The 1,082,260-nt window shown below is 37.4% G+C and overlaps 83 protein-coding genes, 7 long non-coding RNA genes, 16 other non-coding genes and 2 pseudogenes across 162 annotated transcripts; 61 read left to right on the top strand and 47 right to left on the bottom strand.

The window, feature by feature from the left end:
- The first annotated feature begins 3,238 nt into the window (after positions 1 to 3,238).
- LOC132785752 (essential MCU regulator, mitochondrial) lies at positions 3,239 to 4,000 on the top strand. 3 transcript variants are annotated; one of them, XM_060792035.1, is made up of 2 exons: positions 3,239 to 3,717; positions 3,778 to 4,000. In XM_060792035.1, exon 1 carries the CDS (start codon positions 3,350 to 3,352, stop codon positions 3,599 to 3,601), a length of 252 nt encoding a protein of 83 aa, XP_060648018.1. In that variant the 5' UTR covers positions 3,239 to 3,349; the 3' UTR covers positions 3,602 to 3,717; positions 3,778 to 4,000. The 3 variants fall into 3 exon arrangements, with proteins under 3 accessions (XP_060648018.1, XP_060648010.1, XP_060648003.1); XM_060792027.1 differs by having other exon boundaries at positions 3,782 to 3,998; XM_060792020.1 differs by having other exon boundaries at positions 3,240 to 3,717; positions 3,769 to 3,995.
- A 2,026-nt stretch (positions 4,001 to 6,026) lies between these two features.
- On the top strand, positions 6,027 to 7,555 carry LOC132795624 (skin secretory protein xP2). The gene is made up of 2 exons (XM_060806466.1): positions 6,027 to 6,121; positions 6,423 to 7,555. Exons 1-2 carry the CDS (start codon positions 6,119 to 6,121, stop codon positions 7,449 to 7,451), a joined length of 1,032 nt encoding a protein of 343 aa, XP_060662449.1. The 5' UTR covers positions 6,027 to 6,118; the 3' UTR covers positions 7,452 to 7,555.
- A 1,294-nt stretch (positions 7,556 to 8,849) lies between these two features.
- LOC132795535 (uncharacterized) lies at positions 8,850 to 19,275 on the bottom strand. The gene is made up of 7 exons (XM_060806351.1): positions 18,818 to 19,275; positions 18,405 to 18,586; positions 17,869 to 18,342; positions 13,992 to 17,813; positions 10,376 to 13,506; positions 10,180 to 10,280; positions 8,850 to 10,118 (listed from the first exon to the last, which is right to left on the bottom strand). The coding sequence occupies exons 1-7, from the start codon at positions 19,020 to 19,022 to the stop codon at positions 9,568 to 9,570; spliced, it is 8,466 nt and encodes a 2,821-aa protein (XP_060662334.1). The 5' UTR covers positions 19,023 to 19,275; the 3' UTR covers positions 8,850 to 9,567.
- Positions 19,276 to 19,653: 378 nt separating this feature from the next.
- Positions 19,654 to 27,778, top strand: LOC132783768 (WD repeat domain phosphoinositide-interacting protein 2). The gene is made up of 4 exons (XM_060789132.1): positions 19,654 to 19,978; positions 26,019 to 26,752; positions 26,847 to 27,422; positions 27,481 to 27,778. Exons 1-4 carry the CDS (start codon positions 19,941 to 19,943, stop codon positions 27,579 to 27,581), a joined length of 1,449 nt encoding a protein of 482 aa, XP_060645115.1. The 5' UTR covers positions 19,654 to 19,940; the 3' UTR covers positions 27,582 to 27,778.
- On the top strand, positions 20,001 to 24,772 carry LOC132783760 (uncharacterized). The gene has a single exon (XM_060789120.1). It carries the CDS (start codon positions 22,618 to 22,620, stop codon positions 24,658 to 24,660), a length of 2,043 nt encoding a protein of 680 aa, XP_060645103.1. The 5' UTR covers positions 20,001 to 22,617; the 3' UTR covers positions 24,661 to 24,772.
- On the top strand, positions 25,553 to 25,692 carry LOC132783783 (U4 spliceosomal RNA). Its single transcript, XR_009632198.1, has one exon. It is a non-coding gene; the product is annotated as a U4 spliceosomal RNA (small nuclear RNA).
- A 468-nt stretch (positions 27,779 to 28,246) lies between the features above and the next one.
- On the bottom strand, positions 28,247 to 33,090 carry LOC132783749 (glutamate receptor ionotropic, kainate 2). Its single transcript, XM_060789109.1, has 12 exons — positions 32,817 to 33,090; positions 32,596 to 32,742; positions 32,471 to 32,533; positions 32,209 to 32,406; positions 31,943 to 32,154; positions 31,542 to 31,883; positions 31,048 to 31,479; positions 30,409 to 30,767; positions 30,052 to 30,352; positions 29,722 to 29,851; positions 29,396 to 29,664; positions 28,247 to 29,266 (listed from the first exon to the last, which is right to left on the bottom strand). The coding sequence occupies exons 1-12, from the start codon at positions 32,902 to 32,904 to the stop codon at positions 28,775 to 28,777; spliced, it is 3,033 nt and encodes a 1,010-aa protein (XP_060645092.1). The 5' UTR covers positions 32,905 to 33,090; the 3' UTR covers positions 28,247 to 28,774.
- An 83-nt stretch (positions 33,091 to 33,173) lies between these two features.
- LOC132783779 (cilia- and flagella-associated protein 299) lies at positions 33,174 to 34,334 on the bottom strand. Its single transcript, XM_060789134.1, has 3 exons — positions 34,177 to 34,334; positions 33,768 to 34,121; positions 33,174 to 33,695 (listed from the first exon to the last, which is right to left on the bottom strand). The coding sequence occupies exons 2-3, from the start codon at positions 34,086 to 34,088 to the stop codon at positions 33,300 to 33,302; spliced, it is 717 nt and encodes a 238-aa protein (XP_060645117.1). The 5' UTR covers positions 34,089 to 34,121; positions 34,177 to 34,334; the 3' UTR covers positions 33,174 to 33,299.
- A 570-nt stretch (positions 34,335 to 34,904) lies between these two features.
- LOC132798707 (glutamate receptor ionotropic, kainate 2) lies at positions 34,905 to 39,220 on the top strand. The gene is made up of 12 exons (XM_060810663.1): positions 34,905 to 35,550; positions 35,620 to 35,769; positions 35,830 to 35,892; positions 35,960 to 36,166; positions 36,230 to 36,447; positions 36,507 to 36,656; positions 36,721 to 37,163; positions 37,222 to 37,399; positions 37,458 to 37,681; positions 37,735 to 37,872; positions 37,929 to 38,359; positions 38,730 to 39,220. Exons 1-12 carry the CDS (start codon positions 35,478 to 35,480, stop codon positions 39,170 to 39,172), a joined length of 2,718 nt encoding a protein of 905 aa, XP_060666646.1. The 5' UTR covers positions 34,905 to 35,477; the 3' UTR covers positions 39,173 to 39,220.
- Positions 39,221 to 39,644: 424 nt separating this feature from the next.
- On the top strand, positions 39,645 to 45,052 carry LOC132798807 (glutamate receptor ionotropic, kainate 2). Its single transcript, XM_060810793.1, has 13 exons — positions 39,645 to 39,954; positions 40,012 to 40,158; positions 40,209 to 40,271; positions 40,817 to 41,026; positions 41,421 to 41,632; positions 41,695 to 41,853; positions 41,915 to 42,073; positions 42,141 to 42,421; positions 42,491 to 42,680; positions 42,760 to 43,121; positions 43,990 to 44,420; positions 44,479 to 44,738; positions 44,792 to 45,052. Exons 1-13 carry the CDS (start codon positions 39,861 to 39,863, stop codon positions 44,975 to 44,977), a joined length of 2,754 nt encoding a protein of 917 aa, XP_060666776.1. The 5' UTR covers positions 39,645 to 39,860; the 3' UTR covers positions 44,978 to 45,052.
- Positions 45,053 to 45,532: 480 nt separating this feature from the next.
- On the bottom strand, positions 45,533 to 45,672 carry LOC132783781 (U4 spliceosomal RNA). The gene has a single exon (XR_009632196.1). It is a non-coding gene; the product is annotated as a U4 spliceosomal RNA (small nuclear RNA).
- Positions 45,673 to 59,682: 14,010 nt separating this feature from the next.
- On the bottom strand, positions 59,683 to 60,586 carry LOC132799013 (uncharacterized). The gene is made up of 3 exons (XR_009634007.1): positions 60,370 to 60,586; positions 60,154 to 60,267; positions 59,683 to 59,897 (listed from the first exon to the last, which is right to left on the bottom strand). It is a non-coding gene; the product is annotated as an uncharacterized LOC132799013 (long non-coding RNA).
- A 2,346-nt stretch (positions 60,587 to 62,932) lies between these two features.
- Positions 62,933 to 66,287, top strand: LOC132798476 (uncharacterized). The gene is made up of 3 exons (XR_009633947.1): positions 62,933 to 63,060; positions 63,619 to 63,736; positions 66,020 to 66,287. It is a non-coding gene; the product is annotated as an uncharacterized LOC132798476 (long non-coding RNA).
- A 279-nt stretch (positions 66,288 to 66,566) lies between these two features.
- LOC132798475 (coiled-coil domain-containing protein 34) lies at positions 66,567 to 69,250 on the bottom strand. 3 transcript variants are annotated; one of them, XM_060810342.1, is made up of 3 exons: positions 69,091 to 69,250; positions 67,887 to 69,034; positions 66,567 to 66,747 (listed from the first exon to the last, which is right to left on the bottom strand). In XM_060810342.1, the coding sequence occupies exon 2, from the start codon at positions 69,022 to 69,024 to the stop codon at positions 67,894 to 67,896; it is 1,131 nt and encodes a 376-aa protein (XP_060666325.1). In that variant the 5' UTR covers positions 69,025 to 69,034; positions 69,091 to 69,250; the 3' UTR covers positions 66,567 to 66,747; positions 67,887 to 67,893. The 3 variants fall into 3 exon arrangements, with proteins under 3 accessions (XP_060666325.1, XP_060666326.1, XP_060666324.1); XM_060810343.1 differs by lacking the exon at positions 66,567 to 66,747 and adding an exon at positions 67,685 to 67,806; XM_060810341.1 differs by lacking the exon at positions 66,567 to 66,747 and having other exon boundaries at positions 67,685 to 69,034; positions 69,091 to 69,249.
- Positions 69,251 to 77,985: 8,735 nt separating this feature from the next.
- On the bottom strand, positions 77,986 to 82,044 carry LOC132798782 (coiled-coil domain-containing protein 34). Of its 2 annotated transcripts, none has more exons than XM_060810756.1 (2): positions 81,878 to 82,044; positions 77,986 to 79,131 (listed from the first exon to the last, which is right to left on the bottom strand). In XM_060810756.1, the coding sequence occupies exon 2, from the start codon at positions 79,099 to 79,101 to the stop codon at positions 78,106 to 78,108; it is 996 nt and encodes a 331-aa protein (XP_060666739.1). In that variant the 5' UTR covers positions 79,102 to 79,131; positions 81,878 to 82,044; the 3' UTR covers positions 77,986 to 78,105. The 2 variants fall into 2 exon arrangements, with proteins under 2 accessions (XP_060666739.1, XP_060666740.1); XM_060810757.1 differs by lacking the exon at positions 81,878 to 82,044 and adding an exon at positions 79,224 to 79,298.
- Positions 82,045 to 87,730: 5,686 nt separating this feature from the next.
- On the top strand, positions 87,731 to 92,409 carry LOC132798417 (uncharacterized). Its single transcript, XM_060810272.1, has 2 exons — positions 87,731 to 87,876; positions 90,539 to 92,409. Exon 2 carries the CDS (start codon positions 90,562 to 90,564, stop codon positions 92,131 to 92,133), a length of 1,572 nt encoding a protein of 523 aa, XP_060666255.1. The 5' UTR covers positions 87,731 to 87,876; positions 90,539 to 90,561; the 3' UTR covers positions 92,134 to 92,409.
- A 4,606-nt stretch (positions 92,410 to 97,015) lies between these two features.
- Positions 97,016 to 118,951, bottom strand: LOC132798671 (limbic system-associated membrane protein). Of its 2 annotated transcripts, XM_060810618.1 has the most exons (12): positions 118,841 to 118,951; positions 111,792 to 112,012; positions 109,987 to 110,084; positions 107,938 to 108,083; positions 107,809 to 107,870; positions 104,696 to 104,854; positions 101,676 to 101,804; positions 101,367 to 101,504; positions 100,402 to 100,554; positions 100,293 to 100,346; positions 99,730 to 99,822; positions 97,016 to 98,779 (listed from the first exon to the last, which is right to left on the bottom strand). In XM_060810618.1, exons 2-12 carry the CDS (start codon positions 111,919 to 111,921, stop codon positions 98,526 to 98,528), a joined length of 1,416 nt encoding a protein of 471 aa, XP_060666601.1. In that variant the 5' UTR covers positions 111,922 to 112,012; positions 118,841 to 118,951; the 3' UTR covers positions 97,016 to 98,525. The 2 variants fall into 2 exon arrangements, with proteins under 2 accessions (XP_060666601.1, XP_060666602.1); XM_060810619.1 differs by lacking the exons at positions 99,730 to 99,822; positions 118,841 to 118,951.
- A 4,476-nt stretch (positions 118,952 to 123,427) lies between these two features.
- LOC132798404 (probable cytochrome P450 6a14) lies at positions 123,428 to 126,599 on the bottom strand (annotated as a pseudogene).
- Positions 126,600 to 127,054: 455 nt separating this feature from the next.
- LOC132791940 (probable cytochrome P450 6a14) lies at positions 127,055 to 128,916 on the bottom strand. Its single transcript, XM_060801079.1, has 2 exons — positions 127,838 to 128,916; positions 127,055 to 127,537 (listed from the first exon to the last, which is right to left on the bottom strand). The coding sequence occupies exons 1-2, from the start codon at positions 128,904 to 128,906 to the stop codon at positions 127,104 to 127,106; spliced, it is 1,503 nt and encodes a 500-aa protein (XP_060657062.1). The 5' UTR covers positions 128,907 to 128,916; the 3' UTR covers positions 127,055 to 127,103.
- Positions 128,917 to 130,666: 1,750 nt separating this feature from the next.
- On the bottom strand, positions 130,667 to 133,179 carry LOC132798719 (probable cytochrome P450 6a14). Its single transcript, XM_060810676.1, has 2 exons — positions 132,086 to 133,179; positions 130,667 to 131,359 (listed from the first exon to the last, which is right to left on the bottom strand). Exons 1-2 carry the CDS (start codon positions 133,152 to 133,154, stop codon positions 130,926 to 130,928), a joined length of 1,503 nt encoding a protein of 500 aa, XP_060666659.1. The 5' UTR covers positions 133,155 to 133,179; the 3' UTR covers positions 130,667 to 130,925.
- A 666-nt stretch (positions 133,180 to 133,845) lies between these two features.
- LOC132792042 (probable cytochrome P450 6a14) lies at positions 133,846 to 136,296 on the bottom strand. The gene is made up of 2 exons (XM_060801248.1): positions 135,228 to 136,296; positions 133,846 to 134,298 (listed from the first exon to the last, which is right to left on the bottom strand). Exons 1-2 carry the CDS (start codon positions 136,294 to 136,296, stop codon positions 133,871 to 133,873), a joined length of 1,497 nt encoding a protein of 498 aa, XP_060657231.1. The 3' UTR covers positions 133,846 to 133,870.
- Positions 136,297 to 139,213: 2,917 nt separating this feature from the next.
- On the bottom strand, positions 139,214 to 184,653 carry LOC132798300 (cell adhesion molecule 2). Of its 2 annotated transcripts, XM_060810111.1 has the most exons (13): positions 184,376 to 184,653; positions 174,970 to 175,626; positions 165,125 to 165,199; positions 160,339 to 160,436; positions 158,866 to 159,011; positions 158,280 to 158,341; positions 153,303 to 153,461; positions 151,361 to 151,489; positions 150,170 to 150,304; positions 147,943 to 148,092; positions 147,303 to 147,389; positions 146,990 to 147,238; positions 139,214 to 140,068 (listed from the first exon to the last, which is right to left on the bottom strand). In XM_060810111.1, the coding sequence occupies exons 2-13, from the start codon at positions 175,262 to 175,264 to the stop codon at positions 139,872 to 139,874; spliced, it is 1,782 nt and encodes a 593-aa protein (XP_060666094.1). In that variant the 5' UTR covers positions 175,265 to 175,626; positions 184,376 to 184,653; the 3' UTR covers positions 139,214 to 139,871. The 2 variants fall into 2 exon arrangements, with proteins under 2 accessions (XP_060666094.1, XP_060666095.1); XM_060810112.1 differs by lacking the exon at positions 150,170 to 150,304.
- Positions 149,996 to 164,499, top strand: LOC132798301 (uncharacterized). Its single transcript, XR_009633927.1, has 3 exons — positions 149,996 to 150,017; positions 150,202 to 150,440; positions 164,083 to 164,499. It is a non-coding gene; the product is annotated as an uncharacterized LOC132798301 (long non-coding RNA).
- Positions 184,654 to 201,493: 16,840 nt separating the features above from the next.
- Positions 201,494 to 203,675, top strand: LOC132796288 (60 kDa heat shock protein homolog 2, mitochondrial). The gene is made up of 2 exons (XM_060807403.1): positions 201,494 to 201,604; positions 201,673 to 203,675. The coding sequence occupies exon 2, from the start codon at positions 201,681 to 201,683 to the stop codon at positions 203,427 to 203,429; it is 1,749 nt and encodes a 582-aa protein (XP_060663386.1). The 5' UTR covers positions 201,494 to 201,604; positions 201,673 to 201,680; the 3' UTR covers positions 203,430 to 203,675.
- A 10,879-nt stretch (positions 203,676 to 214,554) lies between these two features.
- LOC132796727 (FUN14 domain-containing protein 1) lies at positions 214,555 to 215,205 on the top strand. Its single transcript, XM_060807991.1, has 2 exons — positions 214,555 to 214,662; positions 214,727 to 215,205. The coding sequence occupies exons 1-2, from the start codon at positions 214,581 to 214,583 to the stop codon at positions 215,098 to 215,100; spliced, it is 456 nt and encodes a 151-aa protein (XP_060663974.1). The 5' UTR covers positions 214,555 to 214,580; the 3' UTR covers positions 215,101 to 215,205.
- A 7,820-nt stretch (positions 215,206 to 223,025) lies between these two features.
- On the top strand, positions 223,026 to 228,093 carry LOC132785402 (uncharacterized; annotated as a pseudogene).
- Positions 228,094 to 229,615: 1,522 nt separating this feature from the next.
- On the top strand, positions 229,616 to 231,702 carry LOC132796001 (probable cytochrome P450 28a5). The gene is made up of 6 exons (XM_060807009.1): positions 229,616 to 229,860; positions 229,925 to 230,171; positions 230,231 to 230,335; positions 230,400 to 230,949; positions 231,008 to 231,274; positions 231,346 to 231,702. The coding sequence occupies exons 1-6, from the start codon at positions 229,673 to 229,675 to the stop codon at positions 231,510 to 231,512; spliced, it is 1,524 nt and encodes a 507-aa protein (XP_060662992.1). The 5' UTR covers positions 229,616 to 229,672; the 3' UTR covers positions 231,513 to 231,702.
- Positions 231,703 to 237,255: 5,553 nt separating this feature from the next.
- Positions 237,256 to 239,733, top strand: LOC132785394 (uncharacterized). Its single transcript, XM_060791482.1, has 3 exons — positions 237,256 to 237,795; positions 237,860 to 238,784; positions 238,841 to 239,733. The coding sequence occupies exons 1-3, from the start codon at positions 237,256 to 237,258 to the stop codon at positions 239,731 to 239,733; spliced, it is 2,358 nt and encodes a 785-aa protein (XP_060647465.1).
- Positions 239,734 to 243,103: 3,370 nt separating this feature from the next.
- Positions 243,104 to 248,256, top strand: LOC132785383 (uncharacterized). The gene is made up of 6 exons (XM_060791471.1): positions 243,104 to 243,576; positions 243,983 to 244,057; positions 244,487 to 244,681; positions 244,755 to 246,304; positions 246,472 to 247,308; positions 247,364 to 248,256. The coding sequence occupies exons 1-6, from the start codon at positions 243,104 to 243,106 to the stop codon at positions 248,254 to 248,256; spliced, it is 4,023 nt and encodes a 1,340-aa protein (XP_060647454.1).
- Positions 248,257 to 269,051: 20,795 nt separating this feature from the next.
- Positions 269,052 to 270,833, top strand: LOC132791079 (beta-1,4-glucuronyltransferase 1-like). 2 transcript variants are annotated; one of them, XM_060799880.1, is made up of 4 exons: positions 269,052 to 269,652; positions 269,713 to 269,844; positions 269,897 to 270,200; positions 270,263 to 270,833. In XM_060799880.1, exons 1-4 carry the CDS (start codon positions 269,138 to 269,140, stop codon positions 270,434 to 270,436), a joined length of 1,125 nt encoding a protein of 374 aa, XP_060655863.1. In that variant the 5' UTR covers positions 269,052 to 269,137; the 3' UTR covers positions 270,437 to 270,833. The 2 variants fall into 2 exon arrangements, with proteins under 2 accessions (XP_060655863.1, XP_060655855.1); XM_060799872.1 differs by having other exon boundaries at positions 269,053 to 269,844; positions 270,263 to 270,830.
- A 16,303-nt stretch (positions 270,834 to 287,136) lies between these two features.
- LOC132793061 (cyclin-dependent kinase-like 1) lies at positions 287,137 to 298,469 on the top strand. Of its 7 annotated transcripts, XM_060802695.1 has the most exons (6): positions 294,908 to 295,034; positions 295,140 to 295,180; positions 296,090 to 296,410; positions 296,527 to 296,713; positions 297,220 to 298,092; positions 298,158 to 298,468. In XM_060802695.1, exons 3-6 carry the CDS (start codon positions 296,310 to 296,312, stop codon positions 298,293 to 298,295), a joined length of 1,299 nt encoding a protein of 432 aa, XP_060658678.1. In that variant the 5' UTR covers positions 294,908 to 295,034; positions 295,140 to 295,180; positions 296,090 to 296,309; the 3' UTR covers positions 298,296 to 298,468. The 7 variants fall into 7 exon arrangements, with proteins under 7 accessions (XP_060658700.1, XP_060658730.1, XP_060658689.1 ...); XM_060802706.1 differs by lacking the exons at positions 294,908 to 295,034; positions 295,140 to 295,180 and adding an exon at positions 293,185 to 293,425; XM_060802724.1 differs by lacking the exon at positions 296,090 to 296,410 and having other exon boundaries at positions 298,158 to 298,469.
- Positions 298,470 to 302,375: 3,906 nt separating this feature from the next.
- On the bottom strand, positions 302,376 to 305,270 carry LOC132798863 (uncharacterized). 3 transcript variants are annotated; one of them, XM_060810858.1, is made up of 7 exons: positions 305,179 to 305,270; positions 304,575 to 305,072; positions 304,360 to 304,498; positions 304,210 to 304,295; positions 303,056 to 303,209; positions 302,530 to 302,994; positions 302,376 to 302,454 (listed from the first exon to the last, which is right to left on the bottom strand). In XM_060810858.1, the coding sequence occupies exons 2-6, from the start codon at positions 304,647 to 304,649 to the stop codon at positions 302,546 to 302,548; spliced, it is 903 nt and encodes a 300-aa protein (XP_060666841.1). In that variant the 5' UTR covers positions 304,650 to 305,072; positions 305,179 to 305,270; the 3' UTR covers positions 302,376 to 302,454; positions 302,530 to 302,545. The 3 variants fall into 3 exon arrangements, with proteins under 3 accessions (XP_060666841.1, XP_060666840.1, XP_060666842.1); XM_060810857.1 differs by lacking the exon at positions 302,376 to 302,454 and having other exon boundaries at positions 302,477 to 302,994; XM_060810859.1 differs by lacking the exons at positions 302,376 to 302,454; positions 304,210 to 304,295 and having other exon boundaries at positions 302,478 to 302,994.
- Positions 305,271 to 305,317: 47 nt separating this feature from the next.
- Positions 305,318 to 306,406, top strand: LOC132798864 (uncharacterized). The gene is made up of 5 exons (XM_060810860.1): positions 305,318 to 305,373; positions 305,485 to 305,626; positions 305,691 to 305,776; positions 305,830 to 305,983; positions 306,042 to 306,406. Exons 2-5 carry the CDS (start codon positions 305,497 to 305,499, stop codon positions 306,386 to 306,388), a joined length of 717 nt encoding a protein of 238 aa, XP_060666843.1. The 5' UTR covers positions 305,318 to 305,373; positions 305,485 to 305,496; the 3' UTR covers positions 306,389 to 306,406.
- A 695-nt stretch (positions 306,407 to 307,101) lies between these two features.
- LOC132798783 (beta-1,4-glucuronyltransferase 1-like) lies at positions 307,102 to 308,514 on the top strand. The gene is made up of 4 exons (XM_060810758.1): positions 307,102 to 307,420; positions 307,481 to 307,897; positions 307,955 to 308,246; positions 308,295 to 308,514. Exons 1-4 carry the CDS (start codon positions 307,143 to 307,145, stop codon positions 308,484 to 308,486), a joined length of 1,179 nt encoding a protein of 392 aa, XP_060666741.1. The 5' UTR covers positions 307,102 to 307,142; the 3' UTR covers positions 308,487 to 308,514.
- Positions 308,515 to 309,187: 673 nt separating this feature from the next.
- Positions 309,188 to 309,866, bottom strand: LOC132798784 (uncharacterized). The gene is made up of 2 exons (XM_060810759.1): positions 309,760 to 309,866; positions 309,188 to 309,708 (listed from the first exon to the last, which is right to left on the bottom strand). Exons 1-2 carry the CDS (start codon positions 309,781 to 309,783, stop codon positions 309,280 to 309,282), a joined length of 453 nt encoding a protein of 150 aa, XP_060666742.1. The 5' UTR covers positions 309,784 to 309,866; the 3' UTR covers positions 309,188 to 309,279.
- An 874-nt stretch (positions 309,867 to 310,740) lies between these two features.
- Positions 310,741 to 314,073, bottom strand: LOC132798611 (beta-1,4-glucuronyltransferase 1). Its single transcript, XM_060810538.1, has 3 exons — positions 313,346 to 314,073; positions 311,313 to 312,084; positions 310,741 to 311,258 (listed from the first exon to the last, which is right to left on the bottom strand). The coding sequence occupies exons 1-3, from the start codon at positions 313,780 to 313,782 to the stop codon at positions 311,061 to 311,063; spliced, it is 1,407 nt and encodes a 468-aa protein (XP_060666521.1). The 5' UTR covers positions 313,783 to 314,073; the 3' UTR covers positions 310,741 to 311,060.
- Positions 314,074 to 315,310: 1,237 nt separating this feature from the next.
- LOC132797452 (septin-interacting protein 1) lies at positions 315,311 to 318,917 on the bottom strand. Its single transcript, XM_060809234.1, has 3 exons — positions 318,722 to 318,917; positions 316,365 to 318,667; positions 315,311 to 315,551 (listed from the first exon to the last, which is right to left on the bottom strand). The coding sequence occupies exons 1-3, from the start codon at positions 318,828 to 318,830 to the stop codon at positions 315,420 to 315,422; spliced, it is 2,544 nt and encodes an 847-aa protein (XP_060665217.1). The 5' UTR covers positions 318,831 to 318,917; the 3' UTR covers positions 315,311 to 315,419.
- Positions 318,918 to 319,400: 483 nt separating this feature from the next.
- LOC132789579 (neuroguidin) lies at positions 319,401 to 382,277 on the top strand. Its single transcript, XM_060797681.1, has 4 exons — positions 319,401 to 320,007; positions 378,741 to 379,402; positions 379,467 to 379,654; positions 379,713 to 382,277. Exons 1-4 carry the CDS (start codon positions 319,999 to 320,001, stop codon positions 379,850 to 379,852), a joined length of 999 nt encoding a protein of 332 aa, XP_060653664.1. The 5' UTR covers positions 319,401 to 319,998; the 3' UTR covers positions 379,853 to 382,277.
- On the bottom strand, positions 323,278 to 324,993 carry LOC132798740 (nuclear envelope integral membrane protein 1). Its single transcript, XM_060810705.1, has one exon. The coding sequence runs from the start codon at positions 324,919 to 324,921 to the stop codon at positions 323,605 to 323,607; it is 1,317 nt and encodes a 438-aa protein (XP_060666688.1). The 5' UTR covers positions 324,922 to 324,993; the 3' UTR covers positions 323,278 to 323,604.
- LOC132797755 (ABC transporter G family member 23) lies at positions 331,900 to 342,239 on the bottom strand. 2 transcript variants are annotated; one of them, XM_060809545.1, is made up of 10 exons: positions 342,176 to 342,239; positions 335,652 to 335,850; positions 335,165 to 335,587; positions 335,008 to 335,101; positions 334,127 to 334,473; positions 333,651 to 334,060; positions 333,401 to 333,587; positions 333,072 to 333,337; positions 332,920 to 333,006; positions 331,900 to 332,856 (listed from the first exon to the last, which is right to left on the bottom strand). In XM_060809545.1, exons 2-10 carry the CDS (start codon positions 335,753 to 335,755, stop codon positions 332,645 to 332,647), a joined length of 2,130 nt encoding a protein of 709 aa, XP_060665528.1. In that variant the 5' UTR covers positions 335,756 to 335,850; positions 342,176 to 342,239; the 3' UTR covers positions 331,900 to 332,644. The 2 variants fall into 2 exon arrangements, with proteins under 2 accessions (XP_060665528.1, XP_060665522.1); XM_060809539.1 differs by having other exon boundaries at positions 331,906 to 332,856; positions 341,998 to 342,215.
- Positions 347,141 to 348,701, top strand: LOC132798339 (phospholipase B1, membrane-associated-like). The gene has a single exon (XM_060810160.1). The coding sequence runs from the start codon at positions 347,297 to 347,299 to the stop codon at positions 348,602 to 348,604; it is 1,308 nt and encodes a 435-aa protein (XP_060666143.1). The 5' UTR covers positions 347,141 to 347,296; the 3' UTR covers positions 348,605 to 348,701.
- Positions 350,513 to 352,300, top strand: LOC132791272 (phospholipase B1, membrane-associated-like). Its single transcript, XM_060800127.1, has one exon. It carries the CDS (start codon positions 350,659 to 350,661, stop codon positions 351,997 to 351,999), a length of 1,341 nt encoding a protein of 446 aa, XP_060656110.1. The 5' UTR covers positions 350,513 to 350,658; the 3' UTR covers positions 352,000 to 352,300.
- LOC132798700 (phosphatidylinositol 4-phosphate 5-kinase-like) lies at positions 362,432 to 365,281 on the bottom strand. Its single transcript, XM_060810653.1, has 2 exons — positions 363,077 to 365,281; positions 362,432 to 363,023 (listed from the first exon to the last, which is right to left on the bottom strand). Exons 1-2 carry the CDS (start codon positions 365,195 to 365,197, stop codon positions 362,991 to 362,993), a joined length of 2,154 nt encoding a protein of 717 aa, XP_060666636.1. The 5' UTR covers positions 365,198 to 365,281; the 3' UTR covers positions 362,432 to 362,990.
- On the bottom strand, positions 365,406 to 367,939 carry LOC132797565 (uncharacterized). 2 transcript variants are annotated; one of them, XR_009633716.1, is made up of 3 exons: positions 367,446 to 367,937; positions 367,079 to 367,380; positions 365,406 to 365,694 (listed from the first exon to the last, which is right to left on the bottom strand). It is a non-coding gene; the product is annotated as an uncharacterized LOC132797565 (long non-coding RNA). The 2 variants fall into 2 exon arrangements; XR_009633719.1 differs by lacking the exon at positions 365,406 to 365,694 and adding an exon at positions 366,125 to 366,434 and having other exon boundaries at positions 367,446 to 367,939.
- A 783-nt stretch (positions 382,278 to 383,060) lies between the features above and the next one.
- LOC132789588 (protein obstructor-E) lies at positions 383,061 to 388,544 on the bottom strand. 3 transcript variants are annotated; one of them, XM_060797706.1, is made up of 3 exons: positions 384,004 to 384,183; positions 383,804 to 383,917; positions 383,061 to 383,741 (listed from the first exon to the last, which is right to left on the bottom strand). In XM_060797706.1, the coding sequence occupies exons 1-3, from the start codon at positions 384,020 to 384,022 to the stop codon at positions 383,161 to 383,163; spliced, it is 714 nt and encodes a 237-aa protein (XP_060653689.1). In that variant the 5' UTR covers positions 384,023 to 384,183; the 3' UTR covers positions 383,061 to 383,160. The 3 variants fall into 3 exon arrangements, with proteins under 3 accessions (XP_060653689.1, XP_060653682.1, XP_060653676.1); XM_060797699.1 differs by lacking the exon at positions 384,004 to 384,183 and adding an exon at positions 388,259 to 388,544 and having other exon boundaries at positions 383,062 to 383,741; XM_060797693.1 differs by lacking the exons at positions 383,061 to 383,741; positions 383,804 to 383,917 and adding an exon at positions 388,259 to 388,484 and having other exon boundaries at positions 384,011 to 384,888.
- LOC132789611 (arylalkylamine N-acetyltransferase-like 2) lies at positions 385,389 to 386,127 on the top strand. Its single transcript, XM_060797718.1, has one exon. The coding sequence runs from the start codon at positions 385,445 to 385,447 to the stop codon at positions 386,096 to 386,098; it is 654 nt and encodes a 217-aa protein (XP_060653701.1). The 5' UTR covers positions 385,389 to 385,444; the 3' UTR covers positions 386,099 to 386,127.
- Positions 388,545 to 390,031: 1,487 nt separating the features above from the next.
- Positions 390,032 to 457,674, bottom strand: LOC132788345 (beta-1,4-glucuronyltransferase 1-like). 3 transcript variants are annotated; one of them, XM_060795696.1, is made up of 8 exons: positions 457,529 to 457,674; positions 446,329 to 446,381; positions 423,207 to 423,226; positions 395,264 to 395,522; positions 394,763 to 395,196; positions 394,280 to 394,708; positions 392,979 to 393,288; positions 390,032 to 392,918 (listed from the first exon to the last, which is right to left on the bottom strand). In XM_060795696.1, the coding sequence occupies exons 4-8, from the start codon at positions 395,513 to 395,515 to the stop codon at positions 392,721 to 392,723; spliced, it is 1,623 nt and encodes a 540-aa protein (XP_060651679.1). In that variant the 5' UTR covers positions 395,516 to 395,522; positions 423,207 to 423,226; positions 446,329 to 446,381; positions 457,529 to 457,674; the 3' UTR covers positions 390,032 to 392,720. The 3 variants fall into 3 exon arrangements, with proteins under 3 accessions (XP_060651679.1, XP_060651689.1, XP_060651671.1); XM_060795706.1 differs by lacking the exon at positions 423,207 to 423,226; XM_060795688.1 differs by lacking the exons at positions 423,207 to 423,226; positions 446,329 to 446,381; positions 457,529 to 457,674 and adding an exon at positions 398,325 to 398,404.
- Positions 395,764 to 397,346, top strand: LOC132788355 (DNA polymerase delta subunit 3). The gene has a single exon (XM_060795721.1). It carries the CDS (start codon positions 395,897 to 395,899, stop codon positions 397,208 to 397,210), a length of 1,314 nt encoding a protein of 437 aa, XP_060651704.1. The 5' UTR covers positions 395,764 to 395,896; the 3' UTR covers positions 397,211 to 397,346.
- On the top strand, positions 402,852 to 404,384 carry LOC132791463 (uncharacterized). The gene is made up of 4 exons (XM_060800396.1): positions 402,852 to 403,092; positions 403,151 to 403,549; positions 403,689 to 403,981; positions 404,039 to 404,384. The coding sequence occupies exons 1-4, from the start codon at positions 402,950 to 402,952 to the stop codon at positions 404,284 to 404,286; spliced, it is 1,083 nt and encodes a 360-aa protein (XP_060656379.1). The 5' UTR covers positions 402,852 to 402,949; the 3' UTR covers positions 404,287 to 404,384.
- A 2,050-nt stretch (positions 457,675 to 459,724) lies between the features above and the next one.
- On the top strand, positions 459,725 to 462,639 carry LOC132798272 (uncharacterized). Of its 2 annotated transcripts, XM_060810066.1 has the most exons (5): positions 459,728 to 460,288; positions 460,341 to 460,429; positions 460,662 to 461,976; positions 462,034 to 462,386; positions 462,448 to 462,639. In XM_060810066.1, the coding sequence occupies exons 1-5, from the start codon at positions 459,882 to 459,884 to the stop codon at positions 462,456 to 462,458; spliced, it is 2,175 nt and encodes a 724-aa protein (XP_060666049.1). In that variant the 5' UTR covers positions 459,728 to 459,881; the 3' UTR covers positions 462,459 to 462,639. The 2 variants fall into 2 exon arrangements, with proteins under 2 accessions (XP_060666050.1, XP_060666049.1); XM_060810067.1 differs by lacking the exon at positions 462,448 to 462,639 and having other exon boundaries at positions 459,725 to 460,288; positions 462,052 to 462,193.
- Positions 462,640 to 463,787: 1,148 nt separating this feature from the next.
- On the bottom strand, positions 463,788 to 495,793 carry LOC132790463 (nuclear hormone receptor FTZ-F1 beta). Its single transcript, XM_060798997.1, is given in 9 exon segments — positions 463,788 to 465,937; positions 466,574 to 466,728; positions 466,798 to 466,900; positions 467,266 to 467,415; positions 467,486 to 467,791; positions 468,765 to 470,288; positions 470,291 to 470,825; positions 494,243 to 494,597; positions 495,497 to 495,793. Coding segments are annotated over 7 exon segments (2,685 nt in total). The 5' UTR covers positions 470,654 to 470,825; positions 494,243 to 494,597; positions 495,497 to 495,793; the 3' UTR covers positions 463,788 to 465,853.
- Positions 495,794 to 496,142: 349 nt separating this feature from the next.
- LOC132796912 (ectonucleoside triphosphate diphosphohydrolase 5) lies at positions 496,143 to 501,093 on the top strand. Of its 3 annotated transcripts, none has more exons than XM_060808385.1 (4): positions 496,145 to 496,367; positions 498,549 to 498,693; positions 498,871 to 500,000; positions 500,308 to 501,090. In XM_060808385.1, the coding sequence occupies exons 1-4, from the start codon at positions 496,338 to 496,340 to the stop codon at positions 500,398 to 500,400; spliced, it is 1,398 nt and encodes a 465-aa protein (XP_060664368.1). In that variant the 5' UTR covers positions 496,145 to 496,337; the 3' UTR covers positions 500,401 to 501,090. The 3 variants fall into 3 exon arrangements, with proteins under 3 accessions (XP_060664286.1, XP_060664368.1, XP_060664451.1); XM_060808468.1 differs by lacking the exon at positions 496,145 to 496,367 and adding an exon at positions 498,241 to 498,452 and having other exon boundaries at positions 500,308 to 501,091; XM_060808303.1 differs by having other exon boundaries at positions 496,143 to 496,367; positions 498,549 to 500,000; positions 500,308 to 501,093.
- A 31-nt stretch (positions 501,094 to 501,124) lies between these two features.
- On the bottom strand, positions 501,125 to 502,922 carry LOC132797075 (geranylgeranyl transferase type-2 subunit beta). The gene is made up of 2 exons (XM_060808603.1): positions 502,188 to 502,922; positions 501,125 to 501,854 (listed from the first exon to the last, which is right to left on the bottom strand). Exons 1-2 carry the CDS (start codon positions 502,795 to 502,797, stop codon positions 501,427 to 501,429), a joined length of 1,038 nt encoding a protein of 345 aa, XP_060664586.1. The 5' UTR covers positions 502,798 to 502,922; the 3' UTR covers positions 501,125 to 501,426.
- A 422-nt stretch (positions 502,923 to 503,344) lies between these two features.
- Positions 503,345 to 504,083, bottom strand: LOC132797421 (N-alpha-acetyltransferase 38-B, NatC auxiliary subunit). The gene is made up of 2 exons (XM_060809231.1): positions 503,485 to 504,083; positions 503,345 to 503,412 (listed from the first exon to the last, which is right to left on the bottom strand). The coding sequence occupies exon 1, from the start codon at positions 503,977 to 503,979 to the stop codon at positions 503,593 to 503,595; it is 387 nt and encodes a 128-aa protein (XP_060665214.1). The 5' UTR covers positions 503,980 to 504,083; the 3' UTR covers positions 503,345 to 503,412; positions 503,485 to 503,592.
- Positions 504,084 to 504,164: 81 nt separating this feature from the next.
- On the top strand, positions 504,165 to 506,457 carry LOC132797346 (1-Cys peroxiredoxin). Its single transcript, XM_060809105.1, has 3 exons — positions 504,165 to 504,500; positions 504,562 to 504,754; positions 505,814 to 506,457. The coding sequence occupies exons 1-3, from the start codon at positions 504,227 to 504,229 to the stop codon at positions 506,019 to 506,021; spliced, it is 675 nt and encodes a 224-aa protein (XP_060665088.1). The 5' UTR covers positions 504,165 to 504,226; the 3' UTR covers positions 506,022 to 506,457.
- Positions 506,055 to 508,169, bottom strand: LOC132797153 (acyl-CoA-binding domain-containing protein 5). Of its 4 annotated transcripts, XM_060808895.1 has the most exons (4): positions 507,854 to 508,089; positions 507,741 to 507,784; positions 506,550 to 507,549; positions 506,055 to 506,483 (listed from the first exon to the last, which is right to left on the bottom strand). In XM_060808895.1, exon 3 carries the CDS (start codon positions 507,543 to 507,545, stop codon positions 506,613 to 506,615), a length of 933 nt encoding a protein of 310 aa, XP_060664878.1. In that variant the 5' UTR covers positions 507,546 to 507,549; positions 507,741 to 507,784; positions 507,854 to 508,089; the 3' UTR covers positions 506,055 to 506,483; positions 506,550 to 506,612. The 4 variants fall into 4 exon arrangements, with proteins under 4 accessions (XP_060664878.1, XP_060664962.1, XP_060664706.1 ...); XM_060808979.1 differs by lacking the exons at positions 507,741 to 507,784; positions 507,854 to 508,089 and adding an exon at positions 508,101 to 508,169; XM_060808723.1 differs by having other exon boundaries at positions 507,741 to 508,089.
- Positions 508,170 to 508,305: 136 nt separating this feature from the next.
- Positions 508,306 to 510,340, top strand: LOC132796070 (intraflagellar transport protein 52 homolog). The gene is made up of 4 exons (XM_060807103.1): positions 508,306 to 508,385; positions 508,546 to 508,856; positions 508,916 to 509,561; positions 509,618 to 510,340. The coding sequence occupies exons 2-4, from the start codon at positions 508,744 to 508,746 to the stop codon at positions 510,161 to 510,163; spliced, it is 1,305 nt and encodes a 434-aa protein (XP_060663086.1). The 5' UTR covers positions 508,306 to 508,385; positions 508,546 to 508,743; the 3' UTR covers positions 510,164 to 510,340.
- A 13,250-nt stretch (positions 510,341 to 523,590) lies between these two features.
- LOC132795072 (developmental protein eyes absent) lies at positions 523,591 to 551,139 on the top strand. 2 transcript variants are annotated; one of them, XM_060805518.1, is made up of 5 exons: positions 523,591 to 524,195; positions 545,428 to 545,474; positions 548,565 to 550,400; positions 550,475 to 550,719; positions 550,785 to 551,139. In XM_060805518.1, the coding sequence occupies exons 1-5, from the start codon at positions 524,142 to 524,144 to the stop codon at positions 550,964 to 550,966; spliced, it is 2,364 nt and encodes a 787-aa protein (XP_060661501.1). In that variant the 5' UTR covers positions 523,591 to 524,141; the 3' UTR covers positions 550,967 to 551,139. The 2 variants fall into 2 exon arrangements, with proteins under 2 accessions (XP_060661501.1, XP_060661492.1); XM_060805509.1 differs by lacking the exon at positions 523,591 to 524,195 and adding an exon at positions 541,285 to 541,568.
- A 7,846-nt stretch (positions 551,140 to 558,985) lies between these two features.
- On the top strand, positions 558,986 to 561,860 carry LOC132798199 (uncharacterized). Its single transcript, XM_060809966.1, has 3 exons — positions 558,986 to 559,739; positions 559,791 to 561,518; positions 561,581 to 561,860. Exons 1-2 carry the CDS (start codon positions 559,084 to 559,086, stop codon positions 561,487 to 561,489), a joined length of 2,355 nt encoding a protein of 784 aa, XP_060665949.1. The 5' UTR covers positions 558,986 to 559,083; the 3' UTR covers positions 561,490 to 561,518; positions 561,581 to 561,860.
- Positions 561,861 to 563,909: 2,049 nt separating this feature from the next.
- On the top strand, positions 563,910 to 630,801 carry LOC132791479 (uncharacterized). Its single transcript, XM_060800417.1, has 5 exons — positions 563,910 to 564,451; positions 584,669 to 584,700; positions 608,413 to 608,470; positions 627,975 to 628,584; positions 629,268 to 630,801. Exons 4-5 carry the CDS (start codon positions 628,147 to 628,149, stop codon positions 630,261 to 630,263), a joined length of 1,434 nt encoding a protein of 477 aa, XP_060656400.1. The 5' UTR covers positions 563,910 to 564,451; positions 584,669 to 584,700; positions 608,413 to 608,470; positions 627,975 to 628,146; the 3' UTR covers positions 630,264 to 630,801.
- On the bottom strand, positions 567,303 to 577,309 carry LOC132791472 (uncharacterized). The gene is made up of 3 exons (XM_060800407.1): positions 576,925 to 577,309; positions 569,076 to 569,709; positions 567,303 to 569,021 (listed from the first exon to the last, which is right to left on the bottom strand). The coding sequence occupies exons 1-3, from the start codon at positions 576,959 to 576,961 to the stop codon at positions 567,368 to 567,370; spliced, it is 2,325 nt and encodes a 774-aa protein (XP_060656390.1). The 5' UTR covers positions 576,962 to 577,309; the 3' UTR covers positions 567,303 to 567,367.
- A 2,412-nt stretch (positions 630,802 to 633,213) lies between the features above and the next one.
- On the top strand, positions 633,214 to 634,031 carry LOC132787557 (uncharacterized). Its single transcript, XM_060794668.1, has 2 exons — positions 633,214 to 633,319; positions 633,376 to 634,031. The coding sequence occupies exons 1-2, from the start codon at positions 633,257 to 633,259 to the stop codon at positions 633,916 to 633,918; spliced, it is 606 nt and encodes a 201-aa protein (XP_060650651.1). The 5' UTR covers positions 633,214 to 633,256; the 3' UTR covers positions 633,919 to 634,031.
- A 953-nt stretch (positions 634,032 to 634,984) lies between these two features.
- Positions 634,985 to 635,662, top strand: LOC132787559 (uncharacterized). Its single transcript, XM_060794683.1, has 2 exons — positions 634,985 to 635,047; positions 635,103 to 635,662. The coding sequence occupies exons 1-2, from the start codon at positions 635,006 to 635,008 to the stop codon at positions 635,619 to 635,621; spliced, it is 561 nt and encodes a 186-aa protein (XP_060650666.1). The 5' UTR covers positions 634,985 to 635,005; the 3' UTR covers positions 635,622 to 635,662.
- On the bottom strand, positions 635,643 to 637,090 carry LOC132787538 (uncharacterized). The gene is made up of 6 exons (XM_060794645.1): positions 636,974 to 637,090; positions 636,735 to 636,761; positions 636,546 to 636,671; positions 636,338 to 636,490; positions 636,110 to 636,274; positions 635,643 to 636,043 (listed from the first exon to the last, which is right to left on the bottom strand). The coding sequence occupies exons 1-6, from the start codon at positions 637,022 to 637,024 to the stop codon at positions 635,867 to 635,869; spliced, it is 699 nt and encodes a 232-aa protein (XP_060650628.1). The 5' UTR covers positions 637,025 to 637,090; the 3' UTR covers positions 635,643 to 635,866.
- Positions 637,091 to 637,268: 178 nt separating this feature from the next.
- LOC132787527 (uncharacterized) lies at positions 637,269 to 638,550 on the bottom strand. Its single transcript, XM_060794634.1, has 2 exons — positions 638,429 to 638,550; positions 637,269 to 638,369 (listed from the first exon to the last, which is right to left on the bottom strand). The coding sequence occupies exons 1-2, from the start codon at positions 638,456 to 638,458 to the stop codon at positions 637,347 to 637,349; spliced, it is 1,053 nt and encodes a 350-aa protein (XP_060650617.1). The 5' UTR covers positions 638,459 to 638,550; the 3' UTR covers positions 637,269 to 637,346.
- Positions 638,551 to 638,797: 247 nt separating this feature from the next.
- On the top strand, positions 638,798 to 639,637 carry LOC132787547 (clumping factor B). The gene is made up of 2 exons (XM_060794656.1): positions 638,798 to 638,885; positions 639,011 to 639,637. Exons 1-2 carry the CDS (start codon positions 638,868 to 638,870, stop codon positions 639,611 to 639,613), a joined length of 621 nt encoding a protein of 206 aa, XP_060650639.1. The 5' UTR covers positions 638,798 to 638,867; the 3' UTR covers positions 639,614 to 639,637.
- A 5-nt stretch (positions 639,638 to 639,642) lies between these two features.
- LOC132787570 (uncharacterized) lies at positions 639,643 to 640,199 on the top strand. The gene is made up of 2 exons (XM_060794709.1): positions 639,643 to 639,782; positions 639,859 to 640,199. The coding sequence occupies exons 1-2, from the start codon at positions 639,759 to 639,761 to the stop codon at positions 640,060 to 640,062; spliced, it is 228 nt and encodes a 75-aa protein (XP_060650692.1). The 5' UTR covers positions 639,643 to 639,758; the 3' UTR covers positions 640,063 to 640,199.
- A 774-nt stretch (positions 640,200 to 640,973) lies between these two features.
- LOC132787579 (uncharacterized) lies at positions 640,974 to 641,404 on the top strand. The gene is made up of 2 exons (XR_009632558.1): positions 640,974 to 641,064; positions 641,268 to 641,404. It is a non-coding gene; the product is annotated as an uncharacterized LOC132787579 (long non-coding RNA).
- LOC132787567 (cytochrome c oxidase subunit 4 isoform 1, mitochondrial) lies at positions 641,304 to 642,614 on the bottom strand. The gene is made up of 3 exons (XM_060794696.1): positions 642,508 to 642,614; positions 641,644 to 642,062; positions 641,304 to 641,585 (listed from the first exon to the last, which is right to left on the bottom strand). Exons 2-3 carry the CDS (start codon positions 642,050 to 642,052, stop codon positions 641,449 to 641,451), a joined length of 546 nt encoding a protein of 181 aa, XP_060650679.1. The 5' UTR covers positions 642,053 to 642,062; positions 642,508 to 642,614; the 3' UTR covers positions 641,304 to 641,448.
- Positions 642,615 to 643,132: 518 nt separating this feature from the next.
- Positions 643,133 to 643,915, bottom strand: LOC132798448 (uncharacterized). Its single transcript, XM_060810307.1, has 2 exons — positions 643,843 to 643,915; positions 643,133 to 643,778 (listed from the first exon to the last, which is right to left on the bottom strand). The coding sequence occupies exons 1-2, from the start codon at positions 643,876 to 643,878 to the stop codon at positions 643,236 to 643,238; spliced, it is 579 nt and encodes a 192-aa protein (XP_060666290.1). The 5' UTR covers positions 643,879 to 643,915; the 3' UTR covers positions 643,133 to 643,235.
- A 504-nt stretch (positions 643,916 to 644,419) lies between these two features.
- Positions 644,420 to 857,662, bottom strand: LOC132783620 (protein sickie). 13 transcript variants are annotated; one of them, XM_060788899.1, is made up of 16 exons: positions 819,802 to 821,507; positions 780,255 to 780,425; positions 736,176 to 736,591; positions 708,895 to 709,025; positions 707,294 to 707,402; positions 705,613 to 707,223; positions 688,394 to 688,998; positions 687,551 to 687,695; positions 687,184 to 687,486; positions 687,027 to 687,053; positions 683,356 to 683,744; positions 683,143 to 683,294; positions 647,166 to 649,084; positions 646,336 to 646,591; positions 645,796 to 646,275; positions 644,420 to 645,732 (listed from the first exon to the last, which is right to left on the bottom strand). In XM_060788899.1, the coding sequence occupies exons 1-16, from the start codon at positions 821,443 to 821,445 to the stop codon at positions 645,613 to 645,615; spliced, it is 8,478 nt and encodes a 2,825-aa protein (XP_060644882.1). In that variant the 5' UTR covers positions 821,446 to 821,507; the 3' UTR covers positions 644,420 to 645,612. The 13 variants fall into 13 exon arrangements, with proteins under 13 accessions (XP_060644882.1, XP_060644883.1, XP_060644886.1 ...); XM_060788903.1 differs by lacking the exon at positions 819,802 to 821,507 and adding an exon at positions 857,578 to 857,658 and having other exon boundaries at positions 644,423 to 645,732; XM_060788902.1 differs by lacking the exon at positions 819,802 to 821,507 and adding an exon at positions 782,446 to 782,657 and having other exon boundaries at positions 644,423 to 645,732.
- LOC132798463 (solute carrier family 53 member 1-like) lies at positions 728,050 to 730,618 on the top strand. Its single transcript, XM_060810326.1, has 5 exons — positions 728,050 to 728,217; positions 728,275 to 728,893; positions 729,273 to 729,980; positions 730,043 to 730,209; positions 730,265 to 730,618. Exons 1-5 carry the CDS (start codon positions 728,071 to 728,073, stop codon positions 730,532 to 730,534), a joined length of 1,911 nt encoding a protein of 636 aa, XP_060666309.1. The 5' UTR covers positions 728,050 to 728,070; the 3' UTR covers positions 730,535 to 730,618.
- On the top strand, positions 730,558 to 733,346 carry LOC132798464 (solute carrier family 53 member 1-like). 3 transcript variants are annotated; one of them, XM_060810327.1, is made up of 5 exons: positions 730,558 to 730,730; positions 730,785 to 731,430; positions 731,947 to 732,651; positions 732,714 to 732,880; positions 732,930 to 733,342. In XM_060810327.1, exons 1-5 carry the CDS (start codon positions 730,662 to 730,664, stop codon positions 733,248 to 733,250), a joined length of 1,908 nt encoding a protein of 635 aa, XP_060666310.1. In that variant the 5' UTR covers positions 730,558 to 730,661; the 3' UTR covers positions 733,251 to 733,342. The 3 variants fall into 3 exon arrangements, with proteins under 3 accessions (XP_060666310.1, XP_060666311.1, XP_060666313.1); XM_060810328.1 differs by having other exon boundaries at positions 730,559 to 730,730; positions 732,352 to 732,651; XM_060810330.1 differs by lacking the exon at positions 730,558 to 730,730 and having other exon boundaries at positions 730,919 to 731,006; positions 731,096 to 731,430; positions 732,930 to 733,346.
- On the bottom strand, positions 833,391 to 833,585 carry LOC132783778 (U2 spliceosomal RNA). The gene has a single exon (XR_009632194.1). It is a non-coding gene; the product is annotated as a U2 spliceosomal RNA (small nuclear RNA).
- LOC132783788 (U5 spliceosomal RNA) lies at positions 838,637 to 838,749 on the top strand. Its single transcript, XR_009632203.1, has one exon. It is a non-coding gene; the product is annotated as a U5 spliceosomal RNA (small nuclear RNA).
- Positions 842,228 to 842,422, bottom strand: LOC132783802 (U2 spliceosomal RNA). Its single transcript, XR_009632217.1, has one exon. It is a non-coding gene; the product is annotated as a U2 spliceosomal RNA (small nuclear RNA).
- Positions 843,668 to 843,786, top strand: LOC132783784 (U5 spliceosomal RNA). Its single transcript, XR_009632199.1, has one exon. It is a non-coding gene; the product is annotated as a U5 spliceosomal RNA (small nuclear RNA).
- Positions 846,043 to 846,927, bottom strand: LOC132798391 (uncharacterized). The gene is made up of 2 exons (XM_060810238.1): positions 846,650 to 846,927; positions 846,043 to 846,582 (listed from the first exon to the last, which is right to left on the bottom strand). The coding sequence occupies exons 1-2, from the start codon at positions 846,683 to 846,685 to the stop codon at positions 846,088 to 846,090; spliced, it is 531 nt and encodes a 176-aa protein (XP_060666221.1). The 5' UTR covers positions 846,686 to 846,927; the 3' UTR covers positions 846,043 to 846,087.
- Positions 847,881 to 848,706, bottom strand: LOC132798209 (uncharacterized). 2 transcript variants are annotated; one of them, XM_060809984.1, is made up of 3 exons: positions 848,514 to 848,706; positions 848,142 to 848,444; positions 847,881 to 848,076 (listed from the first exon to the last, which is right to left on the bottom strand). In XM_060809984.1, the coding sequence occupies exons 1-3, from the start codon at positions 848,547 to 848,549 to the stop codon at positions 848,065 to 848,067; spliced, it is 351 nt and encodes a 116-aa protein (XP_060665967.1). In that variant the 5' UTR covers positions 848,550 to 848,706; the 3' UTR covers positions 847,881 to 848,064. The 2 variants fall into 2 exon arrangements, with proteins under 2 accessions (XP_060665967.1, XP_060665966.1); XM_060809983.1 differs by having other exon boundaries at positions 847,881 to 848,444; positions 848,514 to 848,703.
- On the bottom strand, positions 848,848 to 849,739 carry LOC132798515 (uncharacterized). Its single transcript, XM_060810396.1, has 2 exons — positions 849,454 to 849,739; positions 848,848 to 849,392 (listed from the first exon to the last, which is right to left on the bottom strand). Exons 1-2 carry the CDS (start codon positions 849,487 to 849,489, stop codon positions 848,961 to 848,963), a joined length of 468 nt encoding a protein of 155 aa, XP_060666379.1. The 5' UTR covers positions 849,490 to 849,739; the 3' UTR covers positions 848,848 to 848,960.
- On the bottom strand, positions 853,480 to 853,619 carry LOC132783782 (U4 spliceosomal RNA). The gene has a single exon (XR_009632197.1). It is a non-coding gene; the product is annotated as a U4 spliceosomal RNA (small nuclear RNA).
- Positions 857,663 to 860,866: 3,204 nt separating the features above from the next.
- LOC132798210 (uncharacterized) lies at positions 860,867 to 861,611 on the top strand. The gene is made up of 2 exons (XR_009633913.1): positions 860,867 to 861,112; positions 861,175 to 861,611. It is a non-coding gene; the product is annotated as an uncharacterized LOC132798210 (long non-coding RNA).
- Positions 861,612 to 862,449: 838 nt separating this feature from the next.
- On the top strand, positions 862,450 to 863,268 carry LOC132798412 (uncharacterized). The gene is made up of 2 exons (XM_060810265.1): positions 862,450 to 862,491; positions 862,550 to 863,268. The coding sequence occupies exons 1-2, from the start codon at positions 862,459 to 862,461 to the stop codon at positions 863,060 to 863,062; spliced, it is 546 nt and encodes a 181-aa protein (XP_060666248.1). The 5' UTR covers positions 862,450 to 862,458; the 3' UTR covers positions 863,063 to 863,268.
- A 1,531-nt stretch (positions 863,269 to 864,799) lies between these two features.
- On the top strand, positions 864,800 to 865,461 carry LOC132798760 (uncharacterized). Its single transcript, XM_060810728.1, has 2 exons — positions 864,800 to 864,840; positions 864,902 to 865,461. Exons 1-2 carry the CDS (start codon positions 864,808 to 864,810, stop codon positions 865,409 to 865,411), a joined length of 543 nt encoding a protein of 180 aa, XP_060666711.1. The 5' UTR covers positions 864,800 to 864,807; the 3' UTR covers positions 865,412 to 865,461.
- Positions 865,462 to 866,205: 744 nt separating this feature from the next.
- LOC132783785 (U5 spliceosomal RNA) lies at positions 866,206 to 866,329 on the bottom strand. The gene has a single exon (XR_009632200.1). It is a non-coding gene; the product is annotated as a U5 spliceosomal RNA (small nuclear RNA).
- A 201-nt stretch (positions 866,330 to 866,530) lies between these two features.
- On the top strand, positions 866,531 to 866,725 carry LOC132783798 (U2 spliceosomal RNA). Its single transcript, XR_009632213.1, has one exon. It is a non-coding gene; the product is annotated as a U2 spliceosomal RNA (small nuclear RNA).
- Positions 866,726 to 870,810: 4,085 nt separating this feature from the next.
- Positions 870,811 to 871,468, top strand: LOC132798431 (uncharacterized). Its single transcript, XM_060810285.1, has 2 exons — positions 870,811 to 870,880; positions 870,936 to 871,468. The coding sequence occupies exons 1-2, from the start codon at positions 870,845 to 870,847 to the stop codon at positions 871,422 to 871,424; spliced, it is 525 nt and encodes a 174-aa protein (XP_060666268.1). The 5' UTR covers positions 870,811 to 870,844; the 3' UTR covers positions 871,425 to 871,468.
- A 571-nt stretch (positions 871,469 to 872,039) lies between these two features.
- Positions 872,040 to 872,830, top strand: LOC132798341 (uncharacterized). The gene is made up of 2 exons (XM_060810161.1): positions 872,040 to 872,093; positions 872,149 to 872,830. The coding sequence occupies exons 1-2, from the start codon at positions 872,058 to 872,060 to the stop codon at positions 872,635 to 872,637; spliced, it is 525 nt and encodes a 174-aa protein (XP_060666144.1). The 5' UTR covers positions 872,040 to 872,057; the 3' UTR covers positions 872,638 to 872,830.
- A 12,606-nt stretch (positions 872,831 to 885,436) lies between these two features.
- On the top strand, positions 885,437 to 888,338 carry LOC132796413 (probable RNA polymerase II nuclear localization protein SLC7A6OS). 2 transcript variants are annotated; one of them, XM_060807578.1, is made up of 4 exons: positions 885,437 to 885,748; positions 885,828 to 886,261; positions 887,043 to 887,218; positions 888,055 to 888,338. In XM_060807578.1, the coding sequence occupies exons 1-4, from the start codon at positions 885,545 to 885,547 to the stop codon at positions 888,336 to 888,338; spliced, it is 1,098 nt and encodes a 365-aa protein (XP_060663561.1). In that variant the 5' UTR covers positions 885,437 to 885,544. The 2 variants fall into 2 exon arrangements, with proteins under 2 accessions (XP_060663561.1, XP_060663569.1); XM_060807586.1 differs by lacking the exons at positions 887,043 to 887,218; positions 888,055 to 888,338 and adding an exon at positions 886,580 to 887,006 and having other exon boundaries at positions 885,439 to 885,748.
- Positions 888,054 to 889,013, bottom strand: LOC132796426 (RNA-binding motif protein, X-linked 2). Its single transcript, XM_060807598.1, has one exon. The coding sequence runs from the start codon at positions 888,940 to 888,942 to the stop codon at positions 888,418 to 888,420; it is 525 nt and encodes a 174-aa protein (XP_060663581.1). The 5' UTR covers positions 888,943 to 889,013; the 3' UTR covers positions 888,054 to 888,417.
- Positions 889,014 to 889,515: 502 nt separating this feature from the next.
- LOC132784215 (GTPase-activating protein CdGAPr) lies at positions 889,516 to 910,372 on the top strand. 2 transcript variants are annotated; one of them, XM_060789664.1, is made up of 7 exons: positions 889,516 to 889,686; positions 902,522 to 902,923; positions 902,982 to 904,267; positions 905,380 to 907,035; positions 907,093 to 907,438; positions 907,501 to 909,443; positions 909,555 to 910,372. In XM_060789664.1, the coding sequence occupies exons 2-7, from the start codon at positions 902,555 to 902,557 to the stop codon at positions 909,631 to 909,633; spliced, it is 5,679 nt and encodes a 1,892-aa protein (XP_060645647.1). In that variant the 5' UTR covers positions 889,516 to 889,686; positions 902,522 to 902,554; the 3' UTR covers positions 909,634 to 910,372. The 2 variants fall into 2 exon arrangements, with proteins under 2 accessions (XP_060645647.1, XP_060645657.1); XM_060789674.1 differs by lacking the exon at positions 889,516 to 889,686 and adding an exon at positions 890,269 to 890,393.
- A 5,041-nt stretch (positions 910,373 to 915,413) lies between these two features.
- On the top strand, positions 915,414 to 915,564 carry LOC132783780 (U2 spliceosomal RNA). The gene has a single exon (XR_009632195.1). It is a non-coding gene; the product is annotated as a U2 spliceosomal RNA (small nuclear RNA).
- A 1,897-nt stretch (positions 915,565 to 917,461) lies between these two features.
- On the top strand, positions 917,462 to 917,587 carry LOC132783790 (U5 spliceosomal RNA). The gene has a single exon (XR_009632205.1). It is a non-coding gene; the product is annotated as a U5 spliceosomal RNA (small nuclear RNA).
- Positions 917,588 to 917,852: 265 nt separating this feature from the next.
- Positions 917,853 to 918,047, top strand: LOC132783777 (U2 spliceosomal RNA). The gene has a single exon (XR_009632193.1). It is a non-coding gene; the product is annotated as a U2 spliceosomal RNA (small nuclear RNA).
- A 2,224-nt stretch (positions 918,048 to 920,271) lies between these two features.
- LOC132783776 (U2 spliceosomal RNA) lies at positions 920,272 to 920,466 on the top strand. The gene has a single exon (XR_009632192.1). It is a non-coding gene; the product is annotated as a U2 spliceosomal RNA (small nuclear RNA).
- A 2,488-nt stretch (positions 920,467 to 922,954) lies between these two features.
- On the bottom strand, positions 922,955 to 923,077 carry LOC132783786 (U5 spliceosomal RNA). Its single transcript, XR_009632201.1, has one exon. It is a non-coding gene; the product is annotated as a U5 spliceosomal RNA (small nuclear RNA).
- A 1,285-nt stretch (positions 923,078 to 924,362) lies between these two features.
- LOC132783787 (U2 spliceosomal RNA) lies at positions 924,363 to 924,557 on the bottom strand. The gene has a single exon (XR_009632202.1). It is a non-coding gene; the product is annotated as a U2 spliceosomal RNA (small nuclear RNA).
- A 4,801-nt stretch (positions 924,558 to 929,358) lies between these two features.
- Positions 929,359 to 932,447, top strand: LOC132794407 (brain-specific homeobox protein). 2 transcript variants are annotated; one of them, XM_060804850.1, is made up of 4 exons: positions 929,359 to 929,952; positions 931,092 to 931,363; positions 931,499 to 931,801; positions 932,012 to 932,447. In XM_060804850.1, exons 1-4 carry the CDS (start codon positions 929,429 to 929,431, stop codon positions 932,281 to 932,283), a joined length of 1,371 nt encoding a protein of 456 aa, XP_060660833.1. In that variant the 5' UTR covers positions 929,359 to 929,428; the 3' UTR covers positions 932,284 to 932,447. The 2 variants fall into 2 exon arrangements, with proteins under 2 accessions (XP_060660833.1, XP_060660842.1); XM_060804859.1 differs by lacking the exon at positions 929,359 to 929,952 and adding an exon at positions 930,982 to 930,999 and having other exon boundaries at positions 932,012 to 932,443.
- Positions 932,448 to 935,150: 2,703 nt separating this feature from the next.
- On the top strand, positions 935,151 to 938,069 carry LOC132798112 (fructose-1,6-bisphosphatase 1). 3 transcript variants are annotated; one of them, XM_060809832.1, is made up of 4 exons: positions 935,203 to 935,304; positions 935,873 to 935,953; positions 936,955 to 937,298; positions 937,369 to 938,069. In XM_060809832.1, exons 2-4 carry the CDS (start codon positions 935,932 to 935,934, stop codon positions 938,032 to 938,034), a joined length of 1,032 nt encoding a protein of 343 aa, XP_060665815.1. In that variant the 5' UTR covers positions 935,203 to 935,304; positions 935,873 to 935,931; the 3' UTR covers positions 938,035 to 938,069. The 3 variants fall into 3 exon arrangements, with proteins under 3 accessions (XP_060665817.1, XP_060665815.1, XP_060665816.1); XM_060809833.1 differs by having other exon boundaries at positions 935,212 to 935,304; positions 935,877 to 935,953; XM_060809834.1 differs by lacking the exon at positions 935,873 to 935,953 and having other exon boundaries at positions 935,151 to 935,304.
- Positions 938,070 to 938,371: 302 nt separating this feature from the next.
- Positions 938,372 to 940,841, bottom strand: LOC132798110 (tRNA-dihydrouridine(47) synthase [NAD(P)(+)]-like). Its single transcript, XM_060809829.1, has 4 exons — positions 940,739 to 940,841; positions 940,529 to 940,679; positions 940,171 to 940,471; positions 938,372 to 940,114 (listed from the first exon to the last, which is right to left on the bottom strand). The coding sequence occupies exons 1-4, from the start codon at positions 940,768 to 940,770 to the stop codon at positions 938,775 to 938,777; spliced, it is 1,824 nt and encodes a 607-aa protein (XP_060665812.1). The 5' UTR covers positions 940,771 to 940,841; the 3' UTR covers positions 938,372 to 938,774.
- A 125-nt stretch (positions 940,842 to 940,966) lies between these two features.
- On the top strand, positions 940,967 to 942,541 carry LOC132798111 (GTP-binding protein 10 homolog). The gene is made up of 4 exons (XM_060809830.1): positions 940,967 to 940,985; positions 941,066 to 941,170; positions 941,224 to 941,746; positions 941,934 to 942,541. Exons 2-4 carry the CDS (start codon positions 941,129 to 941,131, stop codon positions 942,518 to 942,520), a joined length of 1,152 nt encoding a protein of 383 aa, XP_060665813.1. The 5' UTR covers positions 940,967 to 940,985; positions 941,066 to 941,128; the 3' UTR covers positions 942,521 to 942,541.
- A 378-nt stretch (positions 942,542 to 942,919) lies between these two features.
- Positions 942,920 to 958,697, top strand: LOC132798091 (uncharacterized). The gene is made up of 9 exons (XM_060809817.1): positions 942,920 to 944,092; positions 945,693 to 945,850; positions 945,914 to 946,243; positions 946,306 to 946,585; positions 947,223 to 948,338; positions 948,760 to 951,278; positions 951,334 to 954,111; positions 954,568 to 957,934; positions 957,996 to 958,697. The coding sequence occupies exons 1-9, from the start codon at positions 943,390 to 943,392 to the stop codon at positions 958,418 to 958,420; spliced, it is 11,676 nt and encodes a 3,891-aa protein (XP_060665800.1). The 5' UTR covers positions 942,920 to 943,389; the 3' UTR covers positions 958,421 to 958,697.
- A 445-nt stretch (positions 958,698 to 959,142) lies between these two features.
- On the bottom strand, positions 959,143 to 959,891 carry LOC132798113 (nuclear transcription factor Y subunit beta). Its single transcript, XM_060809835.1, has 3 exons — positions 959,696 to 959,891; positions 959,318 to 959,628; positions 959,143 to 959,257 (listed from the first exon to the last, which is right to left on the bottom strand). The coding sequence occupies exons 1-3, from the start codon at positions 959,766 to 959,768 to the stop codon at positions 959,186 to 959,188; spliced, it is 456 nt and encodes a 151-aa protein (XP_060665818.1). The 5' UTR covers positions 959,769 to 959,891; the 3' UTR covers positions 959,143 to 959,185.
- A 540-nt stretch (positions 959,892 to 960,431) lies between these two features.
- LOC132798100 (zinc finger protein 236) lies at positions 960,432 to 963,546 on the top strand. Of its 3 annotated transcripts, none has more exons than XM_060809826.1 (7): positions 960,432 to 960,614; positions 960,786 to 960,910; positions 961,001 to 961,240; positions 961,326 to 961,803; positions 961,859 to 962,536; positions 962,628 to 963,022; positions 963,107 to 963,546. In XM_060809826.1, the coding sequence occupies exons 1-7, from the start codon at positions 960,509 to 960,511 to the stop codon at positions 963,440 to 963,442; spliced, it is 2,358 nt and encodes a 785-aa protein (XP_060665809.1). In that variant the 5' UTR covers positions 960,432 to 960,508; the 3' UTR covers positions 963,443 to 963,546. The 3 variants fall into 3 exon arrangements, with proteins under 3 accessions (XP_060665809.1, XP_060665805.1, XP_060665811.1); XM_060809822.1 differs by having other exon boundaries at positions 962,616 to 963,022; XM_060809828.1 differs by lacking the exon at positions 961,001 to 961,240 and having other exon boundaries at positions 962,616 to 963,022.
- A 384-nt stretch (positions 963,547 to 963,930) lies between these two features.
- LOC132783485 (tyrosine-protein phosphatase Lar) lies at positions 963,931 to 1,081,996 on the bottom strand. Of its 6 annotated transcripts, XM_060788683.1 has the most exons (19): positions 1,081,879 to 1,081,969; positions 1,041,838 to 1,041,879; positions 1,040,577 to 1,040,708; positions 1,040,333 to 1,040,494; positions 1,005,063 to 1,005,242; positions 990,392 to 990,628; positions 990,185 to 990,331; positions 989,840 to 990,115; positions 989,542 to 989,565; positions 984,973 to 985,073; positions 983,271 to 983,463; positions 981,073 to 981,223; positions 980,849 to 980,985; positions 978,065 to 978,361; positions 971,286 to 971,425; positions 967,697 to 971,035; positions 967,515 to 967,625; positions 966,476 to 966,781; positions 963,931 to 966,410 (listed from the first exon to the last, which is right to left on the bottom strand). In XM_060788683.1, the coding sequence occupies exons 1-19, from the start codon at positions 1,081,964 to 1,081,966 to the stop codon at positions 966,342 to 966,344; spliced, it is 6,132 nt and encodes a 2,043-aa protein (XP_060644666.1). In that variant the 5' UTR covers positions 1,081,967 to 1,081,969; the 3' UTR covers positions 963,931 to 966,341. The 6 variants fall into 6 exon arrangements, with proteins under 6 accessions (XP_060644666.1, XP_060644668.1, XP_060644667.1 ...); XM_060788685.1 differs by lacking the exon at positions 1,041,838 to 1,041,879 and having other exon boundaries at positions 1,081,879 to 1,081,996; XM_060788684.1 differs by lacking the exon at positions 989,542 to 989,565 and having other exon boundaries at positions 989,831 to 990,115.
- LOC132783489 (uncharacterized) lies at positions 971,385 to 971,775 on the top strand. The gene is made up of 2 exons (XR_009632156.1): positions 971,385 to 971,475; positions 971,548 to 971,775. It is a non-coding gene; the product is annotated as an uncharacterized LOC132783489 (long non-coding RNA).
- On the top strand, positions 991,190 to 994,121 carry LOC132798512 (protein screw). The gene has a single exon (XM_060810391.1). It carries the CDS (start codon positions 991,278 to 991,280, stop codon positions 992,541 to 992,543), a length of 1,266 nt encoding a protein of 421 aa, XP_060666374.1. The 5' UTR covers positions 991,190 to 991,277; the 3' UTR covers positions 992,544 to 994,121.
- Positions 1,007,833 to 1,007,997, bottom strand: LOC132783775 (U1 spliceosomal RNA). The gene has a single exon (XR_009632191.1). It is a non-coding gene; the product is annotated as a U1 spliceosomal RNA (small nuclear RNA).
- Positions 1,081,997 to 1,082,260: the final 264 nt, after the last annotated feature.

Raw genomic sequence — 1,082,260 nt, 5'->3', positions numbered from 1 at the left:
TGCGTTCTTCATGAGATTTAGTTTTTTCGTCTTCAGTTCATTATACAAAACAAAAGACTTAAGCCACAAACTTGCTGCGAGCATTCTATTTGGCAACTGCAGAGCTGCAATAACTTGCAGCGAATTTTGCAATGTTTTAAAGTATTTTTTATTTATACTTTACACTTGCTACTGTTTTATATTTTCTCTCTCTCACTCTCTTGCTGTTGGTGTCTATTTTTTTGTTGCCTCAATTTCTTTGGTCATTGCGCAAAACACTTGATGTTGTGCCTGTTTCCCCTGTTTCCCGTATGGAGTATGTGGTGTGGTGTGTACTGTGTGTAATTTCTACCTGGTTAATGGGAGCGTAAATGCGCAGCTGGCATGCGAAGTTAGTATGAATGTATAAGTTGTGCTCGCACAGACTGAGACGTATTCTAATGTCAGTTAACGTAAAGTGCAAAAGCCAGAGACAAGTTAATGGAGTGGTACAAAGAGAACAACAGAACTCACGGCCTAGCAGCAGTTAGCTGTGTGGCTAAGGTTCAGCTAACTTGCTTGAATAAGCTTGGACAAAACCTAAGATCAATGGCGATGAACAGCTAGATTCATGTAACGATCTCTACAGAGCGGTATCCAATGAACAAACGAAGAAATTGCTAATGTATTTCCTTAAGATCGTGGCGTTTTAATCGTTTATCCAAGCTTTTGCTACGCCATAACTTTTTTTTTTAATAATGTTTTCCTTCTGTAAAATTGTTTTAGATTTTACTATGATTATTTTAAAAAAGAAAATTTAATTTTATATCCATTTAAATATTATCGTTTTTAAGTTATAGTCCAGTTCTTTGCTTGACTTTGGTGCTCCTTGAATATATCCAAATTACTGCACATTTTTTTCTTTTTGTTGCAAGTTTTTCTTTGGCGAATTGTGCGCGTCTTGATTGGCGAAAAAACTTAATACACAAATCCTTTTGGCAAACACAAACACAACGACACGTAAGTAGTGCACAAACAATTGTAAAGAAATCCAGTTTGAGCCGCTTATAGACACAGGCACACACACACACACACACACTGTTACACTCTGTATTGTCAATTATTATTTTAGGGTCTGATCGAAGATTCGGCGACGGAATCAATGCGTATACTGTACCATGCCAGACGAAGGCCAAACTCTGACTAAAACTTGTTCAAGAAATTCAAAGCGACTGCACCTGAAGTTTCAGTCCACACCGCAAGCCACTCACACACACACTCAGCTACTGAGATATACACATACACACACACACACGCACACGCACACATGCAGAAACAGAGACCACAAGACACGCCAGCAGAAAAGGCAAAACGCAGGCCGAAAGAAGGTAGAGAGCCGCAGAGCAGCCAATACATAGTTAGATAGGTAGAAAAGTACGACAAAAGAGATGAAAATAAAATAGCGCGACGTGCCCGTTTTACAGATTTTATTTCATTTTAGTTTTTTTTCCTTTTCTTTCAGTCTTGTCTCTTGGCCAGCTCGCTCGCTCACTTATTCGTTCGTTCGTTCGATTGTTCGTTTGTTGGCTTACTCAGTGCCAGACTTCTTAACGGCTTTCACGCACACATACATGCACACACACTTGCATACTCTCAATGCATACACTACCTACACCTATTTCGCTCTCGTGGCAGCCTCAACGTCCGTAACGCGCCACAGTCGAAAACATACTGAAAGCTTTGCGGGTTTATCAGTTGCCGGCAAGACGTTTGGGCGCAACGCCGTCAACTCGCTGCTTTTAATAGCGGCTTCGTGAGTCTGACTAAAAAGTTTGCGGCGAATTCATCGATCGTTACCTGATCGACTGACCACTGCTACAAACACTGTTAGGGCGCTGCACACTGCGTGAGCTTGTCTATGGCAGCAAAGATTAAATGATAGTTCCTTGGAAAATCTCACTAATTACTGCATTGCACCCTAAACATGTGCCTTTTGTGCTTGGAATTTTCCGGCGGCTGTTTTCAAATATTTACTACCCTTGGGCTAGTCTTGATCCTGAGTCATAAAAATGTGCGAGAATCATGTACGTGCGAAATGGCAAACGGAAGCGGAATCTACTTATGCCCAACTCTTGTTGTGGCAATTGCACACAACGAAAGACTTAGGCAACAAACTTACCATGGCTGAAAGTGCTAACAAACAGAGCCCTGAACATAAAAAGGCTTGGAAAATTGGGCCATGGTGGTTGTTCAAATAAAATAATAGGGTTCATACACGAGAACCGCCTAACATACCTAAGCGAGGAAGTAGATTTAATTGCCAAGGATCCCTTGGTTGAAATTGTCTGACGTTAATGGAACTGAATCACCAGCGAGACAAGATAATGACGCAACAGGCAGCCATTGAAAAAAAAAAACATTTTTTATGATCTACAATTATTTATGTAATGATATTGAAGCTGACATTTAGAACATACTTTTTGAAGACACACAAATTTAATTAGTGGAGTGTTTTAAATATGAAGTTACGAGGTAATACAGGCAAACACTTGGTAATCTATTTAAAAATATACATATTTGATTCTTATAACTAAATAGTGATTGAAAAAACATTTCATATGACAATACTATACATAAAGATTCAATTATTTAAAAGATTCCTAAACAAAAAAGTTTTTATATCATTTATTACATTACTTTTAAATTTGAATATATTGAATTTACCGATGGCATTTTCAGTCAATAACTAAAATATCATGGAATGCTACGATATTTTTATTTATTATATAATATTATATGATAATTTTATCATACTACATAAACAAATGCTATTCTTAGTCTTAACATTTTTGATTATGCGTATGATTTCAACTAATCAAAAAAATCTAAGGTTTGACAATTTAGATAGACTTTAATTGTTGGTAATTAGTGAACCCAGATTGAAGTTGGGTTGCAAGTGACGGACCGTTAAACAGACACAGAAGCAGTCGGCACAAATTGTGGCAAGTTCAGGTCAAGTAGATATTATGGATACGGACCACAAGTACCAGAAATGCAGACAAAATGCATTAGACTCAAGCATAGGGGAAGAAGCAGTCAAGCACTTGAACAATTGGCCCATTGAAGTCTCACCAGACGACAGCCAGCAAATATTTGAGTACAGAACGGAAGTGCCATATATGTATGTAAAGCTGGTTCGACGCTCGGAACCGTTAGGTAGAGAGACATGCGCAATGAGTTCTTGAATTGAGTGCGTGTTGCTTAAACAACATTTGGGTATGGAGAAAGTTTTGCTATTTACGTCAGTAACTTTTTTTCAATTAAACTATAAACAATACAAAATCATGGTAAAAAATCAACAAAAAGATGAAACTATTGACTAATATTATAAATGAGAAGAATCCTAGCTGGTCATTGTGCTCAGACTTGGTCCATAAGACGGTGGTATAACGGTTCAAAAAGAGAAAGGCATGAGGGATTGGGTCCTCAACCATTTACAGATAAGCACACTATAATGGGCCTAGCTATAACTATAATACCTGGGATATCTCTTGGGATATACCTCGGCAAGCATTTAGCACAATTTCTGGAACTATCTGAAATTTTCGCTCCTGGAGACGACAGTCGTGAGGACGATGATTGAAAATTCCAATTCATTCATTCTTTTCTCTGGATTCAAATTGTAAATTGGTACTGGTTTTTAAAATATGCATTTAAAATATTTAAATGTACTAAAATTCGTATCAATTGAACAATTGGGTAAATTAATTCCCATAGTAATTTCATTGATTTACATCTCTTTTTATTTAGGTAATTAAGGCAGATTTCAAGCTCCGCGCCTTTGAGATAGGCAATACTTGTCTTTTTTTGCTGGTGGTCAAGAATAGTAGTAAAGGCCCAAAATTCTGGTGAACATGATAGTACTATAGTAATTTGATTTGTACAGCGAGTAAAAAGAAATGTATATGATTTTCTCAGAGTGTATCTCTCCTAAAAGTTATAAACGATTAAAATTGAATAAATTCATGTACAACTATAAAACAATAAAAAAATTTTACAAAATATATTAAAAACTAATACAAACATTTACACTAAAAAAGAACTTAAATTTAACTACACATTTATTAAAACTAATAAGTCAGTCGACGTGTTCACAATACGCTCGAAACTTACAGCAGTTTAAATAAACCATTAAAACTCCCTCCGTAAGCTACTTCGAAACAGTTAAATTAAAGAAAGCCCCGCTTACAAAAGTGTTGCCGGACTAGAGAAAAAAAGTCCAAGAAAAGTGTTGCCACACTGTTTAATATTTTAAAGATGAACAACTGAGCGCGCAGCTTTCGCAGTTTGAAAATCAGAGAGCTTTTATTGTTAGCTCTTTATGCAAGATTAAACGACGATGAAGCTTTTTACATTGACTCAAAGAAACATAATAGCTGTTTAGCTTTGAAATCTACACTAATTAGTATCGGTAAAATCAATTAATTCGCTTTAATGTTGCCGCATCTCGTGCTCCAAATATTTATTGGGCAAGCTTATAGTTTAACTATGGGAATTTTGTAGCGTCTGTTTTTAGATATATTTATTAGATAATTCTGAGCGTAGTGAATGGACAGATTCGAAACAGTCAATCATATGAAACCAGTTATATTTATTAACTGTAGATCGTTAACACGACAGAGACGAAACCTACCTCAAAGTTGCCAGAGTTTTTCGACTTATGTTATGTATGCATTTATTTATAGCAGTAGTATTTCCCTTATGACTTATGTATAATTGGTTAATTACAGAGTAGCCGAGCCAGACGAGCGTTTTGCGAATATTTTTTTTGGTGAATGCCCCTCTGGCAGTGTCTTTGAATGTGACGTATTGACGGACATAATTAAAACGGATTTACAATAGAGCCGCCCCATGCGTGGCCAGGTCAGCAAGGCATTAAGACAAGGGGCACTAAACTAGGCTAAGCAAATGCGTGTTTTGTTGTATGTTCGAATTGAATTTGGTTTAAGACTTATGTCTTAAGGTTTTTAAGTGAAACATGCCATCCAAATTGCATGTATTAAACATTAACCAATATGCATTGATTGGCATCGCCTTAAATACAAGCAAATTAATCAGGTTTTGTCGGCCGTCTGAAGGTCGCCTCCACAGCAACAATACTACGACGACAAGTATGTAGTATAATGCTCCCCAAAAACCAGACTGAACCAAAAAGAAAAGAAAAAGGTGTTCGAACCAATAAATAAGACGAGGGGAAAAAAACGGAAAGAAAGACAAAAATTAATGCCAACTAATGCAACGATTGGGTAAAAGTCGCAAAAAAAAATCCCAAAAATATAAAAGAAATATAAAGAAAAATGAAACTTGTAAATAAGTCAAATAACAATTAAAATAAAGATCAACATGATGTCTACATAACAGCCAGAAAATTAAATTAATGATGGCACGGCCCGACCGGGTCTGAATCTGAATTTGACATGGCAGACGCACACATAAAACATTGGTTATCCTTGAGTTGGTCAAGCAGCGTTTTGGCCATTAGCATTGTGTGGCTAAGACAACAAATTGCTAGGCCAATAAACGTTTTAGCCATAGATGAATATGCATGAGCAGTGTGGGCTAACAAACTTTGACATTTGCCCTTACTCTCTAGGCCCTTAAATTGCTTTTTGATTTATGTAGGTGTAAGATGAGATGTCTAGATGTGTGTGAATGTTAGTGTGTGCATATGCTAATGTGTTGGCGTGTCGCTGGCTACCGGAATAGTTATGTTATTGCTCGCTGCGTCTGCTGAAGACGCTGCGCGCCCTATTGACATTGCAAAACCTTCAACTGGCGGCGCTGTTGATAAGCATTAGAGCGAGAGAGCGTGTCTGCAGCGGGCGAGCAAGAGCGAAAGAGAAAGGAACATATGAGAGATGAGAGGAAGAGATCTCAATCTCCATGCGCAACCGCAACATCGAGAGCAGCAAACGCAGGCCATCAGCCGGCCAGGTTAGCATATGTGAAACCTTAGCGAGTCGATGCGGCGTCACGCTTTGCTGGGGAGCTATATAAACGCTGTCGCATCTGCTTGTTGTCATCATTCAGCGTCAGGCACTTGGTCAATCCAAATCCAACGAATCTTTACTAAACTCATCCACAACAAATATCAACAACAATGGTAAGCAACAATATCAACAACATTATCGACAAAGAAGAAACAAGTACGAGCACAACTGCAACACTCGACACAATAAAACACACTCAAAATTCGGCATTCGCACTTCTGTTCGAGCTTGTATCATCACATCCATCAAGCCACTAAATACATATGTTCGAGTACTGACGAGATGACCTTACAGTTGTTTACCTTTGGCATTGGCCTGCCAATTAACTACTCGCTAATCTCACACGGATCATCAGCTCCACGGATTTTTTTAATCACCACTCCTCATTGCTCTTTTTTCTGTTTCTGTTTGCAGAAATTCTTCGTTTTGGCTGTTTGCGCAATTGCCGCTGTTTCGGCTGATGTCTCGCATCTGAATCTGGGAGGTGGCAACGGCTACAACTACGACAAGCCAACCCCATCGTTCGACATTGACATTCGCTCAGCAGCTGGACCATCCTACTCTGCCCCTGCTCCAGCTCCCGCTCCAATCTACTCGGCTCCCGCACCAGCTCCCATCTACTCAGCTCCTGCTGCCGCTCCTCAGCCCGAGTACCTTCCCCCTGTGCAGGACATTCCCGCTCCAGCTCCAGTCTACTCTGCTCCAGCTCCAGCTCCAGTTTACTCTGCTCCTGCTCCCGCACCAGCTCCAGTCTACTCTGCTCCTGCTCCAGCTCCAGTTTACTCTGCTCCTGCTCCAGCTCCTGAGTACAGCGCACCTGCTCCAGCTCCCGAGTACCTGCCACCTGTGCAAGACATCCCTGCTCCTGCACCAGCTCCAGTCTACTCTGCTCCAGCTCCAGCTCCAGCGCCAGTCTACTCTGCCCCTGCCCCCGCTTCAGTCTTCTCTGCCCCCGCTCCTGCTCCTGAGTACAGCGCACCTGCCCCAGCTCCAGAGTACCTGCCACCTGTGCAAGACATCCCTGCTCCTGCTCCAGTCTACTCTGCCCCAGCTCCTGCTCCCGTCTACTCGGCTCCTGCTCCCGCACCAGCTCCAGTCTACTCGGCCCCTGCCCCCGCTCCCGTCTTCTCAGCTCCCGCTCCTGCTCCTGAGTACAGCGCACCTGCTCCAGCTCCAGAGTACCTGCCACCTGTGCAAGACATCCCTGCTCCTGCTCCAGTCTACTCTGCCCCAGCTCCTGCTCCCGTCTACTCGGCTCCTGCTCCTGCACCAGCTCCAGTCTACTCTGCTCCAGCTCCCGCTCCCGCTCCCATCTACTCAGTTCCAGCACCTGCGCCAGCTGCTCCTATCTTCTCGGCACCTTCCGGTCACAGCTACTCTGCTCCAGCTGTTGAGTCCAGCGGATACGAGTACAACGTGCCAGCCAAGCGTTTCCGTTTCTAAGTGGCCATCACTCCATCCACTCATCGGGGACAACGCCGTTTGTTAAATTAATAAACGGCCTTTGTCCCTTTGTTGTTGATTATTTGTTGATATTATGCAAAGTTTCTGTTGAGATTTTTAGCTAATAAATTTATATAAAAATAAAAAAATTAAATTAGTAAATACACAAAAGTCTCTTAATTACAAAACTAAAAAAACATCGTTAATAATGCACATTGCGTGATACCAACGGCCATATGTATACATATATGAAAATATATATGTATATATATATTTAAATGTGGGGAATGGCAATATTGAAATACTATAAAAATCGAGTGCCATATATATGGCCATAAAATTATGTAAATCCCTGGCTGCTTTTACCAATTCGCAAATGGGGATTATCAAAAGAAATATAATAACAATGAAACTTGGTTAAAGCAATGCTGCAAATTAATGACACTGTGATCAGCTGCTCAGCAGAGAAGACAACAAAGATCAATTTGCAATTTTACTACGAATCTATTAATTTTAATACATTTTCTGATGAAAGATGTCGCATATTTAGCTTCTTAATAAAGCTAAGGATAACTTTTTAGTTTTTATAGTTTTTTAAACAAAAGTTTAGTAAGTAATTTTGTCGTACATTTACGCTTCCATTAGTCGTAAATTTCGATTAAAATTAATGTCTTGATCTTCGAGCTTTAAAATAGTTTCATTCAAACATTTTATAGTATTCAGAGCTTTATAAGTTGCATTAAATTTAAAAATAATCTTTCAATTAAAACGAATTAATGCAATAATTTGTAGACGAAGTAAATAGAAAATACTAAAAATAATTTTAAACTTAAATAAATAACGGATTGATAATTATAGATATTGGGTACAAGTGAAAAAATTATTATCAGCGGAAAGGAATAAGATGTTGAAAGCATCTATTTGATAACAATTCGATTGTGGCGCAAAGTTTCACTGATTTGTGACCAGATAAAATGATTTCGCATATCTTAACCTGTGCATTCAATAGATCAAAAGGCAATTTTATTTGCACGCACATACATACATATATATTCGGGCCAAGTTGAAAGCTGCTTGGCCAAAAGTCATTGTAGCTTATGCAAATATCAAAATGTTGCATACAGTTAGTTATTTAGTTAACACACGCTCGCCACATTAATGTTTGCTTATCAATTTTCGAACACATTATGCATATGCAAGAGATTTGCAGCGAAAGCCGATGAGAAACACCCAAAGGTCGAATTTCGTGCAGATGACACTCTGGCAGCAAATAAAAATTTATGCGATTTAATTATTAATTAATCCATTGATTATAGAGACGTTGTCAATTCAAGTTGCATTGACTTAACAGAATTGATTGTTTGAAATGAAAACTCGAATTTGTATTTGTTTTGTTTTTTATTCAACTAATATTAAATAGTTTTGATGATTTGATTCTCTTTTAATTTCAATTTGTATTTAGTATACGTCATTAATTCCATATCATGTTATATTTATAGTTGCAATAACTCGTTATAATATGCATTGTCAATTAATTATCTTAATTTTTGTATAGTTTACGTTAGTTTTCTATGTATATTTTATAGGGTAGTGTGAGTGTGTGATTGTGTATAAATTATTATCATTATTGTAGCAATGCTTCCTAATTGATATCGCGCGCTCGATAGTTTTGATATGCGAGCATATCGAGGGAAGATTGAAACTTTACACTTAACATACAATTAAACTAAAATACTTAAATTGTTGCAGTTGCTGTAGAAGCGACTCTAGGAGCACATAGAGAATACATTCACGAAAATAAAAGCCTAAACTTAAAATAAATTAAATATATTCATTTAGAACATTTAAATTAGGTTTGACATCATTGCCTAGACCCACATAAAGGGATCTGTTCTATATGCACTTTTCCATTGCAATCATGATTGTGGTGTGTTGGGTTGTGTGTGTGTGTGTGTGGTTGTGGACTGTAATTTGCAATAAGTGGCCTGAAGCGAGGGGATAGCCAGGACCCCTCGTCGTCAAAAGACAAGATTCGGTTTACTCTACACATATACAGTACATTCCTATATATAGTCAACTACATTATATACAAGCTGGCGGCTCTCGGCGGCGTTTGTTATGTGTCATAATCATCCTGCTGCGAGCTAAAGTAGCTCACCAAGCCGCTGAACTCACCGACGCCCCCTCCCACACTGTTCCCTGCAGTCGCATTGCTGCTGTTGCCATGCGCCGAACTGGAATCCTCTTCGGCAATGGCCGCTGGCGAATCTGCTGTTGAATCACCCACAACAGCTAGCGGCGATTTCGTATTGGAGTATGCTTCCAACGTTATTAATTTTTTACTCGTTATCACGGATGATTTGGGCAATGCCGTTGGCGGCAACGGCACTGCTGGAGGAGCTGCTGGTGTTGCTGTTGGCGGTGGTGCTGCTGATGGCACCACGTTGACCACAGGTGCTGCTGATGCAACCGACGCTGGAGCAGAAACAGGCGCGGGCGGGGCTGGCGATTTGCCGCGTGTTAATACGGATACAGAATGATTTGTAGGCGCCACTGAAGATGATGTTGGCGGCGGCGGTGCACTGACAATCACTGAGCTTGGCGCCGATGCATGCGCTGGAGGTGTGGTCAGTGGAGGTGGATAGTAGCCATATGGTGGATAACCGCCTAAATTAAGAGAACAAGAGTTAAAGCAAGTTGATATGGCTGATACCAAGTGACTACTTACGTGCTCCCGCTGCATAGTCCACGGCTCCAGGTCGCATATTAGGAGCACCTGGGGGTCCAACACGCGGCGGATAGTTGGGATTGCCATAAATGGGAGGCGCTCTGTATATAAATAAAATAAACATTAAGTTAGTTTGTTACTACATAATGCAAGGTAAAATACAAAAGCAAATGGATATATAAACGGTTCCACTCACCTGTAGGGATTTAGATGCGATGAGGCATGACGAGCTGGTGGCGGTCCAGCGCCATAGACGCCAGCCAAGGCGCCGGGCGGTGGCGGTCCACCGTGATGCTCGGGGCCATGCAGATAGGGCGGCGCTCGTGAATTAGGCGCACTTCCACCAGGTGCTCCCCCCGCCGTCGAAGTGGGAGGTGCACCACGCAGTGGAGGCGGTGCTCCATAGGTGGGTCTCAGTGCTGAGCTCGGCGGCAACGGCTGGCCATAGAAACGCGCCAGTTCCGCACTGCTCGGGTACATGCCACCGCCAGGTGGCTGTGGCGGACCACGAGCATGTGCGGGCGGCAATAGCGAGGGCATCGGCATGCGAGTAATGACAGAGGGCTGGGAGACGACAACTGGTGCATCCTCGTGAGGCTTAAAGAGCTGAGCAGGCGGTGTCTTGCCTGGCGTCGTGGGCTTGTCGCTGCTCACACTGGAGGTAGCTGCGGTAACGGCAGCAGCAGTCTGTTGCTTTTGCAGCTGATCCCGCAGTGGTGTGACCTTTTTTCGACGTCCACGCGGCTTTGTATCGGCTTGCGGTGGTGGCGGTCGCACTGCCGCAGCTGCAGCGGCTGCCTGCATGAGATGAGCTGCTGCCACTGGCATCGCCATGCCCAAAGGCATGCGCTGCATAGCCGGGAGCGGCTGTTGCTGAGGTGGTGGCGCCGCATAGTTGGCACGGCTCAATGGCTGACCAAGAGGGGCAGAGAGCGCGTTCTGCAGTAGCTGCATTGCCGGAGGAGGCGGCGCCAGGTGACGCTGCAGCATGGGATGCATGCTTGGCGGTGGACCATGTTGTTGTTGGCCCGGCGGCGGAGGTAACAGCGAAGCTGGCAGTGCTCCGGCTGGACCATGGCCGGGGAACTGATGGCGCAACAGTGGCGGATGCATTGTGGGCATAGGCAGACGTTTGCGCATCGGTTCCTGCAGACCCGACGCACTAGGCAACTGCTCCGGCGCCGCGGGCAGCTGTTTGGGTGGCTTGGATTTGACAGGCGTTGTACGCAACACTTCATCCGGAGCGGGCAGCTCACGAGCCGCCGCTGCCGCTGTGAATTGCTCCTCTTCCTCGACCATGCGGGCAATGGCATCCTCCATGTCCTCGGGTAAATCGTCGGGCAATTCGTCCAGCTCCGATTCATCTACATCGTCGAGATCATCGATAGCCTCGCCCTTGCGCTGCAAATAATCAATATCCAGCACTTTGGCTTGACGTATCACGGACAAAGGAACCGTTGACAACGAATCTCCTCCACCTGCTGCCCCTGTCTTGCTGGGCGTGCGTTTTTCCGCTCCTGCTCCAGCTGCACCCGGTGCCCCCTTGATGGGCGTGAGACGTGGTGTCGCCGCCAACTTCGCGCCCTCGGCATTCTTCTCTGCCAGCATGCGCTTAATCTCCTCTTGCTTTTGGATGAACTTCTGACGCTCTTCGGGCGGCGTATCTGGACGATGTACGCCTGGCTTAATGCCACCATCGGAGCTGTCGTCGTCAAAGTCCTCGATGTAAGCGTAGCGCCGGCCACGTGTTCTCGTCCGCTCATCAGAGCCGCCGCCACCGCCAGCACCACCATCATCAGAGGAGGCAGGCTTCTTCTTCTTCTTGGTGCCCCCGCCAGAGCTCGACTTGCCTTTGCCCTTGCCCTTGCCAGACGACTGCGCCTGCGCCGACGATGTCGTTGTAGTCGTCTTCTTCAGTGGCTGTGAGCGCGGCTGTTTGCCGGATCCTTTGCCGGATATGGGCACTCCATTGGCACCAATTTGCTCATCTTCGTCGTCCTCCTCATCTTCCTCCTCGCTCTCGCTGATATCGTCGTCCGAATACTCCAGTTGCTTGGGCTTCTTGGTCACCGGCTTCTTCAGCTTGGGGGATTTGCGTGCGATAGCCGCCGATGCCTTTTTAGCGGCCGCCTTCTTGCGCTTTGATGGCTGCCAAGCGCCATCCTCACTCTCACTGGTCGTGTCATCGCACAGATCGGCGCTGTCCATGTTCTCGCTTAGCTCAGAGCCGTTGTCGTCGTCATCGGTCTCGGTTTCCGTGTAGTCGGAATCCTCCTTCTTCTTCTTTTTCGACTTGCTTGCCTTGGAGCGTTGCTGCTGCTCCTCCTCACTCTCATCGCTCTCCTCCACCACAAACTTGCGATCCTTGCGACGCTCACGTGCCGCACGCCTCGCTGCTTTGCGCTGTTTTTTGCCACGTCCGGGACGACGATAGACTTCTAGACTGGAATCAGAGTCATCTGAGGCAGATTGCGAGCTGTCATCGTCGGAGAAACTGGATGTCTTGAAGTCCTCATCACTGCCGTGATCCTCCTCAGAGCTGACGTCAAGTGTGGTCAATTTGCGTGCCTTCTTTTTGGCCGGCGGCGCCGCTTTGATCTTTGATTTCTTTGCTGCTTTAAGAGGCTGCTCATCTTCATCGTCATCGCTGTCGTCGTCATCATTGCTGGACTTCTCGTCTGAATCTCGCGGCAATTTTGCAGCCTTACTCTTTTTCTGCACTTCAGACTTATCATTCTCCTCCTCGTCAGGCGGATCACCTTCATCGCGACGCGTCTTCTCCTTGTCAGCTTCAATGATTGTACTAATGTCCTTGCCTCTACCCAGATTTCCAGCTCCTGCCACCTCATCCATTTCCTTCTTGAGCGCGGAATTGATCAGATCATCGTACTCATTCAGACGATAGCTCACGTTGATCTGTCTTCGTTTGCGCAGCTTGTAGATGGGTTCATCGTCCGAATCCGAGTAGCTGCTGCTGCTTGTGCCACTGCTGCTAGAGCTGCCAGATCGTGCGCCAGCTCCGCCCGACTGCTTACCACTTTTTGTACCACTGCTGCCACTATCCGACTCATCATCCTTGCCGCCCCGTCGACGTCTCGTGCCTCGTTTCGCTGCTTTTCTGTTGCTACGTCCATCGCCTCGTCTTCGTTTGGTTTTGTCTGCTTTGCTGCGCTTATTCCCCTTGCTGGAAGCATCGTCATCGTCATCGTCGTCATCATCATCCTCATCATCATCTTCATCATCGTCATTCTTTTTGCGGGCATGCTGATTCGATCGTTCTTCCAGCTCGCTAGCGGTTCGCGCTGCTGCGGCTGCAACTGCCTCGCGCTGCAAAGGAAATAAAAAGTATTTTGGTACAGGAATTCATATGTAACATATTTACTAACCACATATAATTTAAGTATAGATATTATTGCATTTCTCTTTTAAAAACTGATATGATTAATAAGAGAAATTTTTAAAAAATTATGTTTTTGATTTAGCTAGCAATAAAAAAAGGTAATTTCTTTTTTTGAGATCTGTTTTAGAATAACATTATGTTTCACAAGTTTCTCAAAATCCTTTTTAAATTATAAATCTATAATTTGGTAGCGATTTTGTTTTTGAATTAAGTTTTGTTTTAGAATTTCCATAAAATGACAAAAAATAATTTATCTTGAATGAACCCATCAAGAAAATATTGCAACAGATTTTAACAAAACGTCTTTAAAGAGAATCAAGATAATCAGTTTATTATCTCGTAATCGGTAATCAATTTAAAAGCAGAAACACTTTATCCAACAGAAAATATAAAATAAATGCTGTTTGCTAACCTCGGCTTCCTCGGCTAAGCGTTTCTCCTGCTGCTTGCGTGCAAAGAGATCATCGAACTGTTGCAGCTTCTGCTCCAGAGCGGCAATCAGTTGCTCCTGCTGACACGGCGGACAATGCCAGTCGCCCTCGGGTATGTAGAAGAGCACAGGACTTAGGCAGGAGCAGTGATAACCTTTGTTGCAGTTCGGCGTATCGCAGAGCAATATCCACTCGGGGTGATCGGATTTGCCACACTTCTGGCACGATTCATCGGCTTCCGCTGCAGCAGCGAAATCCTCTGCATCGTCGGCATTCTCTTTACGCAATGTGCGAGCACGTTTCATGGGCACCACCTGCGAGTCGTCCTCCAGCTCCGATTCGGGTGAGAATTCGTGATCGGATTTGAAGAGCGGTGAGCCAGGATCTGTTTCATAATGCGGTGGCTCTTCCTCCTCCTCCTCACTCTCGACTTGCTCCTCGGAATCTGATGACCAACCACCATCCTTGCCAGGACACTTCTTTTTAATCTTTTTCTTTGTCTCCTCCGCTTCGCTGGCCGATTCAGCGGACTCCGATTCACCTGAAGGCTCTAGCACTGTGGGATCTGACTCCTTTTCGGCTTTCTTCTTATTCTTGAGCTGCTGTTTCATTGTGCGCAGTGCCACCTCCTCCAACTTGCGTCGCTCCGCCTCCTCTTTGATCTTTTGTTGTGCAATGCGTCGCGATTGTCGCACAGGTGTCTCCGAGTCGTTGGTATCAATGATATTGGTGGTGTCCACTTCGCGCTTCTTTCGCGGACCCCGACCACGCCCAACTCCAGGCGTTGTGGCTGCTGGAGTCGTTGGCTTTGCCTTTGTCGGCTCATCCTTGGCTTCTAAAGTCTTTGGTTGTTCGACTGGATCCTGTTTTGCTTCCTCTTTGACTGGTATCTTGGCTTTAGCTGCAGGCTTGGCTGCTTTAAGCGGTTGCTCCTCCTCTTCTTCCTCCTGCTCATCATCCTCTGACTGCTCCTCGATTTTCAGCGGATCTTCCTTAATATCTGGCTTGCTCTCCGCGCTGACTTTTTCTTTTGGGCCACCTCTGGTACGCTTCGGTTGCGGCAACTCTGTGTGAACTACAGCAGCACCTCCACGACGACCAGAGCGTCGTCCCTGACCCTCAGCAGGCGGCGGAGTTTCCTCCTTAGCTGGTGGTGGCGTCTGCTCTTTGACTGGCTTTGATTCCTCCAATTTAACTGGCGGCGGCGTCGCTGACTTGGCGCGTTCTGTTGCCTCTTTTTTGGCTGGCAGCGTATCCTGCTTGACTGGTGAAGATTCCTTTTTGATTGGCGGCGTTTCCTGCTCAATTGGAGCAACTTCCTTCTCCAGCTGCTGCTCCTCAAACTGCTGCTCATTATTGCGCTTCAATTTCTCGCTGACTGCAGGCGGCTCCTCACTGGCGCTTGGTTCCTTGGACTCCTTGGCTTCCTCGCTGCTGCGACGCTTTCGTTGTTGTGAAACCTCAAGCGGTTGAGGAGCGGGCAACGATGCCACAACTGTTTCACTATTTGTGCGCTTACGAGGTGTTGCCTCTTCGTCACTCTCCTCCTGACGTATTTGGGTGAGCAGATTTTTCTTGAGGGGCTTTGTAACGGGTGACTTCTTCGGCGGTGTAAAGGGCACAGCTTCAATCTTTTCTGATGCAGCTGCAGCTAGTGGCGGAGGTGTGGCTTCATTGGCTTGTTGCGGTATCGTTGACGCAGGCAATGGGTCTGTTGTCTTCTCAGGCGTCTTTTTCAGCTTCTTCTCAATTATTTCTGCCAGCGTTGGCTTCGTCTTCACCGGATTGGACTTCTCCAAATGCCGTTTGGGCGCAATAATTTTGCGACGACTGCGTGCATCTTCTTCACCGCTTGAAGAAGTCGTCTCCTCGATCTGCGTTTTCTGTGCTTCAACCTTGCGACGCGCCTCCACGTTGGTAATCTTTGGTCGCATCTTAATCCGCTTTCCACCCACGTCCAAGTCGTCGTCATCGTCCTCCACTAGCTGTTGGCCAGCCGCCTGTTCTTCCTCCGGCAGGGGTTCGGCATACACATCGATTTCGCTTTCAGAGGTGGAATGTCGCGGATTTGGTGTTGCGAAATCGGTTAGACGGCGTTTACGATTTGCTTTTTGTGTATCACTTTCAGGTGTTTGGTGTGATTTGGAAACGACGCTTGACACTAAAGTCTCGGGCTTGACTTCATCCGATTGTTTTGATTCATTTATGGTTTCAGTTTGTTTTTCGTTGGGAGTCTCCGATTTGCGTCTTGGGGCTGTGTTTTTTGAGGTGCTCGGCAAGTCGTCTTGTACTGGATCGGTTAACTTTGCTATACTCGTTTCAACTGATTCAGCGATGTTTGTAGGTATTGCCTCAACGGTTTTAATCGTTTCTTCTTTGTGAACCACAGAGCTTTCAATTTGCTTAAATTTTTCAATGTCATTCGCAACTGATTCGCCTTTTGCCATCGATTTGATAGTTGGAAGACTTGTGTTTTTAATATCAACTGCTTGAACAACGTTTTCAACTGTTTTCTCAGCAGTAATCAACGGTTGAATATCGGGTTTTGAGCTTAATTCAGTTGTTGCCATCGTTGCGCTGCTTTCCCCTGATTCCTCAACGGATTTCTCTAACTCTTCTTTGCTTATTGCTTGTACTACTTGATTTTTGCTTTCATTCAGGACTTTTTCCTCTTTGTCCAAAATTGCTTCAACCGGTTTAGATGTTTCTGTGTCTTCTGTTTTCTCATTTCGTTCGGATTCATCGCTGTTTTGAACGCTTTTTTCACTTGTTTCTATCACCTTCACTTTGTATATTTCCGGTGCGCCGTCCTTCTCTATGGCTTCGCTGTTTTCCTGCTTTTCTTTTTGTTCATTTGAGATTTCTTTTGTTTGACAGTTGTATTCCTTGCTTGGTTCATCTGTTTTATCAATCTCCTTTGATTCTGGAGCTTTTTCTTCAAGTGCAGTCGCAGTTTCCTCATTTTTAACACATACTGTCGAGTTGTTGGCTGTCGTCTCTGCTACTTCGTTCCCATTTGCAAATGGCGTCTCCTTTTCCTCCTCCTTTGTCTCTGCAGCTGCTTCATTTGGCTTTAGACTCTCGCCATTGGTTTTTTCAGGCTCCGCACCAGATTCGTCAATACTGTCGAAGATGCTGCGTTTCGTTTCCGGCTTTGGTGTCTGTTTAATAGGACTGAGCTTAAGGCAGCCTGGCTCACCGAAAAAGAACGTTGCCTTTGGCTCTGGCTTCGATGTGGCTTGCTCACCATCCGTTTCGTTCTTGCCATTGCCAACAAGGCAATCGAAGCCGTTGCCTTCACCAAATACAAGAAGTAAAGGCTCCTCGACCGCTTCGCTTACTGCAGCATCTCCATCTTCCTCATCTCCATATCCAACGAGAAATTCTTCATGCTCTGGAGCTGCTTTGTTGTCTCGACCCGCACCCTGACCACGTACAATGAGCGTAGGTTCTTCAATAGCTTCGCCCACTTCGTCATCATCGTCGTCATCCTCGTCGTTTTGCTCGTTCTCATCTTCGTCAGCCGCCGCACTGTCAAGGGACTCCTCCTCGCCGTCAAGTGATTCCTCCTCCTCCTCGCCTTCATCTAACTCTGAATCTTCCGAGTCCGCCTCATTATCATCCTCTGACTTGGTGCTCTCATACCGACTGGGTTTCTTGATGCGCTTCGTGTCCAGCAATGTGGGACGCTGTTTCTTTTGCTCCTCCTCCTCCGCTGTGGAACTACTGTCCACATCCTCCAGCGGTCGCTTTTTGGCAGGCGCTGGCGATCCTCCGAGTTTGGCTTGTGTAATGAGAAGTGGCTGCAAAACAGATTTACTAAAGCAAATGCATAATACTAAAATGCAATATACTCACCTTAACCTTCTTTTGCTTGGCTTCCGGCTCCTCTTGTTGCTGTTCAGGCGTTCGCAGCTTGATTTTTAGGTTGGGCACCTTAGCTTCATGCGAATTGTCATCTTCAACCTGCTGCTGCTGCACCTTCTGCTCCTCATTTGGCGGTGGCTGGGCCGCATTACTACTGCCGCTACTGCTACTTGTAGTATCCTCATCTGCCTCGCCAATGTCCTTAGATGGCAGCACAACTTCATTACCACGCAGGCGGGCAATTAGATTGACGAATTCATCGCGATTTGTGGCCACCACCTGCCAGATTTCCTCATCCAAGTGCTCCTGATAAATACGCAAATTGCAATCGCCATCCTGAGTCAACCAATAGGAATGTCCCAAACGATCGCGACCAATTGGCTGCGCACGTAATGAAGCCGCATTGACGGTGAGAATATGAGCGCGAAATTTCGCATTACGTTCAAACTGGCTCTCGAGCAACTCCTAAACGATGGCCAAAAAAGTTAATAGGTTTGATTGCACTAACATTGATTTATGTTACTCACCCGTAGAACGCGAAGCTTGACTTTTAAGCTAGAGTTGCGATAACCAAAGCGTTCAATTTCCCAGGCATCCTGCAGAGAATATCCGAAACAGAATTTGCTTACCGCAGATTCCCAGCTTTTCTCATGAACTGTTTTGCGTGTCTTGCGCAACAGTTTAATGTGCAGGTCTCTAAGTTCGGGCACTGTAAAAAAAATGAATTGTATGTTATCGAAATGTTGTGTTGTGTTTTGTTTTTCTTTCAACATTTTTTTACGGTCTCCGCTTTACTCCATACCAAACAATAATACAAACAAACAAGCGAACGCTCTTTTCGTTTCGCTTGCTCTCTCGCTCTCTCTTGGTCAAAGTTGCATAGATTTGTATGCACGCACATATACACATACACAAGCTACTCACACACACACGCACGTACCTTCGTCGTTGTTTGTCAACCACTCCTGCAATTGCTTAAAATTTGGCAATGCCAAGCCCAAATCTTTAGCGAATTTTTGCATAAACGCACATATTACTGCAAAATCTGGATCATTAGCACATGTGTGCAGCGTTGTAGTTAATGCATCGTCATCTTTATCTTTACATTCTTCTTTACATTCAGCCGAGGCTGAAGACGCCGCCATTTTTCATGCGTCTGCTGTGTTGAAAAAAATATGTGTAGCTCTCTCTTTAAAACTTATTGTACACCACAAACTTGCAAAAAGAGCAATTCAAATCACTAAGCACGCACGACATTTGTTTGCACTTTATGCACGCCTAATGCACAACATTTTTGTTGCACAAATTAGGCATTGTTTAAATCACTTTATGTAGCACTCGTTTACTTTATTTTTCAACGCATGAGAACCGATAGGCGACCGATTAATGGTGGTGGTCCAACCAATACCATAACATTTGTAATGAACTGCAGTGTGACCAGCTGTTAAATATACAAATATATTGTCATGTTGCACAAAAGTACTCTGCCTGGTAGCACTGTTTTACTACTGAGCAAGAAAATTCAAAAATATGTATGAAAACGGCTAAGCGAATTAAAATTATTTTTATTTTCAATATCTGTGTTTTTATTGTGCAGTTTTTATTAAAAAAAAAAGCTAGCAGACGTTCATTACCGTTAAATATGTATACCGAAAGTGTACTGTTATCGATTGATGCACACATAGGCGCTGTATGGCGATGAACTGTGAGCAACACTCACTTAACGAAACCATCGTCTGCTCAGCTCAATTGAGCATTGCTGTTAACATTTGTTTGAAAACGTAACAGAAGCTAACAAGAAGAGCGTAGAAAAACAACAAAGACGGACAAAAACAACGACGAATATTGAAATTATATCTTATAATTTTGTGAAAAGCCAAACACAGTGCCATCTCATTGTGAATTGTTGTATTTTTGCTGTGGAAAAGTGCAATAAATTATAACACAAACAACACATATCATATCAAATAAGAAAAAACGCCAAAAAGAGAAAAAAAACGCAGTCAGTGAAAGTGTGTGTATTAAATAAATAGATACAAGCAGCTGAAGCAGATTGCTGAAAAATGGCAGCATATCAAATGAATTTCAACCAGGACTTTACGTAAGTTACAACAAATTAACCCCTTTCCTCTTGTTTCCTTCTCCAACTCAATTGCAAAAGCCTTGCTTCCATATAAAGAAGGTCATTGTGGCAGAAAAAAAATAGCAAAAAAAATCAGATACAACGACAAATAAGACAAGTAAACAAGCGAAACAGCTGCTGAACGAGGGTGGGCAGCGGGGAACAATGGCTGCTAATAGCTGAACTGTAACAGTGCCTATCATCAGTATATGTGACTGTGTGTGTGAGCGTGTATTGGCGTCGTTTGCTTATTAGAACATGCAAACAACCAGTTCTAATAAGAGTGACATGCATACATCTATTATGAAATATAGTTTATGTACAAAAGGGGGAAGTGGTGGCAAATACTACATTACACTAGTTAACATAGACATTATCAATGAATGTGAGAATGCACACACTCACCTATGCACAAAACCCTTTTAACATGCTGTTAATAGACTATAGCTGACATCATCATAACAGTGGAGAGGAAATAGCTCATCAAATTAACATTTTTAACATTTTTAAACTTGATGTGCAGTGTAAAGTAGCTCTATCTCTGTTTACCAACACAGATGCGTGCATTGACACACTAAACACACGCATATGCCTGTGAGTGTGTGAATGCGCAACAGCTGATGCTGTCTTTGTGACTTGCAAACGTTTTCAACTTGTTTTAGAATTATTTCAAGCTTTTTAAACATTGTTTATTTTTGCTCAGCTGATGTCATATTGAGGTTAGCTTAATATATAATTACTTGCCAATCAAGCTCACTGTCGCTATCTCGTTCTTTCTAATTGCCTCACCCCACTCCTCTCTTGGGGATTTTCTGAGCAAAGTGCATGTGACGCACTAGCCTAAACAACAACTAAAACAAAATAAAAACAAAACAATCAATATTTCTGCTTATGGCGAAAATATGAAAAAGAAAAACACTTAAAAAATACTATCACAAGTAATTGTGTTAGTGTGTGTGTGTGAGACAATAACAAAAGCCACAACAACAGCACTAACGAAGCTGATAGACGCGCGTCATAAAGCGAGAACAAAGAGAAACTGAGCAACAAGAGAGAGCGAGAGAAACGCTTTCTAATCAGAACAAATCAATTAGCAGGTGAATGCACCGACCGACAAAAAAAGCAATTAGAAATTCTCCTTTTGCATTTAATTGAATGGCAAGTTCAAGGGCACAGGTTGCTGTATCGATGGTGGAAGGGAAATGTATTTATTGTGATAACTCAGTGTCAAGCACGTGTTGGAAACCTGCTTGAATAGTGCACCAAACCGATTCAACATTTTTTTGTTATTGTTATTGTTATTGTTATTGTTTACGCCAGCTGTTTACACCACACAAGTTGGCCATCGTTATTGCGTGCTGCTTTCCTTCTCTTATTCGCGAAGCGATACTCTTTTGTCAATATGAGTCTGTGACACGTTTTAATGCCCTTTGGCTCAAAAGTCCATGTTTAATACTGATAACACTCACGAAATTGATAATTGAAAAGAAATAAATTATAGAAAATATTTATATTAAGAAACAACTTGATGATTTAAACATTTGTATACCATATAGAGTGTGTAATCTGCGGCTTTTTATTTTACGAATGCGAATGAACCTCACTGCACCTGGAACATATTTAATTTATTACCCGCTTGTTTACACTTTGTTCGCTTATAGCTAAGATTTGTATGCGTCATTTTTAAATAAACTGCCAAAGTCACAACAACGCACAAAAATAAAAAAATAATTTAATCATGTGTTTGCTAGTTAGTTAGTAAACATCAACAACCGAATAGAAATAGAAACAAAACCGCAAACAAGGCCGCCGTGCTATCGATTTTCAGGGGGGTTCAAGTCCCACATAAGCTGAGAAAAGACCTTGAGCCTCATTTTTTTGCGACGACGCCTTCTTTGTTAGCAACTAGTTTTGATTTCATAAACACTGTAAACAAAAACAAATAGATAAACAAATCGCCCGAGCGCAAGACACGTGTTGCGCTCAGCATAAGATTTGTTGCTCTTTCGATTTTAGTTTTGGGGGATACCGCGAAACGTGCTTGGCATAAAATGTAGCGCAAATTATCGCAAGCTCAAAAGTTTTCCATGGCCCACAAAAATGGGTTTGTATAATTTCAAGTACGTATGAAAGCTCAAAGCTGCTGTTTGCTAATTTTCAAAGTACGCGCACTTGCTTACGTTGTGCAGCACTGCAAATTCCAACTTGCGCTTGCAGACCAACACATCTTTACTTCTGAAACTAACAAATATTAAACTCACGAAATAGACAATACGAAGGAGATAAGACTAAATTAGCAATTATACTCTAAAAATTTGTTAGCCGTTTGATTTTGCCGCAGAAATGAAATGCTTATTAATTAATTTAAACGAACAATGGAAATTTCAAAAAAATGCGCGCCTGCTGCTCATTTGTTATACAACACTGACCAGTCACACAGAGACCACAACGATATGGCAACGCCCGTCATTCCAAAATACTTGAAAAAATACCATAGGCACAGTCAAAACATAAACAACAACAAAGCGCCCTGCACATTGTGACATTGAAAATGGCGGAAATTGGAACACAAATTGATTGCCATAAAGTTAAAGTGTGAAAAATCAATCAATCCCCAAATGGAGCAGCGTGCTAATTTCCTCGCATTAACGCTGCTTGACGCGCTCGAGGATGAAAACGAATCCGATATATTCTCAATGCTCGAACGCAACACAATCGACTGCAGCATTGTTCCCTGTGATCGAGGATTGGCTCCATTGCATTATGTGTGTGGCATGAAGAACGTGCCACTTGCACGACGCACCCTCGAACGCTTTCTCGGCAGTGATCAGCAGCTGGATGTGAATGTGCGCTGTGATGGAAACATGACAGCTTTGCATATTGCAGCGATGTATGGCAGAGTTGAGTTGGTGCCGCTGTTACTGCAACATGGGGCACGATTGGATCTGCTGGACGATGAGAACAAGTTGGCTATGCACTATGCCATCGAGGAGTGCCATTTCGAAGTGCTGCAGCAGCTCAGCGAGCACATTCTGCAGGAGAAAAAGATGCAGCAGATAAAGACGCCCAAATCGAATTTGAAGTATAATCATGATGTGACTTCGCCTTACTACATTAATATCACACACAGACGCAACAAGCCGCAACCCAGCTACCCAGACAGAGAGGAGCGCGACCAGGAGGAGCGGGTGAATCTCTTTACTTTGACGCGTGATCATTTGGAGGAGTTGTCGAACAAACAGGAGGATCAACAAGCAACTGGAGGCAAACGCACTTTGATCGAGAGCTGGCGGGATAAAGTGGAGCGTTCGCGTGCTCGCAAATCACTGCTGCAGGTGGAGCATGTGGAGACGTTGGTGGATCAAGCGCTAAGCCAAGATGACTTCGATTATGAGCAGCAGTTGCACCAAGCACTAAGAGAGGAGCAAGAGCAGGAGCAGCAGCTGGAGACGGTTGCAGAGCCAGCTAGCGAGGCAGGCAGAGCTGCCTTTGGCCAGTTGGTGGAGCAAGTGGCGCAGGCTGCAGTGCTCGAGCAGAGTTATCACACGGCCCAGGGCGAAGAAGTGCCCCCCTTGGTCAAGAAGGATGAGGAGTACTATCTGCAGATGACGGAGGCGTATGTGCACACAGATGACGAGAACGGATTCGTCTTCTACGAGACCAAGTTGTTGCAGCAGCCCGCTAAAAAGGCGCAAGCGAAGCCTCGCCCTCCTCCAACTACACAACTCGATAGCAGCGTGAGCACAAATTTAACGCTGCCCCTAGACTACGAAACGGATGCGTTGCGTGCCGAATTGACCCAGCTGGGCGCCACAGTTGGACCCATCACACACACCACAAAGCGTCTCTACATCAAGAGGCTGATCAAATATAGAAGGAATACGGATGCGTTGCTTACAGCGCAGCATCATGCGAAGGCGGCACAGATAAAATATTCGGTGGAATTGCACCATACGTTGCGTTCGCAGTTGGATTATGAACACATCGAGGACTATATGCAGCATGAAGTGGACTCCGCAGCACACTTTGCCACAGCAGCAGCGGGAACGGGCCGTGGTCAACTCAGAGAAGGTCATCTGAAGCAGAGTTTCATCTATATGCTAATTGATCCACGCATCTCGCGAAATTTGCCAGGCGAACGCAATTATCTGGAGCCATTGTTGATTTGGTCGCGCTTCTTGGACTCTATATTTTATGTGGGTAAAGGCAAGTGTTCGCGTCCCTATGCGCATCTCTATGATGCAATGCGACAGCATACACGAGCGCACCAGCAATCAGTAGGAGCTGGGAAACGCGGCAAGTCAACGCGCTCTCAGTTAATGCCAGAGCTGTTTAAATCACCGCCGCCGCCAGGACTAACAGCCACGAGTAGCAGAAAGCTGCAGCGCATACTGGACATCTGGCAGAGTGGCAGTGGCGTTGTCTGTCTGCATGTCTTCCACAACATTCTGCCTACGGATGCTTATACGAGAGAGGCGTCAATTATTGATGCACTTGGCATGCAGCATTTGACGAATCTGAAGCGTGGCGATTACTACGGGCCGGCGCAGATCTGGGCAATGAAGCGGAAAAAGCAACTAGGCATTGCACTGCTCCACAAGGCGATGCAGATTTATTTGGCTGAAGGGGAATCTCAATTGTCGCCTAGTGATTTGATTTAGTTCAGCAATAAGTACCAAGTACAAAGTGTAGTGCAAGCCAAAATATTTCTTAGCCGGATCTCAAAATGTAGCATAATTAAGCAAATTCAATAAATAAATTCAAATATTACAATATTGTTTATCGTTATGTTTTCGATTTGAAGTTGCGTTCAAATGAAGCGTGACCTTTGCTTATATTTCCAAATGTACTAATTTTGCTTTGCTGACTTTTAGTATATTCTCTCAGTCATCGAGTACATTCTTGTTGTCTCACTCTTGCGCATGCAACACAGCGCTAAGCTACTGTTTGTAACATGTTGCAGCAGCTGATACAATTCATTACATTTATTTAAAAATTAAATTTTATTGCAATATATAAAGCAAATATTGAATTATACATTGATTAATATTTAATTGATTATATATATGATTAAAATAATTAATATTACTAGTCGTTTTTGATTATTTGATTAAGGAAATATCAAACGTTTGGTAGCGGGTATAATCTACATACATACATATATATTAAATTGGTTCTTTATCAATTTTTTAATTTATTCTTTTGTTCTATTTATAAATGCAAGATTTACGCAACTGTAGTTCATTTCAGAATTGTCTTTAATAGCTGCAGTATAAGCAGCTGACTTTGCCATTAACAACCCCTGCAACAGAATCACACTTTTCTCCCTCTAATGTTAGGCAATTGCTTAATGCAGGCTGCAATGCATGCAGGGGATGCAATTGCCCAAATGCCCAAAAACACATCCTCATGCAATAACAACAACTGCATCCCAAAAGTATGCAGCAACAAAAAGTTTAACTGTTGAACAATTTTACTTTTATATAGCTTGCAATTCGCAAGTGGTTCTAGTTGTACGTGCATGACGTAAGTGTTGTTTGGCATCGAAAGGTTATCTTTGCGCAGAGGCGATATCGTAACCAATGAAGTTCTACTGAGGTGCGATTATTGCTAGTTGAAAACTTTAACCAATACCCCGCCATGGGGACGTGAAATACCGTCCACTACGGCAATTTTTGGAAGCCCGAGAGGGCTCAATAAATAATCAATCATACATATTTGTAAGCTAGGAAATGACGAGGACGATGAATGCGCATCGCGCCTGTTAGTTCTTTTAGAAAGAAAATTTTGTATGTTCAATTAAATATAAAACGATACTATGAGAAGGAATTATTTGAAGTTTTCTCGAGAATATGGCTTCTCAAAATGACAAATTCGTTAACGGAAAATAAAAAACTTAATTTTTTGAAAATTTATAGCAATTGTTTTGAGATAGGGTGGAATTGTTTCTTAGATCTCTGTCTCAATATTATTCATTGAATGTGCCAGGATATTATTTATAATTGTTCCTTTGTTGTAGTTCCCTGTCTGTGCTGAGCGGCGCCGGGTTGCGTCTGTATTCAATTGCGGGGCAGGATAAAGTCGAGGAGATCTTTGCCAAGGACAATGCGGAACAAATCAAGATTGTGGAACGTCTTTTCAACAGTTCACTGGTGGTGCTGGTCACCGCCCAGAAGCCCAACTGCCTGAAGATGTTGCATTTCAAGAAGAAACAGGACATCTGCAATTGCTTCTACCCTTCGGAGATTCTCTGCGTGCGCATGAATCGCCAGCGACTGATTGTCTGTCTGGCGGAGAGCATACACATACATGACATACGTGACATGAAGATCCTGCACTCCATCGAGAATATTGCGCCCAATGAGTTGGGTCTCTGTGCGCTTTCCCTCAATTCGCATCTGGCGTTTCCCATTTGCCAGTCCAGCGGCGAGCTTCGCATCTTCAATGCCAATAAACTGCGAACGGGCATGACAATCAAGGCTCACGACACGCCCCTTTCGGCGCTTAGCTTCTCGCCCAGCGGCGCCCTGCTGGCCACCGCCTCTGAGCGTGGAACTGTGATACGTGTGTTCTGTGTGAAAAATGGCCAGCGAGTGCAGGAGTTCCGACGTGGCGTCAAGCGTTGTGTGCGCATTGCATCGCTGGTCTTTGCGGCGGGCGGTGACTTTCTGTGCGCCTCCTCGAACACGGAGACAGTGCATGTCTTTAAGATTGATGCACGCGCTGTGGAGGTGGCGGAATTGAAGGCCATAGGTGAGAGAACTGCCAAAAAGTTGATCAAAACGAAAACATCGTTTATGATGTTAGAAAATTAACAATTAATAATATTTCGCATTTTCGCTTGCAGCTGAAGTGGCGGCCAAATCTGACAGCCAGTCAAAGGATGCAACGACGGCAAAGACAGCGACAAGCACATCAACAGAGAGTTCTGAGGAAGTGCCAGAGGCTACGCCTGTGGCCAGCTGGGGAGGCATGTTCACCAAAGCGGTTTCCTCGCTGCTGCTGCCTGCTCAAGTGAGCGATGTGCTTGCCCAGGATCGCGCCTTTGCCACGGTGGCGCTGCCGCAGTCGGGACTAAAGAACATTTGTGCGCTGACCCGGGTGCAGAAGGAATTGCGTTTGCTGATTGCATGCGAGGATGGCTTTCTATACATGCACGACTTTAATGTGGAGAAAGGAGGCACCTGCAAATTGCTTGCTGTCCATGATTTGCGTGGCGCTCTCGAGGACGTGATTGAGTTGCAGTTGAGCGAGAGCGTGCTTCGTACACAGTCGAAGCCGCTGCCGGCGACGACGCTGCCACAACAATCGCTGACCATGTTGAAGAGCTGTGCGGCCAGTGTGCTCATCGAGAATCCAGAGCCGATGCCGGACAATAGCTATGCCGGCATCTTGCGTGGCGAGCAGACGGATGCAATGTCAGGTAAATGGCAATAAAGATAGTCAAGTTGTTCACTTACTCATCAAATGTTCTACTCTAGATTCCGCCAAGTTTCGCAAGCTGTGCGATGCCATTGACACGCCCACAAAGCTGTACGATGAGCGTCAGTTTCCTCCCGTAGCAATTGCGGCAAAAGATTGACCACGACGCCACGGGCACAAGGATCTGGTGATTGTGGAAAAGTCGCAGTGTGGTTAACAACGCTCTCTGCATTTTGCAAAAGCCCAAAATGTGTTGAAAATCCCATACACAACAAAATTCTTATCAAATTAGGAAATTATTTAAAGGAATTTATTTTAGTTTAATTAAACTACAAACAAAAAAAAAACAAACAAAAATTTAGAAAACCAAAAAAAATCAACAAATACTCGACAGAGAAAAATCGCAAAAAAAAAGTATTTTAGTTAATACGAGAAACAATGTAATTAATTTCTATGCTAAGCAATAATTAATTAATAATCGACATTTACTATATGTTCTTGTATATAACTGTATAACTATAACCGCATACATACTGTATAATATGTACGTATGGTGTATAGTTTAGGTCCAAACTCTCGGCTTTCTCATTCCGTTAGTTATTCTCTCTACTTTGTAAAGTATATACTTGTATTTAATCATAGGAGAAAACTACGTTAATCTAATGTATAGAAAATGTATTCGAAAGAAGCTCAAAAATCCAAAAAAAAAGGAGGAGAAGTAGAATGATAATCAACTAAAATGTACCTTAAACGACGAGCAGCAACAAACGTATTCAATTAGCTTTGCAGAGTAAATGATTACATTTAAAAACTTAACATAAATATTGCAAATAACTAAGTATTAAAAACCAGATTTACAAAACTGAGATTCTCCTCAAATAATTTCAATAACTTTAACATAACTGTGACAAAATTTGAAAAAATATCAAGTCAATATGCCCAAATTATTGAAAAAGAATTTAAAAATTACAAAACAAAAAAAAAACGAATAAAAACCACAAAAACCCATATATATATAAAGTTCTTAATAATAGTCTTCAATCGACACCAAGGGAGTTCTTAGCCCATTGATGCCTCACTTGTTTATGCATTTTTTAATTTTGACTGATTCCGCCTTGAATAGAGTCTTTAGGGAATATTTCCTGAAGTGAACTTCCGGGTTTGGAAAATTTGAGAAAATTCGTAATCAATTTTTTTCTAATCTGTGTAATAAATTTCAAATTTCAAAAATCTTTCTTAATAGATTGGTAAATGCAGTTGATAATTTCCAAACTTTTTGTTAAAAATCTCGTTCTATCTGAGGGCATTAGTGGGTTAAGCACTCTTTTAAGTCAATTAAATCTAAACTCAGTTTCAAACTCCATTGCTTAGTTTGCTGTCGCGGTTATCCATGGATTGCTGCTGTGGTTCATGATGGTGATGATGATGATGGTGATGGTGATGATGATGACGACGCTGCAGTATCTCAGCTGGTGGCTCTTCCAATTGCTGCACTTCTTCCTCACGATGCGGTTCCGCCTCAGGTTCGATGCTCATTTGGGTGGATTTATCTCTTTTCCAGCCAATTTCAATTGGAGGCGTTGCACTTCTACGTGATTTGAGAGAGAACATCGACCCAATCTTTTTTAGTTTGCTGTGCACTGAGGATTCCACGTCGCCGGAGCTCTTCAGGCTCTTGCTGGATATGCCCAAGGACTTGGAGCCCTTCGATTTTGATGATTTGGATGAGCCTGATGATGAAGAGGAAGAACTGCTCGAGCCAACGCTAGTACGCACGGGTTTTGTGGTGATCCAAATACATAAAGCAAACATTATCTCTGCCTTGAATGCGTCCTTGAGGGAAATCTATAAAATTGTATGTTATGAACAATTAAAATAGAAAATAGAAAACAAGGAAAATTAGCTATCAAATGTTATGATCTTCTTATATATAGTAAATATAAATGAATAAATTATTAATTAAGTCACCCTTACCTTCTCTTCAATAGCAACAGTTTTGACATTCCACAGGAACTCGGTGCAGCCCAAAACCATCGCAGCCATCAGTCCCAAGCCCAAGACAAGAAAGACGCCACCCACATTCTCCAGTCCCAGTTCAGGAGTGTCGGCATCTCCTTCATCATCACCCCCACAGCCCCCGCCGCCATGCATTTCCTTCCACCATTTGCGCTTCAGCTCCGCGAGAACTCCCAATTCGCCCAGCTTCAAAACAGCACCACTAATCTGCTTGCGATATGGTGAATCTGCCGAATAAAGATCATTAAGTGGGCTTATCTCTGAGGATCACATGGATAACATACTAAAGGGCATGGCTATGCCGTAACTTTTGTAATCCAGCCATCCGCCAATTTGCATTAGATCGCACTTACGCTCCACATTGTACTCCAATGTGGTGGACTCCATTAGGAAAGCATACAGATTTTTGCCTTTCTGTGGAGCAAAGAATAATATAAGTAGGATTATCAAATTATAAAAAATAATGAGAACTAAGTATTAAGAGTCTCAAAAAATTCATATTTCAATTCATGGTGAAAGTGCATAAATAAGCCTTATTTTTGTTTGGATATACATACATAATTATATATGAAAGTGTATATTTACCAAAGATTTCTGTACAATTGTCTACAAACCTGAACACGCTCTACGCCCTCGTCGTTAGTTTTGGTAAAGACTGAAGGCGATGCACTCTCCATTGCTGTCCACATTTTTTGATAAGTGCTAAAATTGGAATCCCTAAAAAAGCCCAACGTCGAACCGCCAAGTAGAGCTCCATATTTAATCTTGGTCTGTGCCGCTAAGTCCTCGGCATTTTTTATGGCACTCGCCTGCCGCGAATTGGTCAAAAAAGCAGCCAAATTAGCGGTGTAGGAGTTTAACATCATGAGTGCAAAGAACCACCACATGCCAGTCACCAAACGTGTCGAAGCAGCTCTATAGAAATTTTTGAATTTTGTATACTTTCATAGATATTTATTAAGCGTACTCACTTTGGCAATATGTCACACCCCTGTCCCATAAGCGAACCAATGGACAGCCACATTGTGTTGTGCAGAAACCAGATATTCTCCACCTCCTCGGGCTCCTTGCAAGGATGCGGATTCTCCCAGTCGTCGGGCGCCATGCGAGCCAAGGCAAAGAGTAATAAAGATATGAATAGATATGCCGAACCCATATAGATCCAGACATCCAGCGAGAAGGGCGACAAGAATGAGAACAAATCTGTCGGTGGTATTGGCGGCTTTGAGAACAGGATACTTATGCCCAGATTCATAAAGGGTGGCGTAAAGTCGACGGCTTGACGTCTGGATGAGGTCATTGTTAAGTCACAAATACCTAAGTCAGCGTTCTGGAATTATTATAATTAACAATTTTTTAATTAATAAATATAAAGCAAATAAAAATAAAAATCACCTATTTTAATAAATATTTGAAACCAAAATAACAGCGATAATAGGAAATATTATTTAATGTCAAAACGATGAAGCTTGAAATATTCTTCCAATAACTTTCAAGTTTTTTAATTAGGATCGGAAGGTTCTCAAAATCAATATCTTTATTCTACTCTTATGCACTTTTGTTTCTTTTGAGAAATCTGTACTTCTGTAGCTTATTTATTTCGTACTTACCCCATCAATTAATTGCCTGACAATGCCATCCCAGGTTTGAGTTACCTTGTTGAGGCTGCCATATTTTCCATCGGGGGACATGCGGAATTCATATTTGAAATTCAACATGCGCGCAATATTGTCAATGAGATCCATGGAGTAACCCTCGTAGCGGTCATTGCCCTGCAGTACTACGCCCTCCTCAGCTTCCTTGAGGGTCAAGAAGGGTGCGCCAATGCGGGAGGAGATGATGAAGGTCTTATTCGACAACTTTTGGCTCACTCGTTTTTCAGTTTCCTCGTCGTCGTTGAGCACATCTAAACCGTTCACTGGATCCCAAATGGCTCGATCTAAAAATCCGCTAGCTTCGATTTGCATAAAGCGTAAACTAAAGAAACTCCTTTGGCCATTTTCGTTAAAGTCTACTCGACCCGTGGAAACTTCCTCGGAACGCTAACAAATAGAAAGAAAAATAGTATATAATTGATTTTCAATTCCAATTGTATTCTTCTTACGGCTTTCATGAACTCTATGATTCGTTTGCCCTGTGGCCAGGGTTTCTTTCGTTTGCATTCAATATCTGGCGCCTGTAGCTCTTCGATAATTCCCAGTTCGGTAAGTCCCTTAGAGAATAGCCAGACGGCATCGTTTAGTAATATCATCTGAGTTTTAACCTGTGTGGGCAGCACTTTATAATAACGTCCCTCTCGCTTCTCACGCTCCTCCCAATCATGCACCACATTCTTGATGTGAAAATCCGTGGGATCCATCAGACGAACTGTTGTAATGTTGGCATCTCCACCTAGAAACTCGCCTAGCTCCAAGGTATGTGTATCAAGCAAGGGTATAAACACACTCTACAAAATGTTTACAAAATACATACAGAATTTTTCTTAAAAATTTTAAAGTTTTTTACTTGATACTCTCCCAGCATTTTGAGTTCGTTGGCTTGTTGCAATACGTTCATTACATTGTCAGGCGAACAGTGCAAGATGAGACAGTTATCGGTTGATAGTTTAATCTCCTTTAAGAAGGGTCTGTGATCATCATCAGCACCCAGCTGTCTGACCGTTGTGGGATTACTAGTGGGATTGCCAATCTGAAGTACATCCTGCAGCTGTTGTAGCTCTAAAAGAGAGAATATTAAACATATAAATTGTCGTTTTAACATTCAAAGTTTACCCTTTTCTCCTTCATAAATAATTGTAAAACTGCGCCAACCAAAACTTTGAACAATTTCTGCAAAACCCTGTGCCAAAAGCAAATTATCGGGATGCACATTGAGTGTCATAGAAGAGTGTTCATATTGTCGATTGTCTGGCTGCCAATCGTAGACAATATGTGGTATATCCAAGGTGTGACATATAGAAGCAACAATGTCTAAAAAAAAATTAAAATAACTTTAGTATGAAACTTTATCAAATTTGCTTTATACGATACTTGCCTGAACTGCTGCCAGTGCTGGGTCCAAAGATGGCAATAACTCCTTGTGAAATCAGATTGCAAACTTCAAGAGAAGAAGCATTAAAATGTATATGACTAGTAATGAAAGTATACATGAAGTGGCACCTGTTTTCTCCATTATGAAACTATCTTCGGTGTTGGCATAAACCACGACTGGAACGAGTTCGATATTTCTTTCCAAAATATTGGCACGGTCGATTGCCGTGCGAAACGCTATTTCCGCCTCATCCTTGTCCGATGTAAAAATGCTGCCTAGAGTGAAATAGTGAAAAAGTGCAAATATAGAATGTTGCAAATGCAGCTGACCCAGTTTTCCGAGTACTTACCCACTGAAAACTGCTGCCTGTCTGCGACAGATTGCTTTACGAGACATAGCACTAACACTAACGGATAATATAAATATTTAAACCACATTTTACTGGTATGCCATTAGTATTTTAATAGCTCTATTAAAGTTTTTTAAGTGCGTTTTTTCTGATGATGTAAAAGTTGCTAAGAAATTTTGCAACTATCACGCTGAGAGGTCCACAATACAATGAGCTATGTCGCCCATATATAAAAACACAACTGAACTATGCTAATTTTAAAAGCTAGATCTGAGTATATCGCGAGAGAATAAGATATAGCGAGAGGCGCCCTCTGTTGTTTGTTTTGCTAAACATATTCTAAACAACAAGAGCGAGAAAAATAGAAAGCATTTTTATTATTGGCCCCAAGCCAGCGGCTTGAGTGAGTACTTTGTACATAATTTCATAGACTGTTCGAAAATGCTGATTTTTTTGCATTTCGATTAATTTGATATGCCAAAATTATACCTTCTTGCGCACATGGTGATCGTAGAATATATAGGTACCAAATTTGGGCGAATGCACCATCGAGCGTTGCACATTTTTCGAGAATGGAGTCGATTTTCCACTCACCGGAATCAGTTTGTGATCACCTCTATGCATAAACATCATGCCATAGCGATGGTCGTGCACCACTTTAAAATTGTCGCTATCGTTATATAGTACCAAATTGTATCGCAGATTTCTGAAGCTCAAATGCTGCGGTTTGGGTTTTAACTTGGTATTACCCTCATAGATGGCTCTCCAGTTGGTGTGTTTAAACGTTCGACGCATTGCATTCTGCCAACTATTTTCCAAATCTATATAGCCGGACATCTCTGAGCCATCTCCATGAATGCACGTGGTAAAAACAATTGTCTGCAGAAGTTACGGGTGGTATACGTAATGAACTATTCTGACGTTATCAACGTAATGTATGGCAATACTTACTGACAACTTCTTGCTAAATATGGGTACTTCACGGTGCTTAAACTGCAGTAAGACGGGATCGGTGCAATCGGATCGCATGAAATTACTGAAGGGCTCAATACCCATTATTTTCGGTTGCAACTGTTGCATTGCCAAATCGTGTCGCTGTTGAAACTCCTTCTCAGTGTAAGGCACTTTCGTTGAGCGATATCCCAATTTGGCAATGCGACGCGCAACTTGTGCATCAGCTAAGTAACAGGCATCTTCGATGGTCGTAAATGAGTCGAGATAAGCATCGTAAGTTTGGAAATTTATTACACTAAAATCCACATCCTTGTTCATAGTTTTTTAAATATGTTGTTTTTTTCTTTTTTGCTAACCCATCGTTACGTTATTAAACAACAATTGCATTCATTATTTGCCAACTCACCTTCCTATTAAATTAATATGAATCTAAGTATTATTTATTTATTTTTTTTTTATGCTTAAAGAACGTTTAATGTAACTGGTTTTAAGGCAACTGCCGAGCAAAAAGTCTCGGGTTTGTTGTAACAACATTTTGAAATATTTTCTTGAAAGCAAAGAGCAATTGATCGATTTCTAATTATTTTTGTGGAGTTTTAAACAATATTTTGATTTTTTTAAAATAAGCTTAATTTCATTAAATTTTTCTTAATTATCATTTGTATTAATAAAGGGACGGAGAGTCTTGCAGTCAAGTACTTGATGTGTTCTTAGTTCGTTTATTATTTTTATGCAATACTTTCAAATTTTATTTATCAATAATTAAGTATACAGAATAAATAATAATTTAATGAAAATTTAACATTTGAATAATGTAAATTACTTAAAACATAAACTTTATCATGGGTCTCAGCATTGTCTTAAAAATTGTTTTAAAGTTTTATGTTTACTAAAAAACATTTGTTATAATAAAGATTGATTGATTCTACCTTGACTTGTGACTTTGGTTTTAATTATATTATAATCTGTTTACAAGCTCATTGCTGTTTCTGTCCCATATTTAGTGCAAACATTAAGTGCTTTCGACAAGATCAAAAACTTAATCGACCACTTTGGTGATCAAAACATCTGGCGAGAGCAAACAAAAGCAAGAACATCACATTATTTGGCACACTTTTGTCTGACAAGTCCCTGACAAACATAATACAAGTACGAAGAAAAAAAGAAAGAGGAAAGCAAAATCAAAATCAGAATGAGAATGAGAATTGAGAATGAAAACGTAGAGGAAAAGCAGGGCATGGCACGGTAGACTGGATGCCGCCTACGTCATCGACAAGCGCCATAAATAATGCCATGCTCCGACAAACGACACATGGCCAAAGAGATTGATGGGCAGTGCAAAGAGAGCATGGAAGAGAACATCCATGTGGTAAAGTACATATAGAAAAAGACTTGTGCTGAGTTATCGCCGTGTAGTCGGCTAGTTTGGTGAGCAGCAAATAGTTAGACCGGGCGGTCAGTGTGCGTGCTAAGCGCTCCAAGACTGGATGCTGCGGTCGCGTGGAGCAACAGCTGAAAATAAAATATAAAATCAGAATTATATACATTTTTGTCGAATTTTACGTAATTTTATAGTGTTAGTGCGTGTGTGTCTCGGTGCCTGTGTTTGTATAGCTAAAAAAAAGAAGAAAATTCAACAACGAAATGGCCGCTGCATTTAGAAAATTCAATTAGTTTGAGTGCTAGCATTATATTTTTTTTGGAAAAATGCATTTGTATCCAGTTTACATTTACGTGCTGTTATTTTTAAAGCATGCCCTCGCTACGCAAATCACAGTCGGTACGTTTTTTCGAGCTAATACAACAATATTTTTTTTTAACAATTTAGTAATGTATTTCATTTTAAAAGGTGCCATTTTCTATGAAAATGAAAAGGAAATCGAATTAAGTTTCGACCAAGCTCTGCGAGAGGTGAACAATTTGAAATTCTTTGGTCTACAGTTCATATCCATCAAGCGCTATATGCCAACCAATGATAGTTTTCTCCTCCAACAAATTAGTAAGTATTTTATTTTCGCCACACAATTAATCACAAAATTTACCCATTTCTTCCGTATAGCTTGCGAACTGCTTTCCAATGCCGTTGCGGCTATTTTCGGACCAAGTTCAAAGGCATCTAGTGGTATGTTTTCTCGGGCCATATGTTGCGATCATTATTTTGTAATTTTCGTGTTTTTGTTTTGCTATAGATATTGTGGCGCAATTAGCCAACATGACGGGCATTCCACACATTGAATTTGATTGGAAATTGGAGGCTGAGCGTCAGGATCATTTAAACCATCAGATGACCGTCAATGTGGCGCCCTCATTGTCAGTGTTATCGCGTGCCTATCATGAAATTATTAAAACAAACTATGAGTGGCGAACATTTACTATGATCTACGAAACTCCAGATGGTAAGTTGTATTGAATATTTCTGATATTTCTGATTCTAATGTTATTACTTAAAAACTCTACAGGACTTGCTCGCTTGCAGGATCTCATGAATATCTACGCTCTAAATAGCCAATTTGTTAAGCTGCGCAATTTAGCAGACTACGCTGGGGATTATCGCATTCTTTGGAAGGATGCCGACGAAACCTTTCACGAACATCACATAATTATGGACTGCGATCCAAAGTCATTAAAGGAATTGCTAAAGGTCTCTGTAGACTTTAAAATGCAAGGACCATTTCGAGTAATTTTCTTGAGTATCTTCTCTTTGAATATACTTCTATTATATGTATACAATTTTAGAACTGGTTTCTTACCCATCTGGATACACACAGTTCGGGCTTGAAGGACATATACAATGAGGACTTTAAGGCAAACATAACATCAGTACGTCTGAAAATTGTGGATTCCAATCCATATGAACGCAAGAAGACGCGATTTAGTCAAGTGGATGTGAGTGTGCTCTAAGATTGTTATTAAAGTTGTGTGTTTTTAATTATTAACCTTATAATTTTAGCAAATTCTGGGCAGTCAAATGATGCTGCCCATACTGATTTACGATGCAGTTGTGCTGTTTACCAACTCTATACGCAATGTGATTAATTCGGCACAACAGTTTTATCCCCCTGTCAGCGATTGTTCAGCACGCTTTAGCAACGCCTGGATAATGGGTAGCTCCATAATGGCTGAAATGAAATCCATATCGGAAGATGATGTGGAGCCAAGTTTCAAGACGGAGAATATGAAACTGAATGAGTTTGGGCAACGCACAAGCTTCAATCTGGAAATCTACAAACCGACAGTAAATGAACCTCTTATGATTTGGACACCAGATAATGGCATCAAGGTGCGAAAAGTAAATCCCGAATTGGAAACATCAGCCACAGCAACCGATTTCTCAGTGCAGCGTAAAGTTTACACAGTTGTGACACATTTTGAAGAGCCATACTTTATGATGAAGTCAGTAAGGAGCAACAGATTTGTAATTAAATGTTTCTAATTGAGTTGATACTTTCAGAGAAGATCACGAGAATTTCAGGGGCCAAGAAAAATATGAGGGATATGCTGTGGATCTGATTGGCAAACTATCTGAGCTCATGGATTTTGATTATGAATTTATGATTGTGAATGGCAATGGTAAATACAATCCAGAAACTAGGGAATGGGATGGCATCATACGCAAGCTGATTGATCACGTAGGAAATATTAGATATCTCAAATTAAGCCTGAAGTAATCAAGTAATTCTCTTGCAGCACGCTCAGATTGGAGTCTGTGACTTGACGATAACTCAGCTGCGAAGATCGTTTGTGGATTTCACAGTGCCTTTTATGCAGCTCGGTATTAGCATACTGCACTATAAAAAACCGCCCGAAGAAAAGAATAAGTTTGCATTCTTGGAACCCTTCGCCTCTGAGGTCTGGATCTATATGATATTCGCACAGTTGATAATGACGTTGGCCTTTGTTTTAATTGCCAGGTGAGTGTTGGCGTCGTCTTTCCCATCATCTTAACTCACCTAATCCCAACTAGACTCTCCTATCGCGAGTGGATGCCACCGAATCCTGCAATTGTAGATCCCGATGAGTTGGAGAACATCTGGAATGTGAACAACAGTTGCTGGCTAATGGTTGGTTCCATTATGCAACAGGGTTGCGATATATTGCCCAGGTTTGAATTGTTGCCACAAAGTCGGAAAAGATCTTATGTTCCTTTTTTAATTGCAGAGGTCCACATATGCGCATTCTCACCGGCATGTGGTGGTTCTTTGCCCTAATGATGCTCAGTACTTACACTGCCAATTTGGCCGCCTTCTTGACCAGCAATAAATATCAGAGCACCATCAATAGTTTGGGCGATCTAATCGAGCAGGATGAAGTAAGTTTTGGCAGCATGAGCGGAGGCAGCACCTCGTTGTTTTTCTCAGAATCGAATGACACCGATTATCAACGTGCCTGGAATCAAATGAAGGGCTTCAATCCTTCGGCTTTTACGAGCAATAATAAGGAGGGCGTGAAGCGCGTGCTCAATGAGAAGGGAGATTATGCTTTCCTTATGGAAACCACTAGCTTGACTTATAACATTGAAAGGAACTGTGAGCTGCGACAGATTGGCGGACAAATTGGAGAAAAGCATTATGGACTGGCTGTGCCCTTAGGTAAGGTTTATATTTCTGGAGTTTTTGTCTACAAGAATTTTATGGAAGAAAGACAACTAATATCTACATATGTTACATATGTAGAACTTGAACTTATCCATACGGTACGAACTTTAAGATTTTTGAATTAAAAAATCAGTTATTTTGGAGATGAACGTATTGTATTCAGTATTTTTGAGATCATGTGTTTAATTTTTAGTTTTCTTGAGCAAAGAAGTGTTACCTTTTTCAAAGATTTCGAAAGAATTAACAATGCAAGTGTAATTATTTATTGGATCTAAAATGGTTTGACACTAATTTGATTATATAATATAAATATTTATATATTTCTGAATTATATTTATATTTATAAATGCATTTGTATTTTCAGGTGCTGACTATCGCACAAATTTGAGTGTTTCGATCCTACAGCTGAGTGAAAAGGGAGAGCTTTATAAGCTGAAGAACAAGTGGTGGAAGAATCATAATGTAACCTGTCAAACACCCCACGAAGTCGATGGCGACGAGTTGTCCATCATAGAGTTGGGTGGTGTGTTTTTGGTACTTGCCGGTGGAGTGGTGTTTGGAGTCATCTTGGGCATCTTTGAGTTTCTGTGGAACGTTCAGAATGTGGCTGTTGAGGAGCGTGTTACACCCTGGCAGGCGCTAAAAGCAGAGTTGTTGTTTGCCATAATGTTTTGGGTTAGAAAGAAACCCATGCGCATATCGAGCAACAGCAGCAGCAGCGGCGGTGATAAATCCTCTAGAAGATCCTCGGCATCGAGTCGGCATCGCAGTTCAAAGGAGAAATCGCGTAGCAAAACAGCCAGTTAGAAAATATGTAATTTAGGCAACGAATTGGTTAATAATTTAATAAATATTTGGAGGAAAAAAGATTACGTATGTATGTATATTTTCGTATTTGTGTACATATAGAATATGGTTTTCAGCTGTTTTGGCTGGCCACCATTTTTTATGCGATTCAATATACCCTACATTTAATTTTGTCGCTTGGGCTATTCGAAACACACCCAATTTCAGGCCACATTTACTTTCAATTTATTTGGCTCATTTCCAGCTGCAGCCCATGTCGCAGTCCACATAGCCGAGCATTCGCAGCAGCAGTAGTAGCAGTGCTTTTGTTTTTGTGACCATTGTCTTGTCCATAAAACAAATGGCTCTTGGGCGCCGCTCCCCACCTACAACATTTGTGCTATAATAAGCAGCACTCTCTACAGTCTCTGCGATCTCATTGCCACACTACGTATACGTTATCCATAGAATCAACTCTGAAAGCAGCTCAGTGCCTCGCGAGCATCGCTCCGGCTAGGTTCAAGTTGGCTTCTCCATACAACATTTTGTGTTTGCAGCGTCGAGTGGAATATTTTTTACGCTCGATTGGGATATTTTTTATTCGATACGTATATATCGAAATAAAGTGAATTGTGTGCGTGTGCTAGTTATTTGTGCATCGAACATCATGCATATGTTCATTTGAGATTTAAAATGACAAAAAGAAGATATGTTTAAAGACATGATTACTCTAAAGTTCCTAGTTTTAATAGCATTAGTTGTAAGCGCCGGAGCCAATAATGATGGACTGGTTATTAAGATTGGTAAGTTAAGTTCTTTACTAATATGTAATATTTAAACTTAACGATATTCTTTTTTAGGCGCAATTTTCTTCGACTCTGAAATGAATCTGGCCGAGGCCTTTGATGCGGTGATCGAAGAGGTGAATGCGGTTGATTCAGCGCTACAATTGAAACCAATAAAGCGCTATGTAACACTCGATGACAGCATTTTATTGCAGGACTTAAGTGAGTAAGACATAAATCAATTAAAATTGATACTAAATTATGTTATTTAGCATGTGACTTGATTGGAAATGGTGCAGCTGCTATTTTGGGACCAAGTTCAAAGACAGGCAGTGGTAAGTTGACTTTCGATCGACGATAAGTTAAATTATTTTTAAACAACAAAATTAGCGTCATAAAATTTTATACCAGACATGTGTATTGTTGTCTACGAGTCTAGACAGAGAGCTAACAGAAAACCAAAGAGCGAAAGAGCGCGATTTTATGTCATGTTTTTTAGCCAGAGATCATGAGAGAATCATTCATACTATAAACACTTGTACAAATTAGAGAATATATATCTTCTCGCGATATGCCACTAACCTCGTTAATGATTCTTCTTGTTTCGCATAAAATTGGCAAAGGAAAACATTAGTTCCACATATTTTTTTGCAGTAAATAAACATACAAATTCTCAGAGCCCCCAACTAGATGGGACACTTGCGAGTGGTTTTTTGGATCGTTGCCAGGGGAATTCGTTTAGATCTTACAATTTAGTTGCGCTGCGTTGTTTTGCTCGGCACTTTCATTGTGTGTTTTGTTAGTTCACCGAATCATTCTAAACAAAAATATTTATGGGCATTAAAACTTGTGTAATGATCTATCATCGTTTTATTTCTAGACATTGTCGAGGTGCTCTGCAATATGACGGGCATTCCGCATCTGCAATTCGACTGGCATCCGCAGCAACCGCTACGAGATCGTATTAACCATCAGATGACCGTCAATGTAGCTCCCTCGGAACTTATTCTATCCTCTGCCCTTTCGGATATACTGCGCAGCAAGGCCTTTGACTGGAAATCATTTACCATTGCTTATGAACGGGATGCTCGTAAGTAAAAGTGGCGTTGCTAATTAGTTTTAAAAATGAAATTAATGAGATTTATAATAATTCTGATTTAACTTGTTCTGAGACTATTTCTATTGCTGTCTTTAGTAACACTTCTACTTGTTGTTTTTTATTACCATTGCGATTACTTCCACTAATTATTTTGTTGCTACTAATATCACTTTATCATATACGCACATAAACTATTAAATTTTACTTTGACTGCAAATCTCAACAAATCTAAATTCATTCTAAATATAATACTACAGTTCTAACTTATACATTTACAGTTGTTTCATTTCAATATTCAAAAACTATTTTAATTCACAATCATTTACCGTATTTCTTAGCCACTGCCCTTTCCCTTATCCCAACTCACTCTTTTGCCTTTTCTTAGATTTTGCCAGATTGCAACACATATTGGCCAATAATCAGATTCATAAGACTGGCATTAAACTGCAGGAATTTCAGCGTGGCGACGACTATCGCATACTCTGGAAAAGAATTAGTAATTCACGTGAGAAGTTTGTGCTTCTTGATTGTTCCTCTGATATCATCGCAGACGTAGTCAATGCGTCGATTGTTTATAACATGACTGGTGCATTTAATGTAAGTTGATTTTTTTTTCTTAATTTAATTTCATCACTTTCTCTACTTCTCTTTTATTTTAGAATTTATTTATTACCAATTTGGACACACATCTCAGTGGCATCGATCGTTTCTATTCCAGAGAGTTTCGAGTCGCTGTTGCCGCCATGAGGATTCGTGCTTATATTCCTCCGCCTGTGCATGATGAAGTGGATGTTTTTGAGGATGAGGAAGATAAACGGGTAAGATAGGGAAGTTTGTCTTATATTCTGATTTATACTAAAAAATGTTGCCTTACTACAGTTTGCCTCGCTCTCCACGCAATTGATTTATGATGCAGTTGTGCTTTACTACAATGCCATGTTGCAATTGAGTCAACGCTCTGGCTTCTATACGCCTCAGTTTGGTTGTGGGCGTGGCTTTTGGCAGCCTGGACCGCATCTGGTGCAGCAGATGAAAGACGTAAGAGTTGTAGAATAAATAGTTTGATAAGATATTTATTAACTATTTATTCCATATATGTTTTTAGCTCCCTTCAAAACAAGTAAAGCCACCGTATAAAACTCAGCGTCTGCACATAACTGCAGATGGTCAACGAGAAGACTTCAATCTCGAGGTTTACAATCCGATTATTGATCGTGTTACACACATCTGGAACAAAGAGCGCAAGCTGGTGCTCTACGAAAAGATCCGAGAGAACTCTACGCAAGCTGTGAAACAGCGACGTCTTGAGACTAAAGAGGATTTCTCGCAGAGACCAGTTAAATATACGGTTGCCACTCGAGTGGGCAAACCTTACTTCAGCTGGCGGTGAGTATGATTAACGCAAGCCAAAAGTAGATGGTTTAACTTGAGTCTCATAAACAATTTCATTGCTAGTCCGGAGCCGGAAGGCGTGCATTTTGAGGGGAATGAACGCTTCGAGGGCTACGCTGTGGACCTGCTCTATCAACTGGCTGAGGAATGCAAATTTGATTTCCATTTTGAGCCAGTCAGGGATAACAAATATGGTAGCTATGATCCGACCACTGATGAATGGGACGGTATAATTAGGCAGCTAATGGACAATGTAAGTGACCGGAATAATAAATTCCTCAAAATACCATAGCCATAATCACTGTCTCCTCTCCATTCCACCTTGAAATTAGAATGCACAGATTGGCATTTGTGATTTGACCATTACTCAGGCGCGTCGTACAGTTGTTGACTTCACGGTGCCATTCATGCAACTAGGAATTAGCATTTTGGCGTACAAGGAACCGCCACCTGAAGCCAATATCTATGGCTTTCTCAATCCCTACAATATGGAAGTGTGGCTGTATCTTATGGTTGCTATGCTAATCTCGGCGATGGCTTTAATTTTGGTCGGTCGCATGGACTCCTACGAATGGGAACCGCCAGTGATCAACGAAGACAACGAGGAGGAGCATGAAAACACCTGGCATCTGCATAATACCATGTGGCTGGTGCTGGGATCCATTCTAAATCAAGGCTGCGATCTGTTGCCGAGGTATTTATACCTTTTCTGTTGTTAATTGCCGTGAATTATTATCAACAACTGATTGTAATATTCTTTTATTTCTAACATTCTAACAATATTCCAACATTCATATAACACTGTCTATAAAAATGGGCTTATATATAGTTATTTCAATTATTAAATAACTAATTAATACAATTCATATGTATACTTTCTTAAATTAACAAAACACAAGTATGATAGCTACAGTGAAGTGTGCTCGACTGTGAAATACCCGCTAGCCTTTTTAATAACAACAACTGTACGGTATTACTTCTATTAAATTTCGAATAAATATATCGCAAAAATACTAAAAAATACCAGAGTATATTGATATATTGATAAAATTCAAATTATACAATATACTACAAAATATATCAGATTGTCAGTCATAGTAACTAAATAACTTAAAAATCGCATACATTTTTTTAATACCAACCAATTATTTTTAATGTATGCGTGTGTACAAATTTGTTGATAATCTGCTTAACCTGATACTTTTAAGTATATTTTGAATGTAGTATGTTATATTGATGCATCCAATGTAATTTGGCATATTTTCAGAATAATGTCGCACTGTTTTGTTTTTTTATTAAAAGCGGATAGTAGACAATCGAGCACACTTGACTTTCTACAATTTTATTTCATATAAGTTGAAAAATTACTTGTATTTTATATATTTATTCTCTTTAATTAATTAAATATTTTTATTTAATTTAATTAAATATTTTTATTTAATTTATTAAAGGATCGATACTAATTTACTATTTTGTAGATATAATCACACTTGAAATTTAATTAATTATATATAATGAATTTTTAAAATTAATTAAATATTTATAACTTCCTCTTGTAATAGGGGCGTGCCTATGCGTTTGCTTACCGCCTTCTGGTGGATCTTTGCACTGCTCGTTTCGCAGACTTATATTGCTAAACTGGCTGCTTTTATTACGTCCTCGAAGATGACTGGCAACATTGCCTCATTGCACGATCTGATTGACCAGAACAAAGTGCAATTCGGCACCATTCGAGGCGGTGCCACCTCGGTTTACTTCTCGGAGTCGAACGATACTGAAAATCGAATGGCCTGGAATAAAATGGTGTCGTTTAAGCCGGATGCGTTTACTAAAAACAATGAAGAGGGTGTCGATCGCGTCAAGGTGAGCAAGGGAAGATATGCCTTTCTGATGGAGACCACAAATCTGCTATATCAAACACAGCGTGATTGTCAGCTAACTCAGATTGGGGAAAGTTTTGGAGAGAAGCATTACGGAATTGCGGTGCCATTGAGTAAGGTTACTGATATTAGTTAATGATGAATGCTTATTTGAATTTTATCACCTTTTAGATGCCCAATTTCGATCGAATCTTAGTGTCGGGATACTGCGACTCAGCGAGAAGGGCGTGCTCTATAAGATTCGAAATAAATGGTTTAATACAAATGAAACCCACTGTGATCGCCTAGGACCTACTAATGATGACGGACAGTTTGATATGGATGCAGTTGGAGGACTCTTTGTGGTACTCATTGTTGGTATAGTCCTTTCCTTTATCATAGGCGTGATTGAGTTTCTTTGGCATGTGCATAAGATTGCACTGAAAGAAAGGGTAAGTTGACTCAGCTATTTTAAAGAGTTCAAATTAGTTTATATCTTTACCAGATCAAGCCTATGGTGGCATTCAAAGGTGAGGTTCATTTCCTAATACGCGTCTGGCTGAGACGAAAACCTTTGCGAACTTATCGCGAAAGTCGAGATTCTACCTCCACGGGATATTCTTCGCTTGGGAATTCAACCAGTATCACCAGTGGCAAGAAGAGAAAAAAAACTAAAAACCAATCAGAGTAGGAATCATGGAAGGCTTTTAACATTCACTCAAGATAGCATTTGTAATACATAATAATAAATAAATACATATTTTTAGAAAACCTTAAAACAAACTATTTTTATTGTATATAAACTTAAACTCTGCATTAACTTAATTCGAACATTGTTGCATCTGTTTCCTTTATTAAATTATCCTTAGAGATTTAATAGTTATTATACCCACTACTCATAGACTAGAAGCTTATTATAACAGGAAATATTATATATGTAACATGCATCTCCGACCCTATAAAGTACATATATTTTTGATTAGCGTCAATATGCGAGACAATAAAACCATATGCGTCTGTTTTATTATTTTTGCGGATTACTAATTTCTTTTATTTTAAAAGTAGTACCGTACTGTTTTGCTTTTTGGTTTTGTTTATTGTTTTGGTATCTCACAGTCGGATACACTCGACTGCAGATTTCTTACTTGTTTATGTGTGAAATGTGTGATAAAATATAATCTTGAATTACAACTTTATTTTAAATTGTTTCTAGATTTTAATAAATTTTACATTTATTTTCAAGTCAGCTCTTGCGAGCCTAAAAAAATTGCCTCAACGTGAGCAGAAAGCTCACAAAGGGCGAGTTATTGGTTAAAGTTTTCAACTAGCAATAATCGCAACTCGGTTAAGACCTCATTGTTTGCGATAATGCCACTGCACAAGGTTGTGATTTGGTCAGCCAAACACTCAACACATTTCCTCAGCATGAGCTTTAACAAATTGCGAATTATTACGAGAAGTCCTTGAAGAGTTAAGCAGAAGCTCAACTGCCCAAGAAACCTCCCCTGTGGTAATAGTCATAGTCATAAAAGTGCGAACCAGTTTAACGGACAATTTCCGAGAACCAGTTTGAATACAGTTGCATTAGCAATCGCAGACAATGTCACTGCACCCTGCTTTTAAAGCTGTCTTATTTTAAGGGGTTTGGATTCGAATTGAAACCCCAGAGCTATTGAATTTTTATGACCTAACAAGCAATTCTTCTTCTGCTTTTTTTTTGTGTGTAAAGCAAACCCACTTGATGATGACCACTGTCCGAATAAGACACGCATTCGCATTCAACTTTGATGGCGCTTGGCTGCGAATAGGAGGCAACCAAAGAAAAAAAAACATGAAAAAGGGTCAAGAGTCTGCAGTGCGTTTGGGGCCAGATATTTGGATTATGCAAGTTAAGCGGCTTGCCTAGAGTGCGGCCAAATTGTAAGCAGCTTTAAGGCCACAATGAACAATTTGCCTTAAAGCCAATGCTTACCACTCTTTCACCTTTTACCAATTGGCCGCCTTTTTTATGGGCCCCACTTGAAGTCATCAACAAATTGCTGTTCACTTACCAAATGGCCAAACTCTCATTGTACTTTGTACGCAGTGCCTTGTAATTTAAATGGCCTTTTTATGGTGCGGGTCATAAAGTGTGCAAATAAGGGTTAATTATGTCTCACAGTTGACGTTCCAAAGTTCAAACATAAGATGCGCAAATTTGTAACTGGCAATTGCCCTATGGGAATGTTAATGAGCATCTTTTAATTTCTTACCGCTCCAGTGGCTATTATCGTTAGATAATGCTTATTAAAAATTTTGTTAGCTTAGCTCAAGGAATCTGAGTGTTATGTTATTGATATGAGGTTGACTCTTGACAATGAAATATTAATAAAATGTTAAGTGTTAATCCAACACAACTCACACCGTGTTTAACTTATCCCAACTAAACCCATTTAATGAGCAATCTGACAAAGCTGTGACTATTTCTCATCTTGCTTGAAATGACAGGCCGAAACAAGCTTATTAGCCCATGTCAAAACGCCCTCAGAGTTGAGAGAGACGCATGGCAAAAACTTTTGCCCCGAAACGGATGTTGCCAATATCAACACCATAAAATAACAACAACGAGAAGAAACTCAAACACAAACCCCAATCCCAAGCCCAATCCCAACTCAAACCCATAAAATCAGACGCAGTCGATTGCCTCATCGTCGAAGCGGAAACAATTGACTCGTTTACACAACCAACACAAAAAAGGAAAAAATCGAAAAAAAGAGAAAGCACAACCTGACAACATAAACATGAGGCGCCAATAAAAAAGAGCAAAAAAGCGAGCTTCGAAAAAAAGGAAAGGCCACATTGTAACCAGTGCAAGTGCAAAACGCTTTCCGGCTTGTTTTAGTTTGGGGTCTGCCTCAGATTCTATTTGATGTATTTTTTTGGGTGAGTATTTTGCTCTCGTTTTGATTTGAATGTCTATGACATTTATATAATTTTTTGAGTGCGTGTTGTGTTGTTGTTTTTTTTATGTCTATTTGATTTTATTATTTAATTGTTTATTTTATTTATATTTATTTGGTAGTTTTGAGTGTTTAACCACATTGTGTATGTTTTGTGTGTTTTATTTACGTTTGCATTTTTCGATTTTCTCTCAAACAGTATGTGGATAAACCGCAAATTGTTTTATTGTGTTTTTGTGTTTTGCGCTTGTGGATAAAATTTTAATTGTTATTTATAGTGTGACATGCAAAATGTATGGGCCATTTTACGTTCATGCTGTGTTAATTGGCTGTGAGCAAGCCGAAACGAGTTCCAGATGTTTATATTGTGATGCAAATGCATTTATTAGCAAAACTATAATATAGTACACTTCAAATAAATTAAAAGTTTGCCAAAGTGAATGTGCTGAGAATTTTCAAAAACTAGAGTTTATCCTAATAGGATTCATTTATTTGGTACTTGAAAAATCTATTATTATAGAGTATATATTTTTGTTGTCAACTTGTTTTAACTAAATTATTATGTATATTCAGTTTAAAAAAAACTGTTTGTTTTATCTAAATACAAATACAAAGAAAGCTACAAGCGCTCGACTGTTAGATACCCGTTATCTATTTTTAATAAAAGCAAAACAGTGCGGTATTACTCTAAAGATATACTAAATTAAAACACCAAAAATATTAAAATATATGGAAAGCTTTATTTGGTATATGGAATATATCCTGACAACAGCTGCACTTTTGCCTTTTAAAATAAGTTCTTAAATATCATTTATAATTTGTTTCTGATCGCTACAACACTTTTAGAAATGAATGCATATAACAAAAACTTATTAAGAATATATATAACAATTTTCTACCTATAGGTAAACGGTTTATATAACAGCTTGGGAACAGTCAATTTAAATGAAAACAATATATATCATTTAATATTAAAAACAAAGGTTCACTAAAATTATATTTTAAAAATATATATTTACACGTATTTTAAATTTAAATTATTGTTGACTATTTTGGGCAGTGTTTTATTTGGGCATTAAACCACTTGCTGCGTCCATGAGATATTTTGTTGAGAAGCTGATATCGTTTGGCTAGATGTTGACCGAGAATCGCATTGAAGCGTTGGATGGCACACAAATCTAAATCTATGCTTGGCATAAGGCCGCAATGCATTTTAAACAACAAATAGGAGGGGTGCGGTGCAGTGTCCCCTGGCATGAATAAACAACAACAGCAACAACAACAATAACAAGAGGGGCAGAAGCGACTAGACCAACAATAACTGAAGAGCCGGTCTCTATATATGTATATGTATGTATGTTTGCTTGTATTTTCGTTAGCAACACGCGCGGCAACGAGCCTCGTTGACGTTCCAGTTGCAAAATCAGGCAGCTAACCAGCAGAAAACAAGCAGGCAAATAAAAACAAAGCCAGCACCGCACCGGCTGAGAGGAGCCTTCAGGCTCAGAGAGCAGTCACTAGGCACTAGGCACCATGCATCGGGGATCGGGCATCGGGCATCAGAAATCAGGCTCAAATTCAATATGGTGCAACAGAGGAAGTGCTACAGACGCAACCAGTGAGTCTGCATGTGTGTGTGTGTGTGGGCGTGTGTGTGAGTGCGTGAATGTGCGGTGTATGTTCTCATTGAACCAACAGCTTGTGGCGTCAATTTGTGGACATTATTGTTTCATGACTGCAACCGGGAACGGGCACGGGAAAGAGAACGGGAATAGAACTGAGGTCGGGATGAGAACGAGGCCTAAGCAAAGCTCGACAACTCGCCGCAATCATTGGCAACCATTATGGGGCAAAGGCGTGGTACGTGTGTGTGTGAGTGAGTAGAAGAGCAGGGGCGTGGGCGTGGCATGGGCGTTGTCGATACCGTGCTGCGCCACAGTATACCAGCTGTTGTGATCTAATTTTTGATTATTTACGCGATTTGCGCGTTAAATTTGCACGCAAAAATTAATTGCTGCCGCAGTTTGTTGGCTTTTAGTGGCTCCGTTAGTTTCGGGTGGCCAGTTCTCTAATTTTGGTTAGCCAAACAGGGGCAGAGAAAGTGAAAGAGAGTCAGATAATGCGATATAGCCAGCATATTCTCGTGGGAGCTGAAATTAATTACGCTGAAATAAGTGCAGTGCGTGGTATAACGAGAAATCAATTAGATATTTGCTTTTTTGTTATCGTGTGGCAGTTGCAAATTGAGCACGATCTATTTTAATGTGAAATGCTCAAATTTAATCATTTTTAATCCAATATTCAATTTAGTAATTCAATATACAGTCAATATAAATGTATTCCAAAGTTTTGGCTTAAAGCTTAAATCTATCCTTTAATTTGCGTATATGAAATTTATGATATCTGAAGAAACTGCACCTATTAAATCAATACAATTTTTATTAAATTCTCGTGTCCATCAATTTGTTTTCCTCAAATGCAAATTCAATGGCAACAGACGAAAAGTGACAGAATTAAGCACATTTTCCAAAAGCTAATTGGAATGACTTTTGTAAACTCACCGTCGGCAGCATAAATCAACATCGTATTCTCAGTTTCGAGTTTGAAATTGAATATGGATTTTTCTTTTTTATTTTGTATTTTGCTTTTGGCCAACAGTTGACAAGGCTGGAGGAATTGAAGTGCCATCGGTCTGCTACTATTTCATAACAGCAGTGCCGATGGGCCAAACAGTTGAGAGCTGGTGTATATGCACATTCCGATGACATTTACAAACGTATTAATTGAATTCAATTTACGGCATTACTTCAACAACTCTCTGTCGACAGCCAGCTGCCGACAGTCGGGTCGGCTCTGAGGTCTAGGTCTCAACTCTCTCTGCAATTGAAAAATTGATTTGATTTTCAAGTCAATGTCATTGTGGTGCAGTTTTAAGTTCATTTCAACTCTAACGAAAGTTTCGCCAGTGAGCGATAGAGACAGACAACGAACCGCAACTCGTCAGTGGAGAGAGCTGCAAAGCTTTTTGATTCCAGCTGCCCCCACTGACCCCATTTCTCTACAGCCTCAATCTGACAGTTTTGCTGCAATATGAGATTTAATGAATATTTCTTGCTAATTTCTTGAATTTTCCAAAATGCAATTGTTGTTGTTTTGATTATTACATATCATACGTTGTCATTTGCAACATAAGCTTAAATTTGATTTGCTAATTTTAGGACTATTTTGTATCTGCAATTCCTATCAATTTGTTAACCCATTGTCACAATTTTGTTTTATAATGACGGCCCTAAAAATACTCTCTGTTATCAATTAAATATTGACAACTATTTAAAATACACTAGAGTTCTTTATTATCAACTTTACTTTTAACTATTGTAGCAATCATTTTCCGTATATTCATAGAAGATATCTGATACCCAGATTCCATTCGTATATTTGATTTTCAATAGAATTTAAGCTGTTCATAAATAGCCTCAAGTTTTCACAAATTTTACATATACATATGTGAGGCTTAATGCAATATTTTCATAAAGCCTTAAAATGCTAATCCCCATCTATGTATGTAAATTGTAGCTTTAAATGGATTTCAGTATTTTGATAACAAATTATTAAATGACATATTATTTTGTCAGCGTTTGATGCATAATTTAGTGCATGGAAATTCACAAAATATCTAAATTGGTTTGCTTAATTAATCTGAACTTTAGCGAACTGTTGCTAGCTTGGTTCGATGTACAATCCATGGATGGTGTTACGTTACTAAAATGTTTTGATTTACGCTGCCTCTAACTTCAAGCGTTCAGTTGAAAGGGACATTTAGCAGTTGGAAGGGAAATTTTCTAGTGGTGAATTAACTGCTGCTTGTAGCTGCTATTAGTGAAGAAGTATCGAAATTATAATATATCAAATGTTTAAAAAAATAATAAGAAATAATATGTAGTATTGATATAGTAAATATTGATTTGATTTTGCGTGCCGTGTTTCTGATTTTCTAAAGAGAAAACATCAAATTTGATTCATTAAATTTAAAATGAGATTTTATAATTTTATGAGTCACTGGATATACTCGCATGTAGTAAAATCAAGCCGCGACCCTGCGTTAATAAGCCAATTATTTAGGCAAATGTTTGACAATACAAATACGTGGCGTATACGTAATTTGACTTGAGCTAAAAACTGCAAATCGAATGCGTGACACAGCTGCGACTTTTCTCAAAGCAAGGCAAATTAACAATTTCATAAAATAAGAAGGGAAATATGTTTATACGAAATAAGCGAGTATTCACGCACACAAACACATACATATGACACCACAGATACAGATACGAAGAAATGCCGAAGCTCCAAATGGGCCGCCAATGCGAAGACATTGAAAATGGGAAAATGAACGCCTCCCAGGACATGCGATAGGCTGTTGCTGCTAAATAATAAATAAATACGACGTTCACACATACACACTGAGGAGGACAGACAGACAGACAGTTTCTATGTAATGCGCAGAGAGGCGCCGCTAAGTATGCTATAGAAAACGTGGCATCGAAAATTTCACCGTTAAATGTTTGACGTGACGTTATGCTCTTGTGAATGACAAGTGAATCGAGTAACTTCTTGTCACAATTTTATTTAATGTTTATTACCAGCTACCTCATAGGCCAATATCCAATTTCCAATCGTAATTTTATGGGCTGGTGTATTTGCTTTAAATATACATATCGGCATGTATACAAGAAGTTGAGGTAGCCTCCGCTTACATACGCGTATTTTCCTACTTGGCGACTGCGCATATTTCCTTGCTTTTCTTTTACTCCCAACAGTTTTTCGTTTCTTTTATTTTGTTTTATTTTTTCCCTCCTTCGCTGTCGCTTTCTTATGCTCATTCTTATGTTTTGCCACCTGGTCTGAAGGGTCGTTATCTTTCAATTGGGGCGTGTGTTGAATTTGCGGAAAACTCACCACACTTTTTTTGTTGAACAGCCTAATTACGAGGTTAGCCACAATAAATAGCACTTCTCTCTGACGCTCGTTTATTGGTCCCAAAGCATTCGGTAATTGTTAAGAAAAATGTCAATTTTTGTTTTCAGAGTTTACGCTTTTAATTGTTGTTTATTTTTCGATTGTTTGCTTGACGTTTTTTTTAGAGCGGTGGAAGCTTAAGACTTTTCCCTAAATGTTAGGGGTGCTCAATAAAAATATTACATTATTATTAAATATATCTTTTGGTAGGAAAAAAAATTGAAAACAAAATCTCAATCTCAATCAATTTGTTGAAGATATATAATTAGCTCAAATGCTAATTGTGCTGACATACAATTTGAAGATTGTAGTTGAATGGTCGTGATTCATTTGGAGTGCTCTCATTCAAATTAGAATGCTGTCAAAGGCATTTGGTAATTATTGAATTCACGCACATTTATTTAACAGATTGAAGCACCCTATACTATATGTTAGGATAATTATATGACTTCCCTTTTGCCGCAGTTATTGTGTGGACTCGACTCGCACTGTATTTTACATGCTCGTCATGCACGTACATTGCGTTCTTAGTTACCATTATGCTGGCATCTATGATTAACATGGCTATAATAGTCACTAAGTGCATGCTTTTGACTTTGCTGTATACGTTTCAAAGTCATTAGACGTCACATATACATACTATACATATAGACATGCATACTTCGATGATGGGATTGCAGCCTTTGCTGCGGTCATTATGCGGTTGGTTATTTGCAACATTTTCGTGGCTCAAGTGCTTATTTGTTTGGCATGAAGCGAGAGCGCCTTTAACTATGCAGTTACAGTAGTCACTGTTTTTCACTCTTCAAGTTGACCGCTTTTTTTTTCATTAGAAGCACTTAAAAATCGACACGGTACACAGTTATTTGTTATTTACCTTTTGCCAAATTGCTTACTTCAAGCCTCATTCTGCATTGCAGTTTTCAATCAGCCTAATGACAGAGACAGACAGCGAGTTAGTCAGAGCGAGAGAGAGAGAGAGAGAGAGAGTGAATTGGAGTGCAATTTGCTTTTTAATTAAAAGAAAATAAGTAGCCGAAAAGTAGACACTCGAAAAACTACTTGCAATACACTTGAACAAACAAAAAAGATAAACAGACCATAATAACAATAATAAACAAGTTGCCATTTCATTTCAAATGGTCCAACGACGCCCTGATAACTACTTACTGCCAATATGAAAATCCTCCACAAAACGCAATGCCAACTCTTGTCCAAAAGATAAACAGCAGCAACAGCAAAGAGTATAAGAAAGCAAAGATAGACGGTAATCAGTATTTATGGCAGACTTTTTGCTTTGGTCAGTTACCAAAATAACATTGTGAGAGCATTTTGGTGTACTGTAAGCAATCGACAACAAATTATCATTAACAATAAATATAATAGTTTTAATGATAAGAAATTAAGTTTAAGTGGAAATATTAATTTTATAATATACAAATATAATTCTAGAGTCAGTAAGTCATTGTGGAAAAAAGACATGCTGGTTTTTCATTGGAATTTTCTTTTGAAGCAAATAATCTATTTATAAAATGCAATGCGTTTTTAAAGTGTATTGCCAAGTCACTGTGGTAAAAAGGCATTCTTGTTTTTCGTTGGAATTTTCTTTTTTAAGCAAATAATTTCATATTTTTATGCTTAAGCGTTTATTTGCTTAGCGGCTGGATGCGATGTAATCTGGCAAATGTACTCGCTGTATTGCAACAGTCTCTGCGACTAGCTCTAGAATCAGCCGAAGCAGCAACTTCTCCACTCGAGCTAATGACACTTTATGTGGCCAGGCTGAAGTGGCTCATCGGGTTCGAATGGAGTTGCAGGACCATTCTGGTTTTGGGTGTTTGTGGAATATGCTTCACGCTCCTTCTGTCTTCTGTCTGTGTGTGTGTGTTTGGGGCAAGTTTTAGAGCGAAAGGCGTAACCTGCAATGGCGCCAAGCATTCGTGGTAAGAGGCTGAAATTTAGTTGAGGGGTTTTTCCTTTGGTTTATGCATATACTAGAAGTATGCTTTAGAGTGTGCCTGTGTGAGTGTGTAGTACCTACTTGGTCAAGTGATTTAGCTTGTGATTATATTGAGTGCAGCAGCTTGAGCTGACTGTTCGTCGAGGCTTCAATTGCCATGTCCTGTGCGGTTACTTTGCGGTTTTTCGGTAAATGCCTTAAGCACATCTTGTCCTTTACAAATCTCTACAAGGACCGCAGAGATGATATTATTGATTAACTGCAATATTTTAATCAATTTCATCAAATTAAATTAGGGTACAAAGTGCAGCCACAGATATTGAACTATTTACCTAAATATTTAGGTATAAATTTAAGTCAGCCTTTTATTTTTTTTTTATTTTAGGTTTATTTCTTGAACTTCCGAAAATATTTACTTTTTTTATATTGTTTGCTATTAATAATCAAAAAGTGTCCATATAAAAGCTTAGATTTTAAAGATGTTAAGAGATAGAGTTTTAATTTGTTTCATTTTTTTTTTACTATACTGTAACTTCCGTCCCCTCAAATCGAAAAAATCGAAAATTAAGCATAATTTTGATGCTAGAATAACGATTTTATTTACACATAATCATAACTACAGACTTTTTGATTTAAAGTTTCTATCATATGTACATTTTTAAAGATATTTAAGAAATAATTTTTTAATGAAAAGCTGCCTTGGTTGATAATCTGATATATTTTGTACTTTGTGATATATTTTAAATGTAAAAGTATATGGAGTTACCAAATATAGCATTTGGTACATTTTAGTATTTTTTAAGTATATTAATTATTTATTATTTATTTATTTAAAAATGTCTTAATAATCATTAATAAGCATTTTAAGTGACTTAAGTCCGTCCAACAATTTTATTTTAATCTACTTTAAATATTTATAAATATTATTTTTGTATTATTTAATCATTTTTTACTATCTGTATATTTCAACATAAATTAAATATATTAAAACTTTATTACATATTGACAAACTCATTTGAATTTTGTTTGCCACTATTTAATAATTTTCTAACATTTAAAGAAATTTAACCTTATCTTAAGTTTTCAAATAATCTGCAGGTTGTAAACAAATTTAAAGTGCAATTAATTACATGTGAAGTGCCTTTAAGTGGGCGGGGCGCGGCTGCTTTTACGATTTTAAACGCTTCCGTCGAACAATGCAGCTGGGAAATAAATTAAAAAATTTAGTAAGCCATTTGTCGTTGCTGCTGTTGTTGTTGTTGTCTGTGGCTGTCTGTTGCCCGCACATAAAACTTACTCGTACTGTTGCCTGTCTGTCCGTTGTCTGTCTCGCTGAAGGTAATAACAAAAAAATTTACGCGTTGCTAACATGCAACTTGTGGCGCTTGCAACTTGACTCAAGGTTTTCTTCAAGCGATTGCACATCGTTCGGCTGCTTATAGAATCAGCGGTGGTATATTGTGGGGGAGTGGAGAGAAGTCGAAAGAACTAATGCAATTTGCGGTGCGCATAAAACTTGCAGCTGGCATTTCTATAGAGGTTATGCCCAGCAATTCCATGTTATTGTTTCTCTCGAGCAACTTTGTAATTGAAATCAAAGTGTGCAAACTGAGAGTAAAATCAAAACCTAATGTGCCACACATGAACACTTTCCCTCAGTCTCCCCTCGTGTACATTTGATGCTGCTTCTAACCCATTTGCAATATATGTTGTACTCGTATATTTGAACATAGTATATTTTGATTAAACCTCGAACACAATTAAACAATCTGTAACTGGAAACTGTAAGCGAATTGCTTGAATGTGTGTGGCAAGTGTTTGATTTTGATTTGGCTTACATTTCACTTGATTGCATTCCGCTCTAAGTGAACATGTGTAAGTGTGTGAGTTTGTGTGTAAGTGCGTGTGAATGGCCAAAGTTTGAGAAAAAGTTTTTCAAAGTACTTCCCCCAGCAAGACAATGAAAGGTAATATTTAATGGATAGTCCATAAAGTGGAGCCATAAATTAAAGTTTAGTTGTTCTTTTACGAGACCTAAGTAAATAAATAATAATAATAATCATCTTAAATGCGGTAAATTCGGGAGTAATTAAAAGTCACTGTGGAATGGGTGAAAATTCAAAATAATAGTCCCGAAGTTAGTTAAACTATATTTAAAAGAAATCTAAAATGTATCTTTGAACTTTCTTTTATACTATGGGAATGCAATTTAATTTAATTCCCTTCTTTTTTTAATAAATTAGGTGTAATTTATTTGCAATTAAGTTGGTGCAACTGTCATATTTATTACCTGCATCTAGATCATTATTGCTTAACCATACTTACCACTAGTAAATCTTTATGTTAAATGAACTTTGTGCCACACATCGCAAATGGAGCGGTAAACAGCTTTTCAGCTTCGATTTGCCTGCTAATTTACCACAATAGGCTTATGGATCTAGCACTAAGAATCAGCCACAATAGGCTTATTGCTCTAGAGCTACATAAGTCTCTTGGTTTGCATAAGCTACTTCAACTACTTCATTGTGTGAATGTGTGTGCGGGTGGCAGAAACTGATGATGCATCATGATGCAACAAAATCAACGCTTTCAAAGGCATCAGCATTAAATATTGATTGAACAATATCGTCTTTGGCCATGATGAATGAGTGCCCACTCAGACAGACTCAGGGTCCGTTGAGATTCTTAAGCATTGATTCTGAAGTGCATTTTGTCATAATATTTGTGCTTGCGCCTGCAAGTATGCAATCATGTTGTTGCATACCAGTCGAGAATATAAATTGATAAATTACAAAATTATTAATTAAAGCTGGAAGGAGACAAGCTCATCCCTGACCTCTTCACTGCAAATTATGCCACAATATTAAGATATTCATAATTTCCACATACCGCACACAATAAATCTTTTGTGTGGGTGAGTGAGTGTGTGTGTATATGTGTTAGTCTTGGGCAGTAGCAGCAGCAGCAGCCGCTTAAGTTCATGTCATTTGTCATATTTGAATTTTACACTTCCTTCCGGTGCGTCTCTTGGAATTGCAATTTGCTGCACAGCCGCCGGCTACAATTGCCCTGTCTGCCATGCTTCCACTACTCTACCCCTTCCCTTACCTAACCACCTCTTCTAATCACTCCGCCTACTTGAGCAGCAGCCGTTATAATTAACCAAAGTTGTGCCGTGGCCTCAGCTATGCATCGTCCCAGCCTCATACCGAATTTGCAGTCTGACTAAACCAAAACTCTTCGCATGACAAATGTCTTCAATTGCAGTTCCTGTGTATCTGCGGGTTGCATCTCAACGGCATACACTTCGCTTAAGATACACAGATACAAAATGGCACACCAAGCTTATGTAAATGCCGTTCACATCGTCGTCGTCGTCGTCGTCGTCCTCATTGTTGACGTTGTAGATGGCCTCAATGACCTCCTGATTCTCGCTCTCTCTGAGGCTATTTTAGATAAATTCCTGTGATTATATTTTGCTCAATTGCACGTGCATGCACACGCATGTATGGATATCTAAATGTATCTATCTATCTACGCATATGTTTGAATATGTGTGTCTGTGTGTGCGATTGAATGCAAATGTGTGTGTGCGTGTGCGGTATTTTGGCAAATTGATTTGAGATTTACCATTAAGATGATTTCCATGCATTTTGAATTTTGTTACGCAAATTATTTTCATATAAATTATACATATTCTAATGAATATAAAATTAATTAATGCCGCACACAGAGAGCCATATGGAGTTACTATATTTCGAAATCGATGAGGCGTATATTCGGCAACTATAATTTGATTTGTGATTGACATTTGGATACGCTACAGTCTAAAATTATTGACTACACTTTAAAGCAGGACAAGTTAAGAAATCAAAGGTGAAGCAATTGTATGGCATAAATTACTATTCTGAAAAGTATTTGTAGCTAAATTGTTCATAATTGAATTTAAGAGAGTATCTTCTTTCTATACATTTTACATAAAACACTCAAATTAATTTACATGTGAAAATTTCATTAATAACCATAAGAATAGTTGCACTAATGAAATTTAGTGTAAAATGTCATTTTAAATTAAATTGATGTGCAGCAGATTAGGAATTATATATCAAATTTACGTTTTTATTTCGGTGATTTATGGGATTATTTTAAATTCAAAAATATGTTGATTTGCAATAATAATTTAATAAATTATATGCATTAATATTATTTTAGAATTTTAAAAATTAATATTTTAATTGTTTAACCCAGCTAGGTGACTTTTTCTAAAAACAATTTAATTGAATTAACCAATTTAAGTAGATTTTAAATTTTATTGATTGTGCACTGTTGAATCTGATTGCTGAATCTGAGCTTTAAGTGATCTCAAAGCGACCGCAAGCCTTTAATTGAGTTGCCCATCAATTGAGCACCTCAGCTTTGGCTTTGCCCTCGAACACAATCGAAATGAGCACGTTTCGAGTTGCCTGTTGGTTGCTTTGAACACATTGCGGTTACACACACACGCACTTACACATACATGGGTCAGTCAGTAGAAGTAGCATTGAAATGAATAGTAATCCCTGGCGCGCCTAAAAGCAGGCTACAGAGCAGAGACAAAAACAAACACAAACGCAGATTACAAAGCAAACTCGCAACACGATAACAATAAAAAACAAAAAAAAAGACGTGGGATGGCAAAAAAACAATCGGAATGCAAAGAAAACGAAAAAGAAAACTAAAGTCGGAACAGCTCTAAAAACAATTTGACATTTGGCCAACAAGCAGGAGGCAAAACAGAAAAAAAAAGAAGAGAAACGAAACTCATAGCGACGACCTCGTGACGGTGACCATAAAAAATTAGTGGGTCTGCCAGGCGAGCAGCTCACGTTATCAGCAACGCCATCAATTGACGACCCGACGACCTGACGACCTGGCCAGTTGACAATCTGACGGACGCTGTCAACGCCCAGCACACAAAAACCAAAAACAAAACGAAAGCAACAAACAATGTGGCCAAAGCACAAAGCGTTGGAGTCAAATGCACAACGCCTATAAGTTGGCAACGAAATCAAATGAATGCCCTGGCTGGCAACTGGACAAGCTTCGTGTTGGGTAATGCAAAACGATAATAATACGTGACCAGTCTGGACACAGTATTCAGACTCAGTTGTCAGTACTCAGCATTCATTTGGTACTCACTACTAAATGGGGTATTCGTCTGCTTAAAGCCAAAGTCCAGTTTAAACCAAAACTGAGAGAGAACTACGCTTTAGTTGAAAATAGACAAAAATGCTTTATGTAGCTGTATCTCTGAGAAATAAAAAATTTTTTCCTGTGCTCTTACAAATTGATGTGAATTTCTTCACATGTTGCAGCAGCAACTATGCCACACACACACACACCCCCATATACACCCTCACACACGCAACCTAACCAAAACGCCATTCATCATCATCGGCAACTGAATATTTTATTTGGTTTTTTTTTTTTTTTTGGGTTGCCTTGTGGAGATATTAGATACGAGTATCCACACTTTTGCCTAGCATGGTAAGCGGCGAACAGGATAAAAGATACACTCCTCTTGGTGCGAGCTTGTGTGTGGGAAAATAAGTTTTCAAGTTACAGCCTAAGGCTAGCTGGATCAACTTTTGGCCAAGCTAGCTTGCAAAACGGAAGCACTGTGGTTTAAAATCGTTTAAACTCTTAAATATAATTGCCTGAAACAAATAAAATAGGAAATTATTGACGAAGACTTACTTGATTGAAAAATATTTTATAGGTCTTCAATTAAGAACTTTTCGATTATAAAAAAATCTTGAAACAAGATTTCTAGTTTGATGAGTTCTTAAATCAAGATTTCGTTCTACGGTCATCGTTTTGTGATGAAAATATCTTTTAGATAGAAAAGCCTTCAAATTCGAGAATGTTGTTCTTGTTTCCTAAATCAAGACTTTAGACTTTAATTCAATCTACCTTAAAACAGAAGCTATATTCTGGTCTTGCTGCTGTTAACTCTATAGCGGAGATGCCATGAATCATTGTGCGAGTAGTCGTTGTTCCTTAGTTCAAACTCTAGATGGTTCGTATCTACATGGTGAATGTTATAAAATTGTTAATTATTACACAACTAATTTTTGTTTTATTTTGACAACCTAAATTTAAGAATTTAGGAATCTTGATTTGACTTACTGGTTCAATTTTTATAATTTTCCATTTTTGATTGCAGATTATTCTTGAATTTCATGATGGTAAATATATATTTTTGTCTTCGTTTAAGAATTTACCCTCCGCGTCGAGTTTTGACATCATATAAACATGATTCAAGAGAATATGCTTTTTTTTTGTGTGTATAGTAAAATTAAATTTTTTTTTTACATATTTTCGGTAATTTGAATAATCTTTACAAATTGTTTTTGTGACAGTGTGCCACAGCAGGTTAGCCAACTAAGACTTATGGCGATTGTAATTCGAAGAGTACAACAGTTTTTGTGTAAAAATATTGCCTAAGTGAAAAAGTTTTCACATATGATTTATTTATTTGATTTGTAGTCATGCCAAGCCATACACAAGGCATCAGCCACCTTTTCATTCGTCTCTTCCCTAGAAGTTTTTCTGTGCTGACCAAGTTGTTCAGTAGCTTATCGGTTACAGTGTTGGTCAAGTTTATTAGTGATTAGTTATAGAGTTTCAGTTCACTCTATTGATAGACTGATTGATTGATTGATAAGGCGCTTACCTGTGCGACCTGCGTGTGTCTCACAAAATTCAATTAGAGAATGAATTAGTATGATAGCATATGTGAGTTCTTTTTTGGCGGTGTGGTATTATGATATAAATCAGAATCTCAGTGGAGCACTCCCTGAAGCGTGCCACAATTCATAATATTTGCGACTTATTTAAAGTCATGACACTCGCAAAAAAGCTGACAAATTTTATTTCCGCTCGAGTCACGCACCGGGGAACAAGTCACTGAGCTGGCGACCCACTTGCTTACATTGCCAAGAATGGGGATGGCGATGGGGATGGAGATGGGGATAGAAAAGGTTTTCTGGTATGACTACCAACAACATTTATGCGAATTGTCTTTTGTGCGCTTCATTTCGCATAAACAAATCTCGGGCGTTGTATATTTATACCGGAAACGTGCAAATAACGCCCTAGGGACTAGGCAAAGTAGAGTTCTCAACGTTCTCCACATGCTCCACGCCGGTCTGGCCTGGTGTCGCCATTGTTGTGGCCACCGCCACCTGCGTCGCTCTCACTTCTTTTTGCCCTCCACTTTTTGTTTTCTTCATTTTTTTCATCAACTAACTACGTTGCAAAAAAAATTTACTTGACGTTTCCGTTGCAGTAAAAACACATGGCCGAAATACAAACAAACAAAAGCAGCCACAACGCAATTGTATCTTATGACACACCGAAGCAGTGATGCACTTCCCTAGACGGTAAAAGGAAAGTATAAATTCAATAAAAAATTATTAATACATAGCAAGAACAATTTTTTTAATTGTATTAAATGATAATATTCAAATTTTTTTTTTTGAATGAAACAAATTTTTAACATCTATTTAATTAAATTAAAATAAAATAAAATTTAAATAAAACTTTGCTTAACAACAAAAAATATTTAGAACATGAAAAGTTTGCTTTTATTTATCATAATCTGTGTTATTTTACTTATTTTTAATTTGTTGTTTTTTTTTTGTCTTAGATTTATTGAATAATTTAACGAGTAATGGCAATATAGTACCATAAGAACACATTATAAAGAAACTCATTCAGGGCCAACCTATTATATCTTGAAAGGGTATGTTGGTTTAACTAAGATACAATGACTTGTATTTTGTCTTATTTTAGAATCCAATTAATTTCTTTTATTAAGTAACAAAAAAACATTTAGACGTAGCAAATCATCCACAAAAATATTGATAGTCGCCGTAAGTGTAAAAAAAACAGTTTCTGTATTTCTATAGTCTACTTTTGGGCTCGCCTGGCCATGTGCAACTGTATGAGTGGCAGCTCAGTGCGGCTGGTTGGTTTGGCTTTTGTGTGCGCCTATTGTCAAATTGAATTGTAATAGACACGTTTTGCCACAACGAATATAAATGTGTGTATGCTTGTGTGCTTCTCACTGCTTGACACTTTATATTTACAGCTGCGCTCGGCACGCTCGACCAGCCCCAAAGTTCCCTGTCCCTGTCCCCGTCCCCGCCTCAATCGTAGCTCTAGTTGGTGTCCCTGGTTTCATAGTCAGTCCGTAGTCTCTGTAGTCGGCTTAATTTTATGCATACGAAACGTATGCGGCGTCTTTCGCGCGCATAAAAAAATTTTATTGCATACATTTAGGCAGCTGCAGAGCTACTGTCTGTCGGCTGCCGTCTGTTGTCTGTTGTCTGTCGTCGTCGACTGACTCTGTGTGGCCCTGAGCACACAGCTCCTGGGTTGCCTTCATATTTGCATTTTCTTATTTAAATGTCGACTTTTAAATGACGACAAATTGTTTTGACGTTGTGTCGCTTTTTGATTTAAAAAACAAAACGAAACGAAAAAAAATAAGAGAAATGCAAAGGCGAAGCAGTTGAAAGGCCCAACGGTATCTAAGTGTGAGTGCGAGTGGGTGTATTCATGTGTATCACTCATCATATGTGTCTGTATGTGTTGTGTGACAAGTGGAAAATGGTTTTGTTTCGCTTAAAGGCTTAAAAGCTTGCTGCTTTGTGTGGACCACAAGCATGTGTGAATACCATGGAATTGCATGGCAAATTGTTTTAGTCTAAAACACAATATTTCAGAAATTGTAAGTACAAAATAATCAAAAAGATGGCACCGAATGCGAACGACATGTAAAAGCCGAAGGACATAGAAAATATGTTCTTGAAAGTAATGAAAAGTAATTATACAATTTAGTTTTGGCTCTGCATTCTTTTTCATATATAAAAGTAGTTAAATTACCCAATTTAGGATATTTATCGTTTACTTTAAAAATTGTAGGTCTACAAATGGTTCAATGTTTTCATTTGCACAATCGAAAGCGTAATTCAAATATATTTGGCAAACTCATTGATTTTCAAACAAACTGTCCAAAACTCGACTGTAAATTGCAATCCCCTTTATGCCAATTAAATCGAAACGAAAATTCCAAAACCGTAAAAACAGTAAACAACATTGTCACTTAATTTAATCACATTTATAAAAACCACTAATTGACTTTTGAACGTTAATGCTCGAGAACCATTGAAAATGCTACCAGACACAAACACACACACACACAGCAGACAGTGCCATAAACACACAAACATGCATTAACACTCAAATTATTGTACATGGCTAGAATTCAGGACAACAAAATGTTGCCATAATTGGTATTTCTGATATGCATAAAATTTTGGCCTGGTCATAAGCTGCCATTCCTCTATTTCTCTCTCTCTCTCTTTTTAGCTATATATCGTTCCTGCGCATTTATGTGTGTGTCTGCTGGTGTTTATGTGAGGCTAATTAAATTATTATTTACCACAAAATAGCGTTTCATGGCAGAGCAGCAATACCTAAAAGATACGTGAGTCAAAATATTGCGCTACATTGTTTGCATATGCATGAAACAATTTTTGTCAATTTCTAAATTTCTGACAAATTTGTCATATTTCACAGTGGTCTGCTCTGGCAGCATATTTCATTAATTAACTCAAATTTGTGATCATTTGCGGAACACCCGGAAGCTATAGAAGGGAAAAAAAGGCCAACGAATTTATTTTGACTAAATTTTCGATTAAGCATTTAAATTGTAGCCTTTGGCTAGCTAACATAATTAATTTGCTTTCGTTGTGCGCTACTAATAGAGTATCTTTTAGTTGAACACATTCCATTATTAGTGCTGAGAATTTGCTGAAGTGTGAAGCATTAAATAACTTGCTAATTAGAAGATGCAAATTGGCTTCGTAAGGCGTTCAACAGGAAATTGTTGACTGACATTTTTATTTCACTTCAATAATTGCACAAATCCTTTGCACACACGCACGGATGCAAATCCTTTGCAGAATTCACGAATATTCCGATAGATTTTATAAATATTTTGTTATAGGCTGTTGCTGTTGTTGTTGTTGTTGGCGCAATACTTGACTTTTGCTATACTTAGACCTTAGACAACCCGAATATTTGCCAATTTATTTTAATTAATGCTGAATCGAATAGCTTTACATGTGCGAGGGCAGCTTGATTACTTTATTATCCCACCATTCGTTTAAGAATTAATCCTTGCATGTTCAATTCAGGAGTTACCCTCGTTGTGATTCGCAAAGGCTGTATTTCCATTGATGTCAGTGCTAATTGCCACTACAAAATTGCATAGCTGGCACTTTTTTGCGAAGGATTTGAACAGATGACATATTTTGTGAAGTGCTAGCATAGAAATGAAAGTAATTGAGTCGATTCACCTGCAGTGCGTTTAGGTTAGCATGGCTTTAATTTAACTACGAATAGCAATACAGAAATATAATAGTATAATACAAGTATTTAATAAGGCATTTTTAGAGAAACACAATCATAACCTAACTAAAATTATCACCGCGATTCTTCAACAAATAAATTACTTATTTATATCCAAAAATATTACGCAATTAAATTTTATATTAAGTGAACTCATATTACTATCAATAAAATCACCTATATCGTATGAGTGTAAGAAACTGATAAGCCGGGTAAATGCCGCATAGGAGATTGCTGACTGATGGCACTTTTGAATAAGAGCATCTTTACAAACATCAGAGCTCAATCATTGATACTTCATGTTTTGTTTTCAGATTGCGCATTTCGTTTATTTTTCACACGCTATCAGTTTTCAATGAATTTTCAGATTTTCACTTCAGTACTCGTGCACTCGAAAGTGTGCGTCGGTTTTTCATCACGACTTTGCAGTGTAAACATGACTGACTCGCGCTCTATGCATATATGTTTGTGTGCGAGTGTATGTGAGTGCGAGTGGCTGTGTAAATGTATGCATATAGTATGTCCTGCTATCCATTCACTTCCTTTTGCCTCCATTCACCATTCCTCCTGCCAGGAGTTGCCAATCAATGTTTGTGCAAAAATATTTGCTTCTCTTATTTTCCACACTCTTAGGCCGCTGCGTGTTTATTTTGTGTGTGCGTGTGAGTGTGTGGGTGTCTGTGTGTATGTTTTGTTTTTATTTTCAATAAATCGGTCCAAGCACGCCGTACTGCTCGATTGCAGTGGATTAAATTATTAAAAAAATTGCTCGAGTGCACAAACAACAACGAAATGCGAGTGGCATACGCCATGTTTCGCAGTTAAAAAGCGCGTAGATACTTTAATTTGATTAACATTTAAATTGATTGTGCGGCTACGCAAATTGTGTTATTGGCCTCTGTTCAAAAGTTGCATACACTTGGTTCATTTAAGATCACTTGGAATTTACATAGAGCTATCCGTAAAAAATATTCAGAGCTTTGCACAGGATTTCGTAATAATTCAAAAAGTTTTTCTATAAATTATGTTACTTGATCATTAAAAAACCAATGAAAAATTTTGTAGGACTAATTAATTTATGAAAACATTTAATTTAAATAATTTATCCTTAATGAACACAAATTTTTTGGTCATTAAAAACTAATTAATTACAAAATTTTGTAAAAATAAGCTATCGCTAAAAAACAAATTTTAGTTTTCAATAAAAATAAATATTTGTATTTTATTGTATTTTTATTATATTTTATTTAAACTGCATTTGCTTTTATATTTATGCTATTTTATTTTATTTTATTTTATTTTATTTTATTTAAAATGTATTTGCTTCGTCTATGTCAAATAAATATACCCAAATGAGTGTATAAGAGTGTTATCAAGATTCTGCGCTAATTCGATGAGAATTTCCCTAGACGATATGCTGAATGGTCAAACTAAAAGGCTACAATATGCCCGTCCTACTGTGAGCACAGTCCGTCAATTTCTATATGAAATCACATTTAATTTCCATGTTCTGTGGAGCAAGAAATGTAGCCAAAAATAAATAGCTTAGGGATGGCTGGCAGCCAGGTTAACCAAAGCTCAAATAAAATTTCAGCTGCACGCCATTTTCATATTAAATAACTTTGTATATATTTCCGGTGCTCTTGCGACGAGTTGTTCCCACAGTTTCTGTTTTCTTTCTTTCTTTTTTCTCTGTGTTGGTTGTGTGTTTGTGTTTTGTTTCTACTGAGCGTCGACAGGTGAACAAATTCACAGGATTCAGTTCAGCTTTAAGAGAACCACATAATAAACTTGGTTCCCAACAAACATTTCACTGTTCAAGATTACTTTTAATATTAAACATGTAATAAATCAAGTTTTGGTAAAAGAAATCAATTAGTTCGCTTTGTATTCATACATTTTATAGCTTAAAGATCAATGCTTGGTTCGTTCTTCTAGTTTTCGTTTTGGTCCTGAATCAAAAGCCATATCAAAGGGGAATTGCCATGCAGGGCGCTTCAAAGCAGGCCAGGTTGAAATGTGAAGACTGGCAAACAGACATCCAATGTAAACGGCCCGAAGGGTGTTAGGCTGTGAAAAGGATGCCTGCAAATGTTTTGATAGTAAGTGTTACTCTTGTTTACGGGGATTACATGAATGTGGGGCGTACCCTTAATGTGTGGCTTGTTTGAGAGCGTGCGTGTGTTTGAGTGTGTGTAATTGATTTCTCTGACAGACGCAACTGATTTAATGAGGACTGTTTAATTTTAGATCCTTATTACATTTAAAATTTACCTTGCAATTTAATAAACTATTCAGAAAATTGAGACATAAGAATTAAGCAAGAATATTTTATTTATTATATCAAATGGAAAAAAGCTATGATAATATTATTAATAGAATAGTGGCATAAAAAAGTTAGTCAAGATTTAATCGTAACTAATTTAAAGTACTAACATTTTATATTATTAATTTTAGTACTCAAAATTAGTTACCATTAAATCTTGATTAACTTTTTCATGCCACTATTCTACTAATAATATTAACATAGCTTTTCCAATTAATATAATTAGTTACCATTAAATTAATGAGCTTATTGTTTATTTGTAATCTGTATTAAAATATTTTATTAAATACTATATACTACAAATTACTAAGAAATAATTTATGAAATCTTTGGTCTTAAATATGTAAAAGTACAAATAATACATATACTCACGCAAAGAATAATTAAACAAAAAAGCTGCTGTCGAGTGGGCTTCACTGTAAGATACCCGCTACCCATTTTTAGTTTTATTCTAAAAATATACAAAAAATACTAAAATACACCTATTCAGTTCTACATTCAAAATATACCAAAGAGTACAAAATATACCAGATTTTCAGTTAAGTTAACTAAGACCCGATTACGTTAGGTGTTTTTAGCCATACAAAAGTATTTCTTAAATAGTTTCGACAATTTGTATTCGATCGATATTTAAATTCAAAATGATCTTGCCAATGTATGAATGAAACCCCATTGAAAAATGAAAGAAAATTCAAATTATGCATAAAACAAGTAATAAGAATGTTTAATTCAAAGCCTTATTACATTGCTAATATACTTTGTAATTTGCTGAATAATTTATGCGATCAGTGGCCGGAAATAGTTTAAGTAAGAGCATTCTAATTGTAACATAGAATGTAAGCAAAGAAAGTTATTTCATGAAAAAATCGTCAGCGTTGTTTATCGACTTATTGCTTACTATTTATTTAGGTCCTTGGATTAGCATTAACGTGCACCCATTGATTCGGATTAATATAGATATCTGAGACAGTGCCACGTAGCGTGTTAAAGCCTTGATTAAGTGGCACGGGTTTCGGCCGTTGAGCCGCACTCTTCATCCAATGCTGCCACGCAAGATTCGCCTGCTTTTTTCGCTCCTGTTGATGCAGTTCTTTCTCATATGCCACTCGCTGTTGAAGCTGACGACGTTCCTCCTCCTCACGGATTTTTCTCAACTCCCACGCTTGTCGACGCAGTCGTGTATGTTCCTCCAGCTTGGACTCTGATTTGTAATTGTGTGCGCTCCGTTTGACTGCCGCAATTTGTTGCACCTGTTGCGCTTTTTTTTTGCACCATTCCTGTACTCTCTGTTCGCTGAGTTGTCGACGTTTCATATCTTTTTCTAGCTGCTGTTGCCGCTGCTGTCGAGCTGCTTGTTGCCTGTATTGACATTGTCGCTTCTTCCCCGACAGCCAATTGTCGTACGCCTCGTTCGAGTGCCGCAGTACCTTGAGTGGTGCCAATTGCTCTTGCTGATCGCCATAAATGGATATCGTTTCGGAACCCAGTTCAAGAAAGGGTATGCCGCAGCTATGAGAATCCTGTTCGGCGTCTGGCGTCTCTTCGTACACAGACATCGGCTCCTCTGGCTCCCAGCTGCACATGGAAGTAGTGGAGCCCCTTTCTAGTTGCCGTTTCTGTAGCTCTTCCTCATCGATGCTCATTCTTGGCTGGACATTTGACGTAGGATCAGTGTACTCATTACTCTCCGACATGGAGCTATTTTCGCTGCTATTCTCCACGCGGGATTGACACAACGTTTCAGTTTCCAGCTCCAGAGATCTGGGCGAGGTATAGCGCAGTGTGGACATCTCCGTGTCGGCCATCGAGTTGATCTCGCAGGACGATGCGGAGCCGGCCACAAAGCGTATTGTGCTTGGAATAGAGATCAATTCATGGCGCTCCATGCCATAAGACTTTATGTATGTTCGCGATTGTGATTGCTCCGGTTCGTCCTCGCCAATGCTTGGCATATTCATTATCTTGGATCGACCTCCTTTATATAATTCACAATCAGCAAACTTGCCACGGCAGCTCATGCGACCAACAAATGCCATTTCGATGGATCTAACAAATGAGTTCACTTTATGTTAATTGCTGCACAAATTAAACCGTCTTCTTACCAGCAAATCTATTAGTCCAAATGGGGGAGAATACGTCGTCTTCGTTTGACGATTCTGCACGCTTAGCAAATTCGAATAAAAGGAGAGAAATTGTAAAGCAAATAAAACTGTGTATAAGTGTGTTCAACAACAATCAGAATGAATTGCTGAAATGCTTATAATGAAACTAGTTTCCACATTTTTGACAACCAATTCAATGAAATCCATATTTGTTCAAAGAAACTAAAATCGTATAAGATTCTCTAATTCTGTCTTACTTGTCTTACTTAAAAAAAATTAATTTATAATCGATATTAACGAACAACAATGAAAACAATAATCTTTAAACAGCCCTCTAGTATGCTTGACAGTGAGATACTCGCTATCCATTTTAAACAAAAACAAGACAGTGGGTTAATAATTAAAAAATCTCTCGAATTAATATACTATACAAATATTAAAAATATTTGGTATTTGGTAGCCCTTATTTAGTTTATTGATATAGTAGTAGAGTGCAAAGTATGCCAGATTAGCAGTTAAAGTAACTAAGAAAAGCTTAGTTCATCAAATGTAAAGTTTCCTTTATAAAGCTTTAATATTTCTATGCAATTTAGAAATTATATTGGTTACGTCTAAATATCATCAATATTTTTCGTGATCCAACAAAAGTTTTTGTTTAATTTCATGTGCTGCAAAACTTTGAGAAAAAATACTTAATTTACTTAAATAGTTAATACTAGATTTCATTCAAATAAACTGCATTTCCCCATTAGCGAATTCTTTTCTGACAAGTTCATTACAATAATTTGGAGCGTAACAATTTCAGAGGACTGCATATAAAATAACATTCTTGATTTCATTTTCTATTAATATACAATTTACCTATTTTTTGCTATTACCCAAAGCAAAGGTTTTAGTGTTAGTATGTGTGAGTTTGAGTTTTGAGTATAAGTCTGTGGCATTTGTGCCACACCCGCTCAGAATTTGATTGCCGTTGCAGTTTGCGGCTGCCGCTTTTACATTCTAATCGAAATTTTTTATTGTTGAAAGTCACGAAATGTGAGCGACGCGACGCTGCGACGAGGTAATGTCAGTTATTTGACAGTTCTCCCCCCTTTCCCTTTGGAAAGTGAAACTGTCGAGTGCACTGGCCGGGAGATGGGGACGGAGACGTTGACGATATCCATACCAAAATACGTCCCCGCTACAATTCGTCAGTTCCGCCTTGCGAGCCGCCGCACTAACCACAGGCTCGGCCATTTCGGTGCCGCCGCCGTCTGAAAGCTAAGCCCAAAATGTGCCACTTAGCCGTGTGGGCATAAAAATTGTAGTTGCAGTCGCAGTCGCAGTCGTTGTCCCTTCACAGCCTGCTTCCTCGGGTTGTGTCGTTGCAAGTAAAAACAGAAGCCAGACCACGTTGGCATTGCAACCAACATTATTTTATAATTTACAAGCAAGTCGCACGACGCCATCGTCTACTACACGATTTGTCTTTATCGACAACACACGAAAAATTTCCCTCAAAGCCGGCATTTTGAACGGGGGTTCATGTTAAGCATGAAATTCCATTAGTGCTGTGTGCTTAAAAACTGGAATGGGGCATGGATGGGGAAGCAAAGTTGTTTTCGATTTTAGACATATTACGGAATTTCATTGATAGAAATCGAAATTATTGTTTGGAATGCACGACGGCATTGCTTTAGTGCATAATTTTACGGTATACTATTAGACGGCAAGCGACTGTTTAAGATGCTATCTTAACCGCAGATCTTATCCATTTGGCATTTCAACTCAAGCAAAGTGGATTGAACTGGAATTGACTCAAGACCAAACCTACTATCGCAATGGGGGGAAAAGTATTTTTGTTGTTATGAGTTATTATATTTTTAATATATTAATTATGAAAATGCCTGATAATTGAATATGAACAGTATAAAAAATTGAAAAATTGAAATATATATATTTAATAACTTCACATTTTTTTTAAACGAGTTGTAAATAATTGATGTTAAATGAAGGAGGAAAAGTATTTGGGATTGTTCTTAAATATATTTTGTTCATCTAACATTGTAATTATTTTCATGTTTTCAATTTGTAATAACATTAACAAATTTTTGTGAATTGATTATTTTTTTTTTTTAAATACTGACAGCACTGCGTATACTGCATATAACACATAAGCTAAGTATACTTTATATAATATTGTGTATACTTAAATTTCTAAAAATAAAAAGTGTATACTAATATACTTTACATATACAACTGTGGTATTTGTTGCAGTATTTATACTTTACATATTGCGACTACTGCGTATACTTCATCTTTAGGCAATTCGTCTCATATTTTTTCACTTTTTTTAATAACAAATTTAATTAAACCGTCTTGTTCGAATACAAATTTTATGCATTTTATGCTTGTAATAATGAACTAAGAAAAGAAAAGTTAGAGACAAGAAACTATTATTTTTGAATTGTATATCTAAAACTGTTTTATGAACGTATACTTTCGACATTAATTTAATGACAACTATCAAATCATTAGAATACTAATATAACGACTAGCCACCAATGAAAAGGAAAATCTGAGTATTATATACGCAGTGCAATCTTGTTAACTCGACCTACATATACATTTAATAGACAGCCTTGTCGGATATTATCTGCATTGACCGGATTACTTAAATACGTATTGCTCATTTCGGGTGAAATATCTGATCATTAGCCCAACTGTAATTAGGCACTCGAAGTATGCGCCACGCCTGCAATTGTACTCGTAATGTCAATTATGAAGCCGGAAAAAAGGCAGATAAATGGACAGGTTTAGGTGCATGTTTAACAAGCTCCATTGGCACGCAAAGAATTTAAAACAACAATTAATTAGACGCAAATTGAAATTCATGACTCGCGCTAATCAGAGCTTCATTTACATGTGAAACCAATATCAGCGGGAATACATAACTGGAGCAGGCACTGGGGCAGGTCAGGTCGCTATTACAGAGAGAGAGAGAGCGGGAGAGAGAGAGAGCGACTGAGTGAGAGAAACTATTAAAGCGCAAAATTATGTCAGCAATTAGGCAGGCGAACTATGATACTTGAAGCAGACGCACATGGAAATGAGAGTAGGAGGAGCAGCTTGGCAAAGGCATCTGGAATCGTAGACATGGTCAGTAGAGCGGACGAACAGCTGGTGAGCGGGAATTGGAACTCAGGCAATGGTGTGGCGGGGTGGGCATCATTAAAAAGTCATTTACATGCAGGCTGGGCCATGTCGCAGCACATTTAGCCGGATAGCAGCGACATGGCGATTGACAAACTGACTGAATGACTGACTGGCTGACTAAATGCTTGTCTGCTTGTGCTGCCTGCGTCTTCAGTTTGTTAATTTTAGATTTGAAACACGTTTTCGACTCAATTTTATCGCATGTTACGCCTTGTTGCCTTTCGCTTTTATGCCAAACGACCAAACAGGCTGAGAGAGTATTGCTTGCCCTCCTTCCCCTTTGAGTACCTAGAAGATATTGCTTTGAATTTTGATTTGAAGTGTCGTCGACGTCATTTCTATGCAAGCATTGCTCCAATTAGAGGCCAAGCGTAATTTATGCGCCCCAAGAAACTTACTACAAATTGGCCATTGTTGCATTTTGCTATTGATAGGCCGACTTTCCATCCCCCGTCGTCCCTTCCCACACTCACCGTTTCTCTGTTTGACCCACATGCGTTGAGCTCATACGAAAAGTTGAACAAAAGCATCACTCAAAAAGTTTTAATATAATTTTGCATAATAATTTCTCAGGCCACAAAAAAGTTTTGCCTAGAGCCTTAGACACCTGGATGACCGCACTCATGGGAATTCGGACAGGTGTCGTACCTAAAACTCATAAAGCTAATTAAGAAATGTGCCAAAGTTGCTCTCTACCCATCGCTCTGACTCTTTTCAAAATTCATTTAAAGCCGAAAAGTGGCACTGAGCTATGCATATTTATGCGCAATAAAGTGGGAAACACTTCTTGAGCTTAAATTGAATTAAGTTTGCATCTGAATAATTGGGCATAAGCCATGCTTAGTTAGCTGCATAAAAATATTAACACTTTCAGCTGTTCACAAAAACAATTTCTACATGAAATTCAAGCTGTATGACCTCTGAGATTTATAGCGAATTTGATGCTAAAACTTTTTCGAAACTGTCTTGTGAGCTGTAAATAAATGCAACATAAAGACACTTTGTGCCTTTGCGCTCTAGTGTCAACACTTTTTGATAACATTTCTGCATATTTGCTCTTGCAAAAGATAGCGTTGCCCATTGACCAAGTTTTTTGCCAGAGCAAAATCTTTATTTAATCAGACATAGTTCGTAGCTTTCAAAGTTTTGGGCTACAAACTTTGTCTTGGCAATTGTTTCTGGCATTGTCTTTGGCAAATGTCGTTTGAGATTTTGTTTTGCATACTTTTCTGGCAGCCCAAATATGATGCGATCAAATAAAAACTTTACACAATTACACAGACGCCAGCTTATGGTCCCAGTAGGGCAGTTTCATTCTTTTTAGGCTAGAGAAAAATCTAATAACTGTTAAATCACCTGCAAAATGCTCATTTCACAGCGCAATAAACACGCAGCGAGTTCTCTTTCTCTTTTTCTATGTAGTCGATGGCACGTTGTCCTTGTAATGCCGACGTACTGCCTTGTCGACTTAAACACTTACAAGGACTTAACCACCTCTTGTTATTTTTGCGTAGCCTGTCTGTCACTTTAATCTGCGCCTTGCACGCAGCAAAGAAATCATGTGAAGGACACCAGCTCACAAACACACACACTCAAATCAGGTAGCTTCCTTTTCTCATGGCAAACTCGCATGCCTCGGCTAAAAAGTTATTAACACGCGCCTTTGACTTGAGTAAGTCATAGACGTCTCTTAACTTGACTGACGCCAGTTGTGTATGTGTTATAAGTGTGTGTATGTGTGTCTGTGTGTGCTGTGTTGTGGCTGGGCGCGAGAGCGTGTGTATTAATTGCACAAGTGCGCTGAAAGTGAAAGCTTTTCACATAAATTAATGCACCGTTAAAGTTCGAGCATTTGCAAATGGCAGCTCAGCTGAAATCGTATTTAGATTAAGGCGTTCTTCTGACGGCATGTATTTTAAGTACACTGTTGAATGTTTAAGAATGCATTTTCTTTAAGAACCTCTTTGCCTTACAATAGAATACACAATAATGCAATACTTTACTATGAAATTTAGTAATTTCGTTATTGGGTTCTCTCGAATATTCTTATACTTATCATTTTTGGATTGTTATTATTAACGGTCACGCAAATCATCCCCAAACCGCAAAAATGCCTAAAATATTAAGTTAATTTCTAGGCAAACATAAATCAACAGAAAGAAGAAATGAAGAGAGATCCACGCGCACATATTTTGAGAGGTAAGGAAAGAAAATTGTTTTTGACTTTAAGGTTCCATTAACTCGTATTCCTTCACTTTGCAAGGAGTATCCTCTGAAAGAATCACAGCTCTCTCAGTTGCTCTCTCTCTCTCTCTCTCTCTCACTACACACTACTAGAAAGAAAGCCGCTGCCGAGTGTGCTCTATAAAAATTACTAATATTAATAAATAGTATGTTGATGAACCTTTTCTTCTTACTTTTTCTGTAGCAATTGCTCAATACTTCAAACATCACTCATCATCATCTTTCGATTTCTATGTGTAGATGTTGTGCTCGACAAAGCACTGTGTCTGCTACCTCGTTATTTGCTATTCCGTTTCCCTTTTGGGCTTCAGTTCTTTTCCTTTGGGTTATTGATCACTCATCATCACAGTGATATATTTGAGACCATTGTCTGGGCATAAAACCTTGTCTGCACTCGACTGCTCACCTGACCGCCATTCAGTTATGCATTGTCTTCTGCTCAATTGTTGGGACTTTTGCTCCTTTTGGTCCCTTTTGCTCAACTGCTGCCATTGCATTATTTATGTACCCAGCACGCCGCAACCGTGTGGACAGGTCGTTTTCATTGTTTTTACCACTAAACACGAGGCGATTTATCTTTTTTTCCTCAATTGTCTTTTATATGTGAGAGCTTTTGTCTTTCTTTTTTGTTTTTCGTCTTATGTTCTTATGCAAAATGTTCACACTCGTGTCGGATTGAGATTGAGAGCAGGCCATTTAAGTAAACGCTGCCTGGAGAGCTTAGTAAGTGATTTATTTTTAATCAGTTAATGTTTTTTTTACTAAATTATTAAGTTGAGCAACTGTCCTTATATAAACAAAACAATCCCGACATAAAATGCTTAAAAAAATCAAACATTTTCAGCTGGATTGAAAACCATATTTTCAGCATTCGCATATATAAAATAATAGAGTTGGTCTGCAAAATACCATATGCTATTAAAATACAAAACCAAATTTTAAGCTATTCGGAATTAAGAATTTTCGTACTTGAATTAATTAAAATCGGGATTATCCAGATATTGACAACACTTTGGACTTAATTCTGTATATTTATCCGGGATTTTTTTGTATAGATCGGATTTCATTGAATTTTAAAGATAATTATTAAATTTGATTCCTTTTTAAAGACGGTAGCTAGCTGAATGGTATTTTGCTAGTATTAAAAATTAGATTAATTTGTTGAGTATTAGTAAGATAATAATTGAATTTAACTATTTCAGATGAACAACAAAAACGATTGATCTTTTGACTAAACAATGGTTATTTTACGAAACTTAATCTGCCCTTTTGCAAAGCTCATTCGGCAGCTATGTTATGTGGGTTTTAAAGTCAATCCCTGCTTAAAGTAAAGTGCACACACAAGTAACAAAGTGTAATGGGAAGTGATGAATAAGGGAGGAAGAAAGCAGGGATAGACTGCATGTGTGTGTGGCTATCGAGTCGAAATGCACACTACAATAATATCAAAGCGAAAGTGCGTAAACAATGCAAACAACATGAAAACGGCTCGAACTGCACAAGATATCAGTCAGCCAGAGCTCTGGCTGCAAGCTGCAAGCTAGAAGCTTGTTGCAGTTGCAACAGTGGCGAAATCACAACAACAAGGAGGAAAACAAACAGCAACAGCGGCAACAACAACTAGTTAGTGCAAACTACATTGATGACGAATAACATGCTTCAATACCTACCAAATTTAATCCTGCCAATGCTCACACACACAAACGCATCCACATGCACACGCACATAATCAAGGCATTCTATCACACACACACACATACAGATGAAAAAGTAAACATTGGCTTGACCAATGCGTTAACGTCTGTGTGTGTGTGTATGTGTGCGCTCTTGTAGCAGGAAACCAAACTAGCGTTGACCTCATCAAAAGGATTTACCAGCGTCTTTTTGGTCTTTTTGTTTGCCAAGCTTTGTACGGCCTTTGACTTTGTTCAGTTGCAGCGTTCCAAGAGCGGGGACAAGGTGAAGGGTAAGAGGAAGGGGAGGGGGAGGGAGGGTAAGCAAAAGCGGTTTGGAAATTGTGCAAATGAACTTTAGGCCTTTGGCTTATTTTGTTTGCATTTCGGTTTTGCTTTGCAACTAGCTCTACATATGTCTCAATCCTGCCTACCAATCTCTTTTTCTGTCCTTTTCTCTTTTTTGCTCTATCTAACGAATTGCGTCTCTTTCGGTCTGTTGTGTGTTTGCGCCTAAAAACATGCTTTATTTTATTTTTGACAATATAATTTTGTGACTTTACAGCCAAAGCAGCAGTGTTGAAATTCTAATGAAAATAGGCGTTCTCCTCCTTCCCCGCTCTACAAATCTGCTGCTGCTTCATCGAGCTAACATACAAAGTTATACACGCACATACACACACACACACACACACACACACACACACACACATAGAGAGACATGAGCACACGAGCTGAGACTGACAACAATTGAAATCCTATTGAGTGTCCTGTGCGGTTCTCTGCACTCTCAGCTTCGCATTTTGTTTGCTTTTGTATTTTCGTTGTTATTGCAAATTGTTTTTTGTTTTCATCTGTCACAGTTTTACAATTTCCCTCGCTCCCCCTTGAAGTCTTCTCGTATCATTCCTTGCGTTTCCTGCCTCATCCCTCGTCCAACCATTCACATTTATCGTATTGGTTTACGAAATTGGTTAAACTCTGTTGACACAATTGTTTAAATTGACTTTTGAAATCCTAGACGATAATGTTTGCCAGGCCAAAGATAACAACAAATAACCGAAAGAGTGAGACAGAGAGTTGAACATATTCCAATCGAGTCAAGGGGTCAGCAATAGAAATATAATAAAAATAAGTTGTCAGCATTCTTAAATGGAAATATGCTTGAGGGAATGCAACGAATTTATGCCATCAGGTGTTATTAATTACGGCAGACATAAACGATTTAAATAGTGAACAACATAATCAACAGAAAATTCGAATGGAAATGAAATTGAAATTTTCAGTATGTGGAAAAGACATAGAAATATCATAGAATATTTAAATTAATTAAGCTATTGTTTAACAAATCAGAAATATTATTAAGAAGCTAAGACTACTGTTAATTAGAAAATTTTAAATCAATGTAATCAATGTGCAATGAAGATTACAATTAAAAGTGTTACAAGGCTGAAATTCTTTTTTAGTAGTTTTAGTCAACTAAGAATCTTTTAATTAATTTAACAATTATTCTGCCATACATTACGTATGCTAAAACAAATGTAAGTTTGAAAAAAAAAAAATTAGTAAGAAATCTATTCTCTACCTTTTTACCATATTCTTAAAATATACCAAATTAATATACCACAAAAAAATACAGCATATCGAAGAATACATTTGGTATATTCATATCATTTGAAATATTCCATACCAGATTATAATACAAGGCAGCTAGGATTCAAATGCATACTACACATTCTGCACAAGCAGCAAATTTAATCAATAGGAACACAAATTGTACTTAGTGTTTGTATTTAATTTATTTGATGAGACTACTCTTCTAGTAGCAAATGAACTGCACTTGAATACGATACTAATTACATAAATTCAATTCCGACTTTTTACATTTATAAAATTAATCTCAAAAAGTTATTGCTCCTCCGATGGTTTCTGGAGATGCTTCCAGGGGGTTAGGATTAATGTAGATTTCAGAGACCGTGCCCCGGAGTGAATCGATACCCTGATTCATGGGTACAGGTTTGGGCTTATCGAACACATTGCTCATCCATTTCTCCCAGGCCATTGCCGCCAGTTGCTTACGATGCTGATTCTTTTGTTCTTTTAACTGCATACGTCGTTGTACCTCCAATCGCTGACGTTGCTGTTGTTCCTGTTTCTTGTGCCACCAACTCTGAACTTCTTGCCTGATCTCTGACTGTGACACTTTGCGAATTAAACTGCTACTCGAACTGCTTCTTGACTGCTGTAGTTGCATGCGTCGTTTCTGATTTGCCTGTCTGGCTTTATCGTTCAGCCACTTCTCGTAGCACAATTTCGCCAGATATTTGCGCTGATCCTTACGCTCCTTTTCCTGTTCTAGCTTTAATCTCTGCTGCTGCAACTTCTGCTGGCGTATTCTCTCCTTTGACGCTATCCAATTCTCGTATGCCACCTTCGGTTCACGATGCAGCTTCAGGCCATCCAGCTCACGCAGATAGTCGAGCGTGCTCGTCTTCGACTGCAGCTCCAGCGATGGCACCACATTGCTCTGGGCCTCATTCGGCTTAACCGACCCGTATACCTCTGACCAGCTGTAAAGTGAATCAGCAGTTTGCCTCCTCTCGAAGATGTAGTTGCTGTCCGTTGCCGGCGGCAGGGATAATGGCGTTGACGATGATGAGGACGATTCTGCCTGATCTTCGCATATAACGCCATTAATTCCCTGCAGACTGCAACGATTACATTCTTGTGGGCTATCAAAGTTCTGTAAATCTACACTAAGGGGTCGCGATTTATCCGATTGTTCCATTGTGTTTGATTGATCGGAGGATTGTGATATGATGCGAGTACTGCCCGAAAATGTTTCATCCCTCCAAACGATCTTGCCATCAGGATCTATGTGTCCACAGAAAGCCATTTTGATCGTGGTGTGGAAGTATTTGTGTAACTGCAAGTCACAGACAAAATAATTATCATTAAAATTTGCAAATACCTTTAAGATAATACTCTGATTATTTAAGAGTATTGTATGTTTATTACCTGTATGATATGTATATATTATGTTTTATTATTTTCTGACAAGATATCAACAGCTACATTATTTTCATTGTATTTATTATGAATTAAGAAAGGAATTGATTTCCAACTAGCGAATAATAAATTGTTTTTTTTTTCGTTATATATTTCTCGTACATACAACCATAACAAAAGTCTTTATGAGTCGTGAAAATGCGGTTAGGATTCAATATAATTTGTGGATCTTATTTAAGGTATCTTTACAAATGGAGAAAAAACGCTGCTAGTAATAAAGTGTTTTTGTAAATATTCCTTATAGTTGGAGTAATAATTGCATATTCATAACTTTCGCAGCTTAATTTAACAATCGATACATTCGAATTGTCAATGCACTAACTACTCATATTACCCGCCTAGTTTTTGTCCCCATTCTTGATGGATAGTAGAAGTAAGTAATTTCTAACTAGAGAATAATAAAGTATTTATTTTAAATATAATTGGATACTGTGTATACTTGTGTACTTCTTTATACTAATTTATAATTTCTAGTTTTTTTTTATAGGTTATGAAAAAAGTTGGTTGGTGTTTATTGTGTATAAACCGCCTAATTCCCCTTATACCTTATTGATTATGATGTTATTCATAAAGTGTTTATTGTAAATATTCTTCATAGATAAAGTTACAATTGCATATCCATAATTTAATTCAGATTATTTTGTTTTTAATTGAACCCCTTCACAATGCTGTCAATGCATCAAGGTCTCATATTAACCGCCTATCAATGCAGTACCATAAAATATTTGTCATTCTGCGCTTCACACACACGCACACACACACACACACTGAGTGTCAGACACTCATTCGAACACACGCAATTAAAGCAGCACTGCTGCCAATCGGTTTTGCATATGCAACGAAAAATGTTTAATTACAGTACAGAAAACAACAACAATTACAACGGTGACAACAATAACAAGAGATTGAAAAACGGGGTAGAGCATAACACTGACGCAGATAGAAGCAGAGAGCGTGCGGGAAAAAGTGTGTACGGATGCTACCTTGTTGCTGCTGTTGCCCGTGTAAACCTCAGCCGCCGACACATCAGCAAATGGCGGCGGCTCATTGACATTTCCGCTGATTACTTTATGGCCGCATACACATGCACTCCATTTCCCCCAGCCTGCACTCATACACACACACACACACGTATCTAGAGGAGTCCCTGGCATAACGCATTGACGCCTGTCGCAACATGACATGACATTTCAACGCCCAACTCAAAAGGCCAGCCCACTTGCCAAGCGGCAACTGAGTGAGACACTAGATAAACTCACACCTACTTGCGAGTACTCTTTACTCTGTGAGGAATAGAAAAATTATATTTTTGATTTCATATATACATAAATTATTTATTACTTTTTATAGTGATGGAATATATAGTAAATAAATATGACTATTAGTTTTTAATTTCACGGTTCAAATTCAATTGTAAAGAAAACATTAATATTTGAAATAAAGCTATTGATTTGAAATAGTTTTAAGAGTTAAAGGTTTATATGAAAACAAATTTTATTTTTTAAGTCTTAATTGGCATTAAAATACATTAATTATAAAAAGAATAAATTATTAATTAAATCAAAAATAAATATTTTTTAATTTTATTCATATAAAATTGGAGAATGTTCAATAAGTTGTTAATATTTAATTTTTAAGAAAAAATGTACTCAAAGTAGACGGATGATAAGCATAACATACACATGGAAACTAATATATGTTGTTTTTTTATTTAAGTATTCATTATAATTATATGTGGAACATTACATATTATTGCCGTATTATAATATAAATATATTACTTGAAATTTACAAGTTTTACTGAAAATTCAAAAAAAAAAAATTCAAAAAAGGCAATTTAAGCCTTTCATTCGATCTATTTTCATGCATCATAGTCATTATCTAAAATGATAGCATGCACGTTAAATGTAGGGCATTTATAGAGGTTATACTTTGCACTATACTATATCCCCGCAAACAAAATTTTTTGGGGTGTCACACATGCCGAAAATCTCAAAATTTAATGACAGCCTAATTATGCGTGCAAATGGTTTATAAATATTTTACGATGCCAGTGCCCGACCATAACTTGGAGCTGAACTGAAAAGCTGTGGCCACAATGCCGCATCCTTTCGCCCAACTTTATCTCTGTTCGCCCTTCTCGAAATATACATTTTGGCTTTTCAACTGACCGTGCGGTGTGTGTCTATGCATCTGCTTGTATCTATATGTGTGCGTGTGTAAGTTTGTGTGTTTTGCGCATCGCTGATTGCATTGCGGTTTTACGACTTCATTATTGTTAATTATACGCCATGTTGCCTGCCAAAGAACGCCCTTTTTCATACGAAAGGCAACACCGTCCGTTGTGTTATTGCACATGCAAAAACATGACTAATTCATAAAGAGTGGAACCACTGAACCACCGAAACACTGTCAAACGTCAGCAGGTTATTACATTTCTGTAAGCGGTTTGCTGGGTGCCAAACCAAATCGTTATACGATTTGTCAATTTGCCTTGAGCACAAAGTTTACTACTGGGAGTCAAAAGCGCCACTATTCAACAAGTTTTAAGCCACAATTCTCTTAAAAACAGCAAAGGAGATTGATCTATGCTTTCATACTTACATTTGAAATAAATTATACTTATAACTGGTTAATTTCAAAAGTTAATTCTATCACTTAATAACACTTCACGCGATTATCTGAATATCACACAAAAATAAATTTCAACTCTTTATCAATTTTTTATTATTTTTATGCTCAACAGAGAAATTGTGTAAATATTTTTTTCTACAAAAAAAAAAAAAATTTTTTTCTCGGGGCCTACTTATTCACACAATTTGACAAACTAGGTAATATTTCCTGCTTTTTATTGTTAACATTTTGAATTATTTATACAAATAAAACCCCAAAACACTTCCCAAAGTTCTCTGACAATTCGATAATGATCAAATCGTAGATTGTCTGCATTATTCCTAAAGCCAAAATTATTATGTAGATATGTTAACAAATTTTACAGCATGCTACGCACAGTTAACTTTCCCCTCTGCAGTCTCTTAGCCAGCATATAGAACAACGTCGAGCCGAGCATTAAATTCATTTCACATGCATAGCAAAACGGCAGACAATGATGCTGCTGCTGCTGTTGCTGCTTGCCCCGCCTGTTGGAGCAGTTAGCCCCCCTTCAGTCTATAGTCAAGATATTTTGATGTGGAATTTGTAAATATGGTCACGTATGTTATTATACCAAATATGTATCTCTCTCTGTCTCAATCCCCTTCCCTGTCATGGTTATGTTTATGTGCAGCTCTCAGCGTCTTACAGCAAATTGACTTTTGTATTCTCTCATTTGAAATTGTGGCACATGCAATTCACGCATATATATCTGCAAGTGATTGTATGTGTGTGTGTGTTGTGTGCTTATGATTGGTAAAATTTGAATTTATATCGAATTTTTGCATTACGTTTGCGGTTTTAATTAAATCATTTTATGGCAATTGCTTTGGCAAACGAGAAAGCCTATTTGCTTCTTGTAGCATTAGATTAAAGAACTGTCATCTCTCTAGGCTATTTAAAATTAACTAAAAGTTTTTAAGGAGCCAGGCTTATTGAGAATTTAATGTAAGCTATAACCTTGATTAAATTGAATTTCATTTTCATACACACATTCATTTCCAGTGTCAATCATTTCATAAATATGACAGCAATCTTATTATTTCATATGGAATTGCGTATTCAAAATAGTTATACTTATGTTATCATTAATAAAGTTGAATTAAGGAAAGATCTTCTAGATTAAATTATTGGTCTGATAACTAAACACTATTTTAAAAATACATTAATAGCTTTAGTATGTTGGGTTAATTGCTAACTTTTGTTGTTTTATATATTTCAATAGATATTTTTTTTTAAATATGTGATTTGGACTTAAAAACTAAAGTATTTTTATGGTATCTTTATTTATTTAAATTATCTAACTATTACATTTATTTGGAGTACAAGATAAGATAAGCCTTAACACACGCCAACAAATGTGAACATTTTTGAACCTATGCAAATTTATCCATAAGTGTACATCAAGAACATTTTGTCAGAAACATTTTTAAGTCAAGAAAGTATGTGAAAGTAAACGACCACAAAGCACACACCTTGGGCCGAATCAAAGAGAAAAAAACAAGAAAAATGTAGAGAGGAAGGAAAATGCCTATCATTGCGTCAGGGCAATGTTGTTGAAATGTATCTTTCACGCTCAATTTATTTGTAATGATGTCGACAGCATGTCAGATACAGATCTGGGGGTAGCATAAGCTTACAAGCCTCTAAAGTATGTGTGTAGTGGGAGCCTAAGTAAGACCTCCTGGTTGGGTAGTTACTAGGCAAAATATATGAACGTATATAAAAAGAGAAAACGTAGGGAAGGCAATGGCACATTAGTGCCCCAAATCCCAATCATAAAGAGCGACAACAGCAACTTTTCGCGAACGCATTTTTCATGTCGAAATCGTGGCAATCGGCGTGGCAAATGATGTCCAGGGGGAGTACCCAAAAAAGAAGGAAACAGTCAAAAAAACACAAACCAAATAGAAAAACGAGAAGCATGAAAACTCTCGAAATGGCCGCGTGTGTAGCGCTAATGAAATAAACATGTTTATTAGATACAAATGCTGCCCCAGAAGACCTTTGCCCCCGCAACACATATCCGTTGCTTTGCTTTTTATTTTTGTTTGGTGGTTCACACTGCGTATGATTAATATTTAGTATTAGCTACCTTTGCACCTGTCGTCTTTGTAATTAATTGAATTATGTTTCTCAGGACGTGCCAGCAAGCAAGAGTTCACAATTGAAGGTATTATAAATGCAAAAGGCATCAAAAATAGCGGAAATGCAATTTAATTGTGCAAGGATCAGACTCTTTACTCCACAGCCCGAAGTGTTGGTCTGCGAAAAAGGCTAAGCGCAAATTACCAACAGCTACTTACAGTTGGCTGGCCAAAAAGAAATTCCACTGCATTCCATCCTCTGCAGGACCTAGAGCCCTATTATGCTTAATTAAGTTTTTCAGCCACTTGCCAGTTAGTCTTGCTTCAAGAGATGGACTCGAGGCGCAAAGTGCACTGGATAAATGAAGGCACTGTAGAGTGAAGAGTGTAAAGATGCAAACTTGTTAGCCAGCTACTGTTATGAATTGTAGAGTGATAATCAGGTATAATATGGAAAGGAAATTAGAAGGAGAGCTGTAAGCCTGGAAAGAATATTGGATTATAATTTTAAGACTTTCAATTGAATCATGTTGTATTTAAATAGTAGTACAAAAAATGTTTAAAAATCTTGTATCACTAATCCTTTAATTTAATTTTCTACAATTGTTAAGTTCAAATTTACTGGTCAATTTTTATAAGTAACTGCTTAAGGGCTCATCAAATTAATGGTTCAACTTCGCTGCAGAGTCTTTTTCTGTTTCCAACTCAATTGAGAATAAATAAATCGCTGCAGCTATAAAATATAATCCATTAGATTAAAAAGAGCAGCTTCAACTGCCTTAAATATATTTATATGAAATGTTTGTATGAGCAAATACATTGAAGGCATCATTCAGAATGGCAAGTTAATGAGGTTAATGCTTGCATTGAACCAAACGATGGCCAAGCTTTTACCTTGTTCATCACGAGGGCTACGTTGAACTTTCGAAATGTGTATAAAAAACGTAAAAAAGCCTCGCAAACAAACCGACTATCAGACAAACAGTCTGACTGAGTGACTGCGCGGACTTGAAGAGACCAGCTAATCAAGGTAATGAAATCAGTTTTATTACAGTTTTTTTTGCACAGTTCCAGAATTGTTGATGGGATGCAGATACATTTGAGGGCATGCAAAATGAAGAGATACGAGTGTGCTTGTCAGCAGCTTGTTCAAAGTGTTTACTGACTAAGGGCATTTGGGATTGTGTGTGTCTGTGTTTGTAACCACAGGAGACTCGTCAGTCTGCTTACTTGCGGCTCTAATGAATAGCTGTTATGGCGTTTTTTTATATTAGAAATTAAAAGTATTAAAAAAAGTACGAGTGTGAGTAGAGTTTAGAACCGGAACAAACAGATTTGGATAGCGAGAAAAGCAAATCAAAACGTATTATTTGCATAAAATATTATTTAAGAAAATTAAAGGTAATTCTTAAATAAGTTTATAGAAATTATTTGGTATCTTGAAGTGTCGGTAAATTTGCCTAATTGAATTAGTTTGGCCCAAAGTCACCAGCTCAGACTGTCATATTTAATTAAGAAACTTTTCAAGCAAATTCTCATGAAAGATTGCCTCCGTCATCGTCGCCGTTGCCGTCGCGTTGACGCCTTATCAATGATGGATACGCAATAAAGTATCGTAGCAAAAGTCAAACAAGAGCCAAAAACTAATACGCTAACAGCCGAGGAGCACTCAAATACACTCGCACTCACACACACGTAGACAGACACGTATGTATGTGCACACGTTTTGTTCGTTTTCATTGCCGCCTTTTGGGCGCAACGCATAAATTTCATTTGACATAGTTTTTGAGCAACGCTAAAACCGAAAATAGGTTTAGATGCAGACGAAGATGCAGACACGGTAAGCTAACCACACTTACACACATGCACACACGCACACACTCTCTCGAAGTCTCAGATACTGAGCCAAGGGGCGAGACGGTTGCATTTACAGTTGCCCCTCAAGCCATAATTGGTTGCGTCAGTGCATAAGTCACGAGTTCGTTCCAGTCCTTCGAGTCCTGCTCGAGTCGTTGTCATGACGACAAGCACACATTCTATAGCACTCTAAGTGCCACTGTGTGTGTGTGTGTGTGTGTCTGTGAATGTGTGTGAAAGTATGCAGCATTTAAATAGGATAAATGCAAGTCGCCCACTAATTGAATTGCCGACAAGACCTGATGCCTCACCTACCTCCTCTCCCGATGTAGTTGCTTCTGGTCGGGTTCAGGCAATGAAATTTTGGTAATTAATATTTTCACGTAAGCGGAAATGTGCAACAAACATGTGACTGACATTGCCCCAACATAAGTTTATTTAACTAGCTAACAAACTGGTTGTTGTCGTTGACGTTGTCTAGTTGTTAGCTTTGCTTCTGAATTGAGACAGTCGCTGGCTGGAAACTGAAACTCTATGCATGCCTTAAAGTTTTAGTGGCTGCAAGTTGTTAAACCATTAAAAGTTCATAACGCTTTCGACAATAATATTCTACTTGTGAGCTTGCTAAATTATACACCAAACAAAATCATAATTACCAAATGTGTGGACACGTTGCATTGCATAATAATTGGATGTTGTTTTGTTTAAAGCAACAAAATATTCTTCTATCTAATTACAAAATACATGTTGATTATAAATTAATTGGAAAATAAAACTAGAGTGGAAAAAAAGTTTAATTAACCTTAAGGAATTTTATTTATATATAACATATAAATATTTTGAGGACAGAGTCGATTTTATATAAAAACTATAATAATTACAGTTTTAATGATTTGTATGACAGAAAAACTGATGCTGCTGTAGGTTATTAGTTGCTTGGGCTTAAAATCTGGTATATTTTGTACTCTTTTTTATATTTTGAATTTAGTACTATATCAATACATTAAATATATCTTTGTATATTTATATAAGTTTTTATTTGGTATATTTTTAGAAAGTGGTATTATTAAAAATAAGTAGCGAATGTCTTACAGTTAAGTACTTTCCACTGTTTTCGGTATATTAAACTGATATATTTTTGGAATATGGTACTAATGAAAATGAGAAGCTGTAACTGTAGCTTGTTTACTTAGTAATACTGTAGAAACTAAATGTTAATACATAATATTTTTTTTATTACTGACTCTTTAATAAGTATTTTATATATACATTAATTCCAATGTTAGGTACATTTCTTACAATTGTACTGTTTATACCTCATCATTGCTATCTTCAATCTTAGCTCATCGTATCGAAAGTCTGCAACTGCTTCAGCAAATTAAAATCATCCACTTGAGAAGCAGCCAAGTAACAAGATTCAACTGTCAAACTTTCTGCTTGGCCATAAGTCAATTAGGTAAATTGACTTACCTTCCATTCTGGCAAAGCTTGTCGCGTCTTTCGTTTTATTTTGTCCCCCATTTTTTTTGTATTTCGTTAATGGGAATGGGAGGTCACTTAACTGATTTGTTTGTGGTCTGACTGAAGTTGTGTTGAGTCTTCTTGAGGTGCCAATGTGGAACGATATTTTTTGTTGGCTGGCAACCAAGATGTGGAATGCTGATTGGAGGACTTTAAAAGTTTGTTCGTGTGCGAGTATTCTTGAAATCTTTGCATTTAATTAACTGTATGATATTTAATGAATATTCGTAAAACTAAAGTTAAAGTTCATGAAAGTGTTAGCAAATAGAAATATGATGGTGTATTTAAAATGCAATTTGAATTTTACTTCAAATGGATATTTACTAAGCTAAAATCATGCTTCAGTTCTGAAACTTCATACACTTATTGATGCAAACATAATAATTACATTCTCAAGAAGTATATAAACGTATGCTTTCCACACATCCTTCGAGTTATTGTACGACAAGAATTTCCACTGTTCAATAAGCAGTTTCACTTCTTTTGGTAAGTGTAAGTTAATATACTTTTCGATAATTAAATGTATATGTATATTCATTTGAAATGTAAACGCAATAATTTTTACATCTGATCTTTGATATTTTATATCTAACATCTGCTGCAATTTGTGACATATTGCAACAGAGATATCGAACTGTTCATAATTGTAAAAAATGCATTGCGCATAACGCCGACAGTTTTGACAATTTCACATCGTTTTGCAAAGCTGCAACCCAATGTAAAGTGCGTGAATCCCCAAGCTTGAATTTATTGTGTTAATTAAATTTGTGGACAGCGAAAGTGAAATGTAATGGACACGAGTTGCGCATATTGTGAACAGGTTTTAAATAATTTAAACAAAATGGATATGACCGCAGACTCGTTCAGAGCTACCGTACATGTGGCGTATGCGTGATGAAATATGCCTCGCATTGGCCACAGGTAAAATTGTCACGTTTTTAATTAAACGTGCGCCCAGCCAAACAACAACCAATGCCAATAATAATCAATGGCCAATACTCTCGTAACAATAACAACAAACAGTAAAAAGAGAAATGAAATAATAATTAAAAAAATGAAAAGTGATTTGAGTACGTGTGTGAAATTAATAATTGCGACAAAAATAACAACCTGTAGCGTTGCATGAGTTGTTATATTTTAAGCAGCGTCAAGACATTTCGCTACATAGCTAAATTTGTATTTTGCAGGTTTCTTTAAACTGCAGTGCTTTGAATGTCCCTATTCGGTATTCCGGCTACGACATTGTCTTGTAGCCTAAATAATTAATTTATTTCGCACTCTTTGCCTGCATTTCAGTTCCTGTTCCTGTTTTTTGCTTTTCAATTTACAACTCACTTTCAATTGCGGTCATTCTCTCTACAGTTTGTCAGGCAACTGCCACCTGACCACAGCTGTGGCACTTCACAGACTTGCTTTAAATGTTACTTAAAGTAACTTCTAACAAAGATTTTTAATTTTGGATAAATGAAAGTAGCTTTATACTCGAACATTTTTTTTATTCAGTATTTCAACTCAAAGTTCGATTTGTTTTGCTTTATTTCTGTGCCTCGTAAATCCCAAACTATTTATAGTAGGCTTGCCACATTTTAAAGCCCAACCCATCAGCAATCACAATCCCAATCACATACACGCACTCAATATATAATCCCCGCCAAGGCTAAAATGCGTAAACTACAAAAACAAAATATAAAAAAGGTTGGGTAACCCATCCTTAATCCGAAAGCGGCTGTCGTTCATTTGACAAGTCATTTGCAGGTCGTAGAGAAGGAGGTAGTGAAGGGCAGTTAATTGTTTTTGTTTTAATAAGGCCGATGTCGGCACAAGATACAACAATTAAGCACATAAAAAATCATTTAATTATGTCTATCAAACGTCGCACACGGGCGCCTAAAAGCAAGCAGCGATAAGTTTTTTATTACACCTCAGCTCGTGTGTGCATCTGATATGGCCATTTGTATGTGTGTGTGTTGGAGGTTGCGTGTGTCTGTATCTGTGTAGGCGAGTGTGTGTGTGATGTGTGGGTGAGTCTCATTAAAAATGAAAGCGCTACTCATTAACTGTGCCAGGTAACAGACAACCAACAAACAAGGCAACAACAAACGATTTTTGAGTCGGCAACTTTACGCTTAAACACCCACACATACATATATACAAGCCAACACACGCATACATATATATTTACCCAGACTCACACGCACTCACACCTTCACATATATGTGGCGTAGTGTAGTTTTAATTACCTTTTGCTGCTTTTGCTTTCGACATCGTCGTTGTCGTTGTCGTCGTCGTGTGCGTCGCTCGTTCGACTCGTTGTTTAAGTAATTGTTTGTCATTAGTTAAAATGTTTTCATTTTGTATCACCAAGCCAATTGGGCCGCGTTTTATGTAGCATAGTGTTAGCCAATACACTGAGCAAAAAAATTAAATTTAAATTAAATTTTAATGACACTAGCAATTGAATTTTAATTAATTTCTTTATTCTCCATACTTTCCAGTTATATAGTATTGCTATTAAGTACAAGTCCGAACCAAAAAAATAAATAAGATTTTATTAACTTTGTTTAATATATTCATATCAGTCATTCATTATGTTCAACTTTTCAGACGAAATAAAAAAAAAATTGTATTTTATAACTCATTATGTTTCTTTCTTCGAGTAAATTAATAGAAATGAACATTTTTTTTTTGATTTTGACCTTTAAGGTTTTTGTTGATCTGTTTATCAATAGTCTTATTGTTTAGTTCTTTAATTTATACCTTATTTTAAGAAATACATTTAAATTTTAAAATCAATAAATCTAAAATATTACGAATTATTATAATTTGGATTTTTTGAAATTATATTATTGATTGCTCATCTATTCATTCATTAATAATTGCTTCTGAACATAAAAATGTTTTGTTTTAAATTAGTTCTACCCTATTTACAATTATATTTTCGAATGAGAAACTCTTGTATTAAATCGCATCTTATACTCTCAGTAGGCATTGTCTCTGTCAAAATATACATATATCTGTCATTTCACGCTTGTCAGTCACAGTCCACATATAGTAACACAGATGACTGCAAACAATTAAATATATTAACATTTACATAAAGCTCTTCTTATTAACTTCTCATCAGTTTACTGTCTCTACTCATCCACAGATAACTCTGCTGATCATTTCATCATGGCATTTGTGGCACGACGCAGCATTGAGGGCAAGTTGGTTGATTGTCAGGTGATTTCGGGGCTAAGAGGGAAAAGCTCGATGTCTGTGTCCGATGTGAGTGACGACGATACTGACTCCGGCACTGTGCATGGCTACAGTTCTCGCTCCTATGTGTCGCCCACTGTGCGCTATGTGGCCAAGGACGAAGAAGACAATATCAGCAATAGCTACACTCAGGGACGTGGCATGCAACGAGATCTTGACTCCGTTTCACGCTATGCTGATGAGTATGAGAGCGGTGAGGAGGAGAGTGGCAATGAGCTGCAGCAGATAGATGATCAGGGAGCAGGTGGCGACTATCTGTACAGAGATGAGGCTGCCAAGTCGATCATATTGGAGAAGGATGTTGATGAGAAGACTGTTCTCATGCCACATCGCAAAGTTGCAGGTGGCGGCGATGCTGATCGAGAGCTGCACGATAGCTTGAGTCTGGCCTCGATTGATGAGGACACAGTTTGCAGTCCAATGCTGCACGGCGATAGCGATGCTGATTGCCTGAGCATTGTCTCGAATGATGTTTCTACAGTTTGTCATTCTGATGCCAAGACTGACGACGTCAGCATGGTCTCTTTTGATGTGGCCACTGTTTGCCAACCGAGTGCGGCAGACAAGTTGCAGCCGGATGACACAATAAGTCTCGACTCCATGAATTGTGCTTCTGTTTACCGTGCGGTGAAGCCGAGCGAAGACGCTGTGAGCACCAATACATTTGATTGCCAGAGTCAATTGACAAGCCGCACCTATAATGTGAAGTCAACCACAGTGCGACGTGACGATTGTTCTTCGGCATCCACATGTAGCTGGACCGATATGTATGGCGGTGCCCTGAAGCAGTCGGAGAGCCGCAGCAACATTGTACCATCCCTTAGTCTCAATCTGTCGACCGCATCGTCGTCAGGCTCGTCTACATACTTTCGAACGTTCGACGACAAGAAGCAGCAACACGGCCAGGCGGCCTATCAGGATTGGGTGAAGCGTAAGGAGCGCCAGAAGCAGCAGAAGAAACAGGCCGCCAAGATGGAGCGCGAGAAACGCGATGCGGAGAATGCGATGCGTCAGCGTCTTGCCAAAGAACGCTATCAGGAGTGGTGCAGGCAAAAGGAGTTGCAGCAGAAGAAGCCGGCAACAAGTAGTCTTAAGAGTGCCGGCAGCTCTACCGGCTATAGCAGCCAATCGAGCACGGCGAGCTCGGGTGGCTTGAGTCCCAATCGCACAAAGTTGCAGCGCAAAGAGACCAAGGAGGCAATTCAGAAGCGTCTAGCCGACTGGGAGCGTGTGAAGAAGCAGCAACAGCTGCGGGAGCGTGAGCGCCAGCAGCAGCAGCAGCATAGCAAGGAGCAGCTGGAGCTGCAGCGTAAGCAGAGGAATGAGGGCGCCTGGCAGAACTGGATGAAGTCGGTTAACAAGCGGGCCAAACCGGTTCCATTGAATCAGGGTTTCGACACGCTGCGTGGCACCATCTCTAACATCTATGTGAATCCAAATCAATGGGTTTCGAATATTGATCCCAACGATTCGCGAGCCAATTAAAGAGAAAGATGGCCAAGGCTCTAGTTTTACGTTGATAGTCTTGTTTTCATTGGCATTTCAAGAAATCCAAAAAAAAAGAATAGTTGCTATGAAATGGATCTATTTGTAACCGACGGTGATAATGGAATCCACAAAAAAACGATAAAACACCCACAAACACTCATACATTGTATATTCCTATTTGTTTACTGGCATATTGGTTGGCTCACTACAATTTGAGCACCGATATTTCAATAAACTAATTAGTTACATAGACAAAAAAAAGCAAAAAAACAACTGTGAAGTTCTTTGGATATGAGAGCTAGCTTTATTCATTTTATTTCTATCTAGAGGTTATCTGATTAAAAGTAGTGATATGGTTTTAAAGACATCTATTTGCTTTTTGAATTTTGTATTCAATTTATGTAATCACGGTAAAATATACAAACAGTTGCCTGATTTTTGGAATTGGATATTTTAAGTGGCAGTTTGAATATTTCATGAATATTTTCCTATAAGCACCCAGCACCTATATACATATGTTATCTGTCTAGACTATAAGAGATCGAGATATACTGTTTCTCAAATGTTATGTTTGCAAGCAGATCAACTTGGCTTGAAACTTTTGAAACTTACTCTTAGTTGCTTTGGGTGACAATCTGTACTGTACTGCATAAATATACGTTAAATAGCCTTCGGTATATTTTTGGTATTTTTTGGTATATTAATTCTGTATATTTATTCAAAATTCGAAGCGCGAATTTTACACTCGACTGTAGCTTTCTTGTTTTCTATTATAATTATATACTAATAAAGTATTAAAGCATTTTGATTTTCACTTTATTGTTTTGAGTAAAAAGTACGAGTTATTGGAAATACGAGAACTTTTCGCACAGTGTATTTTTCACATATCCCAGCAATAGCAATTATAATCGGTTTAATTACAGACCACGGACATTTCATATAAGTGGATATTTCCGACTCCACCTTCCATCTCCAACCTTGTTCACTGCCTCTATCCTTTGGCAGCGGAGATTATTAATAAAAGCCTGCCTTGTCGACCCTCAGCAGAGACCTCAAACTCAAGCTGAACACACTGGGCTTTTCGATAACCTTTGGCCTTGTCTTTGTAATGGCTTTTTCCAAACAACATTTCGAACTTAAATATAGTATAGTATGAATGACCGTTCCAACGACTAAATTTCCTTGTTTACCAGTTTGTGTGCTTGTCTATTGTAAACTTTTTCTATCAGGATATGGGCATGTATTGCTGCGTTTTGTGTGTCAATTTGTGCTCTTATTATTTATTTGTCAGGCCCAGTGGGGGAGTTTGAGATTGCGACTGGACATCGGAGGCTTAATTAAGCTCCTTACTCCGCTAGGACTTTTATTTATGCAATTAACCAAAGCTGCGTGTAATAAAGTCCAGCGAGGCGAAATCTTTGATTAATTGTAGTTTTGTTTACACGATGGGAGAAACGGAGAGAGAGAGAGAGAGTAGATAGTAATAAGTAGATTTGTTTTGCGTCTTTTCTACCTTTTAGGTGATTAGTCTATCGTCCTAAGTTGTTGTGTCTGCTATTGTCTACTAAGTTGGGGCAATTTGTTTACCTCTAGCATGTGATGTTAATCGCTTTTAGGCATCATCAGTATCATTATAGTTCTTCTTGGTAATGCTAGGCTATTGAGTACTCCGACTTATAAACTAAGCAATTTTACGTCAAAGAAATTTCGCTTTAATTCGCTTTATTTTTTTTCGGCTTTGCGATTTATTTACATTTTAGCATTTTGTTGTGCCATTTTTCTTTTCTTTTCTTGCGTTATAAACTTTAATGCGGTATCATAAAAACTGAGCACGACCAAGCACAGAAACAACTAATGGCCCATTGTAGACCCAGTAAACGGAGAAGAGGATGTGGAACTCATATGATGCCATAATCACAGCAATGACAATGATAAAATGTTAATGTGCGGCATAGGTTGACTTTTATGACCAACTATAAATTAAAAAACAATTTCCGGAAGGCTTCTTGGCGTCTGCAAAAATTAAGTTACCATTTGAAAAAAATACTTGTATAGCAGCATTTAAATAACAATTAAGGACTTACTGAAGGGAGAAGTCGAAAAAATACAAATATGGCATAATGCAAACATTGGCAAACAAAAAAGAAATTTATGCAGATTAACGCAAATTTGCGCATTTTAAATGCAAATCAAAAGCAGTCAACGGCAAAGGTAACAGTAACAGGAACAGCAACAACAATTACTGGGCGACCAACAATTATAATAAATAACCACGAAAAAACAGAAAATTCAAAATGATTTGCTTGCGGTGCTGTTTGCTGTCGCCGCACAAAGAAAATTAATAATAAATCTCAAAATGCTCATTAACTTAATTACTGTGTTTATTTTCATTGCCCTTCCGCTGACGTTGTTGTCGACGCCGTTTTCCGATTTCTCTCTTTCAGTTTTGGCAGCTTTCGCTTTGTATTTGTATTCCATATACCCTGTAGATTTAAGAGTGCACGAAAAGGCTTAACGTTTGTCAGGTTAATCAGCTTTATAAAAATTGGCGGACAATTAGCGAAAGAAAAACAGAGTAGTAAAATTACCCCAGAGCTTATGTTAGTTATTAAAAAATATAATTATTATTAATCTTAAATTACTATATTCATATAAATTATTAAAAAAAATTATATATGTAATTTTGTAGTCTAAAAATATTAAATTGATATAAATACAAAATGTATACATAAAATCTTATTACTATCAATATTTGAATATCAAATTTATATGAATAAAGAACAAATAATACTGCTGATAATGAAATATGATATCTGTATAAATCTATATAAAAAAATAAATATATGAAGAGAAATAAAGATTCAAAAAATATTACTAATGTTTTGGAAATATAAAATATATACATATGACTAAATAAAGAATTTTTGAAACTTATTTTTTGTTTACCTAACCTTACCAATTAGCTTAACAAAATGTATTATTTTTCATTTTAGCTAAATAAAATAAATACTTTTCTTTACCAGGATATTTTGTAGTTCATCACTGTCAACTGTGTCAATGTTACTCTCTTTTTTGCTTTTTGTTCAAATGTTTTCTTTCGCTGCGTCACGCAATTTTTATAGCTCCCCTCCGCGAGCTGGGCAGCCCCAGAAAGTTCTGATAAACAACTCGGCGATGGAAAAATAGCCCCAAAACATGAAAAAATTGAGCGTCTTTAACCTTAATGTGTATTTAAGTAATGTTAATTGTGTGTAGAGCCGCCAGCTGACGCCAGGTGCTTCCATTTCGCAATCTCCCCTTTCCATTCCAGTTTATTCTCCTGTTCACTGTGTCCTCGTTGTTCTTCCTTTTTGGCACATTTTTTTGTTGTAATTATGTTAATTTTGTGTGTAGTTGGAAGCGTATCTAAAAGTTGAGTTACATAATTGCTGGCCAGTTGTTAATTGAATTTCAAGTGAGACGCGCTCAGGTAGCAATTAGCACGGTGCTACAGGTTCAAATAAATAAATGTCTTAGAAATTGCAGGTTGTTCACGGTTTTATACTTTTCCTAATTGAATTTGAGTAGCTTTGAGTATGCCATTCTTTTCCAATATTCGCGTAATTAGTCATCTTGTTGATTTCTTTTGTTTTATTCGAATCAACTATTTTTTAGTAGCGTGCCTCGATAATTCGCAGATTACTTTCATTCAATTGAAATACACAACTGATAACAAGCTATCGGTTACCGTGGTCATGAGTAAAGACTCTTATTATTATTGTTGCTGCTCTGGTTATTTTGATGGATTTTCAGGAAGCATTCATATTTAATATCAGAATTAATATGCGCTTTTCTTTAATAATAAATGAAATTCTGCTAAAAAAAAGATTTGTTGAAAATAAAAAATGAAAGTGACTTATATGTAAATATAATAACATTGAAATCACGATATTTCAACGAACGTTTTTTCGAGCAAAAATTGATCTCTTTGGGCACTTTTGCCGCTCACTTTTTTGTGCTTCGCATTTTGCAATCAGGATGCAAAGGATTAATACCCCATAGCAGTTTGATATGATTAAAATTCGCATTATACGGGTAAGTGAGTCAATATACTCTTACGTACTACATATATACATATATGCAAGTCTGAGCGTCCGTATATGTGTGAGAGCGTGTAGTCAGTGTTGCAAAAGGGCTTTAGTAAGCCATGCATGCATCTATGATGCATATTTACTACATTTTAACCTTGAGATTTATACGTAATATATGCAAAAACGACTGACAGACATTTGCTCCCTACACTCTGGACATTGAAGCAGTCCAAGGGTAAGGGGTGGGCTCAGAGTACACTGTACACATGCCAGCCAAATAAAAAATAAGGAAGAAGAAAAACAGTGAAAAACGCGTTGGATATGAAGTGCGATTGTCGATGGGAGGAGAGATGGTTGCCGCTGTGGTTGCAGCTGTTTTGCCATGTTTGAAAATTCCTGGAAACAAATGTAATAAAAAACTACTCGTAATACACTCACACGCACACACAGCCAAAGTGCTTGGCTTTTTATTAGCTGCGGGTTTGAGGAGTGTTGTTGTGTTTTTGTGTGTTTGGTTCAGTTTCAGTTTCCATTGCTGTTTCAGGTATTTTTGCGTGCTGGCCTGCACTTAAAGGAGTCTTAATGAAAGAATTTTGGATTTATTTGGAATAAGTTGGCTTGTTTTAATTTCATTTTTTTAGTGTTCACTTGAATATATTTCAAATTTATGCGCATTCCTGGCATTTTGATGGTCTGTTGAGCCTAAATCAACTTAGCTGCCATTCGTTTTGTTTTGTAAGCAGTTTAACTCACTCATAAAACCCATTCAACTAACACAAGAAGAACAATAACAACAACTCAACTGAACGTTCTTTCACTTAACGCATTAACGTTTATTTATTTTATAAATATTCCTGTCGATTTTTCCCATTTACATGTGTTGCTTCTTACACTTAAATACTACAATAAGTTGCTATTTAGACGTACACACACACATATTTCCAATTGTCGTACACATCGATGGAATTCCACAAAAATAGCATACAAAACCACAGAGTAAGTAGATGCCGGAATTTCATTGACATTTATTTCCATTTTAGGAAAATGTGGCAGGGAAACAGGTCTGCGTACATTCAACTCATGCTATGCCTTTGTATAACGATTTTTCAATTTAATATACACGTTTTTTTTTTGTTTTTGCTATAAATAAATATGCAATATATAATATGTTTTATATTGTAATGAATTGATTAAATAGTTTTTGCAGTAAATTAAATACGTTTAAGCTGTGTTTCATTAATATTTGTTAGTGCCTTTAATATAATAAGTATACGTTTATATAATTTACACTATAAACTTGTAAATTTGTAATTGCTTGTCAAACAAATAACTCGATATATATATTTGATATATATTTTTTCATTTCGTTTCGTTTTCAATAATGTTGGCTATATTAAATACATAAGTTAAGTAAATGATATGCATATTTTTTCATTGAATTAAAATTGCTTGGAACGGTTGACAGAGAAGAAATTAAAAAAAAATCCGGTTCTTTTAGATATTTATATTTTGCAATGCATATGGTTAAGTTCTGCATTTAATGTATTTCATTATTTTTCAACACATACACAGCCAGCTGCTGAGCATGTTTTTCATTCTAGTTTTTTTTTTCTATTTTGGATACAATGTCATTTTTTACAATTTAAAATTATTTATTACATTTTGTGAAGCATATTGAATTCAGCCCGCTCCAAGTTTTGTGGCTCGCGAAATGCCTTAAAAAACTATTCAATTTCAATTGAATTTGCTTGCAATTAAATATTACTTTGCACACATACAGTCTCACATGGTTTATACAAATTTACAATAGACGTCGCTAGCGCCACGCTCTCTCTTAAAGAAATAAAATATCTTTTGCTGTTCGTTTATGTACATGTGCCATAAAGTCTCATGCAACTTGCAAAATTATTGATTATATTGAATTATTGCTAAATTGCTAAATGTACTAAATGTATATGTGTTATATTACAATATTGCTGACATTAAGCTGCACTTATCGATACATAGAATTCAACAGCTTGAACATGCACGCGTAGGGATTAGGAAGCCTGTTTGCCTTAATCATTAGTTGCTACAATATGTTCTGTGACTTGACCATCGTATCAACGTATGCTATATATATGATATATGCACGAATATATCGTTCAACTTTAACTAAGCTAGTTGCAATAAATCAGCTTGGCATTTTGGCATTGACAAACCCAATCAAGCCAAGCGCCATCATCGCATTGCCAGCCTGGCCAGCATCATCTCCATATCGAACTCATCCTCATCCGGACTCTTCATCAGCTTAATCTCAGTTAGCGCTTCGCGTCTATGTCAAACATGTGTCAGTGTTTGTGGCAACAATGTCAGCTGAATTTTTCGCAGTTGCCTCGTCAATGTCGTCAACAACGACGACGATGACGACGAAGGCGATGATGTCGTCATCCTCATCAGTAGCAACATCACCACAAGTGGCAGCATTGGGATCAGGCAACTCAGCGTCTGCCTGGGACGTCTGGGATGCTGCGACGCAGCTGAGGATGTTCCGTACATGCTGTCAATGCTCTCCGCACTGAGACTCAAATCAGCTAAGGGTGCAAGCGTTGAGAAAACGAGTTGTGGAAAAGTGATGGAAAATGTTAATGGACTTGGTGGTTTAACAGCGGAAATTGGTTAAGCTTTCGTGTGATGCTCGGGTGACGCATTGAGCAGTTGTTGTGCTTAGCTAGGTAGTGATTTCGTTAGCTGGTAGATTGACCTAAGACTAACGATATTTACTGTATGTTTGCTACTAAAAGATTATTGAATTTCTGACAATAAATATTTATTATTCACTTTTCTTTAACAATCGTTCAATTTAAAGTAAAGTTATTTCCATAAAATGTCTCATTCATCTTGAAAACAACTTGAAAACTTAGAAAATCGAACTTGCATTTGGGCACACTTCTCAATTACAGATACACAACTCAATTAAGCAATCAAAATAAAAACGAAAAAAAAAATTCTTCAAGCACTTAAACTGAGTTTTATTGCCCATTCTTCAAATGCGGTTTGCCACATCTCTCTGCTGGAATTTCGGCCACAAACGATTTTATTTGATTGTATCCAAAGTATTTACAAATCATTAAATTGCCATAAAGCCAAACCGACCGTGTTTATTGATATACAATTATGCGGGCTCCGCAAAACGAAGAAAAACTTTTACCTGCCCCAAAAAGTATGCTACGATTTTTTCAGCTTGTTTGCACAACCTTTTCTTATATTGTGGATTTTTATTGGTCTTGTGGATGGCAAATTAGTGTGAAAATCTGTTAAACAAGCGGTGAAAACCGCTCAACTCACAATGTCCCTACCTAGGTTACGTTTCTCTGGTTTTTTATGGCATTTGTCGTGTCTCAAGTGGCCTGTTAAGCTGTAGGTTGAGGGCTAAGGGTGTGCTGTGGGTGTTGGGTCGTCCATAAATGCTTGAAATATGGCCCGTAACCCTAATCGGTGCGACGCACACCCAACTGGGGATGAGCACATCGACTTGGCTTACCTTTTCGCTTGCCAGGATTCTCGGAGTCCTCGCCGCTGTGCTCCTGCGCCCTGGATGAATGATACATTTCGGAGCTTTTCGTACGCTTTTTGCCTGTGTTTGTGTGTTTGAGGGAAATTATTGAATTTGCGGTTTAGTTTTGCGGCTTTCACCAAGCAAAGGAAAAAAATGAAAATTGAGAGCATCTCCGAGCAAACTTCTACTAAAATACTATTTTATTCTTAATGCATATTCAGTTTTTGTTGATTTTCCATTTTCCATTTTCAGTCCCCTTCTTTGTGGCCTGACTGTCTGTTCACCTGACGATTTCGAAACGGATTTGCATGCCAAATGAATTATTTATGTCTTTTCTCCCAGTTCACGTTTTTTTTCTTGTTGTTGTTTTCAGCGGGGCAAAGTGAAATATTTGCCGCTCATCTGAAATTTATGCCGAGTGGCTATTAAATCTCGCTTAATTCTCGCGCCTTCCTTTTGAATTCGTTTATAAGTGTTTTGACTTTCTGCGCAAGTGAACCCTATATCTGTACTTCTTTAAAAAGGTTTCTCTTTCTGTTTTCACTTACCTTTGTGCCGCGCATCGAAATTCTCCACATAGTTGACAGCATTGGGTGGTATTCCTGTGGGATCTTTGTTTTAGTTTTAAACTATTAACTGTTAGTAAAATATGCTTACTGTAAAGCTTAATGGTGCCATCGGTATCGCCTAGTGAATTCTTGGCAACACAACGATAAGCTCCAAATTCGGCTAGTGATAGAGGATTTATGTGCAGCTTCATTGAGCTGCGATATCCGGCAATCTCTGTAACATTTGCTGAATACTTGCCGCCTGTAAAGATATAGTTCGATGATGTTGCATTATTCATTAAAATATTAAACTAATTAATTCTTAATTGAATTTTTGCATTATTAAATCATTTAAGCCACGTCATGTGCATTGCCTCCAAAAAAATATATGCAAAGTTTGAACAATGTCGCTGACAGTCAGACTGGCAGGCAGGCATGAAATTTATGCACGAACTCATATCACACTCCGCATTGAGTTCAAAGACAGCAGCGGACAGAGGAAGCTGAAATTGTGCTGCTGTTTTGAGCTGCCAATTAAAAAGTGTCCGAAACAAAATGTAAATGAAATTTATTTGCATTTATCACAAATTTAAAATGAAACGAAATGGATTTGGATGGAGCTGAAGTCAACCTAAAAACACGCATGCCGCAGACAGTGTAAAAACCACAGCAGTGTGGCAGACAGCCATGATTAGGTTAGGTTCGGGATCGGGTTGGGAGAAGGTCATTCACACTCATATTACTAAATAAGCTAATTAAAAACCTTTTTTATTCGCACTCTACGGTCATCAGTTTTAGTTTGTTGCTGGTTCTATACGGGGCCATTCATTTTGGAGTGTTGCCGGGTAAATACTGACTTTGTGAGGGCCAATGCGGGATCTGGCCAGCTAATGTGTTTGTAATGGATTATGAAATGTTAATGATAATTTTCGTGAACATACGCAACAAAAAAAAACAACTGACAAACAAAACATTTGCTTAAAATTTGAAAATACTATTAAATGCATATAACCTGAGAGACATTTTTCAAACGAATTAAAATGTTCCTTTTACATTTGAAAATTAATAATTTACCTGGCGGCACGATTTCGCCTCGCTCACGTGTCCAGTAGTTAATGGATTTAGGATAAGCTTCTGATTGGCATTCGAGGGTAACTCCCTTGCCTTCGACGGCGCCAATCAGTTGATTCTGCACAGTGATCATTGGTGGAACTGTCAAAAAATAGTGCGAAAAATATATTTTATAACTTTTAAGATGTCAAACAAAAAAACGATTTTATTATTTTATTAATTTTTTTTTATATTTATTATACTATATTACTTCAAATTAAAGTAATGAAAGTATATTGGAACATTTTTTATTCAAATATTACGTATACTCACAGTGTACAACTAGTGTTATTCTCTTGCTCACTGATGGCGGTACTCCATTTGAAGCAATGCATAAATATGCGCCCATGTGCTGGCGCTTAACTCTAGGAATTATGAGATCGGTGCCCTCGATGCTGGGGACTGCAAATAAAAAGAATATTGTTTTATAATACAAATAATTTAAATATTGTTAATAACCCACAAATACATATCAATTAGAATTTTACAGACTACGAAACAATATTCTTTTTCTTACACAATTTTTAACACAATTAAAGTATCTAGAATTAAAATTTTATATAGCATTTTGAATTATTAAATATTTTGATTAAAAGTAAAATTTAAAATTTGTAGAAGCCATTCATGAAGTAAACGCGCTCGCAAAAGTTAACGGTCAGATAAAAACTCAGCAAGCAACAGCCACCTATGAAATTTCGAAAGAGCCATAACTACAAATGTATCTACAAAATGTTTAGCCATGTAATGATAGTTATTACATTCGCCTAAGCTCTTTCATATTGCACTACACCCACCAACAGGGGCAACAAAAAGTTGCATACAAAACGCCAAACTTTCAGCGACTTTTATGATGCTGTGCAGCCGTTAGTTGCTGGAATGGGATAAATGGGGCACAGCAAAGGTCCACGCAAACATCCTGTTTTGATAGTCGAACTCGGGTTTTATTATATAAATTGCATAGTTGTTGGTTAAGCCGGCAGTTGCACAGACTTGCAGCACGCTGCCCAATGATGATGATGATGATACGAATATTCTCTATCTCTTTCGAATGTGTGTTTCCAGATGTGTGTGTGTGTTTGTTTGGGTGAACCGGAAACGGAAGTACTGGCTAGTTTGCGCTTGATATTGTTACGTATGAAAAGGTTAGCGGGCGTATAGTATATGTAGACGAGTAATAAGCTGATTTTTCGTTTATTGATTTGCCCAGGTCGGGTCGTAGGCCGGTGTCGTTGTTGGTTTCTGTGGCTTTAATGCGGACTCTGAATATGGCCACATTGCTTATTAGCCACACTCTTTTTGTGCGGCCATTAAACGTAATAGCCACAAAAAACGTGTAATTTGCTTGAAATCAACAGCAAAGTCGCGCCACGCTAAAATAGCATAAAAACTTTACTCTCTGGCGCCAGAATTTCATTTGAAGCAAAACGAATACCCACAACGAATAATCAAATTTCAAATAAAAAACTTTTGCCCCACAAAACAGTTGCGCAATTTTAAAACAAAAAAAAGGATAGGTACTCTAACAATGGGATATTTTTATGAAATAATTTATTCGAACCAATTTAATAAAATTAAGATGTTTCAAATTTTAATGAACTTTAGATGACCATCAATATGAAACTGATATTATATAAATAATTCTCTGAAAAATATCGTTATATTGTAATTTGTGGGTTCGGATTAAAAAGTTAAAAAATCTTATGTTTTTAAAGCATTTCAGTTAAGAACTTACTGTCTAGAATTCAACTTTTTTGTATCCCTAATTAGTTAATTTCTCAATTATGTCACAAACACAACGATATAGTGATTATGCTTGGCCCTCGAATATCATACTTAATAGGAGCACACATACAAACACACATCGTGTATTAAAAAGCATTGCAGGTACTTCAATGGCTCCTGAACAAGCCTTTGCTTGGGGTGGCAGACATTTTAAGCCATACTGAAAAGGTCATTCTACCAACTTTTGTTCTACTATTTATGCTGATTTTTGTTTTATGTGTTTTTGCTTCTCTTTTTTTTTGACCGCTTTGGCTGTTTTCGTGTTCACGGGTTTGCATTTTTTGCAATGTGCTCCTTTTTTTATTCGGGCAACCTTTGATTTTGGCCTTTCGTGTGGACTTTGATGGTACTCGACTTGTTTATGTGGTATAGTTCATGCAATGATCTACACTGTCGCAAATAACTGTCTTACTTAGATTGTTAATTACATTATTAAAGTAAGTTCTTGTCCGTATATCAAAACTTGCATAATTGGGAGTATTCAGAAATGCATTGACATTATTTTTATATAATATTACTTAAGTGTATTCGTATAAGTTATTTTGTGAATATTTAATAGTGTAATCGTAAATATTTTCATTAGCTTATTCATGAATGCATATGTGAGGGTATTCATGAGTATACTCACAAGCGCATTCAAAAAGGTATTCATGATTATAAATGAATACACTCATGAATGAACTAATGATCACCCTCAATAATACACTTAAAAATATAATAAGTGCAATTATGAGTTTAATTTTGAGTTTACAAGCACTTTCAAAGATGCATTCACAAGTGTTCTTTATAGTTTAACAGATTCCACAAATTAAATTTGAAGAAACAGTTTACTACAAAATTGCCCTAAATCAAGCTTTGATTTACAAGGTTTCAGTTTGTTAACCCCGCTCGCAGACCCTTCAAGGCCAATTAGGACTGCAGCAGCAACTTGGCCACACGCTGACTAACCACGCGCTAATTCTGCCAGTGCAGTCATCAAACACAAGACTGAGCCCAGCAGGATGAGAAGGAGAATGGAAGAGGACGTGAGGAACACAGCAACACATCGACACTCGCACAAAAAGAGTATGCAGGTTGAAACAGGTGCTCGTGTGATGGCCACGTACCCGCTGCTCTGCTGTGGTGCACTTGTCTGCGGGGCCATAACCCAGTGGCTGGCCAGTTACCCAGTTGGTGGGCTGACTGGTTGCCAGGTGGGTGGTGCCAGGAGTACTGACGCTGTACGCTTGCCTTTTTGTGTAAAAGTACTCCAAAATGTTGGCTGGCAAACCTCATACAGCAGGCGGCAACAACAGCAAAAAGTACTTACCACTTGCACACATTAAGCGCGAAAGAGAAAGAGAGAGCGAAGTAGAGAGTTGGAGAGATGGAGAGAAAGAGATCGAGTGAGCCATTGCATGCATATGGCCATAGTGATATGTAGTGCAAAAACCCAAAAACTGAATCCCAAAGCCATTGGCAATGCTGCTGACTGCAGACTGCTGGCTGCCGACTGTCGACTGCTGACTTACCCTCCTCGCCGTTGGCCAACTCGATGGCCACTCCACTTTCACGTCGCCATGTAATTGTCGGCTCTGGTGAACCGGTAGCAGCGCATTTGAGCGTCACGTTGCTGCCCTCGCGTACGACCATGTCCGTGCTTGTAGGATAATCTAGGATATCCGGCGGTACTGTAGCAGCAGCAATCGAGGGCGCCACCAGACGTTTGCCGTTGTAGTTGTTGTTGTCAGATAATGTTTATAGCAAATAATTTTTGTTGTTGTTTATTTTTGCGCAAAAATTTCATGAAAAGAGAAAGAGAGAAAACACAATATTGAGTAGAGTGAGATGGAAAGTTGAGCAGCATTGTTAAATAATTATTTAAAATTTGTAATATTTAAATAATTTGCATTCATTTTTCACTCAGCAAGCTGAGCATATTCATATTCATATTCGTATTCGTTCGTTCACGGTGTCCCAAAAGATATCCCTGCCAAACGAAATGAGTCCTTGTCGGCGCCTTTGTTCGTAAGGACAAACTTTTCATAAAAACAAAATTATATATATTATATGGCATATGACCAGGGACACGCCGTTGAATGTGGGCGACCTCAGCGGAAAACCTATGAACCAGAACCAGAGAATGTAATAATGACGTTCAAGTATCAGGGGGAATGAACAATGCGAACAGAGGGTGGGACATAGGCCAAATAGGTGCCTGTTGGATGTATGTGTGTGTGTTTGTACTATATGCATATAATACGCCGCAATTATGTGGTCAGTAAATGACCAAAAAATGTGCTGGTGTTGACAAAGAGCTTGTTATGCCAAGGGAAGGTGCCGTCGCCACAAACCGAGGCAACCAGCTGTGCTCTGCGCTGCTCCGCTCTGCTGTGCTATACACATTTGTAGTCGTATGCTGAACTCGGCTGACCACTGAACGGTCATTAAGTGGCCAAGGTTAGAACAAAGGCGAGGGGACAACAAACGGACAAGGGATGAACTGGACATTTACCATAGGTAAAGAGTGGCTAAAATGCCAACAATAAAGATAACAATTTCTGATTTGATTAGATAGATAATATTACATTAAGTTTTTTTTGCTTAAATTAAAAAACTACACATGTTTTTCTAAAATGTAATTTCCGGACAACCAGACAATAATAATTCTATAAAAACTTGAATATCAGTATTAAATATGAATTTTAAAATATCAAACTATCGGATGTGATTAATTTTCAGAAATGATTATTTATATTTCCATAAATTATTAAGGCGAAAAATACTAAATTGTAGATAAGTACGATTATTCTTATACCTCCAGAATATTCCTCTCATATATAATATACAAGTTTTACTACACGTATACTTAATTTGTATACCCGCTACCGGTAGGGTAGAAGATTATTATATATTTGTGCTGTGTTATTTTCAATATAATACGCTAATAATAAATAAACTTAAGATTTTTTAATTTTTTTGTGTATATTTTAAGAACAATGCCGCACGGTTCTTATTAAAAGTGGTTAACGATCAACTTTACACTAAGCGTATACTTAATTTTCCATAAGGGGCATTATGTTATAATACATTCAATTTTTTTTTTAAATTAGCTCCATAATTTTTTACTACTACTCATAAATCAGTTGTTTATATCACATTAAAAGAATTATATGAAAATCGTATACTTTATTTTTCATGCGCGATAATTTACTGTGCTTTTTGTTGTCTGAATTACTGTTCATATTTGTCTATCCGTAATTATATATATTCCTTTAAGACATTAATTTCAATTAAACTTGTATTGTGCAACTCAAGTGATTCTAATGATTGCAAATTTGTGTCTCGCACTTCAGTAAAAATTATTGAGTGCTAAAATCTCAATTGGCAACTCGCATTGTCGCTACAAAAGAGTTTCATCAGCTTAAATGTCGAACCAGAGTATCTCTTGTATGGGTGCGCAACACAATTTGTGAGTGTATTCACACATGCATATGCATGTATTGAAATATGTATGTATATACCATATTTATGTCGAAGTATTTATGCATATATGTATGTATGTATGTGTATGAGTGTGTGGGAAATGGCATTCGGACGGACGGAGCTGCCAACTGAACGGCCGCTGCCGTTTGTCGTCGGCTGTTTAACTGCACTTGGTCACGAAAATCATCTGCACGAGTCGCACACCTTTCCCCATCTCTCCCATTTCACTCGTCGAGTGCTTGCTGTGTGTTGCTGTGGTGCGCTGATTATCCACTGCAAATACACACAGTTGATTATACTTTTTCGTGTTTGCCAGCGACTCCGAGCTCCGGGCTGCAATGGTGGCTAAAATATTTAGCGCGTTGATTTAGATTTGCCAGCGAAAGGTATTTAGGCAACTAACAGAGAGCCACTAAGAGAGAAAGAGAGAGAGGGTAAGGAGGTCAGCTGGAAGACCACAAATGGACAACTGGCTAACAGGCCAGAGCCTAGGCCGGACGCATTTCTTACGTCTGCTTTCGCTGCACCGTTTTAATTCAAAATCAACAATTTTCGCGGTTCACTGGACGGTTAAACATGTTTAAGCAGTCACAATTGGTGGTGGGGAGCGAAAAGGGGAAAGGAGAAGCGTTTGGAGTGGTCTATCAGGGTCGGTCACTCGATGCTTCCACGGTTCGTTGTGTGCATTAGCCACTGAAATTTCATAAACCACGAAGCGAACTCAATTCCGTTCTCTTGTTGCTGCGATGCGGAAACGTTTTGTTGGCAACGTGGCAGATTTATTTATATACCCCGCAATTCCTAGAGTCAAAGGATATATTGAAGTGTTATATGCAAGAAAGCAACTGACTAATAAGTGCACAATTTTTTAAAAAATTAAGTTCAAAAATATCAAAAATACTCTTATCCCATTCAAAAATTGTGTGAGAATTACAGAGTATCTTTTCGTCTAGCATTCGCGCTCGTTTAATGTTATTCTCTTAATTCTCATTCTCGACGTTTATTCGTGAGAACCAAATGCGAATGCCGCTTCGAACAATGCCTTTGCACCCTGGCAACGAGGCGTATGATTGTTTGACAAACCAAATGGAAAAGGAAAAGTTTGTATTTTTTTATTGCTGCCTTCCGGACTCTTTATTCCTGTCTTCTGGTTACTTACCAACAACATCCAGATATCCCATTTGACTTTTCATTGGGTCCGTATTTATTTGGCACATGTACCTGGCAAATAAAATTACAATAAGTGAGTAAAAAAATAATTATTATCGTGATCAGTTATATCTCTCACCATCCTTTATCCGACTCCTTGATATCCCTGATCCGCATTGTCCAGGTCTTGTGCTCCGAGTTGGCAATGCCAATCCTTTGATTTTTGGTTATCACATGATTCTGTATGGTCAGAATCGTCTGTGTGTCGACTCGCAGCCACGCAACCTGTAATAATTTGATATCAATAAAGCCATTTATTTAAAAGGAAAATGTATTGGAAATGGGAATTAACAGCTGACACGAGCTAACAATATTTCGGTCTATTAAAAATGAATTTCAACTGTGCTCTTTTATTTAAAGCCTAGCTATTGACTCACCACAACTGTACAACTAATATTCGATCAAATATTAACATAATTAAGTATTTTTATTTGCTATGCATCAATGACAAATGCCAATAAAAGGAATTTTAGTCACTTTTGGGTCAATATACAACATTTTTTTTTGTGTGTTTTAATACAAATTTATAGAGCATATACTTTTATAGCTAATATTAAAATTTAGTTGTTTAATTACTAGTATAAATATATTCAAAATCAAATACAAAATAGGCAACATATTCAAATTCAAATATAACCTTGACACATTTTAATGTTCTTCACACGGAAAGTTGTTCAGAATAGAAAAAGCTGTTGCATTGAAAATAAACTGAGCTTTAGTTTAATATTCTTTCAAAGAAAATTTATAATTAATAATAATACAAAAAAAACTAAGAAATTTTCTTTAATAGTGAAATTCATCTTGGCTATTTTAATATCAATAATGTGTATAGTACTGTTATTCTATACACTTGAGCATTAATAATGACTGTGATTTCATGAAAATATCAACGGTCTACAAATTCTGAAATTGCATGGTTATAACAGTTCAGATGTAGCAATTAAATATGAGTAAGCATGCAGGGTTTCATAATTACCAAAAACAAAAAATGGAAAAATACAAATCAGAATCTATTCTGAGAACAATTTTAAAAGTGTTCTCTTATTCTCATAACTAGCTTTTGGCTGCATGTCACGCACACAGTCAGCTGCAAATATATATTTATGTATAGTATATAGTAGGCAGAGTAATTGTACAATTACACTGGTAAATTATTATGCGATAAAGCACGCAGTGTGCAAGCTGAGCCAGACATACTATATATATTTGGTACATAACATATATATGCGGTATAATAATAACCAATCCCCCAACACACTCACACGATACGATAGTAAGTAGTAGATTCCTTAACCCCTTTGCGGCACTTTGCATGTGTAAATGTGGCAGACTTGGGGAAGCAATTTGGGTGCTCAGCCGTTCTGACATGTTAACACGTCAAGCTATTTAAGTAATTTCAATTTATAAATATACAAATCTAATCTATAAGTGTAATGGAGAGGGAGTGTGGAGTGAGTTCCATGCATTATTCACGCAGTGAATGGAATTTAACTTTTGGTACCGCTGTCAGCATTAAATAAGTAATTACACCCAAGTGCCTGCTCAATTATCTCTCAGCAAAACATCGCCTAATTGGGCAGTGAGCATGAGAAGTGAGAGGTGACAGAACAAAGCTTTGCTTTTGTGCTTCAATAGCTCCCCCTGTTGTTTCCCACACTCCCTCAGAAACTCCCAGACAGTTGCAGAATATGATGATGAAGTATATTGAGCCTGCCCGACGAGTCGCTTAACACATTCTCATTCTCTCTGCTGCTGCTACTCACTCATATTTCAATTACTTTTTATGTGATTTTCGCTTTTGTTATTGCTAAGCTCTGCATATTCCTATTTATGTTTTTATTTTCACTTTCATTTCCATTCAATGCTCCTCTTGCGATTGTTGTTGCCATTGTGTGCTTCACTCTGATTGTTGTCGTTGTTTTTTGGGGTGTCGAGATTTGGTCTTTGAGATTACGAATGCGCCCCCGTCTGGTGGCAGGTAAAATGCTAATGAATATTAATGCGACTGGCTTGGCTCGTTGGTTCGCTCTTGTGCGGCTGCTTATTGAGTGTGTAATTGAGCCAGAGGGGCGAACGGTGTATCTGCGATTTGTTTTTCGTGAAAGAAGGATGTGGATGTTACGCCTACCTTATACGGTCCCAAGTCCTGCACCACACATGTGAGGAAGGCGTCACGTCCCACTGGCGCTGTCACATTTGCGATTGGATAGCTAAACTTTGGATCAACTGTAATAGAGCAGAGTGGGCATATTATCATATTAATAATATCCTTGAATCAAAGTTAATTGGCATTTAATCGAAAAAAAGATAATAATACCAGCTGCAAGCTTATTGTGAGTGTGTTTATATTATTGTTATGATTTCAGTTTTTGTTTCTATAATATTATTGTCCCTTTATACTTTAATGTGGCTTATCACTTATTTAAATGCGTATTATTCATCTTCTTTTATTGAGAGATTACGATTACAGTAATGAGATTTTTATAAACTTTGGTTAATTTTAATAAATATCACAAGCTGCTTATATTTTTCACAATACTCTAGCTTTGCACTGCTTAAACTGCTGCATATATTAAAATAATTTTAACTTAAGTGAAATTTTGTATATAAATAATATAATATTAATTCACATTATTCTTGAACTCTAGAAAAAGTATTATTATATTTATACGATTTGAACTTAGTATATATATTTTAAATTATGCTTCAATAGTTACAGAAATAAGAAATTTATTATTATTATTTATTGTGGAAATTTTTTTCAAGAATTACTTTATAAACATTAATTTTATTTTTTTACGACGTACAACATTTATATTTAATATTAATTTCTGATGTATATTTATTATTTATTGTGTAAAAAATTTTTAGTTTTAGTGTAATCATTGAATAATTATGTACATTAAAACCAACAATTTTTTGTAACAAGAGATATAACATTTATATTAAGTTTTATATATAATATTAATTTCTTGTGAATTCAATTGTTGTTAAGAAGGGTTCAAAGTAATCAAAAATTGTATATGTGATTTAGATATGCAAAAGAGATAACACATTTTCTCTATTCTGCTATTTGGTGTTATAATCACTTAATTTATAATATAATATTTAAAACTTTAAGTAAATGTTAATTAAAAATTCGAAATAATTTTATTTAGTTTATGTCTGGCAAAATATCTATATACATAATTATTAAATAAAGATTATATTATTATGTTATAATTTTTATAACCGCTACCCATAGGGTAGAAGGGTATTATAACTTTGTGCCGACAAGAAATGTATGTAACAGGTAGAAGGAGGCATCTCCGACCATATAAAGTATATATATTCTTGATCAGCGTCAACAGCCGAGACAATCTAGCCATGTCCGTCTGTCTGTCTGTCCGTCTGCCCGTCTGTCCGTATGAACACCTAGATCTCAGAGACTATAAGAGATAGAGCTATAATATTGTTCGACAGCATTTGTCATGTTTGCACTCAAATAAAGTTTGTTTCAAATTTTTGCCACGCCCCCTTTCGCCCCCGCAAACCAAAAAAATCGAATAACAAGCGTAATTTTAAAGCTAATAATTGCGAATTTTGGTATATATAATAGTAACTGTAGTAGTTATGATTCCTGAGAATTTGGGTGCGATCAGATAACAATTTTGGAAGTTATTAAAGAAATACTTTTGTATGGGCAAAAACGCCTACTTACTAGGGGTCTGAGTTGCTTTGGCTGACAATCTGGTATATTGTGACGTCTGAGGTATATGCGGTACTACACCGATATACCACATATACCAGTTGATATATTTTTAGTATTTTTGCAGTATATTTGGTATATTTTGAGAATAATACCGAAAAATATTTTGCTTTTATTTAAAATGGGTAGCGGGTATCTCACAGTCAAGTACACTCGACTGTAGCTTTCTTACTTGTTAAACTTACCGATGACTTCAGCTGGCGTCTCGATCCTTTGTGTACTGCATTTCTGGCACATTAATAAAATTAGCACTAAAATATTTGTTAAATACGAAGCGTTATTCGTTGAAAGTCTTTGATAGTATTTTGCCGACATTTTCAATCACTTGCGTTTCGGATTTTGTATTTCATATATTTTTTTTACTGATGTATTAGAATTCACATTTTTTGCAATTGTCAGTTGGCAACTGTAGGAGCAGGAAATTCTGGTATTATGATTTATCGCAAACTTGAACTTAAATGGAATGCAAATATATGCAAAGGAAAATGCTCAGTGAGCAATGAACCCAATACCAGGTCTACTCAGGTCTAGATCCCGTTTGGGTTCAGTTACAGTGCCCGATTGTTGATTGTTCCTGCTTCTGGTAATTGGCAGTCATTAGCGCGCCTCTATTGCCGCAAAGTTATCCTCTGGGTTGTTGTTGTTGTTGTTATTTGTGCGTGTAAACAGTGGAAAGTTCAACAAAAGTACTTGAAAACAGAATCGAAACTGCAAGCACAATAGCAGGCCCAGCAGGGCAAACAATAATCATGCCGTCGAAAATACGTTAAATTAAAAAGTTTCAAGTTTAAAGCGCCCATTGGGCCCCGGCATTTTTCCCCGACAATCGCCGTCCCCCACCTCGTGTCTCTTTGCCATAGCCGCGAGGCGTACTCGGCATTTTTGCGAAGAGTTTTGCGTGTTCAGACTGTGTAAATTGTATTGGGAAGCAGCTGCTAGAAATTAACTAGAACCTGCAACTATCTGGCGAAGGTGTTGCATGTTGCCTTGGGCACTTGCCGCTTGTCCCCCTCGCCTACTGTTTCTGCCGCCTGTTGTATGTTGCTGTCTCTCTGCTCATTTCATTTTGCTTTTGCTGTGGCATTTAAACGTTGCCCCGGGGCCAAAACTGTTTATGGAACGGAAATGAAATGTTTCGTTTGTGCCTGCCGCATCGTCTACGTGTGAGTCAGTGTATGCATGTGTGAGTGTGTGTGTGTGTGTGGGCTCGTAAATAAAGCATAAAATCGTGCAGCCAGCACCGATGTTTGAAGTCGGATGGATATGTCTGCTCAGTCTGAAATAGTTGCAGTCGCCATTTCTATTGCCTACCATTAGGCGAAGTGCATGTGACATGTAAGCTGATAGCGTGGCTCTGACGCAATGCAGTAGTAATTGCGTTCCTGCTGCCCAGGATCAACTTGCAACTCATTTTATTAAGTCTAAAATTGGATCAATTGTCAAAAGATATAAATGTTCTAAGAAAGTTTATTGCAATCGATTGAATTGTGGAAGAGCTCTGAGAGATGTAAATTTATAAAGTATGTACTAGCAGTTGTTAACAACATTTGTATAGATAATATAATTATTTAATTTTTAATAATTTAAATATGAATAGAGTTAAAGATGTTGTTAGAAAAAAGTGTAATTTGTCATTGTGCTACTATTTGTATACTCCAATCTACAGGTAGAATGGTGATATATATTTTTTTTGATATTTATGATAAACTTTAACAGCAGACAAGATAGTCTGTCTGTCCGTCCGTCCGTATAAACACCTAGATCTCAGAGACTATAAGATGTACAGCTACAATGGCTATATTACAGTCAGATTTTAGTTGCTTCAGTTACCATTCTGGTATATTTTGCACTCAATGGTATGTTTTAAATGTCGTATATTCACCTATTTGGTATATTTTTTTTTAAAAAAATATCAAGTTTAATGTAGTTGAATTAAACACACATTTTGTGACGAACAATTTATAATAAAGATTGCTTTCAATTTGAAATTTTAATATTTTGTATGATTTTATTTTAGGGTAAAAGTGGATTTAGGTAATATGGGCATTTCTCAAAGTCGCGAACGTACGTTCGTACGAGATAAATTAGAAAAATAAAATCGAAAACAAACGTTTCCTGAAACTTTTTTTTTACTCTTCGATAGCATTTGTTTAGCTCTTTGGTTAGTGTAAATTATGGGGCTTATCGATTTTTAATTTTCAAAATATTGTCAAAAAACATGCGGTCGCGAACGTACGCAAAATGGAAGTCGACTTTGGCTTAATACAGTAAAATGCAAAACTCTGCGAATTGAGACGGAATATTTTAAAGAAATAACTTTACTTTTAAAGTAGAATCATGTAGCTTTCTATTAAGTCTACTCCCAAGAAAATATCTCCATTTATTTATTTTTAATTTAATTAAGTTCCGGTCGCGAACGTACGGTCGCGAACGTACGATTTTTCCATGTTGTTTTATTAATAAAATTTTTATTTTACCACAACTTTTTTATTAATAACTTCATATTTCATAAAAACAAAACAAACAAACAAAACAAACTCAATTTAATGTGTCTAATAACATTTAAAAGCAAAAAAATAAATTTTTATTAAATATGAAATTTGTACTGAAATTTATTAATAGCAAGAAAAATATGTAATAAATAATAAGTAATAACTAACAAGTAATAAGTAACTGCAAACGACATAGTTTTCAAAAACAAAAAAAAAAAAAATTTTTTTTTAAATCCATGCGACGCTAGTAAAATCGACATATGCTTATAGGTAAGGTCGCGAACGTACGCTACTTTGACAATCAATAAAAAAGATTGGTTTGAGTAACCCCAACGATTTTTATATTTTTAATATATATACCAAAATCACTTAACACGAGAAGTTTCATTCACCTGCTTGCACTTATTGCGGAGCAATTACAATAAAATGATGTTTTTGGTCGCGAACGTACGATTTGAACATAGATAAGAAGCAAAATAAAAATAAACAGTTGATTGAACATATTTTCGCTCACTTTGCATTTTTTATCTTATTATTGGATTGCTATTAAGAGATTTGGTAGAAAAAGAGCAAACATATCATATGTTTTCTTTGTGAAATAATAAAACATAAAAATGCATACAAAAGGAGCTAAAAGAGAAAAAATTACATTTTTTCAGTTTGCAGGCAAATTTTTTATAAAAACAACCGAGATATGCTACGGATCCATTGTATTATGAAAATTTGGATATTTCTTTATGACATTATACAAAAAAATACGATGAATGTGAAGATTTTTTTTTTCGGTCGTGGTTTACCTTTCTTTGAGAATTGCCCATATTTAACAAAATATTATTATTAAATTAAAAGTATACACCATGAGTATATTTATTTATAGAGAGAAAAAATTTTCTTTTAACTGAAATATATGTTAATTTCAAAGATGTTTTACTTGTTATAAATGAAAGTCTTTTCTATAAATAGTTTTACCAATTACCAAACTGACTCAACTAATTTTAAAGCAAAACATTTGACAAAAATTAATTGTGAAATAAGCTTATTTTCCTCCCTCCTAATATGTGCCAATTAGTTATACAAATAGCACTATCATAGTTAACACCAACACTAAAATACTCACACATATACAACTAACTAGAGCCTTGCTAGGGCTTCGGTGAACAAATAAGATTTACATACGCCTACGGATAGTCTATAGTTCTTGGTAGAAGCCAGAGAGCCAAGGCAAGTGACGTCTAAAACGACATGAGCCCGCATGGTCTAAATTATTAATAATATTGGTATGCCTATTTGGTACACATTTCAGTGTTGTCTTTTAGCTACGTTACAGAGTTCATACTACAGAGCGAAGGACACAGGTAAAGTAGACCTTTTGAAATGCACTAAACAATGTAAAAAATCAATAAAAGCCACAAGTAAAGTGAAAGCAACAAAAATGTAAAGAATTTTAATGAAATGTCATTTTAAAATTGTTTCTGTCAGTTGCGGTCGCCAGAAAGTGGACTTTAATTCGCATTGAGAGTTATTTGAGTTTTATTTTTGTGCCAAGCCGATTCACATGCAACGAATGAAAAACGAATGCAAAAACATTCCAGCAACATAAAACTCGAAAAAGAAGGTAATTTGACACCAATTTTTTTTGGGCAAGACAAGGACTGCTTTACTTTTATCCACTCTCAGCTGTTGGCAACTTCAATTTATGGCTCATAATAAGCGCTACTCAGGGAACTTTGTTTATCGCATCAGTGAGAACTCATTGTCGTATATTATGTTTATAGTTTCGGACATGCAAAGTCGACCTCAGCTCACTTTCTCTTTCTCTTTCCTTCTCTGTCTGGGTTGCCCCGAAAAACAAGTGCGGTCCACACTTTGTATAATCAGCTGTTAAATGATGTGCAAATTGTGCGAGTGCCACAGAAATGGTCTTAAAAACTTGCTCGCAGCTCACTCGAATGCGGTTGTCATGTGAAAAACCACGCACACATAGACACACCTACACACACACACAAGGTCAAGCGTTGTTTATGTTTACGCTGCGTGTTCGCCTGAGGTTATGCAGCATAAAATTGCAAACAAAACTGCTAAACTTCTGCTGCAGATGCTGAGCAAATAATGCTCAATATAAACACACAAACTCGACCAGGTTTATTCTCCAAAGTTGCGGTTGCAGTAGCACAAATTTTCAATTTTCAACATAAACATTAATTAGCACGTGATATATTTCGCATTTATCGCGATGCAACTTCGACATTATTCAGTATTATATTTTCGCATTGCTTTATACGTTTGAGCTATGCCGGGGTCACTGCATAAAATTAGCATATATCAAAAAGTATGGCAAAATAATTTCCAGTTCTTGGCGGTACCTTCAAGTATGCAAAGTTTTGCTCTAGAGTCTGCCCTCGCTGTGCACTCTGCCCTCCTATCACATTCCATCCACTTCTCCTTTCGCATAAGCGCCTTCAGCACGGAAGTTGATTATTATCGCTTGTTATTAACAACAGCAACAACAACAACCACAACAACTACAACAACAGCGACAGCAACAAGAGCAGTTGGGCAAGGCATAATAAGCCTTAGGGGCCTTGTGAGTGGCTTGCACTTTTCCTTCTCATGTCAAAAGCAAACGAATGAGGCACTGAACTAAAGAGAGTGGCTGGGAGGAGGGGTCTGGAGACTATTATGTCAAAATATAGGGGCGGTGAATATTCTGATTTTTGCTGAGCTTCATCTATGTATATCTTGGCATTAAACTAGTCACTCAGGGTGTTGTGACGTAGTACAGTTGAAATTGAGCTTTGGTAATTTGCAATTGATATGCGAATGTGTGTGTTTTGTGTGTATGTGGGCGTAATTGTGTGATTGTCCTTTTCAGTTAAGAGTGAAGAATGAAGAGCTTTATCGTATGGTGTTCACTCTCAATGGATATACAATTTAAATTGACAATGCAAAGACACTAACAATTTCCTTTTTCTTTTGAAAAAAGACAAACTTCATTTAAATAATGCAATTTTTAATTGAATTCTATCTGCAATTGCATAGTAGATGTTTGTTAGTAATTAATTAATTCTATAATTATAATCTGGTTATAAAATTTAAATTGTTTTTGTTTTGTATTCCGACAAAACTTGTAACAAAAATACCTCCACGTATACTTGACAGATCAGGAAATAAATACTATTGAGCAAGACCTTTTAAATATGAAGCCTTTCAAATGAGTCTTTTTGTAAAAATGCAAATGAAGCTTAAATATCTGCATGTGTCACTATTTTTCTTAAAGTTATTATGTTTTATGTCAAATTTATAATCAAGACTACCAATGAAAAAGAAAATATATTATATAAAAATTACAATTTTACCAAGTAAAATCCAAATCAAATTTCATACTCAAAAGTTATGTAATAAGTGTTAGTTACTTAAAACCCAATATCAAAATGATATGTCACAATAGTGAATTTTCTAGTCAGTATTCACAAAACATTGTATTTTAAACACCTAAGAAATTGTTCAAGAATTGTCATTAAAATGTTTTATGGTCAAAGACAACGTTTGTTTTCATCAAACCTGTCAAAATGATCAAAAGGCAAAAAGGGAAATTCGTTAAAGATTTTGTTTGCTTGCTGGGGTAATAATGGAATAATGCAGTGTGTTCGGTTGGTTGTTGATGGTATGCTGAACGATTCGATTATTTTAAATCGCATTTCCCAGCCCCCTTTTTTGCTTCATATATCAATCTCATTCACCTGGCATGGGCCCAAAAACCGAAATCGCAATCAACTCAAAAGCGAATAACAAAACAACAATGGCAGACAAAGTTTTATGTAAAATGCAAATGACACGAAAATGGGAAAATAGTCGCAAAAACATGTGCTCCCAAATGTGTCCAAGTGCTTGGCCCCCCAAACACACACACACATTCACACAAAAATCTTTCAAAGTACGAGTATGCAACAAATAATAATGTGCGAGCCGATTTACATATGGATAAGTATTTCCGAAAAATATGTATGTAGGCATGTTGTGTATGTTGTGTTTGATATTTGCCGGCTTCGTTAGTGCGTTAGTGTGCGGTTTATGGATATCAATGAACTTTAAATTGCAGCCATCGCCATGAAACATGAAATATGCAATTGCAATTGTGCACGCCTAAAACTATGCAACACATTCATAAGTATGCGAGTTGGCAATAAACACCAGAGTCCCAGACACATTTATAGGCAAATTTCATGTTTAAGTATGTCTGTGTTAGTGTTTGTGTTTGTGTGTGCCGCATACATCAAAAACACACGCGTCCCAACAAATGAAATGCCAACGCGAATGTTGACCATTGACCGTCTCGTCGGTCATTTGCGGTTCATGTGTGTTTGTGTGCCAGTGTTGTGTCCAGGGGGAGTGGCAGGCTTTGAAGTAGTGTATAAATAACCTGCCTTTACATTTTCGACTTGTGTTTGTATGTAACTTTTAAATATAATTACAATAAACACGCATTTGCTAGTTTGCTCGCTAACTAAATTGCCAACAAGCGGTTAAAAACGCGCGCGTTTTCGGTTAGCGCGCTGCAAAACACGCGAGCGAATCGTGCTCTTCACTTGGTTGTTGTTGCATTTATGCAACTTGTTGTTAATGTTTGCGGAATCCAAATTGCTAATCACATCAAATTGCAGTTCACACACATAGTAATCATTTTCTCAAATTATAATGTTATTATTTTGATATATTTTTTTTATTAGTTGCAACTCATCAACCTGTTAGCAACAGTTTGAAGAACTCTCGAGTTTTTTAACGATCAGCTTTTACAGTTTGAACGTCTCAACACTGCGCACTCAGAGCGAAAGCACAACCGCGCGCCACGAACGTTGTCGTCAGACTGAAACAGGCCGCCAAATCAAATGGCACACGAAGCAGCAAAAGAGCCGAGCCGAAGACATGTGAATGGTGGTTCCCAGCAAATCGTCGTCGTCTCGTGTCCTCGGTGGTCGTCGTCGTTGGAGTTGTTGATTGTGTCGTTGTTGTTGTTGCTGCTGCTGCTCGTATATGGTTTGTGGGGTGGTTTGGGTGGCTGGCTGGCTTTTGCCGGTGGCAGTTGCGTCGCGAACGAATCAGACAACTGTGATTTTTGTTGTTGTTGTTGCTGCCAACATTTTATTTGGCTTTTTGTTGCTGCTCGCTCGTTTCACATTCTTTTTTCTAACTTTTGGTTTATTTGTACCTTGCTCGTTTTGTTTTAGTGTGTGTGTGTGGGCTGTGAGAGTGTGTCTGCTGTCGCGTTGCCCAATGGGGGGTGGCTGCAACGAATTCACCACACTTGTATTCTCCATGGCACACAGATTGAACGAGGAATTGAATTGAAAGCAACCCTTCGGGGGAAATTTACTCTGCATACTTTTAGGTGCGTCGCGTTTGTGAATTTATGAATGAATTCTTGTTCAATGTGTGCCGACATGTAAACCGAGTTGAGCTCATATAAGCTACTATTGTTGTTGCTTTTACTGGCGAGTGCGTGTTAAGCACAAATTGATTGTCATTGGTCATGGCATTGGCTGGTGCCACAGCTGCTGGTAGTAAAACTTGCATACACGATTAATAAACTCAATTGTTTTATGTAGATTAGTTAATTTAAAGCGTATGTGACCAAAGTTACTGGATTTGCAATCATGCTATTAATTTATTACATTAATTTGATAATGCGAGCTATTTTTATAATTCTTTTTGTTTTACTATAATTACTGTATTCAATAAGAATTTCAACATTTATTTGCTTTTACAAAGTCATACAATCAGTATACTTGGTTAAAGGATGATAAAAATATAAATTTATTTGTGTATCTCTTACGTGCAATTAGTTTAACGTTGTTCGCTTAAATCAAACTTCCGAATTCAATGCCGGTAAAAATATTAGAATACAATAAAATCTTATAATGTTACGAGAGACAAAAGATATACACGGATGACGTTTTTGTGAATACAAACGTAATCAATGTCAACATATATTTATAAAATTTCCCAGAAGACTACTCAACTGTTTTACAAGTTTCTGCTCTATATATTTACAACTAATTATAAGTTAATTTAAATAAAAACTATCATAATTCTAAATTTATTAAAAAAATATGTTCTCATATTTCCATTGATGGATCGTAAATTTAATTAATTTCATGCAGTCCACAAAAGAAAATCAAACCTACACACTAACTGCTACACACATACTTGGTAGGCGCTTTTCAATAACGGTGCCAGATTGTGTCAGGCACCACTAGAAATGTGGAGTTACCCACTGGATCCCTTCAGCCAGGTCCCTGCAGTGCCCGCAGTGCCTCATTTGCCAACTTAATTGCGCACATATATCAGTTTTAGTTCCTTCAGGTTCTCAATTTCCAGCGGGCGGCTAATCACCATCACTCCCAACGCCTTCATTCATGCCATGGTTAGCCTATCATTTTCGCACAACACACGCACACGGCCAATAAATAATAGAAAAACAAAAACGACAAAAGCAACAAATAAAAGAAGGTAAAAATTACATTTCATTAAGACTGCTAGACTACCAGATATCCACTAATAAAGTGTTTTAAGAGTAAGTCGATATTTCATATAATAATAATGTGAAAAGTTCAAAAGTTTATCATTTAATGGCATTAAAATTTGGTTCCGAAAGTGATTTTCAAATAATTTCTATTTAAACATTATTTAAAAAGCAATGAAATAAAGATAATATAGTAGGCTCAGAATATTCGGTTGAAAATACGCAAATGTAGTACATTAAGTATAAACAAAAAATATAAGCTGGTCACACAATAAATTCAGTTATTTTTAAGCGATAGTCGAGTCACAAAAAAAAGAATACGGGCGTTCATAATTGAAATTCCAACAGATTCCGTTCTTAAAAACACTTTTAAATGTGATATAACCCATCAATTAATATGTTATTATTTTAGATTGTAAATGTTTTGAGAGACCTTAAGTTGTATGATGTTGAAAATTGAAATAAATATCAGGAGGATCTAGATTATTATTATAAATGACTTAATTAAGAACAGTATAATGAATGTCTGATAATATTAGAAGTATCGAAAAACATAATTTCTTTTTTGTCAGAATTACAGGGTATACAAAATTGAAAAAAATGTCTGCAGCGTTAAAATTATTGTTATGAAGCGAAAACGTTGAAAAGGATATCCGCGTCCGGCGACGTCGTCGTCGCAGTCGCAGCCCTCGTCATCGTCGTCATCGTCATCGAGGTGCGCTCCTGTCCTGGTTGCCTGGATTACAGTCCGCCTCCTCCTCCTCCTTTACACTCTACTTCTTGTTCTGTTGCTGCTGCTTCAAGTTATGCATTGCGTGCCAATGCACTTGCGCCACAAATCATTTTGGCTGAAAGTCGTAGGACAGAAGATGAAGGGTTAGTTGGGTTTTCGTTTTGGCTTGGTTTTGGGCTTTGGGCTTTGGGCTTTGACTCGGTTTTGTTCGCTGGGCTCTTCGACGTCGACGGGTCGTAACTTGTTTTCAAGTTTCTTTCGCTTCCTTGGCAACTTTTTGTGTTGCTTCCTTTTTTGTTTTGGTTGTTGTTGGTGTTGTTGTTTTTGGTCCCGTTTTCGGGGAGACTAATATAAATTTTGACACCTGATAATTGCTTTTCACTCGCTTCCGCGTTTTGTGTGCTGGATGCGACGACGACAGCTGCAGCAACTCCTGCCAACTCTTCTCACTCGTCTTTCCACTCTCTATCAAGCCACCTTGTAATTGTGAATGAACATGCAAAGTTTCAGCATAGTTAAGAACACCAATCCACCAAGTATGTGTGTGTGTGTGTGTGTGTCTGTCTTGCTGAACTACTATAAATTATTTCTAAATTTTGCTTTTTGCATTTTTACGATGCGCCGCGTTTAATAGACAAAGTTATGGTGAGTTATTGGCGCAACCTTTGCCTCATTAGCTCTTCCCTCGCATCCTTCAGTTTTTTTTTGTGTTGTCGTAAAAAAAGGGAAATTGGCAATTAAAAGTGCATAAAACAAGATAATTATATGAAATGGTGTCAGAAGTGAAATGTCATGATGGAACGAAACAATCAAGTAGAGAAATGTTGAAAGTATTCAACCCAGAACCTCCAACTTAACGAAATTATCTACATATATATAGATATGTTTATATAATACTACAGTAAGCAAAGTAAATAGATTGTTATATTAAAAATTAAATGAAACTATCCCAATTTATATGTAATTTATTATTACTATTTGTAAGTTTAAGATTGAGCATAAGTATTATATTTTTAGTAAATATTTGAAGTCCATGCACTTATATATTTTTCTTATTCTTTTGAACTATGAAATACTAAATCTTAAAAATATTTCCAATACCATTCAATGGGTTAAATAGTGTTTGCAGTTTTAAATACTATATTGTGAAGTCTTTGAGACCGCAGTAAATTCTAAAGAAATATTTATATTGCGCCTCTAATTGATTTCAGCAATTGAGTAGTATTTTAACTCATTATAAAGAGTCAAGCAAATTGCTCTCTTCGGAAATTGTTTATATGAATATCTCCGCAACAAGCTTAATAAAGCTGGCTCATCAAATTCGAAGTAACTCAGCGATTGAGTGTTAAGCAAAGACGAGTGACAATTGAATAAGCTTCGATCAGTTGATTTCGTCGTTTCGCACTTTAAAGTCGTCGCTTCGCTTTTTCATAACATGGAACCATTCCTACTACTTTTAATTCTGTGTTGCCTAATATTGCATTTCACAGTGAAATTAATGCGATGCCTTGGCCGCGATGTTCAATTTATTTTTGGTGCTTTATTATATTTATTACAATTCTTCAGTGCATTGTGTTATAAATTATGGCAATTATTGCGGCAATGAATGAAAAAAAAAATATTTCAAGTATAATATTAATATTATATTTATAAATTTATCTAAATAAAAATTAAAACAAATATTTTTGAGTACCAAATCTGCAGACAATTTGTAAGTACAAATAATTATTTTATTTTATAAACAGTGAAAATGGTTTTATGAGAATTCTGGAAAATTCGATATCTGCATATTTTATTAAAGTGATTAATAATTTAAAATCTTAAATATTATGCAGATTTTGTTACAAATCCTAAATAAATCAAATCATATTATTCTTCCTAATTAAATAATTTCTTTTGTAATTGTTGATCTCGATCGTTATTATTTATTTATTTATTTGTTGATATTTTATAATATTGGAAAAGCAGAGCGAATTATTATTTTTAAATATAAATATATGTATTTGTCTATAAATTTGTAAATACACAATTTTTGTGCAGTTCTCTTGTAAAGAAGATAATAATTTCAGTTGTATAAGGAATGTTGTACTTCTTACTAAATTACTGGGAAGTTCGAAACTTTCTCATAGAATGAAATCTGCTGGCTGTCATCCTATCAGCTCGTGTGCTGCGAATTTTCTGACGACAGGCATTTTGCCTTGGCTCGGCACTCTATTGATTAATGTCATGCACATTATTTCAGCTTTGCTGCTAATGTGAAACAGTACCGTTAGCTCGGCAATCAACGCTACCTTCGTGCGAGCGTTCAGCTTTGCTCTCCTTCTCTCTCTCTCTCTATATACATATCACTTGCTTTCCCCGTTGCCTGTTTCCTTAACTAATCGCTAAAATCAGCAAATGCCGAGTTGCCTGGACATCGTGAGCTTTGTGGGTTGTGGGCTGGCAGGCAACCGAAAGCAGTCATAAATTTAATATGACACCTACCAGAGATGCCATGCAGCAGCAGCAGCAGCCAGTTGCATGCCACATGCCTCACAACACCTTCCCCACTCTCTCAGCTCTCTCTTCTTGTTCAATGTGTCACATCAAGTGCATTCATTATTCACACATATCCTGCTAATTAGCAAAATATTGTAAATGTTTGGATTAATGTGTGCAACACACACACATGCTCTCTCTCTTTCTCTTTCACTCTCTTCCTGTATGCGTTGCTCTCCGTCTCTTCAGGCAGTTCATCAAGTGCGGTGCAACACTGGTTTTTGGTCAACTCACAAGCTCATTTTCCCCCTCCGGCTCCATTTCCGCCACCCATTTTGTGTGTCATTTGTGTGATTTACTATCCAGAGGTATCCGAGGTATCGGTTTGCCCATCGTCTGGACTGAGGCTGTTCGCTCAGCAGCTGCTTTTGTGGCGTCTATAAATCTTCGGTTTGTCTTTCAATCGACCGCCAAATGGAGTCGTTTTGATTGAAGATTGAATTTACTGCTGATCGGCAAAACAAGTCTCAGTCACCCTCTCAATTCACTTTGTTTATTTTATTTGTATTTACATTTGCCGCGACTGGTAATCTTAGCCTATGTTAAGTCTGGCATCGCTTCACATGTAGCCTGACACCGTTCAGCGGCCGTCGGACGATGCCACGTCTAACAATTTCCACTTCTGTTGGCTCACCGGGTGCCGGACTGAACTGAAAACTGTTCAGTAAAGTAATTAGTCCCACTTTAACCTGCATTAGTGCAAATCTTAATCCGATGCAGTTTCGCGGTCCATCTCCAAATCCTAGAAACGCCATCGGATGACGCTGCTGACAAGCTTCAGGTGAGAAGCGTTCGGGCTTAAACTTTTGGGGTTCAGGATATATCTCGGGATCGTTATGTATAGCATACACAGGAATATGTATTTTAGTGCCACGTTCTAGAACAATCTCTTCATTGGAAATTTTATCATCATAGGAGGGCAATTTGTAGTTATCGGAAGCAATTCGCATAAGCGAAACGCCAGCTGGATGCTTTCGAAGTGTTTCTGTAAAATATTATATGATAACGAATATACATAAGTTTCAATGCTTCTAATAAGTGCTATTAAACTTATTGCTCTATGTTTTAAGATAAGCATATAAAGTTTAATGTTATCCGATAAGATGTGATAAACGCTCATATAAATGTATATTTATCCGATAAGATGTGAGAAATCTCAAAGTTTGTGAGTTTTTTGTTTATGGTTTTATTTGTGATTGTCAAATTCATTATGTCAATATTGTGTCACATATTTCAGTTTCTAAGGGTTTTCGAGTGTAAGATATGAATCAGTTCTATTTGGATATCTGCTTTATTTATTCTGGTCTTTTCTTTATATTCATGTTTTATCGAGACTTAAAATGGTTTGAGATAGTCTGCTCTACATTCGAGTTTGATATAATTGTATGAACGCTTAAATATGTTAAAATAGGCATTTCAAATTATATGTTATTTCTCTTATTTCTTCAAATTTAACTTTTGTTTACAAACAAATAAAAGCGTAAAGTATTTTTGCTGAGATTATATAGCAGAAAACATGGTGTATAATTTTTTTTTAATTCAGAGCTCTTGAAAAAAATAAGACTGCAAAACATAAAATAGGTTGTGTTTTTTATCCTAAGGTCATGTACTCACCACTAACAACTTGATCCAAGTAAGTCATTTCCATCATAGCGTCGTAGGTCAGTTTTCCATGTCTTTTAAGAACTTGCTGAATTTCAGTTCTCAACTTGTGCTGAATATCTTCGTTCTTTGCCAGTTCGAAGAGAGCGTAGCTCATGCTGCTGGCACTAGTCTCAAAGCCAGCGATAAAGAAAACAAAAACTTGAGCTGCCAGTTGCTCTAATGTTAACCCTTTACTATGTTCAGACTTGCGCAGATCAATCAGTATATCCATGAAGTCATTTCTTTTAATATTCTCACGTTCTCTTAACTCAACAGTTTGTCGCACGATATTCACAAAGAATCCGCTTTGTCCGGATCCAAGGGTACGAAGAGGTAATTTTGATAATAGCTTTGCATAATGCATTTGAAAAGACTCCATCGAATATTATGGTTTGCTTCAGCAAAAATTATGTTTGCCATAACACGAAACTCGGCCTGAGGATCCTTAAGGGAATTGCATTGAATGCCAAAGGCACAGCCGGCTATTACATCGACTGTGTAGCGACCAAGTAAGTTATACACTTCCAAGATTGAACCACGCTCATTTGAAAGTCCCACTTCAGAGTGAAAAGTCTCTTCCAGCTGATGAGATACTTCAGTGACTGTGTTGAACATGTACTTTATTTTGCCACTGGTAAAAGTGGGAGAAAGTTTCGCTCTTAGTGCTCGCCATTCCTCGCCGTGTAGATTGAACAGATTTCCGTGAAGTGGATTTCGCTGTATATTGGAACGCAATGGCGGGTCCGAACGATTTTCAAATTTATTAAAGTCCTTGATAAGTATGGATTTGATCAGATCGAGATCTGTGACTATAGCAATAGGTCGAGTAAAGATATAAGTGCCAGCCACTTTATATTTGCCTTTAAAGGCATCGTATGTTTCTTGTATCAAATCGTTCAGATGTATAGCGTTTAATTTGAAGAAGTGTCCATATAGAAAGTTAGGACGTAGTTGAGGTATTCCGTTCTGTTCCCAGTACGTGTAACAGTGCCTCAAGTAACTGAACACCCATGTCAGTACTAAAGAGAATACTATTAAAGCGAACCCCATTCTGTAAAGGTTGAATATGAACTAATTAGCTCAGTTTACTGGCTGGCATTTCAGTCTTTCTTACATTAAGAACTGGTTAAAAACAAGATAGTATAGTACAATCATAAGATAAGATAGTACAAATCACTTTATTTCTCTGTTATAAGAGTAAGTAAATTACGGATTTCATGTTATATGCTTTTGACATCTTTAAAAAAGGTTTTACGTAAATGTTCTTTGTTCCTTACATTTATTTTATTTATTATTGTTGAATATTTTAAGAGAAAAAGTCAGATTCTTCATACTTTTCCGCCCTAACTTAAAAATTTCCTTTTCGTATTATTGTAATAGAGTATTGCAATTTTAAAAATTGTATTGACATATATATTTACTTTATTCAAAAAAGTATTTTTTTTCTCAACCATATATAATATTTTGACAATATTTAATTGATGAATAATTTAACTTCAGTATCTTGATTTTTTTATTTCAACATTTTGTCTAACATATTTAGTTATTTTTTTGGCAATCAGTAATTAGCTTAAGATTCAAGTCGCTCCACACGAAGCTTGACTCCGTTCAGAGGCCGTCGAATGCTGGTTTTGGTGTCGATTTCCACTGCTGTTGGCTCGCCTGGTGCGGGACTGAATCTAAAGTTGCTCAGCAATGTGACTAGTCCCACCTTAACTTGCATTCGTCCAAATCGCAATCCGATGCAGTTTCGTGGTCCATCTCCAAATCCAAGGAAAGCCATTGGATGTCGTTGCTGAAAGGCTTCGGTCTCAAAGCGCTCCGGGTTGAACTTGTTGGGTTCAGGATATATATCGGGATCGTTGTGTATAGCATTCACTGGGATATATACTTTTGTGCCGCGTTCCAGTACTATTTCTTTATTAGTGAGCTTATCATTAAATTTATAACTCTCAGCAGCAACTCGTGTTAGCGAAACAAGTGCTGGATATTTTCGTAGTGTTTCTGAAAGAGAGAAAAATGTACTTGCCTAATTTCTAATGTTGCAATCAAAATACGTACATTTTATAATAAATGGGAATGAAGTGTCTAATGTTACATTTGAATATTGCATTTGTTATTGTTTTTTTTTTTTTGTGTACAAAATGATGTCTGCTTTGGAATTTGGGCATATATTTTTTAAATTATTTTCAATAATTAGTTTATGAAATTTATAAGCGTCACTATTATTTTATTCTTTAAAAAGTTTCTCATTTTCTCCATTTCGATTTTCATTGAGCTTATTGGGCATAAGTAAGTACTCACCATTAATAACTTGGTCCAAGTACGTCATTTCCATCAGTGCCTCGTATGTGAGTTTTCCATGTTTTTGAAGTACACTCTGAATTTCTGATCTTAGTTTGCGTTGGCTGTCTTCATTCCTAGCCAATTCGAAGAGAGCGTAGCTCATGTTACTGGCACTTGTCTCGAAACCAGCGATAAAGAAAATGAAAACTTGAGCAGCTAATTGCTCTACTGATAATCCCTGGCTGCCTTCTGATTTCCGAAGGTCGATCAATAACTGCATAAAATCATTTCTCTTAATACTGTCACGTTCCCTTATCTCAATAGTTTGGCGAATAATATTCACAAAGAATCCAAGATGTTGTGGCCCAAACCTGCGAGATGGTAATTTTGACAAAAGCTTTACATAATTCATCCTAAAAAGAGTCCATCGAATACTGCGGTTAGAGTTAGAGAAAAGTTCTCTAGCCATAACACGAAACTCGGCCTGTGGATCCTTGAGAGAATTGCATTTGATGCCAAAGGCACAGCTAGCAATCACATCGACTGTGTAGCGTCCAAGTAGATCATTTACTTCCAAGATTCCACCGGAATCAACTTCTGATCGAAATTTATCCTCCAACTGCTGAGATACATCAGTGACTGTATTGAACATGTACTTTATCTTGCCACTGGTAAAAGTGGGAGACAGTTTCGTTCTCAGTCCTCGCCATTCCTCACTGTGAAGGTTGAAAAGATGTCCTAGAAGTGGATTTCGATGAACAGTTTCCGGCGAAGGGTGATCCGAGCGATTTACAAAGTTATTAAAATCCTTGATGAGTATATTTTTAGCTAGATCCAAATCAGTGACCACGGCAATGGGTCGAGTGAAGATATAGGTGCCAGCCACTTTGCATTTGCCTTTGAAGGCATCGTATGTCTCCTGCAGTAGATCGTTGGTATGAATTGCATTTAGCTTGGAAAAGTGTCCAAACAAAAAGTGAGGACGTAGCTGAGGTATTCCATGTTGTTCCCAGTATGTATAACAGTGTCTCAAATAGCTCAGCACAAAAGTGAGAAGAAAGGACAACACGACAAAAACGAACCCCATTCTTGAAAGGTAGAGCACTAACTGCGCTATGCTGAGATAATTTTTACTTCATTCACTTTCATTTGACGTATATCTTGTAAGATATGGTATACTAGCCTGATAAGAGGTGTGGATTTAATGAGCAATCCGCCATGAGTCGGTAATTTAGTTATGAAAAAACTGTTAGATAAAGCTGTCACTTCTAGTTTTGATTGCTGATAATATTTGAGATGAGCTTAGTGTTTATTAGGAGATAATAAGGTCGTTAATCTGCAGATTAAGATTTCTGAGTCATAGTACTTAAAGCTTGTCTAGATTCTTCTTATTGACTATATGTATATTTATGAGCTCAAAACCAATTTACAAATAATCTTAAAATTCACTCAGCAACAGTTGTTTTATACCCTTTGGCCAAAGAAAGGTATTATAATTTGTTCGTGACCGGCTATCCGTCTAGAAATCGTGATTTTGAAGCTAGAAGCGTAATTATAATTGCAGTATTTATGATTCCTAAAAATTTGGTATATTTGGTATGTTGATAAAGTGCAACAATCAAAATATACCATAGGTTTCAAAATATATCAGATTTTAAGTTAATGCAAGAAATCCTGTTTTTTGCCGTATGATAAAGTTTTTTTTTTTTTTAATAATATATAAAATATTCAACTGATCGAAACCAAATGTTTTGGAAGCATAAAGGCTGTATATATTATTTTATTTATCTAGGTATTCCTACGAAGAATATATATACATAGATTATTGGGCCGGCTATGCTTCCTTCTGTCAAGAATTAGGCTTATCCAATTGTGTGCTTCAGTTCTTCAATTTATAAAACAATTTATTTATTTATAATCTAATATTAAATATTAAAAGTCTGGTGTTGCAATCTTTCGTACTTTCAAAACTGGGTATTAGGACTGATAAGATAGTACAAATCACTTTATTTCTCTCTGTTAAGTAAAAATAAATTACGGTTTTCATAAATATGATGTTGACGACTGCATCTCTGATATATTTGGATGAAACTATGTAATCTTTGGAATAAAAGTATTAATTTTAATTTCTATCTACTGTCCGGTCTTCGATAGGGTTACCAAAATAATCTAAATATTTAATTTTAACTACTTTAACTTTTTATACCCGCTACCCATAGGGTAGAAGGCTATTATAACTTTGTGCCGGAAGGAAATGTATGCAACAGGTAGAAGGAGGCATCTCCGACCCTATAAAGTATATATATTCTTGATCAGCGTCAACAGCCGAGATGATATAGCCATGTCCGTCTGTCCGTAGGAAACACTGGATCTCAGAGACTATAAGAGACAGAGCTATAATTTTTTTTCGACAGCATTTGTAATGTTTGCACGCAGATCAGCAGATCAAGTTTGTTTCAAATTTTTGCCACGCCCACTTCCGCCCCCGCAAATAAAAAAATTGAATAACAAGCGTAATTTTAAAGCTAGAGTTCCGAGTTTTGGTATATATAATAACTACTATAGTAGTTATGATTTCTGAAAATTTGGTTGCGATCAGATAAAAATTTATAAAAATTGAAGTTATTAAAGAAATACTTTTGTATGGGCAAAAACGCCTACTTACTAGGGGTCTTAGTTGCTTTGGCTGACAATCTGGTATATTGTGCCGTCTATGGTATATTTTGAATGCGGTACTATGTCGATATACAAAATATACCATTTGGTATATTTTTTTTAGTATTTTTGCAGTATATATATTTTGAGAAAATACCGCAAAATATATTTCTTTTATTCAAAATGGGTAGCGGGTATCTCACAGTCGAGTACACTCGACTGTAGCTTTCTTACTTGTTTAATTATGCAATTAAAGAGATAAAAATAAAAATATATTCTGCTTTCAATCAGCAGTCGGCATTCACAGCATTAATTAACAATAATGTCTAACGCCAAGTATTTTTTTCAACGATTTGAGATTGAATCGATCATACAATTTCCAACATTTTTTCAATTAGTTTCGGTTTATTAATTTATCCTGTATATTTTTCTAGCAATCAGTAATTATAGCCTAAGACTCAAGACGCTCCACGCGAAGCTTGACTCCGTTTAGAGGTCGCCTGATTAAACTTTTGGTGTCAATTTCCACTTCTGTTGGCTCACTTTGTGCGGGACTGAATCTAAAGTTGCTCAGCAATGTGACTAGTCCCACCTTAACTTGCATTCGTCCAAATCGCAATCCGATGCAGTTTCGTGGTCCATCTCCAAATCCAAGGAAAGCCATTGGATGTCGTTGCTGAAAGGCTTCGGTCTCAAAGCGCTCCGGGTTGAACTTGTTGGGTTCAGGATATATATCGGGATCGTTGTGTATAGCATTCACTGGGATATATACTTTTGTGCCGCGTTCCAGTACTATTTCTTTATTAGTGAGCTTATCATTAAATTTATAACTCTCAGCAGCAACTCGTGTTAGCGAAACAAGTGCTGGATATTTTCGTAGTGTCTCTGAAAAAGTTCAACGGAAATAATCAGATATATTAGCAATAAATCGACAATTTACTTATCTAAATTCTTATGCTGCAGTAAAACTGAATGAATATTACTTTTAATAAATGCAATTAACAGTTAATGACTAATTTGGATATTGCATCTTTTTTTATTGCACACTGATTCATAATTTAATTGCATAAAATTTTCTGTGATAAGTAGTTATAAATGTCCAAGGTTAACCTCACACATATAATTGGGGTTAAATATGGTTTGTTTAGGCAAATATAAATAAAGTCCCTATCCTGCGAAAGGGAAAATTGTTTTAAATATTTATATATTTAGGAAGCCCATTTGCGCCTCCGATTATAGTGCCTACAATAATAAGTATATGTCTGTTATTTCTTTGGCTGCGATCAGATAATAAAATATTCCAACTACCTTCGGCATATGTCTATCAATATTTTTTGGTATACTAATGTTTTAGGAATACTACTGCATTTGTTTGCTTTTATTGAAAATGGGTTGAGGGTATCACACAGCTTAGCGGGTCACTTGAGGGTACTCGACAGTAGCTTACCAAGTTTCCTTTATGTGATAGGGTAAATTTTGTTTATACATTTTTTTTACCGTATTGAATGTTTTTAAAATGAAACATTTAAAATGTAACCACAGTGAATTAGACCTTGGACCTTAGTCAAATGTACTTCATTACTTTATTAAAAATGATTTTTTCATACTCACCATTAATAACTTGATCCAAGTACGTCATTTCAATCATTGCCTCGTACGTGAGTTTTCCATGTTTTTGAAGTACACTCTGAATTTCTGATCTTAGTTTGCGTTGGCTTTCTTCATTTCTAGCCAATTCGAAGAGAGCGTAGCTCATGTTACTCGAACTTGTCTCGAAACCAGCGATAAAGAAAACAAAAACTTGAGCGGCTAATTGCTCTACTGATAATCCCTGGCTGCCTTCTGATTTCCGAAGGTCGATCAATAACTGCATAAAATCATTTCTCTTAATACTGTCACGTTCCCTTATCTCAATAGTTTGGCGAATAATATTCACAAAGAATCCAAGATGTTGTTGCCCAAAGCTGCGAAGAGGTAACTTTGACAAAAGCTTTACATAATTCAACTTAAAAAGAACCCAGCGAATTTTAAGGTTTCTGTTGGAGAAAAGCTCTCTAGCCATAACACGAAATTCGGCCTGTGGATCCTTGAGGGAATTGCATTTGATGCCAAAGGCACAGCTAGCAATCACATCGACTGTGTAGCGTCCAAGTAGATCATTTACGTCCAATATTCCACCGGAATTAACTTCTGTTCGAAATGTATCCTCCAACTGCTGAGATACATCAGTGACTGTATTGAACATGTACTTTATCTTGCCACTGGTAAAAGTGGGAGACAGTTTCGTTCTTAGTCCACGCCATTCCTCACCGTGAAGATTAAAGAGATTTCCTAAAAGCGGATTTCGATGAACAGTTTCCGGCGAAGGGTGATCCGAGCGATTTACAAAGTTATTAAAATCCTTGATGAGTATATTTTTAGTTAGATCCAAATCAGTGACCACGGCAATGGGTCGAGTGAAGATATAGGTGCCAGCCACTTGGCATTTGCCTTTGAAGGCATCGTATGTCTCCTGCAGTAGATCGTTGGTATGAATTGCATTCAGTTTCGAGAAGTGTCCAAACAAAAAGTGAGGACGTAGCTGAGGTATTCCATGTTGTTCCCAGTATGTATAACAGTGTCTCAAATAGCTCAGCACAAAAGTGAGAAGAAAGGACAACACGATAAAAACGAACCCCATTCTTGAAAGGTAAATCACTAACTGCGCTTTGTAGAAAGACTTTTAGCTTATGGCACTTTTATATGACCGAACTTTTGTACTTCTTGTACGATGTGGTAAATTAGCCTGATAAGATGTGTGGATTTTATGCATGTATGCTTTTCTTGTTTTGATTGCTGATAATATTTGAGATGAGTAAAAATTTCACTTGGGTATAATAAGGTCGCAAAATCGGGTAACTGAGATTTCTGAGGTATAGTATAATATATAAGCCTTAACATAAATTGTCTTTACATGAAATGTTTATTAATTGAACACGAAACAAAAATGTTTTTAATATATATGCACATCAGCTAATCGCTATAATTATATGTTTTTTAAAACCGTTCATTAAATTAATTTTTAGCTAGAGATTTTGTATAATGTTCAACTGCTATCACCAGCTTTTAAAAACAATATTTTTTAGCAATTAAAATGATCTGTAATATTATTTTATTGGTAATTTACGTTTTGATATTTAAATATATTTAAGCATAATTAATGCTTTTAAAAAACATATTAATATTCATATAAATGTTCGCGTCATCAATTATTACTTACATATTTTCCTTTCCAATAATTCCCGTAAGTTGAGTCTCTGTACTACAGTTCCTTTATTTATAAAAAAAACTTTAATTTCATACATTCTTCTAGTATAATTTAAAATTGCATTAACAGAATCTTCTGGCAATTACAGATTAACTTTCCACACGCTTTACAAATAGTTTAACACCGTTTTGCGGACGTCTAACAATATCATAGTTTATAATTTCAACCTCTGTTGGCTCTCCGGGAGCTGGACAAAATTGAAATCTGTTAAGCAAAGTGATTAATCCCATCTTTACTTGCATTCGCGCAAATCTCATTCCAATGCAGCTTCGTGGCCCATCTCCAAATCCAAGAAAAGCCATCGGATGACGCTGCTGACAAGCTTCAGGTGCGAATCGTTCGGGCTTGAACTTGTGGGGTTCAGGGTATATCTCGGGATCGTTGTGAATGGCGTTCACTGGGATATAAACTTTTGTACCTCGTTCCAGAACAATTTCTTTATCATTGGAACTAAATTTATAATTTTCCGCAGCCATTCGTGTTAACGAAACTAACCCTGGATATTTTCGAAGTGTTTCTGAAAAATAATAGTATAATAGTATTTAACAGCGTATTAGTCACTTGTAGTTTTCAAAGTATTCTCATCATAAATCTACAATTATAGTTTTTAATATTTTCGGTCCCCATAAGGTAGAAGGGTATTAGAACTTTGTGGCTACACGCAATATACATATATGACCCTATAAAATATATAATGATTTTATCAGCGCCAACAGTCGGGACGATATAGTCGTGTCCGTCTGTCCTAATGAACACCAAGATCTCAGAGAATATAATATATAGAGATGTAATTTTTTGTTCAAGTTAATTTCAAAGCTAGCTTTCAACTATCTAACTAACTATAAAGCCTGTGGTACTTACGATTCCTGAAAATTTGATTGCTATCAGATAAAAATCAAAGAAGTTATTTAGCATATAATTTTGAATAGCCAAATACAATAGGGTTTAATCTGCAATCTGGAATGTTTAGGACTCTACGGTATTTTTTGAACGAAGTTCTATATCGATATAGGCTTCGGCATATTTGTAGTTTGGTTGCAGTAATAATTTTGTATATTTTATGTTTAATACCGCACTGTTTATCTCTTATTAAAAATGGGTAGGGGGTATCTCACAGCCGCGCACATTTCTAGCTTTCTCTATTGTTTTTATTTGATTTTGCAGATAAGAGTTTTATTAATGTGATAAAAAGTGAGATATGACAAAACCAGTCTCAAACATAAAAATCTTTATGCCTTTTTTTTAATCAAAATTATATCAGTCTGACGTGAAAAATGCCTTAAGCCATTTACCCCTCTCTTAGCTTCAAAACAAGAACTTAGATTACTTATCTATATGTCTTGATGTACTTTATTGTGAGATGTTGAATTGCTGTATTTAGACATGTGTACAATTCTTATCTTCTTTGTTGTAGGAGTAATTATATTATATTATCATCACACTCACCATTGATAACTTGATCCAAATATGTCATTTCCATCATCGCGTCGTAGGTCAGTTTTCCATGTTTTTGAAGTACACTCTGAATTTCCGTTCTTAGTTTACTCTGGCTATCCTTATTTTTAGCCAATTCGAAAAGAGCATAGCTCATGTTACTGGAACTAGTCTCGAAACCAGCTATAAAGAAAACGAAAACTTGAGCTGCCAGTTGCTCTACTGATAATCCTTGGCTGTGTTCTGATTTCCGAAGGTCTATCAATAGATCCATGAAATCATTTCTCCTTATATTCTCGCGCTCTCTATGTTCAACAGTCTTTCGAATAATATTTACAAAAAACGCAATATTGTCATCGGAAAAACTTCGAAATGGTATTTTTGCCAATAACTTGACATAGGTAAGCTTAAAAAGAATCCAGCGGATATTGGTTTCGGTTTCAGTAAAAAGTTTTCTACCCATAACTCGAAAGTCTGCCTGAGGATCTTTAAGGGAATTACACTCGATGCCAAATGCACAGCTTCCAATGACATCGACTGTGTAACGACCAAGAAGATCGTAAACGTCCAAGACTCCACCGGATCCCACTTCTGTTCGAAATGTATCTTCCAGCTGCTGAGATACATCCGATATGGTGTTAAACATAGATTTAATCTTGCCACTGGTAAAAGTGGGAGTCAGTTTCGCTCTCAGCGCTCGCCACTTTTCGTCATACATGTTAAACAAATTTCCCAAAAGCGGATTACGATGCACATTTTCTGGAGCAGGATGATCCGAACGATTTACGAAATTGCTAAAATCCTTGATAAGTATTGATTTGATCAGATCGAGATCTGTGACTATAGCAATAGGTCGAGTAAAGATATAAGTGCCAGTCACTTTATATTTGCCTTTAAAGGCATCGTATGTCTCTTGAATCAAGTCGTTTAGATGTACAGCGTTTAACTTGAAGAAGTGTCCATATAGAAGGTTTGGACGCAGCTGAGCTATTCCGCGTTGTTCCCAGAATGTGTAGCATTGTCGTAAGTAACTTAGCACAAAAGTCAGCAGAAGGGACAAAACTATTAAGGCGAACCCCATGGCTCAAAGACTGAGAAAGAACTGAGCTACTCACGGATTATTAACTATTAAATATACCCAAAACTACTTGCTTACTGATACGGTTAATGGATAATTGATAAGCACTGCTGCTATTATTCTTATTTCTCTCTCTCTGTCTCTCTCTCTCTCTCTCTCTCTCTCTCTCTCTGTCTCTCATTTCTTGTATTGACATATTGTCATTTCCTTGTATTATCTCAGAATTTTCGCGATAAGGCTGAAAAGAAAAAAACTTGTAATCTTTTTCGGTTGTTGGTTCTACATTTATCGTTTTACTTATTGCTAGTATACGATTTATCGGGTAACCCCAGGCTTCTGATAATGTACGCACTAAATGTATTCAATTGTAGACTGGACTGAGAGTCAGACATGCGATATTTGAAATACTTTATCGGAATTCACGAATTCATAAAAAATGTATGGTTTTCATTATACGAATTAAGTTGCATTATTATTTAAGACGATTGTAAACTTGTTGTATATGTTCTCATAATTATTAAACGTTGTTTTGCAGATGTTCGAAATTTAAAAACAGACGAAAGCTCTGGGGTTTAAATCTCTGCTATGGAGTACCAATAATGTTAAAAATTTTTTTACAGTTTTGTTGGTGGTTATCCAATTTTTAGAAGAGCTTTTGCGCATGTCCGCCTTAATGGTTGCAAGGTTCGTTTTAAAGCTGTGCCAGAATGTGCCAAGCTTTTCTTAGGGACTTTTGTTGAAAGCTCTAACTAAAAATACCCCAGTCCTATGCATATGACAATTTCACCATTCTGCGATTTCTGAATGTTGGTTAGAACAACTTCACAAACTGTTCCATTATTAAACCCATCAGAAAAAATTAAGCAATTGGTAATGTCAAAGGCAATAATTTTTCTAGATGAAAATTAATTTATGTGCTAAAAGGAAAATTTTAAGATAGGAACTCATACTAAGTGAGCAATGTTAACTCTAACTTAGCCAATTTTTTGCATCATAAGCAGTATTGTAGTATTACAAAAGACAAATATTTATTAATATTACTTGCAGAAAAAATTACAAAGCTGTCAAATAATTAATTAAAATAATAATTGCAGTTTCACATCATTAAACTGATCAATGTCAACTGCAAAAAAAGAGGGCCCTGGAAACCGCCATAAAACATCGACAGGGCCATATTTGATTACAATGCAAATTGACGTTATCAATTACACGATTAAATAATAAAAACGTAATATTTCCAAAGGTGTTGAGTATATAGTCAAAGGAGATGTATGAGCTGGGTAGGTAGGCTGATGCCGCAATAAATTTGAAATTTATGTTAAAGTTAGCAAAAAGAGACACACACACACACACATGCGATGACGACTGGCAAAAAATGTGGCCTACTTTTTTGGGCAGATCGAAAGCAGCTTTCGTGGTTTCCACTCATTTCGCTAGCCAGTTGTCAGCTCTCTTGCCTTTTGCCTTTGGCGACTATCTGTGTCCCAACACACACTTTTGTGTGTTGCTGTATGTGTCTGTGCGGTCTATGCCGTCTGGCTAGGTTCCGAGGATTTTTCTCTCCATTCTGGACACGAGCCACATGCACTGTTGGCTTTATTAACTTACCCTTTGTATTGAGTGGACAGTGCTACAGTGAAAGTAAAGGTGGTTGCCTCAATGCAGTTGAACAGTTATGGCAGGGAACCCTGAAGGGCATGGGTGATTGCGTAGCCTCACACACACATGCCGATTTTTTGCCATTTGCGGCGCTACGCGTGTGAAAATGCAACCAAATTGCCGTGGTAGCAATTTTTATCACCTACAACTGAGTCTTAACAATGGGGTATATTAGCTAATGCTTTCTCACTTAAATAAAATTATTTTTGAAATACTCTTTTAATCTTACATGCATGTAATAAAACTGATTAAATTTATTTTATGAATTTTAATTTTATTCTCAACTAAATGTTCTTTCTTAAATAAAACCACATTTATAAAAAGTTTAAAATCCATATTTTTTCTATTTAAAATTGTCATATTATATTCATGGTTTAGTCCACATAATACCTGTTGTCTCTAAGCACAGCGCATTTTCAGTTCCGGGTTTCTCGCTTATTTCGGTTGTTCATTCTCTTAAACTCTTGAGCAAAAAGTGGCCACGTTGGACGTGGTTTTAATTGCCCGCTCGCGAGTTTATGAGGGCAGCAGCAGACATTTAATTTATTTTAATAATTGTGATATTTTTCTTTTACTTTTTTATTTGCTTTGCTGTGTTTTATTTTGCAGTTGCGTTGCGTTTTTTTAAATTAAATTATAAAGTCGCAAACGTTACTCATTTTTCGCTTTTGGTTTTTTGTTGCTGCTCTTCGTTTACTTTTTAATGAAAAATGTTTCCATGTGGGTCGATGGCGTTAAAATTTTGATGGTAAAAATAAACAAACTGTGGGCAGGACAAGAGCATGAGTCAATTTTGGGGCACGAGAATGCAGCAGTTGCTCATATGGTATATTTTGTGGTTGAGTTCATTTTATTCGCTTGCGGCAGAATTTCTAAATTGAAGAATTACATGCAGATACAAAGTTGGGGATTGTAGGAGCTTTATAAAATTTCTTATTTTGGTGAATTTCTATGAGAAGCATATATAACAAAATTATTAAAGAGATTACCTAGCAAAATTAAAAAAGAAAAAGTATAATTATTATATTTTAAAAAAAAATTTGTGTAATAATTAATATTTTGTTATTTGTAATTTGTAAATGTGATAAACTTGTGTAAAATAAATTCTTCATTTTATTTAAAATTACATGAAATTATAAAATTATAAACAATTTAAAATACGATATTGACATAAATTGATAAACGCACACAGCCTTACCTTTGATTGCAGTTTAGAAAATAGAAAACTCAATCTCGTTTTTTAAATTATTTAAGACGGCATTTTTATTTCAATTTTCGTTAAATTAAAATTACAGTAATATATTCATTTATGTACTATATTTATGTATATCATTTTCTTATAAACATTTTGCGGTGCACAAAAAAACAAAGCACAAATGAGATAGAAAATAAATGAGACTTGCAACATTTGACCACTGAACTTAGAGCTAGATTCCGATTACGATTAGCATTACTTGGGTAATTGTTTTATTTTTTTGTTACCTTTTTAAAAGTAGAGGTGTAGTTAATTTGCTAATATTTTTTCCATATACAAACTGTTGACAATCCCAGGTTTAAGGAGATTTTTCCATTTCCTTTGCATTCGGGTTTTTGCTTTCATTTTACATGCTAATACTTTGTATTTCCGTATCTTTCAGAACTTATTTATGGGAGTGTATGTGTGTGAGTTTATATGTGGATAGAATCCGAAAAAAACCCTTTTCAACTTACACACTAAGTGACCCTTAGCAACAGCAACTTTATACACATATGTCAATTTTAATTACAAACTAACATCTCTTTTCCTTTTTGTGTGGCCAACTCGATGTGTGAAATTATTGCTTACAGGCTAAATCTATAGGTTTAATAGAACTATCATTTTGCTTCATTCCTCTTGCAGTTTAATTTGTACATTTTACACAAAGTTATTCTGTATGCAATTAGACCGGCCACGTCCCCAAATACACGAGGCTCAGGGTCACTGCCGAGGCCATAAACAGGGGGGAAAATGATATCGGAGTCATCGCTTTGCTTTTGAGGTCCTGCATGCGATCCATTTCATCGGTCAGCGATTTGGCATCATGCTTTAGGGCTGTGTTCTTTCCATCTGCCCGATAGGTGGCGCTGTGATCGGGCGCTGGAAAGAATGAGAGAGAGAGACAAAGAAAAAGAGATTTAGATAACAATTGAATTGATGAGTTTCGTATTTATAGATATTGATATTGTTTTGGCAGGTCTGACTGTGTTACTTAATCAAAAGTTCACTTCCTTTATTTTACGTGCATGGTTTTTATGATGTGTCCTTTCATAACTCTGGCCGCCATATTGCTGCCAATCGAATGTCCTTTTTCAATTATGCGCTTGCCACACGCCAGCAAGCATAAACAATAGACAGGATGCGTTTATGGCCAGTCATTTGTAGCAAGCGGCAGGCAATGTGAATAGGGAGTAAAAATATATACACAGAACACACAGGACACCACAGGACGTACAGGACACACAAAACCAAACAGTTTGTCAGCCAAGCACTGGGCGAATGGAGAGAACAAGCGGGGCAGGGCAGAGCGAGACACGACTGGGCAGAGTGAAAGTATTGCATATAAAGGGACACAACTTTGGCTGTATTTGTCGACTGCTCCACTTATTTATAACATTCTCACTTGTACAGTTTTCCGTTTTTGGCCAAAATCGAAAGTATTTCCTCAGTTGGCATTTTGTTTCAATTTCACTTGGCAGCATCGAAAATTGTTTCGATTTTTATTGCTTAAGTGCGTTAAACCCTTGCGCCACGACATGCACTCCAACCAGCCAACCCCAAAAAAAAAAGAAGAGGCACCAAATAAAGAACAACTCGTTGGGTGGGATGTCTCTGGATTCGATTGGCGAAGGGGAGAGTCGGGGGAGGCTGTGTATTGTTTTTGCCATCAATTTATCGTGCAGTTTGTGTTTTTTCTTTACATTTCTGTATTTTTCCTTTTCTTTTTTTTTGCGTTGCTGTATTTTTGTTTGTTTTCCTGGCAATCTGTTTCATTGGACATTTGTTTGTGTGCTGCAGTTACAAATGTAGCGGGTTGCCATTGGTGTCGGAACCAAAAGGAAGGACATTCCCTTCCTCTGTTTTGTTTTTCTGTTTTATTTGGCTTTGCTGTAGGCATCCATTGGTCATTAGGAACATTGTTTGGAGTGTGGTTGTTGGACTGCGGTGGGTTCCACTTCAATAGCACTTTACATTTTAAACTTTGTCCAGTTGCAAAGATGTGTGTGCCAAGCTCTTGGAATTTTCAAGCACTCACATTAAAATGTAGTTGGTAATCAATAATAAATATGTGACACCACTAAATGAATCATAGTTATTTTAAATATTTTATTTTTTTTAAAATATTCTTATGTTTTGTGGGAACGTAAAATTCATTTAATTTCAAAAAATCAAAATTAAAATTCTGGCTTAAATAAAAATGTATTTTACATTTTTTAAGCACAAGTAATTATATCATTAAGAACAATGAAATACATTTTATAATTCAATTATATGCAAAACTTACGAAAACAAAAAAATTTAGATTAATTGAGATTGCAGAATATTTAAAAAATATCAATAAAAGGCACCATTTGCAAACTAAATTAAATCGAGATACAAAAACGAGAAATGTTTTATTAAATATGAATACATATTTTTCTTTCATACATGTGCTATTAATTGGCATTTGAATACACTACTGGGTAAGTCGTAGTTTATTGCGAACATCTGCTCCCACTCGATTCAGAGGAGACAAATTGTTTTCGGCTCTCTTGAGACTGCTTAGGCAGTCAGTCCAAGTTCATTGCATTGAACCAAGTTTGTCATAACAGTGAAATATCGTATTGAGAGTATTTTCTCCTTTTTCTGTTTTCAGGTTTTTTTCCTTTTTGGCTGTTTGTTATTTTTGTGCTAAGAGGAGTTCGGTTCGTTTTGTTTTTAACGAGGAACCCTTTTATTTTTATAACGGAAATGCGCAAATTGCTTTGCACCGGGTCGAAAATTTATTTGTATGTCTTTTGGCTTTTATTTTTCTATAAGCAGCTTTTCCCTAACCCCCCGTATTGCCCCGCGTTTTCAACCCCTTTTGGCAGAGTTGTTTTGCTGGCGTCTGCAAACATTTCCATTCCATGTGTGAAAAGTACCAACACCATCAACGAGAGTTTCACTTTGCCTTGTCTGGCTTTGGTTCTCGCTCTCTGTTTGTCCTGCTGCTGTTGCTGTCGCTTGGTCTTCTTGTCCGTGCTGGTCTCCATGTGTGTGATTGCTGTGTATGTGTGTGTGTGTGTTTGTGTGTTTGTGTTTGTGTGTGTGTGGGTGAGTGTCTGGCTGATTTTTATTGACGCTTGAGCATGTGTTTATGCGTGTGTGTTAGTCCCAGCGGTGTCTTTAAAGCGCTTAACCATAAAGAAAGCGAAAAGAAAAAAGGAAAACGAAGAAAAGCGCTGCCGCCGGGGCCAAACAACGTTTTAGCTCTCACAGTTTTTATAGGCTGGCAAACTACTACTTGAGAGTAAACTTTAAGTAATTTCTGCATAATTCTCTCATTGCCCCCGGGGTGCAATCAGGATAAGCCGAGGCAACTTCAACTAATAGAAATAAACGGCATTGCAACTCTCATATTTGTATTATTGATTCCGATAGGCAATAAACTTTATACTATAGATCGTATTAAAATAACTATTTTCTCATTTGCTGCAGTCAAATGGATTTCCCGCTTAAAGTATAAAGGTAATTTCTTTGGTTTTCTTTCGATTTCGATTTCGATTTTAAGCTCATTGAAGTGTTTCCATTGGCACACCCATTGCCACAGTCAGTCAACCGCCCTTTGATGCGCTCCATTAGCGCACTTTCAACTGACACTCTTTGTGGGCGAGGGGGCGGGGCATACTTCACCGCGACACCGAGGCTATTCACACCTCAGTTTGTAGCGCCTGTTGCACTTAAAAAAGAACACGGTGCGCAGTAGAGTTGCTTGCAACAGACGGCACTTGAGACTCACTTGAGTGGCGAACGCGGCGTATGCGTTACATTTCGGTTTTTATTGTTTTCTCTCTGTGTGTTTTTTCGCGTTTATTCATTTTTGTTGGCGGCAATGCATTTAACGCCATGTGGCAGAAACAGTTGCACACTTTGCGGCTTCAAACAGTACATAAAAAGACAAAAAAAGAGCTGGAGGCACGCGATGCCATTTCCAATTGCACAACACTTTGCACTGTTTTACTGTCTGTTGCATTTCATATACTTTATCATTTCTCACTCTGGATTTGTATGTCCATGCGAGGGGCTGAGGGGAGGAGTATGCGGCTGGCTGAAGAAGTCGGCAAATTATAAGCAAATTATTGCGGCCTGCTGAATGCCAGTAATCATCATGAAGTCTCACTTGTACTCCGTCGTAGCATCTACAGTTGCAAGTGGAAATGGAACTGCAACTGCAGCCAGGACAGGACAGCACAGTCCAGGACATGACTGGCTGGCCAGTCGTCCTGCGGGTGTTGCATTTCATTTTTTTATTGCATTTCCTTGTAATTTGTGTCATATTGTTGCCCGTTGGCCGAGCAAATTAAAAATGAAAGCTGCAGTTGCCACTGCAGCAGCTTTTGTGGTTGATTGCGACATTTTAATGACAGTTTAAGTGCACACAAAATGCAATTGCTACATTTAATATTTGGTTGTATATTTTTAAAAGATGCACTAGACTTTCTCCAATTGGAAACCAAGTAATTAGATTTTGGCAACATATTCATTTCATTTGAATTGGATTTTAATCCAATTAATAAAAAGCGAATTTTTAGCAAATAATTTATATCAATATCAAACTTAAATATCATTAATTTTAAAAGAGAATTTATTTTTAAATTGAAAATGTTTGCACTCGATTTATTTTTTCACTTTCAAATTAAAGTTAAAAGAAGCTTGGAACATATTTAGTTCATGTGAATATTATACAACATTACGAAAACTAAGTACTTAGATTTTGGCAACATATTCATTGCAATTGAATAGCATTTCAATGCAATATATGTAAAGCGAATTGAGCAAAACTAATGAAACTTTAGCTATATTAATTTCAAAAGAGAATTTATTTCTTAAATTGAAAAGTTGATGTACTTAATTTTTTTTTCACATTAAAATCAAAGTAAAACGATGGTTAGGACATATTGAGTTTAATTCAATATTATACAACATTACAAAAATATTTAAACTGTAATAAAAATGAATACCCAATTTATATAATAAATTAAAATTTAATTCTAATCCATTTATATTATTTAATATATAAATTAGGCAAAGTAGACGTAGGCAGTTTCCAATATAATACTTAAAACAAAGTAATTTTATTTCAATACTATTGCCAGCTAAATAAAATATTAAATCTAATATTAAACAATATTTAAGCTCTACTGAAGTTAAACAATAATCTATATTTATTTCATAAATTAAAACACCATTTCAATCTAAAAATATTCTAAGGTTGGTGGGAGGTAAAGCAAATATTTGTTTGATTTTATTCAATTTCAAATCAAATTGAATTTTAGCAAAAATAATATTGAGAACCTGCTCCTATAGTATTGCATTTATTATTATAGACAGTTTTTTTTTATATTATAAGAATTTTAAGGCAATACACATGTGAGTTCGTTTCAATTAAATACCAACATTATGCTGGAGCTAATTTAAATGTTGAATCTATTTTACGTGCTCAGTCAACGCACATAAAATAACTCAAAAAGTACTTGAATAGTTTAGGCTAATTGGTAATGAAATTTGCATATTGAATTTCAATTTACGAAGAACACTACCAAAACTTGTATGGTATATAGTAAACTATACTATATGTTAAATGGGCGTGATGGCTGCCTCATAACATATCTGCTGGCATGTTCTCATTTGCCGCGCGTCGTCGCTGCTTGTTCTGCATTTAAAGTTGCGAGAGAACGAGCCCAAAAAACAGTCGCGACATATGCAAAGCTCAACAGCGATAAGCGCCAGCCCATTGCCATTGCCATTCGCATTCTATTCACAATTCCCAGAGGCGGCAGCAGCAGCAGCAGTTGAAGTTGCCTTCTCCTCTTCCTCTCTGTGAGTCCTTTTGCCCGCATGGCTTGGCGCTCTCTCGATGTGGCATGATACGAGTATGTGCAACATCTAGCAGGTAATAAATCTAACTGTAAACGCAGCGCTTACGACGTTGCATGCCAGGCTTGAAAGTTGTCGTCATTGCAGCACCATTCCGCCATTACCAGGGGTAGCGGCCCCTCAATCTTTCAAACTAGTCCCTTTCCTCTTCCATCTGCTTCCTTCCTTCCTTCTGACATGTTGCTGGCCAAGACCCCGTTGCTTTGCAGCGACAACGCAACATTTCTGCTGTCGTTGCCAAAAATTGTTGTAGCTGCAGGCTGGAGGCGTTCACAAGATGAGATGGCTGCAGTCTCAGACTCGGTCTCCAGCGGGCGGTTAGACTAGCTCTACTGCTTTCTCTTCTCCTTTCGACTTCGCATCCATTCCATGGACCCTTTTTGCCTTGACGCCTTGTGTGCGCAATTTGTCTGAAATTTTTATTGTGCGCTTTTTGGTGCCCCCTTCCACCTTATCTCTTTGCCTTCTCGCTCACACTATCTCAATCGTCCCTCTCATATTCAATTTGTTCGATTTGATTTTGTCGCTGCATTCGCTTCTTCTGCTCTGCCGACTGCATTTTATTTCACTCAAACGCGTATGCACAAATTTTCCACTACAACAAGGCGCCTCTAAAGTTTTATGCGTTGCCACAGTGCTCAGCCCCCTGCCTGTGCTTCCCCTCCCCTATCCTAGAAGAGGATATGGATATTGTCATCGATTGTAAGCAAACTGGCAACATGGGCAGCCAACTACTCTAGGCGGGGGAGTTGTATAAAATTTTATGTTTATTGATTGGCTGCCACACTGCGAGCTAACCAGCTCGATGACACTTTGACTTTTTATAATCCAACTGGGGAGATATGCAGCAAGACTTGTGAAATATTGTATGTAAAACAAATGGTTTGCATTAAATTCGCGAAAGTGTCTAATTGAAATTTTCTTATTGATTTAACTAAGCAATACTTGAAAATATTTTAAGCTCTTTAAATTAAAAAAATTTAGATATAAAAACTAAAATAAGAAGTTTAAAGTACATAGGAAGTATTAAAAATAATTAATTAGAAATAGTTAATTATGAAAATAATATCAAAATTTATTTCATATATTTTTGAATACAATAACTTTATTTTCTGTATTCTTAATGAAATAATCGAACACTTATTTAAATATTTTATGCAGAAATTCATGATTTACCACAAGTCCTGTATAATAAGTAGAATCGACAAATATTTTTCTATGTTTTTCTTGACTGCGTTAATAAAGTTTTTACTTGGGTCAATGATAATTTCAAGGACATGCTTTAGACAAACATGGGGATTTGCAAGCTTTATTATTTATGTTGATTGTACATTATGATGAGCCACATTAGCAGCACATTACCCGAGATACTTTGGCAAGCGTTGCGCTAACAGTCAGCTGTCGAAGAGGGTGAGAGAAAAAGTGGAAGCAAAACCCCAAGAGACTTCTGCCTGAGGGAGCAGAATTGCATGCTAGAAAGTCATATTTTCATTGCTAGCTGGACAGACAGTCAAAGAAAGGCGGTTGGGTTAGGGGAAGTGGGAATGTGAACGACTGCCATATGCTTTGGCAAAATATTTTTCTTGAGTTGAGCCAAAGTATCTGTATCTAACAAGTGTCGACAGCAGGGCATAGCCCTTAAGCCGTGCCAAAGTCGTTATGATTTGTCATAAACATAAAATAAATGGCCAAATATTTATAGTCTGCTGTGTCATGAGAAGCTACTTCGCACACAGTCAGCCAGTCGGGCCAATAAAAATATTAGCCGAAGGGTAAGAAACACAACTTGAAGTGTCCTTCGACGCGTTAAGTAGCTCACAGTCGTTCAGCATTAGGGGTATTCCCATGAGAATTGTTTTTCGACACTCCAAATATGGTAGACAGACAAGCAGAGAGACTTACCGTGATGTTGAGGCTGCAAATGCTGCTGCTGTTGCTGCTGATGATCTCTGCCACGTCCTGTGGCCTGCGAGTGATGATCCTGTGAGTTCCATAAGCTCGATGTGGCGCCCATATAAACAGTATTCAACGATGACGGCGGCTGATCAATTGTTTTTGATTTTGGGCGTTGTGCTTTATTATTATTTTGCTGATTATTGTAGTTATATGGATTATTGCTATTCGAGTTGCTGTTGCTGCTGTAACGTTGCTCTGTAGAGAAAAAAAGTAAAAGTTATAATTCATCTCATATTTTAATTGTTTTGTTAAAAATTACCTTTATTATATTTGACAATTACTACGGGCACTGTATTGATCGATACTGTTGGCGCCATGGTAGTTATTGTTGTTGTTTGTGGAATATCTGTTTAAAGACGAAGTTTTCTTTTAATATTTAATGAATTTTTGATTTTGAATAACATCACATTTTACGTAAAAATTTAAAAATAATCTTTTTTTAATTGAAAAATATACAATACTTTTGCATATCTTAAGAACACTTCTTTGCATTTTCTGCGCTGATTGATATTGCCTAATCATAAATCAATCATTGTCATGCATACCCATCCCACAACTTGTGGAGGATTGTCAAAGGACAACAGCGTTAGCCTGGGTCAATGGCTCGTAAGTAAAGTTTTGAGAGGCAATGCTTTGGTATTTATTATGCACATTGTTTTCAAAGAGCTCTGTCATTGGCCTAAATTAATTAAATGCTACAGTTGGGAAGCAAATAGTTTTGGGCTCTAATTGCCAGTGGCTCTCTGACTTATGACCATTGTTCTACAGTCGTCTAATATGTACTATACACACATAGTTAGAATTGCAGTTACAGTTACAACTACACAGCTCCATCTACATTTACGTTTACGTTTATGGTTATTGTAATGAATGTTGTTAGTGTTGTTGAGAATACTTACGATACAATTTGATCGCACCATCTGTGTCGCCCAGCGAGTTCTTGGCCACACAACGATACGCCCCAAAGTCCGAAATGTCAACATCGTAGATGGTCAGGCGCATTGTTATTTTATAGCCAGATTCAAAGGTTTCGGGCACAAAGCGTTCACCTGAGAAGAGAGAGAGAGAAACAGAGAATGTCAGGAGAAGGAGAGTGAGATAAACACGTTTAGTAATTGCTCTGTGTACACGATATATGTATGTATGTATAGATGTATGTGTGTTGCTATGTGAGGATGAAGCTCATATATAACCGCAATGAAATTTAACCCGTTTTACTACAGCTGCAGTCAGACATTCTATCATTCCCCCATTCGGTCAGTCAGTTAGTCAGTCACTTTCGCATTTGGAATTGCCGAGTCAACAGTCTGGTTAGCTGATATATAGACACACACACACGTGCACTGGACATATGTGTATATTTGTCGAACTTGGTGTCCTTTATCTGGCCTTGTCCTGAGTTAAAGTAATTTGGCTTACCAAAAATAAAACTGAGCAAAAAAAAAAAAACCTCCCCGAAAAGAAAATCAACTTTTACCTCGAATTGTTGTCATCTTGGGCAACCTCGAGTCTTCCCCATATCAAATGTTTCATTTTAATTTATACAAAAACCCGTTTTGCCATCATCTGCCCCCCATGGAGTTTCTCGGTAGCTTGGCTAGCAGTCTTTTGATTTACGTTTGATGTCGGTTAGATTTAGTAGTTTGCACTAAGCTTTGTCGTTTCATTTTGTGGAGCATTTTCTAGGGTAGCAAAACTGGCCACAGGTAATTGTTATGCATGGCAGCTAAGTGACTGATTAGTTTAGACAAAATGCTTTTGAAATGGATAAAAGCAGAGATTTGCTTATGTTTCGGATTAAATGGAAATTGGGTTCAGTCTCGAGATTTCCGACAATTAATACGATATGAGTAAATCCAGTTTTGATCAAGATTAATTTAAGCACAAACAAAATCTGTGGATACATGATAATAAACTCGAAATGGATTGAATTCATGGAATCTATTGTTTTCAGATTTTGTGAAAAGAACTTTAAAAATATCTAAAACTGATTTTAACTTCGTTTTCCTGGCCAATTCATAAGCCGCTTAAACTTGGCACTTCTACAGGCCATAAGTTCTGAAAAGCAACCCTTTTATGTACTTATGAAATTCAACGCACTTCGGTTAAAAAAAACTCCATTAAGAACTTCCAACTGGAGGACAGTTTGCTGGCTACTGAAACTGCTTTTGACTTGAGGTCATTTTCAATCACTTTTTCCATTTTGTGTCACGGCGCAACTTGAAAACAACAGGAGATAAAAAACAGAGACAAAAAACCAAAACGAGAAAAACGAGGAGAGAGAGCGAAAAAACTGTCTGGATGTCTGTGACTTTTTCGCTAGGCTCTTGGTCAGCTTGAGGCCTGCTCTACACTCTGTAGAAAGAGATAGAGAAAGAGTGAGAAAGAGAGGGAGAGGGGAAAGTGCAGACTGTGGTTTTGAGTGGGCGTCCGATGTTGGCTTTTTGTCCTTTTCCATTCTCTTTTTTTGTTCGTTCTCGATCTTTTTCTTTTTTTAATTTTTTGTCGTGCAGTTCATTTGCCGTGCAAGATGAGTGGGCGTTTGAGTGAATGGCTAGATGCTTGATGGTAGATGGTCAGCTTTTTTAATGGCCGCCAGGAAATTAAGTTGAAATTGCGCCTAAGGGTTAGAGTGCAATCAAAGAATTGCTCTGACTATGCGTCAAATTAATTACATTTTGTAGAATTTTATGCTTATTTTGTACATTTTGCTCAAGTGAAAGGCAGCACAGCAATTTCATTAAAAAAATCATTTACTACATTAAATAAAGCTAAAGACCATAATTAAATGTTTTCTCCGCTTTTCCTGCAGTAAGTTTTACCAACTAGGAATTGAATTTCCTTAAAGGAAATGAGATAATATTAGTTTATTTATTAGAGTTATTTTTGATTTATTTCTCTTTCTTATTCAATTCTTATTTTTATTTCTTTATTTCTTTATTTCTCTTTCTTATTTTATTCAGTAAAGATAGAGGTAATTATTTAAATTTGTATTTGTAACCACACACAAATAAGTCAATGTTTCGTATATTGTATTTGTCTATTTTTGGTGCGACATTTAGTGCACGATAAAGTTGATTGAATGATTTTTACTTTATCGTCTCTACGCTTTTTGTACTAACTTACCTGGCACTATAATCGTATCATTCTTCATCCAGTAATTAATGGACTTGGGAAACGCCTCTGATTGGCATTCCAGGGAAATGTTCTGTGCAAGTGCGGCACCAACTAATTGATTTTGTATCCAAATCATTGGCGGAACTGTAAAAGGATAAAAGGAGGAATAACAGCAAAGCTCGTAAAGTATGCGTAAAAAGAACAAAGAGCAAGGATGGGAGTTAACTGAGTACCGGAGAACGACGTTTAATGGCGGAATGTAATTGTAATGGCAGGTCAGGTATGTGGCTTAAATGAATGGCAACGGCCATTGGACACTGGCATGTGTGAAGAAAAAAATTGTATTCGCATTCATATGAAATTCCATTTGTTATTGTTTCGTTTTGCAATGCGATTTGTTGCGGTTGCCTTTTATTTGTGCAACTAATTGCTTTTTAATTTTTATTGAAAACCGCAGAGAGCAAATTCCTGATGTTTTCGTTTTGCTTTTTTTTGTTAATATTCGCAGTTGAATAAGTTAAGTAAGTAAACTTGCCAAGAGGATAAATGGTTAACCGCGAGCTTTGCTTTATGCTCTCGCTGCTGCAGCTCCATTCAGAATGTAGCGCACTTTACAGCGCACCTAACAGTAAACTTGCCTCGCAAATTGCTCAGCAACTTAAATTTTTATTTAATTAGCAGTAGTTGCGTGTTGGCTGGCAGCGGGTAGAAGGGCAGGAAGGAGGGAAAGTGCCAAAGCAAAAGTGCGCTAAAAATGCTAACTAGCTGGGGCACACTTAATTATTTACTTTATGCATGGCACCTAAAAGTATGCAGCCAACAGACAAAGTGCCAAAGAGTGAGATAGATAGAGAGAGAAAGAGCGAGAGAGATGGAGATTGGCCAGTTCTCTGGTTGCCTCTGTTTCCGAGCAATATTAAAATGCACAGCATATTTTCTATGGTGAGATTTGAAGTGGCGCTTTGTGTGTGTCGCTGTCTGCGCCATCTCCGCTCCAGTCTGGAGCACATTGCTCATACGCCACCGACTCCGACTCCGACACCAGGACACCGACAAACGACAAGCGACACCGACAACGGCAGTGACGCCATGCGGTGCTCTAGCGTAAAACTATAAATATTTAAATATGCAAAATTGATATGCCCCTCAGCACCCCATTTTTCCCAGTTCTGGGAGAGACTGCAAATCCCGCATACTTACAATGCACAATGAGCATGACACGCTTGCTGACTGTTGGCGGGATGCCATTTGAGGCAATGCAGAGATAGGCGCCCATATTCAAGCGATTCACTTTGGCAATGGTCAGAAACGAACCGTTGTACGCGATGGCTGCAAGCATAAGAAAAGACACAGAGAGAGAGAGAGAGAAAGAGAGAAACATATAGGTTAATTAGGATATCAAACAAATTTGTTAATCAAACAACAATTGCTGGCACACAAATGTGAACACAACTGTGAGTGTATTCACTCTATTTGTATTCCTCCAAATATTTACTCATTCGCTTACTTGAACTATTTTGTGTTGGAATTGCTGAAGGGATTGAGAAATTCATATAACAATACAGCAAATAATTAAACCGAAATCTCAGAAATTTCTCAACCATACATAAATATTTCATTAGTATTATTCAAATAGAGTTCTAGTTGAAAAACAGTCAGTTTCTTACTCATTGCATATGCAAGTCAGAACTTTTATTTTGATTTTTTGGTGTTTTTGGTTATGCATCAACTGCAGCATTATGACGAAGCAGACTTGCAATTCCTTTTGCAAAATTTCCATACGATTCCTGTTCTTCGAACAACTCTGAAACATTCTAATTCACAGGTCCTTTCCTTTCCTTGCCTATCGAAGCACATTGGCATTTTATTTCCATCTGATTTTGTGTGTGAGTGTGTGTGTGTGTGTGTGTTAGGCAAAATCGAAGCTAAAGACGAATAGGAAAGTCTGTGGAGCGATTTATCGATTTGCCAGGTGGTGGCAAAAGTGTAATGAATGTTTCATTTGGCCCAGCACAAGCTGACAGCACCAAAACCACAGTCTCGATGTAGATTTACAAGTGGATTTGAATTGAGAATGCCTTTTGCCATGCTTTTCCTTTCAAGTAATGCACCTGTCACAGTTTCAGCCAGCATTATCGAAGGCATATTGTTCTTTGGCATCAATAAAACCAGCCGTGCTTCAAGCTCCAACTATCTGATCAATTTCGACAGCTGTGTCGACAGTGACTGTAACACTGGCTTATTATTGAACTACACTGAATACCAAGCAAAGAAAGTAAAATGTAGGAAGTAGAACATCTAATAAATAAATGATGTATGTTAAATTCAAGTCTAAGCAATTGAATTTCCTGCGGAATTATAACAAATCCGTCGCAAAATATTTAATAATAATTTATCGTTTTAATCATTATATGTATATATTTTACACACAAATATGTTTAATTGCAATTTTGTCAGCCGATATTCTATCCTATTTTATACATTTTTGTTGTTGATGTTGTTTACAACTAATGTTCGTTAAAAATCATTTTTTAATTAAATTCCTTATTTAGAGATGAAAAAAAGACTCCAATTAAGTACGTCCAGCTCAGACGCTTTCTTCTTTTCATTTGCTTTAATAGTTTTCTGTTTAAGTTTTCTGCTAACAAATAAACTCTTTGAAAAAATTTGCATTTAAATCGTAAAATTGAAGCACTTGAGTGCCTAAGAGCTTTACAATTAACCTTGATATCAAAAGTTGATCAGTGCCCTTTATTAGCGTCATTTGCGCACCTTGCACAGTCACGAACGATGACGTTGGTATATGAATTAATTACAGTCTAGCAATTGTTATTATTGAAACAAGAGCGACGGCCTGTGCTTCGATGTGGCTTCAAGTTAATTATAAGGAATTGTGAAAGTAACTTTAAAATGCTGTCATGGAAATTTAATGCTGAGAGAGCACGCACCATTGTTTGACTTCGACATTGCTGCAAATAATTTACATGCCCAGCCCGCAGAATCTCCGCCAGAGTCCATTTGTCATGCAAACAGCAAGCTACTTCCCCACTCTCCCCTCCTCCATTCGTATTCGCATTCGCACTCACACTTTCATTCGCTCTCTGGCTATGGTATATATGTATTTGTATGTATGTATGCTTACCCTCGGCACCATTGGGCAGTGGTATCAGTTCGCCACCTTCGCGTCGCCAGGTTATCGTTGGCGTTGGAGAACCAGTTGCTGCACATTTTAGGGTTACGTTTGAACCCTCTCGTATGACCATGTCCGTGCTGGTCGGATAGTCCAGAATGTCTGGTGGCACTGTATACGCCAACATACACACACGCACACACAGACATAGTTATGGCAACAGTTACAAGCGACATATTATTCATACGCCGCGTGGGCGGTAATGAAATGAGCACAGCAGAACGTAGAGCGTGGATTGTTCACCAGGTGTCAGCAGTTGGCAATAGCATAGTTATTGTAGTTGTTCATGTTGTGTTGTAGTTGTTGTTGTTCATGACATTGTTGGTCGGCGGGTTGGTTGTTTGGTTGGTTTACAGTTTTTGTCGCCGTTCACATGCCATGTAAATGAGAAAATGAAATAAAGAAATATTTTTGAGTGGCTTTCAAAATAGCAAATAGCAGTTAGTGGCAATTTCAAGAGACTTTAATTGATTTTGCAGTCTTTTGTGTTGAACAAAGAAGCTTAAAATATCTTGTTAAAAATTTTCAATAATGTATTTAATATATTTCAACAAATGTATTTAAGTTGAATTTATGTTTATATCTTCTCACACTCTCTAAATACAATTAAAATTGTGTATAGATAGAAATTTAATCGGACTCTTAACTTAATAAATAAAATTTTTTTATAGAATTTAATTAAGTTTTTTCTATGGTTTTGAATATAAATATCTTTAAATTCTTGTTGAAGAATCTTCATTAAATTTGTTATTTAGTTAGTGCTCTTTTCAAAAAGTTTATTTTATTAGACACAAGTAGCTTAAAATAAGTTAAATTGATATTGAAAACTTAACTGTGTGATAATTAAATGTTTCGAATTTGTCCCAATTAAGCCACTTCAAACACAATTTGGGTGTTTCTCTTTTACAATTATCACAATTTTTGCAGCAGTTCACACATTCAGGAAAAAAACATATTCTCCAGGTGACAAGAGCCAGAAATAAGGTTGCGACTTTATGTATGTCCTGCAAGAATATTTTTGACATTTTGCCTGTTGCGAGCTATCTTCCATATACCAGACTGTGGACCGGAGACAGGACCTGGAACTGTCGTCTATCGTCCGTTGTCTGTTGTGACTGCCAGTCTCTGGTGTTACTGGGCAATTAATTATAATTTTACGCTTGACAATTTTTCAGTTGGCCAAAACAGAAACTGGGGAGAGAGAGGACAAAAAACAGAAAGAGGGAATGATGCTAGGCCACTTAATGAATGAACGTTCCCTGTCCTATCGCAAACCAAACAAAATGTGCATTTAATAACTGGAGCGTTTAAAAAGTTGATTTTCTTTTTATTTTCCCCAATTTTGTTTGGCCACAAAAAAGAAAAGAATGCTGAGCGAATTGTGAAAATGAGAAACTGGCAGCAATTTGGTAATTTATATAAGAATGACAGCTTCCAAGAAATTATTGACATCCATACACCAAAGTGATTTCTTTACTCTCTTTGTCATTCGTTCTAAGGACGAGAACTGAGAGAGAGAACGATTGGCACACGTTTAATGGCCAACACTTGAGCGAAAGCCAATAGCAAACAGAGCCAACTTATGACGCATATATTGAGAGTTGAGAGAGAAAAGTCGACGTGTCAACAATGATGGGCATGTTTTACAAAATGTACTTTTGCTTTTTACTCCACTTTGCTCAGTGCACACATTACATTGCGTATACGTCATGTTGAACAAGTTGAGTAGGCAACACACACACACAAAGGCCTCGGTTAACTTGTAAGTTGCCAGTAATGGCTCAACCATGTCATACAAAAGGCCCAACTCAAGACGACAAATGATTTGGGCTGCGTGTGAGGGCAACGAGGAGGAGGCACGTGTTGGAGTAAGCGTTTTTTATCGCCGTGCTCAGTGGGTGATAAGTTATGAAATGAACTGAAATGATGTGAGATAAAAATTAATTTCAAATGTGCTTAAATCAGGCAAATGGAAATAAAGATTAAAAGCAATTTTTATGAATTGAATTTTTTTAAGCGGTTTGCATAATTTCATAATGCGCTTAAAATTCAAATTAATATTGCTTAAAGTGTATCTCACTATCTTGTTTCTCTGTTAAGTTGAACTGAAGTGCAGAAGCCTCGAGTAATAAATTCTTTACATTAAATTGCCATTTTTCAGCAATTTTCCACTGCGCGTTGAGACAACAAATCCAGTTTCGACGTCACCCGATGCCGTTTTGACACTTTCACAGCTTTGCCACTTGACTGCACTACCGCCCAAAGCGTTCCACTTTGCCCCACCCTACTGCTAGCATATGCACAATAAAGCATTGACTATCGCCCCCGAAAAACTGCCATACATCAAAGCTGCCCGAAAATGGACAACAAATTTCTCATCCATAAAAATTGTGGACACATTTTCGGTGGCATTGGCGACGTTTTTAGTTGCTTTTATTTGCTGATGCAGTTAAAGTTGGTCCTTTTTTATGTTTGTTGTGTTTTGTGTTTGTATTGTTGATTGTTTTCATATACATACTCGTATCTAGATGCCAGCCAGGCATTGAATAATTCATTTCAAATCATATATATTCGCATTGATGTTTTGCTTATGCTGTTAAAGGCATTGTCTGAACTAAGTCCGCACGGTTTGTGATTCTGTAGCGTTTTCTCACATTTTTTCGATATGGCATTTTCGATATTCGCGAATTTCTTTCATTTATGCATTTTATTTGATTTGCATGGCATTTTTTTGTTGCGGGCTAATAATACATGAATCGATTTGTTGAATGCTCGAAAAATATGAAAAATTCACACTTTGATTTATAGACTTGTGAACAAATAGGGAAAATTTGAATTGATAACATTTAAATTGAATTAAAGTATGAGATTGAAGCGAGTAGATAAAATGTCGTAGATAATGCTATCAATTGAGTGTAAGATAAAGGACGAACCTAATTGAATTTATATTCAAATTTAACAAAAATTTGGTTACATTAGTAAAAACCTTAAACTTTAAATAAAAAGACAATTTGCTAAGAATTCTAATAAAATGCTTTAAAAATAGGTTAATTTTTAAATATTTTGAAACTAATATTTTATTGTGAAAGTTTATCTACCGGAGCGGTTAATAAATTATCATTTTTATCTCTTCATTGTGAGTTATGCATTAACCAGTTTATGATATTATTTTCAATTGTAGAAATGGCAGCTGCGCTTGGAATTCAAGAACTTCAATTTAAACGTCTAGAAGAGTCTCTGGTGATACATTTTCTTTACCTTCCTCAACTTTGTGTCTGTTAAATTCTCTTGGCTGGGTAGGAAACATTTCCTGGCATTGCTAAATAAACAATGATTTTATGTTGAGGGTGCTGATGATGACTACAATGTGACGCTAGAGATAGTTGAGCGTCGCTTGTTTATGTGTTTGTTTTTGCGTGACACTGGATGAGTGAAAGAGAGTGAAGAGTGAAGGGAAGCGTACAACAGAGAATCACACACTTTGTCAGTGGCAGCAAAAGCCGCGCTGATTTAAAGTGGTTTCGCAATTTTGCTCGTAGACTTAGTTCATTTGAGCGAAAAGCATTTTGCACTGTCAGTCAGTCAATGGGGCAGTTTCAACTTTCTGCTTCTGCTGATTCTGCTGCTGTTGGCTTCATTTCACAGCACAAATTTCGTGCAGTGTAGATGGCTGTAATGAATTTCGACATCAATGAAAACACAATCAACCAAAGTGGTTACTTACGACCGTAGCAAAATGCCGCGGTTTTTTGGGCTGTAAGCGGGAATCCAGGCAAGCCGGAAGCAAGGCAAACCAAAAACCGTGAACCCTCATCCAGCTGAGCGGAGCAGTGAAGAGGGCGGCATATTCATTTAAAATCAGTCTGTGGGCTTGTCTCCTTGTCTGAGGTTTTCGTACGCCGTCTGAATAATTAACGTGGGCGCATGGACACGAGCTGGGACTTGAAAGCGGACATGGAAATGGACGTATATGTACCATACACACTTACACACACACACATACACGTAAGGTGTGCAGGAGTGTGCAAGACTAGCTCTGATGCAAAAGGCACGTAGCATGTAAATTGTTTCATTACCTGCTGCTCTCTAACGGTTCATTGTTTCATTTAGGTTACAAAAAAAAGACAGAAGAAGTGGAAGTGGAAAATCGACAATAACAACTAATGTGCCAGCTAAGTGAAAAGTAAGGACTTGTCGATAGCCGCTTTAAGTGTGCCAACAGACGTGGCTTTAAGAGTGGCCAACTCAGTTAGCCAATAGTTTATAAAACTGGCAAACAAACGCCCTCACTAAACGCAGTCGGCAACCATTGCAATTAGACTCAATCGTGAGTTGTTAGAAGTTGTGCACAACTTTAGCCCCCAATACACTCCACTGAAACTAGCCCACTTTCCCATTTTTCCCGCTCAACACTTCGCTGAGCAATTAGTGCGATTTGAAACAAATACGAAAAAACCAAAACAAAATCAGAAAACAGAAAAAAAAATACTATCAACTGCAAAATGAAGCACAAGTTGAGGGCGTCAATTGATGGACTCATTGACCAGGCAGCAGTCAAGACAAATTGCAATTAATTTTATACTCTTAACTTCTCGTTCTTCTGTACAACAAATTAAGTATGGCAAGTCAATATAAGTATGCATAGAAAAGTAGCAAAATTATGTCACAATTCCCAATTAAATTGTTTTCTTCAGATAATTACATTAAAATAAATTATTAATGATTATAAGCTGAAGACTTTAAAGCCTGTTGAAGCACTGCTGCAAAAGTTTGTATAAATAGTTTAACATGCTTAATTATAATAACTTCTGCATGGTTGTTTTATGAACTACTAAAATAAAATTCCTCATGTGCATATGAACTAACATATTTGTCGTTTATAAACGTATGAACCTGCTTTTAACTTTATTATAAATTCAGTCTACTCACCGACAACATCCAGATAACCGACTTGGCTCTTCATAGGATCCGTGTTTATTTGGCACATGTACCTGCCATTTGTGAACATTTTCATGTTAGATTATTCTTGATTCCGTATATAGGGCTTATGTTGTAAAACAAAAAACGAACTCAAAAATGCGATAGGCAAGCGTGCGTGGCGGCATTTTATGATAAAAACATGATGGAATGGCAAGCCATAAAAATTATGTGTGCAAAATGCAACAGACTTTAGTATGAGAGAACTGTGAAAAATAAATAAAAATAAAAAGTATTTAAAGTTATGAAACTTTTGAAACGAAATGGAAAATGTGAGCTGACTTCAAAGCATGAGATTATCAAAGCACAAAGTAAGGTAAATTGGATGACAAATTATTGTGACAACAAACAAAAACAAATACTAAACAGTTTACGAAAAATCTTTAGTTTCTACATATTATAAAATATCAAATTTAATTAAATGTATTGCAACAATAGTAGTTATAATTATGTTATCAAATTTGCCTAATTGAATAAAAATATGTGCAGAGATAGAAAACGTATATTTGTATTTTAGTCGATGTAGTTTATACATTACCAGCCCTTGTCCGATTCCTTGACATCACGTATACGCAATATCCAAGCACGTTTCTCAGCGTGAGTAATGCTCATACGATGATTTTTGGTTATGACGTGATTTTGTATCGTTAAAATGGTCTGTGTATCGACACGTAGCCACGCAATCTACCAAAAAAAGCAGGAAAAAAGAAAGGAAATATTATAGTCACAAAGGAAGAGAACAAAATACTTTTTGAGCGGCAAATGGAGAAAATTGTAAAACTAAAACGCTCAACGATTTAGCTATAATATTAATGTTAAGGTAGCGTGGCCCAAGCTCATTTATTAGTCCAAAGACACAGAGTGTCGCCTAAAAGGCGGCCGACAATTTGATTTAAGGTGGAAAAAAAAGTGGAAATTTGAAGCACAAGTTGCAACCCATTAAGTGGGTCACGGTGAGTTCAGTTCTGTTGAGTCCAAGGCGATTCGATGCATTTATTAATTTAGTGTCATTGAATTGTGCCAAATTCTGAGTATTCCTTATTGCATAGTTTGTAATTGATTACTATACAGTCTGGCGTACTTGCAATTTAGCATAAAGTAACTTTAATTGTAAAAGTAAATAAAAAGTGTAAAATTACAATTCCAAAATATAAAAGCAAGCCCACAAAAGTGAAACATTTAAATGAAGACAAATTAATTACCGGAAACCGGAAATAAAGTTACCTTTCGTTAGGGCAACCCAAAAAGCGCTCAAGTTATAAGGTAGAGAAATTGTTGTCTTCTTTTCATATACGCTGATATGAGAGACATCAATTCACTAGCTTTCAATTTGTACGCTTTAATGCAACAGACAATGCGGAACAACATTATTCAGAATTACCCAAACATAATAAGAGCACATTTACCAATTGGACGCTGGCCAAAAACGATATCATCAAGGACGCTGAGAACCTGGACGAACCCAAAAGATTATCAATTTGTTGCGTGTGCTTTCATTGGGTCCATTTACCTTTGCACCCGGCCTAAAAGCTGACTAACAAAAATTTGTGGCCAGCCGTTTGCTATTTTCGTTTCGTTTCGTTTTGGCAATTCATTGCGGACCATTTTTTGTGCTCTCACCCATCGGGTCACGAAATCAAAGTGGAGCCCAAGGGGCTGCAGAACGTGCTCGGGCCATGAGAACCCATCTCAGAGGAGTGGGAGAAGAAGCATGGATGGAAAAAGAAAAGGGTCAGCATAAATGGCGCACACGCATTATGTGTTTAACGAGAACGCACGCACGGCCCCGAAAAAGGGTTCTATTCGGGGTGTGGCCAGCCAAAACTAGTAGGCCACGTTTTATTTGATGAAGTGTAAACTGTTTGGAATGACAGCGCCGCGAGCTGTTTCCATTAAAAGCAACACCTGGCGATAGGTGTTGCCCCCCTATAATTGCTACACTGATTGTCAAACTATCAAGCAAGCATTGTCCTGTTTTTAGTGCCATGGCAATCGAAAACAAACTGCTTACCTTATACGTTTGCAGATTGTCCACAACACATTGAAGCACAGCCTCTCGTCCCACGGGAATCGTGACATTCTGCAGGAGTTCGCCGAATTTGGGTAAATCTGGAATGAAATTGATTCAGAAATAGCAAAGTTAAAAAAAAAATGTTTGTAATATTTTTAAGTCTAATCCAAAACAAGGTACATATCAGAGTGTTTCTTCCAACAATTGACTATTGAAACCTCTGTATATACCTTTCATTCGATTGGACTAGTTGGAAACATATGCTAACTTAAATTGATTTGATGTGTTGAAACATAAGTCAAACTTATCTTAGAATAGGGGGAGCTTAACTTTCCAAATAGAGTCAAGCTAAGAGCCTCAATTCTTAGATAAAACGACTTTACACATCAATAGTGCACATTGAAGGAGTTTTGAATTTCAGTATTGTATATTAATAACTTTACTCTGAAGAAATGTTTAAGATATGAATAACATAATTCAATAAATAAAATAAATTTTGGTTTATATATTTTTTATACCCGATACTCATTGAGTAGAAGGGCATTTGGGCTTCGAGGATATCTTTATAACAGGCAGAAGAAGGCATAAGAAGGCTCCCAATAAAGTATATATATTCTTGTTCAGAGTCAAAAGCTGAGACACGGTATAAACACGACGGCACTTGTTATGGTTGCATGCAGATCAAGTTTTTTTTCAAAATATTGACACGCCTACTTTCGAATTGAATAACAAGAGTATTTTTTAAGCTAAAGTCGATTTTTGGTTGTAATTGTTGAATTTAAGAAATTCTTTCGTATGGAAAACACCTTTCTACGGGTCTTAGTTGCTTTGGCTTACAATCTATTCTATTTAATACTTTATGGGATATTTAAAATTTAAGCTTGGTATATTTTCAGTACTTTTGAGGTATATTAATTTGGTATATTTTGAAATTAACACCGCACATATTTGCGTTTATTCACAATGGGTAGCGGGTATCTCTCAGTCGAGCACTCGCGACTATAGCTTTTTTCACTTGATATAATTTCTAATTGAACACACTTTAAAATGCACATTCATTTATCTCAAAAAATCTAAATTGAACAGAAATATATTAAATTTATATATATTTGTTTGCATCACACATTCTAAGGAATTGTTCTGCACTTCACTTTCAAATACCATATATAGCAGATAAATACACTTTCGTCTGACAATCAGCTCTAGTTGAGCTCACACTTTACCACTTTGGCTCAACCACAAAATTATGCTGACTGGCTGCCGCTTGAGTTCGCTAGCAGTGAGTTAGTCAATGCGTCAGTCAGTCAATCAATGCTCAGCGATGCGCACAGTGCGCGGGTTGACTTTAAAAGCGCGACCGCCCGCAAGTATGCAACAGATTTTGTGGTTTTCTTTTGTGGGAGGCTTTAAAACTTTACCCACTCGCACTTGTCGCGTGGGTGTGTGTGAGTATGTTTGTGCATGCCGTTGACATGCCAAGGAGACCTCAACAAAGTTGGCGTTACATAGAATGCGAAAGCAAAAACAAAAACAACAAAAAAAACATACATGCCAAGCAAACGAAGCATGCCGCGTCGGCTGGTGATGCTTTCTTACATGCGGGGCACGCGTCAGTTAAAGCAAATCAACACATAACAATCTTGTACTCAAAATGCGTAAACAATGTGATAAGCAAACAGAAGAGTGAGAGACAGAGTTAGAGAGGCAGAGGAAGAGAATGTTTTTTTTTCTTTCATTTTATGTTGATGTGTATTGATGTGGCTGTAAATCTCACTTGCAAGGGGTAAACAGCGCGAAAGTGCGCAATGCCCAACATCGCTGGCAACTTTGTATGTTTGTATTTTGGTTTAGCACTGTGTAAATGTGTACATGTGTGTGTGTGCTTGTTTGCCTGTGTGCAAGTGTGTGTGTTTGCTTTGTGTGTTGTCATGTTGCTGATTGTCGCCTAATCTGCGTCTAAACATCACGTTCTGCGCCGCTTATTATGTACTCAATCCCCAAAGGGGTATGCTGCATATTCTATGGAAATCAAAGTGCTGATTAACTGATTAACAGCGGCGCTTTTGCCAGCCAACTACGGTATATTAAATTACTTGCAACATTAAACTGTTAACAGCCCACATTTTGGTATCGTATTTCACACCCTGCACTCAAATACTCTTCCAGTCACAATAGATAAACGAGTACTTAAAAAATGTTTACCTTAAGTTGCCTAACATTTTTATACTCGCGAAAAGAAAAGTTTATTTTAATCTTGCAAAGCCATAAACAAATTCGTGGAGAGTATCTTATCTTCGGCTTGGCGTTTGTTTTGCCTTGAGTGTGTCCTGAAGTATGCTTCACTAGATAATAATACTAGCGATAGCAAGTCCAAGTGCCCAAGTGTAGGCAATGACAACGACTCTTCCCGTCGCCACAGCCCTTGCTAATAAGCTCGATTACCCAGCTCCCGACGCGTCAATAAAAATTTGCCACAGACTGTCCTGTTTTCTTCCTGAAGTCTACTGTCTTCCCCACCATCCGCTAAACAGGCTTAATCTTTTCCTTTCTGCTCAGTCGCTACTCTCGGATGCCTTTTGCCAACTCATTTGATTTTGGCTCCGTTCATATTGATATCTGACTCCCTTTCCCTCTTCGCTTTTACTTTCACTTTCTCCTTCGTCGTCTGCCATCCCCTTCCATTTACTTTCCTCACTGAGCGTTGCGTGTATTTTTATGGCATACTTTTCGGCGCGTTCGTGTGTAAATATGTGCAAATTCGCAAATTCGTAACATATTTTGTTTTGTGGCACATCATTCGCCCAGAGACTTGGGTGTGATTGTTTAGTGGATTTATGGGCACATGAAATTAGGATTTAATGTGCATATGTCTTGTGCCTTGAGTGGATTTATTGCATATCCTTATGCATATCCTTTGCCTCTCTCTGTGCTTAACATAATGTTTATGATATATGCGAATAAACCAAATCGTTTTTGAGCTCCGCCCTCCATTCGTTGTCGTTGTTCTTATTTCATGTGGATTTCAAGTGGCTTAGCCTGGAATACTGTGTGGGGCTTATGCTCCATATTTGTAATTGTCATGATCATAGAAATGCTTTTTATAACGAGAATAGTAAATATAATACAACTTAGTGTTGATGAATGTAAACGGCAGAAATTATCCGCAGTTTCCAAACAGTAGAAATAACATATAATTCGTTTCTAATTTGTTTATTTGCAGGCTATTGTTTTCTCCCTTCTCATCTCCTAATTCAGCTAAACAAACCGTAAACACAAATGTTTGTGAATCAGTTTTAATCTTTCATTTGTTTATTTACCCACATCGTATGATAGGGGTTTCTTATTTGTATTATAAAATACATTTATGTGAGCATTTTGGCTTATCCATGAGTGGCTTTTAGGCCTCCCATAAGCACACTAGGCGTATTTCCGTCTCTCTGTCAAATTAAACTTTAAGCTCACTTTATTAAGTCAACTCGCCTCAACTTGACTCGCCTCGACTCCACTCTGCATTTCAACTTAATAAGCACGCCAGCAGCAGCAGCAGCAGCGGCAGCAACAACAGTCAGCAAATGGCGCTATTTAAATGCTAAACAACTCTATTAAGTTGCACGACACACTCACTCTCATACACACACACGCACACATGACGACAGAACACATTCACGCCAAGGGCAGCTTTAGCTTGAGCTTATTTCGTGTATATATGTATATTTTTTTTAGTTGCTTTCTTTTTTTTCTTAGACGGGAGAAGGCAGAAATGGAACCTCAGCACGTTTCAAATACAATTTACAATAAATAAAATTTAAAAGCGAGAAAAAATGCTGCGACAACAGCGCAGCTCAGCGCCAGAGAATACAGCGCAGAAAACTGAAGACAGACACCGACACCGACTCCTAATGGCAACACTCGCTGGCAGCACTATGAAACAGGGGCAAGAAATGAGCACGTGACGCTTGGGATAAGTAAAACGATACGAGAACACGTTAGCACAAATTTCAATTGACCACACCGAAGCTTGAATGCTCTAAGAAAAGCATTTTTCCTTGTGCGCCAGACAAACATAAATTTGTAAAGATTAATTTATACATAAAATATTTTTAAATATAGACAAACATAATACAAAAAATATGTTTAAATTTAAGGAAAGTGAATGTGTAATTTGATAGCTAAAGTTTTCATAGAAGAAATAAATTGAAATAATATATTCATATTATATGATCAATCGATTTTATGTTCATAGTTTTCAATATAGAGCATCTTATTGTGTAAAGCAACATTTCATTTATTATTTTAAACTAAACAAAAGGTTCTATCTTATTCAGACAAAATCTTAACAAATTAAATGTGAGCCGAACTTTGCCTTTAACAAATTACTTCCTTGACTCTTAAATTGTTCTTTTTAGAGTATCAACATTGTTATACAATGTTAATAAAATTTACTCGAATGTGCAAGCTTAATTAATTTATTCCTTTATTTAATCAATCCTTGTGCTTTATGTACGAAATTTGCGCAACAGCCTGAAGCAGTCAATTCCATAATGTATATTCGCGAATATTGACATTTAATAGACTAATAGTAGTTCTTCAGTTCATTAAGATTAAAGTTTTGTACAAATTTAAATTGTCACAATTGTCTGTTTTAGGGACAAATTTTGTGAATGAAAGTCTAGCTGTTACAAATCCTATTGCAAAGAAAAGCTAGATTTAGTACTTCAAAATGTTTTCCAACTGAAAAAGAGATAGTAGCTGAGGACAACATGTGGCAGAGTGGGTGTTTTCTTACCTTTGTCTGGTATCGCATTGACGGCCGTATCCTCGCGTATGTCCTCCAGCAGCTCCTCGTGATTTTGCATTTCCGCTTTAGGTTTTCGTTTTCATTTACGTTTTGATGGAAATCGAGACCAAAGTGGCCCGTGAAAGTGGAGACCGAAGGCGAAAAAAGAGAGAGAACGAGAACAAAGTGTTAGTCAGTTACATTCACCGATATTAGGTAGTTAATTTTAGTCGAGTTACTCGCAACTCTGCTCGGGAAATTCAATTTGTGGCGAGCATATAAACAGATAAACAGCTTCCACAGCAATCGACCAGCAACCCCTCCAAACATTTCCCTTAAAACCGCACACAACACGCACACTACAGCGCCACATATCTGGTCGCTAGGGAGATATGCAGAGAGCCAGAGACAGAGATGAGAGTGTGAAGAGATGTTCGATGCTCCACTTCCCATTTGGTGCAGTCTCGTTTGTTTTTTACCATATTTTGGCGCATATGTGCGCCGAGCAGTTCTTTACGAGCAGCTTGTAATTTTCACAAACCACAAAATGAAGTTGCACAAAATGTGCGATTTGACTCCTGTGCAGCAGCAGCAGCAACAGCAGGAACCGAAACTGGAAATGAAGTGTCTGGCATTGAAATCAATAATTGAACCATCATGAGGTTTGAGTTAGCTCTGAAGTTGGGCATCGCTTTCCCCAGACATGTAATGCAATGCAGTGCACGCATCATAAAATATTTACCAAACTCAGCCAAATGGGGGTAAATGTGTAAACGGATTTACGTTCATGCGTTTCTGTTTAGAATTTGCAATTGGTGAAATTATTGCATCGAAGAGGTAAATTTGCTGGTAATGGGCTTATTGATTAGAATTATTATTAGCTTAAATTGACTCAGTAGAGCTGATAAAGGGAATTTCATTGGAAATAAATTGATAACCGGAAGTAAAGTTCAAATGGTTGAATTCCAAATGCATTTACGATTTCAGGTGAAACTGGCATGTAATTAACATATAGAAAAGCTTTAGAGTACTTTAGTAAAGAGTTTGTTTTGATATTAAGTATAAATCAAATAAAATAAATATTTACATGTTAATTTTGTAACTACTAGGTGTTGGCTTAAAATGGTTGTTAATGTAGTGTTACCGAAGTTGAAAAGATAAATTTATTGAAATGTTCTTGTGGTGCCATTCATTCAATTATGTTATTATTACTTCGAACTTAAATGATATTAGATAGATAAATACAATTAACTGCATTATTTATGATTCTGTAGCTGAATATTTGATAAAGTTCCGATAAAAATTGTAGAAGGTATTTAACACATTTTGTTGTATGGGAAATAACGTTTATGTGCTATGGTTCTTCGTTGCTTTGGCTGATAATCTTGAATATTTTGTACTCTATGGTATTTTATTATACCCGCTACCCATAGGGTAGAAGGGTATTATAACTTTGTGCCGGCAGGAAATGTATGTAACAGGTAGAAGGAGGCATCTCCGACCCTATAAAGTATATATATTCTTGATCAGCGTCAACAGCCGAGACGATATAGCCATGTCCGTCTGTGTGTCTGTCCGTCTGTCCGTATGAAACAGTCGAGCACACTCGACTGTAACTTTCTTACTTGTTTTTATTTTAAATCATTATTTTAAATGGTATCAATATACCAAATACAGCCGTCGGTATTTTTTGGTATATTAAATTGGTATATTTTAAGAACAATACCGCACTGTTTTGTTTAATGACTAGCGTTTATCTCACAGTCAGGCATACTCGACTGTAGCTTTCAAACTTGTTTTGTTTGAAACTGTTGACAATATACACAGAAAATATTTCTACTAAATTTTGAATTTTCAAAGAATGATTACTATTGATCTTTTTCTTAAATCGAATAAAAAATTGAGTGTCGCAATTTTATTATAGTAAAGAAAATAAATATCATTTGAGTTGGTATTTATTGCTTTGAAATGAAGAAATATTTTATTTCATATCATTCTGACAAAAAGTTTACTTGCAGTCATAGATATTTGAATTTCTCACTTTATAGCTCTTGTTGAAAGTCTCTCATCGTACATCTCTATTGCCATTGGCATACCTGGCTACACTTTATAAGAAACTGCCAACCTGATTTCTTAGTTTTTTATTCATTTTTCAGCATTTTTATTATGAGCTAACCCATTTTCACGGTCACGTCGAGAGTCGACTGCAAATCACGTCATTCGATGCGGAGCAGCAAAATGTGAAAGAAAGCGTAAAAGGAACTTTTCTGAAAAAGTTGCACAACTGTTTCGGTCTATTCAGGGGTCTGTTGGTGTGGTGAGGTCTGGTCGGGATGGCACGTAACATTCACTGGCAACATTTGTGGCCCTTTTGAATGCGTTTTCTTTGCCTCCACACACATGTGATCCACAAGCTACTAGACACAAGGCAACAAAAACAGCTCTATGCAATATGACAGCAAAGATGTTGGACAGCCGAAAGCGAAGGGAGTGGAGGATGGAAATTGGGATTGGAATTGGGATTGGCATGGCGATGCCGAAGGGGGGATTTGTGATTGCGGGCAGTGGGTTGGCTGTGGTATGCAACAATGCAACACAAAATATTACAAACAGGCTGAGCTGCCAAGTCGAGCGCAAAGTTGTTGCCCAACTTCAGCATCAGCATCGGCTTTGCTTTTTACTGCGTTTGATGTTTGCTAGCTGAGAATGCACAACCTTCATTCCCCAACCCCGTTCCCTCTGCTCTTTGTCAATCCAGCAGCAAAACCAACCCCAAATGCTTGTGAAATCGAATTTATTGCATACTTCTGTGCGTCGCTGCAACAGCCACAAAATGTATTTGCCCTGCCAGGCAGCTGTGACATTTTCCCAAAGTCACTGCGAATGCAATAGGGTAGGCAACATCTCTTCTTCCTCTCCCTACCCCTATCCCTCTCACTCTCTACCATACCCTTTTACTTTTCTCATACCAATGGCAGTTAGCATGTGCTTGGCGTTTATTAAAATGCAAACTGTGCCCGAATTGTTGAGCATGAGAATTAATTGAAAATTTGTTTCTTCTTCCGCCATTTGTCCGTTCCCTTTTTCTCCTCCTCGTCCTTTTTCTTCAACTGCAGCTGTCTGCTATGAATTACTTATTTTTCTTATTTTGTGTTTCTCATTTCTCTCGTTTCACATTTCTTATGTCAATGTTGCCATTTGCCATTTGCGTCGCTTTTGCTTGCTCTACTCTCCTTTCCCTCTCCCTCTCCCTCTTCCTCTACCTTTCCCCCCTCTCACCACCTCAATCACCAAATTGCCCAATCGCCCATTCGCGAGCTATGCCAAATTCCAATTCATTTGCTCTATTGACAGTGTGTCTGCACGCACCGGTTAAAGTCCAAGGCCTTTACGCTTATAAATAACTTGTGTGTGTTTTTTTTTCTCTACTCTCTTTTTTTCTAGCTGTCATCATGCCGAAAAAAAACTAGGCGAAATATATGCCAAGGTGGCCAAAAAGTAAATGCTAGTAAAAATCAATAGCAATCGCATAGCGAGTCGAGAAATGTTTGCCAAGAAAGTGACGATTGGTTGTAAGTAAGAAATTGGTATGTAAATGTCACGGAATTTACTTTAATAGCAAATTGTGGGCCAAGTTAGGTTTCCCGGAAAATAACCTGCAATTATGTGACAGTTATAATTTATAACAGTATATAACATATTTTGAATTTCGATATAAACATATTTTTATATACTACAAAATTAATTTCCAAAATTTGTTTATTAAGTTTCATACAAAATATGAAGCATAATAATAATAATTCAATAAATGTTTGATGATACATTTAGTTAAGTGAATTACATTATAATAGATGACTTCAAAAAACTGTATAGAGCTATTTTCAATCTCTTAAATTTCTTTAGACAGTTTGAAGTATATTTAGACTACCAAACAAAGAAAAGTGGCAAGTCGAAGTTTCTGGGAATTGGCCATCTTTCATTTCCTTATCATTAAGCCCTCGAAATGCTTATGAACATACTTCAAATTGAGCTATTTCTGTTTGCCACTTGATTGCACTCACCTTTTTGAGGAATGCCGCAATACACTGCGCTCCATTTGCGTGAGGCAGTGTGAGATGGAGAAAGTGAAAGAGAAAGAGAGAGACAGAGAAAGAGAAAGAGCGAAGGAGAAGGCAAGTAGGCCAAGCGAACCTCAAAACTTCATTAGCCAAAAAGCACGCGCCGAAATTGAAGCGACAGCATCAACAACAGCAACAACAACAAAAGATGTATGCAGATTGGAGAAAGAGAAGAAAAATCGACAGAGATAGAGGAAGAGAGAATCTTTGGGACGTCGGAGGCCATAAATTGCACGGCGGCAAAAATAAATGTAAAGTAAATGGCGCTAATTCAAAGTAGATTTATTTATTATGCCATTTTACTTGCGGCAGCTCGCCAAGAAATATGCTTTAAATTTTCACAGACCATTGTCAGTCTCCCTGTCTCTCTCTCTCTCTCTCTCTCTCTCTCTCTCTCTTCGTCTCATTCCTTCTGTTTTGGCGCACGGTAGGCGTAGTCGAACAACAAACGAAAACAAATGAAAATAAATGTTCAAAAAAAATTATGCAACAAAAACAATAAAGTTGCCGAAGAAAAACTGTAGCTCCTGGCATTGCCATTTATGGGAAAAACTCTCGAGCTTTCTCTTCTTCATTTTTTTTTTTGCTGTGCAAGTACACGAACATTTTAATTTACGCATCCTGTGGCGCCTCCTTTGAGAAGCAACGCACCTGCTGCGACAGACAGCCCATCGTACGTTCAGCGTCTCAGTTGCTGCCACAGCCGCAGGCTGAGAGAGTGAGAGAGACGAGAGGAAGAGAGAGGCGCCTGGACGTCTGCTGTTGATTTTAGCCATAATGCTAACGCATTTAAGCCAATTTTCGTGTCAGCTCTCAATGATTTATTAGCCCAAAAACTGTAGACAGCTTAGCACCCGGATACGCAGTCGGATACGGTTACAGATACTGAGTATAGCAAACTCTGCATGGGATCTCCACAAATACTCAAGTAGGTGTCAACAACTGCCTCCAAGTTGCACAAATTTTCCTACAATTTGTTTTTGTTTGCGCCTAATGATTATAATTACGACAAATTTCGACAAATTTTCAGTTACAGCAGCAAATTGGACTCAACTTAGGTGGGAGATGTAGAACAAAGGACAGAATTTTCTATTTGAATGTTTAAAGAAATGTTGATGCCATTTAATCCATTTAACATTCTGATTTTTTTTTTTACAACTGTTCTCCCCAAGGTTTTTAATTTTATTTAGTATTCAATTCTATTTTTACAAGTAATTTTCTTATATATATTTAATGTATTTTTTGTAAATGTTTATATCTTTTAATGTTTAAATTAATAATTTTATTTATATTCGCATTATATTCTTTTCTCTGAATTAATATTACAATTCAAAAATTTAATTTCACTTTCAAACTTAATTTGTTAAATAAATTACTTTTATTACGCAACGTGTGGCATACGATTTTAATTCCTTTTTTTTCAATTTAATTGGAGCACTTGTCAAAGCCTTGACGGCTACTTGCAACTCACGTACGCAGCCCAGGGGCATTAAGGCAGAGTAAATGAGAAAGGCGGAGCACAGAACTTTGTAGCTTTTTGGCAGTAAGTTGCATGAATGCTTGTATAACTGCAGAAATAGTTGCATATGAACTTTGAATGCTAACAAATACACATATATTTTAAATTCTAATTATATTCTAGTTTTATTCTAAATCTGAACGTAAAATTATTGTTATCAGTTCTTAAATTGAAGTTTGTTTAGTTTGGTCAATTATAAGAAGTCGAAAGCATCGTTTAAGGACTAGGATTGATTGCTTCTTGATGTTATCAAGTGGTCGGAGAGTTTTATTCACTTAATCTCTAACCCATCAATCTCTTAAAACACCTTGGTATAACCTGAGCTGCATTCAAGACAACTTTGTGTGGACCAAGTTGGTCAGCAAATTCACAGTGGGTCAAAATGATTGTAAAACTTCAAGTTTGCTGCGTACGTGAGAGCAGAGAGCAGAGAAAGTGCATAGTGAGAGAGTGCAAAGTGAGAGAAAAGTAAGTGATGCGTGCAGCGACTCTCAGGGACTTGACTTTGTGGCATGACTCGGATAGCAAACTGCAAACTGCAAGTTACCAGTTGCCAAAATGTCAGTTATTGGCCAGTCAACTTTTATGGGCAGCATTTACCTAGCATAGTGTAACTTTCAAATTAGCACAGCCCGAATATAGTGTTAAAATTTCTGAGCAGTTGGCAATTCCCATTGCGGTGTCATGTGTCGGAGGTTAAAAGCTTGTCCAGACACCACGATAACTTTATCATTTTGCATTCATCGGTGGGCAAAAGTGCAACAGACCAGTGACTTTTTGATAATTGAGTTTAGTGCGTTTGCTGACATATTTCTAGAGACTGGGCCTGGCGAGTTTGCATTCGAAATTCAAAGACTAGCCTAAGGCTAATGGAGAATTGGTGTGGGGAGAGGAAGCATAGGTCAGGTCAAATGCAAAATGCTGGCAAATTAAATTTGTGTAAAATAAAACTACAAAGGCGACTTCAAACGAGATGCGAACAAACGAAGCTAACGTGAAATGATGTTAAAAACAAACATTCGCCAAGAGGCAAAGACGAAAAGCGCAACAAAAAACAGCAAAAACAAAATGAAAACAAAGCAGAACAAAACACAGCAGAAGGGAGCAGAGGAGAACAAAATAAAAAACAAATTACAGCAATAGAAAAGCAACAAAAACAAAAAAAAAACAACATCAACAACGCCACAGTAAAAGGCCAACAGGAGCCGTGATTGCCGTTCTTTTTACTCTGTTTTCCTGCTCGTTGCTCGTTGCTCATCCGCCCCGTCGGCCAAAAGCGACGCGCTAAACAATGTAAAGCACAAAAAAGTGTTGCATACTTTCAGCAGCAGCGCTAAAGGGTGTGAAAGATGCACACGCACACACACACACACACAACCGACACTATGAAAGAATGCTGTGAAATAGGAAGCGAATGGGAGAGAGGGAAAAGCGAAAGGCAACAGCAATTTTGCAGTCAGTTGGGAAATTGTTGAAAAATTGTCAAACAATTGCAGCAAACGCGTCATGTGGAGTGGAGTGGAGTGTAATGGCCTCCACATGCATTGGGATTTTCTTTTCTAACGCCGGTTTACAAAAGAGGCGTGGTACAGGCAACATACCCACACACAAAAAAACATATGACAAAATGCACATCAAAAACAGTTAAGCGAAATCATACAAAGAAATTTCATTTAGCTCACGTATGAAAGTGATGGGGAAAACTTACGAAACTGCGAAAGGTAAAAAAATGTTTATTAGTGGAAAAGTTTTTACGACGTGATTAAAATACGATTCAATGAAATTTTTCTCTGTTTATTTGGAAGCAAAAGTTGTGTCGCAAAATGAAAGCAAATCTGGCAAAAGTTTTGAATAATTCAATTAGATTATTAGCCGACTTTCCTAACAATCATGAGCTTAATCTGCTCAGCATTTAGTTGTAGTAGTAAAATATGCTTGTAACTCTAAACGTTTGGTTAAACACAACAGCACTTGAAATGAACCATGAATTTGTCGTAAATTTGTTGAACAAAAAAAGTGCAAAGTTTGAGAGACACTTGAATGCGATGCTTAAATTCCAGTGCATTCACAACGAAAGCCTTGGTCAAGATGTCAAGTCATAAACCCGAAAAATGGGCCGACCCGGGCTCAACGACCCAAGCGACCGAAAGCGCCATCAATCAGGGTGTCAATCACTTTTTGTTCGAGCTGGCTAAGTAGATGCTCATACTCGAACAAACAAACACACGCACACAAACACTCCTCGTAGACATGGATTTTGAGCGGTTCAACATTGTTGAACAATGTCAACTGTTGTCCACTTGTTGAGCAGCCCACAACGAAGCAACGAAGCAGCGGAGCAACGGCGGCAGCCCACAAGTCATGGACAAAGAAAACTTAAGTGGCCACAAACATGGGGCCCTGGGTTGCCCTCGGGTATTTGGTGGGCTGCCATGTGGTTGCCTCCTTTGTGTGTGTGCTTTGTTCGTATGTGTGTGCCGACACAACCGCAATTCGAATGTGAATGCGAATACGAATACGAATACGCATACGCCATGTGGGCGCTTTAATTATGCTATGAACGGCTTAAGTCTGGGGCCAAAAACCTAAACGGCCACTAAGGCAAACCAAGCACGTGCTCCCAACTGCCCTCAGTGTGCAATGAGCCAAACTGGTTTTTCGGGATTTGACACTGCCACTGGCAGTTTCTGTATGTGTGTGTGTGTGCTACACACTGTCAAGCACTTCTAGTGGCAGTCACATAATTCCGCTCAAGTGACACACTGTTAGCCGGGGCGGACACTCAAAAGTTTGTTGGCACTTGGCAACCGCGCCAAGTTGACCTTGTGCTAAGCAAAGGCAAAATCAAATAGAGCGTGACAAGCTCCCTTCCTTTCATTCCTTTCATTCCTTTCCTCCTTCTGTCGGTCTTCGGTTGCCTCGTTGTGGGCCAAAAAACTGAAACTGTGAGAAGTGCGGCAGATATTTCAAAGGAAGTTGTCGAATGGCTTTCGACAATTTTGTGTATTTATTTATCAACGCTTCAATTTTTTAATTACACAATTTGAGGGAGGCAAACAAAGCTTAAAATGGCAGTCAAAAAATAAATAAATAAATGCATTATGTAGGTAATAAATTACCCTCGATGTAAAATATAAGTGAACAAAATGATTTGAATATTAAAGATCAAATAAAGTTAATGTTCATCAAGCTTGTTGCGATCTTATTTTACTTACACATAATCCATAAGCATAAAGACTTATCGATACTTTCATAGACTAAGCATAAATAAACTTTATTTCATATATATATAACATGAACAATTTTTATGACTTTAGCATTGAATTAGAAGTAAAAGTTGATTAAACACCAACTCTACAAATTAAAAGCAAGTAAGAAAGCTACATTCCGGTGTGTTTGACAGTGATATACCCTCTACCTATTTTGACATAGTATATTGTGAAATTTTTCTTAAAATAACAAATAATATACCGCAAACATACTAAAATATACTGAAACCCATATTTAGTACATCTTTGAAGTCGGGGTCAATATATAGATTTTCGGCCAAAGAAGCTAAAGCCCGATTGCAGTAAGCATAATTTGTGACATATATTGTGAAATTATTCTTAAAATAACAAATAATATACCGCAAAAATACTAAAATATACTGAAATCCATATTTCGAATTACTTTGAAGTCGGGGTCAATAATATAAGAGATTTTCGGCCAAAGAAGCTAAAACCCGAAATTGTCAAACATAAATCAAAAAAGTTTCTGTATTATTTTGAAAATATACTAAATAAATAAACAAAAAACTACTACTAGGTTCAAAATATGCCATGGAGTTTAAAGTATATCAGATTGTTTACTAAAGCAGCTTCGACTCAAATGCATCTAACGTATTTTGACATATAAAATAAATAAAGATAAATTTAATGTTTTGAATTTTTATTCTAATAATTGATAAGTTAATTGATAATAAAATTTAAAAGTTGGTAAAGGTAAAAGTTAGTATATATTGTACTAGAATCAATTGTAAATGTTGTAAATATTAGATATCGCAGTACTTCCATAATTAGACTGGCAAATGAAAAATGGCTAAATAAAATATATTATGTTTATTCAAAATAAATTATTATTAATATCTTTTATGGATGTGCGATTTTCTATAATCTTGCCTTATACTAAGTCCAGGTCAACTTAATCTAGTTTCACATTTTAGATTTATTTCTTACCCAGGTGATGCGCTATGTGATCGTGTTCCTCCGATTCGCCAATAATGAAATCCGTGTGCTGTTGCTGGTGGTGAAGCAGATCCATGTGATGCTGATGCATTTCGCTGTCATCATCATCTTGTGCGGCGACGAGGGACCGACAGAGGGTCAGCCAAGTGACCGAAGCGGCGGCAGCGGCAACAATTAGCCATGAGCATATTTCCGGCATTTTATGTTTCCGCTGCAGTTTCATTACGCGACGCCGTCGCAGCGCCAAAGTTGCATCCGCTGTCAGCGGAAATATTTTAATTTTCATTTTTATTTGTTTATGCGTTTTTGTAAAGTACGTTTTTTTTTATTTTGTATTTTTTATTTTTACGCTTTTTTGCTGTATTTCTCGTGCTGTATCTCGTTTCTGCTTTGTCGTTGTGTTTTGCTTTTGTCAATGTTTATGCGTTGGCCGGCACTTGCATAGTTTGTTTATTTGTTTGCTCTTTATCTATACGAATGTATTCTTTAGCTGGGCTTTTACTTTCAATTGCCGGGAATGCAATTCATTGCGACTGTTAAATATTTACGCGAAACAATTTGTTCAGCCCTTGGCTGAGTGGGAAAATAAATTTTCCATTGCATAACAGCAGGGGCGCTGCAGCAGCCTCCCGTTGACGTCGCCCGCGACTGTAAATATAAAAAATGCATGGCATGTTATAATCTGTTTCTCCTTTCTTTTTTATCTTTATTTATTTTTTTGTATGCTGCTGCTCATTCATTATTACTATTATTACTTTTTCCATTACGTTTTTTTTTTATTCTGCATTGCTGTAAGTTTTCAACCGGGCATTATTAAATATCATTTCATTATTTATACATTTGCATAACCAAACACACCAACACTCTACATCGACTCGCTCTCATTTTATGGCTGATTAAATTATAAATCATGTGTCGGCATTAATAGTTGGCAACTTTGTGGCTTAATTTTAGTTGCCATTTGATATTCCTTTTAGATAACCTTGGTGTGTTGACTCACTCGCATTAAGTGGCAGCTCTCTCGCAGTGCTGAAGTAGCATCAATTAAAACATAATTAACTACTTATAGTTGAGAAATTTTCAGTGCGAATTTATCTCGGCATTTGAAGTCAAGGCCGTAGACATGTCGACATGTTTTTCATCGGGTCAATGGGCCGTATGAGTAACTTGACATGCTTCATTTGTCGCATAAGCAACATGCAAAGCCATTTCTCGTTCAAGTCCATATTTATGGGACTATACAAGTAGGAGGAGGAGGAGGAGGAGGAGACTCTTAAACGAGAGAGAGAACTAAAACCGGATGCATCGTTTAATTGCTTGAAGCGCGCAAATTAGAAAACTCAGAGACTGAGCACACACAATAAATGTTGGAAAATGGAAACTATGTGGGACAGTTATTCACAGAGAACGAGAGGGAAACGAAACGAAATGGAAAATGGAAATGCTAGTCGTGGGGAAGTTGTAGTGGTAACTTGAGAACAAAAGTCAAGCGAAATACAACGGAAAGCGGCAGAAAGGCATTTAAACTTTTGGACAAGTTTAATTTCCGTCGAGAGCAGCTGCAGAGTACAAAATACTCGTTGGCAAGCCACCGAGATATCTGGAATGAGATGGACAGCTATGAAATTGAAAGCACTTACAATCTTTGATAGAGTTGAGCCTGCAATCAACTAATTGCGGTACCCATAAGAACGTTGCGGCTTTGCCGTGTATTGTTTTTGCTCACTCGACTCTTCACTCTTCACTCTCGAGTCTCCAGTCTCGAGTCTCGAGCGTTGTTTCTAAAGTCTTAACAACAGCTAAAATCTGTCTCAATTCTGGGACCAAAGGAAAACATACACCTACACACACTCACACGCTGATAGTAAAGGATAGAAAATCAAAAGGAACAACACAAACACAACACAAAATAAAAGGAAAGGAAAGGTTTCTTTGCCATTGTTATTATCTGGTTATTACATATTACTTTTATGATCATCGCTGCTGTCGTCGTTTGGCTTTTTTATCAGTTGACCAGGTGAAATTAATGAAGAAAAACGTCAGCCCGACCTTTTGTCCACCTTTTGCCGGACTACCGACCCTCGACCATCGACATGCTCTTTGACCCCCTTTTATTTTGGCCAGTTGGCTGCTTCTGCTGTTTCTGCTTGTTTGGGCTTTATGGCTTTTGGGGTTTCTGTTTCATTGCTCCACTGGAAATGTCATAAAGATAACAACAGGCCACGCACACCGAAAAGCCCGCGTTGAAAACTTGAATAAAATGTGACAAATGGTTTTTTTATTTAATAAATTGGCTTAACCGGCTGTCCCGTAACGGCCCATGAACTCTGACCCCACAGCAACCAGATATCTGACATTTATGGGCGTAATTGAGTAAATGTGAAATGATTATCGGGCGTGGCTTCAAATTCTTTGAAGTTTTTACCCGTTACCATAGCAACAACGTTCACAGCCAATTTTCATTGACATATTTTACAAGCATATGTTAAGAGTTTTACAGCTTTAATAAATAAAATTACTAATTAATAAAAACATTTGTTACTATTTCGTTGTATAGTGAAAAGAATAAAGTACTGAATTCGCTAAATTAACTTATCAATTAACCAAAAATTAAATTCATTGTTGTTGTAAACTGTTAAATATGAATGATCCATTGAAATTATTATGAACGAAATTCATACTTCCACATAACAAAAATATAAAAAATGTTTAAGCCACTTTAATGTTATTATTAATAAATTGTATTAACAAATATGAGTTTAAATCTAAATTGATTATTTTTATTTAATTATTCTTCCTTGCTATAAAGCTTCATACTTGAAATTGCCAACAAAAGAAGAGGGATAACCCTTGAGTGTGACGACAGAGGCTAACAAAGTTAACAAGATGTACTTTGAGATTCCCAGAAACACGAGCTGTAAGCAGATCCTACGCTTTATGGCAAATTCAAATATTCCCAGGCTGAACTTTGCTTTCGCAACATTGTGGTAGCTTTGATTAACAGCTTAGGGACAGGAAAAGGCGCAGATGGCGCTCCCTCGGCAAATCAGCCCAAAAGCCAAGCAATGTCATAATGATAAATAGCTCCAACGACAGCCAGGGCGAAAAATCTTAAGTCAATGACTGCCTTGGCCCCATCGGCGGCCCAACGGTAAAGTGGAGACAGGAAGCAATTTTTGGGCTAAGCAGTTGACACCTTTTTGGACGCCGTATCATTAACATTTTCATTACGATTGTCACAGTTGCTGTTACTGTTACAGTAACAGTCATTGCTGCTCTTACTGTTATTGTTTTATTTTTGTTTTTTGTTTCTTTTTTTTTTTGTTTTTGACATTGCTTATTGTTTGGCTTTTGTGCTTCGTTTTGTGTTTGGCTAGTGGCTTCGTTTTGTTTCAGTGTTTTGGTTCCTTTCTCTTCTTTTATCGGCAACTGTCAATCGTTAAATGACAAACAATGAAATGTGGCAACAGCGCGGAGGTGGCTGGTCCAACAAAACAAAATGGCGGCCAATGATTTCAGCTGTCAGACGTTTGCCGCTAATCCTCTGCGCCAATTCCTCTGCATTCTTTGGTTATTTCGGAAATGAAATAACAAATGATTTCCCGTCCCTCGCAAAGATCTCTGTCTCTCGCCCGTTCCCTTTCTCTTTCACTCCATCGCATTGTTGCTTATATTTCACATTTCTCACGCGATGTTTTTTGTTTCTCGCCTCACTTATTCATTCCTTGTCGCATTCCATCTGCATTCCATTCCCCTCAATGTGGCAACATTCCTGGCGGCCAACCTTGCGTGTCACCTACTGCAACAGCACCAGCAGCAGCAGCAGCCTCGCCTCTGGCACCTTGCCACATAAAAAGGCTTGTTTTATGTCACCTTCAGGCATCGTTCTTGCCACTTGCCCCAGCTCATACTTGAGCCAGGGAGCTGTCGCTCATAATATGCATAAAGCGTCAAAAATTAAGCCAAATACCTGATGGCCATAAACATTGTCTGGCAACGTGTGCAGCTACTTGGCTCAACCAAATTGTTGTTGTTGCCAACAAATCAACAAAACAGTTACAGCTACAGCAACTCTTACAGCTATAACTGACAGTTAACGGACTTCCCTGTCCAATCTGAATTCCTGGTTGGTTTTGCTAAGACAGTTGCTTTTTGCTGAGCATTTTTGTGAGAACATCAGAAGGGTAAATTCGCTTCATATGTCAACTTGACTTTAATATCTATATTTCACGCATTGTCAGATTGCGGAAAAAGGATCTTAGGTACTTATTACGAGCAAAAATCCTTGCTAATTTGAACACTTAGTATTTCATATACTCAGTAAAATTAGTCAATTTTTGTTACATCTGCGAATATTTTTCTCATATATGAGCTGAGAACAACAACAATGATAAAATAATTTAATATAAATTTTACCGTTATATAAAAATAAAAATTAAAGAAAAAAATTAATAATCAATCAAAAATGTAATAATGTTTAGCGTTTATTTTATATCTTAAGAAAAACTAAACAATTTTAGTAATGGTTTTTAATTGATCTATGTATCCAGCAATCAGATAAAAACCGATAGCTTTTTAATTTCACTCCAGTTTACTTCTGATTTTAAGTATGTAATAAATAAATAAGATAAACTAATAAATAAATACAACTCTACTAAATTGTTAATATTAGTTTGACTTTTCCAATTTGATATTTTAATTTAGGTGCCACATATATTTATATAATTGTAAAAGACTTCAACAGTTTAACAAGAATATACTATTCGCTTGCCCTTCAGACATATGTAACTCTTTTCTATGTTCATCCTTTGCAATTCGCCGTTAAGTACCACTTATTGCTATTATCTAACGTACATAAGCATCTAAAAGGTTTTGCAAGTTGTAGTTATGAACGTAGACCATTAATTGGATTGAAGCACATAATTTCATCTCATATCTGCCAGCTCGTTGCATATCAAGTAAAGAGAATCAAGCCTGGGTACGTCCACATGCTTATGCTCTTGTCCCTAGTCCTTTGACGTCCCTTTCTCGTCCTCGTCCTCGTCATCCTCGTCCATGTCTCAACGTCAGCTGTCAGTTGCCTTTTGTGTTTTGCTGCATCTGCAGCTTCTGATGCTGCTGTAGCTGTTGCAGCTTTTCTCAGTTGGAAATTTTTTTAATATAACACGCACACAACGACACCAACATGCTCTGACACCCGCGTACTTTAACTAGCCAACAGGAAGCTGCTTACCCCTCCACTCCTCCGCCACACCCATTATTCTCATCCCACGCAACGCAACTCGATTCCTCCCCCAAAGACCAAAACGCGTATTGCAATTTTTTTGTTGTGTTGTGTTCGCCTTGCATTTGATTAACCTACAAAGGGAGTTGGGCGTGGCAGCGGGGGAGGAGGCGAGTTTGTTGTTATTGCACTGCTGCATTTTCTCAACCGGCAGCTTTAATATAGCAAGCGAGGACGCAACGAGAGCGAGGGGCCAGCGGCTGGTAGGTGTTTTTATAAGAGGAAGAAATGCATAAATACATAAAAAATTGGCCAGCTTACAAGCAGGTTTACATATGCAATGAGCAAAGGGGATGCGTGAGTGTGTGTGTGTGTGTGTGTAAGCGGACGCATAAGTGTATGTGTGTGGCTGCCTGGTTGTTTGAAGACGAGTGTTTACATTGTTGCAGCAAAGATTTTGCCCAACACGTGTTTGCTTTCGTTTGCTTCCGTTTCCTGTTGGTTTTCCTTCCCCAAGCAGCTCAAAGTTTTTGACTTTAAGTTGCCTACGTGACGGACCGGAAAGTCTTGCCCCAAACATATATTTAATAAAATCGCAACAACCAGCACCTATATTTCGGCAAATCAGTTGCAAAATAGTTGGACATGTTAAATCTCAAATGTTTGCTTCTGCGATAAGTTAACATTTTGATAGATGCATAAAATGTAAAGGGGAAAACATATTTTACTTTGTTCGCTTGCAAGCAAAAAAAATTTTTTGGTAGTGTATGCACAAAAAATATGCAAATAAAAGTTTTTATAATGTTTAAATTTTTCTGAAATCTCTCTATTATATTATTTTCAGTTGACTGCTTCAATCGAGTCTGCTCCACTGAGATATACCCGCTACCTATTTTCAAAAAAAAGCCAATCAGTGCAACAGTATTTGTAAAATAGATGAAATTGATGTACTAAAATAAACAAAATGTTATGTTTGGTATATGCATGTACTATTAAAATTAAAAATATACCAAAAAGTACTAAAACTGGCAGATTATCATTAAAAAGCTAAGATCCGGCTACAGAAAAACAAAATTATATATGAAATTATTTCTAAAATAGCTTTTACAAATTTTATCTAACTGTAACCAAATCAACTTAGGAATGACAGATACTGTAGTTATTACTGTAACTATTACATATCGTGATTTTAGCTTTCTGACTTTGACATAATTTTTCTGACGGTTTAAATTTATGATACCCTTACACCTTATGGATGGCAGGAATAAAAATCTTACATGGCTACTTAAGTAAATAAATGCCAATATTAAAAAAATATTAAGAAATACCCTTAAAATATAAAACTAAATTTATTAAATTCAAATCAATTAAATCTTTGGAATTAATCTATATATATAATTAATTAATACTTGATTATTTAGTGCAATAATTATTTATTTTTAAGATATACTGATTATTTAAGAGAATTCGTGGATATAATTCAGTAAATTGCAGAAAAATATATTAAAACTTGGTTTTTATTACTATCTTTTAAGAGTCGTGTCCATTAACTGCGTTTTAAAGACACTATGTTTATCACCTGCAATTGGATTGTGTTTTTGAATGCAATTCTCGTCGGTCTACAGACCCAATTGCTGACCATAACGAATAATAGTTCGAACAGATTTCAAAGCAACCCAAATTGTTAGCGGTTTCTCATTTGCATTGCTGTACTGCACCAGCTATGCAGAATTGTTGTGATCGTTGCCATTTTGCTAGTGCTCTTTTTTGGGCAGTGCCTGAAAGTATGCAACGAAAAATGTTCGAGGACAACGAGTGTGTGAGTGAAGTGCGCTTGGCATGTGGCATGTGGCACGCGGCACGCTGTACGCTATACGCTTCTCGCTGCACGCGGTAGCCATGCATTTTCCGGTTTTAATGATTATAACACAATCGAGTGCATATTGCCTAATTAGCGGGCAGACTCCCCTTCATCAACCTCCCACAAAACTCTGTTTCGAACCGCACAAAAAGCATAAAATACATATTTGCAGCGCACGCACACACACACAATGCCAGCGGCAGCAATATGCATGTGTGTGTGTATATGTGGGGGAATGCGTTGGTGTGTAGTTTGTGCATATTTTATCTTGCTTATTGAATGGCTACGCCAAGAGCGAGGGTCGTTCAGTGGATGCACCAAATTTCATGTTCGTTTTATGGTATGTGGATGGAATCTGCTGTGGGCTGCGAAGCGTGTGTGTGAACATTTGGGAGTGTGTGCGTGTGGCTGGCTAACGTTAACCAGTTCTATTTGTTAGTTTTGCAAAAACTCGTCAGCTATTCATTAGCATTGTTGACAGTGCAGCGCAAATTATAACAACAGCGGAAAATTCAAAGCGTTCCCAATCAACTTTAAGCTGCAGAAATTATCATTTCGATTTGAACTTTATTTTTAGCAGCAACTAACAATATTTTCCAGAACAATGCTATCTACATTTATTCCAGCAATAATTTTCGTTTCATTTCATAATCATTTCAGTAACAAATTATCGTAAAAATTAACATTGAAAGAATATCAAATATATTTGAATTATATTACATAAATATTTGCAATTATTTCTATTAGGTTTATTTTAGCTAAACGTATAAAACTTATATCAAAAGCTAATAATAAAAATAGATTACGCCGATCAAATCATTATAATAATTTAAATATTTAATTAATTTTTTGAATTCAAATGTCATTTAAAGCGTGTTCAATATAAAAATAAATTTCCAAATATATGTAAAGCAAAAAGTTTTGATTTTCACCAATCGTCATCTTCAAGAAGTAAAGTATTAATTTGTCTAATATTGATAGCCGTAAGTTGACGCTCGTCAATTGGTGCATAAGTTGGATCGACAGCGATTTGTCTAGTACCCTTAATTAACGGATTAGCAAGAGTTTTGCAGGTCAACCAATTGAAAGGTAAATGGCAATTATAAATTTCTTTAACAGACATATCAAAGAACTAAATCTTATCGTTCTTATTGGATTGTCTCCCATTTGATGGTATGCTACTGCCCAAATCCTTTTTATTGCAGGCGATGGTTAGTGGAATACCTTAACAAAGTAACATTTGAAAATCCAGACTATTTCCAATATAATCGAAAGTCTAGCCAGATGTCGAATACGTCATAATGATTGCACAATCTAGCTGCAAATCAATAAAATTCTTCTGCAATATTCCGTCATAGCGTATCATCCCAAATTACTGCAAAAGAAAGATGATACTTGATACATTCAGTTGGAATACGTTCCTCAACAAATCGCCCAGTTTTGTGGAGCTCCATTCAACTAGTTTTACCGGCTCCTGATTTTAAAAGAAGTAAACACTGTAGTTCCATCTTTTTTTTATGAATACCTTAAGAATAATGTAATTTTTGGTTTATATCCACATCGAAAATGCGTAAGCGAGTAATGTAATGAAATTTATTTAGAATCATTCTACTTTTAGTTGTGCGTAGGTAAATCGATTAATAAATTGTACAAATTTGTACAACGTTTTTTATCCGTTTTAAATGACTGACTGAACTGACATTGAGGCTGAATATGAAAGCATTATTTCATATGTTAGTAGTCTACATTTTTGTAATAAATCAGTCTTATAATGATATAAAATATAAAAATTATGCACTTCTCAAATTCATAGTTTGAATTTAAATCAATTTAAAAAAATATATTAAAATTAAATAAAATAAGAAAAATCGAAAAAAAGACGGCAATTAAATTGCATAAAGTAAATACAACATTCAATATTAAGTGTGGTTTGTGTGTGTCAGTGGGAGAAAGGAAAAACTATCAGCCATCATAATGAGGCACGCTCGAGTGGGCCCCAAAATGCAATCAGCTCCACCGACTTGAGTTGCAGTTCAAAAGTAAACAGCCAGCGGACCCAATGTCTAAGTTTTCTTCATGACGATGACGACGACGACGACGACAAAGAAAGGAAAAGGAAATCCAAAGGGAAGCCATGAAAGGAGCAAATGGAGTCACGACAACGCTGCTGCCACAATTTGCGTTAAACGTCGTGTGAAAGATGAAGTACAAAATTCAAGCTGACGCGGCACCAAAGTTCTACAAAGCCTTCCATTTTTTTTGTTTTCGTGCACATAGCATTTTTTTTATAAGTATTTATTCGGCTTACGTACTTTGGGAAATTGCGAGTTGCATAGTTTCAGGCGGGCGATGGTAAATACTTTGGCATGATACGGCCACACTTATGGCCAAGGCATATAAAATTGAATCCAAGTAGCGATATGTTTAACACTCTCACTAACCACCAAAAACGATAAACACTTTAACACACGTAACCGATGAGCGCGCGTAGTTGTCGTATTCGTTGTGCTGTTGCTGTCGCTGTCGTTAGCATGAATTGAGTCGCGTGGCGCGTCCGTCAACGTTGCGCACTAAAATCATACTAAACTAATTTACTTAGCAGCACGCACTGATTACACCAAGTTGCTATCGAAGTCGTTTTCGCAGCCTGAAGTCGTCACTGTCGCCTGCGCTTCGTTGCTTCTCGTTCGTATGCGCTCGGCTGCCGAACTAGAGAGAAACGCGAAGTTCGTGATGTGAAGCGAATTAACGAAGTTGCCGACAAACAACAACGAAGTTGCCAGTGTTTGTGTGCTTGTGTGCGTGGCCATTGCAAGAGAGCGTCCACACGTTTAAGAGCTTTCCACTGAGCACTGTTAAGTTAACAGAATGCTGTAAAGTTAGTTCTACTGTGAGTTTGCAAGCAACAATGTTTTACTTTGAATTTTGAACAAAATTGTGAAGTATAAATAAAGTATAATAGCACTTAAAAAAGTTTCCAATTGAACAAATTAACAATAAACATGTTTTCTTTAAATATACAATTACTCCTTCAAATTATTAAAATATGTTTAAAAATTAAATTTCAAAATTTTTGAGCATTTCTTAAAGCGCTTTACAATTTTTATGATACAACTTATACATTAATTTTAAAATTTTTGAGTACTTCTTTAAGAACTTGTCAATATAAATGTCAATTGCACCTTATTTAAATTTGTCAATTTATCGACGAAATTGCGTCTATCTAACCAAATATAGTAGAAAGCGTTCAATCATTTAAAATGCTGCAGACACACACAACAAGGGATTGCACAGGGAAAACGAAAAGGAGAGGGACGAAGATGAAAGGGAGCAACTCGGTGCGGACGCCATCGATGCAAAAATCAAGCATTATTTATGCAAATTACAAACCATTATTATTAGAGCCAATGACTAACAACAAGAAAGCCAACAATAACAAACCACAGCAACAACAACTACAACAAGGATAGCTTAAACAACACAAACAACAAAAACGACAAGAGAGTCGAGTCAGGGCAGTTGAACAAAAACTCAACCATATCCGTCATAGTCATAAGGGCACTGCCAACGCATTGGGGAACCAATTTGGCAGCCGGCATAAATAAATTTCAACTTAATGTAGGTCAGTGATGTGTTTTAGAATATGGCGAGTATTCGCTCGTATTCTCTCTCTTATTCTCTGTCCCTCTCTATTACTGACTGCCTCTTTCGATAGCCAATGTGAAGTGTTACTCTCTTTGACGCCGCGCTCTCTTAAGCACGCACGACGTCAAGTGAAGTTCTTTGACAGTAAATTGAAAGCTATGCTGTTGGCTTGGCTCCCAATGGACGCTTGCATAATAGCAAACTTGTCATGATAATAATTGCTGCATTTCGCAATGAACTCACTTGAGACTAAGAACTAGTTGTAGTATTTTGAGAATTGAGTCAAATATTATTTTGGACTAAGCTAAAATCTATTTGAGTTGCTTTTTGCTTCGTTTCATGTGTTTTCCTTATTTGCAGCGCCTGTGGCTAAGTCGAGTGCAAACGAAACTGAAACTACAATGCAAAAACCAAAACCGAAACCAAAAACTGAGCTGGCCAAACAGTCGAATACATTTTGCGTATTTTTGTACCGAGTTGACAGCTCCTCCAGCTCCTTCCTCTGCTGCAGCTCAAGTTGGAAAATTTATGTTGAAACTCACTTAAGCAAGAATGTTTATGCGTTTTCTACGTGTTGGTTTCTGTCCCTCATATGGTCTTACCCCCCTCAGTCCCTCTATCTATCTCTCTCTCTTTCTCTCTCTATCTCAGTCTCTCAGTTTCTCCCACTCTCACTTCACTTTCCCAGCCACCTTCCGCTTTCATTTTGTCATTTTGTACGTTGCTCTCTTTCTTTTTTTTGCTTTCTTGTTGCCAAATTTTGAATGCTGCTCTGAGACACGCACAACAAAGTGTAATGAAATTTTTGGGGGCTCTAATGACTCAAATGCAAAGGAATTTATGGAAATGGTCTTCGGCTAATTGCAGTGGCATTTGATTAAAAGCGAAATGCTTAGATAATAAATTTTGTTGCCTACACTTAGTTGTCGCTTAACTGGCTTCTCTTTTGTGAGTGCTTAAGTACAGGATATAAATATACCACATAAAAAACGAGTTATATAAAATCATAAAAATATTTTAGATTTCATCACATATAATAATATAATAACTTTTTCCTATGATTGTAAATCAAATAAATATTGCTTATTTTATACTTATTCCATGTTAATATTTTCTCATTACGTATACGACAACAAAAAAATATATTTTTTATACTAATATTTAATCGGAAATCTTTAATCTTGAAGGTCAAAAGTGAAGATACTTTGATATCAGTAAAATGTATTATAATTTTGTTTATTTTAATATCGTCTCAAAAGGTTCAACAATTTCGTAGATATTACGTATACGAGAACAGAGAAATATTTATTTTTGAAAATATCATCTAAATATATTTTAAAGACTGGAGGTAGATTATTTTGAGACCACTAGAACATGATTTTAAATTTTTATTTTTCAAATTTTTAATTATTAATATTATATTATATTTATCATTATAAAAAAATATTACGTATCTGAAATCTTGAAACTCTTAAGTCCAAATAGATTTGATAGCAGTTATCACATAATTCAGTATGTTCTCAATAAGTTTTTTTCAATTACAATTAAAATAAGCATAATATATTTCTAAATGATAGTGGGTTCTTAACAAATTTATCAAATATATTTTAAATATTTTTTTGATTTAAATATTTTTAATTTAATTACTTTAAGATGCAAATAACTTTGATTACTGTAAGTCTTCATATTATTTGCACACTTTATAAAAAAATGTATAATAATTATTTAATTTCCATCCTAATATTTAGCAGAAGCATTGAACGTTTACTATCTGTTTCTTAAATTATTTCCCTTTATTTATTACAATGACACCATCTTAATTTCTTAACAATTAGTTGTATATTTATTAAATTGAAATTCAATCCCAACACCATCAATCAATTTATTACCTGCGGGCATTTAAAACTATTAAGAAGTAAATTCCAACAATTGCAACAATTTATTTAAGAGATCTGAATTGCATTTAACGACCGAAAGTTGCCGTCAATCGTTTGAAAGTTTTGTCAGCTATCTTGCTGTCAACATGGGGGGGCCAATTATATGGCACCTTGAGCCGCAGCTCCGTTAGATCTATTTACATATAATTAGCGCTTAACTGTAAGACCACAACGGAGCCAAGGCATCCATCGTTCTCTTAGTGTAGTCGCAGTATTTACCCATCGCACGGGGCTGACTGTAATTTTTTTTATTTTTTTTTTTGCTTTCTGTTTTTTGTTGCTGTGAGTTTGCGAACTACTTTCACGCTGCTCTCACGACTCACACAACTTTGACAATGGAGTTGCAATGATGACGTCGCGAAACGCCATCAAAGTGAAAAGAACCAGAAAGTAGGAAAGAAATAAGAAGAATGCGAAAAAAGAGCACACACATACATAACATAATATCATTGGCATGCAAAAAGTTTTTGTCTAACGGGGGCAGGTTTCAGCTGCCGTCAAGGCGCCAACTTAATAAGGCAGCCAAAATGCCCAGCGGGTGATGAAAACATTGCTAGAAGAACAGAGAGAAAGAGAGAGAGAGAGTGCAAGAGAACGAGAAAAAATAAAAGTGAAGATTGAAGAAGATTGCAACGAGAACTCAAAGAAGTGCAAACAGAGTGTGGTATGCTTTAAGACACACTCGACTATTCGGCAAGGATAATGTTGAATGCCAAATTGTATCTTGAAGACAATTTAAGTATTTTTTAAATTTTGTTATGCGCGCTTTCCATAGGGTAGTTGAGTATTATAGCTTTGTGCTTTCAGGAAATGAATGTTACAGACAGACGAAGGCATCGCCGATCCCATAAACTATTCTTGATCAGCGTCAATAGCCGAGATGATGTAGCCATGCCGCCTGGTCGTCTGTCTGTCCATCTGTAAGAACGCCTAGATCTCAGAAACTATAAGAGTTAGAGATATACTATTACTGGTCATTTTTTGGAGTATCAAGGGTGATTCAAATTATTGCTCCGCACACTTCCGCTAAATTTTTGATTGCAGAAGATAATTAAGCAAAACTTTACAAATGGTATATTTTGAATTTAAATATAGAAAATACAGTTTTAGGTATATTTTCGGTATTTTTCCGGTTTAATTTAAAATGGGTAGCGGGTATCTCAAAGTTGAGCAAACTTGGCTGTAGAGGTCTTACTTGTTTTTGTTTCCCGCCACGGCTACAATAAACAAATTCATCGAATTTCTATAAATTTTACTCTCGATTTCAACAATGATGGCAACTTTACAATTTCTTATAATTTTAAAATTGTTTATCATATCAATTCTGCACTCCATACTATATCAATTTACAATTTAAATGTGATCTTTAAAGACATTTTTTAATTTTAAAATAAACATTAAATTACATTATTTAAATGATTCATTTAATTCTAAATTTATATACGCCAATATTTTCAATTTTTTTTTTCAAATTTAAATTACTAGCTGTAAAAAATTGTTAATTAATACCATTAATCGTATTTCCTTACATAGATACAATATTATATGTGTTTACTATTAGATTATTCGCTTTTCCTCCGCATCCATACGCTACAGTCAATCAATTGGCACATATGTGTCTGACTCTAATGTAGTTGTTCATTGCAACGCCATTTTCATTAGGTGCCACCAACGGATACAGAGAGCTTTCGCTTACGGAATGAGTGCAATTTTGATTAAGAATCTCAGCCAAGACCACAAACGTTGCAGCTGCCGCATGTTTGGCTGCGAGGCATGAAACGTGAAATGCAGCCAAACTAATTATAAGTGGAACTGCGATGTGCTGGGCTGTTCTGTGTTGGCCATGGCTAAGCTATCTGTCTGTGCTTTAGGCCAACACCTGCAATATCCGGCGCCAAAAGTCAGAGCTGTGAAATTCTATGAAATACCTTGTGTGCAGCAAGTGGCATGCAATGAATGGCAACTCGATTAGTGGCAAATTCACTTTAAGATACACCCAAAAAATCGACAATTAACAAACAGAGCTGTTGAGCTTTTAAATGAATTTAATTCAGTATATCAAAATTATGTAGTTGATAAGTTTACGCATATAATTGGAAAGTTCTTTTATTTTTAATTAACTTTCACTGCCATAGAACCAGAAATTCAAGTAAAATATCAATACTTGTGTTATGTCGCAAATTTAATCTGAATTTTGTACAAGCAGTGAATTAAATTTAACGCTACAGTGCCGCAACGTTGTATGCGACAGAGATGCATTAATTCCGCATATTTTGGTGAATAAAAACACATATTCCATCTATCCTTTTTCAATTGTTTCGCTGTATACAATAGAAAAATAAAAATGATGATGAATTCATGATAAAAAAACAAAATTAATATCTCAAATAAATTTCATATTTTACTGAGAAGTAAATGAAAAATAAATATATTTATTGAAAATATTATCTAAAAATTCCTAATTGTGTAGTATTTGTAAGTTAATCAATTTAAATCAGGCAAGCTACTTGCTTTGTTAGTTTTAGCTGATACAAAAACAGCATAAATATCTATTTAATGGTATTTCATGTCCAAATATAAATAAATATATGATTCGTTATTTTCAATATCCATTTATTGTTTATTGTTTATGTTTTCGCACGCCGACTGCCATTTAGTGCATTAATCCGTGAAGCGAAATAATCTCCTAGTTAGAGCAATAAAATTCATGGTAGTTCAACAGAGTTTTGCTGGCAGTAAAAGCGATTTGTGTGTAGCTTAACTATCAGCTTAGCAAATAAGTGTATGAAGGGGGAGTTAAGCGAGAGCGTGCAGCGTGAATATCATAGATTATGTGGTCTTGTGGTTGGGCTTAGCAACTTTAAAGCAACTTCATTACAATTTTATCTCTTTTTTATAAATATAAATAAATATATTGAATTCTAATTTATATACAACGTGTCGTATGCGTAATTAATTTAAAGATTGTGATTGAGATACCCGATACCTATTTTGAATAAAAGTTTCTTAAAATATGCCAATTGTTTTATTGATGTAGAATTACATTTGAAATATACTATAGAGTGCAAAATATACCAGATTGTCAGTCAAATCTATTAAGACCAGTAATAAGGCGTTTTTGTCCAAATTTTCAAAAATCATCATTGTATGTTATGTATCAAAAATCGTCTCTAGTTTCAAAACGGTTGTTATAAATTTGAAACAAACTTTATCTGCTTTGAAACATATCAAAATATTTCTCTATCTTATAGTCTCAGAGAGACAAGGAGCTCTTACGGACAGAAAACGTACAGACAGACAGACGGCTATATGGCTATATCGTCTCAGCTGTTAACAATGATCAATCGCAGATGCCTATACCTGCCTGTTTCATACATTTCTTGGAGGCACAAAGTTTTGATACCCTTCTAACCTTCGTTGGTATAAAAACTTAAGAGTTATCAGTGCACTTAGTTACTTCAATTAACACTTTAACTACTTTAAATTATTTTGCAAATCCATGCCCTATATTAATTGAATTGAATTGCTCTTGACCCAACTTGTTTGCGGTGTAAAGACTCAATTAAATTTATAAATATTATTTTTTACGTTCCCATTGAAAGTGAACCTGGCTTTTATGGCTTTATACTGGCTTGTTCCAATTAATACACATTTAAATCGCAGTTAATGCCAGCGCACTCGCACTCAGTCCCCTAAAGTCACAGATTGTAAGCCTTTGACCCTTGAGCGAGAGTTGTTTCCAAGAATTGTTGCTTTGGCTGCTGGCAGTTTTCGTCTGGCAACCGTTAGTGTATGTACATATTTCGTTTTGCAGCTTCTTTTGATATTTATTATTATATTTATTTTATGATTAAGAGAAAGCCGGATTTGTCGACGCTATAAACGTTGGCAGTTCGTACGTTCGTTTGTAAGCACCGGCTCCAAAGCAATTTGGCACAAATGAAAATTAATTGTAATTACATGAGTGTGAGCTCGTTTATTACGAGTATGCCATAAAAATAACGAGCGAGCGAGTGAGACGTAAAAAAATATTTGGCAAAGCGAGTGCGAATGCCAGCGGGACCATTGCAGCAGGCCATCAATCAATCAATCAATAAATTGAGCATGCCCTGGTTATGCATTTTCTATTGCCACGTTATGACCGAACAAACATTTCACGTGAATTCAATCAAAATCGCCACAAAATGCACAAACACATTTGGACATATTTGCTGAACACATATGTAGGTATATATATATCATTTATATCATATTGCAGCTTATGTTTTTCAATTAAATGCAGCTGTGTGATGTGCTGCAAAAAACAAAGAGACCTTTGCGACAGCGAATCAACAATGCTCTATTATGAGGACGAAAACAAATAGTTGGTAATCATTTCCATTTGTTGAACTGATAAAAGAACCTATTGAAACTTAAATAAAATTTCAGTTAAGGTAATCTGTTATAAAAGTAAAATATCATTGAATAGTCAAGCTGCCCTTTGAAAGCGTATGCAAACTGCTGGAATAAAAGCCAAACAATTGGTCTAATTTCCTGGCAATGCATTCAAAAGTGGAATCAATTAAATTTGCTACCGATTTTTGTGTTGTTGCTAGGCATTTAAGGAATTCTTTTATTATAAAATTCCCACCTCATACTCACACATACACACGAATAGCAGCGGAAGCATGAGTTGTGAAACATGTGCAAAATGCTAGTCTACAAGTGAAACGTGCTGTCAATAAAAGATTTGCATCGTGCAAAATTTGTTGTAACATTTTGTAAGCATTTGCTGAACGTGATTTGTGTAAGTTATTGAGCATAAATTCTGTTCCCAGGTAAAGGTAAATCCAAAGGCTTCTTTTTGTGCTCGCAACTTGTTTGCTGAGTAGAGTATTTCTATTCCCCTTTTTTTTGTCCCCTCCTCCTTTTGCAATTGGACTTCTTATAAGCTGCATCTCTGGGGCATAGCTTATGCAATTGCTCACGAAATAGTGAGTATCGCTTTAAGATAGTTTGAGTAAGTCACTTTCCAATTTATTGCTGAATTAATCCATTTTTACAGTTGCTGCACTTCAGGTCAATTCGAGTCTCCAATTTACTCAGACACATTGATTGAAGTCTCGACATTTTCTGTATTCCCATTCTGTGCCTCCCTTGTGCCTTCCATCACAGTTAATTGCCGGGGCACTGCCTTTTAAATTGCTCCTCAAATTGTTGTGTCGAAATTACCCACTCAAAATTTACTGCAATTGCGTCAACACCCACCACAGAGTTGTATCTCTTTTTTTTTGTTTATGCCAACGCCATTTAATGGCAGCCAAAAGTCAAATTGAATTTTATGCAAAAACTGCAAAATGCAAAAATTGTAAATGGACAAAAAGCGGAAAAAATAATCCAAAAATATACAGAATTGTTGGCATCGTATAACTTAACGCATTTCATATGAGTACTTTTGGGCAGCTTTCTGCAGCCATCTATCAATTTTCCGCGGCCCGACTCTTTCTACAATTGCCCTCGCATCAATTAGCTGTATAAAGTTCAAGTTTCAGTTTCAATTTATGCATTTTCATATTGCTTTCCAGAGCAAAAAATTATTCATAATCGTTGCAATGGCTTCCGAGTGCTAACTGTTTGGCTGCCAGCCAAGCAATTATTCAATTTGAAGCCATTAAAAACAGACTCTTCCCACTTGAACAGCGGCAGTTGATTGACTTGTTGAATCTAAGTGAGCGGACTTGGCTTTAAGCAAATTATAAACAGCGATAAGAGTGATGTTATTTTTTTAATGGAGTAAAATATTTTCAACTAATTACACTAAAGAAACGGTGAGTTGCAATAAAGTAATAACAATTATCCACAGTGTTGAGTGTTGAGGCTGCCACAAAGGCATTTTATGTGCTGCCAGGCATAGACAAAGAAATTGTCATACAGAATGCAATTGTTGCAATTATGCCACACAACTGCTTGAGTTCCTTCACCAGCTGCATATGTTGCAGACAACCAGGCTGTAAAGGCAGTGAAGGCAGACAGCCAGACAGCCAGACAAATAGACATGCAGCACTTGCAATTATGCCAAGCAACAAGGACATCTATCCTGGCAGCCGGAGCTCGCAGTGAAAGCCAAAGCCAAAGCTGAGCCGAGTCGAGTCGAGTCGAGTTAATGTTGTTGCCGTAGTCTGGCTGTCGTTTCTTTTGTTTCACTCGCAGTGCACATTTCTTGTTTATTGTGCCTGGGCATAGCATATACTTTTGCGTATTATAATTTGCATAAATTTCTCCGACTTCGCCTCTGTCTCCGACTCCGACTCCGACGAAGGAGTGCAGAAGTGGAGAGTATGCTGAATGAGTGTGGCAAGGTTAAGAGTTGCCACACAAAACAATTTAATAACGAGCAGATACAAGTGACAAAATGAATTATGCTGTTATTCAAGCTGTTCACACACATACACACACATTGCAAGTGTGAATCGTTATGCAAGTGGGAGAAAGAAAGGGAAGGCATTTAGTCGGAATATATGAAGTGATGGAAAACATTTGTTTCCTTGGCATGTGCCTCGAATGGGAATGTGAAAAAATAAAGAATAATTAACAGAAATTCTTGAAGAACGTAAGCATTTTAAAATAAATGAAATAGTTGCTTAATTTACTCAATTTGCATTTCATTTACTTAAATATATTAATAACTAAAAGAACTAATTTAAAAGAGAATTAGAGAATCACAAAACTGAAGACATAAAATACTCGCTTAATTAAGTCAGTTTAAATTGATTCAATTTTAAATTAAGAATTTAGTAATCTGAATTAAAGCAATACAAAATTGTCATCAAAATAAATCTACCCGAAAAATACAAGAGTTCGTGTATTATTGTAAAATAGTACCTATTTATAATTAAGCAAGATTTTATTAAACAACAAAGTGTCACTAGTGTAGATAACTAAAAATTATACAACTTAGATAATATTAATCACAATATAATATATATAAATTTAATGTTATATATAAATTAATTAGAATTAAAATCACAGAAAATCATCATCATCATCATCTTTATCTCAGATTTTTACTTTTGACGGATTGTTCACGGATTGATTGACAAACATCAAAAGTCGCTAAAATATCTAACTCTGTTTTTAAAGCTAAGCAACTTCGTTTCCATCAATTGCTGAGTATGAAAAGGGAAGCGATAAACTGACAACATTTAGCATATGATTCAATTTCTTGGTCTCTTGGTCTCTCGCAAGCGCTGCCAGCATGAATACAGCATGTTTATGTGTATATTGCGTATACGCCCCATGAGGACGATGATGTTGTCATTGTTCAAAAATTGAAAAGAGAAATGTTTGCCGTTTGCTGTTCGCCGAGCAATGACAAGTTGTTGTGATTTAATGTACATATCAGTATTTGTACGTTTATATTGCTTTTCACTGGCAATCTAAACCACAAAACACAGAGTTGTGTGTAATATAAATGTATGTATGTATGAAGAACCCCCTTTGACTGTCCTTTTCTCAGTTGAATGGGAAGGGGTATAAATCAGGAGCGATTATGCTTCGGTTGTGCGATGGGCAGCCAGGCGAACAATTTGTTAGACGCTACAATGAACATTGATGCGATTGATTGAAAGTCAGCCGAAGAGATTAAATGCCATTGGTTTATAGTATAGTATACGTATGTTATCTTGCATAGTAGCATATATTGTTAGCAAGGGCTGCGCTATGTCAAGTCAACAAGTTGTGTATGTGTGGAGGGAGCAAACAATTTAAATTACAAAGCAAACTCAATAAAAATGTAAAAACTTTTGTCATGACGGCATTCTCAACGCTGTTGAGCAGATTTGTTTAGTTTAGCCCTTGACATGCATAAGATATGGCATTATAGAAAACTTTTCCTTTTTTTTTGAGTTTTTTTTTCTGTTGAGCACACAACAGGAAGCGAAAGTTTTTCGCCTTACCCACTTTTTTGTTTATAAGCATAACAAATCGTTAGCACCGACACCAAATGGCCATAGACAAGAGCATTGAGTGGGGGAGGAGAGTTAGGGGGTCATCATGGTGTGAGAGCATCGCTTATTTATAAGCCTGTAAACAGATTTTATGAGCCTGCACAAACAGCACAAGAGGACAACAACCAAATAAGTTTGGTTTTCTTTGTGTTTTTTGTTATTTTGGTGTCCTTATCGATTTACCATTTTTTCGCATTTTCCACTTTTCAATTTATTAAAATGACCGTCAAAAGCGTTTGGCACAAAGTTTGCGCTTAACCTAAAACACTTTTTGGACAGTCGTCGACGTCGAGTCGATTCGAGTCGAGTCAAGTCGAGTGGGTTACTGCAAAACTTTCGCCAAAAAGGACCAACAAAGTTTTTCGGTAAAGCGTGTATTGGCTTTGTGTTGCGAACTGTCTCCCCGCTATTTTGTGTAGTATGTGCTTATGATTGCTTCGGACAAGCTGCATCTTAAAGTTTTAAGTTGATTCAAATATTGAGACAGCTTAATTTTGATTGAACAAAGTTTGCGATAAAGTGCTCACTAGCAAAGCAAGATCAACTTTAGCGATGCTCGAGCTCATTTCTTATGCGCGTCTTAATGCAAAAGAAGAACGCTGGCCCACACGACGTATGCGTAATGCGAAGAGACCTTTAAAGGGCAAAATTCAACGAATTGCGAGTATGCATAAATGTGAAAGGCGCCGCCCCAAAAACACAGCACAACCTAAATACCGGAAATGCCCTTTATAATGCGCTTCCGGCTCATATGAGACGGCCAGACAGTCAAAACGCACGTGTGTGCGTCTATACATGTCTCTGTCTCTGTGTGTGCGTGTGTGTGCATGCGGTTGTGTGTGAAGCGTGTTGGCAAATGTTAAAAACCAAACCACAGCAAGCCCAGCGTAGCCGACGGCTAATCAAAATGTGCAGCCAACTGCAAAAAGTACTGCGGCAAAGCGGTGAACAGAGAGCAGAGAACAGAGCGCAACTGTAAAGGTGCCACTGTTGGCAGAAATGGGTGGTTGGGTAGTTGAAGGTTCGGGGTTGGGCGGCTCGAGTGGTTCGGCTTCTGACTTTCCCCTCCACTGTGTTGCTTATAGCCAGCGCCTGACCGCAGCAAACAGCCGCGCAGTGGTTAGAATGGGGCAATTGGCGACCCGAAACAGTTGCATGACCGAAATATGTTTGCATGTAACCCAGCGGGAGAGGAACACTCACACACACAAACATATTTATACATATTTACATACATTTAGCAACTATGTCGAGTCAAGTGTTTTGTGAGATAAAATGCTACATTTTCATTTTTACAATCTTCGGCAATGAAGTCATAATTAATTAGTGAAACTCTTTTTTCTATTCTATATATTTAGCGTTACGTATATAAAATACTCTTACGATTGAAAAATAACAAATGAATCAATATTAGTGAGAAGCTGTAACTGGAGGTCTGGCCTCTTATGACAATTTAAAAATTCTTTCTGTCAGAAACTTTGAAGTACATTTTTTCAATAATAAATTTTCTATATACCAAAAAACATAAAAAACAAATAAGAAAGTCGAGTGTGCTCTGCTGTGAGGTAACTGCTACCGATTTTTAATAAAAGCATTTTCTACAAATATAAGTACCAAAAATATACGCCAAAAATACTAAAATATATCGAAGGATATATTGTATTATACATGTATTATGAAATATACCGCACTGATTTGGTTTTATTAAAAATCAAAGTCGACGGTAGCTTTCTGACTTGGTTATTTTTGACCACATCATTGCAAAGCAAATCTCGAAAAAAAATTTAAATTGCAGTTAGTGCTGAATTATAGTAAAACTTAAATATCTTGATGAAATATCTTGAATGCTCTGTAATAATACTTAGATTAATTAAGAAAATTTATTGTTTTATACAATTATCCAGTGACAATGAAAGAGATAGAATAATGATAAAATTGTGAAATAATAAGAGAATGTTGATAATGTTACCCGAAGGTAAAATTAGAGATACGTAAAAGATATTGTTATTGGAAACCAAAATAAACTAAAAATATTCTTGATGATTTAAGCATGGATTTTGAATTAAAATAAGGTTTGACAAATTAAAAAGTTTTGCTTAATATTCATTTAATATGATAATACAGTACAATATTGAACTTAATTTAAATTAATAAGTTGTTTGTTTTCTGAGTTAGGAAATAATATATACTATGTATAAGCTTCCATATAACATTTTCAATTTTATCCACTGCGCAACATCAATCCGTTACCTTTCTTGCCGCGCTCATCAGAATTCAGAGCACACTTTGCTAATTGGAATTATCATTTAAAATGACCAACAAAAGTCTTTAATTATGAATCGCCCACAGAAGCTCTAGAGAGATAACTTTCGCCTTGCCCTATCAATTTCAGATCCCCTGCCACTCGCCACCTTTGGCCAACTGATGCATCTTATTCAATTACAATGTCTCAAATTAGCAGACATTAATATAAGCAGCGGTCGCTTTTCTCTTTCTCATTCCTTTCCACCAAACGAAAGGAATACGAAAGAAGAGAAAAAAAAGAAAACAATGCAAAGGACCCACGCATCATTAGCAAAATGGCGTCGAAATTATAGAAATTACCAGACGGTAAATGAGGCGCATTTATTTGAATGTAATCCATTATGAAATCGCATAATGAAGAGATTAGCACGCATACGAGGCGCAATTAATAAATGACCCGTCCAGAGAAAAAAGAATACGAAAAAGGCCAAAACCAGACCAGGCGAGGAAAGGACAAAGTTGTTTAGCTCTTTGCGTGTCGGACAAAAGAAATCTAATAAATTAGGACAACGGCAATCATTAGTTGTGGATGCCACGCATATGACGCACAAGTATAAATCAGTTCTTAAAGTTCGGACCACACAAGAAGAAGTTCTATTCTCTGGCCAGGTGGCTCAGACAATAGTCGACGTTTAATAATAATGCCTTAATTGTGTGCCCCAAAAGTCGACCGAAAATTCCAAAGAAGCAGCTGGCCTGTTATTAACCCATTGATGCACAGCTTTTAATAGCTTTATTGAAAGTTTTCTCGAACACTTTGCACTTCATTAAACTTCCGTCCGACTTGAACTGAGCAGACATGCGGCCAACCAAAAATGGATATTCCCGTGGCCATGTCCTGGCCTCATTCTCATCGATAATTAACCACAGGAACTTGCCTAACAAAGGCATCACAACGGCATAGGGCACGGCCTGGTTTGTGGCTTGAGGCTTCTTCATAAAATATAATTAAAAATGAGCTGCTGCTTTTAGTCAAAGTGAAAGTGAAAGCGAGTAAAAGTGAATGTGAAAGCTTAGGGTAAATTTAAGCCGCTTTTGTGGCACATAATAAAGGAAGCATCGATTGGGTATCTATGTTGAAGGGGCAAAGGTCGAAATTAATTGATAAGGTAAGTTAGTCGACAAAGTAATTACTACTTGCAATGAATAGGTAATGTGCTGAGAATGTAGAATAAAGCCAGTTTGGGAAGTGAATAACGAAAGCGAGACTAATGTGACGCTTAATTTGAAATGTTTGCCATTAATTGATCTATGGCTACTTAGCAAACAACAAGCCGAGAACTGATTTAGCTATAGACAATAATCACTTTGAATATATTGGTGTGCTGAGAGAGTTGTTAAATTGTTCAAAATAAGTTGATTTACGATAGCAGAATATGAGAGTAAAAAAACTAAAAAGATAAGTGATATATTATGGTCTACAAATTATGCCTTAAGCTTAGAAAAAAATATAATATAATATTTAGTTATTAATAAACATGAAGATATTGCTTTTTATTTTAGTTATCTTAATTATGTAATACAATTCTATTATTACCATAATAGTTGTAAAATACAATTTTTAAAAGTGAAGAAATATATAAAAACTTATTTTCAAAATTGCAGAGTTTATATAAAAAGAGAAAAGTCAAATTACATCGAGAAAAATAAACAAACTTGGTTTTAAATAAGTTTTGAAGTCAATTTAAAAACTTAATTTAAAATTTTATTTTAGTAAAGTTTTTCGATAAGTATAATCGGTGAGAAGTTGTAAAATTGCCGAGAGCAACTTAACATGACTTAAGTGGCAGCTGTATTTCAACAAGATCTAAGTTAAGGAATTCAGTTCGAGGGGCTTCCATTTGCTTGGCAGCTACTTTGCATGCAGCCAAGCTTTTCTAAGCCAGTTCTAACCCACCTGCAAAATTGTGCTGAGCGGCAAATTTTTGTAACTGAAAAGCGAAAAACCATTTAAATAGTCGTAAAAATGTGCGACGACAAGCGGGCAATAATATCATGAAAGGCAAATCGCGCTGCGACCCCTTCTTTCTCCGCCTTTTGGGCCATGTCTAAAACCCCTTCTCGACATTATTTGATACTCGTTCTCTTACATATCTGTGCGCGCAATGTTTTTGTACTTTAGACGCTGTCAGCTGCGCTTACAAGCGGCCAGGCAAATTGAAAACTGTTAAGGATTCGCGATGGTAAAAGGCAGCGGTGAGGACAACGATAATAACAAGAACAACAACAACGAGGACGTCGACAAGGACAACGACAACGACAACGAGAGCGACAACGAAGACGACAGCGACAAATGGTGGCACTTGTTCATGAAAATTTAAATTGCAAAATGGGCTCAATGTGGGTGTTAACAATCAAGCCTCCTTTCACCCTCACTTTACTCCTGCACAACTGCCTTTTCTCTACCAGAAGCCAGCGAAAAACCCTTGGCCAATATTTGTCTTTTAATTACCTGCAAAGTGTCAGCCAGCTGTTGGCTGAGTGAAATTTGTTGCCACATGCCACCATCATGCCACCGCCAATGGCATCGAGAGCATTGTCTTTTAATTATTAGATTGATGACACTTTGCCATGTACTTGAATCAAGTACAACGAGCGAATTTCAATTTGCGTTAACTGTAATTATTAATAACTGTCCATTTTTTGGATTTTTGTTAACGATACGACGGAACAATCATTAATGTTTGCTTATAAAAATTGTAGCAACTTCTTTTTTTACATTTTTCTCATAATATAGAAAAATGTAGGAAAAAAATATTTAAAAAATTGCAACATAATTTTCTGAAAGAACACAGCTTAAAATATGTCTTTTTAAGGAGTAAAACCTCTACAAGAAATTAAATGCTTAATCAAAAATGAAAATGGAGTCCTTAGTAAAATAGTCTTTTTTCTTTTTTTTTTTTTTACTGTATGTTTTATATTTTGAATCTTCTCTTACGAGACTAACAAAATGTGTTTAAATCTTAAAAATACTACATTATTCTAACAGTTTCTTAAACTGTATTTATGGTAGGCGGTCCTAGTAATTGTCGCTGGATGGGACGGTCGTTACGACGAAGGCGGGAACGGCTGCATACTAATGTTAGTGCTCTAGCAAGGTGATTTGGATGGTTCGACAGCTTAATGTAGTAATTTTCCATGTGTTGTGCTATTTCATCTCGGACGGGAAGTATATTCAAGTCTCTCTGAATGTTTTCACTCCGAACGTACCACGGTGCCCCGGTGATAGTTCTAAGGATCTTTGCTTAGTAAAATAGTCTGAAGTTGCTTATGGTTTAATATTTTATACTATTATATTCTACCGTGTAATATACATGATTAAGTAAACAATATTAAAATACAAGCCATGACATTTCTCTAACCAAATCGATAGAAAACCAAAATTAAGAAATATAAAATATAGAAAAAACTTTAAAGAAATAAAAAAATATAAATTTACAATATCTTTTTTTATCGATGTATGATTTTAAAATATTTTAAAAATTATTGAAATATAGAAATTACGCTGGCGAAAAGTTGAGCAGGCTGTGCTATTTAGTGACTTTTGAAGTGAGTTTATTATTTTGTATTACGCAGTTTCATTTTACGTTCTGCTTTCACAGCATCAACTTCATACAGACATAAACAAAACAAATATTTTTGTCCAACGAAAAAAAAAACTGAAATATAGGTACGTAACATAATGTCAAATGTTCTTAATACTTTAATAGATACTGATAATCTTTTGCATTTGTCTAGAATTCAGAATGCTACATCTGTTCAGAAACCCTTCAGTGAGACGCAACGCGCTAATTGCCAGTCAGCTGCTTAGACGAAGCTATGCCAAGGATGTTAAATTTGGCCCAGAGGTGCGGGCGATGATGCTGCAGGGCGTCGATGTACTTGCCGATGCTGTGGCCGTTACGATGGGTCCCAAGGGACGCAATGTAATCATTGAGCAAAGCTGGGGATCGCCAAAAATCACCAAGGATGGTGTCACAGTGGCGAAATCAATTGCGCTCAAAGATAAGTTCATGAACATCGGTGCCAAGCTGGTGCAGGATGTGGCTAATAACACCAACGAGGAAGCAGGCGATGGCACCACAACAGCCACAGTGCTGGCTCGTGCCATTGCCAAAGAGGGCTTCGAGAAGATCTCACGTGGTGCGAATCCCGTGGAGATTAGACGCGGCGTCATGCTGGCCATAGACACGGTCAAGGATAATCTGAAGAAGATGTCGCGTCCCGTCAATACGCCCGAGGAGATTGCCCAAGTGGCCACGATATCGGCGAACGGCGACAATTCTGTGGGCAAGCTGATCAGCAATGCCATCAAGAAGGTGGGACGTGATGGCGTGATCACTGTGAAGGATGGCAAGACCCTGAACGATGAACTAGAGGTGATCGAAGGCATGAAATTTGATCGTGGCTATATTTCGCCATATTTCATCAACAGCTCCAAGGGCGCAAAAGTGGAATTCCAGGATGCGTTGCTGCTCTTCTGCGAGAAGAAAATCAAGGCGGCCTCTAGCATTGTGCCTGCTCTAGAGTTGGCCAACTCACAACGGAAGCCTTTGGTTATCATTGCCGAAGATGTTGAGGGCGAGGCACTCTCGACCATGGTTGTCAATCGTCTGAAGGTGGGACTGCAGGTGTGTGCGGTGAAAGCACCAGGTTTTGGTGACAATCGCAAGGAAAATCTCGCTGATATGGCCATCGCCAGTGGTGGCATTGTATTTGGAGATGATGCCAATCTTGTGCGCTTAGAGGATGTCAAAGTGAGCGACTTTGGACGCGTTGGCGAAATTGTGGTGACCAAGGATGATACTATGCTGCTGAAAGGTCATGGCCAGAAGCCCATGATCGAGAAGCGTGTGGAGAATCTGCGCGAGGCAATCAACGAAACCACATCGAACTATGAGAAGGAGAAAATGCAAGAACGTCTTGCCAGACTCTCCTCGGGCGTTGCTTTGTTGCGCGTCGGCGGTTCCAGCGATGTGGAGGTCAATGAGAAGAAGGATCGCGTCAACGATGCCTTGAATGCTACCCGAGCTGCCATAGAGGAGGGAATTGTGCCTGGCGGAGGCACTGCTCTGTTGCGTTGTATTAACAAGCTGAATGATATCAAAGGTGCCAACGAGGATCAGAATATGGGCATTGAGATCATTAAACGTGCCATGCGCATGCCTTGCATGACCATTGCCAAGAATGCTGGCGTTGATGGTGCCATGGTTGTGGCCAAGGTAGAGATACTCGACGGTGACTATGGCTACGATGCTCTTAAGGGTGAATATGGCAACATGATAGAGCGAGGCATCATTGATCCCACGAAAGTGGTGCGCACAGCCATCATCGATGCGGCTGGAGTCGCCTCACTTCTCACCACTGCCGAGGCTGTTGTCACAGAGATGCCGCTGGATGATGCCAGTCCAGCTGGTGGGTTGGGTGGCTTAGGCGGTATGGGAGGCATGGGCGGAATGGGTGGCATGGGCGGTATGGGTGGTCTGGGCATGTAAGCGAAGATCAGACGAGTATCTCGCAATTCAGAGGTAGGACACTAGGTAGGACACTAGGTAGGAATAACAGCAGACAAACTTCACACAGTACAACACAAATTCAACATTTGTTTTTTTGGGTCAATCTACGGAACGAAACTTACGTTTTATGTTTACTATTTTACACTTCGCTCAACATTTTCGCCATTTTAATTGAGTAACATATATTTCAATGTACTCCGTAATAAACTATTTCAAGCTCCAGAACTATTTTTTAAATGGTAGGAAAAGTACAACTGCCACTGCAGTAAAATGTTATTTTTGGAAAAACTGAAGATAAATATTATATATATAAAAGTATATATTATATATATATATATGTATTATATATGTTTCAAAATTACATTTAAATTAATCTAATCTATTTTTTCGGTAACTATTTTATTTAGAGTAAATAGTTTTAATTTTTTGTATTCAACTTGGAACAATTTTAATAATCAAACTTGCTTGGCCCGAGCGGAGTTGAACTTACAGCTGGTCAGCTCAGCTTACAGTGTGAGTTTTGTATAAAAGTAATGCGTTTGTTACTGAGCGGCGAACAGCTCGCTTATAAGCTGTCAATTCTGCTTTCAGTACTTAGTGTACCCAGGGTTCAGCTATAGCTTGCTATATATATTGAATGCAGTGAAAGAAGTCTATACAATGAATACTTTCAAGTGTAATCTGGCTTCAACTTTAAAAATAAACATCACTATTTTCAAGTATTGCTTTAAATGTGCCAAATTTGAATAGACAAAATAAATATACAAGACAGCACAGGAGAAAAACTTGACTGCAATATTTCCCTTTACAATTTGTTACTATTTCTTTTTTTTGGTTCTCTTCGGTCTATTTCCCAGTGGAGGCAGGAAGTGCACTCTTACACATGTCCACATTTGTTGTGCTTTGTCACAGATGCCACTGTTAACCACTTGTTGTCGGAGTTCTATATTTTTTTTTCCCCATTTTGTGTATGGTTATAAAATATTGTATGTGGCACACAGATATCACATGACATAGCACTGGACTCTAATTGTGGCATCTAGTATAAAGGATAAAAAAGGTCTGCACTTGACTTTTATGCAGTTTGCTGTTTAACTTTTTGACATTTATGCTGGTCTTTCACTCTCTCTCTCTATGGTTTTGTAGTGTGGGATTTGTTTCGTTGGTTGGCTCGGTTTTGTGGCCACTTGAGTGGCCTCGCGCCTAAGCGTATGCAACACACAGAAGTAGCAGCAGCAACAGCAGCACTTGATGTCTCGCAACCTGGTGTTGCCTTGGCGAAACAAGCATCTTAACGAGCTGCGCTCATCATCAGCTCTTGCACATTGCTCAACGGCGGAGAAAAACTTGCAGCCCCCAAAGCCAAAGCGACGCATCGTCATCATCATCGACTACGTCTGCTACTGCAACCCAGTTGCATGCCCCACATCGTGGCATAGCATTGCTCGCGGCTTATCCGGCACATTTGTTACAAATGCTGTGGCAGAGGCATCTTTGCTTGCAGCTCGCAGCTCTGTCTGTTGTTGGTGCGCAAATTGCATGCAATTTCGTATGATGTTCAAGTGGCTGTTAAAAAGATGATGATCCAACAACCCACGTGTCTTAATGATGCTACAGTGTCATCTCGTTGAACGCAACAAGACGACACTTAATTATGAAAAAGGCCGCTTCGAGTGTCGCTACACGTTACACGTTGCACTTTGTGCGCTGCCTGCTCTTCACGTTGCGCATACGCCACGTCTAACGGCAAATTTATGACTCTGGCTAATCCCGTGCGCTTAGCGCATTAAATCAGCTCCAAAATGGCCATAAAATTGCTTGTGTTCATGGCGAACATTTCAAAAATTGACAATTTATTGCCTGAATGCGAAAAACAAAAAGAACAGCGAACACAAAAAAGGCTGTTAAAAAAATCAAAAGACAAATAACAGTGATTCGAATTTGAAGTTCAGGTGATGTAAAGTTGTTGTTATGCTATAGGTAAGTCATCGAGGTAAATTCTAAAATTTTTTTTAATAAAAAAAGTAAGTATCAATATTACATGTTTGAATAATGATGCATAATTTTTAATGTTTCTTAATTTTTTTCAAATAAGACTTCTTTATATGGTTTTTTTTTTGTTTTCATTTGTACAGTAGTTATTTATTTTATTCATTGAATTGACTTAATGAAAATCAATTATTTCTTAAATTTTTACAAATAAATAAATTGACATTTACTTTGGTTTTGCATTTTCCAATGTATTTTATTTCTTGAGGGGTATAAAGCATTTTCTAATAAAACTGAATAAATATGTGTAACTACTAAATTTATTCTTTTAACTATACCATTGAAATATTACATTTGTTGCGAAAATATTTTAGAATTTCCTGAAACTATGAAAATCTTAGAAAACCGATTATAGTATTAAGTTTTCTTAGTGCAATATTTTTAAATTGGTTTGTATTTGTTAGAGAGAAATTTAATCGCAAGCATGAATAGAGAAACAATTGCCTTATGGCCACAGTTTGACCCTTCTCCAAAGCATTGGCTGGAGGGCAGTTTGTTAGATTTATTTTACATTTGATTTTGATTTTTGTTTGTTGCGGCAAACTGCAACATGGGCTGCAACATCGTAGCCAGCACAATGCTACATGCACTTTTACATATGGCCATTGTTATGATTTATAGGGCAGAAATATTTCAGGCGCGCTTCCTGCGAATGTTTTGCCTTTTTATGCCGCACATACACACACTTTTGTGTTTGCTCTGAGGCCTGTGAAAAAGTGCATTGTGGCGGAAGATGTGGACACAAGGGGGTTGGAGGGGAGCTGCTTAACGGGGCCAAATTCAATTTCAATTTGCACCCCATCAAAAGACAAACAAAACGCGACAAAAGTCTTTGAACTTTTGCCATAAGCATATTGCCGCCTTTTGGCAGTGGCGAAAACCAAAAGGACGACATGTGGAGCAACTCATTCATTTTTCTTGTTGTTGTTTTTGTTGTCAGCTGCAGCCACGTCTGGGGCGTCATGTAACATTTTGCCACCTCCTTCGACAAGCACAATTTTTCTTTGCTTGGTTGGTTGTTTGCCGTCTGCTGCCTGCTGCTAGGCGCCCCATTGTCCAAATTCTGGCTGACAAAACTCTTGGCTGTAATTGAATTCCATGTTTTATGGCTCAACTATCGCACTGCTCGCTCAATGCTGTTCAAGGTGCCTGCAAAGCAATTGTCACATTCTCATTCACTCATCAGTCGATGGAAAATCAACTGCGAAACAGAACAGAATTTCCCTCTCGCATCGTTGTTCTCGTTTATACTGGCAAATACATAAACGGAAGCGGCAGTCAAACGTGTTTGCCAAATCTAAACTGCATTCGCATAGATTTCGTTTAGCATGGACTCCATTCCACACACAACACATATGCAAGGCATTAGAGCAACACAGACACCCCGATCAGGAAATGCAACCCATTACATTGGCTCGGCTTACAGTTCAGGTTGTACCTCGCTCGTGCTGTCTTTTTTAGGTGGCAGGGTCATCAAGTGGCCATTTCTAATTTCCTGCCTAGCTGCAGTCAGTCCCCCATTGTTCTCTATGGCAATACGAAACTGATACTCATTCACATACTCACACACACGCACAAACAATTTATAAAGCGATTTGGGGGCCTGGCTGTTTTTAATGTGTTGACTCCACGTGAGAGTTTTGAAGTATGTGTTTGTCCCTTTTCGACGTTTCGATTAATTGAATTTGAAGTTCCCAGCGCCAAGTATTGATCGAAGTCTTACAGTGTTGCAAGATCTTAACAATATACGCATCTAGAGCACCTGTTTTTACAATTAACGAAGATCCATTCTGTTTGTCTGTACTGAATCTGATAATCGAATCAAGAACATAAAGCACTAAGAGTCGGAAGGCTAAAATTTTTACAAAGTAAAACTTTAACAATTTCATTGTGCAATAAGGGTTTTTTTTATAACTTACCGCATAGTAAATTTGTGCTTCAGCATATGTTCAGAAAAATCTATCATACTTTTGATTAATGCATTGGGAGGCTAAAAAGACAAATAGCAATATTTATCAAAGGAGCAAAGAAAATTATTTAGTATATTTAAGCTCAGACGAAATGTAGATTCAATCCGACTTGTATATTACATATTAAAATGAATAGCTTTCCTCTTCACCCTCATGAGTATTTATTAATTTGCGACTGTTGACAAACAACATTTACGAATATTTTACTTATTTAAAATCAATATTTCAACTTAAGAATAATCAAAACCATTTTTAACCAACAGCGTTTCATGTGGTTGAAGGCAATCGAATGAGAAGGTCAAACAATTCAAATTAATTGCATGCACAGCAAATAATGCGATAGGCCTTGAGCCTCTTTGGCGCTTTTTCTTTTTTTAATTACATTGAAGCCAATAAACAGTTCATCAATTCGACGGCTTACTCGTAATTAAGCTGCTGTAAACAGCAACCAAAAAACATACCATACGTCCTTAAATGTATTTAAAATGAACATCTTGATAAAAAAAAAGAATTAAAATTGAAAAATTGATCAAGTTAATAAAACTGCAATATGTCTTTTTTTTTTTAATCCTACAATTTTTTTATTACTCTTTAAATATTTAAGAAGATCTGTAATTGAATAGTTATTGCGAAATCTTGATATGTGGTTTGCTTGTGACACTCAAAAACTTGGCTTACTTGAAGCAGCTACGCAATGTTGCCACATGTTTTGCCTCAAGGGAAACGCTCGGCAACAAACACAGATAAAACTTACACCACTGTCTCATTGTGTATGCACTTGGCACATTAAGTGGCGACATGGGTTGCTAGCAGACATCACAAGGAAATTGGGGAGACAGAACAAGGCCCAACGAAAATGGCAGCCAAAAGCGAGAGAAGCGAGTGGGAGTTGAAATATGAAAGAAGGCCGCTGCTACTGGCTGCTGTTAATATGTAGAATCCAGCATCGAGTGAGCTGCTTTTTAATCCACAACTCTGACCCCAGAATGGACCAAAATAACATATCCGAAATACAAACTGGCAGCCATTTCCTGTGGCACATTAATCAAAACTTTAATGCCATTGCCAAATGCTGAGTGTGAAAAGTATGAAAGTCGAAATAAACACGAGCGTCGAATGGCGACAGCCAGTAATAAAATCTACATTTTCATAACCAATTTTAGCCAGTGCAGCGGAATGGAAAAAGCCAAAACCAGCCAAACCAGCGAATCCAGTACCTTTTGTTTTGATTTCAGCATTTCGCTTCGATTTCCTGCTAATTAAGTAGCGTCGTTAGTCGCCATGCCAACTGCAGCAACCTGTATGCCCTGTCAGCAGGTGGCGAGAGCAGCAGCTAAATGAAATTTCCTTCAAATTGGCCAAAAACCCATGCACATGTGTGTGAGAGTGTTTGTGTAAGCGTAAATTGAAATATCAAGCTGTAGCGGTTGCGAAACATTGTGGCACATTCAATGCTTCCAATCAAAAATTACATCTTTATTGCTGATTAGTCCAATAAAGTGTAAATCGAGAAAATCGAATGTGTAATTCACAAACATTTTGAAAGCATATTAAAGAATCATTATTAGATAATTAATTACTGATTTGATTTATCTAATCAGAATAAATAATATTGTTCCTCTAATTATTATAATTTAATTAAACTCTCTAATTTTAATCAATTCCTTCTGCTCAATTAACATATGAAATAATTCATTGGAAATCTACTCTGTGAAAATAATTCAATTGTAGTGTGAATCACTTATTCAAAACTTATAATTGAATTGTTTTACATTTTTATATTCTGTCAGTTGTCTCCTGAAATGATTAAATATTTAACACAAAAGTGTTGACCTTTCACTAATGAATTATTTATCCGATGGCAATATATTATTTCACTTTATTTTGTTATTGTTCGAAATGCAAGTGTCTAATTCGAAATTTGGGCAGACGATGAAAATGACATATTAATTATTCAAATCTAAATTGGTTTAGTCCGAGTGTTTTGGTGGCAATAAATGTGCCCAAATCGTATAAATATTTTGCAAATATTCATCTACTTTTAGTGCACTCGCTTTGGGCATCAGCATTAAGCGAAAGTCTGCGTAAACCTTTTCATATAATTTATTTATTAAACACTTGGCCAAAACAATTTGGCCATCGTTTGCAAGCCGAAAGTCACGTAGCGAATGCATAAAAATTCCGTAAAAGTCGCAATGGCACCCAAAAAAAAAAAAAAAAAATGTCCAGAATGCCAAAAGCTCGACATGCATTTATGCAAAACAAGAACGAATAGAAAAAACAACAAGTATAATATACTTAACGAGGGTTCACTGAGAGATACCCTAATAATTTGGGATTAATTCTATTTAAGCCTTTTCAAAATATATGTGAAAAAAATTTAAAAACAATTTAATTTAATATATTTAATATAAAATAATAAATTTAAATTTAATTAAATTATTAAATCCATCGAAAAATATTCTCGAAATAAATGTACTAAAAGTTCTTAACAACAAAAAAGAGTTTCTTAGTAAATTTGTATAATCCTTTTATGTTATTTTAGATCACATAAAATATCGCACGTTATTAGAAACTTGTTATCTACATTTGTATATACATATGTTTACTTTAGTTCAGTCTTTACCCGATCGATATGATACCCATCCGATAGATGTTTTATGTCTACAGGGTGTTAAAAGTTAAGCAACATTCAAGTGTTGTGCGTGTCGCACTAATTTGCGTCAGTCGTCAGAGTCGACGACAGCACGCACAACTTATAAAAATTTCAAGGCAAAATGGCAAATGGATGTGGATGTGGATTGGGATGGGGAATGGGAAAGTAGAAGTAGAAGTGAAACAGTTGCATGTCCAGAATAGTTGGCATAGCAATTTGCCAGTTTGCATAATTCAAGAGGCTGAAACTGAGACAGACTACGTGTAAAACTGCCGAAATGGTTAGAATAACTGCAAATGCATAGAAGAGAAGAAGAACCACACTCAACTTGACTGTAAATTTAATTGCATTAGCACCGCAATTAAAGCACATCTCCATAGCCAGTGTACTATGAAACTATGAACCGCAAAAGGCGTCGAGTATATTGGCCAAGTGATTAATTAAAAGATGCCCAATTCAATTCATCGCAATTCACAATCAATTCCAATTTCTCAGAAATTCACATTTCGGTTGCTGCGGCTTTTGTGGCAAGGACACATACACACACTTAATACATACATACATTCATAATTGTGTAAATGTAGTTGTATGTAAATATATATTGTTATTGTATCGAATGAGATTTATTTGTGTTTATATTTACGTGTTTGTCTGGCTTAGGCCATAATTCAAGTTTCGAGCATTCGGTTAACCGCAAATTTCAGACGTAAGTGGGTGTCTTTGTCTGCGCGTGTATGTGTGTGTGTGGGTTGCTAGTGGTAACAATTCTAATGTGAGTGTGGCAGCAGACTTCATAATTTCCTTGCTGTTTGATGGTCAACAACAATAACATTAATCAATACTCAAATTGAATCCATAATAATGCTTTGCAAAGTCCTCTAAATATTTTAATTGACTTTTCAAATAAACATGCTTAGGTAGATTAAACATAATATGCGTAAACTTGTTAACAGTGCGTATGCAAATGATGTATTCTTAGTTATAGACAAAATTCTTTCTTGGCATTGTCAATAATTGAAAGCGAAATTAACCCCACACGAAAATTGTCTAATGCCATTTGTTGAATGCGAATGTAATAAGCGTAAGGAAAAAAATGTAGTAATTTGGTTTTCTTTATATTGAAACTAAAACAAGTAAGAAATGTGTGTACTCGACTGTAAGCAGATATAAAAATCTTTTGCAACTCAATAAAAGTCCTCATATTAATGTCATAAACAATGCTTAGTTAAAACGTCGAAATGGTCAACATGTTGGCGGCCGCAAAATGTTCAAAGTAATCAAATGTACATTAGGTTGTAAGTAACGATGCTCAAAGTGTGCGTCAAAAGCGTTCATTATTGCATCTACCTAATACGTTTACGAGTTGCATTTGCAAACGGAGCGTATGCGTAATGCCTAATACATACTTGGTCAATTCAATTCCTGGCGTTTTGTGGTTAACGTAATGTGGTTTGTCTCTAACTAGGCAGTGAAAGCGAGAGGTTTTCTCTGAATAGTGAGAGAGGGGAAAAGGGAAATACTCGTCTGTGACGCTTGTTGACGTGCTGTAAATTTGAAAACAGTCAGCCAGCCAACAGGCAGCTGGGTGGCAACATACACATGCTACGAGTGGCATAAAGAGTTGCATGTTAGCTCAAAGCAAACGATTTCTGCAGCTGTTTTGTGTGCTGACTGCTTTATTTGTGTGCGGGTTTGTACAACAAATTAACTGCGGTAAGTTCTGAAGCTGCTGCTGCTGCACCCAATGCCAGTCAGTCAAATAACAGAGTTGTGGACAGCCAAGGAAGGAATACAAGGGGCAGAAGAAGCAAGGTTGGCGACGTTGTTAGCTGCAAGTGATGAACAGAGTTTTGCGGTTTGTTTGGGTACTCAAAACCATATCTTTCTTCTCTGTTCTGTTCTGTTCTGTTATATTCTGTACTGTTATGTTGGGTTAAATGGTTTGTCTGTTTCGGAACATTAATTTTGTTGCCAGTTGATGCAGCAGTCTTGTATGATTTGCACATGTAAAGTCTTCTATATGTTTGTATTTGTTTATGACTGAAATTAAAAGACTGAAAGTCATGTTAATGTCATTTTGTGGCAATCATTTAAGTTGATTTTGATTCTGCTGCTTTTGATATTCCTTCAAAGGTTTCACAAACACATTGCAACAAATTAATTAAATGACAAATATTTCAATGTATTTTCTGTGGAAAACTAATTTGCAGTCGCTAGCTAAATCTAACGTATTTTAACAAGCAGAACAGAAATCAATTTAAAATGCGTTTTGGAAAGCAAAAAAGCTGTGTGACTTTAAAGGTATAGTGTCAGATATAATTACACTGAATTATCGAGTTCAAAGACTATTTTTATTGGACTTATTGAGTTTGAATGAGTATTAAGAAATGTCAAATTTTTTTGGATTGCTTCAACAGGAATTTCCTAAAACCAAAATTGATCAATCATTAAAATATTATGATCATTTTCTCATCGTTTTCTTTTACTATTTAATATACAAACTTGCTAAATTTTGTGGCTTTTCAAAAGCGCTGTCGTTTTATCTTGATTATAAATAAATTATCTTCTTCCATATGTTCAATAATCTTAATTTTTAAGTAGTAAATTTTACTATAAATATGTATAAAAGTGCAATGACCCATTCTTTTCTTTACAGACACATAATATGGTTGCTTAAATCTAACAAATTGTAAGTGTTGTTCAAGAGCTACAAATGCAAAATACTGATGAGTCCTTGGCTGCGCACGTACTTCAAAAATGTTCCATTAAACTATGGCCATAAAATCAATGTGAAACTGCAAAATCTACAGTTGGAACTTGCCATAGGGCAAAACACGTATTGCATGGATGTTGAGCCATCCCTTTCATCCCTTTTGCCTTTCACCCTGATGCAACTCTACAAACTAAACAACTCTGACCACGTCTTTTATGGTCAACTTGGATGGCATTTGGAGCATGAATATTTCATGCAGGGGAGCGAGAACTTATATCGAAACGAAACAATTTAAAAAAGTTCACATTTAAGTTGTCAATGGAAGTGCTTAAACGTTTGTTTTCTCTGGGAGCAGACAAAACGAACTCTGATTATCTGAAAAGTAGTTGTTCTATTTCGATCCAGAATTGGCTTCGCCTTTCGTCCGCTCATTTGCGACCATTTGCGTGCTTTTGGTTAATTTGATTGTAAACTCGCGATAAAGGCCAAACACCTCAACTCAGACATTGAGTGTATATGTGTGCGTGTGTTTGTGGGCGTACCTAGTGCATAATTGAACAATAAATTAAATGAAAGAGGTTGGGACGCCAGCGGGGTGCAGCACCAAAATTGGAATTGCCCTCGAACGAGCAGCGGCCATTTTTAGCTGCAATTTCGATTTGCGGGTCAATTGAACTGTATACTCTGATCTCCCTTAAACCCCCTTTGGAGTCCACCGATTTCTCCAGGGTTCACATCAATAATGCTTGCTCCAATGAATTCGGTGAAAATAGAAATTGTGAATAAGGAAATGCATGAACTATCAGATAATTTGCTCAGTGAACAAGGTTTAAATGTGCAATAATAATAATTTCGATTATTATGTGTTCGCTTTTAAATTAAATTAAGGCATTAATGTATTCAATTCACAGCTGCGCATTAATTATGGCGACAATTGCATGAAATATTTAATAACTAAATTTACGAAGCCAAACTGACAGTAAACGCAATTGTAAATTTTTCTGAAAATAAACGTCAGATGTTTCTCAACTTAATAGTCAATATTGGAAAAGATATTTATATTTCGATTATTCGAAATTTATACGCAGATATCAAAGCGTTTTACAACTATTGAATTTTCGTTTTACTTTTATTATTGATTTGGAATCTTTAAGCTGCACCTTATGGAAATATTTTATTTTATTTTTTTTAATTATATAATTAGTATTATGTTTTAAATATAAACTGCTACACTGATTGTTCCTTGACAGTTTTCGATATTTTTTTTTATACAATTTTTGCAATTAAAAAGAGATAATCATTTATTTAAAACTCATAAATGTCAGGCACTCGACAGAATTTATAAAGTAGCAATGGGCAAATTAACTTTGATGTTTTTAATACCCTCTATGCAATAAAATGTGCAATTGTGGGTATTTTACTTTATTTGACATGACATTAAATGTAACATCATTTTATTAATCTCCTTAATCTTTGTGACTGAAAATTAATGAATCATTTTGTAGTGACATGATATTACTGAAAGGTCGTATTTAATTAGTTAAACATTTAAAATAATATAATACATCACTTACAGAGCATATTTCCATCACGTCTCTTCAAAGGCTGTGCTCTTACTTGGGGTGGACCAGACATTTTACGGTCTGGTAGTCAATTGGCAGAACAAAACACTTTGTAAAAGGCGCTTCAAATTGGAGTATGAGGTGTATGATTCTGAGTAGTGAGCATTGAGTTTACTTTCAATGGAGCATTATATTCAAATTGCGAAAGTAAGAACTTTCAACTCGGACAGTGAGATGGCTGACAATCAAGTGATCAAATTAAGTACGTAGCAGCTAAATTAACATACAGAGAACGTGCAGCTTTATGGCTTTTCTGGTCTCAGCAGACTCTTGCCTAGGCAAACAGTCGCCTTATGTACAAATTGTAGTAGGAGCCGGCAGTGGCTTCGTTGCTGGCTATGTCTTTTTTAAAGTTTTCAAAATTGCATCTATTATAACTGGAACCACTATCCTAGCGGTTGAACTATGTATTCAAACTGGCATCATCACTATAAATTGGAGAAGTTCAGTCTACCTTAGAAGTCTACAGGAAGAAGAGCAGTCCCAACTACCTGAGAGACCACGAATTCCAGATCGAACTCCGCAACCAGAGCAACGATTTTTAACTCCATTTTCGAATATTAGAAAGGCAATAATGAACAGTGCTCGCTTGAGTTTTGCTTTTCTTGGTGGATTCTTTATCGGCATGGGAGTCTCCTGAAGCGTATTATTAAACAATTATTATGTATACACATATCAAACGAAAATTAAAAAAGAAAAAAAAAAGAAATCGTTCGGAAATGTAATAGAAATGTACTCCAGATCCACATTCACATCCACTTTCTCTTTTGCTGTGTTTTCTGTTTCTCTAAAAGTTTCCAGGCATAACTTGAAAGTTGTAACAACATTTTCATGGGCTTTTAAACATTTCAATTTTCCACCCACGTAAATTTATGCATAAGCAAAGTTTTTCACATCCAAGGCTAGGGCAGCAGCCGGAAAAGGTGCTTTGGGTGGCATGTGTTAACCAAGTGTCACATTTATCGTCATCATTTCAACGTAACAGGCAAAAGAAAAACAAAAATGCATATATTTAAGCATCAACTAAAGCAACATACTACTCTTATGTAATTTAGAAAATACTTTAAACATGAGTTGCTCAGCTAATTATCAGCTAATAAAATGGAATTTAATAATCGACACAAGATATACTAGATCGTAAACTAATCCTCTGTAATATGTCAAACTAAGAAACATTTTTTTAACTTTTCAATTTATTTTAGTGTTTAATTTCCAAAATATTCTTTCAATCGTAAATTTAAATAGCAAAAAATAGAAACCCATATGAAATTCCATTGAATTTTCACTTTTAAAATGTTTTATTTTATGTGAGTGTGAAATTCAACTTTTGACATTTAATTTAATTTACGCAAAACTCACATTGAAGCGACAGTCAATTGTATTTTTGTGTATTGTTGAATGCAGATTGTTTTACGAACAGACAAGTAAAGCCTTTGAACTAACCTTTTAGCAGCAGGTGCATTTAAATATGCCTGCCACTGCACTCTCATTTGTTGTATTTATTATTTAAATTAAAGCACTTTTGCGCTTAAATAGTTTTATTTTCTTCACTTTGTCACCGCCGCGGGTCACCCCTGTGGTGAATGGCCTGGCTCCTCGGTTGGTTGGGTCTTGTATTATTTCGTTTTCAGCTTGTTCTTTTTCATTTCATTTTATTTTTCTTCTTTGCTGGTAGCTTTCTTTCATGTTTACTACAAAAGCGGCAACAGCAAATGAAGAGGCAGAGGTAGAGCCTGAGTCTGAGGCTAAAAGTTCCGACTGAAGAACCCTGTGCACACTGCAAGGCTCATGCGGTGAGAGATGTTGGTAGAGAGGAGCATGGAAGAGTGAGAATCGAGGAAGATTCACATGGGATTCCAGTATTTTTAGCTTGAACTGCAGGCAAGCATGAGAATTTAATGAGCAATGTGTTGGGGCATTGCAATTGCAGTTAGAGTTCTATGCTGTTTTGTGCAGTTTAAGTTTTAATCGGGTTATTGGCATGGACTGTGTTATAGGAAATAGATATCACATCAAATATCAAATAGATGTGTGTACACATATAAATTTCCCCTTGTAATGCGCAAACAATTTTAAATAAAAACAATACAGAGCAATCGAACCGAAAATCGTTCCGCAATTATTTTCATTTTCCATTTGCGGTTTTGTTCAAATTTAGTTTTGGTCAAACATATTACACAATTGCGTTGAGCGCAGAGTTTTGATTGGGTTTACCTCCAGTTTGCTTTGTTCTATAAACAATTATCGGCATTTATTGTTTGGCCATTGCAATTTGCTTTTGAATTGTAAATATTCGCTTTACATAAGATATTACGGCGGCTTATGCAACTGCGTTTAATTTCGAACCAATCATAATACGTATTCATTTGGTTGGCAAATTGTGGATATGAAATTAGGTAAGAAGGCAAATTACAAAAAAAAAGATAATCACCAGACGGATGTAAAACATTTTATCAAATTAAATAAATCTAAATTCTTCAACTCTTTCATTTCTTTTAAAATTAAAAAAGCCATTAAGTCAATCACTCAACAAGCTAATCACCAAGCATTCATCTCCTCCGTCCTTGGCTTTTTACCTTACTACAAGTTCAATTAATTCAAACTGGCCAAAAGCTAATTGGACTTATCTACTATACTATTATTTGGCTTTGGGTATTTGCATAATTAAAATGTCGAAATTGAATTGGCTTTAGCAATAGCTGTTGCTTGTGGCTTTTTGTAGCTGTCTGGGAAAATTTATTTTGATTTACCGCAAAAGAAAATATTTTATACTGACAATTGCATTACTCATACGTCCTGTTGCCCTGATAATGCATTTCTAGTGTTCTTGTGTCTAGCAAGTTTCGATTTTAATTCGTAAATTTGTTTTTGTCATCCACACAGAATGAGTAGACAACAAATAGACAGCCTTGACTATTTGTTATTTATTTTTGGTTTTGCCTAAAACTCCATTTCCCTTATCTGCATGCACTCGTACAGTTCTAACTTTATTTCAAATTGTTGTGCGCATTTCAAATGGTTGTCCGAATCTGACACTCTTGACCACTCTTGAAGTGCCCAGTAGCATTTGCAGTCTCTTGAGGTTTTAAAAGAGCACTTTAAACCATTTTATTTTGAAATTAAAGCATACTGAAAAGCTTGATTAGGACTTGGCTTTCAATCAACGAAAAATATAAAATTTAAATTTTGTTCAAGAATTTATTAACTTACGAGAACTGTGTACAAAGATCCATTTTAATTAGATTTATTAACAATACATAATGTTGATGTATTCTTAATTAATCCATTATAATTAAGTTGAAACTCTATTAACAAACCAAGTTTAAATTGTAACATTTACTTAATTTTTATTCACAACTTATGTCCACTGTTATTGCATTAAATAATTGTCTGAGTTTATATTTGTTAATACATTGTTATTATCTATATTTTATGAAATTATTCAACGTCTGAATTATTTTGGTCCGTATTAAATTTAAATACAAATCACATAATGAAACTCAACAATAATATCAATAACAATGGCATTGAAATTGATTGATAGTTTGATTGGAGCTATGACAACAATTTGAAGAGCTCTATTGATGCGTTAAAGCATAAAACTTTAATGATCTGATTTAAGCTGTAAGCAGCAAACAGTTTTAACGAGATGTCAATGAACAACAATTGGAAAATTAAAGTGGTTGCCAAGTATCACATTAAAGCGGAATCGAGCCCGAACAAAGCGTGTTAGACAAGAGGCAGGAGCAGGCCAGGCGGATGTAATTTCCAGCTCAAATTGCCAGGCAAGGCACATGTTTGGCTGGCTATAAGGGCGCGCCTATAAATCTAAAACGGAGTGGGCGTTAACTGGCCCTGAGTATCAAGACGGCTGTTTGCCAGACTATGCCGTCTATCTGTCTGTCTAGTTGGCATTACGTGCAAATAGTTACGTGAAATTATTTCCGCCGTCAGTTACTAATATCATTCTCTCTTGGAATTTCTTTTGAATAGACTTGCAAGGAAGTTGCATTCAACATTTTTTTTTTATTTGAAGTCTCAAATATATTGTAGCTGTTGTTGGGCAATTGAAGTTTACTGCATTACAGTTAGCTTAAGGTGTCTTAAATTATTCAACAGTTTTTGCAAACGCACGTAATCAGTTTTTAATCGCTGTGAAGAAATTAAATTAAATACATTTATGTATATATTTGACTCAATTGAGAAATGCTAACATCAGAAATTAGAATCTGAAGTTTAGATACAAATATTCAAACCAAATTTTGTTGAACTCATTTGCAAGCCAAAAATAAATTTAAAAATTTTGTAACCATTTTAATTTTGTATTAATTTATTGATTGTCTTTTTGTACATTCTTGATTATCATCCTTTTTGTAAAAGATAAGAAATATTCAACACATTTCCAAATAAAATACATTCAAAAATAAAGCATATCAAAAGATGTCTCTTTTACCTCGGGAATATCCTAATCAGAGCTACACAAGTTTTTCCTTCGAGTTATCGCACATTTCCATGGCTGCCAACGCACAAATTGTCGCCATAAATGTTAATTAAATTAAAATGCTAATAGGCGTGAAATATGATAACACTCAAACACACATTCACACAGTTTAAATCAGAGACAGAAACTAAGGGGAAGCAGAGCAAAGGGTTGAACGTATTGAAGACAGGTGAAAAGTGGCAAGTGGCAAGTGGCAAGCGGCAGGTGGCAATTGGCGACGACAAGAAAAAATTGTAACAGCTGGCATTGTCTGATGCCATGCCCGCCCAGTATTGAAAGCTGGTTTGGTTTGGTTTGGTGCCCAAAGTTGCCGCTTGCTTGAATTTCAGAATAATACTGGTAATAATTAAAATGAAAATTAGAAATGGGCAGAGAATTCAGCTAGCTCGCAGCTAACTGAACCAGCTGCCAACTCAAAAGGCAAACAGGCGACAGGAAAATGTGCGAAGCAAAGAGAAAGAGGAAAACTTGGGGAAAGATGGGCGAGGAGATGGTCCACACTTGACTCGCAGCTTGAGCTTGGAATTTGCCTTTTGGCGGCATCTAATTAAAAGGGATAAGAGCTGGGACGATGCCCAGACAGGTGTGAAAGCAAAAGGTACACACAGAACAAGGGGGGAAGCCATAATTGCTAATTGCTGTGATTATGGAGGGAAGGCGGGGAATCGTTGAGTTGGAAATATAGCAATGTAGTAAGGCTGAGAGGATTGGCCAATAATACTGTAGAGGTGGGAATTCTAAAATAAATTTATCATAATAATTACGAATCAATAGCATAAGTGGAGTTTAGCTGACTTAGGTTTGCTGAGAAAGTCTTCTGCTTTCTATTAGATGCCGGCACTTTGTTTGAAAACAACAAAAGAAGTAATTACCAAATAAACGTAATCAGCAAGGCACTTCAGATTGATTGGGGTACTTTAAATTTAGTTGACGCAACACTAATAAATTATAATATTAAGAACAGACAAGTCTATCAATCTAGCCATTCTTATTTGTATAAAATTGCCCTTTTATTTTTTACTATCAGATTAGACTATAATATAGATTTGTTATTTTAAACCTTATCTTATAGTCTTCTAGTTTTCATACCATTATTGCATCAGCCTTAAGCAAGGGTATTGAAAGTTTCCCATGCTAATGATAACCTATCTCGTATTCCACTTTCAACGCTTGTAACAGTTGTAAACTGTTGCGCTCATGTGGCGGGCGAATGTTCAAGTTGAGCGCTCTCAATCAGTGTCCACAAACTCCAACTCAAATGTATTTGAGCACTTGACGGCATTAAAAGACAAACCAAACACCTGGGGCACTATTGTGTGGCTGAGTTGTGTATCTGTACAATCGCAAGAAGTGACTTAATGCATAGACAAGTTTCTTACTAAACAAGTGTCATTTGTGGCATGAACAGCTTGAGTGTGGCAACCAAGGTGACAAGAAGCAAGCGGCTTATTGACAGAACCCATTGCGCCCCACAACCAGCTGAGGTTCTTGTCGCTGTCAAAAAGTGGTCTGCAGCATTTGGATGATGAAATGCCCCCAAAAGATAATGCAACACACACTTCTCATACTTGTTGCCTATTAATTGTTATTAATATTTTACCATGTGTCCTTTGTGTGCTATAGAGGTTGTTATGCTGTCTGCTGTCAGCTGTCTGCTGTCCGTTGTCTGTTGGTTGCGCCTGCTGCTCGACGTTGTAGCAGGAGATAATGCTTAATTTGCTGTTTAATTATGCATAGAATATTTCTGTGGCCACTTGCCAGAGGCTTTGCCCTTCTAATTACTCTTGTTTGTTATCGGCCATTGCAGTCCTTTAAAGCGGCTTAACCAAGGTCGTTTCAGGGACTCGCATAACTTTCTGACTTCATTTTTTTTTGCATTCTATGTTTGTTCTATGTTTTTCCCTTTTTGGAATTTTCTTTGTCCTCTTACAGCAACAGAATGACAATTTAGCATAGACAACAACTTAATTTGGGCCACATACCTAACACGCTTTCACAAACCTCACACACACACCTAACACTCATCCTTTTCACACACACATGGAGAGTTACAAATGGGGTAGCTGCGTGTGAGCAGCCGAACACGTTCAAAACACATAAACAGCTTTTAGTCCTCTGTTGCTTGCTTGTTTTTTTTTTCTGTTCCCACCCCAAACCCCATTTCTATTCTGACCAAGTTAAGTGAGCTGGCTCATAAATTTCGAATTTTCCACCCAACGGTTCAACTAGGGTTGTGTTAACACGACTACAACCACCATACTTCTACTGTGGGTCAATCGAATAAACTATAATTTTTAACCATAAAGGCTTAAGGAACTAACCATAACTCACTTACCAAGTAATTAAAAATTGGAAGACATTTTACTAAAACTTTAATTTTCTTTAATCTTTTGCAAGTTTTAATTCTAAAGTCGTTCTCTATATTTTGGTTTGTAAAAAAAAAAAAAAAAAACCTATTTCTTTGATCGCATCTTAAAATGCCGCATAATTTGCTAAGTCTCATTTGGCCACAAACCGGTTTTGGTCACATAAATCTACCGACTATAGAAAATACTTAGTTATTGTGCTTCCTGTGCGCTTAAAAGCCGTTTAATAAGTCCGCCAACAAGCACATGACAAATGTGCCGCCGCCCAAGAACTGCAGTTTGGACCTTGCCCAGTTTACTATGTAGCTAGTCGACAGTCGGCAGTCGCCAGTCGATTGGAGCTGCTGCTGCAATGGCAATAAATTTCATGGCTTGGCCATTGAGTGGTCGACGTGGCACAGATACTTTGTCGCATAATTTTCAATAAATTGTCGTGAGTGAAATGAGGCCATCGCATCAAAGAGGATTTTTAAGCGAAGCATCTTTGCAAAAATGTATTGGTAAAATCTTGAATCTATAATGTATATATATATATCTATAGTACACATATCTATAGTAAATGGTCTTTACCGACGCCTACTTAATTTTAGTTGCTTTGGCTGATAGTATGGTGTATTTTTGCACTCTATGGTAAATTTTAAATGGAGTAAATGGAGTATATCAATATAGCAAATGTAGATTTCAGTATATTTTGGTATTTTTGAGGTACATTAATTCGACATATTTTAAGTATAATACTGCCCTGTTGATTTTATTCGTAATTGGTAGCGGGTCAAGTATATAAATTTACACAAAGATCTGAATGTTTGATTTAAATAATGAAAATTGAAAAATAAGCGTTCAATAATTAATAAATTATAAAAAAAATGGTATTATTGTTCATCATAAGTGTCATTCATTTTTTACGAACAAAGCTTAGTGAGTACATTTACATACTCATAGGTTAATTTAATTTAAGTTTGGCCGTCAAGGTCAATCTATGTATTTTATTAATGGAGACTGCCCCCAGTAGCGTAAATAGTCAATACTACATTTCGTTTTCACCTATGAGTCTCTCACTCAATTTCTCTTATGTATCTCGTTTTTGTTTTGAACTATATACAAAAAGAGAATAACATGAATGCTCTCATAAATTGAGCTTTGTTTTGTACTCCCCTCATGCCTCTTGTCTCATGCCTATTACTGGCTTGCTTGTTTGTAAATACTATGCAACTTCTAAATTTATTATACTCACATTTGCTTATTAATAGATTTACAAGAGTATTTGCTTGTCGACTTTTAATCTACGCTTTTTCGTTGCGCTGCAGTGAATAAAACTAATCACAATAATTTCATTTTATTTTTACGTCCGACAATTTCAAACAGTTGTTAGGGAATGAATGAAGAGATTGTAAACAAATAAAACATTGAATTAAAATACCGGTGTTCAAGAGTGCTGCTCATTTTTGAGTAGCGTCTTCAACTGATACCCCTTATCAATATGTTGACAAGAATAACCATAAGATATAAAATTGTTGCAAACCCTTAAGGAGATTATGAAATGAATTCAATTTAGTCTAAAGAGATTGAACATTGCTCTCTAAAAAGTGCTCTCTGTTGTCTACTGAAACACATTGAGCGTGTGTTGAATCGCAATTATATCGCAACATTCAAGCGATCAACATCAAGTAGAACTAGAATTTGAAATACAAAACTAAAATGCTCGAGATTACTTTAACCCTGCTGCTGGTACTTGTGGGTGTCATTTATGTGTTTATGACATGGAGCTTTGATTACTGGCAGAAACGAAATGTTCCGGGTCCCAAGCCCAAAATCTTTACTGGAAACTATCCCAATATGTACACAATGAAGAAGCATACCATCTACGATATCGATACAATATATCGGTAAGCTACTTTCTCAGATACCGTTGTGTTTATTTGTTACTTATGCGCGATCTGCAGTGACTACAAACATCAATATGATGCTGTGGGTATGGTGCAAGACGATCTCAGTTGTTGGTGATTAGTCCAGAGCTGGCGAGGCGTGTATTCGTCTCGGAGTTTAAAAGCTTCCACGATAACGAAGTGGCGACCATGATCGACGAGAAGACCGACTTCTTATTTGCGAACAACCCATTTACTCTTGCGGGCGAACAGTGGAAAAAACGAAGGGCCGACGTTACTCCTGGTCTGATACAGGGTCGAGTAAGTAACCAAAATAATTAGTTGCATCATAGTTGTCATGTTCAATTGCTTCGCAGATCAAGACTGTCTATCCAGTTACCAATGAAGTTTGTACGAAAATGTCCACCTGGCTCAAAAAGCAACTACAAGTAGAATCAATGCCAAGGATGTGAGTACTTCAAAAAGTAACTAACGTATATGTAGGTGATATTTATTAATATATACTTTCATAGTTGTGTCTGCGCTACACCACTGAAATGGTGACAGATTGTGTGCTCGGTCTTAAGGCAGAAAGTTTCACGGACAAGCCGACTCCCATCATGGATCACATCAAGGATCTCTTCTCACAGCCCTGGACATTTGTGATATACTTTGTGCTGATCAGCACCTTTCCAGCACTGCGAACATTAATCAGGCTACGCTTTGTACCTCTCGCCACCGAAAAATTCTTTATAAATCTAATGCAGGGTGCAATTGATGCCCGATGTGCTCAGCTGTCTGCAGGCAAGCAATTTGAGCGCGTAGACTTCCTTGACTATATTCTACAATTGGCCGAGAAAAGGAATCTGGACACACGCCGTCTGACTGCTCACACCATGACATTCCTCTTGGATGGCTTCGAAACAACAGCAAGTGTTTTAAGTCATACCCTGTTGCTGCTGGGACGGAATCAACAAGCACAACAGCGTCTAAGGGAAGAGATTAAGGCTCATCTGAACACTCAAGGTGTCGTTGAGTTTGATAAGCTCAATGAGTTGCCCTTCCGGATGCTTGTATTCAGGGTAAGAAAGAAGTAAATTGAACTAACCATAACATACTTAATAATTTGATATTCTTGCAGAATGCATTCGTCTTTTCCCACCTGCCTTCATGTCCACTAGACTGTGCACTGAGACCATTGAATTACCCAACAAGAACGGTAGCAACTTTACAATGGAGCGAGGTACCACTGTCCTTGTTCCCCATTATTGTTTCATGGTGGACGAAGAGCACTTTCCCAATCCACAAGAATTCCAGCCTGATCGCTTCATGGAACCAGATGCTGCCAAAATGTATCGGGAACGTGGCGTCTTCATGGCATTCGGTGATGGTCCACGCATTTGCATAGGTAAGTTAATTTCTCAAAATTAAAAAGATATATTTTTCATTTAACAATATATTTTAAATGTACTAGGTATGCGCTTTGCTATGGCGCAGATCAAGGCAGCTCTCGTCGAGGTCCTTACCAACTTCGATATCCGCGTCAATCCCAAGACTCGCAAAGACAATTTGCTCGATCAGGCAAACCTTATTACCTCACTAAAAGGTGGCATTTGGCTGGACATCAAGGCACGCCAATAAATCATGAAATCAACCTTTTGTCTTTCGCCTTTTCTCTGAATGTTTAAAAGTAAATATTTAGAATATACCGTAAGCAACGCAATTTGAGGAATTTTTTTTTTGTCAACAACGAATTAAACTATTCGCATTCAAGTATTTAGCTACAATGTCCCAGCGGTGAGCGAATATGTATTCCACAGTTTATTGTTTGCATGTGTTGGTATTGTTAATCCAAAATAAAGAGAAAAGCAGAATGAAAAACTTTCGAAGTATTTTCAAATTTTTAACGAAATAGTTTTATATGGTTAGGTTTCAAATTAACTGCTGTTTTTCACATATGAGGCCTTTTAACAGTTTTCTCGACATTATGCGACTTATATTGCATAAATTTATAATATTACCAATTACGAATAATAAAAAAAAGCCAAATTATAGTGTAAACGTAATTTCGTAAATATATGTAAATATTCACAACAATTTTTTAAATATAATATTTATAATTTTATTGTTATATACTTTTTATGTATTAATAAATATTAATTTTAAAGTCCAATTATTAAACCTGGTTTTTATTACAAAGTGCCAATATGTAACTTTATTTTTATAAACAAAGTTCTCTATTGCAATTAAAATTTTCATTGGTTAATTTAATTATGATTTTTGAATATTGATCATTAAGATCAAATTATATTAATAAAGAAAACCCCAAAAAGCATAATATTAAATAGGTGATATTATTTTTCTTGTTGACCTATCTCACTCAAGTTTTCTCATTACCCTTGATTTCTCTCTTTAATCAATGCATCACGTATTTTGACTAAGGAGCAAAATTAATTGATAGTAAAACTGATAAGATATGTACTACATGTTAATTTTGAGAACATTATATTTACATTAATTTAGGAATAGACTTAGATTAAACAATGGCATTTGTCAGAGTATTTGCTTGTCGTCGTAACTAATAGAGTTAATCTACGCTTTTTTGTCGAGCAGCAGCGAATAAAACACGGCGAGATAAATTCATTTTATTTTTACGTACGATAATTTCAAGCAGTTGTTGGGTAGTGAATGAGAAGATTGTAAACAAACAAATAAATGAATTAAAATAGCCATTCTCAAGAGTATTCCCCAATTGAGCAGCCGATTCAAACCGATAGCCTTTATCAATACTATATGTTTATAACCGAAAGAAGAATGATTGTTGCAAACCGTCTGTGAGATTGTGAAATGAATTAAATTTAAACTAGAGAGAGCGCAAATTGCTCTCTGAAAGCGCTCTGTGCTGTCTACTTAAATAGAATGAAACGCTCTCCGATCGCAGTTATATAGCAACATTCAAGCAATCAACATCACCGCAGAACAAAGATGCTTGAAATTACTTTGACCCTGGTGCTGGTGCTTGTGGGCGTCGTCTATGTATTTATGACATGGAACTTTGGCTACTGGCAGAAGCGAAATGTTCCCGGTCCGAAACCGAAGATCTTTACTGGCAACTATCCCAATATGTACACAATGAAGAAGCATGTAATCTACGACATTGATAAAATATATCGGTAAGATTATTTTTTCATGATAAACCTGTATTTATTTATAACTTATGGGCACTTTACAGTGACTACAAACAGCAATATGATGCCGTCGGAGTTTATGGTGCAAGGAGTCCTCAGTTGATGGTCATTAGCCCTGAGTTGGCCCGACGTGTCTTCGTCTCGGATTTTAAGAGTTTTCACGACAATGAAATTTCCCTCATGATCAATGAAAAGACCGACTTTATATTTGCCAACAATCCATTCTCTCTGGTGGGTGAAGAGTGGAAAAGCCGTAGGGCTGACGTCACTCCTGGACTAACACCGGGTCGAGTAAGTAGCCAAAAATCATTCAATGTAGAATTTCAAATAGACTTAAGTCTAACATCATTACAGATAAAGACTGTCTATCCGGTTACTAATGAAGTTTGTTCGAAAATGACCAACTGGTTGGAGAAGCAAATACAAGTAGCTCCTCCAGAGGGAATCAATGCCAAAGATGTGAGTACTTTAAAGAAGATTCGACGTATAGTATACTTGATATTTATTAGTATACTCTTACATAGTTGTGTCTGCGCTTCACCACTGAAATGGTCACAGATTGTGTATTGGGTTTAAAGGCGGAAAGTTTCACGGATAAGCCTACACCCATCATGGATCACATCAAGGATCTCTTCACACAGCCTTGGACCTTCTTATTATACTTTGTCTTAATTAGCACCTTTCCAGCACTGCGGGCATTGATCAAGCTACGCTTCATACCGCTAGCCACCGAAAAATTTTTTGTTAGTCTCATGCAAGGAGCAATTGATGCCCGACGTGCTCAGCTGTCTGCTGGAAAGCAATTTGAACGCGTGGACTTCCTTGACTATATTCTACAATTGGCCGAGAAAAGGAATCTGGACACTCGCCGATTGACTGCTCACACCATGACATTCCTCTTGGATGGTTTCGAAACAACAGCTGGCGTATTGAGTCATCTCCTGATGCTGCTGGGACGGGATCAACAGGCACAACAGCGTCTACGGGAAGAGATTAAGGCTCATCTGAACACTCAAGGTGTCGTTGAGTTTGACAAGCTCAATGAGTTGCCCTTCCTGGATGCTTGTGTTCAGGGTAAGAAGATCAGACATCAAATGTAAAATATCTTTTTTAACCAATACGTTTTTTTCTTTAGAATGCATTCGCCTTTTCCCACCTGCCTTCATGTCCAATAAACTTTGCACTGAGACCATTGAATTACCCAACAAGAATGGTGATAACTTTACAGTGGAGCCTGGCACCACTGTAATTGTGCCCCATTATTGTTTCATGGCGGACGAAGAGCACTTTCCCAATCCACAGGAATTCCAGCCGGATCGCTTCATGCAACCAGATGCTGCCAAAATGTATCGAGAGCGTGGCGTTTTCATGGGCTTCGGCGACGGTCCACGCATCTGCATAGGTAAGTTCTTTTATCATATTGTATAAATAATCTTTTAATAATTATTTATTTCATTCCTTAAATAGGTATGCGCTTTGCTTTAGCCCAAATCAAGGCAGCCACCGTCGAGTTACTAACCAAGTTCGATGTTCATGTCAATCCGAAGACTCGCAAAGACAATTCGTTCGAGCCCACATCTTTGATTACGACTCTTGAGGGTGGCATTTGGTTGGATTTCAAGCAACGACAATAAAACAACTAACAGCATCTTATTATACTATATGAGTGTTTATTCATTTAATGAGCAAATAAATATACTGAAAGTACCACAATGCATATCAATTAGATCATTACCTATACATCAATATCGAATTGATGCCGCTCCCTTGCAACTGTATGGCGCATCTACATTGCTGACTCATCTGGCAAGCAAATGAGTATGAGTTCAATTAACATAAAATAATGTTGACATATATGCTCATTTAAATAACAATTCAATTATTGTTAGAAATTAATAAAATACTCTTCTTCCATGTATAAAGTGGGGCGTCCTAAAATTAGACTATAGTTTCGGCAGCGTTTTAAGTGATTCTAATTTTTGGCACTTTTAAATCTGCTTTAAAGTATGTAATGCTTTTTGTTTCTTTAAAACAAGATCGCTAATCAAAATTTCGGGTTTTCTTTAGAACAATTTAATAATTAGTACTTAAATTATATTGTATTATATTTTGTGTATCATTTAGGTGTTCTGTTATAATGTGTTAACTAAGTAATACAATTGAAAATCATATTTTCAATATTTAAGAAGAAACTTTCAATTTTTAAAAATTTTGATTAAAGTTTTTGGAAATCATAATAATAAAAATAAGGTTTGTGTTCTATATAAATTCAAGTACATTTTTTTAGGTTTATTTTCTTGTATTTTGTAGTAAAATTAACAGTATACATTTAAAAATTGTCCCAAAATTTGTATTTTCCATAAAGTACTTAAAATTCAAGTGGTTCTAATTTGATGAGCTGTATTACTCATTCGAGAGAAGAGCAGAGATACATTCTTTGCTTGACCGTATTCCTCCTCTCTTTCTGAGTCTCTGTCTATCTCGTTCGTGTTTCTCTGTCTAGTTTACATTCAACACTTGGCATTGTTTTGATTTTATTCTAATTGGGAAACAAGTTTATACCCTATTTTAATGGATGGTAACGTTTTGGTGGTACGTAATACGTACGTACTACGTATACAATTTGATAGTGATGAAAAATGTTTAAATTATTTTAAAAGTTTAATTTCTTTTTTTTGATGAAGTATTTTAACGATTTTGAAATATATTTTCTTCTGCCAACTTTCCTTATATACATCAATAAACCCCGATATATGTAGTACGTAATAAACAAACTGCTAATCTTATCGAATATTACGATCAAATTGCCATGGTAAATGTAATATTACATAATAAACTAGTTCAAACTACCACTAGACAGCTTTATTTATAGAACGTAAGCCTCGAGCTTTGCTATAGAGAGTATACACTAGTCAAGCGCTATAACCCTTGATCAAGAGCTTTCGCGCGAGCTTTTTGAGCATAAACAAAAACATAACGAAATAACAAATTTCACATTTGCATGAAAGCAAACGAGAGAGATTATAAAGAAATCAATAAATTAGTAGTATTACCTTCACCATTATTATTATTTATGTTCGCTTAGCCGCGATAAGTGTTATCAATCGACATATAACCATTAGATATTATTATGAGATTGTGAAATTGTTGTCTAAAGAGCGAAAACTTTGCTCTCTCAAAGCTCTCTCTATAGCATTCGAGGCTGCTATAAGTTGTATACGAATCGCCGGTCTCCGATCAGTTGAAAATATTAACCTGTTGAACGACGTCGCGGAGCAGAGAATTATTCGCAATGTGGGAGATAACGTTGGGTTTGGGACTGCTATTAGTGGGTCTTTTTTACGTGCTGATGACCTGGAATTTTAGTTATTGGCGCAAACGGGGAGTTCCCGGTCCCAAGCCTCAACTATTTACTGGAAACTATCCGCACATGTACAATATGAAGAAACATATGATCTGTGATATCGATAATATTTATCGGTAAGAAAATAATTAATTTAACTGCTTTTAAAAGACTGTCTAAATACTGGACTTTAAATCACAGCGAATATAAAGAACAGTATGATGCTGTTGGCATTTATGGAGCAAGAACCCCACAGTTGTTGATTATTAATCCGGGCTTAGCAAGGCGTGTCTTTGTATCGGACTTTAAGTACTTCCATGACAACGATGTGTCTGTTTTGGTCAAAGAAAAGGATGACTTTATGTTTGCCAACAATCCTTTCTCGCTTGCCGGCAATGTTTGGAAGCAGCGTCGAGCTGACATTACGCCTGGACTAGCACCAAGTAGAGTGAGTTTTAAAAGATTTTCCTGCAAGTAAGATTATTGTGCTAAATTCCCCATTTACAGATCAAGGCTGTCTACCCAGTTACCAAGGAGGTTTGCTGGAAGCTAACTGATTGGCTGACCAAGCAGCTGCGTCTCGGAGCACCTGAAGGCATCAACGCCAAGGAAGTAAGTGCTTCAATTTCAAGCTTTGGCACACTGAAACTTAACTCAGTTTTTTACATACTCGCAGATGTGCCTAAACTTTACCTCCGAAATGGTAACAGACTGTGTGTTGGGTCTGAAGGCGGAAAGCTTCTCGGACAATCCCACGCCCATTATGGGCCACATCAAAGATCTTTTTCTGCAGCCCTGGACTTTCCTGGTGAACTTTTTGCTAATCACCACGTTCCCAATACTGCGGCCCTTTTTCAAGTTGCGCTTCATAGCCGTGAAAACCGAACGTTTCTTTGTGAGCCTAATGCAGGCTGCTATTGATGCTCGCCGTGCCCAGCAGGCTGCCAACGCAAAGTTTGAGCGCCAGGACTTTCTTGACTATCTCATACAGCTGGGCAAGAAAAAGAATCTGGACACACGTCATCTGACCGCCCACACAATGACCTTTCTGTTGGATGGCTTCGAGACAACAGCTGGCGTCTTGAGTCATTTGCTGTTGCTGCTCGGACGTGATGAGCAGGTGCAGCAACGACTGCGAGAGGAGCTTGTGTCTCATCTTAATGCTGAAGGCGTTATCGAGTTTGACAAGTTGAACGAACTGCCCTTTTTGGATGCATGTGTTCAGGGTGAGTGAAAGTTCAATTACTTTTTATACTCTAAACTAAATTCATTTCTATTCAACAGAGAGCATTCGAATCTTTCCACCCGGTTTCGTATCGAATAAAGTGTGCACTGAGTCAATCGAACTGCCAAATAAGACTGGAGAGAACTTTACTGTGGAACGTGGCACAACTGTGATTGTGCCACACTATTGCTATATGATGGATGAGGATAATTTCCCCAATCCCGAGGCATTCCAGCCCGATCGGTTTATGCAGCCTGATGCGTTAAAAACGTTTCGCGAACGCGGTGTCTACATGGGCTTTGGTGATGGTCCGCGCATTTGTCTAGGTGAGCTTGCAAATTCTTTTTCTTCCTAACAAATTTTTTATATATAATGCATCTTTATATATGTAAATTAGGCATGCGCTTTGGTCTCGCCCAGATCAAAGCAGCTGTTGTTGAGTTGATCACCAAGTTCGATGTACGCGTCAATCCCAAGACTCGCAAGGACAACATGTTCGAACCCTCATCTTTTCTCACTTCGCTGGAAGGCGGTATCTATTTGGACTTTAAGGCTCGTCAATAGAGTAATAAAGCTTTATAGGAACAGATTGTGCAGATTAGATAAAGCATCAGTGAATGGGCCACATTTACGCACAATGATAAGCTGATTGTTATTTTGTTATCAAATTGGGGCACGTTTTCATCCATCTAGCTACAATGGACAAAATACGTTTAAATACGAAAATAAACTAATTCAAAACAGTATAAGTAAACATACATGCATATTTATTTATAAATTTTCATAGCAAAAAACCTACAATTTTCATTTGCAATTGAAATCTCAAAGTCAAGTAATGTTTTTTTCTTTATTAGCGAATAATTTAATTTAACAATTCGATGAGCAATTAAATGTTTAGTAATCATATAAAATAATTGAGATTTGCATTGAAACTTTGTTCTTTATAAGAAATGAATTTAACAATTCAATGAGAAATTAATGTGAATTTACATGCACATTTTTTGACAGCCTAAAAGTATTCAGTAGTTTTTACACGTTTAGTCTTAAGTTCAACCTCTTATCAAAGAATACATATGAAATGGATAATCTAATCTTTTTAGTGGTATTATTTTAAAATACATTTTGTACATATAGCTTTTCTTCTTTTAAATTATTTATTTAATTAAAATGTACACTAATACAAAAAAAATATATAGGAGAAACTCGTATTCTTTACAATAATAATTAAGTAAATTAATAAATATTACAAAATTAAATGACAAACACAATTAATATTATTTGTATATGTTATATACTGAGATTACCAAAAGTATAAAGAAGAAATGAAAAAGCGACCTCAGTATATTATAATAATGTAAAATGCATGTCTTTTCTAATAATTCTGTCGCACAACATATGTATATTTTATATGGGCCTAATAATAATACTCATTTGCAAAGGTTCAACTGTTAAGGGCTTAAATGTATATTTGATAACTAATCGAATTGTCTACTTAAATTGGGGAACAGTTTTACAGTATGTTGATGCGAGCGCATTGCTAAGTGAGAGGCACACCTCCGCTCCGCCGACCGAAAAGCACTCAAAGCTTTTTCGCTCACTAGCAATGCGCTCAGTGCGTAAGAATGCACTCAAGCTCCAGTGCTCTCAGCATCTCTCTCCCACAACTCACCACCGCTGAGCCGCGCTCAGCATAGATCGCCGAAATGCCGTCGGCTTTTTTCCATGGGTTAGTTACAAATCTCGTCTATTGTAAATCGGTACAAAACCCCCCAATTTCTGTGCGCAATAATAACCCGCCAAGTCTAAATAAACTAATTATATATAGTGAAAAAACCGCGAGTGTTTTTATTTTCGGGAAGGAAAATACTTTGGACACTTTTCAGCGCCGCCACAAACATTGGTCCTTCGAGCCGGATCATCAACAATATATTTTTCATCGTTCCAGTTTTACATCCGCAGATAAGTGCCACTAGTTTTTGCTTCTTTCCTATTCCTTCTACCACGGTCGTCCGCCCCTCCATTCCGCCATATTGCGCAAAAGTTTTTTCCATAGCTTTTGCCAATTGACTTCTTTGTTCTTCGGACGACCTTTTCTATGGTTTTTTTTGCCTAATCACATTTATAATTAATAATTATATTTGTTTTTTCCGCCAATCGCGTACGTATGTATGCATGTGTGTTTTTCTTTTTTGCAAGTGCAAGTGCAGTGACAAGTGTAAATTATCCAAAGAGAATCATTTTTTAAAGTGCGAGGATTATATATTGTATACTCCATACATATATAATCATACGAATTAATTAACTTAAATCCAAGTTGTGTACCAGAATTTCGTTTTGCTTAATTCTTGTCCGTTATTTCTTGTACGTTTGTATGTCGCGGTAATTGCCGACATACATACATACACACATATTTCGGTGCACTCTCTTTTGTCCGCAAGCGCACCGGCTTGCAGCCGCGCTTGCTCTCGCGCTCTCTCAACACACACACACGCACTCTTGTGCATTCGCTGTTTGTCCGCACTTGCTCTCGCTCTCATTTGTGTTACATACAAATATACGTGCATTTCGCTTGCTTAGACGTTGGCAGCGCAGTGCAAGCACATACATACATACGTACATACTGTTGTGCATGCTTAACCGCGTGCATAAGTACTTCTACGAGTGAAGTAATAGATTGGCAGGGCAGCGGTAGTCGCACTCGACATACCCTACCCTTTCCTTTTTTTTTGTTTCAAGTGATTTATTTAGTGTGTGTATTTGAGAGCAACTCCCAGCTCAAGTGTCGGTGTATAGGCTACCTCCAGCCAGTGTCCACACATACATAGACATACACACACACATACACACACCTACATATAATCACAATTATACGTCCACCACATCTCCATATTTAAATACATAAATAATTTTTGTTGTTGTTTTTTTCTGTGACAATTTATTTATTATTTTTCCATCCAGCGCTTTTTTAACCACATTTGTGTTTTTTCCAGCGTATTGCATTTTCGTGGTATTTTTTTCTTATTTTCGTGTCTTTTTGTTCTTGTTTCCGACAATCGTTCGCTTGATTGTCGCGGGAATTTTCCCCCGGCCCCCTTTGCGTTCGTTTCCTGTGTCCGCAGTCCGTACCCATTTGGGGTACAAAATACCTCAGCACTACCTGTGGTATTTTTTTCCAGTATTTTTATTTGGTATTTTTCTTTTACTAGTTGCTACGTGCCTTTCATTTCGTTTCCATCTTCTGGGCCGTTTCGGATATATAAAAAAACCAAGTTCCATTTGGTATTTTTTTTGGTATATTTTCTGTGATTTTCTGGTTTTCTAACCAGCGGCTTCCTACCTTCCGTGCGTAGCATGTCAACGGGCAATCCCGATAAGACTAAAACTAGACTGTCCGTGCCCTCTACTAGCGCCGCTAGAGTTTCGCCTAACCCCTGTGCCTAGATCCAAGAAGGACTCGGCTCTTCGTGCATCCAGCACATCACCGATCCCCGCACGGTCAGCTAGTGTTTCGCCCATTTCCGGCACCAAGCCTCTGATCCTCGTGACCAAACCTCCGTCGGTTCCTTCGACCAGGGCTGCTTCCGTCCCAGTTCCTCGGCTGCCAATTGTTACGCGTTCTCACAGCAAAATGGCACACAATGTGGTAGACTCGGCATTGAATAAGTTCATCGCCGCGACTGACCGTGTCAGTCACTTTGCGTCGCGACTTAACAATGCTTCTACTGACAGCGCGTCCCTGTACACGTGCCAGGTCCGGAGGGACCAGATGCGTGCCTTGTGGGACAAGGTCGAGAAGGAGTACGAGGCTTGCTCCTGCGTCATGTCGGATGAAATGACGACAGACGAGTTGCCTACCATTCAGGCAAAATATGATTACTGCTATATTCTCTATGAGCAGTGGTCCGCTCAGCTAAGTGAGCAAATAGCTGATGCCTCCCAGGCCATCACTCCCCGTACACCCGTACAACCCCAAGCCGTGCCGTTCGTGTCCACAGGGTGTCGCCTACCTCCGTGCGACACCGAAGTTTTCGGAGGCGATTACACTCGCTGGCCCACCTTCCGAGACTTATTCACGGCTATCTACATCCGAAATCCTAGACTGTCGGAAGTTGAGAAACTTTTCCATCTCAACTCCAAGACCAGCGGTGAAGCCCATGCCATTGTGTCAAAGTCTCCTTTGACCAATGAAGGGTTTCAGTCGGCGTGGTCCAGCTTGACTGAGCGTTTTGAGAACAAACGGTTGCTCGTGAACAGTCAGCTGCGTATCCTTTTCAATTTGCCCGCCATTGGGCAAGAGTCGGGTGCAGCCATTCAAGAGTTGCAGAGCACCATCCAAGGGTGCTTGACGGCCTTAGAGCACTCAAAGATCAACACGGAGAATTGGGATTGCATCCTGGTTTTCCTGTGTTCTTCGAGGCTCCCAAATTGACCCTTTCTCTTTGGGAACAGTCCATACAGAATAAGAGCGACGTTCCAACGTGGGCTGACATGAACGCTTTCCTTCTAGAACGGTATCGCACCCTAGAAGCGATAGCGGAAGTGTCAGCCAGCACGAGCGCTCCGACGGTTCCACGGGCCTCACGTAAGGAGGCCCCCCGTCGCCAAGCAGGTAAACTCCTTTGAGAGTCGGGTAACTTCAAAAACCCAGTCCTGCAAGTTGTGTTCCCGGGAGAATCACCCGATTCGTTTGTGCCCTCGTTTCCTCCAGATGGGTATCAATGATAGGGTCAATTATATAAAGCAACAGAAGCTGTGTCTAAATTGTTTCGCACGAGGCCATATCCTGGCCGAGTGCACAAGTGCGCACAGCTGCTTTACTTGCAAGGGTCGTCATCATACACTCTTGCATCGAGTGAGCCCGGCGCCGACAGTCACAACCCCCATTCCATCTCATATACAGTCCACTTCCACCCAGTCAGCTAACGTCCAATCTTTCGTGGCAGTTAACACACAAGGTGTTCTGCTCAGCACAGCTGTCATTCACGTATGCCATCTCGGCGTCCGTTATACAGCTCGGGCTCTGATCGACTCCGGATCAGAAGCCACCTTCCTCTCAGAGAAGTTGTTCAAGCGCTTGAGGATGCCGTATACATCCGTGCAAGCCCGCGTTTCTGGGCTGACACAAGCTGTGGCAGCCCAGCCCCGAAAGTTTTGCCAATTCTTAATTGGCTCCCCGGTCAGACCCGATTTGCAGATCGAGGCGTCGGCGTACGTCCTCCCCCCAGTTAGCGGGGAATCTGCCCTCATGTTCCGTCCCACAAACACTCCTCGAAAATCTGCCCAGCATCCAGCTGGCAGACCCCAAATTCTATGAGAGTTCGCAGATTGATGTGCTACTAGGCGCTGACATCCTCCCGTCCATTCTGCTCGGCGGCTCTCACCCTAACTTTTGTGGGACCCTCCTCGGTCAAGAGACCATTTTCGGTTGGATCCTGACTGGCCCTGTGTCGGGATCCATTTCAAAATCCATTTCGTCCTTTTCAGCTCGACTGTCCGTCGAGCGAACTCCGCCATTGGAGGAACTCCTCTCCAAATTTTGGGAGGTGGAGGACCTGCCGGCTAGCCCAGCAAAAGAATCTGACCTTTTTTGTGAGGCTAACTTCAACGCCACGACCGTGCGAACCTCAACGGGTCGCTACATGGTCACGCTCCCATTCCGCGATCCTGGTCACGTTGACCTGGGTCACTCGAGGGCTATCGCTCTCGCTCAGTTCCTGAGAAACGAGAGCCGTTTAAAGAGGAACGACTCTCTGAAGGAACAATATGACTCCGTTATTCAAGAGTATCTGGATTTGGGTCACATGACTCAAGTCCCCCCATCCAGTTCCGGCAACTACTATTTGCCGCACCACGCTGTTCTCAAGCCCGACAGCACCACCACAAAGCTCCGCGTTGTATTCAACGCCTCCAGCCCGACTTCAAACGGGAAGAGTCTGAACGACATCCTCCACACTGGGCCAATCCTTCAATCCGACCTGACCATTCAAATCCTGAAATGGAGGTTTTCAAGTTCGTCTTCAACGCTGACATCACCAAGATGTATCGGCAAATCCTTGTGGATCCCAACCACACCCGGTTTCAAAGGTTGCTCTTCCGTACTCCAGACGAGAAGTTATGCGACTTTGAACTCAACACAGTCACCTTTGGGTGAACTGTGCTCCGTACCTGGCTATCCGCGTTCTGCATCAGCTTGCGAGTGATGTTCGCGACCGGTACCCCCTTGCTAGTGACATCATCGCCAATTATATGTACGTTGATGACGTCCTAGCAGGAGCTCACACTAAGCAGGCTGCGGTGTCTGCTATAGATGAGCTTCGAACAGCGCTCGAGTGCTGGGTTCCCTTTGCGTAAGTGGACCTCGAACTCGAAAGATGTGCTGAGAAGAATCCCTAAGGATCACTTGCTCTGTGCAGACTTCCTCGAGATCGACGAAGCTAGTGTCGCAAAGACGCTAGGCATTCGTTGGCGGGCCACGTCCGACGAGTTCTTTTTCGTCACCGCCGAGATGGTGTCCAAACCATTTTTCAGTAAGAGAGAAGTGCTGTCGCAGATCGCCAAGTTGTTCGATCCTGCAGGTTGGCTTGCTCCTGTGGTCATTTGGGCCAAGATTTTTATGCAAGAAATCTGGAAGCAAGAAATCGGCTGGGACGACTCCTTACCGGCGGATCTCACAGAGCAGTGGATCAGTTTTCTGCGGAACTATTCGTCCTTGCAGGACATCCGCATTCCTAGATGGACCAACTACGCTCCCGGCGCAAAAATCCAATTCCACGGGTTTTGCGACGCCTCTCAAAGCGCGTATGGAGCCGCTCTTTACGCACGTGTGGAAACAGGTGGACAAGTGTCTGTGAGCCTTCTAGCAGCGAAGACTAGAGTTGCACCTATCAAGACGGTCTCTACCTCGTCTTGAGCTGTGCGGAGCTCTCCTGTTGGCAGAATTATCCGCCGCCCTCCTACCACATTTTCCCACCCCCGACGCTGAGACGTACCTGTGGACAGATTCCACTATCGTTCTGGCATGGTTGGACAAGCAGCCATGCAAGTGGACCACTTTCGTGGCGAACCGAGTGGCCAAGATTCACTCGGTGAATGGCACTTGGCAGCATGTTCGTTCCGAACACAATCCAGCCGACCTGGCAAGCCGCGGTGTCTCGCCGCAAGAGCTACTGGGCAGTCGCCTTTGGTGGCAGGGGCCCGAATGGCTGACGCACTCACGAGCGCAGTGGCCTTCACCGGTCATTGGGCTCGATACTGAATTGGAGTGTCGAGCGGTGAAGGTCCATGCAGCGCAAGTCCTATGTGAGGACTTCCTCGACCGTTTCTCCAGGTTCGATCGAGCGCTCCGAGTGTTTGCGTATGTGCGAAGGTTTGCCCAGCGTTGCCGCCAACCCAAGGTCTCGTTTCCAGAGACGCTCAGCTCTCAAGAGCTTGCAGAAGCTCAAGAGAGGCTGATTGTACAGGCTCAGAATCGGGTATACGCGAAAGAGTGTGCTTCCCTCCGGTCCCATAATCGTCTAATCGGGTCAAGCGATATCCTAAGCTTGAATCCGTTCCTTGACAAGCAAGGTGTCCTGCGTTCGTGTGGACGCGTAAGAGCGTCCACCTCCTTATCCTACGACGAACGGCATCCAATAATTCTCCCGTTCGGCTGCATGTTCTCACGCCTCCTGGTTTCCTTCACGCATCAAGTCTCCCTCCATGGAGGCAACCAATTGGTGATGCGGCTGGTCCGAACCAAGTTCTGGATTCCCAAGCTAAGGAACTTGGTGAAGACAGTGATTAGTGCATGCAAGACCTGTGTGATTCATCGCCGCAAGCTCCAGTCGCAGTTGATGGGTGATCTCCCAAGCGCCCGGTCGACTTTTCGCGACCTTTCACTAACTCCGGAGTAGACTTCGCCGGTCCCTTCGACGTCAAGAGCTACGTCGGACGGGGCTGCAAGATTACGAAGGGTTACGTATGTGTCTTCGTGTGCTTCAGCACGAAGGCAATCCATCTTGAGGCGACCACGGATCTGACAGCGGAAAAGTTCTTGGAAGCTTTCTCCCGATTCGTGGCACGGCGCGGGTGCCCTCTCCACATGTACTCTGACAACGGGAAAACGTTCGTCGGAGCCTCCTCCATTCTCTCCAAAGAATTTGTGGAGAGCACCCGCAACCTGATTGTCACCACTCACAGCCATCAAGGTCTTGCATGGCATTTCAACCCACCTGGTGCCCCTCACATGGGGGGTCTCTGGGAAGCGGGCGTCAAGAGCTTCAAGACGCATTTCTACAAGACGGTTTCCTCCGTAAAACATACGTTCGAGGAGCTTTCCACCCTCCTATCTAAAATTGAAGCGTGCCTCAATTCGCGGCCTTTGACTCCTATGTCAGAGGATGTGAGCGACTTGGCGGCACTTACTCCCGGTCATTTCCTGATCGGGGGTCCGCTACTCTCCATGGCGGAGCCAGAGTCCAGAGAGGATGTGGAGTCCATCCGCAACCGCTGGCAACGGCTCAAGGCTCTCCATCAGCATTTCTGTGTGCGATGGAAGAACGAATATCTGAAGGAATTGCATAAGCGGAATAAGTGGCAGTCACCTTCACGCGATCTCCAAATCGGTGACATGGTGGTCATCAGAGAGGAGAATATACCGCCACAAGAATGGCGCCTCGGGCGTGTGCTGACCGCTTGCCCAGGCGCTGATGAAAGGGTCCGTGTGGTTGACATCCAGACGTGTCGTGGTGTTTTCCGCCGACCAGTTGCAAAGCTGGTCCTCCTTCCTACGGGACACGCGCTCTGAGTCACCTATTCTTCTCTCTACTGCCATCCACTATCCTGTGGTTTCCTCTTCCGGCTTAGGCAATTCATCCCGCGCCATGTTCTTCATTTAATCTATTGTTTTTTGTTCTTTTTCTCTTCCTTTTGTTTTTTCGCCTTTTGGTTTCATCCCATTACAGTTTACCATGGCGTTCTCCAGAAGATCATCCTGCACCCTGTCCGACGGAGTGAGCTTGCGAGGGCTCTTCTCGCCAGCGCGCTCCCTTTCGCCTCCGATTGCCGGCTCTCCGCCGAGGCAAGTCGCCCCGATGGAGTCCGAGCCCTCTCCAGCACCGGTGGCACTGGTTACTCCGCGCGGAGTTTCCGTGCCTCGCCGGGCCGCCCCTCAGCGGGGTGAGTATGTGCCTCCCGGCACAAACTCGTTCCGCTGTAGGGTGTGCCGCGGTGTCCACGCGCTGCGCAAATGTCCACGGTTTGCCCAGCTGACGCCAGAGAAGCGGCTCCGGGCAGTACTTGTAAATAAGTACTGTCCCAACTGCTTGGCTCATCAGCACTCCGGGGGCACTTGCCGCAGCGGTGGACGGTGCAGGCATTGTGGTGAGGACCACCACTCCATGCTGCACATGCGAGACCCTAAACCCAGGCAGCGGTTGGCGCGACGACCGAGGGGCCGACGCGACCACCCGGCGCCCACCAGAGGAGGACCATCGTCATCCCGGATGGACCGGCCCACTTCCCCACACACCAGGCCCGTGCCTAGCCCCGCCTTGTCATTGACGGCACTACTCCAGTGCAAGGGAGTCAGTATTCTCCCCACCGCGGCGGTCTGGCTAGCCACGGGGAAGACGGCCTTCGAGGCGCGAGTGCTCATTGATCCGTGCTGTCCTGTAAGCCGCATCAGCGAGTCGATGGCAGTGGCCATGGGCCTCTCCATCACTCGCGTGGGCGCAGAAGGAGTGTGCACGGCAACGTTGCGCTCCAAGACGTCACCCATGAGCCGGGAGGTCGTCTTCAAAACTGATCCGCAGCTCCATACAACGACGCCCGCCAGGACTGTCACTCCAGCCGGGCCCAGTTCTTTCAGTAACCTCGTGTTGGCTGACAAGGACTGGTTCCGCTCGGCATCGATCTCGGCAGTCTTGGGGGCTGATGTTTACCCTGATGTCGTGCTACCGGGTATCCTCCCGGGCCAAGGCGGACTGCCTATGGCGCAGAATTCCACGCTGGGCTGGATTCTGTCCGGCACGTGCTACTAGGTGTTCCGTTGCAATCCCAATATTGCAAGGGGGGGAGAATGTTGATGCGAGCGCATTGCTAAGTGAGAGGCACACCTCCGCTCCGCCGACCGAAAAGCACTCAAAGCTTTTTCGCTCACTAGCAATGCGCTCAGTGCGTAAGAATGCACTCAAGCTCCAGTGCTCTCAGCATCTCTCTCCCACAACTCACCACCGCTGAGCCGCGCTCAGCATAGATCGCCGAAATGCCGTCGGCTTTTTTCCATGGGTTAGTTACAAATCTCGTCTATTGTAAATCGGTACAAAACCCCCCAATTTCTGTGCGCAATAATAACCCGCCAAGTCTAAATAAACTAATTATATATAGTGAAAAACCGCGAGTGTTTTTATTTTCGGGAAGGAAAATACTTTGGACACTTTTCAGCGCCGCCACAAACATTGGTCCTTCGAGCCGGATCATCAACAATATATTTTTCATCGTTCCAGTTTTACATCCGCAGATAAGTGCCACTAGTTTTTGCTTCTTTCCTATTCCTTCTACCACGGTCGTCCGCCCCTCCATTCCGCCATATTGCGCAAAAGTTTTTTCCATAGCTTTTGCCAATTGACTTCTTTGTTCTTCGGACGACCTTTTCTATGGTTTTTGCCTAATCACATTTATAATTAATAATTATATTTGTTTTTCCGCCAATCGCGTACGTATGTATGCATGTGTGTTTTCTTTTTTTGCAAGTGCAAGTGCAGTGACAAGTGTAAATTATCCAAAGAGAATCATTTTTTAAAGTGCGAGGATTATATATTGTATACTCCATACATATATAATCATACGAATTAATTAACTTAAATCAAGTTGTGTACCAGAATTTCGTTTTGCTTAATTCTTGTCCGTTATTTCTTGTACGTTTGTATGTCGCGGTAATTGCCGACATACATACATACACACATATTTCGGTGCACTCTCTTTTGTCCGCAAGCGCACCGGCTTGCAGCCGCGCTTGCTCTCGCGCTCTCTCAACACACACACACGCACTCTTGTGCATTCGCTGTTTGTCCGCACTTGCTCTCGCTCTCATTTGTGTTACATACAAATATACGTGCATTTCGCTTGCTTAGACGTTGGCAGCGCAGTGCAAGCACATACATACATACGTACATACTGTTGTGCATGCTTAACCGCGTGCATAAGTACTTCTACGAGTGAAGTAATAGATTGGCAGGGCAGCGGTAGTCGCACTCGACATACCCTACCCTTTCCTTTTTTTGTTTCAAGTGATTTATTTAGTGTGTGTATTTGAGAGCAACTCCCAGCTCAAGTGTCGGTGTATAGGCTACCTCCAGCCAGTGTCCACACATACATAGACATACACACACACATACACACACCTACATATAATCACAATTATACGTCCACCACATCTCCATATTTAAATACATAAATAATTTTTTGTTGTTTTTTTCTGTGACAATTTATTTATTATTTTTCCATCCAGCGCTTTTTAACCACATTTGTGTTTTTCCAGCGTATTGCATTTTCGTGGTATTTTTTCTTATTTTCGTGTCTTTTTGTTCTTGTTTCCGACAATCGTTCGCTTGATTGTCGCGGGAATTTTCCCCCGGCCCCCTTTGCGTTCGTTTCCTGTGTCCGCAGTCCGTACCCATTTGGGGTACAAAATACCTCAGCACTACCTGTGGTATTTTTTTCCAGTATTTTTATTTGGTATTTTTCTTTTACTAGTTGCTACGTGCCTTTCATTTCGTTTCCATCTTCTGGGCCGTTTCCGGATATATAAAAAACCAAGTTCCATTTGGTATTTTTTTTGGTATATTTTCTGTGATTTTCTGGTTTTCTAACCAGCGGCTTCCTACCTTCCGTGCGTAGCATGTCAACGGGCAATCCCGATAAGACTAAAACTAGACTGTCCGTGCCCTCTACTAGCGCCGCTAGAGTTTCGCCTAACCCCTGTGCCTAGATCCAAGAAGGACTCGGCTCTTCGTGCATCCAGCACATCACCGATCCCCGCACGGTCAGCTAGTGTTTCGCCCATTTCCGGCACCAAGCCTCTGATCCTCGTGACCAAACCTCCGTCGGTTCCTTCGACCAGGGCTGCTTCCGTCCCAGTTCCTCGGCTGCCAATTGTTACGCGTTCTCACAGCAAAATGGCACACAATGTGGTAGACTCGGCATTGAATAAGTTCATCGCCGCGACTGACCGTGTCAGTCACTTTGCGTCGCGACTTAACAATGCTTCTACTGACAGCGCGTCCCTGTACACGTGCCAGGTCCGGAGGGACCAGATGCGTGCCTTGTGGGACAAGGTCGAGAAGGAGTACGAGGCTTGCTCCTGCGTCATGTCGGATGAAATGACGACAGACGAGTTGCCTACCATTCAGGCAAAATATGATTACTGCTATATTCTCTATGAGCAGTGGTCCGCTCAGCTAAGTGAGCAAATAGCTGATGCCTCCCAGGCCATCACTCCCCGTACACCCGTACAACCCCAAGCCGTGCCGTTCGTGTCCACAGGGTGTCGCCTACCTCCGTGCGACACCGAAGTTTTCGGAGGCGATTACACTCGCTGGCCCACCTTCCGAGACTTATTCACGGCTATCTACATCCGAAATCCTAGACTGTCGGAAGTTGAGAAACTTTTCCATCTCAACTCCAAGACCAGCGGTGAAGCCCATGCCATTGTGTCAAAGTCTCCTTTGACCAATGAAGGGTTTCAGTCGGCGTGGTCCAGCTTGACTGAGCGTTTTGAGAACAAACGGTTGCTCGTGAACAGTCAGCTGCGTATCCTTTTCAATTTGCCCGCCATTGGGCAAGAGTCGGGTGCAGCCATTCAAGAGTTGCAGAGCACCATCCAAGGGTGCTTGACGGCCTTAGAGCACTCAAAGATCAACACGGAGAATTGGGATTGCATCCTGGTTTTCCTGTGTTCTTCGAGGCTCCCAAATTGACCCTTTCTCTTTGGGAACAGTCCATACAGAATAAGAGCGACGTTCCAACGTGGGCTGACATGAACGCTTTCCTTCTAGAACGGTATCGCACCCTAGAAGCGATAGCGGAAGTGTCAGCCAGCACGAGCGCTCCGACGGTTCCACGGGCCTCACGTAAGGAGGCCCCCGTCGCCAAGCAGGTAAACTCCTTTGAGAGTCGGGTAACTTCAAAAACCCAGTCCTGCAAGTTGTGTTCCCGGGAGAATCACCCGATTCGTTTGTGCCCTCGTTTCCTCCAGATGGGTATCAATGATAGGGTCAATTATATAAAGCAACAGAAGCTGTGTCTAAATTGTTTCGCACGAGGCCATATCCTGGCCGAGTGCACAAGTGCGCACAGCTGCTTTACTTGCAAGGGTCGTCATCATACACTCTTGCATCGAGTGAGCCCGGCGCCGACAGTCACAACCCCCATTCCATCTCATATACAGTCCACTTCCACCCAGTCAGCTAACGTCCAATCTTTCGTGGCAGTTAACACACAAGGTGTTCTGCTCAGCACAGCTGTCATTCACGTATGCCATCTCGGCGTCCGTTATACAGCTCGGGCTCTGATCGACTCGGATCAGAAGCCACCTTCCTCTCAGAGAAGTTGTTCAAGCGCTTGAGGATGCCGTATACATCCGTGCAAGCCCGCGTTTCTGGGCTGACACAAGCTGTGGCAGCCCAGCCCCGAAAGTTTTGCCAATTCTTAATTGGCTCCCCGGTCAGACCCGATTTGCAGATCGAGGCGTCGGCGTACGTCCTCCCAGTTAGCGGGGAATCTGCCCTCATGTTCCGTCCCACAAACACTCCTCGAAAATCTGCCCAGCATCCAGCTGGCAGACCCCAAATTCTATGAGAGTTCGCAGATTGATGTGCTACTAGGCGCTGACATCCTCCCGTCCATTCTGCTCGGCGGCTCTCACCCTAACTTTTGTGGGACCCTCCTCGGTCAAGAGACCATTTTCGGTTGGATCCTGACTGGCCCTGTGTCGGGATCCATTTCAAAATCCATTTCGTCCTTTTCAGCTCGACTGTCCGTCGAGCGAACTCCGCCATTGGAGGAACTCCTCTCCAAATTTTGGGAGGTGGAGGACCTGCCGGCTAGCCCAGCAAAAGAATCTGACCTTTTTTGTGAGGCTAACTTCAACGCCACGACCGTGCGAACCTCAACGGGTCGCTACATGGTCACGCTCCCATTCCGCGATCCTGGTCACGTTGACCTGGGTCACTCGAGGGCTATCGCTCTCGCTCAGTTCCTGAGAAACGAGAGCCGTTTAAAGAGGAACGACTCTCTGAAGGAACAATATGACTCCGTTATTCAAGAGTATCTGGATTTGGGTCACATGACTCAAGTCCCCCCATCCAGTTCCGGCAACTACTATTTGCCGCACCACGCTGTTCTCAAGCCCGACAGCACCACCACAAAGCTCCGCGTTGTATTCAACGCCTCCAGCCCGACTTCAAACGGGAAGAGTCTGAACGACATCCTCCACACTGGGCCAATCCTTCAATCCGACCTGACCATTCAAATCCTGAAATGGAGGTTTTTCAAGTTCGTCTTCAACGCTGACATCACCAAGATGTATCGGCAAATCCTTGTGGATCCCAACCACACCCGGTTTCAAAGGTTGCTCTTCCGTACTCCAGACGAGAAGTTATGCGACTTTGAACTCAACACAGTCACCTTTGGAGTGAACTGTGCTCCGTACCTGGCTATCCGCGTTCTGCATCAGCTTGCGAGTGATGTTCGCGACCGGTACCCCCTTGCTAGTGACATCATCGCCAATTATATGTACGTTGATGACGTCCTAGCAGGAGCTCACACTAAGCAGGCTGCGGTGTCTGCTATAGATGAGCTTCGAACAGCGCTCGAGAGTGCTGGGTTCCCTTTGCGTAAGTGGACCTCGAACTCGAAAGATGTGCTGAGAAGAATCCCTAAGGATCACTTGCTCTGTGCAGACTTCCTCGAGATCGACGAAGCTAGTGTCGCAAAGACGCTAGGCATTCGTTGGCGGGCCACGTCCGACGAGTTCTTTTCGTCACCGCCGAGATGGTGTCCAAACCATTTTTCAGTAAGAGAAGTGCTGTCGCAGATCGCCAAGTTGTTCGATCCTGCAGGTTGGCTTGCTCCTGTGGTCATTTGGGCCAAGATTTTTATGCAAGAAATCTGGAAGCAAGAAATCGGCTGGGACGACTCCTTACCGGCGGATCTCACAGAGCAGTGGATCAGTTTTCTGCGGAACTATTCGTCCTTGCAGGACATCCGCATTCCTAGATGGACCAACTACGCTCCCGGCGCAAAAATCCAATTCCACGGGTTTTGCGACGCCTCTCAAAGCGCGTATGGAGCCGCTCTTTACGCACGTGTGGAAACAGGTGGACAAGTGTCTGTGAGCCTTCTAGCAGCGAAGACTAGAGTTGCACCTATCAAGACGGTCTCTCTACCTCGTCTTGAGCTGTGCGGAGCTCTCCTGTTGGCAGAATTATCCGCCGCCCTCCTACCACATTTTCCCACCCCGACGCTGAGACGTACCTGTGGACAGATTCCACTATCGTTCTGGCATGGTTGGACAAGCAGCCATGCAAGTGGACCACTTTCGTGGCGAACCGAGTGGCCAAGATTCACTCGGTGAATGGCACTTGGCAGCATGTTCGTTCCGAACACAATCCAGCCGACCTGGCAAGCCGCGGTGTCTCGCCGCAAGAGCTACTGGGCAGTCGCCTTTGGTGGCAGGGGCCCGAATGGCTGACGCACTCACGAGCGCAGTGGCCTTCACCGGTCATTGGGCTCGATACTGAATTGGAGTGTCGAGCGGTGAAGGTCCATGCAGCGCAAGTCCTATGTGAGGACTTCCTCGACCGTTTCTCCAGGTTCGATCGAGCGCTCCGAGTGTTTGCGTATGTGCGAAGGTTTGCCCAGCGTTGCCGCCAACCCAAGGTCTCGTTTCCAGAGACGCTCAGCTCTCAAGAGCTTGCAGAAGCTCAAGAGAGGCTGATTGTACAGGCTCAGAATCGGGTATACGCGAAAGAGTGTGCTTCCCTCCGGTCCCATAATCGTCTAATCGGGTCAAGCGATATCCTAAGCTTGAATCCGTTCCTTGACAAGCAAGGTGTCCTGCGTTCGTGTGGACGCGTAAGAGCGTCCACCTCCTTATCCTACGACGAACGGCATCCAATAATTCTCCCGTTCGGCTGCATGTTCTCACGCCTCCTGGTTTCCTTCACGCATCAAGTCTCCCTCCATGGAGGCAACCAATTGGTGATGCGGCTGGTCCGAACCAAGTTCTGGATTCCCAAGCTAAGGAACTTGGTGAAGACAGTGATTAGTGCATGCAAGACCTGTGTGATTCATCGCCGCAAGCTCCAGTCGCAGTTGATGGGTGATCTCCCAAGCGCCCGGTCGACTTTTCGCGACCTTTCACTAACTCCGGGTAGACTTCGCCGGTCCCTTCGACGTCAAGAGCTACGTCGGACGGGGCTGCAAGATTACGAAGGGTTACGTATGTGTCTTCGTGTGCTTCAGCACGAAGGCAATCCATCTTGAGGCGACCACGGATCTGACAGCGGAAAAGTTCTTGGAAGCTTTCTCCCGATTCGTGGCACGGCGCGGGTGCCCTCTCCACATGTACTCTGACAACGGGAAAACGTTCGTCGGAGCCTCCTCCATTCTCTCCAAAGAATTTGTGGAGAGCACCCGCAACCTGATTGTCACCACTCACAGCCATCAAGGTCTTGCATGGCATTTCAACCCACCTGGTGCCCCTCACATGGGGGGTCTCTGGGAAGCGGGCGTCAAGAGCTTCAAGACGCATTTCTACAAGACGGTTTCCTCCGTAAAACATACGTTCGAGGAGCTTTCCACCCTCCTATCTAAAATTGAAGCGTGCCTCAATTCGCGGCCTTTGACTCCTATGTCAGAGGATGTGAGCGACTTGGCGGCACTTACTCCCGGTCATTTCCTGATCGGGGGTCCGCTACTCTCCATGGCGGAGCCAGAGTCCAGAGAGGATGTGGAGTCCATCCGCAACCGCTGGCAACGGCTCAAGGCTCTCCATCAGCATTTCTGTGTGCGATGGAAGAACGAATATCTGAAGGAATTGCATAAGCGGAATAAGTGGCAGTCACCTTCACGCGATCTCCAAATCGGTGACATGGTGGTCATCAGAGAGGAGAATATACCGCCACAAGAATGGCGCCTCGGGCGTGTGCTGACCGCTTGCCCAGGCGCTGATGAAAGGGTCCGTGTGGTTGACATCCAGACGTGTCGTGGTGTTTTCCGCCGACCAGTTGCAAAGCTGGTCCTCCTTCCTACGGGACACGCGCTCTGAGTCACCTATTCTTCTCTCTACTGCCATCCACTATCCTGTGGTTTCCTCTTCCGGCTTAGGCAATTCATCCCGCGCCATGTTCTTCATTTAATCTATTGTTTTTTGTTCTTTTTCTCTTCCTTTTGTTTTTTCGCCTTTTGGTTTCATCCCATTACAGTTTACCATGGCGTTCTCCAGAAGATCATCCTGCACCCTGTCCGACGGAGTGAGCTTGCGAGGGCTCTTCTCGCCAGCGCGCTCCCTTTCGCCTCCGATTGCCGGCTCTCCGCCGAGGCAAGTCGCCCCGATGGAGTCGAGCCCTCTCCAGCACCGGTGGCACTGGTTACTCCGCGCGGAGTTTCCGTGCCTCGCCGGGCCGCCCTCAGCGGGGTGAGTATGTGCCTCCCGGCACAAACTCGTTCCGCTGTAGGGTGTGCCGCGGTGTCCACGCGCTGCGCAAATGTCCACGGTTTGCCCAGCTGACGCCAGAGAAGCGGCTCCGGGCAGTACTTGTAAATAAGTACTGTCCCAACTGCTTGGCTCATCAGCACTCCGGGGGCACTTGCCGCAGCGGTGGACGGTGCAGGCATTGTGGTGAGGACCACCACTCCATGCTGCACATGCGAGACCCTAAACCCAGGCAGCGGTTGGCGCGACGACCGAGGGGCCGACGCGACCACCCGGCGCCCACCAGAGGAGGACCATCGTCATCCCGGATGGACCGGCCCACTTCCCCACACACCAGGCCCGTGCCTAGCCCGCCTTGTCATTGACGGCACTACTCCAGTGCAAGGGAGTCAGTATTCTCCCCACCGCGGCGGTCTGGCTAGCCACGGGGAAGACGGCCTTCGAGGCGCGAGTGCTCATTGATCCGTGCTGTCCTGTAAGCCGCATCAGCGAGTCGATGGCAGTGGCCATGGGCCTCTCCATCACTCGCGTGGGCGCAGAAGGAGTGTGCACGGCAACGTTGCGCTCCAAGACGTCACCCATGAGCCGGGAGGTCGTCTTCAAAACTGATCCGCAGCTCCATACAACGACGCCCGCCAGGACTGTCACTCCAGCCGGGCCCAGTTCTTTCAGTAACCTCGTGTTGGCTGACAAGGACTGGTTCCGCTCGGCATCGATCTCGGCAGTCTTGGGGCTGATGTTTACCCTGATGTCGTGCTACCGGGTATCCTCCCGGGCCAAGGCGGACTGCCTATGGCGCAGAATTCCACGCTGGGCTGGATTCTGTCCGGCACGTGCTACTAGGTGTTCCGTTGCAATCCCAATATTGCAAGGGGGGGGGGAGAATGTTGATGCGAGCGCATTGCTAAGTGAGAGGCACACCTCCGCTCCGCCGACCGAAAAGCACTCAAAGCTTTTTCGCTCACTAGCAATGCGCTCAGTGCGTAAGAATGCACTCAAGCTCCAGTGCTCTCAGCATCTCTCTCCCACAACTCACCACCGCTGAGCCGCGCTCAGCATAGATCGCCGAAATGCCGTCGGCTTTTTTCCATGGGTTAGTTACAAATCTCGTCTATTGTAAATCGGTACAAAACCCCCCCAATTTCTGTGCGCAATAATAACCCGCCAAGTCTAAATAAACTAATTATATATAGTGAAAAAACCGCGAGTGTTTTTATTTTCGGGAAGGAAAATACTTTGGACACTTTTCAGCGCCGCCACAAACACAGTAAATTAAGCAGTTACTTTGTAAACGCTTTCAAAGTGCATTTTACACGATATCGTGATAAAGTGCTCTCAGACATGCAAATTACTTTGGCTCGTGAGATGCGAAACTAATTACATTTGCCAATTGTGCAAATTGCATGTAAGGTAAGAGTATCTTCTCAGGACTTTTTCGCTGTCTGCCAAGGACTTTAATTTATCAAAAGGTCCTCAAACGGCAGTGCAGGTGTGAAAAAGAGTTTATTAGGGCAAAAGTTGAGCATTTTCACAGCTGCCATCGCAGAACGCAGAGAGCAGAGCAAAGAAAGTTGATTGAACTCAAAGATGAAGTTAATTAGCTTGAGTATGGGGCAAGCACAGTGAATAGGTGAATATAGGTGACTAGGCGAGCAGACGGCTGTAGCATCTGTTACAAATGCCCATCGATAAAATCGACAATTTATCGCCTTGTGCCAGGCAACGAGTGTCAACAACTAAAAATATATACTTACTCACATATATGGCCCGTTGATAGAAACACATATACACATGTATTTATGGTATTTATTTAGTAATTTATTCATGTCTGGCAATGCGTGGCACATGCCACATGTTGTCAGTTCGCCTGACTGCGCTTTGTTTAGCTGTCAGTCAGTCTGACAGTTGTTTAAATCATATATAAATTTTATATGTGCTATATACATTTATTTGGGCAAATTGATGGCAGGGACATCGATGCCATTTCCCAAATAATATTAAGTTGGTGTCGAAGTTGAAATGGAAACACCTAGCGTAGAGTTCATTGAATGGTTTATCAACTCGATTGCCTCCTCTTACTTTGACTGCGGATATACATCTCAATTGGGACGGAGAGAGATAGAGAGCCTTTGAATTATGTGGCAAATCCAATTGGGAAATCAAAGGCGCGCATAAAATTGCATTAGCTGTGTGAGCTGTGGCTTCGTTCTCTAGTTCTATCGCTTGAGTGTGGCACGTGCCCCATAACGGGGCAAGGCCAAAGTTATGCATATGCATTTACCATTTCACTTTTTTATTTGCCTTTGCCATTCTCCATTCTCCAATCTCCATTCTCCACTTTCAACTTTTTCTACTTGCAGTGCAAAAACTCTGAGTGCTAGTTCAATTTGCAATTTGCTGCGGCTCTGATTTGGCAAATTGTTTGGAGGAAAAACAAAAGGCGAAGACGATCCAGCTTAGCCCCAACAATCCAACAAGCCAACAACTTCTCCACACACTTTACCTACGGCGCAATTTATATTGCCAGGCACTTTGACTCCTCCTTCTACTTCTTTTCTACTCCTGCTCCTCCTCCTCCTCCTCCTACTCCTCCATTTTTCCTCTTTCTTCGCTTCGCTGTAGCAATTGTGTCTGGCTGCGATTCCGGCTCCTGCAGCGACTGTTTGTGTTCCGTTCAAAGGTTGAAGCGTAGTTCAAATTGTTTGCCAGCTGTTTCACAGCAACTCCACTTTTAATTTTTTGCTTTCTTTTTCCTGGCTATTTGATCTGTGATTGAGCTCAATGAGCAAATAAACTTGTGGCTCTGCTCAATTGAGTGCTGAATCCCACCTGAAAGGTGAATGAGCTCAATACCTTGTTCACAGTGTTTTCAATACCTCTCTCACTTATTATCTGTTGCTTCTTGCTCCAAGCTTCACAGTATTGAATGCAACGATAATCCGGTAATTAATTACTTCTTTCTTCTATTCTGTTACTATCGATTGTCAACATCCTACGAATGTATTCATATTTTTTGCACGCAGGAATGGCTTGTATAAACATAATTTCTATATTGACACAATAAAGTATTGGGTTTTTTTAATATTACATAATTTCAAGAGAGTCCAAGTTAGCTTCATAATTGATAATTAAAGGTTAACTGTAAAATAGTAAAATTGTTTGTAATTTGAAATTTTATTGGAATTAATTTTTATATATGTTATTACAATTTCTCTAATTTATATATTTTACATGCTTAGCTAACATATATTATATTAGCTTATGGCAAAAAATATTTGAAATAATTAAAAAAATATTATGATAACAAATATTGTGGAAAATATGTGAAAACTCTATTATTTACTCGTTATGCAGTGATTTATTTAATTGATTCTTGTGATTAAAAAAGAACACAAATTAAATGTAATCTTGATCGCATATTGACTGTGAATTGTGCAATAACCTTAAATTATACAACATTCAAATATAGACACAAATAATGTTGTTTTAATTTAATAAATTCTATTGACAGTTTGTTTGGCAACAGTAACTAACAGTCTCTGGCTTACAAATTAAATCCCATGAATGTTGAACAACAGCAAACACAACACGGACACACACTCTCACACACACACACGTATGCAGACAGGCATATCCGTTTCCCCTTTGACCTTGCGTTGGGCATAAACAAGTTAAATCCAATAAAAACATTTTGTTTAGTGAATTTATTTTGTAAACGACCTTGTCAACAGGATGATGAACACGTTTTGCAAATATTTACGCACAACTTGTCTGGGTGTGCCAGCATATGAGTAAGTGTGTGTGTGTGTATGTGTGTGTATATGATACACACATTCAATATTTATTTTGGCTGCGTAGGATGAGCCTTGCTTCTAGCCAGAAAGGACTGGCCGTGATATAAATTTAATTCAATTAAGAGACTCGGCCAGTTTTGCCTTTAAAAGTGACTGCCATGCCGAGAAAAGGTCAGGGATAGGTACATGGTGATAGAGACACAGAGAGAGGAATGTAGGGGGAAATGCAATGTCACAGGCAGTACAATAACAACAAAACCCCATTAACATTTTCATGGAAAAACTTTGTGCTAATTGCATTTATGGCACAAAAACCTCAAAGTTCAAAATCAGTACCAAAACAAGTAAGAAAGCTACAGTCGAGTGTACTCGACTGTGAGATACCCGCTACCCATTTTGAATAAAAGAAATATATTTTGCGGTATTTTCTAAAAATATACCGAATATACTGCAAAAATACTAAAAATATACCAAATGGTTTATTTGGTATATCGACATAGTACCGCATTCAAAATATACCATAGACGGCACAATATACCAGATTGTCAGCCAAAGCAACTAAGACGCCTAGTAAGTAGGCGTTTTTGCCCATACAAAAGTATTTCTTTAATAACTTCGACAATTTTTATCTGATCGCAACCAAATTTTCAGGAATCATAACTACTATAGTAGTTATTGTATATACCAAAATTCGCAACTCTAGCTGTAAATTTACGCTTGTTATTCGATTTTTTTGATTTGCGGGAGCGGAAGTGGGCGTGGCAAAAATTTGAAACAAACTTGATCTGCGTGCAAACATAACAAATGCTGCCGAAAAAAAATTATAGCTCTATCTCTTATAGTCTCTGAGATCCAGTGTTTCATACGGACAGACGGACAGACGGACAGACACACAGACGGACAGACGGACATGGCTATATCGTCTCGGCTGTTGACGCTGATCAAGAATATATATACTTTATAGGGTCGGAGATGCCTCCTTCTACCTTTTAAATACATTTCCTGCCGGCACAAAGTTATAATACCCTTCTACCCTATGGGTAGCGGGTATAAAAATGTAAAATCGGAAAAATTTTGGAAAATGAAAAATTTAAAAATCCGGAAAATTTTGTGAAATGAAAAATGTAAAATCCGGAAAATTTTGGAAAATAAAAGAATGTAAAAATCGGAAAAATTTTGGAAAATAAAAAATGTAAAATCGGAAAAATTTTGGAAAATAAAAAAGTGTAAAAATCGGAAAAATTTTGGAAAATAAAAAATGTAAAAATTTTGGAAAATAAAAAATGTAAAAATCGGAAAAATTTTGGAAAATGTAAAAATCGGAAAAATTTCGGAAAATGAAAAAATGGAAAGATCGGAAAAAATTTTGGAAAATGAAGAAATGTAAAAATTTTGGAAAATTAAAAAATGTAAAAATCGGACAAATTTTTGGAAAATGAAAAAAATGTAAAATTCGGAAAAATTTTGGAAAGTGAAAAAATGTAAAATCGGGAAATTTTTGCAAAATGAAAAAATGTAAAAATCGGAAAAATTTTGGAAAATGAAAAAATGTAAAATTCCGGATAATTTTGGAAATTGAAAAATGTAAAATCGGAAAAATTTTGAAAAATGAAAAAATGTAAAAATCGGAAAAATTTTGGAAAATGAAAAAATGTAAAAATCGGAAAAATTTTGGAAAATGAAAAAATGTAAAAATCCGGAAAATTTTGTGAAATAAAAAAAATAAATATCGAAAAAATTTTAAAAATTAAAAAATGTAAAAATTTTGGAAAATGAAAAAATGTAAAAATCGAGAAATTTTTGGAAAATGAAAAAATGTAAAATCGGAAAAATTTTGGAAAATAAAAAAATGTAAAAATCGGAAAAATTTTGAAAAATGAAAAATGTAAAAATCCGGAAAATTTTGTGAAATTAAAATATGTAAAAATCCGGAAAATTTTGGAAAATAAAAAAATGTAAAAATCGGGAAAATTTTGGAAAATTAAAAAATGTAAAAATCGAGAAATTTTTGGAAAATGAAAAAATGTAAAATCGAGAAATTTTTGGAAAATGAAAATATGTAAAAATCGGAAAAATTTTTGGAAAATGTAAAAATCGGGAAAATGTTGGAAAATGAAAAATGTAAAAATCGGAAAAATTTTGAAAAATTAAAAAATGTAAAAATCCGGAAAATTTTGGAAAATAAAAAATGTAAAAATCTGAAAAATTTTGGAAAATGTAAAAATCGGAAAAATTAGCTCTATCTCTTATAGTCTCTGAGATCCAGTGTTTCATACGGACAGACGGACAGACACACAGACGGACAGACGGACATGGCTATATCGTCTCGGCTGTTGACGCTGATCAAGAATATATATACTTTATAGGGTCGGAGATGCCTCCTTCTACCTGTTACATACATTTCCTGCCGGCACAAAGTTATAATACCCTTCTACCCTATGGGTAGCGGGTATAAACAGAGCAGAAAATGCAATTAGCACTCGAAGCGCCAGAACGAGACGCCTTCAAAAAGAGGCTTGCCGCGTGCCACGCCCCCAAAAATTAACAGTCATGAGTATGATGATGATGACGGCAACGATGACGATGACAATGGCAGCAAGTGGAAATGCCAAGAAAATGTGCGGCACCTAATTAAAAAACTTGTGGCTCCCATATAATTTTATACAGCTGGAGAATCAAGTAAGGAAAGGCCGAAGAGAACAGAAGTGAGGAAGAGAGAGAGAGAGAGTGAAGAGAGAAAGGTGGAAACGAGGATTGGAGACCAAAAAGGAAAAGGGGAATTCAGCTTTTTGAGGTGACAACGGAAAATTGTATGATTTTCGCCTGCCACTTGGAAATTGACAATTTGTAGTGCAATAATTTGACAGACAAGCGACCACAGCCGCTGGCAAGGATGCAAGACAGTCGAAACCACGATGCGAAGGATGGAGGAGGTGCCAATGGAATGTCAGCAAGAGGCAGGACGTTGTTGATGAGGCCGCAGTCATGGCCACAAAAGCATAAACAAGCCAAGCAAAAGGCAAACGCAAGGCAAGGCAGAGCAACAGAGCATCTTGGCTAACAAAGTATGCTATCATTTACGGTTATTCACAAATTTATGAACAAACCAGAATGAACTTTTCCACTAATGAACTTGGTCACGTTCCGAGTTCGCTGACTTACGAACTATTCGTTATTAAACTACAATATACAATATTTTTAGATAAACTGTGTATAGATTTCTAAGTGCTTGATACTTAAGTTCATTAAGAGATAAGAAGGTAAGATGGTTTTATAAGAAATACTAATAAGAAAGTATTTTACCAAGGAATGAAGCTCACTTCATCAAGTATTTCAATTATTATTATGATGATTAAGAAAAGATAGAAACGCGTGCCGATGCTTCAGGTGTAATGTCACTGGAAAAAGAGTTGAAGAAATCATTAAAAGATTTAAAAAAAAGAAATCAGTCAAAGTAATTAAAGGACTATTAACCAGATATTGTATGCTTTAAAAATACCCCAGCAAATTGAACCTTATAAAACATGGTTTCTGAAGTTTCTGGAAAGAACGTGATAACATCCTGGCAACATTCATAGTTGTTACTCATATAAGTTATAATTTATTTGAAAGGCTTATGCATGTAGCACACATAACCTTAGCCCTTTTTAGATAGTAATAGCCTATTTGGGCGTTCTAAAAACTCAGATCATATATGTCACAATACTAGTCGCGCAACTTATAGTAATTAATAAAAACAGAAGAATAGTAATTAATAATATCAAACATATTATTTAATACGATTTATAATTAGTTGACAACGTGATAAAAATATATCACAAAATTAAATGATGCGTTTAAGTTGATGTTTGCATTTTCACATATGCGCGATTTAATTTAAATATTTTACGTATAAGAAAACATAATATTAACATGCAAATAAAACATGTGTAGCAATTTGCCAGTTGGTTAACACTTAATAAGATAGTCATTTAAATATCATTTCAAGTTTAATGCTTACTTTGACATGAGAACAAGGTAATCTACGAATATAAATATTTTCTGTCAGGCAAAAAGAAATATATATAAACACTTAATAAACTCTGATTAACCTTACTGAAATCAGTTCATTTAATTGGAAAAAATAACTGAAATGTTGATGTTGAGAATGAAGCGACGGAGTTGCGGCTTGTTGCACGTTATGCTGCAGCAAGCCGTTGCCAAGTGGCAAGTGGCAAGAGGCAAGAGGCAATAAACAAGCGGAGAGCAATTAATATTTACGGCCAATAGGTTGCATGTAAATGACGCTTATTAATTGAACGTTGCATATTTTTCAGCTCACTTGCAATTTGATGATGATAAAATATGAACAATATTCATTAACGGCAACGGTACTCTGTGGCATCTGCAACTCGACTCCGAAACATGTGTGTGTGTGTGAGTGCGAATGTGTGTGTGCTGATCCGCATTATTGCCACATTTAATTAGTCGTTGCCAAAGGGGAAATTCCAATGCGTTGACACAGGCGATTATGTTAATAAGCCCAAGAAGTGCCAAATGGACTCTAGTGAGAGAGACAGAACATAGGAGAATAAAAGGAAAGAGGGAGAGAGAGCAACCGTGAGTGAGAGAAACTGCTTGAACAATGTGTAATGTTGTTTAATTGTTCATTGATGTTCATCACGGCGTGTAAATTTGCAAGCTCATTGGCCTTCCCATTCCCCTTCCCTCTGGCAGGCCATTGTCATTTCCATTCCCATTGCGATTCTCATCTCATTATGCTGGCTCTATTTGGGTTTACATTGGCATTGATATGTCGATTTAAGTGCATTTATTTAATTGCACAACATTCACGCGTTTAATGCGCATTAATGAGACATGACATTCTAATTGGATTAATTGCATTTATTAAGTGCCGCGGCGACAGCGAAAAGCTGCAAGCTACAAGCAGAAAGCCAAAAGCCAAAAGCCAAAATCCAAAAGCCGACTGACGACAGCCGGCGGACGACATCCGACAGCTGTAAGTTGAAAGCTCAAATCTGATTGAGTTCTCTCTCGACTCGGTCAGCAGAAATCAAGGACTATCCCCCTCCAATTGAACAGACCGCAGAGGACTCTTCAGTCGGCTACAAAGCAACACCAATTGTAAATTGTAAATTTAGTGCCATTCAAAGTGCCTTGAACAATGCTCTGATGGAGTGGAAGCAACTTAATCACGTGTTTGATTGATGTGTTGATAGCTAAAATATATTGAGATGCATGTACATAATTGACAGCTAAACACGTGTGCACTTAATAGTCACGTAAATACTTTTTAACTAAAAGAATTGAAAGCAAATAAATCAATGGACGAATTTATTATAGTTATTTATTATAAGTACTTGTGATTATACAAATATTAGGACTTGTGTACGAAAGTTTAGATTTAATTGATTTTTTCGTATATTAACTAACTAATCTTTATATTTGAGTATGTTGGTACTTTAATTTTATTGTGTTTGCCATTGCCATCTAAATATACGTGTGCATTTGATAGTCATATAAAGATTTTTTGATTAAAATAAAATAAATCAAATATAAGTTAGAGTTACAAAAATATATTTAGCAATTTCAGTTTAAGTGTAATTTTACTTTGAAAAGAAATAATTTTGTATTTTTTTAGTGTGGCAATAATTTCTCAAAATGTAAATTTTCATATTTAAGCAATTTGTCATTTTTGTTCTAACAATGTGAATAAACAAGTATGTTATGTATCTCTTAATTGATAGCTAAACATGAGTGCATTTAATTGTCGAAGAAATACTTTTAAATTTAAAAAATATTAATCCAAGTTACAAAATTTTACAATTTTATATAATAACATAATTTAAATTAAATAACTTATTTTTTACAAATTAATTTAGAATAGTAAATTTGATTAAAAAAGTATTTTGGATATTTTCTTGAGTTGTAACTTTTATATTTTAATATAAAATTTTGAAAATGAATAAATAGAATTCATTAATTAAAAAGGTAAATTTAACATCCTTTTCATTTTACTTTTGAAATCATTATGACATATATAAATATAAGTTATTTTATTTGGAATAGTACCATGAAATGTATACTAATAATATGTTATTTATATAAGCCGTAAATGTTTTGCAATATAATTATAATTTAGTTATATAGTATTATGACGTCTTTTCGTATATGCATTATTAAAATCTGAAATGAATATATCATCTTTCGGATAGGGAGTCAAACTAATTAAACGTATTATTAAATAATACTACATGCCACAGTTGTTCTATGTAGTGTGCATTAATGGGACAAATTACTTATGCTAAGAGACATAATTATCGTCGTCGCCTCTCTGGTCTCAACAGTCAGAGTAAAGTGAAAGGGAAAACGTGCCCACTGGAAGTAATATGTATAAATATTGTCATGCCCTCTTGACCAGGCCATAACTCAAAAAGGGCAGCAGCAACCACAGCTAGTTATTGGCCGAACCATCTGAACACTTCCTCCTCCTGCTTCCAATGCTTCAGTAAATAAAATATAAATAAGCATAAATCACGCACACGAGCAAACAAGAACATGAACATGATTAACAAGGTCATTTAACGGCACTTGTTTCGGCTCCTCATCCGGTTTGGGTCAACAGAAACAAAAACCAAAACAAAAGTGGGCGTGTTCCAAGAGAACATTAGTCCCGCAAAGGCTTAAACAGGGTCGCCTCCCAGCGCCTCCCATAGCTCTATGAAAATTCGATTATTATATTAAACGCTGCAACGCCCCTGGCAACTGCCTCGCTGCCCAGCCCTGGACAGGTCCTCTACTCCTGGACCCGTTGTTGTTGTTGTTGTTTCTTTTTGTATAGTCGTAGATATATATTACTCCAGGGAGACATTTGATAATAACTTGCGGCCAATGTTGACTATAATCAGCATAAGTTAGCCAACTTTTCTTTCATATTACCAGCCAGCCCCATACTGCAGTTGGCCTTTCCCCACCATCCCTTTAGCACTCCATCCACGCCTCTGGCCCTGGCTCTTGGCCTGTTCCATCCACAGACAACGCACATATTTTCGAGCTGACACAGCGCGCATTAATCATTTGTATTGGTTTTTTGCCTTTCATTGGGGTAAACAAGTCAATTTCTGGGCTGCTCTTGTTTGAGGTGGAGAAAACATCTGAATGAAAAGTAAGCCGATTAAAGTGAACGAGAAAATACTGGAGTATGTCGACAGAACAATACTAAACTGTTTGTTTATTGAGATGTTTCTAATAGCAGTAAATATTTGCGTAATATTCAACAGAAGACCATTTGATTTCCAATCGAAAGTAAATGATTCAAATTATGGGCAAGAATAAAGCTTGTAAAATAAAATTTGTTGATCAAACTCAACTAAAATGTTGTAACAACTTAATCAAGCATTCTAAAGATTCAGGTTTTATAAAAAGCTCAGACAAAAAACATTGTAAATATTAAAGAAATAGCTAACGCTTTGATTCCAGCAAAACCCAAAAGAAATCACAACATTTTTGTCTGTAGACTAAAAACAAATCTAGCAAATAAAAAAAAGAAAATGGCAGAGCAAAATAAAAACGAGAGGAAAATGCGAAAAATATTGAACACACTCGTACACAAGTTCTTATAAATACGTTGCACAGCTCCATTTGAGAAATTGTCTGCAACGGGTCAATTGTTTGTGGCTTTTGTGCACATTGCTGCCATGTCATTCCCATTTAATATGTAGGAGACACTACACCTCGATTCTTCTTTACCTCCCTCCCATCTTTACCACACATAAGACTGCTTATCCATTAGCCGGAATTTGATTTGCAGTACGAAGCATTTCTGGCATTTCCACTATCAAATGCAAGGATTTGAGTTTTGTAACCCGGATAAAGACTGAATTAAGATGTTAAAGCTAAAACCTGTTGAAAGCAATTTAGAGATCATGTGTATTAAACCCTCCAGCATAATCACGTCAATTCTTCAAAATCCCCTTTTATTTGTTTCACTTTTGTACAGGGTATTAAAACCAAAGGTTAACGCCTGCTGTGTGGGCTGCGCTGCTGTCTGCTTGAGACAAATAAAAAATTATGTTGCATACCACATGCTGTCTAAGCTCTGCGCCCTTGCTTCCGTATGCAGCAAATAAAATTTAATTTAATATTGAGAATGTTTAAAAAAGCAGAACAACCTGCAAATACTCTAAAAAAAATTCAAGAAATTAAATAAGTTTAAATTATTTGTATATTATATTTTAAAATAGTATAAATAAATTTTCTTTCATTCATTTTTAAAGGAACTTAAAGCCACTTTTCGTCTATTATATTTGCAAAATTTCCAAGCATCTGAAAATTTCCATATGCATAAAGTAGAAAAGAAACGAGAGAACGTCTCAGCAGTTGGGAAGATTGCAAGAGGTTTCCAAGCAATTTATGGCAACTGTGCAACTGTGAAGAAACTGAGCAAAAGGGAAAAGAGAAGGGAAGAGAAGCAAAGCATTTGCTACTCAGCTTGCCTTAAAACACAAGGCAGTCTCATTGCTGGCTGTGCTGATTATGTGCCCTGGCAGTTTACACGCTTAATATATCAAATATGCGACTATCAAAAAAATATAAAATTTATTACGCGTATTGTGCAGCCACATAAAAAATAAGAAACAAGAAAAATGTACGAACAAAAATATGCAGAAATGTAGTGAAATGTTTTTATTAGCACACGAGGCGGCTGAATGTAGGCATGTTTGTATTAAATTTAAAGCTCTTACAGGTGTGAAAGTATGTGAATATGTGAGTGAGATGTATGTGAATATATATGCGTGTGTGTGTGTGTGTGAGGTGCTATTAGCTGAGCAAATAAACAACATTTTGCCATTTTTCATTTCAGAGTGCGCAGAAAAGAAGTAAATAGAAAAGTGAAAGCAGTTAAAACAAACGAAATCAAATACGGGATAAGCGACAGCTTGTATGTTTGTATGTGAGTGTGTATATCTGACTCGCTCTGTGGATGGTTATGTATGTATGTGTGGGTGTGTGGCAACTCTATGTCGGCTTGCTACACTTGTTGCAGACCTTTTGCTATGCACTGTGGACTAATTTACCAATTTTAAAGCAAAACAAATCCATTTTGTTTGCCATTAATAAATATTTACTTTTTATCATAAAAACACTATTTTCTAAGTTATGTTTTGATATTGCTCAACATACAACTTTAAACGCATTATATTATCATATAATGTAGTGTTGTAATGAGTTGTCGTATACTTAATATTTAAAGCCAAAAATGTTTACATATTTAATTGTCAATCAAAAACTATTTCAAAAGATTCAATATTTTACGATTTAAAAATGTTTGGTTTTTCTAATTATAAAGACTGATGAATTTATTATTAACATCAAATCTGTATAAATAATTATTATTAATTATATTGCATAAAATGGTTTTTAGAAAAATAATAATAAGAAATAGTTTATAATTTAGTATTAAATTGTCAACAAAAATAGTAATTTATGCCATTGTGCCGTGTATAGTGAAACAATCCACGTCCTTCCCATATCGTCGCTTCACTATGCAGCTGTAGCAAATGAATTAACAAATTAAAAGCGTAACAAATTGGCCTGGGGAAAAGGCAAACGAATGTTGCATGCTGCCTGCTGCATGCTGCATGTTGCACGCTGCTCGTCGCTCGCAGCCCGCTGCTTCTTGTCTACTGTCTGGTGTCTGCAGCCCGTTGGCATCGCCTGCCACTGGCTGCTTTAAGTTGATTTTAATTAAATTAGCAAGAGCGCAGCACATGTCAGTGATATGGATGAGACCACTGCATGCTCCAAAGCATTCTAAACAGAGTTAGCTGCTGTCTAAACTGTATAACTGTAGAGCTGTTTCTCTCACAACCAAACCAGCGAATAAAAGGGTTGAACTGCCATTGCTAACCGCACTTATAACCTTACTAAACTGGGAGCTAATATTCTTATGGCTTTATTGTTCTCTTTAAATAAGTAAAAAGGGAAATTATTAACATTGATACCCACAATATAAATAATCTTTGAGACTAATTGAATTAATACTTTTTAATATTTAAAATGAGTCATACATTTTATAAATTAAAAGGATAATACGTTTCGAATTGTATATAAATTGTATAGTTGCATTTTTAATGTAGTATGTACATATATACAATTTCATATATATTGAATAATTTTATATTATAAATGTTATTTGTTAAACTTTTATTACTAAATAACTGGTGCATTTTGAACAATTTTAAAGTAATAGTATATTCATATACCAAATATAGTCTTTGCTATATATATTTTTTATTTTCTTGTAAATGCATTTGGTTTATTGTAGGAGTTATCACAGTCGAGCAAAGTGAAATTCTGAATTCTGAAAACTCTTCACAATTACTTTAATTTCAATTTTTTATGGTTCTAATATTAATGGTTTTATTGTTAACAGATTAAAATCAAATTAATTTATTGATTGTTAGCTTCTCATTTATTGTTCATTAATTAACACTACTTACGCGACTAATTAAGTAAATAATACACTTTGATTATCCATCAACAACTTTCAACTAATTCCAACTCTTTAAGTCATTTTTAAGTCTACTTCCAGCTCCGTTCCCTTCTGCTCAGTCTATTGCAATCGCTGGCAAAGTGTTGCGGAAACCCTTCAGCCAAACACTTTAGATAAAACGTGGCATATCATGCATATAGCGAGCAGCCCGACAAAGCGAAGTCAACTGAGTGATTACAATACCCAGTGGTGGCATTTGTAAGGAGCCCTTAGCCATAGAAAGCCCCCTGCAATTCGCTTTCCTTGGCGTCCTCATCGCAGTTTTATTGCATTTTTATCTCCATTTTATGTGGTGGGCTCTCGCTTATGGCTTTGCTTTTACCATTTTTCATGTCGCTGTTGTTTGTTTTGCGCAGATAATTTTCTGGATTTAAGAGCGGCCAGCTGAAAGGTATGCTTTATATTTCTCAGAAATTTTGTGTGTCTCACTGGGAGCTTGAAACAAAAGCAGTCTTATCACATCTGGCACTCGAAAAAACTGAAATTGAAATTGAAATTCATAATTCTTCACACAATACCCAACTGAGCGTTAAGCTAATTTAACTTAAGTGAAATCACAATGAAAGGATCAATATGTTTTTTTTATATATTTCACTTGTGCTGTATGGAAAATGGAAATGCAATGCAAACATTCGTCCACATAATAAATCTTTTCAATGTCGGAGCGCACCAAAAAACAAAAAAGAAAAAAAACAACAAAACAATGAAACTTGGTTTTCATTTGATTTTCTCGCGTGGCTGGCACTCATCAGTCGCTACCCAATCACAGTCCGAGTTCTCAGTCCGGCTGGGGACAATCATTTGTTATTTGATTTGCCCAACGGACACTGGCGAGTCCCTGCGAAAGTCGGACGTTCCAATTTACCAGGACGATTGCCGGTTATCGTTGACAGTTGGCCCCGGGACAGCTTCACTTTTTTGCCTCCGCGTTTATCCAGCAACCAACAGTCAGCAGCCAGCAGATCTAGCTGCAACTCGGCAAACGTATTGTCAATTTTGGTAGCACAATTTTACTGTGCTGTCACTTGAGAAGACCAACGGCAGCATCATCCATTGTCGGACATAAACAAGCAAAAGCACTGCACTGATGACTCTGATTGCTCTCCTGATCCTGATGAGGTGTTGATGCGAGTGGTCAACTTAGCGCCGGAGTCAGTCAAGCACAAACTGGATTTACCTTTAAATGGGGCTGTGAGAGTCAAATCAGTGACAACGCCAACAAATTTGAAGCCCCAGAAAACATCCTTGGAAATGTAAACGTTGCCTATTCTTTATTATTTGTTAGAAACTGAATAATCTTCAGTGTGTTGGGAAAATATTGCAAGTGCCGATGAAGCTATTTAGCCTCAATTTATGTAAAGAACTTTTCTTGCTTCTTTGTTGCAGTTTGCTTTCATTTGGTTACAGTTTTATCCATGCTGAAGCCAGAGATTTAAAATTCATTTTACTTTCGCTTTTAGACATTTCCTCAACTTTTGTTTTACTTTCATTTCGCCAAAAATCATAAAAGAAAAAAATGGAGAGGGAAAAGAAAAGCGTAGCGAAGAAAATGCATCATGCAAGTTGAATTTAAGTTGGAAACTTTTCTAATTAAAATTAAATAGAAACTTCTTACTCTTACTCTTACCGAAGTTTTTGATTTGTATTTGCAGTTTGTTTTTTCATACATTGTGATATTTATTTTGCTATTTTCCTTTTGTATGTTTTTTATTTCATATTCAAGGTGTAATGAAAACAATGCGAGAATGGAAAGTTGTACGAGAACTTAAACAGTTGCTGACAAAGTTGAAGGTCAACTTGTTTATCTGCGAAAGTAAAAGTTGACCAGTTGAGTTTAGCCACGTTACTGAAGTGTTGAAAGTTGTGGGAAATTCGAAGGAAATGAAAACAAGACTTCAAAGCTTCACAAAAAAGATTCTCAAGTTAAAGTTAAAGATATAGTTCCTTGCATAGAAGCATAATTTATTTATGATTTTATTAATAAGACACTTTTAAATGCCAAACTTCAAGCAGCGCCATTTAATAATGAATGTTAATTTGCATTTAATTCAATAAAAACAACTAGGGGGACAATCATAACTGTCTCGAGCTTGACTTCCGCTTGAGCTTAAGACACTTGCCAAACCATTAGTCCCTCTCTCTGATAAGTTCCATGCATAAATTTCCATTTTTGCCAGAATGAGAGATTGTTGCGCCTACAATTTACATAATTTATTAACGAGAGTTTGAGCGTCAACTTCCGTTGAGGCCCTCGACCAGAGGCTCATGAAGAAAAGCAGGCGAAAAAAGGACGACTTCTAGATGGGATTCGAATGAAGATGGCAGCGGTGTGGTGAGCGGTGCTCATGCATAATTAAACACGTAATTAACCATTATTAACAACGTCTGATTTCAGTTGGGATTTCTTGGGAGGCTGTTACCTAATGAGTTTGAAAAAGATTCCACTGGGCAAAAGTTGGCTCCGCTTGTCCGTTTGTTGGGGCCAATCAGAGCATTTGATTTGTGTCCAAAGTGTCCAAAGCGTTGCCTCGAGTTACAGTTACAGTTGTTAATGAACATTAATTAATTAAGAACGTCTCAAGAGCGTTGCCTATGTACGTGTCGACCAGGTGAAACTTTAACACGCTCCGACACCGACAGCTAACAGGCCAATTATGTCAGCTTTGACCTCAACTTTCATTGTTGTTCTTCACGTCTCTGTGGTTTGGACGGTTCTCATAGTGAGGGTTGGAAATGCGATAGCTATCAGAGGATGTTAAGTAATTGTTTTCAATTGCCTGTGAAATCCCAATTACTGACAAACGTTTTGTGTTAGAATTCTGATTATGAGTTCTGCACAATATTTATGCAAATTTGTGTAATTTCATATAAACGAAATGATTTTCAGCCAGAGGCATTTATTGAATTGTTGTCTATTTTTCTGTTTGTATTTTTTGCTTTGGCACGGAAATGCATTTTCCTGCATATAGTTCATTATTATGAGAGGCAACTAATTTGTGCATGATAAAAACCCATTTGGTTGGTCATTAATTAGACTAACTAACTAATTTCCAGTGAAGCACACTAAAATATACAACAAATGCCATCATTTTTACTGCCATAATTAAATGAATATTAAAGCACAAAAGCACACAAATTTCAAATATTGTTTGCCAAAAATTTAACTCGCTTTATTCGCTCTTATTGTATTTCAACATTTTGCGCATTTTATTAAATTTCTTTTCTCACTATTTTTCACGCGGCTTTACAAGGCATCTGAGTTTAATTTTCATTCACTTTTCCTCCTTTTTTTGTTCGCATTTCACCTGAAAGTTGGCATATAACTTTCACAATTAACAGATGGAAAAACGCGCAAAAGAAGAGTATTATGTTATATTTTTGTTCCATCAGGAAATGTATGTAACAGGCAGAAGGAGGCATCTCCGACTCCATAAAGTATATATATTCTTGATCAGCGTCAAAAGCCAAGACGATCTTGCCATGTCCGTCTGTCCGTATGAAGCACTGGATCTCAGAGACTATAAGAGATAGAGCTATTATTTTTTCCCATGGTATATATAATAATAACTATATTTGTTGTGATTTCTGAAAATTTGTTTGCGATCAGATAAAAATTGCTGAAGTTATTAAAGATATACTTCTGGATGGGAAAAATGCTTAGTTACTAGGGGTCTTATATGCTTTGGCTGACAATCTGGTATATTTTGCACTCTATAGAATATCATGAATGTAGTACCACATCAATATACCAAATATACAATTTTACATATTTTTTAGTATTTTGGTGGTATATTATTTTGGTATATTTTGAGAATATTACCCCAATATTATGGTTTTATTCAAAATGGGTAGCGAGTGTCTCACAGTTGAACGCACTCGACTGTAGAGTTCTTACTTGTGTATATTTATTTACTTTGCATTGTTTCTTATGTAAGTATTGTACCAACATTTTAAAACTGCCTAAAATTTAAGAATCAATTTTTTAGTGATATCAAAGCAAGTAGAGTTTGCTATCTTTGTTAGATAGTTGTTACCGATTTCAAACAACACCATATTCTAAAATTATACCAAATTCATATACCGCAAAAAAAATTAAAAAACATACAAAAATATAGATATAATGCTACATTCAGAATCTACCCGAAAGCAGGTCAAAGCAGGTCAGACCCGTTTTCAGTAGGTGTTTTTAGCCATACAAAAGTTTTTCCTAAAAAAACTTATATAAAAAATATATATCATTTATAACATAGTAACACAGGTGCCTCCTTCAGTCTTTTATTATATTTTCTGCGGGCACAGAGTTATAATAAGCTATCGATAGCAGATATAAAAATACTAAATTCAAATAAAAGTTTTAATAAAATAGCCAATTTCTGCGTTCATTTGAATTGATCAAAGTATTTTTAGCACTTTCATTACCAACTGTTAGATAAATATATACATACATGTATATTAATAATTTGCTGATAGAAGCAGCACAGAGGCAGCTGCTTGTCATGCCAAAAGCAATAACCAGCTGCCTAGTGGTAACTGCAAAATAGCCTCATAAATTCTCAGCAAATTTATAATTTCACACCTACAACCATAACGAGCTAAGCAAAAGAAAAAAAAAGAAAAATAGAAAAAAATAGAAAAAGTGGAAAAAAGAGAAAATAGGCTAACTATTTGCCAATGTGCATGGCTTGGCTTGTCAGTCGAGAAAATGACAAATGTTCGCTAGACAGGCAGGCCGGAAAACGGTGTGGAAAACTACCGAGAGTAGCAGTGCCATGCCCCGGTCTAAGCAGAAGCTGCGGGCCAAGGGAAGCTTAAGGTAGGGAGGCGAATCTTGACAAGTCCTGCAGCCCTAATGACAGGCAGCGAGCATTGCATGTTTGCCCAATGTTAATCATAAATGGTCGCTAAGTTTGGGGAAGCGTAGCATAAAAAATCATCAAGCCCCTGCAAACGAAAACTGGAATGCCATCTAAATTCCTTGGACAAATTTATGTGGACATCTCATATTGGTCTAATTAAAAAAAGATGCCAGCGTTAGCTATGCTGCTGCATTTGGATTCCAAACACTTCTGCATTCCAAGGACTCGTAAAGTATGCAAAGTGAAAGCGAGCCAGTGATAAAAGTCCGCCGTGCAAAAATTGCAATTACCTTCGCCTTTTGCAAAATGTTCGCTTTACAACGCTTCGAATAAAGTGTGGCAGCTATTTGAGCGTTCAACGGCGACGGCTTTGCTAATGGAATGATTGTAGCCACATGATTAATGGCCACCAGGATGATGACAGAGCGGCATGCAATGTGATTCCAAGCGGGCATACAGAGTTTTAGTCGAACTGATGATTTATTTGTGTCATTTAAAGGTAAATGTTATCTATTTAGACGCCACCATTGCTGCACATAATTGGGAACTATATGCCATAAATTCTAGGCTATGATTATTTATCATATTATAATATTACAATTGGATTTAAACAACCTAAACACAATAAAAAGGTTCTCTTGAAAATTAAAATGAATGGGATACAAAAGTGTCACATTTTGAAAATTAAACACAGTGTTTTGCCTTAATCATAATCTATCATTATTCAATAATATTATATTTGGGAGCTTTAAACTCTGTTAACTTCAAACTATTTCAAAAATTGAAGTAAATGCACTAATGTAGTGGGATATTCCAAAAATTTGCCATGCATTTTATCAATAAAAATATCTTTGCTGATAGTAAATAATTAGTCTTCATATTATTATAACAGCGACTTATAAAATCTGTAATTCTGAAAGAAAATCAAAAGTTCATCTGTCAATTGAAATGAACGGATTAATCAATTAAAATATTTTACATATTAATCAATACCCTGTTCTTAACATAAATCTGTGATTATTTCTGATACTATTAGAATTAAGGCTTTTCAGCTAAGTCAACCTTTAACAAAATTAAAAGTAATAGAGTTCATTGTGATCTTTACTACAAATAATACTTCATAATTTATTGACAAATTAAATAATATAAATACTTTTTATATTTATATATTAAAAGTTAATGATACTATCTCAACTCTATTAATACAAACGATACACAACTGCCTTCGGAATAATGTCATACTTCACACATGGAAAATTCGATTGAAAATAAGGAAAAATAATTAGAAAATGCTGCCTGTATATAGAAGGGGTTTCCTGAAAATTCTGTTTATCACCACCATTGGATTAGTTTTGATATTGTTCATAACACGCTCTCAGCTGCACAAGACTAAGAGGTCAGCTCCTTCGATTTACTTTAATAGGCCACATTTACAGCTAGAACAGAATGGAGATTATTGGATTTACAATAATTTTATGCGATCCAAGACAAATTTGAAAGGAAACATGAGTCTCACACTTACCACACACGGCACCTACCGGGACTTTAATCATATGAAGTGGCTGCTAGTTCGCTGGAGTGCTCCGATCAGCATAGCTGTCTATGTGGGCGAGAATGATTATGAACAGCTGCTGGAAAGTCTGTATTATATAAAGTACTGCACGGTCTTTTCATTAAGTTGGCCCCATTGGATCTCCATGCAGTTGGTATTCCACGATAAGCATATGCCACAATTGTTATATCGCATTAGCTCGAAACGCCCTCAGGGATTTAGTTGTCGGCGATCCAGTAACGAAGAAACGAAGTATGGCACAACATTGGCCAATCATCGCTTAACCACTAAGTATCCATTAAATCTTCTAAGAAACGTAGCTCGACTCAATGCTCAAACTTATTATGTGCTTGCTCTGGAGCCTGGAATGTTGCCTACGCGAAATCTTGCTATCAAATTTTTGCAATTTGTGCATTTGCAACCGACCTTCAAGACGCAAAAAAGGTCAGTAGCAAATCGATCTGATTGTTTTAATGGTATTTAATACTCGTTTTAGTGTATATTGCCTGCCTGTTTTTCCACCGATGGGAGAGGATGTTACGCTCCCAAAATACAAATCCGATCTCAAGATACGCTTGAAGCCATATCTCAATGGAAGTATTACATTATCTCCCTCTGAAACAGAGCAGTTGAACAATTTCAGGCCCTGGCTAGGCAATCCAGTGAGAGATGGCGATATCATAAGATACTCTGTCGCTGACCAACCCCAGCTGTGTCCTGTCTACATAAGCAGCAATGCTTATGAGCCACTTTATGATCAGCGATATGGAAATTCTACAAGTGATTCAAATTTCATGCAGGTAAGTATACATTTTTTTTAATTTTGAACAATTTTTAAACTATTTTCTATTCTTCCTTGTAGATGCAAGTTCTCGCTGGCCTTGGCTTTGACTTTGTTGTCCTCGACGGCTCTTTTATCATTCGCCGCCAATCGAATTGGCAAACTGAAGTCTCTACAGATGTCGCTGATAGAATTCTGTCTACCATTGAACAAAAACACATTCGCGAAGTAATCAAAATGAATGTCTTGGCATAGAGAACTCCTTTTTTAGTGGCATAAACTTGAAGATAAAGCTATAAGTCGTAGATACCGAGTCAGAGTCGAACTCCATTAGATGCCACTTAATCAAATTGTCTGGCTGCTTCTTGACGCCTCTCGCTTTTGGCAGTGCATTTTATTATTCGCCTTTTTTTCGTTTCTTATCCTCTTCTTAATGCCATTAGCGGCGCACTATTTCAGTCGCATTTTTGGACTCATTTTTCATTTCAAAAAGAGCGTGATAAGTAGCCAATCCATATATTAAAAGTAGATCAGATAGTCGCTTTTCTCTATAGTATATTAAAAGCATAATATAATTTAATAGTTGGCTCAATTGATTTTTTAAATTATATTATTATTTTGTAAAATTCATGTGAATTTCATATTAATAAAATATATTTTCAGCTGCTTTGAAATGAATATTTCGATTGCACAGAATTATGTTCACATATATTATTCAACAACTTTCAACCTCTGTAATTAGCCACTTACTAAGTAAATAATCAACAGTTTGACACATCATTTACAGTTATAAGTAGCTTAAATTATATTCCACTTTTGTGTTTTGCATTATTATTTACAAAAGCTTTTGAATATTTACCGCAGAGCCTCTTTAAAAAATACCACGAAATTCCATTAATTTATTTGCGGTTGCATACAAAGCGAATTTTGTTCAACAACAAAATGAACTTTGTAAAAACAACTCGAGTTGGTCTACATTCGAATGTGTGACTAATAAATACTCATTATTTATAATTTATAGGAATAAGTTAAACAAAAATATGGATTAATCAGAAGAAGAATAATATTTTTGAAAATGTATTCTAAAGTTTCTTTCTCAACAAATTTAAAATATGTTAACTGAAAATTAAATTCTTCCATTCTTAGCCAATACTTCGTTTACAGGGTATCGAGCCCAAAGTCGGCTGCTCTTTACAACTAATAATTTAATATTTTATGCATGACCAGCAAAATAAACAGAAAATTGGTAACAGAACAAAAAGAAAACATTTGCCCATTTACTCGTTCTTAGCAGCGCATTGTCTCTACCGTTACTTTATCTTTCTTTTCAGAACGGGGAAATGAAGGAAGGGGAAAAGAATGCAAAGCATAAAAAATGGGCGGCGCGTAACTTTGCTAAAAGTTTAGAGCAAAGGAAACTGAGCAGAAAAGTTAATATTAACGCTGAGCGACGCATTTCGCCTTAATTTTTCCCAATCTCACCGTCTCGCCCTTTTCTTGCAATACCTTCATGCTGTTGTTGTTGCTGTTATTGGTGTTTTTTTTTTTTTTTCATTGTTTTGGCCATTTTGACGCCAAACACGTAGCCTTGTTTCTTGGTTTGCCCTTTGCTTTGTTGGGCAAAATCTTGTTAGGGGTTCGTTATTTTTTTTTTTTTTGTGCTGAGCTTTATTTGCATATACTCTTCAAATCGTTTATTTTCATTTTTTCACCCGCTTTCTTTGCTTTTCCATTTATATTATGAAGATTTTGTTGTGCAAATTTTCAACGCTGCGTTCAGCATACAAAGCAATCGGTACACACGTTAACAACAAAAGGTTCGAATGCACAATGCCCACAATTAGATGAGTTTTCCTAAAGGTGAATACAGCGATTTGAATGCCATTCTCGTGCTTCACTCGCACATTTAAGTCTGTAAAAAGAGCTTTATTTTTATAGATTTACATGTGATGCGAGCATGGCTATAAATAAAGATATTACCAGTAGTAATATGGTTCAATTCTGATCACCTAAAAATAGAAATAAAAGTGGTATTTGTATTTACTTTTTTGTGCAATCCAATAATTTACTTTTTCGTTTTTAAAGCTTGCCTAAATAAATTACGAATCTGATATTAATTGTGCCAAATTTTTTAATTCTGCTGAAGTTCTCAGTCAAACTTTGGCAGCATAAAAATATTCCTTTGTGGGTGTTGCACATGTTTGAGGCTAACAAGATGTGTTAGATGAAAAGTGGATTTAAAAATTAATCCAAAATTTAGCTTCTCTTTGTGTTACCTCAGCTTCTGAAGGTTATCGTGGCTTGAGGGGCTGCAAGAGTTCAGCTCAAAGTCGCACTCATTAAAGACTGCACATGCATAAGTGTGAAGGGATATGCGGAAAATGAGAAATGCAAATGATGAAATAATGAAAAAGCCTTTCCCAAAAACCAAACAAAGCCCACAGGCAGCGCAGGCATTAAAACAAAAAGTAGTTGAGCATAAAAACAAAGTGCAGCCTCAAGTATGTGAGTGCGTGCGTGTGTGCAGCGTCTCTGTTTCGCATTGTCTGTGTGAGGGCGTGCAGTCAGTGTGTATGTGTGTCTGTATTCACATATTTAATTATTCATACGCCCTGTCTGCCCACAAAGTGCAAAAATGCATGAAGACGCAGCCGACGCCGATGAAGACAGCTTCGAAGCTACGAGAAGGCGAAAGTTTTGCTGCTTGTAAACAAGACGCTGCAGCAGCACTCGGGGGGAAATTGGAAAGTACTGGGAAACAAATATGAAGTTTCAGGCATAATAAAATTAACTTTTGTTTTGCCATTTGCCTTGCAAAGTGTCAACAAATAATTGAAAATCAAATTGCTAAAATATTCCAATTGTGGCTTTCGGTTTTCACAAGCATTTCTGAAACCGATATTTTTCTTCCTTCACTGTGAGGCTCAACATAAAAATATGCAAATATTTTTCTTGGTATAAATTTGATTTAAATATTTTTCAGTATTGGAATATTCTAATTGTAATCAGGAAAAAATAGATTTATGTACATTTTATTTTTTTTAAATTTTGGTTTCATTCTTCATATTATGTTTTAAAATGTAGTTATGTATGATTGCCAACAGCATATAAATGAAATTCATTTTAATCAAATTCAGAAATCGAGCAATTTTCTTGAATTTTAAAATGATATTTTAGAAATTTTAGCCAATTCATTGAAATTCACAAAAGTTACATTTTCGTACAAAATTCAACGTTTCTATTATTTTCTGCAACATCACATTTATTTTTTATTCTACATTGCTGCATTGGACGTTGTATTTTAAATGGCGTAACTTTTAATTTCCTCTCGATCTCTTTTCTCTTTATATAATATTTTGCGTTTCTCAGATACCAATTTCTATTCGTGGTTTATTAACTTACAAATTTTATTCGTTGCAAAATTATTCTGCTTGGATATTATTTTTACATTTTCCCACTTCATCCTACATCAAATTTAAAATTTTAAAGCATCTCTTAAGGTTTCCCCAGATGCCAATCAACTGCTTTGCTGTCAACGACAGTGTCTGCTTATTATCAACTATCAACACGTTTATCAGCGACGTCGCTGGCTATTTGTTGTACCCCGTTGTATACTTTATCAGCATCCCTTTGGTTAGTTCATAGTAGTTAGCATCATCCCTCCATCTCTATCTCCATCTCCGGACTCCGCCAGTCGTTGCTGCATGCTGAGCATTTTTATGCCCTTCACACATCATTCAGCAACAAATTGCTGCGGGCGTTTCACATAGCTTGGACATTGCTTGAAATCTATTTGGAAGACAATAAGAGGAATGTCAACAGGCAACAGCTAAGCGTGGTGCGAGAGTCCTTGGTTCGTGTCCAGGCTGCGTTGCGTGTCCATTTGAGGCAGCACGTGCCGCGAGCATTGTACGTTTTATTATCATGAGCTGCGGCAACTTTTTATTATCTTTCAGTTCTGGTGTTCTGTTCTGCTCTGTTCTGTTCGCTTTACTTTCGTTTCATTTGGTTTCTTTTGGCTTTGCTGCTTCTCTACTCTACTCTAAGGATGGCTTTAACACTTTTCGCAGCTATCCTTAGCAACTTACGCCGTAAATATGACTTAATGGAGTTTAAAGTAGTCGTCCGGCCACTCCTAGAGCTCGTTTAACGAGCTGTCCAGCATTCACTTGACCCACGTCAAGTTTTCTCACATTATCGTAAAAATCAACTTTCAATATCCCACGTGTGTGTTTCTCTCTTTCTCCGTGTGCGAGGGAAATACCATAAAAATGGACTGCTTTTAACACAAATTGCAACACGTTTTGAAAAGTGCAACGAGCTAACAAAACGAGCGGCCTGCACTGCGTGTCCAGGATGAGTTACAGACACTTAAAGAAGCGAAGCGACGCCTCAACTTGTATATCCGAGTATGTCCTCACCGTAAGAGTCGTAAGAGCGTGTTTACTTTTATGTCTTGCTCTGCTGGCCATACTAAAAATCTTGTGAATCGAGCAAACTTCATGGCTTAAGTCGTTAATACATAACAGAAATTCGCCAGAAAGATAACAATTACGAAATGATTTTTAAGAAGTGTTTCAATGCTCTATTTCAGTTTTATTATTTCTCACTAATATTATTATTATTTTCCGTTCATTTAGAGGGAAAAGCTTGTCTAAAATATGTTGTAAAATATATTCGAAAATTACTTAAAGCTCACATTAAATAAAAATCAAAATTGTATTTAACTTAAGAGTAAGTACTTCATCATAAATTCCACATTTGTGTACATATATTTTTACTTTGATTTATAAAAATAAATCAAAAACCTTGAAAGCAACCGGCACTTAGAGTCAAGCATATTTGTAGAGCTTCTCGCAAAGGAAATACTTGACCGCCTTTTTGAGAGTGTGTGTGTATGTTTGTTGACTCAAGGTATGTTTTGTTTATAAAAATACATATACTCCTTTGTGCTCTTGGCATGAAAGAAGCGACAAATAAATTGCAAAACAAAATTCAATTACCAAATGCAAATCCAAGGCGCCTCTGCCGCCCTTTGGCCTATCGTTAAATGTGTCAAGAAGCCGCAAACCAGAAAGTATTTGCCATTTATTTACCATATTTTATATTGTATTTCGTTGAACGAGCCAAGTGTGGGGCGGCGCGTCGACATTTTATTTATGAATTTGTATTTATTTCTTGAGTGCTGAACACAATTATTGAGAAGAGTTGGAGAAGCCTCCTCTGGGTTCCTCTTTGCAAAGCAAAAACTTGGCAAACAACAACGGAAATTTGTTTTGGCATAGGGGAACAGGAAAGAACTTGAGAGCTGCCAAACATGTCGCCAGCCATGAAGATATTAAACTATATGTATGTGTATTTATAACATATATTTTAATTCAAAATGTAATCACAACTCTATATTCATTAAGTGCTAAATATCTACAACACAGATTACAAATGAATATTCATAAATTACACCAAAGTTATATACAATAATTTAATAAAATACAACAACAACTCTACTTTATTGAAGTACTGAAAACCCAGAACGCAAATTTCAAATTAATTATTATCAAAATTATTTAAGAAAAGTTAAAACTTCTAAACCTATTTAATCAATATATTGTTTAGTTTGTCGATAAAACTCGTAGCTCCGTGGATACTTACCCAACAAGAGCTTAACGTGTTATTATCAAATTTTAGTACTCTAGCCTCGTAATTCGCTTCTTCAGTCACTCCCCCATTTCTCAGAAGCCATGCCTTTCTCTCTGTCTGCCTCGCTATGTTGACCACATATAAACAACTCTAACGCCAACGCCATCGCTAACGCCATCGCCATCACCAACAACAAACAAACAGCCAACATTTAACAAACACGAGCGCTGCTTAAAACTTTTTCCAGCCAGTTAAAAAAATACCACTAAACAGAACAACAAGAAAAAAACATAAAAATTCTAGTTGAGTTTGAGTTTTTCCGACAGGCACTGGCCTCAATGCACATTTCAATTGGGGTTTTTATTTTTCCTCTGCTTTGTTTTTTATTTTTTTTACTTCGTTTCCAAAGTTAATCAAGTGCTAAATTAACTAAATTGCACTTAGTCTGCGCCACAAATTGCTCGCGGTCCGATGGCATTTGAATGCGGTGGCGTATGCGCAATATGCCGTGCATATATTAAGTATACGCCATGTACAGCCATTCAAAACTGATTAAAAGTCTGCCGCGAATAGTTTTGGAATGCGAATACAAAATTAGTAGCTTACTAACAGAAAGTTGAGCGAGTTAAATGTCGAGTTCAAATTGAAAAATCCATTTTAAACGAATATGCGCAATTATAATTGTCGAAATTAATTAACTGCGATGAATAACTTTGCTGTGTAATATAAACATAAATGCAACTCAAAATGTTAGTATAATTTAATGTTTAATATAAATAAAGTACCCGAGTCATGCTGAGTAAATTAGGTATTGTTATTTGCAATCAACTCTGATCACAAGTGCTCAAAGCTCGTCAGTTGTCGCCTTCGGTTGCCACCTCAGAAATCAACGAAGCGCATAAACACAACAGCAATTGTCATAATTATACGCCTGAGCAGCTGCGAATGACCAGCAATAACAAAACAAAAACAAAAACAAGCAACATAATGGAGGACTTAACAAGTAAACATCCTCGGCACAGGCCTTAGTCACAGGTCTGAGAACTCTGTGAGCTTTCTTCTCGTTTTTGACGCCCCGTCCCCAGTAAGTTGTTTACATTATTAGCTGCTTTTACGTTCGCCTGACCGAGATTTCCGGGCCACGCCCCGTAAACTGCTTACAACTTGATTCGAAGCAGCTTACGAGCATCTCAGCCTGACACAGCATGGGGGAACTGCGATGAGCTGAGCCAAACTGAGGGGACAACTGTTCAACTTGTTTCAGTCCCTCAGCTGTCGGAGGGTATTTGTGGCTTAGTACGTGCTAATTATTGCATAATGATTATGTTTCATTAGCTGGAGAGAGGGAGTGTTTAAGGGCCACGTAATGTGCAAACTTTTCTATGCATTTTTCATGGCGATTTTCCTTTTGCGGAAACTTTAAGCAAACACTCTATGCTCAAAAGTTCAAGTAATATCCCATAGTTAGCCAGCATGCGACTTCATGAGTTTCCCCCACACTCTCTCTCTCCCACAATGACACATTTTAATAAAAACCTGTAAAATTTTATGCGACTTCGCAGCATTGCACACACACACTCTGAAATACTATATATAAACACCACACACTGAACAGGCAGCACAAAATGAAGTTGGCAGTTGCATAAAAATGAACGCAGCACAAAACCAACAGTGGACTATATTTAAGTACATATGGTATACATATACATACATACGTGCATATCCGATAGAGTTGGAGCAGAGTTCAAGATCTGCAATAATGCACAGATACAAATTAGAGACGCGTTGCGATTGAATTTCAAAATGTTAATGAAACACAGACTTTGATTAAAAAAAAGTAACTTAATGAAAAATAAACATAGGTTAGGTTAGGTAAACATAACTTTAATAAAAATTTAATATTTATTTGTATCTAAAATTCTTTTATTTTACAAACACAATTTTAAATCTTAATACAATTGAAAAGTATTGCAAGTTTGTTTGATGAATTATTTTAAAATTATTGATCAAGTTTAGATTGTTTTTATTTATATTTTGTACTGTAATAATAATATTTATTTGCAGAAAGTATATGCAATAGTGCAAATATGTGCTTAAACGCAATTCTTGTTAAAAACAAACAAATGAATAATATTTGTTGAAATTAAATTAGTCAAAAGGTATTATATAACATACATACATACATATTCTGGTATAACATAACTTGGAAATTTATTTTAAAACATTTTGGATATAGTCTTATTTCCATTAGAGACAATGATAAAAGTCTAAATCAAATACATATTTTCAAAATTTCTTTCAGTGTATTGGCTATGGTATATATATATAAAGTAACAACAAGTGCAACTCATGGCACACTTCGTAAGCAATTTTTGCTGTGCATTGAGCTGCAAATAAAACGCCACGCTGCACATAAATGTCACTAAATGCGCTTGCAACATAAACACACACACTCAAACACACACACAGTCGCGAGAATACTAGTGGAGAAGAAAATGACACAGACATATACGTTGGAAAAAACAGGTGTCACATTGTTGTCGCTGTCTGTTGCGCTGTTTTTATGTCATTTTAACATTTCCTAATGTGTGTGGCATGTTATGCAACCAAAACCACAATACAACAACAAAACTTCTATATGACTGCAGCAATAACAACAACAACAACAGGGAGATCTTTCCAACAGTCGAAATATCGTAGACAAAAGTTTTAAGCAAAAAGATTGAGGCATATTCGCCTCCATTACGACCGACATTACAAAGCACTCACATACAAACTATGCTCTCTCTCAACTAAGTTTTTGTGGTTTATGTTATGTTTTGAGTGGTTGCCACAAACAAATTTAATGCTATTTGATGACTGTGCAGAAGCTGGGCTGGATTCACTAGGCCAACATTATCTATGGATGCAATTTTCACGACTTAACTCAAGCAAATGCAATAAAATATTCTTGTGTGTGTTCTTTATTTAAGATAACAGTGAGAGTACCAAATATATTGAATTTTATATTAAAACCAATTACAATAATAAAACGAATGACGAACAAAAGTGTCTTGACGATTTTTTTAGGAATATAAAAAATTTATATAGTGGAAAATTAAAAGTTTTTAAAATTTTTTATTTATGAAGTGTTTATTTTGGCTACTAATTATTTCACTAATTTCTCTCTGAACTTACGAATAAAACTTTATAGCAAAAATGTACAGAAAATAAATTTTTAATGGCGGTTAAAAACATTATTTTATAGTCTAGAATTTCAAATAATTTTTGTTAAAATTATTTAATTGACATTTACATTTACGTACATTTAAGTTAAGTAAATTATTCATAAAAAAATAATTTTAACAGAAGTTAATTTCTATCTGACACATAATTTATATACATATACATAGTATATATGTATATACTTGTTCAATTCCTCTTTCTTACTATGAAGTACGTATGTATATCTTAGCAATCAATCAAAAATGTGAGAACTCTGAAAACGCCTGGCAATTGCAACAATTGTCGATGAACATGTGCGTCGATGGCAGAGGCAATTGGGAAAGCATTTCACAATGCACAGAGTTCTCAATTAGACCAATAAATAAGCAAATAGGTTTGGCAATACAATTCCTTTAGTTTTCTTGGCTATTGTGAATGTCAACAAGTGTTTGCCGAAGTGGAGATGCGAGAAGCTGAGCAGAGGAAGATTTCTGTTTCAGTTTCTAGAGACGGATACAGTTCATACAATGAGTAACAAAATCCAATTTCAAACAATAAGAATTACAACGATGTGTGTGTGTGTGTGTGTGTGTGTGTATGTGTGTGCATACACACTTAATGCAATTTAAGTCAAATTTAATCAATGCATGGCATAAGCGACCCACCAAAGAAACTAAACGAACCCAACTTTCAGCATGTTTGAACCAATCGAGCTGCAGACATGAAGAATAGAGAGCTAGTAGGAACACGCGGCAGGATCCAGGGGACTGCAGAGTCAATAGAGTAAAAGTTATGCTTGACTGCCTGGCTGAATGGCTGACTGGCTGAATGCTTCAGCTGCACTGCTTCTGTTCCAGCTCCTGCTCCTCCCGCTGCCTGTGTTTTGGGCCGCCTGCAATGAGTGGAGTTTCGCTTTAGTTGTAGTTGCATTGTAGTTGCGGCAGTAGTAATCAAAAGTAGTTTGGGCCATAGTCAACTGAGCCTTAGTTACCATACGGAGTATCATAAGGGTTCGAGGAGCGGGCTCCGGACTGCGTTAAGCAATTTGCAAAACTAAAAACCGGAGCAGAGTTTAGGTTTAGGCATTGCTTTGGCAGGCTGTTGAAACTTTTGCGCAAATACTCGTAGTACGACGACTCCTACAAAATGCGGCATATGTGTAGAAAATTATTTGCCAAAATGTTATAAGTGAGCCACGGCAGGAGGTGGCAAACTGGCGGGAATGAGAGTTAAGCGAGGCAGTCAAACAAGGGCAAACGTTGCTTCAAGTAGTTTAAAAATGCTGTGAGTATTAAGAGAACATAACAACTTAATTGAGCTTGAAACAACGGACTGCTCATTAACAAGAAAATTAGAAAAGTGGGCTAATATTAAAATCCTAACAATATGTTAAATTTTCCCGACATAGAAGGCAAGCGAACGTTCATTAAATATTTCAGTTTTTCATAAACAAAATATTATTTGTGAAATTTAACGTACATGCTTAAGTCTGCAATAAAATAAGAGACTTAAAAATAGTTTATATACGATTTTAAAGAATCTTATTATGCACATTAATCATTATTTATTAAAGTTAATTCTTAAGCAATATTTTGCATTTTAAATATAATAAATAAATAATAAAGCAATACAATTGTGGAGTAATGTATCCTTGCTTTAACATTGATATTGGAATTTTGTCAATATGTACTAAATCCTAGCTAATCAATTATTTCTATCAGCAATAAGCCAATGTTTAAATTATGGAGCTCATTAGGCAGTTCTTAGCTAGAACTTTCATAGTTGCACTTGATTTGAGAATGGCCATGAATCTCTTTACCACATGCAGTCGAAATCTGCAGCAGGCTTTGTTTATGGGCGGAAATTACATGACTATCAAAACATAAGCGCCAGTTGACTGCTGTTGCACCAGTTACTATGCCGATGGTGATCCCAATGCCTGTGCCTATGCCTATGCCCATGACTGGCTGCACAGTGCCTACAGCAGTGCCGATGGCTATGCAAATGTCTCTGTGGTCATTGTGCATGCTAACAAGTGCGTACTCCAGCCCGACAAATGCCCCACAGCAGACAGCAGTCAGTAGACAGTAGACAACCGAACAGACAGAACAATGAACGTTGCAGCAACTGAGCCCACTGGGCGTATGCAGCATTTTGCATTAATTGCCTCGGTCAACGGCCATGAAATGCATCGGCCAGAGTCCAGAGTCAAGTGTGTGTGTGTGTGTGTGTGTGTGTGTGTGTGTGTGTGTATGTATGTGAGTCCGAATATATTCCCAAGGATGTTGTTAATGCCAAAAGCCAAAACTGTTGATGCAAGAGTGTGAAGAGTGTGCATTAAGGTAGCACTTAAGCAGCTTGTGTTTGTATTGCATAAATATTTAAGCTTCTCAATTGAATTGTAATTGAATAAAAGGATTTCCTTTCACTTGAAATATAACAACAAAGGGAATTCGATTTGCGAATGCATGAGCATGTATATATGTTATGTGGAAAATCCATCTTAAGGAAGCTAATTAATTTAACCAATTATTCTCCGGAGTCATTGAATATTTGGATGCTAACTAACTGGGTTTGAAAATTGTATTTAAATGCATAACAAAAGGTTGCTTAGTAACTGCAAGAAATTAATGTGTAATGATATTAAAGAAACAAATATTAAATGATTATTAATGTAACTAAATGGAAATGGCTTTTATGTAAATGAACTATAAGAAACAATGCTCTAAATTTTCCAAATAAATTTACGTTAATGTATATGCAATATTTTAATAAAATTTACATTGAATTTCAAAAAAAATAAATCTATAATTAAGTGCAACTCTCAGCAATAACCTTGTATTCAAATGCAAAGCAAAATATTTTTTCTACTTTTTTTATTTAATTTTTATTAACACAATTCATTAATTTATTTCCAAATTTCTTAAAACCTTTCTTTAATGGATTTACCACTGTTATCTCTAAAAATTTCCCTTGGCTTTTTTACTAGCTTAAATGTTCTACCAAAATATTTACCAACTATAGAAAAGCTCACTTATTATCCTACTTGCCAACAACCCTAAAGAGCTTAAAAACATAAAGTTCCCGTCTTGCTAAGTTGGTAACAGACGTAAACGAGCTTTCGAAGCTTCAGCCAGTGTGTACACAATAAATAATTTTCCAAACTTAAGAAACGCGAGATTGCCAAGTATGCATTATCCAAGAGTTTTAAAGCCACGACAAACCGGCAAAAAAGACAAATATGTGGCAATAATTTATATGCAATATTTACTGCGCTATCAATGTTATTATCAGCAAGCATAACTTGAGGTAAAAAAGAACACAAGCACAGGCACAAGTGCACACAACATAATGACACAGAGCAAAAAGTTATTAACATAAATTCTTACGCCACGAACGCGGCATCGAGTTGACTCAAGAACTTGGCCGGGCCAAAAACTTTGCCACCACAAAAGTCAAAAGTGTTGCTGCCCCAACACTGGGTCCATCTCATTGCCACGCCTCAAAGTTGAGCATTTCTCTCGACTTTTCTATTTTACGTTTTTTTACTTCGTTCGCTCAGCCCTTACAACTTTAGCTCGTTTAGCTGCGATCGCCTGAGAGCGCACCTCGAGTCGAGTACGAGTATTTAGAAATTTATTTAAAAGTTGCAGCAGCATTCGTGCAGCCTCTTTACCGCTGCTGTTTTTGTTGTTATTGTTGTTGTTACTGTTGTTGTGTTGTGTTTGTTGGCAGCAGCATTTTCATACGCCCAGTTACACGCATAAATTTTGTTATGGAACTTTTAGCAAGGTTGTTGTATGCACCACAAGTAGCACGAGGAGTACGCAGAGAACGTATATACACCTTCTGGCAACAGTGAAAGTTTTGACGCCATTTTTGTTGCTGCTGCTTTTGTTGTTGTTGGTGCTGCGCCAAGGCTCCATTGGTTTTCTTTAGTTGCTTGCGATGTTATTGTTGAGGTGGCACAATAAAGGCATGTAAACTTTAGTTAGATTATGTTACCTGTGCCCCGACATAAAGTCATTGATTACAAGCTGAACGGCAATGTGAAGCACGTCAACAATTTATTTAATAAAATTGTGGTACTATGAAACTTTAAACTTTTGTAAAGAGTGGCAAGAGCTCTTTAATAAAATGGTAAACAAAATTAATTATCAAAAAGTGATTTCAAATCTTAATCATTAGGAGTGTATAATAATTAGAAAGTATGAAAAATATAACGAAATTGCTTTAGATTCTTGGATTAAACCTTTTAATAAAAATTTTCTGGTAATATTTAACTTTTACTGACATTATAATAAGCCTATAAATGGTTAATTCATAAAAAAAATACCAATTAATTCATTAAGGATAATTTTAAACTAAACCGATTGTTTTTTATATCACTTATAAAGTAGTAAACTCTAAAAATAAGAAGAAGAAAATTATACATTTCACATTTTAGCATTTTTGTTGATTATACAACTTTCAAGTGGTTTACTTTTGTGTAGAAAGAAGTTTCACTTGCCGAAAATAATGTCAAACGGAATATATTTATGGCCGCAAAGAAAGTCTGAAGATAGAAAGCAAGCGAAAGTAAATCCATTCTTAACTCTTTATAAGCTTGTTTATGACTCAAACTATGCAGCCGTAGAATTCCCACAATATGTTGAACCAAGTGTTTTTTTTTTTTGGCCATATTCAAGTGGCAACTTTAATGCAAATGAAATGCAATGCTAGAAGCTGGATGCTGGAAATAGTTGAATGCTAAGCAACGTTTAAACTAACGTGCACTTTCCTTTTTCGCATTATCTCCATGACATTATTTTCACTTAAGCCCCAGAGCCAAATGTTCAGCACCCTCATCCAGTTGCCCCGCCGCCTGTGCAACCGATGTAACAGCAACGATGTCCCCAAGTCCCGTGGCTATAAGTTGAAGCAACGCACAATTGTGCACGCAAAAACCTTGTAAACAAATACAATAAATTGAGGGCTTGGAAAATTTAACGTAGAAATGTGCAGCAGCCAGCACAAACAGGTGTTAATCCTCCCTGGCCAACAAACAGGTCCAGCCAATGCCGCAAAAGCATGCAGCAGCAACGAACAGCACAAAAAGGAAAACTTTAAGCTGCTTGCGCCACTGTGTGGCATGTACATTTGTATGAGTGTGTACGAGAAGTGAACGTAAAGAGATAATCATAACAGGTTAGACAGAAATTAATTCGACTAACAGATACGCTATAGACGTGGCACATCGATATTTTGTAGCTTCTTAAGCATCGAACTTCATCAAACTTCCACAATAGTTAAAAATAATGTATAAATCATTACACTTTTCATTTATTATTTTATTATCTCATTATATTAGTTTTTTTTTTGTCGAGAGACAACCACAATGAAAATAGGCTTTAACAATATTGCGATATGCTGATTTAAAATAATATTTATGCGAAAATTTATTCATATTTTATATTTTATTTAATACAATTTCTGAATTTTTCAATTCAGAGACGTAGACGTAACAAATCAATAGCTTGTAGCTCTTTAAGCATCAAACTTCATCGGACTTCCACAATAATTAAAAGGAATGTATAAATACCTGTTTGTCGAGAACACAGTAAAAATATGCTTTACAAATTTTGCTATAAAATAACGTGAAACTAACATTTATGCAAAAATATATTGATATTTTGACTTTTTATAATACATTATCTTTTAAGGAAATTTTTTAATTTAAACTTATTAAGAGATGGATAAAAGAATCATAAATGATTCCAAACGAAAATATATAATTTCAATCAGTCTATCTGTTATCTAGCACGTCAGTCAGTTAATAATTTAATATTTTTTAGAATCACTTGAATTCTACTTTATTCTTCCTTACGAAACCAAAAACAATGCCGATTTAGGGTAATTAAAATTACCACAGGGTATTTAAAAATTTTTTGCTCATGTAAACAATCGTGCTCATTTGTAGCTCGAAAGGGATTGGAATACTTCAAAACACAAAGAGAGCGAGCGCAAGAGTGAGAGTGAGAGAGAGGAAGCATCCGGAATTTGCATTTGTTTTGGTTACAAGTTGTCGTCGTTTGTCAGTTGTCCTGGCAACCACTTGCCGCAATGCGAGAACGAGATAGCAGCAGCTACTGGTATTATTATTGTCGCTGTTGTTGTCTAAGCAACTTGCAACGCTTTGCATATGCAGCTCGCCTCGCATATGCAGCTCCTATTTGGTTGCTTTAGCTCCTTTTGGCTGTCATCATTTAGTTTTAGCATACGAGCAGCTTTTAAAGGTTATCTCACATGCGCCATTTCTTGTGTGCTCCTCTTTCTCACCTATTCGAAATGGAACAAAGCATAAAGTGAAGCAAGCTTTAAATGCAAAGCCAAAGTGCAGCAGCTAAAAACAAAGAAAAAAAACAACAAAGCAAAAGCGAAGTAAACGAAAAAAAGAAAGATAAAAAAAAAATAAACGACAAATCGGCTGAGACGGAAAGTTAAATGTTGGTGTTGTTGTTCTTGTTGTTGTTTGTGTTGCAGCTCGAGCAAAGTTTTTGCATCTATTTTTTGCCTTCGCATATGGTGACACCGGCATTTCCTCTAAGTGCCTTACTACACCTTACTCTATGTATGTGTGCGTGTGTGTTGTGTGTTTGTTTATCTGCTGTTGTGTTGGTGACACGCGCTTTAGCCGGTAAAGTTGCACGTTGCCATTAGCATCAAGCATTACAGTTAACAGCCCTGTAAATGGCATTGCCAGGCTTAAAAAAAAATGCAAAGCTCAAACTTAGCACGCAGAACTTTCGAGGATTGACGATTGTCACACATAAGCTTTTAGCGGCGAAATTCTCGAAGAGGATGGAAGATTCTTCAAGATTGAAATTAAAAATATAATTGATATAATACTATATAAATACTTTTCAATATAAAAAACAACAAATTTAATTATTACAACAAATTTGTTTTTAAAGGAATGATAACTTAATTAGAACAATTAATAATATTTATAAGTATAGCCAAACATTATTTTATTAATGGTAAAACAATCAGATATTTAAAGCTGTAGTCATATCTCATTATTATTTAATATTTAAATAATGATCCACTACTAAAATCACTTTCAAAATCAATTGCACTCCAATAAATTTCATTGCAATTAGAATCGGCTTTTAAATCAGGGCAATTATGGCATTGGCAAATGCATTATACGACTAAATGCATAATACAAATTGAATCTATTGAGGGCGATTCCGAAATCTATGTGAAACACGTGTGCTCTACTTCTCATTAATAAATTAGAAATATTAAATTCGACCTTGTGTGTAATACCACCTTTTTTGACCTTGATGATTTCATCTCGAACGTAGTGTAGCTTATGTGTAATAGCGGATATTATGACAAGTTAATTATGTCAGTTGTCTAATCTGGTTGCGACAAAACGCAATCAGACAGATGATAGCCAAAACAAATGTTATATTAATAACCCAATAAAGATGGGGATAATTGCGGCATGTGTGTGTGTGGGTGTCCATTTAAAGGACATTACTACAGAACAATACCCATTTCTATGACATTTGAGAGTGTGAGATGGGAACGCCACGCCTCACCTCAACTCTGTGTGTTGGTCATAAAATTATTATTATGAATATTCGAAAAATGATTTTGACTCTGGGCAACGCGAAATCAATGCATGAACTTTCTGTGAACATGTTTGGTAAATTTTTTGTTTGTTTTTAATGACAATGGATTGACAACGCAAAACACAAACATGCAGAACTACAGCTATAACAACACTATTAATAACTTAAATACAGCAACAGCAACAACTACAACTACAACCCCAAAGACAGGCTAAAGCGTTGCCAATGTCAACCGACGCCGACACCCCAACAAACCCAACTCTTCTCCTCGTTGTTGTTGTTGTTGTTGTTGTGCGGCGTTTTCAATGCCGCACAAAAATTCCGGCTACGGTTATGACTCCGGCGTAATATAAACAAACTTTATTAACATTGCTCACCGAGCGGACGCATCGTTTTGCCGCGTAATTAGCTCAAAGAAAAAATCATATAAATAGTAATGGAAAAACGCGTGTGAAAGTAATAAAGAAAATATTGAAATAATCCAAAACTTAAATACAATAAAATGGTGTACAACTAGATGCAAGTGATAGCAAAACTAAAAACATTTCAAAATATATTCAAAGCAAAAGGTCTATGGACAAATGGTTTGGAGAGAAACGTCTATGGCTGTTTGGTAACCATCTTCCACTTCTGCCCAGAAGGTAAGTTGTATTCTTATAATTAAATCAATTTCGGGTTATTCCAACAATTTTGAAGTACAACGCATTGCTCTGCACACATATTAAAACTGCATTGTTTCTTTGTTTTTCGGCTTGAACTTGTTGTCTAAAGCAAGTTCAAGATTGGCGCGTAGATAATTGCCAATGCGGCTTACCTGACCCTGATTTTGTTTGGCTCTAACCTTAGGGGTTTTGCCTTGTTATAAGGTTCTTTGACACTGCAGCGTTTTATTGAGGTAAACCTATATACATATGTATATCTAGTACATCAACAGAAGAACATGACTTCAAACTGTGTGTGTTAGATGGCACAAGTCATTCTTTAAGAGACTGTTGATACAAATTCACTGAATTTAACGTTGCATATTTAACTTTTTATTACATTTTTATTTATTTTAGTAATCTTACCGCAACTGGTATAATACATTTGAATTATTGTGTCAGTCATTCCTTTAATTCAATTCAATTCAATTTATTGATATTTTCAATAAATCATTTGTATGCATTGTCACGAGTTTAATTTTGATAATTTTGTTTATCCACGGTTAGTGTATTATAGCATATATTTTCCTCATGTGCACTTCTAAAGTGTGATTAATTTGTATAAAATGAAAGTACTTTTTTCTACAAAATTTTCGCATCATGTAAAGTTTAATCTTATATCGTGATTTTATTACTTATTGTCGGAGAAGAAGTAAAGATAATCAAGTATTGTGATAATCCAGGTGTTTAATCTAAATTCAAAAAACTTTTTGGCTTGTCAGACAGAAGTATTGCAGAATAGTAAATTTACAAGTTAAGGTAATAAAATAAATGTTTGTTATATATGTATTAAATATATATTTGTTAATAATAATAATAATAATTTGTAATAAATTATTTTTTTAGAACACATTTCGAACGCCAACCGAAATGAAAGATAATTTCAATTCTCTTAAGACAAATATAATAATACAATATGACTCTGGTTCAAATAAAATATTCTCAAAGCACGAAATAATTGGTATAATGGGAAGCGAATTAATTAACTCATAAAACTAGATCAATGAAATGTTTAAAATCGGAATATTTATTAAATGAAATAGAAATAAAAACAAAATAGATGTTATAATTAAATTTTCGTATTGATTTGTGTTAATTGAAATTAAAGATTTTGTTGCTCTCAATATAAATAGAACACAAACATATTGATTTGATCAACCTTCTATTTACACAGCGATACTGGAAAACCTTCAATTTATATGCTCTATAATTCAGTTTACGAAGTAATCCTTTAATGTGCGTCATCATTTAAGGCTACAGAGATTATCTTTGCTTACAGCGAAAAGTATCCACTAAACAGTCGCATAAAACGAAAATACAGCAAATATTTGGTAGACGGCAACTAGTTCGCTCGTTAAGGAGAGAACGCTTCAGATGATTTCAATCAGACAATTGCAGGAAGAAAAAAACCACAAAACTAGAGAAATATTTTCCATATTTTCGCCCGCATTTTCCATTTTCCATGCAGACGCGCAAATGGCGTTGACATGTGCGCAAAACCAGAAGCAAAAGCAAGAGCGAAATGTTCCTCCCAGCCAAAAAGGAAGAAGCATTAAAAACCGCTAAATCATCCGCTGCCGCTGCCAATAAGTATGCAATATTCCTTTTGAGCTGTTTGTCTGGCTGTCACTCGTTGCCGGTTCCCAGGTTTGGGTCTCCGGTTCCCCTATTCCGATTCCCTTTCCTTTGCTTTCTTCTCCCTTCTCCCTTCTCTTTCCTGTCAGATCCGAACGAAAGAAACCAAACAAAAAATTCTAACAAAGCGATGGTCGCATATCAATGCAATTCGATGTCTGTGTACTTTTTTGCACATATTCCTTTTGATTGAATTTCAATTTGATTGCAGTTTCAAGATAGTTTTTTTCTTTCTATTTGTTTGGGCCCCTTTTTCGTTGATAGTTGGTTGGTTAATAGCTTAGTTTGTTGGTTTTCATGCGGCTCATTTTGTTGTCAAAACAAATTGAATATATACAAAAAAAAAACAAATATACAAAAAAAACATGCATCATTTTAGTATTTGGTGTGAGTCATCGGTGATGGAATTCTTTTTATTGATGGACTGCCAAACTGATGAATTAGTCCAGTGGTAATTTGTATTTTTGTTGCGGTTAATTTCTATTTAATTATTGACAACATGTAATATTTCAATTAAACTGATATTCAATAATTGAAAGCAATGCTATGTTGTTTATTACCGCAATAAATAGATTTACAATTCATAAATATTTCAATTTTTTGTTAAATTTATTTAGCCAAACCAAAGCAATTATTCAAACAATGTTTGTGATATGAAATAGAAATTACTAGCCTTTTTGGAGGTTTAATTTTTTATATTTATTATATAATTATTTATATTAAACAAGTTCGATTTACAATGCAAAAAAATACCAAAATTAATTGCATTGTTGATTTATTATAATAAAATCGAACAAGTAGTGTTATTAATAGAGGAATGCACTCCCGTTTTCTTTGTTAGAAAATGATTGAATCATTACTGATATTTTTTAAATTAATGAAATCACGCACCAAAAATTAAATTATACTAATTAGGTAACAAGTTATCTATTCAGAATTTAACTAAATTATCAGTGTTTGTTTAAGTTTAGCATAATTTAAAAAAAAGAGCACACAGCATAAATCGAAATTTGTTCGCTAGAAATTACATAGAATTAACTTGCGCCCCTCGGCGCAGTTATTTTGCCATTCCGTCAGGTCTGCACGGCATGCAAAGCAATTTAAAATCTGCTGAAGGTAGAACCTTCTATTGGCTCCATCATCACGTCTCTTCTCACCTTATGTAGCTCCCCCCTCCATATCACCTCATTCTCCTGTTGCCTGCATCAGCATTGCCTGGCTTTGCTTTGGACATTCATGAGCTTCATATTGCATGTGCCGTGTTTTCCTTGAATCTTTTTGACTGCCATCACAACTCTCGCTCTCGCAGCAGGTGCAGCGACTTTTGCTGCCTGATTCATTTGCATGCGCCTCCTTCTCCTCTTTTCTCGCTCCTCTCTCCGTCCACGTCCTCGTCCTCTTTCGCTTTCCGTTTATTCCTATGTAGCACCTGTTTACTGACCCCAAAAGTAAAAAATAATATGAAACAGAAGAAGAAAAAACATCGTCGACAAGCGATGTAAAGAGACGAGAAGAGAAATGGGCGACGCTGGCAACGAAACACACGAAACACATCACAGTCAAAGCGCCCAAACACCTTTGGGGATTTACGGGGGTTACTTGTGGGGCGTCTGAAAGTATTGCAAGTCGTGCATTAAATATGCATCATGTCCAATGCATTTTAAAGCGTTTATCGATAAAATAGATACGGGGCAAAGTGCCCGTAGTCTAAATTCTGCACTGAAGCGGTGCAAACGTGTTTGTTGGCCGCCGTGTGAAATGTTTCAGAATTATTATCTGCCGCAAGCGTTTCAAGAATCCTTTCTCTATCGCCTCATACAAAGGATCCAAGTCTGCAATGAGCCCGCTCTAGATGACAGGCATCGCAGGTAGGTCGAAGGCGAAGCCAAAGTCGAAACCAAAGTCGATGTCGACATTGAATCGAATAAACTTTCGCTGTGCCGTAATTAGCCACGTTAACTTTTTGTGGCAACACAGCAAACGGAAAGTGAAAAATGTGCAAAAGTTTACACCAAATAATCACCCAATCGCCCAATGACATTTAGTTCACTGCAACGGCCTTGGCCTTTGCCACAACTACGCATGCCATATTGTCTGCAGCCGCAGCCCATAAGTATGCAATGCTTTCTCTTGCACCTGTGCGTGTGCTAGTCTGAGTGTGAGTATGTGTGTGTGTGCGCTGCACATTTGGCATTAATAGCTTGTTATTTATTGCACACAACGCCCAACAAGGCCAAGTCAACACCGCAACCGCCACGATTCACCATTGGCGCAGTCAGCGTCAGCACAACTCAGCCTTAACAATCCCTAAAGTTTCCAGAAACGCCAAGTTGCCGCACTTCACTTTGCCATGTTGCCCTTTTGCACGATTAAACTGCAAAAACTTCTCGCATTCTATTTTTGCACAACATTCACCACTTGGCTTGTGCTAAAGTTCTAGTTGCGATTATTTTTAAGCCAAGAGCACTAACAAACGTGTGCTCTTTAGCTGCTGCGAAAGGTCAATTCGCTTCGGACTTGCTTGTTGTCTCATATCAACTTTTATTAGATAGTTCTTGAAATAAATTCAATAAGACTTAAACACCAAAGTTGAATTATCTTTGAAATCAATATTTAACATTAAAATTAAATTCATAATACTTCCCAAGCATTTATTGATTGCATTAAATGTGGTCAGTTTAATAAGTAATATATATTTATTAAATATGCATATTTGGTAGTGGCACATTTATTTTTAATGCTGACAATCATGAATTCATCTTGATTTGTGGAAGTTCGATTAATAAATAATAATTGAATTAAATAAACTTGAACTCTGAAATAGCTACTTCAAAGCTCTTCAATAAATTCAATAAGTAATAAGAAAACTACTTAATTAATACATCTTGGTAAAGTTGCTAAACTACATTTCAAAATCATTAATTGAATTATAACTAAATTATATTATTTACAAAATTTAATAATTATTCTGTACAGACTCATTTATTTTCAATATAGCCAACTAAGATACTCATGCATTAAAATATCAGTCTTTATTTATTTTCTATGAGATTCGCATAAATTTTTTCAAAATTCTTCATATTAAGTGATGGTTGCATACATAACATTAAATATTAAATAATTGAATTAAATCGTTTTAAACTTTGCAATGGCTACTTCAAAGTTCTATGAAAAAGTGCCCGATCAATGTACAACTTTAGTTTTTTTTTCCCCCATTTTGTTACCAAAGTCCGTTTGGCAGACTTCACACTCGAACAAGCTGCCAATTTCCGCGCATTTCAGAGCAATCAGTGCAATCAATATAGTACAATGGGGTTCGCATAGTCACTTGACCAAAAGTTGAACAGCCCCTGCCAAGTGTCGACTATTGAACCCCAGCGGAAGGCAAACAAAAATACAAAGAAAATAAAAAATAGAGCCAACAAACTGACCAAACAATGAAATGAATAACTACATGGCAGAGAAGGCCTCCACTTTAGTCTTCAAGCGGCAAAGAATGTAATTAAGAGGCATGAAAACAACTACAATTACATGAAGAATGTCGAATAATCAAAGCAAATGCCTTCGTAAACAAAAGGTAGTAAAAATAGCAGAGGCACAAAAAAAACAAACACAGAGACCCTTCGACCACTGCCACTGGATTATTATGCAAATTGAATTGCGCGAAAAGCTAGCAAGTCAAACCGAGTTGGGCAAAAACAAAAGGTCAAAAGCCGTCCATGTATTGACCAAATTGGAACGAGCCACTAATTGCCCTCCCTCGAGGCGAGAACAGATAAAAGGTGTTGCACGTGCTTTTCATTAGAGCTTAGTATGTTTTCCCTGTCTGTCAGTCTGTTTGGTCGAGTACAACACTGCTTATGCGTGACAATGGTTCGTAATTCATTTCAAAGTTACTGCTTGCTTGGATTTCAATGCATTTTTGAGTATTTTTAATGCATATTTAATGCAACACGCAACCACAAGCGAAATGAAGCCAAACGAAACGAAACGAAACAAAACGGAAGAGCCAGTGTCCAACATGGCGTATGTGCAATGTCCGCAGATGCAATCGAGTTGAGCGGCCATTTTTTGTTTTCATTTCTTTTTTTGCTCGCTTGCTTGCTTGTAAGTGCGGCTTGTTTGCGATACTGGCTTGTTGGCCATTTAGCTGGCTTACCAACTGAAGTTCTGGCCAGAACAAACTTCAGTCGTTTCCCGGCTGTTGGCGTTTCGACATCGCAATCGTCTCGTGCTCCAATTCATTCGTTGGCATCGTTGCGGGCGACGATTTTACCGTTACCATTGTAGTGTTAGTTCGTTGTCGTCGTTGCCATTGCCGCTGTCTTTCACCATTTGTTGTTATTGCCATTGAAGTTGCAAAGGTGATAAAGCAATAAAAAATAAAATATTATAACGTTCACCATGAAAATGTTTGAGATATCCAAGTTGTTTTCGCTGCGAAGGTGAGCTAAAGACACTAATTCTCTAGATTCGTCTAGATTCTAGATTAAAATAGAGTAAGAAATTCATATCTTTAAAATTAATGTACTTCTTTAATTTTTTTTTTTAATTTTGCTGCAATTTTGATATTAATTAGTAAATAATGCTTATAACACAGCTTAACACATTTATGAAAGCGGTTTCGTAGACTAACGCAATATTTAAAATATTAAAAATAATATTCATATAAAAATCATTTTTATGCAATTTATTTTTCCATCATTTTTTTTTATAAAATATTTTTATTTATTTCATTATATCCAAATAAGTAATTACACAAAAATCTAAAAAAAAAATACTGCTTAATATATTTCTACTTGATATATAAAGTTTCTCAATATGTCAAAAATCATTATTAGTTTAATTTATTCATTATTCAAAGCAATAAAAATAAGATCATATTTTAATGTTGGTGCTTAAGTATTTTGCACTTCACTTATTCTTAGTGAGTAATGTTTAACGAAATTGCATTTATTTAATTAATTGAAAAGAATTATATACCGAAAAACCAAAATGGTTTTATAACATTAATCGTAATACGAAATTACACAATATTATAATTATTTTCTCCCCTTTATGAATGCAAACTATCTTTAATTAAATTACAAACCTTTGTCTACAGTTGAATTCATTTTTAATTGGACTTCATTAAATATTTATTTATCAATTAAGGCAGTAAAAAAGAAGAACTTTTGTCATAATTAATTCAAGTTTCAAAGCCATAATACCTGAGCATAACATGGCGTAATTGCACCACGGAATACCAATCGTTAATAACCCATAATGAATTTGATATAACAACGTTACGAGTCGTAACCCCAACACCATTCCATTCCATTTCCCATTCCCCCATTTCCCCCCATTCGGCAAGCTTATTGCACTGCTGCACCAGTTTGACTATCTTCCCCAGTTTTGTTGCGTTCTTTATTGTTGGTTTACCCTTTCTCCGAGTGAAGAAGTTCCTTTGTAGCACAGTTTAAAAGACGATGGGGTCGCACGCCTACAATTCCCGTTAACCAGAAACTACCAGGTAACCTCAAAAAAGAAAAAGAAAAGAGGAAACAGAAAAGAAAAGCCAAAAAGAAACAACTCGCCTCAAATGTTTTCCGGTAGTCGTCGTAGTCGACGCGTTGCCTAACAAAAACAAATACAACAAACCCACCTCAACCGTAGGGGTTGAGAAATGCGGGGTGTTAAGAGGGGTTGAGTTGGTTGTGGGGTCGAGGAAGCTACTACATGGAACATGAAACTTCTTGAAAAACTTCAGAGCACTGCGCATGGTTTGCTTTTGTTGTGGTTTTTGCTTTGTTAACTTTGGTCGCATTGCTATGACATTGGCTCTCGGGTCTCTCGACCAGACGACCAGACAGCAACACGCGCGGGGGGTGATACGCTGACAGAGTCGGGCTAAAAGTCCGGGAAATCAGTCGTTGGTTGTCAGTCAAACAAGCGGCTCCTGTACTGGTCGACCTTTCAAGAAATATACAAAATAAATAGAAGAGAAAAAGCAAAACCCATCATCATATTGATCGCTAAGTATTCGCCACAAAGTTCACGATTGTCTAGCGCATGGTGTGTATTAATTCTATTAGTTAAATTCCCAATACTAGATGCTCATTCTCCAGATACTCATATGTATATTAAATCATTAAAACATTTCGACATATTTCTCACTAGTGGCAAATACGTCAAATTCTAGCCAGATGGATACCTACTAGGTAAGTGCTTTCCTGCTCAGCTCGACAGCTTCGCGACAGTTCTTGTTTTCGCTATTTATATTCGTTCGTATTCGCATTGCATTTGTTCGTTTTCTCCCGTTCCATTTGGCTCTTAGACCTTGTATCCGCACATGAATATTTAATTTAATTGCATTTTCCATGTTAATGTACCGCACACATGTTATGAGGTTTCCCACTCGTTTTGTGTGTGTTTTTTTCGATTTCGATTGCGGGTCGAGAGAAACCCTCTCAAAGTTCAGTTACCTCGGCCTGACATTGAAACATTATGAACAAATGTTGCTTTTAAGCTTATCATTTATGTGAAATCAGCTAAAATATTCTCGAATTTCATATACACTCGACCAGAAAACGCCATTTTGACTGAAAAGGACACGCATTAAAGCTAAAGCCAGAAAATCGATTACAGCCTTGTTTTCACGGACCCAAGGGTCTCATTTGTGGGGTGCTGGCTAAGTTCTATTAAGTATTTCAGTAGTATCGATTTTATATGATTCTAATGAAGCTAGAGATATGCGTTATGCTGAACGTTATGAACAAAACAATTTGTGTCAGGTAGATTATAATTTAGGAAAGTTTTTTATTACCTCAAGAGGCGGAACTAAGAGTAGTTAAGTATATATTTTTAAGCTAGATAGTTTTTGCTAACCCTTCTATTAAGTTTACATTCTACGAAATATAATATTATCATTATATAAATATATAATTAATTAATAATATTTTTAGTTTCGTAATAAATTTTATTTACATTTCTAAATTCTAAGCGAACATTTTCACATCTTATCATTTCATCATCATAGTATAACAAAATTTTAATTCACTGGCATTCAAATAACTCATGAAAACTTTTCCAATCTCATTTGTTTTCGTTGCAACAAAAAACCAAAAAAGAAAATTAAAAAGAAAACCATCCAAAAACTAACACAACTAATACCATTCGCAAATCAAAAATCAACTTTTGGACATCAAGCTAAATTATCAAGAGCCAAAACTCAAATCTGTAAATAAATTGTCCAAGAAAAGATCACCGCTCATTAAATCGTACTACTACAACTACTGTCCGCATAATGTAGTGCACATACATATATCGTATGTGATTGTGATCTCTCTCATGTGTTCGTGTCAATCAAATAACATCATTAACATTCTATGTGCTCAATGCAAAGCAATGCGTCGTGCAAACATCAAACGTGGTCAATGTTTGAGTCTAAGGTAAACTAATTTAACAACAACTTTCGCAAACTTCTAATTCAAACTCGAATAATTAATGTTAATTGTTTGTGAATATTATTTGGAATTATGCTAACTACATTTAACAACCATTTCAGACCACAAGGTAGCAGCAAAATGGATCGGTATGAGAAGCTCAGCCGATTGGGCGAGGGATCCTACGGCGTTGTCTACAAGTGTCGAGATCGCGAGACTGGAGCCCTGGTTGCGGTGAAAAGATTCGTCGAGTCTGAAGATGATCCGGCTATACGCAAAATAGCATTGCGCGAAATAAGGCTGCTCAAGGTGAGCAAGAATATAGTTATACCCGCTACCCATAGGGCGGCGTGTACGTATACTTAATTTTTTACAATTTTCGAAATTGTTGTAAAAGTTAAAAGTAATTTGAATATTCGTTTAAGAATTTGATGACGATTTGATGATTTATTAAATTTTTATTAATTTTAATATAATTCAATTATTTTTATATAAATAATTTATTAATTAATTAGTACAATATATCTTTTGTATTATTTTATACTATTGTTGAAAGTAATAACTTTTGTAGCAATATTTACTCAATTTAGACGCATAATTGAGTAAATATTGCTACACAAGTTATTACTTTGTGTTTTTTAATTATATTTACTTAGTCAAATCTGTATTAATTTAGTTTTATTTATTTATAGTTAATTAATTTTATTATTTATTTAATTTTCTTCGTTGCTCTAATTTACTAGACTAAAATAATACACTTAAAATATTGAAATTATTTATAAAAATTTCAATGATTTCTTAAATATTTCATTTAGAATCTCAAGCACCCGAATCTGGTGTCACTTCTAGAGGTCTTTCGTCGCAAGCGTCGTCTGCATCTGGTCTTCGAATTCTGTGAGCTGACAGTGCTCCACGAGCTGGAGCGTCATCCGCAGGGCTGCCCGGAGCCACTCACCAAACAGATCTGCTACCAGACACTGCTGGGCGTGGCCTATTGCCACAAACAGGGCTGTCTGCATCGGGACATCAAACCGGAGAATATATTGCTAACGGCACAGGGTCAAGTGAAGCTTTGTGACTTTGGATTCGCTCGAATGCTGAGTCCAGGCGAGAACTACACAGATTACGTGGCAACACGCTGGTATCGAGCACCAGAACTGCTTGTGGGTGATACACAATACGGCACCCCGGTAGATGTCTGGGCCATTGGCTGCCTCTTTGCGGAACTGGTGCGAGGTGAGGCTCTGTGGCCTGGACGCAGCGATGTTGATCAATTGTATTTGATACGCAAGACATTGGGCGATTTGCTGCCAAGACACATACAGATCTTTGGCCAGAATGAATACTTCAAGGGCATAACGCTACCAGTGCCACCCACGCTTGAGCCGCTGGAGGATAAAATGCCAGCAAAGGCATTGCAAAATCCGCTAACCATCGATGTGCTGAAGAAGTGTCTGGACAAGGATCCAGCCAAGCGTTGGTCATGCGACAAACTTATCAAGCACTCGTACTTCGATGACTACATAGCCAAACAGCGGGAGCAGGAGCACATCAATAGTCTCGAGGCAGCCACACTCCGGCAACAGCAATTGGCCTCACAGCAGTTCATGCTTGCCACAGCAGCGCAGCAGCTGCAAACTGGAGCGGCACAAGCGGCTGCTATTGCCGCAGCGCGTGATAAATCAAAGGTGAAACTCAATTCGCATTCCTCTCACACTATTATTGTTTATTAATCAGCTTTTGCTTTGAACAGACTTCAAACACCTCGTTGCCGCTGCTGCCAAGCAACCAGCATCATCATCACACCCATCAGGATTATGTGAAGCTTCAGCCACTGAACAAGAATGCAGCGATGCTGCATCGCACCGAGCATCATCTGCCCACCATTTGAAGAGGGAGCTCTCTTCAAACTCGTTCGGACTGCACTCAATTCAAATTCTTTATTTCATCCGTTTGGGATTGGGTTCAATTAGATACGCGATGAATGTGAGAACAAACGTTGCAACAATTGTATTGTTAATTTCAAAAAATAAATGTAAAATGTGTATAAATAAAATACTCTTAATATTCGCTAATATTTACTGTAAACGCATTGTGTATGAAAATTAATTGACAAGACTAACTAGTAAACTAAAGCTAAGGTATTATGCATTTTAGTATCTCTGGTAAGTGTTTACTAATTTGTTTTTTTATTTATAATAGTGAGATATTATTGTTAGATATACTTCTGTAACCAAACAGTAAGGAGTAAAGTTTGCGGGCTTAACATTTCGGGCTGGCTCTTTTTTTCTTGAGTTGACTGAGCAGTTAATGATATCTGGGCAAAATTGCATGTCATTGTCATTATCAGTAATATAATTACGCTTGTAAATCAAGAGAGCATTTTCCGATTGTTACAATGTCTGATTTAATTGAGCAGAGAAGTGGCATCAAATTTTCGACTGCGGAAGCTTTGAGGATGTTGCGGAAGGCGTTTAGTGAATCTATCATGTTGCAGAAAAATGTTTATAAGAGGTACAAAGAGTTCAACGAGAGAGAAAACATAACTTGGAGCGCTTCGGACGACCATCGACGTCAACAGATGTCAATCACGTCAATGAAGTGAAGGAATTAGTGCTCAAAAATCATCGGTTGACTATTAAAGATATGATCGGAATATCAAAAGGTTTCCTTAATTTATCATTATTATTATTTCAATCATGACTTAAGTGAATAATATAAAACACATTATTTATTTTAATATTGAATTTCAATCATTTACAATTTTTCAGTCATTAGTTTAGTGACAATTAACTTAAAACTTAATATTCTCTTATTCAGAATTGATTTTTTTCATCAGCTAAGTAAGTTTTAGTTTTCAGTTTCATTGCTTAAAATTTGTTTCTGTGTTATACAGCTTTGCCTTATATTATAGAATTATTATATAACAAGTAAGAAAGCTACAGTCGAGTGTACTCGACTGTGAGATACCCGCTACGCATTTTGAATAAAAGCAATATAGTTTGCGGTATATTTCTCAAAATATACCAAATATACTACAAAAATACTAAAAAAATATACCAAATGGTATATGTGCTATATCGATATAGTACCGCATTCAAAATATACCGTAGACGGCACAATATACCAGATTGTCAACCAAAGCAACTAAGACCCCTAGTAAGTAGGCGTTTTTGCCCATACAAAAGTATTTCTTTAATAACTTCGACAATTTTTATCTGATCGCAACCAAATTTTCAGGAATCATAACTACTATAGTAATTATTGTATATACCAAAATTCGTAACTAGCTTTAAGATTACGCTTGTTATTCGTTTTTTTTAATTTCGGGGGCGGAAGGGGGCGTGGCAAAAATTTGAAACAAACTTGATCTGCGTGCAAATATAACAAATATTGTCGAAAAAAAATTATAGCTCTATCTCTTATAGTCTCTGAGATCTAGGTGTTCATACGGACGGACGGACAGACACACAGACGGACAGACGGACAGACACACAGACGGACAGACGGACATGGCTAGATCGTCTCGGTTGTTGACGCTGATCAAGAATATATATACTTTATAGGGTCGCAGATGCCTCCTTCTACCTGTTACATACATTTCCTGCCGGCACAAAGTTATAATACCCTTCTACCCTATGGGTAGCGGGTATAATTATTAATTTAAAGCTTTTCACTCCTTCATTTTTGTCTATTTCAAATATCAAAATTCATTGAAATCATACATATCATATGTGTGTACATACTTATGTATTCAATTTAATATGATTTTAATTATATGGTTGCCAATCATTGTCTAATTACATTTCATGCCTGCATTTGTTCATCCATTTCATATGTTACCAATCAAGTTTCCTGACAATTTATCTAGAATTGAATGCCCGTAAAAGTAATTTAATTCTTCCAGAAGAATAAATCTAATGTCATCGCACCTTAAATGAAATGTAAGCTGAAGTAATAACTTGCAATTTATATGCGATTACTTTAAACTTGTTAAATCTATTCGAAGTATGCACACACACGCACATTGAATTAAAATTCAGACTTGAACTTAATAAACTCCTCCTACACCTACGCCTCCGACACTTGCATGCATACAGAGTATTTTTGGGCCATCCACTTCACACTACTGTCAGGTGTCTTACACTTGACTTCAGCGTCCCCAAGTAGAATATACACACAGAACATACGAGTACTATATCCGAACATCTCCATTGCCATCTACTTGTTGGCTCAAAGAGTGTGCGTCACAGTTCGCCACGTGCCAACGCCGTCGACGACGATGTTGCCAAGGCTCGACTCGTTTTTTGGCAACCTAATCCGCTGCTAAGCACCCGACAGATAATCAACGACACGTAGAGCTCTTACGTGTGTCCTATCTATGTCCAACAACAAGAACAACAACAAACAAGAAAGAAAAAGTAAACGCTTACAAACTGACGATGCTATGCACTAATGCTTTTTGATTGCAGTGATTACGTTATTCGATATGGTTATTGAATTCGTCTAGAGCTGCAAAGTGTCTTAATAACTATAAATAAATGAAATGGCAATGCATTTAATTATTTCATTAAGAAGTCAATTCGGTTTTATTTTAAATTCCATTACGCATAATAAATTGAATTATAAAATCTCCTTGAGAGCCACAAACACAATACAATTATGCGTTGGCCTAGTTTCGAATTCCCTAATGACTGACCAACTAACCGACCGTCTGATTGTGTTTTATTTTTGGTCAAAAAGTTTTAATTAAATTATTGCACAAGTTGGCAGCACTGCAACTGTCAACATAGCGTCGAAATCTCTCTTGAGACGAAGTATGTGAATCAAATGCACTGGGGAAAATGGCGAATGTATTCAGACATTGAAATTGACTGTATCGTCTGGCTATCTCTCCCCCTCTCTCTCTCTCTCTCTCACTCACTCTTTCGCTCTCTATCTGTCTCTATTCCGAATCATTGCACCCGTCGCCAAGTGGCCGGGACAATTGTTAGACACTTTGATTTTTCCTTTGGCATCTCACAATAGTCCAGAAAGTTTCCTCTTCCCAGTTGCTTTTTATCTGAACGCTGTGCATTTGACTGCAAAGGCAAAAAGGCAAAAAGCATTTGCAAGTCTTCCACCCCCCGTCAGCTCCCCTCTAGCAGCCAGAGTATGCAAAGTGTGCAGCGTGTTGTCGAGTCGACGCTTGACAATCCCAGACAGTTGCATAATCTGTACTGCCATTTATGCAAAGTGCTTCCGAAAAAAATAAGTCCACCAGGAAATAAGGAATGGGCAAATATCTAGGGATGTCTACGGATAATGTTAAGAGGTGTCCACAATTGTTAAGCATTTTTTTTCTCTCTCTCTCTTCCTCTATTTCCCTCTCTTTCTCTGTTGCTATACAGCACAAAAGAGAAATCGAACTTTTATTGAATAACTTGAAAGTTCTTTATACTTTTATTATATTCACCGCAGTATTCAGAATTTTTACAACTCCTTTCTACTGCTTGCCGAATGGCCAATAAATGGTCAACAAAATTGGTAATTTGTTTATCTTTTGCTGCTACAATTGTACTTAAGTTTTACTTATTTTCCTATTTATTGAACTTCAATCACGATTTAACAGCGGACACAAATTGCATCAGCAAACTGCATCTTTTATTTTTGACAAGCGAAGTTTCAAACAACATACTGGTAAAATATAATGCATATTCTATTCTATAAATCACAATACCTAACTCACTACCCATCATTTAATACAATATCGATATATTAAATATATGTAGACGTTTTGGAGTATATTTTTGGTATATTTGTAGAATATGTTTTTATTAAAGATGAGTAGCTAATATTGAAAAGATTCCTTCCTTACGTTATTTGAGTTTTTGCCTCTGTACTTTTTATTATAATAAAAATTCGAATTCATATTATTTGAAATACACAGATTATTCATAAGTTACTTATTTATTATTATTACAAAATATTTTGCATTTATATTTAGAACAAGATTATAAAATCCTCAGCATTTAGTTTAATGTAGTTAATAAAATGTATAAATTGATTATCTGTTGTTAAGATTGTATTGGTTTATAAATTCAGTTATAATGTTCCCCAGAAGTAACTGCCATTATTCAACATACCATGAAGATTTTTATTCTAATTCCATCGATAGTGTTGCGCCTCAGCATATCGCCGATTTAGAGCATTTTTGCGCTCAGCATTGCCGGCAGCTCCTTTCAGCAATTCACCATGTTGCCAATTGCGAAGGACAGCCGAGTCCTGAAGCTGATCATCCCTATCAAGAGCCTGCTGTTGCCACCACTTCAACCCGATGGCTGGCGTCTGCACAGGAATCACGGAAATAACCTGAGGCTGACGACTTGGCCAGAGGCCCAGTTTAGCCAAACGCTTCTGCTCATCGATATCCGTATCCTCGGGAAGTCCCATGCGAAGCTGTTGGATGCTTCCATTGCTGCCATGCGAACGCTTTAGGGGAATCGGATGAAAGGGGTCTTCGCCATAGAGCTGACGATATTTGGCGCTTCTAACCAGTTTTATGATTTGGAACATGGCAATGCAAGTAACGCAGTTATAACCAGCAAAAACTACAACACAAATTATGGAGTAACTGTTTATAATAGTTAAATTATTTATTTCATTACTTACGACAATAGAAGCTGCCAACCAGAGTGAGCACAATCAGCAGTCCCAAATTGATCTGCTTCTTGAGCATAATCATTAGCACAATGTGTCCAATAGTGATTCCCAGAAAGTAGATGAACTCAAATAAAGCCAAAGGAATAACCATCCATTTATGCAGCTTTTAATTATAAGAATATGCATAGATAATGGCATTTGGTTTTATATATTTAAGTTAACAGTAAATACGCAAGTAAATATGTCAAGAATTTTAAATAAAACTTGTTACAATTTAGTTATTTAGTTGATTAGCTAAACGCCAATAAAAACAAGTAAAAAAGCTACAGTTGTCGACTGTGAGATGCCTTCTATTCATCTTCCATAAAAGCAAATTATTGTCATATTATTCTTAAAATATACCAAACAATATTCTAAAATATACTATAGACAACAAATAAAAACTTTATTTTTCATTAAAATTAATTAATTTAAAGCAGCGTAATGTAAAATGCAAAGTTTGTAGTCACATTACAATAATAAAGAAAATGCCACAAAGGAATATTTAATCAATCATTTCTATGGTATCTAATGACAAAAAATGGTATTATTACAACAACATACCAATAAAAATAACTATGAATTGACTCTGTTAAACGGACTAATCTAGAATATCTTACCTACCTTATGTCTACGATTCTTGAAGCGTTGCAGGCTTCAGAATATAATTCTAGTGAAGGGACTATAAATGTCGTCTTATTAAGAACAACAAATATGTTTAGATTGTAAAATGTATTAAAAATAGGCTATAATGCTATAAATATAATATATAAAAAATTTAAGTTAATAGGTATAAAACGTATTAACAGTAATAGATAATAGTTGCTAAGCTTAAAGTATTGCCCACTCTTAAACACCATTATAAGTTTATTATATATATAAGCAGAATAATTACTGAAGGGATGAGTTGTATTATACATACATATATAAAAAGTAGATAAAAATTGCTAAGCAATTGCTGCAAACTTTTCAACATAATTATAAAGAACTCTGTCGAGTATCACAATATATAGTGCAATAACAGTAGGGAAGGCCATAAAAAAACTTTATAAAAATATGTGGTAATCGGAATGTGAAGTATTATACAGACAGCAGACTATTACAGCTAAGCTTAAAGAACAAACCCTTATAGCACCGTAGATACCCAAAAGAGCTGTGGCTATGTGGGCGTAGCACATGCACTGCAAGAAAACTAAAACATTGTCGGGTGCTGGAAGAGACAGTAAGTCGAATCATCAGTTCTGTGTGAAGGAGTGTGCTATGAATATACTCACAATGATGAACCCAATGAATAGCTTTTCGCACCGAATTGCTGTTCTTGTACTGTGAGTCATTCTCCAACAAATCGATGAGGCCGTCGAATATATTCACTCCATGTATAAAGAATATAACGCTCAATGTAATATTCATGATCTATGAAATGCAATAGTAATAAATAAGTACATGTATATATAGGAAATTTCCGATAGATATATTCGGGAGTACGCACAATGCTTAACGCGGCGACCAACATAACGCCCAAGCGAACTGAACAATAGCACAAATAACTTTCCATAAACAACATATTTAATGCTCGATTATTTTAATCGCCTGGCATAACTCAAAAGAATAAACTATCTGGTTCGGCAGGACCCACGACGACAACTAAACTCAGTCGAATGTCAAACACGACAACAACAAACGATTGTCGCACACACGGTCGAAAGGGGGGAAAAGTGATGAAGGGCGGCTAAATGACAAAAACTTGTTTCAATGATATCTCCATCTGCGTTTCATACTCTGCTCTGATTTTCGTCATATGTTGTCATAATGCAACGTAAATGGCCAACATTATTCATTCGCCAGCTGAATGTCATGGAGCTCGCAACGCCAACAAAGTCCTGCGGTCTGCCAGGATTCTTCAGTTAAACGGTGAACATGGTTCTGATGGAATCCTATTTCTTTTGTGCTTCGGTTCGACTTGGCGTTCTTGTTATCAGTGCATTTGCTTTGGTTGGATGATTGAAATAATTTAAGATATTTAAAAAAATTCATTAAAAAATTATGTGTACATTTTAATTCAACATCTGTGAAAAAATCTAAATATTTCTTACTTTGTTGTTTAATAAAGTTTTTAGAAAATTGGATTATACCAGTTAATTTTAGGCCAAACAAACTTTATTCATTTTAGTTCAGTTTAGAAATTTATAGTGGCACAATTTGACAATTGCAATAAAAGTTGAAAGAAGATGCTTTGCTATGTTTACAAAAATATTATTTCTAAAATATTTCGAATTACGTTCTTATAAGTAAAACCTTCATTGTTATAAGGATAAATAATTTAGCGATGCGCTACCTATTATCTCGAATTATATGAGAAATAATATTTTACAACTAATTTTGTAAATTTTTTTTTACAGCTTAAGAGCGTGATGATCATTTATATAATATCAACAAACGGCCTGAGATTTATGCTAAATGTTATTTCATACTTTGAAATCAACGCGAGCTATAGAGCAAGTTACTATTTAGTCAGGGATACAATCTACTGGCTAGAGCAATGTAAATACATTGCTATAAAAAGAAATATATAATTGGCAAATAATATCAAATATACATATTACAGATCCTCAGGCAGTTTCTGTATTTCTTCAATTATACAGCATTGGTCACGTCATGTCCTGCGCCTTCGCAGCTTATGGCGCTTATATGGTATTTAATTTATTTAAACATTTTTTCATGGTATTCATTTTACGGCATTTCAGATCAAACAGCGATTTGTTATACCTCTAGCTGTATTTGAATTTATTTATATTGTGGAAACTGTTACGCTTTTTACATTGTTTCTAAGAATCCTTCGGCATTTTCTAAGCATAACTCACTTGACTCTGTTAACAATCTCAGCTACTTTTTATTGTAGTAAGTAACATGTTATTTAAATTACTAAAAGTATTTAACACTACAACTTTTTTTGCAGTGCTGGTCGCATATGATTTTTTGGCCATCGTCGCCTTTGAGCAAATTGTTAGACTGGTGAAGAGCAAGCGATATCAGGAAATTTACGGCACAGATCCTTTAAATCCCATAATAACACCTAAGCAAAAGATATTTATCAGCACAGAAGAACAAAATTTGGACCATCCCATAATTGTCTATGTGATGCCATTCAAATGGTGGCAAATGGAGGCTTTGGATCGTAAAAGCTTTAAGGAAACTCCACAAGCAGATGACTGCCATAAATATTTTCAAAGTCAAGAGCTTGTGCCTGAGATAATGCTTCATAACGCGACAAACATAAGAAAGAGCCAGAAGTATAAATATTAATGTCGATATTGAAGCAATATAGAGTTTTAGCTTATAAAAGAGTCAAATTAATGCGCTGTACTCAATGCACAATTCAAATAAATGTCAATATATACGAAATGTACAAGTAATAAATAAGTTCATAGCATTAATTTTTTAGTATGTACGGCGCCATCTAGCGTTCACTAGATTCACTAATATGAAAAGCACTGCTTTGGCAAGGCTTTCGCAGTTAGTGGCGTCATCTAGCGTTTACTAGGTGCACTAATGCGCGAAAGCTACGCGCCTAAACTTATTTTAGAAGAGTTTTCGCAATTTACAAGCAACGGTTTGAACCCCAAAACATTTGGCCGATTTTGAATTTCAAACATCGGAATCAGCGCATGTCTATGCAAACAACATAGAACATCAGTATCTAGAGCTATGATTTCAAGGGAATCGAATTGCGATGACACCTTCATATATTTTCTATCGACAATAAGCTATAATTTATTAGTGCTGTTATTGGCTGTAGATATTTCACATAGATATTTTTATAAGCCAAAAATGGGTGCATTGCGGATTCTAGGTCAAATATTACCCATAAGATGTCGTTCACTGATTTCAATGATCGAAATTTGAAATTAACAAATCTTCTAGGGCTCAAATCGCTACTATAAGCTCCTAATAATGCTCTTCTTGGTAAATTTATAAGCCAAAGAAAATAACTGTCAATTATAGTAGGCTTAAATACAAACTTGTTTATTGCAATATATGTACACAACATTACTTAGTAATGTCGCCATTTTTAGGCAAAATTGCATTAGTTTTATGTGCAGTGTCATTCATTGGTTCACTTTTGCTCATACTGTATAACATTCACTTACTGAAGGAGGATTGGGAGTGGCAAAACGATGACGCTGAACCACATGGAATAGTGCGACAACATGGTGATTATTGGGTCTGGCATGATTATATTCGGAGACATGATAATGTGAAGGACAATGAGAGCATCACACTCACCACTCACGGCACCTTCATGGATCTGGGCTTGTTGCCCACTCAGTTGGAGAGGTAAAAGTAACTACTTCTATGTTATATTTCAAGAAAAAAATACTTCAATTTACCTTAAAGGTGGCAAGCGCCTATCAGCCTTTCAATCTTTGCCAGTGGGTCAGACTTTGTCATGACTATTCGTTCTCTAAGACATCTTATTGGCTGTCAGAAGCAAGGCAATCTTATTCATCACTTTGTTAGCATTCATCTGGTCTTTCACAGTCAGCATATACCAAAGAACATGGCTCGGTTCAAAATATCACCTTATGTATGTGCGAAACATGCGCCTTTTGAAAAGATGCGTCAGGATTTGACATATTGGCATAAGACTGGATTGATCTATCCAGTTAATCTGATGCGAAATGTGGCTCGTTATAATTGCGAGACTTATTATATAATGGCGCTGGACTTGCAACTGTTGCCACCTCCAAACTTTGTAAAAAGTTTTCTGAGATTTGTACGAAGCACAACTGAAGTACAAGATCCATTTAGAAGGTATTCATTTTAGTTTAATATACATTAGTTTTCACATTAAATATTCCTTTTTATTAGCGTATATTGCTTGCCGACATTTCCCCACAAACCTCATGCTCCCGTAGCTCAATCCAAAGTTCAATTAATGGAGATTCTACAGGAATATAACATCAGCAGTCCCATCTATAATAACATTGAAATGCAAAACCAATGGCTGGCTTCTAAAAACTCTTTAAATGTATTTACTATATTTCATAGTTCAACCAAAATGAACATGTGTATTGGTTATGTGAGCATTAACGAATTGGAACCGCTCTACGACGAGCGATGCGACGTGGAATTTATATATGATGGAGGTTTCAATTTAAAGGTTTGTAAATATAATAAAAATGTAACTAAAATAATGTAACTTCTTCAGGGCAAAGTACTCATGGATCTGAAATATACTTTCCTTATATTGAATGAAGCTTTTTTGATTCGCCATGCTTTGGACAGTTGGAGGTCCATAAAACTAGCAAAGTTTACTCGAAAGAGTACTTTAAAAATGTCGCTAAACTGGCATAAATTCTATAATAATTTTGTGAACTTGGAACCTCAAGGCAATTTATAAAAATAAATTCGTAAATCTGAAAAAGTCATGCCGAAATATTTACTTTATATTGTGATTGACTTTACATCATTTCTGCAATAATTTATAGTTTCAGCCTCAGGTTCGAGCGCATTTTTTATATACATTGGCTGCATCAAATAATCGTGCCCTTTAACAATAACAAAAATTATTTATATACACCATATTTGATAAGATACTAACAAAGGTATAAAGTTTAATTTCATAGCTATACTTTCTTTGAGAAATTCTAAAATTATTTAATTCTTTACATTTAGATTTTCACGCGCTTACATTACGATAATCACTTTGTCTGTGCTGTAAGAAAAGTACCCTATAAAATAAAAAAATTATAATTATAAAGTTTATGCAAAATAAAGCAGAACGAGAAATTAAACCGAAATCTGGAAAGCAATAATTGCAGACTAACATTCTGAAGGCGCATCATATTGCAGAGTTTCTTGGAAGAATCCAAAAAAAACCTCTTGGTGCAATATGGCATCCCTTATGAAAACCCGAGCTTCGCCTTTAAAGGACTAGGATTTCTTCAATATGGTACAAAAAGTGGTTGTCACAGATCGCAAGAAGAGTTGTAGTTTAACTATAATAAACCCGATACAAATTTACTTTTTTTCATGCATTTTGGCATGTAAAGCGAAAAAAATGTTTGTTTATGAATTAATTATTTGTATTATTTATTAATTACATATCTAAATTTGTGAACTGGTTTCTGGCAGGCCGCACTTGTGACTTTCCTTGTTTTTGTTTATATTTTATTTGAAACCAATATTTAATTTTAATTCAGATGGCAAATAATCGAATCGTCAGTCACAGTTGTAACGCATATGTTGGAACTGGAGGCGTCGCAAAACCGACCGTCGGGACAAGTTCCATTCGTAGTCGAAGGCGTTGTTGCCCCATAGCAGAGGGAAAATGTAGTGAGAGAGGTGCAAGCAAACACATAATTGGAGTTGCACAGGCCACAACTGTCAGTATCACCACAGCTAGCTGGAGTTTCGGAGCGTTGAAAGCAAATATTCGGTTGTTGGGAGCAGACCAAGCCATCGGGGCACGTAAAAGTCTGATCAGTATTCGGCGTGGAGCTACCAAAACACAAATGAAATGATGTTTCGTTGATGCATGCCGCATCATTCAGAGGCTGACATTCGTTGCATACGCTGTTCACTAGACACAGTTGACATCCCAATGCAGCTAGTACTGCAAGCTTTAGAATCGAAATTAGTATAATAACAATAAAAATATGAAGAATACTTACCACATAGAATGAGAAATTCGACATCTTCGCACAGAAACATAAAACTGAATGAAGCTAGTTTCAGCGCGATTTTATATGAAATCTTTAGCAGCCAAAATTTCACCTTGGCACACTTATCTTTAGACGATTAAATGTACTTATCTTAATCCCGAAATTAGTTCTTGGAAAAGTAACAAATAGAAACGTTTTAATGAAGAGTGCTCGACTGAATGATACTATAATACAAATTTTAATTCATATTATTAATGATAATTCTGAGAGCCTTAACTTATTAATCTTCTAAACGCCTTGGCATAATTTTAAAGTAATTGTCTTTATTGTATTTCCCAAGTTATTTATTTGAAAAATAAAGAGAATTAGAAATAATAGTTAGTCGACAACATTTAATCAATCACAAAGCAAATAATGACAGACAAAGTAAAATTTCCGTTCTTAGTTAGAATTGAGCACTTTCGACAGGAATATTACCACTTAATTATTATACTGTTATTTTTGGGTACTTAATAAACAATTTGATAAGATATGTCACAAAAAGCGAATTATTTCAGTTTATGATCGCAAGAAGTATGACATTGAAAATTAATAGCCCACTTGATCTGAGTAATACGTAGAGAAACGTGGAGTTTGGTTTCTTAGTTTCTGAAATCCATGAAAGCACTTGACGGACATTTTCTTATAGGCATCATTGGCAAACCTTCTGGGAACATTTGAAATTTAATTAGTTTTAATTAAATTAAACCTCAATAATGCAGGACGAGCGACGAATTCAAATCGCGTTATTTTTTCGGCCTTGTCTTTGGATCTCAGTATCTGAAGGATTCTCATTAAGCTCCCACTTCATTGATAAGAAAAAAATTGAAACTGCTTTTGTCAGGATCATTTTGTATTTGTATTCCAGTAATAATACAATTATTTTTAAAAAATATATTTTCTATTTTATTATTACATTTTTCCTAACAAAATTATAACCATGAATGATTTAAAAGTAATGGTTCAATTACAGTGAAAATAGTTGGAAATAGGTTATTAAGTAATACAAATATAATTATTGTTAAAATTCGTTAAAATATATCTGAACATTGCACTACGACTCAGCTGAAGCATTTAAAATAAAATACACATTGTGTCTAGATCTAAAAGTTTTTCTAAACCTTTAATTACTAATAATTTGTAATTACTTTCTAAAAAAGGTACAAAATTAAATAAATTATTTATACTGGGTAGACCTACAAATTCGGAATAATACTTGAATGCAGAGCAAACATTATTGATCTTTCGACTTTTTAATAATTTACTTTCAATCATGTGAAACATTTCTTATTTTTGCCATAGAGCACTCGATACTCGGGTTGAATCTTGGACTTGATGAACTTGGTCATCTCTTTGGCGTAAATTGCGCGTGTAGAGTTCCCACTTGGGATCTTGATGCCAGGACTATGAACTAAGAAGGCAGGATGAAGCACATGATATTCATAGCCCAGCAAGCACATGGCGTAGCCCTGTAAATTTAAAAGAATTAGTAAGGCTAACTAAAGGATATTTCGATAACCCACCTGAATGCGCTTATTCGACTGTCCTTCCCAGGTGACTCGCTCATCGAAGAATGGCTCACGATTGTCGCTGACATAAAAGGGTTCCCAGTACTTAAAGGTGTCCTGTCTCAATGTCTTGCTAAACAATTTAAGTTGATCTGATGAGTTGAACTTTTGGTTTAGCCAGTTCTGATAGCCGGGAACCTTGTGACAATTCTGACACAAGTGGGCATGAAAGAGTTGAGCCTTCTTCTTGTGAAACAACTGCATGAGTTCGTTCTTGTCGTTGGGCACCATCACATCCTCATGGATCTCAAAGACTGGCAGCGGATAAACCCTCGGAGGCAGCTTAGGATTCAGTTGCAGCACACTATTGTTGTGATAGACCATATTGAGAAATTGATCCACAAATCCCAGACTTGGATACAGCTCAATGTCGCAGGCGAATATGAAGTGAGTGTTGGCCGCCTGTCTGGCTATATTTCGTCCCACATTGATCGGATACGTCATATTCGCCTGCACTTTGTACATCTGGTTCCGATTCTGGTAATAAGGTGGCATCAATAGATCTCCGTCCTCTGCCACGCAATTGTAGGGCCAGTTTAGTGTTTCGCTCTCATCGTAGGGCACATACTCAGGCATATGGGCATGGGCAAAGAAGACGTGGAAGCTCACGTAGTCGCTGATCAATTGACTGCCCGGCAAACAGTTTCTCACATACTGTATGGCGTCCAGCGTAGAGTTCAGATCATAGCCCGGAGAGTGTATGGCAAAGCTGATGGGTCCCAGCCAGCTGAAAGTTGAAATAAATATTCGGGGTTATTTTAAAGTTAGTATTTAAAAAAGAAGTAAGATATAATATAAATGTGCATTGATGTTAAGTTTTGAAACAAATTAAAGTATGCCAGTTCACTGAGCTGGATTGATGTTCAATTTATGAAAGCGTTTTATAATAATACTGTTTCTCTTTCGGAGTAGTTCTAATTAGAATAATTTGCATGGACATTCTTTATTATATAAAAAACGAATTACCTAAAGTAAATAAAAACAAGTTCATTGTTTCTGGAGAACCAAAATCGTATACAGATTTACTTGTATATACATACATACATTTCCGTTTCGTTTATTCACTAACAAACACAACAAAACCTTTATGTGAATATGTAAATATGACGAATCTTTAAAAATGTAAAACATTTTTACTGAGCACTCTGAAATTCCTCTTTAAATTAACGCTGAATAGTTCTTTGCAATCTATATTACCCGTTTTGGTCTGTTGGAATGTTGGTTAATTAGCGACACAAGAAAGGCAACTACAATTAGCAAAAATACACGACACTCCAATTTCAATATTGCCAAGAATATTGAAAGAGAAATTTCTGCCTTATCAGAACTAAATAAACATCTTTCGCAAAAATATTGGTTCGCTTAGACCTGTTTACAAATATTTACTTTATTTATATAAAATTTAAAATTGTCTTATAATTTTGGAGATATTATTATTATTTTATTATTTTGTTGAGTCAGTAATTTTTTATGGTAATTGTATAATTTCTTTATACCATTTCATTTTGTATACTTTTGTTTCTGACTGTTAATTTATCAACTATAGCTAGCTAAATGCTATCAACAACTCTTGGAATTGCAAGCCATTTACTTTTTTATTACTTCCATTTATGATCCTATGTTATCGTATCCGTCATAGATGAGCTATATAATTCCCCTAACGCGTTGCAAAAAAATCATTTTTAAATGTCTAGCTCTCTAGCCATTTTAGGACCCTTCTATTTCTGAATAATAATATAAACTTTACTTAATTATTTTAATATTTAAATCGTGAAAGAGAATTAATTTTTACTGGACTCAAAATGGAATTTTTTATAACAGAAATCTGTTTAAAAACTTATTTTGTTGTTTGGAATATTTCAGATAGATAAAGTTCATTGCTATTAATGAAAAAACGTTCCTCCAACAATCAAACACCTAATAAATTTAAATTTAATAAGGACCAATGGTAGTTATTGAGACTATTCAATATATTAATTGGAACTTACCGTTGTGCCACCGTCTCGAGATTGTCGAAGAACGTGAAGTCTCCGTTTGTGGTATAAGTAATGGACTCTGCGCAACCCATGCGTTGACTTTCTCTGCCAATGACCAAGTTCTTGATTACCCAGTAATCGCCATGTTGAACTTTCTCAAGTTTCAATTGGCGATCGCGGCACTTGAGAAGCTTTTTCAGTTCTAAAGTTCGTTGGGTGACTAATCTGGGCGATTCTGTGGTCATCTTATGTTCGAGTGGAATATCTTTGTAGGTTTCTTCCACTAGCTCCAAGGATTCCAGTTCGATCTTCTCGTTGCGGTGTGGCTGTTGAGTGACTGCCAATTGATGCACTTGCTCCACATTTGAGAGCAGCAGGAAAGCGGCTATAGTCATCAGCAAAAGTAGCAAAAATACGCGCAAGTTACGAATATTGAACTTTGCAGCCATTGCAGTTAATTCTATTCGATCCGAGCGTCAAACTGCCAATGGAACTCTGAGTTTTGACCAACAAAAAAGTCAATATAAATGTTCTCAGTTCTCAGCTGTTATGACACTATTAACATAATGTTGCTCTCGATGATAAGTTCGAATGAAAATGCTATCCAATTGCACGAGTAAAACTATCCTAATTACGTGTTGACCATTGTCACAATTTCGTTATGAGGTCAATTTGTCGTCATGGGTCCATCGGTCAACAAAACTTTTCACATTAAATTTTTGGCAATACTAAAGTGCGTAGTGTTTAGATTAAAATCAGATTGTTTTGTGTGATTAGATTACTTTTAAATACAGAGAATTTTCAATGAAAAATGTATGAGAAATTTAAGTCAAATTCATTCGTTATAATTGCTCAAATTATTTCCGATTGCAGCACTTGGAAGATAACAAAAAAACACTTTCCAATTCTTGGTATTTACTTCAAATTTCACTATCAATTGCCTCGCAATTCTTGACATTCACTTCTCATAACTACTTGTATACTTCATTTTTACGCAATCCAGACAATTTTCTTAATTATCTTATCGACAGATGCTTTGTTTATTGCGCCTATTGTTTAGTCCACAAATACTCGAAAATTCCGTTCGACAACCTAACCGTAGTCGACAAATGATGGTGACCAACTGAAGAGCTCGAAACAAAACACTCCACGCCAAAGAGAACGCAGAAATTCCCTTTTTTTGGTGATAAGCTGTCAGCGAGAGATGGTGATATGAGAACTTGGGATAGTCCATGCGTCGATCCACACAGTGGCTATAAAATAAAACTCCCTTGATAAGCTCAGAGAATCAGATAAGCTTCCTTTTGTTTGATTGCGACAATGCCGTAAATCATGAAATAAACTAAGATATTATTATTATTTCGGGCGAATAATGATTATGTTATTTTTCTCTTTATATATTTAATATTTGCATATAATTTGGAAAGTTTTTTGGTTAACTGATAAGGTTCGATATCCAATCCAAACGATCTTGACCAACATATTTTTAATCAACAACGATTATTTTATTTCCTATCTTACATTTATTTGTTGTGAAGTTATCAACTTAAAAGCACTTATCTAGGGAAACCCAATAAATTCGATGACGTGCGTTGTGTCCAGAGATTATCCACTGACGAAAATGTTTATAAGTCCGTTAATTTTAATATTTTAAATTTTTATTTTGATCCATTGTTAAAACTGAACTTCAGCATCACGTCTGAGCTTCCTGTTGAGCTGATAAATTCCAAAAAATTGCCTTATCATATTACCACTCATATTTTTGTATACCATGTGAACACATAAACGAAGCATAATTTTATATATTATCATCAGCATTCAGCGTGTCAGACAAACCAACCATAAATTAACATAAGCCCCGAAAATGTCGATAAAATATTGTTACTTATTACAGAAAATAGAAAAAGAAAAATAGAAAAGTTTGGCGAACTATTTCATACCCAACAACGATGCTTATATATTTCCAAGTTAGGATCATAAGTTTAACTTTATTTATATTTTGTTTCTGGGGTTTTTTTAATGTAAATTTTTAATTTATTTTGGTATTATAGATATTACTTTTTTGTTGAGTATAATTAGTATTTCTCTAAATAATGCCAGTCTGTGCTCGTTCCAATAATTGAGTAAGTCCCACGGGTTGCCAGTTTGTAAAGCTGCTGTCGCTTAGCATGCAGACGTTACGATCAATATAGCAGAAGAGTTTGCCCACGCGATAGATCTGGAATGAAGAAAAAAACATCGTTTATTAAAGACCAGACTTAAAGAACCCATCCGCGATGCGTTTAAAAATGGAGAACCATGCAAATGGGTGATAATGTATAATATTAAGTTCAAGTTCAAAATGACAAATGTTGACTTTGACAAAGCATCATTAAGTAATTGAATATAACTTGTTGGGTCTTTTACGCGAGTTATTTAAAGACACTAGAAATTAAATGAAAGATAATATTAATGAATCGTATAGGTTGATTTGAGTTCTATACAGCTCGCTACAAATAAGTAAACAAGTATGGCTCAAAATAAATATAATATCGAATTGTTTTATAATATGCAGAGTAAATAGTCTACATAAAGTTCCCTACATAAAGACTTTGACCAATTCTATTAACTGTTGCACAGTGAATAAGTGCATAAAATACATGTATATACATATATTTGTTTGAAGAAATAATGATAATATGGTACTATTCATTTTGAAAATTTACAAATCTAGTTACTGTTCGAATTTTAATTTTAAGAACTTTTATAATATAATTTTAAAGAAAATATTAAAAATATGTTAGTTATGATATAGATATTTGTATCAAAAAGATTGCTGTGAAATAAATATTGCCAACTAGTTAATACAAACTAATTTCGAAAATATTTAGCAACTCTATAGTTTTAATTTGGAGGTAAGTTTGTTAACCAACAATTCATACCCTAATATAAAGTGAGATAAACTATAACTCCAAATTCTACAATTATCACAGCGATTTGCAAAGTAGTTGCTATAGGCAATAATAAGATTTATGTCTTTACGGAGACTCACCTGTTTGCCAAGTTCTCTTCTACCCGGAAGCGGGGCAAAGATGATGCCCATCTCGGCGCATTTCTGCGAGACGAGCTCCTTGAACTCCAGCTGCGCAGGCTGCACCACATCCACCAGCATAACAGGAGTAAGCAGCACAGGTGCAGGAGCAGGTGGCATGGGAGGCGGAGGAGCCGAAGTGGTCTGAAGCACCGCATCCGTGGCACGATGCAGCATCTCGAGGGCGCGACGCAAGTGCTCCTTGATACAAGGCTCTCGTAAGATGTCCTCGCTGAACATGTTTTTCCAGCCCGCATACCAACGCGAGATCTCAGCATAGTCGGGTGATTGATTGAGCCACATGACCAACACCTGCATCCAGCGTGGAAAGAAATGCTTGTCCAGCAACTGCGCCATGTGTGGAGCTGGAATGAGTTCATGCCACTCCCAGACCTGATGCCACAGCTCCAAGTTCTGCTGTAGCGGATTGATGACAAACTCTGCCAGCACCGCCTGCAACTTGGGTATGATGTGGCGCAGCAGAAACTGCAGCAGCTGTTCATCGGGAGCAAAGGCTTCTCGCCAAGGCGTGAGCATGGCGCGTGCCGAGCGATCCTGCGGTGACCAGGCCTGCAAGGCGACGCCCAACTTGCTGCGTATCTGCGGATAAATCGACTCGGCCAACTTGCTGCCCAGGATGCCATGCCAGGGTAGAATCCAGCTGTGTATGGGCACCGTATCGGTCAGAGGATCCCATTCCTGCACGCCGAGTGTTAGACGCGGCAATACTAGCTGCTCCAGCACCGAGTCCAGCACCCAGGTGGGCAACAGTGGTGCCCAAGCATCGAGCAGCGCGGCCATCGGTGCATGCTCCTTGGGCTGCCAGCTGGCGGCGCATGAGCGAAACGAGGGCATTACTCCTGCCCAGATGAGCGAAGAGTACGGATCGAAGACATTACGTGATAGCTCCTCGCTCTCGCCACGCTGCAGAATGCCGCGCCAACGCTTGATCAGCTGCAGCGGCTGCGTGGGCTGCTCCAACGGTTGCCAATCGCTCAGCTCCCGTTTCAGTAACGGCGCAATGACTCCCGCTGCCAGATCCGCCATGCCAAACTCCTTGTACTCTGCCGCATAATCCTGCTGCAGCTCCAGGAACAGCTGCTCCGCCTGCACCAAGCTCAACTCGGGATTCTCACTAAGTTGATCGAGTCGCGCCAACGCTTCCTGCAATGTTGTCATGTGATTGCGCTCCAACTGCACCAGCTCCTGCAGCTGAAACTGTTCGTGCTGCAATGCAGCCTGTCGGTCGGCGCACTCGCGCTCCGTCTTGTCTATGGCAATGATTTCCTGCTCGCATTGACTCACCAGCAGCTGAACGTTGTGCGTCAACTCGGGCATGCTAAACACCGAAGCTGGAGCGCTCTTCTGCTCGCCCTCTTGTGCCTCGTAAAGCGTCTCCTCGGGTGTGATCTTGTTCTGGGCCAAGGCGTGGTAACCGCTTAGCACACGACGCTCTGGTCCAGTCATATCAATCACGGGCACATTGCCGAGACGCTTGCTCAGCTTCTCGCCAAGCAGATGATCGGATTTCTTGCCCTTGGCTATCACTTCTTCCACGGACTTGTAGTAGTAACGCTTTCCGTGCTTCTCACGCGTCTCACCGCCGCCTTTCCTCCACTTGTTTTGCTGTTCCTTAGACTCCTTAGACTCTTTGGCTTCATCTTCGATTCTTCCTTGTTTCCCTTGACCTTGGCCGCCAATGCTGGCTGCCACCTCGGGTCCATAGGCGCCAATAGCGCCGCGTCCTTTGCGGACATGGGCTTGCACTGGCTGCGAAATACCCTGCAGATCCTTGCCCAATCCTTTGCCCGGCTCGTATCCCATCTGCAGCAGCAGCTTGGCGCCAATGCCGCGTGTATGCTGCTCCCAGGCACCCACATTGCGACTGCTGGGCAGGTGTGAGTTATGCCGCATTCCTGCGATTGAATTCTTCGATGAATTCCTAGCCGCTTGGCGCGACTTTTCATCCTCGTCTGTTGAGCTGTTGTTGCTGTTGTCATCACTGAGCTGGCGTCCGAATGATGGACGTACTTCCTCCCCTTCACTTTCTTCACCCTCGCCATCGTTCTCCGCCTCTTCCGACCCCTTCTCTTCCGGTTTCTTCTTTTGCTTTTTGCCGGACTGTTGAATTCCGCCAGCAACAAAACTTACGGGTGCCGTGTAATCTTTTGACTTGCCAGTTGAGCCGCCTCCGAGGCCGCGTCGTCCTCGTCGTCCACCTGCTTCCCCCTCGCTTTCATTGTCACTGTCATCCGCCCAAATACCTACAAAATTCGGTAATTTAATTTGTTTATAATTTGCAGTACAATTGATCTTACCATAGATTTGCTGATGCTTCGTGGTGCGTCGGCGAGGTCGATTTATGTTGAACTCATTGTCCAGATCATAGTCAGTGATTTCGAAACGTTCGTATTCATTATCCGACATTTTTAACAGTCATAAAAATAAATTAAAACACAACTTTTGTAAGTAAACAAAACGTTTGGGAACGTTTTACGGAAGTGTTGTAAAACAAACCAAAAAGTTATGTTAACAGTAACTGCTGCTTAACAGCGGTATTTCAAACTGCAGAAGTACTTTGGCCAATTTATTTACTTCACAAAAGGTAAGTAAAATAATTTAATCAATTTAATAAAAATAAAATGAAAAAAACTTTAAAACTGTTACTCAAGTTACCTAAAATATATACTGTGTGAGTACCCTTTATAGCTGCTTACAGTGCCAATCTGAGTTTAACAGAACAGCTGCTGCTGACTGCTAAGGATTTTCTTTGATATTGCACAAACAGTACTCTTAGAAAGATAGTTTTTAAAACGAAAGTGAATATTATATATCACAGTGAGAACTAAAGTAATATAAAATACACAATTTGGTATGCAAATTCAAACAAATGCGCGCATGTTACGATCTATTAGTTCGTTCTTTCGAATCAGTTGCTAGTTTATGGCTATTTTTAGTAAATTTTTGTGTTCGTTTTGGTCACCCTAGAGCTAGGCATACACGTGCATTACGAGATAGCGATAACATAACATTGTTCTCGATGTTCTTGTTGCGTGCGGTTCACTGTTCGGTAATTGCGGATGGAAATTCTAACAACAACGCGTCCCACGCACAAATTAAAACAACCTTAAGTGCACACCCAGTAAAGCAAAGCAAACCAATATTAATAAAACTGCAACAACAATAACAATTGCGCCGCCCACCGCTCGCGTTTCTTCGTTGCTCTTCTTGTTGTTTCTGTGAACTGCATTTGGCAATTTAAATATTCAACACAAATTGCATAAATAAATGCAAATCTCCGGCTGCCGAATGAATTGAAAGAAACACAATCGTAAATAAAACCAAAGCACAAAACAAAAAAAGTGAAATTAAAACACGTGCGTTCAAAAAAACATAAAAACATCGCTCTTCGTTGTTGGCTTCTCTTTTTCTGATTCGCATTCGCATTCGACTCTTGTAAATTTGTTGTTGCAGCTGCTTTTACTTTTTGTTTTGAGTCTCAGCTATCGCTGCAACGTCGCTGCCGGCGTCTTAAGTATTTGCTCGCCTTTGGATTAACAACAACAATAACCAGAACAATAAACTAAATACAAAAATGGTGCAGGTCAGTAATTGTTTTAAATTATTATTTTATATTTAATATTTTGATACATCTTGAATTCATTGTTAGTGATTCTAGATGGATTATATTATTACCTTGGTGAGCTAGGGCATCTTAAATACTTGACATACGTTGTAAAGTTTATTATTGAGGATTAAAATCGATTATATTTAATATTTATTTCCAATTAATTTAATATCTAGAAGTATTGGAAATTTTCCAATTTTAAAGAAATTATAAGATAATTTACATCTATTAGTTTCTTAATGTTTATCTCCAGATGCTTTAAAATTATGGAGTTCTCGTGAAATTTAGAATATTAATTAAACGGATAAGAGATATATGATATTTACTATTACATTTAAAAACGTTTATCGCTTGATTTGGAAAATTATTAGAAGACGATAAATACCAATTGTGTTTCATTTCATGCATCTTGAAATAAGTCTATGAGAAAATTATATACCTAAATTTATTGACGTAATATATTATTATCCTTCACATAATATATGAAAATTTAGAAAATTCTTTTGAAAGAATTTGGAAAATTGCGAAGAGATATTAAAATAAATCTATTAAACGTTCCCTTCAATAAAAATCAATTATAAAAAGAGGTAAACTCTAAAACAAGAGTTTATGATTGCTAAACTGTAGAGAATATTTAAATTAAATCTTAACAAAACCCAAGATAGCCTCAAAAATCAAAGCTAAGTTTGATATAAACATTAAAGCCATTACTTTGCTGAGCTAAACCTGCTAAATTGGGATAAAGGATATGCGCTATAAAACCCTCAAAAGTCAAGCAGAAGAAGACAACAACAAAAAGCAAACTCTTCGTTCACAATCAGACTTGAAAACTTTTCACTTTTTCCACCCCGCTACGAAAAAACAATGTACGCCCGTTTCCTGACCTTTGACGTAACTTTGTGCAACACAACAACAACAACAACTTGCAACCCCACAGTGAAAAATCCTTGCGCGGGACATCAACATCAAAAAAAAAAGAGTCGAGAAAACAAGAAAAATAGAAAAATGTACTGCCTATGCAGTTCGTGGCCAACCACCCCGCTGTCCTTTCATATCCTTCCCCCTCCTGCTCGAGTGTCCCAAACGGGAATCTACAACAACAACAACTACCACCAAAGCAAAGTTTCGACGAGGCAGCGACACCAAAAAATTGGTTCGCATAGAAAAACCCAATTGGAAACATTCGACGGTTCGACATAGTATACAGCAGCAACTGACAACTGGGACTGGGAAAATTGGCCCATTTGGCCGAGTCGCCTTCGCCCTGTTTCGAGAGTACGAGAGCGGGAAATTCAAAGAGAGAGCTTCCCCCCGTAATGAACTCGACGTTGAACGTTGCATTTAGTCAATTTTCCAACCACCATCATTGAGCTGCAAACTGCAGCCAGCAAAAAATGAATCAAATCGTTGAACTCGAAACGGGATATACCATATAAATACCCTTGACATCAAATATTTCTTAATATTGCGTTTAGGAGAAGTCGAAATTTTGGAATTTAAACAGTTGGATCTCATTTTTATCAAATCTTCTTTTGAAAACTTCACCATATTTGAATGATTTATTATTTGGAAGTTATAAATTAATTTAAAGAACTAAAAACTGCATAAGAAGAATAAGAGAAAAGGAAATCAATGTTCTTATATTTATTTTTATTTAATACTACATTTAATAGAAAAAAGAGTACTGGGTGATGGGGCCTTCGACTCGATAAAAAGTATCTGTATTTATTATACCTTAAGTTTAGTTTTCATTATAAAATTGTACATTTTCATTATATTATCATTTGAAGGATGATCTTTAAGTTTAGACAGTTATAAAGTATATGATCCACAATAAGGCTGCCACCACATAACATAGTGTGAATCGAAAACTTGTTGAATATTTTCTGAAATTATAGTACAAATGGTTTAATATAACGAATAATAATTGCATTTTAAAGCGATCAACTTCTATAGTGGTAAACATAATTTATGCTAAACTGCAACTGCTTGAAAGATTCTATAAACCCTTTAATCCATTGTGTACAGGGTATTAAAAAAAAAACTAAAAGACTGTCAAATCGTCTACCTGCCCCGCCAAATGATTGAAGTTACACTTTTCGATTTGAAATGCGTTTTGCAACTGTCCACATACACAGACACACACATTCGCATACGCACACACACACACGCACACATGTATACAGTTATGTCAAAGCACATTTTCCACATTTGCATTTTGGCTAGGCCGGCCTTATCAGGGGAGTAGAGGAAGAGGGGAGGGAGGGGAGCTAGCAATGCGGCTGCTCTCGAACGTTACTGATGTTTGACTGAACTTTGTTGCTATTGCTGAATGTTGTTAATGGCGACCCTCATGTGCAGTATTTGTGTGTGTGTGCGATTGCAGGGTCCTCTATATATATATGCATGTGTGTGTGTGTGTGAGTCAGTTCTCGATGCGAGTCCTGCAACACAGCTGTAGCTGTAGCTGTAGCTGCCTATGTTCGAGTCCCTTATTTGTTACGCTGTTCACGCACTTCTAACCAGTTTCCTGTGCCAGCAAGGCAAAGGAACTTTGCCATTATTATCTGAGTTATGGCTGGGCTAAGTTAATAGGACCATAATTTGATTGCTCCTGCTGCATTTACGCAAAAGAAGCTACTCTTAAGTCAACAACAAAGTTACCATTAACAATGAACTCGCTTCAGGTTTGAAAGTGTCGCTATTAAATATTTACGACAATGTTAAACATTTCTCAATTGAGTGTTGAGAAGTATTCTTTGTTAGCTTGGTAGATATTTCAATTATGTCACCAAAGAAACTTTAAAAATCTTATTCTTAAATAACTATTAATTTAACATCAATTTAGAAGGTAAGAAAGTACATAATAAATAATTAAATTCGTCTTAAACTTACAATAAATCGAGAGTCATAAATAGTAGGTAACAGTGCAATAGCAAAAAAAAATATTATTGAAATATTGTGAACTTCAAAAATGAAATTGGAATGGAAGTGGAGTGAAATTAATTTTTCAAAAGTAAATTAAGATTTTAAAGATTTAATCGAGTATCGAGTTCTTTTAAATGCTGAGTACTAAATTCTCTTTAAATTTTAGGTAAACATGTAGAATTATTTTTCTTCGAACAGAAATGAAAATACATACTTAATAAATTACCCTAAGGGCGTGAATTAAATTATTGTCTGGCTTAATCGATTTACTATATGAAGCTTTTCAGCAATAATAAATAAACTCCTTAAATTGTAGGTGTAAGTATAAAACATTTATTTGTCAAACAATTGAATTTAACTCTTAGAACTAACAAAAACATTGAAACTGGAATAATTGTTTTGATTAGGGAAAGTGTTTCGCTCGGCTTCTTTGGGAAGCAGTGTGGACTTAACTATTAGGCCTCCTTCAATTGTGTGTCGTGTCACGTTTCGTTTGTTGCTGCAGCAAATCGAATTCGTTTTTCGTGTTGTTGGCCTCAAGGCAATTTCCCTCGTATTGTTTGGGACTCTCTCTTCTATGTCTTTGTCGCTTCCTTAAATGTCACGTTGCTCGCATTGGGTTTCAATTGTCAAATGCATATAGTTTTAGCGTGGCTCCGCCCGAAGGCTGCGCATCGTTCTCGAGTAGTGTCGATTTTGGTTGTGTGCACCAGTTGAGGAGACGGATGGAGTGGAGCAACTGTTGTTAATAGCCGTTGTTAGATGCTCCAGCAGTTCAACATTTGGTTGCGTTGTCCTGCAGTTCTCTGGCATCTCCTCGTTCACAGTATTCTCTTCAGACCGTTGATCGGCACTGCCCATGAAGCGCACAAAGCGACAAGGGGTCTGCAAATGTGCCATTTGCTCCCAACTCGGCGAAGTTTCGTGCACCTGCTGACGGAGTTGTGACAGCGCTCGCCTGGTCTCCAGGCGCGTCTGAGCCTCGAACTCTTCTTCGGTGAGCAATGTTCGCGCTCGGGGCGGAAACCAGGTGCGTCTGGCTCTAATGGTCTCATCCCGAAGCCGTTTCACGAACCTGTAAAGCTCTGGCTGAGGCAGCAGCATTGCCACACAAATCCAGCCGAAATACTTGTGATCCGAAGCATTAAAAATGAGGTAATAAGCGATGCCACGCAGCAGTCGGAAATACGCTTGCTGCACATACTTAAAACGCCAAAGCGTTTGATATGCCTCACACAATTTGAACATCAGCCAGGCGGCAAAGACCAAAATCAGTGCCACCGATGTTGGGTAGCGCTCCAGCACTAATTTGAAATTGGTGCTCACAGGTTGCAGGCTCTTCATGCCATAATCTCCAGCTAAGATCAGTGCCCCACAAACGATGCCCCAGCCAGTGAAATGCAATCCCAAAGCGACAGCAACGACGTAGCAAGAGCTGAAGTTTTGTCTCATCAGCGATGCCGAGAGCCAGAGCATCAAACCCAAGACGAACCAAGTGGAACGTTCGCCATCGTCGGGATACTTCAACATGGTCAGGTTGTATGCCTCATCTGTGTAGATGCCATAGCAGGCGGCAGCATGTGCTGGTAGACTGACGTAATGCACAGTCTTTGTTCTGCCAGACATTAATTTCCCCTCGTGACATTCGCGACCCTCGAGATGAGCTTGGTGCACGCCCAGAGGCGTGGCAGCCTTGTATTGCGCGTACTTGGCATTGGGCTCCTTTGTTATTAGCTGCAACATTATGGTCTGAAAGATGTTGCCAATCTTCAAGGAATCCTCGTTGTGACAATAAATATGCACACCATTTTTGGTATAGATCGATTGGATCATCGAGAGTGCATCCTGAACGTGAATCTCATCGGGTTGCAGATAGATGACCATTTGCTCAATGGGTTGGTCGTGGAATAATCCAAGACTGCAGCTTGCCAGCAGCAACTGTAAGACAATTAGTTTCAACATATTATTTGAGTTAGTAATTTAAGCAATACTATATTATATACTATTCGATTCGCTTCAAATATTTATACTTGAATTTTTCGAGGTTTGAATCTCTCGAACATAGTCAAAGGCAACTCAATTGGAAATATCATTTCAAAAATCCAATCGTAATACGTTTTGATTGAATAAATAATATTCTTTCACCTTATTTAAAAGGTAATCAACCTGTTCTGCAAAGCAGCTGAGTTTCTCTTACCTCAATGAAAACCAACTCTTTGTACCCACTCCGATATCAAATGCAATCCAAATGTAGCCGAAGTTTGCACTTTGTAGTCGTCTTTTAGGCGTGCGTCTCACAAAAACCAACTAGAAACGCAAATTGTGCCACATTTTTGTCCATCGGAGAAACATTTTGCAAATAATTGAGTTTGCTCTGTTTTTGCACATTATTATTCAAACAAAAAATTGAAAGACAATTAATTTGCATGACAATTAAGTTGTTTGAACTTCAATTGTGTTCTTGAATTGAATAGCCTTTAATTAATTTCTATAAATATGTTCTTATAATATACATAAATACTGAAATTGATCTCTGTTTTTTTTTTTCAAATACTATACAGCTATTAATGCCTATAGATGTGTATTAATGTATTTTGATTTCAGTATCATTCATTCTATACATCATAATTGGCAGATTTTTAGGAAATTCTGGAAATCAATCTTAAGATTCTTATAAAACCAATTATTTTTTTATATCTGTTATTGTAATAATGAATATTCAGAACTCACACTCTTCAAAATTCTTTTATAAAGATCAGGTAACCGGTGATATATATTTTCCTTAGACTTTAAACTAGAGAAGAAGACTATTTCGGCGAGTGTATTCGTTTTCTCAATTTTGCTCTTCACACTATTTCCTTGTTGGCTTTTGGACATCGCATGTCCTTTGTGCCACATTTTTACGCCGAATTCGTAGGTGCTTCATTCCATGCTGCCTTTTTTCAGCTGCATACTACGAAACTTGACTAACAATGTGTCTAGCGTAGTACTACGAAACTTCCTCTTCCCCTTCCCTTGCTGCACTTCTCATCAATTTCGACTACAAGTCAGGGCTAACTAAAAAAGAGTTGAAAGAGAAAGAGAAAGAAAAAGAAGATGAATTTCCCGGTCATTTTATCAAAGCGCAAGTCGCGATAATACAAAAAAAAAAGATTGAAGAGAAAACTGTGAAAAAATAAGAGGCAAGGCAAAAGAAAATTTACGCACAAAGTGGCAAAACAGGAAGAAAAAACAACTGCAACAGCCGCAAAATGAAAACGAACGAATAACAGATAAACAGAGAGAGAGCGAGAGAGAGAAAGAGAGCACAGGCTACAGATAGAGAGAGTTGCATAGTGTGAGCGAGAGAGAGAGAACGAAATAGGCAGAGTGTGGGAGTGGGAGCGAGAGGCAGTAGCAGATAGCAACTGAAATGTGCTGCAGCCTTTTCGGCGTTATGGACCAAAAATCGAACTGAAATTTGTGCAATTTTTTTTTGCTGTTGTGTGTAGTTGTACGTGTTGTTGTTGTTGCTGCATGTAGTTATGGCTGTGCCTGGGTCCTGTGACTATCCTGTGACTGTGGCTATCCATTGCGTCGTTGCTTGCTTTGCTTTTCTCCACGCTCTTTTTGGGCCTCATGCATTTTCCGTGTTTCGTTTTGTGCGCAAAATAAATTGGTAAACAAGCAATGCAAGGCTAGGCCAGAGGAGAGGAGCGCAGCGTTGGCCCAGAGGCCCCCCATATGTGACCGACAAGGACAGCTGCCATTTGCATGCGAGCATCGAACACAGCCAGAGAGCGAGAGCGAGATAGAGCAAGCGAATACTGTGGGGAGAGAGCATTAAGAGGTGCCTGGTCAATGGCAATACATGGGTCTTCCGATTCTCGTACATAGAGCCTCGTATTCGTGTGCATGTGTACGTGTGTGCGTTTGTGTATGCCTGCGTGTATGTGTTGGGCACATTTCATTCTGGCTGCATTTTAGTGCCTGTCCATTGTTTTTGGGGAGGTTCGTCTCCCACTCTCTCTTCGCAACCTCACAATTCTCCCAATTCCCCTAGCAACGATTGCCCACCCCATGCAGTGCATGTATCCCCCATGTACCGCATATTGTGCGTGGCTCACACATGCATTGCGTGGACCTCTCTCTCTATGTTTCCCTCTCTCCTCTGCGGCCTCTGTCTCTGCCACGGCTTTTTTCCACGTAGTCGTCGCGACTCTTCCAACGCGCAGCAAAGCAGCGACTGACCCACGCCTCTCCTATTTTGATTGTTGCTGTTGTTGTTGCTCTTATTTCTGTTGTTGTTTTTCGGCTGCTGCATTGGAGGCGCAATTTTTGCATTGCCTTTGTGCACAGTGGCGCAAGGTGTCGAAAAATGGTAGTCAAAAAATTAAATAATAAAAATGCTAATTGGAATAAAATCGCTTATGGGCACTGAATATTCTTAATTGACTACATGTAAATAAGAATATTGTACTTATATTTTAATTGTATAATTATTTGTTTAGTTGTTTATGAAGATGAACTTATTTTGTCTATATAGGTAATTATCTTCATGGCGAAGTGAAAAATAATATTTAATCAAAGCACTGACACTTGACAATTATTGTATCGTTCTTCAAATATTTTAAGTTCACAAAATACTTTAATAGTTTATATTTGATTTGGATTCGAAAAGTGGTTGTTTTTTTTTTTATTAAAATTATTTCCCAATATTTTTTTTAATAACAATGTAAATATTAAATAAATTGTGAAGCACCAATTAAATTAATATATTTTTTTTATAAGAAATCGCAATTTTTTTAAATAAAAATCTAAAATTATTTTTAGATTTTTTTTTATAATAAATTAAGATTAAAAATTAAAATTGTAATTGATTTTCTATTACCTGTATCATCAATATAATTTTATATTATTAATTTTTGTCTCAAATGATAATTTTTTATTTTTTTTAAGTCTGAGTAAGAAATCTCTTTTAGTCCACTGTGCGAGTCCAATCAGCATAAGCGAACGAAACGCGACTCTGCCGCTGTCGCTGTAGCCGATGCCGTTGCTGTCGCTGCAGTCGCAGTCGCAACTGGCGCAGTCGGTAGTTATGTGTGCCAGGCAAAAGGCCAAACGCATGTGTGCTCAGTCGACCCTGTCAGCTAGCCTCCCGCCTCCTTGCTATCCCCCCACCGCACGCATACACAGACACATGGATTGCATGTTGTGCACTGTACATAGGAACGGAGAGCAAAGAGAACAGAGATATGTGCTGCAGGAGAGTGAGCGAGCAGGATGGGGAGCGCAAGAGAGAATGAGTGAATGACGAGCCTATACATAAAATGGCGCTGCATATGAGTAGAAAACCAAATGCAGCTGTATGAGTAACCATCTCTCTGCGTGTGTGAGTGTGTGTGCGTGTGTACGTGTATGCTAACGGTAGCTGATGCTGCTGTCGTTTGCTGCTTCGGCTTCACCCCAAATGCAAACGCAAACGCATTGAATGCGTATCGAGTCGAAGTCCAATGTTGATTGTATTATATTGGAAGAGGAGTCTCTCCATCTCAGCCTACTTTGTTCCGACTCTCTCTCTCTCTCTCACTCTTTCTGCAGAACATGCACTTAAATGCTTGGACCCCCTTTGAGCTACATGCTGCAACAACACAAGCAAAGGCCGACACACACACATGCAAACAAGCAGCAAATTGAATAAACTCCCAAATCAAATTTTTCACCACTTTTGCTCAACTGACATGACAGCCAACTGCTTGTACTTCTACGTAAGAGTATGTATGTATGAGTGGCTGGCTCTATGTGTATGTGTTTCTATGTATGTGTTAGTGTGTGTGTCCATCGTTGCCATTTAAAGGGTCAATGAAATGCAAAAGCTATGCCCACTTCTCATCCATGCCCATGTGCATGTCCGAGTTCGATTCTCATACCCCGCAATTCAATCCGGGTTCGAGTCCATATCCTCGTCCTTCATTGATTGCTTGGCCGTTTTGGATGAGCTCCTTTCAAATCAATTCTCGTTTTGTTTCTTCTCAATTTAGTTTTTTTTTTTGCCCTGGACCCAGTTTTGCTCATATTTATTGCGGCATTCCTTGGGAAGCCTGTACTCTTATATTGGTTTTGATTTAGTTGCCAAAATATATTTGCTGTTGGTCATTCGACAGTTGCTGCCGCTTTATTGACCTGTTCAGCTTTGGGCACATTTCATTTCATTTCACATATTCTCTGTTCTGTTACCAATGTGTTGAGCAAGGTTGTTAATCGAGGGCATTTCATTCGATTTTTACTGTGCTACAAGTAAAATTTATGGATGCTGTTTGATGAAGTTGAATAAAGATATTAGCTGTTAACTGTATTCATTGCAGACATATGTAAACCAATAAGATAGAATAGGAAATTATGCTTTATATTGATTAGTACGTGGAAATGATGTTGCTAAAAAAGTCTTATGTGACTCATTTTTTTTCTTAGGACCCAGATTATTGCAGTCACAATAGACGCTTGTCATTTCTTAAAGTAAAAATCCCTAGCTCACTTGCTCGCTTGCTGCTTAAATGCTACCATTCAATGAAAGACAACATATTTCGTTTGCCTTTGTTTCGATTGTTCCAAGTTTGACTAACTTCCTGACATGCCTTTGTCTGAGGCATACAGCTTTAGTCTCATGAAGTTTAGTCGACAGAATTTACTTAAAGCTGCCCCAAAAAGTGGCAGCAACCAGACATGGCAATGGCAAACAATAAGGCTGCAAAATAGGCAACGGATACACACAGGAATACACAGACAAAAACACACATGCAAACACAGACATAGATACACACACACATGCAAACTCTGGCAGCAATCTCGACCGCAAAGTAAAGACGAAACGTAAACAAAACAGTTTTACCTTCATTAAATTTACATATAAATATAAGACCTGCTCTTCAAATACCTATACTTGAGCACATGTGTGTGTGTGAGTGTGTGCATAATTTCTGAGTGTGCGAGTTTGTTTTTTGGTTTTCGCAATTGTTTTGAAGGTCAAACTGTGCAATTTGAGAGCACCCTGGATAACATTTTATACTATACTATGTGTATATTAAATGGACCAAAAGTTGTAACAAAACTTTGCCCACAGCCATGCGAGACACACACACACATCGAGTGTGTGGGGAAGGAAGCAGAGCGTTGGGTGTGAAGGACACCAGACCGCCCGGTTGAAAAGTGTTTTTATTGTAGACACTCAAAAACTTTTGTGGCCTACACCCAGGCGACTTGACCTACTCTCAACTTTCGGTACGAGTGTTTTTCTGCCTGGGTGTGTGAATTTGTTTGTTGATGTGAATAATATTTTTTGTTTTCTACTCGATTTAAATTTCACACTGCTCAACAAAAGCATTTCTTACTCAGACTCTGGTCAACTAGGCGTATGTGATATATTTCTGTGTTGAATACGAATAATGTGACTACTTTTTGTTGTGATGTACATATGTGGGTGTGTCTTGGAATATGTGTTGTGCAACTAAGCGTTGGCAGTTTTATTTAAATTGAGTATTGCATAACATATTTCAAGTTCAATTCACTAGCAAATATTCAACAATTGTGAAGAAGAATGAAAGTAAAATCAGAATTATTTAAGTGAACAATTTGAGCTAATGTAGATGCACAACTTGTCTTTAGTTGCGTATTTATTTTACTTTTTATGAAGACCTACAATTAGTTCCTTATAAAATTACTTTTCTTTGAAACCAACGTCTAAAAATCGTGGACTAAACGAAATTTTAAGTTTGAAAATAAATCATAAAAGGTTTACTTTAACTTTTTCTTAAGAATTTAGTTACTTAAAGTAAGTAAATGCATATAATAAAATACTTAAATTTAAACAACTAACTAACTAACTCTTCAGACAACGTTTTCCATTCATTTTATTTCCAACATTGTAAACTTAACTAGTCTTATGACTTTAAAATATTTTTATCCATTCTCTCATTTTCTTTCTTTAAGATTATTCAACAGTGACAATGTTTTTCCCATTTTCCTACGTGCCACAAGCAACAAGTTCCAAAGCAATTTTGACACACACAAACACACACTCTAGTCACAGATTCAGTGGAAAACTTTTCTTTTCCTTTTCCATTATTTTTTTTTTGCACATTTTATGCAACTTATATAAATGGCAAGCGACACTTTAGACTGCACTGACTTGCCTGGCTTGGCAACCTACCCACTGATGCTCAGGATCGCCCCTTTTCCACCCACAAGTGCCGAGCGTTGGCCTTTTTGTATTTCTCTCTTCGTCATCGTCGGCGTCGTCGTCGTCGTCGTCGTTTTCGTATTTGGCAAAGATAAAGTTTTGTAATAAAAATGTCTGTTGGTAGACACCGGCAGACTGTCTGCCAGCCAGCAAGCCCGGCAAGGCAGCTTAACGAAGCAGGGGGAGGAGGAGGATGGTGATGAGGATGAGGGGGTTTGGGGCAACCAACCGGGTAGACATTCTGTCTAGCTATTTCCAAGCCCGAAGTGTGTCAGCAACTTTGCAGCGTCCTCGACTTCCTCTTCATCGTCGTCATCATCGTCGTGAACGTGACCTTGTCCTTGGCCCCCACTCAGGCACACACTCTCAGATATTTATATGCATTCGTGGTGGCTAGAAGGGAGGCGAGTTGGAGGCAACAACTTTCGCTTTAGTTTTGCGCTGGTTTGCATTTTATATTAAGTCGAGAGCAGGCAAAACTTTGTTGACAGTTATTTAAATTTTGTTTACTTTTGATGAGCTTTCATCGTTTCACTTTTCTCGTTAAAGATATTTTCGTTGCCATTTATTAAGCTGCAATAGAAAAGTTCATGACTAACGTTTAACATGACTTGCAATACAATTGCATTTCTCTTTACTGTATTTCATAATTTATTTAGTTCCAATTTGTTAAATTGAAAGTGCGTTATAATTTGTAACATAAATTGTATTTACTATCTTCAACATTGTTTTTTACTTAAAATATTTTCTATAAATGCCTAGGAAATGCGTCCTTCTGCCTGTTACATACATTTCCTGTAGACACAAAGTTGTAATACACTTTTACCCTATGGGTAGCTTGTATACAAAACACTTGATTTTATATCGATACTCCATAAAAGACATTTATTTAGATTGTTTTTGGTTGATTTCAAATTTTTTGTGTTACAAGTATTTGTATTTTAGAACAACAGTTTAGCACATTATATTCTTAAACAAACGTTTTATAACAACACTCAATCGTTTTTGTTTTTATTTTATGTTGGGCTATTTACATGGGTTTTGAATGTCATTAGAAATATAAAATGCACTAGGTAATATAGTACACGATCTGGGAAAGTCTTTATTATGTATATTTAAAAACGAATTGTTTATCGTTCGATGAATGCGAATGCTTATTGCTGTGTGTATTATAAATATCTGTGAGACACCCTTTAGACCTTATGTGATTTTTAGTACAGCCTAACATCAAGTTGAGTACCGAGGACATTTTATTACAACCTGTTAAGGATCACGCGGATATCAACTGAATGCAGTCTGGCTAACATAATGTATTGATGCGATTGATGAGAGAGTCTGCGACATGCGAGTGATATGCTTCCGATAATAATTAAATTATATAGATACTATGACAAATATACATAGATAAAATCGCCTATTGGGAAATTCTAATACACTACGATTCCTAGTAATCTGCTGATGTGAAGATCACTACGACTTGCGCCTAATGCCTATCAGACATAGCACAAAGAAGATGATGGTCCAGGCGCTCATCACGAGGAATCCATTGTAGACCTTCTCGTTGGTAATGCTCCAGCCCTTCTCGATGACATTTCGCGCCGATATGGACGGTATGGTGAAGGGCAGAACCATGACCAGATCCTGCAGGAATCCTGGCATGCTCTCAAGGGGCCACAGCAGACCTGCAAGAGAGAGAGAGCAATAAAAATCGTAGGATGCAGTTCTTATGCTTCTCGATGACTTACCGCAGAGTATAATCATGGGGTAGAATGCGCCCGTTGCCACAAAGTTTGCTTCCGTGTGGGATTTGCAGAAAACTGAGATGAAGAGACCTGTTTAAGGAGTAAACAAATTGTAATTTATGCAGTTGCCAAAAAATGCTACTCAGTTGTTATACCAAACAACATGCCACAGAAGGCTGTGAGCGTTAGTAAACCAATCAATGTTGTCGTATCTCCATTGTTGTACGTATCGAAGACGAGACCAATGTACATGATGACCTCAAACGATTGCAGTGACATGATAATCAATTGGGTTAAGAGATGAGCCCAGAGCATTTCGGTGGCTGAAACACCCGCCAACAAAGTACGATCCCAAATGCCATCCATGCGCTCCGAGATGAACACAGCAGCGGTCATCAAAGTGGCCAAGAAGAAGACCATGCTGCGAAGGGAGTAGGCAATCATAAATACTATCGATAGCTATCGATATACACGCGATACTCACGTCATAACAACGCCTGGTGCGCAATACTGCTGAAACTCAATTTCCGTGCTGCCATAGATAGGATCCTGAAACTGAACAGGCAATCGAACCAAAGCTGCACTCACATTGCATTCCTCGACAACTTTATTCATGAAGCTGCTGAATTTATCGCGCAACTTGCGCTGCATAAAGTAGGCAACTTGTTGATCTGCAATCAAAGTTATGCCAATATAAAGAAAGGTGTCAAAATGTAGTTAATCTTAAAATTTACCCGTCATGTCGATGTGCACAGTTAGCTCGGCATTATCCACCGATCCGTCGCTGGCGTGGATGCCATCCTCAATTAGTTCGGACACAGATTCGCTGAAGTTCTTTGCAAAATGAATATAGCCCACTGTGACAGTGCGCTTGGCATCCGCCAAGGCAGCGTCTTCAGTATCATAATATTTTCGTATAGCAATATCATCGCCAAGTTCTCTTATGTAGCGACAGGAGAGCTTATTGAAATGGCAGGTATCATTGGCTTGATAAAGTGTCCTTAGATTGTCATCGAAACACTCGGCATAACTGTCCACCTCACCCGAGTAGACGCCCAGGCCGAGATTTCTGGGTGTCTTGCCAATGGCCAAATAAAAACAGGTCAGTTGAATGATGGGAAACAGCAACATGAAAATGATGCCACTAAAATCGTGAAAAGATATTCTTGGTCATTATTGTGGTACTAGCTTCTGCCAAACTTGTACTCACGAGGGTTGCCTAAACAATTGCACAAAATTCTTTGTCATCAGAGCCTTAATGCGTCCTTTGGTCGTAAAGAAAACCTTTTTGCGATTCTCGTTCATTGGCTCCTCGAATGGTATCGGGGACTTCTCAGCAGCTGTTGGTTCATGCGAATCGATGACTTCTGTGGGCAGCATTGCTGTGGGCACTGCTTGATTCCTATTGATGTCCATTAGCTGTGGCAGCTCATCCTCGTTGCCCTGCCGCTGGCTCAGAATAAGAAAAGCGTCCTCAATGGACTGTGTGCCGAATTTGATCATAATATTGGTGGGCGTGTCTTCGGCCAGCAGAACCCCATTGCGCATAAGTCCAATCTTGAAAAAGAGAATATATCATTACTATCAAGTTTTAAAAATATTGTGATTAAAAAATTATATAAGAATATTTTACTTCAATTTCAAAATTAAGATAATTATCAAAAATATCTACATTAATAAGGTAGTGAATAGTTAATGGTTTGTTTCTAATTCATATTTCCAAAAAATATATTTTTAAAACTATCTATTCAAAAGTGAATTCCTTTATCATGATCCATGATCTTCAAAAATTTAATTATAATCTTTTCCATTTCAATTTGTATTTCTATCTCAAAAGATATTTAAAGTAATTTTAAATATACTTCAAACTTAATACCTTTAAAATATTATTGCAAGCTAATTTCGTTTGATTTAGATAAATTTTCTGCAAATATTGATTAGGTTTAATTGTAATATCTTTTATTTAAAAAATGTAATTTAAGTTCAATTTTACAAAACTTAGTTACCACGAACATTAGATGTATTATTATATTCCTATAGAAATTTAAAAAATATATATTGTGACTAGCTTATTCTTTCAAATTTACTCACGCAATTCGCCTGCTTGGCCTCCTCAATGTAATGTGTGGTAATAATCACAGCCAATTTGCTATTTCTAGTTGTCTCGACCAGAAAGTCCCAGATCCTATGAAGAGTACGTTAATAAATTAATTGGCGAAATTAAATTTCTTAAAAATTATTTACTTACTTTTCACGCAACATGGGATCGAGTCCGACAGTTGGTTCGTCGAGAATCAACAGCTCGGGATCGTGGATCATGGCGCAGGCGAAGGACAAACGTCGCTGTTGTCCGCCGCTGCATTCCTTGATCATTTGTCGAGGTGGCGGCAACTGAAGCAGTTCCTTGAGCAGCTTATACTTCTCGCGTATTTTCTCATCTGTGAGTCCATAGATGCGACCAAAGTAAAAGATCGTTTCCTTCACCGTCATCTCCTCGACCAGTGCAATTTCCTGTGGCATGAAACCCACTCGACTCCCAGGCACTCCGCTCCCAGGTTCGCCTGGTTTCACGCCAAGCACCGAGACTTCGCCGCCATTTAGGCGCCGCTGGCCAACAATGCAGGAGAGCAACGTGGTCTTGCCGCAGCCCGAGGCACCCAACAGGCCATAGCTAAGAGGAGGGAGAATCGATTGATCAATCAATTGATCGAAGGCTCATTATGAATGCAACTCACATGGAGCCACGCATGACGTTCATATTGAGCTGGTTGAGCACAATCTTGGGATTCGATTTGGAGCCATAATACTTATAACCATTGCGCACTTCAACGGCCGCCATCTTGCTAGATATGTGTGTGCGTGTGCGTGTACGTGTGTGTGTGTTCGCTCTCTTTAAAGCTCCGCTCTCTCGTTCTGTCTGACGTTGCTAATGTGCTGTGTGCGATCGAAAGAAGAATATGATGAGTATCGAGTAATCACTTGCGTCAATAAATCTTTATACGGTTATGTATTTTATTGATTGGCGCTGCTTTATGACAGACACGTGCCAAGGCACACAAAGCGTCAAAGATGCCAAAAAAAAACTGATAAAAAATATATTTATATAAATAAATCGATGCTTTATGCTTGTCGTGAATTCTAGGCATTCGCTTAGCTTCCATTCACAAGTTGTGTTTTTTTCGGAAAGTGAAAATTAATCTAACAACTTGTTAAATCCGCAGCGGAGTTCACTGCCCCTTCACTTCTCAAAAATGCCACGCATAAGTTCACCTACTTTGCCATGTCACTACAACAACATACAATTTCAATTTTATCAACTGTCAATCGCATTACTCAATAGTCACTCTTTAAGTTTTTATGTAATTGCTTATAATCGCAAGTGTTGAGCGTTTCATTAACCTTTGGTTTTGTACATTTAATTGCATTTTAAGCTGATCTGTCAATTAAGAACTTACACTTGATGTTCCGTGACTGACGATGATGAAAAGGGCGGTTGCTTTTTAATTAATGGAATCGAATGGCTGACAGAAGTCATTAGGTTGAGTGATTTCATGATCCTCTTTGCAATTTAAACCGCACTTCACTTAAGAGTTTTACATTCATCATTCAAATATTTCTATAGAATTTTATGAAGAGCTTTGCACCCGCTTTGGTTAGGGAGAAATACAATTAAGAGCATAATTATGAGGCAAACATGAGAAAGTTTAATAACTGTTTAAGCAAAAACATTATCGCAATCAGCAGATGACATCGATTGAATGTTTAATATTTGTATTTAAATTAAAGAGCATATTTGTTTGGATTTAAAAAAAACACCTGTATAATAAACCAATGTAATGACGTTTATAGCGATTGAAATGCTTATTATGGAACAATATAAATATTTATAGTATACGTTCTTGGCTAATTGTTAACCTGAATAGCAAGGTAGAAGGTCTTGTTTTTAGTATTGCAATGTTTACCAATAAGAATTAGCTGTTAAAATCGTGAAATAAACAACACAACACAACACTAGATTTCTCAGAAGAACCTTCTGGCGTGTTGGGTCATTGAAATTGTGCTGAACAAATGTAAAATTAACTATATGACAAAACTTAAAACTCAAAGTCGCACTGATGCAGCAAATATTGACAAAAGTTACAGATATTTTCTGTGTGGGCAAAGTTGTTTTGTTGAACAACTGAATTTCACTTTACTTACATTATTTATGCATGTCTGTAAATGCAAATTACAAAAGCACTCAGAACGTGGGCCACTCGGGCAATGACAACACGGAAAAATCAAATGAGAAAAGACAAAGCGTCTTGAATAACAATACACGAATACAGACATACAAATATATCTATATATGTAAATGTAATATTTCAGCGTTCAGAAAATGCATTCAGAATAATCAAACAAAATGTGTCGTGTGTGTGAAATGAACTGTGAAAGGCGTCACAGGTAAAGAGAACAAAGATTCCAAATTATTCCTATGGAAGTAAAAGGCTTTAAGACGAATGTAATTTTGTGACACTAGCGAATTACTCTCAATTAATAAAATAAAGTATACTCGAAGTTTAGTTGATGAAAACTACAATCGAAATACGTAGAAATATTTCGAGATATTCGCTTACTCATTTGTATGCCTGGCATATGAATCATTAGCAGGCAATCAGTAGATAAAATATTTTACTATCCCATGCATATTTTAGAGACTGTTATTATAAATTACCCAATAAAATGGCGCAAATGAATTGGCTATTCAAATGACTTAAGCTCATCTCTACCTTCTAATTGCAATATTTAAATTTAGTGTTGCTAACTTCACGATAATTGCGAAATGGCTGAGAGATGAAGTTCAAATGGATTAGGTTTTTCCTTGAGTGGCAAGCCCAGTAATCATTATTTTTGACATCCTTGCTGCTGTGCAATTAATTTTAATTTGCTGTTGTGTCAAGTCTATTGGCAACTCCTGTTTAAAAATCAATGACCTCGTCTCACAGACTTTGACCCACTTACGTTGCCAGCTCATGTTCAGTTTGAAATCCGTAAACTCACACACACACACACACACACACACACACAGACAGACAATCACACTGCACATGTGCCGGAGACAGAGACCAAGACGGAGACGTAGAGCTGGCTCCCTCGTATCTTGGCATCTCTTAGATACATAATCAAATGAGCCGGCTAACTAGAAAAAACAACAATCACAACAACCATAGTAATAATAACAACAACGCATACACAAAAAAGACCATAAAAGCGTTCGAAAGTCAAACTCGAAAAAAAACATAAAAAATAAAAGCTTACCCAAAAAAACTTGAGTAAGGTTAGTAACATGAATTCGTGGTCATAAATTGACGTATCTGCTGTTATTATTATCGCGTTGCTGCTTTTGTTGTTTGCTTAACATTACGCCAGATGACGCAAAGGACAACAATTTCAGACTTGATATGTTTTTAACCCAAAAGACAGGTGCGCAAAAAAAAAGTTGCACCTCTTTTGTGTGGAATTTCATTGCATTGCTTAAGCTTTAAGTTTGTAAAGCATGTGAGTCAGATGTAAAACAAAATCTTGGGAATTTTCTGAGTTCAAAGCAAATAGAATCAAGAAGGATCTATGGGATTTTGTGTAGTCGCCTTTTGTAATACCCTGTTAAACAGTGAAGTTAAAATTAAAAAAAAAACATTTTAATTAAGGATATTTTCTACTTTATTTAGTCGTCTTTTTTAAATCCTTTTAACGCTTACAGTTGAAATACTAAAAAATAAAACATGTTAATTACTTGCGCGTGCTCAATTTTTTGCGGTTCTTATGCAAATTAGGAAAGCATAAAGAAAGCATTTTAAAGAAATTTGCATAATTAATGAGTTATAATCTTAAATAGGTTTGCCAATTTTATAATCAGGTCGTTCCTCTTGTGATGGCATTACAATTTAAAAGTTTAATCTTATCACTAGCCTTCAAGCTGGCAATTTCGTAAAATCAAAGATTTACTATGATAAATGATTGATAGTTAAATTTATTATTATTAGGTGCAACTTGTGACATATTGTGCACCTCAAACTGCATGCCAAACTGATTATACCCCATGCAAGTGTAAAGACAAAATTAAAAAAAAAACCCAAATAATCAACAAAAGAAATAACAAAAACAAAAAAAAACGTAAAGCGCAGCGCCAAAAACAAAACAACGCCAAGGTTGCCAACTGGTTAGCGGCCGCAGTCGCAGTCGCAGTCGACTTCGACGTCGCAGCCAACTTAAACGTAAACGTCGTAACGTCAATTGCCGTCGCGGTTGTTCCAAAATTTTTGTTTGGTCTAAGCCGTGTGTGTATTAATGTTGTTATTACTGCTGTTGTTGTTGTTGTTGTTGTTGTTCATATGCAACGAATTTAATTTGCACATTTGCAAATCTTTTGCAATGCTTGCACTGAGGTCGAGAGAGGCCCTGAGCGGCACACACAGCTAGAACCCCTCCCTCTGCTTCCCTCCACGCACTTGCTTTCTCAGCAGCAAGAACTTGGTTATATCATTAAAGACACTGACACGCCCCCCAGCCAAAAAATTGCCACCTTGATGCAGTTGAACGGCTTTTCATCAAGACTGAAGCAACTACAAGTTTGCTTTGCTTGGCTGCAGTGTTAGTGGGTATTTAGTTCGTGCAACATGCAGCAGCAACAACAGTCACAGTTAAGGCTACAGCCAATGCTGCAGCAAAGATCGTGGATTGTTCAATTGCTCGACAGTTGCTTCCTTCTCGCTTGTCACCAGCTGCCCGTTGCCCGTTGCCTGTAGCCAGTTGCAAGTTGCAAACAGTTGAGTTGAGTTGAGCGTTGCCAACTGGCCGCACTTTTCTCTCGCTCTGACTGCAGTTTCGGTTTTGTGGCATGGCCACTTCTTATATAATCCAGCAACAATCATTTCGGCCAAGCTGCAACATCAGCAACAACAACAGCAGCAGTAACAGCAACAGCAACAACCGCCACAGCAATCAGCAACAGCAACAGCTGTCTGAGTTAGTTGTGTGCACTGTTTACATCATTTACATTTAATACAAATGCCGCATTTAACATTTCAAAGTGCCACTTGCCACATTTAAAAAGGTTAGCTAAATTTTCACAGCAAAATAATTTATAATAAACCATTTGAATAATAAATGTAATTAAATAAATAAACCCAAATTAAATTCAGGAATATTTCGCAAAACTTTTTCTCCTTTATTTCGTAATATAATATTTATTTTATTTATTACAACAAATAAAATCAGTTATAATTAAAAACAAGTCCCAATAGAACTAACGAATTTCTCCAATTATAATAGGTTGATTATAGAAATAAATAAATTATAGCCAAGGAAAATTACGAATAGTTCACCAAATTAACTTCCCTTCTTTCCTCGTAATTAAATTTTAATTTTTTGCAATGAAATTTTTAAATTTAGTCCAAGATCCCAATTAATTCATTCCGTTTTATTATTACACTGTAAATGATTTGAAATTTCTTGCATATTTGCCTACTTCATGTTAATGAATTATCAATTAATACACATTTCTAATTCCACTGTAAATGATTTGGAATGTTGAAGCTTATCCATTTCTTTTAACTCATTTTGTCTATGAACATATTATTTTCTTTCTTTGATTTTCGCAAATGTTTTATTTATGTTATTCGAATATCTGTTTGATTTCGTTTATTTCATTATCTTTCCTTTTAACTATTATTATTATAGCGACTATTCGCTTTGCTGTGTATTGTTTTTTCTGTGTCATTTCGCACCAGTGCATTATGAACATGTAACAATTTTGCACACTTTTTACCCCATTTACTTTTTGCAGACAAAAGTACTTATGTATGCATGAGTACGAGTATAAGAGGTGAGGTAAATGACAATGCAAAAGATTTGTGGGTAGCTAGCTGGATGATGATCATCTTACTGTGTTGCTAAAGTGGGTTACACCAAACACTTTCAAATTGTGAGTGTACCATAAGGCGACGCAAGAAAAATGTGCAATGGGAAGCGATTAGCTAAGAAAACTCGATTATTTATGACAGATATTTTCATTTACATGAGAGCTACATGGGTTTTTCCCCCCATGGACCCGACCGGCATTTTAATTGATCTCCTCTTAAGCGATCTGAATCTATTAAATTACCTACACATGAATTTCTGGGATCCCAACTATCGCAGTAGTTGAAGCTCAACACGAAATTTATATATGGCAGTCATTGTCTGTTGCAATATTTTGCATTGCCCAATCCCCTCTGCTGGCTGCTTGGCTTGGGCACCTCCAACATGCCATTTCCCATACATACATGCATATGTATACTACTACTTGTGCTGTACGCTCTTTTTTCGAAATATTATGAGGAAAAACAAACAGAAAGACAGTTAACAGTCGACAGAAGACAGTTAACAGTAGCAGGGGCACCCGAAAGAGTTGTTGTCGTTGTTTTGGATATGAATGTTAGTTGCTGTTGTTGTTGTTGTTGTTGTGGCTGCTGCTCGCTTATGAAGTTCAGCTTTTATTTGTCTTTAGCTTACTATGTGCTTTTATTGCACTATTTTCTTGTTTTTTTTTCCAAGCATATAACAAACCGAAACGAAAACGAAACATTTTCGAATAACTTTATTTTTGGTAGCTTCTTTCGTGCTGTCTTTGTGATTGTCTTTACTTGCGTTTCTTTATTTGTTTTGGTCAATAAAACACATATACACATATGCACACACTCGCATACATTCACATACTTCACATGCTACATCTGCTTCATGCATTTGCGCACACGCGCCAGCCCGCACAAGTTTGTGTCTTAAGTCTTTCGTATTTTTATACATATTTTTGTTTTTAGCTTCCAAAAGAAAAGCATTTGTTTTGTCCAATGAAAAACCGCTGACTAATTTTGAAAAGGCGGAAATTTGTTTATAACCTAAATCTACTTTTTTATATTATGCATTTTTTTTTTTATTTTACACTGTCAAATCACTTTTCATGTGGCTTCAATTCACTTTTATATAGTACACTCATTTCATGATAGTTTTTGCTTTTCACACTTTGCTTAGTTATTATAATAAATGTTGTAGTTTGTTTCGTACCATTCAACGGCTCTTCTAACCAACTTCTCCTTGAGAGCGAGCGCTTGGTAGTGTGTTGCAATTTTCTTTTGCTTTTTGTACTTGTATTTTTCTTTGCTTTTCGCCGACTAGCGACTGACTACCAAGTTTGGCGGCTCCGCGCACCGTTTTTCAGCTATCTCTCAACCGTTCCGCTTACCCCAAGTGTCGCGGCCAAGCTACGTTTGTCGACTGAACACTCAAAAGCGACGCTGGCCCGCTCGCAAGCTCGCCGCGGCTCGTCGATCGGACAAAGTAAAGCAACTTCACATTCGACTTCGACTTGTGGCCGCACAGCTTTCGCAGCGCTTTGACGACGCTTTTGCAGCGACTACTCACACTCACGCAAAACGAAAAGTTCATTAAAATGCGAATTTTTTGTTGCTTCCTTTTAAACCAAAAATAAAGAGAAAAAACCTACAAGATAGATCGTAATATATATAAAAAATTATTAATGCGCTACAACACAGCAAATTTTGTTTGTTTTTTTTTTTATGCCGTCGCACTCAACACATGTCAAACTTTTTCTACTTCGTTTAGCTAAATTTGACTTTTTTCCTCACTCGATTTGGACAACAATTTGTACGTAGAAATGTTCAAGTTGTAATCTCTCGTGTCAAGCATAATGTGAGCCTTTATTTTTGGCATAAACGACAAATGGCTTAATAAAAATATTTATATTAATTTAGATAAATTGTTAAGAAAATTGTAGACAACAATATTTAATTTTACATGTTTGCGATTCAGCATATGTTTTTCATTAAATTATGCAATTAGAAGCATTGAATATCAAGTCACATAATGCCCTTAAATTTGTGCACGTATTTTACTGATCAAACTTTTCAATCTATTTCTTTGCAGGTATGTAAACGCTTTATAACAATTATTATTCTATGGTGAGTGTTTGATTGATTGACGGCTTAAGTGCGCATTAAGCTGAATATATAAGGACTCATTGCTGGGGTAACAAGCCCCAAACAGAATAATCATCAATTGATATCATTCGCATAACTTGTATATGGAAGTCAGGCATAGACAATTGTTTTATTGTACTTCTTAATTGAACTTTATGTGCAACAGGGTAAGCACGACAGCCAAACACCCAAGCAAATGCAAGGAACTCCGGAAGGAAATAGTTCTCATTATATGAGATTACCGTTTATTAAATTGAAATGTCACGCAATATCTATTAAATAAATTGTGCCTACTATTTTCATTTCAATTATTAGCATGCAAAAAACTTTGTCTTGAATAAAGTAATTGAAAACAATTTATTAGAGATTTTAAAAATTTGATATTAGAGAGACGCCAGTAGTTTCACCTAACATTGACTTTTCTACTCCAAATTAGTTTAATGATCCCCCTTAAATGTTAAGGATCACCTTAGTTAGAAGTGTAGACTTAATTGCTTGTACTATAATTAGACAAAGTTATTCCACGAATTGCTAATTGTCATTTAAATATCGCAGTATAATAAGCCCCATTGAGCAATTTTAACTTGCGGTTTTGCCCTCAGCAATCTTTGAATGTTTTCAAGTGTGTAGATTCCGAGTGGGTTTGAGTTATAAATTCCAAATTTACCTGGTAATTTGTAGGAATTGTTATAGAATTTGTTATTCATATTCACTAAGTGAAAATATTTTGTGTATTTTACATACTGAACATTAATGTTATTCGGCAATATGAAATAAGTTGCTACTTTGGTTTATTAAAGATTTTGACTTACACTTGCTAATAATTTAACTAAATGTAATTAAGAGAATGTTTTCATATTGGTTATGAAGTACGTCACCTTTGATCTGACTTCTATATTATCAGTATATTTTGTTTTCTCATATGTAACTGCCGCCTGTGAATTTGAATTTATTTACTAGACATTCATCGGCATTCTCTTTATTGACCAAGTCACCTGAGATTAACTCACACTATTGATGTCACACTCTCGGTTGCACTTTGCCCCAATTTGCTTTCGTGTTTCATATGCGCATCTCAATTAACCCATTTGTTTTCCATTTAACCCCAATTTTTCACAACTTTGTTCGTTTTGAATTCGCCTTCTTTTTTGTGATATTTTTACTGTTTTTTATATTATGTTTGCAAACATTTCGAGATGCTTGCGGCTATTTTGTCAGTCCGTCGTGTAGCCTTTCTGTCCGTCCCTCTTGCTTCGGCTTCGGCTTGTTTCTTTCTTTCTTTTTTCATTTGTTGCACAAGTGTGCAAAATAAATTGGTTCGGAGAAACACACACAGACAAACAACTGAAAACAGATGGATATATGTATTTCGCCCGAGCTCATTGTCTTACTCAAGCATAAAGTTTATGACATGTTGAAGCCCGATTGTTGCGATAGTTTAAACATTAATTTCTATGCAAAACGAGGCAAAACACTTAGAGACGACCACAACAAAAAAAAATCACAGAAAAAGAGAGCAAGACTCGCCGAGCTGAAGAGTCGAATGATTTCTGCATTCATTTCTTAAACGGCGCATGTGTTGAGCTTCAGTTTCTTCTTCTTCTTCGTCGTCTTCATCGTCATCTTTATCTGCAGCTTCGCTTCAACATATTGTTTCGTGTTCAAGGCCAACGCTGGCGCTTTCTTTTACAATAGCGTCGACCTTGACGCGCTTGCTTGCGACTGCGCAAGCGTCAACGTTCAGCCATTTAGCTGTTGTGTTTAGCTTGTCGAGTGCCGCGTCGCTCTCGCATCGCTGCTTAAGTTTGCACGCTGTTATCAGAGTGCCAACAACAACGCTGCCGACGGCAGCAGAAGCAGCAACAACAACCCGGTTAACCCACTTAAAGTCTGTTGAACGCGTCGGCTCAACCGACTGTTTGTCTGTCTTATTGATCAGCAGCCCAGCAAATAGCAACGTTTAGACTGACGGACTTGTAATTTTTGGTTAAGCGCCGAAAACAGAAATGTCGCAAAGTATATACATACATACATATATATTTTTTTTATTATTATTTTCTTGTTGTTGCTGTTGCTGCGAGTTGTGCAATGATTAACTAGCCCGCCTTTGCGCGACTCTCGCGCTCTTTAGGGTCTCTTCAATGCCCTTGCCCTGATATACTTTCGCCTTATCATACTCTTGGTTGCTATTGGCAGTTACATACAATAACTAAATATAAACAAAAAAAAATAAATAATAATAATAATGTCATGTCATGTCAGACTTAAAGTTCAAGATTTACTATTGCTATTAAAATTTGTAATAACAAATAAAAACAATTTTTTTCCAATTCTGATTTCTAAAATATAAAAAAATGATCAACTAAGTTTAAGGTAATTCTTTTGCAGAGTATTTTATCGTCCACAAGCTTTTTCTCAGATTTTCATTCATGTTAAATTGCTGAAATATAAGCATAAACAAAATATGAACTAATGAAAATGCAACTGTGCTCTGTGCTCTGCGCTCTCCAACATCAATTGAGTCTCTCTCCCTCTCCTCTCACGCGCTCTTTGAACTAATCGTTCCCTTGTGCTCTTTATTGGGCTCACTCTCTCAGCAATTGCTGCGAGGTTATGAAGTTTTGTAATAGTTGATGGGTTTATTGTGCTGTCGCAGACTTTTAATTTGCCATCTAGTATTTAGAAAATACGAACATGTTTTATTTTAAGTACTATTGTAAAACAATACGTTCATGTTTCAATGGAATTTTTTCCTATCTCTGTTTACTTATCAAATTTGCTGGACAGGTTCTTTTCGTGTCTTTTGTACTTTGTTTTGCAATTGATATGAATAATATAATTAAACTGCAATTATAATTGGTTGCGAAATAACATTTTAATAGCCGTTTCGAGTCATGTCTTTTTATTATCTTTATATGGAGGGTCTAACATATTTTTGTGCAAATTTGTTGACAGTGTTTTTAAGAGTAAGCAATTAAACGTATTGACAATAAACTCAAATATATTGACATTCGAATATTAACACTCAACACTCCTATTTGAGATAAACGACAAGGCTTCACCCTTCAAATCAATTAAAATTTTCTGCAAATTAAGATGCATTATCATATTTGCCTATCTGCTAATTTATAAGCAAAAACTAAATTCACACTTTTAATCGATTGTCAAACAAAGCATTTTTATTAAAAATCAACATCTTGACAACCCTATTAAAGCTTTATTTATTTTCGGCTTTACGAGCTTTTTACTGACTCTTCTTTTATTTACTTCTCTCATATCTCAAAGCTCAGCTTGAAGTAAGTTTTCATCTCTCCAAGTTACAGTTTGTTTACAAACTCTCTTAAGCTGGCCTAGCAACAGGTCGTATCTAATAAAATTCAATTAGAGTACACATGTAAATTCCAATTCGACTGGAGCATGTTGCGTTAATCGATGCGGCAACATTTCTCAAAAAGCTTTGCAGCCAAAACTTGGCAACAAAGTTGACAGTAAAAAAATGTATGTGACTCCACAACTTAATGAGCTTCAATTAGTTTAAATGAAATGAAGCTGTGGTATTTTATAGAGTTTGCAGACACAGCAGCAACAACTTCATCTGCAAAATCGTTTATTTAATTGAGTTTCATTTAGCGGCAAACTACGAGTATTAGGAATGTGATGGGAAATGTTTTAGATGTATTTCATTCTCGAAACTGACCTGCCTTGACCCTGAAAAAAGTTAAATTAAAAAATTAAAATTACTGCAATAGGTTTTAACACAAAAAATGATTGAAAGAAGATTTTAAAATGTAAATTATTTTATTGACTATAAGAAACCCTCTAAATTGCTTTATTTGCTCAGCCTAAAAATATGCTATATAAACATTAAAACAAGAATTCATTCTTCAACAATGATATAATAAAAACTTGATTTATTTCCATTCACGATTGAATTAACAAAGCCTATTAATATAATTTTTTTTACCATTCCCCGGCCTATACAATGATCTTATATGTGAAATGTACTTGTTTTTTGGATAGTATTTTAATAAAATCAATGGAACTTGGAAATGTTTTATGTCATTAATATAAAACTACTGAATTATTATAAGCAAATGTCTAAATGAACATAATTTTAAAGAATTTTTTTTTTGGACGGCTTTCAGTCTGTATACAAAATATATAAATCTTTGAAACAGTGGGAAGTACCATATAAAGAATGATAGTTTGCTTTATGCGGAATCGCCTAAAGCTCAAGACCCCCAGCAATTAACCTGGTACAATTACATAAAATAAAAAGAGTTAAAGTTTTTAAAAATCGTAGCGCAGTAACAAAACAACATCAGAGTCAACTAGACAATAGACTGTTAAACAAATATTTAAGCAACATGCTTCTGTTGCTGATACTTACATTATTGTCTTTGACCAGGAGCAGGCCTGAGTCTGGTGTGGAAATTGTGAATTTATCGACGCAGCTTCTCGATCAAAGTGGCTTCAAGCAATTGCCCTTTCGACTTAAGCCCTACAACATAGGCGTCTACTACACAAAGCTGGATGACAGGCTACGTCAAACCCTGCTCGATGTTCGCAATCGGACACAAGTGACGGTGCTCTCCAAGATCGATTCTCTGCTGGAACATAATGCCAAGATTGGCAGACTTCAGCAGCCGGTCGCAGAAGATTATAGTTTTCCATGCAACTTAAGCAAAGGAAGATCTCCTGAACCGCCAAGTCATATAACTCGATTGCGTCCCGGTGATATCGATATTGTAGCTGCCCTTGGGGATTCTACCCATGCTGGTACTGGCATCTTGGCTTTGGGATGGCGTGATTTGATGACAGAATATCGGGGCTTCTCATATGGAGGCGGCGGCATTGAATCCTGGCGCACTGTGCTCACCGTGCCCAACATACTGAAGCTATACAATCCGAATCTTTATGGCTATGCCGTCGCTCATTGTCTGGCTGTCGATCCCAATTCACGATTCAATGTTGCTGAGCCAGCGTTGTACTTGTTGGATTTGCCATTTCAGGCGCACGTTCTTATCGATCGCCTGCGGAAGGATCCTAAGGTGGATATGGCGAAGCATTGGAAAATGATCAACATTCATGTGGGTCCCAATGACGTGTGCACCGAACTGTGCCACAGAGATGACTTGGAGGCCTTTCTGCGCACGGTGAAAAGTGTTATGTATGAAACCTTCCGAGTGCTCAGAGATAATGTGCCGAGACTGCTGATTAACTTTGTAATACAACCGGAGATTCATGATATGCTCAATACAATACACAAAATGCCACAGGACTGTAAAGGAAAAACCATTTTCTTCTGCCACTGTCACCCCAAATATGACAAGTCGCATTTTTACAATGCTGCTGAGCGATTTGTGAGAATGCAGAAGGAAATTGCTTCGATGCCCGAGTTTCAACGCGATGACTTTGCCATTGTGAATCATGGCATTCTCAGGAATATTAGCGATTTTTGGTCAAAGAATGGGGTACTCGACCATACTTTTATGGCCAACGATTGTATACACTTCAGTCAGAAGGGTCAAGCGGTGTTGACCAAACTATTGTGGAATAGCATGTTTGCGCCAACTGATTTTAGATTTACAGAAGCTTGGAGTCATCCCTTTGAGCATTTTTTGTGTCCCAATGCAGAGAATCTGTTTCTGAGAACAAAAGGTGACCAATATTAATTGGATAATAATGTTAAAAAACTGAAAAAGTTAACTCAGTTCTTAGACTATGGATATTATTGCAGTTTTTACACTGTTATATTCTTGTATAAGAAATATAAATATACAACTAAAGACAAAGAAAGATATTCAAAAATTTATTTGTCAATAAAAACTCCTTAATATTTTATTTAAATATGAATTAAATACATGAAATAGTAATAGTAATAAAGAAGGGAATAAATTTGAAAACGGAACTGAATAACGTTTATTTTAATATTTTCGGCATACTTAAAATTATTACGTACATAGAGAAGTGTCGTGGATTAAACGAAAAATATTTATTCCACGCCCCTTTAAGCTACCGCGGCAAAATGTACTTTAAAATGAAAAGAAAAAAATTCAAAACGCCTTGTTTGATTATAAATGGGGCAAGCAACGTGGTTAGTGGGAATCTTTTCTGTGAATCTGCCCAGTGATCACAGATTATTTCAATAAATCAGTAAAGCGGAAGTCAAACACTGGGGACATGTAGGCTCAATGAATTAACGCAAAGCCCAGCTTAAGCATCCAGCTTCAGTTCCAGCCTCTTGGCAACCTTCGTGACACACCTGTGTTGTGAGTCAACTTGACGTATTTTTAGATAACTTCACTTTGTATTATTGAAAATATTTTATATATAATATCATTTTGTGGGCAACAACCGACGTCAAGTACAAAATGAATAGCAATAAATTCAAACTGAAAATAAAACAATAGTTATTGTTTTGGTTTTTGCACTTTTTGCATATCTATCCACTTTAGGTCTAAAGATTTCAATTCCTTTAACAAATAACCGAGCAAACAATTAGCTATTAACATTTCAAGTGGCTCAAAACAACTCAAAGCAAACTCACTTGAGCTTAATGTGCAACTATTTGTTGATCCGTTGTCGCTGTGCTCTCAGCCTGACAATTAGACGAAACTCTCTGAATGAGATCTAAGCTCCAGTAAACTATCGACAGGGGCGTCGGAACGTAATGCTAAATGGGGTAAACGAATTGAGATTTGTTTTTTTTTGTAAATTACATTTTGAAAGTCTTATTTGCTCCTTTTTCTTCTCGACTTTAGCACTTAAAGTGCTCCATTAAATTAAGAGAACAATTTTTGCTAGTTTCCTGGTTCTAAAGTTTAGAAACTTATTTTCGCACTCTTGACTAACTTTATAACAAAACTTTATAGACTTTGCTCTGCGAAAATGCAAACTGGTTTGGATTTAGTGATTTAACAATTACAATCAAATTCCCATTATTAATTAAGCATTTGTTGATATTGTTGATAAATAACAATTGTAATCATTTCATAGTTAAATTTAAAGAGCTAAAGCTTGCTTCGTATAATGTAAAACTGGAATCCCCCTATAGAAGTTTGAATCACACTTAAAAGTGCCTCTTAAAATAATGTTTTTGCTTTTAACTGAATTAAGTGTGTACAAAGTCTACGCCACTGTAGCTCCAATTTATTTATAAGTACATTGTTTTTATTTTTATATAAAAAAGCATTATGCGTAGTCTGACATGTTGCAGTAGCATCAATGTTTTTTTGCGGTCGCTCCAAGGTAATTATTTTGTTTTGGGTTTCTGCTAGTATTGTAGTGTTTGAGTTTTCGAAAATATCTTTGAACCCAACACCACTTGTGTGTATCCACAGTCATGTTTTGGGTCCAAGCAGGGCATGGCTTGTCATTTTGTCAGTCTGTCGAGTTTGTTATTTCGTGATAGTTAATGTCTCGGTCAACGCAATTGAGTCAAGTTCTGTAGAATACTGCCGGTTTAGTGTTGTTGTCGATTTTAATGGAAGGAATGAGTGGTTATGAGAGTGCTCATTGCGAAGCTCCGACAACAAATTGTGTGATGTTTGAGGTTCCATTCATAGCGACATTTAAGCGATCAACTCATTTGCCATTCGAATGAGAACGCGTTAAGAAGTCGTTGGAAGCGCGCGAGTGTTTTAAGCGAAATAAAGAAATAACTGACTTTCCACGTATTTAAATGTGATGCACAGATTGCAATTTAACAACAGCCACAATATCAAATATGCCGCTCAGCCTATTTGCATTGCTTGTGGCGATGCTTTTTGCATCTGCCGATGCTGCTACACGTCGCATTATTCCCGAGAAGAATCGCTCGAATTGTTTTCTGGCCAGCCTAGGTGTCAAACCCCATCCTTACCACGCGAGGCTGATCAACACACACGATAGTCCGCTGTACACGAATATAGATCGCGATCTGCGGCAAATTCTGCTCAACACTCGTGGCACAACTCTGAATTGGGCGCTGCAGAATATCGAATCGCTCCATGCCCTAAATGTAAGAGAGGGAAAAATGCAAACAGTGATTCCTAGTCGAGTGCCATTTCCGTGTCCATTGAATAACACACGATCAGCCATAACGCCCACATCGATTGAAAGACTGCGTCCAGGAGATATCGATGTGATTGCCGCCATTGGTGATTCACTCTCAGCTGGCAATGGGATAATATCGAAGAATGCCTTCGACATGCTGAACGAATTTCGTGGACTTGCCTTCTCGGGAGGCGGTCTCGAAGATTGGCGCACCTTCTTGACTCTGCCCAATATACTGAAGGTATTCAATCCTCAGCTCTATGGCTATGCGACGGGCAACAGTTTGGTAGTGGATCACCGCACCTCGCATCTGAGCATCGCGGAGCCCATGATCATGTCACGCGATCTCTTCTATCAGGCGCGAGTGCTCATCGATCTGCTGCAACGTGATCCACATGTGGATATGCAGCGACATTGGAAACTCGTCACCGTCTTTGTGGGCAACAACGATCTCTGCTCGGACATTTGCTTTTGGAGGGATCCGCTGTTGGCGGTCGATCAACACGAACGTGATTTGCTCAAAGCGTTTCGCTTGCTGCGCGACAATGTGCCACGGCTGCTCATCAATCTGATTGTTGTGCCCAACATTCAGCAGAGTATGCGTCACATCTCGGGAGTTCCCACGCAGTGCTTCATAGTGCATCGCATCGCCTGCAATTGCCTGATGAGCGATCGCATCACAGCGGCTCAACGAAAGCAACGTCAGGAGACAATTCAACGCTGGCAACAAGTGGATTTAGCTGTTGCTCGTCTGTCTGAATTTCAGCGCAAGGATTTCGCAATCATTGCTCATCCCATTGTCAGCAATATGACGACACCTCTGATGCCCGATGGCAGCACAGATTGGCGTCTGTTCTCCCACGATTGCTTTCACTTTAGTCAACGCACCCACGCAATGGTATCGAATCAGCTGTGGAACAGCATGCTTCTGCCGGATGAGTTAAAGCCAAGACCGAATGTTTTTCCTAAACCCTTTCAGCAGTTTCGTTGTCCCACCGAAGAGCAGCCTTTTCTTGTGGTTCGTCCCAGCTGAGCTGTAGAATTAGTATTATTTAATCATATGTTTCGAAGGTGCTTTATTGTGATTTATGCTTTTCTGCTTGCCAGAAAATAGAACAATTAAATACATGTTACCTATTAGCTTTCTTAGGAGTTGAGTTCTGTAAAAAAAAAAAACATACATGCTTCAGAAAGTAATTATTGTAAATTATAAATCGATGTAATTAGTAATAATAGGAAGATCTTATATTAATAAAAATAATTCAATAAATAATACAAGTAAGAAAGTCACATGTCGTGTGGTCTTGACTATCCATTTTTAATAAAATTCTCAAAATATACAATAAAGAATACCTAATTATACCAAAGGTATATATAATGATATAATATAACTTTCTAAATACAGCATACGCTACAAAATATACTAGATTTTTTTTTAAATTAATTTTTTTAAAATTTGTTCTTAAATAACAAATAACAAGTTTCATCTGATTCGAAGCAAATCTTTATAATGTAGTTATTATTGTCATCAGCCTTCACTTTATCAGAATTATATAAATACCGTACAATTGTTCTCTTCATAAATTCTTTTCTGACTACTAAGGCTTACTAAAGAAATGTTGAAATGAGTTCGCTCCTTTAAATCGTAATAATGAAAGAACTCGAAGCCATTACTGAACATAATATGTTAGTTGCCTGGCAATTGTGAAACGTTGCATCTGATTAAACAGGCTTACTTGTTTGTTGTCCAGTATTCGCAGACTTATCTTCCGTAAGCGCTCTTAGTGTTCTGCCACTCTTACCTGCCCTCGGACTACTCCGTTTCAATTAAAATATTATGCAATTTTAAATATATTTTTAATTAATTAAAAAACACTAAAAAACAATACTCCGCCCAGCATAAAAATTCATTAAAAATACTTTTTGCTTATATGGCAGAAAGTATTTTTCCTGTTTGTTGCGGAACTCAACCGAACCCGACCCATCATCATTGCGACTTGTACGTACGCGTGACAATGCCGCCCGCTTATTACGCCCATGCTCCGCAGCTGCCCCATTTAACCTCACGCCCAGCCAGGAAAATAAAAACAAAGCGTTGAGAGCAGCATTTCGCATATGCAACGAGCGACGAGGCCACCTGCAAACCGGACAGTTGCCAATGGGCGGCGACCAACCCCCAGGACTTTGCATATATGGTAAAAAAAGAAAACATATATACACGCCCATTGCAAACAAGGTTGTATTGTGGGTGGGTGGCGAATGTGGGACGGGCAAAAAGCAACGCAACCAAAATAAAAAATCTGAAAAAATTGCGGCCGCAGCAGCTGAGGCAGCTGCAAGTGTGTGGGCAGGGGCTGTAAAAATTATATTAAAAATGCACTGTCCGAAAAAAGGGCGTAACATATACACACTCACTCGCACACACATACTCTGACAAGCTTTTAAACCCTTGCCCGCCAAAAAAAATGAAAAAGAAACGAAAACAAAATAAATAAAAAAATGTAATAATAAAGTTGAAGCGCTTGGCTGAGAATGGGGCCAGACCCTGGTTGATATAGTATATGTGTGTGTATATGAAACACTCACTCACACACCTCTCTATATATATTACATATTTAAACATTTGCAGAAAACAACGGAAAAAGAAAAAGTGTCCCGTTGCAAAATATGCAATTTATTGCGAAGCACAGTAAATAAACCAAATAAACAGCCAAACGCCATTTGCATCGCGAGAGTGAGAAAATTGTATAGTGGGAGTGGGAAAGTAGAGAAGAGAAGAGGTGGCAAAACCCCAAATGATAAATAAAATTTAAAATCTCGAGCCTTGATTAACCCAAACGAGCATTAGTACCGCCAAGAGTGGTCACAAATTCCATCTACAGCCCCCCTTAAAAATACCCCTCGCTTTGTTTGCGTAGTTAGCAAAAAAAAAACGAGAAGAAAAATTGCAGATGAAAATTGGGGGACGATGCGAAAATATCGCAGCATACAGACGGGCTCAGATTTTGGTGCGAGAGAAAGGAAGCTGATGAAACAGAGCAGAATGCGAGGCAAACATTGCATAAATATAATATGATTGCAAACAAAAACATTTGAGCCATTTGAGCTTGTCATTTGTACCAAGCTTTTTTCTACTTTTTTTCTTTCCTTTTTTCATTTCACTGCCAGTGACCCTCACAGTTTGCCAAATATATGCTTCAGAGGGTAACAATGGGAGCGTGTAGCCATCGACTATGGTAGACTTTGGCTAAAACCCTTCAACTACCCGCTTTAGATTACAATAAAATAATATGCAGAATAGAAGCCGAACAGACATCATTGAATACGGAATACACATCTATCAATCAGTTGAAAACTTCATGTTTCATCCGTACATATATTATATATATTACCATACCATACATATATTTATAAGTTTTAAAATATACTATAAGTAAACTTAAATACTTAATACATTCACATATCCAAAACTAAATACAATAATCGAATGTACATATTTTGGTTCAAAAAAATTCAATGGAAGCATTCTATAAAGCTTTCAGTTTCACAGAGATTTTCTACAGGTACTAAGTTGACTATATATAGTAAAATATACAACTTAAATTCTACTTCAAAACCACTAGAATACTACATTCCAAATTTCTAATAATAATGTAATAATTCCAGCTTCATTAAATATGTGTAATGCAAAAAATCTAATTTTCTTAATCACATACTGAATAACTATTTATACACCAAGCATACTAAAACACCATTTTGTATGCTGATTGACTTTTAGTATCGCTATCTTTTGCTTAGTAAAATAAGCCATATGTATTGCTCAAACAATTCTAATTCAAGTGTCAGGGGAGATTTCGCTGCCTTCTTGTGTGAAACTCAAAATTTCAGCGCTAGTTAAGACTGCGAATCCCACACTCGGAGCAATTGCCGTAAGCCAACGAACCGACACTTAGCTAGACAAATCCATCAAGACAGCGCATCAACTGAGACAGACACTGCAAAGTGTGGAGAGGGGGAGATGGAGGAGGAGGAGGAGGAGTAGGAGAAATGTTGGCGTGGAAATGGCCAATACGCAATGGGCATGAAAATGTCTGCAGTTAGCTGGCAAACAAGGAAAGTAGTCAACTGGAAGTTAGCGTCCAAGTCCGTGTCCGGGTCCGCGGGTCATCAACAATGGTGCTTGGTCGCCAACAACAACAACGACAACAAGAACAAGAGAGCAAAAAAGCGTAGAAGAAAAAGTCAACGTTTGACATTAAACAGCGACAACATTTTCGCTCTGCATGCAAAATGCCGGGCACAAAGGCGCACAGGATGGCGGGCGCGATTCGCATAAAGCAACTGACAACCGCACTCGCAATCGGTGGCTTCTCTCTTGGCCATCATCTGATCCGGCTTCGCCAGCTTCAGCTCCAGCTCCATTTCCCACCCGCCGCTAACGAACCGCTAAAACATCAGCCAGACGATGGCGGAAATAGAGCAAAGTTTCACCAGGCGACCAACGTACAAAAGACAACACTGAAAACGAGCAGGGAGGAGACTGAACAAAACAAAAAACAAGAGAAAAATACTAAAAATGGCACACAAGCTACTTGAGCTCAGCGTCAGGCACTCTCCAACAGTCATTCCCAGGCTGTAACAACAACAACAGCAACAGCAACAACAACGACGACGACAACAACGGTTTCTTTTTTCCGCGCTCAACTCTCTGGCCATGTGGTTGACGGGTTAAGGCGGACAGTTGACCACCACAGTTGAACAGGAGACGATGACTCTGTGTCGTCTTTCCATTGTTGTTGTTGCTGCTGCTGTTGCTGGTGTCGCCTGTTGCCCATTCCCAGCTTAATGGCAATGATTTTGACGGCTGTTTAGTGGTCCTTGCAGCCGCTTCTGCTGATGCTTCTGCTACTGCTTCTGCTGCTGTTGGTTCAGTTCCTGCGGCTCCACCTTCTGCTGCTCCTACTACTTTAACTGGTACCAACCTTTTGCTTTTGCCCGTCACTAAGGCTAATGGCTACGTGTTGTTCTTGTCGTTGTCGTTTTTAGTGGCCACTCGAGTGATTCCCCAGCATCCGTGCATCCAATTGCAGGTGCTGCCGTCGCTGCTCGGGGTTATGAGGCCAAAACCCCACGCCACGAGGGAAGACAGCGTCTTTTAATCAGCCAGTAATGGCAATGAAAGCTGACATCTGCTATAGGTATCAGATCACTCCAGCAATACACTCAATTGCCTCGCAATGTGAGTGCATGACTATGTATGAATACTCATAGTGCATTCTAATGGGAGCTTGTTACGAATAAGTTGGCATAATCTTGGAGAATATCGTTAATTAACTTCGAGTAGAAGTTTTATACCCGCTACTCATCGGTGAGAAGGGTATTATATCATTGTGGAGCCACGAAATGTAACAGGGGAAAAATTGTTGTATATTTTTCGCTCTATGGTATATTTAGAAAGTTGTACTACATTTATATACCAAATGCATTTCGTACATTTAGGAATAATACCGTACTATTTTGCTTTTATTCAAAACGAGTAGCGAGTATCTCTTAGTCGAACACACTCAACAGTATCACTTGCTTGATTTAATGAGGACAGTTTTAGGTTGCAAGATAAATAATTTCATTAATTAAGACAGAAGAACTGAACTAAGAGCAAGATTGAAAGCTTAATAGCAGAAGAAATTAAAAGTTTATTTCAAAAACAGCCTATTAAAACTCTTTTAATGTCTGAATTACTTATGTATGAATCATAATTTAAAATACATAATTATTTTCGTTATAAGAGGTAATTTTGCTTATAATATTGGCATTTGTACAATGCCAAAATGAATACAACAACTAAATATACATTTTATCAACCTAAAATGTTTAATATTTCAATTCAATTTAGATTTTATTCCGTTTCTAACATGATTACGTTTCAAATTGAAAACGTGTATGTAGAAAAATTCTGAAAAACAGCAGCTCTAAAGTTTTTTAGAATTCTGCAGAATGTTGAATGCATTCATGCGAATAAATTGGAATGGCAGTAGAAACGACAGCAGATATGCAGATGAAACGAAAGAGTCGGAGTCGGAATAGGAATAGGAATTGGAATAGCAATAGGAGTATGAGTAGTGCTATACAGATTTCAAATATGTTCCACATATGTATTTCCATTTGCTTATGCCTTTTTGCCATTGTTTGCACTACACTTCAACGCACTTTCGTCATTGATCCGCTGTTGCCCACACACACACACACACATTCACGCATGCAAACACACACTCACTCAACTCAGCTCAAACCCCAATTGCAGCATTTTTTCTAACGCTAGAGTGAGCGAGCGAGAAAGAGAGAGAGAGAGTCATGTCTATCTCGTGCTGCTTCAGCGTGGTTTTTATTGAATTTACCTCCTGCCAACACACAACTGACCAGGCCAACTGGTTCCTAGCCGGGGCTCGTTGCATTATGCCGGGACATACGTTTTCAAATTCCATTCCTGCGTAGATTTTTTTTTTTGTCTTTTCTTTTTCTCTCCTTTTATTCTTTTTTTACCATTACTCATATATGTATGGCTGATGGTTGGTTGTGTGGAAGGGATTGGGGGGATTGAGGGGGAAGCAGTTGGCTCGTATGTTGCCTGGTTGCCACGTGCAGGGCTACGGCTCTAAGCTTTGACTTGGGATTTGCATTTTTTACGCGCCGTGGACCGTCACCCTCATCCAAGGCGAGGCGAAGTGGGGGAAGGGAATCCACTTTTGCTGATGTTGTGATTTTTTTTCTACTTCCCATTTCATTTCATTTTTCTTTTCTTTTTTTTTTTGGGCTGTTGACGCTTTTGCTACGGGTTTTCCTGTTTTTTTATTCTTTTCATAATTCTCCATTCCCTCGCTCTATCTCTCAGTTTCTCTATATTTCTCGCTCTGCTTGGTTTTGTGAGTCGCTGTCTCTGCTTGTTCGCTCTGTCCTGTTTTTGGATAAAAATCCATTTCATCAGTGGGGTTTCCGTTTGCCGTCTTCTTCTTCTTCTCCATCATCATTATCATCCTCATGAGCTGCCGCTTTGTCTGATCGCGTTGAAATTGTAATGAGATTTCAGCTGCAAAGGGTTTTGTCTGCAATTTTACGGTAATATGGCCAAGGACCCGTCTATTTAATTTATGAAATTTATCTGCGGCTCGCATCGAGGCGTTTACGGTCCGCATTATTCTTTTTGTGAAAATGTGGATACGTAGAAATGTTCAAATGCATTCATCACTAATAAACGAAAGTTGTGCGGAGTATTTCTCCATCTCTTTGGTTAACCATTGTTTTCATCTAGGTTTTTTTTGGTTAATTTTCCTCATGTGGCTTTTAATAGATTAGACGCGTCGCCACTTTGAATGGTCTGAGAAATGTCCTGTTTGGGGAAAATGCCTTATGAATGGGCACTTCATAATAAGGGCTTAGACTCTGCATGCCTGAGTGCTTTTACGCAACATTTAACATGTTGCAGATGTCTGATTGATGTGCTGTGAAGAGGGTTAAACGTTGATAGATTGTGCTAACGCTAAACTCATGCCATATACAATATTTTAATTAACTGCAAATGTACTAATCAGTTGATGTCTCAACGGATGTTGTGTTACAAGCAATTAAAATCAACCAACAAATTAGAAAAAAATACATTTCAAAATGTTATTTGATTAGGATAACAATTCTCAGAAAATAAATTTTCAATCGACTGAAATAAATATTATTTATTCAAATTAAAATATTTTCTTTTTATTTTAAAATATTAAATATTTTCCTCGAATTAAGTTTATTTGTTTCTTCGCTTTCTTATTTTTAATCGATTCAAGATGGTGTTCATAGTTTTATGTAAAATTTCATATTTTTTCCATAACAGTTATCAACCAAAATTCAAAAGCAAATTCGTTTTTTTAAGTAGAGTTCAGAAATGAATTGCTTGATATTAAATTAAAATGTATATAGAAAATAATAATAAAATGTCGCAAATCAAAACTGTCTAGAGATAGAAAAAGTCAAGCTAAAAATTTGAAAATGCTCTTTAGCCTGTCAGCAAACTATTCGATACGAGTAGAATTTCCGGTTCCGCGTGGCCATATTTTTTATTATACCTGAATGTGTCGCTTTCTCTACTTCGTTTTTCCATAATCCAAATGAAGTGCCCATCAGATTCAGTTGCCACTCGCTATTCACATCTATTGCCGCGACAGTTCACCTGCCTACAAGCTTCCCTCCTCCACTTCCCTTTAACCAACCTTTAAACCCTTTCTGTGCTGCTGTCGCTATCAACTCCATTTCGCGATGATATCGGTTGGCCCAACCCTGGACTATTTTCTGTCTGAATTTATACATACATATATCTGAATAACTGACCGACCCGCTGATATTTTTTCCCCTTTCCATTTTGGGTGTGTCCATTTTGCCGTGTTCAAAAATTATTTATAAAATACACAGAAAAACACAATATATATACAATACAATAAATGCAAAAATGAAAAACCTGTTCAACAATAAGCGGAAGCGGGAAAGAGATATGCGAGCGAACGAGAAGGAGAGTGCAGAAAAGAGAAGGAGAAAGAGAGCTCCACATAAATTTACGTGCCAATAAAATAAACAAGCGTCGAGTTTTTGGTGACTCGCCAGTTGAAATGCCAAACAACGAGGCAGGACACATAACTGAGGGCTTGCATTGGATGTGGAGTTTGCCAGAGTCAGGGACAGACACACTCACACACATAAACTCGCACACACACAGACTCATACGCTCAGACACATTGGTACTTCATGCATGCATAAATCGCGCGAATTTTTCACGTTGGCCGCGTTGATTGTATGGCAAAAATAACCGCGTTTGGTGGCTGTTTGTTGTTGCAGCCAGTTGAGTGTGGGTGGCTGAACGGGGGAGAGAAGGGGTTGAGTATGAGGCATGTGCCACCATCGCGTTGGAGCAGACACATTGTCACAAAAGCAACAAATGCGACGACGAGCATTTTATATAAATTTTAAATACAATTTGCTATTGAGCCTTCCCGCAAAACAACAGCAAAATAGAACAACAACAAACAACCAACAACAATCAACAATAGCAGCAACAACAAGGATAACGAAGAGGAAAAGTCGCGTTGTGTAGTCCTAGAGTTTGAGTTAGACAACTGCGCACAACTGTTGAGTAATTGGATATGTGAATTGTTTTTAGATACCAATTGTACTGTTTTGTTGCTCCAGGTGCATTTGCATATCTGTATGTATATAGACACACCTATGTACTATTGTATATAACAAAGCGGACTAATATAAATACAAAAATAAAACGATTCGTTGCATAATCTGCATATTAATGTATTCTGTATACTTTAACATAAAAGAAACACAAATAAATTTGCTTTGCAATTATAACTTAATTATTCATTTATGCGACAAAAACTCATTATGCGAAAAATAACATTTAACAAATATCAGTAATCATAAATGTGGGATTGGTTTTATGATTATGTTTATTTATTATTTCATAAGTTTAATCCTTAATTATTATTGTATTTAGTTTATTTATTAATTTAATTATTTAAAAATATACGTCGCGGTCGTCGTTAGCACGTCTTGCTTTTCTCGTCGTCGTCACAAAAGTCATCTTCCAAGTCTCTTGTATCGACTTCCTTCTCAATCGATACTCCTTCTCAATCGATACTCCTATCTTCATATCATCGATACTCCTTTCTTTATATCATCGATAGGGGATAGATTGGCGTTGCCAGACCCATTCCCACAACTCGGCCATCCTCTCATGCATTCGCCTCGAATGCGTCGTCGTTGCAGTCGTCATCTGGAACCCATGGTTTCATGAATTCCGCACATGTGGTAGTTTGTCTCGGTCCCTCATAGAACACCGCATCTTTGGTTACATCATAGGTATCATTCGGTTTTGATTTCGTCACACGGTAGGGGCCAAAATATTTAGCTTTTAATTTAAGCCCACCTCCTAGTTGAGTGCGTTTTATAGCTACAAGGTCGTTGACTTTGTAAGTTGTAGCTGGCTTTCGTCGAAGATTGTAGGAGCGCTTATTCTCATCTTGAATATTCGCTATCTGCTGTTTGGCCTGCATTCGGAGCTCGTCTCTGTTGTCGTTAAACATCTGAATCATCTCGTCGGCAATGATCTGCTTCAAAATGAGGTCGTCTTTAGTATGCATCTTGATGCCAAAAAGCAACTCAAACGGCGTAGCATGGGTACTTCTACAATACGTCGAATTGATGGTTTGTTGCACCTTGCCCACGTGTTTATACCATTTGGTAGGGTCGTCGATCGACATCTTAGATAGCACTGAAATGATAATAGAATTTAATCGTTCAACTTGTCCGTTGGCCCTTGGTAAACCAGTCGTTATTAAATGATGAGCTATGTTCTCCAATTCGCAATAATGTTTGAACTCGTCTGATGTGAATGCGGAACCTCTGTCGGTGATGATTTGGATTGGATTTCCAAACATTAAGCTCTGCGTCTGTAGCCTCATTGTGACTTCTTGCGCTGACGTCGTCTTTGTCGGGTAAAGCCAACAGAACTTCGTGAATCCGTCCATAATAGCCAGGATATGCTTGTATTGCTTATGCGTAGATTCCAGAGGCCCAAGAAAGTCGATGTGGAAGGTTTGCAGTGGTTCTTCTTCTTTCGGAATCGGATGCAGCTCTCCCTCCTTCTTGCCTCTTTTACGACTAAGCACAATGCAAGGTACGCAACATCGAATTTGCTGCTGTATTTTCTCCTCCAACTTCGGAATGTGATACTGCTTTCCAATAATTTCTTTTGTCTTTTTTACGGAGAAATGACCTCTCTCGTGCGCTGACTTAATAATCTCGCGTTGCATACTCAAAGGAACCACAATTAACTCATTGTCGTCGATAAGTTTGTGTAGAAGTCCGCCTTTCATAAAGTAATTATTATGAGAGCTTCTATCTCGTAGAACGTCAATAATGGCCTTCAACTCGTCGTCCTGCACTTGGATGGATTTTAGTCTGCTATATACGGTATCGTCGGTAATCATCATCATTGTAGGGTAACGGCTAAGAGCATCCGCATGACGCATTTTGTTGCCGGCTCTGTGCTCAGGAGTGTAGCTAAATTCTTGGAGAACCATGATCCATCGAGCAATTTTCTGGCTTATGTTATGTTTATTCATCGATTTTATGGATGCATCGCAATCGCTTATGAGCTTAAAGTGCTTGCCCAGAAGATAAACACGGAACTTTCTCAATGCTACTACCACTGCCAAAAGTTCTAATTCGTAGCTCGTGAGACGTCGTTCAGCATCTGAAGTTTTTGCTCATGTAGTATACTGGGTGTACACTTCCATCATCAGGTGATTTCTGTAGCAGGACGGCACCAAATCCATCAATCGATGCGTCCGTGTGCAATTCGGTTTCGTGTTTTGGGTTGAATATTTTTAAGACAGGCTTCATTGTTATTAGCGATTTCAGACTGTTAATCGCACTCAGCGCTCTATTGTCAATTGAAAATTTGGCATCTTTCTTCAATAAATCGGTCAACGGTTTTGCAATGATTGAGAACATTGGAATAAACTTTCGAAAATATCCTACTAAGCCCAAAAAACTTTGGAGTTGTTTTTGGTTCACTGGAATTGGGAATTTTGTAACGGCGCATGTCTTCTCATCAGATATTTTTATTTTATTGTTCTCTATAATATGTCCTAAGAATTGTATTTTTGTCTTCAGGAAACTACATTTTTTGAAATTTATATTTAGTCCATACTCTTGGCAACGTTGGAACACGATTGAAAGATTTTTCACAGCTTCTTCTTCAGTTTTCGCTGGTATAATTATATCATCCACATAAGGTAAAGCAATGCCTTTACGCGTCAAATCTCGAAATATGGCATTTACATGTCTTTGAAAGACACCAGGTGAATTGCTCAATCCAAACGGCACTTTGCGGAACTGATACTGACCGCTGTGTGTTACAAATGATGTATATTTTCGGCTGTCTTGGTTAACATCGACATGAAAGAAGCCATTTTAAGGTCAATAGTGCTGAAGTAACTGGCTTCCTGCAATCTGTCAAGTTGATCCTCAATCAGTGGCAACGGAAATGGATCTCGCACTATTACCTTGTTTAACCGTCTATAATCGATGCATAACCGTGGGGTACCATCACGTTTTTTTACAAGTACCACGGGACTACAGTACTGTGAGTCAGAATGCTCGACTATACCACTTTGCAACCACTGCTCTACTTGATCATCGATTATGCAGCGTTCTGTGAAAGGAAATCTGCGCGGCCTTGAATATATCGGAGTCTCATCATTTACCACTATTTTCATTTCAACGTTTGTCGACTTTGTACACTCCGGCTTGTAGTTTTTGATGAGTTTACTCACATAGTCAATTGAGGTTTTACTAGATTTTTCATCGATATCAATCATATTACTCTCAGCACTGTCAATTTCTATTTTCATCATCATGTCTATTTCATTTGTAGAGTCATAATTTTGGTTTTGATTGTTATTGGAGTTATTACACTCACTCTTGACTTTGCGAACTGTTAAACCATCCGGTTTTATAATTATTTCGGCATTTTTAGCAAAAGTTTCACCTAAAACTATTTCGTTGGGAAGTATTTCTGCGGTAACCACCAGAAATTCTGTCTCATATTCTTCACCGTCAATAAATAGTTTCTCTTTAAACGATCCGATTGGTTTTATTTTATTTTTAGAACCGAAACCCGTTAAATAAATATTCACTTTATTTAAGACTGAACTGTTCAAACTTTTGTACGAAACGTCATTCATGATATTGTACTTGCTTCCCGAATCAAAGAAGGCTACGAAATTCTTATCTTGAACTTTCACTCGTTTGTACATCACTGAATCTTCGTCCACAATTTTTCGCATATTAGGTTTACTCTCACTTTCGGCTTTGTTATTATTATTTTGACAATCTTTCGAAATGTGACCAAAGCTTTTGCAACTAAAGCATCTCTTGCCTTTACTCTTATGATCGCAATTCTCGGAAACATGTCCCTTGCCGCCACAATTATAGCATTTTATAGCGTTTTTATTATTATCTTTGTCGTCATATTTTTCCTTTGCGTCACTCCACTGTTCTTTTTTATTTGTATTTTTTGAATAATCATCGTTTTTCACATAGTTCACTTTTCCCTTCATTTTTTCGTACGCTTTTAGTTTTTCTTTGAACTCTTTGATATCTCGAGCATTATATAATATAGATTTATTAACACTTCGATCACTTATACCATCTATCACGTATTGCATAATAGCTTCATCATCTATATTTCCGCGCGTTGCTAGTTCCTTCATTATCAGTAAGTACTCTAAGACACTTTCACTTCGTTTCATTTTTCTTTCACTCATCTGTTTGTGAAGTTCTGCACTATTCGTTGTCTTTTTGAATTCACTAAGAAGTGCTTGTTTTAATGCTTGCCACGTTGATATGCCACGCTCACTTGATACAAACATACGAGCCAAACCTCTAAGCGATCGTTTTGCAAATATAAACTTATGTAAGCTGTCCCACTGCATTATAGAAGCCATATCTTCAAAATCATTAATCCACACTTCGATTGATAATGTATCATCGCCACTAAATAAACGGATTGAATCCTCGATATCTCGAAAATTAAGAGCGAATTTTGGCACGTTCCCATTGCCTACGGCAGCGAACTCAATATTTCTCTCCATTACTGTCGAATTAGCTGTATTTGGTTTGCTTCTATTTTCTCTTTCACGAGCACTCGGTATTTCTGCTGTTCTATATCTCTCGTCACTACCTGCCAGACTCACACTTTCGTCGTTAACGTTGTTCACATCGTCTATGTGCACTTCGTTTAATTCATCAGCTACATCGTTAGCGTCAAAATCATCATCGTCGTCATCTTCTTCTTCTTGTTCATCATCGGCATCAAGCAGTTGTCCCCTTCGCAATTTCGAGAATATGTGATTTGCTAAATCGTTCACATTATGACGTATGTCAAGCAAATGGCAGATTATAACAAGATCACCGTCTGTTAGATTTGCAGCAACGAAATTTATTTTCTCCTTGTATTCTTGGCTAGTTTCATCATATTCAAATCCTTTAAATTCACGTAAGCGTTCACGATTTGTACGATCACCTTCACTTTCAAACACAAATTTATGCAGCAAACTAATATTCTTCCTTTTTGCAATTCGCAAATTTTTGCATACCTCTTCAAATTCACCAAGTCGCGACATTTTTTCGTATTTCACCAGAATGTTTCTCAATGTTCACGATTTTTTATGTATTCGTAAATGTATGTCGGACACACGCTTGTAAACGTTTACGTAACTTTGCACAAAATTGTGAAATAGTTTAATTTGCACACATTACACCACATTGTGAAATACTTCATTTGGCTTTTCTTTTAGGTTGAGCCCCCAATATATGTGGGATTGGTTTTATGATTATGTTTATTTATTATTTCATAAGTTTAATCCTTAATTATTATTGTATTTAGTTTATTTATTAATTTAATTATTTAAAAATATACGTCGCGGTCGTCGTTAGCACGTCTTGCTTTTCTCGTCGTCGTCACAAAAGTCATCTTCCAAGTCTCTTGTATCGACTTCCTTCTCAATCGATACTCCTTCTCAATCGATACTCCTATCTTCATATCATCGATACTCCTTTCTTTATATCATCGATAGGGGATAGATTGGCGTTGCCAGACCCATTCCCACATAAAGATTGTCTTCATTGAATGTGGGATGAAGGAAGAATTTAGAGTGACAAGTTATAAAAAAATCTATGGTGAAGAGAAGAGTATTACTCTTCTATTTTATGCATTTCGTAAATGTAATAGTGTATCAATATACCAAATATAGCCTACAGTATATTATTTATATTTATTAGTATTTTATTTATTTATATAGTATTTTTATCAGTATATTAATTTGGTATACTGTTTTGCTTTTATTGAAAATGGTTATCTGACAGTCTAGCACATTCGACCATAGTTTTCAATGTTGTTTAAATTGTTCTTCACTTAACATCTTTTAAATGTTCTTAATTCACAAATTAATTGTTTGGGAACAAAAACAACCCGACTAACTAGGTGTTTCTACTCTTTTTTACCACTTAGATAGCTTTGAAACAAAGTCATCCTATTTTGCGCCCAAAAGTATGCTTTAAAAATAAGATGTATAAGTCGAGGGAGTTTCCAGGATTGTTTCTCCCATAGAAAACGAACTCAATTCCACACAACTTAGTCAATTATATGTGTGTGTATGGTTACTTAAAGCTGAGCTCTATTGTCTTCTCGATGTGCCCCAGTTCCATGGTCGAAGCATTAAAGCGCCGTTTACATCATTGGCATACACATTTCTCATGGCACCTTTGACTGAGCCAGAAACCAGGCAAGGCTTAACAATAACTAGCAAAATCGGCGGAGTGAAAGGGGGGGTTTGCGGGTTGTGAGCCAGGAGAAGAGGTCTAAAAGGGAAAGAGAAAATGAAAGAGACAAACAGAGACAGGTAAGGATAGACAGAGAAGCACATCGTCATCATCGTCATCAATATGCAAAGGCCTCCACACGAGAAGCAACAAAAAAATGTGGAGAAAAAAAGAGGAAACCGGAATTGTAGCTGCCATTCAATGCGACTGCTGGAGATGCCGCACACACACACACACACACACGCACATGCAGCTGCACATAACATACATATACACAGGGCGACATACTGGGCACTGTCCAATTATGCCCCGCACATGCAAATGCAACGTGTATTCGCTCGCCGTGTGTGTGCCTGGTGGCTGCTGCCTCCTGCCTGCTGCCTGCCTCCCTTACAAGCTCCAGTGTCTGCATCCCCCTGGCAACCACTCAGCGCGCTTGTTGTGCCCGCGAGGCCTGCCAGCAGCGGCAATGCGACACGACAAGGCCTGCCATGAACTGAACTGCTCTGCTCTGCTCTGGTCTGGTCTGGTCTGCTCTCGTCTCGACTGCTCTGCTTTGGTCTGGTCAACTAGGCTCAGCTCTCGACTCTCAACTCTGTTTCAATTTTGCACCCACACAGACGCAGGCAATCACTCAGCGTGCAACAAGCCACCCAGCCCCCTCCCTGAATCCAGAGACTCACCCAAATCGTCCTCATGTCCTGCTCTGCCACGCCTATCCGCTGGCCCATCATCCGCTCGCTATCCCCAATTGCCGCCGGTTGCCGCGTTCATCGCTCGCCTCTTTTTTCGCGTAACGCAACATTTTCGGCGAACTGAGCCGAGTCCTGGCCAAATCCAACTCCATCGCATCTGGCTAGCTCTTTCCCACTACAGCAACAACATCATCATCGTGGCAATGTCCATGTCCTCGTTATCCTTGTTGCTGTTATTTTGGCTGCAACTCTGTCGCCGTGGCTCGTGTTTTTCAGCTATGTTCTGTACTCTGTGCGTTTTGTTGAAACAATCGATTTATTTTCGGTTTCATTTCTGATTGGCAATATTTCATACCGATGTGTTTTTCTACTCTCTTCTCTTCTCAGCTCTGCTCTTCTCTTTTGTATTTTTTTCTTTTTCTGTTTTTTGAGTATCTCTTTGAAGGGGTACAGAAGCGATATGTATCTGATTTTTTGTGCTTGTTTGTTTGTTGTTAGTTGACGAGTGTGTGGCCCGTTTGCATTTTTAAATATTACAGAACTCTGACATATACGAAAACAGAAGAGAAAGACATCCAGTGGTATCGAACTGTCTGTAGATTTGATGAGTTTTTCCTTTTCATCGATTTTTCGTTGACATTCTAATCGAAAACTCTATTGGAATTACTATTTTCAATCCAGCATTTGTTTTAAACCAGACTTGAAATCCGCATTTACTTGTTAGCTGAACCCTATCAGATTTGACGAGTCTATTGAAAAATAAAATTTCTTGTTATAATTTTTTAAGCAATTGAGATCAACGAACTACAAATTTTAAGCCATTTTTTTATTTTAAATTAAAGTAAATTGGCAATTAAATCCCAGCTTGAAATACTTTGGAAAACACTTAAAAATACGCAGTCTTTATTGATGGGCTTCGTAGCATTATCCACTTCACAAACAGAAGTATTTTTAATAAATGAAAAAATTGTATGCACAATAATGAAAAAAAAAAAACTGAACATGTTTGTGCATGGCAGCACATTGAAAAAATATATTTCAATGTGCATCATAAAAATGGGCGTCAAAATAAAAATGATGGTAAAAGAACGGTTGTGTATATAAAAAATGTTTGTTGTGGGAAAATACATTTTAACAGAATTTACCGCTAAGTAAATATATGAAAACATACAAAATATTGTTTGATCAAATTATGACGAAATGCAATTATTGAAATTCCATTAAAAATCTGTCGCTTGCCTCATTCAATTTGCTTATGAAATTGTACTTATTTAGGATTCACGTTTTTTCCCAGCTTTGATTCGTAGCATTCACTTGCTCTTTTCATTTGTATTCACACGTCCTTAACCCGTTGACGCCCACCACTCAACCGCGCCTCTTTTGTTAATGAAAATTGCTTTTACAAAAGCGACGCCCGTTGACGCCTACAAATATGTGCGTCGCTTTGACACTTTGTTCATGTTGCTGTTCTTGTTCTTGTTGTTGTTGTTGTTAGCTGCTTTGTAGCGGAATAAATAAAAAGGGGAGCGAAGAAAAAAAAAACAGCGACTACGCGGCGTATGCGCAACATCGCACTCAACCCAAAGCGTTGCATACCCATATGTATAAACAATTGCAAAGTGTTGGCAATAGTGTATGTGTGTGTGTTTGTGTGTGTCTAACGGAATAACTGTCGCTCTGTCACTTTATCTGCTGGTCTGCCGACGAATTCGTCTTCTCTTCTCATTTTTCGCCATGCACAATATTTTCATTCCTCGACTCGTTTCCCATGCTTCCACAACTTTACTATATCCTTTTTCCTTCATTTTTTTCTAGCGACGTTCACTTTGTATGTTTCATGTATGTTCTGTTCGTCTCTTTTTTTTGTTCTAACGTTGTTGTTGTTACTATATGTTTGCTAAACTTGTCTGTTTGTTTGCTCGCCCATCAACTCATGAGTAGAGGGAGGCAGAAGGGCTTTTCAAAATTCGCTATAGCTCAAAATACATGATTAGATTTTCGGTGCTTCAGTCGAATCGCATATTCATAATATTTTTAAATTGATTTCAGGCAATTTAATAAAAAATACCACTAGTCAATTGCAATTTATTAATATGTATTATTCACCAAACAACATTTTCAAATTAATTTCCTGAAAATTAATTGAAATTATTATTTGTAATTATTTACTAATAATTTATGCATTTTTTAAATCTTTTGAAATTTTTCTGAGCCTTTCTAAATATATATTTTCTGCAATTTATTTCAAAATATATTGTTTTTGATTGTCAATATCTTTAAAAATTAATCTTAGGAACCTATTTTCAAAATTGGTTTCAGGCAATTTGGGGGAAATATTTAAAAAATTTTCGCTAAAGCTTTATGACTATTCAATATCTGAAAAGAATTTTATAAATTTACCTTTGAATCCAACACTTCCTTTAAAAATGAATTTAATTTTAAATTACGAATTGATTTTCTGAAATTTAGTGGACAATATCATTTGCACATTAAATCTAGCAATCCTGAAATTGTCAATATATTTTTATATTGAATAAACAGATTTCTTCTAAATGGATATTGGACAATTTAATGAAAAACATTATTTGCAAGTTTTATCTCGATATTTATGACAGTTTAATATCTGCAATATCTAAATAAATGTCACGGAATTTAATTGATATTTAAAATCGTTGAATTATTAAAATTGAACTAAAAGACGTGTAGATCATGTCCATAAATTAATATTTGGTCGATTGTATTAAAACAAATCTAAATTAAAGTGTAGATTTGAAATCTTGATTTAAGATGCTTTCAATCTTAAAAAGAAATCTTGAAATAAGTTTTTAGTTTGAAAAAAATTTCAATTCAAGATTTTTATGTTCAATTTTCATTTTAAGGTTAAGAACATATTATTTCAAAATTTAAATCTTGCTTTAATAATGTTTTATTGTAGACTCAAGATTGCAAATCTTGATTTAAGAAATTTTCGATCTTCACAAAATCTTGAAACAAGATTTTTATGTTAAAAAATCTTAAAACAAGATAACATTTCTATGTTAGAATTGTTATTTTAAGATTCTGTTTTATACATATGATAATAAATATTGCAAAGTATTTTTTTTTTGTTCGTTTTGAGCGGCGCTTTTTTGAATAGAACTGCGGTTCTAATCTCTCAATATGCCCGCATTCGCTATTCATTTATTCAAATCCATTTCTGCAACCTGCCAATTCTCATTCCCCGCAGCCGTGCATAACGTTTTATTCATCCCTTCATTGTACATGCGCTTTTATCTGCCCGAACAATTTTTGGTATTTTATAATTATTTTTTATGGTAAGCCAATTATTTAAATAAATAATGAACGTCGGCTGGCTCCACATTTGTTGGACTGAGTTTGCGGACACCTAAAATACAACAGCAACAACACACTCAGCAAACAAAAAAGTCGCTTCACCATCGAATTGAAAATTGCCAAATGCCAAATGCCCATTGAGGCGGGAAAGTACGATGTTTGCTCTGTGCAATGCTGCATGAAATATGCAATTATATTTGCAACTTCTACATAAGCAATTCTATGTGCTCAACAATACATAGACAAATAACACATGCATATTCAATTTAATCCCCAATACATATGTACTACAATATTGGATATCCCCCCAACTTTCCTTCTCTCTCTCCGCCTCTCTTTACCAATTGCAATTCGCGGCACCGCAAAAGTTTCATTTCCGTTTGCAGCGCACCTAAAAACACCACCAAAAAATATCGCCGCCAACACAAAAACCCCCTCGACAACACAGCAAATACAACAAATAATATGACATAAACAGCGTCAAATGTCAACAATTTCTGTCAGCTGCCACAGCGACGAGGAGTTATAATTATGGGAGACGTTTGGTGGCAAACACATTCCAATAATTTAAATCGCTTTGAGTTTGTCAATTTCTTTGCTGACTGGGCGAGGAGTCTGCAATAAATAATTGCGTGAAATGTACTTTTGATAATTATGAATTAATATTTATAGAATTTTTAGGTACTACCGAATAATTATTTATTTATATAAATTTGTATCAGGTTTTTTAATGCTTTCCAAGTTTAATTAATTCGAATATCAACACATATTATATCCATACCATATCTTAATATTAATATAGTATTCATTTAAGAAAATTGGATTCTTATCAGTAAATATTTATAGTAGTAACTTGAACTGCAGAAGAAATATTTATTTGTAATTTTAATTTATTTTAAAATAAATATTTATATTACATAATATCAATATAATATAGTAATACATTAAATAAATTTGCATATTTTAATAAATATTTATAGACTTGATTTTCACAAGTTAAATTCCATAAATATAAATATTTACATATATTATATATGTGCATACCATATATTCAAATCACATCATAATATTAATTTAATATGGGCATTTCTCAAAGTCGCGAACGTACGTTCGTACGAGATAAATTAGAAAAATAAAATCGAAAACAAACGTTTCCTGAAACTTTTTTTTTACTCTTCGATAGCATTTGTTTAGCTCTTTGGTTAGTGTAAATTATGGGGCTTATCGATTTTTAATTTTCAAAATATTGTCAAAAAACATGCGGTCGCGAACGTACGCAAAATGGAAGTCGACTTTGGCTTAATACAGTAAAATGCAAAACTCTGCGAATTGAGACGGAATATTTTAAAGAAATAACTTTACTTTTAAAGTAGAATCATGTAGCTTTCTATTAAGTCTACTCCCAAGAAAATATCTCCATTTATTTATTTTTAATTTAATTAAGTTCCGGTCGCGAACGTACGGTCGCGAACGTACGATTTTTCCATGTTGTTTTATTAATAAAATTTTTATTTTTACCACAACTTTTTTATTAATAACTTCATATTTCATAAAACAAAACAAACAAACAAAACAAACTCAATTTAATGTGTCTAATAACATTTAAAAGCAAAAAAATAAATTTTTATTAAATATGAAATTTGTACTGAAATTTATTAATAGCAAGAAAAATATGTAATAAATAATAAGTAATAACTAACAAGTAATAAGTAACTGCAAACGACATAGTTTTCAAAAACAAAAACAAAAAAAATTTTTTTAAATCCATGCGACGCTAGTAAAATCGACATATGCTTATAGGTAAGGTCGCGAACGTACGCTACTTTGACAATCAATAAAAAAGATTGGTTTGAGTAACCCCAACGATTTTTATATTTTTAATATATATACCAAAATCACTTAACACGAGAAGTTTCATTCACCTGCTTGCACTTATTGCGGAGCAATTACAATAAAATGATGTTTTTGGTCGCGAACGTACGATTTGAACATAGATAAGAAGCAAAATAAAAATAAACAGTTGATTGAACATATTTTCGCTCACTTTGCATTTTTTATCTTATTATTGGATTGCTATTAAGAGATTTGGTAGAAAAAGAGCAAACATATCATATGTTTTCTTTGTGAAATAATAAAACATAAAAATGCATACAAAAGGAGCTAAAAGAGAAAAAATTACATTTTTTCAGTTTGCAGGCAAATTTTTTTATAAAAACAACGGAGATATGCGACGGATCCATTGTATTATGGAAATTTGGATATTTCTTTATGACATTATACAAAAAAATACGATGAATGTGAAGATTTTTTTTTTCGGTCGTGGTTTACCTTTCTTTGAGAATTGCCCATATAGTAATAATCATAAAATAAATATTTTAAAATATATTCGAAGTCTTTTGAAATACTATAAAAATGTATTCTTTAACATAAATTATAAATTCCTCAACATGTTTTAATAATTTTACTGAAATATTTGAGCACTTTTGTAATGATATAAATATTTATTCTTTGAATTGAAAATAAATCCAACTTGTAAATTCTTATCTACAAATTTATAGAGAATTTGGTAAGAAATCAGTTTGTAGAATTGAGTGCAGCACTTGTTTGCTTGGCAGTGGTGTCGTTTTATTACAGAGTCAACATCGTTGTGGCGGTTTGGTTGCTGCTGCTGCCTATAAACTCTAATCAATATTTCGGTTATTGGCAATGCAGCAGCAACTCCAGCTGCACTGCATCTACAACTACAACTACAACGAGGAGGAGCAGAGAAGACAACGACACGTTGCACGAAACGCTGCATAAATTTGAGGTTCACTTTGAAGTGGATGAAGTTGTGGAGGCTTTCAACGGATGGTAGTAGGGGTCGGGGGTGGGGACAGTTGGTCTGACTGCGGTTTGCAACATTCACGCGTATTTCTTCATCAGGCGCTGAACGAGACGCGGCCGCCAAACATTGTCGTTGCTTGTTGTTGGCTTCCCTCTCCCCTCGCACTTTTGCATAGTTACATATGTATGCAGCGTAACCATGCCTCCCACTTCTGCTTCTCCTCATGCAGAGAGACCGACCGAACTGTTGCCAGGTCATATTTCGGACTCTGGCGGGATGTTGCCTCGTTATTTACAGGCTGTCGGCTATACTTCACCCTCTGTGCCCCATCCTCGACAATTGCCCCGCCCATATTGTCGCTGGTTCGCTGGTTTTACGTTAATTTGCACAATTTTTGAGTTATGTCAATCGATTTCTAATGGGCGTCGCGTAGCTGTTGTGTGAGACCCCCAGCTCCAATTTATCCTTTTGACGACTCCTCCTCACTCTGCTCTGTTTTGCTCTGCTTTGCTTTGCTTTGCTTGATGTGCATTGCTGTGGTTGCGACAGCAAGTTGCCCTCAAATGGCGCACAATTTGTAGTTTTATAATTGAAACAAGTGGTCCCTTTGGGTCGCTGCATGCTGCCTCTTTGACAGCCCGGAAAAGTGAAACGTTTTGCAGTGTAACTCGGATTACCGATTGACTAACGGACTACTGACTGCTTTGATATATTCCCTTCCATATCAGTATCAAATCAAAGTGAGCTGTCATTTCCATCCCCCTTCTCCCCCACCGTTTTAGTTCATATTTACTCTGGCAGTTAGCTAACGAACTAATTTGCTGGCCTAAAGCAATTCGTAAGTCTCTTTCTAACATATGAACATATTAGCCGATTAATCTTCTAAAGACTCAAACAGACAAAAGATGAATTTTAAAAAATAGTTGTTAAATTTTTCATTCCATTATAGCTACTAAGTGCAACTTAGATTGCAGCTGAAGCTGATTGAATGATTATTTGGGTTATTAATTAATTACAAACAACTATTCTTAAATGTTAAATTATAGTAAATTCTTTTGTTTCTTTCCTTTTACTCATACGATACCATAATAATATAATATACCAAAATAGTTATTTTGATAAAAGATAAATACTTAGAAGATAAAGCGGTGAAACAATTGAAAGTCAGTTCAAACAATATATAATATTTAATATTTGAAGCAAATATCAGTCTTTCGAATTGCAAATGTTAGTATTATATTTTGAAATCCCATCGTAAAGGTAGAAAACTAAAAACATTTTGGAATTGTTGAAAATATAATAATATTATTTTCGAAAAGCATGAAATATACATCACATTTTTGATAACAAACCCTTGAAGTTAATTGGATGATGTATATTGCATTGTATGTTGTAGATTTTGAATGTTATATTACAAAAATATACCTAATAAATAACAAAATAAAAAGCAGTGTTGTGCTTTCATTGAACATGGGTAGGAGGTATCTCACAGTCGCAAACTCGATTGTAGTATTCTTATTTGTTATATCTAAAAATCATAAATACATTTAAACATACATTTAAATACACATTGATAAAGTTAGCTGCTGCTAAAGTTAGAGGCTGTTTAACATTTTGCCCATTTTTAGCTGCTTTCCGTGTATGTACAACATGCAATATGCATTCGACTGCATTTGTACGTTGTATATAAAATCAAATGTGAAACCTCTATAAATATGCAATGTATTTTGTGCAATTATCGCAGAGCTGCACAGTATTTATTTATGTAGTTAAATCCCGGGGAAATCAAAAGAAAAAAACCGAAATTTGAAATTTTCAACTGATGATAAATGCAATTGCAGATATGCTGCGAAAATGTTGGAGACCGCAGTCGCATTCGCGTTGAGGGAGGCAAATGGAACTGTGAAGTGGCATCAAATGCTATCATTAAATTTAGCTATACGTGAGGGGGGGTGATGGTAAAAGGTGGTGAGGCGGGGTTCGCGGCGGTTGGTGAACAATTTTCATAACCTGCGTTGCAGACAAACAGAAATTGCAATTTATATTTTATTTGCAGGCAAAACTAAAAGAGAGCGAGAACGAGACAAACAGCTAGCGATAGCAATGACCAATGTGAAAGGGGTTGGAGGTGGTGGGTAGGAGGATAGAAATAGGCGGGTAAAACATTGCATTGAATTGAATTGAATTCGTTGCCTACTTACGGGCGCGGTCCCAGACTCCGGGAGGGAGTTGCACATAAAATGCATTGCCAAATAACGGTTAATGCAAATGCAGCGACACTGTACAACAATCATGGAAACAACTCTTGTTCTTGTTGTGGATGCTGTTGTTCTTGTTGTTGTTGTTGCTGCAGTCGTTGCATTTGAAAATTAAACAAAAAACCCCACGAATTTTAAATGACGGGACGCAGCCTGTAAAGTGGGTGTGGTTGCATGTGTATGCGCGTATGTGTCTCTTATGTGTATGCACTGGTTAGTTTGCCATTTTGTTGTAAATTGCCTTTGGCAGCTGCATGTACTCATGACTGTTGTTGTTGTTGTTGTTGCTGTTGATGTTTTTTGTTGCTGTAACGAGTCAACATTTATAATCGGCCCTCGTTATACGCATGCAGGCGGCATTGCGGTTTCGTTTTGGGGCGAGTTGCAAAAGCTCTGCCATCATATGTTGCATGTGCATGTGCATGTTTATTGCCATCGTTGTTGTTCTTGTTGTTATTCCCTTTGTTGTTTATTTTGCTGTTACCAAGAGCTGCCAGTTCTTGCATTGGCTGTCGCCTAAAATATGCGCGCATTTTATTTAACGCGTTTTTTGGCCCCAACCCTTGCCTCGCTCTTGGGCCATGGCACTTAACGCTTTGCTAGTCAAGTGCGTGTCAGAGGCTTAATTGCAAAACTCATATTGCCCGGCTTATAACGCGTCAATGACATTCCAATCGAACTATGATACACAATATACTTTATAAGCTATTTTCGCATCAACATTACGCAAGCTCTTTAGCTTTAGCTATTCATTTGACGCGTTGCTTCTTTACATCTGCAAAACAGTTCAAAAGCTATTAAATACTGAGAACAAGTTCTGAAAGCAATTGGTTTAATTAGTAATGATTTGTTTTTAAACAGTTATACATGAATGAGATTCTAGACAGCAACAGCTTTAACAGATTGCAAATATGTCTTCTTGGAAATATACTGTAAATTCCTTCTTGCTTGTTATACCTTGGAAAAATAGTGTAAAATCTTTTCTTTGAATTATACATTTATAGTAGTGAGCTCAGATACATTTTCAACATTTCTTCTCTAAAAACAACATTGTCAAATGTTAATTCCTTTAATCACAAAATATAACTGTAATTTTACGTATAGAAAAACAATTTTTTTGTATTATAATATTTTGCGAGATGACAATGTTATATGCATTTTAATTAATTTTATTCCGGCAACATGTCAAATAGTTCAATTAGATCGATTTCCCCCATGCTGGCCAAACTTTCGAAGCACTTTGTTATTCCCTGTCTGGCCGCAAAATGCAATTAAATTAATTTTCCAATAATAATATGCAAATTTGCCAAAAATGCATAAAATTAACGTGGTCGAAACAAAACAAAAGCACTCTAAAAATTGTTATCAAAATAATTATTTGGATAAATTGCTTTGTAAATTGCAAAATACGTGCTTGTGCACGGTGGGTGAAAAAGTCACTACAATTTGCATTACATATATATAAAATATGCAAAATGCATACCAAAAAAATTGACAACAAACAAACCATTATAGCGAATATAATAATAATGACCAGAAAAATTGTATCTATGTAATTTGCAATTAATCCCCGAAAAAAATACATGAAAACTACCTACTCCAACTCCTCTTTTTCCCACTTTGCCGCTGTCTGTGCATTGCTTTATTAATATTAATTGAAAATAAATGCAGCATAAGCTGCGGCGGTCAAAAGGCAGTCAACTGATTTGTGGGGGCAACAGCGATGGGAAAGGGCGAGGGGAGGTCGGAGGCGTAGCTGGTTTTGGTCGTGGCCGAAAATTCTGTAAAATGCAAATAATTAAATGGCAACCAATAAAATATGTAAATGAGTTGTGCGGTGTCGCGCACACACATGAAACATACACACACACACACAACACACAAAGGGTGCAGCAGGATGCAGAATGGATGACATAGGCTGGGATGCATATAGAATTGCGGCTGGACATTTGCGAGGGAGATGGCAGATGGGGCAGCTGTAGGGAACATCCACTGTACTCGGTTGTCTGTTTATGGCATTTCATATACTAAACAACTTATTTGTGTATTTTCGTAGCAAATTTAATTTCCTCTGCAGCGAATTTGTTAAATATGACGATGATGATGGTCAATATAATAACAACAACAAAAAGAGAGAGAGCGAGACAGCATGCTCTCTGTATACATGTTGGCTATTGGCTAACTGTTTAGTTTTGGTTTCGAAAACGCCAGCATAATTAGTTGTGGTCACAACTACACACACACAAACTAGAATATATCCATTCTATAGTAGACCTATGTACAGCGGCTAAAACATATTGTATATGGTATTCATTATTGGCATAGTACATCGCATATATAGCCTACATGGAAGGTCAGCATTTGCTGAAAGTATCGAATTGATGTCACGCCATTTATTAGCAGAGTCAGCTTAAAATGAGACTGATTGCTCAGGTGCGGCGGACTAAAAACTTATACAGATTAATTCAAGTAGAAACTATTTTAAAATATAAATCGAAGAGTTTACAATCTACAAGTTTAAAAATAAATTCTTTAACTGCAAACAATATCAATACATAATTTAAAATACTTATAAATCGAATTTTATTAAACCCAGTAATGTGTAAACTTAAATATGGCAAAGTAAACATAATATAAATATAAAGAAACTTAATAATTCGACGTTTTAGATTTAAGCTGTAATCTATTTTCTTAAGTTATATCATGACTATGGTCGTTTAGTGAGTGAATTATAAAATGAAATACCATTTACCCCTTAAGTGATAATTGTTGTGTTCAAGAGATAGTGAAAAAATGTGCTTTTGTTGAGGTTGAGGTGTATGATAGTTATGGATTGATCTTTATTTAAAGTGTATGTGAGATTGTATTGGTGAATGTAAGACGGAATAGTTTCAGTGTTAGTGAGGAGAGCTGTCTAAATTTCTTTAGCTATAAAAGAATAATAATGCTGAACAAACTTAAACCTGATATGAATGTATTTCCTAATGAATGCCAAAACATTTATCTTGCCAAGCATTTTTACGGCATTCTAGAATTGAACAGTCTTTTACTTTGAAGTCACTTATGTATTTTCAATTTCCTATAATCATTAAGCGCAAATATCTTAAAAATGTATACATAATATTTAATACAGTGTTTGTTCACCTTAACTGATAATAATGTTAAACTAAGCACACTTAATCCAATCATTGATGTAATTACTTATGAATGCCAACACTTTTCTTTATGGCAGGCACTCGACTACGACTGTGAGGTGCAGGGTCAGCAGGACATACCTCAGGCCATTCAGCTGCTGGGCGAGATGAACAGCAATGTGAAGCAGGTGACAGATCTCGTCGAGGGGATGCTGCAGCGTGTGAAGCGCGGCGAACTAAGCACAGAGTATGGCCTCAGCTTTCTGGAGGTCAAGTATCACATGCTGCTCGACTACTTGATCAATCTGACATACGTGGTGCTGCGCAAATGCTCCGGCGAGACCATTGAGGGTGATCCATCGATTGAGCGTCTGATTGAGATACGCACTGTGCTGGAGAAGATACGACCCATAGACTATAAGTTGCGCTATCAGATTGACAAGCTGGTCAAGACAGCCACCACAGGGGTCTCAAGCAGCACAGATCCCATACTCTATAAGCCAAACCCGGAGGATATGCTGAGTGCAGCAGGCGCTGACAATGAAGAGGACGATGATGCCGAGGCAGGCAGTGACAGTGATGCGGATGAAGATGAGGATGACGAGGCTGGAGCTGCGAAAAAGCCGCGCAAAGCAGCCACAGCTGGCAAATCGGGAGTTTATGTGCCACCGCGCATTAAACCCGTCTACTACGATGGCGATGAGCGTGACGCAGACAAGGAGAAGAAGGCTTTGGATCGTGCCAAGAAGCGCGCCATCACGTGAGTTAAATGTGCAATAGCACTCCTTTCATTTTACTAATAAATGTTTTAACTGCTGCTTCAGTTCATCCATGCTGCAAGATCTGAAGGAAGAGTATTTGGATGCGCCAACTGAGCTGTCGTCGGGCTCAAGGGCTCAGCAACTGCTCTCCCAGGCACAGAAGGAGAAACAGGAATACGAGGAGGACTACTTGATGCGTCTGCCAGTCACTAAGGCGGAGAAACATCGTCAGCGCAAGCTTACCACATTGGGTAAGTCCTTGACTCAATTTATTGGCAATACAAGGTGCTAATTCTAAACCTCTTACAGGCACTCTGGGTGATGAAATTCTTGGCGAGATTAGCCGCGAATCGACGCTGCGTGGTGATGGCGTTAGCAAAAAACGCAAATTGGCCAAGTCGCGTGGCAAAGGAAAGAAACGTGGCGGCAAAAAGCGAAAGTTCCATTAATAATGGAAGCCAAGCAAATTAGTTGATATCTCAGTTTTCCATTTGCTTTATCACCTTTTCAATTATTATTGTGCGTAAAACTAGTTTACTTTCCCATTATGTTTTCTATTCAATTTATTAAATTTTCATAATTATTACTGAGTTGGTTAAGTTTCTTCAGATTTGTAGCTGAACATCCAATAAATTTTTTACTATTTTACAAATTTACTTTTATGTTATTTAATTTTATTCAATTTATTGTTACAGCAAGAATAAAAATATTATATTTTTATTATTAACCCTTAAAGATGGCAACAACAACAAGCCAAAACTACGCGTAAAATAAAAATATAAAACAAATAATAATATATGAAAGTCATGTATTTTACGCATTGTAAACTGCATTAACTTTAGGCCACAAAATTAAGCTCTAATTATAATAATTTCTTTTCGACTAACGACTAAAAACCAAAACTAAATTAAGAAATTGCAAAATTTAATGGCAAAGGAAAGAAACAAAACTAAATTCAAAATTATACGTATTATGGATGAGAAATGAAATGACATCAAATCAAAAGAAAAATAAAAGAAAAAGTCTAGTGTATTGATAAACAAAATTTCAAATTAAACTAACATTTAAGGCACAGCAAAAGGTAAAATGTTTCGTTGTTTTTAGGAGTCTAAACAAAAATGAGAAAAAATTCTGGCTGCTTATGATATGCTTTAAGAAATTGCCATATTTTCGGTTGAAATAGCAAAATTCAAAACTCAAAATGCAGTTCCAAATCACCATGTATAAATTCAAAAATAAAACCAAAAACACAAATTTAAAACTAAATATATAAATCAACAGAAAATATTACAAATTCAGTAACAAAAGCAGTTGCCTTATCAAAAGATACAAGAGACCGGTTATACTTACAGTAAGAAAAATGAAAAAAAATTCAAACCTTAAAAAAGGAAAAAATAAAACGAAACGAACGTAATTTGACAACAAATTTTTATGTTGGCATTGAAGGATCAAGAAATTATATATAGCATATGATAAACGTAAGCCCCACCCAAAAAAAAAAAAAAACAAAAACTAAAAAAACAAAACGGAACAAATATGAAATGGAAAAGAAAAGAAAAACAAGAAACACACATTTTGATGGGAACTCTGGAGAGTTTTATGTTTCCGGCCGTATCTTGTTTTACTTGCCAAAAATAAAGCAAAAATGAAACTCCTAAAAACAACTGAATTTAGACACAAAATTTTATATATTTACTATACTATATAATGATTAACTAAATTTAAGCAAACAATTTTGAATATACCAAAAAGGAAAGCGAAAGGATTGAATTGTACGTCCACTTGAAAAGTTTTTAAATTTAACCAAAACAAAAATTTCAAAAACAAAAAGAAACTAAGCAGTTTATGAAGAGACGAAGAAATGGAGGAGAAGTCGACATACGATTGAGGGAGGAGAAGACAAATACTACATTCATATGTAGTGTGAGCATGCATAATTATTACTATTAAATGTATAAATGATAAACCCAAGAATCTAGCGTTAAGTTAAGTACATAAATACTGACTATTATAAAATGGAGCAAGCAAACTTTTGGCTTTTACAACCAACTTTGACTAAGGATAAAAATTTTTTCCAAATTTTCATCAATCACGATTCGCGTCGTCGTTTGAGATAAAACAAATTTTTGGCTATAAACTTTAAAACAAAACATGAAATGGAATACAACCAAGCAACGTAAGGCAGACAATGGAAATTACCACATAAATGCAATAGAACACGAAATTATTTACAGGCAGCAAACAGCAATGAATATTTGAACATTTTGTAATGCAAATTAAATAAATTAATTTAATTAATTTATTTACGTTAAAAGCTGAAAGACTGAATATGTTAAATCAAAAATAAAAAAAAAAAACATACGAATACGGAAACAGAATATGTAAAACTTTTCTCAAGCTAAAATTTGAGGCGTGGTATGAACTTAAATAATTTTAATAGCCGAATTTCTAGCACAAATTTTAAACACTAAAAATGAAATTATTCTTTGAGGTATTTAAATGTGTACGATTATCATTTTGTCTTGCAATTTGTTCTGTTCAACTTTTTACGTTCTCCTTCGTATTTAAATACAAATATTCATTTTTGTAAATGGGGAAAAACAAGAAAAAAATCAAGAGGAAAGTAACAAGATACAAGATATAGACAAACAGACAATGGACAACAGACAAAGCAACAAATGTTGAATATATTGCAAATGTAAAACACAAAGTAAACAAACAAAGTGAAACAACCAAACAAAAGTCGCCTTAGCCAAGCACCACAAACAAATCGAAACGAAAAGAAAAGTAAACAAAAATTTGTAAAACCAAATAAAACAAACTCTAAATAATAAACATACAAAACGAAAAAAAAAAAAAAAAAAAAAACAAAAACGCAAATACTTTAACGTAAATATTCATTATTTGTTGTAACTTTAACCAAAAACACACACACTTACACCTACACACACATGCAGAAAAATAGTGCAAAAGTTCAAAAAGAAAACCTAAAAATGTAACTTAATTTTTATAGCCAAAAAAGAAAATGAAATGAAAACAAATAAAAAACGATACTAAGCGAGGGAAGTAAGAGGAATAGCTGGGATCTTTGGATCGTTTAGTTTAAGCAACTCCAATAAATTTAATACAAAAGAAAAAATCAAATCAATTGGTTACTTAGTGATAACAGAGAAATGTTTTTAACAAAAAAATTCGAGCTTACATTTATTTCGAAAAGAAAAGCTAAACATATAAAAATGATAAACAATAAAAAACACACTAATAAAAATTAATTTCGCATAAGTTCTGTAAACTGGAATTGTTTAAACAAAATGTGCAAAAAGAAATGAAGAAGAAAGAAAAAGATGATAAAGTCGTTGTATAGAACAGCAGGTTTAATGTTTAATGTGTGGAAACGGTTGGCAGTCACATGTAAAATTGATATAATTCTAATTAACCTACTATTAACAAATAATAATAATACGAGTAAGCAACAAATATAAACTAACTAATAAACCAAAATGGACAGATGATAAAACAAAAAATAAAATTTAAATCTTACAAACCTAAAGCAGGGATTTTCTTTCTTACAATTTTTTTACAGCAGAGCAAACACATCTTTCAATTTCAATTCATCAATAAAATATCCTTTTATTTAAGTAACTTTATTTATTACAGAATACACATATACTTAGGTATTTACAAACACAAATTGCACAATTGGAAAGCCGCTCTGGGCCAGCCTCTATGATAATGCCCAACCCGAGAGTCGCAGGACTTACTCGAGGGCCTTCTCCAGAGTTGGCAAGTTATTACGCTCAGCCTTCAGCTTCTGCTTCTCCTTGAGCAGGGCATAGCACTCGGGCACCTTGTTGTAGAAGTCGCACAACTTTGTCTCAGCATTGAAGGCCAGATACCTGCCGCAGTTGTAGAGACGTGGATGTCCATTGACGCACACGAAGTATTTCTTGCAGGTCTGGGGATGACGGTAGTAGCGCAGCTCACCTTCCGGACTGGCATCGACTGAGGGGGCAGCACCCTCGAGGGGTTCGGGTTCAGGACAGTTGAAGCCCAGATAAGCCTCGGCATTGCAGCTCTCCACAAGATCGGGCCAATCGCACTGATAGGTCTCCTCGTTGAAGGCCAATCCCTCGGGGCACTTGGTCAAGCTGGCGACTCCGTGGGCACAGTTGCGATAGACTCCGCACTTGGTCGAGTCGCCATTCAGATAGAAACCGAACTGACGTGGGCACTCATCGGTGCCATTGGCAGGCTGGAGGAGAGTGCGCTCCTTGCAGGTGGCATAAGGGGCATAGGTGCACTCACCTGTTGCCTTGGTGCGCTGATGGAAGAGCAGACCTAGAAGGGAAATTAAAACACTTAATACAATCAAAATAGAGTTAGATTATGTTGATGTTTACCATCTGGGCAGAGCTTGTGCACGGGCACGTCGTCCTGGCACTCGATGTAGGCATCGCACTGATCACCAACTGCGAAACGTCCATTGGGTATCAAACACTCAGGAGAAGCGAGAGCTGTAAGCACAAATCGTAAAGAGATATTAATAATCGGAAACATTTCGTAATTTTTGTATTGAAAACGAAAGACCTAGAACACAAACTTGAATTTTTTTTTGTCATTATTTTGTTTTATTGTGAGAGGGAAAAATTATACATTAGATTGGCACATCAATTGGCACCCTTTTAACTACAGACTAGAAAACTCGAGCAGCTCTTGGCCTGCTTTGCATATACAAAATCTTCCCAGTAAACTTCATCAGAATTCACCCATTTTTCTTAGTACTTGGAACGAGGTGCAGTTGCCTTGGGGCGAGCTGCAGCTGCCTTGGCGCGTGCTGCCTTAATCTCGGCACCCTTGGCCTGGATATCAGCGCTGCAGTTGGGCACGTTGTCGATATCGTCGCACTGCTTCAACTCCTGGTTGAAGGCCTGATCCTCGCCACAACCAATGCGACGTGGACGTCCCTCAATGCAGATGAAGTACACCTGGCAGTTATCCGACGACGGATGGAATGTGTAGTCCTCCTCCTGCTCGCCCAACAGTTCTGATTTGTGTGCGGGAGCTGGACAACGGAAGCCCAAGAATTTCTCTGCATCGCAATCCTCAACCTGATCGGGCCAATCGCACTTGTATGTGGCCGGATTCCAGGCCAATCCTTCAGGGCAGTCAAAGACAAAGCCGCGACCCGCCGCGCAGTTCATGAACTGACCACAGCTCGAGGAGTCACCTATGCGGTAGTAACCGAACTGATGAGGACAGTCGTCTGTGGGCTGAGCAGCCTGCAGGCGCGCTGATTTCTGTGTGCACTCCACATCGATGGGATAGCCACATGGGTAGCCAGTGGACTTCTCGTTATACAGCAGACCATCGGGGCAGAGTTTCTCCTCGGCCACGCCATTCCTGCACTCGATGTAGGCATCGCAGGAGCCAGAGACAGGTGCAGTGCCATTGGCTTCACGGCAGGGACTAGGGCCAGCTGCTTGAGCTGCAAGAGAGGGCGGATAGGTTGGGGTTAATAGGGCAAGGACTGGGTATAGATCGCGCTTACCTCTAATGATTTATGATGGGAACTGATGCTCGCGGTTTTCTTTGCCTCGAAACTTTTAACAAAATGATTTAACTAAACACCAAAACATTCAACAAAACGTTGAATTGATTCCAATTCATGGAATACAAATTTTTGTAAAAATAATGAGAATGCAGTAATGATTTCAACTTTAGGTTAAAAACAAACGCTTAGAAACTAGTTTTAGACCACGTTATTAACTAAGAAAAATTATCAATTATTTTAAATTTATTTGTCAATAATATTTACTTAAGACTCCTTAAAATAGTATTTTATAAGAATTTTCTCTTACGAAGAGTAATTAGATTTAATTTAATATTACTACTCTTTGTAGTAAAGGGTATTAGCTATGTTTTTACTCTACAATCTTTGCACAGTTAGCTTTATCAAAAGCTTGTTGTTGATATGAAAGTCTGATAAGCAAACCAAAAGCGAATCGTAAAACGATAAGCGAGTTAGTTGTGATTGTTTAGCTATGGCGTGCGCATCAGCGGACGGAATCGTCATTCGTGACATGAAAGTGGAAGACTACGAGGAAGTGAAGAAACTTTTATTCGAGAGTTTCTACACCGCAGAGCCATTGAGTTTGTGTTTGCAGAAGAAGCAACAAATAGGTCACTCAAAGAAACACGATGATCACCTGATAACAATGATTGAAGAAGGCAATTGTTTTGTTGCTATCGATGAGCGCAATTCAAATTGCATTGTTGGCATCATCTTATCCTGCAATCAAGAGCCCAGTGATGTGGAAGAAAATCGTCAAAGAGCCAAAACCTCGGGACAAATAACTAAGTTCCTCTCAGCAATTGAAACCGAGGCCAACATCTTTGAGCGCTACAAAGTAACTAAGGCGCTTTATTTGTTTATAGTTTGTGTATCGTCTTACATGAGAGGAAACGGGTTGGGCACACGCCTAACAAATGTCTTAATAGAAAGGGCACGTGGCAAAGGGTTTCCCCTGCTGATAGCCGACTGCACCAGTTTCTATGCAGCTCGTCAGATGGAGGCCTTGGGCATGGAATGTGCTTACTCTTTTGCTTACGCGGACTACAAAGATGAGCAGGGTGAAGTGGTTTTTCAGCCACCAGCACCACACACACATGTGAACGTTATGGTCATGAGATTATAAGCAGCCAAAAACTCGACTTGCATCTTATATTATATGTTGATATAAACAAATTAAAACATTAATAAAAAAGGCTACGATCTAATATCTTGAAAGTTAAATATGCAAAAATAATATAAATATATGCATAAATCAAAAGATATTTAAAAGATATTCAAAATAAAGTACAAGTTATCAATTGTGCAACATTTCTCATTTAAATAAACTAATTTATTGAAGTTATAATAAATAACTAAATTTGTGGTAAATCTTTTTGAATATAATTTCAAAATCAAAGCTTTTCAAAAATCTTAAAACTCTTATTCAAAATGTACAAAAAACTACGTGTGTGAGACGACAAATTACAACTAGCCCAAACCGCATTGTTTAATTGACAATACTTGTTTTGCTTATAATTTGTTGAACCCGCGTGGGGGCTTTCATTGTGTCTTGGAATTTCAATTATCAAACATCACAAGAAAAAAAGACAACAAAGCGAACTTTAGCTAATTGACGAATGATTTAATAAATCACTTCAGTTGTTACTCAAGCATTTCTTTAGAAATCTCAAAAGAAATGTGAAAATAATATGTCAAATGTTTTATTTACTTTAAAAATGAAACTAAAAGTGACTTTTTGTAAATTTGAGCAACGATCCAAAGTCCTTTTGCTAAATTTTCCCACACATTTGAGTTCACATTCACTTCAGTCTGCTTGTACGATTTTGATTTCGAGTATTTACCCCTTCATTTAAGTGCACCACAAATGGACATTATCATCGTATTAAATGAGGTAGACAAAAAATAAATAAAGTAGAAACGAAACCAAGCAACATGATGCTGAATGCAAAAGCGCTCAAAGGTCACACTAACCGGCTGGGCACGCATCGAGATTGAGACTAAGATTGAGCCAGAGACGGATCGGATCGGATAGACAGTTGGCCAGTTTGAAACAAGTTTTCAGTTTCTTGGCATATCAATAAACAACAACCAAGTAGCGGCAACGACAACGGCGTCAACGGCAGCCGCTCATGTGTTATGTAATATTGATTTTGGAGTATTAATTTATGTGTGAATTAATTTTGAAAGAGCAGCGCTTCGACCTTGAAAAATGAAGACACTCGCTGAATTCACGCCAGTGTTGTGAGCGTTAAACTGCAGTTTATTTTTACCATGCGGAAATCAAAAGGGAAATTTCTTGCTCAAAAATTTATGCTGATTAGTTGCACTTTTCTTTTAGTTTTCGCTTGTCGTGCAATTTCCTGGTATTGTTTAGGAAATCTTTTATATCTTGCAGAGTCCCTCCACTCGCTTGCCTAATTGCGCGATGACGCTGCTCTATCAACTGTATTATCTTCGGGAGCTATTCAGGCGATGGGGAAATATTTGCTGGTGTCGCGGTCTCTTGGCGACTTAAGAGTTGGCACTTGAGACTGGGGCGCAGTACGCTTGAAATTTTAATTGTGGCGCCACTAATTGATGTAATTACTATTGTGCCGTGTTTGAAAGATCGTGGGATCGAAATTAAGTTAAACGTTTACTCAAGACTGGTTGCGGAAGGTCTGCTAATAGAATTTTTTCGTATGGCACTTGCTAATTAAATCAAAATTGTTGAGAAGTAAATTTTTGAAATATTTGCAAATTTGTTTAATTATTAACTAGATAATACGTAATTCTTTTGTAATGACAAAAAGTGGTTTATTTCAGGTTATTTCATTTAATTATTCAATTTTGAAATATTTTACTTCACAGAAAAATATTATCACATATTTTTATTTAAAAAAAAATTGTAGGTGTCTTAAAAAAATTAAAAAGTTCTTAAAAATTATATAACATTATAAAGAGGAAACCAATTTTAAATTATAAACGGAAATATTTGCAAAAATACAAAATATTCCAACAGAAATCATTATTTTTGCTTTTTATTACTTTTGGTTTTTTAACAAGCAAAATGCTGACACTTATTTCTATTTTATTTTAATTGCACTGGTTCGGAAATAAGAAACAAGTACAACGCGTTTGTTGTGTGATGAGCAGAACGAATACGGAATGCGCTTAAACTGTACCCACAACCAATTTGAATATTTTCCAACATGCACAAGTTCGTTGCCTAAGTCTTTGGTTTTTTTTGTATGAAACTTGCATTTGTTTTTAAAGATGTATGAAATATTTTGTATTTACTAACCCAATGAGCCAAACATGGCTAGGCACAACAAAGCACTGATTATTATTTTTGCCATTTCGTATGGATGTGTGTGTGTTTGTGTGAGTGTCGGAGGATAATAATCCTTCACAATAAGTCCTTTAGGCACTGTATGAATGGCGTTCAGATGCGAGCAGCGAACGCGATGTGCATGCAACGAGCTGACAATTTTGACTGTTTTGCGATAGAAACGAAACGCAGATCTTAACTGGTAAAATGGCAAGCGACGACGTCAACAGCAACTGATGAGCATTGAGCCGAGGCTGAAGCTGAAGCTGTTTGCTGGAGCTGACTCTGACGCTGCGACGCAACTACACTCTGATCTTCTTCTACTTTTGTTACGTACATACATATGAATGTGTGTGAGACAGCTACAGCTTTTGTCGACTTGACGCGACGCGACTTGCGCTGTTGCAATAAAAAGCAAACATGTTAATAAATAACCAAATCGCATAACAACACCAACAAATGATAGCAGCAGGTAAACGAGTGACTGAGGGAACTGGCAGCTTCTAGTAAGTGATTGAGGCAGCATTGGCAGCAGGGTTAAGACGAGATGAGATGAGTCAATTTTTTGGAGCACAACAAGTTATTTTTTTTGGGCTAGCAACTGTCTTAGTATTAATCAAAAATCTATATGTGTTTTTTCTTAATTTATGTTAAACAAATGCTAAAATGCCATCCATTGAATTATCATTTTTGGCACTTTTATTTTCGTTCCAAAAAACCAGAAAAGCAGCTAAGACAACTTCACTTAACTTAAAGTCAAGGACGGGGACAAGCTGCGCCCATGCACAGGCCTAAGGCTGTGCCAAGTGCGGGGCTACACCATTGTCTCCGACCTGCTCCGGTCTTCTCTTGCTTGCGTCTTCTTGGCTGATCTGGTCTTGAAGCCGATCAGCTCTCAGCGTCAGCAGCATTTGGGGATTTTTCATCGATTTCAGACAACTCGTCTGCTTATACAAACATACAGGCATTTTTGTCTTCGACATACCATAATTCACAGAAAAACCACACAAAATTAATATCATGTTGCCCAATCAGATAAAAGACAAGTTGAGCACGACTATTAATCGAAATTTGTATCGTCTTTTTATTAGAACTATGTCGTCATAGCTTCAATTATGTTAAAGATTTCGCTTGAACCATTAGAAATACAAAATTTAAATGAAACTCAAATAACTCTGTAAGGAAAATTTGTATTGAGTTGAATTTAAAAGTAATGGAGAGACATTTTTTTTTATACGTTCCTTAATTCATTGTAAATTATTAATATTATTTTGTATAAGAAAGGAATTTAAATATTTTACTTCAAGATAAAAAATATTATTTGTCATAAAAAATGAGTCATCAACAAAAGGATGAAGATCAAAAAATCAGATTGAGCCTAAGAAGTTAATGCTGTTATGCTTCTACTATACGCTTCCCAAGAAATATATCTTTTTTATCTTTACGGATCTAGCTACACATTTAAAGAACACATAGAACTAAGATAGTAGGGATCAACTCTATCGATCTGCATCAAAAAAGATATTGGGCTATCTATGAATCTAACACTTGTAATTTTTAGATTCACTGTTTAAATGAAAAAGAAATTTTAATTTGCTGGATAACTCGAGACACACAAGAAAAAATTTGAATATTTTTGGCATATTGACAGTACTTACCATGATGTATAAAATAAATTTGAAGTGAATTTTAATCAATTCTCTTGGAAATATAAATCCTCTGCAAAGAGTACACATTGAATTTTTATTCCATTTGAAATTGTTGTCTTTATTTTTACAATTCTTATGCATAGATATATTTCTCATCCATTTGTTTCAGCTAATAGTCCTTGCTCAGCAATTATTGCGCAGTAAATTATGGAGTATAAAGGAAAGATCAAATGCTGCGCTCAAATGAACTTAAAGAGGCCTTAGCTTAGAGTAGTTTTTTATGATATTTATGGCCTAAACAAGGTAAACATTAATACATTGTAATTGTAACTATGGTGTAATATTAATAATAATAAGAATAATAGTATGTAAACATAAAATTGGCAGGCTAGCTATAAGAAGACTCATTCAATAGGATATGACTTCGACTAACTGCAGTTGTGAAAACTATATAAAAACGTTTAGTTTAAGTAAATCAGTAAATAATTTGTTTAAATACTCGTTCATATATACATATACAAATAGTTTAATACATTTGTTTTACACAATACACATATCGTATGCATATTATTTATTATTTACATACAAAAATAATGATTTCTCTTATTCAATTTGGCCTAAACAAAATGCCGCTAAGCCAACACAACAAAAGGTGTCTGAGAATTGTTTATAAATGTAAAAACTGAAACACAAAAATTTCTTATTCCATTTGTGGTATTTTTCATATTTTGTTATTTTTTTTTTATATAATTTTCTAAGGCACTTCAATACATTATTAATAAGTGTTTTACTTTCTTTTATGTTTAAATATATATATCTTTATAACTCTTTTTTTTGGATCTATTTTTAGCTTTGTTTAGTCCTCAACAGTTTATTAGTTTTTAATGATATTGTTTAATTATCTTTAGTCTGGCTAATTGAAATTGGATTTGAAATTAAATTTGTTTGTTATCTTTTTTAGCGAATTGAAAAGTTTGAGTTGTAGACTTATAGATAGACAAGTACAATAAATACAAAACACCAATTGTTGCATGTTGTTCCCAAGACACTCTCTAATTAGAAATTGCATTTAAACCCTAGATTTAACAACATACTCGTACTAAGCTAGACAATTCTCGAATCATCGTCCTCTAGCTACATTTTACAACAATTCCAACAAATTCTAGCTCGAAAAAAGCGCCATATAAATTTCAATTTCAATTCTTTTCTCTTCTCACTACAACTCAAGGCTGAACACGGCTCTTTGATAGCACGTGTTTGTACCTTAAGAATTATTTTCGTTATGTTTTAAACATTTATATGTGCACAAGTTTGACTTTAAGTTCAACACTAAAAAAAAGCATATACAAAACTAGTTGAATGCATATGATTTGATTTTAGAGTTCTGTTTCTGTTAATCATTCTCATATCTTTAATTTGTTTCCTCTCATTCCACTTAGTGCTTAAGTTTTACAATTACAATTAATGCTCAAACTCAGCTTCAAACTTCGCCTTTACTAGTACAAATATCACGGTTTGCATTTACGCATTACGATTAAAAACGTAATTTTCAATTAATTGTTTTAATTGTTTAATTTTAGGCATTAACTTGAACTTCATCCTCAAGGTGTGTATAATTGTAATTGCTATTTAATTATTTTCCTCGATTTTTTGTTTATCTAAAGTTTATATGTATGTATTTATGCATCTTGTCAATTGTGTTCAGCATTCTAATTATGTAATTTCCCAAGTCTAACATTTAAACGTTTTACTTTATAGCGGCTTTAGCTGTATAGTTTATAGTTTAAGTTTTGAATTGTTGCTGTCTAATAATAATATTATCATTAGTTTCAATTAGTTTTAACCACTTTAAACCTATTTGTTGCCCACTCTCAATCTACAAACTAGGCAAGTGCAGACTCAAAATGGTAAGACTGCTGTGTGTCTGTATCTGTGTCTGTCTCTCTAGGAATCTCTCTATCAATCAATCAGCCATTTTCAATGGCTCTTGGTATACAAAAGTTGGTATGTTTTAGGGCAAAATGTTTGGAGTTTTGAGTATTCCACATGAAGTACTTTCGTGAATGTGGTGCTAACTTAATGACATAAATTAAATGGCTTAAATTAAAACTTGATGTTCATGACTCTAACTAAATCATAATTGATTAATGACTTGCCTATGAATACACAAAAACAATGCAACTAATCGTCAATTCCAAATAGGACTCAATGGATATTTCATAGCTGTTGTGCTGCCTTACAAAAGTGAATCTGGATTTATATCATCTGGTCTGTTCTGATCTATTTTTATGGCAGCTCCTGGCTAACAATCTATGTATAATTCAGCATTATAATAGACACAGAAAAACGAAGAGGAAACCAACAACTAACTACGTTTAACGTACTTAAGCCGTGCTCCTAAGGCTTTGCTTATGCGTAGAGTAGAAAAAACACCCGCTCTGAACGTCCGTCCGTTCTAAGTATACCTTAAGTAATGATCCTAATCCTAGGCTAACTAACTAAACTAATGCTAACTAACCGTAAAACACCACACACTTCCAGTGCGCAGCGAATGCCATAAGGAAGGTTCTAGCATAGTATTGGTTATTGGTAGTTGGTAGTTCGTAATTGGTAATTGGTTACTATTAATTGTTAATTGGTATTTTGGGGCAGGGCGTTTAGGCATCCGATGCATCCGGATTCTATAGCATTGCAAATAGTATTAGTGTGGCTGGTTGTTGTCGTAGTCTTTTCACAAACGCCTCGCTCAAAGTCGATGCTCAACTGCTGCGCTGCAGAATTAGTTACTATATTGCGCAGCCCTTGCGCATGCCGTACATGATCTTCAATTCCGGATAGATGATCTTACGTATCAGCTGGTTCGTTTTGCCCGCCAGCATCGCTCGCCGATTGTCTTTTTTCAGCACTTTGATGCCCGGCTTGTGTACCAGAAACGCATTGTCCAGTATGTGGAACTCGTAGTCCAGCACACACAGTGAGTAACCCTTCAATATAGAAGACACATTTCAGTTGAGGTATTTTGAATATTATATGCATTTACTTACCTGCGTCATCTTGTCGCTCTTGCCTTCCCAGCTGAGCCGCTCATCGTAGTGGGGATCCGCATGGGTGCCAATATAGATGGGCTCCCAGTGCACATAGTAGCCAGTGCGTTTGCCTATGTGAAACACACTCAGCTCGTCCGTCTCATTGGCTGCCATCCACTCCTTGGACTTGGGCACACCATGACAACTTGCACACACCCGTTTATGGAAGGGTATAGCTTTGCCATTCCGCAGAAATTCCTGCAGCTCGGTTTTGTCGTGCGGCACCGGCGAATTCTCGTCCACCTCAAAAATACTGAGTGGGAAAACCCTGCGGAATAGATAAATAGGTATTAGATTGCTAGCATTTAACATTGTTTAAATGTGCAAAGCTTTTCCTTTTATTCGACATCTCATAAATACATACATATGTATATACCATATGATATGTCAATATACTATCATAAAGAAATCCTATTTGCTTTCTCAGCTTGTCTATTGTTGGCATAATTTAAAAATAAGTCTCCAACCACGGTTGCCATTCCAAAAAAAATTTTTGTACCAAAATTTTGAAAAAATGTACCAATTTTAGCAAAAATGTACTACAAATTTTTTCACGAAAAATTTTTTGTATTTCACAAAATGTGATTCACAATATATGTATAACTGTTTACGTAGTGATAGACCTTAGAATAGAGCAAACATATTTTCTCAATTGACACAATACTTCGCAGATCGACTGTATGCGATATTTTCCAGTGTTAGCCATGGTTAAATTTCTAACTGATACAAAATTTGTGTCTGGTGGAACAGAGCCATTTGTTAAAATAATATGTGTGAACATAAAATTTTATGAAAAATTTAAATTCTAGACCAGGCATATTGAAAATGTACCAAAATGAAAAAAAAAGTGATCCAATGTACCAACGCATAAAAATACCAGTTTTGGTACATTTATACCAAAAGTGGCAACCGTGTCTCCAACATACCCAAAGAGATTTCGACTTCTTACTTTCTTACTATTAATAAATATATTTAAAATTATTATTCGTTAAACATGTTTCGCCTATAATATTTAATACAAAAAAAATAATCTGCTTGAAATGACAATCTTTAAAAAATATTTGAATAAACATAACAATCTCTACTTATAACCATCTACAAATCTATCTATTCATTATAATTTACAGCATTATTTACTCTTTTTAAATTATGTTATTTTATATCCTAAAACTTGATAACGACAGCTTCTATCTTTATCCCAATTATAATTAAGACGAAAATATGTGAAATTTGTAATTTGGACTATTTAGATGACTCACCTTGGCGCCTTCCGCCGCAGATACTGTTCGTTGCGCGCTATCATCTCGAGAAATTTCTTAACCAGTCCCGGATTGGGATACAGTTCAATGTCCGAGGCGAGTATAAAGTGAGTGAGCGCCGAATCGCGTGCGATGTTGCGACCCACATTCACTGGATACAACAGCTTCTTTTGCGCTTTATACAAATGTCCGGAACTGACATTGAAATACGGCGCTGGCAACGAACAATTGTAGCCCGTCTTGAGGGCATCCTGTGCCTTGGGGACTGACTTCGGTATGTGTTTGGTGCCAAAGTATATGTGGAAGGTGGCAAATGCGCGCACCAGCTGGTTTCCAGGCACACAGTCTCGCAGATACTTAATAGAGTCCAGTGTGGGCTGGAAATCCGTACCTGGCGCATGCATTGCTATGCTAATAGGTGCATTCCAGCTGATGGATTTAAATAATTAGTAAAAAGTATAAGGGATGGAAACTCTCGCTTACCGTTCCAGCAGCGGCACTAGATTGTCTAAAAATGTGTAATCCGCATGCGTTGTGTATGTGATGGACTCGTGGCACTTGAGCTCGCCATGCTCCGCTCTCACATAGTTCTGCAGCACCCAAAAGTCGCCACGCTGTAGCGTCTGTTGGTCATAATCGCGTTCGTAGCAATTAAGTAGGCTGCGCACTCGTTCATCCAGTTCCTTTTCATCGCCAGTGACTATGTAGCCATCGGACTGTGTGTTATTCAGCTCTGTGGCTGAACTGCTGCTGCCGACAACGCCAATGTTGCCCACCACTTGGCCAGCTTCAGGCAGATTGCCTCCTCCGCTGTCGCCGATGGCTGCCGATGGTGGCGCCGCAGCTGCTGCTGGCTCCGAATTCGCATTCCCACTGCCTGCCACCACCAGCTTCTCTTCCGCAAAAGACGCCTCCGACTGCCAAAAAATAAAAATAAAAGGGTTATTCGTATGCAAACTATAGTTAATATTAATGAAATCTTACATTAACATTTTTGGGCGTGGGTTGTTGTTGTTGTGGCAAAAGGGAGGAAGCCTGTAAGGCGGATGCCGCCGGCTGTTGTTGTTGTTGTTGCTCCTGCAGCAGGAATCCGCCGCCGCTAGTGAAATTGTTGCCGCCACCAATCATCACATGGCTGCCAATATAGAGCAGCACAGCCACGTTGATGAGTATGCTGCAGCGCAGCAGCCAGTTGCGGCGTGTGAACATTTTCTGACCCAGCGGCTCAAAGCGCATGTTGTAGCTGCAATCAAAATACAAGATTAATTGTTAGTAAAAATACGTTACATTTCAAAATCTTAACAGCGCGGGAATAACAGCACTGTTGCTTTAAAGCGCCATCTATGCTTTTAATTGCGCAATAAGTTGTTTTGCCATTCACATTCGAAGCGTTGCCACTCTACAGCAGCATGTTAACTCTCTGCTAAGTCGATAACAGTCAATACGATAATGTTAATGCGAATTCATACTTATCGCCCATCTCTATAATTGCCCAGCTGTTTTGCGCCGGCATTTCAGCGCCTTTTTGTTGCGCATTGCGTATTTTCGCGTTGTGTTGTCGTGTTATTATCAAATTATATTTTACGAAAAACTCTTGTTTTCACGTGTGCGCACAAGATGTCGCTGCAAGAAGCACTCGATGATTGTCTAATTGACTTTGATAGACGAGTGCTGGTCACTGATTTGCTGGAAAAGTACAAATTAACGTATAAAGAAGCTCACGAAACCCTCGAGGCGCACATTAAACAACAGGAACGCGCCAACAACAAGTTCGAGAAACGCTTTCTCGTACATGGCATGAAAGCGAATGGCGACGGCGAGCTGTATACGATTGTGCAAGGTGAAGACAAGTTAAAGGAATGGCTGGGCAAATTGCAAAACTCACAATCGCAGCTGTATTCCGTGGAGATTGCTGGCGGCTCCAAGAGTGCTGCCCCCATTTTCAAGCCTATGCAGCATGTCGAAGTAAAACTAGCCAAGTTGGAGGAGCGTGCAGGAGCAGCCGCAAGTAAGCCAGTGACCAACGGTACTGACCACAAGCCCTTGAACGGTAATGGAGTGACCGCTAAGCCCGCTAGTGTCAAGGTGGAGCCAACAAAGACAACAAGCAGCAAAGTGGAGCCGACAAAGGCAACTGGCAGCAAGGTGGAGGCAGCAGCAAGCAAAGAGGAACAGAAGAAATCGCCACCAAGCGCACAGAAAGGCAAAGGCAAAGCAGCAGCAGCTCCATCGAAAAAGGGCAGCATTAACAGTTTCTTTAGTGCAGCTCCTGCGGCCAAAACCGCGCAGCCGCCCAAGGAAACAAAATCAGCGGCAGGCAGCAAAGCAGCCAGCGGCAGCATGGACAACTTCTTCAAGAAGCAACCCACGTCCAGCGAATCAAAGAAATCGCCCACGGAAAGCGTGAAAAAAGAATTAACGGAAACTAACACCTCCGTGCAGCTGTTTGATGACGAGGAAGAAGCCTCCTCTGACGAGGAGGAGAAATTGGATAAGCTGCGACGCAAGGTAGTTGGCTCTGGCGATGAGTCAGATGACGACGACGCGGGCAGCAAGCCAAAAACTAGCAAACGTCGTCGCATTTCGGACTCTGAGGACGAAGAGCAGCCGCAAAAGAAGTCAACAGAGTCACAGCCAAAGAAGGAGGCGGAGGTGGAGGTGGAGGAAGCGATGGATGTGGATGCTGCTGCGGCCACAAACGAAACATTTCTGGATGATGATGGCTTTGTTATAACTGTAAGGCCCAAGAAACAAGCGCAGGCGGCGACAGCGGCCAAGAAAAAGACTTCGCCGACAGCTGCTGCGGCTGCGTCTGCGCCTACTACAAAGAAAAAATCGCCGCCAGCATCAGCGAGTAAAGCTGGTAAAATGGCAAAGGAGACGCCTAAAACAAAGCAATCCAACATCAGTAGCTTCTTTACCAAAAAGTGATCGAGTCGGATTTGTGGCTTTGTATTAGTATTACTATTATTTTCTCGCTTAGAATAAGCCAAATTTGGAAATTGCAAATACTTTTTATAATTATTCAAATTGTTGCTCGATTACACTTCATTTTCTTTGTCCCCAATTGCATATTGTTTTATTAATTCTTTGGCGCTGCACTCAACTTGATAATCATGGGAATATTTCTAGTATTGTTAATGTAGTAAACCAGGGGAAAAACACACATGGAGAGTGACTTTCATACTTGTTTTTAATAAGAACAAAATCTTTATAATTTCTAGGAACTGTGAAACTAAGATAGTAACAGTTTACTCATAGCATCAGTTTAATATCAATGAGTCGAGGACTCATTTGAATTCTATTATTTATCTCTAAGTTGTTTCCTTCATCACATCATTGTAATATTTTCTTGGCACTAAACATATTTAAATCTTTATAGAGTAGCAGAAATCCTGATTTGTTTTAATTTAATACACTGCGAACTTGCCCCCATATTTTTTTATAGTTTTAATAATTATTTGTCGCAACACAAGTTGTTAATAAAAGTACTTTTCCAGACTGAGAGTAAACATGGAGAATTCTTAATATGTTTACAATCAAAATTAAACCTCCCTGCAGGCTTGTTTTTAAAAGATAAGCGCGAAGGTCTTATAATTTCTTGGAACTCAGATACTAACAGCAATCCTCAGAGCATTGGTTTCATGTATACACATATATTATAGGGGAAACTTTACTTTCATTATTTATCATAAACTTGCCTTAGTTTATGTTAATTTAATAATTCACAAGTTGATATTAATGAAATGTTCATAGAATTTCAATCATTGCATTGATTTTATATAAATACGTTGTGAATTTGTATTTTCTTTGTTATCACGAGGTTGAATAATTTTCATATTATTTTTTTTTTATATTTTAAGCACAACACAAGTTGATATTAATTTAAATAAACATAAACGTGAACACTTTTTAAGCCAGAGCAAATAAATTTGCTCAGAATAAACTTCTCTCAGCTTTTAGTCATGATAAGCACAATAGTTTTTTGCAGATATGATTAATAATAGTTTTCTGGATTTGTATTTATTTTATCACATGAACTTGCCCCTTTGACGTTTCCATTGTTAGACCTTGCTTCAGGAGGCAACCGATGCTTGGCATGGGCGTTCTCAGACTGTTTTTTATCTGGAAAGTAACTGCTGCTTTATGTTTTGGCGTCGGCTACGCTGCGGTATTTTCAACTGACGCTTGTTTTCCCTTATCGTGCGTCATGAGAACTGCGCTACTTGTTGCTGTCTCCGGCAATTAAAATGGCTCCTTGTGTTAGCATAGCTTATCAACTTCCGACAGTTGAATTAGTTTCTACGTATTTAAAACAACTGCCCATGAATTTTGTTATTATGTTCTCAACAGCCAAGCGGATAAGCGTTTTGTCGAAGATTAGATATTGATTTCTAGTTAATCTTAAACTTGTAATAATTCGCACGATTTCGCAATTTGGAACAGTCCAAAAAAAGTGAGCTTCATGTCAAGTACGAAACGAGTTTTGCATTCTGGTATTGTTTTGTTTTGTTTATGCCCCCAAAATGGAGAGTGCAACGACTTTTGAGGTCGAAATGAACTGACGATATGAGATGTCATTAACATTAGTCACAGTGTGAAAGACGAAAAGAATTTAAGAGAACAGGAAGCGCGAAATTAGCAGTTACCTGTTATTGCTCTTGCTATTATTTTTTGTTTTAAATTCTTTTTTTTTTTTTTGCGAAAAGTGACGGCAAAAATTTAATTATCAACAGCCACAATTAGTTAGGTTTCCCACATAAATTACGCAACGCCCTTGTGGACTCTTGGCCCCTTAAGGCGTCGGCTGTTTTTTAAAACTTAATGGAGGACAACATTTAATTACATGTTTGTGTTTAATTTTTTACAATGTTGCTAATGACAAAGTTTTGCAATTAGTGTAACAACTTTTGTTCTCATTACAATATTATCACAACAATGTGGTCTCTTTTATCAGGATATTAAAATCATAATGAATAACAATTTGCAAATGATAAATAATATTACGTTTACTGATAATGAATTCATCAATATCCGTAAGCAACTATATTAGGTTTGGGGAAGTGTAAACAATGCTGGGCTGCTGACCATGCGAATGTGAGTAGAATACTCGAATCTAATTAGCTGGCAAATTTGTTTGGGTTGCATGACAACAATTGTGCAAATAAAATGACCATGGATTTTAATGTGTTGGCAAATAAAATAAAGAATTGTAAGGTAAACAATCGAAGTAAGCCATAAGTTGTCAGTTTTAAATAAGATATAACCTTTAGCAGCAGTAACAAGTGCTTAAGATAAAAAGTATTTTTATGAATACGTTTTACTAGCTCTGAAGCATAGCTAAAAATGTCATCAATTTTTATCTTAAAAATTCCTCATGACACTTTAGTTGTTGTCAAACTTTCAACAGCTTCATCCGACACGAAACTGTGTCAGAAATATAAATCATTCGAAAAAATGACACCACATAAATTTGCAAAACAGTTTTGCCACTTTCGAAAACGTACTGAGAGCACATTTAATGAGACTGCATTGACAATCAACTATAGTACACATGACTGAACTTAAATGAATCATTATTTATTTATTATTATGTACTCATTAGAGGGCAGATACAAATCAGAATCAGAATTGGAATCAGCATCAGAAACACAAACCACGCAAGCAAGAATGGGGAATACAAATTCTACAGTTGCTTTTCAGTTTAAGAGCTGCTTCATTCATTAGGAGCTCCCCTGTGGGGCACACGCGTACAATCATTTTACACGCGTCATTGGAATCTCTCCCGTTTCCGTCGACGTCGACGTCAACAGAGATTTCGCGGTCGCCTCCGACGTTGACGCCGACGCCAACGCCAACACCGTCAAGTCGTTTGATGGATTGAAGTGAAAACTGCGAGATGTTTCAAGTTCAATGCACCAGCAGCTTGAGTAATGGCGCTCCGTGGTCTGTGGAGAGTGTGGTGGGAGGGCAAGGGGTATAGGCGATTTTTATCGCACAACTTCTTGGCAACTTAACAACAACGAAAACAGAAAAAAAGTGCCACCGGTTTTTGTGTGTTTCTGGGACACGGAGCTCTCTGTATGGACTGAGACTAAGACTGAGACTGGGATTGGGAGTGTGCTGATAAATTTGCATAGCCAGCGGGCAATTGAAGTCAAGAGATCGCCCCAAGTAATCTACACAGTGCCACACGCACAGGAAACCAACAAGAAGAAAAAATCAGCATCTGTGATTCAAACTCGCGACTCTCTATAGCACTCTCCTCGCCATCCAATCGGAATCCACATCGAAATGAGAATGAGAATCTCGTCAAGCTTCGTATAGCCCGACGGCCAATTTGATAAAAATCTTTTGCGCAACAAGTCGACTCGTTTGTTTCGACTTCAACTTCGAGTTCGGGATGGATTTGCGAGTTGGAAGTTGAAGTCGAAGTTAGAATTGGAGTTGGAGGTTTCAGTATAAGTTTGAGTTCGTCTCTTTTATGGTCACATTTGCCATCATAATAATCGTGTGCAGAGTTCAATGGCTGGCCACTTCTCGTGTCCGTTCAGTGGGTTGCTTGGCGGGTTCTAAGAGCTGGCGTCACATTTATGCCTGCCTTCCCCTTCCCTCTCTCTCTCACTCAACGCTCAGCCTACGCAACTTGGCTCAGGTGATTATGCAAAACACAAAAGCGCGCTTCACAAAAAAAATTTGGAGCAAAACGTGAGAATTTTTATGAGATTTCAATTTGCCAATTGCCCCAGACCAAAGTTGCACCTGAAGTGCGACACACACGTTTGCCATGATTTCTTTTTAATTTATTTTTTTCGCTTCTCCCTCTCTTTCTCTGCCTCGAGTGTGTCGCAATTTTGTTGTGTGTCAAAAATGTGGCTAGCAACAGAGAGAATGACTGATGAGGAATGGGTTTAGAATGTGTTTTTTTTTTTGTCCAATTGAAACATGAATCTATAATGAGGCTGCTTATGAAAACAGGTTAACTGTGTCTTCAGGGTGAAAACATCCACGAGTTCATATGAACGAAACTTTTAAATAGTATCTTAAGTTTCATAATTGAATTGTGTCGTAAAATTAGGCAGATCAAACCCCAAATCTAGGTAGGTAGGGGATTATTTCGCAGAGCCAACATCAATTAACCCCTACGTTGAGCATCGATTTTTGCTGGCCAACTCAATCCAGAAACGAAACATCAAATCGACAAAGTAACAATAAAGCATTCCGTAAAACGAGCAACAACTACAGCGCAATCTAATTAGACATAATAAGGCAAAGAGCAGGCAGCCAAGCAAAGACTGCGCGAGTTGAGTCGAAATTTCGCTGGCCAAAAGGTCTGGTTTGGTCAACTATTTGTTTGCCGTTTGCTGTTTTGTTGCTTGGTTGTTTGGCTGTTTGGCTTGTTGGCCGGTTAGCTGTTTGCTCTTCGCTGTTACCAACTGACTTTGCACAGTTCGCTTGTTGGCTCTAGCACTGACCAGCGAACAGTCAACAGACAACAACAAAAGGCAACCTCGATCACAGAGCTTTTCCGGCCTCCGTTAGAGTTAGCTCTACGCTATTAAAATATATTACAGCAGCAATTTCACTCGACTTTATTTTTGCGCTTTAGCTGTGCCTTCGACTTCAACTCTCTCCCACTGCTGCCTCCCGTCTCCTGCCTGCCTTTGGCATCCTCTGCCGCCGCCCTATAGCTCTATGGCTGCTTTGGTGTATATAACTTAATTTTTATGGTCATGCAAGTCAATTGCAGTTTGGCATTTCTTCGATGAATTTTTCTTGGACAGCCTTAGTCGAAGTCGCTGTTGCAGTTGCGGCCACAACGTCATCTCTCGTCGTGGCCATCATCATCTGCTTTCTGCTTTTTCTGGCTTGTACTAGTTGTTAGGTTGGAAAAGTCGTAACATGAAACGCAGCAAATTGTTTGCACAATACTAAATGACTTTGAGCTCAGCAAAAGGAGCAAGCCAACTGCTTGACCAATGCAACTCAGTTTCTAGCAAGACGTGGTCCACACACACATGTATTTATGTATAGATAAATCTATAGGCGGACAGACAAAAATATTGCGTTCTAAATGAAAATGTAACTTTGGCTATAAATAGAAATAAATTAACCACAATAGCAGTAGCTGCTATTAATTCATTTAGTAGCAAAGCAATCTATTCAATTGTTCAGATTGGATAACAAAACCTTGTTTTGACTTAATTAAAATGTTAAGATGCTAAACTCGAGTTTCAAAAGCAAACTATTAGTAGTTTCGCCATAAACAATTCAACTTAATTAAAGCCTGTCGATAGTATCAACTACAAGCCTTTTATGCCATTGTGTAAAAATTGATTTGTTTAGACGCCAAATGATTGGTTGTTATGTTTATCTAATGAAACTAATCCCTGAGGGGCAAGAAACATTTAAATAATAAACAAAATATAGCTTTTTTGAATTTACTATTGAAAATTGCATTCACATTCACAAGTTGTATATACTTCAATAAGAATATACTTGATGAAAAATACTTTGATTCATAAGTCAAAGTGTTCTCACATCTGGTTACCTTTGATATATATATATCATAATAACAATATATCAATCTAAACAATCACATTAAATTGAGAAATACGTAAACATTCTAATATTCAAAAGAGCATTACACAAAATAGATTTCTATTAATCATGTGGACCAATAACTATTGGACTTTCACATATCGCAACACGTTGGCCAGTATTTCAAATGATTTCAAAAGTACTGACGAGTATGAAAGCGAGACTACTGAGTCCAAGGGATTACCCTCAACATATCTAAACAATGCACTGCGGTAAGTTGTTACCGTTGCTAAAAAGCGAGAATATGGCTAATCACATTCTATGGCTTAGCACCCAACTGCTTCTACTCGATTACAAGCAATTTAAAGCAGCTCGAATTATCCAAAAGACTTTTCGGGGCTGGCGAGTGCGCAATCACATGGTAAAGCAAAGCAATGCAGCTAAAATTATTCAGAGAGTGTGGCGACGTTATCTTGTGGGACGTAATCTCCAGATGATCGCAGAAGAAAAGGTACAGCAATCGATGGAGATTTTGTTCAACTCGAGCTCTGTTAAGATACAAGCCTCATTTCGTGGTTGGTGGACACGCAAGCATGTGAATAATACAAGCTATCTGCATACTCTTCAGTTAAATGCTGTCCAGGATATTTTATATGAAATGATAGGCAGCCTTCACACAATGAAAAGATCTAACGTGCTGCCAGGAATATCGACATTTTATAATCAGGAGTGAGTACCAGTTGCTTTCTTTTTCTACATTTAATTTTCTTACTATTTTTTTTATAAATCTTCTGATCATTCTGAACTGTCTTTATATTATTCTATTAAATTTTTAATTATTTTATTAATAATATTATATTATTACTAGATGCATGGATAAAGTGCAGAATCTGCTTTCGACATTGTCATATAGAATGTACAATGAAGTTGTAGCTAGACGCCAGTTGAGAACCAATCTTCGTCTTAAAGAAGATTTGGAGATGTGGAAAAAATCGCAGCTATATACTTTGGTGCCCTATATGGGTATTAGCTGTGAGCCGTCAATGCATTACATTGACATGGGACCCTCCACAGAGGACTTTAAGGAAATTGGATTGGTAAAATGTATTCTGGAAGCTAACAACAAGATTCATAAGACCAAACGAAAGTCAATTGAGAAGGGTAAGAGATAAATTGATCGTATTTACTGAATTTATCTTTTAACTATGCCATCTATAGTTAAGGGAAGATTTTCAGAGCATAGTTTTCCCGATAACCAGAGCATGTTCTGCCGTGAAATGATGGAGAAGATAAAAAAGTGGAAAGCTCTTCAAGATACAGGTTTGGGCAAATCATTGCAAAATAGATATTCGCAGGAGTATATGCCAGACTTCTTGTCTGATATTAAATCGTATCTGGAATCTCATAATTATATGGAAAACTGTTACTGCAAACCTGTTCCGACACGTTCATGTCCTTGGACATAATTATTGTGTTATAAATTGAAGTTTTAGAAATAAAGCGATTTGGAGTGCTTCCTTTTATATTCCGACAAACGTAAACTACGCAGTATACAAGAGTCCACGAGTGGCAAACAAGACAAGACATTACACTATTTGATCGAAGCTGCGTTGCAGGCAGACAATATTAAATAGATAAACAGATAATTATCGATAATTGAACATTAATAAATATCAACATGACCGCAAATCGTGCGGCAACGAAAGATACCAGAGACACGTTATGTGCCTTTAATGATGATACTTAGGCACGTTGGCCATCTAATGGCCTCTATAAATAGGCCGACAGCGAGATGACGGGCGGGAGACGGGGTAAAAGAGAGAGAGAGAGAGAGAGAGAGAGAGAGAGTGTTAGAGTTGGCGCTGTTACTGGACACCTTATAGACACATTAGCGACACATTTCTAACAACTAATGGCTCAAAGCAAAAAGGCAACAGAGTAATTGATGAATGTCCATTGTTTGCCTATTGTGTGCGTTGTGTGCTAAAGGAAAAAAACAAACGAATAGTAAGTAGAACAACCTGAACCTGAACGGAAAAACATACTCATAAAATATTGAATTTATATTGGTTCATTTGGTTAGACAGCGGAAATGGCAGCAACATGAGTTACAACTGTTTAATGGGCTGCCACAGGGAATGGGAATGGGTGTGGTCACAGTTCGTCGCTTCAGAGGTGGCCTGACATGTCTGCCCGGAAGATTTATGCCGCATCATAAAAGTTTTATTTATTCGATACCATCCTGGCCAGAACTGGGTTCACCTTTCTTTGCCATTTATGCCAGTTAACGGCACTCACCTATTTACTAAACCGCTGTCTGCGCCAAACTCCTTCACCTGGCCGCAACAGTCTTCAACTCTAAAAACCCAAAATCAAATATCCACCGCAAAATTGTGGTTAAAGTGTTCTTGATTTTCAAACTGAATACAAAGTTTAGATACTTAACATCGTTCAATCTCGACTACGAGATGCTTAGTAGACATATCTGTGGTGCACTTTGTTCTTTTAATTATTATTGGAATAAAAAGAGCTTAATTGCCTTTTTTTTGGTGATGTTTATTAAGAACATATTATTCTAAAACCTATACTCTAATATACTTTAGCACTCTGTATAAAAAACACGAATTCACATACCAATAAAAGTATCTAAAGTATGTATAGAAAGACCCGTAGCGAAAAAGTTTTTGCTTTATATGTATCTTCAACATGATTTGTAAACTTTTAACTTTTAAGTAGCAATAAAACTGTAGTAAAACTACCACAAAATAGTTTATTGATATTCTGAACAGAAAATCAGTGGCAAAAACTCAAGATCGCATTTTATAATGTTCCTAAACGGTTATGTAAAGAAAAATATTTATATAGCTGGGGAAGATATATCTATAAATTTTGTAACCTCTACACATTTTACTGCTAACTGCTTTTCTAAAGACTGTGTAATATCGAATTACAAAATTAATGAGGTAGGCGTCAGGCAATTTGGTGATTAGATAAGTGGTATAAGAAAATTCTTCGAAAAAAGTTTATAAGCAAATATTTTATTTTCCCTAACCCGCTATAATGTCAGATTTTATTAATAGAGGAGCATAAGTACACATTTCATATAGACTTAACGGAATGACTTGGGAAATTATTAAACATACTTTCGATTGAGAAAGAAAAGCCGAAAAAATGTCGTATGCACTACATTTCCTTAATTAAAGACCGAAAGCTACACAAAAATATAATACCTAAATATCAAAGAATGACTCGCAATCGAAGGTAAATACAGCAAGACAAGTTGGTAAAGTGGACTAAACAGACATGCTTATATTTAAATGAAAGAATTGTCTGACTGATTAGGAAAGAAGTAACTCACTGGGGTAATTGAGGGCTAAAGTAAATACGTGACCAGTAAATATGACTCACTGGGGCCAGCAAAGAATATAAAAAAAGAACGCGCACAATTGAATTGTTCAATGATGTACATGTATAATGCAGGGAAAACTAATTTTAAGGCAAGAACGTGAAATTGGGGCAAGTTGACCCAACACGCAACATTAAAGGACATTTAAAAAGCAAGACACATTTAAGTAAAACACAGTTGGAATTAAAGCTGTTACTAATGTATACATAAATAACTAATGCTATTTTAATATCAAAAACATATTCGTTTTAAGCAGATTTTCGTCTAATCCCATGAGAACTTTTCATAATTTATCTGCTAGCGACAGAAGTCCAGGAAGTTGAATAAACTAACTTTTATTTTTATTATAATTATAATTATTTGCCATAGATATGCATATTTACACGACACACAGACACAAAAATACATACAAAGCTCGTACTTGCTCATATTAAAAGCAGGGCCCAAACAGTATCGCAATTATTGTGACCACAAAAATAATTACATTCGTCACGGAATTATCGAATTAAGTTGTCCGTGTCTATGCTTTATGTATAATATAGATTTTTTTTTTTGCTTAAAGAGAGTCTACAAGAAGCTTCTCTACACTTTGAGCTTGAAACACTGACAAAACTTGGATATTATTTAAATATTCTGATGTTTAGTTTGTGACACGCACGTGTGCGAAATGTTTAAAAATTGCCTTTGCATAAATTAAAACAAGCTCCAGAGAAACCTAACAGCAAAAATGTAATATTCAAAGTTTTCATTTTGTTGATGGGGAGGTATGCTAAACAACGCAACGGTTGGCAATCAAATAAAAGTTGTAAAGTTTTCGTAAAAATTTTGTTATTTGACTTGAAACTTGAAGTTGTTGAGACCGAAATTAAATATACTTAAACATAATAAAGTATAATTTGAACATTTGTGAAGAGTCTACACAATTCGTTGTATATACTTACTTACGGTATCGTCAAAATTATGTTGTCAAAACACAGTCGCAGTGGATGGGGCATCAAAACATAAAACTAATTAGAATTGCGTCTGATTAGAAAATCCCAAAAGAGAGAGACCGAGAGTCAAGCATACGCAGCGTGTGACAAGCATATTTTTAAAATGCTCGCAATGGTTTCATAAATGCTCGTAACTTTTTTACCCGTACTCGTTCTTAGCTGCAGCACGTGAGCCAAAAAGCGAAGCGAAGCGGGCCAAAGAAAAGAAAAAGTCACAAAAGAAAATGAAATGAAAATCGATTGTTTTTGACCTCATAGGGGCATAGCACACATTTAGAGCGCTGGGGCATTAGGCGACTGTCGGCCAACAATTCTCTATAGTATTGTGTATTCGCGATTCTCAATTCTCGCTTCTCAATTCTTGATTCTCCGCCGGGTGCATTGCCACTAATGAAGCACAAAATAAAAAAAAGAAAAGAAAAACACGAGAAAACGCGAGAGAAACTGAAACGAAACAACACGCCAGAAGGCAAAAGCGAAAAGCAAACAAACACGCCATGTCGTTGTCGATGTCGTCGTAGGTGTCTAGTTTATTCCCAGTCCCATAGCTAAAAGCAGGCAGACAGCTTTAATTTTATTCTCTCGTCTTGTTCTTTTTCTTTTTTTTTTGTATATATTTTTTTCGCATTTGCTGCCTATTTACAGGCGAATGTAACACGCGAACTAAGCCCAGTAGCAGCGAATAACAAAATGAAGTAATGCCCGCGAAAACCAATAAATTTTGCACAGCACCCATGGAAAAAAAAGGGAAAGCAAAATGATTAAAGCCCACAGATAGTACTACTATATAGCAAAAGTTAGAATGAATTTTTGGGGTAAATGAGCACAGGAGCGCTGACTCCACCAAAAGTAACCCAAATACTAGTTAAGTGCGCCCAACGTGGGGCTGCTAATAGTAGTACATATCGATAACGATAAAAATAAACTGAAGCCAAAGTAACAAATGGCGTTTTTTGTGCTTGTACAACTTGTATACCTTATTTAACGACTAATTCACGGCTGAGCATTGCATGATTTGGATACCGTGGCGCCCAACGTGGGGCGTGTTGGGGGACAAAACCAGCCCTTTGCGATAGCTGGGCCACGTTAAAGGCAAAAATGCGACATTAATGCGCATAATGAGCGCCAGTCGTCGACCGGTGCGACCAACATGATAGAATAGTACATAGGCGACACGCCCACTGCGCCAAATGAAAGGCGTCTAGGGGGAGGGCAGGTGCGATTATAATCGATTATCTTGTGTCATAAGCATGCACACCAACCGCAACCAGACAGAAACAGAAACTGAAGAGAACCCAGATACCTGAAAATGCGTTCCAAATACACAGATACCCTACACACAGATATATATATATGTATACCCTACAGAGAGACTCATTTAAAACTCACATACCCGCTGACTCGCAATTTGCGGGCTTAATTTCATTAATTAAGTTTTTTTCGCTTTCCAACCCAAGAGCAGAATGTATCTGCATCTGTGGCAAACGACGACAGCGTAATGTTGACAATGTTGTTGTTTTGCGTGTTGCTCTCGCAAATGTCATTTTCATTATCGTTTACATGCATTATGTGATTTGGCCATTAATTGATTGGTTAGCTCTTTGGGAGGAGCGTTACAAATGACGCAATCGATACGCGAATGCAAATGCACAACAGACAATAAACGCTGAATGTCAATACATAATATAAACATTTCCCGTGCACTTAAGTTACACTTCGGCCTAATGAAAATTTGTCGCGCGTGTGTTGACTTACATACAAGTTACTGGTAGGCAGTCAATTACAAAACCGTTGGTCAAGGTCTCGGTCTACATACCTGCAATACAGGAAAGACAGCAAAAGAGAAGTAAAACAGTTAGTATGCTTCAAATGTAGTAATAATAATAGCAATAATAATAATAATACAATTACAAATTGTGACGTCAGTCATAAAATTATTTATTTTTATTTCATCATTAAAAGTTGTAAAACTTTGTAAAATAAAGTTGATACTAATTACGATCTACCATATGCTTTAAATTTTGTATAAAACTTTATGATTGAGAATGTTATGATAAATATTAAGATGCAATGTTAGCTTCTACAATCCAGAAATAAAGTTTGGTTGTGTACTTATTAATTCATTTGATTGAACTTATGAAACTACACACCACATCAAATATTTATAAATCACTCACAAAGTAAAAACGAATAACTTTATGTGTAGTCTTCAAAATAAACTTTACCATTCCTCGGTAAACTTTATAAATAAAATCATTTCTACATTAAAGTCTATTAAAAACTCGACGCAACCAGTTGATTCCCCAAACCTATAACGTTGGCAAGGAACTCACAAAGGCAATCACAAACTGTGTTTTTTCTTTCAATATCTTCAACAATCGACATTAAATAAGACTTAGAGCACGTTTACCCCAAAATACTTTCTTAAAGTGCTGAAAACAATTTGAGGTACGCACACGCAATGTGAATATAATATAAGAGATAAATTGAGTGCGTTTGCACCGGGATGACGAGGCGAACGAAGTAAAAGAGAATGGCAGAACGCCTTCAGGTAGGCAACAAAAGACAAGAAAACGCGCTAAAAGTTAACAGCGTCGAGCACTCAACATGCTACACAACACACAGACACGCAAGCTCACACACCTTAACACACGCACACACACATACATAACTACAGACAACGCAGTTATACTTATTTATTTATGCAAAAGGCAAATGGCAACAACACGTGCAAAATGCGCGCAAAATTTCGCCGTTTGCCAAACTTCCTTCACAGTTTCCTTGCTGCTGCTCTTTGTATATGTTTGTAAATATATATATCCTGTCAGTCTGACTGCAGTTGGCTTTAACCGTCAGAGCATAAAAAGGCAGTTCAAACAACCAGCTAAAATTTGGACCGTTTCATTTAACGAGCGCATTCAATATCACTTGTTGGTCAGAAGGAAAAATCGCTTTTTCACCACACGCTCAATGTAATGAAAAACAGGGAGAATTACTTAAAAATACTGTACAAGTGAATAGCTTATGAATATTCGATTACTTTCGACTACTTCTCAATTGACAATGCACGTTACAAGCTGTTAACTTTTGCCTAACAGCAGTTGGTTGCCTCAAAAGGCTAATAAATAAATAATAAAAAGGAGCAAGGCAACAGCAAAGTAAAAACAATGTTTAAGAATTATTTTATGTGCAGACATTTTCAGAATTTCATTATTCAAAGGAAAGAGCAAAGCTTTTATTGCATTTGGGTTGCAAAAGAAAAAGGAAAATTCTTTTTCTTTTCGTCTGCTAGATGAGAATTATTTAAACTAAAGTGCGCAGTAATAATCAAGACATATCAGATCTAATTTGTCGCATAATTTTACCTGTTGTTAATCTCTTCACATATTTGAAATAGAATGATTAAATATAAGCATTTCAACCAGGTTTACATTTCAGCCACTCAAACACCGCATCAAATCCTGTTGCCCATCAAAAACTATAGCAAAGCAGAGCCAAAAATATGTACTACACATTTGGTATTTATCAATGCGAGAACAAAACTAAATACAGTCGTAAGTAAAACACATTCTCGTGTAAGAGCATTGTTGTACAATATTTGTACAACATTTTGTGCACATTGTTTATCCTTATGTTGTGTAGGGTTTTTGAACGAAACGGTTCGGTGAATTCGAGTGCTACCCACAAACACACAGAATGAGAATAACAAGGAACATGCAAAAAGCAAATGCGGCAAGTTTTATGTATTTTGGCATTGGTTTGTTTCTGTTTTTGTTTCTCATTTCTCTTTTCTTTTGACATATCTTGTTTTGGTTTGTGATCCCATTGTGTTCAAATGTTTCTATGTGTGTGTGTGTGTGTGTGTGTATGTATTTGTGTATTTTTGTGTGGGTTGTTAATCCTATCAGCAAGGATTGCGTTCGTATCTGACTGTGCGAAAAGATAAAATTGGTACAAATAGTAGCAAAACCCAATGAAGTGGAACAGAGTGCCAAGACCAACCTAAGAGTTATACAAATATGTCTATAAATATTTGTTTGAATGCGCATTCTTGCTCTATTGTATTCACTTAAGCCCAATGAAATGTTAACGAATCGCATTACACAAGATGCTGCCTGCCATGTGAGTGTTCACTGCCAAATAATGCCAATTGGGTTTCATAATTTCCAGTTTTATGCCGCTTATATCTCAGTGATGATTCACTGAATGCCAAAAGAGACGACTAATAGATTCATTTTTGGATTAACACTCATTCATTATAAATAATTTTGTAGCTATTTATGGACACTTCGCAGATTTATTATTTTATAAATTACATTCCACATTAATACGTATGCAAGCTCTCTATCAACTTCAGTTAAATTACTATTATCGAGACCTTAATTGCCAACTCACGACGATGAGAATTACATGAACCTATCGAATGGCAATTGAAAAGAAAAGAAGTGTAACGGCAAGTTGTGAATCCGACAGAGGCACATAAATAATTGAAGTGGGGCAACAAAGCTGCCACAGGTTCAACTTCCACACCACACGCAGCAATTGCTATTTACAGTAATAGGGTAGCTCATAACTAAGGCCAATAATGATGGCAGGCAGCAGATCTCCAATATCATCAGACAGATCTCATTTACAAGCATCGCAATCATCATACCAAGGCGCTGACCATGCGTGAGCCTCATCAGATGCATCGGGGAATTCAGAGATTGTGTGGCAAATAATGGCATCTCGTTGCCACTTCCATTTGCAACATCTTCGGCCAAGTACGAGTTGGTAAACAGCAAGAGGAACGTGAAGCAAAATTGCCACTTCGATCAGTTTCACAAACATTGCGGTAGTTGGAGCATTTTTCCCTATAATTTTAGCCTTTCACAGGTTTCCCATAGCTGCGTTCTTTACAGTTTCCTCATGCGGAAGAAGTCTACTCGAAACACTCCAGCCTTGCTTCAAAGTGTGGGTGCAGTTGACCAATAATAGTTGCGTCATTATAATAAGCACTCTCAAGATATTTCAAATTTATAAAAAAACATTAAGTATTAATCGATTCCGTGGTGACTCAGAAAAGATTGCCAACGTATTACAAATGATATGTCAAATTGTTTTAAGTAGTGCAATTTTTCTGATTACTCTATCCACACCTTAAATAAAAGTGCTGATAATTCTTTTTAAATACTTTGTGCAACTATAAAAGACTTCTCAAATCAATGTGATACCAGTAAAAGTAATTTGAATTGATAAGATAAAAATCTCAGATGGTTGAATTTTAGTGTGTATGCTTGATATAACATAAAAGAACGGAAACATGTCCAACATGTGATTAAGGCAACTGCCTAAATCGATGGCCATAAAGATTGGACCAAATTAACTCATTAAGAGTGGCATAATAAAGATGGGAAAGAGTTTTAATGAGTGCGTACCAAGTTCTCTATGAGAATAGTAAACGCATTTCCATTATTCCCGCTGCTTAGCCCACGTATTTTGAAATAAATTATAAATCTTACATAAACAATTTTTATTATTTAAATTTTTTTGAAGAAATTTTCATAAAGAAGACAAGTTACAAAGCTATCTGCTACTCATTTTACACCAATTACGATCTATAAATTTAAAATACATAAAATTTACTGGTCGAATTACCTTTACATTCAAAATATACTATAGAATATAAAGATTGTCAACAAAAGCTGCAGTAGTCTTTTACCATTTAGCATTCTTTCCCAAATAAACTTCTAAAATCTAAGTCTGAAGCTCTAAAAATAATTATCGGTAGAATGCATTTGACTTGAAAAATCCCAGATGATTAAATCTTAGTGTGCTTGGTTTCTCTTAAAGAACTGCAACATGTACAGAATGTGCTTTAAGCAAGTGCCTAAAGTAATGGCCATAAAGTGAGTTGACTAAATTAACTCATTAAGAAGAGTGGCACAATAAAGATGAAAAAGAGTTCTTAACGAGTTCATACCAAGTTGGCTATGAATAAATATGTAAGCATATATGTTATATAGTGGAGTAAATAGAACTCGAAGTGCTGGCAGTAAATAGTCGGTTTCTCTGTGGAATATCTAATTAGATTACGAGAATAATTAACATTTTCATTTTTCTGCGAAATGTTATTATTAAAGTGCTTGTTTTATGGGCATAGGCAATTATTTGATGTGGATTCATTATGTGGAAATGCAGATGTGACCTCCGTTTAAGAGTTGACCTCATGAAGATAGACAGCAGCTAATCAGCTGCATGCAACTGACAATTACAACGCCTATTAATAGAAGCAATTTGCGCGTGTTTAAAAAGTATTTAAGCCATCATCTCACTTGGGGCAGAGTAATTGCTACGCCTGATTATTAAATGAAGACATTATGGCAACGCCTTGAGAGAACCGCTCCAGCTTCAGCTTCAGCACCAACTCCAGCTCTACCTCCTGCTTTAGCTGTGTAACACTGTGCTCCTATATATGGCCATAAAAGCAAGTAGGAAGCAACGGCGAGACGGTTGCTCATTTCATGCGCATTTAACTAATCTGTCATCTAATCCGCGTGTGCATCAGACTGTAGTCAAGGAGAGTGGCTAGTCTAGTAGGCTCTTTCCGACTTTGACTCCGACACCAGCACCGAAAACAAAAACAAAAACAAAACCAACACGGACATTAACGTAGACGACTCCACCTTCTCCTGCCTTTTGTTCTGATGCCTTTCGCCTTGAAACCTGAGGCAAAAACACAACCGACGATGCGGTGGCTGTTTCTTTGGCCATTTTTGCAATTACATAAGTAAGTACAATAAACAATTAACTTGTTGCAATAAATTTCTAGACAAAAGAGGCAGCTGTGTAACAGGAAATGTGATAGTGAAATTCTCCAAATTGAAATTTCGCGTCACGTTGCTACTCTTTTCTCTGCTGTTCTATTCTCTTTCTCTCCGTCTAACTCTGCAGCATGGAATTCAATGATAAACCGCAGACTTCTTGACTTTCGACTCGCAGCCTTCATGGCATTGTTTTCTGTCTATCTGTCTCTCACTCAGGCTGCCGACATTCAGTCAGTCAGCCAGTCAGTTAGTCAGACTGTCTGCCTTTCTGTAGCTAGTAGCAACTTTCATTTCACAGCCGAGTGCATCAGCTTCGCTGCCTCCCAGCATTTATCAGTTGGCATTGTGTTTGCCTATTTCCCCCAAGTGAAATGTGCGAGTTGCAACTGTGATAAGACCTCAAATTGTGGCACCACTTCAATTCAGTTGCCTTTGTTGAACAAGCTCGTATGCCGCCAACTGGTCAATTGTGCTAATGAAATAGTCTTCGCCAGTCTCATATGCAGCAGCTGAATAGCGAACTTTATTTAAATGCCGTCAGAGTGAACGATAGAATTGCAATTAGATTTTAAACTGAGAATAGAAAATTCATTAAAGTACGCAGTCATTCAAGCTGTTAAGAAACGCTTTAAGATAAAACTGTAAAGCTTTATGGGCAATACATTTTAAGTTAATTAACAATACTTATGCCGCTTTTGGATTATAGAACAACTGCTGAATTTATGACGCACGCGCAAAAAAACAAAAACAAAAAACCGAAAACAATTTATCAAATTTTAATGATTAACTCTTTTATACTTTTTTCTTAATATTGAAACGGCAAGGCTTTTTAATTAGTTTTATGCTACAGCGACGAGCATAAATTAACGTAGAGGGCCACATGCAAAAGGGAAGACAGAGAAGTAATAGGAGGGAGGGGCTAAGACAGCATAAAACTGGTTGAGAACAAAGCGTCAGAGAAGAAGAAGATGACACTTCATTGCAATTAAGCATGGAGCCCAACAATTGTTTGCCATACTATTAAACGATTAACACACCGCTGGCGCTGGCAATATTTTATTTATTTTATTTATCATAAATTACATCGGCCAAATGATTTTCCAATTGCATCATGCAGCTAAATGGAAGTTGAAGCTGATTTGCATAATGACAAACGCTGAACAAATGAGCAGCCAAAGTTCTCAATGAGCATTAACAATTAACGAACCGTTCAACAGTTTACCAACCGAAGGTCGCAGTGAGGAGGCTTCCTCTTCCAAAGCTGTCATTAACCGAAGACCCCAAAAAGACCTTCAAGGCTCACTAACTAAATTAACCATTTGCCTAAAATAAGTAATCGCACAAGTCATAAATTATAAAAAAAATAAACTAAGAAAAGCTTTACACAAATGCATGATAAACAAATTTTAAATACCCTAACTTGGAGACTATAAAATATATTTATTTGAATAGATCAAAAAATTACTTCAAATATAATTAAGAAAATATTCAAAGGCTAACCACAAAAAAAAAAAGAAAAAATTCAAAATAATAAATTTAATACTGTACAAAGTATCAAAGCTAATGGTAAAGTGAAGAGATCCAAACTTCAATTAAGAAAGCCAAACAAAGCACAGTTGCTTAGCTGGCTGGTCAAAGGGGGGCAACAACTGGTCAGCCAGTCAGTCAGTCAGGCAGTCAGTGAGTCAGGTAGGCAGTCATTCATTCCGACAGTATTTTCAATAAGCGTACACGCAAAAGGTAAAATAAATATGGCAAATTGAAGTGGGCAACATTAGCAGCCGGCGGCGCAGACGTCGACACTGAACAAAAATATCGAAAAAGACAGAAAAAAAGAAAAAAAGCTTGAACGCAATGCGCATGCGCAGCACGCAATGTCAAAAGAGAGCCAGAGCCAAGGTTGGTGTAATGTAATGTTGTGTAGATGTTGTTATTGCTATTTGTTGTTTTTCTTTTTTTTTCGTTTTTCTTGTTGTCTCTCTTGAAACAGCAACGAGTACGAGGCGAGTTATGTTAGCGCCATAAATAGTTGGGTTCAAGTTGAAGTGCGCAGAGAACGTGGAGCCACCTGAGATTTAATTGCGCGTTGTAAAATTCTTTTGAGGTGGGGCTAATCAAAAAGTACACAAGGAAACCGAGAAGTACGCTAAAAACTGTCGTAATGTTAATTAAAGGAAACTATAAAGACCTAATTATGAAATAGCACAATAAATGAGGTTGAGGTACAGAATAAGCAACAAGGGACCATATAAATAGTATTGAAAACATCATTATGATATTATTTATTAAGTGTGCTTTGCTCTCCGATAAATTAAAAAAAAACTTTTAATTTCATTAAAGTCCATAAAAATGAATCACGAAGTGCAACCATTAAATGTACATTTAATATAATTTCGTATTCTGTGTAGCTGTGCTTTTTCCCCCGATTAGTCGCAATCAAGTTGAAGAGATGAATCAGTGCTCAATTTGATGGTCATAAAAGCACATCGCGGCAGCCGGGAACACCTGCAGAACAGACCTCAAAACTTTGTTTTTAATGCCAAAAGCATTTCCCAGAAGTACTTAAGTATAGATGAGCGCCACCAAACATTATTTCTCATATCAGCAATTTGATTTATTGAGGCGCAAATGCAAAGACCTTGCCAGCAGGCAGGCAGGCAGGCAGCCAGTCAGTCAGCCAGTCAAATAGACACGAGACGCGTTCAAATCATGTTAAACATATGGCGCACTCAAACTTAAGAATGTGTTCAAACAGACGGGAGGAGAAGGTGCAACACAACGTCTAGGCAACAGGCAACATGCAAGTACATTACGGCGATAGATAAGCGCACCAAAATGGGCTTATAAAGTGACAGCGAGTATAAACTTTAATGAGAAAGCAACGAACACAGAAATTGTCACATTTCAGCGAAAACACATCTTTAGTCGCGTCTCTTTTTACGAGCATTAAAAGTGCACATAACTTCAAGTGATCGAAGCTCAGATACCCTTTGTACTTTGACAATTTTTTAATATTTACCCACATGATAATTAAGTAATTATCTTTTATTATAAAGCAATTTAAACACTTTTGTGTAGCAAGTAATCACTATAACTGAACTACTGTCCCAACACATGCCACGGGGTATATAATACAGAAGAAGAGCAGAAGACAAACAGGCGGAGCCTGGCAGTCAAGTGTGCTAAACAGCAAAGAGGCGGTTTGGGTCACATCTGCAAGGTGAGGAGCGAAAGAGTTGCAAGATAGTCGCAGATGTTGGCAATGAAGGAGCTTGCGATATTAAAGATCGTTTAGATAGGCACTTCGCTTCGACACGCAAAAGGCCACTTAGGCCAAAAATGTAGCATCTCTTGCGATGATATTCGACATTTAGATGGTACGGAAAGTATGATAGATTAAACACAGCCAGAGCTAGCTGGATGGCTGGCTGGATAGCTGGCCAGCAATGCGGCATATTATCTGATGAAATTGTCGCGCGTGACAGGCGTTGCAATGCTATCGATTACCAAACAGATAGCAGTCGACTGCAAAAGTATTTTTAAAATGCACACCCTAAATGGACACTCATTAGGCTGTCCAGCTGTGGCTTGATCAGACATGGTTTTCGTCCCTGTGCTCTCTCTCTGGCATGGGCACAAATACTTATAAATAGCAAGGTATGAGTACAATGAAAATCCATTGGACGGACGGACCAAGAGGGTCACTCGGCAAGGCTGTCATTAATGGCGCCGCTTGGTGGCCCACAAAAGAGGTTTAAATATATGTATGTACAGCTAAACCAAACGAGTTTTTTTTTGGTGGCTTCTTGGCTTCTCCTATTCCTTTCTTGACGTCCATAGAGTCCCGCAAACGAGCCTCGCAAGTAGCCAGTAGCACACAATTTGTAAACTGCTAGAGAGCCAAAGAAAAAATAATTCACTGCAATTAACATTGAGAAGCTAAAGAAAAGAAACTACACACAACGGTCGTGTCTGATGATTTCTTACTCATGCCGTGATATCGTTTCTTTATTGTTTATATTTATATCAAGTAATTTGCGAAATGTCTTGTCAAATATTTCATTCACTTTAAAGCATTTTATTTGCCTTTCATTCTTGTGGTGTTTTCTTTGTGTGCGATTGTGAGATCTTTTACTCGTTTCGTTTCGTATCGTTTTGTATCAAATAAATAAATATAAATACATATAGCATAGCAAATGCAAAGGAAATTCCATTTCAATTTTGATATTGCGAGCTATTTTTAGACAGATTTTTGGCTTAGTTTTTGTTTGAAAAGTGTAACATCACGTTGTGGTAGACGAGATTTAACAGCAAATAACTGCACGTCACTGGGGACAATAGAAGCATTCAGCAGAGCGAAGCGTAAAGAACAAGAAATATATTTACTACAGTCGTCTATAGGTTTGCAGATACAACGGGCAAACAGACAGACAGACAGACTGTGAGAGAAAGACACGACATCCTTGATATGCAAGCATGCGGCAAACTACTGAGATGAAACCGGCGGCAAATTGAATTTCGGTCTACTGAAATTGAATTAGTTTCGTTCAATATGCATACAAGTAAAAGTTTCATCTGTATTCAATTAAGTGTTCTTACAGACGCACAATTAAAAGACTTGATTGTAAAATATATTTTTTGTATTCTAAATTCAAAATATGTAATTCAAAGCCTCATTCAATATTTCAATTTATTTTGCCAACACTCTTGTGATTAATATCATAAAACAAATCTCTACAAATCAATAATGAACAAAATGTTGGTCCAACAATATAGATTGTTATACCCACTACACATAGGGTAGGAAGGTATTATAACTTTGTGCCTGAAGGAATACAGGAAATGTATGTAACAGGCAGAAGGTCTTACCATAGTTGCTTTAACTGACAATCTGGTAAATTTTGCACTCTATATATATTGAATGTAGTATTTTTAGTATGTTGACGGTATATATTTGGTATATTTTAAAATTAATATCGCCCTGTTTTGCTTTTATTCACGGGTACCTCACAGTTGAGCACACTTAAGAATATCCCATTTGACTTGAAAGTTAATAAAAAAAACTGCTTCATTTGAATCCGCAATTTATTTTCACTCCATTAACTTGAATTTCTTAATTTGTCGCAGAAACTCTTTTTTTCCTGCATTTCTCCTTCCAATTCAATGACAATCAAAACAAAGGCCACCGAAATTATTTAATATTCGTAATTGTTACATAAGTTGCAGACGCTCAAAAGAAAAAGGCACAATACAAATAACAATGGTAAAATCATTGCCGTCAATTTGTTGCAACTAATTGCAAATGCCTAGCCAAACAAAAGGCAACATCAGTAGCAGAAGCAGAAGCAGCAGCAACGACCTTTACAACGAAAATCTTTTTTAATTTTCTTATTTTTATTTCAGTTTCGTTATTTTTTGTGTCTCTTGTATTTTCTTCTTCAGTCTTGTGTCTATTTCCCCTGCAATATACAGAAATTTAATTGTGCAAACAAAAGTCGGCCAGTGCCATCTCTGGCTTTCGAGCTGCTGAGCTGCCAAGCTGCCCATTTATACAACTCGTTGGATTCTTTGGTTATAATAGTTATACGGTTAATTGCTTTTAGCCGTGTTTTGCCTGTTACCTGGTTGGTCGGCTCGTTGGCTTGGCTTGTTGAATTGTTGGTTTTTTGTTACTTTTTTTCGCCGCTTCCTTGTCATGGCTGGGTTGAACTTTTGATCTTTCAAGGTTATGACAGCACCTTGGCAGCTTTTAGGCCATTATCTTTTTAATAACATCTTCAACAATAATTTCCAAAAAAAAAAAGCTCACCACTCATATAAGTAACTGTGTAAAAAAGAGCAACATCACGACTTTAATTACCACACATGTTGGTGGCAATCATGGTTTCTTTATATTTCATTACTTTTTTTTGGCGCGTTCTTGAAGATTGCGGCTGCTACTTGAAATGAATGGACATTATGCAAAAATGTGGGCGTTTACTATGTTCACGCCCACAGGCAGCTCTTAATTTTGGCATGACGTATACTTGATAAAAAAAAAATTACACAGGAAAAACAAAAGACAGCTTGATGAAACCGCATACAACGAAGCTGAGATACACTTTAAATGCAATTTCAATTCAAAGCAACCAAATTTACTTCCCTTACTTGCCATGTGTACAATTAAAATACAATTAATCTTCAATTCGCAATCAATTAACGACATCAGCTTTTAGCACTCTGCCAAAAGTGCTATTCAAATTCAGATACCCATCAGCGCAAGAGCATAAAAAAAGAGTCATTCAATAAACAAAATAAATAAACATAAAAGGAAAGAAAAGAAATTTGCATAGCATGTGCTAAGAGAGAAGTAATACAAAAAAGTAAAAAAAATCGAAAGAAGGAAAAGCCCCGGACAGAAAGCAAAGTTAAAGTCATGTCGAGAGAAATCTGGGCAAATGAAGTAAAGGTGTCAAGAACTTTATTGACAAGCCTCAAGCTGACTGGCAAACAAAACGTAATGCTGGCAAAAAGTTTACACAATAAAACAAGAGAACAGCAGTAGCAGCAACAGCGGTAACAGCAACAGCAGTAGAACTTGAAGTTTAAGGGAACTCAAGCCAAGCCAAACCAAAGCCCAATATCGCAGTCAAACCCGAGCCCATGTAGGAAGCCGAGGAAAGCAAATAAAACAAAACAAACTGAAAACGTGACAGGCAGCAAGCTAGGCTAGTCCCAACAAAAACAACAACAGCAGTGACAACCAATCCATGATGACAAAACCAAAAAAAAAAAAAACGAAAAATATTTTTGCATTGACAAATGAGCTACGTGAAAGTTTTGCACAACTGCCCAGACGAAGTGGACATTCGATCTCACCCAACACTGACTTTACTCTTCGTCAGTCTGTCTGTCCGTCTGTCTGACTGACTGTGAACGCCATGTAACGTGCAACGTTCGGTTGCAAAATCGAAACCAAGTAATTAGCACTTATTGAGATCAAAGTCAAGTGAATCGCCTAGCTCAGTAATGCGAACTAGTTTTGCTTTTGCTCGTGTGGGCAGAGAGCCGAGAGGTCGACACACTTTTCGCAGTCACTGTCATTGGCAAGTAAATAGAGCAAAGCAAACAGCAACAAATAAATTGTAGACTCATAAAGCTGACGTTCAGCTTACATTGAGCATAATTAATGTACACTTACCACAGGCAAACGCACTGCACAAAGAGAGCAAACGAAAGACAGAGATATAGAGAGAGGAAAGAGAAGTGGAGGAGAGCAAAAAAAGAGGCAATATGTGAGAAGACTCTGGCAATGCTTCAAACTAAAACTGCAATTGGTTTTTGCATGTCAAAGTGTTTGTGCTCTGGTATCTCTCTCTCTCTCTCTCTCTCTCTCTGCCTCTTTCTCTTTGCTCAGCACACACATGCCCTACGGTTGGGCATATGCGACTATAGAAGGTGAAGCAATAAGTTTATATCTCGGTTTTAAAATTATCTTCTTTACACATTAAATATTTGTCAATATGGAATTAACAGACAATTTTATTGATTTAGTTGACAGATAATTCCGCGAATTCTCCGGCACTGCATTTTTATTATTTTGTGGTGCAACACAATGTAATTTTCGCAACGATATTTGTAAGACGTAATCATTGTCATAGTTTTTTTCAGTATGCATTTGCTGAGAATGGTTTGTGCTTGAGTTAAGATAGTTTGATTGAAAATATAGAGAAACAAAAAAACAACGGATCACGATTAAAGGTTGTACATTAAAATAAATGTTGTACTATTAAATAAAAAATGTAATCCTCTTAGCTCTTACCCTTAGAACTTTATTAACCCAGCCTTATTGCACTATCAAAATTGGTAAACTATCTTGTGTATAAATTTACAACCTCCGAGCTCTTACCATTTGCGCAATAGGTATTCTATTGTTCTATACACAGTTCTACAGTTCTATCTACGTATATTACAAAATTTAAACAATGTTAAATGCTATGTAATATTTTTATAGAGAACAGCATTTTAAATTCGACTATGACGAAACCATTTCATCGGTTATATCTTGAACTCGGTTGGTGCAGCAGAAACTCATTTGCAATTGACACCAACAAGCTGAAGGGATGCGTGTTGCCAAGTTTGGCAATGTGCAGTTTGGCCGGAGGGTGATTGTGGGAGGCGGCGGGGTATAGTCGGTGTTGGCCATAACATAGTCAGGTTTACAGTCCAATACGCTGATAGAGCCACTGGAAAACGTGTGCCACATAATGTCACTCTCATTTAAACAGCATTGAGGCGAGTGGCAAGTGGAGAATGGCAAACAGCAAACTGCAATGGTGAAAAGCAGTGAAGCAGTCTTGGGGGCAACAATGGACAGTCGCGACTCTCGGTCAGCTGCATGGGGCATTTTCATTCATTTGCGCAAACGAAACGAATGTCAACGGCACGATAATTAAGGTTAATCAAAATGACAACAACAAAATGAATTGTCATAAAGTGCAAGCGATGCGATGCCCGCGAGACAGAGATTAACGAGGACATCAAGCAGAGCCCCACACAGCACACATATTGCTAAAGCCCCAACAAAACAAAACCAAACCAAAAACGGCAACTGACGGGATTTGGCCAAACAACTAACTAGCTAAACATATCAGCTAATTGTATAACCAAATACATGTTTACATGTTAGTGTTTGTGTTAGTAGCTTAGCTTAAGTTGCCTTTTGCGGCGTTGTTTTATTTGCATAGTTGAGGAAGCAGCGGGAGGAGAACGAGGTGCTGCATGAGGAGTTGACGCTGACAGTTGACTTTACCACATGTTGCCTGTCAAACTGTCGGCGCCTGAAGTTTTACACGCACAGCAGCCCCCTCTACCCGTTCCCAGCTCCCAACTCCTTCCATTTGCCACTGTCTGTCTCTTCTCATAAATCAAAGCGCCTCGCATTGTCAGCACTAAATGAGTCATTTACCTTCTGCGCCAATTGGGGGAAAGTTGTGCAAACTAAGCGAGTCAAAGAGAAGAAGAAGTCTGTCTTTGAAGTTTCCGGCAAAAATTAAATAATGCTGCAACGCCTAATTAGAGCACATTCAAAAGCAGAAGGAGTCAGGCATCGCTGAAGACAATTAGATATTTGCCATTCAAAGGAAGGATGAATATTTCCGTTTAGCTTTGCAGAATTCCAAATAGAGTCGTCATTAGCTTACCTGATTTGATTAGCAAATTGCTGCAAGAGATAAGAGAAAAAGTTTTTATTAAAAAAAACTTATGGAAATTTATTAAAAATTCCAATAGAGAGATTTCAATTTCAAACTAGAAATTCGAATGGTTTATCTTAAGCTTTCTCAGCATTTGTATCTTATACATTTATTTAAAAAATCTTTTTGAAAAATCCTTTTTTAATAAAGCATCAAGCTAAAATCATGGCAATCTCTTTAGCATTTCTTATATTTTTCATTAAAAGCAACTTATGGAAATTTATTAAAAATTCCAATTGAGATATTTCAATTTCAAACTAGAAATACGAATGGTTTATCTTAAACTTTCTCAGCATTTGTATCTTATACATTTATTTAAAAAATCTTTTTGAAAAATCCTTTTTTAATAAAGAATCAAGCTAAAAACAAGGAAATCTTTTTAGCATGTCTTATCTTTTTTATTAAAAGCAACTTATAGAAATTTATTAAAAATTCTAATTGAGATTTTTCAATTTCAAACTAGAAATTCGAATGGTTTATCTTAAACTTTCTCGTCACTTGTATCTTATACATTTATTTAAAATATCTTTTTGAAAAATCCTTTTTTAATAAACAATCAAGCTAAAATCATGGCAATCTCTTTAGCATTTCTTATCAAGTGCTTGCAGCAGATGTTGCCACTGTTGCAACTCTGACATTGCGAATGCGAAACATGCCATAAAATGCTATAAGCAACGACTGCCACAATTCACGCATATTGCACATTGTAGAAAGTGCGCTAAAGCCCAACTTCAAAGTGAACGTTCTTTTAGCAGCATTTGCACTATTCAAAAATTAATGCGCTAAAAGAAACGTAAAGCCCGTGAAGAGCTAAGCAAAGTAGAGTACAAAAAAAACTCGCGATGAGATGAGTGCCTGCATAAATGATGCCCACAGGACATGCCCCTAGTGTTACTTACTCTTGCACTCTTCTACCCGCATCGCCTTCTCGTCTACACGCATAGCAAAAAGAGAGAATTTTGTGCTGCATTCGCAAAATGTAGGCTATATATACTAGTTTGCCAAAGGCGAGCAAATGAGTCGAGTACAAAAGAAAGTCCGAGCAGGAATTCGTAAGAGCTAAAAAGCATGGCAAAATATATGTTTATCCTTTACACAGTTATGCCGAATTTTTCATCTGGAATTACAGAGAATGCATTCAAAATTTCCAACCAATTGGACTACTCAGCATTAAGAAATTTAAATTATTTTAGGCAAATACACATTTGTAGAGAATATTCAAATTACCAAAACATTTAAACTTGTGCAAATAAATTCAACTAAATGAAAAAGCACATCAAAAGCACATTCTCTAAAAATGTGATACGATTGTTTGAATACCACTTCAATATTAATGTAGATATCAAATAACAAAATACACAGTTTCCTCTCATTGACAACAACTAAAGTTGGAAGCAAACACAATAAGATTTTCCGAGCTGCCAGTTATTATCTGTTTTTATGACATCCTCTCGCCTGAAACATAATCATTCATCAAGCATTGCAGCTGCAAAGATTACTTACAGATGAACTGTAGCATTTGGTATAAGTCTTTGTTTCTTACAATCAATTTACTTTTCGTTTTATGTGCGGTAGCGCAAAACTTCAAAATGTCCCTGGATGTCAATATAAATAAAGCGCGTACTAAACACATCCGCAACCCGAAAAACTACGCCAAATGCATGTGAAGGAAAACGAGGAAAAGAATTAAGGAAAAACTGCGCAAGCAAGAAAAGAGCAGAAAACAAAAATAACTTTATGTGTGTACAAACTATATATACTAAACGGAATGGAAACCTGCGCATCGAGAAAACCCCACGATGTCAGATGGGGAGCGCATTATTATATTTGGTTGTTGTTGCTGTTTTAGCTGTGGTTATTGTTGTTGCCGCTTGATGCGGAAGTTTTTAAATTGTGCAGCAATTTCATTCATTCATGAGCATTTTCTTCTCTACAACAACTGAAAAAGTGTGCACACACACAAACACACACACACACACAAGTTGAAGTCCTTAGCCGAAGCCGGAGGGAAAGCTCCCTCGATTCGTCGACGATGGCGGCACAGTTTGGCAGCAGTTGCTCTGGCCTGGCTAGCACTTGACTTTTCAAGTGCCACAGCACGGGGCAGGAAGCAAGAGAGGCACGAGGTGTGTGCCTGGCAAAAGCAAACAAAGTCATTTGTTTTGGATATGGCAGGACTTGGGTGTGGAGCAAGGAGCGCTCTATAGGGTCAAGAGCAATAACGTTGAATAATAAGATTCTGCTGGAGTGACAGCAGCCAAAGTAGTGTATGTGTGTGTGTGTCTGTGTATATGTTCGTTTGTGTGTGAGAGTGGGCGTGACAGCATTGTGTGCTTAAGCACAACAAATGCAGTGGAAAAATCACTATAAAAATGTGCTGCCAACTTGTAGTTTTTGCACCTAATGCAAAAGCAAATTTTGCAAGGCGCTTATGGCCTCATAACTTATGAGTAAGCTCTCAAAATTATATAATTTATTAAGAATTTATTGCAAATGAAGTGAAATGTTGTCTAGGATTTAAATATCAGTCTTACTTGTGTTAGAAAATAGTGCATATTTGAAGAAAATTCCCAATGTCATCCATAACTTTTGCAAATATGCAAAACAAAAAACAATATTTGATGGAAAGTTGTTTGGTAAAAGTGTCATTGGTCATACAAGTTTTGTTTGTAAACTGCACTCAACGTAATCCACGTGATATCCACAAACTTTTTCATATGTGTAATTTTAAAATGCTGTGCACATTACTCAACTTTCAGGCTTTAGTTCACCCAAAGGACAAGTGTCTCAGAGACCGAAGACGAATGCCAAATGCGACAGACAAACACAAATAACACACCAACAAATGCTTTGCAATAATAAGAAAAACAACTGAAACAACCTTCAACACACATACACCAGAAATTCATGCTGATGGGCGAGCTCATTAAATATTTAAAACTCTTGTACCGCCAAAAACAAGCGGCTCACAAAACACGTAGCCTTCCTTCTCCCAAAAAAAATGAAAACAAAAAATAAACCAACACATACATTCAAAGAGAGTGTGGAAAAGCGAAAAGCAAAAGCAGGGAAAAAAGTGAAAAGCTAAAAAAACAAAAACGAAAAAGAAAAGTTTGCATTTGGCCAGAAAGGAAGTTTTGTGTGCATGCCATGGAATTTTAAGCAACAAAAAGGCCTCAAGGACTGCCACTCGCCCCCAAATGGGCGTGGCTCGGCTGTCAGCTGCTTATAAATGAGCCAGTGTCTCTTTCAGTGTTCAGTGAGTGTGTGAGCGTGTGTGCGAGAGTGGATGGGGAGGTGTTTATGGTAACGTATGCAATTTAATTAGGACTAAACTAAATTAATGGCCACGGTATTTGTTTTCGGCAACAAAACTTGAAAGGGATTTGTGCTTCCTCTTCCTTTGCGGCCACAGAGAGAGAGACTGAGAGCGATGAATGTGTGTGTGTACGCGACATGTTGTTAAAAATTTGGCAAAGCCCTCGACGTCTATTAGCAACACAGCAGCAAATACAGCAAGAACTTGCCAAGGAAGTGTGCGACATGAATCGAGTTTGGTTGCAGGAAGTGCTCATTGAAAGTATTTTGCGTTTGTCGGTTATGTCATGCAACAAACAAGCTGTGGGTGGGAAAATTTGTCATTTGTCGTCCCCCCGAAATGTGTGCTACACTCTACAAACAAAATGGGGAGCTAAGCGAACGAGTTTTGTGGGATATTCGTTGCTGTCTGTGTAGTTCACAGGTTCACAGCAAACTCAACTCGGTGTCAAATGAAATGTGTGCACAGCATTCTCCATGCCGACTCAATTTTCCAAGTGAAATATGCAAGTGTGTTGTGAATGTCAATTCAATCCACCAGAGAGTGAAATATGCTTATGCTGAAACACTTGCGATTATCTTTGAAACAAGGAAAATGCATTTGGGAGAAAATGCAAATCCAAATAGAATAGAATTTGCAGTGGCAGAATGTCGAACGATTCTCGATAAATCATTAAGTCTTAAGATTAATTTAATATGCAATAAGCATTGGGCAAATTGAATTGAGAGCCTGCCAAAGTGATTGTTAAATTTGACATGGATATTAGCAACTTAACGAGCGTATAATTATGAAATTATTAATAAAGTTGATTGTCATTTAAATGCTGTCAATAAAACGTAATTAAAAGTACATCTAAATGGTTGTGGAATGTAGATTGGCATTGCCATCATCACGACGACGTTGCCATTGGCATTGGCGAATGTGAATGCCAAGTGGAAAGGGAAGTCTGGGTAGGGCTTACATATTAAATGGATAGGGAGGAGGAGGATAGTGTGGGTGGTGTCATATTACGTTGACTGTTTCTGTGCTGTTCTGTTCTGTTTGTTCTGCATACAAGCAACGTTTCGAAATGCCACAAGCTGTTCATGATGTTGCTCTTGCTGCTGCGTAAAACGAGGCAAATGTTTGAAGTAAATGATATTAAATGTTATTCATACGACGTGTGAGCCCAACATGAGGGCGCTTACAAAGTCATTTGCAGCATTTCCGGTTCCGCGTCCTGCGGTGCTTAAATTTTATCAGAATTTGCGTCTTACCGAACCTAATGAAATTGCGAGCAGCTGCAAAGTAAACCTTATGTCGTAATTAAAGACAGCACAACAACAACGAAAATGTTAAGCCTTAAATGTGCTTAAAGAATTTTCAGCATTACAATTGAAATATCAAATATCGCTTGCATTTCATTTCATTGACCTGCAGAGTCCATTCAATTAGTATTATTGATTCAAAAATTGATACTCAAGCTAATGACGTTGTTATTTGGCTTTCCAATTAATTAGTAAATGTATTCTAATTGAAAGCGCATAAATTGCACAGCAGGAACGCAATAATATTTGTATAAAACAGCTGAGTTGGAACTATCCCCAGCAAAATTATTCAATAATAATTATTGAGCAACAAATTTGTACTTTCTGAACAAACAAATATTATAATTCTCGCGCGACAATGTTAAACATTGAAATATGTATTACACTTTGATGTTTCAAGCAAATTATGGTTTTATTTAATTTCTACAGTCATAAATATGAATTATTTTTGTCTACTACAATTATGGCGTCAACAAAATCTTTTCTGATGCTCGAGTTGTTATTATTATTCTCTCGATTGCTTCTTGTCATTTTATTTTTCACATTTCAGACTGCCACAGAATCTAAACAAAACATGACAAAATACACAATAGATACGGAAAATTATATTTTCGAAAATAATAAACATTCAGTACATATTACATTTTTTTTGAGAAACTTGTATTTTGAATTTACACAAAAAAAAATCAAATCTGCTTAAAAATTCTAGCAAGAACGCAACTGATTTTACGATTATGTTAATTTTACAAGCTTAATTATAAATTGAGCACTGTTTTTAGCTTTTTACATTTAAGTAAGGTTTTATAATACCGACAAAAATAGTCGGTGTTTCCAAGTCATTAAAAACGGGGTCTGCGACGCCCAAAAGTGCAATTGAAATTCTACTGGAAGTGTTTTCTTTGGTTCCACTGATATAATTACACTTAAAATGCCTGCAAAGCATATATGTCTAACTAATTATTTAAAAACATTTAAAAAAATAAAGGAAATTAAAATAGTCCACGCTGTAATTTAACAAAATGCTTTGTAATTGCAAAGAATTTTTATACCCGCTACCCATATAAAGGTAAAAAGATATTATAACTTTGTGCTTCGAATAGTAATCTACAATAATAACTAAAGTCATTATATAATTTTAAATTTAAATTTCAATTTGGTTGCGATCAGTTAAAAATTGTAGAAGTTGTTTAAGACATTATTTTATATCTCAAACGACAATATGGTTTTAACTCTGTAGTATATTTCAAGTGTCGTACTATATTGATATAACAAAATGTATTTTCCCCTTAGTACTTGTTCGGTATATTTAATTAAAAATGGTTACAACTAACAAGGCAATAATTTATTAAAATTTCTGACACAAAATAATAAATATTTCTGTGAATTTATTTAAATTTTTGGTTTTCACCAAATTTAACTACTCAAACCCAGAATAAAAATCAATTAAATTTGCTCGCACACTGAACTCATTAAATTGCAGATATGCCGATTTAATTATCCAATCCGTTGACATTTAAAATTTATGAGGAGAACATGCAGAGCTCTCAACTGTGAAAGCTGCAAGTTATAATTTATGCATGGCAATTAAACTAAAAATAATATGTAATTACAAGCGGGGCAAACAAGCATAAATCCAAAGGCCAAACAATCAACGGTCTTGTATATTGCGACCAAAACGAAGTCAACAAGATGAGAGAGGGAAAGGAAATGTGACACACACAAGACAAATTGAAGGACATTCACAGCAACTGACAGGACATATGTAATGGAATGGAATGCTCTGTCAGTTCAACTTCAGCTTCAGTTTCAGTTTCTGTTGCTTTTGTCACTTCGGCCTGCTTTTCATTTAGTTTCACGTTTATTCGTTTTCATTGTACAAATATTTAACATGAAATTACATGAATATTTCAAGTTGTTCCCATGGGTTGCATTTTGAAATGGGTGAGTTTTGTTTTGTGTCGAGCAGAGCCAAAGACATAAATTTCTAGGTAAATATGTATAAATGTTTGAAAAGGGGCAGTCCAATAATAAATCAGGAATATAAATTACGAACCAAAACAAGCCGTAATATCGTTTCCCCTTGTAACGAGTCTTTAAATGTTTAAGCAATGTTTGAAATGTTGCAAGAACGTTTGGCTTTTCAATAATAATAAATATGATTTAATGTAAAACATGAAATGCAATGACTTGTACATTAAAAAAGTCCATTTTGTGGTGTTACTAAGGAAGGCTCAAAGTATCGTAGAATAGAATTTATCAATGAAATTCTTTTTAAACTCGAATGCATTTTTTATATAAACTCAATGAGGTCCACAAACTATATCACATTTCGTTTCTATGCATATCCAGTTGCTTGTCCTGCAGTTTCCCACTTGGATTGTGCACAAAATTTATTGAAACTGTCGTAGAAGAATTTGCAAAACGTGGGTTGCCTCCAACTAAACGCAATTTAAATATCGATTACGCTTTTAAAAGAATATATTCATGTTTCTATAACTTTTCATTCTACCCTCTTTCTATGATATGTGTGTCGGTCGCAACATTAATTTTATTGGCCTTATATTTTATCATTTAAACCTTCCATAGTTAAATTTATGTAGCCTAAAGCAAATAAGCACAGATACTCAATTTACTTTTGATCCTTTGTCAGTTGACAGATTTTAATACTTCATACTTTCACTTTGCACATTTTAATCTGTTTCACTCTTAGTTGGTTGAATAAAAATGAAAAGCAACTAAAAAGATAGTTTCTACCGACAGCTGTGTCAATTACCATAAAAATTGAAACTCTGGCTTGCTGTCAGCATTCAGCATTTCATATCGAGAGAGCATACACAAAATATTAAAAATAAACAATTTATTTTGACATGCATAAAAATTGGGAAAAACAAAATGTGAAAAAGAATGGAAAATGCAATTGACAAAAGGATGTGAATAGCATAGAAAATGTGTTGAATTATTAAATGTTGCTTGTAGCTAAAATGGAAAGTCATCTCTCTTTCTCTCACTCTCTGTTTCTCATCAATCTATCTATCCCTTGTCATCATGCTTTTTACGTTTTTCTATTCAAATCTCTCCCTTTCATTTTGTTTTCCGTCAGCTTTAAGATGTTTATGACAGCTGCTGATGTTGTTGTTAGTTTTATGGTAATTGTTGTTTCTCCTTTGGTTAGCAAAACTTTCAGCATCTTTCGTTATTGTTATTGTGCATAGTTGTTGCTGTTGCTGTCGTAACTATTTATTTTTTTTGCATCCCTAAACAAGTCGAACTAACAAAGTTTGTTGTCGTGTCATAAAAAGGAACTATGTGCGACAGTTGTTCAGACAGCACGGCCAATAACACCTCCAACAAAGGGAACTGAACGAACAACAACTAAATCAACCCGACGTCTAAATAAATTCAGGTGTAATCATGTGTAAATCCTTAAAGTTTCTTCTCCGCAATTTCCTTTTGTCCCACGGCTTCTCTTTATGAAAAACACGTAAAGTACATGAGAATAAATATACGAATATCCGGTAAGACGATGCGGAAGTCGAAGAAGAAGCAGCAGCAACAGCAGCAGCACAACAAGAAGGTGCGACTGCTCATAAAAGGTTTTGATTAGAAAATATGAACCCAGTGTGAAAATAAGGGATTTGTCCTTAATACGATTTTAAGCAGCAAACACGGAAGGTATAAAACATAACAAAATAGTAAACCCAACTCAAATTAAAAGTATTTCCTGTAGTAAAACCTTTGAGTGAACTTTGGTATTTAAGTTAAATAGCTGATGCTATGTTTAGTGCCAAGTTTAAGGATTTTAGCATGGACCTTAAACTAGCGCATCGCTATGTGGACAACATCGACAGTAGCTGCCAATAACACATAAAATATTTGGCATAAAATAACGTGCATGTAGAGAATAGCAACCCAGACACTCGCTCTTGTCGTTTTCGTTGCCGTTGCAGCTCGGGCACGTGGCATGCCCCAAAGGCAATACAGGTAAAATAGTAAATGTGGCGCTCAAGCGAGCGCCGTGCACAATGCAAAATTTATTAGTTTTTGGCAAAAGGGCGAGAGCAACATACAGCAATAACAACTGCAACAACATCTACAGTAACAACAACAACAGCAACAGAGCCAACAACTGCAGGCAAATCGCAATTCTGTTGCCTACTTTTTTGTTGCATTGTGGCACGACTTGAGCCCAATAAAAAAGAAACGGCAGCCTAGATTTGAGCATGCATATATTGAGCAGAGCATTGTGTGGCCAGATAGCGAAGAGTCCAATTCTCGTTCTCGTATCTTTAAATGCCAGTCCGACCGCAATGCAACTGTTTACCTCGCGGCCATTCCAAGCTCTTTTCTTTTTTTTTTTTTTTTTTGTTGGTTTCTCTTATGTTTTGGCAACTGCAACTGCAACAGCAGCAGTAGCAGTTGGCAATAAAACCAAAACGATCTGTGGCCAGCTACTGTGGAGCGTAAAAGCCTTGCCACAATTTCAACTAATTCATGCCACATTGTTTGCGACCTTAATTAAAAAGACTTTTCAGATCCCAAACTTTCAAAACTGTGTACTCTATCGATTAGGCAAACTATTCTCATCACATGGCAGATGTGTTTGCTTATTACTCACAGGATGTTGAACGCACAAACTTATTTGCAGGTGCTCGATGGCAAGCAGCTTACCTGCAATAAAATGAAAGTAGATAAATATTTAGTTTGAAATTCGCAGTAAAATGGCAATCATGGTGATTTTATTACAATGTCTACAGCTTAGAAATTGCATAAACTATGTCTAAAATATTCTTTTTATAGCTTAAAAGGTATCCTTTTTTTTATTCAATGTTTGTACATGTCTGATGAATGCCTGCTTTTGTGTGCGGCCTTCGATCAAATGCAAATAACACCATCATTTTAATTAAATACGTCAATAAATCGCCATCTGGGCAACAGCACACAAAACCGAGCAAAAGTGTTCCCTCGGGCTGGCCAACACTGCGTATGCTCAACTAATTGAATGAGACTCACACTCAGAGACTCTCATAGATAATGCCACGCCTCGATTGGACAAATAACTTGGGCAAATATACTTCCATTTACGCAAAACGCCAAAGGAAATTGAATTGTCAAATGAGGTTGACTGTCTGGTCAACCGCTTGCCGCTTGCCACTCGCCACTTGCCACAGGCCGAGCTAATTAAAATTTGCATAATTAATCAACTTTTTCGGGAGGGAGTCGGCAAAAAAAACAGAAAAAAGTTGAGAAACGAGAATCAAAACATAGCTGAACGGAAGCCGAAAGCCACCAAAGCGGAAGTGCCTACTAAGTGAAACGCTTTACAAAAGTGCACTTAAAATTGCATTTGAAATTAATTGAATTTTCAACCAGCGGGCTCCGGGCGACTCACAACGACAACGCCAGCTGCAATATTAATAAGATCCTCTCTGAAGTGTGCGTGTGTGTGTGTGTGTAAGAGAGAGAGGGAGGGTATAGGAAAAACAGCCTCACACTGTGAAGAAAATGCAGCGTAGCAGGAAGCAATCACACTCTGAAACTCATTCCAGGGAGCTAAAGCTTCGTGCGATTTCACACAATGCAATCAACATGTTCATGATACACATTTAATGTGTGAATAAAAGCTAAGGAGAAAAAAATCATTAGTCAGCTGAATACCCTACAAATATTAAAAGGAACTATAGTCAAGGATGATTTAAGCTCGGAATAAATATCGGAATAAATTGTAAAATTTATTTTGAAGATTTGAAGATAAAAATAAAAAAATATTCTGCAACTTCTAGACTAGGGCTTCAAAATCATCGATTCAATTGAATTATCCTTTACAATTTAAATGTTATCATTATCGTTTTCGCTCACAGATGATGCAAATGCTGTACGATTCCGTGATAAGTATATTAGAAGTAGATAAATAAACACATACCACTAAATATAAAAAAAGATAATTATGTAATAATAATCAAATCGCACAATTCACGTATTTATAAGGATAAAACAAAAAGATAGAAATAATTTATTTAGCTCAGGTTTATATATCCACTTTAATTAAGATCGCTGTCATCATTTCTTGAGTGTTAATTTTAAATTGTTTTAAAAAATGCATATATAAAATCAGAGTAGTGAAATCATTTAACCATTTAATATGCAACGAATTTAAGGCCACTCTTGGCATGTCAATGTGCTTTATGACTGTTTTTTAAGAGTATTAAAAGTTTCACTTTTGACTGCAATCCAAGTGCACATAAAAGAGAAAAAGAGTTCGTATATTGGTTCGTTTGGGGGAAGCTATGGAAGTGGAGGGAATAAAAGCTCCTGCTGGGTGGAGCTTGGCAAGAAATTGAGGACAATTTGAGCGACTCATTAAGTGGCTTGTTGAGGCCTTGGCACAGGGCGTGGCATTTTTAATTGCAGTTGTCGCTGCTGGCATCCAAGTGGTCACATTATGTGAAAGGTTTAAACGAGGAATGAATTCAAACGAATTCCCTTACATAAAAATGATACGAATACAATTTGTACGGCCTTATCAGAATCGAAAGTGAACTGAATAATCTTATCAATCAATCGCTAATCGTAAATTTCCGCCTCATATCAAACTAACCTTGCACAATGAAATTCACAAATTAAGCAGACCATTAGCCAAACAAAACAATAATTGAGTGGAATTTTTCGGACACTCGTTTTGTATTAATCACTTTTTCGAAGAAAACCCAGACAGCGTGACGGAAAATCCAATGAACAGTGTGTGATTGTTTTTTAAGATATTAAAAAAAAATGTAAACTTGCCAACTTGTCACCTCACTAAAATCTCTTCCCATCAAGTATTCTGAGAACTGGAAATAGTCGCTGGAAAACAGATCTAAAGAATACGATGGCATCATTTTCTTTTTCTTCAAATTCATCCTTTTTCGGTGATTTCGTTTTTAAAATGGTCCAAATGGTGAATAACTCGATGTTGATCGTTCTTAAACCTTTCTTATCCCATATGCATCCCAAAATTCATATGCCGTAGCCATGCCCGTCGACTGTTGCGATTTCCTCTATTTGAGGCGGGTTTATTATGTGCAATCCACTAGGATGATTGACAATTGGACTTTAAAGTGAAATGCCAGAGCCATGTGCACATGGCACATCGATGCAAAAACTGAACTTCAAACACTTCTCCGAATCATCAACTCGTCATTGTTTTTAGCCAAAAAGAGCTCACGCGTTCTTATACCCCAAAATTCATCATTTATGAATGAAAGTATCTTACAGTTTTTAAATTAAAATGCTGACATTTTGACATTTCCCCCAAGCACCAATTAAGACTGAAGCGGATTGTCATCTACAAGTTGTTAACAAATTTTGAACAATTGTTTCAAGCAAGCTTTTCGAGTGCTCATTATCAATACGTAGAAATGAATCAGTAGACATTCAATTGACAGGTTTGTCGAGCATTGATAACGAATCGAGTAATAGATTAAGTATTAAATAAGTATCTGAGTAGCTTATAAGCACAATCAGCTCAATGAAAAGTGAAACTTCTCAAGTGGCAAGTAGCAAATAATAGCAATGTAGGGAATTGTCGCGTAATAATCATGTCTGCTGTCTGATAATGACCGCACAATCGTGTATCAGCGTGCTGTCGATAAAACGTAGCAGAAAACTGCTATAATTACAATAGAAGGTGCGTGGAATTGTGTGGGGATTGTGAATGGCGTTAAGTTCTTAAGTTGACTGCACTTAAACAGTTACAATGTTCTTTAGATCTCCCGTAGCGTGTTCTAAGAATTCCTTGTTGTTCCACAATGTGAGATAAACTTTACGACTTCTTTGTGTATTCGAAAACATAGCTAGACAAGCAAATATTGCATAGATAAGAAGTACTACTAAAGTTTAGAACTTAATTACTAGAGTTAATTACTAGAGTAGATTTCCACAACATGCTAAAATTCTCTCCTGCTATGTGAGATAAACGTTCTGAAAAGGTGATTCATATCAAATGATTGCTCGCATTAATCATAGCATGGCAATTTTCTAGATGAAGTCGAGCAGCATTTAAGCCAATATTGCCAGTGTAGCAATGTATCTCACAGATGCGACTTGCCAGTGAAAGTGCAGTTGTAACTTAGCTGGCATTTGATTTATAGCTCCTACAATGCGTTCTCAATGTCTGTCATAAAAAAAAAACAAACAAAACCAAACGCAATGAGAAAACCCGGAGCACAACAGTTTCAATTAACATTCACGTGGCCCCTTTATATAGATATATTTTATGGGCTTAAGATAATGACGATAGTCGTTATTGTGATTCACAGTTCCCTTTTGAGGTCATTCATTTGATAATGACATTTATCAACATTGACTGTTTATTTTTAAGTTTAAATAAACTTCCAGCATTGAGCATTGCAGGCTAAGTATCGGCAGATGGATTCCCAATGTAAATAATAACGAAAACAAACGCGCTTGTCATACAAATATTTAATTAAAATCCAAGCGAAGAAAAGAGAGACAAACCTTTGCACAAAAGTCACGAATAATACAAAATAACGCGACACCTTGTTGAGCAAAACGTAACGAAGCACACAAAATTGCAACAAAATAAAAATAAGAATAACGGCTATAAATAATAACAATAATCCGACTCACAATGAGTCTAGCAACTGCTCGAACAATGCCATTATATAGTAGAGTATTAGACAGACGACACTCGATGTGGTAATGCTCCCAGAGTAAACCCCGCGAATTTCTGGGTCAACGGAAGAACAATATTTGATTATGCTACACTGCTGATAAATAGAAGCCAGACAATGATAATAAATTTGCTCGATATCAAATTTGTTTTATAAAATTCGATAAGCATGAATAAATATTCATTTATAAATAAGAATGCAATTATTAATAGTTATTTATTGTGGTAGCGATAATTTCACATGGCGCTTATTTATATTTAATTCTCTATTTTTGGCAACAGTCTCATGCATTTGTGGAATTGCATATTTATAAAGTGAGTTAGGTAGTTGCTCTGTGTTTGGGTTTGAGCTTCATAACCTTGGCTATAATTATGGAGTGCACGAGCGCACTCCAAACAAGAGCCAAAAAGCAGCAGCAGCATAAAATAAATTACAGTGGAAGCTCGTTTAAATACTCTCAAAATCCAATGCATGATTTTCAAATATTTATAGTCATTCGCAGTAATGAATAAACGAAAACTAATAATAGATTATAAACACCTGATTTACTGCAAATTTGATCTTCTCTCTAGCTGGCAGTTAATTTGGTGTCTACTGTATTGACAAGTATTTGGCGTGAAATGATTGCAAAGAGTTTTTTGTTTGCACAAATTCACGATGTGAATGCTGCATAAAGTTGTTAAACAACGACAGCATACGTACTCAAAAAAGGTTAAGATACATATGTCAAATGAATACTTGAGTATTCAAGTGCAGCTCTCAGCGGAGATTCAGTGAATTGTTAGAACTCACACTGAGTAATTCATGCAAAGGCATCGAATGACTGGCAAATAATGGCTACAACAAGAAAGTAAATAAAAGCGACCTAAGATTGTCTTTTGAGTGCAGTAAACGACTAGCAGATATACCCTTTATTTTAATACAATTTTGAAAAAAAAGTAAAGAAAAGCATTTAATTAACAACACAGTGTTCAAGCTCAAATATAAATATAATTACAAAAAATTGTTATACAAAAGCAAAATTTAAAATTTAAGCAAATTTGAAGATTCTTGTCATAGGAAAATTTCATTAAAAAAAACAGCCAAATATAACATCTCATTGTACTTCATGAAGAAATAACTGAATTATATATAACAAAAATAAATATTTGGAATATTTATGAAGTAAAAATATAAAACTTATGCTATTTTTTATTTCACAACTGCAATTCTAATTTAATTGAATTTTATTCTAATATATGTTTAGCTTAATTAATTAATTCTAAAATAAAATATTTGTACTTAATATATGTCGTACAATTCACAGATGATCTTACATATTCTAATTATCTATTTTTTATCACAGGGTATAGGAAAATAAAAATAATATGCGCTTATGGCTCGTAATAATAAGTATGCAAATTTGACTAAATGACAAAACAAATTGCACTCACGCACGCGCCTGAGGCGTCAATCAGTCAAAGGCGACAGCATTTACAGTTACTGAGGCAAATATCAACAAGCCGACAAACACAACCTCAACAAACGAGCGAACGAGTACAGGGCCATAAATATGACAGACAGACGGAAAGACTTACAATCAGTCAGTCGGACAGACAGACAGACAGACAGACTGATGTATAGCACGGCACAGCCCAGCATTTTGTTTGACAAATTGAGTACGAATACAAAGGAAACACCGCCTTAAGTAGGCGCTCAAGTATCTACGAAGATATGCATAAATTTATTCACCTATGAGCAAAGAGGGTAGCATCATCATTTGCATACGTCTCTCAAATATCGTACATACAAAAAAAAGCTAATTTTATCAATTTCATTAGCATATAATTTCGCCAAAGACCAAAAATAAGCCAAGTATCTGGTAAAAACGTTTTTCAGATTTTTGCATAAATTACTTGGCTGAATTTTTAATTAAAGGCAAGGCACTAAATGGGCAAATCACTAAAGATAGCCAAAGCAACGAGTAAAATTAGATACCTAAGAATGCTGGAAAATGGCAATCTTTTTTAATTGGAGAATTTTCTACCGACAGCGACATTAATATTCAGTGAGAATTTAGTCAGCCAGACAAGAATTAATACAAAGTCATGCTAAATTAGTAAAAGTGCTTTGAGTGAAAGTTAAATTTCGTGTAAATGTGTTTTCGAATATATTAAAGCTGTCGGCATCACGAATTACAGCAGCAGCTGTTTAATTAGAGTATCATGCATCAATCGGTAGTTGCATTTTCACATCTACTTTCAGGCTCATTTCCCCCTCACAACATCCACAGATGTTGTTTGCGGCTTCGTCTGTGAAGCTGCAAAGTCTATCGACTTTCTTAGACACGCTACATCTTATATCGGTGAAGCTACCTGTGTGTGTTTAGCACTTAATTAACTACATTTTACGTCACGTTAAGCACATTAAGTCTTATCAAAAGATTGAAACCTATCGCCCATGCAAACGCACACACATAAACATTGATCCATTGACGAGAATAAAGAAAATACAAAAAGTCAATGAAAGTAGAGTAAAAACGTTGGCAAAGAAATGCCAAAGACACTTGTGAGTTATGTCAAACGCAATGAAAAGGAAAACGATAGACAATGATGACGATAATGACAAACTGATGATGAGGAAGCATCTAAAGGAAAACATGATACAAAGGTGACACACACACACACACGCATACAACTTGAAACTCGAATTACAAACTGTCAAAAAATGACTACGCAGAAATGTGAACAATCTATATGGAATGGCCTGGGATTGAAGATGGAGATGAGTTGATTCGCTCCGCTCAGATGCAGCCTCCAATTGTGCCCCCACTTTCGTAAAAAATGCTTATTGATGACTTCGGATACGCTTTGGAATCGCCGAGAAAAACAACTTTTCTTCGTAAATCACAGGGGAGAATAAAAATTCAATGCAGAGCAATCGACGTAGAGTTACCCTGCAAATAACTTCACTAAATTCCCATCATCAATACCGATTTTATAATACAATGTTACTAAATGGAAATATCTGAAATTCAATCATTACACACAGAGTAAAATATATCAAAATGTAAGTCAGCTTGGCTCAAATTTGTCTAACTCACATTGGGTATCCCCTATAAAAAATGTATGAAATATTACAAGCTGACGCTATCACTGCGCGCAATCGAGTGCAAATGAGTCAAAAAAAAAAAGAGAAAATATATTTTTATTTTATATATGGGTCGTATACATAACATTTGAGTGGGTGGCTCCGCCTTCGTGGGAGTTTCTTCGCTAATTTTTTTTTTTATCTGCAGCTAATCTGCGACAGTGGGCGTAACGCAAACAACCTTCGAAGCCAACAGACAGCAGTTTTTTATTATTGTCGTCACATTTCCGACACAATGTTGGTAAATAGCAAAATTAATATAAAAACAAAAACAAAATGGCGTCGCGATGTCAGATTAGCGTTAAAACTGATGGCTTCTTACGTGCATTGTTGTTGAAGCAATGTTCTCACTTGTTAATAAAACTGACAAACCAGACAGCCCTCAAGACAGTTTTATTAATTCTATTTAAATTAGGTATCTTTCAGTTTATTTATTTAAAATGATGCTTGAAATTACTGCTCTTAATCTGTAGTAGTACAAAAAATGCTAATTTTAGTGCTTAAATATTTACACAGAATATCTCTTTCATTATCTTAAGAAAAATATAAAATTTTAGACTCAATCTCTTAACAAATATTCTTGGCTAATATCTCATGTTACGCAATTGAGCTGAGTTAATTAGTTCGAAGTTCTTTAATAAAAATCTCTCAAAGTTTATGCCTAACTTTGAAAAGTATTCAAAAAAGCCTTGCCCAATGAAATGGAAAACTTGAAGTCGCAACCCAAAAACTTTATATGCAGGCAAGATAAAAGGGTCGCTTGACTATAAGAGGAAAGGCATGTAATGGGAATGCTCTTTGGATCACTTCTCACCTTTGTGCACCTGCATGAATTTTGCATTGTCTGGCCTTAAAATTAATGGTAGCAGCCACATAGTTGAAGTTGTATTTCTGTTTCTGTTTCTGTAACTGTTGTCAACGGCACCCCAACGAACAACAGAAACCACTCAAATTGTCTGGCCATAATCCAGTGTAGAGATGAGATAGGAGCACATTAAATCGTTTTGTCTATTCCCCATCTTGCTTTGATTTTTTTGTCGTTCTGTCTCTGTTTCGCAATCTCATTCTCTATCTGGCTCTGCTGTCTGAGTGCCGAAGCAATAAATTGATTTATGATGTCTGCCGCATTTTTAAGCGCCAAAAGTTATGCAACAAAACGAAGGGAAAATGTTTTGCCGCTGCCGTCGCCTGCTGCAAAATTGTGTGGCAAGTGGCCGCAAATGTTGTCATATTTTCAACCAACCAACCAACGATCCAAGCGACCGACCCGCAGTGGGCGTGGCCCATCCCAAGGGCGAGCAGCGTGAAATGCAACGCGGCAAGTGGATGTGTCAACTTCCTGAACCTGAAATTTCTCTCTCATTTCCGAGTCGGAATTTGTTGGTATCGTTTTCGGTCACGCCCTACGATGCCATGGCCATCATTTTTTATTAACAATCATAATTCATATTTATTAATGTGCTCAATTTGTTTTTAATGATATTATGTGCAGCTTTTGCACTCTCTGCCTCGGTCCTCCCACCACTTGATTCTCTTCTTTTGCGTGATAAAGAGACGAGGATGGTGTTAAGCAGCTGCAGACTGGGCACTGATTTACGGTTGGGCTTGAGCTCGTAAATATTTTGCAGTAGCTGACACCAGGTATAAATACACCAACAAAAATATATGCGCATATGTTTCTAGCTGAATTGGAGGCATTGTGTGTGTTTACACATCTGATAATGAAGCATGTTCCAAAGATGTTATAAATAACTACGACCATAAATCTAAGATGCTCGCACAACTTTGGAATATATTAGCAGCTGTACTTGTAATATTTAAATTTTAAGCAAACATTTTTTTAAATGAAATTTACACAATGAAATTCAACACAAAGCTGATAAAATATTAATATTGTTCTGAAAATAACTATATACATATTTTGTTAGTGTATTCATAACAAAGAACATTGTATTTAATAATTCGGCAATTTTTATATTATTTGCACTTTTTGTCTATTTTAAACATTAATTTAAGTGAACACATAATTGGATTTGTTCGCAATTTTTCTCCCTTTTTATCAATTTATACATGTAGCTCTTTTTATTCCCATATCTATCTCATTTTTGGCAACAATAAATTCATACACAGGTCATTTCAAAACACAATAATCCGCATTTGCTTTCAACCAATTTCCAACCATTACTATTGAAAAGCAGAAGAAGAAAAACCTCAAAAATGAAAAGGGAAAAAATAACGACAGGAAGCAACAGCAAGAGAAAATCGCTCGATTACTAAAATGTTGAAAGCAACTGAAAAGCTGGATCAAATCAAGAAAAACCCAACCCAACAAAACTACAAGCATAACAATGGACAACCAAAGAATACAATACGCTTGGACCAAAACAAGAAACATGCTCATGAAAGCCTCGGCCAAATGACTTGACCAGAAACAAATACAACACAACCGAACAACTGGGAAGTCAAACACGCAAAAAGGACGAAATGATTAAGAGGCAGCCACAATAACAGCAGCAAGACAATACGAGTTGCAGGATAATGTGGAAGCTAAGTTGGGATAAAGAAAAGCTTGTGCAAATCCTCATAGAATTGTCAAACTAAAGGACATTTCAATTAAGCAGCATTCGAGAAAGAGCTTCAAGTTTTTTGTGTCAAAGTAGTTGCTAAGAGTTTGTTAAATTCCTTCGGCTATTTAAACATGCATGTGATCTATTAACTTTTTTTTTTTCTTTAAAATTTATTCCCACACTTATTTTAGCTATATTTTCATTTAAAAAAATGTCTCGTTGGTATTTCTGCATTTTATGAAAATATATTTCACAATCTAATTTAAGCCAAAGAGCAATTGCTCATGCTCTGCTGCTCTGCATAAAATAGAACAAAGTTAAATGGCAAAGAAGCCAACGAAAAGTTTATTTTTAAGCTAAACAAAATAAAAAATAGAATTTAAGTAGATAAGTCGATGGAAGTGCGTGCTTTAGAATTGGACTCAATGGTTTTTCTTTTTTTTTTGAGAGTACAATATACTCGTAAAATGTGCCAGCATTTTTAAGTTAGTTGAAGCGCACTAAGTAGTGAAAAAGTGTGGACGTATCTCTGGTAGTTATCGTTCTCATAGCTACCGCTTTTCATTATGCGTTGGCCACTTTTGGCAAACTCATTAAAAGTTGAACAAAGCTTCTCCGCTCTCCCAAATGATGTCGACACATGTGTGCGGGCAGTCGAAGTCAGCCAGAATGTTCCCAAAGCAACGCTGGATATTCTGTATATCCATATTTTTGGTACGCCTCAGCATATGCTGCAGTTGCTACGATTTGGATAGACACAATATGACAGCAAATTAAAAATGCGGTAGAAAAACCAAAAACAAAACTCAGCGAAATGAAAAGAAGTGGACGGGAAAAGTGAAAAGCGGAAAGTGAAAGACGCTCGAAAACTCGTCGACAATGCGGAAATGAAAATAAATGTGCATGTGTAAGTTATGAGTTGGTTCTAGCTTTTGTTTCCTGCGCGACGAGAATCGTTAAGAAAACTGCAGTGCCCAGCGAAAACAACAAAAACATCTCCATAAACAAAACAAAAAAAAACGAAAAACTTTTCAGCTGCGCGCAAAAACTTATTCTCCAGTCTGTTGTTGTTGTTGCCGCGCCTCGTTGTTCTTGTTTTAATTTATGCCCATGAGAGAGGATGCCAGGCGACAGCGACAGACCTACAAACTGTTTCATATATGCATTGTAGGTGCTGCTAAAGCTGCTTAAAAGGATTAGCATGCAGCAGGCTGAGAGTCCTTGACCAAAATGTATACGACAAAAAGCCTTGCGAATGGGAACGCTGTAAAGAAGTTGTAACTCGAAAACAAATGCTTAATTCCAACAAAAAAATTCGTTAAATCACGACTGCAATCCAATTCCGAGGCACTTTTCGTAAAAACCGTTTCAATTTCTTTTGTAGGCCTTAGAATATCTATGAACTTAATTTAAAGCAGAGCAATTGCAATACAATTCAAGTGAATTTTACTTTAAAAATTCAGTTGAATTATTTTCATATTATTCAAAATCAATAAATAATATCTGAGATAAATAAATATATCTTAGAGTTATCATTTTGTTTTTTCTTTTTTGGCATTATACCAAATGTATATTTTGATATATTAGTTACTGTGTTAATATAGTATCTTTAAAAGATAATATCGCATTTATTTGCTTATATGTATTAAGTATGTGTAGTGGGTATCTCACAGCACATACAACTCTAACTTTCTTACTTGTTTATATGCACTTTATTTTAAATTTTACGCATTTGTATTTGGCATTTTGACAACGTCGAAATCGATATGCAAAGAATTTCATTTTGATTGCAATTCAATTTAGTCTAAATTATGCATAAATAATATGCTGCACATAGTGTTTATCAAATTAGTAAACTCAAGTATTTCATGGGCCACAGATGGGGATATTTCTAGCAAGTCTTAAGAAATTGCATTGCAATTTACAGACTCATCAATAAAAGCCACAATCCGGTTCAAAGCCACAGGCTGAACTATCGATTTGAATAGCCACAAAAACCTCACACAGTTCCTATCGATAAATATCTAGAGAGTGCTCTACTGTGTGTATATAACTGTGTGTGTGTAAGTAAAAAGCTTTTAAGTAATCAACAAACTGAAAAACGCGCATGCAGCTGAAAATTATAATGTATTTTGCACTAATTCATTTAAAAGGATGCTCAGCCTTAGCCTCAAACTTGGCCAAGGCAATCATCTGTTATATGTATGTGTTTAAGAGTGTACGTGTGTGTATGTCCATGTGTGTGTGTGTGTAACAGAGAGCCTGTCAGAGTAAGAGAACAAGTGTGTGCTACTCTAGTGCTGCTTGTGGTTTTGCTTCTTGGCCTTGCGCCTCAGCATACGAAGCACTCAGTCGAGGCTGCCCAGCCTCGCCTCGCCCTGCCCCGCCCCGTCCCTCATCACTCTCTCTCATTCTTCTCATCCATAGTTTGAGCGGCCTGAGCCGATGTCAAGTTTGAGCGTCTGTTAGTGCTGCTGCTGCTGCTCATCTGTGCCTCTTGGCCAGATACTCTGAGAGACTGAGACTGCATTGATGTTGGATAGATGCCAAAAACAGTAGTGAGCGTGGCAAGTAGCAAGTAGCACGTGCTTTGGGCCAATGCAGCTAACGATTTATAATTAAATTTGCTCAGCTCAACTCGGCCTATAAAAGTACGAGCCTGGACTTTAGACCGTCTTCAAAGTTGAAATGCAATTACAATAGCAGCAACAACAACAACAACAAGTGTACAAATGACCGTCTGGAAATTCTGAGTCTGCCCGTTTGCATAACAATTAGCCACTTGAGTCTGAGACTGAACCTGAGACTGAGACTGAGCTCCCTAACTCTCTTAGACACTTTAACCGATGATTTGTGCAAATGCTTTTGACGTCGGCACTGCGCTTTGTGTGAGTTAACCATTCAAGTCCCGTCTCCGACTTGTTCATTTACATATTAATTACAACAAAGCACGCCATTGTTGTTCTTGCTGTTTTCGCTCGCCTTGTTGTTGTTATAGCCACCCGAGTGAGTGCCAGCAAGATTAATTGTGGCCCGCGAATCCTAAAAGTAGACTACGCTTTTTCTGTACTGTATGTGTGTGTGTGTGTGTAAGACATTCGCTAAGTGTTTCGCCTAGTAGCTTGTTGACTGCCATCGAATTGGCTTTGGCTTTGTTATAATCGGGCTATGCGGTAATCAATGACAGCTTGTGGCTAATCAATATGCCAATGAGTAGCTGCAAATTATCACATAGATTGATAGATACTTAGATAATAGGCTACATGGACAGTTAGATAGATGGATAGATAACAAGTAAGATAAATGATTTAATCTATAGGCAGATGAGCATGCATCACATGAAAAATATGTTGCTCAATTAACTAACTGCTAATTCGCAATTTAAGACTTGTTTCGCAGTCCTCAAGGTAGGCATAGATTGATGGCTAGATAGATTGACACGTCGATTGATAGCGGCTAAGATAAATTGTTCAATTAGTGAGCCCATAATATGCTTCGTTCGATTAAACAAGTGCTAACCAGCAACCCATTTAAATACTTTAAAATTCTATCAATTAACTTGCATACGTTTTCTATATCAACTATTTTACATTGTTCAACAAAGTATTGTATAAAAATTCATTGATTTAATTAGTTATCAAAAGCTTTTCATGTTGTTTGACTATTCATTAACAGTTTTGCGAATGAATTATTAAAACTAATAACGTTTTTATCTCAATAATACAATACAATGTATTGAAACGATATTTTTGTGCTGTATATTTACTTCGTGGGAAAATTAGAAACAATTGTCTCATTTTCTGGTTGTTAAACTAAATTAACTTTTTGCATTTTGCATGACTGGTTGTGGTTCGTTTATCAGAAAATTCCAAAAACAACCTAGCAATATATTTAAACATTTTTTAAATAATGACTAACATTGCGCTGAAACCATTTTGGCTGTAAAATATTGTTATCGCTTCAGTGCGATATTTTTCAAAAGAATTGCGCTATTTATCAAAGCTACGCCATAAACAACAATTGTATTTGATAACAAATAAAATAATAATAATAAATTCGTATAACAAATAGTTTGCTTACCTTATCCAAAATGTAATGCAATGGGCCTCGCTAGTCAGCTTTTATAGCCTTGTCTGCAATATATAAAAACGAAGAATTATTTTAGACATTGAATGATAAAAGAAAATAAAAATTGCTCGCAAAAGTCTATTGACATTTGCGTAAACGTCGCTTGGGCAAATTGCTTTATTCAATCGAATTCAAGGGCTTCAAATGCACAATCAACTTTAGCTCAAACCTTAATCTGAAGCGTTTTCAATTGAGGAAGAAACGTTGTGACAACTTAAGGGAATGTATGACTAGTTATCATTTCAAGAGAAACAAACTGTCATGGACATTAACACAGCGCAGACAATACTACAAAAGCCAGTAAGCTGCATTTTATTAGAGAATATTACATTTTTTTCAAATTAGCATTTTTACATTTTTTGGTTACCAAAATCCAAGAGACTTAACTAATTCAATCTACTACCCAAAAAACAATTTGTAGACATTTTTATATTTCGCTTTCAATTTGAGATGAGCGAAACTATTGTAATTAACATAATACCGCAACTTGTACGACAAACGAAAGCATAGCCTATTAGCCAAGTTGCTAAGTCCTCCTTCCAAAAATAAAACAAAATAAAAGAAGGAAGGAAAAAGAAAACCCGCATATTCTGTTGCCATTAGCGTAATGACTTTTGAACAAACTACGTGACATAGAAAACTTTATCGACGAATTCTCCATAAACATAATTAGCAAGGTCTGTCGATGTGGGAGGAACTCAAACTAAACTGGGGGAAACTGTGAAACTGTGTGGAGCCAAGTAACTGATGCAGAACAAGTGCAATCCGGCAAAACTGGTAAACTGGCCAAAGCCAAAACCAACTCTAGGCAAGACAACGGAAGTCAATTTGTATGGTTCGTTGATTTTTGTGTGAATATTGCAATTTAGAATGAGCTTTGAAGGATGTTATGGGTTGGCAAACAGTGAAGAGAAAAAACAAGAGAGAATTGTGAGATGGAGACAGATAAGTAGAAAAAGGTGTATGACGCGTTGTTCCAAAGTGTTAAAATAAAAATTTTAGACACTTCAATTATTTTTCACAGCTCTGAGAACTTTTTGGCTTAAGCTTTGAACCAAAATAATTATGTTAGAAAATAAGTAGTTACTCAATAAGATAATTTAAGTCTTTAGACTATCCAACAATAGTAAGAAATAAGTTTGTAGAAATATTTCATATTTTAGTCTGTTGTAATATTCCATTTATATCAGTCAGCCTTTGTATAATTTCTAATTAGCATGACAATTCTCTCCCATGTGGTCAATGAATTAAGCTGTCGCCCCACAAAGGTCTAATTACGTAAACTATCTTCAAATTTGAAAATTATTTCGCTCATAAACTTATTAACAATAAAACGATAACAGTTGCCTAAAATGAAATAATTTACATACATATACCTAAAATAAGTGTAGCACGACAATTGCTTAATATAAACAAGTGAGAAAGCTACAGTCGGGTGTGCTCGACTGTTAGATATTTGTTACCCACTTTGAAGTAAAGCAAATCATTGCGATTTTATTCTTAAAATATTCCAACTTAATTTACTGAAAAATACTAAAATATACCGAAAGCTGTTTTTGGTATGTCGATATTTTATATTTTCAATATACCATAGAAAACAAGATTTACAATATTGTTATTTGTTTTTATACCCGCTACCCATAGGGTAGAAGAGTATTATAACTTTGTGCTAACAGGAAATGTATGTAACAGGTAGAAGGAGGCATCTCCGACCCTATAAAGTATATATATTCTTGATCAGCGTCAACAGCCGAGACGATCTAGCCATGTCCGTCTGTGTGTCTGTCCGTCTGTCCGTCCGTCCATATGAACACCTAGATCTCAGAGACTATAAGAGATAGAGCTATAATTTTTTTTCGACAGCATTTGTTATGTTTGCACGCAGATCAAGTTTGTTTCAAATTTTTGCCACGCCCACTTCCGCCCCAGTAAATCAAAAAAATTGAATAACAAGCGTAATTGTAAAGCTAGAATTGCGAATTTTGGTATATACAATAATAACTATAGTATTTATGATTTATTTATGATTGTATATATACAATATATATATATATATATTGTAGTATTTTTAGCATATTTAGTATATTTTTATAATAATACCCCAAAATATATTTTTAGTATTTTTGCAGTATAATTGGTATATTTTGAGAATAATACCGCAAAATACATTGATTTTATTCAAAATTGGTAGCGGGTATCTCACAGTCGAGTACACTCGACTGTAGCTTTTACTACTTTTTTTTCAATTTCCGGGCGATGAAGTGGGCGTGGGAAAAATTTGAAAAAAAAAATAGATCTGCGTTCAAACATTTCAAGTGTTGTCGAAAAATTAGATAAATATATATCTCATAGTCCTTGAAATCTAGGTGTTAATTCAGACCGAAGGGCATGTCTATATCGCAGCCACAAAGCTATAATACCCTTCTACACTATATGTAGCGGGTATAATTAAATTAGATGCAAAATCTAGTTACACAACTAACAATATATCGCAATTTAGTTAACAATATTACAAACAACATTGTTGGACAGCAACTTAACAGCACAATAGAAGGCGGCATTATAATTTACGAATTTAGGAATTTAAATGCAGTAAGCGCTGAGCGGAACCAAACGATACCCCGGCGATTGTTCTAATGAGCAAATGAAAGCAGATTTATCTATAGCGTATTATTATATGTATTCACAATACGCATTTGTTGCTGTTGCGCTTTTACAGTAGCCGACGGGGTAATAACAATAAAAAGGAACGAAAAACGAACGAAAAATATAAAAAGAACGCAGGGTATAAAATAATAACTCGATGCCCCAGAGGGCAGATAAAAATCGTTAAGCGGTTCGAACAATGGAAGTGGCTTTTAAATTTCAGAAAAATTAGTCGGCGTGGGGAATATTTAACATGATTTCATTAATTGACGATACGCTTGGGTTATTGAACCACACAAACACACAGAGCGCGGGGAAAACGAACAGTTAAGAAGAATTGGCATTTGATGTGTGCTTTGAAGATCGTGAATTCAAAACGTACAAGCTACATAACTTATTCGACTCATTTATGCTAATTTTGAGGCATAAAATCGATGGACAGAAGTTTAAGACAAGATTCAGATGAATTTACGGCAGCTAAGCCGTTATTTATAGAAAGCTTACGAAGAGCTGACAAATGAAGGATTTGTTTATCACAAGAACGTGTCTAGTCAAATTTAAGAAGACATTCGAAATCACCAAAAATGAGATAAATCTTTGAGTTTAAAACAGTGGCGAAAAGTTGAAAAATCGATGTTTCCTCATGATAAATATTTATATTATGCCTTAAGCCTATTCAAAACGAATGGCATTTAAATATTCATTAATTACAGAATTTCTTCCTGAAGTGGAAATAAATTTATTCAGTTTTGTAGAGAACGTTCCCGAATCTGATAGAAAACAAACAGTCACGAAATAAAACCAGAGGAGAAAAACAAACTTTAAGAGGTGAGTTCCGCATAATTATTAGGTCAGACATAGACGAAAATGTCGCTTTAATGCGCCGTTGAAACGTTGAAATGCACACATAACGCTCCAAATGAATCACCCTAGAACACAAACAAACACCCTCTCTAAGACTGGCTCTTGCTTGGTGCTCTCACAAGCTTCCCATTTCAATTCAATCAACCATAAACAGGAGCCCTCGCCTCAGGTGCTTGTCATGCGGACAACATGGACTTGCCACCTCATAACCACGCCCCCTCCGCAAGGTGTCAGCACATCGCACGCGTTGCCAGCGTTGCCAGCTTGCGACCCACCTGTGACGACCCGACCCACGGACGGTTGCGTGCCTAATTGTTAGACAACAAGAAAACATTTTTGCCTGCCTTGTGGTTACCATGACAGTTGCCGACTTCGAGACCCGGCCAGAGAACTCACTCATAAGGCAACGATGGTGTTCCACAGACGGCAAACGCAAACGAAGCTTGTGTGACTTAAAAGTCCTTTGGGTAAAATAAATAATGTTAAGCAAATTAAATACAAGTTGATAAATCTTGCAACGCCAGAGAACAGCTGACTTGTAGTGATACATTTGAAATTGCGTTGCGCACTTTTAAACTTCTTAAGACTTTCTATAATCCTTAATTAGTTTTAGACTTGATTTTATTACTAAAGAAATTTTACTTAGATTTCTTGAACAAATCAGATTGCTCAAATATCAAATTGCGTACACAAGGATTTAATTAATGCTGAAAAAATAAAAAAATAATTTTAATTAAAACTTCGTGTTTGCACTGTCAATTATTAAAACTTTTAAGCATGATTAAATCATCGTCTAAGAGAAAACTCCATCTAATACTGTTTATTATTTGCATAGGTAAAATATAAGTAATTTTCCGGCTTTAATTCTATATATTTGTGGAACTTATCAATAAAGATAACAAGGTTTGTTATACAAAGTTTTCAACGTATTCTACACATTGTATAGAATCTATTCAAAAATGTTGTTTTTAATAAAAACTTTTAAGTGCTTGTCAAATTTATCACGATTTTGTGATATTTGTCACGTAATATTTTGTGTGAATTTACCATAAATAAACCGCCCGTATTTTTATTTATATTAAAGAGCTTGTCAAAAAGTAAGCAATAAATATATTTAGCTCAAACTTGATAAAAATCTGAACGCAATTTCTGCGCATTGAAACGTAAGTAAATAAAATCCATTTGAAATGCCTTAAGAAGCCAGCAAGTGTAAAAATATATATCTGTATGTATACATAATTTTATATTTTTTATATAGAAAAAAAGCGAAAAAGGCAACATAAATTGTATTGATGACTGACCAAGCAGGACCATCGAAGCAGCTAAGCAGCCATTTCCATAAGCCACAACCCCCAACTCCAACCCCAGTTTATACAAAATACACACACACACACACCCAGCGTAGAAGGAAAGTGCTGTCCGAGTTTAACTTTTACAAATGGCCGAGTTTGAGTTAGGAAAGTGTAAGGAAAGGAAATGAAACCAAACGAATCGAGACGAAACGTAACGTAACGAAAAGAAAAACAAAATGCACAAAATGCTTATTTGCGGTTAACCACAAAACTGTAAACTAATACCAGACCAAGCCAGAAGCTTGTTGTCATAAGGCCAACAGCAGGAAGGCACTTGCGGTATACTATATATGTTATGTATATAGCAGAAGGTGGATCGGGGGAGCGAGGGTTTGTCAACCCTTGCTGGCAGCTGATTTAAAACTTCTTGAAGCTGACTTGGTTTACATTTGAGGTCAACGTCACAAACTGATTAATTCAAGTGTAAATTGCATTGTAGTATCGTTTTTGTTTTAAATTCCCGAATTTTTTTAACTGGTAATTAATTGTGCCAAGGTTAAGTTCCCATTGATGGTTTCAGTTTTTGAGTTTTGGGCTTGGCTATGTGGGTTGGGATTTTGCCACGACTTTGATCGATGAACGTGCCTGGGCTCGTTAATTACATTGCAGGCTTTATATGTCGTTTGATTTTCATTTTGATTTTGAGTTTGAGTTTATGGCTCGAGTTTGGTTTGGTTTGGTTTGAAAGTGAAGTTCATTATCAAAGGGCATAAGGGCTCCATCAAAAGTTTCACAGCTAGTGAAAATTTGTTAAAGAAATGAAAAGTTGTCGCCCAATTAGCTCACGAGGCGTTTAGCATAATTAATGAGATGACATGCCAATATACCCTGTAAATAATAGCTCAGATATCAAAACTCATCAGAAAACATGTGTTTGGTTCCTTTGGCCTTCCAAGTAATACCTTTGAACTTTTACGCACTTGAAATCACAGCATAATGCAAATGTAAATTTCAAAAGTTCTTTAATTGCTTAAACTCTTTTAAACGAACCTTTTTTTTCTTGTATAAGCCGCTTCAAATTCCAAACATTGCAAAAGCGTTCGTAAAAAAAAAGAATGAAAAAAAACATCAGACGACGCAAAACTTGAAATAAAAAAAAAATTGAAATTAATGCGGCAGTTAAAATTTTCAGACAGCTGGAGGGGAAAAAGAGTAAAAAAAAAAAGTTACTCAGCATTTGACCTGCTGAACCCTGACATGGCACGCGTCCCCCTTTGGATACTTGCCGGCAAAGTAGTAGATGTTGTTTTTGTTGTTGCCATGACGCCTTTTCACAAACAAATTATGTATATATGTTGCACACGTACATATATATCATACATACATATATATTCGGTATGTACAATAATGTTTGTATATTTGTCTGTCTGCCTTCAAAAGTAACCAGGCAACTTTTGGTCTTTGGGTCAGGCAGGAGAATTGTTTTTGTTTTCTCTCTATGGATCGTCTGTCTGTTTAATTAATTGCAGCGCTAACGCGTCTGCCATTTGCAGTTGAACAAATTAATTTAAATAAACTATGCAAAGCGTTGATTCACTCAGAGAATGCTTGCCTCTCGAATATTAAATACAATCATTTTTATTTGCCATCTCATTCGCACCTCTAACTTGACGCTGATAAACAACAAGTCAGTTACGACGACAAAAAGACAATTGCTTCACAATTAGTGCTATTAAAATCGAGCAAATAAACTATACAAGTATTCAACAAATATTTAAATACGCAATATTCATTGTTATACAGCAAATAACAGAACAAACGAAACTCAAGCAGAATAAATAACGAAACAAAGAAATTAATACTTCAATATATACTTCAATATAATATTAAATGTTGGTAAATAAGAAAACAAAGGAATGCTTAATGACAAACCAAATTATATAATAATATGAGTTTCTTAAATTTTGGACACTCTTCAAATCTATTTTATTTCATTCTTTCGATCATATATTAGAATTTTTAAGAAGAAAAGTTTAAATTCTGCTATACAATTATTTTATAATACTTGTAAGCTACTCATATTAAATATATCATAACGAAAGCTTTATTCCATATTATTCGTAGACTTCAACTTTTTTTTAGATCTGACTAATTTGCATGTGTATTCAACTTTTGTACAACTCAAAGAATTTAAAAGTTTTTTTCGGAAACAAAGTGGCACGCTTCACAAAACTTTTGCCACAAAAATTTTATTCATAACTACAACTAAATACATATATATTTAGTCATATGCTCGTCGTCGTCATGGTTTTATTAAATGCTGGCTTCCGTTGGCCACTCGCCGTATTTTTATCAGCAAACAAACTGTGGAATTATGTCAGGCTTATCGACCGCACTGCAGTCGGCCCTTCCCCAGCTTCCGCCCGATCCCTTCTCCATTGTCCATTCAGAGATTGAGCTTATCAGTTGAGCCTTTTTCTCTGTGGAGGCGCATCTCGTTGGGATTCATATGCAACGCAAATATTTTCATGTCGTTGCAGATACTTGATAAAACAATTATACAATTGGCGGCATCTATTACGTACTTAATAAACATACTAAATGTATAATTCGAATGCATTAGGTAATTTTAATTATAGCGTCTGTTCCTCGAGATAGACAAAAAACTGCATAATTCTTTTTGATAATACCTTGGTGAATACAAAGTGATTAACAGGTTTGCTAACGGTTTCAAGACATGGTAAGCATAGTAAATAGCCTTTCTATTGCGATAATTAAAAGTTTAAAAATACTTTTAACACTACTTGCTAAACAAATTGCTAAGACAATCGAACATCAAGAAATAAACAATCTTTTCGACGCTGAAATGTTGACACATGGTTTTTTTCATACACAAATTTGTATTTCAAATTTTTCTGTTTCTTTCGTCAAGCATCAGTTTCTATTTTTAAGTGCCCACGCATAAAATTAAATTATAGCTAAGCGAACGAATATTTTTGTTGACAATTTTAAATGTTTGACATACGAATTTTATGTTGTTTTCTTTATGGGTATTAATCAACTTATTAAATACTAATCAATCTGCTAACAAATGGGCGAAAACGACAAATAAGTGGCAGTTAAATATGAATTGGAAAATATTCAATTTCGGGGGTGCTATTAGTGAATTAAAATAGCAATAATTCAGAATAATTAAAAACAGATAATTTTGTATATTCAAAATGTAGCAAAGCTAGTTTATATTCTAATATTCTCTCCATACAAAACAAACTCAATCTAAATTTAAGTAAAATTGAATATATATTAAAAGCTTTAGCGCCTTAGAAAATATATTATTATGCACAAAAACTGTGAAATTTATAATCATTGTTAAGCTACCAAGTTGCCGGCTTAATTTTTGCAAGCGCTGCGTTTCCATGTTAATCAACGCAACGAGTTTTCCACCCAGCAGGAGTTGGATTACGAGCATAGAAAATCCATTGTAAAGAACTTGTTAACGCTGCAGTAAACAAGGCGATGGGAGAAGTGCAAAAAAATTTGTCTATGATGCTATTACATATATTCTCAATCAGCGTTGTTTATCGTAAACAACTTAATAATAATGACCACGTTCATAGCACAGCGTGCTATCGATTGCAGAAAACAGGAAATTTCTAATTGTATTGTATGCAGTTGAGTAAAACTACGATATTGCAATCAGAAATTTATTCAGCGTAGTGATAAATTATTTATGTATGTTATGCAGCTGCTTATTTCACACCACGTCATATTTTAGAATGAATCATAAATATGCTAGCATAAAAACTGTTTATCATTATTGAGATTAGATTAATGCAATAAAATAAAATCAAAAAATATATGCAAGGTCATTTTACCGACTTTTTCTGGGTGAATGCTCTTGAATAAAAAAATATCAGTCGCATGTGATCGATAGGAATCAATAAAATATTTGCAAACAATACAAATCGAACGTCGCTTTCATTTAAAAGATCTTCGATCTCCTAATCTCATTTTATACAAATGAATCTCTTTAAAAAACACTCCATTCTTTGAAGTGTTTATTTAAATAACTTTGTGGCTATTCTAATCAATTCAAACATTCGAATATGATAAGATCAAAGTCAATGTCAATAGTGTTGGCAATTTTTAATTCATTGATCTCATTTTATTAACATGAATCTATTTCGTATCAAATTAATTTATGTTAAATTTCGTTTAAATAAGATTGTTACTTTCCTTATCGAAACTCAAAAAAAGAAAAAATCCAATATTCAGAATACATTAATCTTTTTCAAGTAAAGATTGTTCTGCAACAAAAGGAATCTAATTTAAATTCTTCTAATCAATTTTAAACTATTGAAATCACTACATCCATTTTAGGGTATTACATGACAAAATGTAATTTTTAATTTGATGACCTCATCATGGATTTGTTTTGTAAGTTTTCTTCAAATAGTATTGTTTCTAGCTATTTAAAGTTGTTCCAACTATTGGAATCTAAACATTATAGAGGGTAAATAAGCCCAAAAAATCATATTTGAGAAATTTACAAATCTTATTTTATTCAGATGAAAATTTATTCCTTGAATTTCCATTAAGTTATACAGCCCATTATAAAACTAAATCTAACATTATTATTGTAGTTTTTCTTTTTTGAATTCATTGTGCTCTTTTTATTAACAAGGTTTAGTTGTTAAGATAATAAATGGTGACTATCAAATCAATTCGTTTAATTGAAAATCTATAATTTGTACAGAATTTGATAAGACCAGAAAAACCAATTTTAGCAATTAATAAATCTCATTGATTGCCAAGATAAGATTCGTCTTTTAAATACGATTGTTAAGCGATTAAAAACTATTGAAATCAGTACATTTGAGCACACAAATTTATACAGGGTATTTTAATTGTTATTTCATTGTTATTTTTTTATTCGGTATTAATAATAGTAATGGTTATAAAACTCAAACTTTTCAAATCAATTCCATTGCATTGGAATCAATATACCCACTTTATGCCTACTTTTAATGTGAAGGGTATTTCAAACCTAAATCCAATACCAATAGCGTGGGCAAAAACCGTAAATTAAATTGCTGCTGCTCTTATTATTGTTGTAAGTACTTATACAAACACACACACACACTCACGCACAGCCATGGATATCGATAAAAAGCCGGCCAACGGGCAAAAAAAATGAAAAGGAAATTAATATCAAAAGAAAGACGCAAATTACGAACACAAACAACAACAACAACGCCAAGCTTAACAAATGGCCGCGTTAATGCGATGAAAAAGTACGTTTAAAATACTTTTTCAAAATATATAAAACTTACATCACATTCACAATTGACAATTCACAATTCACATTCACTACAAAAATAACAGCAGCAGCGACAACAACAGCGGCAATCGAAGGCAACAACAACAGCGAATGCAATTTGGCAGCGGCTGCTGTAACAGTATATTTCGTGTTGTTGTTGTTGCTATTGCTGCAGCTTGAAATTTGATTTCTTTTGATTTTGCTTTTGTTTGATATTTTGCTTCCTTCTTTTTATTTTATGTGTGTCTCTTCTTTTTTTCTTATTTTCGTTTTTTTTTTTGGGTGAAAATAAAAGAAATTCGGTGTAGAAAACGCGCGGCCCAAATTGAGCAGACGATCGTTGTCGCTACTGTTATTGTTATTGTTGTTGTTACTGTTGTTGTTGTTGTTACTGTTGTTGTTTTTATTGTAGGCTGCTGCGGGCCTCATGAATGAATTGCGCGATTAAAAACACAAAAGGCGTGATGCGTTGTACAGCAACAAAAACAACAACAACAATGACAACAACAACAACTACTTCGTAACGAAACGAGTTTTGTGGCTTTGGCTTTGAAAAAAATAGATAAGCGCAGAATGTAGGCGAATGAAAAAGAAACGAAGTTTTAGGCTTTACAATTTTAACACTAAAATGCTAAAACGGGCCTATAGGAAAACAACAACACTCAAAAACACACACACACATGCAAGCATGTTTACGCTCACACATATGCGCTAACACAAATGCAGGGCAGAGACAGCTGATTTTTGGCAGCCAGTACGAAAAAATGCTTCTTGCTTTCTGCCTTTCAACTTAGAATTGTTGTTTTATTTAGGTGACGCGCACACATACAAACGAAAAGCACGCAACACACATGCAAACACCAACAAGCACACTCACACACACACACGTTCAATAGGCTGGCCGCACGCCTCGAATGTTACACTTGTTTTTATTACTGTGATTGCGATTTGCCTTATGCATTTTTTGTTTGACTCCGTGTGGGCAGCACAATTACAAATTTCCTCTTGGAATTAAAAGGTTTACACACACCTTGCACTGGACACTGCTTGGCACACTTTCTTATGGTTTATTATGCTTTTATGTGTTATTTTGCGAATATTTCATTGTTGGTTTCCAATTTCTAGTTGGAACTTGTCTAATTGGCACGCGCGCAAGCCACCCGCACGGTTGGAAATTTCTTCATAGACTGCTAACAGCAAACTGTTAGCAAGCGCATTTTGCATTAACAGAGCTGCTGATGCCAATAACAGTGCAGTATTTTGGTATTTTTTAGTGCCGCTGTTAGTTAACGTACAGCCAGCAAGCTTAACAGCTGACTACCCAAGCAGCGCACAAACTTGTTATAAACAACAGATTTTATTATTAAATTCTATAGTGATAAAGAAAATATTATAGCTTTCATTTAAGTTGTATATAATTTAGACAAATATGCATGCTTAAATTCCAATTTAAATGCCGGGTGCAGTAAAGAGCAATCAACAGCAGTGTTGCCACCTTTTTGTTTCTAATTGCCATTCACACAATGTGTTATTTGAATTTGTTTTAATTTATTTAAATTAACCCGCATGCAAATCATATAATGAAATACACATGTTTGATGACTTAACTGCCACAGCTGGTTGCCAAAGATGCTTCACAGTTTAGCAACTTGTTTTCTTCATTCAGCAAAATAGGAAGAAAATACCATGCTTAACCCAACAATTATAACATCAATCAAATGGCCTTAAATTCCACACAGTCTAATTGAACATAATAACAGCGGCAAAACGGCCAAGTTGCCAAGTTAACCAGCACACTGCAACTCTAATTTCGATTACAAGTTCATGTTGATGTTTGCATCATTAGTCGACCGCCTTTGTGGTCAGTCCGTCCTGCAAGCCAGCCATCAATCAATCAATCAATCGCTCAACAAACTTTTTTCCAACTTAACATTTCAATCGCATGCCAATGTTGCTTCTGCTGCTGGCATGCAAATTTAATGCCAAGATGTGAGAGCTGGTGACGATAATGATGACTGGTTCTGTTTAGCAAAGTGCCAGAAAAGCGAGACATCGAAACACATAAAACGAAATTGATATGGCGATGGAAGTGGATATGCATATTTAAAAGCATCTGCAGCTGGACAAGAAGCTTCTACTTTAAGATATTTTTGTCCCATTTAGCCAGCATCTTTCAGGCCGAACATAATGCAAGAGTTCAGTTGCCTAATAAGGTAGCTAAGGTAATTTATATGAATTCGACTTGATGGCAAAACAATTGTTTTCAATTGCACACAACAATTATCTGGTGTTAAGCGCCAGAAGGTTCCAAGTACCAAAAAACGATCCGGAAATTCAATTAAAGGCATTTTCTGCCTGGCATTTCCAGACACCTGCTGGCAATTAATAAGCCCAGCAGAGGAACAACGCAAAATAAAAAAAACAAAGATGGAAAATTGGCTTAGGACATGCCGAAGACCTACTTCACTGACAAATTACAAATTGAGCTGCAAAATAAAGCTGTGCATTATTTCAGTGAAATTCAATTAATTTTTCTGTATTTTCAATTAAAAAGATTTTTGTTCAACAAGTTAAGAGTATAAAACCAATTTGCTTTGAATTGCAAATAATTAATGTAAATATAGAATTTTAAATATATTATATATGTATAATAAAATGTAATAATATATAATTTGTAATAATTTATGAATATCTTAAGTAATAAGTATTTGAAATTTACATTTTAAAAATATGAATTCAAATTAAATAAACTTGTTTATGAAGAGTATCTTCAAAATCAGATTGCCAAAGATGCAACCTCTCTTCCTTTGATTCTTTCTTGCTCTTCTGTTCTTGTGCAAGAGAATTCAAAGGCAGTTTATTTTTAGAAGCAGCGCCTAAAAGTAGGCAACAGTTTTACAGTTGAAAGAAATCGTAAGGAAATGACACACGGACAATTCACATTCACATTCAACCTCCACACGAACAGGCGACATATTGTATTATGTCGAAACGGAAATTAAATTTCATTCTGCTCTTTTGGTCACTTCAGAAGATTTACCGGCCTTGGTAATGTGCGTAAAAATGGAATTTCCGTATGTCGTTACACAGCACTGCGTTCTTTACCTTACCAATAAAACTGGGTGAAATACAAGTTTTCTTAAAACGAATTTTAAGTAAATGAAAAAAGAAGAAAATGAATTTTTGGAAAATGTATTAAATTGTATAAGTACTTAGCAAGCTTTTGATATTTTAGTAAATTTCAAAACTAACATGAAATAATTAAAATAAAAGTCAATGTTATTTTTACAACCAAAACCATCAAAATTTCAGGTTATGTTATGGGTAAGCTAAAGATCAACGGGTTCGGTTGATTTCTCAAGCCACAAATTCAACTCATCACGATGGCGTTTTTCAACATCTCATCGAGAGATGACATTGATTCGCTCACTGAGGAAGAGCGTGAAGAAAATGAACGAAATTTGGATTCCATCGAAAGCCTCGATGATGTCTATAAGACCTATAAACCGACCTCGCCAAAAATCACCTGGTTTGAATCGTCCAGTTCGACGACGCTGAAAGGAGATGCATCTAATGGAGAAAGTGTCGAATGCAATGATCTCCAAGAATCTCTTGCTAAAACAAATCTATCCGAAGTTGAAACTGCTGATGATGTGCAGCTTAAAACCAAAGCTATTCCTCCACGTCCACCTCCGCGTCCTCCTCCTCGCCCTGATCGTCCTTCACACCCTAAGGCTACAATTGAAATGTCGAATGAAAATCATTTCACAGATCTTTATAAAGAGGAAGCGTGAGTTTTGTTAATATTTGTGATTTCACTAACTAAACTGAACTCTTTACAGCACTCAAATGCGCATTGCTTCCGGTGAGGTAGAAGAAACCCCGCAGAACGTTGAGGAGGATCAACTTAATAATACTACGGAGGCGGAATGTAAGTCTAAGAAAGAAAAACTCTTCTACAATTTTACTTTTTTTTACACTCCTCTTTCAAAGAAGTTCAGTTCCTTGAAGAAAAGTTTACTAACTTCAGTTGTAAATAACACTTAACTCAGAGGAGTAATTAAGATCCCATCTAATGCTGTTTAAGGAAAAAACATTCCCTGTAATGAATTCGTTTTATTTTGCATGCTTTCTGAAGAACCTTTTGTTTCATCTCTTCTTAGGTACTTGCAAAATGCCTTCCAATGAAACGGCAGATGATAAGCAGTTTATGCAACCCGAAAATGGTCAGCAAGAGATGACCGCCAGCGACTACTACGCCCAGCAAATGGCCATGCAGATGTCGAATCCAATGGCGAGCTATGGAGGTTGCGGACAGCCGCAGTTTCATCCAGGAATTCCGGGTCTTTATCTATCGCCCGAGGATTACTTCAACTATGCGCAATTGCAACAGCATCTGCAGAACGTGCATAGTTTCGGACAGTATCAGGGAATGCCGGGTATGCAGGGAATGGAGGGTATTCAGGGAATGCTGGGTATGCAGGGAATGCTGGGTATGCAAGGAATGCAAGGCATGCAAAGTATGCAAGGCATGCAGGGAAACGTATCAATGCAATCGCCGGGAATACACTCTAATCAATACAGTCTATACCCGAACATGGAAGGTGGCGGTATTACAAGAAGGCCATGTGATTGTGGCAATCCTTGCAGCAGCGATGAATCTACCAGTTGCGAAGAGCCAGAGCGAAGCAGCGAAAGCGTTTGTTGCATTCCTAGCAAAGCAAAGTCGAAACACTCCATGGAGTGTTGTGCAAGACCATCGCCACGTTACCCCTCCGATGCTTGCGCCGACAATTGCTGTTCCATGCCATCAAGACCTTGTCCGGAGATTGACGAAATTCCACCACCGTGCTATGATACAGGCGGCAGCTTCGATATGCCCGATTGTATGGGAAATTCTCCGCAGTGCCGCGTTGGACGTTGCCAAAGCGGTCCAGCAGCAAGCAGATTCAACTTCTTAGACATCAATCCCTGCCGCAAAAAGTGCTGCGGCATGCCGCCGCCCAATTGCCCATTGACACCATGCGGCAGTGTCATGCCCTGTTGTACGCCCTTGCCACCGCCACCTTGCTGTCCATCTTCATGCTTAGCCCCGCCTACCTGCTGCCCAGCTCCATGCTTAGCCCCGCCTAGCTGCTGCCCTGCTCCTTGTCCCTCTCCACCTAGCTGCTGTCCAGCTCCATCGACCTGCTGCCCATCTCCGCCGGGCTGCTGTCCCATGCCCTGCGGTCCACTGCCATGCCCACAATCTGCCTGCTGTTCGCCGACGCCCGAGTGCTGCGCTTGCTCTGGCAACGGACTCGATATTGAGTGCTTCCTGCAGAAGATGCGACAACAGCAGCAACAGCAGAACTATGCCTCGATAGCAAATTGCTGTCCCGATGATAGAATCCAAGCACACACCGTTTACACTGCGGATTATCGACCATTCTGTGGACCTGGCAACTGCTTCAATCACTTTCCCAATTCCTGCGGCTGGTAAGTTCCTCAATTGCAACTGTTTTGGATGTTCTTTTAATCCAATCAACTGCTCAGCTGTCCTCCACCTTGCAGACCGCCAGCTGGAGGTTTCAATATTCAACCACAGGCAGGCTGTTGTCCCTGTGAGATGCCAATAAGTGGTTGCTGTCAACCCACGTATACGATGCCATGTCCATGCCCAGCGCCTTATCCAGCCACTTGCTGTCATCCCTGCCTTGCTCCCTGCTCCGTGCCCTATCTCTCCGACTGTCCTCCGCCTTGTGCACCGCCCTGCTCGGCGCCGTGTCCTGGCAGCCAATCGGACGCCTGCGTCTCCAGCTGTCCCATGCCTTGCGAGATGCCAGCTTCAGATTCCTGCTGTGGACGCACTTCACAGGCAACCAGCTGCAATCTAACGCAGTGTGGCTGTAAGTAGAGTAAACTCTGCCTTTAAAGTTTCCACTTATATCTCACAAATTCTCTTTGCAGCTGTATCATAGCTTTAAATCCCTGAAAACATAAGTCGCATAGAAAAAATAAAACAAATACATATAGTTATTTTGTAACTTTGATGAGTGTAAAAAATTGAACAGAAATAAAATATTATATTTGCAGAAAACCCACTGATCAATATTATAAATATACAATAAATATAAATATTTTATCATTCGAATCAATGAATCCACAAATTTTTAATATTTAAACACTTATTATTTAAAATATTTAGAGAACTCACTCTTAAAAGTATAATTCATAATTTAAAAAAAAAATGAAAAACTTATCATATTAGATATATAGCCTATCTATTTGAAACAGTAATAAATATAAAAATATTAATATTCAATTATTTAAATGTGATGAAGCAATCTCAAAATTGTAATTATTGGAATGTTTTTCCTGAAAACTCGAACTAAAACATTATTTCTTAGCTTGTTACATAAAAACGATATAAATATTTCATAATTTGAATAGAAGCAAACTAAAAATTATTATATTTGAGACTATTATACTGCTTACTTACTTGTAACTTAAAAAAGTTAAATATTTCATAAATCAGGTAAGAGAATTTATGAGAAAGTTCACATTTGAAAATCCATTTTAGTTAATGTGAATGAATTAATTAATGAATGAATTAAATTTTTTGAATTTAATAGAAAATTTTATAAGAGAACCAACTGTTGACAACACAATGTTTGGTTAGACAGAGCTAGGAGAGGAAAATAAACATTTTTCGTAGCTCGAATAAAATCAATCTCAAAATTATTATCAATAGAATATTTTATTAGAGAACTTACTTCGCAAAATGTATTTTTTAGTGGAGCAAAACCATAAATCAAGTCGTGACAAATGGAATTCATTGATGCTGACAGATGCAGATGAACATACATACATGGAATCCTTGCTCATTTCCGGGTCTTTCAATTCATGCAGCTGAGAACAATAAAAAGGAAAAGCATCTTGGGCATCTCTTGGGCAAATTTATGCTGATTTTATTGAATTATTTGGCGCGTTCAGCTTTGATTTGGCTACTTTATGCTGTCATTTTATTGCCCACGAACATAAATTGTGCCTGAATGAGAATGCTTTATTTGGAATCAGCTGACAAAAAAATTTAGATTGGGGATAAAAATGTGAAAAGTATATAATCCGAACAAGTTCAGAAGGACTATCTCTAAAAAGGAGTCAAGTGAAGGTTTAAAATACCAGTTAAAATTTGATGAAAAAAAAAATATTAAAACGTTGTGGCTGAAATGAATCCCCCCAGTAAATTAAAAAATAAAATTAACAAATTATTATATATGTAATGTTTTTTTTTTTTGAAAAATGTTTATTACAAAATATTGCATTGACAATTAATTGTTTAATTGTTTCATTTGAATTTCAGTTATTACAATTATCATAAAAAAATGAAATTATATATTTTCTATGGATGAGTAGATGATAACAAAGTAGCACTAATCAAATCGCAACAAGCACTTGGATTGCATCAATTTGGAAATTTAGAAAAATTACAATTTTGTTGCGCAACTTTAAACTATTTAAGCTAATTACTTAAGTAGAAAAATATCCGCACCATTTGCAAATATATGTTCTAATAAGTTAAACAGTTTTAACATTTTTAAATGTGTGAAAACAAATAGTTGATTTGCTTGCTGCAATTGCGAATTTAGTTACTACTTTCATCATTTTTGTTATGGAGAAACTATAAATTAATTTTGATTTTCATTTTACAATTGCATTTAACTATGGTAATTGTGATATATATATTGATATTTAGTTAGAGCATTTATTAAATTAACATTCAACTATTTTTATCGCACTTCTCGTCGGCCCAGATCAATTGTCTGTCAATCTTTTCTATTTTTTTGCTGGCCAACTTGCGGAGTAAGTATTTTGTTATTGTGTATTTTGTTTTGTTTTTTAAATTATTGGAATTACATATTGTTTTTTGTTTGTTTCGTTTGTGTTGCTGGTGGGGCTGGAAGTTTTACAGTTAACATACACGGATATATATAGACATATATGTATATATATAGTATGTAGATCTAGGTTGATTTATGCGTTGACAAAAAATATAAATGTATGTAATTTAAATGTTTTAAATCCTGTTACAGGATTTGCTTCAGCTATTAAGTAAAATTACAATAAAACAAAATATATATCTATTATTTAATTACCATATATATATGTATATATATACATAAATATATATATGCATAACATTAATTAAAAAATACAATTCAAATACGAATACGAATACAGTTACATATGCGGTCTGATCGATCTGTTCTTGTTTGATTGATTGATGATTTTATTGTTTTTTTTTTTTGTTTTTGTTTAATGTGTAATGACAAAAGAATAAATTTGATTTATGTAGTTTGTATTTGTTAATGGTTTTATATGCAACAAATAGCATCACTGGAATAGGTTGTTGCCACGCCCACGCCACTAAGAGGCGGCACAAATTCAATCGAGTGGTCTTTTCTTGTTTCTTGTTTTACTTGTATAATTTGCAGATATATGCACACGCAGTACTATATCTATCGGATAAGTAGACATATGTGAAATTGCACTAAAACTAAATGCTACAACATTTAAAAATGGATTTCTCATATGATATACATACATATATATATTCTATATGATTAGTTCGAAAATTCTAGCAGCTCTCATTTAAACCAATTTCGGTTTTGGCATTTCATTAAAATATATTCTTAAATGTTCTGTTTTGTTTTGTTTGATATTATTCATATATCCTAGATGTGTATATATGCATATAAAAAACATAATCTGCTCATTTTCACTTCCTCCTTTTTTATGTTTTTGTTTGAACTAAAAATAAGAATTTGATTTTGCAATTTGTAATTTGTAATATTATTAAAGTTAAATAAATTTCTTAGTCTTTTCATTTTCCATGTGTGCTTTAGTTACTATATACATATACATATATGTATACCCTATAAATGTATATACTGTATATGTATACATAGCAAAAACTTTATATAATTTAAACAAACTCCTCGAGCCGCATAACAACAGCAACAACTACAAAATGCTCTCACAGCATATTGAACATACATTTCAATTGATGTATTACGTTTTAGGTTTTTGTATAAATTTGGCAATTTTTGCGCTTTCAAAAAAATTCTCCATCTTCGTTTTTTAAGTGCTATCAGTTTTGTTCTCGAGTTTCGTTGCTGCTGCTGTTGGCAATTGTTCTTGTTTGTTGTTGAAGTTGTTGCTGCTGTTTCTGCGGACGTGGGTCCATTTTTTAGGCACATGTTTTCAGAGCTTACACATCGAGTACTTAACCCTAAGCATAGATATACTAATACTAATCATATAAAACTTGTACGCCTTAGCCCCTGGCACGGCGACGATTGCCTTCCATTTGTCAATGTTCTCCCCGCAGCAGTTCCATCAACAAGTTGAAATCGGCACCATCGCGGGTCTTGATCGTCAGCATCTCCTTGCCCAACTATGAAAGGGAAAATACAAATATTAGTAAATGTGATTACGTTTAAAATAAATTTTGAAGACTGAAGATGTTCCCCTAGTTGTAACTAGACATAAATAACACAAAGAGGAAGCCAACGATTAAAGGGAATTAAAATATTTACTCGAGAAACATTACCGAAAGGTTTATTATTATTATTATTATTGATAATACTTTAACCTCATATTACATACTGATAAATTTAAATGTATTGTATTCAGAACGTACGTAAAAAATTAATAATTTATTATTTCCTGGGAGTTAAATAAACAAATATTTATTCAAGTAAGAAAACATTAAAAGACTTCAAACATTTTTTGAAATTGATAACTTTAAACGTAAATAATGATTCATATAAGTTTAATTTATGTAAATTATTCGTAATGTAGTCTCTTAAGTGCATTTTTACTAAGACTAATTAATATTACTTTATAAGTTAATTTAATTTCTCTTTTTATTATTTTATAAGAAATTTAAGCAGTAAATATCGAAACAACTATATAATTTATTGATTTATTTTAACTAGTCTTTACTCTTATTATTTAGCTCTTTATTGTCATTCGCATTGAAACTATCTTCGTCTGTGTATTTGTAAGATACTTTAGAGTCTACACTCACCTGACATGTGCGCTGTAGATCGGGAATGCGCAGCAATAGCTCCCCAAATTTGGACGGCGTATCGGGATAATGGGCCAGCGTATATGCCTGCAGTCCTTGAAGCGCCTTTTCCTGGCACTCGCGCACCTTGACCGCCTCATGCAGCTCCGTGGTATCTGTGAAATATTTATAACATGAATTTAATATGTTTTAAATGAGAAGAATAATGTAACTTCTATACTTACCGGACTGCAGCAACACGATTACCTTCATGGCAACATATTCATAGCGATCAACGCGTAGACGTCGCAAATGATCCGTCAGATTCAACATGCGCTCAATGCAAGCCTGAAATACAAATATAATACAAGATTTTAATACAAGAATTAAAGATAAATAAATATAAAATCAGATGGATTAAATAAAGCAAAAATGTTCATGTTAAAAAGTAAAAAAGTTATGATGTACGTAACCATTTAATAAATAAAAGGTAATAAATGATTTTGTGAAAAAAAAAACAATTCTTTATGGTATTAATAAAAATAATATATAAATTTATAAATGAATTAAATTAAATGAAATAAACTAAAGCAAAGCAAACAAAAATATATATTACAGGTATCACCGCTAAATAACATAAAAAAGTATTTTGCCGAGTTATTAATCCAATTCATTATTGTCACAATTTTATTCTACATTGTTCTTTGACTCACCTGTAAGCCATTGGTTTTTGCCTGTGCCAGCGTAATCTTTCTGCCCTGTGACATCTTGATCTCGCCGGGCGTATCAATGGACCGAAAGCAGCAGGAGAAGAGCAGAAGCTCGCACCACGAATTGATTAGCAGGCAGATCTGATCGTCAATCTACACAAAAGAGATGTCAATTAATTAAGATGAACTCAATGATTGATTGATTGATTGATTGATTACGCACCGAGATGTTCTTGAAGAGCGGCAGACTCTTGCACCATTTGACAATCTTGTAGAGCCGATGATCGGCGACATTGCAGAGATGGGCGATTAGATCGGGATTGGCGTTCTCGCCATTGGATGAGAGACCAGCACTGGCCAGCAGTGGATTGGTCATCTGTTGTGCATTGGCAGTGTGATGTCCGCCTGTGCCCGATCCGCCGCCAGAGCTCGACGAAGATCCGCCAGATGCGAACGAAGACAGCGGCTGATTGATGCGTGCCAATTCAGCATCGGTGTATTGCCAGAGATGTTCAACATCCATGATTTCCTGAAACGTATAATTAGCAATAAATTATGACTGGTAATATGAAAAAAGTAATACATTTTTAATTTACATATTATTTATAATTAAAGAGTTACTTGATCTCTAAGGGCACAAATATAAATACAAAGTGAGCAGGAAAATATTTTAAATATATTATTAATAATTAAAGATTAATTTGTTCTCTAAGGACACAAATATAGACTAAATTAAAGATCTAAATATTATTCGAAATTTGTACGTAGTATTTAACTATCATAAATATATATTGGCGATTGTTAGATGCTGTTGAGAGAATTAAATACAAATAAACCACAGACGAAAGAGCTTGTCATTAGGAAATACTTATTTTTAGAGATTATAAAATGCAAAATCTTTAATAAAAGTTGACAATACAATAAGGGAACAAAACTTCAAACTTCAACTTATTTATTTGTTAAGTTTATTTGAATTAAGTAAATAATTAGTTACGTTAGTTGACCTTTTATTGAAAATTATTTGAGTTGCAAAACAAAAATAAAAAAAAATATATTTGTTAATTAGAAACAAAGTAAACAAAATGTAAATATAAAATTGAAATTGTAATTTATCTTAACCATCGAACCAAATTATTACTATCTAATTTATGAATAATTCATAGTTGTAAAAAATAAATAAAATATACCACATTTTCCTAATATTTCCAATCTATTAGAACTTGGAACTATCCAATTTATGAATACTTCATAGTTGCACAAAAAATAAACAATATTTTCCTAATATTTCCAATATTTTTTATATGAATTATTGTGGCTCTAACTAAACAAATCACTTTTCGTTGCTAAAAATATAGTTTTGTTCATATGTACGTAAACCTAACATTCCTTAAGGACAATTCAAGCAATCCAAAACCTCTCTAAGATTTCTATGGTTGTATTTTAAAAGAAATTCCTGTCATAAAAAGGAACTATGGACTGTTTACTTTGTGTTGCTATCTTACCTGCAAGAGAGATGGAATGCTTGAGGCTCGCGTCGCATGATGATTCAGCGGCTCCGTTTGCTCCGTCTTGATGGAAGTGCCCAGGCTGGGGCTGGCGGGGAGGGAGTTGGAGCCAACGCTGCTGCCACCGCTGCAGCCACCGCCTCCTGCACCACCGCCAAACCCGTTGAGTGGTCCGTGTTGCTGCTGTGCCGTCTGCTGCTGCTGCTGTTGCTGATGCAAACGCTGGTGATGTTGCTGCTGGTGCTGCTGTTGATGTTGCTGCTGCTGTTGCTGGTTGACAACGGCGGCCGCTGCTGCAGCGGCAGCTGCCTGATCTGGACTGAGCAGCGGACTGAGCATCGAGTTGGGCAACGTGTAGGAGCATTGATAAGTGGAGCGACCGCCGCGTGTGCGATCCTCGCGTATGGCTTCCAACTTCATGCCCTTCTGCAGGCACTTCTCGAACCGGCAGGCGGGGCACTTTTTTCGCGTCGAGATGCTCACCTGGCAGGGACCGCCGCGCACACACACGTAGTTCTTGCGATTCTGAACGGTGCGCTTGAAGAAGCCCTTGCATGACTCGCAGGAGAAGATGCCGTAGTGGAAGCCGCTGATCTTATCGCCGCATATCGGACACGGCGAATTGATCAGCTGCTGCCGTGAGATGCCCGCCGGCGAGGCAGGCAACGCAGCCGTGGCGTCCAGTGTGGCATCCATGCTGAGATTTTGCGCTTCCGCTGAGTTGCCTGCGTTCGTTGGCTCCACGTTGAGCGGACGATACAGCACGCTATGATGATGCAGTGCAGCAGCAGCACCTCCGCCTCCGCCTCCTCCATTGGCATAACTGCTTGCCGTGGCGGCGGGCAGCAGCGAGGCGCCTCCGGGTGGCGCATGACGCGCCTGGATGGGTGAATGGGTGGGACTGAACTCGGAGCTGTAGCTGTAGCAGCTGCTGTGCGACGCGTCGCTGTTGTTGCGACTCAGCGAGGGCGTGTAGGGGGCGTGTCGTGACGTCAGCGGCGACTGCGATGGGCTGCTGTGCGTGTAGACGGAATGTATGGCAGAGTCTGGACTGGGATTGGCGGGCAGCAGCGGCAAATGGCCGCCGCTGCTGGACTTGCTGCGATCGCAGAGCGACGATGTCGAGGATGATGTCGTTGGCTCGTACTTCAGATTGATGGGATCGCTTTGCGTGGGCGCCAGCTTCAATTTGTTGGGCTGCTGTTGGCCAAAGTTTTGCTTGATGGGCTGCAGATGCTGTTGATGATGTTGCTGCTGTTGATGCTGCAGCAGATGATGTTGCTGGTGATGATGCAGATGATGTTGCTCCTGCTGCAGTTGATGTTGCTGCTGCTGCTGCAACTGCAGCTCGCCAGCTATGTGTTCTAGCTCCGTTTTGATGGGCTGCATCATCGCTGCAACTTGGCCGCCACTCGATTCGCTTTTGATGACCGTTTCCGTTTCCATCAGCTCCTCGTCGGCACCCGTCTCCGGCTCACTGAGCTCTCCCTCCCAGGACATGGGTCGCGGACCATTTTTTGTCGGCTGCCCGACGACGCACCTTTTTGCAGATTCTCAATGTTCGCCAGCTCCGGTTCGGAGTCGGATTCATCCTCCTTGGTCGACTGCAGGCCGAGCGGAATGCGCAGACTTCCGCCATGATTGTGATTGTTGATGCTGTGATTGATGCTGTGATTGTTGTGATTATTGTAGTTGGCTATAACGGGCACCAGATTGCCATTCGGTGTCGGCAGCTCGTCCAGCTCGCACTTGATGTTCGTCACCGAGACATTGTGGCGGGTGGAAGAGGATGACGTGGAGGACATGTTCACGGGCAGCTGGTAGCTGCCTCCGCTGGCACCTGGCGACACACTCTGCTCCGTCTTGATGCTTGACATGTTGGGCATCTTGCTTTTGTGTCTTTCTTAATGATTAATCTCGCTCGCGCTATCGGATTAATCGATTGCAATCACAACGCAATGTGTTCTCAAGTTATTGCAATTTCGTCTAACATTTATTTGTGCAATTTGTAAAAGTTGGAGAGATGTCGTTGATGCAGTTCCATTTTGTGTTGTAAATCTGCAAGTGAACAAGATAAGATAGATTTCGGTTAGTACTGTTTGTTATTGCCACTGATTACTTTTTAAATTTTTAAATGTACTTATAGTAAAATTTGTTATAGGAAAACTTCAATTTAATTTCCTATATTTAATGAAAAGATACAATATCTTAAGTATCATTTTTTATAAATGTTTAAAAACATTAATTTTCGTTGCAAATATTTATGTATATATTTTGTATTATTATGTTTATTTTACTGCTACAATCTTATCCAGTCATTAATAGTTTCCATGTATACTTAAATCTGAATTTTATTTTCTTCCTCGCTTCTTTAATCCTCCAAATAACCATAATTTCCTATATTAATGATATTTTTCTTAAAAACGAAATATAAATGGTTACCATAGACTGTATTAGACCCTTGTAATAAGCGCGATTAAAATCTTGTGTTTATTGTTTATACTCTAAAATAAATAATTTCGTGAATAAGTACTTCCATCTTTATTCTAACTTAATGCAATTTTCAGCACGATAAGAAATAACTTTTAAGTTTTTTTGAAAAATTAAAAATTTATTTATACGTTAAAGACAGACTTTTCCACATTAAGCATTTATTTACATTGAAACCCTTAGCTCTTAGTCTATAAAAAAAATGTTGTTGAGTCACTATGACCTTCAAACTGTGATGGAAAATATTTTATTGGAACGCTAAAATCTCCTACTAAGTGTATATAAGTATATACCAATATAATAGACTCTAATACATTTTTTGACCGGTCGTATTATTATGACTTTGTACAAAAAAAGCGGCAACTGGATATCGAATTTGTTCACATGTAAAACTCTTTTAAACTTCATTAATTTATGTTCCTATTATTTTCATTTGTACATAATAAAGAAATTAATAAAATAGCAATTCGCGCAGCGTGCGAATTTATAAAGCAAACACTTAACAGTTAAAATGCTACCCCTGGCAACAATAATTTAATAAGATATTACCCTCCCCACAGACGCCCCCTACAATATTCACCAAAGCCAACGACCTTGGCCTCAGCACGACAAAGACGAGGCGAGTTATGCTAATTGAGTGCCAACATGTGTCCTACACACACACACAGACACACATGAACACACACATACATTGGCAGCCATTACACTGTCCAGTGAGAGAAGCGTCGACGTCGAATACTTCTTGTTATCAGCAAGCGAAGCACACGACGAACAATAGCTTAAAACAACAATACAACAATAGCGCGAGCAACGAAAAATGTCAACGACCCGAGCGCATGAGAAAGAACGAAAGAAGCGCAAAAGCCAATGTGGAATATTATAATAAAATTTAAGGTACATTAACCCAAAACGCATGCTGAAAATGCTTTGCGTTATTGGAGAAGGGCGCGTCAAGCGTCACAAAGGGCATTGGCAGTGGCTGATTATAGTTAGTTGTAGGGGGCAGGCGTGGGGTGAGGGAAAAGACAAATGAATTACAAAATGCGTTTCACTTTTTGGCAAGCTGCTTGCTAAGTGCAATTGCAATAAATTGTCGCTTCCTCTCTCTCGCACTCTCTCTCTAATCATCTTCAGTTTAGCCGGTACAACAACCCAGGCGCATCAGTAGTAGCAGCAGCAGCGGCTAAGACGCCAACCGGCAACTAAATTAAAAGAGAGCGCGAGCGCACAAGCAAGAGCGAGAGAGCGAGCGCGAACGCAGAATGGGCAAAGGACGACCTTCAAATAATGTTGAAATTTGTACGCAAACGACCTTGCATACAACAACAACGCGAGACAACGAAGCAGCCACGAAGAAGACGCAGCAACGACGTCGTCGGCGACGAAAGCAGCAAAAACGAAGCAGGGCAGCCGGACTGCTCGCACTCGCACACACTCTCAGCACTCACACAAAAGACGCAACACATGCGCGAGCAGTGAGAGCGCAAAGCAAAAGCGACGAAAGAAAGAACAAAAAAAAAAATACGTATAATTCCTAGGCAGCAAAAGCAGACGGGGGTGTGTTGTCCGCTCATACATACATGTGCACATATGTGTGTGTATGTGCGTCCGTAAGCAGCACAAAAGAAAATAAACAAAAAGTTTGATATCAAGAGCGAAGCGTCGCATCGAATTTGCTTCGTGAGTTGCGCGACAGCGGGAGCAGCAGCGTAGGCAATCAAGAATAATTTCCATTGTGTAAAGTTGTGTGGGTGACGAGAGGTCACAGAGAGCGGGCTGACCAAGCAGAGAGAACTTCTCACAACCAGATAGTGAGAGAGAGAGAGCGAAGGGAGCATTGCTTGAACTGGTCAACAGCATATAGTCCGTATGTTCTTATGTAGTTTTTAGGGAAAAATACTCGTACTATGCATATGTATATATGGTACGCTCGTGTGTAAGTATTTCATATAGGAATGAATATACTGTGGAGCCGACAAATGCAGCCAAGCGATGTGATGATGGTTTGTTGTTGTTTATACGTCTCCATGTATGAATGTATGTATGTATGTATGTCCATGCTCTCTGATAGAACTGTACCTTGTTATGGGAAGAGGCCATCGATTAGGCGGAAGTGTTTTGCTTAACGGTTTGTTGATCTTTGCGACTGAATATGAATTCACAACGAGGTGAATTTAATAATGTATTAATCATATTAGGTACATATTGATAGACATGAGATAATCCAAAGCTTATGAACAAAGACATCAATAGTAAACATCTGATAGGGGGGACAGAAATTTGTAATATTAGCAAATGCAATTGAATTCTCGTTCTCTCTTCTTTATAAACTTTCAATAATAATGATAAAAAATATTTATTTTTTACCTCTTATTATTTTCAGCGCAGTATTATATTATTCAATTCACTAAAATTTCTATATTTATGAGGAACATTAATAATGCTCAACAAACCCGTAGAAAGGCGAATTCAATTGAAATTTTTCTGTTTCACTTTTAAGTTTTCGAACTTTGAGTTTTAATTGCAAATTTTTCTTCAATAAAAAGATTTTAATATCTTGAATTTGTACTGAATTTGAAACAATACTATAATATAAAATAATGTATATTTTGTTTTGTGTTTAAAATCGAGTATTTCTACATCACATGCTACTGTAATCTTTAAATCCAAATTCCAGCAATTCAATTACATGTGCATAGAGGTCAAATTTTATGCTCCACACCTCGTACAGTTAAACGCCCCCAAGGGGCAGTCTCTGTCTACCTTTCAAACTGCTGCAGTCGAATATTTTCAGTCTATGATCTAATGACGCTTATTAAATACGTGTCATTATCCAACACTGAAAATGCATAGCAATTAGACAGCAACCAAGCTGATAGTACTAGTTCTCAAACCGACCATAAAACTGCATACCAAGAGTTCTTGTTCACTTTTAATCATTATTTTTTTTCTTTTTACAATTTGACAAGCCCCTGGAATGAAACTGTAAGCCAAAATGGCATACCAAAGTCAGCTTGAATGTGTAGATATGTATTATGGATGGGGGGAAGGGGGAATTGAAGTGGAGCTGCTGCTTTTGACCGAGAATCGGGTTGGTCTACGCTCCACGATTGACGTTTGCCCCTGAGCTACAGGCTGCGGGTGCCTTGTCTTGTCTGCCGTTTATCGATTTTTATCATCACAAAATGCTTTTGACTTTGACAGGCCAAGAGAAACAGCGCAACTTGCAACTGGCAGCGTTCAACTTCCAACTGTGCAACAACAACAACTCCTGACACCCAGACAGCAAAAAAAAGGGGTTGACCTTCACATTTCAGCATTCGGAGCTTTGCCCCCTCCGGAAATGTCGTAGCCTAACAAAATGGCGACGTTGTCGTGTCGTTTCCCTTCTTCGTTGCGTTTTTTTTTTTGTCGTTCGTTCTTCCTTTCTTTTTGTGGTAAATCCATGTCAATAATATTCATGACATTGACATGCTTTGTGGGCCAAAAAGCCCACAGCTTTTCGCCCTGTTCTTAGGGGGTTGGAGCTGCAAACTTTGTTGGTGGTGGTTGCTCATTCAACTTGTATTCCTTTTTATACCCGCTACCCATAGGGTAGAAGGGTATTATAACTTTGTGCCGACAGGAAATGTATGTAACAGGTAAAAGGAGGCATCTCCGACCCTATAAAGTATATATATTCATGATCAGCGTCAACAGCCGAGACGATCTAGCCATGTCCGTCTGTCCGTCTGTGTGTCTGTGTGTCCGTCCGTCTGTCCGTATGAACACCTAGATCTCAGAGACTACGAGAGATAGAGCTATAATTTTTTTTCGACAGCATTTGTTATGTTTGCACGCAGATCAAGTTTGTTTCAAATTTTTGCCACCCTCACTTCCGCCCCCGCAAATCAAAAAAATCGAATAACAAGCGTAATTTTAAAGCTAGAGTTGCAAATTTTGGTATATATAATAATAGCTATAGTAGTTATGATTCCTGAAAATTTGGTTGCGATCAGATAAAAATTGTCGAAGTTATTAAAGAAATACTTTTGTATGGGCAAAAACCCCTTCTTACTAGGGGTCTGAGTTACTTTGGCTGACAATCTGGTATATTGAGCCGTCTATGGTATATTTTGAATGCGGTACTATATTGATATACCAAACATATCATTTGGTATATTTTTAGTATTTTTTTAAAGTATTTTCGGTATATTTTCAAAATGATACCGCAATATTTTGCCTTTATTAAAAATGGGTAGCGGGTATCTCACAGTCGAGCACACTCGACTGTAACTTTCTTACTTGTTTTTTTGTTGTTTTCAGGTTTATTGGAGGATTCTTGGGCCTGGGTTCTACGCTGGAGCTGTGCCCACTGAATGGGAAGTTGGTTTCAATTATGCGTAACATGAAAGCGTAAAGCGATTTTAGGGGGTTCCTGATTCGTGACCAGGGTGTAGGAGAGGGTGTTCTAATTGGGGAAAGCGACCCTTTTCCGTACTGCTCCCCAAAAGTAAATAGCGCAATTGTTTAGGGTTGAAACAATGGGCGAGCAAACGCGTAGAATGCAAGGAAGAGAGTGCTGTTTATGCTGGTATGACACATAATGGGTGGCGAGGGAAGTTGATAATGTTATCATCTAATGGATGTTGAAGAGTTGAGGGGAATTTGTTCGACAATGTAATACAAAACAAGAAAAAACTTGGTTTTAGCTTGGTATACGATATAAACTATGGTTTTTCATTCTTATACTGGCCCTTTTTCTGAATTCTTTACATTAACTAATGAACTAATTCATTAGCTATTTAGCTATTTCACTTGTAACAGCCTGATTAAACAAATAAAGAATAGAATTATAGAAAGCAGGGTAATCCTTTTTTTTTAATAACTTTATTCGACAACTAAGATCATTTGAAAATTAGACTTTTACACCTTTCTGCTTAAACAGATTAAAGCGTTTAATAGATTATAGAAGAAAAAATAAATAAAAGATCCTAGCATAAATACTATAATAATTTATCCATTGTTTACAATAATGTTTATATTACTGCTTGGACAAACAGTTCACAAGCAATTATCACAAAAAAAGTTTTAAAGTTCATAGATTCATTTAAATATCAAACTAAAATCAGACTAAAAGCACTCTAATAAAAATTATGACACCCTCTATGAGTGTAAAGAAATCAAACGATGATTTTGTTTTTGCAACTTGAGCTCTATGTTAATCTCTTTTCCGGACAACCTTTTGAGAGTAGAATTGAAAATGCCTGGCATCAATCTGCGTTGACATGTCAATTAGAAGGAGGCTCAAACATCAAAAGGATTATTATACAATGTGATAGCCAGGCAATTGCCGGCTGTCAGGTGGCATCATAATCCATGGCAGAGGCAGAAGCTTACATAACTTTTGGCCAAAAAGTGCAATTGTGAGTGGCATTGCAATGTGGTTGTCTAGTATTTTAACACATTGCAGACCCCCCCATGGATACACACACACATACGGTTGCATACCTCCAACACCTTTCGCCAATGGCAAACAAAAGGCACAGGCTTAGGCCAAAAACCCGAACCCGACCGAAACTCGGGTCCGGACCAGACCCAAGAGCCATGCAACAATTGCAAATTGCAATTACATTGCCTGGCAACGGGCCACATTTTTCACTATGTGTGTGTGTGTTGGCTTTTGATTAATCATCGGAGCATGCAGCTGTGCTATGCCATGAAGTGTTTCTGTTTCTGTTTCAGTTTTTACGGATCGGCTTGCTTTACGAATCGCAAGCATTGCAGGCTAGCACGTCATTAGCATAATGTGCAACAGAAGTTGTCTATGGAAAATGGCAAACAAATTGCAAAAAGGCAAAAGACAAACAGCACACACACACAAAATATATGTACGTAAGTTAAAGCCAACAGGTTAGACAAGCCAAAGCGCAACATGGCCATATAATATCCCCATACTCAAGACTCAAGACTCGACTCGCTTTGACTTGAGACAAGAGTTCAGTTTTGTCCGATTGAATACTGCGTGGTCGTCCATAGAATTTCCTATTGCCATTTGCAAAAGCATTTGCTATAGTATGTGTGTGTGTGTGTGTTAGCCAAGCACTTCTATGCGAATCGACGCGACGTCTGCAGAACTTGATTTTCAACAGGTGCGTCGTCGTCTAGTCGACACTATCGACATGGATAGTGTTATGGCCACGATTTGCAATAGCTCAAGAAAAACCGGTACGAATGTAAGAACTGCACTGAGAAAAATACTAAGTTGATATATTTGATTTTTTTTTTTAAAGTATATTCAACAAATTCGATGATAAGTATAAAGATGAAAAATGCTTTTATTAGAACAATATGAAAATAAGTTTATCAGCATGTTTAAAACAAAAAACATATTAAACAAAAAACCATGTAAGTATATTTTTCAATTCAGAAAAGTCTAAAAATCTGAAATATATAAATATTATTATAACACTAAAATATATAAAATATGGCTTTCTAATTTTTTGAATAGTTTTGCTCTTAAGTTAATGATTTATAACATGATTAGGGAAAAGTTTTAGGCATTTATTTATAATAAAATAGATGGAATATTTTCAATTTATTTGTAGAAATTCCCCTTCTTAAATTTTGTTAACACTGAAATTCAATATTTTTGCACAATCATAGTTTGACTCCTCATTTTGTTGGTGTCATCACCATCTTTCTGAAGTTATCTTGAATTTTTACTAAATAAAAAATAAAAAATCATATTATTTTAATAATAATTTGTTATTAATTTTAGATAAATATAGGAAAACCAATTTCAAACTCTCATACTTTAAACAAATATGGATTATTTTAAAAACTAATTATAATTATTTTCTTTTACTGCATTATCGACAACTATTGACGATAGATTTTCCTTGCTATCGTCAATAGTCGATAGTTTATGGAAACTATCAATAACTATCGATGACGCAGACTATCGATAGTTCTCCACCTCTATTGCAGAACACTTTAAACGATTTACCTAGTTTTATAAAATTTGCTTATCTTTAAGTTGTAAAGTGATTGCCATAAATTAGAATTTCCTGATTTTGCTAAAATTTGTTTTTCTTTACTTCGTATTAAAATGCTTTCGAGTGGAAAACTGTTCATCATGATCAATAGTTATTTATAACCAGAAATTACGGTAGAATTTCTCGCAGTTTGTGCCGCAGACTTGAACAACTATTGCCACAAAGTTCATGCGGCAAAACGTTGTCAACGTTGCGAATCGTGGTGCAAATTAAAGCCTCAGCAGAGACGCGTCACAATTGCTGCGAGGCCTAAGAAAAGTGGGGATAGTTGGGGGTCTTTAAGAACCCGCATTTTTTTCGGGGCGTTGCAATGTTGTTGCAGAGTTGTAGCGTTGTAGAGAGTTCTGCCAGTCGCGTCTGCATAACAATTACAATTTACCGTAAGACAGAAAAACAGGAAATGTTACGCTCTTGCGCCGTTTTGCATTTTTTATGAGTTGATGAAGAGTTGCACTCGACACTTGGCACTCCCTCAAAAAAGTGCCTCAAAACAGTAGAACCTGTGGAATCAGTGAAGATAGCTAAATAGCTTTCTCGACTAAATTGTTAATGGCATTGGCTTTCTTTATCAACTTTTGCCCCCCCTCCCGGCATTTCCTTCACCCTTCTCGACGCTATCAATATCAACAAAAGATAACCGAGTCGTGTCGAGAGTCGCAGACTGAAGCTCGCTATCAGTTGTTGAACACTCCATTCCCCACCGTCCACCACAGTTTCAGAGCTCTACGGCGATTTTATTTATAATTTATTTCAACTTTAACTCGACGCTTTCACTGCGACTGCGACTGCGAATGCGACAGTCGCTGTTGTTGTTGACAAGTCTTCGGCTCAAGGTCGTCCGAATGTTCTTTATAAATAAATAAAACGACATCGTGCGTTCTCGCTTTATATAACAACAAAAACACACAACACAAGACCCGGTTGCCGTTTCTCCCCGACTCCTCTTTCATTTTCCCCCCGACAGTCAGTTTAAAGTTTTGTTCTGTTGTTGTCCAAAATAAACTTGTTTCAATTTTAATTAAATTAATTATATCGTTTAAAGAAACGCATACAAACACAATAAATGTATAAATTATTGCATTCAATATTTTGATTACAGTGCCTTAGAATTCGAATTCATTTGATTTCCTTAAAATTTCCAAAATTCTTTGTCAAATATTTATGTTTTATTTAAATGAGCTAAGATACAGGTTTGTTTTTTTTTTTATTGTATATGCTGAATTTTAAAGCAAAGCTAATTTGTGTTAAATGCAATAAACCAAAAGAGAAAATACGCCAAATTCGTATAAATATTCAAAGATAAAAGATAAAACTTCTAACGGCCGACAAAAACATCAATCAATTGGCGTTTCACCTCAGCGATGATATATATATAATTAAACCAAAAGACTAGAAATCTTAATTTAATTACTTTGCTAGATCATTCGATTTTAGACTGAAGACGTTTCTTGAACATAGAAATATTTTATTATAATATATTTAGTTTATTCAAACTTCGATTGTATGTCTGAAGGTTGCTTTCGATAATTTTATAGTTATCACTCAATTATTTTAAAAATAAAAATATTTCTAATTATACATTATTATATGTTCTGCGTAATTTATTATCTTGTCATTCATTATCACTTTTGCATTGAAATTCCCCCTTTTTATTTCACTATCGATAATTGTTGGCTTTCTTTATGTCAATATCTCATCATTTCTATCAAAAGTTGGGTATGGGCTTCTTCAGCTATTTTATTTAATTTTATGGAACTTGTTTAACTTATTTTTAAATAATTTGTGTGCAGTAAAGCTTACGTACCCATTATTTAATGTCATTTATTCAAGACAGCGTTTTAATTTAATTTATTAATAACTACTGCGCAGAAATTTTAGGAAATATAAAGCACCTAATATTTTTTTGTATTAACAACAATTTAATAAAATTTTATGGTTTTCCATTCAGTTAGTTTAGATTTTTTTTAAACATACAGCAATCATATCTATGCATTAATTTTAATATAAATAACCATAGTAATAACTTATTTGCTCTTAATTTTAAACTTATTGAATTTCTTTTAATTTGTTTTGTTTTCACATTGCGATTTGTTATTCTAGTACATATTCTTTTTAATTATTTGTAATCATTGAAGATTATATTATTTATTTAAATTTTTAGAAATTTCCAATTTTGTTTTCTATTGCTAATCTTATGTTTTGTGTTGTAACTACATTCCAAGTTTAATTTCGAAGACCTCTTGTGAATATCAATTAAAATGTCTATGATATGGGGGGCTTGTTACTTGCACCGCGAATTTGATGTGTGTGTGGCTGCTTCAATGACACAACGTTCCAGTTTATCGATTACACAATTTAGTGTGCAACCTGCCAAACAGTTTCACTAACTCGCTGCTTAACAGTTGCAGTTGCAGTCGCAAGTGGTACGAGGTATCAAGAATGCCAGCACGCACTCGCTACGCTGCATTAAAAGTTGCACTTAAGCCAAATGCAGCAACCAACAAAAAGCAACAACAAGCGCGGCAAAGACATCGACAACAAGAAACTCAGAGCAGAACGCGATACGCCAACAACCTTGTCCCAAAACAACTTGCGAGTAATTCGTTTTTCCTTTTTATAACTTGTGTACATAAATAAATACATGTGCAACTGTGTGTGTGTGTGTATTTGTGTCTATACCAACTTGACTTGATATTAATTAAACGCACGCAAAAGCTCCAAACAGCCAGCGGCAACTGCAACTGCCTCAACACAGTCCACACAGAGAGCCGAAGCAAAAGTCGAAGCCAAAGCAGCAACTGCAACTGCAAGTTGCAAGTTGCAAGCTGCAAGCTGCTGCCCACCCAGCGTTGAGGAAACAAGTTCCAAGAGAACAAGAAAAAAACCAAAGCGTTTCGCATTGGCTTAGAAAAAAGAAGTCAACGGCTGCAGTGCGTCGATGGTGGGCGGCCTCAACTGGGAAACCGTCCACTTAACAATCGAGTTACTGCCTGCCTCCCAGCTAAAAACTGAAATTAATTTCAGACAAAGCACACTAATCAAAACCACAGCCAAATGGCCGAAGATTAGCTTGAAAAGTGGCATGAGAACTCCAACTGCGATCGTTTGGTTGGTTCTTTTCATTTCAGCAAATATTGTAATTAAAATAATTAAAGCCACTGAAAGTATAAGGCTTTGATTATGATTTGGATACACAGCGTCTATATAATTATTTGTACACTTCTACGAATTTATACAAATTTCAGATAAATATTATTTTCTTTTAGTCTTCCACACACATTTTTTTTTTAGAAATTTAGTTATTCATATCATCATCATCATATTTGTATTTTTTTTAGATGTTTTCTAATTTTTATTCAAAGTTACTTTTAATACGTTTGCACTTTCTGCATTCACATAATATTAAAAAGAAAATTGATGACATCTTATCGATAGATTTTCTAATTTATATTCGCTTTAACCTTAAATATATTTTCGTAAACTTGTAGCATATAAATTTAGGATTAAAATAAAATTTGCAAACTTTTCAAGTAGTTTAGCTATTTGAATAGTGTTTGAGAAAACAAGATTTTAATTCTTTTTGTATATATTATATTTTATAATTTATATTCATCAGAAGTTTTAAATAACTTTTCGAACTTGTAAAAATTTAGGTGTATTTTTCGTTTTTGTTATCAAAGTGTTATTGTCATTATGGTAAACTCATAATTTATAAGATAAATCTGCGACTTTTTTACGTAAAATATAACTTTTTGCACCCACTGTCTACTGTCGTTGCTTTGCATGCGTCGTTGGGCACTTGCAGTCGCAGTTGTTTGGCAGTCTATCGCTTAATGACTTTGTTTAAGCTGCCTCCTTTATGCGTGGTGAGTGCAACAACGCGTTCGTCCATTTGTTCAGCCGTCAGTCAGTCAATCAGTTGGCCAAGTTAGTGCAGCTCGTCATGGGAAAGCCAAAGCCAGTGAATGCTTTAACCCTTTTGCTATTTGGCTCGTTTTTGCGGTTTAAGCCCTCATTTTTATGACAATGCGAGTACTTAAAATGCTTTTATTTTTATTTTATTATCATTTTTATTACATGAATTGGCTTCGTAATTGTTGTTCGCGCCACAAAAGATATCTTGCAACAATGGCGAAAATCGAGTTTTTTTTTGTTATATTTATTTTTGTTAAATGCTATTAAGCGTGAACAAGAAAAATTGCTATGGGCGAAAAATAGTAGAAAGCTTAAAGAATTTTTGCTCCCTGTCTTTTATTGCAGTAATAGGTTGTTTTGACTTAATGTTTGCAATTTAAAACAAATTGAGGTGGCATATAAAAAAAAAAGTAATTGGAAAAGACCATAAAAAAATTACTCCTTAATTTAACGAAGAAATTCTTTTTATTTATATTTGCTAGTACCAAATTAGAAAATTTCCTTAGAAATTTATTTTTATTTTTATCCTAAAACATCTTGGCACTAAACACATTATTTATTATTTAAACCGAATTTTACAAATAAAATCTTTAAATTATTATAATCATTTTTATTACTATTATTTTTATTTTTGCATAATAATTTTAAAAACATATCTTAAATGTGTTATAGATAGAAAATTAGTAAGAATAAAAGATAAGAGCTGAACACATTTCAAATGATAGCAAAACACTTTCTTGATTCATCGTGTGTACAACAAGAACAGAAATGCGTGCATTTACATTTACACACACACATGCATACATGAGCATTTACATTTACCGTGCAGACAGAGACGCATGTAGTGAGCTGCCCATCCAATGTCATTGCTCCATTTGCCTTGGCCCTGTGCCCAACGAACTCATACACACTCACAACAGTCCACTTTCAGTCAGTCTGTCTGTCTGTCTGTCCTCCTCTGTCCGTCTGCTGTGCTCGCTGGTGTACGTCCTTTGTTCCGTTTTAGTTTATCCATCGTAAAAGGGCACAACTGCAGTCAGCAGTGTCACCAGCTGCACGCGCGCACCTCCAAATCGGGCCTCTCTCTCCTCTTCTTCCCTCACCAGTCAAGTTTCATCTTTGTCTCTCGCCCCATCAGCTCTCTGGTGCTCCCTTTCGCACTCTCTGCAGCTATAACTCTAACTCTCTCGTTGTCTGCATGAGTTTTTGTGTCTTTGCGAGTGCATTTCCACAGAGTGCTCAACTTTCAGCTGCTTCGTTCTTTAGTTTTTTTTCAGCTTCTTCTTCATTTGGTTTTTTCTCTTTTTTCTTTTGTTGTTGATGTTGTTGCTGTTGTTGTCGGTTGCTTTGCTACGCCATTTTTCGGGGCAAGGTCATCAACGAGACAAAGTCAATGGCCGCCAATGACCTCTTCCTCTTCTTCTGGCCAGTCTTCTGTTGCTTTTGCTGGTGCCTCTTCTTCTGCTTTGCTTGTTCTTGGTGCCTGCCTGCTTCTGCCAGCCGCCTCATTTACAACTTGTTCTTGGCATTGCTGCGACGTCGACTGCGACTGTGACTGCGACTGAGGCGGCCGTTGAAGGGGCATTCATGATGACGTGTTACTTTTATTCTTGTTGTTCTGTGTGCTCTCCTCCTCGCATTTCTTTTTTCATAGTTTTGCTTGTGTTTCCTCTTCTTCGCAGTCGCTGTCGCTTTGTTTGTATTTTTATGTCTTGGCAACAAGTCGTTGCTGTTTGCTGTCTCAGTTAACGTCGCTGTCGCTGCCGCTATCGACGTCGCTGCTTTGGCTTCGACTTCGACTTGTGCTGACAATGTTTGAACGTATTTGGCCTTTCTTTTGTCTGGCCGTATTTCTGTTTTATGTTTAGCTTTTTGTGGTGTCTTCTTCTGTTTCTGTTTCGGTTTTCAGTTCGTTGTTAGTTACTTTGTCTGCCATTGTCTGTCTTCTTGCAAATGTGTCCAATGATCTTTTTATTTTTTATACTTATTTTATTGCCATTTGTTTTGTTGCTGCACGTTCTTTCAGCCTCCTTGCGGGCGAACAGTGCCTCGAGTGCCACTGTCGATGATGATGGTGTCTCTATAAATTGTTGTCTGTCAGTGTTGTTGTCATTGTTGCTGCCAGTGGCACTTTGCAGCCTTTGACAACTCTCTCAACTTTACAGGTTCATTTATGGATATTTATTTTTACGATGATCAATAATCGAATTTTACACCAGATACAAAATAATATTTGCTTGGTAAAAGTACCAACATTTTAACAGATTTTTTGAAAAGAATTAAGGATGAATGATCAAATAAAATGCGTCGAAATTTAATATTTTCTATACAAAGCTAATTTTTTATTCGGAATAATAAATATCAACTGCAAACAAAGATTCACTATATTCAATAAATGCACGAATTTTTCTTTTTTTTTTGAGTTGGTCTTTTAAACGTAAATTTCTTTTTATAAAATGTGTTTAGAAAACTATCAAAAAGAAAATGTTTTATATTGGATTCATCGAAGTTATTTTCTTGGATAAACAATAGAAAAAAAAGTAAAATAAACATATTGACTATTGAATTTCAGTCTATAAAAATACGTTAGTCAGTCGTTAAAACTAAACTTTGTTTTAATTGCACAGACTTTTAAACAATGAAGATATCTTATTTCATCATTACCATTTTTTTGTTCCCCAATAAAATCTTATACAACTAAATATCGCTCTTCTTCATTCAGTTTTTAGCAGTTTCTTAGCTCCCATTAACTTTAACAGAGCTCATTAAAGTGCTTAATAAACGTTCTCGTCTCGTAGTTTGTAGAAATCAGATACCTGGGATATATATTCGTATATATACAAAAACATCAAAACAACCCGCATTAAAGACGCTTTAAGTTTCGACTTGTCCCATTCGTTGGGATTTGCCTCCTTTAAAGCCGCTGAATAAGACATAAATCCTTGAAATTATGTTCGAAGCGCTGCTTAAGTTGCGTCTTCGTCGTGTGTTGCCACACTTTTGTACAAATATTTTCGTTGCCCCTTTTATGACCACGTTTCGTTCTGCAGCCCCGTTTCCGTACCCCGCAAACTTGATTTGTTTTGATTAAAGCAGCCCCAAAATGCGTTTTGTAGTTGTTTTTTTTTATTCACCTTCTTCTCTTTATTTTTGTGTCTTTTGTCGCTTCCAATGTGATGTAGTGCCCCCGTTTTGAAGGACATTCGTTTAATTTAGGACCTGAGAAAACATATATTTCCAGGCGTTGCTTATTATGACTGCGCATCTTTGTTGTTTTTTTATTCCTTTCTCAAGAGCAGCTGAAAGTGGTCGATCTTCAACTAGAATCGATTTCATTATTCGCACACTTGCCAAGGGTTCTCAATAAATAAAGCTTTACAGACTGAAGGAAATATCTGTGAAGGTCGCTGATGAAATATCATTAAATATAATGAGTTGAGATTTATAATAGTAAATAAATTGTAAACGTAAATAGATTTCGATATTATCGAAATGAATACAAATTACAATTAAACTCTTCGATAAATCACTGATTATATAAACTTAAAAGATTTAAAATTTAATTAAAATTATATACATATACTTTGATATTGTTGGAGGGGATTCAAAATATTATAACTCCACTCTTCACATTAATCACAGATTATATAAACTGCTTAAAATATTTAAAATTTAAATAAATGATCGAATAAATATCGAATTTCTTGTTTATTAAAAATATACGATTGTTTCAAAACCTTGATATACGCTTAGTAAGTAGTTTTTGTGAATATTAACAACTTAATTAAAGGATAGCCCTAAGGATGGGCAACGAACTTGTTTTCAACAGATATTCATTAATTAAAAATTCATAATTCTCCGATAATTCGGCACATTCATATTATTGATACTCATCGATTCATCTCAAAGCTCTCCTACCCCATTTTTTTATGATTTCTAACATTCAATACGAATTACACGCAATATTCATTCGAAAATTTTAATGCGTTTCCTCAGAGCATTCACATTGTTTAGCTGATAATCAGCAGAATACATTTATTATAAGCTTATTATGAGTCACAATCAGACAACAGAGAAAACTAGAAAACAATCTGAAATTTAATGGCACGTGTGGACTGTATTCTACTTTATTTTGGTTTGTTTTTTTGACTGATTATACAAAGCAAATTATGAATAAAACATAAAAGAGCTTTGTACTCGTTTCTCTTTGAACTTCGGAGCAACCTTCGTTGACCTTGAATAGCCCTACCCACATCTGCAACAAACCGAGATCAGCTTCATTATATTCTGCCCTCAATAGATAAGAACATAATGAGTGCCAGAGACGAGCAATTGACCTACTTCAACTCTGGTTAAATCCATCCATATGGAAGGCAATTTGTCAATTCAAATCAAGCGACAGGTTGACAATGCCGGTCTCTATCTATTATATACTATATACGAGTATTTTAGCATGCATATCTGACCAGGCCACTCCAATGTTGTCTCTATCTATATAGTATATACTATAGAATATCGCTTTCGAAAAGGAGAAGAAACGAACGAGCAAAATAATAATAATAATAATAATGTACATAAAATAAATTAGCACATTTCAAACAGGAAATACACATACATGAAATAATCAAGCACAGAAGAACGTTCTATCAGTGTGTTTATCTGTGTGTGTGTGTGTGTGGGCCTGTGAGTGTGCGGTTCTATAGAAAGCCAAGCAACGACCTTGAGGCGATATTTGAAGTATACACACGTAATTATACATATAAACAGACGGGGCACTGTATGCTCAGACAAATACGGTAGAGCCTCGATATAGTCAGCTCAAAGTGCAATCATGGTATAATTTATAGGCACTTCTCACATGCAATCGATAATAATATCGATAGTATTCGTTTGATTTATAGTCGGTAATTGCAATGACATTCTTCTAGATACCACAATTGTTTGATGCATAAATCGTTTTAACTTCCTGATGATTAACTGTAGATGCATAACTTATACAGATTGAGTTGATGAAAAATTTCGCCACGTTTTGGCCAAATGAGTTTAACAAATGAATCATGACAGCAGCATTCTGTATAGTTTTCTATATAATATAATATATATTATAATGTATAGGTATAATTCTGGTCGATTTATCTTTATGTACGTACGGACTGTAGCGAAACGGTCGCGTGATGGGGACCGATGGGCGATACAGAGCCAACATTGGTACCCGCTAATTGGCTGTGAAAAAGGCTGCCAGCGAATATGCCACAAAACAAAATTAATCGGCCAAATATTTGGCAGATAAGTCAACAGCCGCAACAGCAACAGCAGCAGCATTTGATAAACACCTGTTGTGTGGGCTTAGCTTATATAAGATAAATAGCAAGTGACTCTTCACAATTGGACAAAAACCAATACGCTAGACAAGCAAATGAACATTGTAAATATTGTAAGAGATGATATGTGAACCATAGATTCATTTAGCGATACCTCAAAGGTGTCTTTGCATAAATATACACTGAGCGAAAAGTTTTTTAAACTGTCATATCCAATAGTTATAGAAGAACGAAGAAGAGCGAAATAAGAATATTTCCATTACAACTTTTTCTTATTTCTTTTGAAACTTGACGATGCTCTTATATATAATTAAAATGTTAAATGCTGATAAAGCATCGAGTTTAAATGAAATTGGATAATAAAATATTATTAATTTATATATAAATGTATATCTTCTATATCCAAAAGTTATAGAATATTTCCATTAAAACTTTCTTTTTATTTCTTTTGAAATTTAACGATGCTCTTATATATTTAATTAAAATGTTATTTTCCGCAGAATTAATGAAATTGGATAATAAATTATCATTAATTTAGACTTTAAAATTACTGGAAAAAAAGGATTTTTTAAACTTTTCTGTCATTTGATTTTTATTTAGCGTTATCTATCTATCTATCATTAGTTGAAGTGCAAACGAAAGTTATCTTAAGTGTATAAAGAAAAGTTAAAATAGAATTCAAGTTGTTATATTTTTGTATTATTTATAGTTAAATGTTGTACAAATTTAAAAACAACAATTAAAACATTACTAAAAAAAAGTTAAATTAGATAAAACAGTTTTTCTATACAAAAGCTGTTAATTAAATGTAGATCAAACTGCTGTTGATTAACATATAACGGTTGCTGCTGTCACAGCTAACTGTGCTACAGATATCGACAACGAAAAATGTCAGTCTGTTATTTCAAATTATTTATGTTTATTGCTTTAGATTGCAGCTACTGCAAACTGCAATTCAGTGAAGTGCACGAGCCATAAATCAGTGAGTGGAAAGTGTTTGCTTTGTTAAGTTAAAGTACGAAATACATTTCTGCTGGTCATGGGTCTATTGCAACGGCTCTCTTCTACATTAGGCTTGGGCTTAGACTTCAATTTGGGCTTGAGCGATAGTTAAAGCTAAGCGCCAAACATGATGGAGCCATGCGTCATGTGAAGCGTCACTCAAACTGAGAGTCCAAAAGAAACCTGAAAGGAAACCAGGAAGAAACACGTTTCTTCTTGCCAGCTCGCTTGCTGCAAGTGTGTGTGTGTTTGTGTGTGTGTGTGTGTGTGTGTGTGTTGCTGGGGCGGGAGTGGAACCAATCAAGCAAAGCAGCAAGCAAAAGAGGACCAAAGCAAAAGCAAAAAAAGCAAAATCCAAATCACAAAAGCCAAACAAACTCTGTAGACCCAACTCTCTCAACTCGTTGGCCTGGCGGCAATTTTCAAGTGATTAGTCATCAGACGAAGCAACAGACTAGAGCGAACCCACAGAGAGAGAGAGAGAGAGAGAGAGAGAGAGAGAGAGAGAGAGACACAGATTGAGAGAGACAGAAAGAGAGTCAGAGAGAGGGAGAGGGAGTGTCACTGTCTGCGAAGCGTTCGAGAGTTTCCCTAAACTTCAGGCAGAAATTTACAACTTTTAACTCGTAACTCCAAAAACTTTTGTTGGGGCATTAGAATAGTTTCTAATAAAAAAAGCTTTTATTGACTCGTTTTTTTGTTCTTCTTTTTTGTTGTATTTTAGCGAGCAACGACTTTCAACTAGTTTCTGTAAGTTCTTGTTGTTGTTGTGGTTGTTGTCTTTTGTCTGCAGCAACATGAGCAGCAACAGCAACAGCAACAGCAGCACCGTGGGCCAATCAATTTTTATCGTTTTGCCTTAATTTGATGAGATTTTTATCGATTTCTTGTTGTTCTACCGCCGCAACGATGCTTTTGCGCTTGCCATCTTTTTTCCCTTTCCTTTACTTTATATTTATATATTTTTTTTGCATAAATTAAATGGCTAATGGCCATAAATTTAGTTCTTGTTGTTGATGTGGCTCCTTCTTTAAATTTGCTGCGATTTATTAGCTGACCTTCAGCGCTCAAAATAAATGAACTTACAACAAAACCCACAGATAAAAAAAGAACAAAGAATGAGCTTCGTTTTTGTTCTGCGAACAAATAATAAAATGTTCATAGCTTACTAAATATTGTTAGCTGTGATCTTCAACAAAAGATCAAACGATAAAATGTTATTTGCGAAATTCAATTTTCGATTAATTGTTCAAATGTTGTCAACAGTTTGAAAACGTGCTTGTAAAGCTGTTGTAAATATTGACAAACAATATATATATAAAATTGGATTTGCTATGAACTGAATTGAAAGGTCAAATATGATATTTTATAATATGTTCTTAGCTCTTTAGTTGCCAGAACTATGAACCTAAGAATCGCTATAAGAATAATACAGAATTGGGCAGAATTCTTGTGTGATATAAAATGTAAATTTAATTATGTGAATGTTATTATAAATTCTAAATAATAATGTTAAGTCTAACCTGACACATTTTGTACACAAGTTATTACAAAGAAAATGTAACTTGAACAGAAATCTTTTCTGATATAAATTGCAAATTAAATGAAGTTTATATTTATGTCAAAAATAGTTGTATGACCAACTAATTTATTACACTATTTACGAAATGAGGAAAACTATTACCATTATATGCAAGTATAAGAATTTAATCCTAAACCAAGTAATTTGTTCCAAAATTGACTTTTATCATAAGAGGAGACGATTCAGGAAATTTGCTCTAGTTTATGAATAATTTTGTTTTATACTTCCTCGATCGAGGCAGCTTACAGCAGAGCTAAGTTCAGCTGCAGTTGCAGTTTTGTAGTTGCTCGCAATTGTTACACAACACGGCAGCAGCAACTGAAGCAACAGCAACAACATTTTCTTAGGCTGCTAGTATTGCATTTGGCCAACTGCAACAGCAACTGGCAGTTGTTAACGCTGCCATCCAACGGGCAACGGCAGAACTGAACGGCAGCAGCAGCAGTTGTTGTAGCACAAAAATTGGCCAAAACGATCATGTTTATATAGACACATAGGCCATAGACACGGCGCCGTTGAGCAGCAGCAACAACGGCAACAGTTATGGCAATTGCCAAAGTTGCAGTTGCAGTTGCAAAAATCAAACAAAAAGCCACAAACAAAAAGGCAGGCAACAAACGATAAAAAGCCATTCAATGTTGGCCAAAAGTCAACAGCAGCAACACAACTGTTGCAGCCAAATGGCAGCAGCAGCAGCAGCAACAACAGCTCAACAACAATGTTGCCAACACTGAAGCGAATGTTGAGCCAGCAGCAGCAGCAACAACTCAGTCAAGTTTCTGCTTCTTCATCTTCATCTTCTGCCTCGTCTTCGTCTGCGTCTTGATCGTCTTCTGGTCGGTGAGGTTACAACAAGGTAAACCTGCTGCCATGTTATTGTATCTGTGCTTTGATCTCTCGCCTCAGACAATAGAACAAAGCGAAAAGTTGTTGCTGTTGCTCGTAAGACAACAACAACAAAAACAACAACAAAGCCAACAACAGCAGCGCCAAGAATTATGGGAGGAGGTCAATGTTGCAATTGTTAACTGCTAATTAGCAGTCACAGAGCGCCCAAAGAGCATGTAACAATCGATATGTGGCTCGCGGACATATCGAGAACCGGTTAACAACAGATGGGCGAGCGAAGCAACAAAAAAAAATAACAAAAAAAAACTCCACCAGAGATGTTGCTGCTAGCAACGCCAGCAACTGTTGCTTGTTTTTGTTGCTGCAGCAGGCGATTTAGTGATTTGACATGGCATCCATGGACAAATTTTAATTAACATTAGTTTCACTTGGTGTTTAGAATGCATAGATAACGATGAGAGAACACATGCTAAACTTAATTTATGGTTAAACATTGTTAAAGCAGGTTTATAGTTTAAATTACTATCGATTGTTTTGTAATTTTACTATCGATGGCTTTAATGTTGCTCTCCATAATTGTAGCAATATATCGATAACGATGACAGAACACATGCTAAACTTAATTTATGGTTAAACATTGTTAAAGCAGGTTTATAGTTTATAGTTTTTACTATCGATTGCATTGTAATTTTACTATCGATAACTTTAATGTTGCTCTCCATTCTTGTAGCAATATATCGATAGCTAAATCGTTTGCCTTCGATAATAATGAGAGAACACATGCGATTTAAACTTAATAAACGGTTAAACATTATTAAAGCAGGTTTATAGTTTAAATTATTATCGATTGTTTTGTAATTTTACTATCGATAGCTTTAATGCTGCACTCCATGTTTGTAGCAATATATCGATGGCTAAATCGTCGTTAACCTTCCACTTTACACCCTGCAGTCTGTAGTCCGCCAAAAAGTTATAATCTCAACTGCAATCATCGTCGTTTACCTGCTGCCCTTTTGGCTTCTGCTTAAGTTATGACAACAAAAGCTGTAAATTAACATTTGAGGCCGCATTTAGCCACACATTTAAAAAGAGTTCAAGAACATAAACAAAGCAATGGACGTGTCCAATGGGGTAAACCAAAAAAAAAATAAAATAACAACAACCATTTACCAGAGCCAATCAACTTACAAAACTCGCCGACAACCTTCGGTGAGCAGCGGTTGAGGGAGGAAGCTGCTGCTGACTGATAAAAGCAAAGACCGCACATAAACCCAGTTACGAACAAGTAAAAATGTACAAATAAAAAGCACTGCACGACCAGGCGGATACCCTGCGTTATACAACAACAAAGATTATTGTGTTTAATGTCAGCAAAAGAAAACTAAAATAATTTTCAATAATTAACGATATATTTCAGCTTAGTTTAAAAGTATTCGGATATATGTAAATTGCATTAAAAAGCAATTTAATATCCTCATGACTTTCAATACTTCAGTGTCTATAAAATAGTTTAAAACTTCTTGTTAACTTGTCGAACTTATTGAGCTAATCAAGAATATATGTATGTATATAAATGTCTATCTTAATTAGCTAGAAAATATTTTTAAAATGAAACTTAATTGAGAACAATTATATTTTTCTATAGACGGGAATTGTTGTTTTTCATTAACAACCAATTTTCAAATAGCTTTCAATAAATGAAAATGCAATTGCATAAAACAAATTTTCTTTTAAATAAGTTTATCTCTTTCTCCGCTTTATTATACCCCATTAAACATCTTAAAATACTAGAGGGTATAATAAGCGAGCAAAAGTGCAACAGGCAGCCAATAAACACAAAAACCGCACGCCGACGTAGTCAAAATAATAATGAGCCAACATTTAAAATGGTTTATGAGATGGCAGCGTCATCATCATCATCATCATCATCATTATCAGCATTATGATCATTATGGCGATCGTCATTAACATTATCATTACAATACACCTACGGCTCACGGCCCAGACCCAGACCCAGACCCAAAGACATCGGGCTGCGTCGTCTTTTTGGTCTTTCGCTCTTCGATTTTGCTTTTCTGGGTCAAGCAACACGCGAAAGACGCGAACGAAAGCCGTGCGACAAACCAACAACCAACAACTACCAGCCAGAAGAAGAAATGTGTGGTAGAGTTCAAAACGTGCCCCGGCCGCATCGTTAAAAGCTTCTCTTAACTGCTGCACTTCATCTCCCCCTTTTGTGGAAACAATTTCCGGTGGCCTCCGGGCCCAACAACCGCTGCACAATTGCAGTTACCCATTCCCAGTCTCCGTCTCCGTCTCCGTTTCAGTCCCAATCCCAATCCCAGCTCCAGAGTCCATGGCCATGAGTCAGCCGCAAACAAAAACCAAAAACCAAAAAAAGAACCAACGCCATATGAAAGTAGTTCAAGTGACCAATGGCGCCGTTACATTTCACTGCTTCAAGTGAAGTGGCTCCACTATAATGCTCTGATGTAGCCCTGAGTTAGCTCTGAATTTATTTTTTTTTTTGTTCTCCTCCTTCTTTAGCGCACATTATTTCCCTCGCAATTGGGCGTTAATTAAATTGTTTTGATTTGGTTGCTGGAGAGGCTTTTGTGGTTAATACTCAAGTGGGTGTAGCCAAAGAGCTATCGCCGAATGCGCTAAGTGGGCGGAAACTTGGTTAAGGGCCACAGCAAAGTTCAAGATCGAGGCAATGAGATTTACATTTGTCTGAACTATCTGAACTATAATATGTGTAGATACAAAACACACTATTCATTCATATTCTATAGATACATCTAACTTTATTACATTCTTCTTTTAAGTACAGTATGATTGGATCAAACATATTTATACTTCCTAAATTGCAGAAAAGGTTCATATTTTCAATAGGTGCCATCTCTATAAATATATAAAGAAACCTTTGCAAGGAAATAAAATATCTTTTCCATGACATAATATTTATTTATTTTATTTTTCAATAATATTGTCTTTTGTATTTTTCCTATTGCAAATATTTTTTATATTCTTATCCAAAAAAGAACCACAACAAATCTTCTGTAAAATGATCTTTTATTTTTCTATTTTCTATTACTTTCGATCTACAGCTTTATTACCTTCTACAAGTTAGTATATTTTCTATTTTGTAATTTTTCTTTTCCCAATTGTTAATATTATTATTTACATTATTATTTAGACACTCTGAAGTATCAAAAAAAATAATTGTTATGTTTCCAAATTCTTTCTATAATACATATTTATGAAACGTTGACTTACCATTCAAAATCTTAAAATTAATATTCCAATTGTCCTTGTATTCAGTCTAATAAGATTTCGTTTGATATTCCCTAAGTCCAAAATTCTCAGTGGCGATGTGTTTACGTTTTTGTTTTAATGTGTTTATTTCATTGATTATTAAATTATTGGCATATGATTTTTAAATTGTTTATTAACTTAATTAATATTTTGAAAAAATTGCGAATTGATTTTCATTTATTTTATTAATTTTGTTTTGGTGACTTTTTGTTGTTGTAAATTATTTTTTGTATAAAATATTTGCACATAACGATAACGATTACGATAATATTATTATTGCACAATGTGAATGCCGCAACTTTTGAATTTATTCCACCTGTGAATTATTAACGGTAAATTAATCATTCAGTGTCGTTGTCTGCGCGAATTTGTGTGCGTGTATGTGTCTATGTGTATGTGTGTGTGTGTGTGGCTTAACGAGCGACGAAGCAGCAAATTGACAAAAAGTAAATAAACAAAATGCCTGCAAAACGGCAACTGTTGAGAGAAGTTGCAACGCGCAGCCAAACGCGGAAGCTGCAAGCAAAAAACCAGAAATATATATATTTCCAACATCCAATAAGAATCACATGTACGTGCGCTTTCTTTATGTATGCAATTGCATGTGTGTGTGTGTGTGTGAGTTGTTCTTTTTTGCACTTGCTTGTGTTGGCTGCTTTCTTTGCCGCCGCTGTTGCTTTTGCTGCTCTGGGTTTCATTTTACACGGCAGCAGAGCAGAAGTAAAGAAGCAGCGCTGCCTACGTCGCTGCCACTGCTTTTGGCTCTGCTCAGCTACTCTTGCGTTGCGTTTTTCCTCACCTTTGCAGAGTTTATTGACATTTTCAGCATTTGCTTTTGTGCGCTGCTTTCTTTGAGTGAGCGTGCGCTCTCCCTATTGTGCTCTCTCTCTCTCTCACTCGCTCTCATTCACATACACTCTGGTGCTCACACACACACAAACACTTGTTTTTTTTTGTAGAGAATAACCTTCAATTTTATCTTATTGCGCTCTCGTCGCCGTCGTTACACACACACATAACACACGTACACTTAACACATACGGCCCCACATTCGTTGTTGGCTTTACAACTTTTGTTGTTTTTACGCTGCGTGAATTAACATTTGCCTTTGGTTCAGTTCTTGTGCAGCTTGAACTTAATTTATGCATTTACGCTTATTTTAAATGCAATTGCTGGCATTTTTTCTGTTGAATTTCCACTACGTTTTACACTTACACTCTTACACAAACACACACTCATTCGAGCGACGGCCGTTTTTTGGTAGCAAAAACATACACGTATAATTTGTTGTTGTTGTTGGGCACGTCGTCTTGTTAATATGTTGAAAAAGGAAACTATTTGTTATATTTAATATATAAATTGAAGTGAATGACTCTGTAGTTGTTTATTTGATTATTTAGCAGGTTTTGCGCAATAAAACGAAAAATTACAAGTATTTATTTTTTCTACTACGCTCGCGGCGCTACAAAGACACGCGCGCGACTTCTCCGATCGGCATTTGTTTTGGTACTAACTGCAATGTGACCGTGATGGGTAAGCTGAAAAACCCTCTCGTTCTATCGAAGAATATGTGAAAAGAAAACAAGAAAAATATGTGAAGAGACCAGGTCTAAATTAAAATACTGCATTTACCAGCACTTCAAAATATTAATTTGTATATCTTCATAAATAATAAATAATTGATTTAAATTAAATATGTGTGGCAATGTCGATAATATAATTTTATTATTAAACTTTAAGGAGCAGGCAAAAAATAATTTAGACAACAACTACCACATCTGATAGGGTGACCATTTGTTATTAATTGTGCATTGACAACTCTGGTGTCAGTTCAAAACAGCAACAGCTGTTCGCCAATCGGTAGTTGAATTTAGTACGCCATTTCGTGCGCGACGTGGTCAGTTGCGTCTAGTTTTAAAGCGTATAAATTAACTATTTCGTTTAAATGAACATTCAGTGATTGCCAAACACACACTCATGCATATACTAATGTGTTAGTGCATACAGTTCAAAGTTCGTAGAGTATACGCGTAATTCATATAAAAACGTATTAACAATGTCCACCAATGATGTGCGAAAGAGAAAGGTAGGCAAAAAAAATAAAAAGGTTAAAGGCTAATGACAAAACCAAATACCTTTTGTAATGCTAATTTTGGCACACGGGCGTCTACACAATTGTTGCTTTAATGCGGAAATTAATTGCAATGCTATTAATTAATGTGCCAAGTTTATTTAAATGCTCAATTACATGCATTGATTGATTCAATGCATTCGACAGAACAGAAAGCGTTGTTATTGTTTTCCCGCGTTTGACTTTTGTACTCATCAGCTAGAGATGAACAGGATTGAAGGATACAAATTATCGATTACAGAGGAAGGATCAGCATTCGATTTAGTTAAATTGACAGAAGCAAATTAAGTATACGTAGGAGAAAGTTAAGCGAGAGTCGGAAAACCAATTTTGTTCATAGAGTTCATTGAAAATTCTTTCTTGTACATTATTCAATTGTGTGACCGGCCGGTTTAATTTTTAGATGTGTATCCGCCATTGAGATCTTCATCAAATGCAACAGTTTCCCCTGTTTTTTTCTGTGGCTAAACAACAAGGTCATTAAATTTCTGGCAATCGTGTTGTTTTTTGTTAGACAATTGTCTGGCCGACGAGTTTAACTAGATAGATACAAGAAATTCATTTCTCCTCAGAGTCAGTGTAACATGCGGTGTGGGCAAAACAGGTTAAACGTAGGTCGGAACGTGTTTTCTTAACCCTCAATGGTGACTGATATTTGCATACCGATAACGATAAGCACACGTTTGTGTAAATCTGATGAAATACTCAGCCAGTAGCTATTTTATTTCGTTAATTATAGTGATAACCAACACCAAGCCAAACCCCATTGTGTCTGTTACTCAGCGAGCTTATCAACGTGTTTATTTTCGGAAGGACGCACGTCTCAATTATCAAATGCATTAATGTTCGATCGATAAATGAGGCGCCCGCCCAACAACTGAGAACAGCTGTTGAAATTCTCACGAGCGTAAAATATGAACAGATTTTTCTTCAATGCGTTTACAATGGGGTTGACATGCTAATTAAGTACTGTCTGTAAGGTATACACTGTATATAAACAATTACCGCTGCCAAAAAGTTCGTCGCAAATAGTTTAACGTTTAGTTTATTTGTGCTGATGAAACATTTGTTTAAATAATGGGAATTTCGTCAATTGTGTTTGCAGTTTCAACGACAATATTTAATCAAGCTAAAAGACCTGTTCACTTAAAAGCAAAAATAAAAAATGCAGACCGGCAAAATGGTCTAAATGTTGTATCTTATCATAACAATAGGGTCTAACGTTGCGATAACCTTCAGAATAATTTTGTGTCGATCCTCATTACGTAGCGCAAAAAAGTGTTACTTAGCATGACTCGTCACTATTGATAGCGTTCCACCAGCATTTAAATTGCTACCCAGACATTATCGCTTATTATAATTCATTACATCATGTACTAGATGTATTATGTACGCATTTTACGTGTACAATTCGCACATGAGTATTCTTTTCTATAATTAGCTCATTGTAAGGGCATCTTTTGTTTACTATTTGTGAATTAATCACGTCAAGAGAGATAACTCAATTCAATTATGTTATACTTGCAAATATGCAAATTAACTTTCATAATAGTCCGACGTTTACTTTTTGTTACATTTTGAAAATTTACTAATAGTTTTTAGACCAGTCATATGAAGGATATGCCTAAACAACGAATGGTAATTTTCAGCATATTGTAATTTCTTACAAACGATTCTTATTAATGTGAACATCTTTATTTCGTGACGTTATGAGCTTTACTGTACTATTGGCTGCTAGCAAAACATCGATGTTTACTAAAGCCAAACAGAGGAAAAATCGATACATCGCTCAAAGTTATCGAAGTTTCTGCACCTCTAGCTTTGCGGTCACGCAACCTACAATACAATTGACTACTAAAAGCAGAAAATATATGTAGATAACAAAGTCAACATTTTGCGCTTACGTTGTTAGAATTTAGTGAGGAAGCAGAAGAAGAGTGTGGAGAAAAGACAGAGCAAACAATCGACGCAAGTGCCAACATGTGTTTTAAAGAATATGCTGGTTATTTATAGACGAAAATGAGATACGAGTACAAGCTAGTAGAGTGTCGTGTACAACCCAACCACCCATAAAAACTAATTGCCAATGACATTATTTACAATACTCATCATTATCCTTTTAATTGTATCCTCCAGCTGGCCAGCGATGACAAACCGTCGCAGGGAGGCGGCAATCGACGCCCTAACGGCAATGGAAATGGACGTGGCGGTGTGACCAGCGGCTTAAAATTATCATTTTTATGTTTGATCATATCTGTGGTGCTGCTGCTCTTTGTCTTTGGTGTGTATCAAATGTATTATGTTGAAGAAGTCTCTCCCCCAAGCGTGACTAAATCCACAAAACTAACTGATTTTGCCACTGTTACTGTTTCATTTCATGCACCGCCCCATCATACCCATGCTGCTGCCCCACGCAACACAATGAAACCGCCACAACGACAACAACAATCTGATGCAGGCTTCGTCTCGGACAATGCGAGTCCTTATCTAGCGCGTCTTGCCTCCAAGCTGGGCTACAGCAAGGTGCAATATGCAGCCATCATTGATGCCGGCTCCACGGGTAGTCGTGTCTTGGCCTACAAGTTCAATCGCAGCTTCATTGACAACAAACTGGTGCTATACGAGGAACTCTTCCGTGAACGCAAACCTGGTCTCAGTTCGTTTGCCGACAATCCCGCGGATGGCGCGCATTCGATTAAGCTACTGTTGGACGAGGCACGCGCGTTTATACCAAAAGAGCATTGGTCATCGACGCCGCTGGTATTGAAAGCCACAGCTGGATTGCGGTTGCTGCCCCAGAGCAAAGCTGAGAATCTGCTGAATGCTGTGCGTGATTTGTTTGCCAAGTCGGAGTTCAGTGTGGACATCGATGCTGTGGAGATTATGGATGGCACCGACGAAGGCATCTTCAGTTGGTTCACCGTCAACTTCCTCTTGGGTCGTCTATCCAAAACGAATCAGGCTGCCGCCTTGGATTTGGGTGGTGGCAGTACGCAGGTCACCTTCTCGCCCACAGATCCGGAACAGGTGCCCGTGTATGACAAGTATATGCATGAGGTGGTCACCTCCAGCAAGAAGATCAATGTGTTCACACACAGCTATTTGGGTCTTGGCCTGATGGCCGCTCGTCACGCCGTCTTTACCAAGGGCTACAGTGCGGAGGACACTGTGGTGGAGAGCGTCTGTGTGAATCCCATTATTGCCAATCGTACGTGGACTTATGGCAATGTGAAGTATCAAGTCAGTGGCAAAGAGAATGCCAAATCATCGGCTGAACAGCCTGTTGTCGATTTTGATTCCTGCCTGGAGCTGGTGAAGAGCAAAGTTATGCCCCTGGTGAAACCGAAACCATTTACGCTTAAGCAACACGCTGTCGCCGCATTTAGTTATTACTTTGAACGTGCCATCGAATCGGGTTTGGTGGATCCGACAGCTGGTGGCGAGACCACCGTGGAGGCGTATCGCAAGAAGGCCCAGGAGATCTGTGCCATACCCAATGATGAGCAGCCATTCATGTGCTTCGACTTGACGTTCATCTCGGTGCTGTTGCGCGAAGGATTTGGCCTTAATGACAACAAGAAAATTAAGGTAAGTCTGATGGAAAGGTTGCTCTTTAAGTTAGTCGAGTTGTGACGTGGCCACTGAATTTTCCACTGGAAAGTTGTACAGATTTTAGTGAGATGGTCGAAATTTATGTGGGTTATTTGTCACTCGCTTCACTCAATAAGAAAATGATAAATTTAACTTTCATATAAAATTAATATTTTGAAGTTTTGCTTAGAACAAAGCAATTTATAAGTATCTTAATTCTTAGTAAAATAATGAGCAATCTATGTATCTACTTTAATCGATCAATACGAATGCTAATGATGTTTTCTCTTCTTTAAAATTGCAGCTTTACAAGAAGATCGATGGTCATGAAATCTCGTGGGCCTTGGGCTGTGCCTATAACGTGCTGACCAGCGATGAGAAATTCAATAATTCCTAGTGCTTCGTTTAAATAGACTGTAGACGAAAATCATAGCTGAAATTGTTTCTAGAGTGCCTTAGACGTGCATCGAAGTATACTACACACACACACACACACTCACTCACAGTCACATACACACACTTTAATCGTAGAATTGATAGATTTTTATGCGCTATAAATTCATTTCAATTGCCATTAATTGATACGAATTCATTTAGTCTGTTGAACCGAGGACGCACTGTGACTACACCAAACACAAAGACACAATTTACTCTAAACACTGATGTTTCTAGTTCGTAATTCCAATGTAATTTTTGTGTGATTCGTTTATTGTATGTAATTCATTCACGATATTGTATCCTTAGTTTTATGCTCCATACTTTCCTAATGTATATAAATATGTGCAAGTAGATATATATACACTATATATACAAGCATATCTAATTTGAATATCAGAATAGTGAATACTTTTCCAATTCAAACATAACTAATTAAACGAATTCAATTTTGTTTATAAGTTATTAAGGAATATAAATTTATTAAACTATTCTGTCAGGTATTTCAACTTCGGCTTGTCGAAGACAAACTCTTCGTTTTTGTTTAAATTTCTTTTAAATTTTGTATGTAACTCTGGAATTGTTATAACATTTAATTAAATTATTTTTGCAATATTCAAATATGTTGTCGACTCAAAATAAAACTAAAATAATAATAATAAATAAACCATTGAAACTCAGTAGAATATTTATTCTTTTGATCCGCATGCAATAATAAAATAGTGTCTTTATTTCATTTTTTTCTCTACATAATACAAGAAATATTGTACACGCTTTACTTAGAGAGGCTCTATTAATATGTTATGTATAAATATATGAATTTATCATATTGCTTATACGAGTTTTATAAATGCATAACAAACAAAAAATGTGCAGTATGTAGAAGAGAAGATTACAAAGGATGTTTTTGGAAAAGGCGCCTGCTCTTTAAAATATTTTAATCATATTTAACATTGGCTTTAGCTTTCGTACTAATATCGTGTTGTGTCTACGCCAGCGTCAGACGTTGCGGCTTGATGCCCAATCTATCGATGATGTATTGTGGCATGCATAGCGTGGGATTGATGAGTTTCAGATCTGGATGGCCCAGCAACGAGAGGCCACCAATGCCAAACAGCGTATGGAATATATCAGGCATGTTGCCAGTGCGATCAGAGAAACCTCCCGTTTCCAAATCCTGGCATGACAGAATGAATTGCTGCAGCTTCTCCGAGCTAATCCAATGCAATCGACCCATAATGGTCAACGATGAAAGCACCCACCACGAATAGCAGACATCGGGCAGCTTCTCGGGTCGTCCATTAAGGCCACCTGAAGGCAACTGACGCTCGCAGAGCCACCAGCCTAGTTTGTCCACGTCCAGAAGATGCAAACGCTGTGTCAGCGACAATAAACCCACGCAGCAATAGGTGAGGCCTGCAAACAAGATGAGAAAATCCAATTAACAATCTTTAGTGGTGCAAGTGGTTTATGTATTCGATAAGCACTGGTGAAAATACATGATATGGATTGTATTTTAAGCTATCAGAGAAATATATACTTCATATTTTGACAAAATGTAATCCAAGATTTTTAAGTAGATACAATTCGAATATTTGAAAATGCAAATATGTCTCATGTTACATATGTAAACCCCTTAAAGAAACTAGACTTTAGGTCTCACCAGGACTATCCATTTTTAGTTTAGTTAGTCAGGCAGTCAGGACAATTTTTAAGCATTCAAAAAATAGGCATAAAAATGTGACTCACCGGCATGTGACTCAGCACCTGGTTTGGAGCCGAAGCCTCCATCAGTTTGATTGCAACACGACATCACAAACTTAACCGCCTTCTCGACATCCACGCTCTCCTCCAGTCGCTGCAGCAGTGTCATTGTGGCCACGGCACAAAAACTGAATCTTGTATCGACTTCGCCCCACTTGTCGCCAAAGAAGCTGCCATCGGGCTGCTGCAGTCCCACCACATAACGCACCACAGCGTCACAATCGATCTCGTTGAGGGCATCATAGGTGCAAAGGATTTGCACCGCAGACAACGTATAAAGCATGTGTGGATCGTGACCTTCGCAGGGTGAGAAGCCACCGCTTGTGGGACACTGACAACGCTTGACGAACTCAATGATAGACTGGCGATCCAAGCGATCCAGCTGGCCCATAATGTCCAGTGCTGTGACGCCCCAATAGATGCCGGACATGCGCAGAAACTCGGTCATACAATACTCGAAGTCATCCTCCTGTTTACCATGATTCTCAATGTACTCGACATGTTTCCAGAATTGCAATTTCTTTGCTGTTTCCGTTTCATTTTCGTTGTTTGAGGCGCCGCCATTTGAAGGATTCACGAAGGTCGTGAAATCCATTGCGTTGATTGTGTTCAATTGAGAACGAGTGTTGTTTTTGACGATTCTTAGCAATTAATTGATTGTGGTTTAACTATTGCTGTTGCTGCTGCTGAGTTGACATTATTATTAATTCGTGTGTTGCGGCGTAAAAAACCACTAAATAATCTTGAACCCTAAAAATACCAAAAGCGAGCAGCTGTTTTATACAATTATTTACTCTAGGTGTAATTCCATTAATTAACGACAAATTAAAATATTTAATACTTTTTAATCGTTTTTAGTTGCTTGCTGACTGATGAGCACATTAATTATTTAAGTCCTTTGTTTTCTTTTCCGTGAGCGTTAGTTACATTATTTTCAAAAATAGTTGGCAACGCGATTTGGTTATACTTCAAATATCTGGGCGTTTTTTGGAATTATGATTAATAGTGGACTATCGAACATTAGTTATTTATTGACCGACCAAATACCGAATAGCTGTCTATATAAACAATAATTTAAATAATAATAATAATTTTTAAATACATATGTAATTTTTTACTTTACGAAAAGGCAGTTACTTCTTTGAAAGTAGTTGGCAATGCGATTGAACTGGGTTAAGGTTCCAAATAAAGATAATGTTTAGTTTTTTGACTGAAAAAAAACAATCAATTTTTTAAGAGAGGATTACGCATTTCAAACATTTTCTAAAACTTTTATTCTTACAATGACTATGATAAATATCTCATGTGTATGCAAACATTTCTCGCTCACTGTTCCGAAGATGGATTTTGTTTACAAGTATTAATTTAAATACATTTAGCAAATCCTTATTTACTGAGCAAGCAGACTCGATGAGGGCGTCGGCTCGTCAATATTTAATGATACAATGTGCTTCTTGGCCACCATCACGTTTCCCAGTAAACGAGGTTCTTGACCCTCTACCAGATACTCGGCGCACATGGAGAGGACAATATTGGCATCCCGATCCGTGCAGTTGAAGAAACCGACCAAAACTCGGCCATCGGTTATTACAATGCGAAGGACGCGTCCTAACCACTTTTGAAGCTTTCGTCGTCCTGGTGTCAAGTTGACATCACTCATTTGTGGTGCATTTGTTGTTATTCTAAAGGGTTCGGCAACCGGTGATGCTGTTTGCGGCTGCACTTGCGACGGCGGTTGCAGTTGCACTTGACTGCCACTGATGCTAAGCTCGGACATGGTTTATCTAGTTTTTTATTCACTATTTTATATAAAACTTGTCCCAACTTTATTTTGTTTTGCTATTGACTTCATGTGACCGTAGGCTGTAGATTGAAATATACCAAGTATACTATATTGGTATCGAAGTGTAAGAGTGATGTACTGACTGGTATCGAAACTTATCAATTCGGTCACATTGCTCTGGCTGTCGCCTGTTTTTTGATATTTGTATTTCAAGTCACATTCACTTCCCAAATATTCAATCATGTCGGGCAAAGCTCTTAACATTGGTGATCAGTTTCCAAATTTCCAGGCTCAGACCAATGAGGGAAATATTGACTTTTACGAATGGATGACTGACAAGTGGGCCATACTTTTCTCGCACCCGGCAGATTTCACTCCAGTGTGCACCACAGAGCTTTCTCGTGTTGCACAATTGATACCGGAGTTTAATAAGCGTGGCGTCAAACCGATTGCCTTGTCTTGCGACACCGCAGAATCTCACAAGGGTTGGATCGAGGATATCAAGAGTTATGCCAGTGAGTTACTTATGTTCAAAACTAGTTTCTGTGGCGCTTAACATTTCTGTTTGTCTTACAGAGCTGCCAAGCTTCGATTATCCGATCATTGCGGATAACAAGCGTGAATTGGCTTTGAAGTTGAATATGCTGGATAAGGACGAACTGAGTGCTGAGGGAATTCCTTTAACTTGTCGTGCCGTCTTTGTTGTGGACGACAAAAAGAAGCTGCGTCTCTCCATCTTGTATCCAGCAACAACTGGTCGCAATTTCGAGTAAGTTTCATTGATGCAGTATTTATGTTAGCCGATCAATTCATGGGCTGTGGTCCAGTTATCGAAAGATTGTTGTTCCGTTACCAGGAAATTATAGGAGCACAACTCGCTCAATTTTTGAGAGGTTTTGTTTATAATGGATAACTGGTATTTTATAGCCGAAATCTCTATATTTGTATTTATTAATCTAAATGCAATAGCTAAGATTCCATTGCAGAGTAAAGTCAGATGAAATGTTGTTGAGCGATTTGTTATTCAAATCTATTGCTTCTATAGTTGATCGTAGAAAACGCTATATTATAATTATATAGCTATAGAAGGAAGATTAATAAATATTTGATTAGTTTATGATTTAAAGAGATTATTTTTGTGTTTCTAATTTTGTGATATTCTATATTTTAAAAGGGAAATCAATATCTACTCGTAACCTGACTTTAAATTAAGAATTTATTAAATAAAATGGAACTTACTTGTATGAGGAATATAGTCAGGAATTTAATTCGAATCAACACAATTTTTTTATTTCAAGGATAATTAGTGCAAAATTAAGTTTCTCTCCCAACCTTTATCAACTTCCACAACCTTCATCATATTACAATATTGACTACAGCATATAATTAAAAAAAGTACAAATGTTAAAGTAATGCACTTAAGCTAATAGCTATTGTTTTTGCCGCCATATACTTCAAGGTAATAGCTCTGCTTAAGAGGTTATAATTTAATGTAGCATAACACACGTTAACGGTCTCTAAACGAAGCGATAAAGAATTTTATTTCTGTAATTTTCATATATTTTCCAGCAAACACTATTTCCAGCAAATTAAAATTTATGGGAATGATGTTTTGTTTTAAATAATTTGTGCTAAACTGCTTTTGGTAAATATGATTCAACCTAATAATAATTGCTTTTAAACTACGTTGTAAAATAGTCAGGAAATGGTACCCCTATACTCAAAATTTAGCAGAATTGAATTAAACTAAACTATAGTGGTAATTTTAATTCTAAATTGAAGTGTAATATTACTCACACATTAATTTCTTTTTCTGTTGTTATTGCAGTGAAATTCTGCGTGTTATCGACTCGCTGCAGCTAACTCAAACAAAGAGCGTGGCCACTCCTGCCGACTGGAAGCAAGGTGGCCAGTGCATGGTGTTGCCCACCGTAAAGGCCGAGGATGTGCTCAAACTGTTTCCGGAGGGAGTGCAGACCATCGAGGTGCCATCAGGCAAGAGCTATTTACGCATAACTGCACAGCCAAAAGACTAAAGTAAAGCACAAAGGATTCCATACAGACAAATTTGATTTGTATTCATTTTACACAAGTTTTATTACAAAAAATTATAATTAACAACAAATGAATTGTTTTACAACCGTTTGCAGCATTTGCAAAAGTGGATGACGCTTTGGACCAAGGCAAAAGCGTTCCCAGGGCCAAGACAAAACTTTCGTTTCTTACCAACTAAACCAAAATTTGTATTGCATGTATGCATTTTGTGGGGATAGCAGGGGAGGAATGTGTTATGTGTGGTGACTATAAAAACATACAACATAAATATACATATACATTTAGATAGGATGTAGATATTTAGTATATATTGCAACTGGATAATCGTAGGAAACTAAAGAATAAGGCCAACTCTGTACATGAAGAAAAAATAGTTGAATGACGCGTAGTGAAGCGAAGCCAGACGAAGCTCATTGACCCAATGACCATAACCAAAAGTGTATCTGAAAGTCAGTTGAATTGAAGTTAAATAAGATTATTTAACGATTGGATAAATTAGTTTTACTTACAATTTAACTACCATACCAATTAAGCTAAAGCTAAAGCTCAAAATGCACTCGACGTCGACGTCGTCAGCGGCGTTTGCTCTCCACCAAACGTGCCACACGTCGCACCAAGAATGGCCACAGCACCAGCACCGCAAACCACAGCGGCGATATATCCTTGAATGGCCACCACGCCGGTTGTTGTCGTCTACTTGACGCCGCCGATGTCACCTTACGCAACTCGAGCAGCGTATGCTCCATGCCGCGCACACGTTGCTGCACTGCAGCCATGTCATTGTTCATGCTCGCAATTGTGCTCTGAATTTGTCGCAACATATCCGTGTTGTGTGTGATTGCTTGAGTTAGTTCCTGTGGGAGCATTGTATCATATGGATCATCGTACTCATCGTCCGATGGATCCACAATGGCTACGCTGCTATTGTGCGTATAATTGTGACTCGTCGTCGTCGTTGGCTCCCCATAGCCATTGCTCAACTTCGAAGCATAGCCATTGCTAAGGGGCGTGGCATGTCCATTTGTGGACGCCACTGGCGTCTCCGTTGCCGTGATATCCTCATTGGAGCTCGAGCCATGCTGTGGACTATTGGTGCGCGAATGAAACGGTGAATTGGGATGCGATTCAGCGAGCTCCCGCATGCCCGGGGACACCAGCTCCAGTTCATCCAGATTGATGTTGCCCAGCCCATCGAGACTGCCCACAAAGTTCTGCACATTCTCTGTAAACGACATAGTCTCGATGATCTCCTGCAGACTCTCAACATAACGTTGCATGGCCTGCTCCTTGCTTAGCTGACTATTATTGTTCCAGGCATCCCATTTGGCACGTCCGACGACATCCCAGAAGGCGGGCTTCTTTTGGCTGCAACTGCCCTCGGAGGCCTGCTTGAAGAGGCCGTAGAACTTGAGCATCATGCTCGTGCTGGGCTGATAAGGACCATTTTTGGGCAGTCCTTTGATCACGTTAACGGCCGCCTGGAATCGTTCCTCAATGCCGGCCATCGAGCTGGAATTAACATTAGAATAAGCAATCAACATAAATTACTATCGATTAGATACGCGGTAGTTAAAGTCCAAAAATTATCAATGTATAGAGCTCTTTAATCCATCGTGACTCCGCCCCCTCCCTCGGCTCTATTAATGATAATCATGGTGAACGTCATTTGTTGATGCTGTCGCAAGCAGATTACAAATTACCTAATTATCTTGTGCAATTGCAGACACACGAAATGACGCTGTAACTTTTTATTTGTTTATTGGCAGTGCTCTTTGCTATTGATTCACACTCACTATTTAACATATATACATACATATACTTCAGCTAGACAAAGTTCGCTTCAAAGTCGAAGTTCAATATTCATAAAAATCACTCTCACAGTCAATAGAAATCGGAAATTTAAATAACAAAACTGAATCGTTAGTGATAACAGCAAGTTATCATTGTGCAGTGTATAAGCTAATTGTTAATGTGAACATGAATTGGCGCTCGCAGTTGTTGTGCCGTTACTGGCTACTTGTTATTTTTTAATCGTTTTGCAATAAAAATAATAAACATACTATGTAAATGTGGATGAATCTGTGTGAGAGTTTTAGAGGTGGTTACACATCGATGAGACTATCTATCGATGCAGCATCGATATTTTTGCGATTGATTAACATCGATTTTTTATTGCGAACTGCAGTTTTTTTTCAAGTCAAATAGCATAAATTAATCATTTATTTACTATTACTTAAATTATTTTATTTATAAAAATCCGAGAAGCATCGGTTCTGCAATTAAGCAACAGCTGAAAGGATGACTGCAAAATGAATTTCCAAATGCTCAACAAGTTCAATTATATGGTATATTATCTACGATTTGTGGTCACACTACTATGTAGTATCGATGGCGGAAAATGTTATTATCGATGCTTCAAAATAGAGTATTCAATACAAAAGTATCGGCGCTTTATTCAAAAACCTTTACATTAAACATTAATTTAATTTAATTTGTTTTAATTAGTTAAACAGTCTCAATACTTTGAAAATAATTAAGAGCTTGCAAATGAATGATAATTGGCAGTAGTATTTAAACTCTCACTCGCTTTGTTTTGGTTGCAAGTTTCCCTGGCAACCAAAACGCGTCAGTGCTACAAAAAATAAAGAAAAGTACAATAACATAAAGGAAATTAAAAAGTAAAATAAATAAAACAATTCCAACATGAGCAATAAACCAATAATTTGCTTTGATATATCTAAAAATGAGCGATTTCAAATAACGGATAACTACAAAATGCTGCATCGCAAACTCAAGGCACACTGGACAGTGGAGCAGTAAGTTTAACCGGAAAATTAACAAGCACAATTTTTTAATACTCTTATTAATGTTGCAGAAGCGATGTTGAGCTGAATCAGGAGCGCTTAATGCGCACCAAAATTTTTGTACTAGCCGGTCCGCAAGATCGTTTCACCGAGGATGAGTTTGAGGTGCTCAAGGAGTACGTGGATCAATGGGGAGGCAGTTTATTGGTGTTGTTGGGAGAGGGCGGCGAACAGGAGTTTAACACTAATGTCAACTTCTTTCTGGAACAATATGGCATCTATATAAACAACGACAATGTGGTGCGACCGCATTACTACAAGAATTTCCATCCCAAAGAATGCATTGTGGGTGGCGGCGTTGTCTGCGAAGCGATGTGGCGACATCTGCTCAAACTGGACATTGAGAAGGTGGATTATGATTTCAGCGATGAGAAGTACAAGATACACTTTCAGTATCCATACGGCGCCACCTTAAATGTCTCTGAGCCGGCCAATGTGCTGTTGACAACGGGGCCGGTTGTCTATCCCTTTAATAGACCGCTGGCTGGTTACTATAGCAATGTGAAGGGTGGCAAGATATTGGCCTTGGGATCGGGCTACATTTGGCATGACAAGTACCTGCAGGACAAGACTAATGATGCCATGCTCGAGTATGTGCTGCAGCTGCTGGGCTCAAGTGAAATTAGCTACACCCATCTGGACTTTAATGATGTGGAGGTAAATTGCTCTTCCGATAGACTCTTGAGATGTTACTAACTATTCGAATTCGACAGTTAAATGATAATAAGCATTTCACGGATTTGGCTTTTCTCGCTGACATGCCCAAGGCTTGCTTGGTGGACTCAATTGGCACCGAGATGCCGGCGGATTTCAAGCAAATGTTCGACATGTCTCTGTGCTCGCTCAGCAATCGTTTGCTCAAGGATGTCATCGATACCTACGAGCAGTTGCATGTGAATTACGAGCCACTGAAGATTATCAAACCACAATTCGAGATCCCATTGCCACCGCTGCAATTGGCTACCTTTCCACCCATTTTCAGTGAGCCACCCGCTCCACCGCTGGAGCTCTACGATCTGGACGAGACCTTCAGTCCGGCTCGCTCGCAGCTGGCGCATTTGACGGGTCAATGTCTGCAGGCGATGCAGTCCAAGGAGCCGGCGAGACGTGGCTTGAATCTCCGCGAGCTGGAGAACTATGTGAAGGAGTGTGCGCGCATTACGGCAATTGTCAGGGATCAGCAAGATCTGCCAGCTCGCGAAATACTCAATATTGTGGCGCGTCAGATAACCAGCTACAAGCCCTATGCCGAGGACTAGACAACAGCTGATCCAATTACCAGCCAGCGCGGCGCATTCCAAGTTTTCAATTCACTATTTCTGCAAACCTTTACACTAGGTACATTCCATTTGTAGAGCAGTTTGTTGCACCTCTAATGGATGAAGAACTCGATTCTTCTGACATGAATGTTTGACTTGTCATTTTACTGCTACACACTGGAGGTTTTTATGCATCTGGATTCAATCTGCCTATAGGAATCTTCATATATGAAAACTTTGTATCTTAATAATCGTTAAATGGTAAACTACTTATAACTAGAAACTATCTATAAATTTCTTATTTTTAAATGACAGTTAAAAATGGAGAAATTAAAAAAAAAAAATTTAAATGAAAATAAAAGCAATTTATTTTATGTGATGAAAAGTTCAATAAAGATCTATGAACTTATCATGATAATAATTACAGTATTCTAGTAATATACCATAAAAAACGATTTCAATTTATAAAAGAGAATTTCAATTTGAGTACTATAAAAAAATAATAAAAAATTTTACTAAATTTTAAAAATTGTATTAAGGTATGAATTATTTTATGTTAAATGTCTGTTCAGGTTTCAAATTGAAATATATAATAAATCATACAAATTGAAACAATAATTTTGGGGCATAAACTTTAAGAGTATCAAATCTTTGGCATATCCAAAATAATTATTCCTTCCTGGATTTTTTTTTGTTTTTTTTTTGGCGAAATCAGCAAATTTATACGGTTTTTGAGCTAATTGTAAACCAAGTCCGTTTTATGTAAACATGTTGCCGACTCGTATTCAAACATGGCCGGCATTCTCTCGACGCTTGACTCCCCTACGTATGTACAAGCTACACCCGGCACTAGAATTTGTTAAAAAACTTTACTTTAATTACACAGAAGGTGCATAAAATTTGGTTGGTAACATAAAACCTGTGGGAAGTAAAGCTATATGCACACGAACATTTATGGCCAAAAAATTGTTGACTTTTAAATGCGTTTCACACAATTATTTATTTTATTAATATTTCTCCCTACACCCAAGGAGGGACAACAAACACATCATCTCTCTTGGGGATGCTTCGGTTTGGTTGTTGTCGATTTGTTTCTCATTTCTAGGGGCGACTAATTGTGTAGGATCTTTTGGGGTATGTATTTTGGGGTCGAGGGGAGCTGAGTGGAGCTGGAGTGTGAAACCGCTAGTTAATGCTTGTCACAACAAATGCTGTCATCAATCGTGGCTCGATACACCAGGGAGTTGTAACATTAAAAAAGAAATACAAATTAAAAAAAAACAAGAACAGCCTGCGTCGAATATCCTGTAAAAAAATCGAACAACTGACGCCAGTAAATTTCTTCTTAATTTTATTGCTCACTTTTAGATAGAGAAGTGTGCAAAAGAGAGGAGAAACATTTAAGGAAACAACTGTTTAACCTGAATTCTCTGGAGCTTAAAAGCAGCTGCAGCCGAGCTCATTTAGCCAGTTGGCTGCTGATCTTGACTTTAATGTAGAAATTTTAAATTCATTGAAATGTTTATTTGACGTTCAAAATTTAAATCCCCAAATCTGCAAATTACACAAAATTTACAATTTAGTATGAAAATGTTTTACATAAATGCGCATATAGATTTTTTTTATTTTTAATTATAGATAGTAATGGATTCATAGGGGTTCGGATAGTATTTAATTAAATTGTATATTAGAAAGTTGTAGTTTCAAACTCTCAACATATATTTGAATCAATAATATTAAATATTAAAAAATATATGCAAAGTTTATTGAATTAAAATTAAGATTATTTTTTAGAATTAGAAATCAAGTACAAAATATAACATTTTATAAAATGCAAAATTAACTTAATAAAAATCTTTTATTTTTAGAAAATATTTAAAAAAAAAAATGTTAGGATTGATGTATTTGGCTTCCTTGAAAAATTATTTATTTTTGAGTAAATTATTTCCTAAATAAAGACTTAATAATGAGGGTTTTTTTAAGTTTAATTTAAGTGCGAAAAATATATTCGATTTAAGTTTATAGAAACAGCTTAGAAAACTTTCCATTTACTATAATATATAATGGATAGTTCAAAGCACTCTATCTTTGTCTCTCACACTGCATGCACTCTCCATTTCTCTCTCTCTCTCTCTCTACTATCTCTTTGACTCTGGTCAATCAATCAATATTGAAAATTCCCACAACAGTTGCTTCTGACTTGGACAGCTGTCGCCATTTTGTGTGCGCTGTTGACCGCTAAATGTCGCTAGGGATGGGAGCGTAGCTGTGTGTGTGAGTGTATGAGAGTGTGTGTGTGTGTGTAGTGTGTGGGGGGCAATAATCTGCAAGTAAAAAGTAAAAGAGGTTATGTTGAAATACGATCTGTGGCAAGTAGGAAGTTACCTTGAGTGCATTTCTATATTGACAGTGACAATGCTGTCCACATCCACATCGACATCGACATCGACATCGACTTCGACGTCCGCGTCCACGACTTCGTCGGTTCATTCATGGTTTCAGTAAGCCAAACAGGTTCACAGGCTCAACAGAAGCCGCACAAGTTTTCTTTCCCCCCTCTCCATTTCTTCTTCGGCAACTTCACCTCCTCATCCTCGTTCTCCATCACCTCGCTATTTGCCGTTTCTTGCTCATCAAACAAAATAGAGAGAGAAAAAAAGCCGAACTTCATTTCCCAGTTTTCTTTACTAAGCAAAACCAACAACAGCTGTGTTTGTTGTTGTTTTTGTTGCTGCTGCACTTCCGCCCTGCGCAGTCCTGTCTCGTCCTTTCCCCTCCTTCCTCTCTGTCACGTTGTCCTTTTTGTGTCGCCGTGCAAATATCATCAAAGTCAAGAGGTTTGTTTGACTTTTAGTGGCATCCTTTTAGCAGCTGTGATTGTTCACTTCGCTCCCCGCTCCTCACCTCTCACTTCATCATCCTTTGTCATCCAACCCCCTTCTGCCACCCACTCGTTACATTAACCACATCATAATTTATACCAAACATTGTGCATTTGTCACCTGCCCTGAAAATTCCGGGAAAACCCTCATGGAAAGCGTGCCGTCGAGTTGAGTTGAGTTGAACTGAGCTAAGTTGGTCGGTGGTCGATGGTCGATGGTCGCTAGTCGTTGATGCGGGTCTCTGGCGACATCGTTTTAATTAAATTACACGACCAAAACGTGCGACATCACAATAATTTTCATTGTCAAAAAAATGGACAGCATAAAAAACAACACGTCTGCATCGTACACTCTAATCACAACACAGGAGCGAAAGAGATAGTGTAACACACACACACACACACTAGCAGACTTAGCTAGTGGAGTGGGGGAGAAGAATGTAACAATCAATTAACAGGTAAAAGGTTTAGAGTTGGAATATTAGAGCTAAGAGATTTTATAAGCATAACCCTTGTGTGTTTTATGGGTAGAAATATGAGAAAAGTTGTTGTTTAATGTCGAACTATTTAACGTTGAATAATCAATAAATTTTATAGATATTTAGTAGTTATTTAAAACTAACAGAATTAATTTTAAACTTTCATATTATTTTATATTTTATTATTATTCATTTATTGTAGAAATCGGAATGCAATTGATTGTTTTTTTTTTAAATAAGTTCTTTAATTCTTTACTCTTTTATTTAGGTTCTTTTATTTTTTCATTTTTCTTCCTTAAATGTTGGCAAATGTTTTACTATATTTAATGTTAATATTTAAAGTCTAATAATAACATTTGTCTTAAATAAAGAGAATTTATATTTAATAAGGAACTTCTTCAATTAACTATAAGTCACTAATTTGAGCATTTAGCTTAAATATTTCAAAAGTATTAAATATTTAGCTTATCGTTAAACTGTGTGAGAATTAATTTACTTAAAGTTATTTGTAACTTAGAATTAAATTATATGCTAAAAGTAAGATCACAGCTACTGAGAGCCTCAAGTTGAGTACTTTGAAAATGGAATAAAAACTTTGAGAAATAATTAAATTATTATTATAATATGTGAATTATTAAAACCTGTGCACAATTTTAAGCTGAAATTATCTCTGAAATTCATTTAAAGCACAACAGATTTAATTGTTTTGTTATTTGAGCTAAACACGAACTATATTAAAGTTGTCTTTAAATTTAGTTTATCGCTTGAAAACTTTTAGCAGAAATGCTCACCTAAGGGTTAAGCTTAAACTGTTGACCTGCGATTGTCTCTCTGCGTCTCATTTTCTCGCTCTCTGTCTGGCACGCTTCGTTGTCGTCTTTTATTGTTATTGTTGTTATTTCATGGTTATGGGAAGATTTGGAAGATGCCACCATTATTGAAATAGAAAGCTTGTCTTTTATGCTTTTGTCATTGTTGATAATTTGTCATAAGGTTGCGTTGTACAACACGCTCTAATGATGCATGTAAATGCAAAGCATGCAACAAGCGTTGACTCTGCAACTCAATGTTGAAGTTGATGTTACAGTTAAACTCACCTTAAAAAAATGGAAATATTTAAAGCGCGTGTACAATTTAAAATGAAATAAAATCAGACTGTGGCAGCTTTCGAAATTTTATGAGCATGTTGCGCTTATTAGCTGCAGCACGAGAAATGGCGACAGGCCACAACACCAACACCAACAACAGCAACAGCAACACCAACAACAACTACAACGAGCACAACATGCATTTCCACGGCTAATTTTTCACGCACGTTCCAAGCCTGTTACCCTTCCGCGTCGCCAAGGAACGGACAGCGAGCGACAGCTCCTGGCCAGCGCTTCAGCATTTAAATACCCTGCACAACAATCTTGGTTGAATGGGTGTATTAAGAGTGGCAGACAACTCGACTCATCAAATAAGAAATATTTTTTTTTAGCTTCAGTAAATGCAATCGATACGCTTTACTGAAAATGATACTTTAAATTATTACTCTGTCGAAACAAAAATTAAATTTAACATGTTACAACATTTTATTTAAAAGGTATAGGAAAACTTATTTATTTCGATAAATGGCTTAGCTAAAATTGAGTAGCTCATTTTGTATGTTACAAAGTGTAGTTGTCCGTTTATTCTATAAACATAATATTGACCTCCCTCATAACAACTTTTATTTTTATAAAAGGTCCTCGAGTCTAAAAACTAAATTTTTTAAAATAATATTTCTAAGCATCTTTGGGATTGTGAGAAGAATGTTCTTGTTCAAATTTAAATTTAATAATTCCAGAGAAATTCGATTATTTTTCTCCGTATAGATATATTTTTAACATATATCACAGTGGTAATGAAATTACTAGCTTAAGATAATTATTATTATTTTAATTGAATATATATATTTGTTGTAAAATATTAAGACAAGAAACTACGAATTGATTTAAAAGAAATTAGTTTATGGTGATACAAGAAATTAGTTTTCGTACGCAACGGTATTTATGTAAATTAATTGAAATGTAATGTAAATTATTTCAAGTTTTTACAAAATATTAAATTTTTTATTAATATACGAAATATTTGCTAAGCAAATATGTGATTATTAGCTGAAGCGATTAAAACGAATTACGAAATGTACGAATTTCCGCTTAGAGTATTATTTCGTTCGATAAGTTTTTAGGCAAAGACTTTGGTGTTGCTTTTGTTTTTTGGCACGGCGACACGCACAAGAAATTCCAAGAGATAAGCATCGTGTACGACAAGGTGTATTATGGACCCGGTTCGCAGTCCAAGTCCAAGTCGAAGTCGCTGTTGTTGTTGCCGTTGCTGCTTTGCTGCTCGACTGTTGGCGTCGAGTGCCATACTGTTGACTCTGTTAAATTGGCAATATTTATGGTTTTGTCCGTCGCAACTGACTTGTTAAATGGGTGTTCCAGCCCGGCCAACAGCAGCAGCAGCATCAGCAGCATCAGGATCCCCTAAAATGGGAAGCTGCGAAACGTTTAAATACAAAACGTGTTGGCCCGATAAGCACGCAAGGCACGAGCAGGCGATGGCCAAGTCATCTCGTTTCGTGCCATCAATTTTGACATATGCATGTCAAAAGTTGTTATTGTTGTTCTTGTTGTTCTTGTTGTGTTTTAGCAACAGCACATCGCCATTTTGAAAGCTGTGTGCGCCATCTCTTTCGCACACACAGCGCTTGTTTCGCATTTTCGCGCTGTGCAGCAAAGCATTAAAGCAGAAATGCGCAATGTCGTCAACGCTCGTTGCTGAAGCTATAAAAATGTCAAAACATGCAACAAATAAAGAAGAATTATAAAGAAATCTAGCGAGAGCAACAACAACAACAACAACTACAACAGCAACAAAGAAGAAGATATATTAAAATGATATAAAAAAAAAATGAAAAAGAAAAACACTTTTGTGACGCTTTGCGAGCGTACAAACCAGTCGAGCAGTCGACGACAGTTGTTGCTATACCTGTGGACCTGCCACAGATTGGGGCACTAACACTAAGCCAAGATGTTTGCAACTGGTGTTAGCAATTAAGATTAGATTGGGATTCAAGATTTCTTGTAAACTGCATTTAAATGAAGCGTATTTTGTTAAGCAATAAAGAAGCTTCTTTAAAGTAAACTCATCTTTTAAGTATTTTTGGAATGTAACTTGTAAATAAATTTCCCCAAAATGATTGATTATTAAATATATTTTAAAACTTTAAATCTTGTAATGAATAAATAATTACGATAGACACAAAAAACTTGTTTCAAAAAAATTATTGTAATACAATATACAAAATTGCCACTAAGCTAAGATGTTTGCAACTGGTGTTAGCAATTAAGATTAGATTGAGATTAAAGATTTCTTTCTGTGCTATAAATTAAATAAAATTGGGATTAAATGAAATATTTTGAATTTGGAAAATTACAAGACTCATATATTTTATTTATTTTCCTTACATGCATAATTGTGATCAAATTTCGTAGAGTTACTTCCATTTTAGAATTATTTTCTATTTGTGTCACAATTAACTGAAACTGCAGAGTATCATCTTAAGTCTCTGAGTCTGCGAATTTTGTGATATTTTCTACATAAAAAAAATGTATTTCTGTTTTGCTGTTGTTGTTTTTTTGCAGTGTTGCCAGGTTGATACGTTGCTGATCTTGCGGTTTTTATGGTTTTGCAGCACCTCAAGAAAGGAATCGTGAATCTCAACGGAAAAGTGACAAAATGAATGAGAATAAGAATGCTTTTTATTGAAATTGTAGATGTGTGAGATGATTTGCTAGTTGCAGTCTCCAAAAAAAAAGAGCAAATTCAAATAAATAATGGAATCCCATATCACACATAGATCGACGTGTTTGAAAATGTCATAAGTCACACCTGATCATTTGTCAGTTTTTCATAGTTTCAGTATCGCCCACAGAATGATATCAGAGAGGAAGAGAGAGGGAGGTAGGTTGGGGGGCCAATAAATCAATGCACCGCATGTTACATTTGACGCTAATAAAAATGCAAATCGTATGCATAAAATATAATTTTTATAACTTAATTAACTGAGCTCTCTGGGGCCCAACTGAGATCGGAGACGGAGACGGAGTCGGAGACTGTGGCGCATGCTGCGCTTTTGGCTTGTGCCTCATTAAACTGGCGCCAAGTTTCAAATTGATTTTGGCTAGCAGCGCGACATTTACATGACAATGTCTCTCTACCCCATTTCGCTCCCCCCTTGCACGCTCTCCACACTCTGACTCCCTCTATCTCAATCGTTCTCTTGAGATTGCGATTTGGTTTGTGATAAGGGCGCGTCTGCTTATCAAATGACCAGCCAACCGAGAAGGTAGCTGACACTCCATACTCCACAAAAAATACAAAAAAAAACCAAAAACTCTAGAGCTTAACTCATTTCTTGGAAGGCAGCCAGCCATCTGAGATAGAAACACTTTTGCCTATGCCACATCGGGTATAATAAAATAATCTCTCTCTAATTTGGGTGTCGTTTACACGTGCCACGACCCTTTGGACACTGATGAGTCTCCATCGTGGTGATGAGCTGTTGGACGTCTGTCCCAATTTTTGGTGGCAAGGGGAGCAAGAGCAGCTCATTAAACAAGTGTAATCGCCAAATCTAAACGATGACTTGGTATGGAACCTCGAATTGGATTCGACACTGAAATCGGTAATAACAGTGGCATTTGCTGTCCAAGCTGCTAACGGTATTCGAAAGTTTTATCTCCAAAAATTTGAGGAATTTTACACGATATGTGGGTACTTTCTCCACTACTTCTGGGGCATTTGTCAAATAAATCAATCGAATTAGAAGTTTTTAGAGGAATTATATTCGAATATGTAGTGGAATAAAAGATTTTATAAAAATTAATTTCAATAAACTAATATGTTCTTTCTGGGTTATAAGCGTCAGTTGCTCTACCCATTTTTTTGTAAAAGTAAAAACGAATTCTACTTACAAAAATAATAAATAATTCAATATAAAAAGGTAAAAAGTTGAAAAGATCATATTTATACATTTATTTATTAGAATTATAGATTTATATAATTCATTATATAAAAAACTTTTGTTTTTGCAAAGCTTCTTAATACTCTGCATTGAAATACTAAACAGTTCTCAATCCTTTAATGAAATTTTATGAATATTATAAACGTTTATCTAAGATTTCCTACTAAAGTTAATCATATAAACGTTACATTAAGGCTATCTCTTGTAAGATTGAAATAGTATTCGAGAATACAACTTAATGTAGCTCAACCCAATATCTTTTTTAAAAACTTTTTTCCAGCTAATCTAATAATCAGCTCTGTATAATATTCTTTGCATCTCTTAGCATTTTGATAGCTAACTAATATTGGACAGATGCCATCAATTAGAAGGTTCTACGCTATTCAACAAATGCCTTGACCCAACGATTTGTCATTGTTTTCTTTGTTTTTGTTCTTTCGACGTCTCAGACATTTATTTATATTCATGTGTGTAATTTGCTATTTTTGTTGTTTGTTGTTGCTGTTGGATTTGCTTTTCTACTGTCCGACACTTGACCCTATCAAATAATAATGACTTGTGTACATGACTGGACAGGCTCGGAATTGGTGACTGTCTCGAAATCTGGCGCCGTTTACACTGCCAGCAGCTAAACAACAACAACAACAACAACAAAACAGCAAAAATAATAAAGAACAAGAAAAAAGAAACATCAGCCAAATACTTGTGTTCAAAAGTCAATAAACTTGAATGTGATAAGTTGACAGCGGGCGGTATAAAGTTAGGAAATTAATACGGGGTTTCCTTAGGGCAAAACTGTCAAAAAGTTTAGGCTAATTTTCCAAATGCATCAAAGTTGTGGGAATGATAAGCAACAACAATTTAATAGTTGTGAAAATCAAATGATATCGAAATGCTTGCTGCAGAATGTTTAAAATAAATTCACATACTTGTTATACTATCTGTAAGAGATTCCTCCCTAAAAAGTTCTGAAATGATCTGGACACTTTAAGAAAAACGCAGTGTTTAAAATTATGAAATTAATATAAATCATAATTAAAGGAATAATACAGTTCAATTAAATCCATAAATCTCTTTTGTCCTTAATTATACTATGAAGTTAGATACATATAATTACTACCGTTTGAAATGTTTCCAATTTAGTTGTAAAAGTCATTCAAGCCAACATCAAAATTGAAGGGTATGTATACTAACTCTACGATAAACTGATTTGTCAGTTTAAATTATTAAATTATATAACATTTGTCTTTCTTGCAACAATATTTTTTCTTATAGAGGATTTCCCTTGTTAATAGTTATAGGAATATAAAAATTTATTTAAATAAAAAATCAAAACAGGCAACTTAAAAACTTAGAATTAAAATAAAAAAAAATATTAGAGAAAAATTATTATTCCTCTTGTTACATACATATGCTATATTCCTATGAAAGATTCTGTCTGAAAATATGTATAAAAATAAATATTTTAATCATAATTATATTGGTTAACAATTTTTAAGTGTTTCAAAACTTTGTTGTCATAATTAGTGTAGTACCAATGTTGAATTAAAATCATAAATCAGTGTTGAAATAATTACGACAATAAATTAAGGAAATAACGTATTAAAAGAAAAAGAAAAATAATAAATTTATTTCTTTCTCTCGCGTCCAATTTTTCTCCTGGCTTCCCATTCCCTCGGACTTAGAAAAACCCTTTGCTTGACCACTGTCGCCACTGAGTCATTGCTGTATTTACTGTGTGTGACCCACCGCCAGCTGGGTTTCCCCTTTTCTCCCACTCTCTTTCTCGCTGTCAACTGGCGCTACAGAGAACCGTTGGCATAAATTTTAAACGCACGGCGCTCGACTAATGTAAACAGAGTAGAGGAGTTAAAATCGAAGTCACAGATGGAGTTGAAGCTGGAGAACGCAGCCTGCGCCTTTGTTTGCCCCCTTCTCGAGGTCCAGCTGCAACAGTAAGTTCCTCACCTCTTGCCACCAACTTCATCCTCGTCTCGCGTCCAACTGAAGCGATTTTTAACACGCCCAGCGGGTGCTCATTGTCCGAGGCAGTTAAACAAGACGCTTTTCAGCTCGTAAAACATGGCTAAGGGGTTTGAGTTTTTGGGTCCGAGTTCTCTTTTTCTCTTTTTTTTGGTTATTGTTTTGGATAATAAAGTTATTGATTTGTGTTTAAGTGGCGTGGGTGAAACGCCACGAAGTCAGCAGACAATGCTGTGGGTCCATTTTAACTACGACGATCAAGAGAAAAGGTGAAACAAAAGAATTAATGTGCCACAAAAATAATTTTGTGGCAATCTGCTTGCATTTATCTGTTTATTTGTTTTATTAAATGCTGAGCTGTTTAAGGCCTTAAGCTGACGCCTGTCAATTGCGACATGAGCAAGTCACGTATCTCCCGAATCACACACACACACACACACACACACATACACATACACATTGAGATTGTTCTGACCTCCCCACACTTTGCTTGACTGCAGATCAGGTTTTTGGGGGGGCAGCTTGAGGCATGAGGCATGGGGCATGAGGCGTGGGCGTGGGCAGGCGGCGCGTTTAAGTAGCTTAAACAGACGCGGTGGTCCAGGGCATAACTTTGTCTAATGACTCGGAAATCCGTCACTAATAATAAAAGCCAAGGCTATAAAAGGCAGCGAGCATTTGAGACGTCAGCGTTCAGCGTTCAACGTTCAGCATTCAGTTGAGTTCAGTTCGACGTTTTAAGTCAAGTCAAGTCCACTCAGTTCTCTTGCTCTTGCTTGGATCTCTCTCTCTCTCTCTCTCTCTCTCTCTCTCTTTCTCTCTGTCTTTCTGCTTCCCCTCCAGGCTACAGTTGCATTGGTTCTGTATTGAGAAGTGCGGCTCCGTTGTCTGACATTGAGCACGTGTGTCTCATAATCCTATTACCTCGAGAGCAGTTGTCGATTGCCGATTGTCGTTGCCTCTTGTTCTTGTTGTTTTTGCTTTGCTGTCTGTTGTCGTTGGTTTTATGAATGAATTTACAGTGCAAGCAAAAAATAAAAGCAACTAATTTAAATGCTAATTTATGAATGAAAACTAGACTACATCCAGCACACTAAACTGCAAGTATTGTGTTACATCCGGAGGTAGAAATAAATTAATATTTCAAAAATAGCTCTTAATTACAATAGGAATTTTTTTATATTACTTCTAGATATGCTAAAGCCAAGTAGAAATTTTAAAGCCCTTTTCAATTTAGGTTCCTTACTTTATTCATATTTATCCAAATTTATTAAGTTTAGTTAATTTCAAGATTTAATCTATGTAGTTTTTGTTATGCACAATTATAACTTGAGTAAATATTTCCTTGTAGCTAACACATTTAAAATCACAAATTTCGTTGGGAACTCTTTAACTATAATTTTGAAAATTGAAATTTATTGAAATATACAGGGATTCCAATTCTTATTGATAAGTGTGAGCATAATAAACTGTTTGCATTGAAATTTAATAAATTAAATAATAAAATTAGGCGTAATGAAGAACCACAGACAATAGCAAATTTTTAATAATTACAATGATACACATTAGTATTTTGTAGAGTACTGTATCATTATAATATCAAATTGTTTTCAACGACAATTTAATAGAACTACATTGTAAATTTCTTCTACCAAAAAGATTCTGCGAATTATTTTATTTATAAAATTATATTATTTTTCCTAGGTCCGACTTGAGATGACTTATAATTGGGTGCTCTATGAACAACAAGAAATTAATTAATTAAAGTGCTTTAAAGATTACAGGAGTTTAAAGCAGTTGGTGGGCAAGCGTTGTAAAAGCAATTTAAAGTGCTTTTAATATTGAAATCGAGTCAATTGTCGCTTTGTACGCAATGAGAAGGGCACGCCCCCACAACTCTCACTCCATTGAGCGCATTTATATTTTTACCGTGCTGCTCTTCCTCTTCTTCTTTTATGGTGTTGGGGTGCTCCACGCATGCGTCGTGTTTGCTGCGAGGGTTGCAGGAGCCGCATTTCAAAATGGCTGCGCAAATATTTGATTATCGTCTGGGGACTTGGCGCTGTTCCTCTTGTTCTTGCTCTTGTTCTTGTCCTCGTTATCGTTCGAGTTGCTGTTGTTGTTGTTGTTAAGCCTAACTGTTACTGTCGCAATTCATTGAATTTGCAGGGCTAATTAAACACGTTAACAACTGTCGCGATGCGATGAAGCGTGCAGGGATAACTTGCCATTGGGATCGTCGCCAGTTTGAACCGTCGCCAGACGCCAGACGCCAGCCAAAAGATATTGCACAGTCTGTTGCCCTGGTTCCGATTTGGCCACAGACTCAAACACAAATTCAGATACTGATTATGTGGTATTGGTATTAAAAATTGTGGATCTCTAGTTTTTATTCTGGAGCTAAAGACCAGCGGCTTGAAGCTATCCCTATGTCTCGGGCACAGTCATCGCTGCCTAATACGAATGGACAGTTTGCCTGGCGCCCAATCAAGTGTTTTCAAATTGGGTTAAGCGAGTACTGCCAAAAAAAGGAGAAAACAAAATAACAAAATACAAGGGATCCCAAATACAAAAGAAAAAGCATAAAGCGAGAACAGAACTGCAAGCCCCGTTCGTGGAAACGAAAGCGCTTCCAGGAAGTCTTGAGTGCTGCCCACTTGCTGCTCAATTGCAAATGCCGTTAATGCTTCTAGCAGATATTTATCCTGGCGCCGCCCTAAAACCTAACAGAAATTCACTCACATCAAATTTCACTCAATTTTGTACACAGCCGCAATACACTCAAAGCGCGCGCTCATCGCATCGGTTGGAGAGCGAATACGACGAGTGCGCTAGAGTGAGAGAGAGTGTGAGCTCAGGGCAAGGGCAAGCAAGCGAGACGACACAATCAAGTTGAGTAGAATGAAGCTTCATCATGAATGCGAAGTTGTTGTTGCTGTTTTTGGTGTTCTGCGTTGTGTTCGTTTCATCGTTCGTTCGTTCCATGCGACGCCGACGCTTTCGATGGGCAGCAAATGGGCGAAATTCAGTTGACACTCAGCTTTATGTGACATTCGTCGCGAGAGCGGACCACAAGCAGAAAACAAGCAAGAACAATAAAAGCAGCAGCAGCAAAAGCAAAAGCAAAGACGACGACAACGATCAAAGTTTAAGTTAAAGGCAAAAGTGAACAGCAAAGGCAAGAGCAAAAGCAAGACCTAAACGGTAAAAAGTTTTGCTGTGTTCCGTCGGCTTAATGAAATCAATGACAAGTAAAACAACAACAAGAAATATTAGATATGAGCACGAATAAATACAAAACAACCATACAATTAATTTGACACAAATTAATTTGCGTAACGGAACTGCTCAATTAACACAATTCACAAGCGACGCGCGTGCAATAAATAAACCATCAAAATAATTTACAAAATTTTCGTTCGCTCCTCTTTTTGCTCTGATTGGTGTGTGAAATAACAGCAACAATAATTGTAATAGTAATAGTATTTACCTAAAGTGTTAATTAACAATCGCAATGCACACTCAGGGGCAGCTCGTTTGATTAGCAGCGACAACAGCAGCAACAACAACAACGCCTGGAATATGTTGTATAATGTACCGTGCTATCAAAACTTTTCAACACTGGATTACTACAAGGTAAGCGTTAGTTTTAATACCTACTCTCTTTGCAAACGATATATCGTATGCGATAGTTTTAACAGCTAATCTCTTTGTGAATTATATATTGTTTTGTGTTTTTACCGTTTCGATTATTACCTTTCTTATGGTAATCCAATATTTGTCAATTTCAAATTATACGAACTCATCTCAACTTATTTATAGAATTTTCTTTGATTTGTAGTAAGCTTTGTTTTAATTACTGCTAAAAATACATAAGCTTCACCTTTCACCTTTTGGCTTATTACTTTTGTGATACTAGTAATATAATACTGGTCAATTTCAAATTATGTTAGCTCACCTTTCGAATATATTTTTTTGTTGTATTTGTGGTTACGCAATAATAGGTTAATATTCAGTGAAAATTCTCTTGGTCTGAATAGCTTTAATATCTGCCCAAAAGAGGCGAAATTTCTCTAAAAAATATACCAACGTCACAATTTTTTTCCCTATATATTGTACATGTATAAACGAAATTATTAAATTTTTTTAAGAATACTAATAAAGGACTATTTTTGAATATGAAAAAACTTTACTTTTATGAACAGAATAAAATAAAAACGGAATTGAAATGCAAATATTAATTATCAGTTTTAATCGCAAGTATCAAATTTTGTTTTATAAGAATTTTGAAAGTTCTCCATCAATATTGATTGCCAATTGGCAAACTGTTGGGGGAAAAAGTAAAATTTTATATATTACACGAAACAAGTATAAATATGACTATCGCTAAGGGTTTAGACCACATAATCTCGCGTGCTTAGAAATAGAACTTAGAAAAGTACGAACGAAATCTAAGTTTAAATTGTGTGACTTGAATTATTTTTTTGAAGGCAATATAGACGAGAATTTCTAAATATACAGTAACAGTATTATAGATATTTCATAGTACGCTTTAATAATTATTTTCCGGCTAAAAAACTGATATATAATTAATTATATTATTTTTTTTTAAATAAAAGTAAGACACTTTAGTAATATATTTTGAACGAATGGATCAATGTGGATAATAAATTTGGAAATCTTCAGAATTTGCTAAGGAATATACAATAAATAAGAAAATATTAATTTCTATCAAAGTCACCATTGGTTTATCATTTCGATCTTTGGTAGTTTTGAGTTTCATCTGACCACACACATATTGCACAACGTGGCTATTGTTAAAACTAAGCAAAAGTCAGAACTGCATCTCTTCAGCGCTTAAGAACTTAACTTCTGCCAAGTCGAAATCTAAAATCTTGACTCCAAGTCCCAAAAACATTTTCCATTTTACATTTTCCACATGAACTGATCGTAATTACAAGCCTTTAATGCGCTGTCTAAGCCATGCTATGAAAGATCTCTTGAACTGTAAGAAATCAAAAGAGTAAGAATGCAAAACGTTTTGGCTACTGCGCATTTCTTGAAATCCCAAGAACCCAAAAGGAATACCAAACAAAAATCGAAAAGAAGAACGCAATGCCCTGAGCCTTTAAATACTGTGAGGGTCCAAAACAATGCAGAGAGATAGTAGTAGACAGTAGTCAAAAGGGAATTTTCAGCTTAACAAAATGCGAAGAAAAAAAGGGCAAGGAACTGATCCTGTCGATCGACTGAATCATTTGACCAGAAATAAAACCACAAAAGGCTGAATATGGTGAATAGAGTGAAGGCAGTAGGTCAGTTAACTATCGTTTTATGGATCTGTGTAGAAATCTCGCTTTGATTGACAGTTATGATGATGATGTACTCACTACACTCCCGCTATCCTTTTCGTTATTTCTCCATCTCTGTCTCAGTTTCGCTGTTAGCTGTTTGCTGTTCATTGCTCGTTGCCCGGGCAGCCAGTCTCATTACTTTCTTTGCCTTCCTCCCCGCCATTGCCGTAACTTGAGTGGAGCTTTGTGTGAGAGGCAAAGCAATTTGGCGCTGTTTGTTGTCGTTGCCAGGCGAAAGCATATTTTGCTCGCAGGCGCCGCTTCAAAATGGCGCCCAATGATGTTGTTTTTGCCGTTGCCGTTGCTTTTGCTTTTGCTTTTTGGGGGGCTGTGTTGGCAACGCTGTTCGCTTGTGTCGACGCCATTTTGTTTTTTTCTATTTGTCAATCTCATAAATGCAAATGCCACAGCAACGGGACGAGCTCGGAGCTGAGCTGCGGGTTTGTGATGGGCTGATGTTGAAGCCATTAGCAAATAATTTCAGCGAAATTTTTATTCAGCATTGTTGTGCTCTGACACACACACACACACACACACACACACACACATAGATACACACACCCATACACTCGCACACACACACAGACAAATACCGTCAGGATAATTTCATTGAAATTTGAGTCGTCAAAAAGGAGCAGCAACGAGGCAAAATGTACAAAAAGGACGCCGTGCAGATGCCTTGCGCTTTTCGTTGTTGTGCGCTACGGGCGCGCCATTATAACAACAAACAATGCAGACAGCAGCAGCAGCAGCATGGCAGGAGCAGGGGGCAGCAATGGCTGTGGCAACGACTGTGGCTATGGCAGTATCAAGAGCTGTGAAAACGCTGTGTTTGTTGCCCCCGCAGAACTTGAACGCTGCGGGTTTTTATTATAATTTAACTGCGGTCGTTTTGCTCATTTCTTTTTCATCGTACTCTCCATTACACGCCACGCCCACTTTTTTATTTAGGGGTCCAAAAACGCAGTGTTGGGGAGTGGGAGTACAATTATATCAGCAGTACTCAGACTTAATGTCCTGCGACATTTTTACAACATAATCTGCAATCTTTGCGCTCTTAATCCTCTTCCTTTCCCTCCTTTGTGTCAACAAGGGTCAACGCGACGCAGCCTTCGTCGTCATCGGCTTAAATGCCAAATGGTTTTCCTTTTCTTTTCTACTTTTTGTATTTGTTGGGCGTGGCACAGGAAGTGCAGCCAGAAGCTGAAGATGACATCTGCAATGGGAACTACCTGTTCCTACCTAAAAACAATCGCATAAAACAAAAGTGCAAAATCAAGTAAGATAGCAATACTAGAAGACCTGGCAAAGAAAGAGAGAACAAGAGGAAACATTCAGGGGGAATTTCTAAATAAACTTGTTTGTTTATTTACTAAGCTTAAAGTTTATTTTTCGTTTCATATGGTTGTCGCCTTTGTTGTGCTTGCACAGTAGCAATAACATAAATTCTGCTCGGTGGCAAGTAATTTCAATAAACAATTGTTAACTGTGAGCAAATGGAGCTGGAAACATGGCAGATATGGTATTATATTGATAGCACAGCAAGTAGGCACGGGCTGGCTCAGGAATTGTCTGATGACCAGATTCATCTTCAATGTCATTCGATGGACGGCAGTCTTGATAAGAGTTGCATAACTTAATAAACGACCTTGAAATGTGTAATTGATATCATCGCGAAACAATTGATACCGATATATGAAGCAAACAAAATAAAATAAAAATTAGTTTTTTTAAAATACTTTAATCATAATTTTTTAAGATGCAATTGATTTAGAAATAAATATAGTTAGAGTACATTTTGATGTATCAAATATATTAATCGGTATGATTGTATTGATTCTTTATCTAATAACTAGAATTTCACTTAAATTTTACTGCTCCATTATTTTTAATAGTATAATATTATCAAATGTGTATGTTACTCATAAGTTTACTTAGATAATACTTGTACTCTATTTATACTATTTCAACATTTTTAAAGCTGTCATTAAATAGTTTCAATCAATCTTCATATGAATACTATTCCTCTTACTTGCTTAAAATGAATATTCGCTTAAATGTAAATTATTTCAATTTATCTTTCTTCTCGATATGTAATATTTCAAAATTGAAGCTTCAACTTGTAATCTACAGTGATATAGTTACTAGTAGCTATATTAATTTCATTTTTGATTTAATTTTACTTATGTGATATACAAATATTACATAGGCCTGATATTTTAAAATATTTGTGAATTAATTTCAAGTGTTATAGGACTAACATTTAATTATAAAACCGAAGTATTAAGGCAGGAATTACGTATATGATCATTTTAAACAATTGGTATAACATTAAAGGATTTGTTATTTAGTATATATATATAGAAATATAATGAGTCCAACACATTTTCTAAAAAAATAAGGTACTTACAAAATAATTTATTTAAGTTGTTCTAGCTTAAATATTACCAGCCTTAATGTATGACATAAGTTTTGCGTGATTTGTACCTTATTGTTTGCTTCATGCTTATCATGACATGAGTTGACGTCATGCTGAAGTGAAAACCACAAAATGTATGCTAAAAATTTGCATACAAGTTACTAGGATTACATGGTGCAACACAACGCAACGCAACGGAGGAAGAATATAGCTCAAGGCATTTGCTTTGTTCGGCTCCTGTTGCTTTAGCTCATAATCCGCTCAACTGTCGACTGTGTCTAGCCCTTTTATCCTGTCAGGCTGAGGGATAAATTAGAGCAACCTGCTCGATGGCTGGCTGCCTGACTGCCTCACAGTCGTCTTGTGGATATCCTGGCCGGGATCCGGGGAATGTTTTCGTTGGATTTTACGCCTAATGCCCACTAATGACTACAAATATTTGTTCAGTGCTTGTGTCCATTTCAGAGGATTTGCATTGTCTACGACTGTTCGAGACTGAGTCATCGGCGATTGTCTAAATTTAAAAGCACTGCCAGAAATAGATGCAGAAGCATAGAAGCATTAGACAGGTCTCAGGTCTGCACGCAATCAATTGTCACATTCGACAGCATATTTTGAGCCATGTCCATGGCTATATTTATATTCGTGGCATCTATTTATATACACCACTAACTGATGGTTGATGGTTGGGTAAACTCAAAAATTATTAACAAAATATCGAAATGTGTTAGCTGACGTAAAACTGGACATAGCACTAATGGCTATAGCATTTATGTATACTACTAAACTATCTCTTGGCTAGAAAATTAATCGAAGTGCAATAAATAATGGCTAAAATAATTAATCGGTTCTGAAATATGTGAATAGTATAAGTTATCGAAGTGCAACTTTAGAAGACACTGAAGTTCATTCAATAGTTATATGCTAAAGCCACATTATTTAAATATTCAATTGACTCTTAGATATAGGAATAGTATTCGTAAGAAGATTGATTAAAAATATTAAAGATCTTATGATAGCATTAAAAATGTTGAAATAGTTTAAATAGACTAAAAGTATTATTTAAGTAAACTTATGAGTAACATACAGATTTGATGATACTATTAAAAAGATTGGAGCAGTAAATTTAAGTGAATCATTATATTGTACATTTAAAAAACGATCGATTAAATGAAAGCATGTTAAAGATATTTATTTCATAATATGAAATAATTGACAAAGTAATTTGTTAGTTAAGATTACAGTTGTTATTCAATGCTCTTTTCTCTAGTTTTTAGATGAAGAATCAATACAAACATAAGAATCGAACTTAACCACACAATTGGAATCAACTAAACCACATGATCATTTTAGTAAGAAATGCTAAATTTGCAATAAGGGAATAATACATTTTTAAATATATTTTCTTCTAGTAAAAGTAGCAAAAGAACAATATCTTTTGTTCCAAACTAGATAGAGTAGTATAGTCTTTATTTTCATGTCAAAATGAATTGTTTTACATATTTAGCAGGACTTTTAGTAGGATATGACGGCTTACAGCTTTGGGTAATGTAATCAGATCCTTTGGTTACATAGCATTCCCTGCGGCAAGAAGCTGTCGATCACTTGTTTACGTTCCTGCTGTGTGCTTAGGGTATTCTATAGAGTATATATGTACATATAGCCATATAGCATGCCCAACTATAGATATCCATGAAGCGCATCTATAGGTTTTACACGACACGGCACGCAACGACATGCAACCTCAGGCAACTGTCACATCAAAAGCGCGCACATTTACAACGCCCCGATAATTGGTGCTGGGAACTGGGGGACGCCTCCGTTTACAGTAATTCTCGTTAAAGCAGAAAGCAGAATAAAAATACAAAAAACTGAGAGACGAACGAAAAAAAAAAGCAAACGAAAGTGGTAACTAAACAAATGAGCGAAAGTACGACGAAATGAACTTGTCATAATTATTTGACAGTTGGGATAAGTGTGACGATGATGATTGTGGCGATGATGATGATGAGGATGAATCCTGTGGCATTCTTGGAAGCAACGCGCGGCACTTTGGCCCCGAAATTGATGTAAAACATTTTGTTGCATGCCCCATGAATGGAGTTCCCCATCGGCACTTTGATTTCGCAGTGTCGTTGCGCGGGTTGACGGGGGTCAAGTGGGGCGCGCAGCCTGTGAAAACAAAACGATCTTCGGGGTTGTGCCTCATTTCCGGTTCAATCAAGTGGGGCAACTGCGACTCCTGCTCCCGCTCCCGCCTTTGGGTTTACTTAGGTGTGGCTGTTGTCAGTCAAAGACAGAGCAGCTGCTATTGCAACCCGTTTCTTCCCCCCTACCTCAACCCCTTCCTTGGATTCTTCCTTTGCCTTCCAATTAAGCGGCTCGCAACTTTTCAAGACAAATTTGTCGGCAATCAGCGTGCGACCTTTGACTTGCCACGGATTCCGTTGCTCGTTAGCAGTCGTGACAGTTTTACTTAAATGTTTTTTTTTTGGTAGGTTTTCCATTTTCTTTCAGAGTTGTTTTTTCATAATTTTTACCACGAAATGGCCGCCGATGTCTGTCCGTCCCTAGCGTCGCATCGCATCGCACATAAAATATCAAATTTCGTGCTGCACATTTTCTTTAGGCTTTTCAGTTTTGCGCTTGGGAAAAACTGCATCGAGTGCCGCACAATTGGCAGCCAAAATGCCAACAACAAATCATTCAGAATTTTCGCCCATTGATTGGCGATGCGGCAATACGAAATTCGATAGTTATCCTACCCTCAGAGATCGGAGTTCGCTCTCTACATAGAGCTGAGCTGAAGAGCTCACCTGTTCCATTCCAACATCGAACTGGCTCCATCAACAGTTGGTTTTGGGTTTATTTTTTTCTATGTTTTCCTTTTTTGGGACACTCGCATTTGTAATGGGATATCCTCTGAAATGAACCTCGACAAACGGCCTTGCGGATTTTAGTAATTAAGTCTAACGGAAATAATCAACTATTTCTGCATCTATTTTTACTATATTTATTTCGTTTTCTATGTTGTTATAGACTTGCACATGCATCCATATGTTGTAGAAGTTGTTGTGGCAATCATTGAAAGAGTAGCACACACAGCCAGAGTTAATGTTAATGTGGCCAAGGTCTGTGCTGAAACCGATCCGTAGAGCGTTAGGGCTGCCTCGAGTAATTGATAGCAACCATTGTGGTATTGAGTTGCCCCCTCTGCCTCACCGTGAATCAAGTTGGCACAGTTTGTGCTGCTTAACTTTAAGTTCTAATAAAGAAATAATGTTAAAATTTAAAGCCATTGACCAAAGATGGTTTTTTGCTGCACAATCATTTTATTTTTATGTATTTTAAACTAGCAATTTAATTTTGATGACTGTCTAGGTCATCCACAATTATTAAATCTCAAAATAAAATTCATGCATTTCACGATCAAATTTATATAACATCGTATATTTATAACATTTTTATTTGTATTATACATTTTAAGATTTTAAGATTAAAGATTTAGTTTACAAAATTCTTAAAGATATTCAAAATGCTTTAAAAATTGATGAGCAATCAAAAGTTATTTTTTCTACTATTTTATTTTTAAGAAGAGCGAAAAAATTAAACTAAATTTGAATCTTAAATTTTAAGGCCTAACACTACATATCAATTAATATTATATATCTTTGAAGTGATTTCATGAAATACTTCAAATTTCGAGCGAGCAATCGAATTTGCGAAGAAAGTCGAATATGTAATATTTATAAGTAATATCACCCTTATCTTCATCTTTAATAATAATTTATTACGCACGTTCAAACTATGTATTTTGCAATTTTTCTCGCATTTTTCCCATAATTTTCTTAAATTGTAAAACTTTATTCGTAACTCTGCGCAGTTGATTAGCCTAAGGGTGTTACATCGAAAGGGTTAGCAGTCTATTATAATAAAAGGGTTGTTTTTGACCCTAACTAGCATTTTTAATTAGCAAACAAAGAATCCGATTTCTTGCAATAATTTTTGACATCTTGTTTTTTTGTCCCAAAAACGAAGTCGATTGTGGAAATAAGTGAACCTTGACCGGGACATCTTGAGAATAGGTCAACATTGTTGTTTAATTAGAGGACAATAGCTGTCAATAGCTTGTCGAGTGCTGCGTCTGATCAGCGCACCAAGGAGTCAAAGGTTCGCTGCTAATTGCAAATGACGCGACGCGATGCGAGGCGAGGCGAGGCGATGTGACTAAGGGGAGGTTGAATCCTGCGACTGCGACTCCTAGGGAAGATTTCAATCTAGCGCCAGCTGTGAGCTGTAGCTGCTAAAAAATCATATCTCACTCAATCTTAATGACTACTTAAAGCGACACGAGTGGTGCGATGATGACGATGCGGTGGTGTGGCGGTGTTACCCCCGCCCGACCCCAGGGGGAAGTTACACTTGAGGCAGCTGTTGGCACTTGGACTTTAATTTATGCCCAGGGGTGCCATCTATAAAAACCTCAACATTAATAAGTGTTAATAATTGTGCGTTGTGTGTATGTGTGTGTGTGTTTGAGCCTGTTTTCGAGCCGTCACGCCCAACCGCCCATTCGCTTAGCCATCCAAGCGTTCCTATGTTGGGCTACAATTTCACTTCACTTTCGCGAAAGTCAGTTGAGGGCCAAGTTGGCTGTTTGACTGGAGTTGGAGTTGGTTGTTGGTTGTGGGTTGTTGGAAAGGCCGACCAGACGAGCGTAACATGGTTAGGGTTTAATATTACCACACAGCATCCGTATACGCATCCGCAACAGCATCATTCCTCCCACACTCTTCCCCCTTGGGATGGCGTTGGGAAGAGGGCGGCGTTCAATGATTTGTTGTTGTAACTTTACAAATTCAATTTGTCAGCGATGCCTGGGCAACAAGCCCAACCCCCAGTTGAGGGGTTGTTCTTTTTCCAGCCTCTTCTCCTGTCGTCTATTCGGTTTGAGTTTTTCTTTTTTATACTCAAATTAAATTTCATAGGCCTAGCAACGCCAAAGAACAATGAAAACATATGCTGCATACTTGCGGGCGTATCAACGTGACGCGACGCGACGGGGGCTGCATTTGATTAGAGCTCGACGAGGCGTGAGTATTTAATTTGTTGTTGCTCTTCATATTAATACCGTTGTCGTTGTTGCACGCTTGACACGCGCAAGTTGAGAGCGCATAATTAAATTAATTAGCGAGTCGTTCCCACAGGTAAAACAAGTCGCACGGCGATAATGCTATAAATATGTCTATGACTTTACAATTAAATACCCTGTACAAGCTTTATAAAATGTAAATAAACTTGTTTATTGCCAGTGCTCATTAATCTGAAATCAAACAGAATGTGATAAAATAAATAATTTTAATATATATAATAAATTTATAATACATTTAATAGGTGACTGCGCTATGATAAATCGATTCAGATTATTTAAAAGACACAACTCAAGGTTTTTATTCTAGGCTTTTGAATATAGATTTTGCCGAAGACACCTTCACTCACATCCTTAGCACCTTTCATATTTAATAATAACAAAATAGATGGAAGGATTTTTGTGCATAAATAAATAACTTAAACATATTTTTGAGATGCTAGGCAGTTTAAAACAAAAATAGTGTAAACATTTAACTATGATACAACGTTCTGTTTAAACGTGAAGTGATCGTGTTATATAAATTAAGCTGTTCAATAAATCAGAACTTATTACAGAACTTATTACAAATTTAATGTGTTAGTCTGCAGATTCCTGTATTTGTATAATAATAGCCCAAAGTGAACTTCTTTGGTGTGCATATTACTGTTTTCTTCAACTTTCTACAAATTTCATTCCCTGCTTGTTATACCCCTTTGGCCCTCTCTTCGCACACGGTATTTCAACCTGCTTAGGCTGTCTTTCTACTCCATCCACCTTTCGCATTATCAGCAATTGTGCTCATCGGGTTTTGATGCTTACACCAAGTGACAGCTGACACACTTCGCTGCCGACTCAGGCTCAACGTGGGTGGCAGGTTGTCCCGGTTGTCCGGGCTTCAACTTTAACTTGCGGGTGGCGTGGCATGTCCGTGCCCCATGTGCCTGTTGTACGGGGCTCTTAATAGCCGGCTTTTTAATGAAAATTCCTGGCCAATGTTTGTTTTTCTGAGGTCACCATGGCAATGCAGCAGAAGCAAAGCAAAGCAAAAAAAAGAAGAATCAATCCACTCTTCACCCTCTCGCATGCGGCAAAGGCGGCAAATGCAGTTGCCAGTTGCGAGTTGCCATCGGCGCGTGCCTCGAGCACAAACACGGGTTCCGCATAATTTTCAGCGGAATGAAAGCATAAACGAGGCGTTCCGTGGCTACCCCGGGTGGTCAGCCAGCGACAACAGTTGAAACCGAGAGACTTCGTTCCAAGACTCAGCAAATCGCCCTGATTCCCCGACAAGTGTGGAGAAGTCCCGTTGATAGAGCGCAAATGTAATTTCTGGCTTGGTTTATTTTCGGTTTCGTCTACAACACACAAGTCGAATTCTTTGTTTTCTTCATTTAGCATTTTTGATTCATAAAAACTTTATTTAATGATGTCCAATTCAAGAGTCAGAGTCACACAGTAGTGGGTTCAGCATTTTATTTTTATGGCATATTAGGTTATCCGATTTTTTATGCTTTGTAATCATAAAAGAAAATAGTCGTTTCTAATAATTTCAATGTTACTAAGACGCAGTTGGAGATGAAATTTTTATTGGGATCAGACAAGAGTTCATTCTTAACATACATATTCTGCTATTAAATTGTAATTCTATTTTGAATGATTCAATTTACAAAAAATGGAATAAATTATATTATTTGTTTTTTTTTTTTTAAATGCAGTAAGGATTAGAAGTTGTTATAAACATAAAATGACATAAAATCTTGCTGCAGTCAAGTCTTAGTTGCTTTGATAGATCAATTGGTATATTTTGTAAGCTCTGTTATATTTGAAATGTAGTAGTACATATATCGTTATATCAAATACAGTATATTTCAGTATTTTTAAATATCATATACATATATATTTTTCTAATTGATATTTTTTCTTCAATTGAAGATTGGCAGCGGGTATCTCACATTCGAGCACACTCTGTAGCTGCTACTTTTTTTCTTGATTGTATGGATATTATTATTATAATTATATTATTTTGCAATTTAAATAATCTGCAAAGTTTATTCCCAAAACATTCCCAACTAAAATGCTTTAAAAAACCTATACAAAAAATATATCAATAAAAATTGCAATTTTCTAAAAGTATTTCATATATTAAAAATAATAACATATCTGAGAAGGTTTCTGTTAATCTTCTTAAAGACATTTCAATTATCCGTTATAAGTCCAATAAAAAAACTAGCAAATTCTCTGTGTGGAATGCTTGTATTTTAATTATTCAGCACTCAGCATTGAAATGCCTCTAAGTTTCAAGATTTTACTTTGTGTAAGCATCTTAAGTTCCTTTCCTTCCTTGGTTCTTGGTCTACATATTTGCTGCTACATATTTTGTAAAATAAATGTTGTGGTCAGTGCAATTTGTATTTGCGAAGCGCATGTCTCAGCGGTTTCTATGCAGTTCTAGAAATTAGCATAGCATAATAATATTCTATTCGACTTCGAGTCAGTTGAAGTGCGAATGAATTGGTTGTGTGAGTGCTTCAAGTGTTTTGTTGCTCATGTGGCGATAAGTATCAGCTTGAAATGCCTTTCACACAACGAATCAGACCTTTGGCATGCGCTGACATCGGCATTTATATGGTATTATAGTAGAGCCATCCGAATGCGAGTATCAGCTAAATAAGACTTGACCCAATTGTAGGCCAAGCTGTGTGTTGCATGACGCATCCTAAGGTTGTTGTTCCTTGCCTTCTTCGTTTTTTTTGCAGTCTTTGTTCGTTTTGTTTTTTGGCAACTTTGCGAGTGTTGCGCTTACAAGACAAGCAACAAGCAACAACCAACAAGCGGCAACAAATGACAACAACACAACAAGGACAACAACATCAATTGGTTTTGCTGTTGTCTGGAGGAGAGCTTTAGAGCCTTATCTAGATGCTGGTGCTGCGAGCTAACTTCAGATCAAGTTGTAAAAATGCGCGCGATTATCGTTGAACACGCATGACCACAATGCCAGAGAGAGTGCAAGTGAGACGGCATGAGAGTGTGGGAGAGGGAGAGGCTGAGCTCAGGTGTTGAACTCAGGGGGCAGCTTAAAATGGCGCCCGAAGCATGGACAAAACTATTTGCAGTTTTTCTGCACCTCGTGCACAGCATTAAATTAATACACTGCACTCGGGAGGTCCGGTCCGATCAAAACTGAACGTAAATCTTAAACACTTTGTGCATTTGCCTTTTTGCTCCCTCCTCAGTTCGAGCTCACGATCAGCACGTTCGTTCGCTCGCCAAGAGGACGACCAACGACCGGTCTCCCCTGACTCCATCTCCAACTCCAACTCCAAGTCCAAATAAATGCGCGAGACTCAGCAACATGCAACATGCAGGCAACAAACGGGGCAACAAGCAACCGGGTCCAGCTTCAACAAAAATATCTGCAAATGCAGCAAATTGTGTGCAGATTTGTTTACAGACAGTCGAGCACTTGGAATGGCACAAAAAACCAAAAAAACTGAACAGAACAGAACAGAACGACAGTTCGCCAAGGAATTGTTGTGAGAGAGAGAGAGAGAGAGAGAGAGAGAGAGAGAGAGAGAGAGAGGAGATCGGGCAGATGATGGGCAGACAGTAGAAAGATCGCGCTTTTGGACGGGCTGCTGATCGCGCGTAGATATAATTGACGACATGTTGTCTCACGATCGTGCTAAAGCGATTAAAGGCATATTTAATGCCCCCCATGCATTTTCAGCTGCATCAGCATATTGACCCCCATGGGTCATTAATGGGTTAACATTGGACTTCTATCTCTCTCTCTCTCGCTCTTTGCTGTGTGCCGAAAGTGTGTCATGCACTTCCGCCAAACAAATTACGGAATTGCTTGCACAATTTCACATGTAAATCGCATTTGTTAATTGCAACTGGCCACAGCAATTGTGTAATTGTGTATGTTACTTGCAAATTCGCTCAAATTGATTTTCGCAAAATACAAAATTCAAATTATTTTCAAATTCAACGTGTTCGATAAATGTTTAATTCAACAGTACAATCGGATTTTCATATTTCCTAACAATTTCTGAATTGATTTTCAATTCCATTTAAAAAATTCGAAGATTGAAAAATAATTTTACTAGAAAATGAAATGAATGAAAAATATTTATACAATTTAACGAGAACTAGTTGTTCTGGGAACTAATTTATGTATTAGTTACGGTTCAATCAATTTACTCACAAATATTTAAGTTGGTCAAGATTTTATATGTTTATTTTTGCTTCGAATTTGGTCTACGAAATTTACACAATTGATTTTCTGGGAAATTCTAATGTATTTATTGATATATGATGCAATGAATGCAAAAGTTATTTTATTTGTAAATTTATTGTTAATGTTAGAGGTGTCATAACACAAAATAAACATTTAGTTGGATTAATAATTATGTTAATAATAATGAAATATAAAAAAATTATTTAACATGTAAGAAAGTTACAGTCGAGTGTTACAGTAGTTACAGTAGATTCCGGTTATCGCGACTTTCAAGGGCCGACGATTTTACGTCGTTATACCCGGAAGACGCACTAACCGAAAGGAGCAAAACAAATTTTTGTTTTGTTTTTTTTTTTATGGTTGCCATGTTCGTAATAGGGCTTTAAGATAAAACAAATTAATTTTTAAACAAAACATCCTTAGCATAAGCTAAGGCGTCAGCTAAAACTAACAGAGAGTAGTGAGAATACAAGAACCTTTCTGTCGCTCCTACAAACACAAGGAAGAGTGCCGATCACTGTTAAATACATACATTTCTAACAGCGTCGTTTGATGCTTAAATTTTTTGGCATTATTTCGCTGATTTTTTTTTATTTTCGTCGCAATATCCGGTTGAATTCTGAAAAATTTCGTCGGTATAAGCGGTTAGTCGCTAAAAGCGGAGACGTTCTAAGCGGAGGCCCTTTCATATAAGTTTGTATGGGGACCAACCAAGCCATCGAGTTTTCGTCGCAATAACCGGTCGGACACAATAAGCGGAGTCGTTATAACCGGATTCTACTGTATACCAAAAATACTAAAATACTAAAAATATACCAAATTGTATATTTGGTATATCGATATAGTACCATATTCAAAATATATCATAGACTGCCCAATATACCAGATTGTCGGCCGAAGCAACTCAGACCCCTAGTATGTAAGTAATAACTTCCATAATCACAATTACTATAGTATTTATTGTATATACCAAAATTCGCAACTCTAGCTTTAAAATTACGCTTGTTATTCGATTTTGATTTGTGGGGCGGAAGGAGGCGTGACAAAAATTTGAATCAAACTTGATCTGCGTGCAAACATAACAAATGCTGTCGAACAATTATAGCTCTATCTCTTATAGTCTCTAAGATCCAGTGTTTCATACTGCCGGACGGACAGACGGACATGGCTAGATCGTCTCGGCTGTTGACGCTGATCAATAACATATAAACTTTATAGGGTTGGATATGCCTCCTTCTATCTGTTACATAGATTTCCTGCTGGCATAAAGTTATAATACCCTTCTACCCTATGGGTAGCGGGTATAAAAATAGGGAATTTAATACAATTTAGTTAAATTCCTTTTATATTTTTCAAATATATTCTTATACATTACAAGTTTCATAAATACTGCGATTAGAATTACTTAATTAATTAATTTGACGGCAATTAATTTGCTTTTTTAGGAATACACACTTTTAAAAATACTTTAATTTTAAACGTTTCCCACACATTGTGACGATATTTGAATTAATTGAATGAATATCGTTTTGCAAGCATAAACTTGCCCTTGATAAAACTAAGTAAAACTAAAAGCTCAATTAAAACCTAAATTGAAACTAGCATAAATATTTAAAGTTAGTTTCGATGCAGCATATTGCAACACATTGTGTGTAGTGTGTACTGATTAAATTTCATTAGAAGGAGAATAGAACCCTCTCATTACCTCCCCCCTGGAAGCCACAATTCGATTGCGTCGCCTTTTGTTTTGGCAGGTGGCGAGTGGCGTCTGAAAGTGCAGCAGTTATGAGGTTTATTAGTAAGAATTCCAGTGCATATGAATCGTTGTTTTATTTATTGTCTACATATGTACATATTGATATATCTCGTATTGTTCCTGTTGTTGTTAGTGTTGTTGAATTACGAGCCTGCTTTGTTTATTTGAAATTGTATATGGACGATAAGACAAAGCTAAGAATTGAACGTTTATTTAGACGTTTTCACAAAATTAAGCCGTAAATAAATAAATTGCTTTACAAAATGTTTATGACTGTAACTGCCTGCCTACATATGATATGTAGTTGTACATTTGTAAAGTTTATACTTGTATTTTTGTATGTAATAACTAGCCAAGGGAATTTATTTAATTTATGGGAAAAGCTCGTACAATATTACAACACCTGGTTGGCATTTTAAACCGGCTCACATATGGTTAGTTGTAAATAAAAGCATTCAATTAAATGCAGCAAATTAATTGCAGAATACACTATTTATTTCAAAGTTCATTTAAACATTTTGTCAGCTTGTTTTATTGTTGATTAGTCAGACACCTCTTATCAAAAATTTGTTGTGCGTAATTCACATTGTACTTTATATCTTCGTTATTATTATTAGGAAATTTTGAGTTTACAGTTTTATATATGGCAAATAAGCTTATATAGAATAAATTCATGTAAAGTATTTCACTGAAATTAAATTTTAGTTTCAATTAAGCTTTACTTTGAAACATCAGATATGATAAATATTTATTCATTTTAATGAAATCGAATAGTGAGAGGAGATATGAAATGAAATATTTTTACTAATGTTGCGAATGCGCTCGTTAATATTATTTAAAGTCGGCATTCTGTAAAATAGCTGAAATATACATTTCACACTTCAACTTATCTGGAAAGTTTGAAAGTTTTACGACGCCTACATTAATTTTATACAATTCAATTAAAATTAGTAAATTAATTCGATTCATATTGAATGGCTATAAAAAGATATTTGAATCACGTGTCTGATTGCTTCGAAAATTAGCAAAAATACTCGATTTGTAACACGTAATTTTTTGTTGGATAGAATAGCTAAGCACCCGCATAACAAATTTTCGAATTAATTTATTGAGAGTAAACGGGCCATTTAGATGCATTTGTGATCTATAAATTAGATAGTAGATCTAGTTATACAACTGTTCAACTGATATTTTTTGCTTTGATGCTCTTTGTTTAACATCTTGTTTATGCTGTAGTGGGGAAAGTGAAATATGCGTAGAGACAATGATTAAATGCTAGACAGAAACTGACAGATAAGATCTATAGAGATCCGGGTGTTCACATTTAAATTGCGGCGTTTTGAATTTCGGCACCGCACGGCAGTTTGATTATTGATTTTGATAATTGAACTAATTAAAATTCAACAGATTAAAGTTTTTCCAATTTAATTTTATACCCAATTGATTCACGCATATTAAAGCACACACTTTTGATTGACAATCGTCTTTGTTTTATTTTGCGCCCGCATACAAGAAAAGTTGAGAGAAAAACCCACCCTGACTCGCTTTGGGGGCGGAGCCAAAAACACACCATTGTGAGTGGATTCGAGTGAGTGAAACGACAGACAGCTGTTGACAGACAAATGCTACACTGCTCACACGCACACAGGCACACACTAACGCCAGCGGCGCACTCAAAAACTCGTTTCGAGCAGCGTCGCGACGTCGTTGCGTCGTCACTTTGGGCTCATCCAATGCCGAGATTTTCACTCAGAACACGAACACAACGTATTCAGTGCACTCGACTGCTACCCGAGATAGATGTTTCAGTCCACTCGAGCTACTCAAAGCGGTCGCTACATCTAACGGAGCTCGTTGCAACTTTAAGAAAACTGTTTTTTGTGACTTTCTTACAAGAAATAATACGCGTGTGCATGTGAGTGTGTGTGTTTTTACAACGTTTATCAAATGACAACGCATTAAATAACAAAACATCTCTTGGGACTGAGCAGAAATCAAGTGATATTACGTAGTTTATAAATCCTGTTTGCAAAAATGGTCACCCTAATGCCATATAACTATGCTGCGCCCCGTTGCGGATTAATTGATAAAATGATCGAGCCAAAGGTAATAAAAAAATGTAAACATTGCAACAGTCACATTTTAGTTTAAGCGAAGCTTTAAAAGTGACGCGGTTTATTGTTTAGTTTCTCAGAAGACTCTACGAATCTTCAACATCACTTCGCTTGTGGCTTTTTGCCGTCGGTTAGCGTTGTTGTTATTGTAGCTGGCGATTTTTGTGGTTTGTTTTTTGTGTGGCTTCATCGCATCTCATTGCGGAGAAGTTGCTTATTGGTTAAGGAAAATGTGGCAAAAGGAAGACCAAGCAACCTATCAGCCTATAAATTTCGATTTGATTTAACACCCAACTAATCCTAGGAATTATTGCCATGATCTCGATCTATCGATATAATATTATTAGCATAAACTATAGACGCATTTATTTGAAATTTAAATAAATTGCGCAAATGGTTGGCATAATAAATAAAGTATGCAAATCAGAAATTAGTCAAATTTGTAGACTATTGTCAAATGAAAGAAACAATTATTAACAACACAATTTAAATCCCAAATTAATCATAATATTGTCATAAACAAGTCATATTCCATTTGACCAGGCTAGACAAATTAATTTGATGTCAAAACTCACTTTGAATGTCAACCGCAAAGTTTGCTTAAAAAATAATCAATAATATGTAAAATGTATGTATATTCATTGTTTTTCACACTGATTACATGTTAAAATCGAATTTAAAGTTACATATATTGAAAATCGTTTAATTTGCTTTCCATTAATTTGCGTTTTTGACAATCACTTGTAGATATTTTATTAAAGCGACTTGCAATATTTATGGTATGCTGATCTTAATCTTAGTCATGCTCCAATTTGTATAAAAGATAGCGTTTGCTCGCACAACATATCAACAGTTTTATAGGGTAACATGGGGCGAGACTGCAAATCGCAGTTAAATGTGCAGCTTGTGGCATTTAATGGTGCCCCAGGCCACAAATGAAATAGCGACATTTTTTTTTATGGATCTCTCTGCACTTGGCTTAAAACAAAGTCGAGAGAATTTTGTTAAGCCGTCACGTCACGTCACGAACTCGTTGCCCCTTCGCGTGTATGCGATGGAGGCAATTGGTTTTAAGGCGAAATATTAATAGAGCATAAATTACAGGCGTATGTGAAGTTGAGGGACTCTTAGTGGTCGGAAAACCCTTTTGCACTCTGTGGCTCTGGGGTCAATTTTATGACAATTTAAGGAGCTCGCTGCCCTGGCTCAAGACTCGGGGACTCAAGTCGGCATTAATCACATTTTAATTAAGTTTAAGCCGTAATCGTAAAAATTAACACGCCATAATTCAACTGCGACAATGCGCTGCATGTAATTTATGTGCCACTTGGCTAAAAGAAAAGAAAAGAAATGAAGGAAAGAAAGACTGCGTCCCCGTCCCCGTCCCCGCCTCCGCCTCTGTGTCCCTATCAGAGTTGCATGCCCCTCCGGTTCAACTGTTGCACTGAGCCACTGAGCAAGCAGTCAAAATATTGATTATGGCTGCAGCGATTGACACTTGGCGATTGTCGATTGTCCCACGTAATTAACGTGCTAAAGTGTTAAGGCGCATAGGTTGTGGCTCCTAACTCCCTCCGTCTCGCTCTCCCTCATCGGCAACCCCACCCAAAATACAGAGACAGAACAACAAAAAAAAAACGAAAAGAAACAAAAGACAACAAACAAATGACAACAACGAGAGGGAGCTACAAATTTTTGTTGTTTATTTCGATGCTTATCGGCAAGGGGCTTAGGGTCCAGCTACAGAGACTTCAGCTTCAGTCTTTAGAGATTTCAGAGAGGTCCATACCAGGCGGGCAAGTTAATAAAAAATTTGTCGCCGTCTTCGACTTGTCTTTTGTTGCTTGTGTTTGTGTGTTTGTGGGTTTGTGTGTGTCTGTTTTAATCTTCTTCTAAAGCAGCCAAGAGAGACAAAAGATTACGATCACAGGAATTTCGTTAAAGATGCTCAAAACAGGTCTTTATATTGTATATATTGTATCTCTCTCACATGATGAGGAGGCCCAGCATCTACAGCATCTCCCCATTCCTGCATCCCTCCCCTCCCCTCACCCCTTTCGATCTTCAGCTGCAGCTCCTCCTGCTTGTCTGTGTGTTAATGTTTACGTTGTCAACTTGTGCCATAAATTAGTTTAGTAAAAGGTTGCGTTGCATTGCGTTTTGCATTCGTGTATCAGATTCAGTTGCAACCCCAAGCCAGTCAGTCAGCTCCGTGCAACACGCAAAGCGCAGCTTCTCCTCTGCCTGCTTGCCCCATGGCTCCCATCGCCAAGCTAGCAGCTGCAGCGCGTCATTAAACGCTACCGTTGAAAGTCGCGCTGAAAACAAATTTGCCAAAAATACAAAAGAAATGAGCACACAAATTTGCTAAATAAATACCAACAAAATTATGATGGACACTGTGCGTGTGTTCATGTGCGTGTTGTGTGGCCACAGCAACTGGAGCTCGGAGCTCGAAGCTGCTCCCCCAAAATGCGGCTCACGAATGCCATGTCAAAGTCAGGTATATTATAAATTCCAGCAGCCTTTTGCCTGCTGTAGGTTACCAATCACATCGCGATCTTGGCCAGCTTCCAACTTTCTTGCTCTTTGGCTTCCGTTGCATTTCCTAAAGCACTTCCTGAGTCTTAACTGCTAACGCATTTATTAAAGTGTCCTGTTAATTAGATTAGATTTATTCTGGATTTGTTGAAGGAATAACTTTCTTTATAATATTATTTTCTTCTAAAATATTATGAAATACAATAGCCGAGTGAACTAGGTAAATTTAGAAAAAGTTTAAGAGCTTTGCTAAAAAATATAATTTTTAAAGAATCAGTTGACAGCACTAAATATATAAAAATGTATAAATATTTAACAATATTGAGAACATCGGCAATAGCAATTTTTTTAATGACAGCCTAGACAACTGAGGTAACATCTCACAAATAAAATAGAATTTGGCAATTTTGCAATTGACAAGGAGATTTCTGATTTTCTTAATGATAATTAAGATTGATTTTCAAATTTCAAAATAATATATTTACTCTTCAAATATTTTCGGAATTATTTTAGTGTTTACCCCTTTTTAAACTTCAACTACAATATAACTTCTCTCTAAACTTAAGCCTTGTCACTTGAGATTAACATCTTGCTATTAATGATTTCCAATAGATCAATTCATCTTTACCCCGTCTCAATTAGCTTGAAACTTCTATCAACAGCTTAGCTTGACTTCACCTTCGCTTCACTTCTGATTCTATCGTTAAGTTCTTTGTTTCTTCTACCTCTCTTCGACTCCACCGCGTCTTGGGGCCACCTGCTGTGTGCACCCTCTGAGGCGCTGAGGCAGCGTCAATTTGTCGGACCTTCCCCCCAATTCCGTCCCGCTGTTTTTTGGGTTATATGGCGCCGTTATCTAGACCGTCAACCAGTCAACCCATCAACCCATCAACCCATCAACCCAGTCAAAAATTTTCCCACGCACGTTGAAATTGCTGTCGCAGCTTTTGCCAAATGCAAATTATGTAAAATGCGCTGTTTTCATTTTTATTTATTATTATTCTGTTTTATATCATTGCTGTTGCATTGCGTCGTCGCATAAAACCCCAAATAGAATGTCGGACACGCGGTGCCGAGTGGAGCACAAAAAGAAAAAGAAGGGGCAGTAAAATCGCCAACCTCAGCGGAACTCGGGCATTAAGACGAAATACGCTGAGGTGTTTGGGACGACGCCGATGTGCTTGCTTTGTTTATAAACAAATTCACTCATTTATATAATTCACAAGTGTATTTTGAGTCCTTGGATTTAAGAATATATCAAACTTTTAAGCATTTATTTTAATATAATTTCTCTTCTCTTATTTTTGCAGGTTAAACGTCCCAAAACAGAGCATTCGGATACACATGAACGCAATCGGTAAGCAGCCAGCCCCTATATCATACTATAGCTAGAGCGTATAGATCAAAGATTGTTCGACCAAATCACTTGAATTTTTCACACTTGCCACTTGCAACAAGTGTCCCTGAGTTCTTGACAAATTTTTCTGAATTTCTAGTCTTTTTTTCCATATTTAATTTTGCATGTGTTGTTGAGTCGCAACACATGCCTCTGTTGAGAATTGAAAAAAGGAACGGAATTCATGGAATTCATTTTGAACGTAAAGCGTAAAGTGTGTGAGAGCACTTAACACTTGCCACAGAACGCTGCATGCCTCAATGGTGGGCGAGTGCCATGCCCAAACTACTTAGAGGGGCTTAGTACGGCTTAACAGGCAGGTCTCAAAAAGAGAGGAGGAAATGGAGGAACGGAGAGCTCCTTATTAAATACATACATTTGATTTTTTATTCCTAATCTCATCGTTTTTCATCGTTTTCTCTTTAATCCTTAAATGTTCAACAAAATTTTGAATTAATGTTACCATTTTAGTGACATCATTCCACAACAAAGCATCTCAAATAATTCAATGAGATAATATAATATTATTTGTCTGCAGTGCACGCGTCGTTTTTCACACAATCTCCCTTCTTCCTCATATTTTGGGTCCAAGACTGTTTCCCCTTTCTGCTCTGGAGTGACATGAAAAATGTCCCCAGACTGTGGGTGTCAAATTCCTTAGGAAATTGGGCACTTCATTTACCTTTCCCGTTTTATTTCGATTCCGATGTCAAAATGAAGAATATAAATTATGAAAAATTACTACAAATTTGGTTGGAAGTCATAAAAATGAAAAAGTACGACAAAAGATGGGAGAAACTCTTTCCCACAGTGAGAGGGACAAAGCTGGGAACTAAATGGGTAAATAGTAGCAAACTTTAAATGGAAATTCAAGTTATTACACTAGAGAATAGAGAATAGGACACTTTAAGATAATTTGAAGATAACTTTAAAGACTCTATTTTAAAGTTTAATAAGATGAATATCTTATTCCTTATCCTTATTCAGATAATAGGTTGGTAACCCTATTTGATAAATCCATAAAATCTTATAACTAAGGTGAAATTTAGGGTTCTGATTAATTCCAATTTATAATTTCTTGTGTCTAAGTATAATATTATGTAGACAAGCTTATTCTTAAAACTAAAGTATGCCGTTTTAAAGTAGGAAATTTTTTTTGATAAATTACTGACACATACCATAAATGGATAGAGCTTCTCTCTTTCTCTCGCTCTCTCTCTTGCTCTCACTGCTACTTATGCAGTCTCACTCAATTTTACGCCCTCTTTCTCTCTGCCTCTCACTGACATACATATATCTGGTGTATATATATATATATATTTTAAAACAACTCCATTTAATTGCCGAGCCAAAGGATTGAATTACCAACGAGCTTGAGTCGACGATTTTCTTAATTTAATTGTTTTGATTTTTCGTTTGGTGATTTATTTGATTTCTTATTCAAGTTTGATTTTTATTGGGCTCTACGAAATTAGTCTACTTAATTTGTTTGGCAATTGCTGCTAGTTTCAAGTGAATAGCAACAACAACAATAACAACAAAACTTGTCGCCTCTTAAGAAATAAAAAGGCAACATTTGCTGCACACATGTCCAGGCAGCTCGGAGACTTTGTGATTTTTAATGGAAGAATGAACATTTAAGGGAATTGGGATCGGGACAAGAACGAGCCCCTCAAGTGGTTTTTGTAAAAAAGGAATTTCAAACGTTTTACTTTTCCTTTTTCCATTTTTATTTATGCGAGCCCAAAGAGCGTAGAAAAATATTTATAACACTTGACAAGATTTTTAGAGAGCGACTGCGACACACTTGACATTTGGTTCCAAAAGACGTCGAAGACGACGACGACGACGACGATGGCGACGTGCCGTTAATTTTATGGCTGTTTAAAGATTATTGGAAATTATTTTATGAGGCTGCTTAACGAGCAAAACGTTTATGTTTCCCCTCTCCACTTGCCCTGCTCCCACCACTTTTTCCTGATCATCTCCTGTTCTTTTTGCTCTGTCTTTTGTTTCCTTTGTTTACCGCCTTTGTGTTTGAACACTTGTTGTACTATTATGCTTATTAACAAGCGAGATTTGGTCTATTGCTCCAAGTCTATACTCAAGAAATATTAAAACGCTGTGCAGTATTTTTCCTTATAATTGGAGTACCAATAAGTTATAGGACTTATTGAGAATACTTGCACAATTAGAAGATTCCAATCTTCTACTATTGCTATGCGATTAGCTACATTTAATTTATAAATGTATATTTATATTTTCCTCTGTTGTAATAAATAATAATCAAATAGATTAATGTATCAATTAAAGTTAGGAAATGTGAAAAAATAGTTTATTTATATTATATTATTATATTTATAATATAGTATAGTGTCTATTGAACCTGGATACATTGGAAGTAAAATGAATAAATTGCAATTATTAAAAGTCAGCCCGTAACACTATAGGCAAAATAAATTATATCTAAACTACAAATACAAGACAGTAATTTAAACTAAAATGCATTATTTAATAATACTTTTAGTTAAGTATGTATTTTTGAACCAAAGATGATAGAGATATATAACCATTTGAAAACTATGAAACAAATTCACACAAATTTTAATTATAAATCAAAAATCATTGTCAAATGTAGAAGTTTAGTTGAATTAAAATGATTTAAAATTGAGAATATTATATTATATATCATTTCTACATATTCTATAATAAGAATAATATTAACATGGAAGATAAAAGTAATTACAAAGTATGTAGTAAAATTTAATATTAGAACATTATGTTAGACTTGGCTTGACTTTTATTATCTTATTTTATTCATTTTTTCTTAATGTTCTGCATCTTCGATAATGCGAATAATATTAATAGAAAAGATAAAAGTAATTAAAATAGTATAATTTAATACTGATAATAATTTACTAAAGTATATCATAGTCGACTAGAACATCATGTTAGACTTGACTTTTATTATCTTTCTTAAGTTGTTAGAAGTTTAACTATCAAAAGCAACGCTCACTCACCTGTCATTCTCCCTCTCTTTTTCTCTTGCAGTCTCTGCCAAAGCCAACAGCAACAACAACAACAACAACAGCAACACCAACAGCAGCAACACCAACAGCAGCAGCAGCAACAGCAACAACAGCAGCAGCAGCAGACACATTCAAGCGCCGTGTTGGCCACCAGCAATGGGCCCAGCAGTGCCGGCGCCAGCGTTGGCGTTGGCGTGGGCATGGGCGTCGGTGTTGGTGTTGGCGTTGGAGTGGGCGGGGTTGGGCAGTGCAGTCCGCTGGGATTGCCGCCGCAGATACAGCCATTGCAGCCGACAATTGGCTCGCTGAGTGGCCATTATGCCAGCAACAGCAGCAGCAGTGGCAACACCAACAATAACAACAACAACACAAATACCAGCGGCAACAACAACAACAACAATGGAAATCCTAGTAGCTGCAGCCTGGCAGCTGGCAGCAGCTTCGCCCAGTCATCGGGCAGCAGCTTCTCCACATATCAGCAGACCAGCGACGAGGTGGGCGTGGTCGGTGGCATGGGCGTGGGCGTCGGCGTGCATCCGGCCACGATGTCGCACTGGACACACGACAGCGGCAGCAGCATTGCGGCCGCCGTGAAGTCCGAGTCGCGCAGTCCTGGCGGCCAGGTGCATGCCACAGCGCTGGACAATGGCGTGGCAACATCGGCTGCTGCCGTGGGCAGCGCTCAGCTGTACGGCTGCACGGAGAGCAGCAGCAGTGTGGCAGCCAGCTCGGCGGTGGCAGCCGCTGCGGCAGCTGTGTACGACAGCAAGCACGACTATTACTACTACAACAGCATGCAACAGTATACGCCGCCGCCGTTCTACTCCGGCTACGGCACTCCGTATGCGGCAGCCAGCTCGGCAGCGGCAGCGGCACGCAGCGCCAAAATGGAGCCGGGTGCAGCAGCGGCTGCTGCGGCCTATTTGACGCCCAGCTATGCCAGTGGGGGCAACAACAACTCGCAGTTGTACAGCAATCCCTATGCGGGCTACAACAATTTTGCTCAACAGGATTACGGCGGCTACTACAACGAACAGTACGGGAACTATTACAATCCGGCCAACTATTCGCCGTATGCCGTGAGTTCGCCCAGCTCGAGTGCCAGCCATGGTTTCCATGTGGCCACCGCCTCGTCGAATCTCTCCGAGAGTCCCACGGACACACACTCCACGACTCCGGTGCATGCGGCAACGCATTCACCGCACTCCCCGCTGCCGATCTCAATGTCCCCCAATGCCACCTCGGTTGGCGGTGTCGTTAGCAACAATGCGGCGGCCACAGCCTCGGCCACGCTCAATTCGAGCGGTGGCAGCAGCGTGGGCACCGCTGGTTCGGCTACGGCCACCAAGACCACGCCCACCGGCAAGACGGGACGTGCGCGTGGGCGGCGTCATCAGCAGCCGAGTCCGACGCGCAGCACTGCCTCGGATACGGGCAACAGCGAGGCGGTGAAGCCGCCGGAGCGTGTGTTCATCTGGGACCTGGACGAGACGCTGATCATCTTCCATACGCTGCTGTCGGGCAGCTATGCCAATCGCTATACCAAAGATCACAGCACACTGATGACCATTGCGTTTCGCATGGAGGAGATGGTCTTCAACATGGCCGACACGCACTTCTTTTTCAACGAGATCGAGGAGTGCGATCAGGTGCACATCGATGATGTCAGCTCTGATGATAATGGTCAGGATCTGAGCACCTATAACTTTGCCACAGATGGCTTTCACACTGGCACACCGCCAGGTGCACCGCCCAATCTTTGTCTGCCCACGGGAGTGCGTGGTGGTGTTGATTGGATGCGCAAACTGGCGTTTCGCTATCGCAAGATTAAGGACATCTATAACACGTATAGGGGCAAGTAAGTATACGCAGTGTGGTACAAAACACTCTTGACAAACTTTTACTAACTTACTTTCTCTCTCTTTTTTGTAGTGTGGGCACTCTGCTGGGACCTGGCAAGCGGGATGCCTGGCTGCAGATACGCTCGGAGATCGAGGTGGCCACCGATAATTGGGCCACCTTGGCGCTCAAGTGTCTAAGCATGATTGCACAGCGCGAGAACTGCATCAATGTGTTGGTCACCTCGACGCAACTGGCGCCAGCATTGGCCAAAGTTCTGCTCTTTGGCTTGGGCAGCATCTTTAACATCGAGAATATCTACAGCGCCCACAAAATTGGTAAGTTAACATAGTCTATTCGGTGCCCTTCAATTTGCTAATTCTTTTGTGTATTTTTCCTTCAGGTCAGGAAACCTGCTATGAACGCATTGTGACCCGTTTTGGTAGGAAGAGCACCTACGTTGTCATTGGCGATGGCGCCGAGGAAGAGTCAGCTGCCAAGGCCATGAACTTCCCCTTCTGGCGCATCTCCGCCCACAGCGATATTCGTGCCCTTTACACTGCCCTCGACATGGGTTTCTTATGAAAGGCTTATGGCGTTTAAAAACGCTAGCGTTTCGGGCGCGTTTTTCGTACAGTTTTGAGTACAAAAGCAAGAAAACAGCAAAAAAAAAAAAAAAAAAAAAAAATACTAATGGAAATGAAAAAAATATATATACAATTATAATTTATTTATGCCTGTGTGCGTGTGTGTGTGAATGATAGAGTGTGTGTGTGAAAAAAACTGTAAACCAGCGCAAAATAATTTAATTATTTTGTTCGTAAACAATTTATTCTTTAATGCCAAGACTTTTATTGTATTATATAGTTTATAATCATATGATATTTCTTAAACGAGCATATAAAAATTTCTCGCCAACAGCAAACTATAAGAACTTGTTTAACTATATCTATAATTAATGTATTGTAAATGAACAATTAATACCCTATACCTAATTAAAAATACCTATACGTATCTAGCACCCTAGCGTAGTTAACAATAAAACAAATAACTGGCCGAGAAATCATCCTTCAAACGGGAATTTGCAGATGAAACAAGAATGAGAGATAGAGAACGAAGGAGAAAGAGAGAAATGAAAAGCAGAGCAAACACAACAAAACAATGAAGTAGTTTAAAAGTTTATATAGTTTAAATATCAAAGAAAATTAAAACTAAACAACAATGTAGTATTCAAATTTTAAATAACTATTATAGCTGCATATATTAAACTATGTATATTAAATATATAAAAACAAATAAAACAACAACGACAACGCACTGTATTAAAACAAAACAAAATCTGGCTATTATTTTTAATAGAGTATTAATTATTTAAATGGAATATTAAATGTTAATTGAGAAAATATTTATTTTTTTACACTTTCTATTTGTATTGTCAGAAACCGTTGTTAAAATCTTTATCAATCTATAGCATACAGCTTTGGTCTGCTAGCTTATGTGTCACATAAAGCTGGCTGCTATTTAACATTTATAAAATATGTTGGCAGCCCTTAAAATTTCAATATGTCGAATCTTGAGCGCGTAATTTAAAAAGCGACTGAAGAACTGAATTTGTTAAATATTTAAGTTGGGCGCAAAAACCACAACAAAATTAATTTGAAAATGCGTTACTAGCTAATTTTATTAAAAGATTAATGCAGTCATTGCTGTGCAAAAATTAGAGACATGCCAATAAATAGACCTGAGGCTGATATCAATAATAGTTAGCATAATCATTCCCATCGAGTTATGGACCCGAGACAAACTTTTAAAAAAATAATTTAATATCCAATTATTATATTGAATTAATGTATAAGCTACTGGAAAACTGGATATTCAATTATAAATCACAAAAGAGCAGATATTAACATGATTATAGCATTCAGTATTAGTCTGACTGATTATATACCGCAAAAAGCTGGCTGCTATGCACCAATGCTACCTATAAATGGTATTCAAAGATTGGTAGCACTCAACCGTCTGAGCCCACTTTTAGAAAACTTGAGCGCGGATTTCAAATATTTAAGGTATGTGCTGTTTTCTTTGCAGAAAATAAATTTGATTTAATTTCTCCGTACATTTATGCAATTTATTTTATATTCCAATTTTGTAATTAAATAATGTATCCTAAAATCTTAAATCAATGAACATCAATTTAAGAGCCGTATTCGTAATTTAAGTTTCTAATTAATGGTTTGAATTTGAAGATGTTGTAACATTTTGCTAATGCTGTTTAGAAATTGTTTTTTTAACAAGTTAATTAAAAAGAATTTTGTTAAAAAAAGTTGATTGATGTAAATTTATCTTTATTTTTCAGCAGAAGCCAAACATAAGTTGAAATCATTTCATTTTCATTTACAATCCAATTTGTTTCGTCTTGAAAGAGACTGTGATTATCTTTATAATTGAATTGCCTTGCGTGTTATAAATACAGTCGTAATTTGACTGCTCAATTAGTTGTCCGACAGCAAGATGAACAGGAACAAGAGAGGAACATGCTCAATCATGCCAAGGTGTGAAAAATTACATCAAAGAGTTTAATTGAAATGTGTTGCTGCCCCATTGGCTTCATCTTTCAGCGCGCTGCTGATGCATATTGCATGCAGCTTGCAACTTTTCAACTCACATGTCTCATCTGTGATTTGGCATCTCGACATCGTGAGCTTAACAACGTCCAGTCGAAGGAGTCGTTAACTCTGATTTGTAATCTGTTCAACCGAGTCGAAGATTTGCTTGGCTCCTGCTGCTGTTGATGCTGCTTCTGCTGATGTTGAGCGAAAAGTTTTGTTCATGGCATTGAGGGGAGGGTTGGGGAAATGATGCGCCCGCTGAGCTTGTAGATAATAATAATTTCACACGACGCGTTCTGTTGTAAAATTTTATCGCCAACGCCAAAAACCTGACGCGCAAATCAATTTTTAGTATTTTATAGTCAACGTCTGACGATGAAAGCCCCGCTTAAAATAGTTATGAGAGTCCCTTCAAAATTCCATTCGATCCATTGGATCTTTGCGTCTAACTCATAACTAAAAACACTGACGAGGCAATCATTGCCAACTTATAGAAGGATGCCCCCAACCGGCCAGTCCGTCAGTCAGCCGTAATACTCATCCTCTGCAGCCTCCTCGTCCTAAGCCATTTCAGAACAATAGATGGCCTATTCCGACGTTAACAATGCACAAATCATTATCAGTAATTATGCATTGTTCTCGCGGGACGAACAGCTCTCAAAACGCAGCTGGACGAGACGTCGTCGTCGTGGATGGGTTCAAGCCAATCCTTGTCTGGTTTGTAGTGCGCTTTTTGATTGATTGGTTGATTACAGTTGGCCTTGAACTGCGCTCTCGCTGCCCCTCCCTGCATCCCACATTATTTATTTATAAATACTAGAGTGCATTGTGCAAAACGTTTTCATTTTTAGATGGATATTTTGCTTTGCAATATAATAAATTGGCAAAAAGTGTAGCAGCACAATTACAAAATAATATTTTACACAAGAGGAAACTACAGCAAAATCTCATACTTTATAGATTGAGCTTTTAGTTAGTCATTTATAATCCCAATTTAGTTCAAGAAAACACAGCGAGGGTGATGACACTTTATAGCGAGTGATTCTCATATTAGCTAACTCAATAACCAACTTTAGTAGAGCTAAGCGAGCGTTGACAGCTACATACATAAATCAATCCCATTGCCTAGGGATAGCTAACAAATGTTGGCTGTGTCTGGTCTCTTTGGTCCAGTGCTTCATTTGTAATTGCAAAGAGAGAACGAGAGAGAGAGAAAGAGAGAGACAAGCGAGCAATATGGATAAAAGTCCAACAGAGTTGCTGCAGCAGTTTATTGAAATATTATCCTTTTTAAGGCAACAGGAAAATAGAGAGGAAAAGCAAGCAAGAAAATGGAAATTTCAATATTCTGCTTGTTCACCAGGTAATGCAAGCTTTTTGATTGCTATCGAATGCAGAAAAATGTATTAAAAAATGTTGCGGATAAAACAAACAGCGCATAAAACAAGCAGATTTCAATTTCAATAATTTAATGAACAAGATTACAAATATTTTATTGTTATTTGTTTGTACGAATATTTCGTATTTCGAAATATTAACTTTATTGTGTAAAACTCTTTTGTAATTTTAGAGCAAAATGTTTTGATGAGTTCTCAACATCAAATCCTTACCTTACACAATTTTTAGTTAGTTGATAGTTCTTCTTGAATTCCCACTATCTGCTTGAGCAACCCTCGCTGCATTATGGGAACATTGAACGTTGCCTGGTCCACACATTCTCAGTTGGCGTTGGGTCATAAATTAAACTGCATTTGGCTATTTTTGTGGTCATTAGGCACGGCTGCAGTTTGTCTGTTTTCCCTCTGTTTTCGCAGTTGTTGTTCTCGTTGTTGTTGTTGTTGTTGCTTTTGGCATAGGGAATTGGGAGCCTACGCTGGACAGTTGGGAGCTGGCTTTGTCCTGTTTCCTTGGGCCAAGACAAAATGCTGCACAAGTTTTAATGAAGTCTTGCCTAAAGTTCTCTCTATGGCATCTCTCGACCAGAGCTGAGTTATGTCTGGCAGACTTTGTACATGAGGAAATGACATTATGAGTTATGCGACTCTCGATCTCTTTCACTCTCTTTCTATCGTTCTCTCTCTCTCTCTCTCTGTCTCTGTCTGTTGCGCCTGCGAATGTGCTACAGTTCAATTAACATAATTAATGTGCATGTCTTGTAGACCAAGAAGAGCTCTTTGATGCTTAGCCTGCTCTTGACCAGGCCTATTCTCAGTCCTGGCTGTCAACATGTTGCGCGTGGGCTTTCGTTTTGGTTTTCGCTTTTCAGCATTACAATTTGCACTGCCTACTGGCAACGTTAGGGCGAAACACCACACGATATTCGACAATTATCCAGCCACGTGGTACATGATTGGCTTGACCTGTTGACCGCGCATTAAAACTTTAAATTCACGTTTAGCTTCAGCCCTAAATTGACGAAAGGATAATCTCTAAATATACAATAAACTAATTACAAATATTAATATGTTGAATTACGTTTCATCAGTACATTAGCTTTCTTGTTTCTTGCTTATGACATCCAACGTATTTCAAGGTCTTCTTCATAGTTGTACTCGCTATTCATAGTGTAAAAGGATATTATAACTTTGTGCCTACAGAAAATGTATGTAACATCTTTGTCCCTATAAAATATATGAATATTCTTGACTACAGCCGAGACAATATATCCATGTCCGTCTGTTCATATAAACACATCGATCTGAGAGACAATAAAATATAGAGATATACATATTTCGACAGCACTTCTTACTATAGTATTTATTGCATTGCAAAAAACGCTTACTATCGGTTCTTAATTTCTTCGGCTGACAATTTGGTATATTTTGCAGTGTATGCTATATTTTAAATGTCGTACTGCATCGTTGAACAAAATAAAGTTTTTGGTATATGTGAAAATTATTATTTTACTTTTATTCAAAATGGAGAACAGTAATCTCGCAGTCAAGCACACCCGACTTTACTTATTATTAACTGGGGCGGTGCTGCTCAACATTTTCCATATTCGCGTCTAATGTGACATGCATTTGAGTACTTGAGCTGCTCTTGGGAAACTTTTTCATGTGCTACTTAAGCTTTATTGCTATTCATCTAGTTCTAAATGACTTTTATACGATTTAGTTTGTCTTTTTAATAGTTGCATTAGCATTGACTTCAGAGGCGTTTTCTCAAGTCATTTTGTTCAGGACAAGCTTAAATATATGTATAAATTTTCTAAACATATATTTTGTATACTACGGATACCTTGAGTAAATTTTACATATTCTTGTAAATATTAAATGCAATAATAAGAAAATTAAGTTCAAATGTTATGTGAATTAGTTCTCAAATACAATACGAAAATTTAAAGTATATAAATTAGGTTTGGACTTCATATTTTTCTTATCATTGATTTAACATAAGTTAAGCCTTCATCCACAATCTAATATCTAACAAGAAGCATCAACAATATAAAATTTAACAAGTTACAAAATTGTTTAAGTTTGTTGTGAAAGTTACCTCATAAATATTAGAAGTCATGAACAAAAAATTGTTAACGCGGAACTTAAGCGAAGTTGAGAAGTTATCAAAGAAAAGTTTTTGTTTAGAATTTATATGTTTGGGATTTTTGTTGTTGAATGCTAGTGAAACTTTAGTGAACTCTTTGTGCGATTGTGTTGCAGGCGGACGAACCATTTACAGTCTAGTATTTCCTGCTTGCACTCTCCACTATCTCTGAGTGTGCACTCGAAAACAATTTCAAATTGCACTCAAAACTCACAGGCGACAATGAGGGAGCGAGGACGAGACGAGGTCGCGGGTCGTGGCAAAGGTGTTGACAGCTTAAGCAGCGTCGCAGACGTGTGTGAAATATGATATGCTCATTAAGGTTCAGCTCCCCTTTTTTGCCGTTGCCCTTTCCCCTCTATCGTCTCTACCCCTTCCCCACCCCCAAATGGTGTCATCTACCCCATCCAATTGGCCTACGGCCCTGCCTCGCAAGTCAAGTGCATAAATAAATGGTTGGCCTGGCTGGCTGCTTGGCTGCTTGGCTGGCAGGCAGCAGGTTGGCAGTTTGGCGCACTCTTCGCTCTTATGAGAAAGATGATGATGATTATGGCATTGCAGCGTTAAGCGGCTGAAAACTGGCGCACAGCTGCGCCCACCATCTGTGATATATCATTTGAGGGTTCAGCCATCGTCTGGGCGGGGGAGGAACACTGCCAAAGCTTTCAGTGGCACTCAGAGAAATTAACAAATAATTTTATGGCGAATTAAACCTCGATAAAGAATCAATTTTTAATTTTTACAAGAAATTTTTATGTATGTTTGGGTTTTTAAATTTTAAATAATCTGAAGATTTTCGAGGATGTCGAGAAAACAATTGTCTTCATTTCGCATTAACGTAAATCAAAGTAAATATTGTTAAAATGTAAATAGTATTCTACGAATAGAATCACATTTATGAAAAGTAAATTTGGTCATATGGTATTTTTTTTTAATTTAAGAATTTTTATTAGTCACAAACTTAAGGATTTTCCTTAACTTGAATCAATTTTTCTTCTGCTTATTTTTTTCTTCTGGGAATATTATTTTTTTTCAGTGCATAATATATTTAATAAAATATTATTTTGCCAGAACTGGGTCTTAAAAATTTAATAATATTTTTTGTTTTCTAAGTGAGTCTAATAAGAAATAATTTCTTAATATTTCTTTTTTAGAATTATAAATATTTGTTTAAGAAATACCAGTTAATAACAGGGAAAATGTAATTAGAATTTTATATATTTCTTTACCAAAATTAAATACTTTACTCTTATTATTTCAAGTTTTAATTACTAAAATATTTCTTTACCAAAATTGTACACTATTAATAAGAGTTCTTATTATATTAATATATATATTTTTTTTATTAAAAATGTATACATTTTTCTTAGTGCGAAATATAATCAAAATTTGAATTATTCTTTACTAGAATTCCAAATCTTTTTTCTGAGTGTATCGACACTTGATGAGTACGAAGATACAAGCCGCAAAGAAGCGCCGTGATGGAGGGAGACAGGAGACGAGCAGTAAAAAGGGAGAAGGAGAATAGCAAGTGTTTCAGGGAAGCATAATATGAGGCATTCGTCGGTGTCGCCTTGACGCCCACCCAGTAGCAATCAAAAGGCCACAAACTGAGAGCTGAGCGAGCGAGAAATTAATGCAGTAGGGCAAAGTAAAGTCATGTTAAATAAACGCAAAGTAATTTTAACTAAAGTGCACTTGAAATACTGTGTAGCAAAAGTAACAGGCAGTTAACTGATTTTATATGCAATCCCGTTGAACTCGCAGCATTTAATATGCATTAACTAGCAAACACTAAAGAGAGAGCCCAGCTAGATAAATTTGTAAACATTATTTGCGCAATGAAATTGACACTAAATTTGGCATAAAGAGTATTGCGCTGTCGTTGTGATGAGTTTCCTCTGGCTGATGGGCAGATCGTTTTGTTGTATTCTCGTTTTATGGTTTAGCCAGTCCGTTTTTATAGTGCGTGTCCGACTGGCATAATAAATCACAATAACGCCCACCTATACGAACTCAGATCAACGATTAAGTCATCATCATCAGCTGCAGCCAAGACAGAGACAGCAAGCAACAACTTGTGGCAGAGAGGAGAGACTTGGCCACGAGCCAGCAATGCTTGAAACAATGCGTCGTTGTCGTCTTCGTTTTCGACTTCGCGTTTGTTGTTGCTATTTCTGTTGTTGTTGTCGTGCCCAAAAAGCAGCCTCGAGGTCAGGCTCAGGTCTCGGATTCATACAATTTTCGGAGTTGGGTATTGATTCAACGTTCAACGGGTTCCACGAGTTCAACGGTGTCTGACGCCAGCCAATCGCCTTGGGGGCAAGCTCATTTCATCTCGAATCCAATATAGATATTATCACCCAATGAAGTCATTTCGTTTTGTAAAGATTCAGCAAACATTTTCCCAGCTGCCAAACAGTCCTACTTCCAGTACTCAAAAGAAATTGAATCAAATCAAATCTCCTCTAGATATTGAGCAGAATAAAACTAAATTTTATACACAACTATTTTTCAACACTTTCCTACTTTTATACACATTCTCGCACGATGATGGATGATGACGATGAAGCCTTTCTGCCACCGCCAAACCTCAACATCATCTCCATACCCAATGAGCCCGAGCTGTTGGTAGAGTATGATCTCTATAAGACCTCGACGGCCACCTATCGCCTGCACAGCGAGCGCAATCGGGAAGTCTTTGCCGAGGCACTCATCGATAACAAGCGCCTGGGCACCTTGTCAGACCTTAGCATACGGGCATTGGCTAAGTTGGGCACTCGTCATATTGCGCCAATTGTGCGTCAAGATCCGATGAAGTTACGTATCCACTACGACTCTCTGGATGTGAATCTGCCGCTGAAGGACTGTTACTTTGTGGATGACTTGAGGTATTGGCGTCGCGTCGTCTTGGCCAAGAGTACGGATAAATCGCTGGTGTTCAAGAAGATCGACGACTACGATTGGCGTGGCATGGGCATCAGCTTAAAGTATGTGGAACTCGTCGAGGCTTGTCCAGCTGAATATTGGCCAGAGAAGCAAATGGCTGATTTGGCTGCCTTGGTGCGTCAACATGTCCGTGGTCTGCACATTAGACACTTGCAGTCGCTGCCCGAACACTTCTTTCGACACTATGTATTAAGCGAACCGGAGCTAGACGTCTCTTCGGCGGAGTCGGCGGATCCCGAAGTGTCCAGCGATGAGATGTAAGTGTAGTTTTAGAGAGTAAAGCAATTACTTACTACATTTATTTGCAGTGATACACCTGTGGAAGAGGAGGCAGTTGAGGAGGAGCAGGAACCGGAAATAGTGATACCTCTAGGAAAGGGCAAATTGAAAGCAGTTGAATCACACCATTTTACGGAGCAAATCGTAGTGAAGGAATACGAAGGGTCAGTCAGTCGATCGGATGAGAATTCGTCAGTCCAACGCTCCTCAGATGTGGGAGACGAAAAACGACGAGCAGCGCGACACGCTCGCAATGCGGCACGGCAGCAGCTGCGGGACATGAATCGCGAGAAAAAGGAAGAGCTCGAACGACGCCGTAAGAAGCGTGAAATGCTTAGGGCTAAACCTCCACCAGAGCCCAAGCCAAAGAAGAAGAAAAAGAAGGCAACAGAGGTCAAGAAATTTATCACTAGCGCCTTCGACATCGAAGTCGAACCAGAGCCCGATGATGGCGAAGACAAGATCGTGGATAATCGCAACATAGCCAAGGTGATCAGTCGCATCAAACGCTACGATTATCCCTCGAAACACTGTCATCACATTGACCTTAGTTTTGTGCGCTACTTCGACCAACTCAACTCGCTGACCATTGAGTTCCTAGGCCCCCAAATGGAGCGAGGCTATCACAAGCGGCACCTCAACTTCTCCTACCGTGACATTGTTCACCTGGCTAAGGGAGTTCGCACTCTGCAGCAACTGAAGGTCTTTCGGTTGCGCAACAGTCGCATGGATCACATGAAACTGCTGATCATAGCGGAGGCTTTAAAAAAGCTCGATTCGCTGGAGATTGTGGATTTCGGCTACGATCAGCTGGAGGATGACTGTGATGTGGCGCTGGAAATGCTGTTGGACCGCAAGACTATGCTAAAGGAACTCGAGTTGGGCTACAATAAACTGGAGGAAAATGCGCTCAAGGCAATAGGTTATGCACTCAAATGTTACACTAACAACCATGACTCCGATGCTCCATCCTTGGAGTATCTGGGCCTCGCCCACAATCCCTTGGGTCACTCTAGTATTGCGCCCTTAGTCCATGATATACTTGGGACCGATCATGTGGTTAGGCTGAACATCAATGGCATCTTTACGGATCCATTTGCCTTGGCATATAATCTGAATTTGCTGTTGCGCAGGCACAAGCCATTGCTTCACTTAGATATGGCGTCCATTAAACTAAGTTCAACACAGGGTAAGATCATCTTACCGGCTCTGGAGTTTAATCGGAAGATTCTCCACTTCGATTGTCGAGGCTGTGATTTCAGTGTGGATGAAGAATTCGAGGCCGATGTGATAGTGCGTCGCAATAACTATATTGCCAAGTATCCATATATGGACGATGCTACTGACACTCAGTTTGATGTACGCCGATATCTGGGGGGTCTTAAGCATCCCATCGTTGCCAAAATCGAGCAGGAGAATGCACAACGTGCGGAGTGCATCAGAAATCGACCACAGAAGTCGACTCCCAGTGAGCAGAGTGTCGTTGAGGAGCAACTGCCGGAGGTTCAGCAGGAACAGGAGCTGGACATTTGGCAAACATTTGATATGCAGCAGCCAGAGACTACCAAATATTCTCGAACTGACAACAGTTTATCTTCCGCTGGAAGTTCGCAGTCCACGTTTGTCTACAAGCCAAACTCATTCAATCTGGACGAATTCCGCGCCCATTTACGTATGCCGGGACCCGGAAATCGCCACTACTACTTCCAGAGTCAGCTGGAATCATAATTGCGACGGGAAGAGCAACAAAGTTTATGGTATAAAATAAGTGTTTGTTGTTTTGGTCTTTTGTATAATTGAAATCTCTTTAATCTCTTAGCATTCATAATTAGGTACATTATCTCTAATGTTGCGGATATTTATGTAATGCCTTCAAGGAGTTGCAAATCCCCATCAATTAAAACTTGAGTCAAGCACTTGTGCTGAACAGCTCCATGACGAAGCACTTTCCATATGCACCTGTTTGTCACAGTCGCCACTGCACAGTGCAATGACCCAAGAAAATCAAAAATATTATTTGTATGCGCTGTACTTTTTATGTGATGCATACGCTATGCTAAGCTTCAATGACCTATACATATTACAACATATAAAAACTACTTAAACTTCTAATCTTTTAAAAAAAAATCTATAAATGAATTTATTGTTTTAGACTTTCTATTGTATTGAGCCTTTTTAAATTTCTTTATGTAAAGTATGGAGTTTTTTATATAATCTAAATATAAGATATGACTCTTACGTCGCGCGTCTCAGCAGCCATATCTTTTTATATTATAATTAAATTTTGTATTATTGTAATATGATATGAAGATATAAATCTCGTTTTGATTAAATTATATTGTATGAATTAGTAATTACCAATAACATTATTATTGGATTATTATTAGAGCAGTTACATTAGATGAGATGGGCTAGGATAATATTTGTAGGGAGTCTTTTCTTAACATAGTATGTGTGCAAATATAAGAAATATATGAAAAAATGTTGACAGTAAATGTCTGTTGATTGCAAATCGAATAAGTTGGATCAATTGTAGCGCATCCCAGAGTCGAGCATATTCAATTAACACGAAATAGCACTTGTTTGTCGCGCTTTCGATGGACTTTTTAGGGGAAACACAATAAACGAAGGCAAATATTGAAGCGAAATGGGCATACTAAATCAAATTCATAATAATAGTAATAATAATAATAATAACAATAATAAAAGGAGTGATAATAATAGAGAAACGGTATGCTACAAACACGGTGTTGCACCGTTGCACAGTTAACGGTTGCAGCAGAGGCAGCAGCAGCAACAGTAACAACAACAAACACCCACACATGCTGCAAGATCGTGTGAATTTATTGCTTAATCATGCGCCTTTTAAGCTCCACAGCAGAAATGTAAATAAATGCAAATTCGCAGTGCCCAAGTTGCGGATGAAGCTTGCAACCGAAAGGTGGTTCGGAAGAGGGTCGGAGAGGGGATGGCGGCAACTGAAGTGGTTGGTAAGTCCAGGTTCAGGGCTCTAACAAGGCGTTTGCTTGTCTAACTGGAGACACACACACTGTTGTCGTGTGGTAGGTTTTCTAGGTAGGCGTTCTCTGACTCTAACTTCGACTCCAACTTCGACTTGCAAAAGTCGCACTTGGAGTCCAACTGGCAATTGGGTCGCCAACTGATGCAACTTTTGCTGTTTGTTTTATTTGCTGCTGCCGTTGCTGCGTGGGTGATGCCGCTCGTAAGCACTGCAATTAATATGAGGCACATGCAACAGCCGCAGCACAACAACTTGCCACCCACACGGCGCTCATAAATTCGTTGCCACTTTTGTACAATTTTCATATTCCGCTTGCCCACAGCTGTTTATCTTTCGTCTTTATTAAATTATAAACTTGTTGTTTTCTTTATTTTTTATTTAATGTAAATAATAATAATAAAGTATTTAAAATTTTATTAAACAATTGACAAATTAATTTGGTGTCAGCTGCGAAATGTTTTGCTGTTCAAGTTATTCAACAATTCAACAATGCAACATGTTTGACGGCTTAACAGCGCAACTACATAGCCTGTTGCTGTTAACAGTGCCAACCACTGTAAAGTTAACAGCTTGTGCTGAACCATACAACCGCCTGAATTCTTTTAAGTCAATATTATCATTGTGTTTTAGATTATAATATTTAAGTCATATTTCAAAAGAAATAATTAATAATTATAATAATAATAATAAATAACATAATTAATATACATCTGTCTTTTCTTTCTTTTGCTTTTCAGTTTTGTTCTTACTTTTACTCTTATATTTATTTGTTATCTATAGAAATCCCTAGCAAACATTTCGATTGTTTACTCAGCACTATTGCCATTTTTAAAGAAGTGCCGGCAATTTCCCGAACTTGATCAAAAATGTGTTCAGGTAAACTTAAAATAAACTAAGCTCTGAGCAAATATTGCAATAAGATCTCAAGTGTTCTGCAACATTTGAAATTACTTTCAACGCCAGTACGAAAGCTGTACGGCAAAACAGCCCCGCTCTACGTCCCTTTTGGCCAAGCAACCGCAGCAGCAGCAGCTGGGGTTTTGTGTTAACTCGTTTGCCGAACCGTTTTGTGTGGCCAGCTGACTTCGAGCAAGTCCGCATCGCAGTCAGTCAACAAACGAGTCTCGTCGCGTGCGGTTCACGCATCGCTTCGCAACGCCACGCAACGGAAAAGTATCGCAGCGCCTCAACTTGGCCTTAACTGAGTTGTAAGCTAACAGGCAACAGGCCAACAGCTAACAGCAATTTTTTCGGTTAGCTAATTGCAATTGGTTCGAAATTTGTGCAGTCCATTAAACAATTGTAAATTACGTAAAGAAAATAATGCAAAATTGAAATGGGAAAATGAGAAATTAATTAACGATACTCATTTGAATACGATTGTGGTGCGATTCATAAAGAGAATTTAATTTGTTGTGTGCTGTGCTGTGCAGTGCTGTGCGACGATGATTTTTCTTAAATAAATGAAGTGTGAAGCCAAAGTGTGGTGCGGTGGTGCAGTGCGGTGCGCTTAGCTTAGCGCTCTAAATCGTTTATAGAACGTGCGAAACGCTGTTAACAGTTACAATTAATTGGCATTGTGCATTATCATCATCGTCATCGTCAACGCCATCATGAAGTTACAGCTCCTCCATCGCATGCTAATGAAGTTCTACAAGTGCTTATAAAGTATGTGCCAATTAATACTTACCTACGTACGAGTAGTAAGCATATTTCATTAAAGACTTAATCAAAACAATTTAATCACCGCAACTTTGATTAAGTAGTATCATATCGAAGTTTGAATAACTTAAGCAAACAGCTGGTAATTAAACCAGACTATTTCTGCTCCCTGTAAACTGGGTCGAATGCAGAGGAGGAAAATACGTTTTCCACTATTTACGACTATTTATTTTACCTATTTTCGGTGTGCTCGAAACTTGTTAAATTTGTACTCTTAATTATATACAATATTTGAGCAATACTTCTCTCACCTATACAGCACTCAGAGTAAACACTAAAAAGTTTACGACTTTTGTTTACATTTCGAATTTTTAAAGATGCAGCTTGCAACTGTTTATGACCGCGCTGTGACTACAGTAGTCACTTGATAATAAGAGCTTGGGCACTTAAGCGCTTTTGAACAAGTGTTGTAAAGCACCTCACAAAACATGAAAGATTAATTTAATTAATTTCACATTTTTGTGGTTTTTATTTGAAATTATTTATATTTTTACAAAGTACTTGAAATTATAACTTTGTTTTAAGAGCAGTTTTATAGATTAGTTTAATTTTTTTTAATTTTGCATTTTATTTCGTATTTTTGTAATGTTCAATTGTCTCTGGAAATGAAAAAAAAGTATCTGCAGTAGACTTCAATATTAACTACGCGTGTTGTGTTGTGTTAGAAACTTTAAGCGCTTTCAATTTCCAACTTTTCTTTTGGACTTTTTCTCTATTCCATTTTGTACGCTCAAAGGACTTCTAAACATCTCCGCTGTGCCTTGATATCTAATATTTGCTTTGTGTATTTTGGGAGAATACTTTTTCGTAAATAAGTCGAATGTTTAAGTGGCTTTTGACTTTGGTTAGCCTTGAAATACACAAAAATATTGCCATACTTCGAGGTAATTGTGTAAAGCAATTTTATTTTTCTGTTTGTTTATAATTAGAAATTTGTTTCTAGTGAACTTTTGCCCAATGCAATTGCAGCTGTTCTCACTCTCTACACATTATTCATTTAAAGTTATTACCCTCAGTGGGGTCATAAAATCCTCCACTTTATGGAACATCGTTAGGGAGCCAAGTGGAGCGAAGGGAGCCAAGTGGAGAGTAAAGTGAGTGTGTTTTTCACACCTCTCCAACACGGACAGCGGTCAACGGTTGTCAACTGTGCAACAGCTCAAATTAGCCATGCAATTTGTACTTAACTATTTGCCACATGTTGCAGCAATGTTGCCGCAAGTGTCCAAAAGTGCTTCTAGCTATGTCTGCAGAGGCGTTTCTCTCACTTACGCCCCTCTTGGCTCTAAAAATTAAAATGGACAAGGACTTAAACCCACAACACGCACTCGCAGTCGCAGTCTCAGTCTCCGTCTTAAACTCTCAGACATAGACGAGGATGACGACAAGCGACAAGTTTATCACTTGGCCAGCCAAACTTGCAGACACGCACTGAGCCCAGCCTCAGTCCCATTCTCTGTCTCCAATAAAGGGGGCAGGCAGACTAAGTTCCCCAGTCTTTGGTCTTCAAGCCAAAGCCTCGCCAGAGACTCCAGACTACAACCACAGTTGTCCACAGTGGACAACCGACAGTCGACAGCTTGGCAGCTTGGCAGGCACAGATGGGTGCGGCAGATAAGAAGGAGTCTGGTGGCTGTGTCTGACTTAAAGGCTGCTGCAATTTGCATGACAGTCGAGTTCAAGTTAACCCTTTAAGGCCCAGTGGGTTGAGAATAGAACACTGCAGAGCGTAGTGTCTGTGTTTGCGCCCACACACGCATACACAGAGACACACAGAGAGCAGCTCTTAAATAATGTCAGCAAATTGTTGAGTGACAATAAAAAACAAAATAAACAAAAAACAATAAAAATATCAGACAGTAAGAGTCAGACTCAACGGCAGGCTATAAATACTACACACTAAAGGCAGACAGTGTGGCACGGGCCAGGAAACAAATTTCAAACAATTGTCAACACAAAAATTACGTATACGCATCGTGTGTTGTTGATATCATAGTGCCACAATGTTGGCTTCGATATACGATTCGATTCAAATTGAATTCGGTTTGGTTTGATTTTACTTTTGCTTTTGCTTCCGCGTCGCTTCAACTCGCTGCTGCTGCTCAACTGTCGCTCAATTGTTGTCTTCAGTTTCAGCTTGCCTCATTCAATTTTAATATCTTTCAACTAGTACGACGACAGCAGAAGCACCATCACCACCATCACCGCCAATAGCAACTGCTGTTGCTGGTTGCAGGTTAACAAAATGTCTTTTCATTGGTTTTACATTTTATGACTTTCATAGCTGGCGACAATTTCAATTACATAAGTGACTGCAGATATGCTTTTGAGAGCTCAGCTCAGCTCCGATTTGCCCCTTAGCCTCATTGCAACTTTTCAATGTGCACGAATAAAGTCCACAAATTTCATTCAATATACAAAACTAGTGTAATTTAATTAAATTGCCTATTGTAAACATAATTAATTTTAGATTCTGTAGAATCTCTGATTATAAATTTAATTTATTGACTTAGTATCTTATAATAAAGTCCTCAAATTTCATTCAGATTATAAAACTAGTGTAATTTTATTAATAAAAAATAACTTTTATAGAATTTTGCTATTAGAGTAATGAACTTCTTATAATTCATTTAGAACTTCATTAATAATATATTATTAAATAATATATTAGGATCATTTATTAAAATATTATAAAAAATAACCAAAAGCTTTTCGGTTGATGACTATAGAATAAATAGAAAGCATTTCTAGCTTCAAAGGGTTATCAAAGATTACTAAATAAAACAAAATTTTGTTATTTTGCTCGGATGATGAATGTTTTATTTATTTTTTGCTTTGAACCACACAAAATAAACCATCTTCTCAATGATGCAGACGCGTTTGCTTTTGGAAATAATAGTAACGATCACCAGGTCCTGGAAGGTGCATATGCTCACGAACTTGATCCAAATCGAACAAACTGGGATTATAGACAAATGACTGGTCACTGTCTACAAAAAAGATGGAATCTTGGTCGACTTCTTGGTAGTTGGTGGTTGGTGGTTGGTTAACACCCAACACTTTCCAAATATCGTATTCCTGCTCCTGATGCTCTTCCTGCTGCTCCTCCTTAACGCTGGACACACTGCTTGACCTCGAGGGTCGCAATCGAACGCACTCCGCCCGTTGAGCCATTCCATTCTCGATTCTTTTCACTATTGGATGTCGCAGATTAGTCAGATAATTCTCAAAGCCTTCTTCCGTTGCAAGTGCAGTCTCGAGAGACGCGTGTTCTCCTTGATATTTATTGCGCCGCACAATGACATCCGCCTCGTATTCCTCATCCTCATCGAGGCTGCAGCCTCGACAATCAAACTCCACCACATATTGGTTGGTAAACAGGCTGCATATAAGATCATTGGTGTCGTGGTACTGCAAGTCAATGCCTGCCATCCACAGGCGACGCAATGGTGCATGCCCCCTCAGCAAATGGCAGACATCTCGCAGTATTGCGTGAGGTGATCCCCCGGCACCATTAATGTTCAGTTCCTGTATGTGATTTGTGTCCGCCAAATTGTAGATTAGATGGCTAATGAAGGTATCTCCCAGGAGATTGTGTGCTAATCCTAAGTACTGCAACGGTGTTCCATTTGGGTTATTTTCGGAATGACATTTAAGTGCAAAGCTGATTGAGTCCACCGATTTCTTGCCCAGTTTATTGTACTCCAACTCCAGTTGTTTAATCATTACTCGACGATCCAGCAGCATTTCCAGTCCCACACTAGAATCATCCTCAAGCTGATCGTAGCCAAAGTCTACCACTTCCAGAGAATTTATCTGCCTCAGAGCTCGTGTCACAATCAAAAGCTTCATGGCATCCATGCGGCTGTTGCGCAAACGAAATGTTTTCAGCTGTTGCAAAGTGACCAATCCCATTGCCAAATGCACCATGTCGTCGGTGGAGAAGTTCATGTGTCGCTTGTGATAGTCACGCTCCATTTCGGGGCCCAGGAACTCGAGTGTCAGCGAGTCGAGCATATCAAAGAAGCGCACAAAACGCAGATCGATGTGATGACAATGCTTGGACGGATAATCATAGCGATGGATGCGATCCAATAGCTTGTGTTTGTTACGCTTGTCGGCGATGTCGTCGTCACCTTCATCCGGTTCCGGCGCCACAATCATATCAAATACACCCTTGAGCTTCTGCTTCCGTTTCTTTTTAGATGCCGGAGCAGGTTCCGGTAGTTTTCTCAACAACGCGCGATTTTGTTTGCGCCTCTCGTGTTCTCTTTGCTTCTCTTGCTGCAAATTCCGCAACTGTCGCCGTGCTGTATTCCGTGCTGCTCTTGCCTCGCGTCTCCGCAGTTGGGCTTTATCGGCTTCCAACAAGGTTGTCACACTCTCACCTCTATCGATTTCAATCACCGTCTTCCTTATTGAAATGCGCACTGACGAAGCCCTTTTCAATGGCATGGCATCAATAGACGATCTCTCGCTGTCGTCTTCCTGCTCGGCCTCCTCGTCAATGGAGTCGCTAAGCGGTGACACGATTACATTATCGAAGGATATTCAATTTCGTAAACATTACCATTCATCACTCGATATGGGCAGCGCATCCGATTCATCAGAGGTCACATCCAGTTCCGGGTCACTTTCCACATAGTGTGAGAACGAGTTCTCCGTCATCGACTGCAGGTGTCTAATGTGCAGACTACGAACATGTTGACGCACCAAGGCAGCCAAATCAGCCATTTGCTTCTCTGGCCAATACTCAGCTGGACAGGCCTCGACGAGTTCCACATACTTCAAGCTGATGCCCATGCCACGCCAATCGTAGTCATCGATCTTCTTGAACACCAGCGTTTTATCCGCACTCTTGGCCAAGACGACGCGACGCCAAAACCTCAAGTCATCCACAAAGTAACAGTCCTTCAGTGGTAGATTCACATCCAAAGAGTCGTAGTGGATGCGCAGCTTGAGTGGATCCTGCCTCACAGGAGGTGCAATATGACGAGTGCCCAGCTTGGCCAAGGCACGAACACACAGATCAGCCAAGGTGCCCAAGCGTTCGTGCTCAATAAATGCCTCGGAGAAGGTTTCGCGATTGCACTCGCTGTTGAGCAGTCTGGTGCCCATCGATGCCTTGTATAGCTCATATTCCACCAAGAGATCTGGCTCATTCGGTATGGCAAAGGTGTTTGTGCTTGGCGGCGCCAGGCAATCTAAATTGATGTCATCATCCATTGCAGTTGCAGTTAATTCGAGAATTAAATTTTATAAAAAATTTGTATGGTTGTTAGATTTTGTATGTGTTAGTGTATGCGTATTGTGTATGTGTGTGCGTGTGTGACAAGAGACTTGAGCTCAAATTTATGCTATTCATGAAAGCCACCTCAATGCAGACTGGATTAAATAAGTTATTCTTAGTCGAACTGTTGTTGGCTTATATTTACGCGACTTTATTATTGAGTCTTATTTTAGCATTCTAAATTTAGTGAATTCTAAAGAAAATTGTAAAAAACAATATGTTGTGTTTTCCGAAGTTTTACTCTATTATTTTGAATCACCAACATAGATCTCTTAAATCATGTTATGCTAGTTATATAAAAATCGCTTGTCTTATAATAATTCAAAATATTTCATAGTGTATCTAAAAAATAGCACATAATAATATTTTGAATATCGGTACAAAAAGTTTGATTAACTTGCAAAGTTATTGGAATTCATTTTTGGCTAATTTGTTTATATGCGAACATTTTTTATTTACCAAAAATCAAGCAAAGTTATTGTAAATTTATTCTTTATTTGTCATTATATTTTTTCAAAGTAAGCATTATACATTTTATTTATATTTTCTTTTAAAGAAAAAAAATAATTTTTTGATATAGCGATATAATAAATAAAAATTTCACATTCACATTTTAAGAATTTGTATTTGTTGCTTTTACTTTTTACGAATGTAAATCAAAATGATTTTTACAACGAACATATTTGTACCATATCTAACAAAATACTTTGAAATATATAAAAGAATAAATTTATTCTGGAACAATTTCATTACTAAAGATAATTTATTTGATACACTTATCAATGCAGAACGAGATTTATAAACTTACTTAATTTTGCATAAGTATTTTCTTTGCATTGGCAAATTAGCCTGCGAAGAATTGCAACATCAATTAGTTGCCCCAATTAGTGGCTGAAACAAAAGCAAAACCAGAAAGTTGCCGACCAAACAAGCAATTAACATTATTAAAGCACAACAAATTGTCCTGCTATTCACTCCCATGCCTCCCAGCCTGACGATATAATCTATATGTATTTGCTTTGGTAAAGTTTTGTCTGGTGCCACCCAGAAATACAAGTATATACATATATATGTATATATACCTGCTGCGCACTTTGATTTGCACAAAGTATCTGAGAGAAACAAATACAAAAGCTCTGCTTTTAACGCAACTTTAATTAGCAAGACAAACAGTTAACCTACCTGCTTGCCTTTCCCCCTCAGTCTGCCATAATAGCCATTGTGCCCACCCCTTGCTGCTGCTGCACAGCTGGACATTGGAGACTGAGAAGAGAGTAGAACAAGAACGTGACAAAAACTGTTGCTGGGGTTGACAGCAAAAGAGGGAAAGAGCGAGGGGGCAAAATGTAACGAAATTATTAAAATAAACGCCTGGCATGGAATTTAATTAAAATTAATAACGTTTCTAGCTGGCCTGCAGGCAACAGAGCTGGGATCAAAAAACGCTTAATAGCCGATGCGATAAACAAAGAAAAATATTAAAGTGATGCTTGAGCCTCTGCTTGTGCATACGCTGCGTATGCGCAATTTTTGCTATCGACAGCAATTAAAATGAGGCCTGGCGTTCATTTGCCTAAATATTGCAGACTCCAAGTAGCTGCTAATTGAATCTGTTACGCCTTATGCCCCAAGGGGCTGCCACCATGTGGCAAGGGCACGTGGCATGTGGCAGAGTATCCCGTCATGGGGATTCAGGCCCATCTGTTACTGGCGGTCGCTGCCCTTTTTTGCACGTGTCCCACAAATTGATAAGCCATAAATTTTCGTTACGTCTGAAGCAACAGTTGCCCGTCCGACTCGAAGCCACATAAAAGGGCTCTCGCTGGACTGCGGTTTTGTGTCGGACACTGCTTCTGCCCTTTTCCCAGCCCATTTTATCCGAAGACGTATCTGTGTCTGTAGCAGTAGCTGTATCTGTATCTGTTGCTGGTCCCAGCTCAATCGTAACTCAAAGAAAAGCTGCCGAAAGTTGTACGCTTGTACAATTCCTTGTTATGCTTCATTAATTTAATTTGGTTTCCACTTTGTTTTCTTTCTTGGGCAAACAAAAGAAGTTTCGGATCGGATCCAACGACACGACACGCTTATGCTAATCCAAAGTTTGCACATTTCAATTTCGGCCATAATTCAAGAATTTTCTGCCCTCTGTTTGCATTTAATGCCAGTCGAATAATTTTTGGGCCAGCGCAGAGATTCTCTAGCAGTTTTGTAAATCCTAGAAAAGCTCAGCTGGAAATACGCTCAATATTATATTAACTTAGTTTTGCAATTGAAAAATAAATGTTAAATAAATGGAAGTTTGCGGAAAATTTGAAAATTGATTTAAGATATTTTCCACTTTGTTATGCAACAAATAGCTGAATTTATTTCAGTTGATTATGTAAATTTGAAATAAAAATACAAACAAGTAAAGAAAGCTACAGTCGAGTGTGCTCAACTGTGAGATATGCGCTAAACATTTTTAATAAAACCATAGTCTACAAATATACCAAAAATATTTTCCAAAAATACAAAAATTATGCCAAAGGCATATAGTACTACATTCAACATTTTTCAAAAAGTGCAAGCTTACTAAAGCATCTATACAACAAAATTTCTGAAATAACTTCTACAATTTCTATCTGAACAAACAAATTTTCAGAAATCATAAAAAAAAAAAATTGAAGCAAAGAATTTATATATTGTGTATGGGGTTGGAGTAAGCATACTTCTGCATGTGCTATACATTTCCTGCAGCCCAAAGTTATTCTTTTCTACCCTACAGGTATCGGGTATACAAATAGCAGTTCTTAATAAATAACTTTCATATAGAAATGCTCTCTTATGTGATTCTGCCTTAATTTCTTTTCCCTCAAAATAAAATAAATGAAAGAAACTTAATCTCTTAGCTTTTGCATTTACGAATCTATATAACAATAAATGCTCATATTTAATTAAAAGCCCTGTCAGACCAACTGTGTGTACCAATCTCTGGTAAGTCTAACGTGCGTTTGCAAAATAGTTATTGACATGTGCCCAAAAAAGACTGCAACTAATTAAAAATGTTCAGCCGTATTTAGTTATTTATGAGCAGTTACGCACAGTTTGTTGCAGCCCTTTTAATAACAAATTACTGTTGGGCAAACTGTTGGGCTCATATTCTACCTGTCAGTTGGCCTCAACTTATTGCAGTTGTAAAATGAATGAAATGTGTCAGGTTAAACGACGCGTCGTCGTTGTCTAAAAACAAACACTTTCAACTTTGCACTATGCTCTTTAAAAATTTATCAAATGTTCGCTGGTGAAAAGGATATTTATGTACGTGTCGCTGTTAACTGGTTCTGCTTTTTCTTTTTTCCCCATGTATATCTTGCAACGTTTTTCTTTTTGTGTCGGCCCAAATGAATATGGCGCTTTTATTGGCCGATGGGCCGTGAGGTCAAAACAAAGTTCTCAGAGTAAGCAACAGTCACGCTTTGATTGCCTGACGGACGGCCTGACTGACAGTCTGGCTATTTGTGATTGGCTCAGTGCACACATATATTCAAGATGTTCAGGCTCAGACGATCTATCAATTTTGAAACTGTGCCCTGCCACCTGACAGATGCATACCAAAGCTGCTATTAAATAATTTTACTAACAGACTTTGCGATACTCTAAATTGAATTTATTGAATAGTTTCTAAAAGTCAAACAAGGTTTAATTGTATGTTTTGCTATGAACGTATTCTTCATTAATTCACATTGAAGATATGAATAAGTCTGCTCAAAAAATATATTTATGTAATATTTTAAAATACTTAAATAGAAATTAATATAATATGTTCAATCATTTTTATTTTTTTAGGGTTCTTTATGAATTTTGACGTTGCTTTTATATAATTTGAATTCAAATAAAAGGCTACCTCTATACGGAAAATGCTGTTTAGAAAAACTAAGAAGTCATTAAAATTTTATGATCTTTTAAAGAATCTGTTGATTAAATGGGTTCAAAGTTTTTACATGAAATAGTATTTTCATCTTACTCTATGCTTAATTAATAAAATTTATATTGCAAAATACAATTTTACAATTTAAGCAAGTTCATATAAATGTTAACTTCAAATATTATTATTGTAAAGTAAATAATTGGAATGTACAAATATATTTTAGGAACAGCAATATAAATTAAAGTGGCTTCAAATTTACAAACATAATTTTACAACTTAAGAAAGCAAAGCTTTACAAATCCTTTAATTGAAGTATTGTTTATTTACTATTATATGGTAAGTGAAGCAACATTTTGTTGAGTGACAAATTGCTTATGGTAGGCAATCTGCTCAATTGGCAGGCAATTGTTATTTATAGAGTACATTGAAAACTCGTGAGCCAACGTTAACAAAGTTGAGTGCTTGCACTTGCAGTTCATTTGGCCAAAACTTGCGATTGCTGATGTTGCTGCTGTTGCTGCTTGTTGGCAACGTCCAAACAATTACCCAGCAGCAACAACACCAACAACAATAACAACAGCAGCAGCAGCAGCATAAACTCAAACAGAAACTGAAAAACATTGTTCTCTGTATTGTTGTTGGGCATTTTTTTTTTTGTTCTGTTCAGTTCTGTTTAGTTCTGTTGTGTTTTGCTTTTCTGTTTGGCCAAGAACCTTTCTCCCGCCGCCCATCATGGGCCGCAGATAAAAGTGCAGTCGTGCCCATTGCCGCTCACACGTCTCGTTTGAGCCCTGGGACTGAGTTTGGGTTTGGGACTGTTGCCTCGTATCTGGCAATGGAACTGACACTGGGTATTCAGACAGCGACTGCGACTGCGACTGCAACTGGGACTGTGACGCTGACTGTTCCTCTGCTGGGTATGGGCATGGGCATGGATCTGGGCACTCTAGCGGAACTTTGTGTCGCATTATGCCGTGTTGTTGGCTGTTGGTTGCCGTGGCTACAACATGGTCTACACATGTTCGGTTACAATTGTTTTTTTTTTTTTTTTTTATTTTAGCATTTTTGTTTTTTTGTTTGCTGCTGCCACTGCAAACGACATCGCGTACATGCATAGATAGATACAAAAGTATCTACAACTGTGCAGCGTTGACTGCCTATATGGCACTGGCTCTAATTATGTTTTGTTTGCGCTTCGCTGGAGCTGCAATCAACCCCCCGAAATAACCTGCCAACCTGTCACCTCTCTCTCTCTCCTTTTTAGCTTCAGGCAACCCCTAAGAATTGTTTTTAATTATTTTCATGCCACATTTAGTGCATTGTTCCATAGTGCATGTTTTGTCGATACATAAAACACATTTGATATGTTAAATTTTTAATAAATTTCATTTTGCGACCGACAATGGGGAATTCTCAATATGGCAGCCAAGTAATTGACTAGATTAAATTGTGGTAGAACATTTGATATTTTATTTAGCTAACTAAGTGCTTTTCAAAAGTTATGCACAAGTTTTGTGAAGCCAGTTTGATGCTTTTACTCTTTGCTGCGGCTGCTGCTCTCATGACGATGATGATGAGGATAATGATGTTGGTGTTGAGCTTTGAAAAGTTGCAGAAACTAATGCCACATAATCAACGCTTCATTAAGCAGAGACTAAGGCTATAATCCACAAATAAATAGCTATATAATAAGGTTGCAACTTGTGTAAAAGTTTCCCAAAGATGAGCAAAAGTTCGAGCTAAGCATTCTGAACGAAGTTAAAAGTGCAAGTTGGTTATGAAAAGTGCTTGAAATACTTGATTAAAAGAGGTGGCAAAATGCCGATGGATGTGAACCGAAATAAGAAATACAAACTTTATTGTGGTAGCTGTTGCTGTTAAGCAATTTCCTGTGAGTTGTTTTCGAAATTAAATATGATTTTTTCTTGCCTCAAAGCAAGAGAGCAAGAAACAGAATAAAATAATTTACACAAAGCAAAAAAGTGGAAATTTTCATTAAACAAAAGTGTTCGTATAGTGTTCGGCCATAAAGAAGTGGGCAATAATAATAATAATAATGCTCGGGTAATAACTGTATTAAAACGCACAAAAGACTAAGATTAAATCTATTATTGTGGGCAAGGCCAAACCTTGAGCAATTAAGCAGCCGTCTAAGGCCTAATCAGAGCTTATTACGACGGTAATCCAGATGTTGATTTATTAATTACAGCCGAAAAAGCCCGCACAATACAAAAGTATGGAAGTTTATCTTTTACAACACCATCGCAGCGGACACACAAGTTCAAGGTCTCTCAGCTAACACACACAAGAAGTGTGGCCAGCACATAAAATCAATAGCTCTATTATACCAAGCTCTTTTATTTTTTGGCTACCACAAAGCGAAAAGTAAAGATGCATAAATACATGAGTATATGGCGCTATACTTGTACAATATGATGGCATTCAGTCGACACACAAAACTGAAGAGCTCTAAAGCTAACATTATAAAAACCTTATCGCGGCATTTGATGGCTCAACTGGAAAAGCCAATAACTTGGGCGTTCAATTAAATAAGTGCGGGGGAGAGAAAAATACAAAAAGACAGACACAGACGCAGGCTGTGAATGCGACTGCGACACAGTCATAAAATGATGAATGAAAATGCCATAATGTGAGCGAGAAACGTGGTTGGCATCAGCTGAAAACCCGGGGCCGGCTTATGAGAATTTGGGTTAATCAAATTTAGTCGCCGTGGTCGTTGTCGTTGTGCGGTGTTCGTCGTATGGTCGTCAGCGTCATAAAACTCATGTCATGTCCATGTTGATGGAAAGAGGCAACGAGTTGTTGCAATGACAGTCTAAACGCAGTGAAGCCGACCATTAGGAGGCACCTGTGTGTGTGTGTGTGCGCGTTGTATCTTGGTATCTTATGGATACATTTCACATGTGTCGAGCGTAATGCTCATTATGAACGCAATGTTCACTTGGCTCCGCCGAAAAGTATTTGTATCTGCAGCTGTATCTGTTTCTGTAACCGTATTCATATCTGAATCTGTATCTGTATCTGTTTTGTGTATCTTCCAGATATGCATTTTATGTTAATTACATGTCACCGCAATGTCAGCTTTGTAATTATTTTGACAGCGAATTTTCTGTTGTTTCAGTTTTCATAAATCAACAAGAGCGACACAAGCGCACACACACACACACACACCCAGACACACTTTCGTATATGGGCACTTACAGTTACTTTCATCAGATTTGCGTTGATATTTTTGCATAATGATGTGTCGATCCTAAGGCAAACTCCCCCCATCCTCCCACCTGTTATTCAACATTCACCATTCATCCACCTTCACTCCTCCGTCTGGCATTCAGTCAGCATTCAGCAGTCGGTTGGCAACAACATTTTGTTTAATGAGCTTTTTACGAGTCGTACAATGAGAAGAGAACACACTGTGATATGAGCTGCGGTACTGTTATAACTTGACGTTGTCATCGACGTTGTCGTTGTCCTCGCTTATCGTCACACAAACAGTTAGTGAGCAAGGCCCGAGGCTAAATCACGAGAGTCGTCTAATCAATTGCGTGGATTTTAAAGTAAATTTACGAGTTCGAGAAAGTCCAATTATAAAATAATGTGAATTTAAATGAACAAATTTATGATCGTTAAAGCAATGGAACTAATAACGAAACATATAATTACATCTACATTGAATTTCAGTTTCAAGAATATTATAAAAAAAGTTACACTAAAATCAAGAATTTAATTTGATTTTCTTTTAATTCTTTACCTTATATGCATTGTACATTATTGCCCTTTGGAATATTGAACATTCATTGAGGCAACCGGTTTTTGGTTTTGCATAACAAAATTGCAGTTTAATTCTCAACGGCTTATCGATCAATCTTTGCAAAAATATTCTCCGAACTATACAACTGATAAAAATTTCATATAATGTGATTTAAAAAGTAATTTATATATTTCTTTAAACTATACAAAGCGCCCTCGGAGGAAACTTTAATGCACTCACATAACATAACATATATAGACATCAATGCCCGGAGCGCGTCAATCAAACAATTGAATTGGTTTTCGAGGTTTCCGTTACGGTTTTTGGGTTTGCTGTTATTCTTGACCGTCGATTCTTGGCTCTGCGGTTTGTCGAGGCGTATGAAATGACACTTGCCTCCCCCCTTTGAATTGCCCCCTCGTCTAGCCACAGCATCAAAAGCGTGTGCAACCTCAGTGCAGTGGAAATGTTGTTGATATTGATGTGGATGTTGATGTCGATGTCGATGATGATGTTCCTGCTCACGTGTGTGTGCTTAATGCTTGGCCATATTTGATTGACTGCTCGACTAACTGCTGTTGTGGCATGGCTGTGGATATTTACCCTTCACCTACAATGCGCACACAGTATATGGTATAGTAATAGTGTACTAGGGATTCTATCAGCTGTCACAAGGCTAGGTCTCTGCATAAATGCATAAAACAAAAGGAGTTGAGTTCGACGTTTATTTGCGAGCGATTTGCATAAGCAGAGACGAACCAACCAACAAACGAACGAACGTGCAACAGTTGTTGTGGCAGTAACCGCAGCAGCAACATGTCTATATCAGTATCTGCATCAGCATCTCAATATGTACATATGTATCTACCAGATACTTTATACCTTTGTATTCATGCATGAGCTTGCACAGTAGCATAACATTTGACTGTTTTCAGTGAGCACTTCATGCAAACATTACAAACATAACCCAACATTGCACACACATATCTATTCGTATCTCTTTGTGTCATTGTACTTTGAGTTTGTTTCCACAACTCGAGGCTGTTTTTCGCTATTACTCTTACTGGAGATAGGCGTGTTTTCGAATTTATTGTTAAACACAATGCCATGCCAAAGACAGAGCAATCCAACACGATGCACACAAATACGATAATTTGCTACGATGTAAGCGTTTGCAAGAAATTAATTACTACTATTTATTTTGTTTCCCTTTGATTCGGTTTCTTCTTACATGTGAAAACACAATGGCAAACCAATTTACGAAAATTCATTTTCAATAATTGTCATACATTTTCACTTGATATTCTTGTGTGACTTTGTCAGTAATGGTTGAAATAATAAAAGAGTCTAATTGTATTAATCTTTTCTTATATTAATCATCTCTAAGTAATTTCATTTTAAAAATTATTATTTTCTAATAGAAATGGTAGTTGACAATTTTATTTTATATAAAAAAACTATTTTATTTATATAATAAGTTTGTTATCATTTTGTATCAAGTATTAAAAATATCAGAATTAAACAAGTAAGAAAGCTACAGTCGAGTGCACTCGACTGTGAGATACCCGCTACCCATTTTGAATAAAAGAAATATATTTTGCGATAATTTTCTCAAAATATACCGAATATACTGCAAAAATACTAAAAATATACCAAATATTATATTTGGTATATTGATATAGTACCGCATTCAAAATATACCATAGACGGCACAATATACCAGATTGTCATCTAAAGCAACTAAGACCCCTAGTAAGTAGACGTGTTTGCCCATACAAAAGTATTTCTTTAATAACTTCGACAATTTTCATCTGATCGCAACCAAATTTTCAGGAATCATAACTATTATAGTTATTATTATATATACCAAAATTCGCAACTCTAACTTTAAAATTACGCTTGTTATTCGATTTTTTTGATTTGCGGGGGCGGAAGTGGGCGTGGCAAAAATTTGAAACAAACTTGATCTGCGTGCAAACATAACAAACGCTGTCGAAAAAAAACAAGTAAGAAAGCTACAGTCGAGTGTACTCGACTGTGAGATACCCGCTACCCATTTTGAATAAAAGCAATATATTTTGCGGTATATTTCTCAAAATATACCAAATATACTACTAAAAACCAAAAAAAAATATACCAAATGGTATATTTGGTATATCGATATAGTACCGCATTCAAAATATACCATAGACAGCACAATATACCAGACTGTCGGCCAAAGCAAATTAGACCCCTAGTAAGTAGGCGTTTTTGCCCATACAAAAGTATTTCTTTAATAACTTCGACAATTTTTATCTGATCGCAACCAAATTTTTAGGAATCATAACTACTATAGTAATTATTATATATACCAAAATTCGTAACTCTAGCTTTAAAATTACGCTTGTTATTCGATTTTTTTTATTTGCGGGGGCGGAAGGGGGCGTGGCAAAAATTTGAAACAAACTTGATCTGCGTGCAAACATAACAAATGTTGTCGAAAAAAAATTATAGCTCTATCTCTTATAGTCTCTGAGATCTAGGTGTTCATACGGACAGACGGACGGACACACAGACGGACAGACACACAGACGGACAGACGGACATGGCTAGATCGTCTCGGCTGTTGAAGCTGATCAAGAATATATATACTTTATAGGGTCGGAGATGCCTCCTTCTGCCTGTTACATACATTTCCTGCCGGCACAAAGTTATAATACCCTTCTACCCTATGGGTAGCGGGTATAATTATAGCCTTATCTCTTATAGTCTCTGAGATCTAGGTGTTCATACGGACGGACGGACAGACACACAGACACACAGACACACAGACGGACAGACGGGCATGGCTAGATCGTCTCGGCTGTTAACGCTGATCAAGAATATATATACTTTATAGCGTCGGAGATGCCTCCTTCTACCTGTTACATACATTTCCTGCCGGCACAAAGTTATAATACCCTTCTACCCTATGGGTAGCGGGTATAAAAATATCAGACATAGTCAATATCAATATATCACTTTCATTTAAATTACGTAACCTAATATTATATATAAAAGAACATTATACTTTTATTTATCATTTATATTTATTGCTTAATAATTCAAATAGTTTGAATTTTAACTAATGAATTTCAATATTTATTATAAATAGACTTAATCGATAATAAACCCAATCTATATTTAAATAACAAAATATATAGAAGAACATTTCGATAATCGATATATACTTAAAACTTTCTAACTTTACTCTGGCGACGTTTGCACTATCAAAGTCAAAAAGACTGTCACAAGCAGCAGCACTTTGAGCCGCTGGCAATTTGTAAGAAAACTTTCTTCGCATTAGAGCTTAAAAGTTATTCCGATAGCTGAACTCGCTGAGTTTACCTCGCAGCCGCAGAGCTGCATCTAAAGCATTTTATTCAATTTCTGGTTCACTTACTTCCCCAGCAAAAAAACTCGTGCTTTTTATGCAGCGAGCATTAAATATGAAAAATCAATTTCAGATTCCCTACAACATCTAACCGCAGCATCATTGCAATCACATACACTCGCACACACACACACTCTCACACATGTTCAGGTACTGAGGGCACTTGCAGATGCAATTGCAATGCAACCCTGACCATATAACAGTTTATTGTGTCGGTGGGCGCGCTCGCCATATGCATTTACATGGACCCAAGCAAGTAATCGGCAGCTGGCAATGGGAACAACGCGTGTAACAGGGCAACGAGCGGGGAGTGGGGGACAGCGAGGGGCAAATGGTTTCACTCGGGTCGTCCACGCCCCCCTTTTACATGTCTCTATTAACGCTTAGAGCGCCGAGTTTCCTACTGTGCTGTGCTCGACATCCCTCCATCTCTTTGTCTCTCTTTCTTTCTCTCGACCGCTAACTCGGTCTCTGTCTTTCAGCTTTGCTCAGCATTTGCATAAAATGTGCAACGGCTGCGACTACGACGACGTCTGTTAAGCTTTTTATACCCTTTACTATTAAAAATGCCAGAGAATCTTTCCTGAAAACTGACTTATAAATACTTTAGTATTATTGATTCTTCTTGATTATTACATATGTTACCATACATATTGTTTTTAAATTGAGCTATGTTATACTTTATTTTGTGAAGGTATTTTTGTCGTTTAACTTATAGCGAATGCTGCAGTCGTGCATACCCGCTTCGTTGATTATTCTTACTTGTTATTTATGCGCTCGCCTCGTTTGGTTTTCATGGTTCAGCTTGCTGTGGCCGTTGTTTTTTCTTGACGCTTTGTGCCCACGGTCTGAACCCTTTTGCTGGCATTTATTTGTGCTGTGGCAAAGTTGTAAGTCGAGTACTGAAAGTTGCCGGCAAATTAATGAAGTTTTTTCCGGGCATATGATTAAAAACTTTGCTCTTAGCTGCTGCATTTGCATGCGTTGTCGGGTTACACATTCTAAAAGTTAGCCGCAGCAACCAAAACTTTTCCCCTCTACTCCACTACCGTTACGTTTTCATTTGCATTTCCATTTCACCATTTTCCAATGCTGCTGCTGCTTCAGCAGCTTCTGATGCTGTCCACTACAATGCTCGTAATATCTTTTAGTTACATTTTGTGTGCTTTCAATTCCATTCGCCACCTTCATTCCATTCCCTGGCATCATGCACAGATTTGACCCACTTATAGCTGCTGCCCAGATCACGATTTCAAACGTTGCGCTGCTTTTTCTACAATTTCAATACCCTGCGGAATAGTACAAATCCAATTTGATGAGATAGTCACAAGAGAGATTTTGCATTCTATATTTAGAATTATTATTATTTTTCTTTAGTTACATGTAAATTTACTATTGATTTATACAACATTTGTGCAATTTATTACAGGGTATTTTGAGGTTTCGTTTTCTTTGTTTGCGATTACTTTACTCAAAGCTCTTGGGTGTTTTTATTTTGTTTGTTCAGTTTGCGTCTTTTTTAATTGTCTTTCGGTTTGCTTTTTGCTCAGCTGTCACGAGAAATCTTTTCACATTTTTCCATTTAGCTTTTGTTTAGCTTGAAAACGGCCAGATAAACAGCCAGCGGGTTAGTTGATTTAAATACATAGTAGTTAGGTTTGTCAATAAAAAATATTTAAAGTCATTCATTCACTCAACTGTTTTGCTATTGTCTGTCTGCCATGGTTATTAATACGAATACTTTCTATTGTTGTGCGGAAAGGGAGATGAATGTAGGGTTTCAGATATGAAAACGATCCACAACGAATAAGGTTTTTGTGTATCCCAATTAAAACGCTGACAAGAGCGCAAAAAACAGAAAGTAATGTTTTTTAAATGATGCTTGAAATTCAACTAAGAATTCAAAGTATTTATCATGTATTCATTATAATTATTCCCTTAAATTATTAATATAATAAATATATATATATTTTATGATGAAGTAAAAATTCTTTAAAAGTATGAATCTGAGTTAGTTTACCTTCAATTTAAACTTTTGACTTTGCCGTTTTTTGTGGAAGTACAAGTTCAGAGATCTCGTTACCCTTTCTTTTCTTTCTTTTGTTTTTATCAATTTCTGGTCAATAGTTGAACGTCATTTAGCTTTGGGCCATATGTCAGTTCTCTTGTTTTACTTTGGCAGCTTCTCAAAGCGTTTTTACCGTTAATTGCAATCGTATTTACAGCTAATTCAGTTAATTCGCACTTGAAAGTGGCCCAAAGGAAAAACCGTTTTCTTTTTTCTCTCTCTCACTCGTTTTGTTCCCCCTTCTTATTTCCAAGCAACCAACTGGCAACAAATCGTGGCACTCAGGGCCTGGGCCACTCGAAGCGACGGCTTTTTAATTGACAGGCAACGGGCCAGGTTGCGATCTCAGAGGCAGAGAGGCCTCAGTTGAAGCGTGGGAGGGCTCCTCCATTCCATGGGCGATGGGAACAAAAAAGGTCAGACCAGGTAAAAAACAAGGGAAGCAGCAGCAGCAGCATCATTGAAAGGCCTTTGAGACAGCTGCGTTGCATTGACTCAAAATGGAATTGTGGAGTTGGCTCCAGTGGCAGCATCATCAGCAGCAGCAGCTGCTCTGGCATTCAGTCAGTCGTGAGCGTAGCTTTAATAGGTTGCAAGGGGGAGAAGGGAGGCACCTGGGATCAGCGGAAGAGCCGTAACAACGGGACGATTGACTTGATTAAAGATTTCACACTTGATTAAACACTGGCCCCGTTAACGTTTACGCTGCTCTTGTTGCTTGTTGTTGTTGCTCCACAGCTCCAATTGCAAGTTTCAAGTTCGTTGAAACAATTGACGAACGAACTATTTCCATTAAATCACACATGAAATGCTATATCTATATCTATATCTATATCTATATCTATATCTATATCTATATCTATATCTATATCTATATCTATATCTATATCTATATCTATATCTATATCTATATCTATATCTATATCTATATCTATATCTATATCTATATCTATATCTATATCTATATCTATATCTATATCTATATCTATATCTATATCTATATCTATATCTATATCTATATCTATATCTATATCTATATCTATATCTATATCTATATCTATATCTATATCTATATCTATATCTATATCTATATCTATATCTATATCTATATCTATATCTATATCTATATCTATATCTATATCTATATCTATATCTATATCTATATCTATATCTATATCTATATCTATATCTATATCTATATCTATATCTATATCTATATCTATATCTATATCTATATCTATATCTATATCTATATCTATATCTATATCTATATCTATATCTATATCTATATCTATATCTATATCTATATCTATATCTATATCTATATCTATATCTATATCTATATCTATATCTATATCTATATCTATATCTATATCTATATCTATATCTATATCTATATCTATATCTATATCTATATCTATATCTATATCTATATCTATATCTATATCTATATCTATATCTATATCTATATCTATATCTATATCTATATCTATATCTATATCTATATCTATATCTATATCTATATCTATATCTATAACTGCCATTACATTATGAAACTCTTTGCTCTTTCACTAACACATTATGTAATAATTAATTCTCGTAATCCGCGTCGTTACTAATTTTTACTGCAAATGCCATAATCGTAAATACTTGTACAATAAATTTTTACTGCAAATTACTAATGACGCTTATTCTTCGCTTTGCTCTTTTGCAGCTGTCGCCCTTCAAAATTTGCCGCAAAGAGAGGTAAGCTTCTTGCCCCATTTCCTCCAACTTTTCTTTGCTGTCTGCTCTTCATAGATAGCACATACTCCAACATAAGTATAACGAGTGCTATTTGCTTGGGTTTTCCCTTGGGCGCATCGTATCAATCTTAATTTATAACAAATTTAATATGGTTGTTTGCAACGGGATGCGAACTCGCAAACCGAATTGAGGACGAATCCTCCTAGGATTATGGCATCGTACAACGCCTACAACACATATACGAGTATGTTATAGTATGTAGTATATTTGGATGTCTCCAGATCCATATGCAAATGTGCAATTCTCGTGTGTTTGTGGGCGTGGCTGGTTTTTGGTTAAAGCTTAGCAATCCTCTCTGCTTTTTGCTGCACACATTCACACGACTGTGCTCGGCTTTCCTTCCATTTTTTTTTTTTTTTGCCCGTGTCAAAATGCTGCGTGACCGACGTTGCGTAAACGCCTGTAAATATGCTACGAGTAAAAAAGAAAACTCGAACGATTCAAATGGAAACGTGTACAGCAAAATACACTTAAGTGATTTTATGGCGCCATTTAAATGGTTTTCAAATCTGCCAAACGTAAAAATGTGTGCGACCTCGAGGGGGTTAGCCATAAATTTGGAGTTACGTTTCACCCCCAAAATTCTGCTGGTATGCTTTAAAAGCTGCCCCCACCTGTGTTTTTGTGTGTTTTATGTGTCGGTGTGTGTGCGTGTTGAAATGCGCTTATCAGCAACAAGTAGATGGAAGCGATTGCCGCGATTGCTGAAAACACAGGAAAATCGAATCGGACGAGTTGCCTATACAATAACCAAATAATAAAATACCCTGCACTTCATATTGGAATAGGTTAGATGGAATTGAAAGAACTGAACTACAAAGGAATATAGAATATAAGTTATAATATCTAATGCACAATTAATAAGGAGTTGTCTTGCCAACTCATTGACTATACCCTATCGAGTATTACACCAAAGGGTATTGCATGGGCATTCACTTTGGCTTGCTGTCTGCGGCTTATCAACGACACCAGGAGTACTGGCAGCCTATCACCAGGGGCTGATTGTTGACTGTTGAGTTGCTTGGGACTGCCTACTGACAAACGAACTCGTCTGATTGAATGCTTGACAGACTGCTTGATTGACTGACATTGTCGGTCGCTCCCAAGGGCTGTGTATCAGAGAAATTGATGCTGCCAAAAAAGCAATTGAAATTGAAGCATTGCATACTTAAAGGCGCTGTGCAGTGAAGCAAACGCTGATTGCGTTGCTTTTGATAAATTATAATGTTATGTTGAATGACTCGCAGATACACAGGAATTTCGCAACCAAGATAATGATATAGACAGATTGCACATCGACCGAGATTTTTATTGATAAAAATAAAAGTTTGTGGCATATTAATGTCTATCACCTGTTACAGAAAATTCATCTATCAGCATTTTCCGGCAGAGAATTCCTCTTTAATGATCTTAAGTGCAGATTGCACACTCGAAAAGTATACATAAATGGGCTTAAATGTTTCATGCCCCATCACGAGTACTATGCGTAGCAGGCTCTCCATTATTTGGACACTCGTTGCGTATACGTAATGCGTGCGCAATGAATTGCTTTGTTTGCTTAGGCTTTTGACGGCTCTCGAGTCTTGGTAAAGCAAAGTCTCTTGACAATATTTACGCTACCAAAATAATGTATAAATAATTGCATGTCACTTGCTGACTAAGCTAACAAAATAAAAAAGTAAACAGACAAACAAACAAACAATGAAACAAACGCACATTTATTTCGCTTTTGTGCGTTGAGTTGATGTTTCTTTGCTGTTTTTTTATGCCATGTGTTGACAGCTCAACACCTGAACTAATCGGAGTACTGACATTAGCATAATGACAGACTAGTGGGCGTGGCCATATGTTCAATACGCTACCCCCACATTAATTACAGTTATTATCGCTCAAAAAAAACAAAATTCCAGAAGGGCAAATCAAGTGTCAAATTAATGGTGAAGCAAAACCAACAATAAAAAGACAATTAATGTCATATCAACATTATTGCAAACAAAAAAATCAATACAACGCATGACAAATTATCAGCAAGCTGCAAAATCTCGCCACAGGTCACTTTTAAAGCTGTCAACGCAAGAGGCATCAAGTGTATGCGGACAAGGACTGCAGTTGACAGCGTATCTTAAATTATGCAGAAACGAGAACAAAATATTAAAAAAGAGGGAAGTTAAGTCACACTTTGACCCCAGTGATTGACTAGAAAATACCCTGGATTAAATGCGGTGTACATAATCTCTTACAGATTTAAAACTTTTTCAATATTTATTTTAAATCTTCAGATACTTTTGGTAATTCATTTTTACAGGGAAATTAAAACACGTGCAGTAGATACAACCCAATCTCTATACTAATTAAGTGCCTGACCAACACGTTAACAATTGTCAGCAGTGGTTAAAGTCGCTGGCCAATAAAAGTGGCCAGTCCCCCGTGGTGATCCAGAGTAGAGATTGTGAGTAGAGTGAGAGAGAGAGAGAGCGAGGGAGCGATTTCTGTTTGTGTCATGAGAAATGTCAGTCCATTAGGCATGTTTAAATACGCCAGACTTGACACTTATTGATATTGACAAAGGTATTGACAGCACAGCACGCAGTTTAAAAATTAAAAAAAAAAAATACAAAAATGAGATGAAATAAATTTGTCAAGTAAAGAGCTCAAAATATGGTTGCCATTGTTTAGTTAATATCTTTAACATTACAAAATTATATACAACTCAAACTAAAGAACTAAAATTACAGTATGAAGTAAATGTTCGTTTTATGTTGTAATATAAAAAAGTAATGAACTACTAAAATTTTAAAACGCATTCGTATAGTTTCTCAGAAGTCCTAATCAAGTTCTACTCGTATTTCCCGAACAGCAAAGTTTTTCTTTCAGGCAATTGAATAAAAGACATCATCACTTTTGTAAACATAGAGTTGCTTATAAAAAAGTTTCCTCCAAGTATCTAGTCACAACAAGCTCTTAGCTCGGTTCACATATTTTACAACAATTCCCTCTTTCGTCCACCTCGTATTCTCTCTGCGTGTGTGTGTATTGTTTGCTTGTGTTCTGAGTGTGTTGCCAACGCGTCTCGCCGCGATGTCTGCGAAATTGCGAGTTTGTCGCCCTGTTTGTTATTGCTGTTGTTATTGCTTTCGTTGTTGATGTTTCTGTTGCTGTTGGTTTTGCGCCTCATAAATCACAAAAATTTTTGCGCGTGCAAAATTAATAAAAAGCACAAAAGAAAGAGTGAGAGAGGTGAAATAAAAACAAACCAGCAAAAAAAAAGCAAGTCAAGCCGAAAGCAAAGCGCAATAAAAAGTTTTTGATTTTGGATCTTTTTATTTGAGCTGAGGAAATTACAAAAAAACAGACGAACTGATGGTACGAAGGGGGCGTGGTCGGAGGGCTGTGTGTGACAGCTTTGGCTTCAGCCAGACGAAGCGGAGCGGAAACGGAAGTGCGTAATACCATACGTGACCAAGCTGAAGCTGAAGCCGAAGCAGAAGCTGAAGCCAAAAGCTGAAAGCCGAAAGCTATGTCGCGCTTCTCTGCTCTGCGAGTTTTTTTTTATTGTTCTTGTTGGTTTTTCAGCAAGGTGCAAACAATTTTTTGATTAATTGCATGACATGGAACACCGAAAATGAAAAAAAAACCACAACCAACAACAAGAACTCCGTGAGTCATTGCTGGGCTCTACTCTTTTGTTGCTGTGGGTTTTTTTCGAAGGGAATGAAACAAAAGCCACGGGCACACTAAAAATAAATCTAGGCAGCCATAAAAATGCAATAAAAAAGGTGTTTCTTATTTTTACGTACGTGTGTGTGCAAGGCTGGTACTTTTAAAAAGCGTTCCACAGCAGCACAGTGTAATAAAAGGCTTACTTTCTTGATGTACGCTCCTGATAGGGCATTCATTCCATTCATTTATCAGCTTATCAAGTTATGACTAGAGTTGTGATTACACATAAAAACAATTTCAATAGCAAAAGTTTAATCAACTCCGACGATACTTCATTTGTGCCATTAACTATTCATAAAGTAAGAAAATAAAAATCATTTTTCTTAATAACCTTGTATTATATTTCTTAAATGAATCTGCTTAAATAGTAAAGGATGTATTAATCTCTACTTTCATTCTAGTTAACTTTTAAAATGCATTGTTCTTTATTTTTATACCACTACCACAGTGTAAAAGGGTATTATTACAATTGCAGGTAGGAAATGTATATATAGTATGTAACAGGAAGAAAGAGGCATATAAGACCATTTTAAATATTAATAGTATTTGATTTTAGTATTTTTGGGATTATTTGTTCTCTTGTCAAATAGATTATGTTTTAGATACGCACAAACAAAATATTTGTAAGCCTTTAATCTAACTGAAATAACAATTAAATCCAAGCTTTATGTAGACTTTCATTAATTAGTCACAGTGAAGAGTTCAAAGTTTGTGCATCATTAAATTATGATTAAAATATGATTAACATTCTGACTAGTTCAACACTCCCACAACAATTAATATTCTTTAAGCAAATTATAGCGGATTAATTAGTCAGCAAAAGGTACAAAAGTGCTCATCCCTTTGGAATTTTGTTGTTCATTTCGGTTCTATCTACTTTGAATGCGATGATTATAAATGATTATAAAATAACTGAGTGGGTTTCTCACATGCTTACACACTCGTATGTATTTGGGTTGCTTCAGTCTTAATTAAAATTAATTAGAGTGGTTAACATTTTAAAGCGGGCAACGAGCTCAGCAATCGCCCAGTTAATTAGGCGCTCTGACTAAACTGACGTAATTGTACATAGGAGAGAGGGGTGAGCGAATAGAGGAAGGTGTGTGTACATACATGGGTAGACTAAATTCAGTTAGTTGCCGTGTTGCAAATGTGAAAGCAGCAGTTGGCCAAATGTGCGAAAATTGCCAGCAAATTGGTAGAGAGACTGCCACGGGCCCAGAGATTTGCATACACGAGCTGAAAGTGAGGTACATTCGAATCAATTATGCCCCAACTCCCCCCTCTCCCCACCGCTTTGTTGTCAGCCAGTCAGTCAGTCAGCGAGGCACTGTGGCAGTGTGGCAGGTAGTCAGCCAGGTGAGGCAACAACAGAGCGAGCGACGGGATTGCATTTCGTTCTATGAGTAAGTCAGCAAGTCAATCAGCGGAAGTTTGTCTCGTCACTGTGTCGAAGAGATCAAAGAAAATAGCAAGAATAACAACAGCAACAGCAACAACAACAACTGCAGCATCAACTATCGTGGCAACAACAATGCAAGAAGAAGCATAGAACCATGCTATTATTATACTTTATTCTCAGGTTCTACTTATTTCGCTGGCCTTTTGCCCTGTGGCATCAACTCAACTGCTTCGCTTTCTAGCCCAATTCTCTTGGCTGCTGCTGCTGTTGCTGTTGCTGCAATTTTGTAGCCAAAGTAACTGTACTTGATATGCTGCAATTTCATTATGCAGATCGACAGCTGCTCGAGGCTCGAGTTAAGCCTTTCAGTTGCAGAAAGTTCTTTTTGCGTTGCGGCCCTTGACGATGTCTCTGCTCAGCAAGTTTGTGGCTTTCTGCCTTCTCTTTCAATTGTTTTTACCAACTTTAGCTCATAAAAGCGGCGACAGAGCAAAAAGTGACAAAGAAATATATTCATTAAACAAAGGACTTTATGTCTTGTGGCACAGACAAAGTGAGAGCACAGTGTGGCAAAAACAGCATGGCATAAATTGCCACAAAAAATTCAAATGCCATTAGTTAAAGATAACATTGTAATTTGAAAAGGAAATAAACATTTATTTTTATATTTACTTAAAGGTTTAGACGAACTTACTGAAAGTACATTTTGTTCTAACACAAAATTAATTTTGCTAATCAAATTTTAGACCGTTTCTAAGAAAACTTTGGAATATTTGGAGATGTGGCGAAATGCCCATAAAGTTGCTAAGTTTACCTTTAAAAGAGTATTTTTTCGCATTTTATCCATTTTTAATTACGCGCTCGCTGAGCAAACTTTGTCAAGTGTTTTCGTTTTTTTCTTTACACCGGAAAGAGAACGAAAAGGAAGAAGGATGCTGGGATGTTGGGTCTCTGGGCGGGTTCCGGCTATTAACGCCATTTTTTGACAGCATGTTTTGTACTCTTCGCTGATTGTGTTTGGCTTGCTGCCCTTGGCCATGCTCTCTTATTAATTTGGCCAATTTGGGTGGCGGAAGTGTAATGGCAACAATGGCAAACGGCGAATGGCAAATGGCATGGCAGAAATTAATTAAATTCAAAAAACACACACAAACATACTGCACGCAGTCGATAGCTGAAGAGGCCTTTCCCACAGCCTCCAGACACGCACCCACAGCAACCGCAGAATCCAACACAAGCTCAGACTTAAACGCAAACTCAAACTCCAACTCAGACTTAAGAGCAGACGCAACGGCGACTGTTTTCCCACAGTTGATGTCAGTGACTCCATCTTCATCTGAGCAACTTAGTTTGCAGCTCAGTCTTCGACATCGGGTGACTGTGTCGCCAGTTTGGCTGTGAAATTGTTTACGACCAAAGCCAAAAACCAAGACAGGAAGCCATCAGAGGCCACGAAGCCACCAAGCCTCAAAGAGTGCGCCAGTTGTTGCTGTCGTCTCTTTTTTTATGGTCAGCGGTTAGCTCTTATATTTTTCGCTTTTTTTTTGGTTATCTTTGTTTTTGCCGCATGCGAAAATGCAAATTGGCCATTAACAAAAACTGGCCTATACGCTTACACAAGGTATTTGCATTTTTAAGCGTCTTTAAATTTTGGCAGTATTGAGGAATTTAGTTTGCGAATTCAACCAACATTTTAAATGCTTTAACTGAGACCTGCTTTCAACAAACATTTTATATTTATTACTTAAACTTTAAGTAAAAAAGTCGAAAAACTTTCGTGTTTCAAGTTTTATTTTAAATATATATTTTAAATTTTAAATTGTACATGAAGCAAAGCAAATCCAAAGGAATTATTAAAAATTTCTAATCAAATAGACATATAATTTCACGTTTGAAAGAAAGAAATATTTCTCGTCGAAATCCATTTCAAAAATGTAGAAAAGCAACGTGAAACTTGCTACTATGAAATGTTTTCTGACTTTAAATATTGATAAATTAAATATAAGTGTATCAAAACTTCGGTACCAAAAAAGAAAATGTTCATGCTGCTATTAAAAACGACTTTTTCATTGGTATAATCAATTTAATGGCGCTGTGCGAAAATTATGTGCGAAAAATTGTGCATGCCAATTAAATTATTGATTAAATTAAGTTATTTCTTGTTTTGGCTGCCCCAGGGAAAATGCTGTTAAATTATGTTCGAGCCAAAAAGATATAAATTAAGCATCAGTAGTACACATGCATGGTTTAGGGAAATAATCCATAGATTAAAATTTAAAGCAATTTAAAAATGCGGATATACTGAAAAAAAAACCGAATGTTATGCTTTAATATCCAGAACTGAATAAAGTTTGGTTAGAATTTATTATAGATGGGAATTGATTGGATTGGTTTGGCGCAGGCTCTGACGCAAGTTCATCTAATAAGCGATTAAATTGAACGTGCAAGCCAATGAGCTGAGGCTGGAGTCGTGATGTAGCGGCTAAGCCCGCGCTGACGCCCATATAGTTAACCCAAATGCGGGACGAGAACTTCTGCTTTAGCCAGGAAAAGCAGGGAAACATTTTCAGTTAAAGCCACGGCAGGCGAGCAACAGGCGAAGCGATGCGATGCGATGCGATGCTTCTTTCAATGTAGCCACAAAATGGATTATTATGTTAATTACTGTCACGTCACGTACCATCATCATGTTGTGGGGTTTTAGAGCTATACACCACAGTTGTGGCCTGCAGGGGGCCGAAGCCAAGCAGGGGGCACCTCATGGCAATGCAGTTTCCCATCTGCTGCTGTGGATGCCATCGCTCTTAGTGTTGCTGTTGCTGCTGCATTAAGGCTCCATTCAACTGCAAATTAGCACACAAAATACGAGGCACTGCAGTTGTTGGCAGCATCCAGGCATCAACTACAAGCCTGACTGTCGTTCAACGTCGCGTATACGTAATGTGCTCTTGTTGCTTGCCATCCTTGCCACATTATTTGACTGGCATAATAAATTTAAATTATTTTCATTGACACGTCCGCAGCAGTAAAAAATATAAAACCCAAATGACGCAGCTCCAAAATGTGAGCCACATAAATAATAAAATTATTATCATTTCCTCAGCGGCTATAATTAATAAAAATGAGAAGAATCTTAAAGCAAAGGATATTTCTTTACTTACATTCGCTGTGCATATACATTTCATGTTATTTGCTATTTTAAGCTATTAAATCGTTCCCACACATTAGAAAATCGCAACCCTCATTTATAATTATCGTGTTCTTTTATTAGACTTAATTAAGTTGTTGCCACGCCATAAAGTTGGCCAACACTTTATTCCACTTCTGGCAATAACATCGCAGAGCGCAAACGAGTAAAGTATCTTGTAGATTTGCTCATTATTAGATTAGAATTGGAAATAAAAAGAAACAGAAACAGAATAAAGATAACAAAAGGCGAAACGCAACAGCAGCAATGGGGCGCGTCATCTTTGAGCCAGTTTTAGCTTTACTTTTTTTCGACAGCGTTTCTGGCGCATGGCCAAGAGCCATAGACGTAATTGTTGTAGCCGGTTTTTTTTCGCTTTGCGAAGCTGATGACGAGGTCAAAGCGACGTCAAAGCGACGTTAAAATGTGAGCAGCACAGCTCTAAACAAGGCGCAAATAATAATAATCATAATACTTAATAATCATCATATGAAATAATATAGAAAAATTATGTAAATCGCGTTCCCCGTAAAAGGTAAACTTACCGGACAAGAAGTTTCTTTTTGTTGCTGTTGCAGTTGGCGAGATTTATTTAATTAGCTGCTCGACGGAGCACAAAACTTGACGCACACCCGTCTCATAAATCGCCGGACCTTTTTCGGGCATTATGAAAAATTATTCGAAATAATTTCGAAACACCAACGAAAACCTTGCGCCTCCTCAAGAAGTACGCGGGTATTTACATAATTAATTTCACTTTTCCGTTGCGAAGGCCCTAGCAAAGCTGACATCTTTGACCTCCATCCAATGTCCAGTGTCCCCTGGCTGCAGATGACAACTACTTTGATATGTAATTAGAATTTATGGCCATGTCGCTCAACCGAAGTGTCAACGAAAAAGAAAACTTGCTACCAACTTTTCTACACTCTGTCAACTGTTTGCAGCTCGGCTACTTTTGGCAGTTGGCAGCAAGTTCGCTTCGTTGATAGCTTGCAACTGACATTCAATTGCTCTTCTATTCTGTATCTCATTTTTTAGCATCGAGTTTTACTGTCAGTGCCAAAGGCACGTGACATCCATCCATATGCTTCGACGTCAAAGTTGTAGTGTAGGAGAGAACTTTGAATTAATAATCGAACAACTTGTGAAAAGTCGAAGTAGAAACTGAAATTTGTATCCAATTGCTTGGCAATAAATGTTTATCTCGAATTGAAATTGCTCTGGAAATATTAACAAGAAGTTAGTTTAAAATTAAATATTTACAATCATTTTTTCAAACATTTACAAAGAATTTTAAAAAATTAATTTAACATAAGTAATGAACAATTTAATTTTAAACTATAAATGTAATTCTAAGTAACTAAACAAATTTTAATAAAACAGTTAAGTACGCTTCATTCGTATTTAATATATTTGTGAGTATGCATACTATATTATACCACATAAAATACAGAATTTAGTGTAACCTAGTTTATTGTTATATGTATATTGTGTTTACAAGAAAAGTTAAATTATTGTCGTTCCAAGTACCCTTAAATCATCAAATATTATATTATAATAAGTGTTTATATTAGTTACAGATATAAATTTACCTATACCACAAAATTTAATGGATTTAAATTTAACCACATGAGAAAGATGCTGCACAAAATTAAAATTTTATAAATATGTTGCAAGAAAATATGTTTGAAACCTTAAAACAATGTTAAATCATTAAACATTTTTACATTAAATTAAAACGTAAACTACCAATTAAATTCACATTTATTCATACAAAAATTGGTTTCTTCAAATAAATGTGCTCCACATAACTTAACCTAGTTTCTCAGTAGATATTTTATTTAAATTCAATAAAGATGTCGCAAGAAAAGTGTAATTATTTTCTTCTCAAGAAAATATGCTGCAAACCTTCAAAAAAATGTTGAAACCATCTGCGACTACAGAGCACTCGTAGTTAAGGGAAATCGCTTTGAATAGAGATTGTGTTGAGGCAGTGCCATTAGCTTCCCACGATCTGTTAAGCAGCAGAGACAATTTTCAAGCTGTGCGCTGTGGAGCGTTCTCAGGCAAATGCGAGAGTTGGCTAAGCAAACAAGCTAAGATCGGGCTAAGCCATATAATAAACAAGCTGCTTTATCGAGTGCACATGGATCTGTTTTATGAAGCATATGCCAAGTGACAAGCTGGCGACAGAGACAGAGACAGTTGATGTTGATGTTTGGCTGTGGATGATGATGACGATAATGATGCCGCCAAACGGAACTACGCGTCTCTGAGGCAGGCAACAAAGCGTTGCAAATGAGCGTGGCAGGCACTCGAGCAGCGCCCACGTCACATCTAAGCACAGTTGGATAGAGAGAGAAATAGGGGGCAGAAAGGGAGCGGGCGATATAAACGAAGTGCAAATCTGGGCTTTACCGCTTACGTAAAATGCATTACGCTGTTGGCATTGGCGAAATTCCCCATTGAAACTATTATCAATTATTTGCTAATTGCAATTGCGCAGGGCGCAGACGATGGCACACCAAATATTGCTGTTGCCCATCTTTGATAGCAGTCTCTTACCTAATTGCAGGTAAGCGGCTTACAAACCAAAAAAAAAAAAAATAATAATAGCAAACATAAAAACCCCATTGACAAAGGGCCACCCACTAAAGCAACGAATCAAAATTGTGTGAGTGTAATTGTTTATAATATATTTATGGCCGCAGATGTGCGACAACGAAGCAATCATAAAATGCAGACAAAACGCACAAAAGTTTTTCATTTCTTAATACCCTCTGAACAACAGGTGATACAAAGAAAAATATTTCGTGAAATAAATTAATAAAAAGAGAGAATATGTATTTGGGAATATGAATGAAATTCAGAAGAATTTCACGACACATCGAAGCGAATATAAATTTATGCATTGTATGCTCCAATTCTGATTACTTCTACAGAATTTTACGAAGGAACATTTTTATAAGAAAATGATTAATTTGAAAATATGAGTAATATAAATATTACATTTAATCCGATTTAATATTCGCAAGTATATAGGCTGATTGCCAATAAAAAAGTCGTATCTAGGGCATCTCTTAGTCCATCAGCATTTCATCATTTCTTACTGTTTTGATTTGTTGCGTGTTTAAATGAGTCGCTGAAATTTCTGTTTGCGTGCTCAAGAAAGTGTTGAAAGTGCCTGTCCCTGTGCATTTTTGTTTGTTTTGTTTGGTTTGTTGTGATTTGTTAACTTATTGTTGGCTGTTTAATAAGCGGAAACATTGCAGAAGCACATGACACGTGACTTTGCCATGGCTTTGATAATGCAGTCACAATTAATACCATCTACAACTACTAAAAAAGAAAGATCAAAAAGTTTGGCAAGCGAGACCTTTTCCCCCACATTGCCAATGGTAATAAACACGTTATTTTTGTTTTCTTTTAATTTGGCTGGCACCACATTGCGTATACTTAATGGGAGTTTCATTATGTGGGCCAAGTTCTTTGGACAGTTATAATTGTTGCTCTGCGTATGAGATATTATGACCCACTCCATAATTGAGAGCATTGTTGAAGTTACTATATTACTACTATATTGCTCTGCTAGCATGAAATGAGTTTTTTGTTCTAATTACCTGACCAAGATGAGTTTTCTTTACTCTTCTGCTTTCGTTTCTTCTTCTATTTTTCTTGCATTGTGCTCACTAATGAGGCAATTAGGAGCAGTTGATTGCCCACTGTGACTGGTCATATCATCATCAGATCTACTTTACGCACAAACACATCTCTCAATGGATTTTGGGTAAACTTTAAGAGCGGAAGCTGTTGCCCGAAAGAAGAGGAATCAATTCACATAAATGCAAATTTATATTGATTCACTATTGTGTAGAAAAAATTCTATAGAAATTTCAGCACTTTTGCGCTTTCAATTTTCATTGAAAAGGAATTTTCCTATTTATTGTCAAGGAAAGGGATTCCATTCTTACTCATTCCTTTTCGTTGGCCATTTATGGCTTGAGTTCCAATAAAGAGGACACTAAATAAAATGAGTTTGAAAATTTAACATTTTCAACCTTTTATAATGAGTTTTTCCTAAGATACGGTAATCATTTTAAATAATATTATGAAAATAATATGATTTTGATTTCAGTTGTTTGTCTTCATTGATGATTTTTTTTTGAAAAGAGTTTTAGTCCTTTTTTCTCGTACATCTGCTAATTTGAGACCCTTCATTGTTTAGGAAGTACTTATGTACATCAACCGCAGAGAGTTGCATTTATATTAGCAACTTTTTAACAGCTGTTGTTGCGATTCCCCTCGATCCTCCTCCGCCATCGTACAGCGTCAAATAAATCACAAAACGCACTTAACACAAATTGTGAAAGTTGAAAAAGTTGATACCACAGAGCAGCAGCATCGTGACAACCCTAGAAAATGCCTCCCATTCCATTTCAGCTTCACTGCAGCGCTGTGCACAAATTAAAAGATAAAAAACCGCAAACAGCAGTCAGAACATGGCCTGAGGGTTTTCCACGATTCAGATTCAACTTGAGACCGCCTGATTCCGTTGTTGCTGATTGCGGACGCACGCACTCGCCACACGCTGTGGCAAGCACGCAAAAAGTTGCAGCGCCAAACGAGTTTTTTGGTTTTTGTGTTTTGTTATTTTCTTGTTGTATCTTACTTTTAGGCAAAGTTAAATGTAACGTGCCGTAAAACGACGGTACAAGCAACTAGCGATTAACCCAAGGCAGAGCAAGGAGTAGAGGTATAAGAAAGAGCATGTGAAATATATCAACGCACTTAAGATACTCTTTCATGTTAAAAAAGTCATAAATTTAATCATTATCAAAAATGAATACAAAATGATAAATAAATGATATATAAATGATGATAAATAGAATAAAGAGTACTAGGCTATTAACGAAACACAATCTAACACTCACTGAAAACATTTAAAAATATTATATAAGTACATTAGCAGCACAAAATCGGTCGTAAAGTTACAATTGCTTGCTGTGACAAGTTCGCTCATTAAGTTCGGTACTAGTTCGATTGAGTGGTTCATAACAATGAGTTGGTAATCCTGTAATTGAAACTGTTAACTTCAACATAACATAACTGCATGCTGTTACTTGCAATCTAACATGACTACTTGTTTGCTTAACATAATTATTTACTCCAACAGAATGTCAACGAAAGAAACTCACATTTTTTTGCCACTTGCAATTGCAATCATCAAGATGAATGAATTAATCGATATGCCATAAGATTTCATTATGAAAATAGCATAATTGTTTTTGCTGTTGTTGTCGCCGAGTCTCGATTATGCAATGCGTCGTGTCGCTACTCAAAAAAAAAAAAATAAAAGAAACGACAATCACACATACACAGATGAAAACGAATGCGATTTGGTTTGTTTTTGCAATGTAATTGGCAAACACCCGCACACGACGACGTCGCTCAATGCACTATTGAGAAAAACGCACACACACACACAATGCACAATCTGGTCAATCGGCAAACAAATTCGTTGACATCGGACTAGAAAACTAGCCCAAAAAAGCAGCAACAACAACGCAAGCACCAAAACAAACACTCACACTCACACGCACGCACACAAATCATAGACAGAGTGAGAAACACAAACGAAGCAGAAACTAAGCTGATTTGCTTTTGCTTTTGTTTTTTGCGTTTTGCCTTTGCTATTCGTTTCAGCTGCGCCTACTTAACTGTTGCTGTTACTTTTGTTTTGTTCTTGTTGTTGCTGCTTTATAAACACAGCTTGCTTTTTGGTTAGCCCCATGTGCTTTGTTGCTGTCTACTGCACGAGAGAGAGGTGAGGTAGAGGGCGCTTGAAGGAGGCGCCTTTGAGTTTGGCTCTTGTACGCTTGACCCTTTTAGCGCCCTGTAACAGACAGAGAAAGGTAGAACGCGTAATTTTAAGTGTGAGTAAGAGTGTGCGTATGTTTTTAGATAGGCAAGAGGCAATGGCATAAGCTGAAATAAGTAGGGCTCTCATTAAAAGCTTAACATGTTGAAGGATCCTAGCAGTATTATGTTAATTGCAATTCAGCATTCTGTTAAAATTTAAAGGCAAACTTTAACAATGAACTTTGTGCGGTAGACTTTGGCGCTCTTGAAACGTTTTTATCAAAATTGTGTACTTTATTTAAAGCATTATTTTAATAAGATTAAATTCAAAATTATAGATATCTATGTCTATGTATAGATGTCAGTGTGACTTGTCAGGAATGGTACAAGTTATCGATTATCGAGCAATCGCTTTTACATAACATTAGTCTAGTAACTAGACTCTAGTTCTTTTAGGCATTGAGTGCCGCGTAATTCCGGTTAGGCAATTTAGAAATCAGAGTTAAATTTTTTAATGTACTTAAGTTCTATACCAAATAATACTGTAACTGTTCCGTCTCGTGTCACTTATGAAACCTTTTTGCGCACGTCAAAGCAGCTTAACTTAACACACAATGAGGAGGAGAGAAAGAGAGATGGAGAAAGACACGCACGCACATCCGCTGCAGACATAACGAGACAGACACACTAAAAGGTGAGCTTCCCCCTCCCGCTGCTGTGTACTAAAATAATCCCATTGCACTTTTGACTTGTCTTCGTCTGCTGCTCCATATCCAGAATCAGCTTGCTTCCGTTGTTGTTGCTTCTGTTGTTGTTCTTGTTGTTGTTATATTGTCTGTTACTTTGTTGGCGCTGTTATCGTTTGCCTTTTGCCAGTTGCCCGTTGCCAATGCCGGTTGTCGTTGCCACTGGTAGCCCCATTTCCTTTGAGTGCATTAGAAGTCAAGTGAATAAACAGCAGCAAGACAGCAACGAAGAAGCCGAAGACGAAGAAGAAGAAGTCACAGTAGAAGCAGCTGAAACCGTTGCTCGCATGTTGTTTGACTTTTTGGTCTTGGCCTTAAAAAGCGGCAAGCGAACTTGTTGCGCAACAGCCACAAAACGAGACGCAATCAGAGGACACGAAGACGCAGCAACTGAAGCCGAAGCTGAAGTTGAAGTTGAAGCTACTATAAAGCTAAAGCTGGATGCGGACTGAAACTGAGACTGAGACTGTGGCAGTTGGTCGAGTGCAACGAGTTTATTTTTGTTGTTATTTCTCTTCGGACTTTTTTTCGGGTTGTCGCTTTGCTGTTGTCAGACAGCAGCTGTTGCTGATTGTTTTTGTTGCTACTGACATCGTTGTTGCTGTTGTTGTTGCTGTTAATGTTCTGCTGTTGTTGACCTGTTTTTTAAGCCGGCTGCCTGTTGCACTTGTTCTCGTTCTCGTTCTCGTTCTGGTTCGCTAGTGTACACAACACACTGCTGAATGGGTTGGGTTTGAATTTGAGTTTGAGTTTGAATTTAGCTTCAGCTTTTGGTTTGAGTTTGAATTTGCGTTTATGCTTTGGACTCGCTTTGATTGCGTTTCTGCTTCGTTCTCCGTCTCTTTCTCTTTCTCGTTCTCGTTCAGCTTAACTGCTTCACACACATTGTTCATTGTTTATTCAAATGCAAATTTCTTTTTATACAAAAATACTAATATTACACACACACATATGAACATATTCAAATGTGCATAATAAATATGTATGACAAAAACATTTCTTAATTTTGCACATTGTTATGCCTTTATTTGAAAATAGAATTCATTTTATAATAATATCAAACTGGAATCTGAAACAGAAAGCAAATACCCAATCATTGTATTCGGTTTTGCTCTTTACCTATTATATAATATGTATTTGATCTCCTTAACCATTCGCACCTAATATTTTTGAAAGATATCTTTAACACAAAGCAATACCTATTCTTTTTTTCGTACATTTATTAAACAGTTTTTTTTTAATTCGGTGATGATCTGTTTTTAATAAATTCCATTTTCTACATAATCGCATCTTTTCGCAAATTTTTTTGATAACTTAAAATTCTTTTTATTCATTACAGTAGATTATAATCAGATATTAAAGTTTTTATATTAATTATTGTTTTAAAATTTTAATTGTATTTCTTATCTGCTCCATTTTTTGGTTGATATACATATACTATAAATATAAAAAATAAAGAAAATTATCTTCACTTTCCTTCCCGGATTACTCAAGTTTCACAGAATTCTATTTTATCATAGGCTTCTATTATATTTTACAAATTTACATTATTTTATTGAAACCAATTGTAGTAAACCACTTATTAGACTAGACATGATCGTTCGCTTGTTTTAATTAAATATAACGATTTAGTTTTGCTCTTTTTCCTTTTATATATTTTTTTTCTCGACTATAATATTTTTTCTTAAATATACACTTACCTATGAATATATAAAAACTAGGTTTGTTGATACCTTAAAAATCTGCAAAAATTACCTAATTTCATGAGAAATAATAAATGATAATAATGAGCTTATAATGTTTTATTTAACGAGTGAGAATCGCGTTTCAACATAAGCTCGTTTAGTTGAAGTTCTTTTTAATGGTCAGGAGGATTTCCACTTTCCCTTCTCTTTCACGTCTTACCCTTTGACGTGTTATTACATCAGTTCTTTTGGCCGGGTGTCAGTTTCATCATCATCAAAAGCCTGTCCAGCAACAATTGTGCGAGTTGAATGAACTGTTGCTGTAACAACACCAACAAAAAAAAGACCACAACTAAAGTAAAGTTCACAGCAGTCAAAACCCAAAAAGACTAAAGAGAAGAAAATAATAAATAAACTGCGAATTACTCCGAAAGAAGCGTATATAAAATGTGCGATCCGATCTGGCTGGGAACCCTCGCAGCATTTCCATTTGCACACACGCCACACTCATTTATATTCATTCATATTCATTCATGAATGTTCAGCAACTTATTCTCTTCTTAAACTTCATGTTGTTCTTACACTTTTTTCTGTGGTTTCTGTTTTTGATGCCGGCGTTTTTTTTTTTTTATCGAATTGTTGTAAACAAGTCATGCCTCGATTTTTAACCTTTTTTTTATGCTTCCCTCTAAAATTTGGCTTAATAAATTTTTACTATGAAACACTAGCAACAATTTGCTTAATAACTCAAGTGTGCGTGGTGTGTGCTTGTTGTTGACGAGGGTTTGCTTTTAATTATTATTTTTTTTACCGCCGAAATATGAAAATAGAGAATTCATGAGAAAAAACTGACGGGGGAAAAAACTATTTTTCAGTCCTAGGCTTCTGGTAAAACTTTTTAATTACATAGCACAGTTTGCCGGTGGCACTAGGGCGGTAGGCGGTGGGCGTGGTCGGAACTATATCAGAATTCATATGTGTTGGCAAACAACTAGCATAAAACAAAAAGAAAAAGCGAATGGGAAATTGTGTTAATTGAGCGAAGTCATAAATACACTTGCTATTTGCTAACATTGAGACTAAAAATTCATTGTATATCATAATTTTTAAATAAAGATTATTTTGTTATAGAAATTTTGTCATATATGGTGAATTTATTGTCAATTTAGTCCGTGTATTTTCTGCTTTATGTAAAATAATCAATATAAAATGAGATGAAAGACTTGCTCTTCAAAGAACTAAACTATTTTATTAGATAGCTTAAGAATTTATTTAATAATATTTTGTGCTTTTGCTATGATCAACTCGATTACAAGAATTTTATGCCTTGTCAAAGAAGACATTTTGCCTAGAACGCAAAAAGTGAAATCCCAGCAATTTGAAGTGTAAGCGGAAATCTTAATCGGAGATTTTGCTCTTGATAACTTAAGGGGGACACTTGTTTGTTAAACACTCGAAGCAAATGATAAACTAATGACACTCGGCGAATGGAAGAGCATTCGAACAACCAAAAAAAGGAACAAAAACAACACTAAATGTTTGTTTTGGAACGTGCCAAATGAAAATAAAACCCGTGAGCGTACAAATTTAATAAATATTAAATGAGTTTTACACACACACAAACACATACACATAAGTATGCACACACGTATGCAGAGAGAAAAACCAAAAACCCTTGTTCCAATTACAGGATGCCAAGGTCCTGTGAATGGCTGCTGGATGGTTTCGATAAGGTGCCGCAAAGAAAATACCTCTAAGCCAAGCCCAAAAACCACTCACAAGCGACCGACTGAGCGACCGACCGACCGACGAAGCAAATAAACACGCACTTACGGGCTTACAAGTCTTTAACGTCCTGCAGCCTTCTGACTCCTGACACGCCCCCTTTCAATCCTCCCATATACTACTAGACGACTACACATTCCGACATAAATAACATGTGACAAAATAAATGCCACTAAAGTAAAGGGCCCCAAAAGTCAAAGCCAAAGAGGCAGCATGCCGCATGTGTCCGACAGAGAGAGGAAGAGAGAGAGAGCGAGAGGGGAGAGACTTTGAGGACCGTTCGTGTCCTTGCGGCATGCAACAAATGCCAAAACAAATCGATGCCACCCCGCTTGTCGACTGCCATGAAATAGCCGAAAAAATGTGATTATAAGCGCATAAAACAAGCAGTGAAACGAAACGCCTCCGCCTCCTCCTTCCGAATGGTGGAATGTGGCAAGGATGTCTGTCCTTGGCATGCCAAGTCCTCGTTTTGTGCGTGTCTCAAAGTCCTTGTTGGGCCGGCCTGTCGCAAACGGAACTTGTTGAATAAATAAGGAAATGAAAACCAAACCAAAAACATAGAAAACTGTCACAGTCACAAGCTGATTGCTACACAGGAATTCCTGTCACCCCTCCCACTTTCACTTACTCGTCCTTAAACCTAAAGGTGCCTGAACCTTTCCAGTGGCCAGTTTTCGGACTAAACTTGTTAGCTCGCCCATTAATGAAGCCTGCAAAGCGTGAAGTGTCCAACTCGTTGTGCAAACGATGTTCGTTATGATGATAATATGATTATGATGACCATGCTCATAATGAAGATGACAATGGCAACGATGATGGCAATGGCAATGTGAATGGCAATGACGATGAAGACGACGATGGGGCAGGTTACCATCCCTAATTGGTAGAAATGACAGGAAGTGTCGGATAACAAACTCGCTGCTACCAAAGGCCATATCCAATTGCACTTGTTCAGATAAGGCAAATGTCAAGAGTTAAGAGATCTTTACTTTAATAATATCAAAATCCACAATGAAACAGAAATCACAATAATAATTAATAATTTCACTAAATCAATCTTTTTTATACTTATTGAAATTTAAGAAATAAATACATAGGTTCTTCACTTTTTTAAGTAAAATAATTTAAGTTTCAAATTCCAAATCCTCTTAATACATTTCCTGAGCATGTAATAGTTAAAAGATAAAGCAAATTTAAATATTTAGATTAAAATAGTAAGTTTAAAAACATCACAATTTCAAAACTCTAGTTCTTTTAAATTCCCAGTGTATTTATTTGCTCTTGTGGCTAATGGGTCCTCATTTTGCAAATTCGGATGCCTGTATAAAATGCTTAGATGTTTTTAAATGGTTTTAATCAGTATCAACCTCACAATAACTTATAGCACCTTAAATTGACGTGAAAAGTGAACTCGTTGCTTCAAGTAGCGTATTAAAATAAATAGTGCAGACCCCGAAACGTTTCCCACACTCACTTTTAAAGATTGTTGAATTGTGTTGGGTCCCAGTTAAGTATGCCATGTGAATTGTGCGAATAATTCATGAATGTGTGCTGTGTATTTGGTCAACATTCACACGGCTGGCAAACAATACATTGCTTGGGCTACACGACTAAACAGTTCTCTATTCACTTCTGTTTGCTTAGCTGTCAAAAGAATACTCACAAAAATATACAAACACACACACGCATCCACATCGATAATTGGCTGGGGGCCACATGGCGGAGGAAAGAAGCCAAGTTATGATAAAGTTTTTCTGACTGAAATTATCAGCTACCAGGTAGCAGAAACTGAGGTGAAACTGAAGCTGAAGCTGAGGAGGTGGTGTCAGGGGAGCTGCTCTATATGCGTTTTGGGTCGTCTTGTTTGCTTTCAATTTGTATCCAAATTAGAAAACATTTCGCCTCGTTGCGTATACGCCGCATTGCACAGAACACACAGTGCGTGCTTTGTGTTTTTTTGTTTTCTGCGTTTCGTTGGCATATTTTCGTGCGTGCCATCATTATTATGACTATTATTATGGTTATTATTATTATTATTATTATTATTTTTATTATAAACTCTGGCAAGTATTTCAATAACTTTTGCCTTTAGTTTGAAATGACTTTTGTGTGCTCGACCAGCGTTGACCTTGCCACGCGACAACTCATCTCGTTTGACAACCCTGAAATGTTGTTTGACAGGCAGGCAGGCAGGCTGGCTTTGGCATTGTCCTTGCGCTTGTCCTTTGTCTCAGCCAAGTTGCAGCTCGAAATCTCAAAAGTGGCAAAACGTAATTGAATGCGCCACTCGCTTGCCTCGAACTTTTTAACACCCATCTTCTCGGTTCTCCTTTCGCTTTGCAGTGACTTATTGTGCTCAATACTTTTGTCCCTCCATCTCTGTGTCATTCTATCTGTTGAGTGTGTATCGCTTGTCCCCAAATGCATTTGCATGCTGATTGCCTTTGGCTTTGGCGTTGGCATTGCTAGTGCACTTGTCCCTGCATCGGGAATACACAATAACTTTTCCAGCTGCAACAGTAACAAATACCAATAACAATAACAGCATACAAGAGGAAAAGCTAAAAAAAAAGGAACAAAAAACAATAAAAAAAAAGAGAAAAGAACTCATAAAACTTTTGCCAAGTGACAAAACGCTCGAAGTAGACAAGTTGCCAAACGAAATTGCTTTTGACCCACACCTCGCTCATGACAATGGCCAACAGCCAAGCGCTAAAAGCGCACAAATGTTGTGCAATTTGTTAGCCATAAAGCTGGTCAAGTATTGAATAACAAGTGCAAAGTTCTTCGCATAACCAACGACGACGTGCTGGGTCAACGTTAACGGGCTTAGGGAGTAGGGAAAACAAGGATAAGGATGGTAAAAATCTGCTCATATTTCATGTGTGGAATGTGTGTGTGTGTGCTGCGTAAAACAAAAACATGATTAACATCACGAGGATTAGTTTACGAAGGAAACAGTTGCTTCTTGTGTAAGGACATCAAGGATAACAGGTGAAACTACACAAATGGAGAGTACTTGGCTAGCTGCAATAACCAGAGCATGAGATATGCACAGCATTTTGGTAAAACGACACACGCAAAAACAGACCATTAATCGACTGTTCTATATAGACTCAAAGAGTGTAGCAAACTGAGTAGGAAGTATGAATTAAGATAGGCAAGCTGAAAGCTTACTTATCCCAAAGTTGACTTATTCCCAGTGACTTATTGGACAGCTAATGAATGTGCACATGAGCAGAGATACAATTGAAATATATTGTTGCTTTTAGACTTCAATGTGGACGGATAAAAACCGTAAATTTTGATTTATATTTTGTGTGGATTTAAAAATAATTGAAATATATTTGTACAATTGCTTTTGCTGACTGGCTTAATAGACAGGCTGAACTCTAGAAAAAGACTGAAAATACAGAACAAAGTTAATACATTTTTTAAATAACTCAGACCATATATATTTCAGCATAAGCCTGGAAAATCATATACATTTTTAATAAAATCACCTAAGAGAAACAAATAGCTTTATTATTATTATATTATTATTTGTTGTTATATATTGTTTGTAGTTACAGTTTTAAAGCTTTTCGGATGGCATAATGAAAAAATAACATGCAGTTAAAACACGACATCATAAATGTAGAAATGTTTTTATAAAAATTCAAATTTTAATTTACATATATATTATAAACATATTACATTTCAATTGTTATTAAAATGATTACTCATTTATCCTATTTTCTCATGAAATGTAACATAAAAATGCACCTGTATCAATTGAATACTCCCAGGGCAATGTAAATTCAACTCGTGATTTACTAAGGGAATATGTAATCGAATTGAAGTACCAACATCAGTCAGGCGATATCCAATCAATTGATCACCTTAATGGAAATCCTTGCGTGCAGGATATGCACCATCAGTGTGTCCACAAAATGAAACCGCGCAAAGACAACCACGAATCCAAGTGATACGCATCCATTCGCTTTCGACTTGTGGCCATATGGACACTAAATAACGCGCTTGTGTAACCACAAAGCAAGTCTCTTAAATTCGTTTTGCATTATCCTGGCCGGAATAAGGAGTGAGAACGGGGAGGGGAGGAGACAAGTTGGAGAAGCTTGTTGGCGGTTGGCTGCATTGTCAGCGGACTTAGCTCATAAATAACTTTTGGGCAGAGGCGGCGACTGTTGCTGTTTTGCTTTCAGTTCGCAGTTCTCTCTTGCCAGGAAATACACCTTTTAGCCAAGTTGCAAACCGGCGGATGCCAGACTGCGAGTGCCACAAGCAGCAGCAACAAAGAACAGCTTGCAATAAATCACAAAATTGTCGCAGTCTCGAATTATTGTTGTTGCTTTAGTTATTGCTGCTACTGCTGCCGTTTTCTTCACCTTATACCCTGTAAACAACTTAACTTTAACTTTGATATCAACATCTAAATCCCTTTTAGCCATTTATCAAAATATATTGAAAAACAAAGTTATTCCTTGCCAAAAGAAGTAAATCAAATTCAAAGTTATATATATTTTATCTCTTTCTCTTCTCAATTTAATCGCTGAGTATCTTTTAGTTAAGCGTCCCCATCTCGAGAATTATTTGTGTTGCCTTATGCCAACTGGCATTGTTGTGACAGTTGTTTTTTCTACTGCCAGGCCCTTCATCTTGTTGCTGTTGCTGCTGCTGTTGCTTCTGGCCAACGTCCTCCGCAAATCCTGTCATGCAAATTATGTTGAGCCTTTTGTCCGAATGCAATGGCCTGGCATATATTCCTTTTATTGTACGCCTCTCAACGCTTCATTATTATTTTATTTATTTGTGTATATATACATATATTTCTTTTTCCTTTTTTCCTTTCGCATGAAAAATTGAGATGGCTGCGGGAAAGAGAAAGAGGAGAATAAAAAATACCACTGCCATAAAGTTTGTTTAGTCTTTTAGCATGACAGTGCGTTAAAGCGTATTTAATCTGTGTGAAAATGTGGTAAATTGCCTTAAGAGGGTTCATAAAATATGCAACAACAATGTATTTGTACTATATTGTTTTCTTATCAATACAAATTCCAAAAAATAAAATGGGCGAGTATTTGCAAGTGCTACTAAATATTGCATGTTATTTATTGTTAAGCTTTTTTATTACTATGCTGATAAAATCTATAATAAATAATAATTTTACATTTATTTAAGTATTCTGTATATACATACATATCATAATTTTATTTATACACAAATATTGGTTATTCTAATACAAACAATTCTCTTTAATTGCAGAAATTCACGAAGCCAGCACAACTATTCAATAGCTTGCTAAATCACGCATACTCAAAATGTAAGTGAAGTATTTTGATAAATCCACAGTAAATTGTGTTGTCAGCAATGTCAGACGCTGTCAAAAGACTTGAAAATGTTTGTTCATTGGGCCGACAGTGCGTATGATTGATATGCGAACTGTAATCACACGTTTGCCTGTGTTGAACTTGTGCCATAACACAACATTAATGCTTACTCTGGTGTAAAATAGCTCTTCAAATACTTCGTCTCTTCTACGTCTGTAATGTTGCATTTCAAGGTGAACTATGAAATCTCCAACACCCACACACATTTGTAATCAGGAATTTAATTAATTTATGTACTCGGGCTATTGTCTATTGTACTGTGCTGAACACATCAGCAGGACATCCAGGCATTCAGGCAATGGGGCAGTCAGCTGCATCTTGCCTTTATTTCAGTTCACAATTCAAATGCCAAACAATTGAACCACCCACAATACGAATATTTCCAAGTCTCACTAGGACACTATTTTTGGCATAGCCGAAAATGGGGAAAGCACAAAGGAATTGTGGTAAGATGATGAACTGTCCTGCAGCAACAATTTAGCCCAATTGGATTGGAGTGGAATATTAAATTGAAATGTCTATCAAAGGAAACGAAATTTTGAAATAACACAGCTTATCTTCATCTCGATTTTAGTCTAAACTAAAAGCGGATTATATTTGCGAAAATTGGCAATTGCTTAAAGGAAAATGAATCCGCTTAATTTAGTTCATCTTTCATATGCACTTTGACATAGAGCTGGCATGTACATATATTTTAATATTTTGCTTTGATAATTTTCAAAAGTCAACTTTTGTAAGTGAAATTTTTTAAGAATTTAACTAAAAATATCACTCCAAATTAGCACTAAAAATAGTTAGAATTTTACATTAATTTAAATTGATTTAAATTACTAGTAAGAAAATGCGTTACATGCATTTAGCTTGTCTGCTTTTGCAACTTCAAATTAATTGAAAAATGCTAATCAACTTAAACTGCAGAGTGTTGGTGTTCCTGTTTGCTTTTTTGCATGTGATCGTAAAAGACGCTAATCAGATAATTGAATAACACATCCGCTGCTTTGCAGTCTATTAGATGCCGCTGTCAGACAATGGTTTAATTAAATACCCGCGGCAAATGAGATGGCAAATACGCGAACAACTCGTTTTGCTAGTCAAGTTGGGGTAAAAGCAATGCATATCACGCATACGCCCTGTAGTGCGCATGCAAACTTTTAATTCAGTTATGTGCGATGCATAGCTGCTTGTTTGTCTGAGAGGAGGGCTAACATTTAGCGGCAAACACGTGACAAGTGCGGAGGATATTCTGAATGTGAAGTGAAGAGGGGGACGGATTCGATTGGCAAGTGAATGAATTATGCAAGTTGCCTGCGTGTCGGAAACGTTGCATGTGACTAAAATTGAATTTATGCAGAGGAAACGTTTTCATTTTTGTCAAAGCAAAGACGCAGGCAACACAACGACGCGATGTTCGATTTATGCGCCACATGTTGGCTGCCCCACGTTGCAGCTGCATGAATTCCGCGCTCTCTAATTGTGAACGCCGCTAGCCGGAGGCTTAAATATTTAATAGAACGGCTTGGCATCCCCTTATTACTATCCGCCCTCAGCACATTTCTCTTTCTGACTATAGAATATATACGTATATACATACATACATATATATGCGAGGGCTTCTGGCCACTATGGCTGATAAAATGGCGGCCGTGCCAACTCATTTGACGCCCGACCGGGCAAAACGTGGCCCATTTCCGCAAATGTCTTTTTGCCAAGCCGAGCGAAACGTGAGAAATAAATTTTAAATGCAAAGGGAGGCCACCACATGGAACTGAGCTCTCCGAGTAAGTTTTATACCCCCTAACTTTAAGGTACACGCGACGTTGTGGCATATCTGTGAAGGACATTGAGGCGTATTTATAAAATTGCCAACTTGGCTGTGCATTTTGTGATTAAAAGCTTGCTGTGGAGCATGTGAAAATGCAGATTTTTAAACACAGATTGGACATACTTATTACTTTATAAAGTTGCATGTTATTTATTAATCTCAATAACTACATTGAAGAGAATTTTCTATTATACTTACAAAGAGGGCTGACGAAAATTTATATTATTTATAAAAAAAATCAAAAATATTGAAGATTCTATATGGAACCTAGTTTTGTCTCTTATTGTTATTTTTATTCAAGATGCAACTTAAAATTTAAAATAAAAGTGCTTATGCACATTGAATCTTTTGCTGTCTCTGTGTGTTATATTTCTTATTTTACTGTGAAACTAGCTTGAATAAATTATTAGTTGAGGGTGTCTTTCAATATTTACAATAATTTGCTTACAAATATTATATTTACTTTTATTTCATGCAATATCATATCCAATTTGAAAGATGAAGATGTAGAATATTTCAGTAATTATCTTTATATTACGTAGTTCATTATAATATATGATATTGTCTATAAAATACTTAAAAATTCTAAGAAATTTCTTTAGTGTAAATATGTATAACTATTTGCAAGCAGAAAAAAAAATTGTAATGCGGTTCTTTAGTTCAAATATTTAATTGTTTATACTTGTTATATATTGGCATATTTATACTATTCTTACATACGCGTATTTAAAATAATTCTTTTTATGCTTAGCTCAAATATTAATAACTTTGTTTTATTTATTTCAATTGTTAGAAAAAATTGAAATGTTTAATATAGGGCATTTTGTAGTCTGTCAATTCGGCCCACATAAATGTTACTTGTTGATTTTGCATGAGCAGCGTTGAAGGTAAAACATGCGAAGGACACGGCCAGGGTTGAAGACTGCGGCAGTGGCAGGAGCAGGGGCAGTGGCAGGGGCAGTGGCAGGGGCAGGTGCAGGAACAGACGCAACGGCGCGTCGAGAACGCTGCATAAAAATCCATGACAAAATGTTACAGATTGGCCAACGCCAAGGCGACCGACCAGAGGCAGAAACAGAAGAAGCAAAAGCAGCAACAGAAACGGAGCCAAAGCCAAAGCCTTAGCTGGGGTCGGAGCAGGAGCAGGAGCAGAAGCTGGAGCCGAGCTAGAGCTGGGCAAGGCTGTTAAACGAGCCCCGGGCAAAGCTCGCTAAGAGACCAACGTGTGTGTGTGTGTGCGAGAGAGAGAGCGTGAGTAAGTGAGTTGTGTGTAGAGAGAAGGAGAGTGAGAGAGAGCGAGAGAGATGTATTGCTGGAGCCAGGAACGCTTGCATATTTAATTCTGTTGATTTTTATTTGTTTCCGTGTTTGTTGTTACATGTTCTACTATTTTTATGGCTTTTTATCTGCCTGATGATTTTGCATGCTCTTTGTTTGCAAACAGTAGCATTTCGCCTCTCTCCCACGCATGTCTAACCCTCATGCTGATGATAAACTTTTACATTTCACGGTGAAGGTCGCTTTGGTAATAGGACATATATGTATACTTTGGTATTCAGATGCCTCTGCGACGAAATGCATCCTAGTGACATCCACAGCTGTTTACCATTTACTATTGAACATTTTGAGGTAACATACAGCGAGAGAGTTAGAGTGTGGGTATGAGAGAGACAGAAAGTTAGTACCCTCTGATAGCTTGGTATTGACCGGGCTAACTGGGGTCGAGAGTCGAGATATATGGCCATTGTAAATTCATGTTCATGTATTCGAACCAGACAAGCGACAGTCGGCAGGCATTCAATTACCAAGCACTTAACGACATTCTTTCTATATTTATCTTCGATTTGCAGCACATTATAAATTCAACACCTCCAAATGTTTCAGTCAAGGACGCTCGAGATAAAAGATAACAATCTCGCTGCTAAATATATTTCGCAGATTTTCCCCAATTATTATGTGATCTTCCTTGAAGCATGAAGTATCTTGCATTAATCTATGCGGATTCAGTAGAATCTAAAATCGCAGCTACATTGAAAAAATGTTTTAGAATAATTAATAACATTTTAAATAAAACTTCAATCATTTCAAATTTTTACCCAGAGTATAAATTCTCCCATCAAAATCAAACTTATAGATTTGACATTATAAAAATAAGGTTGTTTTATCTTCAATAAAGTGAAAAACTTTCTCAATTCAATAATTTTATTTTAGTTTTGAGAACTAATTTCTATCCCATGTACATATGTATGTACATACATTTATTTAAATATAAGTATATGTTTATATTCAGTCATTATTTAAATTGTATTTAAAGTTTTTCTAAAATTATTTACGCCGTTGCATGAGACTTTGTCAATTTGTTAAAATAATTTATGATTATTAAACTTTAGTAGCTTTAAGCTTTGGGAAACTGGCCAAAAACGTATAAGTGATTTTTGGCAACAGTTTCCTCAAAAAATGTTGGCACATGCTCAACTGCTATTTTAAATAACCTCGTGAATTCAGTGAATATGCACATTAATAAGAGATAGTAAAAGTTGCAGCTCGTTTTTGCCATGACGCTCTTAAATGTGATCTAATTTCCTGATTAACATCCGCAAAGAATTTCCTATACAATTGCGACTCAAACAAAAGAAATAAACTAGATGACAAAATGGGAAAGCTTAAAAATAAGTGTTATCTAAGATAGCAATTTAGCCAGCTTTAGTCTGAGAATTTAGAGTGATTTATAACGAGATATTCTATAAGTTACAAGTTTAAACAGTGATGACATCAGTTCAGCCGTGCTTGAAACGCTTGTTAACCCGCTGTACAAGGTCGATAAAACAAAATAAATGAATATGTAAAAGTGTCAAGAGTCACACAATTTTATATTTCAATGTCGCTCTAAAACGACGCAGACACACAAACACACAATCAGATGTATTAGATAAATCAACTTCCACCCGCACTAAGCGCCCTCTGCCTTCCCTCCGCCCTCCGCCCGGCGCCGGAAACTGGCACAAACAATTTAAGCGATGCCTCATTAAAAATCAAATACCGTAAGCCAAAATACAATCCAAACAAACAAACTGGGCACCAACAACGCACAGAGGCGTGAGAAGTGGTAAACAGTTGGTGGGAAAACGTGCGGGGCGGGGGAGGAGCAAAGTTGGTTCCCCGACTGTGGCCAACCACAGCGAGTAAAACGCTGGCTCGTCTAATTGGAGCGTATGGAACGCAGCCGTGCTGATCAGCCAATCAATCAATCAAGCAATCAATCCATCAGACAGTCAGACAGTCAGTTTGGTTCAGTCAATGTAAGAACGTTTAAGAAACCGATTGATTTATTCGGGCAGCAAACCAAAAAGCTAATAAACCACACACGTAGCAAGTGCTTGACTGACCCACTAAATTAATCTAAGCAAACACAGTTTAATCTAATGCACAGATTGTTTACTCAACGTGCTTAAACAAAATAAGTGGCAAATTGCAATAGATTTACGAATTTCATGTTTTCTCGCCTAAGGGTAAAAAATATGACTAAAATGTTTAGGTGTTAATCTAAGTGAAAATCAATAATTTGCGAATTTAATATTTCACTTTGATAAAATGAGAGCTTTGGTTGTTGGGTACTTAACACAATTTATGTAGAACAACATTGTGATTAAAATTAAATTTAAATTCTCAATTTATAATTATTTAATATGATTCAATAAAATAACAAATGATTTTGAATTTCATATTTTCTCTTTAAGCGTAATAAATACCTAACTCTTAAGGTGTTAATTTTAGCAAATGTCAATAACGTTATGAATTTATTTGGTAAATTTATTAATTTATTGTTTTCACTATTCCATGTTTTATTTATTATTATTTAAAATTAAAATTACCATGATAATATTATTTAAAATAAGGTAATAATTGCATGCTAAAATATTTCAATATATGTAAATATATATCAAATATACATTTTAATTACTGATTCTTAATTATGCAATGTGTTAACATAAAAGAAGTGATAAATAAGAATATATTTATGAGCTTAAAGTCAAACTGTTCTTGTACTAATCTAGTAAATATTAAAAGATAGATAAGGATAGAAAGCTAAAGTAGGTGTTCATTTTATTTTAAAGGGAAGAAAAAAAAATTATATTTGGATTCCAAATAATAAATTAATAATTTTAATTATTAACAATATTTATTTATAAACTTCTCATTTTCCCCTTTGGCCGGAAATAAATTGTAAAGTATTGAAGTTTTAAACACTTAAATAAAAATAACTTTAAAGTTTTCATCAAGTACAATAATATCGATGAAACATGTTTTTTTCTCAATTATTTAACATAATTGTAATACATTATGTTTATATTCAAAATAAATTTAAATCCTGCACTTATGTATAATTGGCAAATTTCCATTCACTTAATGAACGTCTTATTTTTCCTTCGACCGAAAATAAATTGTAAAGTGGTAATCTTAGCAAATATAAATAGATTTACAAATTTAAATATTTTTCCTTCTTCCAAAACTAATATTGAAATTATTAAGTTAATCTTATTTATAATCAAAGCAACACCAATGCATTAATTTTGAAGCTATATTAAATTGTTTAATAACATTCAAATAGAACAATATTTTTCTTTCATTTAAATTGTAATTCTACTTTAACTTTACCATTTTGTATTTTGCTTTGATGTAGGCACATTGGCATTAAGTTGACTCGACTTTAAGCCAGCTAAAGGCGTATTGCGCTTGCACTGATCGGTGGCAACTTTAAGTTGGCAGCTAACCACAGATTAAATTGCATTGCAACAGGCAGCAACAGTCAGAGGCAGAAGGCAAAAGCCAAAGGAAAATGGCAATTGTAGCAGCATCATCTTCATTAGCAGCGGCATAATCATCATTAGCGTCATCATTATCGCCATCGTCATGTTAGTTAATCAAAATGCCATTTACAGCGCTTGTGGCTGTATTTATTTTCTCTTCCCATTCCCATTTCCACTTCCATTCCAATTCCCTTTCGCTCTCTTGCTCTATTCGCTTTCCTTGCTTCACATTCCTGGCGGCGACCACAGCGAATGGCGAAATTAACTTGAAAATTGTTGTACTATAACATTTTGTGGTTCTCTCTGCCCGCCAATAAATCGGCTTAAAACGCGCCAAAGAATTCGCTTTCATGTCGACAACAACACGACGCTTTTTCTTTCATGCCACTGCATTTGTTTTCTTTTCTTTGCTTCTTTTCGCTGTTTCTTTCTTCTCATTCTTAGTTTGCTTACTTTCTTTCTTGGGCTTGTTTATTTTTGTATTTTCTGCTTTTGGTCAAAAATTCTAAAATTACTTGACCGCAACAATGCGCCAAATTATAGCAAGATGTTTTGCTCCACTTAAAAGACTTATGCTACACTCTATGGCACCTTGGCTGCGTACTTAATCAGCTGAAAGCGTAGCCAAGTGGCTGCATCACGTATACGCACGGTATGACTGGCACAAATCATTTGCCATGCTAAATCGCTTGGCTGTTCAACATCAGCCGGAAATGCGAACCCACTGAAATATGCGTGGCAATTTCCAAGGCATTTGCAGATGTATTAAATTTCCTAAGGGAGAAATGGGCCAATCAGAGAAGCCTTTGTCATAGATTAGACTGCAAATCTAGTAGCAATCCTTTTAAAAATGATGAGCTGACGAACCCAAGAAAAGAATATTATTCAGACAAAATTAAAATTGAATACCAAATGATGCGCAGAACTAATTTAAAAACATTCTTTTGATAAAGGATAACCAGTGATTTAAATATGAAAAATCAACTACAAGGGAAAAATAACTTTGTGGCAATGTTGAGGGACTAAAACCAATTTGGATTTGACTGCGATAAGGAAAAGTAACTTGGACGGTTTTGTTGAGCTGGCGCAAACAGAGTAAAGTGCTAATGCAGAAGTTGGTAAACTTTTCAGTTAATTGAAACTCATTCACCTTGAGAGCTTCGCTTTATTCGTTCCATGGTTTTCCATTTATTTGCGGACTTCATCAGCAGCTGGAAACCACAAACTAAATTCAAATTTACAGCTTCCACAGCCAGAAAAATATTTCCACAACTTTGCAACAAACATTTTTTTTTTGCACTCTCAAATATTTACGTTTTCTTTTTTTCCAACCGATTGTTGTGTGCTTTTCATTTTCATTTTTTATACCCGCTACCCATAGGGTAGAAGGGTATTATAACTTTGTGCCGGCAGGAAATGTATGTAACAGGTAGAAGGAGGCATCTCCGACCCTATAAAGTATATATATTCTTGATCAGCGTCAACAGCCGAGACGATATAGCCATGTCCGTCTGTCCGTCTGTCCGTCTGTCCGTCTGTGTGTCTGTCCGTCCGTCCGTATGAACACCTAGATCTCAGAGACTATAAGAGATAGAGCTATAATTTTTTTTCGACAACATTTGTTATGTTTGCACGCAGATCAGGTTTGTTTCAAATTTTTGCCACGCCCACTTCCGCCCCCGCAAAACAAAAAAATCGAATAACAAGCGTAATTTTAAAGCTAGAGTTCCGAATTTTGGTATATATAATAACTACTATAGTAGTTATGATTTCTGAAAATTTGGTTGCGATCAGATAAAAATTGTCGAAGTTATAAAAGAAATATTTTTGTATGGGCAAAAACGCCTACTTACTAGGGGTCTTAGTTGCTTTGGCTGACAATCTGGTATATTGTGCCGTCTATGGTATATTTTGAATGCGGTACTATGTCGATATACCAAATATACCATTTGGTATATTTTTAGTATTTTTGCAGTATATTCGGTATATTTTGAGAAAATACCGCAAATTATATTTATTTTATTCAAAATGGGTAGCGGGTATCTCACAGTCGAGTACACTCGACTGTAGCTTTCTTACTTGTTTTTTTTTGTATTTTTGTGTTTTGCTTCGTTTTTGTGCTGTATTTGTGCAGAACAATGGAAATGCAGTTAGTTGTAAGTTGTTGGCTCCGATGCGGCGAGCAGAGCCGTTGCTAGCCATATATCACCCAGCGTGGCTTTTAGACGCTTAAATTTGTTGCCATTTAGCTGGAATTGCAGCCGTTTTAAAGTTAAGCGTGGGCGTGTTCAACCTGTTCAAGGAGTGGCCTGGCCAAAACCAGGTGAACCACTGCACCATATATCAAGTAATATATAGTGTAGTATATAGTATATAACGACTGTCAAGCTGTGCTCTTTCCTTACAAAATCTTATTACACTTTGCCATTCCCTTTGGCTAACTTCAAATTGATATTACATCGATTGACTTCTGATGGAGGACAGCTACTAGCATGTCCAACTAGTTTAACTGCCAAGTGTAGCTAGCTGTCTCTGTTTCTATGTCATATGTTACTCATACGCCCAGTGTTGCAGCCCATTTGTAGGGCGCTCACGTAAATACTTTGATCACTTTTGTAATTGTATTGTTATGGGCGCAGCCATCAAATATTCATTGTCAATTAGGGCCACTGGCCCTAAAAACACAGCAACAACACAATGCAAAGTTTTGGGAAAAGTTTTAGGCAGAGGCATCGCAATTATTTATTTAGTGCACATTCAAGTTTATCGTTAATTTATATGGATTAAGATAATGTCGCATATCAAATCGACTGAGCTAAATATTTTATTACAAGTTTAAAATGCGGCTGAGTTGTAAAGTGGTTTGGGAAAGACATTATTTTTTTATGAAATTGACATGTTTAATAAGAAAGATTAAACTTCTTAGAAATACTTTCTAGTAATATTTGATAATTTTAAAAAATATTTCCAATATTTCATATTAATATATCCCTTTGTTATTTGTTAAGTTAAGGAAAATGTTGTCCAGTGTAAGTTGGCTTATTGTCAGTAATTTCCATGTAATGCCTTTCAATAATTCCCTGTCTGTCCAGCCCAAGGACTAGACAGACGGGACAGCTTATTGGATAGTCTATTACGAATGCCACGTTCAAGGCTAATTGGAAGGGGCTTTTAGTCGAACGTTAAGTGCATTGTTATGACAACAATCAACTGATTTCATTAACTGGCCTTTAGTTGCATCATAGATGGTTACGAGTCCGGAGTACACTTTTAGTTAAAGCCGCATGCCGACAGTTTATGCAATTGAATTGTGGCACAGACACGGGCTGAAAACAGGAGACAAGAGACAGAAGGTTGCAGGAGATGCTGTCCTCTCTGCCCCTGACCGAGTTGTCTGTGAAGCAGACAGGAAGAGTTGTAGTACATTTCCATGCCAAGTTGACACTTGTGGCATCTGCGGTTGCATGCCGCCTTTAATTTTCTATAGCCCACTTTGGGGCACCCGAGCCAATTTGGCCAGAATCTAGTTGTGTTGAGTTGAGTTGAGAGTCGTGTCGAGGTTGAGCCTGAGTTCTCAGATTGAGCTGCTCGTCACGTAATGCTCCATTCAGGTGGCAGCAGGTGTAACGACGCGACATCTTTGCAAAGGGAAATCATTTGCTGTACTCGTCGTTTGTTTGTTGTTGCACGTGCAACCAACTGCGGCAAGGATAAGGCTTTGCTTTACTCCGCCGTCTTTCCTTGTTGTTGTCATCACCGTAGCTATTGTTGTCCCTATTTTTGTTGCTGTTATGTCGATAAGCACGTTGAGCTGCAAACGAAAGGGTGTTTGTGTGTTTTAGGGAAGCGCCGCAAGCAGTTCAAATGAAGTGGAGAGGCAACATCCAGACTGCTCGATTTGTACTGTGATATAATAAATACAGAATTATTTAGCTGAAGAATACTGTACTTTAGACAATGCAAACAGCTGTTGCTGCAGTTGACAGCGATATGGCTTCTCAACAAATTGATGACACAAGTAAAACAAAAACTTCAATTTGCGTCGATTGTTTTAAATGGATTTTCAGTGAAATTTGTGAGAGCAGTTTGAGTCCTCGACATCCGACTAAATATTAATTTATCTGTTTACTTGTTTATTTTATTGATTGATACATTTAAGGAAAACAATACGGAAGACTTTGATTATTAGATCTAAATAAATAAATAAATCTAAATCTAAATATATGCTTCAAAACTTATTTTATCTGACGGATGTCGCGTGCGACCATCTTTTCAGTGAACAACATAACCTGAAACAATTTTAAAAATAGGCAAAGTTTATTTTTATAAAGCTCTAGATTAGTACTTTAATTGGAGCTAAGGGTGTATGATTGATAATTTCTAATTTATTTTTATATTGTCAGGATAATTGTAGTTATGGTACATCTAAGAAAATTTAAAATTTATATGAACTCCTCACAGAAGAAGTCTCTTTGTTATTGTAATGCACCTTTTTTATTGCAATTCAGTCATGTTGCACATAATTTCCCAGAAGTTTTCTAACTTATTATTTTATTGCAACTATCAGAAAGTTTTCTATTATATTAAGTATTACTCATACGCATCAAGTTACACCTGAAGATACACAAGTTTAAGAGCTTCAACTGCATGTTTTTTGTATATTAAAACATTTCATTATTTAGCAAGTGAGGAGTACTTTAGTACTATAATCAGATATATTATTTTTGGGGGCATTACGAGTGCCAGACAGTTGAAAAGTGTGACCTGCGGTCAGCATTCAGCATTCAGCGTTGGCCTTGCGTTATTTTCAGCAATATTTTCTGAGGCAAAAACAGTTGGGTATTAAGCCTTATTAATGATGTACGTTTGTGTGTGTGTGTGTTGTGTCTGCAAAGTCTGTAGAATGCTTTTAGGCGCGTCTCCGCTGCAGAGTTGCGCATTGGGATTTATGCGTAAAACGTGATTTTTACACAGTTTGTTCTCTGCTCGTTAAGCAACGTCGAAAGGCAGACATAACCCAGCCACAACTACCACTTTCCACTTTCCCCTTCTCCCTCTCTCCACCCTCCTCATGCCACACTGTTTGCGTCTGTCTCGCTTTCCCAGTGGATAAAACACGTGCATGCAACTGCCCCAGGGACATGGTTTCAGCCATTTGCTGCTGTCCGTTTGTTTACCTTGACCACCAAAAACATGAAAGGACACGTTTAAATGTTGTTCAACGTCAGTTTTTCCTCTTATTTTTGTATTTTCCATTTCTATTTTTTTTGTCGTCCTTTTGGTTTGTGGCCTGGCATACGTCATGGCCAAAATATTAGTACACGCTTCATGAATGCTACATGAGATACCCTAGAATTGTTCTACTTCCCTTTGTTAGTAGTTTCTTCACTGACATAAATATGAATAACAATGAGTGAATACACAAAAATGTGGCAGTGTTACAGCTCGGAATAGAAGTGAAACATGTGAATATACAAAAGCCAATTTGATTAGTTTAACAACTCTGGGAAGTTAGTGATACGATTCAGGACTCGTCTGGTTTATGTTAGCACTCTTCGTTATGAATAATTTAAACAAAGGATGAGCACTTTTAACCAATTAAAACCCAATGTATTTGTTAGAAACATAAATATGATTTAAATGTATTTTATTTATATTTAGTTTTCGTATTTCAAATTGGCTTTATTTTAGGACTAACTTTATTGCTTACGTAAATATTATTTAAATGTTGATACACGTATTTTATTTGTATTTAATTGTTGTGATGAAAGTGTACTTAATTTTAAGTTGCGAGATTTATTAGCTACACAAATGTTGTCTACAATTTCCTCCAGTCAAATGAATAATTTTATTATTTTACCAAAAGTTAGATTAGTTGTTTCTTTATATTGACTTTGTCTTTTCGTTCAAAATTTTTCATTTAGTATTGTATACAAATCGTTGATTTAACATATGTATTTAGTTAGTGAATTTCGTATTACTAAAATTTCCAACTATAAAAAGTAGACAAGATCTGAAGCTAACCAATGAAATTTAAACCTAAATTTAAATAATCTTGAATCATTCATAATTATTTCAAGTAAATTCACGAAAGCCTCTTAAGGATGCTTTTTCCTAGGCTGCAAAGTTTTTCTTTGAAATATCTTATTTCAGTCTGCTCGTGTGCTGTCTTCTATTACTGAAGCGAAGTTCACATTAATTTGCAAGCAATTATACGCCGAAATTTCAGCAGGAATTTTTAAGTGAATGTTGTTTTCTTTTTACCTAGGAGCAGGTGTTACAGTTCCACTTCATTTGAGCCCAGGGAAATAGGAAGGGATTGGATGGCTGGGATGTGCGAGGTTGTGGTAGATGAGGTTGCTTTATGCAAAGCGCGGAATGCTGTTAACTTTTATTGGCGGAACGTGACCGTAATAAGCCGCTTCACACGCAGAATATATGGGCGAGCGGCAATACAAAAGTGCATTAAATATTTACTCAATCAATAACACATATTTTTGCTGTGAAACCAAGTGAACCAAGTAAAACCAAGTTCTGGGGGAAATGGAGTTGAGTTTCAATTACCTGCACCAGGTTGGGACCTCAACTTTGCTTTTGTTTACTTTAAGATATTTTGCTCAGTGCGCAGCAACAGATTCTTTTGAATCAAACTGAAGCCTGTTATCATTTTTGCGGCTCTTTTGGGCGCGGGTTTCTTGCGCCCCTCCAGCAACTGGAATTTGTGAATAATTTATTAGATCTCCGGCAAACACTTTTCATCTCATTTGTGACTTGGCACACACCAACATAATACATATAGTAGATGCTCCTCTTCATAGGTGTATGTGTGAGGGTGTGTCTGGTTGTGTTTTGATATTGTTGTTCTTTGGTTTGTTTGTTTGCTTGCCTGCTTGCTGCCAAAATTATGCGTAAGTAGCTGAATTTGATTTGGTTTTTTCGCCTTCGCATCCCTCCTAAAGAAACATCTCCTGTGGCATCAGCAGCCATATTTTGGCTGGCTGTAAATTTGTCAGTCAGCTCTGAGATTTAGGGCTCTTAAAGTTTTGAGCCAACCCACTTAAGTTTTCAGCAATAAGACAACCAAATCCCACTCACAATGTGCCGAGACTAATGCAAAGGCGTCCCTCTCAGCATGCTACATGGAATGATAATAACTACCTCGCATTGGGACCCAAAAGTGGTCTATTGTATTCCCCAATTAGCTGTGCATATTTGCTGCTAAGGAGTTTCTCAAACAAACCAAAAGAAGAACTTTTAAGTAATAAGGCTGAAAAGGGTTAAGAACTGATATGAAATGATGTGGAAATACTAATACAACTTGAGACATAAATTAAATAATATAAATTCTAAGAAATCTTTTCATATGAAATAAACAAATTTATTGAACATGCTATAGAAATAAAGAAAGTTGCTCATGATTACAAATTAAGGATCCATAACCCTAACCTAACCTATTTGTTTTAATATTATATTTTATTTGCACTGTTTTCATAATGCATTTAAAATGCAGTAATAATCATTCAATATACAATATCTTGAAGTCCGACACTCTCAATTTTTTTCTGAACAATACTCTATAAGTAAGGAGTGCTCACTCAAATATGACAATAAAAGTTTTCCCAACATGTCGAACCTGAAGCATGTCAAAAATGTGCTGAGATAAAAGGAATGCAGGATTTCATGTTCTTGTTGTTTTATTTGTGGGTAAAATAGTTGAACCATGATGAGATCTTAAAAGCAAATTCAATCTTAATTTTGTATAAATATTTATAACTGCGCTCACACAGAAGATAAATTAATGTATTTGCTGACATCACAACCGAAAATCATTGTCCAATCTGCTTTTGCATTTATTGAATATCGTAATGGATTCCTGTGGCACAGATGAATGTGATTTATTCACATGGCAATTGCAGTCAATATGCAATGATGCAATATTCAGTAAGAATAATACCGCTGATTATTTGATGAACTGCAAAAGTGAGCATGCCACAAAAGGTGACAACAAGTCGCAGGAGGCAAAGAGTGGGGCAGGAAACAGGAGCAGCAATAACATGGCGCACAGGAGCTGCTCATTTTATGCTCATTGAGCGTGAAAGGGGCGCGATGCGGGGCACGTGGCATGGCGCTCGTTGCCATTTGTTATAGCTATTGTTATTTTCGGGGCCAGTGGGGCACTAGGGGAGGGGAACAGATTATGCAACAGCATCCAGCAAGGTGTTAAATTATATCATTAGTGGCCAATGGCTCGCTGTGCTTATGTTGCTTATGTTTGAGGTTTGTCTTGGCATTGTTATTAAAATTTAATTAAAATGCTATTAAAAGCAACAGCTTGCTGTCCCAAATTGTTAACGCCAAATTGATTGTCCAGCCACTCGGCAAACAGCTTGAATACACTCACACTCACTCATTCGCATTCGTAAATCACATTCAAAGGCATTTGACATCGCGACCGATTTAACTTGATCATCCTTGCGCTTCATTAAATGCACACAATGACAATGGCCACGCAGACAAACACACAGCCATGCAACATGAGCTTGCAACGTGTGGCAGCTTGAGCTGAGCAACTATTTAATTAATGTCAAGCATTAAATGTGATTACGCCAGCAGCAGCTTTAGCTGAGACTGAGCCAAGCGCAGCTCGACTTACAGTTTACAGTTTTGTAATTACAGTTTGAGAGCCGTGTAATTACGTCGAAGTAAACACACTAAAAGCCAACTGGCGGCTATATCCCCGACCCACCTAATCCCAAGCTTATAATCTGCAACTGGCTAATTAAGTGGTAGCCACAAAGCTTTAAGCTTAGGATGCTGTGGCAAGCGGCGAATCAACGAGAAGCACACAACGATTAGAAAGCAACGAGTCAGCGAGGATTATAATTAAAAACAAAGCGAGAGGAACTCTGCTTAAGATGCAAAACAGAAAAAGAAAAAACAAACAAATTACTTGCAAGTATTGGTCAAAAAAAATATCTAAAGAATAATATTAATAGCAGTATAATCGATTGGAGCACATATATATTTATATTTTAAATATAATTAAATTGAAATGAATAAATATAAATATATAAAGGTTTATAAAGCAAAAAAATATAGGATTTATTGCTATAAGCATCAAGTTAACCGCAAATTTATATTTTTCTTTTCTATATAAATAAATAAACTGCAATAAAGAACGTGAGGTAAATAATTAAGGAAAACATTTAACGTTAAAAAGCAATTCAAATCGATAACCAATTTCGTTTAAAAAATCTACTAAATTAAGTAAATGAAATATAAGCTGATGTAATTCAATGAACCAGTAAAAGAAAAACAATTTTTAAAAACTACTTAGAACAAAGTGATTAGTTGTGACCACACTACTTGTTGACACTCGAGCCCCAGTTAAAAACAATTATGTGCAACTTGTCTTTTGTCTGGCTGAGAAAATGTGAAAAATTTCAGTTATGGATAGACAGAATGCCAAAGCAGCTGAAGCAAGACAAAAAAAAGGTGGAAACAAAACGAAACGAAAGGAAAAGAAATGTAATGACAAGACAGAAAAAAAATACAAAGAAGAATGCGAGTAAGAATAAGAGCATGGAACATTTTTAACATTTTCATTTAAAATAACTTTTAGCTTTAATTTGTGCAATTCATCAGCGAAAGAAAGCAGAAGAACGATAAAGAGAGACGGAGAGGAAGAAAAGGCTTAAGAAACTTCCGTTTTCGCTGGCAAACGACCAACAATAATGACGGCAAAAAGAACGCAGAAAAATGCGAGGAACTGTCCGATGGAATGCAGCTAAAGTGGAGAACATGCAATTGAAAACAATTAACAAATATGCCAGCCAAGGCCAGAAACACGCACGACTCTGCTGCTGCTGACTGCGGTTACCTGGGTTTGTTCTTGCAATTCCTATCTGACCACGTCCTCCATGTCCATCTGTCTTTCAGTCTGAATGCGCTTCAAGTACGAAGTATGAAGCACGATGATCATCCAACATCAATGTCTGGCACAATTCGCAACTCATTCATCATTTTTAATTATGACAATTGCCCGGCTCCTAGAATCCCTATTTCGTCTGGGAAATGTGGCAAGCCTGTTGAATGGGAAAAGCTTGGGAAAATAATGCTACTCACGTGCCTATTAACTGTTAATGGCATTGCTCACAGTCCCCTGCCCCTGGCTGGGCTGGGCTGGGCTGGGCTTTTAGAGCCAAAGCCAGCCAGTCGATTTGATGGCAACCGCCGCCGTTTAAGGAGCATCGATTTATAGCCAACCAACCTGCCAACCGTCTAGTCTCTTCAACTACGCTCAATTACCTGGCTAATAACATTTCATGCCTGGCCCTAATTAAGTTGCCAGACACACGTCACGCCCCTTAATCAAGTCGAAATCAAATCTTTCCCCACACCACAGGTTGGGATTTCGTTTCAATATTTAATGCATTTTAAATTGATTCAAATGCTGCACGAAATTGAATTATTTTTAAATTCATTCTTGAATGCTGTACAAATTTAAATTGCATTAAAAATTAGTACAGAGTGTTAAGAATTAATAAAATGTTTGTCATTTTGGAATGAGAACTTCATTTATCCAACATGATAATCTCATTTAAATAAATGTAAGAACTCTCTCCCTCTCTCTAAACTTTATTTAAACTGAAGAGAATAATTTAGCTTATGTTAACGTTTAAATTTAATTTTTTGTGCGAACTTTGATAGCATCAAAAAGGAGAAAGAATTAAGAAGTGATTAAAATATTTTCGCATATTGGAATGGGATTAGATAATGTGATTTAAATAAATATGAGAAGTACCTCAACTTTATGAAATTTAGACAGTCAATTATTCTTAAAATTTTCACTTATTACGAGTGGAATTTTGAAATTGCTGCACTAAAAATTTAATTATTTTTAAATTCATTTAAAGCTGCACAACTTTAAATTGCCTTAAAATAAAGTACAAAGTTTAAAGGAAAAATTTAAATGTTATACATTTTGAAATGAAAACTTCATATATACATGCAACATGTAGGAGATTATCTAATTTAAATAAGTCTGAGAACTCCCACAACTTTATGCAAACTGAAGAGAATAATTATGCTTACAAATTTGATTTATTACTAGTTGAGTTTTCGGATTGTTGTAAATAGTTTGAGTGCGTTTTTCCCCTTACACTCAACTAAATTATGCTCGGCCGCAATTAAATCATGGCTATTATTAACTCAATACAAACATTCACTGCATTACATCATCATCGTGTGGCAAACAGACAAACAGTCAGTCAGTTGGCCTAGGTAATCTCCTTATCAGTCGGACACAAAAGTAATAAACTCATAAATGTGTTTAAGGGGCAGCAAAAAGTGAAGACTCATAAAATCATAATTAGGAAGATTCTTATCGGGCCCAAAAGCGAAACTATGCAGTCATCATGGAGCTGGCCAAGTTGTAAAGTTGTAACATAAATAAATTAAATTTGCGGTGCGCCGCAACGACAACAGACATAATTAATTAAATCAAAACGCATTTAAATGAAATAATTATAATTGTTTAATGCGCCGCATTGTGAAAGGCAATGCTATGAATAATATGTGCATTCAATTCGCTGAATCGCATTTTAACGCGAATTTAATGTAACGCGCAAACATAATTTCCATTTGCAACTACAACTCAATTTTACATAATACTTATTATTCTCTGCTGGCAAATGTAATTTGCATGTCACAGCTGGCGTATGCGTAATTTGTGGCTCTTCTTCAATTTAAACACGCTCCACAGAAACCAAGCTATGCGAATAATTACCCAAAAACAAAATGAAAAAAAGAGTACTCGTCCTTTGCTGCTGACTCAAGGTGTGTCTGCCCTGTGGGCGTGTCAACCCACGCTGACCATTCGCTGTGGCAGCCTTGACAAATGTGCAGGCTCATGCCCCAACTCGTAGCATGTGTGCACACATGCGGACGTTCCAAAAGGAGCGGGCTCAGAGATGCGAGTCTGCTGTCTGTGATTTCTGTAACTGCTACTCGAGGCGATAAAGAAATGTGATTGCGTCAAGACTCGAAATAATTAAATGCTTATATATTTTATAAAGTTATTAAAAGCTAGAAATTTAATTAAAATAATGTGTAAAATAAAAGCAATCATACAACGACTCGAAAAGATTTATCATAGTTCATCACCTATGTTAATTTAATTATAATCAATTGTCTATTAATTCAAGCGTTTGGTATAGATGCGTTTTAGTAATTCTCAATGTAGTTATGAATATATACTTAGTAAAATAATCAAAAATGATTGCTTTTCCTTTCCCTGGATGGTTTCGATATGTTCTTTCCAATATGTTATATTCTTTAAATGTATAAATTCTTTAATGAATTTTATATCTTCAATATAATATATTATCTACATACAATAATAATTCAAAATATTTATCGACTCTTCCAATGCATTATACGTAAGTTTTTCTAATAATGTTGTCTATCTATAAAGTTACTTAGCAATAAAGTTGCATATTAAATGTGTTGTCATTGCCAGCATGGTCATATGCATATGAGTTAAAAGAAGATAAGAAAGTAAGCTGCAGTGCACACAAACTGCATCAACAGCTTCGACGGCACATCAATCAGTTGTGTCAATCAAACTAGCTTTGCACTACTCACACACTAATCACTATATCACACTGTAGCGATGCAGCACTGAAGGACATTAAGCTGGATGTGATGCGCTACAGTGTCAGCTATAATTGAATGTCCCTGTCGTGTGGACGAATAAATATTTGCCATTAATAAAACATTTGCCACAATTTTTTTATTGCACTTCAGCAGCAGCAACAGCAGCTACACCAAAGTTGGACATCAATCAAGTCGCTGCAGCGGACGCGAATGTTGGCCGTCTAGCTGATTGCAGGAGCAGCAGCAGCAGCAACAGCTGGAGTGTTTCGCCCCCAACCAACCAAACAAGCATTACACACATCCCACACCCGATTCCAGCCAAATGTATGCCGGTCGTGCCACGCAATTCGCCAAGACTATCAGCAGTATGGCATGCAGCATACAGAAGCAGCCCTCGCAGCCAGCGCCAACAACAGCAGCCACAGCAGCAGCTACAGCATCATCAATGGCCATGACGGCATCCAGTGTTAGTGGTATTGGTGGCTCCAGTGGAGCTGGCACTGTGCCCTCCACACCCAAGGCATCGAAGGCAGCCCAACCACGTGGCTCGTTGCCCACAGATGTGCATCAGCCTCCACTGGAATTCCAATGGCCACCGCCGTTGCCCGTGTCCAGTCACACCAGCAACTTGCGCTTGAACATGATGAACCAGGATCCCAAGGATCTGCATACCGCGCGCGCCATCATCGAGGAACTGCGCTCCAAGGTTCGCTTCCAAACGGAGCACATCATGAAGTGGCGAAAGGCTTACGCAATGCAGGTAATTTAAGAAAAAATTTTGAATTTCTAAAATTGTTTCATTCCGTTTGTGAAAAATTTAGCACTTCATTTATAATCAGATTATAATTTATAATGAATATATAAATAACTACTGCAATAGTATATGGACATTTTTCCACTTATTTATTATTCGTACTTGTTGCAATTCCCTTAGAAAAAGACAAACTTATAGAAAAGAGAAAATGGATTTATAATCCAGAGTTCATATTAAATAAAAAGTGATTAAGAATTGTTTGCTGCACTTTATCATTAGGCACATCAAAGTTATGATGATTCAATGAAAAGGCTCATATAACGATTAATAATAGCATAAATATTATTGTAGGATATTATTAGTCTTACCTGACTGCATGATCTCTTTAAAGCTGTTCAAAAAAAGAATAATGTATAATATTTTTTAAAGCTATAAAAGTAAATATGTTAAATAAATTATTTTAAAAAAAAATTGATAAAATTGTTTGACAGGCAATAATATAGTTAATAAATATATAAAAGAAGAATGTAATGACAAAGTTTTTGAAAGAGAGCTAAAGAGAATTATAAAAGAACAAAAAAAAACATTTGGTGAAACAATTACAGAAATTCTACGTTAGCTTAAACCATATTATGACGATATATTATATAAAGATTAATAAAATATTTCTCTATTTCCTCACTTCTTAGGTACAACAACACTATCGCTATCAGAAGGAAAAGTCAGACCAGATGAACTCACTAACCTCACAGTTGCTTTTACTCGAGTCACGCTTGAAAAGGAAACAAAAGCAAATCGCCAGTCTGCTGAGTCACCGAGAAGTCACCATACAGCGTCAGCAGAAGATCATTGACACGCTCTCCACCCGCCTGGTGGATCATGGCCTCGAGAGCATTGAGGCGAGCTATGCCAACGAACTGGACTCGCTGAACGACTCGGATTCGGCGGTGGTGCTGGAGGACATCGACTCGGACAGCAACATGACGCTGGGCACGCGACGCAAGAGCAGCGGCGGATTGGGAGGCGTGCTGGGCAGCGATGGCATCACCATAGTGCGTTCGATATCGGATGCCATTGAGACGAACCTGAATAAATACGGCGCTGCCCGGCGAAACAATTGCTTCTTGCGACGCCCGGACATACTGGAGACTGTCTACTCAGTGGAAGAGGATCCGGAGCCCACATCTGATGTGGCCGAGAAGCGGGATAAGTTTAAAAATCGCTCCGACAAGGCGCTCAGCTCCAGCTCCACTGAGGGACAAATTGATGCAGCAACTCCAGGTTCGGGTGCGTCCACAACGCCGGAGAAAGTCAAAGAAGCGTCTATAGGCGCCGCAATGCCGGTGCCACGTCGCCAGCTGGGTGGATTGAAGCGCTCGCCCAGCCACGATTCACCCTGCACCACACTGAGCGTCAAGGTGCCGCAGTTGCAGCCGTCGCCAGCTGCAGGCGCTGAGCAGCAGCAGCTCAATGGAAAGTCGCAGGTGATCACCTACAATCGTGTAATGTCCAACCATCGATCGGTGACAAAGCCCAAGGATGTCAAGTACAAGCGCATCAACAAGGCCAAGTCGAAGAGTCTCGAAGAGCTGCGAGGTCGCCTCAAGAATCTTGTGGAGCGACCCGGTCTCGATGCTGGCTACACTGCGGGCATGATGCCCCAGACGGCGCAATCGTATGCGTGACAGTCGGAGGCAATGCAGCAGCTGGCAGATGTATCGCCGCCACTGCCAGCTGCAGCAGCATCGACATCGCAGTCGAAGGCGACGCTATCCGCCGGACATACGCCGGATCAGACGACACCGCAGCGGCATAGTTTTCCCAAGCGATCGCTCACCTTGCCACGGATCCTTGTGCCGCAGTCGGCGAACGGTGCAGCTGGCAGCGGCAGCGGCAGCAGCAGTGGGCGTGGCGGTTTCTAGCAATTAAAGAAATTTTTCATACGCAATTGTGATAAAAAATAAAACATGTTCTCTATCCCTATCTCTAACTCTAATGTGCTCTCATTCTCACTCTCGCTGTTTTCGTAGTCTCTTTTGTAACATTTGTTTCCTGTGCTCGGCATTTAATTTAATCTAATTTAATTTTAGTTAAGTTTAATTTAGTTTGTGTCAATAAACGGAACTGCATTTTGACTTTAACAATTAATATGATTTCACTAATAAATACGAGAAGTGCTCATTGAGTACTCATTATACAAACACACAAAACAATTTTCATTTCTCGTGTATTTAATTATTTTGATTTCCTTACAAAAAGCGTATGAAAAATTTCGCAAGACTAGACAAATTTAAAATATTTGAAAACTGTTCCCAGTTTCCTAATCGAATTAATTTTACAAATAAAATAAAGCATACTTTTAGGCTGAAATAAACACCCTAAAAGTATGCTTTGAAGTTATTCAAATAAGTAATTCGGAATAAGTTCAATATCAACTACAAATCGAAAGGGCCTGTGACACATTTGCGATTTGAGGACAATATACCAATAAGTATCGATTGAAGGTGGGTGATTACAAATACATATAAGATCAATTTATAAATTTAAGTGCATAAGCATATAAAATAAAATATATCTATTAAGGTATTTGCATGAAAGGTGTCTGGGTGAAATTATTATTAGGCTAGTAAATATACAAAACCTTTGCTTCTTTGTAAGAATTATAACTGATAATATATTTGTGTAATAAACAACTTTGAGTATTAGAATTAGCATTTAAGAATTTCATTATTTTAAAATTATGGCAAAATCCAAAAAACAATTTATTACATTTTCTAAAATTTACAAAATTTAATGCTTTAACGCGTTGCTATAAAATAAGCTTCTACAAAGAATTTTTATTTTGCTAAACAGTTTTAATCTTAATTTAAAAGCATATTGAATATTTAGGTAGTTCTCCAAATTATTTTGTATAGTTTATATTACGATTTTTCCAAGGAGTATTAGATCTTAGGATAACCTTATATAAGTTTCAATAATATTTTCTTTTCTGATTTATATTTTATATAACGAACAATAAATTCATAAATTGATCAGATCAGATTTATTTTCTAATCCCATTTTCATATTTAATTACTTATCCAATCTTTCACTTTGTATTTGTTAAGACTTAAGCAAGCTAGCTATAAGCTCTACTCCATGGACTGTCTTCTAGATAACAGAATTTAAGTGCAAGAGAGCTATACAAGCAACTTAGTAAAATAAATGATATATTTTCATACCTAACTTGAGCTAACTATTTTTTACAAGCTATAATAAAATAAAACGTATCTATAAATTACAATTAATAGTAGAAAATAATGAACTAGATTTAAGTTTATGTAAGTTGAGAGTTTATTTTCGTTGAAATTTTGAGAGTTATTTTTGAAACTGTTATAAACTTGGGAGCCTTGTGTTCCAAAAAGTTGAAACGTCATGTGTACCTTGAAACGATTACAAATATATAGTTGAGCTATATGTAAATGCGTATGTGTTAAGTGTTAATTGTAAGTGTATGTGTAACAGCCTTAAATATCTATATAACATATGTATACAAGCGACATCAATTCTCAACTAATTGAACTCAAAGTACAATGCTCCAGCAGCGTCAATACAAAACAATTTCTATAAAGAACAGTTACAAATATGCTACAGATATATCAATATCGTGTTATCCAAGTTTCATGAAAGTACCTAAACAATGTTATTAAATAAGAACTTTTAACCTACTATGTACCTACATAACATATGAGCAACCCACAGCAAAACAGTTTCACTTTCCCAAATCTAATAAATATTCAAGTAATCATATGAAAATATATGTACTATATAGTATATGGAAAATCGTAAATACGTAATATTGATGTCAGTTATAAATCGATTAAGGCAATCATTTCAATTCCCTTGTCAATTCTTGCACTCGAATTCAAATGAATTTTGTCGAAACGAGTACAAATCAACATTTTGAATGTATTTGAGATACTCAAATGTAAAGCGTGTTATTCTGAATATAAAATTAGTATGTTAAATAAAGCTAGAATTAAGATTTGCATAAGCTAAACAAATTAAACTTATCCAATGCCAAAGAAAGAAATATGTATTCTCAAGTCTAATTCTGCATTTCAATCTTGTGTTTCATATAAAATTAAAACAAATATTACCTTTCCATTGAAAAATGCGAATATATATATAAAAAAAAAACTATTGGTTCGAACAATTCTCCACTTTTGTGCTAACTGTTATAACTAATAACTAATATGATATAATAGTAAAGTAGAGTAATTAAAATTGCCGATCGGTAGTTATTGTATCGATAAGTACTATTAGTTCTTATATAAATATCTAAATTTAATGTAAATATAAAAAAAATATTAATTAACGTCTACTTATATGTATGTACTGTGTGTAATATAGGGCAATCGTTTTCTAGTTAGCTTAATCAACTTATGAACAGTTTATTATCAATTTGAAAAACTTGAAATTTTGCTCATTTCTAAAATTTATCGTAATGTAAAAAATATATATACATATATTAAGTTTCTGGCTTTGTTGAAGTGCTTAATAAAAGCTAAACTTAACTTAAACACTAAGCGGATTTGTTGTCATTCATTATCAGTTCAAATTTTGCGTTGTGGATTCTCCTATAAATTGAATCTCAATTTGAAACAGTTTCTCTCTGACTGTGAAACGGAACGGCAGCATGTTATTTTCTCAGTCGTCGGTCTATTTCAGTCTACTAATCAGCTGTGGGCTTATCTCTGTGGTAAACCAATTCAAGTTCAATTTAATGCACTATTTTAAATACATTTCTATTTTCAGAGCCTAAGCGAAGTTAATCTCAATGCAGGTACAACTGTGCAGAAGATTGAGGGACTCTACAATGAGGTGCTGAAGTCCAGCATAAACAATTCTCGAGCTGCTTTGCCTCATCTAAATGATAGCAATGCCATCGATAGTCAATTCTTTACTGAACTCGACAAGCTTGTGGGCCAAGAAGATTACTATAGCACCGCCTACTTTATATTTGCTTTAATTCACAGCTCTTTGTTTAATCAGCCAACAGAGGACAAACTATTGGTTGCTATACTTCCAGCTGAGAAAGTTTCTATTCGCGATTTTTTCACAAAAATTAGAATAGATTTGCTTAACTATTTTGCAGCGACTCAGCAGAATCACTTGGAACTAATGCAAAATGTTACTCGCTGGCAGAACGAATCTGCAGATAGTATTGTCATCTCTTTTCTGGAATTCCCTGAAACTCTGAAAAGCCAAGTTCCTGAATTAAGTCTTATGGATTACACAAAGCAGGGCAAGAGTATTGTTGAGGGACTAGCCCATCAACTACGGTTATCTACAAATTAATATTACTATTGAAAAATCTATTTGCAATTGTTAGGAAACTAAATAAGTTATCTAATAATGCTTCAGTAAACTATAATATATAATTACTGAGTAAAAATTCAAAGGAAGTCATTTAAATTAATTTTTTATAGATTTTACAAATTTGCTTACAAGTTCGAGTTAATTTGAAAGTTCCGCTATAAATCAAAACCTTTTATTATTGATTTTCGATCAAATTTTTTATTCATTATTGATTTGAAATAAATTCGTAATTCGCTGAACAGATACCCTTCCTAAATATTTGTAGTGTGTAACACTTTCTTGGTTAAATAACAATTAAAAAATCTGCTACTCAAAATAACACAAATATGATTCATTTTACTGCTCCACTAATTTATAAGCTTCAGCATTAATCACTTTTAACTCGGCATCGTATTGCTGCAGAACTAAACGCACTGCTCTCAGTGTTGGCATCAACAGCTGCTCTTCACTGATCTTTCCCAAGTATTTAATCTCCAGGGTATCTAGCCGGCCTCTTAGCTCATTGCAACTGCGTCGCAAGAAGCGCAAATGGCGTTGCACATGCCGCTGACTACAATGGCTGCCCAATGGGCGACACTGGTCGATGAATGCCACAAAATTAATGCCCATCTGCTCCAAATCGTGTGTCCAGCTGTTGATGTCTTCATTGAATCTCTGCTCATGTTGCTGCTGCTCTTCATTCTGTTGTCTCATTAGCTTGCGCAACTCCCATAAACTGTCTGTTCGGGGCGTGGCATTCACCAGCTAAAGTTGAGTAAATTTGCAATATTATAAAATGTTATTAACAAACAAAGGTTCGTGCAAAATACGCCCAGAAGCAAAACAAATATGACAAATCTTCGGATACACATCTTGAGAGTTAAACGTTCTTGGCACGACAAGCGGAATTTGATTACTGATTATAGAGCCTGAGCTTAGCTCAACAGATCCCACGATTAGCAGTACTTAGCGACATGATTACTAGTCTCAGACTACAACAAAGTTGCCCGCCTCGAGCTTATAAAAAGAGAATCGCATCAGCGGATGCTTCAAACAGTGTCCTAACTATCGGGAAAACGGTTGGAAAATGTGGCGTTATCTTTTCGTTCTTCTAGCGCTGCAATCCGCGGTAAACAAAAATACACAACATTATGGTATACAATTTGCTAAATTTGTAAATTTAGTTTGCAGCTCCAATTTCGCATTGTGAGCAATTGAGACTTGACATACTGCAACTAACAGATGATGTGGCAAAAGAAGTGCTTTCCAAGTTTGTCAAGCTTCTGCAGCTGGTTGTCGATGATGCTGCCCAAATGGAAGTTAATGAGACTGAGCGAAATCAGTTAGAGAAGATGGTTAAATTCATAGCCATTGAAAACAGAATGGAAAACTTGAGTGTGCTGGAAATAATGGAAGAAATCGAGATGATTTTTGATATGGAGGACGAGTCGGATGAATCGGGTGGTCTTATTGATGAGCTATTGGATAAACATGGAATCGATGCCTTGGAACGACAACTGGATGATATATTTCAGATATTTGTAATGCAGTTGGAAAATCATATTGAGATCTATTTCATTAGAAATGAGAAGAATCTATCTACGAGTCCTTTGGATATTTTGTTGAGCAGATTTATGAATGAAAAGGATATCGAAGCGAGGGCTCAGATCATTGTGGAGATCTGGGTTAATTTAGATTGTTAGCTGGTTAACAACGTAATTAAATATTTGTTCAGTGTTGTTTATTTATAATAAAAATAGTTTTATTGCATTCCATGTCGATTTATTGATCATGAAAGGTCAATTAATGCGGAATACGTTTCCTATAAGGTCACAATAGAGGGACTTATCAGCAGCGCAATAACAAATGCGACGAACGAGTATTCAACAATCTAGGAGTATTATTTGTTGCATAATCGGACAAAGACTATTTTAAATAGTTGTCGATGCTAAAAGTTGCGACTTGAAAAGCCGTGACCAAGGCGAGAGTCGTAAACATTACGCTCCACTTGGGGCGGACCATTGCCATCTGAGGAATAGCTATAAGACTCGGAGCGATAGAAATTGCTGGATGAACTTGGACCGAAAGGATCTGGACTTATGTAGCCCGATCCTATTAGGGGAATCTAAGAAGCAGAGAAGAAACATAATTAGTTAAAGGCTTTTAAGCGAATGATGTGAAATTATTTTACCGTTTGCCCCAAATTTGATCCTGAAGGGCCATATTCAAATCCAGAAGAGCCAAACTGCGAACCTGAAGAGCCAAACTGCGAACCTGAAGTGTGAAACTGTGGCCGATTGAAACGAGAATTCCCAAAGCGCGGTGAACTTCTGTCGATGCTCGTGCCAAAAGAAGTCTTGAAATAATGAAAAGATTAGTTATATACATATATCAGATATTTGAGGGACTAGACAAATACCATGGGAGGCATCGGGCGATTTACATTTGCAATGGAATTATAGTATCTGCGTCTATTTGCCTCGAATTGATCATAATCGTCTTCTTCTGAGTTCTGTACTCTACGATTTTGAATCGGAGGAATTGTCACTACATGCGCCTCTCCTGTTGTGTGCTAAGCCAGGGAATTAGTTAACAATGAATACCGACTAACACTTAAATGTGCTTACTTCGGAAAGACTAAGATCTTGGTAATCACCCGATAACGAAGCATTCTGATTTCCCTGCGATGCCTGGTTAAGCGGCTTGAACATATTCGATGGTATGTCACGAGTATCCGCACGTTTGAGGCGTGTCTGTGGTGGAAATAAAATAGATTGCAATCTGATTCAAGGCTTTAAAGTATTAGTGTAGCTTACCTTATTGACTGCTGCACTGCGAACGGTCTTAAAGAAAAGAATTTGGGAATTAGCAGAGGTTGTATATATAGAAAACAAAAACTATAGTTCGTTTAGGGGCTTAAAATGGCAGTGAAAAATGGTTTAATAAATCAACTGCATTAAGTATATTTTTTGTTTAATTCTTTTTTAAGTGAAGAATATACGTCACTAGGTGTAACTGGGATGTCATTAAACGAGACACCGGATCGTCCACTCACCCCAATTCCAATGATCAGGCAGCACAGTAGGGCGGTAACTTGAGGCGACATTGCGACTCGACGTGTCGATTAGTTGAAAGCTTCCAGCACTATGACGAGCCCAAGTGGCATGCTGAGTCTCTTAACACGACTATGACGACGACGCTGGCGATGTAGATAGTCTAACACGTTTGACTGGAAAATGTGCGCAAGGTGAGAGAATCGATGCTCGGGGTTATCATTCGCCAATAGTTAGCGGGAAATGCCGTAGAAAGCACGATTTGCAAATCAATAAAGTGTAAACATTTCATACGAATACATAATATAAAGTACTTATTTATTTACATGACTCAATTGTAATACACAGAGAGTATTATGAGAGTAGTAGGCACCTTTAGCCATAGAACACGGTGTAATCACGAGATGGGCTGAGGTAGGGATATCTGGGACTTGGGGGATGACGCGGTGGCAGCGTTGGAGTCTCATTCTGTCCTTCAAACTGCCCTCCATAATTGCCTCCATAGACTGGCCCCAATCGAGGCAAGTGTGGTGAGTAGATCGCTGGATGGAAGAGGCGAGGGTCGTAAGACGGGTAACCAAAGCTAGGGAGACCAGCTGGTTGCTGTTGCTTCTCATCAGAGTTCATCTGCTCATCTGACTTGGCCGTCTCAGCGCTCTTCTCAGTGCTTTTATCACCGATCTTCTCAGTGCTCTTCTCAACGCCCTTTCCATCAGCGGCATCGGGAGTGGGGGATAGTGGTCCACGGGAGCCGGGAAATTGTGGTTGCGGTGGGAAGACGGGTGAACCGTATGGTGAGTTAATATAGTAGGGAGGTCGTGCCACATTAAACGGAAGTCTTGGATACTGTTGCCAGTTAAATGCCCCATCAGAGTTCAGCTGCTCATCCGACTTTTCGTTCTCAGAGCTCTTCTCAGTACTCTTATCAGAGGTCTTCTCAGCGCTCTTTTCATCGGAAGTGGCAGCTGTATCAGGAGTGGGGTAAAGTGGTCCACCGAAGCCAGGAAACTGTGACTGCTGAGGGTAGACTGGTGAACCGAATGGTGAGTTAATAAGGTACGGCGATCGTGCCCCGTTATAGGGAAGTCTTGGATATTGTTGCCAGCCAAAGGCATCCGGATAAGGCTGAACATATGGATGGGGGGGATGCTCATGCGGGCTTGGCTTTGTTGCTGCTGTTGTTGGCACTGTAGTGAATTCCGTGGGCGGAATTGTCGTCTCTGGTTGAGCAACAGCAATTTGACCCTCGTCGAGCTGCTGCAGCCCCGAATCGGGAATAGCGGTAGCCTGAGCCTCTGGTTGAATTGTAGCCTCTGTTGGAGCTGCTGTTGTCGTCTCGTCCAATGGTATCTCTGTATGCGAATAAGTTGGTTGCATAAAGCAGCTGATTGCCAGCAACTATGTGAAGAGAAACAGAGATGAGTGGCATGTTAGGCTTAAAAGAATTCTTAACTTACCTGGCCGAGTATCAATAATTTGGTATTCATTTCGACTCGATCTCAGACTAACTGCTGCAATAACCTAAAGCGAACTGTGGGCCAACTTTGAGCAGCCAGTTTGCTTTTATAGACTGACTAGACTGGCTACTGACTGCGCTGCCCACAAGGGTGATTATGATGTAAACCCACAATTAATATAGTATTTTCAATATTTAATCGATGTTCGACGTAAAACCCGTTCAAGTGCAATGTGTCACTTTGTGCGTCGCAAATTTTTTTGAATTTCTGGGAATTGCACTCGGAAGAAAACTGTATCAAATTGAGAGATCATTTAATGAGCATTGGCTTTGCTCATAAAAAAAATCAATTAATTTTAGTTAGAATTCAAACACAACTGTTGCTATAAAAGGGCGAGCAATTGCTTTGTTGAAATTGCAAAACTTTAGAAACAGTTGAGATGCCAAAGGTCCAATTGGTAAGTGATCATTAGTGGGCACCTTCATTAACCGCATACTCTTCACGGACACTCTTTTTATTAATTCAAGTTCATGATGGTCCGACCAAGAAACTTTTCTCTATACTCTATATTGCCTATTACAGCTTATGACATTGCTGCTGTTGGCATTTACAAATGCCGATGTGAGTGGTCCTCAAGACCCATCACTTCCAGGCCCGCAAACATATGCACCAATTGATGAAACAACAAAGATCTCAACTGCAGTATCATCATCATCGGAGCCAGCAGATACGGCAGCTACAACAGTTGCAGCAGGAGATGAAGAACCAAAACAAGATGCAGATGGAACACCAGATGCAGATATAAAGCCAGATTCGAATGCGAAACCCGATGCTGATGCAACACCAGATGCAGATATAAAGCCAGATTCGGATGCGAAACCCGATGCAGATGGAACACCAGATGCAGATAAAATGCCAGATACGGATACGAAACCCGATGCCGATACTGATGTGGATGCAGAGGACTCAGCAGAGGAAGGAATCGCAACAACCATTGAGCAGCTGGAAAGCTCCACAACAACTCCAATTGAAGACACTCACCACGAACACCACCAACATAGCATAGGACATGTCCACGCTCACGATGGCTTCCATGATATAAAGCGGGAGAAATTGTGGGCACATTGGAACGATGCGTTCACCACAACCGTTAGCATAGAACCTGATAATAGTACCATGCAATAAAGACACCCTGTAAATGAGTGGCAAGAGCGTGCACTTGTTGATTGGACGCTGTGGGGCCAAAACAAATGCAATTAGTGCCCCTCTGTGCTTGGGGGCCATCAGATGATTATACTCATAGTTCTCGCATGATGCTGTTGATGTGAAGATGCTATTTGATTGCACATGTTGGGTGAGCGCAGGTGTTGAAGCGGAAAATGCCAAATGGAAATAATGCTGATGAGTCTACTTTCCTCTTCTAATTGCAGTTGCTTCTGCTCCCGCTGCTGGGACAGCTGTGTGTTTGCCTGGGCAACCGTCATCTAAAGCCAAAGCATAAACATCATGTTATTATTGCCCACGATGGATTCCATAACATTCACCACGAGCCAAAGTATAGGCACTGGAAGGCTAGGCAGGAACAGCATGCCAAGCATCATAATCTAATATCGCAGACAATAATAAATAATTGACAAGGTTCTAAGCGCATCGCATGCGATCTTCATGCTCCAATATGCGCCAAGCAATTGAAATACAATGAGAGTTAATGGGCAACAAAAGCTTCCCAGCAATCTCGTTGTGCATTTTAAATACAAACTTTGCAAATTTATGAATTCATTTGTTGAACAATATGTTCATATTCTAGAAGAGAATATACTAAGATGTACTCTAGGTCAGAGTTGTGAAATACTTTTCATTTCTAAGCTCAGTTTAATATAGATAATTCCCATCTTGTATACTAAGGAGTTGCAATTAACTGGCATATCTAATTATCTTGGATGTGCAATTAAAAGAAGGTATTCACTTTATAATTTGTACTAAACTTTTTCATTAACCATATCACACAGCGTATAATCAAATCAACTGTTTCAAATGGATTAAGAAAACATCTTTACAATAATATGAAAACAATCTCAAAAAAAACTTTGCTATGATCCATATTAGTCTTAAATATGAAGTCGATTTATTGGATGCTTGCCGTGCTGATCTTTGGACTATGCAGTCCTATTCTTGCTAGAAAAAATCCAAATCAACACCACGAACCTAACGATCGCCCCAGACATATGCGACCCCATAATTTACACAGGAAACCCTACGAAGGATATCCGACTGAGAACATGTAAAAGAATTCGCAGATAAACAAATAAAATCTAATAAAAAATATAGAAAAGTTTGTTAAATGTTGCCCTAAAGTCTGCTGGGCATAAAAGACTAGCACTTAACAGCTACAAATTCTAATAGTTGCATTTACTTCACTTCTATATAGTTTAAAAGTGTACCACTTACGTTGACTTGTCTGTTAGCTGCAGTTCGAATTAGTCAATATAAATAAATATGTAATTTAGTAGCCGATAGCTGATGCTGACGTATAGAAATGAGCAGAAATAATGCCGGAAAGCTTATAAATTTAAAACTTACCCAACATCAATTTCAAGTTACAGTGATTTTAAAAGGGTTCGTGCTACTGCTATAAGGTAAGTGTGTATGTAAAACACTACACATTTTTTTAGTTAATGCTGAATGAAAATTATAAGTTATATCAAGCTAAAATCAAGTTTTCTTGGGAAGTATTTCAATGTTACTTTAAAACGCTATGCACAGTTAACTATGAATACGTAAATTTTTTGTAATGTTAATTAATGAATATAATTATATTTATACCTTATGATGCTCCAAGTTCCAGATACCAAAACAAAATAACACAAACAACAGCTAGAACGTTTGGCAGCGGCCATAACTTTAATTTCAACTAGAATTGTTGCTTGGGTATCGCCACTTAAACATAGACGTCTCCTAACTTTTTACTTAATTACTGTTCACACACATGGCGAGAACGCCGACTTTGGAATTGGAGTCGTTTAGTTCTTCCACTTGTTGTTCTCGTAATCCCACTTGGAGGTCAATCCGGTGACTGGATTGATTTCCAGGTCAATGATACGCTTCAGCTGTGCCTTCTGGTGCTCCTCATCGAAGGTAATTGGCAGCTCGTCGTAGACTGCAATGTACAAGTAATTAGGATGTGTGGCAATTGTAATATTTATAACGATGCTTACCGAACAGGTTCATCAGGACGGCAATCCAGATGGCAGCGGCGGTGAAGAGCAGGCCAACACCCAAGTGCAATTTCCACTCGCCAGTGCCGGCTTGCACCTCGGCAATGGTCTGGCAGAAGCTGGCGCGGTACAGAGCCTTGATCTCCTGTGGGCTCAGCTTCTTCCAGTCACCCTGCTCCTTGGTACGCAGAGCGTTGATCTCGTTGTTGGGCTCACGGAAGCGGACAGCGGGCATGGGGTAATCGGCACGATCAGCATAGCAAGCTGTACCGTTCCAGCCGAAGCCGACAACTTCACGTTTGCCAATCTTGTCCAAAGTGTGGATGGAGGCAACGCTGCCGACCTGAGCGTTGTGTGGCATAGCAGCCAACTGGCGACGCAGTGCGTTGTTGATTAGTCTGAGTGCCATATTTCCAGAGCTGCAACGATAAATGGTAAAATGTAAGGTTGCGATAACTATGGGGACATTGCTGTTAGGGATAGCGAAAGAGGCGCAAGGGGCACAAGTGACGCATATAAGGTTATGTAACACCTGATTAGCCTACGTGCACGACAAAGTCACCAGTTAATAATCATACGAATACATTCTGATATTGCATCTATTTCGTTATTTATTATTGATTTAATCTGTCCGCCCCCAGCGCATAATTTTCCTATTTTTCATAGCTTTCGTGCGATTTGTGCCGCGAGTGTTGGTTGTGTAATCGACAATTTTCTATTGACTTTTCAATCGCTCTTCACGCTCACAGGGCGGCTGTTTTTAAAGCCAGTTTGCAACAATTATTAACTTTGTAGCGAGTTTATGCAATATTTTAGCGAAAATGCAGCATTAACCTTTAATTTAAGCACTATAACACAAATTACCAATTCTGATGTCGGCCACGGATTGTTCTGTTAGAGTTGTATCGAATCGTTGGGAACAAGTTCGATTGATCAGTTCACTTAGCTGTACGAGCCAGTAGACGTTGATTTAGTTCATTTGGCAAACATATGTTTTTGTGGTTCATTAGTAAAATGCAAGATAATTCATGTTTTTGCTGAATATAATAATTATAAATTCTACCTAATTATATCTGATTTTATTTGTACTAATAATAGAAAAGAAAATATTTCATTATTTCCAGGCGTGCATTTAAATTATCGATGGTATTCATCGCTTCACACGTAACACGAAGTTAATCGATAAGTCGATTATATTCAAATAAAGCAAATTATCGATAGTCTAGTTGTAATTTTAAAAAAATAGACCTTTGATTTGAGCACCTGGCGTTCTGGCTTATGCAAATATTTAATGAACGTTTATGACGATCCTAGTAATATACGAGCGCTGAAAGGATGTGTCAGAGATATAACATTTAGATTTTATTTTTCCTTATAACTATAAATGAGCCGGGAACACAAATACATTGCAATGTGACCAATTAAAAAAGTATCTTGGAGCTGTGTAGCAATCTTAATTGAATTATATGTACATAAATGTTTGGTGTAGTTGGGTAGAACAGTGTTTAATTTTATTAGTTTAGTAATCGTGCTTATTATGAAATATGTATTGTATATTCAGTTAATTGAAATTATTTTTAACAAAAATGTTACTAATATTGCCGAAGCTCCTTAAGAAATGTAAAGAAATTTCGAACTCTTAACTTCTTTTGATTGACGAAATTATTGAAGGCATTCATTAACGGAGTGTTGCCTTGTTTGGTTTCCTGGGTGAGTTCGGTCATCTTCAGCATTGCAATATCCTTGTAGCTGGTTAGCCGATCGCGATCCTCACGCTCAATCTTTGATTTGATGATACTAAAACCACCCTTAGTGTAGTAGTTAAGTCCACCATTATCATCCTTGTATGTGTTGCCATCCTTTAAGTCCAGCATTTTCGGGAAATCCACACTGAACTTGGCGAAGTCTTCGAAAGTAACTCGTGTTAACACCGGACGCCATTCGGCAATGAATGCTCGCATACTGTCGATAACCGATGGAGGTGCAACCTGAGCATCTATTATCAATTGAGCCACTACAAGCCTATTGCTCAATTCGGAGTCCAATGTAGTTCGTCGAAGATTTTCACCAAGCGCCTTCAATTCCTTCAAAGCAGCTTCATCTTTGGTTGGCAGTGCTTGTGCACTCACAAATACCTGAAAAAATGTTTACATTATTATGGTTGACCTTCTTCTACCAAGTGTTATGTATTACACATACCAAGAATGCAAAACTAAGAAACAGTGAGCAACGCATGTTGAAACGAACTGATGAATCAAAGGAAGGGATCTGATCTTTTATATGTTTCAACAGACAGTAAACAAAGCATAGTAATAATGTAGTAAATAAATACTATAATTACATTGCGTTTTTAATAACTCAATAATCTTCTGAGCTCTTTCATTAAGATTATTAGTACGATGAACCATGATAAGAATGAAGTAGAAAGCGTATTGAGAACATAAACTCATGAATGTATTAAGAAATACAATGACTTGCTTCAACTTCCCAGTTCTAATTGAATGAATGAATTGTACAGAAAAGGCATTTGACACTAAAATTAAGTGTTGGCACATTTACAAGCCAGTTTGAGTAATTTTGTCAAAACCACTCAGAAGTCCAGTAATATATATTTTGTTTGCTCTTAAAAGTATGCAATGAATTCCAATTAAATTAAAGTAGTGTTTAGTTTTCATGGTTTCCGCCAGATGGCTCTAAACAGCTCAAAGTTGTCCAACAATTTGATTAGCTATTTATAAAATATTAAAAGACATCGTTATATATTATATATATTATTTTATTTTGATTTGATTTCATATCTCATAAATGTACACATTTAAATTAGACAGAGACAGGACATATATGTAATTTTATATATTGTATAATAATATATATTTTAGCAGTTAGTTGTTGTTCATTCGCTTTATGGTTAGGAATTCTTGTGCTTGTGTTAATTTAATTTAACTATGTATTTTTGTTATGGATCTTTTAATTTTTGGGATTTGGGATTTACGTATATTTTTTCGCATATAGTACTTATTGTATGTATGCTGCTGTTGCTATTGCTGTGGTAAGCGCTGTATGGCATAATAATAATTTTTTTTTAAATAGTTTTTTTTGTTTTGTTTTATAAATATGCAATATGTTTGTAACAATATTTAATGATAATTATGCAAATAATTAAACTAAAGTGAAAGCTTTTTCCTTTAAATGTACATCTTGTAAATTGGTAGTAGCAAAATCTTAATGCTACCTTTACAATAAATTTAATTTTTCTTTTCTTCATTTCATTTTTTTGTTTTGTTTTTAATTTTTAGATATTTTGTAGGTTTCCCTTGGGTTATGGTATAAAAATGTGATACCGTCGTACAATTTGTTACTTAAATATAATTAGGGGGACTTTTTGGTTTTTATATACAAAAAAGAGTGTTTTTCATTTAGCAAAATTGTTTAACATTTAATGTTCGACTCTCTTTCACTTTCTCAGTATCATTTAAATCTATATAAATTTCTTTTGGGTCGTGTTGAACTCACGCAAATGGTCACCAGGTTATTTGTGGGTATGAATACAGTGAATAGAATGAATGGTTCAATGAGTTTTCCATTTTTGTGTGGTTTTATTGGTTTTTTGGTGTTTTGGGCAATTTGCATTTTTAACAAGTGCGCTAAAAAGTGCAATCTAAATATGTCAGATGTGGGTGAGTGTAAGAGGATGATAGATTGATGGATTGATAGATTAATAGATCGATAGATTGATAGATTGGTGCAAATGTGAATTTCTTGTGACTGCTTTTGAACTTGGTACGCGAAAGTAGTGCAAGAAATTACATTTGGGTGCTTGAACATCAAGTGGTGTGTGTTACAGGGAGTTTTTATATATGTGTGTGTGTTAGTGTGTGTGTGTGTGTGTGTGTGTTAGGGGCAGTAAGCGTTCAGTTGCAACGCATTAATTTGGCATGTAAGAAGTTGCATGTGTCTTCAGACAACACTTTATTCAGCGCCCGCTGAACTATCGGGAGTCACATTGGAGTCCAAGCTGGCGCAGTCGGATTCGGGATCCTGATTCTCCGAGTAGTTGGCGGCCTCCTGCAGACGCATCAGCATGTTTAGCTGTAATAGGAATGAGTAAAGTAAGTAACTGAAGTACTCAGGTATTAAAGTTTTTACACCTACCAATGGATCCTGTTGCTCGCCATTGCTCAGGGCCACGCCCTCGAGACCCACATCCTCAGCATTGATCTGCCGCAGCGGGGGCACCGAGTCCGGTCCATAGGGCCAGGGATACGAGTTGCGTATGAAGGCAGAGGGATCGTTCCAGGCACCTCCTCGTCGTCCGTAGAGTTGGACACCCTCGCGCACCGCTTCAATCAAATAGGGGGACAGGTGATAGTTCCAGATGTCTGTGAACCACACTTGCGAGTCCTTAAGGTCCAGCGGACAGGAGAGGAACAGACGTGGTCCAATGGTCACATCACTGGAGCTGTGCACCTCGAGGAAGCGATTGATGTGCTGCCATACCGAAGGTAGCCAAGCCAGCACAGCAGCCAACTCAGGTTGCGAGTGCTGAGTCTGCAGTTCCAGCTGGAAGAGACGACGACGCAAAAAGCGTCCCAAAAAGCCTTTAACAGGCTCCATGTGGTTTGCAGTCAATACCTGTTAGAGAAACAGAGATTGATTAGTAAGAAAACTAATTAGAGAGAAGCTTGTATTTACCCAGCGGAAGTTGTGATGCAGCTGCAGATTGGTCGTGTTGCAGGTGGCCTGCGACATGGTGCCAATGATGCAGGGCAACTTGGTGGCCGGACCAGCGCTAAGCAGGCAGGAGAAGACATCGCCCAGCGCGGAAGCATGATGCAAATTGTCCAGTATGATCACAGATGGCAGCTCCGAGACGCCATTAGCAATGGCAGCCTGCTCGGCAATGTGGCCCAGATATTGGCGCAGATCCTTTGAGGTCTTGTGGTCCACGCTGTAAGTGTAAAAGTTGAGAATCGATTAGATTTATAATTTTAAACACATTTAAGAAATTTCAATACATAAACAGAATGTTATTATAAGTAAACTAGCTAAATTTGTACTACTAAAATTAATCAAAAGATATATTATTTGACATTCAATAAAATAAATAAAATTTATAAATGTCTCATGAAAATTAAATAAAAATCAAATAAATAAAGTAAATAGCTTAAATTTGCTTAATATACAAATAAAATAATATGAAACATGAAAAAATTAAATAACTCTGGCAACAAATAAAATCAGGTAAAGTAAAATGGCATGAAAAGCAAAATAGGTAACATTAAATATAACTTTAATAAATGACAAAAAAAAGCTAGAAAAAATGAAGTGAAATAAGTAAAATAAATACAAGTTCGATAATTAACCTATAATTTATAACATAAATACTAAATATAATAATGGAAAAATAGGTATATTAAAGGACGACATGAAATAAAAGCACTAAGGAATAAAGTGAACGGATTCTCTACCTTAATAAATAATATAAAAAAAAAATGAAAAAAGAAAAAAATGATGGGACTTACTTGAAGGTGGCGATGGCCTCAGAGGGATTGCCGCGACCGGCGCGAGCTACGAGGAACTCGGCAAGGCGACGCGCCAAGTAGGATTTGCCTGTGCCACTGGGACCGCACAGAATGAGTCTGCGATGCTCGGTGAGCAGACTGATGTAGCGATGCACAATACTGCGTGGAATGAGGCTGTCGAAGGCCAGACTGCCCACGCCCTGCAGACAGATGTAGAGCGTCTTCACGTTGCCCACAATGTAGCCGCAGGGAAGCAGCTCAGGGAAACCCATTTCGGGACCACGCTTCGCCTCGCCCAGGTGATACGAAGTAATCGAGTCGGTGTTGAGGCCCAGATTCGTGCCGGGATCGATGCGTGCCACGTAATCCTTGAAGGTCTTGCGCACAATGTAGTCCAGATTCTGCCAGGTTGTCTTGCCCGAGATGTAGGTGCAGGCGATGACAAACTCATTGCAACTGGCCGCGGTGAAGGCAGCGTTGCTCTGCTGCGCCTGTGCCTGGTGATTCTCCGCCTCGTGGCTGGCAATGATGGCGCCATTGGCATAGAAGTCGTCCAGCTCCAGCAGCTCCTCGCAGTACTTGGCAAACGACTCGGGCTGACCCAAGTAGCAGGCAATGGCAATCTTCTTGCCATCGCACACATCCGGCAGATCCTCCACTGCGCTGGGCATGTGCACGGGACTGCTGAGCTGAGCCGCCTCTAGCGCTGGTGGCGGTGGCGTCAGATCGATGTGTGTGTTGGGACTAAGCGGTGCAGCAGTTGCTCCCGCACTGGGCGCTGGCGGTGGTGGAGGCTCAGGGGCAGGTGCCGGTGGCATGCACTCCTCCTCCAGCTCTTCGCTCAAGCGTGGCGGCAGCTCCATGGGTGGCCGTGAGTTACCATCGGCCAGCGAATAGCGTCGCGAGGCATCCGAGCTGCTGCCACCTCCACCTCCTCCTCCCAGTGAGCCATTGGGACTGATGGCCTGTCCCAAGCTAGCCTCGGAACCGGCCAGAGAGCGACTTGTGACCAGTTTCTGGAGACGCTCGTTGTTTTGCTTGAGCGACATCATCTCGGCGCGCATCTTGTTCATCATGTCCTTAAGGCTCTCCAGCTGCGAGGCAGAGCTGAGCGCCTCAAGGCGTATGTCGGTGAGCACCAGATCCTTCTCGCGCAGCTGCTTCTTGAGGTCCTCAACCATGTGCTGATCCTCGGGATCAATGGCATCGATGGGCTTGGCATTGTCGATGAGCGTCACCGTCTTGGCCGGACTGCTCTGCTTGCTGGACGCATTGGCCACGGGCAACGGCGGTGCAGGCTGCGTGGCCAGGGCTGCCAGACCCAAAGGACCTTCGCCATGTCCATGGCCATTGTGCAGCGGCGTCTTGCTCGAGCTATGCTCCTGCTGCGGATGATGATGCTGCCCCACATGGCGACTGGTCTTCGAGATCTTGGCGTTGCGTGAGAAGGCCTTGGTGAAGCTGCTGCGCAGCCAACCCTTCTTCTTGTTCGCCTTGTTCTTGTCCTGCGCCGCCGAGCAACCGGAGCTGATGGAGTTCAGCGAGCACATGGAATCGGTGCTGTGCTGACGCTGCATGCCAATGCCCATGCCCAAGCCATTGCCATTCCCTTGAGGTGGATTGACACCTCCATTGGCATGACTGGCTGGACGTGCGTTGCCTGCTGCAGACGGCATTGGAGGCGGCTTCTGTTGTTGCATCAGCATCAACTCGTTCTGGGTCTGACCCTGTGTCTGGACGCCCATGCTCTGCATGTGGGCAGTCGTTAGGCCCGCCTGGATCGATTGTTTGCGCAACAGCTCAATTGTCTGACGCATGTCTGTGAGTTCGCCGTCCTTGCGCTCCGCTGTCGCCGTCAGCTGCTGCAGGCGATTCGTCATATTGGATAGCGACTGCTCAAAGGCGGACACTACATGCGCCTGTACAAAAAAACAGGAGAAAATAAGATGGGAGAATACAAATAAGTGAGAGAGACTAACAGGTGAGTTTCGTTGTGCAAAAGAACTGCATAGACTTCATAATTTATCATACAAATTTCTTCCCCCCTTTTTGCCTTTTGCCTTTGCAGTCTGTTGCACGTCGCAATCGTGCGTTGCATTTTAAGCCCTGTTTTGTATGCAGGCAAAGACTGCCAAACAACAGGCTAGAAGAAGACGAAGCCAACGAAGCGGTTGCCAGTTGGCGGTCTTTTTTTTTGTATTAATTTTTTGGTAGAAAGAAACGTTTTTCGAAAAATGAAAATATCAACAATAAAATACAATATTCAAGCTTATGTTATGCAAGTTATTGCAAAAAAAATTAAGACTTCATATTTATAAGAAGTAGAAGAATTATTGAAGAGGTATGCATTATATAAGTTATGTTGTATTGGGCACAAAAATACCAATTATCATTTAAAGAAGAGCTAAAAATAACTTTTAGTTGATTATATTGACTTTTTGTTGGTCACTGAAATTACTACTTTAAAATTTAAAAAAAATATAAAATACACTCTGGGGTATCAAATTTCCTTTCCAATATATTACTAAGAATATATGGCAGAGGGAATGTTTATTTATTAGGATTGTCTTGAAAAATAAGATACGGCGATTTCGCCTCAAATAAGAAATTTATTTTAGATATTTTATTATGAAAATATAATAACATTTTTTTGGAATTTTATATCCAATAAAGTATCACAATAAGTCCAATTAAATACAAAAATGTATTTAACCGAAAGCTGCTGATTTCTTGGGTAATACTCCATTTTTAGCCTCAACTGTCACAGATGACTCATGGCTTATGGCAGAGCCTATTTAAGCGCCGCTTTACAAACTTTTTACAAAACTTGCTTTGTAGTAACTCCCTCAATCTGGCAGTCTGGCGGTATCACTACCTGCCCGTCCCTCCAGACACCTGTGCCATAAACAAGCATTAGAAGGTCGTTGTCTGCCCGCTCCAACCATCTGCAGTAAGTTGCAGAGCCACTAGCTCCAGGGCGGGAATCAGGCAGCTCCTCAACTTCTCGCCTGGTCAGGCACAAGTTCATGAAAAAGACATCGTGGAATATTTTTTATGATGGGACGTGACCAACGAGCGACGCTGTGGTTCTTAGAGAGGTCATCACAAAGAGGCAAAGACAAAAAGTGAGTTTGAGAGAGAGAGAGAGAGAGAGAGAAGGGTCTCTACTTAGAGAGAGAGACAGAACTTAAACTGACTCGCAAGCGGACTTAAATACATCAAGCTAATGAGCGCTATTAGAGTCGAAAATAAAGTGACTCAGCACGGAAGTTGTAATTGCAATTTGTTGCTCAAACAACAGAGAGAGGGGGGAAGGGAGCAGAGGGGAAGGGCTAAGAAGTGCATAATGAACCCAACTGATTCTGCAATTGAAGCTGCAGCTTGACAAGTAATTGACTTAGGAAACAAGTTGTATGCCTTCATTTGCCATCATCCAATTGTTGTTTGAACTTGGATAATGGACTCGTCGGATGCAAGTACAGTAGACACTCGACAGTATAATTAATAAGTACTATAGTCATTGGACATTTGAATTATGGAAACTAGTTCATCAATTAATTTTTGATATAATTCGTACAACTTTTAATAAAATAATTTTAGTAGAAATATATTCAACTTTGAAAAAGTTATTCTTCAAATAGGAATAAGTTAAGTTTCACAATGCTGATTAATTGCACAAAAAGTTTTGGCAATTTGAAAGTTTTGAAAGACCAATAAAAGAGCAAACATTTTCAAATGATTTTCATTATAAATCTGAGTACTTTTTTATATTAATGTGAATAACTTAAGTGTCTGACATATTTTTAAAGAATTCTATATTTACTTTAAGTTAGTACTGACTATAATAAACACTCGTTTAATTAAGTTCAGAATTTATTGAATAAATTTCCTATATTCCATAATTTTCCCTTTTGCGTTTAAAGACTTGTCATTTAATTAGCTTCGCTACGTAAACGTTTTAAAAGCATTAGCATAGGCATGCGGTTGTTTCATTGGAAATTCAATGATTAATTCAATCGGTTAGAAATATGAATAAATGATATCATCGCCATTGATAGTTGAACTGAACTGCGCTGTAAGCACAAAGCAAATAGGAAGACTTTTCATTTATCTAAACGTTTAATTGCTAAGTTGCAATCTTCTATAGCAGTTACTTTGGAAGCTACTCTTTAATCATAGTAATATTTCCTCCCCGGCATCGGAATCGGCATCGGCTTCGGGTGTCTTACGTGCCCATGTTTCGTTTATTGATAAGCATCTAACACGTTTCACATTTTAATTTGCGTGCCGCTTATGCAAATTAAGTCAAGTTGACACGCTCAATAGTAACGAAAACAATAACAACAATGAATGAGCGTTTCAAGCAAATGAAAAATAAGTCAACAACAGCTAAAAGCGTAAAACGAAACAACAACAAATTTGTTGACCAGCTTTAACATAGAACTGAAATGTTTACAGAGTTCAAGGAAGCCAATTAAATTTGCTCGCCGAATGATGCTGAGTTGAGCTGAGCTGAGCTGAGCTGAGCTCATGCGTCGCCTCTTGATTTCAGCTTATTGGGTGATTTTCGATTGCCTCGATTTCCTCCACACAGTTGATAACCTCTCCTCAATTGCTGTCTATCTATTAAATTGCTTGGTAATTTCGTATAATTGCGGCACCAAGTTTAAAACTGCGCAGTGTTAACCAACACTGAAAATATAATACTTCCACAAAAATGTACTTTTATCATATTTTCATTTCTTTGTCTGCCCATTAAAATGTCTTGATAATTCAGTTTAATTGCTGCGTCTCAAACTTTTGCAAAAGTTTTAAAATGTTTTTCAACACTGGCTCGAGTTTATTGTGTCTACGGTTGCTTTGTCGTTGTGTCACGTTACTCATACGCAGCGTAATCAATTTCTATGTTTGCCTCTTGCCACGTGCTACGTGCGTCGCCTGCATAAATGCTGCGCACTTTTATCTCTAACAAATACGAATAATATGAAAAGTTACCCCTAAAATAAAAATACAAGGATGCCAACGAATTCTAGAAACTCTCTCTCTCTACACGTGGCTTTTAATTTGAAGTTGTTGAAGGATAATTTTCAAGTTGAATGGAATGCTTGTTTGCGGCACGTTTTGGCAAGCGTTAAATATAATTTAATTAGTCTTTGCAAAGGGTTAAGTCCAAATGGCTTGGCATGTCGCCTAATTTGAAGATAATGCTAATGAGCCAAGGCGTTGGGAAATGTGACGACCCGCAGATAATACCCCGCTCAGAGCAAAGCGTTGTAGGGTATGCAAGTGATGTGGCAAAGGAAATGGCAGCAGCAGAAACGCATAAAAACTACAAAACAAACGGAAGTGCAGTCGGCTCATAATGTGCAACAATAGCAGACAGCGACTGAAACAAACATATTTGCCACATATTGCACATATTTACACCCCTGCTGTGGCAGCTGTGTTTACTGCTGCTGCTGCTGTTGTAAATTTACATAACATACACTAAATTGACGAACTCTCAAACTTTAGAATGGTACTCAAACTGCTGTGCTTAGTGACTTTCAAACTGCGTTTGGCTTCGCTTAGTGCAATATGTTTGCTGTTGCAAATGTTATAGTTGCTGCTTTTGCAGTTGTTGCTGTTGCTGTTTCTGTTGCTGTTGTTGTTGCACTTCATTAGCACAACGACGGCAACGAAGCGTATAGAGACTCGCTATGGCTCGATGAGCAAAATGTTAACGCAAAAAAGGGAGAGCAAACGAGACAAACACAGAGAACATTAGTGGCAGGGAGAGAGGGATAGAGAATGGCTGTTGGTTCTGCAGTGTTGCATATGCTAAATAACTTCAGCATCAGCAGCAACAACAAGAGTTGCCAACTTTAATTTGACTGCCAATGTTGCAGACGGGGGGAGTTGCTGCTGTAGTTGCTGTTGCTGCAACTGGATTTATTGCTTTGCAATTTGTCAGATACCACAAAACAAAGTTCAAGTTCAATGGCAGCAAAACGACAAACAATCAGAGCAACATCAGAGTTGAAAACTTAACAACTTTGCTTTCGCTGGACAGCAACAAACTATTCGTAATAAATAAAGTTGTTGTTGCCGTTGATAGTGTTCGTATCTGCTTTAGATAGCAGTTAACTATTGATAAGGCGACAGCGGCCTTCGATTTGCTTAATAGTTAGTTGGTTCTTAAGTAGGTCGCCACCACTTGCTGCCAATGTTGTTGGCGGGCATAAATCATGTGGCAACAGCAACAGCGACAGCGATGACAACGGCAACCACTTGACAATTGTTCCAGACATCAGGCTGCCATGTGTTGCCACTGTCTGTGGCAACATTGAAACATACACCCGGGCATCGTAGGCGTGTGCCCTCTGACCTTTTCAAATGATTTATGCAGCAATTGCAACGACAACGACAACGACAACAACTGCAACAGCAACAGCAGCAATAACACTTGGCATAACGGCAGCATCTCTGAATAACTGTAACAATTCTCTCTCTGTCATTTGATATATTATGCGAGAACGTCAAGAGGGTGCGGGGTGAAGAGAAATGCAAACTGCAATTTGAAATTTCTTCATCATCTGGCCAAGGCCAGTGAAAGTTTGACAGCCACTGGCAGGCATCAAGAGGGCGGTTGTATATACATAATTAATGATTAATGAAGGTCACGGGATCAAGTTGCAACTTTGCTAGCTGAAAATTGCAAAATATTAATTTGCTGCAAGTTTTTTTGTGATTTGGTTGCAGAGGTCTGATGACTTTGACCTTTAAGCGAGGCCAAGTGAGGATTTATTTTTCATGCTTCGATTGATTTCTGATGACCTCAACGACAGCTTGATTGCGGAACGAAAATAATGGAAGAAAATAAAGCTAACTAAATATAAATATTTTCTATTAAATAATCGATTGTACAAAGAAGCAGAAACTGAAGTAAAACTTGCTAGAAATTTGCAGTTTCGAAAGAGTTCTAACGAGTTTCTGCCACATCTGAACATCCCATAAACTAGGGTAGATAACTGCAGTGGCTAATCTATAAAAAAATAACGTCATTGAGGCTAGACATTAGATAAGATAACATATCATATACTTCACTTTCTAGTAGCTGCCCAACTGAGCTGATCTTTATCTAATCAAAATTAGCTTCGTTGAGTGTGCAAACTTCTTAAAATTCTCCATAAAATATATTCTGTTTCTTTTCCTAAATTTCATTTGAAATTCGTCTTAATCTCAGCAGAAAATCAATTGATGAATTAAATGAGAAATCAAAGCAGACTTTTTAATTTGTTTTCAATCAAAAATGTCTGAATTTAATTCAGCCAATTTCATGGTTATGACTTTGTTGCTTCATTCATTAAGTTCAGTTCAGTTCAGAGTTAACGCCCCTGAGGATTATGTGTTGCCGGAGTCTGTTAACCTGTGTTGATCATAACAGATCTGCCGCCACATAATAAACTGATTAACAAACTAATCCATTCCGATTGTTTACGACTGAGTGTGTCAGTGTGTGTGTGTGTGTGTGTGATTGTGTGGCAAAAGATGCGACATGCGCATCATTGCCACTTGGCTGAGTTCGGCTCTGGGGATCGAACTTGAATCGAGGAGTTGCCTGCGAGCTGTGCGCAAAAATAGCAAATCATCATTAAGATCTTGTGTTGCGCAGGAGAAGCGAAAGAAGGAGGACAGCCTGTTGGTGTATTGAGTATGCCTGAAGTGAGAGAAACGGCACCACAGACACACTGAACCCACACGGATCCAACAAGCCACAGACTCTGTGGCACACTGGCTTTGATCTTGCGCCGCCTTGAAAGAGCTCGACAGTGCATGCAACATAGTAGGAACAGTGGCTGCCGAAAGACAAAGACTGCTTTCGTTATTTGCACAGCAATTCTACAATTCTCAGCAATTCTTTGCCTTACTATTTATTCATTTCTTAAGCTTTTTGCATTTCTCATCTCTTTCGATGCAATTTTCACAGCACTGCAGATTTGTGTCTTGAATTTGGCATCCTACAAATTTTGTGGCTTGGCTAATGGCCACTCTAACAACAAACAGCAACAACAACTGTGACTTACGATACCCCCAAGTGTGGATTAAATTGATGTGAGCACGAGGAACTTACCTGGAAAGAGAAAAAAGGAAAAAGAGATTGTAAATTTCAACTGCAATTTATATTATGTGGACAAACTCGTAAAGTGCAAATTGCAAATGGGCAATTTAAGAATTGGCTTTGTACATTAAATTCGATAAGATATGTGAGCTTGGGTAATTGGCAGCTAATTAGATAAGCTTTGGGATAACAACAGAGTAATTACCAAAGAAAGTGCCAAAAATACCAGAATAACTATGAACTACGATGGATAATAACAATAAAAGAGGTTTATGGATTGCGCAAGAAAAGTTGAGTAGCAATTGCTTGGACTTACATAATAATTTGAAAATCTATTTAAAATAAATAGAGTATGTATGTATTAATTTTAAATAAATCATTCAAAATAAACATAATTTTGACAGCATAAAAACTTGAGGAAAATCAAATATCATAGTGTAAAGCCTGAAACCACTTTTCGAATCTAAAGTTACTCAATTAGTGTTTCTTATTTAAAAATAACATTCATCTCAATTTTCCTTTTATGAAATATCATTATTCATTAATTGCCAAGTGGAGCGCTCTTAACAAATCCCCCTCATCAAATGACGCTTTCAAGATCACTTTTGAGTTTTCCCCAAAAAAAAAAGCAAAACAATCAAATTTCCATTTGCCGAACTCTGTTTCCCCTTCGAACTCATTGATTTTATGTAATGACTTGTCTCGTCACGATCAATGTCCATTGAAGTGTTCGTGTTCTGTTTGGGTTTTATTTTGTATTGATTATTGAATTTCAAGACCGGAAGCCACAAGACGACACACAAGTTCAGGATATCAACAAAACGTAATGTCTGTGTGTGTCTGCTTGGATTTAAAAATAAAAGAAAATAAAGAAGATGCAGACCTCAGAACTCAGACCATTGTAAAAAAACAGTCTAATAACCAGTTTTAAACATCATGATTTTTACTTTAAAATTCAAATCTCTTGTTCATTCTTGTTCGTTTGTTGTTTGTCTTTTATATAAAAGAAAAGAGAAGAGACTGGGCAAAACCTCGAGAGTCAGTTTGCTGTGAGTTTATTTGTTTGTTTGTTTTTGTTTTGATTCTGGTTTACTTTTTGGTTGAGTTTGCTTTCGCACAGCACTGATTCTGATTGTGATTTCCTTGGGGAGCGAACTCTGTCTGTCATTCGTCCTGTCTGCACTCGTCTCTGTGCCCGCCTGGAACAGCTTCATCATCGCTCAATACAGCTAAGTCTTTGTCTCTCTATTAAAGCCAAACTCCGAAACGAGTTTGGGCCCAGTCAAAGGGAACTCAAAAGAACGCTGCACTTGAAACTGGTTTCGTTTGAGCTCTCTTTTTTTTTGTGTTTTGTTTTTGGCTAAGACACCTGTGACTCTATGAACTGAACGCTCACGTGCCCCCGATTGCTTGCACCTTGTTGCATAGTCGAATAAATATTTATGAATTAAGTAGATACAAATTGCATTTGTCATAAATTAAAAATTGTGCGCCCCATGGTGACAGCGGCAGCTGCAGTTGAGCACGTTGCAAGAGGCAAGAAGCAATACGAGAAAAAAGGAATTCAAAAAGCATGTTAGAAAAACATACTAAATACCAGATAACTGTGCATAGATCAGGTGTTGCTGTCATGTTGCTTTTGACAAAAACACAAGCCGCCAAAGGAAGAGATAGAGAGAGAGAGGGGCAAGGAGGGGCAGAGCTAGCGATAGTCAAGCAGTAAGTCATTCAGTCAGTCAGTCAGTCAATCAATTCATTGAGTGCTCAGTGGGTTGCTTTGTGGCAGCCGCTGGCCTGGCAATTAAAATGAGCTCGAAGAGGAAAAGCAATAAATGCGTTAATTGCACTATAAATAAATTTGGGCAATGCTTTTATATATTTGAAAATGTTTTCAAAAACACAAATTTAATATATTTTAATTTAATATTATCGTTATTTTCTCTGTGTCTGCGATACAAATTTATAAATTGATGTGCAACTACTCAGTCACTTAAAATACATAATGTATATTATTTATAATACTTTTAAAATATGTAAAATTCTCCAAAAAAATACATTTCTTTTTTTGTATCTATTCAAAATAAAATAGCTTCTATTCTATTATATTATCATCATTAATTTCTCTCAGTGACTGCGATACAAATTACGCATTTTTTGCAGAGCCTTTCAATTGCAATCTAAATAAAAAATTACTCATTATTTTAATATTTTAAAAATACACATAAGTGTCTAAAAACACTTATTGAATATTGTAAAATTGCAAACACTTTAAAATTCTATACATTTCTATTTATTATTCTCATTATTTTCTTTCAGTGCCTGCGTTACAAATTCATATATTTTTCATGCGCAGCCAGTCAGTCATTCAGTCATTCAGTCAGTCAGGCGAGCAATCAGCGAGCTGTCCACAATCACCACATCTCGTTTATCAAACAGAAATTGTTTTAATAAGCGATGCCAAAAGATAAAAACTAACGAGTTACTTAAGGCCAGTCGAGTATCGCTGCAACTGCAACGGTTTCCCGACACACATGCCCCACTGCAACTCCCCCCGCTTCTCCTCTGCCCGACGACTTTGCCAATTTGTTGGCGCTTTGTCAGCTCTCTGACGTTGGCAACAGTTTTTATTAATTATGTATGGCGCTACTTAACTTAAGATATGAGCGATACACAACAGATAAACAACTAAGAGCTGCAAAACTAGAGCAATAGCCGAGCTATTGTCCTTGGAAGCGCAACCAAAGTTGAGTAATGTGTTTATAACTGAGATTGACTTGATCGAAAAGATCGTTAAATTAATGTAAATGGCCCGATGTCAACAATAATGTAGAGATGTTGGTGATAGATAATTAAACTGTCATTTTGGTAATTTTAACAATGCTAAATAAAGTCAGGGAACTAATTCAAATTTCAATAATGATTATAATACTATAATAAAAAAATATATTATAACAATTCAGTAAAAAAAATATTTTTGTCAATTCTTGAAAAATAGTAATTAAGAAAACTTTAAATATTTTAAATATATATTTACCAACTACTATAATATGATAAATTTATTAAACTAATAATAATAAAATTGCCATTTTTTTATTTTCCTTGAGAAAATAATAAAACAACAATTATATTATAAATTAAGAAATTTAATAACACGCTTAAATAAATTAATTGACCATGTTGCACAATTTATAAATTGCATGTTCTATTAAATTTTGTTATAGTAATTTTGTCAAAGTATACAACCACTTTTATACCCATGCAAATAATTATTATCGATAGTTTTAATAGTCTGCAAGTTAAATTGACCATATAAAGTTATTAATAATTTACGTATCTATTTTTGCTACTCAGGTAAATTGGCTTGGTTTCGACACTTAATTGAATCATTCGGTAAATTTATTACCTATGTAAAATTATTGTCACGCCCAGCAAAACCCATTGAGCAATCAAAATCACATCAATCAGTTGTAAGACTTTTTTTTAATAACGTTGACGATGATGACGTTATACTTGATTATGATGCTGATGGTGATGGCATGCGCTGATAATTGTCAAATATGTAAATTTTTATATAAAATGAAATCAATTAGAGGCAATCAGCATTTGACATTCAACTTTTTGTTGAACCATTTGAACTGTTGAAGTCACCGAAGTGGAGCGCAGTGCTCCTCAAACTGTAATTATGATCGTTTCACACGCCCGTCAATTGGCTTGGCCAAAAAAAGCGAACCTCAGCACTGACAATTACACTTTTCATCGCCTCATATTACCCATAGACTTGACAGCTGTTCAGCTCCCCAGTTGACCCTCTCCCCTCCCCGGCCAGCTCCCCTGCAGCGCATAGATCGCAGTTCCTCTTCAGCTGCTCATAAATAAACATGAAAAAACGCTTTAAAAGTTGACGGCGTTTGCGAAGCCTAAAAAACAGCTTTAAAAAATCGCGCCAAATCCAAGTGAGTAAAGTCAAAAAAGTCGACAAGGGGCAAACGGCTGGCGGCAAACGGCATTAATGGCAACTTTATTTGTTTTGAAAGTTGACATTGATTGGACCCACAATTGACGACAGACTTTTGTCTACAGGGTATTGCGAATATGGTGAAGTTATCGATGACAAAAATATTATTAGTCGAGTGAGTTTCTACAGTAGTAAATGCCATAAAAATGGAAGCATAAAATGTGATACAACATCAATTTATTGATAAATCCAAGTGCATGCTGCATGACTGTATACTGTGCATACCTGATTTTGTAGGGCATTCGCCAGCTGCAGTAGTTGCCAGGCCAAATCAAAGCTGATTTCTTCGTGGACAACATATCAATTACATGTTCTGCGAATCAGGTCATCAGTTTTGGACATGGTCAACAGATGTTGTGTTGCTCACACACACGCACACACACAGCCATAGATACACTCAAGCGAAGAGCGCTACAAAACGGATGCAGGATTAAAATCAACAGCGCCCAGCGCTGCTCAAACTGTAATCTGCAATACGTGAGCCTGGCTAAATAATGTCCAAGACGTTGCCTCATTTATTTAATATGCTGGACTGTGGCTCGACTCAGCTCGGCCTGGCCTCACCGTGGACTCTGGTGGGCCAAAGGCTGTAAACGTATCGCAGCTCATGCAAGTTTTATTAAATCAATCAGTGGGCAACGCGTCTAACGGCGACTGACAGCCAACTGCCTCGCATAGCTTTACCTTATGCGCCCGCTGTCTTGCATTTGTAATGCCAAAGCCGGATGAGGCATGTCGGGCTAACTGCCACATGCTACATGGCAACAACTTGCAGCAAGTGCTTGCTGCACTCACAAGGAACAAGGAACATGCCACACACTGCATACTTCCAACTTGCAACTTACAACTGTAGGCCAAGCTACTGCATTTCTCTTGTGGCAGTTGACGTTTGCAGTTTGCAGTTACTGATAAACACGCAACAAATCAAAGGCTAATTGTCGAGTGAGAAGATCAACGAGCGCACAAATTTCAGACTGAGTTTTTCTATGCAGCAAAACATTGAAATATAGATTGAATATTGTATTGCACTTTAATAAGTATTTTTCCATTATCAAAGTGTATTGTTCAAGTTTAAGCTATCTTTCAAAATTATGCTACTTATAATTCAATCAATAATTTAAGAAATATTTCCGTTGAAAAATTTAGTTGCTGAAGGCTAAATATATTACAATTCAATAGATGTCCAGCGCTAAGTACAACTTTGCCATAATTAAAAGGAAGCTAATAGCTATTAATTATACTTTTATGCATTCATTATTTCAACTTCTTATTGTGTGGGTTTTTGTTTTAAGCAAAACATGGAAAATAAATTGAATATTGAAGAAAATAATTGTTGTAGTAGTTTAATCAATACATCGAGTAATATTTCCATTAAGTAAATTACTAAACAAACTGTTCTTGACTAAGATATACTACTATTCAATAGACATTCAGTTATACAAAAAGCTTTACAATAATTAACAGACAGGTTTAGCTGATAGTCCATTTAAGGCATTCATTATTTAAATTTGTATTGATTATAATTTAGCAAGTTCAGATTGAATTGTCAGATTTATTCATCATTAAGATAATAGTACAATGTCGAGCAGTGTTACATTACGAATACTTAATTTTTATTTTGAGGATTTAAATAAAATATGTTAATATTACATATAATAGAAAAATTCTGAATATATTTTATTGAGAATTGTTTAAAATAGACATGTTTTGTGATTAAATAGATTCTCTTTAATAAATTTATCAAGCATGCTCCGGTATTCACTTTTCGTTTTCGTTTTGGGTCCAAGACCGAATGCATGCCTGTATATGTTACATCAAATCTGGCTAAATATTGAATATGAATTATGAATGAAAACACACACATGAAAAATTTAAATTATTTGCACTTTATATCTCTGACAAGACCCTGATTACCCTACAAACAGATCACTTCACAACTTCATTTTCATGAACAATTTCTTTACCTGATCATCCAACTGAGGTGACGCTGGCAAGGTCAGGGCTCCACTGATGGGCGGGCACGACTGGCGTTTAAAGTCGCGCCTGATGGCCAACTCATACCAGGGAATTAAGGGTTTACTCCTCAGAGTTGTCTGACAACCGATCTTAAAGTCTAGCGGATCCATGTACTCGGGTGCCATGCGATTGAGATCGCTGACAGCCGCATCGGCAGAGGCATAGATATTCCCAGCAGACTTGTGGCTGCCCTGATGGGCCCAATGGGCACTCATGTCCAGCATGGAGCCCACAGGCACATCGAGACTGCGATGCAGACCCGCACCCATGCTCTTCACCCGCATGTGTCCCAGCGTGTGATATCGCCTATCGACGGCGCTGGGCAGCATGGGCATGGCACTGGGCACCACGAGCAGCTCGTCCTGATCGATGGTGGCCAGACTCTGGCTGGTGTAGGAGCGTTCTAGTAGCTCGGTGCTGTTGCTGCGCTGCGTCACAATAGGTAGCTCGTATAGATTAAGGCGCTTGGTGGTCGGTGGTCGCGTAGGCGTGGCATAGATTTTTGGTTTAGCATACAGACTCTCGCGTCTCACAGGAGCAGGTGGCGGCAGTCCAGTGGGCGACAGTGGCAACGACTCAGTCAGAGACAAAGTCATGGGTCGACGACTGCTCGTGGAGCTGCTGACCGAGTTGTGCCGTAATGTGGCACGTCGAGAGTCGCGTTCCTGCATGTCAAAGCTGAGCTTCGGCAGCGGCGAGTAGCAAACACGCTCCGAGCTGTCGTAGGAGCTGCGCAGTCCGCTGTCCAATCGTCGCTTAGGACTCTCGGGCGCCGTGTAGAGAAATATGTGCTCCTCCTCGCCGGCTGTATTATAATCCGGTGTCTTGGGTGTGGCGCTACTCTGCAGCGAGTCCAGCGAGAAGCGCGAGTTCTTCTTAACGCTCTGATAGTCGCAGGGCATCGAACCGCCTCCAGAGGAACTCGAGGCATCCGACAGCGGTCGAAAGCCGCCCGCATTGGCGGCTGCTGTTGCCGTTGCTGTGGTCGTGGCACTCGCATAGATGGGCTCCAGCTCGCTACCAATCGTGGGCGTGCGCACTGGCTTGGCTCTGGCATAGATCTCCTCGCCATGGCCCAGCGATGAGCTCTGACTGTAGTTGCTCCTCAGCGAGACAGTTCGCTTGCGTTGGACATTTTGCATGGGCTGCTGCCCCAGTGGCTGCTGCAGCTCGTGTGGCAAGGCGGCGGCGGCTGCCTCCGTGACTTCAGCGGCACGTATGGAGCGGGAACGCGTTAAGCCGCGAGCCCTGATTGTGGCATAGCCATCGTAGAGTGGCGACGTCGGCGGTCGATTACTTGCGCTGGCCGCGGACATCGTTTCTCGTTGATTGTTGATATTATTTTCTCTTCTTTTGGGGTTTTCTTAACTTTTCATAAGGTTTTCATAATGCTGTTTTGCTCTGTTCTTGTTGTGGTTGCCTCATTTGATTAATTGCTGCTGCATTGAAATTGAGGTTTATCATTTTTTATTCAAGCCTGGGGGTCTCTTTTTTTTTGCTTTGCCCCGCCGCGTGCTCATTGCCCGAGCTCTTTAAACTAAAGCTGCATCAATCATGCTTAATTGAGGAGCAACATTTCATATTGGAACTGAAGTTGTAAATGCTGCGTACATTGAACTTGCCACAGGCACTTGCCACTCCCTCGCTACAGCTTACAGTGGGCGTTGCACAGGCAGAAATCTATTTATTTAATAGCCGTAAAGCGTAGCATCTCATTAACGACTAATTAGCATCCATTTCACATGTCTGACTGACTGATTGACTGACTAACTGACTGACTTTCTGACTGTTTGTCTAGCTTTTGATTGACGACCCCCAAAAAAGGCGCGAAAAGCAGCGAGACGCCAGTTGAATGGAGCATTATAACAATGGCAAGCAGCTCTAATGGATTCGACGACTTGTCAGATTTTGAATGCCACAGTTAAAAGCATGTAAAGACACGCTTAAAGGGCTGAGTTGGCCAAAAAACCTATTTCAAGGTTATTCGAAGGGAAGCTAATAAAAATAGTGGAATGCGTAAGAGATCTTTAAACAGTCTTTGTCGGAGATTTACAACATAAAGCTGCTACATAAAGAATTTTTAATAGCTGTAAAAAATATTCAGCTCTTCTTTTAAGTTGATTAGCAAAAAAGCTAATTACAAAAAATAAAAACAAGTCTACGTGAGTCTATGTGAAGAAGTGTCTTCTTTTCTTCATAAATTATAATCATTAAATTTCCATTATGTGATTATAGCAGTGCTATTATTATTCGCATGTGGGACAATTGTTTTTGCACCACTGTAAATACAATGATTATGATTTTTTCCAGCATATCTTTAATAACTCTATACATCGATTTCAACATTACAAAGCTGCAATTCTTACAGTCGCAACAATTAAAATTGTTGTTTATTAGAACTCAAACACAGACAGATGTGAGAGTGAGAGCGAATGATGCGAAGAGAGAAAGAGAGGCAAGAGTGTGAAGTCCAAGCCATGAACTGCAATCAAAACAATTACAGCCAATTCACGCAGCGCTATAAAACAACAACACAACAAGCAGAGGGAAATACCAAAAGCCGAGAGTCGTCTCGATGCCTTAAGGCAGCTGCAGAGCAGAGAACAATGGGAGAGAGAGAGAGAGAGCGCAGCGAAGGGGGAGAGAGAGGGAAGAGCAGAGGAGATACAAAGGCTTGAGCGTATGTTGATGACATTAGAAAATTGTTATTTATTGCATTCGCAAGTTGTTGTTGTTGTTATTGTTGAGTCAAGCTGTCATTTAGCAAAGTCAGCAAGTTTCGCAATGGCTTGGAATAAGAACCACAACCAGAAACAAACAACAACAACAGCAACTGAAAGAGAACCAGAACCGAACTCAAGTCCGCTTTCAAGTGTCAACGACTGCAGAACCAACTAACAAACCAATTGACAGATACAACAACAGTAACAACGAGTAGAAGTGCCTGGCATGTGGCATGAACTGTTGCAGTCCGAGAGCCTCACCACATGGCATCAACATAGTCCGTAGACTTATAGATACTATGTTTTAAGTGCCCGTTCTGCAAGTCACAAAGTGTCAAAGACTTGATAAAACTAAAACTCATAAAGTTGGCAGCCACTTGAGAGACACTGCAGAGCAGGGGACGGAATGATCTGCTACGCCCCCTTCTCTGTCAGAACCCGGAAATAGTTGTGTTTCAAGTTGGGATTAATCCAAACTTAAAGAAGTGCCAATTTGCAGCGACAGCTTTATAGAGCGGCCTTGAAGTTAGTAAAAACAAAAGGAAAACTTTGCAGTGTGGAGAAATCTGAAGAAACGAGTTTCAACTTTAATAATAATAATGCTAATAAAATGGAATTAGTACCACGTACTCTTAATATTTCCCGTTTGAGCCTACAATCACATTTTGCGTTAATATTTTTTCATCACAATTTTCAGGCGAGAAAGTTTCGGTTTTATGGCCAATTTTATGACATTCCCGCTTTTATACATTTTCTTTAGGGAAATTATTGAAAACTGTTTTCATCACATGCAACTTTTTATAATCATAAATCAGAATAGTTTCCTTGACAATGAACCAGTTTTAAACTTTCAAAATTTCACAGCTTCATCAAGATCTAATTTCAGTCTTTAAATTGCAATTTACCACTTTCAGTCAATCAATTTATAATTGTGATGCAGTTTTAAGAGTACTGCAGTTGCTTTCAGTGTTACACAAAAGTTGAGCTATGGCCATGCGGCAGTTGAGATTATCAAATTTATTGCCTATGCAAAGTTTTGGATAAATAGAAATAGAAGTGCAATATTCCTTTGCCGCATTGTGAGTCACGTGGAGCTGCGCAACATCGGTTGAAGCAGCACAACCTAAAGTTGAATTGAATAAATCGCACATAAATCAAATTAATTTCAGGCTGCCAATAATTCGACAACAAAATCGAACCCAAGGTCCGACAGACTGCGACTGCGACTTCGACATTTTGAAGTTGAATTTTTGCATTTTATGTGCCGCAGTAGGCGTCTAATTGTTTTGCATTTTATTGCATTGGAATGTCTATTGTGCTCTCGAAATGGTGGCAAATGTCAAATGTGCACACAATTTAACAATTGAACGCGCCAAGGTGTTTCTAACTGCTTGCCAGGCGCTGTTCCCAGCAGCTTTCACTAAAGACAGTTTGACACAGTTTGACAGTCACTGGTGAGCTGTTTTTGGAACGGGGTAATAGAGGCTGGCCCACAGGCTTATCGCTGTGACGTCTGTCTAGGTTTTTTTTTTTCTTCAGCTGCTTTTTCCTGTGGGCTGCTGCTGCTGCAGAGGGTCGCTCCAGTCTAGACGACGTGGCTGCTTATCAATCGAGTCAAATCTCACAAGGAAATTGCCATAATTTTCAACGAAAAAAAGCAGCGAACAAAAACTAAAATAAAATAAAATAGTAGAAAAAATAAAATAACTAAAAGTCAGCCAACGCACAAGATGACAAACAAAGAGAGCAAGAGCGAGAGACGCACATTTGATTAATGCTTTAAGGAAATGAAATGAATTATGGATTCGAACGATTAAAGCGCGAAATACTTAAGACCCACAGAGAGCATCAAGTCAAAGTCATCAGCATCAGCATCAGTGGAGACAACATGTGTTCACAACTCAAAATGGGGAAACTACTAGAGCTGAGTGTTACGAATATTCGCTTGTCTCATGTGTTGATCAGCTTCTCACACTGTAAGTAAGTAGCTGCCACTTTTTATTCGTAATCCCAGACTGTCAAACTGTTGACAAAATGCGCAATAAACAAGCAAAAAACAAATTTATTGTTCGCAACTGTGTCAGCTTCCAGTGAAAAAATAAAATAAATATGTATAAACAAAAGCCAAAAAAATAAAATATAAATACAGCAAACAAAAAAAAAATGGAATTCTAAATATTCAATGTCAAAACTGGTTGAAAAATAAGGCAGACAAAACAAAAAAATACGCAAACTAATCAAAGTGAAGCTGTCAACTGCATTGCTAAGTAGCTTCGTGTCACTTATTCAAGTCAAAGGCGCCGTTCGTAGGGTCGCCAAGGGGTTGAGGGGGCTTGAGGGGGCGGTGAGCTGGCACACACCCTCAAGGCCTGCTTAACTGTTAACTTTTGCGGGGCTAAAGAAATGTTCTTTTGGAATTTTCATTCTTGAAATAATAACAGAAACATTTCTGATGTGAGTTTTAATCCTAGGCTTAATTATTTTAACACAAATGCGCAAGCTTTGTGCCAAGGCGAGAATTACAATCTTAAAGATTAATAGCAAATTAAGTAGTATAAAAATAGATAAGAATTATTGTCTAACTTTTGTGTTGAGTTCTCAAGTGTTAAATAATAATTAAGACAAAGTGTGTTGAAAATATTTTAAGAATGCAAAAGGGTTTTAAAATTATCTAAAGCTCTACACCGAACAATATTTAATACAATTCTGTTTTATTGTTACAATCGCTGAAATTCGAGTTATGACATATTGGTGTTAATTAATTCTTACGCGGTCAAGCAGCAGCTTCAAGTAGCGTCAAGGTCAGCTGAAGTTGATTGTTAGATTGATAAAATATATAAAGTTGGTCAACATGAGATTGCAGTTCTCGACTTAATTTCAGGCTATTTCATTCGACAATAATATTAGAGAATCAACAAGGTTTCCCAATGGTTCTTCAAAGTTTCGTTTTGAACGTTGTAATCACACTTAACTCTTATGAAGTCATTGGTACCCAAAGCATTTGACAGCTAAAAAAAGACAACACTTGTAAATGCCACAACAACACGCAAGATGAGAGTGTGTGTTGTGAGTGTGTCTGGTTTTTAGTCATTAGAGGCGTCGCTGTTGTATTTGTAGGCTTTTAATTGGGTCGAGTTGTTGTTTCAATTTGGATGCGGACAATTTTTTGGCCCCGTTTTGTGGTGGCTGCTGCTGCTGGAGACTGTTTTTGGAGAAGTGCTCCCTCAGTCGCTCACTTGAAGCTAATGTTCATATAATTATTGAGGTGTGTTCAGATATACTTCTCTATATACTTATTTATTCGTGTCTATAGCGAACATGACATCAGAGCCAAAAAAAATATATTATACTCGTAGTAACAATAAACATTTCGTGCATGTCGTCAGAAGTGTTTTTATCGTTTATTTATAGTTGTATACAATTTTGGGGCTTTAAAGAAAACAAATTTGATTTTCGGTGAGTTCCGCACAACTATTTGGGCTTATCAGAGAACGTTAATCGCTCGTAGAATGTATAATTTAATGCATGTATATTTATTAATATATGCAAAAAGGCAATACGAAAATGTAAACCAAAAGGGCGCGCCAAGCATTTTAGCGACCCAAAGAAAAACAAAAACAATATTTATATATAAAAGATTTTTTATCGCTATTCGAACTGCATTAATTGGGCACGAAACCTGCTGTGTGAGAAGTCGAGTCTTTTCAGTTTTTGTTTTCTTCTCGTTTTTCTGTGAATTTAGCGGGTGGACGTCGAACAACAGTTGAACTCAACCAGTTTTGAGAAGCGGATCGAGCTTAAGATTGAAGGCTGGGCACTTCCTCAAGTGGCCGACGAAGAACAACGAGGAACAACGCACTTGACATATGCGGTCGGAGAATTATAAACAATTGAGTCTAATTTAAGTTTAGAGCTTGCTGTAATAACAACATTAGCTCATGTAACTTGAGCCAAAGAGATTGTGAATATGTGACTTGGGGGAGGACGTAATTTTAAACTCGCAAACTACTTTTAAGTGTAGTTTTCCTAGTACGTCAGCATCGTTGGAAGCAGGGATTGTCCATTACGTATATGGCATACAAGTTTATACTATATTTACTGTATGTATATAGCTCACTTTAATGCATTTAATTAAAGGCCAACCCATTGTGCAAGATGCTTGCATGCAATTCAATTGCGTCTGCTGTAAATGTATCTTAAGGATTGCAAATGGGGGTAATAAAATATGTTATACTGAAATATTAGCTGCACGAGGTCTCGACAGCAACAAATAGCTTAAATAGCTTCTAATTTAAGCGATCGTCTGGAGAATAAATGTTGTTGTGTAACGCAGCTAAATAAAACGAAATATCAGATGAAATATTAGATGTGTCTAGAGACGTGTGGGAATTAATGCAATTTTCAAAAATATTTGACTCTATGCAAATGATATTGGTAAACCATATTTTAACACAGGTTTTTTGACCTAATGCAATCTCAAAATCAGTAGACATATTAATAGCCATCGAGCCGCTTTCAAGATCAACTCTTTAGGCGTCAAGATAGATGCTTGATTAACTGTAGTAAGATACTAAAATACATGAGAAATGGAGTTCAGAGGAAGCAAATCAGACGAGGTGCAAGTTATCAGCACATACATCAATCTGTCAGACACTGTTAATCGTGTAGAAAGCATCTATCGAGTGCCAAAAAGAAACAAGAAAATGAAGTAAGCTTCGCTTTCGTTTGGGGCATAAACATAAATTTGCATATCGCATGTCGAGTTGCTACTGGTCAAACTTCTGAGTAAGACAAAAGCCAATTCAAGAAATCTAATCAAATCGACACGAATCCAAAACGGAATCAAATCAAATCGTATCGAATCGCAGTCTGTACACAAATCACGTCAACAAACAATTTATCAACGAGCCTGCGATTGAGTTTAAGTTTCAGTCTCAGTCTCAGTGTGAAGGTGCAACCCGGGGGCAGACAACAGACAGTTGCGTAGCTTGAATACTTATTGTAAGATAATGAATGCAACTCGACAGTGATGTGCTTGCATGGCTGATAAGTCGAGTCAGTCAGAGTGAAGTCACATATGATAAAAGAACGTAGTTTGCTTGCGGGTTCCACTTGAGTTGCGGTAATTACAACTCCCCAGCCAGACACCCGCATCTCCCCTTCCCCTTCGTCAATTGTGCGTCCACTTGATGGAGAACACAAACAACGAAATTCAAAATTATTATATGTATCCAAATATATTGTATGCTAGTTGCACAGACACACATACAGATGATGATGATTCGTTGTTGGCCTGACAACAGCCCCATTGCCCATTGACCGAGCGTCTGACAAACTCTCAACGGGCTGTCAGGCAACAATCACTCGTATCTTGTGCATGTTGCATGCAACATTGCCTTGCCACTGCTCCCCTCTCTCTCTCGCTCCCGCTCTCGCCACGCTTCTGTTGATTATGCTGATGAGTTTTTGGGTCGCTCTTCGTCTGTCTGACTGTCATTCCACTCGTAGTATTATCAGCAGCCCCATCTTGCAACGTGGGCAATAATAATAATGAAAAACTTTTTTTCTCCTTTTCTCCTTCAATGTTTTCCTCTTTTTTTTATGTTTTTCTCATTTTTTCGGGTATGCATTTCGGGTAAGTGCTTAGCCTGGCCATGGGGTTAAGGGGTCGGACTCTGTTTATGTTTCTTTAACATGCGCGCGTTGCATTGGACGGTGGCACTAATAGCAAGACAATAACAATAACAGCGACGACATCAACAAAACAACAGACAGGCAAAGGCAGCCGGCAGCTGGTGCCAGGATTAAGGTGACAACAAGAGACGGCATTGCAAACAGCATTGAACGCGTTTATAGCGAATTTTCAGACCGATGAAAAGAATTTCAAAGGATGACCTTAATTAGAAAAGTGACATAATAATGATCATTTAAATAGCTGTACAACAAAAGGATTTACTTTAATTAGTAATACGTTTATAAATCAAAATGTTCAACTTCATAAACCGAAATGAATATTAAATGAATTATTCAAAAATAATTTGACAACAATTTTAGCTTTAAACTTCAAAATTATTATATCATTTAACTGGTATAAGCATTAGAGAAGTATACTTAAAATAAATATCAATTTCAATCAACTCATTAGGTACTATAAATGTATTATGAAATAGTGGAGTATATGCAAAGACAAAGTGAAATTCACAAAATTAAATATGTGCTTTACATACGATATAAAATATAACACTAAAATCGACATAAGATACTTTTTTCTCACGAAAGTAATCATCAATAATTTGCTAACGCCAAGGCGAATGAATTTAAATTAGAAGATTGTTGATCAATTTCCCAAGTGCACGCTTTAGACATAATGTCGTGAATTAATCAACGACAAACTCGAGCATCAGAAGAAGCAGATAAAGAGGCTCGAGCAGATAATGTGGTATAATAATAATTAAATTTTTGTGGAGTCTTCTAGAGAAACAGAACCACTAAATGGAAGACGTGTAGATAAGAGAGTAAAAAGGGCTCTGCGGCTGCGACTCCGAACCAACGATTCCTAGAACTGCGGCTCAGCTCACGATGAAATGAGGTTCCATTTAAGTGGCAACTCCTCTTGATCTCAGTGTCTTGTCAAACTGCACGAATAGTGATTAGAATAACGAGTGAAAGAGAGCAGAGCTGTAATCAGAGTCCAACAAGAACTTGCAACACTATCACAAATATTAGTTGCAGCTGATTAATGATTCCCATTGCTGGGCGCAACCTTTTGAGGCATCTGCAATCAGCTCCGTCAACTCAAGTCTCGACACAGGCCGAGCCCTTTTTTTAAAAGGTGCGACTCGATCGCATTCTTAGGCCACGATAAAGATGACAAAGCCGCAGATAATGACTGTTTATTGAGTGCCAAAGTGCAGCGACGGCTGCAACATGCTACCGCTGTGGCAGCTGAGAGAGCTGTGGCAGATGGCAACATGTTGCATGCTCGCTGCGCACAGAGACCAATTAGTCAACCTTACAAGGTGCAAGCTAGACACAAATGCTAACCTTGAGTTGTCCATACGGCTAATTAATGTAATGCAATGCAACAAGGGAGCAACTCAAACGGGTTGCAACTTTAATGCAATTATTTTATCAGTCTCTTTCTCTTGAGAAGACGTCTCCAGGGTCGTATTATTAACTAGGCCGGTACTTAAGATATTATTTAAAGTAGTCCGTAAATTAATTTATTCACTTTCTGTTGGTCAATAAATTACCATGTGCGAATGAGCGTTTCTTCTTTTTAAAATTATATCAATTATTATTTAATTACTCTTAATTATTTGTATATTTCTTTTATCTTTCTAAACTACAATCATAGCCTGCCCATCCTTTCAGATATTCTTTAATGCAATCGGTAAATTTATTTATTTACTTTCTGTTAGCAAAGAAAGTCAATGAACTGTCTTGTTACACATTCGTTTGTTCTTTTCAAAATGATATCAATTATTACTTAATTAAAGTCATAATTATTTCCATATTTCTTTCTTTCTTCTTTCACAACTTTACCCATACTTAGCGCCGTTTTTCCCACATCAATTGGTTTTCTTTTATGATTTTCTTTTCTTTCTCTTAACCAATTTCCTGCTGCTAATTAACATTTTGTGTACCCAAAAAAAAAGAATATGTTATTCGCCCGTCTGTCGCCGCCTTTCCGTCAATTAAACACACAATCCAAGACAACACTCAGACAGTTTCCCAAGCTGTGCGACGACAACCCTTTTGCATAACAGGTAGACGACAACCCTAAGCACGCCAGCCATGCGCTTTAGTTTTGTCAATTTTTACGGGTCATTAGCCTTGGGTAGAACAGTAGCTGAGAGCTCGGGTCTGGGATAGAATATCGAATGGGTCGCTCTTTTTATTTGGGAAAACAATGAAGAGTCATAAAATTGTGCCTATTAATTAAGCAAGCGCCGTGTCGCTTCGTGTAGTATTTAGTGCTCTTTATTTTCAGCTATTTTTTTTTATCGAAAAGATGTGTGTTGAAGGTGTTGGGTAGACGCTGCTCTCATGTTGGCACCGATGTTGGGACTGCACAAATATTTACATGGCATTTACATGGCGGACAAACACTGGAAATGCAAAACACTCTGCAGCTGCCGGAGCAGACAGTTTGGCTCCGTTTCGTTTGACGGATCAAACAGGGAAAGGGAAACGATGGTGAACTACATCAATCGACTTAACTTCAAGCAGTTGACATGCATGTTTATACCCTGTAACCAATCCAATTGTGGGCTGCTGACTATAAACTTTGTGTTAAATTTACGAAAACACCAAATAACAAAGTGAAGAAACCAAAATATATTATGAATATAAATTACAGGGTGGGTTTTTGAAAACCAAAAGTATGAAATCAGTATATCAGTATATCTTTTTGAACTAAGTTAAATAAACGCAACAATTCAATATTTGAATACGTTTATTAAACTGATATTCCCATGTGCTCAGTTCAACCTATTTTCCCATTTAATACTATCGAAAGCAGCAATTGGACTTACAGGGTATATCTTAGTCAGCTTTGCTATCCGCTGGTCTATTTACTTTATCTCTGTAGCCTGTACCAATGGCAAACAAAATGCCAGCAAACACAAGCTGACAGAGTCGGAGCAATGACACAGTCGAGAAAGTCAATCAATGGAAATTGTTTTGGAAAAAATTCAAGCAAAAATAAAGAGAGAAAAAACTGCGGCTCGCTTTAAAGGAAGCAAAAATCTGAAGTGCAATTGATTTAAATGTCAGTTTGTTTACAACCAACTATAAAGTGCCGAGATTTTAGGATGTAGATGTGAATGCAAAGGTCTATAAGGAAATCGAGTCGAAACGCAGCGTTTTAACACGCCTTATAAATGGAGAAAATGGATTACGTCGGCAGTTCAAACGAAATACAAATCATAAGAAAATCTTTGCAAAAACTTCAAAGTTAACGCCTGCATATATTAAAAATACATATTCATTTTGCGCTGGTAAATGACAATTTTCATTAGCTGCGCCTGCAAATTTTCCATGCTGCGAAAAGCGAAAATCAATCTTCATCAGGTCTTGCGCCACAAACACACACTCATACACATACACACAAATACATTATCGCGACTGCGGCATAATTAATTGCAATATTTTTTCAATTAAAATACTTGAGTTAAAGCGCCGTTGCTCACGTTGAACTTTGCAGTTCAAACACATTATTATAAGCCGAAGACAACGGCGCAAAAAATGCTCATAAATTTCATTTTTTTTGAGCGGAGGGAGAGCGGGGAAGAGTGTCCCCTCTTGGCTGCTGGAATTCCCGAGGCGCCAAACTCTAATAAGAATTTATTACAAAGAAGGAGAAAAAAAAGAGAGAAGTTGAGCCACAGGATGCGAGGGTGACGCTGAGAACTTCCAAAATTTCATTTAATTGATCGCACGCAACACACGCAAAGTCGCGAGATGAATCGAAGTGAAGCGGTTCCGGGGAGGGTGACACTATAGTATACTAATGCCACCTCCGTTAGACATAAGAGGAACTCTCTCACACATACACAGCTGCCACATGTGAGTGTCCGGATGAGGGTGACAGCGAGGGTGCCGGGGAATTTTGTTTTGGATTGAATGCTGTGAATGCTGCCAACATTGCCATGTGTACAGTCGAGACCTAATTTGATTATTTTTTCTTCTGTATTTTTTTTTTCGGGATTTGTTTCTGTTTGCTTGTGATATATTGGCCTGTCACGGGCTTTGCGCTGCCATTAGCGAAAAAATAACGCAAAGATACAAAGCACAACAAAATGGCAAATGCAGCCGAACACAAATGGGATCTTTGAGTTCAGGTATCCATCAAGCAACTAAACAAACTCCACAAACAAAGTAGAACTTTTCGTTTTGGACATGCGAGAGGAAAGTATATACAACTTTACATTGTTGCAAGTATAATGCAGGAGACAGAAATGTAATAAAGATACAATACAAGATAGAGGATGACAGCGAACATAATTATAACAGAAGGTAGAGCAAAGATATTATCTTTATTACTGCTAGTCGAGTACTAAGTTCTTAGAACCCCGTTTAAAGCCTCAGCCACTGGCTCGATTTTATATATTGATGCAGCAATTCTGAACAATTCACGTAGCTCATTTCGACATGCACCATTAAACAATTTGGCATTGTTGTTACCAGACTCCCTCTCTGATTGTCTGCTTAATTTGTTGCTGTTTGATGAGAAACAATAACTGCGTTTCAGTATGACAATAAGCAAGTCTCGTTTCGGTTTCAGTTTCGGTTTCCCTCAACTCGACTCATATGGTAGCTGATGTTGCAGATTTTCCTCTATATACATTTTGTTTTCGTATTGTTGTCTGCTGATTGTGCAACTTTAGTCGAGTCACTGTCGAGAGACACTCCTGATATTGGGCGATATTGTAGATAGGGTTTTTAACTGCTAACTGTTGGCAATGAGCACGCTTTGGAGTTTTTTGGGCGGGACAATGTAGGGTTTTTTATCGTTATGATTGGATCACTCTTTGGCTGGCACACTTTGTTTTTGTTTGTTTTCAGCTTCCGCATCACAAATGTTGCTGCAACATTGTGTTTGTTTATTTGCTTAAATTTCTTTATCATTTTATCTTGCGGCTAATTTAAACAGTTGTATGCAATTTCATTTGTTATCTTTTTGTGTCACACAAACTCAACACCAAACAGATAATTTGTTTGGCTTTTGTATTTCATTTTGTTTTACTTTGCGCTGCTTTGCTAGTTTGTTAACTGACCAGCTGAACTTTACTCTGCTTGGAGAACTCGTAGAACTCAGCGACCGGTTTGCCATTTAATATGTATTTATTTTGCTTTAATTTTGTTGCTATTTTTTGTATTCCTTTTCTTTTTTGTGCTTCGCTTATCGCACGTTTATAGGCCCTAGGCTTATATTTGTATTTATTTATAGATTTTAAAGCTTTTCAGCACACAACAAAAATATGCTCAATGAACCTTTCTTTAAATTACAATTCACGCAACACTTCGCTTTACACACACACTCCAGTAATCAGTTAAACAAATAAACAACAAACACGATCACGTAGCCTGTGCGCTTCTCACGTTTAACGTACTGCAAGATACTCGGCGCACTCAAGAAAAAGATACTAGACACAAAAGCAACGACGCGCAGCACGTCCGCTTTCCTAAGCAGTTCGCGTTATACTAACAACATGTTGTCAAAGATCAGTTGAGAGCGCGAGAGCACAAAATCGCCTCTTCGAGAGAGCGCTGAGCGCGACTTTAGTTGTGTGCAGTGAGAGCGAGCGAGCGAGACTGCGAGTTGCTGGCGATCAGCAACATGTGTAGCACTTTATCAACATGTTGCTGCCCACGAAGAATGTTGACTGCCTAGCCGATTGCCAAATGTTGCCAAACGCTGTGCGTACGTTGCGATGTCTGCCGCATCGAATGCGGAACTGAATATGACACACTCGACTCCCAAATCCTTTGGCAGCCAAACACATCAAGCGTCCTGCTGCGCCGCAGCAGCATCTGCGGTCGGCGTCGCCGTCAACGTCAGCAGCGGCGGCTCGGCGGCGGCGACAAAACAAATAACAGCATCAAAACGGCAAAAACAGTAATCGAGGAGGGTGGTGCGGAGAGAGGGGAATAAAAATTGAAACAAAATTGTGCAGACTCATGTGACAGCAAGGATACGCTATAATTGTGCAAATTATTTAAATTATACAGCAAATATGAGAGCACACACAAAAGATGTAATACAAAGGCAATGGGAATAATCCCTATGAATTTAATTCATTTGTATGAATACAGAAACGATTGTAATACTCTACCACATAAAATTGTATACTCTAACGAAAATATACATTCAGAAAATTTCTTAGAATACGTCATATTTTTCAGATACACTTCTTTATTAGGTTGGAAAATAAAAATATTAAAACTACTAAAGTTTTAATGTTCTCTTTCTAAATAGATTAGATTTAATTTAATTCATTTAGTTCAATCGGAAAATAGATTAAAAGATTAATATTTATATATCTGATACCAAAATAATAAAAACAATAAGATCAAATACAAAATGTCTTTTTAAAATAATGTCATTATTTTTTTAGTTTATATAGATTATTTTAAATGCTCTGCAACTTTCAAATATTGGAAAATATAACCTTCAAAAAAGAACAAGACTCTTCTTCTTCATAATGTATAGTTTATCTCATTGGAATCGCATAACCCAATGCCCTACAGGGCATCACAAGGGTTGTCTAGCTCAGTCTGCGAGGACAGTGTTGCCACAGGAGCCACGCCGCAGACATCAGACTGGGGCGAGCAGCTGGCGCCAAAGCGGCGGCTCTGTCGACATCGCTGTCGCCGTCGCTGCTGCCGTCGCCGTTGGCGGCGTCATCACCGTTACCGCTGCCAGCGTCGTCTGCCCCATCGACTTGCTTTTTATTTAGATGTTGGCAAAACTATTCAGCGTAGAGAAAAAATTACAGACGCAGCTTCCTGTGTGTGTAAAGGACGAAAATGAAGTTGCGCAGTAAAGAGCTAGCGGAGGGGGCGAAGAAGTGAAAAAATTGTGCAAATTTGTGTTTTGTAGTTAGTCGAAGCACCCCAGGATAGAGTATAGCGGGTATTGGGCGCTGCAGTCACACACTTTGTGTGCTGGCATCATTTATTTTTAGCGCGAGACGCTGCGGCGCCAACGCCAGCGACAACAAAGTCCAAACCGAAAAATCGCGATTAAGGGGCAAAAGAAAAGGGGAGACTCGCCACTAGACATTGCATGTATTCAAGGGGGACGAGTGGGGGGAAAGTGCGGCATAATAAAGTTGTAAAAACTTTCGGGGTTTGTTTAACGAGTGTGATTGCTGGCATAGCGAATGGAAGAGGGAGTTCAAAAATGATTGATTATGTCAAATTGAGACGCCATTGGCCATTGGCTTTATGGAAATTGAAGGGGCAGGAGTAGGGGGAATTGGGGACCTCAACTTGGCCTCGACATTTGCCAAGGCAAGCAAAGCAGTTGGCAGCCAAAAAAATTTATGAGCATATGTACGAGTATTTTTTGCATTTACTCGACTCCGACTTATGGCTTTGCCATTTTTGCCAACTCATGTGAAATGCGTGGGGAGCGTTTGGGATTGGGGACACTCTGAGCGCACTCAGAGTGGAGCTCTGGAAGTCATTGACTGGCATAAGTCGAGCGTTTTAGTGGACTTATTGGCATGGATATCCACGATGATTCTATATGGGTTATTAGCAATGGAAGCAATTTATTTCTGTTGCCACAAATCCATCGAGGATTATGAGAAGAGAATTAAGATTTAGAAATTCAAGTCTGAGCTCACATGATTTGAGATTTGTCAAATATTTTGAGAAAACTGTTTTATTAGCACATTCTTTAATATTTGTAATCATAAAAAGCAATTGATTTCTGTTGCAAAAAAATAGCTTTAAGTTTGAAGTATCGACAGAAAATTCGTCTTGGAATCTATCTTATTCTTTCAAAAAAATAAACCAACGATTAAGTAATTGAAAATCACAAAGACTTTAAATGATTGAGTAAAATTGTCTCTGGTAATCTTAGAAAATTTTTGTACATACCAATTCTTAAATAAATGAAATAGAGAGAGCATAAAAAAGCACTTACCTAGAAATAGAAAAGAAACAAGCAAATAGTTAATATTAATAATATTAATAGAAACAATAGCACAGTTGAAGCGCCACAAAAAAGGCTTAACAAATTTATGGTTTATCCGCCCCATTTAAAGCATAGCAACAATTGTTCAACTGTCACTTGAGTGCTCTGGCAATTTCAGCAGTTTGCACATTTAAAGTCCATTTAAACTATTTGTACAGCAAAGAATTTAACGACGAGTCTCCAGAACACATTCGCATTCTTCTATGTTTGAATCTTGCCTCCCTCGACTCTTCCTCAACAAGTTTCAAGTGGCACAAATATTGACAAGCGAATTGTCTTTAATCCCAAATCAATTAAAGCGAAGAACTTAAAACGTTTTTTGTTATCTCGCTTCTGTAACCCGCTGCCCCTTTGTCACCCACTCTACTCCGTGCCCCATTTTCCCCTTTGCCTCCTCTTGGTAATGTTTGCGAATCATCTGCTTTTGCTCAGTGGATTTGACGCTTGTGGCGATCTTCTTATAAATAGTTATGATTATTATGCGAGGAGGGGGGATAAGGTGGTATCTCTATCACGCTTCTAATGCTCTTATGTGTGTCTGTTTTTGTTTGTGTGTGTGACCATCGGTCAGCTGGGTCAATTTGGAGTGCGTGATAAATGGGCGCGTTGCGTGGCTCGAGACTTGCCACAGTGTTTGTGCTGTGCCTTGAATTGTGGTTGGGCCTCGCCTCTGGGGTTGTCTAGTGGTGCCTCGTGCTATGTTGTTGTTGTTGTTGTGGTGTTGCCGCTGTTGTTATTATTGCTGTGCTTTAATATTTATGGTCAGTGATAAGATTGCCCAATTGAGGTCTCTGTATTTGCTGTTGTTGCCAGAGAGGCAAAAGCTGTTTAAAGTTGATGTAGGTTGGAAGTTTCATAAGCTTCTTTATGTTTCTGATTTTTATTTTCTTTTGCCCTCTTCGTTTTAGCAAGAGAGTACATTAGCGGCTACCATAAAGCTTAGCCTGATAGGTGGCTAGAAATATGGACACAGAAAGAGAGAGAGAGAGAGAGAGAGAGTGAAATGTTGTTGTTGCCAAGAGTTTTGGCATATCTTGAAAATTAAGCGAAATGTGAAGTTGGGATAAGATGGCTAAGAAAACTATCTTAAAGTTCAGAGCTTCAAAAGCTTTGTTTCGAGGTAGTTCATAAGGATTAAAAGGGAAGAAAACAACACGCTTTGAAAGAAGTTGTGAGTTTACTCTAATTAAAATAAGAATTAATAAGAAAGAATTAAAGCATAAGAGCTGTTTAAAATGAGAGTTTAAAGATATATTTTACAAAGGGGTTCTATAGTTTTACAATATAAATAGTCTCTGCTTAAGTGTCTTTCAAAATAAAAGCCAATTTAAGAGAGATGTTTTATAAATATATCTGTTGTAGCTTATATGGCATTATGTCTATTAAAACTATTGAAACTTGTTTAAATTTGGACAGATTTTAAGAAACTTTTTCCTCAATTCTTCAACAGTCATAATAAATGGTGCTACAATTTACAATTTACCAAAATATATGTATGTGCGCAATTTAAATGGGAAAATTTCAATGGACGTGTTATCTTGTTGTCATTCGTCTTTAGCTGAGAAGTTGTGTTCAACTCGTTTCTGCATTTTTTTTATTGTTACTACATTTCCCTCAACACACATTGCAAACAATTCGAAAAGTTTAAGAACTGCATCTGGCAGTCAGGGGACACAATTTGAAAAACTGATAAAACGAACTCAACTCAACTCAACTAACATAAATGGCAGCGAGGGGATTGGGGATTGGCAATGAAAGAAATGGGGGAAAATACTTGTATAGGGTTTGAGGACTGTGCCTCACTTTTGCTGCTTTTGTGCGACCGCAAAGTGAAATTGCTCGACGTCTGTCAATAAAAAAGCCAATAGCAAATAATATGCCGCAAAACTGCTGACAAAGCGACGAGATGGGGCAAGCGAGGGCAGAGCAAGAGATGCATAGAGATAGATGCCACGGATTGGCATTTATGATGTTATTACTCATAGCTGAAATTAATTAAGCGCCAGACTCAATCCACTCTCTCAGGCTCAGCTTGGGCCGGAAGGCCAAATTGGCGGCAAAAATGGAAAATGGCAAATGGTGAGGGAAAGCGTCGAATGGGCAATTAAAAAACTTTTCAAATACAAACATAAAGTGGGCGCGGCTCTGCCACTGAACACAATCATTTTTCTCCGGCATTGTCTCTCTCTTCAAGAATCGTTTTGTTTGCAAAAGTTGAAATTGTGCAACATTTAAAGTTGCTGGAGAGTTAACGGCTGCAATTGGCCAAGTTTATGACGTTCGTTTGCCACGCCCAGCTATCAAAGCGATGGCTTAATTAAATAGCACAAAACATAGTTGCTGTTATCATTTTTATTGTTGTGAAAATTAAACGCAAACTTTTTTATTTGTGATGATAATTTGAGAACTCACAGAGAGACAATAAAGTGGTTTTAAAGCAAAATGTACAAAATTAATATTAGTATTCTGAAAAAGTTGAAAAATTTATGACATAAAAAGGCTCAAGCTACTTTCTCTATAATTATGCAAAACATTTTAAATTTTAAAATTTCTTCATTTATACATTTAAAATAAGATGTAATTAAATGTTGGTCCAAGTATTTCTCAATATATATTATTTTGTTTTGTTTAATGTTAAGGCAAATGGAAATTAACGAAATGTTTCTTTCATGCTTGATTTGAATTGGAAATAAATATTTTTCTTAAATATTTTTCTTTGTTCTCGTAGTTTTCATGTTTAAGACTTATTTTTTAGATCATCTGCTTGACTGTCCCATCTAATGACATTAATTATTTTAATCTGTATTTGTAAAGAATAAATACTAGTCTAAGAACCCATTCAATTTAATCCCAAAGCATTTCTTTATTCATTTCATTAATGATTTTCCTAAAGCAGACTTCACTTAGGGTCACCTGCTCGACTGGCTCGACTAATGATCGCAATTTATAAACTTTCTAAGACTTCAGTGTAATTGTAGAACATGTAACTGCAGTTTGAGGCCACCAGAGACGACCCATTTGCAGCTACCTACATGAATTCCAAGCAAAGACATCTTTCTGCAGTGGCCATAATGACCCCGCCCACTTCACACACACATACGTACTCCCCCTCCCAGTTTCCTTGAGGAACCAAAACGGGAACTCACTCAATGCCATAATAATAATAATAATGGCAGCAAATGCGAATGCTGCCAGACATAACTTCATTGCAATTATTCTTGTTCTCGTATTTCAGACTTTTGTCTAAGACAAGACGCATTGCATTGCACTTTTATGGCAGCTGCTTAGCGAGTGACAGAGTGAGAGCTAGAGAGAGAGGGAGGTAGAGAAAGAGAGGGTCAGTGGAGTTGCCACAGCAAAGTTTATTATTATTGTTCGTCTGGTTGAAATGACATTTTTCACGCTTGACTCGCTGCGGAAATTGGTAAAAGTTGTTACAAACTTTCGAGCTGTTTAAAGCTCACTTAAAACCATTTGATGATGGCCAAGATGGAGACGAGGGTTAACTCATCGAATCCATCAAATGGCAATTTACACGTACGCCTTGACCTTGAGTTGCGACAGATTTATGGTTGTCTGGCGAAATGTTTAATAGTATACGTTTAGTATATATATATATGTTTTTGTATGTCTGTCTGCCTGGCCTCGATAAATTTCGAGAAAGGTGTTGTATGTGTGTGTGGGAGGTGGGGAACCCATAAAATATTTTATAGCATTACAAGACGTTAAATAAGAAAGAGAAAGAAAGAAGAAATCCGAAGAAATAAGAAATTGCTGCTGTCTGGCTGCCCAGACTTAAAAATGCAATTTAAAGTTTATTTTATACACTCGTGCGTCTCCATATGATGAACATTGTTGACGAGTTATTTGATAGATATGCACAGAGGCAACAATAAAATCAACTTGCGCTCACATGCAGACAATTTTCTGCATGGAACAAGCTCCTCCAAGCTCCGCCTGAAAGTAGGCAAAACTTTTGACTCCCGTTTGGAGTACATCTGTCTCGACTGCCACGGAAGTTTATCAGACTTTTGCGTGACTTTTGTTGACAACTTGAGCTCCAAAGAATAGTTAAGAGGAGTGGCGAGGAAATACTTATGACTGAAGGCAACTTAGCGTAAAAGTTGCTCACAGCTTTGACAAAAATGCGACATGACTGGGAGCCCGATAAGCGAGAACTCAACGAATTCCAGAACACGACGACGGTGACGACGACAGTTACAGCATCCGATAAGGTAAATAACTCAGTGGTTATCGAAGGGGGAAGCGAGGGAATGTCGGACTTGGAGTTATGCTGCAGCAATTTAAAGCTTTACAGCAGCCGCAACATTGTTACCGGGCTATTTCCTTGTATTTTTACGTTGGCAATTGCATTCTTGAGCAGCGTGCCCCAAAAGTAGTCAATGGAATTGCGCAAAATGCTGCAACAGCTGCCCCAGAGTGTTGCAGCCTTTTTTGCGGCAGCAACTAAATGATTCCCCTGGCAGTTGGCCAAACTTTCTTGCACTGATGTTCAAATGTGTTATACACCTTGTTGAGAGACAAGTTCGTTTAAGTTACGCAAATTACTCGGCAAAAAGCAGGTATATCTTTTAGTTATGCATCTGAATTATGCATTTCATTAAGAGAGGATCCATAAATCAGATTTAATCGTCAAGTTGTGTAAAGGTTTGAAGGTAAAATTGTTGTGTGTAAAGTGGATTCTTGAGATATGCAGTTAAGAAACAAATCTTTAAGCTATGCAAGTGATTTAGCAATATCTTATTCAAATGATCTAACCATAAGGATGTGGTTATTTTGAATTAAATTTTACATAGTAAATGGGAATGATTTAGATATGTTCTGTCCAACTATGCAAATTGTACAGTTTAGAAATCCTATCATCAAGTCTTGTAGAAGACATTTTAAAAATTCGCGATAGTTCAGCGTTGCAAAATTATAATGTTATTTAAGTTTTGCGGACATATTAAAGGATCAATTTGTGATATTTAAACGTATTGTTAATATCACTTTTGTTTAGTTTCATTTATACAGATTAACAAAAAGATATCTTTCTATTAAATAAAGCTGCATTTAAAAATATTGAACTTTTTTGTTGTTAACTAAATGGAAATATATATTATATATTTTTTGATCATTGGTATATCTCTAAGCAAAGCTGAGTAACCTTAAAGAACTTTTCTATTATTTAGCTGTCAATACACCTTCTTAAGATGCCATTTTGTGTTACTTGCCATTGTTCAACCTTATCCCCACAAGCAAAGTAGCAAACATAGTGAGTAACTTTTGCATCTTCTATGCGCCAGACTTATCAATAGATTACAACAGAGTTGCCCGACTGAATGCACTCAAATGGCATGCAGTGCTCGGAAATTTGACAGCAATTGTGAGTTATGCGGATGAGTACTTACATTTGTTGACAGCTGGCTGCTCAGGCTGAGCACCTGTTCACGAGCATCCTGCAGTTCTCGCTTCAGTCTGCGTATCTCATGCGCCTGTCGCTCCTCCGCCGAACCGTACAACGAGCTGCCGCCCGACAGCAGTGATGCAGCGCTGCCATGTACTGAAAAGTGGAAAATATGTTAGAGAAGACAACGCATTTAATTCAGCTAACTATGACTCACCTTCATCATTCTTCTTGGGATATGTTAGACGATGCGAGGCGGTAATGCTGTTGTTGCCACCTCCGCCAGCGCCTCCATGAGCCGCTGCCAATGCGGCAGCCGCAGGCACTGTGCCGTGTGTGGGCGATAATGCTGAGGCAGCAGCTGCTCCGAAAGGTCCGCGATTGAGGGGCGTGGGCGATGTGGGCTGACTCCAGGCCACGGCAGACACATTGCCGGCCACATTACCCTGAGCCTGGGCAGCTTGAGCTTGAGCCTGAGCAACAGCGGCTGCCATTTGGGCGCTGAGCACACCATTTGTGCCCACGGGCAGACAGTAATATGGCTCGATTTCCACATCGCCGCCACGGCTCAGCATTGAGGGATACATTTTCTCTGATTTGGTGGATCTGTGAGTGATTGAAGCGAAACGGAAAATGTCAGCAAATGTGATCAAGTTTATGTGTCGCCAATTCGCCATTATGATTGTGCGTAAATAAGAAAACTTTATTGAACTTAAATTACATATTTAAATGAATGAGTGCTGAGTATGAATATTCCCCTTTTTATTACGTACACATAATTGATATGAATCCCGTAATTTATTTATTAAATTCAGATAACGGAAATGAAAAACATATTTCACAAGCAAACTCCTTCTTAACAATTAAATGAATGTAAAGAAGTTGTAAATGTAATGATTAAAAACGCATTTAAAAGTGGTTTATGCACATGAAATGCCCTTAATGAAAATATGCTTTTATCCGCGTAAAGCAGCAATAAATTAATTGATTGGCATTTGCGTATTAATTATGCAACTCGTGAATAATTGCAATGCATTTCGAGTGACCGCAAGTTGCCCCAATTGTTGTCACAATTCAGCGCCTCAATATGCTCTGTGTCCACTGTGCAACTAAGGATTACAATTTGCCACATGGCTTAATTGCAGTTGTTGTTGTGTGTGGTAAGGTAGTAGGTGTGTGGTTTGGTATTTGGCTGGTGTCATGCGATGTGGTGTGAGCCATTTGCCAGACACTTGCAAATTTCCGTTGTGGTTGTGCAGTTTATTAGGCCAATCTGCATGCGAATGTCGTATGTGTTGCATACTTTCGGGCGTCGCTTCAAATTTCCGTTTAATTTTGTCAGAGACTGCGTTGCCAATTTGACAAGAGTTTCCCTTCCCCCTCTATGTCTAGCCTTTCGTGTGTGTGTGGGTAGTGCTGATAACAAATTGGTGTGGGGAAGTTGTGCATTCTCATGCCAAATCCCTCGACAAATTGTCATAAAATGTGATGCCTTCAAAAGCTTAGCAAATGACCACAGAGACAACGAAGCAGATTGACAGAGAGAGAGAGAGGCGGAAGGAGGGATAAAGGATAGTATGCCTGGTGGCTGGACAAATCTGTGCTCAGTTCTCGTTTGCTGCTCACTCTGTTGCCTGATAACTGACATTAATGGCATTTCGCATGCAAATCTAATATTACGTATACGTCATGTGTGTGTACAACGCCTTTTCGTCTACACAAGTTTTCCATGTTTGCATTTGTGGTCCGCCTGCCTGCCTGCCTGTCTGTTTGTCTGTCTTAGTGTGTGTGTTAGTTACGGTTTTTGGTACGCTTCAGGGCGTTTACTTTACGCTCTGGGGCATTTGGCACAACAACTCGCTGTGTACTGCGTGTGTGTGCTCTGCTGTTCTTGTGTAAAATTTGATAACAAGCCACCGAAACTGGTTACACTGGTGCTGCCACATGCCACACGCTACTTCCTTTTGCATAATTGATGCATTGAAAGCAAGAGTGCGACCCAAGACAGCCAGAGCATATTAGTTTGGCCAGCACACAGGAGCGGTTCACGCCTTATGAGAGGAAAGAGGAAAGCGCATAAATTCGTACCTATCAGTGTAAGCTGTATTTGAATTACAACAGTATACAATTACTTTGTGTAGAGCATTAATTCAACATTAAATGTGGAAGATGCTTTTAGCCCAGTTTCAAACAAATGACCAACCATTAAGTTCTGTGAACTTAATTTCGATGAATTTCATATGAAAACTATTCTCTAGAGATCTCGAATTCGTTTGTGTACATTGCAGTTTAATTAAAAGATTTTCTAAGTATTCAATTCGACTTTTCGCAAACACAAGTTCTATTTTATTATTGATTTAAGAATTAAATATTTATATTCTGCACTTTTTGTGGAGCACATTTTGTTAACATTGCTGTAAAAATGGAGTTTTTGCTCTTCTGTATATTTTTTTGGCCAGTCTCCATTTGACTTTCATAATTTATTGCGCCATCTATAAAACTCCCTCGCAAAAATCCGTTTACAGTTTTGTCGAACTTTCTGTTCAGTCTGAACTTTATTTGTGTATTTTTTGTTGTCTTTGCTTCTTTCAGTTTTTTGGTTTTTATCACCATTTTTTGCTGGTAAAATTTTTAATGAAGCACTTGAGAGTCTACATGGTTGCCAACTGCTGACGTGGCTGGAATGCAATGTACAAACAACACAAGTAAAACTTTCGTCTCAGCTGAGCCCCATCGTCGAGTCAAAGGTTCACAAACCTATTGACATGTCAAATAATAATCTGGCCGCCCCCTCAGTGGCTCTCCCCACTCCCGCACTGACATTTCTGAGGCCCCTGAGCTGTTATTTACACTTATGCGATTCTCCCTTCTGTTTTTCGTTTTCCATTTCGTGTTCATTCCTTGTGTTTTTCGTTTTGGTTCTTTTTTTTGCACACTTTGCTGTTTTACACAACTTTCACATTGTCTGTTTTGGGTCCCACGCCCCACATTGAAAAAGTTCCCCTTTAACAATTTGGGCGTGTCGCCGGAAAACTAAAGCTTATTTTCGTATTTTTTCTGTGGCTTTTACTGAAACTTTAAAATATGCACGGGTCTTGGATAAAACTGGCAAGCATATGGCGACCTCCACGACCATAAAAACTAAACTATTACAAATTGTTTGCATACTTTTAGTCGCGCAAGTGAAAAACAAGCTCATTACACATGTGCATACATACATACATAAACATGTTTGTATTTGGCGGCAACACGTTTCCATGCACTAAGGTCAAATGGAATCTGTTCAGCTATGCAAAGAATGGTTGTTTTCTACCCTTAACAGCGATATTAGTTGTTGTGCTATCTGATTTTGAGTTTAATAAAAAATAACAGAATTATGGGCAAAGTTCTTGACATATTTAGAACAGAAATGTTTGAGAAACATAAATTTTAATATGAGAGGAATTTAAATGACAAAAACTTTTATTAATCATAGTTTCGTAAATAAATGAACAAATAAATACAAAGTTTGTGTTAAAGAGAATTGAGACTTCTAAAAAAATGTAAACTAAGGAGAATAGAATCTGAAAGTCAGACAGACGTCTGCTACACACACACACACTTACAGAAGGATACACACACAGTCAAACCCTCACGGCGACACACATGAAGATGAAGGTGGAGCATTTTGGCGACGCTGCAAATGCAGTATGCAACACGTAAATGTAAATTGCAAGAGGCAAACACTTTGCGTGAGCGACAAGCGCCAAGCGCCAAAGTGGCAAGTGAGGCGCTGATTGTTTTTGAGTGCTCCGTTACGTTAATAATGGGCGTGGCATGCAACTTAAACGCGTAACTGAAAAAGCGTGTGTGTACGACAAAACATAGCAATGTGTGAGGCAAAGTCACCTTGGATATGTCCGTTCTTTCAAGTAGCTTTTAGGGATAAACGCAAGACGAGAAAATTGTGAAAGTTAGGATAGAAACAGAGAAACAGAGAGAGAGAGAGAGAGAGAGGGCTTATGCATGCGCTTCATATTCGTTGAGCGCAGCAATGGAGACTCACCTGATGCTGTTGCTGCGATTCATGCGAGGACTTTGCACATACGGCGATTCATTGCCCTGCACAGGCATTTGACCCGCGCCGCCAGTTGAGCGATTGTGCAGCATCTTGTGACCGTGGCGAGTCATCGCCGGCGAACCAATCTGCATCTGATCTATGGCATCGCCATCGGAGAGTCGACTGCCAGCTGTATTGCTGTGCTTGAGCCACATGGCGTATGAGCTATATTCTGGTTTGACCTCTGCGTAAGTCTGTGTATCCGATAGCGAACCATCGTGACGTGTCACACCCCCTCGTGTCGTTATTCTAGGGTATAAATGAAAACAGTTTTATATCTCAATGGACTTTGTCTGCAATTTAACTGCCTCACCTGTGCTGAAACACATGCATGTCGCTGCCAGGCTTGGGCAAACTGTGTGAGCCAGTTGCCAATCTCTCCCTGATGGACTGACTGAGCTGAGTCGCCGTTGGGCCTGTCAGCGAGAAGCTGCGATGCTGCGTGTTCGGTGGCATTTCTACGAAAAAAATAGAAGAGCATTTTAGTTAATGTACAAATAACACAATATTCAAAATAGTTTAATTAATATTATGCCTGTAGATTGTTTTATAACATTTATTTATTTAATTTAAAATTCAAAATGGATATTTTTAACTCTATTTGAAGTGTTATTGTTACATATGTAAAGCAAACTTTCAAAAATTTGTTAATGGATGGAATTAAATCAGTATTGCAACAAAAAAATGTTGATCTTTAAGAAAATGAGAAGTAATATTTTTAATATTTTTCTACGTAATTTAGAGCATTTTTTAATGTGTTTTCTAAGCTAAATTTTATGTGTTGTTTCATAAATTAATAGAATTTCACCATTTGTAATATTAATATTATATTTAAGTGAAGACGTTATATTTTTCGTTCTGCATTCCGTCGGAATTTCTTAAAACTTCTTGAATATTTGGAATTTACTAGTAAATATTTGCTTTAATTAAAATATATTTTGCTTAAAAATATACATATGTTGCTGTAATGAAAATAACACATCCTAAACAGTTTATTTCAAAATGTTTATTTTTTAAATACTTCAAGTTTTAAGTAGTTATTTGTTTTTAACTAATTCCCTAACTTGTGGGTATTTTTTTTGTTATACATTACAAAATTTTATCCAAAGTTCCTTATAACATAGTCTTGTTAGTTATAGCCCTAAAGTCAACTTACTGTTCATGTCGTTGGGCAACGTTTGAGTGCCGCCGGTGACCTTACGCCCGCTGGCGGTGCGCGGCACTGCCGAAACGTGAGCGGTGCGTCCACAGGGCAAGCCATTAACTGCACCTGCACCATGAGCACCGGCGGCCATCAGCATGGCGATGTTCTGTTGTTCCGCCGTGGACGCAATGCTGCCATTGGCACGTTTCACATAACCGAAACTGGGTGGAACTCCCTTGGTGCGTGACGAGGCCGATGGCGAGCCTTGTTTCGAGGAGTTGCCACTGCCTCCGTTGCTGCCACCGCCACCGCCAGAGTTGCCACCTCCCATGCTGCGACGCGATGGTGATGACTTCTCCGATTTATCCACCTTGTGGCCATTAAGGGGTTCCGGCATTTTGCTCCAATTATCGCGACCATTTCGTGAGCCAGGCCTATGATGTGGGCTGCCATCCATTTTGTGGTTGTTGTTGTTGTTATTATTGTTGTTGTTGTTGTTGATGTTGTTGCTCGTTGAGCAGCCGCTGCCGCTGCCACTGGAACTGGCCTGACTCGCAGCCGAGCTGCCGTTAGCAGCGGTTCCAATGCTATCAAGTGATCCGCGACTGCTGCGAATGCTGCAAACGAAAGAAAGAAGAACCAAAATTAGGTATACACATAAATATACTAATCAAAAATTTGATTTCTAGCAAAAAATATTGTTATTTATGAATAATATGTTGCTTAAACCGCAATTTTTAAAATAAGGCAATTTAATTTTTTTCAAATATTATAAAAATAAAATAAATTTCAGCAATAGATGATATCAAAAATATTTTTTATATCCAACTACATTTGATTAAATTTCAATTAGAACATATTTATATTTATTATATTGTTTTAAACTTTCATTGTCCATTTTGTACTTTAATAATATTTAATTCTGATAGTTGTATTTATAAAATTGATTGCCCAAATGAACTGCAGTGCATATAAATTAAATAAATCAAATGGAAAATTTTTACTCGTAACTCTTTATTTGCACACAATTTAAATAAATTTCGCTTAACAAAAAGTTTGTTTTTCGCTTGAGAAAATATTGCCTTTGGCACTCAATTTGCACACACTGCGAAAAGCCGCGTCGGCATTATGTAAATCATATTTTTCTTTTGCGTAAAAAGTTCAACAACTTTTAAGACAAATTGTTTATGGGCCAATGGAATACGAAAAGAAAAGCGAAAAGAATGTTAACAGCAAAACAATGATGATGCATTGCTTTCAGACGTTCAGCTTGGTCAGTGGGAAGCTAATTACGAGCACAACAACAGCAACAACAACAGCGATGATAATAACAGTAATAGCAACTGGAGTTTGCTGCGATATTGGCATATTGCGCATACGCCACGTGCGACTGTGCTTAATTTTTATTTGGCGTTAATTGCATGGATAATTTATGCAAGTCCAACGTTGTTGCTGCTATTATTCTGGACGTTAATGTAGTGCAGGCAAATGGCAGCAAATGTTATATAATTTATTTGGCAGCTGGTTCACACTCAAAGGCAGCCAAGTGTAAAGCGAAGCGTTAGACTCGAGGCTCAACTTTAACAATTGACAATCAGCAAAGCAATTGAGAAGAAGAGAGGGAAAGAAGATTCGACAAACTGCACAAACTTGACAGGTCCCTAACAATGGAGGAGCCCCCAACTGATAGACTTTAGACGATGCGCAAATAACGCTGCAAAGTGCGATTACAATTGCAGCTCGCTGCACAAAAGCGACGACAAAGCACATTGACAGACTGTGTCCAAGTGCTTGTATAGGATGCGGCGCAGAAGGTGGGCTGCAATTTTCAATTAAAATGACAAAAGAATCGCACAGCAATGAATAGAGTGAGGACAAAAGAGAGCTAGGGAGAGAAAGAAACGGGTAACGGAAACCATCTCAAGCTGGCCAAAAGGATTGTTCGCCCAAAAAAGTCAGCAATCAAATTTCATGTCTAAGCCGCTTACACCAAACTTGGCCATATATCATGGCTAATTGGGCGTGTCGCCCCGCTGCTATTATAAATAATGCTATTTATTTGAATACCCAACATTGAATTGTCTGCATAATTTCGTGAAATGGTTAATAAATTATAAACGTAAAGCTCATAAAAGGAACAAAAAGGGCGCAGCGAGTGCCGAAAACTCTTCAGTCACATGCCATATCTATTGATTCGTTTAAATTGATGATCTTATCGGGGAGTGTGATGGGCTGATTTCGCATATTGTTTATGATAGGTTTATTAAATAAAAAGTGTTTTATCGCAGTCCATTCTTCTGCTAACGATGTTTGTTTTGAGAGGTAAATAAGATTAATAGACAAAGTTGATTTAGAAGAGCAAAGACTATAAGGGATTTAATTCCAAAATTATTCATGAATATACATAAATTAATTAAAAATAAAATAAATATGTATAAAAAACCTCTTTTCCTAAAAATCTTGTTAAATTTTTCGTTTTTGATTTCAGTTTCTTTTAAAGTTAGTCCATTATATTTTCCCTCACTTATTTCAGTATTTTCACATCATTTTCTAGCGCTGAGAGAAATTGCTTTCATATTCTCAATTGCAAGATAAAATTCCATTTTGGCAAACACGCAAAAAGCAAGAAAATCGCATTTGCCTTTGTAGATTTTTTTTTGTTGCGGCCATAAAATTTAATAACAGCAATTTAAGCTGGCTGCGCTTTAGATTAGATCTATGCGCCTTTTGATTCAATTGCACAAGAAGCAACGTGAATTAACTAATTGTGGCTTCTGCTGTGTTTTCATTTTCAGCTGCCTTAAGTTGAGGCAATTTCCGTAGAACACTCTGAAAAGTATGCTATGATTTAAGCGCCTTGCAAAATGAGGGTGGAGGGCAAGAATAACAGAAGCAATAGTAAAAGAAGGAGAAGAAGAAAACAGCTGTCTGGGTCATAAAACTCAACTACGCCCTGGCAAGCAATTACCGTTTAGATATGCCCAGACTATAGGAGGGAGCTGTTATAGGCAACGTCATAGAATAACTGTAACTGAGACGTCCACTAAGTAAGGTGAGCGTGGGTGAGGGGGAGGGATGAGCAGCCCTTCGGACTATGCGTGACTGTTGTTGTGTGTGTTTAAATGCGGTGGTGTATGTGTCACTTAGAGTGAAAGTGAGCGTCAGAAGTGACACATAAAACTCATAAATTGCCGCACACTCAATATGCATGGCAAAGAAACGAGGACAAGGGGCGAGAGAAAAATTGAGAGAGAGGTTGCAGGGTAAGTTGACAAAATCAATAACGATTGCCACGTCAGTAGTGGACGTGCTGGAAATCGATGACAGGCCAACAGCCAACCAACACACCAGCTGAAATCCATTTGAATATGCATCAGATAAAGCAATATATATGCAACAACACACATTTTATATATGTATATGTATATTGCATGCGCTTTATTGTATGCTTTAACTCTTCAATTGCAATTTATTTGCGCTGCACCAGCAAACCAGCGGCTGACCCGCACAGCAAACACAATTCGGTTGCCCTCAGGGGGGAGTTTTTGGGGTTGCGTGTGCAACGTGTGCACAAAAAGAATTGGCGCATAAATTTGAACAAGATGTTGAAAAACCGAAAAAAAAGAATGGAGAAGCGAAATGAAAACAGCGGCAGACGTCAGCAACAGAAACAGAAGCGTAGCTAGCAAAAAGGGATTGCCTATTAATAGCCCTTAAAAAATGAAAGAAATTCAAGAAGAATTACAGAAAAATAAATTGAGCTGCAGCGAAGCCATTCAGCAAGGACCTAACGAAAAGTGCGTCATTAGGTGGAATTACATAACGAACTCATTACTTCAGAGTATTGCCAAATATTGTACATGCTTGCAAAAATAAATATAGACTTTTTATGGCTATGGGCAGCAAGAAGAGCAGCAATGCATTTCAAATTTAATTCTTTTAAGTCTCCCAAAAATTATATGCAAGCATATTCATTACATACTCTTAACAATTCCAATAAAAATACCATAAAAGATATTACAAGTCTTTTGTATTGAAATCTATTTTGCATTTAGTAATGGTTGTGATTGTAAAATTTAAATATGTTAAAGGATACTAGATAAATCAGATTTCATAGAAATTTATTTGTAATTTTATCAGCTCTGTTTCGTTAGTGAAATATAATTGATATGCTTTTGCATATAGTTTAGCTAAAGGCAAGAAAAATGAATTAAAGCATTCTCTGCAAAGTAAAAACATAAATGAATTTTATTCCCTCTTCCTCTTCTATTTATAAACATAATTTATACGCCTTCACCTTCATCCATTCATTACATTTATAAACCAGTCCTTGAATGCGAACTATAAGTAAATCAAACGGAGTTCACACACAACTGAAAAGTCCAACAATTTGGGGTTTGTGGCACCCACAAACGGTGTTAGCCTAAAACATAGATATATGTACCTGGAGCCCTGCCCATTTTGACCCCTCTTCGGTTACAGCAATGTCTGAAATATATACGTATATATTTCAGTTTGGGAGTCCCAAAAGAAATACACACATGCGGCGTAAATGATAGTCTGCAATGCATTTGGATATTGTACATTTAGTTGGGCATGGAAAACAAATTCCATGGATGTCCGCTTCGTACTGGTTTTGCCGCTTTTATGCCTTCGCAATTTCGTTTCGTTTCGCAGGACCAATGGAAACTAATTTGGTGCATAAAATGTAATTTGCATTGGGGTGGCCAAAACAAAAGGCAATAAACAAACTGAATGGGCTCGAAGTGCGCTTTAGTGTTTTTCGGCTTAGCTATTTAAAATGTTGGTTGTTGTTCTTTTTAGCTGTTGTCGAGTAATTTTTAATTTACTCGCTAATTTATGCAACGCCACGCGGCACGTGTTGGCAAGCACAACAACTTTCAGCCGGCACGGTTCAGGTCATTTAGTCAGACATGGCCAACATATTCGTGTAATTGCCGCTTTTAATTGACAGCTGGCTATGGCAAAGAGGCTTGCAAAGAGGGAGGTCAGCTTTTAGCTAGACAATTAGGCGTATAGTTGAGAGTCCTTTGAAAATTGCTGACCCTAATTCATGGTGCCATTAAGCGAGAGCTCAACCAACTACTTCTGCTGCTGCTACTGTTGATGATGATGGGAAAAAACGACGCCTTGTTTGGTCTATTAATATATTAGTGCAACTAGTTGGCTAATTACAAAACTCAATTGAGATGTGCTCAGCATATTGATAGAGGCATTGAATGTGCTAATGTGACTTTTGGGTATTCAAATGATTAGCCTAAAAACGGTTTAATTAATATTTAAGCTAAAGGGGACTGCATCGAACTTTGTCTTCTAAAAGGAAATGTTGGCTGACTTAATACAATTCTTATTTTTTTAAATAGAAATTCATATTTCTCTTATATTTCTCAAGTTTACACAATTTTCTAAAATCTGAATTAACTTTATTTTAAGTTGAGAAGATATCCTAAATAATTTAATCAAACGAGCATGAGCATTCTTTCCATTTTTTAAGAAATTCTTATCACATCAAAAGTTTGTTAATTTACCAAAAAAACTGTATCTTCAACCGACTTCTTCAATATATTTTAAAATTTGCTTCGCTTAAATTCCGCAGGTTCATTATCTTTTATAACCTCTGCATCAATTTCCCTTCAAGTGCGAATTTGTTGTTTAATCTTCTTCCCACAGCTAGCTCAATTAGGTGCTCCATGGTCCAATAAATCAACTAAGAACCCATACATTTAAAATCCAGCCTCACTTGTGGCTATTGTAGGGTAACCATTGTTGTGGAATTGTCGCCTCTTTTCATTTATTAAAACTGTCAACAGGCGTTAAAGTAGGTTGAGTTATCAATGCCGGCAAAATAGCACAGGAAACACGCACACACACACACACATAACATTCTCAGCTTCTGCTGTTTTCTACGTAGCTTTCGCTTTTTTGCCTACAAAACAGACTCTGGCTGTGCATGTTTTGTACGGCTGATAAAATTTTATGAATGGAATTCCGACAGCTCTACGGGCGTTACAAGCACATTAATAAAAGTGTCGAACATGTGAGGCGTTAAGCGAAGGGCAGAAGGAGGGGGGTGCGGTGGTGACAAGCGGGGTGCGGTTACAAAGTGTAGGTGTAGCTCAAAGCACGCACGCAACCTTCAGCTGTATTCGCTGGTTCGTTAGTTCTTGTGTGTGTGTTTGTGTTGGCTTTGGCCTTGCAACAGCGCCTAAGAGCATGCAACACTCAGCAGCAAACGACAGCAGCAAGCAACAACAACATCATTCATTTGCCTGCTGACTGTGTCAAGGATGTCGAAGGGTAGACAACATCCTCACCGAAAACGAATAAACAACAAGCAAGCAGAGATGAGGCCAGCAAAGCATTGCATACTTGTAGGCGCACATCAATTATACAACTGCCTGGGACCCAGTTGTTGCTATTCTTATTGCTGTTGCTGCTGCTGCTGCTGCTTCCTTGTCGCAATTGTTTGCCTTTTACGACTTCCGTTCCATTGACAGTCGCCATAAATTATGGTTTGGGGCATAACAATGAAAGCGAAATTTCTTCTTTCTTCATTTTATTTTCGGGTAGAATGAAAGAATCCGCATCACAAAGTGGCCATAAAGCAGAGGGCCATGAAATGGTCTCAGCACATTACAGACAGACAGACAGAGAGAAGCTGCTTTAGTTTTGGCTGCCACTCAACGTCACCCGACTTGCAACTTCAGCTTATGCTTCAGCTTAAACATGACTTAAAGCCCTCAAGCTAACTAAGCAACTCCTTAGAAAATTCTCATTCGCCCTTGCCCAACTTTTTCTGCAAGTTTCCCAAAGTGAAAATTCCAAACACTCTGAGGTGGAATGTGCCGCGGATTCGTCGCGCAACGTGGCGTGGAGCGAAAAACAAATGCAAATTAAATTAAACGCGAAACTTTGCTAATATGCTAAACAAAACTTTAGCACAAAACTCAAACCCTTTTCACAAAGCCAATCCCTAAGAATTCTCCCAATCAACCCCTATTTTTTGAGCTTCCCTTCAAATGTCTAGTGTTTCTTTTCGCACATTTAATTAAACCAGCTACAAATTACAGCTTACAACTTGAAAACTTAGTTCTAACTCCAATTTGTCGAAATTCCTATACTCAATAAGCGCACTTGAAACTGAAGTAGCTCTGGTTTACGTCAAGTACTTTCAGCTGCAGCAACTGCGATAACAAATTTCACATTTTTAAATTAACTCTAATAGGGGTAATGTGAAAGTTTTTATTCGATAATAATTGAACTTTCTACTCCAAGAACATTACGTTTGTTGAATATAATTTAAAATTTTCAGCAATTTACAAATTATAAAATTAATTTCACTGATACTAATAAAAACTAAAAAGATGAAGTAAATGTTTGAATTTTGAATTAAAATAAGAAAATCAAGACTTTTTGCACACAAATTGAGTTGGGGATAACAATTTATATTTCTCAAGGCACTTTGCAATATTTACTTATATTACACTGTAAATCAACCTAAAATCAAGGTTCTGAACGTTTCGTATGCGAGGTGATTTTGTTTATTGGACGCCACATAAATCGCAAAGAGATTGCATATTGTATATCTTATTTAGAGTTCATTAAAATGCAATGAACTGGCTACGTGCGAAGAGAGAAATAAATGAGTGTTGTGGTGTGGCATTGAGGAGGGGAAAGGGGCATTAGGGGGTTGACCATAGCATAGTTTTTGGGGTCAATCGACAGTTGGCAGTCGGTAGTCGGTAGTCGATGGTCGATGGTCGGTGTGCAACCCCTGACAACGCGTCATGCCAACTAAAGGTAAATGGCACTTAATTTAATGTTAAATTTATGTAAGACAGTCTGAAGCTAATAAAAATGGCCGCACATAAAAAGTTTTGCCATCGAATGGCAGCAAAGGATTCCACACTATCACAACAGGGAACATGACAATACTCTGGCCACAGGAATAACAGGAACGACAAAAACAAAAGCTTCTGCTGCGATAGAGAAAATGGGTTAACCGAGTTGGCCTAAAAACGTTAAAGTTTGCCGCAGTTGGAAAATGTGGCAGGAAGACCGCAACGTAAACACTTTGCATGATTTAGGGCCATACGAGAGAGAATTGCAATATATAAACCGAGTATACTTATACCGGCCTGAAGAATACAACTTCTGGGTGACTCACATATTTATATGTTAAAGTCCATTATGCATGAGTTTCCCTGCCGGGAATCCACAATCAAAAAGAGAGACAGAGGTGCGCCACACACAAACTTAAAGAAGACATGGGAAAATCGATGGTTAAATGTGATTAGCTGGCAAAAAAAATGTGTTGCATACAACACACAGACTGTTGCGTGCCACCCGCTCGCACACTCGCAAACAACAAGCAAAACGACTTAACAAATGAGTTTATTAATGAGCAGCGTAAACACTTTTCCCGTTGCACATGAGTTGAGTTCACGTCGAGGAAACTGCCGAAATTAATGGGAAAGTGGGCGGTGCTTCTGCTTTTCCTTGTTGTGATAGTTCGTTTGAGCTAAGAAGCTGAAGACACGTTTATTATTAAAAGATACAATCAATGTTTGGCCCAAGTTGAGCAGATTGAAGCACATTAGGTATATATTAAACAAGCTTGTCTTTAACATGTTCATTAATTCATTAAAAGGCTAAAGGCGAAAAGGCAAATACTAAGCTCAGATAAGCAGGTAACATCAAAACAGTATATAACTCATCACTCGGATTATTACAGATTATCTATTCAATTTCTTGAACTTTTTTTTACTTTAATTATTTTAAAAGGAATCTTTTTAAGAAATTGTATAGTAATAGAACAAAATTTAGAATTTTTTTAAATAAGAAATAAAATAAACGGAACTCAAAATAAGCCGTTCACCATAATAACATTTTCTATTTATAACAAACTAAAAAAGACAAATTTATAAGATAATTTACCTTTAAGATTATTGATAATGAAAAGTATTGAAAAGCAAATGTTTTTATTACAAGCTAACTCTTTCAAATTACAATATCGTTGTCACTTTAATATATAGTAGAATCTATTTTAACTATGTTTGCGAACTAAACTTTTACCGTTAAGAAATAGTCTGAGTGCTAAAGAAGAAAATATGTACAGTATTTACTTTTTCAATTTCGCTGCTTTCTTCTGCTTCTGTTTAAGTGTAAGGCAACAGTTGTATCCTCTACAGCTAATATATTTATTATTAAATGCATTTCTTAGAATCAGAGCAAGTAAATGCATTTGCTTAAAGCAAGATATACTTTGGTAATCTCGATACTAAAAATTTTTAATTGTTTAGTACATATTTAATAAAGTTTGGAAAATGTTGCGAAATTTCCGGCATACTTAAATGTGGAATAATGACGAACTAAATAGTAATTACATGGCTTACATTCAATCTGAAAAGCTTTAACTCTCTACAGGTTAGCTGCACCACATGTTGCCAGTGGCGCCACAGAGGCTTAACCCGCTTTGCCGTTGGTTACAATGTGGCATAACCCTGCTGCCCTCCTGTTGTTCCTCCCTTTCCCACATTCCTCTCTCTTCGCTCGTCGCTCTCCAATCTTCACTCTTTGTCAGCTAGGCGTGTGCGCTTAAAGCCGCTTAGCTCATTGCGAATTCGACTAAAGCTGAGCATAGAAACAATTTAGCTAAGCCCCACAAAGTTGTACGGAGGAGACGGAAAGCGGGCGGGGGTATTCGAGGAACGAGGGTTCCCGGATGCCTTAGCGTTTCTATGAGTCAGCTCTCCCAGTCTATAAACTGCTCTAAAATATGCACATACACACACATACACAAATACAATGTTGCCCCAACGCCAATGCCTGTTGCTGTTTTATGGACGAATGTTGCCCTTTTCTTTGGCATTTTTTTACATTCTGTTTTCATTTCTTTCTTTTTTTTGTCGGTTTTGTGGCCACAGGACTTGACATGCTGTGGTACCGTCACCTGGCCGGAAGATTTATGGCCAGCGTATGCAGAGAGTTGAATGAAATGTCTGACATTTGAAGTAATTGCCGAAATTGAGAGACAAACGACAGACGAGTGACTGGCAAATTGATTGAATATTCGATGCTTATTCGACTTATCGACCATTTTTGAATATGTCGCATAACTTTGACTGTCCTGTCCGGTCCTCTCCAGTTATGTCCTGTGCTCATCCTTGTGTGTGTGTTTGCGCTCAACCCTTTGGCGCTGAGCTGAGCCTACGTAAATAGAACTCAACCCGGCAGGACAAACACCAAACAGTTGCAGGAGTAAACGAAAGCCGGCCTCTGAGAGTTTAATGGCCTGCAGCAGTCATTGACACTGCTCCATTTGCTGTGTGGCAGGCAGGCAGTGACTATGACTGTGGGGATAAGCTGGCCATATGAACTTAGACACAAGGTCTCAATTATTGTTCAACCAGCTGCATTGAAGCATGCCGCAACAATTTGATTGAGTTCGATTTGCAACAGTAGAACTTTATTCAATCATTCCTCGCTTAAGCACACATTTGCATTTGCATTTGAATATTGTTACAGCTTTACCTTTTGGAATGCTCAAAACATTTTGTTACGCAAATCCATCAAACCGCACTTGAAACTGAGAACGGGAGTCGGAGGCAGTTTGCCGCAAACTGTGCAACACGAAACATTAAAAAGCAATTTTATCACTTGAATAAATTGAATTCACAACAGAAATTTCAATGAAGTCACTTCACTTGAATAAAATAAAATACATTTATTTTCTGTAATTGTATTTTTTTTATTATTTTTTTTTTAATTACTTAAAGTAATTTATTGCACCATTTCATTTATTTATATTTCTGTAAATATTTTAAATATTTATTTTTACGAGTCTGCAGCGAGCGAGCGACATTTTGATGTGGCAACCGTAACGCCCGAGCGTCGAAATGCGTTTCTGGGGTTGCTCAGTTCCTCTGTTGCCACAAAACGTACCATGGAAAAGTTTCAGTTCGAAAATATTTAAGAGCGCATCAAACAAGTTCGAAAGAGCGTAAAGTGTAAAGAGAGCGTAAAGTAGACTAAAAAGGAATGAGAGAGTGTATACCAAGCACATGGCAAAGTTTATGACTGAAAGTAAAAGGCCGCCTGTCGATAGGGAATCGCCATAGGAGTGAAACAGCGACTGTCACACCTGCCCACTTGCCCACCTGTGTGTGCTTTGTTAAACTAGCGCCGACTGTCTGAATGAATAAATGAATGAATGCAGAATTGAAACTAGTTGTTAGGCTGTTTTTTTCTCGATATTTTTGCCAGCCTTTGGGCGTTTTTGGCTTCCACGCAATTTGTTTAAGCAGTCCTCATATGCAAACAGATGCCTTGAGCATGACGAAACGATATGAGACTGGAAACAGCAAACTGCACTTAGGACAGTCTGTCGCAGAGGGGAAAATTCGAGGGATGATGACTTTATAAGAATGGAAATAAATGAATAAGCTAGTCTAAATACCCATCAATTTAATTTTCAATGAATTATAATGAGTTATAGTTTCGCTTGCTAGCAAATTAAAGTTTTCTACTCATTTTAAATTAATGGAATCCTGCTGTTATTATATTTAAATTTCCAAGAATCAAATGCGCATATTTTGTAAATCATATTGTGAAGTGCAGCTTTTATTTAAGCAGCTTATTTAACATCAAAGCATACAATTTAATTATTTGCCAGACAAGGTTTCAGCAATACAAAATACTTAGAAATACTTTTGATACCACATTTTTTCCCTTGCTCAATTTGTTATGTTGAGGTTTTGTGTTCTAATTTATTCACATTGTAAATAGCAACATTTTTAAATACTTTGAAATAGTCTCAGCTAAATTGAAGTCTTTGCATGCCGAACATTCAATGCAAGTCTAAAGTCTACATTTCTGCTAGTCCTATTTCACGAAATCTACCTACTTCCGTTCACGCAGACAGGTAATACTAAGCCTTAAAATGTCTGACAAGCAGCTCCACCCACAGAGCATCATATAGTGCAAGTATTTTGCCTTGTTTCGTATTGTCTCTAAGTTTGCTGGGTGGATTGAGCACTGTGGTGGTTTGTGTCGTTGTCAAAAAGCAACAAATGGCATCAAGAGAGAACCGCCAGCTGTGCGATTCGAAGTGAGTTAAGAGAGAAAGAGAGTGTTTTTCGAAAACAAAGCAACTTCTTCTCTTCGTTGATGTCAGTTGGTCATGCAGTCAATGCTCCAAACTTGTTTCATGTTCGACAGCTGCCCGGTTTTCAATTGAGCCAAGGGCGGGCTCGTTCTTGTCTGTGGTGCAATTTTCCAAAAAACTTCACGCAAGAAAATCCAACGAGCATTCAATGAAAAGCGAAACTAGCCGATAACAAGTTGTCGTTGTTGTTGTTGATTGCTTGTGCCATTTTTTGCAAAACTTTTGTAGCTTTTTTTATTGTGTACCAACGCAACTAATTGGAGCCTCTTGCAAGCCCGAAGAATTTGACCTCCCGACAAGTACAAGTGCTCATTAATCTTTAAAATTGCGGCACTCAATCAGCGAGAGATCAAATTGCACTAGTCAACAATACCAAAATTTAAAATTTGCTATCAATAAAATTAAAAAAAAAATATGAAAATTCTTTTTTTTGATAACCTCGTAATTCTTAAAGATTGAGTATTGAATGTGAATGTTGTTAGAATAATAAAATAATGAAAAAACAACCAACAAATTTAAAACTAATTGGTAGAAACATGTTACTTTCATTTAACGTCTAAAGTATATATTTTTTTGAAATAATACAATAAGTTAACAGACCCCATTTCATTATAGCGTATAATAATCCTAAGCTCTCGTGCCCGTTAATAATAATTACAAAACATATCTGGCGGCTGTGGCAAAGTTATTGGAAAACAATTAAATAGAGTCCAGCCAAAGACTTTGTCATGCTCACGTCTACACCACAAGTGTGCAGAGTGTGTGTGTGTGTGTGTGAATTGTGGGCGTATAGAAAATGTCAGTTTGTATTCCGTATGCTATGTGAAAAGGTCAGTTTTGGCTTAAAGGCTTACGTATGCCTGCCACACGCCGCATTCCACATAGCTCAACATTGAGACACATTCAATCGGAACGTTAAACAACAGACATACCGACGGGGGAGGTGTTGCATTTAGCAATTGCTATGTCCCATTGAGATACGACCAACTGCAACTGGTTTTCGTGTGCAACTGTTGCAATTTTGTGGAATATATTTAATGCCTTTTCCATGAAAGTCACTTGAGAGATGAATTTTGCTTTTAGGGTTCATTAAATAATCGTTTACATATTGCAGTAAATGCAACTGACCTCGAGTAACATTGAATACGAAATAAATAAACATTGCAAATGGAAATATAGTACTCCACTTCATACAAAATATTTTTCGAAGGGGAATTTTGCTATAAAGCCCAAAAGCTTGAGCTTAGAAAAGGTGTGTGTCTTTGCTACATGTGTCCTTGCTTTACTATAAAGTGAACTGCATTTGGATAGCCGAGTTTCACACCACAGTGCAATGCATTTAAAGAACTTTTTCAGTTTATGGCAATTATGCGGCGTACTATAAATCTGTATGACTTTATATCCAGTCGCAGTGTACCATAAAATAAACTTAAAAAATCTATTCTGCAGTATAATTTAAATTGTTGAATAATTTGATAGATTAGCGGCATTAAATACCTCAGCAACTACATAGATCTAATTAAAAAAGAATTTTAAAAACAAAAAGTAAATTTAAAAAAAATGTCTTTAATACAGAAAAAGCTACCATAAAGTATTGCGATTTATTAGATATTTAATGTAATAAAAAGAACCCTTACAGGTAAGTCATTCATAGCATATAAAAATTGATGTCAGAGTAATTTTGTAAGTTTTCCTTTTGTGCGAACGCATTCAATACCCAACTCAATGCTCGTCCCGATCAATTGACATTGGCAAAGCTGTCCCCTTTTTCGTATTGTTAAGTGCTTTATCCAATTCACAGAGAGTTTATGCCACTTAATCCTCGAAAATGTGAGTGAAAGGCAACCGAGTTAGTAGCGAATAGAATATGTTTTTAATGCGACAAACGCAACAAAATCAATGAATCAATTTTTCCAAAAAGGACGAAAGATTTCCACTTCATTTAGCATCAGCTGGCTGGCACTTCACTAGCAGAAGGTCAGAGCGAGGAATATCGAAATGAAAACCAGCCAAAGAACCGAACGGGCAGCTGATTGTTTGGCCCCTAGGGTCACGTCATTGAACACTCGAGTGGGCAGTCCCTTTTTGGCCCAAAGGTAGCAGACAGGGCAACGCAGTAGCAGGTGGACAGGGAAAATTTTGGGCCTATGGATTCAGTGAATTTGATGAAATTAATAAAAACAATTTGTATTTATTATGTAGCGACAGGCTTGGGGCAATTGGGTGCGAAATTTATTTTCAATTTGGTCGGCGCGCTGCGGTCAGCAACCAAAATTGGCGAAATGTGGAAAATTTCCGACCTAAAATTCCGTGGCATGAGGATTGGATAATACTGCCGTGGCTTTAGTGTGTTAGCTTTAAGTGAAAGCCTTAAAAAATGCTTGCAGTCATTTGTTTGCAGTTGGGCATCTGGCTGGAACGACTGCATGCACTGAATGGCTGAACCTCACGGATGGGCCATAAATCAAATGAATTGAAAAATGCGTTATTAAATAAAAGGGGAGCAAAAGGAGCAATCAGGATACAGAATGCAGGCAGACATGGCCATGTGTGGCAATCTCCACAAGTTTGCCCCAACAGTAACAGCAACAACCACAACAACAACTTGGCTGGACTGTCTGCTTGGTTCGTGCCACTTGCCACTTTCCACTTGCCTCTTGCCGCTTGTTGAAATATGCGCCCTGCTGCATTTTGATTTACTTTTATGGCTAGACAACTGGCTGCCCCTAGTCGACCTCACACTCCCGGAAAGGACTTTGCCAGGACTCGCTGCACTTGCTGGGATTCCTTTGCTGCTATGTGTCCTGCAGGTGTCGACGCCGCAGCTGATTAGCTTCAGCTTGACACTAATGCGACAACACGGGCGGTCCTTGCTGCATTAAAATTCAATTATTGAACATATTTTCCAGCTGTAATAAACGTGACGATGGTTCAAAAGTCATTTGAGGGTCAGTTTGCATCATCATGGAGACAGCAACCACATAGGCCAGGGGCATGAACTTATCGAAGGTCTCCCGCTCCCCTTCCCAGACCCCTTGCAACTCCAGTCGCGTCGACAGCTGTTGCTATTTATATCGCACTTCATACGAGAGAGAGATAGAGACACCAAGTGAAAGAGAAGGAAGAGATATAGGCTGGGAGAGTGAGCACCCATCTCATCGCCTCATGGCATTGCATTAATTTCACAGATCAAACGCGTTGATGGACCGAAGCTAATGAAAATGTAGAATGCCTTCTTTTTGCTCCCCTTGATAAGTCTATAAGCGCTTTTTAATGAAACGCATGGAGAAATGTGGGCGTAGCACAAGAGTGGAGGGGAAAACGAGGGCCGCTGTTGACAAGTGTTTAATAAAATAACAAAATTATGATAGCGCACAATCTAATGTGGCAGCTTACAGAAGTTTTTTTCCGTAGCTAGCAGGCCCAAAACAAATAGCTAACAAATAGAGCGGCAAATGATATGCCTAACATGGATTTTGAGAATAAGGATAAATATACAAAATTTATTCAAATTTGTAGTATGAAAATGAGATATATATTTTGAGTTGGCTTAGTTGACTTAAAGAGACTTTTCAGATTGAGCAACAAATGTATATAAGAATTAAAATAAACTTTCATAATTCTATTCTAAAAATGGAAATTTTTTAAGATTGCAATATTTAAACATAAGACTAAAATATCAACACCAACAAATGCAAATGCAAACAAATCGTATTTTTATGAGCAATTTTGATTGGTAGTTTGAGAAAACAAATTTGAAGGAATCTGTTTCGTATATCTTGCTATTAATATTTGAAGATATAATTATATAATAAAATATAAAAGAGATATTTAAACTAGTGTAGATTTTAAGTCCCAAACAATAATACTATTATTTTTGTCAGCAATTTAGTTTGATAGTTCAAGTGGATCTATTTGAAATCGGATCAATTTCATTATTTATGTATTTTATTATTCGTAATTTGAATTGAAGTATAGTAGTATAGCCAGCTTAGTTAATGCCTTCGATATATAATGATTATAAGTCCTTCATTCTACTGTGTTTCTACTATTCCCCAAACAACATTATCCCTTTCCTCTTCAACTAAAACTTGTTGCTGTCAATCGCCCCATTTTGGGCCCTTAAAACTCCTGTTTGGCGCTACTGTGGTCGCATCAGGATTCAGAATTCGCTTGTTAACAACGAGCTAGCATAGATACCTTTGTTAACTGAAGTGCCAAATGGCAAGTGGTTCACAGTGGTTGCCATGCCACTGCGTCAATGTATCTCAATATCTATGGACTGTCATCTATCGTGTTGCCCCATTGTGTGCTGGGGAAGTTGGGGAAGAGCAGAGCTCAAACACACAGAGCGCAGGTGACAGGTGAGTATTGTCAATTGTCAATTGTGAAGTCGTCTGCTTCTGTTGTTGACAATTTGCAAATGACATTTGACGAGCCTTAGCCGAAGCCTGATCCTGAACCCGAGAGGAGACTGAACATCAACATCAAGTGGATTTTATGCAAATTGGCAATTTGAGCGATGGCTTTGGCTTTGAAGAGCTGTTCTCTATTCTCTCTGTGTTGTGTGTGTTTGGGCCGGAAGTTGTTAAGGTTGTCAAGTGGCTGCCATCGCAATTAACTGCTTCAAATGATGAGAGTGCTAACTGGCTGGCATTGGCCATGGCCAAATGGTGCGTGGCGCACTCAAAGCCAAAAGCCAAAGCAAAAAAGAAGGAAAGACAAAGTTAAGGCCAGTATTTAAGTGCCGTTTTATGGTGTGCGCCACATGCCACAATTTGGAAGGCGACTCGCGACGGGCGACAAAAGTTCTCGGAAGCGCAGCGAAACGATACAAAAAATTGCAAACGACGCGTTGACTCATTGGTGTCAGCTGGAGCTGGATCTGCAGCTGGAGCTGCACACACGGAATGAGTCACTGCATAACTGGAAACAAAAGCGGTCATTGGAGCGTCGCACGAATGTCAACAACAACGCAAGAAATATTTATAGCAGGAAAAGCAAAAAAGAAATTCAAAACCCAAAGACATATTACTCCACTCACCGTTCTTCGATGGTTGTGGGCAACTGCGTGCGTGCTCGCATCATGCTGAGAAAGTGTTTGCCATGTGCGCCGCCAACACCCGTTGATCCAGAGCCCAATCCGCTGCTGCCCTCGGACAAATAGCCATTGTCAATGTCATGATAGCGACTCGCTGCGGACGATGAGCTGCCTACGCGCAACGCATCGCCATCGCTGCAGTAGCCTTGCCCCAAATCCGATTCGCAGAAGTCCAAATACGATTGATGCGGATGATGGCCACCGCGTGCTCCGCGCGTTGGCAACGTCACATGAGAGTTGTAGCCACGCAACAACGGACGCATGGGCAGCACCGACGAAGCATTTGCCGCCGCAGCTGCAGCGGATTGCGCTTGAGCTTGAGCCTGAGCCTGAGCTTGTTGTTCCTCTTTCGACTCGTAGATGGTGCCCACAATCTTCGAGGGGATCGTGTGGAACTTGCTGGGCGAGGCGGTGGGCGTGTTGGGCGCTGAATTATGCGTGGGTCGCTGCAGTGGCAAACGTCCAGGAGGCGAGGCCAGAATATGTGGACCCGCATTGTACTCCAGCTTGCGTGGCGCACTCAGCGCAGATTTCGGAGGTGGCAATCGACTGCCGCTGCTGCCATAGATGCTGTGGGCATGCTGTGGCGTGCTGGGCTCGCTGAGGTAGCCAGAGTAACCAGCAGCGCCTCCAACTGCCGCTGCTGATGATATGTGTGTGGAGTGCAAGGGCGCAGGTGGCGCATTGGCGTAGTAAGGAGGCGGAGGCGTGGCAGGCAATGCCTTAAGGATATGTGTGGCTTGGTTGAGAGCAGCTGGTTGCTGTTGCTGTTGGTGTGGCTGCTCCTGGGATATGTTGGCTTGACTGGTGGATATGTCGCTGGTTTCACGTTTGAAGACATCACTACTGCCTCCATTGGGCACACCTGGCTGCGGCAGCTTGCTGGTGCCCTTGATGGCAGCAATGGGCTTGGGCAATCCTGTGCCACTGGGACTGTGCAGCAGTTGCTGGCTCTGACTCTTTAGCGAACACTTTGAGTCCGATTTGGAGTGCAGTGATGACTTGGAAGACGTCTTCACAGTATTCTTCTCGACACTGCCGCGTGCCAAAGAGTTTTTTCCAGCTCTGCCCATGGTGGAGCTGCGAGATTCATTGCCAGACTGTTGCTGCTGTTGTTGCTCCTCCTTGTGCAGCGAGCGAGCCGGACTCTTCTCCTTCTTGTCCAGCTTGCTCGTCTTGGTTTGATCCTTCTTCTGCTGCGCTGCCAGCAGCTTGGATTGCTTTGTATTGTGCTTCTGTTGACTCTTCTGTGCATTGACACTAACGTTTGGCGGCTTCAGCTGCGAATTGTGGCCATCGTTGAGGCTCAAACTGGAGTCAGAGCGTTCCGAACGTGCCGAACTAAAGCCCGAGGAGGACGAGGTGCGTTTCGATTGCAGCTGCGTTTTGTTGGCAGCCGCTGCAGCATTAACTGCATTCTGTTGCTTCTCCTTGTTGAACAGCTTGAGCTTGTCCAGCATCGAGTGCTTCTGCGGTGCACTGGGTGCCACATTCAAGCTACTCGGCGACGGGATGCCACTCTGATGGCTACTCTTCACACTCGGCGGACGCAGGCTGCAAATGCAGAATGCAGATAGTTAGTTAATTGAATAAAGCAAGCTGGAACTGGTGTCAGTCATGTTACCTGTTGTTATTGCCGCTCTTCAGGCTCTGAATGGTGTGATTGCTGGTGGGCGGACTGTTTGGACGGCTCGTGTTGAAGTCACTGCCGCTCTTGCCCAGACCCGGTATGGCTAAAAGAGAGAAGGAAGAGGGAAGAGAGGAAAAGGGAGTGAATCTCGGTGTCAGTTCATTAATTCTGCTTCTTTTGCTTCGCATGAGGCGCCCACTTGAAGATGTCGACGTGCTGTCAGCCGAGCCAATAAATCAATGCTAAAGGCCATGCGGACATTAAACTTAATTAATTACTGCGTGTAAAATCGGAAACAGCCGAAAAAGATCAAACTCGCTGAGGGGAAATGCAGCGCGACAGACAGATTTATATATATGAGCGCGGCCCTCAAACATAAATCTTCAAAAAAAATAATACTGTAAGGGGCCAATATTAAGTCAATATTTTACTTAAAGTCATGTAAACGGCAAGTACACTGCATATAAAATAGCTTTAATAACTATGAAATTTATTGGTATTTTCAGTTACGCTGATTAAACCATAAATTAAATCAATTTCTTCCTTACAATGAGTAGGTAAATTAATAGTAGCACAATAAAGAAATATAGTAATTATTTAGTTTATAATTTTTTTGTTTCGTAAATTTGCTCTTAAGAATACACATGCCACGTTTAATCCATAATCCGTTTTAAATTAATTATTTCGAAGTTTATGCTAAAGCATTATTAAGTCTATAAGAAATCATTTAAGAATGCGAATGAAGCAAAATAGTTTTAATAACTTCTTGCAAAATTACGCTGATAACATAAAAGATTTATTTTATGAATTTGTTAAAATTATAAAAGAATGCCGTAATTTGCAAAAACTCAGCTAAAATCTTAAGCAAACAATTTAGTTGTAGTTGGGGAGCAAATGTGAACTCTATATGTATTTTCTTAAATTCAAGACGACAATATAATCTGACTCAATTTCTAGCAATCTCTTCTCATAAAATAATGTTTAATTTAAATAAAAGTCTAAGCTTATAAACTATGAAATTACTGATAATTCCTATAAATTATTTGACATTTTAGACATACTACACACTCAAAACCTAGCCTAGCTCTATAAAAAAAACTTCAACTGCAATTGAAACTATCATATCAACACGTTGAGAACGTGCCATCTAAATTGGGTTTAATAACTATGAAATTATTCTATATTTTCTACAATATTTTACACTGATAAAATCATAATTTATGCTTCAAATTAATTGAAATTATAGACTCAGGCCTTAACTCTCCAACTGGGAGCCCATTTGAGAGCTCAAATGGTCGTCACGCGCATTAATTACAGATTTGCTGGCAAATCAACTGCAATAAGGTGGTTTTTTGGAATACCAAAATCTGATGATGCCACACGAGGCATGTACCCCTATTGTGTGTGTTGCGGGTTGCGGATGAATCTTGAGCACTAAGTGCATTGGCATCCCCCGCTGGGGGTTGTTTGTTGGACGGTGACTCAAAGCTCGAAATTTGTTTATACGCAGTAAACAAGGGCCAAACTTGGGGGTGGCTTTAGAAACATTTTTAATAAATTTCCCAACCCAACTTTAAAAATATATATTCACTTACATGGCGTGTGATTGGGCGTGGGGGGCAGGGGTCGCACCTTGTCCGGGGGGCAGCGACGTTGGACCATGACTGTGGCGGGCAGAGGAATGGCAGTGCCTCCATTGACCTTTGCGTAGGCGGGAGCAATTTGTCTGTAATGAGAAAAGAGAGAAGATCATTTTTGTTACTCATTTAGTTTCTCAGCTTAAGAATATTGGCAAGAATATTAAAAAATATGAAACAGCATTAAGAATGCATAGTCGTGAATAAACTCCTTTTTTTAACGATTATTTTTTATGGCAGCCGCCCACGCGGAATTTGCGTTTACAGCTTGTCTGAGGCGTGATTTGCTTGGGTTGCGGTAACAGTATCTGTCAGATACATTCATACTTTTATTATGCTCGCTTGCAATGCACTTATCTTGACAATTTATACAAACGGCGACATGAAAATAATTTTACACTGTCCTGGACGTTGATAAATTAATGAAGTTCGCCGCCAAGCCCCTGTTTTGTTTCTCCCCCAGTCATAAGAAAATAAAAACGAGAAAAAATTTATTGTAAGCTTGACAATTGCAGTAAATAATTTAACAACATTTTTACGATGCGATTGCGCGAAATGAAATGAAAGACAAGCGTGCTCATAAATTTGCATATGATTGCAAAGAGAGAAAATAAAACAGATACTTTTGTATCTGACTGTTGCCATAAGCTATAAACAGCGTAGCTAAGTAGCATCACTTGATTAGCTGGACAACGTTGCCCAATTAAATCAAATTCTCATTTTTATTGAATCAATTAAATTTGAATTGCCCCTCAAATGGGTTTTTTTTTTAAATCTTGTAATGCCTTTTACTGTGAATTTTATTGTTTAGAATGTCAAAAGTTCACAAAAGTAGTCATAAAGTTATTAATACTCTATTTAAATTTAAATTGAAATGAAAATAAGTATTAAATTTAGTAATTCTGTATTCATTATTTCATTATATGGCCATAATAAAAAAGTAGGAAATGTCAAAAGCTAATTGACTAGAAAAATGCAGTTAAATAACATTTTATTTTGTACAACATTATACAACTTTCTAACTATTAGCTATAACAACATTTTCTATAGCCATTTAGTTTAATTATAAAATTAAAATAAACTTTTACATCATTTGCAGCTTTAATTCACTGATTCCTAACTTTTTAATTTAAAGTCAAAACTGTGATGAGATTAGCTACAGCTGTTTGAAATGAATATTAGAAAATGATTATGTAATTTTGCATTCATTAATTCGATTTTAAATCCATTTAAGCTGCTTACAAAATTCAACAAACGAATTGCTTTTCCATTTGCTTTTCGAATATAATTTTATTATCTCTTCGCTATTTCGTTTTTCATTGCAATTACTCAAAACGCTGATTAAAAACGCAAATAAAGTAATAAAAGAGATGCGCACTAACTTTTAATAAGTTGCGCTCATAAACCTTGGCAGGGGGCATGCCACCATCGAAACAGACAAAGAAAGCCAAGAGAGAGTGAGAGAGAGATACATTTGTATCTTACGGCTGCCTTGACTTGCCTTGGCTTTTGCAGCATTGTTGTTGGCCATTAATAAGGCAGGCAACAAAAAATACTTAACAATTGTATTAAAATGAAGAAAAAACAGACGACGCGTCAGCAGACAAATGAAGTTGCCAGCTGTGTTGGCGTTGGCGTCGTTCTAAGTTGACTTTGCTCCTTTTGGAGCTACTGCAAATTAAATGCGCCCCAAACCCCAAAGTCAAACTCAAATCGCAGATTCTCCACACCGTTGGCTGTTATTTTCATCAAGTGTCTGTCAAGCCATTTTTCTTTTCCAACGCGCAGCAACAACAACACAAAAATAACAACGGGAATCCTTGCTGAAAAATTTCCAAATTACTTTTCATATAATTTTATTTGCATTTTATTGTGCGAGTTGCGAGTTGTTTCTCCGACAACATCTTTTTGGCCACATTTCCCGGTGCTCTGTTTGCCAAGTCAAGTCAAATTAAAAGCCAAAGCTGTCTGCCGACTTTTACATGCTTCGGCAAGGATGTCGATTGTCTGAATATGTTAAAATGAAGCAAGTTGCCACATGTATCTATGGCGAGTAATACATATGCTTGCGAGGGGTGGCATATTGTTTTCTTGATAACTTTAAGAAATTTCTAAAATTATTTTAAAAGCCAAAAAATTAAATATGTAAAGTTTATAATGATTTACCAATTTAAATATGAGAAAGAAAATATTATAAATAAATTTCATAAGCCATTATTTTGCAATAATACAGTAGCTCAACGTCGAAATAGATTTCCCTTAAATGTCTATCAATAAAATGTTTTACTCAAGACTTGCACCATCGATTTAAAGAGTTATTCATTATTTTTTTCTCAATTATAAAGCTTAACCAAACATATTATTATATTATTATTTTAATCAACGTATTACAAAAATGAGTCTAAAATATATAAGTTTAAAAAATATCTTAAAAAGACCTATAAATATAAAATATATATTACAAACTCAAGATAATTATGTTTATGTAACATTACAAAACCTCTGCTCCAGTCAATGTTCACTCTTCATTTAAAATATAAATCTTCTCACAATCAACATAAATATTCTTAGAGCAACCCTCGCTATATGTCACAGCTTCTGTCGCGGCAGCTTGTTATGTCTGAAATGTATTCGTATCTGCAGCTTTGCATCTTTCAGGTGTCACACGTCAAAAGTGATGCGTTGGACGCCAACTTGCAACTTGCAACGGGCAATGTGCAACTTGTGTGTTTCCTTTTGTGTGATTTTTGCTTGCAAATTGAATTTGTGTCTTTATTACGCATTTTTGATTTGTAGCTGCGCAGATTTGTTGTGTACATTTGTGTGTGTGTGTGTGTGTGAGCAGCACAGTTGCCAGATGTCTTTGACCTTTACTGAGTCTCATAATAGCTGACTGGCTGCCAGACTGCCAGGCTGCTTGGCTGCCTGTTCCTGTTGGTGGCATTCACCTGTGCGCACAGCCCACGCAGTTGCAAGTCCAGACCAGTCACTGAGCATTTCCGCAGCTCTGTGTTGCAAAGTGTGGAAAAGGGGAGAGGGAAAGCCAACTATGCAACGCGTCGTCAACAGTATTTGCTTGTATAAATATGAAACGATTCCCCCTCATTTTCCCCATCACCCCTCATTTGGGATCCCTGCACTGAGCTGCCCATTAGTTGCATTTGCGTTGCATGTTTGTTGCTTTTGTTGCGGCACAATGTGTCACTTGAGTTGCATTTGTCATGCTGTGTTTCCAGCTTCTAAAAGCCTGACTCTTTTCTGCGTGGCATGCAGTGGCATGGTTGCCTGGCAGCGCATCTGAGGCACAGCCAGCAAAACTTACACAGCTGCCTGCAAGTTGGCTTTCCTGACCATTTTGGGTTATTGCCAGTTGCCTTATAAGATCTTTGGCGTTGCAACTCTTTCGCTTTTATTATGCTCCCCGATTTGTTGTCATAACCGTTTATGGTTAGATACAATCTTACTCTTTCTGCTGTCCCTTGCTTATTCCTGAGTTCAGTTTTGAGTTCTGTTTTTCAAGAGTGACATCTGATAGGGACTGGGAAGTTGTGCAAAAGCAATGAATTTCAACATCATCTTCAAAAGAATTACTGGGACAACTCATTTGATGTGATGAAATATCTTTAAATCATTTGTGAAAATATGCCACCATAAAAATCGATATTACTGATGCGATAAAGTTTACTCTTAACTAAATATATTTTTTTGGAATATATACAAATACGATCGATTTTATAAAGGTTATCAAGACTTTGATATTTATATGTCAATTTTGACATATTAATGATATTAAAGAAATGAATATTAGATTAAAAGATTTTTCATCAAATATTTCAGAATAAAATAAATTTGAAAATAATTTCCGAACTTTAAATACAATTTTCCCGTTTTTGTCGGAAGTGCTTCACTTTAAACTAGAAAGAAAATCGATAATAAATTGATGTGAAAATATTATAAAGTCTCTTTCGTAGAGAACTTGTAATACAGATTATTTTTGGAAAGTTGGAATTATCAAGAGTCGAGTACATTACTTTCACTCAATAGATAATTCATCCGCCTGCACAGGCGATAAGTTGTCTCCCAGTGCATTAGATACTCAACTAGCACCTCAAGCTACCGGCCAAAGCAATTTCCACTTTATCTCAACCCAAAAACCTTTTGAACCTGGCAGCGTTGCTGTGGTTGTTACTGTGTAGTTGTTGAGGTGCAGTTTATGCCGTTAAGCGCAGAAAATTTTCATAAATTTGCCACAGCAATTTGGCAGGCTACTGCGACTCGTTTGGCCCGCCAGTCTGCCACAGTCAGTCGCCTCGTCGTCAACTTGAATCAACAACAACAACAAAAAACAACAACGACAACAGCAAGAAACTTGCCACAAGACGCGGCAAGCAGGCAAGTCACTCAGTCGCCTCTAAAATTTATGTGAGTTTGTCTGGCAAAAAGAAGCCATCGCAACGTCCACTTGAAAAAAAAGCAAAACAAAACTTGGCTGGTCGCTCGTAAAAAGCTTTGCCTCTTAGATTTGAGGGTCGAGTCCATGAGGTTCGTGTTGGCTATAAGCATTTCGAGTAGGTGTTGAATGGTTGATAATAAGCGTAATTATGTGCCATTGATATGCCTGGCAGGAGTGGCCAACTGTTAGAGAGAGACAGAACAGACACCACGACAAGACTGAAGATCACTTGAAATGCAAAGAGCTGAGGAAACTATGAGATTGTTACTCTTCGGTGTAACACTGACAGGAAGCTGGGCAGCGAAACCTGTTAGAAGTGCTTGGCACAATAAAAAAGAGAAATCATGTACAGATTAAACGGAAGCTTAATTAGCTTTTAGCCAAAGTGTAGTTTGCTGTCTCACGCATTCGCACTTGATAGTCTAATTGCCCAGCTTAACATCCTTTCATTCAGGTTAAGTTGATGAGTTTCTGATCACTTATTTTAATAGCAGATTATACTCATTTCCAGCTACAAGATATTTATAATCTGTTGCAATGAATAATAAATAGAATATGTGCATATTCATTTACAACCTCTCAAATATCGTGCTCTGAAGCAAATTAACTTTACAATTTCGTTATTTTGATTTTAGATATTGCTCATATTATAAAAATATAAAAATATATAGCAAAGTAATTAAATTCATAATTACAAAATTTAAGAATTTATATAAAAATAATTATGAAAGGAACGTTATTCAATCCAAGTCTATTCATAGCATTTTCACTTTAATATAAATATATTTAAGCAAAGAACATTTTTAATTACAATTGCAGTAACTCAAGACTTCATATTTTTTCCTTAATTTATTAAATGGAAATCTTTATTTATGAAAGTAAAATAAATAAATGTTGGGTAATGTATAAACATACTTTGCAAAAAGTACTCAGACTGCATGAATTTGCACCAACTTCTTTCAGTAAAAATTTCAAAAGCAATCTTGCACAAAGCGATAGTTGAGCATGATTCGAAATAGAAATGTATCTTTTAACATAGCTTTGACAGCTTTGTTTATAACTGCCAGCCATGTTAAATGGGCTCATATTAGAAATTGTAATGCGACACGTTGGAAAACGTGTTCATCTTAAAAGTCGTGTGCCCTCGCCCTGTCACCGCCCCGCACCAAGAATTTACCCCTGCTATCAGCGTTAGTAGACAGTAAAAGTCATGGCGCAAGTCGAGAAGCAGTCAGTTGAAAGATACACAATATGAGTTGAGAGTTGAGATACTTTACTTATAGCCATCTCTCTGGATGGGTATTGTATTCCTATTTCTTATTCTAAGTGTCTCATATATATATGATATGCCTGGCTGCAGTTTTGCAGTTGTGGCTTGGCTTTCAAGTGCGACATAAAGTCACGATTTTCAGTTATTAGACGGCGAAACTTTTGCCTCAGCTTCTTTCTTGGTTCGAAAAACAGTTGTTTGTCTGACTTTAGGGACACATTTTCTCAGCTGCAGCAAGAAACAATTAATAGCGTCTGCTAAAACACACACATGCAAACACTCTATACACACACCCCGCACACACGTGCGTCAAACAGACGGCAAACTCCAAAGATATTCTTTGCTATTCCCTGCTAATGGTCGCCCGTCATCGCTCGTCGTCATCGTCGCCTTTCGACGGGCTGCTGCCACCTTTGTTGACTGAGGCAACATGTCGACGACATCTTTAAATATGCAGCAGGTTGCACGTTGCACGCTCTATGGCTGGGCTAAGGTTGTAAACAAGCCGCAGCCACAAATGGAGAGTAGCCAAACAAAAACAAAAACAAAAGCAACAAAAACAAAAACATCAACAACAACATCGTACAGTAGTAGAGGCAACATCAAGTGGGCAGCTCTGGCGCTGGCAACTCGAGTAGCGACTTCCCCATTTTCCACGTTTCCACTCAGCCAAGACTTCTTCTATACAATGTTGTGAGTAGAGTGCGAAAAAAACTATTAGCAAAGCGAAAAAGTCATATGGTACGGCTTATCAGAGATGTGAGCTACCATTCGATAATATCTAATTACTATAATAATAATATTATATATGGAAAATAAATTCATTGAACCCATTAGTACTATCGAGAATATAATATTATTATAATATCTTGAGTTCGATTGTCGTATTGGAAATATTGGCATTGGGCATTCGATTAAATCAAATTATTATTATAATTTAAATCCACTGAGAACATGATTACATGTGCATGCATTTAATTAATATTCAATTATCTTACGGAATGTAATCGTATTAAACTTTTTAAAACATTCGATTATATCAAATTGATAATTTGAATTCTTATAAAAATATAAAATTGGAAATTACGCAAGGATAAAAGGATCTTTACAGAGGGTTGAACTTATAATATTCATAATTCCCTGACTGTTTCATAAGTATAATTATAATAATAATCTTGGATATGCATCAATAGTCTAATAATAATTAACAGATTATTTTGCTGTAATCTTTGCTCATCAGTGAAAATAATCGAATAAACTTTTCACATGCTGCCATCTCTTGTTTAGCCTAGATATGAGAGCTGAGCTTAGATCAGAGTCCTTCTCTTGTTTTTATTCACACCCAGAGCAAATGCAGCTGACAACATTTTGTTTGTATTTGTGGCTCCAGCGGGGGATGGACAAATACTCGTAAATAATACAGACTGCATATCGGAAGCCCTCCATTGAGCAAACAGGGCGAGGGTTGTCCGATAAGTAGCAGCAGGCTGAAGATTCCCAGCGAATGGTTTTTCAATTATGCAACTGGGCAAATGTTTTGTTTATTGACTTTATACGCCTTGCCATCATATACTCTCGCATCGCATAAATGTGTAAGGTTTTCAGTTACGGTGGTTGAATTTTCCAATGGGGGTTGTTCGGGATGTTCCCACAAAAATCATTTTAAAAATGCACTTTGTAGTTCCATATGAGAATGTGAAAATATTGAAATGGAAATGTCACCCGACTCGACTCGATTATGCAATGTCTACTGATGGGGGCAACAAACTTCCAGCTGTCTGTTTGCTGTCTCCAGTAAATTGGACTTGGCCCTAGACTGGCTGTCGGCCAACAACTGATCCACAGATCACTTCACCACGGAAGAGTCTCAACAGTGCTCGACAGTTGCGTGTCTTCTAAATGTGTCGTTTTCGGCACCTTGCAACGTAAATGCGGAGGAGGGCGGCACATTAATTATGAATCGCTAGCCACAGTTAATTTAGTTTTGAAAAAAACAACTTGAAAATTTGCACTTGCTGGCATACATCTTGGGAATCAAAGAAAAATCTCCACTACCACTCCACACCACAAAATGTCATTTCCATTAGCTGCTACTTGTTTTGGTTTGTATTCCATACGTAAAAATAGAATAGAAGATTTCCCGCCTCTCTAGCTTTATAAATAGCATTTCGAGTTCTTGGGAAAATATATCGTAAATTTTGAGCAAATTTAGTCAAAAGAAAAACACATTTCCATGCTCTGATTTATTATGCTGACATTTGGCTTTAAGCGAGCGTTATCCTTGTATAAAATATGCCTAATGTCTCTCATTAGTGGCCACAAAAGACTTTCAGATTTTCCACCGAAAAACTCTAATAGCATTTCAATGCGCATTAGCTATAGTTTACCTTCTGACATCCGGTGAGTTGGGTAGACTACGACATTTTCGTGAGCTTTTCCCACCGCCGCCATTGCCGTGCGATGAAGATGAAGCGTTGCCCATTTTGTAGCCAACACGCGATTAAAGTGTAATGATGATGACGATGATGATGATGGGATTGATGATGATAATGTGTAACTATATTTAATTTGGCATTTATATGTGGCTTTGGCACTTTTTAGCTGTTATATTCGCGTGATTAAGTTTCCATTTCTCGAGGATTTCAACACTTTTCACATTACTTTGATTTTTGAGCAATTTAACATTTTTTGGCGACTAAAGATTTGAACATTTTAGTACTACACTTATATAAGCAATATTTGTTAAATAATTTTAATCAATTTGATGTGGTTTTATTTATAATTTTATTAAATTTATTGTTTGTATTCTTTTATTATACAAAATATATAATATGATATTAATTTCATAATTTGGAGCAATTTAGTATTACTTGATACCAAATTTATTTCAGCTTCGTTTTAATTTTAATTATTTATTATCTTAAAAATAAATGTAATATTTATTTACAAGGTTCTGTTGCATATTTTTTGACATTTTATCCAGGTTTTGCTAATTATAATTTAGTTACACTAAATCAGTGGCATTATCACTGTTACCCTATACTCTGATTTAATTACATAAGCCCGATATTTTCACACTTCCATTAACGACACCAATGCATACGTGCAGACTAAGAGACCCGCCTCTGTTTGCTCTATGTAATTACATTGTAATTAAGCTTACGGGCAACTGGACATTGCCGTGACACAAGTAAAAATTGCTGGTAATCAAACAAATGTCTGGTCCCCTTTGGACATCTAAAAGGGGGGACAGACTATATACGATGTTGGGGGTTGGCCAAAAATGTGTGCACAGCACTTTGATCTGCGCCAAAAGGAGATGAATGAATGTTGCTATGGGGTTGTTTGATACAGAAAACTTAATGCAATTAAATGAACATATTTGGAAGTTCCGTTAGAGCAAGAAACCAGCAAACACGAAAACAGAAACCAGACATTTTTGATGTATGACTGCTGATGCGGCTAATCTACATTGAAACAGGGTGAAGCAGACCAAAAAGGGTATCCACATTCACATTCACATTTACAAAATCAATAGCTGCAATTACAATGATGCAAAGCCTTACGACAACAAAAAAAAAAGAAAAGAAACCAGGAAACATTTCTGCCAAGAAACAAAAAAATATTGCGTGTAAATAATACGCACGTGTGCGTGACACGTGATTGGGACTGGGATCGAAAATAACACGAGAGGCTGCAGCCAAAAATGGCAGAGCTTCTATATAGTGAGTGGTTGTAGTGTGTTTTGAAGTGCCTGCTAAATGCTCTCAAAGTGGTCGTATCTTTGGCTTTAAGGGGTGCGAAATTTATGCTTAATCAATTTGTCGTAAAAATTAATGCCTTGTATTTCGATGGGTGTTAGCAGGGATGTTGTTCAAAAGTTTCTGCTGCTGCTACTGCAGCTATTACGATAAATGTTGCAATTGGGGCAAGGATTCAAAATTCGACACGTGTCACGCTACGGGTGGGCCACACAGAAAAAGAGGGCAACGAGTTGCTTGTCAAAGTTCTTTTTTTTTTAGAGTTGAGAGATTGTCTGATTTATTGAAAAGCCTCGTTCACATGGCGCATCAGTTGCGTAATCAAACTGTCACAGCAGCAATTACTACAATCAACAGAGCACAGCAACAGCAACACAGCAGCAAACACGCAGCACTCGATTTGACTCTGCTTCAAACTCCACTCGATTCCGTCTCGACTGACTGCATAATTTTCATAAATTGTTGCAAATTCTTGTTGTCGTTTGTCACTTCTCGTTTTGTAAGCATGTGGCCTCTACAACTGGAGCTCTGCATAACAAATGTGACCTAAGGCCTAGCAAATCGTTTGAAACTAAAGTTGAAAGGCTTGACAGGTTGTGCAGCTCGCAGAAGCAGAAAACGAAGTGTGACAAAGAAATTGTACATTGAACTTCTAAATAAATATTTTTTCTATTTTTATACCCGCTACCCATAGGGTAGAAGGGTATTATAACTTTGTGCCGACAGGAAATGAATGTAACAGGTAGAAGGAGGCATCTCCGACCCTATAAAGTATATATATTCTTGATCAGCTTCAACAGCCGAGACGATCTAGCCATGTCCGTCTGTCTGTCTGTCTGTCTGTCTGTCTGTCCGTCTGTCCGTCTGTGTGTCTGTCCGTCCGTCCGTATGAACACCTAGATCTCAGAAACTACGAGAGATAGAGCTATAATTTTTTTTCGACAGCATTTGTTATGTTTGCGCGCAGATCAAGTTTGTTTCAAATTTTTGCCACGCCCACTTCAAAAAAATCTAATAACAAGCGTAATTTTAAAGCTAGAATTTGCGAATTTTGGTATATGTAATAATAACTATAGTAGGTATGATTCCTAAAAATTTTGTTGCAATCAGACTAAAATTGTGGAAGTTATTAAAGAAATACTTTTGTATGGGAAAAACGCCTACTTACTAGGGGTCTTAGTTGCTTTGGCTAACAATCTGGTATATTGAGCCGTCTATGGTATATTCTGAATGCGGTACTATATCGATATACCACATATACCATTTGGTATATTTTCAGTATTTTTGTAGTATATTTGATATATTTTGAGAATAATACCACAAAATATATTGCTTTTATTCAAAATGGGTAGCTGGTAACCCAAAGTCGAGTAGACTCGACTGTAGCTTTCTTACTTGTTTCTATTTAGTTTGAACTTCTTAACTTACAAAAGATATAAAATAGCTTTAATTGAATATTCAAAAACCCATTTTCAAAAGAAGTTCACACAAATAATAAAATTATCTTTCACAAGCACTTTATGTAAATTCAAAGATCAATATGAACTTCAATTTAATAGGTTCCCAGTCATGTGACAATATTGCAAATTGCCTTTATTGCATTGCCTTTCAAAAATGCATTCAAATTGTATGTAAATTGTCGTACAAAATTGCAGCAAATTGTTTGAGTTGAGTGGGAGCGTTCAAAATGAAGTATGGCAATAACCCATATAGGGAAACGTAAAAAATATCTATAGACCACACAAGTGAAACAGCAAAAACATGATCATGCGTTTTTGGTGTGTTATTAATAAATATTTATTAAAGATCGCGATGTGTATGCCACTTCAATTGAAACAAAAATTGAAAGAGACTGGCGCTACTTCAAAAGCTGTCAAACGATTATGAAATATTTATGATAGATGCGTGACTCGACTGCACCTATCGCAGCATTTCGATCGTGGGGCCTTTTTTAATTGGCCGCCTCAAACAAACTGTAAAACTTGAAAGGGCACAACAAATGTCAGCGTTTAGCTTGAGATATTGTATGTTTTTCCTGTGCCAAAATGGCGTGACAAATTACTGATTTGCTTTGACATATAAATAAAAGACTTTTCTCTTGTAAAGTTTTGCCGCTGCGTTATCCACTTATTTTCAGTTGAATACCCCATGCAGTGGGTCATTTGAAACTGTTAGGAAGCATGTAGTGATTGAAAGGGTATAAATAAGAATTGATTGGATTCTATAGAAACTTGAGTGAATGGTTATTTAATATCGAAAATACCTAAAGAATTGTTTATTAACTATTGTTGCTATAATATTTCATTATAATGAAAGTGGAATTTAAAAATAAAAATAATTTTTTGAAATCTTAAGCAAGTCATAAATAGTGCAATATTGCAATTTAAAAAATTTTGCTATCTTTATATCATTATTACAAAGTATTGGAACATACTTTGTAGACTATTAATGTCGTTTAACTTTCAGAGGACAGAGAATTCAGTGGTCTGTATTCTTCCGAGTGAAATATTTCTTTTTGTTTTTCACATTTTTAAGCGGAAGCTAAAAGAGTCTTTCAAGTTGATTTCTGCTCCATAAACTTGTCTATTTTTGTATTGTGCCCGCTGCTGTGTTCACTGGAGCGCGCAGGGAACGAGAGAGAGAGAGAATGAGAGAATATGACAGAGAGGTAAATGGGGAAGAGAATCCACCTCAGGGTGGATTGTTGAAAATCTGAAAATTTGGAGCAGCACGTGCATTTGCACGTTTAGACGTTATTTGTTTTACTGGGTCTCAGGTTTATGCTCGTCTCGTTTGTTTATATTTAGATGGAAGTATTTTCTTTATGTCAGTTTTATGGTGCATTAAAAGCCAACTTGAAAACCGGCTGAGATACGGATACATTCAGCTGGATGGCTGAAGAGTTGGGAAGGAGTGTCGCTAGACGTTAGACACTGACTGAAACAGACTTGGCCCATAAATCTCAACACAATTTATTTGTTAAACTTCAAGTCGAAGTTAAAGTTGTTTTTGATTTGTTTTTCGCTAACCATTTGATATGCATTGCATGTGTCGAGGCGCCAATAGAGAGAGAGAGAGAGAGAGAATGGAGTGTTGTCTGTGTGTCTGCGATTCTTCTGGGGCGTTGCAAGTGGGCTGGCTGGCTGGTTGGATTGTGATTGAACGGCTGCATTGTTAGATTTATGTATAGAGCCTGCGACTGGGGTCCGAAGACAATGGAAATGAGTTACAAGCTGCCCAGTTGCCAGGCCCATTAATTTTGCTGTGAACTTCCTGTCAAAAATTGCATTTTGACATCCTTAAAAAGAGTCTGAGCCGTGTCTGGATAACCACACACACACACACATACACACACTACTTGCGGTTATTGTCGTTATATGTCTTTTCTCTCTCCACTTCCTTGTTGGCTACTTCCTTCTGACTCTTGTGTCCATTATCAGCACATTCTACAACTTTTTGCCACTTCACAGCGGCCCACAACGGTTGCATATTAAATAATTTTCCTTTTGGCCATCGTACGTGACTAAACGTCAATTTCCAGCTCTCATTCTCCAATCTCCATCCCTCTATTGTGTGCTTTCCATGTAAAATGCATTCTTAAAAACGATTTCAATAATTTCTCAAAGTGCCTTGTGGGCTTGTGCTGTGTCACAGATAAGAAGACTTTGGCCAAAGTTTCTATTCTTTCTTTTTTGCGTTGGCAAAAAGTGCAATGTTCTGATAAGAAGGCAGCTCTTTCTTCGTTCGACTTTAACTCTATTAAAATTATTATGAACTGTATGCAAAAAGGGCCAGCGGCAGTTAATTGTGTCAAAAAGTTTTCGCTCAAGCCACGTACGTGATGTTCAACGAATTGAACGATTAGTTATGGGGCTGAGAGGCATCAATATCGAGGGCTGAACGGCATATGTAAGTGGAAATTATGTGAGACGATAAACATTTTTGTCGTCGAGATAAAAGCAAGCACTATTCTGGGATTATCTAGAATTCAAGTCAAAAAAGTGAGATGTTCTTAATGCTTTAAAGAAAATATATGTTTATAACATGAAATATATGAATCTATAAATAATATTTAAGTAAATTTAAATTATGAACATTTCTTTTAAATTGTAAGAAATAACAGTGCTCATATTATTACGCGACAGCTTTTCAATACTTTAAAAAGAAAATACTCTTTTGTAATAAATTATTTCACAGAATTACACTTATTTATTTAATTTATTACAAGTAAAAATGTGAATATTTTTAGATGATAAATAGCTTTATGAAAAGCTCTACTAATTTTAGAGCTGCTTCCGCAAACAAATTCAATTTTATAATTTTATTCAAATGCATTTTTCGGGCTGCACATTTACATGAAAAAGCCATAACCACAACTACAACCGAAACTAACAGTCATCAAGGGACCACCATTAAGCCTACTTCAGATATGAAGCTGAACCCTATGGCCATTATCATTATCATAATTAAATCATTAGGGTGTCGCTTCCATAAGCATAATATGCGCTCCCTAATTCACACTGCAGAGGCAACTACAACTACATCAAAAGAGGCCCCTATCATTAGTCAAAGTTCGATTTGGTTGTTACCTTTTACTTCATCTAAGTACGAGTACTCAACTCGACTCGACTCGATTATAATCCCTCATTTCTCTCTCCTACTGTGAAATGTAGCCACAATTGATTTTTCATTTGGGCTGTCGCTTGTTTGGTATTTTGACAGCTCGTTTTTTTCCTCGTTTGATATCTCAAATTTCTGTCGGTCTTTGGCGTTGGCTTTGATTTAGCTGCCCGGTTACAATAGCGACCAGGGGTTGCTGACAAGTTCAATGCACCCTCAGAAGACGATACAGATTTGACAGCCGCCTTGTCAGCTTGTCAATGGCAGACTACCGAAATTGAAAACTCTAGAGTTCAGCTCTCTCTCTCACTCAACTCTCAACACTTTGCAGTCTCGTAATTAGCCAAGTCGAGTACTTCAAGTTCTGACATTCAAGGATCCAAGACAATCCTTTCGGGGTCACAGCTGCTGCACTCCTACTTATGGAAAATTAAATTACAAAATCCAAACGGCAAATTTTGACAAACTGCCACCGCAGACTCGGTTAATTAATTGAAGACACGCGCCGTTCTAAGAGCAAAGAAACCGGTTACCAGCTCCCAGCTCCCAGATCTTGGGTCCCTCCTCTGAGAGCTGTCTCTCAACAGCTGAGTCGATGAGCTGATGACACTGAAGATTAGCGTCTAGAATAAAATTAGTTTGAGTTGGGGCGTTCTAAAATGTGTTCATGACTCTGTTTAATTAAGTTGTGAACTGTTTGCGACAATTAACAAACGGAAAATTTGGCAAGCAGCCAAATCAAAAGCTTGCATCTCAATAAATTAAGACACAAAATTTGTAGTCACAAGTCTCAATAAGTTTAACCAATTAACAACTTCAAAATTGGCTATGACGCTATAAACAAAAGTTTCAGCTTAGCACCAAATTACAGATATATTTATAATCTTTCAAGACTTTTGAATTTGAAGTGTCATTTAATTTATAATAATAAGCTTATTGCATATTAAATTAAATATTAATAATTACTGTCTCGACTCGAATAAATAAAAATATTTAAAACAACACTGAAAAGTTTAAAAAGTTTATCACTTCACTTAGTGTATTATTGTGTTTTGTCTTATTTTGATAAACATTTTTATTCCGCATGTTTTCAGTTTAAAGTTGAAAATCCCACAACACCGCAATTGCAATTCTGTTGGAATTGGATTTTTTCATTGTTGCGGTTATAAATAACACAGGAATACAGGAATGAGCTTATCTAAAATGGAATTTGTCTGCTGTTGGGTCCATGGAGAACGTCTGCTGCTGATTCGGAAGAGTTGTCTACGCTTTTTGTCTGTCTCTCTAAGCCTTTTTAATTTGTGTGCAATGCGATAAGGCGTTAATTATGCGGCCAATCCAAGAACTTTTAATGCTGGCCCAAGAGTGCAAAAAACGCCATAAAATATGCAATAGCGAGAAAGAAGAGGAAGAACCATAAAATCTTATGAAAATACGAGCACATTTAATCCTATAATCTGGTAAAATGCCATAAAATATGCAACATTCAGGATGATGGAGCTTTGAAAATATTAATTTTAATAGATGAATTCTATTTTAGGAATACATAAAGACATCAAGTTGTGTAATACATTAATTTCGTTTTTCATTGACAGTGAAGAATTGATGTTTCTTTTGTGTGATTATAGAAAACCTTATAAATTTATTTTTTTGCACTTCCATAACATAAAAACAACAATCGGTTTTTAGACTGAACTTTCATGTTAATGACAATTATATTTATTATTATCTTTACACATTTGAATTATTTGGCACTTTTGTTTAGTGAATCATTTGAATTCGCTATTTATTTAATTCACATTAACGGATTTGCCGCCTTTTTCGCGAGCTTTCATGCTCCATAAAAACATAAACAAAATCAACTCAAAATTGTTGCCGGCGAGTCACGCGCGACCGTTAAACGTTCCGTTGTCGACGCGTTGCGGTTGCAAACTGAACGAGCAGCAACAGCATAGAACGGAGTTGCAACTTGTTGGACTGTGAGTTGCCATCGAGCGCTGTTCGAGCATGTTCGATGCGAAGCTCAGCTGGTCGTTACATGGGGTATTGCGGGTGGTGGTTGCAAGACAATTTCGTCGCGCTAAAAATAGTTGCACTTGCACTCGACAATTGAGTTGCCCCGCGCCCCACACCTAAACTTTGAAGTTCAATGCACAGGGTGATGGGTCAACAGCAACAAAAGCAATTAGGTTGGTCAACTTAACGAAGTTATTACGAGTTGAAGTCAGCGAACAAATCGCACTAATTTAGCAAACTAAACAATTATCGCAAATGGCTTTTATTTCGTGTCACATAAAGTATAAGCGATTGTTGCAAGACAGTCACAACAACAATATCAGTCACAAACTATAACGAGCAGAAAATTGTTTAATCATTGAGCATAATTTCAATGAGACAACTTCAAATCAATTGGCTGAAGCAAAGCAACAAAAAAACCTGTTCAACTCTGTAAGCCGCTTTGGCTTTGGCACTTGCTCGATTTTCAAGTTTATGGAGCTGTCTATTTTGAAGTTTATTGCCTCGTTTCGAAATATGACTGCAATTTACGTGATTCGGCAATTGGGATAGACCACAAAACTCGTTGAATAGTGTAAGCTTCAAACTGCGAGGTGTGTGTTTTAATTGAATTGCTCAATGGGTGGCAATGAAAGTTGCAAGTTGCAACCAATTAAAAGTGGTGCGCTTTCTCAAGTGTTTTATAATTGAGTATTTGCCATCATCAAGAAAAAAAGCTGGAAGATCTTTTTAAAATGATTCTTGTTGAATTTAAGCACTATTTTCTAGCCGTTCCTCACCGAGTAGTTATTTCAGTTGCCCAAGGAAAGCGACAGTCTGGACTCAAATACCAATTAGTTGCTCGTAAATCAACAAATTGCATTTAGTAAAACGAATGAAAACATTTGAGCTTCTTTGACAGTTGCCAAGAAAACTGAAGATTTATGTCAAGAAAAACACTTGCTTTTCTGCTTCTCCCCTTTCGAACAATAGTCTACAATATTCAAACTCAAACTATGAGTATTTTTGAAAGCTTTAAACGCAGTTTTTGGCTGTGCACCCCAAAAACTAGACCCAATAAATCTTTGTTTATACAAATCCAAAAAACCATGAAAGCCTTTCGAGCTCCAACAATTTACAGACGGCGAAGCAAAAAAATAGTAAAAAGCAGCGTCAGACATACAACATGTGTAACCAAGCTGCAAGCTTGGTGGCAAGTGACTGCTCAACTCTCTGGACCACATCGTTTCACCTACTACAGACCAACTACTAATGCCATTAAGCCCCCTCCTGACATCCGACCATCCCCTCTCCGCCCCTTCGCCGGACACACTAAGCATGCATTTTATTGCCTTTTGTCGTACTGGGAACCGTCGCACTTTATCATTTCAATGGCAGCGGACGTTTGCAATGTTTACTTTTCATTTTGTATGCCCCTCCTCCTCCTCCCCCCTCCCCATCGTCAACCCAAACTGAATAAAACGCCAAATCCACGCCCAGGCTGCTCACTTTGCTGTTAGTCTATCCAATTGTCCAATGGTTTGTCTATGCAAATATTTTTATTTGCCTCTGCTGCTGTTATGGTAGTAAAAAACAAGTAGAAATTGTAGACAGTATGAAAGCTGATTCAGCAGATACCCTATAAACTAATGCAAATCAAGAATTGTGTATAAATCCGTATTGCCAAGACAAACAAATACTCTCCTTAAAAGCGAATTAATTTAGCAATTTGTCTCATCATACCCCACTTGTCATTATCATTGCTACAGGGTATTTGAATGAAGCTATAGCACTGCTGACAGCAGCTCGTTTCATCCGCCAACAAAGGGCAGAGGAAGATTGCTGTGTATTTTGCACATGTTGCCAATTTTTGTCACTGAAAGTTTAGTTGCCACCCTCTTTAATGAGCAAATGGCTTAAATTTTATAAGCCCCGTCGTCAGGATAATCAACTTCTTACGGTCTCCCATCTTCCCCAAGGGAGTTAATTACTCGAGTATTTAGCATATAATTATTGGACCTGGCTGCTCTCTTTCTCTTTCACAGTCTTAGTCTCTTTACCTGTATTTCCACATCTTGACATGGTCTTGGGTCTGGCCTAATACAGAAAATACTCCCCTGGGCAAGGAAAAACTTCTAGCCACCACCCACTGGCAATTCAATTTTGCTTTACGAGCATTTTCCAACAACCACAACAACAAACTCTAGGAAAAAGTAATCATCGTTGCAATTGTTTCACATTTTTCACGTTACTGAAGATGAATGGTCGCTTTGATGATGCTGAGGTGTGGAGTTTGGGAATGTGGAGAGTGGAGCTTCGGTGGCAAGCTACCCTGTGGCATGCCTGTAGACGACACATTTTGAGGCGCCCCCGCCAAACTAAAACGCCATTTTCTTTGTTTGTCATAAGAAATATGACTAACGACAACTGCTGGCAACTGAAATCGAATTTTGTAGCTGTGAATTGCGTTTTGATTGAGCAGCTTGTACACTTCTTACAGGCCTCGACTTTAAGAGTTAAACAACCCCAAAAAAAGAGGAATTCCCCCCTTTATGCAATTTTGAATAATAGACAGCAAAACGCAGACACTTCACAGCAAAACAGCGGCCACTTCACACGACAACGTGCAACAAAATGTAAAAAATATTAAAGCCCATTTCAAGGCTGTCGCTGCTGCTCATGAAAGACAAAAAGCCTTCGATAACGAGAGTGGGCAACTGTCCGCAAAAAAACAAAAAGGGGGAAATGGAGTGGGACATGTCAAAAAATTTGCAAACATGGGGATGTTTGTTGGACAATGACGACGAGGCAGCTGAATAGATCGAGTTGCCTCTAGGGAAAGTTATGGAGAGATACTCGAATCGAAAAGTTGAGAGAATCAGTTTGCAGAGATGAATGGTCTCATCAGAGACTTTTGCACTCACAATTGATTTGTTGTTTGTAAATAATCGATGGGGAGCATATGAATAAATTTGAAAAGTTTCAGCAAGTTTAAAATCAAATACCTGAAATAAAATGTCAACCCTTTAATTTGAATGTTTCTCTCGAAGCAACCCGAGAACAGCTTTTCACTAGTAAGCAGGAAACTAAATCTGTCAAATAAATTAAGCAACATGAAATTTGGAAAAACCTTTGAGAGCTATTTGACCACAGAATGGCGACAGCAGTACATGAATTACTCAGTAATTAGTGTTCAAATACTCATATTCAATTATAATAAATTATAATTTAAATTCCAGGAACTAAAGGCAATGATTTATAAGGCAGTACAGGAATGTCCGAGCACAAGAAATGCATCGAACGCATTGGTTTTACAGTATTTTCAAAACTTTGAGCGCATTTTCTTTGCACGCTTGCATGAGGAATTGCTTCGCGTTCAGAACTTCTATGCCCAGAAAATTGCCGAGGCACGTCGCAAGCTTTACATTATCGTACAACAACTGAAAGCCAGGACAAGTACAACCAGTAAACATGGACCGAGCACTCGAAATTTGCCACTCGCCTGCACCGAGTTCTACTTGAGCCTGATAATGCTGCAAAACTTTCAGAGTCTGAATTATACAGCATTTCGCAAGATTTGCAAGAAATATGATAAGAACCTAAAGTCAGATATGGGAGGTTTCTGGTTTGAGGAATATGTGACAATTGCTCCCTTTGCCCAGGACAAAGAGTTGCAATCCATGATTGGCCAAGTCGAAGAACTCTATACCGTGCATTTCACTAAGGGCGATCGGGCCAAAGCTATGGACAAGTTGAGAGTGCCTCCCTTGGGTCAATCTATTCCACCGAGTAAGATCTTTATGGCCGGTATGGTGTTGGGATTGTGCATTGTGAGCACCGCCATTGTGATTATTTCACGTGAGTATCTCATATGACTTATCTATTCAGTCGTTCGTCTTTCTGTCTGTCCGATCGGCTGAGTACCCAGATTTCAGGCTGTGTAGGATAGCGATCCTAAAGTTTTCAATATATTTTTATTTTCGTAATTCCATAATTATTAGTTTAATAACTTATTAACCAATTTAGATATTGGCTAATAAATAATTATAATCGGAAACTGTTAATTGAAATAGAAAATATAAATCTGAAATTATAAAATTTATTTTGGAGAACAAAATAAAAAATATAAATATATAAAAAAATATAAAATACATTCACTATAAAATGTTTAAAATACAGTTCAAATTGTTAATCACATTTATATTGTCTTCTTTCTTTAATAATCACTCTCTTTTAGTTTACTATATCCACAACCAACTGGATGTGATCACAATCATTGCTCAATTATACCGAGGCCCTATTGCTTCAAGTCTAGCTACCTTTCTATTTGCCCTGAATGTTTATGTGTGGCAGAACAAAGGTGTGAATCATGTGCTGATTTTCAATATCGATCTGAGGAATCATTTAAGTGCAGCCGCATTTCTGGAGGTCGCCAGCATAGTGGGCTATATTGTCACCATGTCCATGGTGTTCTTTATCCACTATAAAGAGTTTGAAGTAGATACACCATACTACTTTCCAGTCTTGTGCATAATATTGCCATTTTTAATGCTCGTCAATCCCACACCCATTATGAATCGAAGGGCTAGAATGTGGATTTTGCGCATGATTGGGCGCATTCTTGGAGCACCCTTCTATAAGGTAGTCTTCCCCGACTTCTGGATGGCCGATCAGTTGACTTCATTAACCGTTTGCATGGTTGACTATTATCAATTGATTCGTTTTTATTATCGCTACTGCCGAGGCAAAGCAAATGTCTTTGAGTTTGAGCCAGACACTTGGATCACTCTGATTCGTTGTTTGCCCTCTTGGTTCCGTTTATCTCAGTGTCTGAGACGATACTACGATAATGATTACAAGAAACGCAAATTTATATTAAATACCATCAAATATTTCATAAACATTATTGTGGTTATTGCCTCGACTATTGTTATGGAAACGAATCGTAAGTATTTCGAGTCTTCACATTGGAAATTGTGTTTTTAATGCACTATTATTTGACTGTAGATAACTACGATAGCATGTTTGATAATCCTTGGATCTGGTTCTATATATCAATGTCCGTGATATCCACAATTTATAGCACTGCTTGGGATTTTCTTAGTGACTTTGGATTGTTTAAGGTCTGGAAGGGCGAAAACATCTTTCTACGCAATCACCTCGTTTATTCGAAGGTAAGTTTGCATTATTAATTGATAATTTCATTTAAAATCCTATTCTATTTCTTAGTGGTTCTATTACTATATCATGACTTTGAATGTGCTGATACGCTTCGCCTGGTCTCTGGAGATGTATCTAATTTACTTCGATTACGTATCAGCCTTCAATGCCAAGACAATTAGCAGTTTTCTTGAAATACTGCGTCGCTTTTTCTGGAATTTCATACGCTTGGAGAACGAGCATCTAAATAATGTTGGAGAATTCCGCGCTACTCGCGACATTTATCTTCACACAATTTCCATGACAGATTTGAATGATGACGACAAAAAATTAAGCTAAGCATTTTAAAACTTTGTTCAGAATGTCTCTAGAATAACAAATAAAAATCATTTGACTTGAATTTTATGTTATATTTTCAATCTAATACAAATAATTGTAGAACTTATTTAGTTGTGAGACAAATATAATGAAATTTGGCAAGACTTTTGAGAGTCATTTAACCCCCGAATGGCGTGAACAATATATACACTACGCGGTAAAGTACTTGGATAACAGCATTCGCAAAATTTTCTAATACCCTACGATGCAGGAACTCAAAGCAATGATATACGAGGCTTTGGAGAATGCTCCTCGTCAGAAGACTCTAGCTCTGGAGTATTATCAAAAATTCTCTATCGAGTTTTTTGCCGTCTTGAAAGAGGAACTGAGACGGGTGAATGATTTCTTTGAGCACAAACTGGCCGAAGCTCGCCGTAAACATGCCACATTCAAGGTGAAACTAATGTATTTAGTAAGGGAAACTGGTGGTACGGTAAGTGATATACCCACCTTGCCTCCCTTGGAGGATCAGCCAAAGACCGCTCGCCATTTGGAGCGGGCCTACAGTGAATTTTACTTTAGTCTTGTGTTACTGAACAACTATCAACATTTGAATGTCAACGGATTCCACAAGATATGCAAAAAGTATGACAAATACATTAACTCAACAAGCGGTCGTTTATGGCTTACGACTTACGTGGAGCCGGCGACAATTAGTCGGGAGAGAGCGATACATACCATGCTCTCCGAGGTCGAGAATCTCTTCACGCATTTTGTAACAAATGGAAATCGCACCAAGGCCATGGCCAAGTTACGAGTTCCGCCTCTTGGTCAACCCACTTCTCCGATCCATATATTCTCCACAGGTGTAGTGCTTGGTCTGCTTATAGTCTCCGTTTTCATTTGCATTGTGTCATGTAAGTTGATTTCTCCATAAGTAACTCTTTATTTAATACCAAAGTTAACATAAGGGCACATTTACCGCACTTAGCGGCAACAAAAATAAGTCGATTGACGATTCGTAGTACTTACTATTCAAATACTCTTAACTGCAAATTCACATCTCTTAATGGCCACGAAAAAAAGAAAGTTCAGCATTCATTATTTAACACTGAATGTTGTACCAAAATCAAGCTAAAGAATCTCGCTTAGCGGCCATAACAACAATCGATTTATAAACATTTTCTTTTTTTTCACTTAACAACGAATTAATATCCTAATTCCAATTTTCAACAAATTTATATCGTTTAACGACCACTAAATTAAATAATAAACTTCAGAGCTACTACAACCACAAAATTAAATAATAAACTATAAATAATTGAATTTATTTTGAAGTCAAATATTGAGGACATACAAATATAGTTTGGTTCCATTTAACATCCACATTTTTGGCCGCTAATATATTGCACTAAACAACAACATTCCCATAGATTTGTTCATGCTTGACAGACCAGAGTTTCTCTTATCGTTTAAACAAATGTTCCGCTGCTCCTTATTACTGATGTTCTATTGGTTCAGCGTAGTCATCAATGTGTATGTCTGGCAAAGTGTGGGTATTAATCATGTGCTAATATTCGAATTGAATCCACGTAATCAAATCCAACCCATCAAAATGCTGGCGCTAGCCAGTTTATTTGCCTATATTTGTACCATGTCCATGATTATCTTTTTGCATCACAACGAATTTGGCATCGAGGATCCTTTATTCATTCCCATCATCGGATTGTGTTTGCCTTTGGTCTATCTATTGAATCCCATGCCAATTTTTAATCATCCCGCCCGTATGTGGATTTTGCGCACTTTTGGTCGCATTGTTGCCGCGCCTTTATTCCCAGTCACTTTTATGGACTTCTGGCTATGTGATCAAATGAATTCAATGATTCTTTGCCTGGTCGAATATTATCTCGTCACGCGGTTCTATTTTCGATATTACAAGGATGGAGTAAGTTCCTCGGAACCAACCTCGAGCCTTGTGGTTACTGTGTTGCGTTGTCTGCCTCCGTGGTGGCGTTTAGCACAGTGTATGAAGAGATATTGGGACGGCGATCCGCCAACTGCGTATATTACAAATGCTTTTACTTATGCCTCGACGATAGTCACTGTCATTATTCCCTTTATTTATGCGAAAATCAGTAGTAAGTTAAACAAGGAGCCGTCAATATATGTATATTTATTAATTTTCTTCATCTAATGGTAGGTCCAGACGATAATGCAATGATGAATCCTTTGATCTGGGGTTATATTATCAGTTGCATTATATGTAGCATCTCATGCGCTTCGTGGGATTTGCGTATGGACTTCGGACTCTTTCGAATCTGGAGTGGCGAACACATCTTTCTACGCGAACATCTTCTCTATCCCAAGGTAAGTTTGCAATAATTCTGTACTATAATTTTTAATCATAATTTCCTAGTGGTTTTATTATTTTGCCATTGTGGCCGATATTGTCATTCGTTTTATTTGGGTGATCGAACTGAACCTAATGTACTTCAACTTAATGACAAAATTTAATTGCCTGAGCATAATCAGCGTGTCTGAAATTGTGCGTCGGTTCATCTGGAATTTTCTGCGCTTGGAGAATGAGCATCTTTATAACTGTGGACACTTTCGGGCTACGCGTGATATTTATATATCCACATTGAACTCTCGAGAGGATATGGTAGTGGAGTATTTACTAGACCAGTCCAGGGATGTCCGTGGCGCCGAGTATCGTCAACGAGACTCCAGCATTTGAGACAAAGCCAATTTTGTCGGACAACAATTGAGAATCAATGTTGCATTAAAACCTAACATCGTCGATGTCACCCTTTGAGTGAACAAATTGAATAAAATTAATTTCACATTTACGAAATTAAAACCACAAATGGAATTATAAATTCCAAACACACAGACAGACGGAGTAAACCGAATGCCCGCAGGACAACAAAAGTTAAACCAGACAACAAGCCCAGAACGCAAGGTTGGCCAAAAGCATCTGACAACTTGTCACCATTGTGTGGAGTCCCTTTGCTGTGAGGTTGTCCTGTCCTCTTCACTCTCGAGTAGCCACAATTTGTGGAGAATTTTTTGGTTGCCAGGACAACTGCAATGGGGCGTTTGTCCTGTGCGTGGTCACGCATAAATGCATGCGAATTAGAGAGTACACACACGTGCAGCATTTACCTCTGCCCCCCCTTACCAAGACAAGACAACCCCCAAAAGTTCAACTTGAACTCCATCTCCAACTCTCTCTCTGTTAAGCCCAAGCATTGGAATTTCCGCCCTTCGCCAACTGCTGTCAATTATGGGGGGACAGCCATTACATTAACCCCTCATGCCGCCCCTTTCAGGAAAGCTCTGTTACAAATGCCATAAATACATTTTGGGGCAACATATTGTTGCAATGTCTGGAGCACACACAATTTGCAGTTATAAATGGCAGCACAGCGCTCCAGGGTTAAATTGTCATCAGCTGTTGCTCGACGTGGTCTTGGAATCTCGCAGTTAAGGATTTGTATTCCTTTTTTAGTTATTTCCTCATTTAATTAGATGCAACATGTTGTGGCAGCAAGTGCCAACTGCCACTGCAGCTGTGGCTCCTTCTTGCCTTCCACTTTAAAATCAGTGTCAGGTACTGAAAACTTGTCAATTGTTTCTCTTCCTTCAACAAGTCCTCGCTGTGCACCAGCTGCTGCTGTGTTGTTGCTAAAATGCTTTTGAATATTGCATGTTATATATCTACCCAACATGCCTCCAACCCATCCGCTTCTGTTCCTTTCAAACGAATGTCGCTAATGGTACGCGCAATTTTTCGGGGGTGACTTTGGCAAGTCCTTGTTCAGGCTTTTCAGGGACTACTCTCGATTTCCAGTGTCTAGGTCGCCAGACCGCAGACATTATAAACAACCCGAAGCATACACACGAACATGTATAAAATATATACGTAGTTGGGGGATGGAGCAGTGAAAGTTTTATGGCGTTGCAACTTTAAATGAACTTGCCGCATTTGTTGTCGTCGGGTTTTGTGCCGCTGTCGTCCTCTCGTCCTGTTGCCTACCACAAACTAGGCGCAAGGACGGCCATAAAAATCCATTGTAATTTATTTGTCTGCTACTCCGTGTCGCAGACTGACCGGCAAATGCAAAAGAGCGCAGTTCCACGATGGACTTTACGATACCCTGTAGGTATATCTAGCTAGTTTATTAAACCTTCCTTTTTGTACTTTCCATACAGGGTATTTGCGAAAAATTCAAACATTTCCGTTACGCATTTAAATTTCATAGTCAGTGAAAGTCATCAACACATTGCCGCAATGGGATGATTAGGGACTGAGCGGGGAGTAGGAAAAAGCCGGCATACTGCTGTTAGCCAGACCCCAATGAGAGTTAAACGCCGCCTGTTGTCCCCATGTCGGAACTGGGGGGTCTTCCCTTATGGTTGGACGTGGGCAGGGGGAAACGCAACACAAAAGCTTCCGCTTCCTGTCTACTGCTGGGATTTCCCCGAGGGTTGCAAAGAGCACAAACACAAGAAAGCAGCTCCCCAACACTCCCTTTGTCGAGAGTCAAGAGACGGCAACTGCTTTTGACTTGCTCGACCAAATAAAGTTTTCTAATTTTCCATCTTCATGTTTTGAATTTTTCAGCTGCTTTTCAAGTGCCGCAAATCCAAGATGCAAGTAGAATCTGGAGTCTCCCTGCCGCCTTGTAGTATGCCAATTTTGTTTGCTTAGTGCCCCGTTTTTTGGGGGGCGAATTTTCATCCATTTCATTTTTTTGTGTTTGCCAAACAGATGTTTTAGGGGGTCTGAGCTGCTTGGAATCTCCCCCGGGAGCGAAACGACTGTAATTTCCGGCAAACAAACCAATAAATCATATTAAACTTGCTCGGAATTTTGTCGAAAGATGAATAAAAAACTGGAAAAAAGCGGAATATAAACTGCGTAACGGAAGTCGCATGGCTGTCTAAACGGAATGCATGGGAAATCTAAGACATTGTCAATGATATGGTCTTCTGAATATTAAGACGTGCGTGGGGAGCAATGCACAGCAGGGTTGGAGGCGGTGTACAAAGGTGACGACAAGGAAATGCATGGACTTTAAATGCCACTAGTCTTATAATGCACTTTAATAGTTTAAAAAGAATTCGAAACTAATTCGGTCTCTTTTAAATTGAAATATTAATTATAAACGTTCAAATGATTTATATACTTGTATATTCAAGAGAATTCTTGAATATCAACTATTATCAAGGAATAGTACAATAACTTAACTTCTTATTTAAAACCAAACACTTTACAACACTACCTCAGCAGTAATTTATAGCACTGTTTGGAGAACAATACGGTTGCGCTCTAATTGCTATAGATGGCGCCACGAATTCAGCAATATACGCATGTTATGCTTAACATCTGCTAGCCAAGGAGAAAGCATGCATAGCAAGCGCTGCCCATAACAGCGCTGTTAGCTTAACAGTGGAGGAGCTTAGTTGAGACACAAACATAGCAGTCGAATGCTAGCTGTTCGTCAAATCGGTTAGCTCGGACACACACCAAAGCAACTGCACGAAAGCTGATTGCTATGCATGTCGTTGCCGCGTAAATGTTGTTTTCAAATTAGATTAAATTTTATATTGGGATTCAGTCAATTACAATTTAATATATATATTTAAATGTACTCACCGGTTCACCATCTCATTGCCGTTCTCCAGTGACTGGGCCAATTGTTGTGGCGTCTGTTGCTGCTGCTGCTGCTGTTGTTGTTGCTGTTGTGGATCCTGTTGATGCTTGTCGATCAGATTGTTTGCTGTGGACGCTCTTAAGCTGCCGCCAAGACCAATGCCCAGCACAGACCCACCGCCAGTTGCGAGGGCAGCAGGAAGCGCAGCACCGCTAACAACAACACCACCGCCTCCGCCACCGCAGCCAACGCCAATGGACTTGGTTTGCTTCGCCTGCTGCTTGTAGCGGCTCAAGGCAAAGAAGAGGGCAAGGACGGCCTTCAGGCGACCCGCGCAGATGTCATTGGTGGTAATATTGTCGAGGCCACCAACTGATTGGCTTCTCAGGACGTGTAGGCACGAGTTCACGTTGTCGTACTGCAACGAATGAAAAAACACAAATGAGTCGAAATTGGAATGAGCTTGCGGCATTTAAAGATGAATCTCTCATTCCATGCCATCATCATTCATGATGTGGATGATGAGTCAACGCCTAAGCTGTCGTAATATAAATGTAAATCCTAGCGCCAGTTTATCTCGCGGCTTTACCTTTTGGGAGCGCCATTAACGAGACCTAGTCGTGATTGTGACAGTTCCAAATGAGCCGAAACTTGGCTAACAAATGGCTTTTTTATAGTTAATTTGCTTGAACGTTTTTAACTGCTTCACGCACACGCAACAAACGGACCAACCTCCCAGCTAACCATTTACCCCGAAGAAAAAACGAAAAGAACCCAGAGCCCAGCATCAAAATGCCCAGAACCCAAAAACCGAATCAACACAAAAAATTGACATTAAGATAAAGTGCTCAGACGTCAAACTGCTGTAAAAATGTAGCACAGCTCGTGAGTCAAACAAAAAATGTTGAGAAAAGTCAGAATATTACACTTTAAATGCTCTTTAGAGTAGGCAAAGAGTTTTGATAAGGGAAACAACAAATAAGCTAATGATATATGGGCTGCCTTTTAAACTAACGGTTATTCAACAACTTAAGAAGCATGAATGACCAATAGAATATCATTAAAATAAACCTTTCAAAATATTGTAATATGTGAAACATTCTAAATGCTAAAATTATATTATTTTACCCAACAAATTCTTAAATTATATATTCCAACTTAAGGGTACTATATTAATTTCGTAAAGAATCATGAATAAACATTGCAAAAATTTCAGGTGAAGCTAATTTAAAATCAATAAATAGTCAAAATACACCTTTTTAAAATTTGAAATATATAAAATGGTACAACAATTTTTGGTAAATTATATATTGCAAATTCAAGCATAACATATTATATTATATAGTTTTAATATTATTACTATATTTTTCTCTTAACTCTCCGAATATTTTAAAAATATTAAATTAAATTATATTAAATTAAACATTACAAAAAACTATGAAAAACTAATTGAAATAAAGTGAATTGTAACCATTACATTAACCTTAGTCGTTCTGACTCATCTCATTGCAATAATAATAAACTTTAATTTGAATATATTTATCATTATATTTGAAGTTCCCTTGCTGATCCCAAAGTCCATATGCCTTGCATTGCCATCCGAGGGCAAATATAAATCTATAAAAAATTGTCAACACGCTCTTCGGCAGCGCACAATTTGTCTTTTGTTTGTCGCATGGCATTTTATTATATATACACATGCACAACTATATATATATAGATATTTTTCTCGACATTGTGGACGTCGTCATAGCAGTTGTTACAATTTAAAAAATACAAAACACACTCACACACAAAAGTAAAGAGAAGTCAAAAAATCAAACTGACAACTGACATGACAGCAGACAAATGACAAACGTCTGTCTGAGTTGTGTGCACTCAATTTGCCGGGTCCGAGTCCGATTCCGAGTCGAGAGTCCGAATCCGAATCTCTAACAAGTTGGGGGCGCAACTTTAAAACTAACGGTAAACTTATATGAAATAGAAATTGAAAAAAAGAGGAAAGACAAACTCCAATAGAAGTTGGCCCAGGAATTCTGTTTGCCATTACAAAAGAAACTTTTGTGCTCAATGACTTTGGCAAACAATTGACCAAAAAATCGACAAGTTCAAGTTCAATGGAATGGGGATTGGAAAGAGCGAAAGATGTGCTTTGAAAAGTATCTCAAAGATACATTGAACTACGTCGTTTGCCAGCTTGCCGTCTGCTGTCAACATTTATTTTTGGCATTTGCCATTATAAATTGAGGCAATAAATTTAAATTAATTTTGTGTGGCAGCAGCAGCAACAGCATCAGCAGCGAAGTTTCTACAATGCTGCGAATGAGGTCAAAATGGATTGCAAGTAAATAGCGATTGTGCTGCCTGCCTGAGTTAACAATTTAACATTTTGTGGCTGCAACAAGTTGCAGCACTGCTGGCATTCAATAGTAGGATTACTCTCTGCCGCTCTGATAAATCCAAATGCCACAAGCCTTTCTAGCTGCTTCAAAAAATAAGCAACTACTATTAAGTCACTCATCAATCAGAGTAAAAGTTAAGCTACAAAATGTCAATTAATATTGATGAGAAATTATAAAGAATACTCATTGAATTTGGTAGCAAGGTAAAAGGAGAGAAACTGATATCAAACCATGATAAAAATTACTAGTAAATAATAAATAAATTAATTAATAAAAGCTATATCTTTAAATGAAGAAGTTAAAAGAAATTTTGAAATTAGTTTAATATTTAATTAATAATCTTGAATTGGTAGCAATAAACCAACATATAAAATTAGTATAGATAAGGCTTCAAAGAATGTTCCTTTTTCTAAATTATGAATGAATAAAAGGTAAAAAAAAAAATATATGTAATCGATTGATGAAATAAACCTAAAGTGGAAATTGATAAAGTAGATGTTATTACAAATTTTAAGAGTGTTTGCATTAAAAAAAAAAAAAAATTAACTTCTTGTAAAAAAATTTATAGTAATCTTAAAATTGGTTTGTATAAGTACCAGATTGGGTTTCTTACTAGCTAAGTAATTATTAACTTATCAACTAAATCCCCAATTAAAGATACAAATTTATTAAAGAATATTTGCTTAGTATATATGTACATATGTATCTATGTATCTAGTATTTATGTAATGTTAATATATATTGTACAACATTGATTTAACCACTTTCTTTTCATATTTCAACATACTGTAATGATGTAACAATTTCATTACTTAATCGTATATTGACATGTTTCTGTTGATTCACTTGATTTCTAGTTGATTACGCTTTTGCCTTGTCGAACACCTGATTAATGATGATAGTGTTCCCCTTAAATGAACTATGCAGCTTGCCACACATTGTTATGGCCCAGTTTATCATTGCTTCTCCCCTTCTACACCCACAAACCACACTCTCACACACTCCTATAGCGAGTGCCACACATATGCAATCGATCAATCAGTGCCGCGTTGACAGCTGCAAGTGTCAAACAGAGCGCTGCACTTTATTTCCCCACACACACACGCATACACACTCTGCAACAATAGCAGACGCTGCAATCATTCAATGAGCAGGCGCACAATCGTGTGTGGCACAGTTGCAGCCCATTCAAACGTGGAGCAAGTGGCATGCAGGCAAGGCCTTGCTGCGCTCGCTTACGTAATGCGCAACAAGAAAAGAGTCATGGAGCAGGCAACAATTGTTGGCTGATGTCTCGCAAGTTGCCACATATGCCAAAGATACTCGCCACATGCATTTGCCCAGCACTTGTGGCAACTCCTCCAATTGCAGCAGCTGCTGTTGCTTGCCCCAAGCTGCAAGCTGCAAGCCTCAAGCCTCAAAAGCGAAGAGTCAACCACAAATCGTAAAATGGTAAAACGATACCACACAGTCGAAAAGATGCAAAAGTATCTGTTAAATATTCTTCTGATGCAAGCACAAGTGTTGTCTTGCCCCACTTGCCACATCACCATCCTTCTTTCCCCACTTGCCTTCGCTCTTTACCCCACACAGTGCCACAAGTAAATATATACTGCAAATAAATGCAAATAATGTCGTTCACATTAAAGTTGTCAATTGTCATCGAAACGGGTTTCTTATCAATATGAAACTAGCTAGCACAGTGGCACGAATGCAATAAAAACTTAGCAATAATAAAATTGTATTCTCTAAAGAAGTCGAACATTGGAAATAAATTGATGAAATCTTATTGAAAATCCATTAAATACCAATTATTCTAGTTTAGTTAATAATGTTCGTTTTAATAAATTTATAATTCATATTAAAATTTGCTAATTAGAAGAGTTGGCTAGCTTTTTGTTACAAATCATATTTTAATAATTTGGTCATGAAATCTTAATGAAATTTCTTAGAATTATTTTGTTGTTTGATTTATTTTAGCTGCTATGAAAAGTGCCTCATTCTTGTAATATAAATTTTATTTTATTTTAATTATTTATATAATTTCTAAAGGGGTAAATTTTGAAAATTAATGAAAATGTATATCAATATATTATTCTTCAGATGAAATAATTATTATAGACAGTTTTCCTTACATTTTTCCAGCAACTTTATAAATATGGATTCAGATTTCTTCTACCTTTCAATATTCAGAAGCATATAAAATCGGTTTTGAACCACTGTAACTGGACAGTTGCGTTATGGTCATTCCCACACTGTTCTTGGGCGAAATGAAGACAACAAACAGCAAGTGGCGTTTATTGTCAGAACACACAACATCATTTCAGCGAATCACTGAGCTGTTGAGCAGCGCAGTTGGCGTCGACGCTGGCAGCGAGGAGCGCTGTTCGCGTTGCTTCCTTTTATTGACATTCTTGGAGCGAGCAAAAGATTCGATTCGATTTTCTATCTTTATATATATGTGTGTGTGTGTGTGAGCGCACTGAATTTCCGAATGCTGAGCGCATTGTTGGTGGTCAGTCATGGTGCCGTGCCACGCCCCTCGAACGCTTCATTCCGCCTCCCCAATGCCCCATTCATGCTTTCCGATTCCATTTAATGCGCTGCGAATTTATCGCAAAATGCAATGCGCTTCGCTTGCCACTTGCAACTTCCCTTCCCCACCATGATGCCACATTCAGCTGCTTCACTGGACTCTTCGGCTTTTGTGCATTTTCCTCCTTGCCGGAGGATTAAGTGCGGTCAAACAAAGAAGGCAGCCAAGGACAACATCAGGCACGGGGCAAAGCCTTTTGTTAATGGTGCTAAAGAGTTGACCGGGACCCGATCTCAACACTCTCTCGCACACACACACACACATGACAGCTTATTTATATAAATACTTATGTGTGGGTAAATACATAAGCATACCATATATACCTTACATATATATATTTTATTTCATTTGATTTATATGCACTTTAAAGCGCATCCCATAAATCAACGTAGGCGTCGCTGTCTCTCCTGTTTCGCTCTGTCTGTCTTGGCCAAGCCTCTTTTTAATTATGGGAATTAAATATATTTTTTGCAACATAAAAGTTTACTCCTTTAATCAGTGACAAATTCCATATTCCGCCTGTCTCTCGTTCTCTCAGGTGTGTGGTCAACAAATTAAGTCATTTTATGCATGTGAAAAGGTTCAACAAATTTAATGTTTGCAACAATTTTAAGCTGACAGAATTTAGATAACAAGACAATAAATTTTTACCTCACACGTCAACGTAATTTGCATATTTTATTACTTTTTATTATTCGATCTGGTTTTTTAATGGACTTAAGCATAATTTTTTGCATTTATTTGTTTGCTATATCGTTCAAATTGCTTCTTGTTAAAAAAGATTTAAGAACAGCAGCAGGTGATACATATCTCTTAGTGCTCCATCTTGATATATCAAGTTGAAGTTGAATTTCATAATCTAGATGAATTTTGTTAAACTTTCATTTCAGATGTCTCAGCATTGATTACTTTCCTCCCAAACTCTTGGTCAGTTTCCGATGGTAACCTTTATGTCAAATCTATATTATGATTTTTCTCAACAATTTTATCTTTCTCGCACATCCTTTAACCGCTATCCTAGGTTTTTCCACAGCAACTCAAAAAGATCCTGAGAACTAACCACATTTTTTTTGGTTTAATTTACATCTTAATGTTCTTTTCTCGCTCTACTTCAGAGTAACCATGAGTAACCTTTACTTTATTTCGCACTCTGCGGCAGCTGTCAAAGTGCTTGCAATTAAAGTCACTCTAGTGTTGCATTCTCCATCAAATTAGCAACTAATTAAAAGCTCAAAAACCACACATTCATACGCACAAAGAGGAACGTCGACTTGCAGTCTGCTGTATTCGATTTGGAGTAACTCGGGAATGAATGGTGGAGGAAGGGGGCGAGGTAGGGGGAAGGAGAGGCAACGCTATTGGCACTTGACGTGCCATTTGAAAATCAATAACCAAAATCCACAAATACTTCGAATCACTCAAAATGAGAAAATTCCAGTGCGATAATCACAGACGAGTGCAGCAAACGGGTCACAAAGGACTTTGCAGACAGTGTTGCGAGGGGAGGGCGAAGAAAAGAGGAGGAGATGGTTCGGGGCTACTGCGAAATGGCAAAACAATTTCAATAATTTCAAGTGTCCTTCGTGGCAAACAGGAGCAGCAGGAGCAGCAGCAACTCAGTCAAACGCTAGACAATTGTCGTCGAGTCACGACGATAAGAAATTGAAAATGCGATTGCCAAAGTCCGTTTGCAGCTCGAAGGCAATCATTAGTTGTGCCACACGATGTGGCAAATGGAATGGTGAGTGCTGCACAGTTGGTCAGTAAATTCAATTTACGAATGGTTGCAAGTGCAACACGCGCGATGCACGTCAATTTTGGCAAAGCGAGAATAAAGTTTCTGCTGGGCCAAGACGATTTCCGATGACGATTTGATTGAACTGAGGAAATGTAATTGAAATTTACTAGACATATGTGTATACGTCTATGTATTTGTTTCTTTGTGTTTATGTGTTGCATGTGTTAACAGCGTGTGGCACGTGGGAACTGCAGTTCAACTGCAAAATGAATTAAAAGTGGAGTCAGTTTTAGTGCTGAAAGGACTTTAAAAGTGTTTATAAATAATGTATGACTGCAGAGTCAATAAAATGGGGGAACTCAACTTTAAACTACCTTGATCATTTAAATGAATCATTTAAAGATTCAATTTCAACTTGTTTAACAAAAATAAGAAAAACAAAAAAAATTAGCAACATAAAACTTGGTGTGTACATTTAAACTTTGTTTAAATAAATAAGTTTGCATAGAATATTAATATATTCTTTGCATTATAATAAAATTATAAATTCTTACCGTTGAGATAAGTTATTCTTATGTCATTCAACAATTTTGCATTATTAATGCTTATTATAAGGAACAAAAACAATTTACAAATTTATATTTTTCAACTCGTAAAAATAAATTAAATACGACTCTGAAAGTTAAATTATTTAAACGCAATTAGTAAGTTGAGTAGGAATAATTATGCAGCATCATTTAACAAAGTATTCAAATATCTAAAATACATCCACAATATAGTTTATAATAAAGAGTTTATAATATATCATTTAATAATAATTTAATGATTGACTGGATTTCTATACATTAGCGAAAATGATTCGCCAATTTTATTTGACGAGTGGGTGACTTCAAATGTAATATAAATTTAAATATAGAGCCTAAGTTTTAATATCAGATTGTCCACAAATCATTTAAGTTATGTGTATGCAAATGCTCTGTAAAAGGCAAAACATATCAATATAAAAATTGTCTGGCGTTTCTACAGCTTCTCTGTCTGCCTTTTTCCCTTCAACTTTGCTCTTCTGTTTTTTGCTTTATATAAAACGGCGTGTTGAAATATTTAGTAAGATTTCAGCGAGCTCGTAATTGTGGCAACTTTTGTGCAACACACACGCATTGAACATTGCTAAGGCTTCCCACTGTGCCCCCATCTCGATCCCTTCCCCGTTCCCCGCCCCATTCCAAGCCACCTGCTTGTGTTGAGCGTTGCCAAAGCAACGGACAACAGGCAGCGAGTGGCAAAGTGCGTGTGCTGCGGTGCATTAAATTGATTGCTATACAATTTTATTGAACAGGCTCGTAGCTAATGCACAATATGAAGTCTTAGTTGAGAGAAGTTTCCTCCTGCTCCCCCCGATCTGGTTACTATTTAGGGAAACTGTAGCAACGGAAGGACTTATAAATATAAATACGAGTACAACCAAATGAAAAGCTATACAGTGAAATATTGATAAGACTCTAGGGAGACAGTTGACGCTGCAGAAGAGAAAGAAGGTTTCCCTTCCCCCCTTTTGAAAAGTGGGAAGCTGACTGTGGAGAGTTCTCATAAAAATGCAGGCAACGGCAACGGCAACGCCAGCAACAGGAGATGGCTATCAATGGCACAGGAAATGCAGCCAAGTCAAGGAAATGAAAGCGAATAGCTGGTAACACACACACACACACATACACTCACAGTGGGGCAATTTAAATATGTAGGTATTATTATTATTTACTGGCAAAAGCGACTACAACAACAAAAAAATGGAGAAAATACCAAATATATAGTACGTGCATACAAGAAGCTGGCTTCCAACTTGAGCTAGGATAAAGAGGGAGTTAGACACGGCGGAGGGGAGGGGAAGGGAATGAAAACGTAAGCAAGCAAATTGCACGCAGCGCTAAGCATGCTGTAAGTCTGCCATCCGCCTCCCCCTTCCTCTACTCTTCTCGACAACCAGCGAGCACCTTAGTTAGATTAGCTTGGCTGATATGCCAAGGTGCCGCTGTTGTCGTTGCTGTCGCTATTGCTGTTGCTGTCGCTGTCGTTGTCGTTGCTGCCCCTTCGGTGGCTGTTGCTCCTACTGCATAGGCGTGGCATGGCGTCTGAGGAAAGTGCCAGGGCAAAGCGAAAAACATGCAAGCAAACGTGCCACACAAATGCACTTGAAGAAATTGCTAAGCGATGTTCTAAACGAGAGCAGTTTCTCAATAAATTCATATGTATATTTTCTTATTATCCTTATTCCTTATTTACAAATTCAAGAAATAGGCTAAAACCTCAAAAAATTATTCAAATTTTAATATAGAAAATCCACAATTCATAGAATAATATTTAAATTTATTGAATTGAACTAATATTATAATAAATTTAAAATTTAGAATTGATTTTCAACTAAGAAAAAATAAATAAAATACTAAAATCTGCAGAAAAAGTGTCTTTATTAAAATGATTCAATAATAAAATTGAATTTTGAACATAATTACATTTAAAAAATATAAATAGAATATTAAATTCTACGGGAAACAGTTCAAAGAATATATAATATTTGAATCCCAATATTGTATCATAGACTTTTTAATAGAGATGCGCTTAGTAATCTAAAGTAGACCTTATAATAGCTACTAACAAGTCCTTAATACTGACTATATATGCTGATATACTGACGTTATCCCAAAGTGCTTCACTTCATACAGTCACTTTAATCCAGTCAAACGATTTCGTGACCATTATGCAATTAGCTTAAGCATTCACATAACTTATTTTTAAAGTGTAATAAAGGCTCTGAACTGCCATTGGCATACAATTGGGTTTTCTGGGTCGTCGTTGTTGTCGCCTGAAGTTATGCGGCCCAAGTAGCGCCCACTTGAACCCCCACACTTTAAACTAACCCCGTGTTGCTTGTGTTTAGATTAGGAAAAAAATTGCATGTTGCATCAAAATATTTGCCATGCTAATATCAAAGTCTGTAAACGTCGACAAAGAAGAGAGAGAGAGAGAGAGAGAGAGAGAGAGAGAGAGAGATAGCAAATCAAGTGCATGAAATTATTGAAGCGTCGTTGCCAAACTTCATTAGCAATTAGCCAAATACAGCGTATTGAATTGCATATGAGCAAACAAAAATTAATTATAAACGGAGCTAAAGCGAGTACAGCCAGTTGGCCAGGCCAATGATAATATTTGGCCAGGTCGTAAAACATTTTAGCTCACTAATTGCCTATTGTAATCGCTGCCCTGGAAATATGCGCATAAATACATGCGAAATTTTATATATATGTATGTAAAATAGGTGCATCATTTGCTTTTCACCTGTTTTCATATATTTTCGATAACCAAATTAAATTAGTATCGCTTTATGCTTTGTTTGCTTTTAAATTTTCACTGAAATATTTACATAATTTTCACTACAAAAAATGTAAATAAATAATATTTGTAAAGTATCGATTACCTTCTTTTACCATAACCATTTACAAGGCGTAATATTTCATTCAACTCACCTGCAATGAGAGAGAACAAAAAGAAGGAATGAGAAAATTGCTGGTAATATTTTATTGATAAATTTTGCGTGTCATAATAAAAATGTGAGCTTTAATGCCATTTAATTGCAATCGAATGAGAATTTAAAAAATAAAATAAACAAATAAATATTGGCGAGCAGATGACAATGAAATGAAATATGGTAACGAGTGCAATGCTCAAACTGATGAGAATCGTGACAATGCATGACTTACAGTCAAGGATATGCATTTAGTAACAGATGTATTTCAAATACGATAAAACTATTGAAAGCTTAATGAATTTTGTTGTCTTTTTATTGCAACTTATGTATGAATACAAAGATTAAATTTATATTTCCATCTATCATTCGAATCTAAAATCTCTTGAGCTTGCTTTAATTTAATTTCTATTTCTGTGACAATTATGCTACATATATTTTATTGAACGTGCTATAGTTCAATATTTAAACTTCAATTCAGTTAGCTTTTGTCTAATATAATCTGTAATTTATATCGAACTAGCCCCAACTGTCTGAAAATTTAAATGTGTCACATTTTTCATACAAATTGTGTAAAATATATCTGCTATCAATCTATTCCGTATACACATACGACTGCAATACAATTTGCTTCATTTTTACTGCAATACATTTTTCAATTATTTTTATTTCACTTTTTGTATATTGTACAATTTATTTCGATAGAGATATATATGGTATGAATGTATATAGAATGTGTGTGTTTTTTATCTTGTTCTCCCTTTTCGCATCGCACCTCCGGCTACAGAGAGCAGACTCATAAGTTTACGTTCGTTTTTGGCGTTTGTTGTAACACGAAATTGATATTTTATGGCTGTGCTCATCTGCAGGGGAGAGAGGAGACTGGGTGGATGGGGAGAGGGGAGAGATGATTGCAATAAGCATACGCTTTTCATAGTTTATGGCGCGTGTATCTGTTAGATACGCTATTGTACATAGCAGCAGCTTTTTTTTTGTGTTTGTTGTTTGTATCTCATGCTGTTTGAGATTCGCCAGTTCTGCTGTTATTTATGCATTGGGCATTGTTTAAGCCGCACTAATACATTAACAATTACACACACAAACACACACACAAAGGAAACTAAATCCATGTTCACATCGAGTGCATTGTTCGAATGCATTTAGATGCGGCAGCTTTGATTTGCCTCCAACTACTCATAAATGCCATTGTCAGTGTTTATTATATGTTAGTAGCATCTCTCTATATGTTGTGCTGCTCTATTTTGGCTATCTAAAAAAACAACTACAATCACAGCATTGTATTTTTTTGGGTTACCATTTACATTTGGTGCTGGGAGGCATGGCAACAAAAACGAAGCGAATGTCTAACTATTATTTAGTTAGTTTGCAGTTGCATGTTAAATTTTATGTATTCAAATTGGTTTGCATGTGAAGATACAATACAATATTTGAATATTCAATTTTCATTTAACTGAAAACGAGCGAAATTTGATTTCTTTTCTCACTCTACGTACGTTGAGTTTTTGCAGCTGGGATTAACATAGTTATTGCTTTAATATTACTAAAACAACAAGTTATAGCTAAAAAGTTGTACTTTAACTTTAGTGCATATTCAGTAATAATATTGTCTACAACTAAAATAAATTCTTGTAAAGACTTTAAGTATTCCCATTGTTGTTTTTATACTCGAGAACTTCACTTCAAAGCTGCTTAACAGCATTTTCCTCATAACACTTTAAAGTGTTAGAATTACTAATGTCTTCTGAAGAACTCTATAAGTATTCTGCGTGCGAGTTTTAACAATCTCATCACTTGACCTTAGTACTCGGCTTTATATCTTTGAAACATCTTGGAGTTTAATGACAACCTGTTTAGGCAATTATAAAGCCAGGTATGTAACATTTTGCAAGAAGCAATTAAAAAATGTAAAACTAAATCTCTACATTCTCATTCATATTCATGTGAATATGAGTATCTCTATTTATGATTAATGATGCGATATTATGCGATTACCAACTGAAAGCGTATAATAATAATATTTGGAAAAGGCGAAGACAAGGTATATAGTATAATAGGTTGATGTACCCAAAAAATTTTGGGGTTCGCGGTTTGTAATGAGAAGTCAAAGGAGAACGAGAACACGTGCCATTTGTCAGTCAGCTTATTTCGTGTTTGATGGGCTCTGTCAGAAGATAATCATAAGAAGCTAACCGAGGTTCTGTGTGTGCATGTACTTAAAATATACTAAAAAGAAGAAATATATTTATGATGCTCATAAATAAAATGGCAAACAGAAACCACACAACAACAATAAAGAACGAAAAAATGCCTCTCTGCGGTTGAGTTGAATATGAAACGTGTGAGGCATAAAATTTGAATCAAACATTGCTGCAGGGGCTCAGCTCACGTAGAGACAGGTAGAAAAAAAAACAGAAAAAAGAGGAGAGATTCATATTTGACAAGCTGAATATACATATTCGAGAATTTGATATTTCTATTAATTTAGATTTGGTCTGGCGAATGCACATCATCATCTACATCCACATCCAACACATCCGTTCCCAGAGAGTCATTCAAGGTCCTGTGCCCAAAATGCAACGGCGCGTGAATCGTGAATTGAGAATTGTGGATTGTCGATTGTGGATTGGGAATTTCGTTATTCGCCAGACGACAGACGACAGATGACAGACACTCAATCGGCATTCGATGGTTTTGCTTAAATAAACAACTGCAAAAAGGTAAATAAACAAATGGACTGTGCAAGCAAATGAAATATTGAAACTAAACAAGCTGGAAACAGGTGTCAACCATCAGCGAACTCTGTTCAGTTCAGTTAAGGTTTTCTGGTTTCAGGTGACAAAACTCAAAAAATGTTCCGTCCACATTTTATTTGCATTTCATTTACGTGTTTTTCCATTCACTGTTGTTGTTGTTGTTGTTCCTTTTGCTATATTTGTGTTTGTTTTTGGCTTTTCCTTTTCCATTCGGACGCAGCTGCGGCAAGCCAGCCATCAATTAGAATTCGAAATCAATCAACAATTGAAATAGTTGCGCATTTCAATTGCTTTCAGCGGTTTTCAGCTTGAACTTGACACTTGACGTATTTCCCTCCCCTTGGATCTCCCCTGACGAGTTATCCAAATTTGTCAGTGTTCCACTTGTATATTGAAATGTGTTTCTTTGATCAGCTGCGCTTGTGTCTCTGTGCCATGCATTTAAGCCAAGTTAATGAGCTGCTAATGGACTGAGACGGTCGCAAACGGAAGTCAACATAGTCGTATATGGTTAAAGAAATGAAAGCGTCGAATTGAGGAAGCAAATTTGATAAGTAGATGGGCAACTCAGATTACTACCTGCTTAGAAGTCTAATTGAATAGTTAAGGCAGCTAATTAGCCAATCCGTATACAAGCTAATTACAGACTAGAGTTTTATTTGTCGAGCTACCGACAACTTAATTTGATTAAAAAATAGACATTGGGGAAATTGTGTCAAGTGAAATCGATAATGCAATCTATTAGATTATGTTAGTCTTCAAAACAAAAGGCATTGAATAAAATATATTTCTGATTTTCTATTAAGTAATTTTAATCATTTTAACATTGGTATAACAATATGAAATTTATACTAAGCTTCAATAGATTAAAAAAAAAAAAAAAACAATCTAGATGAAAAAAAGTTTGAAAAGCTGGCAAAAATCCTCTGCTGAACCCTCCCCGAGGGTGCTGGCTGGGTAGGATCTGTATTACCTCAGTGTCAACGGGTAGCGGATCTCTACTATACGTCGATATTTCAGGAACTGCAGATCCTAGCTGAGGACTCTGTTCCTTATCTTTCGGGCATCTGCCTGAAGATAAGTAGCAGAATCCATGGTACGAGGTGTCTGGCGGTCAGACTGAAAACGCTATGGGGGGCTCCCAAGAACAAAATTAGCCAACTATGGTCTCGGAATGGACTCTTTAAACTATTCAACTCGGGCTGGGATGTCAGCCCAAACGTCGGTGGAAGGCGTGACTGCTACCACCGGCGGGCACGGGGGGGGGGAGAGATCCTCTCTGCGTGTCGCCAGCGGTCACACCTCTGAGGCGGCGGGAGCAGGCCGTATCAGTTGTAACAACACTGCCACCAAAATTCGAGGTTGGTGCGCGCGGGTGCTGTGGTCTTAACCGACACGGACCAAAAGAGCGCTGCGCCAACTTCTACGGTGGAGGGGAACGTCTTCCTCTTCAGTCACCCCTGCCTATCGCCAGCACCTCCAAGGTTGCGCAGCGGGGCACGGGGGGGCTGAAGGAGAAGGCCAAAAATAGGGCGGCGACCCGTATTCACGCAAGGCTTAGTGGCGTAGCTAACCTGTCCGTCAAGGACCAGGAGAGGCTTGCCTGGGCCAACACGTGGATGCGGGAAAACCAACTTAGCCCCCTTCCAAAAGACAATAAAGTGCAGACCGGTTCTACCGGCCCTGCCAACAACAAGGTGGAGTCCATGGCAAGCAAGCGCCAACGGTCCGCTGAGAGTCCCAAGCAAGGGGCTCCAGTGAGCAAGAAGCTGCGAGCACCTGGCTCCACCAACACGGACTCGAACAGGACGAAACAGAGAGCAACGGTTGCTGAAACTGCCAGGCGGCATCTCGCCGTTGCTCTCATAGACAGAGGGACCCTAACGGGAAAATGTCTGCAGAGCGGTGGCGGTTGACCCATAGTAAGCTGGTCGACGCACTGTTTGTCAGGATGGAGAATGTCCCAGACAGTCCAATGCCTACATTCGAAGGCACTGGCTGGCTGAATGGTGTCAAGATCCTGACATGCAAGGACGACCCAACATTGCAGTGGCTGCAAGCGACCGTACCCAAACTGGACGGGCTGTGGGAGGGGCCAAGCTGGACGTGGTGGACAGGAATAATATTCCGTCCATGCCGAAGGCGAAAGTCCTTTTCCCAATAGTTGTCCAGGGAGAGCGGGCGCTTCAGCTGCTTAAAAGCAGAACCCGGCCATACCGACGAGTGATTGGTCCGTGCTGAAGGTTGATGAACCTTTACCCAGTGGTGGGCAGCACGTGATCATTCAGATCAACAAGGAGGCCGAGGATCTGCTATATAAACGCAATGGGAAGATGGCGTGGGGCTTAGGGAGCGTGTACCTTCGCCTCAAGAAACGTCATCCGAACGACAAGGACACACACACGCTGAGGTCTGGGGAGGTTGAGGCAGATCTCGGTCTCGAGAGCGTGACCGACGCCACCCAGCACCTCAGCCTGACTGACAAGACGGAGGAGGTGGGGAGGAACTGTCCATGGAGACGGGCCCCAGCGAGTTTGCTAACCTCTAATGAGTGTGCTGCAACTCAACCTCCATAAATCCAAAACGGCTTCGGCGGAGCTACTCCTTGCCCTGGAGGAAGTGTCCGCCTACGCGGCTTTGGTCCAAGAACCGTGGATAGCGTCGGGCAACACGGTGGCTGGACTGAAGTCGCCCAACTATGATTTATACGTCCCGACATTGGTAAGCAGATCGAGAACTGCCATCCTTGTAAAGAAGGGGCTAAAAGCTCATCTACTACCTAATTACAGCAACGAGGATCTAACCGTGGTGGTGCTGGAGAGCCGTGAAGGATGTTTGCTGCTGGCATCCTGTTATATGGCCCACGACAAGCCGGCTCCACCTGACGAGCTGCGGAGGCTGGTGGACATGGTCTGCTCCTCCAATAAGCATATTATTATCGGAACGGACGCCAACGCCCACCATAGCGTCTGGGGAAGTCCCGACATCAACGACAGGGGTGAGTCAGTTCTTGATTTTATCCTTAACCATAAGCTTAGACTAGCCAACAGGGGTGAGGTATCTACCTATGTAGGTCCCACCTCCAGTAATGTGCTGGACTTAACGATTTCAACTGAGTGTACCAATGTTGAAGAGTGGAGGGTCCTGGACAGACCCTCCTTCTCGGACCATAAGTACATTCAATTTACCATTCCTTTTAACAGGGTACCTGCGGCTCAGCCGTTCAGAAATCCCCGTAACACGAACTGGGCGAAATTCTCTAGCCTTGTTTCCAAGTCTCTTGGTTCGCCGGGTAACATCAACTCGGTGCAGGACCTAGAAACTAATGTCAATGTCCTTTCTGCAGGACTACTTTCAGCGTTTCGCCAATCTTGTAGACTCTCAAGACCGACGAGAAGATCGAAGCCACCCTGGTGGAACCCAGATCTCTCATCGCTACGTGGAGAGCTTACTAGCATGTTTCAACTTGCTAAGAAGGCGGACAACGAATATGTCTGGGACGAGTATAGGTCTCTCCTGAAGTCGTACAAGAAGATGATCCGATCATCCAAAAGGTCTTCATGGAGAACCTTCTGCTCGGACCTGGATAACATCAAAGACACCTCCAGACTGAGGAAGCTGCTGTCCAAGCAGGCTTCCAGTCCTAGTCTGCTCAAGTCGGGCGATGGAGCGTGGACGGAGAGCAGTGCTGAAACTCTTGAAGCACTGCTCTCAACTCATTTCCCAGGATGTATTGGAATAGAGAATAGTGACTGGCAGCTCTTTCCTAGTCTCCCAGTTATGAGACTCCCTGCCAGTCTAATTACAGATAACAAAATAATTTGGGCTATCAACTCCTTTGCGAAGGTCAGGTCGCCCGGTCTCGATGGACTTTCGCCAGCAATGCTGCAAGCCAGCAAGCCCACGATTGTTCCGTGGCTATCGGGTATCTATTCGGCGTGCCTCGCATGGGGTCATATCCCCACTCTTTGGAGGACCTCGAAAGTCATTTTCCTGCCCAAGGCGGGCAAATGCAGTCATGTGGTCCCAAATGACTTTCGGCCTATCAGCCTAACCTCTTTCCTGCTAAAAACATTGGAAAAGCTACTTGATTTGCACATCAGAAGCAACTCAATGCATCTGTTGTCCCCAAATCAGCATGCGTATACAAAGGGCAAGTCCATTGAGACTGCTCTCCATGCTCTAGTAGCCTCCATAGAAAAAGCGGACCACTATAAAGAATATGCCTTGGGTGCATTTCTTGACATTTCAGGCGCCTTCAATAACGTCACCACTGATGCTATTATGAAGGGCCTTACCTCAATTAACACGGCACCAGCGATCCACAGATGGGTCAACCGCCTTCTTTGTGACAGGCGGGTGGTGGCTACGTGGGGCGATGCGGCCATTACAAAGGTAGTGCGAGGTGGCACTCCCCAGGGTGGGGTTCTCTCGCCTCTCCTTTGGAATTTGGTCGTAAATAGCCTACTTCTAAAATTTACTAGACGGGCCCCAAGTTAATTGCCTATGCTGACGACATAAGCATTTTGATAACTGGGAAATGCCCAACCACCCTTAGTTCCGTAATGGAACTTACTTTGCGGGAAGTTAAAGCATGGGCCGAATCAGCCGGGCTCAGCATTAACGCGGATAAAACGGACCTTATCCTCTTCACGAAGAGGTATAAGGTACCTGCGTGGTCCCCCAAAAATAGGCTGCACTATGCTAAAGCCGAGCCTAGCAGTAAAATACCTAGGTGTGGTCCTGGACAGCAAACTGACATGGAAGCTCAATGTGTTAGAAAGGGTGAAGAAGGCCACCGGAGCCTTGTACATGGCGAAGAAGATGCTTAGTTGCACTTGGGGCCTCTCTCTAATCTAATGCGGTGGATATACATCTCAGTTGTTCGCCCTATCCTCACCTACGGTGTTCTAGTGTGGTGGCAGGCCACTGAAAAAAGGACGTACCTATCCATCATGGAAAGGACACAGCGTCAAGCGCTACTGTGTATCACAGGCGCTCTCAGGTCGACGCCAACTAAAGCCCTCGAGGTAATAGCTGGTGTGGAACCATTACACCTATACGCGCAATCCATAGCCGCAAAATCGTCCCTACGGATTGCCGCAACTGGCAATTTGGGTCTGCTAGGCTATGGTCACAGCGCCATTGGTAGGGAGACTAGTAGAGACTTGGACTATACTATCCCCTTACCAGTACTGACCATATTAACACTATATTCTTGGAACCGGAATGCTGGCGGGAAGGGTTATGCATTCCCGAAGCCCTCAACCTCTTCACCGACGGTTCGAAGATGGATGATGGTGTCGGAGCGGCCGTATACTGCCCGGACCCGGTCTCCAAACAATCCTATAAACTCCCAGACCATTGCAGCATCTTCCAGGCGGAAGTTTTTGCCATTGGCAAGGCTGCCGAATTGGCTCGGGGTTTACAGCGTGATCACACCTCTATTAACATCTTTGTTGACAGCCAGGCTGCAATAAGATCAATGCACTCTGATGTGGTCAAGTCCAAAGTTGTCCTGGACAGCAGAAGAGCAATAGAGTCGCTGAACGCATCTGCGGTCGTGCGAATCTATTGGATCCCAAGCCACCAGGGCATCGATGGCAACGAGATCGCAGACACTCTCGCCAAAGAGGGAGTGGGGCTCGATGTTGGCAACATGTGCAATGTTCCGATATCCCTGCGAACTCTAGGCAGTGAAATTGAGGTGCGCTCTAGACTTCAGTGGGACGCGAGCTGGCGTAATGCCAACTCGTGCAAAACTGCAAGGCTGATGTGTGCCTCTACTAACAAAAACTTAACCAAATTCGTCATGCAGCTTTCAAGGAAAGACTGCAGGCTAATGCTAGGCATTTTAACTGGCCACTGTATGTCAGCTGTCCATGCTGTAAAGATGGGCATCACGAACAGTGATCAGTGCAGGAAATGCAACGAACCCGGGGTTAAGGAAACACTTGAGCATCTTCTCTGTAGATGCCCAGCGTTATCCCGACTCCGGTTGAAATACCTTAATTCGCCGTGCCACAACGATCTTCGGGACGTCTCACGGCTATCTCCTAGGATGCTGCTGGCTTTTGCCAAAAATGCATCCATACTGCGCGATTTCTGAGACGTAGATAAGCTACCGGTTCAGCTACGGACCTCCACTGGTCTATGCTTTGCCCCGTACTGGGGCAGCCGGTCCTACCTAACCTAACCTTTTCATTTAAATTTCACTTTAACCCATTTTAAGAAAGTTTATCAAATTAAGATTATTACCAAGCAAAAAATGGTACCATTAACTTAAAAGTTAACTTATGACCATGCAAAAATTGTATTCCACATAGGAATTTCGACCATACAAAACATATACCATTGAAAAGTAAATCTTTCGCTTTAATTGCAAATATCCGTCTAAAAATATGGCAATATGTTTTCGTCGATAATTTGCCCATCAATTCAAAAGTCATTGTAATATCAGAGGTCATTAAATGATCTATTTATTTGAGCTACTTATTACCAAGCAAAAATGGTATTACATAAATCTGTTCGAATAATATAAAAAAATAGACTAATCAAAAGAAAATCTTTCACTTTAATTGCAAATATCCGTCTATAATGTGCCAATATGTTTTCGTCGATATTTTGCCCATCAATTCAAAAGTCATTGTAATATCAAAAGTTAGTGAACTGCTCGCTTTAAGCTTTCAGATTCCAAATCTCAATAGAAACTGGGTCAGCATTTATTGCCTAATCAAAGGTTTCCATCGACTGCAGAGACAGTCATCAGTCATTGAGCAATTGAAATAGCTTAGAGAAGGAAAATGAAGTAAGCAAAAAGGCGTTAAATTTGCATTTCGAAGCGCCGTCAGCGTTTGCTTTAATTTTGGCACGCCAACGTGGCAGTTGCAATATCCAGAGACTCGCTTTATAGGTGTGTCGCCCCCGATAGCTATTGTTTGTGGTACTTGTATTTTGCCAACAGATATCGCTATAGATACATTTGTGACATTTGAATACTTCGTCGGCGTTTTAATAATTGCGCTGTCAAAATGCGTTAGGCGGATACTTTCAAAAGCACAAAGCTAACACCCCACAAAAAACACATCAACGCCAACATTTAATTATAAGCTACATTAAACAGTGACTTTGCTGTTGTCGATGTTGTTGTTTTTATTATTGTTATGCATAATGAACTTACGCATGCAAAATTAATAAAATTTACCACGCATCACGCACACAAATTTCATTTGCTTGATAGAATTTTAAAATAAATGCAAAGTACGAAAAACAACACCAAAAAAAAAAAAATATAAAATATATATAAATAAATTGCCATAAATGCAATTTGCATAATTTAAAATTTTTGCGAAAAATATATGCGTGCTGCCAGAATAACCATTAAGGTGAAATTATATTTATTTAATGCTGTAATTACGCAAGTGGATGGATTTGATTAAGTCTGACTCTGTGTTGGTGAGTGTGCAAAAAATATGTTGTCGAATGTGTAACAACTAAATACTCTCCTCTCACATAATGTTTTCAGAGTATCGAGCTTAAACCACAGAAGTGCTTTGTTGTAGGTGGAATATGAATTAGATTTATTAAGTGACTGTCGATGGCTACTTCAAGCTTATATTGATTGTGTTGATTCATTATACTACAGAATACGCGGCATGTTTAAATAGTATTTCCATTTTAAATTTTATTAAAATAAGATTAATTACTGAGAGTAAAAACTTTGTATGTATAATACAAATATATTTATTTATTGATGTTTATATTGTACTCATTTAGCTAGTTGAAATAGCTTTAAATAGTAAGAGAAGTGCCAATTCAGATATTCTCACTCGGGTCTTAGTTGCTTTGGGTTACGATCTGGTATAAATTGCAATTTATGGTATATTTTTAATGTATGTATTACTATCTAAATATACCAAAAGTAAACATTGGTACATTTATAGTATTTTGCGGTATATTTTAAAATGAATACCGCACTATTTTGCTTTCGTTTACATTTGTTAGCGGGTATCTCACAATATTTTTTCATGGTATAAGCTAATATTATAAAAATATATATCTTTATTTCACAAATTAAATTCGCGCTATTCGCTTTCTGGATTAATGGTGCAGTCAAAATGGCTGAGGATCAATCGATGCCTCATTAAAGATCAATCATTCCACGTTTATTTTCAATTTGAACTGAACAAAACGCAGACAAGTTGTAACTGGTATCGATTGACCAACTACCTATAAATTGTAGTACTCCTCCTCCCACCTCACTGACTGAATGACTAGCTGCTTTGCTGCCACAGCTCATCACACTCATCAGCATTTTACTCGATCCATTCGTTCGCACGCAACACGATGCTCTGGGTGTCTCTCCATAGAGCAGAAAATTCCCAAAGCCATGTGTCATGGCCGCACGCACTGTTCACATCCTTGAAGCTTACATTTCTCAACTGTCAACATTTAACTTTGTCTCTCTACCTTTTTGCATATTGACTTTGACACTTGGCAGTCTTTGTTGCAATTGTCGTTGTTGTTGTTTTTGCTGTTGTCGTTGTCATTGCTCGTTGTTCGTTGCTGTTTTGTTGTTGCTGCTGTTAACATGTCCAAGTGTCCAGTTTGCTCGTCTGTGAGTCCGTCTGGACAATGAGTTGGACTTGCCTCTTGAACACGCAAAGCGCAGCAGCAGCAGCAGCAGCAGCGTGCAACGTGCAACGTGCAATTGTCAGTGTCAAGCGTGCAACAACTGCAACAGCAAGACAACAACAATGTACCACATTCACACTTGTAAATTGGCATTTGCATATGAATAAAAAGAGACCTTTTGCATATGTGCCATATATTTTGCCTTCTTATTCATAGTTACATCCGCGTAGGCGTTGCATTTAAGTGAAGCACTCTGATGATCAGTTCAGTCTGATCTGAAACTGGACTACTCCAGTTAAATCTACTTATGTTTGCCAATTATCCACAATTAAAATAATAATATGTAGGTTTGTTTAATTATTTTAATATGCTTTTAAAATAGTTGAAATTAATTTAAAGGATTCAATATTAAACAACAGTTAAGTGAAGTTAATGTAACTTTGGAAAGCAACAAGGCTTCTTGCTTGGCTTTTTGCTGCTGTGTAAACTTTTTAGTCGAATTATTACTTCCATTACAATGCAGATAAGATAGCTGGTACTGCCTTTAAATTCTTTAAATTTGCAACTAAAATGAGTTATAGCAAAATGCAAATTTCAAACCGAAAATAAAATACAAAATAAAGAAAACAAATGCTCTTATTATTATTTAATTAAAAAAATGCAATGAGGTGAACGACTGAGGCCTTCAGGAAAATGTATTTATTTTCATGTTGTTACCAATTCACTTTCAAATTTAAACTTGACATAAGCTTTCAATAGTCAAAACTATTAATATGTACTCGCAAATTAATTTTATAATCAGTTCGCTAAGTATTGCACTTTTTTTCACTGATTAGCAAGTTTTAAAGTAGGTTTTGTTTTTAATTAAAATCTGTATTATGGTATAGAACATTTACGTTTGTATTGTACCTATTCTTTTACCAATTCCAAGTTTATGAATTTCACAGAACATAGTTGCAAATTAAGTGTTGTTCAATAGAGCATGTATTTGCTCAGATTTGTGCATATTTCAATTGATCGGATTTTGAATGATTGTGTGCAGTAGCATCTGCAATCCTTCTAATGCATATTTACACTGTTAAGTGCCTCGATGACTGTCCTCTATCTCAGTCTCTCTCCACTTTTTTGCTACCTCGATGTCCAGTGGGTCATAAAAAATGTTGAACACGTATCCCTGGTCATGTTGACAACTACCAAATGCAATTAACAATTGTTCCCGACAATTGTCGACTGTTCACACACTAACACATAGATAGTTAGATGTATGTAGTGTGTGTGTGCATACATACATACATGCATGCAATGCACCGTTAGATGTGCTCTCGAAATAGATGATGCCCTTTGGCACCTGTCGTCGTCGTAATCGTCGTCGTTTGCATAGTTTGTCGGCTCTCTGCAAAATTAGCTGCTGATGTTGCTGCTGTGCATAGTTGCTGCTGTTGCAGTTGTTGTTGTTGTTGTTGTTGTTGCTGTTGCTATTGCTGGTCAGAGCAACAACAATTGTAACTGCATTATTTGCACGTAGCCAAAGCTCCGTTCTCTCTCTTCCTGCCCCCTTGGGCTGACTGTGCTGCCATTAATGCATAATTTTGCCAAACTATTTTGAGGTTTGTTTGCCTGCCAGGCGACCCGACCGCAGTAGCTGCCAAACCCAAATCGTCTACCACCCCCCGGCCCCCAATGAGTAGGCCAATTTATTTGTCATGTCAATATTAACAACGTGTAGTCAGAGGAGTCTTCAGCAGACATCGACAGTGCAGTGCAGGACACATCGACAGGCAGCCAGACGGACAAACTGAGAGAGTCAGATAGACAGAAATACTATCCGTACTATTACAGTTCGTAGTTGCACCAGGAACCAGGAACCAAAACCAGACTGGCATATTTTACAGTGCCTTCGCTTTAGTTTGGTTTAGTTTCCCTTCCCCTTCCGCCCCTGTCGACGCTCTCACTATTCTCCCCTTCAGTCTCTAACTGCTTGTTTTGCGGTTTTTGGTGCTGTCAACTTGCCAACTGACAAATATTTGCTAAACATAAGAGTGGAAACTGCAAGAGTGAAAATTCTGATAGGTGGAAAGAGACAGTAAGAGCAATGGAGAGAGATAGAGCGAGAGGGAAGACAGCACTGCAATTGCCATGCAAATTTAATTAGAATTTATTGAAGAGTTCTCAGTTTGGGCTAATGCAGTCAACTAATTTCCATTAAAATAAATGCATATGCTGGAGTACTTGCAACATGTGTGCAAAATAATACTGCATATATGCTGGACTTGTGTGAGATTGTGGTTCCAGTTAACGGATCTTGTCTGAATTATGCATGACAACAATTGTAAATTGCATTACAAAGGAATCAAGTTGAAATTGTATATTAAATTTACAAAATTCTTTGAATCTATCGGTGATAATTTAATTGTATAACTAAATAATTATAGAATTATAATTCTTATTATAATAAATTTTTATCTATAATAAGTGATTTAGTTAAAAAATAGATTAGACCTGTTAAATTATACACGATTTTCTTTAATTCCATGCTAAACCTAAAGTTTACTATATAAACATAAATTGTCCAAAAATCAGATAGTTATTTGAAAAATATTATTAAGCTTGCATTCAAATATATATATTTAACTGAGTAATCTTATCAATAAATAAAATGAATTTTATCTTTAGATATGTGTCGAATAGATACCATCAAAAATAGTACTAGAGAACGCTATTTTATTTAATTCTGTGTTAAACACTTTCCAGCTGCTTGGCACGCTTTTAAAATTCAACAAAAAAAATATATTAAATCTACAATTACTCGTGATCTAAAATTACTTTTTGGAAGCAATCAATAACACAAATTGCTCTGTAAATGAAGTTAAAGCATGCTAAAACAATTGCCAAGATCTTAAGTTTCAACAAATTCTCCTAAACAACGCATGTTGCGTCTCAAGTTTCAGAATTACTGTAACAATAACGTATTTTTTTTGTGCTTTGTCCGAAATAGTAAAAAAAAGCAATTCTATGCCCGAATACTGAGAAAACGCGTCTCAATTAGCTTGCGATCCCGAAGCCAATCAGAGTGCGAGTACAAGGCCTCAAATTATATTTTATGATTTCCTGTCAATCTTAATGAATGTCTCTAACTGCAGCAGAAATACTTATGGATATGGGCATGTTTATAAGGTCTTATGAGTAGCAGCTCGAAGCAAGTAATAACCATGGCAATGGCAACTGATTTGTCGGCAATGAAGCGTGGCTAATTGCAAACACTCGACAAGAGGTCCATAACTTGTTGACTGCTAATGAAGTCATAAGTGGGACCTCAAATGCCAGCAAAGAAAGATGTAGACTCTTGGTTCTATACCATGTTATATACTATAACAATAGCGAAAAACCAGGGCGCCTCTCTTTGCCTTTAAGCCGAGAGAGGCTCAACCCACAACACAACACAACAGAAAAGAACAAGTATCGCAGTCAGCAGTCGGTGCCACAAACTGAGGCGCAGCCGCAACAGTTGCAACATTTTTCATACAATTTTTCAACGCCTTGGCCAAAGATTTATGATCGCAAAATGCGTGACTGCCCACGGAGAGGGCTTCAGCTTGGAGGATTGGATTCCGTATATATCAAGGAGTGGGGCCATCGGGTATTGGCCACTTGGCTTTGGGTCGGGCTGTGGATGGTTGGGACACGCATGTGGCCAACGACTTTCTTCCTTGTTAATTTCATGCGAATTGTGAATGCAGAACCATTCCCATACAAAGTTGCAATTCCCATGTTAAATATATATGTTCAATCAACATTTTGATTACGCGCTATTCATTTTAATACGATCATACGTGTTGCCACACCAAATGAGCTATATTAATCAGCGAGTCTAAAAGGGTTACAGCAAAGTACCGAAGATGGAGTTTTTACGATTCGCTTTTTCACATAATAAATATGTGAACGCGTTACAATTTACACATGTGGCATAGCAATATTGTTGAGTAGGGGAGCTGTAGAATAATAATTGACGAGAGGTATATTAAATGTTTTAAAATTCTGGAAATACTAGATTATTCTTAATATTATATTTTAATTTAATATAAACTTAGGTAGTGTGTTAAGGAGATTTGTTTTAAATAAATTCAGATGCAAAAGTAAATGCATTTCTAAATTAAATTTCTTGTCATGAGTAAGATAGATTAAAAGAGTTTTTTATTGTAATATGATTGAGTAAAGATGATATGTAATATATATATTTTAATCTATCTTAATCATGCTACGTATATGTAGTATTATAATAGGTTTTACAATAAAAAGTCACATATTTACTATTATATTTAAATTTATTCATACTATATACAGAAACTCAATTTTGTATACCTAATTTTAATTCTTGTAGTTACTCATAAATTGAATCATTTTTTATTAACGTATTCTAGGTACTATGCTATTCACTATTTTTGTTTTTTGGGCATGAAGCCAAACGAAACGTCAGTAATTTTGCTAATTAGTCAGAGATTTCATATTCAGGGAATTGCAAATAGTTGACTAGGAAAACCTACATAGAAATAGATCTGAATAATAAAAAATCTACATTTTCGTCAAGCGTTCGTGGGCGTTGCATTTTGTCAAAAGCAACGAGAATATTTTGTGCAACATAAGCGAAAAGTGAGACGCGCAGCTGCAAGTTGTACGTTGCAAGCTGTCGGGTTGCATGTGGGTGGTTTGACTGCGTCTGTCTCCGACTGAATCTGCATCTGCAACTGCGTCATCATCATTATCATAAACTGTGCAACATGATGATCATCATCAGCATTAAGATTTATGTTTGTGTTTATGCTGCCGGTTGACATTTCCGTTGCGCATTGCGCGTTGCGCTGCGCCTCTTCAATCAAAAGACAAGCGCGAAAAAATGTTCATCACGTACCAAAAAAGTGCACAACAAATAAAAGCGCAAAAGAAACTGCTAGCGGACAATGCGAATCAAAGTGGCAGACAATAAAAAAGCAAGCCAAAGCGATAAAAAGATAAGACACGTTGCCACAGATTGCAGCTGCGACTGTGACTGCAACTGCCACAGCCACTGCCACAACTCCTTCCTCGTCTCTCTTCAGTCTGTCAATGGTATTTAATGAATGAGCAGTGCTCCAAGTGACCATTGAGCAATCAGCAAAGCAACAGCATTAACATTTAACGCTCAAGTGCACGTCAGAGGGCCAAACGAGTAACTAAGACAGAGAAAGCGAGAAAGAGAGCAGCCACTAGAAAGAGAGAGAGAAAGAGAAAGGAACAGCGAACACTTCAGCTGATTGAGTGGAGTTTCAACTGTGCTGAGCGCAATTGTCGAAAGTTGCTCGAGTGTTGTTTGCAATCGCTTAGAACAAGAACACAGCAAAATACTTCCACAAAGGCAGACGAACTTAAGTCGAGAAATATTGAAGCCACATCCTTAATATCATTAATGAAGGTTCAACAGGAAAAGTTCCGGAGATCCCACCGAGTGCTGACAAATTGCAATTAATTTAAGACAGAAAAGAAATAGTCAAAGAAATTTTTAAGTTTGTGTAGAGTCTTTTCTCATTATTTTGATAAAAGAAACCGAGTCACAAATCTTCAGATTAATCCTAATTGATTAGTAATAACTTCTTCACATTGCATTCCAATTCAAATGCCAAATGATGACAATCTTTTGCTATTAAGTACTGCGTTCATTCTAAGCTTAGGTAATTAAGCTGTGCTTTTGTCTCAGCGCCAATCGCTGTGCGGTATTTCTGTTGCCCCCATCTGATTTCTTGGGAAAACTGTTCACAAAATATATATTTATCTTATAATTAAGTGTCTTTAAGTGGCTTTGTGGCGGCTCTTTGTCTTCAGTCCTAAAGGGTTCAGGTATTTCAACAGTGTTGCTGTTACTGTTGTACCATAAATTTCAAATTTGTAACAGCCAATGGCACGCGTCACCCAACTTCTTGTTCTCACTGTTGCTGTTGTTGTTGTTTTTGTTGTGAATCGTATTAAATTCGAATAAATTCATCAAATAATTCAGCTGAAGGTTTTTGAACTCGCCGTCGAATTAAACCGGTTGACCAGCTGAATGAGTCAGTTAACCAGGTTCTCTGACTGACGTTGTTGCACTTGGTCATCTGCTCCCTCCGTCTCGGTCTCGGTCTGTCCATAGAGCTCTCGTCCAGACTGCAGTCAAGGTCAATGCGGGCGCAGTTTATTTGCGGTTTTCAGTTTGTTTGGCAAAAGCAAAAGCTACGGTTTAAGCTTTGTTTACGGCTCAACAGCGACCAACGCAACATTTTGTGGTGCTAATTGTGGCGTCTCTGGACCTCACACCATGCCACACACCAACCCAGAAAACCGCATTAAGAACGGAAATGGGCGCTACAAATTAGCGCGACGCAACGGTTTATATCTCTCTCTGTCTCTGTCTCTGCCTCTGTCTCTGTCTGTCCGTCTGTCCGAATTCCCGTCTGTGTGGTCAGGGCCCGAACATTTCTTACAAAAGTAAACAAATTATTTGATTTCATTTGTTTTCTGTTGCCTGCGGTTTGGGCTTGTTAAGGGCCAACAACAACAACAAACACAGTTTGGCGGCAAAACTTCAACCAAAAGTTTTACGTTTTTTTTCGCTCGTTTTGTGGGCGAATTGCTTCTTTTTTTTAATTATATGGCGGCAACAATTGATCGCTTTTATAGTATTGGCAGCACTGCTATCCGGCAATCAAAATGCTTTTAATCATAAACTATCAAAAGTTTAATTGATGCGGTAGCTGCGATTGAATTTAACTCAGATTTCGGGCGTGTCCTTGTACAATTTACTGAGAAGGATATTTTTGAAGGTTTCTACTGCCAAAGAAACTGAGGTGTGAAAACAATGTGGTTTAATTAAAGATCTTTATGTCGCATAAGTATCAGTGCCTGACAGCCAGTTTATCAATTGAAATAATATTCATATAAACTATAAATGGACACACGAGTAAGATATACAAATATATTATATATCTAATACTTATATAAAGTGCTTTACTTGAATAACAACTAAATTCTGGATACTAATACTTAAACGACAAATATTAATAAAATTTTAATAATAATCATAATATTTATAATAATATAATAAGAAATAAAAGATATTAACGAATGAATTACTTAACTAATAACTTAATAATAATAAATAACATAAGAATTCCTAATGTATACTATATTTAAAAGTCAATTGTTTGAAAAATTGTTTAATACTATATATGTCAATTAAATATTAGAGTTAACCACTAGTTTTTAGTCAATATAATATAAAACAGTACAAAGTGTCTATTGCTTAAAATAATTGAAAAAGACAATTTTCTCAGTTGACCAAACTACTCTTTGGCCATTGTGACTGCTGAGCATGAAATAAAGTTTAGCTGCAAATAGACCAAAGCTGCACTTGGCCCGGTCGACAGCAAGCCACTAGCCAAGGCCTGCTAATCAGGCAGCTAGGCAGCTAGGCAGTCAGCCAGGCAGACATATTGTGAGGTTAGTCTGCACATTAATGCCATAGGCAAAACTCGGTCAAAACTTTCAGCATGCCTTTCGATTCGCAACGTTTCTAATCGATTTGTGCACGACAAATGGCAAACGGTATTTGTCTCTATGTCTTTTGTCTCTCTGGTCTCTAGTCTCTTAGTACCCCTCCTACCCCTCGCTTTGTCTTGTGTCTCATATAACTGTGTCTGGTAACAACTTCCGCAACACATTTGTCCAATTTGCAAAACACATTTCCAATGCTCAATTGTACCCAATTATTTTTGGCATGTGCGGCAAAAGGTGTGGAAAGTATTTGCAAAGCCATAAATTGTCTTGCCAATTAGTTGGGCTGCTCTTAGACTCAATTAATAGGCATCTGTGTCGTCTGAAAGTTTACCAAAGTGTGGTCCAAATACTGATCTTCATTTCTCTGAACTGTTGCTTACAAAACCATAAGTAAGATCGCTTGATTTAGCTTGAAATTGATTGGAAATGCTAAGATATTAGCTAAAAAGCTATCATAGTTCATATCTGAAAACTTTTCAGTAGAAGAAAAGGCAGCTAATTCCAATTTTGACAAATTTCAGGCGAAACCAAAGTGTGGAACGCTCTTAATGAGTTATTTAGCGTGGCTGAGAAATAAAGTTGAAAATGCAGTATTTAAGTGTGCTTTTGTGTAAAGCATGACAAATTAGCTTGCGCCTTAAATTTCCAAGCTGCTTTGACGCCAAGCTTTTCATAGATGCCAGATGGGAGATAAGTTTGCTTTAGAGACTTAAGTTATTAAATGAGAAAAATAAACAGTCTATAAAAAAAGATAATATCTATAAAGACCGGATTTCACATTTGTTTGTATTATTTACGTTATTTTAATGCAAGTATTATTTTAAAAGTGTCACCAATAAGTGCTAAGACTATTAAAGATTCTAAGACTATTAACATACTAATAATAAAGAAAAAATAAATTAACTCTATTATCTACTACTGTACTGACTTATTTTCTTATATATTTTATATATGATATTTTGGTTGAAGCTGAAGATTTTCTAGACATCTGTATTTATTTCATATATATTTTCAATTGAAGCAATAACCTTGCACAGCTTTTTCGTGCCACATGTTGAAGGCGCGCAAACACACACTTCAACTTATGTACAATACACTACACTCGACGCACTCGAAATCGTGACTCATCATGTGGCAGTGGCAGGCAGCTCGATATGCAGCGAAACGCAGCTCGAGGCCAAAGTCCAAAAGCCGTTGCAACAACAGCCGTTTGTCGTTCGCTTTACCCTGGCTAGACAAAAAGCCTAATTCTGTCTAGCCAACAGCCAACAGCTGACAGCTGCAGCTCTATACCTCTCAGTCTCAGTCGTGGCAAAGAGTGCCACATATGGTCAGATGGTTAGAAGCAATAAAAGCCCAACAACAAGAACAACAACAGCACCATTGTCACACCATCAAAAGTCGAATCGTGTGCCTGATGCTGCTGCTGCTGCTGCTGCTGCTGTTTTGCCTGTTTGTACGAATTACCCAGAAATTAAATTTAATGTGTCCCAAATCTTGTTAAATTAATAAACAGCTAAGCTCTTTGACAGCAACGAAAGGGGAAAGAGATAGACAGAGAGAGAGAGAGACTGAGAGAGAGAGAGAGAGTGAGAGCATCACTGAGCTTAGCCTGGCTTTCCGTTTCGTGATGAATCGCCCGAAAAAAGCCAACAACAAAAATTGCCATCACGCTGTATCTGAATCTCTGTCATTGATAAATAAAACCTCATTAGCCGCCTTTTGCAGCTGGTCTAAGCTCGACTCTAACTAAATAACTGACTAACTGGCTAAACTCTCTGACTGATAGCCGACATTGACTTTGGGTTCAACGCTCAGCGGGGTGGCGACCCCATGAACTGAAAAAAACATCGACTACTACCAGTTTGCTCTGAGTGAAGCCAAGAGTGTCGAGGAAACCACACAAGTGGTGCTGGTTTATTAAAAAATTTTGACAAGGCGCTGATAACAATGCCACAACAGGGAACCCTATAATAAGGTCATCATTAACAACAATTGTCATAATAATAATTATAATTATGTAATTTGTATTATGAATGGCTTATTTAATGGCTAGCATCTCAGCTTGGTCCATTTTGAAAGAGAATTCGATTTAACGACAATAATAAATTAGGTAAAAGATTCATTGAATTGCGAAGAAAGGTAACAAGATGAGGAGCGCATCAAACACAGGGGCGTAGAAGAAATTTCGAGGGGGTTTAATTTTCAAATCATTAGAAATATGTACAACAAGCATTCAACATTATAAAGAAATACTGTGAACGAGGTGTAGGTAGAAATTGATTGGGGTTTCCAAATGTACAGATGATGTATAAAACTGTTAGAAAATGTGTAGGAAACGGATGAATAAGCGAATAAGGGAAGTGAGGGAAATTAGAGAAATTGTGGGTAAGGTTTAAAGTAAGACATTCGCAAAAATGTTAACAAGCTAAGTAATAGACAAGATTGCGATACCAGATACCAAATTAAAAATCGCAGGCGTACACATTAATGACTTTTATTTATAAGTATTAGCAGAAATTCGCACGAACTATGAAAAACTAGAATAAAAAAATTCTTAGAAATTGTTAGAATAGACTAAGAAATATATTTTATTTCATCTCTTTTAAAAATTCATAGCCAATAAGATGATTTATAAATATTTGCAAAGCTGCAACAGAACAGAACATTTCACACATTGCAATTGCTTCAACCATTCATTCATTCTATTCAAGCTATTGTGTTGAATGAATCATTCCCCTTTGAACTAGGCCTCTGGACTAAGCTACAGCTGTGGGTCTCTGTTAGCTGGAATATGGGCACGTACTTTATTTTGGACGCACACGCCTTGCCACAAAAGGCCAAGTTGTATATGAATGTAGGTGAAATGTTGCCGCCGCTGTCATTGCGTACAACAAAAGGCGAGGCAAAGGCAGAGAGGCAAAAGGTTCATGCTCGTATCCCAAAAATGGGACAAAAGCGAATCCAAAACGGAACAGTGAAAGTCATAAATGTATGAATGTTGCATGCAACTAGGCAAAGGGAAAGGACATAAACACGCGGCGCAAATTGTGCGTAGGTAACAAAGTAGGCATTATATCTAAATAGAGGGCGTGGCACACTCACACGCCTATCATTTGACAGTTGGTGTCATGATAATTAGCCCAAGGGTTTTAGCTGCGTTGAGGGTCTAATTTCTGTGGCATGCGTGTTGTTGTCTGTTGTGTGTGTTGACTTCTTTTTTTTGGTATTCTTCTATTTTTTATGACTCGTCATTGTTTATGTTGATTTGATGTTAGTTTCTGGCGTTTTATTTTACGGAAAATTGATAAAGATCTTCCAACAAAAATTTACCTCTCTCACTCTCTTTTACTTGTTGGCCAAGACTTCAAGTTTCAGCTCCAGCTACTTGACCCGCATGCAACGCGGGGGCCACTCGAGTGGCTCAAATGAAAAAGTGGCAGCAGAAAGTGAAGTTGAACAATTGGAACAGGCGATTTCAAAACGCTAATGAAACCCCGCGCACTTTTCAAACAATTTATAATTGTTGCAAGAGCATTTCAAGCAATCAACAAACGCGCACAATTAAGTCAATTTCTTTTTATCTGTTACTTTTTCTTTCAATAAATTAGCATGAAATCAGCATAAGACAATTTCTATAAATACTCGCAGTTGTTGTCTGGCTTTAATTGAACCATTTAATTTGCACACTAATCATTTTATTTGCCGGCTTTTTTTTCACACGCACGAATGTAACATAAATTTGCCATCAGCTGCTTTTAATTAGCAATCAATTTATGGCCGAAATGTTTTCAGCTGATTCGCAAAAGCCATACAAAAACTTCGACACGTTTTTTTCTTAACAAGAATCAGAGAAAACTCGCGCAATTCAAACGTCGTACGACGCGATTAACAACCGACGACAGCAACAGTTGGTTGCCGACTGCAGAAAGAGTTCGTGAATAATCGTAACGTAAGTCAACGAAGTATTTGATGATCGTTTCGTCTCGATTGTCTTGCATTCGGTTACGATCATGTTCGATCGTGCTAGTCCAGATGCTACAACTGTTTTCTGTTGCTGTTGCTGTCGATGTTGTTGCTGTTCGACCAGCTGTTGACGGGGGTGTTGCGACTATTGGCGAAAAGCCGGTTTATTGTTGCGCTGCCAAGTCAACGTTTTTATGTTGCTAAGCATTTAGCGGGAAAATAGCTGTCTTTTTAGTGCCTGTTTGTGAAAATTGCATTGCAAAGTTATCTTTGGCATACAATTAAGCTTAAACTTCATTCAATGTCGATTATTGTAGAATATTCAAATTAAACATTTTTCAGCAACTTAAAATTATTACGAAAATTAAAACTTAATGTTTTTCTTCTATTCAATTGTAACTTTACATTTTTTATGGATTGTGAATTATAATTAATAAAAATAAAAAATTTTATTTAAAATGTAATTAAATGAGAATGAGCAATTGACAATTACTAATTGTTCTTCATTTATAATGAAGCTTATACTTTAGCTATTTTATAGCTAACGTATTTACATCTTATACTGCGCAGCATTGAAATGTTGCTAACGCACATGTTGCTGTGCAACATTTTGTATGAATATGTTTTCAGAGAGTGTAAATTGCTTTTGCGTGTGTAGCTGACTGATCTGTTGCTCTCATCTTACACACGTCTTTCGCTTAGTATTTGTTGCTATGTCTTGTTTTTGTTTTTTGTTTTGCTTTGCTGCTTCCCAGACATAAACACATTTTCGACTCTTCGATTTTGATTTTTATTTTCTTGACAGTCGATCGCACTGTGTCGTGGGTGTGAATGTGTTTGTGTGTGTGTGTGTGTGTGCGTGTGTCTGCAGCGTCGTTCTGAGCGCAATGAGTAAACAATTTTTAAATGGAATTTTCAATAAGTCATCAGACAGCAGCAACAACGCCGACAGCGACTTCGGCAGCAAACTGAACCATTCACAGCCTCCGCAACAACTGCTTGATGGATTCTGTTTACTCTTTTTTTTGCAATCGTAAAGTAAATGACGACATGACGACTTGACAACTGGCTGGCAATCAATAAGCCCCAAATGAATGAGCATAAATATTCATTCATTAAAAAATTGGCGAGTTCAATAGTTTCATAAATTTTAATTGCAAAAACGTGCAGCAATTACAAAGCGAGACAACTCCGAAGTACACTCGAAGCATAAGAAGAGCAAGAAGAGGAAGATATGGTATTCAAGTCACTTCAACGAATCGAACTCTTTGCCACACAGCTGGTTGAAAGTAGGCCAAGTTGTTGAAGTTCTTATAAAATATGATTTATGGCGGGCAGCCGTGTGCCCAACATAACAAAACAGTCAGCGAGACAATTGAACGCATTTGCATGCATAAATAAGCGATGATAATTATTATGAACCTTACCAAACGATTATTTAGATTATTATTATGGTTGCTCTTTTGGATAAGTGATAACGGATTGTTATAAATAATATTAATCGATAGATTGACAAATTATTTCAATTTCAAATATAAGTCGGGTAATTTATTATTTCAGATACATTTTAAATCGAAGACTTAAAGGTAAAACAATTAAATATATCTATACAGATGAAACTCAATAATTCACACTTTTCTCTCCCTATTTATGCCTCGAATTGCTGATACTTAAAATGCTTTTACATAGAAATGCACTTCGACATTCGAAAACTTCAAGAGAAAAATATCCCACATAAAATTCAGAAAGGATTACACAATTTAAGAATGAACTAAAATTTCAGCGGAACTGTTGAGCTGTTAACCCCTTTCGGATTGGGTTCATTGGGAGTTGACAGGGGCGACTACATAATCCGGCTAAGTGATAAATTACAGTGAACTTTTGCGTTTGGCCTTCAGTCGATGCCATAAAAAAAGTAAATACAAAAGGAAAGAAACAACAGCCGAAAATGTTGACCCAAAATAATGCCCATAAATTTGAAGACGAAAAACCTGTGCTCGCGTGGCAAGTGAATGCTTGAGCATATGTACATATTCCCCCATGAAATGTGTCTGAAAATATGTAAATATATGAACATGTATGTCCATATATATTTGTTTATATGTATGTACACCTCTGTAAGTAGTAAAATACTTGGGATCTGGCTAAATTTAGCAACGCATCTTGCGGCAAGCCAATGGCAAAATGAGGTCGTCCGTGTGGCATGAAGCGTGGAGCGTTTGATGTCTTGGCCAGATCCGACTGACTGCCTGTCAGGCAGCTGCAATTAGAGGTGAGGAAAGAGAGAGACATAGAGAGAGAGAGACGAAGATCTTTTCAATCCGATCTGCGCCGTGTGTCTAATTAAGTGCGTGAATCTTGGCAAGAGTTTTGCAACCGAAAATAGAACAATTTTCGTTTCAACACAATTTTCGTCTGTGGCTGCCACTTGAAGTCTATTGCACTTCCGCCACACACAAACAATAACCAGATTCAGGAGTGGGAATAAAAATCCGAAACAACACAGCGGACGACAAGTTCAAACATGTCCTAGCTAGTTATCTCTCGCCTAATACCCTTCTTTAGCTCCTCTCACTTTGCTCCCATTGGCAATTATTGCAAACTCTGGCCACAGTTAAGCATCAGTCGACATCCAAAAGCTACAGCAGAGTCCCAGCAGACACACACACACACTCATACACTCAGCTCATGTGGGGATTTACATTTGTAATTAGCAAAGCTTTGCGAAACTTTGACGAATGCGCAGCCAAAAACGAAAACATTAACAACAACAACAACTAGAGCAACAACTACAACTGTCGGAATGAGTTCCACCACATGTTTTTGTTGTTGTTGCTTGTTTCTAAACAAACAGCAGATGCACAGTATATCGATAAACATTTACATAACAGCAATACTATCGCACAGCTTATGCGATTAATAGATGAAGGTTGGAGGTTGAGGTTATAAAGAATGGTAGGAAAATTTTAAAGAGTTTTATTGTTACACTTAGCTTTTTGGGCATCTATGATATGTTTAAGTTATATATTTTAGTTTACTTTTTAAAAAATTTTATATTAAATTAAAGGATTCAAATATTCATAGCAAAATATGTGATTAATTGGTGAGGATTGGATGATAGAGATAGTTTGCTTACTAATGTTATATTTTTAAGTACTTTTTTAATGATCAATGAATATAAAGTATTATGTATTAAACGGTAGTATACAAATCTATGCGCTGTTATTAATCTTTCTTAACGTTTATTACGATATTTAGTAGCACATTTAAAAACTCTTCAACATACAAAAAATGTATTCTCAATCTCAATCAATAATAAAGTGAAGCAAACTTTTTTTTTTAGTTAAATTCTAAAATATTCTCAATAAAACAATTATATGTGATGAAGAGAATGAAGAAAAATCGAGAAGCAGAATTACAATAACGTAAAAATAAATTTATGTAGCATACGTTAAAAAATGTGTAAAAATTTGTGAAGGTAATTATTCGACCTAGATTTTTTTTTATTTTATTGCGTAATAACTGTTTACACAGCATTCAAAATATTTTGAATACCTAGGAGAGAATAAGTTACACCCAAACACCTTATGCAAAACATATGTTTCCCTAATTGAAGAGCACTAAACAACATAAAAACCACATTACAAAAATGTAAACGAAAATTATTTTCCGTGTTATGTTTTATTTGTTTCATTTTTATGTTTTGTTTGAAGCTTGTTTCAGATGTTTTTAAGGGCATACGTGGCGTATGATTAACAAACTTTTCGATAATCAACTTTTTGACGTAGCCGCTTTGCTGAGCTTAAATGCGGCAAAATGAGGAAAATTGGAAAATTGAATTTAAAACTTGAAGCGGAAATGGGGAAGGAAATGAAGAAGGAAACTCAACTTTAATATGCCAACTGTACTTGAAAGTTTTGTGTGAGTTTTTCTCATTCTTTACTGCCTGCTGAAGCGGCTGCTGCTGCTGCTGTTCACGTGCAACGGTTAATTTATGCAACTTGTGGCACAGCCATTGATTGGCTGCCACCCAACTTCCATGTCCCCTACAGCAGCTTAATTTGTGTACGGAATTTATGGGCGCAGCACGTGCAAAAGGCCGACCAGAAGTTTTTACCGCCTGATTTGTGGTTACAAAACTTTGCTTTTCTTTCTTTTCCTCGCAATTGCAACACAGATTTTTCCTGCTGTTTGTGTGTGAGGCAGCTTGTGCAAGTCGACTAAATTTAGCCAAATTGAAAGCTTTGTTCTACTTGCCCCTTTTCCGAGATTGTTAACTTTAATGTGGCCATAAAATCGTTGCATTGTTTGCACAATTAAGAACAACAGGAGATAATAAAAAAATAACATTAAAATTGTTGCTAGAAAAAAGAACAAGAACTAAGGAAAAACTGTTGCCTCTCCATGAACTTCAATGTTGAAGTTATAACATTGCATATGCTCAGTGCCTCTTAGTGGCAACTTCTCTGCGACTCCTCGACATTTGCTACCTAAGCAGATTTCATTTTAGATAAAGCCAACGTCAGCTTCTGCATCGCACATCGAACGTTGCAAATGGCTGATAGAATAAGGTCCTGTATACGCAGGACGAGGAGGAGAACTCGTATTTTATGCATTCGAGAGACTTACGCCCCAAAGCCTCGTACCAATTGAAATCAAGTGAAGCTCCTCCTCATTTGAATAGCTAACAACAGCAGAGCAGATGCATTAATGATAATGCCAACAAATTGAAAGCTAACGAATAGTTTAAACAACAAGAACATATTACCTTGAGTGCTAGCCAGAGAATTTAAGCTGCTTATTTACCAGATAGAGATTTTTCACACAAATTTAACATTATTTATTCACTTAAAAACTAGTCTAAATTGCAATTTAAATGGAAATCAATCATCTGTACAAACAACTTTAAGAAAGCAAAGAAACTCTGAAACAACAGCTTAAAGCTGTCAGGTTCAATAAAAGTGCTCATTCATCCGTGTTCCAAGTAAAAAGCAGTTGAGCGCATTTAATCGAGCTATTGTTTTACTTTAATTACATAATAATTGACTTTTGTGTGTTGCTGCAGTGCTAATAACTGCAAACAGCTTATGGAAAAGGCAGCTCAAAAGCAGCTCAATGTCCAAGACAAGCAATAATAATAACAGCAACAGCAGCAGCATGAACAACAACAATAGCAACAACAACAGCAACAACATCATCATAAAGGCAATCAGTGCAACAACAGACAAACACATAACAGCTAACGGAACAGCAACAAGCTGAAGAACAACAACAATGATAACAAAGATAACAAGAACCTATTACAATAGCAATTTGGCAACAAAAGGCGTTGCCTGCAACTGACAGAATCACCTAGAGATGAGCGCGTGATGAATTTTTTTGCGTTAATTCGAAATGTGCAGCTCACGTAACTTCTTCATAGCTTACTTAAGTTATTACTCAATGGGCAGAATATCTTGTCGATAATACCCTCCCATAATTACGATTTTAATTTCCTTTTTTTATAGTTATTATTGTTAAAGAAATTAAAGTAATTCAATAATACTTTTTAAAGATTTTTCTTAGCATTCTACACATTTTCCATAAACTTTCAATGTTTTATTCCTCAATTCTTTCTAGATTTATTTTATTACTTTTATAAATAAATTAGTTTTAATTATTTTAAAGAGTCACACATTGCCAATTATTTTACCACAATTCGAATTTCATTCATAATTCTGCTAAAATGCTTCCCATTTTCTTAAGCATTTGAAGCAAATGTACCAAAACAGCTTTACTATATTAACATATCTCTATAAAACTTATAGAAAAATAAAACAAACAATCAATCTGTTAAAATTTTAAAATTTTATTTTAAAAGTTGAGTAATATTTATGCTATATTTCCGACATTGTTACTAAATTCAATACCTCTCTACTAATTGATTCAAAGATTTTTGCACTTCACAAGTCGTGTCACGACACGCTCTCCGCTCTAGTCATTACTACACGTGCTGGACCAGCAATCTAGTCCAGGCAAATGGAGCTCAAGACAGAGTTGAGATGGCCAATTATATAAGACGCAGCCGGGCTTATTTTGATTTAATTTCTCTTTTAAGACTTTACGTTTACTCTTATGTTATTTACATATTTGATTGGAAAAACTTTCGTGTGTGTGCGAGTGTGTGAGTAGCTTGGCTTTTCTCTGTTGCTTGCCATATACCTTTTGGGTTTTTAGTTCTTAAAGAGGGATGAAGGAAAGCAAGGCAACAGACAAAAGGACAAAGCCCAACCAAAATCAAATTAGTAACGTAGTAAAATTCGATGAAAATTTTGCTCAGATTTCCCTTTGTCACAAGGAAAGCAAATTGTAGGGAAAAGCAACGATTAAATAAAAAATTATTTAAATAGAAATATAAACTCTTTAAAAGGAGATACTATATTTGACAGGTATCAAAATAAAACAGCAATTAGAAAGTTTTAAACCAAATAAGAAAATATTGATTTTCATAGAGATTTGAACATCTTAACTTGATGAGTAAAAGTTTTATTTTAAGGAAGTTTCATATTTTTAAACCGATTAAAAATGCAAACTTCATAATTCTATTACATTAGGCGATGTGTAAGTTCAAAATAAATATTTGAATGCATTTACGAATTTTAAAACCAAATTTTGGCTTAGCCTTAAAGCTTGCTGCAAAAACTGCAGCCGGACTTTTTTTATTTAAATGCATTTGCCAAGTGCCGCCGTCAAAGTTGACTTTGAACACTTTTACGTTTCGCTGATTTTTCGAGAGTTGCATTTTCTCCCTCTCTGGATCTGTTTCCCATTGCAAACGACTTTCCCAAGTCCCGAGTCCTAAGTCCTGCATATAAATCTGGATGTGTGTGAGTGTGTGTGTGTGATTTTGCCCACATTTGACTACAGGACCTGCTGTAGTCGTCACTCATTAGAAAAACGTTGCCAGCAAAACCAAAGTGGTAAAAAATTGCAGTACGTGTTGCAAGTTGGCAGGGACAGAAACAGAGAGAGAAATCTAGAGAAAAAAGTGCATGTAAAGTTTGAAAAGGAGAAAAAGAAACTAAGAGAGAAAAAGTTTATTACAAAGTTTGGAGTGAAGCACGCGGCAAGAGCAATGGAAAAGAAAGAAAACGAGAATGAAAACGAAAACTAAAAGTTTAATATTTGATTTAAAAGTTGATAAAATTTACTTTAGTCTACACTCAACTCGACGCTCTGCTTGTTATTTGTTTTTATTGAATTTATTTGAATGTGTCTTGGACCGAGTTCTCGCTTCTTTTTTGTGTTTGTGTGTGTGTGTGTGCCCCTTAGGAGAACGTGATGCAAAAGAAAGGCTGGGCTTCTGCAGGCTCCACAGAGCGTGTTGTCTCAGTCAGAGCGTTGATTTTTCATTTCACCGTGCAAATATGAAAAACAAACTGCGAATGAAACGCAACAATGGCCCAGCTGCAGTCATGAAAATGGGGAAAATTTTCCAAATGCTTTTGTTTGTTTGCGCTGAAATGGAAAACGCGGCCAACAGCAGCAGCAGCATCATCAGCATCGTTGGGATAGCATTCGGCATTGTTATAAGTCCCGGCGAAAAACTAGAAGAGCGCATACTAATTTGTATATGAAGCCTGATATGCTGGAAAGCGGAAATGCATAAAGCATGAATGTGAAGTTTAGACTAAGCTTCAATGCAAGAGAATAGACGCATCAGGAAGGAAAAACAATACGACTATTGACATGGCATTGCACTTTTCTTAAAAGTACGCAACTTCAATTGAAGTTCTCACTAGTTTGAATTTTTAGTCGACTTTATATTATTAGATTTTGTTTAATTAAATACGAACTATACTCAAGTTTCAAAACAAAATTTCATCAAAATTCTGAGATCTGCAGTTTAACATTTTTTAAAAATATATTTTTTGTCTATTTCAATTTAATAGTAGTTTGCTTGACAAAGTTAGTCAAATTCTTTATTATATAAGACATAGATAAAGCCATCTAATTTAATTTAAAAATATTGTAGAATCTCTAATTTTAAATTCGTAGAGCATTCGCATCACATTCTAATTTTAATTTTCACACTGCGTTTTCAGCTGGTCATGTCACGAAAAATATAACAAAAAGAAAAACTCCCCAAAGTTATTTGTAAATATTCAAAGAGCCGCAGGAGCTTTGTTTGTTCTACAAACTACCAAACACTACCACCAACACACTCTTCGGCACACACACACACGCATGCTAGTGGCAAAAATTTGAACAAAAACAACTCGCATGCTACTGACTAATTTTGGCTAGCAAAATTTTTCCGCAGCCATTGCCAAATTGAGTTTGCACCCCGAGTGGCAGTTAGAGATCCCCTCTCGTGAATCCCCCCCACACTTCTCAGCTAAAATGCAGTGTGCAGTGCAACTAACTCAATTTGGCGCCCATGTCACATACGTCAACGCGAAAGAGACACGCCCACTTAAAGGCGCACTGCCAATTTGTCAGGTTTTGCTGCAGCACGTGCCACATCGCACGTTTAGCTGAGCTTATCATTTTCTCAAAAGATTCTCTCGCTATTGCTTTCGCTCTCGCTCTCGCTCTCTTTTGCTTGCTGTTTTGTCGGCTATTTAATATGCAAAACGTCAGTTACCAAAAAACTGACAAAGTTGAAATAAATTTTTATTTCATGGACTCTGTTTGCACTCCTATACACACACACTCATATTATATCGGCAATGAACTTGCCGCAGCACAAATAAAAAAACGTATCTAGAAAAAGCAAAGTGAGAGCTCCTCTGCAGAGACTGCACGAACAGCAGTTACCCTCTAGAGGTCTCTTGAATTTTCCCCAACACGTATACGCAGCGTTGTTTGCGCTAGTTAGAAGCACCATGGCAACATTTAACAATTACGTCGTGAGCAGTATACAACATAGTTTCTTTAATAACTTCATAAATTTTATGACAATGTTTACAGCAGATCTCAAGAGACAAATTCATAACTTCATAAATAATAAGCTGAAAGTCTCCACTTGATTAACTCATATAGTATTAATACTGATTTAAAAACATACTCTTCTTTTATTGGGTGCTGGGTACAAATATGCCACGGCAGCAGCCGCAGAATGAACGCCTTTGTTTGCTGCTCCTAACTAGGCTCAAGGCATACGTTTTGGGGATAGAGAAAAAAGGCGCCTTGGTCCTTGACTATGAGTCGTTTATGTCGTCGCTTAAAACGCCGCTCACGTAGCAGACGAAAAAAAAAAACCGAAAAAGCAATTGCAGACACAAGCAGCAGAAACAAAAATTTGTTCTTAGCATTCATTTAAAAAGCAATGCGAGGAACAACTGCAAATGTTCAATTTCTCTTTTTAATTTGGAATTTAAAGTCGAATTGCAGAAATGCAATGAAGCAACGCAGCAGAAGGCAAATCAAATCACAGAGCTCAGAGCCCAGGTGGCAAATGCTTAGAGCGGCGGAAATCATTTACCCGACTGCTTAACTGAATTTTGGCCCGGCGTTGTGCAGAAAGTTTCGCATACGCCCCGTGGTATACGCCCAGGCAAAAAGGCATAACAAAAATGGCATGGGTAAAATGGGCGTGTGCGTGTCCCCGACCTGGGATCGTCAGAGAAGTCAGTTAGTCAGCACGTTGACGATTTGACGTACTATTTAAATGCACGAAAAAACACGTAATGACAAGGCGCATATAAGAGAAATTAGAGGAAAGCTCGAATAGATAATACCCTGTCTTTATACATTAATTTCAAAATTAAATTAATATCCACTTGCTGGTTTAGGTTAGTACTCTTTAATGAATGTTGGTAAGGCAATTCTTCAGCTTTTCTTCAAGAAATGAAAACATTCAAACTATTTCAATTTTATGGATTTGAGAAGAATAATAGTATTTGACAAACTATACTATTATTACTGTTGCTTTTAGAACTTCCCTTTTTAGCTACGTCTGCTATAGCCTTAGTCATTTATTTAATGGGTATTCTGCTTTTCACAGTCAAAGTCGCACACATTAAAATGTGGAAATACTTTCACGACTCTGACTTTGGGGCGCATTCACATGCACCTTTATTTCAATGTAGTTGTATTTGCCTGTGTAACTACATATATCTCAATGTGTGTGTATGTGTGTTTGTAAAAAACAATTAACGCATTTTCAGCACGAAAGAAAGGAGTGACTCATGCGATGATAGCTGAAAAATTCAAGCACTAGATTTTCCCACGTGCGCGAATGCTTCTCGTTCTTTGCTGTGCAAATCCGCAAAAAGCAGGATTCACAAGAGCGTTTGTGTGTGTGTGTGTGTGTGTGTGTGTATAAGTATATATACATATGTTTGTGGTTTGGGTGCAAAGTTGAGGGTTAATGTGAAGCATAAGGTTAAGGTTGAGGTAATTATTTAATAGAAAGTGCTGCAAATGCGAATGGAACTAGAACACAAATTTAGTTCGTGCTCGTCAACAAAGTCACGTTGATACGAGGCTTACAATTACATCATAATTAATCCGCACATTATAAATTTATAGTGGTTACATTATAATTACCAAGTAATTATCAATGTATCAAATTCAAATTTGAATTAGCATAGCAAATTTTTAATATATAATAATAATGATTATTTAACTGACGCTATCCTTTTGATACTGACTAACTTTCAATAAAACCATGTTATTTGTATTAAATAGTAAATGGCTCAACTAAATATTTACACTCAACAATTTTAAAATTTCAAATAATATTTTCATCCTCAAATAAATGTGAATTGATATATATTGAATTGTTATCTTAATAATACTCTAAAAATGAGTGTTTATCGAGTATCTATTTAAGGCTTTCCTAAGAACATTTTTACAAATTTCACTTTAATAATATTTTCAATGAAATATGCAAATTTTCTAAACTCACCATTTGTTGTTGGCTCTTTGGCTTCTTGACTAGATCGGGCACTTTAAAACTAGTGACTGCCTCGATGACCTCAGCCAGAAGGAGGCCATCGCGGCAGTCTGCCGATAAATCGGTGACCTTTCGCTTCGATTTGGCACGTTCCAGATAATAGTTGGCCCAGTCCGTGTAAATCTGTAAATAGAGCAGCACGATGCAAAAAAAACAGTTTAGAATCTGCATAAAAGTGCATGTTTTGCATGTTGGAACTGGAAAAACGACAGTTAAATGGCCATTAGATGCAGTAATTAAGGTTTTTCGACAGCAACGGACACTTTCCGACAGCTGCTCATGCTGCACAAGTTGCACAGGAAGTTGCTGTTCCTGTGGCACTTGTGGAAGTGCTTTGGCTGGTTATCAGGAAATCATTAGTAGCCCAAATCTCTCTCTTGCAGAGGCCAGACAACATATGTACAAAATACTCCTATTTGACAGCCTGCACTTTTCTCGACAAACAAATTAAACTGCCGGACTGCCAAAATCCCAAAAAGTCGTTAAGAAAATCTGTGCGTTGGTTAGAGGCTGATGGTTTAAATGGCTAAAGATCTGGGCGAAGCTTTTATCATACGAGTATGATTATTACGAGAAGATTTCAGTGGCTGCCAAATAAAATAAAGTACTCCTTTTGGTATGAGCTGAGATGGAATGAAAATTAAATCACAAAATGGATTTGAGTAATGAATGAGAATGTACAGAAAGATATAAGAATTGCCATAAACATTTAATTCTTTTTGCTGCAGTTTGGAAACTAAGAAGATTTTTTTGATTATTATGAATACTGAAACTATTATTATTTCATATTTGTATCATCAGTATTTTAAAAAATAAATATGTTAATATTAAATCCTTAATAATCATATATTTATAAAACTTGGAGTACTGACATTATTTAACTTTCAATATTATACATTAAACTTTTGTGAAATTATCCTTAAATATTATTACGTCTAGAAACTTGATGCTATATCATTTTTTAGTTTTGTCGCTTCCTTGTTTCCGTATTCTCCCGCTGTTGCTGCGGCTGCGAGAGCTTTGTGTTTTGTACACATCGTTAGCCACATCCTTGCGTAGTTTTTATTATAGCTCATCCTGCTAATTCCCATATCCAAACTGTCTTCCATATGCATGCGACACATTTTATGTACGCCTTGGTTGGCAATAAAAATAGCTGGCATTGTCCTTTTGCTATCTGTCCCGTCTGTTTGCTTAACTCGCATTCCTCATCCCCGTCCTCTCTATCTATCTCTCTCGTTCAGTTCAGTTAGTCAGTTTTCCATTTGTCGCCGAGTTACGACTGAGCTTTACAACTGAATGGGGTCGCACATACACACACAAACACACACAGAGATAGAGAGAGGATTCAACAATAGAATGGCCTAGACTTTGAGCTTGCTTATGCAATTTTTTGTTGCCAATGTTGCATTGTAGCCTGTCTGCCTTTTGCATGGGTTTTAGGCTCAGGCTTGGACTTTGGCTTTGGCGCTGGAGATGGCGCTGGCTTTGGCTTTGACTTGGACAATAAAGTGAAAACTTGCCTTTGGAAAACGCAACAACAACAACAACAAAGAACTGCAACTCTAAACTGTCACTGGCAGTGGCTGTAACAGTGAACAGTGGCATTGGCATTGGCAAAACTGTAAAACTGGCTAAGTCCATGCCGCAAATATGCTGCCCCGGGGGATCTAAACCGAATGTGGCACCCACAGCAAACACACACACACACATACAGAGAGCAAAAGGAATCGACTTTTTGTTTTGCCAGCCTCGGATGGGGAACTGTAGCGAAACAACAATAAACTGGAAACTTGTCTTACTTCATACAAAGAGACAGAAAGAGAGAGAGAGAGAGAGAGGCAAGCAGCTGCTTGGCAGCTTGTGTGTGGCAAATATGCGAGGCCATGACCAGAAGCTCAACGCACACGCAGTGGACTGCCACATGAAGTGCGGGCGTCACAACAAGAGTTGCACTTCAAGAGCAACGAAATGTAACTAAAATTCATTTAAGACTCTCTAGTAAAATGTAATAGAGTTAAACAATTTCCATTGACTAATCAATTTACAACGACGAGCAGCATAGGCTATTGATTCAGTTCCTGCTTTCTATCAATCTCTTTTGCCTTTGTGATAGTTATTGCAGCATGTGGAGAGTACAAACCTTTGCATAGTCGCGCGTCAGTATGCCATTGATGTTATCGCTGGAGCCCTGGTAACTGACGCAACGGGCCAACATCCTTGCAGCAGCGTGTTTCGCAACTTCCTTTTCAAATTCAATCAGCCATGTTTAATAGCACACATTTACGTGTATACGGTCTTCACTTGTTTATCAGCACTTTTAAAATTTCTTCTTTCTTTAATGCAATTATTTTCGTATTTAATTTGAACTTTTTTAGTTAATATATATCAGCTTGTTGTTCACTTTTTAAAAATACAAAAGAAAAAGGTTAATAAACTTCCATATTCCATATGTGAGTGCAACAAAAATGTACTAAACTGAATTTATTTATTACTTTTATCGGTTGGAAAATATTTCATTATTAATTCATTATTTCGAAACTTTGAGTTTCAAATCATATTTTATATTTATCATTTATTTATTTTCATTATTTAATTATATTTTTTTATTTATATTAATATATTTAAACAATATTTATTTTATTAAAGTAATTTGAACTTATTACTTATATCGAGATATTTCAACATTTTGCATATTTTCTGATTATTTGTGAACTAGATCACTCAAGTGTTATTAATTTTATTGGCGTCAATATCAAAATCCTTTTTCCTTATCATCGAGAGTAAATAGAACAGCGTTTTTGGAATACATTTTTTCCCCTTTTTGAGTGCCAATTGTCACCCCTGCCGCTGGGGTTTCCGCACACTTATCACACATTATGGCATATACCTTTCGTTTCGTTTTTTGTCAAATTTATGAGACCCTCGGCACTTTTTAAGCGCGCATCTACAGCAGCATAAATATAAAATTACCGCTTGAAGCGCCTGCAAGTATGCAAGGTTTTCTTGGCTCGCTCGCTTTATGTGCACTTTTTTTGCCAACACCATTAAAATGTCAATTATGATAAAGTTTTATTGAAACACCGCAACACATTAAGGCTTATCAACTGGGCCAGCCGGCAGAGTCCGCCCCAAAGTATGCAATAATAATAATAAACATTAAGCGCCGTTACTTTTACCCTTTTCAACAGCAGACAACCTTTCGGGCCCAGTTTGGCACTCAAAGTACTCTCAACTCGGCCCATTTCGTGTTGTGTTCGAGGCGTTGAAAGTCACACGCCCCCTTTTTCTTGAGGGGCCAAACTAATTGAAAATGAAAGTGCTCCACAACAGGTTGGCTATGGTCCCATGCTAAGTCTCATGCATAATTGGAGCTGACACCCTTGTCAGCAAGTGTTCGCTACAGATTTTGTAGGTAAACAGTTTTGTTAGCTTGATAAATTCTAGTTTGTTGTCGGTGTTGTTGTCCCAAAAAGGGGTTGACAAATCGTGCTGGAAATCAATTTGGTCGCACGGAAAAGGTCAACTGCCATTTGGCAAATGAAAAAGCGCTTGGCACACACAAAATTTTCAACCTTCATATAACAATGCCACGCCCAGCTCAGAAAGCAATACGCCCACCATTTTGCTCTTATCTATCCAATACTCGTATGAGTCTTTGTCTGTGTGGGCAGACTTCGAAGTGGGGACTGGCGTCTGGCGACTGGGGAGGGGCGGAAAAGTTTCACTCTGGAGGCGTTTGGCTGCGAGTACTTTTGTGAAATGTCAGTAAAATGTCAAAATAAAAGTAATGCTGATAAAAATTTTATAGCTTGTCAGAAATGCTAAGGAAAAACGCCGCTGGGGGGTTGTTTCTCATCTTTTCTCTACTGCTGCTGTTCTGTTCTTTATCAAATGTCGCGTCTTGGGTACTTTAGTTTATTGGAATTTGCATGCAGTAACAGTAACAGAAACAGTGGCTGCCATACACACACACATATTTACACAAGAACACACAGTCAGGTGGCAACAACAGCAAAAATTTATGTTAAATCGAACGACAGCCACGTCGCGACGCGTCGTCAGACATCAGTTATAAAAGGTCGATATGTCGATGTGTGTTTTATCGCTCGGTTTCCAGTTGCTTAAAGCAGCTTTGCTGCTCACATTTCTAAAGCTTTTAAGGCGCATTCAGGTGTGTTTAATAACACAAAGTAACAAAACAAAAATGTCAATAAAATTGGCATATTGAAGTGGGACAATACGAAGAACTCTTCATAAAAATTGGGGAATATTAGAGATACATTTGAAATATTTAGTATATTTTTGGACGTGACATCAAGCGATGTGTTTTGTCTTCAATTTAATACTATAAAAATAGGTTTATTCCTTTGTTATTACTTCAATATTGTAGTAGTATAAAAATACTTTAAATGATTACAAATAAAATACAAGTTTCAATTTTTTTTATGCTTTTGTTAAATCAGCAATAATATGCAATAATTTTTTCATATATGTATCTAATCGCTAATGCGCTGATAAATCCACAAATGAAGTACGACAAAAATATATTGGTTTGGTGAATTTTGCTGAATAGTGTAATCGATGAGCTTAGTGAAAACCATTGACAACCTGTTGGGCATAAGCCCGAAAATTGCTTTGATAAGTAATACAAAGTGCTGAGCCACCCCACATAAGTTATTTGCTAGGCTCATTTTGCCCCACTCCAAGCTCATTAAATTTGATTATATTATCGACTTTTATCGCATTTGACCAAACGTGCAAGGCGCGTTCAATTCGATTTACCAAAGTCAACGAGAGTTAGGACAGAAGAAGCAGCAAAAGAAGCTCAAAGAAAAATCTCAGATGATTGACATTTGAAAGCAAATGTCAAAACAATCTATGGCACCTTTTTGTACAGTGACTTTGATTTCATTACACGACTTGGCAAGCGATTGCCTGATTGGCTGATTGGCAACGTGTTGATGGGGAGCAATCAACTGAGTTGTCATGTGTTCTGTATAAGTTCTTTAGTAGCAACGCATTCAACTGGGGTTGACAATAGTGCCATAATTTGCGCTTAATCTTTGCTATAAAAAGACACTATAAAATGTTTGTTGCTCAAATTGTATGTAAACAGTCCTCCCACACACTTTTAATAGACACTATAAACTATTTAGAGACTTAGCCAGCTATTAGATGGATCTCTGGATAATAACTTTACAGAACTTTTACGACTCGCCCTTTTCAGATTTATTGCGTATTTTATTTGTGCAGCAATTTTCTTGTAAGGCTGTCGTAAAAACAATTGATTAAACTCGAGTTATTGCCTATTCTAAAAGTTTTGCAATTTGTTAAGAAAATTCTACTCGCAATTGATGATTAAATCAACTGTAAATATTTTAATATATGTATAAAACTTTAAGAAACTGTCTGTCATCAGTCCTAATTTAATCACATATACTACGAATTTAATATTAAATAAGCCTTTGCTCCAACCCACATCAAGATAAAGGCCAATAAACTAGGAACCAATTCACTGCCTAATAACCGTACATTTCAACAAATATACAAGATCTTCTTCCATTGGCCTTACGTAGGTGTGTCAAGTGAACAAAATAGACAAATTTATTGTGGCAATTTAGGCCTACAGCAAAGTGTTGAAATGGCATAGAATCGACCACATGCGATGTTTTCTTTTGTTGTCTACGTTGTCTGTGTCTATTTCATTAATTGATAACAATTTTTGTCACAATTAATGGCGGCAACTCGCGATTCGCCTCATTTCTATTATAGTGCCGCAAAACAAATAAATAAGCGACTGCGAGCAAAAAAAATCTAAATAAATAACAAATATTGATGACATGATTGCAGTACCTATATAGTATATAGAACTTTTTGCTGATACAACAAAAAAAGAGAGAAATGAAAGAATGCTGAAACAAAAAGCGTCGCTGCTTGTCAACTGTCACATAAATAAATTATATTTATATATATATTTTTAGTAGGCAAAAAAAGTTTGGCAGGCATCGTTTCCTGTCGCCCCGCCCTTACAATTGCCATGACAGCGAGGGCTGGTGATGAAGGTGGTGGTTGGGGGGAAGTGGGGGGTTTGTCGCATTTAATAATGACAACTCATCAAAAATGTATATGACCCACTTGCGGCGCCCCTAGCTCATCAGCCAGAAGATGCCAAAATACAAAAACATCAACAAAAATAAAACAAAAACCAAAAAAAAAAAGAAACGAAAAACGAACCCAACAACAACAAAAACAACAGCAATGATATGATCTCAAACCGTACAAAAGTTAGGGAAACTTTTTCGTTGCGGCTCTTCTATCTGTTTCTGTGTGCAAGTGCCGGTGGCATTTTATGGCAATTGGTTAGAGAGTCCTCTTCGATGCGGATGCAAAGACCGAAACTCAGGCCCCAGCTGAGGCTAAGTGGTCGAATTAGTTGCGGGGGAGATAGGCGACAAAACTGTCGGTAATTGAAAGCAGCAAGTTAAATCGCCATAGGAAACTAGCTTCATATGTTTGTGTCAAACGGGAACAACATTCTAAAGTCAAGAGTTGGGAATTTGCAAATATTTATGAAACGAATGTAAGCTTCCTAAAAAGTAGACTTTAAAGGAATACCTATATTTTTTCATTACATCTCACCACCCAAAAGAATTGCATTATTTATTGTAATTTATTTTCCGCAAACAAAATATTTGCTTTTCAATGTTGGATATGCAACCTTTTTAAGGTTAAGCATATTATTTACATTGCTCACATATTATAATGCTATTTTTGATAGTAATGTAAATAAAATAACATTTTATGTTTGCAATTCTTTACAATTTTACATTCGAGAACTTTGTATTTAATATTTTATAAATGCAAACAAAATATTTTAATCTATATTTTTCCAAATGACCTTTTTAAGTTCAAGTATTTTATTTACATTATTAAAATAAAAATAAACATATCATTTTTTTAAATCTGAAGTATTTAATTTACGTTGTACGCTGTTTTACTCCCTTTAAAATGTGTTTATAACAATTCCTTAAAATTCTACGTTTGAGAACTTTTTATTTATATTTGCCTATTAATCTATTCAACGCCGTTTATTTGTATTCTATTGCCGCGCGCAATTTCATTAAGCTTTATGACCGTGATTTCCTTGCACTGATATCCTTAATAGTCCACTTTATTGCCGCTTGAATGAAGTCATTTGACCGAGTTATCCATTTGCGTTTGTTGCTGCATTAAACTAATTGCCGAGCACATCAATTGCCTGACTAATTTTGCATAAAATCTGCCGAGAAAAAAGACGTTGACCAATTGACCAATTGACCGGTTGACCAAAGCACAGTGCCAACTGCCGCCTATCGAGGCTGACCACATCATCACACGCAGAATACACACACACACACAGCCACAGACACAGGATATGTGCGGTCAAGTCAATGGACACACGGGCAATTGAACACAGCTGTTGCTGCCTCTGTGATGTAACTATGTATGTGTGTGTGTGTGTGTGTGTGTGTTTATAGCACTCAGCTGCCTATGTCCGAGTGGAATAATATTGAACAATTACCAGGCATAAAAGACACGCTTCTGGGGCGCTAAATCGATAATCCAGCCCCCAAAAATAGCCGCAAAAACGACTCAAACTCTCTCTTCAATCTAAATTCAATTTGAGCGACTCGTGTGTCGAAAGAAAATGAGAAAATTGACACTAAAATGCGGATACCAAGGCAGCCAGGCATTAAATTTCCAATATACTTTGTTGACCCAAAAAAAAAAAAACGTAAAATGGCAAAGAAAAAAGGGACAACAATGAAAGGTACGCATCAAAGGCAAAAAAGGAGAATTTCTTGTTGTTTTCCCCGTTTCGCCTATTTTTAATTATGTTTTCAATTAATTATGCGGCAACACATTTTTGGCAAAGAAAGTTTTTATTTAATTATCGCTAAAAGGCGCCAACAAATCAGCGGGAAAAACAGGCGGTGTTAGCTTCTATTTTTATGTGTTCGGCTTATTATTATGCCACACGAATGGCAAGCAGTTAACAGCTGTTAACGCTATTGCGTGCTTGGGCCAAGTTTACGGCCATGAGTCACCTGCAATTGACGCGAATTGTGAGGGGGGAAGAAACAACGTAACAATTGCCAAATGCAACCCTTTTTTGGCCAGGCATTACGCATACGCAACGTGTGCCGCCTTCTTGTTTGCAAACGAAAGCAAAAGCAGCTGCTTGAGTTGGGCGGAAACAATCAAAGTTTACCGCAGGCCAAAAGCAACAAAAAATAAGGCATACAAGTTAGAGCCCGACTTAGAAATACTCTACTTCAACTATGCTTCAAATATTATAGCTATATATTAAACTATTTTTATTTAAAAGACTCTTTTAAAAATCTTAAAATAAGTTATAAAAAGAACACGTTACAATCTTGTTTCATGTATTTTGTAACATCTTTATACATTTTTATTGATTCCAGGGTATTGAAAGAAAAATTCCCAAAGAACTCTCCCTTTCAAACAGCTTGTTTTTATTAGCCTCCACCTGAAAATATCAAGCAGCCTTAGAAAAATCAAAGCACCAACCATGTAATAAAAGCTTTAATGGCAACACGAAGCAAAAACTGGGGAGCAAGAAAAGAAACGCCACAGAACGTAATGGCTTCATTTGTAGTGTGGCAAATGGGGTAAGAAAAGGGGTGTCAAAAAAGCTCTGGGGTGTTGAGCTGGAGCTGGAGCTAGAGGTGGAGAAGGAAGCTGTTGATGTTGATGCTGTGGCTGTTGCTCGTAAATTGCCGCATTATGCGGGTAATGTGAAAAAATCATAAATAATTAGAGCTTTGCGCCTAAGTGAGATTTGTTGTAAACGCATTTATAAAACCGACAAAAATCAATGATGACCTTGGGGCAACAACGGAAAAAGGATTTTGGAAAATGGTTTGTGATTGAATCATGTTGAAATATCTCGATTTTGTACTTTCGATAGAAGTAACCATTTTCTATTATTTTTATTAGCACTTTTAATTTAGTTTGCACTTTAAATAAATTTTTGTTTGTGATTGGAATTGATTTTAATTTACTTTACGTTGTATTATGAATATACAATCTGTATTTATTGACTTTCATTTATCCGTAGTTATTAACAATTTGGTTTTTCGTAATAGTTTGCATTATTTAACATTATCAACAGACGTTTGGTCAACTCTATTAGCCACTCCACTCGTTTTTTACCCATATGTGGTTGTTATCTTTTTTCTTTTAACCACATGATTAAAATTCAATTTAATGAACGTTGCATTTATTTAAATAGTAATTCGAGCTGTTTAAAGTGATTTATTAATGGTCGCAAAGCCATTTATCAGCGCATAAATCTCATTTCATAATTTTGTATGCTATTTATGCATTTAATGTGTCGACAGCCAAAAGGAGAATGGGGGCTGATGAAGGGGTGAGGGTAAATAAACACCCACAAACTCAAATGCGGATGGGATCATTTTTTAATTTTTATGTTTTGGTATTTACACTTAATTAACTGCACTATTTGAAGCACATAAATTCCACTTGATTAAACCATTTGCTGCACTACATTTTTCCTTTAGATAAGAGAGAAACATACGCGCACAAACACACGCAAGCACACAAATACACGCACACACACACACAAATGGAGAGAAAAACCGGGCAATTAATTCATTAAAAAGCAATGGCAACGACCACGCGTATTTCAATGAACCGAAACGCGTACACGCGATGCTGCCAAAACGTCGACGATTGCAATTGGAAGGGGAAGTTTGGCTGGCAATGCAGGGCACGCTTTTCTATTTATCCATTTTCCACTTGAACGTGCGCGTACCACGTATTTTCCGTATCACGATCGGCTACAGACTGAGCACCGAACTTTTTCTTCGCTGCGCATCTCTCTTCCAATGAGAGAAGAAGAATCTATTTTTGGGTGAAATGCTTGGCAACATTTTACGAAAAAGTTCAGCAACATTTTCAAAAACCTGCAAGACATTTTCAATAACTCAAAATTCTCGTTTGAAAACGGAAATAGATTAAATTGGATTAAGTCAGACGAAAATTAACTTAAAATTATTTGAGTCAAGTCTTCACCCACTCATCCAGTCACCCAGAGCACAAAAGCAATGCTAGATTTTCAATTACCCAAACTCTCCTGTATATGAAATCTGGCTACCCGTGGTATACAAAAAATATTTAAATTACAAAATAAACAATTAGATTTAATGAAAGGGGAGCTCAGAACGACGTCTGCCAGATGCCAACGCCAGCAAAGTACCCCCGAAAAAACAATAAAAGGAAAGTCATGAAGAAAGCATTAACATCACAACAACAACAAGTGTATGAAGAACAATGCATAGTTGTAGAAAGAAAATGTTCTTCATATGGTTGGCAGGGGGCGCAGCAGAAGGGAGTGAATGTGGGTGAGATGGATGTGCGTCTGTTGGAATACACAATGGACAGCGAACAACTAAATGTAAATGAAATACAATATCACAGCAAAAGATGCAAAAAGTTTTCAGTTTCACTCGAACGCAATGCAAATACGTAGCCCAAAATGATTTTCTTCTTTTCGAACTCAAAAGGAGCGATTGCACAAGATGAATGTATTTGACAGGGGGTGGATGCATTTGGCTCTCTGTGCTGTAAATAATAAAAAGCTGAATTCTACGAAAGTTTTATAATAAATAAATACAATGAAATATAAACAAAAGTTTCGGTATTAACAAAAGAATTCAAATTATTGTAATACACTTAAATTAAAAATAATAGTCAAGAAACAGTAACAAAATATAACTGTAATGATAATAAGCAAATTAATAATAATTATCTACTCATGAATGTTTCTAATTTCACTCTTGAAACCTACTACTAAAATCTTTATTTACGCGTAAGATAAAAATAACGAAAAAATATCTTATAACGTGTGCACTTACAAACTTTTCTCACTTTGTGCAACACTTTAAACTGCTTTAAGCCAACTGGACACTGAAGTCCTTTTCTCTGACCTCTCTCCAACCCCATTACTTACGCTGTGTGAAGTCAACTGTCAAGCCAGTGTAAAATTAGCGTTGTAACCATTAGAAGTAAATATATGTATACACTCACACACACACATACATAGAAACAAAGTTAGCTGTGCAACAACCACGTGCAACAATTTGCAGGCAACATGCAAAGTCATAGAGAACGAGCCCGACAATGGTGGCAAAAATATTGCGCATACCGCTTGAGCATACTGCAGTGTCATTGTGCATGGGCGGTAACGATAAAGGGGTAAACCTATACAATATTTTTACTGTACATAATATTCAAGACATTTTCTATAATTTTATTATTGTCTGTAATCATTATTCAACTCAAATTAAACCACGAATATCTTAAGCAAATAATATTAAAATATAATCTTTTGGTACTTCATTGGAAGTTTCTTTATAGAAAACTTTTCCTTCTATTGCTGTCTTAAATAATCAGTTTATTTATTAAGACACAACCCTCGATACTTGGCATTCTTTTAGGATACTCAAATATACTTCAGGTAAAGTTTAGAAGTGGTTGTTCGGATTATTTGCTATGCTGTCAGTTCGAAAGTCACATGGACAAGAATTGTCCATCTATTTGGGCAAAGAAACCCCTCTTGGGATGTGCCACTGTTTGCAACCCAGGCAACGCATCCATATCTAAATATATGCAGCATGTTTCACAACATCGAAACGCTTGCTATGCCAACAACAACAATGACTACAACTACAACTAGGGTATACGTGGAGTTGTGCAGTTGTTGCTGTTTTATGCTATTGCCACACGCTATTTTTATAAACAATTTTGCCAGTTGACAAGCGACGGCGTCAAGCAGACCCCATTACCTCCCCTCTCACCTTAACGCAACACAATTCACCGCCCACCCCCGCTACAGAGACGACATTGAACCACAGGAGGAGGCAAAAAAACACCAAACGAGCACGGACGACATGGCAAACTAAGTGGCCTGGATGTCAATGTAGATGTGGATGTGACTGTGCTACACTTTTGGAGTAGCTAAGGGGTCTGGTTTTAGTTCTGGGTCTGGGTCTGGGTTGGCTTGTTAGTTGTAGTTGTTGTTTTCTTTAGTACTGCGGCTGTTGCCACTGAAAATTGCAAATTGCTGTTGCACTTGCTGATGTTGTCAGTTTGACCTGATGAAGACTAATTGCAGTTAATGTGGCGTGAAAGCAGCGCCATCTATTGCCCAAGAACTTGGCTCACTTCAAGAATATTATTGCTAAACAATTCCTCGCTCCGCTTTACGCTTTTGTACACCCTAAAACCAAACCAATTGACACTTAATTCGTTAGCTCAGACATAAACAAAATCTCTGCTTGCCCGCTAGCCCAGAGTTAGCGCTTAATTAAGTAAACCACTCATGTTAATTAACACAAAAGACCAACAAATATTTTTTTCACACACACCCGAAAATCGAAAGGGGGCATTAGACTATTTATAGGACTCCGACATTGAGAGGCACTTAAAAAATTGAATTTTAAATAAACACACATCGCCGGAATTAGAAGTCAACAAACTTCTTCGCTGTGCCAAAGAGCCGATCCAATAAATTCTGTTGAACTCGCCGCGCAGTCGTATGATATAAGGACTAATTAAAGAAGAGGGTTCTTTGAAAAGATTTTACAAGCCATTTTGGATCGATAAACACATGTCTATTAAAAACAAATTACATAAGAAAAATAAAACAAAACTCATTATAAGATAGTTCAATTTATATTATATTTTTATAATGCTCAGACAATTTGTAACAATTATTTATTTTATTACTTATTTCATCATTTATTTCAGAGCACAAATAAATTTTATTTAATTTCGATTTCATCTTGTTTTTTGTGCAATTAAAACCTTGAACTTTGCTGCCTTTTGGGTATTCCCCAGCGTCCTTTTAAAGACATGACTGTTCACTCAGCTATTTTTATATTTATAAACAAAATCGTAGAAGGCACATGTGCGATGGCACGCAACTAGGCGTGTCTTCTGGCTGCCTGCCTCCGCATCTTTGACAAAATAAATTGCGTCAAGTTCAACGCCGCCAAATGTCGAAGACAAAATAGGGAACATGCAACCGGCAGCGGCACTAAAAATAAATTATAAAATAGCGACAAGTATCGTGGCGTCGGCGGCTGTGGCTGTGGCTGTGGCAGCAACGCATCAGGCACGATGTCAACGTGCCTCATAATTAATTGCAAAAAACTGTAGCAACTGCGAGAGAAGAAATAAAAAACGTACAAAGCGGAAAACTGGAAAACTTTTGACTGATCACATGCGGAAGGAAGCAGGAAAAACTCGCATCCCATATGGCAGCTTTGTAGAAAAATATGGGGAGGGATAGATAATTTACAGTCTCTTGTTAGGACTTATTATAAATGCATTATTTTTTATGAAAAATGGTTTCTGATTTTTCCTAGCGAGTTAATCCCGAATTAAAAATGAATATCCAAGTGTTAATTGGTGGTTCCGAGAAGCTGTCTTCTATCCCCTTAGCCTTTTTGTCTTTTGAGAAGTCTTGCTCATAAATTGTGTGCTAACCAACAAATCACATGCTTATTAAACCGTTCCCAGAACATCAATAAAACAAGCGACGTCGCTGACAAGGATCCAAATTGCGTTCAGACTGCAAATTTGTATCATGTCGTTAGCAACATTGTTGCCAACGGGACTTGCGGTATCGACGAACCAAGCGTGTTGACAGTTTGTCGCTGGGGTTTAACTCGTTGCTGATTTACTTGCTTCAACAGCTCTTGTTATACCCTGCACACTTCAGACTATGGATAATGGATATGACAAACTTATTGATTTTAGTGCGGTAATAACATTCATTTTATTTATTTCAGAAGGCAAGCATATTTTGCATTTATTTTTAGAGTTAAAGTATACATACATATATAGAATGTATAAGAAGACAAACATATATCGTATTATATCGTATTCTAAAGTTAAGTTATACATATATATGTACTTGTATATATGTTAACTAACTAAAATACGAATTCTAATAAGGTGGCTTTTGTGGCTTTTTAAATTACCTATTATTTTTAATTGCAATAGTTTATTGTATATTAAATACAATCGAATGCATTTCAAATAATAATATATATATATATATATATATTTTTTATATATATTCTTTATTTATTTACAATCTATCTATCTAAAGATTATATGTAAATTCTATGAAAAATAATAATATATGACAATTAAATATTTAAAAATTGTCTTACCTACATATATATTCCATTAAAGTAGATTTTGTGAAACTACAGGGTATTGAGAAGTTTGATCATGTTGTGTTGTTATTTTATGTTGGTTTTTTATACCACTAGCAGTGTATTTTTTCAACTTTTATGCATTCCATTTGCCGCCATGCAACGCGGTTGCATGTCACATAATTATGAGCATCATGATGCCCCAGCATCTGCATCATTATTAAAGCCTTTATGCGAGAGCATACACAAGAAATATGTTGCAAGCATATTCGTTGTATAGTTGTTGTTTTTAACGATGCGCTAAGTAGGGTAGAATGCTGCCTGATGGCGCCGCCTTGTATGTACAGTATGTGTGAGTGTGTCTGTGTCTGTCGGGCCATAAAGTCAATTAAATATGTATAAATTTAATGAGTGCTACAGTCAAGCTTAATGAGACGGTTATGTGTGAAGCATGGATCACAGAACAGGTGAGCATCACGCTCGACTGAAACTCAAAATACATAGCATAGCTTAAGGCGTTAAGTAGAGGATTGTAGTTACCACATCGCCGAACAAACCGCTTTATTTATCGTATCTGCTGTACTGATTTCCTAACTATACCATACAGTTTATATTAATTCCACTCCATATTTAATTGCTTGTGCTACTCGACAAGTTTTCATCCGCTATTCTGTGCATCTCATAATAAAATCAATGGCCAAACCATGATGAAAACAACAGCAGCTATCAGCAGTGTTCGCCTTTTGTGGGCTCTTCTACGTTGGCGCAAATTCAGCATGTTATTCACAAATTAAATTTAGATATATTCTAAGAAAACATATTGAAGATCTGAAATAAAATAAAGTACAAAGCAAATGCTACTAAATATAAATCTATTTATTCCGAATTTAATAATAACTCCAAATGCGGGCTGACTATTAATTTGCCTTCCAATTGGACCAATTACTTAAGCTGTATTATGCTCTATACGCTCACAGTTAAGTTACTTACGACTTAATTCTTATCAATAGCACAGTTCAAATGGTTCAATGGGAAACGTCTGAAAAGCGGCTTACCTGCAATGAGATAAATGAAGCGAAAGATAAAACACGTTAATATTATTATATAATTTATGTATGCGAATTGTGTTCAATGCTCAAGTGAATGCGGTACGCTAATTGGAGTTCATTTAAATACGTAATAGCAATAACCTCAAACAAAACAACAACAGGCGAAGGGAACAAGCTAATTAGTGGTCTGGAGAGTTGTGAGTCAAAAGAGGCTTAAGTTACCAAACTGGCTAACGATGCTTGGGGCAAATATAAACAGCAATTAGCCAAAACTTGATGATGTTGGCCCACTAATTGACTAAGTAGATTTCGATTCAAAAATTCCTTAGCATTTTAGCCAGCAAGCAATATGGATAAAAGTACAACAGGCAATTACCCTTTAACACTTTAATAACTAAATCATTAAATTGTTTAGATATTTAAATTAATGTTTGTCACCTAAAAGAAAAATATAAACTTGACATTATTATATTTAAGATAGAAATTTGGAAGATTATATCTTCCATCATATTTAAAATTTGGAAAAATTTCGTTGTCTTTAATTTACTACAAATATTTCTTTAGCTATCTCTGGCATATTTTCTACATAAAGTAACTCTTTTCTATGAAGTACAGGGTATACAAATCTGGTTAGCCAACTAAACGACTATTGCGTTAAGGAACCTAAAATTCCTAACCTCCAGAAAATGGTTCTCCTAAGAAGGAAGGGAAAAAAAGGTTGAGCTATGCCCAGCTGGCGGGCAATTTCAGTGGCAGGATGGGACGCATGAAGGACATGAGTTTAGGACAAGCCATGTCACACAGCATCCTGTCTAATACTCTAATATCCGTTTTGCTCGTTATCCTTTTGCGTTTGACATGTGTAAGTGGCTGTCAAGCGTTTTAGAATGATATTTTTCCGCTCTGTCGTTGTTGTTTGTGCAGCACCTTCTGCTTTTCGCTGTACTCGTATGTATTCTGGTATGAGGTTATTGTCCTGCCTGTTGTCCTTTTCTTGTGCTGCCTTCCGCTGTTGATTTTATTTACATTTCTAGCATTTTTTTGCCGAACCTGAGAACCTAGAACTTTGGGTTGCCCACTTTTATGCTAATATTTTTTGGGGCATGTGTGCGCCTCAGGTCAGACCAAATAAAAAAATAGTAATAATAAACGAAAGAAAGAAGATATTTGCTTGCTTAAATCTTTGCTGTAAGGCAACAAATTGCTGGAAAACCATTGCCTACATTTCTGCGTTGTAAGCTGGCAACAAATCGTAAGGTCCTTTATATGCATGCCCTTTTTTGTGTGTAGCTACCTGTAAATCCAAATACATTGCCAACATTTTAAGCTGTCATTTGAGTCCTTGTGAAAGCTTCAGTCTACTTTTCGACTGACTAACGATTGTCTATCTCTTAAGTCTAAGACACTTTAAGTCGTCCGATAACAAATTGCTAAAACCCTGAGTAGTTAAGAACATGACTCGAGTGCATAATCATAAGAAAATCCGTGTCTAGCAAATATCAAAAGTGTAAACAGTGTGTTTTTCTAAGCCCAAAAAGTGTCGTAAGCCTTTTCAATATTTTAGTGATTTTATTTAAAGTAATATTTAAACAACGTTTCAAATTAAAGATTCAAAATTTAACTTTGCTTATTTGATTTTTTTTATATTTATGGACAATATATAATATTCGACAATGGTTGATTAAATTGATTTTTAAAGGAAATCATAAACTTAATTGACATAAGCTTAAATATTACTATCAAAATAATACCAAAAAATACTATTTATACCCGCTACCCATAAAGTAGTATTATTATTTGTGCCTCCAGAAAATGTATGTAACATGCAGAAGGAGGTATCTCTGACGCTATAAAGTATATATATTCTTGGTCAGCGTCAACACCTGAGACCGATATGTCCAAGTCCTAAGAGAAGTCCCAAGAAAACCTAGATCTAAGTGACTTTATAGTTATATAGAGATAAAATTATTTTTCGACAGCACTTGTTATGTTTGTACGCAGATCAAGTTTGTTTCAAATTTTTGGCATGCCTATTTCTGCCCCAAAAAATGTATAAAAGTTTATAGCATACCATTCGGTATATTTTTAGTATTTTTGAGGTATATTTTAAAGTTAATACCGCACTGTTATTCAAATGCATATTCAAAATGGGTAGCGGGTATCACACACTCAAACAGACTCGACTGTACTTTCATACTTTCATTTTTGTTATTTTAAGCATAAGTATATGAACTTGTTTTAAACACGTGGATAACATTTTGTGTTGTATATTTTAATGCATAAAGTAGCGCTTCTATGGAAACATCTTCAAGTCTGAGCTACCAAAAGTTGGATTAACTAAAAAACAATGTTTTTCGGGCGCAATCATGTGGTGTGGGAAACCCAGGATGAGCTTAACAGTGCTTCAACAGGATTGTATGAACAAAAGTTTCTCATTATAATGAAACTTTGTTGCATTACAAAACTTCTTTGGCCGCTTTTGTTGTTGTAATTGTGTTGCAATTGTTGTTGTTGTTGTTTGTATGTTAGCCACAATCCACACACACACACACACACACTCAGTACATATGTGTCTGTGTGTTGTGTCTGTCTGGCCCCCAGCGGAGTTGCGAGTGGCCTTAAACTGATAATTGGATTTAATTTTTGAGTAGCCCATGTACAAACCCATTCCGCCTTGGGTCCGGGCCCATTTAGAATGTTGCAGTTTGCTGCTCATATGTCCATTCGAGCGAGAGCTGATAGTCACACCTAAGCGACAGAGGAAGACCCAACTAAGCCGACGTCTAGTGACCCAACAACACAGCCACAGGTTCTGGCCTTGTTTGGCAGCGATGCTTTTGATCTGAGCCTTGTGAAAATTTTGACATGTGCTTGTTATAACAATGCCAACAGGCAACAGCCGACAACAGCTTCAACCCGACCAGGGACTTAGGGACTGTGGGAGCTTTATTCATTGTGGGGTGGGGTGCGGGTAAAACTCAGACGTGAGTTGTCGCATAAATATTCATTTTCTTGACTTTACTGCCAAAAAAGGGGTGGTAACTCGTTCCTTCATTGCCTTTGTCGACTACATCAAATGCGTGTTATATAATCCCCATTTCAGGGCTGTCTGAGGGCTAATTTTTAATTTTTATGGTTCACATGCTGCCCTTTAGACCAAGCTCATAAAATGAATAATTGCCACTTTTTGGCTCCAGTAGCTTTTCGACGCTAATAAAGCGACTGCGACTGCGGCGCAGGCGAGCCAACTCTGTATTTGGGGTCGTCCCCCCTTCAACAAATGGAGATTAATTTTATTATAATGTTCAGCGCGCTGCTGGCAAATGGGCGACTTTCTCGTCATATGAGTGCAGCTGAAGTGGATTTTGGTAGCTCAAAAAAGGACCCTTCACAGCCCTTCCCAACCACTTCTCTTGGCAGTTGCCCCCTTTTGGCGTTAAATTAATTTGGGGACATGGCTGGCGCTATTTTTGTTTGACCAGCTTCGTGTGTGTATGTAATGCATGTGGGTGGATACTTGATTATGTTGAATGGTTACGGATATTACGTGTACCTCGATCTGGCATAAAAGGAACGCTTTACATACTTGATTACCTAAAAGTACTCAAGCAGGGTGCTCGACATTAAACGGCCAGAGATTAGGCACTTAAGTTCTTTTCCTGAGTCTGATTAATTATATTTTTATCATAGTCAAAGTTGCCTAGGAGACAAATACATATGCACAGATTTATGAAGCTTATGCTAATTGTAGACATAGAAACATAACTAAACCTTCACCAAACTTAATATACGGTTACCTTTGACTTTCTAGCCTACATACATTAGATATAAATACATACATAAAGTAAATAATGAATCAACTCTATTTAAAGATGAATAAAGCCTAAATATATTTCAGTTAAAGGCGCTTATATTGCTAGCAAATTCTGCAAATTAATGGAATAATCACATGAAATTATATAATTCAACCATAAACTTGTCTAAAATTTAAATCGTCTTTATGCAGTTTACATAAGTAAGAATATTATAACTAAAACTTAATCAGCTAAAAATTAATAATTTATGATGCAGCATATACCCTTTAATTTTCTACTTTGTTTAAATTAGAGTCATGTATTTAAATAATGAAATGCGACTATTCAAAGATAAATAGTTCTTAATCAATTTAATCTAGAAGTATCAATAAATCATGTGTGACTCTAAATAAAAAACACACAGTTTTCTTGTCATATTAATTTACTTATTCTTATGAAAATAAATAATTTAAATTTTATATGCAAACTATCAACTACTCTACAAATTTAATACGTATTAAATTCCGAATAAAGTACCATAGAACACTCAAGCAAACAATTTCCAACACCACAACAAAAATACCACCCACACAGACTTGAACTTCTAGCACGTCTTATATAGAAATACATTTCAATATGGTTGCCCGGCAAGAGGCATAAATCCAGGCACTCCAAAACAATCATACGCCTGAGTCAACAGCTACATGGGGCTGGCACAGAAGGCGGAGGATCAGGGCAAGTCAGGGCTCAGGGTTCAGAATAGAGGCAGGACTGTCTCTGTGACAGGTCGTTCTATAGGCTGGAGTTTTTATGCATAAATCACTTTCACTTGTTTACACAAATAGGCGCAGAGTAGCGGGGTGAAAAAAACCTGCCGCTGAGCTTAACGAAATTTTCAATTTTTTTTCTGCCACAGCAGCAAAAAGTAAACCGAAAACATGCAACACATATTACAACGGGGGGCGAAAGACAGCAGCGTAAGGGGTCAGTCGGTACATAACATACAAAAGAGCAAAACTCGAACAATGATAAGTTTGAGTGAGCTTCATTTTGGCCATCCGCCCACACAAATATTGGAAGGGAATAATAACAACAGTTAAACAAACAATGTTTCGGGTTCAAGCTCCAGTTCCGAGTTCGGGACCGGGTCCGGGTCACGTTCCGGGGCTTAAGCCTAACGGTAGAAACACGAAATGAGAATGTGGGCGCAAATGGACCCCGAAAACAGAATACATACATATTCACAGCGCATTGTGAGGTTGTATAAACAATTTAAGCGATACTTTTATTTATTATTATTTTTATGCCGCCGCCGCAAAAATGTAAAATTAATATGGAAAGCCTCCGCACTTCTTTCCCCACAATTGTTTGCTCACGTAGTCAATTGGCTGGCGGGAGAGAGAAAATAACATTTCATGGCATACTTTTAGGGGTCGATGTGAACACGACACACGTGCTAAGCAAATAATTTAGTCGCTTGGCCAGCCGGCCAATTATGTTGATGGCCCAATAACATATTTGGCTCAATTAAATCAACACACGGCCCTTTGCATTAAAATAAATAAACAATAAGCCAGCCCAACATCAACAACAACAACAAAAAAACTTTTCGGCCTACTGCTAAGAGAAACCGACAAAACAACAAAAAAAAAAGAAAAAAACTTTGGTCTAAAAGTTTTGCAACTCAAACTCAAACTTTTGCTAGCCTATTAGCCGGAGCTTCGTTCATGCTTCGTGCCCCATGCCACATGCGTGCTGTCAAATTATCTAGGGAAATTATTTTTTAACACGCACCAAACACAATGCGACAAATAGGCAAAATGTAGATGTTCCATGGGGACAACAAACAGATGTGAGAGATCTCAAGGAGAAAGATTTTTTTCATCGCTCAATGCAATCACAGAAAACTTTTAGCATTACCAATTGAATTTAATGAGTATTTAAATAAAAAAGCATGTAACTGCTGATTTTGGCGGTAGTTTATTTTATGTTTATTTATGCTAAACTTTATTTCATAGACTTTGTGAAACAAACTTTGGCTATTCTTTCTTTTTATGGTTTGAGAGAGCATAGAAACGATATTTGAAGACTATGGCTCATATTAACTATTACCACCCTAAACTTTATCAAGACATTTGAAAAAAGTTGAAAATAATATGATAGATGTGAAATCAATTTATTTTAAGAGTTCTTTTTTATTTATTGCTTATTAAATTATTCTTTAATGTTGAGTTAAGAAATGATTTCCATTTATATTTTAAGGAAGTAAATATATATTGAAAATCTAATAATAGATTTGTTAGTACTTTCAGATATACCAATATACAATTCGAGCTCTCTTACTCTTACCTAATAAAATTTATTATTTACGTAGTTACATTTTGTTCAATTTCTCTTTTACTTTACTTCATTCATTCTCAATATACACACCCCTATCTCTTCCTATTCCCCGTTCACTTCCTTGTTTCTTATTTAAACAAGCGAAACTTTCCAGGCGTAGCACTAATGTTTATTTGGTGAATTGCATCTCCCACTTTTCGGTGGTTTTAATAGGGACTGTGTGAGGAGAGGGAAATAGGGAAATTCCGAAAATTGTTGACTATTTGCGGTGGCCAAACGAAATAGAATGCCGTTAATTAACCCAGCCAACAGTTTTAAGTGGCCAACAAAAATATTTACACTACAATTTGGCAGCGCTAACTAGAAGTAGTTCACAGTTGGTAGTTTCTTCTTTTGGTTGGTAGTGGATATTTGAAGTGAAGTAACTCTTGCCACTATTTGGCAGCCACCTTCGACAAGTTGTTGCTTGTGTTACTTCAAAAGGAAACGCAAGTTTGCGTTTAACTTGGCCACAAATCAAAGCGAGAAAAACAAAACTCAAATAACCAAGTCGAGTCGCATTTTTATGACTTTTTCATAAGTTTTGACTATTTCAGTTGGCACGCAAAGTAATTTTTCAATTTTATGCCACGCTGATAGGCATGCCACGATTTCCGCTGACTTGACAAATCGTGCAAAAATGAAATGTAAGCCTATACAAAAAAGTTTCATTGGCCCCCCTCTGTCCAGCCGACATTACGTGAGCGTGCTACCAACAAGCAAAACTGAAACTCTATGTGGCACGAACTTTAGGACAAACTGTAACTCTAACTGGCTGATGATGATGCGGCAAAAGCGGCCACCAGTCGATGCTCCCAGCGGGACAAGGTGCACGCCTAATATGTTTAGGGCTTGCGGCTTACACTTAAGTGAAATCAACGAAAATTTTGCTGTATAAAGGCAATGTAGAAATCTGGCCATATGCGATTATGAAATACACTGAATCTTAAAGATTGTGATATTGTGATTATTTTTATTCTTTATTATTATTATTGAATATTTAATTCTTCCCACAAACTTAAATTTTTTTGGCCATCTAGATAACTTAAAATACATATAAACATAAATGTAGTTACACTACTTTTGTATTTTTACTTTAATATTGTATTTCTATATTTTCGATAACAATCATTTTATTTCGAGTTTCTTTTTGGTACAAATTTTGTAATAACCCCCGAAGCTGCCACACATAAATTCCAATTTCAAGGGGTGACCAATACACGTGTCTTAAAAATTTGATCCGCTTCAAACGGAACCAAATCTAATTTTGCTATCAATGATGTTTTCATCATCCCTTGCAGGAGTTGCAATTATTTGAAAAACAAAAAATAAATATCGTAGAGCCGTAACACTCATAAAAATGTAAAGAACCCAAATATAAAACAATATGTAAGGAAAATTAAATTATATTTAAAATAAATCTAAGTACTCAGTGATCTGCTCATTTGTTTTATCTTCTCGGGTTAGTTTTTAAAGTTTTTTTTTTACAAAGAACTTTCGCTTGAATTGTTGTTGAATTTTGATCCAAATAAAAACTAAATTACCTTTTTTTATTACCATGCTATAAAATATTCTAAATGGAAAAATGTACAAAATGTTGTCATTACATTAATTTTAATCGCAGTTACAATTTAATACTACACTGAGCATCAAGTAAAGTTTCAGCCGACTTTTGCAAGGCGCATTTTTCCGAATCTGATAAATATGGCCGAATAATACCACTCAAACCTCCTCTATTGACAATGCATGGCAGCGAGAGAAATACTTCGTCTTCTATGCCACAAATACCCTTTGCATTCGTTGATAACACCATGATCCGATTACTGTCTTCAAATATGGCTGAGACAACGTCAGCGACTGTAAGACCAATAGCCCAATTTGTATAACCTTTAGCGGCAATTACTTTGAAGGCAGCTTCAACCACATCCTTATGTACTCTCGACCATTGCATAGAATCATCTTCAGTACCAATAGCTGGATGTAACGTCTGGAGTCGAACACCTCCCACGGAGACCGAAGACCAAATCGGAACAGATGTATTTCCATGCTCACCAAGAACAAAACCGTATACCGAACTGGTTGAAACCTTCAAGATCTGCCCAATAAACATTCGAAATCGAGCCGAATCCAAGTGACAGCCAGGACTGAAACAACGTTCATAAGGCAGGTTGCCGACTTTTCGAGCCACCCAGGCCATAACGTCTGCAGGATTACCCACAATTAAGAATACAGCTTTGGGACTTAGTTCGAAAAGCTTCGGCATTACACTTTTAATAATGTCCGCTGTGTGTTGAGCAACTTGTAGCCGTGTCTCATTTGGCTTTACTCGAGCACCCGCTGTTACCACGACAACATTTGAATCCTTCGTCGATTCAACATTACAACTCGGATTAATATGACAGTTGTTAACAAACTGCGATCCATGCATCAGATCTAATCGCTCTGAATGGCATAACTCCTCATTTATATCGAATAGAGCTAAGTTATTTGTAATGCCTTGTGACAACAAGACTATGGCACATCCCATGCCCACAGCTCCTGTCCCAACCACAGATACTTTATTGCCTTCATGCACATCCTGTTTATTAAGATCCTTGTAGATGCAAGCGCGAAATGCATTCAGGAGCTGAGCACTTTTGCAACTATTTTCCGATTTATTTCTTATACATTGGTTGAGCTTGAAGCGTGATATTAATCTGCTGGAGATGCGATTTACCAACATTTCAAAAAGATGATGGTCGAAAATGAGTTTTTGAATTTAATTAAATTTTTATTAAATTTTGAAAAATGAATCACCTGAAAGATAAACCGAATGATACTTTCTGTGAATTGCATGTATATTTTACATGTATGATTTATAAACATCACATTTAATATTAGAGCACTCTCTGCATTTTCGTTTTGTAAATACCACGGTGCGCCCTTGATGGTTCTCAAGACTGTGCTATTTGGATAATATAAATATTGCTATTGCTATGGTTTCTCCATAACTGAGATCCATAGAACTAGAAAACATAAATCACATATCCAACATTCTGGGATAGTTTTTAACATTATGAAAAGAACGAGTATAGGATTTTCCCAACAATGAACTTTCGCTTAAGTCAATGAAAAATTTGGCTGAGATCATGAATAAACCCTAAATAAACTGTTGTTGAAATAAAATTATATAAAAAATGAGCAACTATTTTTTGAAACAAAAAGCCTAATAACAATTTTTATTTTCATTCGTATAAAACTCTAAAATTCTCTTAATTGAAATACATTATAATATCTGTAAATGATATAGTAACTGAAGCTACAATTTAAGACTGCATTGAGCATTAAGTAAAATTTCAGCTGAGTTTTGCAAGGCGCATTTTTCCGAATCTGATAAGTATGGGCGGATAATACTACTCAAACCTCCTCTGTTAACTATACATGGGAGCGAGAGAAATACTTCGTCTTCTATGCCACAAATACCCTTTGCATTGGTTGATAACACCATGAGCCGATTACTGTCTTCAAATATGGCTGAGACAATGTCCGCGACTGTTAGGCTAACAGACCAATTCGTGTAGCCTTTAGCGGCTTTGACTTTCGCAGCCGCTTCAACGACATCCTTGTGCACTTGGGACCATTGCATAGGATCGGTTTCAGTGCCAATAGACGGATGTATAGTCTGAAGTCGAACACCTCCCACGGATACCGAAGACCAAATAGGCACAGAAGAGTCTCCGTGCTCGCCAAGCACGTATCCATACACCGAATCAGTCGAAACTCTCAAGATTTTCCCAATAAACATTCGAAATCGAGCCGTATCCAAGTGACACCCAGAACTGAAGCATCTTTCATATGGAAGATTTGTTACTTTACGAGCAACCCAGGTCATAACATCAGCTGGATTGCATACAATTATAAACACAGCCTTTGGACTTAGTTCGACAAGCTTAGGCATTACACTTTTTATAATGTCCGCTGTGTGCTGAGCAACTTGCAGTCGCGTCTCATTAGGCTTTACTCGAGCACCTGCTGTTACCACAATAACTCTTGAATCTTTTGTCGATTCAATGTTGCAACTCGGATTAATATGACAGTTGTGAAGAAACTGAGAGCCATGCATCAGATCTAATCGCTCTGAATGGCACAATTTCTCATTGATATCAAACAGCGATAAGTTATTCGTAATGCCTTTGGACATCAAGACTATGGCACATCCCATGCCCACAGCTCCTGTGCCAACCACAGATACTTTATTGCCTTCACACACATCCTGCTTATTAAGATTCTTGAAGATGCAAGCACGAAATCCATTTAAGAGCTGATAACTCTTACAGTTATTTTCCGATTTATTCCTGAAACATTGGTTGACCTTGAATATTTCACGTGATAATAGTCTGCTAGAGATTCGATTTATAATCATTTTTAAAAGATAAATGTTAGATATTTTAACGAAGTCCCAAAGGAATTTTTGAATTTTAACTTAGAATATAATAATAAATTGAAATGAAATGCCAACGAGCATAAAACTCGATTAACACGAAATCAAAATTTATGAGAATAACAAATAAGAAAACGAAACTTGAGATTACTCATGTTGGTTTTTTTTGGAATTTGGTAAATACTAGAAACTTGTATTTTTTAACTTTAAGGAACCCTACATATGTATATATAGTCCTGGATAAATTATTAGAAAACATACAAGGAATAATCAGGTCGTAATGTGACCGTATGAATTCCATGGTATATTTTTTCTTTGTTTTAATGTACTAGTACATTTGTATATCCAATATATAATATTATGTTGTTCGCATATTGTTGGTATATTAATAGAGTATTTTAATAATTAGGTCGCATTGATACTGTCAGTAAGTTTGAGGTGAAGAAAATAAGTAGTTATTATCTAGCAGTTCAGCATACTTCACTGAAAATTGAACAGATCTTGAAATGTTGTTCTATAAAATACCTCACAATAAATTACGCAGTTGGAAGTTAGTTATATAGCTAATATGCCCATTTGAAAGTGCTCTTTAGCTTAATCTAAAATAATGCGGCGTAGCAAGAAATCACAGCAAAAGGGCTGCCATTCAGCAATGGCCCATTCATCACGAAATAAAACTGAGCACCCAAGTTGGCTCCACCCAAGCACTCGCGCACACTACATAGCTCACCAGGCAGTGGCAAGTGGCAAGCGGCAAGTGGCAAGTGGGTTGTGGCACGAACTGAGAAAGATGAATGACTTGACAAATGCGCTGGTCATGAATCAAATATCAATTTGACAAGCGGCAAACGAAGAAACGCAAAAGTTTACTCAGCAAAGTCAGGCAAGTCCTTTGTCCTGATGCTGCTCAGGTGCTGCGTAATTCCTTGGCTTTTGTTATTTTTGTATTTTATTATTTTTTATTCTTGGCGTTGCCAACTTAATTCAATTTAATTGTGGCCAGTGTGTAAATGACGCTCATGTAATGGAGTCAGCTACCAAGTTTGTTGACCAGAAACCATTTTGATAAGCTGAAAGTTTAGGAGTTTCAAGCGTCAAGAAGACGTCAGTCGGGGTTCAAAGATTAATGAAAACTTTTCGGCTGCGTTGCAGTTGCAATTTGGCCTGGGTGTTTATTAAGTTTAGCTGCAAGTTAGATTGCCTTTCAACGAGTCTCTGCAATTTTGGGTGTCAAAACTTGACGACGTTTCATTAGCAGGCAACAGGCATGAGACGGCGAGACACAAGTCGCGTCTGGGGATTAACATGGCTGACACACACACACAGAGTTATACATACAAATACTCATACTTGTGCCCCACAGTGTGTAGCACATTAATTATAAACAGGACAGTCGACGCTTTTCCCCATGGGCCACGGCTTGGCCTTACTAAATAAGCCCAATCAAGTTGATTAATAGTGTGCGACTGCTCTCAAATCTTCACGTCACAGCGAGGCCTGCCCTCCGCTAGATAAATGAAAATGAAAAACAAACAATTAAAGCTAACAAAAGCGTCACCTGTACCTTCAGTATTAGTTTTATCAATAGACGGCTAGAGAACCCAGAGTTTCCGGGTCTTAACTCATGCAAATAGTCTATTTCCTGTCAGGCCATTCAGAATGTCATTTTTTATGTATTCTTTTTTTTCGTACTTTTCATTTTTATTGCCGCTGACCGAAACGGAAGTTTTGGGTGCCAACCTGACGCTGACGTTGTCCAATGCAAGTGCAATATGTTGCCAGTCGATAGCTGCTATGGATACTATTTTATTCCTTTCTCCATTTACCATGCAAATCTATGCCAAACACAGCAACATTTATGCAATGCAAAGCGCCACACACAAAAAACTGTAATACCTTTTGACTAGTATTTACTCGCCACAGGGTGGGCGAAGTGGGTTCCTCACATATTTCTTTCGCCTTGTATGCCACTAGCTCACAAAAAATACCATAGAGCGCATTTCGAGAGGGAAGTTCCATGACATCTGTTTAGTTGGTATCGTTATTAGTTTGAAAATTTTATGACATTTTCTCACGAAGAAAAAAGCAGATGAAGCAGAAATATGTTTATTTCAAGTGATATGCAGATGTTTTAGCTGACAACTATTCTCCGAATACTACCTGATATACTAATAGAATTTCCAATTATAGTGAGTAAGTAATGTTTTCAGTATGAAGTTCATTTTATTAGTGTTTTCTTTCCTCATTTTTTTCTTGTTTACTTTGTCAATAACAAATAAATAAAAACCTGAAAACTCAAAAATATGTTATTAGCTTTAACACTTTTACTTTTAAGCCATTTCACCTATCATAAAGAATATGGAAATGTAGACATTAGTTTCAATGCTACTTTATGAATGCAAATATAATGAATATAGAAATAATTTTTGATATATAATATATTGGTTTATGCGCTCGGCAATAAAATATTAAAAAAGAACAATACAAATAATATTTTTGAAGACTTAGTTGCCACTATTGTATAACCTTCCAAGCAGCCCACATCCTAGAGCACTTGAAGTTCCATAGCTTAGGAGCTTAAAAGCTTTTTGGGGCATCATTTACACCGTCCATGTTGTTTTTGCACCATGGTTTTTTCATTCAATATTTAAAAATGGACGCAAATGCCACAAAGAGTGAAGCGAGCTAGCGAACTACGTGGCAAGAAGAACGCATATTTAAACTATGTTGAATTTTGCAAAGCGAAATGCAAAGTGAAATGGGAATGTGAATAGAAATGGGAAAAATGGGTGATGTTATGTGGCAGTTGGTAGTTGGGTGGATGGCAAGTGTGGCAACATGCGTGACACCGACAAGTTGCATTGAGGTTGGCACTCGCCTCGCCTTGCTTCGGTTTCTATGTCGCAGTTGAAATGTGGTCTTTACTTAGCAAATGGGCAACGGAGCGAAACCAGTTGAAATGCGGTTGGGATTATTAAAAATTCCCTTAGCTAATGGTAGGTGCACCTTAACTTCTGTTAACACCCTCCCTCTGTGCTCACACTGCTGTTGCTCATTAGAGCGCTGCTGACATATATCTCGCATTTTATTTTTAATGGAATGTCAGTTGCCACTTGCCACATGGCAAATGCTGAATGCCACCACCCACGTCTAACAAATTTCAAACGTTTTACAGTTAAAAGCGCAACTCGAACCCTCGAACAAAACCATCAATTTCTAATAATGTAATTTCGTAAACGTCATTTTGTAGCAACCCCCCAAATAAACCCAAAAACTCAACCAAAAAAAAAAAAAGAGAAAGGCAGAAAGTGGTTGAAGCAGCTGCTGTTGCTGACTTTCATCACGTGCCAAATGGAAATTTGCATTGTGGCAACAAATAGTTGGAAAAAATAAAGCGAAAGAAACACTCTAACGAAGGCATTTACTCAAATATTTGCAAGTTGCAGCAAATGCCAAAATGATGACACTAGCGTAAACCATACTCAATTACTGGCCATGACACCTTGCAACAATGCGGGGCAGCTACACATACAAAACACTTGGGGGGACACGTTTTACCACCCTCTCAAAATGCAAATACTCATAGCAACATTCGCACGCTTTCTCAGGCAAGGGATGAGTTCAGTATTAGAAGGGTGGGAGGGTGAAAGATGAGGGCGGAGAAGGGGAGTATATGTACCTTAAGGGTGTACCTTTCATTTCCATGGGTGCAAGAAATTAAAATCTAATAACACAGCTCAAAGCATAAATATTTGTTATACTTTCTCGCAACTCGCAACAGATCAGCCGGTCTCTGAATGAAGCTGATGAAGCAGCTCCCCGGTGGTTAAGCAACCCTGCTGCATAGTTTACACAGTAGGAGTGGGGCATCGGATAAGGCATAAAAACAAATTATTACACACTCCAGGGTACGGCAGAGGCATGAGGCGGTGGCTGCAACAGACAGCAGCAGCGTTGGCAATGGCAACCTGTGCAACATTTACCTCTGATGCTTCGAGCCAATGGCTTCTGTTGTCTGTTGCCTGTGCAACAACAACTCGATTTGCTCTTTGTTGTTTAGCCTTTTGTTTGGTGGTTGCAAGCTGCTTCTGCCACTTCTGCTGCAACTCCATCTTCTATCATCAGCGAGGGTTGCCTTACAAGTTGATCGATTGCGATTTCAATTCTATAAAATATTTGTTTTGTGTCAATATCGATCAAAGCCTGCAGCTATAAATGTCAATTGTGCAATTGTGTTTGATTGATTCACTGTGGCACAATCCTTTTCTTTTCTTATCTAAAACTTAACTCAATGTTATCGTGAGAAAACAGAGTTCGTCCTTTATGTAAACACATATGATGATTGAACACTATTGCAATAAATGAACAACAAATGTAAATATCCATATTTTTAAGCCAAAAACAATAAATAATATATAATTTGCAAAGACAGAATAAATTTCATTCAGAATGACCAACTGGAGTGAATACTAAAAGTTTATATCTATTGCGACAAATTTATAAAAATTATTTGAAATCATAAATTGCAGCCTTATATTGTAAGATAGTGTCTAGGATTATTGTTCTTACCTAAAATCTTAAAGCGAGCTAATTTAAAAAGCTGCAGTTAAAACTAATAATTAATTAATCTACACGATAATATTTTGTAATTAATTATTTTTTATTTATATAATCATTAAATACATTTTCAATATTTTTTTTTTTTTTTGATACTTATTATAATTTCCTTGCTTTCTAAAATTTAACAAATTTATTTATCATTTAGTATTCTTGACCAAATTTTACCCTTACATATTTATTATTTGTATAAGTAATACAAATGCTGTTAATTATGGTAATTCGTTTTTCTACGAATTGTTTGAATTCTTTTCAAACCACCCTCTTTTTGATTTTACTATCAAAGAGAGCACCCTTTGCCAAATGTTTAGGTTTTGTCTACGGCAGGTCTATTACAGGTATGCAAGCACTCACCCTGGGGTTAGTTTGTCTAATACTCACAGCATTTCTGGCAATTTTCTTCTCGTTTTTTATTTTTGTTGTTGCTTGTCTTTTTGTAAAATTTAAAATTTGATTTGAGCTCCAATTCGATTATGAGTGAAGTTCGCTTTGGGTTTTGTCTCGGATGAAATGCTGCACTTGACAGTTGTTATATGCCTGATAATCTTGGCTAGAAAATTCATTTAGACAGTGAGTGCTGAGTGATTTTTGGCGCAATGGAAAACTCTTTGAAATTTAATATACAGTCAGCCCCCATATTATATTTACTTCTGCTGCTGCTGCGGCTGCTTTTGTTGTTGCTTGGATCTAAAGAGCATCCCTTATTGCCTTGTTTTTCCGGGTAAGCCAATACAAAATCAATTATGGGAATCGACGCGCCTTGTGAAATATACGAGAGCACCAACAAATGTTGCCTACACACACATATATCATTGTGTGTCTGTGTGTAAAGCACGCTCTAAGCCTGTGTAAAACCCACTGTAAACGACGACCCCCCGCTCCAACCCCTCACTTCTGATAGCAGCGACCTCCTCCCTTCCTTCACTAAAAACTATAAATGGGCAGCGATGTCGCCGTCGTAGGCTTAAGTGTGTTTGACTGCGGCTAATATTTATTTCCGGCAAATAAATCCCCGAGCATGTGCACAACCCACACACACACACACACACACACACACACACACACACACACACACAAACAAAGAGGAGAAAGGGCCCGAGGAAAAGCAGAAAAAGTAAACCAGGTTATTAATTTCACAGGACTCTCGCTCTCTCAGCTAAACCCATGACATTTCAGACTTCAGACTGTGGCATTAGTTTTATGTTTCCCTCAGGTTATTGATAGCTTTCCCTAGGGTTTGGATAGGGAGGACAACGGGTGTTATGCACATCATAAATTTTCATGTTTGTTTTGTTGTTATCAACTTTTATCACTTGTCCAGACTAATGTCTATTTATCTAGCCAATTGTTATGATTTCTCCTTGTTATTATTGCTGTTATGTTGTTTTTAATTAGTACACTGACTTCTCGTTTGTTCTTGTTGCTTATGACAGCTTACTAAGCAGAAAATATTTAATGCCATTCATAACTATGTGCCGACAAAAACCAAACTGGAAAACTTAATCGAAAGCAGCCATCATTATTGCAAAATGCAAAAGTTTTTTCTCTCTGACTCTCCCATTCGCTTTATCTAGCCACTTTTATTTTGCAGCTTCATCTTCGTTTTTGCACAGTTTTTATGCTGTAAGCTACGCCCAAAGTTATGCAAACAATATTTTGCTCAACAGCCAAAAAGCGAAGCATGTTAAAATTCAAATGCATTTTGCCTCGGGCATAAAATAACTATGTTAATTTAGAAGTTTTCAGAATTCTCCAACTATGTTTTCGCAGCTCATGTTGAGTAGTTATTGCATAATTATAATAAGCTTGCATTTTTAAACTTGATTATAAAGCACTTTAGACAAACATTATTATTAAGAAGAAACATTTCTGATTTTCAATTAATTCTAATATTTCTCTAAAGTTGTAAGAGTATTCGCTGAATACTTTGATCTGCACTCAGCACTATTTTTTTGTGAGCTTGTTCACATTTATAAGCTTTTCAAAGCCATTTTGCTGCATCTTGGCTTTGTTTTCTTTCATCTCTATCTGCTTTCTTGGCATCTCTCTAGGCAATGCTCAATGGCATCTTTGTCTTGCTGCAAGCTGCACTGATTTATTTGTTTTGTTTTGTTTTCTTACCTTTCAGCTGCACAAAGACCCACCACCTGGGGGCAAATCGTTATGGCCAAAAAAAAACTTTAAGAAAAATGTAAATAGTTTGGCTAGCATGGAGAGGAAGGTAATATAAATCGTTTTCTAAGAATTGTGAAATGCGAAATGCAACAATGCAATTATATTGTGTTTGCGCATAGTTTTATGCGTTGACTTGAGCTTGACTTTCGAAATTAATTGCATACTTTGAGGCGACCAGCAGCTCATAAATACGCCATGCACGACCAAAACTTTTTAATTAGTTAGTTACACAAACAGCAACAGTAGCAGCAGCAGCAACAACTGCAGGGAGTGTAGCCAAACAACCGAGTGCCTTCGGCCAGCAACAAAATTTAATAAATAAATTTGCCAATAAGCCAAAAATTGCGCAGCTGCCAAAGCAGGCAAAACAGTTTAAAATATGCATTAAGCACCAAAAAGAATGCAACACCAACAGCAACAAACTTGCAACAAGCTGGCAACATACACTAGGCACTCTGCCCTAGAAACTCTGGCAAGAGCACTAGAGATTTTCAGGCCCGAACTGCCTTGTTAGTGGCCAAAAATTATGGCTATAATTTTTCACACAGAGCGACAGCACGGCACAATGAGAAAACGGAAGCAAAGAGATGAGAAAGTCAAGAGAGATGGGCGACAGCGAAGGCGGAGGAGGAAGAAGAGGTGGAGGGGGAGTATGGTAACAGCTAAGCAAAAACTTTTGCCTTTAGTTTAGAGCACATTGTAAATCTTTGCGATCATTGAAAAATAATGCATAGAACTTCATAATGCTGTTGCTTAGCTCTGCTTACTTTATTATAAAATGGCATAAAAACTACTGAAAATCTGGCAGATAAGAGAGGATAAATTATGGATACTTTTCAGTAGACATAATAAAGCAAAAACATATGAGAAAAGTGCAATGATACTTGAAGTCAAGATTCATAGTACCAGTGATTAGAAATTTCTAACATTAAATTATCAGAGTGTGTCTGAGTATGTTTAATTAAGAAAGCGCAGGACAATCTTCGAGTTAGTGGAATTTTAATATAATATTATTGTCAAATTAAATTGATTTTGCTATATATAATATATGTGTAGAAAATGCAATTCATTTTTAAAATATTTTTTTAATAGATGCTCTAACGACAAGAACATTAATATGCTTCGAAAATCTTCCACTTTGAAATAGCTCCCTTCTTCTTTGCTAAAATGAACATTTACGCTTCTTTCGACTCGTCGGCTAATTTTGTATTCTCTGTATGCCACAGACCAATATCGTCGCTGCCTCTAACTCAGTGCATCTAATCTTTGTGGTGGAAAAGGGAATCATACATTGCGACCATTAAACAACGTGTGGCATACGCCAAAATGTAAGCAGCAGTTTTTCAAATGCATGTGCTCAACTCCATATAACTGTCGTTCTCCTTAGTGTCTCTCTCCTTCTCTATCTTCCTCTTTCCTCAGTTAGGGGTCTATTGCTGCCTGGAATCCGTCGTTATGTCTGCCGCTGTCCGTCTGTCTGTTTGAGTGCTGTCTACGGCGTCTGACATGTTTTAAGCATAAGTGCAACGCATTTAGCTGTCAGTGCTGCGTTGGGACTGCGTTTGGGTCTTGGTCTTGGCTGACTGCCTTTAAAGCCCCTACAGAACTCAGTGGCCCAGTGATGCCCCAACACTCTGCTCCCTTCTCCTGGCCGTCTAAATAAAGTGGACCAAACGAGGTGCACCAGCCTTGCTGATAGTGCAGCAAATTGAAAACTTTAAGTGGAGCAAAATATGAAATGCTAGCAGGACTCTGTTGGAGGACAATGTTCTCGACGTCATCCACATTTGCCATCGTCGCCATCGTCGCCATCGTCGTCATCGTCGTCGTTGCATGTGCATTAATAACGCCATCGTCCATTAAACGGCTCAGTTCCTGTGCGCATTCTCCCGCTCCACGCGCTTCCGGGCAACGGCAACAGACGTTCGTAATGCGGACCAGCTGCCCATAAAATTAACGCACAAAATTAATACTCACACACACGAGTACGAATGTGTGTGCACATACTTTCACATACTGTTATGCATTATTTTGTTGCAATGAAATTATTATTAAAACCAACCGACTGGCAAAAATATGGGAAAAACAAAGAAAGTTCATCTATCTGCAGACTTTTGCCTACACTGGCAAAACGTTTTAACTGCAATTTTAAATGCATCCATCAAATTTAATATTTATTTGGTAATAGTTATTTTATTTATTTACTAATAATTATTTAATTTAAATTTCAATTTCAATTTTATCATCATTTCAATTTCAATGTTAACGACTTGTTCAATAAAGCCCAAAAATCCACAATTTAATATAGAATTTCAATTAGATTTTTTTAATTTAATTTTTAGTCATAAAACTCACAAAATAAACTACATTATTTTGGTCAGCTTTGCATATGTCTAAAAGATATCTCTATTGGCAAATTAAATAACGAACAGTTTTTGCCAAAAACTTCGCATACGTTATTTTCAGGCTCATATTATTGTTAAAAATTATAGTTATTATCTTTAAAGCCCTACAAATTGTATTAATAAATGCTTTTACTCTTCGAAAGCGTATTAACAACAACAAAATACAACCACCATGAAATATACAGTTGATAAAATAAATTGGAACTTAATGCGACTCCAACTTTAATGCCCCATTGGGCATATCCAGCATATTGACAGCTGCAGTTGCTGCAATTCCACAATTGCAATTGCAATTGCAGTTGCAGTTGTTTATCGGCTCAGATGCATAATTGCAATGCGAGAAGGTTTTTTATGCAACATGACAATTCATTTTAAATAGTTTCGCGAAAGCCATGAAATAAAAGAACAAAAGGAATAACTGTTGCATATTTTTTCAATGCAATTACAATTTATAATGAAAACACAATTGTATATGTAACCAAAAAAAAGGGGAATATTAACTATTCCATACAAAATATTAAATTTCTTTAAATTCGCAATGTTTATTAATTCGAATTTTTTATGTTTTCATATAATACTACTCAGATCGTATTATTTATTATAAATAACAGGCATTTTAAAGCAAATAATGAATATATAAAATAAAAACAATGAATGTCGTAATATTTAATTTAGTCTTATTAAAAATGACTAAAAACTAACTTTATTATATTATAAAGAGCTGCCGTCTTTGTGCTGTTGTAAAAAAATTTACAATTTTGCAAATTATCATATTCTAGTTTGCAATATTCACATTTCAGATATTTTGTTTGATTTCGAATAACTTACATGCATTAGCACTAATTGCAGAGCATTTTTCAGTTTAATACATGGCACAAACAGGATTTATTCCTATTTATTTTCGCAAACAAAAAAGATGATGTAGCATAATTATGCACATATGGCATTTGGCTTTGCCTTTAACATTGGCTTTGATGTGGGCTGCTGCACAGCATCCGGCGCCACATAATTATAAAGTGCACATTGAACATTTATTGCCAGCCATAAATCAAAAAGTTATCGAAATAAAGGACAGAGCAGATAATCGCCCCCGTTCTCGTTCCTAGTTCGAGCGACACTTTTTACAACTTATTGGACTAATCACAGAGGCCAAAAAGAGAGACTGAGTGCAGCATGCAGAGGGTGCGAGGGGCCACATAAAGTAGCCCACGACACGCGACTTACCCTGTGACAATTCCCCCGCCTGTCATTCTCGTGCTGAGGAAATATTTCGGGCACATGGCAAACCGCGTTGTGTACGCCGTAGTACAACCCCATTGCCCATTGGAAACCAGGACATTTGACGGCTTAGCGCCTCGTGCATAGCTTTTTTGTGGTACAAGTGGAAGGGGAATGGGAAGGGGAGGGTGTGGAGTGTGTGTTGCTTGGGTGAGGCAACAGCATGTCAACGTAGTCTGCAGTCGTCGCCGGATAATGTCCGGCGGGCTGTTTTGTTGTTCGGAAATTGCATGCCTCAGTGCCATTGCAATTTGCAATTGAGACTTTTCGCTGGAAGGCTGCAATAGCCAACTCTCTCTCTCTCTCTCTCTCGCTCTCTTTCTATAATTCCGTCTCTTTCTCTCTCTCACACACATACGTTGAGATAGTACTTTATGGCGTATGTGCGCTGCCCAAAGCTAACACACATCGGGTTAGAGGCGCTCCCCCAAAAAAACAGTGCGAGGAAGTCGGTAATTTATGGTTTTTTGAAGCGCCAAGTGGAAGCGAGCCATGTGTCGCTTTGCATAAATTGCTTACGTTTTGTTTGCTTTGACTTAATGAATGTGGGCGTGGCAGGCGGTGTGGCATACTGCAATGCAACCGACAAACCTGCCAAAGCAATATTCAAGAGATTGTCGAAAACAACAGTGAAAGAGTTTAATTTTGCACTCAACCAAATTGTCTATTTCTAAAGATTGCTTGATTGTTCTAAATGTTGGCAAATGAAAAAGAATTGATTGCATTTAAAAAGAAAGTGAGGAAAAATTAATCGACAATTAAAGTTACCGCCAGAAGATCAAGAATAAAATCGCTTTTGTTTAAAATCAATACTTTTTCCATAGCTTAGTCTACAATTAAAAGTGGCTCAGGTTTAGATTTTGGTATCTCAATGATTTTTCCTCCTTTGAATATCAGACTGAGAATGTAGAACACCAAATTCTATCACCTAATATTCGGAATAATTCATTTAAGAAGACTGAGAATCATAATTAAGAGACAATTTGAGATGAACTTGGCTACCAAAATATCAAAAATATAATCCTTTTAATAGTAGGGATAAATACAATTTAGAATAGCTGTTCTTTTCAATTGAAGAAAATCTCTATTTGTACCTAAATCACAAATTCATTGTGACTTTCAGACAGATTAATTATAACGATAATCCACAATTAAGATAGCTGCACTATTAAATTGAAGAAACCGCTTTACTCTTTACCTTTTTGACATTGGTATAATTTGTTTGCTTTCACGTGGCTTCACAGCTCTCTGTGTTTTCCACAATGGCCAGCCAACCACCTCAACTCAACTCAGCGCAACTGTTCCTTGATGTCGTCCACTTCAAACACCATTAACCTTGAGCTGGTAGTTACCCCCCGTTTGGTCGACATCGATTTACATTCCATTTACTTGGGAACACTCGAGCGACCCTTCCACACTGGTATTTACTGCCGCCTCCATTACAAATATGAAAAGCACTGCACTTGACACTTTTCGGAACACTTCATTGGATGCCCAAAAGCAGACTACGGACTACGCACTACGCACTTGATGCCGGAGGGTAAAATGGACGAGGAGGCAGACGAGGTTGGCGTCGTTTTTAGTTCGTTTCTTTCGTGGAAATTCTTTGCGGAACGCATTTCAATTTACAAATGAGTCAAAATGCCTGTGGCAAGCTCTGTTGCAGCTGGGGTTTTTTTGTTAAAGAGCATGTGGCAAATGAACAGCAAACAGTGGCAGCAGCAGCAGCCATGGTAACTGTTTTAATTCAATTCCATTAAAAGTCGAAAGATGTTGCACAGCTGCGAGAAAAGTGCTGCCATCTCTCCTTTTGATTTCTTCTCTTTCGCTGGCACAATCGAACTAATGTTTGGTAGCTCGCAGAAAACTAATGAAGCGAACAGTGGAAACGCGAGGATTGATTGCTCCCCGGAGGCGCCGATGGCAGCAGCAGCAGCAACAGCAACAGCAGCCACTTGAAGCTGAGAAAACAGTAAAATTGTTGCAATCACCAGAGCCAAAAGCCAAGCAACCTCCCACACCCACCAAACTCTCTAGATACTTCCTCAGCTGCCTCCCCGAGAGGTTGCCTGCATTTGCTAAGCCCAAACTGCATTTTCCTGAATGTTTGATAATTTCTACTCACGGGGTTGACATTGTGCAGAGAGTAGACAGAAAGCAGAGAGCAGGGTAACTCCCCCGGGGGTGGTTCCAGTTGCATAAGAAGACTTGTTAAGTTGCCCGCTCGTTAAGATAAGTGAGCCGGCAAATGGCGACAAGTGCGAACTGAACATGCCACAATGATTACCAGCTTAAGATACTACGATTGCGAATAAACGGGGAATATGGGGTGCAGATGGCGTTGCGACCCTGTGTTTTTCGGGCAGGTTTCAAATCGGCCAACATTTATAACGACTTTTTATAGGAAATACTTTGAATATCTAATCAAAATAAATGGCAATTGTACTCCATTGGGTAAAGATAAAAAGAGACTGTTATTCCAAGAAGATTAAGAAATAAGGGAGAGTCTTTGTGTGCTTAGGATGTTGCTTTGAAAATATGAATAATGCTTAAGAATTAAGTATTAAGTAGCAGATAAATTTCATACTTCATAACTTTTGTTTGGGGGATAAGTGGTGGAAGTAGTTTTTTACGAATGGAGAATTTATTAACAAATGACATTAATTAATGCTTGATTGTAAGAATTTTTTGTGTTATAATAATAATTTATTTATATTTTGAATAATATACAACTATAAAATCAGCAATATAAAGTTTACAACTGTTGGACAATAAACCCCAAAGCTTGGTGTATAAATAAAGTAGGAATTTTAACAAAATTCACTATCTATAAAAAAAACCTTTTCTGAAACTTATATTAAAATAGTTGCAATTACAAATTTGACTGGCTTACCGACATAACTTTTGAAGGTTAAACCCTTACATTTGTTAATAAAAACAAATTAGATATCAAATGACATTTCAGTGATAATTTCACTTTACAAGAATTAATTACTTTACGCTGCAAATTTAATTCTTGATTCATATGAAAATATTGAATATTTTAAGCTGACTTTAAATCAAATACAATTGACATCGAAAATAGTTTCAACATCAAACTCGATCCACAATTCAAGCTCAGACTCACCTCAATATAACCCTGAACGCTGTCGCATTGTTGCAGCACAAGAATGCTGGGATTCGCCTTCAGTTCTTCGGGGGAGCACGGCGATAAAAAACCGCTGTCTGCATCGCTGTGTGTGGAAAGCGGTCGCGGCTTCCTAATCTTGTACTGAACATGTCGACTAGGCACGGGGCCTGGATTGAATAACACATAGTTGGATTCGATGGGTACGGTGTGGGCGCGTTGGTCCTTGCGCTGTTGCTGCAGCAACTGCTGCAGATGCAACATATGATCGGTGGTAACTAGTTCCGAGATGGCTCGCTGTTCTGTATGCGATTTCTGCTGGGACTTTTTGCTGCCCGGTCGAAAGGGCGAGAGATTGAGAAACGTGAGTTTCTTTTTCATCGACTGTTGCTGTGTGCTGGAGCTTCCACTAGAGCTGGCTGAATTTGTTGAAGTCGAGGACTCTACTAGAGCTGTGGAGGTGGTCTCTGTGTCCTTTGACTCCTGGCTGTTGGACATGCTGGTCAGCGTGTCCAGCTCATTTAGCTGCTTGTCCAGACTCTGCTGCTCGAGCTTGGCCTGCACCAGCTGCTCGTTGCTATATGGATTGGGAATGCCAATGTCCAGAATGTTGGGTTCCATTTCGAAATCACCCGGCTCGATGACAAAGTAATTGTGATGATCGAAACTGGCCAAAGCACAGGCGCTGGCTTCCGTTTCGGCCTCCGCATCGCCGGAAGTTTCAATGATGATGGTCTCTTCTAGCTCCTCGACATCGTAGATGACCTCGGGCACCAGCTCCTCATCGTCCTCGCAAACCAAATGCTGCCTAGAGCTAAACAGCGGATCACGAAGTCCGTGCTTCGCATTGCTGGGATATCGCATTGCTTTCTCGTTGATGAAGTCCACCGGATCAAAGAGGCAATAATTATCCATATGCGAGGTGGCTGCCTTACGCTGGCGCACCGGCAAATTCTTCAGCTTTTCACTGTAGTCCGCTGCATCGTCCTCATTGTTGTTGGCCAGCTCCGGTGCCGGCGGCGGAGGGGATAATTCCTGACTCAGTTGCATCTCTGCGGGGTTTTCTGTGCTTTGTTGCTGCTGCTGTTGCAGCGACTTTTGTGAGCTGCGATGCAACGTGGCAAAGAGGCCGCGTGCTATGCAGTTCTTCAGCTCGGTGACCCGCCCCTTGTAGGGACTCGACTGCGCCGAGCTGCTAACGCCCAACTCCTCGAGGCCCAGTTGTTTGCTTAGCTCCTTGCGTTCCTTCTTGCTCAGCACCACTTTGCCTCGGCTTGGCGTGTTGGGCGCCGAGTGCAGCAGTCGCGACTCCCGCGAGGGAATCTGCGAGAGGGGCGGTGGAGTGGGCGGGGCAGGCTCGCGATAGGAAATGGGAACCACAATACTCGTGGCATAGCTGACGGGCAACTCGCTAAAGCTACGACCCACTGCGGCCTCGACTTGGCTAAACTCTAGCTCCATGTAGTTGCCATGTCCGGCAGGCAGTGGACTTGGTCCTGGCAGCTGGTTATCAGTGCGGGGCTGGGACATTTTGTGGGAGGTCTTGGGTTTGGCGCCCAGCTGCTGTTGTTGGGTTTGTTGCTGCTCCTCCTCGTTGGCATTGCGATCGGGACGCAGCGGCAATTTGCCACGGCTGCTGGACATGTTATTTGGCTACGAGTCCTGCTTATCCTGCGCGTTTTTTCCCACTCATAATGCCAGCTCATTGCCCTAAGCTGACATGCTGCACTTTTTGCACTTGTTTTTGTTTTTTTGTTTGTTTTCCCTTTGCACTTTTTAATTTAATTTAATATTTTCTTTACGTTCTGTTTTTTTTTTTAGGCGTTCCACAAAATTAATGGTTTCATAAATCTTCAGCTCAATGGTCAGTTTATATATTTTTTTGCGTTGCGCTACACAAAAATATCTACACAGGCGTTAATGGGGTTTAGCTTTGGGTCCAGTTCAGCGTAAGAGGTAAGCATAAAAAAAAGGGCTCACGCTTTGTACATTTGTTTTGTAATTGGATTTTTGAGCTGATGCATGTCAAAGTTAAATTAAAACTGACGACTGGGCAACCGGACCAGAGTTTTCTATTTCCATTTGTTTTTTCTCTGTTCGTGTTCCTATTTTTGTTTTTGTTTTTCATTTTTATTTGTTGTTCTGTTGTTGTTTTCGAGTTTGAGTTGGCTGGGGCAGCCCTTGAGCAAAGTCATGGTCATGACCAGGGTGTGGTTTTGTCTGTTTTTGAGTGATGCACAAACGGCACCAGCCACGGCCACTCGACCGCTTTATAATTTGTCTACAAAAGCAATTAACAGCCCAAAAGGAAGTGCTGCAGAAGGAAGTGAGCAAGCACATCGTCGCCCTGAACTAAAACTTCTTAAATTACATGCCAACTACATTGAAATTAAAAACTGATTTAAAAACATAAATTGTTAAAGAGAAAAATTGCGAAGAATTTGCTTTCATTGTATGAAATACGAGTAGAATATTTATTAAAATTTATTTGCAACTTTATTCTCAATCACAACACTGAAGTATGCACAATAAAATGCAATAAAACTGCAAAAAATCGTGTCGGAATTTCAGTATATGAAAGGATGTTGCTGGTGTGTGAGTTCAATGAGGAATTCAACTATTCAAAGACGTGTCGAACATGGCATATTTGATTTCACCTAAAAGAATGCAACAATTTCTTCTGCGTATAAAATCGATAGTCTCCATGAAATGAAATAGTGGAAGGAAAATATTGAAAATATTTTTATAAAACTTTATTTTCAAATTTTGTGGCGAGCATACATAAAATAAATTAAAAGTCAAATAAAATAAAATCTTTAGATATTTGAGATATTTTATTTGTCCAAAATTGAGCAACATTTCCATTTTATTCTTCAATTGATGAACAAAGTATTCAAGCAAAATAAGTATGCCTTAATAATCATTCTCTATGCAACAGTTCGTAGAGTATGCAACAACGAATCGGGTATTTCGAAGCACGGCAAATGGAAAAAGTTTTATTGGGCAAAACAAATTGAAAAGCGAATCGGACAAGCGAGCTACGACAACTAACTGAAAGTTCTCGCACAGCTGGAGAGCCAGTGAACCCAACAAGTTGCATAATTGTTGGCGCATGATCAAATTAAATGGCCTGAAAATGAAAATGGCAAATGGGAAATGGAAGTGCCACAACGCGCTGCTTGCCTCATTATGTGCTGCCGGCAGGTAAGTTTTCTGGGGTTTTTCTTTGCTCGGTTTCTTTCTTTTTTTTTTGCGGGGTTTTCTCTTCGGTGCCGTAAAGTATAAAAGTAATTTGCAATTAAAATGTTAATTTTTAATTGAATTGCAAAGAAGATAGCAGCAGCAGCAGCAGCTTGGCCAACGAAATCTGCAAATCAAGCTAATTACAGTGCTTGCAGCTGCTGCAAGTCGATGGTTAACTACGTATTGGGGCCAAATACATTTGGGCCAACTCTCGGTTTCTATGGCCACAAAGCAGCAGTCGAAAGTCGATAAAGAGAGACCGAGACGTAGCTGCTGCAATAGTCGATGGCAATGTTGACAAAAAGAATGAACGAGAAAAAATACTTGTCAAGATTTGTGCAATGCTTTTGCGTGCTGTTCTTGTTATTGTAATTGCAGTGCTTCAACTTTTGAAAGCCGCATGCTGCGGTTGCCTGTGAGTTCGAGTAGAAAAATCACACTCCCCTCATCTTACCGTCAGGAGCACATCAGCTTGCCTTCGTTAAGTAACTGCCCCGCTTGGCTGCCGGCCATCAAGCCGCAAACTTTACGAGTTGATAGCTGAAATAAAGTGGAGCATGCATTTGCGACCTCCTCCTCCTTTCAGCGCTAACAACGACTTAAGCTACAACTCTGTTTGCTACTGCCACTTCATGACATCATTTTATTTGCACTCAATCTCAGTCCTTGCGCCGCCTGCGCAAACTTCGCCACAAAAGTTGGTTAGAAATGCTTTTGATTCGATGTTGGCCAACGCGTTAGTTCTTTACTTTTATTCTTTTGGCACTCAACGCTCACAACGTCCCCCTCATCCCCTAAAGATTCCAACTTCAGTGTCTCCCGCCAAAAACGACACTCAAACAAAAAGACAAACAGTGTACAGAGAGGTTTAGACGAATGTTTCCTTACACTACCTCAAGACTTTAATAAGCTTAATCCATAATATAAAAATAAATCAATAGTAAATAACAAGAAATCGAAACAGCTTAAAAAGGTTTTACAAAGAGACTTCCAACAGATTGAAATTAAAATGTAGAATGGTTAAATAATATTAAATTGTTTAAGAATATATTGAAACAGGCATTAAATATAACTTTTTAAAATATATAAAAACAATTCATAAATTTCTTAAGAACTATTCCAGGTTCAAAAAGAAATAAACAACAATTTTTAGAAAAGTTTTTATAAATTGAAAATAATAATTCTACAAAACCCATCAAATTTTTTTGTTAAAATGCATAATAAAGTCAATATCCATAGCGTTAAGTTAGTGTATAATAAAGTGGTAAAGTCTGTTGTCGTAGTCGTAGAAATCGAGTGCGAACGAGACGGGCTATCAAGAAAAGAGATGGCGGCATAAAGTGCAAGAAAAAACTACGTGCGTATGACAGTTTCAAACACTTTCAACAAAGTCTTTTCAAATATGCCGCGGTCTTTTTTTAGTTTCATTTTTTTTTTTTGTTTGTTGAAGAGGCAGGCGTCAAAATGTTGCATGCAACGAAACTTTGGAAACTCTGACGTTGCCTTCTTTTTATTTGTTGTATGCAAAGCAAAAATTTGTCTGCAATCCAAAAGGAAATCTATGTGCAATTCAATTAAAGCGCAATTTGCAAGCAGGCGTCATATTTTAGTTAGTTAACGACCCAATCCGGGCTACCAAATTTTCTATAACTAGCAGCGGGCATCAAGGGAGAAGACAGAAAGAAAGCGCCCCGAACATTTATTACCATCCCTTAAGAGTACCTCGAATTTAATAAGACTCATCAGTGCAAACGGAAATCGCTTGAGGAAATTGTATGTTTTAAGCAAAAGCAAAAGCATACATAATAAACTCATATAAAAGATTGTTGCACACTTCGAGGGGAGCAGCAAAATGAGTTGCAAAGGCAGAAAGAGAGAGAGAGAAGGGGGAACAGGACAAACTTGTACCCAGCTAGCGCATAAATACTCACATTTGCAATTCGCAGAACAGGAAAAAAAAACGCTGGTATTGCCCCAGGACAGCGGCGAAGACGTCGACGTTGAGGACATAAACGAACGAATGTTATTAAAAAAAAAAAAAGAAAATGAAAGCAAAACGTAGAAGAAGAAGTATGAAAACAAGAGGTAACAGGCAGAGGCTGCAGCTTTGCTTACACGTTCAGAGTCATAAAATTTATTAAACGCCTAAAAGTATGACAGCAATAGACAATTTATGGGCAGAGGCAGGACTCGAAACATAAGGGGCAGTTGCCCAGGGAAAATATGGAAATTAGTTGCCTCCGCCTTGTCTTGGATCCTAGGACATCCTAGGAAAACAAAATCTGCGCACTTTGCGGCAGTTATTACAAAAAGTTGGCAGAGAATGAAAATAAATATACAATTTTTAAGACGCTTGAGTCCAATCTCAATAAATGGCAATAAATGTTTAACAGAATTGTCCTGATCCTAAAAATAACTTTCGATTAATAAAATACAAAATATTCTCTTTTGTATATTACTGGATTATCTTCAAGTAAAAATGTTATTAATATTATAACAATTTAATGTTTTTATTTGCTCATAAAACATTGCTTATCCGGTGTCAAGAATGTTTGACTCGGTTTAATACACTCTAATTTAATATTCAAACTAATATGAATATAAGATAATAATAATATGCAATAAATATTTGAATAAATTGCAATAATTTCATAAAATTATTTGAGATACTTTCTTAAACTTTGTCAAAATTAACTCAACTTTGTAGTTCATTAGCTAGTCGACAAAACACGCGCTACACTTGTTTCTTCATTAATGAAATGGACATTTATTCAAGAAACACAACAGAGTACAAAAAAGCTTTGCATATTTATAGGCGCTATGCATTCCATTTACACTAATTTAAAGTTGAAGTCGCCTCCATGCCCAGCCATTGGGGGACAGTAGCTTAAGGAAGTCATTGTCAAGCTGCTCGTATTTGTAGCTTCATAATTCACCGTGACACTGCGATAGAGAGGAGTCGGAAGAGGAAGAGGGGGGGAATAGGAGCTGCCATATGGTCACGTGTTGAACTCATAATTCAACACAATCTCACGGACTATTAAAATTAACGCGAAAGACATTTGTTTTTTGGGATGTGAATGCGTCAGGTAGAGAGCGAAAGAGAGAGAGAGAAAGAGGGTGATACAGTTCCTGGCAAAACGGTGTACCAGAACTTTTTAATTAAGCAGCTGCTATTTAAACTTATTACAATGGATTCTAATCCATTTAGGAGGAGCCAAGCGAAGGCGAGAGAAATGGCGCACAATCAATTCACGGTGTCAACTTTTCGGGGAAACAATACAATTTTCTTATTGTGTAACATTTTCTTGTGCAATTTTCCACTACATCGGATTAAAATGTGATATGTTTGGGCTTGTTTACACACATACACATACACACACACACACTCCACGACTTGGGATGAGTCAGACATGTGTTTGTTTACCAAGTTGGCAGCTTTGTTTGGGACTCACTCGTTGGAGTGGGTCTTAATTTCCGCTTCGTAAGCATTTCTTCTTTTTTCTCTCTTTCTTTTTGGATCACATACAGCTTTCTTTTTTTTTTGGGTGGGGAGAGAGTAAGAGAGGAGCAGACAACGTTTGTTTATTTTGGATTTGTTTGTCTTATTCCCTTACAGCATTTCGTTACGTGTATTATTTTTTTGCTCGTCCTTTTTGCTTGAGTACTTCCGGTTGTGCCGGAAGTGAAGACACAGAACGAAACACGCATGCAGCATGACAAGCGTAGGGGCTTTAATTGTTACAACTGCAAAATTGAATTGCTAAAATTGCCGTCAATACGCACTCATGAATGCGAGTTCCTCTAGCAATTGATTTATATGCTTGAAAACAAATTTGCGGAACATATTTGGCGCATTTCTTCACTTCACTTTAAGCAGCTTTTGCAATTTTCACACGTAGTACCAAAAAAACAAAGAAGAAGCAGAGAGTCGCAAAGCCGAAGAAGTTGTTTTACCTCCTCTCCTTTTTTCGTATGTTCGCCTAAAATTAGGCAGCACGTTTTGTGTTTGTGTTTGAGTTTCAGTTTGAGCTTGTGCACCTCGCTGGCAACAGTTGCCGCATAATAAGTATGGCAAACACACCGAAGACCATGCAACCGGAATACTCTTATGAACTTTTAAAGCTACTTCAGGGAAAACACGATAAATTTATCTCAGACTACTTCCTAGCTTTTTCTTCGTTCAAGGATGTATAGAATCGGTAAATACAGATATACCTTTAGTCTTGAATAAATTAATCCACAAATATCTATTATTATCTATTATTGATTCGTGATAGTTGTGTTTATTTACTTCAAGTTAGAAAAATTCAAAATTAACTCTAAGAGCTCCCCTTACAAGTTAGGAAATAATTCTAAGCTTCAGTAAATGAATATATGTAAGTACAAAAATATCGACTATTTAAAATTGCTGTGTTTATTTTTTTCAATCTTGAAAAATTATGTCTTCTTTCACTACATATTGTGAATCGTGCATTCATAAATGTTGAAATATATTAATTTATTACAATAGCACTTTAAACATCTGTATTATAATTAATTTAGTGAAATGCATGAATAAACAATATACTATGTATAAACACTATCATTCCTTTTGGTCCGTCTACATTCCTTGTGTTCGACTTCCATCATCGATTTCCCAAAAATACTGCACAATCAATATAACTATGAATAAATCCATTATATTTAACTGCACCCAATTAAATGTTTATAAATCAAAGCTTATCATAGCCAGTCAATAATGCGCCCACAGCTTTAACATTCAGTATCCGCAACTTTCCAAGAACGTAACCTTTGCTCCTTAGCAACTCCTACAACCAACTGAATCCTCCCACTCGCAATCGCACTCACACTCTCACCCCAAGTTTTGGCTCGTTCTCGTCTTTATATTGCCGCACAGCTTCATTATGGCACATCATCTAATCTAATTTAAGGCAGAGGATGGCTTGTTGTTGCCTACATTTAGGCTCGGTAAGATTTCCGACTGATTTTTATTACCGACAACAAGGAAAACGGAACGAAAAGCGCAATAATCGAGGTTCGGCACGCACCAGGAAAAACGACTCGAACGAGACGACTTTCATAAGGATCTTAAGGCCCATAAGCGTATGTATGCGTATGGCTAAGCCAAAAGGACAACATTACATTTTATTATCTATTATTTCGTTGCGCCTAAAATGCCACTACATTAGCTCAAAAATCTCCCCCACAGAAAAACACACAGCTATACAAGCAAGGAGAGAGGTCAGGACTAGTATTTGGTGGCGACATAACGTCGGAAGCCGCCAGCCGCAAAACGTAAACATTAAAACAGGAAACGGAAGTCGGTGCCACAGTCGAAAGCGGCAGACATTGTAATGTCGTACGGTGGTTATGATTATTTCGCCTCGGTGCCACGATACACTCCACACATACTCCCTCACACACACACACACACACATGCAATGGTGTTAGGCAGTCAAGGAGCATGTGTGTGTGTTTTAGCATTTATTATTTGTGTTTCGGTTATGTATTTTTTTTTTATATATTTTTATATATTCGCTCCTTCGCACATTGTTTGCGTTACGTGTTTGCATACTTTTAGGCGACTTGCCCGCCAGCTAATTTTTTATGCATAAAGTGTTGGGATTTCCTTTTGTCGTTATGCATTACAAATTAGTTGTTAAAATATCTAAGCACTTCACTTGCACTACTTCACTTCTTAGCCTGTTTCTTGTTTTTTTTTTTATACACTTTGGTCCAACAAGAGACACATTCTTTAAGTTAATCCACAGTTGTTAAAGAATGTCTCTGTGTCGGTGGCCAGCTTGCAACACGTAACTCGTTCTATTACGAAAAATTACGCGACTAAAAAGCGTTGGAATTTCTTACGAATTTTCTAAACGTTACTCCGCAAGGACGAACCGCGCGCAATCGTTGCCCAGCATGCACTGACTGCCAGGACACACGGCAGTAACATTCAACAGCGGCATTTTGGGAAATTTCCTTCTCTGACAGTTTTGGGAAATTTCTCGCTCACTGGAAGCGACCAACTGCAATTGACCTTAGCCTTCGTTTTGCCGGTTTGGTTCAATGCACTAGCCGGAGGGTTGTCCTTTTCACAATTTCCCCTTAGCGTAAGGTATTTTCCTCTGGGGTAGTTTCCAGGGACAGCAAGGCCTTGAAATGCCATAGTTCTAACAGGTTGGCGTATGACGTCACAATGTAATAGGTGAAATCAGAGGCAAGAGCAGACTTTCCCCTGTCGGGTAAAAATTTCCCAAATGAATCTTTTCAGCTTGCATACCAATCATAACTGAATTTCTAGACACATTCGAACTATGAAGAAAGGCATTTGCTTTATTTTATTTTAAAATTGGTGATCAAAAGTATTAGCAGATATATATACTTTGTACATATGTACAAGAAAGTGGAATAACAATAAAAATTATTTAGTTTTAATAAAATGCCTAATTTGTAACTTTCAACATATATATTAAGCCTTATTTAATATATTTTGATAAAGAATAATAAACAGTAAATCTAAAATTAAGACATTTTCAATTAACATCTCGACCATGTTATGATTCACTTCGTTAATTATAAACACTTTGACTGATACGAATATTTTTGCTGAATAAAAAGGTGAGTTAGACTAAAGTCTGCCTACATTGTTGCACTCCTCGTGGAATACTCTTTCCACTTGAGTATTCTTAGTTGATTTCGTTTTCTTTTTTCATTTGGTTTGCATAAAGCAAGTCTTTGCTATACATCATGTTTGTCCATTGATAACAGAGCCGAGAGACTCCCCGTTGCGACTATAAAACAATAGAGTCGCAATTTCCATGCGATGCGACACATGCACAAAATAAAATGTAAATGGCACAGAAATTGCTAAAACCATCGAGGGAATTTTCGGCAATAACTATAAAATGTCCAACGCGAACACAAACGCAACGCAGCCGTCGCTTGGCGTCGCGTCGTGTCGCGTGTATGCAGTCAACCAGGGTCAGGACCAGAGGGGTAGAGAAATAAGAGGACAGCAGCGGGGGCAGGTTGTGGCAAGGGTCGCCATCGTTGTCGCAGTCATTGGGTAAAGGATTAAAAAACGGCGACACAAAATGTTATCTCAATAGAACAATCTCAGGCGAACAAGGACAAAAAACAGAAAATTAAGGCAAAATATATACACACCTATTCTCTCGAAACACACTCACACACACGCCTACACCCTTAAAAAGCTTGATAAAACCAAAGTGAAAATTTATGCAAAACAAAGATAGAAACAACAATACTATACAAAGATACTTGTAGCGAAGGCAGATGCGGAAATAAAATACGAAAAGGGGCCGGTTAAAGGGAGTAAAGAGTAAGCCAAATAACCATACAGACAGTTGAGACACTTTTACTGATAATATTGTTTATAAAATCTTTTATATAACTTTATTAATTGATGTACGCCTGATATTACACAAAACTTTTGTTAATAAACTTTTTGTTAGGGTTATTCTTCAAATCATCAAATAATAGCTTAACATGTATAAAGGAAAACAATGTTGTGATATAAATTATCTAACTCTTTACTTTATCAATCAGTCGGTTATCTTAATAAAAGTGTTTTGGACACATTCAATAGTTATTAAAGACTCCTTCTTATTAAACAATCTCAACTAAAATTCCTTGTCTCTAAACCATTTTTTTTTAGGAAAGCACCAATATGCAAAACTGAATTTAAAATGTTTCGTCGGGAATTTAGCAGTTACAATTAAAATTGTTTGTAAGGTCAGCAGTTCTTAATGAATTCCCTTCATATTTTGGTTTGCAACCAATGTCAGCATTTTAAAAGTACCCTTAAAGGATATATCCAAATAAAAGTATTTTTGCAAAAATATATTCCCACGTCATACTGGTTGCCATCGAGGGATATGGCACTAGGATATTTTAGATCTTAAAATACCCAATATTATTTTCGGAAATAAAGTCCTATCAATCATATCCCATCTTTTGCCTGAAAGGAGCAAGGCTTAACTAAAACATAATATCCCGCCTTTTTTTGAAAAGAAGCAAGCTTAGCCAAAACATACACCACGCACAAACATGAATGTTACTTCAAACAACAGATGACGCACATTGTAAAAAATACTTCATAGATGGCGTGACAACAGCCGAGACGATGGGTCCGTCCGTATGAATACCAAGAATACCAAGACAAATAAAACTATAATTTTTGACATCATTTGTTACGTTTGCATGCAGATCAAGTTTGTTTCAAATTTTTACGCCCACATCTATCTGCTCCCGCAAATCGACAAAAATCGAATAACAAGCGTAATATTGAATTTAGAGTCTAGACAATAATAACTTCCTGAGAATTTGGATGTGATCGGATATAAATTATTAAGTTAATTTATTTAAGAAACACTTTTGTATGGTAAATTACGCCTATTGCAATGTGATCACCACTGCTTTTCTGATAATCTGGTATATTTTGACTTCTTTGATATATTTTAAATGTATAACTTCATTGATATACCAAATATGATCGTTGGTATATTCTAGTATTTTGCGGTATATTATTTGATATATTTTTAGAATTATGCTGCACTGTTTTGTCTATATTTAAAAGGAGTAGCGAATATCTCACAGTCGAGCATACTCGACTGTAGCTGTCTTAATTGTTTTCATTGTGTTCTTATTAGCATGATAAAATTAACTCGTTTTTATTTTGCAAAATATCGGTCACAGTCTGACTGGTCAAACTAGTTTCATACTTTCTGCATGCAAGTTTAAACAAATGATGAATAATTCATTCATCAATGTGTTCGACAAGAAGTGCGATGCGTATAAAAAGGAACGATTTTTCATTTATGGCTTTAGTTTCTCGTAAATTGAACGCAAGTTCTGTCATATTCCTTATACACTGTAAAGGATTGGAATTTCGCCACGAGAGACAAAATAAATTGTGGAACACAACATTTCAGGTATATGCAGTTACAGATAAATTACTTGATAATTAGTAGAACAACTAACAATAATCAATGCAAGCAATATCTATCTAGATTTAGTAATCGATTATTATTATTATTATTATAACTTACTTTTTAATTATGAGTTACTCAGAACAAATTTACAAATACATATAAAATTGTAAATAAAATCATTAAGTGCGTATTATTTAAATTGTTGACCAAATCACGACGGTACTGTAAGCGGAAAAAAGTGCAGTGCCTACTTTGCGGCCATCTGTTAAGAGTGATCTAATTTTAAGTGACATCATCACCGGGGATCACCATAAATCTTTATTTTAATTAAATTCGAAATAAATAATTAGTATGTTATACGCATTACTGCATCAGATCTACGGCATTGATGTGAAAGCCGATATGTGGATTTGGCAAGAGGTTAAAAACGTATAAATAATGAGCAATTGTTTGTTTATTTCAGTTGTTTACAAGTGTGATACAAGATGCGTCTATTGCTTGCCGCCTGTTTCATTAGTGTTCTTTATACACTTGATTTTCGGAATTCCTTCTCAAAAGCAAGTGACGACGAATCACCGCAATTAACGGATGAAGATATTGAGACAGTTGGATTATTGAAAAATTGGACTATCGCCGCCAGGCTAGATATGTTATAGACGCAAAATGGTCAAGTCACTTGTGGATTATAAAATTGCTGATAACGTGACACTTGAATGGGCAGAAGAGATTACCAATGAATGGGAGCGTCATCTTCCCCGAGAACTGCCTTACAATTATACCTATAAGTCACTATTAGAGGAATGTTATGAAACGTATTTATCAGAGGAAAGGATAGAAAAGAAAAATATGTACAATACTTGGACAAACGGTGAATTCGAAGTTATCTTTAAGGCATTTGACGATAAGCGTAACGCTTTTCTGCAAGAGATGAAAGACGAGGTGAAGAAAACCTACGAAAAACTTAGCGAAAAACCAAAAGAATTCTACCGATATACTATCGATTTAGCTAATTCAAATAGCGGATTAGCGGCTTTGGGTATACATAAACTATTTGATAGGTTAGTGACGGACTTGTAATTTTCAACAAACATTTAAAAATAAAAAATACCAATTGAAAAATATGTGCAAGATATGATGTGCTCTTTATAATTGTAAACATTTTGCATATGATAAACTGTATGTATTAAGTTACTTAATAATTAATAATTAATTTAAGTATATCAAATTCAAGACAAAGCCATTGTTTGTTGATACAATATAAACTTGACACCTCCATTATTCGTTCTCATGTAGATGCGAAAGCATGAGTTCAAATTTAATACACATTAGAAGGATATTATGCTGTTTTTGTTTTGAATTAAAAACATTTAGGACGCGTATTTATTAATTAGTTGGGCCGAATCCCGGCGGTACTGCAATACCGGGCCAACCCGTGACAGAGGTGGAGCAAGCTCCTAGCACTCCGTCTGATTCCAAAAATCAGTTTAACATTTGTTGTTCTCCAATGGAGAAACTATCAGATGTTAAGCTGATAAGAACAGATACTACACTTTGATCTTAGCCATGAGGCCGAGAAGCGATAACTTAAATTTTTTTCTACCCTCATCACTCCATAAAATGAGTGTTATAACAGCTTGTGAATTTTAAGAAAAATGTTACATAAAAAAGAACAGTGCCTACTTTTCGGTGCTCTATTAAGAGTGGCCTAATTTCACAAAGTCACATCACCACCAGGAACCACAATAAATTCATATTTTATTTAAATTGATATTACTGCATCAGATCTACGTTATTAAAGTGAAGCCGATATGTAGATTAGGAAAGGGGTCAAAAACTTATAAATAAAGAGCGATTCTTTATTTATTTCAGTTTTTTTTATTGCCAGTTTTGTTACTGTTATTTATACACTTGTTTGTCAAAATTCCTTTTCGAATGCAAGTCCAGTCAGATCACCTCCATATAGAGACAATTAAAATATTGAATCTTTGGGAATCTGGCACCACTACGATTTCTATCAGATGCAAAACAAGACTTTATACACAATGAGCAAGTCAATTGTGGATCATAAAATTGTTGACAATATGACACTTGAATATGACGATGAGTTCAAGGTCCGCTATATTTTTTATATAGTTTCGAAAGACATATATCATATATTAGTATAGAACTTGTAGTTTTAATTAAGTATTTAAGCAATAACCAAGTTGAATTTTTCATTAATACCAATACATATGTATATAAATATGTATATCATAATAATTTTAAACATTTTCTGTATGACTCGCTATACGAGATTCCTGAATAAACTATTTTTCTTTTATTAACCCAAAAATAACATTTAACACATTTCCAAAAATAGGTAGTAAATATATACATATATTATAATCGCGACAAGAAATACAAATAAATTTTAAAAACCGCAAATTAGGTACTTTCTTTTTTCATCAAGTCGAAAATCAAATTTTAACAACACCTTCTTTTGTTAAAGGTAATTTTGATTAAATAATCGTGAATAACCGCACCCTCACACCCTCACTATGGGCAAAAATAAATTCTGATTTCAAATAAATTTTTCGTCTCTAGAGATTATTCTATAGTACAAACTCAAAACCTAGCTTATGTCAAATTGCAATAACGAACTGCAAAATTTAAGATTAGGGCATTGATAATAAAAGATGCAACAAAAAAAGACGGAAATAAATATTGTAAGTAAAAAACTAATCGAAAAAAGAATTCCGTTAATGATCTGATTCATGATATTTACTTTTAAGACATAGTTCACAAAATAAGATAAATACATAATATTATTCTGGTTAAAATCAAGTATTGGACTTTACATTTTTTAAGCATAAGCCATAAATAAAATATTTTTAAATTCACAAATTTTAGTAAAATCGATAAATGTTTAAAAATAAACAAAATTTGTTAATCAATAAAATAAAATAAAAAATGTATAAACGCAATGATTTCCTGACTGTCATCCTTTGATATGCAAATGCTGATAAATAACTGTCGCGCTTCACAAATTGGCAACATTCACACTCACACTAACACAAGGAAGAACGAAACAAATACGAAGCTGTCAATAAAAAGTGTTTCAATTCTCTAACTTTGAACTGTAGGCAATCAATTCAAGAAGACTACTTGATTTCTTGCACAGTTGAGGAAGACAACAATCAAAAGATAGACCAAACAATTAATCATTTCAATTTTCCAAACGACTTGGCACGCCATTGGAGAACAAAACAATTTGGTAGCCTGAAGAACGTAAAAGAAATAGGCAACTATCAGGACACAGTTGCAATGTCAGCAGTTGCCATGTCCTTGTTTTTCTTGTGGATACTTACATTTGCATGTTGCCACAGGAGAAAATCGCTTTGTGATTACCCCACGAGGGCGTCTCCTTACATTTATTTTTGAAGATACTTATATATTTACTTATATGTATATACTTTCGTGCTAGCTGAATGTACATACATATGCATTGGTAGATGGATAAAAATATAAATATAAGCTTTATTAAACTGGGTATTTTATTTCATTAAATTGACTTTCTAATACGACTTTAAAGTCTGCTGATTGCGCAAATAATAATATATATTATTTCGAATTAACTCGTTTTTTGCAGAATATCTTAGCGGTTACAATCTAACTGGTTAAATCTCTTTCACACGATCCTTCCATACAAGTTTAATAATCTTATTTCAGACCTACATTCGTCATTAAGGTGAAAGTGAGTGAGAGTTGAGCAAGAGACAACAAATTCATACTAGGGAGCGATTCTTTCAATGATTTTTTCAGTTGCTTATACAAATTTACGCAAAATGAGTCGTCTTCTTGTCGCCGGTTGTGTTATTAATCCTAACGAAGCACAAAATTGCTAACAACAAGTAAGAAAGCTACAGTCGAGTGTACTCGACTGTGAGATACCCGCCACCCATTTGGAATAAAAAGAAATATATTTTGCGGTATTTTCTCAAAATATACCGAAAATACTGCAAAAATACTAAAAATATACCGAATGGTATATTTGGTATATCGACATAGTACCGCATTCAAAATATACCATAGACGGCACAATATACCAGATTGTCAGCCAAAGCAACTCAGACCCCTAGTAAGTAGGCGCTTTTGCCCATACAAAAGTATTTCTTTAATAACTTCGACAATTTTTATCTGATTGCAACCAAATTTTCGGGAATCATAACTACTATAGTTATTATTGTATATACCAAAATTCGGAACTCTAGCTTTAAAATTACGCTTGTTATTCGATTTTTTTGATTTGCGGGGGCGGAAGTGGGCGTGGCAAAAATTTGAAACAAACTTGATCTGCGTGCAAACATAACAAATGCTGTCGAAAAAAAAAATTATAGCTCTATCTCTTATAGTCTCTGAGATCCAGTGTTTCATACGGACAGACGGACAGACGGACAGACACACAGACGGACAGACGGACATGGCTATATCGTCTCGGCTGTTGACGCTGATCAAGAATATATATACTTTATAGGGTCGGAGATGCCTCCTTCTACCTGTTACATACATTTCCTGCCGGCACAAAATTATAATACCCTTCTACCCTATGGGTAGCGGGTATAAAAAGACACTTGAATGGGCAGAAATAGCTTATTCATAAGCAATTTAAGAATATTTTGAACCCGTCGGTATAAAAACTAAATGACAATACAAAGATTTCTTCCAAAATTGTGATCGAAAAAACAAATAATTCAGATTTGAAACAGGAACTCCTAGCCAAATGCAAGTTGCTTATTATATTAATAAATAGCTTGCCTCCTACATTTTAAAAGAATACACAATTTTATTTTTAAACAATGTGAATAATTTAAAAGCACTAATTTAATTGAACTATTGCTATTGCTTGTTTAAGTTAATTTTGCTGAATTTTCTTTACCTTACCATAGTAAATATATCATACACGAGATTTATCAAACGGCTCTGTTTTTGTCATTTAAATTGAGCGTATGAACAAGATTAGGAAATATGTTCAACATTTATATAAAAAATAAACATTTTATACTTTGTACTTTTGTACTGTTTAAACCAAGATTAGACTTTTGCTATTAAATACTATACTATAAATTAATTAGTATGTACATATTATTGCATCAGACCTACGTCATTTACGTGATTAGATGAGGTTCTAAAAACGTATAAAATGAAAACGATTCTTTGATTATTTTAGTTGTTTCACAACTTTTATACAAGATGCGTCTTTTGCTTGTCATCAGTTTTGTTATCGTTTTTTATTCACTTGATTTTCGAAATTTATTTTCAAATGCAAGTCCTGCCGCATCACCGCCACTAACGGAAGAAGATAAAGATACCATTGGAATATTGAGACTATGGGGCAACGCCAAGAGCTACGGTTTCTTGCAGGAACAAAATGTGACCTTATACAAAATGGCTAAGTCAATTGTGGCCCATAAAATTGCTGACAATAAAACACTTGCCTGGGCATCAGCAATTACCGATGACTGGGATCCCGATCTTAAACAAATTTCTGAGAATACTTTAAGTAATATTGATGAGGATCCTGAAACTTTACTAAAACATTTTTACAATGTTTATAAGTCAGAAAATAAGTCGCGAAAGAGAACTAAGTTTAACACTTGGACAAACGGAGAATTCGAGATCATCTTCAAAGTATTTAATAATAAGGTTAAGACTTTAAAAAAAGAACTTGAGGATATGATGGATAAGTTTATAGAAAAACTAAGCGACAACACAAAAGTCTTCTACCGAAGTTTAATCGAAAAATCTAGCAATCCAGATAAGAATCAGGCGTTCAAAGCCAAAAGCAGACTTTACGATAAATTGGTTATGAACCGGTACTTTTAGATACGCAATGAAGAATTAAATAATTGTTCTCTTGTGTCTTCTTGTTAAATGTAAAAATTGTCTTACTATTGCATGATAAGATTTTGCACAATAAAATGGGTTTCAATCAACATTAGTATAAAGTTGATTCGCAAAAACGAATAATTTTTGGTAATTCTTTATTGCCTTCGCAGTTCAACATAAACTAATGTTAATACTTAAGATTACAAAAATTTGTTTAAATCAATCCTATACCTTTTAACAAGACCGACAAGACCTTTTATTATTTGAAGAAACGAAATGAATGATGATAATGAGATTGCTGCAGATAGAACTCTACGATGGGCAAAAGTGATGGCTAGCGGGTATAAAAACAAATAAAACCACACTCATTGCTTATTTGTATGGCGACAATATGCCAAGCACATATAATTGCAATATTATTGATTTAAAAATTTTGATTTAAAATTTTATATATAATCTTGAGAATCCAAACTACAATTTCTCTTGACGAGAAAGTGCTTCAAACGCTTTTCTTTTATTTTTTTGTAATTATCCATCTTGATGCTTCTCTTCACTTTGCCGACATGAGTGCGGAATAATAGGTTGCCCATTATTTCACACTTGGATCTGCTGGTTTGACATCCACAGTATCGGAGTATCGATACGCTTACAATTTTTTTTTGCTGTGAACTGCGGAACTTGTGAATGTAATGTGCATGCAAACCCTTATAATTCACAATCAGTTATGATGCATCTTAGTTAGAGTCTTTGCCGTTAACAGTGGGTGATTACTCTGGCTTCTTTTCAGCTGTCGAATAAATCTTTCGCCTTTTACTAAAGATTTCCGTGGAAAGGAGCACTCTAATGAGTCTAACTTGAATTTTTAGTGCTGTGCTTGGCGACTATCGTTGCTAGGCCAATTAATAAATACATTATGAAGAATGAGGAAAATGACGTGATCTCACAGATCTCTGCTAGAATTATGTCACAATATTAAAGATTCTTACGACAAATTTTAAATTCTTATTCACGGGACGTTAATAAATTTGAATATATTAAATATACGTATATTTAAAGTATGAAATGTTCGCATATCATCGCTCTGAAAACTGCAACCACAATAGAAAGACAGTGAATAATTAAATAATTAAAATCTAATTTTTTTTTGCCAAATATCGTTGGTTACTTACATATGTACAGCATTCAAGGTTTACGATGATTAATTTAAACTTTATATGTATTTTTATTTCTATAATTCCTCGGACGTATGTATATACATATACTATATACATGCATATATTTGAGTCATTAATGTGATTTTTTGTTTGTTGATACCTCATCTTCAACATAAACTTGATAACTCAATTTTTGTTTTTATGTATTTGTGAAAACATTTGCTGTGGATAGTATAACATATAAAATAGAGTATAGAAACACTTCCCAAGTTACACACTTAAAACTATTTGATTAAATAATCATGATTGAGCGAAAAATTTGACCTTGGTGGAGAACATTAAATTGTTATTTCAATCAAAATTTTCAGATGGTTTTAGACCTACGTCATTTTAATGAAAGCGGATGTACAATGTACATAGATTAGTCGAGATTCTAAAAACGTATAAATAGAGAACGATTCTAAGGTCTTTTGAGTTGTGTAAATTCTAAGCAAGATGCGTCGTTTGCTTGCCGTCAGTTTTTCTATTTTCTTATATGCCTTTCTTTTTCGAAATTCCCTTTCGAATGCAAGTCCCGTACGATCACCGCCATTAACGGAAGAAGATATCGAGACAATTAAAGTATTGAAAAATTGGGGTACCGCATCTATCAAAGGTATCTATCACATGAAAAACAAGGCTTTATACACAATGGCCAAATCAATTGTGGATCATAAAATTGCTGACAATGAGACACTGGAATGGGCAGAAGGGATTATCGATAAATGGAATCGTTATATTACCGAAGACCATCTTTGCGAGATAGCTCATAATTATCCATTAGCAGATTTTTACAAAACCTATTTGTCAGAAGGTACTACAGAAACAAGGAATCAATTTAATACTTGGACAAACGGTGATTTCGAGGCTATATTTAAGGCTTATGACAATGAGGTTAAGGCTCTCATACAAGATTGGGACGATAAGGTGAATAAGTCATTTGAAAAACTTAGCGACAATACAAAAGATTTCTACCGAACCTCGATCGAAAGAGCTAAAACTCCAAATAAAGAGTTACAGTTCGATGCTTTATATGACATATACAATATATTGGTGAAGAACTTGTAGTTTTATTTAAGCTTTTAAAAAGAAATACAAATTAAATGTTTCATCAATTTCAATAGTAAAATGTGTATCATCACTTATAATTATAAACATTTGGTTGCATAAAATGTTCTTCACTTATCTTATTTTTTCTATGTACAAATTTTTATATCTGTTAAAATGTATAATAAATGCATCAAAATGGAGTCAAAAACATAACATAAATCTTAAAACCACTTGATATATGTATTAATTCATTTCTTAAAATTGTAGAAACCGGTTCCCTTAGTTATATTAAATATAATTTTGATTGAATAATCAAAAATAACTTCATATTAACTTTCCCATCCTTATTTTGGACAAGTATGAATTTTTATTGATGTATTTGATTTTGCCAAAGTACACGCAACATAATTAGAAAGCTTATTATTTTGTTCATACCTACGACACTTAAGAGAAAAAATATGTAGATTAGTTAAGACGCTAAAACCTAAGGTTCTTATCAAAATCATAAGACATTTAAATAACTTGAATTTATTCCCTCATGGAATATTTCTAATAAGTTCTTTGTCTTTGCTTTCGTCACAAATACACTTGTCTGTTTGTAAATTTAATTCGCATTTCATTGTCTAAAAGAAATTAACATAGATATTAACAATAAAAGTAATGACGTACTAAGATTAATCTTCGACATTTCTCCGTTAATATTAGCGTGATCAGTCGTTCAGTCGGTGTCTATATAAGCTGTAGACGGTCATTTGAATCGTTAGTTTGTTTTGGAAATTTTTTAAAGATGCATATTGCGTTTATATTGATTATCATCCTTCTGGTCTGTATTAATAAAGCTAAGCTTCCTAAGGTTGATGTCAGAGTGCGAGTGAGAAGCGATGCGATAATATTGAGCGAGAACGAGCGATAAACCACTGCAACCTTTTTTATATGCAATCGCTCGAAAGATGGCAGAGTGAGAGCGAAGCGAGTAGCGAGTTCAAGCGAGAAAGCGAGAGCAAAGCGAGAGAGCAGTTTGCAACCTGCTTTATCGCTCTAAGTCTTATAGACGATTTGAAACAAGTTGCTGAAGACACTCAAGTACTCGTTAATAAGGATGAGATAAAAACGTTGATTGCTATAGCTGAAACAATAGCTGCACATCATATTGCGCCTAAAGAGGATATTGAATATTGGCAAACATATTCCGAGAAGTTAAGATCTTGGAATGTTACAGTCTCTAGAGATTATTCTCTAGTAGAAGTAAGAAACCTGCCTATATATTCTTTGAAACTGTTAAATCAATATTCAAATGGGGGCTATGCCAAGTTGCGAGACGATTTTGTGAAACTCGTAGAGCAACGATGTGCGGCATTTAAGATTACTGCTTTGAAAATAATAAATGCAGCGAAAAAGTCTGGAATTATACATGTTCCGATAAAAAACAAATTAATACGTTTGGATGAGATAGAAATAAGCGAGGCAAATTTGTCCTTAAACATAACTAATCCTGAAGTTAATTTCATTTATACCCTGGTTCATCGCATCTAAAGTTTAATATTAAGTATAAAATTGTGAATTTGTAATATACGAAATTATATGTTGCACTATGCTGCTTAAAATAATGTAATGACACAGCAAAAGTTTTCGATAATAATCATAAAAATTGTGATGGGAATTTGATGATTTGATTTCTAATGATTATACATTTTAATTTACTTAAAGAAATTGTAATAAATACAAATGTTAAAATGTTTTTCTTTGAATCAAGTATTGGTCTTCCAATCTCTCAACCATTACAAATAAAAAGAAAAAAGCAACGCCGACAAAAATTTAAAAACCATCCCAAAAGTTTGAAATATTGCTTAAAATGTTTGAAAATAAACATTTAATTGATTGACTTGATCCGCGTGCAAAAATTTCAAGGAATGTCATTAAAAACAATAGTTTTACCTCTTGTAGTCTCTGATCCAATGTTTCATACGGATCATCGACAGACAGGGGCTCTTCTCAGCTGTTGGGTTATATCTTAATATACAGACAGAGGGAGATGAACACATTTACTATAGATCCAAATCTATAAACCCGTTCAGCCCTAAAGCAAGCATAAAGACTGCATAACTACATTTATTAATTAATTGGGCCGAATCCCGGCGGTACTGCAATACCGGGCCAACCCGTGACAGAGGTGGAGCAAGCTCCTAGCACTCCGTCTGATTCCAAAAATCAGTTTAACATTTGTTGTTCTCCAATGGAGAAACTATCAGATGTTAAGCTGATAAGAACAGATACTACACTTTGATCTTAGCCATAAGGCCGAGAAGCGATAACTTTAACATCGTCAATACACATCACTCCATAAAATGAGTGTTATAACAACTTGTGAATTTGAAGAAAAATGTTGCCTGAAAAAAGTGCAGGGCTACTTTAGGGGTAGTTTATTAAAGGTAAGTCTTCATTCACCTTCACACCATCACCAACGTCAAGGTTAGCCAAAATAAATCAACAATACTATTGTACATATTATTATTAAAGCCTTGTTTAGGGATGAAGAAGATTTGTCAATATGTTAAGAATCTATAAAAATAGAACGCTCGGTTATTACAGTATATAAATATAAGACCAGATGAGTCTCTGGTTTATCGTCATTGCAGCATAACCTTGGACATCAACATATAAATATTTTAACGAACTTTACCAAAGTGTTCAACATATTATAAATGATTTAGCATACACTTTATTGCATTAGACTTACGTCATTTAGTGAAAGCAAGTATAAAATAAGTGAATTTACAATTATGATTATTATATGAGTCGAAGAAGAATTAGGACTGATGCTAAGATCGTACAAAAAAAAAAACGATTCATTGGTCATTTCAGTCACTTTGTTGTGTTGGGAACTTTTTTACTTCATCAACATTTACTGAAAAAGACACAGAAACTACCGAAGTATCTTAGGAAAACCGACAAGACTTACTATTAACATATTTGAAGAAATTAAATGTAACTTCATAATTGACAAAGTCAATTATAGGAAATAAGATAGGAGATAATAGGACTCTTCTTTGGGAGGAAGAGATTACCGAGCATTGGGATCCAGCATCACAATTGATTTATAAACATACTTTATACCAGAAGCAAATTAGTACAAGATTTCTAGTGGCAGGATATACTATATATATTATTCGATCATTACCTTCAGCTTGTTTTTGAATTCATTGTAAACTTAATAGCAAAAGGTTTGTTACAGCTAAGACTCACAAGACCGAGTACTAGCTGACCTCAATTGAACCAGTTTCTTAATAGTTGTATATGTTAGATGCGAATATGCGAAATTAACCACACACTCAATAAATATCAATCCAACACATTTGAATTTTAATTCAAATTATTGCATAGTTGATCCGAGCCGCTGCGACATTATTTGTTTCTCCATAGTAAACTGATAATAAACGATTTCTTGAACGGTTGTCAATTGCACCCAGAAGTAATGCATTTTGAAATCATACCCCTACAATTCACAATCAGTTATGGCGTGACTTTGGTAGTCTCCTAGCGGTTAACATGTTGTAGGTACTCTGGCTTCTTTTCAGCTGTCGAATAAATCTTTCGCCTTTTACTAAAGATTTCCGTGGAAAGGAGCACTCTAATGAGTCTAAAATAAATTTTTTGGGTTGTGCCTGGCAACAATCGTCGCCGGGCCGTTTAATAATACATTATCAAGTATGAGCAAATGGCGTGATGATCTTCCAGACATGTCTGCTATAATTAGATGTGTCGCAGCATTGGGAATTCTGACGTCAATTTTAAATGCTTATTTATGGGTCGTGACTTGTGACGTTATTTTTGATTAAACGTAATGAGATTAGACAGAATGTTTGTTTTCAATGTTAAGTAAAAATATATGACTAACATGAGATTAATTGAGCTTCACCTAATTTCTATTGAACTAAACGACAATTACAAATTTATTCATTTCAGACAAAGACGACAATTTTCCTAAAATAACTAATAACATTGTAGAAATCCCTCAAGCTCAGTTGTATGTCATCGAAATGACTTCGCCTTAGCATGTCGGCAAATTTAAAGCCAATCGCCTTTATTTCTTTTCATTTTAATTGAATTATTTTTATGGGTTTCCTGGTCTCTTACTCGCTGCTTCGCCTTCTTCGTCAATATTGCTGCATAAATAAAACATAAATTAGATGAACAAATCCCCTAGGATAATGGCGTAAGAATCAAATCAGTGCGACACTCTCTACATGCCCGGCATGCAAATGCCTCTGAAAGTAGGCTATGCCGGGCATACTAAAATGAATTATGTTGCTACAAGTAAAGTATGGTCGGGGTACGATGGGCGAGTCTAGGGTCAGGGTTCGTATTACATTTGGTTAGTTCATAAAGCGCAGTCAAGTCTGACCAACGTTTCGCCTCACTGAGATGAGACAAACACACATACTACAATTCTCAATGGCTTTGCTTTACCTTTTTTCGTTTCTCGTTTTCTGTGTTTTCGTTTTTGGCATTTTCTGGAATCCCGAGCCCATAAAAAGGCTCAAGTTTTGTTGACTAGAACAGTAAATTTACATGCGAGCCAAAACTTTGCTCTAGCCTTAAACGTCGAACTTGAACTATAATAAAAATCCAAAGGCATCCCGTACAACTTTCAACTCACATAAACATAAATTGCGGCCGTAATTTTTGGTCAGGTTGGCATTCCGTTTGTCTGTTGTCTGGTTTTTTTGGGGGTTGTCAGACCATTCTCACTGTTCAATGTCTCCATGCCGTGTTTGTGTTATTGTAATTGCGCTTAACTGTGCAGGCGAGTTGTCATTACCCAACCCATTTATTCCAAGCAGTTAACATTAAGTTTAATTTGTCTAATGCTCGAACCCTTTTAATGTCATTACAGCACCTTGGGAATTTGATAAAGCCTTAACACACACCAAATTATGATGATCTTTTGTTTGTATTGTCTTTGCTAAACAAAAGAGACTTTAGTTTTGCGAGTTATTCATTGATAAACTCTATTAATTTATGATTTAAGAAAATGAGAAGCAATATTTAATTTTATTTGTTTATTACAGTTATTTTAAAATTATATCCTATCAGATGCTTGTTGTCGAACAACAATTACTTATAAAAGATAAAAGAGATAGTTAAGCTTTAAATCAGGGAATATTGTATTTACTCATTAAGCATGGCGTACCATTGATATAATCAGTAAAGTTCGCTCGTTTAATTAAATTAGTAGTAATCATATTGATATTGATGAAATCTAATAATAAGTGTCATTAAACTCTTCATCAATATGTTTAGCTTCTCTCGAGAATCCCAGTTTTAAATTCAGAAAAACATTGTAATTCTAAATCAGAATTTAATTCTTCGAATTATTGTTAACTTGTTGCTTCTCGATCATTTTAAATAATATTTTAGCCTAGCTTTTAACGATTGGAAATATTTGGATACCTTTTGCTAAATATACATATATAAAATGTTAAATGAATAGTATTATCAGCATACTATTCTGACTATAATCATCAAATGTGACATAGACGCTAAATCCGAAAATAATTATCTTTATGGAATACAATACAATTATGTCATCATTTATTGTTTTATTTATGAAGATAACCAACCAAGTCTTCCATCGGCATCTATATTTATATCGAACTTGTTTTGAATTTCAAATATTATTCTCAGTTTCACAAGAAACACGAATAATATGAGTGGCTCTAGTTTCATATTAACGTCAAGTCTCTGGCGAGTCTCAAATCTTCGCGACATCGGCAGCTCTCCTCCAAGTGATACATGAGTTCTCTTAAGACAATTGTCTTCTCCAATTTGTATACCTAAATACCACAAATTCTGACTGAGAGAAACATTTTAGTAAAGTAAATGAAAATACTAGACAATAGTAGTAATTAAAAACATCCATATTATTGCTTTTTTTGATTGTTTGCTTTATTTTAAAACGTTTTGTCTTTTAAGAACTAAGATAGCAATGCAAAAATTTCGGATTCACGATTTTTAAGAAATTTATTATACCATTCATCCATTTTAGCATCAGTATATCCAGCTTCCCTATAAGAACGAATAATTTCAGTAGCTCTAGCTTCGAATTCATCAAGTATTTGTGTTCTTAATTTATCGCATCTTAAGTTGATTTCAGACATGTCACCATTTACCAAATTGTTCAAAGTGTCACTTGGTATGTTGATAAAAATGTTAGTGCTGCCTTCCATTTTTTCGACGGAGAATTTATGGGCGTTTTTGGGCCAAGTTTCATCCCAATCAACTAACTTATTCAGATACATTTGCACCTTCTCAATATCCGTTTGCTTATTATTCTTATTGTCAACTACTTTTTGACAAGCTATTATGTGGCATTTTAAAATTGCACGCTCATACAATATTGTAGTCTCGTTAGCAAGCTTTGTCAAATCCTCTTTGAGATTATTTCTTGTTGGAGCAGTACTCACGAAGCTCTGTAATAATTTTAAGTTTTATAAACAACTTCTTACTGTACTTTTTTGTTTGTTTTAGACTACCAACCAAAGCTACGAGAACCAATACGAGTATGCAGCGCATCTTGTTAAAATTATTGTAGTCAATATTTGGAGGAATTTTGCTCAGTTTATATACGATTTGCACAGCTTTGAAAAAAAATTCGTACGCGCTCAACAGCCGAATAATCACACAGTTCGGATCAGCCGATCAAACTTGCATGCGCTCACATTTTCGTTGTAGATTTTAAATCCACTCGGGTGCGATCGATTTTTTGTTTCACTCCAAATTGTTCGGCTCGTGTTCAGCATAATGATTTCGGGCGCTACTCATTCGGTTCAACAATCATTTTTTTCGAACAAGAATAGCACTCAACTCACAAAAATCAACTCGTATGATTTTACTCATGCGCGCAGCAAAAGGTACTTTTTCTGCACAGATGAAATGTGTGAAGACAAAAAAAAGAAGCAACAACAACAAGCTTCAAGAAGCTCGCATAGAAATTGTTATTTTACATGCATTCGTAATGCTCATTTCGTGTCGTCAACGACACGATCAACTCGAATTGATCCGAATGATGCTTTTAATACAAATTTTAAGTTTTCAGATAGCTTCTGGAAATTTTAAAAATTACTCCCAACTAATTTATTATTAACTTAGCATACTTAGTTAACATTGCTGCCTTTAATATAAGCCTACTCTAGCTTTTAGCGATTAGAAATATTTGGATACTTTTTGCTAAATATACATATATTTAATTGTCGAAATGTTAAAATGTTAAATGAATAGTATTATCATCATACTATTCTGACTATAATCAACAAATGTGACATAGACGCTAAATCAGAAAATAATTATCTTTATGGAATACAATACAATTATGTCATCATTTATTGTTTTATTTATGAAGATAACCAACCAAGTTTTCCGCCGCCATCTATATTTATACCGAACTTTTTTTAATTTCTCAGTTTCACAAGAAACGCTCTAGTTTCATATTTATAGTATGTCAAGACTCTGGCGATTCTCAAATCTTCGCAACATCGGCAGCTCTCCTCCAAGTGATACATGAGTTCTCTGAAGACAGTTGTCTTCTCAAATTTGTATACCTAAATGTCACAAATTCTTGTATATGTTACGTACATATATTATTATATATTATCAATGTATCGAGCTATACATACGTTATCGATTAGTCTGACCATCTGAAATTTAACTAAATTGACTGAGCGCAACATAACAAATAAAGGAAATGAAAATACTAGACAATCCAACAACATCCATATAATTACTTTTTTTTAATTGTTTGCTTTGTTTTAAAACGTTTTGTCTTTTAAGAACTTAGATAGTTAAGCAATGCAAAAATTTCGAGTTCACGATATTTAAGAAACCTATTATACCATTCATCTATCTCGTCATCAGTATATCCAGCTTCCCCATAAGAACGAATAATTTCAGTAGCTCTAGCTTCGAATCTATCAAGCATTTGTTTGTTTAATTCACCGCATTTTGATGTGATTTCGAATATGTCACCATTTACCAAATTGTTCATAGTGTCCATACTTGTTTTCTCGGTAAAAAGGCTAGTGCTTTCTTCAATTTTTTCATAGTCGATTTCATTGGCATGTTTGGGCCAACTTTCATCCCAATAAACTAACTTATTCAGCAACATTTGCACCTTCTCAATATCCGTTTGCTTATTATTCTTATTGTCAACAGCTTTTTGACAAAATAGTATTCGGCATTTTAAAGTTACACGCTCACTCAATAATGAAGTCTCATCAGCAAGCTTTCTCAAATCCTCTCTGAGATTATTTCTTGTTGGAGCAGTACTCACGAAGCTCTGCAGAAATACAAGTTTTAAGTTTTACAAACACCTTCTTGCTGTAGTTTTTTTTTGTAGACTACCAACCAAAGCAACAAGAATCAATACGAGTATGCAGCGCATCTTGTTAAAATTATTGTAGTCAATATTTGTCGGAATTTAGATCAGTTTATATACGATTTGCACAGCTGTGCGAAATACATTTGGAACTATTATCAGCTTATGTACATTCGCATTACGGATGTCTATTATCAACATCATGAAACCTTGAACTATAAAATTTGTTTATTGACGTAAACCCCAAATTCACAACTGATTTTATTTATGAAAAATAATAAAAGCCATTTTTAAATCTATTATAAATCTTATTAAATCTTATACAAATAATATAAGTAATAAACACCTACTACATTTTCTGCATTGTTTGCTTTATTCTTAAACATTTTTTGAATTAATAACTAAGAGTATTGAGCAATGAAAAAAATCCGCGCACACGATGTTGAAGAAAACTATACAATTATACAATTTATCTAACTATGCATCAGTATGTCCAGCTTCCTTATACAAACGAATAATTTCGGTTTCTCGAGTATGGAAATCATCAAACATTTGCTTCCTCATTTCTTCGTATTTTAACTTGATCACGTGGAAGTCACCATTTACATACGAATTTAAAGTGTCAAAACTTGGCTTCTCGGTCCAAAGGCCAACGCTTTTTTCAATTTTTCTGTAGTCTTCTTCACTGATACTTCTAGGCCAAGTTTTGTCCCAATAAACATACTGATCTAGTAACATTTGCATCTTTTCAATATCCGTTTGCTTATTATTCTTATTCTCAACTGCTTTTTGCCAAAATAGTATTTGGCATTTTAAACTTATACGTTTATGCTGTAAGGACCTCTCGACATTAAGCTTATTCAAATCCTCTACGAGATTATTTCTTGTTGGAGCAGTACTCACGAAGCTCTGTAATAATTTTAAGTTTTATAAAAGTTTTATTACTGTAGTATTTTTTCAAAGTACCAACCAAGGCTACGAGAACAATTACGAATATACAGCGCATCTTCTAAAAATTATTGTAGTGAATATTTGGAGGTATTTTGCTCAATTTATATACGATTTGCTCAAATGAGTGAAATAAATATATGTCTATTATCACCTTGCATTCGCATATGTCTATTATCAACATCAAGAGACCTTGAACTGTATATGTATATTTATTGACGTAAATCCAAATCTCATTTTATTTTTTAAAAATAAAAAAGCAAAAAATTAAATACTCGAGGTCCTCAATTTATACGTCTAATATATTGCTCAATTATACATTTTTTAAATACTTTTCAAAATTAAAGCTTGATGTGTTACTTTTAAATCTGTTTTTATAAAAATTTGAAGTAAATTTCAGAGTTAGCAGCTCAAAAATTTGAAAATTATTCTCAAGCATTCTATCATGCTTGCAATTTTAAAACATTTTTAAAATAATTGAAAATCATTATACCATCGGATTTTGTAATTTTACCCATTTTATTTTTAACTTTCATAGATGATGAATGTAAATATACTCATATCATCACTAATTCGCATGTTAACAGCGTACAAAATTTAGCTTTGAACTTCAACGCATAACACCTAATTAACAAAATAATGCATTTTATTGAATAGAAAACACTATAGAATAAATAAAATTTAAAAAAAAATTTCTTGCTTTATTGAAGTTATATGGAAACTAATTTCTTATTTTTTTTTTTATTTGTTAAGGTATAGCAACAAATTAAGAAAGTAACTATCTGGATATTTAACAAATAGGTCATATTTTTTATCTAACTCTTTATCAGTATACCCAGCTTCCTTAGATAAGCGAATTATTTCATTCGCTTTAGTTATGAATTCAGCATAAAGTTGTGATAACAATTCTTTGAACTTAGAATCAATCGCGTCGTAGGCACCATTTGTATAATAGTTTCGTTCACTCCTAGAAACCATTCTTGGTTCAAGGTCGGGGACGTATAATTCGTCGGAGTCAAAGTTTTTGCCGTTTTCAGCCCAAGTTTCATTATAATAAACCAACCTATCATGAAGTGTTTGCCACTTTGAAATATCCCTTTGTTTTATAAGCCGACTGTCAATTACTTTTTGGGAAAGTACTATTGACGTTTTTATATTTTCACGAAGGATAAGTAACTCGGTCTCCTTTGCAGCCTTTCTCAAATCATCTTTGAGAGTATTTGTTGTTGGAACAGTACTTGCAAGGCTCTGAAATAATTGTGGGCTTTATATGTTAAACAACTTGTGACTGTAGTTTTTATACCCGCTACCCATAGGGTAGAAGGGTATTATAACTTTGTGCCGGCAGGAAATGTATGTAACAGGTAGAAGGAGGCATCTCCGACCCTATAAAGTATATATATTCTTGATCAGCGTCAACAGCCGAGACGATATAGCCATGTCCGTCTGTCCGTCTGTCCGTCCGTCCGTCTGTCCGTCTGTCCGTCTGTCCGTCTGTCCGTATGAACACCTAGATCTCAGAGACTATATGAGATAGAGCTATAATTTTTTTTCGACAGCATTTGTTATGTTTGCACGCAGATCAAGTTTGTTTCACATTTTTGCCACGCCCACTTCCGCCCCCGCAAATCAAAAAAATCGAATAACAAGCGTAATTTTAAAGCTAGAGTTCCGAATTTTGGTATATACAATAATAACTATAGTATTACATGATTCCTGAAAATTTGGGTGCGATCAGATAAAAATTGTCGAAGTTATTAAAGAAATACTTTTGTATGGGCAAAAACGCCTACTTACTAGGGGTCTTAGTTGCTTTGGCTGACAATCTGGTATATTGTGCCGTCTATGGTATATTTTGAATACGGTACTATGTCTATATACCAAATATACCATTCGGTATATTTTTTTAGTATTTTTGCAGTATATTTGGTATATTTTGAGAAAATACCGCAAAATATATTTCTTTTATTCAAAATGGGTAGCGAGTATCTCACAGTCGAGTGCACTCGACTGTAGCTTTCTTACTTGTTTTTTTCAATACGAACCAAGAGCGCGAGAACAAGAACGAATATGCAACACATCTTCTAAAAATGATTGTAGTGAATATTTGGAGGTATTTTGCTCAATTTATATACGATTTTCTCAGATGTGTGAAACATATACACTGCCGCTCAACTGAATAGGTTCATCATCTCAGTGGTAGAAATTTATCTATAATTCCCAAACCCGATTTCCGATTTACATAATTTTTTTTTCTTTAATTCTTAAATCATATTAAAATTAAAATCTGTAAAAGTTTTTTTCAAAAACATATTATTTATTCCCTTTTTATTTTTTCCTCTGAAAGCTTAACAAAATCAATGATTTTTTTTCGTTCATCTGAATAGGTTCAACCTAAAAAAATTCAAATTATATAAGTAACTTAAAATATTTTCATATTTTTGGCACTTGGCTTATACTTAAGTACATTTCTAATGTAATTTTCAATAAGTTTAATAATGAGTGAATCCGCCGTTTTTCGATATAACTTCATATAAACGGTCGGGAAGCGAGCTATACAAATTTTGCAGTATTTGCAGCGAAATTGTTGTCCAGGCCGTTTTAATTGCCGCAACTAAAGTTGCTTTGCTATCAAATTGCCTGCCTCCTTCATATACCTTGCGCGATAGCAACTCCCATACGTTTTCCATTATATTAAGGTCAGGTGAATATGGGGGCCATTCGAGCAAGTCCACATTTTGAGCCTTAATCCATTCTTTTACCACGCTAGCTGTATGAATAGGAGCGTTATCTTGCTGGTAAGTCCATTTAATAACGTGAAAAATATTGGTGTAATAAGGCTGTCTGTATTATAGATTTGTAGATTTCTGAGCTCATTTTGGAAGTAACAAATTGCAGGTCACAAGTGCCAAAGACTGATACCGACCCCCAAGCCATTACGCCTCCTTCACAGCTATGGCGACGGCTCAGGAAATGCTCTTCCTTTCGAAGATCGTGATAGTAATAGTTGTATCCATCGGGGCCGTCCAAATTAAATTTTTTTTTTCGTCGAAAAAAACCACTTTCTGCCATTCACTCGTCCAGTTCTTGTCCTTAGGCGCAAAGAGTTGTCGTGAAACTTTACGTGCATCATTTAACGGTGTTTTTTTTTTTAAGTTTCATTCGTTTTAGATGATCAGCCGACAAAATCACTCTTTTAACTGTTGACACACTGGCTTTAACACCGCAAATTTCTTTAATATTGGGTGCTGAGAGATGCGAATTGGACGCAGCTCGCACAATATGCCTCCTGTCTGCCGCAGAGGTGGCGTGTTTGACTCCGCCTTTCATGTTATTGCCATATTATGATTTGTTTCTCCAAAAATTACTCACAACAATTTGGCTTCGTCCAATTTTTTGAGCGATTTTGCGATGGCTAAGACCACTTTCACGATAGGCTTCAATTTGGCCTCTTTCATACTCCGATAATTGTTCTCCGCGTCCCATTTTTCAATTAATTTAAAGGAAATATATGAAATTAAAAATTTGCATCAAAAATGTTTCACTAAACCGTCAAGTTTATTTGCAAACTAAAAATCTTTCAGCTGAACCAAAAAATTGCACAGAAATTAGCGAAAGAAATAGCAAAACAGAAATTGCAAAGTAATGGTACATCACAAACGGTTTCTTACTAGCACTCACTGATTGACACAAATATAATGATAAAATGTATTTATAAAAAAAATGCGTACGATCAATACGTGATGAAGAAGTCGTGAAAATGCAAGCGGATTTATGTGAACCTATTCAGTTGAGCGGCAGTGTATATGATTATTATCAGCGCGCATTCGCATCACGAATGTCTATTATCATAAACATGAAACCTTGAACTATAAAATTTGTTTATTGATGTAAGCGCTAAACTCTAAATGCATTTTATATTTGCGCGTATGTTAATGAGACATATAAACCTATATATAAAGAAAATATAAAATACTAAACAACTTGACTGTCACGCGCTAAAAATTCTTTGAAATTCTTACTTAATTATCAATTGATTAATTAGTTAGCCCTCTCGGGCTTCCAAAAATTGCCGTAGCGGACGGTATTTCACGTCCTCATGGCGGGGTATTGGTTAAAGTTTTCAACTAGCAATAATCGCACCTCAGTAGAACTTCATTGGTTACGATATCGCCTCTGCGCAAAGATAACTTCTTCAAATCAGATACAAGGATCAAAGGAAAGAAGTACTAGAACCACTTGTGAATTACAAGCTAAATGTATGAAAAAATGTTGCATAATTTTCAGCTACACTCTTTTCTTTGTAATCGTACCTAAGATTTGATTATCGTATTCTATTGCCATTCATCTTTTACGTAATCTAAATACAAAATGCAAATGTTTCAAATTAAAATTTAAAAGTTAAGAGTAATTTGAGATCAATTGAATCGAAACCACAGTGAATAATGTCAATTATTAAAAATAATTGAGGATCTTTGAAATATAAAATATATTCACGAACTACTTATAATTCAGCTTATGGACAACTTGAGAACATATATTATTATATAAAAAATTTATTTAACATTAAGCACATTCAAGCATATTCAAATAATTTTACAACTATCCATGAAAATTCTTTAAGAATTTAAGAATGATAGAAATTTCTTTATATTTGTAACACGCAATGCGCTAGAATCATATTAACAATATCCATAATAGACAAAATGAACTAATTTATGTATATACTTATACTCTCTAATCCTAACAGACGACCCCAAAAATAGCTATTACAAAAAAGCATCATTACTTGATATGCAAAAGCGACTAAATACTTAACGAGTTATAAGGCCTATTAAAACTTTAGTTATTATGTGCACAAAGGGACCACACTAATAATAGCTTAAGGTTGTGACATCAGCACTTAAAGTACCCTTTCTTGGGCTATTTAACTATTCACATAATATCCCCGCAATAATTTCGCACACACACAGTATTAAAACAACTGTCAGTCTATTAACTGAAATCGTCTCAAATTGCCGCCAAAGTGCCGTCCATATTCAGAAATTTCGGCTGTGCAAAGCAATTTACTTCAACAAAATAGTTTTCATCCCTTCTCATTGATTGTCACTGCTCAAGCACATTTTAACAACCGAAAATGCTCATTAACTATTATCATTGTCAAGTTTCGTTGCATATTTATACAAGTTGAAAGCGTTGATTAAAATTCCCATCGCTTCGACAATCTAATGAAATTAATGAAAAATTCATGCAACAACAGCAAGGAATAACAGAGACAATTTGACTGCTAAAATATGTAAGGAATATAGGGAGGGTGCCTTGGGGTCGCCTACTCTAAAATGCTAAATAGCCACTTTTGCGGCAGGGCATAAGGAACATTTTTTTTGTCTATTCTTATATATATTTTTTTTTTGCTCGTGCCATTGTCATAAAAGATTGAACAACTTGTAGGCAGAGGGCAAGTGCCTGAACTCGGCCCCATCTACTGCACTGCTTTCTTCCCAAACTCGCCTTAAAGTCAAGAGTGTTGTAGGCAGAGCTTCCACCCAATGGCCCAGCAAGAGTCTCGGGCACAAAGACGGCGAATACCGGAAATCCGTTTCATGACAAATGCGTCACATTGTCGTGCTGGAGTGTTAAGGACGACGGTGACGACAGCGGGGGCTGAGCAGAGGGAGGTCGAATAAACCGGCAAACAGGCAATGAAATTCCTTCAATGGAACAGCAGCACGTGACTCGCAAACGGAGAGCGCCGTGAAGAGAGAGCGTATTTCCACCGACATTGACATTGACAGCAACGTCGGGAGTCGCGACGACAAAGGCAGACAGCAACACAGAGAAAAGCAGAGAGATAGAGAGACACAGCAAGGGAGAGCAAAAGAGAGAGACTACTGCGCCGGCGCTAAACTTCTGCAAATGAGCCCGGCAATCTGAACGTGCCGGCAGCCTCAGCTCCGGCGTAACTTTGGCATTTTAATGAGAAATCCATATTTATGTTGTTTGTTTTGCCAAAAATAAAAAGCAACAACAACAACAAGAGAGTATAACTTTTTTGCTGGGCCAGAAAAGGTTGCGAAGCAGCATATGCGACGAAAAGTGAAATTACTTTATACACAGCGTTCAGTGTTCAGTGTTCAGGGGCAAGAGATTCTTGTTGCTTTTGCCAGGACTCGTGTAGCGGCATTTGGCAATCATTTTTAATGGGCTGCGTCTGGAGGCGCCATATGGCCCTAATACTTATGACAGTCCAGAAAGTACACGCAAAAACATCACAAATACTCAAACCATTGAAAATTGTTAACATTTTCATTGCGCCTTTGAGGAAACAGGTATCCGCTTAAAGCAAGCCAACGATTTTTTAAATATTAAGTAAAATTAATCAAAGCAAAGATTTCGCATCAGACAAAAAAAAAAACATAAATATATTAAAGCCTATATTTAAATATAATAATAGTTTAAATATTAAACAAAACTGACAAGTATATAAATTAGCCATGTACTTCAATTATATATTTTAATATTTAAATTATTTAATGTGGGTATTATGGAATTTAAAATTAATACATACTTGAAAATTTCTTAACGCAACGTTATATTGAAACTATAATTATCTAATACTCAATAAATTAACTACACTTATTTAATGTAAATTTGAGAGTATACGTAGCCGCATTCAAAACTGCATCCGAGTAAAGTTTTATCTCTCTTGGCCAAAAAAAGAAAAAACACGTAAATGGAGTTTTAACTATGCCACGTCGGCGCCATGTCACAATAGAGTCATAACGCCATCATTCCGACAAAAGCCATAAAAATAGCGGCTTAAATAGCAACAGCATGTCTAGCATTTTGCCACAGGGTTGTTCTAGCCTCAGTCCGGATTCCGGAATTCCTAGAGACGGGAGGCAAGAGCTCAGAGACGTCATGACGCCGTGTTTGCCGCACAAAAAATCGTCCACTTCACACTTTTTGCCATGGTGCTTTTTGTCAGCTTTAATAAACGGGCAACAAACTCGGCAAAAATTTTATGCTTTTATTGTGCAAATAAAAACACGCGGAAACTACTTAATCAAGTTCCATTCGTAGCCGGGACCTAGACACAAATACATACATACATACCTACATACACACTACTCCGACTCCGACTCCGACTCTGGCATGCGGAAGCGACGTTTTGTATGCAACAGAAAGCAAAAACAAAGCCCGGCTAACAGCAGCAGCAAACTTTGCCGACGCGTTCTGTTTTATTTGCTTCGTTTTTTTTTTGTGATTGTAAGTGCAAAACAAAAAAAAACACACAATAACAAAAAATTAACATGGGAACGCCGAAAGCTGAAACAACATGAAAGTCAGCATCAAGCGATAGTTGAAATCACGACTTGCAGATACTCTCAAGCTATCGCAATGTGCAAACAAACTGACATTTAGCTCCTTTTAATTTACTGCGCATGCATATAACAAGGCAATATCTAAGGAATAAATAACTGCCTCAGTTGAATATTATTGATCTCCTAATCGTATATTTTAATACATCTCTAAAATACATCTTTAGTTAATCATAACAAAATACGTTCAGTCAGTTACCAAATTGTTTAAAAAATGGTCGATAAATATGGTGTCAACTTACACACAATGACATATCTATTGACACATCTCATACACCCGATTAAGCAATTAAGTTACCCGCACATTGTACTCTTTCTGTGTGGCCCAAAAGAATGTAACCATCTACAAGTTGAGTACAAATTTATGACAGCAATTAGCGGGCCAAAGGGGCGTGTTCAGGCAGAGGATGAAGAAGTAAAGTGGGGCTAGAAACTCTTCAATTAATTTGCTGAGCTGCTCAGACAACAGAACGCGCGCATCAATCAAGACGTAGTCAAAGGCAAACCGAAAAGCTTCTTTCCTGGGTGTGAAAATTTGAGAAATGGACACGAGTTTTGGTATAGCAAATGGGGGAAAATAGGAAAAAAGAGAAAACGCTAAATGCCGCCCAGTTTTGGTCGCGTGCCGCAAAGGAAGGTAGCTCGTAAATAAACGAAATATCTTATTTTTAATTACCGCACTCAAGATGAATTTTAAATGCCATCAAACTTGGCGATTGGCCAAAATAAATGTGAAAAAATGGTCGGAGCAAGCATTCACTTACCTGTATCGTTTCCGTTGCGGAATATTTCCGATTATAGTCAACATGATGAAGGTTCGGCATACTGATTCACTGGTTCACTGATAACGGCAACGGATAACAGCCTTTTAACACGTGTCCTTGTCGTCGCTGTTGCTGTTGTTGTTGGTGTTGTTGGTGTTGGTGTTGTGAGGGTTGCTCGAGATATGTCACTTTATGATACATTTGTGTTAATTTTTGTCGTCCTCCGCCCCTTTGAATGGTTTAATTTGACTGCAAAGAGAGCAAAGGCACAAGAAGAAAATGTATACAAAAAATTCAAGCTTAAGCTCAAAGTTTGGAAAAGTGTAAATTACTTTCCCCCAGTCAACCCTTAGGGCTTGTTTGCCCATGTCGATATTGTTAATACGCCACGTGTAGCGCAAACGGGCTGTTTGTTTGCAATGGAAACAGAGCGAACACAACAGATACACAGATAGAGATGGTAAGATAGAGTAGATGGGACTAAGGGGTTTTCAGGATTTATTGCCAAGTTTACGCTACGTGCTTTGACTTAACATATAAGCTAAATACACACACAACACAAGCCAATATGAGAGCATAGTGAAATCGCTATGTATTGACACTCAGTTGATTGGAAGTATTTAATAGATAAACGAAGTGTCTGATCATATTCTGGGCATATAAGAAATCTTTAAAAATAAACTGTTATTCAACTTATTTTAAGGGAAAAAAACATTTTTAACAGTTTTAACACTAAACAAAATAAAGCATTCAAGTTATGAACAGTAATAAATTGATTTCTAAATAAAATACAGTTACAAGGTGTTTAGATAACTAAAAATATTTACAGAGTTTCGCGAGTATTGCTCCAACAATCAATAATCTCAGAGTGATTTGCGAAAAGTTGATGAAAAGTTTATATAATAGATTGAATTAACTTTCCAGGTGCAGTCGTTTACGCTGTACTTAGTCACCAATCATCAATTAATAAATTATTTTTGAATAGAATGCTTACTGTACGTTAGGCACTGTATTATGTATTGTATTTAGTTATATATTGGTAACCTTAGAAAATTATATATAATCAGTACTTAAATTTTTCGTTAATGACTGTCAAAAACAAAATTAATTTTGACTTTCACAGTAAATAAATAAATGTTGAAGTTCAAGGCTTTATGGTGTTGACAACAAATGGTTATCACGCGAGTTGAAAGCTGATATATGTAAATATTATCAACATTAAATTGTCTTTGAAGATGCCTAATTTTTGTGCAAAAAGTCAACAAATATTTAGTACAACTTATAAGCAGATTTAGAAGATCCGCTGCATATTCGTATTTCAACGGGGGTTCGTGGTTCTTATTTAACAGTTAGTGTTACGGTTAAGATATCTAAAAACTTTTACAGAGTTTCGCGAGTACTGCTCTTACAATAAATAATCTCAGAGAGATTGTATAATAGCTTGAATGAACTTTATAGGTGCTGTCGTTTACTCTGTAGTTTCATAGTTAGCTACAAGACATCTATTAGGACGAATAACTTTATATATAGGTTTATAGGCTATATTTCATAAACATACGCAAGTCTAAAATGCATTTAGAGCTTAGCTTACGTCAATAAACAAAGTTTATAGTTCAAGGTTTCATGTTTATGATAATAGACATTCGTGATGCGAATGCGCGCTGATAATAGTCACATATATGTTTCACACATCTGAGAAAATCGTATATAAATTGAGCAAAATACCATCTCCAAATATTCACTACAATAATTTTTAAAAGATGCGCTGCATATTCGTGATTGTTCTCGCGCTCTTGGTTCGTATAGAAAAAATAAAAACTACAGTCACAAGTTGTTTATACAGCCCACAATTATTTCAGAGCCTTGCAAGTACTGCTCCAACAAAAAATAATCTCAAAGACGATTTGAGAAAGGCTGCTGAAGAAACGGATTCACTTATCCGCCGACAAAATATAAGGGCCGCAATACAACTTTCCCAAAAAGTAATTGACAGTCGGATTATAAAACAAAGGGATATTTCAAAGTGGCAAACTCTTCATGATAGGTTGGTTTATTTTAATGAAAATTGGGCTGAAAATGGCAAAAACTTTGACTCCGACGAATTATACGTCCCCGACCTTGTACCAAGAATGGTTTCTAGGAGTGAACGAAACTATTATACAAATGGTGCCTACGACGCGATTGAATCTAAGTACAAAGAAGTGACATCACAACTTTATGCTGAATTCATAACTAAAGCGAATGAAATGATTCGCTTATCTAAAGAAGCTGGGTATACTGATAAAGAGTTGGATAACGAATATAACCTATTTGTTAAATATCCAGATAGCTACTTTCTTAATTTATTGTCATACCTTAATTAATAAAAAAAATAAAATATTAGTTTCCAAATAACTTCAAGAAAGCAAGAAATTTTTTTGTAAATTTTATGTATTCTATAATGTTTTCTATTCAATAAAATGCATTATTATTTTAATTAGGTGTTATATTCATAAACGTATTTTGTGTAGAAGTTCAAAGCTAAATTTTGTACGCTGTTAACATGCGAATTGTATACTAATAGTGATGATATGAGTATATTTACATTCATCATCTATAAAAGTCAAATATAAAATGGGTAAAATTACACAACCCGAAGGTATAATGATTTTCAATTATTTTCAAAATGTTTTAAAATTGCAAGCATGATAGAATGTATGAGAATAATTTTCAAATTTTTGAGCAGCTAACTCTGAAATTTACCTTAAATTTGTATTAAAACAGATTTAAAAGTAACACAAAGAAGCGATAATTTTGAAAAGTATTTAAACAATATATAATTTGAATATAGCAATCTATTAAACGTATAACCTCGGACCTCGAGGACATCGGGTATTTAATTTTATGTTTTTTATTTTTCAAAAATAAAATAAATTTTGTACTTACGTCAATAAATATATTATAAAGTTCAAGGTCTCTTGATGTTGATAATAGACATAAATATAGAAATGAGGAAGCAAATGTTTGATGATTTCCATACTCGAGAAACCGAAATTATTCGTTTGTATAAGAAAGCTGGACATACTAATGCATAGTTAGATGAATTGTCTAATAGTTTTCTTCAACATCGTGTGCGCGAATTTTTTGCATTGCTCAATACTCTTAGTTCTTAATTCAAAAAAGGTTTAAGAATAAACAAACAATGCAGAACAATGTAGTAGGTGTTTTTAATTTAAATTATTTATATAAGATTTATAATAGATTTAAAGAAATAAAATATTTTTTTTTCGTAGAAGCTGGTGGCTTTTGTTATTTTTCATAAATAAAATCAGTTTTGAATTTGGGGCTTACGTCAAGAAACAAAAATTATATTCAAGGTTTGATGATTCTGATAATAAACATCCGTAATGCGAATGTACATAAGCTGATAATAGTTGCAAATGTATTTCGCACAGCTGTGCAAATCGTATATAAACTGAGCAAAATTCCTCTAAATGTTGACTACAATAATTTTAACAAGATGCGCTTCATACTTGTATTGGTTCTTGTAGCTTTGGTTGGTAGACTAAAACAAAAACTAAAGTAAGAAGGTGTTTATAAAACTTAATATTTCTACAGAGCTTCGTGAGTACTGCTCCAACAAGAAATAATCTCAAAGACGATTTGAGAAAAGCTGCTGAAGAAACGGATTCACTTATCCGCCGTCAAAATTTAAGAAGCGTAATACAACTTTGCCAAAAAGTTATTGACAGTCAGCGTATAAAGCAAAAATATATTGCAAAGTGGCAAACATTTCATGATAAGCTGTCTTACTGGAATGAAACTTGGGCTGAAAATGGCCAAAATTTAGGCTTCGTTGATAATGAAGCTCATGACCTTGAGCCAAAACGTGAACTAAACTATTATTCAAATGGTGCCTTCGACGTCATCGCGTCTGAAAACGAGGAATTAAAAATACCAATTTATACTGAATTTGCAACTAAAGCCAATGAAATTATTCGCGTGTATAGGGAAGCTGGGTATACTAATAAAGATATCGATTTATATTTTAACAATTTTCTTGCAATTCCCAATAAATACTTCGATAAATTGTTGAAATACCTTAAAGATGATTTATAATAAAATAAATTTCAAAATAATTTGAATACAGAAAGATATATTATATACAAGTATTTTATAATATTTTATCTCTAAAAATGTGCTTTCTTTTTTGGTAATAGGGCAATTTTTTTTATAATAGTTCAACATTTTAATTTGAAACGCAGTTAACATTCGAAATGTATTCTGATAATTGTGACTTATATGTGGCATTATGAATACTTGAAATGTGTAAAGTATCAGCCGGCCCATTTCTGTATTTCTCTGCTTACCACAAGTGGCAAGAATAAAGTCGTAAAAGTTAAGTTTAATTGTGAAATCCATCTTATTCGCCAAAAAATTTTATTTAATTAATATTAAAATACAAATTACTTAATTTGAATTCAAACTTGGGAAATTAAAATCAAATAAAATAAATGTTCATTTGTCATTCCCACACATATTTTTTTCATCTTCTCTGCAATTTTATATAAGACGAGTAATTATCCATGAAATATTAATTCATTGCTGGATTACCTTAATTATACAAATGTATAATAAATTTAAGAATTTGCTTAAAAGTTGAGTGCTTTGAGAAGTTTATACTCTGTGACGTTTTATAAATAAAATTAGATTTGAATTTAGCGTTTACGTCAATAAACAAATTTTATAGTTCAAGGTTTCTTGATGTTGATAATAGACATCCGTTATACGAGTGTATGTTACATATGCTGATTATAGTCGAGTATTTATTTTACTCATCTAAAAATCGTATATAAATTGAGCAAAATTCCTACAAATATTCAATACACTTATTTTTCAAAGATGCGCTGTATACTCTTATTAGTGCTCACGTTGGTTCGTATTAAAAAAAATTACAGACATAAGGTGTTTACAAAATTCCAAATTATTACAGAGCCTTGCAAGTACTGCTCCAACAAGAAATAATCTCAAAGACGATTTGAGAAAGGCTATTGAAGAACCATATTTACTTCTCCGCCGTCAAAATGTATGGGCCGGAATACAAATTTCCCAAAAAGTTATTGACACTCAGCGTATAAAGCAAGAATATATTGCATCGTGGCAAACATTTCACGATAAGTTGACTTATGTTAATGAAACTTGGGCTGAAAATGGCCCAAAATTAGGCTACGTCCTTAATGAAGTGATTGGCCTTCAGCCAACAACCAGATCTAGAATCGACATGAACTATTATACAAATGGTGCGTTCGACGTCATCGAGTCTAAAAACTTGGAATTAAAAACACCAATTTTTGCTGAATTTGAAACTAAAGCCAAAGAAATTATTCGCGTGTATAGGGAAGCTGGATATACTAATAAAGATATCGATTTATATTTTAACAATTTTGTTCAAAATCCCAATGAAAACTTTGATGAGTTGTTGAGATACCTTTATGATGATTTATAATAAAATAAATTTTAAAATAATTTGAATATAGAGTTTTTAGAGTAAATGCGCACATAAAGTGGCAAGAATAAAGTCGTAATAGAATCAATCGTGAAAGTTAAGTTTAATTGTGAAATACATCTTATTTGCCAAAACGATTTAATTTAATTGATATTAAAATACAAATTACATAGTTTGAATTCAAACTTGGGAAATCAAAATCAAATAAAATAAATATTCATTTGCCATTCCTACACATATTTTTTTTTCATCTTCTATGCAATTTTTATATTGCTGGATTACCTTAATTATACAAATGTATAAGTATAAGTATTTTGCTTAAAAGTTGAGTGCTTTGTGAAGTTTATTCTCTGTGACGTTTTATAAATAAATTTAGATTTGAATTTAGCGTTTACGTCAATAAACAAATTTTATAGTTCAAGGTTTCTTGATGTTGATAATAGACATCCGTTATGCGAATGTACATATGCTGATTATAGTCGCATGTTTATTTTACTCATCTGAAAATCGTATATAAATTGAGCAAAATACCTTCAAATATTCAATACACTTATTTTTTAAAGATGCGCTGCATACTCTTATTATTGCTCGCGTTGGTTCGTATTAAACAAAATTACAGTCATAAGGTGGTTATAAAATTTAAAATTATTACAGAGCTTTGCAAGTACTGCACCAACAAGAAATAATCTCAAAGACGATTTGAGAAAGGCTGCTGAAGAAACGGATTCACTTATCCGCCGACAAAATATAAGGGCCGCAATACAACTTTCCCAAAAAGTTATTGAGAGTCATCGTGTAAGGCAAAAATATATTGCAAAGTGGCAAACATTTCATGATAAGTTGACTTATTGGAATGAAACTTGGGCTGAAAACGGCCAAAAATTAGACTACGTCGTTAATGAAGTGAATGGCCTTCAGCCAAAAATGGGATCTAGAATCGAAATGAACTATTATACAAATGGTGCGTTCGACGTCATCGAGTCTAAAAACAAGGAATTAAAAACACCAATTTATGCTGAATTCGAAACTAAAGCCAAAGAAATTATTCGCGTGTATAGGGAAGCTGGGTATACTAATAAAGATATAGATTTATATTTTAACAATTTTGTTGAAAAACCCGATGATAACTTTGCTATATTTTTGAAATACCTTAATGATGATTTATAATAAAATAAATTTCAAAATAATTTGAAATAATAATAAGGTGGCAAGAATCAAGTCGTAATAGAATCAATCGTAAAAGTTATGTTTAACTGTAAAATACATCTTATTCGCCAAAAAAAAATTTAATTTAATTAATATTAAAATACAAATTACTTAATTTGAATTCAAACTTGGAAAATTAAAATCAATAAAATAAATGTTCATTTGCCATTCCTACACATATTTTTTTCATTTGCTATGTAATTTTTATATAAAACGCGTAATTATCCATTAAATATTTATTCATTGCTGGATTACCTTAATTATACAAAAGTATAATAAATTTTAGTATTTAACTTAAAAGTTGAGTGCTTTGAGTAATTTATACTCTATGACATTTTATAAATAAAATTAGATTTGAATTTAGGGTTTACGTCAATAATCAAATTTTATAGTTCAAGGTTTCTTGATGTTGATAATAGACATCCGTTATGCGAATGTACATATTCTGATTATAGTCGCATATTTATTTTACTCATCTGAAAATCGTATATAAATTGAGCAAAATTACTTCAAGTATTCAATACACTTATTTAGGAAAGATGCGCTGTATACTCATTTTTGTGCTCGCGTTGGTTCGTATTAAAAAAAAATACTACAGACACAAGTTGTTTATAAAACCCAATATTATTACAGAGCTTCGTAAATACTTCTCCAACAAGAAATAGTCTCAAAGACGATTTGCGAAAGGCCGCTGAAGAGACCGCTTCACTAATTCGTCGTGAAGGTGTAAGATGCTTAATAGAAATTTTCCAAAAAGTTATTGACAGTCAGCATATAAACGAAAAGGATATTTCAAAGTGGCAAGCAGTTCAAGATAAGTTTGTTCATTTACATGAAACTTGGGCTGAAAATGGGGAAAAAATAGAAAACGTCTTACGCGAAGCCGATAAGCTTGAACCAAAGCTGACATCTTTGACTGAATTAAACTATTATACAAATGGTGGCTTTAACGAGAGCCAGGCTAAGAATAAGGAATTGAAAACACAACTTTATGCTGAATTTGTAACTAAAGCCAATGATATGATTCGCTTGTCTAAGGAAGCTGGTTATACTGATACAAATTTGGATGCATTTTATAATAAGTTTGTTGAAAATCCAAACAAAATAAACCAATTAATTTCCAAATTATTTCAATATAACTAAATATCCTATGTAAAAGTATTTTTTGTTTTCAATCTATTGATGGAAATGCGTGCATGAACAGAAGGGAATCCGAATCAGAAGACAAACAGAAATGTGTGCTACATTTTGACTCTCCAATCTCATTCATCGTTTAGAAGACATATATTTGGTCAAGAAATCATCATTGCGCGTGGTGCATGTTATTTCTCTACAAGATAAGCATCAGTCTACAGAGGGTTGATACTATGTATTTGTACTTAGTACAGGCCCCTTAATGCGTTAAGAGTAAATGCCGCTTTGCCAGAGCTAATTGACTTTTGTAGCTGTCATAAATGTTGACACACATAAAAAGGATATATACAGAAAGCGCAACAGCTGTCAAATGCGGGGCAATTTTGAACGCTTATTAAATTTTATGTCTAGACCATTTTACAAGCCAAATTTACGGCTAGCACCAACTAAGCTTAATGATCGTAGAACACTCATGTCAAAATACAGTCACATCAACTTAATGCCTTTAACTGCTTGGTTGGCACAGTCAGAAATTACACTTAAATTCTGTACGTATGTAAGTAAACTTTATTGATAGCCGCTAGTAAGGAAACCAACAGGAAAAATAGCTAGCACTACAATGACAACCCTCAGTAAATATGGTAATATCAGTTTTTACCTTGAGTTATTCAGTTATTTCAAGAGAACCATACTAGCTCGCTTCTTGAAAGTTTCCAAATAGCAACGACTGTCTCTAAAATAGAATTAGTAGTGAATACTTTATTCTGTATTAACTACAAAGTTGTCTTATATGTATTACTAATTGGCCCGGCGATGCCAGGCACAACACTAAAAATTCAATTTAGACTCATTAGAGTGCTCCTTTCCACGGAAATCTTTAGTAAAAGGCGAAAGATTTATTCGACAGATGAAAAGAAGCCAGAGTAAATAATCCAGATCGACACTAAGGTATCTCACTAATGACACACCTTAACTGATTGAGAATTATAAGAACAGATTTGAAAAGTGCATCCCAGTCACCCCTAAACCGAAAACTACCCCTAGTAGGCTTGGTTTGTGTAATTTAAAATTCGCAAGTGGTTATTGCTCTCGGTCCATGCAGTGGCTGATATAGACCACATTGAAGTTATCGCTTCTCGGCCTTATGGCTAAGATCAAAGTGTAGTATCTGTTCTTATCAGCTTAACATCTGATAGTTTCTCCATTGGAGAACAACAAATGTTAAACTGATTTTTGGAATCAGACGGAGTGCTAGGAGCTTGCTCCACCTCTGTCACGGGTTGGCCCGGTATTGCAGTACCGCCGGGATTCGGCCCAACTAATTAATAAATGGAAAATCATAGGTTTGTTGTTTGTTGAGTTAGGGATATTTCAATTCGACCAAGGACAGTCAATAGTGCTGAGCCGCTGTGACAGCGGCGTTGTTTGAGATAATTATAGCATGAACAATTCGCAATCGCATGACTCATGATAGTTGTTTGAAACACAAAATTGTGATTCAGCAAAATCACCCAAATATATAATTTAAATGAGTACACACCCATATTTTGAAATCCGGCAAACCACATTTTTTATAGTGGATTATTTATTTACTTTGAAATATTCATTTAAACTACAATTTATTCACCAATAGTTCGTGTAATCTGGCATAGCTTAAGAGTGCCTGATCCCTATCTGGACTATTGGCTTCTTCGATTAAAGGTCTGAAGAAAGTTGTTATGTTATCGCTTAATTTGCTTACTGACTTTTTCATTAAATCTAAAAATTCATTGTGGATAGCCGAAATCTTATTATGATAAGCTTTAAAGATAATTTGGCATTCGCCATTTGTCCAAGTGTTAAACTGCGCCCTTCGTCTACGTCTCTCTGACGTATAAGTATCATAGAACTGTTCGAACATGTGATTAGTACCATCAGGAAGATTGCTTAAATCCTGTTCAGAAATCAGTTGTGATTCCGGATTCCAATATTCGATAATCACCTTCGCCCATCGCAGAGTCTTATTGCCAGCAATATTATGGTACACAATTGACTTTGCCATAGCGTATGAAGTTAGGTTTCTTTCCTTTAATAAATAATAGCTTTTGTCGATGCGCCAATCCTTTAATTCTTTAATTGTCTCTTTATCAACTTCAGTTAATGTTGCTAAAGTGGAAAAATCTCCGTTTGGAAGTGAGCATTCGCAAAGTAGTGAATAAAGAAAAATAAAACTAGCAGCAAGCAAAATACGCATCTTGAGCAGTATTTTTAAACAACTGAAATAACCAATGAATCGTTCTCTTTTTATACGCTTTTAGCATCTTGTCTAATCTACTATACATCCGCATTCACTTAGATGACGTATGTAAGTAGGCTGGAAGTAATAATAATAATAATTGTAAAAGAATTCGTTTAATACTAGCAAAAAAAAAACTATTGAAATAAAATGCTGTTTTTGATAAGGGATGTGGGTTAACATCAAAGTATAGTACAGTGAAATCTTTATTGGACAGATACGAATGGTTAACAGATTTCTTTATGTATGAAAAACAAAACGAATTTCGGAAAAGAAGGGGTCCGATTAATAGAGGTCCGCTGGCTATTGAAATCTTTTTGCATTTAGCATTATAAAACTTTGAACTTGAATTGAATACAATTCTGTTTGGATTTACAAACCAAATAATTTGAACGTACTTAATTTAAGAATCTACTGTTAAAAACACATGTTGTTTATTGAAAATTTTTTCAGAAAAAAATCTTTTCAAGCATAATTCAAAATGTTTAAAACAAACAAAAACACAGCTTTTGGTTCCTTTGACCGTGCTTTTCTTATCTGGATTGTAAGCATTTTCAATTTTTTTTACTAGATTTGCAAAATATTTTATGTACCTTTGCCCATTTAGTACTTCGACTTTTGTTCTACCCCGGCATGAACTGACTTCAGCAGTTGTTTTATAATTATATATTATTAAATGTTCATCAATATATTTTTTGTTGAATTTTAAAGTTAATTTGAAGTTTAAATTAATTTCAATTATAATTTTTGTATCAACAAATTTAACTTTTCATTCGTTTCATTTAAAAGTGTTCCCCGTGCTAAGCATGGGTCTGGAGTATTCTTATTTTACTTGAATTTCTAAATTAAATGTCTTATATAAGTCGTACAAAAATATGTTAAGCATCATTCGACTCTTATCAACATTAGTAAACAAAAATTTCTTCCAGACATAAACAGCGCCTAAGTCTTAAGTTCAAGAAAACAATTTACTTGGTTTTACACAGCTCCAAACATAAAAGGAATACCGCTACAAGATTGAGGGCTCAGAATGCCTGCTTAAAGCCTTTATCCCATATCAAATTATCAAAATAAAACAATCTTATCATATTAAAAAATATGTTTATAAATAATTTTTTATATTTGCCAAAAACCACAAGGCGAAAAATGAAACAAATTAAAACCCTCTTTGCAATGCGTCTTTGTTTTAAATGTTACTAAAAGCATTGAAATATCATATTATATTATTATTTGTTCCTCTTTCTGTCTTCCAGTAAATCTGCTTACGTCAAAGTTGATGGGATGGTTTTATTTTTAATGTGTACATAGATGATGCTTGTTTTTCGTGTATTGAGCTTATCTGCACCCTCAGAGATCATGGACATTCTAAATTTAAAAAACAATGTCTCAAATTGACGTAGTGCTGACGTTACCAAGAGCTTTCTATGACTCATTTGAATTTTGAGTACTGATATTTACTTTTAAATACATATTAATTCAAAATATAAATCTAGATTTTTTTAGGTTCTGGTTAATTGCAAGTGAATAGAACAACGTTGGCTTTAGTATTAGTGCATTTTCACAACTACAATTTAACTTGTATTAATAATCAGTAAACTAATAAATAATTGAATTGAATATATTATACCAAATATATATAAATGTTGAAAAATATATTTTTGATCTCTTGAAACCTGAAAGTCACTAAAGTCATGCGTGATCAGGCCTTCAACATCTGTATATAAGCTGATGGATGTGCAATTGAAATGCCGGTTTGTTGTGAATATTTTTTAAAGATGCATATTGCGTATATAGTAATTTTCGCTATCGTGGTGTGTATTGATTGCGATAATTGACTAGGAGTCTCTGTTTAACTTAACTATTTGCAGAGCATCGTAGGTGCTGCTCCTAGCAAGGATCCCATCGATGATGTCAAACATGCAGTTGAAGAAACTGAAGCCCTTATGGCAAATGATGAAACAATAGGGCTCTTTGCTGTAGCTGAAGCAATTGTGTCGAACAGAGTTGCGGCAAGAAAAGAAATTAAGAATTGGCAAGCATTGTTCACCAATTTCAATACATCCAGCAGTCGCAATGGTTACGATCATATCAAAAGTACTCTACAGTATGTTAAGGATTTAGAACTTGCTATAATATCAAAACTTTATTCAAATGATAAAATATTAGAAAAACAAGTAAGAAAGCTACTCGACTGTGAGATACCCGCTACCCATTTTGAATAAAAGCAATATATTTTGCGGTATTATTCTCAAAATATACAAATTATACTGCAAAAATACTAAAAGTATACCAAACGGTATATGTGGTATATCGATATAGTACCACAATCAAAATATACCATAGACGGCACAATATACCAGAGGCGTTTTTGCCCATACAAAAGTATTTCTTTAATTACTTCCACAGTTTTTTTCTGATCGCAACCAAATTTTCAGGAATCATATTCAGAAGTTGCCAAAAAATATTAGATCAATATTCAAATGGTATCCACTCCAAAGCTAAAACTAATATTCTAACACTCAGAGCTCAACGAACTGCGGCATTTAAAGTTAGTGTGCTCGAAATTATCGGCAAATAAAATAATTGAATGGAAAATTAAATACAATTTTATGACTTTCGTAAAAAGTCCCTTGACAGACATTTTTGTTAACAGGACCACTCTCTTAGGCGACCGCCTACTGTATTTTTTTAATGAAAACTAAATCTTCAATTGGTTTATGTCGATAACTTTTACCCGTTTTTGTCCCATAGTTTCTCAAGTAATAGCTTGTTTAAACATAAACATTCAAATGTATCACTTAATTGAATTTATAACATTGATTTAAATTGTACCACCAATGAATTAAAGAAGACAATACATTATTTGTTGTCCATGACTTATTACATAAATATTTCTTATCTTTGAACACAGACTCAAGTATTAAGGCTTTGACGTATATATATTTAACTTTGTCTTTTCCGAGTGTATTTCAGTCGTACAGTGGTGTGTATATCAGCTGATAGATGGGCAACTGAAAAATATGTGTGTTTTGAATATTTTTCAATGTTTTGACGTATATATGTATATCTAACTTCGTCTCATTTCGTGTGTATTTCCGTGATCAGTGTGTATATAAGCTGATACATGGGCAATTGAAAAGTCAGTTCTGTTTAAAATTTTTTCGAAGATGAATCTTACGTATTTTGTGATATTCGCTCTTCTGGTAATTTACAGGGATAATTAGTTAAAAGTCCCAGTATTAACTTAACTATTTACAGAGCATCGTAGGTGCCGCTCCAACCAACGATCTTGAACACGATTTGAGAAAAGCTGTGGAGGACGCTCTAATACTCATCAATAAGGATGAGATAAGAATTATGATTACCTTAGCTAAATCAATTGTGTCTCATAATATTGCTCCTAAAAAGGAAATTGATCAGTGGCAGTCATATTCCGAAAAGATAAGCACTTGGAATGTTACCTTCACTAGAGATCATGCTCGACTAGAAGAAACTGACTTACCTAAATTTTCAAAGGCGAAACTAGATCAGTATACAAATGGGGAATATTCAAATTTTAAATCTGAGTTTGATGCTCTAAGAGCTCAACGATATGCGACATGTAAGGTGAACGCAATGGAAATTCTAGAAGCAGCAAAGAAATCAGGAGTCACACATACACTCATAGATTACATATCAAAATTAAACGATCTAACAAACGAAAGGTTTGTCATTGAAATGTGCATTAATCTCTATATAAAATTGTAAACATTATACAATTCTAATAAACAAAATTGCATTTCACATTCTGCTAATTAACATAAAATATTGGATTTGAAATTCTTAAGAAAATATGTACATACATATATACTTATACTCTAGTTTCATGATTTTTCTCATAATAAGTTCCTTGTCTTTATTCAAGCATAATTATAGTTTTTGATTTTCAGATAAAGTTGTTTGTATTTTAGTACATGCTGTACGTAAGCAAAAATAAATTATATTATTCAAAGCATAAAACCAAATCCCACACTTTGAATTACTTAACTGGATTGAAAGACCCTTTGAGAACATTTCTATTAAAAGGACACGTTTCCCATGACGAAAATTGTGTATCGCGAATTTAATTTATAGGATATATTTAATTAGCGACAATTCTGAATTATACAAGTCAATATACATATATTATTTGATGCCAATGCTTTACAAACATATGTATATATTTCTTATCTTTGAACACTGACCTAAGCACCAAAGAATTGACGTACATATGTGTATTAAACTTCGGCTGTTTTCGGCTTTCATTTACACGATCACCTGTTCGACATCGGTTTCTACATATGTATATAAACGAATGATTGGGCAATTGAAAAGTCAGTTTGCTTTAAAAATTTTTCAAAGATGCATCTTGCGTATTTACTGATGTTCGCTCTTCTGGTAGGTTGCAGAGGTAATTAGTTAGAAGTCCCAGTATTAACTTAACTATTTACAGAGCATCGTAGGTGCCGCTCCAACCAACGATCTTAAACACGATTTGAGAGAAGCTGCGGAGGACGCTCAAATACCCATCAATAAGGATGAGATAGGAACTTTGATTATCTTAGCAAAATCAATTGTGTCTCATAATATTGCACCTAAAGAGGAAATTGATCAGTGGCAATCGTATTCCGATAAGTTAAGCACTTGGAATGTTACCTTCACTAGAGATTATGCTCGACTAGAAGAAACTGACTTACCTAAATTTTCAAAGGCGAAACTCGATCGGTATACAAATGGGGAATATTCCAAATTAAAATCAAATTTTCTTGCACGAAGAGCTCAACGATATTCAACATTTAAGGTAAACGCTTTGGAGATTCTTGAAGCAGCAGAGAAAGCAGGAATCGCACATATTCTATTAGATATAAAATCAACACTGTTAGATAAATCAAGCGAAGAGTTGTACGATGAAATGATTGTTTGTCAATCTTTACTATTGTAAACATTATAAAATTGTAATGAACAAAACGCATTGTGCTACATAATGTCAATAATTTGATTTGAATGGCTCAAGAATTTATGCATATTACGTATAATCATTGAGTCCATATGATTTAATACGATCGAATTAATCTTCTGCACAATAAGTTCCTTGTCTTTTGACACGCATAATAATTTATAATAAAATTAAAATTTATATCATTTGTGACACTTTGAATTACTTAACCAACTTGAAAACCCCCTTAAAAACTATTTTTATAAAAATTCCATCCACGACGAAACTATTCCGGAAACGAAAATTTAACTAAATCTTTATCTCTTTTGTTAGCGATATATTGTATAACCATAAATATATAAATTTAATTTATATTGAATGAAATAAAGCAATATAAATTTGGATGTCGATGCCTTACAAATATATACGTATATATACTATATATCTTATATATCTTAAATGTTTAATTTGGGCTGTGTTCGGTGTTTGCGTGAGCAGTCGTTTTACATCGGTGCATATAGTATGAAATATCAGTTTATCAGGGCAAACAGTTTACTTTGAATATTCTTTCAAGACACACATTGCGTTTACAGTGATTCTCACTCTTCTGGTGAGTATTAATACCCAACTATTTGCAGAGCATGATTGATGAAATCTAGCTGTTGATAAGACTCTAATACTAATCAATAAGGCTGATTGCTGTATTTAATGCATTTAATGAATGCACTACATATTCAAAGACACAATTCCAACACTACACAAATTGAGGCCATTATCGTATTTATATTTTCCGATTATTATGCAGTCTAACCGCATCCATTCAAGGCATTTCATAATAATGCATTGATTAACATATAATATACATATGCATCAAAAAAGGAATTCATTATATTCTTAAAGATAAAACAATAGATCTCAATCAAGTTTACATATAATATATGCATACAAAAAAGGAATTCATTATATTCTTAAAGATAAAACAATTGATCTCAATCAAGTACAATTTAATAATCGCCATGTATTTTCAATTATATTAGAATTTTATTCCATTGCATAAGCAAATAAAGCAGATTAAAACAAAGCTTCATAACTCTACTCTAATATGAAATAAAAATGTAATGCTGAGATATTTAAATTTTCTAAATATTCTTAGTTTATCAAGAATTATACCAGGGAAAAAATGTATTTTGTTAATCGTTGATAAACTCATTGCAAAATTATTGTGATTTCTTTTAGATAAATGAAGTGAATTTTGAGTTCACTTAATTAATTATGTTTTCAGTAAGTACATTTGTCCTCTTATTATTAATGATTCACTTTACAAAATGTCAAAAAATTTGCAGCCTAACGATTAATGACGTCCTTTATGAAAACTTTAATAAATTGCAAAACAGCACTGAACTAATTAAGTACAAAAACAAAAGTAATATTTACAATAACTTAAAGTTGAAGTAGCAGAGAAGGGGTCAAGGGGGAAAAGGCTAAGATTGAAGTACTACCAAAAACAACAACAACTCATTTTGTACCCAGCGGGCAGCAGCCAAGTTTGGCTTTTACCATGGGAGGTCCTTCTGCTTCTTCCTTCTCCATATGCTGCACGACCAAAATTTATTAGCTGCTTATGTACGAAGTATACATAAATCTAGGAGTGAGAGCGAGGCAAATGGAATGTTGTACGTGGCAAGCACATGTTAATCTCAAATCACAATGCTGACACAAGTATGGCCATTAAATCGACTGGACGACTGCGTGCTGGATATAAATTAAATTGATGAATAATTGAGTTAGTGCAACTTCGAGGCAATACGTGTGGGCCCGAGGCGCTTAAAGTAGTCTCGTGCGACTTATGCAAATTATTTGTGTATGTCTTTGTGGTATCAATCGGACTCAAAGTGCAGCTGATTTAAGAGTCCTGCCACGCATTGACGCAGTCTCACGCTCCGGCGAAGGGTCAGCACTTGGTAAATGCAAGCAAACTTGCTTCGAGTGGCATGCGGCAAGTGGCATGTGGCAAGTGGCAAATGGCATGTGGCAGTTGGCTAAAAAAGCCAACTGCATACACAGCTACCAAGTAAGCAGTCATAAATTATGCAGCGACATAGTCAAAGGACAACAAACGACGCCAACAAGCAGCAAGGACATGCTCCATGCAAATGCCAAGCCAATGCCCTGTACTGTCCCCTCCCTCACCTTCCTCTCTCTCTATTTCTCGCTCTTGGCCTTTCTCTCGTTCTTCTCTATTAACTTCATAGAATACTCCAAATGGCTCAGCAGTTAATAAGCACAAGCAGAAGTGCGGGGGCGACAGGGAGCACTGCACTTCACTGCACTGCAGCAGTTGCAAATTATGACAAACTGTACTACAAAGTAGTTTCTTACCCCGCCACGTCTTCAGTCTGCAGTTGTGTTGTGCGTCTCCATGCAGCTGTATTTGTGGATCACTGCACAACGTTGCAGAGAAAATGGCGCCAAGAAGCATAAGGATTCTAGGCAAATTGGAACATGACTTTCGAGTAGTACCACAACAAAAATAAGCTTTTAAATTAAAAATGCTTCTGAGAGTTTAAATTCAACTTTTCATATTGTTCTACTTCAAGAATATAAACAATTATTTATACATAGCAGAAATTTGTAAAAAGATTGTAGATTATGTACTATATAAAGTGTTTCTGAAGAATTCTATCATCATTTTCAAAGATTCTCAATATGATAAAAGTTTAAAAAAGTGTAATTCTTTTTTATATTTTCGGTAATTAAAAACACATAAAGCGCTCTAAGCTGATGTGTGACAATTGTGTTGTGCTCAGTAATCCGATTATTTTTTAATGGAAAATAAAAAAAACCTAATCGGCTTATTTATTTAAAGTTCCTGATTTAAAAACAAGGAAATCCTATGTATATGTAGTAAGAACATGTTTTCAAAATATATAATAAAAGGTTTTCAAAGTGGTTTTTATTTTCAAATATAAAATTGTATCATTTGATAGCCATAATAGGGGATATAGTACTTGAAACTTATTTATCTCATTGTTCTCTAATTGCTTCTATTCTACTGCTGGAAGATGCCAAGCTCTTATCCAAGTTGACATCGCAAAGTAAGTTGGCAAAAAGTTTTTACTAAACTGACTAAAAGCAACAAAGTTGTGGCACAAGTTGAAGCTATTGTAGATCTGGATGCCCAACAGGTTAAATACAGCACAGCCAAATTCCGACTTACACAGACAGCTGGCAGCTAATTGCAACAGCTTCCACAACAACGACAACTCAGCAAAGACTGCAACAACTGCTTATAGTTATGACAATTTACAGCACTCTTTCCACCAGCCAAACAATAACGTCCCTTGACAGTGTTCTGGGACATTAACTTGGCTCATTGTTTGGCAACCTGCAGAGGAGGAAATTTTTGTACAAGAAAAACTTAATGAAGTTTACAGCTACTGTGCAGCAATTTAATTAGATTAAATGAAGTTCTGAGCTCAGCCAAGTTCAACAGCAACAACAAATTGTTAACTTTTGACAAAGTTGAAGCCATTTGTTAGCCGCACTCATCGCCACAGCCGCCAAAAACAAGAGAGAGAGAGAAGAAAAAAAACAGAACAGAAATCAATAAATTGACAGAGCCAGAGACAGTGAAAGCGTAAGCACAACAACAACAACCAGAAAGCGAAAACTGAAATATAAACAACAACAAACAAGAGTATAGCCAAAGCGAAAGACGACCGTCACAACAATAAAAATTTATTGTTATCCTCAAAAGCAAGCGAAACAATCAGCAATAAAAACCAAAAAGACGGAATTTAATACAAAAGTTATACAATGCTGATGCTCTTTTGAAGGTATATTGGAAAAAGAAAATGAACCAAACAAAAAATTCATCAGCTAACATAAATTTAAAAAAAATTTTTCGAAATTTTCAAAATAGAAAATAGCTAAAAAAAAAAATAACAATAAATAAACATAACTAAAAGAATATCGAAACAGTTTATTTAAAAAGCATCCTGAGTGTTTTCCTTTCTGATTTCTTAATACAAAAATTATACCTTTCTTTGTGATAAATGGAAATACAAATCTGTAATTGTAAAGTGGTAAATATTTTCAGTCAATTTCTATACTCAGGCAACAGAAGATTTAAATTTAAAGTATATTCCTATAGGACCTCATGTTAAAGAGTATAAAACACAAATGGAATGAAAAACAGAATTGTGTATGCATGTGTGTGTGTGTGTGTGTGTTAGCCAAATCATTTAAGCGTAGCATACTTTTAGGCCGCAAAATGCGTGCAAATACTTTTTGAGCGGTGTTTTGGCATAAGCCCGCAAAGGACTTAACGCGGCTGTTTGAGTGTATTAAGTCTGCGGCGGTGGCTGCGAGCGCCATTGAGGTGCACGAATTGCCAGCCAAGCATTTTAAACCTCGATATTACAAAACTCTGCCAGCTGCGATTTTCAATTCAAAAGAAAAACCAAAAACAAACAAGGCACAAAAATAACACGGGGCCATAACGGCGCCATAACACACAAAAAAAAGGGCAGCACCCTAAACAAGTATTCGACTTGAACTGAAAGGAAAACACTTGAAAATTTGAAGTGGATGCGGAACACGAGTTGGCCATGTTACCCACTTGTTTACGCTTGTAGTTTTTTGATTGAATTTTTGGCCCCATCGAACAAGTGCCAACGGGTGCGAAAGAGATTGGCAAAAGGTTGAAGAGAGAGAGAGAGAGAGAGAGAGAGAGGTCCATCGAAGCAACAATTTGGCAAAGCTACAAATTATGCGCACTATGCAGACGCTGCAACAAATCTAATAAAAAATTAACAAACCCAAAAACTGAATGCCAGACTTGCATCGCCACGTCGGTTACCTGGTCCGATTGAACAGACGACACAGGACACCCTCTGTCCATGAATTGCTATGCACAGAGGACCAAAATCGAAAAGCGCGCAAAATGCAGGCCAAATGGGGTTACAAAATAGCGCCGTCAAATCCCAGTGGACGTTGGGCACAATGGAATGCATTCTTGTACACAGCACACAAAAATAACAATAACTATATTTAAAGTAATATGTGCAATATTTTCTATTACATATTTATATTGAATAATTTCTAATTTTAATTTCGATAAACAAGAATACAATTATATTATATTGTCTATTTTGAAAGACATAAGGTCTGGTCACACTTCTTTTTTTCGCTCTTTGATTTTGATTTGTGAAAGTGGCGAAAGTGTTGCGGACGAAAAGAAGTGTACAATTAAAATGCAAAATAAAACTTACTAAAATTAAAACATCAGTTCAAAAGTCATATTAATTAGCTTTTTAATTGCGTTTTACATTTAATACTTCAATGAAATTAAGTATAAATTGTCTCATTTTTTAAGTTAAAATGCGTTTATTTATGCCACTGTGATGTGGCCATTCCGGGGGTCGCTTCAAATGACAACGACTGAAATTGAAGTTGGCAAACGTTTTTTCGAGGGTTGGTTTTAAAATGCAAACACCCAAACCAGGGTTCAATAAGCGACAACAGAGCACAGAGCAAATGGCATACAGCGGAGGTCGTTACAGTTGCAAGGCAGTTGGGGTCCTGGCCTGGCCTGTCCTGTCCTGGCATAGCTTTACATAACGGAGGACAGCACGTGTTCGGTTATGCCGTTGTCCTCTGAATCCACTGTGAATCCTGTATTGGGGCACCGCCTGTCAATGTCTGGAATAGGTTCAACTTATGTTTATCACTTGGCATTCAACCAAACCAAACAAAGCGCATTTATCTCAACGCAGCTAAATCAAGGCCAAGTGGAGTCCTTTTTGTGTCGCGTGTCAAGAAATGAAGCGAGCATTTCTCGATTTGCCACAAGTGCCTGGTGGCAACACGAAAATTAAGAACCAAACGGAAACCCGCTAAACAATAGCGGAAATAATTTTATTATACTTGGCGTATTTGCATGAACAAACAGCCATAAAGACGTCTATGAAACGAAGTTAGTTAGTGGCCTCGATAAAAAGACATTTCAAGTGGCTAATAAGCACAAAAGGACTTTTTTATTATTGTTGATTCATAAAGCAGGCAGAAGAAGAAAGAGTTTCACTTGAATTTAAGCAGATTAGTAAAATAATACTACAAAGAAAGAGGTAAAAACACAATAATACAAAATCTAATCTACAAAATCTGTCTCTATTCAACTTTTTTGCACTTCATATTAAATTTTTAATTTAAATTTCTTTAAATTCAATACCATCTTTTAACTGCTATTAAGACATTCAAACAAAGTTTCAAAAAATGTTCAAGTACTTTAAATGAACGATATCTAGACATCTGCTTAGCTCTCAATTTGGCTCATATTTTATTTAACCTAAAGCGTAAAAAGAACAAGGAGAAAAACCCAGAGACACAAAGATGTGCTGAGCTGAATTTGAACAGAGTTCAGCTAAGCGTTTTGTTGCAATGGATTTATGCTTCTTTTGATAACTAATTCCCTTTGGGCAGCTGTCAACAGCCAGATAAACTACCATGGCAACTCCCAAAGTCGCCAGCACATGTGAGCGAGAAGAGAGAACGGAAATTTAAAAAAAATCTTAAGCAAAATGAAAAACTTAAAGAGGTAGCTCTGAGGGTATTAAATGTTCGCTGTGCCAGCGTAGATAATCGTTGTCATATAACCGTTTCTGTGAATGACTGGCAAAGTGTCGGGCTGTCAAGCTTGTTGACTGTCGGTCTGTTTGTCTGTCTGACTGACACTCATATTAATTTGCTGTTAAATGGCAACCCTGATGGAATTTTCTTAGTTTTTGGGGGTTGCGGCTCCTTAACGCCTGTCCAAATGTGCAGAAAAAATGGCCGAAAACAATTTGAGGCAATCAGCTGTCGCGTACGTGACATGAGTTGCCACTTGCCGCATAATGCCTGCTGCCCTTCTTCAAACTGTGGCCAACTATTGATAACAGAGCGAGACGAAAGTTTTGGAAAAATGTAGTGCAAAATGCAAACAGCTGCTGCCCGCTCAGTCGCCAACGAATGTCAATGAACTCGCCCCAAAATGCTGCTAACGAGCACGTGAGACAAGTGTACCGGAAAATGAGCTAATTTACTCACCCATTTCTCTGCTAGTTTCTTCAAGTCTCTGGCCACGTGCCCCAAGCCTCATGCCCCGTGCCCCTTGCAGACGGCAAAAAGTCAAGAAATTCAATTTCGAACATAAATCATGCCACACGGTAGATGAACACGCAATCAGCTGTTTGTCACAGTGTACGTTTAGGAACGGTTGAGAATGAAACTGCATCGAAACGGGACACAATGGAATGGGATGCTGGATCATGTCAATCAAGCCACAAGAACAACGTGTGGCTCCCAAGGGTTGCGACCTGCCAGACGTGAGAGGCTTGCTTGGGGTGGTGCAAATAGATTTGCACTTATGAGTAATGACTATAAGAATACCCCGTTTATTATACGAAAAAAATGCAAAGTCAATGTAGCTTAGACAGTCTAATATCAGAAGCTTTTAGAACAAGACTACTTCATATTAATAATGGAAATACTAATTATTATTATTGTCTACAAAGAGGGAAGAAATTTGAAGAGCTTTTATATAAATATACTTATAATAAATAATCATTATAAAATACTCCATAGCTTAAAAATGTTAGTTTAACCAATCAAACTAACTGCACAATAAAATTAAGTTTAATTTAAATATAATTTTGTTAGATAGTCAAAATTTATTTATTTATATAATTATACAATAAAGAATCAGATAGAGATCAATAAAAATCAATAAAAAATACTACCACTTATAAAATATATATTCTATTATTAAGTTAATATTCATTAAAATCTTAACACGTAATCAAAAAAATTCGATATTCTAAAATGATAATGATTAGATAAAGTGTCTTTACATTTTATGGTCGATGAGCCTTTGAAACATTTTATGAGTCACATAAAATGAATGCAGATTAGAAAACTTTTTTGATAGGTAGTCAAAATTAATTTGAAAATATTACATGGACCAAAACTGTAGGATACAGTAAACTAAATTTCTCAAATTTTTTTCAACTATTACTGATACATATCTTAGTTGATTCACCGTTTAACTAATAAGCATTCCCCAGCCTGACATTACTTAGAGGGTACAAAAAATGGAGCTAGCGATTTATCAATGGCTTCGATGTAGGCGATAATTCATTTAACAATGTGTGGCATGCGTTTGAGCCTTGGAGCCATTGTTGCCCTTGGATGCTTTGGCCATTGAGATGTAAACGGTTGCAAAAATACATATTGGAGTTGTTGCCCTTGTCGTTGCACAGTTGGCGCTGGGAACGCATGTTGCCCCGAGGGCTAGAACAAAGGATAGAAATGTTTTTATCTGCCACAGCATCACTCCTTTATTTGCCAAGTGCAAATTGCAAAATGATATTAGAGCGACGGAGGTGGCGTCGGCAACTGCGGGGGTGGATTGCTGCACTGCATCACATCATCAATTTTGGGGGTTGGCACATTGTGTCTAACCGAGCAGAGTGAAAGTGGAAAGTGCGTCCGGTGGCAGGACCAGCACGACCAGCAGGATTCTGCCCTAATGAGCACGAGCGCAAATTTAATGTGATTCGTGCGAAGGGTGCAACACCTCCTCCAACATTGGAGTACATACATGAGAGTGTGTGTGTGGACGACTGACTATACCGTATATGCAGTGCTTTATTTGCTTTTGTAATTGACGTATTGATGCAGCATATAAATCCAACACTCCCTTGTCTGTCCGTCCGTCCGTCCGTCTGTCCATTCAGCTGTCCAGTCATCGACTTTAATGAATAATTGAACACACACCTAACAGTCGTACGTGAAAAACACAACGAAATACTTTCATTTGCCCAATGGCATGTGCACGGTTGGGACAGCTGCAGTATCAGGAATGCGATTGGGGGAGGGAAGGAAATACTCCCCTTTTATTTTTATGTGATACAATTAGTTCAAATTAGATTACTTCAAAGAACTTTTGATATTGCACTTGTTTTAACCACAGTTACGAATAAAAAAATGAATAAAATATTGAAGATAATAATTTCATAGAATACTTGTTACAAACAATGTTATTTGTTATACGTAATAATAATAATTATAATCTTAGAATTATTCACATTTATTTTTTATTTCGCTTAACTATAGTTTCAAAAACATTATGTTTATCAATATATAATACTACAAATTTTAATTACATTTACTTTAGGGAACACAGAATTAATTCAATTAAAATATATTTAGTAAAAATGAAAATTTATTTAAAAATATTTACGTAGAATATGCTACTCATTAACGATATTGTCAATAAAAAATAGTTTTTGAAAAAAGATTAAAGTATAAAGTCAATAAAGTCATGAAATAACGAATTATATTAAATTAGTGAGCTATTTCGGAAATGTCGTGATATAAATGAAAAAACAACAATATAAATTTCTTTTCTCTCTATTATATTCATCGAAAATACTCTTTACAAGTGAAATCCTTCTAATGCTTTGATTATGATGCTTGTACCTCGTCATTACTTGACCGTCCTGATGATAATAAGAATGATGATGAATTTGTTATTGAAATGACCACAACAAGCTGACCCGAACAACTTGTCCGAACAAAATGCATTAGAATGATTTATTAACCAAAGGCCGGCAGCAAGAACAACAACCCCTAGACAAATTAACAAGGATATATGATGATGTTACTGCTCCTGGCATACCAAATTTCTTGGCAAAGTATCAAAAACGCCCCAAACGCCCAAAAACAAAGGCTGTCAAAGCCACAAAGAGACACTCGACCCCTGCGGACGCCTGAGGTGTTTTCTGTCAAGTTTAAACAAAAATTAAAGCAACTCCTTCTCCCATTGCGCACTCTAATACATTCGCACACCCACTTACACACACACACACACACACACACACACAGACATACCTAGCATTCACAGCCTCCCCTCAAACCCAGTAAGAACTTTGAGCTAATCAAAAATGTTACAAAGGAACAACAAAAAAATTTCACGAGCATTTAATTTGCCATGACGAAATATGGATACACTAACTGAAAGTTTTCGTTTTTTATTTTATAATATTAATTTGCTTTTAAGAGTACCTACAGATATATCATAATTATATGATTGTATCACATCATTCTGATGGAAAATTGCAGTCAAGAAAATTTGTAAGTTTAAACACAATATTAGTTTAACGCACATGGGAATATTTTAGCTATACAATTTTAATATTTATTATTTACTATTAATTATAAAGCAATTTAAAAAAAATAAAACATCATAATTTGATTATATTCTCAAATTAAAAAAAAAAATTGTTAATAAATGTAAAATGTAGAAAATATATTATATATATCATATAATATATGCATTTAAAAAAGATTTCCAATATACAAATAATCCTAAATTACAGAACGACAATCAAATCAAAATAGAATCCAGAATGTTAAATTGAAAAAAATCTCTGAAACGAATACTAATAAAATATAAAATATTTATACGTTTCGCTAGATTCTTTACAATGCTATAAAATGAACTTATGCTTTTGTTGTTATGGACGAACTGAACGACAAAGTTATTATAGCCTTCGCTTAAGGACTCTAGAGCGGAAAAAAATCCAACTTGTATAAGTGGAAAGCGCAAAAGTTTCTCAAGCAGTTTTGCCACCACCAGGAAATATATCAAAAAAAAAAGGAACGCTGAGTAGCAGCCGGTGCGTGTGGCAAGTTCTTGTAGTTGGTGTTGCTGCTGTTGTCGCGGCAACATTGTTCTTATGATTAGCATTTTATCAGCAGATCTTTTGCTCATCATTTTGTGTTAAGACAACAAGTATGAACCAGAATATTTATGTTAATCTTTTGGGTTTAACGCTTCCCAAAAATTTCATCTGGCAACAGCTGACATTGGGCACCCCTCCCACATTCCCATCCCCTGCCCATGCCCCAAACTGGTAGCAGTGTCATGTGAGGCTGTAATCAAACAGTGGCGGGGGCAGCGGGGGGTGCGTTTTTATGTGGCAAGCCCATTAATTTATTGCCAATGCGTAGAAGAGACACCTCACAACAAAAGGCGACATTATTATTTCATTATTATGCCAAACGCATCCAGTGTATCCACACCGTGTGTCAAACAAAAATCCCCTTCTATCATACGCACACACACATGCACGTGCTTCTCATATTACGAGTGGGAGTAAGAGCGGGGCGGCATGATTCATGCGATGGCAAATTTTTTGACGCGCGCCCCTCGCACCCCACGCCTCATAAATAAAAGAGCGTCGAAACATATGTTTGGTTAGGTTGCGATGCTGCGATGCTGCAACAAACCCTCCACGTACATATACATCCTCTATATATAAACTCGTAAATATTTTTATAGTCTGTAGGCCAAGATTACTTTTTTCAATTTACTTTTAAAGCTGAAAACTCACCTGTCGTGTGGCGGGGAGGGAGGTTTTGCAGCTAATCCAGGTGTGCTTGTGTAAACCATTTAGCGCCAATTAAAACATAATTGCGGCATGCGTTGATAGCAATCCGACGATAAATCATTTGTGTGCAAATTACAGCACATAACCACACACACACATGAACACACATTTACACTTTACATCGACAGATTGCGCGCGCGAATGAAGAGACAATGAAACAAACGGCTAGCACACACACACACACTCAAAAGCACGCAATCACAAAGCACAGAACACAGCACAGGATGATGCTGCAGAATGTGACTTTAAATTTTTGTAAGCGCACTTTAAATTATTGCACTTGTGCGTATGTATTATTTTGAAACACCAAAACAAATGGCTTCACATTCGACAAGATTTATATTTATTTTGTTTTCACATTGCGTTGCCGGTGCACGTAATTCCGTTATTGCCGCTAACACCACATTTTGCACAATTTATCAACGACGCGCGCGCTCATTCACAACCAAGGACTCAACTCGACACCGCCGCGAACAGGAGACGACTGCTTAACATTATCTATGCTACCACAAGCATAGCATAATTTTGGGAAACGCTCTCAGAGCGACTGTTAGTTAACAGAACAGCGAATTACTTAACAGAGCAGCCCGAAATTATTTGTAGTGTAAATTTAAGCAAGCAGTGCACTGAAGCCGCCACTTGTACATTGCACAATATACTCTGAGACCGAAACGGTTAGTTTTATTATCATCCTAACAATTTCGTCAATTAAATAAACGATTTTGTATTTTGGCCATTTTTTATTGCAATTGGCTCAGAGTGCTATTCAAAAATATATAAGCTTTCATTTCTATAGTAAACTTTGATGACTTTGATAACTATTTGCTTACAAATGGTACACAGGCTCTTACCATATTTGAAAACTGCAGTACGAGAGCAGTAAATGCTAATCCTTTCTTAGGCAAAAGCTGCTGCACGAATTTATATATTCGGATATAAGAAATTCATGTTAATTATTCGCGCCATTAATAACTCGTTAAACTGCTTGCCAAATTACATTGGAGATTTGTCACCCTGTGGCACTACTTGCCAGATAACATTTATATCTAAATGTGTGCACCCTGTAGTAGTGTTGGAAGTGTATTGTATGCGCATATTTTGAGGAGTGGCAATAGAAAGAAAAATAAAAACATAAAAGGAACATTAAATAAAGCATGCATCTGTATATACAAGTGTTTTTCCAAACTATTCAAATGGAGGCTGTAGTGCGCGTATTTATGCCATATTATATATATTGTAACCAAGCGAGTGCATCTCAATATGGTATATTTCAGTATTTTCCATATTAAGTTTATTTTAAAATACCTCAGTCGGTCACGCTGTTAATTTTTTCGTGGGAAGCGTGAGCGTCTATTGCAAAAAACGTTGACAATAAATTCCAACAGATAAGCACTTTTACAATTAGTTAAACCATAAATATGCCTGCTGTGGTGCGCATCAAACGCCGCATTGACGAGGAACCGCATACGGCCTTTGTACTCAATGGCAAGCGTCGACGCCTGCAAAATGATGAAAATGCGCCATCAGAAACAGCTACAACAACAGGGACTTCAACAAACACAGACAACAAAGAAGAATTAAGCCAAGTGCTGTTAAAATTTGCCGGCACATTGGACAAACAGGTGAGTGCGATCACTCTTAGTAGTATATAAAAAAGCCAATGTACGAGCCCCAAACTTTCGGGTGGAATTCTTCACATAGGATGATAGCGCAACCAAACAATTTGCGGCCGCACGACTGAACAAAGAAGCGGCCAAGGAGCTGGTGGCTCGTAATCAGAGCAGCGATTCCTCCATTGCTGCTGCCCAACGTCGCGATCGTCAGCGTCAGGAGGCGCAGCAGACATCGCGAGAGCAACGGTATCGTGTGGTGAACTGCTTGCGGACCACACTTCAAGAGGAAACGGAAAATGATGCCAACGCCCCCTGTCGGCCACAAGCAGCAACGGGTACAACAACCACAGCTGATCATAGGGAAATCACAATTGTTGACATTGAAGAATCACAGCAGCAGCGGCAACAACAACAATTGCAACAGCCAGCAGATTCAGATGTTGGCTATGTGTATGATTTATATGTGCCAGAGAATGAGATGGAGGCGTCGTATGTTGATATGCTGGATGACAACTATTTAAGGTTTGTCCTGCATATAGAAGAACAGCAAATGTTCAATATCACAAATTACTATATGTAAAACAATCGAACCATTTCGCTCTCTGTATGTTTCTTTTGTATTTGTATTTGTATGGGTATGTATGTGTGCGGTGTGTGTGTGTATGGGTGTATGCGGTGAATGTGTGTGGGTGTGTGGTGTCCTACTTCATCATACATTATAAATAAATTAATTGTATGTAGGTATATCTATGTATATGGCATTTATCTGATAAGTAGTTTTGTAATCGCTCAATACTATCTCTTGTATCTTTTTGTAATTCGTCTGATTCTCTATATAAGGTTGTATTATCCGTTTAATTACTACAACAACTGCTACTGGTAACACAATAAAGCAACAACAGCAACAGGACGTCGACGTCGATGTGCTACAACCGCAACTTGCGACTTGCCAAATGCAGCGCGCCTCCTTCGCCAAGCATCCAACTTAATTAGGCTACATATTCATTAGTCTTTAAGCTTCTTGCCACACACACACACACCAAACAAGCTCAAACTAACACACGCATACACAAAGAAATCAAAACTTATACATCGCATTAGCATTAAATCAAATCGCTTAAATTTTACGTTTCTTGACCCTTCATGTCCAATTTCGTTGCCAGTTGCTACAGTTGTCATTCCAACAACAGAAGTTAAGTCTTAAGTTCATAGTTTTAGTTTTGTCGAATAAAAAAGTATTTACATAAATAATGCCCAGCCACGAAAATGTCTTTTAATTGCTTTCAAATATACTATTTCGCAGTCTGCGTCCAGTGGACGAGATCGTTTGGGAGGATTGCTACAATGATGGGGATGAAGATTGCGACTCCGATGACTCCAATCAGGAGAATTACTATACCAACGAGTATCCTGATGATGATGAGGCAAATCTTGGCTCCGATGATGAGCTGCGTCACAAAATGGATAAATTAATGTTTGGTATGTCAGGCAACATTTTTATTAATTGTAATGAATACACAACACCGTGTTAATACATTTAAAAGTATTGCAAGCTTGGAAGAATTTACTTGATACATATGACTGGTTCATATATACGATAAGAACTGGTTAAAATGCATGCTATGGTTTGTGTCTTGTTTCATTTAACGAAGAAATCAACGCAAATATAATTTTAAATAATTATAGTTGGGATTGTTAGAAACCGATCATTTAAATATCAATAACTATTGTGTTTAAAAGTGTAAAGTGTTTCTGTGCCTTGATAGTTCAGTCAGTCAGTGACTCGGCACAAAAAGTTGTATACTCGTCTATATTTAAAACCATAAGGCACTTAGAAAATGCACAGCTTGAGCTTTAATGCTCGTATACAATAGCAAGTAAATTAAACGTACAAATTTAAATTCATAAACTATTTGTAGTTTTTGCGTGCAAAATTGTTTATCAAAATTAAAAAATCTACCAAATATAGAAAAATCTCTAGATATTAGGCAATTACTTGGGTTTATTAAAGGTATTACTTATTAGAATTTTATTATAAATACTTTATACATTTGGAGGGAAAAGAAGAAACAACTTTTTTGAAGAATATGTATATATTATATATTGCGACCTAAACAAACTCAAATACACCAAAATCATTTGTTTTCAACTAACAACTCATATTATCCATGATTTATTTCTTTATACCATTTTTATAGAAAAGAAAAAAAAAATAAAATGCAATCATGTCATTTTTATAATACAATTTATACTGTATGAAATAACAGGAATATAAAATTGAAGAAATCACGCAATTTAATCTTCATTTCTTGCAGATGACGATGATGAGGACGATGAGTGCGAGTCCAGCGAGGATGAGGATTACAATACCTTCCAGGATCCATATGTGCACACCATCGATACCGAGGCCGATGCCTTCGTGGATGATGTGGACTTTTGCAATGTGGATCGTCAGGGCAGCGCCTATGAACGCTTTAAGCGTCGTATTCTACGCGAGGCCGAAGGACTCGACTCCAATTCCGACGACGATGATGATGATGAAGACTATAATCCTGATGAGTTTGCTGATGCCAGAGATATATTCAGCGACAGCGAATAAATCATAACAAGTCCAGTGAAATCTTTGCGAATCTACTTTTTTTTATTTCACTTATGTATTAAACATTATTTATAATTTACTAATCTGAACTCTCACGTCGTTTCTTTAATTTTTTTTCTTTAGATCTCTTATGCTTATCCTTCTTTTCCTTCTTAATGTTATCATCAACAGTGCTAGAACTCTGATTAATGGGCTTTGGAGCACATCCTTCCATGTAGAGCCGCAACGTCTCTTCGTCTAATTTCTCGTTGTCCTTAGGCGGCTTGTAATCCGCCACATGGTCAACACGCAATGATCTATCCAATATTTTAATCCCATTCAAGTTATCCACAGCCAGCACTGTTGACCGTTGATCCTCGTAGCACAAAAAACAGAATCCTTTTGATTTTCCCGTTTTGCTGTCGCGCACCAAATTAATGTTGACAATTTCGCCGTATTGCGAGAAGACGCAGATGATGTCGCCCTCGGAGAGAGTGTAGGGGAAGCCGGCAATAAATATCCACGCTGAGCCGCGGTACATGTCGTGCCAGCTCTTGCCATTTGGATTTTGTAGCTCATGTTCGCTAAGTTTTAACACATTTCGCATATTTGTTAACGGATTCATGCTTGCGGTTTGTTTACTATTTTCTTAGTGATAGGTTTAAGGTATTGGTCAGTGTGACCATAAGTTGGTATTTATTAATAAATTGCTTATCGAATCAAGAAACATCGAAACATTTTTTTTTTTTAATTAATATTTTTTTGTACTTTATTAACCTTTAAGATTATAAATAACGCGCAGCTATAAAAAATTAACAACTTTTGTGATTCACTTTTTTGAGAAAAGTTAAGGCAAGCATAAATATATCGATACTATTTCGGTATAACAAGTGCGTGCTCTGGTCACACAAACTTCAGTAATAAGTCAGGTTGAGTATAACCGGGTAAAGTATGTTTTGGTATATCAGTATAACTAAATTGGGAGAAACTGTTATTAAAATTTGAAATTAAATGTAATAGACATAAACGACTTTTAACCCTTATATTAGTAATGACTATTCTATAACGCCAATTTAACTGAGCAAGTAAATTATTGAACATAATCTCGTTTTAATGAAGTGGTATATTTGCATGTTTTCCGATGCAAGGGGTAGATTTTTTTCATATTCAAGTTGCGGTCACGCTGAATCAGAAGTACGTTTGTTTAGTCCGTCGTCGGTTGGTTGCGTTCGGTGTATCGTTCTCCTCTCTTTATCGTTTTTGTTGTCGCATTGCAAAAGTTTCAAACTCTGCAAATCGCTGGTGAAAACTGCTTGAAATGTTGTAATATAATTACAATAAAACACAAGTGCTTCAATGTGCAATTAAGGTGTGTTAAATAATCGTATTTATATTACAAGCGGTTGTAAAACTCGCATGTCTGCTATATATATATACATATATATATTTTGTGAGCATGAATATGTATGGTGCGTGAATGTGTGTGTGTGTCTGTCCGCTTGTGTTCTCTGTGCGTGTGTTTTTGTGTGGCTGTGTGTGAGTGCGAGTGTGTGAAAAGCGCAAGAAAAAGATATGCTGCGAACAGCGGCAGAGCAGAAAAGTATCTCTTCTTCTATTTAAAAATGTGTGTCAGTGTATGTGTATTGTTAAAGGCATAATAAATAATAGAGACGCTGCTTGTATCTCACTATCTCTCTCTGTCTCACTGTCTCAAGCAAGCATTCAAAACGTTGTCTTTTAATTGTGTTATTGTTTTTATCGTTTTCTCATCTAAGTTCACAAGACGCGAATTTGAATTTTGTGTGCGTGTGTGTGTGCCAAATTTAAAGGCCGTAGAATTACAGTTACCAACCGAGGAGGAGTATTACAACAACGCCCTAGTTCTTCTTCGCGGGGGGGTCAACCAACATCTCCCCCCTTCCCAAACCAGCCCCCGCAGCTGCTGTTCGCTTTCGTCATCCGTTTTGTGTCGCAGCCCCTCTTGTGCTCTTTCTCTATCTACCTCTCTCTGTCTGTCGACCATTCCCACGCATGGATCGCCGCTCGCATAATATACGCATTTTGTTGTTGTTGCTGGTATGTAAAAAGGGAAAATACTTGACTGTGTGTGTAAATACATATAGTATTTTGTTGCTTTTACACTTGCATACATTTATGTCACCCTGCTGGTCACACTTATTGAGAAACACACACACTCGTACACCTGAAACAACTCCACCATATGCCTGGCTGGCTGCCTAGTCAGCGCCGCCTCCTTCCTCCTTTGTTTCCCTTTCCCCATGGTGTCGGTCTTTCTATCTGTTTAACACATTCCACCCCATTTCGCATTTACCACGTCGCCTGTCGACTTCCTACTCCTTCTGCGCTAATTCTTTCTCTTATTTTTTCGTTTCGTTTCATTTTTGCTTTTTTGGTTTTGTTGCTGCTTTTACTTGTTTTGATGAGGTTTAAGGCTTAGGTGTGGCCGTACTTTTAGTTGTGGGCTTCCTTTACACAATTAAAACGGAAGTGCCAAATAAAAAAAAAAAACGGCGTGTAAGCCCACGCCGTTGACATTGAACTCACCAGTTCCAGTTTCACTCGCCTGTCTCTCTGGCGCTATCTCATTTCCCCGCTTTCCTCTCGTCTTCGCTGTTTCTTTCAACCACAGCAAAGTCGCGTAGTTACTTTCCCAAAAAAAAAATCAACTCCTGTCGCAATGGCCTTTCATTTCTGCCTTGCTGTCGCAACATTTACTTTTGCAAAAAATACACTGGAAAAAAAAACCAATTTTCTTGGGGTCCTATTAAATTTTTTAACTAGTAAAACAGGCTTTGAAATTCGATATAAGCGTTTCAAATTTTCCTATTGCATTGTAGGGGAATGTTTTTATAGCTAGGATGAGAAACTCCTTTTCTAAATTCTGCACTGAGCTGGATAAACATGTTTCCATTGCATTGCTTGGCAAAGCAACCCTTATCCTATTTAACCCTGAACTGTCTGCATAATAAATTACGGGATCAGTGCATTGAAATGTGTAAGAAAATACACAAGTTAAACCTCAGGGCATTACTTGACTTCCTTTTTCCCGCCCTGTCACCACATGGGGTTTTCAATTGTTTTCCGAAACTGAAATCCTTTACAAAGCAAATTATAATGCATCGAAGATTCGTCTGTTTTCGCTCAACTTTTTCTTCCCAAATTTTCTATGTGCAGTCTTTTTCACTTTATTTTTTATTTTATTTTTATGTTTTTTTTGGACAGCTTTCTCATTATTATAACGAGTGTGAGTACTAAAGGTATATCAAAGTATACGAATGAATATCTATGTTTGTATGTGTGTATAATATAACGAGTACTGTTATTGTTATGTGCCTCACGTCTTGAGCCAAAGATTCGCGCTGCGACTGCGCACGATTATGGCACATTTCATAGCTTCATAGCGCAATGCCAATGCGATGAAAATGACCGACCGCTTCAGCTTGCAGACCGAAACGTGTCAAGTTGCCAGATAGTTTTACAACAATATATACTTATACTGTATATATAAATCTATGTACAAACATATATGCATTTGTAGAGTCTGCTTATATGTTATGGGGTATTACAGACTTACAGACTCGTGTTTAGAGCATAACGTGCGCACATCGTTCGATTAATTTCGTTGCGCCTCGGTAGCTGTGCACTCAACTCAAACATCCGCTCAAAAACACACACACATACACCTACAATTCTCGCATACACACACTAACACATATCGTACACCTACTTGATGTACTCGTATAACAGTCAAAAAGAGCAATGTGCGCAGTGTTTTTAACCCTTCTGCCGTAAGCCACAACTGACCAACTGGCAACTGGTAACTGGTAACATCTGTTTTCTTCGAGAACAACAACCTCAAGAGCTCGTGAGCTACTGTCAAATGGTCGACTACCAGATACTATGTAGGAAAGAGTAACAAATAATATCAGTTGGGATTAACATCTTGTATTTGTATAGTAAAAAAATACACAAATACAATTTTTGTGAAATTGATTTGCTTTCAAAAAAAAAGATTATAATAATAAATTAAGTTCATTTTATTATTATTATAAAAGAGTTATGGGATTTGAAAACAGCTACATAAATAGTAACCAACTCCCAATTTCTAAGATATAAAAAAATATTATTATAAGAAGTAAATATCATTTTTAATAAGAATATCTAAAGTAATAAGCTCAGAAATTCCTAATAAGTAAATATTTTATATTAAAAAAGGTATTTTAAATTATAAAGGAAGGAAGGAAATACAAATTAAAATACGTATTTATTTCGTACAGGAAAATGAACTAAATTTGTATAGCAACTATCGAATCTCATAAGATTATGTCTTTGAATATTTGAATTGTATCATCCCCCATGCTAAGCACTTCACAGGGTAAAACCAGCAAGTGCAAAAAGTTGGTTTTCACTCGCATTTTTTTCGTTGTTGTGGCTCTCTTGTCTTGTTGCCATGTTTGTAACTGTCTTGAGTTGTTATTGCTGTTTACACCTGTGCCTCGCGTTTCGCATTGTTTACATGAAGCAAGCATGTAAATTCTTAACTGCCACGCCCCTATTCTTAACATTTTGAGGGCCACATACCAGTAATAAGAAAAGCAACAACCCACACACACAAATTCAACATACTCATGTATGAACAACACAAAAAATAAACAGAGACTCGCGGCGCGCGGGTTTTTTATTTCATCTGCGTATCAAATAATTGAGCTCAATTGATTTTAATTGAAACTGACAACTCGACGGGTTGCTGCCGTTTGTTGGCGTTGTTGGTGTTGCTTGCCAGTCATTTGAAACAAAAACCATCAACAATGATGGCTGATGATGTGTTTGATGGACTGCGTCGTTTCGAGATGGAATAGACAAGTAATACCGAAAAAAAAAACATTAAAAAAAACTAGTAATATTCAAAAAAGTAATTCTAAATCTATATTTAGCGTTTATTAAAAACAATTGCATTTATTTGAATAGTGATCGGTTAGCACAATTTACTAGACAAGGTTCAAGTTAAGCTTGCAAATAGTTTCATTGATAAGAAATCACTTGATTATCTGTAGGCTAGTCACGATTTATTTGGATGCTTTCTGACTACTAATGAGACATTTCTAGATGAATGGTCATTGCAAATATAGACATGTCGCCTCTATATAGTAATATTATTTTGCTAGATTTGCATGCTGACTAAGTATCTCTTTTTATGTGTGTATGTATCTTTTGCTAGTTGAGCTACATTTTGGCATTCGGGGAAGGTTTTCACTATGACTCATCGTCAACATGTGTCACACAATCTGCACGCTATTGATAAAGAAATTAACTTTTGTCTATGTACAATATATTTTACATATGAATCACAGACAAAAATTTGATATTCAACACAGTAATTTATATGATAATATTTATAATCATAGTTAAGCAATTACGCGAATGTCAACTAATTGTAACCATACACGACACAAGTATGCAAATTGGACTTGAATATGGAATGTCTCAATACCATATAACACTTTATTATAGTCATCTCTCAAAGCTTTGCTGTAATTATTCCATAAACCATTTTTGTAACATCTTGACTTAATAATTATGTGAATATGTAAAACTTAAACTTAGTTTCGCACGTATAAGCTCAACATCTTTTGAACAAGTGTTAACTGTATAATATTTATAGTTGTACATTTATTTTTAGTAAATTCATTTTAAATTGCTCTTTAAAATAGACTTCAGTTTATAGTTGGCTTAAAGGCCAATCGATGAACCCTTTGCGACTTGAAGACCATTTACCATTATCAAGTAAAGTTCACTTATCCCATGCAAACTATTTATATATATTCCCGTCTATAGATCGCATTTCGATTTCGCCTATAAAATACGTATCTAAACATAGCCCCAATGAAATGCCAGAAAACAAATTAATGCAAGCCGAAAAAACAAGTGAAATAGATTATACTACAAAAGATTTCTACCCCGTTGTTGGAATATCTATCTTTGCATACAGAAAAATATACATATATTTATATATCTATAGATATGTCTGAATAAATAACCATATTATTTATCCATGCGGTTTATTGTTGTTGCGCATTCCAACTTTCATTCATTTCAATATTCATATTTGTTTATCAATTTCAACGCTTGTGTCTCGTGTCTTCGCCCTGTTCTCGTCTGTTTGAAGTCAACAATTTCTATATGCATAGCCCACACATTTAAGTTGTGCGAAGCTGAATAATAATAAAAATCATTAAATTAAACTAAATTGCTAAAATACTCAAATGCTGACGTTTCTTGCTAAATATTTTTTTTGGCTCACGCTTTCCAGCAGCTGTTTCGCATATTTGTTAATGTGCATTTTATTGTGCTCTTCAGGTTGTTGTTATACCCTATAGCGAATAGAATGGGGTGAATTTGTTATACGAAAATTATTTCACAATGAAAATATTGATATGAGAAATCAATATATATATTTTACATAATAAGTATGTGTGTGTTTTAAAATAATGTTTTATTAAATTACAACGATTATGTTTTAATTAATACTGTATGCAATTCTTTTTATTTCTTATAGCTCATATAATCTTATTGAAAAACTTTCTCTAAGTCATTAATATATTCTCTTAAAGTCTTCTGAATCTACTTTGACTCATATTCATAGTGTTTTACTGTTCTTAATCCACGTACAGAGTATCTTCACGTCAATCAGTGGAGTTAAGCGCTTTACAGTTGTTTCAATTTTGTTTATTTTTGAACATTTGGCATGGTGGCGCTACGAGCTTAAAAAAATAAAATAAAAAAAACCAGAAATAAAAAAACTATTTAGATATGCGGCGTGTGTGTTGGGCAAATTTTTTTGTATTTTATATATTTTTGTTAAGACGTCGCGTCGCCGACGCCGCGCAAAAAACTTTCACTTCCATTAAAAAGTTTTGTGTGTACCTGTGCGCTTGGCAAAAGCCCCAGCAATCTCGACTTTGAGTTTGACTACGACTACGACGTCGTCGTCGTCGTCGTCATCGTTAAATGACATTAGGTTAGGTTTTATAGCTCATAGCCCCGAGCCCCGGCGAAATTCTGCATAAATGTCAGAGTAGAAAATTTACTTGGGCAGCAAATTGAGCGATTTCGCTTTTATTTCCCTCATTTTTTCCATTTGTTTATGCTGCACTATTCGAAATTCACTAATAGAAAGTGCAACTGAGTGACAGTAAACAGAATGTAATGTTTGAAAATGTAAATGTTCTGGGGTTTCAAAAGCATGAAATCTTATCTGTAAACTATAATAAAACCTGTAAGTCTGTTGTGGAATGGATTCAGGTTCATGACAGAGAACAACAATTTAATTTGAAACTTTGCTCTTATATTAAACAAAAATTAAATCTAAAAAAGGTTTCATTATAATTTGAAGATCACTTCTTAAAAGTTTTACAAAATTTATTCGAAATAAATACAGGAAAAATAAAGATCACTAAGAAAGTTCTTAAGGAATATTTATAGTGTTCATAATTCTTTACCGTCTAATTTTACACAAGAGCATGCACAGTTCGTTGTGGATGTTGGAAGCTTTACATTGAAGCGATTTGATTTAGTTGCACCTGTTATGTGACCGGAAGTCGGAGAGCTTAGCAATTACGAGGTATGTCCGTAATGAGAGAGTCGTCTGAATTGTTGGGCCACCATTGCGCATGCTAAAGATAAAAATAAAAGTCCAACACAATGGAAAGCGGCAGCAGAGAGCTCCCACAGTTGACTAATATGCAGCTCCATTTTGACTAATTACAGTGCAACCTTCCTACCAGTGGCAACGTTTTATGTGAGTCAGCAGAGCAGTCGAGTGGTAGTGTTGTGTAGGGCGGGTCGAAAGGGGATTGCCGACGGGGGACGGGTGACGGGGGCACAACAGCTCTTTGGCGTCTCTAAAAAGGTTCAACAGATGTAAACAAATCCACATTATGAGTCAGCGAAGCGCGCCAAACAGATCAGATTTCGCAACGCGCAACTGTGGCAAGTGTCAACCGAAGCGTAGATTGATACAATGCTGCTCAAGAGATTAGCAACCAGTAGCTGGCAAGATCGAACCGGAATGATATCAGCCTTGGGGGCTCAATTTGGAAATCTGCGCTCAGTTGAGGAAGAGCTGAAGTGTGTAGAGGCAATGAGATGGGGATGGGGAAGGGGGCGACCCCATAGATTATTTAACATCATATTTCATATATGTGTGTGTGTGTGATGAGCTCCTCGAGCGTTTAATGAAGTGGTCCGCCATTGAAATTGGTCAGTTTAATGACTTTTTATGTGAACTCATTAGTCATTGTCCATGAGAAATGTAGACTGAAAGTGTAATAGCATACATGCGATATATAGTACATTTTAATTACGACGAGTCGCTGCATAAATTGTGAATCATTTGTGGTAGTTGCCTATCACCTAGTCATCGTTTGCTTGGCTGGTAAATAAATTATTATAAATATTCAAATGCCCCGCTCGGTTGCTTTGTGCGCTGTAATTAACTTATTTTTAATAAACTCAATTAACTGGTGACTAAGATCAATTGAATCGCTTCTATTTGTGAATTTACGACTCTGCGTAATAACTCAAAAGCAACAGTAACCACATCCAGTTTCATTCAAAATCAGTTAAAATACTCAATAAAAAGAAACCAATAAAATCATAAAGTATCTTCTGAATTGTGTTGATTACGCCGTTAACGTTGCTCCTGGAACTGGTTTCGCAATGTTCGTAAATCAGCTTCAGCCCATTAGCGGTTCCTATAGCTTTTGATAATGAACTGCAGCGACGGACTGCAGTTGGAATTTCTCACGCTGTGCTAAAATTTTATGGTGCTGATCTTTTGTCTGTAACGTGGAAAGCATTAACACTTAATGCACTAGAATCATTGCCAAAGCATTTCCCGGAGTTTTGCGAAAAGACTGTATTCTGCTTTACTTCACGCTTTGCTCTAAGCTCAAGCTCCACCCATTTCCTCTAAGCACAAGACGCGGATCTCCTGCTCGCTCGCTCTCTCTCTCTCTCTCTCTCTGTCTCGTGGGTATCACGATGGGGGTCACCTATTGTGATGCCCGCTGCTGTATCCCGGTCTCATTAAGATGCACTTGTTGAACGCAGCATGACAGTAGAACTAAGTGAGTGAGTGACTGACTGACTGACAAGTTCCCCCAACCAAGTTAAGCACATTATGCATTCGCCTGTATATTGTGTATATTTTCACAGTCGTAAGTCTTTTATGGTCGACATCATCATCATTTACTACAGCGCATGTTTGTGTTTGTGTGTATGCGCTCTAGAAACGCCATTGAGTTGTGACCCAGTTAGTGCCATAAATTAGCACAAGCGTCTGACTGCCAGTTAGGCAGACAACTTAGAACGTTCACTTTGCACTTATTAAATACAAGTATGACTACGAGTATCTCAGCATACTTCTTGCAACGCACACGCAATGCAGCTCAGCTAAGCCGCAGCCTGACAGGCAGTTTTCTTGCTCATACCCTGTAGTCATAATGAGTACATAGGGTAGCATATTCGTTACATAGCTTTTCGTTTATCAAATAAAATGTTGAAGTTATTGTTGAAGATACATCGAAAGGGTATGAAAATGAGAATTTATATTTCTTGTTAGCTTCTCATTAGATTACGATCTGAAAATGTAAATTTTCTTTTGTTCAACTGTTCTTTAGTAAGTTTATTCTTTGTGTCGTTTTGTCACGTAATTTCCTCTGCTGTTGTCTATTACTTAGAATCCGAGCAAACGTAAATTAAATAGAAAAAAGAAAATACATTAATGTTGAAATTTGTAATTTATTAGGTTTTTAAATTAGTTTTGTTCTTTAAACTATAAATCCGTGATTATCATAAGCATGGGAAACCGTGGGATTCCTCTTAGGAGAATTTAGTTTAGAATGAAAACTACTGGTCAAAAATATGTTTTTTTCTGTAAATTGATCGATATTTTTGAATGCAATGTCTAATGTAGGTGTCTATAATCAAGAATCTTTTTCAAAGAGAGCAAATCAAAACCATAATTTTCTTCAGTCAGGAGTAGGGTATCCTCCAACCCAGTAATTTGTGTCTATAGTTCCCCAACTTGTCTCAATTGGGTCAGTCGTGAGAGATAAACTGAATCAAGATCGAATGAGAGGAAAAAAGTAAAAACGAACTATTAAAAAGCCATCAACTATTGTTCAATATTAAGTAAGTTATTTCATAGCATTAATTAGTGTACGGACGCTGCAAGCGATTGAAATCGCTACCCAAACACACACACACACTCACACAACTTCACATACACACACACACTAACGTAGTGCACATGGAGTTTAATTGATTGGAGAAAGTGACGTACATGATTTGGCTGACCGTTCGTTTGGTTTTTTTTTTTTGCCTGGGAAAATGTCTTCATCGAGCCGATGCCAAAGTGCAACGGGCAATCGAATGAAAAAATAAAGTTAACTGCAACTGCAATTGCAACACCCAAAACAAAAACAACAACAACTACAACTACAAGAGCTAATCAGTCGAAATGTTGTAAATGTGTGAGATAAAATTCATTTGAGATAGACTCGTAAATTCACCGAAACCGATCGACGTAACGGCAACAGCAATTACGGCAATTGCAGCAACAAATTTGAAATGTACAAGAAAAATCATTGAACAACAGTTAGGGGTACATTGATTACCATACATCGTTGGCAATACATCAGATATGTGGGGAAATTATGTTTCTTTCACTTCTTATAGAACTTTCCAGAATAAATAAACATATTCTATTACCCAATATATGTACTTAAAGCTACTTTTAATGTTTAAACGTCAATATAAATAAATATGAAATTATATAAACGAAATTAAATACTTCTAGTAGGTTACTCTCTTTAAATAAACAATATTGTTGATTCAACACTGCAAAAAGATCAATTAAACGATGATAAACAATGAGCAATAATTATTATTATGTATAGAAATTGCTACTCTTAAATAAATAAACTTATATTTACAGCACCTTAATAGTTAAGGAACCACAAATTACAGATAAAAATGCAGAAAAAAGTCCATTAAATATAATTCAAACCTAACACATAATATATATGTAATTATTCTGCGCAAATGATTCATAATAATAATAATTAATTGTTATTATAGCTGTGATAGACTTCGCGCTGTTATTTACGATATGTGAATGTTTAGCATAATTCTTAATTAGTTTAATACATAATCATGATCATTTGTATTTTTTGTTAACTATCTTTTCAACTTCTTGAATGGCTTGCACCTTAACTGATATCAAAAACAATCGACCCGAACCGAGACACTGTCTCGTCTTATAATGGACCGAATGTCAAAGATATCATTAATAATGTTAATCTCACGCGTTGTATTCATGATTTTTATCCATTTCCCGTTTCACTGTACCCCACATACGACACAACGAACCGAACGTATTACAGCTACATTTGGGGCCACCGCATTGATCTATGGGCATTTTTTATGTTTTTCCGTTTATTTTTTTGTTGTCTATTTCGCTTTTTTGTTGATTGTTTGCTCTGTTGTGTATTCCCAGGCCGTTACCGTTTGTTTTAACCAAATTGTTTATTTTGTTAACTCTTTTATTTTTTTTAATGTGCACTTTTTTCTGTCATTTTGTCGCTTTGTGTCGTTTTCTTTATGCGCTGCATTTTCGGACCGTTAGCGTCAACGTTTTTAATAGTTTGGTTGCATTTGATGAACGTACCCAAGACACCCCACATCTCTCCCCCTCCCCGGGTCGACACTGCGACTGCGGCTGGCAGTAGTTGGCGCTCGCCGGTGTCCAGTGCCAGTTACCCGCTCTTTGCCCCTCCCTGCCCGTTGCATCATAGTGAAAACTCGTTTCCGTCTCGCTCTGCGATTTCGCCGACGCCAACGGCCATTGCCTGTCTCTTTCTCTATCTCTTTGAGTTGTCTCTGTTGCTGTTGCAAGTTGCCCCCCTTCCCTGCACACACAGCAGCCTCACTGCTCGTTTAATTTATGAAAGTTTAAATGTTGCTTGCATCGGTTGCATTTCGTGTCGCCTCTAAATCAGAACCGCCGCTAGGCAACTCACTTCAGCTTCAGCATCGGCTTCGGCTTCGATTCCAACTGGTTGCTTATAAATATTTATTGTATCTGCTTATAGATGGGGGATATACTTTCAGAAAGAGATATACAAGTATAGATATATACGTATGTGTTGCATGAAAAGAAATATATTTATATGATTGCTCTGTGTGCTGTGCCACATCCTTAAGCGGCCGTCTGAGCCACTGGCCTTATTCCAAATAAAGGAATTCCAGACACGGCTCACTGCTTTTGACCATAGACAGCAGCTGGTCGAAAGTAGAACGACACGACGGGTCTGGGTAATTGATAAAACACATGCGTGCGCTCTGTTAGAAAGTAAATGCGAACAGACGCTTTAACCAAAAACGAAAAAAAAACGCATTAAATAATTGCATCATTTTCCAAGCCAATCACTTAAAACTCGCTAATTATATCTACTTAAGCTAATTAGGAAAAAGAAGTTAATGAATTACATTGGTGCAATTTGCAAAGTCTACTAGAATTTTTGGAAAATCTTTTTATTTAAAAAGATACAATCCTTTAATATTCATAATAAAATAAAGCATAAAATGTTACTCGTAAAACTATCGGCAAATATATTAATATTAAACATAATTTATACCAATTTATTTCGCTCAGTGTATAGCCCTGTTAAGTAGCTGTTGATTTGAGAGTCATGCAAGTATTTTGACTGCTTTGTTGCTACCTTCAATGGCGGCTTCCGTCATTATTTTGATACAATCATTACATATACGTGCATATAGAGCCCGAGAAGTGCCCCTATAAAATTTCAAAGAATTATGTACACATAAACAAATGGCATGAGTAATTGGAAATTTAGAGCTGCCTACGCCAGTCATACTAAAGACACAGAAATTGAAAGCTGAACTTAAAGCTGCCCTGTATTAAATATGACAAGTAAATATGTATATTCAATGTTGTATGGTATTCTAAATTAAAATATAGTATGTGCCTCATGTAAACAATAGTTGACTGCGAGTAAACATTCGTGTTTTTAATCACCATTGGAATCTCGGTCTGTCAGAGGCGATTATTGTCGAGTGTATTATATAGAAGTTCACGGTTTGTGGGTATGAAATAATAAAAATAGTTATTATCAATAGCTTAGGGGTTATTGCTCTTTTCGTAATTATGCAATAATTTACTATAGAAAACACTTTTATTCTATTATCATGCAAAGTGCAACGGTTCGTTAGAAGTTTTTATATCTATATATACATTATCATAATAGTTTATTGTACTCTGTTGTAACATTTTAAAGTTGCAGTTACAAAAGAAAATTGTTTTACATAATCACATTTAAAAAAGCCGTACTGCAATAAGGCAAGTAAGAATGCTACAGTCCAGTGTGCTCAACTGTGAGATACCCGCTACCCATTTTGAATAAAAGTAAATCAAGGCGAAGGAATCAAAATATACCAAAGTAGGCATAAGTTTGCTTCCACGTACATTCGGTCATGGCTATATCGCCTCTGCTATTGACCCTGATCAAGAATGTATATATTTTATAGGGTTGGGCCAAAGTTATAATTCCCTATAGGTAGCGGGTACAAAAAGTTTCTATTGCAAATATAGTTTCTTTTAATTACAAGATGCTTTTATGGCGTTACTATGTTAGATCTAATATGGTATTTGTATTATATCATAAGTATGGCTATTTTATGATAGATTTTATGACACAATCAGTTCTTTTCGACTGCATTTAGTAGAGTATTAAACAGCCCATAATCTTGTTAAGTCTTTTCAAGCTGATTTTATTGCACAATCTACAGTAAACAAATGATTAGAATCAATAAACTGCTGAGATCCGCCTTTAAATCGAATAGGCTACAAACAATCGCCATATAAATGGTATCTTCGACCCTCAATAGAATGTATTGATTGATTCTTGGAAACCACAAGCATTGTTGATAACATTTTTAAGCAAAACTTATGGCGATAAATTTGATGTGCATTGCATACATATTATTTACTTATGATTATTAAATGCCACTTGAGGTATTTTCTAGTAGAGAGCTTGCCTAGCCCCTAGAAATGTATGCGAATGACAACTAAGCAAGCTATTTCACATTTTTATTTGCAGATGACTAATCCTGTGTAATTCCGTGCATTTACCATGTCCGAGAAGGTGAGCAGCGCTCTGGCAGCACAGCTGCATGCCCATGCGCTGGCATCCGCCACCAGTGAGCCCAGCAGCAGCAGCAGCTGCCAGCTGCAGCCGGTGTCGTCGAATGCGTCCAAGGATGCGGCGCTACAGTTCGAGACGGATGCACCGATTGGTGCGCAATTGCATTTCAAAATTGTGCCAATCGATAGCGGACTTAATTTGAGTCTGGGCAGCAGCTATCAGGAGATGTTTGCGCCCATGAACACATCACAAATCTCAAATGCCTCCACAGAGTCCAGCTGCAGTCCGCCAGCAGCGGTCGCCGGACCACCACCTCCTAAGCCCAGCAGACACATGGCAGTTCAGCCACTGAATAGCGTAAGAGTGATTCCATAGATATTCCAAAATATGCCTACTAATCATGCCGTTCTTTTAGAAATCCTGTCGCTTTCCCAAACTGGAGGAGTGCGCACACTTCCATTACGAACGCGTACAGCTGGGCGCCCTCTCGGTGCAGCTGCTCGACGATAAATCAGAGCAATTGGGCAGCAGCATTGCTTCGCAATCGATTGGCGGTGAATTGGCGCACAGTTCGCTGCGTTCGTCAGGCTTCTCGCCGGAGAGCTGCTGGTTTATCATTCGTGTGGCGCCGCAACGTTGCGAACCGTTTCTGATCAAACGCAGCTACGAGAACATGCAAATGCTGGACGAGATGTTGCATCGTTGTGTCTACGATCGCAAGATTAGCGGATTGCGCAACATGTGCGAACTGGATGCTGAATCGGAGCTGCAGACCGAACAGGAGGTGGAATATGCGGTGGCCAAGTATCTTGAACGCTTCTCCAAGATTGCCTCCGATTCGCTGACATGCGGCACCATACTCACCTGGTTGCAATTAGACAACAAAGGCCGACGTCTTCCACTCGCCGATGGTGAAACGCAGCGCACGATTAACACGCCAGCGGTGGGAGCCGCGTATGGCGTGCGTAGATATCAGGCGCAGGCGCCGGACGAGATTAACATCGAGGTGGGCGATATGATATCGGTGATTGATATGCCCAGTCCGGCCGAATCGATTTGGTGGCGTGGCAAAAAGTCGCATCTACAAAAGTCCCTCTACGAGGTCGGTTTCTTTCCGCAATCGTGTGTGGCCACCATTGGTGATAAGGTGCCGCGAAACTTTCCAATGCCTGCTCCGCTGGTCGGCCATCTGGATGCGTCACCCACAAAGCCGGTGCTCCGCAAGCATGGCAAATTGATTGCCTTCTTTCGCTCCTTCATTTTGTCGCGTCCATCACGCAGACGCCTTAAGCAGAGCGGCATCTACAGAGAGCGTGTGTTCTCCTGTGATCTGTCTGAGCATTTGTTAAACAGCGGCCAAGATATACCCATGGTGCTGAGATCCTGTGCCGAATTCATTGAGAATTATGGCGTCATCGATGGCATTTATCGTCTGTCCGGCATCACATCGAACATTCAGCGATTGCGTCGCGCCTTCGACGAGGAACGTGTGCCCGATCTTGGCAATCCCGAAATGAAGCAGGACATTCATGCGGTTAGTTCGCTACTCAAAATGTACTTCCGTGAGCTGCCCAATCCGCTGTGCACCTATCAACTGTACGACAATTTTGTGGAGGCTATTCAGGTGAAAGCCGATGAGGCCGATGAACGGCTGCGTCTGATGAAGGAGACGGTGCTGAAGCTGCCGCCGCCACATTATCGGTAAGTTTCGGTTGGGACTTAAAACTATCGAATAAGAGTAGAGTTTGCCAGAGAAATTAGCTGCACAATTTTGTAATTTGTAATTTTTTCTCACATTGCGAAGCTTCAATAATTTTTAAAACAGCTCAATATGATTATTTAATGCTCTTGAAAAGTGTTTTAAGAATGAATTTAACGTAAGACTTATTTTACACACTATTCCATTGGCCACATCTCTCTTATAGCCTTTGAACTTTGCTAAAGAAAACTATTTCTTAAATCTAGTCACTTGATTTAAATGAGATTAGATTTAAATACTTAATTATAGTTATTCAAATGCAGTAGAATTTTGTAATGATTATTAATTTCTTGTTTAATTCTTAAAGATTTAAATAAGGCCATCTAAACTTTTATATTATTGGATAGGACATGTGGTGATGAATCATACTTCTGACTCAGAGGCAAAAAAGTGTAAATTTAGTTATTGTACCCACGGCCAAGAAAGTAATTTCTCATATTGTGCATGTTGCTCTCAAAGATATTGTTATCCAATTTTCAAATCATGTATTTATGCAACTCGGAAATGACCTCGTTTTCGAGTGTCTGGAGATAATTCTGAATTCTATAAGATGATACCCATAATCATGTGATGTATTCAGTAAAATTATTATTGTAGACAACGTTTTTAGCAGATACAAGTTGTTAAAGTTTACTACTAAAATACTTTTGTCATTTCTAATTAATTAGTTTAATTAGTTAGTTGTAGGTGCTTCCAGTTCATTGTAAAGTCAAATGTAATACAATAAAAACCTGTTGCGTGTTCACCCTATTGGTTAAGCTTCTGTCAGTTGGTTGTGCAATCAGCAATCGACAAAGCTGGTTAGCTTCTAAGTAAACATGTATTTATGTTTAGATTCTTTGCTTATCAGCGCAAAACAAAGGCAAGCATTGAAAAAGATATAGTGATTCAAGAGGGCAAGCGTATACATAAATAAATTGAAAAGTTAATGCAGACAGCGGCATTAAAAGTCCAGTTGCCTTGTCATTTACAGGGTATTTATTTGTCATCGAGTTGTGACTTGGAATCCCTTGAAGAAGTTCCTCTTTTAATTGTAAACCTTTCTCTCTTGCAGCACATTGAAATACTTGTCGGAGCACTTGCATAAGGTGTCGCAGCATCATGAACGCACTGGAATGACGGATAAGAATCTAGCCATTGTTTGGGCGCCTAATCTGTTGCGTTCGCCAGCGCTGGAGTCTGGAGGCGTGGCCGCTTTGCGTGGCGTCGGCGTACAGGCTGTGGTCACTGAGTACCTGATACGCAACTGTCACAACATCTTCGACGCCCTCGAGGATCACAATGCGCGCCTCAGCATTGTGGGCAACGCCTTGACGAGCGCACAGCCAGCTGGTGAGCTGCGTCTGGAGTCGCTAACCGATTGCGAAAGTTTGCTAGTGGAGCAGCGTGAACAGGATCAATCTCTGGGCCTGGTGGAGCGACCAAAGAGTCTAAGCACAGGCGGCGCAAAGTTAATAAGTCTGGAGGAGGCGCAGGAGCGGCACTCGCGCATCGAATCCAGCACAGATCTGAAACAATCGTTGCCCATCAATATGCTGGCCAGCGGCAGTCACAGCAATAGCAACAGCGGCAACAATGCGGCCTCCAATATTGGCTCCTATATTGAGGTGGGCGGCGGACCATCCAGTCTTCCGGACAAGTATCATACGGTGCTTTCGGTGCCGCGCAGCTGGCAGAAACGCAAGCCGGATAAGACGCCTTCGTGGAAAAGTATATTCACGCGCAGCCAGCGTCAGGGCACAGAGCCGGGTCACAAGCTAATCATCGAAGGCGCTGCGAAGGAGCCAAGTGGCACATCTCGCGTTACCTTTGTGCAGATCTCGCATGCGCATGCCAGCAAGGAGCTGTCGAAACACGACAAACCCAAGTCTATTGAGCTGCTGGAAACAACACGAGATGCACGCGACGCAGCCATGGGCAGCAAACCCATGGAGCTATGCATACGCTCCAACTCCATTGACAGTTTGCGCACTGTGGGCCATTCGAGGAGCGTGTCGCATGACTCGTACTTTGATCTGTTGCAATCGCCGCAGCGCGGTCACATGACCACCTGCCCATCGCGTGAACTGTCCGAGCTGGGGCTGAATTTCGATCGTGAGGAGCCTGAGATGCGCATCTTCTCCGAGAGCGAGTCGCTGGTCAGTTCACCGCGTGTGGGCAAGGAGAATGTGCCGCCTGCTTCGGGCTGTGCCACACGTCGCATTATGCGCGCTCGTCCCGAGGAGTTCTCCAGCCAGACGAACAGCGTCAATCCCAGCCCCAAGAAGCAGCCGCGTCTCAATCTTCTATCGCCCAGTGCCGCTCGCCAGCTGCCCCCCAGTACATGTGGACAGCCCTGTGGCCATGAGCCAGCCGGTGCTGAGAATTGTTGCAAACGCTACAAGCTGGAGGATCAACTGTCCGACATACAGTTTATTGACTGCGGCACACCAGAACATCCGATGCCTGTGCAACAGCAATTCGCCAGTGTAGAGGTGCATCCGCCGCCGAAGCCAGCACGTGCCACCCAAGCGCAACACAACAACACAGCAACGCCAACAGGCTCGGCGGGAAGTGCAGCAGCTAACAATGCGGGCACAGCACGCTATAGTTATCCATCGGTGCAGCTGGGCGCCAAGCGCAAGGAGCAGCTGGCCGCCAAGGAGCGATTCAGCTATCAGGGCACATTCATGCAGCCCGGCGGCAAGCAGGAATCGAGGCCACACATGCCGTAAGTACTTGCCACAAACCAAATGCTACCATTAACTAATTGAATTCGCATTTACAGCAATGGAAATGGAAGCGTGAATGCCAATGGCAACGTTGCGTTACGTAGCAATCCACGCGTAGAAATTTGTGGCGAGGATCAGACAACGATTAAGCTGTCCGTGACCACGCCCACAACGCCAGCACACAGTCCACGCTACTCGCTGCTGCTTTGTGACACGGAGAGCTCGGAGAACAGCTCTGCTGTGAATACGCCTCAATACGATATGGAGCCGTTAATGATGACCTCGGCCATGTCTGGCATTTCGGGCGTCTCATCGAACATGCAACAACAGCAGCAGCTGCTGCTGGGCGTCGATGCCTCCAGCAGTTATCTGGGCAGTTCCCACGAGAGTCTGGGTCAGCATGTAAGTCACAAATGAATGATGCGCAAAGGTAAACATCAACTTATATGTATTCTTTAATGTAGTTTAATCAGATGCAGGATGTAGAACAACGGGATATGCATGCCTTGAAGCGTGAGTTATCGCTGGATTTGCAGCCATTGCAACCACGTCTGCCCGTGGCAGCTAATCGTGCCGCCACGCTGCCCATAAAGGATCAGCTGCAGGCCAGCTCGCCGAACAACTCCAATTTCACGGACAACACTAGTCAATCGGTGACACCCAGCGAGTTTGGCTATCAGCATCTGCAGCGACAACTGAGCATGCACTCGCTGCTGGCTACCGAGGATGGCTCACCGCTCTACGAGGACTTTGAGCAGACGCCTAGTAATACGCTAACGCCACAGAAGCTGCAGCCGGCTACGCTTATTGGTAGTCCCATAAAATCAACCATTAGCATAACGTACAAGTCGCCGGAGAAGGAGAAGCCACCGTCTAAGCCAGCCCTGCTGCTGGAGACAAACTTTGACGAGAACATTGTCTACGAGCAGGTGAAAATGTTTCGCAATTCGGTGACCGAGGTGAATCAATTGTTGAACGAACGACACAGTCAAAGTCTCAAGCAAATCGATGAGGAGGAGCAACAGCAGCAGCAACAGGATGATGGCGTTCGCCGAGCGGCAGAGATGACACAGCAGCTGCTTGAATTGGAGCAGGAGGACGATCGCGAGCGTGAGCAAGAGCAGCTGCTCTATGAGAATATTGAGCTGCGAAAACCGAAAACAGTTTATGAGAATCTACGTGGCGAGGAGATGAAACTCAATACGAATGAACTTGAGCTAGATGTCGAATTGGATTCAGATTTGGAATCAATACCGAAGCAGCCGATTTGTGATAGAATAGAACTCGACAGTCTCGACAGTTTGCCAAGTACTGATCACTTAACCATGGCACACGAACAGCCTAGCAAATCGCCCTCGTTCAGCGTCAAGGAGTTGGCCAACAAATTCGAGAGTTCCCCAGTTGAGCAGCTGCCCAACTTTGATTTCGGTCAACGTGGTAGCTCGATGAAAAAGCCGAATGAGCTGCAACTACCTGTGCCGACCGCACCAAAACCAGTGATGCCAGCGCCAGTGCCGCTCAAGAAACTCAATAATGCGCAAAAGATAACACGCTCCTTGGACGAGAATGCGTTTGTGCGTGAATTTGGTGGCAAGCAATTACAGGATTTGGCCGCTTGCAAATTACCCGAGCTACCGGAGTTGAACAATCGACGCAAGAGCTTTGATTTTACGCGGCCCAAGACACTTAATCCTCCCAAGCGTCTTCCCGGCATGAGCATCACCGAGGAGATATGTCAGCAGCGTAGTGAACCGGAGCAGATCATAACCACTCCCACCACAGAGAATCGCATTTCGTTGATACAGCAAAATAACGTGCCACGTGAACAGCAATCCCAAACTCTGAATATGCCTACTGGCGGACGCAAGAATGTCTTGACGGGCGTCATACTCGATCGCGAACGCATCGACAAGATCAAGGAGGAGCGTCGTCAGCAGTTGACACAAAAATACTATGGTGACACGTTGAAGTCGCACTCCAAGACGGAACTCAACACTGAGGACATCAATTTCCAGGCTTCCGAATCACTGCGTATCAAGTCCAAGTCACGTGGTGATATGCATTCGCTGCAAAAGGACATGGACATGAATCTCAAGCAGTTGGCACGCGCTGGCGCCGGCTCCGAGAGCACTTTGCATCGCTCTAGCGACTATGGAACTCAGCGGGTGCGCAGCATTTCCGATGAGAAGAATCAAAATTGTGATAGCAATATGACTAGCAATGGAGCCAACACCATTAATTTGCCGGTGCACAGCGTCAAAACAGCTGCTCAAAAGTATGCGGCCAACAATACAACAATCATGACAGCATCCACAGCTACAGTGCCAGGCAAATTCGAGCGTGGAATTGGACGCGAACGCCTCTCCAGAAACTCCATGCCACATGCTACGACCACAGAGAGCGTAAAGTAAGTAGCTAAAACTAATTAAAGAAAGGAATAGAGCCGCATTTGCTTAATAGCTTAAATTTTTTTGTAAACGATTCGACTAATGCATTTACTCTTTTCGTATCTTTGCAGCAACAGAGAAAAGATCTCACCACAATTCTCAATACGCGATGTGACTGCGATGTTCGAATCTCGTTCACAAAATCAATAGGCTTAGACAAATTATCATCCACTACAACATCGAATACCCCAAAAACACAAAAAAATACAGCAACAATAATAAATTGAAGATTAAGCAGAACGAAGCAGAAGATGGTGGATCGGTCGCGTTATATAATTTATTTAGTTTTTAAATTCTACATATTAAGCGCACTATACAGACAGGATCATGCATGTATGTGAAACACATATACATAAATATACTCGTATATATACAATAAATATATATTTATATATATGTATTGGATACTGGACCAAGCGGTTCCAAAGACATGAAGCAGATTTACGCCGCTGGATGGGGGACGCATCCGATGGATCAGCAAAATTCAATTTTGTTTTAAGTGGAATTTCGAGTGAATCATGACTAAAAGACCCAGCGCCAAATGCAAATTGTTATTGTATTGGCCAATTTTAGACGTTAAGTTTTAATTTTGATTAATTTGTAAATGTGTACTTGCATTGAATTGCTCCTGACTTGATTTCGGTTTTGTTTATTCGTGTAATTTGTTTGTTTTGGAATTGATAAAAGTGTAGGAAAGATTATACGATTGAATTAAATTTAAAGTGTAGATTGAAAACAGTAATTTTTCTTATGCTAAAACATTAATTAATTTTAATGCATTTAACGCAGCTTTGAGCGAGTTGCTTTAAGTTTATTAATATTTTACGGTTAATTTATATTTTTAACAAAAGTAAGAAAATTACAATAAATTCACTTTAATGAACATATATTTGATTTTTTGTTTCTTAATAAATATAATATGTAAATAATCAGCTTGCTTGTTCTATTGCTTAATAAACACCATATAAGCTAATTGTAAACCTAACATTTGCGTGTGCTTAACAAATTTATTGCTAATTTAAAGAAATTTTTAGTAATGTTTGATATATTTCACAAATTAAACTAATAGAACCCGTGAACCTGGAAACATACTTAAATACAATAACACCTCGGAAACACAATGGTTGTTAATAGGATAATAATGGTTAAAGTTCGCTATAATATGAACAATAAAAAGTCGATCGCTTTGGAAATTGTATAACGAGTAATTCATAAAGCTTTTCTGTTATTTTGACAGCCCACTAAAATTCATGTTTAATTTGAATGAGTTATTGGTCAATAAATTTGTTAAGCAACGCTTACCACGCAGCAAAATATTTCTACTGTCCTATATTCTTAATGGCAAACTTTGAAGACCAACAATAAAAATCAAAAGGCAACCATAGCATTGAAGCGAAATAAAAAAAAAACTATTTACATTAGAAATAAAAATACATACATACATATACAATTGCATTAACGTTTGCTAACGGATGTGCAAAATAATACAAAATTTTATTACTAGATCAATTTCCTCTGAACTAATCGTAAATTTTTATTAATTCACTTTGAATGACTTTTGATTTAGTCCTGATATAGCTGCCAAATTTTTACAGAGAGCGTTACTAAAATAAATACAACTAAAATATATACAAAAGGAAATTGATATATTTGTATTACAAACAATAACTAAATAGAAAGCTTTAAACAAATAAGTTAGCATTTGATATATTTTGATAAAGGTACATAAACAAAACCCACTTAAATTAGTTATGGACAATTCAAATTGTATTCTATAATGACTGACGGCTAAAGCAGAGCAAAGAATCTTGCAAAATGATTAAAACAATACACAATTTGCATATAAATATATATATTTATTATACATACCCAATATTATATGCAAATACAAATATATATATGTATATTTACTATACGGAAACTACTCATTATTACATCACAACAAACAATCAAGAAATGCAGCAAAACTTGCAGCTACAGATAACAATTTTTATAAGCAGCAACAATAAAAATAAACAAATACTTTAATGAAAATAATTGTTTTATTTGTATCACTTTCCCTTAAACCGATAAGAATGGTTTTTTTTTATCAGCTTTATAGCCGATAGTTTTTCCATACAAGAACCATGATAGCACAATAATATCGTAATTTTATTTAGATCAGATAACCAATTTTAGCTTTAATGCGGTTTCGAAATGGATCGGCAATAAAATAAAAATTAAAGTTTTGACATAATTTATTTATTTTCATACTTTAAAGAAGGTAGCTTATTTTTTTTAAATTAAAGTTTTGACATAATTTATTTATTTTCATAATTTAAACAAGGTAGGTTGTTTCTTGCCATCACCTTTTTATATTAGGATTCTCTATTTTCTTAATTGGAAGAAATCTTTTGTTTGTTGCTAAGTTTTTCGACTGACTTACTTATTCATTAAAATTTCAAATTCCTCCGTGAGAGCTTCGATTTTGCCTTGAAATTCTTATAAAGATAATCTCGAATTCGCCGTTCGTCCAAGTGTTATACTTCTTTTTCTCTTCAATGCTTCTTATATATTTTATGTAATGGCTTGAATATATATTTACTAGTAGCTTCGAACGGAAGACGACTTAAAGCCTTAGCGCAAAACTTTCTGGAATCGGACTGTCTTGCTCTCAACTGTCTTATGGTCCACAATTGACTTAACTATTTTGTATGTCACTTTTCTCTCGAACTGTAAGTTGCGCAACAACTTGTTGTCCCATCTTCATCGGTGAATGGTAAGAGATCTGCACTGATTGAGACCTCATACTCTTTTATATATTTATCATCCGAACAGGATTTACAAAGCAAAAAAAACAAAACTGGCGACAAGCAGAACACGCATCTTGAGCAGGGTGATGGTGAGAATACGGTGTAACAAAACAAAAATCTGTTAAATTGCCAAAATTAAATACAAAAAATAAAGAAATGGGTTGACCAAATATACATACATACATATGCTTAGCTCTTAGCTCAAACTTGTTTATTTTGTAGCTACTGTGGTGAAAAAGATCGACACCTAAGCTTTTTAAACCAAATTTTAATTGTATTTCATTGAAATTAATGATTTTTAAAATACTTTAAGTAACTATTAAGTGGAAATTCGGGTTTTAGCTTTTTAGATTGACAATCTGACATATTTCGTACTCTTTGGAATATTTTGAATGTAAGAGTATATCGATATAAACAATATAGCCTTCAATATATTTTAGAATTAAGAATATTTTATAAATATTTCCACACCGTTTTGCTTTTATTGAAAATGGGTTGCGGGTATCTCACAGTCGAGCATAATCGACTGTAACTTTTTTACTTGTTTTATTTAATGCACGTCACTATACTATGGATGCTTTCTGATTTTATGATCTGTTTTTAAATTGTTTTTGTTGTAGTCTGTTGCAAAACATAGGAATTACAGAACATACGATATTGCATGCATTATTAACCTAACCTATTTATTAATATAAACATTTAAAAACTAAAACTTAAAATTAATGCTAAATTGACTATTAATAATTTAAGGTATTTATGAAAATACACTGAATTTGTATTGTAACCATAATATAACAATATTTCATACATATTATTAAGATAAGATTACAATATGTAGCTTCAATGCGGTTTTTAGCATTAACAACGCACATGTAAATAAATAATTAGACGCGTGTGTTCGAGTATTGACTAACTTCATCTGTGTATTTACAATGAAGTCTAATCTATTTGATTTTTTTTTTTTTATTTATATTAGTAGAATAAATTAAGGTCGAACTTCAGGATTTTAAATAGCTCATCTCTCCCCAAAATCGCTTTTTTTCTATCGGGATTCTTTGATTCTTCGATCAAAAGGCGATAGACGTGTTTTGTTTTGTCGCTTAGATTTTCGACCGATTTATCCATTAAACTCACAAATTCCTTCACGATATGCTTGCCTTTGTCGTGAAACTCTTTAAAGATAATATCAAATTCGCCGTTCGTCCAATCATTATACTCCTTTTTCTTTTCAATACTTTGTTCGGAATCATATATTCTAGATAATTGTTTGATTACATCTTTAATAGTAGATTCGATGGGAGGACGACCTAGCGCCTCAGCAGAAAACTTTTTTCGAATCGGGCTGCCAAGCATCGAGAATAGTTTGTGCCCATATAAGCGTCTTGTTCTCAGCAATCTTATGGTCCACAATTGACTTAACTATTTTGTATAATGTCACTTCTCTCTCGAACTTAAACTCACGCAACGACTTGGTGTCCCAAGCTATCAATTTTCGAACAATCTCCTTATCCTCATCCGTGAATGGTGTGTCATCATCATAATCTTCATTTGCAAATGAATTTTCAAAGCAAAGTGTATATAGCAAAATAAGAAAACTGGCGACAAGCAGAAGACGCATCTTGTATCAATATTTATAAACGACTGAAATAACCATCAGTGAAGCGTTCTGTTTTATACGTATCTAGCATCTTTCAGCTTTCACATTAATGTCGTAAGCATTTAGGTCTGAAAACGATTATATTATTGAGCAGGGTGATGGTGTGAATACAGAGTTACTAAAACCTGTTTTCTTGGCAAAATCTGCAATACAAACATCGCAACCAAATTCTCAGGAATCATAAATACTGTTATTATTATTGTATGTGCCAAAAATCACGACTCGATTTTTTTCGATTCTTAAAAATTTGGTTGCGATCAGATAAAAATGTATGAAGGTTTTTAAGAAATAATTTTATTTTGCAAAAAATATTAAAGAGTAATAATTGTTATAATCAACTTAAAATCTGATATCTTTTCCATTGAAGAAACAACAAAATATGTAGAATTCAACTATAAATATAATATAACAATATTGAAGTAATTTTATTCAGATCACCTTAGAAATTCTATGTTTAATGAGATTTCCGTATGAACATCACACAAATCTAAATAAATAATCAGTCTGGTGTGCTCGAATATTGACTAAATTCATCTGTGTGTTTATAAAGAAATAGATGGGCAATAAAATCGATATTAACTTTTTCACATATTTTATTTATTTTGATAATTTAAACGTAGTAGCTAGTCATTATTTTAAATAGGTTGTTTCTTTCTAAAATTGCCTTTTTTTATCAGTATTCTCTATTTTCTTAATTGGAACACGGAAGAAATCTTTTGTTTTGTTGCTAAGTTTTTCGACTGACATTTTCATTAAATTTTCAAATTCCAATAAGACTCTCTTATTTTTGCTATTATATTCCTTAAAGATATTATCGAATTCGCCGTCCGTCCAAGAATTATACTCCTCTCTCTTTTCTTTTAACAAATATATTTTATTTAACGGTTTTAATATATATTTACTAGTAGATTCAAACGGAGGACGACTTAAATCCTCAGCTGAAAACATTTTAGAATCGGGCTGCCAAGCATCGAGAATACCTTGTGCCTATATAACTGTCTTGCTTTCAGCAGTCTTATGGTCCACAATTGATTTAGCTATTTGGTATAATGTCATTTCTCTATTGAAATGTAATTCACGCAACGATTAAGTGTCCCAAGCTTGCAATTTTCGAATAATTTCCTTATCTTCATCTGTAAATGGTACGGGATCGGCATCATCTTCGTCACATCTTCATCATTCGCAAAAGAATTTTCCCAACAAAATGTGTATAGCACAATAAGAAAACTGGTGACAAGCAGAAGACGCATCTTGTAACAAAATTTTTAAACGACTGAAATAACCATCGTTCCGTTTTATAAGTTTTTCGTATCTTCCAGCTTTCACATTAATGTCGTAAGCATTTAGCTCTAAAATCGAGAATATTTTAAAGCAGGGTAATAGAAAGAATAGAGAGCTACAAAAACCTGTTTATATTGCACAAATTTAAAAAAAATGTCGCAGCTGCCATAAAGAAGATCGACACATAAACTTTTGATGCAATATTTTAATTAAATTTAATTTAAAATATTTTTTATTCAATGAACGTTGTTAAACTGATTTTTGGAATCAGACGGAGTGCTAGGAGCTTGCTCCACCTCTGTCACGGGTTGGCCTGGTATTGCAGTACCGCCGGGACTCGGCCCAACTAATTAATAAATTTAACTTATTGAAGGCTACAATAGTAGGGTTCGCTATATCCAATCCCATCCTAATTACAACTAAGAAAGATTTGGTTAAACCGTTAACACAATTATTTTTTTGTGAATCAGAAATGTACGTCAATAATATTGAGTCAATATTGAATAATTAAGCAACATAATAAGTTGATTAAGGAATATTTTATTAATCAAATCCGTATTAAGCGATACAGTACAAAATGTAAAAATAAATTTAGATCACACCATATATTTCGACATTTTGTATAGACCGATTAAAATTAACATTTATTATTTATTCAAAATCGTTCACTAATTTATTGTAGAGTTTGAATTTGCCTTTAAGGGACTTTTTCTTATCTGAAGTATTAGCTTTTACAATTGAGTCGCGGTAATAATCTCTTGTTTGATTGCTTAGATTTTTACTGACTTATTCATAAGGTCCTCAAATTCTTTCACAGAAGCCTCTAGCCTGTTATGATAAGCGTTAAAGATATTCTCGAACTCGCCGTTTGTCCAAGTATTTAACATATTTCTATCTTCAGTGATTGTCTTTGATAGATATATAGAATAGAATCGTTCGAATATAAAAGCATTTTTTTAACGAGTAAGCAGCAAGTTGCCTGACATCGGAATCAAACTTATTGACCAATACTTTTGCCCATTCAAGAATATTTTTGTCAGCAGTCTTGCGGACCATAATTGACTTCGCCAATGTGTATAAGGTCTCATTGCGCTCCAGTCTTAAATGGTGTGTCTCATCGTTATACCATGCTTTCAATTTTCCAATTATCTCTCTATCTCTATCGGTTAAAGGTGGTGATTCGATATTACATATATGCATTTAGAAAGCAATTTTCACAACGAAGAGTATAAAGAACAATAACAAAACTGGTGACAAGTAGGAGACGCATCTCGTGGTAAAATTTATAAACTGGAATGATAATCAATGAATCGGTCCGATTTATACTTTTTTGGAGTCTTGCCACATGCCGTATTTAAATATGCGTACAAATATGAATCACCATTTCTGAAGAATATCGGCCAAAGATCATTAAACCTAGATAATATTCTTGAGCAGGGTAATGGTGTGAGTTTTAAACCAGTTTTACTTGTCAGACTGTGATAAAAAAAAATGGATTGATTACAAATTTAGCTTGGTTTATAACTCAGACGAATTGTTTAGATTAAACCTGCTTTACGAGCGAGTATCGACTGTATTTAAATTGAATTGATGGCATTAAAAAAACTTTTAGTAAGCTTAATATTGCCCAAAAATTGTAAGTTCTTAAGTACATGGTATACATATGTAGAAGGGTATTATAACTTTGTGTCGGCAGGAAATGTATTTAACAGGTAGAAGGAGACATCTCCGACCCTATAAAGTATATATATTCTTGATCAGCGTCAACAGCCGAGACGATATAGCCATGTCCGTCTGTGTGTCTGTCTGTCCGTCCGCATGAACACCTTGTTCTCAGAGACTATAAGAGATAGAGCTATAATTTTCGACAGCATATATTCCATTTGGTAAATTTTTTACTATATTTATATTGTTTGTATATTTTGTAAAAATACCGCATTATTTTGCTTTTATTCAAAATGGGTATAGGGTATCTCACAGTCGAGCACACTCGACTGTAACTTTCTTACTTGTTTTTAGTTGAACCAGTAAAGCCCTAAAATACCATAACACACTTTAGGGTAAACTCATCCAGGCCAAACCTCATATTCATTAAGTTCGTAGACTCTACATAGGACTGAAAAACAAAGAAATACTTCAAATAAAATGTAGTCTACCTTAAGGAACGAACTCTTGGAATGCTTGGCTTATAATTTCCAAGTAGTTCTAGTTTTCCTACTGGCCTACCCTTGTGGTTGAGTTGATAAATTCACTCTGGCTTCTTCTCATATGTCGAATAAATCTTTCGCCTTTTACTAAAGATTTCCGTGGAAAGGAGCACTCTAATGAGTCTAGATAATTTTTTAGGGGTGCCTGGCGATGATCATTGCCGGGCCAATTAATAATGCATTGTCATATTTAAGTAGATATATTTAAATTTCAGTATTGTTATTTCCATGTTTTTTTACGTATTTCATACTTATGGTAAACCTGAAATTTCCTGAATATCATCAAACGTTAATAGTTACCGTAATTGCAAATCTATAATTCATCTATTTTGCTTTTGTATATTGAATGAATTTTGAATCCTGCGTATAAAAATTCCCAACTGGTTCTAGCACACTGTAAATGATGTGATGAGGGTAGACCACATTAAAGTTATCGCTTCTCGGCCTTATGGCTAAGATCAAAGTGTAGTATCTGTTCTTATCAGCTTAACATCTGATAGTTTCTCCATTGGAGAACAACAAATGTTAAACTGATTTTTGGAATCAGACGGAGTGCTAGGAGCTTGCTCCACCTCTGTCACGGGTTGGCCTGGTATTGCAGTACCGCCGGGATTCGGCCCAACTAATTAATAAATTTAACTTATTGAAGGCTACAATAGTAGGGTTCGCAATATCCAATCCCATCCTAATTACAACTAAGAAAGATTTGGTTAAATCGTTAACGAATAAGGAAGTAAATGATTACACAATTATTTTTTGTGAATCAGAAATGAACGTCAATAATATTGAGTCAATATTGAATAATTAAGCAACATAATAAGTTGATTAAGGAATATTTTATTAATCAAATCCGTATTAAGCGATACAGTACAAAATGTTAAAATAAAATTAGATCACATTGTATAGACCGATTAAAATTAATATTTATTATTTATTCAAAATCGTTTACTAATTTATTGTAGAGTCTGATTTTGCCTTTAAGGGACTTTTTCTTATCTGGAGTATTAGCTTTTACAATTGATCTGCGGTAATAATCTTTTGTTTGATTGCTTAGATTTTTTACTGACTTATTCATTAGGTCCTCAAATTCTTTCACAGAAGCCTCTAGCCTGTTATGATAAGCATTAAAGATATTCTCGAATTCACCGTTTGTCCAAGTATTGAACATATTTCTTTTTTCAGTGCTTGTCTTTGATAAATATATAGAATAGAATCGTTTGAATATATATGCACTTTTAAAAGACTCCACTCGACGTTGGTCTAAAGCATGTTCAGCAAGTTGCCTGACATCGGGATCAAACTCATTGACCAATACTTTTGCCCATTCAAGAAACTTTTTGTCAGCAATCTGTCGGACCATAATTGACTTCGCCAATGTGTATAAGGTCTCATTGCGCTCCAGTCTTAAATGGTGTGTCTCATCGTTATACCATGCTTTCAATTTTCCAATTATCTCCTTATCTCCATTGGTTAAAGGTGGTGATTCGATGTTATATGCACTTAGAAAGCAATTTTCACAACAAAGTGTATAAAGAACAATAACAAAACTGGTGACAAGTAAGAGACGCATCTCGCGGCAAAATTTTTAAACTGGAATGATAATCAATGAATCGGTCCGATTTATACTTTTTTGGAGTCATGCCACATGCTGTATATAAATATGCATAAAAATATGAATCACCATTTCTGAAGAATACCGGCCAAAGATCATTAAACTTAGATAATATTCTTGAGCAGGGTGATGATATGAGTTTTAAACCAGTTTTACTTGTCAGACTGTGATCAAAATTGGAAAAAAATGAATTGATTACAAATTTATCTTTGTTTACAACTCAGACGAATTGTTTAGATTAAACCTGCTTTACGAGCAAGAGTCGACTGTATTTGAGTTAAATAAAAGAATTAAAAACAACTTTTAATAATCTTAATACCGCAAAAAAAAACCTTGTCAAGTTATAAATTATGGGGTATATATTTTAGGTTTTAGCTAAAAATTCAGCTTCTAAATTAGGTTTATTTTTGCGAAATTAGGAGATCATGCGGTGGCATTTTTTAGCAGTCTCTACATTTTTTTTTTAGTTGAACCACTAAACCCCTAAAATATCATAACACACTTTAGGGTAAACTCATTCAGGCCAAACCACATACTCATTAAGGACATAGACTCTACCTAGGACTGAAAAGTAGAGAAATTTAAAAAATTTTAAATTTAAATTTATTAAAAGAAATGGCCTACATTATTTAAATTTCTTGCAGCCTTCACATTTGTCTGAGATACAATTAATTACATATGCATATGACTTCGTCAAAATTTCTTAACTCTTTCTATTTGTATAATGATTATTTTACTCTTTAACGTTAAGATAATTTTACAGCTAAGTTTTTCTAAGTATTGTAAGTATTGTAGAATAGTTAGATTCCGTATGTTTGTTTTGCGACTGATTTTCGCTTTCCACCTTTTGTGCTGCTACCACAAACAATGGCTTTACGAAAAAAAAATTGATAATGAGAATGAGAGTAAAACTAAGAGAGTATAATATTTTTAAAGAGTGGATTTCCATGGTAACTACTGTACAGTATAAACAACATATGTAACATATATATTTTAAACATCCTCGAAAATTCTTCATTAAAAATCTGCAAACTATATGTATAAAACCACGCACAAAATCAAAAACTGTAATGATTTATTTTGGTAATAATATGTCGGAATCAACATTTTGAAATTCATAACTTTAAGTGTTATAAAATTACAAGATTAATCTGTTAAAGGTAAGAAAAAAAAACAAAAATTCCCAACTGGTTCTAGCACACTGTAAATGATGTGATGAGGGTAGACCACATTAAAGTTATCGCTTCTCGGCCTTATGGCTAAGATCAAAGTGTAGTATCTGTTCTTATCAGCTTAACATCTGATAGTTTCTCCATTGGAGAACCACAAATGTTAAACTGATTTTTGGAATCAGACGGAGTGCTAGGAGCTTGCTCCACCTCTGTCACGGGTTGGCCCGGTATTGCAGTACCGCCGGGATTCGGCCCAACTAATTAATAAATCTCACAAATTAAAGGACGCGGTCTATATTTCCTCCTTCTTCTCAACTACAGACTTGCTGTGAGGGAAAAAAGCACAATCACGTGAGAAATTTAATTTGATTAAATTGCCACAGAAACACTCTGCGGGGCGGTTTTCAATGAGAACAATGTCGACTTTATCGCCTTACAATCACTTGCAGCGACGTCGACTGTAGTTAGGTAGAACAGGCTACTTAACGGTGCCAGTGGAAGGAGACAATAAGCAACTCAGATCTCACTACCAGGTAGAGTTGAGGCGAGGTTGTCGTGACTCCTGAGTTTTTACATATGGATGGATATGCAATGATTTTCTCTCTCATATAAGTGTGAAAAGGTTTATATCCTGCAGCGCATCTCATTCCCAATTTAATTGCCATTCTCATCCTCGTCCTTCGCTGTTTGCTTCGGTGCTTGGGTTGATTCACGCTGATAGGGCACGTGTCGCCAATTATCGAGAATAAACATGAAAAGCTTCAACTCCTCGTCATGGATCAATGAGATGACTTCTTGTTGTGTTCAACAAAATCGAATCATTTGAACAGGTTTTCCAATTTTATGTTTCAGAACATAACCGATTTTACAATGTAACGAATACATAAGAATTTCATTGATTGCATTAGTAATATAGAATATTTACGTAGTTCACATACAAAAATTGAATCATTTAATAAAGTATCGGTTTTAAATATTTTTATTATAGATAGGTTAATTTTCTTATTAAATTTGACTATTATAATATAAGCGTATTTTACATTTACTCAATGCAAACTCGAAGATGAGCAAAAGTTCTGTTTTGAACAAATTTCTACTGCAAGTTTTGTTTTGATATATTTCGTTAAGAAGAGTCTGTGTGCATTGATACTCGCAGCTTAATATCTCGTGTAATATCCAAAGAATATAAAAAATATATAAAAGAAACTGTGCAATTGCTAATAACGGTAAATGTCTTATCAGCTCATCAGTTTCTAGTTCTGTCGCGTGCGATAGTGAAAAAGAGCATTTGTTATGACTGCATCTAAAGAATTTGTCCAGTAAGCATGCAAAATTGTGTCCAAACACATATTTTGCTACAAAATTTAATAAAATAAAATTTGGTTAAATATAAGCACTGCTTAATTAAAAAAAAAAATTTTCAAAGTTTGTCGCGTGTGACATGGTAAGTAAATTTTTTTTATGTTTTTCGTTAAATAATTTGTATTTAATGTAAATGAATGAAGTCAAGAAAAAAAAAATTACACTGTAAACAGTGGAGAGAAAATATAAAAAATGATGGAACAAAAATCCAAACGTATAAATTAAACAAGTAAGAAAGCAACAGTCGAGTGTACTCGACTGTGAGACACCCGCTACCCATTTTGCGGTATTATTCTGAAAATATACAGAAAATACTAAAAATATATCACATGGTATATTCGGTATATCGATATAACCCATTTAAAATATACCATGAACGGCATAATATAATAAACAAACCCGGTATGGAAGAAATATAATATCAAAGGAAAACCAATCATCCGAAAACTAGCATTTTAATAAATTTGTATTTATTTTTCATTATTTGATACTACTTATTTCCACTTTGAGTCATATTATGTAAGTCGTTCAGTAACGTCAACATTCTTGTGAATTTGAAAGTCTGTCTTGGTGATGGTAGTGGTGTCATTTCCGCTTTTTTCCCGTCAGATTTGGATTTTTTTGAAGTGCGGGAAAAATATGAAAACAGCGGGCAGCGGGAATTTTAGCTTTTTGACCAAATTTAAGCAGCTCTTTCTTTAGTTTACTTTTACTTAAATTTTAGTGATGTTTAAATTGAATTTAACAGCTGAAATGTTAAAAATATATTTCTATCGACAAAATATCGATATTTTCTTGTATCAAATAACTTCCCTCAAAAGTTTGCACCTAAATTGGAGCGACTTGAATAACTTAACTTATCTGATAATTGCAAAAATTAACAATTTTGTATGCAAACCAAAAAATGAACGAATTTACATATATATTTTATCATAAAACAGAACAAGTTCCTAAAATCAATCTTAGCTCTAAATATAGTGCTCATCCAAAGCTTTAAGAATAACCTTTTCAGTTTATGTTTTTTTTTTTCACTGTAAAGATGGTCGCACGTGACATCTGTCACAGAATTATCAATTATATTTTATATTACGTATTGAATTGTGGGTTTATAAATGAAAAACATACACCACATTACTTTATAAAAATAAGCTTTTTTCCTAACTTTTTTTCAGGTATTCCGCTTTTTTTAGCTTTTTGCTTTTTTTGCTTAAAAAAAATGACACCACTGCATACACGCAGATGTACTTGGTTCAAAGCAGAGTATATTTCCATGGTTACCGCACTTTTTTCAATATAGTCAATGTATTCTTAATCAGTACGGCTCCACAGCCACTTACAGACTCGACATAAATATGTGCTAAAATCCATTAAATATATTACTAAGCGGCCCAGCAACAATCATCGCCAGGCACTCAAAAAATTATTTTAGACTCATTAGAGTGCTCCTCTCCACGGAAATCTTTAGTAAAAGGCGAAAGATTTATTCGACAACTGAAGAGAAGCCAGAGTGTGGACAATAATCCATTCATTGGCATTGTTCCTGAGATGATGCCAAAACTGTTTGGGAATTATATGTCAAACGTTATTGAAATTACGCCATAAAGTCGGCAACAAACTATTCCCAACGGTCCTGATAAACATATTGATAATTTATAAAATATATGTTAATTGCATCAGTCTGATTGAAGCCTGGTTTCTTCGCTGGAAAATTAAAATTAATTCCCTGAAGTCTGTCCAAATAACTTTTGCACTAAGACGATCCATTTTATGTAACAAATGCAAATATTCACAGAGATTTAAATATTCCAACTATAAAAGAAGAGATTAAGAAATATATTAAGAAATACACAGACAGACTTCACAATCATGAAAATAATTTAGCCCTACCTCTTTTAGACAATAGCTCAACTGTTAGAAGACTTCAAAGATTTCACATTCTTGATCTCGCTGATAGGTAAATTTTAAGTAAACAAGAAGTTATATTTAATAGCAGGTTTCACTGGAAATCTGCTATTCCTGTTATGTAAATATTAGTCATAAAATTTTCTTATTGTCTTAAGCCAGATTGTAAATAAAAATTAAACGAAAAAAAAAAATTGCATAATTTAGTTTTATTTGGTATTTCATTTTCCCGATTCTGGAAAATTTTATTTAACATATTATTTTATTTACTGGTAATGTAGTGTCGCAAAATTCGAAAATTTTGTTTGAATACCACGTATTTGTTAAGTCCAACAAGAAGTCATCTGATTAAGAAGCTGAAGCGTTCATATTTATTATCAATAATTGCAAACACGTGCTCTATCAACGTCAATCAACCCAAACACAGAGGCAGACTCAGCGACGGATGAGGACAAAAAGGGAGAGTGGCAATGAAATTGGGAATGAGATGCGCTGCAGGATGTAAACCTTTTCACACTGACATATATGAGAGAGCACATAATTTTTATTGCATTCAAAGAACTACCCGCATATCCATCCACATGCAAAAACTCAGAAGTCACGACAACCTCGCCTCAACTCTACCTGGTAGTGAGATCTGAGTTGCTTAGTGTGTTTTTTCACTGGCACCGTTAAGTAGCCTGTTCTACCTAACTACAGTCGACGTCGTTGCAAGTGATTGTAAGGCGATAAGGTCGACATTGTCCTCATTGAAAACTGCCCCGCAGAGTGTTTCTGTGGCAATTTAATCAAATTAAATTTCTCACGTGATGTGCTCTTTTCCCTCACAGCAAGTCTATAGTCGAGAAGAAGGAGGAGATATAGAACGCGTCCTTTAATTTGTGAGATTTATTAATTAGTTGGGCCGAATCCCGGCGGTACTGCAATACCGGGCCAACCCGTGACAGAGGTGGAGCAAGCTCCTAGCACTCCGTCTGATTCCAAAAATCAGTTTAACATTTGTTGTTCTCCAATGGAGAAACTATCAGATGTTAAGCTGATAAGAACAGATACTACACTTTGATCTTAGCCATAAGGCCGAGAAGCGATAACTTTAATATCGACAATACCAATAACTACATGCATCGTAAGTCAAAACTACTTGAGAATTAGAAGAGCACACAAGTATAAAATATACTCGGAGCCTACCTGGCTGAAAATGGTTGCCTTCTTTAGGGGCTCATCTGTTTATTCTGTCATCAAATTCTTGTTACATATTGAAATGTATGTCTTTTAAGGGAATGAAATTTAGCATGGATTGAAATGTTAAGATTAATAATCAAAAACAGAGTCTTATCATTTTATTTTTTATTTGATGTAGAAACTCAGTTTAAGCTCTACGCTTCGATCGAATTATTATTTAAATATACTATACTTTCAGTATCATTAATCCAGGATTCACTAAAATACCGAGCATTTACTTGTCTCGCCCCGAATTCCATAGAATTATCAGTAATGCATTCGGTAAATCAAATTTTATAACAATTACTAGCTGCAAATTAAATCAAATAACAGACTAGGCTGACGAATCAAACAAATAGTATATCAAAATAACAAAATGTCAAATGGTTGGTTTTAAGGGATTGCGACTGGGCTTGGCTTGGGAACTGATAAAATCATTGAAAATGCCAGCAAATTACAAACTGCCCCCTCATTGAAATCATGAAATCATCGTGTGCACATATTTCGATGTAATTTAATATGTGGCACGCGTTTGGGAAACTTCATTTTTTTCTTGCTGTTTGTTGTTGTTTGCAGGATATGCTCAATGCTTTGGTTGTCGACTCTCGGCACTCGGCTCAATTGTTGCCAATGAGAGCAATTGTGTTGAGTTTGTTGCAAGGCCATGGATGACCGGGGTAGACGAGGGGAAATGCTCGCAAACTGGTAATTGCATTTGTTAGTGCTCTAATTGTTTTGGGGCAGGAGAATGCAAAAGGTTACTATGCCTAGGATAACAACAAGAGGCTTTTAATAAGCATTTCCCTTGCTCTCGCTCAAACTGAAAAGTGCCTCGGAACGTGCTAAAAACTTTGAGTCCTGCGAGAGGGCGTACAAATGGTTGCTCTCACTCAGCGATTAATTGACTTCAGTCTTGAACTCTGCAGCGGGTTAATAATACAGAACCTACAATTAAGCTGACAGCAAATTGTTGATTTTCGTAATGTAATTATACAGATGAAACTCAAGAGTGATTTTATATGGTGATTACGAATTTGTTTTCCCTTTGAGCACAAAATGATCATGATAGGGAATTTAAATATATACAGTATAAGCCAACTTCTCTTTATAATATACGAAAGCAATCAGTATTAGAACATTATATATTTATGCTGAAAATATTTTAAAACTAAATTTAAAATTAAAATCATCTTTGGCTTAAAACAAATGAATATATTCCTCAATCATTGCCATGACAAGAAAAAGGATTATACAAATTAGTTAAGCTCGAAAATTCAATATTTCTTATTTTTAGTATTTATAAAAAGTATAGTATGACACATCTGCATTTAAAAGATACAATTTAATATCAATCAAGAAACCTTTGTAAGTTTCTGCATGCAGATATTTTGATAAATTCGTTTACTTATTCTCATTTAAATTGCAAATTAATCAATTTGTTATAAAATTTAACGAAAATTAATATAACTTAAATCTAATGTTGACAAGTAATTTAAAATCAATTCAACACAACTTAACTGATTTTGACACTAAGTATTTACTGTACGATATTACCAACTTTTAGATCGTTTTTGTTTCCTTCCTGCAAATGCTTTCGATATGGAACTATTATCCTAAATATCTTTAACCTCTTGATACCCTGAACACCCTTTGGTTTTCAAATTAAAGGAAGTGCTGCCTTTGACCTAGCGGGAAGGATGTTTCCACTTACTATAAGACCCTTCTCTCGGATAAACAAAGTACCCTTAGCTGAGTAAAGTTTACGTTGCTCGTTTCAGAAGTTAATTTACCGAGAATCAAACTCGAACGCGGATGCTGCATTCGAGGCATCTGAGAAGCCGACGCTGGCATTTACAGCAAAACTGTAACCTGATCTTTGACACACTTCAGCTTTGATTTCAGAGAATTATACTAAAAAAAAAAAAAACATCAACAAGGCTCAGTACAATACGACGCTCTCGCATCACAAAAGGATTTGCCATGCAAACTGACACAAAATGTTGTAATTGCCTTAAGACAGACAGGAGCCCATGGAAATGGAAGTGGATGAGGTAGATGAAGAGGCACCCGTCCCAAGTTAACCGCAAATTGCGCATTGCAATACGACGCTGCATTTTTATCATTATAAAAATTAGGCTTAGCACGTTTGACAGGCACGTGCTCAGACAGCGACAGCAACAGCAGCAGCGGCAAAGCTATGTTAGGAATTAAATTCATAACAAAAAAATTGACTAGACTTCCCAAACTTAGAAAATCAATATTAATATAAGAAAGAAGAGGAAAGATATTGAAGTGGTCTTTAAATATATTTAACACATTCGCTCTTCCGCACGTTCATGTCAAATGGAAAACAATGGAACCTGAAGATGTCAGTTCCGGGGCGCTCTTTAAGTGCCCCCAACAAGCAGCTTGTGTCAGTTACGGTGACAACCCACGATGACTCGCTATGCCCCTTTGTCCCTTTGCTCGGCTGGTAGGCCGAATGCACAAGTTACCTGTGCCTTAAAATAATCCCAGAATGCCAGAGATTTTAGCCAAAGCGACTTAATTGCATGTCACCAGCACACTGAGAGAAATTTTGAATAATATTTAAATTACATTTAGTAAAAGAGAATAATAATGTTCCCCTTTTAAATATATAATATATATATAAATACTTAATAATAAATAATACTAATTAATAATGAATATTATTAAAATTACTTTAATAATTCAAATTACATACTTCTTGATTCATTTTTATTGGATGATGTCAGAGATTTCAAACTGACAATAACAAATTATAGAGAGATGAAAAAGTTAAACATACTTTTCGTATTTTTATTTATTTTTTTATTTTGGGATATTATCAAGTTGTTAGTGTCAATTTTCAAACATCTGTTGTTCAAGTGTTTTCTTTTTAATTTAGAATTAATTACTACCTAACTACGTTATGTCATTCATATTGGATGATTGTGAAGATCTTACGAGTAAAATTGTAAAAAAGTGAAAAAATTATATTTTAAATGTATTCGCTTTCAATTTTAAAATATAATTTATAATACAAAAACAACTGTATTTATATTTTCATGAAACGATAATATATTTTCATATTAAAAGATCTTATTGAAACCTTCCATCTAATAACAACCATTAAACTGTAGCTGTCATTTATGTCAGTGTAATTGTCTAAGGAGATGCGCCTTACCATACAGTGGCCTCCATAAACACACACACACACACGTAAAGGACATACGAATATATATACCTAATGCGCCCGCTTTAGGGCTTTAACCTAATAATGATGTTCGACTTACTTTGCGTGACTTATTTTATTAATAAAACGAGCAAATTTGTCTTGCTTTTTGGTCGCATCGAATGCATACACACGCACACACCCACACAGAAAGATGACTCGTTGTCATCGTTATTGTTTTTCACACACACACACACACACACCTCATGCCACCCCTTAGAACGAAGCTGCGCGTAGGACAAGGACAAATAGATGTTTGTTCTGGCAACCCCAAAGCGCAATGGTCGCTGATTGGCTGTTGTGAAATGGCACAAGGACACACCTCCTTTTTGGTGAGGCGACGTTTTGGGTGGACTTTTATTTTGGATGGGCTGTGCATGGCTATGCCGAATGATTGAATTACTGACAAGTATTTTGTGCCTAATTGCCCCAGCTTAGGCGTGGAGGCAGCAATAAAGAGAGATAGAAGAAATGGGAGGTAGAGATGGAGCACAGTATAGAGAGGAGAGTACTAATTAGGCGCAAGTTGCTGATGAGGTACAGTTGTGCAAAGCATGTGAATAGCGACTGTGCGACTGAGATAATGGCCAATATTACGCATACGACGCGTAAGCCAGACAGCGCAACGACAACAGACAGCAAAATAGCAGGTCTGGCAGCAGCGCCATCAATCAATAAATTAATTATAATAATTGTGGCATTTAATGAATTTAATGCATGCACATCAAGGCAACAACACAATGGCGGCCATGACACGTTAATTATGGGCAAAATGGCGACTGCAAAGCGTCGCAGTCGACACCAGCAGCGACGGCGACAGCGGCAGAAACAGAGGCAGCGAAAGCAGCAGAGGCAACCACAACGGCTGCAACGCTTTGGCAATTTATGTATTTGCGGTTAACATGGACCAATTAAGCAAAGCTAACCCAGTTAAAAAAGTCTAAATATTCGCATATATATGCATACATATATACATTTAAATGAATGCACATATATAGTTGCGTAGTAGTATGTGTGTGTATCTGATAAATAGATAAAATGCCAGCATTATGGCCAGAAATCAAGCGGTGCAAATGGCTAAATTGCATTGTCGTTTGAGTTGCTTTTTGCGAGGGATAGAGCTTGCTTGCTTTGTGCGAGGGAGACAACCATATGCTACACATGCAAATGGGGGTGTGTTTACGCAAACACACACACACACATACACATACATACTGGCTTTTTGGGCGCCTCTAAGCGACAACAGCAAAAGCAGCAGCAGCACCGCAACTGCATTGGCAACTCTTGGGGGTGAGTTGTGAATGTCCTGTGTGTGTTGCAAGTGTGGCAGGGCAGAGATGTTGCCCCTTTCAACAGCAGCTTGCCGCTCTGCTCGTTTAGAGCGATTTTCTGGTTGATGTGCGGTGATTGCCGCAAACTCAACGCGACCGTCAACGAGTAAACAACATAAGCGCGGCGGCAATACCAGGACACATACACAACGTAAAACATCAGAGCGGGAGACATGTCAACGCTTAATGAGACCAACGGCAGTTGCAGCGCCCGATCCAGCTCCAGCCCAACTTTAGCTGCGACGGCTTCAGCGGCAGCAGCAGCAGCGGTGGCAGCGGCGGCGGCAGCGGCAAATGTTGCCAATAGTAAAAGCCCCGCCACAACGACCACAATGTTAACCACAAAAACGCCATTTTCGATTGAGCATATATTATTTCAAAATTTAAATAGTGCCACCACCAACAACAACAACAACACCAGCAATAGCAACAATAACCATAACAACAACAGCAATCAAAAGTGCAACAAATATAATGTGAAAAGTGCCAGAAGCAGTGCCAGCTCTAATCCAAATTCAAATCCAAATACCAATATCAATAATTCCATCGCCATTTCGAGTGCCAGTGCATATGATAATAATGCCAGATATACAAGTGCCACAGCAGCGACGGCATCTAATCGACCAGTGATCAGTCCCGGCCATTCAGCGTCGGCTTATGCCAGCGAGGATTATGTCAAGTCCATGCACAGCCAACGGTGCGTATACGATTTTTTTTTGGATAACACAAAAAAAGTGGCATACTTTTTGGAAATTTATTTTTGCACTCATTTTATTAACACATAGTTCTAATATAAAGAACTACAAATGAAATAATGTGTCCTTGCCGAATTACTTTATTCCACTTTTAATATCATACTTGTTTTTGATTTAAATTGCAAAATGAAATTTTTTTGTATTTCGATGTACTTATTTCCAACGTTCGGTTAGCTGAAGACCATGTCGCTATTTTCTACAAAATTTAACGTCAATAATCAAAAATTAAAAAAATAAATAAATAAAAAAATATTTCAAAATCTAAATAAATAAATGTAGTATAACACCATTTTTAAATAGAATAAATATATAAGTTTAACAAATTTTAATTTATACAGTAGCATTTCTGAAATTTGACATTGGTTGGAATTTCAATTCCTAATTAATTTTCTGTAAAACTTTTAATAACATTTTTATTAGTTTTGCGACGCATTATAAATTAAAGAAAGTGGTGATCAATAAAATTTTTATTCCGCTATCAGAACTTGCGCAGTCTGTATTCAGCATTTCAGAATTATTAATTTTCATAGACTGATATTAATCCATTTAACACATTTTAGATTTTAATAGTTGTTCAAATGATATTCTCAAAATATTTTTGGTTTTTTTTTGTAAAACCAATAGTTCTCCTAACAGAATTTTTATATTAGGAAAAAAAATTTGAAAAGAGATAATAATTATTGACAATAGTTTGGCGACTAATCGTTGAGTAATGATGGAATTCAATAAGACAAGCTTAAGCTTGAGTTTTATTGCTCATCAATAGTAAGATAGGTTAAAATTTGTTGTTGTTGAAGTTTTTAATAGTTATTCTGGTTATACTGTTATTAGAGTATTAATGATTACTTACATTTAAATTAAGAATTTAAATAGAAAAATCATTTCAATATAGGTCCAAGATTGTTATTGGATAATAGTTCTTGCAAAAACAAATTGTAGTTCATTAAAGAAAAATTCCAACTCCAAGTTGAGTTTAAGAAAGTCTAAAAGTTAGTGCTTAGTTACATTGAACTAAGAAAACACAATAATAAAAAATTGCAATATATTAAAAATTAAATTTCACCACACTCCTAATTAACAGTGCCCAACAGCAACGCGCTGCAGCCTCACACTATGGTCATCCAAATGCTGGACCAAATGCCGAATCGACATTACAACAAATGACGTCAGGTCCTGCAGCAGCTCCTCCACCACCGCCGCCTCCTCCACCAGCACCTGCAGGAAGTGGACCAAATGGAGTGTTGTATCCCAATGCGGGGTACAGTGATCATGGGTTCCTGCAGATGACGCTGGGCTATCTCTCACCATCGTCGGGCACGTACAAGTCAGTGGATCCCTATTTTCTATCTCAAGGTAAGTGAGAGGAACTGTGGCTGCATGTCAATGGCCATTAACGACACCAAAAGTTTTTATTTGGGTGCCAATGACAATTATGCCAGAAAACTACTTTCGTATATAATGCAATTAATGTGGCGGCAACTTTTGCAGCCAGTCTCTTCGGAGGAGCGCCCTTCTTTGGGGCGCCGGGCTGTGTGCCCGAGCTGGCTCTGGGACTCGGGATGGGCGTGAATGCACTGCGACATTGCCGACGGCGCAAGGCACGCACAGTGTTTAGTGACCCACAGCTGTCGGGTCTGGAGAAGCGCTTCGAGGCGCAACGTTATCTATCGACGCCGGAACGCGTGGAGCTTGCAACGGCGCTGGGATTGAGTGAGACACAGGTCAAGACGTGGTTTCAGAATCGCCGCATGAAGCACAAGAAGCAGCTGAGACGACGCGACAATGCCAATGGTAAGTAAATGGCCAAGACAAGACAAATTTCTTTTGTCGAACTTTCATGCTTTTGTCTCAATTAGCCTAAAAAGCCTTTTTGGGGCTTTTAGTTGCCATTTTGCCTGACGAAAGTTTTTGTTAAAGTTTGTACCAAATCAAATTAGTTGTAAAATTGTATACCCAACTCCCCTAAAATTTGAATTTGTCTTTCATTTTGCTTTTCTTAAGAACCCGTTGACTTCTCACGCACAGACCAAAGCGGCAAGCAGCAAAGTGATGCTTCCAATGGCGCTGCATCCACAGATTCTAAGCAGGCCAAGCTGCCTTCTGGTGGCTCTCAAGCCACTTCCACCGCTCAACAGCAGCAGCTTCAAATGTGCTTCCTGCAACATGGCTACTCCACGGATGACTATTCGGACCTTGAGGCGGACAGTGAGGATGATGACAATTCCAGCGATGTGGACATAGTCGGAGACACAAAGCTATACCAACTGACATAGGTGACAACGTGTTCGCGATTTCCCATAAATTAGACCGGGTACAGACCTCTAAGTAGTAGATATATGCCTAAAATACAGCAAGATATAATTGGGGAAATTATTGAATTTAAAAAATAAAAATGGATCTATTTTGTTGACCAGCGTAAATACTCTTCGATGTTGAGAACTCTTATATGACATTAAGATTTGTTTATGGTTTTTTATTAATTTATTTTTAAAATTAATTATATTTATAATTTATTTATTACTACAAAATAATATAAAAACAGCTAAATCAGAATCAAAATATTTAATATTTAGTGGCCGAAATGTTTGCCAGATTTAAAGGATAGTTGAAAGATGTATTAATAAAGTATTTTTAATATGTATGTAAAATATTCATTACATATAAAATAAGATGACATTTAGGAAAGGTCAATGAAGTTTTCGTATAATTTGCTAATGTATGCAAAATATTTATTACATTTAAATTAAGATTACATTCAGTTTATTAACTACTTCTTATTTATTACATAAATATTAAGGCGTATTTTCTACTATTCAAAGAGTCTGTTCTTAGCATTATCATAATCAAACTGTAAATATTGATCGTAATTAGATCATGATTGAGAGCCAGTCTAGTCACAGTTATATATTTAAGCTATATTAACTATTAAAATATTTAAAATGTAGTATTCGAGTACTTCCATTTCTCGCTTTTCCGTTCTCTCACTCTATCGCTACCTAACCGTCTCTATAGATACATATGTCTTGATGTGTTAGCCAGCTTAGTATTAATGCTTTTCAAATAAAAAGTCATGTGAAAAGTGAACGATTCTTGAAAATTTTCCATTTTCCCTTCTCATTGAGTTCGTGTGGGCGCGTCCGATGGGCAATCAAATCCAATTGAGGACCAACAAAAAGTTGCCTATAATCAGGTTAAACTGCGACTCTTTCGTTAGGGTTGAAGTGGTAGCACCACGCCCACACTCACGCCCTCGCCCTCGCCCATGATGTGCGCATGCTGCTAGTGGGAGGCAGACCGAGGGTGAAGTTCTGAAGTGCCCCTTAACAATGGCAAAATAATTGCGGGTTATTAGCGAGCCATTTAGTGAAACACTTTGTTGCAAGTCCCAACACAAAGTGGTTGTTGCCTGCTTTCAATTGATTCGAAATTGTGGATGCTGCTACTATTTCCGGAATGTCTTCTACCCACAAAAGGCACTTTTAAATTCCATATGCTTGTTGTTAAGGTAAGTATGATAAGTTGAAGCTTTTAAATGCATAGTTTTATTACAAATAAATATATTACTTAATATGATACTATTTTTTAAAAGGTATTATTTCAACACAAATTAAACTGCAGAATTAGCATAATTAGGAAATTAATATTTTTTCTCACTTATATGTATTTTTTTATTTCCCCTTTTCATATGTACATAGTATGAATAAGTATATAGTAAATATATTATTGTTGAATAATTTTCAATCAATTCAAAAACATTCCATCAAGCAATACGGAGTATCTAATGGCTGTATATTCTCTACTAACAATCATTATTATTTTTATTTATTTTATAATTTACGAAATAAAAATCAAGAGCAAATCAAATAAAAATAATCTCTTTTTTTTTGAGGTCGCATCAATGACAAAATGGAAGGTTAAAACAGTATAAGATTAGTTAACACTTTGATTTTAAAAAAGTTTCTTGCAATTACGAAGATATTATTTTAGGAAATTAGAAATGTGAATTGATGTCAAAACAATAGTCGAGCCTCCATACTTATCAAACAGCTGAAAGTCTGATTAGTGGTTAAAGAGGTTTGCGATACAGGGTGACCAGTGGATTCAAAACGCAAAAACGAGAGAAAATTTATAATTTCAATCAATACATTTATATAGTAGGGCACCCTGTACAAAGTCCGAAAGGTTATTTCTAGTGTTATTTTACTGATAACATTTGCACACGAGCATGCATACTTATAAACAACAAGTGTAAAAACACTTAATCAAACACAAAGCGAATTTTTATATTTTACCACATATTTGTCTATGTATTTATATCTCTATCTCTTGTGGTCTACTCACTATTTCAAGAGTGCCTCAATTCACGCCCTCGTCATGGGGCAAGTGAACTCCACTCATTAGCTCAATCAGCATATTATTGAGCTGGGGGCATGTCTCGCTCCGATAATGCTTACGCTCCCTATTCAAAGTTCCCTCTTTACTTCACATTTTTGTTGTTCTCTCTCTCTCTCTTTGGGTGTTTCTCCCCTCATTCTGTTTTGCTACGCGTGCATTTACATGTTATCTGTTGAGTAATATCCTAGATTATGGGAGAAATAAGGTATTTTAATTGTGTTTTAAAATAATGAACTTTTAAAAAAAAATTTGATTATATTGAAAATAATGTTATATTATGTCATGAATAGCAAATAGTTTCAAAATCTCAACAGAAAGCACACGCTTAAGGTTAATTTTGTATCTCATATTATATTTAGTGCATCTAATACTTATCATATTTAGTTACACTTTGGAGTTTGTGATTAAAATTGTAGAAAAGACTTCACTCTGATTATATTAAAAATTTATGTTTTGACTTTAACTTCATTATATTTTTATTGTTTATTTTAATTTTACATAAATAGTATAAGATCAATAACTTAAAAAAAAAAACAAAATTCCCGAATTTGATTCTAATTTTTCGAACACAATTTTTTTAATTAAATTAAGCTGTCATCTGTGAATAAACCTAGCAGTATTGGGTATACGTTAGTCTAGCATTGGCTCAGTTGTTTACAGTTTCTTGTATTTTTATTCCCGTCTGGCACAAAAGTTGTGACGTTGTTTTCGCCGTCGTCGTCGTCGCCGCCGTGGTTGTTGCTGTTGCTGTTGCTGCCTCAATCGCCGTCGTCGTTCCCATTGCCAGCTGAAAGTCAACGTCGCTCAGTCTCTTCAGTACAGCCGTCGACTGCGGTGCTTTTAGTTGGTGTCTGTTCTCTATTCTGTTTTGATCGGTTCGTTTATCGTGCTCTCTTGCTGTAAGTTAACTTTCACTTATTGTTATTGTTATTATTGGTTCTTTGTGTGTTTGGTAAAACAGCGAAGCTCAACAAATGTTTTTGACCGGCAAACGGGCGGGGTCAAAGCAATGTTAAAAGCGAAACTACTTGGCCAAGATCTAAAAGATATATTTTCGATATAGCTACTTATAGATACATATACTACAGCCAAATCAAATCATGTGGCGTTTCCAAAAATAAAAAGGGGGCACGTGTCATCGCTCTTAGAAATTGGCAAAAAAAGTCAAATAGAAATAAATGAAAATCTTTTCGCTTGTTCCGGTTTCTATCTGCTTCTCTGATATTTGCGCTATATAAGCACATGCATACGATTGCGATTGTATGTATATATATATAAACAGGTTATCAGCCCATAACCAAAACAACCAAAAACCACACTAGTCAAACACACTCACACTGAGAGCTGACAAGTTTTTGATAATAATAAGTGTTCATGGGTCGACGAAGTGTCTCTGCCTCTGTGGCTCGTTTGACCTTCATGCTCTTTCTGGAAGGCTTGCCTTTTAATTTGTTGTTGTTTTTCAAGGAAGGCCACAGAGGAACCGCATAGTATACATATATATTTATACATAAATATCCCCAACAATGGCGGCCAAAAACGGTGATTGTAAGTCAAAATTGTTTAAAATTCGCACTCCTCTTCCTGCTCTCTGTTCAACGCCCTTTTGTCACGCCTCTGCCTGATGATCAATTTGCACTCCTCTAACTCTGCCAATCCACTTGAATCCACTCCAAAATCAATCCCTGTCTTCAGTTTAATCAGTTGACTAACCTAATTGTTATTGCACCCACTTTACCTCCTTTTTAATCAGCCCAGATTCTGCAATGTGTTTGTAATCAATCCACTAAAACCTAGAGTATTACATTTAATTTGTGTAATCTTTGTAGCTCTAATCGAACAAATCATTGTCTTGCATAATTTGATTTTGCTAATTAACAAACTGAACTAGTGATTATCTAATAATTTTGTATATACAAGACATAAAACGCATCGTTTAATATAAAGATTTCAAGACAGAGCAAAATGAATTTTAATGATTTGCTTATAAATTAATGTTAACTACTCACAAACAAAATTTCGTTATATAACAGTTAATGCATTTAATAAATACATATATTTATTTTGTGGTAGATATTTATGTAGAAGACTTTTCATTTGACATTGATTTCTTATGTCAAATCATTGATAAATAATAGAATATATTCTTATCTTATCACAAACATTTTGATTGCTACAATTAATGTAAAACACTAGTAAAGCCGAACTTTTTCATTCTTACTACTTCAAATTTAAGTGTTAAAAATAATTAAAATACAAAAAAACGTATTTAAAAATATCAATGTTTTATAGTAGTAGTGCAACAAAAGTTTTTTACGGTGTATAATTATAGCATTGAATTATTTGTTGTTTAATTTATTTGAAATAAATTTGTTATGTTTTACCTAATGAAAATTTTATTTTGTACAAATTAATTAGATTTTATTCTTTTGTTTATCGTTATGGCTGTAACTAAATTACGTTGCAAGTTTTGCTTTACTTTAGCAAAATACAAAATTTTCCAAAATTGCATAGAAACTGTGATTTATTGCTTGATTGTATTTCATCAGCCAAAATGTCTCAACAAGGACCCGCCTTCGATTCGAACGCGATGACGCTGACGCGTTTCGTGTTGCATGAACAGCGCAAGTTCAAGGATGCCACCGGAGATCTGACCCAGCTGCTCAATTCCATACAGACCGCAATCAAGGCGACGGCGTCGGCGGTGCGCAAGGCGGGCATTGCCAAGCTCCATGGCATTGCTGGGGATGTGAATGTGCAAGGCGAGGAGGTGAAGAAATTGGATGTGTTGTCCAATGAGCTGTTCATCAACATGCTGAGATCGTCGTACACCACTTGCCTGTTGGTGTCCGAGGAGAACGAGAACGTTATTGAGGTGGAAACACAGTGTCAGGTGAGAGATTGAATCCTTTGCAAATTATTGAATAATTTAATCCTTTTGATTGACTTTTTCTTTGGCACAGGGCAAATATATTGTTTGTTTCGATCCCTTGGATGGTTCGTCCAACATTGACTGTCTGGTGTCCATTGGCTCCATCTTTGCCATCTATCGCAAGAAGAGCGAAGGCGCGCCCACTGTGCAGGATGCTCTGCAGCCAGGCAATCAGCTGGTGGCCGCTGGCTACGCACTTTACGGTTCCGCCACAGCCATCGTCTTGGGCCTGGGAACTAGCGTCAATGGTTTCACCTATGATCCGGCCATTGGTGAATTCATCCTAACTGATCCCAATATGCGTGTGCCCGAGAAGGGCAAGATCTATTCCATCAACGAGGGCTATGCCAGCGACTGGGATGCTGGTGTCTTCAATTACATTGCTGCCAAGAAGGATCCCACCAAGGGAAAACCCTACGGAGCCCGTTATGTAGGCTCCATGGTGGCTGATGTGCATCGTACAATCAAATACGGCGGCATCTTCATCTACCCAGCCACCAAGGCAGCGCCCAATGGCAAATTGCGTCTGCTGTACGAGTGCAATCCCATGGCTTACCTCATGATCCTCGCCGGCGGTCTGGCCAGCAATGGTAAGATCAGTATACTCGACATTGTGCCACAGAAGATTCACGAACGCAGTCCCATTGTGCTTGGCTCCAAGGGCGATGTCGAGGAGGCGCTCAGCTATATGAAGTGATTTCTAATTTAATAAATTCTTAATAAATGTTTTTTTATGTAAATTTGTTTGAATTCAATTCCTAAGAAGAAAATTTGATCAGGGCCTGCACTGACATTCGCTTTAATGCAGCTATTTTTTGAATGCCTAAAAGCAGGCTACATTTTTTTAGTAAACTGCAATTCTCTTTTGTTTATCGTAAATCGCAAACTCCAGTTAAATAGCTGTGGGATGTATTTTTCCATTTGTCAAAGTGATTGACAATAAATGCAAAGTGTTAGGCTAATAATGCCACCCTCTGAATACCACCGCGACATTCCTTACCTAAAAACTTGTGTTAAATAATAAATGCCTAAGATCTCGCGGCTTACATATTATATTTAAAGTTTGTTGGTTTCAAATATGTTTTTATTCATCAAAATTAACAAAATAAAATAATAATTGAGACAGCAAATCATAGCACAATGAATTCAGAAGCATACAAAAATAATAAAATTCTGTGACAGCAAACAATTTTTCATATAAAATTTATAACATACTTTAAACATATTTTTTGGTTTTTCCCCTGAACAAACATTTGTTATGTGCTCTGTTCTTCTTTATTTATAAAAAAACAATATGTGTAGTGTGACTTCAATTAAGTAAAATTGAACACTTTAGTCTTAACGTTATGCTCCCAATTCTCGATTTGCGGTTGCGATGTAAAAATATTTTATAATCTACATATAGAACTTTTCTAAAACTTAACAGTCGCAGCTCCTTCAAAAGGCATTCGCCTTGTGCTTGGGCACAAAGCTAAACCCTTGTGGAACAGTTCCCAGCAGCATTTCACTGAGTTTCACCCAATCGGCGGCATTGTTAGAGCTCATCAAAGTCTCCATTTCATCGCGTCCACGATACTTTTGTGGCCGGGCATTGATCTTTTGCGGCGGCGATTGCTGTAGATCCTCGGGTATGTAGCGATAGAGGAACGACTGCCACTCGAGGAGAAAGCGACGCGTGCTCTCCACTCCCTTGGTATCCGACCCCCAATGTTCGAGTCCATAGTTGCAATAGCGGCGCAGCAGCTCAAAGCGTTGCGATGATGTGGGTGACCAGAATTTTTGCTCCTTGATCTCCTGGAATATCCAAGGCTTGATCAGTGCACCCCGTCCAATCATCACAGAGCTAACATGCGGCGCCTGCTGTCTGCGTTCCACATAATCCTGATAACTAAGTATATCGCCATTGCCAATCACAGGCATCTCCTTCGCCTGCGCTGCACACTGTTCAATGTAATCCCAGTTCGCGGACTTGGTATAACGCTGTTCACGAGAACGTCCGTGCAACGTGACCGCCGAGGCGCCCCATTCCTCCACAAGCGGCAGCAGTTCATGTGCTACACTCTTGTCCGCATAGATGCCAGTGCGCATTTTGACCGTGAACGGCAACTTATTGGACAAGGCGGCACAACTGCGCACCGTCAACTCCAGAATGTTGGTGCGTCGCATCAATGCGCTGCCGCCACCCTGCTGATAGATCAGATCAATGGGACATCCAATGTTCAGATCAATGTAGTCCACACGGGCGGTTTCATGCAACACCTGAGCGGCCTGTGTGATTACATTGGGATTGTTGCCGCACAGCTGCACGCCAAAGATGTTCTCGCTCTCATGGCGCTTGGTCAACGCCCACTCCTGCCCCAGACCCTTAAGTAACGGCACTGCACAGGCCATTTCGCCACACGTGATGTCGGCGCCAAACTCCTTGCAGATTCGGCGAAATGGCAAATTGCCAACTGTGGTTAGTGGCGACAGCACCAGCTTTTCACGAAAATCAATAACAGGTTTACGAGGCGCATCACGTCCACTTGTAGAATCCTCAATGGCGCTGCCAATGGGCTTCGTGGGCTGATCCTGCATCACTTCTTGTTCTATATCAGGAACTTCTTGTTTCGCTTCCTGCGCTGTTTCTGTTGCTGACTGCTCTGCTTTTAGAGTGGCTTCTTGTTTCTTTTCTTGCTTTGCCTGCTTTCGCTCATCGCGCAGATTCTCCGCTAGCTTAATAACTTCCTTGCTCCTCGCAAAATCATAATCGTGCTTACGTAACCGAACTTGCAGCTCTATAAGCATAACAAATTAATTACAGTACTAAATTACAGCAACTATAGCTATTTACCTGCGCTGATACCATTACACGTGGTTGGCGGCGTCTGTTCGTTGTAGTGTGGCGCCTTTATGTTTCTGCCCTCCGCATCCGTGTGCGATTTAGCAAAACGGCAGGTGACGCCCCGATTGCAATGGCCCTTCGTCGCATACACATAACACTCGCTGCCCAACTCCTCACCCTTTGCTGCCAGATACGCGTCCAAATCGTGCACATAGCGACAGTTTTGCAAGGCACAAGGTGCTCCGCCGGGTCCTTCGATCAATGAGTGGCAGAGATGTGAGAAGCGCTCATCCTTGAACACAGGGCGGTTCTAGAGTGAATCAAAATGGTTAGCTTTAAGCCTATGCATTGTTAACAAATTGTGCACCTTATTTTGGCCACGTTTGCGTTCCTTTTTGCCGCCGCGTTTGCTGCCGGCTTCGTTTTGCGTATCGGCATCATCCTCGTGCTTACGTTTGTTTGACTCGCCCTCATTGGCACCGCTTTGCTGGCTTCCATTTGCCTCTCCTATTAAATACCTGTACATATTAAATAGTTATTATACATAATTGTTTAAAAATTAGCTGATAACACTAACTCTGGCTTGATATAACAAATTCCCGGCTCCATGTCGCTGTGTGTACTAAAAAACAACTGAATTTAGCACAAACAAATCGCACGTGCTTAGCTGAAAAATAATCGATGTATCGTAATGTTATCGAATTCCCAACAGCTGTTTCGGCTGCACTAAGCAAACCAATGTAAACATTGCATGAATTACACGATTGTATTATACAATATCTTTTTTTTTTCATAATATTGTGATTATTTTGTATGCATGATAGGTAATTATTGTTTTAATCCGAGTTCTAGAAACCATCTGATTAAGTATGTTTGTTTACCTTCTGTGCATGCCTGTTAAAAGCGCCTAATGTTAACAGTTTCTGTAATCAGTATATGTTGTTCATAACCCGATCAGCTGTTCGCGATGGTGCAACTATTTAATGTTTTATTAAAATCCACAAAATCGGTAAGGCTACAATTATGGTCTAAAATATTTTTATTAAATTAGCAATTTTATAGCCCGCGCGTGCACACTTCCGCTCCAACTTTCTGGACACATTGCGACTCACAGTACGCGGCGGACATGGCGGCAATGGTTTGCCGCGCTACGGAGGAGTTGGTGGTCAAGGCGGCGCAGTCTATTTCGTAGCCAAGGAGGGCTTAACGCTGCGCAAAATGGCTCAGGGATTGAAGGAGAAGCGTGTGATCGCCTCTAGTGGCGAGGACAGCAGCAAATTGGCTATATTTGGAAGACGCGGTGCCGATCAGCGTATCGAGGTGCCAGTGGGAGTTCAGGTCTACGATGAACAGCAGCAACTGCTGGCTGATTTGAATGAAGCAGACGCCACATGCATTGTAGCAGGAGGTGGCACCGGCGGTTGCACTGGAAACAACTTCATCGGTCGACCTGGTGATCATCGCACAGTGAATTTGGATCTAAAGTTGATTGCCGATGTGGGTTTGGTTGGATTTCCCAATGCTGGAAAAAGTACGCTTCTGAAAGCCATTTCCAACGCAAAGCCAAAGATTGCCGCGTATCCCTGTGAGTTTATACACTTTTTAGATAATCAATTTCATTCATCATTTTTATTTTGCTATTTTATTTATGTGAACATGGAATGTAGATTGTAACCAGTCTACCCAATTCTGGTTACAATCGACAGCAATCGATACCTTCAATTTAAATTTGAATTTGACAGTTTATAATCGATTGTTTCTTCTTTTTGCAGTTACCACAATTCGTCCACAGATCGGCACAATTGAATACAGTGATCATCGGTCCATTAGCGTTGCTGATTTGCCTGGACTGATTGAGGGCGCACACGCTAATTTCGGCATGGGTCACAAGTTCCTCAAGCACATTGAACGCACACGATTGCTACTCTTTATGGTGGACATTTTTGGTTTTCAACTGAGTCCACGGCATCCACATCGTGATTGCTTAACCAACATCTATGCACTGAACAAAGAACTTGAGCTTTACGATCCGTCGCTGTTGGAGAAACCTTGCGTTTTGCTGCTCAACAAAATGGACAAAGAGGGTGCAAAAGACATATTGACAAGGCTAAAGCCAAACATTAAGGATCTACAAAGTGGTCTAGCTGAATGTCCAGAGGAAGTGCGTCCAAACAGAGTAATGAAATTCTATCATATTCTTCCTATATCTGCTAAAAACTCGGCGAGAATCGCTCAAGTAAAAAGGCAATTGCGTGAAACGCTTGATGATGTGGCAGCAGAGCAATTTGTTGCAGACGAATATCAAATCAAAGAAAAATTGCAACAACGTGTAGGAGTGATTGGGCCAAAAATTTCATAATAAAAGTTGAAACAATATATTTAAAATTAATTCGCTATTTCAATTTAAAAATCACAGAGAGCGCTTCACAGTAACGATGCGATGACCATTTTAATCGATAACATCATAGATACATCGCATACAACCGCCAAATCTCTCGAAAGCTCATCACTTGTGCGAAAAACTTTGTTATGGTCGATTATAGTATTGTATTCCAAATTCCTTCATTACTAATTGCCTCGATATTCATTTTTGTTTGTTTTTAATAAAAACAAAACAAAGCAATTTAAAAAACATCTAAAAAGTTGAGCCGTTATCCGCGCTGTAATTGTAGCAGTTGGTATATATTCCGTTTGTTTTCGCAACAAAATAGTATATTTCAAAATTGAGCTTGCGGTCACGCTGCTCATCACCAGGCAACCCATAAGTCTCACACATACACAAGCATACACAACACACACGCAGTTGTTGTTGTGTCGCGTCGCGCTAAAAACACGAAACGAAAGAAAAATGTTGAAAATTTCAACAAAGCTCGCGCCCAGTGAAATAAATTCCAATTGGTGCTCAATGAATAACGTGTACTCAAATGCTAACTACTTAAAATGTATGCGATTGAATTACGAACGGCGTCTTTATGGCATTTAATTCGTAATTTCGAATATAAATGACATTTCGATACATACACACACACATATGCATCAATCTTAAAAGAGGGGCAGAGAACAGTGAAAAACTGGTATATAAAAGACGACGCCAAATGAAAAAGACAGGGCGAAACGGGTTGAGCGAGAGAGAAAAAGAAAAAACACAATACGCCACAAAGCAGCAGTAAAAATTAAACGGTGTAACAATTTGCCAAAAAACAAATACAATTATTTATCTCGCTCGTAATGTCACAACACAACAATCCCCCTCCGCATCATCATCACTACTACCAGCAACAGCAGCAACAATTACAACAGCAACATCACCACCATCAGCAGCAACAACATCACCACCAACAACAACAACAGCTACAACATAAACAAATACAGCAGCAACACAATTGGTACTCACATGTTGCTTCCTACCCTCCCCACCATTCGCAGGCCGCCGCGGCCTTTGCGGAGCCCTGCAAAGCCAGCAGCAACAACAATAACAACAATAGCGTTATGAATGCATACGGCTCTGGAGTTGTTGCAAGTGGTACGCAGGCAACGTATTATGGGGCAGCAGCAGCTGGTGGTGGGGTTGGATATAACCTTGAGGCCAATACTGTTGCCTATGCGCACAACCAGCTGCTGCAGTACCAACAACAACAACAACAGCAGCAACAACATCACCAGCAGCATCAGCAACAACAACATCATGTGCTTAATCAACGCTCTTCTTATCTGCCGCATGGTTCAATGCATAGCTCTTATCCTTATATCAAGAGCGAGCCATTGGAGTTGCCCGATGATAGACAACGACAGCCACAACAACAACAGCAGCATCATCAACAACAACATCACCAGCAACAACAACAGCATTTCCAAAATCCTATGGCACCGCCGCCAGCTCCCGCCAATCATCGTCACAGTCTTGATGCCAGCGGTGAAATGATAATAAAATGTAAGTATCGACAGCTTTACGAATATCGATAGCGCACACGCACACACACTTTTCGCCGACTCTAACATATGCATACAAAGCAAACTCACACGCATAAACGGATGTAAATGCAAAACACAAACAGTGTAATATGCATTTGTGGTACAGAGACACACACTCGCTTACACAAGCACACGCATACACAGCAAACAATAACTGACAGAGAGTATCAGTGAAATTCTGTATAAGAGACTGAGACTGGGAACTGCGACTGAGACTGGGAATATTGCGAGGCCAAATTTTCCTTCTATATAGAGTAAGTAGCCGTAGTAATTTCAGGCTCCGTTTTTGGCGTCGCCGAATCAATAAAACGTTTAACGTTTTGTAGCGCTTCTGAAATGTGCTGAATTGAATTGTGTTGAGTTACGGTGAGGCTCTTGCGATTAGTTCGTTCGGTTGTTTTTTCGGGTTTCTCTGTATCTGTAGGTCTGTTTCCAAGTGCGTTTCGTCGTCAAGTTCTATGTGTATCTATTATATATATATAATGTAGGTATATCAAACATTTATGTGCATTTTATACTTACTATAGATAGATGCTTCGTTATATTACCGGCTATAACCCTAATGTTTATATACACACATTTCCTTTCTATTGATGGAATTTTGATTGCTTCAGTGTACGAGTGTTTGTGTGAAACTTTGAAGTCTTGATTCTTATGTAACGAGTTCGTTTCCCAACAGATTATAAACTATGTATAAGTATAGAATGGAATTACGAAGGGCGGGGCAACTATTCAATATCCAACGTAGCAAAATGATGATATAATGCAATAGACTATCCAATTATTTAATAAAATAAAAAATACAACAATCAATCTTATATATATCTTTCGTTTTTCTTTCTTTTTGTATTTGATTTGATTATGCTGAGAGAAAATTAGAAATTTCATATACACTCTTGCTTGCTGTTATCTCTGTATGCTTGCTTATCACAGCAGTTGTGTGTTGCCCCGAGAGAAGAACTCGACACAAATATTTCTTATACTCCTCTCATATGTATAAGTGTAAAAACCATGGCAACAGAAAAAAGTGAAATAAATAATATCTGAAGTTCTGGAAATATTTGTGGTTTGTTAGTCTTGCAGTATCATTCAATCTATTCAATTGTAATTTATTAATGCGCATCTTCTGTAGTTTTTGTGTTCGCAATATTTTCTTGATTTTATTCTGTTTGCTGTGCGCAATGAAAATATGGTATAGAATTTGTATTTTCATTTTAATCTTTTTTTATTATTGAGTTCTTCATGCCATTCTTGAAAAAAAAAAAAATTAACGAAGATAATCTCTTATTTCAACTAATATTTGTGCGAGTCTAAAGTTTATTCATTATGCATTAGCGATTATTTTTCCACTACACGTAAAATTTTTGCTCACAAGATTTGTGTCGATAAGAAACCGAAAATAGATTTCTATATTTAAAATTAATTTTAAGTAAAGTGCACAATCACCCAAATGTGAACAAAGTTCAATAAAGAGTTGAGATCAATTTTATGGCATAGAAATTAAAATTCATAATATAATAATAATAATGGATATACTTGTTTGTTTTATTTTTCAACAGCGGAACCCATTGACGAACATGCCTACAAATCAAGCTATATCGATGATAATACGCCATTTGTTGATTTTAGTAAATATCCCGAATTCGGCGACGACATGCTGAGTCCGAAGGTGGAATTAACCGTCAAAGACGAGGGCTATGGCAGTCAAAAAGTTCCCGTAAGTTGTAAATAAAATGTTTGTAAATAACTACATAGATTACTAATATTTGTTAATTTTTAGAACCCGCTTAGCTATCCGCGGCGCAAGCTGCAAACGGATCGCTCATCGGAAAGTCTTCTCATATGCCAGCGTTGTAAGGAGGTGTTCTTTAAAAGATCGATCTACTTGCGACATGTGGCCGAGAGCAGTTGCAACATACAGGAGTATGACTTCAAGTGCAACCTCTGCACCATGTCCTTCATGACCAGCGATGAGCTGCAGAAACACAAGCATCTGCACAGAATGGACAAGTTCTTTTGCCACAAATACTGTGGCAAGTACTTTGATACAATTGCCGAATGCGAATCGCATGAGTACATGCAGCACGAATATGAAAACTTTGTGTGCAACGTAAGTATTACACAGAATGTTTTGTATTCTCATTTATTAATCGTTGAATTTTGATTTTGCAGATGTGCTCCATGACGTTTGTCACGCGGGAACAACTCTATGGTCATTTGCCGCAGCACAAATTCCAGCAGCGTTACGATTGTCCCATTTGTCGCCTGTGGTATCAAACCGCTTTGGAGTTGCACGAGCATCGTTTAGCGGCGCCGTACTTCTGCGGCAAGTACTACGCACCCGCTCAATCGGCAGTTCATCAGCAACAACCACATCAACAACATTCACATCAACAGCATCAGCAACAGGCCAACTACAAACTTCAGGATTGTCACATGGGCACCATTGAAAGTAAGTCGATGAAATACAAGGAATACTGCCCTTATCAGTGTTATGGTAGATTAGTTCGGATTTGGATAAGGAGCTATTCAAATTGTTGCTGATAAAGTAAAATACTTTGGTTCATAGAAGATAAAGGCTTCGAATTCCAAGTTCAATAGCCTTGGCTTTTTTCCTATCAGGATTTGATATACTATTTTCTTTTTTGTATACAAACTTGGTTATCTTAATTAAAATTGCATGCTAACTTAGATAAAGTGCTGTCTAATCTGAATGGATTTGTAGTAATATATTTTGATAAAATTCAAATTGAATTTCTTATATAATAATAGAGAAAGCATTTTTAAAATTATTTCTCTTAACTTCATTTATCAATAATGAAGAGTGAAAATGACCATTTAATAATTTGGTTTGAATTGATTTATTATATTGTATATGACCTCTGTTGCGTAGTTAACAATTTAAATTGTTTAACGTCCTTAAGAATTTTTTCTTAAAGTATTTTATTTGCATTGTTGTTACCTAGCTATGGCTATAAGACAACCTAATTAAAATATTAGAGTTTTTATCTATTAGGGTACCTGATAGATCAATTCTGGTTTATATTACTCATAGTTCCTTTTCAATTAATTGTATTTCTTTCTTGCAGTGCCTTCGCCGCAACACAAAACTAATACATCATCAGCAAACGCATTGCCGGCAACAGCAGCGCTCAATTCGTTGTTGCAACAGCGTCAAGCCAATGCCGATAATGCCGCATTGTTTGCTTCCACATTGAAGAACGAGGCGAATGTGAAGCTGGAGCGAAGCTACAGCAATTCAACGAGCGAATCTGGTTACAGTCTACACGATAACAGTAGCTACAACAATGCCTATGGCAGCGACAACTCGATTCATGCCGCAGCCGGAGGCGGTGGTGGCGGCGGCTCTGGTGGTGCCATTGGAGGTCCGCAGGCGCACTCCTCCACACTGGACGACTCGGAGGATGCTCTTTGCTGTGTGCCTTTGTGTGGAGTGCGCAAGAGCACCAGTCCAACGCTGCAGTTCTTCACGTTCCCCAAAGATGAGAAGTATCTGCATCAGTGGCTGCATAATCTCAAGATGTTTCACATTCCGGCATCGAGCTATGCGAGCTTTCGCATTTGCAGCATGCACTTTCCGAAGCGTTGCATCAATCGCTATTCGTTGTGCTATTGGGCGGTGCCCACATTCAATCTGGGCCACGATGATGTTGCCAATCTGTATCAGAATCGCGAGCTGACCAACACATTTACCACCGGCGAGGTGGCACGCTGCAGCATGCCCAACTGCACCAGCCAGCGGGGCGAGAGCAATCTCAAGTTCTACAATTTTCCCAAGGATATCAAGAGTCTGATTAAATGGTGCCAGAATGCCCGTCTGCCCGTCCAGGCCAAGGAGCCGCGTCACTTTTGCAGTCGCCACTTTGAGGAGCGTTGCATTGGAAAGTTCCGGCTGAAACCGTGGGCAGTGCCCACCTTACATTTGGGCGCTCAGTACGGCAAGATCCATGACAATCCCAAGAATCTGTATGTGGAGGAGAAGCGTTGCTGCCTTAACTTTTGTCGTCGCAGTCGCTCGTCCGACTTCAATATGTCGCTTTATCGCTTTCCGCGCGATGAGGTGCTGCTTCGACGCTGGTGCTATAATTTACGACTCGATCCTTCCGTCTATCGCGGCAAGAATCACAAAATATGCAGCGCTCACTTTATCAAAGAGGCTTTGGGACTGCGCAAACTATCGCCGGGTAAGAGAAGACCATATGCAAAATATTTGATTGAAGGTTGCTTTAAAGACTTGTATTAAGAGAATTTTTTAGAGTACATTTATTTATATCCCGTTGAAGGAATTGGAAAGTAAATTGTATGTTTTGATTAAGTAAGCTTCAGAAAAAAATAACCAAAAAATTGATACAATTTATAAATTGATAGACACCGAGTTTTCTTAATTTAAATATGAAATTTAAGATTCTGAAACTCTTTTGATAAATGTGCGACAAAGTATACTAATTGAAATAAATTGAATTCACGTATAACGAAATAGAAATACTTTTAAGTATCGTAAGTGAATCTTTCGCCGGCAATCAAAATATGCATTAAAGTCCTCAAAAATAATATAATTTCAACTCTAATTGAACAATTAATTCTTATACAATATCTTTCTTGCAGGTGCTGTTCCCACGCTGCATTTGGGGCACAACGACACGTTCAACATCTACGAGAATGAGCTGTGGCCACCACCGACGCCTTCCACGCCCACCAACCACCATCAGCAGCAACTGCAGCAGCATCAGTTGCAGCAACACCAGCAGCAACAACAACAGCATCACAAATATCAACGTCAATCGGCAGCCTCAACATCTTCTTCAGCCAGCTCATCGCACTATGTGGATGCTGGAGACATGGGTGGATCGTACATGGGCATGGGCAACTCAGGAGGCTCTTCGTCCGGCCTGAATGTGAGCGACAGTATGGACGTGTGCTGTGTGCCGAGCTGCGAGAGCAAGCGGCACAATAATGAGAACATCACATTCCACACGATACCGAGAAGGCCCGAGCAGATGCGCAAATGGTGTCACAATCTAAAGATACCCGAGGATAAGATGCATAAGGGAATGCGCATCTGCAGTCTGCACTTTGAACCCTATTGCATTGGCGGTTGCATGCGTCCGTTTGCCGTGCCCACGTTGCAATTGGGCCACGACGACGAGGACATTCATCGCAATCCGGATGTGATCAAGAAGCTGAACATAAGGGAAACCTGTTGTGTGGCTGTCTGCAAGCGTAATCGCGATCGTGATCATGCCAATCTGCATCGCTTCCCCAGCAATGTGGCGTTGCTGACCAAGTGGTGTGCGAACCTCCAGCGCCCGGTACCGGATGGCACTAAGCTCTTCAACGATGCCATCTGCGAGGTGCACTTCGAGGATCGCTGTCTACGCAACAAGCGGCTGGAGAAGTGGGCAGTGCCAACGTTGATACTCGGCCACGAGAACATCGCCTATCCGCTGCCCACGGCAGAGCAGGTGGCCGAGTTCTACGCTCGACCCAGTGCACCCAACAATGGCGAGGAGCAGGGCGAGTGCTGTGTGGACACGTGCAAGCGTAATCCCAGCGTTGATGACATCAAACTCTATCGCCCGCCTGAAGAGTCGCAAGTGCTGGCCAAATGGTCGCACAATCTGCAGCTGGACGCTGCGAAGTTATCCAGCTTGAGGATCTGCAATCTGCACTTTGAGGCGCACTGCATTGGGAAGCGCATGCGTCCCTGGGCGATACCCACGCTCAATTTGGCGACAAACATTGAGAATCTCTACGAGAATCCCGAGCACCAAATGCTCTATAAGCGACGCACGCATCTCAAAACCAAACGTGCCGCTAATCACGAGGCGGGTGGCGTGAAACCGACCTGGGTGCCACGCTGTTGTCTGCCACATTGCCGCAAGGTGCGTGCACTGCATAATGTGCAACTGTATCGCTTTCCTAAGCTCAATCGCTCCACGCTGGCCAAGTGGGCGCACAATCTGCAAGTGCCGCTGGTGGGCAGCGCCCAAAGACGCCTCTGCTCGGCGCACTTTGAGCCGCACGTGCTCAGCAAGAAATGTCCGGTACCACTGGCTGTGCCTACGCTTGATCTGAACTCACCACCTGGCTACAAGATCTATCAGAATCCCGCCAAGCTCAAGGCCAACAAGTTGTGCCTGCAACGCGTCTGCATTGTAGAGAGTTGTCGCCGGCAGCGTGGTCAGGGCGTGCAGCTCTTCCGGCTGCCACACAATCCTACGCAGCTGCGCAAATGGATGCACAACATACGCATGCGACCCAGAGGCGCCATGCGGCAACAGTATCGTATGTGCTCCATTCACTTTGAGACGCACTCCTTCAATGGCAAGCGGTTGAGTGCGGGAGCCATCCCAACGCTCGAGTTGGGTCACAATGACGACGATATCTATCCGAATGAAGCGCAATCGTTTGTTGAGGAACACTGCACTGTTGAGGGCTGTGAGGCTTCCAAGGAGCAGCCCGATGTACGTCTCTTCCGCTTCCCCACCGACGACGAAGATCTGCTGTGGAAGTGGTGCAACAATCTCAAGATGAATCCCGTGGATTGCATTGGTGTGCGCATCTGCAACAAACACTTTGAGCTGGACTGCATCGGACCCAAGCATCTGTACAAATGGGCGATACCGACACTGCATCTGGGTCATGACGATGAGCAGATCGAGCTGATTGACAACCCCAAGCCCGAAGAACGCTATGTGGATCCCGTGTTCAAGTGCTGCGTACCGACATGCGGCAAGACGCGCAAGTTTGATGAGGTGCAGATGAATAGCTTTCCCAAGGATCCGAACATGTTTCAGCGCTGGCGACACAATTTGCGACTGGACCATCTCAATTTCAAGGAGCGCGAACGCTACAAGATTTGCAATGCGCACTTTGAGGACATTTGCATAGGGAAGACGCGGCTTAACATTGGCTCGATACCCACACTCGAGTTGGGGCACGAGGAGACGGAGGATCTATTCCAAGTGAATCCCGAGGAGCTGCAAAGCAATCTCTTTGGACGTCAGCGTCGAGTGAATTCTTCGATGGGCATGAGCATCAAGCAGGAGGACAACTCGGAGGTGGACGAGGACATTAAGCCTGACTTGAATATGTTGGAGGCAAAAGACAGAAATATCGCACAGGTGAGTGAACAATTTTACGCGGAATCATTGATATTAATTACACTTCTTTTTGCAGGTAAAGATCAAGCGTTCTCTAGCGGATTACAAGTGTTGTGTGCCAGACTGTGGACGCAGTCGCTTGGAGCATGGCGCTCGCCTGTTTCCCTTCCCCAATGGCAAGCAGCAGCAGAGCAAGTGGCGCCATAATCTTCGCCTGCAGCCCGATGAAGTGGATCGCAGCACACGAGTCTGCAGTGCGCATTTCAATCGTCGTTGCATTGATGGCAAGCAGCTAAGGAGTTGGGCCATGCCCACGCAGCAGCTGGGTCATCAGGAATTGCCCATCTATGAGAATCCAAAGAATATACCGGGCTTCTTTACGCCCACCTGTGCGCTGGCTCATTGTCGCAAGCGTCGCAGCATTGACAACGATCTGCGTACTTATCGCTATCCGCGTAGCGAAGATCTGCTCGAGAAGTGGCGCGTTAATCTGCGCTTGGCGCCGGATCAGTGTCGTGGACGCATTTGTGCGGATCACTTTGAGCCTATGGTGCGCGGCAAGCTGAAGCTGAAGACGGGCGCAGTGCCCACGCTGAAGTTGGGTCACAACGAAGGCGTTGTCTTTGACAATGAGGCTATTAAGGCGGGACTGCAGCAAGAGGCGGAGGAAGGTGGCGATCAGGAGACCAGCACGGAATCGCTAGTCAAAGTGAAGCAGGAGAGACTCGATCCCGAAGAGGAGCCGGCTGATGATCTGGAGCAGCAACACGACGACGATGAGCAAGTAGATCATGGCTACTTTGACCCTCTAGAGCTGGTCGAGACGTTTGCTGAGCAGCACAGCGCTGAAGATGAGGACGAAGTCAATGACGACGATGACGAAGATGAAGATGAGGATGAGCCGGGCGACGATGATGAGCTGCTACTACCAGACACACCCCCTGTGAAGCGACTGCCGCCTTTGGTGCTGCCGCCGCGGCGCGAGAAAGCCGTGAACAATGTGACCCCCATCTGCTGCCTGAAACACTGTCGCAAGGAGCGCACGGCGAGCCATCAACTGAGCACCTTTGGTTTCCCAAAGGATCGGCAACAGCTGCTCAAATGGAGCGCCAATCTACAGCTATCGCTTGACGATTGTGTGGGACGCGTGTGCATCGAACACTTTGAGTCGGAGATGCTAGGCACACGCAAGCTGAAGCAGCATGCGGTGCCCACCTTGAATCTGGGTCACGCAACGCCCCTCAGCTACAGTTGCAATGGTCAGGCATTGAGCATCTACGATGCTCAGCCGCAGCATTCGGTTTTTCGGCTTTGGAGCCTGAAACATTGCCGCAAACGGAAGCATCCAACGGAACCGCCGGATCAGCAGCAGAAGCACCGGCAGCTGGATCAGAACCCCACAACGATGATGACTAAGCGACGCTGTTGCTTGCCCAGCTGTGGCAAGCAGCCGGAAGTGCATGGCGTACAATTGCAGCGACTGCCCAGCAATCGCATTCAGCTTCGCAAGTGGCTGCACAATCTCAAGCTATCCCCAATGCTAGACAGCAGTCAGGCGCGTCTCTGCAGCGAACACTTTGAGCCGGAGCTGCTGGACCATGTGGAGGATGCGGTGCCCACACTGCGACTGGGACACGATGACACGCACATCTATCGCAATCGTGGCAACATCGCGGCAGCCTCCACGTCGAGTGCCTGCTTGGTGGCCAGTTGCCCGTGTGCTCGTCTCAATCTCTATCGCTGTTACGATCTGCCCGAACATCGTCTGGTGCAGCAAGCTTGGCTGCAGTGGTTAGAGCTGCCGCTGCCCCAACAAGCCAGCGATGGCAAGCTCTGTGTCATGCACTTCATGCAGCTCTTCGAGCAGGTGCCGCTGCCCGCGGAGTTGCCAGGCTCGGTGCTCCGTCAACTGCAGGAGACTTATGATCTCATTGGAGGCTCCACGATGGCCATGAAGTTGCGCTGCGCTGTGCCCGGCTGTTACTCGAAGTACACGGACAACATCAGGCTGACCAAGCTTCCCATGTGTCCCGGCATGTGCTCCAAATGGGTGCACAACACCAAGATCAACTACGATGCAACGCGTCACTATGTCTATCGCATCTGCATGCTGCACTTTGAGTCTCGCTGCTTGGGCCCTGTGCGTCCCAAGCTGTGGGCGGTGCCAACGCTGCACTTGAACCACAACGATGCGAATATCTATCAGAACCCGAAGTTGGATGGGCAATTCCCGTCAGCTCCAGTGCCGCCTCCTGTGCCCGTTGCCATGACGGCGTCGGTACCCGTTGCTTTGACAGCGTCGGTGCCAGTTGAGTTGCCGCTGCGCATCAAGACGGAGCTGGCCTTTAGTGGCAGTCCCAGCGCCAGTGCAAGTCCCAGTCCGCGTGGAAAGCTGCGCTTCTGCTGCATCCCCAGCTGCTTGCAACAGGCTACGTCGCAGACGCGACTCTTTCGTTTCCCCACCGCTGAAACGGCGCTGCTCAAGTGGCTGGTGAATACGCAGCAACAGCCGCGTTTGGTGGATACCCAGCAGCTGTTCATTTGCCAGGATCATTTCGAGGAGGAAGCCATCTGCAAGAAGCAGCTGCGCAGTTGGGCGGTGCCCACATTAAAGCTGGGTCACGATGGCCATGTCATACCGAATGCCAGGCACAATGGCAACATTGCCGACAGCCAGGAGAACAAGCAGACGTTACAGTACATCTGGGAGAACTATTGTTCCGTCTTGAGCTGCTTCCAGCCGCGTAGCGAGGAATTGCGTCTCTACGCTTATCCCACGGATCGACCCACCATTCGCAAGTGGGCGACCAACTGCAAGCATCGCTCCATGCAGGCCAGCAGCGATGGTTTCCAGGTGAGATTATCGGTTATAGATTCTTTACGAATTGATTTATTTATTTTTACAAAAGTGTTAATTTAACCTCAACTGTAGATTTAAATTTCAATTGAAATTAGTCGATTATTAAAAAAGATGAATTAACTTTACGTTAAATTACAAATTTGAAATTCTTTACAAACAAAATAAAAGTTCGGTGACAAAGCATCTTGTCTTATTTGCTTCTGTTTAGTCAAATAAAAGATCACAGTCACAGAAAGACTCGACCGTTTCATAGGAATAATAATATATTAAAATTTATATAAATATTAAGATCAAAATAACGTAAAACACTACTCAAAAATATAAATCAAAGATCTCAGTCAATCAAAACAATTTAGTTAATATCAAACCTGTTGCACATTTTCAATTTTAATTTTGAAAATCAAATTTACAATTTAATTTATTCGATACTCAATTAAAATCTGCTTTTAGGTCTGCCAGCTGCACTTTGCACCACATTGCTTTGACCGGGAGACGGGCGAGTTGAGAGAGGATGCGGTGCCCACGCTGGAACTGAGTCGATGCCTAAACGATGTACATTGCATCGTCGCTGGCTGTGTGAAAGACGAGGATGGACCGCGTCAACGCTTCTACAAGATGCCCAAGCGCAGTGCTCAACTGCTTAGCTGGTGTCACAATCTGCGTTTGGATGCGGCAACCATGGGCGGTGGGGAGCATCACGTCTGCGATCGCCACTTCGAAACGCAGTGCATCAATCAACAAAAACTGCTACGACCCGGCGCACGTCCTACTCTCCACCTGGGCCACGATGAGCCCATTGAATTGATGCCCAATCCAGCGGAATGGGATGCAACGGATGCTGCGGCTGCTGTAGACAATGTATGCTGTGTGCCCAACTGCGGTCTGGCCAAGGATGAGGAGGAGGATGTGCAGCTGTTTGCCTTTCCGAAGCTGCGGTCGCTCGCCGAAAAGTGGCTACAGAATATACGCCTCGAAAACATAAGTCGCGAGCAGCTGATGCGACTGAGGATCTGCAGCGCACACTTCGATGATAGCTGCCTGGAGAGCAACGGACGTCCACAGCTGGGCGCCATGCCCACGCTGCAACTGGGTCACGAGGACAACGGGAACATTCATCGCAGCACCGATGCTGCTGCCGTTAAGGCTAAGAAGTTCTGTAATCGAAGTGGCTCCAGCTATGACTGCTGCTATCCGCAATGTGTGGAGCTGCAGAAGAGTTACCTGAGGATTAGCTACGATCTACCACAATCGGAGGCACTGCGTCTCAAGTGGCTGGAGTACATGGGTCTGGAAAAGACGGAAGAGAAGCTCTTGAAGCTGTGCCCGCTGCACTTGGTGCTGCTCTACGATCACAGCGTCGAACATTTTGCAGAGGAACACACGCCCGAGCAGCAGTTGGACGCCAACTACGAGGACAGTCGGAACAGTGTGCGATTGCGAGTCATCAGCTGCGCGGTGCCCGGCTGCCGTACGCTAAAGCCACGCGATGGTGGCATACTTTATGGATTGCCGCAGCGTCGCGATGTGCTTGAGATGTGGCTACACAACATGCAGCTGGTGTTCTATGAGCAGCAGCGTTACATGTACAAGATATGCAGCAAACACTTTGAGCCCTGCTGTTTTATGGACAGCACGCGACGCTTGAAACCGTGGACAATGCCAACGCTGGAACTACCGCCGCGCGATGCGGAAGAAGCACCCATTTATCCCAATCCCAGCGAGCAGGAGTGGCAGCGCATGAACGAACTGCTGGCGGTAGAGCAGCTGCAACCGCAACCAGAGGAGCAGCAGCAGCCAGAGGAGCTATGCAACTTACTGGAGCCAATTGTGAAGATGGAGCACATTGAAAGGGATGAGGATGAAGAGGAGTGTCACGAGTATCAAGAGCAGCAAGAGGAAGAACTGCAGCCGGATAATGTCGATGACAACTCACAGCAACCGCTGGCGCTTGAGGTGCTGCTCGAGGTAGGTCACGTGGAAAAGTGCACCACGTATGAGCAAATGGACAACGAGGCGAATTTGAGCTATGCCGAACAGCAGCAGCATCTGATGCACGGATATGGAGGCGGAGCGGCTTCAAGGGGTCACTTGGGCAGCAATGGATTCAAGTACACCGCGCGTCATTGCAGCGTACAGGGCTGCGATGTGACTGTGAACGATGTGAATGGTAACATTAAGCTGCACAAGTTTCCCACCTCGCTGGATGCCATGGAGAAGTGGAAGCACAACACCCAGGTGGAAGTGGATCTGAATTACTCGTGGCGTTTTCGCATCTGTAGCTATCACTTTACCGAGGAATGTTTCCATGGCGCTCGCATCAAACGGGGTGCTATGCCAACGCTTAGTTTGGGGCCGCGACGACCGCCTAAGATCTATGACAATGAGTTTGGCACCACTCTGCCGCTCCCGGAGCCGGAACAGCTGCAGCTCAAAGAGGAGAAACAGGTTTCCAGGCCAATAAAGGATAGCGATATTAGTCTACGGCTGCCGGAGCCGGCGCCGCCGCGCAAGTCGAGCAAATTTTGTCAGGTCGATGGTTGCCCGAATCATTTGACCAGCGAGAACTTGACGCTACATAAGTTTCCACATGATGTGGACATGTGCGCCAAGTGGCAACACAATACGCAGGTGCCCTTTGATCCCGAATATCGTTGGCGTTATCGCATCTGCAGCGCCCACTTTGAACCCATTTGCCTGTTGAATATGCGATTGTTACACGGCAGCGTGCCCACCTTGAAGCTGGGACCGCGTGCGCCGCGGGAGCTTTTCGATAGCGACTTTGAAGCCATTAACTTGCGGCTGGACAAGCAGAAGAACAGCAGTGGTGAACTACACTTCCCCATCAAACTGGAGCAGGACTTTCAGGAGGAGGAGGAAGCGGAGCTGAGCTATTTGGTGCCCGAAATGCAATTGCACGAGGAAATGGAGCAGGCGCACGGCAGATCGAGCAACTGGGAGGAGCTGCGCTTGCCCAGCATCAAGCATGAGGCTGAGGAGCAATCAGTGACCAGCTACAATCCGGTCAAGTCGGGCTACGACAAGTGTTCGCTGGTGCATTGCCAGCGTCAGCGTTCGCAGCACGGTGTGCACATTTACAAGTTTCCACGCTCTCGCCAGCAGCAGCAGCGCTGGATGCACAATCTGCGCATCAAGTACGACGAGCGACGGCCCTGGAAGACGATGATCTGTAGCGTACACTTCGAGCGCAGCTGCATCCGGCTGCGCAAGCTATGTTCGTGGGCGGTGCCCACTTTGGAGTTGGGCGATAATGTGCCGCTGGAGATCTATACGAATGAGCAGAGTCGCCAGCAACTGGAAGTAGCCAGCGATTGTGAGGATATGCCGTTGGAGGATGGCTACGAGGATGACGATTACGATGATGATTTGGCCCAGCAGATGGCCAATGAACCGCTGGTAAAACGCGAGCGTCGCTCACGTCTCGATCCCTTGCCGCCGGGGCAACTGCCGCCTTGGAAGATCAAAGTGTGCTCGCTGCCCTATTGTCGCAGTCCGCGAGGCGATGGCATCAAGCTGTTTCGGCTGCCCAACAACACCAGTTCCATACGCAAGTGGGAGCAGGCGACTGGTATGCGTTTCACCGAAGCGCAGCGCAATACGAAGCTCATCTGCAGTCGGCACTTTGATCCGCAGCTGATTGGAGTGCGGCGTCTCATGTACAATGCAGTTCCGACGCTCAATCTGGGTCCAAGGAGTGGGGAGAGTTCAGCTGCGTTGCTGCCTGATGTTGGACCACGCTGCTGTATGCTCAATTGTCAAGCCGAAGGCAAGGATGCCAAGCTGCACAAGTTTCCAAGTGGTAAGCTGAAAGATTGCCAGCTAAAACCTCAAACTAACGTCTAATCTTTATTCTTTTACAGATCCCATGCTGCTGCATCAGTGGTGTCATGCACTGAATCTCTCGGACATTCAACGCTATCGTGGCAAGCACATTTGTGCCCTGCATCTGCCCGCCAAGACACCCAATTGCATTGTTTGCGGCATTGAGCAATTGCAGTTGCCACTCCTCGACTTCCCAGAGAATCGCAATCTGCGTGCCAAGTGGTGCTATAATCTCAAAATCGAACCCATTGCCAAATGGGACAACTCACGACAGATATGCAGTAAGCACTTTGAAAGCTATTGCTTTACTCAGCCAGGGCAACTGCAACCGGAGGCTGCGCCAACGTTGCATTTGCGGCACAACGATAGCAATATATTCCTAAACGATTATGCCATAACAGATGACAGTAAGATGCTGCGCATCAAGGATGAGCCGCTGGACAGCGACGATCTGATGCTGTAACAAAAAACACAAAATTCAATAATAACAATACTAGTAAGAATACAGGAGGAGATTAGTCAGGCTGGAAGGAAAGCATTTGGAATAGCGTGTCATCATAAATATATACTTATGTGTTAATCAGAACCCCATGTGTATAACCCACATCATTTTAGCCTAGTTGTTTAGACCGAGATGAGACACTTACACAAATAAGTTAAATTATCAGTCGTCTACTGTTTATAGTGTGCTACTATTATGCATAGTAGTTAATCTAATACTAATTAATGTAATCCAGTGATTTTTAATGCGTTTTAAAATGGCAAGTGAAGACACTACAGAATATACGAGTTAGATTAGAAGAGAACTGGCCATATCTTCTACGTTTAAAGTTTAATCTGACATCACACATCAGAAACATCACACAGTACAGAGAAAATGTTCCTTAGGCAGCTTTTGTTTTATATAAGTTATTCATTACTACATTAATTCTGTGAAGGATTTGATTTGACATGTATTTATTTGATTTCATTATGATTACTTGATAATCACACAAATTACATATTCATCGTACTATGTAATATCATTGAGCATATACAAATATGTAAACCTGTAGAATATACAATACGATACAAAGTACTTGGTGTTTTATAAAATATACATACAAAAAAATATAAAATGAGAAAATAACTATTATGCTATTACCTTGATTTTTGACTAAACAAAAAACTATAAAATTAGAAAAAAAACCTTCCCATTTAAATTACTAAATTACCCCATCATATTCTGCTACTGCTTGTCGGAAATGTCCTCACTTGTGTAGCTGTTCTCCAGAAATAAATTGCGATCCGATTTATTTGACTGCGCAAGAAAAAAAGGGTCATTAAACAATAGAGATGTTAATCCGGCTGCTGGACTCACCTCGCGGTATTTTTGCAAGTATATGGAAAGCGGTTCCACATAGTTGTCGAACCCCAAGTTGCTGAAGGCTACCAGCAAATCATCCCCGTTAACCGTTTTGCGGTTCTCAGCCACGCTACGCTCTATTGCCTCGCTGCTGATGAAGGATATAAACTCGGACACACACTCCTGTATGCATTCTCTGGCATCTTTGGCAATCTTACCGTTCTGTGGCACCGGCACTTTCATGATTTTTATGATGTTACAGATGGGCAGAAATCGGTCCTGTTCCCGCAACATGCTGCCATGTCCATCCTGTCTGTCCGATTCATCTGTGCGACGTCGTATGTGAAAAATACTTTTTCAGACTACGATTATTCGTGCAGTTTTTTTACTTACCACCCGACGCCTCGTCCTCGTCTTTGACTAGTATATCGTTTAGATACTGCTGAGAGTCTTCGCTGTTGCTCATATTGTATATTTTTTATTTTTTAGCGTTTTAAGCATCAAATATTTATTTGTGCTCCTTGATTTGCCTTTTATTTATTTTGGTCTGCCACTCGTGTTGTTGTTCTCTTTCACACGCCTATGTTCCTGTTAATTGCACACATACATATAAAGTGGCAGTTTTTACATTTTTTTCTAATGTTATTAACAGAAAACTGTTGTTGATTGATATAATGATTTTTAGTTCTACGACCCTGTATAAAATATTTTAGTAATTGAAATGAACTTATAAATAAATTTCGTATTCAATTTGATTTTTATTATTAAAAAATATACTGAAAAATAAGAAAAAAATGGCAATTTAAATTTACAGCTGGTAATTAACAGTGCAGTTTGAGAGCAGCCCCTTTGAATAACATAACAGAATTTTCTAGCCGCCAGCTGCCACTTAATAACAGACTACCGTAAGGCATAACATTCTATTGGGTCCAGTATTGCAAAAAAAGTATTATTTAACTTAAACCAAACGAAATTTTATGTTGAAATAATGATGTAGCTTTGTAACTATAACTTTGTAGTTAATAATATCAACAACTAATTTTAAATCTCTCAATAGACAATTAAATTTGCTAAGCTTACCGATGTATCGGCACTGCATGACGGGTTATTATTCGATAGGTCTACAGCAGCAGTCGATAACTTTTACTGATCGCAGCGGTAATTTATTTTGCGCACTTTTTTTGTGGCACGCAATAAGCGCTTGAAATGCCGGAGGAAACAGTGATTGTCAAGGAGGAAATTGATATAGATGATACAAAAATAAAATTGGAGTTTAATGATGAAGAGCCGCCCCCGCTAAAATTGCTGCAAGGTAAATATTAATGATGGAATTTTGCATGCCTGCGTTTATACATACACCGTAAGTCTGCGTATGTGTTTTGTGAGTGCCCGCATGTGAATGTGCTTTTTGTAAATGTGTTGAGCTCAATTTTATTACGCACTATACCGTTAGCTTTGTGTTTAATACAAACTAATTTTTCAGGTGGCGGGCTATTAGAGATAATTGAAGAGCGGCCCAATATGATAACCGTGCCAGTTCACGACTACAAGTCCGAGGACGAACTCAAGTTCATTGCCAGTCTAGCCGCGATCGATGAGCAGCAGACGGTAAGAGAACATAGAACCTAACCTAAAACACAAATGCATTGAAAGATATGCGTGCCAGAGCGAGTAAGAAGATACTGTTTTATTTTACAGTTATTTATGACGCCAGCTTGCAAATCGAATGAAGCTCAAGTTTTTAGGGAATGCGAATGCAAAATATGCACGTTTATATGCAAAAATCATTTAGCATTGGGTTCGCATCACATCAACCATCAACTGAATCGACATTTCTGCAGAAATGGATGTGACTTTTGGTGTAATACGCTGGAAGAAATGTTGGACCATGAATATCGCCAACATCCGGTCGGGTTCACTTCCCAATTCAGCTGCAGAGTATGTACTCAATGGGAGTGAGCGAGAACTTTACAAACCAAGTGTGCCCAGATTATAATTCCTAATTAATATTTGATATTTGCAGATATGTGAGAAGAAGTCTTCTACGGCCGTCAGCCTGTCAAGTCATATGGCCACACACTGCTATGAGCGGCGCTTTGTTTGTGCCATTTGTCGCTATCATTATGCGTCATTCGAGGAGTTGCAAGTTCATCGTCAATGCAGCAAAGCAGCGTGTGGTCGCATCGTCTATGCGGACAGGCAAGATAATATTGGGGAGCTGGTGTTAGTTAATAAACTAAATAATGCAGTGCCGTCGGAGCTTTGTAATGTGCAGATTAAAGAGGAGCCACTTAATGCGGCAGAAGAGCAACTTTTAAAAGTCAAAGATATCATTAAAACGGAACCAAAGGATGACCAAGTGGAGCAATTAAAAGCCGGCCAGGATGTCAGCTGGTCAAGTGCTAGTTTAATGGAAAAACTTCGGAGTAAATTGCGTTTGCCGGCGATAAAAAAAGCGGATGTGAAAGTTGAGACAGCTCACTCGTCTTCAAACACAAAATGTAAGTAAACTATAAAAAATATTTAACTTTTGTTTATTTGAAAATTTATTTTCAGTTGATAAATTTAACCAAATATCTGAGCCCGTGGCCAAACGACCTAATATTCTAAAACCGGCCAGAAATAATCAACAAGCACCAAATGGCATTTCAACTGTTGCGCCCAACGTATTAAAAGTGCTACCCAACAATTGCATGCTCTTCAAATTACCGGCGAATACGAAAATAGTAAAGATTTCAAACACGACGCACAACAGTAGTACCATCTCTGAAGGGGGAAACAAGATAACCTCGTTGCCACTTACTCCACCAGCGATTACTCCCCCAGTGTCTTCCACTAATCGCAATGCGTATTTCAGTGATCTAAGTTCGTTTGAATCAACGCCCGAATCTCAGAAAATTATTGAAGACATCAAGAATCAAATACGGAATATAGAACAGACCTGTCCACTGCCAGGCAGTGTGCTTCATGTCCCAAAACACTTCATTAGCTGCATGACGCCGCAGCCAACGAACCAACCAGTGGAGGTGCTTAGTTTACCACTGACAAAGAACAGCAATGCAACTGTGCGAGAGATGCGTATTGCACATCCCACATATCGTTTTAGCTGGCAGTGTCCATATTGCGCCCTCTGTTATGAACTATATTCGGCATTTTGTAAACACTTGTCGTTTACCCACAATGTTCAGCAGTCGAACATGGACGATATAATTGTCCAGGTCAAGGCCAGCAAGAGTAAGTGTGTTAGCTAACTTTAATGACATTAAGTCCAAAAATGGATTTATTTCGGAAATATTTCCTGTCACTCTCTCAGTTTCGATTGCAGAAATTTCCAATCTGCCAAAGAAAGCAGAGCCGTCTCCATTAACTCCTGTTGCTGAAGCTGCTACAAGTGATCAGAAAGTTGTAACAGATGCAACTTACAAACTAGCGACAATTCCAGCTGATACAGCGTCCTCAACAACACCAGCGACTCCATTGTCACCTGCTTCAGGAGCTAGTCAACCAAAGCGAAATACATCTGTAATTCGGCCTGCACAGTATCAGTGTGAGGATTGCTCAAAATGCTTTACCACAGTGGGTGCTTTACGCATTCATAAGATGATACACACGGGAGAGCTGCCCCACAAATGTAATTACTGCGACAAACGCTTTCGCACACCTGGCCAAGTGCGTGTACATCAACGCAGACATACGGGCGAGAAGCCTTTCAAGTGCAAGGTAAAGATAAAGATACCCTTGACACCACCTAACCGACATCTTCAGTATGAGTATGTTAATACATTTTATCATTTTGTCGCCCAGATTTGTGCGCTGGCGTTCACACATCGTGAGACGCTCATCTCGCATCTGTCGCGTCACATTGGCATGAAGCGCTACAAGTGCTACGGTTGTGACAAGAACTTTGTTGTGGTTAGTGGATTGCGTGCACATCGTCGTCTACGGCCGGACACTTGTGGCAAGGTGAAGTTCACGGCGCGTGCACACGGACCGCGAGTTCGAGTCATAAGAGGTGAAGTTTTCTTTGAGTCCCACCCAGAACACAATGGTTATTTACGCAGCGAGGACCCTATAAATATTCTGTCTGAAAGAAACCATGTTGACATGGAACCAGATGTATCATCCAATGTTGTTAGTTAGTTATAATTATTTTTTTTTTATGATTGTCAACCATCTTGAAATTGTTCCATTTTGTATAAAGCATATTGTGAAAAGAAATCCTAGATACATTGTATCATTTTTCAATAAATAAAAGTAAAATAAACAAACTCAGATTGTTTTAATGTTCGTATTAATGAAAAAGTAAAACAAAAAATAAATGTGCTCGAAATTTATCATTGTAGCTTAAATAGCTGTCCATAAAAGTATGCACTGAAAATTTTGAAGTGTGTTTAAATTCATGATATTAAGTCATTAGCTCATACATTACTTGATAGTACTGTTAAATTTCCTTTTGTATTTCTTAAGAATTTATTAAATTAAGGATTTGAGGACTAGCTACAAAAAGAAAAGAAGTATCGTTTCGAAGGAAATAAAACTACAATACTAAATAGCTTTTGCTGTTGCATGAAGACTAAAATAAAGTTCTTTTTGTTGCGACCCAGCAAAAGGCATTCTATTGCATTGTGTTTTTTGTATATTGTGTAATTTATTTCGCCTTTTATTATTGATTTTCATTGGTTTTTCGGTTCGTCAAAATTATATATATATATGTATATATATCTGATACATATAGTCGTATGGTAATGTTTAACGTAATATGTTCCTTACTTAATTAAATACATATGAAATACGCTCGCTCAATATGCAGCTTGATTATTATAATTATTTTTAGGGTTCTGCATTTAGCATTAAAATTGTTAATATCTGACTAATTGTTAAAATATATATGTAATATTAAACAATTTTTATATATATTAACAAAATTCGACAAGCCGACAAATTGATGTAATATACAATAATCTGTATATTTTACATATGCAATTATTAATGTATATATATTTATATTGATTTAGTATGCTATGCTAAATATGTACTTATATATGCTTGCAACGTTGATTATTCTAGACATCTAATGTTGCTATCGGTATCGGTTTATCGCTATAATTTCATTATTATTCATTCCAAATACGCCCCATTCTGGGCCAACGGCAAAACGCCAAACTTGTCAATTTTCCTATGGCCAATTCACTTTCTGGGCAACTCGCTAACAATTTGAATTATATGTATGTGACTATGTATAACTAATCATTAGTTTTATAATGTATGGATTATTACTATTGTTGTTTAACATGTGTTTTTCTTTTGGGCTAATAATTTAGTTATCGCTTTGCTAACGTCTTTTATAAATATGTTTGCGATCGGAATTCGAATTCGATCATTCAATATATCCTTTTTTATGTACATTATTATACTTTTCTTAGACAATAATAAGTATAAATGTTTTGTAATAGTATATACGCATATATTATATGTTCTACAATACATATCTACAGTTATGTTATTACTTGTCGCTTGCTCCGTCTATCTGCTTGGGTATTATTATCTATGCTGCCTTTTTCATACACTTTAGGTACCATAATTTTCTAGCTGTAAGATCCTAATTAGCTGCAGTGGTTCTGGTATATACAGGAATCTAAACATATCATGCTTAAATCAAACAAAAATATTTCGAATTGTACGATCACCTCAATTTCACATGAACATAACTACAGCGTATTTTACGAAATATGAATTATTCCTCAAAGTAGATATTGTTAATTCCTATGAAATCGATTGCGAAGTAGAAATCAAAAAACTTCGAAGAATCAAAGCTTGGATTTAAGTAATATTCCCAATAATCTCAAGTTGGATGGATATAAAAGAGTGAATGTAATCTCCAAATGTTGGAAGGATTAAGCGATAAAAAGGGGAGAGCTTTTTGCGAATTTGGACAGCTCTCTTAATACACACGAATATAATTCTATATCAATCTATGTCCTGGAATAATTAAAACTAATCGATAACTGTTAACTTAAACTAGTAACTAATTAAAAATAGCTGCCTTAAGATATGCACTACGCAAGACTTTTTGACTAATTGCACGGTTTACATGTTTTGCATTAGATAAATATGCGGACTTCTGTTCAGGATTGCACTTTCTAATCAAGTATCAATCGCCGTATTAATTGCATTTCAGTTGTCAGCGAATTTGATTAAATTGACGCAAAAATGTAATGCAGAACAGATCTGATAATCATAGAACCTAAGCGGAATTTTCAATTGGTATAAAAAAACACATTAACATATTTGATTGATTGATTGCATACACATTTATCTACCATACGGCACATGTACGAAATGTGTCTGATAAATTGGATACACTTTCCCGTCTCCTATATTCTCATTTTCTCATTCTATTCGAGCTACTTTGTTTCGAGATTCATTTAGGCGGTACGTCTAATAGCTACCAAGTCCTTAGTTAAAATATGTATAGGTTACCAGTGCGGGCTGATCGGGCCACGCAACAACAACAAGTTGATTGACTACTTTGATTAGTTAGAGCAAAAACTGTATGCACATATATTTATACACACACACACACATGTGTTTGTTTGCATATGTATTTATGTATATGGCATAGGTAAATTACTGATAATTAAACGTGTAACAGTCTTCTTGAGTTCACAATTATTTCCAAAAAACAAAAGCAAGAGTTAAGACCGAGGGGCAATTAAAAAATAAAGACGGACGATAGTTAAGATAAGATAAACAAAGACTCGGATAAAATACAAAAATCGTATATATAGTAATACACACACATATTCGAATGTGCATGCATGTTGTTAAGTAATATGTATGTGTGGGCAGTATCTGGCTATAATACTTTAAAGTTAAGGTATCCGTGTATTCTATGTATATCGTAAATGCGTATTATGCGTACAGTTTGCAAACGAACATGCAACACTTAACATAACTTAAAGTTTTCAAAGTTTTTGCTCTGTGGCCAGTTGGATTTTATAATTTAAAATCCAACTACAACTGCAGCTCCAATTGCATTTCAGTTTGCGTAGTTGTCGAATGATCCCAAGTACTCCAAAGCCGCGCGATAGCAGAAATGATACTGATCCTGTAAATCGCGAAGAGAAATATTAGTAAGTTTATATAATATATTGTTAGGGAATATTCTCTTACTTCGGTCTGGACCATGGCGGGGCGCTGAGAGCGTAGAATTCGCACTGTTTGGAACACATCCAGCACACCCTCGTATTGCATGCGCTCCAGCACAATGCTCAGCGTGATGAAGACCCCAGTGCGCCCAACGCCAGCCGAACAGTGCACAGTAATGGGGCCATCTTGGCCAAATTGTTCCTTCGTTTTGTGCACCTGACCAATGAAATCGATGAAGCCCTCGCCTGACTTGGGCACGCCCTGTTCGGGCCAATCGATGAACTGGAATTGGCGCACGGTGCGTGAGGAACCATCACGGGCATCGGTTACCTTGAAGTAAAGGAGATGTAGCGATACATTTGAGTGTAAGGAAACTCTTAAGTAGCAGACATAAGTAAAGAGCATTTCAGTGTCGAGCTCACTCGACTTTAAAAGTTCTACTTAGTATGTGTTTAGCCAAGGGGGAATGTTGATTGATTGAAATCGACGGCAAACTGAAGTTATGCCTCACGACAAGCGTGACAGCAAAACTCAAATGCAGCGGGCGCATCTGTGTCTATTTCTTGCATGACTACAACTTTATGAAAAACGAAACTTTAGACATTCAATATACTTTCTGACTAGAGTAAAGTTGTTAACAACACTTTAATCATTTTAAAAGCCTTCAATTAGGTCACTCGACTTTAGCATTATGCAAGGAATATACAAAATGACTTTACTGATAAATTTCTTGCTTTTCAGTCATATTTATATGTAATAGAGAATTATACGAATACACATTTATTATGATAGCTCTTAAACTAAGCGACAATGTGAGGGTTTGATGGGGAATTTGAAAAATTTTTTAAAATACAAAAGATTTGTTAAGGTTTCGTTTTCACTATTTAGCTGTACTCGCGCTTTACAGAAATAATAATTAAATACCATCGATAGTAAATTTAAGTACTATCCGCAACTTTTTTGTGTTGCTTGTAAAATAACGTACTTTGACTACTAAGTCAGAAATCAATAATCAATTGTGTAGTTAATTGAATATACAATCTAATTAATTTTGCACACTCACCTTGAACTCTCGCAGCTTGTATTGGGGCATATTGTACTCGGCAATGGGGTCCACAACATAATACTGATAGCGAACGGAGCGTTCATGGGGCCAGTATTGGAAACACTTTTCCTGCAACGCAACGAAATGCATTAGTCAGAAGCCGGAAAGGAGAAACTCAATTAATAGTGAAATGCACTTACTCTGCCCATCTCCTTGAGTTTGGTCAACATGACGACAATGGTGGAATTGTGCTCCCAGAGCATGCGCCAAAAGTCCTCGGCGGTATCCTGAACGGGTCCCTGAGCAGCAATGTAGGCCGAGCGATAGCGATAGCCATCAATAAAACTGGCGTTCACATAGTCACTTCCCTCGATACCGTGTATGGGTGTGAGGTACACACGACTTGACTCGTAGGGCAGAATGTGAACCAAACGATTCTTGTGCTTGTTGCAGGCCAAATTGGCGGTAACAAATTTGGAAGAGTCCATCTTGACATTGGACAGTTTCTTGAACTCCACTTCCATGCCCGAAATGCTCTCGCCCGGTTCGGTGGTCAGCAGTTTTTGCAAATGGGTGTGCAGATTGCGTGCAGCGACTTCGGTTAGGCCACAGATGATGGCCTCCAAGATGGCGTCGTGTATGAAGATGTACTGATCCTCCGTTTGGACCATGTAGTTGCGTTGGGCACGCAGACATGTCACATGGCCATATATGTCAATAATCTTCTCGTGCTTCATGCGCTCCAGCATCGAGTCGATGACGATGTAGCAACCAGTGCGACCAACACCCGCTGAGCAGTGAACCACAACGGGACCAGACTCGGGCGGAGTGAGAGCGCGACAGCGACGCAGGAACTGAAGGAACGGAGCCGGATGATCAGGCACACCATGATCTGGCCAGGCAGTAAATTGCAGCTGTTTGATCTCTCGTCGATCGTTGAAGCCCTGACGGCATAGCTGGAATGTGCGTATGCTATAGGTGGCCAGCTCCTGGGTCTCTGTGATCGTCACAAAGATCTGGCCATAGGTCTCGGTGCCACGCGACGGCCAATACTGATCGCATTTGATGCGAGTGCGTTCCTCCAAACGAGTCATCATCACAATGGTCGCAGTCTTCAGTTCCCAGCACATGCGCCAGAAGTCTGCAAAGGTCTCCTGCAGCGGTCCTTGTGTGGCCACATAAGCATTGTGCTTTCGATAGCCATCACAATAGTTGGCATTGATGTAGTCCGAGCCAAGGACATTTTCCTGTGCCGGCAACTGGACGCGCGAGTGATCGTAGGCAGTAACGTTGGCATAGCGATTCTTCGACTTGTTGTGCTCATAGTTCGAGTTGTCCCAGGTGAACTGCTGGCCTGGCTCGATGCTCTCGTATTCCTGAGAGAATTTCTGATTGTCATTGGACTTGAGTCGCTCAATGTGATTGGCGAACTCCGAGATGGGTATGGGCGGATGTGAGATCATGCCGGGTGTTTGGAAGTTCAGTCTGCGCATGTCCACGGGATCACTTGGTGTGGGTCCAGCTCCCAAGTCAGCAGCCATCAAAGGTCGCGTCACCGCTGCCTGATCAGGTGTTTTGCAGGGCTGACGACGACGCTTCACCACATAGAGCACAATCAGCGTGGTGGAGACAACGAAGGCGGCTATCAGGGGTAGCACAACCCACAGTATTTCAGGTTCGTCCTTGTTGCGATTCACGGAAACCTCTGGTTCCGATGGCCAGTTCGGATCGGGGCGATGTGGACGTTCGCCGGGCGGTGCTTCACGCATGTCCAGCGATAGGAACTCCGAGAACGGACTCGAGGTGTACAAATGCTTCTGTGGTGTATCTACAACGGCACGTACAAAGATGCGATAGCGTTTCTCACGCTCCAGCCTGCGATTGGTAAAGTTATGATAGTCATCGCCAGAGCCCAAATGGAATGTGAAAGGTATGGAGCGTTGTGGAAACTTGGCGGCAATGTAGGGAGCATTGGGACGTTCGGGTTTGTTGCGACCCGGCAGCAGATCATCAGTCAGAAACTGGTCGGGATTCTTGTGCAGATTGGATTTATCCTCCGGAACCACAACCAGATAATAGTGTGAGATTGGACCATACTCCTCTGAGGCTTGCGGCAAGATTACAAGAATTTCCTCGCTATTAACCACACCATAGAAATCCGGCTTGACCATGGGCTGTGGTGCTGCCATTTGGGTGGTTACCGTAATTTTTGTGGGCGGTCTGTATGAATAGTCCGAAGGAATGGCGCTCACATTCACATTATAGGTGGTAAAAGGACTCAGTTCGTTGATTGTGTGCGTCTTGACGAAGTGCTTGAGAATGATTTCGCGCTTCTGCACTGTCTGTGTTTGGGAGAAACCCTGCGAATCCACAAACACCTTCATGGCATCGAAGCTGATCTTGTAGTTAACCGGATTGAGGCGAATGGGTGGCGACCAAGAGAGTGTCATCGAGTGTGTGCTTACATCATGTGCACGCAGATTGAGAGGCACATCTTCGGGCTTGATGCGCACCGTAACCTTCTCGCTGAGGCGTCCCAGACCATTCTTGAATCGCGCCGCAATGGCCAAAGCATATTGGGCAAACTTTTCGAGGTTCACTAGATCAGCGGATTCCGTTAGACCTACTGTTTTGGTTTGCCAATCATCCAGATCCTCCACTGCGGTCATGGTGTAGAAGATCTTATAGCCCAAGAGTTTGCCTCGACTGGGCACAGGTTCCCACCAGATTTCCGCTGTCTGCTCAGAAGTGGCTACCGCTTGAACAGACATTGGAGCACGTCCCATGTCGCGTTCAGTTTCCACAATGATTTTCTCGCTAAAGGGACCGGCTCCCTGCTTGGTATAAGCGCGAACCCGGAAGATATACTCGGTGTTCTCCTCTAGGTTGGTGAAGACTGCCTTACGCAGCGTCATGTTGCGTTCAGAGCCCAGGCCGTGATCGATTTTCTTGTGGAACTGCACATCGTAGCGTGTGATTAAGCCATTGCGATTATCCCGAGTCGGAGGATCCCAGGTGACACAGACGACGTCGGGTGTTTGGAAGCGTACGGTTATGTTCGAGGGTGGTCCAGCTGGTGTTCCCTCGGGTGTCTGGAATATCTTTACTGTTTCCTGGCCAATTCCAATGTGATTGCTGCCCGCCACACGAAACTCGTACTCGACACCACGCTCGAGATCATTGAAACGCTTCTTCGTCATCTGTGGGCCGGATAGCATCTCCTCTTTTAGCGGTTGATCCTTGACGCCCCAGCGTAGTCGATAGCCACGTAATTCACCATACGTTTGTGCTGGTCGCTCCCATTCCAGCTCAATGGATACAATGGGGTCGCGTTCCATAATCTTGAGACTTACCGTGGGACGTACTGGTACACCGCCAGGTGTTTTGACAATCACGGCCTGGCTGCGATCGCCGTCACCCTTGCGGGTTAGAGCTGCCACCTGTATTGAATACTTTGTATCGGGTTGCAACCCTGTCGCACTGTACTCCAGCATGTCGACCACATCGAACTTGAAGGGCTCGTTAAGGAAGCCCTTGCCCTAGAGTTAAAAATAAATAAATTTTTAAAGGGAAGAACTGTCTTATGAGATTGTGCTAAGGAGTTGTAAATTTCTGGGCCGTTTGGTTTTTGAGCTAGACATGAGATAAGTCTATTTTTTACAAGATTTGAAGACTCTTTTTCATAGGAAAAATTAAATTATTTGTCTTAAATCAATTGTTGTCAATAAAATATCTTCGTATATCTAGTATTTCAAGTTTTTCTAAGATTATTTCATTTTTAAAAATTACCTCATCGCGCATCTCTTGTACGTGAATGTGATAGCCACGAATGATACCATTACGATCCTTTTCCAATGGGGGCTTCCAGCTAACATGTATCGAGGTAGAGTTCAGAGGAGTCGCTTTAACATCTTGTGGATCTCCAGGCACTACAGACGATCGACGAAGAAACAATACATTAACCTTGGGCATATAGAAGGTGCAAAGATTTAAACAGAACTATTCAAATACATACGCTTACTTAGAGCTAACTTATATTTTATATATGTAGAGGGATTTTTGTTGGATCTATACGATCCTTATTCTGAGTATCTTAGACTAAGAGACATATGAAAATGGAACTAGACACAGTTAACACTAAGATTACTAAGGTTGCCTTTGACCCTAGTAGCAATATACAAAACCAGAACGAAATTTTTTGGCTCCAAGTCAAAGTCACCACATCACACTTACAATAATTAAAATGAATAATTCAAATAAATGTATAAAATTGCGGAAAGTGCTGCTTAAATGCTAATATTTATATATACTATAAAGTTGTATAGTAGTAGGTTGGTAGTAAGATAGTTAGGTAGGTATAAAAAAGAAGTAAATGGTTGCTCAGTAGGTGCACAAAAGTGAATTGGGAAGTGCATTTTATACCTTGCTTGCTATGGAGAGTAATACTTATAGAATAGTTTCAAAAAGTTTGTACACAAAAACGAATTGTGCGAACCAGTTTCTCTGGTCTCCCCAATTCTTTAATATCAATTTTTTTGGGCAAAAAACAAACATGTAAGCATTCAAAAAACATTTTATACTTTTTTTTTTGGTGTGCAAAATGTAAAAACATTGATGTAGTTATGTACTTAGTTTATTTCCAAAAAGAGAAATAAATATATGATTAGAAAGTCATGAGCTTTATTACAAAAATCCTCGCTGACTTTTATGGGCGTCAAAAATATTTTTTGGTTAAAATAGAAAAAACATTAAAAAAAAAGAGAATTTGATTTGAGATTTAGTGATTGGTCTTCAATTCTGGACCAGTACAAAAATAGTATGATATAAATATATTTATATATGTTTTGTATAAATATATATATAGTAATTAGATAATATATATTGGTTGCTATATAGGGCATTCTTAAACATTATATTCAAACCATATAAAATACTCACTCTTTTTCTCTAAATAGATTTAAAATGATTTTGTATATTTTTAATAATTAACCACCATCCATTAAATGTTGCGTTCAAAAATCAAATTTCGCAATAATTTTGTATTCACATCAAAAAAGTTTCAAAATTTGTTTTTCCATTTCGAGTTTGCATTCAAAAAAAGGTGCACGAAACAGAGCAAGTAGTGCAAGGTGCGAGTGGCCAAGCAAAGATATATTTGTGTTTGGTTTGTTTTTTTTTTAGTATATATGAAAAAAGATATAAGATATAGCTCTTTAGTTTACAGTATACATTATACAGTTCCAAAAATAGATAGGTGCATTATTACGGGATGAAAACAATAAATGATAGGAGTTGAAAGGAAGAAACTATAGTTAAATATACATATGTATGTATATAATACAAAATTTACATATTTGTTGGCACACCCGCTTTGATACTCGACAAAAAAGTGTTGCATTTGTAAATTCCTTTAGTATTGTTTTCCTCTTCAATTAAACATACGTTGTGGTATTTTGTAAGGCTTAAAAGGAGTTAATATTACCTTAAAACTTAAATCTAACTTTCATACAATATCTAAAATTTAATCTTAAATTTTGTAACTTAATTTATTTGTTTATTTCATGGGCTGCTTCAAATATGTGACTCGTGTCTGTTGAGGTCATTAAAATTTTTTAAATAAATATATAATTCAAATTATCCGAATGCAGCTCGTCGCGCACATGTTAAATTATGCTTCATTAGTGTTTCCCATAACACTGTGCACAGTGGAGCAAGAGGCAAGCGGCAGGGGCAGATTCGCCTACGGGACGGATTGCATGTCAACTGCAGCTTTGTCTAGATCTTGTCATTTCGTATGCATTCACATACTCTCCACACACACGCACGCTCGAACACATACTTGCAAACGAAAAGTATATAAAATAATTAAAATACTACCGTTAGAAGGTGTTTTTTTCTTTTTTTTCTGTAAATATATTTTTTTCTTTTCCTTTTTGTGTTGTGCTGAATAGAAAGAATGGGGCAACGAGCGCATCGTAAGCTAAGCTACGAATGCTCGAGGTGCTCATTTGAATACCTTTTAATCGTAATAATGAAAGGCATATAAGTGCGCACTGTTCAGATTTTATGTATATGTTTTTCTTAGATTCCAAAATAAACAAAATGGGATTTTTCTATTTATAAAATTTAAACATCCATACAATTTCGTTAGAATTTATGGAAGGTTATAAATATATGTTATAAAAAAGTTTAAAAAACATTTAGAACAAGTTGTTGTATTTGTTTTATTTTATACATATGTTTTTATTATTTATAGAAAATTTATTTATAGAAATAAATATTTTCGTATGTTGAGAGTAATATTTCATATTTAGTTAGAATGATATATTTATTTGGAAGAATTTTCCATAATTTGTTAAAAAATTGAAAATTCTGAAATGAAATATGGATAAAATTAAATCTTTTTACCAATAGAATTCTTTTTAATCTGTCGGTGAAATGTTCAAAAAGAATCCATAATCTCCAGGGCGTATCTGCTAGTCGAGTTCTTTTGGGTAGGATTTGCTTCTTTTTCTGTGTATTTTATTTATTTTTTTTTGGTTACTTGTGCTGCTCTGTTGGGCTTGCGTGTGTGTTTGCAACACACAAAAGGGAAGCTGCTTTACGAATTTGCAGCCAGAGCTGGGAATAAAAAACAGCAGAAAAATGAAAGCAAGTGCCCAGCTTTAGACAGGTGCTATTTGCATTTCACATTTCGTATTTTGCCTTTCGTATATCGCATTGAAAGCCAAGCCCAGGTAACAAGCGCAAAATAAACGAAATAAAAATAAAAATTAAAGATGGCGAAGCAAAGAAATAAGTACAAAATATTGTAGCATACTTTCAGGATGACCCTTTAACTGCCAACTATGCGGTTCCTTCTCAATGCCGCAGGGTTATCAATGCAATTCTACATAGTTACTTCCACACACACTCTTCCATACAAATACACACACACGTTGATTGTGCTAAATTGAGTACAATTAAAATATAGTAGAGTAGTAGCAGTAGACGACACAGATGAGCAGCGAGCAGAGACAGAGTTGTGAAAATACTGTGCTGACTAGACAACTTGAAGTGCTCTTTTTGATTATGTGCATTGCTCAAACCATACAATTCTCTTCAGAATAAGTGAAAAGAAATATATTAATAAAGTAGCCTAGCTGACACACTATGTATATTTGGCAATTGTGCAAAGGTGCCGCCAGTTGCCAGTGCTTTGCGGTGCTTTTGTAGTGCTTACTTAAAGTACAGAATCAAAGTGAGTAAGTGAAGTGTGCTTATAGCTTAACTTAGTTGACGTACTACTAGGTGCTTAACCATTAACTAAGTACATTTCATTTACAGTGCTTACGTTCAACAAATTAAATTAAGTGAGTGAGCCAACACATTTCATCGTGTCGACCATTTTTTAAACACAAAAGAGGAAAAACAACATACTTAAGAAAGAATTTAAGGTAAAAAGTTCATTGAACAAGCAAGTCAACAGCTAACAAGCAGTTGTGTTTTATGTTGTGAAATATGGTAAACGGATTGAATATTATAAAAATAATATGAATATAAAAAATGTGCTCCTTCTATTTCTTATGTGAATTGATAATATTTTTAAATTTCTACCCAATAAAACGACTGCATTGTGTGCATTATCCGCAATTTCAAATATTAACTGTTTTAACTTTATAAAAAATGTTTCTTTGGTAAGAGTTAAAGCTTTGACCGGAGTTAATTAATTTTAATAAAATGTTTTTTTAAGTAGTACAAAAAGTGTTCATAATTTATGCCAGGCACGCACTTATATTTATTATTATTAAAAATGTTGATGTATCTTTTTAACGGCTGTTTAATTATCTGCCAATTTCTGATTGACTCTATCTATTCCAAATTAGCACATTTTTCTATATTTATAAAAACACTGCGACAATTGAGTAGAGAAATAATAAAATTGGTTTCACAAATAGCAGGATCAACTCAGAGGGGCGCCATGTCAGTAACCATGGCAGTAAACACAAAAGATATCCAGGTGAGTGTAATAAAAAAAATTAAAAAATTGTGAACCAGATGCAAATGTGTTAACTGTGCAAACATGCAGGTGATGGCGGATGGCAAATAAAACTTAATCAAATGTGTCAACAGAATGCAAATTAAATGCAAAAATCAAATAATTTTTGTGCGAAAATCAATTTAAGGATTTTCTCTATGTTGCTGCTGTGTATTGCACGCGTATTTGCATAGCAATAAAATAAAATAATAAATAAATACAAAAACACAACAACAACAACAGCAAAATCATCAAGGTTGATAGGTCCGAGAGGGTGCAATATAGGCGCCAAAGTGCAAAATGGGTGCCAAAAAACAAAACACAAAGTTGACAGGGAGAAGAGGCTCAAAAAGATTACACCGAGCGGCTGCAAAATGTTATTAAATATGTATGCATACATGTGGCTATATACGTATGTATATGTGTGTATATATATATATGTGTATGAATCAGAAATCAAATAAAAAACATCAACCTACGGGTTACCGCAGCGTTAATACCCTTGCAGAGAGATATATGTAGTTATATGTTATATGCATGACAAAAAAAATTGTATATTTGTGTAAGTATATTTTTTTCTTCTGATAGCACAATTTCTATAAAAAGCTCCTTGAAAGGTAGTCGATAATGATTACAATTCTTTTTACTAAAGGCTCTTTAATTTAAATTGGAAAGTTAAATTTAAATTTCGTATAAATCTCTTTTGATAATTTTCATCGAGCTGTGTAGAGCAATCAAACTTTATTCCATACAAAACTAATATTGGAAATATAGTTTTTATAGCAGCTAAGCGATATCGTAATGCTACATTTCACTTATACAAACACGACAATATATGAAAATAACTTGCAATATTTGCATTCAGCTACATATTAAACTATCATCGAAAATAATTCTATCATAGACGTGACACGCACTGTTAGATATATATGTATATAGAAGTAGTGCAGTGCTCTCTCTCTCTCTGCAAGCGTATGCAAATATAAAATATATAAATAAATGCAAAGAAATGCGTTGCAATATTTGCCAAAGGTACACAACAACAAAAGTGTGGAATAGCAGGAGGATTTGGGGAAATTGGGTCGTGGCAATTGGGGATGGGGTAACAACGACCATTTTAGGCCCGTTAGGAGTTTTGTTTACATTTATAATTGCATAAATTTAATTATGTAAATAAATCAATTTTATATTTAATGTGGTCCTTTAGCGGCTACACACAATGATAAACAAAAACAAAATAGGGAAAATAAGCACCAACAATCAACTAACTAAATTCCTAAAAATCATACAATTTTGGTAGATTATATTTGCAGTAGATAGTTTTGTAAGTATGTATGTATGTAAGTATGTATAGTAGTAGAAATAGTAGTAGTAATAGTAGAAGTAATAGTAGTTGTAATAATAGTATATCTGGTGCGCTTACAAAAACACAGAGCTCATGGCTTTTTTTTATATTTGGGTGCTATACAAATTACCACAAAAAGTTGAATGCATTATATCAAAAAATATGATTTATTATATATTTATAGTATATTTCCAATTCGGTTAATGCAGTTATCTTTCATCAAGACGATTGAGAGTCGTTTAAATAACAAAAACACAATATAGGAGTTGTGCTAAAAAGTTGACTTGGATTTTTGTTTTTTTATAGAGATACAAGTGCAAAAAAGTAGTCAAAAATTGCGCCAAAAAATATGCAATTTTATATTACCAATTAAAAATTTTTTGTTTTTTTTTTGTTTTGTTTTTGATTGAAATAAAAAATTAATGAGCTTAAACATCATAAACGAAAAGCAAAATGATAAGAACACAACCTAAGAGATTGAATTTTTGATGAGATATTAATGTAAGGGGTCTGGATCAAAACTTCACTTTTTCCAAAGTTTTATAAAGACTTTTAAAAATCCAATAAGAGACGAGGGTAGTTTATAAGAAAGCTTAAAAAAACAGAAAATTCAGCAAAGATAAAAATAACAGAAACTTTTGAGAATCGGTACATTTTACATATGTATAAACTTTGCGATTATTGGTGAAAATATAATGGGTTGTATTTTGAAGAACTTAAAAGTCTACAAATTAAAATGGGGTTTGAATTAATACTGCTGCATTCAAAAAGTCGGATGTGTGCAGCATTGAAAAATACTTATGGTACGTATGTTATAAAATAGGGTATATGGTATTTACTGGTTGATGTAAACACACATACACAGAACAAAAGTCAATTGTGTAATTTCAAACGAAACAAAAACAAAGGAGAGAAAACGCTCCATTATGCGTTGCGGCAGCTCCTGCGTTGGGTGCTCGTTATCAAAATTCAAAAGTTGTACAAAAATTTCTTTGATTAGTATGAGTTATAAGTCGATAAGATTTGGTGTAAACTAAACGAATTTGTTAAATAACGTTTGAAATAAACTTAGAATTGGATAATTATAATTTATAATAACGTATGAATATAAATGGTAAAGGTAAATTAAAAATGATAATGGAAACATAAGAAATACGATTTGAGTTAAGACTTACGCATACGTAAGATTGTCATTGGCATACATACCATCCTCTTGAGTGCGAATTATAATCGGATGTGAGCGTGGACCATCGCCCACCGAGGTGCCGGCGAGTACCCAGATCTTGTACTCGGTCCAGCGCTTTAACTCATCGAGCACTATTTGGGTCATGTTCAGAGTGAGAGTGGACGCCTCGTCGTCCTCGCGACCCACCTCCACGAACAGCACCTTATAGTATATGATGCGCCCATTGGAGCGCTCCGCTGGTGGTGGCAGCCAGCTAAGCGAGATCGTTGTCGAGCTGTTCGCAATCGCCGTGATATTGCGTGGCGGAGCACCTGGTACTAATTACATAATAGATGGGAACGGTACGTATTGTGTGGTTTTTTTTTTTTTTGGTTTAGGTTTTTGTTGAGATGATTTTGGTTTTGCATAGCCAAAATTAGGTTGAGATTATGTAAGGTTATTTAGTTGTGGAGTTTTTATATTTTCATAGCGTTCAGCGATTAGCGTTAAAACCCAAAAGAAATGTTTGTAAAACGAAAAACATGTAACGAAAGAAAGCACAAAACAAAATATTTAATAAATGACATAATGGTTAGGCATAAGTATATAAGTTGATATTTGAAATAATCAAAATGAAACTTAAAAATATATTCTCAAGACATAATTAAATCCAATGGTTTATGCAAATAATGTTGTAGTTGCTTTTGCATTGCGAGATCTTCGAATTTCTCATTAAAAGCTTCTCTTGAAATAATTGTGCATATTTTTTGGTAACGATTTTCAGCTGAAAATTGTATTTACAGTATTGGCTAGATTTTACACTAAATGCTACGAAAGATTGACAATGAAATACAAATATATTTGTTGTTTACTAAAACACAAATCATTTAGCAAGCATGCATATAAATATTATATATTATAGCAATATGCGATAACTTAATATAAAGGATCTCGCTCACACTCACACTCAGTACATAGACTTACAGATAGACAATAATATAAACACACACATGGCATATGAGTTTTATAAACATTTAATTTGCATAAACCATGTGGTTTTAGAATTTAAGTAAACTATACATAAAAACATTTGTCTAGTTAAGTTACAAATATGTGTCAAAGTAAATGTAGATGCACGATGCTCGTAATATATTCTAACTAGAATACCAATTAGTTTAGATAAATGGAAAACAAAACACGAAACATGAAACATGAAAATTGCTATCGAAACAGTTAAAATAATTTATTGCAAAACTGAAAGTTAAGGAACAAGTCAATTTAATACAAATGCTAAACACATTCATTTCTCATTGCTCTGAAAACGAAGCCGCAAAACAATCGTTAAGCCAGGCACCACGAGAACCACTAGAACCACTTAGTATTTTAATTATGCGCAAAATCATGCGAATATGCAAAACGTGCAAATATGAAAACCAAAAGTGATGGATGCAACAATGCATAGATACTTCCACTTCCACATTTATTTTCATTTCCTCTACAATTTCCATTTCCATTTCACATTTCTCTTCGCGTTTCAAAATCAATTACTAAACACAGACACAGATCTGCACAGAAACTCAGACAGGCTACGAGTATTGTCTACGAATTTTGGTTTTGTGGTTTCGGTTGCAATTGCAGTTGCCATTGCAGTTTGCAGTTTGCAGTTTGCAGTTTGCAGTTTGCAGTTTGCAGTTTGTATTCACAATTTTGACACATGCTTAGAAATAGTTGAATTGCAATCACCTTACTATACATCATCATTTGCATAATTTAACACTCGAAACATAAATTGCTAATGCAAATAAAACTACATATTTTGGGTGCAAGTTGCTTAACAATTTCACAAACAATTTCGTGCACAAATAAAGCATTCAAAAAAGTAATTTAATGTTGAATATTTCTCTGTTGTTTTCTCTCATGTTGTTATTGTAAGAGTAGAGTTGTGTTTGTAACTGTCATGTGGTGATGTTTTCAGAGTTTCGATTTTAGATCGTGTTGTTTCATCAACAGATTGCAGTTTTTTTTTATTCAGAATTTCTTTATTTTTTTTAGTTAAATACAAAATTAAATATTCTGTAATCTGTTGATTCTGCGATAAAATTTGAGGCGTGTTTCTAGTTTGGTTTTGTATATTAGAGACTTTTTTTGCGATAGTATGCCTAAGCTAAGCTGTTGTATGTAGATGTAGGGTATTAACTTAACTAACTGTGTGTAAATTGTACATGTATGTATATTTTTAAGTATAGCCTAGATAAATGTGTATAATATAGTGTAATATATATTGAACTAATTATACATATGATAAACATAGAACTTGCAAGAAACCAGAACAATCACATATACATTATTGAATAGGATATAGTATATATAAAGTATTATAAGTGATTTAAAGAGTGCAATTCATTTCACACCTTTCACACGCTTTCACCCAATCACACACACAGTACAAACGAAGTTTTACCTGTCTCCTTGTGAGGGCCATAACACACAATACACACACACACACACACACACACTCAAAACTCGCACATACAGAACTTTATATAACGGGTTTTCAACTGAATAATCAACTACATTTTAAAAGGTTTATGGAATATATATATATAGATATATATGTATATATGTAGTTTATATGTAATTATATATAATAATGGTATATTTATATAAGTATTGGAAATTAAATATCTGTTTTTGTTTTGATTGGTTTTTAGTTGTTGTTGTACTTAAACTATAGAAACTCGTACGATTGCTACAGCTTAATTGAGTTGTTTTGTTTTTTTTTTGGGAACTTAACTTAGCATAAAGACAAGAGGCTAATCACTTACCATATTGTTTGGTGCGTACTGGTATTGGGGGCGTGGTTGCGCCTTCGCCGCGCTGCGAACGAGCTGCCAGCCAAATGTAGTACAGGGTATCAGGATACAAACCATCAAGCGTATAGGACTCCGAGTTGGAAATGCGCCTGCAAAATGCGTATGCGAATGTGTGTACATAAGTTAATTATATTTGCGTATTTCGTTATATTGAATTAGGTGAATTGTTAACTCACTTGTGATGATCCTGATTGGCGTATGTGTCATTCCAATAGAGCTCATAATGGACAATATTCTCGCTGGAATGCGTCGGCTTGGACCATTGCAATGTGACTGCGGTCTCGCCGATATCAGTGGCCCGGAAATTGCTCGGTTGTGATGGCACACCTGTATTTCAGTGTACACATACGCATAGAGGGTGTCCGGATAGGTGGTTCAGGTGGAATCAGGAATGAGTGATATACCCAGGGAGCATCCATGTATATAGCACGTGCGCACATATTTGGTTTCGGTTTTGGTTGGTTTGGTAATAATGAAACGGAAATTACGGAAATTAAATAAAATACAAACAAATCAATGTGGCATTTATTTATATATGCCAATTCTGATATGATGTTTCACATACGCACACACACACAAACATCGTACACTCACGCACTTGAAAACAAATTTACTTGCTGCTCATGGAATTGGTTGTGTATATAATAAATGTGTTTGCATCTCCATAACGAGAGTTCTGTCCGCATTTTGACCACATTGCCTTGGTCTATCAAAAGCAAATAGTTTGTTTTTAAATGATTTATATACCCTCAAGAGAAATAATTATTGTTTTTATGGCCTTAAATGCATTTCATGTGTCTCAACCGTCATCACATATGCATTTGCCTTGCTCTCAATTTGATGATGATAAAGTACTTTGCAAAAATCGTCAACCTTTTACTTTCTTTTAAAACAATGTCATGAAAATATTTTTGACTTTTTAAAAGTTCAACCTCACAAAATACTTCTAAATATACTAAGATTAAATGTAATTGATTTATAGCATTCAGTAAATATTTTCGTATCATTCGGGAGAACTTTATTAAAATTTACTTTTAAATCAATTTATTCAATTTTTGATAAATATTTACAATTTGTTTTCGTTTTAATCTTTGCGCAGAAAAAAAAACTATCCCCTCTATAATCTGATAAAAGCTTTAACTGAAATTCCTTTCTGAAATACCGTTTTTAATTTAATATTTGCACTTGAAATTTGAATAGTTTTGTAGCTGCAATTTCCAATGCAAATCTTAGTAATCCTGTGCTACACAAAGGACCCCCTGCCGGTCGGTCGCTCAGTCAGTCAGCAAGTCGGTGCCATTGAGGCATTCAGGCAGCGCTGACCAGGGGTTGGCACAAATAAAGCTAAGCGCATTAGGCAACCGCTACAAGTGCAACAAATACGGCAAATGCAACAAATTTAAAGTCAGACCATAAACTGCTGGCCACATCGTAGCAAACCTTGCCACCCAATCTCCAATCCCCAAAACCAGCACACACAGATACACACGCATACATGCATGTATATATAAACAATCACCCCAAAGTTCTTTCCCTTTAACCCGATCAGAATTCTTGCTCTGGCTTGGTCACAAAGCTGCATATCAAAGTATGGCAAATGCAATTGCTTCAGCAGTCAAACTTAATGAATATTTGCTGCATGCACACGCACAGATGCAATCAAACACACATACACACACACAAGTGTGTATATTCGCACACAACATACACACATACACAGTCAGAGTTATAAGTGCGTTGAAATTCGTAAGTAAATGGAATAAATGTCTTTCATCTAAGGGAAAACTATGCGTGAAGCTTGTTTAGTCTTTTACAAAAACATTTCAACTTGCTTAAAGAATGTCTTGTGGCTTTAAAGCCACATAAGAGAATGTTGCCAGCTACTAAAAATTACAATAAATTAACAATTTGCAAGCAGAGTTGAAGTAAAGCTTTAAATTAAAATATGCAACCATGTTACGCACTTTGAAAAATAATATAATTAGTACGCTTGAAATCGTTAAAGTTGACGAAAACTAATATTAGAATTAATTATTTTGAGTATTGTAAGCTTGGCTGGATAATGTGATAACTCTCGTAGATAGTTAAAGATGATTAACAGAACAGTATTCTTGATTGACTGTACACACGATTCGCTTGTCATTTAGAATTATAATTAAATAAGTGGTATAATCTCCGATCAATTAAATTGTCCATGTCTTAGTGCACTCCCAGCAAATGCATTTCACAATTCACATTTAACATTCAACGTCTAACATTGTGAGCTAACAACCGAGTGTACGTGTGTGTGTAGGTGTCGGTGTGAGCGTGTTTGTTTGTGTGACAAGTAATTGGGTTTGATTGGGCAATCAATTTTAGGTGCAATGTCACTCACCTTGCTGTGTCTTCACCTGAACCGGCGTGGACATTGGACCGGCTCCCATTGAGGTGTATGCTTGTATGCGGACCGTGTAGATGGCATGGGGTGTTAGCTCCGATATGGTTGTGAGTTCGCTATTGTCAATCATTCGGGCATTCCAAGAGGCCTCCGGTTGATTTGAATTGGTCGTGTAGTACACCTTGTAGCCCTAATAAATGACAGAAACCAAATGAGTATTACAACTTCTTAAATGCAGTAAGTAAACTTATTTAAATGTTTGAAATTCAGTCACAAAATTATTAACTGACGATGTTTATGGAGTCCAAATTTAATGTAAAATTCCATTCACAAAAAAGTTATGAGCTCTCGATAACTTTTTATACCAGCTACCCATTGAGTATAAGGGTATTATATTTTTGTGCCGTTAGGAAATTTATGTAACATGCAGAAGGTGTCATCTCCGACATATAGTTTATTTTATGACATATTTAAAATGTAGTGGTTTTGAGGTGCATATTCGGTATATTTGTAGAAAATGGTTTTTGCAAATGAGTAGCGGGTATCTTTCAGTCGAATACAGTCGACTGTAATTTGTTGAAATAGTTGTAAGCAAAAAGTTAGTCTTTTTTGACAATGCAGACAAAAGCAACAAAAATTCTACAAAATGAACCATAAAATAAGAATAAATATTAAAACTTTTTATATTTGTATTCTAAATTTAAATGTAGTCACAAAATTTCTGATCAATGATGGCTAAAAAGTTCTGTTGAGTACAAATTTAATTGAAATCTCAGTTTACATAAAAACCTTTTTAAAACAAATAAATGTTAAGGAAAAATGTACTTTGACTCAGTATAGTCAAATAGCATTAAAAATGCTTAAAAAACACAAAATGAACTGTCGATAATCAACGATTATTGAGAAAAGTTCAGTTAAGTACTTAAACAAAGCTTAAGCTATTAAGAATTTGCGGTCTAGCTTCATTTTGTATGAGCAACATCATATCATTAAGTTTATCACAAAGGATTTTTCGCAACCGCAATCTTTCGATGCAAAAACAAATTTAAATGCAGTTGCAGCTGTTGTGCGTCGATGGAACAAAATCGTTTGGCCATAAACTGTTTGAAATGGGGAAACTGATAACCAAAAATGAAATATGGTTTTGTGGTCTCAGATTTGTGAACTTTATAATTTTGGCATTTTGTGGTGAGGACAGTTTGCAAGCCGGCAACATTTGAAGCACACGACGACGCACAACAATAGAGACCACAACAATTGCGGCCTAGCACTTTGCTCGATCAATGTGCTTCAGAAGCGAGGACCTACAGCAGGCTGCTGGGCATTCAGTTCATCCTGAAGAATGAAAACGGCAGTCGAGCGTATAGAGGGGGAGGCTAGTGGACTGGCCTGACTGACTGTGTGGCTTTGATTTCATTCGCACATTTGCATTTAAACGTTTTGCTCTTTGCCTTCTCTGGCTCTCGTCTCGTCTCGAGCTGACAAACATGGCTAACGTCATTTGGCCTCACCATGTGACAAAGTGTCGAGCCCCGGGCATGGCCCCAAGTCAAAGAGACAGAGAGAGAGAGAGAGACTCGGTCTCAAAACTTGCAGTCAGGATCGAGGTCGGGGTCGGGAGTCGTTTGTTCATGTTGTCGTTGTTGGAATCTGTGTTCGGGTTGTTGTTTAATATGCGTACTTGATGCCAGGTACTTACGGTCACTTGTCCATTGGGCGTCTCTGGTGGCTCCCAAGTAATAATCATCGTGGATGAGCTCAACGGGCGCACTTGCACATTACGAGGTGCACTTTCCATTTCTGAAAGACCGAAAGAGATAGAGATATAGAGTCAGAGATTGAGGTAGAGATACATAGCTGGGAGTACGATGAGCATTTTGGCATTGTCAACATAAAATGAGGATTGCCAAGCAATTTCTCTGTCTGTTTTGCAACAAAGGACAGCTGTGTTAATGCTTGTTTAAGAACGCATGAATATTTGGTTTAATAATTTGATAATGGGACATCTTGGCCTCTCTGCACAACAACTCTGCACTCAGTTGTGCAGAAAGCCAGAAACATTTACGGAAAGCGATGACATTGCATGCTGCAAATCGACTTAGTTCCGAGTGGATAAAATAGAAATGCTAAAGCACTTGGTTTAATAAACGGCTTTCTGCATTTGCTTACGTACTTAATTAAACGAATATAAAGTTGACATCAATTCAATTCACTATAATTATCTATTACGAGTAGAATTTAAACGTCATACAATATGCGTTAATTTTTCCTAATTTTGCTGTTGATTTTAATTAGTTTGATCAATCAATTGCCATAATTGCATGGCTGTGTGAATGTGTGTCGGTGAAGTAATTTAGTTTCTGGCTGTGATGTTGGACGTGAAATAACTCACAATAGTTTTCGATCATTCACAATCAAATGCACTTTAAACACGGACTCGTCGTAAGCTTCATCGTCTCCTCCCCATTTTAGCCACTTTTCCACCCATTTTCCTTGGTGTCAGTCATGCATATGCAATTTCGTTAAATGAATTTCGGCATTTTGGCAATAGTCAGGGTTTTAAATCAAATGCAGCGACAGAAACCGGACAGGAGAGCGATGAGGCAAGTTAGATTGGGGGAAGTTCGGGGGATATAAACCAACGGTATTAGGGCCGCCGCACAAATGTTTTCAAATGCAAACAATCATCCATCACAATTCCTGGGAACTGGCACTGAACTTTTGTTGAATCCTCATGTCCATCCCCGTCATTGTAAACATTTTTCCTGCTGTTGCTGCTGCCATGCCAAGTCCGACGCATTATAGTGCGAATTTTGCATTTATAATGTGTGCTGCGCCATTCGCATACACAAAACAGAACAGAACAAAACGGAATAGAGCAGAGCACAACACACACATTAACTGCATTTTGTTGTTTAGGAAAACAATGCGAAAACGAACTTAAAATCAGCCCAACTCAACTGTCTGCCTGTCTAGTTGCACATTATACTAACAGGGCTAGAAATATGCAATAGGCATCTAATTCTCACACCCTTCACATCAAGTGTGAAATGGCATATTAGCGAGTTCACAGACAAATGTCAAATGCTTGTTTGTTTAACTTTATGAGCTACCTCAAATTTAGACATGCAAGGAGTTGGAAGTTAGAGTGGATTTTGAATTGAAATTGATTTGAAAAATTACAATATTTTTATCCGTTATTTAAGGCTGCGATTTGCTATGTTCTACAGGTTATTAACTTGAACTTGATTTGACATATTTTTTAATGCTTTTCTAAAACTGAGTTCAAAGTCAAATTTAAATTTAAATTGATTAGACTTAAAGTAATTTTGATGTAAAAAGCTCCCGCAAATTGTCTGCCAGGGCATTTTGGCAGTCGAGCTGATGCCTTAACCGCATTCGCACATGTTTGGAATGCATTTGCGAGGCGTGAATTTGTTGGCCAGCAGCTTGTGCTGGAGAGAGGAGTGGAAAAGAGAGCAGATTAGTGCAGGGGCAGGGGCAGAGGCAGGAGCAGGGGCAACCACTGCTAATTAGTGAGAACAGCATTTGATCGCCTCAATTGCTGACAAGCGTCACGAGTTTCGAGTCAGTTCGGTTGAGTTCAGTTACCAAATGCTATGCGTCTGCCATAAGCGAGCTTGTGATGCGGGGAATAGAGAGGCAGGCGTTCACTTCCTTTTCTTGTGCACCCCAATTGGTTAATGGCCAATCAATAAATTCCAATTCTCACAATTTTACTGCAATATCTACATGTGCCACTGCAGCGTTTTACCCACAATTTATATGGCAAGCATCTCATCTGTTACACAACTCTGTAATAGTCTGTGTATGTGTGTGTGTGTGTTTCTGTATGTGCGTGTGTGTGTGTGTGTGAGTGGCACGAACCCATTGCCGGATGGAACCGAACTGGCATTGCCATTTGCCGGCTCTGGGCTAAGATTTGCATGCAGCACATGGGCACTCCAAAAAATTGCAATAGCTTTGCCAGGCAGCTGAAGCAGCAGCAGCAACTGTCTGGCCAGGATGCCATGACTTCCCCCCCCTTGCCAACGCCAACGCCACCGCCCCTGCAACCCTTGCGTCTGCCTAACTGTCTGCCAGTTATCCTGGCAGCTCCTTGGCTGTGTGCGTCGTGTGGCAACGTCACGTAAGCTGCATTTAAGAGCATATACATTACATACGGATACGCTCCATTAATATGTATCCCTTGCATGCCAGCCTCACGCCTACAGCTTATAGCACTAAATTCTTAGCAGCCTCCGAGACACACACACTCACACACACATGCAATACAAATATACACACACATGCGCCAGGACGCCCTTTGACCTATTACATGCCGAAAGGAGCTGTTAAAGAGTTGCCAACACACTTGTAAGTACCAATGTGTGTGTGTATGTTTTGGTGCAACTGTATGCGTGTATGGCTGCGCATTAAAGTTAAACGTATTAGGCCCTATTACACGTATTACATCCAAATTGGAATACAAGATAGCAGCAACTTCAACCAAACCAAGCCAAGCCAAGTATCTACAGCTTAACCTCAGACATTGCCGAGGATATATCGAAACACGCAAATGCAGCTGGAAACAAGTGTTGGGATGTTTACAGATGGAATCTAGATAAGACGCAGGTCAACTTTGTACCCAAGCATGCATAACCATGTTAAATTCGCATTATGTGATTCCCCCAAACGGATCACGAATCGAATTTGTTTTCGTTTTTGCAGCATTTGCTGTCTTTGAATCTAGATAGCATTAATAAGCCATTGAAATTCATATTCATACTCTGCTGTGATACAGACTTAAACAGAAAATATTTTTATAAACTTAAAAAATTTGGGGCAAAAATTTGAAGTAGCTTTTTAAATGTTAACTTATTTGAAAGGAAGAACATTCAAATATTGTTTAATTTTTTAGACAAATGGTAACTTTAACTACTACTATATTAGACGAGGCGAGTTTACTACAAAATTGAAAGCTTTTAATTAAAATGTCTTATTATTTTATGTATAACTAAGCTTTAACGATTTGTGAGATTCGAGTTAGTTTAGATAAATCATATAAAAAATGTCACATTGAGTATGAACTTTGTAGATGATATAAATCTTGTTAAGCCTCTCTGCAATAAAATCAAAATGTTTTTAATAGACCTCTTTAAAAACCTCATCAATTACTTATTTATTTTCGAGATGATTTAGGGCCGTTCGTATAATCGGTATTCGCTCTGTGAACGCCATTATCTATATGTGCGATTTAAGTTATGGTTCAGGTGCGTAATGTACTTGACAGCTGCGGCCGTTATTCAACACTGGCGTCTCATTAAACTGTCTGGTGTTTATGGCAATCGCTTTGGCTGCATCTCGCTCTCGGTAAAAGCCATAAATAGGTCTTTGTCAGCTGCTACCTAAGCTGAAACCAAATCGAACCCAAAGGCGACACGTGTCATTATCCACACCAATATCAAATGCTGTAGTTGCAGTTGTTGTTGCTGTTGCTGTTGCAGCTGCTGTTGCACGATACAGTTGCTAGTTTCTTTTTGTGTGTGGCAATTGCTATCGAAATAATATTTCGAAACGATATTGGGCAAGCGATAAGCATAATTGCGGCAATAAAAGTTTTCAACTTTTATACGACAAGCTACAGAGAATAAAAAGTACGAAACGAAACGCACTCCGAGAGGCAGCAGCAGGATGCAGTGAGCGCTGTTGCCATGGCTAAAACAGCGTTGCATATACGCGGACAGACATACAGACCGACGGAGGCATACGCACAAGCCGAGTTCAAAAAGGAATAAAGAGAGAGAGATCGAAAGAGATGGAGCAAGAGAGATAGTCGTAACCATACGAGGACATTGATGCGCATTCATACGAACGCATAACAATGCAAACTTTATGCGCTGCTTGCCACATTGTGTGGCATCAGAGGGCGGGTTCTAGTGGCGGGTGCCTGTTTACCCTCACATACACAAAAGCACACACACACAGGCGCATACATCAGCTGTATAGCTAAGCGACGCAGCTGCGTATGCAACGGTTTTTAAACATTGCATTTACCTTTGATTCGATGGCAGAGAAAAGCTGTTTTCTCAGCCAAGTGGCATAAGGTTTTTAGATAGAAAAGGAAAACTGAGTACGGGATTGCCATAATGTTATGTGAATGCTGCTCAAGAATTGTTATTGAAATTGTTTTGGCCATCAAATTTTGTTAGCCACCAAAGCAAAAGCAAAAGGCTTCGCGTACTTGCAACACGCTAAGGATACTTACTTGTGCCACCAATTGAAAAATCACCTAAGCAGCAGAACAAGAGAGACGGCGAGAGAAAGAGAGGGAGATAAACATTGCAAGAAAGGGTTAGTAGCGTACTTTACATAAAAATCGCAAACGAAATCCACGAGCAAAATAAAAAATAAAATCAAATTGCACACAAAAATTCTTGGAAAATATCCTTATTTTCCCAAGCAAGGAGCAGCATGTAGAAAGAGAAATACATGTAGAGAACAGTTAGTGTGGGTTTTATCTGGGAATGGATTGTATGTGGATTGGAGGTACTCACTTGTCTCACCGGTGGTACAGGTCGCAGGAGTCGAGGGCGGACCACGTCCAATATTGTTAACGGCAATCACATAGAACTCGTATTCCGTATAAGGACTGAGAGCACGCACCACATAGAACATGGTTATGATGCCGCTAATCTCGCTGAAGGCCTGATTCGCATTCTTCGGCTTGTATTGGATGACATAGTACTGCAGATCTTCGGGACCTTTGTAGGACCATTCCAGGCGCACCGAAGTCGCCGTCACCTCAGAGATGCGCACATCAGTCGGAGCCGTAGGCAGAGCTGCAAGAAAAGTGTTGAATATTATTATTATTGAAATTAATATTTCTTTTATTTTATGGCATTACTTACATTGCACTTTGACAACAGACACGGATTCAATTTGACCCAAGGAAGAGGCTGCTATGCAGGTAAAATTCGCACTTTCCTGTATGTTTGTCAGCTGCAGCACATTCCTTCCAATGGGTATATCGTTCTCTGGCGTCAGATCATGTGCACCTGCGTGGGAGTTAACGTTAGTATAATGGCTTATATGTGGCTTTATGTTGCACTATTTACCCTTCATCCATCTGACAGCCGGCATGGGTGAGCCAACAGCAATGCAGGAGAGATTTAGATTTGATCCTAGCATCACTTCGTTGTTGGTCTCTGGTGGACGGGAGAAAGTTGGCGGAACACGACGCACTTTCACATACAAGTTGGTTGCCTTCGAGTGCTCGGTGCCAATGGAATTCTCTGCAACACACTCGTATTTGCCTTGATCCTCTTCACGGCTGTTGTTGATTTGAAGAATGCCTGAAAGAAAAAAACAAGAAAATATTGTGAGAAATGATTTAATTTTCTTGGAAAATTCAATTTCTAAATTTATTGTTAGTGGACTTATTTCAACATATTGCAAATCACTTTTACAGCTGATACTTGCAAAGACTGCAATTTCTTTTAGATTCAATTGTCTTGTCAATCTTGTTCATCAACTGTATTGCTGTAGTGTGTATTATTGCATACAATTTTGTGAATAATGCGATAGATAGAGCAAAAGTGTTTGAATAAAAATATACTTAAAATAAGAAACTAATTTGAATACAACGAGTATTCTGTTGAAAGTTCAGTTTTGAACGAATTTGCTGGAAACTGTAATTCACATTGTAGAATTTTCATATTAACCTGAACCTAAAATAGAGCGACAAAAAAAGTACTTTATATCTTCTCAGATTAGGTATATTTTCGGTTAGGTAATCTACGATAGGTAGGTTTACTTATGGTTGGGTTAATCCGTTAGACGTTTCTTAAATCGTTTCTCAACCCTTTAGGCAGGCCACATTGTTTTTATTGCAAGAAAAGGCATATGTTAGTACTCTACCTGTCAACTCTCGCATATATAAAACACAGATGCTGGCACAAGTCAAGTCAGTCACTTATTGTTCAGCAGCTAGCAAGCATCAGCATGTTCCTGTCACTGCTTTTATCAAGTTTCTTGTGCGTTCAAGGCACCACCTACATGACAGTCAACACACACATGGAATCAGCTCTGCCTGCACCTCGAGTGCACAATGAGCAACTGGAGATGGTTGAATTACTGGACCTGGGTGACAGAACCAGACGCATGGAGGCACCGAAATTGCATAACTCGGCCTCAAAGTTTTTGCTGGAAGTGTACAATGAGATTAACGAGGAACAGGAGCCACTGGAGGTGCTGCATCAGCGGCACAAGCGCTCTGTGGACGATGACATACTGGTCACAAATGCGGATCGACAGGAGATTGCCAGCTGCAATAGTATCTTGACGTTTTCCAGTCGCCTCAAGCTGCAACCCAAAGTGCCGAGCAATGTAATGGATCTGCATATTAGCTTCAATACAAACGATGTGCCCAGGGATCTGCAGTTGGTTCAAGCCATGCTACGTATCTATAAGCAGCCCTCCGCACTGGGAATGCAGCGACAGAACTTTACTGTGTCCATTTACAGGAGAATCTACAGTCATCAGGAAATGAATGACGACGAGCCTGTCTATCGCATACTGCACTCGGTGAATACCACAAGCAATTACAAGGGCTGGCTGGAGTTTAATCTAACGCAGACACTGCACACTTGGTTGCTGCAGAACTTCCAGCAGTCGCATCGCCATGAGCTACGCATCTCTGTGTCAGCTCTGGATGGGGAGCACTTGAGTGCTTTAGTCTCCGGTCTAGTGCCGCCCCAACAGGCAACATCACGGTCCAGCCTGGAGCCCTTTATTGTCGGCTACTTCAATGGTCCCGAGCTGTTGGTCAAGGTACAAAAACTGCGCTTCAAGAGAGAGCTGAACAAGCGCAAGGCAACTCTGCCAAGTGGACACCATTCGCATCCACATGCACATCCGCAGGGTCCGCCACCGATGCCCGATCTCTACAAGCCGCCGCAACAATGCGAGCGTCTTAATTTTACTGTCGACTTCAGGGAACTGCAAATGCACAACTGGGTCATAGCACCCAAGAAGTTCGAGGCGTATTTCTGCGGTGGTGGCTGCAATTTTCCTTTGGGCACCAAAATGAACGCCACGAATCATGCGATTGTGCAAACCCTGATGCATCTGAAGCAACCGCATCTACCCAAGCCATGCTGTGTGCCCACTGAGCTGGGTGCGATAACCATACTGAGATATCTGAATGACGATATTATCGATTTAACCAAGTACCAAAAGGCGGTGGCAAAGGAGTGTGGTTGTCATTAATGTGCTTTGAATCAAGGAGGCGTAGTTTTTAATTTCAACATGATCTTTTCATTTCAACATGTTCTTTTTAGAGAGTAAGCAATTTTTGTTAGTTTAGTTGTAGACGTAGTGTTGAAATAATAAATATAAATTTGGAAAAATAATATAAAATTTTTGAGAAATTCAAAATTTTGCATAAAAGAAATGCTTTCAAAACAGATATATTTTGATCTGTACACTCGGCGTATTCGGGCACATTCGGCGAATTCGGGACATATGACTTTGTGAATACATTCAGCGAATGGGTTCCATTTACTCATTGTTCCCAATGCGCCGAATGAGCCCGAAACGTTGAATTTGCGGTATGCTTATAGAGATTGAATATTAAGCATTCCCAATCCACGGAATAGGCGGACTATCAACGAGTATTTCCAACTCCTGGAAGCACATTGCGGTTGTTTGGTACTCAGAATATAGCTCTGGGAAATATATTGGACGCAGCCACATGACATTATCCGCATGGATTAGAAATATTTAAAGGAGCAATATACGGAACAATTCAAGAAATGATTATGAATAATATGATAATTATGATAATTTGGATCTTCTCACTTTTATTTCGTGTACTTAAAAAATTACCAAGTACGGCAAATATTTTGGAGATATTTGATATAACTGCAGTCGAATTCAGAGAATTTTTAATGATTTGGAATAATGCTTTGTGAATAATGTTGGATTTATTTAATATTGAAATTTTTAACCATATTTGGATGTTGCTTATTATGTGAACCGAATCGCATTTTATACGAGATATTTTACACATTTTCACTTTGTATTTGCATTCAGCGCATTGGGTATATTAGATATATTATGGAGAATTCACAAGTATTCATGGACAAGAATGAATTACTATGACACAAATGGAAACTTGTTACAAAAGGAAAATATATATAAAAATACAGGAATAGGTGACATAAATTATATGGAAGTCTTGGAAACTTTTCATGGTGTACAATATTCAACAAATAAAAGCTACAAATCGCAAGCAATTATGACATTTAACAGGCGTTATTAAATTTCGAAATATTTGGAGAATCACGAAATGCATTTAGCGCATTGCGAATATTGGTATATTCGGTACGTGTGAAGAAGAAATTTATAATACAATGTTATACAGATAGCTATTTTCGATGTTCTGCAAGTAGAATTGAATGACAAAATTACAGCTCAAAATGGTATTACTAGCAGGTTAATAAAATTAAGAATTAAATGGAAGACATTCGAAAGGCATTCAGCGCATTAGCTATAATGTATAATATTACAAACAGTACATATCTGTGCTTCAAAACAAAAATACATATCTCTGATGGCATTGCTATAAAAATATTATGAAATTTCAACATTTATTTAAATAGGATAAATAAATAGGATATTATGCGTGAAGTAACGTGGCGCTTTTAGCAGTAAATATGGAATTCACAAATCACAAAATAATGTAAGAAAGCTATGAAATTAATGTTTTTGAGCAATCAATCTGAATTAAAAATTAAATTTACCCAATGCTAATCATTATGAAATAAATGTGGAGGCGACAAATTATGTTCACTTGGCACTTATTAAATAAATATAATATTAGTATAATAAATATTTATAAGAAATTAAATATATCTAAATTGTAAATTAAATTAAGCTTGTGCTGCTTTTAAGGAACTACTTTATGGCAAAAATCTTCAATCAGCGTTTAGCGTTTTTATGAACTCTTTCTTGTTGGACGTGGCATATGTAAGTAGTCTTAAGATCTTAGATTTATCAATAAATTTGAAAGTCAAAGTGTGTTTGGGTCTTGTCTCCGGTCGGTGTCCGCCTGTTGCTTGCTTTTTGTAGCTGGGTTTTAATGGTCGAAACCCACATTATACTCATTGGCTCATAAAATGGCCAGAATTTACCTTCTTTTTATGTGCACTGCTGTCTGGTGCAGCGACATGGCGGCGAAGAAGGAAAAAAGGAGCTACACATGAAAATTAACACAATTTTTATATGATTTTAAAGGCCGTATAAAAGTTATGACAGTGTTGTTCTTTTGGCACGCATTGGCAATCTGCCTTGGGTCTATTAAATATCGAGCGCACTTTTCCGGCATATTAAGCTAATGTGAGCACCCAAAGACACACATACATACGCTCACTGACGCACGCACACATGCGCATATAAAGTGTCATAAACCGTTGAAGCCCTCGCATTATATTTATATGACCAATAAACAATGAAATATGTACTACGAGACTAATTCAGCTGTCATAACATTGCGCTATATGAGACTATAAGACAATCCATAATGCTCTGGCGAAAACGCATATAAATTGTCGCTTTTAAATCAACAGTTTCGACCCATAAACTTATGACTCAATGTGGGATGAATTTCGTGATTGTTTCCCAGCACCAATTAGTTATTAAATTTAAGCGAAGATATATTTTTAAAATACTGGAGGCAGATGCCATAAAACCAGCAGAATAATCAGAATATTTTAATATTTCGGTATTCTTGGGAAAATAAACATTGTGTGCTCAATTTCCATAAAACTTTTGCGAGCTATTTTATTTATATTTTCATTTAAAGACTGCTAAATTGAAAATGTGATGTCTCATATTATGTCATTGAGATTTCATTGTGTCATTCATTGTTGTCCGTTAATTCGACCTAAATCTGTGGCTGTCAATTTTAATATACCCTTCGCGTCCAAATGTTCGTGTGCAGGGTAGAGTTTAGTACACAATTCGCATCCATTATTAATTACAAATTTTTGCCGCTTAACAATGTTATTATGTTGGCCATTTGCTGGCATTATATTTCAAATTTCTAATCAATAAATTGCCCTAATATATACAGCATTTTATTTTCAGTTCGTGTTGAATTAATGATCTAACGTTGATTATTCAATTTACGCTCAAATACGCCCCAATTAATCAGCTGCCTCAATTTTTATTTTTTTTTTTCTCTATTTTTTTATTCCTGACTCACACTTGTTTATGGTATATATTAGCGAGTCAATAAAAATACTTTCGGTATCAAATATGAATGATATATGGCAACTATTCATTTGCACCATTTCATATGAAATATTTTCAGATTTAAATCGCTTCATTATTTATAGATCGCATATTTGGGCGATAAAAATTGTCGCATCGTTTATGCATACATATTGAATTGAGATTCGATTTCAGTTTGTTGAACATATTTATTGCTTTTAATTTTTATGGAAATTATTGAAACTTTGAAGCGGATATTTCGCTTCATGTGCTTCAAAGCAATTGAGGTAGTTTGATTTTCAACCAATATGATATATATGTATAAATTCAATAAACTTGAAATATCTTTAGTTTAATTTTAAATGTATATAATATGCCAAATGTAAGGTATTAAATGAATTTTTCAACATATTTTTGAAGTTATAAGCTTTATGGTGTTACTGCTAAATACACATTTTAATTATAAAATAATCTATTTTGTGGTTAACAAATGAAATTGAATTTCCTCATAAATATCCGCATGTTTTTGTTTGTTTGCAATCTAGGGGAACATAACTGTGGTGAGTAAGTGAATGTGAATAAGTGAAAAGTTGCTGCAGCTAATGTGAATAAAGTATTCATTGCGGTAGTTTTTTGGGTAACATATGAGAATGTGTAGCTGGATTTGATGTAGGCCAATTAATGAAAATGTTTTCTGCTCTGCTTCGCTGCCTCTCCACAGACGAATAAAATGTGTAGCGAAAATGAACCACAGCGAAAAGAACTGCAATAATATGAGACAAAAACACACACCCACACACACAGACTACAGTTGAGTGAATCATTTTAATGACTCGTATTGTTGCCCCACCTCCACCTCCCACGGGAAGTAGATGTATATAAATTGTAGAAATGTCGAGCCGTGTTAAATGTTCCAAAGTATCATACTCCACTCGTGTTTATTATATGTGCGGTGCTTCTGTTGTTTTGCCGGCTGAGAGTACCACCGAAATGGCAAGGCAGCGGGTACAGAGAGGATAAAATGTTGAAGCAAATAAAATAATATAGAAAAGAGAACAACTAAAAATGATGCATGCTGCTAGATGATTGCGGCGCGGTTTTTACTGTGCAACGTTTCGTTTTCATTTACTTTTTTTTATTTCTATTTGCACATTTTTATTTATTTTTTATATGTACTTGTCGTTGTTGCTGCTGGCTACTGTTTGTTGTTGGCTGTTCCGTTCACCTACATGCATCAAAGTTGATTGTTGTGAAATTTATTGCATACTTTTTGGCGTGTTTGGCTGCACATTTATTACGCTTGTTGCGCTTCGCAAACGACACAGCAAACGATTATTGTTGTTGTTTAGAAACCGTTGAACCATTCAAACAACCATTTAATGCCAGTGCATTTTAAATAATCGAAATATTTGAATAGCACTCTCATCGCTGTCGTCGTCGTTGTCGTTGTCGAGGACATCTCTGTTTGTAAGTACAAACGTATATGAATACAACCACTTGGCATTTGGTTTCAAGGTAAAAATCCACAAAACGGCAAAAGGAGAACTTGATTAAAATTTATGGCAAGCAACTTTCATTAAAATTGTCGGCAAGCTGGCAAAACATTAACATAAGCCACACACATACACACAGACACACAGGAGAAAGCGAGGAGGAATGAGGTAAGTAGATGCCTGCAAGGGTTTTTTAGGGGCAGCTTCAGCACTTTGTGTGTGGGCTTTGACTGTAGCAATAAAAATTAAGCTCTGTTGCATGCAGCTGGGTGTCGTCTCCTCTGGCCTTTTCGCTAGCTGCGCGTGTGTGTGCGTTTGTGTGTGTGTGTGTCTGTGTGAGTGCGGGTGTAACTCTTATGAAAATTAAAAATTCTTTCAAGCCTCATAAAAATAAAGAAAATAACTGGCAAACGTTGTGCTAAGACTGAAAATTGGCTTTTAAATAAAACGGGTTTTAGGTCGACCGAACCTGAGTTTTGAGCCCAAATGAAAATTGGACTGGTTTTGTTTTAATTTAAAATAATACAGTTTTGCTTTTAATACTTATATGAAAACGGCGACTAACAAAAGCAGAACAATAAAGAAAATCTGCTGACTTACTTTAAATATGTTCAGCAAACTGGCTCTAAATAATTGAAATTTATGCATCATTTTTATAATAAATAAATAATATATGAAGAAAATGAAAAATGAAATAATTATTAAGAAATATAAATTGCAAGTTCTTAGTTCATTGCTTAGCTTCAGCCGCAAAAACTTCGCTCAAGCTCTGAGCAAAACGCGTTTATGAGACACAAAGTTCTCAGTGGGATTAACTAAGATGCAGCTAGGAAACTTCTCAGAATTACTTTACATACCGCTTCACACATACTGAATGCGAATGGCATACCTTGAGCTGAACCGCTTTTATGCAAATTAGAATCCCAAACATGGTAATGGCTTGCATTCCGGAAGCATAGAAATGGAACCACTCCTTCGCATCCACAGGCAAATTCAATCCGAAATGCGCGCCGTCTTTATGTAGCAGCCACGCATCGCTGGGCAGCGACTGCTGCAGGATTGTTTGGGAAGCTTTTTATGGCCACATGGACTATTTAGCCAAAGTCAATCACAGCAACAACGAGGCCTGCCTAACAAGCAGACGGGGAGAATGGCGGACAAAAGGGCAAGCGTGTTGGCAACGCGTTGTCGTCTTTTGTGCCACAGTTGCCGTTAACAACAGGCGCGAGACAATGGTGCTCCCAATACGCGAGCAGACACGAAACTGTGAGTCTCCGCCCCTCAACTTTCCTCTCTCTATGTACATGGCACACATGTGGCATGCCACAACTGCACTTCCGCTTGCGCAGTCATTTTCATATTTTGTAACTTCCGTTACCGCACACACAAACACACACATTGCGAGCGGGGCGAAAGGAGAGGGAAGTGAAAGAGAGATAGAGCGAGGCAAAGGGGCGGAGATAGAAGGCGAATAAGTTGTCGCCTGGCTGAATCCCAGAGCCGCTAAGGCGTGTGCTCAGTGCTTGGCTGCGTGGCCAAATGGGATTATTAATTAAATTATGCTTTAATTTAAGTAGTCCTCAACGTCTTTTGGCAACAATGTGACATTTATGGGGGCAACCACTCTCAACCCCCCTCATAAAAGTGAAAAGTTTCAATTTTGATAATGCACCAACGGACGACTTATCAACCTTGCCGCCCCTCTAGCTACCGAATAATGGTTGGAAAAAACTTAACTGACTGACTGACCCAGCACCGGGAGTCATTCCCAAGTGCCTGTCCCGTCTACATTTCTCCATCGCCGTAGCCAACTCCAACTCAATGTTCGAGTCATGCACATTTTGGGCAATTACTGTCTCATTTTCAACAAAAGTGACTGTCAACTCTTTCGACGACGCGACAAGCTGGGGTTAAGGGATGCCAAAGTATAGGTTCCTGACGGGGGGTAAGGGTAGCTCATAATTTAAGCATTAAACTTTCTCAAATGCTTTCAAGTTGACTTGCCTTAACTACAGTTTTACAGCTCAAGTAAATAATTGCGAGAGACCCTCCTCCAAAGGAGGCGGATCTGAAACTGGAACTGAAACATGGCCACGAGACGGGGAACGGGGTTTGGGACCAAGGCGGAGGCGATTGTAATGATGGGCACAGCAATTAAAGTTATAGTCGTCTAGTTATTTCGCTGTTGCCTCTTTCTATGGGAGAGGAGGCAGGGGACTTTTTAAAGAAGCTGCACCTAGCGTAGTTTAAGTTTAACAAGAGCACATAAAAATGTCAAAAAAGGAAGACGTACAAGTGAAATAAGAGAAAACAAAAGACGCTCAGCACGGAGACTGCGGCAAAAAGTGTGTTCGTTTATGAGAATGGACAAACATAAAGATTAACGTGACTTTATGTGCTGACGACACGAAACAGTAAAAATTTAACTGCATATTCAGCTAGTAAGGACTTACAATCTGTCTACTTGCAGCTTAATGTAATTTCAGCAAACGTGTATAATATAATATTTCAATTTAGATGATCAGAATTTCGATGTTAAAATAACCATTTTTTAATCTCACATATTCTACACGCTGCTATATATTATAATATTATAATGGTATTTGCTAAACTTTATTATTCTTTATTGAATTGTTTCCAAATCTGTTCAACATATTGATAATATCGACTTCTCGCATATTCTTAGTTCTAATGTATATAAGAAATGATAGTAGTCACTTAATGAATAACTGAAATTATAATTATAATTACAGTCATATATTTAACGTTATTTATATACTATGCTACATTGATTTTATAAATGATTAATAGGCCAAATTAATCTTTATTGAATTATTTTCACTTCAATCAACCGAGATTAATTGGGAAATTTTTAGCTTATTCTGATTATTTTCCGACGACTATCATATTCGCACTATATGAAATTATTGGCATAGCGAAGCTCTTGAACTTGTCAGCTGTCAGATGACATTTGGCGTCTAAGGATTCAATTGCTGGGTCAGTCTACGGACAACCCTTGGCAATTCCTAAGAAAACTTCTTAGTGGGTAGGATGAGAATTGCTGAGGAGGGAGGGTGTGCGACACTTGTGCAAGTTCTGCGTAAGCTCATTGCCCATTCCATGTGCTGGCCATTAAGACAATTGGCCAGGCAAAAACCAATTTCTGATAAGCCTCTTTTGCTTAAAAGCCAAATTATGGTATTTGAAAAATATTTGCCATACCTTTTGCGTTTCGTTTTCTTTTTTTTGCCTTTCATTTTCTCTCTTGCCCCAGCCCAGTTATAAAGTAATTTCCCCAGACGCATTGAACCCTTCTAAAAAAGAGCGAAGAACATGGTCACTACAAGCCAATGCAGGTTCTTGTATATAGTACATTTCGCTCTCGTTTTTTCTTTATTATTTTTATTTTCTTTTTTTTATTGAACAATACCCTCTGGGACTATTTGGCGGGAAAGCGAATAAAAATAAAGGTATTATCCTCAATATTATTGTCGGTCTGTCGCACGGACGTTCGCTCGGGTTCGTTCTCTTTCTCTCTCTCTCTCTCTCTCTCTGACTCTTTGGTTCATCAGCCTATGCCTCGCTGAGGACAAAATTAACTATCAACGGCAATGCGGCAATGCCCCGAAGTAATTTTAAATAAAATATTTATAAACGTATTTGCGCACTGAAGTGCGACCGTTGTCATTTGCTGGCGAGTAGAGAGAAATAAGAACAAAAATAAAAAATAAATGCCGAATGCAGATATTCACATTACAACGAACACCTTTATACCCTTTTAGAGGACCATTAAACATAGTATCACAACGGGAATCCTCGGCTCATCTGATGGCGCTTTGTAGGCGCTCACTTTGCTTTAATTCAATTTCATGCCAGTGTGCATAAAACTAAACCACTATTCAATAGGAATCGACAAAGCTAAGTAAATGAAATCAAGCTATTCTGTTTTATTGGTTTATTCGAACCCTAATGACATTAGAATTTATTGATTTTGTTCTGGTTTTTTTTTGCCTTTATCGATAAGTTTTATGTAGATTTTTTGATTTATGCATTGACATTAACCATGCCTAAACTAATAAACCTAATAGAAATAAAGGTTTCCATCAATAGGCGAACTGACTGATCTAATTTCGACTAAATCCTTAATTTCTTTTTTGGGTTAATAAGCCTATTTCAAAATTTTCACTCAGTCAAGCAGCATTATAAATTACCCGTGAAATCAATAATACTGAATAATAAGCCTTTCTTTACAAGGACTATAGAGAATATCGCACTGGGGGACAATCTAATAAGACGCTTCACAAGGAGGGTCCATAATAATCATATTAATAAGTCCTAAAGCAAATGGGGCGTGACCGAGGGGCGCACAATAAATGCAACTAGAATAAGTATGACAGAGACAAGGCAGTCAGCAGGCGGGCAGACGGGGAGACGGAGAGAAAAGGCAAAATGGAACCCTAGGCATTTTATTAAAATAATAAAGTTCTAATTTAATTATGAAGCGAGTACAAAGAGCGAGTATGAAGAAAAAGCAACAGCAGCAATAGGAGATGACAACGAGCTATGTGAAGAGCGACTATGCCGAGTTACTTTTCATTTTGATAACTCACGTACCCCTCCCGAGGGCCTTAATTAGCACGCGACGGCCGTATAACCGAAAAATCAACGCGCCCCAAGCTGCCTTTTTGGTTGGTCGGTTTCGCCTGAGGATGAACGGACGGTGGGGATGAGGAAGAGGACTTTGCAAAATAAAGGACCATAAAGTGCTAATTGAATAAAACGGCACATGACTTGCATAACTTATTATGAAATTTATATATATCATTACTATGCAGGCCCAGGAACAGTACCAGAAACCATAAAACCGAATCCGAAATAGAACAGAGCAGAACACAGAATGAAATAGAATAGAATAGAACTGTAGCAACCCGTCCGCGCCTCGAGCGCAAATTTATTTCATTTTCATAAATTTAAAACCTACTTTAAGACAACACAGCAAACGAAAGCAAGCAGATGGAAGCCGGACCTGCGGCCGCAGCCTAAACCGTAGCCATAGCTAATGCCGGAGCCGGAGCAGAAGGAACCGCTTAGAGACGTTTAGGGCACCCAAAAGGATATTTAGCTGGCGGAAATATTTTTACGTTTCGTTTAACGTGCCAAAGATGGCGGCGTCTACTGTCTGCCACGTCTGCTGGCACCTCTACAATACCTCATCCTCCATCCTCCGTCCTCCTGTGGTGCTCTTAAACAAAAAGTCTCTAGAAAGTTGCTTGGGCCCACGTAAAACTAATTTAACCCGCAAAGTCCACGGCCACTTTTGTTCGTGTTACGCTAAATTAGTCGACCTGCCCTGCCAGCTCTGACCAGATAGAGATAGAGACGAGAGCAGGGGAGAAATAAAAGTGAGAGAGAGTGGAAAGAAAAAAAGAATTTGTTTCAGCTGGAATATGAATAGGTCAGGACGGATATTGTAGTAGTCGCGTCTGTCGGTCGCTTCGTCGCTTGGACGTCGTCGTACACAACAGAACACCAGGCAGGCAGGCAGGCACATATACCATAAAAAATGATTTTACCTTGGGGAAATTTTTGCAACAGTTTTTAATTTGTAATGCGCTACAACCACTAAAACAAAGTGGTTAGTTCTTGGCAAGGTAATTGCGACTGCCAATGGTTATTGGATCGCAAATATCAGGGGTGGCTAGAGTTACTTAGGCATCTGAGAATTGCGGTGCTTCAAATACATTGATTGAAACTAACAAAGTTGGTAGTTAAGGCTTTTAATTCCCCACATGATAATTAAATGCAAAAAGATTTGTAAGAGTGCCAAAATGGGCAGCGAAAGTGAAAATTACTTTTATACTAAAATCTATAAAACTAGCTCGAATTATATTATGCATTGAATCTGAATAGAAGAAGACCCTGGAAGTCCTCAATGGAGAAAGCATTAAAATATAAAATTTATTAGATTTTTATGCTTTTTAATAATGCTAATCTGAAATCTAAAATGTAAAATATACTACTGTTCAGATATTTGAAAGAGTTTCTAAATTTTATTAACAATACGAAAGGTGCCGTTTGTTAGTTTTATGTTTGTTACTTTAGTTCTTGCATTTAAGTTATTTACAACTCCTGAGCTTTCGTTTGTTTAGTGCTGTTAATTCGCAAGTCGAAGTTAACAAAGTGCTGCAGGGTATGCGATGTTTGGCAGCTAGTACAACTTTTATTTGCAAGCAGTCAATTGTTTAGCAGGTTGTCATTAAGCGAGCGAGCCATTTCATTAGCATTTGGTTCGAGCTCTTTTGCAATTTTTACTATTCTCAACACGTTTCGAATTGTTAAAGCGTCGGCTGACCAGAAGACCGGACCTCTATCCGGGACCTGGCTTCCGGCTGTGGCCGGACCAATGTAACATGGCCATGTCAGTAGTAGGCAGGCATTGTTCTGGCCTGGCTTTGATCGGCGGCTGCTTCTCCCTGTTGCTGTCATTGCCACTTGCAATTGAAACATGTTAGTGTAACTGACGTCCCCTCCCTTTCCCTTTCCCTTCACTTCCCTACTAGCCACCCAACTGGATATCCAACTGTGCTCCTTCCCATTCCATACACACAAAACTCCCCTGTGGACAACGCAAATATAATCATTGTTATCGCGGCTGTTGCTGTCGCTTGGTCTGTCGGTTTTGGTGTTGTCAACGCGGCCATTGATGTCATTTTAAAAGGACTCTTTTAATGCATATTAATGTCAATATTAATGTCAATATTTGTGCTTCTAATGACCGACCGTCGCAGCGTCGCGACGTCTCACTTCGACTCGCTTGTTGACGGCTTTTGTTAGTTTTCCAAACGGCGACGTTTGATGTGCCTCATGTCAGCGTTAACGACATCGTCATCGCTGTCGCCGTTGTCGTCGCCATTGCGTCGCCATCATCATCGTCGAGCATATTTTCCGTAATTAGAGTTGGCCATCCAAAAAACCCAAACTGAAACCTAAGTCTAACCCGCCCCAAGCCGACAAAGCAAACCAGAACAGGGCAGCGAGTTGTGTTCCCGAAGAGAAGCGCTTGATTAAAGGACCTGGCGACATTCTGTTGACATTTGTAAAGTTTCTACCTAATAAGATCTCAACTAGCTGGCTCATAAAACAGACGCAGCAGCGGCAGCCAAAGTAGAAGCAGCAGCAGCAGCCGCAGCTGTCCAGGAACTAAAAAGGTGTGCAAGGCAATCGCCATTTTCGAGGACCAACTTTGCCATTTGTCAGGCCTCGCAGATGTTCCCTCCTTCCCCGCAAGGAATGTGAACAGGGCAGGGGAAAAGGACAACGAAAAAGGGCAGAAGGGACAGCGACGGAGCAGCAGCAGCTGGCAAAAGTCAAACGTTAACTAAGCGCCGAAAAACTTGTGACACAAAATGCGGCGAAGCATAAGTAAACTCCTAAGAAATTCAAATGAGCGTAAGCGCAAAATACTAAAAAACAAAGAAATGGAAAAAGTGATGAAGAAAAATACCAAAAAAAAATAAGAGAAAGGTAGTGCGTCAAAGACTAGAATTTTAATAAATGAAGTCGTTTCTCAGCAGTGAAGCTCTATTTTGGGAAACTCCCTGGGCAACGGGATAAGGCTTTAGGAAGTTGAATGATAAGGATACACTATGCGCATATGAGCAATGATAAACATCAAAGAAGTGTATAAAATGAACATTGATTTATTTGAGGGATGAGATAGAGAAGGCAAAGACGGATACATGGGGGAAGGACAATAATTTTAAAGTGCAGAAATAGAGCTGGGGAAGTTGCCTAAGGATTCATAACTGTCAAGCTAACTTTTTATAAACTGTTATTACTTAGACCTGAGCACGGATAGAATGTGCAGAATATAGAACGAAAATCTTTCACTGCAACAGCTGGGATAGTTGGAATTTAAAATATTGATGGAGATTTTTCTCGCTTTTGTCTTTTCAATATTGGTATCTTCGAGCGTCGTCGCATTATCATCTACTTTATTATTATCAAAGTGTTGACTTACCGTTATTTATGACATATCTGGGATTGCTCATGTCCACCTTTGTCTGATTCTTGATCCAGTAGATTGTCGGTGTGGGATTGCCGATGGCTTTGCATTGCATTTGGACCGTGTGACCCACTTCGATGACGCGTGTCCCTGGACCCTGGGTTATAACCGGAAATCCTGCGGGTGTTTTATCGCCTGCAAATGCATAAAGAAAAGTCGCAAAAATGTTTAAAAAACGCCTGAGCAATAACAACAACAATGGATCTCAAAATTATTATATGTTGCATAGAAAGCGAAAAACAACAGCAAGAAAAATATGTATGTGGCATGTTAAAAGTTTTTAAGGGGGTGCGGAATATAAAATATGAAAGCAACGATTGTGAATTGAAGATGGCGGACGCGCGGGGGAAGTTTTTGGAAAACAATATGCCACAAATATATACATATATACATACTCACACTTTCATACACGCACACCCACACCCACACCCTCACACACACTCTCACACTCTCGCACTAGCATAAAGTATTGTTTTACATGACGCTTTTATAAACGGAAGTTGCCGTTTTTTAAAACGCTGCACAGTTGCCTTTGTTGGCGCTTTCTACGCCATTTTGTAAGTCAAACAATGGCGTGCACTACCCACACACACACACGTACACTTATATATAGACATTCATGTATGTATGCAAGTGTATGGTACGTGTGCGGGGTCAGCATTTTTCCTTGTGACAATTTTCTTTTGTGGTACACTTTAAGGGCTTGGCATTCGCATTCGCAGTTGCAGTCGCATTGTTATTGTGTGTGGTGGTGGCTATGTGTGTGTGTGTTTGGCGGGTTTAAAGCAAATCCGCAACTTGCAACCAAGTGGCGGCTGCTCTCGACTGCATCTTTCAAATGAACAAAGCTCATTTACATTTTCCAATTAAATCCAGCAGGCAAATTCCCTTCTTTTTTCCCACCTACTCTTTCATCCTCCATTCTTCGTCCTCAACTCCAACTCCAATTGCAGCTCCGGCAGCTGCCATTGCACATCTGCCGGATGCTGTTGGCGCTCCCACGTTAACCTCTCTCTTCCTTTCTCTTCACTGTTCAGCTCATTCTCACTCGCGTACCTTCTTCAACAGTGGTATTTTCGCTATTTAATGCCGTTTGCTTTGCATAAATGCATAGAGATAATACGCTACTTATATATATTCAATTTCAGCTGAATGCAGCTTAATAATCAACTCATTTTATGAAGTCGAACAGAGATTGGACTCGATATCGAAAAACAAGTTTAGTAAATATAAAAAGCAAATCAAAAGCTATTCAAAGGGATATTCAATAATCATGCATACGTTAATTTGAATTCCAGTTGCATTTATGAAAGCAGTAATCAGTTGGTTTTACATTACGATATCAAGTATGCGTACTGTTGAATCCTTTATAAATACCCTTTACATTCTATTTAAAACAGCTGCAACCAATGAACTATTGCATATTTAGTATGCAAAATATTCTCTGCAAACATTTACCTAATATTTAGTAAATATTTTAAGCAAATCTCAATTTTTAATAAGAATAAAGAGCATTTAAAAGTTCTCTAGTATAATCTTTTACATTTTTTTGACTTGTTTTTCCATTTGTGTATTTCGCTAAAACATTTAACAGCGGCAACAACTAGTACCGTCGCACCATAAACGGCCCAGAAGTTAGCAGCATTCCTCGTCGTGTTCCTCATCCCAAATGTCTCTGCACAGCAGCCATAGCTGCCGCTTGCCCTTCTCAATCCGCTTTTGCACCCCACAATCTGTCGCCTGTCTTACTATCAGTTGGTTTGTTGTGCCTTTGTTTGTGTTTTTCAGCGTGAAATTAAAATTTTTAACAGAGAGACAAAAAACGCAACTGCATATGTATGCATTATAATGCTCTCACACATGCACACATCAACGTAGCTACTATATGTATGTGCACACATATGCATAAATGCAAAACAAGAAGAACAACAACATTGATGTTGACATTTGACGCTGCCGTCATTGCCGCCTCTCAACGTCCTTTTTATCCTTTCAGTCTACTGGCATTTTCAGCCATTTTTCGTCTGCATCTATCCCCAAGCTACCTCCCCTTGCCGCTCCCTCTGCTGCTGCCTACTTGGTTTTTGGGTGCTTTATTTATTATTGCAGCGTCACTTCTTCAACGGCAACGAAACCCACTGAAAACTGTGCCAAAAATTAACAAATAAAACTTTTTTATTAAACAAATGCACAAAAGTATATTCTGCTTGCTTAGCGAGTGTATTTATGTACAACGTCTCTTTGTGTGTTGTGTGTGGCTGCTGTTTTTCCCAGCTTGTTGGCATAAAAGAGAATATGACAAAAAGCCAGACGAACAGATAGACAGACACGCAGTAGGCAGGCAAATAAACAGCACACCAAATACAAAGCATCAGTGCAAACACGAGTAAAACATAACTCGTTCTCTGCAGGCAGGAGTTACAGATTTTTCCACAGTCAAAGAATATTAACAATTTTTTTTCTTGTTGATGCGTAACCCAATATAAAACTGTGAAGTTATATTATGCCAGTTTATTGGAATTACTGAAAAAATATGAATTCCTTTTTAGCTATTTTTTCCTCTGGTTGAGGCATAAGGTTTCACAATATGACTGTGATTTAAAGTTTTCACTTCGTACATCAGAAATATACATTTCAAATTTACAGACATTGGATAAATATTTGTAGAATTTTTCTCAATAATATTATTATTTTTTCAAGCACACAAATATTATGTATTATTAAGTTCGGGACGGCGCGAACGCCATTCCCGACTACCAAAAATTTCGCGCACGACGTATTCACATGAGGAATACTCGCGAAGGTCAACTTGACCGCGGTGCAATGGCCAAGTCTCTCTCCGGAGGAACCGCCTTCGTGATCACGGTTAACCTCTACGCCAGGTAAGTATGCTTTTAATGCTTCAATCTATAGGGCTTCAATAAGCAGCTGCCAGAACTTGTTGGGAATTCTATATTCTTTACAATATAAAACGCCCTAAGGTATGTTATAATTTTTAAACGAATTTCAAGCTAACGCCATTTTGAGAACTGAAAAAATACTTGAAATAGATTAATTTCACTTTAAATTGAAATTAAATAGCCAAATAATAAATTACATGTGCAGCCGCTACCGCATCATAATCTGTGTGGAATGCACATATGTAGATCCTTTTTGTGCAACACTTGGTGAATGCGAGGCAACAGTCTAGTTGAAAGTTTGTTTAGTTTTTATCGTAAAGTTAGCGGCTAATTAATTATTCTATGTAACTCTAGAGGGTTTTAGTCAAAGTTATTTTCCATTTTTTGTTTTGCATTCAAAAGTTTTTGTTTAAATTTGCGAGAGTTTTGGTATCGCACTTAAAGAACCTTTTGCGCAGTACTTGCAAAGAGCATATTTAAAGCATAATCCGGTGGCAAATATTTGTCATTGTTCTAAACCAGAAATATGCAGCTTTTGCTGGGCAATGGCAAGTGGCGAGTGGTAAGTGACGGGTGCAGCATGCAACTTGCAGTAAACCAGCTGCAGCTGGAGCTGCATCGACAGGACAGACACCACATGCTAGTTTAACGACATTTCAGTTAAAGACTAAAAGTTGTTGATTTTGATGTTGATGTTTGTTGTCGTTGTCGTTGCCGTTGCCATTGTTGTAGTTTTTGTTTTTAGTGGCTCCCAGTGGGCAAATTGTTGTAGTTGTTGTTGTTGTTGGTGTTGCCTATGCGTTGCCAATTTGAAAATGCAATGAAAAATTCTAAAAGCAGAGGACAGTGTGCTAAACTCGCAGCATGCCAAACTGGCGAACACTTCATTTACAGCGTTACTAGAGAGAAAGAGTGAGTGTAAGTGAATAAGAGAGAGAGAGAGAGGTGTTGAATGGGTCGGCAGACGACCGGAGTGTGAACGCATCGCTGACCAATGCAACGCGTCAGTGCGTGTCTGCATGCCACTGGGTGTATCTCAGTGTGTGTGTGTGTGGGTGTGTGGGTGTGTGAGTGTGTGAGTATGCATTTATTATAAAGCCAAGCAGCAACTGGGAGATGCTTCTGCTGCTGCGTCTGCTGCTCTGCTGTCGTTGACTGCCAAATTCATGTGGCTTTTCATGCATTTCAATTAAGCTTCGGCTAGTTGGTGGTCCTGGCGGTTCGGGTGGATGCTGCTGCTGCTACAGCAAAAGTGTTGGAAAATGTGCAAACAATGTTGAAGCAAAATCCAGGTACGGAACGCAGTTCGTTAAGTTGAGTTGAGTAGAGTTTTTAGCGACAGCTTTTTTAATGAATTAGCTAATAAAGGCAAAAGTAAAGTCGAGCACCTGTCCACAGTTTTTGTATTGCTTTCAAGAGTACATCTCCTAACGCACACACATATACGCACTGACAACTCCCTTGACACACACACACACACACACACACACGCAGAGGAGTTCTCAATAGACTGGCAATGTCTTGAGTGCGATAAACATCATTAGACGGCACAAAAGCAACGGCACATAAAGCGCTTTATTTGCATGTTGTCTGCTTTTAGATGCCACTGACCCCCACACACACACACCTCACACACACACACATTCACATTAGCAACAAGGATAAAGAGTGGTGGCAGCTATAAAGCTCATACACACTGAGGTGCCAGGTGTTTGCATTATTGAGTCACTTTCAAAGGCGCATTTTCACGCGGCGTTTTTCTCTCAGTTTTCCCTCTGATAAATATGCTGTTTACACACCACGACCAGCTCTGAAGGCTCCAAGAGGTGGAGGAGGAGGAAGTGGGGGAACTTTTTGTGTATGTGTTGGCATAGCAAACATTACACAGACGCCGAAAGCGAAAGGCAGCCAACAACATGAAGTCCTCTTTAAGAGACTTTGCGACTTTGCAGTCGCTTTCTCAGAGACTCTCTCTCTTTCTCTCGCTTTCTTCCGAGTCTTTCGGCTGCCTTTAAGGACACCCAGGAACTGGCCACAGGCAAATTTGCATATTTTAATTATTCATGCATTTTTAAGATTGATAAGAGGCGCCCTTTTCTTTGCTTCTTCCACACATTTTTTTTGTGTTGTTCGTCGTGTTGCCGCTGCCGTTGTTGCGGGCGGTTGGTCAGACCCAGGATCGACCCCTTGCTACTTGCCACTTACCACTTGCTACTTGCCACTTTGCTACTTGCTACAATTCGCGTCCAGTTCGTCAAAATGCCATTTTTCCAGCAGTCAGCAACACAGAGCGCATTAGCATTAGCTTTCTTCTTGCTGCCTCGGCATTTGCATTAACTTGTTGTTATTGCTAAATTATTAAAACAGCTGAGATGACTGAAGTATGGATTGTAATTTATATAAAACTTAAGTAGCGAGCAGCAAAAATAACGAATTGTTTTTTTATAAGAGCATAAACTAATGCTACTTCAATTTTCAATTTTGTGAATTGCAAATGCACATTGATAAAAATAACAACAGCAATTGCATTGCATTTTAATAAATCGGATTTAATAGTCAGTTCATTATTATTTGAGTCTTAACTTTAAGTCCTTTTAGAGAACAAATACATTTTGTTTTTTTTTTTTTTTTTGAGTAATGCCACTTAAACTATTATTTAAAATACTCCAACAGTTAAAGTTTCTCTGCTTATAATTATGAAACTAGTCAAACTTGTTGATATCGGAGCTTTTCATTGGCAGCAAACATTCAACTCACATCATTTATTTTAAGCTGGTTCTCGTGCAACTTGTGGCAGGCTAGTGAGAATTGTCTTATTCATTTGCTGGTTAAACTTGGTGTCAAGTTTTCGAAATTATGCAGAAAACTTTTGAAGCAAGCAATTGAAAACAAATCAAAACACCAGCAGTCAACAATTGTCGAAACGTTAAATGTATTTATTATAGGCCTCGTCTGTCGTAGTGTTTCGTGAATTCCCTTCCTCCCCGTGCCCTAAGTATATATACCCATATCCTTGGGCCTAATGTAAACAATTGTGTGCGGCTGCTTAGCAAAGTTTCAAACCAGCAGCAGAAGTGCTCGCCGTTGCTGCTTGCTGAGCCAAATCCCAAACAAAACATGCTTGAAAATTGAGTGTTTATTGTGTTAAGTAGGCACACACACATACACATACTGGGAAAGCAAGCAGCCTGAGGGGGGAAATAAGGATAAGAAGTGTGCGACAAGCCAAGGAAACTGCGCCTACGGCAACTACAAGCAGAGTAAATAACCGTTTTTTAGTGGCAGCAGCCGGGAAATGGCAACTTGCTGAAGATGTTAGACAATACCAACAATAAAGCCGCAAGTGCCAGCGGCACTCACACACAAAAAAAAAAAGAAAAAAAGACAGGAGAAGAATGAGGAGTAAAGAATGTAGGCAAAAAGAGAAAGAAGCAGCATTGAGATATAACAAAGTTTCAGCCACAAGACGCCGGCAAATTTGTGGCCAGTCAACACTTCCTGTTGGCAAAAAGGATGTGGCGTACAACAAAGTCCATACGTATACATAATATGAATGCCACAACCTGCCACAGTATGAGTGTATGTGTGTGTGTCACATGTGTGTATATGTATGTGAGTGTCGTTTGCCTAGAAGTGACATTCAAGCAGTCCATTGATCAGCCTAATGAAGGGCCAACGTTTGCCTAATTGCTGTCGCTCTTAACAGTTCTCTCATTGTGTATAACATACAACGTGCAACGTTCTCAGTACTTAGACAGGCAAACAACAATTGATTCCAGCTCAAGTGACTCCCGAAGTGATTGCAAAGTATTCAGTAATGATACCGGCTAATAGATAGAATGATGGTCGATTCCCTCTACAACTGTGGATAGATGAAGCTACGTACAAAAGATGACTTCAACAAAGGAATCTTGAGATGAGCTGCAAGAGGCAAACAACGATGATGCTAAAAGTGGAGAGTGATATCTCGCAGAAGTTGTTTACTCATTGGATGCGATATACTTATTAGAAAATTTAATTAAATGTTGAAGAACTGCACAACATTGTTGTGGGTTTGATTTACCTGATTGAAGTACGATGTTTACTATCAAAGTCATTCATTTCAAATACGAAATAACATAATTATGTACGATATTCAATATTCACGCTGCTCAATTTGTTGTTTGAAATTGGTATTTACAAATACTATTTATTAATACTGTATACTTTAAATTTGAGTAATTAATTTTGGGATGCTTGCGCAAATTCAGTAAGCATACTAAACGTCAGATTTTGATGTATTCTAATCTGTTAAATGCTAACACTAGACAAGATTCATGTTATAGCTGGATACTGGTTGCTGGTAACTGGCAGCACGTTTGGTGAACCACAGGCCAGAGAGAGAGAGAGAGAGAGAGAGAGAGAGAGAGAGACAGAGAGTTACGAATGCAGATACAGAACCACATTCAGTGCTAATACAAAATGCAGTACAGTTTGAAACATAAAATGTTTGCTGATTACAGTTATATGGCAACAACTCGGTTGGGGCCAACAAATTGCTGACTGTTCGAGCTGTCCGCCGGACAACGATATCCAAGCAAAGATACGGCGACAGATAAACTGACGGACAAACTGACGAACTGGATCTGTGTGTAGAAGTAGATGGCTTGTCTGTTTGTCCAACTGTCAGTGCAGTCGTGATAGTTGCATGTGTATCCACTGACAGACGACATGCACAGCCAGTCAGCCAGTCAGCCAGCCAGCTAGACATTCAGACTGGCATGCTATGGAGATACATAGATATGAAGATGGAGTGACTGAATACTTAGAGGGGGGAACATGCAGCAGCGGATAGCGTACATCTTATTAAGTTTGCATTACGGAGGCGGCCCGGAAGATGGTCGTCTTAGAGATGCTGGAGTTTCAATTTCGCTGTCCAGACCATGGCCTGTCGAAGACTATTTTAACATATAGCACGCTCACTCTTCATCTCATTCTTTCGTCTGCATTTCAACTGTGTCTTTTTCTCTCATTCTCTCTCTGCTTCTGTCTCTCTGTGTCTCTGCCAGCGACTCACTACAATTTAATTTAATTTTTCTTGTCGTAGACATTTGATAATGCTGCCTGCTGACTGCCAGCAAAATGTAGCAAGAAATGTTGTAAATGGCATACGCCAGTCACGCCCACTCCACTATCCGCTTCTTCCTTGGTACCGAAAGTTACTACTGGGGATCTGCTGCTGCTGTTGGCAGTTATGCGCTGGCGCATTTTATAAATTTTTAAACTTATGACTCATTTTTATGCATTTCCACTGACTGCACACTGAGCTCGGCCCAGAAACAAATGCCTGGGCACAAATATATACGACTATATACAGCACTGTGTACTGTGTAAGAGACGCGTTCCACAAATGCTAGCTGGCAAGCAATCTTGTTTCCTCCTCGCCTCGTGTTGGTAACTGCTTCGACATCTTGCCGGACAGCGTTCTAATGCGTTCTAATGCAATAATAAATCATTGGAAATCCATTTGTATTGTCAACACAAGAGCCGACAACTTTTGCGTCTCGCATGCGACGTAGCCATTAAACGCCTTCAGCCATGCGATATAAATGAAACAAAAGACAAGTTTAGACAGCGAGAGACATAAACACCTTCGCATTGTTGCTGACCTTGTTAATGAGGCCCAAAAAAAAAAAAACAACAACAAACAAAATGTGGACTAAATACAATAAACCAGAAAGTTAAATGAGCAGACAGAAAGGCAAGAATATCAACTTGGTTCTTAAATGCTCTATATAGAAATGGAATATTTGCCATATATTTACGTATACTTAATATATTTTGTTAAAGCTTTTGCAAATAAATAAAAAATAAATTATGAAATATTTTTTAAAAGTTGTAATATCTTGATTCTGTTTAATTTACATAAAATAGATCACAATTGACCAACAACATTAAATATATTCCATATAAAACACGAACGTACGCTTAATATATAGCATTAAAGCATGCGCTAATAAATATGCTGTATTTTTTTAAGTTTTAATATTGTTCTTCCGTTACCAAAAAAAAAAAGTACCGCAATTGATCAACAATTGCTATGGAAAATGTTGACAAATTTATCAATTGTAGTGATGATGTTTTTATTTATTTAACATCGACAGAATTTTTGCGCTATTAAAGAGTTTCGGTTAGCTAAAACGTATTCAATTTAGTCAATACAATAAATAACACAAAATTCAATGTGTGAACCAAGCGAGACTTTAAGTAGTTATTGGCTTTAGAGTCAGCTTATGGTCTGGGGCGTATCGTGACAAGAGTTCAAATATGCCCAAATAAGAGTGTGAAGAAGACGGCAAGAAAGTGAAAGAGAACGCACGAAGAGAGAAGTCAGACAGACACAAGCAAAACAGAAGGCAAAATTAATAAATAAATTAATAAATTACAAATAATTTATCACGAAACACACACGCATATTGGCAGTCATGTTTTGTCTCTCGCTCGTTCTTTCTGTCTCATTCTTGTTGTAAGAGCCTGTGTGTGTATGTGCCTAAATAAGTCTATTAGAGAAATGAAAATAAATTGCGTGCTTTCAGGCGGCTGCCAGTTGCCAGTTGCCTGCTGCCAGGCGCATTGGCCATCGATTGTCGACCTGCCAACTTGGACAGACAGCGTCAAAACAACAACAACAACAACAACAGCAACAGCAATAACAAAAGCCAAATTCAATTATAAATGCGTGTAGCAGCTATTGTCTTTGTGCCATTGTCTGTGTCTGGCTCTCATCATCGTGTGTGTGTGTGCGCTTACTATATATGGGTGTGTGCTGTGGGTGTTTTGCTACTAAGTGCAAGTGATTAATTTTTGACAGGCACATTTGTTGTGCGGTATTGAAAACAATCAATGCGAAATGTAGACACGCCCCCAAAATGGTTTCGTTGACTCCCTCATGAAATATGTATCCATCTCACTCTCTCAGTTGATGTTGTTGTTTTACTTGAGCCCCAAGTCAAGAAATTGATGAGCAATTAGATAAATATGGCAATAAAATATTTGAAACATGCTTTACCTGGCTTCAGCTTGGCAATGAGTCAATGAGTTTGTAAATGAAAACACAAATATAAAATTTTCTCTTTCAGTCTCCATCTCTATCTCTCGTGCTTTCTATGCGTGTGTGTGTGTGTGTTTTGGGAATAAAACAGATGTACAAATAATGCCTGGGAGTAGCTGCCGAAGGCATCTGCATATTTGAATATCAAGTGAATCGATTGAATCATCACATTGAATACACACATTTACAAAGCAAACAATTTCAATTATATAAACGAAAACTTGAAACTGCAAGCAGTTTCTCTCCTGCAGCTATCTACCGTATCTGTATAGTAAAATCAGGTAAACGAATTGCCCCAACTTGTTTTACATTTAAATACATTTTCACCAAGACCATTTAAAATTTGTTTTCTATTTAAATAATGATTAAGCAACACTAACAGCTTTACGGAACTGCCAACTTCTTGTTCGATTGCATCTGCAACTGCATTGAATGTAGAAAGTGAAAGGAAGTTTTGCTATGTTGTATAGAATATATTTTAGTGCAATTGTCAAGTATCTGATTAATGGAAAGGCTAACTTGCTTGTTTTAAACCAAGAATACTTTCATATGCATTATAATTTAACATTTGTTAGGAGGTTTTTTGAAATAATTAATAGATTCCCAATTAATGAAGAAGAACCATTTGTTTCATATGTTTGAAATGTTTTCAGAAGATTATTAGAAAGTGTTATTTTTGTATATAACAAATATTCCATGAATCTTTCACATAGAGGAATTTCCAATGAATTTTACTAAACGCTTTCGCTTACTTTTGTTTATAGTTTTTAAAGTTTAAGCTAGAGGGAGAGAGTTACATTTCGGGGGCCATAACTGACCAGTATCGAGGTTCTAATTTGTGTGGGCCAACCATAAATCGTTGCATTTTATGCGAACACCCTCGAAACTCTGTTCAGTCTCAACCCTCACTCAATACTCTCTCTCTCTCTCCCCTCCCCTTAGTGACTCCCACAACTGTTGGCATCCATCCAGCTGCGCGGCTTCGTTTTTTTTTTGTGTTGGCTATTTGCATGCAGCACGTTTTTATGAGTATCTCTCCCTGTTGCCTGAAACCCAATGCGAAATGTGCGTTTTGGGTAAAATTATGCCATAAGCCACGTGCTGCTGCTGCCAACGCAACCGACAACAAAATACCAAAAAAAACCGAAAACCAAAAAATTATATATTGTTGGGCTGTTGGCCAAAAACCGAAAGCAAAAGCAAAGCAAAGCAAAGTGAAGCCGCCAGAAACCCGCGTTACGGCCATAATGCAAATTTATGATCAGAATTCAATTATGTGCTTATTGAAAAGCAGCTGCTGCGTCGGATGCCCCGTTTCTCTCGTCCCTCTCCCGCTCCTTCGTCCCCCTTTAGTGTTCCTCCTTAACTGTCTCCAGTCCCCCTGTGATTGCGACTACTGTCCCTACCGGTGAACAGGGGAGGCAAACACAGGTACCTCATGCTGGGCAGGCTGGCTGGCTGGCAGTTAATGCTGCGCAGTTTAACGCTTAAAGCCAAAATGCTATGATTTACACACACAACCAGAACAAACACACACACATACAGAGTGAAAGGGAATGAGAGCAATTGCATTTGTGGCTTAAAGTGCGTGGCACGCATTTTACGAGGCCCCAAGCGCGAAGGAGGCGTGGCAGCTGCGTCGACACTGGCGTCATTAAACCAGTTAACAAATAAATACTTTGTGGCCTTCACGTCACAGGGTTATGAGTGTCGAAGACACGACGAAGCCAAACCAAAGCAAACCAAAGCAAACCAAACCTAACCGAACCGAACCAAAGCATACCAAAGTCAAAGGCAGAGAGGCGACTTTACGACCCCGTCGAATGCCATTTTATGCCCTGCGCGCGGGAATGTTGATTTACCCAAAAGAAAATAGGGGAAATGGCAGCGGCAAAACGATAAACGGAGGAGGGAGAGGAAAACATATTAGCTGCGGTTAGAATCGTGTTACAATCAGAGCTGGAAATGAATGTAGCAAGCAGGTGAGTAAATAGCATTCTTGCTTTTTTGATTTTGCGATGAAAGTAAAGCATTAAATAGCGCGAAACAGAGTGAGGCAGTATGAAAGTAAGAAGGAGAGAGAGGAACTAGGGATTACAAATAATAAAGAGCCGGATTAAATTTAAATTGACAGAGAGAGAGAGCATAGACAGAAGAGACGGGGACAAAAAGCACGCAAAAAGTAAGCGAAACTGAAAGCAGAGGAAGAAAAATATTCATAAGAAGAATGCTGTAAAGTCTATATAGAGAGAGGGAAACTAAGAAAAAAGGAAAGGTAAAATATTTTAAAGCAAAATAAATGCTTTCAAATGCCTACTCGAATACAGAAGATGAAATATTTCTTTCTCTGAAACGAAAGCAAAGAAAGTTAGAGTATACGGGAATTGCAAAATAATCAAATGAATGAAATGATATTACGTATACGCAACATATGCGTTAAAAAGTTGCCAATGCAGATTGTTGAATTTCTATGCACTAAATGACTACTATACTTTGGTTTCCATCATCATAAGAGAGTGTTGCAGCATTCATTTTTTGTTTATTAAGTGCGTTGTGCTTTTTGAACCATCGCTTTGCTCTTCAGTTGAGCACCTCGGTTAGTGTGAAGACTGCCGCAAGCTGTGTTAAAGTTTGTGTATGTTTTTTTTTGGGTGTGTGGGTGTATGTGGTTTTTGTTGATGTTTTTCGGTACGATAGTTGCTGTTGTTTTTGTTGTTATTATTTGTTAGGTACGTTTTACTGGCCACACGCGTTCATGTATAAATAATTTGAAATTAATTACATGTAACATGTTACTTTGTCTGGCCATTCGTCTGTTCGTTTGTTATTTTGTGCTGTTGTTATTGCTGTCTTTTTGCCAAGGCTATTCCAACTCAGATGTTAAGGGAGAGCAGAGTCAGAGCCAGAGTTATAAAATATATACGACTGACTACTACTATACTATACGGCTGCGTATGGATATGGAAATGGAGAAAAATAGTGCCGGAAAAAAAGATTCGTTGCGGGTTTGAGGTTGACGATGGCGTTGAGGACTGCTGTACACAGATTTATGGCACGCAATTAACAGTGCCGGCCATTAAGTGAACCAGCTGTGTACCAAAAGGTGTTCAACTCACAGATACCCTACACTACACTGAGTTCAATATAGGACTAATAAACTTGCTTAACTAGGGAAACATTGCCACCTGCTCCACTTAAATAACAGTCTAGGGTATGGCACAAGTTACAATTGCAACTGCCAGATGTTGTTATGGTCATACATACATGTGTAACTGTCTGTATATATCTGTATCTGTGAGTGTGTGTTTGTAAGGTACACACTCTTTATAGCATACTTTTATGGGCAACAAGCAGGAGTTTTTATGCGTTTTGCATTCGCATTCGGCTTAAATGTTTTTGAATTTAAAGTTATAATTAAAAAACTTTGGGCCATGCGCGCACATTGTTAGCCTTTTAATTGGCTCTTTGTTACGCTCGTCCTGTTGCCATATTTTCTCTCTCCCGCTTTCCCTATTTACGACTTACTATTGATGTGGCCATCATTGTTGGCATTGCAATTTCAATTCAATGCGTGGCCATTAAATCTTTCATATGTAAATGACATGTTAAACATTAAAATAGACTTGCATAAAGTTGCATAATTGCATTTACGTAAAGCTACCTGAACCATTTCCTATTTGCAATCACCCCGTGCCATGTCCCCTTTTTCCGCGCTATAATTGAGTGACGCCCCGCTTTCCTCATTTTTGGCTATCTCTGTGAATGAGTGTGTAAATATATTATTTATTGGAAATATGCTCATAAAATGTTGTTGCTCTTGCTGTTTGGACAGTTCGCATCGTAAACATGTAATCTACCGGCACGATTTCGACACATGTTGGCAACTCTGGACACTCCGGACAGCGCACATTTCATAACGTGTGCTTCATAATTATTAAATATTGTTAAATAACCCAGACACAGGTCCATTATTTTGCCAGCTCCATTCATCATTACGCTGCATAATTTTTAAATTATAATTACTTCAATTTAATCACAGTTAATGATTATGGTTGAACTTTGCAGGCGTAACCTTAATTTTTCGATCAAATAATGTGTTTTAGAAATTTAATTCGCAGATTGCAACTTGTGTCTTAAATTTGTGTGTGTTTTTCTCTATATATTTATATTTGATTATTAATTATATCATATTAGTACTTTGTAGCAGCTTTATTTTTATGACTTTTGTCTTTTTTTATTTATACAACTTATTCAATGCTAAGTAATATGAACACTATTGATATAAAAAGTATATTCCATAAGCTCTTTCGCGCGCTATATTGCAAAAAGTATTTACCTACATTACTCGCATACTCGTTGCTCTTTGGCCTTTTCAGTTCTCGTGGCTTTATTGTTGTTTTAATTAACCGTTGCAAGTTAAATTAAGACAGTAACATGACAACAGCAGCAACAACAGTGCCTTGATTTCCACACATACATACACATACGCGCGCACGTCCATAAAACCGCACACACACTTGCATGCACACAGGCGCGTATAAAAAATTCCGGAAATGCCGCAGAAAAACTAATAACCAAACGGAAATGCACATATCCATACATACATACGTATACGCCATGTTACCCGCACTTTCTCATTCCCTATCTCTCTGGTTTTCTCTCTCTCGCTCTATATCGCTGTTGCTCTTGCCCTTGCAGTCTGTCTCGCTTTTAAAGGTACCAGCCATAAAGCAGGGACATTTAATGTACAACGCGCGCACACTGACAGCCGAAAAAATTTAATTAATTTCATATACGATTCAGCTTTTTGGATGGGTTCAACAGTTGTGATCTATAGTTCATAGCCTCCGTTTTCTGCTCCTTTTTTCTCACTGCTTCTCTGTCTCTTTCTGCTACTATTTTTCTTCTGCTCACACTACTTTTTTTTAATACATATCAACATTTTTGCCATATTTATATTTAACTTTTCTCTGTTATTTTGGCATTCGCATTTCAATTTGTGCTTGACATCTATTAAATTTTTTTTGCTTATTCGATGTTCAGCTCGTTGGCAGACTGCCTCATTCGCCTCGTCTCCGCGTCCTTCTCCACATTCGCATTCCCTCTTCGGTTATTTTTTATAGCCAAACATTTACATAATTAAATTTATAAACATTATTGGTCGCATGCTTTTAGCTTTATTAATTTTTGTGCCCCATTTTGTTGCACATAACGTGAAATATCCAACCCAAACTGATTCTATATATTTGTATATTTTTTGTTTCAGCTATCTACATAGTCGCGGCGCTCGTATGTTACTTATGCTATGTATGTATATATTTGTTTGGGGCTTTGTTAATTACATGTAAAGGTAGTTCATTTGATTAATTTACTCGTCTGTGACAGATACAAGCAGTAACTGACGCCATTTCGTAGCCAAAAAGAAAAAACTCAACACCATATACGACAGTTATCGATCAGATTTTAATGTTTTATTCACATTACTTCAGTAAAAGTTCAATCAGAAGTTCGTCCAATGCACTAGTTACGTGTTCAATATGAACGGATTTAATGAGCTCAATTATTTATCTCAGAGGTGAGCTTTAATTGAGGCTACGGCCAATTTCGGAACGTATGTTTGTAGAGCGAAAAATCGCCGTTTTAATAAGACAAATGTGAACTTAAATGTCACGTTTAATTATCTATATATAAAGGAAAAATCAGACTCTCAGCACTTGCAATAAAAACGGAATTTGATGAGTTCACTTTAATGCAGGTAAATATTTCCCATGATGTTACTTCGGTATTAATATATTTTCGTATAAATCAGTCATTTAAATTCTCTGTTGTGATTCACAAATACATTTTTTGCTTTCTAGAATTCCCTTGTTGCAAGGGCCTTGATTCACTTTAGGTTCAGTTGAAAAATTGTTGCATACTTATGAGCGCAAGCGTTAATTTCCTATTAACTGAAAGCTGTTGGTTGTTGGCGTTGACAAGTGGCACAAGCTAATTTAAAAATAAGAGGATAACTTGTTGTTCTAAGACCAGGAAGAGGAAGCATTAACGACTGCAGCAGAAGCACGAAAAGAAGAGGCAATGTGACAACAGCATAAATTCTTAGCACAACAAATGCTAAGCAATCAAAGCGTGCAGTTGCGCCAGAGTTTTTCTTTTTGCAGGCAATTTTTTTTCACTTTATTAATTATAGACTAATTAACAAAATGCTCAACGCTGTGCTCAACGGAAAGCACTCGTGCGTGTGGGAGTGGCAAGTAGGGACAATGAAGAATGAATGGGGAAATGACTGCAGCTGATGTAGAGCAAGATGCCAAGTGCATATTTAATTGCCCATCTTGGATCCATCGTCAAAGTTGTTCTAACTGAAGCTGCTGCCTGCTGTCGCTGCCTTTATTTTTATAGACATAAAACGAATGCGTAAACAATGCTTGAACAAGTTTATAATTATACTGATTGTAACCGCAAAGTGACTGATGATAGCTGCAGACTTTGATGTTTGTCGGCGACAACCAAGAAATAAAAGTTTTGCTGTTCATTTTTGGCAACTGGGCACTACTCTTTCTGCATTCGGCCGCTTTTTCACTTTACTATAGATATGCAAATGTAATTAGTAGCATGCCACACAGGACGTACAGCAGCCAACTGTAAAACGCCGTTCGTTCCGTAAAATGTTAGTGTAGCGAAACAATTTATACTGAAAATAGAATTAAAACCACAAAAGCAAAACATTCAACAAAAAAAAAAAAAAAAAAAAAAAAAAAAAAGAGAGAGAAAACAAGCAAAAACGAAGAAAGCAATAACAAAAAAATAAACAAGAATAGCGAAGAGCAAGCAATGCAAAGGCTGCGGCAATGTGGCAAAGGGGCAAAGAAAGCGCAGGCGGCTAAACCAAGATTTATATACAACAAAAGAATAAAGTGAACATCATTGCGTTCGCAAATGGGTATAGCAGACTTTTAAATACGCTGGAAAATTTTAAAGTGTTTTACTATAAATATAAATATTTATAACTTAAATTCGCCTCTCCATGCACTTTAGTAAATTATATAACAAATTCTGTGTTGACCTTTTGTAGCTGCACTAATATCCTTCTGATCTATTGTAGTACACAAAATGCTCCCTATTTCTAACATAAGTTTACAGAATATTTAAAGCGACAACATGGCAGTAAATGGAGAAGAAGCGGCTGGGAGCTAGAGTTTGTAAGCAGACGGCAAAAAAAAATGTGCATAGATTTGGACACAATGCCAGGAGTGCACGACAGGAACTAACGGGAACAACGCGACGTTGCCAGCAACAACAGCAACAGCAACAACAAAATGGGCGAACTACAACGATAGCAATAAGAATAAGAAGAAACAAAGCAACAAAGACGAAGCCATGCACGACGCGTATAAATTTGTAATTCTTGATGCAACCGCAACGTTTATTAATTTAAAATTCAATTTAAAATGGTCAAGACTTCGTCCCCAAGCCAAAGAACGTGCACTACGAGAGAGGAGAGAGTGCGAGTGAGTGAATGTGTGTGTTTGTCTGCTGTGTGTATGTCTGCGGGTGATGTGTGATATGTGCTGTGCTTGGTGTGAGGGCTGAATCAATAGATTAATGCAGCAGCAATTAGTCTGATCGAGCGTCTAATTGTTTTGCCACGGCAACAAAAAAAAAATAGTAATTTAAATTGTTTGCTGACAAAGGTCGAGGAATTTATAATCTGCTGTCAGACACACACGAAGACCAACAAAGAAGCAAGCACACATGCAGCATGCCGCATGCCGCATGCAGCGTGCATCGGACACATCAAATTACTAAAAGAAACGCAAGATAAACGAGAACATGACGAAAGGCCATGACTATTCATCCATGGCAAGGACAGAGAATACACGAACATATGAAAGCAAACTTGGCTTAAATGAAGTGTGTGAGCACTCGATTCATGAGATTCGTTAAGAGTTCTCTACGATTTATTTGTTTTCTTCTTTTTTTTTTTTTGCTTTGCCATCAACAGAAGTTCTGCAAGTTGACGTTGAGAATTTCGCACTTTTTTGTGTGAGTCTTTCTTGTCTTGAAGTTATTAGGAAGTGAATATAACTTGACTCGGATTTGGTTGGAATACTTTCTTTTATATTAAAGAAGTTTTACAGTAATTGATCTAAAGATTGGATTTTCGATTATCCATGCTTAAGCAATATCAAAGAATAAAATACATTTTTATTGAAATTGCAAGACTTTGTTAAATTCGAAAAATATATTTATATTGAAATATTTTAGACTTTGTTAAGAACTGTGTAAACTTGTCTTGCACTTTTGATTGTTTCTAAAATTTCCAATCAATTCCCGTTCGAGCATCTGATTAAAGTTTGTGAAACTGAAGAGTATAACTTGATGCCTTTTTGTGTGTTTGTTGGAAATCTGCTTCAATAAATCTGCAGGAAGAGCTAGTCAACACTCCTTAACTTTTCGTGCTTACAGCTTCAGTTTATTTATATTGTTTTCTACTTGTGACGACATCAACAAGAAGCCAGCTCATCTCATCTTATCCTTGGTAGTTGATCTAATGCGCACTGCTGTGCACTTTGAGACCTCACAACAATTTCGATAATGTTGCTTTGGTTTTCACTTCTTGCAGCAGCAGCAACAGCAGTTCAAGGGAGCAAGTGCAGGGTATAAGCCGCAAGTGTAGAAAAAAAAGGGGAGCAAGCAAGAAAAGGACAAGTGCAACAACAGCAAAAAAGAGACTATGCAACGCGTAGCACATTAAACACAACTGACAGCTCAACATACGTCACGTGGCGTTGTCGTAAAGTTGCCGCAGACATGGGGCATGGCTACAGCCCGGCAGCAAAGCAGAGCAGAGTATGTGCAACACAAACACACTCGCATGCTTACACTTACATATGCACATAGGACACATCGATGACTCTGGGGCATTTTTAATGGAAACTCATTTTTGAGGTTAATTGTAAGCAAAAGATGGGCGACACCGGGTTGAGGTTGAGGTTGCAACTTTGGTGAGGGACACCAGCGGTGTTGGAGGCAGCTATACATGCAGCAGGTTCGCCTGGGGTTTTTTTTGGTGGAGCAGGCGGACGAGGAGGAGGAGTAGAAGTAGCAGGACACATAAGCTGCTGCAGAGTTGGCTCAAGGCTAGCGGCGTTCATTGTACAAAAATATGAAAAGCACAACGTGTGGCAAATGTTGCATGGTGTGCTGCCTGCCGCTGTTGCACCACTGGCAACCGTGAGGCATGCCACGACAGCAATAACAGCAGAAGCAGAAGCAGCGAGACCAGCAGGAGAGCAGCTAACACGGCACCAACAGCGCCAGATGAGGTTGATGTGCTCCATTGCTGCGTTTTATAATGAGCGGAAGGTTTTTAAGCGGCCGGCGTTTTGTTCCATTTGCTACTCTACTTGTTGTTGCTGCTGCTGTTGTTGTTGTTGTTGCTCAGTTGCCCGGGCAAAACGCTTTGGCATAAGTTGCAAGTATAATCTGAAAAGTATGGTAATGTAGAGCACTCAAATTGCGCTTGCCAAAGTTAAATGTTAAACGCTGCTTCCACTACCGGCATTTGCAGCTGCTCGGTAAGTGCTGCAAAACAGTTCAAATGCAACTTAACTGTCAAATATATGACCAAATATCACAGCAGCAAAATTTAACTTAGATTGCGTATACGGCTCGTGGTAAAGTTGCATGCAGCAGATGCACTATTCATACGCAGATACTTATTAGATTTTTGTGTGTTCAAACGCAACTCGACTGACGAATATATATCCAAAGCAGTTTACAATTTATTCAAAATATCATAACAGAAAAATTCAACATCAATTTTGTATACGACTCGTGGTAAAGTCTCACGCAGTAGGTGCAATAGCATGTATGTACATACAGATAATTATTTAATTTCTTAAAGATGAAATGCAACTTAACTCACAAATACTTGACCAAAAAGAAACTATGACAATAGCGAATTTAACTTAAATTGCGTATACGACTTGTGGCAAAGCTCAGGTCCTGAATTCACAGTCAGATGATAACTAAATTTATTTTCGTTAAAATGCAACTTAACAACTTAAACAATAGCGAATTCAACTTAAATTGCTTATACGACTTGTGGCAAAGCTTCATGCAGCAGGTGCTGAACTCACGAACAGATAATTATTAAATTTCTTTACGTTCAAATGCAACTTTATTGAAAAACAGTATACAATTTAGCAAGAATATTACAACAACAAAATGTATCTAAAATTGCGTATACCACATGTTAACGCAGTAGGTGCAATATTTGTATGCAGATAATTATTTAATTTCTTAACTATCAAATGCATTTTAACCGACAAAGAAAAGACTTTTTACCAAAATGTATGACAACAGAAAAATCAGTGTAAATTGCATATACGACGGGCAGCAAAGTTTCATGATGCATATGGAATATTCATATGCTGATCATTATTAAATTTCATTAAGTTCAAAACTAACTTAACTTTTATCCAAAACCTTAACAATAGCGTTACATTGCATGGTAAAGAGCATTAAAGTTTCACCCAGTCCGATAAAATATTCATATGCAGATAATTATTAAATTTCTTTAAGCGAAAATAAATTTGCTTAATCACGCCTACTGTGATACATTGAGATATTAATAATTAATTAATTTTAACATTTTTTCTCAACAATGTTTAATATTTATTAAGTGCACAAGAGCCAGTTGAAATTATTAATAATAAAGCTTAACAAGTTAATATTAAATTCATATGGTTTTTTAATGTAATTTAAATTAATACCGTAAAGTGGCGGCAGATTTAATATTTGAGCGAAAGCAAAATGTTCTATTTGAATTTGTTTTTCCTTTTTTTCGGTCACAGCATTTAATGCCATTAAAATTAAACGTAAAAGTATGAGAAGTGTGGTTCAACAATTGCAAGAATTATAAAAAGAATGCGGAATTTTGCAGGCATAAAAAAAGAATATATAAAACGTTAAGCTAACTGCTTCAAGAAATGCAATGCATAACTTTTCAGATTTGCCCCGTTCATGAATAATACTCATTAGCTGTGGCAAGTAGCAAACTGTGAGACTGAGGAATGTTCTTGCAACGAAAACATTGCTGACTTGACCGAAAACATAAACCTCTTACGGAGCTATCATCATCATCATCATTATTAGTTCAAGTTAAAGTTTTTGGCTTTAAGCAGCTTTAATTAGCGTGGAGGGTTGAATGGATGGTTGAAATTCAAGTTGAGGACAAGACGGAAGGAAGGAAGGGCACCGAAGAAGTGCTTAACATTTTTGTGCTGCCTTGGCATAAATGGCTTAATTGCGGACCTAATGACAAACTAGAACAACGCCAAAGCAACGACATTGTGAGAAGCTAAAATTCCATGGCGAGTTACGCAATTACTTTAATTGTGTGCGTTATTGTCGTTTTTGTTGCTGTTGGAAATCGCAAATATTTATTGGTATTTATAAGTGCACAGCGTAAACATACATATCCATTTACACAAAAACACACTGATGTATACGTGTTTGTGTGTGTTCAAACACAACAAAAAGCACTCCAAGGATCGTTCCTTGTCGTCGTTATGACAATGCAGAGCACAAAATTGTTGACATTTTTGTCATTTGTTTTTAGATTCTAGTGGCAATGACACACTGCCAACTTGTACACAAACACACACACACACACACACACACACATACACTGAGAATGTTATTTATAAAAATGACAGACACTTCTATTTCGCCACATGCCACATTGCAGGTCCTTCTGGCCTACCCGCTCGTCCGCTCTTCTCTCCGCTCTCTCCTCCATCAGTCATCCTCTGTAGCTTTTTGCCCGTGCCATATGCAGAGTGGAATGCTGTGAAAAATGGCGGCTGTGTCACGTCGCATGCATCGTGAGTTTGTCACACATACCACACTCGATTAAATTATAATCGAGCTGCAGGATATGAAGGCAGAGCAGCCAAAAAAAGCGAAACTCTGCTTTTCCCCGAGAAACCATTTTGCATCTTCAGCTGCGTCTGAGATTTGCGCAATTGACTGTGTAAGTGCTCTCTCGTTCTATCTAGCTGCTCTCTCTCTCCTTCTCCTTCTCCTTCTCTGACTCCCTTTTTTGTCTGTCCCTTTTTTGGTATTCGTTTTTTAATGAAATGTCAGGCAAGTGTTTGAGCCATTTTTCATCTGGCGCAGCACAATAACAACAGAAACAACTGATTAACTTTTAACAGCCGCCGTTTCGCTTTGTGCATTGCATTTAAAAAGTATCGCATACTTTTATGCGTCGCCATTTTGATAGAACATCGTAAATCATGCAAGGGCCCAACCCACAAAGGACACGCCTTAACAACAACAAAACACACCTCCTTACCTCCCTTCGCTATGTCGCCATAACACTTTGTAGCCCCTGCTGTGCTGTCAACCCTTTTGACATTTGTGCCTGAACTGCAAGTTTGACATTTTGCGTTAGTTTATGTGATATTTCATATATGATAAGAGCAACAACAAAAATAACTGACATTTCTACACTGCCCTTTCTTTATGACTGCCGCTGCCGCTGTTGTCCAGTGTTGGTCAACGCGCGTATACCTTTTTTGCAGCTCATTTAACACTTTGTGTAATCTGTGCAAACGCATCGCAAATATCAGCTCAAATTTGCTGAGCTTGGTTCTTGTATAATTCTGACATTTGTTTTGGCATTAAGCGCAGCAAATTTTTACTTTCACTGATAACATTTCTTCCATCTTATTGTCATGCTTTTACTGCTTTCGTTCTCTCTCCCTTTTGGTTGAGCTCATTTTTTGGCAAGTTCATGGCAAGATAAATGCATTATTTTTTATCTAAAAAGCGAAAGTTGCAAACGGAATCTTTTGGGCGCATTGCAAGCGAGGGGTGGAAAGTCTATGGGGAAAGTCAGAAAAGTAGGGGAAACTTTGAAAGATTCTGTAACTTAAGATTGGATTGTAGCTTGACACTTATCTCCGGAAAAGGTGAAGTTCTTGTGATATGTGAAACTAGAGAAAATCAGAAATCTTTGTTTTATTTAAGCTCTAGCTTTGACTGCAACTAAAATTGTGTAAATATTTTAAGTTTTCATTGAAGTGGAAAATGCACAGTTTTCAATTTAGTTAGCTTATATAACATATATGTTATATATATATATATATATATATATATATATATATATATTTTTGACTCCCCGAAATCTTTTACTATAAAAATATTTAGACGTAATGTTTTATTATTACCTTTTCGACGCCATTCAAAGCTTAAGTGCAGAAATATTTTGAGGTTAATTTTTTATTTTAAGCAAACATTTTTTTAATATTAGGGAAGATTACTTTTTGATTGCTAATAAAAGTTATTTATGTATAGCAATAATGTTCTCTCTTTTCAGTAGAAGAACTTTTACTTACATATAGTACATATATATAAAACATAAATATATAAAATATAAATATTTTTCATTTTTGGCGGATTATATATTCGAACCATTTATCAGTTTAATTAGGTAATTCTTTAAAGAAATATTGGGCTTTTTTCATACACTTTTGGCGCGTGCAGGCAATGTAAATCACGTGCTGAGCGCTGATAACAGCAATCAAACAATCTGGAAATATTTTCAACAATTTTTCATTGTTTTACTCGCATCAGCCGTGCGCCATAGGAAACGCCTTTCAATTTCTGTGCGCGATTTATGCCACATGTCAACTGTTTGACAAGGATGACCCCGTATAACCCAAGGCAAGCCACACCCCAAAACAGGCAAGGCGGCAGACGAACAACATACTCATGACAGATAAGTGAAAACTTTGTATAAAAAAAAGCAACCGAGGAGACAAACAAATAAAAATTGCCACGCCTTTTTGCTTATTTTTGTTGTTTTTTATTTTTGTTTGGCTTTTTAATGTGTGCGACAAGCTCAAAGCAAATGCAAAACTTTGTTACACATGTAATGAAAAAAATAAATAAATAAACAACCACAATGCTCGACATATCATGTGACGAGAGATGTGTTAGAGCCCTTTCCCTTCCCCCTGGCCATCTCCTTTCCACCAATTCTAACTCCAACTCCTCGCAGCCTTGTTAAGCTGGTGAATTGCGTCGATTTACCATGCGAGGGCTGTCGCTAAGCCGCACGCCAAGTTGAGATATCAAAAGGCAAACACGACAAACAAATAAACAAATAAGCAAACAAAATGTAAAAGGGAAACAAAGACATATCTCTCAAGTGGCATCGTATGTCAGGCCAAGTGCTGCTGGCATGTCAAGTGCATGAGCTCAACTCCAGCTCCAGCTCAGCTGAGGTGAGGCAGGGCAGACTACAAGTATTCGAGAGTGTGTGTGAGTGTGCCCCAAAACCCACATCCATCAGTCAATCTAATTTGGCTGCGAGGCAGCAAACACGTGAGCAGTGTCGCCAACGCACATGATAATTTATATATACATATATATACATATTACATATAGTAGAGTATATAGTATATATATTTTTTGATTAAGTTGTAGGCATTTTGCAAGAAATATTTTCATTTATCTTCTTCATTTTAAAGTCAAGTGCAATGGATATATGTATTTATTATTTATAAGTTGCTGTGCTTCTGCCCTGCTCATGTTGGTTTGCGCTCCAGCTGCAACAACAAAGGCCACTTGGCAATGCAAAACAAAGAGCCCTGAGCCAAAGTCAAAGCCAACGCCACAGCACAAAATGCAGGCAGGCAAACAAAAGGCTGCGCCCACAAAAGTATGCTTTAAGAATTTGTCCAAAAACATTTCTCTCTCTCCTCGAATGTATCCATGAATGTTTGGTCTGTGTCTGAGTGTGTTTATGTTTATGCTTGAGCTGGCATTGTGTGCACAATGAGACGAGCTTCAGCTCATAAGCAGCATCCTCTATTCTCTGGCTCCCCAAGCACTAAAAACCCCTCCAGAGAGTGAGAGAGCAAGCTGCGACATCGCATAGTTAAGCGTTGCGACTAAGCTATGATTATAATAAGTATGGAAGGCATTAGATCAACGTATTATAAAACTCCAGCTCACTTGGGCATACTGTATTCATTTCGCAATTCATTTCTTGGAAAGTGGCTGCTAATAGCCTTAAGTGAATACTCTCTCCTTCTCTTTTTGGTTGGAAATTTGATGAAATTGATGGCTATGCATAATTCATGAGTCGGTAGGCGAATATGTGGATGAATATGAAATGCAAATTTTAATTAATCAGCCATTGGAAATTGTTGACGATCACATTGCAGAAAAAACAAACAAACAAACAAAACGAGCTGCTAAAATATCAAAAATGAAGAGGTAAAACATTACGATAAACAATTTATTTTATGAAAATTGAATCGCAATGGTAAAACATTATGCCACTGAAATGTTAAGTAAATATTTCTAAAGGCCCGTTAATTAAAATGTTTTTCAAAATATTATTATTGATATCAAAGTTGTAACCAGTGGAGAAATGTTTTCACTGCGTACAATTATAGTAAAGACTGCAGTTTAGCCTTACAAAAATGAATTATATAATTAATTGCTTCATTTTCATGTTCTGAATAACAATAAGCAGTCGCTTGAGTACATTAGTTTGCTCATTAAGGAGACTATTACAAATTATGGGAATTATGGAGACAATTATTAGGCATTCTTCTGACTTGGGTAGTCTTAAGACTAGTTTATTTCTGGCGCATATTCATTTCATTTAAACGCAAAAGGAGCGTTAGCTGGTTGACATTCACATGAATCTACGGACACATTAGGCTGTCTAGCCATAAAGTCTCATATAGTGCCAGAGGCCTTGGGCTTAAGCCATAAATTGTTTCAATTTATTGTTAAGACCCTTGGTCCATATCATGTCTAATTCGTAATGCTCAACTATTTAGCAGCAAATGTTATACTCTGCGTCTATTTCGCTGTTTCTCTCTCTCTTTCTCTTTATCTTTCTCGTTCGCTCGTTCTATCTAAATTTTAGGGCATAGACATCAAATCCATTCACTGCAATGCGTCAAAAACGTTTCTCATGTGAGTTAGGGCTGCATTCCAAGCGCATCGTTTGCTGTTATGATGATGAACTCTATTCAAGGGGGGCCACAAAATGATGAAATGGGGCAGAGGAGGTATAAAATATTGCATGTGGGAAATGTAAAACATGCTATTCTCTTGGAAAAACCTAGATATATACGTGTCTAGTGGCAAGCAAAAGCAAGAAAAAAAAATGCAATTTCACTTTTTCGAAGAGCCAATAAAAGTTCAATTTTTTGAAGTCGCTTCCAATTTTATTTAACGTCATTACAGATGAAACTTTAATACCGAAAAACTTGCACTTGCTTGTCAGGCAACCGAAAGAGGCAACTGAGGAGGGCAGTCAACCAAGCAAGAAAGAAAGAGAGCTGGAGAATTGAGGGAGTGGGCAACAAGGGGATGTTATATAGAGTGTCTATTGATGGCCAGGCAGCTGTCATACGAGTAATTGTGCTACGAAAAAGGTGAATATGAAATGCTCTCGCTCTCTTAAGAATTCGTAAAAATAAACAATGAAATTGAAAAAAAATGTGTATAGAAAAAGTAAAAGATAACTACAGAAGTTTAAACCATTTTGGACAGGATTGTGCGTCATATTCATGTATCATTTTTAATTTATAATTAATTATAATTTTTTAAATTACAAAATGGTTTCAATCCTTTCAAAAATATCTGGATTTTAAAAAGCACGTCGGCTTACTTTTTCTCATAAATGTCTATTAACGGAAGCTTTTAAAAGATTCAGCACTCGATGATAAATTTTCAAAGTAGTTTACATCAATATTGTATTATAATTCGACATCGAAATGGCTTTTCAATCATGCGCAACAACAATCTTTCAAGAAACTTTTATGCAAGAATTTTTTGTAACGTTGCCTGTATCAATATTCCATGTTTAAGATTTAAGTGCTCAATCTACTTTTTCTCTCTCGTTGTTATGGCTGATATCCAATTTCCATTTTAATACGCATCAATTTTCATTTTTAATCCTCAACCAACTTTAGCCTATTCTGCACTTTTGATTAGGGCATTCGTTTCAACTAGTATATGCCATACACTTTTTTTCTTAGTTGAGTTTCAGCTTCTTCATCTTCTGCTTCGACTTCTTCTCCTTTTTTTACTATCAATTTTTCAATTTAGTTTGTAACAATTTTCTGGGCAAGTTTCCCAGTTGCTGGCAGAGTTACTGTTGCATTATATTTCTATGGCTGCACGACGATGTTACTCAATTTAAGACGTTGCTTGGCTGGCGACGAAGTTGCTTTGATAGTTACGTGTGGTTACACACGCGAATAGGGGATTCCCCATCCCTATCCCCAACCCACTTCCGTCTCTGTCTCCATTTGGCTGTCTTGGCCGCAGTCAAGTAGACATGCCAGCAAGTCAGAGCTTAGTTATTGCTACACTCGTATCATTTTAGGCTACATATACAGACAGAAATGTATGTGGTAGCAAGTAAGTAGTATATATTTCCTTCAGCAATTTCGTCAGGCACTTGAACTTCTAGCTGGCACAAATCATATGCAATTTAAATGGGCATTAAATGTTCCATACACTCGTATATCGTGTAAAGTGAAAACAAATGCGCTTTTCACACACAAAACTTACTGATATATTACTTGAGGAAAGTGCTACTTTAGTTTGACATAATTTCACAAAAAGTGGCAAATTTGCAACTGCTTTTTCTATTATTAAATTGATTTTGTTGTGAAAGGTTTTGTAGCAATTGCTCTTTGGCTTATTTTTATATTCGTATAAAATAAACTTAAACTCAATTTAGATTAAGTTTCTGTGGCGAATTTGTGGATTCCTTGTGAAAACTCTATTATATTTTTGTAGTGCAAATAAATCAATTTGAACTCAATTTGCATTAGGTTTCTCTTAATATCCGACCACAAAGTAAGAGTATTTTGTGAAGACTTTTTTCATTGTTGTCGGCTTTAATTGGGCATGGAATGGAAAATGCAACAAATTCCAAACAAATTCCTCGTCGTTATCATAATGTTGGTCACTCATACACACACATTTATTATTAGCATAACTTTGTTGTACTTCATGTTGCAGCTTTAGTTTAAGTTCTGGTGCATACTATTCCTATGTCCTTTTTCCCACTGCCATGTTATATCTCATATATATTAAGCGCAAAGCGCTCTAAGCCCAATAACTTTCATGTTCACACACACATACACACACACACACACACACACGCATCGTACGTTGGGCGACTTTATTGTGTGTATGGGATGCTGAGCACAGCTTGGTGCCACTGCATTGCTGCAGGGCAACCAGCAGCGTACTTGCCTGCAAAATTTCCCATTTAAACTTTTCGCTACAGTACAATTTTCATTATTAATATGACTTTTTAGGCAGCCGCAAACGGCAAAACGGCAAAGCGGCAACAGCGACGACGACGGCGAAGATGAAGGCAGCAAACCAAACGGCGCCAAGTGGCTGTTCGGTCGGCTGTTCTGACCATGCTTTGGCTCTTTTGGCCATCCTGTTGGCCAGTTAAACGCGCCCAGTGTATTGTCAATGTTTGTTCGTGCCCGCTTTACTCGATGGCGATGGCAAGGGCAAAGGCGAGGAGGCGGGAAGTTGCCTCCGTCGCAACAACGGGTGGTCGCTGCAAATGCCAAGGATAAAGTTTTTGCTCAGACTTGCCGTTTGACTTTGCAACAAGTGCAGATAGAAATGGGGCAGACCACGAGCAACAACACAGATGAGAGATGGAGGGGGGTGCCAAGTGGGCGGAGTTGGAGCCGTAAACAGTGTCCAGGCGGCTTTTTAATCAAGCCCAACTAATGGTCCGAGCGGTAGGTAAGCCCAACAGCAGCACCCCAGCCGTAGCCTCTGTTTAAGCCAGCTCCACACCAAATGCCACCCAATGAGGCAAGCTGTTGGGGCAGCCCCAAAAACCTAACCGTAACCACGAAAGCCGCTTATTACTATAAAGTGAGATTAATGAATCTCTGTGCGACGTCGTTTTTTGGCTGGCAATTAATGAAATTTATTTGTGCCAACGCTTTGGCCAGCTTTTGTTGCTCTTGTTAGCGTGGTGGGTTTTGCGGGCGTGGGTGAGGGGGGTGGTAGTAAGTGGATGTGCTGTGAGCTTAGCGTAGGTGTGGCAGCTTGTGGCAAGCAAATTTCAAAGCAAATTGTTTGCGTTTTTGTCTTTTGGCCATGGCTCGCGATATTCTCCCAATTTATAGAGTATAAGACAGCGCTATTGTGGCATGAAGAATGTCTAGACTCGACTTGACTCTCTGGCATTGAGCAAAATTGACAATGAACGATTTAGTTGAAGCACAACCAGTCGCCTTAAGACACAAAAGCTGCTCCCAAGATATGCATTATTTGGTAATATTTCACAAAACTTCTTCGTCGCACCCATTTATCATTATGTTTTAATCCAAACTGTCTCGACTCTGGGGTCGCTGATATGACAGCGTTGTGTTTAATTTAAGCATTAACAGTTGCTGCTAAATGTTAAGTTAAGTGTAAGTTTTAGAATTAAAATGACGCGGTGTACATTTAGTCATGGGAATATTTAAAATGTTTAAACATTTAACAGCCACTCATTTCAAAAACACCAAGGCAACATTCTCAAAATATAACAAAATTTAGATATAAAAAAATAGTGAAATATACTGAAGGTTACATTAAAACACATTAATATATCGGAAGTAATATTTGGTGTATTGATAAACTATTATATCGAATACTCATCCAACAGTTTTAACTTTTTGAAGCATCTAAAAATATCGAAATGCCTGATGCCTATATAACATAATGTATGTACATTTTTTATGAGTTATGCAAGAGAGTAAAAAGATTAAATATGTTATTATATGAGCGTAGATATGTGCTCTTATAGAGAATTTGGGTAAGGCAATGCTTTAGTATATAATAACAAGGTAAATAAGTACATAAATTAGGAGATATATAAAACAAAGGACTTGAAGCTTTCAATCATATAATGTACTATAAAGTACATTTGAAATATTAAATTAGAAAATTGAAGGAAAAACTGTATCATTACAGCAGGTAGCAGGTTAACTTCTACAAATTGAAATAATTTTCCAGACATCGTAAAAGTAACTAGATTTTATGAACAAAACTCTGATCTCACCACTGTGCATCCGCTTAAATGAATTTATTTATTTAGGTATAGGACCCCAACTAAGCAAGCAGGCAAGAAGACAAAAACCCAATCTGTGAGCTTAACTGTAGCCGGCGAAGTGTTTTACGATTTTCGTTTTGTTTTCTAACACACAAAAACTGTGAATTTTCCACGCCATTTTCTTGTGCACTTAATTAAAATTTCAAAAATACCATCAAGTCAGTCTGCTGCTCTAACGTTTAAATATAGAGAGAGTAGGGAAGATAACCTAACTTGCAGTACTTCATTGTTTTTGTCGTTGTCGTTGTTGTAGTTTATGCGTAATACGAAAATAATAATGCAGCACATTATAATAAATACGCAGCGAAATAAAAGACTGCGTATGTGTGTGTGTGTGTGTCAGAAGAGAGCGAGCGAGAGGGGAAGAGATATAAATATCGCATGCAATAAATTTAGCAAAGCGCCAGCAATCAGCCAACAAATTGTAAACAGTAAATTTTGTGCTAGGCAAGCTGCAGGGCATGGCAGACAGAGACAGACTGAGGGGGGGACAGAAGGGATGGGGGAATGGAAGGCGAAAGGATGCTGGTTGTTCCACATTAGCACTAAATCGCAGCGTCTAACGCCGCCAGTTAGTTAAACGTTTTTCGCATAAATACAAAACACACTAAACTCCACGCATAGAACACCTCAGAAAGAGAGAAAAGGGGGCGCTGCGGCACGCCCCCAAAAGAAATATATAACTGCAGCGGTGTTAGATAAAAGTGCGAAGCACAGTGGAAGGGGACGAACTAATCTTTATTTCGATATTTGCATAAAACAGCAACAGGGAGAACAGCGAGCAGAACAAGAACAACAAATATGTCAAAAAATTTGCAAGTGGCGTCGACGTCGTTGGTTTTTGGGTTTTGTTGTGCTTCATCTTCTGTACGCTGTTTGTTTTCGTTTTGCTTCTTTTTTTTTTATTTGTATTGTGTGGTGGTTGCCACTGCATAAAACTGCAAGCCAAAAGGATTTACTACGCTGCGCTGCGATGCCACGCCTTCTGCCGCTCCGCCCTCTGACACTACCGCTACACATGCAGGGAGCTATTGCTGGCTGCTGAGACAGAGTCACGTTATTTGCAGCTGCTGCAATCTATCCGACAAACTCTGACTCCGTCAACAGCGGTGTTGTGCTGTGTATGTATGTGTGTGTGTGTTGTAAGTAGACTGTGTGTGTGTGTGTGCAGGAGGTGGCAATGGCGGCTTTGTGGCTGTTTGTTGTAATAAGAGCAGCAGCAGCAGCCGCAACAACAGCGACAGTAACAGCAGCAACACAGCAGCATCGCAGCTGGATACACCTACAAGCACACCTGTCCACACACGCACACTACACACTCCAACACACACACACACACACACTCGCTGCACATCTCGCTGCAAGTGTTTTTGATCTCGCGCTACTTTAGCCTGTTGGGAATTTTGATTAAAAATGCTTCCACGTGAAGCTCAAACGTGCTTGGCGTGTAGCTGGTGGCAACTCTGGCAGCTTGCCTCAGCCTCAGCACCATGTGGGGGCCACGCTGGGCGTGTCAGTCCGCTTTTATTGGCATTGGCGCGTTTATTTTAACACGCGCCAATGTGTGTAGGTGTATCCTCAGTCTCTCTTCCACATGTGCTGTGAGTGTAGTGTGCGTGTGCTTGTGTGTGTGCACGCTTGCAAATTTTTACATTGAGATTTATCACACCAAAAACTTTAAGCCAACAGGCGAGCGCAAAAAATGAACGTAAGCAGAGATTCGTCTATGACAAGGCGATCTTCGAATACTCTGTAAAAGAGAAAACCTTGAACGTTTCCTAAGACGTGCCATCAACTTCGTTTCTGCGATATAAAGGAAATCATTTATTTGCTTACTTAATTTTGACAATGAAAAACAAAATATTTGAATTTTAATATATTAATACACCATAACTTGTGTTTATCCATTTACAATAAGGTTTGATAAGTTTCAGCAATCTAAATAGTTAATGAGTTTCTGATTGTAAGCCTTCACTATTAATGAACTATTTAAATCATTAAATACAAATTGAAAATGCAGTCATATTAAGGAAACTCTTTCAAATTATCTAAAAACGCTGTTCATCCATTTACTAAGCTTGGAGTTAAAATCAACATTGTCAATTCAAAAGAGTTCTGGGTGTTCTTCAACTTCTTTGGAATTGCTTTTAAAAACCTTTAAGTGAACCTCAATTTTCAAAAAAAAATTCAATCATTTAACCACCTGCGACACATGTTCAGACTACCCTCAGGTAGAGTATAAAGATGATGTAAATATCACAACAGAAGCCGCAGCCTTTTTTGCAACTGCTCCATAAAGCAATTAATAGTTAAGGCTCCTGGCGTTTGTGCAGCTGCAGGTGAGTTATATGAGATGATATATACATACATATAGATGATGGATATACACGGAGCTAAATGCGGGCATCCCATGGAAATGAGGAGAGAAAAAAAGAAGGAAAGTGAATGAAGAAAAACTTCCGTGTGATTAATTTGCGGCAGTAAACGAAAAGAACTGGATAAATGTTGGCAACAAGATTTACAAACTGAACACAGAATTAAAGCGCGTATAGTTTCAGAAAATATTTACACAAGTATTACACGAGTGCCATCAAAAATGTTGCAGCTAGATTTTCGGGTCGGTTCGGTCATGACAAACGGTCTCTGGATTTAATGGCAACTTTTACCTTCAGTTGGCTTGTAGTCCCTGCTAAACTACACTAATTACTTCCCCTCGGTTTGTGACTAGGAGCTGGCTATGTATATCGGCAGGGAGCTCTATCAAGGAGCGTTACAAGCGGCCACAAATCAAATGCACACCAATTACCTGGCGCCAGGGCGCACAAAGCATAATCAACTGGCATAATTAACAACTAAAAATGCATACGGCGAGGGTGAGTGTGTGTGTGTGTGTTTGTCTGTGTATGCCATATACACACACAGAGTTGAGTGTATCAACAAAAATATGTTTTTCCACCTGGCCGTGCAATTTTCACACATTTTGCGGTCATACGCGGCGTCGCCGCGTCGTCGCCTCCTATAAACAACAGCAACCAACGACGAACGACGACAACAACAACTACAACAACAGTAACAGTAACAACAACATTAACAGCACCAGCAGCAGCAGCAACGGCAACAAAGAACAACAAACAAGCTACAAAACAGCCTGTAGACAGTAGTAAATTATAAGTTGCAGTCTAACGGGCAAAGTACAGCACATTACTCATACGCCTCATGTGCATAAATTTTTTACCATTTTACCTTCAGCGATAATTATTTTCCGTTTACAAAATGGCTGCCAGGCGAAAGTGGCCAAAAAGGCAGCAGAAATCAAATATATTTTAATTCTGTTACAAATTTTTGCAGCTATTTAATATCTGAACTTTTCAATTACATTGCAATAGAAATTCAAATTTTCTAATAATACACAATTTTTATATACGAAGAGTTCAAGTTCTTTTATCAAGTCAAGTTAAATTATGTTCAGTTGTATTATTAACTTCTTGGCAGTGAAAAATTGTGACAACGAAGCGCCTGCCACTTTTCAAGCTCGCTCTGCGGCGACATTCAAGTTATGAATGCAACTTTATTATAAATGTTCGCTCTACTTCATTCACTTTGCTGCATATTACACAATATTCGAGTTAATGTTGGATAAGAGACTTCTTGAATTATACTTCAATAAAACAATACAAATAAATTATGCAAATCATAAAACAAATTGATATTTTCAAGCTGTCATTCAATTTGGGAATTATTATTTACTAAACCTAATTGCGAGCGCAAAATAAAATAATAGTAGTTGTCTGTAGCTACATTAAATTTACTCAGCTGCAAATCATACATTTGCTGAGCTGACTTTAAGCTCTTTATAACCACAAAACTCTGTTTAACTTCACTCAATGAACAATTAATGATTTTACGTGTAATTAAATTAAAGTTGCTTCTGTGGTTTGCCAGGTCCATAAATTTTGTTTAGTCGTGCCGAACAACAAATTATGAATATAAAGTGAAACCATGTTCATCATTCAGAATACCACTATATTCAATCAATATAATTATAACTTTGAAAACTGTTTTTTTTTTGAGGCTGTATTGTTTTTTTTTTTTTTTTGTTGTTGATTTAGCAAGCGATTAATTCGAACAAGTTTGCTGCACACTTAATTAGTTTAAGGCTGCTTTAAGCTCATTAAAATTGTTCAAGCTGCCAAAAGTTATAAAACTCTTGACTCTTCACCCCCAAAAAATCCCGCTGTGCATCGCATCCCTCGTTTAACAGATGGAGTCACCCAGAATGTTTGTTATTGATTTGCAAAAGGCAAAAAGCCAAAAACGAACTTTTAGCTGTTTATAATTTAGTGCAAAAATTATAAATACTTTTTGGGACGGTCGGGCCGGGATGGCGATGGACTTGCCTTTGCTTTTTGGCTTGCTTTGGTTCCCTCTCTCTCTCTCAGTTTAAGCAAATTAGTTCAATTGGCAGGGCCAGTAAGTGAGCAGAGCTGAGCAGAGAGAGAGAGAGAGAGAGAGAGAGAGAGAGTTCCCATTCCCCCTCTCTACATAGACTTGATTAGGCTTAGGCAAAACTTTATCCTTTGCACAGTTGTAAATAAGCAAAAGTAAATTTTGGCAAGTAATTTAAGCCACACAAACAAGCTGGCAAACAACTTTGCAGCTACCCCTTGGGTAAGTGAAGCAGCAGAAGCAGTAACTGAATGCAGAGTGCAGAGTGCGGAGGGGAGGTGTCTGCTATTACGCCAAGGCATGTAAAGTTCTTTACCCAATTTTAATTCAAAATCAATGTATGAACTTTGCTTACATTACGCTAAAACTTTGCCATACCCCTCATGCCATTCTCATGCCTCGCAGCCCCCAGAACTGTGACTGCGGCTTCAATTAAGGCGCCTGCATTTGCTATGTTATATATGCCATGGCTGGCTGGATCACTGGATGGTTGGATGGCTGACAGGAGAGCGCTGCCTGCCTGGCTGCCTCAATGAATGGTTCGCTGGATGGATGGATGGATGGTTGGTTGGCTGCTGGATGGCTTGCCACTTACCTTCATAGATGGTTAAAGTTGCATCTGCGGATACGGCGTCGCCCACGCCGTTCTCAGCCACGCACTCGTATGGCGCATCATCGCGTCCCGCCCGAACGGGCTCGATTCTCAGTATGGAAATGCCGCCCGGTTGCTCCAGCACAGTGTAGCGCGATTGAGTGCCTGTTATACATACGAGTTTGCGTCAGTGTGAGGGTCATGACCTTACGATTAGACATACGATATACGATTTCGATACGCTTACCTGAAACTTTTTTGCCATTTTTGCGCCAAACAATCGATGGGGGTGGATCACCGCGTGCCGCACAATAGAAGCTGGCCACGCCTCCGACACGCACGCCCTGATTTTGCGGCTTCCTGATGATCTCCGGTGGATCTGTGAAAGTGTGCAAAAGAACAGCATTTAAGAGTTAGTAAATTGCTTGGCAATTGCAAATACCGACGACGCACTAGACAGCGATTGCGATAGCGATAACGAGGTAGAGAGAGAGAGAGAGAGAGAGAGAGAGAGAGAAGGCTGAGCACTAACTAACACGAGTGGGACAAGTGGGCAATAGATTTGGCGAAGTGAAAAGTAGGCTGCCACTCTTGTGCTGCAGTTAACACGTTGGCAAAGTGAGCTATGGATTTTCGTAGCCGCTGAAAAGTAGGCAACAATTTGGCAGGCAGCCCTCGCAAGGGGCGGGCATTAATTCACGCGCCGTAGAGTAGGCAACACTTTTTGGCGAGTCAACGCATTGCCGAACGGACGAACGAACGGGATTTAGGCAGACTTTGCGTAATTGTTGCCACAGCAACAAGCACGAACTGTTAAAACTGCTGGCAACAATTTTTAAAGCCTTTTTTCTGCTGTTGCAGCGCATTCGATTTATTTCGCCTTACTGAGAGAGCGTCGTGTGTGTGTGTTTTGAGCGTTATTTTCATTTCGTTTCGTTTCCCTTTTCTTTTTTTTTTTACATATTTGTCACAATATGCTGTCAATACAACGTTGCATGTTGTTTGTGTCACACACAAAGGCAGCGGCGTCGCACGTACGTGCTGCACACACAACACACAACACACAGCACGGAGATACATACGTAGAGAAAACGCTTCATCTTTGCGCGTGTGTGCGTGCCTGTGACATTAAAAATCTGGTAAAAATCACGAAACGTTAAACAAGCAGCAAAATATTGTCATGTCTTTCCACCACGCCCCGAGGCCCTCTCTTCTCTCCTCCACACTCCAATCGCCATCACCATCACCATCATCAATTGTCCTGTCGCTGCTGTCGCTCTTTTCGTCCTGCCCCGCCACGTTGGCCAGCAGGAGACAGCAAACCGGAGAGCAGTGTGTAAAGTAGTTTACCCAACATATCAATTCGATTTATGCATTTTATTCAATTTAAATGTTAAATTTTCATTTTCATTTCAATTCGCATTGACATTGCGATTTTCTTTTCTTTATTTTTCTTATGGTTTCTCTTGTTTGATTTCGCTGCTCTTTTTCTCAAGCAGCAAACTTACGTGTCAGATATTGTATATACGGAAAATCCGAAAAATTTGCATCTGTAAATGGTCGGCAACGGGTTAATCATTTTTACAACGAGCGCATCAACGCGATTTTTTCCGATTTAACGCGTTTATCATGTTTTTTTGTTTTAATCGTTATATTTATCGATGTATTTTTCAGTTATAACCTTACAGCTAAGACTTAATGGTTAAAAATGCTATATCATTTAACATATAACTTAATTTAATTTACTCTTGAGATTTAAAATACTTTAGCATCATAAATATAAATAAATATCTACAAGGATTTAAATACATATATTGCTAACAATTAACTAAATTTCGTATATACCTTAATTACGTTTAAATTCTACGTTCTGTATTTGTTACATTTTTTAGAAATTATAAATATTTATTGTAGAAAAAATCTAAATTAAATAATAATAAAAAATATAGTATTGTAATTAAATGATAAGAGTTCAGAATTTGAAATAAATACTATTCTTTAACAAGCTATGAACTTTCAATACGCAGTATGCAAGAAACTTCATTTTCCCACAAATTTACTTTAAGGTAAACTATTAACTTATAATGGTCAGTAGCTGACTCTTGTTATTGTGAACTTTTATGGATTTTTAATATGAAATATTAAGCATTACAACTTTTTAGCACTGTCTGAACCGATACCAAATGGGATTTCGAAATTGCAAAGCAAACAAGCAAACCAGCAAAGGCTAGAGCCGCAGGTATATTCCAGACGAATATGCTGGATAGAAAGAAACAGCCAGATTCGTTCAGAAAGAGAGAGCGAATAAGAGACAGATTGTGTTTGTTGCATTTGTTGCCTAGGTCACAAATCTGAGGACATTGTAAGTAAGGAGTATTGTAAATAATTTAAAGTTTGCTTCAAGGCGTTCACATCCAAAACATGCAGACCATTTGGTTGCTAATGCGTTGTCATTGTTGTTGTTTAAGTTGGCTGCTGATGTTCTTGGCGTTGTTGTTGTTACCAAATACTTTTTGGTATCATTTGGCAAGTTTTGCGTTCAACTTTTGGCTCGACAAGTTGTTTGACCATAGCGAAAGAGAGTTTTTGAGAGTACGGCAAGCATGTGGAAAATACACAAACAGCAAACAAGCAGCAGCCACAACAACAAAAATGAAAAGAAAATAGCAAAAATATATGTATGTACTCGATGTGTTTGTTTGTCTGTGTGTGTGTGTGTGTGTGTGGCTTTCAAGTAGAGCCAACTGAACAAAAGTTGACCGAGCCAGCCAATTTCACTTGTCACTCGGTGTCTACCTCAATTTCAGCAGAATATTTCAAATTTGACACTTGCAAATGCAACTCTGGTCACGAAATTAACTGAAAACAATATCAAAAGCAGCAGCAAAACTGGCATCAAAAGCTGGGAATATTTTTCCGTAACATTTCCACAAAAACTTCCAAGAGAAAATTGAAATGTTTGCTTACGCAATGATTGACAATTTATGAAGGAAATGCATTTCAGCGAGTCGACGTCGAGAAATCTGCTTTAAGGTAAGAGAAAGAAAGTTAAAAACATTGCGATTTATTCAAACAATTTTAAAGTACATCCGCCATACTGTTACTATGTGTTGTGCTGCTCATTATAAAACGCCCAATGGTAGATGAAGATGAAGATGATTTTGCCGTGGCTGTTCGCGACGATTTCGCTGGATTTGCAAAGCACTTGAAAGCATTTTACGCTTACGTTAACAGTTTTTATAGCCCAGGCAGTCGGCAATAAGCATATTGGTTTGTGGCTGTAATGAGCTACACAGCATCAGCTAACACTGAGTCCTACAATTCCACCAAGCACACCACAAGATGGCAAAGCAAATTTACAGCGATTTCTTCATCTTTTATTTTTTTCCATTTCGTTTTCGTTTTTTCTTGGCGCATTTGTAAAGTTTTATGTTTGCTTAAACAATTTGATTGCAGAGTCGCGTCAGACAGACGGACAGACAGAGAGAAGAGACAGTCAGACACTTGCGTGACGAGTCATAAAAATCGTATCATTACAGCCATAAAACTGGGATTTCTGTTTATTTGTTGGATTTCTAACATTTGCTCGCAGTGCTAGAGCACAAAAATTTAAATAAATTTAATTATGTTTGTGCTCAGCGAGCACTGCAGAGAAGGAGAAGGAGGAGGTCTGGGAGATGCCTGTTACAAAGATTAAAGGAATACCAAATGAAATTTGTAGATGCCGTAGATAGTAGAAAGTATGTATGATACTAGTAGCAAACGCAAGGTTTGCTTTGATTTGATATAGGGTCTGGTCTCCATATCAATGGATGGATGTCGGTGTGTGTCTGTGGGTGTGTGTACAGTTAAACTGCAACCAACTTTTTGCCTTGCGTGCAGCTTTTTGCTGATTTTTCATTTCGCACGTTTCGCTGGCTGGGGATTTAGGAGGAGCTGTAGGGGCTGTGTGGCTGGGCTCCATAGAGCGAGCAAACAATTTCGTTGTTGATATGTGCAAATTGATTTCAACGTTTGAAATGTGCAGTTATAGATACACACACACACACACACCCACACACTAACACTCAGACACACAACCATACCCTATATCCATCCCTTGAATAGAGCAATACGATTATATGCACACGCAGAGACCCAGGCAGAGAGAGTGAGAGCCTGGCAATTTATATGGAAATTAATACTAACATTTTTACTATAGCAAAATGAATATGGTGCACAAAAAAATATATATTTATACATAAAATTGAATTGATTTTGTTAAAAAATATTCACGAAACGTTTTGCCGCACAGTGGCGTAGTTTAATCATTAGAAACAAACTAGATATAAAAGCACTACAATTTTACATGCAGTGCCAGGATTCTCTTCTGACATTTTTGCTGACTAGCTACCACTTAATATCCACAAAAAAAGAGCGAACACCCCAGCACTATGTTGTCGAAACTTTCACTGACCCTTCACCGAAAACTCTCGCTGCTTGTTAACCCCTTTCTGGAATGACGCCTCTGTTTTTAGAACATTGTAAAATTATAGCTATAACTTTTGGCCTTGTTTCCAATATGCCAAAATGCTCATAAAAATTGACCCCATACCCCACCAAGCAGAATCGGGTAAGGTAAGAAAAGAGGCAGTTAGTAAGGGAAGGAGAAAGAGAAAGGAGAAAGCAGGGCATATAAAATCAGCATATGCTATACGCTGTAAAGTATGCAGCTGTTTTTTATGGCTCTAACCCTAGTTGAGAAAGTTAGGCCTGGAAATGTTTTAGGCCTGGCAATTTATGACGCTACTTTTAAGCCCCCAAGCCACACTGCTTTTCCTTCTGCCCCAACTTCCTCGCTTTCACCGCTGCTTGTTGCCCCGCGGGCAACGTTTTTCTATTTCATCTGTACGACTTTTTAATAAGTGCCAAGTGCGGGCGGAAGTTGTGGAAAATTTGCCAACATTTTTAGGGTTAGACTCTCTGATGTAATAAGAAAGAGCTTAAGCTGGCAACTTGAGAACGCGAGGGAGAGGCTGAAGAGGCCCCGCGGGGCAGGTTTTTGGACTCTAATACTAAGCTGTTGGCAATGTGTGAGTATTTGTGTTTGTGTAAGTGTGCTGAGGACAAATCATTTCGGCAAAACTATCAGTAGCTTTTGCAAAAGATGAGCCAAATGCAAGCGAAAAAGTCCTTCACTCAGTGAGAGCACTTCCTGCCCTCTGCGCCTCCCTCTATCCCTCCCCGTAATCCTTATCTCGCACGTACTGTCGTCCTGTTGACTGACAGCAGCAATTCACCTGTCAGCATCAGCAGCATTTCGTTTTACTGAATTGCATTGAAATACGATGCTAAATTTAACGATTCATTGCATTTTGCTACCCAACACTTCACCATTTTGACCCCCTTCCCGTTCCCCGTCCCACGCCCTATCCCCATCCCTATCGCCATTCTTCGAACAGTTATACAGTTCTTACAGAAAATTGCAACTCTGTTGAACGCGTCGGAGCCGAGAGCTCTTTCTTTCTCCCCCTGCCACGATGCCAGTTGGGGCGTTGTGTATTTTTAATGCAGCAACTTTGGCATAGAATTGCTAAATCTGCTGAGTCTAAGAAACAGAACGCCGCCGCCTGACTCGATTTTGGTGCCTGGACACACTGCACTGCAAATAAAATATAAACTGCAGCATTCGCATACCCTATAATTTATCGTACACACTCAATTGGCTATGACAGACAGACTCGCATAATGACCAAATTACTTTGACAGCATTTACAGGGTATTGCGGCAGTCGATCGGTATCCGATTTCAGTAGTTTTTATGGCCAATGCCAGACGTTGGTGCTCTGCTGTATGCAACTAAATTTTAATGTTACTTGAAAGAGTAATAAAAATAAAGTTTACGCAAGTTGAGAACGGAGAACTGAGAGCTGTGCTAAGTAGTGAAAAGCATCGCTCTCGCCTCGAACAAAAGGCACTGATTATATCGTATGGCAAACGCAACAGCTCTGCAAAGTATGCAATGTTAAATTTTAATTAAATTGTACAATAAACAGCAGGCAAAGCGAAGCTTTCGCAGGCATCATTCGCTTAAGTCGCAGCTTTGATTTTGCCCCAACGCTCAAAAACACAGTGTAAAGGCGAGAGGAGGCAACGTCAAGCAGGAGAAGTGTCAACAAAATCCCATTAAACAATTCATCAAATGATGAAATCGATAGACGCCATTCGTGGATGCTGGATAAAGTTTTTCGGGCCTATCCAGCGACAGGTTTCGCTGCGCAGTCAGGCATATAAATGATGTGGGCCGTGTGCCCATCATTAATCAAAATTAAAAGTGTGACCAGTTGGTCAGAGGGGATGATGTCGTGTGACACGGGGCAGCAGCCCAGTATCCAGTACCCCCAAGCATTGTTTCTACCGAAAATCAGCATATTACTTCAATCTAAGCACACATATATAGAGAAGACTATAGGTGAAGCGATTCCCTTGTCCCTCGCTGATGCTGCAGCTGCGCTTCGTGTGCTCTGGTGTGCCCAGTGACCCTTCACATTTGGCATCAGGCTAAATGAACCGATAAAAAAGGTAAACCATTAGCCAAGCAAAATGCCAGTTTCGTTCCATTTTACAAAGATCTCTCAATCAGCTGTCAACTGTCGGCCATAACAAATGTCAATTTAACCCGGCCACAATCTGCAAGTCAATAAGCCTAGCCCAACAGCAACATCCCAGCAGCCGAGTCGAGTCGTTGTTTGCGGCCGAGGGTTGTGGCTGAAGAAGGTTCGCCATTATATGGGGGGGGATTAAAAAAAATTATCATTAGTTATGCCGACTTCTTAGAGAATCTGCAAAACATAAGCTGTCAGTTAAACCCGGATATCTTAAATTGAATTTCGCTTTTAAGATTCAATTTTGATGGAACTCAGCTTTATTTCTAGCCACTTTAGCCATTGAATTCAAGTTATGCCAAATTATTGCTATCGAACATTGAAATAAATTTATTTGATTTATATCAATTAGGCTCAATTTTATTTATGGACTTTAATTGTTTTAAGTCAATTGTATCAATTTTATGCAATTTTAAAATTAAGTGAAGTTAAGTGCTTTAGATTTAAAATACATAAAATAACTAACTTTCCATTAAACAAATAAATATCCTGCATAACTTCTTAAAGAAAGTGCTGCTAGTTGAGCACAACTTTATTACTTTATGCTGTCACTATCAACTTGCGAGATACTATCTCAATGTTCACACATAACTTATGCATTTTAATAAACTAGAAAATTTGCTTAAAAATTCTATTGACCCAAATGTAAAAAATGTAAATGTAAATTTTCCACAGTTCCACAACATAATTTTGTGCAGAAAATTTTCCAAAAACTACTGTTCGCTCGAGTCTTGAGCTTGGCGACCAAAAAATTGCTTTGGCTAGCCCGAAAATGACTTGGCAAAGTCAGCGTTAAATGGCCCAAAAATGCAGAAACACACAGAGACAAAAACAAAGACAGGGGATAGAAGAGAGAGAGAGGGGAGGCAAGAGAATGTGACACACTGACAACTATTACTGACCGTTGCCAACACACGAAAATTTTACATGACATTTTAATATAATTAGTTTTTGCTGCTGGCATAATGTAAAGTGCGGCCAAAAAAATGTCAGCAAGTGCAGACCAAGAGAGAGTGCTATAGAATGGGACAGATAGAGCGAGAAAGAGGGAGACAGGGAAAGTGCTGTAGTAGTTCAAGTTGCCTTAAGGACTGAAAAGTTGACTTGTCTATGCGGTTGCCTGTGCGGTGGGTCGATTCGGGTCTAAAACTATTTGAGTTTGCGGTCGGTTGCCAGCATTTTATAAGCCGCAGCATATTTTTCGCAAAAATTTTAGTCTCACGCCTGTTCTATTAAATGGGGATTTACTCTCGCACACACATACACACACCTAGCTTGTATCTTTGTATTTTTGGGGGCATCTATCTATCTATCTATTCGTCTATCTGTTTTTTACAGATACAAGAAGACTACGTCAGGCACATGGGGCCCACATTCATTATTTCTCTATGCAGGATTACGGCGTAAGCTGGGCTACGGCTTAAAATGCCGCAAACTTTATGAGACGCAACACACGTGCCACTCTCCTCACCTTCCCCCCGTCCCCCGTCTCCCACTCGCTGGCTCTTTATCTAGCTGCTGTTTTTGCAAGTCCACCTTGCCCCCTTTTGTGGACTAGGCCTAGACAATTTATGATTGCCTGTGTACAACGACGAAATCTTGTAGACAACCTGGCAATTTCATAAACTGTGCAGACACTTGCCAAATTGACAATACCCTCCTTCCTCCTGTTCCCCTAAATGTAATGCCTTGCCTTTGTCTTCGTCTTTTACGCACGTAAAGGCGCCTGTAAGCAGGCTTTGATATTTTATTGAGCTTGTCATAATATTTATGATATGTATTTGATGCGTGTACCAGGGACTAACAGGACAATAGTCCAGGCTACTGTCAACTTGATGCAGTAATCCCTCCCTCCTCCGCCTTGGCTTGCCTGTGAGACAATACCGAAACTTTGCCTACAGTTTGAAAACTTTTATTATTATTAGCATTAGGCATTAAGAGTGTGTGTGGGCTGAACGTCATGTCCTTTTGGCTTTTATTAGTTTCAACTTTTGACAGAAATTATATTGAGTTTATACTCCAACTCCATATATATATATATTATATATCTAGAGATATATATATAATGATCATGATGAACCCAGAAACTTTTCTTTTTTTTTCTTGGTGCGCACATCAAAGTTTCGTTTTTGCCTCGGTTTTGTTTTGTTTAATTTGTGTTATTTATAAGCTGGCAAAAAGCTTTGGGCAGTTGCTCACTTTGCTGTCGTCTCGGCCGCTCTCGGTTTTGTCCGTAGCTAATGGCGAAAAGAAAAACTTGTCTAGCACTTGGGCGAGGCAATGCCATTGGCAACAACTACAACAACAACAACAGCAAACGCAATAGCAACTGCCAGCTAAATGTGCACAAAGGTAAACAGGCAACACTTAAGTCGCGCCAGCAGCAAAAACAATGCAAGAAGACTGGCAACAGTCAACAGCCAACAACAAGGCTAGAAGAAAGCAGCTCTTGGTACGGGGTGGGCGGTACGCTAAGCCGGCCTGTGGCATGTGGCAACTGTGGGGGGCGCTTTTAAGTGCGCTCTCTATATAGCATGTGGCAGCAACAATAAGTGAAGTTGCCCAGATTTCAGCGTGTGTTTGTGTGTGTGTATGTTTTCTTCGTTCGCTGTCTGTTGGCATTTCAGCTGCCTTCAAATCCGCATTGTCATAGCTTGATAAATAGCTGAAATTACTTACAGAGTGGCAACACTCAGCTTAAGGCTGAATACACTCTCGCTCTCTCGCTCTCAATGGAGGAAACATTATCACAAAACTAAAAAAAAAAATAATACGAAAAGAAGAACTTTGCAGCAAAGCAAAAAAAGTCTGAAAAGCTAGAAAGAAATGCTCAATGGTCATGCTTAAAGCTAAGCATTAACAATATATGTGAAAGAATAGACACAAGTTGTGCACAAAACTGAAAATCAAAAGAAAACTCAATTTCACTGCAACTTTTCTGCTCGAATAAATGCACAACAAATTTTAGTGGAGCTAAGTGAAAGCGAAGAAGCGCACACAAAGCCTTTGATCTGGGAAAACTCGAGAACGTATTTGACATATTTTACGTAGTTTGACAGTGTTGAATTGTGCTGATCGCATAAAGAGACGGCATAAAGTTTACTTGGAATTATGTATGATAAGATTCTTGTATGCAAAACTGTGCAAATAAGAGCCATTAAAGCCTAGGAACAAAATTTAATTTTTTGAGTTAATGATTTACCAACTAATCGTCATCTGATGTTTGTTTTTTCTGAGATTTCTTTAATCCAAAAACAAAAAGTACGCATACGTTGAATCTATATTGAGCAACTGCACTTATCTGCAGTTTTCATAACTCAATTTTATTCTTAATATATTCTTTATCAATATACTTTTATCAAGTGATTTTACTGGCAGCGTATTATCTTTATTTTTAAATTGCATTTCATTTAATAAATGTTTGGTTGAACATTGTTTAAGTTTGCCTAATGAGATAAATAAAAATGTTATCTCGCATTTTTGAAATGTGTCGAAACAAATATTAATTCGAAATAACAATCCTTTTTGAGAAAAAATTAAATGCATGTACTATATGTATGTAAATTAACCATTTATAATACCAAGGCTATTCTTCCATACATATTTCTTTTGTAATTCTATTCAAAGAGTATTGAAAATGCCATCAACGTGCCTAGCACAAAAGTGACATGCAGAGCAGAAACAATAAGAAATTGTTACAGCGAAATTTCGTATCGTTGTCGGAAAACAAATAAATCGTCATGAGTGAGATTTTGGCAAATCTCGAGCACAAGCTAAGTTAAGGGATCGTCTGTGAATCCAATGAAAACTAACAGACAGCCTTATATCAGCGCATACCCTTGGCCCTGCCCCCTCCCTCCTTGTGCTCTGTTGTGCCCTGGCCTGACCATGTGTCTGCATATCTAGAAAAGAGCTAAAATGCTTAGACGACAGCTACATCAGCCGTTAAGTATGCAATGCCTCTTTGCTTTTTGCCTTTGACTTTGGCTCCAGTCTACGGCCTACGGGTTTGCTCTTTGTTTTATTGTTTCTCAAATCGCTGTCGCTGTTGTTGCTGTTGGTGTTGTTGTCGCTGTTTCTGTGGCAGTCTAGAGCTTTGACTTTGCCTCTTTATTATTATGCAGCATGCGTCGTGGCGCGACCAGATTATAAAGGTCGTCGGCTCGTCGTAAGGCATTTTGCACAACTTTGTCACGTGGCACGGGGCACGCATTACTTTTAAACAAGAACATTATGGCCCAGAACTTGGTGCTCCGTCCCTTCTTCCCCTCTCTTGATTGTTGTAGAAATATTTAGGTACATTTACAGTTTGATAAATGTACCAGTCTACTGAGCCTGAACTTCTGTTTTTTTTTTTTTTGTGGGGCTTATGGAAATGCGAGTTGAGAGTCAACGCCGCAGGTTGTCCAACAGCCAAGTGCTTTCACAAGAATACAGACAAAAAAAGAAAACAGTTTCCATCAATTTTCGAGACAACTGTTGCAATGACAGCAATTATAAGAGGGGGCTCCGACAGCAGATTGAGAGGGTGGAGCGAACCATGTGCAGTACATAAAAGCTGTTGCGACTCACTCCCAAAAAAAAGCGAACATTAAAGCAAACGGCATTGAGCGAGCGAGACGATTAAGACGATAATAACAAGTGACAAGTTTATTGCCCACATACACACACACATACTCCCACACACACACACACACGTACAGTCACAGACATTTGAACGCATACTGACAATGGCAGAGAGCGTTGGCCAGCCGCAAAAACTCTTGCCCGGCAGAAGCAAGACAGTTAGACAGACTGGGGAGACGAAAGCCTAAGCTTTTGTGGCCTGAAACCTAATGCCTTTAACCAACAACAAAAGTGGCAACAAAAAGGGGCACCCAAAGGAGGCGGGAAACGGGTGGCAGGGGGGACTGTAACATTGCCCACATTATTGCCATGCGGGGCACACAACATTTTGCCGCCTTAAAAGCCAGTTCCACTAATGCCAACAGCTGGCCACATAAATATCTACAGTGGGTTGGGAGATCATTGAGTGGCAGCAACAGAAACAGTAGAAGAGAGGGAGAGGAAAAGGGGGGTGGTACTGTCTATAAATGTTTTTGTTACCAAGTTGTAGCGCAGCAAGCGAGCGCACTAAAACCACTAAGTAAGATAAGTGAGGTCAAGCAAAAGGGGTCATGTGCGCGCATTGTTACGTATACGCAACGTGGGACGCCACTGGGACTTTGTCCCATTCAACGGACGGACGGACGGAGGGAGACATCAGAATGGACACCAAAAAGCAATTGAAAGCTCAGCAAGATAGTGAGCGAGCATAGCTGGTGAAAGTGCAAGTTATGCGGTAAGTAAAGTTATAAGAGCTAAAAACCAGCTGATAGCAGCGCAGATATGAGAGAAATGCTGAATAAGTATCATCAAGTCCCCGTCTACTATCTCTTATTTAACTGCTTAGCTGACTCGTAATTATTGCAGTAGCTAAAGGGAGCCTTTACTAAGGAAATACAAATATTTCTGGTTTCACTTCTGTATACTTGTCAATCAAATATTGTAACAAAATTCGAGAGAAGTGTTAAGTTTAGTATTAATTTATAATATATATTATAATATTTTTCTATCAAATATTATAATAATATTTTGACAAAACTTTATAAATTATTAAATGAAATTTTCATGTCATATTTATAACTGCTTTACATTAGTCCATAACGTTTAGCATCAAAAAAATTGTATTATTATTTCGATAGAATTCCAGAGAAAAATGAAATTGTGCATAAAGTGAATTTCTCACTAAATATACTCCAACAAGATTTGTATGTTTCTTATATATAAGTTCATATTTGCTCTTTTTATTTTACGCATTTTCCGCTGAATTAGCAACAATCAAAAGAGTAATTGAAATGCTTTCAAATTTTTTTATGCTATGCGAGAAGATTTTTTTAAGCTATTTTCATGGCAGCTTAGGTATTTTGTTGTTGTCGGCAATAAATTAATTAGTTAAGCTTTGTTGTCATAGTGCAGCTTCATTAATTAAAACCACAGTATAATCTCAAACCCTTAAGCCAGATTTACGCTCTGCACAGATAATGCAACAACACAGATAATACAAAAAAAATTCTACAACAAAAATAAATTGAAGAAACGAAAACATATAGTCATTGTGATGGTGTTTTGGGGGAACAAAATCTCGGAAAGCCCAGCCTGGCATTTTGTCAAAAAGTTACGATGCGGCCGCGACCGGCTTTTTTGGCCAATAAGGAAATTATTTTACATGATTCAGCATATCAAAAGGCAAAGCAATTATAGCCAAAGGCGCGTTATCATTCTCTGGCCAGATAGCATAGGAGTAAGAGGAAAGTTGGAGGAAGGCGTTGTTATCGTGAGAAGACAGAATAAATGAACCAAAGATAGCACACGTAACCTGGCTACAGTGATTGCTGTCAGTATTCGCATTGTATGCAATGATATTTCATTTGAGTTGCGATTAGTTTCGAGTCATACATCGCTAATATTTGATTGCTTCTTTATTAATGCATAATACAAGTAAAAGCCGCTCTCAGTTAAGTTAATAGCTATTTAAGCTTTGTAGCTTACTGTTTACTGTTTTGGTTAAAGTATCTCTCGATATTCTATTGTTATTCAAAAGTGTTAAATATTATGAGGCATTTCAAAAAGTTGCGCAAATACTAAAATGCTTAGTGTGCACTCAAATCACATTTCGCAACTCATTTCAAATCAATCAAAGATAAAATATTCAATTTACCACAAATCCTTCAACGAACTATAATTCAAGCAAAAAAAGCTGCAAAATTGAACCAAAAACCAAAAAAAAATCGGATCCCAGTTTTTTTTTTGTTGTTTACCAGCTGCACTTTGAGTTGAGGTAAAAGTCAAGTAAAATTCAGGACTCGCAGCTAATGTTTTGAGAGCAACGAGAGAGAGAGCAAGTAGAGCAAAAGGAAAATAATACCAGAATTATTCGTATGCAAATCAACTTTGCGCAACGGTGTAAAAGATATATGTGTGTGTGCTTGCTTTTCTGTGTCTGTATTTGTGTGCGCATATCGATAGATTGATGTTAAATTGATGCCATACTGAGTGGGTTATTGTCTGGCCCGCATATAAACAACCAAAACAGGAGTAAAAAAATATATACGAGAGAAAGACGAAAAGTCAAAAGAAAAGTAAAAATTTCAATAAGGCTAAAGCATTTGTATGTGAGTTGAACTGAGAACTGAGGGCGGCGGCAAGAAGCAGCAAACGAAGTTGAGAGGCCACTTCAGGCAATTTATGGCATATGTTACCAACACACACACACACTCACTCACACACCCAGCCTTATACATACTCAAGTAGTAGAAGGAGAGACGGATGCCCGCATATGTAAATGCTAAAATAATACATGTGCGTATGGCATAAAAATTGATATGCCAACGTTTTTCATGTGTGAGTAATTCTCAAGTAAAATTTATAAAGTTTTTAAATAAAATATAAAATAATGTTGCCGACGACTCTAGACCGACTCAGTAATCGATTTTTGTATGCCCTGTAGGCAATGCATTCTACGAAAGATGCTTTAACACCATTTGGAATTCAACAATTAAAATTGGAAAGCGCAACTTTGGCAATAAAAAGATCGATGAGTTAATAATTGAATAATGAACAATTTTTATTTTTTTATTTTTATGTGTGTTAAAATATATTTATATTTTGTATTTTATTTGTACACACAATATATAATTGCATTTAAATACTTTTTGCTGCTTTAATGTGCATCAAAATTAATGGAATACTTTACAAATTGAAACAATAATACTCTTGCTTCAATTTATGTGTTATATAGGGTATTATCTACAGCAACTATGTGCAAAAATTATGTCGCATAATAAATTGAACTTTTCATAAATTTTGCAGCTGAAATTGGCAAGGGTCGTCGTCTCTGTGCTCTCGTTCTCGTTCTCTTACTCATTCCCACCGTTTCCAGTTCCCAATGCCATACTGACATTGTCAACGTCTTTGGCAGCTTTGCGGCTCTGTACTGTCGTCCCCTCCTCCCTTCCCCTTCCCCTTCCCGATCGGCCCCCTTTTTTGCAACAAAGCAGCAGCTCAGAATTTATGGTTGCCAGCTTTTAGGCTTTGTTTTGCTGCTTATTATTGTTATTGGCACCAACAGTGACATATTAGGAGCGCCTACTCCACGCCTGTCGAAGCTCATTTGTTGGTCTGGCCAAGAGACGACTTCCCCTGTCCCCAGTCCCCAGTCCCCACTTCCCTCTCTCTCTCTCTCACTAGTTCTCTGTGGCTGATATCGAGATACGATGGCGTTGCTCGTTGCGTACGCCAGGATTATTAATATTAGAAAAAGGAAATATATTTTCTACTGACCGGCTGCTGTTTTCGATTATTGTCCTGGCCATCGTCATCGTCTTGTGTTTTCTGCCGAGTCCTTTTTGCCGTAAATTGTTATTGACAACGGAAGCAGCAGTGCGGCACAAATTGGGCGTTGAATTTGCGGCTTGCTTTTCGTTTAGCTGCTTTGGCTTTCCTCCCCCCCACCCTCTGCCCATCATCATCGTTTGGTTTCTACGCTTTTCCATTTCTTTTTTGTGTATTTTTTTTTTATATTTATTTTGTTTGGTTTTTTTCTGGCTGGGTTTGGTCCATTTGTTGTGGTTATTATTATGGTTGATTTAGTGGCCACAAATTGAATGAATTGTCTTACTTAACCGAAATAAGCAATACACTTATATACACGACCATCCATATATATAAAAATATATATATATTTAAGTTTAAATTCAATAATGCCTAAGTGCGTGCTCAAATCAGATTAAAACGACGACGACGACGGCATTGCGGAAATGACAGCGCTGAATTGAATTAATTAATGCCAGTTGAGCGGCAGTTGAGGAGCACATCGCGGGGGGTGGGGGGAGGGTGTCAGACGGCACGCAGTAGATTGCGCAAAATGAAGTTGACAAATGCTGACAGCGACAACATGGCACATGGCACAAAATATTAAAATAAAGTTGTAATTAAACGCCTCGCATAACTTGCCAACACACACACAAACACACACATAACATATGGAGAAAGAGCTGTAAAACTTGAGCAACAGTTGAATAGATGAAAATTACTCACAAGATGCCGTGCTAAGCCCACAACTCAAGCGTCTGTGTGAGTTGAGTATGAGTGTGCGTGTGTGTGCAGGAAAAAGAAATGGGAATACCACACACACACATACGACTTTGATAATTAGAAAATTAAAACTGCACTGCAAGAATACAAAGTAACATTAAATTACCCTCAACATATTAATGGGTAAATGAAAGCAATGCCAAAATTATTTTGTATTCACAATTGAGTCTTTTTATATGTTGAAGTTTTGTTATTTAAATGTTTGGTAATTTATTAATATTGTAATTAACGTTTAAACTTTGTAATGCCCTTTGCACTTTAAATAATTCCTCATTTTTAAGAATTTCTTTTTCGTTATTTACTTTCTTGCGAATTGTTCATTTATGCATTAATGGCATATATTATTAAATCTATTTTGTATGCCGAGTTTCCGGAATCATTGCCATTTGCTATTCACGCTTTTTTTGTAACAAATTTCTGTCGACGCAAATAAAAATGGAAATTGCAATGCAAAAAAGTCTTTGCAAAACTTTCTAGCTGAAAAATCACAAAAGCATATTGTGCCAAGTTCATATTGAGAGTTAGGCAACTCTCGTAAAATTCTTTACAGTGTACAGGGAGGAAACGAAAAAGAAAAGAAAAAAGAGAATGAATTTAACGGGGCAAGTGCTACACAATGACAATAATTTCGGCAAAGTGCAGGAGGTAAAGACTGATGCAGGAAGGAGGCAGCAAAGAGCGATGAGAGAGAGTCATCACAAGCTGCTGGCTGCCAGGCTGGCTGGCTGGCAATTTGCAACCACTGTTGCCACCATTACGACCACCAACAGCAGCTTCAGCATCAGAGAAGTAGGAGCTTTTCAGTGGTGGCGCCTCAGTGCTGTCTCTGGCTGCCAGCTGGCTTTGGTCTCAACACAGTCTCACCGCAGAGACACCAAAACCAAAAAACCCAAAATGAGAAATACACACGCTGCCACACAAACACACACACACACACACACACACACAAATAGATAGCGAAGCAAGAGGCAAGTAAACGCGTCGCAGGGGCATATTAAAATATTTAATTACCATGTAAACTTACGACTTTTGTTTTTGTTATTGTTTTAATTGTGACAACAACTGTCATAATAATGAATATGATGATGTTTGCCAGACGCTGGCAGTATTTCAAGCGGGGGCGGCCACAACACCGCAAAAGCACAGCCTCCAGCTACCCTCCTCCTCCTGCTGCTGTCACCCACACAAAACGCAATATGCGCCGAGTGCCGAGTGGAGAAAAGTATGCTGCTACATGCGAGTTTTGAAATGGATGCCAACCAAAGCTTTATTACATTTACTATGTGCGCCGGTGACTGTCTGTGTATGTGTGTGTGATTCATGACACGTGTGCTGGTGTGAGTGGGGGGGAAGGCGGATTTTGGCGGTTTTTCTTGAAATTGTCTGGCACTTTTCAAGTTGTTTTGCGACTTGCAATGTTATTTGAATTTTAATTGCAGTCTTTTCATTGCATACTTTTGGGCTGCCTCTGTTTTATTGTCTTCATTGCATACTTTTAGGCTGTCTTTGTTTTATTGCCCCCTCCCACCACCACACACAACTCACACTCGCAGGCTCCGACGCAGTCCGCCATTTAATTAAAAATGCTTGTCTCGGTCTCGTCGTCGCACTGCACTTCGTCCCAGGTGCTCATTGTGTTTGCTCATTGGAACTAATTAGTTTTATTTAGCCTCACTTATTGACTGACTCACTGGCTGGCAAACACCATCACACTTCCCCCAGCTAGCTGTGGGCAGCTGGCCAAACATTTTTCAATTGACATTGTCAGGACATTGTCAGGCTGAGGAGTAGCTCCATCGCCATCTCACCGCACGTAGTGGGCTGCTTAGTATGCGGCACACAATACACATAAAACATTAATAAAGCTTGTTGTCCTTTTTGCCTGGCTGAGCAGGCAATTCTTAAGCCAAGCTGAAGGTCCTTGTCATTACCAAGCATCATCCTCGCTCACCCCCAAAAATCTCGCCGCCTTGTGTGCTCGGCATATGCTTAGCATAATTTTAGACGCCAGCAAGAAAACTTTGATTTCTGCTGTCAGCTTTAAATGCGCTGGCGTTCGCTTAATTAAAAAACAAAATTAACAACACACAACGATGGGGAAAAAAACTCAGCTCAGAAGCCAGAAAAATAGATGGAAAAGTTGAAAACGTTTAAAGTTTTAAATTATGAAACGTTTGAAACCAGGTTGTTGGACGCAGATTTCGGACCGGGGCCAGGGCCACGGTTCATATCATAATTCAGTCATATAAAATTTGTCTAGCGGAAAATTAGAAACGCCGCAATAACAAACAGCAGCAACAACAACATCCAGCAGCTAACAAGAGCCACAACAGACGCCTTTGTAATTAAAATCAACAGAGAGCGAGCGAGAGACCAAGCGAGAGTGCGAGTGAGAGAGCAAAGGAAGGAAAAAAGAAAATCAGAACCAGCCATTGATATGCTGATGAGCTTAGCTGTTTTCCAGGCTCTGCTGATGCTTGACATTGAAGTGACTGCGTGAGTGGCACTGTATATTCCGTTTCTTTGTGTGTGTGTGTGTGAGTGTTTGTACTTGTGAGTGTGTGTAAAGTGGGGAGGCGGGGGTGAGGGGTAGTTGCGTTGTTTACATAAAAATTTAAAGCCAAAACTCAGTGATTTTTATGCTTATCAACAGCGAAAATTGAAAACGACACTTGAGCTGAAATCTACCCTTAAAGTGGGGGATATTGCCACCAAATGTTGCACATTGGTTGCAAATTGTATTTAAGTGAATAAACTTTTGTGTCACTTGACTTCGATCGTATACATAATTATGTTTAACCAATTTACAATCTCTCTTAGTTTAGTACAGAGTGCAAATATCTAATCGAAATCGCAATTCAAAGATTTGTGAAACCTTTCAACAAGTTGACGAGTTGCATTTGTCAAAAATTACAAGGCATATTTTCCTAGAGAGCATAAAAGAAATCAAATTGCAAGTGCAGTTCAGATAACAATTGTAAACAAATATGGCTCTCAACATTTTTAGTTTGAGTGATGTCCCCGAATACTCTATAAAGTGGAGAGCACATACTACAAACTTCAATTACACAAGCCAAAGTAATAACAATTACTCGGCCATCGAACAAAAATTGAATTTAGTTTCATAGTTTGTGCCCATGTTTGTTTATTTGTTTGTTGATGCACACAGAACTTGCCACAGAGTTTGCCGCTCAAGCAAAAAAACATGGAATGAAAATCAATTGGAAAACAAACACAAAGCTAAGCAAAAATATCAATTTGATGACAAAAATTCAGTCGCATAGTCTCGTCCCGCCCCCCGGACTGCTCCCGGACTGGCAGCTGAGTCACCACCCAATCCTAGAGTGGCATTTCAAACCCATGTCAAGTTGGCATTTCTCAATCAGTTGCAGCCCACTGTGCGCCTTTTATTAAATTTCACAACGCCAAATAAACATGTACGTGTATGCGCGTGTGTGTGTTTGCACATGTGTATGTGTGTGTGTGTGTTGATTTTCAATCGAAGCTGAGGCCGAATTTTCCTTTTTCTTACGCTCGAAAGTTGTTTGCCAACTTTGCGGTTTTTGAGGTTGACATGTTGGCTGTTGATGTGACCCTAAACAAGTGGAGCAGCTGATGCCTGATTATGATGATGGTGCTGCTGTTGACGCAGGGTCTGCAGGTGGGGGAGCGGGAGGGGGAGGGGGGAATCTGGTACAAGGGCTTAACAAATCGAGCAAAAGTTTTGCCTACTTTTAGGCGAGTGGCGCGCGTGCAAAGCCGAAACCCCTGAAAGCCATTTGTATGGGGCAAAGAATATGCATTTCCTGCCAGGCAATTACCTGATGATGGGCTACAAACAAGCCGCTGACTTCGAGCCGTCATCAATTCAACTTCTGCCGTGGCGCTCTAATTAAAGATACCAATCACAACATGCAAGGCTCTGGTCAGGTGGCCCTCATCTAAATCTAAAGCAAGCACAAAACGGACAACGAACTCAACTCGGCGCAATAACAACAAGAAAAACACACACACACACACACACACACACCTCTGGCTGCTTGCCTCACACCCAATGTTGCACCGTTTGTGGTGTTGAGTGGTAGGTGTAATTGATTTGCCGGCACTTTGTCTATTGCCTTAGTCAGTAGTCGTTGCCACTGCTCCAGTCTTTGTTTGTCTGGGGCGAATTTAATAAATATGAAAAACATCAAATTATTTCAAATGCCCAAGTGTTTGTCTATCCGTCTGTTTGTCTCTCCGTCTGTCTGTTGGTCTCTGACAAACGCCTGGCGTGCACGATAGAAATATGCTATGCTTGGGAACTACGATGGTTGGTTGCTTGACTTGACTGGTTGGTTGGCTGTTGGTGTTGCTGTGGTGCGCTGCATAATTTCGCAATTGCTCTACAACAAATCGCAGTTGATTGTTTTACGTAGTCGTTGCCGAGTTGCATGGTAGTTGGGGCATAACAGCCTTAAAATATGCAACGAAACTTTGCTCAAAGCATAAAATCAACTCGCAGCGCAATGCCACTTGCAACACTCACACACACACACACACACACACACAGATATACAGACACATCGGCCAAAAGGAGCTGCAGCAAATAGGAAATCACAGCAACAACAACAACAAAAACAGCAACTGAAACGGAAATGCAAGGCATTCTTATGCATATCCTCTAAACAACTGCACAGCAAAGCAAAACGAACAACCCAAATGGAGCCAAGAACTCAGCACAACTTGCCCCCATCCTCGAACTCGTTTGGGGAATTGTTTTGCGCTGTGCCACAACCGAGATGCACAGATAGAGAAAGAGACAGAGCGAGAGCGAAAGAGAGCAGAAGAATGAGAATGAGAACGAACCAAAGGAATTTTTCATACGCAAATTAAATCTATGTACATCCCAAGTTCTATGCTCTCAGCTATGCGCCACGCCCCCTCCCCTTTCCTTGCCTTACAATCAAAATGGGTGCAAGACGACTCGCAAATGCCTTCGAAAATATTCATTACATAATAAACTAAAACAACAACACAAAAAACAAAAGCAAAAAAAGTGCGGCACACAAATCAAATTGCACATAAAAATTTCAGCTATGCGTGGCATGCCACGGCTTTAGGCTGCTTTTTGCTGGGGGCGCCACCAGCTCGGCATAATATATTTTGTTTATTTCTCTCTGTGTATATGTATGTGTGTGTGTGGGTTTTTGTGGCAAATCAATGACATGTAAAAACTCTAATTAAACGCATGTTTCTGGCGCGCTCTGTTCATTTCCGTATAACAGGCAATAAAATGGTTCACACACACATACACACACACTCACACTTGCGGCGTGTGTGTGTTACCCGGTTACAGTAATTGGTGTGTGCCAAATGTTAAAGAAAAAATTGAAGGGGACTCCGCCGCTCGTATATGATATACGACTATTCCGAACCGATTCCAGGCTATAATTGAGCCATGGATTGGAGTTGGGAGTCGGGGTCTATGAAATGTGAGTTCTATTTGAATGTAATTGCCGTGTGTGTGTGTGGGTTTGGGTGTGTGTGTGAATGTGTGTTTTGCGCTTTGTTTTCTGAACTGCCAAGTCAATTTATGAATGATATTTACACTAGAGCGAAATATAAGAGGTTGTTAGCGATCTATAATAAGCATGTGTGTGATAGATGCCTTCGCTTGTCGGTTGCAAACAATTGCAAAGTCAACTTACGATATAATAAACTAGAAAGTAAATTGAGAGCTACTCAAATTACTTATAAGAAATTGAAGAGATTATTTATAATTCAATTTGTAGCCAAGTACTTTGTGTATTATTAACAGCAGAGTTGCAATATAGGGATATAAATAGAAATATAATATTAAATTTATGTTTCTAATAATTTCTCAGTGTTATTAAAATAGAAGGGCAGATCATAGACCAATAGAGGTCAGCAGCATCAAAGGGTGTAGCCTTGAAAAGACAAGGAGATTGTTTAGATCGATTCAAGTTATTTCAGCAGGAGTCGGGATTAACGCTAGACATACACTGAGATGGACTCGTTAAATTTTCTGCACTATTCAATATTCGTGAAACCAGGACTAACCGAATGAGCAGCCGATAAACAGTACATAGCATTAGCTTGCAGTCTTTGAAAAGACTTTATTATAAAATTGTTACAAAATACTTTAAGCCCAATCAAGTGACAGCAGCTCGGCAATTTAATAAAATTAGCTGTGTGTTATCAAATAATAAATAGTAAATTCCAAAACACATTTCAGTGATTATTTCAAATGTGCTCTAAAGAGGCTAATCGAGTTTTAAAATTAGCATAGTTCATGGCCTAAGCTTTTCTCCCCATCTCTATGTTCTGTTAAAATTATTTATTATTTAAAGCCGTGTTTATATTATTTGATTTATTTCGAATATTCACCAAATACCAAATTCACACTTTTACAACATACAAACGCAAATTTACATAGTGAAAATGTGCTCCGAACTCGAACCATTTTCATAAGCTCTATTAACTCAACCCTTTGAGTGTAGAGCAAATGCCCCTGCAGCTATATGAAAATTTATCATCATTAGCTGGTTTTCCCCGTCTCCCCCCTCACCACACTAGTTCACTCATTTGCTTGTGTTAACCAAAGAATTCCATTTGCATAGTTCTAATTCCTTTCAGGCTATACAGTGAAAGAAATAAAAAGAACAAAAATGAAACCTACAACCCATTAACCGCAACAACTCAGTTAGTGTTTGTCGCATTGCCCAAGTTTAACTGACTGTCTAACTGCTTTGCTTTATGGCCACTTCATATGGGGAGTATTACCGACTATTTTTCCGGCTTTAGTTTTATTTGCGGAAGACCGAACCCCTAAAATACAAATTATATTGTTTTGTATTTATGGCATAGCATTTCTTTAACAGCTTTTTAACATGTAAATTCGATTGTTACTAGACTGCCACACACACACTTACACACACACACACACACACACACAGTTAATGCAGACAAACAAGCACACAAACACACTCACTCACACACACACACACCTTAATTAAATTTCTAATTATTGTAATTAACCACATTAATATGACCTCATGCGCACCCTAATTTGCTAAAATTCCTAGTCCTGTTCCCCTCATCGTCCTTTGTCCTTCTGTCGTGGCGTAAAATTGTGTAGAAAATTGTCGGTAAACATTTTTACAGTTTATTTGCAAAGCGTGGCGAGCGCGGCATAGACGACGCCCAGTCCTCGGTCCTTCCCCCCCCGTCTCTTCCTCCAACGCCCTTCATCAACACGCCGCCAACTGGCCAGTAAATGAAAGGAGAGAGAGAGAGAGAGACAGACAGAGTTTGCTCTATGTGTGGTCCGTCCTTGTTGCCTTTTATTATATGGCCACGGCATTGTTCGTGATGTTCGTTATACCTGAGCGCGGTATTCAACCGCAGGCATTGCTCGACTTGAAGCAAAAGATTCACAATATTGAAAACAGATCAATTCATTTATAAAAGAAGGTTTAAAATACTTTTAAAATCGCATTCGATTATTTTTCTACAAAATCATTTAATTCACATTTTGCATTCATATAGAAAAAAGCTACTCTAACTCTTATAATTTTCAAAAAATTATAAAATATTTTTTAACTCCGATTTGAATACAATAATATTTAATTAATTCCTTTTCTTCCTTTAAAACACAATTTAATTTCATATTTGTTCCACATTTTTGAGTTATATTTTAAATGTTTAAGTGCAGATATTATAGTATTTTATCATTTTAACTTCTGGCAGAATATTTTATTTTTATTATTACTTGCAAATTGTTCTATAGCTTATTTTCTTTGCATAGATTGTAAATAAATACTTATGAAAAATAAATTTGCTTTTATTTATAATTTTTTTGTTTGTAATTTCGCAATTTATCTTCTCCATAGTTCATCTAAAATTAAACGTAAATAAGACATTTAAGCTGCAGACTGAGCTTTATTTATGGCATAACTCATTATATCGGTTTGCACATTATTATGCTAAAGTGGCCTTTAATCGCCTTGGGTATATTTAAGTCGTGCACTTCCTAATCTTAACCAAATCCAACTTATTTCTGATTGTTCTTGTTGCTGCTATTGTTACTGTTCTTGTTGTTGGCCAGCGGTTGGCCTTAATGAGGTCATGTGTGTGTTGGTTGTGCGACGTTGGTGATTATGATGGCATGAAATTAACATTTAATTTGAGCTGAACTGGAGCGCCACCTAGCGGCAGCCTGCCTCAATATGTACGTATGTATGTGTGTATGACTGTCCTTTTACATTGTGTGTGTGTGTGTGTGTGTGTGTGTGTGTGTGTGTACTTTTGGCTAATTTATGCCGCTTGGCCCCATAGACGTCTGAATGTGGCATCATTAGAGGCAACTTTGTGGTCCCGGACGCGCTCCATTGGACAATGGCATATAATTTATGTTTGTCTTAGCAGCTGCTTGCAAAGCTTGTTCACACATACCAATACAATTACACACACACACTCACACACAGAGTTGGGTGGCGGGGCAACAAGTATGACGACCAAACCAGTTAAAACTTTTGCGGCCAAAAAGTTTTGCTTGTCTGCGTTTAAGCTGCGACCAGACTAAAACCCAGTTCCCACTTGTCCACAGAGCACACAAAAAAAAAGAAAACAACAAATTTGTATTTCGCTCTCTCTTTCCCTCTCACTCTCTATCCGACTCTGTCTACAGGGATTTCTACGGAGTGGCAAAAGTTTCTTTGGCTTATCAATGCCGTCCGGTATGCTCCCCGATCTTCCCCTCCCCCGCCTCATCCCGTTTATTGAACCACACGCAAAAACAACAAAACTGCAGCTAGCGAAATTATTGAAAAATTGAGAGCATGTCAGCGGCAAAAGTCGCTCGTTCGCTCAAAAATTTCAGTTCATTCCATTTCGTTTCGTTTCGATTACATTTGGGGGTTTCGTTTCGCTCCGTTCCCTTTAATTTCACCCATCGTCGTGACTCGATGCTAGTGTTGTTTTTGGCTTTTGGCTTCTGGCTTCGTAATATGCCCTTCATTATTTATTAATGAGGCTTAAGCAGCGTCTAACATTTCAAAGCTCGAGCATCCGCCCGTTTGGGACCGGGTGCAGAAAAAAAACAGGACATAAAATAATAAAAATGTGCGCATATTAAATATTAATTTCCATTTCCGACTGATAAGAGAACAGTTTTCTCTATGATGTAACCTAGAAAACTTGCGCTGTCTGTCAAAAGGTCAAACGAATTGCCGTTGGCAACTCGCTCACTCTCTCAATTATGCTTCAAAGCGAAGCGGCAAATGCTTTAAAAAAGCTCTTCAAGTTTCAAACACTTTAAACAATGCTAATAGAAAGTTGATTATCACCCCAAGTTAAGTGTTTTTTATTAATTTTAAGGGCGGCATAATAATACACCATTAAATAATCAATAGCAATTGCTAAGACTATATTCCCATTAATTCGAGAAGTATATTACAGAAAAATATTATTTTATTAATACTTATTTTCAGCTTATTATTGACACCTAAACTTAGAAATCAACAGGCAATAAATTTCCCTTGATGGGTGAAAATAATAAATCAATCTTTTCTAAGATAAATAATAACTTTGTTGAATCGGTGACAAACAATTCACAGTAAATTGTTGTTTAAAAAAATTAAATAAATATATTAATCCTATCATAAAACCTTCTTAAGCTCACAAAATATATATCACTACAATAAGCTTTGAAAGTTCATTCAGCAAGCTTTTTAATAAACTTAAATTCTACACCTTTTCACCTCGAAATATCTTCAATCTCCTGCATCGTTTCAATAATTTTCATGAATAATCTTTAGGGCCAAAATATCTTTTGAAATTCGAACCGTTTTTAGAATGATAAGCAATGAAATATGTGTGCTTATTTTAAGCCTGAAATATTGAATGTAAAAGCGAATGTATTTAAGGCATTTAGAGCACCCGTTACTCGTTGAAGTTTATCAAGGAGCGTTGACAATAATTTCCGTTGACACTATATAAGGTTCAGCACACTTTGGGCTACGCCATTTGTAGTTGAACCATTTTTCGTCATTGACCCAAACAACACTTGAGCATTTCCGTTGGAACAAGAGAAAACGGGTGCCAAACAAGCAGCGGACAAAGTTTAGAAAATAAAATAACACACAGTAAAAAAAGCACTAGAGTGGAGTGAAGTGGAGAAAAAGAGAAGAGTAGAGAGAAAGAAATAAACCGTCAGACAAATTCCATGAACAAAATGAAATGTCAACAGTAAATTTACCTTACACTTTTGCTATTGTCGTTTGCCATTGTGGTTGTTGTTGTTGTTGGTGTTTGGTCGGTTGCTTGTTTGTTGGTTGTTGGTTTTTGGGCTGATTATTTTCTTTTCTAATGCGCTGAAAGCTCATTTTTCTTATTTGGGTAAAGATTCTCTTAATGGGATTTAAAGAAAAAAAAATCAAATACAAAAAAAGAGAAAGAAAATAAGAAAACGATGCGAAATGTCTACAGACGGTCGACTGAATTGGGTTCGTAGGTTTTTTTTCCTGGTCCTGGTGTGTAAAATGGCGCATAAATATGTTGAAAATGGACTTGCTGAAATTTATTTACATAAAAAGGATTTTACAAATAAGCACAACTTCAGCTTGCCTTTGCCGTTGCCGTTGCCAGTGATTTGTGCCTTTGTCATTATTATAAGCGGCTGAGCGATCCCTTTTTTTTCTCGCTCGCCACTTTCCCAAGGCAGTCAATGTTGCTTGGTGACAGCTGATGAGGGGTAGGTTGTTATAGAGAGAGAGTATCATATATATCCGTATCTATGGCTGTATCTGTTACACACACATTGGGGCCACATAGAGACCAAATGACCATAAATCCATGAAAACCATGAGTGAAAAAATTGTGCTAACAACATTTTGTGACACACACTCAATTGAAATGCTTTGCAGTTTTGCACGGGAAAGTTCATTTAAAATTGTTGCCAGCAGGCAATATAGCTTCAAGTGAGCGAAAAGGAAAGAGGAAGGGAGTGGGAGGGGCGAGAGAGAAGAAGAGAAAGAGAAAAGGGAAAAACAAAGTCGCGCACTAAGCAGCAAATCCTTTCATCCGATTTAAGTAAATGCAAACAAAATAAGTAAATAGCAAGAAGCAACACACCGTAGCAGCTCGCCCTCCCTCTTACTTTGGATCCATAAGGGGCTTAGCGCCTCGCAGCCGCGCCTCCAGGCGACTCTCTTCCTGCCCTCCCCTTCCTCTACCTCCCCGCTATGCCATCCACTTGTCTTGGTGCTGACAGTGCTGCTCCTCGACAGACACTTGGGCGAGCTTGTTAAAACTTTAAGTCCGTTTTACTTAACTTGGCTCCTTTGGCTGACAGTTGTAACTGTTTTGCTTTGCCTTCCATCTCTCTCTCACATCTTTGCTGCTTTTGTATTTGACTACTCTCTGCTGTCATCTCGCTCAGTAAGTTTGTTAATTTTTGAAATGAACTGACGATTAAAGCCTTTAACTACATACATTTATATTTTTTTTCCTCCTCTCTGTATTTTCTGCACTTTTCATCTATATTTCTTTTATATGCTACTCCTTGCACGTGTTTGTCTGTCATTGACAGAGGCTCTAATTGACTTGCATTGTTTCTCCATCTATCCATCTCAGTCGCTTCGTCAGTCTCGTGTCTCTTTCGCGTACTGACAAGCCTTGTAATTAGTCAACTTGCTTAGGCACCACTTTTGCTATTGACACTTGGCTAGCAACAACGGCATTTAAGTTTTTAATTGAATGTCGTTTTTCTCTCATCTCCCGTTTATTTTTTCTATCCCGGCCCCTTTGGCCTGATTAGGGTTATTAATGGCCGAACAATGTGATAATGGGCGTGTTTGCTTAATTACCGAAAATAAGTCATTTAATAGCTTAGATCAATTTGTGTGTTGACTTGGGCATTTTTGATGATTGGTTTGAGTGCAAATCATATGCAAATCGATACTTGCGCGTGTCACACAGGATTAGGGTTAATTCCTAGACTCGTGAATAAATCATAAACCGAAAACCATCAGTTAAGCAAAAATTCCCAAGAAAGAGGTTAATATATTAATTAAATATTAAATATGTGAGTCGTTGTGATTCAAACCAATTCTGTGAAATTTTACTGCATTATTCTAATCTTATATACAACATTGAATGTGAATGGAGCTATCTATAGTAGAGTGAATGTTTTGTATTTAATTAGCTTGAAATCTAGTTGATAGTCTCATTTAAAATTCGTAAACTATCAGCACATGGAATGCACACAAACACACACACACACACACACACACACATACTGAGCTGAGCAACAACAATTGCCTCAACTCAACGCAGCGCAACTCAACTCGACTCGACTCGCAATGAGAGGCTCTTGAAATGCCCGCATTATTAAATGCTTAAAGCAACCTAAACAAAACTTAACCCCAAGTCCAAACCCGATGCGATGCCAGCTGGAAACCAAAACCCCAAAGCCCCCTAGAGTGTGGGAGGGGGAAGGGGGAAAGGCAGCAGCACACTTGAAAAAGTTGCCATGGTCTATGCGATATTTGCGTAGCTCGGCATAATTTCAAATTAATGCACTCAATGGCAAATGGTTTTCTAGTTTTGCAGGTTTTCAGGTTTGCTAGTTTTCAGAGGTTTCTTCTTTTTTTTTTTTTTTTGCTCTAGCTCCAGCTTTAGCTTCAGCTTCAGTTTTGCAGCTGCCATATATTTACATAGGCGCACACTGAATGAGTGACGCGTGGACTATGCCAGTGAGTGGAGTTCAGTTCAAAAATGGGCAAAATTTGCTTAGGCAAAAGCAACAGCAACGGCAGCGAAACAGCAAACCGAAAACTGTAGCATCAATTTCTGCAAATGCAGCTTGCAAAAATGGCCAAAAAGAGGGATAGAGATAGAGAGAGATGAGCCTGATGTGCGTCTGATGCCAACTGCTGCCTACTGCCTGCAATTGGACGACGCGTGTTTTTGTGGCTTAACAGGCAACTGCAATGTCCACCATCATCATCAGCACACGGCCACCGTAGGCTCACCATGGGAACAGTGCATTAAAGTGCTGCATAAGCCAAGGCGCACGCACGCTTCGCTGCATGATAGAAAATGGTGGAAAAGAAGAAAAATTCTTCCTCCGTCTCGCCTCGTACTGCTTGAATTGCTTTGACATTTCAACATTGTAGTCGCCTGCTCGTCAACAGGGTTGCCCCTGAAATGGCGAGGGCGTAAAATTGCCGTAACATGACAGCGAACAACTTGGCAAAAGGTAACTCAAAATGCGCTGCGAACACGCAAGGCGACCGACCCAACAACGACGGACCAGCAACAAGAGCAAAAACAACTACAAAAAAGCAAAAAAAAAAATACGGCCCAACAAAGCCAAAAACCCAGCAAACCATGTGCCACCCACACTCTAAAAGTTGTCGCCCAGGAAAACTCCTAGCATATCCCAGGCATTTGCCTAATGTACTCGCTGCTCCTCAGTTTGTTTGTGTTGACTTAGATGCACACACACACACACACACACAGAGAGAGCTACGCATTCAGAAAACGAACTAGGTGAAGGAAGCGGCAGCAAGTTGAGGAGACAACGGGAACGTTTATCAGTGCGCGCTAGAAGAAAGTTTTTCATAATGTGTGGAAAAGAACTTGCGCCAGCTAAAAAGAAAAACTGTCAACTTGACACAGGCGGTGTCCTTTTTTTTAAAGTGTATAAGTCTTTGCATGGGGAATATCAACTATGTATGTTAAGTAAGCCAATGTGGCAAACAGATAATCATTGTATTCTTATGCACATTTTGAAGAATTTATATGAGTTTTACTTTAAGATGAAGTGGTAAAATTCTTCAAAATAAATTGTTATGATTTGAAAACTATTAATAACAAAATAGAATTATTAACATTTTATTTTTTTAATATGATTTATGGCCTGTCATTTTAAAATCTTAACGAAACATTTTACAGTTCAATGTTGTCACGAAAATGTTGAGTTCACAGATGTTAACTTTATTTGCAGCCTTCACTTTGGCAAAGTTCATTAACAGAAATGTTAGATAAAACTCAAATGTTATGTTTAAAAGCTATTTACTTTATTTACCTTTATTTCTGGACTGAATTGAAAATTTCACTAAAAGAAATATTTAATTCGTTCTGAAATATTATAAAGATTTTTATATACTTTTCTTGGCTCGAATTAAAATGTTTCCAGACATCTAAATGTTTAATGAAGGAAAAGGAAATCTCAAAATAGTTATCATGCTATAAAATTTATGTTTAACCAGACAAAGCCGAGCAAATTTATTTTAAATGTCTGTTGTGGGTTTTCTATTTGACCGCAATACACAGAGCAAAAGCAGTAAAGTTTTCAAATAAACAACATTCTCTGTTAAAACTCATTTGTCAGAGCATTAAAAATTCGTTATTCGAAACTGCGGCCAACTCATATTTCTTGTTGTTTTGGTTGTATTCACTTTTTTTTTTTTGGTGCCAGCAGCTTTGCTTCGCCTTGCCTACATTATTTATGCATTTTTCTTTCGGCTGCTGCTGGCTTTTAATAGTTGTGTCTGCGGCAATGTATGTGCATCACAGTCTGTGATGCATGCGTGTATGTATGTGTGTGTGTGTTTACCACATTGAAAAGTTTTCTTTGCAAAGTGCTTGGTACATGCGAGCGCGCAAATATGCCAAAAAATATGCTACACAAAAATCGCTCAAGTGCAAAGTTTTAACAATTGGAAAGTTTGCATCCATGGGTGCAGTCTACTTTCCCTCTCTCCTCTCTCCTCTTTCCCCGCTCTTCACCCGCCAAGCCGTCCAGTCAAGTACTTAGTTAGAGCGTCAAACACAAAATGCAAACCAAGGATGGCAGCGCAAGGATCGGAGGATGGATGCGAGGGAAATGGTGGCAAGCGCGGTCTTGGGATGCGACGTGTGCTTTAAGTGCTGGTCACATGTCTGCGAAAAGGAGCTGACAAAAAAATAAACTTGTCCTCAATTTGTGTGCTTGGCAGCAAAGTGTTGGAGAACGATGCGCAACACAGTAAAAAATACGAGAAAGAGATAGAGAAAGTTGCACAAAAAAAATGCCGCTTTAAATGAACAATATAAAGAGCAAAAGTTGCCTCTGTCAGTTTATTATTATTTTATATTGTTGCTGCAATCTAATGGAAGTTTTCAATTATTCAAAAATACAAGGAAACAAAGTCATATGAGAAAAAGCGAAATACATATAGTAAAAATGAATATTATTTATTAGTAGATTCTACTATTTAAAATATTAATATTGTAAACTGTCAAAGATGTAACTACCCAAAACAAAGCGAACAAAAAATAAATACTTCTCTTATAAGAGTTGAAATTTAATGTGAACTTCTGCGCCATCAGTAAAAAAGAAAAGACAAGAAAATGCAACTCGACGCTTATCTCAGAAAAAGTGACATCCTTTTTTTTGTATCTCTGGCAAATTGTCAAAGATTTGAAATTTTCTTGAAATAAATTGAATAAATGCGAATAAATAAACTAAGCATGGGGTTTAAAGTTTAAACAGTTGACTGCGGCAGCTGTCAACTCAGTCGAACTTCGACTGGAGAGCCAAAGCAAATATGCCAACAAAGAGATATAGTTAGATAGATAGTTGAGGCAGAGCAGAGAAAAGAGAAGGCGGAGGAGAACACCGTAAAGGAGGTAAAAAACAAAGTTTGCTTGGTGCTTTGCAAGTGGCAAGTGGCAAGTCGCACCAGCTGGCGACCAATGAGGTGTGAAGATGAACAGTCGCAAGTGTCCAACGACGTTATTGTTGCACCTGAAACACACCAATACATCGAGAGACACACGCTTTGACTCTGCGACTAAAGCAAATACAAGGCAAAAACCAAATCAAACGTGCTGATATCTTTCTGTATATGTGACCTTCCTCCTTCTACTGTCTCCCTCTCTCTTTCTGTCGCCAACCATCTCTCGATCCCATTATCGTGCCACATGCAGCAGAGCTCTTCAAGTGCTGCCTGTTGCCTCACGTTGCTTGCTTGGTCTACACCTTTGTGGAAATCCAACAATGTCAACTATGCAACACAAAAGCGACAATGCCGTCGCTTTGTCTGACTGCCAGAGTGCTGAAGAGGGGCAGAGCGGGGAAGAGGGGAAGTGGAACCAGGCAGAAAGTGTGTATGGCAAGGGGAATCAGACTCTTATTGTAGTTGTTGCTGCTCCTCTTGTGTTTTGTGTGGCATACAAAAATAGCTCACTTTGCGAATAGCGTTTCTCGCTTTCTCTACTTGTTGTTCCCCGTCCCCGTCTCCGTCTCCGCCACTCTTTCACTTCACCTCGTTCCCAGTTTTTTCCCATTTTTCCTACTTGCCACCTGTTTCATGTTACTGTTTTTTTTTTTTGTTGTGCCCGCAATTTGCATTGCCCGCTTTGTTGACGTCTTTTGCACTTTTGCTTTTTATGCTGTTGTTGCTGTGGCGGCAACTTAAAGCCGGAGGTAAAAACACAAAAATAATGACATTAAAATGCGCATTATATTAAAACCCGATGCCCGATTTGCTTTCGCTGGCCAGAGAAATCGAGGTACCTCAAGCAGTCGCAGCACGTGCCGTACCTCGAACCTTAACCCCTTAGCGTGTGCACACGACATGCAAACGGAAAAAGCAAGAGCAACAGAAACAACAGTCAAAACAACCAAACAGACGATGGCGGCAACAAAAGCACAAAAAGAGCAGAAACAGCAACAGCCACAGCAACAACAACAATGACTGGCAACTACTTCAGTTTTATGAGGCACCCGCTGCGACCTCTCCCCATCAATTGACAATTATGAGGCCACGCCCATTGCCGTGCTCATAAATTTTGTAATTATTCCCCTGCGTGCTCAAAGAAACAGTCGAAAAAAAAATGAACACACACGCATCCTGCATGGCAAAAACCCCAGACTAAAACAGAACAGAGCGCGAAAGCGAGTGAGAGAGAGCGAGACGACGGCGGGGAGGGAGCTCGGGATAATCAACGATGGGTGATGAAATTTTTGGGTATGAATATTTCATCTACTTATACGAGAGTTTACCATACAACATACACAACACACACACACACTTACACACTCGCATACATATGTGTAACGGAAATGAAATTCACATGCTTTGGAGAAGCCAAAAACATTTTAGTAGGAAAACTAGTTCTGATTTTTTTATAGATCTATTTGAATTATTTCAAAAGCAGTTGAAATATATGTATCTATTTGAATTCTACACTAATTTAAGCATATAAAGATTAAATTAACTATAAACAGTGAAGAGTAAAATAAATTTATTAAGATCAAGTCAATAAATTGAAGTGATCGGTCGTAATGAGTATATATAATACGCAAAGATTATGTTGTAATTGTTAAGAAATTTAAATGATCATTCGTAATATATACACAGAGTTTATATAGTAATTGTTTAGAGTATTACTCGAAACTTAGTGCATTTACAGAATTAAATAATAAACTGTTTAAAGTTAAATTTAAGTATTACAATAATTATTATCTGAGCTTGTCGTTTGTAATATCTTCTTATCAAAAAGAGTCATAATATAGAGTTCTTTTCGAAGTTGTTCGTATTCAATGTACAGATAAAACGAAATTTTTAAGAGAGTAAAAACAAATATTCGAAATATGAATAAACATGAAAAGCTGCCAAGTGTCTGCTGAATCCTTTAGTTAAAGATAAACGAATTCAATACACGAAGTCAGTAAGATACCATCCATACAGGAATATTTGTTGTATGCCTCTCACGTAATCAATTATTGTATTCAGTTGTTATCAAATCTGTTGATAGTTAGATAGATGATAGCTAGAACAGATATTTACTGACAATAATCGTTAAAGTAGTAGATATCTTTGGTTTGCAACAAAAACAGAGAGTGGATTGTATCAATATGATAAAAAAACAACAACAAACAAACTGCTAATAAAGTACGCTAAATAAAATTTTGATGCTTTAATTCAATTAGCAGCGCTTCAGCAAAAGGCGTTCATAAGAAAATAAAAAAAAATGAAATAAAATACGCAAGCCCTTAAAGCTTTAAGTATATCAAATTAGACGCACAAAAGGCTAGTTATTAAACGAAAATAAAATCCATAATAATTTCGAAAGTACCCCCGCAAAAGGACCTTGTGGCATAACCCTGAACTGAACCGTTGTCAAAGCGAAATAAATGAACTTTATTGTCACGCACACCGTCTACTAACATAAACCAGCCGAAGAAGAAAAGTGTGTGTAATGTCTGGGCCGACGGTGAAGGAATGCAATTAAAATTTCATGTACTTATAGCTGCTAGCGCACCTTAATTGATTAATGTAAACCCCAAACCCAAAATATAGCAACAACAATAACAACAGCCAGAGCAGAAAAAAAAAACGAAAACAAAATAAAAAACAATAACAACCCACAAAATTCGTGGTTTAAAGGGTTGAAGATGGCGGCACCAAACAAATTAATTAAAAAATGCGCCGCGTTGCGTTGTCTGCTTTTAGGCTGCCGAGCGTCTTGTTGGCCCATTTTGGGGGCCGTCTTAGCTGGCTAGCTGGCTGGATGGAGCTGGAGAGCCTGGATCCTAACAAAAAATAATAAATAAATTGTACTTAAAGAGCTTCCGAGCCGCCGCAGTGCAGCCATAAACATTAATTAAAAGTTTTGACCCTTTGCTAGAGCAGAAGCCAGAGGCTGCTGCTTTTGCTGTTGCTGTTGCTGTTCTATGAAGGAGTTTGGTGGGCGAAACCTTCTGCTGCTCATCAGCTGCAATATTCATGTGCACAACAACAACAATTGCGACTACAAACTACTACAATAAAATGCACTCACAAATTTGTTGCTACGAGTTGTTGCAAGAGTTCATCGCTAAACGGCGGCCAGCGTGGCCTCAGTGGCCTTATTTGCACGTAACGTTCAAAAATTACGAGTTAAGCACTTTTTGCTCACGGCAAAAACTCACTTCTCTACAAACACACACACACACACACACACATACACGCAACTCATGTGACTCATGAATCATTTAGCGCACACATGAACACGGACACTCGCACACACACACACACACAGCAAGTTTTCAGTAGTTTTAAATGAAAACTGCGCGCGAGGATTTCCCGGGCCACACTCTATAACCTGCAGTTGAAAAGGGCATGCGGAAAATGTTTGATGTGCCAAAGGTCTAAGGTCACCAAATATGACCCATTTCACCACAACTCCGTTTTATTCTTGTTTTCCTTTTATGATATACCCTCCTCACATGCAACTTTTCAGCCAAGTCAAGACAAAATTGTAGTTAAAGCTTAGCTACAAATTTAAGCGTAGTTTTTCAAAAGAGTTCACTAAAATTTTCATTTTATACACAGTGCAACAAATAAAAACATTGGACATTTGTAAAGCTAGCTGATGCTTTTAAATGCTCACGTGGTATTCATTTATTCCGTCATTGTGCAGACGGCTTGAAAGCACGTTTCACCTATTTCCGTCAAATATGTATATATATTTTTATACCGCATTCATAGCGCACTCGAAGCACTTTAAATATAAGCTACAGGGTATTTTTATGGCCTTACAGCGAAAAGATTGCAACCAGATTAAACTTCTGAGGATCTTAAGGTTGCACAACATTATTCCGCACAGAAAAATTGTAAAAGCTGATATTTGAATTTAAATTAAGATGGTAGAGAGAATGTCCAATTCCTACAGTGAAATAATTTTAATTTATCTAAAAATGTTCCAAATTAAAGAATTTATTTTATGATTTCGAAATTGCTTCAGAATTTCTTGGTAACGAACTCTGTTTGTAAATTGCTGCCATTAACAGAGGAAAAACATTTGTACGCACTCTAAGACTTCTTTATAAATAGAGTATTATTACTTATATATATAGTTAAGTAATAGCACAAAATAAGCATCGCAGTCTACATAGGTTTTTGGCAACATCTTTTATTAAATACTCTATAATTATACCAAAAAAGAGATTTCTCATAACTCAAAAATAATTATCTTTCTTGTCAAAAAGTATAGCATACAGCATTGACTTTAAAATGAAATATATATAGGGTATGCCATCCGGGCATATAGTATTGACAACATAACTCGGCGCTTGTTCATTTTTTTCGGGTATTGTCGAAATTTGTTCGCTGCAAGCAAAATATGACACGGGCATATGGCGTGGGTCAGCACATGGCATCGCTGCCGGTCTCCATCTGTGTGTGTGTCTATGCTGTGTGTGTGTGTATGTGTGGGTGTGTGTCTGTGTGCATGGCACACTTTATGCACACCAGCTTGGTTAGGTGGAAACAAACAAATAGACAAAAGTGGCATACACACATATACACACAGCTAGGGCAAAGAGACATCAAGTTGGTCAGGAAACTCAATTCAACAGAAACCAAGCGAACCACCGAAGCATTAAATTAACATTTTTTCTAATTAAACTGGCAGCAAGTGGCATAAAAATGTGTACAACAACAGCGTCCGGAGCAATGCTGTGCCACAATTTGTGGCACTTAAAAAGTGAAGTAGCCAAGATTTGCATAATGTCATTGTGTTTAAACTGAAATCTCTTTTAACGACTAGTAGATTTTTGAAATCTTTAAGTGATAAAAAATCATACAAGAGAAAATGTCTAATATAAAAATGAAGCAGGAAATGAAACACCATTATTCAATTTTGCATTTCATTTAGTATGCTTGATGTCTTTGTTAAAATCTTTATGGTTGCAAATCATATAAAGTTGCAAGTTGGAACGAAATGGCATTCAAATATATATGATTTATGGATGGTCTGGCTTTTTAAACATTTTTTATTAGAATTTAAAGTGATTTGGAATACTCTGTAAATGTGAAATAAATTCTATGCGAATAGGAAATGAAAAATCATTACGATAATAAAAATTTGATTAATATTAGAAAAATATGGAAATTGGAGAAATTCTTTCTTGGTAGGCAATAAATTTATTAATATCAAGTTTCACTAAATAACTCTAAGCTTTTTGCTATTTAAGAAATAATTTTATATGACAATATGGTATATTTTGAAGGTAACACCTCGAAACACCTTCTGTATATCCTCGGTATATTTTAAGAACACTTTTAAGCTTTTAATGAAAATGGGAATGAGTCTAGTTAGTTTACTTTACAATATGGTAAATTTTAAACGTAATAGTACATCTAAATACCGTATGCATATTTTAGTATATTATTGGTACATTTTAAGAATTAAATTGTACTGTACTCTTAATGAAAATGGGTACCTCGTAGTACGTTTCTTACATGTTAAATTTTAATAGTATTAAAAGTAAGTCCCTCATGATGACATCCTATGGTAAAGTTGTAAAAATAGAACGAAATCGAGTAGAAACAATTATAAGGCTAAACTGACTAGTCTTAAAAAAATGTAGATAAATTGTGATTTTAGATCTCTCCATTAGATTAGCACAAAATGAGTATCTAGCAAGGCACGTGGCAAGCTTTTCCCCAATGCCACTTTTTAGTACGGTGAAAAGACGCAGTAAAGCAAATGAGAAACGCAAATGCGAATGCGTTTTTATTAATGCCGCATATCATTAGATCAACACAAACACGGCCATATAGCATACACATAAGAAGTGCTCGTACACGCTCTTAACTGCCAACAATAATAATGTTTTGGCATTTATCACACTTGCTGTTTTTTTTTCTGTTGTTCTGAATGCGGTTTGCTCTTGTTCTTGTTGTTCTCGCAAAGTGACCAAGTAAAGTGGCTCTAAAATTTCACTGGCATCGGTAAGAACAAACAACAAAAACCAAAAAAAAATACACAAACCAACAACAACACAAGCTGCGAAGAAAAGCAGATAAATAAATGTGGCAACAACAAAGAGCAAAGCGCCATAAATCTAAATAACAAATTTTTACGAGAAACGAGACCATAAATAAGATGTTACTGCCTTGGCCTAGCGAGAAATAGTGGAAAAACAGGCCCAGTATCATTTCCCGGGCCCATTTCCCATTTACCCATGCCACAACACCGGACTGACTGACTGCGAGCCAAAGCGGCAACAATTCCTGAGAGTTTCTGTTAATTTAATATTATTACTTTTCATTACAACGCTCGACTGTATATGTGTCTGATGGTTACAGTGAAATGCTGTTAGTTTCTTTCTTTGCTTATTTTTTTTGCTCTTTCAAGAGAGGTCCCAAATGTCAACACATTAATGTCCAAGACCCTCTCGAGAAGTCGGGACCGGAGCCGGGTCCGGGGCCAGGGTCATATAAATCAACATTTATCTGTCGCCATCGCCGACAATTGAAAATGACAGCAAAGCAAACGAAACGAGCGAAACGCATAAATACTTCCATCTTTTCGGCTAATTACATAAGACGTTCTTCGCACTCGCAATTTAAAGACACGACTATAATATAAAATTATTAGCCAAATTTTTTTTTCATTTCGCAATCAAAATTAAAAGAGATTCTTGAATTAAATAATAGACTTTACCAAACTTTTGACAAGTCAAAGTGTCTGTCATCATCATCAACATCTCATCATAAGCAAATTTTGATGTACTTTTATATGATGTGTACATTGACGCGAAAAGTTCTTTTAAAGTGTAAGCTCGAGAGTCCCAGGAAAAACTACAAAAGCGAGAAAATAAAGGAAAACAACGCAAATATTTGAAGCAAAGTTGAGCTTACTCAAATTAACTAACTTTAATTAAGTTCCAGAGCTCAAATCGTGGAGAAACGCTTAATTTTCGACAAAAGTCACCGTCCTTCAAAGTCTAGCAAAAGCTTTTATCATCTCAAGAGTTTTTCATTTTAAACATTCTTTTGCCCACGAGCTCAAGAGGGGAAAAATAGCTGAATATCAAATTGGAAGTATTAGATTCCCTTTGCACAACCCTGAAAAGTTGCCACGTCATATGTGGATTAACTTTTCCCAAAGCTTTGATAGTTGATAGTTAGCATTTTGATTGCCGTACTACCATATAAAAAAAATTCGAAAATAAAGACTCGTTTTCATAGATAGAAATCGGTGTTAGTTTTTCGGCATTTTAAAAGTGTTAAATTGCAGGAGGTACATGAAAATGATGTCAAGTAGCAGGTTGCTCATATTTTCCGAGGCCCTAAGAGCAGTTGTGTATTTGGGCGCACCTTTCACACGGCTGCTTCATTGCATTGGGCTAATAAACAAGCGGCAGAATAGTGCAAAAACGAGCAAAAACACAACGAGGGAGGAGCGAAGAATGAAAACAAAAAGCACAAAATGCAACAACGCCAACAAGAGACAGACATTCACCATTGTCCATCCTGTCGGACGAGAGAGAAGTTTTTTGCACAGTTTTGTCGCACCTCTTTCTATTTTTTTTTTTTTTGTTGTGCCTGCTGTGTGAGTGTTGTAACTACGAATGCATGAGTGTCTGTGTGTGTGTGTGTGTGTGCGGAATCGTATAAACCATTAAATTGAAATTTATGCGGCACTTTGCCGCGTGAAATGTTTGTACAACTCGTTGCGGGCTGCGGCTTTTCAGCAAAACTTCCCCATCACTCCACACTACAGTATGTATATGCCACATAGCAGTTGCACTAGCACTTCACTGCCTAGTAGTCTCTGTCCCTGTGGCACAGTCGAGGCCGCTCTTGTTGCAACGCCATAGGCGTTGACAGAGCGACAAACCGTTAGACAACAACATTTGTGTGGAAGCGCAGAAGAGTCAGAGTCAGAGTTTGAGGGAATTCTAAAACATATGCAAAACTGTTTGCTGTTGCATGTAAATGGTTTTTTGACCCACCCTATGCCAAGTTCTATCAATTCCTCCACCTCAACCCCCTCCCGCGGCCCGCAGTCGGAAACATTTGCCGGCTAATTTGTCGTTTGTTAAAATTATGATACAACGCTCGAACGAAAAGTAGTTGGGGACAATTGTGTATTGTTTGGAGGACATCCAGCTAAGCTACCACATCATCCTTGCACCTGTGTATGTAGATGAAAATAGTGCGTGGCGCCACGCAAATATCACAAACTCATTTTGGTATTTATTTATTTATTTTTTTTTCGTTCGCTGCGTGGTTTTTTGCAACAAGTTTTAATTAATTTGCCGCAAACTCCTGGGCAGGCTCGATCCAGTCTCCAGTCGCCGCAGCCCGCCGCAATAATTCTCATCAGTGAGTGAGAGAAAGGGCGGACAAAAAAGTTGATGCTACGATAATTTGAAAAGTTTTCGCTTAGACAGCGACAGCGACAGCAAAAGCGGCAACATCGAACGAAAAGTAGGTAGCACAACTCTCCTTGCAGCCAAAATCGCTAAACCTAAAAACAGGAACTGCCAACTGGCAAACCGAGAACAAACTATATGAATACGACAAGCTATATTAAGCCTCAAATAAATGCAGCGCCATAATTAACATATAGCAAAAGTTTCAGCTCGCTAAGCCATAAGCTGCCCTAAAACTAGACTAGTACTAGTTTCTCTCTCCTCCCCTTCCTTTCCACCACATTTCCACTAGCTTTATCCCCATCTCGCAATGTCTATCTCTATCTTTCCCTTTCCCCTAACCCAAAATACCATTCGCTGACTGATGAAATATGGCTACAAAAGTGGTTTCACTCTCACGAAAAGTAAGTGGTAAGAGCGGGCGGGTGGGAACGGAACTTTTGCAAAAGTAATTTGAAATTTACAACTTTCAGTTGATTAAGCAAAAAAGTCGAACGTATTGGAATGAGGGATAAAGCTGTTTCAATTGTGAATTAATTGTCAGCGATTGAGTTTCGCATTAATTGATGAAAAGGTAATTTACAATGCAACAATCTTTCTCGAATTTCCACTCGACATTTTGTCGAAAGTGCAGCCAGCATATTGAGGTTTTTAACTGTAGCATTAAATAATGAACGAAATTGGTTTATTAAAAATATATAGCAATTAAGAAGGTATCAATATTTATAAGCATATAATATTATATTTGGTTCTTAAAATACAGTAAAAGTGATATTACGTATACGTGTTCTGAAATAGTAATTATTTCAAATTAAAAAAACATAGCATACAATTTGGGGCAGACAAAATTAAAGCATGGTATTATATGAATACAACTTGTATGTTAATTATGGAATAGTACTTAGCTTAAATATTGTCAATATATCAAACTTTGACTAACACTTTTACTACAAATGACTATTAATACAAAATAATCTCAATTAATACCCAATTTCTAACTGTCTGATGAGCAGGATATAACTTTAGTGAAATCATCTAATAAAAGTCCCACATTTTCATCTATTAAGCACTGCACAATTACTGTTACTAATTCCCTTTTCAATTATCACACACATCCTAGTTAATTTTTAGCAACTATCCCCAGACAGCGCATATCCTGTTCATGTCCATTTCTGGCCCCCAAACTAAGCAACAACGTTCTCATTAGGATTTCTACAGCTGCCAACAAAATTTGCATTGTTTTCCCGCTTGGGAATTCGTAATCAAACTGTATTAACGTGTATCCTACAATTAACTTGGCTTAAATCTGCTGATTGAATTTGCTATGTTGCAACTTAAGAGAAAGTAACGAAAGTGTCGCTTAACTTAATGTAACCTAATTGCACTTAACTAGAGATTCGGCTTGCTTAAATCTATGCATATTTATTCTGTAGAAAAGTACTTGATATATAGAGTATAGACGTAGTGTGTAGTAATTAGTTTGATGATTTTTTTTGTACTCACGGACTGCATCAACCGGCGCGGGGGTCCAGATAAGCAACGCTACAAGGAAGGTGGCTGCAACGAAAGTGCCTGCCATCTGCATACCCATTATTTATGTATGCGATGCTTTACGAGAGATAGACTGAGAGGCAGAGTGTGGTGAGTGTGTGGGGGTCGGGGTTGCTGTTGGGCAGGCAGCAGCAGTTAGTTGATGATGATAAAAAGTCGATAACAGCAACAACAACTACAAGTTCGAATGCTATGTTCTAGTATAGCTCTTGCTCGCTCTTTCTCTCTGCTTTTTGGTTTTGTGTTTGCTTCTTGAGTCGAGCTGATCAGACTTACTCTCTTGGCTGATGCTCGCTCACTCTCTCGCACTTGCACTCTTTGGCACGCGCGCTCT

This window comes from Drosophila nasuta, chromosome 2L (assembly GCF_023558535.2).
Source record: "Drosophila nasuta strain 15112-1781.00 chromosome 2L, ASM2355853v1, whole genome shotgun sequence".
Taxonomy (NCBI): domain Eukaryota; kingdom Metazoa; phylum Arthropoda; class Insecta; order Diptera; family Drosophilidae; genus Drosophila; species Drosophila nasuta.
Note: the sequence above shows the minus strand (reverse complement) of the source record. Positions and strands in the feature narration are given on the sequence as shown.

Excerpts from the sequence above, each read along its gene's own strand:
- LOC132793061 (XM_060802706.1), top strand. The coding sequence starts at position 296,310 with ATGTGTTCGTGTCAATCAAATAACATCATTAACATTCTATGTGCTCAA. Across the intron at positions 296,714-297,219 it reads GCGAAATAAGGCTGCTCAAG|AATCTCAAGCACCCGAATCT; the intron begins GTGAGCAAGAAT and ends TATTTCATTTAG. Across the intron at positions 298,093-298,157 it reads CAGCGCGTGATAAATCAAAG|ACTTCAAACACCTCGTTGCC; the intron begins GTGAAACTCAAT and ends TGCTTTGAACAG.
- LOC132791479 (XM_060800417.1), top strand. The coding sequence starts at position 628,147 with ATGTATGCCGGTCGTGCCACGCAATTCGCCAAGACTATCAGCAGTATG. Across the intron at positions 628,585-629,267 it reads GAAAGGCTTACGCAATGCAG|GTACAACAACACTATCGCTA; the intron begins GTAATTTAAGAA and ends CTCACTTCTTAG.
- LOC132783485 (XM_060788683.1), bottom strand. The coding sequence starts at position 1,081,966 with ATGGGTATGCAGATGGCAGGCACTTTCGTTGCAGCCACCTTCCTTGTA. Across the intron at positions 980,986-981,072 it reads GCCAATCAGGATCATCACAA|GCGCATTTCCAACTCGGAGT; the intron begins GTGAGTTAACAA and ends CGCATTTTGCAG. Across the intron at positions 978,362-980,848 it reads AGTACGCACCAAACAATATG|TACCAGGTGCTCCGCCACGC; the intron begins GTAAGTGATTAG and ends TTATGTAATTAG.
- LOC132791079 (XM_060799872.1), top strand. The coding sequence starts at position 269,138 with ATGCTGCCTGTATATAGAAGGGGTTTCCTGAAAATTCTGTTTATCACC. Across the intron at positions 269,845-269,896 it reads ACCTTCAAGACGCAAAAAAG|TGTATATTGCCTGCCTGTTT; the intron begins GTCAGTAGCAAA and ends TACTCGTTTTAG. Across the intron at positions 270,201-270,262 it reads GTGATTCAAATTTCATGCAG|ATGCAAGTTCTCGCTGGCCT; the intron begins GTAAGTATACAT and ends TCTTCCTTGTAG.
- LOC132798091 (XM_060809817.1), top strand. The coding sequence starts at position 943,390 with ATGTCACAACACAACAATCCCCCTCCGCATCATCATCACTACTACCAG. Across the intron at positions 946,244-946,305 it reads ATGAAAACTTTGTGTGCAAC|ATGTGCTCCATGACGTTTGT; the intron begins GTAAGTATTACA and ends TTGATTTTGCAG. Across the intron at positions 946,586-947,222 it reads TCACATGGGCACCATTGAAA|TGCCTTCGCCGCAACACAAA; the intron begins GTAAGTCGATGA and ends TCTTTCTTGCAG.
- LOC132796912 (XM_060808303.1), top strand. The coding sequence starts at position 496,338 with ATGTCCACCAATGATGTGCGAAAGAGAAAG. Across the intron at positions 496,368-498,548 it reads ATGATGTGCGAAAGAGAAAG|CTGGCCAGCGATGACAAACC; the intron begins GTAGGCAAAAAA and ends TGTATCCTCCAG. Across the intron at positions 500,001-500,307 it reads ATGACAACAAGAAAATTAAG|CTTTACAAGAAGATCGATGG; the intron begins GTAAGTCTGATG and ends TTAAAATTGCAG.
- LOC132798463 (XM_060810326.1), top strand. The coding sequence starts at position 728,071 with ATGTTTCTCTCGAAGCAACCCGAGAACAGCTTTTCACTAGTAAGCAGG. Across the intron at positions 729,981-730,042 it reads TATTGTTATGGAAACGAATC|ATAACTACGATAGCATGTTT; the intron begins GTAAGTATTTCG and ends ATTTGACTGTAG. Across the intron at positions 730,210-730,264 it reads ATCACCTCGTTTATTCGAAG|TGGTTCTATTACTATATCAT; the intron begins GTAAGTTTGCAT and ends TCTATTTCTTAG.
- LOC132798110 (XM_060809829.1), bottom strand. The coding sequence starts at position 940,770 with ATGGAGCCGGGAATTTGTTATATCAAGCCAGA. Across the intron at positions 940,680-940,738 it reads ATTTGTTATATCAAGCCAGA|GTATTTAATAGGAGAGGCAA; the intron begins GTTAGTGTTATC and ends TAATATGTACAG. Across the intron at positions 940,115-940,170 it reads GTGTAATGGTATCAGCGCAG|AGCTGCAAGTTCGGTTACGT; the intron begins GTAAATAGCTAT and ends TTATGCTTATAG.
- LOC132798740 (XM_060810705.1), bottom strand. The coding sequence starts at position 324,921 with ATGTTGAAACTAATTGTCTTACAGTTGCTGCTGGCAAGCTGCAGTCTT.
- LOC132798448 (XM_060810307.1), bottom strand. The coding sequence starts at position 643,878 with ATGCGTTGCTCACTGTTTCTTAGTTTTGCATTCTTG. Across the intron at positions 643,779-643,842 it reads TTCTTAGTTTTGCATTCTTG|GTATTTGTGAGTGCACAAGC; the intron begins GTATGTGTAATA and ends ACATTTTTTCAG.
- LOC132798515 (XM_060810396.1), bottom strand. The coding sequence starts at position 849,489 with ATGCGCTGTATATTCGTAATTGTTCTCGTAGCCTTG. Across the intron at positions 849,393-849,453 it reads TAATTGTTCTCGTAGCCTTG|AGCTTCGTGAGTACTGCTCC; the intron begins GTTGGTACTTTG and ends AAATTATTACAG.
- LOC132798111 (XM_060809830.1), top strand. The coding sequence starts at position 941,129 with ATGGTGCAACTATTTAATGTTTTATTAAAATCCACAAAATCG. Across the intron at positions 941,171-941,223 it reads TATTAAAATCCACAAAATCG|CCCGCGCGTGCACACTTCCG; the intron begins GTAAGGCTACAA and ends GCAATTTTATAG. Across the intron at positions 941,747-941,933 it reads AAAGATTGCCGCGTATCCCT|TTACCACAATTCGTCCACAG; the intron begins GTGAGTTTATAC and ends TTCTTTTTGCAG.
- LOC132796413 (XM_060807578.1), top strand. The coding sequence starts at position 885,545 with ATGCCTGCTGTGGTGCGCATCAAACGCCGCATTGACGAGGAACCGCAT. Across the intron at positions 886,262-887,042 it reads CTGGATGACAACTATTTAAG|TCTGCGTCCAGTGGACGAGA; the intron begins GTTTGTCCTGCA and ends ACTATTTCGCAG. Across the intron at positions 887,219-888,054 it reads AATGGATAAATTAATGTTTG|ATGACGATGATGAGGACGAT; the intron begins GTATGTCAGGCA and ends CATTTCTTGCAG.
- LOC132798300 (XM_060810111.1), bottom strand. The coding sequence starts at position 175,264 with ATGAAAATTAAAATATTTCCGCTGACAGCGGATGCAACTTTGGCGCTG. Across the intron at positions 159,012-160,338 it reads ACAATCTGCAAACGTATAAG|ATTGCGTGGCTACGTGTCGA; the intron begins GTAAGCAGTTTG and ends TTTTTTTGGTAG. Across the intron at positions 150,305-151,360 it reads TGTCATGCTCATTGTGCATT|TTCCGCCAATGATTTGGATA; the intron begins GTAAGTATGCGG and ends ATCCTTTTACAG.
- LOC132788355 (XM_060795721.1), top strand. The coding sequence starts at position 395,897 with ATGTCGCTGCAAGAAGCACTCGATGATTGTCTAATTGACTTTGATAGA.
- LOC132787538 (XM_060794645.1), bottom strand. The coding sequence starts at position 637,024 with ATGTCGCCTCAAGTTACCGCCCTACTGTGCTGCCTGATCATTGGAATT. Across the intron at positions 636,672-636,734 it reads GCAGTGCAGCAGTCAATAAG|ACACGCCTCAAACGTGCGGA; the intron begins GTAAGCTACACT and ends TTTCCACCACAG. Across the intron at positions 636,275-636,337 it reads ATCGCCCGATGCCTCCCATG|ACTTCTTTTGGCACGAGCAT; the intron begins GTATTTGTCTAG and ends CATTATTTCAAG.
- LOC132783760 (XM_060789120.1), top strand. The coding sequence starts at position 22,618 with ATGGAGCAGCGTGCTAATTTCCTCGCATTAACGCTGCTTGACGCGCTC.
- LOC132797075 (XM_060808603.1), bottom strand. The coding sequence starts at position 502,797 with ATGGATTTCACGACCTTCGTGAATCCTTCAAATGGCGGCGCCTCAAAC. Across the intron at positions 501,855-502,187 it reads AGGTGCTGAGTCACATGCCG|GCCTCACCTATTGCTGCGTG; the intron begins GTGAGTCACATT and ends TCTTGTTTGCAG.
- LOC132785394 (XM_060791482.1), top strand. The coding sequence starts at position 237,256 with ATGAGCTTCGAACAGCGCTCGAGTGCTGGGTTCCCTTTGCGTAAGTGG. Across the intron at positions 237,796-237,859 it reads AAACAGGTGGACAAGTGTCT|CTGTGCGGAGCTCTCCTGTT; the intron begins GTGAGCCTTCTA and ends CCTCGTCTTGAG. Across the intron at positions 238,785-238,840 it reads GCTCCAGTCGCAGTTGATGG|ACTTCGCCGGTCCCTTCGAC; the intron begins GTGATCTCCCAA and ends ACTCCGGAGTAG.
- LOC132798417 (XM_060810272.1), top strand. The coding sequence starts at position 90,562 with ATGGCATTTGTGGCACGACGCAGCATTGAGGGCAAGTTGGTTGATTGT.
- LOC132796727 (XM_060807991.1), top strand. The coding sequence starts at position 214,581 with ATGGAGCATTATATTCAAATTGCGAAAGTAAGAACTTTCAACTCGGAC. Across the intron at positions 214,663-214,726 it reads CAATCAAGTGATCAAATTAA|ACTCTTGCCTAGGCAAACAG; the intron begins GTACGTAGCAGC and ends TGGTCTCAGCAG.
- LOC132798272 (XM_060810066.1), top strand. The coding sequence starts at position 459,882 with ATGGCGTTTTTCAACATCTCATCGAGAGATGACATTGATTCGCTCACT. Across the intron at positions 460,430-460,661 it reads TAATACTACGGAGGCGGAAT|GTACTTGCAAAATGCCTTCC; the intron begins GTAAGTCTAAGA and ends ATCTCTTCTTAG. Across the intron at positions 461,977-462,033 it reads TTTCCCAATTCCTGCGGCTG|CTGTCCTCCACCTTGCAGAC; the intron begins GTAAGTTCCTCA and ends TCAACTGCTCAG.
- LOC132791463 (XM_060800396.1), top strand. The coding sequence starts at position 402,950 with ATGTGGACCAATAACTATTGGACTTTCACATATCGCAACACGTTGGCC. Across the intron at positions 403,550-403,688 it reads TCGACATTTTATAATCAGGA|ATGCATGGATAAAGTGCAGA; the intron begins GTGAGTACCAGT and ends TATTATTACTAG. Across the intron at positions 403,982-404,038 it reads ACGAAAGTCAATTGAGAAGG|TTAAGGGAAGATTTTCAGAG; the intron begins GTAAGAGATAAA and ends TGCCATCTATAG.
- LOC132783620 (XM_060788899.1), bottom strand. The coding sequence starts at position 821,445 with ATGTCCAGCAGCCGTGGCAAATTGCCGCTGCGTCCCGATCGCAATGCC. Across the intron at positions 736,592-780,254 it reads CAAAGAGCCAACAACAAATG|TACGACAACGTGAACTCGTG; the intron begins GTGAGTTTAGAA and ends CATTCGTTGCAG. Across the intron at positions 645,733-645,795 it reads GCGAGCAACAGGATCCATTG|CTAAACATGCTGATGCGTCT; the intron begins GTAGGTGTAAAA and ends TTCCTATTACAG.
- LOC132787570 (XM_060794709.1), top strand. The coding sequence starts at position 639,759 with ATGCTATTTGATTGCACATGTTGG. Across the intron at positions 639,783-639,858 it reads TATTTGATTGCACATGTTGG|TTGCTTCTGCTCCCGCTGCT; the intron begins GTGAGCGCAGGT and ends TTCTAATTGCAG.
- LOC132798412 (XM_060810265.1), top strand. The coding sequence starts at position 862,459 with ATGCGCTGTATACTCTTATTAGTGCTCACGTTG. Across the intron at positions 862,492-862,549 it reads TCTTATTAGTGCTCACGTTG|AGCCTTGCAAGTACTGCTCC; the intron begins GTTCGTATTAAA and ends AAATTATTACAG.
- LOC132787527 (XM_060794634.1), bottom strand. The coding sequence starts at position 638,458 with ATGAATACCAAATTATTGATACTCGGCCAG. Across the intron at positions 638,370-638,428 it reads AATTATTGATACTCGGCCAG|TTGCTGGCAATCAGCTGCTT; the intron begins GTAAGTTAAGAA and ends CTCTTCACATAG.
- LOC132787557 (XM_060794668.1), top strand. The coding sequence starts at position 633,257 with ATGTTATTTTCTCAGTCGTCGGTCTATTTCAGTCTACTAATCAGCTGT. Across the intron at positions 633,320-633,375 it reads GCTGTGGGCTTATCTCTGTG|AGCCTAAGCGAAGTTAATCT; the intron begins GTAAACCAATTC and ends TTCTATTTTCAG.
- LOC132783768 (XM_060789132.1), top strand. The coding sequence starts at position 19,941 with ATGGCAGCATATCAAATGAATTTCAACCAGGACTTTAC. Across the intron at positions 19,979-26,018 it reads AATTTCAACCAGGACTTTAC|TTCCCTGTCTGTGCTGAGCG; the intron begins GTAAGTTACAAC and ends CCTTTGTTGTAG. Across the intron at positions 26,753-26,846 it reads GGCGGAATTGAAGGCCATAG|CTGAAGTGGCGGCCAAATCT; the intron begins GTGAGAGAACTG and ends TTTCGCTTGCAG.
- LOC132798199 (XM_060809966.1), top strand. The coding sequence starts at position 559,084 with ATGATGGATGATGACGATGAAGCCTTTCTGCCACCGCCAAACCTCAAC. Across the intron at positions 559,740-559,790 it reads GAAGTGTCCAGCGATGAGAT|TGATACACCTGTGGAAGAGG; the intron begins GTAAGTGTAGTT and ends ATTTATTTGCAG.
- LOC132796426 (XM_060807598.1), bottom strand. The coding sequence starts at position 888,942 with ATGAATCCGTTAACAAATATGCGAAATGTGTTAAAACTTAGCGAACAT.
- LOC132792042 (XM_060801248.1), bottom strand. The coding sequence starts at position 136,296 with ATGGGGTTCGCCTTAATAGTTTTGTCCCTTCTGCTGACTTTTGTGCTA. Across the intron at positions 134,299-135,227 it reads TTTGGATCAAGTTATCAATG|AAACACTTCGAAAATATCCA; the intron begins GTGAGTGTGATG and ends ATTATTTTTCAG.
- LOC132794407 (XM_060804850.1), top strand. The coding sequence starts at position 929,429 with ATGTCAACGCTTAATGAGACCAACGGCAGTTGCAGCGCCCGATCCAGC. Across the intron at positions 929,953-931,091 it reads AAGTCCATGCACAGCCAACG|TGCCCAACAGCAACGCGCTG; the intron begins GTGCGTATACGA and ends CCTAATTAACAG. Across the intron at positions 931,364-931,498 it reads TCCCTATTTTCTATCTCAAG|CCAGTCTCTTCGGAGGAGCG; the intron begins GTAAGTGAGAGG and ends CAACTTTTGCAG.
- LOC132798863 (XM_060810858.1), bottom strand. The coding sequence starts at position 304,649 with ATGTTGTTTATGGAAAGTTATTTGTGCTATTGTTCAGTTCGCTTGGGC. Across the intron at positions 304,296-304,359 it reads TATTCATTGGGTTCATCATT|CACCCGACAATGTTTTAGTT; the intron begins GTGAGTATATTC and ends TGTCTCTTCCAG. Across the intron at positions 302,995-303,055 it reads GGTTGGCAGCTTCTATTGTC|TTTTTGCTGGTTATAACTGC; the intron begins GTAAGTAATGAA and ends TTTGTGTTGTAG.
- LOC132785383 (XM_060791471.1), top strand. The coding sequence starts at position 243,104 with ATGGCACACAATGTGGTAGACTCGGCATTGAATAAGTTCATCGCCGCG. Across the intron at positions 244,058-244,486 it reads GACGGTTCCACGGGCCTCAC|CTCGGGCTCTGATCGACTCG; the intron begins GTAAGGAGGCCC and ends TCCGTTATACAG. Across the intron at positions 244,682-244,754 it reads TTGCAGATCGAGGCGTCGGC|CATCCAGCTGGCAGACCCCA; the intron begins GTACGTCCTCCC and ends AAATCTGCCCAG.
- LOC132789579 (XM_060797681.1), top strand. Across the intron at positions 379,403-379,466 it reads GCCAAGAAGCGCGCCATCAC|TTCATCCATGCTGCAAGATC; the intron begins GTGAGTTAAATG and ends CTGCTGCTTCAG. Across the intron at positions 379,655-379,712 it reads GCGCAAGCTTACCACATTGG|GCACTCTGGGTGATGAAATT; the intron begins GTAAGTCCTTGA and ends AACCTCTTACAG.
- LOC132788345 (XM_060795688.1), bottom strand. The coding sequence starts at position 398,380 with ATGCCAAGCATCGGTTGCCTCCTGAAGCAAGGTCTAACAATGGAAACG. Across the intron at positions 395,523-398,324 it reads ACAATGGAAACGTCAAAGGG|CTACAACATGCGCTTTGAGC; the intron begins GCAAGTTCATGT and ends TTTTGATTGCAG. Across the intron at positions 392,919-392,978 it reads AGAGCGACAAGATGACGCAG|GGTTACTCACTGTGTGTGCT; the intron begins GTAAGTAAATGC and ends TCTATATTGAAG.
- LOC132797452 (XM_060809234.1), bottom strand. The coding sequence starts at position 318,830 with ATGTCGGATAATGAATACGAACGTTTCGAAATCACTGACTATGATCTG. Across the intron at positions 318,668-318,721 it reads GAAGCATCAGCAAATCTATG|GTATTTGGGCGGATGACAGT; the intron begins GTAAGATCAATT and ends CGAATTTTGTAG. Across the intron at positions 315,552-316,364 it reads GAAGAGAACTTGGCAAACAG|ATCTATCGCGTGGGCAAACT; the intron begins GTGAGTCTCCGT and ends TCTTCATTCCAG.
- LOC132783779 (XM_060789134.1), bottom strand. The coding sequence starts at position 34,088 with ATGAACAAGGATGTGGATTTTAGTGTAATAAATTTCCAAACTTACGAT. Across the intron at positions 33,696-33,767 it reads TATTTAGCAAGAAGTTGTCA|ACAATTGTTTTTACCACGTG; the intron begins GTAAGTATTGCC and ends TAACTTCTGCAG.
- LOC132798512 (XM_060810391.1), top strand. The coding sequence starts at position 991,278 with ATGTTCCTGTCACTGCTTTTATCAAGTTTCTTGTGCGTTCAAGGCACC.
- LOC132798100 (XM_060809822.1), top strand. The coding sequence starts at position 960,509 with ATGCCGGAGGAAACAGTGATTGTCAAGGAGGAAATTGATATAGATGAT. Across the intron at positions 961,241-961,325 it reads CTTCCCAATTCAGCTGCAGA|ATATGTGAGAAGAAGTCTTC; the intron begins GTATGTACTCAA and ends TGATATTTGCAG. Across the intron at positions 961,804-961,858 it reads CTCGTCTTCAAACACAAAAT|TTGATAAATTTAACCAAATA; the intron begins GTAAGTAAACTA and ends ATTTATTTTCAG.
- LOC132798475 (XM_060810342.1), bottom strand. The coding sequence starts at position 69,024 with ATGGCATTTGTTGGTCGCATGAGCTGCCGTGGCAAGTTTGCTGATTGT.
- LOC132796070 (XM_060807103.1), top strand. The coding sequence starts at position 508,744 with ATGAGCAATAAACCAATAATTTGCTTTGATATATCTAAAAATGAGCGA. Across the intron at positions 508,857-508,915 it reads GCACACTGGACAGTGGAGCA|AAGCGATGTTGAGCTGAATC; the intron begins GTAAGTTTAACC and ends TTAATGTTGCAG. Across the intron at positions 509,562-509,617 it reads TGGACTTTAATGATGTGGAG|TTAAATGATAATAAGCATTT; the intron begins GTAAATTGCTCT and ends CGAATTCGACAG.
- LOC132798209 (XM_060809983.1), bottom strand. The coding sequence starts at position 848,549 with ATGCGCTGCATACTCGTATTGATTCTTGTTGCTTTG. Across the intron at positions 848,445-848,513 it reads TATTGATTCTTGTTGCTTTG|AGCTTCGTGAGTACTGCTCC; the intron begins GTTGGTAGTCTA and ends GTATTTCTGCAG.
- LOC132785752 (XM_060792035.1), top strand. The coding sequence starts at position 3,350 with ATGAGAAGAATCCTAGCTGGTCATTGTGCTCAGACTTGGTCCATAAGA.
- LOC132796001 (XM_060807009.1), top strand. The coding sequence starts at position 229,673 with ATGTGGGAGATAACGTTGGGTTTGGGACTGCTATTAGTGGGTCTTTTT. Across the intron at positions 229,861-229,924 it reads GATATCGATAATATTTATCG|CGAATATAAAGAACAGTATG; the intron begins GTAAGAAAATAA and ends TTTAAATCACAG. Across the intron at positions 230,950-231,007 it reads TTTGGATGCATGTGTTCAGG|AGAGCATTCGAATCTTTCCA; the intron begins GTGAGTGAAAGT and ends TCTATTCAACAG.
- LOC132791272 (XM_060800127.1), top strand. The coding sequence starts at position 350,659 with ATGCCGCTCAGCCTATTTGCATTGCTTGTGGCGATGCTTTTTGCATCT.
- LOC132798113 (XM_060809835.1), bottom strand. The coding sequence starts at position 959,768 with ATGAGCAACAGCGAAGACTCTCAGCAGTATCTAAACGATATACTAGTC. Across the intron at positions 959,629-959,695 it reads CGAGGACGAGGCGTCGGGTG|ATGAATCGGACAGACAGGAT; the intron begins GTAAGTAAAAAA and ends GACGTCGCACAG. Across the intron at positions 959,258-959,317 it reads ACTTGCAAAAATACCGCGAG|TCAAATAAATCGGATCGCAA; the intron begins GTGAGTCCAGCA and ends TTTCTTGCGCAG.
- LOC132798807 (XM_060810793.1), top strand. The coding sequence starts at position 39,861 with ATGTTTAAAGACATGATTACTCTAAAGTTCCTAGTTTTAATAGCATTA. Across the intron at positions 41,633-41,694 it reads ACATGACTGGTGCATTTAAT|AATTTATTTATTACCAATTT; the intron begins GTAAGTTGATTT and ends CTTTTATTTTAG. Across the intron at positions 42,074-42,140 it reads TGGTGCAGCAGATGAAAGAC|CTCCCTTCAAAACAAGTAAA; the intron begins GTAAGAGTTGTA and ends ATATGTTTTTAG.
- LOC132798391 (XM_060810238.1), bottom strand. The coding sequence starts at position 846,685 with ATGCGCTGCATACTCGTATTGGTTCTCGTAGCTTTG. Across the intron at positions 846,583-846,649 it reads TATTGGTTCTCGTAGCTTTG|AGCTTCGTGAGTACTGCTCC; the intron begins GTTGGTAGTCTA and ends AAATTATTACAG.
- LOC132798112 (XM_060809832.1), top strand. The coding sequence starts at position 935,932 with ATGGCGGCCAAAAACGGTGATT. Across the intron at positions 935,954-936,954 it reads GGCGGCCAAAAACGGTGATT|CCAAAATGTCTCAACAAGGA; the intron begins GTAAGTCAAAAT and ends GTATTTCATCAG. Across the intron at positions 937,299-937,368 it reads AGGTGGAAACACAGTGTCAG|GGCAAATATATTGTTTGTTT; the intron begins GTGAGAGATTGA and ends TCTTTGGCACAG.
- LOC132798341 (XM_060810161.1), top strand. The coding sequence starts at position 872,058 with ATGCATCTTGCGTATTTACTGATGTTCGCTCTTCTG. Across the intron at positions 872,094-872,148 it reads TACTGATGTTCGCTCTTCTG|AGCATCGTAGGTGCCGCTCC; the intron begins GTAGGTTGCAGA and ends AACTATTTACAG.
- LOC132798339 (XM_060810160.1), top strand. The coding sequence starts at position 347,297 with ATGCTTCTGTTGCTGATACTTACATTATTGTCTTTGACCAGGAGCAGG.
- LOC132795535 (XM_060806351.1), bottom strand. The coding sequence starts at position 19,022 with ATGGCGGCGTCTTCAGCCTCGGCTGAATGTAAAGAAGAATGTAAAGAT. Across the intron at positions 17,814-17,868 it reads CCAAGCAAAAGAAGGTTAAG|CCACTTCTCATTACACAAGC; the intron begins GTGAGTATATTG and ends TCTGTTTTGCAG. Across the intron at positions 10,119-10,179 it reads GGACTATGCAGCGGGAGCAC|GCGGTTATCCACCATATGGC; the intron begins GTAAGTAGTCAC and ends CTCTTAATTTAG.
- LOC132787567 (XM_060794696.1), bottom strand. The coding sequence starts at position 642,052 with ATGGCACTCAGACTAATCAACAACGCACTGCGTCGCCAGTTGGCTGCT. Across the intron at positions 641,586-641,643 it reads CGTCCTGATGAACCTGTTCG|TCTACGACGAGCTGCCAATT; the intron begins GTAAGCATCGTT and ends TGTACATTGCAG.
- LOC132798611 (XM_060810538.1), bottom strand. The coding sequence starts at position 313,782 with ATGGCTGCAAAGTTCAATATTCGTAACTTGCGCGTATTTTTGCTACTT. Across the intron at positions 312,085-313,345 it reads CTCGAGACGGTGGCACAACG|CTGGCTGGGACCCATCAGCT; the intron begins GTAAGTTCCAAT and ends TTCAACTTTCAG. Across the intron at positions 311,259-311,312 it reads AGTCGAATAAGCGCATTCAG|GGCTACGCCATGTGCTTGCT; the intron begins GTGGGTTATCGA and ends TTAAATTTACAG.
- LOC132798671 (XM_060810618.1), bottom strand. The coding sequence starts at position 111,921 with ATGTCGGCAAAATACTATCAAAGACTTTCAACGAATAACGCTTCGTAT. Across the intron at positions 101,805-104,695 it reads GTTGGCCAACGGCGAGGAGG|TCCCCAGCATCGAGGGCACC; the intron begins GTAAGTCAGCAG and ends TTTTATTTGCAG. Across the intron at positions 98,780-99,729 it reads GAATCCTGGCAAGCGAAAAG|CTGATTTGAGTCTCAGTGCG; the intron begins GTAAGCCAAGTC and ends TTGCACCCTTAG.
- LOC132797346 (XM_060809105.1), top strand. The coding sequence starts at position 504,227 with ATGTCGGGCAAAGCTCTTAACATTGGTGATCAGTTTCCAAATTTCCAG. Across the intron at positions 504,501-504,561 it reads GGATATCAAGAGTTATGCCA|AGCTGCCAAGCTTCGATTAT; the intron begins GTGAGTTACTTA and ends TTTGTCTTACAG. Across the intron at positions 504,755-505,813 it reads ACAACTGGTCGCAATTTCGA|TGAAATTCTGCGTGTTATCG; the intron begins GTAAGTTTCATT and ends TTGTTATTGCAG.
- LOC132798707 (XM_060810663.1), top strand. The coding sequence starts at position 35,478 with ATGCATTTGTATCCAGTTTACATTTACGTGCTGTTATTTTTAAAGCAT. Across the intron at positions 37,164-37,221 it reads GAGCCATACTTTATGATGAA|AGAAGATCACGAGAATTTCA; the intron begins GTCAGTAAGGAG and ends TGATACTTTCAG. Across the intron at positions 37,873-37,928 it reads GGTTGCGATATATTGCCCAG|AGGTCCACATATGCGCATTC; the intron begins GTTTGAATTGTT and ends TTTTAATTGCAG.
- LOC132797755 (XM_060809545.1), bottom strand. The coding sequence starts at position 335,755 with ATGGCGGCCGTTGAAGTGCGCAATGGTTATAAGTATTATGGCTCCAAA. Across the intron at positions 335,588-335,651 it reads AACGTCATGCGTGGCTCCAT|CTATGGCCTGTTGGGTGCCT; the intron begins GTGAGTTGCATT and ends CCCTCCTCTTAG. Across the intron at positions 333,338-333,400 it reads GCACCAGGCGTTGTTATGAC|CATGGTCTTCTTCTTGGCCA; the intron begins GTGAGTATCGCG and ends CTCCCTTCGCAG.
- LOC132783749 (XM_060789109.1), bottom strand. The coding sequence starts at position 32,904 with ATGTGGTTTAAATATTTATATTATCCGTTAGTGTTAGTGCTATGTCTC. Across the intron at positions 30,768-31,047 it reads TCAGGCAATTAATTGATGGG|AACGCTGACTTAGGTATTTG; the intron begins GTAAGTACGAAA and ends TAATAATTCCAG. Across the intron at positions 29,665-29,721 it reads CGGCATAGCCATGCCCTTTA|ATTCACCATATCGCAAGCAG; the intron begins GTATGTTATCCA and ends TTTATTCGGCAG.
- LOC132798782 (XM_060810756.1), bottom strand. The coding sequence starts at position 79,101 with ATGGCTTTCTGTGGACACATAGATCCTGATGGCAAGATCGTTTGGAGG.
- LOC132795072 (XM_060805509.1), top strand. The coding sequence starts at position 541,497 with ATGGTCACCCTAATGCCATATAACTATGCTGCGCCCCGTTGCGGATTA. Across the intron at positions 541,569-545,427 it reads ATAAAATGATCGAGCCAAAG|GTTAAACGTCCCAAAACAGA; the intron begins GTAATAAAAAAA and ends TTATTTTTGCAG. Across the intron at positions 545,475-548,564 it reads GATACACATGAACGCAATCG|TCTCTGCCAAAGCCAACAGC; the intron begins GTAAGCAGCCAG and ends TTTCTCTTGCAG.
- LOC132797421 (XM_060809231.1), bottom strand. The coding sequence starts at position 503,979 with ATGTCCGAGCTTAGCATCAGTGGCAGTCAAGTGCAACTGCAACCGCCG.
- LOC132798719 (XM_060810676.1), bottom strand. The coding sequence starts at position 133,154 with ATGGGGTTCGTTTTTATCGTGTTGTCCTTTCTTCTCACTTTTGTGCTG. Across the intron at positions 131,360-132,085 it reads CTTGGATCAAGTTATTAATG|AGACACTACGAAAATATCCA; the intron begins GTGAGTATGAAA and ends GAACTTTTTCAG.
- LOC132791472 (XM_060800407.1), bottom strand. The coding sequence starts at position 576,961 with ATGCAAAAATATCAACGCAAATCTGATGAAAGTAACT. Across the intron at positions 569,710-576,924 it reads CAAATCTGATGAAAGTAACT|ATTGCCTGGCGCCGCCAAGC; the intron begins GTAAGTGCCCAT and ends ACATCAATTTAG. Across the intron at positions 569,022-569,075 it reads CCCATATCGAGTGATGAATG|CGACTCCATTGACGAGGAGG; the intron begins GTAATGTTTACG and ends GTCACCGCTTAG.
- LOC132798700 (XM_060810653.1), bottom strand. The coding sequence starts at position 365,197 with ATGTCGCGACTTGGTGAATTTGAAGAGGTATGCAAAAATTTGCGAATT. Across the intron at positions 363,024-363,076 it reads ATTATAGACGGTTAAACAAG|ATTGCAGGAAGCCAGTTACT; the intron begins GTAATAGTGCGA and ends TCAACTTGACAG.
- LOC132784215 (XM_060789664.1), top strand. The coding sequence starts at position 902,555 with ATGTCCGAGAAGGTGAGCAGCGCTCTGGCAGCACAGCTGCATGCCCAT. Across the intron at positions 902,924-902,981 it reads CAGTTCAGCCACTGAATAGC|AAATCCTGTCGCTTTCCCAA; the intron begins GTAAGAGTGATT and ends CCGTTCTTTTAG. Across the intron at positions 907,036-907,092 it reads GAATCGAGGCCACACATGCC|CAATGGAAATGGAAGCGTGA; the intron begins GTAAGTACTTGC and ends TCGCATTTACAG.
- LOC132789611 (XM_060797718.1), top strand. The coding sequence starts at position 385,445 with ATGGCGTGCGCATCAGCGGACGGAATCGTCATTCGTGACATGAAAGTG.
- LOC132798464 (XM_060810327.1), top strand. The coding sequence starts at position 730,662 with ATGAAATTTGGCAAGACTTTTGAGAGTCATTTAACCCCCGAATGGCGT. Across the intron at positions 730,731-730,784 it reads AACAATATATACACTACGCG|GAACTCAAAGCAATGATATA; the intron begins GTAAAGTACTTG and ends CCTACGATGCAG. Across the intron at positions 732,652-732,713 it reads TATTTATGCGAAAATCAGTA|GTCCAGACGATAATGCAATG; the intron begins GTAAGTTAAACA and ends ATCTAATGGTAG.
- LOC132797153 (XM_060808979.1), bottom strand. The coding sequence starts at position 507,545 with ATGGCCGGCATTGAGGAACGATTCCAGGCGGCCGTTAACGTGATCAAA.
- LOC132787559 (XM_060794683.1), top strand. The coding sequence starts at position 635,006 with ATGTGGCGTTATCTTTTCGTTCTTCTAGCGCTGCAATCCGCG. Across the intron at positions 635,048-635,102 it reads TTCTAGCGCTGCAATCCGCG|TTTGCAGCTCCAATTTCGCA; the intron begins GTAAACAAAAAT and ends TTGTAAATTTAG.
- LOC132798431 (XM_060810285.1), top strand. The coding sequence starts at position 870,845 with ATGAATCTTACGTATTTTGTGATATTCGCTCTTCTG. Across the intron at positions 870,881-870,935 it reads TTGTGATATTCGCTCTTCTG|AGCATCGTAGGTGCCGCTCC; the intron begins GTAATTTACAGG and ends AACTATTTACAG.
- LOC132796288 (XM_060807403.1), top strand. The coding sequence starts at position 201,681 with ATGCTACATCTGTTCAGAAACCCTTCAGTGAGACGCAACGCGCTAATT.
- LOC132798783 (XM_060810758.1), top strand. The coding sequence starts at position 307,143 with ATGTCGCCATTTTTAGGCAAAATTGCATTAGTTTTATGTGCAGTGTCA. Across the intron at positions 307,421-307,480 it reads TTGCCCACTCAGTTGGAGAG|GTGGCAAGCGCCTATCAGCC; the intron begins GTAAAAGTAACT and ends TTTACCTTAAAG. Across the intron at positions 308,247-308,294 it reads ATGGAGGTTTCAATTTAAAG|GGCAAAGTACTCATGGATCT; the intron begins GTTTGTAAATAT and ends TAACTTCTTCAG.
- LOC132798864 (XM_060810860.1), top strand. The coding sequence starts at position 305,497 with ATGATCATTTATATAATATCAACAAACGGCCTGAGATTTATGCTAAAT. Across the intron at positions 305,777-305,829 it reads CAGCTTATGGCGCTTATATG|ATCAAACAGCGATTTGTTAT; the intron begins GTATTTAATTTA and ends ACGGCATTTCAG. Across the intron at positions 305,984-306,041 it reads CTCAGCTACTTTTTATTGTA|TGCTGGTCGCATATGATTTT; the intron begins GTAAGTAACATG and ends CTTTTTTTGCAG.
- LOC132798784 (XM_060810759.1), bottom strand. The coding sequence starts at position 309,783 with ATGTCGAATTTCTCATTCTATGTG. Across the intron at positions 309,709-309,759 it reads CGAATTTCTCATTCTATGTG|CTTGCAGTACTAGCTGCATT; the intron begins GTAAGTATTCTT and ends TCGATTCTAAAG.
- LOC132791940 (XM_060801079.1), bottom strand. The coding sequence starts at position 128,906 with ATGGGGTTCGTTTTTGTCGTGTTGTCCTTTCTTCTCACTTTTGTGCTG. Across the intron at positions 127,538-127,837 it reads CTTGGACCAAGTTATTAATG|AAACACTACGAAAATATCCA; the intron begins GTGAGTACTTAC and ends TCTCTCTTTCAG.
- LOC132789588 (XM_060797693.1), bottom strand. The coding sequence starts at position 388,313 with ATGGCAAAAATAATAATCAGTGCTTTGTTGTGCCTAGCCATGTTTGGC. Across the intron at positions 384,889-388,258 it reads AGCCATGTTTGGCTCATTGG|CTCAAGCAGCTGGCCCTAGT; the intron begins GTTAGTAAATAC and ends CCTCTCTTGCAG.
- LOC132798760 (XM_060810728.1), top strand. The coding sequence starts at position 864,808 with ATGCGCTGTATACTCATTTTTGTGCTCGCGTTG. Across the intron at positions 864,841-864,901 it reads TCATTTTTGTGCTCGCGTTG|AGCTTCGTAAATACTTCTCC; the intron begins GTTCGTATTAAA and ends ATATTATTACAG.